At 37.4% G+C, this 1,029,351-nt stretch overlaps 1 protein-coding gene and 3 pseudogenes across 2 annotated transcripts; 1 reads left to right on the forward strand and 3 right to left on the reverse strand.

Annotated features, from left to right (window-relative positions):
• Positions 1-20,222: 20,222 nt before the first annotated feature.
• Positions 20,223-20,568, reverse strand: LOC122739785 (annotated as a pseudogene).
• A 5,967-nt stretch (positions 20,569-26,535) lies between these two features.
• On the forward strand, positions 26,536-905,324 carry FSTL4 (follistatin like 4). Of its 2 annotated transcripts, XR_006355064.1 has the most exons (17): positions 26,536-26,795; positions 33,889-34,024; positions 81,687-81,720; positions 376,887-377,135; positions 597,534-597,724; positions 604,651-604,771; positions 789,016-789,182; positions 825,340-825,460; positions 848,826-848,987; positions 850,174-850,308; positions 852,724-852,750; positions 862,807-862,925; positions 881,255-881,404; positions 884,016-884,123; positions 900,230-900,342; positions 901,457-903,585; positions 903,735-905,324. XR_006355064.1 is itself a non-coding variant. In XM_043989744.1 (16 exons), exons 2-16 carry the CDS (start codon positions 33,899-33,901, stop codon positions 902,157-902,159), a joined length of 2,526 nt encoding a protein of 841 aa, XP_043845679.1. In that variant the 5' UTR covers positions 26,536-26,795; positions 33,889-33,898; the 3' UTR covers positions 902,160-905,324. The 2 variants fall into 2 exon arrangements, 1 of the variants encoding a protein (XP_043845679.1); XM_043989744.1 differs by having other exon boundaries at positions 901,457-905,324.
• Positions 101,328-101,835, reverse strand: LOC122744291 (annotated as a pseudogene).
• Positions 382,818-382,917, reverse strand: LOC122745015 (annotated as a pseudogene).
• Positions 905,325-1,029,351: the final 124,027 nt, after the last annotated feature.

The following is a 1,029,351-nucleotide window of genomic DNA, read 5'->3' on the forward strand; positions in this document are numbered from 1 at the left end:
AAAACTTTCCTCTCTTCCTTTTCTATATTGTTGTTCACATATTATTAGTTAGCAATAGTTATTATATTGTTTTTACTGTTCCGTCAAGGAAACATTTTGTTTCTTGAGGAACAACAGGGGGGACTGTAACGATTGGAATGACGCCACCTGCTGGAGACTTACTGTAGAAGAGTTCTGCCCATGAAGCGAAGGTCTTTGAGGGCAAGACCAGGAATCAGGAAGTGACGCGGGCTAGTGGGAGGAGGAAGGAAGAGACTGGCGCTCGGTCTCGCGCTCTTTCCTCTGGACTCTGGTGGAGAGCGGAGCTAGAAATGTGCTCTCCCTTTAATAGATAGGAATCTAGGCTTTTCTCTCTCTTTACCAAATTCTTATTCTCCTTAATAAATGCTTAAAAGTCTAACTCTTGCTAAAGCTTATAATTTATTGGCGACCACTCATTAGATATTTTAGACAGTTTAGCTAGAATTTTAACCCTTAACAGTGGCAGCTAGGTGGCACAGTGGATAGAGCACCGGCCCTGGATTCAGGAGTACCTGAGTTCAAATCCGACCTCAGACACTTGACACTTACTAGCTGTGTGACCTTGGGCAAGTCACTTAAGCCCAATTGCCTCACACACAAAAAAGAGTGAGAGGACACTAATGATGGGGAAGATCAGGAAAAACTCCTGCAGAAGAGGTACCTCTGCTGAGCCTTGAAGTACCATGAGAATGAAATAGAGTAATAAATTCCAGGTAAGAAGAATGAATTGTACAAACAAAGACAAGCTCAAGTTCAGAGACAGTAAACTAGTTTTTTTTATCATAAAAGTATTTTATTATTTTCCAGTTACATATAAATATGGTTTTCCACATTTGTTTTCATAAGATTTTTAGTTCCAAATTTTTCTCCCTGTCTTCTTTCCCTCCCCCCTCCCTAAGAAAGAAAGCAATCTGATATAGGTTATATATGTACAATCACATTAAACCTATTTCAACATTAGTCGTGTTGTGAAAGAAGAATCAGGACAAAAGGGAAAAACCTCAAAAAGGATAAAAACAAAAACAAAAGTAGAAACAGTATGGTTCAATCTACATTCCAAATCCACAGTTCTTTTTTCTGGATGTGGAGAACATTTTCCATCATGAGTTCTTTGGAATTGTCTCAGATCATTGTATTGCTGAGAAGAGCTAAGTCTATCATGGTTGATCACACAATGTTGCTGTTACTGTGTACAATGTTCTCCTGGTTCTGCTCACCTCACTCAGCATCAGTCCACTTAAGTTCTTCCAGGTTTCTCTGAAATATGCCTGTTCATCATTTCTTACAGCACAATAGCATTCCATTACATTCATATAGCACAACTAATTCAGCCATTCCCCAGTTGATGGGCATTCCCTCAATTTCCAATTCTTTGCCACAACAAAGAGAGCTGTTATAAATATTTTTGTACATGTGGGTCCTTTTCCTTTTTTTATAATCTCTTTGGGATACAAACCTAGCAGTGGTATTACTGGGTCAAAGGGTATGCACAGTTCCATAGCCCTTTGGGCTATTGTTCTCCAGAATGATTGGATCAGTTTACAACTCCATCAACAATGCATTAGTGTTCCAATTTTTCCACAGTTTCTCCAACATTTATTACTTTCTCTTTTTTGGTCATATTAGCCAATCTGATAGGTGTGAAGTAACCTAGTTTTGTCAGAAGATGTCTAGTAACATACAATGAGTAAAGAAGAGGAATGTGAAGAAAACTGGAAAGATGGGAGCTAGATTGAAGAAGGTTTCAAATTTCGGGCTTCTAGAGATGATGAGGAGCCACTGAAACTTTGAGGCGGGGTGAAGTAATATGGTCAGCTCTTTACTTTAGGCAATTAATTGTGGCAGCTATGTGAAGGATATACGCAAAGGGGGAAAAATTGAAAAAAAAAAAGACTGATTATAGACTAATCCAATCATTCAAGAGACAGATGATGGAAGCCTGAACTAAAGTGGTGTTGGTGAGATTAGAGAGGAAGTATATGGATGAATGTAAGAGGTGTTGTACAAGACCTGGTAAGTGGGTACCTGGAAGAAGCAACAATCAATGATGACTCTGAAGTTATGAGTCAGGGTAACCAAGAGAATAGGAGTGCCCTTAGATGAAAAAGAAAATTGGACATTGGGGAAAAGACAACAGTTCTTATAATAATATTTTAACAAGATATCAGTGTTGCCACTAGCCTGAACCTAAATTCACAATAAGAATGAACACTATAAAGTCTTCATTCTTAATCTACTCGTTTTCACTAAAAAAAATGAGGCCACAAGTTGGGGGAAGGAGGAGTGGGGAGTCCTCCCTATCTCTTAATTTCACATCATTCAAATGACTTGTGCATTGTTTCCTCCTTCACTCATCTCACATGATGAGGTAGTCTTTCTCCTTGCTGGCACAAAATCCTCTAGGTGTACAAGGGATGCTATTCTATCCTATCCTTTACAACAGACTGCCCCTCTATCATTCCCTATCGTATTCCTCTCTCACTTATCTTCAATCTCTTCCTGTCTACTGGGAGACAGACACTGAGTCCTATTTGTTGCTCAGTCTTTTATTTGTGTTCAACTCATTGAGACTTGATGGATCATAGCACACCAATACTGGGACCTACAGCCCACAAACATGCCTGTGTCTTTCTCATCCTCAAAAAAACCTCACTTGGTCTGTCTTTTCCTGCAAGCTATCGTTGCATGTCTTCCCTCCATTCTATGGTTAAACTACTTTAAAAAACTGTCTACAATTGAAGCTTCCACTTCCTTTGCTCTCACTAGCTTCTTAACTCTCTGCATTCTAGCTTCTAAACTAAAACTGCTCTCTCCAATGTTGCTAATGGGTCTGTTAATTGCCAAATCTTATGGCTTTCTCTCAATTCTTTTCCCTCTTGACCTCACCACAACCTTTGAAACTATTGACACTTGATCTTCTCCTTGATACTTTCTGCTCTCCAGGTCTCTGTGACACTTCTCTGTTCTGGTTCTCTTCCTGCCTCTCTGATTGCTCCTTCTCAGTTTCTTTTGCTCTGTCTTCATCCAAGGCATAATGGTGAGTATCTTCCAGGCTCACTTGTGAGCCCCCTTATCTTTTAATACTATTTCATTTAGTGATCTCATCACCTCCCATGGATTTAATTATCATCTTCATGCTGATGATTCTCACGTACTTATTCTTCAACTACTTATTGGACACCTCAAACTGGAGGTCCTTTAGACATCTTAAACTCAATAATCCAAAACTGGGATTTTGGATCTGAAAATGGAGAACGAAGTTGTTGAAATGGAAATTATGGGGAGCTTGGAGGAGAAATGACCCCCTTACATTTTATGATAGAGGAGAGGAAAGATAAATATCATCTGATATGCACACTTGGTTTTAATAAAGCATATTTCAGAGGATTTAGAGAAAATATAGGTGGAATTAAAAAGTTTTGGATCTGGCCTTAGAAATGATGTAGTAGATACAGTGCTGGGATTGGAGTCAGGAAGATAAGTTCAAATCCTGACTCATACACTTACTTGGCAGAAACTAGAGTGTTAGAGAACAGGGGAGAAGGAGTAAGGAATCTCTAGCCTTTATAACTGATCTCAGGGTAAACTATCCCCAACCATCCATCAGAAACAGGGCTAGAGGAATCATGGGCTAACCCTGTGTAGCACTTCTGATCATCTGAAATAAAACGCTGATCAAGGATTATGGTGATACTAGCTGAAAAAGTCCATTTCCCAGGATTGATACTCACTGAGCTCTTATCAGAGAAATAATCAGAAAGAATATAGGTCAGAAAACACAAGATCCTATCTCAGGCATGCCTTATCACACACAGGCTGCTTGTCATTGCCATGTGCTGCTCAAGCATGTAACTATTAACAATACTATTGCCAAATCTCCTCTTTTCTCTCCTATTGTTGCTAATCCTATGGAGAGAAAATGTGCATTAGGAAAAAAGGGCCAAAAGAGAAGACTGGAAGAATTTATGAAGCTTTTGTTATTGACAACATAGGGGAAAGTTTCTGATTATCAGCCACCAATCATCTTTGAAACTACTACCCAGTATAATCAGGAGTTTCTGTGACATCCCAGCATGGTGTTTTTCCTCATAAAGGATGTGCCTGTAGAATGAATGTCCATCTCCATGGGAGGTGACCCAATCCAAAACACGAATGGTTCCTATAATCATGTCCCTGTCCATATGCATCTATGTTCTAAGCCAAACTCATCCACTTTAACATTTGGGATATTGTTATAGATGTGTTGAGTCATTGAACAAACTGTTGCACAAGAGCTAGCACAATGAATATTAGGTTGTACAAGAATGAATGAAAGAAACATTTATTAAGTTCTTACTATAAGCAAAGCATTGCACTAAGTGTGGGGATACAAATTGAAAAGTAAGCCGGTCTTGAGATGCTAACATTCTAATGAGGGAGACAATATATGGAAGTTTTCTGAGATTTGTATAACACCTTAGAATTTGCAAGGCTCTCTGCAAACATGATCACATTTGAGACCCATAGGAACCTACTGAATTATGAATTTCTTACAGTTGAGGAACAAAGAAATGACTTGCTCATTCTCACAGATCTAGAAAGTGCTAGAGGTCTTCCTGACTTCAAGTCCAACAGTCTTTTGACTAACAAAGCAAGAGTTACGACACCATATCAGTGAAAAGTCCCAGAAAAAAATTCTTCAGTGGATTTCAGGTGTGTGTGTGTGTGTGTGTGTGTGTGTGTGTGTGTGTGTGTGTGTGAGAGAGAGAGAGAGAGAGAGAGAGAGAGACAGAGAGAGACAGAGAGACAGAGAGACAGAGAGACAGAGAGAGAGAGAGAGAATGGAGGGAACCTTTTTATAAAACCTTTTTTAAGGCCGAAACCAAAATGCAAGAAAAGCACATTTGCATAGTTTTCAATTTTAGAACTCTAATATGCTTCTCAATTCAATTCAATTCAACAAATATTTAATAAATACTGAAGACTATGTCAGATAAAAGAGATACAAAGACAAAATCCAACAGTCCTTTCACTCAAGTAGCTGACAATATATTGAAGAGGGGAGGCATTCATACATATTTGTGTGTGTGTGTGCGCGTGTGTTTGTATACATGCTAAAATGGGGAAGGCACAAGACTACTATGAAAGACAGTTTGTTAGTAATAAAATGGGTATTCCAGAGGGCACCATGTGTATGACTTTAAACTTTGGATTAATTTTCTATTTTTTTCTTTGAAAATACATTTTTGTGTGTTCTGAAGAGGAGCACATTTCAATCCACACATGATTAATCCTATCTTTTTCATTTATGTTTAATAAGATTTATTTATTGAAATAACTACTAAGGTTGTTACCAAGTACAATTTAGCCCTTGCAATGAATCAAAGGGAGAAAAGTTTTGTGATTTTTTTAAAGTTTTCTTGGTGAAATGTGAAGTAGACTTCTTTTGGTTGATGCAATATTTCAGTTTTAACCTTTCTTCATCACTCAATTTCCCATTTAGATTCCTGAAAGGCTACATCAACTACTTTTCATCAGGGGACATAGGAATCACAGCCCTAAGTTCCTGAGTAGCCTTGGGGAGACTAGGACTGTGTCCAACTAAATTTAAGTCCCCTTTCCACTGAGTGAAATACAGCAATCCATACTACCATCCCTCTTGATACCTGCTTCTCTTTTCCTTTATTTCACATGACTAAATAGAATCATTATGTGCTGCTTATTGAAGGAGATAGGGGGTTGGGTTAAATTACTACAACAGTGGGGTATACCTACCCTAGGATCAGTATCCAGTCAAAAGGCAGCACATTTTTACTTAACTTGATTCCTTACCCATTCTCTTCTTTACAAAGTGCTTTGTACATAGTAACATTAATAATTTTTTTCATTCATTTGTTCATTCATTAGTCACAAACCCAAGGGAAACAATAGTAGTATAGCAATAGACTTTTGAAATATTAAAGAAGAGATTATCACAGTACTGGTTAAAAATGCAATGGTCGTTTATATTCATATAACTCAGATTGTATCATTCTACACTTTTTCTTTTTGCCACACCCTATGATCTACCCCACTTTTTGCTGTGTAGCAATAAGATCAGAGATGTTCAACTACAGTCACTTATTAAACCTATGGGTTTAGACCTTATACAAGTCTGTGATATTGCCTGCATTCCTGCTAAGGACACAAGAAGGCTATTGAAGGAAAGGCAGAAAGTGAGCACTTTAACTATTAAAATTACTTTGTGTTAATTTACTTTATGAATGGGAATTCATACTTTATATACATTTTATTTTATGTTAGGAATTCTGTTTTCTGTGGATTTATTTCTAATTACTTTACATCCAGCATATAGTTCCTTGGCAGGGAGGGGTATTGGAGGATTTGGAAGAGATTTTGAGAAAGTGATTCATCTGCTACCTTGCTGTTAAGTGAAAGTTATAGTTTATTGCACATGTAGTAGCTGGTATGACTCCAAGTTTGAGAGTATACATATTAATATTAACCAATATTTATTAAGTAATCAATATTAATAATTAATTAGTATATTATATATTAATATAATATATAAGTTTATATATTACATTATTAGATCCAGAAAAGTAGGTGTTAACATCCAGAAGGAGGGAAAGTAAGAGCTATGGAATTATAAAATCTTTGATACAGAGCTGAATGGGAACTTCAACAATCATCTAGTCCAATTCCCTCACTTTATAGTTGAAGAAATTCTGAGAGGTTAAGTGATTAGTCTAAAATCACACAGCTATTCACCAGCGGCTGTAAAGACCCTCCAGTAGCTAATGTCTTTTAATTCTTTCACCTCTGTCAATTGATTATGAAGCCTAGCCCATTTACTCTTCAGAGCAATAAGATAGAACAGTGACAGGCACTAAGTACATAAGAAATGGATCTTGAGCTCTGTGACATTTTACATTCTAAACTCTGCCCACTAGCTGATGGTTCCTTCCTCCAAGTGACACATTGATTGTAGGTACATGCAGGGTGAATATGATTGTGTTCTATATTTTGAGCTCATCATCTGTTATCCCATTCTTATTGTCATCTCAGGTCCAGACAGTATCAAATTGGAAGCAGTAGTGTAGAAAATTATGAAGAAAAAAAGGGACCATGGATGTGAAATGAATCCAGCCATTCCCTTACCATGTAAAGAATCCTTTCTCCTTTACTCCACTCCCTTGTTCAAACTAGGGAACTCCCTAGCCAAACTAGGAATACATCATTATAATCAGAGATGAGCTCTGAGACATTTTGCTAAGTACTGATATATAGCTGGGAGTATCTCATATTCAGAAGATGTGTCTAGGCACCAGGGCTGTGGGGTTGGTCATAGGGTGTGGCAGGAAGAAAGAGTTGCGAATGATACAATCTGAGTTATATGAATATAAACGACCATTGCATTTTTAACCAGTACCATGATAATCTCTTCTTTAATATTTCAAAAGTCTCTTGCTATACTACTATTGTTTCCCTTGGGTTGGTGACTAATGAGTGAACAAATGAATGAAAAAAACATTTATTAATGTTACCATGTGCAAAGCAGTTTGTTAAACACTAATGATTCAGATAGTAATACATGATAGTCCTTACTGTCAAGGAGCTCACAGTCTGATTGGGGAGATGATTATCTATTGATCTATCAATCTATCTCTCTATCTAATCTGTGGAGTTTCAGCTCCAAACCTTAGAAGGGAAGTCCCAGTAGTCTTTAAGGTGCAAAGAAGATAATAATTAATCCTCTTTAATGTCATTTCCAGGGATAAACCAACATCATGGCGACACATTTGACAGCAACAAGGTCTTTGTTGGCTGCCAAGGAGATGCAGAGGATTTTGCCAGATCTCAGCTCTAAAAAGGCTGGTTTCCCAGATGCTGATCTGGAAACAGGAATGCTTGTATGGAGGACCTTTCTATTTCTGCAGCTCTTGGACTTGCCCAACTATTAATGACATTTCATCATCACTTGTTGACATTTCATCATCAGGGTTGTTCCTCTTGATGATGTGTGTGGGGACTAAGCTGGTAACACAGGCAATAGCCTGAGGGGCACTGCTATTTCCAGGGACCTTGGGTTGGACTGCCTCCATCAGGGTCTGAAGGACAGTGGCAGGCAAGGTGATGGTTTGATTCACTTAGCACATGCTACTTCCTGTCTCTCTTTCAAAGTGCCTTACTGCTTCAGCTAGGCTGGCTTGCCTGTCTTGTCTGTGGCAGTTGCTCATAGAAAGGCACCATGTTCTCAGTGGGAAGGAAAGGAAGAGGGATGTAGTTGGTGTGGTTGTTTTCATGTGCCAGAAATAAGTGTCACTTTAACTAGATATATGTGGGCAAGGTACATAGCATAGTAGTAATAACTGTGGGCTCCCCCTTGGGTAATGATCTCAAGCGTTTTTTTACTCATGCTTTGCTTCATTCACTTGTTACTTTATTATTAGAAGAGCACCTGAATGTTAATTTTAATCCGAATAAGTAGAGGACTATGTCTAGTTTTTTTTAAAGATCTGAGTTCCTTTTACATGCTACACAAGGCATTATTTTGTCCCCTGATTTTGTGAGACTGAGAAAGAAAATTTATGATTATGCTCTGAGGTCATGCTTGAAGGAAAAAATCCATGCACCTGATAATAAAGAAATCACAGTTTTAAAACAAGTCCTTAGATGCTTTCTTTAAAAGTTGAGAGTAAATAAAAATTATATCATTGGAACACCTTCATTCACAAATGGACTTGTAATGATTGGAATGACGCCACCTACTGGAGACTTACTATAGGAAAGTTCTGCCATGAAGTGAAGGTCTTTGAGGGCAAGACCAGGAGTCTTTTCTTTGGCATCAGGAAGTGACGTTTGCTGGTGGGAGAAGGAATGGGGAGCCAGGCGTTCTGCCTCTTCCTCTTTTCCTGGGGACTCTGGTGGAGAGCGGAGCTAGAAATGTGCTCTCCCTTTAATAGATGAATGTAGGCCTTTCTCTCTCTCTTTACCAAATTCTTATTCTCCTTAATAAATGCTTAAAAGTCTAACTCTTGCTAAAGCTTATAATTTATTGGCGATCACTCATTAGATATTTTAGACAGTTTAGCTAGAATTTTAGCCCTTAACAGACTCAAACAAACTATCCCAGGTTTTAGAAATTCTGTGAATGCAAGTATTCAAAACCATAATTTTTGAACCACCACTGAATGTTTTTACTTTTATTAGTGAGTCAGAAGACACAATTACTTCACAGCGAAGGCATTTAATGAAATACCATAGAAAGAAAAGTAACAATAGAAGACTTCCCCTATACACCTGAGGAACATTTACAGGAAACCACAAGCGTTAATGTGAAGAATGTACCTAGGAGTAAATGTGTTGGATGGACATGCATGAAGGAAATAGATATGATCAGGGTACATAGCAGGAGACACATGGAGATAGGGAAGAGGTATCATACACATGGTCTTTGAGTAGCAGAACCAGAATAAAATTTAATTGGGAAAGACAAATAGAAATTCAATGGAACAGAGATAACATTAATGTGGTTTTCTTATGTATGGTTTAATGGGACCATTTCTATTTGAATTTGACACCACTGGGCTAGAGGACATGAGCAGCCAGGGCTCACATATGGAGGAGCAACTCATGGCTGACACTGCTAATGTCTTCATTTTAATAACACCTTATCAAGCTCAAATTTAATGAAAACAATTAGTGTAACAAAATTAAGGTCTTTAATTGGGGCAGAGGAGCTGCAGCTTGTGGTACCTGACTAAATATTAGGAGACCCCCCCGTTTTTCAGAGCTAAGACCCAGCAAACAAGCTGTGCCCTGATCTTGGCAACACAACAGTCCCTTACAATCACCCTCTGGATGATCTCACCCTGTGGCAAAATCACATAATTCACCAGGACTTCTCTGAGCTGGACAAGCACAGGACAAACTCAGAAAGTCCTTCAATGAATCAAACTTGTTGCATTCTTGCTGTCACCCATCACTGTCAGGGCTACAGTTCACTGGGCAGCCACTAGTCTAAGTAATGATATCTCCCCACACTGCCTTGGGTCCCCCCACTAGGGGTGGGGCCTCCACACATGTGCCTATAGCTCCTCTTTGCTTGCAACCCCTTTTCCTCACTTTGAAAATAAAAACTCTCTAATTCCTGACTTACTGTCTCTGGTCTGCTCTCTTAGGCTCCAGCTATCCACAGGTTAGAGGCTGGTTCCATCCTGTTGACATACCACACAGCCAGCACAGAATACCTGAAAAAGGGAACTGGGGACAAGATTTATATGGGGTACTAAAACAGAGAGAGAGAGAGCTACAAGATTGCCTTTGGGAACAGTAAGTTTCTCAGTTTCATTACATAGGTTCTTTTGCATAGCTTGGGAATCTCAGGAAGGGAAGAGTTTGGGGGTTTTACAAAATAATCATAAGCCAGAATGATAGTATTGGGTCAGCCCCTGTCAGCTTATTGGCCTGGGAACCAAACTAGATGAGTCAGTTCTCAGTTAACTGTGTTTGTCAACCTGATGGTGTTATAATGCTCAAGCTGTGGGTGGAATATAGCCTCTGCCAGGTTAATAATCTTTTCTGGTTGACCCATAGAAGTCTTATGGTGATTGCTGGGCTTCTTAGTTTATATCACTGTCACTTCAAGGCATTGTTCCACCAAGCATAAAGCTATGGAGTTTCTTTCTACTCCTCTTTGGGCTTCACCTGTAGTTTCCATAAAGGAAGGAGTGGGCTGTACTATGTCAAGCATTACTATAGTTCTTTCAATGAGATAGCCACTTCACACACCTTTCATACATTCAGTAATCATCCTAGGGAATACTCCTTGGCTGCTTTCTCTCCATAAGGAGAAGAATCCCTTAGTTACCAGAGGTGTGAGGGAAGAAGCCTGGGCTTCAGGAAGCCAACCTCTTCCGGAAAATAAAAGTCAGCCTTCTAAGTAAGTAGAGATTACCAGCATTTAGACACATCCCTTTTGCCAGGCAGAAAGTGCAGATGAAAACAATTTGCTCCATGAAGGTGGCTGAAGAAGGTGCTGTGGAGCACTTAGAGCTTGGTCAGATCCTGACTTTTGTCTTGCCACTGGACTTCAATGACTTTGGAAGAGAGAGTGAGACTGATGACTTTGCACAACTCTGCCTCACTTAAATCCAATTCTCTCACAAGTCAAGACATCAACCGGTGATGTCATTGGTCCTCTTCAAAAAACAAAGGATGAACAGGAGGCATTTAATTTGTCTATGAAGCTCATTTTCCATATCTCTGATTTAAGGTTAGAAATTCCCCTTTAACTTCCTTCAATTCTTAATTGCAAGTCTTAAATCCTTCAAAAATCATTTTCGGGGTCCCCTTTAAGCACATTGCCTAAGGCTTCCTGGGTCTGCTCCATAAGATCCTTTGGGTCTCTCAATGCAAATGAGAAGGGGAAAGGTAAAAACAAAAACTTTTGGGCAGAATTTTTAGGAGGTAGAACTGTCTACTTCAATCTTGGTTCTCAAATTCTTGCCTTTGTTATGTATATGTGACTGGTAAAAAGTCTCCTGGGATTTTAGCTGTCCTACATCAAATAAATTTTATTTTACCTGAAGCGCAGGAAAATAATGGGACAATACTGCCAGTGTAAGTATTTTAGCTTCATTATCTACATTATCTTATTGAGTCTTTAAAGAAAAAATCTTATTAGAATGATAATACCTGACTGTTCTTTGAGGTTTGCCAAGCAATTTACAAAGGATCTCATTTTAGCATTACAGCTATTCTATTAGGTAGACATTGGAGAAAACTGAATCTGGGAGGTTCCATGACTTGATCATGGTCATTCACATAGCTATTAAATATCCATGGATTCAAACTCAAGTCTTGACAGAGTTTCTATTACAGCAGATAGAATCCCTATCTATATACAACAGATAGCCACCTACTAATTCATTTACCCCCTTGCATTTTTGAGTACTAGATGAGATTAGGTTAAAGCCTATCTAAAAGTCCAAGAAAATCTCATCACCAATATATTTATGACTTTATTAAGGACTATGTTAATACTAATATCTTTGTGAGTCTCTAAATTCAAGATGCAGCAATGCTGAAAAACTTACCACCACTAATTTACTAAGTCTTTACCTCCAATAAGTAGTCATACCACCTACCCTTATTGGGCATCTTTTGAGCAGTAGCAAAAGAAGAGAAGTCATAGGAAATTTGTGTCAGAAGGGGCTCAGATCCAAGGCTGTATTCATTTTGCCTTCCCATGCCTGCTGACATTTTGTCATCATCATGTTCTCCTTATCCTTTTCTCCATGGTTAGAATTAAGTGTAAGATCTATGAAGTCGGGGACTTTCTCAAAATTACTTTGTACTTTCTAGAATATCCTGCATATAGTAGGGACAGAGTAGATATTTTCTAGAAAAAAAGATGAATTTCCACCCTGCCTAACTTTCAGAGTATTGTGAAAATCTAATAAGAGCATTTATGAAAAGGATTAGACACTTGGAAGGTGTGTGATAAAATAAGATAGTGCACTGCCTAATTCCTCATTCCAAACGTAACGGTGCTCAATGAATGATTGGACTTATCATTATTATTATCATTAAGATTGTCTGGGGAATGCTTCAGAGCAGTCATTTTCTTTTGTTTTCTTCTACAAAGAAAGGCATCTTCATGTGGTAGAAATCTTGCTAGCATAAAATCGGGATACCTGGATTCCAATCTGGCCCTTGACACATATTGCTATATGAACATAGGCAGATTTACTTAAAGTTTCTAAGCTTAGGGTTTCTCATCTGTAAAATGGGGGTGAGAATATCTGTGAGAAAAGTGTTTTATTAGTTTTAAAATGTCATGTTAATATGTGCTTTAATCATTCTGCCCATTTAGGAAGGAAGAGATGGGAATCTCCTTTCTTTGGGGACATTTCTGTTAGTTAAGTCTTAGATCACCGATCCTTTCCCCACCCCAGCCTGGAAGGACTCTCCTTGCTTCACAGCATGCCTTCTGATATGAAGGATGAAAACATTCCTATCTGTGAAAGGCATTTCAATTCCTGGATCACATAGTCTTATATCCCCAACTTTGCCAATATTTCTGGGCAATCAAAAGCCTCTGAGAAAATCATGAATCTGGCAGAGAATCTCAGTATTAGTATTAGTAAATCTCAGGGTAACCATGAGAAAAGCACCTGATTTGGAGGCACAGGGCCTGGGTTCAAATTCTAGTTCTAGTACTTAGTACAAGAGGGTAATTCTTTGGGCTTCAATTTCCCCATCTGTAAAATGGGGAAATTGAACTAGGTGAACTTTAAGTTTCCTTCCAAATCTAAGGAGATTATCCTATGATTTTTCATCAAGGCTACCTATTTATGAACAACCATCTGGAATTGGTATAGGTTAAAGGGGAGCCCAGGAGAGTGTGCAGACCACTAAAATATATACAGTAAGGTGAAAGGCATAAGAGATCAATACAGTGAAATATGGGGAGCATATATTTCTGATCATTTATTCACAGAATCTCAGAATTAGATAGGACTTCAGATATCAACTAAGGCAGACAGTACTTGAACAGAAGTACTTTTTACAATATCTCTAACAAGTGATAACCAGCCTCTGCTTAAAGATTTCTTTTTTAAAAATTTATGTATTTTAGGGGAAGCTAGATGGCGCAGTGGATAGAGCACTGGCTCTGGATTGGGGAGGACCTGAGTTCAAATCTGGCCTCAGACCCTTGACACTTACTAGCTGTGTGAGCCTGGGCAAGTCACTTAACCCCAATTGCCTCACCAAAAACCCCAAACCAAACCAAAACAAAAAAATTATGTTTTTTGTTTTGTTTGGTTTTGTTTGGTTTTTTTGCCTGGCAATGAGGGTTAAGTGACTTGCCCAGAGTCACACAGCTCCTAAGTGTCAAGTGTCTGAGGCTGGATTTGAACTCAGGTACTCCTGAATCCAGGGCCCATGCTTTATCCACTGTGCCACCTAGCCGCCCCTTGTATTTTATTTTTAATGTATGAAATAAAACAAGCATTTCCCTAACATAGTAGAATAAAAAAGATGATTGCACATGAAACTGCAAATTTATTATGTACAACTTGCTATTCCTTTTAAATATATAATAAAGTTATCATGTAACTTTCTCTTTTTTTCTTTTTCTTCTTTCTCTCCACTCTAGAGATGGCTATCATTACACACACACACACACACACACACACACACACACACACACACGCTCATGTAAAATTATTCTATACATACTTCTATTTATCAGTTCTTTCTCTGGAAGCTATATCTTCCTTCATAAGTCATTTGTAGTTAATTTGGGATTTCTTAAAATCAGCAACTCACCACCTGCACAGGCAGCCCATTCCAAGCTCTCCAATTGTTAAAAGGTCATTCCTTATATCAAAGAGAAATTTACCTCTCTTCCCCTTTCACCCATAGTTCTGCCTTCTGTGGCTAAGCAGATCAAGTATAATCCCTCTTCCATATGATGCCATTAAAAGACTCGAAGATAGTTATCTTGTCCCTCCAAACCTTTTCTTTTCCAGGCTAACCATGTTCAGTTTTTACAAGCAATTCACCAATTCTGGTTGCTCTCCTTTGGGATGCTCCCTGGCTTTATAGGATCATAGACTTAGAGCTAGAAGGGATTTTAGAGGACATTGAATCCAATGTCATCATTTTACATATGAGGAAATTGAATGCTAGAGAGATTAAATGCTTTGCCCAAAGTCATGCAGCTACTAAGTGTTTAAAGCAGAATTTTAATCTAGACCTCTCCAATTCTGAACTCAGCATTCTATCCACTTCAGGAAGGAGGAAAGGAAGGAAGAAATAAATAAGGAAGGAAATTAGTATTTATTTGTTATTCAATTATTTCAATTGTGTCTGGCTCTTTGTGACCCCATATGGGGTTTTCTTGGCAAAGATACTGGAGTTATTTGCCATTTCCTTCTCCAGCTCACTTGACAAATGAAGAAACTGAGGCAAACAGGGTTAAGTTACTTGAGCAGGATCATACAGCTAGTAAGTGTCTGAGGCTGGATTTGAAATCAGGTCTTCCTGACTCCAAGACATGTCACCCTATCCACTGTGCCACCTAGCTGCCCCTAAGCATTTATTAAAGGGCCTGCTAAGTTCTAGGCACTATACTAAGCATCTTATGTTTGATCCTCACAACTATGCTGGGAGGTAGATGTCACAATTATCTCAAATTTACAGAGGCAGTCAAAGGGTAACTGACTTCCCCAAGGTCACCCAGCTAATGTTCAAGGGTGTCTTTTTTTTTGGGGGGGGTGATGGGGTTAAGTGACTTGCCCAGGCTCACACAGCTAGTAAGTGTCAAGTGTCTGAGGCCGGATTTGAATTCAGGTCTTCCTGACTCCAGGGCCGGTGCTCTATACACTGTGTCACCTAGCTGCCCCCAAGGGTGTCTTTGAACTCAGGTCTGCTTGACTATGATCAGTATCCATTGTTGCCATCTAGCTGAAGACTCCCTTCACTAAGGTTTCAATAAACAAGATATGAGATTTACTATCATTGCTGGCCAAATACATTGAAGAATATCTATGATACTCTGTATTTCCAGGATATCAGTCATGTTTCTCAGTTTGTTTATAGCAAGAACATATTGCAGAAGGTCATATTGCAAGGCAGTCCTTGGAAAACTGGGAAGGAGGCAAAGTTTGCCTTAGGTATTCTCCACCTGCCCTTTTTTGTTTTTTGCCCTTTCAGTGCCCTGTCTCCTCCCTCTTTCTGACTCAAAGGGGGATTCCTCAGCAGTAAAGTTCCTTCCTTCAAAGCTTTTTTGAGATTCCCAAGAGGAAACCAATTTAATTTTATGACACTTTTTGTTAATAGAGATAACTCTGTCCTGAGAACCAACCTAGAGACCTAAATTTAACCACAGAACTTCCACTAAATTGCTACATACTTGGGATGAGATCCTTCCTTTCTCTTGGCCTTAGTATTTCTTTAGATCAAAGGACCAAGTTTGACAAAAATGTCTTGAAAGTTCCCATCAAATCCTGGCTATTTATAATTCTGTGCAATAATAGCAAAAAGAGTAGCATGTAACCCCAATACTGAACATGAGAAAATATGCGAGAGACCAAAGAGTACTAGATGTGAAGCCAGACAATTTGGGGTTCAAATCAGTTCCTTGTCACCTACACAAGTTGTTTAACTTCTTTAGACCCCAGACTCCTCACCTATAAAATGAAGAGATCGGGCTAAATGATGTCAAATTTCCTCAAATTATATTTCTATGAACTGTCATCCTGAACATTCCCTACATTTCCTTTAGTCCAATAACAAACTCTTCTTGACATCAACCATAATGATTAAGGCCATGCCTTAAATATCTTGATCTTGCATTAGTAACCTACTGACTTCTCTGATTTAATTCTACACTTGATAATGATATTTGGTTCAAGATTTGAACAGAGACTTGCCTGGTCTCTGATGTTCCATTTCTGTGTAAAAGTTGGTGAAGAATAGCTAGACGGAATGTGAGATCTATATCAGAGAAAGCTGTGACGAGAAATTGAGCTGAGTTCAGTTTTGCTATTTTGAATTCCAGTCACATTTTGAAGCAATAGTTTATTGGACACATTTGGCCACATACACACAGATCATCCACTAACATTCTCCTCAGAAACTTCATCAAAGTATGGAGGAGACCCTGGAATTAATAGGGATCCTGCCAGCAGAGGGTAAGTTTCCCAACATCTTACAAAGTTTGAAAGACATTTAGTACTGACCAAGGGAAGGAATGTGCATCTTTAACTACATTTCCATCAGTTCCCTTGAAGATTTGTTTTTCTTAAATTATGTATTTCATGGTTCACAGTCATTTATCATTACTATAATGATACATGTGGAGTTTTTTATGGTGTTTCATGGTATAAGGCAACTTGGGATCATTGAAAATCCTGGCAAAAGTTATCCCTTCTTCCCAGGGCCAATCCCTCTACTTGGGCTCCTGATCCTGTCTCTTATTGTGCCTTCTGCTCTAGGAGTTTTCCACTTTGATCATCCCCTCTGTCTCTAATCTTAAACTTGTTCCTATGCATCTATTCCTTCTCTGCAAATATATCCACGTCGCCTCAATCCTTAAAATTTTTATTTGGTCTGGCTATTCCCTTAAAAAATCTTTCTATATCTCTTCTCCCTTTCATGGGTAAACTTTTAGAAGAAGCAAAGTTAATATTTCCATTTTCTCTTTTCCCACTCACTTATCAGTCTCTTGTAATCTGCCGTCTGAAGCTCATCACTCAATTGAAATTTATTACTCTAAGGAAGGAAAGAAACATTTATTGAGTGCTTACTATGTACCACTTACCACTACTGTATTAAGTTCTGGGAATACAAATACAAGCAATAGAAAGTCTCTGTTCTCAAGAGGGAGAACAGAGGAGGTGAAGAATGAAGGTACAGTGGCATGCTTTGGAAGTCCAGAAAGTCAGGAGTAGGGCCTGAGAGGGAAATGAAAACAGGGTGGCTTGAGCCCCTTCATAAAATGGAGGTTGTAGGAGGAGCTCACCAAAGGGAAAAGGGGAAGGTGAACCTTGCAGAAGGATATTCCAGGATATTCTAGTCTAATTATGGTGCTGATTTAAAACCACAGACTAGTGAATTTGAAGCAACTTTTTTTCCTTTAAAAAAAATCCTCATCTTTTATGACCTCCCCATGACCAAACACATCCTAGTCCAATAGTTTATTCATTTCTGGGCCCAGCTTATTGTCTATCCATTTTACTTGTCCAAGATATTCAGAATAATTCAACTCCCATCTAACTGAATATAATAGTCTGAGCAATATTTTTTGCTTTGCGTACTTTTTTCCCCCACTATGAATGATGAGGCTGAATTTTTTTTCCAGGAGGAAGCTAAGTATTTTTGTGAGGAGCTCTTTTAGTTTTAGCATTCCTGATTTGCAATGTATACAATGTCTTCAATAAAAAAGATAGATGTGAAGAACCTCTCTCTCCAATGATAGAGACTCTCTCTGCCATTTGGACTCAGTAAAAGATGATTTTCATGATATTGATGAATATCTCCCTGTTTTATGTCATACTTGAATGACTGAATATACTGAATAGATCATTGAACAGAACTACTTCCATGATCTCATTTGCCACAGAATCTTTTATCATTATAACAGGTGCTTGAGAACCATCTTTTTTGAAAGCCTTTTAGTCTTCATTTTGTCCTATTGGATTTCAAAGATTTGATAAAAATCAGTAAACCGTAGCTATAGATAATGTCTTTGCAAATGTTAACTTTAACTCAATTCAATTTAATACACATTGATTAAGTGATCAAGTACCTACTGTAAACAAGGTTCTTAATAGAACTGTGGGAAAATATTCGTAATTCATTTGAGTTTTCTGATGCCTTGGATTCTAGATATATGGTTGTTCATGTTGTATGCATATGTGTAAGGGCCAAATTTATTATGGGGAGAGTTAATTGTGTGGCTCGCCGTAATATTGGGGTTCAGAAAATAATGAGAAACCTCTAGATCCAAAGTTTACTCCCTTCCCAAACTGCCATTTTAAGTTATTTCTCTCAGGCTAATAAGAAAGGAGATTAACAGCCTTTTTTCCACAAACAAACCAGGTTTTATTAATGAGAACAAAATTTACAACAAAGATGAAGTTAATAAAGCCAGGGACAAGGGAACGAGGGAAGAAAAAACTAATAAGCTCCCTGCCTCTAGCAGACTGACTCAAACCCCAAACTTGTTTCCAGCTCAGCTAACTAGAAGAACTGGCCTCACTTCTACAAACTCACCACCTGGGGTCTGTAGTTTCAATGAGAGTGAGCTGTGCAGTCCCTCCCCAGTATGCTCCGAAGCTCACCAAAAGGAAAGAGCACTTTCAAGATTGAGTGTTCCCCTTTCCTACTTTCTCTCTCCCTCCCCCAAAGGGGAGGTCCTTCAAGCTGGTTGGCTGAGAGTGGTCAGTAGTACACCAACACGTCACTCAGGGCCGGCCAGGTGTGACCTCCCATCCAATCATCCCTAAGTAGGTCCTTAGTCAGTTTCTCATTCTCACCCAATTCAAACAATACTAAGTCAATTAGGTGGGGCCCCTGGGCATCAAATTCCATTATTTTATCACATATGTATCTATATGCATATTAAATCATTTATGGATGTGTTGACACAAATGATTAAATTATAATGGTGGTTAATACATTCTTCTTTTGTTTATACTTTGTTCAGGAAGGCTAGTTATTGAACTTGAGTTTGATGTTTAACCTTTTTTTTTTTTTTTTGATGCTCTGGGAGAGGAAGAGTGACAAGTTTAGATAAACAGCCAGTCTTAGAACCAGAGGAACTGGTGTTCAAGAACTACCTCTGACACATGTAGGATTTGTGAGCTAAAGCAAGTAGCAACTTCTCAGTCTCTAGGCAACTCTTTAAGGGTAAAATTTGCAGAGAAGGTACCAATCTAGAGTGCTATCTGAGGGTATTTCTTGATCGGGGAGTTCCCAATACTAATGATATTACAAACCCATTCCCTATGCCTCTGATGTTTTAAGAGCCTCTAGTAAGAGTAGTTAAATAAACAGGACAGTACTTTAACAACTAGTTATTGTATCTTTCAAGACACCCCCCCCCATATTTCTATTCCTACTGCCATCCTTGTATAGGTAGTTCTTCATTATTACTGCTTGAACTACTATAATAGCCTTCTCTTTGGCCTTCTAAACCTCCACTTTATTCTTCCAATCCAACCTTTACACTATTGGCAGAGTAATCTTCAAGCAGGAATTTAATCAACTTGTTCTTCTGCTCAAAATGCTTTTGTGATTCCCCCTTGTCTACCAAATCAACTTCAAACCCTTTAGCCTGGCATTCAAGGCCATCTAAAGTTTAGTGCCACTCTACCTTTCCACCCTCATCTTACTGTCTCCCCTCATATCCATTATATTCCAGTCAAACTAGACTTTTCACCATAATTCATATATGTTCTGAACTATCTCACTTCCTTGTCTTTTCTTACCCTCTTCTCCATACTGCTATGAAATCTCTTGTCCCCCATATCTATTGAAATATTTCCCATCTTTTAGTAAACAGATCAAACACCACCTCATCCATAAAGTCTTCCAAGATTCCCTTGGGTAAGATTGACTCTTCCTGGGAACTTTGTTTGCCCCCTTCATATATCTTTTTTTTTTTTTAGTTACAATCAATTTATTAAAAAAGAGATGATTGATTAGGCATCTACAATGGTGACTTCAACTTCTACACCTGGTTCAGTGCTGATAGAAGTGATCTGCTTCACAATTTCAGAAGGACTATGCAAATCAATAAGACGTTTATGGATTCTCATCTGGAAGTGATCCCAAGTCTTAGAACCTTCACCACAAGGAGTTTTTCTAGTTGTAATCAAAGTGTCGAACAGGTCCCTTCACTTTCAAGTTCTTTTGTTTGGCTCCTCTAATCAGGTCAGCATACACCTTCTCGAGTGACTTTATGTTGCAGCTGGTGAGTGTGATCCAGATCCAGTGAATGGCCACTTCAGGCTCTACAAGCGTCTTGCCGGCGTCCTTGAATGCCATGCCAGTAGAGCAGCTTCCTGACTGACTTATTCCTTGGTGAGAGTGAAAAGTGGTGAGTCAGGAGGAGGAGAGGCAGGAACTGCTGACTCCAAGAGGCTGTGGTGATGGTACCTTCGCCAACGAGCTCATATATCTTTTAATGTAGACATTTTCCATGTATTTGTGTATTATCTCTCTACTAGACTATAAGCTCTATGAAAGCAATGATTATGCTTTTTTCTGAACTTTTTATTTCTCCTAGGATCTAGCATAGAGCATTGCACATAGTAGGTGCTTAATAAATGTTTGTTGAAATTGGAGAATGAAAAGGTCAACACTGTCATAGTCTATGCATTACATATGAGTTCTCAGATACATATTAGTTAATGTATGAATGCATATATTTAACTGGCAATGGATTTGACTTGATACTGTACTTACAACCTTTTTCAGATTGACAAATTATTTAAACATTTCAATTTGATGTGAAGCTTAGTTTGAATACATGGTTTTATTAAACATTGGTGATGGGTTATTTTTTTCCTTTGAAGAAAAGAAAGTCAATTCCACATTTTTCTCTCTTCTGATTTCAAATTTATATCTCGTCTTCCCTCCTGCCATTCCTTCCCTCTCTATCTCCACCCATTTGTTCTTGACTACTAACAAAGTTTGACCTTATCAAATCCTCAAAAATCTCTTCTTGCTCACATTTACTCATGGAATCATAAATATAGAGCTGAAAGGGACACCAGAGGCTTTCCAGTCTAACCTCCTCATTTTGCTGGTGAGGAAAATGAAACCCAAGGAAAGTGACTTGCCCAAGGTCTCAGAGGTGATATTTCTGACTTCAGAGCCATTGTACCACAGATCTTATGGTGACCTCAATTTCTCCCCTTTTATTAGTCCTTTTCTATTCTGATTATGGTGCTTATTTAAAACCACAGACCCTAGTGAATTTGAAGCAACTTTTGTTTGTGTATCATCTAGGCCAAGGATTTCATTACTGATTCCTCTCATTTTTATTCACAACTAATTTCTGATTTTCATCACTTCAAATGCACACTAATTTCATTAAATTCCCTTGTATGTTCCTTTGGCCTTGGGAAATGTCTAAGGGCATTGATATTTTAATTAATCATGTATTAACCACCTAATCTGTGGAAAATGTCGCTATCTTCTGAAAAACCACAAAACAGTGCTTCATATCTATATAATGCTTTAAGGTGTACAGAATGCTTCCCCAACAGTAGCCTGATAAGATAAGAAATGCAAGGATTTTTATCTCCATTTTGCAGATGAGGAGACTGAGGCTTTGAGAGACATCACATGACTAGGCCAAAGTTTCATATTTAGTAAATCCCAGCATCCAGATTTGAATTCTTGTCTCCTGATTGTGAAGTTTGGTGCTCTTATACTATATACTGTTACTTCTAGTCATTTGAATGCCCCATCTGTAAATTGGATATCCCTCCCCTTAGAAATCAAAGCTTAAAATAATGATTTCAGATAAGTGTGTTGGGTGTGTAAACAGAAAATTTGCTGCCTGTCTAATGCGATTTGACTTTGCCTACAGGATTAAATGAGTGCAAAAAAAATCTGCTGTTAATATTAGACTTGGAGCAAATCTTCTGTCACTTCACAGATCTTTTTAACTTAGCATAAACTTGAGCACTATAAATACTAATAAGATGCACTGCTCTGTTGGAAGATTTACCAAAATGTTACTTGGGCAGAAAGAAGAATACTGAGTTACATGAGGTTTCAGGAAAGGTTCCTATTGCATTTCTTCCAGCATTTCACAATATCTCCTGATTTAAAGAGATTTGAGAGCATAGTCTGACTTGAAACCCATAGAACCCAGTTTAGGAGAGAGTGCTCCAGATGAATGTTCTCTAAGGACACTGATGCACTGGTGGCAATGTTTCCAGGTTCCCCATGGATCTTGGTACCAGAAAGGGGCAGGAGAGTTGTGGAAAACCAAAAATGATCAGTAGGGGACTCAGCTTTCTTCTAAGCTATCCTAAACTCCACATCCAATTGAACCAAAAGTTAGGATCAGCATTGAGGGAAACCAAAAGACCAAAACTGGCTTTTAGTCAATGTTTGTTGTTGCTGTTGTTTTTAAATTATTGCTGCTAGGTGCTAGAGGAAAGAACTGAAAGATGAACCAATAAAAGTTTTTTAGCTGTTCTTTTCAGCATTGTTGATGGATATTGTTTTTACTTTATCTTAGAAACTTGTTTTTCTAGGTAACTTTTTCTGATTCATACTATTATTGCTTGTACATAAGACTTAAAAGGAACATGAAAGCCAACTCCAGTATTTGAAAGGGTGGCGGAAGAGGGAATAGGTTTGTTCTGCTTAATCACAGAAGGCAGAATTAGGAGAAATGAGTGGAAATTGCAAAAAAAATAAAAGGCAAATGTAGGATTGGAGTAATGACAAACTTCCTACCAATTACAATTGTTCAAGGTAGAGCAGGTGGCCCCATGAAGCAGTGGTTTCTTCCTTACTAAAAGTCTCCAAGTAAAGACTAGGTGGTCACTTGCTGGGTCTGTTGTAGAGAAGGTTCATGGGTTAGGCTGGATGATGTCTAAGGTCCCTTCCAATGCTATGATTCCCCAGACCTCAGTTTTCTGACTAAATTTAGTGCTAATGGATCAATCAAAGTTGTGTAATCACATCCTGAAGGCTTCTTAAGTCTTCCTCTAAGTTAGAGAGTACCACCAGCTTCTTACCTATAGGAATTACTCAGAACATTGACTTTCCATTTTGATTTTCTCTTTGATGTCTTTCAGTTCAATCTTAAAATTGGTTTGAAATCAAAGACTTTAGAGGTTTTGCTCCAGACTTCTGAGAAGGAATTATAGAAAAACCTGAAGATTGTTCAATTCCTAATACAACTTCTAATTTGGGTTATGTCTGTAAACCAATAACTGTTCAGAGAAGAAAAAGGTAGTGCACCTCTAAGTGTCTCAACATCTACTAGCATCCTATAAATCCTCAAAAAGACTTATTATCTTTACTTCATCTTTTTCCATTTCAAGTTGACTCTCAGTTCCACTCTTCCAGACTATCAAAGTCAGGTAATATCCCACTCCTGGCATTAACACTACCTCAGAGAAACATTTCCCACATATGGTTTTCAGCAACTACATTTCCACCTTTTCCTTGGAAAGGGGTAAATGATCTTTAAATGCTAATCCCCACTCACCTTTTGAACAGTATAGTCTCCCGGCCTTTATCATTCTGTGGCCCCTCATTTTACTTGAAATCATTATTCAGGGTTAGATGTAAATATAACCTTGAATAATGATTTAAAAATAAAAGGCAGGGTTTTAAAAATATCACTGAAACTGAATCTGGAAATCAAAAGTAGGAAACAGTCTTAAAAACCAATGATTTTTCAGATAAACCTGATCCTGATAGTGGTGACTGAGTCTTAGCCTCTCAGCTTAGCCCGTGGATCTCACCCCATCTATGTGATCTTAAATAGAAATTCAGGAGCAATAATAAAAACTGTGCACAGCATCTTTATTTTTTCACAGATCCTCTTCCCTTTCTTTCCTTAAGTTCTTATCCTCATCTCTTCTTTAGCCAACTCAGGGCTTGTTTCTTGTTCACATATGAATTTGTAATATCTTCCTCAAAAACAGCTGAAGAAAATGTCTTCACTTGGTCCTTAGTCATTAGTCTTAGAAAAGTAAACTGTAGCAAAAGACAGAGGATTACTCAGTTTTTGTATGCCATTTGACCACTGAGAGTGGAGTGGTATAGGTCAGAGCTGAAAAGGACCCTCATTTTACATATGGGGAAACTGAGGACCAGGGAAATGAAGAGATTTGCACAAGTCACACAGTAGGTCAGTGGAAGAGTTATGAGAACCTAATCTCCTGACTTCTACCGAAAGGTACCTTTTTCTATTTCTCTTCACCCTGTCCTCCCTTTTCCTCTCTCAGATCTGGCTAAGTGTCTTCAATCTTCAGATATACCTTCTTATCCCACAGTTTTTCCTGCAAGAGAGATGTACTCCAGTGGTGAGGCTCCACTGCTAGATGGGGCAAACCCAAGGAGTCTGACTGAGCTTTATAATTTGAGGGATACTGAAAGACAGCACTTAATCAATATGTCTCTCAAAACTACTCTCTGATAGACAATGAAGCAGCATACTGTCCCCAGAAGACCTTTGGGAAAATGTCCATTGGAATAACTGGTATAGCTGGTCAGACTAGCTAATCATGACCTTGGATGGTGCACAGAATCTGCCCTGAGGCAATCTTATTTGGGACAGGTAATTAAATTTGGAGATGGGAAGGTCAAGATCTGGAAGGTGGGAGACTCCAGGTGAATCCCTCAGGGGACCTCAACAGAAGATCTGAAGTGTGGTCATTTCACAGTCTTGTGGTCTCAATCAGTATTCTTCCTTGGGGCCATTAAAGCTCACGGTAGTGGAAAAGAACACTAGACTTTGAAATTACAGTTATTGGAATCCTTGTCAATTTAAAATTCAGTCTAGTTTGATTCAACAAATGCTCATTAAGTACCAAAATATGGAGCAGTGGAATATATACTGGGCTTGCAGTCTGAAGACTTGGGTTCAAATTCTACCTACTCCCAGAACTGTTAATCAATATGATTGCTCAAGTGACACTTTTAAAGGAAAGAAAAGAAAAAAGAATCCTTGCAGGCTGGAAGTTTGTCAGGTCAACTATAACTGAGTATTACTCAAATACATCTTTTATTGATTAATTGTTCAGTAGAACTAGGAATAGGGAAAATGGAGATTGGGAATGAGAGCAGAATAAAAGGGGTTTATGTGTGGATTGTATGCAAGGAAGAACATTTTCTAAAATGTATGTATTTGTGAGGAAATCCCTTCTACATAGCCTATAGATGTTTACAAGTGTTTCTGGCCTAAGGAGGGCCTTCCTAAAGCAGTGAAGAAATATTATCCCAGCTCTGTTCACATCACCCAGCAGAGGATTGAGCACAGTTAATTCAGTACTTCTAAGGATTTTTCATCCTAGGACGAAGGCTGCAGTCCTTCCACTGTTTTCTTGAGTTAATATAGGAGAAAAATTCATCACCTCCTGTACTCCTGTACTCCAAGCCTTTTTGGCTGGGTAGGTTTTTCAGAGTTTGCCGTGGGGGAGGGAGATACATAGCCTTTCAGAACCCAGGGTCACCCCCAGAACATGGAAAGGCATTTGAGGATCCAGGGTCATCTCTAAGCTGTCACTGTAAGGTGCAGGGAAATCAAGGTCATCTCTAGGCTACGGTAAGGACTTGGGTATTTAGGGTCACCACAAGACCCCGGGAAGGCATCTGAGGACTTTAGTGGAGTTTGCACTAAACAGGCGCTTAATAAATACAGGATTGTTGTACTGATATTGGAGTACTTTTGAAGAACTGCATTCTAGTTTTGGCTGAGCCATTTATTTACCACAGGGTCTTGAGCCAGTCCCTTCCCTTCTCTTCGACTCAGTTTCCTTCTATGTGTGATAGTGTGTGTCGAGAAAGCGGGTAGGGGGGAGGAATGAGGTGAGGCTTAAGGCTCTGTTGCGGTTTTTTGATTCAGGGCGGTGTTTCACAACACAACATAGGACAACTATGCCCCAGTAACCAATGCCCACTGATGTTGAGGTAGCCACTGAGCCCAGACCGGAGGTAAGCAGAACAGAGTGCCCCCAGAGAGGGGCAAACGTCTGCGGACCAGTGGGCCAGCGTGCAGCTCGGCTCCTGGGAGAACCCCTGGCCCAGAAGCTCTTTCTAAGCTCTCTCCTCTTGGCGATGCCTCTCTAAGGGGTTGCACTATTCCAAGTGGACAGGGTTTGGAGGCGGAGGAATCGGCGGCCTTGCTTGTTGATCCCGCCGCAGGACAGCCCCCGGGTTCCAGCACAGTGTACAGGTGTCAGCCATTGGGCGGGGCCTGTGCACGGTGACGTCACGCAGTTCTGGGCCCGCCGGCAGAAATAGGGCAGCCGTCAAGCAGCGGCAGCGGCATTTTCCTCTCCGGGCCGTTTTCTATCAGCCGGCTGGCCGAGGTGAGCAGCAACCGGCCTCCCTCTCGCAGCCACTGCGGTCAGCGGGTCGCGGCTCCTGCTGGGAGAGGCGAACCACAACAAACCCGACGCGTGCTGGAGGTGGTTCTCCTCTCCCTCCTCTCTCCTCCTCTTTCTCCTCGGTCCCTCCTCCTCTCTCCCTGCTGCACATTTGTCCCGCCGCTTCTCCAGCCCCGGACGTTCCAGGTAAGTGGGGCCGCTGTGTGCGCTGCGGCTCAGCCTGGCTGAGGATTGGGGGGCTCGGAACCGGGGCAGGAGCCGGGCTGGGCTTCCAAAGTGCGGTGGGCTCAGCTAACGCTTTGGTTCTCTGCTCAGAGGGTGACTTGCCCTGAGTTGGGTGCTCGAGGATCAGAACCCGCCACAGGGGCAAACTGGAGGCCACCCCCAGTATGAGCGCCGTTCCTGTGAGCTCCTTTGCCCCGTTAGGTGTGAGCAGCGGGTGCTGGGGAAGGGTTGAGCACGTCCGGTTTGACGAGCTGCCAGTGGAGCTGGGCTTACACTAAAGGGCCACTCGGAGTGGCCCGGGGTGTTTGATCTCAGGGGTCTGGAGCCAGAGGAACCCCGCGCCTGCCTGTCGCAGAGCGGCGGGAGCAATGCAATGCCCTGCAGCACCAGCTGAGCCCAGAGGCAGCTGCAGACATAGAGGTCTGCGCTCCCGTCCCGGGCAGGAGGCTGATCCCAGTGGGGTGGGGAGCACTAGCTGCAAACCAGCTAGGAGACTGGATTTAGCAGCAGCCCGTGTATCTCCGCGGACTTGGAGTTGCTTAAGGATTGCTCTTTTGCTCTTTGCCCAGGGCTCTTGGCTCAGGTGGTTCCTTCCTCTTACAACTTCTCTTTGGTCTTGTTGCTGGCCCAGAGGTGAGCAGGACTGGAAAAAGAAAGTCAGTGTAAGCCCAAGCAGAACAGCTTCTGACTCCGGCGGGTTTGCGGGCCAGGGGTGTATTCTCTTTAAGGTTACCTCACAGTTCTTTGCCCCACGGTTCAGCACCCAGTGCTCTGGCTTCATAGCTCCCTTTGCCTCCTCTCTTCTCATACCCGAGCTGGGCACCTTGTTTGGGCTAACGTAGTGTGGCGCATTTACGGTGCCCCTCAGCTCTGTTACTCAAGCTTAAGTGCAGGAAGTTTGACCTCAGAGAATAGGGATTGTGTTCGCCTACCAGCGAGCCCTGGGAAACGTCTAGGAATGCTCTCAAACCTTTTCTGAGCAGCCCAAACCGGAGCTCAGCCAGCTAAATGTGAGAGTTCAGAAGCACAACAGCCTAAGACTCCTCTCCCAGACACAACTAGCAAGAAATGGGTTTGTTTTCAGTAAGTGCTATGACTGCACACTGACCCCCAAGCAAACCATTTCTTGACAAAGCCTTTAAAGTGCTTGGCTTTGCATAGTTTGTCTCTGACAGTTCTAGGTACCTTAGTGAGGGAAAGGCAGAAATCAGTCAAGACCTGGGTTGGGTGAGAGTGCTTGGAAATGAGCTGTCCAGATGACCTGGTGCTGAGATGCATCTGAAGCTTCGTTCCCTGCTTTTTGATCCTCTAGATGTCGCTTCTGCTGTGTTTTTCCCCCCTTCCCCCTAGGCTTACCAAAGCACGAAGCCTGTTGCTTTAAGAAAACTTCAGAAATGACCGAAGTCCTTTCTGTACCTGCTTCTCATGCTTTCTCGCATGACTGAGTTTTGCTTAAATGTTCTTCAGTTAAGTCTCTGATGAAAGGAGGTCCCTCTTGTATTTTTGGCCTTAGAATACTAGGATTTTTTAAAAGAATAAGAACGATCTTAGATATCATTGAATAGAAAGTCAGCATGTTGCAATTGAAAGAGCAGTGAATCTAAAGTCAATCAGAAATCCAAGTAGCAATATTTCCTCTAAGACTTGATAGTTGTGTAATCAAGGAAGGTCATTTAATCTTTCTGAGCCTCAGTTTCCAATAACATAAAATGAGAGATAATAATAATTGTAATACTTTTCATACAGGGTTATTGAAGATGAAATTAGATAACCTAAATAAAGTGTCTTGCAAACTTCAAAGTGCTGTATAAATGTGAGATGATACGCTGATGGAACTGGGGCACAAAGAGACTTGACCAAGATGATAGTGTAGCATTTTGTGTAGGTGATATGAGAGACTTTGCATTTAGAAAACCTGTGAATTACTACTGATGGGACCTTGGACAAGTCATTTCATCTCACTAGGCATGCATTTCCTCCTCTTCAAAATGACTTAGTGACTTAGTTTTGTGATCTTTAAGATCCTTTTGTGGTGATCCTTAATATCCTTTTCAGTTCTAAATTCTATAATGTTTCCCTGGAGATAACCCTAATAACACTTCCAGTCATAGATAACCAAATGTATCTTGTGTTTGACCCCTCAGATCCTACTTGAGCATTTAGATGACTTTGAGTTGGGTATTGTAATTGTAATTGTAATTGGGTATTGTACATTAAATAATTGCTTTTGAGTGTATATCTAGCTTTTAACAGATGGGGGTATCACTACCATTCACTTAGATTCTCATAATACCCTTATGAGGTGAGCAGAAAGGGATTGTGGTCTTATTATAGAGAAAAGAAAATGGGAGGATGGAAATAACTTACCCAAAGTCATAGATCCAGATTGTCATAGTCACAAGTAGAAGCAAACTTAAGCTAATGAAAATTACTTGTTTTGCTTATCCATTTTTTCCTCCTAAAAATCATAAAACTTCAGACCATTCTATATCTTCTCCATTAGCTTTCTACTGGTTTTGAATGCAACCTTTTCCTAATCAGTCCTCACTCTGTGTGTGTGTGTGATGTTTTTCATAACTTTTCTATAGAGGATTCACCCTGTGTGCTTGAAAATTCACATTTGTTCTTTTAGGAAAATGAGGTGCCCAAAAGGTTAGGCAAAATGCCTACTAGTCATAATATTTTCAAACTGCCCAGTCCAACCCTCACCTTGATGATAAGTAAACTGAAGCCAAAAGAGGTGAAGTGACTTGCTCAAGGTCATATACCTAATAAATATTAAAGGAAGGGCTCAAGATCAAGTCTTTTTTACTCCCTCCCCTGTGCCACCTCGCCTTTCAATGAGAGGCTGAGATTCAGAATTATGGTATCATTGTAATTGTTCAAGGGCCAACCTCAAGTTGGAAAAGAGAAATAAGCTGAAAGTCATTCTCAAGACACAGGGATGGGGTGGAGTCCCTCTCCACAGTGTAACCTCAGTGTAATTGGAATGTCATAGACTTAAATATTATGCATAGAATCATTTAGGCACCTCATTTATCAAATGTTGGAAGTATTAATCAAAGATTGAGTAGATAATTACTAGGAAATGCAATTTAACTTCATTATGGTTTGCTGGAAGGTTAGCCTGAAATTTTTGCCATGCTTAATTTCTTTGGGATAGTATAATCATTAGAAACTTCCTGTGAAGATTGCAGGTGGAAGCTAGAGGTCAGTATTAGGGATTTTTAGCTCAAATATTCCTCATTTTCTTTCCTTCTAAATAACAATAAATGTTGACAGACAGTTCATCAAAATAGTGTAAGGACATTCAAGTTTACAATTTATGGAAGAATTGAGAAGTAGAGTCAATATGAAAGAGGGAATAGAGTCTATTTTGGAATAAACGGAAGTAATATCACTTTTTAAGGTATAGGATGGTCTCAGTTTCATAAAAAAGATCTATAAGAATATAAATTTATTCTCAGGAATGAGTAAACTAAATTTGAAATGGAACTTAAATTTTATTTTATATAAGTGATTCCTAGTGCTGTGACAGCATAAAAAGAACATTGTATTTTGAACTAGACAGCATAAGCTTTATTCCTGGCCTGGAATCTTTGGCTTTAGTCACTTGTACCCCTTCCCTGGGTCAATTTTCTCATAAGCAAAAGAAGGGGGTTGAATCTTCCAGTTCTAAAGCCTATGAAAAGCTAGTTTTATTGAGTTAAACTGTGGTAGCTGGTAACCTATTTTCATGTCAGGAAGAAGATCAAAAGTAGGGAATAGTAACATTGAGGTTTCTTTGGCTTTCTTATATAAATGCCTTGAAGGCATGGATTATTTCTTTTTGCCTGTGTATCTCCAGCTCCCGGAAGAGTGCCTAATAAGGTACTCAATACAATACATGTTTTGTTAAATTTGGGTGCTTGTGGGTGGAAGTGGTGATATTTGAATATGGAAATTCTTATTTACCTAATTCTCACTTATCCAAAGAAGGAGGGAATTGGGATAGACAGAAGAGACACTTTTAAAACTAACTCCTGAGTTTTCTCTGTGACCTCAGTTGATACCTACTGCCTAGCTCAACAGTAAGCATAAAAATGAAGTGCTTGTATGAAAAATTGCTGTGGAGCACTCTGGGAAGTGATGGTCTACAAATCTCAAGTGGCAGTATTTTTTTATGGGTTGTCTATCATTGAGAACTTTATAGTTGTCTTGAAGAAGAAGGAACTGTAAGTGTTCGATGACTTGGGAAATAATTCTGCCTAGAACCATCGTGAATGTTATGTATAATATGTAATATACAGTATGGTTTAAATGTAGCTTTCAAAACCCAAAGTGCTTTTCAAAGGTGATCTAGGCTATAAGGGAGTGTAGGGGACATGATCAATGGCAGAATATCTATAGTATGTGTTGTTAGTTATATACCTATGTTATGACATCTAACTATATGTTAGTATATAGTGTATATGTTGTTCTCCCTGAAGGGCAGTGACTTCTTATTTGTCTGTGCCCACAGTGCCTAGCACCATTTTTTTCTTTTTTGGTCCAGACCTATGATTTCATCCATATGGCAGAAAACACCTTTCCCTGGACTTCCACTCCGGGGTGAAACTATTTATACCACTGTAGATTGTTAATCCATCTGTAATTTAAAGTTTTAGAGAATTTCATGGAGCACTGAGCTTTGCCCATGGTCACATAGCTAATGTATGTTATAGGTAGGATTTGAATCCAGTCTAATACTCCCACCTGCCACTTTGCTTTGTGTATAATAGATATTTAATGAACAAATCTGTCAAACTGAAGCTGGGGAAAAAAAATCAAACTTTTGATTTGGCCACCACATTGCTCTCTAGACTTTAGATTTATGAATTTAATTTCTCCTAGGAATCCTAAAACAGTTCTTGTACAACACAGAGTTTTAAATGAGATAATGGTATACAGCTTTATTTGGGATGAGAAGGGATCAAGGAGACACTTAAGGAGGTTGCAGTGAACAGATCTATTTTATGGAAATAGTATGTGACATCAAGTTAGACATAAAGACCAATCAAAGTTTTTGATGATTGGAGTAAGAGACTGAATGGGCCTCTCCTGCTGAGCCAGGTCAAATAAACAGTAGTTTGCCTTCTGTCACACAGAGTTAGAGAAGCAAGGACTGGATCCGTGTTTTTATTAATCTATATAATTCTAGGATGAGATAACATCTTGACCAATGCAGGTCAGCACCTTTTCTCCAATTTATAGTAAAAGAAATTTTCCCCTAAAGCAATGTTCTCATTGGTCAAGTAACTTTCCCTGAGTCATGCAATGAATATGTCAAAGGCAAGAGTTGAACCTAGATCTTTCTGGTTTGAGAGTAACTCTCTATCCACTATGCTATGCTGCCTCTTACACATATGTCTTATACATAGTATGCATTTTAAAATGATCAGTTTGAATTGAAATAGGAAAAAGTTCCTTGGCTCTATTAATGAAGAAATAGAACAAATGTTTACATTCCTAAAGGATACCCTTTTTCTAGGCTGGTACTGTGATAGCTACAGTTGAGGTAGAAGGCATGATCCCTCCTCTCATGGAGCTAGGGAAAGGCAAGAAACACTTTAGTCCTTAATAAGATACTGTTTTTGATCTTTTTCTGCGTGTTATCCAAGGACATGATTAATTAACATGCTAGTTTTATCCCATTCACATGGATTTTGAACTTTGAAGTTGGAATGTTTTTGATGCTAATAGTTTATAAGAACTCTGCTAATGGGAAGACGCTTTGCCTTTAGCTTCTGCCCCCGTGCCCTATCCGTTGTCTTTTTTAGTTTGTCATGATAGATTGATCCTGTGTATAAAACTTGTTTTATATTATGGTAATGTTTGATCACTCAGAGGAATCATTATGCTATGGAGGTAGCTTCAAAAAATGGAGGTTAAATTATTATTATTATTATTATTATTGTTGTTGTTGTTGTTATTATTGTTGTTATTATTATTATTATTATTATTTGGGGGATAGATTGTTCTTGGAAGACCATGTTTTTCCTGTCTCCCAGTATCAGTTGCAGAGGATGGCAGTCTGGGAATTTTTTTCAGTCATAGTACAGCAATTTTATGCATTTTAGCATTTTAGTAAATTAAGACACTGTTATAGCTTACTTTCAGTATTTGATCACTTTGTATGTGACAGCCACTTTTTGTATTTTTTAAAAGTTCCTTTAGCTTTTCAAAGCACTCTTACACACTTTTCTTATTTTGTCCTCAAAATCATCTTGTGACTTTGGTAAAGACAGGTATAATGAGGAAACTGAGGGGGCTGTTGATCAATGCACCATCTTGCCTAAGGTCACCCAGGTCCTTGATCCCTAGGTTCTTGACATTGTATGGTTATAAAAGGCTGTGTTTGGTTTTAAAAGCCTTTATAACTTGACTCCTTCTGATTTTTCTAGTCTTACACTTTATTCCACTCAAGACACTCAATAATGGACCAACATTGGCTTATTCTTTTGACTTGGCCTCCTTCAAGACTTCTGCAAAAAACCTTTCCTGGTCCCTTCTTTCCAACTGCCTACTCCTGCCCCTGCTGATAGAGCTTTCCCTCTGGGTTTGCACTCCTTTTATACCATATCTATATCTATGTATCTCTATTGCTATTTCTAGATCTATCTATACCTATACCTATACGTGTGCCTCTACCCATACCCGTATCCATATCTATATATCTAAACACACACATATATGTGTGTATGTATATATATATATGTATACCATATTTGTATATATATACATACACATACACATACACAGCATCTACATAATTATTTGCATGTTGTCCTCCTCTTTGGAATGTGAGGTCCTTGAGGGCAGGGACCATGTTTTTCCCTCAGTGTGTGTGTATGTGTGTGTCCCCAGTACTTAGCACAGTGCCTGGCACACAATAAGTGCTTAAGAAATGTGTGTCGACTTTGTGATTATGGTCTAATCATGATTATTAGTTGAAGCTACAATATGATCACTGAGTAAGTGACCTGTGTCTCTTTCTCTGAGTGACATGTCTTGATGGCTGTCTTATTCTTCACAGACTCAAGATAATGAAATCAAGGAGCTTTGGATCATTCTTCTTGCTGCTTGAGATTTATTTGTCCACCACCCTGGGATGGATGCGTTCAGAGACAAGCAGAAGTGTTCCTGCAGACGTGGGAGGGCTACAAAAGAAGGTATTTTGACTCATTTACTAATTGGGAAATATTTCAAATTCTGCATTCTTTTCAGTACTACTTTCAATGATGTCTTTTGAGAACTGTGCAAATGGCAGGGTGAATTTTAAGCTTCCTCCCCATCTTTTCCTTAGGAGGCTGAAGGCAGGGCAGATTGGAAGAGCAAACATTGTATGCTAAATCCTCTTCCTCTATACTAGTTCTGAATCCTCAAAGGAGCTCAGCCTATAGGTTCCCTCTTTATTTTTACTCCAAACCACAACTTTCATTCACTAATATCTTTTTTCCCAAAGATACACAAAGACTGGCTTTATCGATATCAAAAAAGTCGGAACAATCTTGAACAATGACTTTTTCCTGCTCTCACTCCTCCCCTCACCATGCTCACATGGCTTATGACCTTCAATCATAGGCTATTATTCAATCATAGGTTAATTAAAGAAATAGTCTGAATTAGTAAAGACTAAATTAAGTTTGTTTTTCTTTTTTTAAAAGACCACATAGTAGAAAAAATAACAAGAACTGTAGAATTGGACTTGGATTCATAAAGACTTGACTTTACATCTAGCCTCAGACATTTACTTCACTATTGATCCTGGGCAAGTCTTTTAACCTCTGGCTGCTTCAGTTAACTCAAGTATAATAAAATGGGAATAATAATAACATCTACCTCACAGAGTAGTTTTGGTGATCAAATGACATGATATGTGTCAAGTGCTTAGCACAGCATCCAGAACATTGTAGGACCTTAATAAATTCTTATTTCCTTCCTATTCAACGTTTTTTTTTTGGGGGGGGGGGAGGCAGGGCAATGAGGGTTAAGTGACTTGCCCAGGGTCACACAGCTAGTAAGTGTCAAGTGTCTGAGACTGGATTTGAACTCACGTACTCCTGAATCCAGGGCTTTATCTACTGCACCACCTAGTTTCTCCCTCCTACTCAACTTTTGACAATTAGGGAGCCACTAGGGAACATGTTCTAATGAATATATAGAAAATTTATTAATAACTTGCAAATTTAATTTTTTTCTGAAACATCTGAAGATTTTATTGACAAACTCTCCACTGAAATAACTTTTACTTGGACTCTTTCCTTTCTCCAAATAATCATGAATCCTAAATTATGCAGTAAAATGTCATTGATTTGGAGTCTATTCAAGTCTGTGGTGAGAGGCACCATAGTCTAATAAAAAGAGATCTAGCCTCAGTCAAACTAGTATGAGACTCTGCTTCTGACACCTGCTGAGGGACCCTCAATAAGTCATTTAACTTTTTAGTGCCACAGGTAACTCTTAAGAGTATAAGTTGCCCAATAGCTGTAGATCTGTATGCTTAAAATTCATTAATACCAATGAAATTGCAGGTCCAGATTAAAAAAATAATTTAACGTTTCTAAAGGTTGTACTTTAATGCCTACTTATCTATATCAATGACTTTATAAAGGCCAAATTGAAACCTTTACAGCCTCAGCATGTGCCCATCTTCTTTCTTTGGTGTCTGTATCTTTTCACGTGGAAGACAAACCCAAAATGACTCTCCTGAGTAGTCATTCTTCCTAGGTAAAATTAATAATGAAATAGCCACGTCAAAAAGACCTCTGACAGAGCAGTGAGAACTCTGCCAAGCCTCAGTGAATACCAGTTCTCCATAAACTGGGCTTCTTACATCCTCAGTCTTCTGGGCCAACCAAATCCTAAAGATAGCCTCCTTGGCTCCTTAAAGAGAATCATACCAGTCTACATTTAAATAAATGTTTTTCTACCTACCACAGTGTATGACAGGATCATTGAATTATTTAATAAAAAGGAATGATTCCTCATTCATTATTACTTAATTATAATATAATTCTGAACCTACAAGCCTTAATCTTTGGGGAGCTTCAGGAATAATTTAATGCACACCTTCCCTGTTGAAGTTAGCATTAAATTTCTTTGTAGTGACACTATGATTAAATAGAAATAATATGCCTTCCATTTAACTCCATGCATGGTACTTATTTAAAACTCTTTTGGAACAATCTAGAACAATGACTTTTTCCTGCTCCCACTCCTCCTCTCACCATGCTCACATGGCTTATGACCTTCAATCATAGGCTATTAAAAATCATTCATGTTTAGTGTGTAATCGTAAAGTAAAAACCATAAATCTTCTGTCTGTAAGGTCCTATCAGTACCTTATATTAAAATCACTTTTATTTAAAACATCAAGGCAGACTTTGAATCAGGCATTAACTAGGAGTGAACCAACTGCAGGCAAGTTAATATTTTATGAATCTTTTGTTTTCTAACTTGCTGTTAATGTTTTGTATCTTGAAAAGAAAGTGAGGATAACTGTCCCTAAGTTAGGAATTTAATAAAATTCCTCTTCTCTTGGAGATGACCTGATGGTCCATTGGAAAGATCCCTGGCTTTGGGGTAAGAAAGAAGTATAGTACCATGGAAAGAGTATTGGAGAGTAAGAAGACTTATTATTGGGCAAATCATTTTACCTCTTCGCAAATATTTTCTTAATCATTTTTGGTGGATGCTTAGTCCCGTTTCCCTGGGGAATGTCTTTGTGCCTCAATGTAGCTGCTCTTGAGAAAGCATAATCATTAATGCTGATGAATTTTTCTCAGTTATGATCCCATAATCTTATTTCTTTCAATGTAGCTTATAAGATATATCCATGTAGATCTTCATTTTTATATTTTAGGGGGAGGATTTTTAAAACAAATGCTTCCTGAACTGGTGAATGATAGTTTTGGGACATGCCCCCATGTAGATTTTATTTTCAATTTATGAAAATGTTTTTGTTTCTGAATACTTATAACAACTCCTTACTCAAATGCTGCACTTCAGCTAGACTAGTCAACTCATAACCTTTCAGACGTCTTTAAAATTCCTGTTTTTGTGGATGCCTTTTGTCCTCACATGGAATTCCCTCTCTCACACCCTTCCTCTATCTTTATCTTACCTTTTTTGTTCAAAGCCCAGCACAGTGTTTATCTCTTGCATTCAGCCCATCTCTTCATACCCCCTCTTCTTGCAGCCCTAAGCCACAGTGATGGGACCTTCCTCTTAACTTTTGTAACTCTTATGGAAGTTAAATAACATTTAATTTATATATTCATTGAAACTGGGAGTTAGTTCCTTCATAGGTATTAATGTATTGGCCATCCTCATCCAAAGGACTAATAAGGAAGCATGTTCACCCACTGATCAATAAGTGAAATAGATACATACATACATATACTACATATATTATATAATATCCATACATGTACATAAACACACACAAACATATGTATTATATTATATATGTAGAGAAAGAGAGAGCAGCTAATGAGGAAATTTGTTTTGTTTGACTATACATATTCATCACAAGAAATTTATTTTCCCTTTTCCTTTGGGGTGGGAGGAATAGAAAATAGATTTCCATTAATGAAAAAAAAACCTTTAATAAAAAAAGAGAAAGCCTAAGTCAAGGGGAATAATATGTATTTTTGATAATGATATTCTTTTACTCCTTTGTTTTAAGTAAAGTTGTTTTTGTTGCATTCTAAAGACCATAAATGTTTTATTGCATTCCATTTCTCAATCCTGAAACACTGGACTGACCCAGAATAACTATTAAGTGAAGAGTACTGGGATGATCAATGGAAAGGGCAATGCATGACAGCAATTAATTCTCCCATCCCCTATGAACAGGTGTAAAACACCAGCCAATCAGCAACTATATTAAAATGCAATTTAGAAATATTAAACAAAATAAATGAAAATATAGCAGAGATAATGTTAATATGAGATTTTTCTTAGTGTAAAATAATTAATTATTCGCTAGCAAATCTAGTCTGAAAAAATTATATAATTGGACTTATGGAAAATTATGATTATATGAAAAATGATAAGTTTAGAAAAATTATAATTGGGCTGTAAGTCCTAGCGCGGTTGCCATTCAAATGTAGAAATATTTTAAATTGACTGGGTCTAATTTGGACTAATCTGACTAGAGGACTAATCTGGGGGATTTTGACTATTTGGCTATCTGACTGCTATTAATTTAGCATGGGCTATGGGGCAGCTAGGTGGTGCAGTGGATAGAGCATCGGCCCTGGAGTCAGGAGTACCTGAGTTCAAATCCAGCCTCAGACACCTAACACTTACTAGCTGTGTGACCCTGGGCAAGTCACTTAACCCCAGTTGCCTCACTAAAACAAAACAAAAACAAACCAAAAAAAAAAAATTTAGCATGGGCTGTTTATAAAGTTCCACCACACTGCTCCACTCCCAAATTGATAAGCAAAATATTAAGAAGCCTCTAAATAATCAAAGCAGAGTTTATTTATGTGATACTATTTAAAATTAAGAATACAGGGGGCACTGTGTGACCCTGGGCAAGTCACTTAACCCCCATTGCCCCGCAAAAAACAAAAAAACAAAGAATACAGGGGGCGGCTAGGTGGTGCAGTGGATAAAGCACCGGCCATGGATTCAGGAGTTCCTGAGTTTGAAGCCGGCCTAAGACACTTGACACCTACTGGCTGTGTGACCCTGGGCAAGTCACTTAACCCCCATTGCCCCACCAAAAAAAAAAAATTAAAATTAAGAATACAGGGAAGGGCAGCTAGGTGGCACAGTGGATAGAGCACCGGCCCTGGAGTCAGGAGTACCTGAGTTCAAATCCAGCCTCAGACACTTAACACTTACTAGCTGTGTGACCCTGGGCAAGTCACTTAACCCCAATTGCCTCACTAAAAAAAAAAAAAAGAATACAGGGAAATAAAATATACAACCTGACTGCATTGCGGTGCTTCTCTTTCCACTGTGTCTCTTTCCCACCTCTTGCATCTGGAACCTCTAATCTTGTCCACCCGGTCTCTCTATCTTGTCCTTCCCCCCTCTGAGTATTGTCCGCCAGCCTCCTCCTCTTGTCGGTCCTAGTCCTTTAACCTTCTCCTGCGTCCTTGTAGCCTCCCTTTTAGTCTGTCTTTTCCAACCTTTGCCGCCCCTCTAATCTTGTCAGCCAGCCTCCAGTCCTCTTCTCAGCCCCCATCTCCTTGTCAGATCCCTTCTGTCTAACCCCCAGGTCTCTATATATATTCCTTTTGTCCACTCAAATCTCGGGGCTTTTTGCACCCACACACCAAGCTAACCCACCAGCCAGGGCTGCAGCTGGGGCTGGGGGCACGCTCGAACCTCACGTGCCTCAGCACAGGCTATGCCAGAGCCCTGGCCTAGAAGAGCCCCGGATTTCTCGGATAGCTCCACTCAGGGTGGAGGGAGCTAGTGCTCTCTCCCCCCAGCTGTCTGACCTGGCATCTTGTACAGCCCACGGGGCTTCTTGGCTCAGCTGAAGCAGAGGGGGAGGGGCACCAGCACCTCCTACACAGAAGAGACCCTGAGGGCCTAAGGCTTTCTAATCTCAGCCTAAAGGTAGGGTCCCCAAATCAAAATAAATTTCCACATTAGTCAATATGCACATAGGGGTTCTTCCTCACATGGCTATATGTTCTGCATGTCTTGAAATCCACATTCTATCCCTTATATAGATATTCCATTTTTAAGTCCTGGATCCCACATACTTAGATCCTTGTTGTCTTCATCTAGAGATCTCCATATCACTCTTCTTGTACTCAGCAAGTTCAATCCCTAGCTAATAGTCTTCTCCCTCTATCTCTCCTCCCCTCCCCTTTTAATACCCTGACCTTCCAGTTCCCCATTCTCTTCAAATCCCATCACCCTTGATCTTATTCTCCCTCATCCATAAGCAGGAGCCATTATATTTTGTGCTCTTCTTAGTCCCTTTCTCACATAAATTTGCCCGAGGTACCAGAATTCCTAGTTTTGGCTTGGCTAATAAAATACTCTGTAGCCACATTGCTTTGAGAAATCCTAATCTATATTTTGGAGAATCAACAGAAAATCCTTAAAAGGATAAGCCTTCTTGAAATACCTTCCTCTTATAGTTATAGCCTTATCTTCACTCACAGATAAATATCCTGCATAGACATACCTATGCATAAATGCATGTATAACTTCAAAAATATTATTTCCTAAGGGTGGGGGGGTAGGTATTCTTATAACACAAATGCAAATCACAATAGAATTCTAATGCAAATCACAAAAGGAATTATCCTCTGAGCATATTTGGACTGGTCCCTAGATAAGACAAAATCTGCAGTGTAAACCTTAGCAGCTTGGTATAGAACCTGCCATAACTTGGGCCTCACTGATACAGCCTTTTCTTGAAAATCCAGTGTTGCCCCCACTTCATTGTGAGGTGAAACTTAGGAGGAGGAGAGCTCTACTAGAAGGTAGCTAAGTGAGTATGTGTATGTGTATATGTAGATAGGCTGGAAAATAGCTCCCGGGAACTTCTATGAATGTTGATTTACTTTGACTTATTTTCCCCTGGTAGCAATATTTTAAAAAATAATCCATTGACTTAACATCATTTTTATTTGAAAATACTTGGAAGGGATTAATAAGATTTGACTTAGCTTTTAAAGTTATTATACCAATTACTTGAATATCCTTAGGGCAAAAATGATTTAAATGACCAGTGTATTTATTCAAAGATTTGTAAAGCAATTATAGAAAATGTGAATTTTATTAAATGAATGTTTTATGTGCAAAGAAAACAGTTGAAATAGCTTGCAGGAATTTAACATTTTGATAAACACAGAGTAACAGGAATAAGACTTGTAGGAGTCATTTTCCTTGTAGGATGTGTGTGGTGCATCATGCTCTAGAATACTAATGTAGGTACAAAGAAAATGAGGTAACCCAACACAGAATGCAAGATGGATCTATGCATGTGTATGTGTTTCTTTAAAAATGCCACCTAATGTGTTTTATTGTAAGCTTGGAATTAAGACTCTGAGTGATATCTGATTGAGGAAAAGCCTATATCACTTTTTCCTGTCCAGCCTTTTGTTCTATTGGGAAGAAACGTATACTTTTGAGAAGGCTCCTCAAGGGTTTTGTTCTAAGTCACCGTGTGTATGTTTGTGTGTATGTGTTCATGTACCATATAAACCTATCATTTAATATTCATTTAGGCAGTATTTCTAATAGAGTACCTTTTAGAATCACAAAACTCTAGAGGGGCACATGAGAATATGTTTTAAAGTGTCTTCCTGGTCTTGAGTGATCTATTATGTTTAATGTCCTGTGGGTGTATAGAAATACGTAATAAATACTTGTTAAATATTTGATATCCCCAGTCAAGATGCTACTTAAATTTCAAATGGAAAGCACTTAAAGTACAGCTGTGCTCTGGATTTGAAAAGATAGAAGGGATGACTGGAGAATAGTCAGAGACTCTTAAGAAAGGCAAGGCATAATCCAAATTGTCAACACAAGACTACTCTCTATAGTATCCTGGGCAGCAGAGTATTTAATCTGTGATTGTTAAGAAAAATGCTTCAAAGGGACATACATATAAATGCGTGTGTGTGTGTGTGTGTGTTTATAAGATGACTAGTAAGTTGACTATGAGTGAGATTAGAGCATTCAAAGACCCCAAGTAAGAGAAAAGGGAAACCTTTCATGTTCTTAAAAAGAGAAAGGTAGGGGGCAGCTAGGTGGCACAGTGGATAAACCACTGGCCCTGGATTCAGAAAGACCTGAGTTCAAATCCAGCCTCAGATGCTTGAGACTTAACTAGCTGTTTGACCCTGGGCAAGTCACTTAACCCTCATTGCCCCACAGAGAGAGAGAGAGAGAGAGAGAGAGAGAGAGAGAGAGAGAGAGAGAGAGGGAGGCAGAGCGAGAGAGTGAGAAAGGTAAGTGATCTGTTATCTTTATTCTTCCTACTTTGCATGTATAGAATTAACTTTGATGTTGGAGAGATCATTAAATAACTTGCCTTTAATAGAATCCTCTTGCCCATTAACCAATATATCACATCAACAAGATATCAATGCCTTGTCGACAGAATAGTAACAGTGGTGGGTGAAGTGGAGAGCAGATGGCTTGCTGTGGTGGACAAGAGAGATGGAGACAAAGACTCCAGGATACTGGAGCTTTTGGGAAAGATGTTCTATGGGGCAATGGGCATGAGGATGAGGGCTAGTTGGGTGGGGGAGTTAGGTAGAAGAAATCACAAACTCCTTTATTTCTTTCCAGAGCATGAATAATTCTTTTGCTACTTGATCCTCAACCCACCATGTATGCAAAAAAAGGGAAAGAGGTGCTCCTTCTTTCAGCCAAGTCTGGCCATTGTAATTTCATGGCATTCAGTTTCAGTTGTTATGTTTTTGCATTTTACATTTATACTTTTGGCCTTATTATTATGTCTGTTGCTTTCCTGGTCCTGCTTAAGTCTCGTTGTTTTAGTTCATATAAGTTGCATCATTCTCAGTAGTTATATATTTATCATTTCTTATGGTGTAGGAACATGCCATTATATTCATGTACCATTTTTTAGTCATTTCCCAATGAATAACCTCCCACACTAATTATAAGTCTGTCTGGCTTACAAGCAAGCAGACTTACTCATTATCTTTGGAGTCTCTCCATCATGTATCTTTGATATCTTTAAGTAGGGCCTGAAAGAACAGGACTGCTTATATTTTTATCTTGATATTTAAGTTGCCTTTCCTGAAGGATAAGCCTTCCTGAAATATCTGTTTTCATAGTTACATACTTATCTTTACTCACAGACTATAGTACCTGCGAGTTAGTAGACATTACCATGAGATAGCTTTGGGTATCATGTCTACATATTTAATCAAGGTTTTTAAGAGTATTTCAACAATTCGACTGAAAGTAACACATTTAAACTCTCCTTTTTTAAGTTGCCCACCAGTCATGACTTTAGAACTCCTATTCCAAAATGGACAACATATTGGCACATGGGAACTTGGATATCATTCATTAACTTGAGCATAGAAGTAAATTTCTTTAAATGCATATACTTAGCTCTCCATGGGTACTATTATTTTTTTTATCAGATGATACTACATTAGCTTTAATTTTGCATTCTTAGGAAAGATAGCAGTCTTCTAAATGATTATATTGCTTTGTTTCACATTGGTGGGTCCTATTCTAGCAAAGACATGAAATTATGATGAGCAAATACTGACCTATAGGGTTGTAACACTGAATACAATTCAGCTCAATATGGTTTGAATGGGTTCTATATAGCTTTTATCTATCTGCTGCTATGTACACAGCAGGGAACTTCCCTATCATAAAGTGAACTTTCCCCTCCTCTAGACAGAGATAGCATTTTGTTTATATCTTCCTTATTCTTTCACTTCTCTCTTACCTCAACCACCTTATTAATTGACTGTTGGGGCAGTGGCACTTGAGTCAGGAAGATTTGAGTTTGAAACACTACTCAGTTATTAGCTGTGTGACTTTGGACAAATCTCATAAACTCTCATCCTCAGTTACCTCATCTGTAAAATTAGGATTAATTAATGCACTAACCTCATAGAGTTGTTATGCAGATAATATGAGATTGTATACTACCACATAAATGTATTATATATATATATATGTAAAGCACTTTGCAAATCTAAATGTGCTATATAAATATTAACCTATTATTACTTACCATTCACTTTCTCTAGCATAGGACTTTGTGTAATGAAATAAAAAATGTTTTATGAATGAAGGTATTCACAGTCCAGACAGGAAGAGCCCTCTCTTTCTTCACACATTCCTATTAAGGGAATAAAAGAATACAATATATTATATATTAAAGTATAAATATAATATTATTACAAGCTAGCCTGCAATAAGTTTTGTTATGAGATTGGCTATTTAAGGTTTCAAGGAATACTAGTTGGAGTTTAGATGCTAGGTCAGAAGTTGGCAGGAACATTAATTGTCCCACATCATACAATTGGACAGGGAAGACATGAACTACAACAAATAACTATAGATATGATCACAATATATTTCATGAAGCCTGTGTTTTAAATCTGTACCAAGTTTATATAGCCACCAACTCCTTGTATACAGTGCCCACTCCTCCAGGGTTCACCATATCAGCGTCAGACTTCCAAGTGGATGGACAATCAATCAAATATTTATTAAGCATTCTGAAATACAAAAAAAGTCAAAAGACAGTCCTGCCCTCAAGGAGCTCTCAATCTAATGAGAAACTGCTCTCTGTATTAATTGCAATCAGCATAGCCCCATAAATCTCAAGCAATGCACCAGCCATAGACTCCCACTAACAAGAAGAATCTTATATACTCAGTGTTATGCTAACTGCTAGTAGTGGATACAAGAGCAGTTGGTAACTGAGTTAGCCTAGAGTGAACTTTTCCCTCCTCTGGACCTAGATAGCATTTTATAAGTGCATATTTTGTTTCTGTCCTCCTTACTTAAATTTTTTATTTCTCAACTCCCCTAACTAGACTATAAGCTGTCTGATAGGACAGTGGGTAAAAGCATAGGACTTGGAGTCAGAAACACAAGTTTGAATCCTTAACTAGTTATTTATTAGCTCTGTCATCCTTTATAGCTAAGAAAACATTTCATTAGAAGATTCTTGGTGGGCGGCTAGGTGGTGCAGTGGATAAAGCACCGGCCCTGGATTCAAGAGTACCCGAGTTCAAATCCGGCCTCAGACATTTGACACTTACTAGCTGTGTAACCCTGGGCAAGTCACTTAACCCCCATTGCCCCACAAAAAAAGAAGATTCTCTATATGATGCATAACCCTTTGGACAGGATCTTTTCCTCTATTTCTGAAAAATTGCTCATTTATGTTACCATTGTCTCTATACTAGTATGGAAACAATTTGCCTTTAATCAGTTTTATAAAGGCAGTATGAAAACCTCTTTTAGACATCTAAAATAGGTTTTGGGGTTTTTTGTGGAGCAATGAGGATTAAGTGACTTGCCCAGAGTCACACAGTTAGTAAGTTTCAAGTGTCTTAGGCAGATTTGAACTCAGGTCCTCCTGAATCCAGGGGAGGTGATTTCACCGTGCCACCCAGCTGCTTCAGGAGTTATTTTAAATAGTCTCTAAGACAGTGTTTGGAGTTAGGCAGATGGGTTCAGGGCTCTCTCTGGTTGATCCAAGACAAGTTATCTAACCAATCAGTACTCCCAGACAAGTCTATCATTGCAAAATATAGTTGCTGATTTACAGCACTGGTAGAAGGCAAGGTTCTCTATACAGTTGAAATCACAGATCAGACCTCCCCTCCCCATCATTTCCCCCTGAAAAAAAATCTTACTCTAAAGGAGGATGTGCTGCTCGATATTCTACCTATAATAATAATTAAATCTACAAAGAGTAAATCAAATTAGATGTAGCAAACTGATTCAGCTGCTATTTCTGCGAAGTGATGATTCAATATGACTTACACTTGTAGAACCTCTCATATATTAAGAAAAAGACTGTGGGTAAGTCAACTTTACTGTCCTGAGTCTCAGTTTTTATGTCTAGCAAAGAAAGAAATGGAGAGAAGTGGAAAATAAGGACATGCTGAGTCTAAGAGAGTCAAGGCAAGAAAAAATATGCCTCTTGCTCTCTGAAGAACCTGAGGGAAGAGAAACAATATAAATCAGGAAGATACTTTTGGTTTTTTACACTTAAAATTTTTCAATTTTCTCCTTTTCAATATCCTTCATAGGATATTGAATTCAGAAGGGAGGGTAGAACTGAAAGGGATATAGGAAATGACCCATACATAATATAGGCAACATAATATAGTTGTACATCCTCTGCTGAATTTCAGTATTCAGAACTTCTGAAACATGTGAGAGCTAGAAATAACCTCTATCTCACTGTCTAAAAGTTTCTAGTTAAACACCCAAAACATTCATTCAAATATTGTTAAACTTTTTTAAAAAATACTTTATCAACTGTGCAAAACATTCATTTTGTAAAATTACTGTTGACTTGAGGATTTTTTTTAACTGATAAAAGAAAGATCTCTCCTAGGCTTCTATATTCACTTTGAATGGGGATCAGCCTCTTTTCCCTTTTCTTTTTCTTTCTTTTTTTTTTGAGGATCAGCCTTTTTAAAAGGCCTTTACTTAATTGCTAGTGTTCTGAATAGAGACTAATAGCAATAGGCTGAGGGTTATCTTTTGCCTAGTCCTTTCAGATGGCTTGCACCCAGATAGCTCCCTTAGCTGTGGCTGTTAGACTTGACAGCTTTTGTTTTTTAATTGCTTTTGGTCAGGATTAGGAGCAACTAATGGAACAAGTAAATTAGAAGAGTATTCTCAGATATCTTTTGAAAATATATTCTAAAGAGATGGTTGTGTTTATCATGGAGAAAAGAAGATCCAGGGGAAATGATTGCTGTTTTCAAGAAGGCAAAACTAGGAAATGAGTCAAATTTGCAGTACTTTGAATGAAGGAAAACTTTTCTGCCTCATTTTGGGAAGAAGTGAGTCTCCTCCCCACCCCCAAGAAAGAATGGATGACTACTTGGCCGGGTATGTTGTAAGAGGGGATTCTCACTGAGAAATGGGTTTACCTAGAATGTCTCAGAAGCACCTTCCTGCCCTGAGTATCATTTTATGATATCATGCATTACCAGTCTTGTCTCTTTTCCAGTTCCTGATAAGCAACTTTAAAGATAAATGGTCTCACCGCTTCTACTAGTTGTCAGGCAAAAGTGTGTAAGGTTTGAAAAGGAACATAAGTAATATATTTCATAACCTGTTTCAGCCATACACTGTTGACTGTCATAGCAAAGCACATTCATGTTGACTGGAATAGACCTCTTTAATTCTTTCCAATTTCAGTTATTCTGACAGGCCATCTCTTCCCTCTTGGATGGAAAATTCTCTATGTCTGTGGTTGTCTGCTGAACAAAAGTATGTTCCTGATTTACATTGTTTCTGTTCCCTCAGGTTCTTGAGAGAGCAAGAGGTATAATTCTTCTTGCCTTGATTCTTTTAGCCTCAACCTGTCTATCCTTGTTTTTTCCTCTCTCCTCAGATTATTAAAAATGTGACAACTATTAAACGAACACTTTTCTAGTCAGTTGTTCATTTAATGATCTTTCTTTGACTTGTCTCTGCTTTTTCATACATCACTTCTAAATTCTATTTTCCCTTTCAGGGGTCTCATAGATTCAGAACTCAATGGGGTCTTAGATGTTTTCTACTCCAGTTTCCTCATATAAGTAATATACCATAATATAAGGAAACATAAGGAAATATAAGGAAATTTAAGGAAAATATATATAAGGAATATAAGGAAACTGAATTTGCCTTAGGATTCACATGAAACAAACAGCAGAACTGAGATTTGAATCCAGAACTTCTGACTCCAAATCCAGTGCTTTTTTTTTTACATTTAAGAAAATATATTACTTTTTACATGTAAAAATTTTTAATATTTGCTTTTTTTTAATTTTTGAGTTCCAAATTCCCTCCCTCCCCTTTCATTGAAAAGGCAAGCAATTCGGGGCAGCTAGATGGTGCAGTGGATAGAGCACCGGCCCTGGAGTCAGGAGTACCTGAGTTCAAATCCGGCCTCAAACACTTAATACTTACTAGCTGTGTGACCCTGGGCAAGTCACTTAACCCCAATTGCCTCACTAAAAAAAAAAAAAGGCAAGCAATTTGATATGGATTATACAAGTACAGTTATGCAAAACACATTTCCATATTAGTCATGTTGTAAAAAAAAACCTCGAGAAAAATAAAGAAAGTTAAAATAAGTATGCTTCAATCTGCATTCAGATTCTATCAGTTCATTCTCTGGAGGTGGAGAGCATTTTTCAACATGAGTCCTTTGGAATTGTCTTAGATCATTGTATTGCTGAGAATAGCTAAGTCATTCACATTTGATCATTGTTTTCTACTGTACCAATCTTTAAATAAATTTCTTTAAATAAAATATAAACTTAGCTTATAGGGCCCTTCAAATCCTGGACCCAGTGTGTCTTCTCCAGCCTAATTATATATTACTCACCTTGTGCTCTGCAATCCAAGAAAACTGGCTTTTTTTCTCTTCCAGTGTGGGGCAATCTATCTTTTATAAAACTCCATGCTATTTTTCTGGCTGTCCCTCATGCCTAGAAAGCATTCTCACTTCTGCTTTATAGAATCCTCACCCCGCTTTTTTGCTTCGAGTATCAGCTCAAGAACATGCTTCTAAATGAAGTTTTTACTAATTTTTTAACCTCCCAAAACTAATTTGTATTTATTATGCATGCATTTGTTTTGAATATATTCTTTATTTACATTTATATATGCACATATTATTTCCCATGATAGAATGTAAGCTCCTTGAGGGCAAGAATTATTTTCTTTTATCTTTGTAGCTCATGTCTATCTCACAGTTGTGAGCTTTTAATAAACTCTCATTGATTGATTTAAACACATTCTGGATACTCATTGTTGAGGATGGTGTAGAGGAGATTCTTGCTCAGGGAAAGGTTGGGCTAGATTTGGGCTTTTAAGGTATCTAACTCTTGAGTTTCTGTGTATAGGCCAAAAGTAATAGCAGATGGGACATAGTTTGCCTAATACATAACCTGAGCTTCTTAGCAGTATAGAGAACTTTGTTACCAGAAAATAGGTAAAAATTTAAATGATCTAAGAACCATGATGCCAATCTTAATCAGGGCAAAATTTGGTCTTAAAATGATGTGATGTTATGCATATTCTCTCTCAGATATATGAAATGTATATTTTTGTATATATATATATATATATATATATATATATATATATGCATATACACATTTGTATGTGCATTGTTTTTGAGTCATTTTTCAATAATGTAAAACTCTTCATGACCCCATTTGGGGTTTTCTTGTTAAAGATACTGTAGTGGTTTGCCATCTCCTTCTCCAGCTCATTTTACAAATGAGGAAACTGAAGTAAACAGGGTTAAGTGACTTGAGCAGGGTCATATAGCTAGTAAGTGTCTGAAGCCATATTTGAAGTCATGAAGATGAGTCTTATACTCTATCTACTGTGCCACCTAAGTTGCCCTTGTCTGGGTAAAATTTTATTTTCTTTAAATAAACATTTTTACTTAAAGTTTTGAGTTCCAAATTCTATCCCTCCTTCCCTCCCTCACCTCCACTCTCCTGTAGGTGGTAAGCAATCAGATATAGGTTATACATGTGTAATTATGTAAAGCATTTCCATATTAGTCATTTTTGTATAAGAAAACTTGAATAAAAGAAAAAAATGAAAGAAATTGAAAAATACAATATTTCAGTCTGTATTCAATCAATATCAGTTCTTTCTTTGGAGGTAAATAGTATGCTTCATCATTAGTCCTTTGGAATTGTCTTGGATCATTGTATTGCTGAGAATAGTTAAGTCATTCACAGTTCTTCATCAAACGATATTGCTGTCACTGTGCACAATGTTCTGGTCCTGCTCACTTCACTATATATCAGTTCATATAAGTCTTTCCAGGTTTTTCTGAAATCATTTGCTTGTCATTTCTTATAGAATAATAAGATTTCATCACAATCATATACCACAGTTTGTTCAGCCATTCCCCAATTGATGGACATCCCCTCAATTTCCAATTCTTTTGCAACCACAAAAAGCTGCTGTAAATATTTTTGTACCTGTGGGGTCATTTTTTTCTTTTTTATGATCTCTTTGGGATACAGATCTATGACACTAGAATTTTAAAGTTCCTTCTGTGATAAAAGTTCTTTCATATAGAAATGGTGGCATATCATTGATTGTCATTTGGTCAAAATTTCATTAGTGCCTACTATGTGACTGGCATTTTGCTAAGTGCTGGGGATACAATGAAATGTAAAAGACAGTCTCTGCCCTTCAGGAGTTCACAGTCTAATGAGGGAGACAAAATGCAAACAAATGTGTACAAAGAAACTGTGTATTGGATAATTTGGGAATAATCAACAAGGAAAAGGAACTAGAATTAACAGGGATTAGAAAAGGCTTCCTGTAGAAGGTGGACTTTTATTTATTTTGGGGGGGGGCAGAGCAATGAGGGTTAAGTGACTTGCCCAGGGTCACACAGCTAGCAAGTGTCAAGTGTCTGAGGCCGGATTTGAACTCAGGTTCTTCCTGAATCCAAGGCCAGTGCTTTATCTACTGTACCACCTAGCTGCCCCCCTAGAAGGTGGAATTTTAGCTGAGATTTGAAAGAGTCTAGGGAAGTCAGGAAGGAGAGATGAGAAGGGAGAACAGAGTCAAATTTACATTTTAGGATGATCACTTTGACAACTGAGTGGAGTGTACACTAAAATGGGGAGAAATATCACAACTATTTCAGTAGTGTAGTAGTTTGGGTGTGAGGTGATAAAGAATGGCATCAGTTAGCAGCGTTAGGGGAGAGAGGGGGTGTAGAAGAGATGTTACAAAGTTAAAATCAATAGACTTTTGCAAAATATTGGATGTAGGGGGTGAGAGAGCAAGAAGTTGAGCATGAAACTTCGGTGACAATTCTTGGTTCCTGGGGGGTTGACTCTGGTGGGCAACTAGGTGGCTCAGTGGATAAAGCACTGACCTTGGATTCAGGAGGACCTGAGTTTAAATCCGGACCATGACAGTTGACACTTACTAGCTGTGTGACCCTGGGCAAATCACTTAACTCTCATTGCCCTGCCCACCCCAAAACAAAACAAAACAACCCACCACAAAACAAAAACAAAGGACAAACAGTAATGGGGAAACTTGGAAAGGGGAAGGCTTAGGAGGGGGGAAGATAATGAGTTTAGTGTTGGACATGTTGAATTTGAGATGTCTATAGGACATCCAGTTCAAGATATTCTATAGGCAGATGGAGATGGGAGAATGGAGATTAGCAGATAGGTTAAAACTAGATAAGTAGACTTGGAAATTCATTCTAATAAACATTCATTAAGAGTCTAAGAGGAACAAATAAAATGGTCCCTATCCTCAAAGGGCTTACATTTTATCCACAACATGCCTAACACCTGTCCACTTCCTCTGCTCTAATATTTCTAGTGTTGAGTATTAGGTATGAAAGGAGACAAAGATAAGATGAAAAATAGACTTCCTTCCAGGGAATCAACATTCATATTTTTCTGCAATTTATATCTACAAACAGACACCAGAGGAATATCTATTTTTGAACTCTAATGTTCTTAGATTTGGTTCCAACTTCACCTGATTTCAGAGTGTATTGGAGGTGTTGACTCTTTGAGGGGAGATACAGAACAAGTTCCAGCAATCTGACCACATATAAGCAAAGCAATGGTTAGCGTGCTATTAAGACTTTTGCACGTATTTGAAGATGTGAGAAGCTGTTATGATTTAGACATCACTGCACTCATCTCTCTCCTTAATGGCAAGAAAAGGTAGAGCTGTCAGGACAGTCCTTTAGGGTTCATTACATCTCTGCTGGCAGAGACAGATTGGTGCTGCCCAGCAGTCTTTCTGTGCTTCCATCCCAGGGGCATCCCATTGAGGCAACTATGACGCCATATGTAACCCAAACACCTGTTTGAGACCATGACATTGCCCTGGTGGCAGTGTATTTTCCTGCCACTTTGAATTATGATGAGCAGTGATGACAGGTAGATGACTGTAGCAGGATGAGAAGTGCAAGAAAGAAGCAAGCAAAGGTTTACTTACTGAGAGAGAATTGGTAAGATGTTATATTAGTCCACAAATGGATGGAGAGTTGGTTTGTTTTTTTTTAATGAAACTTGTCCAGTTCTCTTGTTAGTCTCCTTTTCAGCATTCACTGCTTGACTAGAGAATTGATTCAGGGTATCGGGGATAAAGTCATGTTTAGAGAATGACAAAGCTCTAATGGTTAATTTTCTTACCAGCAGTTGCCCAATGCAGGAAGAGAGATTGAGTGAAAATGGGTAAAATGATTGACTGGCTGAAGCCAGATTTTTGGTCTAGGGAGTTTTGTATTATCTGTACCTAAGGTAGGGGGTCACTTTGTGGCTTCCTCTTCCATCTATAATGCGGAGCATTATTCAGATATCACCCCTCTTTCCTGTGAACAGTCATGAAGCAAGTTATACCTATCAATCTGTTTAATACTTTTGTTATTGTTCAGCCATTGAATCATGGCTGACTCTTTGTGACCCTCTGGACCATAACATGACAGTACTATCCATGGGGTTTTCTTGGCAAAGATACTGGAGCGGTTTGCCATTTTCTTCTCCAGTGGATTAAGGAAAACAAGATTAAGTGATTTGCCCAGGGTCACATAGCTAGTAAGTGTTTGATGTTTGATTTGAGTTTAGGTCTTTCTGACTTCAGGCAGTGTTCTATTTACTGAGCCATGGGGCTGCCTCACTTTAATACTCTATTTCCTGTTTTGTTTGGTATGTGCTTTAATTTTCCATTACTAGACAGTGTGTTCATTAAGTGCTAAAATCCTGCCTTCTTCATCTTTCCCATCCTCTTCCACCCACAGTGCCCAGCACAGAGGCTCATACATAGGTTGCCCAGGAAAATTTTGTTAACTGAAGGAATCAAGACAGATTGGATAACGTGTGCCTTCCCATAGTTTAACTATATGAAAATCACTTCTGAAATTAAATCTTATTTTAAAACATCATTTTAAAATTTTAAATGCTTCATTTTATATTATGTTAAATACCTTCTATTTATAGTAATGTGTTTTTTAAGTTTCTTGGTGCAGAAACCCATAATCCTGTACTACCTTATCAACAAACATCTGCTTATTTATATCATATCCCCCAAGTTGGATACTATAGAGAATAGCTAGAAAGAAGGACAAAACATAGCCATTGTAGCATTCTGAAGCCCCAAAGACACAAAATTCATTGAAGAATTCAATAGTAGGAATCCAGAGCCATACATGACTACACACATACATGCTTGAAATTTTGTTGTTGTTCTCAGTTGTGTCCAACTCTTCATGACCCCAATTGGGGTTTTCTTGGCAAATAACTTAGAGTGGTTTGCCATTTCCTTCTCCAGTTCATTTTATAGATGACAAAACTGCAGTTAAGTAATTTTCTGAGGGCCACACAGCCAGTAAGTGTTTGAGACCAGATTTGAACTTGGGAAGATGAGTCTTCTTGACCTCAGGCCTGGCTCTCTATCCACCACACCACCTAGCTGCCTGAAGTGTAGGCAACAAACATGAAGAACAAAGTGGTAATTTGACTTTAAAGACATCCCCGAGATATTGTGGGATTAAATCCATGGTTGGATTTTAGCATAGTCTTTAATGACATATTTTATTCAAAATAGAAGAGGTAAAAAGGATGAGAGGGAATTGTGTAATATAATAAGGACATGTAGTGATGCATCCCTGTAATCCCTGCTGCTTGGAGGCTGTGGATGACTTTAGTTCAGGAGTTCTGAGCTGTAGTAGCACTAAATCAGATCAGGGATCTGTACTGTCTGGCACTAATATGGAGTGTCCCCAGAAATGGAAGGCTATCAGGCTGCATTGGAGAGTAGTATAACCCTTGAACAGAAAGAAAAATAGATGAGAAATGTGAAAATTAGAACACTAGCCTGTCACAGAGATATTATTTAGTCATGAAGGGGGACTTCAATTTTTCAGGCATGCGCTGAAGATCTCTCTCTCTATCTCTCATTCTCTCACTCTCTATCACATATATATTTAGCTCCTTTTGACTTGCCTCAGTGATAATTTTTATCCTTTAAAAGATAGAAAAATCTACAAGGGAGAAATTCTATTGTGGAACTGGTTCTAAAGGGAAAGAATTGGATGCTGGAGGGAAAATGTTAGCAACCCTGGGGAAAAGTAAAAACTTCCCTCCTAGAGTTTGTGATAATCTGATATGTACACTAGATGTTAAAAGAGCAGATTTAAAAGGTTTTAAAGGAAAGGTGGGTAGGAATTCATGACTAAAATGTTACAGGGAATAATCATCCATGTAGGAATGGGAAATGCTAAGGAAAACTGTTCCAATTAGAAGGGAAAATGGGATTTTTCTGAAGATTTAAATGTAGGTGCACAGGGAACTCACAGAACATAGATTTTAAGAAGAAATGTACAGAAGTTGGAAACAGAGGATAATAAAAGTGTTGTGAAATCTAATAAAAATATAGTTAGGAAGCTTAAAGCTGGCAAGAGAAGATAAGGTTAATAATTTTTAAAGCTGTATTGGGAGATAAAGGAGGTTCACAGAAATGGGGATAAGATCTTTGCATGGGGTAGATGGAACTATGATAACCAACCAGAAAGAGAAGGCAAAATTATTTAGATATTTTATTGTTTGTCTTCTCTTCTAAGAAGGTTGACCTTTGCACTGGAAATGACAGAACAAAAATGTGTAATAGAGAATTGACTCTGAAGATGAATAAGCATGTATTAAAACATATCCAGCTATGCTTTATTAATTCAAATCACTTCACCCGAGTGGGAGTGAAACAACTGGCTATTGTGGTTGGTAAGAACAATATCATTGTCAGTGATATTTGAAAGATCATGGAAAACAGGAGAAGTGTCACAAGTTTGGAGAAGGGCAAATATGCTGATTTTCCAGAAATGAAAGAAAACATAATCTTCACACTATAGACCTTTAAATTTGGCAGCAATTTCTAGGGAAATTCTAAAACAGATCATTGAAATGATGGATGGCAAACATCCAGAAAAAAAGGTGGTGGGTACAAAGAGCCACTATAGCTTCATCAAGAACAGGTCATGGGCAGCTAGGTGGCATAGTGGATAAAGTACAGGCCCTGGATTCAGGAGTACCTGAGTTCAAATCCGGCCTCAGACACTTGACACTTAATTAGCTGTGTGACCCTGGGCAAGTCACTTAACCCTCATTGCCCTGCAAAAAAAAATAAAGAACAGGTCAGGCCCTAATGGACATCTCAATTTCCTTTTTGTCAGGATTACTAAATTAATATGTGAAAAGCATGATATTTACTCAGATTTTGGCAAGCTTTTAATAAAGAATTTCCAACTTTTGTAGAATTTTATATTCATTTTTTTAATTAGCAAGCTTTTTGTTTTCTCTTTCTCCCACTACTCATTGGGAGAAAAAAGGAAAAATGCAAACCATTGCAACTGTGAGGGCCAAAATTTGATATACTGAGTGTTATTTGAGTGATTCGCCTTAATATTGGGGTCCTGGAAATATGAGGGACCTTTAAGGTTTAACCCTCCCCTCTGAACAGCCCTTTTTAGATATTTCTCCCAGGCCAATAAGAAATGAGTCTCTAAGCTTTAGTTCACAAAAGGATCAGATTTATTACTTGGGAATTAATTAAACAACAAAGGTAAAACTAATAAAAAATCAAACATAAGGAAATAGGAAAATGGAAATACAGATGAATATTATTAACTCTAAACTTAGCCTATGCAATCCCAGACCATTCCCAATTAAGGTAGTTCAAAGGAATTTAGGGTTTTCCATCATTAAGTCACCTAAGCCCGAACAGCCCACCAGACCGTGAACCAGCACACCGCCGCCTTGAAGGGCCAAGCAGAAAGAAAGAAGCCTGCTCTCATACCTGAAGTAGCCCACCTCCCTTCTGGGAGCATTCAATGTCCCCTCCCCCAAAAGGGGAGGTCCTTCAAAAAGCTGCCTTCATAATCTTGGGGTGGGCCTGGTGTGTCCCCTCCCAAATGAGTTAGCTAAAAATGGGAATATTAATCTTTACTCCAAATAATTTTTACCACACAACAAATATATTTAACCAAGCAAAATGAATTTACACATTGGCAATGTCTCTTACTGTTTTTTGTGAAGAACGTAGAGACATATATCAGATGAAAATACATTTAATGTATTCAAAAGAGCCTGGAAGGCCAGTAGTTAATTTCTGTCTTGATGTCAACATGGAAGAAGACCTCCAATGAAACAAATTGATGGCATGTACTCGAAGAGGGTTTGACCCTCTACTATTTAATATTTTTATCAGTAACTTGGATAAAGGTTTAGATGTCATGCTCATCAAATTTTAAGATGACATAAATCTAGGAGGAATAGCTAACACACTGGATGATAGGAAGTGTGGTGAAGTAGATAGGGCATCAGACTTAGAGTCAGGAAGACCTAAGTTAAAATTCCATCTCATGGCACAGTGGTTAAAGCGCTGGTCCTGGATTCAGGAGAACCTGAGTTCAAATCCAGCCTCAGACACTTGACACTTACTAGCTGTGTGACCCTGGGCAAGTCACTTAACCCCCATTGCCCTCCCCCCCCCCAAAAAAAAGACTAAGAACAACTACTGGGCAAAAACTTTCGATTCTCGCAGGAAAAAAAAAAAAGGTTAGGTATGAGCTAAATGTTCTTCCAGTAATACAGTGTCTTCTTCAATATTCTAGGTTATTTTAATTACCTCTTTCCAATTAGATTGTTAGAAAAGGCCAAAAGTATTATACCAACCGGTCATTACATTATTTTATATAATTCCCTCCCTTTCCACAGACTTATCAAAAGCAATCATCATTCTACAGTTCTCCTTCATCACCTCATATCCCTTTTTTCCCCCTCACTGTAACCTGTTTTCTTTAGGAAAACTTCATTCTCTCTAATACTTTGAAGTGAATAGAGATATTTAGCCTACACTGGGAACTCATACAATAGTCACTAATTGCTGGCAGGAGCATAAATGTCAAATACAGTTGTTTTGAGGAAAGTGCTACATGTTAACATGATTAGGGTGTGCTGGTACATTTAAAAGTTGACTCTCCAAAAACAATATGTTCAGGACATACTTTTAAGTTTGTCATTGTTGTTGTAGTTTATAGTTTATAATTAATTTATAGCTATAATTAATATAATATATAATTATATATAATTAAAATATAAAATACAATTTGTGTTGTTTTATATATAAAATAATATATCATCATATAATTGTATATAACATATAACTGTATATAATATTATTATGTACAATTAATCTATAATAACATGTTAAGAACATAATTAACTCTATATAATTACAATATATAATTAATTATATATAAAATATAATATAAAATGTAAAAAAAAAATTCCATCTCAGATATTTGCTCTGTGCTCACTTAACTTCTCTAGTCTAAGTTTCTTTATCTTTAAAATGGGAGAATTAGCATCCATGACATCTAAATTCTTTTCTAGTTCTAAATCTAAATCTAAATCCCACTATGCTATCATTGGAAATGAACTTGAAAAGCTACATATCATAGACATACATGAAAAGCTAAATCCAATCAGGTGAAATTAAGAGGGGATAAATATAAAGTTTGAAAATGGGTACAAAAAATTAACTTGACAAGATCAGGGGAGGCATGATTAGTTAGCAGTTTTTCTGAAAACTATTTGGGACCACAAGCTCAAAATGAGTGAGCAAAGTGGTATGGCAGAAAAAAAAAAAAAAAGATGTGATTTTTGGGCTGCATTCAGATAAGCATCACTTCCAACAATAGGGAGGTGATAGTTCTACAGTACTCTGCTTTTGTCATTTGGAGCACTGTATTCCATTCTGGATAGCTAGTGGTCTGTCATATGAGGACTGATTGAAGAAACTGAGAATATTTATCCTGGAGAAAAGAAGATATATGAGAGCTGTCTTCATGCCTTCATGGGTTTCAAGATAGATGTGGATGAATGGGTTAGGATTGTTTAGTTTTGTTGTCAGAGAGCAGAAGCAGGAATAATGGATAGAAGTTGCAAATTTAGATTTGATATAAAGAAAAATCTGCTAATAATTAGAACTTATAAGAAGTGGACTGAACTGCCTTCAAAGGTGGTGGATATTCCTCTCCTTATAAGTCTTTCTAGCAAAGGCTTCATTCCCATTAACTTGTTGGGCATGTTATGGTAGGGATTTCTTTCTTGTATGGATTGGACCAGATCATGCTAACATATCTTCCAACTCTCAAATGTTGTGATATTTTCTGATCTAATAATGAAACACCCAAGTGTACAACTTAGTGTTAGGGGATGGTTGGTGCCTTTAACAGCTTAATTCATTAGAGTCACAAGATGAGTACACAAGAAAAAACATGGTAGTGAGAGGCATCGTCATGACCACTACTATCATGGTCAATTACTGAAGAAAGAGAGCTCACATATGGTTTAAGTGAGCCAGAAATATTGTAGAGAGGAAGTGGAAGAAACTGTAGCTGAAATCCACTCTCATTCTCTTCATCCGTTGTCTCATAGCCTCACAGTCAGCCTGTGATGATGAAACTAGGATAATTTTTTTAAAATCCCCATTCTACAGATGAGAAAACTGAATATTTACCTAAGTGGAAGAGAGGGTAGGGAGAAAGGCATTCCACATGAATAGCAAGAGCATGAATAAATGCTCTGACTTGGCTTGGCATATTCTTGAGAATAGTATCTAAATGGAGAAGAAAAAGCTTCTTTGCAGTGGAGCGATGGGAACCAAATTACAGAGAGCCTGGTGTGCCAGGCTAATGAGTTTGGAGCTTTATGTTATAGACAATGGAATTGTTGGAATTATTTTTTTTTATCAAGGGTATAATTTTAGAGTTGAAGTTTTGGAATATTAAACTAGAAGCCTATGTAACTTGGATTGAAGTTGGGGATAGGATGGGGAGAGAGGGAGAAAGATTAAAAGGGAGAGGAGACGAGTAAGGAGAACAGGCTAACTATGGCCTAAAGGTCTGCTCTTGTTTTTGTATGCCCCCAGGAGCAAAGAATGGGCTTTACATTTTAAAATACATTAAAATGACCAAATTTAAATTCATCAAAACTTTACCCAAACTGGGGGCTGGCCTGCTTTAGATGATATGGGTCTGAGCCCTAGAAAAGGAACAACAAAAAGGACATCAGTTGATTGCATGTAAGATTTGGGGCAGCTAGGTGGTTTAGTGGATAGAGTACTGGCCCTGGAGTGAAGAGGACCTGAGTTCAAATCTCACCTCAGACACTTACTAGCTGTGTGACCCTGGGCAAGTCACTTAACTACAATTGATTTAAACATCTGGGGTCCTCTCCAGTTGTTCTGATATATATCTTTCCACTGGACACAGATGGCTCTGGAGGAGAGAGTGACGTTGGTAACCTTGCACAGCCCTCCCTCATTTAAAAAAAATACAATTCAGTGCAAGTCTTGACATCACCCTGATGTTTGCCCTGAGGTCATGGTCCTCTTAAAGGACAAATGACAAACAAAAACAGATTAGAGTAAAGATCAATACAAACATTAAGCATTTATTAAGACTTACCTTATGTCAGCTACTGTGCTTAAATGTAGGGATACAAAGAAAAAGCAAAAACACTCCCTTTCCTCAGAGTTTTTTTGTTTGTTTTTGTGTTTTGGTTTTTTTTGCAGGGCAACAAGGGTTAAGTGACTTGCCCAGGGTCACACAGCTAGTTATGTGTCAAACGTCTGAGGCTGGATTTGAACTCAGGTCCTTCTGAATCCAAGACTAGTGCTTTATCTACTGTGCTACCTAGCTGCCCCCTCCCTCAGAGATTTTATTCCAAAGGGAAGTAGTGGTGGCCAGGGGAGATGTGTTATGGACTGAGGAGTTACAGATAAAGGGGTTAAAGATTTGCCTGAGTAACTGGGAGGATGTTTGTGCCATGAATGGAAACTGGGAAATCAGGGGAGTATGTGGTTGAGAGGGGAAATGTTTGTTGTTGTATAAAGGTGGGGTGATAGTTAAGGGGGAGTAGAATTTTTTTCTCACCATCTTTCATCAGGCTTTTGTTGTTTCTCAACAAACATCTCTTCATTATTGGCCTTGTTTCCTTCCCACTTAAGTTCCTTTTTCCTAACTCACCTGTAAAATTTGAAAAATAATGTTCCTAGTGACTACGTAAAAGAGCTGTTGATATATTTGATATCCTGAGGAATGTTTGCAAATATTAGCATGTTATTATCCTCATTGTGTTTCCCCTTCTACTGTGTCTACCATGATCTTGATTTAAGCTCATTCTGGAGGTAGGTGTTTGAGAAAGACTTCACGTGGTGCTTAGGGTGACAGAAGAAAGTGACCCAAATGAATGAAATCCTCATATTAAATACAGTGATTTATATGCAAAATGCATGTACCCCTCCCACCCCTCCAATAGCCCCACCTCCAGTTCCTTGGGGTCAAGGAGAGTTTCATTTTCATCTTTGTATCCACAGTACTGGTGACTGTGATATTGGCAAAGGGATTAGATTTTATTGGTATAAGGAACCCTTGAATGAAGAAACATCCTCCACCAAATGCAGGTGGGTACCTTTCCCTGTACTTTGAAGAGTCTTAGAGAATTACTTGAGAGGTTAAGTGATTAATGATAAGGATTTAACCAGTTCTTCCTTGCTTCAAAGCCAGTTCTCTATCTCCTAGGTTTCACTTCCGCAATATATAGTAGGGGTTTATTGATTGGTACCTTGTAATACTTAAAATTGTATCCCCCTCCCCTCACCCTAGACATTATTTGTCTTATCCATTCTTCTCCTTTTTTCTAAGCCCCTTTTAAACAAACGATCCTTGCATAGTAACAAATGATGCCTTACATTTATATAACGCTTTATGGTTACGCAAACTTTGGACATGCATTAATTTCATTTGAGGACTCCTAGAACAGTCCTGTGAGGTAGATATCAAGTACAATGGAGAAGCCAGTATAGGACATGATATTGTCCCTCTCCTCACAGGGTCTACATTCTATTGGTGGAAATAGAGCATTTACAAGGATATCTCTAGTAGAAAGTAAGGTTGCGGGTAGGGGGAAGGAAGAGAGTCAGAAAAATGAGGGAATTTGAGTGTAGAGAGCATTTTTAGCTAGAATTTCATTCCTGGTACATATTAATTTCATGGGCAGGGTATCACAATTCTCCTTTAAGATTGAATGAGGGGTGGCTAGGTGGCGCAGTAGATAAAGCACTGGCCCTGGATTCAGGAGTACCTGAGTTCAAATCCAGCCTCAGACACTTGGCACTTACTAGCTGTATGACCCTGGGCAAGTCACTTATCCCTCATTGCCCCACCAAAAAACAATTGAATGATGAATGAAAGTAGAAGCAGAGGACAGTAGGATTTGAAGAAATGAGGAATTATGAGGCCAAGATGTACAAAAGGAGTAGGGGTGAGGGTAAGAAGAATATGAACCAAAAAGACTAAATTTCATCCCTTCTCTTAAGCAGGTCTTTCACTGTGGCAGCAAATGTGGCTTGGGACAGTGGGCTGGAGTGAAAGAGATGACAAAAAAGAGGGATAAACCCAAATACAGATAGGAGAAGTGTGGCTAGACAGATAACCATTCATTTTTTAAAAGACTTGAGGGTTTTAGTGGACCCCAAGTTCAACATTGTGAGTCACAGAAAAGTCAATGTGATCTTTTACTTCAATATTTCAAGGGCTTGTAATTTCATAAATGCACAATTCTTGATCACAACTCTTGCATATTAGTATTTAATGTGTTGCTTTAGCTGAAGAAATCATTTGGTGACTGAATTTCTGACAACCAGCCTCTGCGCTTTGGAAGTAAACAGGTCTTTGGTTGATGGACATAGTTCATCACAGATATGTTTTTGAAATCTGATGGGAGGATCTACTACAGCTCATACTCATCTAGCAGAACTAGTAAGGGCCAAGAATGGATTCTATCATGTTAACAACATCAGAGAAAGACTTTGATGAATTCTTCATTTATAGGCATGGTATCTGAACTAAAGAGATAATAGTGATGGTGTACATTGCCTTAGTCATGCCACATCTGCATCTAGTTCTGGGAACCATTAACAAGCTGATTTATGCCCAGAGAGGGGCAAGAGGATGGTGAGAAGACTTCAGAATCATTGCTTGAAACAACTTGGGATATTTAGTATGAAGAAAAGAAGACTTAAATGGGGAAATATTGATATTTGTCTTCAGGTGTTTGAAGGACTGTCATATAGAAGAGGGATTATTAGACTTACTTTGCCCTCACAGGGGACCACTAGGGGCAGTGGAGCTATAGAGAATCAGGTTTAATTTTTGATGTAAAGAAAACCTTCCTAATTATTGGAGTCAGGGAAAAATGACATAGACTATCTCCAATTCAATCCATGCACTAGGGACATTCCACGCTTTCCTTTGTGTCTTTGTTCAGACTGCCCCTTATGTCTATAATGCATTCTCTGTTCCTCTTATAATCCCTACTTTTCTTTGAAGCATAGCTCAGGTTCCAATGTCCTACATGAGGGCTTTCCTGATCTCTCTCTCTCTCTCTCTCTCTCTCTCTCTCTCTCTCTCTCTCTCTCTTTTGTTAAGGCAATTGGGGTTAAGTGACTTGCTCAGGGTGATACAGCTAGTAAGTGTCAAGTGTCTGAGGCTGGCTTTGAACTCAGATCCTCCTGACTCCAGGGCCAGTGCTTTATCTACTGCGCCACCTATCTGCACCCTGATATCTTGAAATTATTTGGAATTACATTTGTATTTGTTTATCTGTGGATAGGAAGGTGACTATGGAACAAAGAAGACATGGATTCATCTCCTGCTTCTGGAACATGCAGTGACCCTAAGCAATTGATTCACTTACCCTTCCAGTTCTCTAGGCAAATCTCAACATTACAAATAACAGAGAAAGCACTGACTCTGAAAGAGGGACTTTCCTCATCAAGAGTTCCTGATTTTGGGGGGATTTCCTTTAAGAAGCAGGTGGGGGGCAGCTAGGTGGTACAGTGGATAAAGCACCAGCCCTGGATTCAGGAGGACCTGAGTTCCAATCTGGCCTCAGGCACTTGACACTTACTAGCAGTGTGACCCTGGACAAGTCACTTAACCCTCATTGCCCCACCCCCCAAAATTATATATATATATATATATATATATATATATATGTGTGTGTGTGTGTGTGTGTGTGTGTGTGTAAATGTATATATATATATATATATATATATATATATATATGAGTTCCTGATTTCATTGAAATCACAGGTGTAGTCTATCTCCTGTCACTCACTATCTCTGTATATATTGTATATCCCCCAATAGAATGTGAGTAAGCACTATGAGATCAGTTTCTCTCTCTCTCTCTCTCTCCAGTACTTTCAGAAATGCCTTACATGTATGTGTGTGTGTATATACATATATATATATATATATATAAATTTATAAATCTAAGTGAGTTTCAGGTTCCTCTTCACTAGATGTCTTCATGTAGAAACAAAATAATAACATTTTGGCATGTTGTGGAAGAGATTCCTCACTCCAGGATGGGTTAGATTTCATGACCTCTGAGCTCATCCCCAAATCTGTTCTTCTATAATTTTAAGACAAATAGAATTTTGTATTCCAGGAGGACTTTGTTCTCATTGGTATCTTCATAGATGGTTTTCTTACAGCAGAAACATTGCTTTGTGTAGCTAAGTAGCTCTACCCATAAAAGCCTCACTTCATCAAGCTGTTGGATGGAAATGAAGGCATTAATGGAGAACCCCCTCAGGGACTAATGTTAGATCTACATGTTGTTAACAATTATGACACCCTGGGACATGATGATTGCTTGTTCAGAGGGAGGGAGCATGAATTCCCTCCCAAATCAAGAAGTTAATTAGTTTTTAATTCATTAGTTTATCAGACATTAAAAAAAAAACTGTAGAGTGTCTCTCTCTTTCCTGGTGTGGCTTATGTGCAGACAATTCTGCCTCACAAGGTGAATTAATTGACTGGAGGTTGATAAGGGTGTTTATTTTACTGAATGTAATTTAAGATTTACTTGTATTCAGAGCCACATCTTGGGAGCGTGGAATGACTAGGGCTTTGTTCCAGGTTGGAGATCTTTCTCCTTTGTCTGCCCCTTTCTACAATGTCAGGAGGAACTTCCTCCCTCTGGTGTTCATGCAGCAGGTGAGCCTTTCACTGCCCTGCCTCTTCACCCCCATCCTAATTGCTTTAGATATAGAAATAACTCCTTATCTCCGTGTATTGTCATTTTATTGTGTCTCAACACAAATTGTCTTTTTGCTTCTCAGTGCTTTTTTATTGGCAGAAAATAACTTATCCATCAGTAAGTAAACCCTCATTAAGCATTATTCAGCAGTTTATAGGAATGTATGAAGCAGTTAGGTGGCATAATCAGTGAATAGCGTGTTGGACTTGGATTCAGGAAGACTTGAGTACTAACTTTGTAACCCTTGGCAAGTCACTTACCTTTTCTCTGCTTCCATTTTCTCATCAATAAAATGGGGAGAAACATAATACCTACCTTGCAGAGTTATTGTGAGAATCAAATAAGATAACATATACAGAGTGCTCTGCAAACCATACAGTGCTATAAAAAATTCTTGCTTGCTAGTCTTACTCTTAATCACCAAATAATCTCTGCCCTCAACTAGTTTATATTTAATTTACAGAGACAATATTTGCATATATACAAGAGAAATACAAAATAAATACAAGGTAGTTAGAGAATAGCTTTTTGTAGATGCTGGGAATTGAGATTAGTCTTGGAGGAAGTAGGATTTCCCAAGACAAATGGGAAGGAGGGTATACAGCCCAGGTACTGGGATGGCCACTATGAAGGTATGAAATGAAGATCAGAAATGGAATATCTTGTGAGGACTTGTTTGGCTAGACAGTAGTATGGGAAATGGAGTAGTGTAGAGGAAAGGGTAATAAATAAGAGGCCCAATTGTGAAGGACTTTTAAAAACAAGAAGAGTTTGTATTTTATCTAAAGAGCAGCACTGTATTCACTAGTCAGTCTATAAGGAAGAAAAGCTATGGCAAATCTGGACAGCATACTAAAAAACAGAAACATCACCTTCCTAACAAAGGCCCATATAGTCAAAGTTATGGTTTTTGCCATAGCAATGTATGGCTATGAGAGTTGGACTATAAGGAAAGCTAAGCACTGCAGAATCAACACTTTTGAATCATGGTATTGGAGAAGACTTTTTTGAGAGTCCTTCAGACAGCAAGGAGATCAAATCGGTAGATACTTAGAATAATTCAGGCTATTCACTGGAAGGTCTACTGAAGCCACACATTGTGGCCACACAATGAGAAGGTGGCATCCTATTGAAAAGATCCTGATATTTGGAAAGATTGAAGGAAAAAGGAAAAGGGGGTGGCAAAGGATGAGATATAAAGACAGTGTCATAGAAGCAACAAACATGAACTTGGACAGATTTCAGGAGATAGCAGAACTCAGAATGTGTTATGGTCCATGGGGTCAGGAAGAGTTGGACATGACTGAATGACTAAACAACAGCAGTCTTCAAGTATTTTTAAATGCTTATTCCATGCCACAGTACCTGTCATCAAGGGGTTTACGTTCTAATGAGAAAGACAACATATAAATAACCCAGTACTAGGGCAGTGATATACAAACATTTTTGATCATGCATCTCTAGCGGTAAAAAAAGCATGTGTTTACACCCAACATGTGTATATTTACTTATTTATAAATTATGTACTAATATTATGTTAATAATTTTGGATGGTTTAATTCCATCAGTTCACTGGGCTAGACAAAACAATCATTTTGGATATTTTAGGAAATTTTCAAAGGATGAGAGAAAAGTAAAATACAATTTGATCCTCTAGTCTGTAGGGAACCACTGCAGTTTGAGGAGTTTGAAATGATCAGGCTTATCCTTTGGGCAAATGTAGCTGTATGGAAGACGGATCAGAGAGGAAAGAAGCTGGACACAGAGACCAATTAGAAGCCCATTGTGCGACAGTCCCAAGAGAGAGGTGATGGATGATTGAACTGGAGTGGGAACAATTACAGTGGAGAGATGGGGGAGGAATGTGAGTTAAGGGAAATACACCATGGCTGTGAACCTGTATGACTGAATGGATGGTTCTGCCAGAAATTGCAAAGCAATATATTTTGGGGGAAAGGTAATATAATCCCAAGGCATCCATGTGTGCTTAGCTTGTGTTCCTCATGCTTTCCCACTGGGGATGTAATGGAACATGGCTTACTGGCCACTGCCCTGGAACACAGAGACTACCTGTGACTGAAGGTTGGAGGTAATTGAGGGGGGTTAAAGGGAAAGGGATAGCTTCTTACTACACTGAGGGACCTATAGATTGCTGGTAAGATTAGAGGTGGAATGTGAGAGAAGGAAACTGGTAAAAGTGGTATTGCAGTTGTGTTGGGGACAAGCCTACATTGTCCTTTGGGGTGAGAATGCAGGCCATCTTCCCACTCTCCCATTGATTGTTTGACCACTTACCTCTTGAAGGTCGTGCCACAGCCCTCTTACCTTTACTTCACAATGCCCAATTTGGAAACCACAGAAATTAAGGTGTGGTATAGTCAGATCCATGCTTAATGAAAACCTCTTTGGCAATGGTTTGGAGGGTGGACTGGAGTGGGAAGACATCTGAAGAGGGAAGATTGATCAGTTTAATGCCCCCAGGAGGATGTGATGAGAACCTACATTAAGGTAAAACCTGTGTGAGTAATGAAAAGGGGACAGATACAAGAGTTGGGGAGGTAGAATCTATGGGATTTAGCAACTGATTGGCTTTCATTAAAAAAACAAAACAACAGACCACCATTGTCAAACAGGCTACTCTATGCCAAGCACTTTGCTAAGTGTTGGGGATAAACAGAAAGGCAAAAGGCAGTCCTTGCCCCTTGAGGAACTCACAAATTAATGGGAACAATAACATGCAAATCATTATGTATATAAGCAAACTATATACAAGAAAAAAATCAACAGTGAGGACACTAGAACTAGAAAGGGATTAGGAAAGACTTCCAATAGAGGGTGGGATTTTATCTTGGAATTGAAGAAAATCAGGGAAGCAGAAGATGGAGATAAGAGAAAGCATTCCAGGCATGGTGGGGGCGGGGGGGGGGGCAATCTGTGAAAGTGTCCTCAGTAGAGAGATGGGGTATCAAGGAGAGGCCAGTGTGTCACTGGATTGGTAACCTCACATGGTGGAGTATAAAGTGTAACAATCCTAGAAAGGTGGGGTGTAGAACTAGGTTATGGAGGACTTTGAATGTCAAACCATATGATTTTATATTTAATCCTGGAGGTATTTAGGAACTATTGTAGTTTATTGAGTGGGTGGGTGGGTGACATGGTAGAATCTGCATCTTGGTGGCTGAGTTGATGATTAACTAGAGTTGAGAGACTTGTGGCAGGCTGACCTACCAGCAGATTATTGTAAATAGTGCAGGTATGATGGCCTATAGCAGGGTGGTTGTGGTATCAGAGAGAAGGAATTGTATTCATTGTATCTGAGCCATGTTGCAAATGTGAAATCAAAAGGCCTTGACAACATGGAAGGTAAGTCAGTCTGCAAACATTTATTATGTAGTGTGAATCAAGCTTGGCACTGGTGATACAAGAAAAAGCTTAAACAAGGTTTTTGTGCTTAAAGAGCCCACAGTCTAATGGGGGAAAACAACATTCAAACTACTAAGAATAAACAAGATAGTTTGGGGTAAAATGGATAAAAATCCAGCAAGAGACTTTGGATTCTGCATGGCTTTGTCTTGGGATGACTTCTTTTGTTACTCTATGCTCTTTTTGCTTGGTTATCTCAACATAGAATTTTATTTTCTTAGTATAAATGATTCTCATATCTATTTGTCCAACCCTAAGTTCTCTCCTGACTTGCATCCTAGCTTTCTATTGGAAGTTTTAAACTAGATTTCCCATAGATATCTTGAATGTCATATGTACAAATATGAATTCATTATCTTCTCCCTGCCAAACCTCTCCTATTTCCTTATTATTATTTTAACAGGATCTCAGTCACCCAGGCTTACAACCATGGTGTCGTCCTTGATTGCTCAATCACTCTCAACTCTCCCCCATTTCTAATCCGTTGTCAATCCTGTCACTTCTGTCTTTAAAATTTCTCTATAAAACTTCTGTCCTAAAACAAAAAACAAACAAAAAAACTTCTATACTACCATGGTGAAATCTGCAACATTGCACTCCTGGAGTATTTACAAGAGCTTCATAGTTAGTCTCCCTGATACACATCTCTCCCCACTCCATTCTACCACTCTCTTAAGTTCACTCAGTTGTGAAGTTAATCTTCCTTAGTCCTATGTCTGACCATGTTATCCCATTCCAGTGGCCCCTTTCTCTCTATTACAACAAGGATCAAATGCAAAATCTTGTTTGGTTTTTCAAATGTCTTCATAACCTGGCCTCCTCTTACCTTTCCAGGTGTCTTTCACCTTTCTCCCCATTACTTTGTCAAGTTAACTAGTACTTATTAAGTACCTACTATTTGTCAAGCACTATTCTAGACCTGGCAGAGACAATATGCAAACAATATGTAAAAACAAGATATATTCAGGATAAATCAGGAGTTGTCTTAAAGAAAGAAAGCACTTATAATAAGGAGGACTGGGAGATACTTCTTGCAGAAGGTTGGCAAGGAAGTAGAGATGAAGACAGACAGCATTCCAAGCATGGGGGACAACCAGTACAATTCTCTAAGAATCAGGAGATGGAGTTGAAGAGTAAGGAGGCCAGTATCATTGCATTGTAGAGTACATTGAGAGGGGAGTAAGGTGTAAGAGAAGGTACACCTTAGAAAGGGAAAAGGGATTCTGTTTTAAAGGGATTTAAAGACCAAATAGAATTTCATATTTGATCCTGAAGCCTAAATAACTGGAAAACCTTAAGAGTAATAGGGAAGGGGGGCAGCTAGGTGGTGGAGTGGATAGAGTACCGGCCCTAGATTCAGGAGGACCTGAGTTCAAATCTGGCCTCAGACACTTGACACTTACTAGCTGTGTGACCCAGAGCAAGTCACTTAACCCTCATTGCCCTGCAAAAAAAAAGAGTAATAAGGAAGATAGTGGAGAATTTAGGGGGAAGTAATTGAGTTCAGGTTTGGACATACTGCACTTAAGGTATCTGTGGGACATCTAATTTGTGGTGTCTAATAGACAACTGGAGATTTAAGATTGGAAGGGCTGAGAGAGGTTTAGGGCCGGACAAATTATTCTTAGAATCATCTGCATTGACATGATAATTGAAACCATGGGAGCTAATGAGATTAACAATTGAAATAGTATAGAGGGAAAAGAGAAGAGATCTCCTGACAGAGCCTTGGAGGACATGATGGGGAAGAATATCCAGCAAAGGAGCCAGAGAAGGAGTAGTCATACAGGCTTCTATAGGGCCAGGAGATAGCAGTGTCATGAAAGCCTCAAGGAAAGAATATCAAGGGGAAGAGGATGATTGACGGTGTCAAAGGGATCTATGGGAATACTGAGTTTAAAAATCTGGGAATTAAGAAGAACATTTCACCTTTGTCAGAAATAGGGAAATTCAGAAGAAAGGTAGATTTTTTTAAGATAATGGGATCTGTTTTGAATATGTTGAATTTGTGGTATCTGTGAAATAACAAGTTTGAAATGTCCAGTGTGCTGCTGTTGGGAGACTGAAGCTCAGTAGAGACTAGGACTGAATATGTAGATATGGGACTCATCCGCACATAGACAATAATGAAACCTACTGGAGGTGATGAGTTCACCAAATGAGAGAGTATAGAGACAAAAAGGGTCTAAGACCAAGTCTTGAAGAGAGGAAGAATGGTTCAATATTTAAGAGGCGAAACAGGAAAAAGTCCTGCCATGAAAACCCAGAAAAGAAAGAAAGTCCAAGAGGAGAGAAGATGATCAGCCATCTGAAATCATACATGAAGCTTCTGTAGAAGAAAATTATTCTAATTAGTTACTCTTTTCTTAATGCTACCTTATCCCACATTTTATTCAAGTCTGTACTTGCTAAAAGGAGAAATTACACAAGAAAATTATTTTGATATCTGAATGTGAAAATGTCTTGTTAAAAAAAAAAATCACCACACCTTTTCGTTGTTCCTTTTGACTCATTTAACTTTAAGGGGAAAAGGCATGTTGTCACAGTATCCCACTTCTCTAATTGCAGTCAACCTACTTCCCTGTGCCACCCCCCCATTCTCTCTTCCATCCCATAAGAAAATCCCTACTCATTAATTATCCAAGATATCTGGTGATTTGATCACATTTTTTTTTTCTGGAGGCCTCTTTATTTGTTTCTAATCCTGGTGTAATTCTTCCTAGTCTTTATGGCTTGTATAGTAACACCATTTTGTCAAGTGAGGTAGAAAGAGGCAATTTATTTAAGGTCATCCTTATGACCAATGATTGAGCCAGTATAAAATCCAATAAGCTGTTCAACAGAAATCTGAAGATAGTTTATAGCTACACAGATATTTTTTTAAACTTTATTTCACATTCTGCATCTGTGGATTTATGATTGTGGGTTTGTCGTTGTTTTTTAACTAAGGTCCTCTGTGCATCAGAGGCATAGCGTTAGAGCAGTAGAAGTGATTCAGCTGCTATAAAAAAGCCCTAAGAAATCTTCCCTTTGTCCTCATAAAATTCTCTCAATTTAAAAATCTTTGGCTCAGTTATTTTGGACTTTTCCACAGCATTGTGTTCTTCCAACCCCATTCATTATTAGATGGGAGAACATAAGGAGGCCAGAACTTTTCAGCTAAATCTGTCCATGTTTAAGGACCAAGATAATGAATACTGGAGGACTGCTTGTTCTTTCTTTGCAGTAGGAAATGATCTGTCCTCCGCCTTCACCTTCATATTTTTTGTCCACTTTGCAAAGAAACAAATTGCACAGCTGTGTAGAGGAGGCATAACTATACAGAGTGTGCCTGTACTACACACCCCACACCAGCTGTTTTCTACTAGTTAGTTTAAGGAAAAGGCATTAATTAAAGAAAGATGATGGCAAAGGTCAGATCAGCTTGTTGAGTAGGAGATGTTGCCAGATGATAAAAGAACCAGGTTAGTGTGTGAAGGTCAATGCAGTCTGAGTCTCAAAATTTTGTGGTTTAGTAGACATGCTGACTATCCCTCTCCCTAATTTGATGTGTATTAAAACACAAGTTCCCATATGCAAACACATGTAACCCCAAAGTGTTAAGTGCTCTCTTTTTGTCTGGGATACAGCATCTCTTTTGAATTGAATCCTCTACGAGGTATTTTTTGCCAAAGCCAGTAGTCTCATTGGCCAGTATTAACTGAATTTTTGTATAGTAGATCTATGAGGCTGGAGGAGACCAGGCATCTTTATTTCCAAGCTCTCTATCTCTATTTCCAAGCCCTGCTTTCTCCTGGAAAATTTAGTTTAGCATTTGGTCAAAACATAGTGTCCAGAAAAGACATGTTAACCTGTTGTCTTTCATGGACTGATTTGGAAGTCTCTGAGCCCCTCTGCAGGATAATGTGTTTTTTATCCATTACGGTCATGTTAAACATATTTCCACATTAATCAGAAATAAAGGAAAAAGAACTCAAGAAAAAATAAACAAGAACAATAACGAAAAAGCAACAACAAAAGTAAAAGTAGTATGCTTCGGTCTGCATTCAGACTCCATAGTTCTTTTTCTGAATGTGGAGAGCATCTTCCACCATAAGTCCTTTGGCATTGTCTTAGATCATTGAATTGCTGAGAAGAGCCATGTCCATTACAGTTGATTATCACAAAATGTTGTTGATACTGTGTACAATGTTGTCATATCACTCAGCATCAATCCATGTAAGACTTTCCAGGTTTTTCTGAAATCCATCTGCTTATCATTTCTTACAGCGCAATAGTGTTCCATTACATTCATATACCACAACTTGTTCAGCAATTCACCAATTGATGGGTACCCCCTAAATTTACAATTCTTTGCTAACACAAAAAGAGAAGTTATAAATATTTTTGTACATGTGTGTCCTTTTTCCATTTCCCATGATCTCTTTGGGATACAGACCTAGTAGTGATATTACTGGGGCAAAGGTTATACACAATTTTAAAGTCTTTTGGGCATGGTTCCAAATTGCTCTCCAGAATGATTGGATCAGTTTATAGCTCCACCAACAGTACATTAATGTTCCAATTTTCCCACATCTTCTCCAACATTTAGGATAATGTTTTTAAATAATTGTGAACTTAAATTTAAGTTAGGAATTAATGAAATATTTTTTCCTCATCCAAGTTCACAGACCTGCTGAAATCAATCTATCTACAGGTCTGTGCATTCCAGGTGAAAAATCATGAGTCTAGAAAGGGAGGTGACAGTGGAAGTCATCTGGAGTTCTGTTTCATATGGGGTACAACCTTTCAGGACACATATTGACAAGCTACGTGTATGCTTACACTCTGATCATGAGGGGCTTAGAGACACTTGACATTTGAGGATCAATTGGAAGATTTGAGGATGTAGAGTCTGAAAAATATTTGAGAGGATATGATATCTGTCTTTATTTAAAACACTCTGATGAGGATTAATAATGTTAACTTATGTGTTTGTAGCAACTCATCTGAGCTCATTCTTTCAACCTTCTATTTGCTCTGGCAAGTTGAGTCCCCAAAGGGTGGCTGGAAACTTCCCCTCAAGATTTTAAGACTAATTCTCAGTGGATGGTGGTCTATAATTCCATTACTTATGAGCCCCTATCCAGTGTGTTCCACCTTAATATAAATCCACCCAATTGATGCCTCCTTTATGTGAATCAACCAGTTGGTTTCTTCTCCTGGCTCTGCTTCCTATGCTCTGGACATTGCTCTCATTCCCCAGCTGCCTTCTTGCCATAGAAGTTAGCTCAGGCCTTCTGAAATTTTCACCCTAGATACATCCCTCTATCCCACACCTCTCTTTGTCCATGGGTGAGTTTCTACCAGACCCTCCATTTGGAGGGAGGTTCTAGGCCAGCTTTCCTTCATTCCTTTCCTAGCTCTGCTTCTGAAATTGTAGACTTCTTCCTTATGCCTTGGCTGCCTTCTCACCCCAGAAATTACCTCACCTCTGTGAAGTTGCACTGTCAAACATCTCTCCACCTCTGCATTCTTTTTTTCCCATTGGTGAGTTCCTCCTAGAACGTCCAATTTGATTAACTTTAGGCCTGCCATTTTAAATTTATCTCCCAGCTCTGTGGCTGACTCTGTAGATTATGATACCATACCTTCCTTCTCCCCCTTTTCAGTTATTGTCTTTCTGTATTAGAATGTAAGCTCCTTGAGGGATCATCTTTCCTTTTGCATATATCTATATCTACATATCTATCTATATCCATGTATACACATATAGATATCTATCAATAGATTCCTATAGATATAAATATATCTCCCCATCACTTAGCACAGTTAGTGTTGGCCAGGAATTGACTTCTCAAAGTTCTGCATTTTGCATTCACAACAGGCAGATAATACATGGTCTAAGAATAAGGACCTCATTGATCAGTTCCATCTTATACTGTGCTTCAAGGTAGAATTGAAGTTAGATTTTTCCCTCTTGGTCTCAGAGGGCAAAACTAGAAACTATGGTTGAACGTTGCAGAGAAGCAAATTTTTGTTTGATTATTATAAACAATTACATAAATATTAGAAGTGTCCAAAAATAGGATGATTTGCTTTGGGAAATAGGTCCCCATTTGTTGTGGATATTTTAAGTGATGGCTCATCATCATTTGTTAAGAGATGTTCCCTAGTACTCAACACTGTGCCAGGGACATAGTCATTAGTCAATAGACACTTGTTGATTGAGTTTGGACTAAATAAATAACCAACTCTGAAATTCCATTATTCTGTTTATATGAGCCTTATTCCTTTTATTTAATTTCACATGCATTCCTTCATTGTGGATGTAAAGAAATCATGTGATAATAACCAACTAAAGAGCCTGAGCCTTACATGAGTAATAGTCACTTGAACTCTGTCCTACCTGCCTATTTCAGACTATCTCAGGGGCATGAAAAATGTAAGATTTTTTTTTTTTTTTGCCAATTTTGATGTCATTTGGAAATGATCTCATTTAGAAATGTTAGCACACCCAATTAGGAGGAGTAATCTATCTAACCGTACAAGAAAGTAAGAGGGGAAGAGGATAAGGAGGGAAGGGTGAAAGAAGGGAGAGCAGAGCAGGGAAGGGGACAGTCAGAATCAAAACAGTTTTGAGGAGGAATAAGGCAAAAGAAAATAGAGTAAATATCATGGGAATGGAATAGGATGGAGGGAAACAGTTATGATGATTGATTATAATGGCTAAATGTATGGTACCTACTGTGCTGGGCTATTGTGAAGAAAATTCTTTGTCAAGTTTAAGGTACTACATAGAAGTTACAATGAACAGGATACTATCAGAGAAACCTGGAAAGACCTACATGAACTGAAGCAGGGTGAAATGTACTGTATACAAAATAACAGCAGTAGTTTAAGATGATCTGCTGGGAAGCACATGGTTATTTTCAGCAAGGCAATGATACAATATAACCCTGAAGAACCTAGGAAAATTGCAATCCATCTACAGAGAAAGAACTGATGGTATCTGAAAACAGATTGAAGCATAAGTTTTTTGACAGTTCCTTAATCTGAAGTTTTGCTTTTATCTGTTTTCTCTGACAACCTAGCTAATGTGGAGATGTTTTCCATGACTAATCATGTATAACTTATATTGAATTGCTTGAGTTCTTGGGGGTAGGGGGTGGGAAGGCAGGGAGGAAGAGAAGTTGGAACACAAAGTTTTAAAATTTTGATGTCAAAATTTGTTTTTACATATAATTTGGAAAATAAAATTCTGAAAAAAAGAACTGTTAGCAAGATTTCCATTTTACCATTATGGAAATATAGTATGTCCCAAAAATTTCAGGGCAGTTTAAATCTATTAAAGGCTTTGGAGGATATCTTGTATTTGTGTTCTTATACATAATTTTGGCACCTGGAGGCCAAGATACTAGGATGACAAGTTGACTTACACAAATTCTTTGTACAATATCAGAAAAGTTAGAGCTCATGTAGTCAATCAATAAATTTTTGTTAAGCATCTACCATATGCCAGGCACTGTACTATATAAATACTTGGGATGTAAAAATGTCAAAATGCAATTCCTGCCTTCAAGGAGCGTCTTTTCCAATCTGTTGGGAAAGACAACAAGAAAGCGAATATGTACATATAAGCTATATACAGGATAAATAGGAAATAAATAAAATAGGGAAGGTCTAGAATTAAGAGGAGCACCGTGTTTGTCCCTATTTTTATATATATTTTTTTACATATCAGATGCCTAAAAACAGTGTATTTTACCTTCTCTTCCTAAATACTGGCACCTTGATCATTTTAACCTTCATAGGATGAATGCTTCTTTAAGATGTCATTGGGACCCACACTACTTCTGAGTACCATGATCAAGAATTCAAAGGGTGACTTTACACCAATGTTTTCAAACATAGCTCCTAAGTCTCTGTCCATTTTTTCCTTATTGCAGAAGACCTCATAATTTAGGAAGTTTTGTGCACAATTAAAAAATACTGTTTAAAATATTGTCTTACCATCTCGCAAACTGTTTCTTGATAGTTGAAAATATATAATAAAATTTTGGATCATGAAAACATGTTATTCAGCATTCACACTATACTGATTTAAAAATGAAGATTTTGCAGTTGAACTCTACAATAAAACTCAGTTTTATTGACCTGTAATTTTGTACTTGTTTCCCTAATATCATAATGAGATAATAGATTCTGGAAGGCCAAAATATGGAATAAAGATGTTGTATTGGTTAAATGACATTTAAAATGATTTGGCTGTCACATTCATAGAAAGGTTATGAAATGTGAATGAAAAATTTTAATTTAATTCCCTACTTGAGGAAAAAAAAACCTGATTTATGTCATGATAAAGTTATATATTTAGTTAAAGAAATTTGGAGTCATTAAATATTCTCTATGCACTCTCATTTATAACCATCCAGTTTAAGGCTTCTGTAGAAAATTATTTCTTCCTTAGGCAGTGCATTTGAGTCTTAGAGTAACTTGTCTCAGTGTATCTCAGTCAGCACCACTTTCCTGCTGTGTTTTCACTGCATACTGTGAAGGCAGCAGTAATTTGTATTTAGTATCAGTCGCTTGTAGAACTATAGGAGACCAAGAGTTATCTATGAGAGGTGCTCTTACCCTTTTTCTATTTCTCCAAGAGCATTTATTCATTCAACTCACAGCACAATGTAGTAACAATGAAAGGTACTAATTAAAAGTTTATAGAATTTTATTTTTATTAAATTGATTTATTCAATAAATGTTTCTCGAGTATCCATACTGAATCTATGTGCTAGGCAGACATTAGGGGGTGAGCTGGGAATTGAAACAGTACAAATCCTAATAGGATGATAAGTATACCCCATGTTAGTTGCCATTATGCTCCTTGTCTAACACAGAGTACCATCTCTTCATTCAGCCACTTCAGTGGATAATATGTCACTATTGTTTCTGTCTTTGAGAATTTAAAGCAAAAAGCAAAAAAAAAAAACCAAAAAATCAACTCACCATAAGTAAGGTAAAGGTCACTTCCATGTTGTGATAGGGGTCACCCCTAAAGTGTATTGTGATATTTATGGTCAGAAACGAAAGTGAAGATGTTGGTATATTATAGTACAACAAGCATCCTTAGTCTGGTCAACCATTATTTAATATGTAGACATCTAGTGCCCATTGTCCTTTCTGTACAGGCAGCATTTTTGTTCCATTTACAGGGATGAGTTGCCTTCATTGTGCTGTTTTGTTTCATCCTCTGTTGCCGCATTGTGTCTTGTTCCCTATACACACTCTGCCCTACAAAGTTTACATTGTGAGTACTTAGAAAATATGGATGGTGAGAAAGGAGAGACTTTCCACATGTAGCATGCAGACTTCTATGAAAGGGTAGGCATGCTGTGGAACTGTGTTATAGAGCATTCTAGTACTGGGAGTCAGGAATCCTGGGATCTAGCCTTGGCTAATTAATTCATTTGACAAAGATTTATTAAGCACCTTCCTTATTGCAGACTTTGCAGGGGATAAAGAGATCTATAAGGTGAATCTTTGCCTAACAGGGCTTACAGTAGGGTTTGTCATTAATTACATGACCTGATCCTTGCCACTGACCTCAGTGATATCTTTTCACTTTCCCTAGTAACTTTATACCTGGCTCACAACCTTCTGATACTCTGTTATCACCTTTTATGACTTCAGTATACATGCAGAGGACCTTTTGAATACTCAGACCTATCTGTTCAACCTCTTGCTGTGTCTCCTCCATGAAGCTTTCCCTGATCTTCCTTGCTGAACCTCATCTCTTTGTCTTAACAGTTTTACCATGTTAGGTACTTGGTTGTTTCTCACCTCCCACAAGGTAGATTATAAGCTCCTTGAGATCAGGGACGATATATCATTTACCAATCTTTGTATACCCAGTGTCTAGGACACAGTACCTGTACATAGTAGGTTATTAACAAGTATAAGCATGTGTACATTTATGGCAATATATATAAACCCATATATACATGTATGTGTGTATTTATATATAATGCAAAGCATTTATTTACCTTTCAACCTCTTTGTTTATTTGGAGGGCAAGATGGCAACCACCAACAACTAGGAGGAATCACAGGAAAGACCTTATTTTGTAGGTGGAATATAAGCTGAATAGGGAAGTATTTTTCTTCCACTCCAGTTTATATTGGGACCAAGATAAATTTTAATACAGAAGGCTTCATGGTGGAAAGTTAGGCTTGAGTGTAGAAGGGAAAAGGAGAAAGCAAAGCTATAGATTTGTTGGAGGCAGGGGTGGGAGAGAGACAAACAGAAAGAAAGAACACATTACTTTTCTGAAGCAAAGTAAGTTGGGAGAAAAGTAGTTTGTCCCTTTCTCTTGACAATTCAGAGTCTATGTGTTTATTTCATGACAGCTGCTAGCCTGTACCATAAGAGCTAACTATCTTTGAATTGACTGTGCTTGGATATAAGCAACTAAGAGAACACTTGGACAGCAATCTTATCCTGTGGGCTCAGGGATCTATTCTCTATTGGGAGGGTTAATACCTCTCTAGAACTTGTCTGTGAAACAAATGAAATGTCTATTCTTCAACAAATTAAATTGTAGAACCAAGGTCTTGCTAGGAAATCAGGAAAGGTGCTTCAAGCCTGGGGCATAACATGAGTTCTGTTTGCTGATTGAGAATTAGACCACGTACTTCAGATTTCTCAGGGTTCTGAGAACCAGGGATGGAAGGAAAGTCTGAAGATGTCAGGTGATGCAGAATCCAAGGAGAATTAAAGAGATCTCTTAGTAAGGAAGCATGACTCTGTGTCCATTTAGTAAACAACAACAACAACAACAATAATCCAAATGGATGAAAACAAGAATGGAGGACCTGTCCCGATGATAGAAATTTGCTATTAGTTTATCTAAGCTTACAAGATCAAGATCACTTAGTCTTTAGGACAAAGGAAGCTGAGAGACTTAGAAGACTAGGGTTATTTTGTCTCTTATAGCTTACCAATCTTAAAGTCAGTATGGATTTTGTAAGAGCTGTTAACCTGAACCCTGAGAAGTTGCAGCTTGCTTGGGTAGGATGATTCTTGGTCTTTCCTATATTATCATGTTTCTACTTGGTGTAGCAAAAAGAACCATGGGTTTGCATTCAAAGTTTAGACTTGTTTCCTGGTTCTGCAACATACAGAAGCTGCTGGTTGACATAATGATTAGAGTGCCCTAGAGTCAGAAGGACCTGAGTTCAAATCTGGCCTCAGACACAGCCTAGCTGTGTGACCCTGGGCTAGTCACTTAACCCCTCTCTACCTCAGTTTCCTCAATAGTATATCCCAGGGTTTTTGTTAGGATCAAATAAAATATATGTAAAGTGCTTGGACAGTGCCAAGTAGTAGGCATTTAATAAATGCTTGTTTCCTTCTTCACTGTATCACCTTAGACAACTTATTTAACCCTTCTTTAGACTTTAATTTTCTTATGTGTAAAACAAAGGGACTGGATAAGATAAGCCCTGATGATCCTTTTAGTTCAGATCTTATGATGTGGTCAGACCACATCTAGGATTATTACATTCAGTTGTGGGTATCATTGACAAGCTAGAGCATGTCTACAAAAAATTGACAAGTTGAAACTAGGGCAAATATTCATTTTAGGAAAAAAGTTTTTTTTTTCTAATTGTATAAACATAAATACAGTTCAGGAATACCTGAGTTCAAATCCAGATTCACTTACTAGCTGTGTGACTCTGGGGAAGTCACAACCTTAGTTTACCTGTTTTTCTTATCTTTAAAATGAGGATAATAATAGTATCTACCTCCCAGCATTGTTTTCTTTAAATTACTTATTTATTTTAATTTTTCTCAATTACATGTAAAGATATTTTTTGAGTTCCAAATTTTTCTCCCACACTTCTTTCCCTCTCCCCTCCTGAAGCCAGTAAGAAATTTGATAGAGATTATACATTACAATCATGTTAAACATATTTCCACATTAATCAGAACAAAGGGAAAAAACACAAGAAAAATAAATAAGAACAATAACAAAAAAGCAACAACAAAAGTGAAAATAGTATGATTCGGTCCACATTCAAACTTCATAGTTCTTTTTTTGAATGTTAACTCCCAGCATTATTGTGAGAATCAAATGAGATAAAATTTGTAAAGTGCTTATGGCAGTGTCTGGTATGTAGTAAGCACTATATAAGTGTGCCTTCCCTGTACTGTCCTATTCTTAGTGTGGGTAGTCAAAAGACAAACAACACACAGTTCAAAGGCACAGAAATAATGACAAGGGGCAGAATGTAGCAAGGGGCTTAGAAGAAATACAAAGTATTGGGAGGGATAGTGTTCTGAAGAGAGAGGCATTGATTTTGGGTAAAGAAAACTTTGGGAATAGCATCATATGTCAGCTGGACATTGAAGGGTGGGTAGAATGTTAACAAGTTCCTGGATATTGGAAGATGGCGGGAAGGACCAAAAATGTATCATTCCAGGTATAATATGAGCAAAAACAGAGAAATGGGAAAATCTGGGTTGTATTTAGAGAATGACAAGTTTGGATGGAGCATAGGAAATTACCAGCATGAACTAAAACCATACAGGAGGTAGTACCTTAATCTCTTCCCAAACCTTCTCATATCATCTACCAGTTGTTGTTGGTGGTATATGTCCTTTGTTCTTGAAGGAAGCCATGACATCGGGATGATATCATGACTTGCACTGAATTGGATTTAAGTGGGGCAGGGCTGAAAGAAGCTGTAGGGGAAAAGGATAAAAAATCTATAGAATGAGTTCAGCTTGATGTTTGTCCTTCATTCTGGTAAAGAACCATAACATCAGAGTGATGTCATGATTTGTAGTGAATTGGATTGAAATGAGGTGAGGTCACCAACCTTACTCTATCCTCCAGAATCATCTGGGTCCAGTGGCAAGATATATATATATATATATATATATATCAAGATGACTGGAAATAGTCCCAGATATTTAAGGTAGTTGGGGTTAAGCGACTTGCCCAGGGTCACACAGCTAGTAAGTGTCTGAGGTGAGATTTGAACTCAGGTCCTCCCAACTTCAGAACCAGTGCTTTGTCCACTGCACCACCCACCTGCCCCATCCATCAACTGAAGAACTACTCAAGGACCAAGAAATAAAGCAGTTGACATACGATCTTTATTGTTCTATTTCCATATTTGAAAATTTGCCCGTTTGATAAATTTATTTGTAAGCCGCAAATCAACACCACAGAGCCATGTCTGATCCATATGTTCCCATATAAGGCCGAGGTCAAACAAAGCAATTCTCTGTCTTGTTTTACCTCCCATAATGTAAATTAGTGTCCTTTTGACCATCTATTTAGCACTACATTTTTTCATATCTTTGTGTTTCTTTGAGTGATTTTGAGGTCTGAAATGGTCCCCAAGTATAGAGCTGAAATGCTGTCTAGTGTTCCTAGGCATAAGAAGGCTACAAATTACCTTACACAGATAATACCTGAATTAGATAAGCTTCATTCAGTCATGAATTATAGTGCTGTTGGCCTTGAGTTCAATGTTAATGAATCAACAATATGGTACAACCAGAAAAGGAAGAGAAAAGTTGTTGAGCTGCTCTGGAAAATGCTAGAGCAAATGCCATGATCAGAGTCTCACAGGCACTTAACCCTGTATTTCCCTGTATTTCCTAATGCAATGTTCCTGGAGACTTTATGGAACATATCTACTGGAAATGATGAGAATTGTCTGGAAATGTGTTGATGTCCTAAAGGAAAGGACCACCTAGTGGCTTTCTAGAAGTAGGTCATGTCAACCCATACATTGCCTGAACGATTTGCCACTTCAATCATGGGGATTTAGGACAGCGTTGGGCTAAGAGAGAGCATAATTTTACTCAGAGAAGGCCTTTAAATTAGTAATTCCTTAAGGTTGGAAGTTTTGATCAGCAATTAAGTCTAGATGATGGCAAAAAGAAATTTTGGTTTGTAACAGAACCTATGATCTATTTCTGAATCCTAAACCTTTGCATTATTTTCCCCAATGCTTGGAATCCACTTCCACATCTCCCCTCAAAACTCTACTGGCACGTATTCTATATGAAGCCTTTCTTGAACCATTCCCCTCCCTCAAATTGACCTAATATTTATTCTGAATATATTTTGTATACCATTATTTATGTGCATGCTTTTTCTTTGGTTAGGATATAAATTACTTTAAAGGCAAGACCTGCTTTAATCTTGTATTCCTAGCCTCAGTGCCTTGGCCATAAAGGCTTATTTATTTCTTGACCAAGTTACATATGCTTTAAAAAAAAGCAAAAGCTTATCTTTATAAGTATTTTGAATCCCTTTATTTTTAGTGGAAAAGACATTTCTTAGTACATCCCCTGCTCTCCCCTACCCCCCAAGAGAATATTCCAGTATTTATTTTTGTTATATGCTCAGTAGTTCACGTTTTGTTAGATGACTTGTTATAATGTCTTAAGCTGTCTGTTAGCAAACAGCTGAGGTCAGATATTTTCAGGTATATGGACATATGTATTATTCTTGTGGATTTCAAATCCATAAACTTTTTTTCCCCTTGCATTGCAGGAATTTAGAAGCCTTGAAGTCACAAGAAGAAAAGGTAAGAAAGCATTTATTTCAACTGTTATCATTGAGAAATTAATTGCTCCAGCTAAAGGAGATTTCAGATTTGCTGATTGCTTCTTGTTTGAATTTCACGTAACTTTTTTTTGGTGGGAGGATGGGAGACTGATGAGTTTATGGCATTGATCTCTATGATTCTGTGAGAACTGATCTCCAGGGTTTTTCTTTAAAAACCATACCCTCCTGCCCTATTTCTGGAGACTGAACGGAGGTCTGAGGAGTAGCCATTTATGAGCCAGTTCTAGCATTGTTTGATTAGAAACTTCCTTAGTGAGTAAAGTGTCAAGCTTCCAGATTGAAAGTGGCAGGATAATAACCAGGCTTAACCCAGTAAGAATATTCTTGCCACACATTTCCAGTTTGCAGTTTAAGATGTTTTCTGTTGCTAGGAAGGTTAGGAAGCTACCATGGAAAACCTTTGTACTGAGGCCTGCTGATGCCTCTCGAAAAAAGTCAGTTGAATTGGAAGGGAAAAGCTAATTGTCTCTAAATTAATTTATTTTACCTCTTAAGAAAGCACAATAATGTCCTCTTTTACCCTTCATTATTGCTTCTAGCAAGACTTATTTCTTAGGGAGGAAATCACATGAGTGTTAATCCTATGCAATCTTCTACTTGTACAAGAGGATTATTCTTGTTCATTTTTTAAAATCCTTTTAGTCAGCAAAGACCCTCTATTGAGAGACAGAGAAAGAGAGAGAAAGAGAGAGAGAGAGAGAGATGAGAGAGAAACAGTTTTATCATCATCATCTTTCAGTTACCACATACTAATGTAAGGGCTAAAATTCTAGCTATACTGTCCAAAATATCTAATGAGTGGTCGCCAATAAATTATAAGCTTTAGCAAGACTTTTAAGCATTTATTAAGGAGAATAAGAATTTGGTAAAGAGAGAGAGGGAGAGTGTATTTGTAGCTCCCTTCTCCACCAGAGTCCTCAGGAAAGAGAGTGAGCCAGTGTACCAGCCTCCCCCTTCTTCCTCCCACAAGCAAATGTCACTTCCTGATGCCAAAGAAAAGCCCCATGGTCCTGCCCTCAAAGGGCTCTCCTCATGTTGGAGCTCTCCTACAGTAAATCTCCAGCAGGTGGTGTCATTCCAATCATTACGCTAATGTGGATTAGAAAAAACTTTACCCCCTTTCTTAAACATTATGATTATTGTGCTTAATTATTTCTTATTATATAAGGTGTCCCCAAAGTCTTAGTATCTTAAGACTTTTCGGATACTCTGTACATAGACATCATGGTACAGTGGGGGAAAAACACTAGATTTAGAGTCCAAGGACTTGGGTGTTCAGATCCTGGCTTTGATAATCACTACTTGTAGGTCCTAGGGCAAATCATTTAAATTCTTCAATTTAATTTTTTTTCCTATCTAGAGAAAGAGGGAGTTGAACTACATGTCCTCTAAATTCTCTTCCATCCAGATCTCTCTCTGTCTCTGTCTCTCTCTCGTTTGTGCGTATATAATCAAAATTTCCCCATCTCATTAGTTTAGATCCATTGCTACTTGTTCTGCCTTTGTCCTGGAGAGTTTGGCTAGTGGCCTGTATAGCCTTTGATTTTAACTAAAAATCTACCTCTATTTATCATATAGTAATTGGCATCTTTTGTAGGGATCCAATGTACTCTTGTACAATCTCTGTCCTTTTTCTTTTAGCACTGAAACTTATTATTTTTTCTGGACCTCCGATCATATGTATCTTGGCATTCAATACTAATTGGGTGAAGTAAAAATTCAGTGGTAAAATTAAGAGAACTGATGTACCTCTTAGATGGTGAGTTTTGTCCATACTACTATCCTTGCATGCCAGCAGAATGGTTTGAAATAGAGAGAATTGCCTTTTTCTTTTTTTTTTCTTTTTGGTGAGGCAATTGGGGTTAAGTGACTTGCTAGGGTCACACAGCTAGTAAGTGTTAAGTGTCTAAGGCTGGATTTGAACTCAGGTGCTCCTGACTCCAAGGCCAGTGCTCTATCCACTGCACCACCTAGCTGCCCCTAGAGAACTGGCTTTTTCTTTGGTAAGAGCCTGATTTTCTCTTGATTCTCTTCATTTATAGCACCATCTTAACTTCCTGGTGATATGTCATATTGGGTAATCTAGTTACAGAATTATTGTTTGTCCTTCATTCTGAAAGAGGACCAATGACATCAGGAAGGTGATGTCTTGACTTGCAAGTAAATTGGATTTAAGTGAGGAAGAGCTAAAGTTATCAGCCTCACTCTCTCCTCCAGAGACATCTGAGTCCAGTGACAAGACATAGATAAGGATGACTGTAGATGGTCTAGATGCAGTGGAAGACCAAGGCCTTTTTAAGCTAAGGTCTTTCCCAGGTCTCAGTTTGTCTGAGGTCACACCTATTCAATCATTAAGACTAGGTAAGAAATGAAGCAAAAGAAGACTTCTTTTACCTACTCAAAAAAAAAAAAAATCAATCTGGGAGTGGAAGACCCTCAGGGTTTCTGGCCAGAACCAAAACAATTGGAATTTCCATTCACTCTGATCCATTAAAACCCAAACAATGGGCTGGGACTTATTTTTGGCCAATCAATGACAGCCAAAGTGACTTTATATTTGAATCCAAATGGGCCTTAATCAAAGTTTTTTTCCAGGGCACCATTTCAGAGATACATTGAAAGAAGCATTGATTATTGGGGATAACATTTTCAAATTATGACACAGCTCTTTGACTTAGATATTCCTCTCTAAATCTGTGATGGAGTTCCCCACAGAGTAGTTGGACATAGTGATCTCACTGGAGTAGTATCTCCCATCGGTATCCCATTGTATGGGGCTCTGAGACCAGGACTCATGAGGGAGAAAAGAACAACATCACAGGTTTGCCTTTCTTAGTTCTATCCCATAATAGTCTAGTTATCAGTTTAAGAATGGAAATGAATTAATTTTAAGGAACTGACTGAACCATTTTTATTGACATCTATATCTCACTATATATTCATACATTTTTAAAAAAGATACAATGAGGACATGTGTACATATATGACATGGCTACCTAACCTTTTATCGTGATCCAAGGATATTCCACAGTACAGATGATGTACAGCCAGGAGTTGGGCATCTCCTAGGGGATAAATTCCTTTATTCTCTAAGAGTATTCAAATAGACTTTATTACTGCAACACTCATAAGTTCATATAAAAATGCAAACCAAGGTACAATTCATCTGGTGCCTAGTGGTTACATCTTTGTAGACTTGCCACTTGCTCTGGCTGTTTGTAGTGACATATCTCTTCCTTCTCCCTCTTCCCCAGAGAAGGGGTCAAATCTGACTAACCTGAGTTGATTTTGTATGTTACGTAGTGCTTCTAGATAAACTTGGTGTGTCATAGGAACAGAGTTCAGTGTCAGAGAGGTAGGCTACAAATAACTGAGAATTATCCTTTGGGGAAGAAGGTTGGATCACATTATTCATGGCATGGTATTGTGACCAGAGGAATATTTTCCAAAGAGCCCTATGGTAAACAGGGACTGTATAAAGTGGAAGACAGAAGATATACACAACAAGGGAGATGTATGATTGCTATTATTCGAATGATATCATTTAGTGTGCAATGTCTTTCATTTGTATCCTGTACATTGAGTGTGAGAAGGCAGCATGACATAGTACATTGAGAGCAAACCTTGCAATCAGAAATACCCATATTCAAGTCTAACTTCTAATATATAATGACTATGTGACTTTGAGTCAATCACTGATCCCTATCAGTGTTTTAGGTAACTTACAATGGCTAAAAGTTGCAGAGAAGTTGCTCATGGAGGGACCCCTTCATCTAGGGGTTCCCTCTATCAGTGAAATCATGGGCCCTGTCCCTATCTCTGTATTGAATCTCTTCTGAGTTACTATTCCTTAAAATAGAAATATGTCTAGACTGATAGGGATCTCACAGCTGTGCTGTAGCCCCCCCCCCCAGTTCTATCACTCAGGGACATTTAAAATGTAAGAGTAAGGAACCAAATGCACTTACTGCCTTTGTGACCAAAACTCTTGATGAATGAGATTCAAAGGAAAATTCAAAGCTTCCTCGTCATTACTTCCCTTACTTACAAATCATCCTGTTTTTATGGTGGACCAATTCTCAGCACAGATTTTTAGCAAATGTGGCCTGATGTTATATAACATTTTCCCCTACCTACTCCAGATAGTATCATTCATCTACTACTTATTTCTGTCATGAACGTGGGAACAGCCAAATTTCTCCCTTAATGTCACCAAGTCACACCACAGGCATTCTCTCTAAGGTGTTTCTGAGTCTGGGAATTCAAGGCCTTAGTCTGTGAATCTTCTTAAGATCACAGTGTATATTAAGTGTATATACTAAGAGGAATAGAAGTGTGAAGACATTTTTCTATCATCAAATAACAGTAAGTCATTACAGTCTAGCAGCAAATGACTTAGGTTAGAAAATTGTTTTATACTTAAACTTTTCTTCCCCTAGGAATTTGGGATTTTTGGAGGCATCATGACAGTGAAAAGTTCACTGGTCTTTGGAGTCAGAGGACCTGAGTTCTAACTATACCTCCATCACTTCCTGCCTGTGTGGCTTTGGGCCAATCATTTAAAGGCTTTCAGCCTCTGATTCCTCTTCTGTCAAATGGGGGGATTGAACTAGAAGAACCCATTCTAAGCCTTTTACCCTATTATCTTCATTCTGAATTGACCAACACCCCAAAGGCACAATGAAGTTTTGAGTACTTCAATCCTCTTCTTCTTCCACCCTCCTTCAAAGGTTATCTGCAAACTTGAGAGATTCTCACTCACCTTTTGGACCTTTGGTAGCTACAGAATTTCTACATTTTTTTCACTTCTTACTTTTATAGTATAGTGATATTAAATTATAATAATATTAAGTTTTAGAGAATGTTTCCATTTTTGTTTTATTATATGTTTCTTGTATAACAACTAAGATTCTGAATTCCCTTAGAAATGTTTTTGAGAACTCTCATTGTTTGATTTGATTATTGACAAAGGTATTTTAAAGTTATGTTAAGCTCAATTTTGTAGGAAATTTTCCTGTCTGATTACCAGCATCCATACATCAATACCTGAAAAGACTTCCATTCCACAACTACACCCAGAGGATGTCCCAAGAACCATCTGAGAAAAGACTTTCAAAGACTTTAAATGAACAGTTTTGTTTTTTTGATTTTTATTCCTTTCTGTTGTTATGTATACTATTTGTAATATGTATTCTCTGCAGAGGCCCTCCCTCTGCAGGCTAGTGTTAAAGCATCGGTTCACGAGGGACCTCCCCTCTGGACAAAACTTTTCTCTCTCTCTTTTCTATATTGTTATTAAATATATTGTTTGCTAGCATAGGTATTATATTCTGTTATTTTTTACTGTTTCATCAAGGAAACACCACGTGTTTCTTGAAGAAACAAAGGGGGGACTTAATGATTGGAATGACGCCACCTGCTGGAGACTTACTGTAGGAAAGCTCCACCATAAGGAGAAGGCCTCTGAGAGCAAGGCCATGCAGCTTTTCATTGGTGGCAGGAAGTGACATTTACTTGTGGGAGGAAGAGGAGGAGAGGCTGGCTCTCTCGCTCTCTTTTCCTCAGGACTCAGGTGGAGAAGGGAGCTAGAAATGTACTCTCCCTTTAATAGATAGCTGAATCTAGGCCTTTCTCTTTCTTTTCACCAAATTCTTATTCTCCTTAATAAATGCTTAAAAGTCTAACTCTTGCTAATTTATTGGCAACCACTCATTAGATATTTTAGACAGACTAGCTAGCTTTTTAGCCACTTACAATACGATGACAGATTGCTAGGCACAGGTGATAGACATTCGTATGTGAGTCACTCAAAGATGCTTGATGAGGTTATGTGAAATATGAGTAGCATGGAGGAATGGTTGGCAGTGAGTCCCTGAGTGAGTCTGTTAGTAGTGGGCTATTTGCCCATTAACATGATTAGCAAACATGATGAAGCACCTTCTATGTGGGAGGCACAGTGCTAGGTATTGGGAACACAAAGGCATTTATCAAACAGTCTTTGCCTTCAAGGAGCTTTTATTTTGTGAAGAGAACTCCTGGTTTTCTGTTAGCAAGTTTTCTTTCAGTTCATTGCCTGAGTTTGTTTGTTTGTTTATTTATTTTGGAGGCACAATGAGGGTTAAGTGACTTGCCCAGGGTCACACAGCTAGTAAGTGTCAAGTGTCTGGGGCCGGATTTGAACTCAGGTCCTCCTGAATACAGGGCTGGTGGTCTATCTACCGTGCCACCTAGCTGCCCCCTAGTGCCTGACTTTTCTTTTCTTTCTTTCTTTTTTCTTTTATTTTTTGGTGTTTTGTTTATTTCTTTTTATTTCTTTTTTTTAAACATCTCCATATTAGCCAGGTTATGAGAGAAAACAGATAAAAACAAAACTTCAGATTAAGGAACTATCAAAAAAATTATGCTTCAATCTGTTTTCAGATACCATCAGTTCTTTCTCTGTAGATGGATTGCAATTTTCATAAGTCCTTCAGTGTTATATTGGATCATTGCCTTGCTGAAAAAAAAATCACATACTTCCCAGTAGATCATCTTCCAATATTGCTGTTATTTTGTATATAGTACATTTCACTCTGCTTCAGTTGATGTAGTTCTTTCCAGATTTTTCTGATAGTATCCTATTCATCATATCTTTTTTATAGTACCTTACTTTTCTATTTTATTTTTTCCAGTTACATGTAAGGGTAGTTTTCATTCCAATTACATGTAAGGGTAGTTTTCATTCATTTTCATAAAATTTAGAGTTCCAAATTTTTCTTCCTTCCTCCCTTTCTTCTCCCCTCCAGAAGACATCAATCAATCTGATATAGGTTATATATGTACAATCCAAAAGTGCTCTTTTTATCAGTTCTTTCTATGGGTTTGGATAGCATATTTCATCATTAGTCCCTTGGGATTGTCTTGAATAACTATATTGCTGAGAGTAGTTAAGTCATTCACAATTAGTCATCGCACATTACTGCTGTCACTATGCACAATGTCCTCCCTGTTCTGCTCACTTCACTATACATCAGTTCATATGAGTCTTTCCAGGTTTTTCTGGTATCTTCCTGTTTGTCATTTCTTGTAGTCCAATACCATTCCACTACAATCATATACCACAACTTCTTCAGTCATTCCTCAGTTGATGCACATTCCTTTGATTCCCAATTCTTAGCCACCACAAAGAGTTGCTATAAATATTTTTTGTACCAATTTTCCCCCTTTTCTCTTTTTTGTGATTACTATTGTTAACTGTTTCCCTCCATCCTATTCCCTTCCCCATGATATTTACTTTATTATCGATTTTCTTTCACCCTATCCCTCTTCAAAAGGGATTTGCTTCTGTCTGTCTCCTCCCCCAATCTACCCTCCCTTCTTTTGCCCCTCTCTCTCTCTTTTTTTTTTTTTTAGTGAGGCAATTGGGGTTAAGTGACTTGCCCAGGGTCACACAGCTAGTAAGTGTTAAGTGTCTGAGGCCGGATTTGAACTCAGGTACTCCTGACTCCAGGGCCAGTTCTCTATCCACTGCACCACCTAGCTGCCCCTTGCCCCTCTCTCTTTATCGCCTTCCCCTCCTATTTTCCTGCAGGGTTAGATAGATTGCTTTACCCAGTTGAGTGTGTATGTTATTCCCTCCTTGAGCCAATTCTGATGAGTGTTAGGCTCATTTACTGCTCAGATTAAATCGATTACTCCACCCAATTAGGTGTGTGTGTGTTTGTGTTAATCCCTCCTTGAGGCAGCTCTGATGAGTTTAAGGTCTTTGAGCCTTTTCTGATGAGTGTAAAATTCATTTACTGCCTTGCTCCTCCTCCATCTCTTCCCCCACTCCAAAAGCCCTTTCCTGTTTCTTTCATGTGGGATTTCACCCCATGCTACCTCTGCCCTTCCCCCTTCCCCTAGTGCATTCTTCTCACCCCTCAATTTAACCCTAAAGATGTCATCATGGGGCAGCTAGGTAACACAGTGGACAAAATGTCCACCCTGGACCCAGGGGGATCCCAGCCAAAACCCAACCTCAGACACAAGACAGTCACCCACTGCATGACCCCAGGTATTCATCACAACTCCAATTTTTTATGGTTCTCTAGGGTCTTTCATTTCAAAGTCAAATTTGCCACTCAGTTCAGGTCTTTTCATCATGAATACCTGAAAGTCCTCTTTTTCATTGAAGTCCCATTTTTTTCCTCTGAAAAATTAGGATCAGTTTTGCTGGATATGTGATCCTTGGTTGTAATCCAAATTTCTTTGCTCTCTGGAATATCATATTCCATGCCCTCTGATCCTTTAATGTAGAAGCTGCTAGATCTTGTGCTATCCTGACTAGGACTCCACAGTACTTGAATTCTTTCTTTTTGGCAGCTTGCAATATTTTCTCCTTGACCTGAGAGCTCTGGAATTTGCTATAATATTTCTAGGAGTTTTCCTTTTGGGATCTCTTTCAGGAGGTGATTGGTATATTCTTTCAATTCCTATTTTACCTTCTGTTTTTAGAACATCAGGGCAATTTTTCCTGACAATTTCTTAGAAGATGATGTCTAAGCTCTTTCCTTGTTTATGGTTTTCATGTAGACCAATAATTTTCAAATAATCTCTCCTGGACCTATTTTCCAGGTCAGCAGTTTTTCCCAGAAGACATTTCATATTGCCCTCTATTTTTTGTGCATTTGGATTTGCTTTATTGTGTCTTGGTTTCTTATAAAGTCAATAGCTTCCATTTGTTCAATCCTAATTCTTAGGCAATTATTTTCATGAGAGAGCTTTTGTACCTCCTTTTCCATTTGGCCAATTTGGCTTTTCAAGATGTTGCCTTTTTTCTCATGTCTTTCCTGCATTACCCTCATTTATCTTTCCATTTTTTCCTTTTCCTCTGTAACTTTATCTTCAAAGTCCTTTTTGAGTGCTTCTATGGCCTGAGAACAATTCATATTTTTCATGGAAACTTTAGATATACGGGTCCTGATGTTGACATCTTCCTCTGAGGGTGCACCTCGATCTTCCTTGTCACTAAAGAAACTTTCTATGATCCTCACCTTTCTCTGTCTACTCATCTTGCCTTTCTTCTACTTGCCTTTTAGCTCCTTAAAGTAGGGCACTATTTCCAGGCTGCACTATCTCAAGCTTCAGAAGGTCCCAGGTGGTATGATTAAAGGAGGATCAGGTTCTTCACTTGTTTGACCTGTTCCTTGATTTGTAGATGACCCCAGACCAACTTGCTAATCAACCAGCTTTGTGTGTTGTGGTTGTCAACACAGATGAGCCTGTGCCCTTCCCCCACCTGGGCCACTACTACTCAAGCCTACCCTCTGGTTCTGAGCCAGTGTTAAAAATCCAAGATCTGCCTCAGCACCAGCATAGACCCTTGTAATCTTGCCCCTGACAAGGGCTCAGCCCTCTTACCATAGTGTAAGCTTAGTTCCAGGTGACTCTGGTGCTTCAGCTGATTCAGAGGCTCTGGGGGGGTCTCTTTCTCTGGTGAGGCCTTCCTGGGACTGGATCTGTGTCAGGGTGACTGTGGTGTTGGTCTCCACTCCTGTCTCAGCACAGCATCTCCCTCCTTCCAACCTTCCAAGCTGTCCTTGGTTGGAAGATGATTTCAGCACATTCTTCTGTGAATTTTGCTGCTTCATGCATTGTTCTCTGGCATTATTTCGATGTTTTTTGGAGCGATCCTGTCATGAGTTCTAGAGCTCACTTCCTTTTGTCTGACATCTTGGCTCCACCTGGAAGTCTCTGCTTGGCAGAAAGTTGGAAGGAGGATTAAGAGAGCATGGAGATGAGGATAGGGACCAGACTAATGATTTCATCTATATAGTACCTTAAACTTGACTAAGAATTTTCTTCACAATAGCCCAGCAAAGTAGGTACCATACGTTTTGCCATTATTGTCAGTCATCATAACTGTTTCCCTCTGTCCTACTCCCTTCTCATGATATTTACCCTATTTTCTATCTTCTTTTACCCTATTCTTCCACAACAGTGTTTTGCTTCTGACTGCCCCCTCCCCTGCTCTGCCCTCCCTTCTCTCATCCTTCCCTCTTTATCCTCTTCTTCTCCTACTTTCCTACAGGGTAGAAGATTACTCCTCCCAGTTGGGTGTGTATGTTATTCCCTCCTTGAACCCACTCTGATGAGAGTAAGATCTTTGAGCTAATTCTGTGTTCTAAATTTTCTTCCTCCCTCCCTCCTCAACCCTCCCCGTGAAATCAAGCAATTTAATATGTCATACTTGTGCAGTTATGCAGAACATCTTCACCTTCCTCGAAAGTGATTTGCTTTTTACTGCTCCCTCCCTCAATTTGCCCTTCTGTCCTTCCCCTTCTCCTTCCCCTCCCACTTTCCCTAAGGGCAAAATATATTACCATACCCACTTGAGTATGTATATTATTCCCTCTTTGAGCCAATTCAGATGATAGTAAGGTTCAGTCACCCCCCCACTCCTTCCCCTTCTTCCCCTCCCCTCCATAAGCTTTTTCTTTTCTTTTTTCTTTTTTTTTTTTTTTGGTGAGGCAATTGGTGTTAAGTGACTTGCCCAGGGTCACACAGCTAGTAAGTGTCAAGTATCAGGTCCTCCTGAATCCAGGGCCTGTGTTCTATCTGCTGCCCACCTAGCTGCCCCCCTCCATAAGCTTTTTCTTGTTTCTTTTATGTGATCTACTTTTCCCTAGTCTATCTCTCCTTGTCCCTTTCTTCCAGTGCATTCCTCTTACCCCTTAACTTTATTTTAAAGATGTCATCATGGGTTAGCTAGGTGGCACAGTGTACAAAGCACTAGCCCTGGACTCAGGAGGTCCTGTGCCCAAATCTAGCCCCAGACATAAGCCTCTCCACCCTGCCTGCCCCACAAAAACAAGGATAAACAAAAAATAAATGCTTTACAGATATCATCCCTTTGAATTCAATTCACACCTGTGTCCTCTGTCTAAATATTTCCTTTCAGCTGCCCTAATACTGAGAAAGTTCTTATGAATTAGAAGTATTATCTTCCCATGTAGAAATGTAAACAGTTTAATCTTTTAATATCCCTTATGATTTCCTTTTTCTGTTTACCTTTTTATGCTTCTCTAGGGTCTTGTATTTGAAAATTAAATTTTCTATTCAGTTCAGGTCTTTTCATCACAAATGCCTGAAAGTCCTCTTTTTCATTGAAGTCCCATTTTTTTCCTCTGAACGATTATAATCAGTTTTGCTGGGTAGGTGATTCTTGGCTGTAGTCCCAGTTCCTTTTCCCTCTAGAATATCATATTCCATGCCCTCTGGTCCTTTAATGTAGATGCTGTTAGATCTTGTTTTATCCTTACTGTAGCTCCACAGTATTTGAATTCCTTTTTAAAAATTTTATTATTTTTAGCTGCTTGCAATATTTTCTGCTTGATCTGGGAGCTCTGGAATTTGGCTATAATGTCCTGGAGGTTTTCATTTTGGGATCTCTTTCAGGAGGTGATCAGTGGATTCTTTCAATTTCTATTTTACCTTCTGCTTCTAGAATATTAGGGCAATTTCCCTGACAATTTCTTGGAAGTGACTGTCTAAACTCTTATTGTGGTCATGGTTTTCAGGTAGTCCAATGATTTTCAGATTATCTCTCCAGGATCTATTTCCAGGTCAGCTGTTTTTCCAAGGAGATATTTCATATTGCCCTCTATTTTTTTTATTAATTTGGATTTGCTTTATTGTGTCTTGGTTTCTCATAAAGTCACTAGGCTTGATTTGTTTACTCCTAATTCTTAAGCAGTTGTTTTCTTCTGAGAGCTTTTTTATCTCCTTTTCCATTTGCCTTTTCAAGCTGTTGACTTTTTTCTCATGACTCTCCTGCATTGCTCTCATTTCTCTTTCCATTCTTTCTTCCACCTCTCTAAATCTTCCTTCTGTCTCTCCTACTTTCTCATCAAAGTCCCTTTTGAATGCTTCCATGGCCTGACACAAATTCATATTTTTCTTGGAAGCTTTGGATGTCAGGGCCCCAAGGTTGCTATCATCTTCTGAGGGTGCACCTCAATCTTCCTTGTTGCTAAAGAAACGTTCTATAATTCTGTTTTCTTTCCTTGCTCATCTTGCTGTCTTTTACTTGACTTTTAACTCCATCTTACAATGGGGCCCTGCTTCCAAGCTATACTGCCCCAAACTTCAGAGAGTCCCAGGTGATTCAGTTTGAGGAAGGGAAGGCTTTACTTTTGCCTGGCCTGTTTTCTGGTCTGAAGATAACCTCAAACCAATTTGCTAATTAACCAGCCAGCAGAACTTTGTGGGCTGTGGTGGTTCTTAACTCTGACTAGCCTGTGTCTCTCCCCTACCTGGGCCTCCCACTGCTCAGGATTTCTTCCTGGTTCCCCACTGGGGTAGGATAGCCAGATTCCTCTTTAGGTCCCATAGACACCCCTGTATTTTCCCCCCTCCCCCCTCAGTCAGCTGTTCAACTCTCTCACCCAATCCCAATTGTAAGCTTAGTTCCAGAAGACCACAGTGTTGCTGCTGATTCAGAGGCTTGGGAGTAAGTTCCTCTGACACAGTGTGCCTGGGGTCTGTATCAGCACGATTGCGGGGTTGGACTCTTCTAACAGCCCTGCATTTCCCTCTCTAAGATGTCTTTGGCTGGAGAATAATCTCAGCCCATCTTTTTGTGGGTTTTGCTGCTCCAGGGCTTGTTTTGTTGCTGTTTTGGGGTTAATTGTGTTAGGAGCTCTGTGCATTTAATGTCTTTCCTCCTCCATCTTGGCTCTGCCCCTAGTGCCTGACTCTTCAGTGAGAAGTGGTTGCTCCAAGATTTGCTGCTTTAAATAATCATGGTTAACCTGGATTATGGGAACTTCATTAGCAATGACAGGACCAGAGCATCAAGAGGAGATGAAATATTTGCCTTCGAGGGGCTTGACTTATTGCTGTAGGAACAAGAGTTTTCTCTGAGATGATAGTTGCAAGGTTCATTAAACCTTTAATTGATGGAAGTAGTTTAACAACTCTGCTCTTTCTTCATCTCATCTAAAAGGCTTCTCTGCACACAAATTCTCTTCACCAGACCTGTCTGGTAGAAGAATCTTCTAATACTGACCAGGGATTCAGTTTCTTTTATAGCTTTGGAAGGTTTTCTAGGCTTTAGCAAAGGAATCTGGGAGGAAAGTATGAAATTACATGGTAAGTAGGATGAGAGGGATATAAAACAAGAACTTCAAAAACTCTTCTGTAATCTAGTTATAACCTCTCTCCATATAGATTTCCCATTATTTCACCATATGTGCTTTTTTTGTTTTGGGAGGAAATTGGGGTTAAGTGACTTGCTCACAGTCACACAGATAAAAAGTGTCTGATCCTGGATTTGAAATCAGGTCCTCCTGACCCTAGGGTCTGGGATCTATCCACTGCACCACTAGGTAGATGCTCCCCACATATTTTCTTTAAGTTCTTGCCACATCTAGGTACAGGTGATGGCAATTCTGACATGAATCTTTCAAAGACATTCCATTATGTTATATACATTCTTGTTATTCCCAGTACATAACCAGCTCCTTCCTCTCTGCTTTTGCCTCGTCTATCCCCCATGCTGTGCTTCCTCATCTATTCCCTGGAGACTCAGTTCAAGTCTATCTCCCTACCTAGGACCTTTCCTGAGGTCAACTCCAAATTACTTTATATTTTTCTAATCTGAATACATATGATTTCCCTTCAGTAGTATGTTAGCTCCTTGAGTTCTGGGACTGCCTTATTTTTGTCTTTGTATTGTGTGTACTAATTAAATATTTATCAAAGTTAATTGAGAAGCACAATAGTTAGTTCCTCTCACAAGCAGCTGGAATCTTGTCCTTTCAGGTACTATATCTAAACCTCTATTAATGCCCCTCCCACGTTCCCTATCTCTCTCTAGATGTGATGAGCAATTGTGTTCTTTTTTGTTTGTTTTTTCAGGGCAATGAGGGTTAAGTGACTTGCCCAGGGTCAGACAGCTAGTAAGTGTCAAATGTCTGAGGTCAGATTTGAACTCAGATCCTCCTGAATCCAGGACCCATGTTTTATCTACTGTGCCACCTAGCTGCCCCCAGTTGTGTTATCTCTAATGCCTATGATTTCCATACTTTCTTCATCTAGCCCTAAAATTGACTCTCCATCCTTTCTGGAGATCTGGGCAAGGGCGGGGACGTGAAGGTGAGCTCCTCCTTGTCTTAGAGTGTCAGAAGTGAGAGACCAGTAGTGATTGTAATTGTCAGAATCCATCTGCCTGAAACCAATACTTTCCTCTAACTGATTCCCATCCCCCTCAATTACAACTGCAGGGAGCCCTCCAGACAGCTGAGCAAGTGGTTACTTCAATTTTAGTTCTTGTCATCTGCCTCTCAGGAATGAGGGGCTATCTCTGAGCTCTCCTGGCTGATTTGTGCTGTGATTAAGGCCTGCGAGTGTGTGGGCAGGCACCAATGTCATGGTGTTTGACCCAATATCCCAGGAAGCTGTTCAATGTGCTATTACAGGTAGGTGCAGCCTCTGCCTTCTGGTGATGCAGATCACAGTTGGGGGAGCGATGCTAAAGGAGGAAGGCAGAGAGTGATAGACGGGTGCAGCCAGGGTAGTTATAGGGTTTGTTCAGAGGTGTGGAAGTGCTAAACCAACCTGGCACAGCAGTTCACGGGAATGTGGCAAACGAGCTCCAACCTTCCTTTCTGAAAGCACTTGGAATTAGTCTCTAATTGGCAGCTGTCTCTAATCGCCCTTTTATTGTTCTCTGCATCTGGATGAGCTGAAGCCATTAAGAATCCCATTCTGTTTACCATTAATTTTGATTTTGTTTAGCAGATGTTTCCTGGATCTCACAGTTGCTTACCTAATCTATCTTGGTATAATGTGAAGTGGCTAACTATCTTCCATGAAACAGATTAATAAACTCTCTTAATTCTTCATGGGTAACATCTTTTACTGCTGCAAATATATGGTATTTTAAGAGGGAGGTTGTAAAATGTCCAGATTTGATGGCGCCTGGGGCGATCGAAGGTCCTTTTTCAAATCAAGGTTACCATCTGGGAAAATAGACTGCAACTCATTTCCATTATCACTCTTACTCACTGGAACAATGCAGATACCCCCTGTGGTCTCTGCACTAAAGCAAGTTGCGGTTGACTTCTCTCATTCCACCTAGATTTCCCGCAACCCCTAAATTAACTTTTAAAAATTTACTCTTGTTTTCCAGCTGACTGATGCAAGCTCTGGAAGTGGAGCTATGTTAAGAACCAGTTGTTATAGAATGAATCAAATAATCATATGACCCTAAAATCCTGAGGAAAAGAGGGTTTAGAGATCACCTAGCCCAATCTCTTAATTTTATAGGTTGGGAAACAATGGTTTAGTGAAATAGTACTGGATTTACTGGGGAAAAATGAATTGCTTTTATTACAATTAGAGTGATCTTAGGTAACTCACATATCTGAGCCTCAGTTTCCTAGGAATAATAATACTTGGCCTATCTACTTCACAGGATTTACTGTAATGACTATATAAGATTACAATTTATAAAGTGATGTGAGTGTATTCATATAGCTTGCAATTCTGTTGTGACACATGTATGATTTTTTTTTTTACTATGCAAACTAAGTCTGAGGGAAATTACATTTCTTCCTTTTGTCCTAGCTTACCCACTTATGCAAAGCATGAACTAGAATTTAGGTCACTAGACTTCTGATAATTTGATTAGAGAATAACTTCATGAGTCCCACTGACGAGCAGTAGTAGCTGTCTATATTAGACAAAGAGTTTTGACGTAGATCCTTTAGGCTGATTTTTGTTCAATCATTAAGGCATTAAAAATTATTTGGTTGGGGGCAGCTAGGTGGCACAGTGGATAAAGCACAGGCCCTGGATTCAGGAGGACCTGAGTTCAAATCTGGCCTCAGACACCTGACACTTACTAGCTGTGTGACCCTGGGCAAGTCACTTAACCCCCATTGCCCCGAAAAAAAAAAATTGGTTAATGCCTTTTGTATGCATGGGTATAGTTTCTGAAAGACAAGGAATGGATAGAGGTTAAAAGATACATTGTACTCTCTCCCGTTTGGACCATTGCTGGACTATCGTGCCCTGTTCTGGGTGTTAGGAAGGATAATGACAAGTGAAAGACTATTCAGATGACATTGGCCTGGATAATCAGGGGAATTGATATCTTCCCCACACTAGCACTAAGTAAAATATCTTAGAAATATTTTATCTAGAGAAGAGACAAGTCTTGGTGGGAGGGCATGATAGTAATATTTACATGTCTGAGGGGGTAGTTCTAAAATTATCATAATCAGTAACAGGTACATAAAGGATTTTAAATTGTTTAATGATTATAGAAATGCAAATCAGGGGCAGTTAGGTGGCACAGTGGATAGAGCACTGGCCCTGGATTCAGGAGGACCTGAGTTCAAATCCAGCCTCAGACACTTGACACTTACTTGGCTGTGTGATGTGGGCAAGTCACTTAACCCCAATTGCCTCACCAAAAAAAAAATGCAAATCAAATCAGTTTTGATTGGCTATTTCATAACTATCAAATTGGCAAAGATTATTTGAAAATGAAACAAACTAGTGTGGCTGTGAAAAGAAAATAGGTGTTCAGTGCGGCTTTCAGTTCAAGGTCTGAATTGGCGCAGTTTTTTGGAAAGTAATATTGAATAAGTATGTGATAAGTTATAAAACTGCTCACATCCTTTGACCTTGTTATCTCATTATTGGAACTATATCCTAAAGATGTTATTGGAAGGGGAAAGGTCTGTATAAAAATAATTTCAGCAGCATAATTTACAATATTATTAATTTGGAAACAGGCCCAATATCCAATGATTGAGGAATGGCTGAACAAATTGTGGTATTAATGTGATAAAATATTTTCACACCATTATAAGTGACAAATATGAGGAACATGAAGAAATTTTGAAAGGCTTATGAAATGATAAAAGCTAAATTACAAGAACAATGTAGATATAGTTTCCATCTATGTAAATAAAAGCAACAAATTCTGAGAAATTCACAGAAAACAATAGGACAAGTTTGACATTAAATTCACTTTATATATTTTTCTTAGAATGTGAATGAGAAATTTATTTTAGACAGTCTTTTTCTCTTTTTGTGTATTTGAAGGTTATGTTCTAAAGTAATCAAGATTGTGGTAAAAACTATTTTATTGAAAAAATTGCAGTATCTGAGGGGTTGTCATGATGAAGAATGATTAGATTTGCTTTACTTGACAATAATTGCCATGAAACAGCATTTCAGTTTTTTAAAAAGCCTATTTTAAAATGATTTTCAAGCACACTTGCTATCCTGGCAGGTATTCATGTCCAATTCATGGTTTCTGTCTACCTTTCTACACCTTGGTTTGATTTTTTTTTTGCTTAAAAATGCTTATATGGAGGATAAATTATCATATATCATAGATGGAGAGTTGGAAGAGAAGTGAGAGACCATCTTGTCTAAATCGCTCATCTTACAGATGAATAAATGATCGTACACAGTATCAGCAACATTGTGTGATCAACAACTAGCTCTTCTCAGCAATACAATTATCCAAGACAAAAGATGGTCACATGTATGAATCAGGAGCAGGTGATGGTTGTTACAATTGTTGTTACAACTCTACATTAATGCAGATGTGAATCTAGTCTATAACTTTTATTGTCATAAAGAGTTTCCTAGGGCTTGGGAAGATTTAAGTTCCTGGCTCAGTATCACTGAATCAATATGTCTACTTAAGTATGTGAAATGGGTGGATGAGAGCAATTTGTTCCAATAGTCATAAAGTCAGCTGAATCAGGAGTTGTAGAGCACTTAGAGATGGTCAGGCATTGAAGACACAAAGGTACTCCACTGCATCTTGGGCCTTTGACTATTGTCCTGCCACTGGACTTTGATGATTCTGGAAGAGAGAGTGAGGTTGCCAACTTTGTGCAACTCTGCCTCGCTTAAATAAAATTCATGGGCAAGTCAGGCCATCATCCTGTGACATCATGCCTGTGAACAAGTGATCAGTGAAGCTGGTCCTCTCAAAGAGGACCTCTCAATAGGTTTTCTAGTGCTGAATGGCTGGATATATGGTCTTGTTTGTTATGGGTTATTACATGGCAATTTGACCAGGTGCTTCCAGGCAATAAAATTAAGGGGTGGAGACAAACAGAAGATTAAAAAAAGCTTCACTGATCACTTGTTCACAGGCATAATGTGCCGGTAGTTCTACCCTCTGACAGTTGTATTAGAAACTTTATGCTTTTCATAGACCCTCAAATTTTAAGTTTTCATTATCATTAATAGCTTTGTAATCCCAATTCTACACTTTGATATATTCATCCTTGGGTACTTCTACCACTGGTACCAATAATAGCACTACATTACATTTTATATTCTTGTACAGATCTTTAATAAATTCTACTTAGAGGGTCTTTTCAACTATCCATGGTGCTGAAGGTTTTCTCTATGAGTATTTTAATATTTCATAGATACCAAATTAACACATGGTCTGTTAACCTATTCTTACTAATTCTTGCTCCATGCCAGGCCTACCTACTTCTCTGATCATGTTAAACTTTGATTCTGGATTATTCCTTCTCTGGTCATGATAGTGAGGACTCATTTTCTGTTTGGGTTGGGCTCCATAGCCACAGAGCTCCCCTTCCAACTCTCAAATTTTATGATATGTCTTTGTCATCTCCCACATGTAAGTCACCATTAGTCAGAATCTGAAGCCTATTTACCCCCACATGGATTGTCCCATTGCTCTTTGGCTGAAATTATGATTATTCTTTGTTGACTCTTAGACATAAGCATTATCCAAAAAAAAGTTATAGATATATTTGGGGTGTATGTCTGGAAAAAAAGAAATTTGTATAACTTTATTATATATTTAAAAGGAATAGCAAGTTATAGATAATAGATTTGCAGTTTCATATAGAATCATCTTTATTCCACAAATTAAAAATAAAATAAATGAAAATTAAAAAAAATATTTTTTCCTATCATAGATCAGGTTGGGTCATTTGAAGTGCTGTTCAACTTCCCAAATGAACAACTGTCAATAAGTATTTGTCAGGTATAAATTATGTGCCAGGTGATGTGCTAGGTTTTGGTAATAAAAATGTTAAAGTAAGACAGTACGTGTTTTCAAAAAGCATACATTTTATAAAATGTAAACTGTCCTGCTCTTCTCTTCATATGAGATGAGTTTTATATGGCTTGCAGTCTGTACCATTCGAAGGACAACCAACACTGATGAAATCAAAGATTCATTTATTAAAGTATTTATTCTTGTTCTGTGATGGATTTACTTCTTTTCTGGTCACACATGCCCTGTGCAATTTCTTTTATCCCTTTGTAGAAAAATGAATAAGCATGATGCCATGCATTGGGAGCTAGCTTTGGAGTCAGGAAGACCAGACTTCAAGTTCAACCTCTGACACATCCTGTTTGTGGTAGACATAGCCAAGAATGACTGTATCAAAGTGTAGAATATTCTGGGCAAGTCACTGAACTTCTTAATATCCTTAGACAATTCTCTTAGGTCCATGACTTTCAGGGAAAGTACCTACCTAGCTTGATAGAGAGTTCTTAGCTACCTATATTTATTTTTTATTATTATTTTTTTTAATGAAGACATTTGTTTTATTTGATAACATTGGTTTTATGCCACAAGGACACAAGCTCCACCAACACCCTTAATCTTTTCCTCTGCTCTTCTGCTGAAGAATTTTGCCTTCACGATGAATGGCTGCTTGGGGAGTTTCCCTTTTCCTAGGACTTTGTAGTACCCCTACTGCACAACATCCATGAGAGGGGCAAGCCCTTCCTTGCTTTTGGCAGCATTAATCCTGGTCTGCTCACTGACCAGTGTCCACAGCTTATCAAGGTTGAGGGTTGGGCAGTAGCTTTGGTTCTTCTTCAAGTGGTAATGCCTCATACCCACTTTCCCAAAGTAACCCGGGTGATATTTGTCCAAGTTGATGCGGTGATGGTGCAACCCTCCTGCATTTCCATGACCTCTGGGGTGTTTCCGGTGCTTGCTGATACGCCCATGGCCGTGGCTGATGTGCCCACAGAGCTTCCGCATCTTCCTTAGTCGGGAAGGCATGTCGCATGCACTGCAAAAGAGGAAAAAAAGCTACCTATATTTATAAAATTTCAGGTACAGTACATAGCCTTTTGTTTTACCTGGACTAATAGATTCCTGTATACATAGGTTAATTACCTTCATACATAATATAGCCTCATTTTAATTTTCACATGTTTAATAAGCATTAGTACATTTTAGCCAGAATGGTCAGAGAATGTTATGATTCATTAGAGTTAGCATATGTACCTTCTATGGAGTTTTACTATTTACAATTAGTATATAATAGGTAACCTCTTTCAAGTATATAGATCATTTTATATTTTTGAAAAGCATAAATTATGTAGCTCTAAAATTACATGATTTTATTTCATTTGATCATCACAACCTAATGAGGCTAATATTAGTTCGATTACTTTCCTTTTAAGATTTCTGTTTCCTTATCTGTAAATGATGGGGTTGGAGTGACCTTGAAGGTCACTGTTGTCTCCAAATCCTATGACATCTTATGATTATATTCATTTTAAAAATTAAGAAACTAAATTTCCAAAGGTGATACTGACCAGCGCAAGATCTCCCAGTTTGTCAACGGCAAATGCTGTACATAAAATACACTGAATACTATGTAATTAAAAAAAAAAATTTCTGAAGTTTTTTAGGACCTGATAGCAGCACAGGGGTATCATTACAACTCAAGTTTTTCTTACTGCTATAGCTGGAAGAGGAGAATAGGCTTTTTATATCAACATTTGGGCTAAATATATACTCACCTCAGGGTATACCTATCTATTATTGTCCCTGTCTCTCATTTCACCATTCTTTTATATTATCAGGTGATATCTCATTAAAAATATGTATGTATGTAGGTATGTATGAATGTACATAATCTTTATTTTCCACATTAATGCTTTGTCTATACAACTAGACTGAGGTCTTTCTGAAAGCAAGGACTTGTGTTTTCTTTCTTTGGTTTTTGCCATAGCATAGTCAAATCCAATGTAGAACTGGGCATCCAGGAGCCCCAAACTTATTTGTTAGTTGAAAGATATGCTTTAGGCACTTCGTTTTATAGAAAATTTATGTTCTTTGTTTACTTGATATTTTCTTCTTTGACAAAAATATGATTCCAGGGCTTTTGAGATTTGCAGTTATTAGGATTGTGGTTAAATGGAATTTCTGAAATAGCGCAGTTTTTTTGTTTGTTTGTTTTTTGTTCTTTTGTTTTTCTGTCCCTTCTACTACACTTTGTTTTCTTAGGAAGGCCAAATTTATGTAATAAACATTGCCATTGAGGTTAATATATATATGTATATATATATGTATATATACACACATGTGTATATATACACATGCTCATCTATATGTTCATGTGTGTTCATACATACAAATATTTACATAGCCACATATGTACATATGTGAATATATACATATGTGTATATGGTGTATACGATATGTATTATATATATGTGTGTGTGTGTGTATATATATATATATATATATATATATATATATATATATATATATATAAAATGAATTTACACATCTCCTCTGCCAAACTTTGCTGTTAAAGCAAAAATGAAAAACATCTAAGACCTAGAGAAGTTGTGATAAGATGATTTTGTGTTTGGAAAACTACCAAGATACCATTGCATACAGTAAACTCTGAGAAACTTTAGCCTTTGTCTCCCCCCAAAAAATGGAAGAATAAGAATGATAAAAATCATCATCATCTGGGTGCTAAATGTGGGTGCAAATCAGAAAACCTAAAACTCAGTCAATGTCCTGGGAAGAAGCTTATAGACTAGATCAGGGGTTGGCAAACTAACACTGCCTGTTTTTATACAGCTATAAATGCTAAGAATACTTTTTTAAAAATAAAAAGCCCATTCTATTTTGTTCTGTGTGTGCATGTGCATGTGTGTGTGAGAGGCAATTGGGGTTAAGTGACTCATCCAGGGTCACACAGCTAGTAAGTGTCAAGTGTCTGAGATCAGATTTGAACTCAGGTCCTCCTGACTTCAGAACCGGTTCTCTATCCACTGCCCAACCTAACTGTCCCTAAAAAAAAAAAACAAAAACAAAACCCTATTCTTATGTTGGTAGGTTGCATTCTAGACTAGAATTATAGAATTTAGAGGTAGAAGCAGTCTTTAAAAATATCTAATCCATTCCTAGAGGAAATGAAGATTACAATGCATTGTCCTTGCCTCTGTTGTTATTTTTGTTGCTGAAGACAGAAGATGTTTGCCCCTGCAGCACACAATAGATTCTCTCCTTAGAAACAGAGAAGCCCTGTCTTCCAACCTCGTTAAGCTGTTTGCACTGTGTGATATTCACTTGGTCTTGGCAAACTTCTGAGGTTAATTATCTAGGTTATGAAAACCATTTGTTTCTGTCTCTGCTTTGATGAATTGCTTTTTACCAACTTTTCTTTATTAAGAGATGAAGTGAAGAATCTGGCTGACTTTCACTGGCCATTATTTTCTAATCCCTTTTCTGTCCTTAAGAATGAGTTTATCTTTCAAAGATTCAAAGGGGGAAAAAAACCTCAAACAGCCACATCTCTACCTTTCTGTTAATGCCCATGCCAGAGTTTCTCAATCAAACCTTCGGTCCATCTGTCTATTCCAGGAGAAGCTAAAATGCCAGCTGGAGGAACCAGGTGGAGGAGTAAGCAGTGCTGGATGCCTTTTTTTCTCCATAATCCATCTACACAGTGTATACCCTGTCGCTTTTCGCAGTTTGAGATGGGGGAAAAGTGCATGGGATTTGAAATCAGAGTAACAGTCTTTGGATGGTGATTGCTGGCAAGTCCATTTCCCTCTGTGAAGATCACTTTTCTCTTCTTCAAATGATACTGTTTTGTTTAAATCCTTTTGTCCTATGATCTTCTGACCTACCTTTTCAGACAGGTGCTATGTGTAAATGGTTTTGGAACCATTTGATGTGTTTTCCTCATGGCTGTTCATGAAGAGTTTAAATTTTAGTGCCTTTTGTCCTATATAAACTTGTCCTTGTAGAAAGTACCTCCACGTACATTGTTCCATTTTCTGCTGCTGGTGAGCCATTGTGACCTTGTGTGCTATATATACAATGTGAAGCTGGGTATTTTGTGTACTCAATATTATGATGATACATTTTTTTCTGGAAGACACTTAAGTCGCATTCCAAGAAAATATAAGAGGTATGTGGGGAATGAAGTTCCATTTAAGGTATGACATTACCACAGCTTCTGTACACTGCTTAGTTTTTTGTATTGGAAAATTGTTCTGTTTAGTTTCCAGAAAAGTTGTGTGGGACATCACTGATCTACTATTGATTTCCATCTGTCTTACCATGTTTGCTGAGGAGATTTCTCATTTTCTAAAAGCCATATCAAGTAAAAGGAGAAATAAATTCCTGAGGCTGGTTAGCTGAAGTTTTTAGTGTGAGGTTTTTAATTCCATTTAATATTAATGACCACAAGAAAAAGTGATATTTATATAACACAAATTTTGTAAAGCACTTCACATGCATTTTCTCATATAGCACTTTAATAGCTATTTTATAATCTGTGAGGTAGAAGTTATAGGAATTATAATCCATGTTTTACAGATAAGTAAACTGAAACTCAAAGTGGTCACAGAACTAGTAAATGTTAGAAGTGGGATTTAAATCCAGGTTTCCTGATTCCAATTCTAAACCAATATTTTTAATATTAAGGAAGCAAAAAACACTAGGAGTCATCAAGGCACCAAGAAAACTACTGTTTCACAAGAAATGATTAAGTAAGAATTCTAAAAGAATGCGACATAGTATTTAGCATGAGATTTGCACATTGTGCTGGTTAAATAAAGATGTGTTGATTAATAAGCAAGGGTGAACTAGTGGGGGATGGGCTAATGAGACAATAGCATCCCTAATTTTGCTAAGCACAGGGGTAAAAGCAAATGTTGAAAACAACTCTTGCCCTTAAGGAGCTCACATTCCAATAGGTAGAAAATGTGTAAATAGGTACATATAAGATCCAAACAGAGCAGATGAAATGTAATTTGATGGAGGTACACCCTAGAGGTGGTGGGTAGGTAGAAAGGCCTCATGCTGAAAATGGCATTTGAGCTGAGCCTTGAAGGAAGCGAGAAAAAGTAAGAGGAAGAGGTGAGAAAGGAGAGCATTCCTAACCTTGGGGGCTAATTAGTTTAAAAGGCATTAAAATGGGAGATGAGGTTTTGTGTGAGCAATAGCAAATAGACTAGTACAGCTGGATCATAAGAGTATGGAGAGAGGAAGGAATGAGTAACAAGATGGAAAAGGTAGACAAGAGTCAGGTTTAAATGCCAGACAGGAATTCATATTAGGGAGCCACTGGAATTTGCTGAGTAGGCTTATGCCCTGGTAAAATCTACACATGAGAAAAATCATTTTTGGCAGATGAATGGAGAGACATAAGGCAGGGAGACCAATTGTAAGGTTACTAAAATTATCTATATGAGAGAGGTGGTTAGGGCCTATATTAGGGGAGTGGCTATATGAGTACTGAAAAGGATTATACATATATTTCTATATATAATATGTAATAATTATATGTGTGACTATGGACATATATACATATGCATATAGACATACACACACACACATATATAACTGAAAGTGAGATATTGATGATGATATGGAGTTGTGAGCTTTGATGACTGAGAAGGTATTGGTGCCATGTATAATAATAGGAAAGTTCAGAGTAAGGGAGAATTTGGAAAGAGGTTGATAATGATTTCTGTTATAGATATGTTGAGATTGTGATTTCCTTTAGAGCCTACGGTTTGAGATGTCCAAAAGACAGTTGTAATTGCAGGACTAGAGCACAGAAGAGACTAGGGCTGGCTACATAGATCTAGGAATCATCTGCATGGAGATAATTTGATCCATGGAAGTTGATGAAATAATCAAATGAGAAAATATAGAAGGAAAGGAGAAGATGGTGCAGGATAGAACTTTGAGGGATAATCATGGTCGGTGCACACACCATAGTTGAAGCTCTAACAAAAAGAAGTTGAGAAAGGAGCAGTCAGACAGGTAGAAGAACAGGGGAGGGAAATGTCACTAAAATTTCACAAGAAGGTGATCAACTGTGTATTATGCTGCAAAAAGGCTAAGAAGAATGACTGGAGTTGAACCAATGTGGCAGAGTAGCAGGAGGAAATGATATCAAGATCCCACCCAGAAACTCCTCTATATAGACTTAGAAAACACCAGACGACCTGAAGGTGAAATCCAGAAAAATTCTCAGTGAGTCTTTTGCTAGGCTCAGATCAGCATAGGGACTTATATTTGCTGACAATGGGGAATGGCTTGGGGCAAGAACTCTCTGGCGTGTGGAGCCCGCCACTGCCATGGAGAGGCAGTGCTCCAAGGCAAAAGGAAGTCCTAGAGTCATACTAAGGCATTGTGACAGGGACAGGTGCCAACTGCAAGCTTTCTCATCCATTCTCCAGTTCCGGATGACAGATCTGTGGTGTATGAAGGTATCCTTCCCTGAGAGGGGGCCCCTGGGAGACATTGGGTGGTATACCTAGAAAGGAAGAAGTTCAGAAGCAGGTAGCAGGAACACTTTGGCTCAGATTGCAAGACCAAAGTGTGATCTCACTTCCAGCATCTAGCTAAGCCAGCAAAAGAATAATCAGGGCAGAAATCCAAGACCAAAGCATGGAGTTCTGTCACTCTTAAATAGAAAAATAAAACTTTCTATCTGGCTGAGAGTGGCTGTCTATCAGCAGTCTATTGTTGTTCTGAGTGAAAAACAGGTTATGAACTTGCAGAGCTGGAGGTTGAGGACAGGAGCAATCACACTTTGCCCTACATTAGACTATTTTAGGAGCACTGAGAGCTCACTGGTCCCCAGGCTGTTCCTCTCATCCTAAAAAAAACACAACACTCAATAATGCTTCAAGAAAGCAGCAATAGCACCACTCTAGACCTTCCTTCCAGAAGTGCTATGTAGCCCAGCTCTAACATCAAGTCCAAAGTTAGTTAGAAGGCTGGAAGAATGAAGAAACATAAAAAAGAACCACATTATAACAAACTGTTATGATGACAGGGATATCTGAGGTATAAATGAAAAAATAAAAGAGAATGACTTCAAAATGTCTATAAGAAAATCCTCAGTCATATGGGGGCGGGGGAAGAAAAGCCTCAGAAAAACAGCTTGGGTACAAAATCAACCAGAAGATATGGCAAGAGATATTTTTTTAATTTTTTGATTAATGAAATAAGGAATGCTAGAGGAAAATTGAAAATGAAGTGAGAACTATGGGAAAAAAGAATTAGAAAAGGAATTAATAGTGTGGCACAAGAGGTACAAAACCTTGCTTGAAGCAGCAAAATCTTTGCAAATTAGAATGGACAAAAAAGAAACAAATGGTTCCATGAGACAATAAGTAGTATTAAAATAAAATAAAAACACTGGAAAAATAGACGATAAAAAGAATCTCATAGTGGAAACATATGGCCTGGAAAAAAAACTGAAGAGAAAAAAAATAGAATCATTATAGTATCTGCATGTCACAGGAAAAAAAAAACAAACACAAAAAACCAACAACACCCAAACCCTAAGCATCCTATTTCAAGATATCTTAACAGAAAACTTATCAGATCTATTGGAAGGAGAAGGCAAAGAGTAAATAGAAAGAATTTGCCAGTCATCTCCTAAAAGAAATCTCCAAATGAAAAGTTCTGGGAATATTATAGTCAAAATCCCAAAAAGTTTTCCAGTCAAAGAAAAAATGACCAACCATGATTCCAAAGGACTGTCGATGAAACATGCTACTTGCCTCCAGATAGATGAAGGACTTACTTCAGAATGAGAGTTTTATTTGGACATGGCTAATAGGAAAATGTTTTTGCTTGACTATATATCTTTCATCTGATTTTTCTTTAATTCTCAAATTGGAGGGGTATATGGGTTAATGTGTGAGGATGCAGATTTTTGTTGATTTAAGAAAAATAGAATGAAAAAAGCATAAGGATTTATTTTTAAAGCCATTAAATTTGGCAATTAAGAGATGGTTGTTAGCTTTGGAGAGGCAAATTTTAGTTGAAAAATTGAGTGTTGAAGTCAGATCACAAAGGATTGAGAATGGGAGGATAGGAAGATGAGGAAAAACTAGTGTAGACTTTTTATTGAGGAGTTTTATCAGAGAAGTGCAGGAGTCATATAAACTGGTTAGAGCAAATTTTTTTAAAAATTGAAGATTGGGACACATGAGTAAATTTGTAGGCAGCCGGAAAGGATCCAATATATTGAAAGAGAATAGAAATTAAGGAGAATAGAAATGAAGGTGGGGACAATTTGCTGAAGAAGATGGGAGAGAACAGAATCAAAGGTGTATATAGAGGTGTTGATTTTAATGAGGGAGTATTACCACCTCTTTATTTGATGTAAGATTGAAGGAGGATCTGGGGGGAGAAGATGTCTAAGTTGATTTAAGATGAGGAGGAAAGAAGAGAGCTGAAAATGGTGAATTTTTTTTCAACACAATATGATGGTAGTACCTCAGCAAAGTTGATGTTGAGCTGGAGATCTGTGGAAGAGACAGATGAAGGTTTGAAAAGCCACTGTAGAGAGTAGGAAGAAGAGTTAATGAAGAAGTAGTAGAATGATTGCTTTGTAGTAGTAAGAATCCAGTTGAGATAAAAAACCAAATATTTATAGTCAACCAAACCAGTATTTTTTTTGTAGCTCCATTTAACATCATGTGAATAAGAACAAAAGAGGTAGACAGTGACAGTCATCTAGATTTGGAATTTGTTTTTTGTAAATCTGTATCAGGTCTGGAAATCCAATTAATTCACTGTTTATTATGTTTTGATGATGATTCTGGTGTCATATTTTCACATAAAGAATGCTATTTCATAGAAACTCATTTCTCTCTTCAATCCTTATTAAGTTGCTGTAGATTTCTGCAAGTAATAGTAGTAGAATAAAAAGGAAACTGGACTTAGGAACTATAGATTTAGATGAAGTCTCTGTCCCTTACTTCCTGGTTGACTGGGTAGGTCTTTTTATATGAACCTCAGTTTCCTCATCTGTAGAGTGTGTATAATAATATTATTATTCAAGAAAGCAGCACTAGGATCTGTCTAGACCTTCCTTCCAGAAGTGCTATGTAGCCCAGACCTAGAAAAATGTGAGGAAAATTCAAAGGATTTAAGAGTAGAATCATCCAGCAAGAAGTAACGTCAGAGATTACTTGGCCCAATGCTTTCATTCTGCAAATGAAGAAACTAAGAGATTTGCTCAGGTTCATACAGGTAACTTGGTCTTTCTTTCTTTCTTTCTTTCTTTCTTTCTTTCTTTCTTTCTTTCTTTCTTTCTTTCTTTCTTTCTTTCTTTCTTTTTTTGGTGAGGCAGTTGGGGTTAAGTGACTTGCCCAGGGTCACACAGCTAGTAATTGTCAAGTGTCTGAGTCCAGATTTGAACTCAGGTCCTCCTGAATCCAGGGCCAGTGCTTTATCCACTGAGCCACCTAGCTGCCCCCTTGGTGTTCTTTCTACAGCACTACAATGTTTCCTTATTACCTCTAACATTCTCTGAGCTGTGATTTATTCCTCTAAGTTAAGCTTTGTCTACTATTTGTACACCACGCATATTTCTTTCCCTGCCTCACCAGAAGTGGGAACATATACATTTTCCACCACCTCATTGTAAATCTGTTTATCAGATCCTTTCCTCTGGGGCCAACAAAAGGGTCACCTGGACATAGAAAGGGAAATGCAATGACAAACTTCACTGACTCCAGACCTATTTAGAGCTGTTACATCATGCTGGCAGCATGTGGGTAATATCCTGCAATCCAGGTGATGTTTTGTCAGTCCTGTCCAATCTCAAATTTTTCTAGACCTTAGTATCTTGAGGCTAGGAGACTCTCCAGGTCCCCTGAAATCTTACTTCTAGCTGCCACTAAAAATAAATATAGACATAAAGATAAGAGTAAAAGAGACTTCAAAACAAATCCTAACCATGAAAGTTAGCAGTGGGAGGAAAATACATTTGAAACCTTTTTTTTTCTAATTTTAGCAATTACATACCTTCACTTTTTGCTAGAAGTTAGAATTCAGATCACTGTTGCTCTCCAGCTGTTCATCTGCTCTATTTGATTTTGCCTCTCTCCTGTGAGTCATCACATATTTGGGCACATAATGGGAATCTTGTAGCTTAGAGAAGACACTTATTTGATGGGGTCAGAACTAATCTCATGTTTAGAAATTTAGTTGAAAAATGAAACAAATGAAGATTTTTAAGCCTACAAAGGTGTTATATATCTCTTCTGAAGGACTTTGAATAATGATGCCTTATATTTGGATAGCATTTTAAGTTTTCCCCTACTAAAGCACTTTCAAAGACAGTGTCTCACAACACCATTTTGCTGGGAGGTGAAGCAGGCATTATTTTCATCCTACAGATGAGAAAAATTGAAGTTCATGGAGAAGTTACTTATAACTACACCATAAACTCAAATCCAAACTTGACTTTTAGCCCTACCCTCAATGGGTTAAACTTTCTAGTTTCCCTATTAAAGTTGAGTGAAATCATGAAATTCAGACCTCTTCATTTCTCCCTCCTTACTTTCCCTCTTCAAAAAAAATTAATGTGAAAGCAACTTTTTTCAACTGTCAGTGTAATGACCCAACACCTCCTGGACTCAGAATTCTCTAAATGTGGGGGAAAATGGTAGAAGTTAATCATTTTCACACAACCTGTCTGTGGTGAGATTTAATTATCACTTGACATATTTCTTGGTTTAAAATGATGACAGCTTTAAAAAGAGAGCCAGAGAGAGATAGAGAATCAATTCATTAGCTGGTGTCAGGTACCATATTAAAGTAACCCAGAAATACAGATGATCCTAGACAGCTGACAGTACGGTGCTTCCTGACACATACAGATGTCTAGGCAGCTGGGCTGAGAAAAAGAGCTGTGGTCAGGTTCTATGAATGCCAACTTGTACCCCAGTTAGGCTTCCTAGAGGGTGCTAGAGGAAATTTAATCATATCATTGGATTCTCAGAACCTAATCCTGATGCAGAAATGCTTATTCATTCTGAAGAATTTTTAATGAACACAATAATTCACTGTGATTTTTGCTTTGAAAGCCTGAAATATCTAGATAAACTAAAGGCAATTGTAAATGTTTCCATTTTTTGTTAAAATGAATGTTGTTTTGTTTTGTTTTGCAGGGCAATGAGAGTTAAGTGACTTTCCCAGGGTCACACAGCTAGTATGAATGTTTTCTTTAAAACAGGGATACAGGAAAAGCAAAGCTTTTGTATTGGATTATTATGATGTAGCTTCAGAAGATTTTCTTTTCTTTCATCTCTACCAGTGTGATAGAGTGGAAAGAGCATTGGAGAGTCAGAGGACCTTGTTTCAAATCTCATTTCTTTATGCTTACTACATAGGTGACCTTGGATAAATCAGTTAACATGCTGAGCTCCCTTCCAGCTCGAGTATTTTGTCCAGAACAACCCAGACCTTTCCTCTGTCCCTAAGACATTCTTTCCTGTTATCATATTGATGATTCTCCCCCACCTACATACCTGACCTTATAGCCAGCATTTACATTATAGCCAGTACTTGTCAGATCTATATCTACACAATCATTAAATGTCTACTATGGGGGCAGCTAGGTGACACAGTGGATAGAGTACCAGCCCTGGATTCAGGAGGACCTGAGTTCAAATCCGGCCTCAGATACTTGACACTTACTAGCTGGGTGACCCTGGGCAAGTCACTTAACCCTCATTGCCCTGTCCAAATAAATAAATGAATGAATGAATGAACAAATAAACAAACAAATAAATAAGCAAGCAAATAAATAGATGGATAGATAAATAAATAAATAATCAAATAAATAAATGAATGAACAAACAAACAAACAAATGGATGGATGAATAAATAGATGAATGAATGAATGAATGAATAAACAAACAAACTCTGGCCAAAAAAAAAAGCGTCTACTGTATGCAGTGTGTTGTATTAAGTACTAGAAGAGATTCAAAATTCAGAAATAACCAAGTGCTTGCCCTCAAGGAGCTTATTGAATTAGTAAAAAGATAAGATACTGACACAGGTAGTTGAATTTATAAAGTAAGATGTGAGATCTGAGGGGTAAAGTTGTTAACAAGTGTGGGGACCAATTTTTAATTGGGGAGTGCTAGCTAAGCGGCTCCCTGCAATATTGGGGCAAGGAAGGAAACTGGCAGCCTTCCTCAAAACAGAACAAGATTTATTTTAACAAGAACAAACTTAAAAAAAAACAAACACAAACAGGATCAGTAGGATCAAGGGAAAGGAAATAAAAATGGGGAAAGGGAAATTATAATACCTGAAAAATACCACTGCCCAGGAACCAGCTGAAAATACGCAGCAGAACACCTGTCGCTTTCCAGCTTCTACCTAGAATGCCCAATTCTCCTCCCCCAAACCTAGAAAACACCCCCACACAGTCCCAGCCAATGAGATGGCCGCTCTGTCAGTCACATGACTGCCCTCCCTAAGCTTCCAATCATAATTTTGCCAGGCCCATGTAGGCGTTGGCAAGTGGTGATGATGTGAGGTGCCAGAGCCCTGGCAATGGCTACAACCAGTGGGTGGAGCACCATGCGGTTTGCGGAGCCCCAGGCCAGTGCTCGCCACCGCATAAAAAGCTCAAATAACAATTAATTCTTTACACATGTGAGGGGATAAGGAAAGGCTTCATAGAAGAGATTGCATTAGAAATAGGAGTAACTGAATGGTTAGAAGCCCAGTATACGAGATTGGGAAAGGAAGGAATGGTGTATCAAGTCTTATGGAAAACTAGAGCTATAAGTTCTGTGATAGTAAAATTAAGTGGATTCAGAAATCATTGGGCCACCAAGTATAGTCATTAATGATCTGACTTTAACTTGGAAAGAGGGAAGACTTCTTAATAGGGAGATTATAAAAAAATATATTAACATGAGTTCCATTAGAAATTCAACAGGAAGAGAAACTGAGCAAGCTTAGAAGATGTACCTAACCACAATTTATTGATATCAAAACAAATTGTAATCTGAGTGAATTTTAGCCTTTTGCCTTTGTCTTTGAATGTGCCAAGTTCATGTAAGGTCTCAGAAGTAGATTTAACTGTTCAGCACTTTTATTTGGCATTCATGGTCCACTGCTCTCTCCCAAACACATTCCTTATTCCTCATTACTTTAAACAAGCTACTTGTGTATATATGTATTTTAAACAAATCTATCTCTCTATCTGTTTAATCTATCTATCCATATCTAGAATCTGAGTGATCCCTTCAACATAAATCACATCTTATAGCTTTTTAGCTACGACATATTTTAGCCCCAGGGTAAGACAAAGCCATGGACTTGATTATATGGATCATAAGTAAGCCATTGATAGCGATTCCTCAACAGAAATTCCTTCTCCCGGAGGTGTCAAACATGTGACTTCCTTTGAGTGCAGCCAGAACCAGATTAAAATGTAATTGGGAAATATAAAAATAAATAAAATACAATAAAACATACATAATGGTAATTTGTGGTTTTCTAAGTCAAAATGGGCCCATAGAACCTACAGAGGGGCTTATGTACAGTTTAGGGGCCCTCATTTCTATTTGAGTTTGACCCCACTGGACTACACCAATGAAATCACAGCTCCAGGTAAAAAAAAAACCAGGTAAGCCAAATGAGAATACACATAGAGGTGGAAATATAGTGAAGTTTTTGCTATGCATTAGGTATAAATCATTAAAGAACAGTAGTACTGGAAGTAACCTCAGTTTCTATTCAGCCCAACCTGTATTTGAATGAGGGAGGATCCCTTCTTGTTCAAGTAGCTCTCTAATCTTTGCTGGGAGACTTTATTGAGGATAAAACTGCTAATTCTGTAGGCAGCTCATTTCATTTTGGATCCCTTTAATTGTTAGGAAACTTAGTCTTACTTCACGAATTAATTTTCCTTTCTATAACTTCTACCCATTACTCCTAGTTGTGCTCCTCTACAGAAGAAATCTAATCCCTCTTTCACAAACTTCAAATACTTAGAGACAATTGTCATTCCCCTTTCTCTTCCCTCCAGACTTCTTTCAAGTAACTTGTTATAAATGCCCTTAACCATTCTGGACACCTCAATTTCTCTCCAGCTTATCAATTTCTTTCCTAAAATGTGGAATTCAATATAGAATTCAATATCATATCCCAAAAGTGGTTAGGAACAGGCCGGAGAAATACACAGTGTGATTATCAATTCTGCAGTCCTCAACACTGTTGAGTTTTGGTGTGTTTGTTTTGGTTTTTTGCCATGGGTCACAGGCAAATAACATAGTTGGGCTCTTTCTTTTACCCTTACTAGGGGGACACTTGTAGCCTGTTACTCATGCTGTAGTTCTGAATATCCTGAAATTCCGAATATTCTAAATATTCTGAAATTCAAATATTTATGTTTCCCTCAACTTGTATAAATTACCAAACTCCAATCCTAGAAGAGTGATTTAAGGTTCCTGTGGTGCACTAGATCATTGCAGAGTGCATAGGTAAGCTCCAGAAAGTGAAACTAAGTACTTCATTTGGCATTGTAAGTCCTAATTTTCTTTTTTGAATTGTTTGCTAATTCCTTAACCTTGTCTATTAGTACATTCCTAATCCTTGGTGGGAAGATTTGTCTTTTTGCTTCTTGTTTTCATGCTTGGTTCTATTCTATCCCCATGTAGGAATTTTGTTTTCTCTAACAAGGTATTCCAAGCGTTCATCCATTCCACTTGGAAGAGTACACCCAACGTTGTCCAAGTGTCTTCCCTAGCTGAATTTATACAATGTGGGAAGGTTATGCCTCCTACTATATAGTCACCCCCATGATTTCTTAGCCTGATGTGCCACTTGGGAGAAGTTCAACTATGCTTAGATAGCCAGAAAGGCATCATCTCATCAAGTAGCTTGGATCTTTTGCCATCTTTCTGAATTCCATATCACAATCCAAGCTTTCCAATTTGGGTCCAAAAAAATCAGTATTCCTGATCTTGTATATAACCCTTGTCTAAGCTTATTCAGTGACTATACCCATAGCTCAAAATATAGAGCACTCCTTTCATTGTGATAACAATAAATGTTTTGTAACCCGGTACAAATGTGCCCTTTTAGATCATTTCTAAAAACCTCAAGTGTGTGTGTGTGTGTGTGTGTGTGTGTGTATGTGTGTATACCCCAGGTTTTCATTTACCAGAATCCCTTCCCATCTAGCCTATCCTTACTCCATTAGAGAACAGTGACAGTATGCTCTATTATGACAGGTAAATGGATTGCTTCCTCCTCAGTGTCAACCTGAAATAAAGAAGACTGCCAAAGCAGTAAAGACACAGGTCTTTTAATGGAGGTCAGGGAATTGCAATCTAGGGTTACCTTGAAGCATGATAGTTCTGCATGTACCAAGGTGGGGGAGGGCAGTGTTGGGTTACATACATTTTAACTGGGAGTTTCATGGGAGGCCTAGCCTTGAGAAGTTGTTACTTAAGTTGTTTTACCTAACAAAGAAAAGTCAATAGAGAAAGCTGGGGGAAGCTGAGTGGGAGGGGTGACATATGGTCAGATCATCAGGCTTGGACTCCAGGTGCAGCAATCATGGCAGAGGGGGTGGGGGACACGGGGGAAGTGGGAAGGGGCTGATTAGTTGTAAACAAAGTCAGGTAGCTCCTTCTGATGCTTGCATTCAACATTCTTTTTTTAAACTAGTTTTGATAGCCCTCAGGTAATTCAGTTCTAGGATCACACAAGGTCTGCAGTTGCATTCAACATCAGAAGTGTGCATATAGTGTCCAGTAACATTCCAGTAGTTGTCTGGTGGCTGAATCGAATAGGCAGACTTATGTTTAATGTTAAGTATCCATTTATTTTGGGAGGCTATAAGGTACTTGGGTCAGACCACCTATTTTTATATTTGTATATTTATGTATTTGATCTGAAAGAGACCACCTTCTCCAGGCCAAGATTCCCTGCACTCTTAGTGTGCCTCATGGTATCCTTTCACATAATCATAGAATCTCTAATGAAATGCAAATGGAAGGGACCTCAGAGATTCTAGTCAAACCTGTACCTGAACAAGATTAATTCCCTCTACATATAGGTCCAAGGTGGTTTCCCTACCTTTTCCTGAAGACCACCAGTGAAAGGATACAAATTAAATGCTCCGGCTATTTATTCCACTTTGAGAGACCTGCAATTGTTAGGAATATTTTTGTTAATGTGCTTTGTTCTCTAAATACCAAACAATGTACTGTGGTAATACTTGAATGAGAAATTGGAAAGAATCTTGATTAAAGATGAAAATGGTTCTTATCTTATGAAAGCATCTTTAGAAGTGTGCTTATGTATGTGGATGTGTGAAAGATATCAGTGATGACTGTCCACAGAAATGTGACGATGGTTTTGATAGCTCCATCTCTCTTGATGTATCAAACTTCATTTTCTGGTGTTTGGGTTTTCTCTGTAAACACTCACTCGAGTTTGTCAACAAGCTTCCCACTAGGTAATTAATATTTGTGTATTATGTTAAGTTATATCTTTAAAATTATTCACTTGCTTTAAGCATTAAAAAAATTTCCAATGAAATTATTTTTAAAGAACTTCCCTCTTCCCAAAACAACAACAACAAAATGACACACACACACACACAAAGAAAGAACTTTCCCATGTTTCCCCCAAACATATATTTGTTATATTCAATAGATCAGATTAGCTCTGCTTTACACAATTTGATCCCTCAAAGAGTGGGGATTTAAAAAAAAAGCCATTTACTACATAATGTGAATGTGGGTGTATTGCATGTATGCACCTGACTTATCTGTAATTAGTCATGTGGAAATAGAGTAGTGGACTTAGAGGGAAGAAGATGTGGGCCCTCATTCTGCCCCTGACACCTTCAGACAAGTCATTTACCCTATTTGCCCTTAGTAATTTCCTTGTTTATCAAATATAAAAATAAGAAAGTTATGTTAGATATCCACTAAATTGCAATTCTAAATTTATGACCTTATGATCCTAATACAGAAAAAGATAGGATATAGAAAAGAGTTAATGTATCTTATCCAGGATAGAAAACACTAAAAGTTTGATGGAAAGTAGATTAGCAGTCTATGACTGCATATCAGGGGTGGCTAATTTTGAATTTGTATTCTGATGTTAGTTTTAAGGAAAGAATTATAGAATTATAGAAATAAGTCAAGAGTTTGAAAGCCTCTTGAGTACAAAGCCCTAATTTTACAAATGGGAAAACTGAGGCTGAATAAAGTGAAAGGGCTTGCCAAAGGGCATCAAGCCTCACTGCATCTGTCTTGTAATGTGTGAAATTTAGAGGCTTTTCATAGCCACTAAGCTTGCATAGTGGGAATTAGTGTATGTTGAATGACAAGTATTATTTTAACAGAATCATGGTAATTGTTTACTTTGTACATTCATTCCCATGCTTGATTGTTTTCTTGATTTCTCTGGGCTTCTCTAATTATTGCTTATTTCATTCCCATTATTTCTTTTCATAAAACCCATCTCTATGTTTTTCTCCTCTTATGTTCCAAACTTGGTTAGCAGAAGCAAATGCATTGGCAAAGATTCCTTTCTTGTCAGAGAGTCAATGATGCTTTGAATAGATTGTTGTGACTCTTTACTTGTTTTCTGAATGGCCAATCCTGGTATCTTGGCAGCCTTTTAAGAGAAGGATTGACTTAATGTTGCAAAGTTCTTAATGGAAATCAGAAAAGCCAAAAGTATAGGAAGAGATTATAGCCTAAGTAGATGCTCTGTCAAGGATGAAAGTGGGAGGGAAACTCTTTATTCACTGTGAAGTAAATATAGGATGGTACAATTATCTAAGGTTATGGTTAGTCTATAGATTATAGTAAGGCAAATGACATTTAATCACTAAAACTGTTCAACTTCAGAAGTCTTCTAAAGAGTTTCCCCAAATTTACCTCACTGTGGTCAAGATCTTCTGTGGATCCTGATTCAGTTATCCAATATGTTAGCTGTCTCTGGATGAGAATCAGGATCCCAAAATGGTCTTAACATTGGGCTCAATAAAATAAGATTAAATTTAATTGGGATAAATGTGAAATCATAGATACACATCTGAGAAATGGAATTCTGAAGTACAAGATGAGGAGGCTGGGTTGGTGAATAGTTTGTCCAGAAAAGATTGAGGGTTTTAGTGGAACCCAAATTCAATATGAGACAATAATATTATGTTGCCACCAAAACAACAACAACACAAAACAAAACAAGTAGTGATATATTGGGATGCATTAAAAAAAGGCACAACTTCCGGAAATAAGAATATGATACCTTGTCCTGCTTACAACACATCTGGACTACTGTGTTTAACTCTGGGGAACATATAGATTAATAAGAGAGTATCTAAAAGAGAACAACTAAAACAGCAAAGATGTTAAGTCCATGACATACAAGCACTTCTTGAGCTATGGATGTTTATTTAACCTGGATAGGAAAAACGCTGTAGATACTGTAATATCTCTATTCAAACACTTTGAAGGCTGATATTTGGATGATGGATTAGATTTATTGTTTTGCCCCATAGAACATAACTGTTGACTGAGGATAAAAGTTTTTTGAAGTTTAATTTAAATTTTTTTAGTTAAAAGCAGTTATTTTCTTGATCTTCTAACATCCCCCAAACTGAACAAAAAAGAAAAGAAAAGAAAAATTTAAACAAATGTATCTAATTAAGCAAAGAAAATTCTCACATCAGCTATGCCCATAATTGTATGAATTTTGTATTCTATATTTTGAGTCTCCCCTCTCTGTTAAGAGAAGTAGGTAGCATATTTCACCATCACTCCTCTAGAACTGTGGTTGGACATTCTATGGATCAGAGTTCTCAAGTTCCTTATGATGTTGTTATATAAATAGTTCTTGTTCTGCTCTCTTAATAACATTTGAGTTTTCTCTGAAACCACCTACTTCATTATGTCTTATGGTGCAAAAGTATTTCATTACATTCATATACCATACTTTGTTTAGCCATTTTCCAATTGACAGGCACCCACTTAGTTATTAATTTTGGTTACTACAAAAAGAACTACCATAAATGTTTTTTGTACATGTGAATCTTTTTGCTCTTTTAAAAAACAATCTTTTTAGGCCTACTGTTGATATTGCTGGTCACAGAATATGCGCAGTTTAGTGTCATTTTGGACATAGTTTCAATTTTTTTCCAGAATTATTGGAGTGATTTATAATTCCATCATAAATACATTAATTTTCCTCCTCCCCCACCTCATACATTTGTAATTTAACTTTTTTGTCACCTTTATCAATCTGACAATGGAGTGGAAGCTCAGAGTTTCTTTAATTTGAATTTCTCTGATTATTAGTGATTCAAACCATTTTTATATGGTGTTGATAAAGCATTTTTTCCCTTGAAAACTGTCTATTCATATAAAGCCCTATATTATTTGACTTGGGAACAGCTAGGTGGCACAGTGGATAAAGCACTGGCCCTGGAGTCAGGAGGACCTGAATTCAAATTTCACCTCAGACACTTAGTGTGTCTGGGTAAGTCACTTGACCCCAATTGCCTTAAACATCTGGGGTCATCTCCAGTTGCCTTATATATGTCTTGCCACTGGACCCAGATGTCTCTGGCAGAGAGAGAGAGAGAGAGAGAGAGAGAGAGAGAGAGATATGTTGGTGACTTTGCACAGCCCTCCCTCACTTAAATCCAATTCAGTACATGTCATGACATCACCTTGATGTCATGGTCCTGTTTGAGAATGGACAAACGACAACAGTAACAATACTCTTTGAACTAGGAACATCACTATTAGGCCTATACTTCCAAAAAAAATCAGTGAATGAAGAAAAGGACTTGTACATAAAAAAATGTTTTAAAAGCTATTTTTGTAGTTGTAAAAAATGAGAAATCCTAAAGGGATGTATATCAACCAAAACAAAAGCTAAACATATTGTGGCATATGAACAAAATGGAATACTAATATGCTATGAGAAACAACAAAACAGACAGTTTTGGCAAATATGGGAAGACATACAAACTGGTATTAAGTGAAATGAATAGAAACAAGTTTATACAATAACAACAGTGTACGGTCAGTTTTAGATGACTGAAGAATTCCAGTCAATCCAATGACCAATCGTGATGCTAGACGTCAAATAAAGAAGAATGTTATCCACTTTCTGACAGAGTGCTGGTGGACTCAAGATGCAGAATAAGACACATTTTTGTATCTGGCCAATGTGGGAATTGGGGTTGATTATGCTTTTTTGTTATTAGAGTTTCTTTTTCTTTTTCATTTGCAATGGGAGAAGAGAGAGATTGGAGGGAAAATAAAAGAAATGTTTAATTACTGGGAAAAATCTTTTGGAACATCAGTCTTTTTATAAATTTAAATTACTTCTTTGGACTTTTTTCAGAGAAACACTAAAAAGATTTTTCTCTACTTACCTGTTTCCCTTCTAATTTTAACTGCATTGATTGTGTCAAACATTTCAATTTTATATAATCCAAATAAGTATATTTTATGATACTCTCCATCCCTTGTTTTGTCATGAACTTGCAGTTGGTAAAAGTTCCAAAGAAATTAATTTAGGCTTTGATTGAAGGAAAAAGCTTGCTAATAATTAGGGCTATGCCAAAGTAGAATGGATTACCCCAGGAGGTAGTGGCAGCTAGGTGGTAAGGTGGATAGAGTGCTGCATCTGGAGTCAGGAAGACCTAAGTTCAAATCTGTCCTAAAATATGTACTAGCTGTGTGACCCTGTTTGCCTCACTTTTCTCAACTGTAAAACTGGGGATAATAAAAATATGGACTTATCTAGGCTTGTTGCTCCTATGACACTGGATAAGTCACTTAATCTCTTTGTGTCACAGTTTCCTAACTCTGAGATGAGAGTGTTGGATGAGATGATATGATCATCTTAAAGGTCCCTTCTACATCTTAATTGGTAATCCTATGATTATCACAGATGGCAATGCTGGTATTAGAAGATAAGTATTATGGAAATTTATTTTGTACTTTTATACCAGTACTACCAACTTGTATCTCTATACATGTTAGGAATCAGCACTCACTGGGGAGATAAAGTATTACAGCACAAATGTTGATGCATTTCATAATGGCCTAGAGTGGGAAAGCTCTTTAGAGATCATCTCCTCTAACCAACTCATTTGTTATACAGATGAGGAAATAGTGAGTCACAGAGAACACAAAAGCTAATAATTAACTGAATCAAAAGTTTTCAAGAGTCAGTTCCTGTGTCCTCTAGGAGGATAGAAAAGTTCTGCCTGCTGTGATTTTGGGGAAGGGGAAGGAGTATTTGAGAAATTCTTATCTGAAACAGTTTGATCTTGTACAAATCACTTCATTCTCTGGAGTCTCCGTTTCTTAATATGTAAAATGGGGACAGTTATATTTATACTGATTATTTCAGAGGGGTATTGTATTTTGTACATTAAAACACATTACAGGGGGGACCCAGGTGGTGCAGTGGATAAAGCACTGGCCCTGGGTTCAGGAGGACCTGAGTTCAAATTCGGCCTCAGACACTTGGCATTTACTAGCTGTGTGACTCTGGGCAAGTCACTTATAACCCTCATTACCCTGCCAAAAAGCATTACAGCAACATGAGCTATTATTATTATCCATGACAGGAAACAGTCAGTTGAAAAAGAGATGTAAGAATAGTGAAATAAGAAGAAATTACTAGGAGGAGACACCGTTTCCCAATAGACATTCAGTTTAGAAGTAGGGGGGGTTTGTAGTGCCTAGAATTCCAAATAACTGCCAAGGCTCTTAATCTTGTCCTTGCCAAAAGATTCTAAGTCAACTTCTTATGTGTAGGTAATGAAAGATTTAAAAAAAAGGATCTTTGTTTTTGTAGAAGGTTGCTTTAGTGAAATCTTCGCAGGAAGCTTCTCCAGGACTTTATCTCCTGTAAAAGGAGAGATTATACATAGGGATTGTCGAATTCAGAAGTTAGTTCCCTTTGGAATAAGACTTTAAGTGCTAGTTTTTATTTTCCTGATAGAAAAACTGCAGACTGTTAAACTGCTCTGTAGTACTGTGATTAACAACTCACTGGAATGCATTTCAATATCATTCATTGACAATGACACTATAACAAAAGAGGCTAATGGTTTTCAATTTGATCACTGAAGTCGTTTTGTAGCAAAGAGAAAGCTTACTGGCTTCCCAGTTTTTCATTTTTCACTTTGATTTATTTCAAGTGTGAGTCGTAGATCTTACCTAAGTAAATGTTAGTGTTCCTTCTATCACCATGTTCCCTGGAGACCAAAAGACCTACTTAGAATGAAGTTTCTTTTAGGTAACACATTCAAAATAGAAGCATTTCTTGTCTGTCTATCTCTCTGGGCAAGCAGAAGAATTAATCTGAGCTCCATTTTCTAATGGTTTCAGGTCTATCCCCATTACTTTCCAGCTATTTTGTAAGCAGGAAGTGAAAGACTATATACAACCCCCTCCCCCATTCTCTGCTTTATTCAGATTATGTCTCTTCCTTGAAGACTTTCTTGACTATTTTAGCAATGGAAAGAGCACTATATTTGGAGTCACGAGTATGTGGGTTTGGTTTACTTCTGGACTTACTGCCTGTGTGACTATGGAAGACACTCAACTCTTTTATACTTCACTTTCCTCGCCTATAAAAGAAGGGCTTACACTAGATTTATTTGTAAGGTCCTTTTCGACTGAGCCTATAAATACCAGAAATTCTGTAGTGCTATTGTTGGTTCACTATATTCATTTTGCTCTCTCCTTTTTATTGCCTGGTATCCACAGAATCTCAAACTTATAAGATAACTCAGAGTTCTATCCTACACAGTGCATCTGACACAGAATATAATTTATTCTTTGCTTTGGCTCTTCCAGTGACAAGAAGGTGCACCATTTAGTAAGTATTGTTCCATTTTGTTACAAAGCATCTCTAATTGTTGGGAAATTTTTCTTCACAATGTGTTGAAATAATCCTCTTTGCAATTTCCTCCCATTGATCCTAATACTTTCTTCACAAACCACATAGTTATAGCTAGCTAACCTCTTTTCTTCAAGTTGTCATGGTAGATTGTTGACTATGGCAATCACGTACCTCAAGGCTTTTCTTTTCCAGGGCACAAAATTCTTTTAAACATACTTTTTGTGAGAGAGTCTAGACCTTTTAATATCCAACTTAACCTTTTGGGCACATTTTAATTTCTCAGAACCTCTCTCAAGGTGTCATTTTCAAAACTGTGTATATATAACCTAGAGATTACTAAACAGTCAAATTATTTCAGAATGATAAACTCTTCCTTCAAAATAATAGACTACTTTATATGTACATATTACTATCTAAATAATTCCAGAAAGTCCATAAAGTCAGAGGTATGAACAAAGTGTGATGAAGTCCTAAACACCTTGGTTGAATTAATTAAAAGTTTAATGCTAGGTATAAAAAGTATTGATCAAATTTTCAAGAAATTCTTGAAAGACATCGGATGAAATGAAAGGTATCACAAGAAAGTCTACTTGGAATGGATAAAGGACTTGGTCATGCCCCTGAGACTTGTATAAAAACCAGGAAGCTAGTTTGGAATTAAAGATGTGAGCAGGTTAGGATAAAAGTCTCTACCCAAGTCCTTGAAAAGGAATTCCTTCTGAGGAAAAATAGATTCAAAGCTTGGCAAAAAGCCAGTAGCTGAGTTACACTATCACTAAGGGCAATATCTTGAGGTTTCTAGGGAAAAAAATTCCAGGTGCTGTGAGTCCTTCACCCCTTACCATACATGCTCTTAGGTTGTAACCACTTTTCTTGGACTTTATGTACCTTTGAGAGAGTATGTTAACAGATGTGTGTGTATGTGTATGTGTGTATATGTTTTATACCAACTGTTCTTACTATAGCAACATAGTAAATAAATTTTTCTAAAAGCTAATTGCCTAGGTGACTAAATGACATCAAGCAATAATCCTGAGAAGCTCAGCACTGGGGGGTTATGCCAAGTCTTTAGGGAAGAAGTACCAACTATGATTTGGAGAAACAGTTTGTCAGTGTGAGCGAGGGCTAGGAGAGTAGCTTCAGAATTTTCCCTATAAAATCAAGATTTTTTTCCTTAGAGGCCATCTCACATTATTGGTTCACACTGAGATTTTCTTTAAATAGAATTACTTTACATTGTGGTCTCCCTCATTTTCTCACATGTTTGATTTTTTGAGCCTAAGTGCAGGAACCTATTTTAATTTCAAAAATTTTGTTTCTGGGTTTTATTCTGTTCAGATTTTTTTGAAATATTGTTGGGGGAAGCTGAAGGACTGTACCTGGCAATGGTTGCCCTCTGCCAAAAATCAGAACAAGAGGAAGAAGAGAAGGGAATATTCCAAAAATGTATGAAAGAGAAATTAGCTTTATGGGCTAGGCAGGGAAAGCAAAAGTTAACTGTTTTGGAAGGAATTTTAGAGAACTGTTATTGTGAGGAGAACCCATCGCATGATGTTAGTGTGTAAAGAACTGCAGTGTAAACACTCCTTGTTAGTTAATAAGATTTTAAAAATAGAATAGCATGTGGACATTGCATAGTGCCCATTTAGGTATTTTTTTTAATTTTTAAAGTTCCATTTTTTTTACTGGTAATATGAATACAAAAAGAACATTTTCATGTACACAGTAGAATTTACAAATAGGATTCTGTATGAAATGGTGAATTTTCATAGGTTCCATGCTGCTTGCTTAGTAAAAAAAAGTTTATAATAGATTTCATCAACTACTTTCCCAGTGGTTTATGCTTCTTTCTATATATTTATGTGCATTTCCCCATAATGTTTATTATTAAAAAAAATTCCCTACCATTAATTCCAGCTCCAAGAAGCATGCTGGGACAAAAAACACACTGGAAAGTAAAGCCCTTGATAAATACATCCTTGGTTTACCAAAATAGAGGCCCATAGCAATCATATTAAAAACTGTATGTTTTTCCCTTGCATTTTAAGTCCATCACCTTTCTGATAGTAGGTGGAAATTTCATTTTCATTCTTTTTAGACTAGTGGTTTATAATTCTAAAGTCTTTCACATTTTTGATTTCAATAATATTGTTGTGTAAAATTTTCTCCTAGTATTACTCACTTCATTGCTCCATTTGTTATTCAACTTTTTTTTTCATGTATAGCTCCAAATTACATTGCAGAATGGCTGAACAAATTCATAGTTCCATGTTCAATTCATTAGGATTACTTTTCCACTTTGTGTGTATGTTTTGTATCAACTCTTCTTACTATAGCAACATAATAAATGAAATTTTCTAAAAGCTAGGTGACTAAATTATATCAACCAATAATCCTGAGAAGCAAACCAGGCCTGATGCCCTATCCACTGTACCACCTGGCTTCCCTGAAAGATATCTATTATCATATGAAAAAATTATTTTAAATCACTAATTGTTAGAAAAATGAAAATTAAAACAACTTTTATGCCTGTCAGAAATGACAAATACTAGAGAGAATGAAGGAAAATGGATATACTAATTAACTGTTGGTGTTGTGAACTGATCCAACCATTCTCAAAAATAATCTATAACTATGCCCAAAGTGCTATAAAACTGTGCATGCTCTTTGACCCAGAAATACCATTACTAGAGCCATACACCAAAGAGATCAAAGAAAAAGGAAAAAAAGGCCTATAAGTACAAAAATATTTGTATCAGCTCTTTCAGTGGTGGCAAAGAATTGGAAATTGAGGAGATAACCATCAATTGTGGAATGGCTGAACAAGCTGTGGCACATGATTGTGATGTAGTACTATTGTGCTATAAGACATGATGAGGGGGATAATTTCAGAAAAAAAAAACATGGGAAGACCTATATAAACTGATAGAAAATGAAGTGATCAGAACTAGATCACTGTACACAGCAACAGCAATATTGTCATGCTGATCCACTATGAAAGATCTGATCTAATCAATACAATAATCTGATCAATGCTGTGATCCAAGACTATTTCAAAGAACTCATGATGAAATATGCTATTCACCTCCAGAGAAAGAACTAATGAACTCTGAGTACAAATTGAAGTATACTTTTCTTTCTTCATTTTTCTTGCTTTTTTGTGATATGAATAATATGGATTTTTTATGATTGCACATGTATAATTGATATAATTTTGTTTGCCTTTTCAGTGGGGGGAGAGCAGGGGGAGGGAGAGAATTTGGAACTCAACATTTTAAAAAGAGTGTTAAAATTTCTTTAAAAATCAATTTCATATAACCCAAATTATTCATTTTATCTTCTGTTATCACTTGTTTAGTCATAAATGTTTAATACACAAATATTAAATTTCATTTCTTATAATTCCATTAATTTTATGTTGTTAACTTTTATATATAGGTAATATCTTTTTAACCTTTATATCTAGGTAATATCTAGGCTAGCCCTTTGGAGCCTATCTTAATAAATGGCATGCATGTTATTATAAATCCCCTCTATGAAATGATTCCTATAGGCTGCATATTATCTCAGAAAACAATGAATTTATATTCTGTTTTTATTTGTGAAATATTTTCCAGTTCCATTTTAATCTGGCACCAGCAAATAATATGATTTCTTTGCTTATTTCTTTTTATCATGTCTCTATAATAGTCTTATCTCAAATCATGATTGCTACCCATCTTTTGGAGTTGAAAAAAGCATAATAGATTTGTATCCAACCTCATATTTTAACATTATATGCATCTTTGTCTTTCAAGTGAGTTTCTCTTAAATAACATATTGTCCTATTTTATTTTCTAATCCATTGAACTATCCTCTTTTGTGTTATACATGGTTCATTCTATTCAGTTATGAGTGTGCATTTTGTACTTCTCTAATTTGTTATTGTACTTTTTCCTTTATTTTTTGTTTCCATTATTCTCTATTTTTTAGCCATAAATCAGGATTTGATTTTGTTGATTGTCTAGACTTAATGAAGTGTCAATAATGAAAACTACACTTAATTTCCTTTGCAAATATGCTCCCTCTAGAGAGTCCAGTTTTTAAAGTTTCATTTTTAGTTTTAGTTCTAAATTCTCTTCCTCCTCTGGCCTCTTTCTCATCCTTTGAGAAGGCAAGAAATAAGATTTTCATTATGCATAGGAATTCAGGCAAAACATTTCCATATTAACCATATTCAGGATTGGAGGAAAGCAAGAAAACTAAATAAAGGAAAAAAAAGTTACATTCTACACTACAAGTTCATGATTTCTTTTTGTGGAGGTGGATAGGATTTTACCTCATGAGCCCTTTGGAAATGTGGTGGATCATTGTATTGATCAGAGTAACTAAATCTATAACATCTTATTATTTTTACAATGTTGCTATTACTGTGCAGATTGTTGTTTTGGTTTTGCTTGCTTCACTTTGCATTATTTCATATAAATCTTCTGAGATTTTATGAAACCATCCCACTCATGTTTTAGTCTAGCTAAACCTCTGCCAGCAATTGCTATTTTCCTTTTCTGTCATCTTAGCCAATCTGATGGTTGTGTGATAAAATAATGGAATTTGGCAGATGCCCAGAAGTCTCACCTGAATGATCTAGTAGCGTTTGGAAAACTGGCTAGGGATGATTGGATATGGGCCACATCTGGCCTTCCTTGAGTGACATATGCTGCTGATGTCAGCAGGGGAACTACTCTCCACAGGCAGTTTGAAGGAACTCCTTTTTGGGGGAGGGAGAGTAAACGCTCCCTGAGGGGAGTTTAGTCTTTCTGGAGACTGTTAATTTCCTTTCTTATTGGCCTGGGAGAAATATCTAAAAAGGCAGTTCAGAGGGGAGGAATTTTTGGACCTAGAGATCCCCCATTATTTTCTGAACCCCAATATTACAGCAAGCCACCCAATTAACTCTCCACATATTAAATTTGGCCCCTACAGTTGAGAAGTGGTGGTAGCTCATTTTAATGTACATTTCTCTAATTTTCTTCTTGTGAAAATTGCCTGTTATAACCTTTAACCATTTGTTAATTAGGGGATAGCTCCTATTTTTTATAAATTTGGCTTAGTTGTCTATATATTTGAGAAATATGATATCTAAGTTCTTTTTTTTTAAACTGGCTTTCAAGTAGTACAGTAATTATTAAATTATTTTTTCTTCCATCTACTTTTCAGTTTCTCCTCTGAAATAATTCACACATTTATTTTTTCATTCTTTCAACTTTTATTTATTTATTTATTATGTCTTGTGGAGTCATTATCTTTCACCTGTTCCATTCTATTTCTAAGGAGTCATTTTCTTCCATGAGGTTTTCTACATTTTTTACAATTTGGCCAATTCTAATTTTAAGCAGTTTTTTCCCCCAGTTTTTTATGTCTCTTACTGAACTATTTTAATAATTTTCTTATACTGGTTTTATTTCTGTTCCCAATTTTTCCTCTGATACTTTTCTTTTTTAAAAAGTTTTTTTTTTCTCTTTTTATCTCTTTATTTACTTCTTATAGGAAATCTTGCTGGATTTGTGCCCATCTGCACTTTAATTTCTGAATTTGATTGTAAATGTTTTCAAGTTGTCTTATTCTGACTTTGTCTTGAGCTTCCATGTCAACATAGTAATGTGTGTGTGTGTGTGGGGGGGGGTCAGGTTCTTTTTTTCCCTTTTGCTCTTTACCTAGGTAGAGCCCCTGCTCCCTTATGTCTGCAATCATTCATTTTCCTCCTGAAACTGGCAACTGGAACTGGTTAATGTGCACTAGTGTTGCCAAATATCACCTGATCCTAGCACAAGGGTCTCCTGGAATCTCTACTCTGGTATTAAGTCCCCTTACTGCCTATGGGTGTTGGGGACCAGCTGCTGCTACTCCCCACTCTGTGCTTTGCTTCTAGCCCATGGTCTGCAGACCTCTGTTTCTGTCTTTCTAAACTACTCAGTGCTGGAAAAAGAAATGACTCATTATCACTTTTTGTAGGTTTTCCCATTGATGTTCTTTTAAAAGAATGATATGTTCATTCAACTATGTCTCACTCCCCCTTCTTCATAAGTAAGAAGGTGGTTGAAGAGAGGGAGTTTACCTGCCACTTTTCTTTTTTTTTTTTCTCCAGGGCAGTGAGGGTCACACAGCTAGTAAGTGTCAAGTGGCTGAGGCTGGATTTGAACTCAGGTCCTCTTGAATGCAGGGCCAGTGCTTTATCTACTGCACTACCTAGCTGCCCCCACCTGTCACTTTCAATCTTATAAATGAAACACCCTCTTTCCTTTCTATTGTAGCTATTGTAGCTTTCTATTGTAAAAGTTTACTCTTAAAAGTCCCATGATTTTTTCTTTTATTACCTTTCCTTTTGATCTTTCTTCTTGTTCCTCCAATATTCAAGTTTGTTTTGCTTATGACTATGTGTAGATATTTTGATGAAATATAATGGTGTTGTATTTTCCTTTATTCTCCTCAAATGTATATAGGTTCAAGGGATGTCTCTCTCCCCACCCTACCATCCAACTATTTGCCTCTGTTTTCTCCTTTCTCCCTTTTAATAGTCCCCTATACTTCCCACTTTGGTTTTCCAACAGACTGTGATTTTTCCTTGTTTCTGACTCTTACAGATACTAGTGTTCTGTGATGCTATTTCCTTCTTTCTCCTTATTAACATGTAAATAATTGATCATCACATTCCCTTCTAAATAAACAATATGTTGCTTTCTTTGGTTCCTGTGTTTCTATTTCAAAATATTTGCTCAGTTCTTACTATCATAACAAAAGTGGTCTTTTCTTTTCTTTTTTTAAAAATTAATTAATTTATTTATTTTAGTTCAGTATTTTATTTTCCAGTTACATATAAGGATACTTTTCAACATTTGTTTTCATAGGACTTTTATTTCCAATTTTTCTCCTACCTCCCTTCCCTCCCTCCTCCCCAAGACAGAAAGCAATATAATATAGGTTATGTGCAATCACATTAAACATATTTCTGCATTAGTCATATTGTGAAAGAAGAATCAGAGCCCAAGGAAAAAACCTCAACAAAGAAGGAAAAAAAAAGCCAGCCCCAAAGTAGAAACAGTATGGTTCAATTTGCATTCCTAAACCACAGTTCTTTTTTCTGGATGTTGAGAACATTTTCTATCATGAAGGTCTTTGAAATTGTTTTGGACTGTTGCATTGCTAAAATAGCCAAGTCTATCACCATTGTCCATTACACAATGTTGCTGTTACTGTGTATAATGTTCTGGTTCTGCTCCTCTCAATCAGCAACAATTCATGTAAGTCCTTCCAGGTTTCTCTGAATTCCTCCAGCTCATCATTACTTTTCACATTGATCCTTTAAAACTTTGTGTTCTAAATTTTCTTCTTCCTTCCCTCCTCATCCCTCCCTATGAAATCCAGCAATTCAGTGTAAGTCATACATGTGCAGTTATGCAAAACACTTCTCATTAGTCAAGTTGTGAAAGAAAATAGACAAAGTACCTTTAGAAAGAGGAGCTAACAAATAAAATTATACTTCAATCTGTATTCAGATACCATCAGTTCTTCCTCTGTTGATGGTTTGCATTTTTCATGCTTCCTTCTGATAACATCATGCTTATCATTTCTTTCACATTTATTATCGCTAACTGTAATACCATCCATCTTATTCCCTCCCATTGATATTTACTCTATTTTCTATCTTCCTTCACCTTATCCTTCCTCAAAAGTGTTTTGCTTTATACTGCCCCCTCCCCTAATCTGCTCTTCCTTCCTTTGACTCTCCTCACCATCTCCTTCCCCTCCTACTTTCCATCAGGGCAAAATATATTACTATACCCACTTGAGTGTTTATGTTATTCCCTCTTTGAGCCAATTCTAATTCTACTCCATAAGCTTTTTCTTGTTTCTTTTATGAGTTACTTTACACCCTCCCACCTCTCCCTTTTCCTTTCTTCTAGTACATTTCTCTTACCCTTTAACTTTATTTTGAAGATGTCATCATGGGTCAGGTATGTGACACAGTGGACAAAGCACCAGCCATGAACCCAGGAACCCCGAGCCCAAATCCAGCCCCAGAAATAAGCCACCCCACCCTGCCTGCCCTACAAAAACAAGGATAAACAAAAGATAAATGCTTTACAGTTATCATCCCTTCATATTCAGTTCACATCTGTGCCCTCTAAGTATATTCCTTTCAGTTGTCCTAATACTGAGAAAGATCTTATGATTTAGAAATATCATCTTACCATGTAGGAATGTAAACAGTTTAATCTTTTAATAACCCTCATGATTTCTTTTTCCTGTTTACCTTTTTATGCTTCTCTAGGGTCTTGTATTTGAAAGTCAAATTTTCTATTTAATTCAGGTCTTTTCATCACAAATGCCTGGAAGTCCTCTTTTTTCATTGAAATTCCATTCCCCCACCCCGAAATATTATAGTCAGTTTTGCTGGGTAGGTGTTTCTTGGCTGTAGTCCCAGTTCCTTTTCCCTCTAGAATATCATATTCCATGCCCTCTGGTCCTTTAATGTAGATGCTGCTAGATCTTGTGTTATCCTGACTGTAGCTCCACAGTATTTGAATTCCTTTTTTCTAGCTGCTTGCAATATTTTCTCCTTGACCCAGGAGTTCTGGAATTTGGCTTTAATATTCCTGGAGGTTTTCCTTTTGGGATCTCTTTCAGGAGGTGTTCAGTGGATTCTTTCAATTTCTATTTTACCTTCTGCTTCTAGATTATCAGGGTAATTTTCCCTGACAATTTCTTGTAAGATGTTGTATGAACTCTTATTTTGGTCATGGTTTTCATGTAGACCAATGATTTTCAAATTATCTCTCCTCAAACTATTTTCTAGGTCAGCTCTTTTTCCAAGGAGATATTTCATATTGCCCTCTATTTTTTTTATTCAATTGGATTTGCTTTACTGTGTATTGGTTTCTCATAAAGTCACTAGCTTCTCTTTGCTCAATCCTAATTCTTAGGCAATTATTTTCTTCAGAGAGCTTTTGTATCTCCTTTTCCATTTGGCTTTTCAAGCTGTTAATCTTTTTCTCATGACTTTCTTGCATCACTCTTATTTCTCTTTCCATTCTTTCCTCCCTCTCTCTAAATCATCCTTCTATCTCTCCTACTTTCTCTTCAAAGTCCCTTTTGAGCACTTCCATGGCCTGACACCAATTCATATTTTTCTTGGAAACTTTGGATGTTGAAGCTTTGACTTTGTTATTATCTTCTTCTGAGGGAGTACTCTGGTCTACCCCTCCCCCAAAGAAGCTGTCTATAGTCCTCTGCTTTCTTTGCCTACTCATCTTAACCTGGATGCAGATGTCTGATTGAAATCTCATTCTCTATGGTTGGAGGCTTGGCTTGCCTGTTCCCCTCCACCACTGGGGTGCCACCACTTGATTCGGCTCATCTGTTCAGAACCAGGGTACTTCGCCCCAACTCCAGCAGAGACTGCAGGCACTTCACCCTGGCCAACAGCCAAACCCCTTCACCAGTCAGCAAGCTGAGCCTCAGAAGAAGCCACTGGTGCTGAAGACTCTGAGGTGCTGGACTGGGAGCTGAACTCCTTGTTCAGCCTGATTAGCATGTGGTCCCAATTACCGTGTTTGGCTGGAAAATTGTCTTACTCTGTTCTTATGTGTGTGAGGCTGCTCTGTTTTTTTTCTTTTTTTAATGGAATTATTTGGGAGTGAGTGGACGGGTTTATTGGGAGCTTGTGGGAGTCACAATCTCTCCTCCACCATCTTGGCTCACCCCCAAAGAGGCCTTTTCACCTTAGAACTTCCCTCATTACCTGCAACTTCCTCACTTTGGAATATATCTCCACCATTTTGGGGTCTTCTTCCATGGCTGAGTTCTTTTTGGTATACTCAGTTTTGGAAAGAAGCCCACAGTAACCATGTTTCTTTCTCCTTGATGTGCTTCTGATTTTCTATAGACTTTCCCATCCTGTTCCTTTAGGGGACTTTCTTCTTCCCACCTTCACTTTTCAAATACCTTTTATGTTTTTTATTAGATTGTAAGCTATTTTAGCGTAGGGACTTTTATTTTTCCTGAGATTTTTATCCCTGGGGTTTAGTATAATGTTTGGTACATAGTAAGCACTTAATAAATGTTTGTTGCCTTTCTTTATCTTACCCTTTTATTAAATGTTTAGAAATCCTCTTCTGTTAAAAGTCCACTTTTCCCCTCTCAGATTGTATTTTTTTTTCCAGCTAGGTTATTGCTTGTTGTAATCTTTTACTTCTTTTTTTGTGATTTCCTATTGCAAGTTCACCTTTCTTTACTAGTGGTTGCCAAGTCTTATTTGATCCTTATTGTACATCCTTCATACTTGAACTCCTTCTTTTTGGCTACTTGTAGATTTTTTTCTTTGACCTTTGTTTGGTAGTGCTGAATTTTTAATTTTTGTTTTAGAATTCCTTCAGAGGTGAATGATACATTCTATTTTCATTTTGGCCTCTTGTTCTAAGAATTCTAGGCATTTTTGTGTATGTGTGTATGTATGTATATATACATATATGGAAATATTGTTTCTATCTTTTAAAAACATTTTTTCAGATAGCTTCATAATTTTTAGATTATTCAACCTTGACCTACTTTCCAGGTTAGTTGGTTTTAATTTCTTTCTTTTTAAAAAAAATTGTTTTTTTTCCAATGAAAATCCATCTTGTCTCTCTCCCACCCCCACTTAGAAAGCAAGAAAAAAATAACCATCATTACAAATTTATTATAGCCATGGAAAATAAAGTCTTGTATTGGACATATCCTCTCATCTACCAAATATTGCAATCTTCATTGTTAGTTGTTTTATATAATATTAATTTTCTTAAACTTTTCCAATCATTTTAAACCTTTCTTATTTTCTTATCAAGTAACTGTTTTCTCATTGGCCTCTTCTAATTTTCCTGGCATTCAGTGCCAATAACTATCACCACCACCCTCACAGTTCAGTGAAGTTTTGTGCTATTTTAAGTTATCAGTTTTCATTGCCATTTTTTCCCATGCTTCTTTTCCGTTATGTATTTCTTCTATTCTTTCTATAGACTCTGGGGTTGTCATTTTTTTCTCTGAGGTTTTACTTGGATTTATTGGCATGTTGTAAACTTATGGAACTGGAGTTTACTCCCTGTTTGTCTCTCAAACCAAGGTATTTCCTCACTGATTTGCTCAACTCACCCACTTATCTAGGACCTATCTATCTAGGTCTGGTTGTCTACACTGACTTAGACTGACCTAAGTCTCCACAACTGAATGCCTTGGCTAACCCATTCGAGTTCCTGAGTATGTTGATCCTCCTTCAGGAGCCTCCAGGGATGCCCTGGGACTGGGGAATAACTGATCCCCCTTTTGCCATATAAGTGTGGGAACTCCCCCTACCATAAACTGTCCTTGAAGTTCTTCTCCACATACTGCTGGATTCAATGGCTCTTCTAGGCCTCCAACACAGGCTGTAAGGATTTATTGGCCTCTATTTGATCTGAGATTGATTTTGGCTACACCTGTGCTAGGCTAGGCTCACATCCAATAGGTCTATAAATTTTAGTGGCTCCTTAGTACTAAACGTATCAAATAAACTCCTCTTTGGAATTGAAATCACTTCACAATCTGGCCCTTTTTAGCTTTCTATTCTTCTTATACATTATTCCCTTCCACTAAATCTATACTGGTCAATTATACTGGCCAATTTTCTGCTCCTTGTTCTATGTCCCATCTCCATGTCTTTGCACTGGATATCCCCATATACCTGGAATTCTCTTACTCCTAATTTCTATCTCTTTGAATCCTTAACTCTTTTTAAAACTCAACTAGACTCCAATCACTTCTTTAAAACTATCCCAAAAGGAAAACTTTCAGGAATATTATAGCCAAATCCTAGGTCAAGGAGAAAATATTGCAAGCAGCTAGAAAGAAGTAATTCAAATACTGTGGAGCCACAGTCAGGATAACACAAGATCTAGCAGCTTCTACATTAAAGGATCTGAGGCCATGGAATATGATATTCCAGAAGGCAAAGGAACTGGGACTACAACCTATAATCACTTACCCAGCCAAACTGCATATAATCTTTCAGGGGAAAAAATGGGACTTCAATGAAAAAGAGGACTTTCAGGCATTTTTAATGAAAAGACCTGAACTAAATAAAAAATTTGACTTTCAAATACAAGACCATAGAGAAGCATAAAAAGGCAAACAGGAAAAAGAAATCATGAGGGACGCTAAACAGATAAATTGTTTACATTCTTACATGAGAAGATAATACTTCCAAATCATAAGAACTTTCTCAGTAGTAGGACATCTGAAAGGAATATACTTAGAAAGAGGACACAGGTGTGAATTGAATATGAATGGGGTGATCTATGTAAAGCATTTAACCTTATTTTTTGTAGGGTAGGCAGGATGGGGTGGCTTATTTCTGGGGCTGGATTTAGGCTCAGGGCCTCCTGGGTCCAGGGCTAGTGCTTTGTCCACTGTGTCACATACCTGACCCATGATGACATCTTCAAAATAAAGTTAAAGGGTAAGAGGAATGTACTGGATAAAGGAAAAGGGAGAGGTGGAAGGGTGTAAAGTAACTCACATAAAAGAAACAAGAAAAAGCTTATGGAGTGGAGGGGGAATAGGGGAAGGAACAGGGGAATGAATAAGCCTTACTCTCATCAGAATTGGCTCAAAGAGGGAATAACATAAACACTCAAGTGGGTATAGTGATATATTTTTCCCTGAGGGAAAGTGGTAGGGGAAGGGGAAAGGGAGGGAGAGGTGAAGGAAGGGAGGGCAGATTAGGGGAGGGGGCAGTAAAAAGCAAAACACTTTTGAGGAGGGATAGGGTGAAAGAAGATAAAAATAGAGTAAATATCAAGGGGAGGGAATAGGATGAAGGGTAATACAGTTAGCAATAATAACTGTGAAAGAAGTTATGAGCAGGATGCTATCAAAAGGACATATGAAAAATGCAAATCATCAACAGAGGAAGAACTGATGGTATTTGAATACAGATTGAAGTATAATTTTATTTGTTAGTTCCTCTTGCTAAAGTTATTCTGTCTATTTTCTTTCACAACTTGAGTAATGTCAAGATGCTTGGCATAATTGCATATTCAGAGAAACCTGGAAGGACTTATATGAATTGATGCTGAATAAGATGAGCAGAACCAGGAGATACACAGTATCAACAATATTGTGTGTCAAGTATTGTGTGTCAAGTCTATCAGCTGTGATAGACTTGACTCTTCTCAGCAACACAATGGTCCAAGATAATTTCAAAGGACTCATGATGGAAAATGTTCTCCAAATCCAGAGAAAAAGAACTGTGGAATCTAGATGCAGATTGCACCATACTATTTCTACTTTTTTTGTTTTTCTTTTATGAAGTTTTTTCCCTTTTGCTCTGATTATTCTTTCACAGCATGACTAATGCAGAAATATGTTTAATGTGATTGTACATATATAACTTATTTTGGATTGCTTTCTGTCTTGGGGAGGGGTGAGGGAGAAAGATTTGAAACTAGAAATCTTATAGAAACAAATGTTGAAAACTATCTCTATATGAAACTAGAAAATAATAAAATACCATATTAGTATATATACTATATAGTATGTATACTATATTCAGTTATATTAAATTGAAAAAAAATCAACTAGAACATGATTTCCTATCAGAGGATTTTCTCATTCTCCACCAGTTAGTTCTAATGTTTCCTCTCTAAGGCTTCCTTCTATCTATTTTCCATGTAGATCATTTGTTCCAGTTTCTGTCAGTTCTCTTTTGGGTGGGGAATCTTTTTGCTTAGCACATTGAACTTAGCACAATGCCTACATAAAGTAAGTTCTTAATAAATGCTAACTAATTCATTCAATAGGCCTGGAAAGTAAGCTTGGAGTCAAGTTGTGAAGGACTTTAAATGTCAGAGGAGATTGGCAATAGGGAGTCACTGGTCTTTATTGAACTGGTGACATGCTCAGACCTATGTAAGAATATTCCTTTTGTGTCATCAATTGGATCAATTGGAAAAGGAGAGAGACAAGTCAAGTCAGGTTAGAGATTCACATGCCCGTGCATGCACCTGACTTGTCAGGGTCAATAAAATTCTCAGGCACAAAAAACAGTGTGAGAAAAGATCTGAAGGAAAGATAGTTGAAGGTTGTGTTCTGAGGACAGAGAAGTCCGCTATGGCTTCCAGCAAACTACAGTAACAACCTCCAATTAAATCAGGCTATGGAGAGCCTTGACCTGCTACAATAACACTAGTAAAGCTATTTCATTGTGTTGGATGTTACTTCAGAGAGAATTTGGGGCACTTTAAATGAAACCTAAAACTGATGTAATAATTGATGAGAGAAAAAGGTGCAATATTGTATGCTAAGAGGCTTGGCTAGTCAATGAGTCTCATCACTTAAGTGTTGGTCACTGACATTCTCATTAGATGATGTGATATTTAAAACTCCTCCAGGATGATGGTTGCCTTATAGGAATTTTTTTATTTCTGAAAAATTCTGTGCTTGTTTCTTTACATTTTTAAAAGGTTGTAGAGAAACTAGAGAGGATACAAATAGAGAAACAAAGGTGGCAAAAGGGATGGAAAATTTCTCTTGTAATGAAAGGAGGAAAAGGATGTCAGAAGTGTTTGTTATTTTTGTTTTGTTTTAAGTTATGACATTCAAGTAAAGGGAAAATTTAGTAACTATCTTCTTGGAATAGTACCAACAGTAATGATCTCAATCTCCATAAGAGGCTTAACAAGAGGAATTTGTTTGGGACAGCAATGATAAATATGTTGTCAGACAGCAGATACCATGGGAAAAAACTTAGGTAGGGGAGTCTTTTGTATCCTTATTCCTTAGATGTATTATGCTCCAACAATGACAATTGGTCTTAAGTGGTTAATTCACTTGCACAGAGCCAGGCAATTGTATCAGAGGTCCTCTTAAAGTATATGATGATACAGGGCTTAGTTTTCTGGTGAGACGTGACTAGGTATCAAACATTTTCCTATAACTTTCATAGGGATCAGATATTGGTCTGTTATTTCATTGCTATAGGAAATTCCCTTTAACAGTGCAACTTAGAGGTGGGGAAAGGTACCTGTAACACAGAGTGATTAGCCCAGGGACACCCAGGCAATAGGTGGCAGAATCTAGGTTTGAACCCATCTCTTCCAGAATTTACACTCAGCTCTCTATCCTCTAGCTGCTGATTAGAACCTTTGTGACAGTGATCGGGACATAGGTGAAACCCATGAAACAAAACTATATATGCCTGGGAATTATTCATTTATTGGATTGTGTATATATGGTTTCTTTTCCACATGCCATGGGATACCTTTACTTAAAACAAACAAACAAACAAACCTGAACTCTGTACCCACTGATTCATGTCCTTTGCACTTTTATAAGCTTTAAAAAAAACATACATGTAATTTTTATTCTGTATTAACATGTTTTGGCATTATTTCTCTATCTAAAGTATAAGAACCTGATAAACAACTTTCTAATTCATAGCACAAGAAATTTTCTATGACCTTCTTATTCCTTCTATCTTTCCCCTAACCTAAAAGTGATCTTTTCTTTTTCTTTTTCTTTTTCTTTTTTTCTGGGGCATTGGGGGTTAAGTGACTTGCCCAGGGTCACATAGCTAATAAGTGTCAAGTGTCTGAGACTGGATTTAAACTCAGGTCCTCCTGAATCCAGGGTCAGTGCTCTATCCACTGTGCCACCTAGCTGCCCTATAAAAGTGATCTTTTGAACCCACTTAGTACTTTTAATTACAAAGCATTTATCTCCATCTATGGGGTATTATAATTATTTAATATATAACCATATCTATTAGAAGAGACCTTTGAGGTCATCTAGACCAATCCCTTTATTTTTGCCTGAAGCCGAGACAGTGGAAGAGACCTGCCCCAGGTCACATAGAAAATTAGTGGCAGGGCCAGGACTAATTTCTCAGATACCTGACTCCTATCTCAGGATTCTTTCCACCAAACTAGGCTGCAGCCCTTTGATTTTAGTGAAGTTTGAACTGATAACGTACATAGCTACATTTCAAATTTATTGATGTCATATAAAATGAACCTCAGTCCTTCATTCACTCTACACTTTGTTAATCATAGATTTACACCTGGAAGTGACTTTGGAGTCACCTAATCCAATCACCTCATGTTGATGAAATCGCAGGTTTGATAGGTTAACGGATTTACCCAAGATCAGATAAATGGTGAACTTGGATTTAAACTCATATCCTCTGACTCCAAATCCAGCCTTTCAACTCTGCCCCACACTATACTTGGAACTGTAGTGGAGATATAAATGAGTAAGATTTCAAGTAGCTTATAGCTGAGTTGTACTGAGACCATATCAGCTTCCTGTTTATTTTTAAGTGTTTTTATAGTCTTTTCTGTTAGCTGTGGCAATTTTATTTGAGACTTCTCTGCTACGCCTTCTTGCTGCTAACACCTACTTCTTCTATCATATATTCTAATTAGAATGAAAATCATCTGCTCCTGACTTGTCAGGTCAAAGGAATTGTGACCCTTTTCTCTGATTGCAGAAGCCTTTGAGAAGGCTTATTCTGAATATGAATGCTTGTGTTTGCTTTTCAGGAGAAATGATTTACATCATGTCATAAAATTCCCCATAATAAGCTCCTTTGATAGAGGGAGAAAGAAATGAAGAGGAAGTGGTGTGGAAGAGACTATTGCGTTTGAAAAGTAGTTCAAGTTATTGGATGAAAAATACTAGATAGGTGAAAAGAATTCTTATTTGTACCATTTTCTGAGAGATTTGTAAGAGGCTAGCTTAACTCGAGCAATTGGCATGTGGCTTGAGTGCAGGTAGGATTTATTTTTATTGCTAATGTTAATGGAGCAAAAGAGAGAAATGTATGCTGGCTCTAGGAAAAAAGAGGTAGAAAGGTCAGATAAACATAGAGGAGGGGGAAGGGAGAAGCTAGAAAGTGAAAATGTTTGTGGCAGATAATCCTCCCCATTCACAGTAATCTTAGTACAGACAACAAAGAAATAATTCATAACATATTTCATAAAAAAATTAATTGACAGTCAGTAGCAATGTATGTTGATATGATGAAGTAACCCTAACCTGGGAGTCAGAAGAAATGAGTAATAGTGCCATTCTGTAAAATACATCCTATGTGACCTTTGGCAGATCCCTTCTTGTTTCTTGGACTTATTTTTCCCATCTATGATATAAATCAGGGATGAATCATGTGAGAAATCACTAAAACATTCATATCACTTGGATTAGAGGTCATACTATTGAGCATGTACCCCAAAAAGATGAAAAATAGTGAAACACCCACGTACCCTAAAGTATAGCAGCATTTACAATAAATCTTTTTATTAATGCTTTTTTTTCATAACCTTCATTTCTGAACATGTCTCCTTCTCTTCACCACCCAATGAGCCATTTCTTGTAACAAAGAATAAAAGAGAAAGAAGGGGAGTTTATGAAAACCAACCAACATATCAAGTGTGTTTGAGTAGTAGTATACTTATTTTTGTCTGTTCCCCAACCTCTGCAAAGAAAGGAAGGGGGGGGGGGGTTCATCTTCTCATAGCAGTGCTTTGTGATAGCAAAGAAATGGAAATTTACTGGTTGCCTGGCAGTTGTCAAGTGGCCAAAAAAATAGTTGAGGTGGGCCAGAAAACTAGGCCATGTGCTTCAGTGCTTTTGCCTGTAGAAGGAAATGCTTGTTAAATTATAAGGTATTTAAGCTGCTAGAGTTTGGGGTATGCCACATTGTTTTAACTGGTTCCCCAATTCTCTGCAAGCCAAAGTGGCAGGGGTTTCTGAATTGTCATTGATCTTTCTAATGCTGTCATAATGTTCTTTATGGTAGAAAATGTGGAGTTCTCTAGCATCAGTTTTGTCTGTGCCACTGATTTTCAATAAAGGCTGATTTAATTGATGAACCACAACATTCAGCTGATGCTGCTTAGCAAATGCTACAATTGTATCATTTCCTCCCCACTTTCCAAATTTCTTTAATTCATCAACATATTCTTCAAAAGGGGAGTCATTTACTATAAAAGACTCAAACTCTTGTCTATGGTTAATCATATAAGAAGCAGCTTCTTGTCTGTGTCTGAGATGATTTCTACAGTGACCTTCTAGCTGGTCTGCTAAAGCCCTAAAAAGGCAATTTCCGTCTCCTGATACTTTACGAAGACTGAGTCCCAAAGCATTTAACTGATCAGTGGGATTATCAAATGGGAACTGCCTATTTCCTCTGAACTCTCTTTGCTCTTTAAGAGTTGCTATCGTTAGGGTTTTTAGCTTTTTAGCGTCTACCTCAGGTCTATCTGAAATCTCTTCACCTATGAATGGTGCAGGCTTTACATGAGAGCAATGAATCCATGAGTCTTTTTCACCAATTTTAATGGCAGTAGGAGTTGTCAATAATACCTGAAAAGGTCCTTCCCAGGCAGGTTGGGTTCCACTGGTTCTTTACATATATTTTATCTCCTGGGTTGAAGTTATGCAATGAAAAGTCTAATGGGCCTGCCTGGACCACAGCTCCTGCCTCATGGAGTTCACGTAGCCTGGTCTGTAATTCCTGTATATAGGAGGCAACAGAAGTATCACCTCCCACCAGTGATGTATAAACTGGGGAAAAAGTTTTAGCTTGGATAGGAGGGTGACCAAAAAGCATTTCATAAGGAGATATATGAAGTTCTCCCCTTGGTCTACTTCGTAGATAGAATAATGCCAATGGTAGAACATCAGGCCATTTCAAATGGGTTTCAGTACATAATTTGCCAATCATGCTCTTAAGCTCTTTATTCATACGTTCAACTTGGCCTGAACTTTGTGGATGGTAGGGCGTGTGGAATTTTGGAGTCACTCCCAAGAAAGAGTAGATTTGGGATAAAATTGAATCAGTGAAATGTGTGCCTTTGTCAGAATCGATGCGGGCTGGTGGGCCAAAACGAGGTACTATCTCTTTAAGAAGAATTTTGGCAACAAAGGCAGCTGTGGCTCGGGGGCTGGGAAAGGCCTCCACCCACCGAGTGAGCTGATCAACTATAACAAGGCAAAATTTATAATGTCCTGCTTTTGGCATAGTAATATAATCAATTTGTAAGTGCTCAAAAGGTGTATATGCTAGGGGACGCCCTCCATAAGCTTTGGCCTTAAAAGCATACTGATTATAAGACTGACATGTGGAACAGCCCGAGCAGATTCGAGATGCTGTATTAGTCACACCTGGTGCTATCCAGGTTCTCTTAATAGAGTCTACAATGCCTTGTGACCCAAAATGGCCTTTTCTGTGAACAGAGAGGCATACCTGGTGGTAGAATTTCTGGGGAAGAAATGGCTTACCTTCCAGAGACACCCAGATGCCATTGATCTGTTTTGCCTTAAATTTCTTTTTCCACTTTTCTACTTCAGAATCGTCATAGGTTAGGTTGGAAGGAATATCCTCAGAAGGTGAAAGGTTAAATACATGTTCAGGAGCTTCTAATGCAGCAAGCTTGGCTGCAGAATCGGCTCGTGCATTTCCCTTTGAAACAGGATCACTATTCCCTGTGTGGGCAGGGCAATGTACAACAGCTAGGGAAGAAGGCAGTTTCAGGGCATCTAAGAGGTCCTTGATAAGGTCCCCATTGGCAATAGCCTTGCCCGAGGATGTTAGAAAGCCTCGTTGACGCCAAATCATACCAATAAAGTGGCATATGCCAAAGCCATATTTCGAGTCAGTAAAAATAGTGGCACTCTTACCTTTGGCTATATTACAGGCCTGTGTAAGAGCCACAAGTTCAGCAGCCTGTGCACTAAAATGGCAAGGCAGAGAAGCTGCCCAGAGGGTGTCATAATCAGAAACTACAGCAGCTCCAGTAAAATGGGTTCCCTCTCTCATAAATGAGGAACCATCTGTATAGAGGACAAGATCAGGATTTTCTAAAGGTGTATCAAAAAGATCATCACGGGGTTTTTCAGCCATATCAACTAAAGAAGCACAGTCATGCAACGGTTCCCCTGAGAATGGTAAATTAGGGAGTAGTGTTTCTGGATTAAGAACTGTGCAGCGTTTTAAAGTGATATTCTCATTACCTAACAGGGTTATTTCATACTTAGCCAGCCTTTGATCTGAAAAAGCTTGTGTCCTGTGACGTAGTAAGAGAGCCTCCACTTCGTGAGGGCATTGCACAGTTAGAGGGTTACCTAGGACCAAATCAGAGGCTTTTTCTACCAAAAGGGCTGTGGCCGCCACTGCTCTAAGGCAAGGTGGCGCTCCAGCCGCTACAGGGTCCAGCTGAATTGAATAGTAGGCTATAGGGCATTGGTTAGGCCCCAGTGACTGAGTCAGGACTCCAGAAGCCACCCCCCTTTGTTCATGCACAAAGAGAGTGAAAGGCTTACTATAATCTGGTAGTCCTAGGGCAGGTGCTGATAACAAGGCCCGTTTTAATTCTTTTATGGCTGAGAGATGCTGGGGATCCAACTGTAAAATGTCTGGAACAGAACTTTTTGTAAGAGCTATGAGAGGTTTAGTAATTTCACCAAAAGAGGGTATCCATTGTCTACAGTACCCAGCTGCTCCCAGAATGGCTCTTAATTGCTTCTTAGTAGAGGGGGCAGAAAGTTGTTGAATGGCCTGGACTCTCTTAGAAGAGACAGAGCGAGTTCCAGCAGCCAAAATAAATCCTAAATATTCTACCTGGGGCAAACACCATTGTACCTTTGTCTTGGAAACCTTGTGTCCTCTCTTGTGCAGCTCCAGCAGTAAGTGACGGCTATCTTCCTGACAAATTTCAGCATTAGGAGAGGCCAGAAGTAAGTCATCTACATATTGTACTAGTGTGGAGCCTTTAAAGGTAATAGAGGCCAGATCCTGCTGTAAAATTTGGGAAAATAATGTAGGACTGTCTACAAATCCCTGTGGGAGTCTAGTCCAGGTCCACTGTCTATTTTTCCAGGTAAAAGCAAATAAATATTGGAAGTCCTCATGTACTGGTATGGAGAAAAAGGCAGAGCAAAGGTCTACCACTGTGAAACATGTAGATTCATAGGGAATCGATGAAATTATCGTAGCCGGGTTTGGAACTATGGAATGTCTAGGAATAACATAATTATTAATCGCTCTAAGATCTTGCACAAAACGATAAACAGGTTTACCATCTGGCCCAGGCTTGGGTTTTTTAACTGGCAAAATGGGAGTATTGCATGGAGAGTGATGACATGGAATAATAATACCCTGGCTTTTCAAAGCCTCAATTATAGGGGTGATCCCTTCTATTGCTTCCCTAGACAATGGATACTGTGGAATGGAGGGGGGTGGTCCCCCCTTAACTTTAAAGGTAACAGGCATGGCAGACTTAAGGAGCCCCACCTCATTAGGGGATGAGGCCCATAAAGACTCAGGAATGTCAGAGGGGATTTTGGATACCTCCTCTGCTGTTCCTTGAGCTTCTGTAAGTAAAATTGGTAATAAATGAACAGTATCCTCTGGCAATTGTAGGGAGACAGCCCCATCTGGAGCACAAGATATGGTTGCTCTAAGCTTACAAAGGAGATCACGACCTAATAAATTTACAGGGGCATCAGGCATGAGTAAAAATGAATGTTCTACTGTTAAGGGCCCCATAGATACCATGCGAGGATTCAATTTTGCCACTCTCTGGCTCTTTCCTGAGACTCCTACTACATTCAAAAATCCTACAGGTCTACACCCAGCATCTGGTTTGCTTATTAATACTGATTTAGAAGCTCCTGTATCTAGTAAACAGTCATAATACGTGTCCCCTACTTTGAGGGTCACATGAGGTTCATTACTCTGGGGAGGTGAATGAACTGGCACAAGTGCATTCAAAAAATCCAGATCTGGGAATATGTTGCTTTCATTATCTTTGTTCCATTCCTCCCCTTCCTCTTGTCAATCCTGTGCCCCCCTTTGAGGGAGTCCATGGTTACCCTGATTCTGGTTCTGTCCTTCTGTTCCTCCCTGATAGGGTCTACGGTTATCCTGATACTGTCTCCTTGTATCCCCCTGAAAAGATTTATATCCATTTTGATTCTGCCTGTAATAAGGGTTATAATTACTCCGGTTGTTTCCTTTCTGATAAAAGTTTCCAAAATTATTTCGATTTCCCCCAAAGAATTCCTCAAGGCTCTCGGTCATTGTCCTCTTAAGGTCTTGTTTTCTAGTTCTACATTCCCTCAAGAAGTGTCCTTGTTTTTTACAGTACTCACAAAATTTAGGGGGTTGATAACGATTTTCAATTTTCCAGTTTCTCTGCCCTGTTGTTTCCTGTACTGGAGCTAAAATGTCCTGTCTGTTCCTTTCTTCTCTCTCATTTCCTTCGTAAATATATGTTGCTATTTCTTTAAGTCTGTCAGGACTCAAACTATTCCACCCAGGACATTGCTTTTTAAAATATTTCCGAATTTCTGGTAATGACTGGTTTACAAAATGAGAGCAGATAATATGGGCGTCTCTACTGTCTAATGGGTCTAGTCTAGCATATTGCCTGGCATACTTACACAGCCTGTCATAAAATCTATTAGGTCTCTCATCAGGTCCCTGAACTATATCTATAAATTTTTGCCAGTTATCAGTCTTTCTAATACAGGATTCCATTGCCTTCAGCAATGTTTCCCTTGCATCTTTCAACATATCAAAATGCTCAGGGTTATTGGGGTCCCAGTCAGGGTCTTGAATAGGCCACCCCATATCAACCTTTCCCGTGGCTTCCAGGCTGTTTGCTGCAGCTACTATATCTGCTCTTTCTCCTGGGGACAATATTATTTCCATAAGGTCAGTAGCATCATTCCAAGTGGGCTGATATGCTCTAAAAATTGCTCTAAACTGCCTGATAACTGCTGTGGGATCTTCATCAAATTTAGGAGTGCTTTGTCCCCATAAAGCCAAATCCTTGGGTGTAAAAGGTGTGTATTGTCTGAGCTTACGTATAGTACCTTTTTGACCATGGGCGAGGATCTCTTGAAGGGGAAAAATTTTTACTTTCTCTGTCTCCTCTACAGGGGAATCATTTCTTTCTTTCTTTATTTGTTTGTTTGGCATGGAGGAAGTAGAGGGTGAGGGAATAAGAGTTGGGTCATTTGGAATTTCAGTCTGAATGGCCTTGGATTTAGTTGTTCTGTTGGGCGTTTCGGTTAGGCAGGCCATGTCTGTCTGCCAGTCTATCGTTTCAGTTGGGGTGGCAGACTCAGATGTAAACTGGGGCCTGGATTTTCCTCGTTTTATATTTTTAGTATGATAATTTTCACTTGCTCTGGCCCAGATTTTCCAATAACGTAAATGTTCAGGTGGACATCTACTTAGGGTTCTTTGCAAATGCCTCAATGTTTGGGGATCAAATGACCCATATTTGGGCCATTCTTCCTTTAATTCCTCATGTCACATAAAACACAGTCTGATAAGCTCTCCTCTGGTCATGGTTGTATTTAGTCTAAGTTTTCCCTCATTCCAATCCATAAGTAGCTTTCCTAATGGGGAATCCCAGGGAATCATCTTTATTCTAACATTATCTAGGACATGCCAAATTCTCCATACCACACCAAAAAGCCCCACAAAACCACAAAGAGTAATAAAAATATATTCAAGTTCAAGCTGGCCAACATCTTTGATTAGTGAAGGTAAAGCTAGAAAAGGGGTACTTAGGGTGTTTAAAAGATCCATTTGAAATTTAAAATAGCCTATACTTGGTAGTTCTTTCCAATTTAAGGGGACAAGGGAGGGGAAATCTTACCCAATCAGAAGATCAGAAGATGAATGTTCGGTTTTCCTCTTCGTGGTCAGCCAAACTGTGTAATTTAAGATTCTAAATGTGGATTCTAATGTGTTCCCCCAGTTTTGGGGAAACTGACTAAAAATCACTGATAAAACGAGTTTAGGTTTTTAAGGGTTTATTGGAAAATAGAAAGAAAAAGATTGAGAACAGAATTCTAACAGCCTGGCATTCCTATCTTTCCTCAAATCTCCTGTGAAGTCCTCTGCCGCCACCACCATTAAGTCCGGAAGCCAAAAAGGCCAGCGCTCTCTGCGCAGGCTCCCTTTCCTCCTTCCTGTCTCCTCCCAGACCATAGGAGGCTCCTCCAGTTGATTGGCTGGTAGACTTGATAGACAGCACCCATGAGCAAGCGTCATTTCCTGACGCCAAGGAAAAGCCACAATGCCTCTGAGGCATTTTCCTCATGGTGGAGGTCTCCACAGCAAGTCTCCAGTAGGTGGCGTCATTCCAATCATTACACTAGGTATCTGACCATGGGCAAATGGTAACATCTATTGGCTTCAGTTTCCTCATATGGAAAATGTGGCACCTGACTCCCTGTGTTGTTATGAAGATAAAATAAGATAATTCTAAAACATATTGTGAACATTTAAGTGCTATATAAAAGCTAAGGGGCAGCTAGGTGGCGCAGTGGATAGAGCACTGGCCCTGGAGTCAGGAGGACCTGAGTTCAAATCCGGCCTCAGACACTTAACACTTACTAGCTGTGTGACCCTGGGCAAGTCACTTAACTCCAATTGCCTCACTTAAAAATTTTTTTTTTAAATTAAAAGCTAGTTAATATTACTATTATTATCACATTCATTAATCTTTGTTCCAGAGAACAGATGAAGAATTGCATTTCCATTCTTTCAGTAATTGGGTGATGGGGTACTGTGGGTGTCAAATATTGAACACACTGGAAGTCAAAAGTTGCCATGTTAATTAATTTTACTTCACTGTATTATGAGAAGACTCAATGGTGGTAGATGTTGGGAATGTTTTTGGAAATGATTTGATATAAAAACTATCAATAAATCTTTTTTTTAAAATTAAAGAATTCAACTAGATTATAGATGAGGGTCTTTTAGATCCAATATTCTATATTCTGTCATTTTGTCTCCAATCCCAAACTTCATTTAAAACAGGATGCCCCACAAGACTGTATCACTTTCATTTTTTTTTTTTTTGGTGCGGGGCAATGAGGGTTAAGTGACTTGCCCAAGGTCACACAGCTAGTAAGTGCCAAGTGTCTGAGGCTGGATTTGAACTCAGGTCCTCCTGAATCCAAGGCTGGCACTTTATCCACTGCACTACCTAGCTGCCCTTGAGACTGTATCACTTTCTGATGTAAGATAAAGCAACACTGATTCTAGGATCTATATCTCAGGGATGGAGCCATTCAGCCACTCTCTGAAGGACAAGGCTGATAGGTGGGATTGGCCTAATCCTCAAGGTACATGCTCAGAGATCTTGCATAGGACCCCACCCACCTAGGAGACATTACTTCTGTTTAGAGTATAAATGGAATCTAATTTAGGTGCATTCCAGCCCAAAACATTAAGCTCATGTCCTTTTACCCCTCCATTGGAAGAGGAAAAAACCAACCAGAGTGGTCTGGGTAGATATGGATTCCTTTGTCCAGGTTGCTGGAGGCAGGTGAGTCTCATAATCAAGCCATATTCTCAACAGGAGGGCTGAAAGCAGCCCACCTCCTCTTTAATATGTCTACCCCCTCATTAATTATTCATCAATCAGTGTTGATTTTTACCTATCAGGAACACCCCTGCTTCTAAAAGCACATTAAGGCATTCAATATCTTCATTAGATATCTTTGGTTACTGAGAAAAATCATGGAAAATCAATTTATTGATTATCAATTAGCCTAATTAATAAACTGATAATTACCCAGAAACTCTGTCTCTCAGGCTTTTTATTCATCTCATATCTTTAAAGCTATATATGCTATATATATATATATATATATATATATATATATATATATATATGTGTGTGTGTGTGTGTGTGCATATACATATACTTTAAAGCTATATGCAATATATATTAGCTTGAAAATGGATTAATATATAGAAGATTTTAAGCTTGATTTTATTTTTCATGTTCTTTACTCCTGGCTAATAAAGGGTTATGTATGGGGTTATTTCCCCATTCATTTGTTCATTCCTCCTTGTCCTGAATATAGTTACCAAACTGGAGCATACTCTATAATGTAGAAGGATAGGGAACAGTAGCTACTCCAACTACCATCACCTGTGGTAGTTGGACAATTACAATGATTTATGGGCAAGTAAATAAAGGAAGATTATCAAAATGGGGTGGTAATGGTTCCATTTGTTCTTGGCTGGGAATCCTGCAGGTATATCCACTGTGGAGGCACTATAAGGGGGAATTGGGGAAATGCAGGACAATTACTAAGGAAGCTTTAAGTTCAAGAAAGGTTCAGAGCACAAGTGGTCCATTTAAAGGGACAGAAGGACTTTAAAGTGCTAATACAAAGACCTAATGCATCACCATTTGAAGTGGGAGACAGAAATCTTTGCTGAGCAGAGTACTATTAGAGGAACTATTGGTGGAACCAAGCTGAGGCACTTGGAAGAGAAATCTGGAGGTTGTAGGGACAGGAAGTCTGTACCATCTAGTAATTTGTTTTTTAATAAGCAGTTTACCAGATGCTAAACTCATTGTTTCTATAGGCTGATAGAGTATAAATTCTTTACCTGTTGCCTTCTAGGAAGTCATATGTAGCATTACTTAAAGTGGCAGAATGTATCTAGGATGTCTGGTGCAAGTGGTGATTTTTACTATTTCCTGTGATACACAGTCTACTATCTGTTAATAGAAATTTTTTTGAGTTCTGCAAACTATTTGCTTGGGTGGAGGCTTAGTGACATCACATTAGATGTAGTCATATCTAATCACTGGGAATATTGTAGAGGGTATTCTTTATATATACATATTGAATGAATTAACTGATTTTTGAATTTCCTTCCAAATCTACAATTAGTTGTGTGTGTGTGTGTGTGTGTGTGTGTGTGTGTGTGTGAAGCTACCAATTTCCTACATGGGGTCAGTGAGCCAGAGAAGTGAAAATCCTCTAAAGCATACTTGTCTGTTCCTTTCATGTGAAAACCTCTTCAGATCACTAGGGGTGACTAAATATTATTGGAGGATAAAGAAATCTGGAAACTTAAAAATGTACTTTTATTTTAAAGTTCAATATGGGGGCAGCTAGGTGGCATGGTAAATAGAGCACCGGCCCTGGAGTCAGGAGGACCTGAGTTCAAATCCGGCCTCAGACACTTGACACTTACTAGCTGTGTGACCCTGGGCAAGTCACTTAACCCCAATTGCCTCACCAAAAATAAACAAACGAACAAATAAATAAATAAATTTCAATATGAAATTAAAATTCTGGGAAGAAGTTTGTCAGAACTCTCACTGTCAAAATCATTTTGGAAAAAAATGCATTTAAAAGTATTTCTCTTTTTAAATTTCACGTCTCCCACTTTTTTAGGGATGATGATGAAGAATTACTATGGCTCATTGTGGGATATTTTGGCTTCGGGTCTTGTGATAACAGAAACACGTGCACATTCACACACAAATGCATACACACAGCCTAATAGATATCAGGAAATGTCAGAAGTGGTTGGAATGAAGTGTGTCTAATCTGAGAAGGTTTCTTTGGAGAGGTCAGTTGTGGGTAGAGTATTGAAAGAAGAGGTTGTTAAATAGGGGGAATAACTTGGGTATGGATAGTAGATGTCTTGGAAGACTTCTTTAAAAAGAGACCACGCTTGGGGCAGCTAGGTGGCACAGTGGATAGAGCACCGGCCCTGGAGTCAGGAGTACCTGAGTTCAAATCCGGCCTCAGACACTTAACACTTACTAGCTGTGTGACCCTGGGCAAGTCACTTAACCCCAATTGCCTTACTAAAAAAAAAAAAAAACCCAAAAAAGAGACCACGCTTGTAAGTAGCAAGGAGAAGAAAGATTAAGTGAGAAAATAGGAGGGATGTGGTCTGCTTTCTGTAGTTGTGTAGTTGGCTTCATAGAAGGGGGCTGATTAGATTTCCCTGACATTCTCCCATTTATTTCAGCAGCTCTTGGTGGTTTACAAAGCATTTTCCTTACAACAACCCCATGAGCTAGATGAATACACCAGTTTTACAGAACTGGAGGTTGAGCCTTAGAGAAATCAAAGTCATTTGCTCAAGCTAACAAACCTAGTAAATAGCAGAACTGGAGCTTGAAACTAGGCCTTCTACTTCCAGATCTGATACTCTTTCCACTGTTTCATGATATGTCCTAATGCGGATGCCAACCAAGATGTACCATGTCTAGCTTTGGTTCAGTCTCAGTGTTTATGCAGCATTTTTTATGATGAAAGGAACTTTTTAAAAACAGGTGCATGTATTGACTCCTAAAAGCAATGCTAACTTCTGTCTCTTCAGATACTTGAAATGAGAACCTCAGAGGCTAACTCTCTCATTGTCAAGGTCACACAGAAAATTAATGGCAGAAGGAAGATGGAAACTCTACAGTCCCTTGCTCTTAAATCCACTGCTCTTTCCTCTTTACAGATAGTATTTCTTTTTTATAATTTAAAAAAAACTTTTATTTTTTAAATTTTTATTTTTTTCAGGGCAATGAGGGTTAAGTGACTTGCCCAGGGTCACACAGCTAGTAAGTATTAAGTGTCTGAGGTCAGATTTGAACTTAGGTCCTCCTGAATCCAGGGCCATTGCTCTATCCACTGGGCCACCTAGTTGCCCCTTACAGATGGTATTTCTCAGTGGGAAAGGACACAATGAGCCCAATGGATCTAATGGGCCAACTAGTCCAACCTATAAGCAAAGGAAAGACTCTAGTATAGGCCACCCAACAAGTGGTCATACAGTATATTTCAAGACCTCCAATAAAGGCAAAAACACTGTTTTACAAGTTAGTCCACTTTTACTTTGGCACAACTCTAGTTGCTAGAAAGTTTTTCCTGATTCCAAGGTTAAATTTCTCCTCTGTAGAATCTACCCATTGCACCCTATTTCTGTCCTCTGAAGACAATCAGAACAAATTTAATCTTTCCTCTACATGATGGACCTGCCAATATTTGAAGACATCTATAATTTATCCCACAAGTTTCTTCTTTTCCGTGCTAAACACACCCAATTTCTTCAGTTCATCTGTATATGGCATGGACTCCAAGCCCTCCATCATTTTAATTTCTTTCCTTTGGACCTACCATAATGACTTCCTTCTAATTTGCTCAAAGCTTTGGACAGGACATTGACCCTTGTGAAATGTCTATATTGCAAGCAGATGGTGTGGTTGTGGTAGAAGAGGAAAATCACATCCATTTGAGTATAGAAGATGGTTGACTTGTGCTTCTGTACATGTTTAATGGCATTTGTGCTTCCAAAAAGGACTGGTGGGTCATTTTAGCTAGATTTAAAAAGAATGATCAAATTTATAGCTTAAGAATACCTTCTGTTATGTGTTTCTGAACTAGCAAAAAGAAAAAAAAAGCACTCCTCATGGGCCTATGAAGACAATACGCTTAGCAACACAGAAACTATCAATTTTGTCCCCATTTCCCTTTACAATGTTTTGTTTTCTCCCAACTCCCTTGAAGCAGTGATAATATCAGTATGGGGAGCTGAGTCTGAGGTTTTTCTTTTGGGGTGAAATCTATCTTTCTGAAAGGCTTATAGCCTGTTCTCTGGGAAGAACTGAGGTGTTGGTTAGGTAGTTCTAGGAAGAGATTCAAGGATAATAAATTAATTGGGGGAGCTGGTAGGGATTGTCCTTTGGTAAGCATAGCCCTCCCTGGGAATATTCATGGAGCTGCCAGGGGATTTTGATAGGTAATTTCTTACCATGTAACAGGTGAGGACCTTGCTCCATATTTCCTCCCCACATGTTCTTTCTGGGTCAGTGACTTTAGCAAATACAGTTATGTGCAGAATCATGGATGCAAAGTGATTTGAGAAATATTCTGATTTTTCAAGTGAGTTATTAAATAAGGTAACCACTTAGTCCTTTCCCCTAATGATTATCTGACATTTTTGGTTCAAAGGAGTTATAGTCCCAGGCTTTTATTTTATTTTATTGAGATCATCATAAGCATTCTTATCATCAAAGCCTCTGAGACAGGTAATAGTGCTTCTGCTCATCTGTTTTATAAATGGACAAAAAGGGCCCTTAAAGGTCATACTACAGCTCAGCAACAAAGCAAAGGTCAATCTTCTGCCTCCCACTTCTCATAAACTATAGAGCCCTCTGTAACCTTCTTATCAACTGCTCTCCTGAGCTTTTAAAAATACAAAACACTGGGGTAGCTAGGTGGCACAGTGGATAGAGCACTGGCCCTGGAGTCAGGAGGACCTGAGTTCAAATCCGACCTCAGACACTTAACACTTACCAGCTGTGTGACCCTGGGCAAATCACTTAACCCCAATTGTCTCACTAAAAAAAAAAAAATACAAAACATCCAAGGAACAAGCAGTAATGCAATATGCCCATTATTATTACAATTGATAATAATGATAAAAATAATTATGATAATTTATCAATTCTAGAATGAACCTAGTATTAGCAAGGAGATGATATTTATTTCAGTCTTCCTGTGGGGACCATTGTTAGGAGGAAATGAGTTCTTTCCCAGAGGAACTTGGAATATATATTTTCTCAGTCTGAGAGTAATAGCCTTTTGTGCAAAAAGATCAAGTTTTAAGTTGAGCCAACCTCTTGAAAAAAAGACTTGCTTGGGACAGGTTGGTACCTTCTACCAAGGAATTTTTTCTCCCTGTTAGGGGATCTGTGCAATCTGTGGCAGTCCAATGGAGAAAAATAAATTTCTGAGGCTTTTTAATGAAATAGAGATAAAACCAAATGAATAGTGATGAGAGAATGAAAATTGAAAACATGAAAGTAAATATTAAAGCCTAAACAGGAAAATAATTTTCCAGGGGAGGGGGGGAGCGGGGAGACAAAATTTAGTAGCAACAGAGCTCAACCACTTGTTATATATACCTGGGTCCTCCCTACTTGTGCCTCATATATTCATGTTAGAAGTAGCTCTAGGTCAGATAAATTTTAAGTCCAAGAAGAAATCTAGCCACTTTGGGTACATCTACATAAAATGACTGGGTGACTGCAAAAGGCTCAAGAGTAGATAGCTAGGAGGACAACAGACAGAGCAACAACTTTTCAGTCAGAAAGGAGCTATGGCTTGAAGATATGGTTAGAATGTAGGAAATGGTTGGTCAGCCTTGAAAAAGACTAGCATTGGCTTATTGATAGACTTATTTTCCCCCTTCTGGATTCCTCGACTAAGATTATTCTGGTGGCTTTGGGCAGAAACAAAAAAAAAAATTCTGGTGGGTTTCTGGGTATTTGCTGGCCATATGGGACTGGGAGGCTTGCTTCGTGCAGAGTACCAGTGGAATTGGGGATGGGGGTTCCTCATAAGGTTTTATATTAAGCACTTAATAAATTTTTTCTTTTGAAAAGATTATCTTTCAATGTAGATATCTTTTCTTCTAATCTTTATAAAATCATCTTGAAATCCTTGTAAAAAACTTTGTCCTTGGTACTTTCCATCCCTATCTTGTCATTTTCTAAGTATATATCCAATGGCTTCATAGTCCCTCCCTTATTCTTGCCCTAGTGCCTTTTCAAAATCTTTTCTTCTTCCTTGCCCATTTATTCTCCCACTGCCTTACACCTTGCTATGGCTTTTCCTTAGATAACAGCTAGTAAAACTTATAAGCTAAATCCAACAAAGGGTTCATTGGATCATATGATTTTGGAACTAGAAGCCATTTTAGAGATTGTGTAATCTACTCTTCTCCTCATTGTATATGATGAGCTTGAGGCTCAGGGAGAAGACATTTGTGTAAGATAACATTGATCTTTAATTCAAGAAACATTTGTTAAGTGTCTCCTATGAGTATAACAATTTGGTTGTTGCTTGAAAACAAAACTAAAAATCAATCAATGCTCAAGTATTTTAAGTGCCTACTATGTTATAGATACTATTCAACAGACTTGGTGTACAATTATAAAGAATGAGATAATCCCTATTGACAAGAAACTTGTGTTCTATTGTGAAACAGCATGTATGAACATATATAGAACACATATAAAGTGAAGAAATTCAAATATTTGAAAAGTGGACAAATATAAGCTAGTTCTAGAGGGAGGACATTATCAGTTCTGGTAATTTAGGAATGATGTCATGCAGAATAGTAAAGACTTCATGTAGAAGGTGATGCTTAAATTTAGTTTTTAAGGAAAAGAGGGACTCTGAAGCAGAGATAAGGAAGGAGGAGGCATATGGGATGGCAGTACAGAGACTCTGAGTTGGGGGGTAGAGTTTTATTTGAGAAGGTCAATTTGATTAAACAGCAGAGTGTATGAAGGAGAGGAATGACCAATGAGCTTGGAAAAAAGATTGAAGACAGATTGTGAAGGGATGAAAAGGCAAAGCAGAGAGGAGGTTATATTTGATTGTAGCGGCAATGGATAGCCATTGGTATTGATTAAATAGTGTAGTCAGATATCATACCTGAACATAATGTAAATTACTTTGGTAGTATTGCATAATATGGAGTGGACTGCAGAGAGACATGAAACATGGAGGTTAAGTATGAGGTTATTCAAATAGTCCAGATGAGAATTGGTGGTGGTCGTAATTTTGTGTGGAGAAAAGGGGCCATATTCAAGAGATGATATGGAAGTAGTAATGGCAAAATTGGATAGAAGCAGAATGAACAGTCCAGGATAATGCCATGGTTAGAAACCTGGTAGATTGGAAGGATAGTGATAGACTTTTGTAACATGGGAAGGTTTGTGGAGAAAGGTGATGAGTACAGTTTTAGACAAGTTGAATGCAACAGAATTCAAGGATAACCATGTTCAATTAAGCAATTTGTGATACAGAATTTCCATGACCCCAAAATACTTATTCCAACTAGGAGGGAAATGAATCAGACATAGATAAAGAAAACCTGAGACCAAGGAGTGATATTGAAGTGCTCTAGAAAAAACTTGACCAGAATTTCTAAGAAAACTGAGATTTGAACCCAGGTCTCATGACCCCACACCCAGTACTTTTCCCACTAGACAAATACTGCCTCTTTCACTCTGACTCCTCTAAATGAACTGTGGAATTTTAACAGTAATATTTGGGGGAGCAATGAGTGACACTTTAGGTAAATGGGAAAAACACTGAAGCTGGTTGAAGTTGGTTGACCTTAATTTTAGTCTTTGATTTTCCATTAGCCATGTAGATGATGTTGGGAATACCATTTTTCTCTTCTGTGCCTTAATGTCTTCCTCTTTTGAAATGGGGAGTTGGACCCTGACCTCATACTGTTTTTCCCCAGTTCTTCTATTTCATGACATGATAGAATAGAAGGAGCACTGAATTTATTGCCAAAAAGCTCCTCCATGGGGGCAGCTAGGTGGCGCAGTGGTTAAAGCGCTGGCCCTGGATTCAGGAGTACCTGAGTTCAAATCTGACCTCAGACACTTGACACTTACTAGCTGTGTGACCCTGGGCAAGTCACTTAACCCCCATTGCCCCACAAAAAACACCCAAAAACCAAAAAAAAAAAAAAAAACCAAACCCCTCCAAAACAGAATATAACAAAAAAAATCCTGGATCTGCTGCCTATTATAAATGTAACTCTGAGCAAGTTATTCAACTTCTCTATTCTCCAGTTTGCTTATTTGTAAAATGAGAGGAAGAACGTTGGATATCTTATCATAATATCCAAGGCCTCTTTCAGTCCCAAGTCCTGTGATCATTTAGATGACATGATTTTATTTCACTACTATATTTTAAGTGATGGAGCCATCTTCTTCTTCTTCCTACCCTGACACCAAAGAATGAATCTTCTCTACATAATCCTTGCTTCTCAGTCCACACAAATGGTAAGTGAGGAGAAGGTAAGGGCAGAGAGGTTAATATAGCCCTAGGATTTAGGTCACCTCCCTAATACTTGGGTTCAGGTTTGGAAGTATTGAATTATATGCATAGTTTCACATAATCATAGATTTAGAGCTCAAAGAGATCTTAGAGATTCCCTGACATAACCCGCTTATTTGTGCATCAGAGAACTGAAGCCAAGAAAGAATGACACTTATCCAAAGTCGCAATTATCTCTTTAATCCCTGGAATTGAAGCCCCCTCTATTTGCTACTTAGAGTTTCATTAAATTGTTTTATTTTTTTCTGCTTTTTTATCTTTAGTGCTCTAATTTCCTGTAATGATTTCCCTTCTTCTTAACCTTCCTTTTTCCATTTTCAGTGTGATGTATCTTTAAAAAAAATTTAACATTTGATTTGAAGAACATAAGGTCAGGTCTTGACATCTATTTGCTGGACTGAGAAAAGTCATTTTTCTTTCTCTGAATCTGTTTCTTCATTTGTAAAATTAAAGTAATAACAATAAATACTTGCCCTACCTACTTTGTATGGTAGTTGTGAGGAAATACAATTTCATTCATCCTGGGGCAGCTAGGTGGCACAGTGGTTAAAGCACCGGCTCTGGATTCAAGAGGACCTGAGTTCAAAGCCAGCCTCAGACACTTGACACTTATTAGCTGTGTGACCCTGGGCAAGTCACTTAACACTCATTGAACCACCAAAAAAAATTCATTCATCCTGTTGAATAGACCACCATGTAGTTGTTGTTTGTCTGTTCTCAAAGAAGACCTTGACATTAGGGTGATATCATGACTTGCAGTGAATTGGATTTAAGTGAGGGATGGTTGTGCGAAGTCACTAACCTCACTTTCTTCTCCAGAGACTTTTGTGTCCAGTGGCAAGATATATATTAGGATGAGTGGAGATGTCCCTGAATGTTAAAGGAAATTGGAGTTAAGTGACTTGGCCTGGGTCACACAAGCTAGTAAGCATCTGAGTTGAGATTTGAACTCATGTCCTTCCAACTTCAAGACCAGTGCTCTAACCACTTCGTCACCTAGCTGTCCCACCATGTGTTTATATATACAGCAACACTGCAAATGCATTAAAAGACCTGTGGTTGCTTCACTGTAGGTAGTCCTCCTATTAATGTACTTCAGAGAGTATCATTTCTTTACTTGATCTCTGTGAAGTTCTATCATGCCCACCCCCCAAAAACCAGATGGGGGTTGATAAACTTAGGAAAATAAAAACAATATTATTTGTAATTCATATAGTGCATCAAAGTTTGCAAAAGACTTTAAAGGCATTATAATACTGGGGCTTCAATATAAGCCTGTGAAGTAGATAATATTAGTGAATACTATCTCTGTTTAAGAGATAAAGTGATCCTAAGAGAAGAAAAGTGATCTGCTTAGGGTCACAGAGTTAGTAGGTGCCAGAGATGTTTTTTGTTGTTTTTTTTTTGCGGGGCAATGGGGGTTAAGTGACTTGCCCAGGGTCACACAGCTAGTAAGTGTTAAGTGTCTGAGGCCAGATTTGAACTCAGGTACTCCTGAATCCAAGGCTGGTGCTTTAACCACTGCGCCATCTAGCTGCCCCCCAGAGATGTTTTGAACCCCAGTTTTCCTGCCTCCCAAGTCTAGTATCCTCTCTCCTACACCCCACATATGGTGACAGTCTCCACAATTAAGCTGGTCCTTAAACATCCATACTTTGTCACTCCATCCTTATGAGGCCTTTCCACCTTTGAAAGGACCAGTTTAAACTTTAAACAGCCTTTCAGGGCCTAGTGCTCTTTCCATACTGGAAATAGAGGAAGAAATATTTCTCATATGAATGTCCATAACTTGGTCATGAAATGAGGTGTCACTAAACTCAGTTATTATGATGGAGGTAATCCTTATGAGTATATTGGGTTTTTAGTTGTTCAAAGCACTTTCTTCCTGGGTTGGAGGCTAGCCCAATAAAGTTGGATTAACTACCTCTCAGTACTTTGCCTTTCATGCTCATTGGATAGCTTTTCACTGGTTAATGATGATCTGTAAATAGGTCAAGTAGTCATTGGTTTTCCTTTTACTGATGTTGACTGCAGATAGTTGTAGATAATGTTTAGACATTATAGTAAAAAAAAATTCATTGCCCAGCAGTCAACCTGGTGTACAGATTTGATACAGGTGTATGATTCTGAGTGAGTAAGGTGACCTTTCCTTTCCTTGGTTTTCTGCTCTTTAAAATAAGCTCATTGGATTCAATGACTTTCTAATGTTCCTTCTGGTTCTAAATTTTTGGTCCTATGATCCTAAAATTCTAGCTTCAATTTTCTAACTCCTGCTGAACCACACAATCATGTAGTGAACTGATAAAAGTACTGGATCTGAAATCATGTTGGTCCTGTGTTCAAATCCTGCCTCTGCTACCTGTGTGATTGTAGGGAAGGTCCTTTAACTTTCTAAAGTTATTTCCTCATCTATAAGACAAGGGGATTGAACTGTGTGTTCCTGAAGGTTCCTTCCCTCTCCTACATCTACTACCTTGTAATGTGTTGTACATGCTTATTATGCTAATTTTGCCTTCCTAATTAGATTAAAGATCACAAAGGCAGACCAGAGCTCATAGGTAATCACACTGTATCCAGCTTTCCCATCTTCCCATATCTGTCCAGTGTTGCATATGTATAGTTCAGTCAATAAATGTTTTAAAAGTGGTATCTTTATCTTCTGAATCCTCCCTCTCTTGTGACTCTAATTATATTCTGCCCAGTATTTAACTTCTTGTCTGCTTCTCTACATATTTCCATTAGACTGTAATTTGCCTTCTGTCATGATTCTTGTTTTAATATTTATCTTTTTATAGTTACATTCTTTATATTAGTTCCTCATCGTGGCTTATGGTGAGTTGTGTGTAGTAGGTAAGTATTTAAAATAAGTTTGATTAAGAGACAGATTGGTATATTCGAAGTTCATATCATTCAAGCAGTGGCCTGAAAGAGATGCTTCACCCATGTTCACTATCTTCATTACCAGCAAAAAGAGGCATGATTTGAATTTCTTTTAATTCTCCCCTACCCCTTTTTTAAAGTTATAGAGAAGAGGCATTGTGCTATAGTAGACAGGTCACCTTGGTACCAGGAAGACCTGAATTAAAAGTTGACCGTTGACATATGCTGTCTGTATGCAGATGCATCAACCACTTAATCTTTTAGTTTTCTATGCAAGTGATATAAAACTCAAATAGAAATGGATACCTACGGGTCACAGTGACTTAGAAAACTACAAATTAACATTTGTTCTGTTGTATTATTATTTACTTGGTTAAGCAACTTCCAGTTACATTTTAATCTAGTTTGAGGAGTTTGATACCTGTTCTAGGGCATTCTCTGAAATGGTTAGTTATATAGAAGGTATTGTCCCACATCGATAAAGGAATTTTTCTCATCTGAGAGTTTCCTAGACCAATAAAAATCATAAACCCAGGCCGTATCTCTAAGGCAGGAAATCCTCTTACCTCTGCTACTACTTTTCTTGTCACATCAATTGAGGGAAGTTTGTTTGTCTTCTTCTCTCCATATATTTCTGTTACTTACCCCAGGAGGTGTTTGTCCAATTTCAAGTTATGGCCTTTCCTATCTGTTTGCTTTCTGTCCTTCCTGCTTTTTATCTTATGCCCTGGGAGAGTCTTTCATGCTGAGAGTAATGGTTATGTTCCATCTGTAACTTGAGGAAATTATATGGTAGTTAAATCTCCTTTTTATCTCTACCTTCTTGAGGCATCAAGCAAATTCAGTCAAAAGTTAAAACACATTTTGATGATGAAAACACTGTTCTTGTCAGTATTTTATTTGCAGCTGATTTCATAATTCCATGCTTTCCCCTGTTTAATTGCTCTTAGGGAATCTCTTTGCATCTGGAAATCATGATAAATTATGGGTATTATGGAATTATGGAATTATGGAAAATTGTCATGTGATTTTATAAATTTGAGTATAGAATGATTAAACAAAGAAACTTATCACTAGAAAATCACTTTTTAAAAATTTTGTTTCCTCAATGCATTCATGTTTTCTATACTGCAGGTTGAATTAGTGCTATAGTTTCATATTTGTTCCTTTAAATAGAGTAAATTTATAGAATTACCCTATAGTAAGGGTAGGGAAAGTTTAAGTAGGGAAAATTCACTTACACTTTAATATTTAGATGGCTCTGGTATCATTGGCATTATTGGGGATGGCAACCCTCTATGCCTTCTCATCTTTTTTTTTAATTTTTAATTTTTTTTATTTTTTAAGTGAGGCAATTGGGGTTAAGTGACTTGCCCAGGGTCACACAGCTAGTAAGTGTTAAGTGTCTGAGGCCGGATTTGAACTCGGGTCCTCCTGACTCCAGGGCCGGTGCTCTATCCACTGCACCACCTAGCCGCCTCAATGACTTCTCATCTTGAGGAATTATTGACCATTTTTTTTACCTAAAAGCATCATATTCTACCCAATGCCTTTCTTTTATTATTTTGACATTGTGTGGCTACTATTCCAGCAACTTAGGGTATCCATTTCCCCTCATTTTCACTGCATGAATGATGACCTCTTCCTCCTCCTTCTTCTTCTGCTCCTCCTCCTCCTCCTCCTTCTTTACCATTACCATCATTAAGGTTGTCATTCGTATCACTTTAAATTTTACAAAGTGCTTTATATATATTATGATTTGTGCTTCACAACAACCCTGTTAATAGGTGCTAATATTATTCCCATTTTACAAATAAAAGAAAGTTCCTTTAAATGACTTGACTAGTATCAAATAGCTAGTAAGAGTCAGAGGTGGGATTAAAATTCAGTCCTTCCCTTGTGTCCAACATTTTAAGAATTACACCACTTTGACTCTTTTAATGCTGTCTCTTTTGCCACCTTCCCTTCAAGTCTTAATTGGCAATATAATAGCTCCCTTACTCACATTGTATATCTTTCTATTGCTTCCCCAGTCACCTGTAATTTTGATGCTTTTGTGTTCATCATTTTCCTTACTCAGATCTATGAAGTATCATTTTGGTTATGGAAACTCATAAAATTGCTAAAAATTTAAAGTGTGCTTTCTTTGAAATGCAAAGATGATCCTGCACATAAAAGGAAGAGTAGGTTTTGAATTGTGTCTCCAACTCTAAGAGTAGAATGTCCTGAGTCATCCATACTCCTGAAGCAGGATGTGTTTGGCAATGCAGCGTTATGCCCACGGGGCAGCATTTTTCCTGGAGTTATTTGAATGGTGCATAGTAGAAACTGCACCTACTCAAATAGGCTAAGAAATTCTATGATAGAAACAATTTACCTGTATGGCCTCTGCTTCATACCAGAATGCTACTGTAATAGAATAATCCCAATGATAGTTCAAAGGTGGCTTTACTCTGGGAAATAAAATAGTGGACAACAGCAAGAAGTCCTTCATTGTCATATCAAGAGTTAAAGAAAATAAACCCTCAACTACAAGGCTAAACAATACTAAAGTAAAAAGGGATTAATGGCATCAAAGTATAATAGAAAAAGCACTGGATTTAGAGGCAGAAAGCCTGCCTTCAAACACTGGTCCTGTGTGGTCATGGAAATAGCCTTCTTTCTTACCCTCAATTTCCCCATCTGTAAAAGAAAGGGGAGGAATGTCAGGATTAATTGTGCTCTAAGGTCCTTTAGAGGCCTAAAACTTTAGTGATTTATTTTTTATTTCTCTGAAGCATTTGCTTAAGCCACAGGATAGGAGTACAGTGTTTCAGGGAGGATGATGCAGTGAAAAAGAAACTGCATATAGAATGATAGCACCTGGGGTCAAATACTGGTTCTGTTTAAAACATTGTCATTTGGGGCAGCTAGGTGGCACAGTGGATAAAGCACCTGCCCTGGAGTCAGGAGGACCTGAGTTCAAATTCGGCCTCAGACACTTAACACTTACTAGCTGTGTGACCCTGGGCAAGTCACTTAACCCCAATTGCCTCACCAAAAACAACAACAACAGCAACAAACCATTCTCATTTATTTAATCTCTGTGGACCTCATTTCCCTTTCCCTTATCTGTAAAATGAGAGGGGGGCTAAGTGACTTCCTAGGTAAACATATAATCCAATGATTGTCTTGTTCCTCTTCTTATTTCACATCATTCATATACCTCCCTGTGCTTTTTCTTTGCGTAGGGAAAGGGGTCTAAATTTATCTACTGTAGTGGGACCCTAAGAAATCCAAAAGGTTCCAACTCCTAAAGCCAAGTGGAAGACAACTCTCTCTCCCAACTCAGGAATAAGTTGTGGCCCAGCATGACCCTAGTAAGCTGATAAGCAATATCAAGGTCTGCAAGAAGATATGAAGGATATGGATGGATGCTGCATATCCTACTGATACCCCATTATTTAAAGATCCCCTCACAGTTATCTCGCCCTTCTCTTCCCTTTCTTTGTATTGTAAAGATATGAAAGACCAGGTCTTTTTTTACTCCAGTGGTACAGTTCTCCATAGTGATCTATCCCCCAGCCAAATATTCCTCTCTCCTAATACATCTCTTTTTATTTTACAAGATTCATGATGAGCTTCCAATTCTTTGGGTGAGCTAGCTCCCTGATTCAGGTTGTAAGTCCCTCCCAACACTATGCTGTCCTACCCTTTCCCAGCTTCTTTAAGAAACTGTACCCACTATCATCTCCACTATTCTTAATTTTACTCTATCCATATCTATTGACTCCATCCCAGATGCTAAAAATAAATGCCCATATCTCCTCTTATTTAAAAAAAGTCTCTCTTCAACCAATCATCCTCTGTCTCACCTGCAAATTGATAACTAATAAGCCATCTATACTCTTTGATTCCGTTTATACTGTTCTTATTTCTAAATTGTCTTTAATCTGGTTTCTAACTTAACACTTCAAATAAAACTAAACTTTCAAAAGTTTGAAATGATTCATTTACTTTAAAATTATTCTTTTTGTCACCAAATTTTCCCATCATTGGCTTTCCATCCCCTCCTATAGAGCCATCCCATATAATAACATTTTATTTATTTTTTATTTTGTGGGACAATGAGGGTTAAGTGACTTGCCCAGGGTCACACAGCTAGGAAGGGTTAAGAGTCTGAGGCCAGATTTTAACTCAGGTCCTCCTGAATCCAGGGCTGGTGCTTTATCCACTGCACCACCTACCTGGCCCCATATAATAACATTTTTTCTTATGTATAAGGTATTTTATTTTTTCCGTTACATGTAAAGATAGTTCTCAACTTTTGTTTATACAAGCTTTACAATTTCAGATTTTTCTCCCTCTCTCCCCTCCCTCCCCCCTTCCCTAGACAGCAGGTAATCTGATATAGGTTATATCTATATATCTCTATACATATAGATATAGATATATACACACACATATATATACACATAATAACATTAATCCTATTTCTGCATTAATCCTGTTGCAAGAGAAAAAATCAGAGCAGTGATGCAAAACCTCAAAATAGAAAAAAAAAAACAACAGCACCCAAAACAAAAGAAATAATATGGTTCAATCAGCATCTATACTCCACAGTTCTTTCTTTCTTTTTTTTTTCTTGGATTTGGAGATCCTCTTCTATCATGAGTTCCCTGGAACTCTTCTGTACCATTGCATTGGTGAGAAGAATATAGTCCATCACAGTAGGTCAACACTCAATGTTGATGATACTGTGTACAATGTTCTTCTGGTTCTGCTCATCTCACTCATCATCAGCTCACGTAAGACCCTCCAGGTTTCTCTGAACTCTTCCTGCTCATCATTTCTTACAGCACAATAGTATTCCATTGTATTCATATACCACAACTTGTCCAGCCATTCCCCAATTGATGGGCACTCCCTCAACTTCCAATTCCTTGCTACCACGTAAAGAGCAGCTATAAATATTTTTGTACATGTGGGTCCCTTTCCCCCTTCCATGATTTCTTTGGGCAAAAGACCTAAAAGTGGAATTGCTGGGTCAAAGGGTATGCACAGCTTTATCGCCCTTTGGGCATAATTCCAAATTGCTCTCCAAAATGGTTGGATCAGCTCACAACTCCACCAACAATGCATTAGTGTTCCAATTTTCCCACAGCCTCTCCAACATTTATTATCTTCCTTTTTTGTCATTTTAGCCAATCTGACAGGTGTCAGGTGGTACCTCAGAGTTGTTTTAATTTGCATCTCTCTAATCATTAGAGATTTAGAGCATTTTTTCATATGGGAATAGATAGCTTTGGTTTCTTCATCAGAAAACTGCCTGTTCATATCCTTTGACCATTTCTCAATTGGGGAATGACTTGGATTCTTATAAATTTGATTTAATTCCCTATATATTTTAGAGATGAGGCCTTTATCAGAAGCACTGGCCTCAAAAATTGTTTCCCAGCTTTCTGCCTCCCTTCCAATTTTGGATGCATTGCTTCTGTTTGTACAAAAATTTTTTAATTTAATATAATCAAAATCATCCATTTTGCATTTTATAATATACTCTATCTCTTGTTTGGTCAAAAAGTGTTTTCCTTTCCAAAGATCTGATAGGTACACTATTTCTTTCTCTCCTAATTTACCTATGGTATCGCCTCTTATGTCTAAATCATGTATCCATTTTGACCTTATTTTAGTATAAGGTGTAAGATGTTGGTCTATGCCTAATTTCTGCCATACTATCTTCCAGTTTTCCCAGCAGTTTTTGTCATATAATAACATTTTAAAGATGAAAAAGCAAAAGAAAACAAATCAGCAAAACTGAAAAACATTGAAAAATTCTGAAAATATTTTCAATTCAGCACAATTGTGGACCTCCCACTTCTACAAAGGAGTAATGTAAGGATATATTCCCATATGTCTACTTTGGAGTCCTGGTTATTCTTTGTAACTTTGCAACATTCAATTTTGATTGTTGCTCTTTCTATTACTGTTGCTGTCATTTCTTTGCTTACTTTGCTCTGCATCAGATCATGTAAAGTTTTTCCATGCTTTTCTATATTCATCATATTTATCATGAAGTGCTCCAACACCGCACAACTTCCAAGCATCTACACACTACTGAAACAAAAATGGCTGCGCTGGCTCAGTCATGTGCACCGAATGCAAGACTGGTGCATTCCTAAAGACCTACTCTATGACGAGTTAGCCTCAGGCCAAAGACCTGCTGGTCGCCTCCAGCTTTGCTACAGAGATGTATACAAGCGAGACTTGAGGGCTCTGGGAATAGACATCGGCAGCTGGGAGGAGATGGCCAAGGACCGTGCCTGGTGGAGTTCAGTACTCAGGAGCATCTTGCGAGCAGTTGAGGTGGGCCTTCAAGTTCTGGAGGAAGAAAAGAATGAGACGCAGGAACCAATGGGCAATAGAGAGCACAGTTTTCCGATGTCCTCGTTGCGGCAGGAGCTCTGGCTCCTGTATCAGACTGCACAGCCACACTGTGGCCTGTGGCTCTTCAAGGCGCTGATCCATGGTCATCTGTGAGTGGCAGAAGCCTACTACTACTACTATAGCACAGTAACATTTCATTATATTCATGTACCAATTTTTTTTTTTTTAGTAAATTTCAATCAATGATATCTACTTAATTTTTAATTATTTGCTAACACAAAAAAAGTGCTGCTATAAATTGTTTGGTGTATGTGGTGAATTTCTTATCAGTGACTTCCTCTGGAGTATAAGTACAGTAATAGATTCTACAGGTCAACTGATATAGACGTTTTAGTTAATCTATTTGCATTATTCTGAATTTTTTTCTGAAATGTTTTAATCATTTGCAGTTCCATCAATATTATATCCAGTTTCTATCTTTCCATAACCCAGCTTAGCTTTGATTATTCTCATTCTTTGTAATCTTTTTTAAATTTGCAGTATAAGGTAAAATTTCAGGGTTGTTTTGATTTGTGTTTCTCTTATTTGTCACTTGGAGTGTTCTTTCTTGTGTTTGTTAAAAGTTTGCAATTCTTCCTTTGAGAACACATCATTTATTTAGACCCCTTGAGGAATGGCTTTTGATCATATGTATATATGAAGAGGCAGCTAGATGGTTCAGCAGATAGAGCCGTTTTCTATTTCATATCATCAAGTTATCCATCTTTTCTATTATAGTTTTATTTATCCCTTATTTGATAAAGCATATATGTATGTGTGTGTGTGTGTGTGTGTATATATATATATATGTATGTATATCCATAGTTGTAAAAAGCATAAGATTTTCTTTTAATTTTTTTTCAGTATATCAGGTGATATATCCATTGTGAATGTATTCTGCTATATGGTCTAAGTTGTTGGTTGAAACTTAATTTCTGACAGGCTGTTTTGTAGCAGCTTTTAAAAAATCAAATAGGGAATTCTTTCATAAGTAATTTATGTTGATTGCTTTATAAAACATTGGATTTCATAATTTCTGATTCTACGTTATCCATTCTGTTCCACTCACCTATTTAACTACCTGATATTAATTAATTAATTAACTACTGATATTAATCAGATGGATTTTAATAACTTAGTATTATTGTTGTTCAGCTGTTTCCAACTGTGCATGAATTCGTGGACCACAGCATGCCAATACTGTCCATGGGGTTTGCTTGGAAAGATACTGGAGTGATTTGCCATTTCTTTCTCCAGTAGATTAAGACAAGCAGAGGTTAAATGACTTACCCAGGGTCACACATCTAGTAAGTGTCTGAGGCCAAATTTGAACTCAGGTCTTCCTGACTCCCAACCTTAGCACTCTATCCACTGAGCCACCTGGCTGCTTCTTAGCTTAGCATAGTAGGCAAATAGTAAATGCTTGGGGAAGCTAGGTGGTGCAGTGAGGAGTGAGGAGGACCTGAGTTCAAATTTGGCCTCAGACACTTGACACTTACTAGCTGTGTGACCCTGGGCAAGTCACTTAACCTTCATTGCCCTACCAAAAAACCCCCAAACCCTCAAAAAACCTAAAAAATATTAAATGCTTAATAAATAGCTGTTTCCTTCCTCCTTCATCTACATAGCTGTCACCTATGCCTGGAATGCTTTGCTTTCTCACCTCTACCTCTTAATTTTCTCAACTTCCTTCTAAGAGAAGCTCTTCTCAGTCTTCCTCGTTAATGCTCTCTCTCTCTCTCTCTCTCTCTCTCTCTCTCTCTCTCTCTCTCTCTCTCTCTCTCTCGCTCTCCCTCTCCCTCTCCCTCTCCCTCTCCCTCTTTCATAAGTGTCTGTGTGTATAAAGCAAAACTAATTTATTTCATGCTATCTTCTCCCATTAGAAATGTATGCTTCTTGAGGGCAGAAATAGTTTTCCGCACCTCTCTTTGTTATTTGGCACTTATTCCTGGCACAAATAAATGCTTGTTGATTGACTAATTCATGTTTTGGAAAGACATCTTTTTACCTCTTAATCATAAATCCATTTCACAATTAAACCTTTAGATTGATAGATGAGTCAAAGAATTTCAGATTTAAAACTGAAAAGTGTTCCTTAGAGACCATCTAACCCTATGCCCACATTTTCCTTATAAGGAAACTGAGGCCATAGAGTATAAGTAACTTGCTCAGGTTTATACATTGGCAGAAACAGGATTTGAACTATAGGTCTCTTCTACTGCAAAGCCCATTTTCTATTTTCAGCTGTACCAAGCTGCTTCCTTTGGGAGATGACCAAGAGATCAGTTTCTGTTCCTTTCCAGATCTTTTGCCTGATTGTTCAATGTCTTGTTCCATTTTTCATAAATCAGACAGTTTTCCTTAGATACAGTCTGTAATTTATCCTATGAGAAACAACTCTCCAATCAGATTAGCCCAGCCATTCCTTGGGGAAGCAGTTCCCATGGTGTAGAGAAGAAGTCTTCATTTTTGTGTCAGGATCAAACTCAGTGGAAGATGGACAGGAAGGCAGGATTGTTTGTAATTTCTGAAAGCCTCAGAAGCCCCCAGCAGGCCTCAGCATATGCATATATTGGCATGCAACATCTCTTTTAAACCTGGAAACATGATTCATTTGAAACTGTTGGCACCTGCTGTAACCCAGAAGGGATTCGAAAGCATCTGCTTTGCACTTTCTTTTTCTTTAAAGTATTTAATGTGTTTCCTAATATCTCTTCAAAGTGACAGCCTAGTAGAACACAGCTGTAGAATGTGCGTTTGTGTTTGTGTGTGTGTGTGTGTATGAGAGATACATATGCAGGTATGTATTTGTGTACATATAGTCATCTATATGTGTAGGGGTGTGTGTGTGTGTGTGTGTTCATTTTACAGCTGTGCTCAACTTGGCTGTCTCTTTGAAGAGATATTAGGAAACACATTAAATACTTAAAGAAAAAGAAAGTGCAAAGCAGATGCTTTGGAATCCCTTCTGGGTTGCTGCAGGTGCCAAAAGTTTCAAATAAATCATGTTCTATTTTTTTCTATGTCTGTCTGTCTGTCTCTCTTTCTCTCTCTCTCTCTCTCTCTCTCTCTCTCACACACACACACACACACACACACACACACACACACACACACACACACACACACACACACACTTGCAAAATATACTCCCTGGAATAAAGAAGGCAATGTATTAGCTGACTCAGGTTGAGTCAGAAAAGTCAATTTAAAGGGGATTTGTGTGTAAATATTTATTTACTCAAACATTAAATGACCAAAGCAATCTTTGGTCTAAATTGATGTCCTGAGTCTTCTTAAGTTAACATTTTTGTGACTTGAAGTTTCACTTTCTATTGATATTATTTGACATATATTCTAATTTTGTAATTTCTTGATTTCTTTTTGTTATGTGATAAATTTGTCGCTATTTTTGGAAATGATCTTATTGATAAATATTTTTACATCTTCAAAATTTTTTCCCTTAAATATCTTCCTCTCCCAGAGAGACATCTCAAATAACAAATACTATCTTTTTTTTATGGGGCAATGGGGGTTAAGTGACTTGCCCAGGATCACACAGCTAGTAAGTATCACGTGCCTGAGGCTGGCTTTGAACTCAGGTCCTTCTGAATCCAGAGCCAGTGTTTTATCCATTGTGCCACCCAGCTGCCCCAACAAATACTATCTTAAAAAGAAGAAAAACATTTTTAATTGATCCAAATATTTTGAAAAATCTGAAAATTTGTGAAATGGTATCACATTTGTGATTGTACTTCCCAATTTTCTGAAGGAGTGGGTTAGAAATGCCTTCTCATATATATTCTTTGGATTTATACCTGTTATTTGTAATTTTGCATTCACTTTTGATTGTTTTGTGGTTATTATTTCTCTTCAGTTGTTCTGTGCATGTTTTATACTTGCCTCTGCTAACTTTACTCTGCATCACATCATGTAAATTTTTCCAGTATTTTTTGTATTAATAATTCATTTTTAAAAAAGAATGTTTTAATTTTTTCTTAATTACATGTAAAAACAATCTTTAACTTACTTTTTTTGGCATTTTTTCACTTCTGAATTCCTTTCCTCCTTTCCTCCCCTCCCCATCCTTGAAAAGGCAAGCATTTTAATATGGATTATACATGTGCTGTCATATGGAACTTATTTCTGTATTAGCCTTGGTACAAAAGAGAACACAGACAAAAAAGAAAAAAAAAACACTAGGAAAAATAAAGAAAGAAGCACATTTTGTTCATACTCCATCACTTCTTTCTTTGGAGGTAGATAGCATTTTTCATCATAAGTCCAACAAGTCCCCTCCAACATTTGTCATTTTTCTTTTCTATCATATTAAGGAGTTTGATAGGTAATGAATTGGTACCTCAGAACTGTTTTAATGTTTTTCTCTAATCAGTAATGATTTACAGCATTTTTCATGGAACTATATAGCTTTGATTTAATCTGAAAAGCACTTGTGCATATCCTTTGACCATTTAGTAATTGGGGAATGGCTTGTAGTCTTATACATTTGACTCAGTTCTCTATATATTTGAGAAATGAGGCCTCTATCAGCAAACCTTGCTATAAAATTTTTCTCGAGTTTTCTGCTTTCCTCATTCATCATTTTTTTTTTTTTTGCGGGGCAATGGGGGTTAAATGACTTGCCCAGGGTTACACAGCTAGTAAGTGTCAAGTGTCTGAGGCTGGATTTGAACTCAGGTACTCCTGAATCCAGGGCCTGTGCTTTATCCACTGCGCCGTCTAGCCACCCCCATTCATCATTTTTTTAAAACAATAATTTCCCATTACATTCATGTACCACAATTTGGTTAGCTACTCCCCAATCAATGGACATCTATTTTGTTTCTAGTTACTTGTTTGCTATCACAAAAATTATACCTATGAATATTTTTATGTACATGTGGATATTCTTCTTATCAATAACCTCTTTGGTATATATGTTCAGTGGTGGAATTTTTTGGTTAAAGACCATGGATATTTTATTTTCTTTATTTGTAAACATCTAAATTCCCAAAAATATGATTTTTGTTTCTGGATCCTCCTACAACCCCTCAACAATGATTATTCTAATCTTTTTTCATCTTTCCCAATTTGCAGGGTATATAGTAAAATCTTACAATTATTTTGATTTTGATTTTTTATTATTTGTGATGGGGAGTTTTTCATATATATATGCTATTTCTTTATAAATCTTGGATCTCAAACCCTTATGATAAAAATTCTCTATTTCACTGTTGTTCTTATCATAGGTATATGATTTTTGTGTGTGAAAGATTTATAGTTTTATGAAATCAAAGTTATTTATTTTATCTTTTACAATTACCTCTATCCATTGTTTAGTTAAGAATGCATACCCATAGATATGAAAGCTTATATGATCTGCTTCTCTTCTATTTTTCCATTGTATGATTCTTAGTTTTCACAGTCGTTTTTTATTGTGTTATATGCTGGAAGGTTTGATCTAAGTCTAGTTTCTGTTAGACTTACATTTCTGAGAAGTTAGTTCTTTCCCTTGTTTTATACACACACACACACACACACACATACGTGTGTATACATATATACACATATATATTTAGTGTATCAAACACTATTATTGAGTTTCATTGTTTTCTTTTTCCCACCTTGTCTATTTCATTGTTCTATCTTTAATCGTAACCAATAACAAATTATTTTCAAGACTCCTGATTTATAATATAGTTTCAGGTCTAAAAGTTCTTTCCATCCTTTCACCCCTGTATCTTTTCCTTGTTTTTCTTTTATAATCTAAAACTTTCATTTCTTCAAAGATTTTTGTTATTATTCCATTGAATTCTGTGCAATATTCATTGATATGTTATTAAAATTATAAATTCTGTTTGGTAATATTGCCCTTTTTATTGTGTTGAGATGGATAAACCATCTCAGTCTTGAATATATCTCCAGCCATTTAAGTTATTCTTTATTCCTTTTAGGAACAGTTTGCAGTTGATTTAACACAAGTATTTAGTGTCCTTTAATAGCTAGCTGAGTAAATATTCTACGCATTTTGTGCTTCTTTAGAATAATGATTCCCTTTCTATTTTTGTCTTTGTATTTTTAAAATTATTATTCATATAAATGCTTTTGATATTTGGGGGTTTATTTTGTTGTCTGTGATCTTAGTGAAGTTATTAATATTGCCTCAATTAATGTCTTTACTGACTCTATAAGACTTATTTTTTATTTTTGAAGCTCTCTCCCTATCTTGCTTAGAATGGAAGTGCAACAGCCATTTCAATACCAGGTATTCCTCTACTGATTGGCAGCAGAGCATTGACCTGTGACACTTTTTAAAGTTGGGTCAGTTGCCCCTCCCTAGGCATTTTGGTGGCCTCCCACTCTAAATTGGCTCAACTTACTAGTACTGGATTTTCTGTGGTTGGCTTTAGACCATATTGCATGGAACTGAGAAGTACTAAACTCAGATTCTGCAGAATCTGGAATTACAAGTATATACCAACAACTTCCCTAGGATTTTCTTAGAAAAACATAATGTCCTCTAATTTGGCTAGTTTGATTAATGCTTTACCCATCTTCATGCATTTATATTTGCTATTATTTCTAGAATTATATAATAATGATGAGAGTAAGCTTTCTCCTGTTGCTTTCTTTTTGTTCTATGTAGATTTGTTATAATATAAAAAGATGTTTGTTTAAAAGCACAAATGAGTTTTCCATTTTGTTAAAGTCTTTTTACATCCATTGAGACAGTTCATTTTGCATGATTTTGTTTGAAAAATGATTAATTAGGTTGGTATTCTTAAAATGTTACAGCATCCCTGCATATAAATCCAACTTGGTTATAACAAATGATTCCTTAGACATACTTCTGTCATTTCTTTGGTAGGATTTTATTTTTAAATTTTGAATTCATATTCTGATTTAAGTATTAGGACTATATTTGTATCATAAAAGGAGTCTGACATGATACTTTCTTAATCTTTAAAAATAATTTTTGTTGGAAGTCTCTAAGCAAAGAATGTATCTTCCCGAGTGGGGTATATAATGGGGAGATTTAATTTTTTCAGATTTAGATTGGACTAGATAGACATTGAGGTCCCTTGCGACTCAGAAAATCTGTGATCCTATGGATGATCTGGTCAATGTAATGTAAGCTTCACGGGGCAGCTAGGTGGCACAGTGGATAAAGCCCCGGCCCTGGATTCAGAAGGACCTGAATTCAAATCTGACCTCAGACACTTGACACTTACTAGCTGTGTGACCCTGGGCAAGCCACTTAATCCTCATTGCCCTGCAAAAAAAAATAATAATTATTATGTAATCTTCTTTATGGCGAGGGCTATTTCATTTTTGTTTTTGAATATCTAATAAAGCATATACTACTCCCTGGCAAAAAGAATAATTTTGTAATATTGGCATTTTTTTAACAATGTGATAGTCTATAAAAACAATAACTGACATGGCAATTTAAATTTTCAGAAAGGGAACTAGGTGGCATAGAGAGGCAGCTTGGTGGAATAGTGGATAAGACCTGGATTTGATGTCAAGATGTGAATTTGAATCTTGCCTCAAATTGTATGAGAATGGGCTCTTTTAGCAATATTTTTCTTCTTTTGTAAAATGAGGTAATTGGACTCTTCACCCAAGTTCCCTTCAAGATGTAAATCAATGATCATTTCACTTATTCTCCATTTACATTGCTCATTACAATCTCATAATAATCCTGTGAGGTAGAGATTAAAAGTATTATATTCCTATTTTTATAGATGATATAACTGAGACTCTGAAGAACTTCAATGCCTTGCCTATTATTCATTGTTAGTAAGTAAGAAGAGTGTGATTTGAACTCAGCTCTTCCTCATATCCATGTCCCTTGTAATGCAATCATTATGGTAATATTTATCTTTTGTCCAATGGGACTAAAATGGTGCTATCTCCTGATTGTGATTGTATGTTAACTGCTCAGTTATCTAGCAACCTAAATTATTGCTGTTGGGTAGCCAAGAATTAAGACTGAAGGAAGACTTGGAGCAGTTAAAGTAAACATTACAAAGTCTGTGCCCTAAATAACACATTCTTGACTAATCAAATAGCTCCTTAGGACCTTGCTCCTACCTATTTAATTTTATTTTAGATGCCTCTACCAAATCTAGTGCTTTCACAGCTAGAAGCATCAAATTGAAGGGTGTGTGGAGCTTCTAAAAATAGACACCTTCTGCATTGAGAAATAAAATTCCTTCCCCATTCTCCTTCCCCAATCAAAACCATACACACTCCATATAAGCACTCAAAAAGCTATTAGCTGTCAGCAAGAGTGTCCTCTATATCTAGCTCCTAAAGTTGTTACTTGATTATTCAGATCAACAAATCTGACAGTTTATTTATTAAGCAACTATGATCTATAAGATGCTTGGCTTCTATGTCAGTGATAGACTAGTTTTGTTTTGGAATCCCCTTTACCCTCTTAAAATTTATTGTGTGACTTCAAAGAGTATGTGTTTCTATGGCTTATATATCTTTAGATATTATCATATTAGAAATCTACACTTATATCTTTAAAAATACTGATTAATTCATTTAAAATAATAAACCCACTTAATTTCATAACAAATGATGCTTTCACGGAAATAAATGCTTTCTCAAACTAAAACTATTGTAGCACTTATTGCATATTTTTGCAAATCTAAGGTCTGGCTTAATAGAAGACAGCTGGATTTTCATGTTTGTTCCTGCATTTAATCTGTTGCAATGAGTTCTTTTGGTTGAAGTATATGAAGCAAATTTGTCTTCACATAGATATTTGGGGAAAAGGAAAAGTATTTTAATAGATAAGTGACACCTTATTATTATTGGGAAAATAGTTTTGACCTCATGACCTCCCTGTGGGGGGGGGATGCCTCAGGAGAGGATGGGTCAAACTTTGATAATCCATGGTCTAGATCTTAGTGCTTTTATTCCCACCCCTTGAAATTAATTAATCTTCAACATTATTTCATGGGTAATTTTTGTTTACCTCCCTGTTATTGCTGCTGTTCCCGCTCAGATGAAGATATGCTCCTTCAAAGGAAGACTTTTATTTATTCATTCATTCATGTTTTTGTTTGTTTAGTTAGTTATTTATTTTGTATTTATAGCACAGCACTTGTACGTTTTGCTGGTGGTTGAGTTGAATTGAGTTCTAACACAGAACGTTAATAGATCTTCATAATGGTGACTATAAGCAATAACAAGGCAATTATATGAGTTTCTGTACCCTATATGTAAAGTCAAACTGAGAACAGCACATGACAAAGAAAAAAACTTTATATTAGAAATAAAGGGACAAATTATCTTAAGATAACTTATAACTATTCATGAAAATGCCTGTCAACATATCGGTATTTTGATCTTCTTATCAGTAACTCCCTCTGTATCTCTTTAAATTGTCTTTGTCCTATAACACTTACCTTTTTGTCTATATCTATGCTAGATAAATTAAATGTCCCTCTGTTTATTTTGCAGCTTGATGGGTATTTGGGTACTGTCTACATTTAAATAATATTCCATTTCTACCTTGTTCATCCAGTAGGTAGAGATCGATGGTTCCCACCATGTATTGCATCTTGGTCCTTCCAGGTACTTTTATGTGTTGGGGTATGAAAATTTTAATATAGTAGCTTAAATAGTCTAGGAAAGATGCCATTTAGAAAATTCATAACCTCTAAGCGTAATGTTCTTGCCCACAGATTGAACCCAAGTTGGATTCATAGCTGCTACTCTTTTAATTCTTTTTTAAAAAAATAATAAACATTTACTCATTTAATTCTTATTGTAAATTATTAATCCTTCAAGGGACTCTGTGAGACCCTTTCTGGGTATCACAAAGAACTGGCCACACAACAGAAGCAGAAAAACTCTGTTGAGCTCTCTTTGTTGATTCAACATGGATTTGTTTGTTTATTTTTGCAGTATGCTGGAAACTATTATATAAAGCCTCACTAATCAAAATATCTGCTAAAAATAACCTATTTTTATGGTGGAAATATGTATATTTCACTATTTCATAGGGATAAAGATCATTTACATATCCCAATGGAGGTTCCATGGCTTCTTAATTATTTGAAATCATTTGATAAACAGTGATGATATTCCATTCCATTTTAAAAGGATAAACAACAGAAAGTTAAAAGTATAAATTATGCCAGTGTTTTTGTTGCCAGCAGCATCAAGTTCTTATATTTTCTAAATACATTCTGACTTTAAAGACTATGTTATAGAAAGCCTGGAAATCCCACAAGGATTATGTCTGGCATTGTAGGACCCTTAATATCATTAGAAAGCTGATGTGGTCTGGGTATTGTATATCTGGATTTGTTGTAAATATGTTATTATGCTGGAGATCTCATTTATACCAAGTATACTGAAAGCATTGGCTGTGATATAGCCATTTAATTAATTCAGTTGGGTGTATTGCCAATCTAATAAAGTTTTTCTGCCTCCTTTTAATTTGTCAAACTGACCCCTTTCTATCTTGCTAGTCTTCTTACAAAGGCCTCCCCCTATACACTATACAATACAGCCTACTCACCTACTTAATGTTCCTTATATGCCATATGCCATATGCCATCTCCTCTCCATATCACTTTGCAGTGTCTGTCCCCCATGCCTGGAATGCTCTCCCTCCTCACCCCCACATCTGAATTCTTGTCCTCTTCCCTACTTCCAGCTGCAAGTAAACCTCCAAGGTTACCTTCCATCTACTCTATGTTTATCTTTCATGAACTTATTTATGCAAATATTTTCCCCATTAGAATGTAAGTTCCTTGAGGCCAGCAATAGTTTTTGCTGTTTCTTTGTCTCCCAAATGCTTAGCACAGTGCCAGGTGCATAATGAGCTCTTTAAGAGGGGGGCACAGCTAGGTTGTGCAATGGATAGAGCAAACACCCTGGAGTCGAGTCCCTGAATTCAAATCTAGCATCACATACTCACTAGCTGTATGACCCTGATCAAGTCACTTAACCCTGATTGTGCTGTCCCCCCCAAACAAAACAACAACAATGTGTGTTGACTCTTTGGGGGGGCATCTGTGGTTTCATTTGGTGTAAGGATTACTCAGAAAGGAAAATGACTTTAATTCAGTTCAGTAACTGTCAACTTTTCTGCTACTTAGAAGCAGCGAGAGTTCCCTGGCATCTCTGAAAGGTTAAATGAATTTCTCAAGGTCACATCTCATTGTGGCAGTAGGTAGAACTTGAATTCAGGTTTTCCTGACTCTTCAAATAGCCCTCTATTCACTACACAATACTGCTTCCTTTAAAAGATTTAGGGAAATTAAAGTCTTCCATAAAAGTGTGGTGGAAGAATAAACAACACATTAGTTAATAGTATGTAACTACTATAGCACTGATAGGTCCTGATGATGTAGATTGTAAAAGTCAAAAAATGTCAGTGTATCTACAGGTAGGCTTCCCTGAAAACCTTGACTATTAATGAAAGGGTTGGAGACAATACCTTTGAAGAATTATATCAGTTCATTGTGCTTGTATCATCAACCATTTGTTTTCTTTTCTAAACATTCCTAGCCTTGTCCTATGGACAATTTCAGATATAGAATTATAGAATCTCATATTTAGAATATGAATTCTCTTCATTATATCCCTAACAAGTGGATTCTTCCATGTAAATTCCTCAAATGATAGAGTTCACTACCTGATTAGGCAGTTTATTCATCTTTTTGTTAGTTCTGATTGTGAGCTGTTTCTTAGGCAGCTCGGGAATGGCACTGACCCAACACTTCTCCGTCTATCATGGAAGTGTGCCAGGGATATCCTGTTTACCCCACCTTAGCTTACAAGTACAGGTCAGAGTTGTAGCCCAAAGATTTGTCCCTGTGGTTACCATTCTGGCTCTTGGGATTCAAACACTATAGGTAATGGGGCTTCATTGGTGTATTTCTTATTATCAAATCAGCTACTAATACTCATTTAGTCTTAAAATGAAAAGCAAACATGATATTTAGAAAATACGCCACCTATATATTGATTACACTTTCTCACTAATGCATTCATTGTTTGTGGGGAAAATAGTCATAATTTAATGTTGTACAGTGGTAAAGCTCACATGTGTTTAAGGAAAACTCACGACTCCACTACTTTACCCTCCAGTGTCCTCTTTCTTGCTCAGGATTTGACCATAATGTCCTTTATTAATTTAGGATCTATTTTGAATAGAAGTTTCCATAGCTAAGCTGATTTGATTTACATACTCTTAACTAACACCTCACCACTTGCTATTAGTTGGATTAGATAATCCATTAGGCTGCTTTATTAATTCTCACTTCTAACCTGTTCTGCTGAGCTGGACTTGATAGCACATGTACTATCCATCATTTCCAGCTTCAGGATTAATTATGCCTTCATCTGAAATAATGTTATATTCTTTAAAAAAAAAAGGCAATGATCGAGGCAGCTAGGTGGCACAATGGATAACACACCAGCCCTAGATTCAGGAGGAACTGAGTTCAAATCCGGCCTCAGACACTTGACACTTACTAGCTGTGTGACCTTGGGCAAGTCACTTAACCCTAATTGCCCCGGCCAAAAAAAGGCAATGATCCCTATCCTTTTAAAAAATAAATTTTAAAATTTTATTTAAAATTTTAAAAAAGTTTGAGTTCTAATTTCTCTTCCTAACCATTTGAGAAAGGTGAGCAATATGATATCAGTTATACATGTGAAATCCTACTGAATATATTTTCATATTAGTCAATTAACATTATCCTAAAGTTGGCAAAAACCTCTACAATTCTGTTCCTTCGTGAGAATCTTTTCTTTCTCCATTTTTCATTAACAGCAGATGGAAATTAAGCATATCTCTTTCCTCCTTTTGTTTTTTTTCTTTTTTCTTTCCTTTCTCAGTTATGGTGTCTATATTTCCCCAGTTATTAACCTAAAAGTCTCCCTATTCATCATATGCACATTGAAGTGAACTTTATTCTTCATGTTTTCTGAAGTTCTAGACTCTGACTATGCAAATGAACAACTGATGCTTCAGAACAGAACTTGGAGCCGACTTAACTTAGCAACTATTTTCTTGAAACCCTAAGTACTTTTATTCCCAAGCCATGTGAATTGTGAAGGGATAACTCTCTTAGACTTATATCTGATGACCTCAATGCAATTCAGCAAACATTTGTTAAATGCTACTATATACAAGGCACTGTGTTTGTCAGTGGGGATATAAAGCCCAACCCCTTCCTGAATGGAACATTCCTAATGAAAGACTCAAATATATACTCCTATTTGACATTTATAACTGTTCTTGAACTTTGCAACATTTATAACTGCTTCTGCCTTTGCAGCTTTCATATACTTTACTCCCTACCCTACATCTTTGATCTAGTGATCATCTAGCCAGATGTTCCTTAAACTTGACTTTTTATCACTATGCCTTCAAACTACTTAAACTTGATTTTCCATTTCCGTGGCTTCTCACTGCTCTCTCTCATGCCTGTACTGCTCTGCCCTCCTCACTTCTGACTTTTACTTTCCCTAACTTTCTTCCAGACAACTCAAATGCCACTTTCTTCTGTGGTCCTTTCCTAGACTTCTTCTTCTTCTTTTTTTTTTTGGTGGGGCAATGGGGGTTAAGTGACTTGCCCAGGGTCACACGGCTAGTAAGTGTCAAGTGTCTGAGGCTGGATTTGAACTCAGGTACTCCTGAATCCAAGGCCAGTGCTTTATCCACTGTGCCACCTAGCTGCCCCCTTTCCTAGACTTCTTAACTGTAGAAAGCATTGCTCTTTCAGACCACCTCAGCAACTGCATATATCTTTTATGTATCTACTTATTTATGTGTGGTCTCATATTTGAATGATTTTCTTCTTGAATCATTCTTTGAATGATCTCCTTCTATGTATAATTGGTCTTGCCTGTATTTGTATGTTTGGTGTTTATCATAGTGCTTAGCACATGGTCACATAGTAAGCACTTAATAAATGCTTATCAACTGATGGACTCCGTATCTAAAGAAATTTATTTTTAGTTACATTTTAATTTCCTTTTGGGCTTTGCAGGTGAAGCAGGACAGGTCTAATCCTTCCTAGATAGGAACCACTTTCAACAACTTGAAGCCTGCCATTATATCTATCCATTACTCCCTTTCGTTACTTTTATCATCCTTTTACCACCTTAGTCAATTTTCTCTAGATAGATTTTCATTTTCATTGTCCTAACTAAAACGTCTTTGGAAATTCAAAGGTGGTCTGCGGAGTGCAGCACACAGGAGCATCAACCTAGTCCTTGATACATTATTTTTCCCCACTATCATGCAATGCTGTTGACTGGAAGTCATAGTTCTCATAAAATATAATGAGGGTTTTTAGCCACATCTTACCTATTCTTTACTTGTGCAGTTAATTTCTTTAAAAAAAATCAAATATATGCCTTTACTTTTATTTCTAATAAGTTTCAACTTGTTAGACTTAACCTCATGTTCACACTTATGGAGAGATCTCTGGACTTCAATTCTCTTGTCCTATGTTGTTTCTACCCTTCTAAACTGTTATCGGATATGTATCCCATCTGTGACTTTCTTCAACTTATTCATTATAAGTTGGATAAAACAAGGATACAGACATCGATCTATTTATTGCTGACCTTGTTTTGGTTTCAATCATTCGCTTAGGCCTAAATCCAATAATATCATTACCTATACTGTCATCCTGACCACAAGAACATAAGGAGACATTTTCAGATAATCATAATTGCATTCATATAGCATTTTAAAGTTTGAAAAGCATATTACATACATTATACCATTCTCTAAAAATCCTTGTGAGGTAGATACTAGAGCTATTATTGAAGGTTACTGAAGTTAAGTGAATTGCCCATGGACCCACAGGTAGTAGTTATCAGAAGTAAGATTTCAACATAAACTTAAGTGCTCTTTCTATTATATAAGATGTCTTGTTCAAAAGCAGACATACTGTGCCTAGTATTTCTCCTGATCAAACACCTCTGTTGGTGCCATGCCAATCAACAAACATTTATTAAATATTGCAAGGCACTGGAAATAGAAAGACGAAAGCAAAACCAGTCTTTGATTCTTAAGATGTGTGTGTGTGTGTGCGCGTGCGTGCGTGCGTGCGTGTGTGTGTGTGTGTGTGTGTGTGTGTGTGTGTGTGTGTGTGTGAGAGAGAGAGAGAGAGAGAGAGATGGATGGATGGATGTAAATCCAAGGTAATTTGAGGATGGTTAGAACATTCACAACTAGGTAGAGGGGGCATGTAAGCAGTAACTCAGGAAGGATATTTCTTATTCAAAGTGATACCTGACTTGAGAGACTAAAAAAAGACTAGGATTCTGGGAGGCAGAGAGAGAGAAAGTGGAGAGTTCACTTCAGTCATGGAGGACAGCTATACCGTGAAGGTAATGAGATGGGAGGTGTGATGCTGAGTTCTTAGAATAACTATTAGGCCATTTTACTTGGAACATAAAGTGTTGAAAGGAATCAATATAAAACTGGTAAGGTAGTTTGGAATCAGATTACAGAGGGCTTTAAATGGCAACCTAAGAAGTTTTTTTAATCCTAAAAGAAATTTCTACCCACTAAATATTTTGTGAATAGTGAAGGACATGGTCAGACCTGTATCATAGAGACTAATACAGATTGGAGAAGGGTGAGATTAGAAGCCAGTAAAGCTATTGCAGTACCTCCAGTTAAATGGGTTGAGATCTTGTCTGAAGCTAGTGGTTGTGTGAGTGCAGAGGAGAAAGCATAATAGAGATGGGTAGTATACAAAAGTGAAAAGTCAGGGATAATTTTGAGATTATGAGTCTGGGTAAATGAAAAGATATTTCCAAAAATCCTCAATAAAAATACAGAAATCTGAAGGAATCGTGAGTCTGTGGATAAAGATAATGTCTTATATTTTCAACATTTTGAGAGTGATACGCTAATGATAATACTTGCCCTATAATCTTCATAGGATTTTTTGAGGCAATTAATTTTTAAATCTGGAAGGGCTAAAGAAATGTTTTTTTTATAATACTTATTATTTTGCTCTAAAACTGAGATCTATGTGTACTTGATTTTGCTTATTTGATCTTGATTGACATGGTCTTAGAGAGGCATAGTAGCTAGAGAGTTGGCCTTGGAGCTAAAAACACCTGAGTTCAAGTCTGACATCTTGAACCAGGCAAACGATCACTTTTCATTTGTGTATTCAATAAGTCAGTAAATATTTTAGGTACCTAATATGTGTCATTCTTCTAAGTGATTGGGATGCAAAGAAAGACAATAGACAGTGTCCATTGTTAAGGAGCTTACAAACTAATGAAGGAGGCACCATACAAACAATTACATATAAACACTCACAGAATAAATGAGGACAATCAAAAGAAGTAATGTACTAGAATTAGTAGGGAACTTGAAAGTATTCCTGTAGAATCTGGATATTTAGTGTTCCTGGCACATAGTATATGCTATGAAGTTTTTTGGTTTTGTTTTTTTGCTAACTCTCAGTGATCTTAGGTAAATCTATAAACTATAAATGGCAGAGAATTTGCCCATCTGTATTGTGAACGGGAGTTTCTCCTGGGACCTCCTAATACCATTGAATTCTTAGCAAAATTTGCACTGATGCTGAGTTTTAAGAGTTAGAGTAAGAAGTATTTACAGATCCTCCACTCAGTAGTCACCACACTGAGAAAAATCTCTCCATTATATCTAATTAATTAGAACAATTCCTGAATTAAATCCAGTTTACCTTTTACTTGGGTTAACACAGCCCCCGATAGACATATACCTTTCCATCCCTTTGTGCCTGTGGCCTTCTCTTCTCCAATGAAGGGCAGGTGTTAATAGCATGATTGGAAAAAGGGGCTCCAAGCTATGTAAAGGAGAGGGACATTCTGTTTATGGATAGTTGGAAGGACAAGAGTTCAAGTACAGAAAGAGTATGTCTGTAATAAGAGAGAAAGGCATTTATTCAGAGGATATTTTGAATGCTTGCTTCCAGGGGAACTATATAGTTTCAGCTCCTGTTTGCTTTTCCATGTGTAAGCTCTCAGCTCCATAGTACTCACTAACAGAAAAGAGCCAAAACAAATGTCGAGATCCCTGTGATTAAAGTTCTTCAGAGAGTTGAGTTTATATTATTCAGTGTGGGAATGAAGACTTTTCAATCATCCTCTGAGTCCTACATGATCAAAGCATTAGAGTCATCTTTGATTTTTCCTTTTGTCTCATTCCTCACATCTAATAAGCTGCCAAATACTATTAATTCTAGATCTAAAATATTTCCCCCTCCTCTATTCCTCACACTGCCATAATTCTAGTTGAGTTACTCATCACCTTGTGTGTCAACTATTGCAATAATCTCTAGGTTCTCCTTGATTCCAATCTTCCAAAATTGGCAATGAAGAAATTCAGTACCAGTCTTTGCAGATGATATGATGGTATGCTTAGAGAACCCCAAATGATCAACTAAAAAACTAGTTGAAACAATGTACAATTTTAGCAAAGTTGCAGGATATAAAATAAAAAATATACAAGTCATTGGCATTTTCATTTTTACCAACAAAAACTAGAAGGGAGAGATAGAAAGAAAAATACCATTTAAAATAACTGCAGACTATATAAAATGCTTGGGTATCTACATGGCAAGACAAACCCCAGGGACTATAGGGATATAATTACAAAACACTTTTTAAACAAATACAGATCCAAAGAATCAGAAAAATATTAATTTCTAATGGGTAGGATTAACTGGTATATAATAAACACCATAATTCTATCTAGATTAATTTACTTTATTCAGTGCTATACCAATCAAATTACTAAAAAAAATATAGAGTTGGAAAACATATTAACAAAATTCATATGGAAGAAAAAAAGTCATGAATGTCAAGCAAATCAGTATAAAAAATGTGAAGGGCAACTTACCAGTACCATATTTCATACTATATTACAAAGGAGTTATCATGAACTCACTCTGGTAGTGGCTAATAAAAGTTTGGATCAGTATCCACACAGTACATAGTATAAAATAAACAAAGTAATTCTAGTGTTTGATAAACCCAAGGAGCCAAGCTTTTGGTGCAAGAAATCACCATTTGATAAGAATTTCTGGGAAAATTAGAAAGAAATTTGACAAAAACTAATAACACACCAAAATGTCACAATGCATAACAAAGTAAAGACAAAATGGGCTAAATGACTGAGACAGAAAAGGTGATATCATAAGTAAATTGGGGAGTATGGAAACATTTACCTGTCAGGTCCATGGAGAAGTCAAGAATTTATGAACAAACATGATATAGAGAGCATCACAGGAAGTAAAATGGAGAATTCTGATTATATCAAATTAGAAACAAACAAAACAAATAGCCAAAATTAGAAGGAAAGCAGAGGGGCAGCTAGGTGGTGCAGTGGATAGAGCACCGGCTCTGGAGTCAGGAGTACCTGAGTTCAAATCCAGTCTCAGACTCTTAACACTTACTAGCTGTGTGACCCTGGGCAAGTCATTTAACCCCATTTGCCTCCTTAAAAAAAACAAAATTAAAAAAAGGAAAAAAGAAAACTGGAAAAAAATTACCTCAAGTTTCTCTGATAAAGACCTCATTTCTCAAATAGAGAAGTGATATAAATATATATATGTATGTATATACATATATATATAATAAAACTATTTCACAATTGGTAAATGGTCAAAGATATGAATAGGCAGTTTTCAGATGAAGAAATCAAAGCAATCAATGTCACATTAAATGCTCTATATCATTATTGATTAGGGAAATGAAAATTAAAACAACTCTGAAATACCAACTCAGACTTATCACGTTGTTTAATATGATAGAAAAGGAAAAAATGGCTAATGATAGAGGGGATGCGGGAAAATTGGAACACTAAAGCACTTTTGGTGGAGTTGTGAATTGATGCCACCATTCTGGAAAACAAAGTGGAACTATGCCCAAAGGATTTTATAACTCCATACCTTTTGATTCAGCCATACCACTACTATCTCTGTATCCCAAAGAGATCATAGAAAAGGTTAAAGGACTTAGTAAAAAATAAAAATTGTAGCAACTTTTTCTTTTTCTTTTCTTTGCTTTTCTTTCTTTCTTTTTTTTTTTGCAGGGCAATGAGGGTTAAGTGACTTGCCCAGGGTCACACAGCTAGTTAAGTGTCAAGTGTCTGAGGCTGGATTTGAACTCAGGTCCTCATGAATCCAAGGCCAGTGCTTTATCCACTGTGCCACCTAGCTATCCCCGCAACGTTTTTTTGTGATGTTCAAGAATTGGAAATTATGGGGATATTCATCAATTGGGGAATGACTGAAAAACTTGTATGTGACTGACCCATGATGAAAAATTACATTCACTTCCAGAGCAAGAGCTGATGAACTCTGAATGTAAATGAAGTATACTTCTATTGTAATGTTCTTTATTTTTATTATTTTCTTTTGTTTGTATTTTCTTTTGCAACATGAGTAATATGGAAATATGTTTTGATTGACCTTACATATAAAATCATAATTAAATTGTTTGCCTTCTCATGGAGAGGATAGATGTGGGTAGAAGGGAGAGCATTTGGAACTCAAAAAAAATTGGTAAATTTTTTACATGTAATTGGAAACATTTTATGAAATAGATGAAATATTTTAAGTGGATATTAATTTTTTTAAATGCTAATTGGGAAATATTTAAAGAAACAAGTAAAAACATTGAAAAAAGATTGGTGAGACTACATGCAATCAACTGTGTAATATTGGAAAAATACAAATGAGACAGTATTAGAGGCAAGGCTCTGAGAGAATTGATTGGGGATGATAAGAAAAGGCTTTTTGCAGGTGGAAGGAAAACCAGGAAGTTGAGATGAAGATGGAAAAAATTATAGCCATGGGGGGCAGCAAAAAAAATGAAATGGAGTTGAGAGGTAGATTGTTGTTTGAATGGTAGAGTATGTGAAGAAAAGTAAAATGAAAGAAGACTGGAAAAGTATTGATGATGGGAGTTACATGATCAGAACTACACTTTAGGAAGATCACTTTGTCAGCTATGAAGAGGATGGATTGGAGTCAAGAGACTTGAAACAAGCCAGAAGATTATTGCAATAATCTAATCGTGAGATAACAATGGCTTATGTCAGGGTGGTACTGTTTGGATAGAAGAGGAAATGTATCAAGATTTTGTAGTGAATTGGATATGTAGAAGGAATGAGAGTGAACAGTCAGGGAAAATATAAAGCTTCTAAGCCTGAGTTCTTAGAGATTGACGGTACTCTTGAATACTCTTGATAGTTATTGGAATTTGGGAAGAAATGTGGAAGTTTTGGTAATAAGAAATAATAAGTTTCAGTTGTGGACATATTAAATTTTAGATATTTACAGGGCATGCATTTCGAGATGTGCAATAGGCAATTCTACTTCAACACTGGACATCAAGAAAGAAGTTATGACAGGATAATTAAATCTGAGAATAATTTACAAAGGGATTACAATATAACTGATGTAAGATTATAAATTTTAGCAAGATATTATTGAGGAAGAAATAAATGGACCAAGCACCATCCATTGAGGAACATCCATGGTTAGTGGGCATGACATCAAGGATGTTCTAGTAAAGGAGATTGATCAGAAAAAGTGAGAGGAGAACCAGATGGGAACAATTTCATGAAAAATGTAGAGAGGAGAAAGTTTCTTAAGAGAAAAGCATGATTGATAGTATGAAGAGTATGGAGAGGTCAAGAAGGATTAGAATTAAGAAGAGACCATTAGATTTAGCCATTAAGAGATCATTGGGGAGAGTAGTTTCAGTTGAATGTTGAAAGAAACTAAATTGTAGAGAGTTATGAATCAAGTGAAAGCAGAGTAACTGGAAGTGAACATTGTAGATAGTTTTCTTAAGGAATTTAGATATAAAAGGTTGGAGAGGTATAGAAAGATAAGGGAAAAGGTAGGATCAATTGAGGACTATTATGGATATGGCAGAAAAGAACATGTTTTCAGGCAGCAAGGATGTAGCTGGTAGTAGTTGGAGATTATTGAGAGAATGTATATGATGGAGGGGTCAATCACAATGATAGTAATATAATACTCTTAAAGCACAGGTCTTACAGCGGTATTCCATTGCTCAAAAGCTCTGATGGTTCCCTATTGCATACATGGTCAAATTAACTGTCCAGATATTTCACTCCCTTTTAAATACTCTCCATTCTAGTACTAGTTGACTACCTTCCTTTATTGTAACATTCTATCACCATCTTACCAAACTCTGAGCATTCACTGAGGACCCCCATAAATTTAATATACTCCCTCCCTATTTCTACCTTTAGAATCCTCTGGTTTAAAATTTTATCCTAAGTCCCACTTTCTTTATGAAACTTTTTTTCTAACTTTCAGGTAAAAGTATTTTATCTTCTCAAATTTTCTCTTTTATCTTCATAGTACATCACCTTGTGTCATAAGTATCCATATACATTTTATATGTCTCCCCACCAACTCATCCAATAGGATGTGAGCTTCTAGAAATGGAGATGTTATTTATATCTAACCTCAGCGCCTACCACAGTGTCTTTTTTCCAATCAAATTTTTTATTCAGTGAACCAAAATCTCCTTTCTGTCCCTCTCACCTTGCTCAGAAGTGAATGTCACAAGAACATACTTCTGACTACTAAGCCAGAGTTTATTTTCCCTTAGTTCATTCCTATTGCCTTTATTTTTTCTTTTTTTTCCTATTGCCTTTAAAACAAAGCATTTGTGATTGTTTATGTGGCATAAAGAAGGGATAATTAGGTCAAATCAAAAGGATTATTGTGTTCTGGGGTCTAATAGCCTCCAGCTCTCAGAACTTGGTAAACATCCATAATTCAACAGATAGTTATTAAATATCTCTTTGCAAGACACTATACTAGTAAACAAAACAAACAGCTGAAATTAGTAGAATGGCATTTAAATGTGGAAAAGTCAATGGAGAAGTTTTCTCTGACATAGTTCTCATTTCCAGTTTATAAATGGTTATAGACTACAAAAAGGCAGTTTTCAGAGAAAAGGATACAAACTGTCAAAAGTCATGTGAGGGGCAGCTAGGTGGCACAGTGGATAAAGCATTGACCCTGGATTCAGGAAGACCTGAGTTCAAATCCAGCCTCAGACACTTGACACTAGCTGTGTGACCCTGGGCAAGTCACTTAAACCCCTTGCCCCACAAAAAAAAAAATGAGGTGAAAAATTATCTAAATCCCTAATAGAAAAATAAAAATGAAAACTTTCAACCTTAAACCTATAATTTTTGCATGCCAGGGACAATTGCCCTGATATTCTAGAAACAGAAGGTAAAATAGAAATTGAAAGAATTCATCAATCATCTCCTGATAGAGATCCCAAAACAAAAACTCCCAGGAATATTATAGGCAAATTCCAGAGTTACCAGGTCAAGGAGAAAACATTGCAAGCAGCCAGAAAGAAACAATTCAAGTACTGTGGAGCCACAGTCAAGATAGCACAAGATCTAGCAGTTTCTACATTAAAGGATCAGAGTGCATGAAATATGACATTCCCTAAAAAGTAAGCTCGATTTCTTTTTCCAAATGAATGTATATGTTATTCCCTCTTTGAATCAAATCTAGTGAGAGTAAGGTTGAAACAATTTTCACCCCTCCCTTCTTTCCCTCTATCGTAACAGGTTTTTTGCACCTCTTCATATGATGTAATTCACCCCATTCCATCTCCCCTTTCCTCTTCTCCCCATACACTTTTTCAACCCCTTAATTTTTTTTATCTTATCACATCAAAGACAATTTATATTTATACCCTCTGTGTGTAATCCTTCTGTCTGCCCAAATATATATACAGTTCTCAAGAGTTATAAGTATTATCTTCCCATGTAGGGATGAAAACAGTTTGAGTTACTGTTTCAAGCTTCTTGTGCTGGGAGATACAGGCTGTGTCACTGGCTTTCTACTCTGAGACCTCTATGGCTTGAGAATTTCTCACTGCCCTGGGCTTGCTCCCGGCATGCGCTGGGATGGCCAGATGTGGTTGCGCCCTTCCTGTGGGTAGCCCCCTAGCTGTCAGCCTGTCCTCTCAACTGGTGCTGGTAGATCTCACTACTGGCCTGCTGCACCACTAGCCTGCTGAGCCAGGATCAAGGGGCTTCATTTGCTTCCTGCTGACTTGCCCTGACCCCCTCCACACTGCGCTATACTGAAGTGCACTATGCTGCCCCGCTGCCCGAGTGAGACTGACCTTTGCTGAAGTCTTTTAAATTATCTCAGGTTGGAAGATTGTCTCTCTGTCTTTTTGTGGGTTCTGTAGTTTCGGAATCTGTTTAGAGGCTTGATTTATTGTTTTTAACGAAAACTTGGGAGAGCTCAGTCAGCTAACGGGCTTCTCTCTGCCATCTTGGCTCCACCCCCTCTTTATTTTTTAATTGAGTCTTTCTATATAAAATGATTAATATGGTAATATTTTATATAATTGCACATGTATAACGTATATCTGATTGCTTACCACCTCAGGGAGGGGGGAGGGTAGAGACGAAGGGAATGAGAGAGGGATAGAATTTGGAACTCAAGTTTTGTAACTCAATGTGTGTATCTGTGTATGTATACACATATATGTGTGTGTATATATATATTATATATATATATACACACACACATATATATACAGACACACAAATACATTTACATATTTTTTTGCAAAGTTTGTAAAAAAGGAAAATAAATTCCAGAAGGGTTATGGGAAAACAGGTAGAGATTCTGGGAAAAGAAGTAGATTGCGCTGGTAGTGGAACTATGAGTTGATCCAGCCATTCTGGATAACAAACTGCAACTATGATGAAAAGTTCAATTTGTGCCCACCTTTTTACCCAGTAATAGCACTTATAGGCCTATGCCATAAGGTCAGATAAAGTTAAATAGCTATATGTACAAAAATATTGATATCAGCTCTTTTGTAGTGGCAAAGAATTGGAAACTGAGGAGACTCCTATAAATTCAGAAATAACTAAATATGAATATGATGGAATAGTGTTGTGTTATAAGAAATGATGAAGGGGACAGTTTCAAAAAAGCCTAGGGATGCTTGTATAAACTGATATAGAGTAAAGTTAGCAGAATCAGGAGAATAAATTATGTAATAACAATACCTTAAGTCTTTTTTTTTAGAAGGCAGCTAGGTGATGGAATATATAGTGTGCTAACCCTGTAGCCACCAAGACCTGAATTCAAACCCAACCTTAGGCACTATGTGACACATTGAAGTTTTTGTTCATTAAACCCCAAATTCTTTTTCCCAGTGCCCTCTTCTGTGTCTATAATATCCCCCAAATTCTTCTTATCTTGTAGTCTTGTAACCCATAAAAAGAAAATGCTATTAGCCTGGAACGATCTGGCCTGAAACTGTGTTGTGTCTCAGTGAGCTTTTGATTTGAGTATCACTCTGGACTCCTGGAAATATCTGTATCCAAACATTACTCTTCTCTGGATTTCCCTTTGAAGGTGACAGGTAGCATGAAGTAATGGAATGAACATTCACCTGTGAACCTGAAGAACTAGGTTCCAGTTCTGGGAGTGTAACTTACTTGTCTTTGTGCTTTAGGTCAAGTTATTTTCTATTTTTGGATCAGAATTTCTGAATCTGTAAAATGGGGGCAATATCCCATTATTCCTCTCTGCCATCCTATAGGTCTCTATTTGTAGGATTCTAGATTTAGAGCTGAAAAGCACCTCTTAATTAATTAATGCAGCCCAATAACCATTTTACAAATAAGGAAACTGAGGCCCAAAGAAGTGAAGTGACACAATGTGCATTCAAGCTATAATGACCTCTGAGCTGTTCCACGAGCATGACATTGCATGTACCACTTCCATTTCCCTGCCTGGAACATAGTCCTTCCTTACCTACCTCTGGGAATCTATAGATCTCTTCAAATCTCAGTTCAAATGCCACTTATTACATAAAACTTTTCGTTATACCCTCAGTTTTCTATCTTCCCTATTCATATAATTTTTGTATTTTGTGAATGTTTTCTTTACATAGGTAGTATTTACATTTTTAAACTTTGTTTCCCCAAGGCTTATCACAGTTTTTGGAACACAGTAGATGCTTACTAATATTTATTAAATTGAATTGGGCTTTGCTTGTTACCGAGGTTTTCTGAGACCAAAAGCAACATTCTGTACATAGATACACTGATGTGTGTAATATATACACATATAATCATAATGCTTGGTACATAGCTGAAACAATAAAATCTCATTTCAATTCAATCAAATGAAGGATTCCAAACATCTTTATTTTGATTTATATTTTCCCTCCTATCATGTTGATGTTATGTGTATTAATGAGAGAAATTCAGAAGTCTTTATGTCCTTCCCCTACTAAGAAGAGACATGAGATGCAATTTTTTCAGGTGAAATAATGGTCATTATAATTCTGCAGAGGGGGTCAGCTAGGTGGCACAGTGGATTAAGCACCGGCCTTGGCTTCAGGAATACCCGAGTTCAAATCTGGCCTCAGACACTTGACACTAACTAGCTGTGTGACCCTGGGCAAGTCACTTAACCTCCATTGCCCTGCAAAAAAAAAGGCAATTCTGCCAAATTCATTTCCTTTTTCCCATTGATTTATATTGTTGTCATCAAGTGAATTGTTTTCTTGGTTCACTTAACTTCAATCTTGTATCATATAAGTCTTCACATGCTTCTCTATATTCATAGTGATAATTTTCTCCTCAATTTCCTGTTATGATAGTTAGTCTGAGCTTAAACTTCAAATACAGTGGTAGAACAGAAAAGGAATACTGTATTTATTTATCTATCTATCTATCTATCTATTTATTTATTTATTTTTTGCGGGGCAATGGGGGTTAAGTGACTTGCCCAGGGTCACACAGCTAGTAAGTGTCAAGTGTCTGAGGCCGGATTTGAACTCAGGTACTCCTGAATCCAGGGCCGGTGCTTTATCCACTGCGCCACCTAGCCGCCCCAGGAATACTGTATTTAAAACTAGGTCAGGGCTGTTTCTACCTCCCCATGTTGTTTTTCTGCTGTTGGTTCAATTAAATTCTTTACTCCAAATTGGACTGGATGATCAATCTTTTTTGATGTCTGACATCAAGATGACATCAAATGTCAAGATAGCAAACTTTCAGGGCAGTTTAAGAGTGACTATTTGACAAAGGTCCAAGATCATTATCTTTAGTAAATTGAGGAGATTTCATTTCTTCAAAGTTCAGGCAACATTTACTTAAAGTGTTCATTAATTGGCAACAAAAATTACTAATTGAAACTTCAGTAGAGATGATACCACAATGGAAAAGTTATGCCAAGTAAAGACTCATTCCGGTCTAGTGCTATTAAAAAAGTATTAGAGGCAGGAAACTTTCATTCAATTTATGATTCTTTTACTTAGATATTATAACCATGGGCAACTAAGTTTACCCCTTTCTGAAAAATATTAATAAAAGTATTTATATTACTTGTCTCACAAGGGTGATGGGAGGAAAATGCTTTATAAGTTTGAAAGTACTATATAAATTTGATTTATAGGGAATAGTAATTTAGTAGAGAAGAAAAAAGGAAAAAATAAAATTTACATGATAATATTGTTGTATGTTTGAAAGGAATATAAAATTGTGCATAGTAGACTTGCAGTTGCATGTGTAATCATCTTTTTTATTCTACTATGTGATATAAAGGCTTGTCATTTCATAAATTAAAAATAAAATAAATTTTAAAAATAAATTTTATTTCTTTTAATCCTAAGCCTACTATTGATTAGCTTTATAGTTTGGTGGATCTGCCTTATCAGGATCTCAGTTCCCATATTTTTTAAATGATGGTCTTGAACTGTATGCTATCCAAATTTTCATCAAGTGCTACTGTTTTTTTTTTTAATTCTCTTATATGTATCTCTGAGTCTTCAAAGACCCATTGAAGATAGACAACTTCCATAGTCAAGTCCTCACATGTATTATCTTAATGTATGTATGTGTTCATTTCCTCTAGGAAGGACAATTGGGATGGTTTTAGCATTTGCCCCCAACTTCTCCATTTTAAAGTACATTTTCATTGATAAGCTTATTTTACAATTTAAATCAAAATGCCTTTTTGCTACCACCATAGGTGGTAGGAAAAGTCATAATAATAATATCTATCTAGTGCTTTTTCCTGGGAAAAAGCCTGGAGTCTGTTCACACCTATTATCTCATTTAGCCTCAGAATTTTAAATAAAGAAGTTTTCTGAACAGTGTCATTCAAAATAAACAATCTGGAGCTTTTGTGTTAAACTGTACTTGTAGCTGGTGTTAAAACTTCCATTTTAGCATTAATTTTTCTTCACACAATAGTGTTTTATATATAGGTCTGGATTTCATTCTGGTTTTGATGCCACCTATCAAAGAGATCTTTCATAAAGTCCTTTATCTTTATTGTACCAACATTTGCCCATCTATACAATATTGAATTGGATTATGTGGTCTCTAGGGCCTCTCTGAGCTCTAATAATATATGGTTTTAGGTAGTACTGTCTCCTTAAGAGATAGGGATAGGAACTTGACCTGTGATTTCTTTTTTCTTTTAGGGAATTCTTTTTGTCAATTCAGGTTTGTACCTTCTTTGTATCTTGTGGTCTTAAGAGAATTACCTAGGTCACAGAGGTTAAATGACTCAAACAGTCACACAATCAGATTTTATTTGGGGCAGCACTTAAATCCAGCTCTTCTTGAATCAACTGAGATAACATTTGTAAAGTGCTTTGCACAAATCCTGGCACAAAGTAGGTACTTAACAAATACATGGTTCCTTCTATCCCTTCCCTTTACAATCCCCTCCCACCTTCTTACTCCTCCATCCCCTCCAGCTCTTCATCTTTCTACTCTGTCTCTATTATGGTTTGTTTTTGTTTTTGTTTTTTTGTGAGGCAATTGGGGTTAAGTGACTTGCCCAGGGTCACACAGCTAGTAAGTGTCAGGTATCTGAGGCCCGATTTGAACTCAGGTCCTCCTGAACCCAGGGCCAGTGCTTTATCCACTCTGCCACCTAGCTGCCCCTCTATTATGTTTTAAAGCTATAGAAATTGGGACCCAGCAAAGTTTTTTGGCTTGCCCATGGTAATACAGCCAAGAATCAGAAGAGATAGCAATGCTAATAATCTAGAACAGTTTCATTGAAGTATCGTTAGTGCCTCCAGTGAGACTGGACTCTAGGCCTGTCCTGAATCCTTGCTCTGCCATCTTTTCTTTTCTTTTCTTTTTTAACTTGAATAGAATTTTATTTTCCAAAATATATGTAAAAACAAAATTTTAACATCAATTTTTTAAAAACTTTGTGTTCCAACTTCTCTTCTCCCCCTTCATTTGCACCCCCACCCACAAGAACTCAAGCAACTCAAAATAAATTATACATGAGTAGTCATGGAAAAATTCCCATATTAGCTAGTTGTGAGAGAAACATTCAAAAAACACCAAAACTTCAGATTAAGAAATTGTCAAAGAGGAAAAGAAAAAAAAATTTTAATGTGTTTCCATCTGTTTTCAGATACTATCAGTTCTTTCTCTGCAGATGGGCTGCAATCTTCATAAGTCCTTCAGGATTATATTGGATCATTGCCTTGCTGAAAATAACCACATGCTTCCCAGCAGATCATCTTACACTATTGCTGTTCTTTTGTATACAGTACATTTCACTCTGCTTCAGTTCATGTAGGTCTTTCCAGGTTTTTTTGATAGTATCCTGCTCATTATAACCTATATATGGTACCTTAAGCTTGACAGAGAATTTTCTTCATAAAAGCCCAGCAAAGTAGGTATACCATACGTTTTGCCATTATAATCAATCATCATAACTATTTCCCTCCATCCCACTCCCTTCCCATGACATTTACTCTCTCTTCTTTTTACCTATTCTTCCTCAGAAGTGTTTTACTTCTGACTATCCTCTCCCTCACTCTGCACTCCCTTTTTTCACCCTTCCTTCCTTATCCTCTTCCCCTCCTATTTTCCTGCAGGGTTAAATAGATTGGTCCTCCCAATTGGGTATGAAGGCTATCACCTCCATGGGCCCACTCCAAAGAGATCAGGGTCCCTGAGCTAATTCTTTGTACTAAATTGTTCTTCCTCCCTCCCTCCTCAACCCTCCCTATGAGATCAAGCAATTCAATATGTCATACAGGTGCAGTAATGCAGAACATCTTCATCTTCCTTGAAAGTGTTTTGTTTTTTACTGCTCTCTCTCCCAATCTGCCTTTTCCTCCTTCCCCTCTTTCCCCCTCCCCTTTTCTTTCTCCCTCCTCCCCTCAGGGAAAAAATATATTACCATACCTACTTGAGTATGTATGATAGTCCTTCTTTGAGCCAATTCTGATGATATTAAGGTTCACTCACTCCCCAACTCCTTCCCCCTCTTCTACTTTCCTCCATAAGCTTTTTTCTTGTTTCCTTCATGTGAACTACCTCTCCCCAGACCATCTCTCCCCTTCTCCCTCCCCCAGTTTATAACTCCTACACCTCAACCCTATTTTAATGATGTCATCATGGATTACTTAGGTGGCACAGTGGACAAAGCACTAGCCCTGGACCCAGGAGGCCCCAAGCCCAAATCCAGCCCCAGGCATAAGATACCCCACCCTGTCTGCCCTACAAAGAACAAAACATAAATGCTTTACAGATATAATCCCTTCATATTCAGTTCAGCCCTGTCTTCTGTGAATTGCTTACTGAGATAGTTCTTATGCTTTCAAAGTATTATCTTCCCATATAGGAATGTTAACAGTTTGATCTTTTTAATATCCCTCATGAAATCTTTTTACTGTTTACCTTCTTATGCGTCTCCAGGGTCTTGTATTTGAAAGTCAAATTTTCTATTCAGTTCAGGTCTTTTCATCACAAATGCTTGAAAGACCTCTTTCTCATTGAAATCCCATTTTTGCCTCTGAAAGATTATACTCAGTTTTGCTGGGTATGTGATTTTTGGCTGAAGTCCCAGTTCCTTTGCCCTCTGAAATATCATATTCCATGCCCTTTTGTCCTTTAATGTAGAGGCTGCTAGATCTTGCTTTATCCTTATTGGAGCTCCACAGTATTTGAATTCCTTTCTTCTAGATGCTTACAGTATTTTCTCCTTCACCTGGGAGTTCTAGAATTTGGCTATAATATTCCTGGAGGTTTTCCTTTTGGGATCTCTTTCAGGAGGTGATCGGTGGATTCTTTCAATTTCTATTTTAGCTTCTGCTTCTAGAATATCAGGGCAATTTTTCCTCACAATCTCTTGGAGGATAATGTCTAAGCTTTTGTTTTGGTCATGGTTTTCAGGTAGTCCAATGATTTTCAAATTATCTCTCCTAGATTTATTTTCTAGGTCAGCTGTTTTTCCAAGGAGATATTTCACATTGCCCTCTATTTTTTCATTCAATTGGATTTGCTTCACTGTGTCTTGGTTTTTCATAAGGTCACTAACTTCAATTTGTTCAATCCTAATTCTCAGGCAGTTATTTTCATCAGACAGTTTTTTAATCTCCTTTTCCATTTGGCTTTTCAAATTCCTGACTTTTTTCTCATGACTCTCCTGCATCGCTCTCCTATCCCTTTCCATTCATTCCTCCTTTTCTCTACATCTTCTTTCTATTTCTCCTACTTTCTCTTCAAAGTCCATCTTGAGAGCTTCCATGGCCTGAGACCAGTTCATATTTTTCTTGGAAGCTTTGGATGTTGGAACTTTGACCCTGTTATTATCTTCTTCCTCTGAGGTTGTATTGTGGTCTACCTTACCCCCAAAGAAGTTTTCAATGGTCTTCTGCTTTCTTTGCCTACTCATCCTGGCTTACTATTTCTTGGCTTTTAAGTCCTTCTTAAAGTGTGGCTCTGCTTCTAGGACACACTATTCAAGCTAGAGTGTGGCCTGGGCTATAGTTGGGCTTCTTCTCAGCCTGCCTGGCCTCACCTTCCTTTGATTTTAAACTCTCCACTGGGGGTGTGTGTGGGGGTGCTCCTTCTTGGCTCTGCTCCTGTTCTCAGCTTCAGAGGGTCCCAGGTGTTTGGGGTTGAGGAGGGGCAGGTTTTAATCTCACTTGGCCTGTTCTCAGGTCTGGAGAAAACCTCAGGCCTATTTACTAAGCAACCAACCAGCAAAGCTTTCTGTGGTGTGGTTCTCAGCTTCTGAAGAGACTGCTCCCCTGCTCCCCTCCCCCACCTGGGCCTTCAGCTGCTCAGGATTTCTTCCTGGTTGCCCGCTGGGGTGGGACAGTCGAATCCTTACCCCAGGCCAGCCATTCAGCCTGACCGTGCGCTCTGTTCCAGAAGACGCCTGTGCTGCTGCCGATTCAGAGGCACTGGGGCAAATTCCTCGGGTGGGTGTCTGGTGTGTCGGCCTCACTGTGGGGTTAGGCTTTATTTGTGGCCTAGCATGGTCCCCTGAAATCTATCTATAGCTGGAGCAAACTCTCAGCCAGTATTTCTGCGTGTTTTTCTTCCCCGAGGGTTATTTTATTGCTATTTTGGGGGCGATTGTATCAGGAGCCCTGTGCATTTAATGTCTTTCCTCTGCCATCTTGGCTCCGCCCTCTGCCATCTTTTCTGAAGATGATACAAACTCAGAAGGAGGGGAGAAAGATTAAACACATAGACCTTTCCTTAAAAGATGTTTCATATTAGAATGTACTTAAGTCTTTCCCTTAGATGGTAAGATTACAGTGTATCAGATTGCAGAATAAGATGAATAAAAGCAAGAAGTGACATAATTGATCATCTTGTAGCCTCTACTGTGGATAATTGTTTCTGCATATATTATGGTTACAGTGGAAAAAAAGATAAGGACTATTTATGTATATTTAGTATTGGGTATTATAAACCACCTGACATGGTCAGTGAAAGCCAGGAGTTATGCATTGGTACTTTTAAAGTAGTTAAAATAATAAAATGCATCTAAAATCATGTCTTTTTGAGAAACGGTTCAGTAAACTCACAATATACTTTTAAATTGCTTCAAGGATATTTCTATACCTAATGCCAATGTATCTTTACCTAATCTCTGTCAAGATGGCAGCACTTTTAACATATATATATATACATACATATATATATATACATATATATGTACATATACATATACATATACATATACATATACATATATATATATATATATATTCCTTCTGCTCTTCCCTAAATGTAGAGTCTGGAGGGGCTTTGAAGGCTAAGATGTTTGCAGCATTGGTTGAATAGCTATTTTCTCACAAATGGACTTGGATTCAGGTCCAGCTCTGTCAAATGAAGGAATTGGACTCCTTGCTCAGTCATTTTTTAGCCATGTTGACTCCATTTGGGCAAAGATTCTAGAGTAATTCACCATTTCCTTCTCCATTTCATTTTACAGATGAGGAACTAAAACAAACAGGTCTAAGTGATTTTCCCAGGATCACACACAAGTGTTTGAAACCAGATTTTGACTCTTCTTAATTTGGAGTCTTTTCAATACCTAGTCTAGTGCTCTATCCACTGTGCCACCTAACTTCCTCAGAGATTGGACTAGATCATCTCTATGTCCTTTCCAGTCTTTGATGTTGAGTCCTTCCATGCCCTTATCAAGGTGGAATATGAGATAGAGTATTGGATTTGGAGTCAACAGTATCTAACTTCAAATTGTACCTCAGCCACTTGCTGCCTTGGTGACCAAGGAAAACCATTTAATCTCCCTCAGCCTCAGTTTCCTCATCTATAAAGTGATGATAATGCCACTTGTTTCTTTTTTTTTTTTTTTAATGGGGCAATGAGGGTTAAATGACTTGCCCAGGGTCACAACACTAGTAAGTGTCAAGTATCCCAGGCCGGATTTGAACTCAGGCCTTCCTGAATCCAGGGCTGGTGCTTTATCCACTGTACCACCTAGCTGCCCCTGTGGCACTTATTTCACAGGGTTGTTATGAGAAATCTCTGGAAACCCTTCTGTGTTATAAGAACTGGCTCATATAAGTAATAGTTGTCATCTGGTACAATTCTCAATATTTAATGTTCAATGTTTTACTGTTCTTTCAGTCTCTTATTTCATGTTCTAATGTCCCTACTAGACCCAATTTTCTACATGTTTAACTTTTCTTTAGCTCTGACAGTCTCTTGTTCAATGTTCTTAAATTCCTTTTCAGCTTTTACATTCCATGCTCTGATGTCTCCTCCAGTTTTGACATTCTGCATTCTACTATGGTCTCTTTTCTTTTTTAAGTAGGTCTTGGGCTTGGAAGCATCCTGAGATTCAGGTCAAAGGTGCTTCCCCCAACCCCTGCAAGCCCTCACTTGGTATTGTAGTCTATGCATGCAGGTTTCCAGAAGTCTTTGATTTTATGATTCTTTTTTACCTACCTGTCTCCTGACAAAGTTTTATGCAGTTAAAGTTAGTGAATGATGAATCTTGCTAGGAACTGTTATATATTAGATGCCTGTTTCTCACGTTAAATATTTTTGCATACATGTTTGCATATTTCTGTTATATGTTTGCTAAATGTTATAGAGGAGTCTCTTTTGTGTAGAATGTTAGGATCATGCTAGGATTTGCAGAATTGCACCTATTTTCCAATTGACAGGTGCTCTGCAACCAGACCAAGGAATAGTAGAAAAAATTCCTTCAATTATGTCAACAATAGAGATGAAAAACTTGGTAAGTTGTTTTTAGGAGTGAATTTCAATTTCAGGTCCAAGCTATTCTACAGAGACTTGATTGAGTAATGAGGATGCTACCCTTATAATCATGGGAGCTGTGTTGTTATAAAGCCAATTGCAAATTATCAACTACCTCCTTTATTTAGTAAAAAGTTCATTGATTCAGATTAGAACAAACTATACATTATGTCAGGCATGGACTGGATGTTTTCTATGGAAAAGAGGTTTGCTTAGCCAATCAATTGCAAAATCCCAGAGAGTGAAATCTTATCTAGTAATATTATTTTCGGTTATTGTAACAACACAGTACAAAGAGTATTAGGTTTCAACCAGAATATTTGGCACAGTTCTATTATTAGCTGTATCATCTTGGACATATCTTATTCTCTCTTTAGGCTGGAGTTTATTCAATCAATTAATAAGAATTTATTATTGCCTATTATGTGCTACACACTGTGATAGGTGTTTGTGATTCAAATACAAAGATTGAACCAATCAAATGGAATTCTTACATCCTATATTCTTCTCCCCATCCTGAAATTACTTTCTTTTTTGGGGGGTTTATGTGTTGTAGTTACTTCTTTGTAGCTACTCAAATTTCATGCTTCTTGCCCACAGTTAAATGTTTTGTTTGTCTTTTAACCCCAGCACTTAACACAGGTGCACAAAGCAGACCCTTAGTTAATGCTAATTGATTTGAATTGCAATGGGATGTGTGTGTGTACGTGTGTATGTGTGTTGGGGGTTGGGGTGCCTGTGCCCATGCACATGGAGACAGCTTAAGACAAAATATTGGAGCTGGTGAAATCACAAATTGTACTGCTTATTATTCTCCTTGAATTTGTCTTCTGACTTTACTATTCCACCCAAATTGCTTTCTCCAAAGTTCCTAATGATATCTTGTCAAATCCAATGGCCTTTTCTCAAACTTCAGTCTCCTTCACCATTCTGCCACCTTTGATATTTTTTTTATCAGTCTCCTCCTTAATGCTCTCTTTTTTCTAGGATTCTGGGAATGTACTATATATAATATATATTACTATCAGTGGTTTTCCTCCTTCTTATCTGACTGATCTTTCTCGGTGTCCTTTCTTCAATCCTCCTCAACTTCCTGCTTTCTAACTGTAGTTGTCCCTCAGAGTTCTATCCTTGGCCCTCTTCTTTTCTCTCTCTATGCTACTTCACTTGGTGATATCCTCAGCTCCCATGGATTTAATTACCATCTCTAATGCTATTGAACCTCAAATCTACCTTTCCTGACCCATTCTCTCTCCCGACCTTCAATCTCACATCTCCAAATATTTTACAGGCATCTCACACTGGATGTCCAATAGACAAACTCAATATGTTGAAAACAGAAGTAATTATTGTTTCCCCTAAACCCTCCATCCCCTCATACCTTTCTTAGAGTAGTAGAAGACAACACCATCTTCCCAGTTCCTCAGGCTCTCAATCAAATAGTCATCCTGGATTTCTCACTATTTCTCAACCCTCATTGCCAAGGCCTGTTGATTTCATCATTGTAATATCTCTCCAAAATGCCCCCTTTTCTCCTTTGACACTGCCACTACTCTAATGCAGGCCCTCATCACTCCATACCTGGGTTATTGCAGTAGCCTGCTGGTATGTGTACCTCTCTCTTTTTAGCATTCAAAGCTCTTCATAATCTAACCTGCTCCTATCTTTCCAACCTTCTTACACCTTCCTCCTCAACAGGTACCCTTTGATTCAGTGACATTGGCCTCCTGTTTGTTCTTGGGAAAAGACACCCCTTCTCTTGGCTCTTGGCATTTTCTCTGGCTGTTCCCCATGCCTGGATGCTCTCCTTTGTCCCCTCCTACTACTGACCTTCCTGGCTTCCATTAAGCCTTAATTTAATACCCACTTTCTACAGGAAGCCTTCCCCAACCTCTCTTCATTCCAATGCCTTCCCTCTGTTCATTATTTCCTATTTATCTTGTATAATTTACTCTGTATATACTAGGTTACATGTTTTCTATTCCATTAGATTATAAGGTCTTTGAGGGCATGGGGACTATCTTTTGCCTCTTTTTTTCAATCTGCAGTACTTAGTACAATGTCTGGCATGTAATAGGAACTTAATAAGTGCTTATTGATTTGATTGACTGGAACCACTACAAATTTATTTTCGCTCTATTAGGCCCCCATTGCTACAATTCATGCATTTGATTCTTCTCTAATTAGTTTATACCCCCCCCCAATAACAATTGTTTGAAGCCTTCTTATCTTGCTGGTATCTTCCCACAGACACACCACCTTCAGTTCCTCTCAGCCAAGAACTTTTCATGCTATTAATCAATAAAATTGAGGTCTTTCTCTGAGTTCTTCCTCTCCTATCATTCGGACATATACCCCCAGTATTTCCTCCTTGACTCTGGCCTCTGATCAAGAGGTAGTTCTCCTCCTTAAGAAAATCAATTCCAGGAGCAGCTAGGTGGCGCAGTGGATAGAGCACCGGCCCTGGAGTCAGGAGTACCTGAGTTCAAATCCAGCCTCAGACACTTAACACACACTTACTAGCTATTTGACCCATGGCAAATCACTTAACCCCAATTACCTCACTAAAAAAAAAAAATCAGTTCCTCTATATGCATTTCAACAAGTTTTTTAGTACCAAATTCTCCTCTTCCCCTACCCATTGAGAAAGGAAAAATAAACCTCAAAACATGATGCCCATTATTTATATGTGTGAAGTCATGCAAAACATTTTCATATCATCCATTTTACATTAATTTTATTCTTATCCCTTCCTGACTAATTTAGCAGATCATCCCCACTATTATCCTTACTCTTCTCTGTCATTGTAATGACCCCTAGACAGTGAAGTCTACGAACTAACCTCTATATGCTCTTTCTTTGTGTTCTGGCCTCAAATATATCCATATTTTGAAAAATTGCAAGCTTTCCCTTAATCTGATCATCCTCTTTAGTTGTCATACTGTTAACACACTTTGAGAAAATCATCCAAACTAAGTGCTTCCGATCCTCTCTTCTTTTTTTTGAAATGCATTTTTTTTTGTTTCAAAGTCTTTCCCTCCTATTAGCACACTCATTGAGAAGGCAAGAAAAACAAAACACATTACAAATAGGTATAGTCATGCAGAACAAATTCTTGCAATTTCTATGTTAAAAAAGAAAATGAAAAAGAAAAAAATATGATTCAATTTGTTCTCTGATTCTATTGGCTCTTTTTTCAGTAGGTCAATGTAATTTTTTTCAGCATGGGATTGTTGTAATTGTGTTTGTTCATTATGTTGATCAGTGTTAGTGAGTCTTTGAAAGTTAATTATCTCCATAATATTGCTATTATTGTCCTCCTGGTTCTGTTCACTCTCTGTTGGTTCATCCATGTCTTCCCAGCTTTCATTATTTCTTTTAGCACAATATTATTTCATTATATTCACACAGTACAACTTTTTCAGCCATTTTTCAATTCATGGACATACCCTCAGTTTCAAATTCTTTGCCACAACAAGAAAGTGCTTATATAAATATTTTTATGCATATATACCCTTTCCCTCTTTCTCTGTTCTCTTTGGGGTGATCTCTTTGCTGGGTCAAAAGGTCATGCACCATTGAATACCTTTTTGTTCATAGTTCCAAACTGCTTTCAGGAATGCTTGAACTATTAGTGTTCACAGCTCCACCAACAGTATATGAGTGTGCATATTGTTTTCACAGCTGCTCTGGATTTTGTTATTTTCATTTTATTGTCACCTTATCTAATTTGCTGGGTGTCTTAATAATTTCCAAATTCTCTATGATCTGGCTTCCAACCTGAACATTCTCAAGGCAACAAGACAGCTAGCATTAATTAAACACCTACTTTGTGCCAGGCATTGTACTAAATATAGGGGATGCAAAGAAAGGCAAACAGCCTATTCTCAACCTCAAAGTCTAATGAGTGATGGTGCAGCCTTTACTGGAAAGGATGTTCAGGGAGTCTGTGCCCCCAGGGAGAAGCCAGATTTTGCTAAAAGCTAGTATATAGAAGAAGTGGAAGAGAAATAGTTTTAAGATGAAAGGAAATTTGTTCCCTTTGGAAATGTTAGGCAGAATTCACATGAAACTTCGGGGTTGGAGGATTGAGGGGATAGAAATGAGGAATTATAAGAGGAAGGAATGTTGAGTAGGGGTTGCATGATAATCTATAAGAGTTCAAAGTCACTGAGATGTGAAGGATATGATCAGGTGTGAGAATATTCATCAATGAGTGAAGGATTTCCCTCTATCTTCAAAGACAAGTGTGCAGAAGACAGAAGTTCTGAAGTTGAAGGGAGGTTTGTTCTTATTGTATAGAAGGTTCTCCACATAACACTGGGGATATTGGGCTGCCAGCAGTAAGTGGAAGATGCCTTGTGCTAATACAATTGGAAATGGTTGCTTTGGGATAGATGGAAGATGCTGGCCTGTCCCCTAGTAGTCTTTTCAGAAAAGACTGTGCTGTGCAGGAGGTGAAAGCCTCAGGGTGATTGGGCACCTCTAGTTTTAGATCTTCTCACCTGAGGTTTCTGGCTATGAGGTGGCAGCAGGAAGTTTTAGACAACTTGGGCAAATGGTAGTCATCTGGCCTGGCCATTAACCTTTCCTCAGAGGACAAGCTGTTCCCTAGTTTACTCAAGGTCTAAGGCTTTCTCTCCTCAATTATGTTGACTGATTTTTATATCACCTTGATCTCTCCATTCTATTCCTTGCCTTCACCCTAACAATTTCATCTTGTGAAACAAAGAAAAAGGAAGAAGATAAAAATTTAGAAAAATAATCAGTATATGGAAAAAAGTGACAATGTTCTTTTTTTTTTTTTTTACTGAGGCAATTGGGGTTAAGTGACTTGCCCAGGGTCAGACAGCTAGTAAGTGTTAAGTGTCTGAGGCCAGATTTGAACTCAGGTACTCCTGACTCCAGGGCTAGTTCTCTATCCACTGCACCATCTAGCTGCCCCAACAGTCAATGTTCTACACATATGGACAGCTCCCCTTCCTCCCCCACAAGCAGTGGTGGTGGGTTCCTTTTCTTCTTGGTGACTAAATTTGTTCTATCTAGTTTCATGGCATTTAATCTGTTTTTGTTGCTTTGCCATTGTTAATCTTTCCATTTAGGTTGTTGTACTCATTTATTGTGTTGTTTTCCTGACTCTACTTGTTTGAGGTTGCATCAGTTCATGTAGGTCTCTCCAAGCTTCTCTTTAATCATGTTGTTCATTTTTTTCTTATAGTACTGTGATATCCTATAATATTGAAGTATTTGTTTAGCTATTTTGGGGCATCTACTTTTCAGTTCACTACTCCTCACAAAAAGTGCAGTTAAAGTTATTTTAGTTTATATGAAGCCTTTCTTTACATCATTGAGCTCCTAATATATATGCTTAGCCAAGGAATCTCTAGATCAAATGATAAAGGGATTTTAGTCACTTTGTATTATTCCACATTTCTTTCAAAAATGATAGTACCAGTCCACAGTGCTTCCAATAACATAATCATGAGGCTGTCTTTCCAAAACCCCTCCAAAATGAATTATTTTCATCTTTTGATCTCTTTGCCATTTTGAGTATGGGGAATGAATTCTCAGGATGGTTTTCATTCATAGTTCTTTTATTAAAAATTAGGGATATAAATGCTCTCTTATTTGCTAAATTACAAAGTCTTTTTTTTCTGTGCTCATTCTTTTTAACTTCTACAGCATTTGAGGTTCTTGATTATCTCCTTCTGAATATTCTCTCCTAACTAAGTTTTCATGTTCCCTCCTGGTTTTGGTTTTTTTCCTTTCTGCTAACCATTTTCTACCAGTCACTTTTGCTGATTCCTTGTCCATGTCATGCCCTCTAACCATGAGTGATTCCACCCCCCCAAAACACACACACACACACACACACACACACACACACACACACACCTTTCTCCTAGTTCCTGTTCCCTTTTCAATGTATATTATTGTACTTGGTGATTCCATGAGAAACACAGCTTTAATGATTATTGGTATGTATATGATCACTGGAGCTGTGTATCCAGCCTCACATCTAGCTAAAGGCTGGGTATAGTCTTTCTTCTGAGCTCTAGTCCTTTATACATGTCCAATTCAATATGTCAAAAACAGAACCTATTATCTTCCACCGAGAGCCCTCATTGCTTCCCATCTTTCCAATGTTACCAGGTGACTTCAGGGTCACCTCTGTGTCATAAGGTTCAGAGAAGGATTTTCAGAATACTTTAGAGCTCTTTTCTTTTGTGTTTCACTTTTAACAGGAAATCAATACGTTATTTAGTAATCATTATTTCCCTGCGAAACATTTCCTGATCCCCTCAATGTTTTAATATTTTAAAAAGCTGATGCCCTTTCACCCCATCATATTCATTTCCAAATACATCATCACTCAGCAAGTACTCTTTATAGCAGTAGTTTTTAACATTTAAAAAATTCATTTGGCAGAATGGTGAAGCCTATAGACCTCTTGTCAAAATACTGTTTTTTTTCCAACTCTAAGGGCCTAAAAATTCTAGCTATGATGTTTAAAATCTAATGAGTGGACGCCTTAAGTTAGAAGTTTTAGCAAGAGTTTAGACTTTTAAGTATTTATTAAAGTGCATTAGAGGTTAGTGAATAGAGAGGTCAAAAGCAAACTTCATCTAACTGTCTCTAAGAGAGCCCAGCATCTGTCCTCCTGCCAAGCCCAAGTCAAGAACTGAAAAGGCCTCGCTCCTCCCTCCTTCTCCCAGAAACCTCCTGTGAAACAGGAAACAGGGCCATCCACACACCGCTCCAAGCTAATTGGTTGGTAGCACTGATTGACACAACTAACAGGTGGTAACTTCTAGACTCTAAGTCACACATGGATTCCAAGTAACATGCTTTCTTTTCAGGCCAGAGCTCACAATGTCCCTCCCAGCAGGGGGTGTCATTCCAATTCCCACGCAACACATAAAATTATTTACTGCAAGGTACTGAGGAAGCCAATTATGTTAAAAATGTAATTATGAGTTTTGTTTGTTTGTTTGCTTTGCGGGGCAGGGGGGTTAGTGACTTTCTCAAGGTCACACAGCTAGTAAGTGTCAAGTGTCTGAGGCTGGATTTGAACTCAAGTACTACTGAATCCAGGGCTGGTTCTTTATCCACTGCACCACCTAGCTGCCACATGATGACATCTTTAGGGTAAAGTTGAGGGGTGAGAGGAATGCACTGGGGGAGGGGGAAGGGCAGAGGTAGCATGGGGTGGTGAAATCCCACGTGAAAGAAACAGGAAAGGGCTTATGGAGTGGGGGGAGAGATGGGGGAGGAGCAGAGCAGTAAATGAACTTTACACTCATCAGAATTGTCTCAAAGACCTTAATCTCATTAGAATTGGCTCTAGGAGGGAATAACACACACATATTCAATTAGGTAGAGTAATCTATCTAACACTGCAGTAAAATAGGAGGGGGAAGGGGATAAAGAGAGAAAGGTAAAAGAAGGGAGGGAAGATTGGGGGAGGGGACAGACAGAAGCAAATCCCTTTTGAAGAGGGATAGGGTGAAAGAAGATACATAATTGAGTAAATATCATGGGGAAGGGAATAGGATGGAGGGAAACATTTAACAACAGTAATCATGAAAAAGAGAAAAGGGGGAAATTGTACAAAAAATGTTTATAGCAACACTTTGTGGTGGCTAAGAATTTGGAATCAAGGGAATGTCCACTGATTGAAGAATGACTGAAGAAGCTGTGGTAGAATATGATTATAGTGGAATGGTATTGTGCTATAGGAAAGGACAAACAGGATGATCCCAGAAAAACCTGGAAAGACTCATATGAACAGATGTATAGTGAAATGAGCAGAACTGGGAGGACATTGTGCATAGTGATAGCCGTATTGTTCGATGAGCAATTGTGAATGACTTAACTATTCTCAGCAATACAATGATCCAAGACAATCCCAGGGGACTTATGATGAAGCATACTATCAACTCCCATAGAAAGAACTGTTAAAAAGAGCATTTTTAGATTGAACATATATAACATATACCAGATTGATTGCTTTCTTGTGGAGGGGGGAGGAAAGGGAGGGAGGGAGAAAAATTTGAAACTCTAAATATTATGAATGTTGAAAACTACAGTTACATGTAACTGGAAAAAATAAAATACATGGTTGTTGAAACCTATACACACACACACACACACACACACACACACACACACATATATATATATGTGTGTGTGTATGTATATGTATATATAATTATGAAAATATTTTTTAAAAGTTCATAGATAAGGGGCAGCTAGGTGGTGCAGTGGATAAAGCACTGGCCTTGGATTCAGGAAGACCTGAGTTCAAATCCAGCCTCAGACACTTGACACTTAACTAGCTGTGTGACCCTGGGCAAGTCACTTAACCCTCATTGCCCTTCAAAAAAACAAAACAAAACAAAACAAAACAAACAAAAAAGTTCACAGATATAAAGTTAAGCACCTATATCTCACAGGAATTATTTTAAAAGGAAAAAATAATTCAAGACAACTAATCACTACATCCATCTTAGACTTCCCCTGCTCCCCCCAATCTCTGCAATAATGGGAGGGATATATTTCCCTAATTTTTGAGTCAAACTTTAACATTACAATCTTACAACATTCAGTTTTGTTATATTCTTTATTTGTTGTAATTGATGGATGTATTTTATTCCTTGTTCTGCATATTTCACTCTTCATCACTGGCTAGAAATCTTCTCATGTTTCTTTGAATTATTAATAGTCATAATTTCTTTCAGTACAGAAATACTCCTATATCCATGTACCACAGTTTGCTTAGCCATTCTCTAATTTATATAGCAACTAATTTATTTCCATTTCTTTGTTTCCGCCATAATAGAGACCTATTTTCTTGTAAACAATTAACATGTTGAGAGACAGAACTTATGGTGTTATGGAAATAAGGTTATGTTTGGAGTCAGAAGAGACAGAGGTTTGATTCCTACCCCACATTTAGAAGTTCTGTGACCAAGGATAAGTCACTTAATCTCCCAAAGACCATTCCTGGTTAATAAAGTGGGGATAATAATGCATTTGAGCCTATATCACAAGGCTATTTTGTAGCTCAAAGAAGATAATGCATGTAAAACACTGTTAACTTTTTAAAAAGTATTTTATTATTTTCCAGTTACATATAAGAATAGTTTTCAACATTTGTTTTCACAGGATTGCTAGTTCCAAATTTTTTTCTCCCACCCTTCCTCCCCTTCCTCCTCCCCAAGACAGAAAGAAATCTGATATAGGTTGTATATGTACAATCACATTAAACATATTTCTATATTAGTCGTCTTGTGAAAGAAGAATCAGAGCACAAGGGAAAAACCTCAAAAAAGAAGGGAAAAAAACAGTCAAAAAGTAGAAACAATATGGTTCAATCTGCATTCATAATTCACAGTTCTTTTTTTCCGGATATTGAGAACATTTTCTATCATGAGTTCTTTGAAACTGTTTTGGATCATATGTTAACTTTTTATGTGATTATTATTATTGTTGTTGTTGTTATCATTAATATTGCAAAAAAATCTTAGCTATGTATTAAAGTTAAAAGTGAGTGTAAAATTCATTACCTAGGGTAGCTAGGTGGCACAGATAGAGCACCAGCCCTGGAGTCAGGAGGACCCAAGTTCAAATCCGACCTCAGACACTTAACACTTACTAGCTGTGTGACCCTGGGCAAGTCACTTAACCCCCATTGCCTCACTAAAAAAAGAAACAAACAAAAAATTCATTACCTAGCAGCTATTCTTGCAATAATTTTCTTCAGATTTTTGTGTATTCTTATTGAATTGTATTACTTTTAAAACATTCTAAAATTCAGCAGTCCATTAAACCTAGCCTTCTCACCATAAGTCTTAAGTTATGAGGATTATTAGCTTCAAGAAAAGCAAAAGTCACTGCTTAGGAAAAGCCCCTATGCTGATTTCTAAGGACAACACTTTTTTTCAGTTTCTACTCTATTTCAATTAGAGCAAACGTAAATTTTAATTAATGGGGAGCTGGACCTGAGTTGGGACAGGCCATGGTTCAAATCTCTCCTTCATAGTAGTTTTTTTTTTTTATGGACAAAATCACCTAATATCTCTGACTTTCCATGTGCTAACTTGTAAATTAGGAATAATAGATCCCACAGAACCTACATCACAGGGTTCATAGGAAAAACATGAGTTAATCTTTGAAACTTTTGAAACTTTGAAACTGTTAAAACTTTGAAAATCTTAAAGTGCTGCAAAATGTTAGTTATTATTATTATTATTAATAGTAGTAGTAGTAATAGCAGTGGCAGTAATAACGATGATGATAATAGTATACAATACTCTTTATTGCAAGAAAGATTCCTGAATCCTTTGCATGGTCCTAAGGAGAAGGTAAACTTATTGCAGAATTTATTATAAATTCTACTTTCTGGTAAGAGAGAAGACACCAACCCAACTAACCTGTCAGATTTAATTTGGCACCAAACTTCACTTCAACCATCAAGGGTAATATAAATGTATTGAAATGTTCAAGAAAAAGATGAAAATAAAAGATAGCATAGAATACTCCTCTTGAGGAATTTTCCTGTCACATCTTATTTGAATTGTTAGTTTTTCTCAAGTTCCCTATTCATACCTTTATAATATTTTTGGATAATCATTAATCTTACATTTTCAGTAGGTTTAACACTCTTTCCCCTTTTTGTCATTCTCTTTTCATCACTGCAAAACAAGAAGGTTGCCCTGAGGAGGACCATACAAGGGCCATGATTGTATTTTTTATGGGTAGCAGTTGCCAATAAATCTTATCAACAAATGACTTCTCTCTTGTTGATAGCCCTCTTCATCATTTAGGTGAACTAAGTGTGAGTCTAATGGTTGGGCCATGCTTGAAGCCTTTCCAGAATAGTAGAATCTCCTTGAGCTTATGCTCTGCTGGCATAGAATTCTAGAGTTAGATGGATTTTCTTTGGAGAACTTCAACACTACTTTAACAACCCTAAGTTTCAAGGGCAGAGTCAAGATGGTGGAAGAAAGACATTAAACACACAGAGCTCCTCATATAATTACCCCCAAAACAGTAATAAAAGAACCCCTGGAGCAGAAAAACACATAAAAATATGGCTAAGATTATTCTCCAGCTATAGATAGATTGCAGGGGGCCATGCTGGACTATGAGTAAAGTCCAACCCCATGATCATGCTGACAGAGACCCCATCTATGCTGCTGGAGGAATTTACCCCAGAGCCTCTGAATCAGCTACAGCACCAGCGTCTTCTAGAACTGAGTATGCCATTGGATGGGAGGGCTGAACAGCTGGCCGGGGTGGGAAGTTCAGGGCTATCAGCAGGACCTACAGAGGAATTCGGCTGTCCCACCCCAGCAGGGAACCAGGAAGAAATCCTGAGTAGCGAGAGGCCCAGGTCGGGGAGGGGTGCAGGCTCACCAAAGCTAAGAACCACACTACAGAAAGCTTTGCTGGTTGGTTGTTTAGTAAGTAGACTTGAGGTTATCTTCAGACCAGAGAACAGGCCAGGTGAGAGTAAAACTTGCCCTCCCTCAAACCCAAACACATGGGATCCTCCAAAGCTGGGAACAGTAGTGGAACCAAAAAACAGGGCCCCCCAGTGGAGAGTTTAAAGTCAAGTAAAAGATGAGCAAGCAAAGAAAGTTCCGAAATATAGAAAGCTTCTTCAGTGACAAGGAAGATCAAGGGGCACCATCAGATGAGGAAATCAACCACAGGCCTCCTACATCCAAAGCTTCCAAGAAAAATATGAACTGGTCTCAGGCCATGGAAGCCCTCAAAAGGGACTTTGAAGAGAAAGTAGGAGAGATAGAAGGAAGATGTAGAGAGAGGGAGGAAAGAATGGAAAGGGAAATGAGAGTGATGCAGGAGAGTCATGAGAAAAAAGTCAACAGTTTGAAAAGCCAAATGGAAAAGGAGATTAAAAAACTGTCTGATGAAAATAACTGCCTAAGAATTAGGATTGAAGAAATGGAAGCTAGTGACCTTATGAGAAACTAAGACACAGTAAAGCAATCCAATTGAATGGAAAAATAGAGGGCAATGTGAAATATCTCCTTGGAAAAACACCTGACCTGAAAATAAATCCGGGAGAGATAATTTGAAAATCACTGGACTACCTGAAAACCATGACCAAAAGAAGAGCTTAGACACCATCCTCCAAGAGATTGTGAGGAAAAATTGTCCTGATATTCGAGAAGCAGAAGCTAAAATAGAAATTGAAAGAATCCACCAATCACCTCCTGAAAGAGATCCCAAAAGGAAAACCTCCAGGAATATTATAGCCAAATTCCAGAACTCCCAGGTCAAGAAGAAAATATTGCAAGCAGCTAGAAAAAAGGGATTCAAATACTGTGGAGCTCCAATAAGGATAAAGCAAGATCTAGAAGCTTCTACATTAAAGGACTGGAGGGCATGGAATATGATATTTCAGAGGGCAAAGGAAATGGGTCTACAGCCAAAAATCACTTACCCAGCAAAACTGATTAATCTTTCAGAGGAAAAAATGGAACTTTAATGAAAAAGAGGACTTTCAGGCATTTGTGATGAAAAGACCTGAAATGAATAGAAAATTTGACTTTCAAATACAAGACCCTGGAGAATCATAAAAACATAAACAGGGAAAAGAAATCATGAGGGACATTAAAATGTTAAACTGTTTACAGTCATACATGAGAAAATAATACTTCCGAGTCATAAGAACTTTTTCGGTAAGGAATACACAGAGGACACAGGTCTGAACTGAATATGAAGGGATGGTATTTGTAAAGCCTTTATTTTTTGTATATCCTTGTCCTTTGTGGAGCAAACAGGGTGGGTTGTCTGGTGTCTGGGGCCGGATTTGGGCTCTGGGCCTCCTAGGCCCAGGGCTGGTGCTTTGTCCACTGTACCACCTAGCTAACCCACGATGACATCTTTAAAATAGGGGTGAGGGGTAGGAGTAATAGACTGGGCAAGGGGAGAGGGGATAGGTGGAATGGGGAGAGGTAGCTCACATGAAGGAAACAAGAAAAAAAGCCTATGGAGGGGAGCGGAAGAGGGGGAAGGAGTGGGGGAGTGAGTGAACTTCACTATCATCAAAATTGGCTCAAACAGGGAATAACATACATACTCAAGTGGGTATAGTAATATATTTTTGCCGTGAGGAAATGTAGGATGGGAAGGAGTTGGGGGGGGTGTGGGGAGAAGAGGGGAAGGAGGGAAGGGAAGTTTGGGGGAGGGAGCTGTAAAAAGCAAAACACTTTCAAAGAAGTTGAAGATGTTCTGCATAACACCACATATTTGACATATTGAATTGCTTGGTTTCACAGGGTGATTTGAGGAGGGAGGGAGGAAGAAAAATTTAGAAAACAGAATTAGCTCAAAGGCCTTAACCTCACCATAGTGGGCTCAAGGAGGGAATAACACACACACCCAACTGGGAAGAGTAATCTATTTAACACTACAGGAAAGTAGGAGGGGAAGAGGATAAGGAGGGAAGGGTGAATGAAGGGAGGGTAGAGTGGGGAAGGGGGCAGTCAATAGGAAAACACTTTTGAGAAGGATTAGGGCAAAATAAGTTAGACAATAGAGTAAATGTCATTGTAAGGGAATGGGATGGAGGGAAATAGTTATGATGATTGACTACAATGTCAAAACGTATGGTACTTACTCTTCTGGGCTATTTTGAAGGAAATCGTCTGTCAAGTTTTAGGTACTATATAAAAATTATGATGAACAGCATGCTATCAGAAAAACCTGGAAAGATCCACATGAATTGAAGCAGAGAGAAATGTACTATATACAAAATAAGAGCATTAGTATAAGATGACCTGCTGGGAAGCACGTGGTTATTTTCAGCAGGGCAATGATCCAATATTACTCTGAAGAACTTATGAAAATTGCAGTCCATCTATAGAGACAGAACTGATGGTATCTGAAAAAATAATAGATAAAAACCCTAAGTTTCCTGTGGAAACAAATATTTTTGCTTTTAATAATATCATATTAGAAATATTGTTATATGGCATCATAAGTCTGCAAAAAGAATAACCTTCAAAGAATTTAAAAGGAGTATCACATAGAGGGAAGTGGAGAAGAACATGGTGAGTGTGAGAAGGCTGTAATTTATGACCAATGTGGAACTAAGAAGTAGAACAGAAGTAAAATATGTCATTAAGTGTAAAGTTGCTATCTGTAAGTTGGCTAAAATTCTAGCTAAACTGTCTAAGAATCTATTGAGTGGTTGCGATAAATTATAAGTTTTAGCATGAGTTTAGACATTTAAGTGTTTATTAAGGAACATAAGAATTTGGTGAGGAGAGAGAAAGAGGCCAAGATGCCTTTGTGTATCTATCTCAGGGAGCCAGCATCTCAACTCCACTCACACCAAGGTCCTGGGCCAAAGAGAACTCGCTTGCTCCTTCTTCCTCCCAGAAACCTACTCTCAAGCAGAAAACAGGGTTGTCCACACACACACAGCTCTAAGCTGTAGCTCTGATTGAAAAGTCCCACAGGTGGTTCTATAGATGTAACTTCTGGATGCTAAAGTCTCTAAATCACATGCTTTCTCCTCATGGCAGATCTTCACTACAGTATCTCTCCAGTAGGGAGTGCAATTCCAATTCTCACATAAGTAAATGTAAGGTAAATGAGAAGATGAACTATCCATTTTTAGGAAACAAGTGATGAAGGAGGACCAGTAGATTGTTTCATTGACTAGTGTATGCTGGTATGGTGCAGTCTCAGCTACTTTTACCATAGCTACCTCCATGATTAGAATACTAGACATGGATCCTTGCTGGTTCAGACAGAAATATCCCACCAGCCTCTTCTTACCCCCACATTTTTCTTCTTCCTTTGGTATTGGTTAAACTTCTAGTAGAGTAACAAGTTCCTTTTCTCTACCCTTATACTAGTGAGATGATGAAAAGCTATGAATCTGTTTGAGCCTGAGGAGGCAGAAATGAGTAAGGTGTAGCCACCAGGAAGAAAAGTCTTTGTCCAAAGACATGTGGATGAATATTGAAGGAGGTGCATGCAAATATTGAAGGAAGTGCATGGAAGGAGATTCCTGCTTCATTTGCATGCCAGGTATAAGTGCTCAGTCATTCCTACTTACTCCTTAGCCCAGAGATACCCCACAAATATATTATCTCTGCCCAGGAAATTTGTAAAAATTAATCAATAACTCTGTTGACACTAGAGCTCCCTGCCAGAAATCCCTTTTATGCCAATTTATCCTAATTGCCTCTTCTCAAGATGAAATTAAATAATAGCACACATAGTTTAGCTATGCTATCAGTTAACAACTTTATCATATTTTGTTTCTTAAGAAGTACATTTTGAAACACTGGAAGGTAAACAAGCTTTTAAAATACAGAGGTAAGCTGCACAGCCCTGGGGGTTACATCCTAAAGCTGTCCTCTCTGGAGTGAAAGGAGTATGAGGAAATGAGGAATCATTAGTTTCTATCTTCTGTGTGATTTAATTACAGAAATGGTAAAAATTTCTCCCAATACACTTTAATCCCTGGGTAAGTTCCTCATGGACACTCTGCCTTAACCACTGTACTTCTTCCAACTCCATAATTTCTCAGCTTCTCTTCTTCCCATAAATCCAAGGTGGTTATTGTGGAAAGGAAATCTTGTCTGTCTAAGTCATGATCTCCTCCTGTCTCCAGATCAGGCCTAAACTCTTTAGGTTTGGTGTTGAGGAAGCACATGACATTAGTTAGGAGTCAGTCCATAGTCATTGAGGGCTCATTGTTGGGCAAATAATGCTACTATTCTGCTATTCAAGTATGGCATTTTGCATAACAGTCAGGAATGTGAGTGAAATCCCCAAGTCCAGCACACAGGTTTGGGTGCTGGGGATAGAAGAGCTTAGGTACAACCATTCTCCTAGCTTTTCTGTTTGTCTTTGTCTTCTGGCATCACTAGAGTATGAAAGTTCAAATTAAAATTTCTCTGAGCTTTTATTTTTCCTTTTGTATTATCTTGTACCTGCTAAAAGACTATCATGCTGGAAAATACCTTCGGGGTATTGTGACTTGGAATTCACACATCTTCTAATAGGAACCATAGAAGCCCACATTTTGTTTTTAAATTGAGAACTTGCATAGTCTCTCATTCTTTACCACATTCAAGCAATGGTGCAAACACACTGTGGCAGACTTGATTTTTTTTTATTAGCAGTAGGATCCCTAACACCAGAAAAGAATAGACAGAAATCCTAGAGGGAAAGGACAACCATTGTAGGTATATACTGGCTGAATTCACTGCCAGCTGCTGGAAGAACTAGTGCTCCACTAATTCCTTTAATTGCAGCAAATAATGTCAGATATCTTTACCCCAGATGAGGCATGGGAAGAGAGAATTTATTTTTAGAGTCAGAAGGAATCATCTCACCCCAACCTGGTCCCTGAGGTTGAAGGCTCACTGTTTCTAAAATCATTGTCATCTCTCATCAGTTGCCTTTTTCCTCAGGGCAGCTGTTCTACAATAACCACTTTTCTCAGGGCCACTGAGTAGAACAGAAAAACATAAATCCCACCTTGAATGTTTTCCTTTGCATATGCCACATTACCTCAAGATGGAGGTGACCTATTCATCTACTGCCTTCAGTCTCTCTCTCTCTATTTCTTCCTAAACTTTCCATAAAACAATCAATCCCAGATTCCTTCACATGCCTTTCCTAGAATCTTTGTTTGCAAGCCTTCCAATGCTGTGCATTCTGGGTTTGGTGTGACTCCCAAAGCTATAATTCAGTGGCATAAAAACTTTGAGAAGTATATTATAGAAGACTGCTTTTGAAGATGATAGTATGATATAGAAGGAAATGTATTCAATATGAAGTCAGAGGAATTGAGTTGAGTTGGCTTACTGGTTAACCTTGAGCAATTCACTTAATGCCTCTGGATTCCATTTTTCTCATTAGTAAATTTAAGGATTTGTACATGGTAACCTTAAAGGTCCTTTCCAGTGCTGTCTTTCATCCTGCTATATATCCTAAGATGGAATCACTGGGTCAGGGTCTTTGCTGTTATATCCAGCAGTCTTCAGATTCAAGATGCTAACAATATAATACTTTTTTCTTGCCTCTTTCCATTCTCCTCACTTTCATTAATGTCTAAAAGTGAAGAATAAATACATTTTTAGTGTCCAATCCCATATTGTTTGTACTGTGTGAAAATAGCAAGTGTAATACTGCAAAGAGCAAACTCAACAAAAGTACCAGTTTATAATTTGCATTTTATTTTTTTCTTGGATCTGAAGTGTTTGAGTTGTGTTTTTTTTTTTAAAATATAATTGCAGGTTTTTTCTTTGAGGAAAAGTCCAGTCCTCGTTCATTAAATAGACTTCATTGACTTCAGTAAAGTCTGGCTTCTATGTGCTTATGCTCTGTGTATTTCCAAGAACACATCCACTTCCTGTTAAGTCACCCTCTTTCTATTATTTACGACTCTTAAATGAACAAGATACTTTTCAGTTTCCCATCTTACAAATACATGCCAAAAGTATATCCATTGTTACTTTCTTTGCTTTTAGTCAATTAATAAATACACACTTTTAGCTAATCAATAAATATATGCCCTACTATGTGCCAATTGTTGTGATAGGCCTTTAAATATAAAAATGATGCCATCTGCATTTTACATCTGGAGTCAATCTCCTTCCTTCATATTACTAGTCAGCTCATAAAATATATACCCAATTCACTACCCTGACCTCTCATCCCTTTCTCCAGTGAGTTATTTTTGCCTTAAGGTTCTGTCTTAGATATTCAGGGATGCAGTGAATAAAACTTTGTTGTTATTTCTTTTTCTTTTCTTTCTTTTTTAATTTTTTTGCTCGCAATCATCTTGGATATTATTTCACAGGAGAAGCATTTGTTAGTCATACAGTGTTTTTCAGTTAATTCTGTACAATGCTGGGTCAATTTCATACATTGGTAAGGGATTCACTAACCATTATTGGTAAATTCCTTTGATGGAAATTGTTACCTTGAGAGAAAATGACAAGTCTATGATCATTTCTTGGTCTGATTTACCTGTTCTGGAAATTCTCCTTACCTTCTGAGGTCTTACTAACTCTATCATTACAAAAGTCTGCCAAAATAACCACCCAATTCTCCAAAGAATTTCCATTAGCTAACAACAGAGCAACAAAGGATAAAATATTTATTTCAACAATATTACATTGAAATCTTTCTAACCATATGCAAGATGCATTTATGTAAAAGTCAAGTCTTAAAGTATTAGAAAACAACTTGATGCAAATCAAAATTAGCAAAAATCTAATGATCAGCTTAAATGAGATATAACCTGCTCAGACCACATCTGGAATGTTCTTTCAATTCCCTTTCAAATTTGACAAGCTGTAGTACATCCTAAGGAGAGCAACCAGAATACTGACAAGACTGGACACCATGCCATATGAGGATAAGTTGAAAGAATTTAAGGTGGTTTACCATGGCAAAGAGTTGGGAGAAGGGGGAAATGACATGATCACTAGCTTCAAACATCCAGGATCTCTTCCTATGAAAGAGAATACATATCCTGTCTTGCTCACCTTGGCAAAATTAAGGTAATGCTGACTTTTGGCGTAGTGACACTTTTGTAAATGATATTTTCTTATCCAGGACACAGTTTTTAGGAGCTCTTGAAATCATTCCAGGGACTCTTTCAAATAATGATATATATTCCAGAAGTAGGGATAGAAATTGTGTTTGTAGGATTTCTCTTGGGATGTTGAGCTCAAAAAAAAAAAAAAATCATGAAACCCTGTTAGGCTTTCTTTGATGCCAGAGCACTAGACTGAAAAGAAACAAAATTTTTTTGAATGGCGAATTGAAAAATCTGTTATATATTATGCTGATAGGTTTGATCAAATATATAAATAATTTCAATTTTAGTTGAATACAGATTTAATGGAAACTTGCCAATAGAACACATCATAGACTGTATCCCAAACAATATATGAATGACTTTCTTGAGTTAGCTTCTATTATTTCCTGCTAGTGTGTAGAGACAATCATATTAAGGAATTTGCTGTTTTGACCTATCTTCATATTAAGTTTGAATGTAAAAACTAACACGAAAGAAGTTAGTACAATCAGCAGATCTTATTTTTGAATGGATGTGCAATAATTCCTTGGGTTTCTAGCATTATGATTTAATTACAAGCTGGATATGGCAAAGTTTTGTACCTTAAAAAGCCTTTTTTTTTTCATTCTCTCTTTTCATCCTTCAGGCAAGAAACACCCTCCTTATCTTAGAGACTAAAAAAATAAGGCAAAAGAAGTGACGAGATTTACTCTGTGAGTTAGTGATAGAGCCAGAATTTGACTCTAGAGCTCTTTTAGGTGTTCTTGTCTTATAATATAAGAACAGATTCATGTTATTCAGTAGTTTCTCTTTTTGAATACATTTTTTACATTTTCTCTATTTTTTCTTCCATTGTATTTTTTCTCCTTTACTTGGTGAGGTTTGGCAGTGGTATAGAGAAATAAAGGGAATGAGACACAAGATAAGTCTCAGATCCAGGGTGGAAAAATAATTTTGTATTCTTATTCAGCACTACTGAAAATTGAGAGAATAACAAGCACATCTTTCCGTGTGACCTCTTAGCCCCATGCAGCTTTTAATGAAGCCTCACCCTTTACGTCCAGTTATTCACAAACCCTGATCTTATAGCCACAAGAGAAAAGATGGTAGTGAATAGAGAGGTCACAGGCCATCTTCTAATTAGGAAGCCTCTTTCTATACCTAGACATAGGATTAAGTTTGAAGGGACTGGTTAGTCGTCAGCTGAAACAGTATTAATGTTGAAGGGTAAATTACCCTAGTTATCTAACCATGTAGAAAGACACTGTTTTGCTCTGCATGAAAAATTAAAAGCTAGTCTTGATCTGATGGAGAAGTCATTAAAAAAACCAGATGAAGCAACTTGGATGAGCTTGGCCATTGTTGATAAGGCAGATGACAGGACATTTTCCAGAATCAGAGGATCTCAATCTCAGAGGGAAAATTTTTGGAAAAAAAAATTTTGATTTCATGTGTAAGCACATTTTGGGAATGTATCTGAAGAGCTGTAATGAAATAGGATCACCTTTTGAAAATGTATTATTTATCTATGCCCTTTCCTGTTAACATACAATAGATGAGTCTACTTGGAGCTAAAGTCATCCAGGTAAGCTGGCCAAGAAGCATTGATATGTCTACATCCCCAATAGCAACAGGATTCCAAATGAATATCATGTGGCCATTTGTAAAATGTCATGTGTTGACATTAAAGTGACAGGGTACCTGTGGTGATGGTGGAGATATTCAAATGGAATATACACATGTACTTTAGAAATGTAATTACATAAAGGAAAAAGATCAAAATTAGAGATGGAGTTTAATCTTTGTTGGATATTAGTAAAATATCTGGGGGAAAGAGCAAATGGATTTTGGTTCACTGGAAGTGAGGGGAGGTACCCTGATACTAAGAACATAGTTTGCAAACTGATTAAGCAAAGTCGTATCATTAGATATGTGAAGTGAAGGTCAGAAAGTAGAAATTGAGCCAGTAGTGTGTTAATCCATCACCATCTTCCTCAAGCATCATCTCCATTGAAATCACACAGGTACAATAATGGGAACTTTGCAGTAATTGAAGCATGAAATAATTTGAATTGCCTTCAGTGAGAGTTGTGATTCATGGAAACACAGAATTTTATGGTTGGAAGGGACTTAAGCAACCATTTAATCCAATCTATTGTTGAAAAAGATTCCATACTATAAAAAACCCAACATGTAGTTACCCATTCTCTGCTTGAAGATCTCCAATGAAGGGAATTCACTAATTCCTGATACATTCTATTCCACTTTTTTATAACTCCAATTACTAGGATTTTTTTTTTCTTGAGAACAAGTTTTAGTAGTTAGGTCTCAAGATTCATTAGTAACATAGCAAGTTTTTGTTTTGTTTTGTTTTATTTTTTATGTGAACTAATTTCCATCTCATTCTCAGATAAACAGACAATTCTCAGAAAAGGAAAGTCAGATGGAATTGCAAACACAGGGATAGTTTTCCATAGGTAAAAAGACAGCACAGGGTATAAGGCCTTTTTGTGTCTAAAATAGTTTTATGGAACTTTTAATTATTTTAAAATTTTATGAAATATGTCTCTGGGAGTTTAAGGAATGAGAAATATATTAGTAGGTAAGGGTGCTTTTAAAAAAGAAAAGATAATAATAAGATTTAAAGGAAAAAATAAAACAAAAGGGGTGGCCCAACCCATCCAGGAGAATTCAAATGATAGTAGGTATAGTCATAAGGAATCAGCACTCCAAATCAGCTTTATCAAAAGTGTGTACCCATTTAAATAGAGTGACAGCAAAAGGAGTAACGTTTTAAAGCAACTTTAATATAAGAAGCTATGGGGGCAGCTAGATGGCGCAGTGGATAGAGCACCAGCCCTGGAGTCAGGAGTACCTGAGTTCAAATCCAGCCTCAGACACTTAATACTTACTAGCTGTGTGACCCTGGGCAAGTCACTTAACCCCAATTGCCTCACTAAAAAAAAAAAAAAGGAAGCTATGTTGGCAGGGGGAGGGAAGAAGGAGAAGAAGCTATAGAGGGCAGGTAGGTGGTGAAGTGGATAAAGCGCTGGCCTTGGATTCAGGAGGACCTGAGTTCAAATCTGAAATCAGACACTTGACACTTACTATCTGTGACCCTGAGCAAATCACTTAATCCCCATTGCCCCACAAAACAAGCAAACCAACAAATTCAGGGGTAAGAAGCTATCGCTGCTTTTGTATCAGTTGAAGGTTTTCCACTCATTTAGTTCAATTTTAATTCAACTCATTAAACAATAAGTGCTCAGGACTGGAGATACAAAAAGAGGCAACAGATAGTCCCTGACCTCAAGGAGTTTATAATCTTTAGGGGAGACAATATGCAAAAACATATATACAAAGTGACCTATATACAGGATGGATAGAAAGTTATTAAAAGAGGGAAGTCACTGGAATTTATTGGGGTAAGGAAAGGATTCTTGTAGAAGGTAGCATTTTAGTTAGCACTTAAAGGAAGTCAGGGAGTTCAATAGTCATTACAGGCGAGTGAGAGTATTCCAGGCTTGGGACACAGCCAGAAAAAAATACCCAGAACTAACAGATGGATTGTCTCGTTTGTGAAACAGCCAGTAGACAAGTATCACTGAACTGAAGCAAAGGTGTTTGGGAGTAAGGTGAGATAATGGATTAGAGTGAAGGGAGACCCATCAGCTTGTCACAGCAGTAATCAAGTTGCAGGCTCATAAGGGGCCTGCTTTAGAGTGGTGACAGTATTAGAGAAAAGGCCATGTTTAAGTGATGTTACAAAGGTGAAGTCTATGGGCCTTGGCAACAACTTGGATGGAGGTGAGGTTAGAGATAATCAGGAATGCAGGATGGCTTCTAGGTTGGGAGCCTGAGGGACTAGAAGGATGGTCTTTTCCTTTATAGTAATGGTGAAGGCAGGAGGCAGGAGTGGGAGTATTTAGGTGGGATGATAATGGGTCATGTTTGGGGCATATTTTGTTTAAAATTTCTATTAGATATCCAATTTTAAATTTGTGAGAGACATTTGGATATTTGTGATTGTATGTCAGGAGAAAGCCTAGGGCAGGAAAGTAGATTTGAGAATCATCAGCACAGAGATGATTATTATATCCATAGAATATGATGAAGTCACCAATTGAAATGCTATAGAGCCTAGCTTCTTAAACTGTGGGTTGCAACACTATATGTGGTTGTGTAACTGAATGTGGGGGTTGCAAAAAAAGTTATGTATACCTATTTTATATACCCTTATGCCCTGGGTTGCATAAAAATTTCTCCCGTGAAAAGGCGTCATGAATGGAAAAAAAAGTTTAAGAAGTTCTGATATAGAGGACCCAGAGATTGTGATCTAGAGGAGAATGTAGCAAAGGAGGCAGAGGAATGGTCAGAGAGGTAGCAGGAAGACCAGGAGAGAGAGAGTGGTCTTCTGAAAACCTAGAGGGAAGAGAGTATCAAGAAATTGAATGTGATCTACAGTGTCAAAGGCTGCAGAGAGGTAAAGAACAAGGATTGAGAAAAGACCATTGGATTTGGTGACTAAGAGATAATAACTTTGAAGAGAGTAGCAGTTTGAGTAGAAGGATAAACTTGAAAGCCAGATTGTAAAGGTTTAAGAGAATGGGAGAAAAGAGGGTGGAAGCCTGTATTTTAGTTAGCCTTTTTGTGGACTTTCACAACAGAGGTCAGCATGCAGGAGTTGATGCCATTTTGCTGGCATTTTGTGCTTTCTATTAAGAAAGCCATTGGAGGCTTGCATCTGAGAGGAGGATAGTAAAATATTAGTAACTCATGTGCTTCTTTGTAGAATTTGAGCCAATAATTAATGGGTATTTTCTGACCCTAAGGTTATCTACTTTGAAAGAAAAGCTAGAGTTTGTAAAAGGCATAACTATCCTAGCTGTCACCCATTATATTTGTAATGTACAAGTTTTCTCTTTCTTATTTGATCTAATTTACCTTTTTTGTTATGATTGTGTTGTTATGACCATATACTGTTGTTTAAATCTGTGTGAATGTTGCCCATGAACTAACTTTTAATTACATTTTAATATCTTAACTCTCTCGTGTGCTTTTTGCTGAGATAAACCATTTTCAGTTTTATGGAAACACTGGCTTCTTAAGGGCAAGGACACACACACACACGCTCTCTCTCTCTTTCTCTTATACTCATGTGCATTTAACAAGTAAAGTCAAAGTAAAGTGAGTGATTTCCTAAGGGGAAAAACATAAAGACTATAAGAATGATTCAAACAAATTATAAAAAGCATTCAAGCCAAATGATATTTCCAAACTTTTGGATTATTTCATCACTTAGTTTAAGAAAATATTAAGTTCAATTACAAATAGATGAAGGAGATAGAAGCTGTGACTTATACACCTGAAGCTTCTCTCTCAACACCATTGTAGGGTCCCATGACTTTAGCTGTATGGCCAGGTCTCACAAGGAAATTCCAATCTCCCATTCAACCCTTTACTGACTCTGTCAAGTCAAATTAACAAACATTTGTTATGTGTTTACTGTGGCTTAGGTAATGTGTTAAACACCGAGACTCCAAATACAAGCAGAAAGAAAGAAAGTCACTCACTCCAGTAGCATTCTTGCATTCTTCTAATAGAGGAAAATAAAGAGGAGAGGGTAGGTACATGAGCATGGTAAGGCTGGACATTGTAGAGAAAGGGCTGCACAGATAAGTCAGTCATCCAAACTGGAAAGGAATGAAGATATGGTTGTCCTTGGATTCCTCCTTAAAATGTAGGTTCTATGAGAAACCAGCCAATCAGAGAGAGAAGATGTAAGGGAGGACAAGGGGACATCCACTGTGAGTAGTACAGGGGTGGAATATGCTTCCAGGGTGAAGAGTTTCTTTGGCATGACAGAGAACTGTCCTATGGAGAAGAGTCCCCAGTGCAACTTGAAGAAGAAGGCAGACAGAGAAATATTTCATTTTTATCTTCTATCCCCAATGCCTAGAACCTTGTAAACACTTGATAAATACTAACTTCACGGATTTATTGATCCATTAGGATAAACGTGTTATCGGTCTTTCGGCTTGCTTTCTTTGTTGTCATTGTTATTATCTTTTTCTCTTTTTAGATATACTTTAGATAGAAACAGTCCTGAAATGAGTTGCCCTCCTGATATTGCTATTGCTATTAGTATGCTGCTGCTACTGATAGCGAAGATGATGAGGATGGTAATGATGATGACAACTGTGCTTGGAAGAAATCTTGTTCTTGGTAGTAATGTTTTTTGAAAGGTATAAAAACAGCAATATCAGTTCCCATTGTACCATTAACTAACTGTATTTTTGGAACTTTCATTCATTCAATCCCCCAGATCCAGTGTGTACAAAAACTAAATTGCAATAAGGTGTATCTGAGCTAAGAAATTTAAGGTGGGATTTAGGCATTTTCTTCAGGTCTATCACTCACAGCTTCTATCTCCTGCTTCATCTATTTGTAAGTGAACTTAATATTTTCTTAAACTAAGTGATGGAATAATTCAAAAGTTTGGAAATATCATTTGGCTTGAATGTTTTTCATAATTTGTTTGAACCATTCTTATATTCTTTATCTTTTTTCCCCTTAGCAAATCACTATCTTCTCTGTTTCCTCTCAACCTCTTTCCTGGTAAATTATTTTTGGGTGATGGTAGAGGCCACAATAATATTCTCCTCTTTGCTTTTCTCCTACTTAGAGAGTTGAAAGGTTCGTTTTCAAGTAACAGTCCTTAATTAATCACTTAATATGTATCAGCTATTGGGGCAACTAGGTGGTGAAGTGGATAGAGCACGGGTCCAGAAGTTGGGAGGGCCTGAGTTCAATTCTCACCTCAGACACTTAGTAGCTGTGTGACCCTGGGCATGTCACTGAACTCCAATTTCCTTAAACATCTGGAGACATCTCTAGTCATCCTTATCCATATCTTGCCACTAGACCCAGATAGCAGTGAAGGAGAGATTGATGTTACACAGCCTTCCCTTACTTAAATCCAATTCACTGCAAGTCATGACATCACCCCAATGTCAAGGTCCTCTTTGAGAATGAAGGACAAACAATAGCAACAATACACTAGGGATTCTAAGAGATCAAGAAGGGAATACATTCTACGCATGGATTACTGGGCAAATGCCCAGAGATAGGAAATGAATGTTCCATATAGAATGATGAGGTCAGTTTCATTGTGTCATAAGGAAAATGAAAGGGAATAATGTGTAGTAAGGATAAAAAGGAAGAAGCTTTTAAATGCCAAACAAAAAAGGTTTTATTTTCCCCTGGAGGCAATAGGGAGCCACAGTTATTTACTGAGTATGGGGAGGGACATGTACAGTCAATCTACTTGGACTCATGGGGTAGGAAAAAGTCACCACAGGTTGTATCATTCCTAGCTCTGCCAACCAAGTACATGTATGATAATTCATAAATTTTCTCTCCTTTTTGGGCATCAGTTTTCTAAATGAACTGTCAGTTCCCCTTTCATGCTAAATATTTAAGATTCACCGGTTCTAAATCCAGCATTTACAGATAACTCTCCTAGCCTTATGCCAGGGAATAAATACTAAAGGAAATATTTACCACTCTAATTTTCTAGAAAGCAGAATCTCAGATGTGGTTCAGGAATGCAGATCCATTCCCGGGCATATTTTTTGAAGTGAAAAAGAAAAAAACTGATTATGCAAACCACTCCAAATTTAATCTTCAGGTTTGTATTATCACTAGAAACCTGGGATGGAAGCATCCACAGATAATTCACACTGGCCTATTACTTATTCTTTATCTCAGTGGAATAAAGAGAAATAATTACTTTGGTGTGTCATACAAAAAGCTCCCTGTCCCTGAGAGTTTGCCAGTAGCAGAAATAAATGCTGTGAATTTCATAGAGACTAGCAGAACTCTCAAAGATGGGCATTAAAGTTCATCACTTAGTTTGGTCTTCTACTAAGGGAACTAAATTATTCAGAGGTAAAAGAGAACACCAAATAGGCCAAAGCCTAGAGGGGGAAAACACAAGTAACCACTTTTACCTATATTATAACCACTAGCATAGGCGGGTGATTTTCTGATTTGACCTTAGAAATGGATCCTATTGAAAATCCTCTTTCAAAAACTAATTTTACTAAGTAAACTATTTACAATATTAGACCACTCTGGAATAAACGTGCTCCATTTTTGTGGTTCTCTATTTTTAAAAATTGATCCTTCTACTAGGGAAATGAAGAACTTCTTCATAACATTTCCCAGAATGGGTCTGGAGTGATATTTTCTCTTACTATTTGCCCCTGAAATGGTCCTTCAGACTTTGACATATATTTCATGAATCTAGGGTTCATGGGAGAAGAAATTTAGAGCTAGCAACAATATTAGAAGCCATTTAATCCAACTCCCACATTTCACAGATGAGGAAACTGAAGCTGATAATGGTAAAGTCATTTGCCTCAAGGTTTGCACCTGATAAGTTTCAGAGATGGGGGTTTGAACCCAGGTGTTCTTGACTCCAAGCTTTGTACTTTATCATTTATGACACTTTTCTCTGCTTCATTCTCAACTATTCTTCTTTCTTTTATTTTTGCAGGGCAATGGGGGTTAAGTGACTTGCCCAAGGTCACACAGGTAGCAAGTGTCTGAGACCGTATTTGAACTCAGGCCCTCCTGAATCTCGGGCCGGTGCTTTATCACTGTGCCACTTAGCTGCCCCCCATTCTCTACTATTCTTAAATATTCACAGCAAGAGTCCTAAAAAACAGATAGTAATAATAGCTATCATTGATAGAATGTTTACCTATAAATAAATATCTCATTTCTCCCTCAAATCAACATGAGATGAGATGTATGCTGTATTATTATCCTCATTCTACAGAAGAGGAAACTAAGGCAGGTAGAGATCAAATTATTGGTCCAGAGTTACACGTTGGAGATAGGGTTTTAACTTGGGTCTTCCTGATCTTTACTAATTGTGGGCTTTACTGGCTGTAACACTTAGATGATTCTAGATTTTACAGTTCAAAGGGACCTTAACAATTATCACTCTTCTTCAATCCTCCTATATTTTACAGATAAGAAAAGTGAGGCACTGAAAAATTTTGGTTCAAAGGAACTTGTGTAAAAATTAATTAACATGTGAAAGGCAGACACTTTGTCAGACCCCCCCCTCTCTCTTCGAAGCAGTATTACAAATGACTATGTGATGTGGAGGAAATAGTGGATATTTTCATGGCTATGTGGGTGACCTTTTAAGGCCAGTCTTTTTCTCCAGGGTGGTAGGAGACTCCACATTAAGCAGGACCGTAAATGTTGTCTGCAGGATTGATTCTTTTAAGATAATGATCAGCCACAGTGAATAGGAACTTATTGTTTGTTTACTGTCCTCTAAGGAAACTAATGAAATAGAGAACAAGTCATTTTTGAAAAACTGTCTATGCATCAGACCTTTCCATTGACCCAAGAGTCTAAATTTTTCTTTCATTATATCAACTGTTCTTGGCAATTAGTTGTGTTTTCCCTATTTAATATCAGGTTTGAAAAAACAGGCAACAATATTATCTATCATAGTTCCTCTATCCCACACAAAAAAAAAGACACTCAGTGTTGTGACGTTAGTTTGAAAAAACATCCTGGTTTCTAATTCTTTTTTGTAGAATGTCCTTGAATGTGATGCACACATACAGATACACACACACAAAAGTGATGGACAGATGAACAATAGTAATTAGTTGTAAGGCATAACTAATAGCAGGGATATTCAGTTAGAAATGTGAAAACACATCAACAAGTGTTTGAGGGCAACAGGTCATACATGATACTTGGTAAAACTGTTAAAAAACAGATTTCAGTTATTCAGTCAATAAATATTTATTAGGTGCCTACTATGTGCCTTTCACTGTACTTAGTTCTAGATATATAAAAAAAAGGCAAAAAAGGACAGGCTAAGGTGCTCTCAAGGATCTCACAGTGTAATCAAGGAGACAATATACAAGTATCTATGTCTAAAAATGTACGTATAGGATAAATTAGAGGTAATCAACTGAGAGAAGGCACTAGAATTAATAGGAATAGAGAAAAGGTGTGATTTTTTTATGGGTGGTCACTGCCCCTTTCTAAGACAATTGAATCTTCTTTCTTTCTTTTTTTGCATGGGGCAATGAAGGTTAAGTGACTTACCCAGGGTCACACAGCTAGTAAGTATCACGTATCTGAGATCAGATTTTAACTCAGGTCCTCCTGAATCCAAGGCTAGTGCTTTATCTACTGTGCCACCTACCTGCCCCTGAAAAGGTATGATTTTTACTCAGTCTTGAATAATACCAAGGAAGTCCTTGGGTGGTGATAAAGAAGTGAGCATTTCTGGTCCACAAAATGAGAGAGCTCCCAGAAATTAATTAATTCAATAGCCATTTTAAATATGTCTATTAAATATACATGGGCATGGAGTACTGACATAAGCCCTAGGAATATAAAGATAAATATAAAACAGATAGGAATATAAAGTTAAATAGTCCTTACCCTCATGTAGCTTGAGCTGTATAGGGTTACATGACACAAATAAAGATAACTACCAGAAAATGGAACATGATAAATTAATTGGGGGGAAGGAAAAGTTGTGTGTCAAGTTGTCTACACTTTATAGTCATAAGGGGTTTGCCATGGGCTCTGTTAAACCCAGTGATTTGTCCATAAGCAAATAGCTAACATGTGTTTGAATTAGAATGGGAGCCCAAATCTTTCTTACTGGGAGGTCAGTCCTTTATCTGCTATGCCACCAGTGCTTCCTTAAGTACAAAAGAGTTGTTCTATGTAATATCTAGTAGGGAAGGATCCCTCCTGCTAAGGGATTTTTCTTTGGACTAATATACTTATCTCACACTCCCTTTTATTATATTTATCTGTATGCTTATCTGCCACCCTCCCACACTACCCATAAAATTATGTCTCTTGAGAATAGGACCTGTGTCTTATTTATCATATCTTTACTGCAGAGGCCCAAGGGTTTGTCATATAAATGCTGTTAAATATTTGATGAATTGAATTTTAAAAGACAAATTTTGGAAACTGATGGAAGCATATGGTATGTATTTAACTTGGACTGGAGAATATAATGCATGAAGGGAAAGAATAACATTGTGCAGAATGTTGATGCCTTTGAATGGTACAGAAACAACAGAAAAAATAACCCTGCTTAGAAAACAGTTAAAAAATAAATGAATTAAATAAAATAAGTCTGGAAAACCAGATTTGGCAGTGGCCTCATAACAAACATGGCTAACTGGTAGTGGATGTACGTTACCTTGGATAGCCTGGAATCTTTAGGAGTCATTACCCAAATGGACAGTTATCCTGCTTTGGGGCCATATGCCCAAGAGATTTCCCTCTTCATGACAGACGATTATTGAGGACCTTGCCGGTAGGGCCCCATCTGACATGATGAATTAAGATCTTAATGCCATATTAATAATAATCAGTCTCTCTTTCCCTACTCCCTCTTTCCCCTCTCCCTATAAACACACTCAAGCATGCTTATTATTATTATTATTAGAAAGTGATGGACCCATAAGATAATTATGGCAAGGTGATGTGAAAAATATGCTTTGTAATATTGGGGAAGAATGTAAAACCATGGCAAATTTTCCATATAAATTAATTTTCTAAATGCTTTTTCCTTGGGATTCGTAGGATGAGAGTTTCAGTTGGAAGTGAATTTAGAGGTCATTTAGTCCAGTACAAAATTTTTCCATGTCAGAGGTATAAATGGTAAAGCTATGATTTGAACTCTGACTTCCATGCCAGTGCTTTCTCCATGACTTACAGAATGAACACCAGTAATTAAGCCTTCACACAGAGATGCTTAACCTTTTTTGTGTCATCAGCCCCTTTTGCAATCTGACAAAGCCTAGGGACCTCTTTCTCAACATCATGTTTTTAAATACATGCAAGACATTGAATTATAAAGGAAAATATGTTGAAATACAGTTGACCAAATATTTTTAAAATTAAATTCATGGATGCTAGGTTAAGAATCCATGATTTAGAGATTATTCTTCTTGTAGGCATCAGGGGAGTTCTTCAGGTCCCTTTTAATTTGATAAAATGGTTCCCTCATTGGAGTGGTAAGAGTGTGGGGCAATGACCTACTCATAAACTTTGGTAGTTGGTAGCTTGTGTGATGACCTGTGAAAAGTGGAATAAGATTTTATGAACTTTTAGAGGGAGAAGTTTTATATGTAGTTTATGCAGTTACTTCTCCATATTCGAATAAACACCCATGCATATAATGTACTTTACAATGTGGTGTAAAGGAGATGGTCCTGGGGCAGCTAGGTGGTGCAGTGGATAAAGTATCAGCCCTGGATTCAGGAGGACCTGAGTTCAAATCTGGATTCAGACACTTGACACTTACTAACTGTGTGACCCTGGGCAAGTCACTTAACCTCATTTCCCTGCAAAAAAACCCAGAAAACCAAAACCAAAACCAAAACCAAAACAAAGGAGATGGTCCTTCATGTGATTCAGGGATTGCTGATATCACTGACATATTTCACTTGCTGTGTTACCTCTCTACCAAATAAGATTGATTTTTTTCCTTTTGAGTCTATTCTCAATCAGCATTTCCCCCTAAAATAAATACATTAAATTGGATTGGGAAAGAAATCTTATTTTTTCTCAAGAAAAAAAAAAATGAATGGTTACTCCTCTAGAGTACGGAAAAGAACTTTTGGGAAGAAACCTGGGAAGGGAAGAATGCTTTTTGGAATTTGAACTGGACAATGAACTCTACAAAATGAACAAAGTGGTTAAACTGGGTATATATATATATGATGAAAAGTTTTCAAGTACTACTATCAATTATTCAATTTACACACTTAGATTGCTATGGGGGAACAGGATGAGATCACACTCACCATATATCCAATATAGCATACAGTCTTTCCCTTTAAATCCTTAAGTTAGTTGAACATAAAGCATCATTCTCTTGATCTAGGGGTTTCAAGACCTCAAGAGTTTTCTTTGACTTTTCCTTTTTTCTTCATCCCTATTTTCAATGTTTCCAAGCCTAATCAGTTCTAGATTCACAACATCTCTCACCTTACCTCACCAGCAACGTTTCCCCAACAAGGGAAAAGCTTTCCAGCTTCCTTTCATGTTTCATCTTCCCCTATTAGAGTGTAATTTCCTGGAGAGTAGGAACCATATTGTGTTCTTCCATGGATAGTACTTGTCATATAATGCTTAATAAATATTATTTGTCTCCCACCCTCTCCCTTCTCTTCTAATTTTCTTTCTCTCTGTTTTTCTGTCTCTTTGTCTGTGTCTGTCTCTCTGTCTGTCTGTCTCTCTGTCTGTCTGTCTGTCTCTCTCTCTCTCTCTCATCTGTTTCTCTGTCTGTCTTTCCCCTGTACAGTTGCATTATCCTCCAAATCAGTTCCCCTATTTCCATTCTCACCCTTTTCCAATCTGTTTTCCACACAACTGCCAAAATAACCTTTCAAAAGTATAGGTCTGACCACGTCATTTCCCTTCTCAAGTAGATTCATTGCTTTTCTATTGCTTTTCTTATGTAAGAATAATAATAACAAGAACAATAACAACTACCATTTATATACCACTAAATGGTGTACAAAGCACTTTACAAATAGTCTCTCATTTTGTCCACAAAACAACCGATTTTACATGTGTGAAAACAGAGGTCTTCTCGAAGATAGTGTTTGAGACTGGATTTGAACTGGAGATAGGTCTTCTAGACATCAAGAACAACACTCCATACACTGTGCCTCTTAGCTACTTATTAAACAGAAACTTACTATTGAAAATCTTTAATAATCTACTTCTAGCCTGCTTTTTCAGATTTCTTTCACATCATCCCCCTGTAAATATTCTAAATACCAGTCCATCTGGCCTACTTGTTTTCTTTCACCTCCCATTCCCTCTCCCTCCACTATGCCTTTGTATAAACTATCCCATATAATTCTTAGAATGTTTTTAATTTTTCCTCTTTTAACTCTTACCTCTACCTCTTGGAATCGCTACCTCTTTTCCAGGCTGAGGATGGTGCTGCCTCTTCCAGGAAGCCTTTCTTGATCTGGCCAGAAGGAATTCCATGGTATTTATTTTACATAAACACCTTCAAACTAAAGTAGTTTGCATTGCTGTATATTTTAATCTTTAGACTTTATATTCCTTATATACCTTCCATATCTCTTGTAAAATGAAAAATTCTAGATTCAACTTTTTGCATCACCGGTAATGCTTTTGTCACCATTGAAGTCTTGCATGTAAAAAAGGAGAGGCACGATTTTCATAAATAATGAATCTAGACTGTATCCTGTCTTTGTGTTCTTGAGCCTGTTTCCTGTTAGGTGCTTATCTGAAGGCAGTTAGTCTAATTGCTTCTGGTTTTTTTTTGGAAAACAAGTTAAATTAATCAAGTATTTCAGGGTAGTAGATTAGATGCCCACAGTGCATAAGAAATGTTTTGTGTTTAGCTCACAGTGGGATGTGACTGAATAAAAGACCATAAAACAGCACTAATTATGATTTTTACTGCTGCATAATTCAGAGCTTTATTGATAACACTATGACTCTTTATTGATTGATCCCTAGAGAATATTTCTTAGGTGCTTATTTTAATCTAATAGCTGTCAGTCTGAACAAGAATTGATTGATAGTTTTTCCTCTCTCTAAGAGTCATATCAAATGACTGGTGCTTTCAGTCTCCCTCTCCTATTATGACTTGAATGCTGCTATTATTACTACTAGATCACTATTTTTGGAAGACCTTATTACTTTCTTCCCAATTTTCCTTTTATTGTTAGAGAACCTTTTATAATTAGAAAGGCATTTTAAAGACTAGCAAAGTCAGTAGTGTCAAACTCAAACAGAAACTTAGAAAACCTCAAATTAACACTGTATGTGTTGTATTGTATCTTTAGTTATTTTGTTAAACATTTTCCAGTTATAACTTAACCTGATTCTAGCCAGAAGTGGAGTTTTACAACAAGCTTGGTACCTATGATCTAGGCAGTACAAATTGTAAATATTTTCATTTTACTAATGAGGAAGCCAATGATCAGATACATTTTGTGATTTTCCTAAGGTAATATAAAAGGCCAACATCAGAGCTAGGATTCTAGGTCTTCTCACATTAAATTCAAGTGCTAGGATGCACTTTCATACAGCTGCTTCTAAAAGGTGGAGGGTTGATTCCTGCTTTCCCTTTCCATCTCTTTCTATATTCTAGGGCAATTGGGAAGCACATTTTCTAAGAGTAGAGATTTTGTTGAGCAATTTTTCCATGAATGTGTTTCTCTTTCTCTTTTTTCAGGACCAGTTATGATTTATAAGCCATTCTTCTTTCCTTGTTTTCAATTAGGAATGCCCAGGTTCTGATCTTTTACTATAGTATTGAAAGTTTAGCAACTAAGGAACAAGTGACTTGACTTGTTTCTTTCTCACTGGAGCCATAATTAGGAATTATGTCACTTGGGGCAAATTCAATTTGCAGAAATATGCTTTGTGCTTGGATAGGAATCAGTCCAGGACCCACAGCCTTCCCCTGCCCCACAAGGGAAATGATGACCTTCAAGCCCATGGAGAATATAGATAGAAGTAAAAAATAGGAAAGGGATCTATTATTGAAAACACACAGGGAAAGTTATTTGGAAAGAAAAGAGGACTTAGAAGGTGCTTCCACAGAGTTCATCTGGAAGATGCCTGAAGCGTGGGGATGACAAACAAGTAATTGAGGAAAGGCTATTCCCTGGGCAGGGGAGATCTTTTGCCCTTTTCAAGTTACAGATTTGCTCCTGCCTCTAAAACTAGTATGATTTTGAATAAATCAATCCTTTCTTCTCTTCTCCCCTCATCTTGAAAATCTGTTATCTTGATTTGGACTCTAAGCTTTTAAATAAAATGTTAACTCATTCATTTTGTCTATTTGCCTCCTTTGTTTATCCTTAATGATTTCCCAAGGTTATAGCAATGTCAATAGGTTCTTAAGTTTTCTAGTTATATCTTTAATATAGTACTTTAAAACAAAAATCTGTTTTTCCTTCCAGTGAGAAGACAGATAAGGTGTTTCATCTGTGATCACTTACCCCTCCCACCCACTTTTTAATGATATGGGAAGCATCCCTGGACTGGAGGTTTGGAAGAGAAAACCTTTCATGACATCTCTAAGTGAAAGATAAGGATATGTAACTGGGTAGAAGGATAGACTTGTATATATAAATCAGTCACCTCATTTTCCCTTCTTTTTTTTTTTTTTTTGGTGAGGCAATTGGGGTTAAGTGACTTGCCTAGGGTCACACAGCTAGTAATTGTTAAGTGTCTGAGGTCGGATTTGAACACAGGTTCTCCTGAATCCAGGGCCAGTGCTCTATCCACTGTGCCACCTAGCTGCCCCCTCATTTTCCCTTTTTAAGAAGACTGTGGCTACATTTTGAGAGTTCTGGGATCCAAACATATTTAAAACATGGTTTACAGGTTAAGTTCTTTTTGGTGGGTAGAATCAGGTTGGAAGTAATGTTAGATAGTTAACTTTAGCCTGTTAATAAGGTTGTTGTTATTTGTCCTTCATTTTTGAAGAGGAACATGACATTGGGGTGCTGTCATGACTTGCAGCGAATTGGATTTAATTCAGAGAGTTCTGTGCAAGGTTACCACCCTTGCCCTCTCCTCCAGAGCCATCTGGGTCCAGTGGCAAGATATAGATCAGGACTACTGAATATGACCCTGAATGTTTAAGGCAATTGGGGTTAAAGTAACTTGCTGAGGGTCACACAGCTTGTATGTGTCTGAGGTGAGATTTGAACTGAGGTCCTCCCAACTTCAGGGCTAGTGCTCTATCCACTGAGCCACCTAGCTTAAGAAACAGAAAATCAACAATTATGAGACTCTGAGAGTAGCTGGAAGTCTATCTCTGGGGTTTTTGTTGTATCACCATTCAGGCGGTGATTCTGGTTTCATGTTTAGTTGTTTTATAATAAAGGATCATAGGTAATATTTCATTAGCATTTCTCAGATATTAACTCACTCAATTCTTATAATACCCATGGGAGGCAAGTGTTGTCAATATCCTCATTTTATGGACAAAAATGCTTCAAAGCTTGTGTCAATTGACAATCATAGACATCTTCTGGTGATCCGTCTACATGCACTTCAAAATATCCTTCTTGACAGCCAGGTTCTTTTGTCCTCTCAGATAACTATTTTCCTTACTTAAGTATTTATTATTTTTGTTTATTTCCTACACAATTTAATATTGACTAACTTTTCCAAATGCTTTCATTAATAGGGTAAAATATTTGAAGATGTTTCACATTACTTTCACAATTGCTATGAAATAATTGATAGTAATTTCTACACTCATTTGTACGTGCTTTGCTTATGCTTATGTTTTGAGTTGGACTGCACTGAGAAGAGCTTTAATTGAATTTTGGTACTGGGTGCAAGTCCTTGATACCTTGTCATTAATCATGGAATCACATGATCTGATTTATGAATTCAGAAAATTAGAAATATAAAAACTGAATATATGCATGGTAATATAATGAGGAAATTAATGGTTTGTGACATAATTAGATGAAGCAGGCACATAAATGGAACACTATGGGAGTAAGACAATACAAAGACTATATCTATATGAATAAAGATTATTTTACTCATTGTAAAAGATCATAATTATTTTGATTTCTTCTTCTAATTGATAATCTAGTACCTGTTGATCTTTTATGGGGTTAGCCTATTCTATATTGCTTTCAAATTCTGTGGTTACTATTGTCAAATAAATATTAAATATTTTTCTTTAGTTTCAGTTTTTTCATTCACAATTATTTCTTATATTCAGAATGCTATTTTGTTTAGAATTATTGCACTGTATGTATTTTGTGACCTTTAGAAATATTGACAGAATAAAGTAAAAATATCATATTTGATATCAAAATATCCTATCTATATTCTAAGAGAGGTAGCATCAGATAGAGTAGAGAACCCTGACGTTAGAGTTGTCAAGACCTAAGTTTAACTCTTGCTTCTGACATATATTTGCATTTTTACCCTATATAAGTCACTTCAACTCACAGTGACTGTTGGAAAAAAAATTAAGACAAAGTTACTTAATCTACCACAAGCTATACTGACAAAAATATATAGCTCAATAGCTGCTATTTATACCAATTAAATTACTGTTCTGCTGAGGATAAAAAAAGAGAATAATAATAATTTCTGGCTTGCAGTATATTGCCACATACATTATCTCATTTCATCCTTACTGCAGAGAGGCAATAAGACATGTTATGTGGAAGTCAAACCATGGGGTTGTGGAATTGCCTTAAAAGATGTCCAGTGTGTTCTTGCTATATGGCCTAGAACTGAGTGTAATATTGTAATATTTTTCCGTATTCTTCTTCAAAAAACTTCTCTTATTTATCTATCTTTGAGTCCTCTGTATTAATGCCAAATAGACACATTGTATGTTTTTTCTGTTTATGAATGAGGGTGAAAATATTAGAGGTAGCTCCCTAAATATTCTGATTGAGGTTTAGAATTATTCTAAAGATACAAAAAAGCTCCTATCAAATTGTCTCATTTTTCCTGATTAAAAGTGAAAAATGATATGATTTACTCTGTCCTTGAAATCTCAACCAAGAGAACCAGGTGGCTTGGAGAAAAATGCAAAAATTTGGCTCTACATCTGAACAAAATCTGTCAGAAGCCATATATTTGCACATTCTTCAACTATCTCTCTGTTCCACTGAACTCCTTCATATTGACCTCCAGCACGTGTGACAGCAGATTCAACAGAGGTGAGCAGTGTCTGTGTGAGAAGCCTCAGACCCTTCTGAGATTCATTACCACTTCCCTTTGATCTACTTTTCTTGTCATTAGCATCACTAGCACTGCCTTATACCTTCAAACAGCCACATAATTATTTTGGAAGGCTATTATCCATGTTCAGATTTTTTTTGGTCTCAAATATTTCCATTTTGCTTTATCAAAGACATGCTTTATGCTTTCCTTTCCTACATCAGGCAATTTTATCCATTTGTATATATGAACTTCAGTTGTATCTCATGTCTAATCCATACACACCCATTATTTATCTAATTCCACTTTTTAATCCCAGACTCTGTTTTGTGTGCCCTGATGGCATGCATGAGTGGTAATGATTCCTTATAGTTAGTTGTATAATTCCCCCTCAATTTACAGAGTTATTCTTCCTTGGCCTCACTAGACTCCAATGAAAAAAACAACAAAAAAAGTGATGTTATTTATTAGAGCTCACCATTTTTAATCCCAGTCCTAGGTTCTTTTGACAAGACTAATCAACTGAACAACAAGAACAGCAATTCTATATTTCTACTGCCTCGTTATCCCATTCTAATAAATTAAGCACATTTGTAAGTACAAAAAATTGATCAATATAATGCAATGTTATATAAATTAGAATAGAAGATAGGTTTCCTAAATTCATGGAAATTTTACCCTGGATGGGGAAAGAGGATTCATGCATGTAGAATAATTGTGAATTATTCAAGACAGCATATAATTGAATGTAAATTTTTGCATCAAAGTTAGCTGTGGTCTCACGCAATGTGAAATGGATGTCAAAAAGCTTTGGCTCAAACCCTAGATGTGCCTCTTAGAAATATCTGAAAAGTAATTCATATTTCTCTGACTCAGTCAATTCTTTTGTTGAATGAGCATGTTAAGCTAACTAATCTTTGAGGACCCTTATAGTTCTAGTGGTCTTACATGACTGTGAGTACTTTATAGATGTAAAGGAAGTAGGAAGTAGTTAAATATTGGGGTAGTTAGGTATGGATTTATGGAAACATGATATATCTTTATCTGGTGCTTGAAGGCTGAATAGAATTTGGATAGTCTGAAGGAGGAGGAGCAAAGAAAGCCTTCCAGACAAGAGGAATAACTTGAAGGAAAGCTGGTGAAATAAGATAACTTGCCCAAAATTAGCCATTCTCTGGAATTCTCTTTTCATGATGATCTCATGCTGCTAATTTTTTAGTGAGTTCCCAGTTGCTAGAAGTCTTTATGTAGGCTGGATTATTCCTTTCCTGAGATGATGCTAAGCATGGTAATTTTTTAGGTATGAATTAGTTTAAGATGACTTTTTTGCATGTTGTTTTGTTTTGTTTTATGAGGCAATGAGGGTTATGATTACTAGTAGTAGTAGTATTAATTTTATAATGTGGAGATTCCCTAAAATTATCTGAATTATTAAGTTTTAGAACTCTGCTCTTCACCTTTAACAATTTCTATTTCTGCCTGGGTCAGACAGGTAGTAAGTGCCAAGTATCTGAGTTCAGATTTGAACTGAGGTCCTCCTTAATCCAGGGCCGGTGCTTTCTCCACTGTGTCACCTAGCTGCCCCTAAGATGACTTTTGAAGTATATTTCTGACAATATAGATTCTAGGAATCTCTTTATATGTCTTTCTCAACCCTGAAAAGAAATCATATTATTATTATTTTTTTTTTAGTGAGGCAATTGGGGTTAAGTGACTTGCCCAGGGTCACACAGCTAGTAAGTGTTAAGTGTCTGAGGCCGGATTTGAACTCAGGTACTCCTGACTCCAGGGCCGATGCTTTATCCACTGTGCCACCTAGCCGCCCCGAAATCATATTATTGTAACCCTTTTGCTCTAGGTTTTCTTTCATATGAGAAAGATATAAACATCTTTGTGTGATTTCTCACTTGCCTACTTCATTCCCTCCATTTAGAAAATCTGAAAAACTTAATATTTCACTCCACCAGTATACTGTTACTGACTTCCCTAGAAACACACAGTTCAAAAAAATCAGAGGAACATTTTTATTTCTATGTCAAAGAAAACGAGTTCTACTAATGGTGCTTAGAGACAGAATGAATGAGGAACCATTCTATGAAAATAGTTCCCCATTTCAGTACTCAAAAGTTTGCTTACATTCCTTACATTGCAGGTGACAATGCCCCCCATTTTGTTTAAACATTTAGAAGAACAAATGTCCCTCCTCTGTCAAATCTCTGGTTTATTCTATGTTTTGATTTCTTTTTTTAAGTAAATATTATTATTTAAGGTTTTGAGTTCCAAAATCTGTACTTCCCTCTTCCACCCTCCCTGAGGTGGTAAACAATCAGATATAGGTTATATTATGTGCAATTATGAAAAAAATGAACATATTAGTCAATCATTTTGTACAAGAAAACTTGAATAAAAGAAAAAAGTGAGAAATAGCATGCTTCAGTCTGTGTTCAAGCAATATCAGATCTTTCTTTGGAGGTGGATAGTATGTGTCATCATTAGTCCTTTGGGATTGGCCTGCACCATTATATTGCTGAGAATAGTTAAGTCACTCACAGTTCTTCATCAAACAGTCACTATGCACGTTGTTCTCCTGGTTCTGCTGACTTCACTATAAATTAGTTCATATAAGTCTTTCCAGGCCTTTCTGAAATCATCCTGCTTGTCACTTATTATAGCACAATAATATTCCATTACAATCATGAACAGTTTGTTCAGCCATTCCCTAATTGATGGGCATTCCTTTGATTTCCAATTCTTAGCCACCACAAAAATAGCTGCTGTAAATATTTTTGTACAAATATGTAATTTTCTCTCTTTTGGCATATCTTTGGGATACAAATATAGCAGTGGTATTTCTGAATCAAGGGGGATTCACAGTTTTATAGCCCTTTCTACATGGTTCCAAACTGCTCTCCAGAATGGTTGGATCAGTTCACAACTCGACCAACAATGGATTAGTGTCCCAGTTTTCCCACATGCCCTCAAACACCTAACATTTTCATTTTTTGTCATATTAGCCACTCTGATAGGTTTGAGATGGTACCTCAGGGTTGTTTTAATTTGCATTTCTCTGATCGATAGTGATTTAGAGCATTTTTACATGACTATAGATAGCTTTGATTTCTTTTTCTGAAAACTGCTTGTTCATATCCTTTGACCATTTATCAATTAGGAAATGACTTGCATTATTTTGATTTCTATTTTTTTACACTCACTTCATCTGGAATCAGAAACTCATTGAGACATGATACCAACAAAATCTAAAATCCTTTCTTCCCCACATAACTAGGAAGTATGCTTCCTACTACAGTGAATGCACCAGTTTTGAAACTAAAAAATGCTAAAATTTCTCCATGATAACATCTCAAGTCCCCTATTTCTTCTTCTGGATAGCTGATGGTTCATTACTCAAATTTCACCCAGCTGATTCTTTCCAGGGACTATATGGGAAGCTATTTTCTCCTCTAGCATTAATGAACCCTAGGATAGTGGAGATAAAGGAAAAGCAAAATCATCTCCACTACATAAAAATAGCTTTAGAGTTTTGCCAGCTTATTCAAAATTTTTTCTCTCAAGCCTGTTGAGACACAGGTTATAGCAGCATATGCCATATCAGGAGTCTCAGACTTCTTATCCCTAGTTGTAATGACAATGCATAGCCAGATCTCTTAGCTGTCAGAATGAATAGAAGACACATCTTCTTTCTCTCCAACATTTCCATGACAATGTGGTCCATAGGAAGCTTCCCTCTTCTTCTAACAGGATGAGAGTTTTATCTCCTAGCACAGTGAACCACTTAGACAAAGGAATGGCAGCAGGGTGTAGAAACACAGGTTTGTGTTTTATGCTGGGAAGGGAACATATGAAGTGTTTTCTCATTTTGCTGGGTCTTTTGATGGTAGTGAAAAGCACTTTTGCAGGTGACATTTATCTGTGGAAAACTGGCTTTGTTGAAGAAATAGTGAAATTTCTTTGAAAGGGAAAGCAATTTCTTTTGAGCAAATTGACAATTTTGACCCAGGCTGACTTTTAGTTTATTTTTTCATCTCTGTCTTAGTCCAGAAAACTCCTTGCACTGTCAGCAGAAATAGAAATTGTTTTGTTAAAGGTGAAGAGAAGAGTTCCAAAACTTAATAATTCAGATAATTTTAGGGAATCTCCACATTATAAAATTACTACTACTACTACTACTACTACTACTATTAATCATACTTTAATATGTAGGGGTTTTGACCTTAATATAGAGATGGCAGGCAGAGTAAAGGCTCCCAGAATATGGTTCTTCATCTGGAACCAGGGACAGTGTATCACCTAAAGAATTTTATGGGGTAAGTTATGGGGGTGACCTGCATAGGATCTCTGGTTGTATGAAAACTACATTTCTTGGGAAATAAGCATGCCTCACTTCATATGAGTATCCTGGGACAAAACTCCATTCACTCAATGCTAGTATGGCTCTCCTGGACTCCTTTGAAGGTGTTAATAATATTAATTTGGGGGATAGTGTAGACTTCCAAAGGATTAATATGGAATACCTTCGGCTGTGGTGGTGGTGTTGATTAAGGAAGATAAGTATTTCATTTGTAGTCAAATTCTCAGGAGAATCCCAATGTTGTGGTTCCCTATTTCCCAAGTCAGTCTGTCTCATTCGTAGGCTATGGCCTTAACAAACACCATCAATGTGGACAGGTTCTGCAGACTAATATACTAGGCTTTTTTTTTTTTTCAGGGTAATGAAGGTTAAGTGACTTGTCCAGGGTCACACAGCTAGTAAATATCAAGTGTCTGAGGCAGGATTTGAACTCAGGTCCTCCTGAATCCAGGGCTGGTGCTTTATACACTGTGCCACCTAGCTGCCCCCCAGACTAATATACTGAATAGAACTTTTTATGTCCCAGTTTTAGGCCATGGGCAGAATAGATTTTTGAAAATAGAATATTTGTTTGCTTCTCCCCAAGGTTCCAGCTCCATGCTGTATAGCAGTTCCCTTGATTATGATTATGAGAAGCCACCAAAGGAGAAAATGAAATAGATTCTGTAGACATTTCCATTGAGATCATGTCAGTATTGTTTCTCATTGAGAACTGAAAGTACATTGAGATAAGGTTATGAATTGTTATCACCTTACTTCAAAAGTGCTTAGGTAGTGGGTCATTCATTTACCCAGAGGAAATGATATTGTACTAAGCACAATCTGCCTGATTTATTTCCTTGGACTGATCAAATGACACAATAAATAATTAGTTTTCTAAAATACTTAGGCAGAAATAACATAATGTGGAGCAAAGATTTAGCATTTAGTCCTTTATAAAAATGTTTCAATTAGAAATGCTTCTATAAATCCTGGAGGTTGGGTCATTTGTATGATGATAAGGTTGGAAATTTAGTCCTCTTTCTTTTTCCATTGTGAAATTCCTGTTTTGGAAACTCAAAACTTGATACCCCAGCCAAATTTTGATGATAATGAGAAGCCAAGCTATAAGGATTTCATATTGAGCAGACCGAAGGTGAGAAAAGATGGTGAAGTTCATGGGATATATGTCAAACCCAAATGACTTGATTATAGCATAATGGACACCATCTTTGGAATCAGGTGATCTGGGTTCAAATCCTACGTTTGATGATTTGAACATCTATATTATCTGAGCTAGTCATTTAACGTATTTATGCACTAATTACTTATTTGGAAACTTGATAGGCCTAGATGTGATGCTCCCTGAGTGCTCTTAATTTCATTTCAGTGTTTTTATTATATTTATAAATCACATAAATTGGCTTGAGTAGCAAGAAAATAGTCAGAATTGGACAATGGACTCATTGTCAACATGAAAGAGTAGCATGCTTCATGAACAGTCTGTGAGATTTAGGCTTAGAGAATCTGAATTTGAATCCCAATTCTGCCAGGATATATGCTGGCTGACTATAGTCTCTATTATATTATGTAAGTCACACAACCCATGTGTTCCTCAGTTGAATCTATAACATCTATAACATGAAGAGTTCAGATTTGATAAGCTCTAAGATCTAAACCAGTCCTAGATTTACAATGTTATGATCCTATGAATATTTAAACTAATTATTTTGTTGATCATTTATTTTTTTAAAATAGCATTTGATTCTTCAGTGGAACCTATTGACTTAAAGGCTCTTGTCTCCAAAAGATGCATAATATAAAGAGGTTGATATTAAAAAGCATATGTTCAAATTTTCTCATATAGCTACATTTAAATATAAATATGTAACTATGTATAGATGAATACATATTAATATGATACACCTTTGCATGTATCTATATACATACATGTGTCTCTCTATACATGAATGTGTCTATACTGATATGTACATATATATATACACATATATTTACATACAAATATATGTATATATGTATATATAAATAAAAGTAGACAGATTTCCCCAAATGAATTTCTACTCTACAAAATGCTTTCCTACAGTTGACTGAAAAGTGTTATTTTATATATTAACATCTCTTTAACATTCATATTCTTCCAGTGATGACGTATGACTACAAATAACTTCCTAATATTTCTCTAAAGGGTACAAAGGAAAATTAGTGAAATTCACTACAATAACATCCAATATAAAAAGTGTATGCAATGTTTCATATACATAGTCTTTCAAGTCTTTAAGAAAGGTAAGGGGGTAAAGTTTCTCACCTCATCTTCATGGTCAAGCTTGATCACTATAATTAGAAGGCAATGTTTTCTCTTTTTTGGCATTTTTTCAATATTTGAATAATTTTCTTTCATAAAAAGCTTTGCCTATATTTTTTCACTAATTGGATCCTGATTCTAGTGCTTCATGTTTTCGTGTGTTCTATCATTTTCCATCAATATTATTTATTTTCCTAATATGCAGACAACAAAATGGGTTATAAAATAAATAATTTTAAATTAAATTCAATGTCTTTAGAGATTGACACTTATGTTTATAGTATCTGTCTTCCCTATTTTCCTTTTGAAACACAGATCACTATTCTAAGACTTATTAATCACAAGTAATATGGCTCTTTTCATTTTCTTTTGTTTTTGAATTTTTCTTGGCTTTCAAATGGAACAAAATGTACTAATGAGACACTGGGAGGGGAAGATAGATGTAAAAGAGTGATTTTCCTAATCTTATAAGGGATGCATTGTAAGAAAGAGAACAATAAAAAAAATAGTGCTAATGAGGAGGATGTTTGTGTCTATGAGAAGTTAGGTGTCACTGTTTTAGTTATAAAGGATGAAAAAGACAGACATACATAACAGTTTTTCTGAGGGGAAGGGCAGAAGACAGCTGAATGCCATATATGGATGGAGTGTTCACTATAGAACCCTCGGAACAAGGACTTTCTGTTACTATAGAGTTGAGTGTAGAACAGGGCATTTGATGATGAAGAGGAATAATGAGGGTGTTACCAAATAAGAATGGAAATTTATATGAAATTAACCAATGATATGTATAGGGTTTTAAGATGTTAGTTGTTTGAGAGGGGGAGAGAGAGAGAATAATATAGAAACTTACTTTTTTTAAGAACACTTGGCCAGTATAGAAAATGAACAGAATGTTTTCAAAGAAACAAGGATATCTGAAGTTAGCTCAGCAAGAAAGCTAACACAAAAGCAGAGGAAACCGTAGAGAATTTTAACATTGTGTTTCACAGGAGACAGGGAATAGCTATACTCTATATCCTATTCATTACTTCCTTCTAAGTATCTAGTCTAGGACAAAGCAGCTATACTGTGAAGCTGCTAGATCTTTCATCTCCGTCTTGGTCACCTCGCTTCTTGCATGTCCTATCCTATCTTGATGACCTATAGTCAGATTTTTGTCTTCCTCTTTTCCTTCAGGATCAAAGGTCAGATGATGCTTTTTCACTCAGTTCCCAAAACTTCCAGACATTTTACACATATGTGTCATACATGATATTGTCTCTAATCTCTGATTATACAAAGAAATTGAGAGCAGTGTAATAACATATCACTTCTGAATTTTTTCTTACCATCCTATTACCCTCCCATGATATTTACTCTATTATCTATCTTCTTTTACCCTATTGCTCCTCAAAGGGGGTTTGCTTCTGACTGCCCCCTCCCCCAATCTGGCCTCCCTTCTTTCACCCCTCCTTCCTTAGCCCCTTCCACTCCTACTTTTGTGAAGGGTTAGGTAGATTACTCCACTTAATTAAGTGTGTATGTTAATCCCTCCTTGAGCCAACTCTGATGAGATTAAGGTCTTTGAGCTAATTCTAATGTGTGTAAGGCTCCTTCACTTCCCCACTCCTCCCAAATCTCTCCCCCCAAACCATAAGCTCTTTCCTGCTACTTTCATGTGAGATTTCACCCCATTCCATCACTCCCCTATCTCCTGCCCCAGTGTATTCTTCTCCATTCTCAATATTATTCCAAAGATGTCATTGTGGAACAGCTAGGTGACACAGTGGACAAAGCACTCACCCTGGACTCAGTAAGACCGGAGCCCAAATCCGGCCTCACACTCAAGATACACATCAATCCCCCACCAAAATAAAGAGAAAAAAATGCTTTACAGGTATCATCCCTTCATAATCAATTCCCACATGTGCTCTCTGTCTAAATTTATTCCTATCATCTGCCCCAGTACTCAGAAGGCTCTTATGATTTAGACATATCATCTTCCCATGTAGGAATGAAAATAGTTTAACCTTTTAACATCTCTCATGATTTTTTTCCTGTTTATCTTGTTATGCATTTCTAGGGTCTTGTATTTGAAAGTCAAATTTTCTATCCAGTTCAGGTCTTTTCATCACAAATGGCTGAAAGTCTTCTTTTTCATTGAAGTCCCATTTTTCCCCTGAAAGATTATACTCAGTTTTGCTGGGTAGGTGATTTATGGTTGTAAACCCAATTCCTATGCCCTGTGGAATATCATATTCCATGCCCTCTGATCCTTTAATGTAGAAGCTGCTAGATTTTGTGCTATCCTTACTGTGGCTCCACAGTATTTCCTTTTCCATTTGGCCAATTTGGCTTTTCAAGCTGTTGACTTTTTTCTCATGTCTTTCCTGCATCACCCTCATTTCTCTTTCCATTTTTTCCTCTGTCTCTCTAACTTTATCTTCAAAGCCCTTTTTGAGCACCTCTATGGCCTGAGACCAAGTCATATTTTTCTTAGAAGCTTTAGATGTAGGGGCCCTGATCTTTCTATTCTCTTCTGAGGGTGCACCTTTATCTTCCTTGTCACTGAAGAAGCTTTCTATGGTTTACAACTTTCTCTGCCTTCTCATCTTGCCCATCTTTTACTTGACTTTTAACTCCTTCTTAGTGTGGGGTCCTCCTTCCAGGTTATACTGTCCCAAACTTCAGGGGGTCTCAGCTGTTATGATTTAATGAGGGACAGTTTCTTCACTTGCTTGGCCCTTTCTCTTGCCGGTATATAACCCCAGGCCAACTTGCTAATTAACCAGGCAGCAAAACTTTGTGTGCTGTTGGTTGTTAGCTCCAATGAGCCTGCACCCCTCCCTCACCTGGGCTGCTACCACTCAAGTTTTCTTTCTGGTTCCCAACTGGGGTAAGACATACAAATCCCCCATTAGCTCCTGCATATACCCTGTAGACTCCCCACCAACCAGCCATTCAGGCCTCTCACCAGACTGTGAGCTTAATTCCAGAAGACATTGGCACTGCAGCTGATTCAGAGGCTCAGGGATAAGTTTCTCCAGTGCAGCATGCCTGGGGTTGCATCTGTGTTGGTGAAATTGTGCGACTGGACTCCACTCCCATCCTGGCTCCCCCTCCTGCTGAACTTCCAAGCTGTCTTTGGCTAGAAAATAATCTCAGCCACCTTTTTTGTGGGTTTTGATGCACCAGGAGTTGTTTTCTGTTGTATTTGGAGTTTTTTGGAGTAATTATGTCAGGAAGTCTGAGCACTCACTGTCTTTCCTCCACCATCTTGGTCAACATTTCACTTTTGAGTGTAAAAAGTAGAGACATTGGGGAAGCTAGGTGGTGCATTGGATAGAGCACCGACCCTGGAGTCAGGAGGACCTGAGTTCAAATCCGGCCTCAGACACTTGACACTTACTAGCTGTGTGACCCTGGCCAAGTGACTTAACCCCGATTGCCTCACCAAAAAAAAAGTAGAGACATTGTAATATATCACTTTAGGTTATAATAATTTATCAGTCACCAAATAAATATCATGTAAGACGTAAACTAATGGCTGGAATCAGAATCTTAACTTTTTTTTTCTTGGACTCTCTGATGACAAATTTCTAGAAAATACAAACACAGCCATCAAAATATTTTGTAAAACTCAACCAATAATCTTGACTAAATTAATACTATTGTTTCAATCGCTATCACTATTTCAAATACTTATCTCCAAGCAACTTGGAATGAAAAGTTTTCAAATGTAGAAGAAATCAAAATAATGTTAGGAAGGGATAAGTTCCATATCCCTGTTGCTTGTTACTGGAATGACATATTGATGATGTTTTACATAAGTTTACAGAGAATTACGTTAAAACCCAATACTTTAATTGAAACACAAAAAGGAATTATTTGACTCATCAACATTATATAGGGGTAGGAACTAGACCTGTTAATTGATTAATAATAGAAGTCTCTAAGTTCCAGAGAAGATGTGAAACTGTATTTGTAATGAAAGTGTATTAAATAGAAATGAATGATAACAGAAAAGTGACTTGTCATATTTTTTCTCTAAAATCTCACTTAATAATAATGATGTTATTAAAAACCCTTTTTAACAATAATAGTAGTAATGTTATTAAAAACTCTTTTAAACAATAATAATAATAATGATGATATTATTAAAATAACTTACAGAGTAAGAGGACAAGAAGAAGTCATGATACTAAGTGGTTCAATTGATTTGCAACAGCCCCTTTTTTTAGGAGGGCATACAGGTGTCATTAAAACTCCAACATGTCTAAGATCTGAGATCTGTAATTAGTGTTTTAGAAGTAGGATTCTAGTCAATTATTCAGGTCATTTTCACTAAACACTTTTACTATTTTCCCCTTAACCAGAATGATCATCATTCTCTCAGGAGGGTTTTCCTTGACCAGTTCGAAAGGTTTAGAACTGTCATGATTGGAATGATGAGACCTGCTAGAGAGCTACTGTAGGAAAGCTCCTCCATGAGGAGAAGGCTTCAGAGGGCAAGCCATGTGGTCAGTTCCTTGGTGTCAGGAAGTGACTTGCTCATGGGTACTGTCTATCAAAGCTACCAGCCAATCAACTTGAAAAGCTTCCCATTTCTGGGAGAAGAACGCAAAGTAGGAAGTCGATGCTGGTGGAAGGGTTCTTCCTCTTTTGGTTCCTGACCTCACCATGGTGGGTCAGATGATGGGGTCTCTTAGAAATAGTTAGATTTTTACCTTTCTCTCTGATCCTAATGCTCTTTAATAAATACTTAAATACTCTTTCTAAAGCTTATAATTTATTGGCAACCACTCATTAGATATTTTAGACAGACTAGCTAGGATTTTTAGCCCTTACAGAATAAAATGGTGTGTCTAGGAACCTACTGTCTTCATCTCAGGGTTGATCTATAAGGAACCTGATGTTCTACTGCTTCAACTGGCCTTTGAGACCCAATTACTAAAATTTCATTTTGTGCATTTACATCTTGGAAATTGGCTAATTCTTCAGATCAGAACTTGAGTCACCATTTTGTTGACTGTAGATTTTAAAAAATGATAGAGAAAATGTTAATATAAATTAAAATTAAATGTCACATACTTTTTTGTTGTTTGTATGGAGAGGAGAGATCTTATTTTATTTTACTTATTTACTTATTTATTTAATTATTTGTTCATTTATTCATTCATTCATCCATTTATTTATCTGTTTGTTTCTTTATCTATCAAACTATCTATCTATCTATTTATTTATTTCTGTGCAACAAAAATTTATTTTATTTTCCAATTACATTTAAATACATTTAAGGGTAGTTTTCTTTTTTTTTTTTTTTCCTTTTTGTGTGTGTGAGGCAATTGGGGTTAAGTGACTTGCCCAGGGTCACACAGCTAGTAAGTATTAAGTGACTGAGACCAGATTTGAACTCAGGTCCTCCTGAATCCAGGGCCGGTGCTCTATCCACTGTGCCATATAGCTGCCCCAAGGGTAGTTTTCAACATTCATTTTCATAAGATTTAGATTTCCAAATTTTTCTCCCTCCCTCCCTTCACTCCCCCCTCCACAAGACATCAACCAATCTGATATAGGTTATATATGTACAATCCACAAGTGCTCTTTCTATCAGTTCTTTCTACAGGGTGGATAGTATGCTTCATCATTAGTCCCCTGGGATTGTCTTGGATTGCTGAGAGTAGTTAAGTTATTCACAATTGCTCATAGAACAATACAGCTGCCACTATGCACAATGTCCTCCCAGTTCTGCTCACTTAAGTATCCATCAGTTCATATGAGTCTTTCCTGGTTTTTCTCGTATTATCCCGTTTGTCATTTCCTATAGCACAATACCATTCCACTACAATCATATACCACAGCTTTTTCAATCATTCCTCAATTGATGAACTTTCCCTTGATTCCCAATTCTTAGCTACCACAAAGAGTTGCTATAAATATTTTTTGTACAATTTTCCCCCTTTTCTCTTTTTTTCACAAATACTATTCTTAACTGTTTCCCTCCATCCTATTCCCTTCCCCATGATATTTACTCTATTATCTATCTTCTTTCACCCTATCCCTTTTCAAAAGGGATTTGTTTCTGTCTGTACCCTCCCCCAATCTGCAGTGTTGGATAGGTTACTCCACCCAATTGAGTGTGTCTGTTATTCCGTCCTTGAGCCAATTCTGATGAAATTGAGGTCTTTGAGCCTATTCTGATGAGTGTAAAATTCTTTTACTGCCCTGTTCCTCCCCCATCTCTTCCCCTACTCCATAAGCCCTTTCCTGTTTCTTTCATGCAACATTTCACCCCATGCTACCTCTGCCCTTCCCCCCTCCCCCAGTGCATTCCAGTCACCCATCAATTCAACTCTAAAGATGTCATCATGGGGCAGCTAGGTGACACAGGGGACAAAGTATCCACCCTGGACCCAGGGGGATCCCAGCCTCAGACACAGGACAGTCACCCACTGCATGACCCCAGGTATGTCCCCAAACTCCAATTTCTTATGGTTCTCTAGGGTCTTGTATTTGAAAGTCAAATTTGTCATTCAGTTCAGGTCTTTTCATCATGAATACCTGAAATTCCTCTTTTTCTTTGAAGTCCCATTTTTTCCTCTGAAAGATTATGCTCAGTTTTGCTGGATATGTGATCCTTGGTTGTAATCCAAATTTCTTTGCTCTCTGGAATATCATATTCCATGCCCTCTGGTCCTTTAATGTAGAAGCTTCTAGATCTTGTGCTATCCTGACTGGAGTCCCACAGTACTTGGATTCTTTCTTTTTGGCATCTTGCAATATTTTCTCCTTGACCTGAGAACTCTGGAATTTGGCTCTAATATTCCTGGGAGCTTTCTTTTGGGGATTTCTTTCTGGAGGTGATTAGTGGATTCTTTCAAATTGATTTTACCTTCTGCATCTAGAATATCAGTGAGATTTTCCCTGACAGTTTCTTGGGAGATGATCTCTAAGCTCTTTCCTTGATGATGATTTTCAGATAGACCAATAATTTTCAAATTATCTCTCCTGGGCCTGTTTTCCAGGTCATCTGTTTTTCCCAGAAGATATTTCACATTGCCCTCTATTTTTTTATTCATTTGGATTTGCTTTATTATGTCATGATTTCTCATAAATTCACTAGTTCCATTTGTTCAATCCTAATTCTTAGGCAATTATTTTTATCAGAGAACTTTTGTACCTCCTTTTCCATTTGGCCGATTTGGCTTTTCAAGCTTTTGACTTCATTCTCATGTCTTTCCTATATAACTCTCATTTCTCTTTCCATTTTTTCCTTTACCTCTCTAATTTTATCTTCAACGTCCTTTTTGAGTGTTTCTATGGCCTGAGACCAATTCATATTTTTCTTGGAAGCTTTAGATATAGGGGTCCTGATGTAGACATCTTCCTCTGAGGGTACACTATGATCTTCCTTGTCACTGAAGAAACTTTCTATGGTCTTCACCTTTCTCTGCCTGCTCATCTTGCCGTTCTTTTACTTGATTTTTAGCTCCTTAAAGTGAGGCATTTTTTCCAGGCTGTAGTATCCCAAGCTTCAGAAGGTCCCAGGTGGTATGATTTAAGGAGGAGCAGGTTATTTACTCACTTGGCCTATTCCCTGGTCTGTAGATGACCCCAGACCAACTTTCTAATCAACCAGCTTTGTGTGTTGTGGTTGTCAGCTCTGAGGATCCTGTGCCCCTCCCCCACCTGGGCCACTGCTACTCAAGCCTACCTCCTGGTTCCCAGCAGGGGTGAAAAACCCAAGTTCTCCCTCAGCATCAGCAGAGACCCCTGTAATCTCCCCCCTGCCCAGGGCTCAGTCCTCTTACCAGACTGTGAGCTTAGTCTCAGATGACACTGGTGCTGATTCAGAGGCCCCGGGGGGGGGGGGGGTCTCTTTCTCTGATGAGGCCTTTCTGGGACTAGATCTGTGTCAGGGTGACTGTGGGGTTGGTCTCTACTCCTGTCTCAGCACAGCAGCTCCCTCTTTACAACCTTCCAAGTTTCATTTCCCTCATTACAGTTGGAAGATAATTTCAGTACATTCTTCTGTGGATTTTGCTGCTCTAGGCATTGTCCTATGGCATTATTTGGATGTTTTTTGAGCAATCGCATCATGAGTTTGAGAGCTGACGGCCTTTCCTCCACCATTTTGGCTCTGCCCTGGAAGTTGAGAGCAGATTTTAAAGCATTTGCCATTATACTACTTTTTTTAATTGCCTCTCAAAAGTTCAGGAAAATGTTATCCATATAAGGAAAATATTTTCTGTAGCACAATAATCAGTTATCAGAGAATAGGGAAGAAGTGTGGTATGGTGGAAAGAACACTGGCTTTGGATTGAGAGAAACAGTGCTCAATTTCCTCTATTGACTGTATTTTTGTGACTGTCCAATTTAAGCTCCCTGATATTCAGTTTTGTTACTTATAAAACAAGGAGTTTTGACTCTATGATCTTGATGGTCCTTTATAGCTCTAGACTTATCAACTCATCACCTGAATTTTAATTTTTGGTGGTGGTTAGTTCTTCAGTCCAAGTTCCTAGTATGCCCTTCTCTAGGATGAAAACCTCATCTCTAGGAGTCCAGAGGACAAATAATGTTCTATAGCCATATTGTGGGGAGAATAAATTAATTAGTATGTTATGTAAGCAGCTTCTCCCACTACCTCCTGCAGCCCTAATTTTTTTTTTCATAAAGGTTATCATTCCCCCTTAGAAGATAAAACCAATTCACAGGATTTTGTAGCATTTTACCAGATCAATAGAAGGACTGTTTGTCCATATAAGGGATGTTGATCATTGAATTTCCAGCATTGGGAGGCACAATAGTTTGTAATCTTCTTATTCATCAAGGCTGTTAATATGCTAAAAAGTCACCCCATTCACTCCCCCTCCCAATAAGGAAGAACAATGTTGACATTTAGTTCATCCAATTTGCTTCTAAGATGGCATGTTTTTCCTCCTCCACCTAGTTCCAAAATTAATTTTCATGTGAGCTCTTTTACAGTGACTTTTTGCATGAATCACAGGACAGGATCCCAGATTTTGCCTCATTATACTAGTTTAGCATACTGATATTGCATTGAAAAGATAAGAAGAAATCTTTAATTTCCTTGATTTGGGGGGGGGTAAAGAGATGGTATAAGAAGATTTTGAAGATTTGTGGGTTTTAGTACCCACATAGGAGTTGGTGGTTAGTGAGGGGGTAGCGATATAGAACTACCTACTAAAATTAGATATAACACTTTTTTTGTCCTTAAGGAATTTACAATTTAATGAATAGTTAAGAGATCTATAGAGACAAGTGTTCTATAAGCCAAAATGTGTCAGTGGTAAAGGAGTAGAGGCCTAAATAAAATATTCTAGGAACACAAAATGTGGAATGGATTAATTTAACTTCTGGGAAAATCTAGGAAGGCTTTCTGGAAGAACTACAACCTGTACTATGTATTGAACTTCAATACAGTTCCTGATACATCTTAATAAATACTTGTTTACTTCACTTGATGAGAAAGGATGAGAGAGTGAGTACATTCCCTTTATATAGCCTGCCTAAACAAATGCACAGAAGTGGGAGATGACATAAGAGAAGAGTAATAAAAGAGAATAACTAGTGTTTCCCTTTCATAAGGACAAAGAATGTGTGATGGGAAAGAACAAGTTAAAAAAACTTTGAATATTATGTTAAAACCTGATTGCATAGTTCCTTAAATGTCAGACTTGATTTTGCAGGATTTTATACTTAGGAAACAGGGAGACATTGATGGATTTTCAGTGGGGAAGTAACACCCTGGTGTTACTCTTTTCCTCTTTATTCCCAACTCCAGTTACCAACATAGTGCCCTGTAGTTCGAATTGCATCATAGGTATCTGTTCCATAGATTTTTCCTTTTTTATACACTTAATCTAGGAGTTAGTTGATTAATAGTACTGATTAATATTGTTCTGATGCCTTTTAATGCCAGTGAGTCTCCTTCTCCTTGAGGTTGAAGGAATCATTGATGAAATAGAAGTAAATGCTACCTTGGTCAAGTGTAATCTCCTCCAAGTTTGAAGCAACTTTTATAGGCTACTGAAAAAAATATTAATAATTGGCATCCGTATTTTGTTTCACCCAGTATCACAATAACATTTTGAAAGACTTTCTTTTTTCTTGTCCGCTTAAAAGTATAGTTCTATAGAATTTCAGGGGTAGAATATTAAATAAAAAGCCAGGAACAGAAATGAAAAATTTACACAGATGAAAGTTAGTCCTTGTGGTTTTTGGCCCCAGTGCTTTTTTCTGATGTACCACAGGACTCTATCCACACCAGACAGGGCCACCTGCATTTGCAGAGATGTTTGTGATATCCTGGTGTTCTACTGATTTAATGAAAAGCCAGGTCAGTTGGCAGCTGATTATAGAGGTTGTGAGCTGCCATCAGCAGAGAGGTTAAGAAAGCCTTCTTCTTGCTGCTATACCCTCCCCATGGAGTATTCCATGCAGCTAGGCACCCTTTCTTACAATCTTGTTAAGAGCTACCCATCACCCTCACAAAGAGTGATAAATCATGAAAGAATGTGAAATATATTTCCTCCTCTTAGCATTTCTTTCCATCGTCAAAAGTGTTATAGAAAAATGTAAGTTGTAAATTCCACCTGATGCATTTATCCAGCTATTTTATATCAGGCTTTAGAATGGAATTTCTAGAGTCATATTTCAAGATACCTGTCATCCTGTGTCCATGCTGTGCTCAGTCTTCAAGGGCATAGAGAATAGCAAGAAGATAAAGCAAAATGAGTGAACAGTGTATTCATCATTGTTTCTGAGATGCAGAAATCATCTACTCCAATTTCTCCCTTACCTTTGACCATGCCAATGTATTTTATGTTCCCAACTTCAAATCAACAGATAAAAAATGGTTTCATAATTCTCTAACCCCTTAATCAGGTAGTCACTGAACTAACAAATAGAATATAACCTCTTTGAAGGCAGGGGCTTTTTTCTTTCTGTCTCCAAATCCTCTTTGTCCAGGACTTCATGGACACTTATAAATAAGGTCAAATGCCTCTTGGCTTTCTCTTCTGTGTGTTATTGCAGTGAGGTTTCTAAGTCTCAGGTTTTGAAACCAGAAAACCTTTTCTGAGTACAAATACAAAGTTAAAAAAAAAAGTGCTTTAGGCTATGGGCTGTCAATGCAGAAACTGTCCTGTGATCTTTTCTGAATATTTGGAAATGGGAGAAGTGGGGATCTTGGGCTGTGAATTAATTGCTTTTCAAAATGTGATTCCCAAAATTAATGTTCCATAACTAGAAGTTGCCTCAATCCAATCTAGGACATTGTCTATCTGTGTATTGTCTATGACCTCCTTTACATTCCTTACATGGATCTCCCTCAGTGTTTGTTTGTTAACTCTTCTGTGTACTTGACATGAATTACTTTCATTTGTAGTTCTTTCTGAGCTTGTTTTTATCTCCCTAAGCATCATATGAGATGTTAGAGGCAGGGCCTGGCCCTTTGCTCTTATCTGTATCCCCTCAGGCTGGTCTTTGTGTGTACTAAGAATTTAATAAATGTTTTTGGAATTGAACTACTCTCTATGTGCCTTTCACATGACCCATTCTCTTTCCCAAAGAAAGATTTTCCAATCCTAACTATGTTTCAATGTCCAGTTCATAGGCTTCCTACTTCTTGCAGCTTTCCCCAATTCTCCCAAGGTTTAAGAGTGCTTTGCTACTTTAATCTCCCCATTAACTTATGTGGTTCTCTTATCCTCATGTAATATTATGCATACTTATATTCCCCTGTCACTTTTGAAGCCCCTTGGGTCCAAATACTGCATCTTAATTATGTTTGGATATATCTCATTTTCCAGCAAAGTGGAATGTTCTTTGTAGCTATTTAATAATTATATATTTGAGTGAATGGTCAAGCTAAGAATCATGGACTGAAATGAGGGACTCAATGGAAATGTACTCCCTTTTCACTTCTTCTCCTTCATCTTCTTCCTCTTTCTCCTTTCTTCTTTTTTGGCAGGGCAATGAGGGTTCAGTCACTTGCCCAGGGTCACACAACTAGTAAGTGTCAAGTGTCTGAGGCTGGATTTGAACTTAGGTCCTCCTGAATCCAAGGCCAATCCTTTATGCACTGCACCACCTAGCTGTCCCCCACCAGCTAGCTTTTCACTTCTTCTTGATGACCCTCTGTATTATTCTATTTACATGTTTTATCTTATACTGCACCCCATTCTCTGTGTAATATAAGCTCTTTGAGGGGCAGTTAGGTGGCACAGCAGATAAAGCACTGGCCCTGGATTCCAGAGGACCTGAGTTCAAATCAGGCCTCAGGCACTTGACACTTACTAGCTGTGTGATCTTGGGCAAGTCACTTAACTCTCATTGCCCACAAAAACAAACAAACAAATGAATTAATTAATTAATGAATGAATACATGGGAAAGAAAAAAATATATAAGCTCTTTGAGGACAGGAACATTTTTAATTCAATTTTGATCTTTGTGCTTCCACAAAGCATAAGGGTCTTATTACCACATTGTTGTTGTGTAATATATGTTTTTTGAATTGTTGAATATTTCAAAAAGGAAAAGGTTATAAAAATGGAAAAGATTATAGTTGATATCAATGAAAAATGAGATCATTACTATTTACCACCTCATATAATTTCTTATTTATCCTTATATAATCTCTAGGAATATGATACGTACACTTATCTAAATATTCTTGCTGAAAATATAAGAAAAGAATAGATATGTTTGTAAATCATTGTCTATATTAGGTCATATTTTCTGTGTTGCAATTAACTGAAAGGTAGAGGGAATTTTGTTGTTTAGTTGTTTTGGTTGTGTCTGACTCTTTATGACTTCATTTGGGGTTTTCTTGGCAAAGCCACTATAGAGGAGTTTGCATTTCCTTTTCCAACTCATTTTACAGATGAAGAAGCTGAAGCAAACATGGTTAAGTGATTTGTCCACAGTCATATAGCCAGTAAGTGTTGAGGTCTAATTTGAAATCAGGAAGATAAGTCTCCTTGACTCCAGGCCCAGAACTCTATCCCCTCTATCCACTGAGCTATGTAGGCAATACAGGATCAATATTTTAAAAAATCTGTTTGTGTATATATATTGTGTGTGCTCCATTTATTTAAGTAAATTGTGTCCTCAGTGTCTCATGTCCACTCAAAGATTTCTCGTGTTTATTTAAGACAACGTAAGATTCTTCAATTGCTACATACAGGTCAATAACTTAGTCTTTGAATCGTGGGTATCAATATAAAGTAAAATTAGGGAGTTACATACTCACCAGTGATGTTTGCGACCATCATAGGGAATTTCTTATGCAAATTTCAAATGGAAGAAGGATAATTTTTAGATGGTGAGGTTTTCCAAATTGCAATATAACTATTTTTAGAAGACTAGTCCCAAAGTAGTATCATGCCTTCTTAATGGGATCCATAGCCACTCAAAATTGAATGGCCTAGCAATCCATATGAGAACAACAAAAAAAAAATGGGACCTTAGGAAAGCATCTTGGTCAGATAACTATTTGCAATTGGATTCCTTAGTTGACCATCTACGATCTATGTATCTTACTTAGCTTTGTACTAAAGATGTATTCGCTGCATGGCCCAAAAAGGAACAGTATGATGAGAAGGGCCTTGGCCATGATTGTTTGTTATTTTCAATCATCCTAAATGATGTCTCCTATCAAGAGCATAATATCTTAAAAAAATTTTTTTCTGGAAAGATTCATGCCTGCAGTGACTCAACAAGCAATTAATAGAAAGACACATAATGGCTTCTATAAGTAGTGATTTGGGAATAGTACCAGGAATGAATTGCATGCAAGATGGTGAATAATCAGATATTTTCAGTGGCTGGATGAAGTGCTGGGCTTGTCATCTAGTCATATTAAGTAATGAAAGATTGATAGATTTTTGTACTATTTCCCATGAAGTGCTTAAAATGCAGAGGATGGCCTCTCCCATGTCTGATATTTCCTCTTTCTTATAAGCTCCATACAGAATTTCTGGAAGAAGTTGACTAGAATTGTATGGTATAAGACAGACTGACTGTCTGGCTTACAATCTTCATACAGAGAGGGTGTACTTCATCAATGAGATCATGCATCTATCAGAGTATCTAAGCAATCGAATTTCATAGCACTGATGTAATTACAATACATGTTTTATGGCAAAACCAATTCCAAGAAACTATTGTAGCTGCAATGTGATTTTTATTTTTTAGTTAGATTTATTTTGGTTGCTAGGGTACCAAATACTTTTCAGTAAATAGCTTGATAGTATCTATAATATAGTGTTTTCTATATAAGAAATTATATTATCCTGATATAATATATGTAAGGAAACTGTGTCCATCTTAGCTCCACTTTATAAATAAGTTGCATCTTGTTGATTGAGGAAGAAATGCGAAATGTGTATTGATGTGAATGATTTCTGTTTCATTCCCAACTCCAGCTGCTTTCCTAACTTTGCTCATCTCTAGGCTATTTGGTCACTTCTGCTTCCAATGAACGATAGCTTTATCTCAATCGTGTGGAATAATTAAAACATTGTAGAGAAGCCTGATTGTCCTATGAAAATTTTAGCTTGTCCCAACAAGCCTTAGGCCTCCATCTATGCACTTTAGTCATAATCATTTATACCTGGTTTATCATTCAATGACTTGATGAGCAATTATTTGCCATCTACTTACAATCTAATCTGAAAAAGCAACTTGTTAAAAAGTTATATTGTCCAGATTATGATTGACAGATGCTTTAGCATCAGGATCCTGACACTATGGTTGATTACAGTAGGATTAGTCTTCTACTTACAGGGCCCCTTAGCTACATATGCTTCCAGGAAATATTAACCAGAAAAAGATTAAGAGAAAGAGTAGGAATCTCATTCTTTTTTTAACCTTTTGGCTTCTTCCATCTCCTCCTTCTTCTCATCAACAAATCCTGCTGAAAAGCAGTGTAGTTATGCTTCTCAGAATTTTGACTGATGCTAATGACTGCATGTGTGCTAATAACCTTCTTCCTCAAATATGTCCAACAAATTCAAATCAAAAGAACACTAGAAGAAGGACACTAAGCTTCTTTGCATCCTTTTGGAAGTATATTTTCTCAAAGCCTGAAAGAACAGTATCTTTGTTGTATTTGATGTAATTTAGTCTCATTGTTGGGTAGGTAGGTGGTGTGAGGAAGATTCAATTTCCTGAGTTAAAATCTTGCCTCATTCACTTACTGTGTGACCCTGAGCAAGACACTTAACCCTGTTTCCTTCAGTTCCTCATCTGGAAACTGAGCTGGAGAAGGAAATGGCAAATGACTCCAGTATCCATGCAAAGATAATTCCAAATCGTGTTATGAAGATAAAGTACTGGCCCTGGAGTGAGGAGGACCTGGGTTCAAATTTGGCCTCACACGCTTGATACTTATTAGCTGTGTGACCCTAGACAAGTCACTTAACTCTCATTGCCCCACCAAAAAGAAAATGAAAAAGAAAAAAAAATCATACATTACTGAAACAACTAAACATGGAGAATCAAACATGACCGAAAAATAACTTACACATACCATCTTGTGGATCTAAATCTCTCTCATGTAGGAATTAAAGAAAAATGTATTAACTACCTATCTAAAGTGTTTGGAACCTGTTATAAAGTTGTAAGGGAGGCAGCTAGGTGGTGCAGTGGATAAAGCACTGGCCCTGGACTCAGGAGTTCCTGAGTTCAAATCCGGCCTCAGACACTTGACACTTACTAGCTGTGTGACCTTGAGCAAGTCACTTAACCCCAATTGCCCTGCAAAAAACAAACAAATAAAAAAAAACTTTGGGGCAGCTAGATGGCACAGTGGTTAAAGCACTGGCCCTGGATTCAGGAGTACCTGAGTTCAAATCTAGCCTCAGACACTTGACACTTACTAGCTGTGTGACCCTGGGCAAGTCACTTAACCCCCACTGCCTGCAAAAAATAAATAAAATTGTAAGGGAGATACAAACTAAGTAAAGATATGTTCCTTAACCTATTTGACCTTAGTATCTATATACATTTTAGATGAGTGTAGTGGGGAGAGGAAGAAAACATCATTTTGTTTTTGTTAATTAAAAAAAAGTAAATTTAAAAACAAACAAACAAAAGAGAATATTCTGGTTCATACTTTTTTTTTAGAATTTTATTTTCCAAATTACATGTCAAAGCAAATTTTGACATCAATTTTTTTTAAAACTTTGTGTTCCAACTTCTCTCCCTCAATTCCTTCCCAACCCCACCCCTTACCCCAAGAACTCAAACAATTCAATATAAATTATACATGAGTAGTCATGGAAAACATCTCTACATTAGCTAGGTTGTGAGAGAAGACAGATAAAAACAAAACTTCAGATTAAGGAATTGTCAAAAAGAAATCTATTTCAGGTGTTTTCAGATACCATCACTTCTTTCTCTGTAAATGGATTGCAATTTTCCTAAGTTCTTCAGAGTTATGTTTGATCATTGCCTTGCTGAAAATAACTATGTGCTTCCCAGCAGATCATCTAATACTAATGCTGTTATTTTGTATATAGTTCATTTCTCTCTGCTTCAGTTCATATGGGTCTTTCCAGGTTTTCTGATAGCATCCTGTTCATCACAGCTTTTATATAGTACCTTAAACTTGACAAAGAATTTTCTTCACAATAGCCCAGCAAAGTAGGTACCATATATTTTGTCATTGTAATCAATCATCATAGTTACTTCCCGCCATCCTATTCCCTTTTAATGATATTTACTCTATTTTCTATCTTATTTTGCCCTATTCCTCCTCAAAAGTGTTTTGCTACTGACTGCCCCCTCCCCCACTCTACCCTCCCTTACTTCACCCTTCCCTCCTTATTCTCTTCCCTTCCTACTTTCCTGTAGGGTTAAATAGATTACTCCTCCCAACTGGGTGTGTATGTTATTCCCTCCTTGAGCCCACTCTGATGAGGTTAAGGTGTTTGAACTAATTCTGTTTTCTAAATTTTTCTTCCTCCCTCCCTCCTCAACTCTCCCTATGAAATCAAACAATTCAATATATGTCATATACGTGCTGTTATGCAGAATATCTTCACCTTCCTTGAAAGTGTTTTGGGAGTAATTGTATCAGGAGCTCTGTGCGTTTAATGTCTTTCCTCCGCCATCTTGAATCTGCCCCCCTGATTCATACTTTATTGCAAGGGAAGATAATATGCATAGGTAAATACGCTATACCTGAATTCCTCATCTTCAAAAACCTGGAGAGGAACAGCATGAAATATAAACAATAGATGACACCATGCAGTGTTTGCCTATATAGTCCCTCCTCCCCTTTTTTCCTTTCTTTTCTCAGAATGGAAATGTACTTCCTCTTCTTCACTTCCTCTCCCTTGCTCTAGTTGGAGCTAGAGATTTAATCAGCTACAATAAGCTCTCTACTAATGAGTGAAACAATCCTCTCCCATGTCCCTCCCCCCTCGCCCATTTCATTTAGAATTCCAGTGATTAGGAGATTAATACATTTGTTTTAATAGTTCAAGTCTATTCTTCCTCTACCCAATTTTAGGGATTTCCTAAATTCCTAAATAACTTTTGAAAAGAGATTGGAAACTTTGCATTATTATAATCTTATGAAAATTGACCTTAATCTCTTCTGTTTCCCACTGTCTCCCTCTGTTTTTCTATCACTGTACAAATATGCAATATACAGCACAACATAAGAAAACAAGAGAAACAAATCACATTAAAATGCCTGGTGGCAATCAAGCTTAGAGAAGTACTGCAGACCTGAGTGAGAAAAGGTCCTTCAGTTTCTTCAGTCTCTCGGAGAGGAGCAATTCAATTTCACCACCTTCCTTTCAGAGGTGTGATTGGAAGGAACCACTGCTCAATTCTCAGCTCTGGCCCTTTACACAGATTAGTTGAAAAAGCTTTTCACAGACTGGCCTAATTCTCCCCAAGACCTGTTGAGGACTGGAAGGTAATTTAATTTCATGTTTCATCTCCTTCCAGTTTCAGAAGGAGAGGGAAAAATTCTAAGCCCTGGGTTTAGCAGAGTAGAATCCATGACCCCTTCCCTTATTTCTCTATATCTCCATGACAGCTTCACCACAGTGGATGGGGGTTCTACATATAGCCCCCTCCCAATACCTTGTTATATTTACCACAGTTATACCATAAATTTAAGTAGCAAATACATGAATATGTATAATATGAATTAGCACGAGATAAATTCACAGGAGAGGATATTGTACTACAGGGATGAAGATTTCATGGAGAAAGTGGTACCTGACATGGCTCTTGAATTCTAGATGTTACTACTTTCCTTTGTGGTACTTGAGGGTTTCCCCCACAAAAATGTATTAATAAGGTGCTAAAACTGAATCATTCATGTTAACATTTCTACTCTGTACTTTGAGGGGAAAAATCTCTTCATATTCTTCCACATTGTGGCTCCTAATTATCTTTGATTTTACTAATCTCCCCTCCCCAACTTGTTTGGGGAGAATATTGGAGTTATATAGTGTTTATTTCTACAAGTGCCTTCCACTGGCTTGTTGATTCAAAGAAGAGGAATTTCCATTTAAATGAGATATGTTGGTAGACACATCTTGTGAAATCTGGAATGACTCTCTTTGGCAGAAGGTTCTATGGATTTTTTTTCATACTTTGCTCAGTGCCATATAAATATCTTAAAAAAAAAAAACCTTAACATCTGAAGAGAATGCAAAGAAAAACAATCTATATTCTTCAATACAGCCTCCCCAGTTATACTCCTTGAAAAAAAATCTAGTGCATATGCTCAGCATGATATTTGGCACATAAATTGTAAATACTTAATAAATATTTTTTAATTTGTTGTCATTTTTTGGACAGAAGGTAATGGTTTTGAGATGGGCTCCCTGTTTGAAAAGGAGAACCTCTGTTTTACTTGTTTACAAAAAGTAGAGCCAATCCTTTTCCCTCAGTGAGAATTAAAAAAAAAAGACAACTTTAAAAGGTAAACAGGAAAAAGGAGAATCTGACACCAATGTCATCAATCTTTTGTCAAACTTTAACAATTTTGATGCTTTTTGTTTTTCCATCACATTTATTTTGAAATAAAATCCTTCCCCCTTACCTACACAGGTTGCTGTCATTTCTAAAAATATATATATATTTTTTTCAAAAGCAAAATAACTAGCACATTACCTGTAACTATCTGATCACATATATAGAATCATATACCTTTAACCCTACCTCCCTAGAGAAAATATGGGAATCCATTTATTCCTCCCTATTATGCTACCAACCTTAGTCAGTAAAATTACATAATGTTCAGTTTCTTTTTATTGGTCTTTCCTCTTTAATTATGATGTACATTGTTTTCCTGGTTCTACTCATTTCCCTAAGATTCTATTCACAGAACTTTTCCTGTTTTTCTTTGAATTTCTCATTATCCATCTAAGCTGTTTAACAATATTATATTAATGAACCTTAGTTTATTTAGCCATCATCAAATTGATGAGCATCTTTTTTCACATCAAATGATGCTATGAATGTTTATGTATGTGAATGACCTAGGCATAGCATACCTATATTTTAGTAAGACATTTGGAAAGTTTCTGATCTATTCTTGTCTACAAGACACAACTATGTGAGGTAGTAAAATTAGAATCCTACAGTCAAGTTCATTCAGAATTCATTGAATGACTGGATCAGAAGAGTACTTGTTAATAAAACAATTAACTGGGAAGGAGATGCTGATCTGCCACTTTGTTTAACATTTTTTATCAATGGTTCATAGAAAACTATACAAGAAGGCAAATATAACAGATTTGTAGATGATGTGAAGCTGAGAGGAAGAGGAACCATATTGGTTGATAGAATTAAAAAAAGATCAACAGACGAGAATGATGGGTTTTATAAAATTAGATGAAGTTTAATGTAGATAAATGTAAGGCTCTATCTTGGAGTTTTAAAGAAAAAGGTTGCCTGCAAAATAAGGCAGGTGAAGTGATCTGATAAGTCACTAGTTCCTAAGTGAGCGGTAAGTTCAAAGTGAGACAGTGGCTTGACATGGAAGCTAACAAAAATTACTGCTATTCTATTCATCATTAAGAGGAGCATTGTATTAATAAGAAGATAGGTGATGTTTCTTCTGTACTCTGCCTTAGTCAGATCTACTTTGGCTGACTATGCCCAATTTAAAGCTAACCATTTTAGGAAGAACATAAGACTGCAGTATAATAAAGGGACCCATGATAGTGAGAGAATCAGAGACAATACTATATTACTGGGCATATTTAAGTAAGAGAAATGAGGACTTAGAAGGTTTTATGGGAAACATGAAGGCACTTTCTTGGCTGCCATGAGGAAGAGGATTTAAACTTGTTTCATTTGCTGCCATGGGGTAGAAAAACGTATAGAAGCTGCATAGTTACATTTGATGAAAGGAAGAGTTTTTTCACATTTTGAAGTGACCAAAGGTAGAATAGACTACTTAGGAGCGCATTATGTACACATAGATGGCAAAGTTAGTTTTAATTACACATAGACAGTAACAGGTTTTCTTCCACTAGAGTATATCCAAAACTGGACTTCTCAACAATGTTGGAGAGAGGAATGAAAATAAGGTCTAGTTCACAGATAAAACTTTGTCCCACCAAGTAAATCTCATCTTTTTTTTTAATCTTTCTAATACCTCCTCCAATTAAGCATGAAAGTAAATACAATTCTACTGATTAGCATAAATTATTTGGGGCTGGGATTGAGATCATTGAAAAATTAATCCTTAGCAAAGAAGGAAGCTGACATAGCTTGTAAGAAAAAGCTTTTGGGTAATCTGGCATCAAAGAGGAAGGATTTATGCATCTATAGAGGAATTGCAGAGACTCCAATTGCCAAAGATCTCAGGAATCCCACTTGCCCCTCCCCCCCAAAAAATCATTTGAAAACCAACCTTTAAAACCAGTTCCCAATAGGGAAACATACTGATCACACTAGAGTAGTAAAAACCTCTTAGACACCCAAAGAAGTCCAAATATCTCTGAAGAAATATTTCAACAGGGAGGACAATGAATTAACTTGATGAGGAAGCATACCTTATGCATGACCTAGTAATAAATTCAAGAGACAAAATCAAATTATTTTATTATAGCAATAATTGATAGTGTAGAAAAACTTGAACCTATAGTGTAAAAATAAATGAGTAGTATCATAATCTGAAAGCAGAGAATAAAAAAGCAACAACATCAATAGAATACATGATATTTATACATTTGCTATATTTTTCTCAATGGTAGGATATGTGTCATGAAATTAAACAAAACAACAAACAAACAAACAAACAAAAAAACTTCCCTAGAAAATTTGAAGATAGAAAACAAAGTGCCAATTGAAAGAATCCACATTGGGTGGAGTCATAATGACCGAGGAAAGGCAGTGACTTGCCTGAGCTCTCCCCAAAACCCCTCCAATATACCTTTTAAGAATGCCATAAGACAGTTCTTGGAGCAGCAGAACCCACTAAAGGACAGGGTAAGATAATTTTACAGCCAAACACAACTTAGAAGGTCAGCAAGAAAGGTCCATTATAGTGGGGTGAGAATGGAGTGCAGCCCAGCTCAGACCAGGCCCAGTAAACCAGGAGCAGGCCTTGGGAACCACCAAATCAGCAGAAGCAGCAGTGACTGCTTCCAGAGCTCTTAGTCCATGGATGGTAAGGGGGTTGAACAACTGGTCAGAAGGAGATTACAGGGGTCTCTTTGCTGGTATTGAGGCAGGACTCTGTTATTTTGCCCATATTCAGGTTCTGGCTTACAGTTCTGGGGGCTGTCTCAGGGTAAAGCACTAGGAAGGAGCACCAGCACAACAAAGCTTGCAGAAGACCCTAATCACAGTTCCAGTGCAAAAAAGAGTATTTGTGGTCTCACATAGACCAGTGTACAGGCCAGGGGAGTAGTAAATAAACTTCTCCTTGGATCATACCATCTTGGGAGAACTGAAAACTTATAGGTCCCTAGAAGTATCTCTGAAAACAGCTGCACAAAACTCCTGAAAGTTGGGAGAGTGCACCCTCCACTTTGGAAGCAGAGCCCTACTTTAACAAAGATTTAAAAGTCAAGAAATAGGGGGCGGAGCCAATTTGGCGGAGAGGAAGCAGCAAGCTGCCTGAGCTCTCCTTCTGTTCCCTCAAAACAAACATTAAATCAAGCCTCTGGACGGATTCTGAAACTACAGAACCTGCAAAGAGACAGAGAGACACAGTCCTCCAACCAGAGATAATTTAGAAGACTTCAGGAAAAGGTCAGTCTGACTCGGGCAAAAGGGAGGCCCAGCGCAGGGCAGCAACCCAGCGCCGAGGGGGTCGGAACAAGTCAGCAGGAGCTGCGGGCCACAGCCGAACAACTGAGGCCCCTGGAATCTGGTTCAAAAATCTGGTGGCCAAGAAGGACAGTGGAAAAACCTACCTGCACCGGCTGAGAGGGCCACGAACAGGTCGGGCAGGATCAGATGCTGGCGTCCAGCGCCTGGCTGGCTGAGCGCAATCAGACAGGAAGTGCAGGGCAGGGGATCTCCACACACCATAAAGGCCTCAGAGTAAAAACCCGGTCACACAGCACCTATACCCCTGCACAAGAAGCCCAAAACAAGGGACCCTGGTGACCCCAGAGCAGACCTCAACTTAAAAAATAAATAAATAAGCTGCAATAATGAGTAAGAAGCAAAAAAGAGCCCTCTCCATTGAGAGCTTCTGTATCAATAGGGAAGAAGCCAACACAAACTCAGATGAGGACAATAGCTGCAAATTGCCTACATCTGAAGCCTCACGAGGGAAGGTGAATTGGTCTCAAGAACAAAAAGCCTTCCTGGAAGAGCTCAAAAAGGATTTTAAAAATCAATTGCAAGAGGTAGAAGAAAAAATGGGGAGAGAAATGAAAGCAAAACAAGAAAACTATGAAAAAAGAATCAGCAGCTTGGAAAAGGAAAGCCTTAAAAAATTCATTTGGCCAAATGGAAAAAAAGGTGCATAATCTCACTGAAGAAAACAATACATTAAAATATTCATCTGGCCAAATGGAAAAAAAGGTGCATAATCTCATTGAAGAAAACACTGCCTTAAAAAATTCACTTGGCCAAATGGAAAAAAAGGTGCATAATCTCACTGAAGAAAACAATGCCTTAATAATTAAAGTGGGACAGTTGAAAGATAAGGAATCTGTGAGACACCAGGAATCAGTCAAGCAGAATCAAAAAAATGAAAAAATAGAAGAAAATGTGAAATACCTCATTGGAAAGACAACTGATCTGGAAAACAGATCGAGGAGAGACAATTTGAGAATCATTGGACTGCCTGAAAGCCATGACCAGAAAAAGAATCTAGATGCCATATTCCAGGAAATTATTAAGGAGAACTGCCCTGATATCATAGAATCAGAGGATAAAATCATCATTGAAAGAATCCACCGATCACCTCCTGAAAGAGAGCCCAAAAGGAAAACTCCAAGGAATATTGTAGCCAAATTCCAGAATTATCAGGTGAAGGAGAAAATACTCCAAGCAGCCAGAAAGAAGCAATTTAAATATCATGGAGCCACAGTCAGGATTGCTCAGGACCTGGCAGCTTCAACATTAAAGGACCACAAGGCTTGGAATATGATATTCCGGAAGGCAAAGGACCTTGGATTGCAGCCAAGAATCTATTACCCAGCAAAAATGTGCATTTTCTTTCAGGGGAAAAGATGGACATTTAATGACATTGGGGACTTTCAATCTTTCCTGGTGAAAAGACCAGAACTGAATAGAAAATTCGATCTCAACATACAAGACTCAAGAGAAGTTTAAAAAGGTAAACAGAGGGGGAAAAAAAAAAGGTTACCCTATTAGGTTAAACTGTTTATATCCCTACACAGGAAAATAATACTCATAACCCTTAAGAACTGTAAATGTATTTGAGCAGAGAGAAGGACTTTACATAGAGGGTATAAATATAAATTGTCTTTGATGTGATGATACAAAAGAATTAAGGAGTTAAAAAGGGAGTCTATGGGGACAAGAGGAAAGGGGAGGTGGAATGGGATGAATTAAATCATATGAAGAGGTGGGAAAAAAACCTATTACAATAGAGGGAAAGAAAGGAGGGGGGAACATTGTTTCAACCCTATTCTCATTAGATTTGACTCAAAGAGGGAATAACATATATGTTCATTGGGATAAAGAAACTTAACTCATTCTTTAGGGAAGCAAAAGGGGAAGGGAAAGGGGGACTGATAGAAGGGAGGACAAAAGCAAGGGAGAAAAGGGTAAAGAAAAGAGAGGGGGGTGATAAAAAGGGAGGGCAGATCGGGGGAGGCAGGGGTAAGAAGTAAAACGTCAGTGAGGAGGAATAGGGTGAAAGAAGGGGGGAAAGTACAAAGGGGGTAAATAGAATGGAGGGGAATAGACAGTCAGTAATAATAACTGTGAATGTGAATGGGATGAACTCTGCTATAAAACAGAAGCGAATTGCAGAGTGGATTAAAAACCAGAACCCTACAATATGCTGTTTACAGGAAACACATTTGAAGCAGAGAGATACACACAGAATAAAGGTAAAAGACTGGAGCAGAATATATTATGCCTCAGCTAAAGTAAAAAAGGCAGGGGTAGCAATCCTTATCTCAGACAAAGTGCAGGCAAAAATAGATCTCATTAAAAGAGATAAGGAAGGAAATTACATCTTACTTAAAGGTACTATAGGTAATGAAGTAATATCAATATTAAATATGTATGCGCCAAGTGGTATAGCATCCAAGTTCTTAGAGGAGAAGTTAAATGAGTTACAAGAGGAATCAGACAGTAATACTATACTAGTGGGGGATCTGAATCTCCCCCTCTCAGAATTAGATAAATCTAGCCAAAAAAAAAAATAAGAAAGAAGTGAAAGAGGTGAATAGATTACTAGAAAAGTTAGACATGATAGATGTCTGGAGAAAATTGAATGGGGATAGAAAGGAATATACCTTTTTCTCAGCAGTACATGGCACATTTTCAAAACTTGACCATGTATTAGGGCACAAAAACATCATAGTCAAATGTAGAAAGGCAGAAATAGTAAATGCATCCTTCTCAGATCATGATGCAATAAAAATTACTTGTAAGAAAGAACCAGGGAAAAGTAGAATGAAAATCATTTGGAAACTAAATAATTTAATTCTAAAGAATGAATGGGCCAAACAAGAAATCATAGAAACAATCAATAACTTTATCCAAGAGAATGACAATAATGAGACAACATACCAAAATCTATGGGATGCAGCCAAAGTAGTGCTTAGGGGAAAATTTATAGCTCTAAATGCTTACATGAATAAAAAAGAGAAAGAAGAGATTAATGAATTGGGCATGCAACTTAAAAAGCTAGAAAAAGAACAAATTAGAAATCCCCAATTAGACACTAAATTAGAGATCCTGAAAATTAAAGGAGAAATTAATAAGATTGAAAACAAAAAGCCTATAGAATTAATCAATAAAACTAAGAGCTGGTTTTATGAAAAAACCAATAAAATAGATAAAACATTGGTTAATTTGATTAAAAAAAAGAAAGAAGAAAACAAAATTACCAGTATCAAAAAGTGAAAAGGGTGATGTTACCACCAATGAAGGGGAAATTAAGTCAATAATTAGGAATTATTTTGCCCAACTGTATGCCAATAAATTTGACAATCTAAATGCAATGGATGAATATTTACAAAAATACAAACTGCCCAGGTTAACGGAAGAAGAAATAAAATCCTTAAATAAACCCATATTAGAAAAAGAAATTGAACAAGCCATTAATGAATTCCCTAAGAAAAAATCCCCAGGGTCAGATGGGTTTGCGGGTGAATTTTACCAAACATTTAAAGAACAATTAATTCCAATATTATACAAATTATTTGGAAAAATAGGTGAAGAAGGAGTTCTACCAAATTCGTTTTATGACACAAATATGGTAGTGATACCAAAACCAGGCAAAGCAAAAACAGAGAAAGAAAATTATAGACCAATTTCCCTAATGAATATTGATGCTAAAATCATAAATAAGATATTAGCAAGGAGATTAAAGCAAGTGATCACCAGGATAATACACTATGACCAGGTGGGATTTATACCAGGAATGCAGGACTGGTTCAACATTAGGAAAACTATTAACATAATCAACCACATCAAAAAAAAAAACTAACCAAAACCATATGTTTATCTCAATAGATACAGAGAAAGCTTTTGACAAAATACAGTACCCATTCCTAATAAAAACACTAGAGAGCTTAGGAATAGGTGGAGCTTTCCTTAAAATAATAAGTAGTATCTACCTAAAAACATCAGCAAGCATTATATGTAATGGAGATAAGTTAGAGGCCTTCCCAATAAGATCAAGGCTGAAACAGGAATGTCTGTTATCACCCCTATTATTTAATATTGTCCTAGACATGTTAGCTTTAGCAATCAGAGAAGAGAAAGGAATTAAAGGAATTAGAATAGGCAAGAAGGAAACAAAACTGTCACTCTTTGCAGATGATATGATGGTATACTTAAAGAATCATAGAGAATCAACTCAAAAATTACTTGAAACAATTAACAACTTTAGCAAAGTAGCAGGATATAAAATAAATCCACATAAATCATCAGCATTTCTATACATGACCAACAAAGTCCAGCAGCAAGAGATAGAAAGAGAAATTCCATTTAAAGTAATGGTAGATAATATAAAATACTTGGGAGTCTACTTGCCAAGACAAACCCAGGAACTCTATGAAAACAACTACCAAACACTCTTCACACAAATCAAATCAGAAAGGGACCCACATGTACAAAAATATTTATAGCTGCTCTTTACGTGGTAGCAAGGAATTGGAAGTTGAGGGGGTGCCCATCAATTGGGGAATGGCTGGACAAGTTGTGGTATATGAATACAATGGAATACTATTGTGCTGTAAGAAATGATGAGCAGGAGGAGTTCAGAGAAACCTGGAGGGTCTTACGTGAGCTAATGATGAGTGAGATGAGCAGAGCCAGAAGAACATTGTACACAGTATCATCAACATTGAGTGTTGACCTACTGTGATGGACTATATTCTTCTCACCAATGCAATGGTACAGAAGAGTTCCAGGGATCTCATGATAGAAGAGGATCTCCAAATCCAAGGAAAAAAAAAAAAGAACTGTGGAGTATAGATGCTGATTGAACCATACTATTTCTTTTGTTTTGGGTGCTGTTTTTTTTTTCTATTTTGAGGTTTTGCATCACTGCTCTGATTTTTTTCTCTTGTAACAGGATTAATGCAGAAATAGGATTAATGTTATTATGTGTATATATCTATATCTATATGTGTGTGTATATATATCTATATCTATATAGATATATAGATATAACCTATATCAGATTACCTGCTGTCTAGGGGAGGGGGGGAGAAAAATCTGAAATTGTAAAGCTTGTATAAACAAAAGTTGAGAACTATCTTTACATGTAACGGAAAAAATAAAATACCTTATATGTAAAAAAAAAATTTTTTTAAAATTCAAGAAATAGTCTTAGGAAAATGAGCAAACAACAGAAAAAAAATCTCACCACAAAAAGCTAATATGGTAATGAGGAAGATCAAAATACACTCTCAGAGGAAGATAAAGTCAAATATCCTACACCCAAAGCCTTCAAGAAAAATATGACTTGGTCTCAAGCCATGGAAGAGCTCAAAATGGACTTTGAAAATAAAGTAAGAAAGGTAGAGGAAAAATTTGGAAGAGAAATGAGAGTGATGCAAGAAAATCACGAAATAAGAGTCAACAGTTTGGCAAAGCAGAGACAAAAATATACTGAAGAATATGACACCTTAAAAAAAAAAAAGAGTAGGCCATATAGTAAAAGAGGCACAAAAATTCACTGAAGAAAAAAAGCTCCTTAAAAAGTAGAATTGTCCAAATGGAAGAGGAGGTTCAAAACCTCACTGAAGAAAATAATTCCTTAAAAATTAGAATTGAACAAATGTGTTTATGGGAAATCAAGAAACAATAAAATAAAACCTAAATAATGAAAAAAGTAGAAGACAATGTGAACTATCTCATTGGAAAAACAACTGACCTGGAAAATAGATCCAGAAGAGATAATTTAAATATTATTGGACTACCTGAAAGTTGTGATAAAAAAAAAAGAGTCTAGACATCATCTTTCAAGAAATTATCAAGGAAAACTGCCCAGAAGATTCTAGAACTAGAGAATAAAATAGATCTTGAAAGAATCCACTAATCACCTCATGAAAGAGATCACAAAATGAAAACTCCCAGGAATATTATAGTCAAATTTCAGAATTATCAGGTCAAGGAGAAAATATTGCAAGTAGCCAAAAGGAAATAATTCAAGTATCATGGAGCCACAGTCAGGATAACACAAGATTTAGAAGCTTCTACATTAAAGGATCAGAAGGCTTGGAATATGATATTCTGGAGGGCAAAGGAACTGGGATTACAACCAAGAATGACCTATCCACCAAAACTGGGTATAATCCTTCAGGGGGAAAAATGGGCATTCACACAAGAGAGCAGATTATTTGTTTTACAAATACTTCAATGAAGATACCTCAAAGTCAGAAAAATACTGCAAGCAACATGGCTTTTTTTTTTTAATGGGGCAATGAGGGTTAAGTGACTTGTCCAGGGTCACACAGCTAGTAAGTGTCAAGTGTCTGAGGCTGGATTTGAACTCAGGTCCTCCTGAATCCAGGGCCGGTGCTTTATCCACTGCACCACCTAGCTGCCCCAACATGGCTTTTATAATAATATATTACCCTGTGGAATAGGGTGGGAACTCTACAAAGTAAAATAAATATGTGGGTTCCACTCAGAATACCACCACAAGTACAATTAAGTAATTTTTCCCCCTAAAATTATACAAGCAGTTAAGGGCAGAACAGAAGTTGAATGGAGGAATTGAAAATAGGAATTATATAGCCTAACAACAAAATTGCAATTACTAAAAACTTAGAACTCATCCCTCCTATGATAAATACAATGACCATTAATAATTCCAGAAAACAGATGATAAACACTGAAGGTAGGAGAGGGGGAAAACATTTATTATGGAACTATAATGTTCATGGCAATGTCCTAAGTGTACTCTTGTAGAAAATTGAAAAATCTTTTGCTGTGACAGAGAATGGACCTGGCAGGATACGCAAGTAGTAAACATCCTGAAGCCAATTAAGCACATACCAACTTATCCGAAGAGACTTCTCCCCCTAAGACATTTGGGGATTTATGGTCCTTCCATGGATATCCTTATCTCCTAGACTGATAGAAACTCCCTTTTTCACCTCACCAACATTTCTGAGCCATTTGGGGTTTTAGGGGCCTTTTTATTATCACATTTGATCCTCAAAGCTATCCCATTTTACATGTAAGGGAACTTTGGTTGAGGCCAGTTGGATCTCAGACATTCCTAACTCCAAGCAGCTATCTTTATCAATTATAGCACTCACATGCACCATGAAATGTGCTATCCTTTATAGAGTAGTGATTAATTTATGTTGCAAATTGAGACTTTTTTATATATTGCCGTTTAGAGAATGTCTTTTGCTTGAGTATACATATTATAAGAAATTGGTTTTTCTTTTTTATCTAGTGAAGTGATTTTTTTTTAATATAGAAAGGTCTTAGTAATAGGATGTGAAATTTTGTATGTACTTTCAGTTGAAGTCACTGTATACTTAATTTTATTTAGTTGATTTTCTTTTTTATGATACTTCATGATGTAGCAGTAATTTGTAAATATTTGTGTTCTAAAAACAAAATACATCAATAAAACTTTTAAAATTCAGCAAAATAAGTAAATGATGGTAGAAGAATAGATCTGAAACACCAATGACTATGATTTCTTTTTTGACCCACTCATTCTTTTTTTTTTTTTTAGTGAGGCAATTGGGGTTAAGTGACTTGCCCAGGGTCACACAGCTAGTACATGTTAAGTGTCTGAGGCCGGATTTGAACTCAGGTCCTCCTGAATCCAGGGCCGGTGCTCTATCCACTGCGCCATCTAGCTGCCCTACCCACTCATTCTTAAAGATTAGGTTATTGAGTTTCCAATTGTTATTCTGTTTCCATGGTTCTTTTATTAAATGTAATATTTATTGCATTATAATCTGAAAAGGATACATTTAATATTTCCACTTTTCTGCATTTCACTATAAGGTTTTTATGCCCTAAAGGTAATATGTACTGCTGAGAAGATGGAACTTTTTAATATCAGCAAAAGAGTCTATCTAAAAACAAAAGATTGTGGCATATTCCTATATTAAAATATTTCCTTATAAAAAACATTAACCAGTCTCCTCAATTTCTATACAAATTTAATATTGGTTTTACAATACTTACTTGTCTTATAGCAATAAGACAAGTGAAAAAAATAAGAGTAATAATATGCTGTTGAAAGTAAAATTCTTCATTTCAGTTTTCACCCTGATTAAAGAGGCAAAATTCAACACAAAGAGAATTAAAAGGATTTTATTATAAGTACTTCAAGGTAGAAACATTGAAAGGCTGATCACTGAAGATCAGCAGTGGCTTCAAGATGGGGGCTAGCTTTTACATGTAACTTTAAGACAATTCAGATAGGTCCACCTTAGCAGAATAGATTGAGACCTTGTATGTCATTTCTTCCCCGAGGTAGCAAGAACATAACCATTTGCAGATAAGAGTATGTGAGAAAGAGCAGGTAACACAAAAATCTATAGACTTGGTGTCTCCTTCCCGACCAGGACCTCCCCCAACACTGATAAGCGGGGCTGGGAATAATGGGATGCTGAGTCAACATAACTTCCAACAATGCAATGATATAATGATTTACTTTGAAAATCTTAAATGGGAAAATGGCGTATGCAAAATTATAGGATACAAAATCCACAAAAATTAACATTTCTATATAATTATAAAAAAATACTTGAGTTACCAATAGAAAGAAAAATTCCATTCAAAATACATACAAAATGCTTAAAATATTTGGGCATTAATGCACCCAAGGACATAATGTATTTAGTTAGATTCAGTTACAACAGTAGTACACAAAGGAATAGAGTAACTGGGATAGAGAACTGTAACAATATTTAGTGCTCACATTTAGGCAGTTTATATATAGTAAGACAATAGTAGCATTTTAATGTGCGATTTTTATGTCACACAAATCTAATTTTAAAAGGACTATTTTCCAGATTGAGAAAAGAATAGCATAAAATTCAGTTCAAGAGGGGCAGGTAGGTGGCACAGTTGATAAAGCACTAGCCCTGGATTCAGGAGGACCTGAGTTCAAATGCAGATTGACACTAGCTGTGTGACCCTGGGCAAGTCACTTAACCCCAATTGCCTCACTTAAAAACAAAACAAAACAACAACAACAAAAATTCAGTTCAAGAACTAAATGATCTAGAATATCAAGTAAAATGATGGGAAAAGGTAGTTTTGATGAGGGGATAACACTTTTGACATCTCAAACTATATCACAAGGAAGAAATCATCAAAATAACTTGGTATTGGTTAAAATATGGACAGGTGATAAAAAGGGAACTAACTATACCTCCCCAACCCCAGATATAGCTAACATATATTTAAGTGCTGAAAATGTATCTTTTACTGTACTAAGAACTTTGTGATTATCTTCTAGTTATCTATTACATATAATTATGTGTAATTATCTCATTTGATCCTCATAAGAATCCTAGGAGGTAGGTGTTATCTTTAGTCTCATTTTTCAGATGAGGATATTGAAGCATACAGAGGTTAAATGACTTGCCCTGGATCATAAGTATTGGACAATAGTCTCAGAATCTCAAACAATGGAACTCAATAAGTCATTGTCTGACATTCCCCAAGATATTAATTACTTAGGAGAGAACTACCTATTTGATAAAAACTCCTGGGAATTTGGATATTGACAATATGGAAATATTTATACCACCTATTTCAGAGTGAAGCAAGCGGGCTGAAGAGAACAATATATTTAATGATTACAGCAATGTTAAATGAAAAAAAATCTGACAATAAAACAAATAAATGCCATGCAAGTATAAATAATAAATATAGCCCCAAAGAAGAGATAAAAATGGACCCCATCCTTTTCAGAGGTGGGATGTCCATAGGTATAGTATATTTGTTTATATTTTTTATGATAAATTTTTCTGATATTTTTCTATTCTTCCTATTCTATTTTGTTTCCTTTACACTATCTGGCTATCTAGGAGGATTGGGAGAAGGGGATTAGTGGCAAGAGCTCATGCGATATAAAAATAATATTACATTAAATTTTGTGATTTAAATTAAGTAAGTTATATATATATATATATGTATATATATATATATATGCTAAAACAACAACAACAACAAAAACACCTCTCACACCCCATATTGAAAATATTCATTGTAGTAGATAGAATCCTTAGACCAGAGTGAGGAAGGAAATTCTACCTTTGTCATATCCTTTTTATATGACTCAGAGCAAAGTCTCTTAACCTTTCACTACTCTGATATAAAATATAAAACTTTCATTATTCAGTCATGTCCTATTCTAAAGTGCATGGGGTTTACTTGACAAAGATAATGGAGTGGTTTGCGATTTCCTTCTTCAGTATGTCCCCAATTTGCAGAGGAGGAACTGAGACAAATAGGGGTAAATAACTTTCTCACGGTCACACAGGTAGTAAATGTCTGAAGCCAGATGTGAACTTCTGTCTTCCTGCCCGAAGGCCCTGTGCTCTATCCACTGAGCCACCTGCTTCTCATAAGACTAAAATCAGTCCACAAACATATTTGTTCTTGTCTTTGTGATAAATGCTAGAGACACAAATGCAAATAAAAATACTTAAATAAAGCTTCTGCCCTCAAGGAGCAAACAATCTATTGGTGGTAGACCAAGTAGGTAAAGAAGCTGGAGTAGGAGGAAAGGTAAATAAAGGTGAAGTTTGAGAGAGAAGTCCAAATGCAGTATAGCTGTTGGCCAATGGGGAGAACTGTCCATGTGCAAAATAGGAATTACAAAAGGAAGTTTCTTACCACACTGATAAAAATTATGGTTCCATTCTAAATAAATGAGATTATATTAAGTATCTTTTGATGTCTTTTTTTTTTTTAGTGAGGTAATTGGGGTTAAGTGACTTGCCCAGGGTCACACAGCTAGTAAGTGTTAAGTGTCTGAGGCCAGATTTGAACTCAGGTATTCCTGACTCCAGGGCCGGTGCTCTATCCACTGTGCCATCTAGCTGCCCCCCCCCCCCCCGTGATGTCTTTTTAACATTTAACTTCTTTGGTTTTATAATTACTACTACTACTAGACCGACTTTCTATTCATTCATTCCAATTTTTTAAAATAAATTTTTGCTCAGTGTCTACTCTAAATACCACCCAGTATGTAACATAATGGAGGAGAATGAGAAGAAAGAAACTTGATTCTTGCCCCAGGCAACTTATTGTCTTATAGGAGAAATACATTATATACGGTGTATAATGCAGCAATAATGATCAGTGTTGTTATTAAATTCTGCCAATATATCTGAATGAGGAGAATGTTAGAGGTAATAGAAAGAGGTTTGGAGGGAATGAACCCTGGATGTAGCTACCATTTTTATACCTCCTTATTTTAAGACCCCTTTTAGTAATCAGTATGATTTTTGGTAGATCACTTAGTCTTTATAAGTTTATTTTTTATCTGTAAAATCAGGATAACAGTATATGAAATTACCATTTCACAAAAATTTTATGATGCTTTTGTGAATGTAATATGTTAAAGAACTTTGCAAACCTTTAAATCCTATATAAATGAAAAGTGCTGTTATTATTATTATTATTATTATTATTATTATTATTATTATTATTATTATTATTATTATTATTATTGCTGGGCAATTGGGGTTAAGTGACTTGCCCAGGGTCACACAGCTAGTAAGTGTTAAGTGACTGAGGCCGGATTTGAACTCAGGTCCTCCTGAATCCAGGGCTGATGCTCTATCTACTGCGCCACCTAGCTGCCCCCTATTATTTTAATGTGGTAATAATAAATTGAATGACCAGTTTAGTGTGGGGATACAGAGACTATATGATATAAAGATCACCTACAGAAACTGGTGATTCTTAACCTAGAAAAGATATTTCTCACTGATGTACCCTTATCTTTACTCACACAACCATCTCCCTAGTTCAGGTCCTGATCATCTCTAATCTGGACTCTTAGTTTGTCTATCTGCTTTATGTTTCTTTCCACTCTAATGCATCCCCCACCATGCTAACAAAGTAATTGTTCCAAAACTTATTTCTGAAAATGTCAACGTTTCCCTTCCTCTGTCAGCTCCCTTGACTCAGCATTCCCACAGACTGGGCCAAAAGTCATGAAGGATCTGATTTTTTTTTTTTTTTTAGTGAGGCAATTGGGGTTAAGTGACTTGCCTAGGGTCACACAGGTAGTAAGTGTTAAGTGTCTGAGGCCAGATTTGAACTCAGGTACTCCTGACTCCAGGGCCGGTGCTCTATCCACTGTGCCATCTAGCTGCCCCCTGATATTTTAATAATTTTTTGAAAATTATTTTTTCTTTATTTTTTGCCATTTATGAAACTTGATTTTTTACATTTAATGTAAATTCATTTCCTATACACTGCGTATGATACAGGAACTTCCTGTGTCCCACGTTGGGCACCAGAAATATGTCATGGGGAAATAGGTGGTGGTGGTGGGGGGAGGTTCCTTAGGTATTCCTTTTTTTTTTTTTTTTTTTTTTTTTTGCAGGGCAATGAGGGTTAAGTGACTTGCCCAGGGTCACACAGCTAGTAAGTATCAAGTGTCTGGGGCCAGGTCTGAACTCAGGTCCTCCTGAATCCAGGTGTTTTATCCACTGCACCACCTAGCTGCCCCAGTATTCCTCTTTAAAGAATTACAACTCTTGTACACAATCCAATTAGAATAAAATGGTCTTTTATTTGGGCACTGGAGAAAGTGACCAAGAGGGAAGTCAAAGACTTCACCCAGAGGGGTGGAAATGGCTTAGAGACACCTTTCTCCCTGACTGGAAGGGAGGCCAAAGCTTTTATAGAGGACAGATGGCGGGGGTGGAGACTGGATGGGACAATGGAAAGTCCCTTTGGGGTTGGGAAAGCTTGAATGAGGGTTGGGAGGTTTACTTTTGGACTGACCTCTCTGGCATTATCTCTATCTCCTTGCTTAGGTATTAGTCAGACCCAACTGACTTTCCTGCTATAGAATTCAATCTCCCCCTACTTCTTAGGTGTGTCCCTCCTGACAACTAGTTGGCAAATTTAATTCCTCAATTAAGTTGGTCGAGTAATTCCTCAATTTGTCCCAACCCCCATATCAATGCTATATTATAAATTAAAAACCAAAAGTGAAGGAGTTATTCAAGATTCATGACTTTTGGCTCCCCCTGTAGTATCAACTCCTCTGTGTGACATTTAAACCTCTTCACAATCTTGTTCTTTCCTTCTTTCTAGTCTCCTTGCACATTATTCTCTATCACATATGCTGTGGTTCCACATCAGTGGTTTCTTTCCTCATCCTCAGAGATGACAATCCATGTACTATTCTTTGCCATAGTTTTCAATCCCCCGTGCATGGAATGTATTTCCCTCCTCTTCTTGTTTGGAATTGCTGGTTTTCTTCACCATACCTTCTTCAGAAACCCTTTATTGACCATTCAAGTTACCAGTGTACTTCTTCCTAAAAGCTACCTTGGATTCATTTTGTATATACATTCTTTGTAGGCTTGTTTTTATATGTAGTCTCCCTCTTTAGAAGGTAAGCTTCTTGAGGGCAGAGATTTACTATCCTATTTTTTGTCCCCATGGCTTAGCCCATTTACTATTATATTATAATAAGTGTTTTACATAGTTGTTTACATAGGTTGTTTACATAGGTTTACATAGGTTGTTTACATAGTTGAATTGTGAATATGTACATATTTGATGTATTGTGTGTGTGTGTGTGTGTGTGTGTGTGGCAATTGGGGTTAAGTGACTTGCCCAGGGTCACACAGCTAGTAAGTATAAAGTGTCTGAGGCCGGATTTGAACTCAGGTCCCCCTGAATCCAGAGCCGGTGCTCTATCCACTGCACCATCTAGCTGCCCCTCACATATTTGATGTAAGTAATAAGTTGGATGATTCACTTGATCTCTGTGGGCCTCAGTTTCTTGAAGCGGGAAATGAAAGGATTTTCTAGATGATCCTTACCTTCCACTCCCCAGTCCTATTATCCTAATAAAAACTGCTCTAGAACTGGTTGTCTTCAGAGATAGTGAAGTAAAGATTTCTGCTCTGCTGGGATTGACTGGTTGCTTTCTGGGGTTTCTAGGAAATCACATGCATCTGCAAAAATGTCAGAAGGTGCCCCCTTCTCTCCTGCTTGTAATGCCCTACAGTACTGCAGCCTTGACATTGTACTTAGTGTGTTCTGTGCACTTTCTGACAACCCATTGCACTTTATGCAAAGCTACTGAATGCATACTAAGTCTCTTCTTTCTCTCCCCTGTTGGAAGGAAAATTATTTGGGCTTTTCACCCTGATTCATAAGGCAAAACTCAGGACAAAGAGAAGTAAAAGGAGTTTATTATCCATACATCATGCTAGGAACACATTGATGGGCATCAGATAATTAATGGCTTGAAGGCGGGGCCAGCTTTTATAAATGACTTTAAGACAATTCTGGTAAGTCTACCTTAGCAGAAGAGGTTGAGCCCTTGCATCTCACTTTTTCCCCCAAGGTAGCAAGAACCTGGCAATTTGCAGGTAGGGGTATATGACAAAAAGCAGGAAATATAAAAAGCTGCACACTTGGTATCTTCTTCCTCAGCAGAATCTCCCCCAACCCTGATCGATAAGCAGAGCTGGGAATAATGGGATATTGAGTCAACATAACTTTCAACACCCCCTTCCTGTAAGTATTGCAGCTCTTTGAGTTAGACTGAAAAGCCATTGGTAAACTCTTGCATTAAGTCAGTTTGTGGAGTTGAACTGACAGGTGTGATGTTTTCTTGGCGATACTATGCTAGGAAAAGTATTTCTTCATGCTGTAATAGAGCTAATGGTGTGACACTCAGGACAGCTGCAGTTCCATCTGCTGTGAAACTACCATCAATGAAACTTTATGATGCAAGAGACTGCCAACTCTTCCACTTTCAGCATGTAAATGATGGCCATTGCTCATGCACTTTTTTTAACCCTGATTCTTTTGAATTATGGATGATGGACAAGGCCGGCATTGGCTTTTAATGCTCTCCTGGGCCTGTCTTTGCTCTGAGTGTATGAGGAGGCATCTCCGGGTGGGTAATGCAATGTGCATCCTTCCTATGAAGGAAATTCTCTCAGCTGTAATGCCAAATTATGGAGGTTGAGTACACCTCCCTTTTGTAAAGAGACCCGGTGGAAAGGGGATTTACAAGTTCCGAATAAAATTACAGACTAGTAGAGCCAGAAATTACCTCAGAGTATCTATTTTAAATCCCTTAATTTTTACCTGAAAAAGATGTTTCCCAGAACAGTGACCTGCGGAAGGTCATCCTGTGAATTAGAGGTTGAGATCATACCTTAACCAGGTCTCTTCTCAGCCAAGACAGTGATTTATCTACTGTGCTACAGGATTGCTTTGTTTTTCCAGAGGTAAAATTTAGCTAGCTTTGTATCATTAGATTTTTATCCTTGAGGGATCCACATTTTGTCATAAATAGAATGAAATCAACATCTGGTTTATAAATTCCACTGTGGTTCATTTTTTGGAGCTCATGTTGTGTTAAGATAGAGGTGGTTTGTTAAAAGGGTCAGCTGCTTCAAGTACAATTTACAGCTTTTTTTTTTTAATTTATTTTTTAATTTAATTTTTTTTAAGTGAGGCAATTGGGGTTAAGTGACTTGCCCAGGGCCACACAGCTTCTAAGGGTCAAGTGTCTGAGGCCGGATTTGAACTCAGGTACTCCTGACTCCAGGGCCGGTGCTCTATCCACTGTGCCATCTAGCTGCCCCCAGTTTACGGCTTTTAACAGACAGCATCTTATCTTAGCATTGTTTCTACGAAAAGGTATATATAAGGGTTGGTCCCTCCCATTAGAGAAGCACTGCATTTTTTCAATGCTTTCTAGGCACATCTTTTCTGTTGCATGGTAAGATGATTGGATTAGCTCAGAGGGCTGCTTATTGCAAAAGACTTTTGTCTCCTTTCCCCCATTTATTTGTGCTGAGGAAGGTTTTGAAGATCAATTGCTACAAATTATCTACAGTGAAGGTGAGATCACATGAGCCATATTAAAATGACTGCCTCTTGTGGCATACTCCATTACTGTCAGGTGTGGCACATCTTATTAATCTTTACTATCGAATAGGCTAAGGCTGGTGTATTACTTGAATTTAGGAGCTCTGAGCATTTCTGAGATATATTAAATGTCTCCACTAATTCTGGTGCTGCTATCATTAAGCCCTTGGAGCAAGGACCACCAGTTTAACAGAGGAGTGGCGAGCTGCCCTAGGCCAGAAAGTTGAGTGAGTAGTTGACTTTAATGCTCATTATTTTTCCTACTCTGTCCTGTCAAGTGATCATGAATATCCAGAGGTAAGCTAGGTAAACCTATTGTCCTTCTTCACACCTACCCATCCCCTAATTTAAAAAAAAATTGATGAGATATCCAATTTTCTCATTTAATTTAAAAATTAATACTCAAATCTATCCAATTCTATGTGAATTTCAATGGAAAGTTGAAATAGCAACTGTTTTTTAAATTTTATTTTTAACTTATGGAATAAAACAAGGAAGTACCATAAAAAAGATGATTGTACATGAAACTGTAAATCTATTATGTATAACTTGTTATTCCTTTCAAATATATGACATGTAAATTTCTTTCTTTCTTTTCTTCCTCCCCCACCTTTGTCCAACAGAATACTACTGTGCTATAAGAAATGATGAGCTCAATAAGTTTAGAAAAACATGGAAAGAATTGCAGAAAATAATGAAGAGCAAAATAAGCAGAACCAAGAGAACAGTATATGCAGTAACAGCAATAATTGTTTTAAGAATGATATCCAATGAAAAGCTAGGCATACAGTGGATCAGGAGTTGGCTTCAGATTCAGGAAGATTTGGGTTTTTTTTCTGCTTCTGATACATATGTGACCCAATAAAAGTCACAACATCCTAATGGCTTACACCACTCTCTTAAGACTTATCAAGTTGCAGAGCTAGTCTCCATCTGCATTGGTTGCCTGAATTTCCTCATCAAGAGTTCCTTATAAATAATAAAATCATAGGCCTACTCCAAAAACAAAAATCTACACAAAACATTAGGAGATATGACATGATGAAAAACCTATATGATATAAATAGAAATAATATAATAGCTAAAGAAAAAGGAAAACTAAGGTATATAATAACTTAATTCAATCCTTTGAAATAATGAAAAAATTGATATTCATTTCATTCTAGCCCTCTTTTTTCCTGGGGCAGTATATCACAGATTGTCCTAATTTTACACAGGTTCTCAGGCAGGTCTTGCTTCCTCCTCGATATATATGTGTGTGTGTGTGTGTGTGTGTGTGTGTGTGTTTGTGTGTGTGTGTGTATACACACATGCACACACACATATTTAACTTGATGCAGGTATAGATATGAGAATGGTGTGGAGAAATTAGCTGTTTTGTAGGAAATGGAAAGAAATACTGTTAAACTGTGGAAGAAACTCTGCACTTAGATTATGGTGGCCTGTGTACTAGCCCCAGCTCTACCTCTGAGTTGCTGGATAATCTAAACTTTCCCCTTTCTAGGCCTTACATCCTCTCTTAGGATAATATTGGTCAAGCTGGTAAAGGACCTCCCAGCTTTAATGGCCCAGTTTCTCCTGTGTGACTCAAGTGACAAATACCTACTATTACCTCAGGGAGTTTAACAAATGCTTTTAAAGTCATTATGCTCCTCAGAGCCCAAGTAAACACAATTTAAGGAGTTCTTTGAAAAGCTAGAAGCAACATATGGTTTCAGCAGGAGTAAATTAGTAGAATGATATCTTTATGCTTCTTTATAATTACTGTTTACTGATAGAGATTAATCTAAAGTGCCTTCTCTCCTTGCATTTGAAGTGTGAACAAAGATAGCACATTGTGCCATTGAATATCTGGAAAATAGGATATTCTTGCCCTCACTTTGACACCTCCTCACTCAAATGAAATTTTCTCATTGTCTACGGTGCAGGGGTCTGTGTGAAAAATTCTTCAGGAAAAACAAATAAAGACAAAAAGACAAAAGAAAGGTTTTGTAGAAAATATGTTTTTTAATTTTCCATGAAAATACAAGAAATTAGTAAGTAATAAAGAATACATATGGGCTTTATAGGTCATATAAATCTTTTTTAAAATTCATGGAGCATTTTTATTTATCCAAACTCATCCTTATGAAAACACAATTCTGGAATGATCTCCATCTCTTCTGTACCAAAATTATTTCATATGTGAAAGATTTCTTATGTCATAGCTGTTTTAAAATTTTTTTAATCATTAAAGTATTTTATTATTTTCCAGTTACATGTAAAGATAGTTTTCAATATTTGTTTTTATAATATTTCTAGTTCCACATTTTTCTCCCTCTCCTCCCTCTCCCCTCCCCAAGAAAGGAAGTAATCTGATATAGGTTATAAATGTATAATCAATTAAAACATAATTCTACATTAGTCATGTTGTGAAAGAAGAATCAGAACAAAAGGGAAAAACCTCAAAAAACAAACAACAAAAAAGTAGAAACGGTATGATTCAATCTGCATCCTGATTCCGCAGGGTTTTTTTGTTTGTTTGTTTGTTTTTTTCTTGATTTGGAGAGCATTTTCCATCATTAGTCCTTTAGAATCATCTTGGAACATTGTATTGCTGAGAAGAGCCAGGTCTCACACAATGTTTTTGACACTATGTACAAAGTTCTCCTAGTTCTGCTCATTTCACTCAACATCAATTCATGTAAGTCTTTCCAGGTTTTTCTGAAATCTGCCTGCTTATTGTTTGTTACAGCACAATAATATTCCATTACATTCATATAACACAACTTCTTCAGCCATTTCCCAATTGAGGGGCATCCCCTCAATTTCCAGTTCTTTGCCACCATAAAAAGAGTAGCTATGTGGGGCAGCTAGGTGGTGTAGTGGATAAAGCACCGGTCCTGGATTCAGGAGGACCTGAGTTCAAATCCAGCCTCAGACCCTTGACACTTACTAGCTGCATGACCCTGGGCAAGTCACTTAATCCCAATTGCCTCACCAAAAAAAAAAAAAAAAAAGAGTAGTTTTGAATATTTTTGTACATGTGGGTCCTTTTCCCTTTTTTATGATCTCTTTGGGATATAGACCTAATAGGGGTATTGCTGGGTCAAAGGGTATGGACAGTTTTATAGCTCTTTTTGAAGGAAAATTAGCAATATTTCAGAAGTCTATAAGTCCTTTAAGATAAATTCTCACTAAGGTCCAGATAATTGTAGGTTTCCTTGTTAACAGCTTCCCATTTGAATAAGAGAATTATAAAACAATGCCTTGTACTAGTCACATTGATATTTCAATGAATCCTTTGAGGTTGTTCAGGAAAGTAGTGATATCAAATGGCCTTCTCAAGCTTTTGTAAAACTCAATTGTACTTTCAATCAAGAATGGAATTAGAAGAGGAGCTATTTGCTCAGGAGGGGAACATCTTCAGTGTCTGAGATACCTATATAAGAGAAAGTGCTATCCAAGAAACTGTACTTATTTCAAACTTTTCTGCCCTCTCTCTGCATCCCACCACCACCATTATTGACTCTGGTTGGGGTGAGAGTTGGTGAATTTATTGGACAGAACTAAATCTCTATAAATGCTGTTGTTATTATCCCTTCCTGACTATAAGGAAATGCAGTTAAAAAGTTTTTACAAGCCTTGTATAAATCTTTACTATAAATAAAAAACTGCCTAAAGACATATGTAATTGGGGAATAGAGCAGCACCATGGCAGCCATCTGCTCTCTTATGTAAATTATACATATTTTATAACATTTCATCATAGTTGTTTAAAGAGGTGCTTTCTCACTCCCCTTTCCTTGAAATAGTGGTGAATTAAGCAAACTTCCCTCTGTTAATACTAAGGTTGTGACATAATATACATCACTTTGGGGAATCAAAAGGAGGGCTTCAGAGTTTATTGATCATTTATTTCTGAGGAAAGAATAATAACACTTTAAATATACTCATATTTCAAAGTATATGTACATCTATTTAAGTCCCATTTCAATGCCTCAAAGTACTTAGTAGATAACCTTTGGTTTTTAAGAGTTTTAATGGTTTTTAACCATCATCATGCAGTGCCTGATAAATCCTAACAAGTTGGAGTACTTTTGAGTATGGAATAATGATTGAGGATAAGTGTACTTTCAAAGGACTTGCCTAGGTAAATTCTCAGTGCCTCATCAAAATATGTTGTATATGTTAAGGAATTTCTCAGTCTATCTTTCTTTCTTCCTTTCTTTTTCTTCCTTCCTTCCTTCCTTCCTTCCTTTCTTTCTTTTTTTGCAGGGCAATGGGGGTTAAGTGACTTCCCCAGGGTCACACAGCTAGTAAGTGTCAAGTGTCTGAGGCCAGATTTGAACTAGGTAATCCTGAATTCAGGGCCGGTGCTTTATCCACTGTCAGCCTGTGTTTCTTAAGAGCACAGGGAGAATCTTCACTAACAACTGTTCTACATGTCCAGAGAGCAGATAAAATTGCTAGCCAAACTGAAACAAATAGACATTTCTCTCTATACTAATGAACTTCCTAGATTTGTCTTATATAGCTTTTTCAGGTTTGCTTAGAGTGCAGACCCTTGTCCACATTCGAATGGGCCAATGGGTTCCAGTCAGTTCCTATAATGAAGTCACTAGTTGCATGTCTAAAGGAATATACATAGGGTATGTTTCCTAAAGAATGCCTTGTTCTAATTTGTTTTATTTATTCAGCACAAGGTAAATGGAAGTAGTTGAGTTAGGTTTTGTTTATTGAGTGTATAGAAGAAATTAGGTTAGTGTCATATTTGACAGGAAGATAGGAGTTAATTCAAACATTACCAGGTTGCTTGTTTTTCCTTCATAGAAGGAAGATTTCTTAAATACCTCCATTTATAGTGAGGGTCCTAGTTGTCTTGAGTCTAGGATGTTTGGGAAGAACTCAGGGCTTATGTCAAAGATCTAGAGGAAATTCACTTTAACATGTCTTGATTGGCTAGTAAGGCTCTGGTGTTATGCTGAATAAGGGCAGCTAGGTGGTACAGTGGATAGAGTGTGAGGCCTGGAGTCAGTAATATCTGAGTTTAAATCCAGCCTCAGACACTCGCTAACTAGTGACTCTTGGGAAGTAACTTAGCCCCTATTTGACTCAGTTTCTAATTTGTGAAAAAAACATGGAGACACTGGAGTAGGAAATGGCAAACCACTTCAGTGTCTTTGCCAAAGAAACTCCATTGGTAAGGCCATGGACTCATAAAGAGACTGACTTCATGCCTTCATTGTCCTTCATTGTCAAAAAGGACCAAAATGACATCAAATTGTTGGAATCAAATAATGTTGTGTTTGACTATGGCTGATCAGATCAATGCACACTCAGAAGGCTCTACCACAGGCTAAGCACAAATAAGAAGAGTCTGACATGACTACGCAATGACAGTTTTGTTCAATACCCTTTATACAACAGATGCTCCTTGTTCTGAGGCAGCTCTGCATCTTGTTGGTCAAAAAAGGCTCATGCACAAAAAGGAGAGAACTAAACAATGGTAACTTAAATATTAATTCAAATATAATAAATGGCAAACATATTAGTTGTAGGGGCAGCTAAGTGGAGCAGTGGATAGAGTGCTAGACCTGTAGTCAGGAAGACTCAATTTCTTGAGTTCAAATCTAGCCTCAGACCCTTACTAGCTGTGTGACCCTGAGCAAGTCACTTAAACCCTCTTTGTCTCTGTTTCCTCATCTGTAAAATGAGCTGGAGAAGAAAATGGCAAACCACTAGTTCACTTGGCCAGACACTATTAAGTAACATTTGTATTTCAGTTTCTAATTTTATAAGTTTGTCTGATGTGTAGAATGTTTCCTTTGTGAATTTAATATGAGATAAAATTATAGATATGGAACTGGAAAGTATCTTAGAGATCATTTTTGTCAAAGCCTCCTCTGAGGAACTGAGGGCCAGAGAGTTGAAATCACATACATAGTAAGTGGCAGAGCCTGGACTGGAACTCAGGACATGATTTTTAGTTCAGTTCAGTGCCCTTTCTACCCTTTCTCTGAAGAAGCCAGGAATATGTTAGCAGCATAAAATAGGTATAAGTTTTCCTGTGAAATCTGAGGAGGTCCTTTTGTTTCTCTCTAGGTAGTCATTTGATTTTTTTTTTTTTTTTTAGTGAGGCAATTGGGGTTAAGTGACACACAGCTAGTAAGTGTCAAGTGTCTGAGGCCGGATTTGAACTCAGGTACTCCTGACTCCAGGGCCGGTGCTCTATCCACTGCGCCACCTAGCTGCCCCGGTAGTAATTTGATTTTCAGTGAGTTATATGTGAAGGGGCAATTTATAGAGCACCAGCTCTGAAGTCAAGACCTGAGTTCACATCTAGTCTTAGACACTTAGTAGCTATGTGACACTGGGCAAGTCACTAAAAAAGAAACCGGGAGGGAAGGAGAGATAGAGAGACAGAGAGACAGAGAGACAGAGAGACATAGAGAATTATGTTTGATAGGAAACTGATGTTTTGTAATGGCAACATTAAGTTGTCGCATAATGTAGGCAGTGCTTGACTTGGAACATCTCTGCACCAAGGTGTAGAAGGCATGTAACGCACTCTTTTTTTGTTTGTTTTGTTTTTGTTTTTGTTTTGTTTTTTGTTTTTTTTTGCAGGGCAGTGACTTGCCCATGGTCACACAGCTAGTAAGTGTCAAGTGTCTGAGGCCGGATTTGAACTCAGGTACTCCTGAATTCAGGGTCGGTGCTTTATCCACTGCGCCATCTAGCTGCCCCCATGTAACGCACTCTTAAGAGTACTCAAGGACTTTTTCTTGCCATATGTTTGATAACATGCAGATTAATTTGGGCTCTGGAGAAATTTATGGAGGATTATAAGAATAAATATAGGAAATACATACACATCCCTACTTTAATTAAAGACGTGTGGGACTATGACTGTGTAATGTTGTATATCATATCTGACAGAGGCACAGGTAATATGTTTAGTTTTGCTAACTATGGGGTGGTTTTGTTTGTTTTGTTGTTGTTGTTTCAAGGTTGTTCTCATTAGGCATAGATAATGGTGCTGGGTGGGGAAATATACCTAAAAGTGGATCATCAGAGAACATTTATATCACAGAATTTTAATTTCTAAAAAGACCTTAATAAAACTAAGAAATAGAAAATTAACTGCAAGTTTAATTTTCTAGGGATAATCAGAGCTTACATATCTGGGGGGTTCAGGTGTGGGTGGAGAATCACTCATCCAACAGTCATATGGAGTATAAATCATTATGAACAAAGTCATGTTCTCCTTGGCTGAAGGAATTGGAGGTGAATGGCTCAGGAGGCACTGTATGCTGTGATCTAATTGAGAATTCATGCCTTTTACTTTATCCCTTGCCTGAACTCTCAGACAACATCCCTTTAGACCAGGAGAGTACATCTAGATCACTCCATCCTTTCTCTATTTTTTAAAAACAGATGTCACTTCTTCTGTCAAAGTAAAACTGAATTGACATTTGTTTTGCACACAAAAGCTTAATTGTATCAGTAAACTCCCTGGATTCTGACCCTTGGGTTCTCTTGAACTAAAGGCTTACTAACTCTTCCTTGCTTTCATCATAGTTCTGAGGAGTGAATAGCTCTTGTTAGCTATTGGGTAAGCTAGAAAGGAGCATGGAGCTTGGGACTAAGGAAACTAAGATTCATAGGACTTTTAGGCAATAGATCTACCCCTTTGCAGGCTGATGACTAGAAGTCATCATTTCTCTCATTATACAGACTCAATGACTAATTCCATTATTTCCAAGCTGTGTGACTTGAAACAAGACAATCCATTTATCTAGACCATATTTTATTCATCTATAAGATGGAGTTTATGTTGCCTGCTTCCTCTGTAAGTCGCAAACAATTTTAAAGCTGAAGGAAAACAATTTTTGAAAGCTCTTGGTATGTGGCAAACTATTTTTTTTTAATTATGCGTGTTTCTATTCAGGCCTGTATTTCTCAGGGTCTGGTTTTGTTTTCCTTCTTCAGTGGGATATGTGATGGGTGGTGGTCAGGATAAGAATCACTTTTTGAAAACTTGTTTAAGTTTAAATAAAGTGATGATATCAGTTACAAAGGACTTTGAAGAGGTAGTAAAAAGAATGTCATGGGCTAGTTTACCCCTCATTTTCCACCAGGAAAATGACACACCAATACTCATAATTAAAATGAATATGCCTTAATATTGACAAATTATGTTTGTACACTTTTATTTATCTTGGGATTTTCTCTTACATTTAGTGTATATTAGTGTTGTCTAAGGCATCCAGCAGGTGGCACATTAAGATTGCATCTATTGGGGGCAGCTAGGTGGTGCAGTAGATAAAGCACTGGCCTTGGATTCAGGAGGACCTGAGTTCAAATCCAGCTTCAGACAATTGATACTTACTAGCTGTGTGACCCTGGGCACATTGCCCTGCCAAAAAAAAAAATTGCATCTATTGTGTCTAATTTACTTACTTTATGTATAACTCAGCAAATTATATGACTGTGACTAGTTAAAAAATTTTGAAGCTTTAAAAAAATTGTTTCCATAAGAAATGAAAATAAAGTTAAAAAAAGAAACATTTTTTTTTAATTTCTGAAAGGCACTTCACATACATTCTTCAGATAATTAAAGCCACAGTATCAGCCTACTATTTGGACAGCTTGGTGACATGGTAGACAAAATAAGGGACCTGGAGTCAGGAAGACTCCTCTTCCTGAGTTCAAATTCAGCCTCAAATCATTAGTACTGGAGCTACTTGTAGCTGTCCTAGGCTCTTCCCCAGTAGCATGTTGGATATTTTCCAACTAGCTGTGTGACCCTGGCCAAGTCACTTAACCCTGTTTGGCTCAGTTTCTTTATCTGTAAAATGAGATGGAGAAGAACATAGCAAACTATTCTAATATCTATGTCAAGAAAATCCCAAAGGGGGGCAGCTAGGTGGCAAAGTGAATAAAGCACCAGCCCTGAATTCAGGAGGACCTGAGTTCAAATCTGGCCTCAGACACTTGACACTTACTAGCTGTGTGACCCTGGGCAGGTCACTTAACCTTCATTGCCCCGCAGATGCCACCCCCCCCAAAAAAGAAGTAAAAAACACCAACAAAACAAAACAAAAACAAAAATCCCAAAGGGTGTCATGAAGAGTCAGACACAACTGAAAATGACTTAACAACGATAAAAAAAACAAAATTGGCTTAGAGCTATGAAACCATCTATCTATTTTATCTTCTTTCCTTGCCACCTATGCTAACTTGTTATGGATTTCCTTTTTATTGCTGTTGTATTGACAAGACTAAAGATCATTATTTCATCTGTTCAGAGCTAGGAGAGTTGTCTGAGATCATCTAGTCTGGGGGAGTCCAAACATTTTTGCTCACATACTTCTATCAGTTAAAAAAAATGAACATGTACCCAATTTGTATATATTTACTTATTTTAGACTTTATGTATTACATAACTACTTATGATGATCCACATTATAAAGGATATAGAAAAAAAGGTTTGCAAAAGATGATATAATGACATTTAGTCCTAGCGTCAATGGGAAGCCACTACAGTAACATTTTTATGGGCAGCTAGGTAATGAGGTGAGTAAAGCACTGGGCTTGAAATCGGGAAGAATCATCTTCCTGAGTTCAAATCTTGCCTCAGATATTTACTACCTATGTGACCCTGGGCAAGTCAGTTTACCCTGTTTGCCTCAATTTCCTCATCTGTAAAATGAACTATAGAAGAAAATAGCAAACCACTTCAGTAGCTTTGCCAAGAAAACCCTAAGTGGGGTCACAAAGTGACTCAACAACAAAGAATATCATTTAGTTAGGAGAGTGACTTGTAATTTAGGGAGAATCTGGTAGCTATGGAGGATAAGCTGAAGAAGGAGACATTTGAGGTAATTGGGAATTATTGTAATTATCTGGGTAAGAAGTGATGTTAAAATTATGGGATGTTAAAGTTAAAGTGATGTTAAAATCTAGGGTGGAGATTATATGAGTAGACAGAATGGGACATATGCAGAGATTTTGGGTGGGGAAGAAATAGTAAGATTTGGCAACTGATTGGATAAATCAGTAATTGAAAACTCTTTGAATGTGAACTTTGGACATGAGAAGATATTGGTACCTGTTAAAAGAAATCCTTGTTCAGGCCTTTGCCTTGATTAAAGAGGCAAACTCAGCAAATTAAAAGGATTTCATTCAACTTGCTCAGGCAGAAAAGTATTGGGAGAGCCAGCATGATTCTAGCTGTGCCCTGCTTTTTATAGACAGGAGTTAAGTCTTCTATTCCCTCTTGTATCACAGATTTTTCTTGTGGCAGAGGAGCTTTTGTATATCAATGAAACTATGAGCTATGCTGTGTAGGGTTACCCAAGATAGACAGGGCATAGTAAAGAGTTCTGACAAAAGGTGATTCACTGGAGAAGGAAATGGCAAACCCCTCCAGTATCTTTGCCAAGAGAACACCAGGAACAGTGTTAAAATGATAAAAGATATGAAACCAGAAAGTGAGCCTCTCAGGTTGGAAGATGTCCAACATGCTACTGGGGAAGAGTTGAGGGCAGCTACAAGTAGCTCCAGTACTAATGACGCAACTGAACTATACCCGAAAGAAAACTCAGCTACAGATGTGTCTGATGATGAAAAGAAAGACTGATGTTGTGAAGATCAATATTTCATAGGAACCAGGAATTTAAGTTCTAGGAACTAGGAGGTGGTGAAATAGGAGATGGAAAGATTTAACATTGGAATCTTGGGTATCAGTGAACTTAAATGGATGGGAATGAGTAAATTTAATTCAGGTAATTTCTACATATACTATTGTGGGCAAGAATCCCTTAGAAGAAATGGAGTAGCCCTCATAGAAAATAAAAGAGCGAGAAAAGCAGTAATAGAGTATAATCTCCAAAATGAACAAATGATATCTGTTTGAATCCAAGGCAAACTATGCAACAATACAGTAATACAAGTCTATACTCCAACTACTGATGCCAAAGAAGCTCAAATGTATCAGTTCTGTGAAGACCTACAAGTTTTACAATGCCAAAAAAGTCACATTCATAATAGGGAATTGGAAAAAAAACATAATAGGGAATTTGAATGCTAAAGTAGGAAATAAAAAGATCATTGCAATAACATGCAAGTTTGGCCTTGGAATACAGAATGAAGTAGGGAGGGAAGTAATAGGGTTTTGTCAAGATGACTCTGTTCACAATACTCTTTTTCAACAACCCAAAAAAGCAACTTTACACATGGACATCACCAGATGCTTATATTGAAATCAGATTGATAATATACTTTGCAGTCACAGTTGGGAAAGCTCCATACAGCCAGTTAAAACAAGACTTGAAACTGACTATTCCTCAGATAATGAGATTCTTATTGCAAAATTCAGCAAATTAAAGAAATTAAGGAAAACCCATCATACCATATAGGAATGACCTAGATGAAATCCCCTATGAATAGAGTTAAAGAATTGGATCTGATGAACTCTGGATAGAGGTTCACAATATTATAAAGGAGGCATCAACAAAAATAGTCCATAGAAAAAGAAGAGCAAGGGACAGCTAGGTAGTGCAGTGGATAGATCACTGGCCCTGGATTCATGAGTACCTGAGTTCAAATCTGGCGTCAGACCCTTGACAATTACTAGCTGTATGACCCTGGACAAGTCACTTAACCCCAATTGCCTCACCAAAAAAAAAAAAAAAGAAGAGCAAGAAAGCAAAATGGTTGTCTGATGATGCTTTAAAATAGCTGAGGAAAAGAAGGAAAGTGAAAGGGTAAAGGTGAACTGGAAATATATACCCAAATGAATGCGTAACTCCAGTGAATAGCAAGGAGAGATAGGAAGGTTTTCTTAAATAAGCAATGCAAAGAAAGAGAAGAAAAGAACACAATAAGAAAGGTAAGAGATCTCTTTAAGAAAATTTTATATATATATATATATATATATATATATATACATATATAGGGAATGTTTCACTCAAAAATTGGCATAATATGACAAAATTTGTAGGCACTTAACAGAAGTAAAAGAGATGAAGTGTCAAGAATGCACAGAAGAATTATACTAGAAAGATCTTAACATCACTGATAAAGAGGATGGAATAGTTACTAATCTAGAGTCAGATGTCCTAGAGAATGAAGTCGAGTGGGCTTTAGGAAACATTGTTAAGAATAAAGATAGTAATCCACTCTTGGTGGAGTTGTGAAAAGATCCAACTATTCTGGAGAGCAATTTGGAACTATGCCCAAAGGGCTATAGAACTGTGCATATATTTTGATCCAGCATTACCACTCTTAGGTTTATATCCCAAGACATTCCCCCAAAAAGAAAAAGAACTATTTGTACAAAAATATTTATAGGAGCTCTTTTTGTGGTGGCTAAGAATTGGAAAGCAAAGGAATGCTCATCAATTGGAGAATGGATACACAAGCTGTGTTAGATGATGGTGATGGAATATAAGAAATGACAGGCAGGATAATTTCAGAAAAGCCTGGAAAGACTCGTATGAACTGAAATATAGTGAAGTGAGCAGAACTAAGAGAACATTGTGCACAGAGAGAGCAACATTATTTGATGAAGAACTGTGAATGGCTTAACTATTCTCAGCAATACAATGATCCAAGACAATCCCAAAGGACTAATGATGAAACATACTATTTACCTCCAAAGAAAGAATTGCTATTGATTGAACACAGATTGAAGCATCCTTTTTTCACTTTCTTTCATTTTTTCTTTTATTTAAATTTTCTTGTATAAAATGATTAATAAGGTAATATTTTACATAATTACACATGTATAACCCATATATGATTGCTTACCACCTCAGGGAAAGGGGAAGGGATTGAGGGAAGGAGGAACAAAATTTGGAACTCAAAACTATAAATACAATTTTTATTATTTAAAAAAAGAACAAAACTAGTATTGGTGATGGAATTTCAGTGGATTATTTAAATTTATAAAAGATGTTGCTATTAAAGTAACACTGGTTACTGGATTGCAGATCAGTTAATGCCCCAATACTAAAGAAGGGATGTTCAAATTACTGAACAGTTGTCCTCATTTCACATACCAGAAAGATTATGCTTAAGATTCTGCAAACTAGTCTTCTTCAGTAATATATGAATGAAGAATTATCAGAGGAGTAGGCTGATTTTTGAAGAGACAGAGGAACTAGAGACCAAATTGCCAGTATTTGCTGTATCATGGAGAAAGCAAGGTAGTTCTAGAAAAACATCTGCTTCTGCTCCATTGACTACATTTAAGTCTTTGTGTGAATCACCACAAAATGTGGCAAGTTCTCAAAGAGATGGGAGTACCAGATCATCTTACTTATCTCCTGAGGAACCTGTGTGTGGACCAAGAAGCAACAGTTAGAAGAGAACATAGAAGAATTGATTGGTTTAAGATTTAAAACAGAGGATGATGAGGCTGTGTATTGTCATCTTATTTATTTAACTAATGCAGAGTATATCATGTAAAATATCAGACTGTAAAGTTGCTAAAATCCTAGCTAGTCTGTCTAAAATATCTAATGAGTGGTCACCAATAAATTATAAACTTTAGCAAGAGTTAGACTTTTAAGCATTTATTAAGGAGAATAAGAATTTGGTGAAGAGAGAAAGGCCTAGATTCAGGTATCTATCTCAGGGAGCCAATGTCTCCAGCTCCTCTCCCACCTGAGGTCCTCCAGAAAGAGAGCGAGAGAGCAAAGCTCACCTCTTTTATAGACAGTACTCATGAGCAAACGTCACTTCCTGACGCCAAGGAAAACCAAATGGCTTACCCTCAGACGCCTTCTCCTCATGGTGGAGCTTTCCTACAGTAGCTCTCCAGCAGGTGGTGTCATTCCAATTGTTACAAGACTGTATGAATCAAAAGCTAGAATTAATGTTGCTAGGAGCATTATCAACAGTCTCAGATAGGCAGAAGATACCACTCTGATGGCAAAAAGTGAAGAGGAATGAAGAAGCCTCTTGATCAGGGTGAAAGAAAAGAGTATAAAAACAGGCGAGAAGCTTAACATCAAAAAAACTAAGATCTTGACAACTGGTCCCATCACTTCCTGGCAAATAGAGGGAGAATAAATGGAAGCAGTGTCATATTTTATATTCTTGGTTTCAAAGATCACTGAAGCTGGTAATTACAGCCATGAAATCAAGACACTTGCTCCTTAGAAAGAAAGCTATGGCAAATTTAGAGAGTATACTAAAAAGCAGAGATATCACATTGCAGACAAAGATTCAGATGGTCAAAGTTATGGTTTTTCCAGTAGCAATGTATGGCTGTGCAAGTTGGACTATAAGGGAAGCTATGGGCCACAGAATTAATACTTTTGAATTGTGATTCTATAGAAGACTTCTTGGACAGCAAGGAGATCAAATCAGTCAATACCTAAATAAATCAATTGAGACTATTCCCTGGAAGATCAAATACTGAAGCTGAAGCTTAAATACTTTGGTCACACGATGAGAAGGAGGGACTTTTTGGAAAAGACCCTGATGTTGGGAAAGATTGAAGGCAAAAGGAAAAGGGGGCAGTAAAGGATTAGATAGGTAGATGGTGTCATGGAAGCAAGGAACATGAGTTCAGAAAAAAAAAAATCAGCAGATAGTGGAGGATAGAAGGCCTTGTCCTAATAAAGTTCAGCAGGTCATGAAGAATCAGAACTCAAGGCTGAAAAAGAAAAGTGACTGCCATAAAAGCAAAGGTATTTTGACTGGATCATGTAATCATGATTCGATAGGATTAGTGCCACCTTGCTCAGTTGTCCAACTTTTCTTTAAGCTATATGGGGTTTTCTTGGCAAAGATAATAGAGTGGTTTGCCAGCTCATTTTACAGATGAGGAAACTGGGAGAAACAGGGTTAAGTGACTTGCCCAGGGTCACACAGCTAGTGTCTGAAGCCAGATTTTGAACTCAGGTCTTCCTCACTCCAGACCTGGCACTCTATCCACTGTACCACATAGTGCCCCTAGTGCTACCTCAGTTTTTCCCCAAGTATTTTGATTGGTCCTCCTTTCAAATAAAGAAATTGGGTTAGCAAACTTAGGCTACCACCATCTTTGGCAGGCTACCTGCCTCATTTTAAAGGTTAAAAACAAGATTTTAAAATGAGTTCCTCAGTCTAACTACACAATACCTGACTTCTCACATAACCTTTCTAATAATAAGGAAAGTTTGAAAGAAGGGTAGGTTTGGGGGTACAGGTGATGCAGTAAGATCTGTAACCTGTATGATATTCTATCAATGCCTTCTCCTGTACCTTATTCTGTCACACCCCCAAACAATAAGTTGAGAACAGTTTCTCTCATTCACTGGCCTGGAGTACGTAGCCCTTTCTTTAAAGAAGACTGGCCAAATCAAAAAGGTAATCTAAGGGAAGGAGGAATATAATTAAGGAATCAATAGGTTTGGGTGAATGAATCAAAGTGGAGGAATGTTAAGGCCTAAGGGTACGTGTGGTTGTATTGAAAAGCAGTCTAATAATTGTCTATCCAGGAAAATGTGGACATAATGCAGCCTATTCTCTCCTCACCCTGATTGGGTCAGGCCATTATCCCCCACTATTCTATTCTAATGTCCTCATTTTACTAATGAAGAAATCAAGGGCACAGTAAGATTTAAGGACTTGTGCAATGGGACCCAGATATCAAACAACAGATGTGGATCCTCTGATTTTTTTTAATTTTTATTTTTTTTGGGAGGCAATTAAGTGACTTGCCCAGGGTCACACAGCTAGTAAATGTCAAGTATCTGAGGTCACATTTGAACTCAGGTCCTCCTGACTCCAGGGCTGGTACTCTATCCACTGTGCCACCTACCTGCCCCAGATCCTCTGATTTCAAATCGAACACTGGCATACTTTTAAAAGTGGTGAATTGAAGAAGGGAAAGAATAAAGTCAACATTCTATCCTTTTTCCACCCTTTCAGGAAAGAAAACCACCCCCTCAACAAAAAACAATTTTCCTCTACGAGAGAGAGGGGAGAGACACAGAGAAGGTGGAGGAGGGCAAGGGCAAGACCTTGGCATACCTGATTAGATGATGGATGACTAGAATCCCAAGACTTACAGAAACTTTCTAATATACCAGGTGTAATGCTTTAGAGAAAAAAAACAACTTTTAAAGCTATGCAAGTGCTTTCTATTCCCTATGAAAGGTCACTTATTCATCCAATTGATGAATGGTTTGCTAGTGCACAGGATATAGAAGCAACAGTGGGAAAAATCACCTTTCAGAAGAAAGATAGAAATAAATGCATTTAAAAAGAAGCCATTTATTAATTACAACTAGGCAAGCAAACAGTCAGGAAAATCCCATGGTCCAAGATCTTTTGAGAAAGGAGCTAAAGAGATTAGAGAATGTTGTTATAAAGTAGCTGGTACATTGTGGGCAAAGGAGAGAATAAGCATTTATTAAGTACCTACTATGTGCCAGGTACTATGCTAAGCATTTTACAAGTATTACCTTACATGCTTATCAGGATATTGATGCTACTAATTTTACATTTTAGGAAACTGAGGCAGACCAAATTACTTGCCCTGAATCAGAGCTAATGTGTCTGAATTTATATTTAAAATAAAGCATTATTGCTTCCTAGTCTATCACTATTCACTGGGGAAGTAACATTTGTTGTTTAGGAAACTTCCATGACTTTAGTCTGTCTTGTTCATTATTTAAGAGCAGTGCTGGAGGTTACATAGCAATCATCTGAAGTAAGTAAAGGTAAAACCTTAGGGCCCCTGCATACTACTACTTAGGCCCCCCCAGTCTACTGTGAGACTAGTGTTATATATTCATGAATTTCTTCTTAGAAAGTGAAAAAGCTGATAATGAGCAGCATGGTGAAGTTATACTCAGAATAAATGACAAACAGCCAGGATGCCTCTATGTCAATGTGAGTTTCCTAGGATAATCTTTATTTCACAAGCCTCACTCCCCTCTTTTTTGGAAGAGTCTGGTTTAGGTCTGACTGAGCAGGGAAATGTCATAGGAGTCTCTCCTTAGGCCCTCTTGGACAAGATGGAGAAATATAACCTGGAATGATAGTGTCATTATATAGATAGTATCATTAAATATAGATAAGAATTTCATGGAATGACCCAGTTAAAATTCATTAATTGGTATTGTTTAATCTAGAGGTAGGTCTCTAAGGTATGGCTCTATCATGTTCAGCCATTTTGTCCATGCCTTTGACAAAAGAATAGAGGGCATGGTTATCAAATTCACAGGGGATGCCAATCTGGAAGGAGTAGTTACAAGACTGGATGGTAAAATTGGACTCCAAAAATATATGCAGAAGCCAGAAGAGTGTGCTGAGTAAGAAGACATTCTATAAGTGCTTGTTAAGAAAATATAACAGCAGTATTTATTTTTGGTGGCCTATGTTAAAGAAGAATTTAACATTTTCATAGTCAAGTTGATGTTTTGAGGTTAATTTCAAGTTAATTGAATTTTGAAATAGATTACTCTTTTAAAAAATCATCCAATTTACTTTAATAGCCCTTATTCATCCTTGAATAAGAAACACAGGCCATCAATTAATGCTACAGGATATCTACCATCTGTGCAACTGAATCAACGCAGGAAATGGAGGAGTTGTTAGATGTAAAATATGGAAATGTCGGTTCTTTTGAAGTAACTGTGTAATTCAAGCTTAATATTTAGGCAATTGTGTTTTTTTTTTTTTCCTGGTGACAAAATCAGTAACTTCTTTGAAAGCATTTATGTCAGGATAAAGGCACTAAATCTAGTTAGGATCTGCCTAAGCCACAGAAAATATCACATTCTGAATTGGAAGACCCAGGTTCTAGTCCTAGATCTACCCCAAACTATGTGCCCTCAACAAAACCCTTTTTTCCTCTGGACCATTTCATTGTGTTTAGTGTTGTGTTGTAATTGTTTGTCCTTAGTTATTGAAGAGGACCATAACATTGGGGTGATGTACTGTCTTACGTGGAATTGGATTGAAGTGAGGCAGGACTGTGTAAGGGCACCAACCTCACTCTCTCCTCCAGAACAATTTGGGTCCAGTGGCAAGATATATATCAGGATGACTGGAGATGGCCCTGGATGTTTAAGGCAATTAGAGTTAAGTGACTTGTGTAGGGTCACACAGCTAGTAAGTGTCTGAGGTGAGATTTAAACTTGGGTCCTCCCAACTTCAGGCCCAGTGCTCTATCCACTGCACCACCTAGCTGCCCCCATGTATAATGTAAAGGTTGGACTAAATACAGTACAGTACTTTTGAATTCCTACTCTAGCTACAATTTCAGTTCCAGGTTATACCAATTGCTTGGGTATATCAGTCAGTTGTTCAATAAGCATCAATTATGTGTTTTCTATGTTCCTCACATTGTGTTAATTGCTAGGGATATAAAGAAAGGCAGAATAACACTCATTGTCCTTGAGGAATAATATGGTGGCACTAATAATTACAGTGATTTTACTGACTGTGATGGATGACTGTTTATCTCCCTAAACATTATTATATCTTGTCCTGAGATGTTTCCTCTCTTTTCTCATAACTTTATTGTGTTTTCTTTTATATCTTTGCCAGTAATCAGGACGATGGAATTTTTTACATTATAAAAAACTGTTTACTAACTGTTGTATTGGTCTAGTCTGGTATACCTGTATTGACTCTAGCTTTAGATACACAGGGACATTTTTTTTTGCTTAATCATGATGAATGAAGGCAGATAAAAAAGCATCAACCCAAGGTCACTAGGGGAAGGAAACTGAAGCAGTTCAATAAAAACGGATGCCTAAGTCCATGCAAATGAAAAACTGCAACTGCAATTATAAATATAGAACAATAGGGATTGGATATATGTGTATCAATAGCTCATGGTATACCTTCCTTCTAAAAGGGCCAGTGTTGGCTCAGATAGAAGAAAATTCCAATTTTGTCACACATGGAGAAACTCTCCATATAACTCATCTCATTCAAATATGCAGTGAAAAATGATCTCTGCATCAATGTCAGACTAGAGAATTATATATACTTTTCCCCCAGATGTCACTCTCCTCATTATTTTTTTTTATCAATGTTACCTTCTTGACAAAGAACTTGAATACATGCTCTCCTTGAACTTCACCTTTCACTCAACAGAAATGAGGTGGGAGGGATTTTCAAATCTCTCTCCGAGAAGCTGGAAGCACTCTTCGTCAGTCATATTAGGAGAGCCTGAGTCACAATCTACCTTCAGCTGGGCAGCCGTGGACCAGTCACTTAAAATCTATCTTAGGAAAAGGACTTCCCTACCTGTAAATCAAGAATAATATCCAGGAATATTGTGAGGATACAGTGATACTTGAAAAGCACACTGCAGGCCTTAAAGTACTATATAAATGGTAGCTATCTTGTGTGATTTAATGTAAATAAAGCCTGTGTTCAAATTTTAGTTCTTAATATTATTCATATTCAGTTTTCTTATCAACAAAATGTAAGGATTAAACCAAAAGATTTCTGAAATTATTATTATTATTATTATTATCATCATCATCATCATCAGAGAACTTGTTATATTCTAAGCACTGTGTTAAGTGCTTTGCTATTATTATCTCAGTTATAAAATATTTTAAAAGATCCATAGCATGGTTTAGCTGTTAAGTCATGTAAGGTTGCAACTGAATCATCCATTCTCCTTCAGCTGTTCTGTGATGATACCCAATTTTCAGTCTGGGTTATCATTTTTTTCCTCTTCCAAATTTTTTTGAATATTCATCCTATTTTTATAGAATGTACTTAGATAACTGCTATGAGATGGGTCACTTTTCTGCATCTTCACTAATCTGAGGCTAATAATTAACTTGATTATTTGCATAAATGAAACCATTTACCAACTTATCCTTCTAATGATATATTAAGGAATGGATATTAAGATTGACCCATAGTGTCCGTGCTTTCATTTTAAATTATTTAATTGGTCAATTTTATTTCTACAGTATCAGCAAGAATGCATCATGTCCTAAACTCTCCAGAAATCATTTAGATAACTCTTTTCTGCAGGAAATGACAATAATTTCCTTTTTTTCAACATGTAGGTGTGCCTGAGCCATTTAACATTACATTGTAGGGATGTCCAGTCCAAAAAAATATAGCATTTGAAAGGAAATACTCAGATTTTCACTGATAAATGATTTAGAGATTAAATTCGATTATTTATTAGAGTAAGGAAACTATTTGTATGAGCTGGGTGATATTGGACTTGTAATTTCACTACTCTAAGCCTCAATTTTCTAATTTCTAATTTAGCAATAACAATACTTTTATTTTTGCCATATATCCCAAGGATATTGTGAAGAAATAAAATATTCTATAATTAATAGCTAGTGTTTCTTTGGGGTAAAGTGAAAATGCAGTATTGCAGATGGGTTTAGCCCTCAGATAAACTTCAAAATGTGTAAAGTGTGTCACTAGTGCCTTATCACTTTTCAGATTCATGTCCCCATCCAAAATGTCCTCAGTGCTCACCAATGGACTAGGCCTGCTCATGTCTTTTAATTATTGATAAACATATTACAGTCATCACATTCTTCAACTTGATCATCAATCATTTGGGTGGATAACAAAAACTTTACAATTAAAGTGTCTTTATCATTGAAAAACAATATATTAATTAGTTCTTGCTAAGTGAGCTTAGTTGCTCTTCCAGAAACTTTGTGTTCTATCTGTAACTTCCATGCCTTTATACCCTACATCTCTATACATCCACATCCATCTATGCTTTGTTTAGATGCATCTGAACTTATGTGCAATTTCATCTCAGAAGCCCTTGCTGATCTTCCTAGTTATTAGTCTTCTCTCTATATAGAAATTATAATATATATGTATACATACATATATTATATATACATAGCAAACTATAAGGTTCTTGAGGCCAGGAATTATTATTTGTTTTGATTTGTATGCACATTAATTATTAATAAATACTTTTTGCTTTCCATTGAGCTATTCAAGTCATTATTCTTGAGGAATATCCATTCATCACTGTAAATGAACTATTTTCTTTGTTACTTCAGATGCCTGTGCATCACTTCTTCCTTTTTATTTTTCCAGACAGCCAATCTGATCTTTGCTCCAGTATTTTTGTACCTCTTGTGTTCATTAGCTCTAAGATCACTTCAGTCAACTGGATTGTTTGGTTAAGTGTTGTCTTCAGTTGATCTTTCTTTGCCATCTGTTGCACCATTGGCTAGGCCTCTACCTGACCTATAGAATGTCCTAGTAGTACAGGTCAGAATGTTTCCTCTAGAATATTACAAAAACATGATATTCTATAATATGTGCCCTTTTGAAAAGTTTGCATCCCTCTATAGCATCTCATTACCAGCTGGTACGTGGAAAGAATGCCTGTATCTAACAACCACAACCACGAAGTGGCACTGATTTAGACAGACAGATAGAATAATTTTCATAGTGTCCCCTGCTTTTGAATTAAATTTGTGCAGATGTTGCAATCCTCTGAAGAAAACCATCCTGGATTTGGTGAATAATATGCAAAATTGTAATTTCCAATGTGTTTCTATTTTAGATTTAGAATATAAGAGTACAAATGCTAGTGTCATTTTTAATGCACATTTAACACATTATGTTAATCATTTCTCAGCAAGCACATCCCAGGATCTTTTCTTCTTTTTCATTAGTTAGAAGGAAGAGTCTGGAGGACAACCTTTTGTGTCAAAGCCGATCATAATGATTAGTTAGAGATAGGCAGCCACTCTCTTGTATCATTCAGTCATCTTCTAATGAGTTTGATTTCTAGAACCATGTTCTCCATTCTCCTTTCCATAATGACATCCACTGGAGCATGTTAATGGGAAGGATATGGTATAGACATAGCTATAGGGAGATGTGTATTCTTCATATGTGTATCAAAATAGAAGAAGTTCTTTGAATTTTGTATTTACTCATCTGTGTGTTTACTTGTCTCCTCATAATAGGGTAGAAAATCCCTGTGGGTAAAGATTTCTTTGTTTTATTCTTTTTATTCTAAACATTTAACACAATTCCTGCAATGAAGTAGGCTTTTCATAAGTACTTCTTGAATTATTTTTTTCAGGTTAAACATTTTTATTTATATTTTTCTGTTCCAATCTCTATTCCTCCTTCCCTCCCTCCCCTCCCCCCTTCCCAAGTTGGCAAACAATCCGATATGGGTTATATGTATATGCTCATGCAAAACATTACCATATTTGTCACTTAATGAAAGAATGTGAAAATTAGCATGCTTCAGTCTGTTCTATCAATATCAGTCCTTTCTTTGGAGGTGGATAGTACGTTTCATCAATATTCTTTTTGCATTGTCTTGGATTATTGTATTGTTGAGAAAAGTCAAGTCAAAAGTACTTCTTGAATTAATTTTTTTTTCAGTAATAAGTGGGGGATAGGAAGCTGAGTCCTCTTTTGTTTTTTTTTCTTATTCTTATTTTTTTATTCTTAATTACATGTAAAGACAATTTATAACATTGATTTTTTAAAAAAAAATTTAAGCTCCAAATTCTCTTCCTCCCTTCTCCCCATCCAGTCTCCACCCTCCTTGAGATAGTATGCAATTTGGTATAGGTTATACATGTTGATTCATGCAAGACAAAAGTCTATATTAGTTGCATTATGAAAGAAGAAACAGACCCTCCTCCCAAAACCATGAAATAAAAGTGAAAAGTAGTATGCTTTGGTCTGCATTCAGGCTCCACCAATTTTTCCTCTGGATATGGATAGCATTTTCCATCATGAGTCCTTTAGAATTTTCTTGCATCACTCTACTGCGGAGAATAACTGAGTCATTCATAGTCGATCATCATACAATAATGCTATTACTGTGGGAAGTGTTCTCCTGGTTCTGCTCACTTCACTTTGCATTAGTGTGTGTACCTTTCCAGGTTTTTCTGAAATCATCCTGCTTGTCTTTTCTTACAGCACAATAGTATTCCATTATATTCATATTACTACAACTTGTTCAGCCATTACCCAATTGGAGGACATCCTCTCAATTTTCAATTCTTTGCCACCACAAAAAGCTGCTATCAATATTTCTTGTACATTCTTTTCCCATTTTAAAAATCTCTTTGGGATACAGACCTAGTAGTGGTATTGCTGGATCAAAGGGTATGCACAGTTTTATAGCCCTTTGGTCATAGTTCCAAATTAGTCTTCAGAATGTTTGAAAGAGTTCACGACTCCAACCAACAGTGTGCATTATTTTCCCATATCCCCTCCAATATTTATTATTTTCTTTTTCTGTCATATTAGCTAATCTGATAGAGATGAGGTGGTAGCTCAGAGTTGCTTAAATTTGCATTTCCCTAATCGATAATGATTTAGAACATTTTTTCATATAACCATAGATAGCTTTGATTTATTCATCTGGAAACTGTCCATCCATTATCCTTTGACTACTTATCAATTGGGGAATGACTTATAGTCTTATAAATTTGACTAATTTCTCTATCTATCTAACTTGAACTCAATTGAATGATTCAAAGGTCAGAAGAAAGTTGGGTGTGTCCCTTCCAGTTTTTTAGGTACATAAAATATTTAGAAGATCATGATTTAAAGCTGGAACAGATCTTAAGAAACTAGTCTAAATCCTCCACTTTTATAGATGAGAAAACTGAGGTCTAAAGGTATAAAGAGATTTGCCTGAGGTCATGCAGATAGGAACTTTCAGAACTAGGATTTGAACCCAGGTCCTCAGACTATTGATTTATCTGTGCTATAAGGTTTTGGGTAGGTTGTGTGCCTAGACCTATGATATCATCAGTATTAAGCAACTTTCCTTTAAGTGATGCTGACCAATTACTATTGTATACTTTTAAATTTTATAAATATTGGCTTGGTAGACTAAGAATTGAACTAGCCAGTGGCACCTTTCTAATATGTGTCAGAAACAGGACTAAAATTCCTGTTCTCCTTGATTCTTAAGTCTGACCCTCTAGCTACTACATGAAAGCTTGTCAAATTTTTGGTCTCAGACTCTCTTTAAACTCTAAAAATTATTAAAGAATTCTCCCAAAGAGCTGTTGTTTTTGTGGATTATATTGATAACTATTTACCTTATTAGAAATTAAATCTTCTTCGTATTACTCTTAACAGAGTTATGACCTTATTCACCCTCTGAATGTATCTTGGAGACCTCCAGCATTCCTTGAACAACAATTTGGGAATCATTGTCCTAAACCATGTTTCCTGTCCTGCATTTTAGAATGTACTTTTGATGATATCATATGAACTCCTGATTTTGGTACTCAAAGCATCTGAATTCTGGCTCTATCTTAACCTTTTTAGCTATGTCATTGTTGCTCAGTCATTTTCAGTTGTGTCTGACTTTTCATAACCCCATTTTAGGTTTTCTTGGCAAAGATACTGGAGTGGTTTGCCATTTCCTTCTCCAGCTCATTTTTACAGATGAGGAAACTGAGGCAAAGAGGATTAAATGACTTGCCCAGGGTCACACAGCTAATTAGTGTCTGAGGCTAGATTTGAACTCATGAAGATGAGTCTTTCTGAATCTAAACCCAGTGCTCTATCCACTGTGCCACTTAGCTATCTCATTTGCACTACTCCCTTTCATGTAGTCCATATTTCTGAGAAACTGGACTCCTCCTCATCCTGCTTTCTCTGACTTCTGTGTCTTTCCTTTGAATGTCCCCCATAGACTGGGGAGAGGTAGGTCACATGAAGGAAACAAGAAAAAAGCTTATGGAGGAGAAGGGAAGAGTGGGAAGAAGTGGGGGAGTGAGTGAACCTTACTATCATCAGAACTGGCCCAAAGAGGGAATAACATACATACTCAAGTGGGTATAGTAATATATTTATGCCCTGAGGGAAAGTGGGAGGGGAAGGAGATGGGGGGTGGGGGGAGAAGAGGGGAAGGAGGGAAGGGCAGATTGGGGGAGAGAGCAGTAAAAAGCAAAGCACTTTCAAGGAAGTTGAAGATGTTCTGCATAACTGTAGAAGTATGACATATATTGAATTGCTTGATTTCATTGAGAGGATTGAGAAGGGAGGAAGGAAGAAAAATTTAGAACACAGAATTAGCTCAGAGACTTTAATCTCATCAGAGTGGGCTCAGGGAGGGAATAACATTCACACCCAATTGGGAGGGGTAATCTATTTAACCATACAGGAAAGTAGGAAGGGAAGAGGATAAGGAGGGAAGGGTGAAAGAAGGGAGAGCAGAGCACAGGAGGGGCAGTCAGAAGTAAAACACTTTTGAGGAGGAATATGGTAAAAGAAGATAGAAAATAGAGTAAATATCATGGGAAAGGAATAAGATGAGGGAAATAGTTATGATGATTGACTATAATGGCAAAATGTATGGGACCTATTTTGCTGGGCTATTGTGAAGAAAATTCTTTGTCAAGTTTAAGGTACTATATAAAAGCTATGATGGACAGGATGCTATTAGAAAAATCTGGAAAGACCTACATGAACTGAAGCAGAGTGAGATGTACTGTATACAAAAGAACAGCAATAGTGTAAGATGGTCTGCTGGGAAACATGTGGTTATTTTCAGTAAGGCAATGATACAATATGACCTTGAAGGACTTATGAAAATTGCAATCCATCTACAGAGAATGAACTGATGGTATCTGAAAACAGATTGAAGCCTTTTTTTAATAGTTTCTTAACCTGAAGTTTTGTCTTTGTCTGTTTTCTCTCACAACCTGCTAATGTGGAGATGTTTTCCATGACTGCTCATGTATAACTTATGTTGAATTGCTTGAGTTCTTGTGGGTGGGGGGTGGGAAGGGAGGGAGGAAGAGAAGTTGGAACACAATGTTTTAAAAAATTGATGTCAAAATTTGTTTTTTCATATGTTTTGGAAAATAAAATTCTAAATAAGTTTAAAAAAATGAATGTCCCCCATGGCAGAGGGAACTATACTGCCTTTTAAAACCCCTCCCACCATTTAAGAGTCACCATGGGTGCCACCTATTCCATGCATTTTCTAACTGAAAGTGACTCTTCTATTTTGCAAATGTTCATAGAGAAATTCATCTAGAATTCTACTTTGGGCATTATTCGGTCTTTCTTATAGCCCAGTTGCTTGTGTTTTGTCCTTTTTCTTTTTAGATTATATTAAGAATAGGATCGGTTTCCTAGGGCCTTACACAATATAGACCAGATTTTCCTTAAGCGAATGAAAGAATAGGTACAGGGTTCTGATTTCCCTTGAAGGTCATGATCATACTTTTCATAGGAACCCTAGATTTGGAAGACTCTAATGTTGTGCCAACTTAAAATATTTAATACTATATTCAAACTTAAGCATACTCTGTTTCTACATATAGATGTGCCAAAATTTTACAGTGTATGTCTTACTGGGAGACTGGATGTTAATAGCATTTTAGTAAATAGCATAAAGTGTCAGTGTACTTTCATGTTTCTATTTTATACCAGAAATACTTTCATTTAATCCTTTGTCAAAAACAATACTCAGGGAGTCAGGAAGGCCTAATTTCAAATGCCTCAGACACTAGCTGTATTACGAAAATCTGTTAAACATTTTCAACATCAGTTTCCTTATTTGTAAAGTGGCAATAACACTCACAAGGTTACTGTGAAAATCAAATGTTATTACATATTTAAAGCACTTTTCAAACTTTAAAGCAATATGGAAATGCTAGCTATTATTTTTATGAATGAATAAATGCAGTAGCACTCGTTTGCCTACTATGTGTCAGACACGTGGTAAAAACTTGAGGAAATAAATTAAAATGTGAGATAGTACCTACTCTTATTTAGCTTACATTTCTAATAAGCAAATAGAATACATAGAAGTCAGAAAGTATTGCCAATGAATGGGGAGACACAAGGATCCTGAGTGGTGATGATCATGCCCTTTCTATCGGTAATGATTCTACTAATCTAACTACTGCTCTTAGATCCAATGAGAAGAATTATAGAGAAGGGATGAAGTTGAAAAAGGTATGAATATAGTGGTAGGCAGAGCAGATGACAAGATTCCCAGGTAGTTCCTGGTTTCCTGGTAGATGACTGGATGAGTTGTGGAAAGTGATTTTGGGCCTCCTGTGTAAAGTTAGGTTACACTGTCCTGACTCAGTAATTCAGACGCTCAGACTTAGAGAGGAGTCCTATTGCAAGGAGTCCTAGTTACATTGCCCAGCTGTTCCCAGTGGAAAAAAGGGGAGCAGTAAATGGAAGGTGGAAAAATAACTAAGTGCCCCTGGTATCCTGGTGAATGGAAGGATAGGAATGACTTGTACTAGCTAGATGGTATTAGGGCAATTATACTTAATCATATGCTAAAAATCAAGTCATAGAAGTTCTTTACTCTCCCATAATCATTTTGCAAAGATTCGGGGGATTATGATACATTGGATCAGTTTAAAGCCTAACTTGCCAATTTGGTTGTTCTATCTTCTTATAGTTAAATACTATCTATTGTTAGCTATTTTTCAGTCATGCCTGACACTGACCCATTTTGGGTTTTGTTTTGGTTTTTTTGGCAAAGATATTGGTGTGTTTTCCTTTTCCACTCATTTCACAGAGGAGGACCTGAAGAAACAGGGTTAAATGACTTCCCCAGGATCACAGAGCTAGTAAATGTCTGTGGCTGGATTTGAACTCAAGAAAAAGTCTTTCTGATTCCAAGCCCAGTGCTCTATCCACTATAGCACCTACTTGCTCCTTAGTACTATCTTCATTATTATTATGGAGTTGGGACATATCAAAGAATTTGGGACTATTAAAGTTTAAACTGGCCAGCTAAACTAAAGGGCATGGGTCTGCAGTAACTCCCCAGAGCCAGGGGACAGAGATATCTCCAGAAATCAGAACAACCAATCCTCACCAGAATTCTCCCAACCCACCCCCAATAAGAGGCATTCCACTCTTAAGGCGATCACCCCATTTATCATCTGTTTTGCCTTTCTCCTCTTCAAGGAGATAGGTATCTCAGAGAATCATGTTTCTGTGCCATCTCCCCTTGAGAGAAGTCTTGGTCTCCTTTTTCTAGCACCTAAATAAAAGATTGTTTTATTCTAATTGGATTTGTGTGTGAGAGGATTTAATTCTTTTTTTTTCTTTTTTTTTTTTAGTGAGGCAATTGGGGTGAAGTGACTTGCCCAGGGTCACACAACTAGTAAGTGTTAAGTGTCTGAGGCCGGATTTGAACTCAGGTCCTCCTGACTCCAGGGTCGGTGTTCTATCCACTGCTCCGCCTAGCTGCGCCTGCTTTAATTCTTTTTTTTTTTTTAAGTTTCAACAATGTTCCCCACATAATTTCATTAGAAGGGACTAAAAAAAAGCGTGGAGGGGAGGGGGAAGGAGAAGAGTAGTTAGAGGGTGGATGATGATAATGTGAAAGGAAGCTGGGAATCATATTTATTTGTCTTTTGTACAATGCAACTCTTATATTTTACAAAAATGGATATAATCATGCCCATAAAATTGTAATCCATGGCATCTGAAAGCAAACACTCTTTGTAATTATTTAAAAGAAGGGCCTTTTAAAAAAATTATAATACAAAGGTCTGTGCTATAGAAGCAGTCCTCCACTGTGCATTATAACCATAAGGCTTACTTTGAATACAAAGACTAATCACACATTCGGAGTTATGAACCACTGGATTTAACAAACATCATTTTGTATTTGCTCTTTGCATCCTTCTTAGCCTTTGGGGTCCTCCACTTCCTCTGGCTGTTCAGTAGCTTGTAGTTCTTCGGCAGATTCCTCCTTCTCAGACTCTGAATCACTTTCAGAGTCCTCTGGACTTTCGGGGTCAGGTGAATCGTCATTGTCGTCATCATCATCATTTCCAGGAGCATCACCTTCTCCATCGGGATCCTCTAACTCACTGAAGCCAAGTCCACAATGTCGCCGATATCTCCCTGATAATTTACTGTCCATACTCTGCCGATACTGTGACTCCAGTTCTTCATTTATTTTCTTATCTTCTTCCCCTGTTATGAAGTGAGATGTTGACCTATGATCTCCTATAACAAGACGGCCAGTGTGTTCTTTCTTTCCAGCTCCCATTAGTCTTAAGAACTTTTGTTTTCTCTCTTCGTTGCCAAGGTCAGCTGCCGCACTCATCCTCCCGCCGACCCCGCCAAGTGGAGCTCGGAGGCCGCCCACTGCTCTCCTCCTCTGCCGCCGGCACCCACAGCCAGCCGCCACAGCCCGAGCTCAGCGCTGCTCAGAATCGCGCTGCTTTAATTCTTTAAGAGAAATACCTAAGGACCTCAACCACAACCAGTTTCCCCCATGACAATTACTAAATTCCTAAGGACTCTCTTGGCTCCTTTGGGTCTCAGCGAGTAAATAGTGAGGAGCCAAGATTTACTTATTCATTCCTTTTTTTTTTTTTTTTTTTGGTGAGGCAATTGGGGTTAAGTGACTTGCCCAGGGTCACATAGCTAGTAAGTGTCAAGTGTCTGAGGCTGGATTTGAACTCGGGTCCTCCTGAATCCAGGGCTGGTGCTCTATCCACTGTGCCACCTAGCTGCCCCCTACTTATTCATTCCTAATGCACAAATATCATTGGTCTTTGGTCATTTTGTGCAACCTTGGAAATGGCCCATTCTTTATTTGGACATGTCTAATTTAAGTATAAGAAACATGAGTTTAAGTGTATTCTTTTTCAGGATTAGAAAAAAGCAGTCAGCATCTAATTTGAAAATTTAAGAGCATGCAAGACAAAAAACAATAGAATAAACCAGTTATTCTGCAGTTTTGTCCAACTTCCTCACAGCCACACCCACCCCACCCCACCCTTCCCATGTTAACTGGAAAAATCTCTCTTCCAAACTATTTCCCACAGCCAGGTCACTTTGGATTCAAGTTTTGCTAATGCATTGTTGTCACAAAAGTTGTTGCAATGCTTGTTTATGAATATTTTTTCCAATTTCCTATAAATTTTAACTTTCATTGTTTCAAATTGTGGTGTTTTGCTGCTTGTAATTGAGATCAATGACTAACAGTTAATCAATAATAGGAAAACTGGGATGTGTGAAGTGTGAGGTGAACACAATTAACCTGAAAAGGGAGAAGTGGGAATTTATCATCTAATTGAGTTACGTTTGGGTATAATATGTGCTTAATGGATTCTACAAGGGTTCTCAGCAATCATGACCTCACATGGTAAGAGGTATTACCTAATCATGAACAGAGGGTCCCTGTCCTCACAATGTGTCCTTTCCATAGGAATTCTAGAACCTATTAAGCTCCCCTCCACAGATAAGTAAAAATGAGATTATTCTTTTACCTAAGGAGAGTGGGAAATGATAAAATTGTAGAATTTTATAGCAAGAATTCCATTTATAGATAATCTGGTAAATGCTATCTATATGTATTGGGAATAAAGTAAATGACTTGGTGAAGGTCACAAAGGTAGGATGTAAAAGATATGGGGCTCAAACCCAGATCCTCTAATTCCCAGTTGTACACCCTTTCCGCTATACAAAGATGCCTCCTATGTATAAACACTGTGTTTTCATTTGGGCAGCTTCTGGGTTAGGAATAAATTTAGATTTACTCTTTAAGGTTTTACCCTTTCCTGTAGACTTTTTTTTTTTTTTGGCAGGGCAATGAGGGTTAAGTGACTTGCCCAGGGTCACACAGCTAGTAAATGTCAGGTGTCTGAGGCCGGATTTGAACTCATGTACTCCTGAATCCAAGGCCAGTGCTTTGTCCACTGTACCACCTAGCTGCCCCTTATAAGATTACTAGTTGCAGATTTTTCTCCCTCCCCAAGACAGCAAACAATCTGATACAGGTTATATATGTACAATCACATTAAACATATTTCTGCATTAGTCATGTTGGGTTTTTTGTTTGTTTTTGTTTTTGCAAGGCAACGAGGGTCAAGTGACTTACCCAGGGTCACACAGCTAGTAAGTGTCAAGTGTCTGAGGCCGGATTTGAACTCAGGTCCTCCTGAATCCAGGGCTGGTGCTTTATCCACTGTGCCACGTAGCTGCCCCTTCCTGTAGACTTTTAAATCTAGTAACCATGCTCATTCACAGCCCCTGTTGTCATTATTATCAGTATTACCATACTATCCATGACCACCCTTACTTACTTGTAGTTGCTACCACACTCTACCTTTTGACTTTTGGATAGGTGCTTAGCCTATGTGCCTTCCTATCTTGGAGAGTTTCAATCTAGGTGTAGATTCCTTAAAATGTCCAAGCCTCTATTCTGAAGCCTGCATTAAATTGAAGTAGAAAACACAGACTACCTTAGGGACATCTATTTTTTTTTTCTTAGACCTGGAAGGTATGATAGAAGTCAGCTAGTCCAGCTCCCTCATTTAATAGATGAGTTGCAATGGAAAGGAAGAAATTAAAAGAAAGAAAACAGAAGAGAAATGAAATGAAAAAATAAGGGGAAAAATCACATCATTTCCTGTATAACCTTCTGTTGATAATTTACCTCAATCTTAGGGAATCTCATCCTTCAATGACAGATACTCCTCCCCCCATCAAATACCTAGTTGAAGATTTTCAAGCTTGCCATAGATTTTCAATCCCACTGACTGTAAGTTACTCTGACCTTACTCAGGTCTTGTGCTCTTAACCTATTCTTCCTCCCTCCCCCAACCTTGAAACTTGTTCAACTTCTTGGGAAACTAAAAAGATGTCAATAGCTTGACATTTAGGTATATGTAGCTTATTTATGTGTCCTACAGCCACTCTACTAGGTTTCACTATGCAACTTGTCACCTGGAGTTGGACCCACAATACAGCCCAACTTTTTATTGGAAAGAGTTTCCACACACACTCTGGGCTACAGATTTCAGCCTTAAAAATAACTAACTGACCCTCTTGCAATAACTAACCCATCTCACCATTTTACCTCATTCGTTTTCTCTTCTCTGTCCACAAACTCATCACTGCTTGCTCGTACCAGTCTACTCGTTTCTGAGGTGTCAGCTTTAGACACTTCTTTTTTATACAAGTGAAACCAATGTATTCCATGATTTTTCTGTTTTCCACACTGTTATTTTTAACACAATCCTAGCTCTCATTCCAAACTCTCTTATTTACCTCTCACCCTGTCTTCAGATTTCCATGGCTATCATAAACACTAGATATGTCTTTGCTTCTTTTGTTTTTCCAAAGTCTATAACATTACCATTTTTCTTTCCAGTTTTATTTAAGAGCACCAAGCAATGTCCCAATACTTCTTAAATAGCCCTTGGTACTCAGTGGCAGCTATAGGAAGCTGTGGAAATTTACGAATCATCGAACATTTGTCCTTTTGCTTACATTCTCAGACTTGATCCAAGGACAGACCAAAGTTTTCATGACACTAGCATAGCTTTCAAGAATCCAGCATTAGCTCTATAATAACACGACCTTTGGGAGAAGAAGCAATATTTGACACAAATAGTCAGTTCTTGGACTCTGTGGTTTATCAGGTATGAAACATGGAAAAAGCTTTAATCTGTGTTTCACTTCCTGATGGGTTGTACATGGTACTTAAGCTTACATCTCTTAAGTGGAGAGGGGGAGATTTGGGAGTCTAAAATGAATATGGGTAGATAGACATACTCTCTTATTTAATACTGTGTGTTTGAAATGCTAGGAAGGTGCTTACAGAAAATAGTTTTCACAACCTAATTTGAATATAAATGATACCTCCTTTGGTTCCCATCAAAAGTTCCTCCAGGCCATATGTTTCCCTGTTTTAACCAGAAAGGAAGCAAAGACAGAGAAAGAGGGGAAAAAAACTGCATTGAAGTAATTTTAAAGTTAATGGATTGAATGTAGAAAAATAAAGAACCTTTGAAATTAAAATTCCCTTCAACTCTCCAGGGTTGTTTGGAAATGAGCCACTAGGACAAAAACTTTGTAAAAAGTTGTACTCAGTCAGCTCGAGTGTTCAAATGAAATAATAACTCTCATAAAAATTTCTTTGTCCTAACCGCGTTAGACATGGTCAACCTGGTAAGGAGTTATGTGAGTACTGTGTTCTAGGATACAAGCTAGCTATTGAGGAGAATCATTGAATGTATAGTCATTGTGCTACCCACCACCACCACCCCCCACCTTGGGCTACCTTCCTATCTTTAGTTAGAGGCTGCAGAGTGGAGGCTAGAGATCCTCTTCCAGATTATCCTTTAAGGAAATGGGCCAATGTTAGCCATCTCTTCATTTCCCATCTGGGTCTTCTCCTCTGGACTTCCATCATGTCCTTTTTTCTAGTACCTTTCCTGCCCTTTTCAGCTTTCTGTTATGTGTTTCCTCCTTTATTAGATTCTCGAGAATAGGGAATATCTTGCCTTTCTTTCTTTTTTTTTTTTAATTGAGGCAATTGGGGTTAAGTGACTTGCCCAGGGTCACACAGCTAGTAAGTGTTAAGTGTCTAAGGCTGGATTTGAACTCAGGTACTCCTGAATCCAGGGCCAGTGCTCTATCCACTGTGCCACCTAGCTGCTCCTTGCCTTTCTTTCAATCTCTAGAGCTTGACACTGCCTGAAACACATAAGTAGATGCTTAATAAATGACTCATTGAGTTACTCAAGTGGGTGAAGGAAAGTCCTGTAAATAGGTTGCCTTTTCCACAACTCCGCTTTCAGTTCTACAGAGAGCTAAACCTCTTCCTAAATGTTAGGAATTTTCGTAATTGATTGTTCAGCATTTGGGATGTTTTCTTAGGAAACAAATTTCCTAAAATAGAAGAGGAGAGAACCACATGATGGCTGTCCTAGAATTAACCTGAGCTAATAATTGTAAAATCTTTTTTACATAATTACATGTTATCTTGTTTAATGGAATCTAAGTTTCTTGAGATGATTACATTTTTTACTTTGTATTCTCATTGTCATGCATGGTAGAGTGGGTAGCGAAATTTCCTGAGAGTCAAATATAGCTGTGTTAAAGTCTTACTCACAACAAAATACTTACTGTGTGACCTTTGTTAAGTCGTTTTTATCTCTTCGTGTTCCAAGAAAGTTTCTTATAATAATAGCTAACATTTATATAACATTTACTACATGTGAGGCACTACTAAGCACTTTACAATTATTATCTCATTTGATCCCCACAACAGCCCTTTGAGGTACGTGCTATTATTATCCTCATTTTCTAGATGAGGACACTAATGAAAACATGTTAAGTGACTTACCTAGGGTCATGCACCTAGCAAGGGTCTGAAGGGAAATTTGAACTCTTATCTGTCTCTCTCTAGGAACAGTGCTCTATCCACTGTACCACCTCACTGTCCCAGCTCTTAGACTAAAGTTGCAGAGATAGTACCAACTTGTGCTGATAGAGGTTTCTCATCCAGCAGTTCCATCTGTTGATGAAATCGCATGTTGAGTTCCTACTCCTGCATCTAGAACAGTGTTTGGCACATACTAGATGCTTCATAAATGTTTTTTGATTGATAATTGGCCATGATAGGCAGTTATATTCCCTTTTTACCTCCTACACACAGCTGTTCCCCCTTGAGATGCTCTCAGTTGTTTCTTCTTTATTCTTTACTTCCCTTCCACCTAAAGCAGAGGTGAACACAAAATTGGGGCTTTTGAGTGGCATTGCTGGGTGTCTTTCTTAGATCCATTATGGTTTTCTTTGTATATTATTAAAAAATCCATTAGCTTGGGGCAGCTAGGTGGTGCAGTGGACAGAGCACCGGCCCTAGAGTCAGGAGGACCTGAGTTCAAATCTGGCCCCAGACACTTAACACTTACTTTCTAGCTGTGTGACCCTGGGCAAGTCACTTAACCCCAATTGCCTCACCAAAAAAAAAATCCATTAGCTTTCTCAGCCTATTAAAATATTCTCATTCATTCCATTCCTAGAGCTCCCTCCTTTTCATTCAAAGAAAGATACACCTACTTTTAAAAGTCTTTTTCTGCACCTGCTCCTCATCCTGTTTTCTCTTGGTGTCTATCTCCCCCCCCCCTTATCTTTGTTAGTTGATAACTTTTGTTCCTGCTTTTTTCCTCTGTCAGCTGCTCCAAGGAAATTCTCAATATCTTGCCTTTGTCTCTTGTTTCTTTACAGCAGTTCCTTCCTTATAGCCTCCAGTTCTTTCTGTGGACCTTGCAGGCCACTTCATACTACAGTACACTCTGCTGTACATTGTCTGCTTCAATCTTTACCACCCTTTTTGTTGTTGTCATTGTTGTTCTATTTTATTCTGTTTTTAAGTCAGCCCCTGCATTTCTTCATAGATTCTCTATGTTCCAATCCCTACACTCATACACACTGAAACTGAGTAGGGTCCTCTCCTCACCCGGAACACTTCTTCATATCTCCTATTACATCTGTGGCAAGAGGGGTATCCGCCTAACATTCTATGGACTTCATGGGGGAAAGTGTTGTTAACTACCTTCTCTATTTTGCTCCTGGTGTTCATCCAAGTCACTCTTCTCTTCCTCAGTGTCTGAGTGTGGCTCAAAAGAGAGTAGAATTTTGCCTTTGTCCTCCCATTCTTTCAACTTTTATTCTGTGACTTCTCCACACAGCCATCATAAATGCCTCTCCTAATCTCCTTTTGAGATTGCAGGATATGTATTTATTTTTATCCATGCCTCAATTTCCTTTTGGGCATTATAAGCCTCCTTCCTGTGTATGCTGTCACCCTTATTTAGAATATTAGCTCTTTGCATTTCTATTAGTACCCCTAGCACTTTATATAAGTTTTATCACATAGTAAGAACTTGATAACTTTTTTTAAATTTTCCATTCTATCCCTTTTTCATTTAACTTTTTAACTTGGGATCTAGTTATGTGGTTGTGTGTGTGTGTGTGTGTGTGTGTGTGTGTGTGTGTTTTGGGGGTGGGGCAATGAGGGTTAAGTGACTTTCCCAGGGTCACATAGCTAGTAAGAGTCAAGTGTCTGAGGCCAGATTTGAACTCAGGTTCTCCTGAATCCAGTGCCCGTGTTTTATTCACTGTGCCACCAGCTGCCTCCTTGGCACCTAGTTATAATGGGTAAACCATAATGGTCATTTCACCACTATGACTTCAAGTCCTACCATCCCATTAATTCTAAGTGATTAAGAATGCTCAGATTTTCTCTTGAGACCATGATCAGATTACTGGTACTTGTGGGTTAAGCAATTCCAGCCCCCTTGTCAGAAACCTAAGACCAAGATGATTTAAACTTTGGATCAGAGAATTCTGTTTTCAAATCCCTATGCCCTCCCATATGCCCTCTTTCCTTTTCAGAATTTCACATATATTACCTGGCACTTACCACCCAAATTATTAGTTAGGTAGATGGCCTTGGGCTCCATAATATAAAATGTAATCATTGTTCTGCAAGGCTGTCCATGAATGTAAGAGCTCTAGACATGGTATACTCCCACCCTTCCCTAACCCTGATCCTTGGGTTCCCTTATTTGTCCTTCTCTGTAGTAATCTATCATCCAGTCTGATGGTACATTAGAAAGAAAAAATTAGAAATTAGTTCTGTAGTCAAGAGTATTCAGATTCTAGTTAGTGTGACTAATATCATACTAACATTATGTGTCTTAGGAAGCATATGAATCCAGCCTTCCTGACTCCAATTATAGAACTTTTTCCAAATAAGAAAAATTATTTGCAGTGTGAGTTCATTTGCCAACTCTCTGATTTAGACTCTTGGGTCCTCAGTTTCCTCATTTGTAAAATGAGGGCATCAGAGGAGATGACAACTCTATCCTTTCCAGTTCTAGCTGATTTTCCTTAAAAATAGGTCTGATCATATCCAGCCAAACCCGCATCTCACACCTACACACACAAACACACACACTGAAAAAACTTCAGTGACTCTTTATTACTACCTTCAATATTAAATATAAAATCCTTTTATTGTCAATTGAAGCTCTTTAAAGACTAACCTTTTCCAATCCCGTCAGGATTCTTACATTTTACTCCCTTTCATGGACCCTTCAATCTAGCTGCACTGGCCTATTTGCTGTTCCTCACATGGAACACAAACAACCCTCTTTCTCCTACCTCATCATCTGCAAAGATCTCCCTCTTTGGCTCTAATTCTTCTACTTTCTATTCTTCTTCAAGGATCAGCTCAAACCCCATATTCTTAAGGAAGGTTTCCTTGTTTCCTGCAACTACCAGTGCATTCCCTTATCTCCTGTCTCTTCTACCAGATAGTTATTTACATGTTTTCTCCCCTACTACAGTTTGAGTTCCTTGAGGGCAGAGACATTTTTGTCCTTTCTTTATTTCTTCTCAATTAACACAGTGATTGACATATAATATTTACTTATTATATGCTTAATGGTCAATTAAATAATTGAAGAATGCAATATATTCCATCAAATCTATTAGATTTTTAAGGGTCATGGTGCCCTTCAGGTCAGGCTGGGAACTCATTGTTCACACACCATTTTAAAGCATTCAGTAAGACTGCATTTTCCCAAACGCCAAAATAGCTTTCACATATAAATACTTAGTTAAGTACTACAGTATAGCGCTTGTCTCCTGCTCTAAGCTAAGGCTCTCATCTTCAGTGAAGAATTGTATGATTTCTATTTCCTTCAGACACCATTTTTAGAATTGTGCTCTCAAAATCATTCCACTTCAGTATTAAGGATACCACCAACTCCAAGATGGCCCCTTCCAGTATCACTGGTATGGAGCCTCCAAAGCTTTCTGCATTAAATAAAATGTGTTGTTATGTAGCAAATGCCAGGTGGTGCTTTCTGTCAGGGGCCAAAGCCTGCTCCTCCAAAATACAATCAAGGAGATCATTATGGTATCCTAGGACCACAAATTTAGCATAGAAAGCAGACCTTGGAGCACATTAAATCCAACTTTCTCATTTTATATATGAGTCAACTAGGGCAGAGATAGGTTAAATGACTGCTCTAGCATTTCATCTTAGTAAGTGTCTGGGGAAGCATTTGAACCTGACTTATATTGTAGATTTCTAGTCATCTAGGCAAAATAACTTGCAGTGTTTGATTTTGTATGTCCAAAATTCTTGTAATTAGTATTATGAGTCAATGTAATTCCCTTAAGTTTCTCACAGCATTTACTTGTAGCATACTCAGGTATGCCCATTCATGCTGACTCCCTCCTTGAGCTCTAGTTCATCATACTTCTTTCTGGGCAATATCTTATATAGTAATTGTAGGAAGTTCAGAAAACAATGATGCAGGTAAGAGACCAAATTTGATTAATGGCCACTCATTATTGCTTCCCAAACTGACCCCTGATTTCTCCTCACAGAATTGAGAGTATTTAATGCATGAGTAGAAGGCATTCCATCTTCCACACCTGTCATAGTACTCACCATCCCACATTGCTTCATTTTTAATAGTATTTTATTTTTTTCCAATTCAATATAAAGATAGTTTTCAACATTCATTTTTGTAAGATTTTGAGTTCCAAATTTTTCTCCCTTCTTCGTTCCCTTATCTCCCCGCTCCCGAGGCCAGCAAACAATCTGATATAGGTTATATATTACAATCATGTTAAACATATTTCCACATTAGTCTTGTCACACATTGTTTCATATCAAACCTCTCTCCTTTCCTCAGGCTTCCTCTTCCTGATTCACACCCAGAAGCCCAACTCCTAACAGATTCTCACTTTCTCTTATAGTACTTAGATTTATTCTTCTTAAGCGATTCTTTTTTTCTCATTTATAATTGAACTAGACTCCAGTTATCAATAATTTTTACAAAAATCATTTCTTATTTCTCATTAGCATTATTATTTATTTGCCATACTTTTAGTTCTGTTTATTTTTTTCACACATTATGATCCTTACTGATACAATCTATAGAAAACACTCCTTCCTCTCAAATGTGTTCTCACCATGTCTCTCCCCCTGGGCTAGATTCTATCACCACAACTACTCTGACACCAGCACTGTGGACGTAGATGTTTTGCTACTCTTAAATAAGCCAAGGTATAATTGGTAGCTGCCGGCATCTGTCTTCCTCTGCAACCTCTTGTCCCCAACTGCTTTCCCCTGAGTCTTTAACAAAGAAGAAAACTGAGATTACCTGTCAAATGAAGTAGGAAGTGATTATTTCATTTATAAAAGAATCTTTACCAAGGCTTTCAGTGTATCATTTTATTAGAACTCTCCTAGTACTTTTTAAATGAGTTTTGATTTATAGAAATTCAATAGGCTGTCTAGTACAGCAAAAAGAATTCTGGATTTAACATGAAAGGACCTGGGTTCGGTTCTCAGACTTGAGCCTTAGTAGTTTCAGCTAGTTTTCTCATCTCTAAAATGAGCAAGCTTTTTCTCATTCATGACCTCTGAATTTTTTTCCATTCATGATTATATTTGCCTATTTCTAGCTTTTCTAGACTATGTCTTCAATGAAAATATATTCTCTCTTTTCTTTACTTGCAGAAGTGAAGTTCAATGACAACTTTCTATGTGTTATCTTATCCCCACTCCTTCCTCAGTACTTGCCATATTGTAGAGACTTTATAAAGTCTTCATTGACTATGTAAAATTGTATCCAGAATTTGATAGCTTTCATGACCTCTTTTGTGTCACACATATCTCATAATCTCCTTTACAGATTGCATTTCATCTGCCTTTCCCTTTGTATTTATTTTTTTACTTTATTACTCCTTCCTACCAAGGAAGACTAGAGAACCCCTCCTTTTACTTCCCCAAACCCTTTTTCAAGCAGCAGGTGGAGTCAATCACAATATATGGTGATGAGCATTGGCACTTGGTCCCGTACTGTGTACTGTGAAGACAGGAACAAAGGCAAAAGAACAAGAGCTCTGGACAGTGGGGTGTTGGCAATAACTCTCATATTCTTCCAAACTGGCTGGCCTGCCTTGGGGGTGTAAATCTTCCAGGTTTTGATCTCCTTCCAACAAGCTTCCAAAAAGATTTCACTATATACCTGCATTATCTGAATTGCTCTCCCAGATTGTACCTGTGCAGGTGGACAGTATTTTTTTTTAATCTTTGAGCATTAATTAAGTATACACCATGTGTCAGGAAATATCTTAGGCACTTGTGATATAAAAAATAAATGGGAAGAGTTCTTACTTTCGATGAGTTTGTCATAACAAAGGAATAGACGAAATGTACCTATATAACTATATTGAAAACATGGGGAAAACCCCCCTCAAGATAATCATAGAGATTTGGAGAAAGGTGCTAGCTCCTGGGATTACCACAAAAGTCCTAATATAGAAGGGAGTACTTAAGATATATTCTTATAGACTCAAAGGATTCTAAGACTTAAAGATAATGAGGAATTACATTCCAGGTTTCAGGGACAGTTAATGCAAAGATGGGAAGTGGGATGATACTGTGTCATGCATGGAGGAAAGCTGGAATTTTTATGTATAATAGGATGGAGCTAGGTTGGGAAGGTGCTCGGATCTTGAACTTCTCCCCATGGACAAAAAAAAAATGCATGGAGCACTTTTGTTAGTAAACCATTCCCATTTCCTTGTCCAGATTTCATTTTCTTTCTTTTTTTTTTCCTTTTCATCAAGTTTTCTTATACAAAATGACAAATATAGCCATGTTTTACATAATCGTACATGTATAACCCATATCTAATTGTTTGTAGCCTTGGGGAGGGAAGAGAGGAGGGAGGAAAGGAGGGGTAAAAATCAGAACCCAAAATTATAAATAAAAATGTTTATTACAAAAAAAAGAAAACCAAATGGGTGAGTGAATTAGAGAAAATGTGATCTTGTGGAAAAGTATGAGTATACTGTGAAAGAGTCAGAGACCAGGGAAATGAGCATACAAGAAAATTCTTATAATCCCACATTAAGCCAATAGACCTGCCATAAAATTAGATTGGTCTCATACATTTTCTCTGCATTTATCTTGATTTCTTACATGTTGATTCCCTTTTCTCATATGACGTCCTCTGTTATTGTGTTGACCTCGCTAAATTTAATCATTCTTTCAAGGCCTAGCTCCCTCCATATGGCTTTTCCATTACTGTACCTATTATTTCCAATTTATCTGATTCATCTTTCATTCTTTTAAGGTTTCAGACCATTTACACTAAAATGAGGGTTTCGATATATTATGTAAACAAAACTCTTGTTGTACATGAAATCATGAATCTTTTACATAAATAACTTACTTTTCTTTTTAAGTATATAAGAAATTTAGCACAGGTTTCCAAGCTATTGTGCTGTTGTCTTTCCTTCTTTCTTTTCTGTGCATTTCAGAAAAAAAAACATTGAATTCAATGATCCTTTCCCCCCCACACAAAACTTTGACTTCTTTCTACCTACACATACACACACATCTTAAAAAGAAAATCCTTATAATATTCTATGCATCCGGGTATACATAAACTAAGGTATGGAAGGAAAAAAAGCACAGATATGTTGGGGGAGCAATGAACAGTATGCCAAATAGCTTGTAAAGAGTGTTTATGGCCAAATTGTGAAGTCTTGGATGGTGCTTTAATGTGTCTGTACTATGATATCCAGTAATGTGTCATTATAATTAAAGTCACCTATTGGGATGATCAATCTGATACCCTGACTTTCCTCTTTACCTAAATGCCAGTTATGATTTAAGTTGGATAACAATTAAAACAAAAGCTAGTTCCTCAAGGACCAAGAGGAAAACCCATTATTCTAAACATGTAAGCTAACATTTTTGGATTTTTGCATTCAGAATACTGGGCTTCGAGTCCTGACTTTTCTATATAGGAACTTTCTGACCTTAGATAATTCTCTTCACCTCTCTATGTCTCAATTTCCTCAGATTTTAAATATAGATAATAATCTTTGTACATTTTATCCTGTCAATTTCTGTTGTAGAAAGTGCTATTGGACAGCATCATATAAATGAACATTGCTGTTCTTATCCTTTCCCTTGAAAATACTATAATAGAGGCGTGGACAGCGATTTTCCCTCTAAGAAAGGGTTGATGTCTATAAGGAGAATCAGGTATTGATCTGTATCCAAACAAGGGTCCAGCCTGGGCTGTTTCATGGGCTGTTAATTGGCATGGGATGCATTATTATGAGGGGTCAGAACCATCAGGATGTTCTGGGAAGATTTGTAACACAAGTCCCTGTCTCTATTCCAATTAGAGAGAGAGAGACTAGGGCCAGGAGGGCAGAGCAAGGGCAGGCTACTGTTCATTTAGATGGTGTTAGAAATGATGAACCAGCTATGGTATGTGATTCTCATTCCACAGGGAAAATTCAACCTTTCTTGACCTTTTCCTCCTTATTTCTTAAGGTCATGTTTTTGTAGTGAGAAAGGATCACAAAACAAAGAACATTAGATTATGGAAAGGTAGCTCAGAAATACCTATCCCAACACCCCATTTTATAGATTTGGGAGACTGAGGACTAGAATAGAAAAGGGACTCCATTAGATCAATAGGCAAGTCAGTGGTAGAATGGTAACTAGAACCCAGGCCTCCTCCTCTCCAAACAATAGCTCTTCCTGTCGTTAAGTTATCTTTCATTTAATAAGCACCTACAATGTTCCAAGCACCATTCTAAAATCTGGACATATAAAGAAAAGGAAAACAAAAAAGAAATCCCTAAACTCAAGGAGTTTATAGTCTAATGGAGGAGAAAACATGCCTATAGCTCTATATGAATAAGATTCATTGTAAATATTCTCAGTTGAAAGAGTTCTTGTAGAAAGTTTAATTTTTGGCAAGACTTGATGGAAGCCACCAAGTATATTGGGAAGTGAAGATAAGAAGGAAGAACATTCCAGGCATTGGGATAGCATGTGGAAAGCTATAGACTTAAGAGTTTCAATATCTTGTTGGAGAAGTAGCTAAAGACCTGTTACTGGTTCAGAGACTATGCCTAGGTTAGCAAGGTATAAGATTATAAAGGTTGAAACATTCCATGTTATTAATTGATTTAAAATTCAAAGAGACCATTATGATACTGGACTTAAGAAAAAGTCACTTCATTTAATTCAATGGGAAGTTGGGAGAAGTATATGTAAAACCTGAGCTTTCTCAACATTAGTTTGACAGTTGGGTAGATGGATTAGAGTGGGCAGAGAATTGAGACAGAACAATCAGAATTATTGTAATAGTTATCATATGACATGATTGAGGACCTTTAGCAGTTTGATGGAATTACCAGATAATGGCTTGTACATCATCAGTGGTACAAAAGTATAAAGGCCTGGCCTTGGCAGCTGATTAGCTGTGAAAGGGGGTGAGATAGTAAGAAGTTAAGGATGATGCCTTGTTTGTGGATGTAGATAACAGAGAATATAATGGCACCATTGAATGTAATTATGATGTTACAAAGATTGGAAACTATAGGGGAGAAGAAGTGGGTTCCATTTTGATTACATTGTATTTAAGATGTATGTAGGACATCCAGTTTGATATGTCTAATAGGCAACTGGAGAGAGGTTCCAGGTAGTAAAATTATTCTGAGAGTAATTTATAAAAAGGATAATTGAAAGAATTGGAGTGTGCCTTGAGGCATCCCCACCATGAGTAGGTTTTGGTTGGTTGGTTGGTTGCTATTCTTCATGCTCAAAGAGAATCAACATGACATCACTACAACAGGGTCAAGATACAGTACATTATACTGTGAATGATCAGGTTAATAGAAGCTCAGAAGGCTCTACTACAAATTGGGACATTTGGAGTGGAGATATCTCTAAATTTGTGCATCTCATGTTTCTTTGGTACTACAATTCTGCTTTGCTCATAGAACACAGTGCCTTCTTCGATGTAGGTATGCCAAGCTGGGTGGTTCTGTGCTAGTGAAGTTCTTCAGAGAGACCTTAAGAGAGTCCTTGTACCATTCTTCTAACCTCCATGTGAGTGCTTGCTTTCTATGAGTTCTCTGTAAAACAGTCTTTTAGGTAAATACATGTTTTGCATTAGAAAGTGGCATTGGAGTTGGGCTCTCTGCAGTGGAGTTTAACTGCTTGGCAGTTGAGCTTGAGCAAAGACCTCAGTGTCCAGTATCTTATCTTGTCAGGTGATCTTCAGAGTCTTCCTAAGATAATTCAAATGGAATTGATTCAGTTTCCTGGCATAGCAATAGTAGACTGTCCATGTATCACAGGCATACAACAACTCTGTAGACATTCAGTTTGGTAGGCAGTCTAATAGGTCTTCTCTCCAACACTTTCCTTTGAAACCTCCCCAACACTGTCAATGCATGTGTCAACCTCATCATCTATGTAAGCATCCCTGACTTGTAAAACTCAGAATGGAATTGACACCAGGTGCTTTGCCATAAAAGAGGAGCCTAATAGCATTAAAAACCTCTTCTTCTGTTGAAACTTGGGCTAGAGAGGGATCGACTTCAACCTGAGGTAAATGGTCAATGGCTTCAGAACTGGTTGATGACAGTCCGTTGAAAACACTATGTTGAAAACACTCCTCATGACCATGTGCTTATCACTAATCAATGTGGCTCCCTTAATGCTGAGCAGCTGAGGTACATCATAGGTTTTGGACCATTGATAACCTTTATAACATCATAAAACCATTTTGCATTATTACTAGCAATGCTGAATTTTATCGGCCTTCTTACTGAGTCAAGAATCCTGCGTTAATCTAAGTTTGCTTGCATTTTACTTTTGATGAAGTTAATTTTGATGAATTTACTTTTTTTTGGCAGTGCAGTGAGGGTTAAGTGACTTGCCCAGGGCCACACAGCTAGTGAGTGTCAAGTGTCTGGGGTCGGATTTGAACTCAGGTCCTTCTGAATCCAGGGCCAGTGCTTTATCCACTGTGCCACCTAGCTGCCCTTCAGATGTGTTTAGTTTTGATGCTTTCTTAGGAGATAATTGAGCTATCTCGCTTGTAAACTCTGTGAAATTCTCATTTTTTGTTTAGAAACTTCTTAATTTCTCCATTATTTTTGTTATACCAATCTTGATGTATTTGTGTGTTTTGGCCAAGATGAGTAAATTCAGTGCTGTACACCAAATCTCTGAAAGTTGCTTACTCCTTTTCTGCTCTACTGTTGCCAACCATGTGTTGGCTCAGCTCTCCCTCTAAGTTAGTAACAAACTGTTTTTGCAGGGAGAAGCATTCTAATTGTTGACATTAAGACTACTGGTAGCATCTTGCCTTGGGCCCTCTGCTCTTGTTAAATGAAAATGTTTAGTTTGGAAAGGATAAGTCTGTGATCAGTCTAGCACTCTTTAGCACAAATTGCCTTTGTTACCCCCACATTCTATCTATCTCTTCTTACAGTGACAGTCTGTTAAGTGCCAATCTTTGCTGCAAGGGTGCATACGTGATGTTTTATTGCATTTAGGTAAACAGAACGCAGTGTTGGTGATGAGAAGGTCATGAGATACAAAGGTCTTCAGTATCCACATAGGGAGAAGTACTCTAATCTGTTGACATTCAGTCTTCTGGTATTCATCCTGCCTTGGGGCCTCCACGTTTGTTGAATGTGAATGTTTACCTCGGAGAGGATAAGTGGACATTTGGCCCAGGACTCTGCACCAAAAACTGCCTTCACTATTCTCACATCCCATCTTTCTCTTCTCCTTACAATGACATAGTCTATTACATGCCAGTGTTTACTTCAAGGATTCATACATGAAGTTTTAATGTGGTTAAGTAAATAGAAGACAGCATTGGTAATGAGGTCTGAAACTTACAAATCTTTGGTAGTGACTGTTGCTGTTTCTGACTCCATTCCTCCGAAAACCTCCTTGCCAGTGTGACAGTCTGTGCCTACTCTAGCATTAAAGTTACCCAGTATTGCAAGCTTCTCTTTTGGCACATTGATGAGGAAAGTCTCTAGGTCTTCATAAAATATTTCTTTGATTTCATCAGGGTTCATTCATCATGGTGGGAAAATATGCACTGATGCTAGTGGCATGGCACTTTCCTACAAGTGATAAGGGCATTGGCATGAGACTGCCATTCATTTCCTTGGGGAGGCATGCAAGCTTGTTGACAAAATTCGATTTCATCATGAAACCTACACCAGTTTCATAGTGCTCCTCATCACAGCAACCCCTACAGAAAAATGTGTGTCCAGTTCTAACTTTAGTAAGCTGGTCTTCATTTGCCAGCCTTGTTTCAATCAAGGCTACTATTTGGATTTCTGTTGGAACAAGAGCTGTTCATCTTTCAGGTCTACTAGATTTCATATCGTCCATAAGTTTGCACACCTTCCATGTGCCAATGATGACTGAAAATATCTTTGCAAAAGTTTTTGTACAATTTTGTGTGTGTGTTTTTGACCGCAGGATAGGATCCTTGCCTACTATGGTAAGCAGGCTGGGGTCAGATTAAGTGAAACAGGGAATTTTTAGGGTACTTCTTCTAGCCTTTTCCTCACACCAGCAGGTAAACAGCACAGTCCTTCAAAAAAGCTGCTCAGATACATAATGGGGTGCTCAATCCCACTGCTACTTCAGTCAAGGGAGAAGACCCTATAGCCTGGTTCACCTGTTTGCATTGTTGTAACCACCACTCCAAGTATATTGAAACCTGCTGCTTTGTCACTTGCCAAATGCCACAGGACTTTGAGGTAAGTACAAATGTTGAAACAGTATGGGTGAAATATTTTGACTTGTGCATAAATTGGATTGTAGTGAGGCAGAGTAGCACAAATTGTTAGTTTCACACTCTCTTTCAGAGTCATTGAAGTTCAGTGATTGCTTCAGATCCAGTGGATGACCTTGACGTCTTTGTGTCAATCTAACTTTTTTTGGTTTGTTTGGTTTTTGTTTTGTAGGGCAATTAGGGTTAAGTGACTTGCTCAGGGTCGCACAGCTAGTAAGTGCCAAGTGTCTGAGACCAGATTTGAACTCAGGTCCTCCTGAATTCAGGGCTGGTGCTCTATCCACTGTGCCACCGAGCTTCCCCATATCTATCTAACTTTAATCACTTCATGGTGTCTGCTTTGGTCACCTTCATGGCCTGTTGGAACAAAGTATTTACATCTGCCTATTCCACTGGGAAAGTATTCACCTTCTTTGGGTAGACACCCCCTCTATCTCACCAACCAGTTTGAGGTCCTCTGGTTACTTTCAACCTGGTTTAGCCCATCTGCCAAAATGGTTTACTGAAGTATAAATAAAAGTATTTTATTATTTTCCAGTTACATGTAAGGATAGTGTTTTCATAGGGTTTTTAGTTCCATATTTTTCTCCCACCCTCCCTTCCCTCCCTCCTCCCCAAGATAGAAAGCAATCTGATATAGTTTATATATGTACAATCACATTAAACATATTTCTGCATTAGTCATATTGTGAAAGAAGAATCAGAGCACAAGGGAAAAACCTAAAAAAAGAAGGAAAAATTGCCCCAAAGTAGAAACAGTATGGTTCAATTTACATTAAGAATCCATAGTACTTTTTTCTAGATGTTGAGAACATTTTCTATCATGAGTTCTTTGAAGTTGTTTTAGATGATTTCACTAATGAGAGGAGTCAAGTCTATCACCATTGTTCATCACACAATGTTGCTGTTACTGTGTACAATGTTCTCCTGGTTCTGCTTCTCTCACTCAGCATCAGTTCATGTAAGTCCTTCCAGGTTTCTCTGAACTCCTCCTGCTCATTGTTTCTTATAGCACAATAGTATTCAATTACATTCATATACCACAACTTGTTTAGGCATTCCCCAATTGTTACACATTCCCTCAATTTCCAATTCTTTGCCACCACAAAGAGAGCTGCTATAAATAGTTTCGTACATGTGGGTCCTTTTCCCTCCTCTGTGATCTCTTTGGGATACAGACCTAGCAGTGGTGCCACTGGGTCAAAGGTCCTGAACAGTCCAATAGCCCTTTGGGAATAGTTCCAAATTGCTCTCCAGAATGGTTGGATCAGTTCACAGCTCCACCAACAATGCAAGTTTACTGAAGTATAGCTGCTCCATATGCTACAGCTTCTTGGAGCCATGGGTGAGAGTTAGCTGGCATTTGAACACAAAAGGTAGAAAGCAGTTCTTTTAAGGGCTTGGCAGTCATCACACCAGAGGTACTAATCTTCCCTGAACACTCATATACCCCATTCAATGTACAGGTGTTCAGTACAAGGAGTGGGGGGGGGGGTAAAGGAAGCGTATGAGCAGGTGTACAATCTAGATAAAGACCTATTAAAGGAGACAGAGAAGAAATAGTCAAACATCACAGATGTTGGAAGGCTACACACAATGTTTCTATAGCCCAATGAAACTGGATTCCAACCATCGAAGACCACACATAGATGAGTGCTCCTTTTTGCTGCAAGCACTCTTTGCATTATGAAGTTCTCATTTGATAGATAATACCTCATGTAGTCTATTTTTGTAAAGCATCCTAAATATTTTGGAAATTATTAAAATGGAAAGATAAACTTGATGGTAGGATACTGGAAAACATTTCCCTGAGTTCAAATCCGGCTTTGGACACTTACTAGGTGTGTGACCCTGGACAAGTCACTTAACTCTGCCTCGGCACCTCTTCTGTAAAATGAGCTAGAGAAGGAAATGGCAAACCACTTCAGTATCTTTGCCAATTTTGCCAATCCCAACTGGGGTCATGAACAGTTGACCACAACTGAAATGACTGAATAACAAGAAAACTTTAGTTTGTCATCTTGGCCCTTAGCATGATTCTTTTGTGTAGTATATTTGGTAAGGACTTTAGAAGTTATATGGTTTAAAGATGACATAATTAAGAAGTACTAAATGCCCTAAATGTTACTATACTGTGTATTGTAATTTTTCCCAACTATAGATATACTACTCTTATAATTCAAAGAAATCAAAGAAAGGAAATTTATTTATATTTATCAAAAACTTATAGTATTTCTTTCCTTGATAGCCCAAATCTTTGAAAGTGGATAGAGAATGACTAATCAAAGTGTAGTAAATGAATATCAGAGACCTTATCAAGTTATAGGAAGTGATAAAGAGGAGTTTCAAACTAGAACTAGAACTAATATGAACTGATGCAAAATAAAGTAACAAGAATCAGATATCTGATTATCAAAATTAAACTAAGGTTCTAAAAGAATGATGGTGAAATAGGCCATTAACTTGTTAGAAAGGTAATGAACTTTAAATTTAAAAAGACATATATTTTTGCACATAATCAATGTCAGAATTTTTTTCACCTGTCTTTGCAACTATGTATTGATGTCTTTCTTGAGGTCGTTCATTCTTTTTTTTGTGTGTTCAGGCATTGAAAGTGTAGAATAGCGAACTTAATCTATAAAATACAAACCAGAAAAAAAAAACTAATTAAATTCATAAAAGAATTAAAACATAAAAAAAATGTTCAGTTCATTGTTTCTGGAAATGCTTTATTCTTATATTGTTTTTTCCTACATTGTTAATGATTAAATAAGTGCCCTATATTCTTCTCTCCAGTACAGCTCCCTCTGTGCATGTCATATATGAATGAACTCACTCTGAACTCCATGAATGGTCAGCTTATCTCAGTTAGTAGCTTCAATCATGTTGACATGATTAGCTCATAACATTTTGTGACATTATGTAATGTAATGCTCACATCCATAGTTGAAATAGCATGTAATTGAATCAATCTGAATGAATGGTTGGATGTGTCCCCTTTTGCATTTGTCGAATTTCAGTCTGCACCATATGCCAACAATAAGTCACATTCCCCTAGAGCTGAAGCATGATTTCTGATAAGAATTACCATCACAAAGGTATAGGGCATTAATTCACTCCTGATATGTAATGAGGTAATGATTCATATGTTGACCATATCACATTTATTTCTAAAATAGTGTTTTCCCTAGAGGCTGCAATGAGGGAGGCTTTTGGTGTACTCATTGTGTACTCACTGCTTTTAAAAGTCTCTCTTCTTTTGCCCTGAAACACATTTCTTCTCTCATACTGCTTACACCTCCCAGAATTACAGGTGATTCATTGTAGAATTTTAGATTCTAAGAGTTGGAAGTTTGGCCTTAGGTGATCTACTTCAACCAGTTTCATGCTAAGGATATCAGGTATACATTACCTATAATCCAACCTTTGTTTGAAGACTTTTAGTGAAGGTAAATTCCTCTATGAATATAGCCTAATTTCTTGAATGTCTATAATTTTTAAAAATTATATTTTTTCTGTTAAATGTGCTGTCATCTTAGCTGAGCAAGTTCTTTTTTATGATAATATAAAACATTACCATATTTGTCATTTTGCATAAGCAATATTGATTAAAAGAAAAAAATGAAAGAAAGTGAAAAATAGTATGCTTCATTCTGTTCCATCAATATCAGTTCTTTCTTTGGAGGTGGATAGTATTTCATCATTAGTCCTTTGGGATTGTCTTGAATCATTGTGTTGTTGAAAATAGTCAAGTCATTCACAGTTCTTCATCAAGAAATATTGCTGTCTCTGTGCACAATGTTCTCTTGGTTCTGCTCACTTCACAATACATAATCTCATATATGTCTTTCCATGCCTTTCTGAAGTCCTCCTGCTTGTCATTTCTTATAGCAAAATAATATTCCATCACTACCATACACTACAGTTTGTTTAGCCATTCTCCAATTGATAGGCATTCATTTGATTTCTGATTCTTTTTTTTTTTTTGTAGGCAATGGGGGTTAAGTGACTTGCCCAGGGTCACACAGCTAGTAAGTGTTGAGTGTCTGAGGCCGGATTTGAACTCAGGTACTCCTGAATTCAGGGCCGGTGCTTTAACCACTGCGCCATCTAGCTGCCCCTGATTTCTGATTCTTAAACAGAGCAAGTTCTAACCATGCTTTTGATAGTTCTCTTCTGAGAATGAGAACAGGCAAGTTTTGAATTTTCCTACATTCTGTTCTGAGATAGCATGCTGTAGTGTTGTACAAAGAGTAGAGATCAAATATTAAGATACCTGAATTTTTGTTCTACATTAACTTTTATTTGACTCATGATCTTATACCACATTTCAGTACTTCCCTGTTTCTACAATGGGTGTTATGGTTATGGGGTGTTGTTACAGATGATCTGTTATGATCCCATTTATCATCCTTTTCCTTCCCTTTCTATTCTTTTCTCCAAATGTTCAGTTGCTTATGATTCGTTGTATAATTAGAATCCTAAATTAAGAGTGCTTGATTTTCATCTTCTTTTATTATTATGGTTAAGAAATTTTTTGAGAAGTGTTTTTCCCTTTGTTTTGCTGTCATAAGATGTATAGAGGGTTTTAGGTCCAAAGTTCTGATGTTTAAGGGCAAGTTTCCTTGAGAAGGTTGTAGAATAGCATCAAAATTCTGCAATATGACATGTTGAAATCTGTGAAAATGGTGACTTTGAAGCTTGTATTTTTGTTTGTTTGGTTGGTTTTTGTGGGGCAATGAGGATTATGTGATGTGCCCAGGGTCACACAGCTAGTAAGTGTCAAATGTCTGAAGCTGGATTTGAACTCAGGTCCTCCTGAATCCAGGACTGGTGCTTTATCCACAGTTCTACCTAGCTGCCCTGAAGCTTGTATATTTTAGGGATTTCATAACAACAACTTTCACTAAATTTTTCAGCTTTGATATTACCAATTTGAGGTAACACCTTGACAAATCATGCTCCTTACCCTATTTAATAATATACTCTAAGCATATCATACAATAGCAAAAACTGTTAGGCAGGCAATGAGCATTTATTTTATTTTTACTATGTGCCAGGCACTGGGTTAAATTTTGTTTTTAATCATAAGGCATATAATAGGGAAGGAAGCAAACGAACATTTATTGTAAATACCTACTGTGTTCTAGGATTTGTTTTAAGTGCTTTATAAATATCATCTCCTTTGATTTCTACAACAACCCCTGGGATGTAGATGGGTGACATTTTTGGCAATCTGAGCTTAAATAACTAGCCTAATGACAAACATTGGGTAATATCTGAGCCTGAGTTTGAACTCAGCTTTTCCTTCACTCCAAGCCCACTGCTCAATCCACTAGAGCTTCACTTCTTAAATTGTGGGTCACAACCCCATATAGGGTAACTGAATGTGGGAGTTGTGAAAAATTTGGCAACAGTAGAAGGTTATGTATACCTGTTGTACATACCTGTATACCTGGGATCACATAAAAATTTCTCAGTTGAAAAGGGGTCCTGAGTGAAAAAAGTTTAAAAGTCCTGCACTAACGTAGATGCTGCTAGATCTTGTTTTATCCTTACTGTAACTCCACAGTATTTTAATTCCTTTTTTCTAGCTGCTTGCAATATTTTCTCCTTGACCTGGGAGCTCTGGAATTTGGCTATAATAGTCCTGGAGGTTTTCCTTTTGGTATTTCTTTCAGGATTTCTTTGTCAAGTTTAAGGTACTATATAAAGGTTATGATGAATAGGATACTATCAGGAAAACCTGAAAAGACCTACATGAACCGAAGCAAAGTGAAATATACTGTATATAAAAGAACAACAATAATGTAAGATGACCTCCTAGGAAGAAGGTGGTTATTTTGAGTAAAACAATGATCAAATATAACTCTATAGGACTTGTGAAAATTGCAATCCATCTACAGAGAAAGAACTGATGGTAACTGGAAATAGAATGAAGCCTATTTTTTGATAGTTTTCTTAATCTGAAGATTTGTTTTTGGCTGTTTTCTCTCACAACCTGGCTAATATGGAGATGTTTTCCATGGCTACTCATGTATAACTTATTTTGAATTGCTTGAGTTTTTGGGGATGGGAGGTGGAAAGGGAGGGAAGAAGAGAAGTTGGAATACAAAGTTTTTAAAAATTGATGTCAAAATTTGTTTTTACATGTAATTTGAAAAGTAAAGTTCTAAACAGAAAAAAGTCCTGCACTAGAGCAACTAGCTGCCTCCTAGGTTATTAAGTAATAGAATTATTCTTTCTTCTGAATACAAACAAGTTCAATCCCTCAGTGGCTTTTGGTCAATTATATGCTAACTTCTGTATAATGTCCACTAATTGCTCCAGCATGGCAGCACAGTGACATTGTATCTTCAGCTTTTATAGCTCCCAAGGTATCATTTAATAGTCTGTGTCACATGCTGCTTGAAGATTTGAGAGATTCTTTTGGGGGCCAAAATAGTAATCTCTCAGAAGATACCTTAACCTCACTGGTTCTTGTCCTCCTTTTTCTTTCCTATATTTCTAATTGAACAGCAGCTTTGTCTCAATTTATTTTTCTTTAAAATTAATTTTTATTAAGATCTGTGGGCTTTGTTTCTCCTACTTTTCCCATGATATGTTCCTTTCTTTTTATCCTACAATTGTATCAGGTAATGAATGATTCCACAATATTTTCAGCTGATAAACTTCCTGAGGACTTCTTTTCAGTAAGAATCCTTATCTGAAAGCTTCACCACTGTTGCCAGTCATTTAACCTTTTAGGGAATATAGTACCAGAAGAAAAAAAAGTTTTCCCATTCTGTCATCCTCAAATGACTCCCTAGAGACTCTTCGCCTTGCTTATGCCAACTACAGTGTCATTGAGTATTCACAGGGATTTCAGCTGGAAGATGGAATGAGTTATTTTGCTTGGGCCCAGAATATCACCTAGGAGCAATGGGAGATATTTAAGAAATATAAATGTAAGCTGAATTTATGGATCAATTTGAAAATAGAGATCTCCAAATGGAAAGATATAGTTGGAGAAATATTCCCCAGAACGCTAATGAAGGCTTTTATTTTCAGCTATCATTTAAAGTGGACGGTATCTGAAGTCTAAGCCTAGGGAGATGAAGAGTCTAATTCTGAAATCTGTCCTCTTCAGGTCAGGCCTAGAGTTCTATTATTTCATTCTCAATACTCTATTTTTATAAGGGCATTGATAAATATAATGTTAAGAAAATTCCAGGGGGCAGCTAGATGGCGCAGTGGTTAAAGCACCGACCCTGGATTCAGGAGTACCTGAGTTCAAATCCAGCCCCAGACACTTGACACTTACTAGCTGTGTGACCATGGGCAAGTCACTTAACCCCCATTGCCTTAAAAAAAAAATTCTGGCCCACAATGTAAGAGGGTTATAGACTAGTATATATGAGAATCAATTTTAAGAACTGGAGTTTAACATGGAAAAATCTGGTGGGACATCATATCTGTCTTCAAGTGTTTGGAATACTATCATGAGGAAAGATTAGACTTAATATCTCTGTTTGACCACAAGACCACAAAGACCACAAAAGAGAGACAGGAAAAGAAGATGTCATGGTAATAAGAATAGCTAAATAGTTAACATTTATATAGTGCTTACAATCTGCCAGACACTAAGCTAAATGCTTTGTAATCATTATCCTGCTTGATCCTCAGAACAATCTTTTATTCTCCCCATTTAACAGATAAAGAAAATGAGACAAAGAAAGGTTAAATTACTTGCTCAGTGTTATATTACTAACAATTATCTGAACCCAGAATTGAAATCATGTCTTCCTGACTCCACATTCAATTCTTAATCTACTGTGCCACCTAACTTCCCCTTGATGCTAATTCAAGTAGTGTTCCTGGTAAACATGTTTTATCATATGCTGATCTCTTCATGAGAGATCTTCAAGTAAAAGTCAGATCACCCATTGTTGTGAATGTTTTTGGTAAGGATTATTTGCCAGGTATGTCTTCAAGTATATAATGTGCAAGGTCCAATTTAGGTTTTTAGGGCAGCTAGGTGGCGCAGTGGATAGAGTACCAGCCCTGGATTCAGGAGGACCTGAGGTCAAATACAGCCTCAGACACTTGACACTTACTAAACGCGACCCTGGGCAAGTCACTTAACCCTCATTGCCTCACCAAACAAACAAACTAACAAAAACAAAACCATATGCCTCAATTTGTTTAGTTATTCCCCAGTTGATGATCATCTTCCTTATTTTCTATTCATTGTCACCACAAAAAGGAATTTCTATAAACATTTTTGTACATATAGGTCCTTTCCGTTTTTGTTTTGAATTATTTGGGATACAGCTCTAGTAGTTTTAATGAGTTAAAGGGTATGCACTCTTTTAAAGTCCTTTAGAAATACTTCTAAATTGTTCTCCAAAATGGTTGATCCAACCCAGAATCCTACCAACAGTGTATAAGTATCCCTATTTTTCCAGATTCCCTCAGCATTTGTCATTTTCTGTTTTTGTCATATTACCCAATCTGATGGGTATGAGATAGAACCTCAGAGTTGTTTTAATTTTCATTTCCTTAATCAATAGTCATTTAGATTGATCACTTTAATTGCTTCTTCTAAAAGCTTCCTGTCCATATCCTATGACTATTTATCAATTCAAGAATGGCTCTTTGTTTTTTATAAATTGACTCAGTTACCTATAATATTTGATAAATGTAGTCTTTATCAGAGAAACTTGCTATTACGCTTTCCCCAGTTTTTTGCTATTATTATTTTGGCTGAATTGTTTTTGTCTGTGTAAGACAATTTTAATTTCTTGCAATCAGAATTTTTATTTTGTCTCCTGTGATGCTCTTCTATCTCTTGTTTGGTCATAAAATTCTTCCCTTGAATTATCCCTTGTCCATAGATCTGACAAGTAATTTTTTCCTCAAATATTTCTAATTTAGTGATAATATCAACCTTAATGTTGAAATCGCATAATCATTTTGACCTTACCTTTATATGTGATTTGAGATGTTGGTTTATGCCCAGTTTCTGCCATACTACTTTTCAGTTTTCTGGCAGTTTTTGTCTAATGATAAGTTCTTGTCCCAAAGGTTTGGATCTTTGAGTGTCTGAAAAACTAGATTACTATTGTCATTTACTTCTGTATATTGTGTATATAATCTATCCCACTCATCCAATACTTTATTTATTAGTCATTGATCATTTTGATTAATATAATTTGTAATATAATTTGAATTGATTCCTATGTTTTCTAATGTTTTTATAGACATGGTTGTTGTGTTTTGTCAAAAGCTTTTTCTACATCTATTGATATTATATAATTTTTATTGTTCTTGATTTTTGTGACCAATTATCCTTTAAATTTTTCTAATATTGAACCATCCCCACATTCTTTGTACAAATCCTACTTTGTCATAGTGTATAAACTTTGAAATATTTGCTGTAGGTTCTTTTTAATATTGTAATTAAGATTTTTCCATTGATATTCTTATAGTTCTGTTGTTAATAGGATTAACTCCTTAGTGTTTGAACTGGTTTTCCACACATGAACTAGTTATTAGAAAACCAAATTTAGGAGGTTGTACTTAGTTATGTTAAGTCTTTATTACATGCAGATTTTAGCAACTTTAAATAGGAAATCTCTTTGGAACCAAATAAGCAGATTTGCTAGCACTACCCTCCAGAGTTGTCCTGAGAAAGATGCCAATTCCAGAATTTCCAAAGGTAGATTTTTTCAATGACCACATGAATATATGTGACATCTGGGAATCAAGATTAAATGTTAATTAAATGGCCACTGATAGTGAGATAGAAGATTTGATGTTATTTAATATTGATAAACATTGGTATATTGATCTCACTTTTGTTTAATGTTGTTTATGTTTGTTTAGAAAATAAGTACTCCCTGATTCATTAAACAATTTTTTGTGAATCAGGGCCATTCTTTCTATACATTTTGGTCAACTAACATCCCATCTTCTTTTTGTCAACCTCACCTTAGTAAAATATGTTTTAAGAAACAGTAATGTTAAAGGGCTTATGGAGTAGGGGGAATGATGGGGAAGGAGTGGGTTAGCGAATGAGCCTTACACTCATCAGAAATGGCTCAAAGACCTTACTCTCATCAGAATTGGCTCAATCAGGGAATAACATACACACTCAATTAGGTGGAGTAATCTATCTAACACTTCAGGAAAGTAGGAGGGGAAGCAGATAAGGAGGGAGGAGTGAAAGAAGGGAGGGCAGAGTGGAGGAGGGGGCAGTCAGAAACAAAAGGCTTTTGAGGAGGGACAGGGTAAAAGAAGATAGAAAATGGAGTAAAATATCATGGGGAATGAGTAGGATGGAGGGAAACAGTTAACAATAGTAAATGAAAAAATTTTTAAAGCAGAGGTGAAAGTAATATAAGATGATGATGATTGATTGATGATTGGAAGAAGATGAGGACTAATTGATGATGAAATTGAATGATAAATATGAGGACTGATTGATGGTGGTGAGGATTGATTGAGGATAATGATAAGGAATGATGAATGATGATTGATTGATGATGATGACAAAACATATGGTACTTATTCTTTGCCAGATATAAGGTACTATATAAATGTTATTTATTATTGTTCTTGAAATAATCAACCTCATGGGTTTATTGTAAGGAAATATCTATTTAAAGTATTATATAAATGTAGTTTACCATAAAAAATGATAAGCAGGATGCTATTAGAAAGACCTGGAAGAACCTGCATGAGCTGATGCAAAGTGAAATGTACTGTATACAAAATAACAACAATATTTTGAGATGATCTGCTGTAAATGACTTGGTTATTTTAAGCAATGCAATGATCCTAGACAACTCTGAAGGTCTTATGAAAAATGCAATCTATCTACAGAGAGAGGACTGATGGTATCTGAATATAGATTGAAGCATAATTTTTTGTTAGTTCCTTTATTTGAAGTTTTGGGTTTTGTCTGTTTTCTTTCATAACCTGGCTAATGTGGAAATGTTTTACATGACTGTAGCAAACATCATATCAACCATTCCACTGGTCTTTCTAAAGTCACACTGTCTCTCAGGCAGATGACTATATTCCAGGTGAAGGATGAGTCTATTAAGGAGGACTCTGGCAAGAATCTTAAAATCTCTAAAGGAGATAGGTAGTGAGGAAGATGCAGTTGAGTTCTGTTAATGAACTTCTTTGAAACCATAAACCCTACTGATTTCTGTGGAGCCAAGATGGCAGAATACACAGAGCAACTATGCTGAAGTCTCCCAACGTTCACCTCAAAACAACTTTAAAATAACTACTCCAGTCAATGTTTTGAGCAGTAGAGCCAACAAAAAGTCAGATTAAGTAATTTTTGTAGCCTAAGACAACTTAGAAAGTCAGCAGGAGAATCTGTGACAACAGGGTGGGTTCAGCCTTGGAATATGGCTTATAGAGCACCAGCAATTGGACTTCAAGGTGGCTGAAATAGATGTAGCAGCAATAGCAGCTTCAGGAGCTTTCAGCCCAGAGTCAGAAAAGAGGTCAAACAAATGGTCAGAAAGAGATTTGAGGGGATACTTTGTTAGCACCAAGTACAGCTAACAATGATTGCCAGCTCTATAGCCAATACACCATTCTTTGTCACAGTTTCAAGGTGAAGACCAGTGCTAATTCATGTACTTGAAGGGGAGCAGCCCCCTTCCTGGGGAAAGACCAGAGGGCACACCAGGAGAGCATTGACCACATCACTTCACAGATCACACCAACTTGGAAACACTAGCAACTTGCAGACCCCTAGAATTAGCTCTGAAAAAAGCCACAGTGCCTCCTCACCCCTAGGTGAGCAGAGCCCAACATTAACATAAAGTTCAAAGTCAAGAAATAATCTGGATAATCCACTGTTGGTGGGGTTGTGAAAAGATCCAAACATTCTGGAGAGCAATTTGGAAATATTCCCAAAGGGCTATAGAACTGTGCATATCCTTTTATCCAACAATACCACTGCTGGGTTTATATCCCAAATATATCCCCTAAAAGAGAAAAAAAGACATATGTGTACAAAAATATTTAGAGCAGCTCTTTTTGTGGTGGCTAAGTATTGGAAATTGAGGGAAGGCCCATCAATTGGGGAATGGATAAACAAGCTGCGGTACATGATGGTGACAGAGTATTATTGTGCTACAAGAAATGACAAACAGAATGATTTCAGAAAGGCCTAGAAAGACTCATATAAACTGAAGTATAGTGAAGTGAATTGAACCAAGAAAACATTGTGCACAGAGACAGCAAAATTATTTTATGAAAAATTATGAATGACAACTCTTCTCAACAATACAATGATCCAAGACAATCTCAAAGGGCTATTGATGAAACATACTATCCACCTCTAAAGAAAGAATTGATATTGATGGAACACAGACTGAAGCATGCTATTTTTCACTTTCTTTCATTTTTTAATTTTTTTCAAGTTTTCTTGTACAAAATTACTAATATGGTAATTGTATAATGCATTGTATAATACATATCTGATTGCTTACCACCTCAGGGAGGGGTGAGGGAAGGGAGGGAAGGAGGGATAAAAATTGGAACTCAAAACTATAAATAAAAATTTGTATTGCTAAAAAAAAGAGTTCAATGAAGAAACAAACAAAAAAGAAATAAACTGGAAAAATGAGCAAACAAGAAAAAAAGAACTTTATAAAAATATTTAAAAGCTGCTAGGATGGCAGGGAAAACCAAGACATAAACTCAGAAGAAGACAACAGTAAAAAACAACCATGATCAAAGCATTCAAGAAAAATGTCAATTATATCCAAACCCGACAAGAATTCCTGGAAGATTTTTTTAAAAAGAGATGAGTAGTAGAGGGAAAAATGGGAAAAGAAATGAGACCAATGCAAGAAAAATTTAAAAATTAATGGATTGTTAAAGGAGGCACAAAGTATACTGAAGAAAATGACACTTTAAAAATCAGAATTGGCCCAATGGAAAAAAAAAAGGTATAAGAGTTCACTGATGAAAATATATTAAAAATTAGAATTGGGCAAGTGGAAGCTAATGACTCCATCTTGTTTATTATTTCATCATTTTTCAGTTGTCTCCGACTCTTCATGACCCCTTTGAGGGTTTTCTTGGCAAAGGTACTTGGAATGATTTACCATTTCTTTCTCCAAAGACACCATGAGGCTTCAAGAAACAATACAAAGTCAAAAGAATAAAAAATAGAAAGACAATGTGAAATATCTCCTGAGAATTACAATTGACATTGTAGATTGGAAGTGGATTGAAGAGAGGCAATTTAAGAACTGTTGGACTACCTGGGAGCCATGATCAAAAAAGATACTAAACATCATATTTCAAGAAATATTTTCAAGGAAATCTATCCTAACATCTTAGATCCATAAAGTAAAATAGAAATTGAAAGAATCCACCAATCACCTTCTGAAAGATATTGCAAAAGGAAAAATCCCAGGTATATTATAGCCAAATTCCAGAGCTTCTGGGTCAAAGAAAAATATTATAAGCATCCAGAAAGAAATAATTCTTATATTAGACAGCCATAGTCAGGATCACTCTGGATTTACCAAATTCCATGTTAAAAGAGTTGAGTGCTTGAAATATGATAATCCAGAAGGTAAAGGAACTAAGATTTCATTCAAGAATAACCTACCTAGCAAAACTGAGTATCAGTGGTTCTTGCCTCATGCAAATTTGCATAATGCGAATTTAACTTTACATAAATCATTCTGAAATAAATCAGTGATCAAAAAAAACACTTGTTAACTTTTCTGTACAGTATTATCTTTTCTCTCTCAGCTTCTGCTCTGCAGGCTAATGTTTCTGTGCCCTTCCCACTGCTTCCCACCCCCCAAAATGCTCTAAAAATCCCTTTTCTGAGTGAAAGCAGATGTAAAGACTGGGGAGAGATTGCCAGTGCTGCTGGATCTGGTACTTGGCTTCAGACCTCTACCCACCTACCAGAATGTCTAGCCCCAACATGTCTATATTGCATACATCTCTGGTTGAATGCCACATGTCTGTCTCCAGGTCCTACATGTTATCTATTCTCTTAAGTCTGTGTCTAGGTCTGACCCATAAGTATCTGTCTCCTATGTGTTCTTCTCACTTCTTAAAGGGCCCACTGGTGGCTGGACCCTGCCCCCACATGTTCCTCCTGCTCTTACTTCTCTGTCCCTGTCCCTGATATGTCCTTAAAAATGTCCTTGAACCATGTGCAGACCCCATCCCTCCAGGAGCCCACAATCCCCTTCCTGCCTTTCTCCTTCCATCCCTTCTCCAAGTCCTTGGACAAATTATACATTATGTAAAAATCACTTTACATAGAGTATTGCTAAATGGTCCGTATACATAAAGGGATTACTGTCTATATAATCCCTGAGGGGATAAAAACCATATATTTAGTGAAATACAGGACCTTCAAGCATTCCTAATGAAAAGACCAGAGCTGAATGAAAAATTTGACATTAACCCCCCCCCACTCAAGAGAAACATAAAATGGTAAGTATGAAAGTGTAATCAGAAGAAACCAAATAAAGTTAAACTTTTTATATACCTTTGTACGAAGATGATACATTCCTGAGAACTTTATCATTATTATCGCATTTATAATGAGTCTATATAGATAGAGTACATGAATCTGCAATGATTATTTTGAGGATGACCCCCACTAAAAAAAGGTTTGAGAAAGAGGTGTGTAGTGGGAGAAGGGGGAAGGGAGAAATAGAATGGGGAAGTTTTTTTTCTCATATACACTGGTAAAATGGGTCATCATGGGCAATGCTTGAATCTTACCCCTAGGAATCAGTTCAAAGACTGAAGAATACACACACACACACACACACACACACACACAATCAGTTGAGTATAAAGATCGATCTTACCCAATAGAGAATAAAGAGGAGAAGTACATCAGAGATTTGTGGGAGAAAGTGATGATAAAAGTATGGATTAATATTGGAAGTGGTCAGAAGCAAAACAGACTTTTGAACAGGGAAAGGATAAAATAAGAGAATAGGATACATGGAAGAAAATAGGATGGAGGCTAATATGCAATTAGCAATCATAAGTGAATGTGAATGAGATAATCTCATCCATAAATCAGAAGTGGATAGTAAAATGTATTAGAAACCAGAATTTCACAGTATATTATTTACAGGAGACACAATTGAAACCTACAGATAAGCACAGAATCAAAATACGGGACTAAGATAGAATCTATTATGCTTCAGCTGAAATTTTTTTTAAAAAGGTATAGCAATCATGATCTCAGACACAGAAAATGTAAAAATATACCATATTAAAAGAGATAATCAAGGTAAACTACATTTTGCTAAAAGATACCAAAGATAATGATATAAAAAGTTTTATAGCAGGTTTCTCTGATAAAAGCCCCATTTCTCATACATATAGGGAACTTAGTCAAATTTATTAAAATAAGAGCCATTCCCCAGTTGATAAATGGTCAAAGAATATGAACAGTCAGCTTTCAGAAGAAGGAACCAAAACTATTTATATTTATATTATATTGATACTAAAATGAAACAATTCCCCAAATCACTACTGATTATATTAAAAACAATTATGTAGTATGACTTTTCACTTATCAGAAATGATAAATGCAGGAGAAGAGGAAAAATAGGTACAATAATAAACTGCTCCTGGAATTGTGAACTCATCCAATCATTGTTGAGAGTAATTTGAAACTATGTACAAGACTTAAATTGTTTCATGATCCACCAGTACTTCTATTGAGTCTGTACCCCAGAGATCAAAATAAAAGGAAAAAGACTTACATGTACAAAAATATTTATAAAAGAAGCTCTTTTTTGCTGCTAAGAATTAGAAATCAGGAGGATTCTTAAAACTGTGGAATGACTCAGTAAGTTGTTGTATATGGTTGTGATGGAATGTTATTGTGTTATAAGAAATGGTGAGGGAGATGATTTCTGAAAAACCATGGTAAGATCTATATGAATTGATACAAAGTGAAATGAGGACAACCAGAAGATCATTTTGCACATTAACATCAAAGTTGTAATGATGATCAAATGTGAAATACTTGGCTAGTCTTTTTAATACAATGATTTGAGTCAATTCCATTTGACTCATAATGAGAAAATGCTGTCCACCTCCAAATTGAAGTATAATTTTCTCACTTTTATTTGGCAATATGACTATATATGAATATCTTTTGCATGATTTCATATGCATATTTAATTTATATCATTTTGCTTGCCTTTTCAATGGGAAGACATGGGGTCAGAAGGAGAGAGAGAACTCAATTTAAAGAGAAAAGAAAGCTAGAAAAAATAATATTTTTAAAAATATGATCTGACTTTCTACTTCTGTAATTATGCTTTCAATAGAAAGAGAATGTTGGACTTTAAGCTCAAAAGAGGGCATTGTGGATTATTATTTAATATTTTTTATTTGGAAAATGTTTTTACATTTAAATACAACTCTATGTGATTAGAGATTGACTATTTCCTTGAATCTTGCATCTCTCCTGGAATACTTGAGGTATTCCTCACATAATTTTGGATTTCACCAGTTCCTGCATCTTCCCAAAATATTTTTGTTTTATTTCTCTTCACTCAGGCCTCTTTGGGGGGGGGGGTTAAGTCAAATTTTTGTTTTAGGTTCCCTTTGTGTTTTGCCTTAGCCAAAGTTTTATTGAATATTTACCTTTAGTGATAATCCATCTCAATCTATTTTGTTTTCAAGTCACTCTTTGACAAAATTGCTTAACTGTGTACATATAGTTCTTGTGCAGGTTCCCTTGTATAAATTCCATATGATATAAACCTTTCAGTTGCAGGAAGAAAGGGATCTGATGCCATTCAGGCTCATTCTCCTCTAACAAATAACCTCATAAATTACTTTCTAAAAATATTTCATATTGTGGGGTTTGTTTTCATGAACAAAAGAGTATGTGTTAGGAAACTGGTCTATAGTTTTCTTTGTTTTTGCTATTGCTTGTTTAAGCATAAAACATAGTTGTGTCATAGAAAGAACTTGGTTCAAATTCTATAGGCATTTTTTAAAAAATAGTCTATGTAATATTGAAATAATTTGTTCTTTAAATATTTGGTAGAATTCATCTGTGCATCCATCAGTTCCTGGTGAATTTTTTCTTACTGAGCTCACTTTTGGCTTCTTCATTTCTTTCCTTTTCTACTTTTTCTAAGAGAGGGTTATTTAAGTATTCTATTTCAGCTTCTGATTATCTGAGAAATTTATATATTTTTATCAATGTTGACCACCCGATTGTCAGTTTTATTGGTACATAATTAGTCAAAATGGTTCCTCATAGAGGCTTTAATTTCAATTTCATTGGTGGTTCATTCAGACTTTTCATTTTATATAAAAGGAACTTGGTTTTCTTTCTGTTTTTAATCAGTCTTCTTTTTTATATAAAAACATTAGTTTTATTTATCAGTTCAATAGTTCTTTATTTCAATTTTATTAATCTCTCCTTTGATTTTTATGCCTTATATTTTGTAGATTAATTGGGCATTTAGCATTTGTTCTTTTTCTGGATCTTTTAGTTGCATGCCCAATTCATTGCTGTTTTCCTCATGTTTATTGTTGTAAGCATTTAGAGATAGAAATTTCCCTCTAATTACTGCTTTGGCTGCATCTCAAAAATTTTAGTATGTTGATTTATTGTTGTCATTATTGTAGATGAAAATTGATTATTTTCTAATTAATGTTTAGTCAGTATTTCCATGTCCTTTTATTGAATGTAATTTTTATTGCATTATCATCTGATAAGGGTGAATTTAATATTTGTACTTTTCTTCATCTCTTTGTGAGGTTTTTATGTCACAATACGTTGTCAGCCTTTGTGAAAGTGCCATGTCCATTTGAGAAAAAGGTATACTCCTTTCTATTACAATTCAATTTTCTCCACATAACTTTCATTTCTGGGTTTTCTGATCTCCTTAACTTCTCTCTTATTTATTTCATTTTGAGATTTACCTTATTCTAAGAGTAGTTAAATGAGGCCCCCTAGTAGTTTGTCTGAGGTCAAGACTGCCACTCCTGTCTTTTTACCTCAGCTGAAACAGAATATATTCTGGTCTAACCCCTTATTTTCAAGTGTCTCTCTTGTAAAATAATAAATTATTTGGTTTTAATTTCTAACCCGTTTTGTTCTTTCCATTATCAGTGAGTTCATCTCATTCACAGTTTTAACTGCTAAATGTGTATTTTCTTTCATCTCATTTTCTTCTTGTTCCTCTTCCTCCTCCTCCTCCTCCTCCTTCTTCCTTTTCTCTCTCTCTCTCTCTCTCTCTCTCTCTCTCTCTCTCTCTCGTGGTTAGTCCAATAATACTTTTCTTTCCATCAATTTATTTTTTAGAGCTATTGGTTTTCAGATGAGATTTTGCATTTAAAATTTTTTCATTCTTTTGACTTTTAAAAATTGTTTCATATCTCATGTAGTTATTAGCTTACACTAACCCAATTCAATTTTTTTTCATTATTATTGTCTTCAGTGAGATTTTGTATTTCTGTGTATGGCCAATTCTGTTTTTTAAGTAGTTAGCATCTTTGGTGAAGTTTTGTACCTCTTTTTCCATTTGGCCAAATCTGATTTTAAATAAATCTTCTTTAGTTTTTGTTCCTTTTTTTACCAAACAATTTTATTTTTATATTTTTTCTTGCATTTTCCTCATTTCTAAATTTGTCTTCTGTTGCTCTAATTTTATTTTTAAAGTCTATTTTTTCTCTTTCTTCTTAGAACTTTGAAATTTCTTGGGCTTTTGTCCAATCTGCAGTTTTGTTTTTTTTCTGTCTTCTGAATTTGTTCCTTGAGTTTAACTACTACAACAGAATCTGTTCATCATCAGGTTCTTTTGTTATTGTTCTTGTTGTTGTTGTTATTGTTTTTTTAAGTGAGGCAATTGGGGTTAAGTGACTTGCCCAGGGTCACACAGCTAGTAAGTGTCAAGTGTCTGAGGCCGGATTTGAACTCAGGTACTCCTGAATCCAGGGCCAGTGCTTTATCCACTGTGCCACCTAGCTGCCCCGATTGTTGTTGTTTTATTAATCTTGAATTTAAATCGAAAAAATTATATTTACAATGTACAACAGAAAGAGAGGATTAAATATGAAACCATGAATCTCTATTTTGCAGAATTTACTTTTAAAAAGAACTATGTAATAAATACTGCTCATCATTTTCAAAGCTATCCTTCTTTTCTGTACTTCATACTGAGTTTTCTTTTGTTCTCTTCTGTAAACTTTTAATTTTTTTTCTAATTTCCTCCCTACCCCACACTATGGCACTATGAAAGGTCACTAGGCACCATTAGGTACAAATATGTGTATCTATGTATGTATGTATGAATGTACATACATATATATGTAAAACAATACTATACTTCTTTTTATCAGTTCTTTCTTTTGAGATGGATAGCATTTTCCTTCTTGGGTCATTTGTAGTTGATTTGATTATTTCCAATACTCAAAATAACTTAGTCTTTCACAGTTGTTTTTTGAGCAATATTGCTGTTACTCTATACAATTTTCTCCTGGTTCTGCTCATTTTACTCTTCATTATTTCCTGCAAATCTTTCAAGTACTTTCTAAATTAACCTGTTCATCATTTCTTACAGCACAGCACTATTCCATCACAAGCATATACCACAATATATTTAGCCATTCCCCAAGTGATGGCCAGCCCCTCAATTTCCAGTTCTTTGTTACCATAAAGAAAGCTGCTATGAATATTTTAGAATACATAAGTACTTTTCCTTTTTCCCTAACCACCTTGGGAAACAATCTAATAGTGTTATCTTATCAAAGGCTATATGCTCTTTTGTAACTTTGGGGTTATAATTCCAGATTACTCTCCAAATTATTTGGATCAGTTCACAGTTCCACCAACAATGTATTAGTGTCCCAACTTTTCCTCATCCCCTCCAACATTTGTCAGTTTCTTCTTTTATCATTTTTGCCATTCTGATAGGTATGAGATATCTTAGTTACTTTAATTTGAAATTCTCTAATCAACAATAATTTAGAATTTTTTCGTGTGATAGTATATAGTTGTGATTTCTTCATTAAAAAACTGACTGTTCATATATTTTGACAATTCATCAATTGGGAAATGACTCATTTTTATAAATTTAATGAAGTTTTCTATAATTTTAGATATGAGACCTTTATCTGAGCAATTGTGTACAAAAATCTTCCTCCAGTTTTCTGCTTTCCTTCCAATATTGGTTACATTGTTTTTATTTGTACAAACCCTTTTTAACTTCACATAATTGAAATTATTCATTTTAAACCTTATAATACTCTCTGAATATCATTTGTTCATAAATTCTTCTATCTATAAATATAAGAGGTGTTATGTTCTATGGTCTTCTAATTTTCTTATGATACTTTCCTTTATATCTTGGAAAATGATGTAAGATGTTGGTCCTTACCAATTTCTGTCAGACTACTTTCTGGTTTTCCTAACAATTTTTACCAAAAACTGAGATCTTATCTCCAAACTTTACATTTTTGCATTTGTCAAACACAAGTTTCCTATCATAATGTACTACTGTGTATTGTGTGTCTACTCTGTTCCATTTATGTACCTTTCTATTTCTTTTTTGGTGAGGCAATTGGGGTTTAGTGACTTGCCCAGGGTCACACAGATAGTAAGTGTCAAGCGTCTGAGGCTGGATTTGAACTCAGGTCCTCTTGGCTCCAGGGCTGGTGCTCTATCCACTGCACCACCTAGGTGCCCCTAACTTTCTATTTCTTAACTGAAACCATATAGTTGGTTTTTTTTAATAAAAGTATTTTATTATTTTCCAGTTACATATAAGGATAGTTTTCAACATTTGCTTTCATAGGATTTTTAGTTCAAAATTTTTCTCCCACCTTCCCTTCCATCCCTCCTCCCTAAGACAGAAAGAAATATGATATAGGGTTATATATATGCCACCACATTAAACATATTTCTGCATTAGTCATATTGTGAAAGAAGAATCAGAGCACAAGGGGAAAACCTCAAAAAAGAAGGGAAAAATACAGCCCAAAAGTAGAAACAGTATGGTTCAATATGCATTTATAAACCACAATGCTTTTTTCTGGATGTTGGGAACATCTTCTATCATGAATTTCTTTGAAATTTTTTACAATCATTGCATTGCTAAAAAGAGCCAAGTCTATCGCCATTATTCATCACACAATGTTGCTGTTTTTGTGTACAGTGTTCTCCTGGTTCTGCTCCTCTCAGTCAGCAACAGTTCATGTAAGTCCTTCCAGATTTATCTGAACTCCTCCTGCTCATCATTAATTTCACATTGATTTTTTAAAACTTTGTGTTCTAAATTTTCTTCCTCCCTCCCTCCTCGACCCTCCTTATGAAATCAGGCTATTCAGTATAAGTCATACATGTGCAGTTATGTAAAACATCTTCTCATTAGTCAGGTTGTGAAAGAAAATAGATAAAATAACTTTAGAAAGAGAAGCTAACAAATAAAATTATACTTCAATCTGTATTCAGATACCATCAGTTCTTTCTCTGTTGATGGTCTGCATTTTTCATATGTCCTTCTGACAGCATCCTGCTCATCACTTTTTTCACAGTTACTATTGCTAACTGTATTACCCTCCATCTTATTCTCTCCCTTTGATATTTACTCTATTTTCTATCTTCCTTCTCCCTATCCATCCTTGGAAGTGTTTTGCTTTTTACTGCTCCCTCCCCCAATTTGCCCTCAGGTCTTTTGCCTACCAGGCCTCCTCCTTCCTCTTCCACTTTCCCTGAGGGCACAATATATTACTATACCCACTTGAGTGTGTATGTTATTCCCTCATTGAGTCAATTCTAATGAGGGTAAGTTTCACTCACTTCCCCAATCCTTCCTATCTTCCCCTCCACTCCATAAGCTTTTTGTTTCTTTTATGTGACCCACTTTACCACATTCCAACTCTCCCTTTCCCTTTCTTCCAGTGCATTCCTCTTACCCATTAACTTTATTTTAAAGATGCCATGGGTCAGCTAGGTGATACAGTGGACAAAACACCAGCCCTAGACCCAGGAAGTCCTGAGCCAAAATCTGGCCCCAGACATATGCCACCCCACCCTGTCTGCCCCACAAAAAAACAAGGATAAACAAAAAATAAATGCTTTAAAGATATCATTCCTTCATATTCAATTCACATATGTGCCCTCTAAGTATATTCCTTTCAGTTGTCCTAATACTGAGAAAGATCTTATGAGTTAGAAATATTATCTTCCCATGTAGGAATATAAACAGTTTAATCTTTTAATATCCCTCGTGATTTCTTTTTTCCTTTTTACCTTTTTATGCTTCTCTAGGGTTTTGTATTTGAAAGTCAAATTTTCTATTCAGTTTAGGTCTTTTCATCACAAATGTCTGAAAGTCTTCTTTGTCACTGAAGACACATTTTTTTCCCTGAAAGATTATACATAGTTTTGCTGGGTTGGTGATTTTTGGCTGTAGTCCCAGTTCATTTGCCTTCCAGAATATCATATTCCATGCCCTCTGGTTCTTTAATATAGATGCTAGTAGATCTTGTGTTATCCTGACTATAGCTCCACAGTATTTGAATTCCTTTTTTCTAGCTGCTTGCAATATTTTTTCCTCAAACCGGGATCTCTAGAATTTGGCTATAGTATCCCTGGAAGTTTTCCTTTTGGGATCTCTTTCAGGAGGTTATTGGTGGATTCTTTCAATTTCTATTTTACCTTCTGCTTTTAGATTATCAGGGAAATTTGCCCTGACAGTCTCTTGGAAGATGATGTATAAACTCTTATTTTGGTCATGGTTTTCAGGTAGACCGATGATTTTCAAATTATCTCTTGTCAATCTATTTTCCAAGTCAGCTGTTTTTCCAAGGAGATATTTCATAGTGCCCTCTACTTTTTTATTCAATTGGATTTGCTTTCCTGTGTCTTGGTTTCTCATAAAGTCACTATCTTCCATTTGTTCAATCCTAATTCTTAGGCAATTGTTTTCTTCAGAGAACTTTTGTATCTCCTTTCCCATTTGGCTTTTCAAGCTGTTGACTTTTTTCTCATGACTCTCCTTCATTGTTCTCATTTCTTTTTCCATTCTTTCCTTCACCTCTCTAAATCTTCCTTCTATCTCTCTTACTTTCTTTTAAAAGTCCCCTTTGAGTGCTTCCATGGCCTGAGACCAATTCACAGGAGTTTTGGCTTTGTTATTATCTTTTCCTGAGGTTGTATTCTGGTCTACTTCACCACCAAAGAAGCTCTCTATTGTCCGCTGTTTTCTTTGCCTGCTCATCTCAACCCAGAAGCACATTTGTGAGTGAAATCTGATTCTCTATGGTTGGAAGCTAGGCATGCTTGTGCCCCTCCCCCACTGTGCCACCACCATTCAATTTAGCCCACTGGTTCAGAACCAGGGTGCTTTGCCCCAACTCCAGCAGAGATTGCATCCACTTCATCCCAGAAAACCACCACACCCCCTCACCCATCCACAAGTGGAGCCTCAGAAGAAGCTGCTGGCATCAAAGACGCAGAGGCACTAAAGGCACAGTCTATTTCTGTCTGTTCCAGACTGTGGACTGAGTTCCTCTCTTAGCCTAATCAGCAGGTGATCCCAGTTGCCATCTTTGGCTGGACAATTGTCTCCTTTTGTTCTTATGTGGGTTAGGCTGCTCCAGGAGTTGTTCTTATGGCATGATTTTGGAGTGAGTGGACAGGTTTCTTGGGAGTGTCACTGACTTTTCTCTGCCATCTTGGCTCTGCTCCCACCAAGTTTTTGTTTTGTTTTGTTTTTTGAGGGGCAACAAGGGTTAAGTGACTTTCCCAGGGTCACACAGCTAGTGAGTATCAAGTGTCTGAGTCTAGATTTGAACTTAGGTCCTCCTGAATCCACAGCTGGTGCTTTATCCACTGTGCCACCTAGCTGCCCCCCCCCCACCATATACTTTTTTTTTTTAGTGAGGCAATTGGGGTTAAGTGACTTGCCCAGGGTCACACAGCTAGTAAGTGTTAAGTGTCTGAGGCTGGATTTGAACTCAGGTACTCCTGACTCCAGAGCCGGTGCTCTATCCACTGTGCCACCTAGCTGCCCCCCCACCATATACTTTTGATGATTACTGCCTTATAATACAGTTTTTGGTCTGATACTGCTAAACTTTCTTCCTTTACTTTTTTTCATTACCTTTGTTGTTTTTTGCTCATTTTTTCATCCTGTTTCTTGACTTTGAAATTTATGTCAAAGTTGGACTCAACTCATATTTAGGTGAAGGGGGACAGTTATTGTTCCAAGCTGCTGATTCTTTTTTGTCCTGCTGAGGTGAGTTGTTTATAAGATTTCTTTGCTTACAAGGTGGTGTTGATTTAAGGAGAGTTCTGCTAATTGCTTTCCTGGTCTTTTTTCTGGTCTTCCTGAGGTGCCCCTTCTTAGTTATGACCCTAAGCACTACCTCTCTTCTCCATCTTGTAATTGCAACAGGATCTATTGCCCTGCTTCCTTGGCACCATAAGTGCTCCTCTCTGTACTGGTATTCTCAGTGGTGACTTAGGGACCCTGCTCCCTTAGGTTGTCAAATATTTTTCTCATCCTTGGAACTGTTACCTGAAACTGGGTAATGGGCAATGAAGTTCACAACCTTTACCAACTCTTTTCAGTGATAATTCTTAGTTCTTTTCCTATCTACTTCTGTTACCACAGCTGCCTCCATATACTATAGCAGGTATCACTGTGCTACAGGCTAGTCCTAACCCAATGTAACAGACCTCTTCTCCTGACCTTCTTAGTTGTGTTTGGCTGTAAAAAATAACAACAAACAAACAAACAAAAAACATGTCATCTGGAACTTTTGTTGCTGCATAATTTAATTTCTACCTCATGTGTTAGATTTCAATTTTTTTCAAGGAAATGTTCTGAGAATTCAAATAAAACTTTCCTTTTTTCTGCAATTTTGACTCGACTCCCCCTAATATATGACTTTATTAGCTAAAATGCCAACTATAGGGATTCTTACCTGTGGTTTGTTTGCCCTGTTCCTCGTGGAGTTTAAGTGTTCTTCTCTGGATGACAAAATTCAGTGTGTCCAGTTTGTGTCTGGAGAAGACATTTTTCTGTATAATTTATTTCTGACTGTACAGTGATTATCCTTGTCTATGTACATTTCTAACCTCACATGATGGCTATGGACTCTACCAGGTTTTACTATGATGTGTAATCTGAAACAAATTATATTCAACTACAACAGGGAAAATACATTAATCTTTGTAGCTCATATTAGTTACTGACACACTGGTTCAATCCTGTTCTAACTAGTTTGACATTTCCTTTTTCATTGATTTCCCTAAAAAGGCAGCAATAAGGTTGAAATTGTTTGGTCTGAAAGAGCAGCCATGGGGATCATAAGCTTTGCTGTGCTCTGAGCTCCCTTTATGTACACTGAACACGGGACTAAAGGCATCATTGATTAAAGACTTCTCTTGAGTACTGCAGTGCAAACATGCTCTTACCAAACTATAATAATTTTAGTACAGAAAAATGAAATTAAATAAACTCAACGATGACTTTTTAAAAATTTTGCTTATGGAAGCTCATTAATCCAACTATGTTAATGTCTAATACAAAGTTGTAACTTGGGTGAGAAGTGTTTAATTTAAATTATTTTAATGGAATTTCTACATTGGCTAATCTGCTATGAAGAATATTTGTATTTTTAAAAATCATGAAACTTTTAGTAAGTACCTGTGAGATGTTGAAAGAATTCATTGCAAGAATGGGGGCAGCTAGATGGTAGAGTACCCACCCTGGAGTCAGGAGTACCTGAGTTCAAATCTGGCCTCAGATACTTAACACTTACTAGCTGTGTGACCCTGGGCAAGTCACTTAACCCCAATTGCCTCACTTAAAAAAAAAAGAAAAAAAAAGAATGGGGATTAGAAAACTTAAATGACTGTGCCTACTTGAAAGTAACAATCTGTAACTGTGTAGATAATTATAGATTGAATCTGTAGAAAAGATTATTCTAAATCAATCCATCAAACATTTATTAAACATCTATTACATGGCATTTCTTTGAGGAAACAATTATGTACCATACACAGTCCCTTCCTTTGAAGTGATGATTGAGTAGACAAGACAGATTAAATGGCCAAAAATCTACTGCTAAACAAAGTACTTCTCAAGGAGATCAGTTTTATAAAGAAGGATCCCATATACACCCAAATATTTATAGTAATATTTCTTTTTGTATCAAAATACTAGAAAGGCAGCAAGATTCCCATGGATAGGCTAATAACTAAACAAATTATAGTATATTAATGTAATGGAATAATACATCATGTGGAAGAAAAATTAATTAAAATACATAATAGCATGGGATAAGTTAAGAATAGAAGAAAATTGAAATAAGAAGAACCAAGAAAACTGTATGACAGCAAAAAACATAAATTGAAATAACAATAAAGCAAATATACTGAATTCCAAATTAAACACATTTGTCCCCATAGAAGTGGCATGAGTAGATTTTGCCTCACACTTCTTGGCAGACATGGGCTCATCATTAACAAATAGTTGATTTATTTCCTGTCCCCCCCCATTTAAAAAATTCTTTTTAATAGTATTTTATTTTTCCCAATTACATGTCAATACAATTTTAACCTTCCTTTTTATAAGAATTTTGAGTTCCAATTTTTTCTCCCTCCCTCCTTCCATTTCCTTCTTCCTAAAATAGTAGGCAATACACATATGCTATTATGTAAAACATATTTCCGTACAAGTTGTGAGAGAAGAAATATCAAAAGAAAAACAGCAACAACAAAATAATAAAGTGAAAAAAAGTATGCTTCAATCTGCATTCAGAGTTCATCAGTTCTTAATCTGTATGTGAATAGCATTTTTCTTTGCAAGTCCTTTGTATTTGTTTTGGATCATTGTGTTATTGAGAAGAGGTGAATTATTCATAGTTAATGAGAACACAGTGTTGCTGATTCAATGTACAATGTTTTCCTTATTCTGCTCATTTCACTTTGCATCATTTCATACAATTCTTGCCAGGTTTTTCTGAAATCTGCCTGTTTATCATTTCTTATTGAATAATAGTATTCCATTGCATTCATACACTACAGTTTATTCATCCATTCCCCAATTAATGTGCATTCCCTCAATATCCAATGTTTTGCCAGCACAAAAAGAGCTACTATAAATATTTTTACAGATGTAGGTCCTTTCCCCACCCCCTTTTTATCTTTGCGGAACAATGAGGGTTAAGTGACTTGCCCAGGGTCACACAGCTAGTAAGTGTCAAGTGTCTGAGGCTGGATTTAAACTCAGGTCCTCCTGAATCCAGGGCCGGTGCTTTATCCACTGTGCTAGACTTAATAGTGGTATTGCTGGATTAAAGGGTATACACAGTTTGGTTGCCCTTTGGGCATAGTTCCAATTGCTCTCCAGAATGGTTGAATCAATTCACAACTCCATCAACACTGCATTAGTGTCATAATTTTCCTACATCCTCTCCAACATTTATCATTTTCCTTTTTTGTCATATTAGCATATCTTATAGGTATGAGGTGGTACCTCAAGAGTTGTTTTAAATTGCATTTCTCTAATCAAAAGTGATTTAGAGTACTTATTCATATGTCTATACCTCCGATTTCTTCATCTCAAAACTGCCTGTAGATTTCCTTTGACCATTTATCAATTGGGCAGTGATTTGTATTCTCATAAATTTGACTCAATTCTCTATATATTTGAGAAATGAGGCCTTTATCCAGAGACATTTACTGTAAAGACTGTTTTCCAGCTTTCTGCTTTCCTTCTAATATTTGTTGGTTTTGTTTGTGCAAAAGGTTTTAAATTTAATATAATCAAAATATGTATTTTATATCTCATGATATTCTCTACCTCATTTTTTAATTCTTGAAGAAGCATTAAGGTTTGGGTGATATTGAAACAATAGAGAATAATTAAAATTTATACTTAAAAAAGACATAGCTATCCAACTTTTCATAGGGTGCCTTCCAATTGGTATATATAAAAATTATCACCTTGATTTGAAAGTGACTACAAGGAAGCAACAAGTATACAAGATACTGTATATAACAAGTCAAAAATCAAAGAGTACTTTCCTTTATGGAGCTAACATTTAATTGCACAAGAGTAATGAGGAATTAAGAAGAGCAACTGAAATACAAAGAACAGTTTAAAACTGAAGCCTGCTTCCTTTGAAATCTTGGCTTTACTCTCAATGGAGCTCTTAAAGCCATGGATGATTACACACTTATTAGTGATGGCATAAATGCAATTCCTTTTCATGTTTTCATTCAACTACCATTCAGAAATGACATTTATTAATATTTTAAAGTTTATGAAAATGTTTTGTATAAAAATGTCATATCAGCCTCACAACAACCAGCAATTGTATATATGAAAGCACCCAATTATGGGTGCTGCTGTACCATATATTATCATAATTCACATAATAAATTCCTGAATAAGCCACCGAATAATAGGGTCCCATCATGGAAATACTTTGGTATAGAAACCCACAGTGATGTTTTTTGTAAGTGTCTTCCTAATTCACTTTCTTGTTTAGATGTAATTAAGTAGGAGAGTAGGTCTCAATTTAATACCTTAACTTAATACCTTAGTCTTACTGGTATGGCCAGCTATTCACTTAGGTGGTATAGATTATATACAACTCATGCATACCCTCCATATAAAATTTTTCATCATATGAACTGTCTGGTATCCTGAAAGCCTTTCTCTTTTTAAAAATAAAATATGTCCAAGTGGGTAATTAAGAGATTATTTTGAAAATTTAGAATGAATGTGTCCTTTAGCTTATTCAGGTATAATTGCTTTTGAAACTACAAATTTTTAGAGGAAATATTTTATTAAACTAATTTTATGCTTGTTTAGGTTGCTTAGATGAATTTTTTTATGATTGAGCCAAAGAAGATCCCTTTTATTTCTGTTTAAAAATAAAATTTTTATTGGTGGTTTCTTTTTATAAATATATTGCTATCATCTCTTAATTACCTCTAATCCTGACCCTGACTTAAAACTTTTTTTTTTCCTGAGAGAAGTATAATGTAGTAAAAATAAAAGTAACACATTGACCATATCCGAATTGTTATTGTTCAGTCATTTTAGTTAAATCCAACTCTTCATTATCCCATTTGTTGTCTCAAAAGAAATGTGAGATGTGCAATTTTAGAGAATTCAACCCAAATGTTCACTTGGGTGATTTGTGCCTGACCTGTGGTATAACTTTCTGAGATTATATTGATCTGATCAGCAATAGTTGGATACACTGTAACTTGACTCTAACATAGTGATGTCATTTTGGTGCTCTTCTAGAAAGAAGGACTACAACCAATCCCATTTGTGGTTTTCTTGGCAAAGATACTTGAGTGGTTTGCCATTTCCTTCTCCACTTCATTTTACAGATAAGGAAACAGAGACAAACAGGGTTAAGTAACTTGCCCAGGGTCATATAGCTAGTAAGTGTCTGAGGCTAGATTTGAACCCAGGTCTTCTTGACTCCTGGTCTGGCACTCTATCTACTGCATTACCTAGCTGCAAACATATGACTAACTGAACACTTAAATTTTTCCACCATCCTGCTAGAATGTTCATCATGAAAGGTCTTTGCTTTAAAAAGGAGAAAACCACTCCATTTTTAGTGGATAAAGGCTTGAGTAATATATTGATTATTTTTGTGTATTTTGAGATTTGGCCCATTCTATTAACATCACATGGATGTAATATTAATGTAAAAGAAAATAATATAGGCACAATAATGAAATAGAAAAGTTCAGAGAAAATAGAAGATAAGCAATTACAGAAGTGAATCCTTGGGATCATGGGAAGAAAATATGATTGTCTGTGCACGAATGATGATCTCAACCACAAGGGTCAAATCAGGGAGGGGAAACCTCAAGAGATAGAAGAAAGAAGTTCTTGAATAGAAGTATTTTGGTTAGTGGTAGTCCAAGTTGGAATAATTACATAAGAAAATATCACAATGAAAAGAAAATGTAAGATGTTCCATTTTAGAAACCATAATTAAATATCTTTCAATTAGTCCAATAGGAGCAGGTTATAAATTGACATCTGCTAATTTGCTAAGGATCAACTGAGCTTTTTTAATTCATCTAAAAGAAGTGACCATGTTCTACTTTTTATACAGTTGTATAACTTTGTATTCCCCCCTTTTTATATTTACACTTGAATATTGATTTCTGATCATTTCCCTTTCTAGCAACAGTAAGGACATTGAAAAAATGTTGCTTTTAATATTTCTTGTTATGAATAAGTTTTTTTCACAACATAAGTGGGGAGATAATTTTGAAAGTTACATTGGAGTACCCTCTGTCTGCTATTACTGAGTATCCTAGGATTTAGAATTAAAAGAGATCTTTAAGATCATTCCTTCTTGGTCATTTTATGAAAGCATAAACTGAGACTTGGAGATATGAAGTGACTGAACTATTCTGGCAGACAGTACATAACATAGCTGTTATAAAGTTCAAGTCCTTTGACTCAAAGCCATTTCTGTTTCTTCATAGTACTATTATTTTCTGACATGAAATAAATTTATATATACATATATATTTATATGTATATATGTACATATACACACATATTTATGCATATATAAATGTTTATTTATATATATTTTAATAAAAATTAACTCTGAAGGCAGAGGTACCTTCATTTATGATCTTAGATAAGCAAGTTAATTAAGATTGATTAAGCTCCTATTGTGTTCCAAACATTATTCTAAACTTTTGAGATACAAAGAAAGGTAAAAGACAGCCTTTACAAAATAATGGTGGAGAAAACATGCATACAACTATCAACAAACAATATATACATAGGATAAATTGGAGATCATCAACTGGGGGTTGATACTAGATTTATGGGAAATCAGGAAATTCTTCATCCAGAAAGTGGGATTTGAAGAAAGTTGGTGAATCCCAGAGACAGAAATAAGGAAAGAGATCTTTGTAGGCATTGTTGGACTACCAATAAAAAATTCCTAGAGTTGAAACTGTGCCCTGCATGAAGCTCAGTGTCACTGAATCACAAAGTAGTTGAAGGAGGATATAGTTGAAGACTTGAAATGTAGAAAGGGATGTCATCATACAGGGTTTTGCATATGAAACAAAGGACTTTATGTTTGGTTCTAGTGATGATAGGTACTTAGTGGAGTTCATGGTGTTGATATGGTCAGATCTGCACTTCAGTAAGATCAAATTCATAGTGAAATGGAAAATACACAGGACTGGTAGGAAAATTCAGGCAGGGACACTAACCTACAGGCTATTGCAATAGTTCAATCTTGAGGTGATGAGCTCCCATACCCAGATGTTTCCAGTATCAGACCATAGAAGGGAGTTTATATGAGTGAATTTTTGAAGGTAAAATATTCATAGATTCAAATTCTTCTTTTCTTAAATGATTGACTTTATATCTCTCTAGCATCTATTGAAGTTTTACTATGGTGTGTTGGCATATATTCTTTTTCGAAATTTATTTTTAATATTTAGAATTATCTTTTCCCAAATTACATGTGTTCCAAATTCTCTTCCTCCCCCCCTCCAAGAACTCAAGCAATTCTAAATAAGCTATACATGAGCAGTCATGCAAAATATCTACACATTAGCTAGGTTGTGAAAGAAAACAGACAAAAACAAAAATTCAGATAAAGGAACTAACAAAAAATTATGCTTCAATCTGTATTTAGATACCATCAGTTTTCTCTCTGTAGATGAATTGCATTTTCATAAGACTTTTAGAGTTGTCTTTGATCATTGTATTGCTGAATATAACCAAGTCATTCACAGCAAATCATCTCATAATATTGCTGATATTCTGTATACAGTACATTTCACTTTGCATCAGCTCATGTAGGTCTTTCCAGGTTTTTATGATAGCAACCTGGTGATTTTTTATAGTAAACTACATTTATATGATATTTTAAAGAGAGATTTCCTTACAATAAACTTATTAGGTTGATTATTGCAACAACAGTAATAGATATCATTTATATAGTACCTTATACCTGACAAAAATTTTTCTTCACAATATCCCAGCAAAGTAAATACCATATATGTTTTGTCATCATCAATCATCATCCACCAATCCTCATAATCATCCACAATGAACTCTCATCAGCAACAATCAGTTTGCATCATCAATCAATCCTCATCAACCAATCCTCATTCATCCAGTCATCATCAATCCATCCATCATCATCTTACATTATTCTTGCCTCTGCTTCAAAATTTTTTCACAGTTACTATTGTTAACTGTTTCCCTCCATCCTATTCCCTCCCCGTGATATTCACTCTAATTTCTATCTTCTTTGACCCTATCCTTCCTCAAAAGTGTTTTGCTTCTGACTTCCCCCTTTCCTAACTCTGCCCTCCCTTCTTTCACCCCTCCCTCCTTATCCCTTTCCCATCCTATTTTCCTGCAGGGTTAGATAGATTACTCCACCCAATTGAGTACATATGTTGTTCCCTCCTTGAGCCAACTCTGATGAAAGTGAAGTCTTTGAGCCAATTCTTATGAATTGCCCCACCTTTCTCCCATCTTGCCCCCCAATCCATAAGCCCTTTCCTGCTTCTTTCATGTGATATTTCACCCCATTCTACCTCTCCCTTTCCCCCTCCCCTAGTGCAATCCATTCCCCAATTTTACCCTAAAGATGTTCATCATGGGGCAGCTAGGTGACACAGTGGACAAAGTACCTGTCCTGGACCCAGGAGAGCCCAAGCCCAAATCCGGCCTCAGACATAAGACAATCACTAACTCTATGTCCCCAGGCTTGCCACCCAACCCTGACCACCCCACAAAAAACCCTGATAAAAATAAATGCTTTACAGCTATCATCGCTTCATAATCAATTCCCACCTGTGCCCTCTGTCTAAATTTATTCCTATCATCTGCCCCAATACTGAGAAAATTCTTATGAGTTAGACATATCATCTTCCCATTTAGGAATGTAAACAGTTTAATCTTTTAACATCCCTCATGATTTCTTTGTCCTGTTTACCTTTTTATGATTCTCTAGGGTCTGGTATTTGAAAGTCAAATTTTCTATTCAGTTCAGGTCTTTTTATCAAGAGTGACTGAAAGTTCTCTTTTCACTGAAGTCTCATTTCCCCCCCTGAAAGATTATACGCAGATTTGCTGTGTAACTGATTCTTGGTTGTAATCCCAAATCCTTTGCCCTCCAGAATATCATATTCCATGCCCTCTGATCCTGTAATACAGAAGCTTCTAGATCTCGTGCTATCCTGACTCTGGTTCCACAGTACTTGAATTGCTTCTTTCTGGCTACTTGCAATATTTTCTCCTTGACCTGAGAGCTCTGGAATTTGGCTATAATATTCCTGGAAATTTTCCTTTAGGGATCTCTTTCAGGAGGTGATTGGTGGAGTCTTTCAATTTCTATTTTACCTTCTGTTTCTAGAATATTGGGGCAATTTTCCCTGACAATCTCTTGGAAAATGATGTCTAAGCTCTTTTCTTGATCATGGTTTTCAGGTAGTCCAATAATTTTCAAATTCTCTCTCCTGGATCTATTTTCCAGGTCAGCAGTTTTTCCAACAAGATATTTCACATTGCCATCTATTTTTTATTCATTTGAGTTTGCTTTTTGAGTCTTGATTTCTCATAAAGTAACTACCTTCCATTTGTTCAATCCTAATTCTTAGGCAATTATTTTCTTCAGAGTGCTTTTCCATTTGGCTTTTCAAGCTGTTGCCTTTTTTTTTTCATGACTTTCCTGCATCACTCTCATTTTTTCCTCTACCTCTCTTAATTTATCTTTAAAGTCCTTTTTGAGCACTTCTATGGCACAAGACCAATTCATACTTTTCTTGGAAGCTTTCGATGCAGGAGCTCTGATGTTTCTATCCTCTTCTGATGGTGTACTTTGATCTTCCTTCTCACTAAAAAAAAAACCTTTCTATTGTCCGCATCTTTCTCTATCTGTTCATTTTGCCTGCCTATTTCTTGACTTTTAACTCCTTCTTAAAGTGGGGCACTCCTTCCAGGATGAACTGTCCCAAGCTCCAGAGAGCCCAATGTGGTATGATTTAAAGAGGAGCATGTTCTTCACTTGCCTGACCTGTGCTCTGATCTGTAAATAACCCCAAGCTTACTTGCTATTCAACCAGGCAACAAAATTTTGTTTGCTGTGGTTGATAGTTCTGGTGAAACTGGGTGAACCCTTCCCCACCTGGGCCACCTCCACTCAAGATTGCTTACTGGTTCTCAGCTGGGGTAGAACAACCAGATTTCACCTCACCTCCAGCAGAGACCCCTGTTATCTCCCCCGGCCAACTGCTCAACCCTCTCACCAGACCTTGGTCTTAGTTCCAGAAGTTGCCAGTGCTACAGCTGATTTAGGGGCTCCAGGGGTAAATTTTTCTGGCAGGACCTGCCTGGGACTGGTTCTGTGTTGGCACAACCCAGGTCTGGCTGGCCAGCCTGGGGCTAGATCTGTGTTGGTGCAACTGCGGGGTTGGGCTCCACTCCCAACCAGGCATAGCAGTCTCTTCCTGACAACCTTCTAAGTCATTTTGACTGGAAAATGTTCTGATCCTGTCCTTTTGTGGGTTCTGCTGCTCCAGGAATTGTCATATGGTATTATTTGGAGTATTTTGGAGTGATTGTGTAAGGAGTTCTGGGAGGTTACTGCCTTTCCTCCACCATTTTGGCTTTAACCCCATATACATTTTTTTAAATATTATATTCATATACTTCACTTCTATACATGGTATAGAACCTTTGGCATATGGCAAAAATTCCAACAAACAAGGAGTATTTTGTCCTATTTATGTCCAGTCTTTTGTTGCATAATCACCGCCCTTAATAGACTAGTTGTTGTGATGCATATGTAGCCAAGAAATTCTCAGAAAATATGCTCATAACTTAAAGACATAGCAACATTCTTATCAGTCATCATTCAGTCACTTCCTTTGTTTCATTGCAAACTAGAGACACTGTGCTTTTTCTCATTTGAACTAGATTTGGACAGTGCTAATGTGTTTACAAAGTCACATATTGGTTTCTTTCCTTTGTACTAAGCATCATGCCCAAACTCAAGAATACCACAGGACCACCACTGTGAATTGCTAAGCCTTTATCACTTTCCCTTGGAGGTGCTGCACCAAAGGCAGAATAGCTACTCCTACCAGGGTAATACTTTATTCCCACTGTCATTAAAGAATAGAAAAAGCATACCAACAATTCTGAATATTGTGAGCCTTTCCTTAATAAATCTCCTCATTGTATTTATAATTGTAATGATTCTATTTGAGAAGACCAAATGAATATTCAAACACTATTAACACCTTCAAATGATGTCCAAGCAACAGTAAAAAAGAATTAGTTTTATTTGTTATATATTTTTTATTTATAGAATTTGTGATATGCTGCCTTCCAGTAAATTGCCTAGGTTATATCATGTAATTTGGGTCAATTCATAATGAGAATTTCTTTTAAAAATTAAATGAAATTTTTAGTAGGTGATAGTAATATTACCTTCATTTATGTCTTTATTGAGCAAACATTTATTATTGCTTGCAGAAGACATGTTCTTTTGTTGGAAACTTTGTGTCTAGGTTGCATAGTGGATCGAATGCCAGCCTTGGGAAGGACATGAGTTCCACTCTGGCCTCAGACACTAACTAGTTATGTGACCCTGGGCTTAACTCTGTTTGTCTAAGTTTCTTTCTCTATAAAATGAGCTGGGGGGGCAGCTAGGTGGCACAGTAGATAAGGCACCGGACCTGGATTCAGGAGGACCTGAGTTCAAATTCAGCCTCAGATACTTGACACTTACTAGCTGTGTGACCCTGGGCAAGTCACTTAACCCTCATTACCCTGCCAAAAAAAATTTAGCTTGAGAAGGAAATGGTAAACCATTCAAGAATCTTTGCCAAGAAAATCCTAAATGGGGTCATGAAGAGTTGGACATGACTCAAATGAATAAAAAACAACAAAAATATAAATTGAAGAAGAAAATTGCTTCTCCCTTTGTTACTTATAGAGTAGTATAGCAAAATTAGATCAGGATACAAATAATTAAAAATAAGCATGGAATTCATACAAAGAATATCAGATTTCCAAATAAGTAGTATTTTATCTGAAGAATTAAATTATTCTCAAAAGGAAGAATTCAGAATAACATATTTACATTATTGTTACATACTCTTGAAAAATAATACATCGGATCAAAATAACTAAGGCATGACCTCATGCCTAATAAATTAGAAAAAATAATAAAAATGAAAAAAATGAGGTTTTATGGAAAGACAAGTAAGTACCTCCACTGAATCTGTATAATCATTTTCAGAAAGCAATTTGGAATTATGAGAACAAAATATGAATAATATCTTCTTAACCTTTGACCCAATATCTTAGTTCTATAAATGTATCAAAAGGACAAACAAGACATCAATTCAAAACACCTATTACATTCCTTCTCTGTATCTGGCTTTTTGTATATAAGGAAGGAGTAATTCCTTCCTTCAATGACCTTACCTTCTAGCCAACATGTACGCATGTATATGTGTGTGTATCTATAGATATAGATACATACTTATATACATACATATATGTATACATATATATATTTATATATATATACATATACATAAATATATAATAAAACTGGTTTTTGGATGGGATTATTAGCAGCCAGGCAGATCCTAAGAAGCTCATGCTGGAAGCAGCATTTAAGTTTAGTTTTGAAGTAAACTAGAAATAGGATGCAGAGGTGAGGAGAAAAATAATTTAGGCAAAGAGATAAGTAAAAGCAAAGATATGGGAAATGGAATATCATGTGTGAGGAATAGTAAGAACTTCCCTTTGGCTGGAACACATAGTGTAGGAAATCATGTATTTTATCGCAATACTGGAAAATAGGTTAGAATCAGAATGTAAAGGGCTTTGAATATGAGAATACTTTTCATTTAATCCTAGAAGTAATAGAGTAACCACTGAAATTCAATGAGCAGGAGAATGGCACAATCAGGCCTAAGTTTTTAGAATATCATTTTGGAAGTTATATGGGGGTTAGATTTGGCTGCAAGAACCTTTGTTCAGAAAGACCTACTCAGTGAGAAGAGATTCAGCTTTAGCTAAACAGTAGCCATGTGAATAGTAATAATGTGATGGATGTGAGAAGTAGAATTTACAAGACAAAGGATTAAGTGGTTTGTGCTGAAGGAAGGATTGAAATAAAGGAAGATTCTATGTTTATATACTTATGTCATTGTATGTGCTAACTGCAACAGAATTTTGAAAAAAAAGGGTGGGGGCAGCTAGGTGGCACAGTGGATAAAGCACCAGCCCTGGATTCAGGAGGACTTGAGTTCAAATCCGACCTCAGATGCTTGACACTTACTAGCTTGTGACCCTGAGCAAGTCACTTAACCCCCATTGCTCCACAAAAAAAAAAGAAAAAAGGGGATCGTTTTAGGAAGAAATATAATTCTGATGTGTTTCACATTGATTTTTTGTTATCCATGCCATATTTAATTAAAAATGTTTAGTAAGTTATTGCTATTTGGATTTGAGCTCAGGATAGACTCTAGGCCTTGATATATGGAGCAGAGAATCATGTATTCCATCTTTATTGGGCCCATGGGAGTTGATGAAGTCATAAAAAGAGAATAAAAACACAAGGTGACTGAGGTTATAATGGTATCATGTACGCTAAAATCATAGTAGAGAATGGATAGTTCATTAGAAAGTAGAGGAGATAGAAAATGAAAATGATTTAGTAAAAAGACAAATAAAATATTTTTATAATCAATTTTATATCACCTACTTGGCTCAATGTATTGCTCCCATGACTCCTTCCAATGCTATCATCTACCAAGAATGTAATTAAAAGAGAAAAACTTTCAAAAATCTAATAAAAAATTGAAAAATTGTACTATTAATTTGTGGTGTTTCCATTGTCTCACACCCCTACAAAGAACTTGTGGATTTTCCTTCTCTTCTTTTGGCCCAAATCACTCTTCAGAATTCAGTTTTGATTATTTTGTCCTATTTATATTTTTATAATAATTTGTATATTTCCCTGATTTTCCTTTCATTAGATTAAGCTATTTAATCAAAGTTAGTCTTTCAGTATTTATTATCCATTCTTTTTATTTGTACAGTATGCCATCATGTTCATGTAGTACATTGAGTAGACATTCTGTAATGGATAATCATCAACTCTTTTTGAGTTCTTTTTTTTAACTATAAAATGTGGTCCATTACTATAAAATGTGGCTCATGTAGGTATTTCTTTTTGTAATTACTCTAATTTAGGTTATATGTGTAGTAGTCAAATCTCAAGGTCAGAGAGTATCAAAGCACATCCTCCTTGTAATTCTAAATTACTTTCATAATGTTGGGAATTGTTCCCTATTTCAAACATTGAATTAGTGTCTGTGTCTATTGATTTTCAAGGTCACACTAATTACTCCTAATTAGAGGGCAAATGGTCATTCATTGAAAAGGAACCATTCTTAAAGTGCCTTGAAAAATGGATGTGATTTCACTAAATATAAGATGCTAGAGTCCATAGGGAATGAGGTGAAAAGTATCTCAGATATGGAGAAAGTTGAAAAATTCAGTTTCCTTAATTTTCCAAAGACCCTTGGGGCCAGTTAGTGGAGGGCCCTCCTTCAGTTGAAGGCTACATAATTTGAACTTCATTCCTTAAGCTATTAAGAGACATCGAAGGGTTCAAAATACAGATGTTATCATTGCTAGCTTTTGGAATATTGAAGTTAGTTTCAGAACATCTAACAGATTGTGGGAAGGAGTGTATGGAGGTCAGAGTAGCATTTAATATGCAGTTTTCTTGAGTGTAAGAAAAAGATCATGAGTACCTGAACTAGGATTATGGTAGTGAGGATAGATAGTTGAGGCATTTGGGGACAAATCAGTTGAATTAAAATGAAATGGTTAGACTAGATGGTCCTAAGATCCCTTCCATTGCTAATGTATGATTCTAGGTAAAATTGGGAGCCTGATTCTCTGGGGTTGCAACTGGGTCTGTGCTGTGTGGCCTAGATCTATGCTGTACTCTCACCCTGGTATAATAGACCTTTTCTGCTAACCTTCTAAGCCATCTTTGGCTGGAAAATTATCTCACCCCATCATTTTGTGGGTTCTGCTGCTCCAGGAATTGTCTTATGGCCTTATTTGAAGGAATTTGGAAGGATTTGGGGGAGGGCTCCAAGGAGTCACTGCCTTTCCTCTGCCATCTTGGCTCTACCCAAGAAGTCCTTAAAATCAACCAAATTTAGCAACTGAATTGGATGAGACAGCAAAAATGGTTTTTATTATGGCAAGAACAAAGGGATTACAGCATTAATAGAATTAGGGATATCATAAAACTAAATACAACTTTTAGCCAGCATGTATATATGCATGTGTGTATACATGCATGTATGCATGCATGTATGCATGTGTGTATATATGTCCTTCATTCTCAAAGAGGACCATAACATTGGGGTGATGTCATGACTTGCAGTGAATTGAATTTAAGTGAGAAAGGGCTGTGCAAGGTTACCAATCTCATTCATTCCTCCAGAGCCATCTGGGTCCAGTGGCAACATACATTAGGACAACTGGAGATGGCCCCAGATATTTAAGGCAATTGGGGTTAAGTGACTTGCCCAAGTCAGACACAGCTAGTGTCTGAGGTAAGATTTGAGCTCAGGTCCTCCTGACTTCAGGGCCAGTTCTTTATCCACTGCACCACCTAGCTGCACTATACATAATTCTTAATGTGTAGTAATCATATAGCAGATTGTCCTACCTTGCTTCCAGGTAGAGAAATGGCCCCAAATTTTGTAGGACAAGCATCCAATAAATCAACAAAATTGAGGCTCAATGTGAAAGCACATTCTTCTTGTGTTCATCTTTGTGACATCAATCTAATGGTTAATTTGTCTATCTGATATCTGAACCCTAGATTCTATACTCTCCATGAGATTCTCTGGAAGATTGTACATCCTTAATAAATGCTTGTCAATTGGTCAAATAGAAGATATATTTCCTCTCTTGGCCTCAGTTTCATCAAGCATAAAATGAATGGGTTTGACTAAATAATTCAATCAACAAATACTTCATAAATTCCTGAGTATAGAACACTGTACTAGACCTAGAGGAAGCTGGGTTCAGAAAAATATCCTTTTTTAGAATATGTAGTTTAATCAAAATTAAGATTTAAAAATAGATAACATGATCACACATTAAAGAGTTGAAATAAACAATATGAATTTTGATGTTGAAAATAATTACTATTGAATGAAAAATCAAAAATTCTTCATGGAGGATGTTTTCTTGTTCCTCAAAAAAATATGGTGAAAAAAGGTAGTTCAGGAATAGGGAACAAGGTGAAGGAAATCACAAAGATCAGTGAGGTAAGATAGCCTGGTGAATGGGATAAAGAGTACGTTAATTTGGGGGCAGCTAGGTGGCACAGTGGATAAAGCACTGGCCCTAGATTCAGGAGGACCTGAATTCAAATCCAGCCTCAGACACTTGACATTTACTAGCTGTGTGACTCTGGGCAAGTCACTCAACCCTCATTGCCCCACAAAAACCAAAACCAAACAAACAAACAAACAAAAAGAGTACATTAATTTACTTGGAGTATATAGTGTAAGGAGGGTAGTGTTTTGAGATAATATAAGAAAATGAAGGAAATAGATACCAGATCTTTGGGAGATAAATATATTTGAATTTTATTGGATAATTACTAAAAAATTACTGTAGGTTTTTGAGAAATGACATCAAAATAGTAAATTCGATTATATAAACTTTACATTTTTTATGCAACTGAAACTAATGTAGTTAAAATTGGATATCATTCAATCATTGTAGTGTGTTCAAATCTTTGTGACCCCATTTGGGATTTTCTTGGCAAAGATATTTCCTTCTCCAGTTCATTTCACTGCTGAGGAAACTCAAACCGAGTTAAGTGATGTGCCCAGGGTCACACAGATAGTAAGTGTAAAAGACTGGATATAAACTCAGGTCTCTCTTACTCCAGGCCTGGTGCTCTATCTATTGCACCATCTTCTGCTAAGATTGGATGGGGAATGTAAATTGAAAATTTATTTCAGCCAGAACATACACACATACACACACACACACACAAAAATGATACATATTTATAAAAGTAATAGCCAATACTCTTAGTCTAATGTTATATCTTACTCCCCACCACCCATCACAATATAATGGCTCTGTCATAAATACTTTCATGCACATATAATGATCAAACTAAGTATAAGTCCTACCATACTTTGCAGAAACTGTGAGTAAAGGTATCCCAATTCCAGTTGGTTCTTAAAAAATCCTATTCCTTAGTTGGGTTGTAATATTCATTAGAGGTAGAAGTACCCAAATCAAGAAAATAAAAGTTACTGAACTGAAGTAATTATGAAAAGAATACTTATAATAGTTAAAAGTAATGGTAATACAGCAATATTAATAAGAATAATGATAATTGCTATTTATATAAACTTTTAAATTTTACAAGAGATAATCCCTAGAGGAAATGTCATTAACAGTAACGAATATCAGTGAAAGCTCACTTGAAGAAATTGCATTTCAGTGGAAGTCTAAGGAATGGTTAAGAATTGAACCAGAAAAAGTGCATTCCAGGCGTATGGAATAGCCGAATAAAGGAATAAGGACACCTAGGAAGGAGAATGTTTTCTGGTTGGGTGGTGGGTGTGGGTATTGAGTGGGAGTCATCTGGGATGGAGAAGAGAAAAGATATTTGTCTAGTCTGGTGAGAAAATTGAGTTTTTTGAGGTAATATGAAATACGTCTTGGAAATAATAAGAAATATGTCCTGGAAGGTAGGTTGTAGCTGATTTTTCAGAGGGTGAAACTTGCCAAATGAGAGACAAGATGTCAAATGGCTTAAGAATGAAAATGAAGAGCTAGGTAGGAATGGATTCTTAAAAATCTGGGATAGGTGGATAGGAGAATAAAGAGAGTATACTATGTATCAAACTGAAAGAGTAAAAGAAGATATAGTAGAAGTGGGCACTTAAGACTGTCAGAGGTTATAGAGTGATCAAAAAATGAGAAAAACATTTTGTATCGATTATCAAAATATCTAAGGTGACTTTTGAGTGTGGTGTGTTAGCTCATTGGAAGCATAGTCCTTAAATTTAAGAAATTGAATAATTAGAAAATTGGCATGTATAATATTTAAATCAAATCATCTTTTCACTTGAACTATGGAATCTAAATATTTACTTCCTCATGATGATACCACAAGAGTCACTAAGTATGACTTCATCAACTTCTTTGTGTGTAAGCACTCCAGGCTGGTGTGGGGGCTTGTATGGGAAAATAATACCTGTTTTCCTCTCAATAGATATTGCATTCTGGTGATGGAGGCAAGATTCACACATATGAGTCAATTACAAAATCAAACAGAATTAGTCTCTCTGATGTAGACTAGTAGTGTCAAACTCAAATGGATGGGGTGCCCACTAAACTGTACATAAGGATCCTTGCTAGCTGCTTATTGATATTGCTTTGAAATGTGATCATTTGTTTTGGATTTTTTATTATTTTATGAAATATATCCCAATTACATTTTTATCTGTTTCTGGGCACAGTCAGAAGTATTCCAGCAGCATGGGTCCAAGAGTTTGATACCTGTGGTGTAGAGTATTAAGTACAGTAATATAAAATGTAACACATTTTTTAATCACCACAGTGAATTTTTTTCATAACATAAATCCTATCGTTAAAATGTAATAAGTAGTTTGAGAACTTGGAGGATTTTTTCCTCCATTTATTGTCGAACAGGTAACAGGCACTTCAGCAATTTCAAAACAAGACGCTCTCCATTAGTAATATGTATTTTCTTGTTGTTGTTCAGTTGTTTTTCAGTCATTTTGTGACCCTATTTGGGGTTTTCTTGGTAAAGATACTGGAGTGATTTGCCTCTTCCTTCTCCAGCTCATTTTACAGATAAGGAAACTAAGGCTAACAGGGTTAAGTGACTTGCTCAGGGTCATATAGCTAGTAAGTGTCTGAGGCCAGATTTGAACTCAGGAAGATGTCTTCCTGCCTCCAAGCCTGGTACTTAATTCATTGTGCCACCTAGCTATCTCATCTATTACTATGGCATTTTCCAGCATCCTGTATTAGAGACTAATGACAGATTTCTCTCAGGGATCTATTTGGCTTCATATTGCTCTGAGAAACTTTGACCTTTAAGTTTATTATGATTCCAAGGAAAAGTCAATATTTCTTAGCCTACTAAGGTTTGAGAAATTTAAATGAGTTATTGAATTGAGTAGTTATTCTTTCAGTAACTGATTCTTTCCTTTCAAATTTAACATGATTATAATCAATGACTTTAAGTACAAACAAGCCAGCCATATTTTGAGGCCTGGGAGCCTATTTTTTCACCATATGCATCATATTATTTATTGTAAAAGTATTACTTCTTATATGATTTCATATTGCTCAGTATTTTAGAGGCTTTATGAATTGAAAAATGGGGACATTTAATTAAAACTTAAAGGGAAAATCCCTTAGCTTTGAAATGTACATTTTTGCTTAATTATCCTTTTTCTAATATCCCTATGTAATACTCTATTTTATACTTATTGCAATTAACACTGCACTATAATCTCATTTTGGAGGAAATCCTGTAATTGAGTGTAATCCAGCACGTTACTTTTAGTCTAGAAACCTTATTGGCAATCTCCCTTTTGAAGGGAATTGTCCTGTGAGATCCTGGGCTCTCTTCTTTTAGGGAAGGTGTCTATTGTGTATGCTCTGCCTAAAGCTCACTTTTCCAGATAGATTTTTAAAGAACATAGACAGCTATGCTCTCACCTATACCCTATGTCTATCATCCTCTGAGCAGTAATCAAATTCTCAGTCTGTCAACTTATTATGTATTAAGTCAATGCTATTCATCAGACACTATGTTAAATTCTGGGCTTATAAAGAAAGGTAAAAATGGGGCGGGGTGCAGCTAGGTGGCGCAGTGGATGGAACACTGATTCTGGAGTCAGGAGGACCTGAGTTCAAATCCGGCCTCAGACACTTGACACTTACTAGCTGTGTGACCCTGGGCAAGTCACTTAACCCTCATTGGCCCCCCAAAAAATAACAAAGGAAAAAGAAAGAACAAAAGAAAGGTAAAAATGGTACCCTATTTTCAATGAATTCTCATTCTAATAGTGTATGTAATATGTGAATGAATAGCTTTATTTAAGATATATACAGAGTAGAAGGAAGGCAATCTCTGAAGATTATGCACTAGTAGTTGAGGGTGAGACATAAAGTCCTCCTGCTAAGGTTGTGTTCTAGCTTACCCGATATAATTCCAATTGGTAGCTTTATGTTGAATGTATTCTCAGAATTCATCATGAGATTCAGTTTATCCTAGTTGATTGAATCTTGATCTTTTGATACAGCAAAATCTTGGTTTGAGCCATGCCTCACACATTGGATAATCCTGGGCCTCAGTTTCCTCATGTGTAAAATGAAGATAGTAATAGTACTTACCTTGCAACATTATCCGGAGGGTAAATTTCTTTGTAAATAAAGTGCTAAGTCTAAATGGAAACCAGTACTCAGGTTATCACTGCTTCTTTGATTTCATCTAGGTTATGAGATCTCTTCAGTGCCAGAGCCCATCAGTTGGATAGCCCAGGGAGAGGAACCTCATTTATCTAACTCTCTATTGGTTCTTCCAATCTAAACATACCTGTCCCCTACACTCAGTGTCATCACATACTCTTTATCACCTCCATTTGTAAAATCCTCATTCAGTTACTTGGCTCCCTTCAATTCCCTGTCAGAAGAATTACTGTAATGCTTTGACCCTGGATCCAGTAAATTCAATCTTCCCTCATGTTTGAGGTATCCCTTGGAGGCTCAGTGAATAATGGAACACCCAGCCTATGTGTCATCTCCTGTGCTATTCTCATGAAACTTCCCATGGCAGGTATAATATATAAAAATGGAATGTATAGTATAAACACCCAGCGGTGCATTAATAAATTAGGTATAGCCCACAGGTATGAGATGGTTCTTGCTTCTGTTGAACCATTTTAAGCCCTCAGATAGTTAAAGAATCTTGTTGGCAGGTCCTCCTGAATCCAGAGCTGGTGCTCTATCCACTGTGCCATCTAGCTTCCCCAAACAACATTTTTTTAAAAAATCTATAATCTATTCCTTCAGCACTGATTGGGACAGAAGACAGAATCCAGTTAGTAGTTGGTGGAAAGGCTGTATGGTACTCAGGGGAATTAATGTATTTATGTAAAGAATGTCATGCAGGAGACTATTTCCATCCATGGGTGGATGACATAGCATCATAATGTTTGGAGGGGCTTATGACTCAGTCCCTACTAGAAATTTTGACAATTTTTCTGAGTATTTCCCTTTCCCTTTCCCAAAGCTCATTATGTCAATTTTAAAGTGTCCCAGAGAAAGAAAGGAAGTCACCTAGGAAAGATGGAGAGAGGCTAGAGGGGAGACAAAGGAATTAGGGTAAAGGTAGAAACTATGGGAGGGATAGAAGGAAGGAGTGAGAAAGAGCTTGTCTCTTTTGCAAAGGTGGATTTCTCTCATGGTGCTTAAAGTGTATAGTCCAGTGGGGTCAGACCCGAAAAATATTTTGAAGCAATGTTTGTATTGACGAAGAGTATAACGAGGCTTCTCCTCTGTGTTCATTGAAGCTCAGTGTGCTTGACAAAAGTCAACTGATTCTCTGGCTAGCTTCAGTACTAGGGCTTCTCTCCTCTGTGGACTCAAAGAAGGATCTTGAGTTGGGATATTTTGCTATACTCTTTCCCATAGGCTAGAACTTCTCAAGGATAAGGGCACTCAGTAGGACCTTACTTCCTTTATTTCACCTGCTGAAGCTGCTGTTGCCATAATGTCTCAACCTTATAGTGGACCCAGGAGTTACTGGTGGTCCACATTCAATCTGTTCTTGCCACCTCAGGCCAAAGGCTCTGTCTATAAATGGGCTTCATAGAGAGCTGAAGCCAGGAAGATTAAGAACAGCTCAATCTGTGGTGTCACAGACACAGAAGGCTTATAGGCAGTGCTCAGGGCCACAGAGGTATCAGACTCTGAGTCTGTAACCTGAGATTGCTACCTCTGCCCTTTATGTCTAGATGTCTCTAGGATACAAGAGCCCATATAAAGCTCTGTAAAAGCCAAGACCAAAGATCAGGGATTGAGGAACCTGGAAGAGGAACGGCCTAAAAGTTACTCTGATTGCTCAGAATAATGTAGCTGAGTCCACTGGGATCATCATTGTGACCTCATTGTTCCTTTGTGTCTCTCCCTGTCTCTGTCCATCTCTCTGCTTCTTTCTCTCCCTTTTCTCCCTCTCTTTCTATCTCTTCCTTTATACTTCCTCTTCCTACTTCTCCTCCTTTTTCTTCCTCATTTCCTTCTTCCTCTTCCTTTTCTTCTTCCTTCTTTTCCTCCTCCTCCCCCTCTTCCTCCTCCCTTCTTTCTCTCTCTCCTGCTATCTATTGATAATATGTGAATTTCTTTTGAAGGTTTCTTTAGATTTTTTTATTGAGGGATTTGAATACTTCACATTTTACTGTGAGGAAAATATTAATGAGTGATAGTTGTCAAATAATTTTAAAAATAAATTATATTTTTATAAAGAAAAGAGTGACTGATATTTTGTTTTTTAATTTTTAGTTAACAGTTATGTGTGTGAGCCAAGGATTTCTTAAATGGTTTCTGAGATGAAAAAAAAGAAAAGCACTGTTAACACTTCCAGTTTTCCATGTCAAATTATTCACAAGCATTATTAAGCACCTACAACACACTAGGCACTAGGGTAGGCAATCAGGATACAAATAAAGTAAAGAACAGACTATGCTCTAAAGGCACTCACAGAGGTTGGTTACCTGGAAACAACTGTGTATAAACAAAGTGAATATAGGCTCAATTGTACATCATCTCTTTGGTAAGGGACCAAAAATTAGCAGTCTTCATTTCATAGATGGAATTTTCATTGGACCTTGAAGAAAGCAGAGGAAGTTAGGAGGTAAATAAGAGAAAGAAGAGTGTTCCAGCTATATTGTCCAATCCATAAAAATGCCCAGAGTTTAAAAAGATTTTTTCCCCCAAGGAATAGCAAAAAGGCCAATTTCAGTGGATCTCAGAGCAGTAGAAGAGGAATCAAGTGTAAGAAGTTGTTTTGTCTTTTTTCAGTGTAAGGAAATAAGATGCCAAATTGAGGGGTTTATGTTTATTCTGTAAGGGATAGTGAGTTCTTGGAGTTTTTGAATAGGAATAGGGGCATGGCCAGATCTGTACTTTGGGAAGCTCAGTCTGTCACCTGCTTTGAGGAGGTACTGCAGTGTTGAGAGACTTCAGACAGGGATACCAAGCAGCAGGCTATTTCAATAGTCCACTGAGATGACAAGGAATAATTTACATAAAAATGAAATGGTAGAGACATTCATTCCTCTCTGCTCCAGCTGCTGGATTTAAAGGAAAAACATTTTTTTGTAATCATTGTGTATTTTCCAGGCCAGGATTGATTGAAGGAGAAACCTTTTGAATATCTGCATTTTGTGGTAGAGTCTTCTTTGTATTTCCCAATGCAATTGGGAAGCAGTGCTCATCTTTCTGACTATTTTGAAAGACATAAAACATGAAAGTCTTTGTACTAGCCTGATTGAATAGTATTTAAACCTTTCTGCATTTTTTTGTTTCCATTTTAGTGTATTTTGGCCATGATGGCCTACATGCATCCTGTGAAAACAAGCATTGTGGCCGAGGGAGTCGTTGTATTGTAAATGAAGAGACCCAGATGCCAGAATGTCAGTGTTTGGAAGGCTGCAAATCTTCTTACATGCCAATATGTGGATCTGATGGCAAATTTTATGAAAACCACTGTGAGCTGCATCGGGCCTCGTGTCTACAGAAAAAGAAAATCTACATTGTCCATAGCAAGGACTGTTTCTTCAAAGGTAGGAAGTGCTTTTTTAGTTCCTCTTTTTATTTGGACACAGACACAGTGTTTTGCCGGACTTTCCCAGTGTTATTTTTGAAAACCTAAACTTTCCCATGATATACAACTATGCCAGTCTTGAATCCTGGATCATCTACATGCAAAGATAAGGTATTTCAAATTTTGTATTGGAGTGCTATTTTTTATTGTTGCATTTATATACTTGAAGAGAAAAAAAATGTTGGTGGGACTTAATCTTTAGAAGTCCAGAAAATAGCTCTGTGGAATTAGGTCATTCTTTGAGTAGAATTGGACTGAATGAAATATGAGGCATGGGAGGAATTACCCAAATCAGTGAGAACACAGATCCATTAGAGAACTGAGTGGTTCATTTTGTAATTTTGTATTGTTTGTAAATATTTCTATTTTCATTCAGTGTTGCAGTTGTTGGGTTTATGTTTTTTACATCTTATCTGTGGAAAGGGAATTCTTCTCCTCCTCCTCCTCCTCCTCCTCTTCCTCTTTTTCTTCTTCTTCCTGCTACTCCTGCTCTTGTTCTTCCTTCTGCTCCTGTTCCTCCTCCTCTTCTTGCTGACCACAACATAACAGAATGACTTGAACCAGACTTCTTCTTTCTTATACCAATAATTGTTTAGATCATCTAAGTTGGACTTCCTCTCTTCAGAGACAGGCCTCTAACTTCAGAATTACCTTGTTTCTTTTTTCCTTTCCAAGGTCTATTTTTCCCATTCTGAATAATTGGGTGACTTTTCCAATACAATATTGTAGAGTTTTTTACATTTTCTTAATTATTAAATAATATTTAATTTTTTTCTGGGAACCCTTGTTACAACTGAGTGTTTTCTTGAAGCATCTATTTCTCTTTAAATCCTAGGAAATCTGTTTGCATCTCATATGGCCACCTCTTTTTCCTCAGTAAATACAATGCTTTTCTTGGTTGAAAATTCTGAATGCATCATCTCTGTATTAATTTTATAAATGTTTTCTAAAAATGTCTGAGATTCTATTTTCCCTTCATTATTATTGGGGTTTTTTGTTTTGTTTTTTGGGTTTTTTTTGGTGAGGCAATTGGGGTTAAGTGACTTGCCCAGCCTCACACAGCTTGTAAGTGTTAAGTGTCTGAGGCTGGATTTGAACTCAGGTCCTCCTGAATCCAGGGTCGGTGCTCTATCCACTGCACCACCTAGCTGTCCCACTTTCCCTTCATTATTGAATATATTGTGATCCTGATTATTGTTCCTTTGTTTGTAATTTTTTTACTACATATTAAGAGAGTAGAAGGCTTTAGGAAGTGCTTTGCATTTGGAATCAGACAACCTCAGTTCAAATTCTGCCTCGGATATTTATTTCCTGTTTGATTCTGAGCAAGTCATTTACTCATTTTTACCCCTTTAATGTCTGTTATGAGTTAAGTGCCTTAAAGTTATGACCTTTAAGATTCCTTCTAGGTCTAAATAAATGTTCTTGCAATATTGGGGAGTTAGTTAGATAATCAGCACCCTTTAAAGAAGTCCTATGATTCTCCTTTCTAATGCCTTACTTACTTGGAAATCCATCTTGACTGTTTATCAAGTTTTGCTTCTATCTGGATATATTCATAAGCTTTAGAAGAAATTGAGAAAATGTCCTTGATCAATTTAGGTGTTGTAGAAAGCCACTAGTTGAACTGAAATGTTATTGAACAGGAAAGTATTCACAATAATTGGAGGAAATATAATGATGCCCACTGGGTATGGATAAATTACTGAACCATTTTGGATTCAACAGAATAGTATATTCTATTTCCTGAGTATTTAGTATTTTATTTATTATTTTAGTATTTAGAAGCCTTCTACCAAGTCACTGAAAATTAATTATTTGGTAGTAATAGTTAGGAATGGAGGGACCATCAGCTTTGCTCTCCTCTTTACTGACTTTAATACAGAGAAGGATCTTAAGTACTTTGGAGGATTAGAGGTTTCAGACTCCTTTCTCATCAGTTTGCTTTTATCTTGTATTTGCAGCAGTAGAAGCTTTGACTGCAATGGTCATATCTACCTTGAGAGCTAGGGGAAAAATAGAATGTGTCAATTGGCAACTTCATGATTGTACAAAGAGCCCATCAGAAAATATATATCTTGCATAAGGGAAATTTCATAAATAATCTCAAAATAGGAGAAAATCATTTCTAGAAGTTCTGGATTCTCCCTTTGCACATGGGCATGCTAAGCTTGAGCCTACTTTTCTCTGAATTTTCTATGTACTGATTAAGATTTTGTCATACACATCTGGCCAGAATGTTATTATATGCTTTATTCAAAAAAGTAATTTGTTTAAGTGATAATCAATGTAAAAATATGTTGGTCAGTATTTCTGAGATATAGCATTGTAACTAACTCTCAAGATCATCTATTCTCTGATACCACTTAATAACTATCCTAAGGGGAATCCTACCTGTCATTACAGTAAGATTTGAGAGCATATGGCCTAAGCATGTAGCATGAATGATATCTCATAGTCTTTAGCTTTTAATAAAATTGTTTTAATAAAAATTGCTATAATTTTTGGAGTTCAACTATGATATGTCCAGGCATGATGAATGTTATATTCTTGCATTTTTTTATGTCATGGCTTTTTTTTACTTTTGAGAAGATTTCTTTGAAAATTTCCCGAATTATAGTATCCTGTTTCTATCATACATAGTTCTAGTTCCTTTCTGATGTCATAATCCTAAACTCACGTTTTTATGATCTGTCATTACTGTTTTTCACATAAGCTCTTATTACTCCATAAGAATGTGAATAATTAAGTTATGGTAGAGCCTTATTTTTAGCTACTCATTCCTGTGCAATTTCTTTTTCCAGGGTGGGAGATTTCTTCTGGTTTTTATTCATTCTTCTACCCTCTTTTCCTTGTTATTTGTTTTTTTTCACACTACCTTTTCATTAATTTTTAAAATAATATTTTAGTTCTGGATTAATTTACTTTTAACTTTGCTATTTTCTTTAGTCCTGTGATTTTATTACAATTTCAAATTCTTGTTTATTTTTATTGAATGCAGAATATCTGTACATATATTTTGGTTTATCTTTTGCTGTTTCTTTTGGCAGCTAGGTGGTGCAGTGGATAGAATGCTGGCCCTAGAGTTAGGAGAACCTGAGTTCAAATCTACCCTCAGACCCTTATTAGCTATGTGTCCATGAACAAGTAACTTCAATCCTGTTTGACTTAGTGCTGGATCTGTAAAATGAGTTGGAGAAGGAGAAGGCAAAACCCTCCAGTATCTTTGCCAAGAAAACCCCAAATCAGATCATGGAAAGTCAGGCATGAATGAAACAACTGAACAACAAAATTTCACTACTATGCCTTTAGCTGATTCTGTTTCTCTATAGTATTATTCAATGTTATTGAATTTCTGCTCATATAAATGTATTTGTTTTTCTGTTCCTTGATTTCCTCCTATTTCTCTTCTCTTATGAGTTTCTGGTTGTTGTTTTACTGAATTGTATTTGAGAAGCTTGATTCTCATTGATCACTGCACTCTTCTTTCTTTGTTTTTATCAATTAAATTTTATGTTGATAAATGGTTGTTTGAATAAAAGTATCCCTCCCGGAGATACCTTTAATTAAGGTTTAAGGTCAATGTTGTAGATAGAGAAAGGAAATTTCCCCCAATATAGCTTCCAAATACAAATACATGGGGGGATCTAGAGATACTTGGCTCCTGTTATGTGCTCTGGAGGTTTTTTGGTTGTGTGTTTTTTTTTTTAATCTACCAATGTAAGGACCTATCAAGTTTCAAAATTTCTTTTTATGTTCCCTAACACTATTCTGGTATTTATAGTCATTTTTTCCTTATAAATATTCCTTTGTAAAAGTTAATTAATATCAATCATTTTGGATGATATCAATGAGATCTCAATTGTTTACATTGATATTGAAGTAATAATCTCTTGGTAAATCAGTGATATAAGGATGATCCTAAGTGTAATTGGCGATTTCTGTTTGGAGGATAATATTGGAATGTGGTTTTTAATCTATTGGGGTTAAAGGACAACACAATTTGTTGGTATTATACCTCAAATCCTGAGTGTGAGATATAGAAACCCATGTTCCAATTTCCCAATCTGCTAGTGTTTACATGATTTGGTAGAATAGGTTTAAATCTAATTATTACCTAGGTATCCCCTATAAGGAATCACTGTACATTTCTACTCTTCCTCCTGAGGGTGTGTGTATTTATAGAGTAGAGAGCTCATGTTTTATGGGGAGGAACATTCTGTTGTTCTATTTATTAACTTGTTATTTCATTAAAAAGCTTTTCTTAGAACTGTTTCTTTTGGTTGACTCAGAAGAGTGAGAAGTTGAGCAAGATGCAATTTACTGTGATGTGGAAAGCATTTATAAGTGGCTCATTTAGGATTTTACAAGAGGTACTCTAAAGCCAGTACTATTTTCACTATACCATGTATTATTTTAATATATTTTTATTTCATGAAATATTTTCCAATTAGACTTAATTTTTTTTAATATTTCATTTCAAAAAAATTTTAAAGTTCCAAATTCTTTTCTTCCCTTTAACCCCTCCCATACCCTTCAGGAAGACAAATGCTATAATATCAGTTATACATGTGAAGTCATGAAAAACATTTTCATGTTAGCCATGTTATAAAAGAAAACACAAAAAAGAAGAAAAATGAAGGGGAAAATATGCTTGAGGTCATCAGTTCTCTCCCTGAACATGGATAGCATTTTTCATCATGTATATTTTTAATTATCTTGGATTATTGTCTCCATCAGAATAGTTGTCTTTTACAATTGATCATCCTTACCATATTGCTATTACTGTTTACACTGTTCTCCTGTTTTGACTTACTTCACTTTGTATCAGTTCATATAAGACTTCCCAGGTTTTCTGAAACTATCCTGCTTAACATTTCTTATTGCACAATAGTATTCCATTATAATCATATACCACAACTTGTTTAGCCATTGCCCAATTGATGGACATCCCCTCAATTTCTAATTCTTTGCCACCGTAAAAAGAATTATTACAAATATTTTTGTTGGGGCAGCTAGGTGGCGCAGTGGATAAAGCACTAGCCCTGCACTCACGAGGACCTGAGTTCAAATCCAACCTCAAACACTTGACACTTCCTAGCTTTGTGACCCTGGGCAAGTCACTTAACCCTCATTGCCCTGCAAAAACAAAACAAAACAAAACAAAAAAACCAAATATTTTTGTTTATATGCATCATTTCCCCTTATCTTACTTCTTTTTGAGATACAAACCTAATATTCCTGTCAAAGTGTATGCACAGTTTTAGATTCTCTTGACTGTAGTTCCAAAATGTTCTCTAGAATGGTTGGATTAGTTCATGGCTCCGCCAGCAATGTATTAGTGTTCCTACTTTTCTACCTCCCCTCTAGTTTTAATATTTTCCTTTTCTTTCATGTTACCCACTTTATGTAGTATGTAGTGGTACGTCAGAGTTGTTTTAATTTGTATTTATCTAATTAATAGTTATTTAAAACATTTTTTCATATGGCTATTGGTAGGTTTGATTTCTTCTTGTGGAAACTACCCATTTTATCCGTTGACCATTTAACAGTTAGAAAATGGCTCTTCTTTTAATATATTTGATTCAGTTCCCTATATATGATGCCTTTATCAGAGAAACTTTTTTTAATTTTTTCCAAGTTTAATATGGAATTCTTCGCAAATTTTCATGTCATTCTCACACAGAGCTCATGCTAATCTTTGTATTGTTCCAATTTTAGTATATATGTTCCTGAAGCAAGCCCTACCTGTATTAATGATAGAATTGTCAAATCAGGGTACAGGGTTTATAACTTTATCTTAAAACTTGAAGCAATATCAGGTATAATCACAAAAGATGTTCTAAGCATATATAATCATGACAACAATAGAAACAATAGCTCATAATTCCTTTGATGTTTGTAAAACAATTCTAATACCTTTTCTCATTTATAACTCATAGAAATCATGTGAGATAGGAATGAATGATATTCCCATCTTATAGATGAGAAACCTGAGTGACTTTCAGTGACTTTCTCAGAATCACACACCCTCTAAGTGTACACAGGAAGATTTAAACCAAGGTCTTCATGCATTCAAATCTTCTATGTTATTGGCATTTTAAGGCCCAAAGTTTCTTGTTAGGGAGGTGGACTTGGTGTCGATGTTGTTAATGTGATTGTACCTGAAAAGACAATTTTATCTAGGTAAATTCTTGGTAATGTAATGTGTAACAATTGGAATGACGCCACCTGCTGGAGACTTACTGTAGAAAAGTTCCACCATGAAAGGAAGGTCTTTGAGGGCAAGAACATGCGTCTTTTCTTTGGTGTCAGGAAGTGATGTTTGCTAGTGGGAGGAAGAAGGAAGAGCCAGGCGTTCTGACTCGCTCTCTTTCCTTTGGACTCTGGCAGAGAGGGGAGCTAGAAATGCGCTCTCCCTTTAATAGATAGGAATCTAGGCCTTTCTTTCTCTCTTTACCAAATTCTTATTCTCCTTAATAAATGCTTAAAAGTCTAACTCTTGCTAAAGCTTATAATTTATTGGCGACCACTCATTAGATATTTTAGACAGTTTAGCTAGAATTTTAGCCCTTAACAAATGGATGGGGAACAACCAATTTCTTCTGGAGTTGGCTGAAATGACTTATGGTTTGAAAAGGAAATATGGTAGAATCTGGGAACTGTGAGTAAAGGGCTATTTCAGGAGAGCACAAATGACCTACTTAATATCTATTATATTTTGGGAGAATTACTGCTTTCACTACGATAATATTTCTGGTAAAAGTAAATTTGAAAAAAAAAAAGTATTATCTCTGTGAGAATCAGAGCTCTGCTGTGAGGAGAAAGCATGTGACTTGGTGTTTATACAACCTCCTGTAGTCATGTCAATCAAAGCTACCATCCAATTAGCTTGGAGCTGTGTGTATGAACGGCCCTGTTTCCTGTTTCACAGAGAGCTTCTGGGAGAAGCTTCTGAGGATCAGTTTCTTTTCATTTGGGACATTGGCTTGGCAGCAAAACTTCACATGGGCTGCTAGGAAAGGAGGGTCCCTCTTTTGTTTGGGACTGTGGCTTGGTGGGAGACAGAGAAAAGATGGACAGAGAAAAAAGTAGATAAAGAGTAGATAGCCTTTTCTAGTATTACGGTATCCCATGTGTTGTTTTTACTCTTTAATAAATCCTTAAAAGCCTAAACTCTTGCTGAATTTATCAGTAAATCTTAGCCAGTTTCCCCCAAAAAACTGGGGTGGGGGGCAGGTTAGGACCTATATTAGATTTTAAACATCACATCTCTGAATTGAGAGAAATTAAAAAGAAAAACAACCTTCTACAAGGCAATTGTTACAAAATCATTTCCAGATCCCTCCCCTCAACATTTTTTATATATTAAATTATAGCAGTGTTACCAACTTGAGTTTTAGGGCAATATTTTCCAAATTCTATTTCATGCTCATTTATCTCTCACATATAATAAGACTTTATGGAAAGAAGTCTTGCATGTTTTTAGTTGAGAGACTGTACCTATTTTCAATAATGAAATTAAGGATCTAGACTATGTTTACAGGTTTTAAAATCTGAAATCTGCATAAAAAATAGTTTTATATTTTTGTTTACATTTATATATTTTATATGTATTTTTATTTTTTGAGCAGTTCAAATGCATGGACTTGTGAGCATGTAAGGAAAACTTATTTTCTTCTTGGGTTTTGGGCTAGTCAAAAAACCATTGGAGCTAAAAGGAGAAAACAAGCATCTGGATATTGCCTTTGTTGCTTACAACTTATGTGAGTCTTCCACTACTCAGAAAACTCGAATTGTTCTCTATTCCCTTCAGGATATAATATAAATTCCTAAAGTTGCCTTTTAAATTCATTCCTGGCACCAACTCGTCTTTATAGCCTCAATTCTTCTTTGCTCTCCTTCTCAGTCTCTATGATCCAGTCAACCTGCCCATCTCTCTGTTCTAGTTCCTTACTTATAGTTCCTTAAAGACTATTGGCGGGGGCAGCTAGGTGGCGCAGTGGATAAAGAACCGGCCCTGGATTCAGGAGTACCTGAGTTCAAATCCGGCCTCAGACACTTACTAGCTGTGTGACCCTGGGCAAGTCACTTAACCCCCATTGCCCCGCAACAACAACAAAAAAATAGACTATTGGCTAGAACTATTTGTAAAAGTTTTGGGCTGGAAGACAGGAAGACCTGAGTTCAAATCTTCTCATAAACATGAATTAGCAGTGTCACCCTAGGAAATTCACTTAAACCCCCTTGGCCTTAGTTGGTGAAAATAATTACAATCTTCTTCCAGAGTTGCTGAATAGATAAAACAAATTATTTGTTAAATAATGTAAAGTGCTACATAAATTATGTTATCTATTTTTGTATGTAGGTATATGTATAATGTCTGTATATCATCACTTCTGGTGTATGTTCCTTGAAAACAAGAATAGTCTCCTTTTTGTGTTTGTTTTGTTTTCTGAATCCTAAACATGGTGCAATATAGGTTTGTAATAAATGTTTGTTGATTATCTTTGTCATAGTATTCTCTGACCCTCAATTTCCTTACTTGGAAACTGAGAAGTTTAATCTCAATCATTGCCTTTCCACTCCAGATCTACAGTTGTGTTCTTATATGTTACATTTGTGTTTGGGATGATGGTAACAGAAAGCAGAGTGTTTTTCTGTTAGAATAATCAGTCATAAAGGTGTGCTCCCAAGTGGAGAGAATTACAGGGAAATCTCATTTACTTACTGATAAGAACATCCGGAGACATGTTCATGATTGTGCTTATAAGATCTACACAGAAGTCCTTCAGAAATCATTCTGAACATTATGGAAACAATTGAAAGATGAACAAGGGAAAATTACAGCTGTCTAGAGTCATTGTAAGGGAACAATCTTTTCTGTTTGCAGATTGGAGGTGTAAAACAGTTGATCAGGTGTTTGAATTTAACTGGCCATATTTAGCTTTATAAACTAATGTCCTATGTTCAAGCTTTCACCCTCTAGAAAACTGCTAGATTCTGTTTTAAAAGGTCTTATTTCAGCCTCAGATAAAGAATGTGCACAGACTCTATATACCACCATGAGGCTTCTTGCTGACTGGAATGTTTGTTCTTTGCCCTGAAAGATATAAATTTTGGCTGTGGCTTTATTGGTAGGTTCATTTTGCATTTTCTTTTAGGAAGAATTGGCTGGGAACTTTATGTAGTAAATCTTTTTACTTTTCACTTATGATTTTTTAAAATAAGTTCTCCTGCAGATTTGTGGGCTTTTATTTTTTATGGTTTTCTAGGAATCTGATGATTCTTTTCTTTTGTAAATAGTATTTTATTTTTTCCAATTACATGTATAGATAGATTTCAATGTTCATTTTTTATAAGATTTTGAGTTCCAAATTTTTCTCCCTCTCTACCTCCACTCCCTCCTTCCCAAGATGGCAAGCAATCTAACATAGGCTATACATGTGTAATAAAGGCAAACATATTTCCACAATAGTTATATAATTAAAGAAAATTTTGGTGACCACAATTAAGATTTTAAACATCACAGAAGAAAGAGAACAAAAGGGGAACACCATGAAAAAAAGAAAAACAAAAAAGTGAAAATAGTATGCTTTGATCTGTATTCAGACTCTATAGTTCTTTCTCTGGATGTGGATAGCATTTTCCATCATGAGTCTTTTGGAATTGTATTGGATCATTGTGTTGGATGTATCATTGAGAAGAGCTAAGTCTATCATGGTTGATCATCACACAATGTTACTGTTACAATGTTCTCCCGGTCCTGTTCACTTCACTCAGCATCAGTCCACTTAAGTCTTTCCAGGATTTTCTGAAATCTGCCTGCTCATCATTTTTTATAGCACAATTGTATTCCATCATTTTATATACCCCAACTTAAGTCATTCTCCAATTGATAGGTATTCCCTCAGTTTCTAATTCTTTGCTACCACAAAAAGAGCTGCTATAAATATTTTTACATGTAGGTCCTTTTCCCTTTTCCTCACTTTTTATGATCTCTTTGTCATACAGACCTAGTAGTGGCATTACTGGATCAAAGTATATGCACAATTTGATTGCCTTTTATTCTAACCTGATGATTCTGAAATGATCTTTGAATGATTTTTTGAAGTTAACTGATATAAGATCATCATTTACATTTTATTTTTTTCCTGTCATAATTGTGTTGAAATACATGTTTAACATTGTGTCAATCTACCTTTGCTACCTTCTGATTTTCATAGAGATAACACTTTTTTGAGGTTTTATACCTTTTTTAACAACTTATTCATTTTTATTTCTATTCTTTTTACTGGAGTATTTATTTAACTTAAAGTTCCTCTTTTTAAAAATATCTTCTTATTTTCCACGTACTCTTATTGTTATTGTGACCAAGATAATCCTTTTTTCTCAAGAATCTTCTTATTGATTTTTATCGATTTTCTCTGCTCTGTTTTTAACTTTCAGATAAGTCTTAACCAATAATATTTCTTCATTATATTCATTGTCTTCTTCTGTTTGCTTATATGTCCACCTTAAGGTCCTCATTTTGGACCTTGTACCAGTGGTAGGATTTGGAACTTCTCACACTCATACATAAGTAGCTCAAACCATTTTTAGTCCTGACCTAGTTTTGTATGTTCTTAACATTGTTTTATTTCATACCTGATATATTTAAACTCAAAGTAGTATCAGTCAGAATTCTGTGGTCTTCTAGGCCACCATTGAATGCTCCTGTTCAGAGTGTTTCTCTGGCTTTTCTTCCTTATCAGCCCATTTCTACTCAGGTTTCCGAGACAATCTTCTGACCTGTTCATCTGTGTTCATTCTGCATACTCTCTTTAACCAACTATTCTACTGGCTATTGTGCCAGGCCTGTGAACCTCTCAATGTTCTTCATGCCTATATATATTGCCCAGAAGCTCTTCATCTTTCCTCAGTGCTGGCTGCTTTGTTTTTGCAGCAGGAATCCCAGAGACCCATGCCTGGGAGGAGAGAACTTCCAGACTGATGGGTTGCTTTTGTTATGGCTGAAGCTTCCACAGAGGAGAACTGGGAAATTAATTATGTTCTTTTAACAAAAATTCTTTTATTAAATACATTTTTATGACTTAAGTTTTTGCATCAATCAATCAATCAATAATCATTTATTAAACACCTAGCCTTTGCTGATTACCTTGCTAAACACTGCATATATTAAAAGATTCAAAATACCATCCCTGCCCTCCAGGTGCTTACAATTTAATATGGAAGACAATATGTAAAGAAATATATACAAAGCAAATTATATAAAGGATGATTAATGCATAATTAGCTGTGGGAAGGGATTAGAATTAGGAGGTGTTGGAAATGGATGCAATAACAGGGAAGATTTTATTTGGGACTTAATGGAATGTCAGTGTGTTGTGCATACAGATGAAAATATTCAAGGCATGGGGATAATCAGTGAAAACACTAAGGAGATGAGACCTGTGTCACTGGGTTGAAAAGTATTATAAGAGAGTAAGGTATAAGAGGAATTGAAAGGTAAAAGGGCATTAGGTTATGAAGGGCTTTCAATGCCAAATGGAGCATTTTTAAATTTTATATTGGAGGCCGTCAAAGACTATTTAAATTTTTTGAGCATGTGTCTATTGATTAGAACCAAAATTTAGTCTATTACAGTACTTCAGGTTTCAGGTGATAAGAACCACAACTAGAGTGGTGACAATATTAGAGGAGAGAAGGGGACATATTCTAAAGATGCTGTCAAGGTAAAATCCACAGGTCTTGGACACTGATTGGATATAGCAGATGAGAGATAGTGAGAATTTTTGGTGTGAGCCTGCAGCATTGGGAACATGGTGTTACTCTCTACAATAATAAGGAAGGTGGGAGGGTTAGAGGGTTTAAGTGAAAGAAAATGAGTTTTGTTTTGGATATACTGAATTTATGTTGTTTACTACACATCTAGTTTGAGGTATATATCACTAAACTTTTATCCAGTTTTGTTCCCCAGAAGAATATAACAAAGAAAAAAAAACTCATTAATTTATTGAAGAATTCTGAGTACATACAATATATAATTTCAAAAAAGCAGTGTTGATTTTCTTCCCTTTGTTGCTGTTTGGAGCTGTGCTTGTTCTTTTTATTTTTCCATATTGATTTTTTATTTTTTGTGTTTATTCTTTTGTAATTAATTGTTAATGTTGTTTTCTGGGCTCCTTTCATTTCTCTCTGTCTCAGATCATTTTTGGTAGTGTGAGTACAACTCATGCTTTTTTGAGGATACATCAGATGCATTGTAAATTTTCCACTCCCTAATTTTTATTCTGTGCATTTGCTTTTTATGTGTATAATATGTAGGTAATTGATTATGGGGTGTGTTTTCTTATCCAGTTGTTCACTATCTTTCACTGTAAAGGATTATTTGATGTTCAACTCTTTCAAGACAAATTCCATTTGTTCTCATATTGTTTTTTTCTTCATTCCATTTGTCTCCAATAATACATTTTCCCTAATTCTATATCTTGTCGTCTTCTTCCTCTGTAAAGACAATACTTTGTCTCTTCAGTTATTTTTATTACATCTACTTTATGTTATCTTTACTTCCATAGGTTCTTTTTTCTACTTCTTATCCCCTGCTTCCAATCCTTTCTCTTTCTTTTGAGAATTACATAAATTACTTTTCCTTTTTGCTTCTACATCTTAATGAGTTATTGGATTCTTCTCTTCTTTTTCCTTAGTTAAGTACTTTTCCTTACCTTCAATTCCTTTTTTAAAAAATTTATTTGTGGAGCAATGGGGGGTTAAGTGACTTGCCCAGGGTGACACAGCTAGTAAGTGTCAAGTGTCTGAGGCCAGATTTGAATCCAGGGTTGGTGCTTTATCCATTGCTCTACCTAGCTGCCCCACCTTCAATTCCTTTTTAAAAAAATTTTTTCTTCACCTCTTTGTAAAAAAATAAATACTTTTCCTACATTTTCTTAATTATTTTTCTTCTGTTTCTCAGGGTACATTTGAGGATGACCCTCACCCCTTACTCAAATGAGGGTTTTGATCCCTTTCTTTTCCAACCCTTCCAACGTATTCCCCCCACCTCGGGACTCTTAAGAGTTAATTTCACTTCCCTGTTAACATGAACTTAATTAGAATACATCCCTCATTCCTCCTTTCCTCCCCCCTCTATTTTCTTCCTCTCATCAGTGAATCAAAAAGTATTTATTAAGCAACTAACTCAGCAATAACAATACAAAGAAACATAAAAGAAAATCCCTTCTGTCAAGAATAGTCTGATATGGAGTGGGTGAAGCCACAATGGTGGAGGAAGGGCAGTAACTTCTCAGAGCTCCCCACATGATCATACCCAAAACCTCCAAATAATGCCATAAGACAATTCCTGGAGCAGCAGAACCCACAAAAGGATGGTGTGAGGTCATTTTCCAGCCAAAGACATCTTAGAAGGTCATCATGAAAGGTCTGTTGTACTGGGGAGAGAGCAAAGCACAGCCCTGCTGCCACACATGTAGATTCAGCTCTCCAGGCCGCACTAGAGAAAAAGACCTCCACAGCCTATGAATTGACTGCAGTAGTGACTTCTTCTGCAACTAAGCTCTTGGTCTTGTGAGAGGGCTGAGTGGCTGGCTCGGGGGAGATTACAAGGGGATCTGCTGGCACTGACATGGAACTCAGTTGTTTTACATGTGTTGGGAACCAGGAAGCAGTCTTGAGTGGTGGTTCCATGTCGGGGAGGGGCACAGGCTTGCCTGAAGCTTTCAACCACAACAAAAACAAAATTTTGTTTCAAGGTTAAAGAGCAAGTTGGCCTGGGGTTACTTACAGACCAAAGCACAGGCCAGGCAAGTGTGGAATGTGCCTCTCCTTAAATAGTACCACCTGGGACCCCCTGAAGCTTGGGACAGTGCATCCTGGAAGCAGTGCCCTACTTTAAGAAGGAATTAAAAGTCAAGATAGAGTCTAGCAAAATGAATAGACAGCAAAAGATGTGGACTATAGAAAGTTTCTTTGGTGACAAGGAAGATCAAAATACACCCCCCAAAGAATATAAGAAAGTCAAAGCTCCTACATCCAAAGCTTCCAAGAAAAATATGAATTTACCTGAGGCCATAGAAACACTCAAAAAAGACTTTGAAGATAAAGTAAGAGAGGTAGAGGAAAAAATGGAAAGAGAAATGAGAGTGATACAGGCAAGTCATGAAAAAAGTCAAGAGCTCGAAAAGCCAAATGGAAAAGCTCTCTGAAGAAAATAATTGCTTAAGAATTAGGATTGAACAAATGGAAGCCAGTGACTTTATGAGAAACCAAGACACAATAAAGCAAATCCAAATGAATGAAAAAATAGAAGGCAATGTGAAATATCTCCTTGGAAAAACTGCTGACCTAGAAAATAGATCTGTGCTTTTGATGGGACCAAAAAAATTTGTGTTATTTTAATTTTCTTTACTTTATATTTGATGGGGCAGGTAGGTGACACAATGGATAGAGCACTGGCCCTGATGTTGGGAGGACATGAATTCAAATCTCACCTCAGACACTTACTAGCTGTGTGACCCTGAATAAGTCATTTAACCCCAATTGCTTTAAACATCTGGGTCCATATCCAGTCATCCTGATCAATTGATCTATTGATCTATCCATCCATCCATCCATCCATCCATCCATCCATCCATCCATCCATCCATCCATCCATCCATCCATCCATCCATCCATCCATCTATCTATCCATCCATCCATCCATCCATCCATCCATCCATACATACATACATACATCCATACATACATCCATACATACATACATCTATCTTGCCACTGGACCCAGATGGCTCTGAAGGAGAGAGTGAGGTTGGTGACTTTGCATAGCCCTCCTTCATTTAAGTCCAATTCATTGCAAGTGATGACATCACCCCAATGTCATGGTCTTGTGAGATTTAAAATTGAATATTAAGGGGACTGTAATAATGGTTCAATTTTTGTTTTATTATATGTTTCATGTGTAACAACTAAGATTCTGAATTCCCTTAGACATGTTTTTGAGAACTTTCATTGTTTGATTTGATTATTGACAAAGCTATTTTAAAGTTGTGTTAAGCTCAATTTTGTAGGAAATTTTCCTGGCTGATTACCAGCAGAGCAGGAAAAAGCTCCACTTCCGTTCTCTCCTTGTCTTTTAAGCTCGCACCCCGGAAGTCGAGTGCGTAGCAGGCAGTCTGACATGCGCAGCAGGCGGACTGACGTGTGTAGCTCATGCCTTTGGTCTCCTCCCCAAAAGGGTGGTCCTTCAAAAACTGGAGTCTTTCAGTTATCCTAACCGACTGTTAAAAAACTTTCATATTTTTTACTACAGTCTTTTCAAGAATGGTGGACAAACATCAATAATAAAAACAACAACTTTATATTTGAAGATCTTTGTTTTGATCACTTGAACAAGTTTTTGCCTATCACTGAAATTGTTGACTAAATTGTAGTTTGTAGTTTTGTAGCTTGCAACCTAGTTTTTGGTTTTTTTATTTTTTTGGCTGTGGTCTTTAGATTAACTGGCTTTTTTTCCCGTGTTCAGAAATTCTTCATTGGGGTGTGTGTGTGTCTGTGTGTGTCTGTGATATGTATATGTTTGTTTATGTTGGTGTGTCATTTTGTACATTATGGTATTTAAGTTTTTGCTTTGTCATTTGATTCTGGGAGAACAATGATCATTAACTTGCCTCTATTCATCCTCATTAATCTATTTTGTTCCCCCAATGTTCTGTTTTACTTTAACATTATGTTGAGCTTTTTCCTGATTTGTCCTTCCCTTCTGGGTGTTTACATTCCCTCTCAATTTGTCTCCCTTTTGTTTCCTTGGAAATACTTGTCATTGGGTAATCAAGTGTGTCTATCCTGCCAATTATTTCTACTGTACAGGCCTGAAATTCTGCATTACTGATTCTTATTTCTCTCTTGCACCTTTTGGGAACACCCTGATCTTGTTCCATGCTTTTGAGGAATTCTTAGGGTCCTTTGCCTGTTCAGATATTAATTTCTTTTCCTTTTCCTTTTCCAATTCTGTAGTGTAGCAGGGCAATTAAGTGATCAGTGGATACACCTCTCTCCCTGGATACTGGGGTCAAATCTGGGCTCAGATACTTACTAGATGCACCAACTTTTTTATGACTCAGTTTCCTCATCTGTAAAATGTTGATAATAACACCCACTTTGTACTGTTGTTGAAAATATCAAGTGAGATAACAAATGTAAAGCATTTAACTATTATACCTGATACATATTAAGTACTATATATGTTAACTACAGTATTATAATGCTAAAATATGTTATATTAACTACATATATATATAATTATTTTTGAAGATTTTATAGTGTTTCTTAAAGGCAGTACTGAATCAAAATAGTGAACCCATGGGACACTCTCCTTTTTTCCCTCTGCTGATTTAACAGTGGAATATTTAGAGTGATGTTCAGCTCATAGTCTGATAATTAGATATTTTATAAAATTGTCCCAGAGCAAGATCTTTTCTTGGTTGTGTTTAATAATAGGAACTTAAAAACATTTTTGTTTCTTGCAAAAAGCAATATTGATATGATATAGCTTCCTTTCCTATTCCTATTAGGCTTTAGATGGAGAAATTATACTTCATATTCTTCCTACTCTATCTTACAACCTCCTCCCTCCAAAATAAATTAGAACTTATTGATATAGTAGAACTTTATTTGGCTAGCGTAGAAATTTATTGATTTAATATACAATTGTTATCCCTTATAAAATTTGTTTTCACTTAGGGAATAAACTTGTTTTTTGTTATGACAACAGTTGATGCTTTTAAAATCTAGGAAAATACTGGAAAAAAAATCTTAATTTCAGTGTATTACATTATAGCACTAATTAACAAGAATGTTTTGTTCATTTTCCTTAAAGTTTTCTATATTTCCTTAGTTTGCAGTGCCTTACTTAATGAAAGCTTTCATTTTGGAACATGCTTTGAGATTAATAGGATTTACATAGGTTTCTACAGTTCACTGTTCTGCAAAGAGAAAGGCTAGCATTTTAAGTTTTATTGATTACATTCCTAAAATCATATGCCAATTGCTACAGCAATAATGTACAGCATTAATGCAGCATAATATATGCAATTCATGGATTATTCATACTTAAAAATAAAACATAAATATGCTAAGATTATATTGACATAAATTGGGAGTTTGCTTAATGATATTTCCAATGTAATGTAAGTCTTCTATGTCATATGTTAGATAGATTGTTATACATGAAATCTTGGTGTTTGATTTCAAATTCAGACATGAATAATGTGACTATGGGAAAGACATTTATAATATATTTTTCATAATAAAGGAAAGAAATTATATTTTAACTACCCAAAAAAGTTATTATGAGTGAGTATCTTTTCTTTTTTTTTTGGTGAGACAATTGGGGATAATTGACTTGCCCAGGGTCACACAACTAGTAAGCATCAAGTGTTCGAGGCTGGATTTGAACTCAGGTCCTCCTGATTCCAAGGCCAATGCTCTATCCACTGCACCACCTAGCTGCCCCGTAGTGACTATCTTTTTTAACATTGAATCATGACAGAAATGTGAGTGGCTGTATGAGACAATATGGAACAATGAATAGAGAGCATCAGAGTCAGGAAGCCTTTTGATCAAATCCTATTTCTCATATTAATTTACTATGTGACTATCTCAGGACCTTGGTCTATTTTCTAAAATCATCTTGTAGTATAATTGCATATCTCCATGAATAAATGGAGCTTTGTGAATATAGAATGGAATTTCTTACATTGATAAAATAACATTTCCCTGATTCTGCCAACCCCACCCCGCAAAAGCTAAGTAATATTGTTAATTACAATGGTAGAAAATATATATAAAATATTTCATTTTATCATTGGAGACTTCTTTAGATGATCAAATGGCATTTGTTCAGATTGATTATGACTTTATTCTAACAAGAATTGTGTTCTTTTAAGTAAAAAGGAATAACCCTGACAGAGTATTTACATTTGTTTCATTTGACATTCAAAAATTATTTTTCTAACTTTGTTTCTCTTATAATTTTTTAATCTTGTCTACCATCCACACAAATGAGCTCATATTTCACTAATGCTGTTGTTGTATTATCTTGAGTATGAGAATTGAATTGCTTTCCAAACAAGCCAAAAAATTATAAAAGATGGGAGCTTGTTAGTGACTCAGTTTTAAACAAATCCTGAAATTCACTAGTGCCTGAATGAGGGTGAAATGATGCCAGTCAATTTTTAGATGAAAAAAAACAATCTCCTTAGGCTCATGAAAATCACAAAAACAAACATAAACGATCAACCCCCCCCTCCAGAAACTCCTCCATTTAGAAATAATAATAACCATAATTGTATTGGCAGCATGATCTATTGCACAAAGAGCCAGATGTCAACTCAGAGAAATCTGGGTTTAAAGCTTACTTCATATACATGCTAGCAGTGTAAATATGGCTTGGTCAATTCTCATAACATCAGTACCTGAGGAAACTTTCTAGGGCTATATATTGCAGAATACACATCTTCATTCATAAAATAAATTGACAGGGCAGCTAGATAGTGCAGTGGATAGAGCACCGGCCCTGGAGTCAGGAGTACCTGAGTTCAAATCCGGCCTCAGACACTTAACACTTACTAGCTGTGTGACCCTGGGCAAGTCACTTAACCCCAATTGCCTCACTAAAAAATAAATAAATAAGTAAATGAATGAATGAATGAATAAATAAATAAAAAATAAAATAAAATAAATTGACAAGCCATTGTTAAACCCCTATGTTAATCTAAAGTATTGGAGATTTTATGACAAAAATAAATGCATCTAAGCGGTCAAGGAGTTGCCATTCTGTTGGAGAAGATTATGCCTGCCTTTATAGGTAGATACAAATTAGCTGCAAAATGGTTTGTTGGTCCAGGGCACTATGGGCTTCAGTGATTGAGTTTCCTTCCCAAGAACTTCCTACACTTATGAATTCATAAGTCTAGACCAAAAATGAAAAAAAAATGAGACATAATATATAGCAGAGATATTTTCTCCAAATACTTGAAGACATGGATCAATTTCTTTAAAAGTCTTATCTTAGGTGGAGCCAAGATGGAGGAGAGGAATCAGCAAGCTGTCTGAGCTCTCCTTCTGTTCCCTCAAAAAGAACATTAAATCAAGCCTCTGGATGGATTCTGAAATTACAGAATATGCAAAGAGACAGAGAGACGACACAGTCTTCCAACCAGAGATAATTTAGAAGACTTCAGGAAAGGTCGGTCTGACTCAGGCAAAAGGGAGGCGCAGCGCAGGGCGGCACCTCAAAACCAAGGGGGTCAGGGCAACTCAGCAGGAAGCTGTGGGCCACAGCCGAGTATCTGAGGCCCCCGGATCCTGGCTCAACAAGCTGGTGGCACAGCAGGACAGTGGCGAAATCCACCTGTACCAGCTGAGAGGGAAGGTTGTCATCTGGAGGGCCACAGACAGGATAGGCACAACTAGGCCCACTGATCCCAGGGTGCTCAGACAGGAAGTCCAGGGTGGGGGAAATCCACACACCATAGAGGCCTCAGTGTAAAAAGCCGGTGACACAGCCCCTATACCCCAGCACAAGAAGCTTGAAACAGGGACCCTGGTGCCCCCAGAGCAGACCTCAACTTAAAAAAGAAAGAAAGAAAGTGTTAAGGGCTAAAATTCTAGCTAAACTGTCTAAAATATCTAATGAGTGGTCGCCAATAAATTATAAGCTTTAGCAAGAGTTAGACTTTTAAGCATTTATTAAGGAGAATAACAATTTGGTAAAGAGAGAGAAAAAGGCCTAGATTCCTATCTATTAAAGGGAGAGCACATTTCTAGCTCCGCTCTCCACCAGAGTCCTCAGGAAAGAGCGCAAGACTGAGCGCCAGTCTCTTCCTTCCTCCTCCCACTAGCCCGCGTCACTTCCTGATGCCAAAGAAAAGACTCCTGGTCTTGCCCTCAAAGACCTTCGCTTCATGGGGGGAACTCTTCTACAGTAAGTCTCCAGAAGGTGGCGTTATTCCAATAATTACAAAAGGAAGGAAGGAAGGAAGGAAGGAAGGAAGGAAGGAAGGAAGGAAGGAAGGAAGGAAGGAAGGAAGGAAGGAAGGAAGGAAGGAAGGAAGGAAGGAAGGAAGGAAGGAAGGAAGGAAGGAAGGAAGAAAAAGAAAGAAGCTTCAATGTGAGTAAAAAGCAAAAAAGAGCCCTCTCCATTGAGAGCTTCTGTATTGAAAGAGAAGAGGCAAACACAAACTCAGATGAGGACAATAATTTCAAAGTGCCTACATGTGAAGCTTCAGGAGGGAAGTTGAATTGGTCTCAAGAACAAAAAGCCTTCCTGGAGGAGCTCAAAAAGGATTTTAAAAATCAATTGAGGGGGCGTCTAGGTGGCACAGTGGATAAAGCCCTGGATTCAGGAGTACCTGAGTTCATATCCAGCCTCAGACACTTGACACTTACTAGCTGTGTGACCCTGGGCAAGTCACTTAACCCCCATTGTCCCGCAAAAAAAAAAAATCAATTGAGAGAGGTAGAAGAAAAAATGGGAAGAGAGCTCAAAAAGGATTTCCTAAGTCAATTAAGAAAGATAGGAGAAAAAAATAGGGAGAGAAATGAAAGCAAAACAAGAAGATTATGAAAAAAGAATCAGCAGCTTGGAAAAGGAAGCACAAAGATTAACTGAAGAAAACAATTAATTAAAAAATTCATCTGGCCAAATGGAAAAAAAGGTGCAGAATCTCACTGAAGGAAGCAATGCCTTAAAAAATTCATTTGGCCAAATGGAAAAAAAAAAGTTGCATGATCTCATTGAAGAAAACAATGCCTTAAAAATTAAAATTGGACAGTTGGAAGATAAGGAATCCATGAGACACCAGGAATCAGTCAATTAGAATCAAAAGAATGAAAAAAATAGAAGATAATGTGAAATACCTCATTGGAAAGACAACTGATCTGGAAAACAGATTCAGGAGAGACAATTTGAGAATCATTGGGCTGCCTGAAAGCCATGATCAGAAAAAGAGTCTAGACATCATGTTCCAGGAAATTATTAAGGAGAACTGCCCTGATATTATAGAATCAGAGGATAAAATCATCATTGAAAGAATCCACCGATCAGCTCCTGAAAGAGACCCCAAAAGGAAAACCCCAAGGAATATTGTAGCCAAATTCCAGAATTATCAGGTGAAGGATAAAATACTCCAAGCAGCCAGAAAAAAGCAATATAAATATCATGGAGCCACAGTCGGGATTGCTCAGGACCTGGCAGCTTCAACATTAAAGGAACACAAGGCTTGGAATATGATATTCCGGGAGGCAAGTGAGCTTGGATTGTAGCCAAGAATCTATTACCCAGCAAAAATGTTCATTCCCTTTCAGGGGAAAATATGGATATTCAATGACATTGGGGACTTTCATGGTTTCCTGAGGAAAAGACCAGAAATGAATAGAAAATTCGATCTTAATATACAAGAATTAAGAGAAGTTTAAAAAGGTAAACAGAGAGAAAAAAAAGTTACTCAATTAGGTTAAACTGTTTACTTCCATACACGAGAAGATAATAATACATATAACTCTTGAGAATTGTAAATGTATTTGGGCAGAGAGAAGGACTATACACAGGGGTTATAAATATAAATTGTCTTTGATGTGATGATACAAAGAAAATGAAGGGGTTAAAAAGGGAGCCTATGGGGAGAAGAGGAAAGGGGAGGTGTAATGAGGTGAATTACATCATATGAAGAGGTGAAAAAAATCCTATTATAATAGAGGGAAAGAAGGGAGGGGTGAACATTGTTTCAACCATACTCTCACCAGATTTGAGTCAAAGAGGGAATAACATATATGCTTATATAGATAAAGAAACTTAGCTCATTCTTTAGGGAAGTAAAAGGGGAAGGGAAAGGGGGGGACTGATAGAAGGGAGGGAAAAAGCAAGGGAGAAAAGGGTAAAGAAAAGGTAGGGGGTTATAAAAAGGGAGGGCAGATTAGGGGAGGCAGGAGTAAGAAGCAAAACATTGCTGAGGAGGAATAGGGTGAAAGAAGGAGGGAAAAGGACAAAGGGCATAAATAGAATGGAGGGGAATAGACAGTTAATAATAATAACTGTGAATGTGAATGGTATGAACTCTGCTATAAAACGGAAGCGAATTGCAGAGTGGATTAAAAACCAGAATCCTACAACATGCTGTTTACAAGAAAGACATTTGAAGCAGAGAGATACACACAGAGTAAAGGTAAAAGGCTGTAGCAGAATATATTATGCTTCAGCTAAAGTTTAAAAAAGCAGGGGTAGCAATCCTTATCTCATACAAAACACAGGCAAAAATAGATCTCATTAAAAGAGATAAGGAAGGAAACTACATCTTGCTAAAAGGTACTATAGATAATGAAGCAATTTCAATATTAAATATGTATGTGCCAAGTGGTATAGCATCCAAGTTCTTAGAGGAGAAGTTAAATGAGTTACAAGAGGAATTAGACAGTAATACTATACCAATGGGAGCTCTGAATCTCCCCCTCTCAGAATTAGATAAATCTAGCCAAAAATTAAATAAGAAAGAAGTGAAAGAGGTGAATAGATTACTAGAAAAGTTAGACATGATAGATGTCTGGAGAAAATTGAATGGGGATAGAAAGGAATATACCTTTTTCTCAGCAATACATGACACATTTTCAAAAATTGACCAAGTATTAGGGCACAAAAACATCATAGTCAAATGTAGAAAGGCAGAAATAGTAAATGCATCCTTCTCAGATCATGATGCAATAAAAATTACATGTAAGAAAGAGCCATGGAAATGTAGACTGAAAATCAATCGGAAACTAAATTATTTCATTCTAAAGAATGAATGGGTGAAATAACAAATCATAGAAATAATCAATAACTTTATCCAAGAGAATGACAATAATGAGACAACATGCCAAAATCTATGGGATGCAGCTAAAGCAGTGCTTAGGGGAAAATTTATAGCTCTAACTGCTTACATGAATAAAAAAGAGAAAGAGGAGATTAATGAATTGGGCATGCAACTTAAAAAGCTAGAAAAAGAACAAATTAGAAATCCCCAATTAGATACTAAACTAGAGATCCTGAAAATTAAAGGAGAAATTAATAAAATTGAAAGCAAGAAAACTAGAGAATTAATCAATAAAACTAGGAGCTGGTTTTAGGAAAAACCAATAAAATAGATAAAATATTGGTTAATTTTATTTAAAAAAGGAAAGAAAACCATATTACCAGTATAAAAAATGAAAGGAGTATTGTTACCACCAATAAAGTGGAAATTAAATCAATAATTAGGAATTATTTTGCCAAACTGTATGCCAATAAATTTGACATTCTAAATGAAATTAATGAATATTTACAAAAATACAAACTGCCCAGGTTAACTGAAGAGGAAATAAAATCCTTAAATAAGCCTAGATTAGAAAAAGAAATTGAACAAGCCATTAATGAACTCCCCAAGAAAAAATCCCCAGGGCCAGAAGGGTTTACAGGTGAATTTTACCAAACATTTAAAGAAAAATTAATTCCAATATTGTACAAATTATTTGGAAAAATAGGTGAAGAAAGAGTTCTACCAAATTCATTTTATGATACAAATATGGTGGTGATACCAAAACCAGGCAAAGCAAAAACAGAGAAAGAAAATTATAGACCAATTTCCATAATGAATATTGATGCTAAAACCTTAAATAATATATTAGCAAGGAGATTACAGCAAGTGATCACCAGGATAATACACTATGATCAGGTGAGATTTATACCAGGAATACAGGTCTGGTTCAACATTAGGAAAACTATTAACATAATCAACCGCATCAATAAGAAAACTAACCAAAATCATATGATTATCTCAATAGATGCAGAGAAAGCTTTTGACAAAATACAGCACCCATTCCTAATAAAAACGCTAGAGAGTTTAGAAATAGGTGGAGCTTTCCTTAAAATAATAAGCAGTATCTACCTAAAAACATCAGCAAGCATTATATGTAATGGAGATAAGTTAGAGGCCTTCCCAATAAGATCAAGGGTGAAACAGGAATGTCTGTTATCACCTCTATTATGTAATATTGTACTAGGAATGTTAGCTTTATCAATTAGAGAAGAAAAAGGAATTAAAGGAATTAGAATAGACAAGGAGGAAACAAAACTATCACTCTTTGCAGATGATATGATGGTATACTTAAAGAATCCTAGAGAATCAACTCAAAAATTACTTGAAACAATTAACAACTTTAGCAAAGTAGCAGGATATAAAATAAATCCACATAAATCATCAGCATTTCTATACATGACAAAGAAAGTCCAGCAGCAAGAGATAGAAAGAGAAATTCCATTTAAAGTAATGGTAGATAATATAAATTACTCGGGAGTCTACTTGCCAAGACAAACCCAGGATCTCTATGAACACAATTACCAAACACTCTTCACACAAATCAAATCAGATCTAAATAATTGGAAAGATATCAATTTCTCATGGATAGGCAGAGCTAATATAGTAAAAATTACAATACTACCTAAATTAATTTACTTATTCAGTGCCATACCCATCAGACTCCCTAAAAATTATTTTATAGAGCTAGAAAAAATAATAACAAAATTCATCTGGAAAAACAAAAAGTCAAGAATATCCAGGGAAATAATGAAAAAAAAAATTCACAGGAAGGTGGGTTAGCTGTACCAAATCTGAACCTTTACTATAAAGCATCAGTCATAAAAACTATCTGGTACTGGCTAAGAAATAGAGTGGAGGATCAATGGAATAGGCTAGGCACAGGAGACACAATAGTAAATGATATTAATAATGTAGTGTTTGATAAACCCAAAGACTCCAGCTTCTGGCATAGGAACTCAGTATTTGACAAAAACTGCTGGGAAAACTGGAAGATAGTATGGCAGAAATTAGGCTTAGACCAACATCTTACACCTTATACTAAAATAAGGTTAAAATGGGTTCATGATTTAGACATAAGAGGTGATACCATAGGTAAATTAGGAGAGGAAGGAATAGTCTATCTTTCAGATCTTTGGAAAGGAGAAAAGTTTATGACCAAATAAGAGATAAAGAATATTATGAAATGCAAAATGGATGATTTTGATTACAGTAAATTAAAAAAAAATTGTACAAACAGAAGCAATATATCCAAAATTAGAAGGGAGGCAGAAAGCTGGGAAACAATTTTTATGGCCAGTACTTCTGATGAAGGCCTTATTTCTAAAATATATAGGGAACTAAATAAAATTTATAAGAATCCAAGTCATTCCCCAATTGAGAAATGGTCAAAGGATATGAACAGGCAGATTTCTGATGAAAAAATCAAAGCTATCTATTCCCATATGAAAAAATTCTCTAAGTCACTATTGATTAGAGAAATGCAAATTAAAACAACTCTGAGGTACCACCAGACACCTATCAGATTGGCTAAAATTACAAAAAAGGAAAATAATAAATGTTGGAGAAGCTGTGGGAAAATTGGAACACTAATGCATTGTTGGTGGAGCTGTGAACTGATCCAACCATCCTGGAGAGCAATTTGGAATTATGCCCAAAGGACTATAAAGCTGTGCATACCCTTTGACCAAGCAATACCACTTTTGGGTCTTTTCCCCAAAGAGATAATGGAAAGGATAAAAGGATTCACATGTACAAAAATATTTATAGCTGCTCTTTACATGCTGGCAAGGAACTGGAAGTTGAGGGGATGCCCATCAATTGGGGAATAGTTGAACAAGTTGTGATATATGAATGTAATGAAATTCTATTGTACTGTAAGAAAGGATGAGCAGGAGGAGTTCAGAGAAACCTGGAGAGTCTTGCATAGGCTGATGATGAGTGAGATGAGCAGAACTAGGAGAACATTGTACACAGTACCATCAACATTGTGTGTTGATCAACTGTGATAGACTAGATTCTTTTCACCAATCCAATGGTACAAGAAAGTTCCAAAGGACTCATGATGAAAAATGCTCTCCAAATCCAGAAAAAAATAAAGAAAAGAAACTGTGGAATATGGATTCTGATTGGACCTTAGTATCTCTTGTTTTTGGTGCTGTTGTTTTTCTTTTTTGAGGTTTTTCCTTCTTGCTCTGACTCTTCTTGTTTAACATGACTAATGCAGAAATATGTTTAATGTTATATATCAGATTACATGCTGTCTAGGGTAGGGGGCAGAGAGGGGAAGGAGGGAGAAAAAAATTTGAAATTGGAAATCTTATCTAAACAAAGGTTGAGAACTTCAATCAATCAATCAATCAATCAATAATTTTTAAAAAAAGTCTTATCTTAGGGGACACCTAAGTGCCACAGTGGATAAAGCACCTGCCCTGGATTCAGGAGAACCTGAGTTAAAATCTGGCATCAGACACTTGACACTTACTAGCTGTGTGACCTTGGGCAAGTCATTTAACCCTCATTGCCCTGCCCCCCTTCCAAAAAAAAGTCTTATCTTAGAGACTGAATATTGTTACCAGAAAGAATCCTCAAATTAGAGTTTGCTTACCTGGACAAAATGCTGTCTTCATTGTTACCAAGCTCTATGATGTCATCTAACCTTTATCAACATCAGGTTCCTTATCTGGAAAGCGTGGAATAATATAGGCAATCTCAGAGGGTTAGAATTAGAAAACTCCTTTATAAAATTTGATATACAATTGTATTTTAAGTTATTCTTATTGTATTTTCTCAGTGGCCATATAGTACAAAGGAAAAAAAGTATTGAATCCAGATTCATCAGGATTCAGAATCATTCTTAGGTACTTACTGACACTTTTGCATTGGGGAAGATAGTTAAATTCCCTGCATCTCCATTTCATCTTCTTTAAAACAAAGTGTTTGGATTAGAGGGCCTTTGAAATCTTTTACAGCTCTAGATACCTAAAACTGTCCCGAGTTTCTGTTGTGGGTAGAGGTTGAATGTGATGTAATATGTCATCTAGCTAAAAAATGTTTTTTAACTCACTCTCAAGAGAAGTTACTCTGAAATCCCTTTGCACCATTACATTTATGTTCTATTTTCCATTTAGCATTGTGTGGATCATAAGTGATCTTTAAAAATCATCTATCAATGAACTGATTGAGGAATCAACCAACAAGGAATTAATAAGCATTTACTATTTGCCAAGCACCATTTAGGAATGCAAAGAGAAAGTACAAATTGTCACTTCTTTGAAGTGACTTAAATTCTCATATAAGATGATATGCATTACTCTTCTACTGAAACTGCTTCATCAAAGCTCTCCTTTTACTTCCTAACACTCAATCTATTGTCTTTTTGACTGTTTTATCTTCCTTCACTTTTCTTAATTTTTTGAAATGATTAACTGCACCTTCTTCCTTTTTGTTTTCTTCTCCTTTACCTTCAGATGTAAGGTAGTCTTCCCATTCTACTCCTTTTTATTATTCCTGATCTCTCCTCTTTATTCTCTTCTCAATCCTTCAAGGAGGGTTTACTCTAAGTGTTGGAACTTGTTCCACTTTCTGCCTCTACACACTCTACTTTAACAATCTCATTATTTCCTTCCTTTGAAATCCCACTTATTTGCAAATGACTCAGTTATGGGTTTCTAGTCTTTCATTAGACATTGCACATGTCTCCAACTCATCATTTCTCAAACTAATTTCATTTTCTTTTTTCTTCAACCAGTTTCTACTTTTGAATTCAGTTTTTTTGTCAATAACACTGTCTTCGTCTTTTATATTCAAAACCCTCCTGTTTTTGTTCTTCCTTTAACCTCACTTCTCCTATCCCATACAAACATGAGCCCTGCCAGTTAGACCTCTATAAATAACATTTCTAATATCCCACTTCTCTTTGTTCTCCTTGTCATTGTCATCACCCCCAGGATAGACCCTCATTATCACTTTTGGAAATTATCACCATAACCTCCAAAGAGATCGTTTGTCCATTCTTTTCTATCTTTATTTCATGCTTCATAAAAGAGTATAATTATTATGCATCGATCTAGTCATGTCACTTCTATACATAGAAATGTTTTGTTTCATCAGAGTGCCTAAAACATTGAAACTCCTGTGCTATCATTTTAAAGTCTTCAGTTCCACCACCTTTCTTTCTAGTTTTATCTCATATTATTTACCTACATGCATTGTACTCTTAAAACAAAAACAGAACTTTACCTACTTAAAAATACACTGTATGTTACTGCTTTTGTGTCTTAGTCAAAAATATTTACCGAGAATTGTTTTTCCTTTCCTCTCTTTCACTATTGTATTCATACCCATGCTTTAAATATAAACTTTCATAGAACAGTTTGGATACATTAGTTAGGACTCAATAAATGCTAGTTGGTTGAATGATAAAAGCCCAACTGAAGTTCTACCTCCTATTGTCTGTCTTTGCAGATTTCCTCCTCATCTTCTTTCCTTTTCCCATCCCCCAATGACCTATCCCCTGAGACATAATAGGAACTTGTCATTTCCTAACTCTAACACCTTCACCAATTAATATTACATATCTACTCATCCTGATATATTATTACCATACCATACCATAACCATTTTTTAACCAGGACATTTTTTTTTAATTTAATTTGTCCTCTCCACAGTGTCCAATTCACAGTTGTGTCCACATTAAATGCTTAAATAAATACCAACTATATTGTATTAGTACATATAACTGGAAGTTAAACATACAAAAAGCTCCAGTAATTCAAAGAAACATTGTATTATGAGACTTGGAATAAGAACAGACTCTTATAATCATCAATTTTTAGAAGAGAAAAGTATATCTCAGAGACATTAAATGTTTTCCTGTATATGGGCTCATGGTCCATAAGTGAGAGATCTAGAATGTATTCTCAGAACAGGAATGGCTCCAAATCCAATGCTCTTGCCTCAGCCATGTCCTTGACACTCAGCCCAAATCCTTTTACCCCTGTTAGCTACCTGTTAAGACAAGCCTTTTATAGGCCTCCTTTCTTAAGTGCATTCTGTTTGAGAATATTTCTGGCTTATCTGTTTCTGTCTCATTTTTATGTAGTTTTCTGAATATTGCCTCCATCATTTTATTGTGTGCTCTTTGAAGGTAGACATTGTCTTTTTGCCTTCTTTGTAGTCCTAACTCTTGGTTTGTGGTTTTTTTTTTGGTTTTTTTTAGTGAGGCAATGGGGGTTAAGTGACTTGCCCAGGGTCACACAGCTAGTAAGTGTTAAGTGTCTGAGGCCAGATTTGAACTCAGGTACTCCTGAATCCAGGGCCAATGCTTTAACCACTGCGCCATCTAGCTGCCCCCAGTCCTAACTCTTAACACAGTCCCTTCCACATTGTTCTTATTTTTAAAGGTTTGTTGTGTGAGAAGATAATGGGTTTCCAGATGCTCAAAGAGCCCCCCCCCTTAAGATTGATTGGATTGACTTTGCTGATTAACTCACTTAAAATTAACTTAATTAAAACCACACCTACCTGAAAGCCTGGCCCTCAGAGTGTGTGTTCTCTGAAGTCTGACCTCAGCATGTTCTGCTCATGAACCACCTTCAAGTTCAGTGAACCAATAGATTTGAATGATGATTTCCAATTAGCTTTGAGCAGTGTGGAAGGGCCTCCTTTCCTCCAGATCCAGAGGAAGCTTCCAGACACACATGCTCTCAGACATGCTCGTGGTGGGGGACTTGGAGAAAGAAGGGAGCCAGGCTGAGCTCTATCTCTCCTCTAGGCTAGATAGTCCTTCTTAATTTTCTGAGCCACGTGTTCTCTCTTTACTAATATTTGGTATGCTTTAAAAAATGTTTAATGCCCAAAACTAGTGCTAAAGCTTCTAATTTTATAAGTTGCAATGTATTAGAAAAACAGTATTATAATTACAGGTTGCTTTTTATTGTTTTCTTTTTATAAACTAGGGCAGGTGTTGAGAGCTTCCACTGATGTCAGGCTGCTTATTCTTCAGGTGATTAAGAGTGACAGAACTCTCTCTATAACTGTTATATGGATATATAATTAGACTGTGAAGAACATTCTGCTCATCAGGGAAATATGTAATTAACAGGTATTTAATTTCAGATGAAAATATTGTCTGATGACAAAATATAGAAACCAAAAAAATGAATTATAATGTCAATTTTGGAGAGATGAAAAGTTAGAGAAAATCATCCATGTGGGTTCATTGGAATAAGGAGAAATAGTTCTTGGCCTTTGGGTTGATGATTGTAATATTTTACCCATCAGAGGCTCAAGAGGTCCAGCTCTTTGTGTGTTAGTGCTTGCCAGAGGAATATTTATGTATTGGAATCACTTATTGTATTGTGGTGAAGAAGGAAACAAGGTAGAAATATAATCAGAGAAAGAAAATTTTATAGTAAAGTCATTATGAGAATTACAATAGGTACTATTCTCTTTTTTAAATCCTGGTGCCTATAATTGGAGCATCCATGATGAAATAATTCAATTCAACAAAATTAAGTACAAACTTTATTCAAAAAATGGCCCACACTAATTGTGTGACTTCATTTGCTTAAGTGAGTGTATATATAACAGTTAGAACAGACCTTATTTCATTCATTCATATAAGATCCTCAGTCATGTGAAGCTTGTTCCATCCCTAGAATTTTCCTTCCCAAAACACTGCACACTACTTTGAGAACGTTTGGTAACTATAATTTCTAAAGTCTTCCTTGACTTTAACACTATCATAATGTGGTGATTAAAATTATATGGGATTGCCCTATTACTGTCCCAAGTTTTAGGGAAAATTAACTGGGGTTTATCATATATTGTTACTTAGAAATTAGAGGCTACTACACCAGTTTTGGGGCATTAAGCATTTATTAAAGCATATTAAATATTAGTAAAGACATAGAGCACATGGCTCAGAAAGTTAAGAAGCCCTACATACCTAGGATAGAAGAGCAAGAGAGAGCAAGGCATGGCCGCCTCCAAGTCTCAGGCCAAGAGTGCGTCGGAGAGCATGTGTGTGTGCAGAAGCTTCCTGCTCAAAGCTAATTGGCTAGCATCATTCAAATGTACTGGTTTACTGAAGTTGAGGGTGGTCCATGAGCAGTACATGCTGATATCAGAGTATGGAACCCTCTGAGGGGAAAAGGCCTTCAGGTAAGGTGTGGTTTTTAGTGAGGTAACTTCTATTGTCTGTATTCACAGTCCAAAGTCCAACTGCATTTCCTTTGAAATTCTCCTGACTCTGGGCTGGGCTTAAGAAAGGTCTGGCCAGGCTCTCTGGGTCTCATAGAACCCCATTATTTTCTCACAATAACATAATTCTGTGAGGGAAAAAAGTCAGCTTCAACTATAAGGGTACATGGGCACAGTGGTTCCACTTTGCAGTGAAGCCCTTTTCTCAAAATGGTATAGTAAAAGCCACAGGATTGTCTCACTATTCATGAGGTACCTGGTCCAATGTTTTACATTTTGCCATATTTCCCATTTGGGTGGGGCAGCTAGGTGGTGCATTGGATAAAGCACTAGCTCTAAAGTTGGGAGTACCTGAGTTCAAATCTCACCTCAGCTAATAGGAGTCTATGTAACCCTCGGCAAGCCACTTAATCCCAATTACCTTAAACATGCTGGGTCACCTCCAGTCATCCTGATCTATATCTTGTCACTGGACCCAGATGGCCCTGGAGGAGAGAGTGAGGCTGGTGACCTTGCACAGCCCTGTTTCACTTAAATCCAATTCACTGCATGTCATAACATCAACCCAATGTCATGGTCCTCTTTGAGAACAAAGGACAAATAGCAACATCTCCCATTTGGTTATTTTCTTATGATTTCAAGAGAGTTGTTTTTCCAGACTCCCCAAATAACAGAGATTTTCCTTATTGAATTTTTTTCTCCTTCAAGATAATCATTTTTTAATAAATCTTAGTTATATATTGGCATGGTACATAGTTTTCCTCCTAATTGAGAAAAGCTATCTGTCAAAGCTTATAAACTTGCTCTGGAATTATTTGTTATATGGAAAAATTTGATGTTGGTTGTTTTTATGGTAGTTAGCTTAGCTGCAGATATGGTGCTCCTGAAAGATGGGCTGTGTACTTTTTTTTTTTTTTGGTGAGGCAGTTGGAGTTAAGTGATTTGCCCAGGGTCACACAGCTAGTAAGTGTCAAATGTCTGAATCCAGATTTGAACTCAGGTCCTCCTGAATCCAGGGCCAGTGCTCTATCCACTGTGCCACCTAGCTACCCATGGGCTATGTACTTCTTCACCAAAAGAAGTTTATATAAAAGGTACCAAAGATGGAAAACTTTGGAACCACCCAGCCTTATATGCATAAGAGCATACAATAATATCTGTGATGGGAATTTTGTCTCTGGTTGTTCACATAATAAAGGGAAAAGTAAGGCAGACAATGGTATCAGAAGGAAATCTATTTAATTTCACAAATATTTCTTAAGCACTTACTCTTTTCCATGTATGCAGCTAGATATTAGAGTTATAGAGACTCCATCAAAATAGTTCCTATCCTGTATAAGAACTATTATAAAAGAATCTAAAATATTGATGTGAAATGAAAAGGTTTTTTTGGTTTTATTTTAATTCAGAACCCTGGTTTCACCAGTATGTAGAATTCCCAATCTATGAAATACCCTCCAGCAAAGCCTTTGATAATGAAAGTTTAAGTGAAACTGGACTCAGAGTCATGAGTTATGTTTGTATCAGAGGTAGAATTTGAACACAGTTCTCTCTATGATGCCCTCTCATTATTTCCCTCCTTATATTTAAAATATATACAGAATAATTACAGTTAATAATAATAAGTGCAGGGTTTAACCAAATGGATGGAAAAACCTGATCATTGTGTATGCTCCCTTTAGCTTTGCTACTCCAATTCTGACACTCTGATTACAGAATATAGCCATGAACTCTAAACCTGCCTTTTACAGAAAGATCTGTGTTCTATCATCTCATTTCTCTTTTTTTCCTTTTTTTTTTTTTGGTGAGGCAATTGGGGTTAAGTGACTTGCCTGGGGTCACACAGCTAGTAAGTGTCAAGGGTCTGAGGCTGGATTTGAACTCAGGTCCTCCTGAATCCAGGGCTGGTGCTCTATTCACTGTGCCACCTAGCTGCCCCTCATCTCATTTCTCAACTGGATGCATGACTCTAGGACTTTCCTAACCTCTCCATCATCAAGCATCAGGGACCTTCCTCCCCTTTGCCTACTTTTAGCTTCCTTGTGTATTTTCTCTTCTTCATTTAGAATGTAAGCTCCTTGAAGCACTGTAGGTTTTTTTTTGTTTTTTTGTTTTTTTGCATCCCAAGCATTTGGCATATAGTAGACACTTAATGAATGTTTCATGATTATTTACTCTCAGGAAAAGTAATGTTAAAATTGACCCATTCAGCTCTGCTTTGGAGAAATTGAAAGTGCCCGTGAAGCTGAGGGGAGCAAAGAAAATTGTGAAGAATATACCTTTTTTGAGTAAAACAGGACTGCACAGGTCCTTCATTAAGTCATTTCTTATCCAGAGATTATGGCTGTGGGGCTCACATGCTCCTGTAACTGGTATCTTCTTGATATCTGAGAGCAGAGAGGAAACTTTAACAATTGACATAGAATCTGCCAACAGTTCATTTTGCTTAGGTTAGTACGTGTCATATTTGTTTTACGCAATTAACAGGAGCAGGTTGCTTAATTACTTCAACAAGATTGTGTTGATGTTGGACTTACTCGAGGTTTATCCCTGTTGCTCTTTCAATTAAAATGAAGATCCCTGTATAACACTCACTAAATAGCACTGCCTAGAGAATCTCTCAGTTCCAGCAGCTTATTTAAATATCCATGTGATCAAATGAGTCATGTCAGATCAAAAAGTGTTATGATTCTATGCATATTCCTTGAGATGTTCTCTGCTTACTATCAGTCTTTTAAAACTGATAAACTGGGGGCAGCTAGGTGGCGCAGTGGATAAAGCACCGGCCCTGGATTCAGGAGTACCTGAGTTCGAATCCAGCCTCAGACACTTGACACTTACTAGCTGTGTGACCCTGGGCAAGTCACTTAACCCCCATTACCCTGCAAAAAACAAAAAGCAAAAAAACTACAACAACAATAACAAAAACCTGATAAACTAAAATAACAGCTTATTTTGTATTTCATCAGTTGTTTTGGGTTGAGGTACATTATTTACTGATAGTTCTCTATTAAAATATAAGCAACATTACTATATAGAATAGATTATATATAAGCAAAATGTGTGCATGTGTGTGTATATATACATATACATTTTGCTTATATATAATGTAATATATATTAATATATCTAATTAAAAGTATATCAATATATCTTATATTTTTATACATATATAAGTGTATGTGTATATATATATAAATGTGTGTGTATATATATAAATGTGTGTGTACATATATATATATGTGTGTGTGTATGTAGGTATATATGGCATATACACACACACATATGGCTAAGATCTTTTAGAACCTAGTATAGGTACTTTGAATCCCATTTAATATTGGTCCAGTATTTTCTATATCATTTTTTTTCCAGGGCAATGAGGGTTAAGTGACTTGTCCCAGTGTCACACAGCTAGTAAGTATCAAGAGTTTGAGGCCAAATTTGAACTCAAGTCCTCCCGAATCCAGGGCTGGTGCTTTATCCACTATGCCACCTAACTGCCCCCTCTATAACATTTTTATCCAAAGGTCATGGAGGCATATAATATGGTCCAGCTGAAAAAACCCTGGTCCCAACACATCAGAGATGGATTTGATCTCTGGTGGTACCATTAATTTACTATAAAATCACTCTCAATGATCTTTAGTTTGTAAGCTATTGTACAAAATAAATGGACTGCATTCTATGATTTCTAAGGATTCTTCTAGCAATGATGGCCTGTTGTCTTGCCCACTACCATTCACAGTGCATACTATGGCTACAATCCCAGATAAGCAGAAAAAATAGGTCAAATTACTAATTGTTAGTGGTATTTAAAATATAGCACCTGGATACTATTCCCAAGTCTAGGTCCTAAATGTTCTGGTCCTATTCTCTTTCTTTTTCTTCATATTATTGCCATTAAAGCTTCTATCCTTATTGCTGTTGTTTGTCCTTCATTCTCAAAGGGGACCATGACATTGGGAGGTAATATGATTTGCAGTGAATTGGATTTAAGTGAGGCAGGGCTGTTCAAGGTCACCAACAACTTCACTCTCTCCTCCTGAGCCATCTGGGTCCAGTGGCAAGGTGTAGATCAGAATGACTAGAAATGGCCCCAGATATTTAAAGCAATAGGAATTAAGTGATTTGCCCAGAGTCATACAGCTAGTAAGTATCTGAGATGAGATTTGAACTCAGGTACTTAAAAATTCAGGGCCAGTGCCCTATCCACTGTACCATCTAGCTGCCCTAAACCTCCTATCAGGCCCTTAAAAAATACCATGAAATTTTTGACTTGGATGCATGGCTAGGGGGTTTGGATTCAGGCTTTTAAAAAATCCATAAGAATTACCATGTGAAATCATGCTAGAATATCTGACCACTCCATTATACATACACACCCTTTCTCCATCTGTGTTGATATGCCACTTTAGCTATGATATGAGCCATGATCCCTTTTCTATTTTATCCTGTTGGTTATTCCAAAATATTTTAGCTCATGCTTAATTCAGGTCAGTCTTGTAGTTCAGTTTCAAGAATGGAAGGAAATGAAATAATACCATCTAACAGGGGATAAAAGGGGATTTTCTTAGCAATAGCATGGAAGAGATACTCAGCAAGTATCTTAAGATAACATTGCCCCCCCTCACCTTCATATTGATATCATATGATGGACACAGCCCATTTCAGCTTTATTTATAAATATTCTGATAAGCATCACAGCGTATGGTAATTAGCACAATAACCAGACATTCATCAAGTTTCTGTAGCACTGAGTCTTCAAAGGCTGACATTTTTCATTGACCAAGAAGCTATATCAAGTACTCCAGCTCTGACCACTGTCTTGGTTAAGTTTGGGATACTGTTTCCTTCCATTTTAGGGTGGGGTAGGAAATAACTAATCCAGATTATATGAATGACACCCATGTAGATATTGCTCTTACCACAAATTCAGTGTATCAAGTTTGTAAGTCTCATGGATCCTTTCTCTTTGAACTCAAATTTTTCCCTTTCTCTATTTTGTCATAAAAAAGAATTGTAAGAAATGTAGGGATGTTCAATATATTTATTAGGAGAAGGCGTGAGATTATGGTGGCATGGTAGAGTCAATACTAGAAAACTAAACTACATGTAATTATAAAATAAAAAGAATTTATAATCTAATGAGGGAGGAAATGTAAATAAATTGTAAATAGCAGCTGTATACAGAATAATTTGGGAATAATTAACAGAGGGAATTCACTGCAATTAAGAGGAGTTGGTAAAGGCTTCCTGAGGAGGATGGGATATTAGTTGCGACTTATTGGAAAACAAGAAGGTTAGTAGTTATGGCAGAGAAAAGAGAATATTATAGCTATATGGAGGCAGCTAGAAAAAATGCTGGCACTTGAGAGATTGCATGTCTTCTTCTTGTCCATGGAACATAAACAAGGCCTGTGTCACTAGATTAAAGAATATGTTTTGGGGAGTAACTCTTAGATGAACAGGATAGCAGGGGGCTAGATTATGGAGGATTTTGAATGCCAAGCATACCATTTTGCATTTGATCCTAAAGGTAATATAGAAAGCCACTGAATTTTATGGAGTAGTAAAGTGAACTTATCAGATCTGCCCATTAGGTAAATCATGTTTTTGGCAGAATTGGAGGATGGATTGGAGTTAGGAGCGATGTGAGGCAGGAGACCAAATAACAGACTGTTGTAATAATCTAAGCATGAGGTGATGAATGTCTCTACTAGGGTGATGGCAGTGTCATCAGAGAGAAAGGGGCATAATAGATGTCTCAAAGGTAAAATTGAAAGGCCTTTGTAAAAGATTGTATTTAGGGTTGAGAGCGAATGTGTAATCCAGCATGATTCCTAGCTCAAGGATTGGATGGATACTGTTGTCCTCTTCAGTAACAGGGAATGGGGAGTAGGTGGATACTGTTGTCCTCTTAAGTAATAAGGAAAGTAGGAGGTCCAGAGGTTTATGAAAAAAGATAATGACTTAGGTATTGGACATATTGAGCTGAAGATGTCTATTGGACATCTTTTTTGGCATTTCTGAAAGGCAACAGAAAATATGAGATGATTGGAGATTAGTCTTAAAATTGGAGCAGGGAAGATAGATTTGAGAATCTTTAGCATAGAGATGGCAATTGAATCCATAGAACCTCATGACATTATCAAATAAAGTAGTATGGAAGGAAATGAGAAGAATACTTACAATAAAACTGTGAGGCACAAGGCTTGATCTTTGAGCGGTTCCATAACAAGAAACAGATAAGTGACTGTCAGATAAATCAGGGAAGAACCAGGAGAAAGTAGTGTCTTGAAAACCTAGAGAGAAGAGCGTATAAAGGATGTAAAGAATAATCAAAAATCCCAAAATAAATTATGTGATCTTCCAGATTTTGTTCAGCCTTCTAATAGGATCTAAATAAACACCATTTTTTTATTCCAAAATCATTATTCTTATTTTTAAGAATCCATTATTTATATTATCTTCTTCCTTTAGTTTTCCGCAACATGTATCAGTTTATATGTCTTCGTCTTTTTTTTCTATGAATTGATCATATTTGTCTGCAAATAGTATCAGGTAATATTTGTTTTTTTACTCAACGAATTAATAAATTTGTTCAGCCATTCTTCAGTTAATGGGCTACCTACTTTATTTCTTGCTCAATTTTCCATTGATTTCCAAAAAACACAATGTTCAGAATATTATGGTAAATACTTGTACTTTCCTTCCAGTTTTTAACTCCCAGTTCCCAAAGCCTTATTGAAGTCATATGTGTATCTTCTGAATTTCATGTTAAAAATGTCATAAGGAGGCTTATATCAGGTCTATGAGTTCAGTAGTGGAGAAAATCACTGTATGTTGAATTCTTCCAGAAAGTTTGTCCAACCACTCTATAGCAACTCTGTGACAAAAACTCGAGAACTACCTTGAACTTTTCTCTTTTCTTTTATAGTTCACTTGATACATCTTATCTTTCTCTAGGAATATAATCTGAAAGAAAATTTGCTTTTAAAGTTCTCATCAGGGGGCAGTTATGTGGCACAGTGGATAAAGCACCAGCCCTGGATTCAGGAGCACCTGGGTTCAAATCCAGTCTCAGACACTTTACACTTACTAGCTGTGTGACCTTGGGCAGGTCACTTAACCCTCATTGCCAAAACAAAACAAAACAAAACAAAACAAAACAAAAAAACCTCTCATCAAATTAAATTTCTTTGCCTGCAAATGACTAAAGTGGCGACATGCAATTAACTTTGTCCTTATGGATCTTACCTGGTAAAAAGTGCTGGATCTGTGTCCTAGGTATTCTATTTATCATCTGTGAGTTGCTCAAATCCTTCTCACCCCATCTTTCCTCCACATGAATCATTATTCCTTTTGTTTTTGAGTTTCTGTAGCTAGCTTTTGGCCTTTTTAGAGGTTTAGAAAAGTGATTCTATCTTCACATATGTGTAACTCAGTTTATTTTGTACATTTTCACCACTTCCCTCCTCACTCCCCTGCCCAAAACACTAAAACAAATATGGAGTCAATAATTATGTCATATAACCATAAGATATGTATGACTTTTCTCCTAGGCCAATGAGAGTGCAAAACTCATAGAGCTAGAGAAGAATCAGAGTGTTTGATTAATCTGAAGAGTCCTTGAGCTACTCTTCAAAAAAAATTACAGTTTAAAGCCCTATTCTAAGGATAGAAAAATTGATTGAACCCAGTCCCTCCTCTTAGAGAACATGAAAGTCTATTAGGATAAATGAATTATACACATCTTACTAGTCCTAGAAAGCAAGCTAAGAAAAGTTTGCTTTCACTTGTGAGGAGTCAGCAGGGAAGAGTTTGTTAGGTAAGATTTTTATGGAAGAGTTATCACAGGCATGAATGAGAGAATTTCCATTCAATACATGAGGAGAGGGCATAAATAGGGGTATAGAGATTTGAGAGAGGCATTTCGGGAAGACAAAGTGATCTAAATGATATTCACAGTCACACGGGTAATAAGTGGTATGATTTTAACCCAATTTTGCAACCTCTGGATATACTCACTGCTTCTGAGTGATAGAGTTCATGTCTTACTGAAAAAGCATGTATATGACCACCTAACTCTCCTGATCAAGAAGGTATAATGGCTCCCTATTGCTTCAATAATAAAATTAAAAGTCCTCCATTAAACATTTTAAAGATTTTCAAATTTTGATTTCAATTTTCTTTGTGTTAACATTAGATGTTTGGCATAGTATTCTCTATATTCTCTGCCTTTGCATATATTCTCACAAATCCCAGTAACATCAGCCTCCACATCTCCATCTCCTATTTTCCCTTGATTCCTTCAAGTCAATCATTTTTCTCCATTGTTGTGTGCCTATTGTCTTTGCCATTCAACTTTGTGTTCCTGGAAAACAGGTAGTGTTTCAGGGGGTTTTTTTTTGGGGGGGGGGGGGTGTTTGTTTGTTTTTATCCTCAGTCTAAGGCATATTTCCTGACTTATGGTAGGACCTAAGAAATATTAATAGATTGACTATAATACCTATCCATCTCTTATCCCTCTGCCCTTTTAAAGGTTGTACCACAAGCCTGGAATACATTTGTTCTTTCCCTCTTCCTCTTACAATTCTAATCTTCCTCCAAAGCTATCAACAACAGATGCTTTCCTCAATAGGAATATCTTTTTAATAACTTCTAAATTAATGCTGTGTGGAAGTACATGATTAATCAGTCCAAGCATCTTAAGATCAACTACATTTTATCTTTCTATTCCAATTCCTATGGAGGAAACCGGAGAAGTATCAAATGTGTTCTCTCTCCTAGGAGACATAACAGTCTGAACCAGAACATAATAAAAAACACAAATAATTAGAGACCATCATACAATGCTAGATATCTGTTATATATCGAAAGTGTCAGAGGAATTCAAAGATCAGTAAGGCCTACTATAGAAAGGAAAGAAATTTCTGAGGACAGGAGATGTGAGCTGGGCCCAAATAATAGGTAGGGTTTGTTTGGGTTTTTTTAGTAGAGGGGCAAGAGATTTTCTTGTAAATCCCAAGATGACTACACCTCACTGAAATTCACTATCTCTCATCTGCTTTCATACTTCAGGCACCTGTAATTTAATCGGTGTGTCAGCTACCTTGACAGATGTAGCCCCATTGTGCATTAGAAGATTATTTTACAGAGATTTTTTTTTGCCTATCATGAATACAATTTTAAAAAGACCTTACCTGCAAGTACAATTCCCAAGAGACATGTAGGAGATTGCAGATGTTTTTGGGGAATGAATGCCATGAATGAATACTGCTTAATTTAAGCCTATGTTGTTTCCCCAGCATTTTATTTTATTTATTTATTTTTTTTTGTGAGGCAATTGGGGTTAAGTGACTTGCCCAAGGTCACACAGCTAGTAAGTGTTAAGTGTCTGAGGGCGGATTTGAACTCAGGTCCTCCTGAATCCAGGGCCAGTGCTCTATCCACTGTGCCACCTAGCTGCCCCCCCCCAGCATTTTATTTTAGACAACTGTTGCTTAGACTTTAAAAACTTATTATAAGTTGACAAACTCTTTGGTGGTGAGTTTCTTCCCTCTGCCCTATGCTGCTTCTTGAATGATAACCATGTATTTTGATACTGGATTTAGAGTAAAAGGCTTTCTTTACTACCTGATAGAATTTACACTCTGCTGGAATAGTTTTTACCTAAAGTCTGATGGTGAGTTATCAGAACAGCCCCCTAGTGTGTGCTGAAATATCATAGAGCTAAAATATTTACCTTTCAGAGTCATTGGTCAAGTTCCAAGGATTAATGTCTATATTACCCTGGAAAACTATTTTTATCATCCCATGACCTGAATGTATTCATATGTAAAGTTGCTGATTTACATTCACTGCATGACCTCTAGTCATTTAGTAGAGCATTTTTATAAGTCTACACCTATGATCTTATGAGATAAATTAAACTACTTTGAATTAATTTTGGGCAGAAAGTCACTAACTTCATAGCCAAAAGTATCCATTACCTGAAAACCAACTTGCCACTGATGATTGGCTCTACTCATAAACTGAGTCTCAGATGAAAAGAACATAATCCATCACAAATTTATACTGGAAACATTCCCAGATTTTGTTTCAACTCAAGAGCTTTTTCCCATTAACTTGACCTTGGAGAACCCAAAGATTATCTTTGCATGAGATTGAGAAGCAATTTGAAGAATTAGTAGAGATAGTTTATGTAAAACGTAGTGTTGTAGTGAGAAGTAGTGGTCACTATCCATTGGGAGATCATTACTAGAATGTTGGTATCACATCTCTTTTTTTTGTTATAGACATTAATATTTCCACTAGGAATTGTTTTATCTTTCCTTTGCATTTTTAATAATATTTGTTGATGTATTTTCCCTATACTAAGTGATGGATGCCTCTTAACAAATTGATAGGATCCATGATGAATGTTTCCCATAGAAGAAAAGAGAACAATTTGGCTTATTTTATGTTCATTAGTCATTGTGGAAGGTAACATTAAAGTATGTCTTAACCGGGCCATTATATTTCTTTTTTTCCATGATTTCATTATAACAGTTATTATAACAGTACCAGATAGGGTGCATCTAAGTGGCACAGTGAATAGAGCACTGGCCCTGGAGTCATACATTTATTAGTTGTTACTCTGTGCCTTAAACATCTGGGTCCATCTCCAGTCATCCTGATATATATCTTACCATTGGATCTAGATGGCTCTGGAGAAATGAGTGAAGTTAGTGATCTTCTACAGCCATCCCTCACTTAATTCCAATTCACTGCAAGTCATGATATCACCCTAATTTCATGGCCCTCTTAGAGAATAGTGTACAAACAACAACAACCCAGTGTCAACATTTCTGGTATTTATATGATGGACATCTTGTTTATGTGCCATAATTTTCTCAATGAATTATCCTTCATTTAGTAAAAAGCTAAATTATATATTCACAAAATGTTGAGACCCATAGCCTGGACCAAAACTATGGGAGAGACCATGGAGACTCTAATGAGGAAGAAAGAAACCTTTATGAACAAAATAGCAAAGTGGAAATGAAAAGAAATACTACTCTTAGGAAATATTTTACAAAACAATCAGAGCTTTGGATTTTCCAATACCCCTACTTCTTCTGAATCCCAAAGAGATCAAAGAAAACTATTTATAACTTTTTTTGTGGTCACAAAGAATTTGAATTTGAGGAAATGCCCATCAACTATGGAATGGAAGAGCAAGTTGTGGTATATAATTGTGATGGAAAATCATTTTATTGTAAGCAATGATGAACAGGATGGTTTCAGAAAAACCTGGGAAAACTTGTATGAATTGATACAGAGGGAAATGAGCAAGACCAGGAGAGCATTGTATATAATGAGAACAAAATTGTAATTATCAAATGTAAGGGATGTAGCTACTCTGATCAATGTAATGATCCAAGATAAATCTGAAGGACTCGGGATGAAAAATACTATCTACCTTCAGAGAGAGAACTAATGAATTCTGAGTGGAGACTGAAGTATAATTTCTAAAATTGCCTTCTCACTTGGTGGAAAGGGACTGAGGAAGGAGACAATAAAGAAAACATTTTTTTAAAAAAAATGAATGTTAAAAAGAAATAAACAAATTGATTAAAGGAATAAAAACAATCAAGAGATGCATAGATTATTTTATGAGTCCTGCCATGATTCAATGATCTTATTGATGCAGTAAGATAGGACTTCATCCACAGACACTGGAATGCAGTTATTGTAGCTGTTTTATCTGTGTTTACCCATTTTGATAAGTCATTTACATAGGTATAAAATGCTATACATATTTCCTCATAGCTACCTTTTATGGATCATAGTGAAGGCAGTATTAGCCACCATTTTCTTTTTGTTGTTGTTGGTTTTTTTTGTTGTTGTTTTTGGGGGGGTTTTTGGTGAGGCAATTAGGGTTAAGTGACTTGCCCAGGGTCACACGGGTAGTAAGTGTCGAGTGTCTGAGGCCAGATTTGAACTTATGTCCTCCTGACTCCAGGGCCAGTGCTCCATCCACTGTGCCACCTAGCTTCCCTAGCCACTATTTTCTAAATAAATATACCAACAAGTAATAAATCCATAGATTGTTTCTACTCTGAGAGCTCCATACTCTATATTTATTTGTGTATTTGTCAAAAGTAATTTGTCTCATCCTCATTAAGAACAACTATCTCTTTTAAGGAGCATTGTAACCTGGAATTCTTCCCGCATTTGGATCCTAAAGATCTTCCTTCAAATGTCAACTTTGAAATTTACTTTATCTCAGTGAATATTTCTATGCCTAACCTTCACAATTTTTAAATTAGGGTGATAACCTCTAAATTTCATTATAGCTGAAGTCTCTGATAGTGTGAATGTAAAGTAACTATCATTATCCTATGGATCCATGTAACTCTAACCATAATCATAATATATTACTTTGCCAGGCTCAACACATACTGAATTTACTAACAAAAATCCTTTTTCCCCTTTTTGGTATATGTATGTATGTATGCATTCATATATGTATGTATGTTTATTTGTTTGTTTATATATTCAATCAGAGGGAGCCATGCAAATATTTACAGTATTGATGTTGGACTCAAGGATACTTAGATTCTAGTTCTACATCTTGACATGTGCTATTCATGTTTTCCTGGCTTAGTTGATTAACCATTTGGTGTTCTAGGTTACTCTTGAGGATTGTAGGTTATAAAGAAGGTACTGACCTTTATTAGTAGGAGAAACTTGCCCATTAAAAGTTCCCTTAAATCAGTGTAATAAGAAATTTCCCTATCCATATATGTTTACAAATCCACATGTATCATCTACATGTATTAATGTGTATGAGAATATATATTACCTGATTTCCATGTGGCTCATAGACAAAAAAATACTTTCTTGCCAAGTATTTAACTTGAAACCTTATTTTCCCATATGTACACTGCTGGTACCATTGGCTCTATTACAAAATAGATATTTAAAAATTGACTTGACTCTTTTACAATTAAAGAAAGAAAAAAAAATAGCTAAAAGAGATGAGAAAGAACACTTATCTCCTTAGAAATTTGGCCTGCTAAAGGGGAAAATTCTGGACACAGTAAAATGTGAAATGGAAGCTTTTATCCTTTTTCCTTCTTCTGGATCATGTCAAGGACCACATGTGCCCCAGGAGCAGCCTCATTAAGCCAACCCTATTACTAATCTTGCACAAGAAGTGATTAACCCCATAGGTGGTAAATGATATATGTGGAGAAGAGAGGACTAATTTCCTCTTGTCCACCCTGAAGCTTCCATCTATTTTAACTTCTCTCTGAATCTGTTTGACTGAGATGTGTTTAGAAGAAATACTGGATTTGGAGTTACAGCAATATCATATGTCACTTAATACCTTTGTAGACTTAAAGAAGGCCCATAATCTTTCCTAACCTCACTTCTTTTTTTAAAAAAATATAAGGGGCAGCTAGGTGGTGCAGTGGATAGAGCAATGGCCCTGGTTTCAGGAGCACCTGAGGCCTCAGACACTTGACACTTATTGGCTATGTGACCCTGGGCAAGCCACTTAACCCTAATTACGAAGAAGAAGAAGAAGAAGAAGAAGAAGAAGAAAGTATATAATAAAAAATTTTATATATATATATATAAAATTATTGGTCTATATCTCCACTAAGGTTCATTTTAGCTCTATGGTAATGATCCTACAGATGAGAAGCATAGCTGAGTATGCGGGCAGCTGTAAATTAAAGGAATAGAGAATATATTTAAGATATTGGTTTCAAAGGTAATGTTCCATTTTTCAGTGAGCCCATATCTTGTCTAATGAAACTTGGCTTCAGTTTCTTATAAAATCAGGACTTGGTATTAATCAGGTATACTTAAAAGTGTAGCTGTGGAGCACAATCAATATAATGCCATAATTATAGTCAGGAAGCCGACCTTACATCTTGTCTCAGATACATACTAACTTTATAAACTTGAGTAAGCTTTTTTTTTTGTTTGTTTTTTGTTTTTTGCAGGGCAATGGGGGTTAAGTAACTTGCCCAGGGTCACACAGCTAGTAAGTGTTAAGTGTCTGAGGCTGGATTTGAACTCAGGTACTCCTGAATCCAGGGCCAGTGCTTTAACCACTGCACCATCTAGCTGCCCCCTTGAGTAAGCTTTTTAACCTTAAGTTTTTTACCTGTAAAATGGGCATAAGACTAGCATTTAAGACACCATTATTGTTGGAATCATATGAAATAGTGTATGTGAAGTGGTAAGTCAGTCTTTTAATACTTTATTAATGTTAGAGGTCATCAGTACTCATTTTGATATTTTATTCCAATCAATTTGAGTTTAGTTCACTTCTATGTGCAAACATTTATTATGTTCATTAGAGGATGTTGATGACTAATGGAGACAAATGCAAAATGACATGCTGTAGAGGATATGGGAAATTAGGTATACTAATGCATTGTTGTTGGAGTTGTGAAGTGGTCCAACCATTTGGAAGAACAACTTGGAACTTTACCCAAAGGGCTATTAGACACTATATTTCCTTTGGAAGAACAATACCACTACTAAGTCTGTATCCCGTGGAGATAATAAATAAGGAAATGGACCTATGTGTACAAATTATTTTGTATCTTTTTGTTTTTATGAGACAAAGAATTGGAAATTGAGGGGATGCCCATCATTTAGGAAATTGCTGACCATGTCATGGTATGTGATTTTGATGGAATATTATTGTGCCATAAGAAATTCTGAAGGCATGGTTTCAGAAAAACCTGGGAAGCCTTATATGAGCTTATACAAAGTGAAGTGAGTGAAATAAAAAGAACATATTATTTAGTAACAGCAATATTGTTCTTGTTTTGGTTTGGTTTTGGTTTTGTTTTTTTTAGGGGCAAAGAGGGTTAAGTGACTTGCCCAGAGTCACACAGCTAGTAAGTGTCAAATGTCTGAGGCTGGATTTGAACTCAGATCCTCCTGAATCCAAGGCCAGTGCTTTATCCAATGCGCCACATAGCCGCCCTCATAACAGCAATATTGTAATGATGATCCCAATTTTGATTGACTTAGTATCAAGACTGACCCAAAATGATTCCAAAGGAATAAAGATGAATACTATCTTCCTCTAGGAAGAGAACTGGTAAATTCTGAATGCTGATTGAATCATCCTTTTAACTCTTTTTGTCTTTCTGGCTTTTTGTTTTTGCAAGACGACTAATCTATAAATAAATTTTTAAAAAGAATCTAATGCTTATTCCTTCCCAATATTGCAACTTTTTGCTGGAAGTTTAAACCTTTTGCTAGGAAAGATCTGAGTTCAAAAAAATGGAATTAATGTATCTAATGTAATAAACGCATACTAAAACATAAAAGGAAAGTTTTATATCCAATTTCTCCTGGAAAATGTTCTTTTCAATGCTCTCCTGCCCTCCATAGCCAGACAGGGACCACAGTTGAAAACTTCCTCAAGTAGGAATTCAAAATTAATCATCAGAGTGCTTCTAGGATCACAGGAAAAATAATCTCCCCTCCCTAGGTGTGAGGACAAACTAATCTCAGATTTCACATGCAGGAATGGGTGCTATGAGAAGAGTTGCATTGGGCAGGTTTTATGTGCATATGATGGAATGATTTCATATAGTTAATGAATGTGTCCAGCTGTGTGTCTCCTACAGAGACAAACTCAGTATCTCACCTTCCACCCTCTGGGAGGTAGGAAGAAGATAAAACTGATAGAGAGAAAAAAAAGAGCTGATTTTTTTTGGTCTGGGGAGGCTTCAGATAAGAGGTAAGAGTAGAATTGAACTTTTACAGAAATCAAATAATCAGAAGGTAGGAAGGAAATAATTTCCAGTTAAAGGAGATGGAATAAGTGGAGGCACGGAGTTGACAATGTGTTTGACCATTTTTATGTTACCCAGCTATGGGTCATGAATAATCTTATTTAAATTGTTCTTCACTTCTTTAATGAAACTATTGTGATTTTGTCTCTATGACTGTTGTCTAGTTTTGTAATTTGACTCATCACAAGATACATGTATTTTATGTTTTTTTGTTTTATTTTTCCAATGGGGACTTCAAATTTTATAAATTCCCTCAGCATGTTTTTATTGCTACATGGAAATTCTGCTGATTTGCAGTTCTCTTATAGTTTGAACATTTCCTGAAGGCCTTGGTTGTTTAGATTTCTTTTCTTATTGATTACATAACTCTTCTGAACCTTTCTTTAATTTCTATTATTTATCCTATTTGGTGATTCTCAGGATTCCATATTTTATTAGGCATTGTTTCACTTTCCCTTGTCTTATAATGTTAATTAAGCAAATGTTGAATTATTTTATAGAATTCAGTAATCATTCTTCCTTTTAGATTTTACTTTCCCCATTTATATATATATATATATATACACACACACATATACATATACATACACACACACACACACACACACACACACACACACACACACACACACACACATATATATATCAGTGCTCTGCTATTTTGTTTTATTTTCCTCGGCTGATCATTAAATCTACTTATGCCACATCCTCATTTTAGGAATTTAGTATTTACTCTCTTAAATCTTTATCCCAAATGGTCTTTTTGGGTACAAGGATTAAATCTCACTAAAGTTTATTCCCTTCTTCTCCAGACATTGTACATTCATGAATGTTACCCTTCCCCTGCAATTCCATTCTTGGCTCTCTTTCTATAAAACTGAATTAGCTTCTTTTTTGTGTCATGGTGGTAGGGTTAGAAGGGTACTTTGGACAGATCCTCTGGAGCCTTAGAGGCCTCTAAGTTGATGTCATTTTTTTCCCCAAAGACATCTTGCTTTTAACACTTGCTTTTCTTATCTCTTTTAATCTCCTTTACAGGTTTATAGGGTTCCTTTGATGGGACTCTGGAATAAGCCTGTGTCATTTTGGGTTTGCTTCATGGAAACTGCTAGTAGGGAAGCAAGCCTTTCAGAATGAGTATTTTTAGGATTACATTCCTTTAATGCTAATGCACAAGGATATTATTTCACTTTGGTTCTCAATTCTTTTTCCTCTCATTTCAGCTATAATTATTCAGCATATGTCACATAATTCTTCCATTTTTGAAGTTTATATATTGAATGATCTCTTGATAGAGTGTCTAATATTCCATTGTATTGGATGCTAGTTTCAGAACATTTGAAATTCTTGTATATTTTGTTAGCAGTAGAATAAAGAGTTTGGGTTTTTTTTAATGTTATGTCTTATAAAGGAACTATAAGTTACGTGGATGCATATAAATGTGCAACTTTTAAAAATTGAACCAGATCCCTTTCCCCTTTTTCTCCTAAACTCATCCTTCCTCCAAACTTCCCTATTTTTGATGAATACCTATTTCATATGTAGAAGACATTGTCTCATGCCCTTCCTCACTCACATCCCCATCTTGTAGTTAATTGGAGGCTATTATTATTAAATCTATATCTCTGACATGTATTACATTTATCCCCTTATCTCTATTACTCTGGACCAAGATCTCATCAATTCTTACATAGAGTCATGGAATAGAATCCAAATTAATCTATTTTCTTTCAATGTCTCATCTCTTCATTCCTTTCTGAATTCAGCTGAAAAAATAATATTCTGAAGCAACAGATTTGACCATTTTACTGATCCACTCAGTAAACTTCAGTTTTTCCATATGGCCTCTAAAATAAGATTACAATTGTTCAGGATAGCATTTAAAGCTTTACACGTTGTGGTTCCAACATACCTTTCTATTCCCTTTTCACATAAATCTTTCCTCATATTTTATATTTCTGCCAAGTTGGACAACTAACTCTTCTCACACCTCTTGCCTTTTTTGTAGACATAACCATCTCCCATGACTAGAAAGCACTTTTTGCTCAATTGCCCCTCTTAATCCTTATGTTTATTGACAGCTTCAATCAGCTTTAAGTGTTCCATGAAGCCTAACAGCCCTCAATTCCTAGTGCTCTCTTACTTGTCAAATGATCTTGTACTTTCCCATCTGTGTGCATGTTGTATCTCTGAGTAAAATGAGAGACCTTGGAAAGCAGGGTCTATTTTATTTCTCTTTGTTTTCATTTCCTAACTTATTCCTGGCACATGCTAGGTAATCGTTAATATTTACAAATGTTCTTTGGTTTGAGTTGAGAGATTGAGATAGAAATCATATAATTCTCTGCTGCTTCTCAATAAGAGTAATAGGAAAACGAAAATTAGGCACCTGTACATAAATTCAATGAAATTGTCCAACTCCATCACAAGATTTTTATCATGGAAGTTTGATCATAAAATCATTAATTGAAATCTTTCAAGATGTCCAAGTCAGTTCCAGGTATGAAGTAAAGCACTGGGAAAAGGAGGAAAAATCTATAACTAAACAATTTTCTGTGAATATGGGAGTTCATGGGGTTAGTGTAAAATGTGATTACTTCTGAAGAAAATTATTTTGTCATTAATAGTTTAGAGCCCTATTGATTATACACAAATTTAAATTTGCCCCATACTGTAACATGCTGAATTGGCAAAGGAAATTGAAGAAACCATCAAGAGATGAAACTTCTTTAAGCTCTGAATTAGAGCAATTTGAAAGTTTTTGCATAACAAAAGCAGATACATCATTAAATGTATCAAAGAAAAGCTTTTTTTCCTCATGGTTTTAAAATGTTTCATTTATGAAATAGGCAGGTGTTAAAAAATCTTTAAATTGCTACTTTATATTCAATCTCAGAAATTGTAGTGCTTCCCAAAATTTCTGGAACAAGACCTGCTTAGTTCCTCAATTTTAGCAGTACTCATAAAAGTATGTAATGCTTCTCATAATATTAATACACATAATCATCTTGTATATTTGCATCATGCCTTATAATTTATACAATTCAAAAAGGGAAACTACTGTCTCCTAAGATATTGCTTCTATAAGGGATATCTTATAAGGAATATAAGGGACAAACCTGTTGAGGCATGAAATGGAAAAATTAATTAGGCCTGCCATCCCAGAATAAAAGGTTCCACAGCAGAGGACAAAAGGTTTCAGAGGGTAGAGCCTTATGATTTCCAGAAAAGAACAAGTGTTGACTCTCTCTTTTGAGAGATCCACTATTATACCAGACATATTTATAACTATATATATTTCTTTAAATTCTCCAGTAATTTCAGGCAGTAAAGTGATTTGCTTGCATATTCTGTTATCACTCCCACAACTTCTCTACTACCCTTGTTTAAAGGATATGACCTTTTGGTGTACATTATGGAAATACCTCAAACTTAAGGGTGTGTATGGAAATCGGGAGTCTTTACATTGAAATATTTGCCTTTTAAAGAAATTCTTTGAATACCAATCACTTGTTTGATAATTGACAAACCTATCCACAAAAAATACCTTGGCTGAGCTGCTTGAGATCTTTCAGAAACAGAAAAATCTGCCCTTTTCACTTCACTCAAGTGGGATGATCACAATTTACATTGCCTTCCACAAGAGAAATGCATTATCTCCCAGAATGTTTTGTAATTGTTTCTCAACTTGCTTTAATTCTACCTGATTTTAATGAAGTTTTCTTTTTAAATCTTTACTCTTAACATTTTTTTGACATTTTAATGAAGTTTTTTTTTTTAAATCTTTACTCAACATTTTTTTTGACACTTGCAAGCCATTTGGTTAACACAATACCTTTCTTTTGGGGAGGGGGGATGGCAATGAGGGTTAAGTGATTTGCCCAGGATCACACAGCTAATAAGTGCCCAATACTTTTTAAACCAAGAGAGAGAGAGAGAGAGAGAGAGAGAGAGAGAGATTCATTTACTTTTTTTTTTTTTGGTGAGGCAATTGGGATTAAGTGACTTGCCCAGGGTCACACAGCTAGTAAGTGTTAAGTGTCTGAGGCTGGATTTGAACTCAGGTACTCCTGACTCCAGGGCTGGTGCTCTATCCACTACACCATCTATCTGCCTTCATTTGTTTTTATAAGCAAGATGTGTGCTCCTACCTATGCTTAAGAAGATAAAGAGAAGATGAAGACATAGTCCCTGCTCTTAAAAACATTGACATACTTTTTCAGAAATTAGACAACAAACCAAAATGCAAGACCCCCTTATAATCAGAATCATAGTACTTGTTCATTGAATGTTATCTGAAATAACTAGTCCAAGTTGAAATTGAACAAGAATCCCTTTACCATAAATATGAGAGCATAGATTTAAATGCAGTTTGTCTATTTCCAGCAATCCTTTTACCGATGAGGTAACTAAGGCCAAAATAGGTTAGGTGATTGGTTACTAAGGTAATGCAAAGAGTAAGAGTTAGATTTGGGGATCAAACCTACTCTAAATTTAAATAAAATATCATTAATGTGGTACTTCATAATATAGATTTTCCTTCTAGTTTGTCAATGGTATGATGTGTTGTACAAAAATTTTAGGCTGTTGGAAATCTTATTTTTATTGTCTTCATCAATGAAATGAAGGAATTTTTAATCTATTAATGAATGGAGATGTTAAAAATTTATTATATTGTTGTAAGTAGCCTGATACAATAACTACACAAGTTGAATTAATCTGGGTGGGGAAAGCTTTTTTTATGATTAATATAATAAACAAAATAGTTACATCAAGGGAGATATTTAAGATTCTAGCAACTCTGAACAACTGGAAACCATTGGTCAAAATAAGTTCCATAATGACTGACTCAAATCAGTTCATAATTGTTCATAAATTAATTGCAAATTATAATTGTTTTCTGAGGTTCATCCCTGTTATTTGTCTGATTTTCTGTTCTTAAAAGAATCTATCACAAATCTATTACAAAATGATAAAAATACTATTCACTCCTTTAAATAGAGCAAGTTTGTTTATATAATTTATACCAAGCGCTCACAACTTGTAAAATGGAAACTATTGATTAGCACTTAGAAGATGACAGTCTATTGGCTAAGCAAGGAAAAGGGTGTGGCATAAAGTACCAGAGGTATAAGGAACAACTTATTATTGAATTACTAATTATTGATAAAGCTGCCCAAAAGTGTATAATATATCTTGTCTTTTTTGATTATTACATGGCCTTTGACTCACTTTCACCCTTATGGAATATATTGCAAATAAATCAAATGGACTCAAGTATAGTCAAACTTCAAGGGTATTTGATATGCACAAAAACATTATTTTGAAAGGTGTAGTTTAGGGAATTTTGATTTAGTATAGATTTAAATCAGTTATCATCTCATGTATAGAAAAAGTATTATTTGTCATTGAAGAAAATTACATCAAAATGTAATATTAAATATCTTATTCAAAACATTATATAAATGACAATCTCGATTGATCCTTTAAAAATTAAATCATTTATTTTATATATTTTACAGTGATATCAACTGTATTTGACTTGACAAGTATAAATATATAATAATGTCCTATGTCAATTCACTAAAGATTTATGTTTATTCTTGAGATCATACAACTAATGCTTGAAGATGATACCTAAAAATTACTTGTGGCCCATTATGCAAGAGTGCCAAATATGCTAAGATATCTAATAGCCTGCTAAAATAAAATATTGATAGAAAGTTTAAAGCAATTAAAAAACTTAATATATACATTTGGATTTTTACAAGTATCTCAATGGATTTCAAAATTATCCTTACAAAAAATTTATATTAATGTAACCTAAGGCTTATGTGCCCAGGGTAGTTATAGAAAGACTAGCATTTGCATTGCAAGACCAAAAGAGAGGGAAGGGGTCGATACAGCATGAACAAATAGTTTAAAATCTATAAAAATACATTTTAATCAGAAGTTACTTCATAAAGCAATACCACAGGCTGATTATAGGTACATTCTTTTGGATTTATTAATTGTATCCAGTTGAATATAATTAATTGTATCCTAAATGGCTTATCTGTGAATGAAGTTTAGAAAGCAAGAAATTCCATGTATAGAATTAAAAAGATTTTTTTTTGGTCAACAACATCTACAAAATCTCAGACAACATGTGATGAAAGAATTGTAAAACAAATAGCTGTCTCTTGTGAATTTTTTTGTTGTTGAGATGGAAGAATTTATAATAGCAATTCAGGATCAATTCATTGATACTAAAATCTTTAGTATGGTTATTCTTTTTTTTTTTTTAGTGAGGCAATTGGGGTTAAGTGACTTGCCCAGGGTCACACAGCTAGTAAGTGTTAAGTGTCTGAGGCCAGATTTGAATTCAGGTACTCCTGACTCCAGGGCTGGTGCTCTATCCACTGCGCCACCTAGCCGCCCCATGGTTATTCTTTTTGTTTGTTTTTTGTTTTTTTGGTGAGGCAATTGGGGTTAAGTAACTTGCCCAGGGTCACACAACTAGTAAGTGTCAAGGGTCTGAGGCCAAATTTGAACTCAGGTCCTCCTGAATCCAGGGCCAGTGTTCTATCCATGGTGCCACCTAGCTGCCCCCGGTATGGTTATTTTTTGACATAGTGGTGAATGGAGATTATGCAACACAATACTGAAACATGTAAAATTTTAGTATATACCTATTACATGAGAACTATAGCACAGAAGTATACCCCCAAATTTGCTATATTTCATGAAATTAAAGCTTGTGACATCCTATGCCATAAATACAGACTTCAAAATATCCTGGAGAACTCAACCAACAAATTGTACTATTCATAAGGGAATGCATTTTTGCCTACAATTACTTAAACATAATAAATTCTTATTTTAAAAAATCTTTAAGAGCTACATTTAAATAGATAATAACATACCAAATAATCACAATCCTTGCTACATAGAAATAAAAGGATAAAAAATATAGACATAAATAGAATATCAAAATTGGCAACAGTATGCGATATATCATATACTACTATTTCATCTGCTCGTGGAGTTGTATTGAAAAATATTTCATTGATCCTATATACTATGAGCATACATCTCAAGGCTATATAAAAGGATCTTTTTTATCCACTTATTCAGAAGTGCATAGAACATTGAATACAATGGAATAAGGCAGCTAAGTGAGAGTAGAGAGAGTGTTAGGCCTGGAGTCAGGAAGACCTTAATTCAAATCTGGCCTCAGACACTGGGTGACCCTGGGAAAGCCACTTAACCCTGTGTGTCTCAGTTCCCTTCTCTGTAAAATGAGCTGAAGAAAGAAATGGCAAACAACTCCAGTATTTTTGTAAAGTAACAATGACAACAAATGGGTCATCAAAAATCAGAAAGGAGGGGGGGGGAGTGGGCAGCTAGGTGGCAGAGTGGGTAAAGCACCGGCCCTGGATTCAGGAGTACCTGAGTTCAAATCCGGCCTCAGACACTTTACATTTATTAGCTGTGTGACCCTGGGCAAGTCACTTAACCCCCATTGCCCTGCAAAAAAAAAAAAAAAAGATCAGACAAGACTAAAATGACTGAACAATGTAATAATAATAAAGGGTCTTTTCCCCATAAATTTTCTATCTGAACCTCATTGTAAAAGATGATAAGTAGAAAATAATAAACTAAGCAACAATAATATCTTTTATATAGCACTTTAAATTGTATATATTTTATAATATTTTATCATTGAAATAGAAGATCTCAAATGATTATAAATTTCTTCTTTCCAAGATTCTATCACTACAAAAAGTAAAAGGTGCTTCTATTTTGTGTATATGTAAGTAACCATATTTGTTGATGTAAAATAGTGTCCTAAAATTTTACCCACTATCTCCATTTTTGCATCTTCTGCTAAGATGTTGTTGTGCCACTATATTACTCTCCATGATTCTGAAATAAGATAAAGTGGCTTTAAAAAAAAAACCCTTTATATTATCATACTGTTGTAGAATGAACCTTCAAGATTAACTAGTTCAATTTTCATAGTTTTACAAAGGAAGAAATATAGGTTCAAAGAAGTTAACTTAGCTAGTCGAAGTAGTAGTTTTCAGTAAGGATTTAAATTAAGGTCATCTGAGTCTACATCTCCCTCTTCACAGTACCATACCTCTAAAAACCATTTGTTAACTCTTTACTGTGTAAAAGGAATATTCTGGGGATTCATCTATATGAATATCCTGCTAGCCTCTACAGACATAAAAATAAGATCTAAAAAGTTCTTTACCTCAAGATGCTTACATTCTATTTGAGGATAATTATATTTAAAGATAGTATGAAATAGAGGAAATAATTCTTTGCAGTAAAATGATTTGGATTCTAAATTCTGATGTCTTTTATGCCTTTAGTGACCCAGGTTTCATCCTTAACCTTAATGACCCATTCTTCTTGAAATGAAAAATGAGATAGAGTTCAATAATCTCTAATTTCCCTTCCAACTATCTATCAGTGATCATGCGATTTGAAGTATGTAGAAAACTAAACACCAAATTTGTAGAAAGTAGTTTTCAAGAGAATGGAGAGTAGAAAGTGATTCAAAGAGCCTTTCTGTTGAGATGGTATTTTGTCTGAACTTTGAAAGGACCTCAATTTTCTCTTTGGGTGAAGAAAAGAAATCAATTTCTAGATTGGGAAAAAGCACCTAGAAATATATAGAAGGAAAAAGAATAAACATTTGCTAATTACCTACTATATGCCAAGAACTATAAAGTGCACTTTATAAAAATAATCTCATTTGATCCTGTGAAGAATCTTTTGAATTAGGTATCATTATCATTTGTATTTTATAGTTAAGGTAACTGAACTCCCCCACCTCCATTTTTTTTGAGGGGGTAATGGGGGTTAAGTGACTTGCTCAGGGTGACACAGCCAGTAAGTGTCAAGTGTCTGAGGCCGGATTTGAACTCAGGAACTCCTGAATCCAGGGCCCGTGCTTTATCCACTGTGCCACCTAGCCGTTCCCCCCCCACCTCCATTTTTGAGGTTAAAAATTCTATTTGTTGTTAAATACTTTGGGGAACATTTTAATATTATGTTACCTCAAACAGGGATTTCATCTCAATCAGTCAATAAGCATTTATTCAGGGCTTACTATGTATCGGTCATTGTATTTGGCACTACAAATAAGAAAAATGGAAAAATACAGTGTCTTCTATCAAAGAACTTGTAGTGTAATGGGGGACCAAAAATGCAAAGAGCTATGAGCTATGTACAAATAAGTTATATATAGAATAAGTGGGAAATTATCAAGAAAGTGAAGGACACAAGGAACAGAAGGTATTAAGATGATTATAAAGTGCTGCATTATAAAGTTGGGTTTTTTTTCTAGGATTTCAAGGAAGCTAGGAAGAGAATAGGATGATGGTGAACCATGGATATACACAGAAAATGCCCAGATTAGGAAAATGGAACTGCAAGGAGTCCAACATTACTAGTTCCCAGACTATATGAGCTGGAATAAAGTTTCAGAAGACCAGAAAGGCATATTTGTAGGAAGACAGGTTATGAATGGCTTTGGACATCAAAAGATTTTTTTTTTTATTTGACCCTGAATGTGATAGAAATGAAATAGATTGTATTATGTAGGGGAATGACATTGGAATGACTTTTAGGAAGATTAGTTTTAACAGATGAATAGAGGATTAACTGTACTAAGCAGTCACTTGTAGCAGAGAGAACAACCACCACAACTTTGCAACAGTTCAGGCATGAGGCAGTGAGGGCATGCATTATCATACAGCAATGTCATAGGGAGAGAATAGGGCCAAATTGATAGATTTTTTCCAAAAGTACAATCTACTTTCATTGGCAATATATATTGGCAACATGTGCAATAAGAAAAATTGAAGGGTTAAGTTTGACTTTTAAGGTCTAAAACTATCTATCTAATTTCATATATATGGGCATTTCACATATATGGCCATTGAAAAAATATAATGTGGATATGTAATATTTCTATGCATTCCAGTCCATTTCACTATATAAATTTTCTCTTTACTCATAATATACAAAATATAAATGGCAAGCTATCCTCACTTTTAAAAGGATCACTACTTTAATAAAATATAGCTCCATTGTTCACATACACATTTTTATATATAGACATATATGTATATAGACATATATTTACACAAATAAATTGAAGAAAATGTGTGTGTAAATATGTATGTGTACATATGTATAGGTATATTCTCAATGAAGGAGTGTCAATATTAGTGAAATTTTAAAAATTTGTTAAAATAGTAAAATGAGTATTTGGTCAAGTCTGGCTTACTCTTCATTGTCCTCATACTTTACTATTTAGCACACTGAATACTATGGTTTCAGATTATAATGGTTTTTGTTATCAGTCACTTAAAGACTAGGAAAACATTTTCATGTCTATGTCATTTCATAAATCTATGTAGCCTTTCTTCCAGTTTTATGTATAAATACTCTTAGTTTAATCAAACCTAGTTGAGCATCATACCCAGCTTCCTTCAAGTTTTCCTCCTTGAAAACTTTTCAGCACTTTTTGAGAATTACTTGGGTATTTGGTTTAGTTGGTTCTCACTCTAAACTTTCTTCTAGTTTGTTTTTGCTTTTCCTTATTATTTCTGATTTATTCTTCAACAAAACCCCACTTCAGTGCTCCTTCATGTTGTAGATGTAATGCTGCATTATTAATCTACTAATGCTGTAAAATAAATTGGAAAAAAATTACAAAAAATACATTGGAAAAAGTAGAGAAGTTTGAAGAATATAACAAGATTTTCTAAATTAAACCAGTGTGCACCTTGTTTCACAGTCAAATCATGCTTATTCCCTTCCTTCCCCTTCCTCATTCATTGGAATTTCAAACATGTTTGATTTGGTTAAATTATAAGTAACCATATCCAATTAATAACAACTCATTAGTGCTCACAACACTGCACAGTGAGCCAATTGATCTTAGTGTTCCTACTCACGAGCTTTCCATGAAATTCAAACACAAGGTCTTCCAAACTCCATACTTAACCTAGCATAATCTCTCTCTCCACATTCCTCCAGAACAATCTCTTTTTTTGCAATAAGGAGAGGTGCCACATTAGAAAAAGGCAAATACTGTTGGTGGAGTTGTGAAAAGATCCAACCAATCTGGAGAACAATTTGGAACAATTCCCAAAGGGTTATAGAATTGTGCATACCCTTTGATCCAGGAATACCACTGCTAGGTTTATATCCCAAAGACATCCAAAAAAAGAGATATTTATCGCAGCTTTTTTGTGGTGGCTAAGAATTAGAAATCAAAGAAATGCCCATCAGTTGAGGAATGACTAAACAAGCTGTGGTATATGATGGTGATGGAATATTACTGTGCTATAAAAAATGACAAACAGGATGATTTCAGAAAGCCCTGGAAACACTTATATGAACTGATGTATAGTGAAGTGAGCAGAAGCAGGAGAATGTTGTGCACAGTAACAACAATATTGTTTGATGAAGAACTGTAAATGACAACTATTCTCAGAAATACAATGACCCAAGACAATCCCAAAGGGCTAATGATGAAGCATACTATCCACCTCCAAAGAAAGAACTGATATTGATTGAACACAGACTGAAGCATGTTAGTTTTTGTACTTTCATTTTTTTCTTTTTTCAAGTTTTCTTATATAAAATGACTAATATGGTAATGTTTTACATAATTGCACATGTATAACCTATATCTGATTGCTCACCACTTCAGGGAGGGGGTGAGAGGAGGGAGGGAAGGAGGGATAGAATTTGGAACTCAAAATTTTAAATAAAAATGTTTATTGTTATTAAAAAAAACATATATGATTATCACCCTGCTCTACCTTTAAACCATGTTAAAGCTGTGGATTAGAGAATTATTAAAATGAAGTTGCCTTTCCAAGGTCAGTTAAGTAGGAAGTCCTGCAGTTTGTACTGGAGCAGTTTGTATTACATGTAAAGCCAATATTCTTTATAGAGTGCCATATGGTTGTTAGTGATGTCACATAGATAAATAACAGCTAAGAAAAAATTAAATTTAGCCCTTTTTATTCATTCGTATTTATAAGCATCCTTAGATTTTCATTTCAACTAAGTAAGATGTTTGTATGATAGAATATCCAGATGCTTTTATATCAGAAATCCCCATAATTAAATGAGAGGGCCAACCCCTCTCAACCATCTGTTGTAAGTGACTACAGCCCAGTTGACATCTCCATGGGAATGTAAATATAACACAGTTGTTGTCCCTGTGTTAGAACAGGTTCTGTCTGATAAGTTCAAGTGCTTTTCAGAAATGTCCTTAACAAGAAATGAAACAAGGCATTCAGCAGATGCAGAGGCTGATGTGAAATGCAGATGTTGTTGGCGGCAGCAGAGATCCTCATAGACTATACTGTTACATGGAAACTACCCTCCCTTTGGGCACAATTAGACCAAAAGGCCATGGATGTCACTGTGATAGGAATTTCAATTCGTCCACAGTGGAACCGGTTTGGATTTTTTTTTTTTGCCATAAAACACTACATTTGTAATTCAGATTTTATAACCCACCTGAGATACAAGTAGGTGATGAATAACTTGTTCAGGAGTTACTGAAACATTTGAAAATGTGTCACACATGTCAATGACATTAATGCTACAACACCTGACTTTCATTCTTGTAGGTTTTATTATCCCCATTCTAAATGTTACCTAAAAGTGACTTGGTACTCTAAGGAATTTTTGTAGATGCCTAGGATTCCATTTCCCTTCAAAGGCTTACTGAAAAAGCCTTTCTTCTTGATATTTGTCCTTTTTTTTTTTTTTTTTTTTTTTTTACTGTGGCAGATCAGAGCAATAGAAACAGCTCTGGATTTGGAATCAAGAAATGGAGGCATCCACACAACACTGTCTGAATCTCCAAAACTATGACATTTAAGATAGGCAAATATAAATCTTTTCACATTAGTTTAAAGACTACTTTGCTTTGGAAAGATGGTATGAAGAACTGGTTTTATTCAGTTGATTTGCAAAAGACCTGTGGTGCTCACATGACCTCAGGCTTAACATATATCCATTTGTGCATGGTGATACCCAAAAGAATAATTAATAGAAGTCTGATGTGCAGAGGCAAGGGGGCTATATAATGACATGGTATTCTGACATCGTCAGATCATATGAAGGATATTTTGTATAGTTCTGACCACCATATTTTTAAAGCATCATTGCCTTTATGGAATTGGGGAGGTTAGTGGAGGCTATGTCATATGAAGACTGAGCAGGATGACTAGAAACCATGTTATATGAGGATATATCATTAAAACAGGGTGTCTTAGGTGCAGAAGAATTGGGAACATTATGTCAATTATCTTTAAATATGTGAATGATATGATTGTGGGGAAAAAATTAGTTTATATTTTTACAACTCCAGAGGGAAAAGCTGACATCATTAAATAAGAGTTAGAGGCAAAAAAATATTACTTCAGATAAGGAATGATTTCTCTCATAGTGCACTGCCATATAGCTTTGGATCATCAGACAGAGGATCTGAATTGTAGTCCCAGCTATTCCTTTCCCAGTCTGTGTGATTGTGAGTATTTCACTTCATCTCTTTACATCTTTCCTTCCTTATTGGCAAAATTACAGGATTGGACAAGGTGACCTCTAAAGTTCCTTCTCATTTTAAATATACAATCCCAACAAGAGATTTCAAAAAATGGAATAGTATTACAATTGGATAGTATCCTACCCTTTACTGGGAGTTTTCAAAATGCTTTTGTACAGGGGAATATTCTGCCTTAACAAATTGAATAAAATTACTATTATGGTCTCTTATTTTCCTGAGTGTGTATATTCTATTGGCACTGAATCTTATCACAACATTTTTCTTGCTATGTTTAGGATAGTGTGTGTGGTGCATATAAAGGTGTCCTTGAAGGTATAAAGATCTGGGTACATGTCTTTTTTTGACATAGATTGGTTCATATGGTGGTTTAACCTTGGGCAAGTCTTGAGTCACTCAGTTCTCCAGCAAGTCTCCAGAACTACAAAAAGACTAGTTGCTGCCCTACATTGCTTGAATAAAGTTCCTCACTGACTTCCTATGGCAATGAAATCACAGATCTTGACTCAGCTTGTCCATCCATCTATCTATCTCTATGTTTCTATTGAAAACTTTTTTTAAAAATCATTTCTGAGGAAATAGAAAATATTACAGATTTCCTTTTGATATTTCACTTTATAATTATTTATATTCATTAGTAGGTAAATTCTAAATTTTTACCCCTGTGTGTGTGATTAACTATATGCATTTGATTTAGGCATGAATACTTTCCCTTTCAGGAAGAATGAATGGGTTTGGGTGCGGTGTTATTTTCCCCAGGATACATTATCTTATGGAAACACACAGAAATTCTGCTGCAAAAATAACTAAGGCATGTTTTCCATTCCCAGGACATTGTATTTAAATCTCTTCTTGCTTTCCAGTATGTTGTATGTGATTAATGTAATATCAACTCTCAAAACAAGCTATAAAATAGCCCTCTTTTCATTTGTTATTTTTCACATCACTATTATATTTGAAAAAGTCTTACAATACCCATGTACTCCTCTCTCCTTGAGGGCAGGTACTGGGTCTTAGATATTCTCTTCCCCTCTTAGTTATCAATAGTATGGCAATATAATTTGTTCTCTGTGTTAAGTCCTTATAAATTGATTCATTGATTTAATAAAGATTAGTATTTGTGTGGCCCTTACGTCAAATGAGTAAGTAGTTTATTTTCTTTAGGTTGAATTTATAAGATGTCGTACTTGCGAAGTCCCAGAGGCACCTGCTTAGTAATACTACATTTAGTGCTAGTCTCCTATTTTACCAGCAGATTAGGACATTGCTTTCTTTTTCTCTTCTCTATTCTCAAAATTAGCACATGGCCTTGCTTTTAGGATCATAGATCTAGAAGTAGTAGGAATATAAGAGCACATTTTATTCTCACCACCTTATTTATATGTGAGAAAACACTCCTCCCAATCAGGTTAAATACATTCCTCATGATCATACAGTAAGTAAGCATCAAAGGCAGGATTTCAACTTAGATTCTTTCATTATACCCATACAAGTAGAGTGAGAGAGTGAGAGAGTGAGTGAGTGAGTGAGTGAGTGAGTGAGTGAGTGAGTGAGTGAGTGTGTGTGTGAGTGTGTGAGTGAGTGAGTGAGTGTGTGAGTGTGTGAGTGTGTGAGTGTGTGAGTGTGTGAGTGTGTGAGTGTGTGAGTGTGTGTTTTCATTTCATTGAAGGTCAATACATTGAAATATTACAGGTTTAAGTTGAGAAAGAAGGAAATATAATGATATTTTGAAAGATTTTTCAAATTATCTCAGGCTTCCATGCCAGTGTGGGCTGAATTAGTCTGTGGTTTCTCAAGAACTTTCTTATATCTCTCTTTAACTCTTTCCAGATTTTGCCCTCTAAGCCAAGCTGTAGAACTGTTGAACTTCAGAAGTAGAAAGGTTCATGCAGATTGTTTATTCTGACCTAATACACTTTATAAAGAAGGAAAGGGGGGAAGCTAGGTGGTGCAGTGGATAGAGCACCGGCCCTGGAGTCAGGAGGACCTGAGTTCAAATGCGGCCTCAGACACTTAACACTTACTGGCTGTGGGACCCTGGGCAAGTCACTTAACCCCAGTTGTCTCACCAAAAAAAAAAAAAAAAAAAAAGGAAAGGAACTAAGGCCCTTATCAGTGACAGAGCCAGGACATAATCATTATTTCTTGACTTCTAGACAGTAATCTTCTCAAACTCTCACCTTTCTTGTGGCACTGTGGTCGTGCCAGTTATGATATATGATTAGAAAAATCCCCATGGGTCTTGGAGGTGTGACCATTCCCTACCTCAGGTAAAATAGGGCCCAACTTCAGGGAAGAATAAACAAATTAGAAAAGCCCATTGCTTTCAAAATCAGAAAGGGATTTTATCAATCATTTACATCAACTCCATCATTTTACATATGAGAAAATTGAAGTCCATAGAGAAGTAACCTTTCAAAGGTGATACATATGATTGAAAGCCTTTTTCTCTGATTAGAAATTAGGGGGGCAGCTAGGTGGTGCAGTAGATAGAGCACCAGCCTTGGATTCAGGAGTACCTGAGTTCAAATCCAGCCTCAGACACTTAACACTTAACTAGCTGTGTGACCCTGGGCAAGTCACTTAACCCCAATTGCCTCACTAAAAAAAAAAAAAGAAAAGAAAAGAAAAGAAAAGAAAAAAGAAATTAGGGTACTTTCCTCTGCACCACTCTATTTCTGCAGACCTGAGACCCAAGGCCTGACATGATGAGGAAGGATATTGATCTGAGTATAAAATTAAGGCTGGGGAATTTTATTTTACAATAAGAGCTTAAAATGAACAGAGTACAGATGTGTACCATGTAGCTTCGACAAAAAATTAATTATTAATAACTATAACTAACCTGGAAAATTATATATAATTGGACTTATGAAAAATTATGATTATAAGTAAATGATAAATTTAGAAAAATTATAATTGGGCCATAAGTCCCTTCGTGGTCGCCATTAAATGTGAAAATATTTTTTTTTTATTGACTAGCCTAATTTGGGGGCTAAAGCTGACTGGAGGACTAAACTGGAACTTATGACTATTTGGCTATCTGACTTCGTTAATTTAATGTGGGCTGTTTATAAAGTTCCACCACACTGCTCCCAAACTGATAGACTAAAGATTAAGAAGCCTCTTAACCAAATAATCAAAGCAGAGTTTATTTATGAGATACTATTTAAAATTAGGAATACAGGGAAATTAAATGTACAACCTGACTGCTTTCCTGTGGTCTCTTTCCACTGCGTCTCTTTCGCACCTGCTGCACTTGGAACTTCTTGAATACAATAAGGGCCTTAGCTGCCTCCGGCCTCAGGGCAAGTTACACTTTCCCTGGTTTATATTAAGGCCTGTAACCTTCTGTCTGTCTGCTCTATCAGTTTGCCCTTCGGCCTCTCTTTTGCCTGCTCCTAGTCCTTCTAGTCTTCTCCTGCGTCCTTGTAGCCCCATCTCTAGTCTCCAATCTTTGCCGTCTCCTCAGCCGCCTCTTGACCTCTTCTTGTCCATCCGAACCCCTGAGTCTTGTCTATCTAGTCTGTCTCCCCTTTAATCTTGTCTCTCTATCTAGTCCGTCCTCACTCCTTCTTTCTTATTTCCCCTAACTCCCAGGTCTATATATACCTTTTCTTCTCTCCACTCAAATCTCGGGGCTTCCTTTGCCCCCACAGACCAAGCTAATCCGCCAGCCAGAGCTGCAGCTGGTTGCGGCGAGAGGGGGGGGGGGGGAAGGAGATGCACTCCCCCTTCATGCGCCTCAGCACAGGCTATCTTTCAGATAGCTCCGCTCAGGTTGGAGGGAGCTGGGGGCTTTTTTTTTCCCCCAGCCGTCTGACCTGGTGTCTTGTACAGCCCACAGGGCTTTTTCGCTCAGCTGAAGCTGAGGAGGAGGAGGAGGGGGAGAGACCCTGAGGGCCTAAGGCTTTCTAATCTCAGCCTAAAGGTAGGGTCCCCAAATCAAAATAAATTTCCACAAGCTGACAAATCCTATGTTCTCTAGTTTCAGTCCTTCCATTATAACTCCTTGCTTTCTTCACTCTTCATGGTGATAAAGGGCTTAATCATTCAAAGCCTCTTTCCATCTCCTTCTGACTTAACCCACCTTGTTGATTTCATGGCCACATAAACTAATTTCTTCCTAGTAAAATCCACTGTTTTGTGATAATCATCCAGCCCAGTCTGACACTGATTCTGTTGGTCTTTGAATGTGGAAAGGGATTGAATATGTGACTGAATCTGTGATTTCATTGGTGTTAGGAAATTCTGTATAAGGAAAATCCCTCTTTACCCTGCAGCAGCTTTTTTGTGAGGTAGTCTTAGAGAGCTATCTAGAAGATTGAAAGTTCATTACTAGCGCAGGGTAGCACAGCCAGTATTTGTCAGAAATGTGATTTCAAACCTGGTTTTCATTGCTTAGAGGCCGACTTTCCTTCTCCTATGGCAAGATGACTCAGGTCTCAATACAGACCTGAGGAATATATTGCTTTGAATTTTCTTAGTGTACTTGTACATTTTTGGTTTTTTATCTCATATGCTATAGAACTAAAAGCAAAATTAACCTCAAGCAGGTAATTAACCTAACCAGCAGGTAATTTTGTGATAAAAACAAGCTCCTTCTGTATTTACCACTGTATTAACCTCTTGTCTTTTATAAATATGAGAGAAAATTTATGTAATACATTTGCTTATTTTTTTTAAATAGTCATATTTCTCTTCTTCAAATTTTCATATGCCATCTGGGAATTTGGCTCTTGAAGACATTAAGAGATTAACATTAGCAAGAAAAGTGCATTACGAGTAACTTCAAAGGGCTTTGGCATTCTCTATAGCTATACTGTGGCGTCTGCCAGCAGCAGTGTCTTTGTAGAATCCAAATCCATCCTTGCTTGCCAGATCTGTTGGCACCGTCTTATTGTACTTCACTATCATTTATGATGGTCACTCAGATTTTGGTATTTACCTTCCCCACCATCCAAGTAATAAGCTAACAACCATCTGCTAGCAAATCCCTTCTTTGGGGAAAAAGGCAGGCTTAGCATGGATACATTTACTCAGTGTACAACCTGAACACTGCCTTTTAACAGAAAATGACCAGAACAGGTTAATTTGAGGATTATCCCATGGATAAAAAACAGACAAAAAATGGTAAAGGACTTAAGTAAGTTGCAGAAGGTTTTTACATTGAAGTTAGTTCTAGTCTCCACCATTAGTCAAATGCTTTGTTACTTTAGTGGGGCAGAGACATTCATCCCATAGTCACAGACAAGTCTGAATGTATGACTTCCCTCCCCTTCAAGAGGTGACATAATTTACTTTTAGATCTAAATTTATCATCCTTAAATTTTGTACTGTTTCTGTTTATCAATGTGTTACTTTATACTTGTCTTCACCTCTCTCTGGTTCTGTTTCTTCTCCTATTATTTGAGTAAGCCAAACTCATTGGAAATATACTTACAACTCTGACAATCTCAGTTTCTAAGAATCACACTAATGAGAATTAATAAATTTTTCTGAGAATTAGTTTAATTGAGATGAGATAGGAGAGATATGGAGGACACTAGAAATCTCAAATATAGCATGGATGTTGGAGAAAAATCCTAGATTTAAAGTTATCAGGGATCATCTAGATCTTCTACTCTGAACTCCACAGTTTGCAGATGTGGAAACTGAGGCTACATGGAGGAAATTGACTTTTCATTGCTCATGTTTGTTAGCCTGTTTTCTTATAGGATGTCCCATAAGCTTTTCAAATTCAACATATTTGAGACAAGTCATTACCTTTCCCACCTAAACATATGTCATTCTGAACTTCCTTTTTATCATTGGGGGCAATAGCATCCTTCCAGTCACCCAGTGTTAAAACTTTGATGTTATCTTCAATGTTTCAAAATCATCCACTCTTATATTTAAATAAGTTAAAAAATCTTGTTATTTCTATCTGTATATTTTTTTACATTCAAATGATTTTATTCAACTACACATACAAAAAAAGTTTCTTCTGCTTGGGCAATAGTCTATAAAACATAAATATAAACAATAGTCTATAAAACATAAATATAAAGTATAAAAGAAAGAATAATGTCAGGATAGCAACTTATCCCTGGATCATTTTGCTCAGAACTACATTGAAAAGATGATAACAAGATGAAAATGGTGATGATGATAATGTAATAACATGTTTTAAAACAACTGATATTTGTACCAAGCTTTAAGGTTTCCAAAGTACTTTATCTACATTACAATCACATTTAAACATCATACAAACCTACAAGGTAGGTGCTACACTTATCCTTTTTACAGATAAGAAAACAAACTCAGAAAGTTTAAGCAATTTGCCCAAAGGCATATAACTAAGTGTTAAGGGTGGATTCAAACCCATATGTTGCAGAATCCCTACCTAGAACTCTAGTCATTATCCATATAGTGTCAGAGACAAACTGAACCTATGTCCTCTGACATGTATGAGCAGTATTTATGTAGTGTCTTAAGGTTTGAAAAGCATTTTACTAATATTATATTATATGATCCTCATAACCTTGGTAGGTACATACTATTATTATCTTCATTTTATAAATGAGTATACTGAGGCAGACAGCAGTTAAGTGACTTGCCCAGGGCCACATAGCTAGTTAAGTATTTGAGGCAGGATATGTCTTCTTGCTTCTAGGCCTGACACTCTAGCCACTGCCCCACCTACCTGCCAATCCAACATTCTTTCTACCACAACATGCTGCCTCATCATCTTTCCCACTTTTAAAGTAACTATACCTCATTTTCCTTGAAAAAATCTAAAAAAATAGTTACTAATAGCTCTGAGATAAGCATCAATGCCTTAAATGCTTTAGCTTTAAAAATCTGAGAGCCCTTCCATCTCTTGCCTCTATGTTCCTATGACAATTAGGAAAATAATACAAATGTGTTGTATATAGATATTTCTGTGTTTGTATATACATACAACATATATATATGTATGTAGGTATGTGTATATATATATATATATGTATATGTATAATTATAAAACCAATGACCTATGTAGTCCTGTGGTTCCTTCCAAATTGTCTTTTTTTTTCTTTTTTTAAATAATAAACATTTTTTCTTTATAGTTTTGGGCTCCAATTTTTATCCCTCTTTCCTTCCCTCCCCTCCAGCAAGCAATAAGATATGGGTTATACCTGTATGATTATGTAAAATATTACCATATTTGTCATTTTTTACAAGAATAATTTGTATACCTCTCTGAAGTCTCTCCATTCCACTACACTCTATCCTTGACAAAAAATATCAAAATTATTTTCTTAAAAATGTTTTGAACCTTGTATTCATGTTATATTTTAACATGTGAATATTCCTTTCATTTGCAGCCTTAGATTCAGGTCATGTCCTTGAACAAGTCCATACTTAACTGTTCTAAAAAAATGAGAAAAAGAGAACTTTGGGGGAGATCTTATAATGTTCAAATGATGGGACATCATATTTTATTTGGGGTGGAATTCTAAAGAAAATAAGAATGTCCTGATATTTTGAGATATACAATATAGGAATTCATTGCTGCATGGGTTAGAGTTCTTCCCATCACACTACAGTTTTTCTTGTAGAGGCTATATGCCCCAGTTTTAAGGATTCTTAGCCATTGTTCTTTTTTTTTAATTATAAAAGCATTTTATTATTTTCCAGTTACATGTAGAGGTAGTTTTCAACATTTGTTTTTATAAGATTTCTAGTTTCTAATTTTTCTCCCTCCCACCCCTCCTTCCCTAGACAGCAAGTAATCTAATATAGGTTATATATGTACAATATCATTAAACATATTTTTGCATTAGTCATGTTATAAGAGAAGAATCAGAGTAAAAAGGAAAAACCTCTAAAAAGAAAAACAATAGCACCAAAAACAAAGGAAATAGTATGGTTCAATCTGCATCCATATTCTGCAGTTCTTTATTTTTTCTTCTGGATTTGGAGAACCTTTTCCATCATGAGTCCTTTGGAACTGTCTTGGACCATTGTATTGCTGAGAAGAATCAAGTCTATTACAGTTGATCAACACATAATGTTGATGATACTGTGTACAATGTTCTCCTGGTTCTCCTCATATCACTCATCATCAATTCATGCAAGTCCTTCCAGGTTTCTCTGAAATTCGCCTGCTTAACCATTGTTCTTATATTGGTTTATATGGTAGACTAGATCAGGAATTTCAATCCTAAATTCATGAATGCTAAGAGTTGTAGGGAGACCTCAAATTTAGATTGATAATGTAGCCATGTGCTCCTTTATTTAGGTTAGTAAGTCATAAAGCAACAAATCATCCCAATGAAAACACAAGATTTTTTCAAGTAGCAGTGGTAAAGATTTGAGCATCATAACTTGACACAGGCTTTATGAATTTGAAAGTATTGTATTGGGGAGGCTAGGTGGCACAGTGGATAAAGCACCGGCCCTGGATTCAGGAGTACTTGAGTTCAAATCCAGCCTCAGATACTTGATACTTACCAGCTGTGTGACCCTGGGCAAGTCACTTAACCCCATTACCCTGCAAAAATAAATAAATAAACAAACAAACAAACAAACAAATAAATAAATATTGTATTATACTTTTATAATTAATTTTTTTTTAATTTTTAAAATATTGTATTAGATGTCCTATAGGATCTTGTCTCATTTGAACACTTCATCTCTGGTTTGACAAACTGTTTTCATTGCCTTGGAAATAGCAACCTATTTGAAATTTTCCTCATAGAACAGATTCTTATGCTTACTTATACTGTGTATAAATAATCTCAGTGAATAGATAATTAGAGTTTTTCTGTTTTTCATTTATGTTTAGAGAAAACATGGTTTTTTAAGGCAGTGAAATTGAGACCATAGAGAGACTTGTCATCTTAAAGTAATTAATGAAGAAGAATCTCAATTATTGGGTTTAAAAAAGAAATTCAGTCTTGTACCTCGATCATTAGGGGTGGTTTGTTGGCAGAGTGGATTAAAGCACTAGACCTGGAGTCATGAAGACCTGACTTCAAATCTGGCTTCAAACACTTACTAGCTGTGAGATCTTGGGAAAGTCACTTAACCCCATTTTCCTCAGTTCCTCATCTGTAAAATGAGCTGGAAAAGGAAATGGTAAAACCATTGCTAACACAACCCCAAACAGAGTCATAAAGAGTCAGACACAACTGAAATGACTGAACAACAAGCTCAATCATTAGAGACACTACATATTCTAGACATTTTTTTTTCTTATTAAACCACTTGTTCTCTTTCCTAGCTCTTTATTTCCTATTTAAATCCTTAAGGTGGTTATTCCTGAAGAACCTGCCCTTATATGACTGTTTTCACAATCTTCATACTCTTTACCATTACCAGTTCATGATCATTTTCTCATGGGAGCATCAGTTACTGACTCCTTGGCAATGATCCCTAAGGCAGGATGTGTCCTTATGATCTTCCTTAGCCAGTTAGCCTTTTTGGAGACTGTTTATCAGGGCAGTTACCCTATTGGGCTTCACCAGTATCCCAAACTCAGCTAATTACTTTCCCCCCAATTTGTTTCTAGTTCTAATTTCATTATTTCTTGATATGGAAAACATCATTTACCATTGTTCCCATGCTCAAATCCTTGAAATCATCATATCTTTTTACACAATCACTTCTCCTATAAAATTAATTCTTGGATATTATTGATTTTATCTCATCACTATTTCAGTCCTTGCCATCAAAGAGCTTATAGTTCTTTAAAATTATTCTAATTACATAAATGTAATCCTAACCTGAACCCTACACTAGAAGGAACATTGTATATAGTGAGTCTGCAAAAAGACAAGACAGAAAAGCCATCACATTTTCTATCTTATGTGGTTGCTTAACATTTACTAGCATATCATTAGCTCAGCTTCTGCCTCATTATTCTTAATCTTTTCAGAAAGACTGGGATCTGTTGTGGAATTTGCTGGTGGCTTTGCAATCCATGGATAGATTCAGATTTTCACCATCTCTGTAGTAACAAAAATATTTTTTCTGATCAGATCTCATTGAAATTAACAGAATGGATTTCAGAGATGCTTTGCAATTCTTCTATGTAATAAAGATACAGGGACCTCTTCAATTATGTTCTACTGTCACAATTTTTCTGAACTGTATAATCACCCCCTTACCTTGCATTCCCATATCACTTTCTCTTTAGCTATTAAACTTATCTCTCAATGAGTCTTTCCCTGTAAAAAGTATGAAATATTCCATAGTTCCTGCTCATTATTCCAAAATAATCAATTTGAGAGGGAATATTAATAAGCAACTATTCTGAAAGAAATGTACAGCAATACCTTTATTGGCCTCATCCACTTTTTCATCACTGAGAATTACCTCACTAAGATTACAGAAAGTGGAAGTTATAAAGAGACAACTATTGGTAGTAATATAACCCATAAATGCCTGTCCTCTCCCTCACTTGACTTTTTGCTGTGCATGTCGAATCTGTTTGACCAGATATAGTTTTCTCAGATTAGCATTAGCCCCAAAATGACAGAATCCCCAAACATTAAGCTTCAAGAATGCGAAAGGCAGGAGGCAGCTAGGTGGCACAGTGGATAAAGCACTGGCCCTGGATTCAGTAGGACCTGAGTTCAAATCCGGCCTCAGATACTTGACACTTACTAGCTGTGTGACCCTGGGTAAGTCACTTAACCCTCATTGCCCCCCCACCAAAAAAAGGTGTGCACAATTTAATTACCCCTTAAGCATAGTTCCAAATTCCTCTCCAGACTGATCAGTTTACAACTCCACCAACAGTGCATTATTAGTGTCCCAATTTTCCCACATCCTCTCCAACATTTATCATTTTCCTTTTTTGTCATGTTAGCTAATCTGATATGTGTGAGGTACAATCTCAGAGTTGTTTTAATTTGATAGATCAGTTCTTAATCATAGAATCATTGATTAAAATGCAGGAGAAGCCTTAGGGGACATTCAGTCCAACCTCTTCATTTTAAAAATCAGCAAGCAATTTCCCAACAAGTAAAGTAACTTTTTCAATGTCACATACACCAAATTAGTAGAGTTGGAATTTGACTCTTGGACTTCTTTCTCCAAATTCAGGTCACTTTTTCATGTGTGACAGCTTCTCCCCTATCAATCTAGCAATAATTATTCAAATAAATAAATAAATAATTTTTATTTTAAAAAATTCTTCAATAGTTAGGTTTTGGATCTATATGTGATCTATTTCTCTAAATAAATGCCATGCATTTGTACTGATTCAGTCTGAAGTATTGGCCATGTATTTCAATATATTTTTGTTCACATAGTTCATTTACTCTTTTAAATAGACAGTGTAATCTTAAATTTAATTTTTATCTCATCACAAATATTTGGGAAATTTGAAACTATTGATTTTTTTTTAAAAAAAGGCCAATTTATCTTGTCATATTCACTTGTAATTTTAGTCTGGATGTAGGTAGTTTTGACTTTTTCCTAAAGTTTAATATGACTTCAGTCCAGCAGTGTCTGAATGGGATGTTTGTGTCATTATCTCAGCAGAGAATGCTCAGCATGGCATCAGATCAATCCTTAGTGAGCACTGAAGTGTTGAGCAGCTTGAGGTGTAGAGGATGACAGCAATCATCAGTATCTCCACCCCCCCCTTCTTCTGTCCTTTCTTCCTGTGCTCTTGAATCTGAAGTGATGGCCCAGTGCTTGAATGTTAATGTGGCTTATGGAGGCTAATACTGTGCTACACTAGTTTGACCTTTTCAGTATTCTATGTTCTGATTAACTGCCCATCTTGCCCCTTCACCACCACTCTGTATAGGAGGAAGTTGAAATGGCCAACCAATCTAATACCGGCATATTGAAAAGGTCAGAGTGGTAGAGTTGAGTTCCCCCACTTACAAATCATAGTAAACCCTGTAATTTAGACATCTCATTCTCCTGACACATCTATGTGCAAGAACCAAAAACAGCAAAACAGATTAGATTCATTTGGAATCAGATGAATGAGAAGGGATCAATAAAACAAATGTCAATAAGGTCTTAAGCAGAGAAGAAGGGAAGAGGGAAGTCATTAACAGACCTCACCCCATTAGGATGGAAGCCAGAAATGCAAAGGGAACATGTATATTCCCAGCCCAACTTCTGATATGGTTGATGAACTAGAGAAGTCACAAGATGCTTAGATGTTGACCAGAATATGCCCCTTTTCATTCAGTTGTGTGCTCTTTAGTTTTGACATCCATGTCTATACACAGGGAGAGGAGATGTTTCTCCTGCCCGCCCCCCCCCCGACACACCCCCAGCCATTTTCATGAAGAGTACTGTATAAGTCAATATAATATGTCATAAGGTCTTTTTTGTCTTGCTAAAAATGTCAGGAAAGTGAAAAATTCTTTGTCCCTATATCACCACTTAGTGAAAAGTTCATAGCTAAGTCTTGCCAACATCAGACTTTTCTTTTTTTCTGCCTGTGAAGTTGGCCTTGGGGATACTGGGTGGTTTGTTTAACTCCTCTCCTTTACATTATAGAATTTATTCTTTAGAAATCACGATCTCTGATATAACAATGAATATTTTCAGTTCTTCATTAAATGAAATCTTCTTTTTACCTCAATTTGTTATATAATTCCATAAACCACGGTCAAGAAAAATGACTGTCTTAATTAAAGAGTCATCAATTAAACTATGTGATAAATGAATAGTTTTGACAGGGAGCTATCCATATAATATCTTGTTCTATAAAAAATGATCTATAGGGAATCTTAATAGATTAGCAATGGCAAATGAAAATTGGGAGTTAACTTTTAAAAGAAAACTAAGAAGAGAGAGAGAGAAAGTGAGTGAGAGAGTGAAAGAGAGAGAGAGAAAGAGAGAGAGAGAGAGAGAGAAAGAGAGAGAGAGAGAGAAAGAGGAGTGTAAAAGAAATGAATATGATTAACTCCTATCAAGGACTGAAGGAATGAAATGGATGTGGAAAATTCATTTGAGAACTGCGGAGACCTCTTAGGCCTGGGGATTTTTATGTACCTGGAAGATAAGAAAGAGACACATTGGAGAGCAGTTGATTACAAACTATTCAGGACAAATGCTAATTTTCATTGGGTCCTGGGTGAAAAAAAAAAATCCATGGAGCAAATTGAAATTCTAAGTGCCGTAAGAAGACAGAAAGATTCTCTGCCACAGATTCAATTAAGTAGCTTTAAAAAAAATGTGCTATTTCTATCAGGGATCATTTAGTCTCCTGCCTCTAACTGTGTAATTTCCCAAATGCTGTTTGCTAATGTGCATTAGGAAGGATAGTATCTGCAGTAGTGTCACAGGGTTCAAAGAAGAACATTGGAAATTAAAACTCAGCATGAGTCAAGCCCATACAAAGCCTGAGCAATCCACTCTAATTCTTCAACTTCTCTTCTGCCTTGGACTTGGGAACTGTATTTTAGTTTGAAGTACAGTGGCATTTTCTTTAAGGTTATCTGCTTTAACAGGACTTCTCCAGTCAATCCTCATTCTGCCTCCCAGGCACATCCAAACCTGACATTCACAGGTAATATGCTAGCTGTGGCTCTGAACTCCCTGAGTAGGATCCTAATTTAAAACTGGATTTTAGTATAGGTTCTTTTTTTTTTTCCTGAGTAGTTGAGTGATGTTGGAAAGTTTCTATCCCAAGGCCAATGTTTTGATAGTTGTTTAAATGCTGCTTCATTTGCATTTTGATTTCATGCTGGTAGCATCCCCTTAGAATTCATGCAGGGAGTGTGAAATGTCCCTGGAAAAAAAGAGAGAAATTTTTTTATTAATTCACAGATCCATTTTGTACAACAAATTTAACATGTTAGTGGGAAATAGGGGTTGGGGGTGGGGTGGGGAGGAGCATAGTACTTTCTGGTGGGAGCAGACCTTAAAAATCATCCAATGTATTTTTTGTATGCATCTAGAAAAAAGTGGCACAAACATGGGAAGAGATTTGCTTAAGTTCACACAGGTAAATTCCTGAAATTCAGGCTAAATAGTAATGATACATTAGCATTTGCCAATTTCATATCCGATATATCTATGACTTTCCAGTTTTAAGTACCCTTGATTAAATAATTGTTTATTTTTTGCTAATATTAATTCAAATTACTGAAGCACCTTAATGTTTAGAGTATACATTTTTAGTACCCATTTATAATGTAGGTATTATAATTAATAATACTTTTTTACAAAGAAGGAAATTAAATCTCAGAGAGAAGTGACTTGTCCAATGTCACATAGGAGTCATGATTTAGAAGGTAAGTCTCATAGTCATATTGGGCACCCTGATCCCTCAATTCCAAGCCTAGGATGCTTTCTGTTATACGTCATTACTGTCTCTCTATATATGTCACTCTAAGTATTTGGTTAGACAACATCAATGAAAACAAAGTCAATATACCCTAACTCAGTTTCACAATATAGATAAAGACAAAAGGATAATTGGTTACTGGTTCCTATTCCCTCATCAAGAAACACTGTAGTTCTCTTTCCTGGGTTATTATCTTGACTCTGTCCTTGCCTTGTTTTATTTCTCTGTAGAATGGTGATATATCTTTTCCTCTAAGAAAATTTCCATTTCAGCCTTTAATTTTTATGAAAATCAAGATAATCATTCCTCTCCAGAAGTTCATATTCTACTAGGAGAAACAGCACATATATTAAAGTTCAGCTACAGACCAAGTGGAATGACCCAATGCCCTTTATGATAGCTGCAGATATAAAGTTAAAGGTGACAAATCATATTGCCTTCCAACAATACTATATAAGATTCATGATGATCAGAACTATGTTTTGTTTTGTTTTGTTTTGTTGTTTTATTTTACAGGGCAATGGGGGTTAAGTGACTTGCCCAGGGTCACACAGCTAACAAGTGTCAAGTGTCTGAGGTCGGATTTGAACTCAGGACTTCCCGAATCCAGGGCTGGTGCTTTATCCACTGCGCTACCTAGCTGCTCCCCAGAACTATGTTTTTGGGGCAGCTAGGTGGCGCAGTGGATAAAGCACCAGCCCTGGATTCGGGAAGACCTGAGTTCAAATCCGACCTCAGACACTTGACACTTGTTAGCTGTGTGACCCTGGGCAAGTCACTTAACCCCCATTGCCCCATCAAAAAAAAAAACCCCAAAAAACCAAAACAAAACAGAACTATGTTTTCCTTCTCATAGTATCACCCCAATTTTGACACATAAATCTGGACATAAAGACTTAAGAAATATTCGTTGAATATCAAATACATTTACTAACACTACCAGAACAGAGGCTGAGAACATATCTCCCACTTAATCATATATATATGCTGATTATTGGGGGTATGTGGGTAGATCTTGAATTCAATTAACATTTATAAAAAAAAAAAAACTTTAATCTTTACAAAATGTGACCTCCAAAATTATATAGTTTTTCTACTCTATTTCCATTCTGAACAGAGATGAAATGAAAGGTACATTTCTAATTATATTTTGGATCAGAAAAAGGGAATTATACAAGAATCTAAATGGGTTAAGGCAGTTAAATGGTGAGGTGGTTAGTGTAATGGGCCTGAAGTCAGGAAGACACATGTTCTTGAGATCAAATGTGACCGGGAGGGGCAGCTAGGTGGCACAGAGAATAAAGCACTGGCCTTGGATTCAGGAGGACCTGAGTTCAAATCCAGCTTCAGACACTTGACACTTAACTAGCTGTGTGACCTTGGGCAAGTCACTTAACCCTCATTGCCCTGCAAAAACAAAAAACAAACAAACAAATGTGACCTGGGATACTTATTAGCTATGTGATCCTGGGCAAGTTATTTAACTCTGCCCCAGTTTCCTCATCTATAGAGTGAACTGGAGAAAGAAATGCAAACCACTCCAGTGCCTTTACCATATGGGGTCATGAAGAGTCAGACATAACTAAAATGACTGAATAACAACAACTTAATGTGTTATGAGAACTTTTCTTTTCTCCCTTCAATAGCTAACTTTCTTTTTTTTTCTATATTGTATTTTTTCCAATTACATGTAAAGATAGTTTCAACATTCATTATTTCTAAGATTTGAGTTCCAAATATTTCTCCCTCCTTTCTTTCCCTCCATTCTCTCCAACATAGCAAACAATCTGATATACTTTACATTTGTACAATGATATTAAACATATTTCCATATTAGTTATATTGTGAAAGAAGAATCAGAACAAAAGGGAAAAACACAAGAAAAAGAAAAATAACAATAAACAAAGTGAAAATCTTATACTTCAATCTGCATTCAGATTCCACAGTTCTTTTTTCTAGAGGTAGAGAGCATTTTTCATCATGAGTCTTTTGGAATTGTGTTGGATCATTGTATTACTGAAAAGAGCTAAGTCTATCACAGTTGATCATTACACAGTGCTCCTGTTACTGTCTACAATGTTCTCCTGGTTCTGCTCACTTTACTCAGCATCAGCTCATATAAGTCTTTCCAGCTTTTTCTAAAATCAGCCTGCTAATCATTTTTTATAGCACAATAGTATGTCATCACATTCATATACCACAATTTGTTCAGCCATTTCCCAATTGATGAGTGTCCCCTTAATTTCCAATTCATTGCTACAACAAAAAGCTGCCATAAATATTTTTGTACATGTGGGTCCCTTGCCCTTTTTTGTGATCTCTTTGGGATACAGACCTAGTATTGCTGGGTCAAAGGGTATGCACAGTTTTATAGCCCTTTTGGCATAGTTCCAAATGGCTCTCCAGAATGGTTGAATCAGTTCACAACTCTGCCAGCAATGTATTAGTGTTCTATTTTTTTCTCCATCTTCGCCAACATTTATCATTTTCCTTTTTGATCTTACTAGCAATGGCTAACTTTCAAAGCTATACTTTTTGTGATCCCTTCCGGTCTTCCTTCTGTTCTCTATTAATATTGGAGAGGGCATATCCCTAGTCCACCTTTCTCTTCCATTTGTCCTACCAAATTAAAAAGAAAACCATGTAACAAATCATATATTCATGTAAAACATTTGCACTGATTTCCATATCTAAAAATATGGATCTCATTCTGGATGTTGTGTCCATCATTTCCCTCCCAATGTATACATTCCATTTTTTTAAAAAATTTTTATCCTCTGTAATAGTGGTTGATAAATAGATTACTTAGGGTTTTTATATTGTTCAGAGTTGCTTTCATTTTCAATATTTTTACTATTAATATGCTTTACCTGTTTCTCCAGACATCATGATGCAACAATTCTTAGAAGTCTTCCCAGGTTTTTCTGACACCATGCTTTTCATTATTTCTTACAGTGTAATAATATTTCATTATCTTCTTAGTCCATAATTTATTCAGCTTTTCCGCAAGAGTTTTGCATCTCCTTCATTTCTACTTCCTTGTCACTTCAAAGTAGTTGTAAATATTTTTATGCACTTGTTTCCTTTTTCTTTTTTCAATCTCCTTGAATTATAATTTCAAGTTGTAGTTTTACTGGGTTAAATAGTATATAGAAGTTAGTGAATTTTAGATCATATTTCCTAATTGCATTCTAGATTGTAGTACAATAAAGACACTAATGTACTTGTATTCTACTTCCTTTTTTATTATAAAGTGTTACTGATCTGATGGCTGTTAGGTTGACCTTCAGATTTGCTTTTAATTGTGTTGGTTATATTGTTAGTGATTTAATCTTCCCTACTTTAAACTGAATTTTGCATTTCTTGGTTAATCCTCACAATTTTCAGGACCCTCCTTTGGATATATATTAACTTCTGAATATTCCTATTAAAATCTGCCGCTAAAAACTGAGCATTTCACTTCTGATTTGGTTTGACTAGGATAGAGAAAAATACAATTATTATCTATAGCTATCTTCTGTAACTTGTTCCTAGGTCTAAGGTTCTAGCATTAATATAACAACTTGATTTTTTTTTAGCATTAGAAATGGTTAATTGCTTAGTCAATGGAAACATACTAATTGATTAGTTATATGTACTTAATCTTCCCTATGTCTTCATCTAGCAGGATTGGTGAGGATGATAGGAAGAGGAGTATAACAAAGTGGAATAAGACTTAGTTCTTGACTTCACGTAGTATATGATACAAAATGGAAATAGATAATTGAAATAATAGATTTGTCTTACTGTCTCTTTGATTTAAAACTACATCTTGGAGACAGAGTTCTCTTTTGGCCATGGGCTTTCTCAGTACCACATAAGAAGATTTCTGGTTTCCTAAGCAAAGGGAGTTATTAAAATCTGGACATATGGAAAGAAAAAAACAAGGAAAACCATGATATATGCATACATATATACAAACATACATATTTTATACACACATATATTGAATACATATGTGTGTATATATACATACATATATATATGTATATTAAATATGGCAGCCCCCTTTTTTGAGAGGACAGAGATTGGCATAACAGTAATAATAACTATTTTGTGAGTATGGTGATTCTTCTCAGTTTTATTCTAATATTTTGAAAGTCAAGACCAATTTGGAGCCTAGACCAGTAATCAACGCCTTGTTCTGAAAGCAAAATGACATAATGAGTATAGATTTGCTTTGATAATCAAGTCTCTGGACAAATAAAAACAATTTTTTAAAGCAACAATAAAAGTTTGACTAGAAATATAAGGAGAGTTAGATACAGAAGTATTTTTTTTTAATTTCACAGGAAAAAAATCCAGTAAGATCTACAATGAAATTTCTGAGCTGTGCCTCTTCTCTTCACCATCATGAAAAACTTTCCACAAAAAAAGTCAGCTCCTCTCTCAAGGAGAAATGTGCCTGTTGTTTTTCTTAATTGTTTCCATTGTCATTAAATTCTAAATTTCATATGTATGTATAAGTACAAATATAATATTTAGAGCAAAGTTATAAAACTTTTTAATATTTTACATACTTTGGAGCCTATTTTTAAAGTTTCTGGATGACCATAAGATTTCAGGATCACACGTATAGAAACAGAATGGTCTTTGTGGCATATTTGTTCTAACTTCCTAATTTTAGAAATACATAAAATCAGCATAAGGAGATTAAGTTTCTCAGGGTCACACAGTTAAGCTAGTTGACTAACAAAGCTAAATTACTTATTTAATGTGGGGTTTTACTTGAGGTCTTTGTGATACCACATCAAATACCCTCCCAACACCACCACTCAAAGTTGAGGAAGTATGAGCAATCCTTAGTGAAGAAACTTCTTCCTCTGATGCTTTTCATTATAATTTTCTTTTCATTTTCATTTTCTTTCTGATGCTTGTTTTCAACTTAAGTATTTAGTTACCTGTGCCATTAAATTCTTAACTGATTTGCCCATGGGCACATTGTCATTATTTATCAAAGGAAGAATCTGGATTCAAATTTGTATTACTTCATAGCTCTCCCAGTCTCTTCAATATGTCAAGCTGCCTTCACATTTATGATTCTACAATTCTTGTGTCTGTTGAAGAAGCAATTATTACACATTTTTATTAATGAGTATATGGCTATATGAGAGTTGATGACAACCCCATTCAGGAGGGCTTCTTTTGCTTAGAGATTGGGAAGCAAACTAACAGTTAGGTTGACTCACCTTCAAAGGGATTATATTACTCAAGCTCTATGGAAATCCTGTCTGAATCAATGTCCTCCTCTTATCTCATTTTTAGCTGAATTTATTAAATTTAGTTTGATAATGGAAATAAAATGTGACCTTTCTATTCAAAGATTGGTAATTTGTTTTTCACAGACCACCATGAATCCCATAAATAAGATTTCAGGTCGTTTTTCAAACTTGAATAGGAAAAATATCACATTTTTTTCTCTAACATCTAACTTAAATTTAGCATCTCAGTGATTTAAAAACATTATTCTCTTAAAGGGTCCATATTCTTCTTTAGAATGTCGATGAGATTCATTACCTACAAATAGTTTTCCAAACGTCTGTTTCAATGTTATTCATCATTAACAATAATATCTCCAGAACTCAGTTGCTTTTCTCATCATAAACATTTTGCCAATCAGATTTAGTCATGAGATCTATTTACAACACTCTCATGATCTTCCCAGTATGCTTTCTGTTTTTTTTCTATTGAAAATTATTTTCAACTATCTTTATGTATATTATAAAGTTGTAGTATATGTGAGAAAATAATTATTAATAATGAATTTCTAGGAGAAACCCAGACTTGTTAGTGTTAGCTGCTCTTTCCCCTTCCCAGAAACCAACCTGGGATGAGCCTTCAACTTAACAAAAGGAATGCAGGTTGACCTTTCTAATTAGCTAGGGGTAGAAGACCAGCCACCGAAGTCATATCAATCAATGGAGCTGAATGATGCTAGCCAATTATCTTTGATCAATGTGTGGTTACCCACCTCTACCAAAAAGAGAATAAAAATCTCTGGGGACACAAGGCTCGCTCTCTTTTGCTGGCCTCCTTCCTAGGACTCTTCAAGCTGGCTATGTAATGGTTAAAATCTATAAATCATGAGAAAGTCAGACATACATGTGGTCACTACTCTATTAATATGTGATCTTAATTAATGATAAATGCTTACAGGGGGCAGCTAGGTGGCGCAGTGGATAAAGCACCGACCCTGGATTCAGGAGGACCTGAGTTCAAATCCAGACTCAGACACTTGACACTTATTAGCTGTGTGACCTTGGGCAAGTTACTTAACCCTCATTACCCTGCAAAAAACAAAAACAAAAACAAAGATGAAAGCATATGAGGGCAGCTAGGTGGCGCAGTGGATAAAGCACTGGCTCTGGATTCAGAGGAACCTGAGTTCAAATTTGGCCTCAGACACTTTACACTTACTAGCTGTGTGACCCTGGGCAAGTCACTTAACACTCATTGCCCTGCAAACAAAAACAAAACAAACAAAAATGATAAATGCTTACTGCCCAAACTGGTGCAATAGCCTTCAATTTATAAGTAGCAATATTTTAGAAACCCCAGCCTAGTTCCACAATATTTTAAATAACACATAGAAACCTGATTTTTTTTTTAAATTAGAAGGTAGTTTATAGTTCATAGGGTCCATTGCCCTCTTTCACTGATAAGAAAAGTGAAGAAGTATGTGAGTGAAGATTTGGTCATCATATTATTTGATTAATAATTTCTTTAGAGCTTTTTATCTATGTTTATATTCTGTAATCTAAAATTCCTACAAGTCATCTATGTAGCTAGGAGGCACAGTGGCTAGGAGTCTGGATATGAAGTCAAGATCACTTGAGTTCAAATATGCTCTTATACATTTTCAAAATGTGTGACCCTGGACACAATATTTAAACTGTCTGCCTCCATTTTCTCAAAGGGTAAATGAGGATAATAATAGCACACATTTCTCAGGCTTGTTGTGATGAAAAAAAAAATGATCCATTGCAATATGGATGACATGCTTTTTAAAAGTTAAAGTGCTTCATAAATGTTACCAATGATGATTATTAGAATTATGATGTTCTCTCTAAACCAAGTTCAGTTCACAAAATATCATACTTAATTGTTTTGCTATCACGCTCTCCCTAGTAGTTTTTTCCAAAATCTTATTTACATTCCATTAAGCCTCCCTTGGCTTCTCTTTCTCTTACCCTCTTAGAAAAAAATTATGGACATACACCAAGAACTACTCATTCCATTCTCCTCTTCATCACCTCAAATCATGCTCCTTCACTCCATCCTAGGATGAATGGCTGGTCCTAGCCCTTGCCAACACCAGAGCATACTTGACTTAATTATGTTCGATTAAATATGCATAAATTCAATATTTTTTCCTTGATATTTTTGGAAAGTTAGAATTTCTAATGAGAGAATTGTGGGAATTCTGTGAACCAAAATTACTCCATCTCGTAGCACCACTTATACTATCCTTCATCTTGTTTTTCTGCAAATCATTCATGGGAAAATAGATATATGTCATCTATTTTTTCATAAAATGCAAGTGGATACAATTAATCAGAACCTCCCAATTCTGGGAAAAGAAACTTGAAATCCATTCATCTCATCCCAACTTGACAGAAACCTACTCTTCTCCCAACCCAACTTGGAAAATCCATAATTTTCCTTCCAATTACAAATCAGATCATCCAGTCTTGTTTCCTGGTTTATTTCTTCTTTTCTTTTAATGCACAAAAGTCTGTCTTCCTCCATATTTGGCATCCAATTTCAAGCCAAAGAAGCCTGGTCCTACTTTTTTATGCAGTTATATGCGTTACCTAATAAATTGATATGCTTAAAAGTGAAAATCTTTGTTTCCTATTATTTCAGATTTTGCTCATCACACTCTTTAGGGATTGCAGGTCATGTTTCATGAATTAAGAAGAAATGATGGATGCATGTACACATGAATGATAAATGATTATAAACTTTGCATAAAAACATGGCCCACTTTAAATGTATTAAAAACAAAAAAATAACAAACAAGGAAAAAACATTTTTTCAGAGAAATTGTGTAAAAATGACCCATATCCAAGAAATTGTAAGTATTTTTGAGGTCTTCTTTAAAGAATATGTTCTTCTGGAATTAGCAGATGATTGGAAAAAAGTATGGTCTCTTATTAAATATAAGTGGAACTTTGGATCCAGGTTGCAAATTTCAAATTACCACAGCAGGTGACCTCTGTACTTTCAAAGCAGGTTGTAAATTTTCATTTGGTCTGGAGAAGGGAAGGCATAATAATTGTCTTCAAATTTTTGAAGTTATGTAACTTTGATGACATATCAGAGTTACTTTGTTTAATCCTAGAGCACAAAACTAAAAGAAATGTGTAAAGGGTTCAGATACAAGGATTTAATTTTTTTTTTAATTCAAAAAAATTCTTTCTAAAAACCAGAGCTGCACTTAAGTAGAATCTTCTGCTTTGTTGGTCAAAACTACAACACTATAAATATTTCCACACTTAAGCAACAAAATTATTTTTGGATGCTATGGAGATTAAAGAACATGACCTACCTTTCTGGTAATGTTCAATAAGAAACAAGAGTGAAAAATGATATTATTCTAGTCATAATCATGCTTTCATATGCTTTAGCTTAACCATTGTTTGGGGAGTATTTGGTTTTTTTCTTTCGTTTTTTTAGGGGGGTTTTTTGGTGGGGCAATTGGAGTTAAATGACTTGCCCAGGGTCACACAGCTAGTAAGTGTTAAGTGTGTGAGGCCGGATTTGAACTCAGTTCCTCTTGAATCCAGGGCTGGTGCTTTATCTACTGCGCCACCTAGCTGCCCCTGAGAGTATTTGTTTGTAAAAAGATTTAGATGGTTTCTTGTGAAAGATCTATTATCTCAAAAAATAAAATATGTAGATTTTAATTTTTTAATGACTCCCTTGACAGGACTTCAAGTGGAGGTTTAATTATTACTAGTCAGAATGTGATAGAATTATTGCTTAGGTGTAGACTGGTTAGACATTCATTAGGATTCTTTTCCATTTTGATATTTTGTAATTCTTTGAAGTAGTTTTCTTCTGTTTCTTCCATCCCATTGGGGATTTCAAGCATTCTCCTGTGTGTGAATGGCTTGGGACAAAGTGGGACAGGGAGGGGGAGAGGCTGAGAAGTTAAACTTTTTAAAAGGTAACCACCTGGGAAGTGCCATGAGTGTTCTTGCAAATGTTTGCTGTGTGGAAAGAAGCTGAAGTATTTCTTAGATTATCTGTTGAGTGTCCCAAGATGTCCTCATAGTTCAGTTACTTTGGAAAATGGAATTTACAAAACTTGGCATTGTGAGATATCTTTGTGATATTTCTATTTAAGGCCTCTTTGCTCTATTAACAACCTAATCTTCTCAATCCAACCCCATTCTTTTCGCTTTTTTGTGTGTGTCCATGATAAATACAAATTCCAGCTTCATATGATTTTTATTCTTTCTAGAAATTACATGGGAGAAGGTTTTTTTTGTAAAGACATAAAGGTCAATTTTAGAACTTGTTTGAAACTGAGCAACATGATGTCACAAATTGAAATGAAGAAGCACTGCTGGTGGTTCAACATCCTACTCCTTATCACTGATTACTTCTCTTTCCATTTGAGACTTCAACCAACCTTACTAACCTAATCATATACTGTCCTAGGATAAGAGAATTGATACATTTTTTAAGCAGCATAATGTAGTGAAAAGAGAGCTAGTTTTAGAATCTAATGAGAAAGGTCTAAATCCTGACTTTACTTTTTAACAATTTGTCTGAATATCTGAAAACTATTTTTGCTTTCTGGCCCTCAGTTTTTCTATTTGTGTAAGTGATCTAAATCATATCAGTATTTAGTTGCCATTAGTAAGTTCAAGGAAGAAAACTTGAACAAATTGTCTTTTACAGTCTGTAATGAACTGATGGAATACCTGTCCACTTCTTTCTGAACTTTGGAGAATTAAGGTTGTAACATAGGATAGTGATTGGGAAATGTAGATTTTCAAAAAAGAGAAGCATTTAGAACCTCATAATGTAGACTGGTGAATTTCAGTCATATTCCTGATAAAATTGTAGAATGATAATTTAGGGAACCATTATAAAGTAAAACAGTGATTATTTAAAACCAACATGACTGTAAAAAAAAAAAAGGCATGCCAGATTAACTTCATTTTCTTTTTTACTGATATTTTAAATCAAAATTCTCCTTCTATCCACTAGACATCTTCAAACCAACCCATCCATAACAGAATGCATTATCTTTATCCCTTAACCCTATACCCACCTTGACCTTTCTTATTACCATTGAGGATATTGCCATCTTCCCAGTCACTCAGGCTCACAACCTAGGAGTTGCCCTTAATATTACAGTGTTACCCCTCATTTCCTGAGATGTTGGTAAAGCCTCTTCATTTAGTCTTCTCAGCCCCCATCAATTCTCTGACACTGCCACCACTCTAGTGCACATCTTCATTACCTAATAGATGGAATATTACAATAATCTGATATCTCTGCCTTAAATCTCTCTCCACTTTAATCCGTACTTCATTCTGCTTTGTCTTCTATAATACCATAATCCAATCCCTCTACTCCTTTATAGTGGTAGCTACTACATCTCATTTGATGTTAAGCATGTCTCTATGGAATTTCAATTCTTTCTTTCTGGCACCTTTCAGTATCTATACCTACATCTGGGAACTTTGAAATTTTTCTATAATATTCCAGGGACTTTTTTATTTTTGGATCTCTTTCTGAAAGTGTTTGGTGGATTCATTGAATTTCTACTTTGCCCTCAAATTTTATCTTTCTGGTTTTCTTTCACCTATAATTTCTTGAAATATGATGAATAGGCTATTTTTAAAATCCCAACTTTCAAGTAATGTAATAATTCTTAAATTATTATTACTTAATCTATTTTCCTGGTCAGCTTTTTAAAATGATATTTTTCACTTTTTTTTTTGCTATTTTTCTATCTTTTGATTTTATTATTTCCTGATTTAGCTTACACTTGACCTGTTCCAATTTTTAGGATTTTTTTCTTCAGTGAAATTTTCTACCTCCTTCAACATTTGGTCATTTCTGATTTTTAAATCTTCTGCATTTTTATACTTCTTTTATGAGTTGACTAATTCTGACTTAAAAATTGATTCTGAAAATGTTCTTTTCTAAAGTATTATTTGGTGTCACTTTTAGTCAGCCATTAATTCTCTTTTCTTGCTTTTATTACATTGCTCTAATTTTCCCCCAATTCTCCTTCTTTGCTCTTATTTGATTTTTAAAATAATTTTTTCATTGTTTTTAATCTTTCCTTATCTCTTTTAGAAATTCTTTGTGAATGGTTTAATTTCTTCTTTGAATCTTGGTTTTTAGATATTTTCCAAGTCGTTTCCTTCTAACTTTTTGGTTTGAGCTTCACTGGTACCATAGTAGCTTTTTATGACCAGCATTTTTATTATTTAATCATTTTCCTGCCTTTTTCTTGACTTTGGACTTTATGTTAGAGTTATGTTCTGCTCTGTCTGCCTTGATCTTCTGACTTTATATCTTGCTGTTTTCATAGCTTGATCTGGAGGCTTGTAAGTTTTTGATGCTTCCAAGGAGGTGTGATCAAGATAGAGTCACTGCCTTCCTGCTTTGTATTCTGATCCTTTCTCAGGTAGGCCTTCCTCTCCTTGTTGATTTCTCTCTACTTCAGACCTGGTTAATGGGCAATGGTATTGCCTCGTGGTTCTCATATTTTACCTTATGCTGTTACAGGACTTCCCTGGGATCATTTTCTGAGCAGACATTCAATCATCTTACCATTTCTGAATGTTCTCCCAGTGTTAGGAGTTCCCCATGTTGATGGAGCAATCTCCATTATTCAGTCAGTGGAGCTTCAGCTTTGCCAAGCTCTGGTCTAGCGTCCACCACAGCATCTTCAGACCACTTTTTTTCACTTTTTTTATCCTTCTAAACTTATTTGGAATGACAAAAATGGCTCATAACATTTTTTTGTTTGTTTTCATGCTCAAAAGTCAGGTTTACCACTTTTTAAAATTGATTAGGTGGGTATATTAGAATCACTGGCAAAAATAAGTAACCTAGTTTTGAATTTCAACTTTGCTATTTAATATTTGTGTAGTAAGCCGTAGTTTCATGATCTATAAATGTATTGTGCTAAATGATCTCTGACTTTTCTTTCTCCTATAATCTTCTTACTTTATTCAACAAAATATACTTTGGAACAGAAAGACTTTCTTGATAGAACTTTTGATGTCATTCACACTTCATTATACCTCAGCAAGACTTTCTTCTAAGTTGTAAAATGGGGATAATAATTTTCCCTCCTTTCTTTATAGGCTTTTTTGGTCAAGATTACATGATGTCATTTATGTTAAATGTTGTGAACATCTCCCATTCTTCTTTCCTTGAAATCATTCTCTCTCTCTCTCTCTCTCTCTCTCTCTCTCTCTCTCTCTCTCTCTCTGACACACACATGCAAACACACATGCACATACACATGCACACACACACAAGAACACAATGAACTAAGATACTTAAAAAGTAAAGAAGCTCAGACTGCAATCCATAAATAATATCTAAAAATTTAAACGGAATCCTCTAAGAACCTGTCTCTTTGGCCTACTTTAATGATCTCCATGCTTTGACTTTTGAAGCCTATATTTTCCCATTATCCTCCTCTTCAAACAAACTTATCCAGTTTAGTCCTAGTAAAGCTATTCCCATGGTGAAACCACAGGACTTTGGCCACAGAGGTAAGATTGCATGTAGGTATCCCCTAGTTGATCTCAGCTTAAGTTTTTTTTCACACGTTGACATGAAAGACTTCTCAAATATTGAATTCATGCACCATTAAAAACTAACCATGTTATGACTCTCATATTCATGTGGAATTATGGATCTTGTTCAATGACCATGGACTTTGGTCAACAACAAAAATAACCTCAGCAATGGAAATATGTCAGAGGTCAAGTAGATCAATTTAAACTAAAACCATGAATTATTTTAAAGGTAGCAGTCCTCTTTAGTAAATAGACTTTTCAGATAATATACACAAAGGGAAAAAGTAAACAATGAAAAAAATATCCATTTAAGTCTTCTAAAGTCTTATCTCATATAGATGCCTGATTCTCAGGACAATTATCTTTTTTAAAAAGTTTTTTAAAAATTTTATATTTCTCCCAATTACATTTAAACTAAATTTAACATCCATTTTTAAAACTTTGTGATCCAAATTCTATTCCTCCCTCCCTGCCCGCCCCCCACCCTTAAGAATGCAAACACTTCAATATAAGTTATATATGTAAAGTCATGCAAAATATTTCCACTTAGTCAGGTTGTAAAAGAAAACAGACAAAAAAACTTAAGAAAATGAAACTTTAAAAATATGCTTCAATTTGTATTCAGACACCATCAGTTCTTTCTCTGGAGATAGATTGCATTTTTCATAAGTCCTTCAGAATTGTCTTAGATCATTGTATTGCTAAGAATAGGTAAGTCATTGACAGTTGATCATTTTATAATATTGCTGTTACTTTATATACAGTACATTTCACTTTGTATCAGCTCAAGTAAGTCTTTCCAGGTTTTTCTGAGAACATCCTACTTATCATTTCTTATAGAATAATAATGTTCCATCATAATCTCATCCCACAATTTGTTCAGCCACTCCCCAGTTGATGGGTATCTCCTCAATATGAAATTCTTTGCACCAGTAAAGGGCTGCAATAAATATTTTTTGTACAATAGGCCCTTTAACTTTTTGGGTTTTATCTCTTTTTGGATACTGACCTAGCAGTGGTGTTACTAGGTCAAAGAGTATGCATGGTTTTGTAGCTCTTTGGCCATCATTCCAAATTGCTCTGCAGAATGTTTAAATCAGTTTACAACTCCAAAAACAAGTTCATTAATGTCTCATTTTCCCCATATTCCCTACAACATTTGCCATTTTCCTCTGCTGTCCTATTATACAATTCAGTAGGTATGATGGTAGTACTCCAGAATTGTTTTGATTTGCATCTTTCTAATCAATACTGAATTAGAGCATTTTTTTCAAATGGCTATAGATATCTTTGATTATTTCATCTTAAAACTGCTCATATTTTTTAATCATTTATCAATTGGGGAATGGCTTCTATTTTAAGGACTTTGACAATTCTCTATGTGTTTGAGAAATGAGGCCTTTTCCAGACAAATTTGCTTCAAATATTTCCACAGTAACTATTGCTAACTGGATTTCCCTCCATCCTACTGCCTCCCCATGTCATTTACTCTATTCTCTATCTCCTTTCACCCTTTCCCTCCTCAAAGGTGTTTTGCTTCTGACTGCTCCCTCCCCCAATCTGCTCTCCCTTCTATCACCTCCCCCCTTTATCCCCTTCCTCTCCTACTTTCCTTCAGGGTAAGACACATTACTATACCCAATTGAGGGTGTATGTTATTCCCTCTTTGAGCCAATTCTGATGAGAGTAAGATTCACTCACTCCCCAGCACCTCCCCTATCTTCTTCACCACTGAATAAGCGTTTTTGTGCTCCTTTTATGTCAGAGACTTTATGCCATTCCACCTCTCCCTTTCCCTTTCTCTCAGTGCATTCCTCTCTCACCCCTTAATTTCATTTTTTAAAGATATCCCTTCATATTGAACTCACACATGTGCCCTCTGTGTACTCCATCCAGCTACCCTAATAATAAGAAAGTTCTTATGAGTTACAAGTATCATCTTCCCATGTAGGAATGTAAACAGTTTAATCTTTTAATATCCCTTATGATTCTTTTTCCTGTTTACATTTTTTTTAGTGAGGCAATTGGGGTTAAGTGACTTGCCCAGGGTTACACAGCTAGTAAGTGTTAAGTGTCTGAGGCCAGATTTGAACTCAGGTACTCCTGACTCCAGGGCTGGTGCTCTATCCACTGCGCCACTTAGCTGCCCCCTCCTGTTTACATTTTTATGCTTCTCAAGAGTCTTATATTTGAAAGTCATATTTTCTATTTAGCTCAGGTCTTTTCATCAAGAATGCCTGAAAGTCCTCTCTTTCACTGAAATACCATTTTTTACCCTGAAGAATTATACACAGTTTTGCTGAGTAGGTGATTCTTGGTTGTAATACTAGTTCTTGGCTCTTCAGAATATTATATTCCAAGCCCTCTGATCCTTTAATATAGAAGCTGCTAAACCTTATCCTGACTTTGGCTCCACAACACTTGAATTGTTTCTTTCCGGCTGCTTGCAATATTTTCTCATTGACCTGGGAGCTCTGGAATTTAGCTATAATGTTCCTGGAAGTTTTCATTTTAGGATCTCTTTCAGGAGGTGATCAGTGGATTTTTTTCAATTTCTATTTTACCTTCTGATTCTGGAAAATCAAAGCAATTTTCCCTGACAATTTCTTGGAAGATGAAGTCTACACTCTTTTTTTTTATCATGGTTTTTCAGCTAGTTCAATAATTTTCAAGTAATCTCTCCTGGGGAAAAAAGTTCTCTCTCCTAGATCTATTTTGCAAGTAAGTTGTTTTTCCAGTGAGATATTTCATATTGCCTTCTATTACTCTCATTTTATGGACTACTTTTCTCAGTCTCAGATTCCTTAAGTGATCTTTCAATATTTAAAAAAGTGTCAATCAGTAAATACAAATTTATTTATTTCCTATTATGTGCCAGATATTCTGCTAAGTGCTGGTGATAAAAAGAGACAAAAGACAATCCCTGCTCTCAAAGGGCTTATAATTTAATGGGGCAGATAACATGCAAATAAATATATTCAAAGAAGCTGTATTCAGCATAAAGAGCATTTAAGTAACAGAGGGAAGCCACGGGAATGAAGAGAGGTTGAGGAAGGCTTCTTATAGAAACTGGCATTTTAGGTGAGACAGAGCATAAGGCACGATGTGAGGCTCAGTAGTCTGAGATAAGAAGGAAAACATTCCATCCTGGCCTGTGCTCTGACCTGCAAGCAACCACAGGCCTTTTTTTCTGCACTGGAACTATGAATATAGTCCTGCTTCACTGTGGCTGTAAGCTCTTGTGTGCTTGTGCTTCTCCCCCACCTGGGACCATGGCCCAAGACTGTGACCTGGATCCAAGTATGGGTAAAACAACAGAGTCCTGCCTCAGTGCTAGCAAAGAGATCCCTGTAATCTCCTTCTGGCCAAATGGTCGAGCCCCTTACTGGACTGTATTCCAGAAGCAGTTGCTGCTGCTCTTGATTCAGAGGCTCCAAAGGCCTGTTCCTGGTTTGCTGTGACTGTGGCTGCATCTGCACTGGGGCTTGGTCTGCACTGGCATGGCCTTTACTTTGCTGCACTCCAGTCTCACCATGATATGACAGACCTTTCCTGCTGACATTCTAAGTTGTCTTTGGCTGGAAAATTACTTCACCCTGTCTTTTTGTAGGTTCTGCTTCTCCAGGAACTGTGTTATGGCATTATGTGAAGGTATTTGGAGGGGTCTTGGGGAGAGCTCAGGCAAGTTACTGCCTTTCTTCTGCCATCTTCTAAAACTATGAATTTTGACTAAAGCAAACTTAATAAAATGAAACCTAGCCCCACCCCCTTTTTTTGTTTTGTTTTGTTTTGTTTTGTTTTGTTTTGTTTGCAGGGCAATGAGGGTTAAGTGATTTGCCCAGGGTCACACAGCTAGTGTCAAGTGTCTGAGGTTGGATTTGAACTCAGGTCCTCCTGAATCCAGGGCTGGTGCTTTATCCACTGCGCCACCGATCTGCCCCCCACCCCCTTTTTTTAAAAGCTCTAGTCATGAAGATCTCAGTAACTAGTAAGACAAGCCTGGAAATATGTAATTCAGAGAATTATCACAGACCTATTCATTTGGTGACATAAAAGTTAACAAACATTTTCTCTATGTCATTTTAACATTTAATAGTAAATATTTTTCTCAATTCAATTCCACAAATGCTTTTGGAATGTATCTTTGGATGATCTGGTCATGGAATAGATTATTGTGTATGTGTGTCATATTTTATTATGTCATATGTGGGAGTAGTACTTCAGAATGCATGTTTCTCTTGGATGGGGAAATGTGACTGGAAAAAAATAATTCTAGAGTGTCCTTATTGGAGATATTTATTCCTTTCTATTTGTGGTGATTGAAAAGGCTTGCAAGATATAGTTTCTGGGTAGCTTAATAATTTTATTAATAAGGTTAGCATGGTGTTTTGGCCATCTCTGTTAGACCAAAAACAATCATAGTGGCAAGTCCAGGGCTTATATGTTCTTTTGGAAGAGGAGTGACAGCTCTGATTGATTAATGCAAAATGGGAGGTGGGCTATATTAAAATGAGGGGCAAGTAGGTAGCCCTGAAGTTGAGTTCAAATATGATTTCCTATACTTGTATGACCCCAGGCAAGTCACTTAACCCCAATTGCCTTAAACATGCAGGGTCAGCTTCAGTCATCCTGGTGTATATATTGCCACTGGACCCAGATGGCTCTGGAAGAGAGATTGAGGTTGGTGACCTTGCACAGCCCTCCCTCATTTAAATCTTATTCAGTGTAAGTCATGACATTACCATGATGTAATGGTCCTCTTAGAGAACAACAAGAGGGACTGTAAGTGATATCATGTCACCTTGGACAGAGAGTCTTATCTCTATACCCAGAACACCCGCAGCTTTGGTCAATCTAATCAAAGAATTTATCCCCACACAAAGCCGAGTAGAACTTAGATTAAATTTCTTGTAAGAGTAGGTAGGGTCTGACAAATATTGAGAAAAGTTAATTCAATCTCATCAGTAATGTCCTTCAAGAAAATGAACTTTTTTACTTTTTAAAATCAGGACTTTAGAAGAAGGGGAGAACTCTGGATCTCCCTAAATTATTGGTTATTAATAATCATTTCTCTCATGTTTTTCCTTCCTTCATCTATTCAATTATTTAACTATTCCTTAAGTATCTAAAGTGAGCAGTATCCTATGTGTGGTAGTGCCCAGGGGTAATTTACCATAACCTTTGCCAATGTGGAAGTTTCAATCTACTTTAGAGCAAAAATACATTATATACACAAAAAAGCGTTTTCACAAAGACATTGTACTATAATTGTTGGGGTTGTTTAGTTGTTTTCAGTTGTGTTTGACTCTTTGTGACTCTTTTGGGGGTTTTCTTGCCCAAGATACTGGAATAACTTTTTTTTTCCTTCTCTAGTTCATTTTACAGATGAAGCTGTATTTGAACTCAGATCTTCTTAACTCCAGTCCAGGCACTCAATTTACTTTGCTACCTAGCTGCAATATTTTATAATTATTGTTCCTCAAAGAATATTGCCATTGTTTTGGAGAAGTACAATGTCTTAAGTAGTAAAAAATATTTCCCAGCTCAGCTTATCAAAGAAGGGTTCAAGCAGGATGAAGTATTTCAAGTTGTTTAAGGATATTAACATAACTTATCTATCACATGAATTTGTAGTTATCCTTTACAGAATTATTAAATCCATCACTCACCATTTTGTTTTGTTTTGTTTTGGGGGGGGTCAAGCTGGTCTGAGGAGGTCTTGGTGCATAGTTTCCTTACATTTCACCTTCTTATATGCAAAGATATTTTTCCCTAGAATATTAAGGGATGGCATCAGTCCCAGAATGAAAATCAGCTAAGTTTCTGAATCATCTATTTGTGGGTCAGTCGGTGACCCCAGCTTGGAAGATGTTCAAACCTGCTTTCATTTACTTTAATGAAGAAGCCTAAGTTGTGTTTTAGCTAAATGAACAGGTATTCTGCAAGTGTGTATAATGGAAAACAATGAATTCCTGTTTATCTTGAATCCAAACATCCTGAAAACTGAAATAAATTGGAATTTTTCAGTAAGCTTTACAAATGAGGAACTGCCTTTAATCATGCCTTTATAGGATTCATATATATATATAGGAATATATATATATTCCTATATATATATATATATATATATATATTCCTATATATATATATAGGAATCCAAGCAGGATTCCATATTTAGTATTTTAATCATAAGTTGATATTTTGGAACTCTAATCCATGTTGTTTCCCCATCCAACATTGCATATGACATCCTTTCCATGACTTCATTCTGTGTAATTATTTTCTGTGCCCATCTATAAATGTTGTGCTGAGAAGATACCCTAGGGGCCTTCCTCTGGGTCTTTTAATGGTTCCTAAATACCATAGCAACCCAACCCATCTCATTTTCTGACCATATAATTCCAAGATAGCTTATACACCCCTTCTTGAACAAAGAAGCCTTTGTAACTCTCAAGCTACAGCCTATTCACTGTTTCACTTGTCTTTCCATTGCCCTTTCATTCATCTGTAATTTCGGGTTCCTTGGAGATTGTAGTATTCCATTAATCTTCAATTCATAATATTATTCAAAGATAGGTTATTAATATTTGTTATACATGATTACTATCTAATCACCAGAAAATGGAAAAAAGGTAAAAACTGTGGTATATATGGTATGACTAGTATCTGGAGTACTGTGTTTAAGTAATAAGTTAGTTCATAAACATTTATGAAGGGCCTACTATGTACTAGGTACCATCCTTGTCAATGGGGAGAGAATTAAAGGTAAAAGATAATCCCTGCTTTCAAGAAACTCACATTTGAATGTGGTGGCATCATGCAAACCATATGTAGAAACCAACTACATACACAGAATAAATGAGAAATAAATCAACAGAATGAAGGTACTAGAATTGAGCAGGATTTTGCAAGAATTCCTTTACAGGTTGTATTTAAGATAGAGCATAAATAGAGTCATTTAAGTCAGAAATCAGAGATGAAGTGAAGAGCTTTGTTGTTCTTGCTGGAGATGCAATGTCATTTTAGAGGAATTGCAAGGAGACCAGTGTCACTAGATCACAGATTACATTAAAGGGGGAAATATGTAAGAAAATTGCAGCAATGATGAAGAGGTTAATCATGAAGGCCTTTGAATAACAAACAGGATTTTCTATTTCACACTTGAAGGGCACCCTTGAGGTTAATGAGTAGAGTACTGCATGTAATATGTGTATGTATGTTTGTGTATTTGTGCGTGTGAGAGAGACAGACAGACAGACAGATGGTCAGACGTATTATTTTCAGTCATTGTTTTGTTTTTACAGCATTTTAGAGGATGGACTGGAGTGTGGGGAGAAGTTTGTTATGCTGACAAATCAGCAGACTGTTGCATTTTTACAGGTGTATTGTGATGAAGGCCTGAACCAGGATGGTGGCCAAGACAGAGGAGAGAAGATGAAGTAGGCAAGAGATGTTTAGCAGATGAAATCAACAAGCCTTGCCACCAGAGAGGATATTAAAGTTACAAATAATGAGGACTCAGTTTTTCATTTGGATGGCTTGGGAGGGAGGATGGTGGTACCATCCACAAAAATACGGAACTGCCAATGAAAAATGCTTCTCTCTCTTTCTCCCCCTCCCTCTCTCTCTCTCTAGATAGATAGATAGATAGATTATAGATATAGATATAGATATAGATATATGAAAGAGAACAGAAAAAAAGCTAAATGAGAAATTAAATAAATTTAGTAATGCTCTGTCTAATGAATTTTGTTCCCAGCATAATAGAAAAAGCACCTTGTTCAATTAGCTTCAAACCAACTGTTTGCTTTTTTGTTTTGTTTTGTTTTATAGCAGGAAATGGGTGCTATTTAAAAAATCTGTAGGAAGACTGGGCAAAAGAATTGCTTAATGGCATGTGTCATCCAAGTTTGGCCTTTATCTTGTTGCTGAACTATTAAAATGTTCTTGCCACTGCTGGAATTCAAATGGTTTCATCTCTTCTGAATGTTTTGCTCTATGTCAAATCCACAGTCAGCCTATTCCAATATTTCATCTAGAGATGAATTTTTGGCATAATGGATTCCTTTTTTCCCACATATCTGAGAATCTGTTACATGGAAGAAGGAGAAAAATTGTTCTGGGTGGCTAATCACACAGAATTTACATCGAAGGGCTGAATTAAAAGGGTGATAGATTTTTGACTCAATGACCTTCCTGATAGCTAAAGCTGGGGGAAAATGGGGAGCTGTAAGTGAAGAGCTCCCTCTTTGTGGAGGAGTTTAAAGGAAAAGCAGAACAATATTTACCAGAGATTCTTTAGAGGAGATTCATGAACAAAGTAGTAATTGGTGGTAGATAGAAACTAAGATCCCGCCCTAAAACATGATTTGGGGTGGGGCGGGGGTTTGGGCAATATTTCATGGTCTAGAACACATAACTGACTATCCATTTGTGGTCATTTAAGTCATTCTAACTTGATCTGTAGCCACCTATGACTATGCCTTGCAAAATTACCCTGGCCACTCTCACAACTATCTAATCTGTATAAACCAAGCCATAGTTTAGCAGCTGCTCAGGATCAATAAAGTCTACTATTAGGAATTCTGCACCCGTCACAGCTGGTGCCTTCAGTCTTGCTTCTGCTTTGAGTGCTGATATAAACAGCAGGACTCCCTAAATTTAATTAAGAGTGGATATATCCTATCATAAGCATGACAGAAACCAGCAGGCACACAGCAACTGGAATGCCCATGCTGAACTAGGCAGTGACATTTCTCATGAAGGCTGTCAGTTAACAGACAAGGCAACAGTCAAGAAACTCTTTCTGGAAGAATAAAATGGGCATATAACCAACCTAATCACATTAGGTAGCTCTGGACAATAGCCTTTGTTTCAGTAACTTCACTAGAGTTACTTTTCATCTCCCAAGGGCCACTGGTTGAAAAACCCATTCTCAATAAAGATTAGTTATCAGTATTAGTCAATCAGGCCTTTTATGTCTAACTAGGACTTTACCTCCTCAGTTGAACAATCCTTAATTTTTCTCTCCTCTAGGTAATGACCTTCAGAACCCTTGACTCTCACAGAGAATTTTATTCAAAACTTTATTAGTATTCATAATGTGTTTTAATAAAAAATCATTGATGCAATTTGTTTTATATTCCCTGCATCTCTCATTGTATTCCTTTCCTTAATCTCTCCTAGGGAACCATTCAGTGTTAAATAAAGAATTTTTGAAAGAGTGAAATAAAGAGACTAAAAAGTTCTGTAAAACCAACTGATAACCACAAATTTACTAAAAACTGACTTATCCCCACCTACTCTCCATTCCCAGGCCAATGAATTGCTTGGGGCTGACCAATCTTTGTCAATTCCAGACTCTTGATTGACTTATGGATCTCCCCCAAAACAAACTATCCCCTCCCAAAGATTCCTCACCTTATTCCCAGGACTTTAGGTTATCATGTAAGAGGGTCCGTTTACATTAAGTAGTTTCTGTTTAGTTAAGTGGCTTCTATACTTAACTCAAGGGCAGTCTCAGAGTTCCCTTTGTTCTGTTACCCCATATAAACCCTGTCCTCAGTCCCCATCTTTGAGTACTCCTAGCATTCTTGCTTTTGCGATACTCTGAGTTATAGCCTGATTAAAGACCTTATTTTCTCCTATATTGATTGTTTCCTTATTTTTCAGGTTAACACAACCAACATAGCCATAAAGCTTAATGTTATATAAAACATTATACTCCTGGTTCTCTTTTTCTTCAAGGAAACATTGAGGGTTGTCTTCTTATTTCAAAGCATTAATACTAATATTTCTATAATAATACTAATATAATATATAATATAATAATAAGTTTCTATTATTTTTTGTTTGTTTTGTCTACCTTCTTCCCATTTGCATAGTTTTAGTTATTGTTTTCTTTTTCTGATAACTTTACTCTTTATCAATTTTTATTTCTTTCTATACTCTATATTCACCCTGCTAATTTCTTACAGCATGGTAATATCCCATGAATTCATGATGTATTACTCTGAATTATAATTATCTTTAGTCTGCTAGGAAACCAGGGAAACTCTCATAAGCTAGGGGCCACTAATATTTGACTTATCTTGTAAGGATACATGTCTCATATGCAGACCGATGACACATTGTATTTAGTTAAGTTTTGGTTTAATTCTGCTTCATTCCATGGCCTACGTCCCATTTTGATTCACTTGACAATATATCTCATTTTCTCCCTTTTCATGATGCCAATGATGCTCAAATCAGTTACTTTAAGCTGAAATAGACCACATGGTACTCGAGAGTTACTAGGCTTGTCTTCAAAGGATGCTACCAGATACCATGTCACTGTAGCTATCTACATGGATCAGCATTGTTGGGAGAAAAATTATGTATACCAACAGTCCTTAATTCTACATGGTTTATAACCTCATCTGCTTTACAGGGTATGGATTTGCCCTGTGAAATCTTATTCATACTGATGTGAGCTAGAATTTGGGGTCAAATTTATTGTGAGTCATCCCAAAAGAATTACAAGACTCAGTGACTCAATTTCCCAAGTTTTATTGCAATACTGTGGGTGATCACAGGGAGAGAACCAGAATAGTGGAAAGGTATCTCTCAAATAGTGAAAGGAAAGACAGTTATATTTATAATATGGATAAATTGTTTATCAGTCTCATTATAATAATCTCCACTTTGGGGAGGTACAAGGGAGGGCTTATCCTAATTTGGAGTTCCTGGGGTCCTAAGCCAACCTCCGAGGTGGGTACCTTTTTTCTGTGGAGGTGTGTTTTTGGGGTTTACACATCATAAGGTGAATCTGGGGACAAATTTGGCCTTTTCTGCACATCTCTTTCTGTTTCCCATCACTAGTTTCAAAACATAATCATTTTTCTTTAGAATTTCTATACCCTTGTCATTTTATCATTGTTATAGTCTTCAGGTCTCCTCGGCCTAGGTCCCTCTGTTCCTGTTATGGGTACTAATTTATGTGGGTATGAAAACCCAGTGTCCTACTTGTAAGTTATCCATTAACTGGGGTCTGACTCCCTTTTAGAGTTAATATCTGAATTAGAGCTTGGGTCTTGGGTTTTTCTATTAACCCCTTTTTGCCTCCTACATCAATACCATAGCCCAGCAATTTTCACCCTGCAATTTTCAATTCTCCCTCAGAATTAGTTCCTTTCATATAAAGTATATAGGCTTGACCATTGCCTGACATATCTTCTGATGACTTTTACCTTACAACCCTTCCTTAAGCTCCTTGAAGTCAGGAACTGGCTATGTTCCCCACTACATATACTCAGAGTCAGCTTTAGTGGTGCTGTAGATAGATTTCTAGCCCTAGAGCTAAACTGGTTGTGAAAATATTCCTCTATCAAGGAATTACTTGCACACATGTTCCAATCAGAATTTAAGTAAAAGTTTTTATTATTTGGCACACAGAGGTATAGCCAGAAGAAGTCTAAACTTCAATTCACAGGGAGGAACAGATTTATGGCATGTTCCTTAATCAGTAAGCACATAGAGGTATAGCAGGGAGAAGAAGTCTAAACTTCAACTCCAAGAACAAAGGAGAAGATGACAATTTTATAGAGAAGGAAAGGGGCTGGGGGGAGAGACTTAGGACTGAAAAGTTACAAGTATTTGTAAAATGATGATGCTAGCTATCCAGGAAGTGAGACACATAAAGTAGTAAATATGTTACATTCTTAACTTGGAATTATTCTCACTACCTGGTCCTAATCACATAGCAAACACGACTGGCTGCCAACTAAGCTCATGCTGTAAATTCAAGGTGCCAGCTTTCTGGGTAGCTGCTTTGGTATCTATTTGACTAACCACTATCTGGTTAATTTACTACTTTGCTTTTCCAAGGAAAGAGCAATTGCTAACAAACCCCAGAAAGTTGATCAACCATATTTCTCCATGGTCAGAGTGTCCCCCTCAGGGCCAGAGCATCCTTAACTGGATCCAGGCCTACCAGGCTGCTACTACAAAATCCAACTCCAGACACTTAATAACTTAGCCTCTATATCCCCAGCTGTAAATTGTGAATAATCGTATTACCTCTCTCATAGAGTTGTTATGACTATTAAATGAGATAATATGTACAAAGTGTTAGCAAATATTATGTATTTAATAAATACTTGTCCTTTCTCCAACCCACCCCCATTTTATCCCTCCAGTTCCCAGCATTATGTGTTTACTGAGTATTTCTTTAGCTGATTCAATTTTATATTTGTCAATCATTATTTGTAATCGATTCTGGAGGACATATAAAAGCTCAATGAGGCACTGCTCTTACCCCAATAAAGCTCTTTTTGACATAACATTTCCATTAAAAGGTATCTATTGTCTCAACAATGCTTTATGTGCAATTGTCTTTTGAGAGTGTGAAGGGGTATCCTTATAGGAGGGAAGGGGATTCCCAGCACCTCTCAAAGGTCTTCCTATAAAGCTCCAACTCCTCAAAAACAGATCTTACCCTACAAATTAGTGCCACATATATTGAAAGTATTTTCTTCCCAGAAGTGTTATAGAACAAGATAACCAATGGCTGCCCAATATTTACATAGCAGTTCCAAGTATGTGGACCCAAATATTTATTATTATTTCCAATTTGCTGATGTTACTTTGTATTCCTATTTTTCTATGAGGATAAAGGGAGGTCATATTTTTAGCAGCCTCCTCCTAATTTTCCATCCTGCTACTATACCCATATCAGGCCTATTCTAATTAAATAACACATTTCATTTATTACTTGTTTCGACTTTCCAATGAGCTTTCCCATCTATGATGTATTGCAATAAAACAAGCACTGGATTGGGATTCAGTTGACCTGGCATTGAATTTATGCTCATCTACTTATTACTTGTTTGAACTTGGAGAATGCCTTTACCTCTGAGTCCTTCCATTTCCTCATTCTGAATCTAAATCTATTATTCATAACATCTCTAGAATAAGGAACTCAGACTAGATGACCTCTAAATGCCTTTCCATCTTTAGATGTCTGCTTTGAACTGGCAAAACTGCTCATAATCTATTAGCTTTGTTTTTCAGAGCAAGAAATAGTCCACTTTTGTAAATTAGAAACAATACTTTTACAGTACTGTATAGACTCATTAGATTTGTACTTTATTTTCTGTTTTTATAATTTGTGGACAATGTTTTTCTGATATTTCTTACATAGTTTAGAGGTCTTTTGGCTAGTGTTATTCTGGTAGAACTATGATCACTAAGTTGTCTTTCCTTAATGTTATAGGTTTTTTTCACTTTCAGATTGTTCTTCATTTTTCTGTAATTACATTCACAATCATTGTTCATTTGCATTTGAATTTTTATGTTCTGCCAATTATTTCTGATGTACAGGCTATAAAATCTGCTTTTACTCTCCTGATTTCTTGTTATTCCTTTTGTAAGACTTTGATGTGGTTCCATGAGCTCTTCTGAATTCATAGTGTCCTTTACCTCATTTTGAATTGATTCATTTTCTTTTGTATTGTAATATTTATTCAGTGATTTTTAACTTGCTTATATAACCTGGAGATTGTCTTCATTTCTGCTATTAAAATCATTTTTGGTGATTTATCTGCTTCTACTTAACAGTTTAACTGAGGTTTCCTTCCTGTAAGATCTTTGATAATTTCAGTCTCCCAGACTCTCTGAACCCCACAATTTCCCCAATTGCTTAAATTCTGACTCCTTCCTCTTTCTTTTTTTTTTTAACGAGGCAATGAGGGTTAAGTGACTTGCCCAAGGTCACACAGCTAGTAAGTGTTAAGTGTCTGAGACTGGATTTGAACTCAGGTCCTCCTGAATCCAGGGCCGATGCTCTATCCACTGTGCCACCTAGCTGCCCTACTCCTTCCTCTTTTGATCACAAAGTCCTTGAAGACTAAGAGTTTTCTGAAACTCCTATCCTGGGGAATTATTTTTTCAGTAACTTCAGTCTCTACCCCAATTGACTATAGGAGGAGGAGAAAGAACTTTCCCCAGCTCTATGCTGATTCAATTTCTTTCAGTTATGATGAAGCTCCTTTCCCACATGCTTCTCAACAGCCCTTGTTCCCTCTGTTATTTATATTCTCTCACCCAGAGTTTAATGCCATAAGAATATTGCTCATAGAAGGAGAACATGCTTCTACTTTCAATTTTACTATCTCTTTATCTTCATAACATACTGTTAGCAGGGTTGAGGGAGAAGAATAAAGCTTCACTGCTTTTCCCCACAGAATCATAAGGTTAGAGTTTGAGCAAGGTTTCCTGATGAAAACTTCAGCACTGTCAAGCAGATTTCTCAAGATTTCCATGTATAAACTGGTGATTCCCACTGTGAATCCCTGAATTAGAGTGTTATTTGGCTTGTGAAGGATTACTAGTGATCCCCTCTTCAATGGGGGAGGAGAGTGAGTGATACCCCTACCCCCTACAGAGGAACCTTCTACTATCTAGACAAAAGGATCTGTCTCCACCCAAGCTTGAATAGAACACTTTGGAATTTATGGATTATTGCTAAATAGTGTTAATTCATCCACATGTTTTGTCCTTAGCAATTTTTAGTATTTTCTTAAGTGGTGATATTTGCAATTATTTTAGCTTTTATGCATAATTCTTATAATCAGGAGATTTAACTAATTGAGTAGATAGGAAACAATGTCAAGTATAATATTTTGTATCTCATGTGACTTAAAAAATTCCTCCCATTTTCTTTGTCCACCAATAATACTCTGTAAGTGCTTTTTGTGCAAAGGATATTGTAGCAGAAATAGAAAACTCTTTGTAATGCATGAAATAGTTAATTTCACATTTTTAAATTATTTAACTATGCTTCGAAATATTAATTTCTTGGGTGCAGTTACTCCCTTCACTGATTCAGTTCTTCTTTTTAAAAAGTTAATTTATTTTATGTTACATTTTAAGTTCTGAATTATTTACTTTCCTTCCTCCCTCCCCACTCTGTACTACAGAAAGCCACCATTTGATACACATTTATAAATTATATGTAAAACTATATTATGCATACTTCTTTTTATCAGTCCTTTCTCTGCAGATAGGTAACATCTTTCATCATGGGGCTTTTTAGTTAATTTGAGTATTTTTATAAAAGAATAACTTGGCTATTCCCAATTATTCTTTAAACAGTATTTCTGGTACTATATACAATGTTTTCTTGGTTCTGTTCATTTCACTTTTCATTATTTCATGCAAGTCTTTCCATGTTATTCTAAAATCAACTAGCTCATGATTCTTACAGCACAACAGTATTCCATCACAATCCTATGCCTCAACTTGTTTAGACATTCCCCAAATGGTGGGCATTCTCTCAATTTACACTTTTTTGCCACAACAAAGAGAGTTGCTATAAGTATTTTAGAACAGATAGGTTCTTTCCTTTTTCCCTGATCAACTTGGAAAACAGACTAGTCAGAGTTTTATATACACAGTTTTATAACTTTCGAGGCAAATTCTCCAATTGGAGATTGTTCTCCAAAATAGTTGGATCAGTTCACAGTTCTAAACCCAGTGTATTCACCACATCCCCTCCAATATTTGTCATTTTCCTCTTAAAATCCCTAATATCTTAGTAGATTTGTGACAATTAAAAAGGTTCAAGAGACATAGTTTCTGGGTAATTTAATCATTTTATTAACAAAAACAGCAGATTATTAATGAAAGGATGGTCATTTGGCTTTCTCTTTAAGACCCTAATGATGGTGGGGTCATAGTTTATATGCCCTTCAAAGAGTAGGTGTTCCTAAGGGATGGAAATTAACTCAGATTGGTTAATACAGTGGAAGATTTTGGCTATATTAAAATGAAGATATTGAAGCACATGACTTATGTCACAAATCTTGGTCAAAAAGACATCAATTTCCATATCTCCTGTCTTGATAAAAGGGAAAATCAACCTTTCTACAGATCTGTCTGAGCAGGAATACACCTATTAACCGAAACTTAGAATGTTTTTTACTGTCTGATTAGATCTGAGCCTGGTTAAATCTTTTTGTTTTGTTTTGTTTTTTTTTTGCGGGGCAATGGGGGTTAAATGACTTGCCCAGGGTCACACAGCTGGTAAGTGTCAAGTGTCTGAGGCCGGATTTGAACTCAGGTACTCCTGAATCCAGGGCCAGTGCTTTTTATCCACTGCGCCACCGAGCTGCCCCCTGGTTAAATCTTTATGAGAAATTTCCCACACTGGTTGATTTCTGTTTGAGGAAATAGAAAAGTGGAAAAACCTTGGTCCTAATACAATAATTTGCTATTGATGTGGGATAGAATTTGGGGTCAAATTGATCTTGAGTCATCCCAAAAGAATTACAAGACTCAGTGACTCAGTTTCCCAAGTTTTATTGCAATACTGTGGGTGACCACAGGGAGAGAACCAGAAAAGTGGAAAGGTATCTTTTGAATAATGAAAGGAAAGACAGTTATATTTATAATATGGATAAATTGATTATCAGTCTCATTATAATATTCACCACCTTGGGAAGGTACAGGGAAGGGCCTGTCCTACTCATTATAATAATCTTCACCTTGGGGTGTTAGAGGGGAGGGCTTATCCTAATTTGGAGTTCCTCAGGTCCTAAGCCAACCCCTGAAGGCAGGTACCTTTTTCCATGGAGGTATGTTTTGGGGGTTTACACATCATAAGGTGAATCTGGGGACAAATTTTGCCTTTTCTGTGCATGTCTCTTCTGTTTCCCATGGCTAGCTTCAAAATATCTCAATTATTCATGAGAATTTCTATAGCTTTGTCTTATGTCTTATTGTTATTTGACTTGACCCTTTATGGTCCCATTATGGGTACTGATTTTCATGGATAAGAGAACCTTGTACCCTGACTTGTAAGTTATCCATTAACTGGCATCTAATTCCCTTTTGGAGCTCATATCTGAATTAAAACTTGGGTCTTAGGTTTTTCTGTTAACCCTTTTGTTGCCTCCTACATCACTATGATTTTTAAAATGAGACATAATTTCTGGGTAATTAAATTATTTTATTAATAAGGCCAGCAGGTGATTAATCAAGTGATGGTCATTCAAATGTCTCTATTAGAACAAAGACAATCATAGTACCAGGACTCATAGTTTTTATATCCTTGAAAGAGTAGGGGGGCAGCTAGGTGGCGCAGTAGATAGAGCACTGGCCCTGGAGTCAGGAGTACCTGAGTTCAAATCCGGCCTCAGACACTTAACACTTACCAGCTGTGTGACCTTGGGCAAGTCACTTAACCCCAATTGCCTCACTAAAAAAAAAAAAAAAGAAAAGAAAGAGTAGGTGGTCAATGGGGCTAAGAGTTGACTGCTACACGGAGAGATTATCTCCTCTCTGATCACCCCTAACCTTAGGCTATCAATTCAAAGAACACATCCCCTCTTCAATTGGGGGGGATGAGTGACGCCCACTACCACTACCCTTCCCCCCCCTCCCAAGGAGGAGCCTTCTGCTATCTAGACAAAAGGATCTGTCTGGAACCAAGTTCAAGTAGAGTTTCCCCACCCTAGATTAAATTCCTTGCATGGTTGGGTGGGATCTGACCAAGATAAGGAGAGTTAATGCAGTCTCATTCAGTAATGTCCTCCAGGAAAAAGGGACTTTTTAAAATAAGGAATTTAAAAGAAGGGAAGAACCTCTACCTCTCCCTAAAATATTGGTTATTAATCCTCATTTCTCAAAATTCATTATTAAATATAAGAGATATTCATTTCTCACATATTCAATTCAGAATATATTTACTTTGGGTCTAGACTGTATTACCTAGGGATTTTAGGAAACAGAGAAGTATAATATAAGGCTTTTGAATAAGATTTCATACCAAGTGTTGCAGAGTAGTAGGCAAAGAAGATTTTCCTTTTGGTTTTTCGGTATGAGTGATTATTGATGGGACATTTTTTTATGGAAGAGGCAGCTTCCATGTTAGATTTTGAAAGACATGTGGAATTATAATAGATGGAGAATAGTATATGAACTATTCTATGCATGTTTTAATTTAAGGTTTGTTAGTAGGATATGGCAGCACCAACAATCAACCAATCACAAAACAGTGATTAATATCACCTAAAGTGGGCTGGGTACTGTGTTCTACACTTGATATATACAATGACAAAAATCAAATAATCTTTGAAATTGGAATGAAGAGTAGTTAGTTTAGTTTGGCTAGATCAAAGACCATGTGAAGGGAAATAACAGGTAATAAGATGAAAAATAGGTTGAAGTAAACTTTTCAAGGACCTCAAGGGGACAATGAGGAGTCACTGAAGGCTTGTTGTTGTTTTTTAAACAGAATACTGAGTTACATTATTTGAGCAGTAATTGTGGATGACTCCAAAGGTGAGGGTGGAGGAAAGAAACAACAATGTCTTTATCTTAGACTACTTTTTATTGATAAGGCTTTCTGAACATAGCTTGGTTGGTCTTTTGATGACAAACAACTAGGTTTTTACCTCATCAGCTTCAATCAAAACCTTTCCAGCTTGTTAAGATTTACAGATTTCCTCATTTAAAATTATAGTTTTAAAAAACTCAATGTAACTCTCTTGTTCTTGTGATCAGACCTCAGGTGAGTGGAGAATAATTTGTTTTTAGGACTCAGAAACACCATATTCCAAAACAAATATTTTTCTCACCTTGAAGAGATATCCAAGTATATCCTTTGAGTGTCAGTGCATTTATGATCTTGTTATTGAATCGATTCTGGTCCTGGTACATTTCTTTCCTGTGTTCTTCCCTCAAGCCTCTGCTGGTCAGGAGTACTTTCTCCTTTGAATTTGAATAGTTTGTGGTTACCAGTGTAACACTCATACTTTGTTTTCCCCTCTCTGCATGCCTGAACACAACTCTTTTCCTTCTCCCAAATGAGATATTTTATGCTACTTATAGAGAAATCATTATTTATTTTATATTGATGCTTTTTTTCACCCACCATTTGTCTCCCTTATGACCCTTGGGTCATCAGAAATTTTGATTGTTTAGAGATTTCAGTATTCTTTGATTCATGTAGTCTCTGCCAAAATAATCCATCATTACTATGATGATTATAATCACATTAGAAGGTAATAGATTAAAATGTTGACAAATATTAGATAAGTACAAATCTGTAAAGCTTTTAGATTATTTCAGGAACTGGGTTTTATTTATTTCTCTATTTCCTTCAGTAGCCAAGATGTTTCACTGATCCTGACCCTATAATGTAACCTCTTAATCCTGTTGGTTATTCATTATGACTATAAATTTAAGAGAAGTTGTCAATCTGCAGTGTTAGGGGGACTTTCCTCATTGATATTTCTTTATGTCAGTGAAATTATAGGTCAAATACATATTCCTATCCAACCATACATAGAATAAAATATAAGTATTTAATGAACTGAATTGATATTTTTGCAGTTCCCAGATTAGGACTACAAGAGTTAGTAGTTCAACTCACTTCCTTTGCCTTTGAACTATTCTTAATCTGTGGTCAGTGAACTTGTTTGAATATTCTGACACCCGTTTTTCAGGTCAGTTGTTTTCCTTTGTAATCCTATGAATTTTATCTCATGCACTTAAAAATATCTTTTTTTTTTCCTGAGAATGCATCCATAAATTTTGCTAGATTACTGAAGATATAAATGAGATAAAATTGGTTAATAATTCTAGGTTTACCTGATAAGACTTTTCTCATTTGAAAACAATCTGTCTATGAAATTTAATCTTTTGTTCACTCATTAAGATTTTAAAGTGGGGCAGCTAGGTGGCACAGTGGATAAAGAACCAGTCCTGGATTCAGGAGGACCTAAGTTTAAATACGGCTTCAGACACATGACACTAACTAGCTGTGTGACCCTGGGCAAGTCACCTAACCCTCATTGCCCTGCAAAAAAAAAAAAAAAGAAAGAAAGAAAGAAAAAAAAAAGGAAAGATTTTAAAGTTAGTTATATGGGGAGAAAGCACAGGGATCCTTAAGACTCCTCTGTAAAGAATTACACTCTCGTACAAAACCTAATTAGGAATAAAAGAACAGGTTTATTGGGGTACAAGAGAAACTGGCTGGAAGGAAGGTCTCTTTCCACTGTGTCTCTTTCGCCCCTGCTGCACTTGGAACTTCTTGAATACAATAAGGACCTCAGCCGCCTCCGGCCTCAGGGCAAGTTACACTTTCCCTGGTTTGTATTAAGGCCCGTAACCTTGTCAGCCCGGTCTCTCCTTTTCCGAACCGAACTCTCCTCCATCCTTGTCCGGGCTCCCCTCTAGTCAGCCTCTCTCCTAGTCCTTCCTCGAGTCTCCTTCCTCTAGTCCATCGCCTCCATCCGTCTCCTTCTAGTCTCCTTCCTTAGTCCGTCAGCCGTTCTCCCCCTAGTCCATCTCCCAGGTCTATATATACCTTTTCTTCTCTCCACTCAAATCTCGGGGCTTCCTTCGCCCCCACAGACCAAGCTAATCCGCCAGCCAGAGCTTCGGCTGGTGGGGGGGGGGGTGCGCTCCAAGTTTCACATGCCTCAGCACAGGCTATCCGGGATCCACTCAGGTCAGAGGGAGCTGGGGGCTTTTTTTTCCCCCCAGCTGTCTGACCTGGTGGCTTTTTTTTCCCCCCAGCTGTCTGACCTGGTGGCTTTTTTTTCCCCCCAGCTGTCTGACCTGGCGGCTTTTTTTTCCCCCCAGCTGTCTGACCTGGTGGCTTGTATAGCCCACGGGGCTTTTTCACTCAGCTGAAGCTGAGGAGGAGGGGGGAGACCCTGAGGGCCTAAGGCTTTCTAATCTCAGCCTAAAGGTAGGGTCCCCAAATCAAAATAAATTTCCACAGTTTATTCAGTGTAACATTGGGCTGGAGAGAGTTTCCTATTAATAAGCATGTGTTTCATTAGATCCCAGAAAAGGGAAGTCACCTATCCCAAAATGTACTCTGCATTTCTCTAATGGTCTGACTACTCTTGGCTTTCTTTAATATTATTTATTTACCTGATTTATCTCTTCATTAGACTGTCAGTTTTCATAATACATGAAATTTCTTTCTTTTATCACTGAATCCTGTTTAGTATCTTGTACAATGCCTTATGCCTTATGTGTGCTCAGTGATTATTTCTAGAGGTAAAATAATGCCTCTGGAGTTCCCACTATAATACTGGTTATCTTAAGATCATTGGTCTCTTGCACTTTCGGCATCTCCTTGTGTAGACAACATGATTAAATTACACATAAAAATGAGAGAAACATATGACCATGTCAACCTGAAAATTAATGAAACAATCAATATAGGAGAAATAAGGTCTTTAAAGGGGGGGGGGGGGGAAAGGAACTGTAACTCAGAGTATCACAAAGCAAGAATGCTAGGAATACCCAAAGATGGAGACTGAGGATAGTTTATATGGGGTAACAGAACAAAGGGAACTATGAGACTGCCCTCCAGTTAAGTATAGAAACTACTTAATGTAAATGAACCTTTAACAAATGGAACTATATGGCTGCCATAGAGTTAAATATAGAAACCACTTAACTACTTAATGTAAAGGAACCTTTTTACATAATAACCTAAAGTCCAGGGTGTAAACTGGGGAATCTTTGGGAGGTGATAGTTTGTTAGGGGGAGATCCACAAGACAATCAAGAGTCTGAAACTGACAAAGACTGGTTAGCCCCAGGCAATCCATTGGTCTGGGAATGGGGAGTGGGTGAGGATCTGTCAGTTCTCAGTAAATTGTGGTTATCAACCATAAGGAATTAAATATAATGTGAGTCCAGAGGTAAGAGATATCTATCTTATGGCCCAGGGTACCCCAGAAGTTTTGTGGAGTAAATCAAGAGAACCTTCTCCTTGAGAAACTAAACCAAAGGACAGACACACCTAAAGAGATAAGTGGCACCTGATTAGGACTGAGCTAACTCCAGGACCCCCCACCCTTCATTCTAGTCTCCCCCACCCCTCAGGGAGATAAGATTAGGTGTGGCTGCTGCCTTTGTGGCATGAGGAGGACAGAGATGGCTTGAGAGACCTAGAGCTGCCCCTCACCCAAATTTTCCCATCCACCACCAGTGGGGGATAGTCCTCCCCCAATAAGGGAACTTTACACAGTCAGATGATCACCCCCACGGACCACCACCATCTGTCTTCTATAAAAGTATCTGTCTTCTTTTTTTTCTTTTCTTTTTTTTCCTTTTTTTTTGGGGGGGGGCAGGCAATGGGGGTTAAGTGACTTGCCCAGGGTCACACAGTTAGTAAGTGTCAAGTGTCTGAGGCTGGATTTGAACTCAGGTACTCCTGAATCCAGGGCCAGTGCACATATTATGTGCTTTCTATGTAAACTCAGTGCCACAGTACCTGAGTTTAGAAGTTTATATTGATTTCTCCTTACATCAATCGGTTTTTATTATACTGGTGGTGGGAGATTTCACTTTAAGAGATTTAGGAAGACCTAGATTAATATCACACCTCTGGTACTAGCTGGGCATCCTGGGCAAGTAACTTATACATTTCTGTGCTTCAAATTGATTTGGGATAGAATTAGGGGTCAAATTGATCGTGAGTCATCCCAAAAGAATTACAAGACTCAGTGACTCAGTTTCCCAAGTTTTATTGCAATACTGTGGGTGACCATAGGGAGAGAACCAGAGTATTGGAAAGTTATCTCTCGAATAAGGAAAGGAAGACAGTTATATTTATAGTATGGATAAGTTGATTATCAGTCTCATTATAATAATCTCCACCTTGGGAAGGTACAGGGGAGGGCTTATCCTAATTTGGAGTTCCTGGGGTCCTAAGCCAACCCCCAAGGCAGGTACCTTTTTCAGTGGAGGTGTGTTTTGGGGGTTTACATGTCATAAGGTGAATCTGGGTACAAATTTGGCCTTTACTGCACATGTCTCTTTCTGATTTCCATGGCTAGTTTAAAAATATAAATCATTTTTCATTAGAATTTCTATAGGTTGTCTTTTTCCTTTATTGTTATTTTGACCTGACCCGTTCTGGTCTGCTATGGATGTTAATCACTAGGGGTATGAGAACCTAACATAAGTTATCCATTTACTGGGATCTGACACACTTTTAGAGCTAATATCTGTATTAGAGCTTGGGTCTTGGGTTTTTCTATTAACCCTTTTTTGCCTCCTTATATGAAAGTCACTTACTATAATGTAATAGCTTGGTCATATCTACAAGCTGTGATCTATATTTGTTGAAAAATTCCCCATATATTGAACTTTTCCAAATTTCCCCATATTTACATATTAGCCTCTTTAAAGTGTGGCAGTAATGGAAAATCCTTCTTCAGAATTATATTTATGATTTAATATTTAATTCCCTTATTATCATCAGTATAGCTAGCCATATTCTTGCTGTTCATTTTTTTGTCCCTTGTTCTCCCTACATCACTGGTTAACCTGCATTTCTGGTCTAACATGTCCTTGCTTATTTACTTTATTTTCCATTTTACACAAACATCACTGTTGAAATATGCAGCACCCTACATAGCCACACCATGCTTTTTGAAGCTGATATTTCAAAAATCTCTGATTTTTGTTTTTTGTTTTTGCTATCTTCAGTGCACTCAATTATCCATTTTAATTCAAAAGCCATTTGTAATGTTTCTACTTACTTGGTGCCACATACTGTGCTATGGAATTGATAAAGAAAAATGAAAAATGTCTTGCCTTTGTTATGGGCCCAGAGCACCCCTGAAGTTCTCTGGGGCACATCAAAGAACCTTCTCCTTGAGAAACTAAACCAGAGGACAGACAGGCCTAGAGAGATAAGCAGAACCACATTGGACTGAGCTAGCTTCAGGACCTCCACCCTTCATTCTAGTCTCCCTCAACCCTGTGGAGATAAATTTGGGTGTGGCTGCTTCCTTTGTGTCCTGAGGAGATGGCTTGAGATCTGCAGCCACCCCTCAGCCAATTCCTCTGGCCACCACCAGTGGGGGATGGTCCTCCCTCACTAAGGGAACTTTCCACAGTCAGATGGTCACCCCCATCAGGCCTCTATAAAAGTACCTGCCAGTCTCCTGCTCAAGGAGATTGGTATTTCAGAGCCACACTCTGTGCCGTGCCTTCTCACCATGAGAAGTCCAAGGACTTCTCTCATCGTTTCCCTTCCCTTCCCTTGCCCCTAAATAAACTACCATCTTATTCTAATTGCTTTTGTGTGCAAGAGGGTGTAATTCTTTAAAGAGGAATTCCTAAAGACCCCTTTCCCCTACCCCTAACCCCTATCCCAAACCCCTACCCTATTTTCCCCATGACACCTTCAAGGAGTTTATATTTTATGGAGAAAAAAGTAGGTACATGAAAGGAAACATGAAAGTTCATACAATGTAAATACAGAGTATTATTAATCTAGGAGAAAGAAAGATCACTAAAAAGCTGGGAAGAAGTATTGTGTAGAATGTTGCTCCCAAGTTGAACCTACAATGGGGGTGGAGGAACACAAGATTTCCAAAATTTGGTCAGCAGGGAGAAAATTCCAGGAATCAGAGGAAATGTGTCACAATGTTATCAGGAAAATTTTTACATTAAAAAATGGATTTTTATGGAAGAAAGGAGTTTGTGATCACTGAAAGAAGTACTATTGCCCACGTGCAAACCAGCCACATCTCCTCCTTTTATTTTTCTCTAGAATCAATACCAATCTATAGTCCTTTTCACAATCATACAGATTGATGATAGACTAACCCAATGTGCATTCCACCCAACTGCATGGGATAGTCTGGAACATATGTCTTCTTCATTCACTTGTTTGTTTTTTCAATTTAGATATAGGCCAATTCCTTTTGCCATATGTACAAAAAATTAATTATTAACTATAACTAACCTGGAAAATTATATAACTGTACTTATGAAAATTATAATTATATGAAAAATGATAAGTTTAGAGAAATTATAATTGGGCCACAAGTCCCATCTGGGGTGCCATTCAAATGGGAAATATTTTGTTAACTAGGGCTAATTTTGGGGGGCTAAACTATGGATGACTAGATTGGGGACTTTTGACTATTTGGCTATCTGACTGCATTTAATTTAATATGGGCCGTTTATAAAGTTCCACCACACTGCTCCCAAACCGATAGACTAAAGATTAAGAAGCCTCTTAACCAAATAATCAAAGCAGAGTTTATTTATGAGATACTATTTCAAATTAGGAATACAGGGAAATAAAGTGTATAACCTGACTGCTTTCCTGTGGTCTCTTTCCGCTGTGTCTCTTTTGCACCTGCAGCACTTGGAACTTCTTGAATACAATAAGGGCCTTAACCGCTCCGGCCTCAGGGCACATTATACTTTCCCTGGTTTGTATTAAGGCCTGTAACCTTGTCAGACCAGTCTCTCCTTTTCTGAACCTCTTCTGTCCTTGTCCCGGCTCCCCTCTAGTCAGCCCCTCTCCTTAATCTTGTCTCTCTATCTAGTCCATCCTCGCTCCTTCTTCAGTCCTTCTCCCCGCTCCTGTCTCACTCTCAGGTCTATATATACCCCTTTTCTTCTCTCCACTCAAATCTCGGGGCTTCCTTCGCCCCCACAGACCAAGCTAATCTGCCAGCCAGAGCTGCAGCTGGTTGGGGTTGGGGGGGTACTCTCGAGCCTCATGCCTCAACACAGGCTATCCGCTCAGGTCTGAGGGAGGTGGGGCTTCCCCCCCCCCCCAGCTGTCTGACCTGGTGTCTTGTATAGCCCACAGGGCTTTTTCGCTCAACCAAAGCTGTGGAGGAGGGGGAGAGACCCTAAGGGCCTAAGGCTTTCTAATCTCAGCCTAAAGGTAGGGTCCCCAAATCAAAATAAATTTCCACACATATAACTTGTAATTATTTATATATTCTCTTCTTCTATAATTGTCTATACCACACAATGGTAAAGTTCATTGTAGAATCTTGAAAACTGTGCAATTGCCCTCAGAGATTATATAGTTCAGTCTTTTTATCTGACAAATGAGAAAAAAATATATGCTGTTCAATTTTCCCCCAATTTTTGGAATTTTCTCTCTGCCTACTTTGATCTCTTGGAATGCCTACTTCACTTCCAGCCTCAGTTCATATGCCATTTACTATAATAGCCCATATTATTAGAGCTCTCTCTCCATTATCCTCAGAGCTGAAGTGAGTTGCTTAATCAAAGCAATTAACTGTCTCCAGTAAACATGAGACATACAATGACAGAAGAAAAATAGCCTAAGCTCTCGGGCTGCCCCGGTGTGTGTGTGTGTGTGTGTGTGTGTGTGTGTGTGTGTGTGTGTGTGTGTGCGCGCGTGCTTATATACAGGGTAGGTCAAAAGTCATGGAGGGGTCTGATGTTTCAATAATGTTTTGTAAATAATTTTTTTCTTTCTTTTTTTTTTGCCATTTGTGAAATTTTTTTTCACATGTAATGTAAATTAATTTCCTTTATATACTGTATATGATGCTATGGTATTATAAATTAAAAAGAAAAAGTAAAGGAGTTAATATTCATGACTTTTGGCCTACCCTGTATATGTGTATGTGTGTGTGTGTGTGTGTGTAAAATTTAGATAGATGGATAGATATACATGCATGCATGTATACAATACACATATATTATATACACATGTGCATGTATACATATATACGTGTTATATATAATACACACACATACAAAATACAGATTTTTGTCTTGGGAAAAAATAGGATCTGGAAGTAATCAAGCAATAAATACTCTATTTTAAAGTGTTTCTTTAATTGGGTCTCAGAGTTAATCAGGGATTATAGTAAATAGAGGTGCAATGGGAATGAAGCACAGTTATGGGGACTATTCACAGAGCAACTAGAATTTATTTAGTCAAAGGAGTTAAAATGGTGGACCTATGTTTTTACAAAAATTACTTTGCTGATGATGGATTGTTTGTTAGGAGCTTTTTGAGGTAGGAAGCCCAAAGAGAAGACTATTGAATTAGTCCATATGGGAGGTGATGAAAGACCTAGAATGGGGCTCATGGCTGTGTGAGTGAAAAAGGGAATCCTTATTGTTAAGGCTAAAATTCTAGCTAGTCTGTCTAAAATATCTAATGAGTGGTCGCCAATCAATTACAAGCTTTAGCAAGAGTTAGACTTTTAAGCATTTATTAAGGAGAATAAGAATTTGATAAAGAGAGAAGAAAAGGCCTAGATTCCTATCTATTAAAGGGAGAGCACATTTCTAGCTCCCTTCTCCGCCAGCGTCCTCAGGAAAAAAAGCGTGAGACTGAGAGCCAGTCTCTTCCTTCCTCCTCCCACTAGCTCGCGTCACTTCCTGACTCCTGGTCTTGCCCTCAAAGACCTTCCCTTCATGGGCAGAACTCTTCTACAGTAAGTATCCAGCAGGTGGCGTCATTCCAATCGTTACAGTCCCTCCTGTTGTTCCTCAAGAAACAAAATGTTTCCTTGACGGAACAGTAAAAACAATATAATAACTATTGCTAACTAATAATATGTGAACAACAATATAGAAAAGGAAGAGAGGAAAGTTTTGTCCAGAGGGGCGATTTTTTTTTTTTGTCCTCATGAACCGACGCTTTGACATTAGTCTTGCAAAGGGAGGGCCTCTGCAGAGAATACATGTTACAGATGGTGTATATTATAACAGAAAGAGAAAAAAACAACAAAAACAACAAATCAAAACTGTTCATTTAAAGTCTCTGAAAGTCTTTTCTCAGATGTCCTCTAGGTGTAGTCGTGGAATGGAAGTCTTTTCAGGGGTTGATGTGTGGATGCTGGTAATCAGCCAGGAAAATTTCCTACAAAATTGAGCTTAACACAACTTTAAAATAGCTTTGTCAATAATCAAATCAAACAATGAAAGTTCTCAAAAACATGTCTAAGGGAATTCAGAATCTTAGTTGTTACACATGAAACATATAATAAAACAAAAATTGAAACATTCTTTAAAATTATAATATTACTATAGTTCCCCTTATGGAGGGTAATTGAGAAGACAATTGCTGCAATATTAATTATTAAAAGTAATTTTTATCTTTGTTTCATCACTTTTTGCATCATCTGCCTAATTATCCTCATGCCATTATGAGAAATTTTAAAATCTAATATAATTAGTAACAGATGTCAAGGCCAAATTCAACACTGTTATTTATCATGACACCTGAGATAATTATGGGGGTTACCATAAAAGAACAGAGAAATGATGGGATATGAGCATTCCCACACTTGAGCAATATGTACTGCCCATACAGTATGCCAGGCTTAAAATAGATGGATGGAATATATGTCCATGCCACCGAACATATTGGAGGAAACTGAGTCAGACTTAATCAGATGCATGGGATTGAGATGTCCATGGCATCAGGCATATAGGAGGGAGCATAGAAGCCCGGTGTAGAAGTGAGATGGGTGGGATCAATACTTCCAGCCATCTGTACAATATTGTGGGGAAAAATAAAATAAAATATTAAACCAAGAGAATCCAACCTCAACATTAGTCAAAAGCCGTTCCCTCGGCCATACCTTGACTTCATGCATGTCTCCCCTCATGTGACAGTTCAGTGTCTGCTCTTGCATGTATTCCTCTTGTGATTGGATGGCATCTTGGCCAACTGGCATCTGATAACTCAGAATAAAGGCAATTCATGTCTTAAATGATAAGTTCCCATAATCCAAGTCTCATATGGATTTAAAAATTGAGGATAATAAATGATTGCAAAAAATGTGAATACATCTTGACTCAGAACACAATATATAATTATGCAACAATTTCAAATAATACCCCTTTTTTTTAACTTAGTATACAATTACTTTTTTGAAAAATCAGAACATATTTAAATATAAGTTAAAGCACAACAGAATCTCAAAGAAAACTTTTTTTTTGAAAAAAGAAAACTTTTACAAATGTTCCCCTCTTTTTTTTTTTTTTTGGAATATGCTTATCAAAAATAATACTTCTAGAATCAATTTACACTTGCCATGGCAAACAATTTGCCAGGGAAATGCTTTAAAGAGTTTGATCAAATAATCAGTTGAGGAAAAAAAAATAACAAAAACAAACAACTCAGAATGTGGGAGCACAATACTCCTAGAATTAACATTGTATTATGAAATCAAAACCATCTTGCAATTTTTCAAAATTAGATAGATAAACGAATAGAAGAAAATACACATGGAACAATAAAATACAGTGAAATTCAAACTAAGGAAATCTAAATGAATATGAACTTAATATCAATAAGAGTATTATAAAATATAAACTTGATCACATGACTATAAAAAGCTTTTACAAATATTCTCCTTGTTTTAGAAACTAAGTATAAGACACAATCTCAAAAGCATGAAAATCTCTATGAAAATAAACCCATACCATTAATTTCAAAATGTATATATAATAGCACAGAAATCCTATGTAACCTCTGAACTGATACTATTACTCTGAGTGAATTCAGAACACTTTTGATTCCGATATCTAAAATCCCCAATACTCATATCAATACCTTGCTGTTTACTTCTACATTTCTGTAAAATATATATACTTCCATGGCAAAAGAAGCGGAGTCTTGAACTATGGTGATGATTGTCATTCTCATTCAGCTTAAGTTTTTCTTCTTTAACCCCTCTATATTGTCTGTCAGTCTTTTCACCATACAAATGCTTTATAAGATTACTAATTAAAGACAAAAGCAGGTTAGCAAAATTATGAACAAAACGAGTATATCTGGAATTTAAAGGGTTTTCTAAGGTTGTCTCAGAAGCACAGCCAGGCCGGGGAAGGGCTGAGCCTGAAGCTGCAAATATAGTTAGAAAAAGGTGAGCATGCGCATCAGATCTCTGGACTTCCCAGGCAGGGGAAGCTATGGGCTTGGCCATAGGAGGAGTAGAGGGTGGGGTCTGGAGAGGAGGGGAGGGACCAGAGCAATTTGAATCAGACTTGATTTTGAACTCAGGCCTGGATTCCTCTTCCCCCACTTTGCCTCCAGGTGCTAGGGGATTAAAAGCTTCTAGAGGGTGGGTCATTGCCTCCAGGCATGCAAAATTAGAGCAACAATTAGTGTTAGAATTGGGAAAAGCTGCAGGAATCTCTTCAGGTTTCTCTGAAAAAGCATGGTTGGGAGAGGGAGAGATATTTCCTTGTGTGAGTAAGTTGCTGGCTCTTTTAACAAAAATAAAAAGAAAAATAGAAAATCCACAAAAACAAAGCATTAACATGATCTTATCTCCCATTTGTCTGGTTAAACAGACTAAAATCAAAAATAGGGTAATTAGGGAGTTTAAAAGGTCCATTCGAAAAAATTTAAAGGGAAAACACAGCCAGTACGCCAGTACTTAGCAGTTAAAGGGAGAGGGAGGGGAAATTTCTTACCCAACCAGAAGATCAGAAGAAGACTGAGGGTTAGCTTTCCTCTTCGTGGTCAGCCATCTGTTAAGGCTAAAATTCTAGCTAGTCTGTCTAAAATATCTAATGAGTGGTCGCCAATCAATTACAAGCTTTAGCAAGAGTTAGACTTTTAAGCATTTATTAAGGAGAATAAGAATTTGATAAAGAGAGAAGAAAAGGCCTAGATTCCTATCTATTAAAGGGAGAGCACATTTCTAGCTCCCTTCTCCGCCAGCGTCCTCAGGAAAAAAAGCGTGAGACTGAGCGCCAGTCTCTTCCTTCCTCCTCCCACTAGCTCGCGTCACTTCCTGACTCCTGGTCTTGCCCTCAAAGACCTTCCCTTCATGGGCAGAACTCTTCTACAGTAAGTATCCAGCAGGTGGCGTCATTCCAATCGTTACAGTCCCTCCTGTTGTTCCTCAAGAAACAAAATGTTTCCTTGACGGAACAGTAAAAACAATATAATAACTATTGCTAACTAATAATATGTGAACAACAATATAGAAAAGGAAGAGAGGAAAGTTTTGTCCAGAGGGGCGATTTTTTTTTTTTGTCCTCATGAACCGACGCTTTGACATTAGTCTTGCAAAGGGAGGGCCTCTGCAGAGAATACATGTTACAGATGGTGTATATTATAACAGAAAGAGAAAAAAACAACAAAAACAACAAATCAAAACTGTTCATTTAAAGTCTCTGAAAGTCTTTTCTCAGATGTCCTCTAGGTGTAGTCGTGGAATGGAAGTCTTTTCAGGGGTTGATGTGTGGATGCTGGTAATCAGCCAGGAAAATTTCCTACAAAATTGAGCTTAACACAACTTTAAAATAGCTTTGTCAATAATCAAATCAAACAATGAAAGTTCTCAAAAACATGTCTAAGGGAATTCAGAATCTTAGTTGTTACACATGAAACATATAATAAAACAAAAATTGAAACATTCTTTAAAATTATAATATTACTATAGTTCCCCTTATGGAGGGTAATTGAGAAGACAATTGCTGCAATATTAATTATTAAAAGTAATTTTTATCTTTGTTTCATCACTTTTTGCATCATCTGCCTAATTATCCTCATGCCATTATGAGAAATTTTAAAATCTAATATAATTAGTAACAGATGTCAAGGCCAAATTCAACACTGTTATTTATCATGACACCTGAGATAATTATGGGGGTTACCATAAAAGAACAGAGAAATGATGGGATATGAGCATTCCCACACTTGAGCAATATGTACTGCCCATACAGTATGCCAGGCTTAAAATAGATGGATGGAATATATGTCCATGCCACCGAACATATTGGAGGAAACTGAGTCAGACTTAATCAGATGCATGGGATTGAGATGTCCATGGCATCAGGCATATAGGAGGGAGCATAGAAGCCCGGTGTAGAAGTGAGATGGGTGGGATCAATACTTCCAGCCATCTGTACAATATTGTGGGGAAAAATAAAATAAAATATTAAACCAAGAGAATCCAACCTCAACATTAGTCAAAAGCCGTTCCCTCGGCCATACCTTGACTTCATGCATGTCTCCCCTCATGTGACAGTTCAGTGTCTGCTCTTGCATGTATTCCTCTTGTGATTGGATGGCATCTTGGCCAACTGGCATCTGATAACTCAGAATAAAGGCAATTCATGTCTTAAATGATAAGTTCCCATAATCCAAGTCTCATATGGATTTAAAAATTGAGGATAATAAATGATTGCAAAAAATGTGAATACATCTTGACTCAGAACACAATATATAATTATGCAACAATTTCAAATAATACCCCTTTTTTTTAACTTAGTATACAATTACTTTTTTGAAAAATCAGAACATATTTAAATATAAGTTAAAGCACAACAGAATCTCAAAGAAAACTTTTTTTTTGAAAAAAGAAAACTTTTACAAATGTTCCCCTCTTTTTTTTTTTTTTTGGAATATGCTTATCAAAAATAATACTTCTAGAATCAATTTACACTTGCCATGGCAAACAATTTGCCAGGGAAATGCTTTAAAGAGTTTGATCAAATAATCAGTTGAGGAAAAAAAAATAACAAAAACAAACAACTCAGAATGTGGGAGCACAATACTCCTAGAATTAACATTGTATTATGAAATCAAAACCATCTTGCAATTTTTCAAAATTAGATAGATAAACGAATAGAAGAAAATACACATGGAACAATAAAATACAGTGAAATTCAAACTAAGGAAATCTAAATGAATATGAACTTAATATCAATAAGAGTATTATAAAATATAAACTTGATCACATGACTATAAAAAGCTTTTACAAATATTCTCCTTGTTTTAGAAACTAAGTATAAGACACAATCTCAAAAGCATGAAAATCTCTATGAAAATAAACCCATACCATTAATTTCAAAATGTATATATAATAGCACAGAAATCCTATGTAACCTCTGAACTGATACTATTACTCTGAGTGAATTCAGAACACTTTTGATTCCGATATCTAAAATCCCCAATACTCATATCAATACCTTGCTGTTTACTTCTACATTTCTGTAAAATATATATACTTCCATGGCAAAAGAAGCGGAGTCTTGAACTATGGTGATGATTGTCATTCTCATTCAGCTTAAGTTTTTCTTCTTTAACCCCTCTATATTGTCTGTCAGTCTTTTCACCATACAAATGCTTTATAAGATTACTAATTAAAGACAAAAGCAGGTTAGCAAAATTATGAACAAAACGAGTATATCTGGAATTTAAAGGGTTTTCTAAGGTTGTCTCAGAAGCACAGCCAGGCCGGGGAAGGGCTGAGCCTGAAGCTGCAAATATAGTTAGAAAAAGGTGAGCATGCGCATCAGATCTCTGGACTTCCCAGGCAGGGGAAGCTATGGGCTTGGCCATAGGAGGAGTAGAGGGTGGGGTCTGGAGAGGAGGGGAGGGACCAGAGCAATTTGAATCAGACTTGATTTTGAACTCAGGCCTGGATTCCTCTTCCCCCACTTTGCCTCCAGGTGCTAGGGGATTAAAAGCTTCTAGAGGGTGGGTCATTGCCTCCAGGCATGCAAAATTAGAGCAACAATTAGTGTTAGAATTGGGAAAAGCTGCAGGAATCTCTTCAGGTTTCTCTGAAAAAGCATGGTTGGGAGAGGGAGAGATATTTCCTTGTGTGAGTAAGTTGCTGGCTCTTTTAACAAAAATAAAAAGAAAAATAGAAAATCCACAAAAACAAAGCATTAACATGATCTTATCTCCCATTTGTCTGGTTAAACAGACTAAAATCAAAAATAGGGTAATTAGGGAGTTTAAAAGGTCCATTCGAAAAAATTTAAAGGGAAAACACAGCCAGTACGCCAGTACTTAGCAGTTAAAGGGAGAGGGAGGGGAAATTTCTTACCCAACCAGAAGATCAGAAGAAGACTGAGGGTTAGCTTTCCTCTTCGTGGTCAGCCATCTGTTAAGGCTAAAATTCTAGCTAGTCTGTCTAAAATATCTAATGAGTGGTCGCCAATCAATTACAAGCTTTAGCAAGAGTTAGACTTTTAAGCATTTATTAAGGAGAATAAGAATTTGATAAAGAGAGAAGAAAAGGCCTAGATTCCTATCTATTAAAGGGAGAGCACATTTCTAGCTCCCTTCTCCGCCAGCGTCCTCAGGAAAAAAAGCGTGAGACTGAGCGCCAGTCTCTTCCTTCCTCCTCCCACTAGCTCGCGTCACTTCCTGACTCCTGGTCTTGCCCTCAAAGACCTTCCCTTCATGGGCAGAACTCTTCTACAGTAAGTATCCAGCAGGTGGCGTTATTCCAATCGTTACATTATAATAAATTTTGTCCAGCTAGAAGCATAAGATTTGACTACTTTCCTGATATGTGGAGTTGGTTAGACTAAAAGATCCAGGATAACATTGGGATTGACAAGGAAAGATTAGGTGATGTTCAACAACATTAGGAGAGTCAGTGAAGTTTGGAGTGAAGGATAATGAATTTTTCTTTGGACATGTTGAATCTGAGTTGCAAATGTGAATTCTTTGCCAAAAGGTCTAATAAGTTATTCATGACCTTAAACTGGAACAAAATGGAGACTGGGGTCACATATATACATTTGGGAAGCATTTTCATAAAAATGTTTTTGAACCAAAGTGAACTAATGAGGTACCAAGTAACCAAGAACCAATATCTAATAATTCCCAGGCTTCTGTACATTTCTCACCATTCAAACATTCAAAAATGTCTTCTAGTTTCTCATTTATTCCATGAACTCTTCTCAGAATTCCCATAGAAATCATGCTGAGAATACAATGGCTTTACTCTGAACATCACTACTTTATGTATCATTCTTGAGTAACCTTCATAGTTGTTGGCATAATGTAGTGAGTACTAGACTTCACAAGCAAAACACAAGCTTTCAGTCTCACCTGAGACTTGGTGTGGGACCAAGCACACAAATCCTTTAGCCTCATGACAGAAAGATTCAAGGCTAAATGGGAACTTTAGTACATCCTCTTCAGCATCCTCATTGTATAGGTTAGGAAATTGAGGACATCAATGGTAAGATTGCTTTTCTTGAAGTCTTTTTTTTTTTTGTCAGATTAGAATCTTAAACTAGATAATCTCTCAAGTCCCATCTGGCATTGCAAAGAGAAGATTCTATTATAAAATCTGCCATAGTAGGATATAGACAATTAGAGGACAAGGAATTTCATAATGAAATACTAGATATTTGGCAAACATAGATTGACCTAATGAGCTACATGGGAAAAATCAAGTAAAATGAGGAACTCGTCCAAAATTGATCTTGGAGTTGAATGCAACTACAGTGAGCTGAGATTGAACTAGAGTCTGAAATTAAAAAGGAGGATTTGGCTCAATTGCATTTGGAAAACATGTATTTCTTAGCCTATCATATTTTTTATTTCTTCATTTTAAAAATGAGAATGGGGCAACTAGGTGGCGCAGTGGATAAGGCACTGGCCCTGGATTCAGGAGGACCTGAGTTCAAAATCGGTCTCAGACCTTTGACACTTACTAGCTGTGTGACTCTGGGCAAGTCACTTAATCCCAATTGCCTCACAAAAAAAATAAAGAGAGAGAGAGAGAGAGAATTATAATACCTATCACAGAGGGTTCTTAAGATTAAACATGTTCATGTAACTAAAGCATTTTAGACTATGAAAATTAATTCGTGAAGACAAAAACTTTTCTTTTTCTCCCTTCTCTCTCCTCCCTCTCTTTCTTCTTTATCTACCTTTGCATTTCTCCTTTCCCTCTCTTTAACTCTTCCTCCTCTCTTCCATCCCTTGTTCCCTCCTTTCCTTTCTTCATTCCTTCCTTCCCTCTTTCCTTCTTTCCTTCCTTTCTTCCTTCCTTCCCTCCCTCCCTCCTTCTTTCCTTCTTTCCTTCTCCCTTCTTTCCTTCCCTCCCTGCTTCCTTGCCTCCTTCCTCCTTCTTTCTTTCCTTCCTTTCTTCCTTCCTCCCTCCTTCATTACTGTGGATACTAAAAATAGCAAATAATAATAACATATTATTATTATTATTGTTGTTGTTGTATATGAGTTCACAGTATAATTGAGGAGATAATATACACATAACTGTTTGTAAGTAAGTGAAATACATAACAAACTTGATATTGTAACAAAGAGAAAGGACTACAATACTTATCCTATCAAAGCAATGAATAAAAATATTACCTATTCCAGAGTAGAATTTGAGGGGGCATGAAAAGTTCTCAGCTAAACTCAGCTTGAGGGCTGTGTTTGTTTTCTATGACTCATGATTTAAAGTTTCTTAAAATAGTTGCAATTTCCTTCTCTTCTTTGCAGGGTGAGGGCAGAAGGGTGAGTGACAGTCTATGGATATGGAACACAGCACATCCTATTTAACTTATCTGATATTTCTTTTTCCTAAACTTTTAAAATATCTTTTATTTTTTATTTAATGATCAACATAATTTGGTAATTTTTATGAAAGAGAGGTTGATCAGTGAAATAGATCTCATAAAAAACAGACTGAAGCAATGAATCCACTTAACTAAGTGTTTTAGAAACCCAAATACCTCAGATACTAGAATATGGACTTAACATTTGACATCAATTTCTCTGAAAACTAGACAATATTCTGGCACAAATATGTTTTATATCACCTTATGCTCCAAAAGTATGCATAACCTAAATATATAAGCTCAAGTCATAAACAAATTTGAGAAGTTATAAAATTACTTTTTTCATTTATAGAAAGAGGATGAGTTCATGACCAAATAAGGGAAAGAGGATATCACATAAAACAAAATAGATAATTTTGATTACAGATTTTTTTTTCTGAAACTAACCTAGTAGCTAAGATTAAATAGGAAACAATTAACTGGAAAAGACCTTTGTTTAATATGTCTTTGACAAAGGTCTCTCTTCCAAAATACATAAGGAAAGAATGCAAATAAAAGAATGAAACATTGCTCCATTCGGTAATGATCAAAGGATATTATATTATATTATGTTATGTTATGTGTTGTGTTATGTTATGTTATGTTATGTTATGTTATGTTATGTTATGTTATGTTATGTTATATTATATTAGGGGAGGCAGGGTGAGGGTTAAGTGACTTGCCCAGGGTCACACAGCTAGTAAGTGTCAAGTGTCTGAGGCCAGATTTGAACTCAGGTCCTCCTGAATCCAGAGCCAGTACTTTATCCACTGCACTACCTAGCTGCCCCCATGATCAAAGGATATAAAAAGATACTTTCCAAGGAGAGAAATTAAGTCTATCAATAGCCAAATGAAAAAAAAAATAGCTCAAGTCACTAATAATAACAAAAATGCAAGTTAAAGCAGTCCTCAGCTTCTGTCTTACACTAATCAGATTAGTAAATTTGTGCAAAAACAAATGAAAATTAAATATGTTGGAGGGGCTCTGGAAAAATAGGCACTTAATTCACTGTTGGTAGATTATGGATTTATACAGCCATACTAGCCAGCAAAAGGTAACGAGACAAGTCTTTGATCCTTTGACTCAAGTAGAATAGTACTAGGTTTCTTTGCCAAGGATATCAAAGTGGACAACATCTCATATGTACAAAAATATTTTTAAATGTTCTTTGGTGGGAAAGTATAAAGTGTTGTTCATGACTTGAGCTAGAATTGAACAGATTACAATAATGAATGTAGTGTGATACTATTATCCTAAAAGTGATAAACAAAATTAATCTTAGAAAAAGGAAGGGGCAGCTGTACCACAGTGGATAAAGCAATGACCCTGGTTTCAGGAGGACCTGAGTTCAAATCCAGCCTCAGACACTTGACACTTACTAACTGTGTGACCCTGGGCAAGTCAATTAACTGTCATTGCCCAGCAAAAAAAAAAAAGGTGGCAATACTTACGTTGATTTATGCAGATATAAATGAGAAGAAACAGAAAAGTAATTTATATTACACCATCAATATTATAAAAATGAAAAAGATTTAAGACTAAAATTTTTATTAATGCCATCATTAATGTTGATTTCAAAGGATCTTTAATGAAAAATATTTAACCTACTAACAGAGAAGTGATATATTAATATGAATAATTAGCCAGTAATATTTGTACATTGTCAATATGGGTACTTGTTTTACTCGAGTATCTTTTGTTGTTGCTATTGTTGTTATGAAGGTTATATTTTCATTTTCATTTTCCAATTTTGGGTAGAGGGTGGTAGAAGGAAAAAATAAACACTTGACAATTGAAAAATAATAAAATATTACTTTTAAAATGTGTTCACTACCTTGGTGGTGGAAAAGAGGGATGTATTAGAAGATAAAGGACATACAAAAGTCAAAGATAGGATTAAATCTACAAAAGCAAAAGTGCAACTTATATTTCCTCTTTGCAGAGATAGATCTGGAACACTTCTGTATCAGACATTATGTCTTAGTTCATTCTTCCCAACTGCTTTTTCCTCCTCTCTTTGTAATAGTGCATGGTTCTTTACACAGGACAGGGAGCAAGGATTAATACAAATGTTTTTTAAAAATACACACACACTAGGGCCATGAACAGGATAAGCGCAACCAGGCATACAGACGCAGTGCGCTTAGACAGGAAGTGCAGGGGGGCAAACTGCACACACTATACAGGCCTCAGAGTAAAAAGCCAGTCACACAGCACCTATACCCCTGCACAAGAAGCCCAAAACAGGGACCCTGGTGACCCCAGAGCAGACCTCAACTTAAAAAATAAATAAATAAGCTGCAATAATGAGTAAGAAGCAAAAAGGAGCCCTCTCCATTGAGAGTTTCTGTATCAATAGGGAAGAAGTCAACGCAAACTCAGATGAGGACAATACCCTCAAATTGCCTACATGTGAAGCCTCACAAAGGAAGGTGAATTGGTCTCAAGAACAAAAAGCCTTCCTGAAAGAGCTCAAAAAGGATTTTAAAAATCAATTGAGAGAGGTAGAAGAAAAAATGGGGAGAGAAATGAAAGCAAACCAAGAAAACTATGAAAAAAGAATCAGCAGTTTGGACAAGGAAGCACAAAGATTGACTGCAGAAAACAATTCCTTAAAAAATTCATCTGGCCAAATGGAAAAAAAGGTACATAATCTCATTGAAGAAAACAATGCCTTAAAAAATTCATCTGAGGGGCGGCTAGGTGGCACAGTGGATAGAGCACCGGCCCTGGAGTCAGGAGTACCTGAGTTCAAATCCGGCCTCAGACACTTAACACTTACTAGCTGTGTGACCCTGGGCAAGTCGCTTAACCCCAATTGCCTCACTAAAAAAAAAAAAATTCATCTGGCCAAATGGAAAAAAAGGTGCATAATCTTACTGAAGAAAACAATGCCTTAAAAAATTCATTTGGCCAAATAGAAAAAAAGGTGCATAATCTCACTGAAGAAAACAATGCCTTAAAAATTAAAATTGGACAGTTGGAAGATAAGGAATCCATGAGACACTGGGAATCAGTCAAGCAGAATCAAAAGAATGAAAATATAGAAGAAAATGTGAAATATCTCATTGGAAAGACAACTGATCTAGAAAACAGATCCAGGAAAGACAATTTGAGAATCATTGGGCTGCCTGAAAGCCATGATCAGAAAAAGAATCTAGACACCATATTCCAGGAAATTATTAAGGAGAACTGCCCTGATATCATAGAATCAGAGGATAAAATCATCATTGAAAGAATCCACCGATCGCCTCCTGAAAGAGACCACAAAAGGAAAACTCCAAGGAATATTGTAGCCAAATTCCAGATTTATCAGGTGAAGGAGAAAATACTCCAAGTAGCCAGAAAGAAGCAATTTAAATATGATGGAGCCACAGTCAGGACTGCTCAAGACCTGGCAGCTTCAACATTAAAGGACCGCAAGGTCTGAAATATGATATTCCAGAAGGCAAAGGAGCTTGGATTGCAGCCAAGAATCTATTACCCAGCAAAAATGTGTATTCTCTTTCAGGGGAAAAGATAGAAATTTAATGACATTGGGGACTTTCAATCTTTCCTGATGAAAAGACCAGAACTGAATAGAAAATTTGATCTTAACAAATAAGACTCAAGAGAAGTTTAAAAAGGTAAACAGAGGGGGGAAAAAAGGTTACTCAATTAGGTTAAGCTGTTTATATCCCTACATGGGAAGATAATACTCATAACTCTTAAGAACAGTAAATGTATTTGCTCAGAGAGAAGGAGTTTACACAGAGGGTATAAATATAAATTGTCTTTGATGTGATGATACAAAGAAAATTAATGGGTTAAAAAGGGAGCCTATGGGGAGGAGAGGAAAGGGGAGATGGAATGGGGCTAATTATATCATATGAATAGGTGAAAAAAAACCTATTACAAGAGAGGGAAAGAAAGGAGGGGTGAACATTGTTTCAACCCTACTCTCATTAGATTGGATTCAAAGAGGGAATACCATATACGTTCATTGGGATAAAGAAACTTAGCTCATTCTTTAGGGAAGCAAAAGGGGAAGGGAAAGGGGGGGGACTGATAGAAGGGAGGACAAAAGCAAGGGAGAAAAGGGTAAAGAAAAGAGAAAGGGTGATAAAAAGGGAGGGCAAATTGGGGGAGGCAGGGGTAAGAAGTAAAACATTGGTGAGGAGGAATTGGGTGAAAGAAGGGGGGGAAAGTACAAAGGGGATAAATAGATTGGAGGGGAATAGACAGTTAGTAATAATAACTGTGAATGTGAATGGGATGAACTCTGCTATAAAATGGAAGCGAATTGCAGAGTGGATTAAAAACCAGAATCCTACAATATGCTGTTTACATGAAACACTTTTGAAGCAGAGAGAAGAGAAAGGAATTAAAGGAATTAGAATAAGCAAGGAGGAAACAAAACTATCACTCTTTGCAGATGATATGATGGTATACTTAAAGAATCCTAGAGAATCAACTCAAAAATTACTTGAAACAATTAACAACTTTAGCAAAGTATCAGGATATAAAATAAATCCACATAAATCATCAGCATTTCTATACATGACCAACAAAGTCTAGCAGCAAGAGATAGAAAGAGAAATTCCATTTAAAGTAATGGTAGATAATATAAAATACTTGGGAGTCTACTTGCTAAGACAAACCCAGGAACTCTATGAACACAACTACCAAACACTCTTCACACAAATCAAATCAGATCTAAATAATTGGAAAGATATCAATTACTCCTGGATAGGCAGAGCTAATATAGTAAAAATGACAATACTGCCTAAATTAATTTACTTATTCAGTGCCATACCAATCAGACTACCTAAAAATTATTTTATAGAGCTAGAAAAAATAATAACAAAATTCATCTGGAAAAACAAAAAGTCAAGAATATCAAGGGAAATAATGAAAAAAAAAATGCACAGGAAGGTGGGTTAGTTGTACCAAATCTGAAGCTTTACTATAAAGCATCAGTCATCAAAACTATCTGGTAGAGTGGAAGATCAATGGAATAGGCGAGGCACAGGAAATGCAGTAGTAAATGACACTAGTAATGTAGTGTTTGATAAACCCAAAGGCTCCAGCTTCTGGGATAGGAACTCAGTATTTAACAAAAACTGCTGGGAAAACTGGAAGATAGTATGGCAAAAATTAGGCATAGACCAACATCTTACACCTTATACTAAAATAAGGTCAAAATGGATACATGATTTAGATATAAGAGGTGATACCATAGGTAAATTAGGAGAGAAAGGAATAGTCTACCTATCAGATCTTTGGAAAGGAAAACAGTTTATGACCAAACAAGAGATAGAGTATATTATAAAATGCAAAATGGATGATTTTGATTACATTAAATTAAAACAATTTTTGTACAAACAGATACAATGCATCCAAAATTAGAAGGGAGGCAGAAAGCTGGGAAACAATTTTTATGGACAGTACTTCTGATAAAGGCCTCATCTCTAAAATATATAGGGAACTAAATCAAATTTATAAGAATCCAAGTCATTCCCCAATTGAGAAATGGCCAAAGGATATGAACAGGCAGTTTTCTGATGAAGAAACCAAAGCTATCTATTCCCATATGAAAAAATGCTCTAAATCTCTAATGATTAGAGAGATGCAAATTAAAACAACTCTGAGGTACCACCTGACACCTATCAGATTGGCTAAAATGACAAAAAAGGAAAATAATAAATGTTGGAGAAGCTATGGGAAAATTGGAACACTAATGCATTGTTGGTGGAGGTGTGAACTGATCCAACCATCCTGAAGAGCAATTTGGAATTATGCCCAAAGGGCGATAAAGTTGTCCATACCCTTTGACCCAGCAATACTACTTTTGGGTCTTTTTCCCAAAGAAATCATGGAAAGGGGAAAGGGGAAAGGGACCCACATGTACAAAAATATTTATAGCTGCTCTTTATGTGGTGGCAAGGAATTGGAAGTTGAGGGGATGCCCATCAATGGGGGAATGGCTGGACAAGTTGTGGTATATGAATACAATGGAATACTATTGTGCTGTAAGAAAACGATGAGAAGGAGGAGTTCAGAGAAACCTGGAGGTTCTTGCGTGGGCTGATGATGAGGGAGATGAGCAGAACCAGAAGAACTTTGTATCATCAACATTGAGTGTTGATCTACTGTGATGGACTATATTCTTCTCACCAATGCAATGGTACAGAAGAGTTCCAGGGAACTCATGATAGAAGAGGATCTCCAAATCCAAGGAAAAAAAAAAGAACTGTGGAGTATAGATGCTGAATGAACCATACTATTTCTTTTGGTTTTTGGTGGTGTTGTTTTTTTCTATTTTGAGGTTTTTCATCATTGCTCTGATTTTTGCTCTTATGACTAATGCAGAAATAGGATTAATGTTATTATATATATAAAACCTATATCAGATTATCTGCTGTCTAGGGGAGGGGGGAGGGAGGGAGAAAAATCTGAAATTGGAAAGCTTGTATAAACAAAAGTTGAGAACTATCTTTACATGTAATGGGAAAAAAAATACTTTATTAATTAAAAAAATAGGGGCAGCTAGGTGGCGCAGTGGATAAAGCACCGGCCCTGGATTCAGGAGTACCTGAGTTCAAATCCGGCCTCAGACACTTGACACTTACTAGCTGTGTAACCCTGGGCAAGTCACTTAACCCCCATTGCCCCACAAAAAAAAATACACACACATATATTTGTGTATATGTATATGTAAACACAAATTTTTGAAATAATAAATTATAGGCAATAAACAATTCTTTTAGCCCTATTTAAGCCTTATACAATGTGGGCCAAAAGTCATGAATATTTAATAACTCCTTTATTATTTTTTAAAATTTGCAATATTCGAGCATCATATACATTATGTATAGGGAATGAATTTATGTTACATGTGAAAAATCAAATCTCATAAATGGTAAATTTCAAAAAGTTATTAAAACATCAGAACCCTTCCTGACTTTTGGTCCACTCTGTACATAGTAGAAAATAGTTCAGATGTGGTCAATTTTTTAATTGTAATTTGTAATGCCAGAGAAAGAGCACCAGTTGAGCCAAGACTCATGAGACCTAAGGTTCCAGTCCCATTTTACCCACAATCTTACTTTATGATTTTGGAGATATATCCTTTCTATAGACCTCAGTTCTCTCATTTGTAAAATGTACTATTGGAGTAGGTCACTTATAAGATCTATGTGGACTCCAACAGCTTGTCATTCTACATTTTGATTTTTCCTATGCCTTTCCTTTCGGGCAGCCCTATTTGTTGTTCTAGCATGAATCAGGGCAACTTAATAGGGAGAAAAGTATTTTGTTCTAAAACTCAGTGTGCTTGCATTTCCTCTCTTGGGGGAAGGAGAATATAAGGTTCATGAAGGTTTCACTTTGCTTAGAAAATAAATAAAAAATAAAACACCTTGCACAGGCCCTGGAGGAGAGGGTATATAGAAGGGCAAGGAAAAGAAGGTAGGAATGCTGACTGTGAGAGAATGTTGACATATAGTATTATACCCTTCAGAAATTAGCCCTTTATTCAGCCTGGAAGTAAAATGAGAGACCTACCCCGAGCAGTCAGAATACTGAAAGAGTGACAGAGGAATTAGAAAGAAAGAAATTTTGACTGCAAAACAGCCAAGCTCAGACTTACATTGATTAACCACAAGTGATGAGGCATATAAGGGAGGAGATGATGGGTGAGATATAAAGTGGTTAGCATGCTTACTAAGAGCAGTGCTTATTTATGTTACCTTCTGCATGAAGGTCTTCTACTAAGAGTATCATTGCTTCATAAATGCATAACCTTTTGCTTGGAGAATTATATAAAGTAACTCTTCCATTATAGCAAGTTAAAAACAAAGATTCATTGTGCACTCTGGCTTGTTGACCCATTCCACTGAATCTGGAGACATGACAGCCACCTTATCTCCACATAGAGAAGGGAAATTGGTTTTGATCACAGTTACCTTGGCTCAGCTCCTCTCCACTGGGCCTTGCCAAGTCTTTCATGATTAGCTGGCTTACAGCCATATATAAACTCATTACCTCCCTCCATTTCTGCTTAGGCTTCCTCTTCTAATGGAAAGTACTGTGCAGGAAGATGGCTGAGGTGAAGATCAAAGTAGTTTTAGAGGTCTTGGAAGAGTAGCAAACTCAAGAGTTTTAGAAACTTAGAATGTTTTCTTCCTCACAAATTCCCTCTATACTTCTACTTATATCTGAAAATCATGGTCCTAGTCATGCCCAAGCATGTCCCATTGTAGAGGAAAGACACATGAACTCTTGCAAATTATGTTTCATTTCCTTAGTCACTGAACATGCATGTATGTATACATGAAGGCATGCATGAACACACATATATATGTGTGTATGTATGCGTGCATATATGCCTCGGAGGAAAGTATCCTATGCTATGCCTTACCCCTGCCTCTACCTCTGATCTAAGGTACAATTTTGGGAAAGTTCCTTCCTCTTTCTTGGCCTCAGTTTCCCCATGGATAAAATGAGGTTATTAGATGATATAAATTCCAAAATTATGTGACTTTTTCAATGTGGGCAAAATGACCAAAGTATCTAAGCACTCTCATCACTAAAGGTACTTGAGAATAATACAGATATTCTTCTTCAGTGATGTTCTAGAAAGAGATTCTCAAACCAGGTTTGAAATCATTAGGTAGATGTGGCCTTTATGTAGGATCCCTTCCATATCAGATATTGTACATTTTTATTTTAAAATTTAACTGAATGCCCTTGAAAATGCAAAGGTTTTTTTTGGCCTAGTTTTAGACTGACAATTATTGAAAAGGCTGTGATTAATTAGATGTTTTAATTAGCCTGTCCTCTGCTTTTGATTAACTCATCTAATTTCTATGTGCTCCTTGTCTGCATGGTTTTTACTTCAAAGCCAACAGGATATTATTATTGTTAGCAAAGGAGGTTTGATGGCTAATTGTATAATTTGGAGAGATCAGGATATGAATTCCCACCTCAGTCACCTTTTTCCTTCTCTCCCTTCAGAATCAACATATTAAGAAATCTCTTTATAGTTCTAGGGTGGGTTGGTGATAGATATTCAGGATTGAATGGTTTAAAAGTCTTAAAATAATAATAATTAAAGACTACATTTGAGATATTGACAATATAAAAGTGAAATTAGACCTAAACAACTCTAACAGGGATTGACACTAAAGGACTAACCACCTGATGCTATAGTTTGTTGTTGTTGAGTCCTTCCAATTGTGTCCAACTCTTTTTGATGCCATTTGAGGTTTTCCTAGTAGAGATACTAGAATGGTTGGCCAGTTCCTTCTCCAGCACATTTTATAGATGAGGAAACTGAGGCAAACAAGGCTAAGTGACTTACCCAGGGTCCCAGAGCTAGTCAATGTCTGAGGCCAAATTTGAACTCAGGGAGATGAGCCTTCCTGAATTCAGGACTGACAATCTACTGCAACACCTAGCTTCCCCTGGTGCTATAATTACTTTGGAATTTCCTTTGAGGATAACACATGGACCTGGAGTTGTTAAGACAAAGAATGAATCAATAATCTAGTTACAAGAACCTTTTCTTTGAATAAGAACAAATAAGTATGTGTAGAATAAAGATAAAGAGAATAAATACATGTAAAAAGAAGGTATAATGGTTCAGGGAGGGTTCACTAGATGTTTAAAGGGATCAGAAAAATCTTTATGTTGAACATGATACCTTTCTTGTACAAGGTTGGAACAGTAAAAGTAAGAAATACGGCCAAGTTTATTCTCACAACCCCTTCAAACAGATTAGTCTTCATTGGGAAATCCAACGAAAAATCCTAGTGAGTCATTTTACCATTCTTTCATGGTATAGGAAGAAACAATATAAGGTCTGTGGACCCTATGAATTTGGTTTGATCAGATAGTGCCTATTGGTGAATTCCTACCCAGGGAGAAGTTATCCTCAAGAGCAAAAAGACACCAAATTCATCCTGGAGGCACCTAAACTTGTTTAGCACACAGCAATATATGACAACTTGTTGCTTACTACCTGTTTCTTCATCAAAGGTCCAGCACTGATTGAAGATGGTTACTGCTGTTAGATGTGGTGTTTCAGATTAAGGTGTGTTCACCAGTCCTAGGCTGGGCACTCAGCAAGAATCAGGTCAAAGAGAAAGCAATCAGTTGTATGGATCTGAACCTGGGAGGAAAGTAGGATCTTAATTCCAGCTTCTAGGCCAATTTTAATTATGGATAGCAATAAGGAGAACAAGAATCCTAGAATAAAAGGTAGTCTTCAATTCAATATTTCTGAACATGAAGAGCTCTTCAGCTGACTGATAGTATATGTGTCCAGTGTCATCTGCTTAAACTTCAACTAGGATCAAGTTTAAACCTAAAACCATGTTACATCTCAGCCAAGATTAACAGAAATTAGACTTTATTCAGAATTAGATCACTTAGGAAGGAATTCTGAAAGCCAACAGGTTCCTTTTCTTGCAATATATCTATAATCCTCCAATTCCAAAATATTGAGTTCTCCCAAGAAGTAAGCAAAATGTTCATTCATCTCAGACATTTTTTCCAACATCTACACAGCCAATCAGTAGCCAAAAGTCTGAAGACAAGTTGTTAGTTCAAAGAATGAGCAAAAATTAAAAGAATCCTACCTTTTAAAACCTCTTTTTTTTGGGAGGGGGGTAGGGCAATGAGGGTTAAGTGACTTGCCCAGGGTCACATAGCTAGTAAGTGTCAAGTATCTGAGGCCGCATTTGAACTCAGGTCCTCCTGAATCCAGGGCTGGTGCTTTATCCACTGTGCCAACTAACTGCCCCCTTAAAATCATTTTAATGTTGAGCTAGTATAATGGGAGAGAATGACTCAGAACAGAAGATGCCTCAACGGAAATCACAGCTTCAGTCAAAGTCATCTAGAGTTGTCTATAGAGATGAAGTAAGAGTTTTAAAACATTTAATTATATTTTAATGAAATAAAACAGAGGGGAAAATTAAAAAGAAATTGATATGGAATTGGAAAGAGAATTAACAGGTGGGTAGAACACTAAATTAAATTTTCCGAGTTTCCTTCTACCTCTTCATATTATGTGATTATTTATCACTACCCCTTCCATATAGTGTCTATATTTATTCTATCTTTCAAAAGACTATGAACTTGGTTTCTTTGTTAATCTGGACACTCTTGCTTAGTGCCTTCCTGAGAATATCTGGTCTCAATATAGCAAATCTTGATCCGGTCTTCACCACCTAAGAGAGAACAAAACACTTAATAAGAAGAAATAAAGAAAAGAGGAAAGGCAAAAGGGGTTAATAGAGGAATCTACAAAGAAAATTATGTATGCTCAGGAATACAGCCCCAAAATTTGATATCCCCTATCTCCTGTCACTTTCTTGCCACCTCTTAGGGTTTGACGATGATATAACTGTTGTGTATTGTGATCTTGTGTTGGTTAGCAATATATGGCAGACACGTCAGTCAGATTCAGGATCTGAGAAAATGAATAAAATAGGAAGGTGGCTACACATGACCTGTTTAATGGAAAGAGTATCCTGAGAGTTACAATGGGTACATTATCAAGGGACAGATTCTATAAAGATTATGCCCCATGAAATGTTAATTTTGGTTTTGAAAATACCGTTTTTCATTCTACCATCTAATGAAATCAAGTGAAGAGGTATTTATTTATTTAAAAAAAATTTTTTTTCCTTGAGGCAATTGGGGTTAAGTGACTTGCCCAGGGTCACACAGCTAGTAAGTGTTAAGTGTCTGAGGCTGGATTTGAGCTCGGGTCCTCCTGAATCCAGGGCCTGTGCTTTATCCACTGTGCCACCTAACTGCCTCACCCTTTGTCTACATTTCTCCTTGAGTAAGAATAGAAAAATATTAGTAGAATAAATTGATTTAGTGAAAAAAAATCTCATACTATTTAGAACACTCTAAATTTATGGACCTCCCAATTGTTTGAAGCAGGGTAGACAAAGTTATCTTATTATATCTCTTCTTTGCAATAAAATAATTTATTATTGCCTACTCTGTGCCAACTTCCTTGTTACATACTTGGCATATGAGTATAATACAAAACAGTCCCTGCCTTCAAGCAGTACTTGCAATCCTGCAAATATTAATGGGGGAACTTCAATATCTATGAAAATTTAGAATTAACTCCATACAATGGTAACGTGTGAATGTAATTTTTGTTTTATGGGAAAATATTTTTTTAATTTATCACTGCCTTATGAATGCATTTAGCATATTTTATTTTAGTATGTCTTTTTAGAATAGGTGATCTCCATGTATAACCTATATCTGATTGCTTACCACCTCAGGAAGCAGAGAGGGGGTAGAAGGAAGGAGGGATAAGATTTGGAAGTCAAAACTCTAAATAAAAATGTTTATTATGAAAAAAAAAAGACTAGGTGATTTCACACCCTAGAAATTTGAAAGCTAAAGTTGGACCCAGTGCAAAGATGTGGGAACTTAGACTTGCTATGAAAGTTGATAATCCTTTCTAGGCTGTCAACCTAGTTAAATACTGTGGTGTAACTTAATTCCCTTGAATGTCTTTGTTGGGGATTCTTTCAAACTATGATGCAGGGGAGTCTAGGGAGAATATCACCTGCAAGATATTTCTCCTTATATTAAAAGTGATCAAAATTTTCAGATTGAGTGAAAAGAAATAAGTCTACTGAAAGCTAATTTAGGAGTCACTCACTAAAAATGACACCCTCCTCACAGTGATCTGCTGCCATATATATGGCTTAGCTTATACACTAGCTTAGACTCTTACTAGCTATGTGACTCTCAGCAAGTAGTTACCCCTGTTTGCCTCAGTTTCCTCATCTGCAAAATAAGCTGGAGAAGGAAACAACAAGTCACTCCGATATCTTTGCCAAGAAAACCTTAAATGGTGTCATAGAGTCAGGCACAACTGAACAACATCAGAAATTACTCTGTAATGTGTTTGGGAGAAGTTTGTTAAAGAAATGAGTAATTATCCATTCCATATTATAACTTTCCCCATCGCAGTTTTGATATGTCAAAGGGGAATTTTAGGGGGACCTTTGCAGAAGTCACATGAGAAAGTCAACAGACAACAGAAAAATTTTAGAAATTCAGAAATGCCTAAAATTTACATGTTTTATCATATGATATCAACATATTTTATCTTTTAGTGCCATAACTATACACACTTTCTTTTTTTTAATGAAAATAAGCAAAAGGTTGTAGTTTGCAAAAAAAAAAGTGCAAAAGACTGCAGATGACACACAAAGGCTAGCTATTTTTAACATTGACCAACATATAGTATATGACCCAAATTTTACAATAAGTTACTGCAAATACCTCATAAACAGCAAAGAAAAAATTCAGAATGCTTCTTTGGTATGAAGGGAGGACCAAAACATTTTATGTGGATTTTCTAGATCAAAGGGGTGCCATTCCCCTAACCCTAGTGATGCGGAAGTGATAACTGTAGTAAGCATATTACTGGATCTGGGTCTAAGTGATCTAGAGGTAGAATGGGAATTCATTTTCTTTTTGTTGTTGTTGTTGTTGTTTTGTTTGTTTTGGGGGTTGGGGGGGTTGTTTGTTTTTGGCAGGGCAATGAGAGTTAAGTGACTTGCCCAGGGTCACACAACTAGTAACTCAGGTACTCCTGAATCCAGGACCTGTGCTTTATCCACTGTACCACCTAGTTGCCCCAGGCAATTAACTTTTTAGGATGGAGTTTGTATAAGAATGTTTTCACTATTAATGGGGTTTTCTTTCTTATCAATGTTGTCTCCTCCCTAACTCTGTACTCCATGGCAGGGAACCTTTTTTCAAAATGACTTCTCAAAGTTCCTAGGTTTAAAACATTCCTTTGAAAGGTTATTCCATGAAATTGTCGTCTGTATTACAATGCTTATTAGATTTTTGAAAGCAGCATAGATATCTCTATTTGTATTTTTGCATCAGTGTTCCAAGCAACAGCGATTCTCCATACTAATTCAGCTGATATAACAGGGAGATGCAGTCTTTGCTGGATTTCTAATAATGGATTTAGAGTCAGAGCACTAGGTATAAATTTTAACTCAGTCAATATTACCTGGACTTCCTTGAAATATAGTCCCCTGAAAGATACAACAAAGTTCAAGGCATGATTGGGTCAACATCTATTCAAAACTGTAACTGTGGAGTGTCTATCTGTTGCTTCTATTTCCTCACTTTCAGACATTTAGACTGAGGTATGTACAAAGCTTTTATTGTGTATCCATCCTCAGCAGCTATCATAATTTCCATTCAGATTATTACCCTATTGCTTTCCTTCAATTAGAGGAGACAACATGGAAATACTGACTTATAGGTACCTCATTCCTCAAGCTGTACTCTAATAATTAACGTCCTTTAACTACTTTCTATATCATAGATTTAGGTTACTTACTTCAACCCTTCCCATACCACCCATGACATACTTTTTGTCTAATGATTAACCTGACCCTCTGAGGTTCTACCCTGGATCCTCTTTCTCCAAATTTATGATCTTTTATCTAGTGTACCTTAAATGTTCTTGACCTCAAGGCTGTCCATTATCATTCCTGCTCCTTTATTTCCAACCATAAATTGACAAGTTGGTCTAGACAGACTCTATCTATGCTCCCTTCTAGTTAAGGATATTATATGTTTCTGTGGAGTGGTTAGGATGATTTCTTGTCATGAACTCTATCTGGAACCTTTTATACTATTATCATTAATAGTATTAGGTTTCCTCAGTGACAGAAGGGATGAGCATCATGTTATCAGCAAAACAGTAATGGGCTTTAAGTTGAATAATGGAAATAAGCAAATGAATTCTCCATGTCTGCCAGCTTCCTCATAACCAGATGCTAGAAGTCCTGCATTGACCAAATGGATAATTAAATATTACTATGGTTGACTACTGACTATGAAATTATGCTCCTTTTATAAGTAACGATAGAATATTTAGCACAAATTGTCACCAATTTTTTGTTTCCAGAGTTCAGATTGTGTGGGGTCATGTAGCTCATATCACCTGATGCTCAAAAACACTGCATGGTCAATGATTAAAAGTACTTAGGATTCAGTGTTGTTGAGTCTGATTATAATATATACCATACAAGAATTTTGTATTCCTCTGAAATTCCCAAACACTAATACCAGAATGAAGCTTAGAGTCATCACCCCATATTCTGCAATGGCATAAAACATTGTAAATTATAGAGGAATATTACTTATGTTTCTTACTATTAAGTATGTTTTCTAATAGTCTTATTCTGAGAAAATTAGCTATCTGCATGTAATGTTAGTAGATATTGTGTGGTTTGTATGCCTGAGTATTTTGTACTCACATCTCATCTAGAATGTTCTCTTAGCTTTTCACCCAATGAGCTTCTCCAATCTTCTATGCATCTTATTAAAGGGATGTCTGATAAACCCTTATAAAAAGATATCATCGGTAAGAATTGACATTATTTTTCATACTTTAGTATTTACTAAGTGCCTTCTATTTTCAGATACTCTGCTGGTTGTTAGGAATACAAAAACTAACTCAAAATAGTCCCAACTCTCCAATAACTCAAATTCTCTTGTGATTCCTCAATTTTGTTTTTACTTTGTTATATAAAATAAGCTAAAAAAGTAAATGTCAAAAATATGCAAAGTAATATTGACTGGCAGTAGAGCTTAAACAGTTCATTGGGGGAATTAAGAACTATATTGAACTGAGCCTTAATGAATTCAAGAATATTATAAGATGAGAATGATTAGTAAAACAATGTAGTTACAGGGGGAAAGTCTGAACAGTGGCATTGATGTGGGATTATATATATATATATATATAGGTTGCAGTAAATTGAACACAACAAGGATAATGTGTAGTGATACCAGAATGGATGGTGTGATCCAGACTGTGAAGTCATTTTAGTGTCATACAGAAATATTTACATTTAATTCTAGAAGTCAAAGGCTACTACTGCAGTTGATTGAGTAGCAGAATCACAGAGGTCAAGCCAGTGTATTACGAATATAATTTTGTCAGCTGTGTGAAAGTATTTGTAGAGGGCAAATGCTAGAGTCATCAAAACTAATTAGGACACTATGTTAATAGTCCATTTATGAGGAGATGGAATTCTGAATTAAGGCATTAACTCAATGAGTGAAAAAAAAATTGGGAAGATGCAAAATATGTTGTAGAGATAGAATTAATGAGATATGGCAAATGATTATGTATCAGAAGTGCGAGGAAATGGATGCATCAAGGATGAATCTAAGGTTGTCAAGAAGGATAATTAACAGATAGGGGTACCCTCAATTTAAAAAGAGAAATTGGAAAAAGGATACTTAGTGAGAGATTGAAACTTATAGAGAGTGTGTATATGAGAAGATAGAAAATGAGTTTACAACTTACCTATGGGATTTTCAGTCTGAAATTTCCTTCAATTAATGTTGGAGATATGGACCTGGAGGTCAGTTAAGAAAGTAGGCCTAATTCTTTTTGATCTAGGTATTCAAGAAACATAGTTCCACAGTTAAACAACACAGCATGGATACATAAGCAATAAAATACATTGTCGAGTGGCTAGATGGAAATAATGAGGATTAACAAAAAATACAAGCGTGAACATCTAAAAATGAGAAAGCATCCAAGAGGGCAATATGGGTAACAATATCAAATATTGAAGAGAAGTCAAGAAAAAGAAGATAAAGAAGGCTATGAAATTTGTCATTTAAAGGAAAATTTATCATCTTGCACTGATTATTTTTTGTTGTGAGGAAGCCAAAATCTTGATTGCATAGTATTGAGGAGGAAGTAGAAACTAGTTTAAGGAAATTGCCCTGACAGGGAGAAGATGGAGAAGATGATAACATCATAGGATCATAGCATAAATTAAAGATTTTATTGTAGTTAAGGATTGTGAAGACATAATTTTTATAGGCAAGAAGAAAGAAAAAAGGAGATTGGTAGAGATTGAAAATGAAAGAAAATAGGCAGGATAGAAGGAGCAAGGACCTAGAAAAAGTAAAAGGTAATGAGATTGATTTCAAGTAGAATTGTAGGATTTACATTATAATGAATCAGTCAACCAAGGTCATATATGCACCAAAATGTCAAAGCTGCCCTGTTTCTTATAGTTAAAAATTGTAAATAAAGCATCCCTATCAAATAACAGCTGAAGAAATTTTGATATAAGAATATGACAGAATATATTATTCCTTTGTAATAAAAGAACATGAAGAATTAAGAAAAATATGATAAATTCTTTCGTGATCTGATATGATGTGAAACAAGCAATAGCTAAAGAACAATATTTCTTAATCATGAAGTGATGTAAATGCAAAATACCACTTAAAGGTAGCTGAATTCAGATAAATGGCTGTAATACATCTTATTCCTGCAGCACAGATGATAAAACACGTCTCCTTTCTTGGTAACAAAGTATAGAACCACAGATGCACATTATTCCTTTTAAATTAGATATAGTAATTTTCAGGGTTGGTTTTGCATAAGTGTTTTTCGTTCTTACTTGGAGAGTTTGGTATGAGGAGAGCGAATGTTGAAGATCATGAAATGATTGTTATGTAAAAAATTACATATTAATATGACTTTATTTTTTGAAAAGAATACAAATAGCATTTTGTCAAAATTTCTCATATTATACTTTCAGTTGATGTCATCTTCCTATCACTTCTGGAAGTTTTACCTTCTTTACATTTTGAAATTCAGCTCTATAAAATGGATATAAATTCCCCTTTACCTTGCAAAATGTTCAGTATGTTGTAAAATGGTGATTACCTATAGATTTCTAAAACTACCATCATACCACATTGCAAATAAGATGAAAGCCTGCACTGTTCATTTCAAAGTGCTGCTGTCAGCTTTGAAGATTGTGCTATAACTACTTCTCTTTGCCTTTATTGATTTGATCTTTATTTATTTGATGTTATCCAGATATCATTTTGAATTTCCAATATATTTTCTCAGTTGGAAATATCAATAGAAGGAATGAAAATGTTGATATTTATGTGTATGCAGTAAATTAGCTCTGGAAATAATTACTTATAGAGTTCCAATGGTTGGCCATGATCATTTATACTATTTAATCTAGTCTCTCTTTGTTTTCTAAGAATCATTGGGTACTTTGATAATAATTATCACGCCTTACATTTTGAGCCCTGACAAAATGAAACATGCTTGAGATAATTTACTTTGAAAAGATTGATTTTGGTGATAGTGTCAAGTAAGAATATATCTTTGATGGTATCTTCCATCACTGTTTTAAACATAAAGAAAAGAAAGCTTGTTTCCCCCTTTAAAAAAACAGTATGTTGAGAATGTGTTTAAAGGTTAAAAAAAAAGCTAAGTACACCTTTATTTGGTGGATTCAGAAGGCTTCTTGTATTAATTCAGCATAAAAAGGCTTGTCAAATAAATTGTGATGTAACCACTTTTCCACAATAGTTTTTTTTTCCTTTTTATTGTAAATTATTGTATGTGTTGCTATAAACTTCTTTTATTTATAGGGTTTTCAAAAGCTTATAATAACTTTTTCAAGGTAGGAGCATAATCATCCTGTTTGTACACTTCTAAAATTCATTTCTGTGTATTTATTCAGACTTTGTTCCAGATATTGTTATTATTTCCATTGTCGCAGTTCGTGAATTTATTTTTCTTTTGGTCCTGCTTTCTTCATTGTATATTTCTTTGTAACCTTCAAATTTATCATTTTCCATGACATTCTTATGGTAGGATTTGTTTACCCATTCTACAATCACTTGACATTTAGGTTTATGCTTGTTTTTATTTTTTTATTAGGAATACTGTTTTAGGAATATTTTTTAAAATATAGGTCATTTGTTCCTGTCAATAACATCTTAGGCTACATTTGTCTTTTTCCAATCCCCTCGAATCCATTCTATGTACCATTGTCAAAATACTCTTCCTCAAGCATAGATCTGAGCATAGGTGCTACCCTGCTCAAAGATTTTCATTTGTTCCATTTTGCCTGGCAGGAAAAATTTTAAATTCCAATATCTTACTCTTCAACTTGGCATTCAAAGTCCTTCATTATCTGATTCCACCTTTTATTTTCAGACTTATTTCATATTATTCCTTTTCAGCTGCTACCATTCTGCCAAAAGGGCATATTTGCTTTTTTCAACTTTGAATTTCATTTCCCATCTCCCTGCCTTTGTACAAGTTATTTTCCTCAGGGATAATGCTTTTCTATTTACCTCTATCTATTAGAATCCTTGATTTTCAACTTTTATCTTGGTTACCATTTCCTAGTTGTTAATGTTTTATCCTTTTATTCTTTTATCATGTGTGTTTTTTTTCTAAAATATTATATGACATTGGAGAAAGTAAGCCATTCAGGACAAAGATTATTTCTTTTTCCCCAGAATTACTAAATTTGTCAGTTCAAAAGGTACTTTGCAGTCATCCAGACCAATCAATGCTCTAAAGGAATTTCCACTATGATATAGTCAAGCAATTGTACAATGCTTTGCCCCTTAGTATGTGCTTAGATTCCTTGAAGATCTTGGATTTATCATACATTATCCTATTACATGCACCTTAAGTTATATCTAATCAGTTTTATAAATTGTCTATAAATTTAGAAATTTTTTTGAGTGTAACTCCTCCATCCCCATTTCCCTCGTAATTTCACTTTTTATTCTGGAAAATTTATTCTTTAATATAAATTTCATATGGTATACTTAACAACTGACAAAGTTTTTATATCTATTATTCCTTTTGATACATTAATCCTATGAGTAGGATTTTGGTTTTTTCCCTTAATTTTATATATAAATAAAGTAGTAAACACCCAACCTCAAAATTCAACCCATTATCCATCCATGCCATGAGTGGGGATATGGTTGAGGTACTTCAACAATAAAGTAAGGGAATTCAAAGTGTTGCATATTAAGACCTCATATGCCCTTGCTCTTTGATTGTTGCTGTAGAGCAGTGGCACAATTGTTGAATTTGACTTAGCTTCCTGGTTAATGTTTTATAACTGCTCCTAAAAGTCAAAGAAAATCTATGGTATTATTTTTGGATTGAAGGTGGCCACACTTCAATCTGGTATGATGATCAGGTTGACATGATAGATAACATATCAAATGTTGCTACTTTGTGTTCCCTTTCCACAATAAGGCAAAATACATCAGAAGAAAACAGAAATACCAATATATTATCTATGGTTGTTAAAGTAGAAAAAATAATCTAAAAAAATACAAAAGTAAAACAAAATGAAACATAGTGCCTTTTGCCTTAAGGTAATTACAGAAAGTTAACATGCCTTCAAAAACAAGATAAAGAAGATATAGACATTTCTTTCTTTCATTCATTCTTTCTTTCATTCTTTCTTTCTTTCTTTCTTTCTTTCTTTCTTTCTTTCTTTCTTTCTTTCTTTCTTTCTTTCTTTATTCTCTCTCTTTCTCTCTCTCTCTCTCTCTCTCTCTCTCTCTCTCTCTCTCTCTCTCTCTCTCTCTCTCTCTTTCTTTCTTTCTTTCTTTTTTTGGGGCAATGAGGGCTAAGTAACTTGCCCAGGGTCACACAGCTAGTAAGTGTCAAGTGTCTGAGGTGGGATTTGAACTCCAGTCCTCTTGAATCCAGGGTTGGTATTTTATACAGTGCGGTACCTAGCTGCCCCCATAGACATTCTTAAAGGACATAATATAAATCTTGGAAATGCTTTTGGAACAAGGAAACATCAGCTTACTGAGGAATAGTAAAAAACGATAACAGAGAACACTGCATTTGTCAAAAATAACTAAATATGGTTTTCTGCCACTTGGAGCTTATGAAATAGTTGCTTTTGAAGAAGGATATAAAAAAGCCTTCTCTTAGAAGAAATCTACATAAATTCATTCAACAATGAAGGAGCATAAAATAAATGATTGTGTTGCAGGTATATTAGTGTAAACATAAATGTTTATGATCAGACTAAGAACTATGGTCATTGCCACCCAAAATTATTGAAAGGTATAACCTATACTTTACTATACTATACTATACTATACTATACTATACTATACTATACTATACTAAAGTATAACCTATACTTGGTAATTTGGGGAAATTGTAGAAGACTATAGAAACTTTACGCAACTAGAAAAATTGAGCATATGCTGACTTTTTAACAAGACTTACATCAGAAGTTTATATTCTTTAATAGACTGACAGGTGATAAATCCCATGCTACAAAAGCATGTGTCAAAATGTCCTCTTTTATCCTGTCACTAAATTGTATTTAAAACCAAACCACTACCATATATTGAACTATTACTCCTAATTGCTAGTTCATACCATCAAAGTAAAGAAATCTATCTGTAATATTTAGATGTTATCAGACCAAATACTCATAATATCTAAGAAGTATGAAATTAAACACTTTCATAATGATAACATCCAATACAGTTTATCCAAATGGTGTGTTAAGACAATGAGGATGAGGATCATTCCTGTTGTCCTCTTGTACCACTTAATACTTTCAGGGAAATTAGATAGGAAGAAAGTCTAGTGCTTTTTTACAACTATAAAACATAATTATCTTATCCATTATTGAAATATTTAAAATATTAAATATAAAAGATCATTAGCAGAATAATAATTTCTATCTGAGCCCCACAAATATATATACACACACATATACATATATGTTGTGATTATGATAAATTAAAATTATGTACCACTTGAAATGTCAAATTGAAACTTATATAAGTAAATGCATTATCAAATATCATATGGCAATTTAATGATAAAGCATGAGGCACAGAAAGATAAAACCAAAACAGCTATTGCCCCAAATAAGCTTTCGTTCCATTGGGAGAGACAGCATTCAGAAGGATGTTTCAATAGACAGATGGACATAAAATAACTACTAGACAAATTTGGGAACAGGGCATTTGAGGAATAGGGATATCAGGAAAGAAGTCAGGCAAATTAAAGAGCAATCATCGTGATGGAAATGATACAGTTTAACAATGGGATGGCTCTATTGAATGAAGAAACAAATGTGATTCTGATGTTATAAAGCTTGATAAAATGGGAGGATTTTGGTGCCCTCCACTACAACTGAGAAACATGGAAATGAAATTGATTTTGTATAAAAACAAGAAACTAAATGTGAATCATCCCATTACAGTTAGATGATAAAATTAAAATGCATTAACAGATATACATTTTCTTTTTTGTTTGTTTTTATTTCATTAAATATTTATTGATATGTGTGAAAGAATTTTTAACAATTATTTCTTAAATTTTTGAGGTCCAAATTCTCTCCCCATCTTCCCTGAGAAGACAAGCATTTTAAATTTGATTATACATGTGAGCTCATGCCAAACATATTGTCATATTAACCATACTGCAAAAATAAAAGAAAATAGAACCATAACAATAAAGTACAAACAAGTGTGTTTCAATTTGATTAAGAGTTTATTAGTTGCTCTCTCTAGAGATGGATAGCATTTTTCATCATGGGTCTTTTGGATTATTGGTCATTGGTCATCATGGGTCATTATCTTCATCAGATTAGCTCAGTCTTTCACAGTTGATCATCCTTTCAGTATTGCTGTTACTGTATACAATGTTCTCCTCCTGTTCATTTTGCATGAGATTTTTATACCTTTCTAAGTTTTTTCTAAAGCCATCTTGCTTGTCATTTCTCATAGCTTAATAGTTTTCTACCACACTCATATACCACATCTTGTTCAGCCATTCCCAAATTGATGTACATCCCTTCAATTTTCAATTCTTTGCTACTACAGGAGCTGCTATAAATATTTTTGTACAAATAGCCCCAATTCCCCCTTTTTAAATCTCTTTGTGATTCAGACCCTAGTACTAGTATTGCTGGGTCAAGGGGTATGGGTCACAGTTTCAAATTGTTCTCCACAGTGTTTGAACTAGTTACAACTCTACCAACAGAGCATAAGTGTCTTGTTTTTCCAACATCCCCTCCAGAATTTGTCATTTTCCTTTTCTTTCATGTTACCCAATCTGATAATTGTGAGGTTTTATCTCAGAGATGTTTTAATTTGCATTGTTTAATCAGGAGTGATTTTGAGCATTTATTTTTGTGTGACTATTGATAGCTTTGATTTTTTTATACTGAAAATTGCCTGTTTATATCCTTTGAGCATTTATCAACTAGGAAATGGCTGTTATTTTTGTAAATTTGGCTCAGTTCCATATATATATATTTGAGAAAGGAGGCCTTTATCAGAGAAACTTGTAAAAAAACTTTCCTAGTTTCCTGTGTTCCTTCTAAATTTGACTACATTAGTTTTCTTTGTGCAAAATGTTTTTAATTTCATGTAATCAAATTTTTCTATTTTACTTCCTGTAATCTCCTCAATCTCATTTGGATGTGAATCCTTTCCTTATTCATCAAGTTGACAGATACATTTCTCCATGCTCCCCTACTTTACTTATGATATAACCCTTTATGTTTAATTGATCTATTTTGAACTTATATTGGCAAAGAATGTGAGATGTTTACCTATGCTTATTTTCTGCCAAACTACTTTTCAGTTTTCCCAGAAAATTTTTGTCTAACGTTCAGGGTTTTTTCCTCCAAAAGTTTTAATCTTCAGCTTTATCAAACACTAAATCACTATGGTCATTTATTAGTGTATATGATATACCTAAATTATTCCACTGATCCACCACTCTATTTCTTTTTTTAATCATAAAAAATATTTTATTATTTTCTAGTTACATATATAGTTTTCAACATTTGTTTTCATAAGTATTTTAGTTCCAATTTTTTCTCCCTTCCTCCCTTTCCTCTCCCCTCCCCAAGACAGAAAGCAATCTGATATAGGCTATATATGTACAATCACATTAAACATATTTCTGCATTAGTCATGTTGTGAAAGAAGAATCAGCATAAGGGGAAAACCTCAGAAAACAAAACAAAACAAAACAAAATTAGAAACAGTATGGCTCAATCTGCATTCAGAATCCACAGTTCTTTTTTTTTTTTTTTCCTGGAGGCAGAGAACATTTTCCATCATGAGTCCTTTGGAACCATCTTGTACTGTTGTATTGCTGAGAAGATCTAAGTCTATCACAGTTAATCATCACACAATGTTGCTATTACTGTTTACAATGTTCTCCTGGTTCTGCTCACTTCACTCAGTCACTTAAGTCTTTCCAGGTTTTTCTGAAATCTGCCTGCTCATCTTTTCTTACAGCACATTAGTATTCTGTTAAATTCATATCCACAATTTGTTCAGCCATTCCCCAGTTGATGGGCATTTCCTCAATTTCCAATTCTTTGCCACCACAAAGAAAGCTGCTATAAATATTTTTGTACATGTGGGCCCTTTTCCATTTAATGATCTCTTTAGGATACAGACCTAGTAGTGGTATTACTGGGTCAAAGGGTGTTCACAGCTTTATAGCCCTTTGGGCTCTCCAGAATGGTTGGATCAGTTCACAACTCCACCAACAATGCATTTACCACTGTATTTCTTAATCAGTATTAGATTGCTTTGATCATTACTGCACTGTAATATAGTTTCAAATTTGGAAGTGCTAGGTCACCTTACTTAACATGTTTTTTCATCAATTCCCTTGATATCCTTGACCTTTCATTCCTTCAGTTGGATTTATTACTATTTTTTTGAGCTCCATAAAATAATTCTTTGGTAGTTTGAAGAGTATGACATTGAATAAGTAAATTAATTTAGGTAGAATTATCATTTTTATCAGCTCACCCTACCAATGAGCAATTAATATGTCTCCAGTTGTTTACATGTGTCTTTATTTGTGTTAAAAGCATTTTAAATTGTGTTCATATAGTCCCTCAGTTTGTCTTGACAGGTGGACTCTCAAGTATTTAATATTTTCTGTTCTTTTGATTGGAATTTCTCTTTCTTTCTCTACCTTCTGTGGTTTGTTGTTTGTATATAAAAATGCTGAATGCTTTACCTTGGTTTATTTTATATCTTGCAACTTTGCCTAAGTTGTTAATTGTTTCTTGTTTATTTTTTCAATTGTTAATTGTTTCTTGTTAATTGTTTCAATTAGCTTTTTATTTGATTCTCTAGGGTTCTTTAAGTATACCATCATATCATCTGAAAAGAGTGATAGTTTTGTTTTCTCATTGCCTATTTCCTTAAGTTTCTTTTTCTTGTCTTATAACGAGCTTTTCTAGTGCAATCTTGAATAACAGTGGTGATAATGGGCATTCTTTGTTCCAGTAATGCTTGCTGATAGTTTTAGATAGATACTACTTATCTTTTTTTTTTTTAAAGTGAGGGAATTGGGGTTAAGTTACTTGCCCAGGGTCACACAGCTAGTAAGTGTTAAGTGTCTGAGGCCAGATTTGAACCCAGGTACTCCTGACTCCAGGGCCAGTGCTCTATCCACTGTGCCAACTTGCTGCCCCCGCTTTCCAGTGTTTTAATAGAAATAATTGTATTTTATCAAAGTTTTTTTCTGCATTTGTTGATATAATCATCTAGGGTAGGGTTTTTTTGGTTATTACTATTGAAAATGGTCAATTATCTTGATAGTTTTCATAATATTAAACCAGCCCTATTTTCCTGGTATAAACCCCAGCTTTTCATAGTGTATAATCTTTGTGATATATTGCTCTAATCTACCTGCTAGTATTTCATTTTAAAATTTTGCATCAATATTCCTTAAGGAAAGCAGTTTATGGTTTTGTTTTGTTTTTTTCTCTTCCAGATTTAGGTATCAAAACCATATTTATGTCATAAAAAGAATTTGGTAGGACTCCTTTACCTTTTTTATCAAATAGTTTATATAGTATTGGAATTAATTGTTCCTTAAATATTTGGCAATATTTACTTGTAAATCTGTCTGGTCCTGGGATTTTTTTTTCCTAGTGAGCTCACTGATATCTTGTTCAATTTCTTTTTCTATGATAGAATAAGTCTGTTAATCTGGACAGTTTATATTTTTGTAAATATTTATCCATTTCATGTGGATTGTCAGTTTTACTGGCATATAATTGGGCAAAATAACTCCTAATGATTTTCTTAATTTTATCTTCATTTGTGGTACATTCAGACTTTTTATTTTTTATACTACTAATTTGGTTTTCTTTTTTTAATCAACTTAACTAGTAGTTTGTCTATTTTACTTTTCCCCTTAAAACTAGCAATTAGTTTTATATCATGGTTCAATGTTTTGTTTTGTTTTATTTTTTCAATTTTATTAATCTGTCCTTTGATTTTTTCAGGATTTCCATTTCAGTGTTTGGGGATTTTTAACTTGTTCTTTTTCTAGTCTTTTAGGTCACATGCCCAGCTCATTGGTCTGCTATTTCTCTCTTTTATTGAAGTATGTATTTGGAGATATAATTTTTTCCCTAAGTACTACTTTGACTGCATCCCATAAACTTACTGTTTCATTGTTTCTTGCTGTCATGAGATTTTTGTTGTTGTTTATTCATATGTCATGTCCAACTCTTCATGACTCCATTTGAGGTTTTCTTGGCAAAGATCCTAGAGTGAATTGCCATTTCCTTCTCCAGCTCATTTTGCATATGAGCAAATGAAGGTAAACAGGGTTGACATTCCCAGGGTCACAAAATTAGTATCTGATGCTGGATTTGAACTCAGGTCTTCCTGCCTACAGGCAGCTATGATAATCACTGTCATTTATAATAATTAAATTATATTTACAAAAAATGTGTTAAGCTCACAAGATTTAATTTTTATATAATTTGTATTTTTAAAAGATTTATTTAGGGGGCAGCTAGGTGGCGCAGTAGATAAAACACCAACCCTCGATTTAGGAAGACCTGAGTTCAAATCCAGCCTCAGACACTTGACACTTACTAGCTATGTGACCCTGGGCAAGTCACTTAACCCTCATTGTTCCTCAAAAAAAAAAAGATTCATTTGCTAAAACATACAAGCTTTTTATTAAAATAAAAATAAAATATACTGATTTTCATATTCATAATGCATAGCTTTACAAACATTCCTATTGGACAATTTGATTTGAATTATACATTAGACTGGTGCTTGGGAGAAAGTATAAGTGAGGTTTAATCTATTAATTTGCTAGCAATAGGCATAGGAATCAACCCCATAGAAACTGATTAGATCATGAGAAGTGAAAGAATATATAAAAGGAAGTGAGGAGTTAGGAAAGGGACTTGGGGTATGTGAACATGTTTAGTGGGTCTGACATAGGAGATACATTCACAAAGAAAACTTAGTCATTTTGAGAGGTTAGAGGCAAATGAAGGGGATTTAGTATATTAGAAACACAGAAAAGGAAAACCAACATATCAAGAACTCTGCATTCTTACCTAGTTCTAAATGTATGATCCCATGATAATCCCAGTCATAAATGACATTTATAGACCAGATTCTTCTATTCTAATTCATTATTTATAAGTTTGGGTTTTAGCAGTAGTCAGGTAAAGGATAAACATTAAAAATTCACTTGAGTAATTAGACATATACATACCCATTGGCCAAATTTGCTGATTCATTGGATTCTAATTATATTTTTGTAAATAACTATACCGCTCCTGTAGAAATGTTAATTCTCTGAGTTGGGAGGGGCTTTAGAAGTTTCTCGCCTTTTAAGAAACTATTGCTGCTCCATTAGACAGATGTTTATACTGTGGTATTTGTATGATACATGCACAGCATAATAAACATTAAACAAACATCTGTATGGGGTGTGTGTGATATATATATGTGTGTGTGTGTATATATATATATATATATATATATATATATATATATATATATATTTCCCTCGATAAAATGATAAAATATATTCTACTTGAGAATTGCAACTATTTCATCCCTGCATATTTTTCCTTACCCTGCCCCCCGCCAATACCTGTTATATATTTGGTGTTGGGAGTTCCTCATGTGAGCATCTTCCTCTACCAATACAGGTGACCATTATCACAAATTTTAAGATTAGAACATTGCTCAGAGCACCATCAGGATTTGACTTTCCAGTGTAATTATGACTTCATTTTGAAGAGATAGAACATGAATACATGACTTGCTACTGTGAGGGTAACCCTCTCTATATTTCCCACACTGCATTTCTTTGTCTTCATATGATATTTGTCTTTTCATTAGTATATTTTTGTAAGCTTTTTTTATTAATATATTTATCAATATCCACAACAATTAGATTTTTACCATAGTGAGATGGACTTTTACTGAATCACCACATCATTATCTAAGGCTTTCTGACTTGTAGTTTTAATGTGGGATACAGCTGACCTCAGGTAGTGATATACAAGTTTGTTGTTCTTCTTGGTGTTTAGTGTTTAGTAATTGTTTAGTTTTCCTTTGTGTCTAACTCTTCCCTACCTCTTTTGGGTTTTTTTTGGCAAAGATACTAGAGTGGTTTTCCATTTCCTTCTTCAGCAACTTTTACAGATGAGGAAACAGAGGCAAAAATAATTGTTACTTATCCAAGGTCCCACAGCTAGTAAGTGTCTAAGGCCAGATTTGAACTCATGAAGATGAGTCTTCTTGACTCCAGGCCAAACACTCTATCCATTGTACTATCTAGCTGTCCCTAAATGACTCTTTGTGACCCCATCTGTGATTTTCTTGGCAGAGATACTGAAGTGGTTTGCCATTTCCTTCTCCAGTTTATTTTACAGATGAAGATACTGAGTCAAACAGGGTTAAGTGACTTGCCCAGGGTCATATAGCTAAGTGTCAGAGGCTGGATTGAACTCAGGTCTTCCTGAATCCAGGCCCAGAACTTTATATCCACTGCAGCACTTAGTTTCCCCCTGATTCTTGACCACCTTCTATATAGTTTTCCTAAACTTTGGCACTTGATTTACTTTTTACCAATTCAGCCTTTTTTTTTTCCTACTCAATTTCTCTGCCACCTGCCCCACCACCTTGTTAATGAATCTTGGAGAAGATTCTTGTCATCTCTTAGCAGAATCTGAGTAGTTCCTAAACCCAATTCTGCTTTCTTCTGGACAAGCTATTTATGGAAATCAGACTATACATTTTACTACCTGCTGTCCAGCTTTCTCTGGCAAATTACATGAGTAATTATTCATCATTTAGGGCCTTCAGATAGAAATGTCTGGAACACGCTCTTGCCTACCCAATTTCCTCAGAGAAGAATTTTATTGTTCAAGGAGGGAAGAACCTGAAACTTCTGATACTTCCTTGTTCTTTTGCCAGCATAATGTCCACAGATTGTAGTTGATTGCAATGAGACAGGACAAAGAGGATAAACCACTAAGGAATTAAGCCTTAATTCCTTATATATGCACAGAGGTTCCATCGCATATAAGCCTGTCCACACATATGAGGAAATATGTACTTATAGGACTATGGAAGACAATTGTCATGGTTTTTTTTTAATATTTATACTCTACTCCCCACCTTCATATCACCAATTATCTAGTCCATCCCATACTCACAGCATTATCAGAGGATATTTAAAAAATAAAAATCGACAATTTTAACATTGGAGTATTGAGCTTGGATTTATAGTCATATCCTGAATCTGCTTACTACCTCTGTGTCCTTGTTTAAATCATTTAATCCTGCCATCTACACTTGACCCATATAGAAACTGAAAGAGTTGGACTTGATGATATATAAGGTTTCTACCAGCTTTAAACCCTATGATCCTAAACTATCTACTAGGTTTCTATGTTTTTCCTCTACATTTCTCTTTTCTGTGATTCATAACTATCATTGCAGCAACAATGCTTATTGTAATAAGATTATGGATTTAGGACTTGAATGGACTTTAGGAATCATCTAATCTGTTTGTCAGATTTTACAGATTAGGAAATTTTGCCTCAGAGGGACTAAATGCCTTTACCAGGAGGGAAAACAGGTAGGTGGTAGGGTTTGGAGTAAAACCTTGCTTTTCCTCACTAGAAGTTCAATACTCTATCTTTTCTTATTTTGCTGCATCAAATAGTATATGAAATATTGTAAAGCTATTTAGATCCTATGTGTGTCCATAATTAAATCTGCCTCATGTCTTTCAAGCCTATAAAGAAAAAATATTTACTATCGAATACTTTGTCTTACTACTGACCTCAAGTGCCTATGAAGACTGAAGTCAATAAATTTTTCCAGTTAGCTTCAGTTTTTCTGTTCTGATGAACAGGATGTCTACCTTTAACATTCTTAATTCTTAGAGCAACTAATAATGAATTTAAGAGTTTGCAGGTACACATACATTTTACAGGCCCTGTGACATTCAGCTTGTTAATGCAATGATGCTAGATGGAAAAAGAAATTCCCAAGAAATTGATGGTATTTTAAATGTTGTTACTACTCAGTTTCCTCTTTAGCAACCTAGGTTTCTATCCATCAGAGAGTTTAATTTTATGTTTATTTATTTATTTTTTTTGTGATCCATTAGTAAGTACTCTTATGTCATTTAAAAGCTGCAAGTAGTCTGAGATTCAAATACATGCAGAATCATTCCAGCTTCCTTAAAAGCAACATGTTCACTTACATGTAATCAGACTGATTCAATAATATAGATATATCAAAGCAATGCATTTTATTTCATAACCCTTTCTCAAATTAGGTTTTATGAATTATATTTTCTGGTTAATTATGGATGATTCTTTGTTCTTCTGCTTTAGTTCAAAATGTACCTTTGACTTCTCAGCCCAGTAGATAATTTCCATATATATATATGTGAAATAATAATTTATATTTGTTCATTAGAATAAATGAAAAAATGTCTTTATCATATATGGACATCAGGTGAACAGTGTGGTTAACTCTGGAGGGGATGGGCCACCCCTTCTTCCCAAAGCTATACTAGCTTAGATCAGGATTAGAAATTTTCATTACCTGAAGTCTCAGTGAAAATCAAATGTGTTAATAACAGCTAAGCCACGTATATAAAACCTATTTCCATTCCACCCAATAGAATTTAAACACCTCGAGGTCATTTGGTGTCTTGTTTTTATTTCTGAATCTCCATTTCCTAGGACAGTTACTGCCACATTAGAGGATTAATAAATGCTTTCTTAGTATATCAACATTGAATTGTGTTTCCTAGTGGAATGACCTTCCTTCACTTCCAGGGTTTACCTCACTAATTACCTGATGAACTAATCAACATAGAAAAAATACAAATTTTTCATTTGATTTTTAATGATAGAAAGTGAAATGTTATTCACCATTATTGTATGCATGGTAAAAAGGTAATTCCCTCTTATTGGAAATGTTTAAGTAGAGACTGAATGGTTATTTGTGATGGATTTTATGTATGTAAATTATGACATAGAATGGAGATAAGATTATAGACCTGAAATTTCTTCCATCTACGAAATTTTTAATGGGTATTTGCATAGTAAGAAAGTAGAGAAGATCCTGCCTTTTTTGTACAAGCACAAAATGATACCTCCCTCTTTCATTGTCCTCTTGTGAGTCAATTACATAGAAAGTGATTACATCTCTTCCTATTTTCTATTGTTCTGTTTGTCTTTCTTCAAATAATCTAAATTCAGTTCCTCATTTGTCTTCCTTATCTAATAAGTGTGTGATCTCTTCCATGGCAGGAATGACAATGTCTTTTCTTCTCCACAGTTTAAGTATAGATATGCATGCACAGAGGAGTTCAGGAAAAAAAACCAATTATATTCAATTAACAAAAAGGTATTGAGCACTTAATATGTATCCATTGTTGTACTAGACTTTGAACAGAAAAACAAAATTGAAAAATTCTCTGCCTTTAAAAAATTTACATTCTACTGAGAAAAGTAGGTTTGATGATGATATCATCAAATGATTGTCAAAATCATCACATGATACAGGAAATAATTCAGGGTCATGGCAGAGATATGAACCAATGGCTGCTGGAAGCACAGGATTCTTTTGGGAGGTAGCACCTGAACTGAGCTTTTTATTTTTTTAATGATGCGAACCCTTGAATAGAGTTCTCTGAATATCAAGTTTTGTCCCCCAGCACTCTGCCTTGAGAGTCTTAGAATAAGACAGTTTGTGTGTCTTGCTGTTTAGAAAGGTAAGCACCATACTGGTTCAGGATGTGGTATTTGATTTGGTGTTTGTATGAAATAAAGGCTATGCTGATTGTGCTCGATAATGAAGAACTGTAGAAAAATAAGGGATGGTGTTGTTCCTGTATGTTTTCTCTTTTCCTCTGACAGCCTTGAGGTAAAGATATTTTTATAGCATTTTGTCCTAGGTATTTCCACTTTGCAGTACTTAAACTTGAATTATAGAAGAACTAAAACCATATAAATAAATCACAGCATCCACTGGCTCCCAGGACAGTAAAGGGTGCCTCCAAGTCACCTTAGAAAAGGAGATCTTTGAAATGATAACATCACCTACTGTTTTTTCCCCAGAAGATCTCATCATTTATGTACCAACGTAACAATGTTTTTTTTTTGTTGTAGGCTAACTAACTGTTTAGCTTACTTTTACTAAGTACCTCCATATCTGGAGAATTTTTCATGTACACATATTCTGGAATAATATTTTCCAATTTCAAAAGCCTGAATCTTCTCCAATAGGCAGCACTAAAAGCAGGTCCTTCCCTCTCTTATAAAAGCCTTTTGTCAAATTTTGTTTTCTATTATTAAAGAAGAGGAGCTGAGAATATCTGGGAGTGACTCAGCTACTCATTATGGCTTGTTTCTTTTTCTGTCATTTCATGAAACATCTTTGTTCCACTTTGCTCTTTCTTTTATTTGCCAAGCCCATATTCCCACACTTCTACCTTCTCTCCTTGACTATCTCCATTTCTATTTGTGTAATGGTCAATTAGCATCTGTTTCTTCTGGAACAGATGTTTGTGGCTCCTGTCAGGTATGGAAACCAGGCATCCCTCCTGGCTTTTCCAAGGCAAGTGTCTTTCACTAGTGAGTTCTCTGTCAGTTGAAATATAGTCATTTAAAACTGTAGGCTTGTGTATTTTGTACATCTCTTTTTCTTTCTTTCTTTTTTTTTTTCTGGTGAGGCAATTGGGGCTAAATGACTTGCCTAGGGTCACACAGCTAGTAAGTGTTGTGTCTGAGGTCGGATTTGAACTCAGGTCCTCCTGAATCCAGGGCCAGTGTTCTATCCACTGTGCCACCTAGCTGCCCCACATCTCTTTTTTTTTTTAATTATGGGGGCAGCTAGGTGGCGCAGTAGATAAAGCACTGGCTCTGGATTCAGGAGGACCTGAGTTCAAATTTGGCCTCAGACACTTGACACTAGCTGTGTGACCCTGAGCAAGTCACTTAACCCCAATTGCCTCAACAACAACAAAAAAAAAAAACAAAAAATTATGAATATAAGTAGAATTGTATTTAAAAAACATCCCGAGAAACATTACTAAGTTTCTTCAGGAGAGGACCATTTAGGACAGGTCCTAAACTCTATCCAAGTTACCATTTCCAGCCTTCCCTCTACCACCAATCCTGACTCATAATCTCTGTTGTGTCCCATACACATTTTCACTATCCTCAGACAACACACACCAAAAATGTGCAAGCCTCTTGATATATGTAAAGACCTCTTAGAATTATCTTCCTATCAGATACATTTTCTAATTTATGTTAAAATTGATTGTATGTATAGTCTCCTATATCTTTGTTTACATAATTTTCCTCTTTCAAGGCCTCTTTCCTCTCACCTAACCATAGTCTTATAATGATAATCAGCATTATTGTGGTGCTTTAAATTTTACCCATTTCTTTTATTATGTTGTTTTCCAGTAAAGAATAAAAGAATTATACTTTCTAATTTTCAGAAGATAGCAGACAGGCTTTGTGAGGAAAACGAGTTGCTGATCATTGCTTGTACATGGCTTTTACATTCGATCGAAGGCCAGGTTTTCTGGCTCCAAGTCTTAACTCCCTAGGCTTGTAGGTTCTATTTAGGCTCTGCCACAGCACCCTTTAGACCAAGATCAGTAGACATTAGTGCCATTTTGGAAAGAGTGATTGACTTGCCCATTTTCATTCTTGTTCTCTTATAAGGACACTTGAGGCACTTTTGATATACAGCGGGCACTCTGATCATCCCAGGCCACAAGGATTTCTACAAAAATCATTTATTGAATGCTGATTATGTGCATGGTCTACTAAGCCATGATCTCTCTCTGTCCTCTGCTGAACTCCTAATATAATAGTTGAGTTTTATATGTTTCAAATTCTACAGCAGTTTACAAACATCAAGGGAATTGAGCCTTACAATAGTATTGATAGGTAGTTATAAATGGTAACTATCATAATATACGATAGATATTATTACCCTATCTAATTAATCCATCAGTTAATTTAATTTAATTAATTTAATCATTAATCATCCCCATTTTATTAATAAATCATGAAACTGAGACTTAGAGTTTGTTATCTAAATTGGATTGCTCTCATAGTAAGTATTTAAATGCAGATCTTCTCTCATTCAGAATCCAGTGCTCTTCTGGCCTGGATTCAGTAGGACCTGAGTTCAAATCCAGCCTCAGACACGTGACACTTACTAGCTGTGTGACCTTGGGCAAGTCACTTAACCCTCATTACCCTACAAAATAAAATAAAATAAAATAAATGGGCCAGCTAGGTTGGCACAGTGGATAAAGCACTGACCCTGGATTCAGGAGGATCTGAGTTCAAATCCGGCCTCAGACACTTGACACTAGTTATGTGACCCTGGGCAAATCATTTAACCATCATTGCCCCCCAAAACAAACAAAAACCAGAATCCAGTGCTCTTCATGCTCTATTCTAAACTATATTCTGTCTCATGCCTAAAGCACACATTGTTTATTTTATTGACTTCCCCTTGCTATTCAAAGCTTTTTAGTTGTGTATGATTGTATTGCTGTATGTATATATTGATGTATCTATATGTATTATATTTCTTATTTTCCCAACTAGATTTTGAAATCTTCAGAACAGGTACCAGTATTTATCATTTAAAAAAATCTAACTCCTCTTAGACTTTTGTAAATTTCTATACTTTTGGGAGGGGGGGCCAGGGCAAAGAGGGCTAAGTGACTTGCCCAGGGTCACACAGCTAGGAAGTGTCAAGTGTCTGAGGTCGGATTTGAACTCAGGTCCTTCTGAATCCAGGGCCAGTGCTTTATCCATTGTACCACCTAGCTCATGGACTTTTGTAAATAATAGGATTTCTGTAAATCCTATTATTTGATAGATTGATGAATCACTAAAGTCAAGGTTTAGAAAAAATACTTTAGGGAATTGAAGGGAAATTTCCTGCCAACTAAGATTTGTAGTAATTCCATCATTCACTCTCACTCTTGCCACGTAAAGTGAGTTGCCATATATACTCCCAGCAATTTCATACTGAGGGCTGAGGTATAATGGATCTTGCCCAGAACTTTAAATCCTCATCCCTTGCCAGATTTCCCAATTTCCCACACTTCCTAAAATAGCATTTGTCTCTAAGGTCATCAGCTTTAGCTGTGGGCATTCTAAGGTTTCTCAGATTGAGAATCAGTAAACCTAGGTCAGAGATAGCCCAATTGAAGCTGCTTGAGAATTTGAAAATGAATCAGCTGTGCTGTTCTCAGTAAGTCCTCATTGGTTGAATATTTTCTGAGCTACCTGTTCTTTTTAGAGGGTGAGCAAGAGAGTGTCTGTGTCCACTTGAAGATTTTATTCCAGATAATGAGAGGAAACCTACAATTTACAATAAAGCAACTTAAATAGCATGTAAGTAATAACATAACAACCACAGAAAATGGTAGAAAAGTATATTCTATGGAATGTATGAGCAGGAAAATATCAGGTTGTTCAGAGGAAGGGAAAGTGACGGAAATCATGAGAGAGTTTCTTTTAGTGGGTGAGGAAGAATTTATGCTAGTTGTTTGAATGGGTGTGGCCTCAGGTAAACTGAGACCTGGAAAAGCCTTAATTTAGAAAGGGCAAGGTCACCCACTGGATCCTGGGCCATCACCAGTCATCTTGGCCTTTGTCTTGACACTGGACTCCAGTGACTTTGGAGGAGAGATTTTTGAGGCTGACAACTTTGTGCAGCTCTGTGTCACTCAAATCCAATTCACTTTGCAAGTCAAGACATCAACCTCATTTTGTCATTGGTCCTCTTAGAGAAGGAAGGATGAACAAAGACAAGACTAACAGGGGTTGTCCTTCAGGGGTTTGGAGACTCACTTTTAAAATATTTTCAGTTGTAGTTAAATATGCCTGTTTCCTTTGTAAATCCTTTTACATTTTGCATTTTATTTTACATATACACAAACATTAATCTGACTAAGGTTTCCATAGGCTTTACCACACTGCAAAAGCAGTGTATGAAACAAAACAAAAACAAGATTCCTGCCTTTAAGGAAGGAAACAAATATTAATTATATTTTTTCCTGTATGCCAGTTATTGGGCTATGATCTTTACAGACATTATGCCATTTAATCTGTATAACAACCATGAGAAGGAGGTGCTATTATTATACCAATTTCATGGTTGAGCAAACTCTCCTGGCAATTAAGAATGTAGTTTGTAGGTGAGTTCTAAATGGTGAGGTGAGGTAAATGGAAGTTGTGACTTCCCCTAGTCACACAGCTATTATGTGTCCAATGTTGTATTTGAACTAAGGTCTTCCTGACCCGCTGCCCAGAACTTGATGTGATTCTGCTTTAAATTGTTTAGACAGGTATAGATGATATATGAGGAATTATCTGCTGTAAAAGAATGCCTTCCTGGAGATTCCTCACACTAAGTGCTTTACTCCTCCTGCAATTAGGTTTGGGGTTTGTTTGTTTTTTATATCTTTCTCACCACCTCCACTCCACCCCCGCCCCCATATCTGGAGAGAAGCTCTTTGTGGGCTTTGATTGATCATTCACTCATTCAATAGTTTATGTATTTTGCATTGTGCTTATTAGGTGCTTAGTAAATATTTAATATTTTTTTAAATTTAGAATATAAAAATCAAATATGTACCAAATTCCAGGTAAAAATTAAATATCTCAAGATGATTTTGAAAGCACTTTTGGCAGTAAGTTATAAGCTGAAGGTCAAGTATTAGTATAGAAAAACTTTCTTATTAGTGTCAAAAGCAGAATGGGATGCCTCTGTTAAGACAGAAGTTCCCTATTACTCCAATCCTTCAAGAAGTTACTGGCTGGCTATTTTTTGGTTTTTGTTTTTTGTCATTTGTTATTTTTTTCTGGAGATGTTTTAGAGGGCTTCCCTGTTCTGGTAAAGTTTGGGTAATATGGCTCTAGTATCCCTTCCACTTCTGAGTTTCTGTGATTGGAAAAGAAAACATTTCTTTTTCATCCCAGGTCCTTGTTCCTTTCTCTGGGTATCAGGAAGCTTGGTAATAGAAATCACTACTGATTTCTAGGGACAGGATCAAGTCCCTTTTTTTTTCCTTCCTATATTGAAGGTCCTTGGACTATGCCTTATTTCTCCCTTCTCTCCCTCTTCCTTAAGCAATACAGGCAATGAGTAAATATTTATTGAATAAATGGAAGACAGAATGATTCAATTAATCAGTCATTGAATACATGGTTTGGAAATGGTACCCATTGTGTCTGTGTTTTTATATATGCAATATTGCTGTTGCCTATGAGGTGGGTATCACCAAAATCCATCATTGCCTTTCTTAACACGTGCCATTGAATGCCCCCCCCACCCCAGAATCACTCCATGTGGAGTGTATGATGAGGAATCAAGATAAATAAGAATAATATGTTTTTAAATTAATGTAGCAATTGCAGAGAGTAGTTAGGTTCCTTTTTTTCCTTTTTTACCATTCATTTTCCTGGTAAGCAGAAGGACACTGGAATTAAAAGTAAATGAAGTGTAATCATTTTCTCACTGTGCTTTTTGGGAGATAATTTTAAAACTAGACATCTGTAATCATTTATTCCCAGGTAAATTGCACTGTTAGTGATTACTTTCCCACAACCAATAATAGCAATCGTTATTTATTACTTTAGGGATGGCAAAAAAAAATTAAATTCATTCTCTCGTTTAATCTGAATTATAACCCAGTAGAGTGGCTGCCTGCCATTTTGCTTTGAGAACTGGCCTTAGAGGCAAGGATGATATGTGTTCAAAAATTTCCTTTCACACATGTGGGCTGACTGACCCTATGTGGGTCACTTTAACATCTCAACTCTCCTGGCAATTAAGAATGTAGTTTGTAGGTGAGTTCTAAATCATTACCAATACTCTGAGCTCCAAATTGATTAAATCATGTAAACACGTGAAATACTTTTTCCTAAAAGTCCAAATATTAAGAAAAAACTTCCATCCAGATATATCATATGACATTTTCCTCAACTACTTATGTCAAAGGCTGGATATTCTCTCTTGATCCCAAGCCTAGCACTCATCCTACTGGAATGTCCAACCTCACTGTTTAACCAAAAGAGATGAATTCTAAATTTCTGGATACATTTCCCATCAGAGAGAGGCTGTACATAGTACTTGAAAGTGAGTCTAATTTTCTTTTCACAGCTAATGTTCCATGAATGCAATGCCCATTTTCTAAGCATTCTGCAGGGGCGGGGGGGGGGGGGAATGGGGGACTGAATTCTGTAAAATGGTCATTAAACTGATGGTCATAGAACTAGAAAGGTCCTTGAAACCATCTAATATCTGCCTTCAAACTCAAAAAAATATGAATATACCAACCTATACAGGAAGATCTGTTCAGGTCACATATTTTCTTAGTTTTTAAAAATAATATTATCTTTATTTTGTTAAGTATTTACCAATTACATTTTAATCTGATTTGGGCTATGGGTCAGTGTTTTTGAGATCTCTGAGGCATACCAGTCTCATTTTACAAATGAAGAAATTGCCGTGCAGAAAACTTGTTAGTTGCTCAAGGTCATAGTTTCTGAGGATTCCTATGTAGTTTTAAAGAGGTTATGAATTAAATGTGCTTTTATTATTAGTAGAATATGTGTCAATGTATAAGCTGAAAAGAAGTTGGCTTTCATAGGTAGAGGAAGTATCTCTCACTTTGACCTCCAAATAGCAATGCAATGACCGGTCTTGTCCCTAGCCCTATTTTTTAAATAGAATAACCAGGATTCAAATTAGATCTTCTGAATTGTGTTCTTTCCCACATTTACTGTGAACATAGCACCCTGTTAGGCATACATAAACACTCAAAGCATAGGTAGAATCATTTTCTGGACCTCAGTGAACTTTTGTTTATGTTTTATCACCTCTCTCACATCTCAACCATTGGAGACTTTTTCCAAAGATGCTAAAGTAGAAGTGATGGGTAAGTAATTATTAAAACTCTGTGTTAAACATTTCCTTGGTTCTTAATTAATGTGAGTGGTGTAAGGAGATTATGGGTGAATCTATCCAATGTTATAATTAGGATTCCTCCTTAGATAGAGGTTTGTCAGTATACCTAGTCAAACTTAGATGACTGAATCTGACCCTGCCCTCATTCCCACATCCATGAATTGCCTGAGGCTGACCAGACCAGGAATGATTATATTCCTGGCCTCCAGACTAGTTTTTATAAGTCCCAAGCCCTCCCCTAGTGATATTCCCCAATTTTCTCTCTGGACTTTCACTTGTTATGTAAAACAATTTACCTTGTGAAACTGTGAGATGCCCCTAATCTCTCCCACCTGTGATTTGGCCATGCCCTCTGTCTAACCTCTCCCACCTGCACTCCAGATCTCCTTTCACCTAAGAAATTTTTACATCACCCCAGTCATATAGGTATATAAAATAGGTATACAAATCAAACATTTACTGCCAAGTTTTTCATGACCTCCCGCATTCAGTTATGCGACCCCACAGTTTAAGAAACTTTGCCCTATATAAAACCTGTTCCCGGTGCACTTGCTGTGTGGTACCCTGAGCTGCAACTCACTTGCCCCACTTAAAGATCTCAATTTTGCCAAACTGGCTATTTTCTTTTTAATTCAGGTTGACAATCTCTAAGCATAACCTATATTAATATAGGTATTTACTGGGTAATCTATAACTTCTAATATCTCTTACAAATACAATTTTTGTTATTTTAAAGGTTTCTTGTGGGATACCAGATTTGAGATGCGGTGGAGGGACAGGAAATGGACTCGCTTCCCCACAATTGGACTACAAAGTAAAACATAAATAAACTCTGGCTCATTTTTGTCTCTCCCCACTTATTTTTCAATTTGGTCTGATCTGCCTTTTCATTTTATTTAGTCTTTATTGTTTTCCTTGCTTCATTCTTCACTTAATGGGTTTTTCTCATAATGCCATAACACAGTGTTGCTGTAATTTCACTTTACCCCTGACCTTCATGCCCTGGAATTTTACTACCCTCTTCAGCACCTTCTCATTGTTTGATACCTCCCAACACTGCGCAAACTTGCTATGTCTCCATTCTTTTCTTCAAACCATCATTCCCCCTTCTTGGGTATCCTCTGTCACCCCAACCAGTTTTCATATTTAAAATTCTTTGTGTTGTTTTCTGTAATCACAGTGTCACCTTATTTTCAGATACTATTTTTGTTCTATTTGTCTGTATTGCCTGTTTTATCACACAATATGAATTTAATAAATGCTTGTTGACTTATCTATCAGTCAACTGAATCCACCATCCTCCAAATTAAATTTTTTCTATTTATCCTTCTTAATGTCTCTGCAGAATTTGCCAGTGTTTATCTCTTTTTTCTTTCCTCCCTACCCACATACTTCCCCTCGACTCAGATGGTCTCCTGGATGTATTTTCTTCCCTTGATTTTCTTTTTTTTTAATTTTCTTTTGTTTTTCTTTGGTGAGGCAATTGGGGTTAAGTGACTTGCCCAGGGTCACACAGCTAGTAAGTGAGGCCAGATTTGAACTCAGGTTCTCCTGAATCCAGGGCCAGTGCTCTATCCACTGTGCCACCTAGCTGCCCCATTTTCTTCCCTTGATTTTCATGACATTGTTCTCATTTTTTTTCTAACAGGCTTTATAATATTTCTCATGATCCCTCCTCTGTCTCCATTGACAGATAAATAATCTAATTTTCACCTTAAGACCAAGGCAAGCCTGCAATGCTCTCTGTTGGGTGGTATTATCTTCATTCCCTTCCCTATCACTCTTGCTAATGTCATGTTGAGGGTTTTATCACTTTGCAGGAAACTAACATTTATGTAACTAGTTCTAACATGCATACAAATGCACACACACACATGTATACGTACATATGCCTGCACACACATACAAATATATAACTGAACTTCAATACCTTTTCAGTTTATTATTGGTAATCATCTTCTGGATGGCCCAGAAGCATCCCTTTCAAAATTAACATATCCTAAAAGGAGCTCCTTTCCTTCAAAAATAAATCTCATTATCTGCAATAATCTGCAAAACAGGCTCCCTCTTAATCTAAACATCTCTTACTTCTTTTGAAGTTAAGGCCACTATTCAAGTCATCCATTTATAGAACCTCAGTCATCTCTTGATTCTTCCTTTTCCCTCATTCTTCCCACATCCATTTATTTTCCAAGTCATGTTTCTTCCTTTTTTATGTTTCACATTTTATTTTATAATGTAAAAAATATATTTATTTGCTCAATGCAATGAAATAAAATTTCTAAACCTATTAAAATTTTTGACATATAATAAAATATAATTTTAGGATATACATTGAATACATAATATGAATAGATTGAATAAGTTATATTTGCTCCTTTACTAAAATAACTATATGTTTACACAATGTTTCGACATAATTTTTGCACATTCTTTAATTTTTTAGGAGAAATAAAACTTTTGTCACCTTGGATATTAGGTATTCCTTGGGGAAAATGTCCATTTTTCCTAGGCTAGCCTGGAAAAGTCTAAAGCCATTATGTTGTTTTTTTCAAAATATAATTTTTTCAAGTGAAGACCTAGTTTTTCTTTCTCTTTCTTCTACATTTCTCATTGTGAAGTCAAGAAAAACAAAATTCCTCTTTTGAAATGCTTATTAAAACAGATTCCCTTGTTACTTGTGTCCAATATGTACTTTGTCACCTGTCTTTTGTGATCTGGATAGCATGCTTCATTTTTTTTAATGCTTCAATTTGTATTCAGACATCATCAGATCTTTCTCTGGAGATGGACTGCCTTTTTCATAAGTCCTTCAGAGTTGTCTTGGATCATTGTATTGCTAAAAATAACTAAGTCATGCATCACTGATCATTTTACAATATTGCTATTATTTTGTATATGGTACATTTCACTTTGCTCATGTAAGTCTTATCAGGTTTTTCTGGTAGCATCCTGTTCATAATTTATTATAGCACAATAGTATTCCATCATAATCTTATTCCACAATTTGTTCAGCCATTCCACAATTGATGGGCATCTCCTCAATTTCAAATTCAACATTTAGGGTTTTTTATCTCTTTTTGGATACCAACCTGGTAGTGGTATTGCTAGGTCAAAGAGTATGAATGGCCCTTTGGCCATAGTTCCAAATTGCTCTACGGAATGTTTTAATCAGTTTACAACTGTACCAAGAATGTTTTAATGTGTCGTTTTCCCCGTATCCCCTACTGCATTTGTCATTTTGATCTGCTGTTCTATTATTCAATCCAGTAGGTATGAAGTAGTACCACAGAATTGCTTTGACCTGCATCTCTCCCATCAATAGGGAGTTAGAGCATTTTTTTTTCCTATGGCTATAGGTAGGTTATTTCATCTGAAAACTTAATATAATTTAATCATCTATCAATTGGGGAATGGCTCTTACTTTAACAAATTTGGTTCACTTCTCTATGAGAAATGAGGCCTGTCAGAAAAATTTGCTTCATTTTTTTTTCACATTTACTATTGCTAACTGTATTTCCTTCCATCCTATGCCCTCCCCATGACATTTACTCTATTATCTATCTTCTTTCACCCTCTCCCTCTTCAAAGGTGTTTTGCTTCTGACTGCCCCTCCCTCAATCTGCCTGCCCTTTTTTCACCCACCCCCTTTTATCCTCTCCCCCCCCACTATTTACCTGCAGGGTACTATACCCAACTGAGTGTGTATGTTATTCTCTCTGAGCCAATTCTGATGAGAGTAAGGTTCACTCACTCTCCAACACCTCCCCCATCTTCAAATCTACTGGATAAGCTTTTTTTGGTTTTGTTTCTTTTATGTGAGATACTTTACCCATTTCCATCTCTCCCATTCCCTTTCTCCCAGTGCATACTTCTCACCCATTAATTTTATTTTTTTAAAGATATCATCCCTTCATATTCAACTCACACCTCTGCCCTCTGTCTAAATACATCCAGCTGCCCTTATAATGAGAGTGTTCTTATGAGTTACAAGTATCATCTTCCCATGCAGGAATGTAAACAGTTTAACCTTTTAATATTCCTTATGATTTTTTTGTTTACCTTTTTATGCTTCTCTAAGCTCTTGTATTGAAAGTAAAATTTTTTATTCAGCTTGGGTCTTATAATGAAGAATGCCTGAAAGTCCTCTCTTTCGTTGAATTCCCATTTTTCTCCTGAAGGATTTTACCCAGTTTTGCTGTGTAGTTGATTCTTGGTTGTAATTCCAGTTCTTTACCCTTCAGAATATCATATTCCATGACCTCAGATCCTTTAATGTAAAAGCTGCTAGATCTTGTGTTATCTTGACTGTGGCTCCACAATACTTGAATTGTTTCTTTCTGGCTGCTTGCAATATTTTCTCCTTGACGTGGGAGTTCTGAAACTTGACTATAATATTCCTGGAAGTTTTCATTTTGGGATCTCTTTCAGGAGGTGACAGGTGGATTCTTTAAATTTCTATTTTACCTTTTGCTTCTAGGATATTAGGGCAATTTTCCCTGACAATTTCTTGGAAGATGATGTCTAGGCTCTTTTTTTGATCATGGCTTTCAGGTAGTCTAATAATTTTCAAATTATCTCTCTTGGATCTATTTTCCAGGTCAGTTGTTTTTCCTTTTTAGTTGTTTTTCCAATGAGATATTTCCCATTGCCTTCTATTTTTTCATTCTTTTGGTTCTGCTTTATTGTTTCTTGATTTCTCATAAAGTCATTAGTTTCCATTTGCTCAATCCTAATTTTTAAAAAATTTTTATCATAAAAGTATTTTATTATTTTCCAGTTACATGTAAAGATACTTTTCAACATTTGTTTTCCTAGGAGTTTTAGTTCCAAATGTTTCTCATACCCTCCCTTCCTTCTCCCCTCCCTAAGACAGAAAGCAATCTGATATAGGTTATATATGTACAATCACATTAAACATATTTCTGCATTAGTCATATTGTGAAATAAGAATCAGAACACAAGGGAAAAACCTCAAAAAAGGAAAAAAAGCCCAGCCCAATTAGAAACAGTATGGCTCCATCTGCATTCAGAATACACAGTTCTTTTTTCTAGATGTGGGGAGCATTTTCTATCATGAGTTCTTTGATATTGTTTTGGATCATTGCACTGTTGAAAAGAGCCAAGTCTGTCACAGTTGATAATCACACAATATTGGTGTTACTGTGTACAATGTTCTCCTGGTTCTGCTCATCATTTCTTACAGCACGATAGTATTCTGTTACATTTATATACCACACTCATTCAGCCATTCCCAAATTGATGGGCATCCCCTCAATTTTCAATTCCTTGCCACCACAAAAAGAGCAGCTATAAATATTTTTGTACACGTGGGTCCTTTTCCCTCTTCTATGATATCTTTGGGATAAAGACCTAGTCATGGTATTACTTAGTCAAAGGGTATGCACAGTCCCATAGCCCTTAGGGCATTGTTCCAAATGGCTCTCCAGAATGGTTGGATCAGTTCACAGCTCCAGCAACAATGCATCAGTATTCCAAATTTTCCACAACTCCTTCAACATTTAGTATTTTCCTTTTTTGTCATATTAGCTCATCTGAGAGGTGTGAAGTGGTACCTCAGAGTTGTTTTAATTTGCATTTCTCTAATCAATAGTGATTTAGAGTATTTTTTTCATATAGCAATAGATAGCTTTCATTTCTTCATCTGAAAACTGCATTGTTCATATCTTTGACCATTTCTCAATTGGGGAATGACTTGCATTCTTATAAATTTCATGTAGTTCCTGATATATTTTTAAAATCAGCCCTTCATCATAAATACTGGCTGTAAAAATTGTTTCTCAGCTTTCTGCCTCCCTTCTAATTTTGGCTGCATTGCTTCTGTTTGTACAAAACTTTTAAAATTTAATGTAATCAAAATCATCCATTTTGCATTTCATAATATTCTCTATCTCTTGTTTGTTTTCCTCTCCATAGATTTGAGAGGTAAACTATTTCTTTCTCTCCTAATTTATCTATGGTATCACCCTTTTTTTCTAAATCTTGAACCCATTTTGACCTTAGTTTTGTATAAGGTGTAAAATATTTGTCTCTGCCTTGTTTCTGACATACTTTCGTCCAGTTTTCCCAGCAGTTGTCAAATACTGAGTTCCTATCCAAGAAGTTGGAGTCTTTGGGTTTATCAAACAGTATATTACTATGTTCATTTACTACTGTATCTCCTGTGCCTAACCTATCCCATTGATCCACCACTCTATTTCTTAGCCAGTACCAAATAGTTTTGATGACTGCCACTTTATAGTATAGCCTCAAATTTGGTATGGCTATCCCACCTTCCTGTGTATTTTTTTTATTAGTTCCCTTGATATTCTTGACTTTTTGTTTTTCAAGATGAATTTTGTTATTATTTTTTGGTAGTCTTATTCATATGGCACTGAATAGGTAAATTCATTTAGGTCGAATTATCATTTCTAATATATTAGCTCAGCCTATCCATGAGCAATTGATATTTTTCCAATTACATAGAACTTATTTTATTTGTGTGAAAAATGTTTTGTAATTGTGTTCATAAAGTTCCTGGGTTTGTCTTGGCATGTACACTCCCAAGTATTTTATATTGTCTACCATTTCTTTAAATGGAATTTCTTTTTCTATTTCTTGCTGCTGAGCTTTGTTGTTCATGTATACAATCATATAATCTGCAAAGAGTGAAAGTTTTCTTTCCTCCTTGCCTGTTCTAATTCCTTTCATTCCTTTTTCTTCTCTTATTGTGATACCTAACATTTCTAGTACAATATTAAATAATAAAGATGATAATGTACATCCCTGTTTCACCCCTGATCTTATTGGGAATGCCTCTAACTTATCCTCTTTACATATAATGTTTGCTGATAGTTTTAGGTAGATACAACTTATTATTTTGAGGAAAGCTCCACCTATTCCTATGCTCTCTAGTGTTTTTAATAGGAATGAGTGTTGTACTTTGTTAAATGCTTTCTCTGCATCTATTGAGACAATCATGATTTTGGTTAGATTTGTTATTGATGTGGTTGGTTATATTAATAGTTTTTCTAATGTTGAACCAGCCTTGCATTCCTAGTATAAATCCCACCTGGTCACAGTTCTGTAATCTCCTTGCTAATATTTTATTTAAGATTTTTGCATTGATATTCATTAGGGAAATTGGTCTGTAATTTTGTTTCTCTGTTTTGACTATGCCTGGTTTAGGTATCAACGCCATATTTGTGTGATAAAAGGAATTTGGTAGAACTGATTCTTCACCTATTTTTCCAAATAGTTTGTATATTATTGGAATTAATTGTTCTTTGAATGTTTGGTAGATGGAGGAGAGGGGAAGAGGGGGAAGTAGTGGGAGAGTTAATGAACCTTACTATCATCAGAATTGGCTCAAAGAGGGAATAACATACATACTCAAGAGGGTATAGTAATATATTTTTGCCCTGAAGAAAAGTGGGAAGAGAAGGAGATGGGGATGGCGGGGGAAAGAGAAGAAGGAGGGAAGGGAAGTTTGAGGGAGGGAACTGTAAAAAAGCAAAACACTTTCAAGGAGGGTGAAGATGTTCTGCATAACCGCACATGTATGACATATATTGAATTGCTTTATTTCATAGGGAGAGTTGAGGAGGGAGGGAGGAAGAAAAATTTAGAAAACAAAGACCTTAACCTCATTCAGAGTGGGTTCAAGGAGGGAATAACATATACACCCAGTTGGGAGGAGTAATCTATTTAACCCTACAGGAAAGTAGGAGGGAAAGAGGATAAGGAGGGAAGAGTGAATGAAGGGAAGGTAGAGCGAGGAGGGGACAAATTTCAAGTAGCAAAACACTTTTGAGGAGGAATAGGGCAAAATAAGATAGAAAATAGAGTAAATATCATTGAAAGGGAATAGGATGGAGGGAAATAATTATAATGGTTGACTACAATGGCAAAACATATGCTACCTACTCTGCTGGGTTATTGTGAAGAAAATTCTTCGTCAAGTTTAAGGTATTATATAAAAGCTATGATGAACAGGATGCTATCAGAAAAACCTGGAAAGACCTACATGAACTGAAGCAGAGAGAAATGTACTGTATACAAAATAACAGGATTAGTGTAAAATAATCTGCTGGGAAGCATGTGGTTGTGTTCAGCAAGGCAATGATCCAATATAATTCTGAAGAACTTATGAAAATTTCAATCCATCTACAGAGAGAACTGATGGTATCTGAAAACAGACTGAAACACATTTTTTTTGACAATTCCTTAATCTGAAGTTTTGTTTTATCTGTTTTCTCTCACAACCTAGCTAATGTAGAGATGTTTACCATGACTACTCGTATAATTTATATTGAATTTCTTGAGTTCTTGTGGTGGGGGGTAGGAAGAGAAGTTGGAAGACAAAGTTTTTTTTTAATTGTCAAAATTTGCTTTTACATGTAATTTGGGAAAAATTCTAAAAATAAAAATAAATAAATAAATGTTGGCTAGAATTCACTTGGAAACCCACCCGGCCCTGGAGATTTTTTCTTAGGGAGTTCATTAATGGCTTGTTCAATTTCTTTTCCTAAAATGGGCCTATTTAAGGATTTTATTTCCTCTTCAGTTAACCTGGGCAATTTGCATTTTTGTAAATATTCATCCATTTTAGATTGTCAAATTTATTGGCATACAGTTGGGCAAAATAGCTCCTAATTATTGCTTTAATTTCTACTTCATTGATGGTGAGATCACCCCTTTAATTTTTGTTTTGTTTTTGTTTTTTAGTGAGGCAATTGGGGTTAAGTGACTTGCCCAGGGTCACACAGCTAGTAAATGTTAAGTGTCTGAGGCTGGATTTGAACTCAGGTACTCCTGACTCCAGGACCAGTGCTCTATCCCACCTCTTTCATTTTTGATACTGGTAATTTGGCTTTCTTCTTTCTTTTTTTAATCAAATTAACCAAGAGTTTATTTTATTGATTTTTTTCATAAAACCAGCTTAGTTTTATTAATTCTATAGTTTTCTTGTTTTCAATTTTATTAATTTCTCCTTTGATTTTGAGGATTTCTAATGTAGCATTTAGTTGGGGATTTTTAATTTGTTCTTTTTCTAGCTTTTTTAGTTGCATGCCCAATTCATTTATCTCCTCTTTCTCTTTTTAATTCATGTAAGCATTTAGAGATATAAAATTTCCCCTAAGCACTGCTTTGGTTGCATCCCATAGGTTTTGGTATGTTGTCTCATTACTGTCATTCTCTTGGATGAAGTTATTGATTGTTGCTATGGTTTCTTGTTTGAACCATTCATTCTTTAGGATGAGATTGTTTAGTTTCCACTTAATTTTCAGTCTACCTTTCCATGGCTCTTTATTACATGTAATTTCTATTGCATCATGATCTGAGAAGGATGCATTTACTATTTTTGCTTTTCTAAATTTGACTGAGAATTTTGTGCCCTAATACGTGGTCAGTTTTTGAGTATGTTCCATGTACTGCTGAGAAAAATATATATTCCTTTCTATCCCCATTCAATTTTCTGCAGATATCTATCATATCTAACTTTTCTTATATTCTATTCACCTCTTTAACTTCTTATTTATTTTGTGGTTAGATTTATCTAAATCTGAAAGGGGAAGATTCAGATTCCCCACTTGTATAGTTTTGCTGTCTATTTCCTCTTGTAACTTCTCCCCCCCCAAGAATTTGGATGCTATACCACTTGGTGCATACATGTTGAATATTGATATTACTTCATTATCTATAGTACCTTTTAGCAAGATGAAGTTTCCTTCCTTATCTCTTTTAATTAGATCTATTTTTGCTTTTGCTTTGTCTGAGATGAGAATGGCTACCTCTGCTTTTTGACATCAGCTGAAGTATAATATATTTTGCTCCAACCTTTTACCTTTACTCTGTGTGTACCTCTCTGCTTCAAATGTGTTTCTTGTAAACAACATATTGCAGGATTCTGATTTTTAATCCACTCTGCTCTTTGCTTCCATTTTATGGGAGAGTGCATCCCATTCACATTCACAGTAAAGATTTCCCTCCATCCTCTTTTCCCCTTTCTTTGTACTCTTTTTCCCCTTCTTTCATCCTATCCCTCTTTTTTATTGGTTTTTTGTTTTTGTTTATTGTTTTGTTTTGTTTTGAAGGGCAATGAGGGTTAAGTGACTTGCCCAAGGTCACACAGCTAGTAAGTGTTAAGTGTCTGAGTCTGGACTTGAACTCAGGACCTCCTGAATCCAGGGGTGGTGCTTTATCCACTGTGCCAGCTAGCTGCCCCCCACCCTATTCCTCTTGACCAGTGTTTTGCTTCTGACCACTGGTTCCCTCAATCTGCCCTCCCTTTTATCAGCTGCCCTTCTTTTTCTTGCCCCCTTTTCTCCCTGCTTCTGCCCTCCCTTCTATCAATACCACCCTTTTCCCCTTCCCCTTTTGTTTCCTTAAAGAGTAAGCTAAGTTCCTTTGTACAAATAGGAGTGAATTTTATTCCATCCCTGAACCAAATCTGATGAGAGTAAAGTTGCAACAATGCTCACCTCTCCTTTCTTTCCCTCTTTTGAAATGGGTCCTTTTTTGTGCCTCTTCAAATGGTGTAATTATCCCCATTCCATCTCCCCTTTCCTGTCCTCCCCCTAGTCTTCTTTTATTCTGCCCCTCAAGTTTCTTTATATCATCACATCAAAGTCAATTTAATAACAATACCTTAACAGAGATACAGATCCCAAGAGTTAAAAGTATTATCCTCCATCATAGGGATGCAAGCAGTTTAACATCATTGAACAACCTCCCTGCCCCCCTCCCCCGTCCCATCTAGTTTACCTCTTTATATTTCTCTAGAGTCTTGTATTTGGAGATCAAATTTTCTGTTCAGTTCTGGTCTTTTTCTCAGGAAGTCTTGGAAGTCCCTTATTTCACTGAAGGTCCATCTTTTCCTCTGAAAGAGAATGCTCAGTATTGCTGGGTAGTTTATTATGGGTTGTAATCCAAATTCCTTTGCCTTCCTGAATATCATATGCCAAGCCCTGTGATCCTTTAATGTTGAAGCTGCTAGGTCCTATGCAATCCTGACTGTGGCTCCATGATATTTAAATGGTTTCTTTCTGGCTGCTTGGTGTATTTTATCCTTCACCTGATAATTCTGGAGTTTGACTACAATATTCCCTGAAGCATTCCTTTTGGGGTCTCTTTCAGGTGATCAGTGGATTCTTTCTTTTCTTTACTTTTTTTTTAAGCGGGACAATGGGGGTTAAGTAACTTGCCCAGGGTCACACAGCTAGTAAATGTCAAGTGTCTGAGGCCAGATTTGAACTTAGGTAGTCCTGAATCCAGGGCCAGGGCTTTATCCACTGTGCCACCTAGCTGCCCTGATCAGTGCATTCTTTCAATGATGATTTTATCCACTGATTTTACAATTTCAGGGCAGTTCTCCTTGATAATTTCCTGGAATATTGTGTCTGGACTCTTTTCTTGATCATGGCTTTCAGGTAGTCCTATAATTCTCAGATTATCTCTCCTGGATCTGTTTTCCAGGTCAGTTGTTTTTCCAATGAGGTATTTAACATTTTCTTCTATTTTTTCAGTCTTTTTATTCTGCTTGACAGATTCTTGGTGTCTCATGGAGTTATCAGCTTCCATCTGCCCAATTTTAATTTTTAAGGCCTTATTTTCCTTAGTAAACTTTTGCACGTCTTTTTCCATTTGGCCAATTGAATTTTTTAAGGAATTGTTTTCCTCGGTCAACTTTTGTCTTTCTTTTTGCAGTGTAACTCTCATTTCTCTCATTTCCTTTTCCATTTTTTCTTCTACCTCTCTCATTTGGTTGTTTTTTTTTTGTTTTGTTTTGTTTTTGCAGGCAATGGGGGTAAAGTGACTTGCCCATGGTCACACAGCTAGTAAGTGTCAAGTGTCTGAGGCCGGATTTGAACTCAGGTACTCCTGAATCCAGGGCCGGTGCTTAACCACTGCGCCATCTAGCTGCCCCCTCTCATTTGGTTTTTAAAAGTCTTTTTTGGGCTCTTCAAAGAAGGCTTTTTGGTCTTGAGACTAGATCATCTTCCCACTTGAGTCTTCACTTGTAGGCATTTTTGACAAACTCATCTGAGTTTGAGTTTTGGTCTCCCCTTTCACATTAAAAGTTGTCAATGCTTAAGGTCCTTTTTAGTTTCTTGCTCATGTTGTAGCCTATTTTTAAACTTACACAGTTGAAGTCTGTTCCTGGGACACAGGGTTCACTGTTGCAAGCTTCCCACTGCTCTCAGCTGCCCCGTTCCTAGCTTCCCCATTCTCAGCTGTGTCAAGTAACAGCAGTGTAAAGCTACTCACTGAGCCGAGCTGCCTACCAAGCTGAGCTTTGTTGAATTGAGTCACCAGATGAGCAGAGCAGTGCTCAGCCTCTCTCCTCTTTCACCCAGCTGAGACAGACCTTTCCTGAAGTCTTCTTAATTATTGCAAGTAGGAGGATTGTGTCTCTTTTTTTGTAGGTTCTGTAGTTCCAGAATATATTTAGAGTCTTGATTTAATGTTGTTTTTGATGGAAACATGGTCTTTACCATGCAGCTTCCTGGCTTCTCTCCACCATATTGGCTCCACTTATCTAGTATATTCTTACCCTCATCAGTAATATGCATCTCCTTCTCTCCATTCACATTACCAAAACTCTAGTTTGTTATCACTGCACCTTTGTACTATTACAATAACCTTCTAAGTTATTTACCAGACTCTGAAGTCTCACTCATCCATTGTCAACATAGCTGCTAAATTGAGTTTTTTAATGTTGGTCAGACCATGTGACTCTAAAAGTCTCCAAAACAGGCTGCAAAAATCAGTAACCTTGATTGGTTGTCTATTGCTCTCAGCATTAAATATAAACCTCTGCCTTTGGCATTTAAAGCTCATCATAACCTGTCCCTATCCCACTTTTCTAATTTTCCTACAATTTATTCCCTTCCATAAATTCTATAATCCACCCATACTGGATATTAAACACAATATTAATTCCCCTTAACCTTTGTACTGGCTGTCTCCTATTCTTGGAATGCTCTTTCTCTCTTCTCTTCCCATTAGTTTCCTTAAGTCTAGGCTCAAATCCAACGTTCTGCAAGAGATCATTGTCAGTCTGCTTAAGTATTAATCATTTTCCCTTTTAGATTAATTGTATCTAATATGTATATATCTTGTTTATACCTAGTTATGTATATGATATCTCTATTCAAATGTGAGATCCTTCAAGATATGAATGATTTTTAACCTTAATTTGTGTCTCCAAGAGCTAAGGAGAGTAGACTTTCTATAATAGGGATACATTATTTTCTCATAAATGCTTCACAAAAGATTTATGTACTAGAGGCCATACACTTTTATTCCTTTAGCATGCCAGGGGTTCTAATGTACTACTCAAGTTATCCATCTTTTTCCTTTCATTTTATTTATGAGATGAGCCTATATTCTCCAGTTATTCATTCAGTATCATTCATTTTTCCATTTGCCCACATGTCCTGGTTGTTACCAACCTTCCCACAAGCACCTTTATTTCTCTTTTTTATATTATATATAATTTATATCAATTGATGAACGTTAATCCTTACTTTATTTCAAACACTGGTTTAAAACCTAAAGATATAAAAAGAAATAAATAATGGTCATTCCTCCAAGCAGATTACATTCTAATTGGAAAATAATATATACATAAATATGCTACACTTGAGCTATCTTCTTCCTGGATCATAACACTAATTCCCAGTCATGTTAAATCCACAAGAGAATATTAATAATTAAGAATTTAGTTTTTTAGGAGAGTTCAGCCTTAAATTTTTAAAATCACTGTTATTTCCCAATTGTCATTTAGCCCAATGCCATTCTTCTTCCTGTGTTTCTACTGCAGATAATTGTTGTTTTTCTAGTCAATCATCAAGTATTTAGTCAGCTCCTACTATGTTCTAGCTACTGTGTTAGCTTTTGCAGATAACTAAAATCATAAAAGTCACTGCTCTCAAAAAGTTTCTTCATTATGACACAGTTCATTCTCTGGTCTTCTTGTTCCTCCAAGACAATTAGAATGGCAATATAATCTGATCAAATGAGATATAGAAAGTATTTTGCAAATATTAATATTTTAAATAAATTTTAGTTTTCATAGTCATGTTAATCATCATCACTATTATACAAAATATAGCAACTAACTAGATCCTGCTCTCCAAAAAGTTTTTCATGGGCATGTAGCAGCTGGTGTCCTTTGAATCGAATATGTGATTGAAAATGTGGGAAGATAGAAAGAGACAATGGCTATTATAATACTTTTGACCACTCTCTCTTTTTATCCCTGAATTTTGATTCTGAATGCCCCCTTGAAACTGTTTTATCTCCAAGGGAAAGGTTTTGTTTGCCTCTAACCTAAATCTATATTGGTTTAGCATCATGAGTTACTAATTCTTCCTATATTCCATAAACAAAATGTGTTTTGTGGGGCAGGCAGGGTGGGGTGGCTTATGTCTGGGACCAGATTTGGACTAGGAGCCCCCGGGGTCTAGGGCTGGTGTTTTGTCCACTGTGTCACCTAGCTGAGTGGTGATAACATCCTTAAAATAAAGTTAAAGAGGTAAGAGGAATGCACTGGAAGAAAAGGAAAGGGAGGGGTGGAATGTGGTAAAGTAGCTCACATGAAAAAAATAAGAAAAAGCTTATGGGCTGGAGGGGAAGATGGGGAAGGAGCAGGGAAGTGAGTGAGCCTTATTCTCATCAAAATTGGCTCAAAGAGGGAATAACATGCCCACTCAAGTGGGTATAGTAATATATCTTGCCCTGTGGGAAAGTGGGAGGGGAAGAGGGATAAAAGGGGAGAGAAGGAAGGGAGGGCAGATTGGTGGAAGGGACAGTAAAAAGAAAAACACCTTTGAGGAGGGATAGGGTGAAAGAAGATAGAAAATAGAGTAAATATCAAGGGGAGGGAATAGGATGGAGGGTAATACAGTTAGCAGCAGTAATTGTGAAAGAAATGATGAGCAGGATGCTGTCAGGACATATGAAAAATGCAGACCATCAACAGAGAAAGAACTGATAGTATCTCAATACAGATTGAAGCATAATTTTTTGTTAGTTCCTCTTTCTAAAAATATTTTTTGTCTGTTTTCTTTCACAACCTGACTAATGTGAAGATGTTTTGTATAACTGCACATGTATAACTTATATTGAATTCCTTGATTTCTTAGGGAGGGGCGAGGAGAGAGGGAAGAAGAAAATTTGGAACACAAAGTTTTAAAAAATCAATGTGAATAAAAACATTTTTAAATGTTCAGTGAACAAAGAAAGGATTCCATTTTGGTTTTTTTCCTATAATAATATGCATTTTGTTGAAAAGTTTTTGTTTCATTCAAAGGCTATATGAAGTTAATATATTGTCTTCTGTGTGAGTATACACTTTGTATGTCTTATAGAAAGAGAGATTGGCAATATGCTTGTAATTTCATTGGTTTGGGATGCTTTCAGATAATAAAAATCCTTCTGTCATGTATAGCCTTTGTTGCCTAGAGTCCTAAGAGTTTGGTTTGGTAATGGTCACATACCCACTTTATAGCAGTGGTAGTATTTGAACCTTCTTCTGGTTCTGAGACTAAGTCTATGTGCTACACTATCCTGTCTCTACATGTGCACATATGTATATATAGAAATGTTCCAAATTTCCCAAGGAAAAATGAGTCATTGCTATGCACCATTTTTGCAAAGGATAGAAATAACTAAACACTGGTAACAAGCTATCTTTTTTTTCTTTTCTAAGTTATGCTGACAATTGTGTAAAGACCAAGAAGTTAATATAAATCTTCTATTCCTAGGAGTCATTTGTGAGCAATCTTAGATCAATGTAATTCTTTGTAATCCTTCACTACAACATCTTTGGATGCAGAAAATTTTTACTACAAAATCCCATTGAGAGTAGAGCAAGAAATAATAGTATCCCCTTAGGAACCAAATTGTCAGATACATTCTAACCTAATGATATGCAGCCTAAGAAAAATTATATTTCCTCAGCTCTAGAATTCTTAGATATACTATTAATTAATAGTTTTCTGTTATACTTTTCCCACTCTATGCCCAGAGGACAATTTTGTGACAAGTACATCTTTAAATGTGAGAAAATTTGTTTTCTAGATACCACAGTTCAATTATACTGATTTATAGTCTAGTCCATGTCTTTTTTTGGGCCCAATTTGATTAGGATATCAATTTGCTTTCTATATTTGGGGTGAAAATGGACCATAGCTCAAAAATGGGGGCTGCTGTATTTGTGATGTTTATAAGATAACAAAAGAGAAGACATAAACACCCAAAGAAACACTTTTGTCAGTCTTTTCTGTAGTAGACAACATAGATTTTGATACCTGTGAGTCATACTTTTATCTAAACTTTATCCAATCCAATCAGACAAGATTTAGAAATGCAATACACAATACCCTTTTCAGAATACTTACTGAAATGTCATTGTTCTAGTTAAATAAGTTATTCTCTCCTTTTTTGTTGTGAAAATCAACTTGTTTTACCTTTATGATGGGTGTAGGTGTGGGAATTCACTCCTTTCCTAATCTTAATATAGAGATTTTTCAATGTTCGCAACCTCAAGTGTGTCTAAAACCATAATATGTGCTTCCCAAGCCATTGAAACCATTATGGCCTTGCAACTTCTCCACACTTAGTTGTGAGATTTATTTGTCTTATCTCATCATTATTTAATGTTTCTGATGAGGAAATAAATTCTTTACCAAAAACACAATGTCCCTTTCTCCCCACCAGAGACACATATATATCACCACTACCACCATCATCATCATCAACAGAATGTCTCCCACACTTTGACTTAAATTTCTTTTAGGAAATAGGAAGGGATGATTGGGAAGAATTTAGGTTTTTAGGGCAGCTAGGTGGTGCAGTGGATAAAGCACTGACCCTGGATTCAGGAGGACCCAAGTTCAAAGCCGGCCTCAGACACTTGACACTTACTAGCTGTGTGACCCTGGCCAAGTCACTTAACCCTCATTACCCTGCCCCCCCCAAATAATAATAATTTAGGTTTTTATTGTAAAGTACATACTCAATCACTCATCAGAAAGAATAGCTATGAGACATTACAGACTGTTTACTTCCCCTCCCTGAAATTCAGTTTTTGAAGAATGGGTTTACTAATTGAAAAGTTTTGTGACTTAGCATTTACCTGGAAAAAGAGGCAGAAAAAAAGATAAACTATTTAAGATTGAATAATAGAAAAAGCAATAGTATAGCAGGGACAATAAACTTTTTGGGTGTGAAAGGAGACTAAATGTTTGATTGCCGATAGACCTGACCTTCACAGAAAATGAAGTCATAGAAAGAATATAAAAAAACTTCTGGAGAAGGACAAGACCAAAGAGAAGAACAATAGCCTTATTATAGATCTGACATGAAATTCCATTGGTCTTTATTAAAGTATCCATTCAACTGCAAGTTATTGCCCTAGGCAATAGAGGCATAAACATGAAAATGAAATGGTGATTGTAAAATAAATATATTTAAAATATGTATATAGTCATATAAATGAGCATTAGGATTACTTTGTCATTCATATTAATATAACTTTAAATATCAAAACGGAGATAGTGTGAACAACCAGGATTACAAGATTCAGAAGAGCTTTGTGGATTAGGTGATATATTAGCTTAACCTTGAAAGAGACCTGAAATAAAATAAGGTGATAAATAATAATCTTCAGTGCCTAGGGATATCAGGAGAAACATTCTTTGTCAAAAATGGAGCCAGAAGATATAATGCTTTATTTAAGTAACTGCAAGTAGGTCAGTTTTCCTTCAATGTAAATTGTAAAGCAGAGACAGAAAAATAGGTTGGAACTAGATTATGAATGTGTTCCAGTGTCAAGCAGGGGACTCTTTATTTTAGAGACAAAAGGAGGAACTCAACTCCTGAATAGGAGAGTCCCATGGTCAGCCAGTAAAGGTCTAAATTAAGAATGAAGCCTGTTAAAGAGGAAGGAGGTAGAATTGAGAGATCCATCAGAAGAGTGAATGGCATCCAATGGATGACTTGAAGATCTAAATTAAATGACATAATTATATATGAGAAAAGACACACTTAAGACAGGAATGAATAACACTAATACATACCAGAGATGGGTAGCTAAGATTTAATAACTATTTTATTTTTAATGTATATAATCAGCCATATTTAAATTGAATCTTCATTATTAGCAACACCTTAGTTTTTTTAGTTTTTAAAATGTTGAATATCTTATTTTTCCAATTTCATATAAGAACAATTTAAATATTTATTTTTAATTTTTTTTTGGTGAGGCAATTTGGGTTAAGTGACTTGCCCAGGGTCACACAGGTAGTAAGTGTCAAGTATCTGAGGCCAGATTTGAACTCAGGTACTCCTGAATCCAGGGTGCCACCTAGCTGCCCCCAATTTTAATATTTATTTTTAAAAATTTAATTCCAAATTTTTCCCACTCCACCCTCCCCTCATTCCTCTTGGACAGTAAGTAATTTGATATAGGTTATATATTCATTATGTTGTAGGAAAAACAAAACCAGACCAAGGAAAAAAAAAAGCTATGACAAAAAATAAAGTGAAAAACAGTATGCTTCAGTCTACATTCAGATTCTTTTAATTTTTTCTCTGGTGGTCAATAGCATTTTTCCTTACGAGTCCTTTGGAACTATCTTAGATTATTGTATTGCTGAGAATAGCCAAGTCATTCAGTGATGACCATCGTACTCTTGCTCACGTCTCTCTGCATCAGTTTATATAAATCTTTCCAGGTTTTTCTGAAAGTATCTTATCACATCTCATAGCACAATAGTATTTCATTATAATCATATACCATAACTTGTTCAGCGATTTCCCAGTTGATGGGCATCCTCACAATTTCCAATCCTTTGCCACCACAAAAAGAACTGCTATAAATATTTTTATGCAAATAAGTCTTTTCCACTTTTTTATCTATCTCGGATACAGACCTAGTAGTGGTATTGCTGGCTCAGAGTATGCACATTTTTATAGACCTTTGGGCATAGTTCCAAATTGCTCTCCAAAATGGTTGTATTAGTTCACAATTTCACCAACAATACTTTAGTGTCCCAATTTCCTCATATCTATTGTAATTTTTCTTTTCTGTCATATTAACTTATATAATAGTTCTGAGGTTGTACTTCAGAGTTGTTTCAATTTGCATTTCTCTAATCAATAGTGATTTAGAACATTTTTTCATATGACAATAGTTAGCTTTGATTTCTTCTTTTGAAAACAGCTTGTTAGAATCCTTTGAGCATTTATCAATTGGGGAATGACTGTATTCTTATAAATTTGACTCAGTTCTCTATATATTTGAGAAATGAGGCCTTTATCAGAGACACTTGCTATAATTTTTTTTTCAGTTTTCTGCTTTCCTTTCTAATTTTAGTTGAATTGGTTTTGTTTGTGCCAAAAATTTTAAATTACACGTAATCAAAGTTATTCATTTTACATTTCATAATCCTCTCTATCTCTTCTTTGGCCCAAAATTCTTCCCTTATCCATGGATATGACAGATAAACTATTCTGTGCTCTCCTAATTTGCTAATGGTGTCACCCCTTCTGTTTAAATCATGTGCCCATTTCAAACTTTTCTTGATATATGGTGTGACAAGTTGGTCTATACCTACCTTCTGCCAAACTGTTGTCCAGTTTTCCCAATAGTTTCATCAAATACTGAGTTCATGTCCCCAAAGCTGGGGTCTTTGGCTTTATCAAACATTAGATTACTATGGCCATTTACTACTGCATCACTTTCTTTTTTTTTTTTTTTGGCAGAGAAATAAAGGTTAAATGACTTGCCCAGGGTCACACAGCTAGTAAGTGTCAAGTGTCTGAGGCCGGATCTGAACTCAGGTCCTCCTGAATCCAGGGCCAGTACTTTACCACTGCACCATCTAGCTGTCCCCATCACTTTCTTTAATACAGGCTATTAACAAAACAGTAAATCAGACCTTGATATGTAGTATTTGGGTATTTCCGAAGCAATCATCACACTGCAAATTTCAATTTAAAATAAATTTCAGCCTAAAATCAAACAATATTAATGAAGAAGGTACAAAGGAGTGTGGTTCAGGGGAAAGACTCCTGGATCTGGAATCAGAAGACTTGTGTTCAAATCCTTCTTCTGCTTCTATATATTTATGTGACATTAAACAAGTTGCTTAACCTCTCCATTGTAAACTTATGATCCTAATGGTATAAGCCTTGATTTGAAAAGTCACCTCATTTCACTAAGCATCTATTAAGTGCTTCATATGCGCCAGTCATTATAATAATTCCTATGGATACATTAGCAAAAATGAAAAAAGCTATTTCCCTATTGGAACATAGATCCTTGAATTCCTCTTATACTATAGATTGAAATTTGTCTGATGTAAACATGATGATCATGGATATTAATGAAGGAGATAAAGTGGTCTGTATTTTAAATGTAATACCCTCCTCTACACCCAAATGAAATGTGCTTGGGGAAAATTTTTAAGTTAATGGACAGTACATATTGGGAGGTAAATTTTAGCACATTAGATGATGATAGATAATAAATAGAGAAAAGTAACTATGAAACCTACACACAGGTTGTTAGAGTGGGGTAGAAGAGTGTAATCTCAGTAACCATATAAGTTTTAAGCCTGTTGTTACATGACTTCCACTGAATTCCTTCTCTGATACCTCATTGTTATGAGTTCAGCCTTATATTCTTGAAGGCTATTTCAAATGAACATAAGTTCTACCAAACTGCAAATGCAATGACTAAGCATCTCATTGTGATCTGAATGTTTTTTGTCTGAGGACCAGCCTAGTTAAATCTGCAGCATCTTATTACCAATGCAGTATATTCTGTGGCCTGAGTAATTCTCTGACTCCATTTTACATTAGAGTGGTATAACATGATAACTATTATGATGCTATATACAAGTTCCTTTGAGTATTTCAGTTTGTCACATGAGAAATGTTTCCGCATTTAAATACTATTTCCTTTAGCCCCTTTCTGAACTGAAATGTAATGACTTCTCACAATAGCCTGGATTCTAACCTTAGTCCATGACTGAGTCCCAGCCAATCTGCTAAGCCTTTTCCAGATGATTTGAGAATGTAAACCAGCTTATCCCAACCAAGCCTGGGCATCAACTATTTTACCTGAATGGGTATTAATTGTTAGCATCTCATCTGGTCTCCATACCACCTCTTATTTATGTTCCTTTCCTTCAAACGCCTGAATGAATAGTTTGTACGACCTTTCAGAAAAAAGCAGGTGGGGGAGGGGATGTTTTCAGTATAGTATAGTAGCCACATTTTCATGTAGAGTTTGATAACATTTATAGCTGGGGGGAGGGGGCAGCTAGGTGGCATAGTGGATAAAGCACCAGCCCTGGATTCAGGAGGACCTGAGTTCAAATCTGGCCTCAGACACTTGACACTAGCTGTGTGACCCTGGGCAAGTCACTTAACCCCCATTGCCCCACAAAAAAAAGAAAACAAAAAAATCAAAAACCAAAAACATTTATAGCTGGGAGGGACCTTAGTCACCATGTAGTATAACACCCTCATCTTATCATTGTGGAAATTCATCTAAGGCTTTTGTAGTTTCCTGCCCAAGGTTACCACATGAGTGATTTTCAGAGGTGGGACTCACTCATGCCCTCTGACTGCAAATCAAGCCCTCTTTCCACTTTACCACGGAGTGATAAGTTGTTGTTTTATCTCCAAATTGTTTAGGAATAATAGAGAATATGAGGAGTGTAGAAAAGCTGTACAAGTTAAAAGAATTCACTGTCAGGAATATACTTGGCAAGTAAATGAGAAGGATCAGGGTGCAAGAAAGAATAAGGGTCAGAAAATAGAAAGTAAAAGATATCACCTTCCTGATCACAGCATCATAACAATACAAATACATTTTGTAAATGCCATGGAATTGGACAAAGTTACAAGGAGCTTGAAAACAACCCATTTGAAACTGATAGAAATGAAAAACATGATAAGAGGAAAGATGACAGGGATTAAAAAATATACCTTGTACTCAATGGATATTAACAAAAAAATTACTCACTTGGTACCCTGAGTCCATCACCTTTCTGTCAGTTGCTAAGAAGCATGATTTATCATGGGTTCAGTGGAACTATAGCCAAACATTGAATTGATTACAATTAAGTCCTTCAAAGGCACTGTACTATGTATTGTCATTGTATAAATTACTTAGTTGGTTTTATTAATTTTAATTTTTTAAAACTATATATATTTTCCAATTACATGTAAATTTTTTTTAACATTTGTTTTTTTCAGATCTTGAGTTTCAACCTTTCCCTGCTCACCGCCCCCCCCCCCCATTGAGGAGGCAAGCATTTACATATGTATTCATGCAAAATATTTTTCCATATTAATCACATTGTGAAAGAAAACACAGACCAAGAAAAAAAGCCATGAAAAATAAATAAAGTAAAATAAAATGTGCTTCAATCTGCATTCAGACTGTCAGTTCTTTCTCTGGAGGTGGATAGCATTTTGATCTTGAGTCCTTTGGAATTATCATAGTTGTATTGCTGGGAATAGGTACGTCATTCATCATACAATATTGCTGTTAACCATGTATACTGTTCTCCTGGTTCTGCTCACTTCACTCAGCGTCAGTTCATGTCAGTTTTTCCATATTTTTATGAAATCTGTTCGTCATTTCTTATAGCACAATAGTATTCCATCACAATCACATACCACAACTTGTTCAACCACTCCCCAATTGATGGACATTCCCTCAATTTCCAATTCTTTGCCACCACAAGAGCTGCTAAAAATATTTTCGTGTAAAAAGGTCCTTTTCCTTTTTTTAATCTCTTTGGGTAGAGAGCTACTGATGCTATTGCTGGGTGTACTCCTTTTGAGTATAGTTTCAAATTGCTCTCCAGAAGAGTTGAATCAGTTCACAATTCACCAACACTGCATTACTGCCCCAATTTTCCCACATCTCCTCCAACATTTGTCATCTTCCCTTTCTGTCATATTAGCCAAATTGACAGGTATAAAGTGGCATGTCATAGTTGCTTTAATTTGCATTTCTCTAATCAATTGTTACTTAGAGCATTTCTATATGATTATACATAGCTTTGACTTCTTTTGAAAACTACTTGTTTATATCCTTTGAGCATTTATCAGTTGGAGAATGACTCATATTCTTATAAATTCAACTCAGTTCTCTATTTATTTGAGAAATTAGCCTTTATCAGAGAAACTTGGTGTAACTATTACCCCCCCCCATTTTCTGCTTTCCTTCTAATCTTGATTGCATTGATTTTTTGTGTGCAAAGACTTTTTAATTTAATGTAATCACAATTTTTCATTTTATATCCCATAATGTTCTCTATCTTTTGTTTGGTCATAAATTCTTCCCTTATCTATAGACCTGACAGGTAAACTATTCCATAGTATCACCCTTTATATCTAAATCACGTACTCGTTTTGACCTTATCTTGGTATATAATGTGAGATGTTAGTCTAAACTTAGTTTCTGCCAAATTGCTTTTCAGTTCTTCCTAGCAGTTTTTATTTAATAGTAAGTTCTTATCCCAAATGCTGTATCTTTGGGTTTATTAAAGGTTTTATTCATTTTAACCTTTATCATTTCATACTAACTTAGAAAATAAGGGCAGCTAAGTGGTACAGTGGATAAAACACAGAGCCTAGATTCAGGAGGACCTGAGTTCAAATCCAGTCACAGACACTTGACACTTACTAGCTGTGTGACCCTGGGCAAGTCACTTAACCCTCATTACCCCACCAAAAAAAAAGAAAAAAAAAGAAAAGGAAAGGAAAGAAAGAAAGAAGAAATAAAAGAAGAGAAGAGAAAAAGAAAAAAGAAAATAAAGGTTTTTCTGAAGTCTTCATTATGATTTTTAGACAAAAATGGTATCCAGTATCCCTTTACAATAATGTATCATTATTTATTCAGTGATTTTCAGTTGATGAGTAATCATTCAGTTTCTAGTTCTTTGCCACCACAAAGAGAAATACTATATTTTAGTATTTGTTGGTATTGTTCCTTTCTCATTTTTCTGGTGTTACTGGTCCAAAGACTATGTGAAGCTTTGTCACTTTATAGGCATAATTCCCAAGTACTTTCCAGAATTGTCAGTGTGTCACTAGTGCATTAATGTATCTGTTTTTCTATACCCTTGTTGATACTTCCTATTTTCCTTTTTTGACAAATTTGCCATTCTGATTGGCCTAAGGCAGAATCTCATAAATTTGTTTTAATATGTGGTTCTTCACTTCTCCATTATTTGGAGAAGTTTTTTTTTTCCTTGTAGCAATTAATCATTCGTATTTCTTAATCTGAAATTTCCCCTTTCATGTTATTTTTAAATTTGTGGATTGATAAATGGTTTTTATTTTTATTTTTTTTAATTTTTTTTTAAGTGAGGCAATTGGGGTTAAGTGACTTGCCCAGGGTCACACAGCCAGTTAAGTGTCTGAGGCCGGATTTGAACTCAGGTACTCCTGACTCCAGGACAGGTGCTCTATCCACTGCGCCACCTAGCTGCCCCGGTTTTTATTTTTATAAATTTGAATCAGTCATCTATATATTTTGTAAAGATGCTACTTATCCATTCAACTGCCTACAACGTTTTTTTCTTCTGGTTCTCTACTTCCCCTTTAGTTTTAGGTGCACTAGTTTTGTTTGTATAACAAGCTTTTTAAAAAAAATGTGTAATCAAATCTGCCCATTTTATCTACTGTGAACCTTTCTTTGATCATGAAATATTCTATGATTTTGAAAGGTAATTTCTTTGTTGCTCCTCTAAATTGTTTATGACATCAACTTTTATATCTATTTCAAGTAACAATTTGAAATTATCTTATTATGTGATGTGAGATATCGATTTATATCTAGGATCTTCCAGATAGGTTTCCACATTTTTTCAATCATTTTTCTTGTATAGTGAGGTATTGATTGCTACAATATACAAGATCTTTGTGTTTTTTATCTATTCATTTGCTTCCTTTTGTTATATGCATAATCAATTCCACATATTATCTTCTTTATTACTTAACCAGTACTAAATTATTTTGAATGTAATTGTAATTTTATAGTATTCCTTGAAATCTGGTATTGATAGTTCCCATTGTTCTTCACACTTTTTTCATTATTTCCTGTGAAATTCTTATTTTTCCCTGTCAGATGAATTTGATTATTTTTCTATCGCTTTAAATATTTTGAGTTTTTCATTTGCATGACAATCAATAACTAAATTACTTTAGGTAGTATTCTCATTTCTATTATATGGGCATACCTGATCATGAGTAATTGATATTTTTTCAATTAATTAGTTCTGTCTTTATTTTTTTTAATGTTTTGTATTTCTATTTACAGAAATCCTGTGTTCTTCTTGAATTGTTGACTCCAAAGCAATTTATATTTTCTTTAATTATTTTAATTAAATTTCTTTAGGTCTTTACCCTGCTTCTTCATATACAAAAAGATTTTTGCAGATTTGTTTTTTGTCCTTCAATTTTGCTAAAGTTGGTTAATTGTATCAGTCAATCTGTAGTTTATTCTGTAAGGTTCTCTAAATAATCCTTCTGTTTTTTATTTCTTCTTTGCATCTGTTCATTATCTCAATTTCTTTTTTCTTATTGCTATTCCTACCTATTTATTACTTCTACAATATCAACTATTAATCATGAAAATGGAAATGCTTCCTTGACTCTTGGTTTTATTGCAAAAGCCACTAAATTATCCATTTGAAATATATATTATATATTTCTTATTTTTAGATTTATGTAACAATATTTTAAGAAATATTAATTTTTTACTTTTTTTAAAAAACAGGAATTAGTATTGTATCTCATCAAAAACTTTCTGTGTACCTAATAACATCATCATATTTCTCTTTGAATTACTAGAGCTATTTTGTAAAGTCATTTTGAATTATGCCCTTAAATGCACTAACCTCTGTATTCCATTGCCATTTTATGCTTATGTTAAAGCTTTAGCCTAAAGAAATAAAAGAATAAGAAAAAGATACATATATAAAAAATATTTATAGAAGTTCTTTTTATAGTAGTCAAAAATTATAAACTAATGAGGTACTATCAAAATGAAGAATCATTAAACATATTATTGAACATTAATGTAGTGCAATGGTATTGTATCATTAAAATGATAAAATGGACAGTTTTAGAGGAAATTCAGAAGAACTCTATGAAGTGATGTTGAGTCAAGTGAGAATGATTAATACAATAACTCCTATCTATATGAAAATGCTTTGTAAGGCTTTTGAACTCTAATCATGATTTACTATGAGACCAGAAAACTATAAAATAAATATGCCACTCCTCTCCTCCCAGGCACATGATCCACTTAAAATGGGGAACAAATCATAGAGTTTCATACATTGCCAATGTATGAATGTCTTTTCCTCAACTTTCCAATAAGTTTAAAATGATTTTTTCTCTTTTCCTCTTTTTTCTTTCTTTCCTTTTTCCTGGGAGGGAAATGGGCAGGATAGATTAGAAATTCTCATCAGATAAAATAATGCTATATAATCAAAGTGAAGTTTCAATAAAGATTCTTCCTGAAGCATTTGTCACTATGCAAATACCAGTTTGGTGTAGCCTAGCCATCAGAAACAAATAGGAAGGCAGAGGAAATGGCCAACCTGAGCTAGAGTGAGGTTGGCTAGGATAAAATCAAACCCCCTAAATTAGACCATTGTCTGAGAGTTAGGTGGTACAATGGATTGAGTACCAGGTCTGAAGTCATGAAGACTCATCTTCACAAATTCAAATCTGACCTTGGGCAAGTCACTTAACCCTGTTTGCCTCAGTTTCTCATCTGTAAAATAAGCTAGAGAAGGAAATGGCAAACTGCTCCAGTATCTTTACCAAGAAAACCACAAATGGTGTCACAAAGACTGAATAGTGGAGAGGGTGTACAGGTGGAGAGGATTATGGTTACCTAAGTTTAAAATTAAAAAGTTCCACATGAAACTAATGTTGGAAGAGAAACTGGGCTTTTGGGGAAGGGTCAGGCAATTTTTTCTGGAATTTGATTCTTTCCAAAGGAAAGAAGAAATATCTTAAAGCTCATATCAACTAATGAAAAATGAAACACATATGTATGTGTGTGTTGGCATGTAGGCCTTGAAGGGTTTTATATTTTGTATTGTTATTTTGAATTGAATTTGTATCTTTGTCTTTCTGTTGTTTCATCTGATGATGTACGGAAATGTAGATGATTTCAGTAGACACCATAGGTGAAGACAGGCATCAAGTTGTTGAGAAGATTTTTCCTTTTTCATTAAACTCCCTCCCCCACATCAGAAGACTGAGAATAGAGTACACAATTTTTCACATTTTCAAGATTATAAAGGGTGGGAGGAGGGCAAAGGTATACTAGTTTAACATCAGCAAGAGAAACTTTTCAGAGGCAGAAAGACATGTAGTTAAAAGGCAAAATTTCAGTCGCAAAATAGACCTTCCTGACACTATAAAAGGTAATGACTTGAATACCTTAATTTCATAAAGCCAATAAGTAAATGACCAATAAGTAAATGGTTTCCAGTGCATAGACTTAACTTCACATGACTTTCCCTAGTCTCTGTTCTACTTAGGTTTCCCGAGAGATTTCAGGGGTCAAAAATGCTGGGATGAAACCAGTCAACTAAAGGAAACATTAAGTACCTTAAGGAGTGATTGGACTTTTGAAAGAGAAGGAACTTGTTGAAGGGAAAGAAGAAATCCTTGTGCCATCTCATATTGGGGTTTACAAAGAACTTTAAAATTGAGGATCTGAGGGACAGCTAGGTGACACAGTGGATAGAGCACTAGCCCTGGATACAGGAGGACCTGAGTTCAAACCCAGCCTCAGACACTTGACACCTATTAGCTGTGTGCCCCTGGGCAAGTCACTTAACCCTCATTGCCCCATAAAAAAATGAGGATCTGAGGAAGTCAAATGGAACTTGCTTCAAATTTTCCTAACACTAGGGTCATTGCCCTGTGTAGAATAGTTTCAAGTTGAAAAGAGTTCAGTAACAGACTAGCTGAAGAGAGATCAGTGCTGGGTAGCCCAGGCACTGTCTGAAGGATATAAAGATGGTGGCTTACCACTGAAGAGGGAAATGAGATCAGCTGGTTGCCACATTTATCAGGATGGTACCAGAGAAGAGAGGCCTGTAGCCAAGCAACTTGTAGCCTCTAATCTAGCAGCAGCTGCCCAGTGGTAGAAAGCTGCTTAGCTTCAACCAGTAGCTAAATATTAGCATTTGAATGTCATCCTTTGTTCTGTTCCAGCATATTAGCCCAGTAACTACCTAGCTCAGTCCCAAAGCCACAGAGCCTGGTGGAGTCAACTTTTCCACTTTTGAAATTGTTTACTCTATGTAGTAGGACAACAGCCACCTATCCATTGGTGGTACCATAATCCCTTTAAGTGGAGTTATCCCAGTTTAATTGCTAGTCCATTGAAAACGATATCCCAGATTAACAAGAGAGGTAATGGTAGTCAACTTTGTGAAGATCCTTTGGAGTTAGAAAAGACAACATTGTTTACTGGTTGTCTCTACCTTGTTTTCTCTTTGTGTATAACTCACCATCATTAGACTTTAATTTCATACCTACTCTTCCACTACTCCTCTACTCTGGGTATATTTATTGGAAAGTGTCTTTCCCATGTTAAGGGAAATAATTTACAAGTATTGTTTTTAGTATGGCAGAAACTAAGTGTAGATCAACATTTCACACCATATACCAAGATAAGGTCAAAAGATTTAGGCAGAAAGGGTGACACCATAAGCAAATCAGGAGAGCATGTAATAGTTACCTGTCAGATCTAAGAATTTTGAACCAAAGATGATATAGAAAGCATTATGAAATGTAAAATGGATAATTTTGATTATATATAGCTTAAAAGTTTTTGAACAAATAAAACCAATGCAACCAAAATGAAAAGGAAAGCAAAAAACTGGGGGAAATTTTTTTATCAGAGCAAGTAGCTCTGATAAAGGCCTGATTTTTCAAATATATAGAGAACTGAGTCAAATATTTAAGAACATGAGTCATTGCCCAATTGATAAATGGTCAAACGATATAAACAGGCAGTTTTCAGATGAAGTCAAAGCAATCTACAGGCACATGAGAAAAATGCTCTAAATCACTATTGATTAGAGAAATGCAAATTTAAACAACTCACGTACCACCTAACACCTATCAGACTGGTTAGTATGACAAAAAAAAAAGGAAAATGACAAATTTTGGAGAGGATGTGGGAAAATGGGGCACTAATGCATTGTCAATGGAGTTGTGAACTGATCCAACTATTCTAGGGAACAATTTGGAACTATACCCAAAGGGCTATAAAATTGCAAACCCTTTGATCCAACAATACTACTACTAGGTCTGTATCCTGACAAGATTTTTTAAAGGTAAAAGAACATGTTTATACAAAAATATTTGTAGCAGCTCTTTTTGTGGTGGCAAAGAATTGGAAACTGAGGGGATGGCCATCAACTGGGGAATGGCTAAACAAGTTGTGGTATATGATTGTGGTGGAATATTATTGCTCTATAATAAATGACAAGCAGGATGGTTTTAGAAAAAACTTGGAAAGACTTGTGTGATAGGATACAAAGTGAAGTGAGCAGAACCAGGAGAACATTGTATACAGTAATGGCAATATTGTATGATGAACAAATGTGAATGAATTAGCTATTCTCAGTAATACAATGATCCAAGACAATCCCAAAAGACTCATGATGAAAAATGCTATATTCCCCTCCAAAGAAAGAACTTATGTCATCTGAAGCCAGTATAGTATTCTTCACTGTCTTCCTCCCTCCTTCTCTTCCTTCCTTCCTTCTTTTTTGTTTGTTTTCTTGCACCAAATGACTAATATGGAAATGTTTTACAAGATTGCACATGTATGATCTATATCAGATTTTTTACAGTCTCATGGAGGTGAGAAAGAAGGGTACATATAGCATTTGGAATTCAAAACTAAAAAAACTATGAATGTTAAAAATGGTTTTTACATGTAATCAAGGAAGAAATAGATATTATTTTAAATAAATAAACTGAATCTGCTTTTACTCCATCAAAAAAGCTGTTGTATTTGGCAAAATGTAACTGCCTAAGAACTAAATGATTCTGTTGCTTGTTTTTAGGGGAAGCACATAGGTTATTATTCGTGAGCTAGTGTTAAAGTGAAAACCTATTGCCAGATATATATCACAATTCTTAGATGGCATAAAAGTCACCCACTTAGAGACCTCTATAGCCAGTGACTTTGTGATTTGTGCCAGTTGTCTCTGGAGAGGGCGAGGGTTGCAGGGAATGACAAGATCAAATTGGACAATAATGAAATTATTGTTGTAATGCAATTCATAGTTGACCACATAGGCATTTCCAAAGGAGAATACAAATTGGAGGCTACTCACATTATTGAGTACTCACAAAAGAACTCCTATAGTTTCAGTCATCAAAGACAACAAAAAATACAGAGGTTTCTGTGACATATAAAATTTGTCTTGCAATGGAAATAGATCTAGTTTTAGACAAAGGTACTCCTTTTTAAATATCAACTGAGAATGTTATATCCATTTCATTTGGAGCTTATCACTTAATCCATCTTATCTCATCTACAAAACACGGGGGTTTGTCTGCTTAATGCCCAAGGTCCCTTTTATAATTTAAGTTTGTGATCTTATAACTGAGTCAGTTCTTCAGTGATATGATCAAGGATGGTCTAGTAGAATGTGTTTATTATGCTTGCATCTACAAAATTCTTTCAATCTAATCTGTATTCTGCTTTTATGTTTTGATCTATTTGCCAGAGGTGGTGGTAAATTATGCCAACATGGATCATACTCAGTCAGTGTTTTGGATAGGTAGTGAAATTTTAGTAACCCGTAGTCTATTGTATTCCTGTGGTTGCATTCCTGACCAATGGAAGAGGGAAACAAAAAGCAATGGAGACTGGACATTTAATTCATCTAGCTATAGAATGTCAGAAATTAAAGAGACATTATTCATCACCCAGGCCCCAATCTTTTTCTTTTAAACAGGGAAGATAAAGCTTTAAGGAATTGCTTAAGAAATATACTGTGATTTGCATTGAACATAATAGAAGTGAGCTCCACAGAAGTGCAATGACAAAGTTTTGTTAAAGTAGAACCAGGTTTTTTGTTCTCTTGAATGCCAAGCCAGCATAGCAATCTCACTGTACAATATGTGATGACTCCCATAGGGAGTGCTCACCAAAAATGAATTAATGACTTATTAGGAAATGCAGGTCTCTGTTGCTTTTAACAAACAATACTATAAAGAAATGTACTTAATTCCAGAAACCTTTTGCATTTATTAAAACTTTCAAACATTATACTTTCTCTCCCAACCACAGGAAGTATATGCCAGTCAACCATGAAAGGTATACACTGACTGCTTCTCTTAGGATTCCAAGCAATTTTCCCTCCTTTCATAGAGTATTGCAAATGTCACATACCAGAATGTAGTATAATATCAATTGAATTTGGTAGATGAGGAAATGTTCAAACTAACAAAATGTCTGCATGTACTTCCATTAATCAAAACTATGCAATCTTAGGATGAAGAGTATCAATGCAATTATTGTTCAAGATTTCAGTAACAAGGAGTCATTTCAATATGGATAAGAGGATCCCGTATGTTTGATATGCTAACAGCAAAGTAGCTGGCATGATATCACCCTGTGGAGGGAATAAATCATTAAAATTATTATAAATTTCTTAAACATATGACCTTTAGATAAATACTGGAATACTTCAAATGTCCATGATTTTTCATTATAGATCCCACCAAAAATCCATACTATAACTCTTATGGTCTCAATGAAAGGTCATTAATTTTTCAAGCAAAACAACAGCATTGAACAGCAAATATTTCATTCAGTTTTCACTAAATCTCAAAATTCCCCCCAAAGAAAAACTATATAGCATTGGAAAAGCAATTGTAGCTGCCTGCAGGCTAAGACACCAAGAAATCTACCAAAGTAACAGGCTTGGGATTTAAGTTCACAATTTCTTAACACATTATCAGCATGCTTCTTCCTCCCTTCTTTCCCCTACTCTCTGTGAAGATACATAATCAAATATACTGATTCTTGTTCTACAATCCACTTAGCAATTTCTACTGTGATGATTCTGGCTCTTCTTTCCCATCCTCCAGCTCTGCTTTTTGTACTATTCCTTCACAATAATCAATAGTTTGCAACTCTCCCATCCTACTTGGTTAAGATAGAAAGATATATAAAAGCAGAGCATGTTCTGTCCTGCCTGGCAGTATCCTCTGTTTACAGTATCAACACATCTCTGGAAATCATAGTTGATCCAAAGTACTAAAGAACTGAGGTAACTGGATCATCAGGTCAACATGTGCATGTGTACTTGTCTTGCTAGAAAGTGGTATGCCATCCTATTGAGGCAAGTCCGGTGTTCCTAGTAGCTAATTGCCCATGAAAAGTAAATTCCTAAATTTAGGAAGAGACTTTGAGATAGCTCCAAGATCCAACATCTGTGGGAATCCCTTAAAAGCTGAAGGGGCCAGAAAGTAAGTGATAAAGGAATATGCAGTGAACACACTATGATCAGGAGAAAGAAAACTGTTTAAAATGTAGAGCACCAAAAAGTAAATTAATAGTAAAGAGATTAAAATGGAAGGGAATATGGTTACCAATATATCTAAATTACTGCAAATGGCACTAAACAAATATTCTATGATAATGGAACTTGAATGTAAATCAAGTGAAACACCCAAGAAAGTGTTCAAACACAATAGCATATTCCTCAATGGTTCAAGGAAGATAAGAATTGGGGAAGTAGAATTAATGGCTTCCATAAAAAAAGATAACAGGAAAAATAAAACTCTCCAAACTATGTTGGAAAATTTTTTAAAGAAAGTAAATCAATAAAGATCTTATTGTGACTACAAATAAAAAGAAATGAAGGATAATTTGGAAGAAGAAAAGAAAAATGAAATAACACTAAAAGATCATGTGTTCTCTAAGGAAATCAGATTGTTGTCTAAGATGTGTACTCTGAAAATTGCAATAAGCAAAAACCTGATCATCATATATAAAATAATAGAAAATTTCCTTGAATGTTATGAATTTTTCCACTGGGGAGCGGGGCCAAGATGGCAGAGGAGAGGCTGTGACTCCTGCAAGCTTCAGATTAAACTGTCCACTGCCTCTCAAATAATGCCATAAAAAAGCAAAAAACAAAAAACAGAACAGCCTAATGCACATAAGAACAGAGTGAGACTGTTTTCCAGCCAAAGACGGCAAATGGGATCACCGGCTGATCAGACTGAGAGAGGAACTCAGTGCACACCCCAGACTCAGCCAGGAATAGACAGTGCTTCCAGTACCTTGGAGGCTTCAGCACCAGTGGCTTCTTCTGAGGCTCAGCTCATGGACTGTCGAGGGAGTTTGGCAGTTTGGCTGGGGTGAAGTGGCTGCAGTCTCTGCTGGAGTTGGGGTGAAGCAACCAGTGGGACAAGTCAAGTGGTGGCAGCCCAATGGGGGAGGGGCACAGGCACAACAAGCTTCCGACCATAAAGAATCAGATTTCAATCAGGCATCTGCTTCCAGGCTGAGATGAGTAGGCAAAAAAGACAGCAGTCAATAGAAGGCTTCTTTGTAGAAGGGTAGACCAGAATACACCCTCAGAAAAAGATGATAACAAAGTCAAAGCTCCAACATCCAAAACTTCCAAGAAAAATATGAACTGGTCTCAGGCCATAGAAACACTCAAAAAGGACTCTGGAGAGAAAGTGGGAGAGACAGAAAGAAGATTTAGAGAGATGGAGGAAAGAATGGAAAGAGAAATAAGAGCAATGAAGGAGAGTTATGAGAAAAAAGTCAACAGCTTGAAAAGCCAAATGGGAAAGGAGAACATTGTATACAGTAACAGCAACATTGTGTGATGAACAATGGTAATAGACTTGGCTCTTTTTAGCAATGCAATGGTCCAAAACAATTCCAAAGAACTTCATAATAAAAATGTTCTCAACATCCAGAAAAAATAAGTGTAGTTTATGAATTCAGATTGAACCATACTGTTTCTAATTTGGGGCTGTTTTTTTGTTCATTCTTTTTTGAGGTTTTTACCTTGTGCTCTGACTCTTCTTTCACAGTATCACTAATGCAGCATTAAGCTTTAGTAACTTAAAACCTATTACATAAATGTTAATAAGTTTTAGTAGTTTCCTGATAACAGAATGCCCTTTGCATATATGTAGCTATTTTGTGTGATTGCACATAGATAAACTATATCAGATTGCTATTCATTCATCTTGGGGAGGAGGGAGAGAAGAGAGGGTGGGAGAAAATTTTGGAACTAAAAATCCAATGAAAACAAATGTTGAAAACTATCCTCATATGTAACGAAAATAAAATACTGAACAAAAAAAAAGAATTTTTCACTGTCTTTAATTTTCATTATAATTATTCCCCTAGAATCCTTTTTTCTTATTCACCTAGATCGCTCTTCCATTTAAAATATTCTTAAAATATAAATAAGAAAAATTCGTATGAGCAAACGCCATTTCCTTAAAGATAAAATGTCAATTCAAAGGAGTTATTAATGCTTTAGAACCATATATAAGAAGGCTCTAAGTCAGAATAAGAGAAATTCACATCATATCACACAATTTTTCTACCTCACACCTTATGTATTGAGTAAAATGAGAAATGGTGAGGACTGCCAATATTGTTTTGGCTTTGAGAAGATAGTCACTGGAGTGCATTGGTTTTTGTTTTATTATTGGGGGGGGGTGCACACAAAACTGCAAATCTATTATGTACAACTTGCTATTCCTGTTAAATATTTAATAAAAGTGGCAGCTAGGTGGCACAGTGGATAAAGTACTGGCCCTGGATTCAGGAGGACCTGAGTGCAAATCCAACCTCAGACACTTGACATTTACTAGATGTGTAACCCTGGGCAAGTCACTTAACCCTCAATACCCTGCCAAAAAAAAAGTTTTTCCTCCTTGAATATATAATAAAATTATCACATAACTTTTTTTTCCTTCCCGCCCCTAATTTGGCTGCCATTAGAAACAAATATGGTGTATGTGTGTGTGAATATGTATGTATGTATGTATGTATAATCATACTAAACATCTAATAGTTCTTTCTCTGGATTCAGAGAGCATCTTCCTTCATAGGTCTTCGTAGTTAAGAGTTTAGTGCATTGTTGATGGATTATGAAATAAAACAAACATTTTAGAAAGCAATTTGGAATAATGAAAATATTTTTTTTAATTTTCATGCTCCCTTTGGCCTTAGATTTTTCTTCTAGTCATAGTTTCATGAGGTCATTGATAAATAAAATTTCTACTCATACCTAAAATATTTATAAACCTCTTTTGTAGCAAAGAATTTCAAAGAAAGGATATGTTCATCAATTAGAGAATAGTTAAAGTGATTGTGATATAGGTAGGCAACATACAAAATTATTGTAGTGTACATATAAATTGAAAATATCCAAAACTGAAGTTATTATTTTCCCTCCTGAAAACCCTATTACCCTTTATGTCTAAAGAATAGACTAAGTTGCTCCCTTATCTCTTCTCTGGATAAGACAGGTCATCACTATAGTTGCTTGTGACTTCGTTAACTTCTCTCTCTTTTCAGGGCCTCTTATTTCCATCTTTCCAAAATCAGGTTTAACAAGCTGGTTCATTAATGAACAAGACATTGCTATCAGTTTTATTAAATAATACACCATTTACTTCTATTTGATTAAGAGCAAAAGCCATTTATTAAGTCTCTGTTGTTTCCAAAATGCTTGTAACACTTAAAATTTAGATAGATCTTATCCTTTCTGTCATTCAATGTCTCATAGAGCAATAAGATATAAAAGTAAATATTTATACTACACAATGCAAAAAAAAACATTAACAGTACAAGTATAATGAGAATAAAGATATAAAGTCATTACAGATTAGTGAATTCAAGGAAGACTTTATTCAAATAGCTCTTGAGTAGGCTTTTACACAATAGCTACATATATGCAAAGGGCATTCTGTTATCAGGAAACTACTAAAACTTATTAAAATTTAAGTAATATCTTTTAAGTTACTAAAGCTTAATGCTGCATTAATACTTTTGGGACACCTTGAATAAAGAAGTGTCTATGATATGATAGTAAAGTGTAGGGTAGCATCAACCTGTTTGACTGGAATTTAACAAACATAGAATGATGTCTTCTGAGATATAAAATAAGTGTTCATAGTAGTGAGATGTTTTCTGTGAGTGACTTCCTTGTCAACAATAAAGTTAAAGGCATATTTTGTTTTGGAGAATGAAATTTTGTTAAACTATTCCATCAATGATTTAGATATTTTCATAGATTATATCCTTATCAAATTTATAGGAAGTACAAATTTAAGAGGCATTCCTAACTCACTGTTAAAATCAGTAAGTTAAATTCAGTAAGCTTATGTTTTAAGCTGAATAAGATAAGGCTCGGGGGCAGCCAGGTGGTGCAGTGGATAAAACACTGGCCCTGGATTCAGGAGGACCTGAGTTCAAATCCAGCCTCAGACACTTGACACTTACTAGCTGTGTGACCCTGGGCAAGTCACTTAACCCCCATTGCCCTGCAAAAAACCAAAAGTAACAAAAAAAAAAAAACCCGAAGAAGACTCAGAGGGTTTGTAATGACAAACTTTCACAGTCATCTTTAACAGTATTTAATTCTGTCATCTGGAATTAAACTTTTGTTCTATTTGGCACTACTGTTGGTGGGAGTTTCTCTTCTAACCATAGATATAGCTCGTGCTGTCATATTTCAGGTCCAATGAGTGAAATAATGTTCTGGTGATTGCAGCAAAAACAACCATTCCACTTTTAAATTTTCCTTTCAGCCTTTACCCTCACACTTCATGTCACTATTCTCTTTCTGCAAAAAGAGTTTGAACAAGTTGCATTGTAGATCAGTAACACCAGAGTATTAGCTATAGTAAGTTTCATGTTCCAGTTTACCATTTAAACCAATTAGCAAAGTACTATGATGATTTAAAACATACTTAGACTCAGCAACTCACTCCTCATCATGGCTTATCCCATAGATAACAGGTGATATAATCAGCAGTTTGATTTTTTATTCTTTATGTTTAAACCTTTAGTAGACTGAACATATACAAAACTCTTAAGCAGAAACCTTCAGCTCTCATTTCAGCCCTCTTTCATTGTTTGCCAGCCTTCTACAACTAATCTGGATGATGGCCCTTGCAATCTTAGAAGCCCAAAATGGAACCCTTTAGAAAGTTCATTGTGCCATATTCAAGTGGGGAATCTTAGTAAAAAAAAAAATGAGACCACTGGGTACAGGATTGTGTTATCATTAGTATTGTTCTATGATCTATTCAATTGCCCCCACCTCTTTCTCAACTTGATCTTTGATGACTCTGTGGTTTCTTCAGGGCTTATCAGAGCATTTTAAATTATGATTATTTGTTCCAAAGAACTTTGACAAAAACTACTGGGAAAACTGGAAAACAATATGGCACAAACTAGGTATAAACCAACATGTTACCCCATATGCCATGATAAAGTTAAAATATGTACATGATTTAGATATAAAGCAAATTAGAAGAGCAAGGAATAGTCTACCTGTCAGATCTCTGGAGAAGGGAAAAATTTATTACCAAACAAAAGATAGAAAGCATTACAAAATGTAAAATGGATAATTTTGATTATATTAAATTAAAAAGGATTTGCATAAGCAAACCCCAGGGCATTCAAGATTAGAAGGAAAGCAGAAAGCTAGGAAGCAATCTTTACAAGTGTCTCTGATAAAGGCCTCATTTCTCAAATATAAAGGGAACTGAGTCAAATCTATAAGAATACAAGCTGTTCTCCAATTGGAAAATGGTCAGTTTTCAGATGAAGAAATCAAAGCTATCTATAGTCATATGAAGAAGTGCTCTGTTACTTTTGATTAGAGAAATTAAAATTAAAACAGCTCTGAGCTACCACCTCACCTCTATCAGATTGGCTAATATGACAAAAAAGGGAAAATGATAAATGTTAGAGAGAATTTGGGAAACTTGGGACACAACTGATCCAACCATTCTGAAGAGCAATTAGAACTATGCCCAAAGAGCAACCAAACTGTGTATACCCTTTTATCCAGCAATCCCATTGTTGGGTATGTATCCTAAAGAGATCATGAAAAAGGGAAAAGGACCTACATTAAAAAATATATAGCAGTTCTTTTCGTAGTGGCAAAAAATTGGAAATTTAGGGCATACCCATCAATTGGGGAATGGCTGAACAGGTTGTAGTATATGAATGTAATGGAATACTATTGTGCAATTTAAAAAATGATGAACAACTAGATTTAGAAAAATCTGAAAAGACTTGTGTGAACTGATGCACAGTGAAATGAGTAGAACCAGGAAAATGTTGTACACAATAAGAGCAACTGTGTGTGATAATCAACTATGAATGACTCAGCTCTTCTCAGCAATACAGTGATCTAAGATAATTCCAAAAGATTCATGATGGAAAATGCTATCACATCCAGACAAAGAATTGATGGACTCTAAATGCAGATTGACACATACTATTTTCACTTTGAATTTTGTTCTTGTTTTGTTTTTTTCTTTTGGTGTGTTTCTTGTTTCACAATTGTGACTAATGGAAATACGTTTTATAGGATTTCACATATGTAACATCAAATTGCTTATGATTTTGCAAAGGGGGGAAGGAGGGGGGAAATCTGAACTCAAAATCTTGTAAAAAATAAATGCTAAAATTGTCTTTTCATATAATTGGAAAAATACTATAAAATATAAAAAGCTTACTTGTCTAACACAATTAATCTCATTTTTGAGGAGATTGTGAGTCTTTGGAGAGCAAGAATTGAGTTCTTTTTCCTCATATCTCCACAATCTGTAGATGCAGGTACTCTGAAAATGCTTTCTGAATTATTTAATGAATGAGGGAATGTATCAGTGAAGGAATGAATGAATCAGAAAATTAAATTCAGTCCCCCCCCAAAAAAAGCATCCTTCTCAATGTTGCTGGAAGGAATTACATATAATTCCTCAATGTGTTTTCAGACATAAGACCCTAGAGAATCAGATTTCACTATCTGTTTACTCAATATACCTTTTAGAATACTGTGACTTCTCAATAAACGATCAACAGCTAACCCACATTGTCTCTGAGGAACCCCTCCAGGGCTACAGGATTTTAGATGCATGAAAAAGAAAATGAGACCAGAATTAAAATATTCCCCAAATATCAGTGAGATGGCCCCACCATAAATGGTTGATAGAATATTCATAATGTCTCCTTTGCTTTTCTTTGTTTGAAAATGGATACTGTTCCTTTGATGGACATTTAATTCCAAAGGTTGCTACCTGCTTCCTATCTCTCTTTGCTCAGAAATTAAATGAGGATGTGCCTGAGCTCCTGCTATAATAATCTCCTTAAATGCAGAGAGAGTTAGTATTGGAATAGTAGAATATTAGAATCTTCAAAGAGGGACAATTATTGAGGGAACTAGATTAATGAGATGTCATAACAACTTAGCTAGATTCACTGCTGACCTTTCTCCTAGAGAATGGGCTTGATAAATGTAGTTCATTACCAAGTTCTGACATGGAAATAGGAACACACTCTGTGTTTCTTGGCAGGCTGATCAATATTTTATCTCCCAAAGCATATACAAAGGTTGAGTAAAAGGTCCAGAAGTGGCCTGATCTGGTCAGGAATAGATCCCTGTCCCTGTGATGATCTCAACCTTGAGGACAGTGGAGACAGTTCTCCTGTGAGCTTTTTGTCAGATATATTACTGCATTTCATGTCCTAAGGGAATAAAAAGATGACTAAAGAGATGCCACAGGGGGAAAGACTTATTTTCACTGATATTCCTGAAAGCAGGGAAACAAAGGTTGTAGATTTTTTTGTGTGTGTCTCTTTGCTTTTTGATTTTGTATATCTGCAGGCCAGGCCAACCAGATATTTTAGAATCTTCCCCCCAAAGAATTAGCTCTTTAGGGATAAGTTTTGTAAACTTTCTTAGTAGCAAGATCTTTCAATCTGGTAAATAAGAAGTTGTTTATCTGGTGCCCCCAGGAGGGAATTCACCTTGTAGAACACTTCTTATAATGTATTCAAGATTTCCTCATGCTACAAAGCCTCTGCTATATAGTGAGGGGATTTTCTTTTTCTTTTTCTTTTTTTTTTTACAGTAAATAAAACTATTTTTTTCTCTGTTCATCCTAGATTGACATTGCCAACAGTCACAGATCAGCATGTGATTGTTACACTTAGAATATTTGTGCCTTTTCTATTCATTAAGTTTCTAGGGATCCTCATAGGAACTGGGTCAATGATTTCGTTGTAAAGGGAACTCTTTGAAATTTGCCTGTAGAACTAAGTCACTATGTGACTGGTTCAGTGCCCCATGACCACTATTTGTCAGAGGCAGGTCTTTAATGCAGGAGTTATGGATCATAGGACAGTTGTGTATTCTCTGGGCTATGCTACCTCATGAATTAACAATATTATAGAATAAAGATTTATTTTTGTAAACTGAAATAAGACAAAATACTGAGTCTGGGAATGAACAATGCCTAATCTCAAAGGGCCCAACCAAAAAAAATATTTTTGGCTCTACAACTCCTTCCACCTCTAAGAGGGATGGGTGCCATTTTCATTGTCTTTCCTCTTCCTTTACATCTCTCTTGATTCACAATCTGTCTGCTTCTGAGCTCAAGGAACCTGTTAAGTTTATAATATAAGGTCCTCTAATTTTTGCTGTTTTTGTCCTTCAACCTCAAAGAGAACCATGACATTGGGGTGATATCATGACTTGTAGTGAATTGGATTTAAGCCAGGTAGGGCTGTGCAAGATCAACAAACTCCCTCTCTCCTCCAGAGCCATCTGGGTCCAGTAGCAATATCTATCTATCTACTATCTATCTATCTATCTATCTATCTATCTATCTATCTATCTATCTATCTATCTATCTATCTATCTACCTACCTACCTACCTACCTACCTACCTACCTACCTACCTACCTACCTACCTACCTACCTATCAGGATGACTGGAGATGCCCCCAGATGTTTGAGGCAATTGGGGTTAAGTGACTTTCCCAGGATCACATAGCTAGTAAGTATTGGAGGTGAGATTTGAACTCAAGTCCTCCCAACTTCAGGGCTAGTACTCTATCTAGTCCTCTAGTTATATACAATCCTACAGTTATATTTAGTCTTCCAATCATTTCTATACCATTTTGAAGTCTACTTTACATACTATATATATATATATATATATATATATGTGTGTGTGTGTGTGTGTGTGTGTGTATATGTGTGTATACATACAAAGATGCATAAATACATACACATAAAATATATACTATATGTAAACATGTATATATACATATATAGGATAATATATAATATATAATACATATACGGGATGTTTGGGAGGGAAAGAGATACTGACTTAATATACTCATAATGACCTTTAGTAAAAAATTCTTAATGTCAGCGTAAGACAGCTATATGGCACAGTCTGTATAATACTGGGCCTGTATTCAAGACAACCTAAGTCTAAATCTGTTCTCCAATAGTTAGTAGCTATGTTAACCTGGGATCATCACTTAACATCTAGCTTGCTTTACTGTCTTCCCAGGGTTGCTGGCAGAACCAAATGTGGTATTGCTATATTACTTAGCACAGTTTCTGGCTCGTAATTAATGAATTCGTGTACCTTTTCTCTTCTTGTCTCAGAGTCACTATTCAAAATCCATTAATTTAGACTCCACTAATGTAAAATTTGTGGGGTTTTTACAAACAACATAATAAAAGGGTCAAGGACTTTAATTTTCATAAAATAATAGGCTTTTCAAGCACTCACACATTTATGAAGCACACACACACACACCCCAATTGTTAGTTCTGCTGTAAGGAGGATATAGTTGGACAGATGTCTGGTGATTTAATTATACACATAAACTATTACAATAATTTACTATCTCATTCTAACTTCAAAGAAACATAATAACCCCTCAGTTATACATGTCACTTTTACTCTCCTTTCTATTCTATTCTATCTATAATATTTCTAATATTACAATCACAGTACCTCAAGGATCCCACTAAGTAAAATTCCTCACATTCATGCAGAAGTTTGGTCTTTTATTCTAAATAAAATATTATGTTTATCTCTAGATAATCCCTCACATTTGAGAAAAGACATTTAACATTTGAGAAAAAATCATCTTATAATAATAATTTTGCCATAAAAAACCAGCTGTGTGTATTAGATTGTCTATTACTGGACATGGAAAGGAGAGTTGGCTAAATGGTCAGACCTTTTTTGGAATTTCCTTCGTTTATTGAAGAAGTTGGTCAGGCCCAATGGACCTCCTTTCAAATTTTCCTTTTTTTTTTTGCTCTTCTGATATTTTTCCTCTTCTAATTTTGATTATTTTTTTTCCTTTGCTCACTGATTCCTTACTGGGCTATAGTAACTTTTCCCCATTCCTTCTACTCAAAGCTTCAGTTCTTTACTGGTTTCTTTCAATGTCTGTCTCTGTCTGTCTCTGTCTGTCTCTGTCTCTCTCTTTTTTTGGCAGGGCAATAAGAGTTAAGCGACTTGCCCAGGGTCACATAGCTAGTGTCAAGTGTCTGAGGTCAGATTTGAACTCAGGTCATCCTGAGTCCAGGGCCAGTGCTTTATACACTGCGCCACCTAGCTGCCCCCTCTTTCAATGTCTCTTGCAGCGCTTATCTACCTCACTTTTAAGAACATCAATCCCTGACTCAATTCTCTCTTCTGTTTCAAAGACATTGTGAAAATGCATTCGTGGCAAAAAGATCAATGACTTCTGCAGTATACATGCTAGCAAGCCAGGAAGTGGTCAAATCCTCTTATATCTAGAAATAATTGATAGATGTCTGTCATACTTGCCTGCCCCTTGAAATAGCCCCTCTAAGATCAACTTAAGGATTTTTTCCTTAACCTTAATAGTTACTGTCTATAATGGAAGATAACACTTTTTCATTAAAAATATTTTTGTTTCTCATATTTCAAATTGGCTTCCCCCTCTTTTCCCTGAACTCATAAATTAATTAATTAATTAATTGCTTGAAGATTTCAGGAAAGAAAAAAAGGGCTTTTGAGATTTATGATTTCCAGGATAAATATAGAGCTACTGCTTCATTGAAAATGCATACTTCCAGTTGACTTTGCCCTAAAATCAGTCACTGATAAATTAGTCAATAAACTTTTGGAGGAGGGGGCAGGGCAATTAGGGTTAAGTGACTTGCCCAGGGTCACACGCTAGTAAGTGTCAAATGTCTGAGGCCGAATTTGAACTCAGGTCCTCCTGAATCCAGGGCCAGTGCTTTATCTACTACACCACCTAGCTGCCCCAGTCAATAAACTTTTAAGACCTTCATATATATATATATATATATATATATATATATATATTAGTCAGGTATTTGCTCCTCTTCAGTCTGCATTGATCACTTATCTCAACAATACTTTTTTTTCTTTTTGGTGAGGCAATTGGGGTTGAGTAACTTGCCCAGGGTCACACAGCTAGTAAGTGTTAAGTGTCTGAGGTCAGATTTGAACTCAGGTCCTCCTGAATTGAGGGCCAGCACTTTATCCACTGCACCACCTAGCTGCCCCTCCTAATTCTCTTAGAGAAAACAATTCAACCTTACTAACAGTGTCAGTTGATTATTGAAAATATCCCACTATTCCCTCTTTTCTCCTTCTTCATTCAACAAAAATTGTTTCCCTACTATATGCAAGACCCTATGCTAGGGCAGGGTAAGATGAGGGCAGCTAGATGGTACAGTGGATAAAGTGCCAGGCCTGAAGTCAGGAAGACTTACCTTCATGAATTCAAATCAAACCTCAGATAGTTAATAGCTGTGTGACCCTGGGCAAGTCACTTAACCCTGTTTGCCTCAGTTCCTTATCTGTAAAATGAGCTGGAGAAGGAAATGGCGAAACCCTCCAGTATCTTTGGCAAGAAAACCTCAAATGTGTTCATGAAGAGTCAGATACAACTGAACAACAACAAAAAGACATAGATTTGTGCCTCACAATGCTTAGGGTATAGACGTTTTCATGTCTTTTTACAATAATAGCTCAAATGTCTAAGGCCTTTTATAGATTACAAGTTGTATTTCTGACAATAATATTAATGAAGTGGGAAGTGATGTAAGAATTGATGTCTTTATTTTATGGATGAGAAATCCAACAGACTGAGAACTTAAGTTATTTGTTGAATTCCTAGTGCTAAGTACCAAAGTCCAAATCTTCTGTCCTCAAGTACAATGCTTCCTCACCGATATGAAATAGATACTGCCTAGTATTGTACTTGTTGGTGTTTGTTGCTGGTGATATTGATCTTTTAAAGCAATATCTATACTTTTCCTTCAGTCGTTAAGGATACTGAAATGGAGTTTTGCAATTGGTTCCTTTGCCCCAATCTAATAGATTTTGAGAAAAAAGAAAACAAATTACAGCTTGTTAAGACCCCTGAGAATGAGTATATTTCAGGTTACCAAGAACTGGCTTAGCAGTCGGAAGACTTGGATTCATAAAATGCTTCTGTTACTTGCTATTTATTTGGCTTTTGAAAAAACACAATCTCTCTAGGTTTTAGGTTCCATACCTCTAAAATCCTTTTTCCCTTCAAAATTACGACTTTGTCCTATACACCTTGAATATACTCTGCTTATCTTTACCTCTATTCCTTGTAGAAGAACCTTACGCGACATATTGTACATGGGAGATTTTACTGATCCCTCCCCCTCAAACTAACTTGTATTTATCTACATTGTATCTCTTTCCTTCACATTCTTTCTGTATCAACTTTTATATATACTTATCGTCTACCCCATTAGGATGCAAACTCTTTTTTAGTAAAGATTTGTTTCATTCTTTGCAATTATAGTACCAGTTTCTGGAATATGTTTAGTATTTTGTTTTTGTTTTTGTGGGGCAATGAGGGTTAAGTGACTTGCCCAAGGTCACACAGCTTGTAAGTGTCAAGTGTCTGAGACTGGATTTGAACTCAGGTCCTCCTGAATCCAGGACCGGTGCTTTATCCACTGTGCCACCTAGCTGCCCCCATATGTTTAGTATTTAAGAAATAATTGTCAACTGTTTGTGGAATGATCATATGCTGTTATCCCATGACCCTCATACATTTCAGGTATGAGTCAGGAGGTAAACAAACAAGGAAGCAAGCTTGTGTGGTACAACTTTGTGTGGTAAGGATGATGATGATGATACTCATTCACATAGTACTTTGAGGTTGGTAAAATGGTTTTGCAAAAATATAATTTGATCATCATAACAGTCCTGTAAAGTAAGTACTATTGTTGTCCACACTTAATAGATGGGGAAATTGAGGCCAACTGAGGTAATTAACATGCTTAGCATCACTCAACTACTAAGTGTTAGAGGTGGGATTTCATTTCAAGTCATCATGATTCTAAGACCAGTGGCACCAGCTACTTCTAGACAGAAGTAAAGTTACTTACCCAGGTGCAAATAGTAACGCAAGTTGTTTTTAAACATTTGTCTGCCTGGATCCAATATAAATCCAAAAAAAAGTGAAAGAATTGTTTTTTATATAAATCTTTTACAGGGTCAGCTAGGTGGCACGGTGGATAAAGCACAAGCCATGGATTCAGGAGGACCGGAGTTCAAATGCAGCCTCAGACACTTGACACTTACTAGCTGTGTGACCCTGGGCAAGTCACTTAACTCTCATTGCCCTGAAAAAAAAAGGGGGGGGAGAAATCTATTACATCAGCATTTCCCCCTATTTTAAAAAAATGTTATGGCCATTTATTATTTCTTCCTCCCACTGACCCCCTCCCCATTAAATTCTTTTTTTTTTTAACAAAAATAAAACTCTCAGAACAAATACATTTTCATTGTTAATTAAAACAAATTCCCTTATTAACACATCCAGAAATGTCTGCCTCATTTAAAAAAAAAAATCTATGCTCCCTAAGGCACCTTTCTCTTTTACACAGCCAACAAGCAGCACTGAATTCTCAGAAAATTAATTCAGAAAATTATCTTCCAAGAGAAGATTGGAATAAACCTTTACTTAGATCAGAAGATAAGTAGAAAGATTAGCTCTGCCATGTTCTTGTCCTTTGGAAAAAGCCTGTGGATGAAAAGTTCTGTATCTTCCATGTTAGTAGGGGAATTGATCCTATTTAGAATGATTAAATCCAAATATCCCATTCTAACACTCACAGGCCATTCATTGAGCTCTCACCATTTTGTATCACTTTTTCTTTTCCTAATTAGGATCAGGATAATTACAAACATAACATAGAAAACTGCTTTTAATATGTAAGTTATGATGTCCATAGATTAAGAACTTTGTCAGAGTTAAATTCAATTGTTTATTTAAAAGTGCTTTGCCTTCTCTGAGATTACCTGTTATAGTTTCACAACATTTCATAGTTATACTTGAAATTCTACAGTCATTCAATAATATGAGGGAATTATAAAAACATAGTTATAGGTTATTACCATGAGGAATTATACAAAATATTTTCCAATTCAGAATTAATTTTCTACATTTCTTCATCTTTTGTTTTTCCTCAATATTGCACATGTATAGAATAGTCACATATGTTTCACTTATCTGAATAAATCTCAGTTGCAAATATGAGAAAAATAAAACTCATTATAAAGATGTACAATCAATCCAAACAACATTTTTTACATTGGGAACCCCCCCCCAATATCATTTTGCACTCCTAGTCTTCTACTTCTCTACCATTTGGGAACCAATTAGATAGCAAGACAGATAGACAGACAGACAGAAAGACATACAATCATTTGTCCTTTGGTCATTACTCTAATAAGAATTGAGCACAATAGTATTCTATTATATTTATCCAATATAAATTTTTCATGTGTTTTCCATTTTATGGGCACCCTAACATTCCTTTTACTTCTCAGTTCTGCCCCCATAGTTTATTCCTTTTCCTTTCTTTTTCCATCTTTTTTTCATAAGATCATCAGTACTTAACAGAACCCTTCCCAGGCCTTGTCTAAGTAGACTCCCTCTATGACCACTGGTGATGTTAGGGGGTTTCCCCATATTTGAATGGAATCAGATTATCTTTGCTTATTCCTTTATAATTTTTTATTCATGTTCAGCTTTGTTTCTCATCACTCTTGTGTTTGCATTTTAATGTTTCTATCTACCTACTGTCTTTTCATTAAGAATGTCTGGGAAGGCAGCTAGGTGGCACAGTGGATAAAGCCCTGGACCTGGATTCAGGAGGACCTGAGTTCAAAAGTGGTCTCAGACACTTGACACTTACTTTCTGTGTGCCCCTGGGCAAGTTGCTTAACCCTCATTGTCCCACTGCACCCCCCCACCCCCCCACCCCCCAAAAAAGAATGTATGGATGTCTCTATTTTTGTTTTTGTTTTTTGGTGAGGCAATTGGGGTTGCCCAGGGTGACTTGCCCAGGGTCATACAGCTATTAAGTGTTAAGTTTCTGAGACTGGATTTGAACTTAGGTCCTCCTGACTCCAGGGCCAGGGCTTTATCCACTGTGCCACCTAGCTGCCCCGGATGTCTCTATTTTCTTAAATGTCATTTTAGCACCTCTAGTATTATATTCAGTCTTACTGGCTGAGTTATTTTTTTGTTGTAACCTATTATCTTTTGCCTCTTATAATACCATATTCCAGATTCTCAGCTTTGGTATAGTGCTACCTGCTAAATCATGTGTCTCCTTTTAATTTGAATATTTTCTTTTTCACTGTAGAATTTTTTTTTCTTTGACCTGCTACCTCTGGAATTTGGCTATGATGTTCCTGGGAGGTTTTATGTTGGGGATTTTTCCAGGACAATACTGTGAATTCTTTCCATTTCTACTTTATCTGCTGATTTTAATAGATCTGGGCAGTTTTATTTTAAATTTTCTTGAAATTGCATTTCCAGGCTCTTGTTTTGCTCGTGGCATTTAGAAACTATAATGATTTCTAAATTTTGTCTCTGATTTGTTTTCCAGGTCAATTGTTTTTGCTATGAAATATCTTTCATTTTCTTCCATTTTTTCAGCTTTTTTACTTTAAAAAATGTTTTACTGTCTCATGGATTTATTGGCTTCTATTTGATCAATTATATTTTGGGGGACTCTATTGATTAGATAAGGTTTGCTAATTTTTCCAACTAAACATTAATTTCCTTCCCAATTTTTCTTTCCATAGCTTATTTTTACAGTTTTCCTAAAGCACATACAGTCAATATAGAAAAAAAATTCATTACCTTTGTGTGTGTATGTTGTATGTGTGTGTGTATAAAAGCTTGCTTTATCTCTTAAATGCATTCTAGTTGAGTATTTCTTTAAACTGTTTTTTGGCCTCTGAGACTTTGCTTGTATGTATTTTGATATCATTATCTTCTTCAGGATTTGAGTTCTGAACTAGCTTTCACCATAATGACTCTTTTTGGTGATGAGATTTGGTTTGTTTGTTTGCTCACTTTTCCAGCTTAATGCCTGCCATAGCTTATGGTTTGCCTCTGGAGCACTTCTGAACTGGTCCTATTAATGCTTTATTTGTATATCATGTTGTGTTATTCCAAGTCCTTAGGAATAGGCTTGGGGCATGAAAGCTTTCCAATGCTCCCAAAATATTCCAATCCAGGACAAAATTTGATTGTTCTCCACTACCACCACCCCTTGCCACCATTTGAACTCTGTAATATCTTGACTAGCATCTTGGTTTGGACAAAAGCTGTTTGTGACTGGATTCATACCATGTCAGCTGCCTTGAAAACTCCATTCAGAGTTGCAGAACTGGGGGGTCCAATTTGGTTTAGGATTGCTCCCTCTTTATTCCTCTATAACCTTGTCTAGATGATTGGATACTATATGTCCTTTACCCCAATCTCTTGGACCTCTCTAAAGCCTTTGACAGTATTGAAAATTTGCTTTCCTTTATGCTTTCTTAATTTTTATAGACAGTACTCTCTCCTGCCTACCTATTCCTACCTCCTACCTCTGACCTCTCCTTCTTGGTCTCCTTTTCTCAATCCTCATCCACATCACACCCTCTCACCATTGGTTTCCCACGGAGCTCTGTCTTGGCTACTCATCTTCCTTCTGTGCTACTTTAAACAGTGACCTCATTACCAACCATGGTTTTACTTACCTTCTATACTGATGTTTTGCAAATATTCTTATACTATTGTACCCTCTCTACTCCCTCCCCCTCTTATATCTCCAGTTGCCTTTTTGACATCTCAAAGTAATTTTCCAGTAGATATCTTCAACTCAATGTCACCAAAGTAAAATTCATTATCTTAGATCATGATACCATATTCCCTGTACTTCAGCCTGACAACCTAGTAATTATCAACTCCTCACTATCGCTCACCTTCACTCCCACCCATATCTAATCTATTATTTTATTTTATTTTTATTATATTATTTATTATTTGTTTATTATAATATTTCTTTTACCTTTTCAAAATGTCTTGAATATGCCTGCTACTCTCTTATGACACAGCTATCCCTCTACTATAGGCCTTTATCTCTTCATGTATAGACTATTGTAATACCCTACTGTTGAGTCTGTATGCTTCAGATCTCTTTCTAGTTCAATTGTTCCTGAATTCAGACACTAAAGTGATTTTCCACATTCCTATGATGTCATCCCTAAACACACACACACACACACACACACACACACACACTTAAAGTCCAATAAGCTAGATTATATTTTGCAGTATTCACTAGTAAATGATATTGTGGATCTAAGGAACTTTATCAGAACTACTGTCATTATGATTTTGCCACAGTTGCAGGTACTTTAGCAAGTGGAAGCTATGTGGCACAAAGGATAGAGGATCAGGCCTGGAGTCAGGAAGGCCCGAGTTCACATTTAACCTCAGACACTGTCTAGCTGTGTCACCCTGAGCCAGTTTCTAAACCATTTGCCTGTTTCCTCATCTGTAAAATAAGCTGCAGAAAGAATCATCAAACCACTCCAGTGTCTTTGAATATCACAAGAAAACTGCAAAAGGGGCCACAAAGAGTTAGACACCACTGAAACAACTGAATAGTAACAGCAAGTTATAAAACCATTTTAGATAATACAACTACATATACTAGGTACTTCAAATATTTTGGCTGTTTACCTCTCAACCTGATTAAGGATTGTGAACATTTTCCTCCATCACTAGAGGAAAACTTTATCACATTATGTATGTACTGGATGACTGAAGAAAGGGAGAAAATGATTATACTTTTTCATTCTTTCATCAGCATCTTCTCTTTGCAGTCTACTGACAAGTAATAAAGACATGTACCCTGAGATGTTGTCTCTACCAGCTTGTAATAAAACTTTGATGATGGCATAGTTTTTCTTCAGTGTCTATGTTCTTACTTTCCTCTTCTTTTTTCTTTATGGCTAGACTCACTTATTTATACTACTTGGTATCCCTAGGAAAAAGCCCCTGTGCCCAACCTCCAGCAGTGCAGAATCCCCATCTTAATTCTGTTCAGATGCCTCAATCCTACTGATGAATTTATGTCTGAGAACATATTAGTTTGTCAACCTTGCTAGAGCCAGTTACAGTTGATGTATATGACATAAACCTTTACTGAGTAAAGGCTGTGTTCAAGGTCCTATGATGGGGGATGTGGTTTGAAGGAGGTCATATTAAATTAATGAAAGGGTAGACATTGTTCCTGGATTTGTCGAGTTTACAGTTTTGTAGGTGAATAAAACATGTAGAATATATGTAAATAACTCTACCATGAAATGAAGTAGGCTATAATGATGAAAGGAGAATTATTCAATTTTGAATTGTCAATTGACATGGTAGTTCAGAGAAAACTTAGTGAAGTTTCTCAGGTCCAGTGAAGTAAGTAGTATTTGTTAAGCCCTTACTATTTGTTTTTCACTGTGGTTAGTACCGGGAATACAAATGTAAGCACAATGAAAGATTGTCCCTTCCCACAAGTGACATATTCTAATGAGGGCATCTAAGTGGTACAGTAGATAAAGCATTGACTGTGGAGTCAGGAGGACCTGAGTTCAAATCTCACCTCAGACACTTACCAGATGTGTGATCTTGGTCAAATCAACCCCAATTGCCTTAAATATCAGGGGCCATCTCCAGTCATCCTGATGTATATCTTGCCACTGGGCACAGATGGCTCTAGAGGAGACAGTGAGATTGGTGATGTTGCACAGCCCTACCTCACTTAAATCCAGTTCACTTCAAGTCATGCTATCACCCCAATGTTATGGTCCTCTTTGAGAAGGAAGGATAAACATACATACACAAATACATACATGTATATACACAAACACATGAATATATATACACATACATTTATATATGTGTGTGTGTGTGTGTGTGTGTGTACACATATACGCGTTTTTGGTTTTTTGGTTTTTTGCAGGGCAATGAGGGTTAAGTAACTTGCCCAGGGTCACACAGCCAATAATCATCAAGTGTCTGAGGCCAGATTTGAACTCAAGTCCTCCTGAATCCAGAGCCAGTACCACATATACATGTTTTAATAGGATAAACAAACTTAAAAGGTATTTTAAAAGTAGAATGTGGCTGGGTAAAAGTAGAGTGAGGTACAGATGTAGGGGTGTGACAGATCTCAAGGCCTGAGATACACCATCTGCAGAGGAACTTGGAGTAGAATGAAAACATGATTGACCTGGGTATTTTCTTTAAAATATAATTTCTGGGGAGAACAAATTAATCAGCCAAAAAGTCAAGAAGGTCAGAGAATACTTTTAGGTTGTCACAAGTCCAGGATCAGGACAAACTTCCAGGTTTAGGAGGCTTCTCTGTCATAGGAGAGAAGAACATTGGAGTCAAAAGTGGATCAGTGGGGGCAGCTAGGTGGTGCAGTGGATAAAGCATCGACTCTGGATTCAGGAGGCCATGAGTTCAAATCCGGCCTCAGACACTTCACATTTACTAGCTGTGTGACCCTGGGCAAGTCACTTAACCCCAATTGCCCCACCAAAAAAAAAAAAAAAGAAACAAAGAAACAAAGAAAGAAAGAAAGAAAGAAAGAAAGAAAGAAAGAAAGAAAGAAAGAAAGAAAGAAAGAAAGAAAGAAAGAAAGAAAGAAAGAAAGAAAGAAAGAAAGAAAGAAAGAAAAAGTGGATCAGTAATGCATCTTCCGTGACAGTTCTGGGTTTGTTCCTGGTAGTTATTCAAATAGCCCTATGAGGTGCAATTTAGATTCTCAGATCTCTGCAGAACAGTTTTAACCCCACCCCATGCCAGAGAATCCAATGCCCATGTGCCAAACTGTGTGGTCTAGGATCCGGCTTTCAAAGCACAAGATAAAGTTTTTGGCCAGTGCTAACTCAAATTCTTTTGGAGCTTCCGTATTTTTTGACAAATGAGATCACTGAATATGCCACTGGGGTACTTGGATCTTGAACCAAGTTCTATAAATTAAATAGAAGACATTGAGAGTTAAATCTGTTGTGGTATTAAGACTTCCATGATTTATTGAAATCCATGACTTCCAGCCTGGAGACACAGGACACTGCTTACTGAGCAGAGTTTATAATTCACATTCCCAATTAGCTCCCAAATGCTCAGCAGGTGCATTTTGCCAGCCCTTTCATGTCTATATGCAAATACTGCTTCCTAGGAAGGCCTGCTGGGCTCCTATGGTGTTATGACAAAAGAAGTCCTCTGTGGGAGTGAACATTTGCAATTGAGTCTTGCCTTTTAATACTCTAATCAAGGAAGAATTAGCAGCTGGAACTCTAACCCCCCCCCTCCCCGCTCAAAATCCCAAGGCTTGATGATCATATACCACTATAAGAACTAATGCTGGAAGAGAGGAGCCAGCTATTGCATGCAGAAATTATACTTATGGGGCAGCCAGGTGGTGCAGTGAATAGAGCACCGGCTCTGGAGTCAGGAGGACCTGAGTTCAAATCCAACCAAAAACACTTGACAATTTACTAGCTGTGTGACCCTGGGCAAGTCACTTAACCCCAATTACCTCACCCCCCCCCAAAAAAAATTATACCTACAGTATTGGCCCATCACCTCTGGGACCCATTTGTCTTCAGTGGCAATGTCATAGACTCTTGTTTTGGAAAGGTGAGACTTCTTTAAGTAGAATCCAGGGTACTTATGGACATTTCATTTTGGAACATTTGGTGAAGTTAATTCTAGTGGCAATCCCAAATTTCCAGTCTAGTTAATCATTCTCCAGAGTAAAGCTGTCCCTTAAGATCAGACAGATAATGTAGAAGGCACATAGCAAAAACTAGGAATTTGGGACCATAACATTCTTATAACAAACTGAAGCTGGGAGAACACCACACAATTCTCCCTCTGCTGAGCAGATGTGAGATAAGACAGGGGCCACAGGACACCAAAGAAAAGTCAGTGCTTCTCAGGTCATAGAGTGTAGAAGATAGTGCACAAGACCTTTAGAGTAGATCCCCCATTGCTACTACTAAGTAGCTACTAATAAGTAGCTTATTACTTTAAAGGACTATTCTTGGGGGCAGCTAGGTGGAGCAGTGGATAGAGCACCGGCCCTGGATTCAGGAGGACTTGAGTTCAAATCTGGCCTCAGACATTTGACACGTACAAGCTGTGTGACCCTGGGCAAGTCACTTAACCTCATTGCCCGGCAAAAACAATAAATAAATAAAAGGACTATTCTTGCTAAGTAGGTGCTGAATTCTTATTTATAATGCTCTTTGTCTTGGACCCTCTTTTCTTCTCCTTCTGTTATTACTTCACTTTGTGATTTCATCAGCTCTCATGGATGTGATTACCCCCTCTATTCTGCTGACTCTTCAATGTATCTTTCATGTCCTAATCTTTCTGCTGACTTACCAGCTGACATCTGCAAATCCCTCTCAGACATGTCAATCTGGGTGTCAAGTAAACATATTAAACAAAATATGTACAAAACAGAACTCATTATCTTTCCCCCTAAGCCCTCTGATGCCCTTATCTTCCTTATTAAAGTAGTGGACATCACCTTCCTCCCTACCTTTCAGGCTTGGAATGCAGAGGTTTTCCTGAATTATTTACTATCTCTCACTATCTATATCCAAATTGTTGTCAAAACCTGCCAATTTCCCCTTTGCGGCATCTCTTGAATACTCAACCTTCTATCCTCTGACTCTGCTGCTCTTGTTCAGGCCCTCATTACCAGACATAAATTACGGCAGTAGCCTATTTGGGGAAGTTTACCTGCCTTGAGTTTCTTCCCATGCCAATCCAGTCATGGATTTCATGGAATTCAATCATTAAGCTGATTTGCCTAAAGTGTAGTTCCAATTCTGCCTCCCCCTAATCAGTAAACTCTAGTGGTGGATAGAGCACCGGCCCCAGAGTCAGGAGTACCTGAGTTCAAATCCGGCCTCAGACACTTACACGTACTAGCTGTGTGACCCTGGGCAAGTCACTTAACCCCAATTGCCTCACTAAAAAAAACAAACAGGGGCAGCTAGATGGCGCAGTGGATAGGCACTGGCCCTGGATTCAGGAGTACCTGAGTTCAAATCCGGCCTCAGACACTTACTAGCTGTGTGACCCTGGGCAAGTCACTTAACCCCAATTGCCTCACCAAAAAAAAAAACAAAAAACAAACAAACAAACAAAAAAACAAACTCTAGTGACTTCTTATTGCCTCCAGAATAAAATAAAATAAAAACTCTGCTTGGTATTCAAAACCCGACATAACCTAGCCTGATCCTACATTTCCATCCATCTTATACCTTACTCCAAGACATGTACTCTTTGATCCAGTGACACTGGCCTTCTGACTATCTTGTGAACCAAAGCACTCCATCTCTCAACTCCACACATTCTTTATTGCTGTTCCCCCATGCCTTGAAAACTCCCCTTCCTCTTCTCTGACTTTTGACCCCACAGACTTCCTTTGTTCAGTTTTTTAAAATTATTTTATTTTCAATTAATATTTTCTTTCCTTGCCCCATTATAAAAACAAAACAAATCCCTTGTAACCAATATGCATAGTCAAGCAAAACATAGCCACAGACTTCCTTTAAGGCCTAAATAAAATCCCACCTTCCACAGGGAACCCTCCATAAACCTTATTTCTAGTGCCTTCACTTTGTTATTTATTTCCTATTCATTTAATAGATAGCTATATTTGTTTACATCCTCTCTCTCCATTAGATTGTAAGTCCCTTGATGTCAAAGAATGACTTTTGTTTGTTTTTTAAGTTTGTTTAAGTTAGTTTAAGTTTGTTTATTAAGTGCATGGTGCACTTAATAAATGTTTACTGATTGACTGCTGTGCATGCCAACTAATTTCAGTATCCTTTTCAAATTCTGCTTATCTTCTGGTACACCTATCAGTAGGGTATGTGAAAATGTAAGATTAGTCTCTGTCATCACCTCTGAACTAGGTTTTCAGGAGACATGTTAGCTATTTTCCAACATTATATATTTTACCTCCTTTAAATATAGAATGTAGAAGCTGAATGACTTTAATACATAAAGGATCAACATTGTGCTGGCCAAAATAGATCTTTTGAATATGCAAGATTAAAAAAAATAGTCACATCAATATGAGTGTCACGGATATTTTAACATCAAAGGCTTAATTCCATCAAATGAGGGAAATTATTGCATTCATTCATTCATTCATTTATTCATTCATTCATTCATATAGATAACTTGTACCAGTCACCTTTTTCTCAGAAATTTGTAATAACACTGTATCCTGCAGAGGGTTCATGGGGTGGATAAGGTCTTTGCTGATTAGGGGAATTGAAATGTTGCTGGAATTCAGATTCATCTAATGGATACTGTCATAACAAAATAGATACTCTCATAGCAAAGCCCTCATTACTGCCTAATAGCCAGGGAATATAAACTGACAAACTTTTGAGGTTCAAATTGGGGCCCAAAATCTTGTTCAAAAAACTTGCTATATTTGCCAAGCTTTGAAGACCTTGATGAAACCCAGATAGTAATAGTGTTTGGTGTGAAGACTTACACAAAAAATCCCAGTGGCACTTCTGTAACAAGGCAAGTGGGAATGTGTCCAGCCACCTGAAGTGTAGGCAGCCTTGACAGCCATAAATAAACTCCTCCAGGAGCTTATACACGCCTGAATATAGCACCTTTTTCTAAAGAATTGTAGGATAGTACCATTTATCAGCCTTCTTTACTTCCCCCTACCTCCCAAGGGTTGCACTCTGGTTGATCTCATCTACAGTCCTATCCCACCATATTTTCCCTCCCTCACCCCTGTTAACAGTCTTGTCGATAGAAGTTTAACAATGTTCTGGGGTCTTCATCCATGGGAATCCAATTCTCCAGCATCTTAACCCTCACAAATCAATTTGTCTTTTAAAGTTTATTTGAGAGTAAGGTGTTGCTTGACCTGAGACGAATTTTTGGAAGCTATAAAAGGGTTCCACAATTTATAATTCATAATTTTATGAAAGGTTTTCTGCTTCTCTATATTTTCCCTTTCAAAAATCAGTATAAATTCTCACTAGATCAAATGCCATTCTCTGAAATGGGCAATAATAATCTCACAAAGATTGATTCACTAGTTAAGAGTTTTTTCCTTACCAGCCTTCATCCCAGAGGTCATGCTTCCAAGATCAAAATTCTTGGCTCTAAAATTCGTGATAAAAAAACCAAACAAACAAGTGAACAAAACAGTCAAGTCCCCAGTTTGTCGCTGACATTGTGGCTCTAGTAGAAATCCACCTGTACAGGAGACAGCCCTGGACTCATCATTCTCTTTTAGTGTGCCTCCATCACTCTATTAGTGTGCAGAGAATAATTTATCCTCCTGTACCTGATTCAGTGTTCCCTCTGGAATGTATCAGCAATGAGAAAAAAACACTGAGTGTCATTGTCTGTTTCATGCTCCATTTGCCAAAATGCCTCATGATTCTAACAATATTCACTGGGCAAGTCACTGAGAGAAACAGCTAGTGATTGATACAGGGTGTCATTTTTCATTTTTTGAAGGCAAAGAGATTGCCCTGAAATTTCTGTCTGTATCCTGATCATAAATGTGTACACCCTTTCCTATTTTTAAGTAATCCTCCATCAAAAACCTGTTGTCATTAAAGAAGGCCAACTTAGTATTGTTGATAAAAACTTCTCTCCTTTCTGGAAATATGTTTGCATGCACATAAACCTTTAGGTGACAGTAAAGAGATCTCATGATTTTATGAAAGGTAATTGTAATGTTTCCTCAAGTCTTTCATCAGCTGAAGCTGTGAGTTCCTTTAAGTTATTCCAAGTGCACTAATAGAGTATTCTCTTTCAGGTGACACATGCACCATGGCCGACTACAACCGTCTGAAGCACATCCTCCTAGACCTACAAGCCCAACGTCACACACAGAGCAGTGTCCCTGGTCCAGATCCATCATCTCAGAAGCACTTCCTGGTGGAATCTTTGTTTAAGTACTTAGATTATAATAGCAATGGATATCTCAGCAGCTCTGAACTGACTCAGGTCAGTATATTGTTTAGCTCAGGAAGGCAATTGAATTATAAAGGGAATAATATTTTTATCCAATATGAAAATTAATAGTAACACAGTTGAATTCTTCTGTGAATGGTAAATATTGACTATCTGTCTCGTTAGTGTTAAGCAGATATAGAAATCCATCTTGGAAGCACTATTCCTTCTATTTTTGCTCCCAGATGTTGGCAATCTTTCATTTAGATCAGTTCAAAATATTATCAAAAACAAAATTATGTCTGTTGCTTCATTTTACCAACCACCCACAGTTGTTATTTGCAAACATGCTCTAAAGCCTTCCCTGCTAGCTGGCAAAATACACACTTCAAAGTGGTTCTCAAGTGTTTTAATTAGGAGAGAAACTCCTTTTCTTCTTCAAGTCCCTTCCTCCTTATGGAAATAATGCTAGAATAAATAATAGCTTGGTTCCTTCTCCTCCACTTTGTATTTATTGACAGGTACTTTGTCAGAGAAGTCAAATATGATAAACTGCAGACTCTTACCTTTAATTACCAATTCCTGACCTTTCGAATTCATCATGGTAGTAGTACTGGAGACAGCAAAGCAAAGAACAGTAGAATGACCTTCCTTAATGCAGAGATTAAGCTGTTTCTAACTTTGTTTTGGTAGTATGGTACAATGGAAATATCTTTGCATGTGGACTGCAGGACTCTGTCTCTGTCACAAGTTCAATATGGTATCCTCTGTTTCAACTTTAATTTCCCTATTGATATGATCACAGGGGCCATAGACCTAGAGATGGACCAAATGGTAGAGGTCATTCATCTAAAACCCTCATTTTGCAGAAGAAGAAACAAGGTCACAAAGAAATTTAAATTAGTATAAAAATAGTGATAATAATAACATTAATATAGGGCGTATTGTATTAGAGGTAATATTCTAAGTGAGTTAGAAATAGTATATTATTTGATTCTCAGCAGAAACCTGGAAGTAGATGCTAGTTGTTGTTGTTCAATGCCTTGTGACCCCATGAATCACAGCACATCAGGCTCTTCTCTCCTCCACTATCTCCTGAAGTCTGCCCAAGCTCATGTTTGTCACTTCTAAGACATCTATACATCTCATCCTCTGTCCTCACCTTCTCCTTTTACCTTCACTATTTCCCAACATCAGGGTCTTTTCCAAGGAGTCCCGTCTTTTCGTTATGTGGCCAAAGTATTTTAGCTTCAGCATTAGTATTTGACCTCTGAATGAATAGTCTGAATGAATTTCTTTCTGAAGTAATTAACTGCTTTGATCTCCTTGCTGTCCAAGGAACTCTAAAATGTCTTCTCCAGTGCTACAATTCAAAAGCATTGATTCTGAGGTGCTCAGCTTTCTTTATAATCCAAGTCTGACAGTCATACATTACTGCTGGAAAAACCATAGCTTTGGCTATACAGGCCTTTGTTTGCAAGGTGATGTGTCTGCAGTATGCTGCTCAGAGTTGCCATAACTTTCCTTCCAGTAATAGGTACTCTTATTATCCCTAATTTACAGTTGTGGAAACTGAGATAAACGATGATTAATTTTCCCATAGTAGCACAGTAAGACTGATGCCAGATTTGAATTCAGTTCTTCCTGCCTCATTGCTGCCCTGAGGTCAAACACCTAAAAAGTTTCTTAGGTAGGATTTGATCTCAGATCATCTTGACTCCTAAGTTCATTACCTTAGTCACTATATCACACTTTCTTTGACCATAGGGTGGTAATTGGGGAAAAAATTTCAGGCAATTTAGATAATTCCAAATATTTTTCAGAGGAAGCCCAAAGAGATAAAACAACTTGCCAAAATGGTACAGGTAGCGAGTAATAGAGCTGGGATGTAAATCATGGACTTCTAATTGTAATCTCAAAACTTTTCTTAATGAAATAGTTCAGATAAATTATCTATTGATCCCCTCATTTTTGCCATTGTATGTTCTCTGATCCAGCTTCTGCATTTCATGCACTTACTTTTAGGGCAAAGTTGTGCAAAAGATGTTTATGTCCTGAAAACAGTCCTAGACTATCCTTGAAACTTCTCTGACATCTCTGAGTCTGTGTGCAAGGGACAGGATAAGATCCTTAAATGGTAACTCACAATTGTAACCCACCTGGCAGGTTTTTTTTGTTTGTTTGTCTTTTTGCAGGGCAATGAGGGTTAAGTGACTTGCCCAGGGTCACACAGCTAGTAAGTGTCAAGTGTCTGAGGTTAGATTTGAACTCAGGTCCTCCTGAATCCAAGGCCAGTGCTTTATCCACTGTGCCACCTAGCTGCCCTCACCTGGCAGTTTTTATGGAGGCATATTCATTATATCATCTGATACTCACAGTGAGGTAGTGAATGAGTGAGAGTGGCATTCCTTATCCCCATATTACAAATCAGGAATCCAAGCAACAGAGAGCCAGAGAAGAAAAGTGACTTGCCCTTGTCAGAGGTCTCAGAAGTTTCCTGAATATCAAGCATACTCTTTTTTTTTTGGTAGGGTATATGAGTAAAATTCAGCTAAAAGCTGAATCTCAGTTTGTCCGTTATTTGAGATAATTTAAAATAAAGAATTCTTCCTCTTGTTTCTATGTTTCCATTCAGAGTTAAGGGTTCCTATTGATCTAATAAAGAAAGACAGACTGTTTCTTTCTCAAAATAAATGACCCCCCAAGAATGAGTAGCCAGGAAAGTCAAATTTCACTTCCAACAAGAGAGATACCTTTATTGAGCAGCTCATCCTATGGAATCAAAATTAAAAATTCCTTCATGTGGAAAGATTCCATTTACAAGTGTGGCCATTGGAATGCTATTTCCTCTTTAAAATTTAACATATTGAAAGCCACCTTTATAAATCTCTAGATTATAATGCAGCTAAATTATACTACACCAGTTGGGTTTTCTCTTAATAGTAAATCAAACAACCCGGTAAAAATGTGTCACTCTTATGGACAGTAAATCAATTCTCAATAAAAAGTGTATTTCCCTCTGTCCAAGATTGGTCTTGGAAAACTTATGTTTGATTTCACTTTCATATAAACCTTTTTACTTGCTGCATAAAAGTTTTTGTTTGTTTACTTATTTCGTATCATTATTTTAAATAGTCTTTAATGTAACTGGCTGAGATGAGAATGATAAATAAATTTTAAAAGTTGTCCTGATCCTAAAAATTGTTGTTGTTACTTCTCAGGATTTTTCCTGATAAGCAATTTTCTTATGTTTCCTAGCCAGTTTAGGACTCACAGTTTATAATGTAGGCTAGTTTTCTAGGAATTCTTTCAAAATTCTTTTCTTCAGTCTTATTTTTTTCATTTTATGAAAGTCTGAATGCACCAAGGAGTGATTTTTACCCCTATGCTTCCCAGCCATTTATATGTCCTTAGAGTCAGAGCAACAAAGCAGAAGCACAAAGTTCATCTACTCCCTAGTGCTAGAAACCAACATAAATATATCCAGAACAGAAGAAGGTGTCAGGCTGCTGGCTCTTTATCTGACCTGCCAGTAAGGAACATGAACAGCATGAACAATACTCTAATTCCCCTTGCTGATCTGAATTCCCAGTCCCTGAGTACCTTAGGACTAAGGTTACATACATTGACAAATATGGTTACCTGGCTCATTGTCACCTATTTCAGAATCCTTTTGTGTTTCCTTTGAAGAGAGGGCTCAACTTTGACCTCATCAGATACTGACAGATTCTCAGATCTAGAACAAATCATTGAATTTATTTAGTAAAATTCTCCCCAGCAGTACAGTATAGCTGACTGATGTTACTTATTTATTTATTTATTGCAGGGCAATAAGGGTTAAGTTTCTTGCCCAGTGTCACACAGCTAGTGTCAAGTGTCTGAGGCAGGATTTGAACTCAGGCCCTCCTGAATCCAAGGCCGGCACATTATCCACTGTGCCACCAGCTGCCCCCTGACTAATGTTACTTAACTGCTCCTGGAAACTGTCCAACAATGGGTAGCTCACGACAAAATAAGGAGTCATAATAGTTTAGTCACTCATTCCTCATGACTTAATTTTTCCTCTTCTAACCATACTGTACTGTCCCCAATATCATTTATCTTATCTTGAAGGCATTTAGGTTTTATAGTGTATAGACCACAGGATTTCGAATCAGAAAAATTTGAATTAAAATCTTGCCTCAGGTACTTTATAAACTATGTGAGCCTTGGCAATTCTACGTTTGGTTTTCCTTATCTGCAAAATGAAAATAATAACAGTACCCCATTCATAGGTTTGTTGTAGCATCAAATGAAATACCATATAAAATATTTTGAAAACCTAAATTCCTGATATAATTTCTCTTGTGTATATAATTTCTCTTTATTGTACTATATTATTTATTTTTACTTTCATTATATCTCTCCATATTACTTCCAAGGCTATCTTAAAATATTTTTAAATACTTTGCTATAATCTAATTATACTATGTTTACAATGTCATGATGAAGTACCCAGATCCATGAACCAATAAAATTTGAGTTCCAGTACTGCTATTTGCTCCATGTGTCCTCTTACAGCTCACTTTTCATTTTGGGACTTCAGTTTCTTCACAAATAAAATGAATGGGGTAATATTAGGTGATCTCTAATGTCCATTCCATCCCCACCTTCTGTCTTTTAGCCATTTGATCAATGGAAATTCCATCTTCTTGTACACTACATCCATTTTTAAAAGGGAAAATCATACACATGAAAATCAGTTGTATATTGGAGTTAGGTTAAATTAACTGTCAAGCGTGTAAGCATTTATACCTCTGAAATCTGTAAATTATTTCAGTCAGTGCTCAATTAATTGTTTTCATGATATCTAGACTTAAGAAAACCATGAAGAAAAACTTCAGTATGTAGATTATACTTTAAAAGGTGTTGGACCATATTCATATTAACCTGGAGAGCTTGTTGTGAAACATGTATAATCACACTACTGACAAGAATGACATATAATACATAAAGCAGCAAAGGAGGGTATATCTTCCTAATTAATTATGAATTTCTTGACTGACTGAAAATATACTAGTTTTTGACACCTAATTCAACACTTCCTATTACATAGAATTCATTACATAAGAAATAATTTTTATTCTCTTCCTAAATTCTCATGCCAAGCCACCTCATTTCCTTGTCTTACCTTTTACCATTCCTAGTACTTTTGAGCTTTAACCTCTCCTCAAAGTATGTGATTAATTTGCAGGTCAATATCACATCCTAACTAGAGTCTCAGTGAGCCCCCAAAGTGATACATCTTTTGGAAAGGCACAGCCTGAGCCCTTTGGCCCATAATGAGTCTTTGTGTCTCAGGATTTACAACAGAAAACAAGACACACAAAAACCTCTAATAGAACATTTTTGTTTTATCAAGCTGGAAGATGAGCCCCAGAGCATTGCCAAGGCTTGCCTAAGGCCAAACAGATGGCAGAGCCAGAGTCTGAAATCTCATCTACCAGAAAAGCTGGTCTGCATATTTCTGTTGTACAATAGCAAAATCTCTGTCCTACTTCCACCCCAGTGGTATTCATTTCTTTTTAAAATTTTTTTCCATTAAGAGCCATCTATTTTCTTTTTCCTACTTTCCTTTTTCCTCCTCATAAATAATTGAATAAAAATAAAGAAAATTGAAAACCCTCATAAAAATACGTATATTCAAATCAAATAAAATTTCCATGTTGGCCATGTCTACAAATGCATATTTCATTCTTCATTTTAAGTTCATCACCTCTCCGGCATGAAACAAGAACCCTTCTTTATCCTTTGTCCTCTCCAATGGGCATCCACTTAAATTTCTAGTGAAATTTTCCCCCAGGAAAATGGATATAATATGGACAGTAAGATGATGAATTCAAAAATGTTAAAAGATCAAGGATCAAAATAAAGTATTTGCTCTGACAAGAATTCTTGATAATTTTATATGTTACTCTTTCAATAACATTCATTAAGTATCTCCACTGTCTTCTCATCCAGCTGTGTTTCAGATTTGTATCTCATTATGCTTGTGTGAGAAAAGTACAAAATTAGATAAGCTATTGATTCTTCCCACTTGGAGAAAACTTTTATAGTGAAATAGATTCTCTTTGGGGGGATATGACCAAAAACCAAATAGCTAGAATTCATGATATGATAGCATAAATGTAGAATCGTAATAAACAACAATTGGAGTGCAGCTAGGTTGTGCAGTGGATAAAGCACCAGCCCTGGATTCAGGAGGACCTGAATTCAAATCCATCTTCAGATACTTGACACTTACTAGCTGTGTGACCCTGGGCAAGTCACTTAATCCTCATTGCCCTGCAAAAAAAAAAGAAAAAGAAAAAGAAAGAAGAACAATAAATGGGTTAGTGTTATGGAGGAAGAGGAAGATTTCTTTTTCAGTGACAGTAGCATGGGCAAAAGATACATGGTGCCACTGAAAATGTTTGACACCTGCAGAACAAGAGCTGATCAAGTTCATACCAGATGGTCTTCATCCTATTCCTAACATATGAGGGTATACTATATACTCTGTGTGTTCTTTGAATAGAGGATGACAACTTTTTGCATCTGAAATTCTATTTAATAGGTAGCATGTTGTAGTGGGGAACAGACCTCTCCTTGGCATTTGGGAAATCAGGGTTAAATCTTTGCATTTCCCCTAACAGAATGTCTAGCTTTAGACAGATCCCTATCTCTGAAAATTTTCTTCCCACGTAACCTTACCCTGGACTGACTTCTTTTCTGACATACTAGTGTCATAAGGCTTTATAAATGGCTCTTAGAGAGATCCTTGAAATACTTATGAGGCTTTGAGATGCTTGGCATTTTGTAGGTGGTTCCTCTGTGTGTGTAATGTTGCTTCTCTTCGTTGGATATCCAATCTACTTCTCTGTTCTTGATATTTTCTATGATGTTCCTATTCTTTCTGCAATATGCTCCAAACCTGGGCCTTTGTCTTCTGTTTTCAATAGCTAACGAAGGAGAAACCCCTGGAAAATGACTTTCTTGGTTGTTCACTAGAAGACCTGCTCCGATTTGATGACTACAACAACGATGGCTCCCTCAGTTTGCAAGAGTTCTATACCACCTTCCGTAAGTCAAACCCTATACTGGGGGCATTATAAAAGTGAACAGTGAATTGTTATCATCCCTTCATCCTAACACTAACAACATCTTTCTCAAGAGCAATCAGTTATGCTTAATATCTTCCTTTTGAGACTAGTGATAATCCTTTTTATTAGTATTCATAAAAGTTGTTAAATTGATTTTCACATAGGAAAACCTTCAAGAAATATCTCTATATTACAGATGTATAGCCGGTTATAAGTTGTTGTAACTTGATCTTTTGCTGCCTGGAAGTTCATGTGATTTTTTTAGTGATTTTTTTTTTTTTAGTGCTTCCTACAAAATGACTTTAAGTGTTGTGTTGTGGAAAGTTTACTATGACATCCTGGAAAGGTTATCATTGTCACTTTTCATACCCTGAAACTGCAGTCATTTGTGACTGGGGAATATCTGTGGTGCAGCACAGTATGCAGAGCATTATTTCCATTTAGCTCTCAAAAATGAACCACGAAAAGGCACTAGAATGTGTTCTAAGGCTAAGGTGGAAATTCCCGAACAAGATGGGTTAGTCTATTTTGGATTTAAAGTTATTTCTATTTGTTAATATCCTGAGGAATTTTATATTGTGACTAAAGTCTTGGACAAGGAGCCAAAGGGTAAATTAGCAGAGCGATTCCTATTACATCCACAAGCCCCAGTGAATAGGGTACCTGGTTGTAAAATACAAGGCAATTTTTGATTTACTTGAACTGAGTAAGACATTTAGTGTTACCCCTTTTCTTTCTCAGCTTTCCCTTTTACCTATCTCTTTCCTGTGTAGCCCTATACACCACTCTGACATATTGAAAGCTTTTCTTTTTTTTTTTTTTGGTTGGGCAATGAGGATTAAATGACTTGCCCAAGGTCCCACAGCTAGTAAGTGTCAAGTGTCTGAGGCTGGATTTGAACTCAGGTCCTCCTGAATCCAGGGCTGGTGCTCTATCCACTGTGCCACCTAGCTGTACCCTGAAAGCTTCTCTTGCCGAAGAATGGTGGTTTCTTTCTGAGCCATTAACATTCTGATCATTCATAATGAGACTAAGGATACAGAAAGAATGAAATGCTAACAATAAACTACAGCAGAAAATAAAAATTGTAATTACCTCAAATAAGCAAAACGGAAACCAATATCATCTTTTTGTGAGACAGGAATAAGTTTGTGGTCTTGTTTTATGAGCCTTTGAGAATATAGGAATTTTATAAATGCTTGAGGGAAAACTTGGTGTAGTTAATAAAGGGCCGGGCATGATAGATGAAGGAGTATTTGGTTTTAAATCCTCCCTCTCACATATACTGATGTATGATCCTGGTCAAGGCCCCTTAACCTCTTGCTTACTTAGGCAATTCTTTATAAATTACAAATGAGTTTCTGATCTGCCCTAGTGGATAGAATCCCCAAATTCTCAGTTCTGCATATATTTGAAACACAAATCTTGAGTAAAAAATCCAAATGCTTATCTGGAGATAATGTTTTATGTATGTCTACATATATCTTTACACAGATAGATAGACAGACATATTGTTGTTGTTCAGTCATTTCAGTCATACCCAATTCTTCATGGCCTCTTTTGGGGTTTTCTTGACAAAGATACTAGAGAGTTTTGCCATTTCCTTCTCCAAATCATTGTACAGATGAAGAAACTAAGGCAAACAGGATTAGGTGACTTCCTCTAAGTCACACATCTAATGTCTGAGCCTAGATTTGAACTCAGGAAAATGAGTCTTCCTGACTCCAGGTCCAGTACTCTATCCATTGTGCCACCTAGCTGCATATGTGTATATGTATGTGTGTATACACGTATATTTTTAATTTTTAATTTTATCTTTTCAGCTACTGTATCTTCAAGTAGCCTTAATAGCTTCCCATGTACATTCTCATACTCCATATTCTCTTTACCACTTAGCCCCACTCTCACATTCTCCAGTCATTACTAATGTTTGACTGTGGTTTGCAATGTTTGATACCTTTGGGTATTCACCAAGGGTAAGAAATAATATCCTACCTCCATAAACTCTGTCTATATGAGGAGGGATCTCTGAAGGAGGACCCACTGTTTTAAATGAAAATGGCATTATGTAAGAAGGTGAATATGTTTGGAAAGACCCTTTTTTTAAAAAAAAGTATTGATTCCCTTCAATTATATACCATTTATACACATGAGTATTCCTTCACCCATTGGACCCATTCTTTTAAGAAAGAAAAATTACATGGTAAAACTGATTTACACAGTGACTTTTAAAAAATATTATAAGAAACATTCTTCAAATAATATTTGGTCAAGGCATAGGAACTAGCAGTTTGCAGAGAAAGAAATCAAAGCTATCAATACTCATATGAAAATATGCTCTATATTACATTAATAAGTAGATAAAGATAAATTCAAACACATATTTTGTACGCCTTTATTCACATCAAATTGACAAAGATGACAGAAAAGGAATATGATAAAAGGTTGAATGACTGTAACTTTAGATTCACCTATTATTCACTGTTGAAGGAGCTGTGAACTATTCCAACCATTCTGAAGAACAATTTGGAAATATGCTCAAAAGGCTAAAAAACTGTGTAAACATTTTTACCCTTTAATATCATTACTAAGTCTATACTGCAAGTATATTAAAGTAGAAAAGAAAATGGGATATATATGAGCATAGTTAAAACATCTTTTTTATGATGTCAAAAAATGGGAAACGAAGGAGTTGCCTATCAACTGAAGATTGAATTGAAGGTCATTCTGTGGTATATCAGGTATTTGTGATGTTAGTAGGTGGCAAATAGAAGGCTCAGTGGATAGAGTACTGGACCAGGAGTCAGGAAAAGTCATCTTTCTGAGTTCAGATCTGGCCTCAAACTAGCTCTGTAACCCTGGGCAAGTCATTTAACCTTATTTGATTCCATTTCCTCATTTGTAAAATGGACTGGAGAAAGAAATGACAAACCACTCCAGTATCTTTGCCAAGAAAATGCCAAATGGGGTGAGAGTCAGGCATGACTGAAACAACTGAACAAGATCTATTATGATGTTTAGAACTACAAAAGCAATTTTTTTTTCAGAAAAACCTGGAAAGGCCTATGTTAAGTGATACAAAGTGAAGTGAGGAGAACCAGGAGAATTATATACATAGTAACAGCAATACTGTAAAATTTTCAGCTGTGAAAGACAAAGTAATTGATGAATATAGTGAAACACTGCAATACCAAAGGACTCATGATGAAAATTGATATCTACTTCCAAAGAGAGTACTGACAGACTCAGAGTACAGACTGCAGAATCTTTTTTCTTCCTCATTTTTCTTGTTGTTTTTTTTAATCTTCACATTTCTAGTTTAGAAATGTGTTTTGTATGACTTTATATGTATAATAGGTTTGGCATTTACTGAGTGGGGCGTGGTTGCAAGAAAGTGAGAAAATTGGAGCTGAAAAGGAAAATTTCAAAAAAAGAATATAAACACTGCATTCTATAGCTTTGTTCCCAATAGCTTCTATTAAGAGTACTGAGGAGATGTATTTCATCTTCTATTGTCCAAGACTGACATTGACTATTATAGGAAATCAGTTTTGTCCTACCATTTATTGTTGTCATCCACATTGTTGGACTTATTGTGTGTTATTCTCCTGGGTCTACTTAGTTACCTCTTCATCAGTTTGTATATAGGTCTTATTTAGAATTCATAGGAATTTCTCTCATTTCCTCAGTCATCAATTCTTATGGTATAATAATATCCTAATATTTTATATGATACAATTCTTTTAGCTATTCCCTAAATAATACATAGCTCTGTTGTATCTATTTTTTTCCATAATACAGTGGGGTTTTTTCATGCTTTTCATCAATTGGAATTTTCTGTCTTTCACCTTCTTTAGGGCTTTTGCCTAATAATATGATTTCTGGGTAAAGAGGTATAAATTAGGATAGCTATTCAAATCAAAGTAATGGAGAAAAGATTCAGAATGTCTTCCTTGCCTATACTTATAGGTAATATGCCAAGATTCTATCTTAAATATTCCCATAATAGTGGCCTCTGGAGAGAACATCACTTAGGAGTGACTAAATCACAATATCTCTTCCAGAGAGGACTTCTAACTTTCAAATGAACACTTTAACTTATGGAGCATTTCTGGAGAACCAATAAGACTTCCCTATTATAAATGATAGTGTCACAAAAAAAAGGTCAAGAAGAGAATGTATCATTCCAGCCAGTCTGATAGGTATAATGTGATATCTCAAGGTTGTTTCAATTTGCATTTCTCTAATCAATAAAGATTTAGAGTATTTTTCATATGACCACAAATTGTTTTGATTTCTTCATTGGAAAACTGCCTTTTTATACCCTTTGGCCATTCATCAATTGGGAAGGACTTACATTCCCATAGATTTAACAGAGTTTTCTATATATTTGAGATATGAAACCTCCATCAACATACTGTCTAGAAATTTTTCCCAGTTTTCTGCATCTCTAGGGCAGAGGTGAGGAGAGATGAAAGAAATAAAAAGGAAAGGAAATAGAAAGTTGCATGATTAACTTTATTAAATATTTAAGAATAGCAAGTTTTACATAATAGATTTGCAGTTTCCTATTCAATTGTCTTTTTTTCTACTGTTATGGAAATGCTTGTTATTTCATAAAATAAAATAAATTTTTAAAAGAAAGAATGTATCCCTTCCCTAGCAGCAGTCACAGTTGACTAGATATAAAATTAAAAAGCAAATATTTCTTTGATAAACAAAATTTTATTGTTTCTAATGAATGTCAGACATTATTCTCACTCTTTGAATAGAAATACAATTATTAAACCATACTTGTTTTCAAAGATTTTACCACTTTGTCAGAAAAAATAGAGAAAGAAGGGAAGGATTGTGGGGGAGCAGGATGAAAAGAAGGAAGGAAGGATGGATAAATGGGTTAATGTCTATTATCTTCAGAGAACTTTAGAAAAATTACCTGACTTATTTCTCATATTAACTCTTTGATATAGGTGCTAATTATTATCTGCTTTTTAATGTTGAGGAAAATGAGGCTGATATTGTTTAATTGATTTTTCCCAGTCATACTGCTAATAAGCGTCTGAGGCCATATTAGAACTGAGGTTGTCCTGAGTGTTCTTTCCAATATAACACCTTCTAAAAGTGGTAGTATGTGGAACCCTCAGTATTAATTTGATAAGCTTTTGAGTAAAATCATTTTTAAAACATGGTATCTTAGATATTTCCTTGAACCTGTTTTGAACTAAGATGTCATGTCATTTATCATGTGCTGACCCCAATAATAGACATGCAATACCTTTGGAAATCATATACATTATGAAAGCTGTAAAATGAATTAACTGAGCTGTAAAGGTCTGGTGTGCAGTTCATTCAAGGACATGGATCAATGGATTTCAAAGTCATAGGAATCCTACACTCCATTCTTATAGCTCTTTGAATAGATTTATGTTGCTCTACATTTTAAGTAGGTGATTTAAAAGAGATATATAGATACAACCTATTATCTAGCAATCAATGTGCATTTTCAAAATCTTATTATTACTCAGATGGTCATGTTTAAAATATTTCAGAGGCAACCTTTAGAATGTTAATTCCAAAAAGGGAACCAGCCATCTATCTGGAAAATGGAAAATACTTCATAATTACATTTTCTCCTATCCATTTTGCTGGTATCCTACTCCTAAAACATAATATAATATACTTTGTGGCTTAGCAACTTCCTAAGTTCTAAAAATGGAGAACTTTATCAAAATCTTAGCTGTAATCCTCTTCCTACTCTCAAAACTGTTGTTATCCACATCACCTTTCTTGAAATGATTGTGGCATATAGCAGAGCTGTGTTCTTCATAGTTCTCAACTGGTTCTGAATTCTGTACTATTTTATTTATATTTCGTGGCATTATTTTGAGGTCACTTGCCAGGAATCCTGCAATCATGGTAAGGACAGCATGCTTTTCTGGCCCTAAAACCAACCTTCACAAAATATGAGGTATAGCCTTTGTCCCCCTGAACCACTGGGAGATTTGGCAATCAACATTCTTAAGCAACAATGCCAGGTCATTGAAGGTGAATTTTAATATGGAAGAGAAGTTTAAAGTATAATTCAATGCAGTACACATTTCTTAAGTACCTGCTCTGTGCCAGGCACTTAGAGCTATGGATATGATTAATGGAAGAAAGATATTCTCTACCTGTAAGGAGCTTACGATCTAATTTGGGTATATAACACACAAAAGAAGTTGGGAAAGTGGTTGCAGAGAGAAGAAAGGGTACTCAGCCTAGGGGCATCTTGTTCTGTGGATTTGAAAACAGGCAGAGCAGGCAATGAATAACCGAGTAAGCCCTCAAAAGTCCGATTTCTGCCCTTATAAAGGGAAACGTTGGGAGGGATTTGGTATGCTACCCTACCCTCTGCCATTCAGTGGACAAAGGAAGTTGATGGAGGTGGTGTAAATCAAGGCTTGAATTATCAGCATGGAGATGAGATTGGAAGAGATTGTCCCAAGAGGAGCATCTTTTTCCTTCTCTTGACAAGAGGTCCTTAAGTTAAATTGTAATGAGCACTTCTTAAGTATGGTATGATAGGGATTATTTTTTTCGGTTAGAGAACCTTTTAGATTTCTTCTGATTCTTGAGTTTTTCATAGCTACATAATAATTCTCATTTTTTATATTTATGAAAGAAAGACTCTTTGCCAGGTGTTTGAATATTTTAGGTTAGTCATTTCACTAAGATAAATCTATAAGAAACCACAGAGTCCATCTAATTCAAACTCCTCATTTTATGCATTAGTTAAGTAAAGTTGGTAAGAATTAATTTTCATAAGGAAACAAGGAGTATAGATAAAAGAGTACATTTTGAAACATGATGATCTGACTCCAGAGGCACTGTCTTTATATTTATTATTTATATTAAACACTGAGTCTGCTTTTTCAAACTTCCTATTTTCTGCCCTCAGTGAAAAAAAAATTCCCCAAGTTGGTCTTGTCTAAAAATGTGTGTCCTATTACGCACACTAGTTGATTACTCCTCTGTTGCATTCATCATTGATCCTCTATATTCATCAATGATCATTGTTTTTATTAGTTTTTAAATATTTAAAAATTGTTTCTTTTAAAAATGTTGATATTATAAATTGTTTTACTCATTCTATTCATTTCAGTCCACATAAGTTCATGATAACTCATCTTTCTAAAGAATCAATTTTTCTTAATTTGTTAAAGTATAATTTCATTCCATATTATTCATATGCCATCATTTTTAGGCCAATCCCTAGGTGATGGACCCTCCATTACTTTCCAGTTGGTTGTTAGCAGATGTAGAAATTGTTCCTCTCAATGATCTCTTTTGGTTGAGATACAGTTCCACTAATATATTTTCATTACTTCATCACTGTCCTTTTAAGCCAGTGTCTTTTCCAAATTACCACACTACCTTCATTATCCTATCTGACCTAGGAAGCCCCTGAATATTAGTTTTCCCAATCATTGCCAGTTTGAGTTTGCAATTATATATTTTCATTAGACTTGGATAATCAGATTTTACATTTTAGAGCTTTTTAGAATTTGTTAAAAATTTGTTTTGGACCCTTATTTTCAACCAATGAAAATCAAAACCCTTCCATACTTTATTTAGTAGGAACAGTCTTTGTTAACATCTGTCCAAAAATACGTTACTCTGATGATGACATACCCTGTATCTGGTATCAGAGGACTTACGTTCAATTCTTTTGCTCTGCTTCTCACTATGTTTATTACATCATTTAACCTCTAGGTTGCTTACATTCTTTTGTGTTAAAACAGATTATGCATTTTTTTCTAATTCTAAATTTAAGATCAATTCTGTACTTAGCTGTGTTGTTCCTCAAACATGTAGCCTGTCTTTAGCCTTTCTGTACAGCTTTCCTGGCTTTCTTGGATTTGTCAAGTCTTTGCTCAACACAGATGCCCTTGAAGAACTCAAGATCTGCTCAATTCATAGTCCTGCTAACTAGAGTCAATCGTTAAATTTTCAGTGACCATTTACAATTCAGAAATCAATGGCTACAAATCAACGCCTTATTTCTTCTTTTGTTCATTGTCTACACTTATGAAATTGTTACTAATATAGATTAAGGTTAAAAGTTTTGTGACTCACCCACCATACCCCCTTAGCCTGATTGGTAAATATTTATTTACTCTCACAATCTGGAATCTCTGGATAAACATTATTTGAGTTTAATAGGAGTGTAGTAGAAGGCTCAGAAAATGAAATCATCAGAAGACTCAATACCTCATGACTGCATAATATATAACTGGCATTTATATAGAACATTAATGTATTCAAAGTACATCAATCATCTCTTTTAAGCCTTCATGATGTCTCTTTGAGATATCAAAGCAACAATTCAGCTTTCGATCTTTGCAAATATTGTTAACTGGATTATCTTGGGAATTTATGCTTCTCACCCAGTCTCTACTATTAGTCCAGTTTCAGGTTTCTTCACTGGCATCCATTTTTCTAAAAGTTGATCATTTAAGAGGTTTTATGTTTCATCCTATGGTGAACTGAATCTTCTAGATAAGCTCATAGGGAAAGAAATCTTTCTCCCTTTCTACATTCATTATTAATTTCCTCTGATTTTTTTTTCGTTTATTTATAAGAGATAATTTGTCCTTTTTATCCTATGAGTACAGCCCCAGTGAGTGAATCTGTGCACTTGGGAAAGCATATAAGTAGTGATTAGCTTAGGAAAAAAGGGGCTTAATATTCTAATATTTTCTGATAAAAAATAAATAGCATGTCAAGGTGAATTAATATTTTCTAGGTAGCCCTTAAAGAAATCTGATTGTGGATGTCTCTAGACTGTGCTTCATTAACCTTATTAGACTTTCAAACTCAAGGGAACATGATAATGAAACATAGTTTTAATTTGATTATTTCCAGATCTTTTGTACCCAGGGAAATAAGTATAACTAGATGAGGAGGTGAGTGAATGAAGTTAAGCATTTGCTTTCCTTCCCTTTTCCAGTAAATTAGTACGATGCTTTTAGTCATTGTGCTTGCTATAAACCATTGTGATTTAGATATAAAGATTTGGGGCAGCTAGGTGGCGCAGAGGATAGAGCACTGGCCCTGGAGTCAGGAGTACCTGAGTTCAAATCCGGCCTCAAACACTTAACACTTACTAGCTATGTGACCCTGGGCAAGTCACTTAACCCCAATTGCCTCACTAAAAGAAAAAAAAAAGATTTATACCATTCTCTTTTCTATGTCTTTGTGTGTGTGTGTGTGTGGGGGCAATGAGGGTTAAGTGACTTGCCCAGGTTCACACAGCTAGTAAGTGTCAAGTGCCTGAGGCTGGATTTGAACTCAGGTACTCCTGACTCCAGGGCCGGTGCTCCATCCACTGTGCCACCTAGCTACCCTACCATTCTGTTTTGAAAATTTACATATGTTAAATTTAGGTGGCAATAAAATATCTTCTGGTGTCCACTAGTTTCCTTCTATTAGGTGTTAGTGAATTGATTTAAGATAAAACGTTCTATGCTCATTTACAATCTCTTTTAGCACCTAGTTATAATTCCTAACATCAGAGCAGAGTTTAGTTCCTCTTCCTAGCCTTACATACCACACAAGTAGAATGTAAAATCCTTGACATTGGGGACTGTTTGACTTTTGTATTCATATTTATAGAACCTCTAACATATTAAGAATTTAAAAAATGCTTACTGATTGATTGGTTGTGTGAGGGCCTAAAATTCTAGCTATGATGTTTAAAATCTAATGAGTGGGGGGCAGCTAGATGGCACAAAGGATAGAGCACTGGCCCTGGAGTCAGGAGTACCTGAGTTCAAATCCAACCTCAGACACTTAACACTTACTAGCTGTGTGACCCTGGGCAAGTCACTTAACCCCAATTGCCTCACTAAAAAAAAAATCTAATGAGTAGGGGCAGCTGGGTGGCACAGTAGGCCCTGGATTCAGGAGGACCTGAGTTCAAATCCGGCCTCAGACACTTAACAATTACTAACTGTATGACCCTGGGCAAGTCACTTAACCCCAACTGCATCACCCCCCCAAAAAAATTGAATGAGTGGTCACCTTAAATTAGAAGCTTTAGCACCAGTCTTTGGGCATTAAGCATTTATTAAAGCATACTAGGTATTAGGAAAAAAAGAACATGTAGAGTTAGGAAAAGGCCTATCTAGCCTAGAGTTCCAGCCTGGTCTGGTTCTTCCTCAAGTCCTCCACCAGGAGCCTGTTTCATCCACAGACTCTTCTCAAACTGAGTGTGGAAGATTTTTATAGATCTGGAGAAGAGCTGGTCCTTACACACTGCTTCAAGCTGATTGGTAGGCGTCATCCAAATGCATTGGTTCACTGGAATTGAAGGTAGTCTCCAGTTGAGTTCAAAGTCCTTAGCTTCTGAGAACAATACCTTCTCTTAAGGGCTAGCCAGGTGTGGTTACAATCTAATTGACTTGAAGTAGGATAATCAGCAAAGTCAATCAGTCTCACAATGCAATCAGTTTAGATTAATCTCTAGGTTGAGCCTCTGAATATCTGCCAAATCCCATTATTTTCTCACATTTGCAAAAATGCATTAGGGGAAGAGATGGCTGTTTTAGTCCAGTCCTTCCTTACTCTTTCCCCTGAGTTGATCTTTTTCCTTTTCTTTTAACCAATGTGACAAATTCTATCAGTGAACAACACTTTATTGAATAGATACTATTCATTCAGTGCTGTGAGAGGTACAAAAAGGGGTAAAATCCATACTTCTTGGAAACCCAGGGGGTATTTATGATAAAAAAAAAGTATAGTAAATGAAGGTAATGGAATATGGTTTCAACATATTAAATAACAAAAGTGATGATTTCGTCCATACCTTGTAAGGTTGTATGAACTGAAGTAAAGTGAACAGAATCAAGGAAAAAAATTGTTTGATAATTATTTTTTTTAATTTAAAAAAACCTTTGAAAAATTTAAGTTCTGTGATTGTTGAAATGACTAACCACAGTACCAGAATTAATATAAATGTGGAATCATGCTCCTCATATCTGGCAGAGTGCTGATGGGGTAAAGATATAGCATATGCTATGTCTTTTCGAATATCTCCAATTTTGGTGTTTGTTATCCTTAAAAAAAAAATACATGTTTCTAACAAGGTTTTTTTCTTTTATTTTTTAATTTGTGCAGTTGAAGGGAGGCTGATTAGAGCTAGAGATATTGTAGCTTCTTTCCCATCCCATCCCCACTACAAAAAGAAAGAATACAAATGTAGGTCATTCAAGTATTCTTTCTAAAGAATAGAAGAAAATGGAAAGAGGACCAGAAAGAATCATGGATATGGAAGGAGGTTTTGAAAGTTATATGTTGAATTTAATATATATTTTCCAAGAAAACCTCACTACCCAGATAGAACATTTATCAAGAAATTAATAACCACAGTTCTTTTTTCTTTTTTCTAAATTTTCCTTTTATTATTTCCCAAAATATATGTAAAAACAAATTTTGAAATCAATTTTTTTAAATTTTGTGTTCCAACTTCTGTTCCTCCCTCCCTTCCCAACCCTCCACCCACAAGAACTCAATCAATTCAAAACAAGGTATACATGAGTAGTCATGGAAAACATTCCCACATTACCTAGGCTATGAGAGAAAACAGTCAAAAAACAAAACTTCAGATTAAGAAATTGTCAAAAAAAAAAAACACTTTTTGAATGTGTTTCCATCTGTTTTCAGACACCATCAGTTCCTTCTCTATAGATGGGTTGCAATTTTCATAAGTCCTTCAAAGTTATATTGGATCATTGCCTTGCTGAAAATACCCACATATTTCCCAGCAGATCATTTTACACTATTGCTGTTATTTTGTATACAGTACATTTGACTCTACTTCAGTCCATGTAGGTCTTTCCAGGTTTTTCTGATAGTATCCTGTTCATCATAACCTGTTTATAGTACCTTAAACTTGACAAAAAAATTTTCTTCATAACAGCCCAGCAAAGTTGGTACCATACATTTTGCCATTATAATCAATCATAACTATTTCACTCCATCCTATTCCCTTTCCATGATATTTACTCTATTTTCTATCTTCTTTACCCTATTCCTCCTCAAAAGTATTTTACTTATGACTGTCCCCTCCCCTTCTCTGCACTCCCTTTTTTCACCCTTCCTTCCTTATCCTCTTCCCCTCCTACTTAAGTGTAGGGTTAAATAGATTACCCCTCCCAAATGGGTATGAATGTTATTCTCTCCATGAGCCCACTCTGATGAGATTAAGGTCCTTGAGCTAATTCTGTGTTCTAAAATTTTCTTCCTCCCTCCCTCCTCAACCCTCCCTATGATATCAAGCAATTCAATATGTCATATGTGTGCTGTAATGCAGAACATCTTCATCTTCCTTGCAAGTGTTTTGCTTTTTACTGCTCTCTCCCCCAATCTGCCCTTCCCTCCTTCCCCACCCCCCATTATCTTCCTCCCCTCCTTCAGGGAAAAAATTTATTACTATACCTACTTGATTATGTATGTTAATCCTTCTTTGAGCCAATTCTGATGATATTAAGGTTCACTCATTACCCCACTCTTTCCCCCTCTTCCCCTCCCCTCCATAAGCTTTTTTTCTTGTTTCTTTCTTTAACTACCTCTCCCCAGACCATCTCTCCCCTTCTCCCTCCCCCAGTCTATTCCTCCTACACCTCAACCCTATTTTAAAGATGTCATCATGGGTTAGTTAGGTGTCACAGTGGACAAAACACCAGCCCTGGACCCAGGAAGACCCAAGCCCAAATCCAGCTGCAGACATAAGACACCCCACGCTGTCTGCCCCACAAAGAACAAAACATAAATGTTTTACAGATATCATCCCTTCATATTCAGTTCAGACCTGTGTCTTCTGTGAATTCTTTACTGAGAAAGTTCTTATGAGTTCAAAGTATTATCTTCCCATGTAGGAATGTAGACAGTTTGATCTTTTAATATCCCTCATGAAGTCTTTTTCCTGTTTACCTTTTTATGATTCTCCCGGGTCTTGTATTTGAAAGTCAAATTTTCTATTCAGTTCAGGTCTTTTCATCCCAAATGCCTGAAAGACCTCTTTTTCATTGAAATCCCATTTTTTCCTCTGAAAGATTTTTTTTTTTACCAGTTTTGCTGGGTATGTGATTCTTGGCTATAGTCCCAGTTCTTTTGCCCTCTAGAATATCATATTCCATGCCTTCCAGTCCTTTAATATAGATGCTGCTAGATCTTGCTTTAGCCTTATTGGAGCTCCACAGTATTTGAATTCCTTTTTTCTAGCTGCTTGCAATATTTTCTCCTTGACCTGGGAGCTCTGGAATTTGGCTATAATAATCCTGGAGGTTTTCCTTTTGGGATCTCTTTCAGGAGGTGATTGGTGGATTCTTTCAATTTCTATTTTAGCTTCTGCTTCTCGAATATCAGGGCAATTTTCCCTCATAATCTCTTGGAGGATGGTGTCTAAGCTTTTGTTTTGGTCATGGTTTTCATGTAGTCCAGTGATTTTCAAATTATCTCTCTTAGATTTATTTTCCAGGTCAGCTGTTTTTCCAAGGAGATATTTCACATTGCCCTCTATTTTCTTCTTGGCTCCACTCCTATTCCCCAGCTTCAGAGAGTCCCAGGTGTTTTGGTTTGAGGGGGGGGCAGCAGATTTTAATCTTGCCTGATCTGTTCTCTGGTCCAGAGATAACCTGAAGCCTACTTACTAAACAAACAACCAGCAAAGTTTTCTGTGGTGTGGCTCTTAGCTTCAATGAGCTTGTTCCTCTGCTCTCTGCCTACCCCACCCCACCTCCAGGCCTCCTGCTGCTCAGGATTTCTTCTTGGTTCCCCTTTGGGCTGGGACAGTCAAATTCTTCCCCCCAGTCCACTGGTAGCCCTGCATTTACACCCCCCCCCCACTCCCCCAGCCAGCCGTTCAACCTGACCACACACTCAGTTCCAGAAGACACTGGTGCTGCAGCCAATTCAGAGGCACTGGGGCAAATTCCTCAGGCGGATATCTGGTATGTCGGTCTGATTGCGGGGTTAGGTTTTACTCATGGCCCAGAACTGTCCCCTGAAATCTATCTATAGCTGGAGAAAACTCTCAGCCCATATTTTTGTGTGTTTTTCTGCTCCAAGGGTTCTTTTATTGCTACTTTTGGGGTGATTGTATCAGAAGCTCTGTTGGTCCACATTATTTTCTGTCTGTTCATTTTCCTAGTCTATTTCTTGACTTCTAGGTCCTTCTTAAATTGGGGCACTGCCTCAGGATACACTGCCCCAAGTTTCAGGGGGTCCCACGTGGTGTGATTTAAGGAGAGGCACATTCTGCACTTCCCTGGCCTGTGCTCTAACCTGTAAGTAACCCCAGGCCTACTTGCTCCTTAACCTGGGAACAGAAATCTGTTTTACTGTGGTTGCAAGCTCCAGTGTGCCTGTTCCACTCCCCCACCTGGGCCACCACTCAAGAATGCTTCCTGGTTCTGAGCACTGGCAACCCAACAGAGTTCTGCCTCAGCACCAGCAGAGACTCTTGCCATCTCCCCCAGCCAACTGCTCAACCCCCTCACTGGTCTGTGAGCTGGGTTCCAGAAGTGGCTGCCATTGCCTCTAAAGTTTTGCTGCCTGAGGCTGGATCTGTGCAGTGTGGCCTGGGACTAGATCTGCATGGTGCAGACGTGAAAGTGGGCTACACTCTCACCCTGGAACAACAGACCTTTCCTGCCAAACTTCTAAATCCATCTTCGGCTGGAAAATGATCTCACCCCATCCTTTCGTGGGTTCTGCCAATCCAGGAATTGTCTATGGAATTATTTGGAGCTATTTGGATTGATTGTGTGGAGAGCTCTGTGAAGTTACTGCCTTTCCTCCTCTATCTTGGCTCAGCCCCTGTATTAACATTTAAAAATATTTTTGTTTATTATTTCATGTGAAATTTTCAATTTCCACTCAGTAAACATTAAATTCTTAAATTTGAGGTACTTGATTATAACCATGAACAAAAATGAAAAAAAAAATACATTGACTCTTCCTTCAAGGATCTTATAATCATATAACCTAATTATGATTTCACTTCATTTTCTTCTGAGAGCATTAGGTGTCCAGAATGCTAATGCTGAACTGAATCTTATAACATATTATCAAATAGATAACAATGATTGCAAAGAAGTGGAAAATGGAGGATTCTGTGAGAATTTTTAAGAAAAGAAAGAAAGGTCACTTGTATGTAGTAGCTATAAGTAAAGGAGAGGGGCTGAATAATAATGTATATATGATTGGTTTGAATTGGATGTAGTATACCACAGGGATTAATAGGCCATCTTGCTTATTAGGACAATATCTTTATCCACGAGCTAGAAATTGTCAAATATTCCTCAAATTCAAAGGACCTTGAGAAGTAGCTATGGAAACTTCTTTCAAAATGTAAAATCTCAAAAAAAAAATGTAACATCTCAGTGTTCTAGTCATCCTGAAGGTTTCTCTTCATCCCTGACATTAAAAATGTCTGGGGAGGCAAAGCCAAGATAGCAGAAAAAAGGCTGGAACTTGCATAAGTTGTCTCAAATTCCCCTCCAATCAATTTTAAACCATACCTTAAAAAACAAGCAGAACCCTGAAAAAGATGGGTTGAAACAATTTTTCCAGCCCAAGATAACTTAGAAGGGTTGAAGGAGAGGTCTGTCTCACTTGAGTAAAAGGGGAGCACAGCCTGGTACAGGCACTGACATGCCAGCAGGAGGCCCCTAGCCCCAGCACAGATTGGCAACTGAGGTTACATAGGCCCTGCCCAGTAGGCCAGCTACATAGGATAACAGCTATGAGGCCTCCAGCTCCCCAGCACAGCAGGTTAGTAGCCAGACCTGACAGGCCTAAAGGCCTCAGCAAAACAGGTACAATTAGACCCAGTATCCACAGTACATGAGACAGGCAAGCAGGCAGATCAGCCCCAAGGCTCAGAGGCCCTGGCACAGTAGGCCAATCAGTCGGACTCCGGCAGCCAGTGCAATAAGTTTGGAACGCTGGCCCCTATACCCCAGGAGTAAAGTTCAACATTAAAAGTCATGAAATAGGGGCAGCTAGGTGGCGCAGTGAATAAAGCACCAGTCCTGGATTCAGGAGTTCCTGAGTTCAAATCTGGCCTCAGACACTTGACACTTACTAGCTGTGTGACCTTGGGCAAGTCACTTAAGCCCCATTGCCCTGCAAAAAAAAAAAGTCATGAAATGGTCTGGAAAATGAGAAAAGGGGAAAAAACCTGAACACAGAAAGCTACTATGGTGACAGGGAAGATCAAAACACAAACTCAGAAGAGGAAAACAGTGTCAACATGCCTATATGCAAAGCCTCAAAAAGAAACAGGAATTGTTCTCAGGCCCCAACAGAACTCCTGGAAGAGCTCTAAAAGAATTTTTAAAGTAAAATAACAGAGGTAGAAAATAATTTGGAGAAGCAATGAGTGGGAAACAAGAGAATCATGAAAAAAGACTCAACAGTTTGATAAAGGAAGCATAAAAAATGGGAAAAGGTGTACAAAAGTTCACTGAAGAAAACAACTCTTTAAAAAGTAGAATTAGCCAAAGGGAAAAAGGGCAAGTAGAAGCTAATGACTCTGTGAGACATCAAGAATTAATCAAACAAAATTAAAAAAATGAAAAAATAGAAGAAAATGTGAAATATCTCATTGGAAAAACAACTGATCTGGAAAATAAATCCAGGAGAGATAATGTAAGAATTATTGGACTATCTAAAAGCTTTGATAAAAAAAATCCTGGACATAATGGAAACTGCCACATTTTCCTAGAATCAGTGGGTAAAATAGTTATTGAATGAATTTACTGATCACCTCTTTAAAGAGATCCCAAAATGAAAACTCCCAGGAATATTATAGCCAAATTGAAGAACTATCAAGTCAAAGAGAAAATGCTGCACACATCCAGAAAGAAACAATTCAAATATCATGGGGCCGCAGTCAGGATTACACAGGATTTAGTAATTACCATTTTAAAGAAGAGAGCTTGGCATATACTACTCTAAAGGGTAAAAAGGCTAACATTACAAACAAGAATCACCTACCCAGCAAAACTGTGTATAATCCTTCAGGGAAAAGAATGGATAGTCAGTGAAATAAAGGACTTTGTTCAAGCATTCCTTATGAAAAGACCATAGCTGAATATAAAAGGCAGGGGAAGGGGTTTGGGAGGAAAGGGGGACCAAAAGACCTATTTGTATAAACATTTTCATAGCAGCTCTTTTTATAGTGGCAAAGAATTGGAAATTGAGGAGATGCTTAGCAATTTGGGAATGGCTGAACAAGTTGTTCTATATGATTATAATAGAATATCAATGTGTTCTAAGAAATGACAAATAGGCTGATTCCAGAAAAACTGGAAAGACATATGAATTGGTGGAAAGTGAACTGAGCAGAACCTGGAGAACATTATACACAGGAGCAGCAATACTGTACAATGATCAACTGTGAATGACTTATATATTCTCAGCTATACACTGATCTAAGACAATTCCAAAGGACTCATAATGAAAATGCTATCCACCTCCAGAGAAAGAAGTGTTGGAGTCAGAACATAGATCAAAGCATGCTATTTTTTACTTTCTGTATTTTTTTCATATTTTTTCTTTGTGTCTGTGTCTTTCCCAACATGACTAATATGTTTTGTATGATTGAATATGTATAACATATATCAAATTGCTTACTGTCTCAAGGAGTGGTATGTTGAGGGAGGGAGCAAGAACATTTGGTACTCAAAATTTTTTTTAAGTGAATTTTTAAAATTATCTTTACATGTAATTTAGGAAAAATAAAATATTATTTTAAAAAATAAAAATGTCTGGCACAGCTTTATAATGAAAAAAGTCCATGCTTAAAACCAAGGATACCCTTGAACATCTACCAATTCAGTCGAAATATGGCTATGTTGTTCCAAATAAACACCATTCCAAGACTCCTTAAACTCTCTAAGAGATCTCTAGTGTTATCCCTGTTTTCCCCTGTAAGAGATGATAGGTCATTTTAAAAATGGGAATGTTTAATGTCATTAATAAATGTCATCTGAAACTTATTTCTGACTCTTTGGCTATTCAGCTCTCCTTCGCTTATTTTTCTCTAATTCTAAATTTTCTTTTTGTTTCTGTTGTTCATTTGCATCTGATTCATTGTGACTCAATTAGGGTCTTCTTGGCAAAGAATCCTGGAGTGGTTTGCCCATTCCTTCTCCAGCTCATTTTACAGATGAGGAAACTGAGGCAAACAGGGTTTGTCAAAGGTTATATATTCATTAAGTATCTGAAGCCAGATTCAAATTCTGGAAAATGAGCCTTCCTGACTTCAAGCCTGGCACTCTTTCCACAGAACCACCCACATGTCCCCTAAATTTTCTTTTTCATTATTTAAGTCAGAGTTAATTAAGCTTGTTCTTTATAAATATGATCATCTGACTATCACCAGAGTCCAAAGATGCCAGCAATTGCAATCCCATATTTATCTAATTCCCAATTCTCATCTGATCCTTTTGTTGTCTTCTTTTGTAAGAATTCATTTGGGGACCCCCCATCTTTGACTAAAATTAGAAAACCTCAGGCGAACTCCACCCGGCTCCTTCTGCCCTGCCTCCTCCCAGGGCAAACAAGCTCAGGCATTCCCCAATATGCACGGAAAGCCTCAGGCATGCCTTGGGTCCCTTTGCCCGTTCCAGGCTTGCCCTGCAGAGGGGCTCCCTGCCCCAGCCGGCCTTGGGCATGGCTGGCCAGAGTTTTTTGAGAGAGAAGTGTTTTTTAAGAGGAGTAGGGGAGTAGTGAGAGGGGTCAGTAGAAGGAAGAAGGGCAAGCAGCAAGCTAGAGGGATGTAGAGGAGAAAGAGTTGGTAGGAGATATAAGGGGAAACGCTACAGAGAAAGGAGATGGGAGATGGGATAGTAGAAAAGAGTGGAGCAATCGGTAGAGAGGGAGCACAGGCAGAGTCAGCAACAGCCAGTCGCCCACAGGTGAGAGACGAGGCAGGAGATTTGAAGGCGGCAGGCAAGAAAGTTAAACACAGTCAGGTAGTATATCTTGTTTTTCTTTGGCCTTATCTCTAAGTTTATTCTTATCAATAAACCCTATTTTTTGTTTAATTGAAAGGAGGCTGTTTTGTTTTGTTTTGGTTTGGTTTTGGGTTTTTTTGTTTGTTTTTTGAGGAGTTTTTTTTTGGTTAGGGAAGGTTTTATTATTTGAGTGGAGCCTTGAAGGATGAGTGTTGTTAATCATCCTTCATTGGTTTGTTTTTTGTTTTTTTTCATAGTTTTCAAGATTTGTTTACATAAGATTTCAAATTTCAAATTTTCCTCCCTCCCTCCCCTCCCTCCCCTAGAGAGCAGGCAATCTGATATAGGTTAAATATACATAATAACATTAAACATATTTCTGCATTAGTCATGTTACATGAGAAGGATCAGAGCACAAAGGAAAAACCTGAAATCAGAAAACCAACAGCATCAAAAACAAAAGAAATAGTATGGTCCAATCAGCATCCATATTCCACAGTTCCTTTTTTGCCCCTGGATTTGGAGAGCCTTTTCCATCATGAGTCCTTTGGAACATTCTTGTTCCGTTGGATTGGTGAGAAGAATCTAATCTATCACAGTTGATCAACACATAGTGTTGATGATACTGTGTATAATGTTCTTCTGGTTCTGCTCATCTCACTCATCATCAGTTCATGCAAGTCCTTCCAGGTTTGTCTGAACTCTACCTGCTCATTGTTTCTTATAGCACAATAGAATTCCATTACATTCATATACCACAACTTGTTCAGCCATTCCCCCATTGATGGACATCCCCTCAATTTCCAATTCCTTGCCACCACAAAAAGAGCAGCTATAAATATTTTTGTACATGTGGTTCCTTTTCCCTTTTTTATGATCTCTTTGGGGAAAAGACCCAAGATTAATATTACTGGGTCAAAGGGTATGCACAGCTTTATTGCCCTTTGGGCATAATTCCAAATTGCTCTCCAGAATGGTTGGATCAGTTCACAGCTCCACCAAAAATGCATTAGTGTTCCAATTTTCCCACAGCTTCTCCAGCATTTTTTATTTTCCTTTTTTGTCATTTTGGCCAATCTGATTGGTGTCATGTGGTACCTTAGAGTTGTTTTAAGAAAGGAGGTTTTTTAATCTTGGTTCATTCAGTCTGGGAGAAGCAGCTGGGGAGAGAGCAGGCCCTTACAGATTGGAAGCTCCAGCCAACCAGGAGTTCACAGACTGGCTTAGGCAGCTAAAAGCTTACAGTTACCTAAAAGCCCACAGATAGGCAAATAAAAACTCACATATAGTGAGCCAGATAAAAGCGTACACTTTATCTTATCAGCTTTGTATTTTCTAAATTTCAAACATTCTAGAAAATGGCTAGCAGCCACAGCTTTTCATATTCCAATATCTGTTTGAATATGCTAACAGGGACAATGGGCAGAAATGAGATTTCTTCTAATTTGACTAGTATGCATTGTTTCCAGTTTCATTCTCAGATGGTAAGTAGGTAAAAGAGATTCCATGTAAAATGGAATAACCTGAAGTCTGAGTTGCTATAATTTATAACAGATACTTCTTTTATTGGCAAATATACCACACAAAGTTTTAAATTCTGTGATTTCTACTGATGTGACATATAGAACATTTATCCCAGCAATATTCTCAATTTGTCTCCTCCTTTGAACAGTGTTTTGTCACCATTGTTCTTTGATGTTTAGGTATGAATTTCAAATTCACACCATTTAGCAGAGATCATAGCATCATATTCATCAATTAAGCAACTATCCTCTGGCAGGCATTGTGCTAGTGTTGCCAATAGAAGTACAAAAAATGAAATAATACATACATTAAAGGAGGTCACATTCTGTCAGGGAGACAACATGTCAGTGTATAAATATATACAAAGATGTTAAATATATATATACATTAATTTCTGGAAAAAGCACAAGCCTTTCAGACAAGCAGCACAGTCCTAATGTAGAATGTGGTGTGATACTCTTAAGAGTTAAAATAGAGAGAGGAAGGGGCAGAGCCAAGATGGTGGAGTAAAGACAGTAACTTCATGGAGCTACCCACATGATCCCTCCAAATACCTTCAAATTCCTGAAGCAACAGAAGTCACAAAACGATCAGGTGAGATCATTTTCCAGCCAAAGACAGCTTAGAAGTTCAGCAGAGGGGGGCGGAACCAAGATGGCGGAAGAAAGACATTAAATGCAGAGAGTTCCTGACACAATTACCCAATTACCCAATTACCCCCAAAACAGCAATAAAAGAACCCCTGGAGCAGAAAAAGTACAGGCTGAGATTTTTTCCAGGTTTAGACAGATTACAGGGTACTATGCTAGACTACGAGTAAAGTCCAACCACACAATCCTACCAACAGAGACCCCAGGCATGCTGCACAGAGGAATTTACCACAGAGCCTCTGAATCAGCTACAGCACCAGCATCTTCTGAAAATGAGCATGCGATCAGGTGAGAGGGCTGAACAGGTGGCATGGGGTGAAAGGGCAGGGGTATCAGTGGGACCTAGGGAGGAATTTGGCTGTCCCACCCCAGCAGGAAACTAGGAAGAAATCCTGAGTGACAGGACGCTCAAGTGGGGGAAGGGCACAGGTTTGCCAAAGCTAAGAACCACACCACAGAAAGCTTTGCTGGTTGGTTGTTTAGTAAGTAGGCTTGAGGTTATTTTCAGACCAGAGAACAGGCCAGGTGAGAATAAAACCTGCCCTCCCTCAAGCCAAAACACCTGGGATGCTCTGAAGGTGGGAACAGTAGTATAGCCAAGAAGCAGGGCCCCCCAGTGGAGAGTTTAAAGTTAAGCAAAAGATGAGCAAGGAAAGAAAGTTCAAAATTATAGAAAGTTTCTTCAGCGACAAGGAGGATCAAGGTGCACCCTCAGAAGAGGAAATCAACCACAGGGCCCCTACATCCAAAGCTTCCAAGAAAAATATGAACTGGTCTCAGGCCATGGAAGCTCTCAAAAGAGACTTTGAAAAGAAAGTAGGAGAGAGAGAGAAGGAAGATGTAGAGAAAGGGAGGAAAGAATGGAAAGAGAAATGAGAGGAATGCAAGATAGTCATGAGAAAAAAGTCAACAGCTTGAAAAGGCAAATGGAAAAGGAGATTAAAAAAACTTTTTGATGAAAATAATTGCCTAAGAATTAGGATTGAACAAATGGAGGCTAGTGAACTTTTGAGAAACCAAGACACAGTAAAACAAATCCAATTGAATGAAAAAATAGAGGGCAATGTGAAATATCTCCTTGGAAAAACAGATGACCTGGAAAATAAATCTAAGAGAGATAATTTGAAAATCATTGGACTACCTGAAAACCATGACCAAAACAAAAGCTTAGACACCATCCTCCAAGAGATCATGAGGAAAATTGCCCTAATATTCTAGAAGCAGAAGCTAAAATAGAAATTGAAAGAATCCACTAATCACCTCCTGAAGGAGATCCCAAAAGGAAAACCTCCAGGAATATTATAGCCAAATTCGAGAGCTCCCAAATCAAGGGATATCTAGCAGCATCTACATTAAAGGACTGGAGGACATGGAATATAATATTCCAGAAGGCAAAGGAACTGGGACTAAAGTCAAGAATCACGTACCCAGCAAAACTGAGTATAATCTTTCAGAGGAAAATATGGGACTTCAATAAAAAAGAGGACTTTCAGGCATTTGTAATGAGAAGACCTGAACTGAATAGAAAATTTGGCTTTCAAATACAAGACCCTAGAGAATCATAAAAAGTTAAACAGGGAAAGAAATCATGCGGGACATTAAAAGGTTAAACTATTTACATTCATACATGAGAAAATAATACTTCCAACTCATAAGAACTTTTTCAGTAAGGAATACACAGTGGACCCAGGTCTGAACTGAATATGAAGGGATGGTATTTGTAAGGCATTTATTTTTTGTGTATCCTTTTTCTATGTGGAACAAACAGGGTGGGTTGTCTAGTGTATGGGGCTGGATTTGTGCTCTGGGCCTCCTGGGCCCAGGGCTGGTGATTTGTGCACTGTGCCACCTAGCTAACCCTTGGCGACATCTTTAAAATAGGGTTGAGGTGTAGGAGGAATAGACTGGGGGCGGGGCTAGGGTAGAGGTGGAATGGGAAGAGGTAGCTCACATGAAGGAAACAAGAAAAAAAGCTTATGAAGGGGAGAGGAAGAGAGGGGAGAAGTGGGGGGAGTGAGTGAACCTCACTATCATCAGAATTGGCTAAAAGAGGGAATAACACACATACTTAAGCAGGTATAGTAATATATTTTTGCTCTGAGGAAAAGTGAGAGGAGAAGGAGATCGGGGGAGAAGAGGGGAAGGAGGGAAGGGAAGTTTGGGGGAGGGAGATATAAAAAGCAAAACACTTTTGAAGAAGGTGAAGATGTTGGACATAGCACCACATGTATGACATATATTGAATTGCTTTATTTCATAGGGAGATTTGAGGAGGGAGGGAAGAAGAAAAATTTAGAAAATAGAATAAGCTCAAAGACCTTAACCACATCAGAGTGGGCTCAAGGAAGGAATAACACACACACACCAAATTGGGAAGAGTATTCTCTTCAATCCTATAGGAAAGTAGGAGGGGAAGAAGATAAGGAGGGAAGGGTGAATGAAGGCAGGGTAGAGCAGGGGAGGGGCAGTCAGTACCAAAACACTTTTGAGGAGGAATAGGGCAAAATAAGATAGAAAATAGAATAAATATCATAGGAAGGGAATGGGATAGAGGGAAATAGTTATGATGATTGACTACAATGTCAAAACATACGATACCTACTCTGCAAGGCTATGGTGAAGAAAATTATCTGTCAAGTTCAAGGTAGTATATAAAAGCTATGATGAACAGGATGCTATCAGAAAAACCTGGAAAGACCCACAGGAACTGAAGCAGAGAGAAATGTACTGTATAGAAAATAAACCACATAGTGTAAGATGATCTGCTAGGAAGTACGTGGTTATTTTCAGCAAGGCAATGATCCAATATAACTCTGAAGAACTTATGAAAATTGCAGTCCATCTACAGAGAAAGAACTGATGGTATCTGAAAACAGACTGAAACACATTTTTTTTTGACAATTCCTTAATCTGAAGTTTTGTTTTTATCTGTTTTCTCTCACAACCTAGCTAATGTAGAATTGTTTTCCATGACTACTCATGTATAATTTATATTGAATTGTTTGAGTTCTTGGGGTGGGGGTGGGAAGGGAGGGAGGAAGAGATGTTGGAACACAAAGTTTTTTAAAAATTGATGTCAAAATTTGTTTTTACATGTAATTTGGAAAATAAAATTCTAAAAAAAAAAAGATCAGTATAAAAGGTCTGTTGTGTCAGGGGAGAGTGGAGCGCAGACCTGTACAAGCCACACCAGTACAGATCCAGCCCCAGGCAGGCCATTCCCAGAGAAACAGGCCCTGGAAGTCTCAGAATCAGCTGCAGCAGCATCTGTTTCTGAAACTCAGCTCACAGATGATGAGGCGCTTCAGTGGTTGCCCATGGAGAGATTACGAGGGTATCTGCTGGCAATGAGGTGGGACTCTATTGTTTTGCCCACACTCAGACCCAGGAAGCAGTCTTGAGAGGTGGCCCAGGCAGGGGAGGGGCACAAGCATATCAGAGCTTGCAGCTATAGTGAAACAGGATTCTGTTTCTGGTTAAAGGGCAAACAGGCCTGTCAATGCCTGCAGACCAGAGCACAGGTCAGAGGAGTGCCAAATGTGCCTCTCCTTAAATCATACCACTTTGGACCTTGTGAAGCTTAGGACAGGATGTCCTAGAAGCAGTGCCCCATGTTAAGAAATACTTAAAAGTTAATAAATAGGCTAGGAAAATGAGCAGACAGAAAAAAAAATGCTGGCCCTAGAAAGTTTCTATGGTGACAAAGAAGATTGAGGGGCACCTTCAGAAGAGGATAGCAAGGTTAGGGCTCCCACATCCAAAGCTTCCAAAAAATATATGAATTGGTTTTAGGCAATAGAAGAGCTCAAAAATGACTTTGAAAATAAAGTAAGAGGGGCAGCTAGATGACACAGTGGTTAAAGCACTGGCCCTAGATTCAGGGGTACCTGAGTTCAAATCCAGCCTTAGACACTTGACACTTACTAGCTGTGTGATCATGGGCAAGTCACTTAACCCCCATTGCATAAAAACAAAACAAAACAAAATGGAAAAAAAAAGAAAATACAGTAAGAGAGGTAGAAGAATCAATGGAAAGATAAATGAGAGAGATGCAAGAAAGTCATGAAAAAAGTCAACAGCTTGAAAAGCCATATTAGCCAAATGGAAAAGGAGATACAAAAGCTCTTTGAAGAAAATATTTGCTTAAAAATTGGGATTGAGCAAATGGAAGCTAATGACTTTATAAGAAATCAAGACACAATAAAACAAAACCAAAAAGAATTTTAAAATAGAAGGCAATGTGAAATATATCCTTGGAAAAACAACTGACCTAGAAAATAAATCCAGGAGAGATAATTTGAAAATGATTGGACTATCTGAAAGTCATCATCAAAAAAAGAGCTTAGGCATCATTTTCCAAGAAATTCTCAGGGAAATTTGCCCTGATATTCTAGAAGCAGAAGGTAAAATAGAAATTGAAAAAATCCACCAATCACCTCCTGAAAGAGATCCCAAAATGAAAACTTCCAGGAATTTTACAGCCAAATTCCAGAGTTCCCAGGTCAAGGAGAAAATTTTGCAAGAAGCCAGAACAAAACAATTCAAGTATTGTAGAGCCACAGTCAGGATAACAGAAGATCTGGTAGCTTCTACACTAAAGGATCAGAGGGCTTGGGATACAATATTCTGGAGGGCAAAGGAACTGGGATTACAACGAAGAATCACCTACCCAGCAAAACTGAGCATAATCTTTCAGGGGGGAAATGGGAATTCAGTGAAAGAGAGGACTTTCAGATATTCATGATGAAAAGACCTGAGCTGAAAAGAAAATTTGACTTTCAAATACAAGACCTTAGAGAAGCATGAAAAGGTAAATAGGAAAAAAGAAATCATGAGGGAAATTAAGAGTTAAAATAGAATCTGGAATATATTTTCATTATTTGGGATAGGTACTGGCAAAGCACAAAGATGACATAGAGTATTTTGTTTGGGCAATAACAAAAATGATAGTTTTCTGAATAGAGATTTAGATGTGACCATTGAAATTACTTTACCTTAAACTTTCATTTTACACTTGAAGAAACCAAGTCCTTCCTAAATTAATTAATTTGACTGAGGTTTGACAGATAATAAGAGTATATCCCAAAGTCCAGGTCAGGTTATTCCAAAACCAGCACTATTTTAATTGGAGCATGATATCACTAATATTAGACATGAACGAATTCATAGCATTTTACAGGCACAATCTCTGCTTTCTGCATGATGGTCTGTGCCTCTGGATGAACATCATTTTAAATTATGCTATTTTCCTGTCTCACTGTCACATTTTTATTCAAAGCACAAATGTTAAAGAGACCTAAAGATCATTTCTCAGGGACATTTGCTTTGCCCATTACAGATGCCACTTTAATAAGGTGAGTCATTCACTGTTCGTTGAACAATAGTTTTGTACAGTAGAAAGCATTAGGAGACATGACTAGGAGACAGAAGGCCTGACTTTGAGTCAAGCCATTGCTGTTGCCTTACCATGTCATATATCAGTTATGTTGCAAAGGGCTTTGTGGTCAGATATAGCAAAATGGTTTTGAATTGTCACCCTGAACTTTACAAAACTGTTTGGATTTTGGAAAATCACTTCAGATTTTTATAACCTTCCTTAATTACTTTCTCATGAAATTTGGATGTGTTACATGGTTTCTGGTATCCCTTCTCACCATAATAGCCTTTCACGTGCTCCAGAAGTACTCCTGATTGTTTAATGAGGCTCCAAAGTTTGCTGCAAATGTTGGTGTGTCTATTATGGATACTCTGTGCTGAAGAGGCTTTTATCCTTGACCCGAATGCTTGGAGGAATCTCAGTCTCATCTTATGTCCTTGTTTTCTATTTCTTTAGTTTAAAATTTTCTTGGCAAAAGATCTTCCCCAGGACAATATTTCTCCTGGCCATTCCTTTTCCTTTAATCACTTTTATCAGTTGGAACTAGGTTCTCTCTTCAGACACCGGTAGGAAGTCATATTTTGTCTGGTGTTTTTAGTTTCTAAAGATGGCAGCTGGAAGATGTCAGCGGCCTTAGCATGGAACAGTTGAATAGTAGAAAATGAAATAATTGCAAGTTGTTATTGAAAATTCATTACAAAGAAAACTTATTAAAATATGATGGCTTTGTGTTTTTCACAAGCTCTGGGGTAAGGCACAAAGTGAGCTGACCTTTTCCTGCTTTTTATGTCTATTTCCAGGGTCATAATTCCATGCTCAAGAGAAGAGTTGAATTTGGTTCAGTGCCCAGTCAGCTTTGATTAGGCACCCTACAAAACAAATGGATGTTTTTTTGTTTTGTTGGGTTTTTTTCTGAATGTTGTCCAAATGTTAGTAAATACTCAGAAATTATTGCTGAGGATCCAAAAGTTGTGATTGTCCTCACCCATTATAAAAACCATTTACATGCCAGCTTTTCCCCAGTGAGCATTGTAATATGTCCATAAGTCTCAGATTTTTTCAAAGCTTTTTAGAGGATTTCAGCATTCAATTTAATCTTGAAATCAAAGCCACTGCTTTTAACCTTTCTGTTTCCATTGACTAAATGATTCTTTATTCCTAAAGTGGATATCTTTTGTGTCCTAAGAGTTATCACTGTAGATTTAATGGAGACCCTACTCCTCCAAGGATTCTATTAATTAGCCCTTTTGGGGGTCATTTTTCCAAGTTATTTGCTAAAAAATGAAATTCTTTTTACTATGAAAGTCCTAAAATGAGTTACAGAGTGTGATGAAGACCTATGTATAATGTTTTAGAGATGTTTGTGCTATATCATTGAAGTAAAGGATGTCATAAGGGAAATGGATGATAGGAGAACAAAGGAATAAATTAATCAATTAGTTAATGAATCTTTAAGTACTTTCTATGTGCAAAGCACTTTCATTAATGCTGGGTATCCCAAAAGAAAAGTAGGACCACTTCTGATTTTAAGAATTTTAAATTCTAAAATTATTGATCGGGGAAAAAAGCATTTATTAACCACTTACTATATGCCCAGAATCCTGCTAAGTACTTTATAAATATTATCTTATTTGATATGTATAATATCCCTAGAACCTAAGAATTCTTATTATCCTCATTTTTCATAGAGGGAACTGAGTCAGGGAGAGGTTAAGTAATTTGCCCTGTGCCACACACAGCCAAGAAGTATCTGAGGCTGGATTTGGATGCCAACCTTCTTATCTCCAATTCAGCATTTTTATCAGTTGAGCCACATTAACTGATTCTTTACTACCCCTTTTTCATATAGCAAGTGTGGTAGATAATTGGAGGACCAAAGTGTTTTATTTTTACTTTCTTTATAGTGGTGTAAATCAAGGAATCCTCCATCACATTGATCAAACTCTCTGTACTAACATTTTGGGAGGAACTTTGTATACAATGCATTAACGTAGGTAACTTTTTGTTCAGTGAGATATAAGATCCATTTGATTATTATATAAGAATAAATAAAGCTTCAGAAATGTTATTAACTAATGTGTCATCATGACATAAAAATGACTGGTTTCTCAAAAGCTATTCCCCTAGTGCCACCTTTTGGCAGCTCTTACCAAATTAGAAAGGCTTTGTCTATGGTGGCAATTCTAGTATCCCTGGTATGCAAGTACCAGTCTAGATAAATGAGTAGTTCATTATTGGAAGGTTTTCAATGAGGTTATAAATTCTGATAAAGATTAATCCCATGAAAGAAAGAAAAAGCTAGACCCTAGTCCCATATGTTTCACCTCACTCTGGAAATATAGTAATCTTCTAATTATTTTTGACACATTTACTATATGCCTATAATTTGCAAATTGCTCCATTGAACTTTAGAAGTAATAAACATTTTTATATAATTAATTTCATAATTGATACTATTGAATTTGAGGTGCCAGTTGCATATTCAGATTTCTCACAGGCAGTCAGGAAGACAACCCTTACCATCATGAAGCTTACAATCTAATAGGGAATATGCAAATTACACGGATATTATCTTGAATAGTATTAGATGATAAAATGCATTCAGAAAGTATTAAAACATCCCTTCCTGAGCAGAGTAGTTTGTTAGCTATTGAGGAATACTGGAACACATCAGGCAAGAGTTGCTATTTCAATTAGGGAATAAGAGATTAAGTAAAACTTCTACATTTGAATAAAACATTGGTATTGGCGCTGGGAAAAGTCTCATCAAAATACATAGGTTTAAAAAAAAATACATAGACTTGCTAGCCTCCTGCATGTTTAGATGGTAGCACATTGTCTTCTTTTCCTAGAGTGTTTGTTAGGAACATAAAATCTTGCAGAATACAAAATTAAGTAGAAACAAAGGCATGATAATAGTGTGCAGGGCTTCAATTCCAATGGTCATAGTTCAATATTATTCACCATAGAAAAAGAAACCATTCAGGGTTTTTTAGCACAACACTGATATATTAATGAAAATCCAGTAATTCACATGGATTTGTTTTTTATGCTATCCTTTGCTGAAGTATACAGCATATGTAATTATCATATACAAATATATATGTATATGCATGTGTATATATACACATACATCTATATATACACACATTGAAATGATTAAATTTAAGAAAGTCTTCGTTTCTCTTGATTCTTAGAAAATTGTTGTTCATCCTTTATTCTTGAAGAAGATGATGACATTGGGGAAGTGATTTCATGACTTGCAATGAATTAGATTTAAGTGAGGGAGTGCTGTGCAAGGTCACCAATCACTCTCTCCTCCAGAGCCATCTGGGTCCAGTGGCAAGATATATTTCAAGAAGACTGATGATGGCCCTCGTTGTTTAAAGCAATAGGGGTTAAGTGACTTGTTCAGAGTCACACAGCTAGCAAGTGTCTGAGGTGAGATTTTGAACACAGGTCCTCCCAATTTCAGGACCAGTGCTCTATCCACTACACCCCAGTTTTGTAATTGGGGTAATAATTTTTGAATTTGCAATAATATTTGAACACAAATTCATATTAGATTCAATTTTCACAAACAAGGTAGACTTATTTACCATTAGATTTTGCAAAGCACAGCAACTAATGATACTACATCAAAGGACACTCTTGTTAAAAGAGAATGTTCAAAGAATGCCTGTTGTCAGGCTGAAAATAGTACTTAGAGGAGGAAAATATTGAAAGATACAAATGAGTAAAATGAGAAAGTGGAAAAAATATAGCAGGCTTACCTTGAGTTCCAATATCTCATCTGGATCCTCATTATAAAAATAAGATGTAGCACTTAGATCACATGCTGGTGTGTCAGTGATTATTCTATTACTATTATACTTAGAAGCCTATTTCCCTTTATGCTGCTAGAACCATCTATATGGTACAGTATAGATGACTTGACATGATTTCAGGAAAACCTGAAATCAAATCCAACCCAGATATATATATATATATATATATAAAATCTGTGTGACCTTGCACATGTCATTAACCATCTGTCTGCCTCAGTTTCCTCATATGTAAAATGAAGATGATAATGGTAACCAAATTATAGGGGTTTTGAGGATTCAATCTAGTTACATGAAAATGAAGTTGCATACCGAAAAACTCTTTATAAATGCCAGTTTTTATTATTATTTTATTATCATTATTGATTATCATGTTTTCTCTTCCCTACCCATAATGTCACATCTCTTGTCTCCATTAGCTTCCACCTACTATTCCTCATAATTGGAATGCTGCTATTATTCACTTTCACCTTAGAGAATCCATTCTTTCCTTCAAAATCCAGCTCAAGTTCAACCTTATACCTGAAACCTTTATAGACATCCACACACACTAGTGTCATTCCCTCTTGCCTCTCTAAACAAAATATTAATGTGGTATTATTTTTCATATACTTACATATATCCTCTCCATCCTTCCTCTAATAAAAATGTAAGTTCCTTAAGACCATGCAGTGTTTTTGTCTTTTTGTCATTTTTAGCATTGAATCTGAACACTAACAATAGTGTCTGGTGATAGGGTAGGTGGCTACTAAAAGCTTATTGAACATGACATTGTACTAAGTGTTGGAGAAAATGCAGCATTTTGAAAATGTATTGTTTGTAGCTCGCTAAAAATCCTACATCTTTTCACTTGTATAACCATCTATAATGCTATGCTTATACAACTGATTCTTTTTTCCTAAGTAAATTAAAGCCTTTATTTTTTTCCTATTGTTTTTACCTATGAAAGTCCTCCCTTTATGCCACATTGTAGTAGGAAGTTCATCCTGTATTGCAGAAGGCTAAATCAAGTCAATTCAACGCAAGCTTTTTTTTTTTTTTTTTTTGTGGGGCAGTGAAGGTTAAGTGGCTTGCCCAGGGTCACACAGATAGTAAGTGTGAAGTGTCTGAGGCTGGCTTTGAACTCAGGTCCTCCTGAATACAGGGCTGATGCTTTATCCACTGCACCACCTAGCTGCCCCCCTCAATACAAGCTTTATTCAGTCTTTCCAAGCAAGAAAAATTTCCCTTAAGTCTTTCCCTAAGGACCAGCCTAGTTTATTTCAGAGTGACTTTTTTTTTTATCAATTTGCCCACTAGTAAAGTGATTTTTCCCCCCGAAACCATCTTAAAAACCGCATTACCAATTATAACAACTACTGATATTGTGAAATCTTGGATATCTGTTGCAGTACAACTTCTCAGCCATCCCTCATAGGTTTATGTCATCCCTCAAATAGATGTACATAGCTTCTAAGCTATTTTCAAAGCACATACATCAGTTTTGGATGGTGCAAGGTCAGGCAAGACTCTTAGATGTTTTACTGGAAGACTTCATTGAAATGTACAGAAACGTGAGTTGGAAAAAACCCTGAAAATCCATATCCAGAGCTATATTTGCCCAGGTACTATTTTTCCAGTAGTATGTCTGACCAGAGTTCCTTTACCCTTTACTTGAAAGCCTTTCACAAGGGAAGAGAACCCACTATCTTCTTAAGAATTTCCTTCTACTATTGAATCACTATCTTATTAGGACATTTTCCCTAGTACTTATATATGTTACTCTTAACCAATTTCATTCATAACAAGCCTCATCCTTCTTATATGTGAAAGCTCTTCAGATACTTGAAGATAGCTATAATATCATTTAATGGCTTATTTGAGCTAGACATGCCATGGTCTCCTGTTCTTTCTTCATACTGGTTTGCCTGCACATAACATACTGAAAATTTATCAACATTCTTCCTAATATTTGGTACCAGGAGCCTACCACAATACTGCAGACGTAGGGGACCAGAACAGAATACGATGGTTTTATCACCTCCATTGTTTTGAACTCTGTGATTCTCATAATCCAGTATAATCCAGTTCTTCCACCACCCCCAATTCAATCCTTAGAATTCTCTCAGGCTCAAAACAGCTTCTCAATTCTTTTTGAATGTTTAACTGTACTATTTGTTCTATCACCCTCCTCTTCTTCCTACCAGGATATTGAAATGTTTTATCAGTTATCTTGCTAATATCAAGTATCCCGACAAATCATGTCTATGCCACTCTCCGGGCATGCAAATCCAATGAACATTTGTTAAGAGCCTACTGTGTGCAAGGCACTTTGCAAATGCAAAAAATCTTGTCCTTAAAAATTCTCTAATCAAAAAAAATTTTTTTTAAATGCTCTAATCTAAAATTGTAGACAGAACACAAAGGGAGGCAAGAAAGGGGCTGGGGTTGAGGAGAGGGAGGGAGTGGACATCAGGGAGTATTGGCTGTGTGCAGGCATCTTGTTTCATGGAGTTGAAACCAGACAATGCAGCAGATACAAAGTTGAGTGGATAGAGTATGATTTCTGCCCTCTATAAAGGAAGGCATTGAAAGGAGTTTAATACTCAGCCCTCCATTCAGAACGGTATCTTTTCCTATTGAGTTGAAACCAGGCAGAGAAACAGATGCAAAGTGGAGAATATGCCACTTTCCTGACAGTCTAATAACCATGTATCCAAAGCAAATGAGGTTAGCTTGGCATGACACATTATTGATGGCAACATGCTGATTTATAATGATTCCCTCTTCTCTTTTAAGTGCTCACAAACTATCCTTTCAGTAATAATTTCTGGAAGTGTGCCAGGATTTGAGAGGAAACTCATTTTGATTGTACCCAGATATTCTGTTTAATATCTGGCTATTAGTGAATTGCCCTAGATGAGGTATGAGTATAAGACATGGGAAAATTACATGTCAGACCCAATCTTATTAATAATTTTAAACAATATCTTTTTTCTAATAGAGCTTACATTCTAGTAAAAGCTTAACTCATATTTATGTAATGTCTTATTGTTGCAGTATTAAAATACCTTATCTTACTGGACCCTAAAAATAATCTTATGAGATAAGTCTTCATGGTGATTAGAATGAAACAGAATAAATTAGCATGGAGATGCAGGCTGTTTTAGAGGCTCTCTAGCCTCTGTCAGTTACATTCTCACAGTGTATATAAGTGGCTAAACTTGAACTTCCTATTTATATTTTTGGAGTAGCCTCAAACATCCATGTGTTGTAGTGTTGCTTATTGGAAATGCATTAAGCTTGGTCAGGAGCCATATGTCTTTAAGCTAACAATTTGAGAAGAGAATCATTTATCTTCAACCCTTTTAACCCTCCCATAAAAAGATATTATAATCTGAAATACTTACATCTCCCCTTACAGATAGTGACACTTTCATGAATTACTCAGAAACTCCATTAAAGAATTTTTTTCCTCCAATGCAAAATCTATCAAATGTATGTTTTTCTTTCCTACAAACCAATACATGTCCAATTATTCCTATTTTAAGCTGTGTTAATTCTGTATCTTCCATTTTCATCAAAAACATGGCATTTATGCTAAATGACTGTGAACTGTGTTAGTTGTCTGGTGCATTTAAAGTCATTGAAATGCTATTTCAAAATAGATGTGATGTGCCTGCCTTTTAAATGTCCTTCATCCCATTACACCAATTGGATATTTGTTCTGAAAGGAAACTCAGGTGTTCTTATGAATGCAGCCAATTTCAATAAACTCTTTTTAAAAAAATTATTTTTTTAGTGAGGCAATTGGGGTCAAGTGACTTGCCCAGGGTCACACAGCTAGTAAGTGTTAAGTGTCTGAGGCCAGATTTGAACTCAGGTACTCCTGACTCCAGGGCTGGTGCTCTATCCACTGCGCCACCTAGCTGCCCCAAATTAACTCTTAATAAAGCATCACTGTTCATCCACAGAACTTGGTGCAGCAGAATGAATACTGAATTTGGAGTTAGAAGACCCAGGTTCAAATTTTGGCTCCAACATTTACTACATAAATGACTTTGGGCAAGTCATTTCACTTTTCTGGACCTGACTTGTCTCCCTTTTAAGCAGTTGGACTTTATCATCTCTGAAGATCCTGCAATCTCTATATCCTATGATTCTTTGAGACTTGGACTGTGAAAAGAACTAATTGAAAACTCTACCAAATTAAGGATTGTCATCATTGTTGGCCTTCAGTTCATGTGCTGAAAATTAGAACATGCACTCTGAATCCAGGGGCCATTCACTGAGGTTAAAAGGTAGGAAGATGTGTAGAGAGACCGATGGCATGGGGCAGTTTCTCCATGATTTATGGGCTTAGAGGTTTCCATAAAGCATTGATAAGTTAAGTAACTTTTCCAGATTCAAATAGTTAGTATATGTCACAGGGTTGAAATCGGGTTTTCTTGGTTTTGAAGCCAGCTTTGTAATCATTGTCTTGTTTATTGTATATGGTCGGTTGGTTGGTGTCATTTGTTCTCAAAGAGGACCAAAATGACATCACTATGTTAGATTTCTTATGGTGTGTCTGAGTGTAGCTTAATCAGACCAACATGAGCTCAGAATGCTCTATCACAGATCAGGCACAAATAGTCTGTGTGAACATTTGGGGTGGATTCTCTTAATTTGTATATCTCCCATTTCTTTTTAGCTGATTCTATGAACACAGCACCTTCTCTGATGAGGGCATACCATGCTGGGTGGTCCTGTGTCAGTGTCTCCCATGTCATGCAATTAATTGCAAAGTGCTTAAACTTTGAGGGTGTCCTTATGCTGCTTTTTCTGACCACCATGTGAGCACATGCCCTGTGTGAGTTCTCCACAAAATAGTCTTTTAGGCAAGTGTACATTTGACATTCAAACAACGTGGCCAGCCCATCAGAGTTTCACTGTGCAGTAGAGTTTGATTGCTTGACAGTTTAGATCAAGAAAGAACTTCAGTGTCTGGTGTCTTATCCTGTCAGCTAATCTTCGGAATCTTCTCCAATATGGGGTCACATAACTGAATGTGGGGGTTGTAAAAAATTTGACAACAGTAAAAAGTTATGTATACCTATTTTATATACCCGGGGTTGCATAAAAATTTCTCAGGTGAAAAGGGGTTATGAATGGGAAAAGTTTAACCAGTATATATGATGAATTATAAGTACCTCTCTTCTAATCAAAAGACTAAGGGACAGAGTTTATTAACCTGGGGTGTGTGAAAGTAAAATGAGATACTGTTTTCTACTTTTTTTGTTTTGTTTTGTTTTTCTTTTTTTTGAGGTTTTCCCCTTTTTTGATTCTTCTTTCACAACATGACTAATGCAGAAATGTTTAATGTGATTGTACATATATAACCTATATTGGATGGCTTTCTGTCTTGGGGAAGGGGGAGGGAAGGAAGGGAGGGAGAAAAATTCCGAAGTCAAAATCTTATAAAAACAAATGTTGGAAACTATTTTTTACATGTAACTGGAGAAAAGTAAATACTTTTAACATTGAAAAAAATTTAAAAATAATAAAATCTTGAGTTGCACTTAAGAAAAAAAGTATAATGAGGTACCCTCCAAGATTGGGAATCCATGAACTTGCTAGAGAAAAAATATTACATATTTATTTGAATATAATTGATATCTTGTATAATCTTATATATTTTATGCATTTACAAGTATAATTCTGACAACAGACTTAGAAAATTTCACCAGACTGCCCAAGGGGTCCATATAATAAAAAGATTAAGAATCCCGGGCCTAACCTATGATCAAAAATTTTGGCAGGAGCATAAGGAAAGGATTTATTAAGTCTGGCATTTGAGCTGGCTCTTTTAGGTTATGGCAGAAATTCAATAGGCAGAAATTATGGTTGGACAACATTTAAAACATCAATAAAATGATGAGTAAAGGCTTTTGTACTGGCCACTTTGGGAAACAGCAAGTAGTCCGTGTTTGCTATATAGAAGAACCTACTATGGTTTTCGTCTCATTTTAGTGTAACAAGTGCTACATTTGTTTTCAGAAAGTCTGTTTTAAATCCTGGCCCCACCACTTAATAACTGTGTAACCATGGGCAAGTAATTTAACTTCTCAGAGCCTCAGTTTCCTCATCTGTAAAATCAAGGAATGGGATGTGATATCCTTCCCAGCTATCTGTGATCCTACTCTGAAAAAAACTAATTGAATTGTATTTAGGCCAGGCCATTCTTTTCTTTCCCTCCTCTTCCCTTACAGGAATTATTTTTTCTTATATCTACCACATCATAGCTTTGAAGTACCTCTATTCTGGCTCTTTCTGATTGCAATCCTGGTGATTTTACTGTCCTGACTCTTGCTTTTAGAATTCCATTCTCCTTTCAAGGGCTATTGATCTGAGTAGCACTCTACTGGGCTTACAGGAGGATGGAAGCATGGGGGTATGAGAGAGGCATCATTTCCGCCAGGGAAATTCAGAGCCTGTGTCCTGTGCCCTTAGCAATTGGAGAAGTGAAACTGCTGCCCTGTGAGCTCCTGCCCAGACTTAATATTGTTATCATGGCCTGTGTTAGCTAATCTATCTCTATTAGCAAAGGCCTTTGCAAACCTTTTAATGAAGTTTGTGACCGCAGGGAGGCACAAATGGTGATAGTTTATGGGCTGAAACCCAGCAATGACGACACCTCCTTGTGGTCTCCAGGCCAGTGATTTGTGAAGCTGACCTTTTAGATCAGCCTTCAATCCTTGTCTAATATATAGCTCAGTGAGCCAAATGAAGATCTTGCCAAAATCTCCTTTATAAAATTATTTTTATGAGCTTACACAGTTCAATGAAATTAGAGGCTTTAGAAAATTGCAATGTAATATTGACCCAAATAATTACTGTACAGTTCACAGTCAATTGTAGGATGCCCCCAATGTCGATTTATATTGACCCTGGTTTTGCCTTGATACATCTTTACCCCAATGTAAAGGGTTCTATCAAACTTTTCTCAAAGTCTATTCCATATCACAATCCACAAAACTCAGAATATTTTGGACATTCTTGACATTTAGGCTTGACATATCTAGGATCTCTGGTAAAGGCATTACCAAGATACCTTTTAGAAAAGTTTTTTGCTTTTTTGTTTTTTTGTTGAGCTTTGTTGTTTTTGTTTTTGTTTTAGTGAGGCAATTGGGGTTGTGACTTGCCCAGGGTCACACAGCTAGTAAGTGTTAAGTGTCTGAGGCCGGATTTGAACTCAGGTACTCCTGACTCCAGGGCCAGTGCTCTATCCACTACACCACCTAGCTGCCCCTTAGGAAAGTTTTTAATATACCAAGTAGATCAGGAGGAATACTCGTATTTATTTCTCCTTTCACTAAAGAGATTCTTATTAACAAACACTGCCTAATACTTAAAGGATGAAACAGTAAATTATACATGATTATACTCTCTACACAGGTTTATATTAAAACCTTTAAAACCTGAAATACTTTGTAGGACTTAGAAATTGCATCTCACATCCGCTTATACCTTCTAACAAGACATATGTTGTCTAGCTCAGAATTTTTAGAGCCCCCTTCTTCTTTACTAATTTCCTGGAAGTGACTGGATTCTTTGAGTATATGTTGCAAAAATCATCTCCTGCTGATTAATTTGCACTTAGATCTAGAAGACTCAGACCTATTATATTAATGAAGTGGATACTAGGAAATATCATTTAAGAATCACTCTTCTTAAGAAAAGAAACTGGATTGGAGATACCTAGGATCTTAGATCCCAATTGAGTATCAGCAAGCAAAGCACATGCCTTTGATGTCTTGTTTTAGCACCTACCATAGCTGCTCAGGATAGGGGAGAGGGTTGATGGAAAGAGAAATGGGGAGTGGGAGGGAAATTCATGGAAATCTACTCCCAAACCTCAATAGAGTGTGAACAAGTGCTCAAAATGGCCTGATATTCTTCATAGACCTGAAAAAAAAGAGAGCAACAGTGGAAGTTTTCTTCACTTTTAAAGTTTTTAAATGGCCCTACTGGTCCTGTCTCTTTAGCCAATCTTTTTTGACAAAGCCCTTACTCCTGTTCCAGAAACCAAGAAACCACTAATAGATTTCTGAGTCACCACAAAGCATCAGTTCAATGGGAACAATCAAGAGTTGTTCGATCATTCCAAAAGAATAAGTCAATGGGGAACAATGAGGCTTTACTCTATTATCTACATTTAGACAGACCACATATCTCTGAAAAGACCCAGCATGTAATACTCCATGGGATGGCCACTTCTGACCACTGGGTACATTCCAATCCAACTCTCTCCTCCCCTCACAATGTTAACAAAAAGAAAAGAAAATGTAACTGAAAACTAATGGGGGAATGGAATGGAATGGAGGGTTTGTAAGACCGACCATGACTTCAATGAGGCAAAAAATCAGTGTGTCAGAAAACCAATTTGTGGCATTCCTATGCAAATTAGCTGGGAAACTGGGAATGAAGAAAAAGGACTTGTGGAAAATAAGGAGATATGTATGGTGCTGTGTGAGCCATTCCTATTAGAATCTGTAGTTCAGCTTATAATGCAATGGGGGCAACATTTTCTTTTGTTATTAATACAATAATGCTGTTTGTTAAGAAGTTTTACATTAAAGAAACTGAGTAACAAATGTTAGTTGTTGTTAGGAACTTCAGCTACCATTTAATTCAACCTATATATGAAAGAAATCCTTCCTAAATATCATGCTCAGCAAATGTCTGTCAAGTCAATGTATGAAGACTTCCAAGGAAGGGGAATACATCACCCCTCAAGCAAATATATTCCATTCTTGAACAGCTCTAATTGTTAAGAAGTTAGCCCCAATTTCAACCCTAAATTATACTTTTTGCAAATTCCATCAGAGCTCCTGGTTCTCTTCTGGGTTCAATTAGAACAAGTATAGTACCTGTACTACTTGACAGTCCTTCCAATAGAGTCCACCACCATGTTCACTGGTGGGTTCTCTTATCTAGCCTCAAGATCCAGTTTTTCAACTTATCCTCATATGATATGAACTCAAGGCTCTTTACCATCTTTGTTGCCCTTCACTTATCACTTCATGGTATCTCCATCCTTCTTAAACTGCTACCCTGAAGCAAACATGATACTTTAGATAACGCCTATAAAGGACAAAGTACAATGGAACTATTACTTCCTCTATTGCTGCAAGCTAAATCACACTTCATATAGCCCCAAATCTCATTAGTTTCTTTGGCTGTTACACAGTAGCATAATGAAAATGAAGTGAAAATTTAAATATCTTTGTTTTTCCCCAGATATCTACTATCTAAACCTGCTTCTCTGATCTTGAACTTGTGAAGTTGGGTTTTTTCTACCCAAGTGTAAAATTTTGCTTTTTTCCCATTGAATTTACTGCATTTGCCCAATGTTCTTGCCTATTCTGATCTTTTGGAATATTTATTCCTTCATGGGATGTGTCTGCTCTCAGTTTTATCTTTGTGTAATCTCAAAATTTGATGTGTGCCATTTAAATTTTCATCCAACTCCTTAATAAAGACATCAGATTGCACAGGGGCAAGAAGAGATCACTAGGGTATTCCATTGGAGGCCTCCTAATGTTGACATGGAAACATTAAAGACTACTTATTAAATCTAACAATCTAGCTACTTCTGAATCTATCTAATTATATTAACATCTGATGCAAATTTTTCCATCTCTACAAGAAGTACATGACATCATCTTATCAAAAGCTATGTTAAAATCTAGGTTATTTCTATATAAAGCACTCTCCACCTCCATCTAGTAATCAAGGAAGGAAGGGAGGGAGGGAGGGAAAAAGGAAGGAAAAAAGGAACAAAGGAATGAAAGAAGTAATGAAGGAACTATCTTTTGACTCATTGTTCAGGAAGTCAGTCTTGTAATCAAAGCTACTCTTCCTAGATATTCACCAAATATGTCTTTATTAATGCATTATTGAATTTTTCCAGTGATTCAAATAATACTCACTGTTTTATAGCTACCAGACTCCTCCCTTACCTTTTTTGAATATTGTGAAAACTAAAGTTTTAATTAGTATTTCCAGAAAAGTTCCCTTCCCAGCCTATGAATTGGGAATATTTGGAGTTGTAGGTTCTGTTTCTTTTCCGTGTAATTTCCTTTCTAACTTTTATGCTATAGTTTTACTTTAAAAAATTCTTGATTCTGTATGCCATAATCTTCATGCTACATGACCTGTTGACTGGACATCCAAAGATCTAGGATCTAGTTCTGATTTTAATCTGCACTAAATGTTTGTTTTTAAAGAAAAATATATAAGCTCCTTGTATGTAGGAACTCTTATTTTATTTTCCATTTGTTTTTTGTATACACACTTCCTAATAATTTATCTTCCAAATAATAGACACTTAATACAACCTTGTTAAATTGAAGTAACTTGATTTTCAATTCAGAGTACCTAGATTTTGCAATACCAATTGTAATGCCTACAACCTGTGTGTCCTTCAGAGAGTCACCTCACCTCACTGCCCTCATCCATAGGTTCCTCATCTTTGAAATGAGGGGTTTCAATTATATTACATTTCACATTCATGATCCTCTGGGCTTTTTTGCATATGTCTTCTTGTCTATAATACAGTGATTATAATCCTGCCTCTGCTTCTCCTGTGTGGTTGTCTCAGTCAAGATTTAATAACTTTGTAAAACTGAGTGCATATTTGAGAAATGATATATCATTACCATCATGATCATTTTAACATGCCATTCAATGAGATAATTGAAAAAGGAAAAAGCTTATTAATAATGAATTTTTATGTAATAACAGATTTGTAGATTGAAGAAGATTTTTACTTTAAAATAATGAGAGAAATAGAGCCAAAGCTCCTTTAAAATCCTACATAGAACTTAACATTTTGGAAGAAAGACCAATCTAGAATAACAATAATGCCTCAGATTAAGGGGAAGCCTATTGCTTTAGGAGTGTTTTTCAAGGGGACCTTGAAAGGTTGAGTTCTTCCCATTAATTTACGCTAGGACAGTTAAATTATCCCAGTAAAATTACCTAATCCTGACAGATGAGCCCAGAAACAAAATTTCTACAGTGTCCACTAATTTGTAGAGAGGGTATAGCTGTGGATTTAGCTAACAATTTTAATTCTCTCTTATATACTTAATACCTATGTGATCCTAGGCAAGTATTTTAGCTTCTCTCAGCCTCAGTTTTCTCAGAAATGAGAATAATGATGGTACCTACCTGTGAGAAATTATGGTGTTTTAGGACTCCCAGAGGCCTGGCTCAAGGGCCTAACCCAGAAAGCCTTCCCTGAACTTTTAAAACTGGCCCAGAGGGGCAGCTAGATGGCGCAGTGGATAGAGCACCAGCTCTGGAGTCAGGAGTACCTGAGTTCAAATCTGGCCTCAGACACTTAATACTTACTAGCTGTGTGACCCTGGGCAAGTCACTTAACCCCAATTGCCTCACTAAAAAAAAAAAAAAAAAAAAACTGGCCCAGAGTCAGTCGAGTTGCACTTTGGACTGTGAATACAGACAATAGAAGTTACCACTCAAAACCACACCTACCTGAAGGCTTTTTCCCCTCAGAGGGCTCTGTACTCTGACATCAGCACTACTGCCCTGAACCACCCTCAAATCCAGTAAACCAATAGATTTGAATGATGCTAGCCAATTAGCTTTGAGCAATGTAGAAGGGCTGTCTCTCCTCCTGACCCGCAGGAGGCTTCTGCTCTGACTCTCGCTGGTGGCCCAAGAAGCAGAAGGGGCAGCCACATGGCCCATTACTCTCTCTCCCCTCTTTCCTAGGTAGGCCTTCTGATCTTTCTGAGCAACATGCTATTTCTTTACTGATATTTAATATGCTTTAATAAATGTTTAATTCCCCAACCTGTGGCAGTAGCCTCTAATTTCTAAGTAGCTATATATTAGAACCCCAGCTAAGTTTCCCTAAAACTTGGGACAGTATATAGGGCAACTCCATATAATTTTTTTTTGGTGAGGCAATTGGGGTTAAGTGACTTGCCCAGGGTTACACAGCTAGTAATTGTTAAGTGTCTGAGGGCAGATTTGAACTCAGATCCTCCTGAATCTAGGACTAGTGCTCTATCCACTGCGCCACCTAGCTGCCCCAACCCCATATAATTTTAAATGCCACACTACCCCATAAGGTTATTGTGAGACTCATATGAGATAACACATAAAACATTTTGAAAATCTTAAAATGTTATGTAAGTGCTCACAAACTAACTAAATTCCTTGGCTCAAGGAAAATCCAAAGAGATGACGATTTCAGTTTTAATCTAACCATCCTTCCATACTACTCTCTTTCAAGATTCTTGGAAAATGTCCTTGTCCTCCCCTTAGTTTAATCTTCTCCTGTTTTGAACAGAAGTGGTAAGAACACTTGTTATTATCATCCTTGCATTTAACTTCCTTTGAATAGTTAGCAATTAAAGAGTGGTTAGGATTGTTAAGGTAAATAAGTCATTTATGGCTTTATGTTCAACCTCAGAACCTATTGGAACTTAATTCAATTCTTCAAGTATTTAATAACTATCTACTATATATGCATTGTGTTTGACCCTAGAAGAGATAGATATAAAGGTTATAAAAGTCATGATCCTTGACCTCATGACGTCAAGTTTGAAATAGGTATAAGATATAAAAAGAGATGAGTGAATTGCAAGTTTTGAATTTTGTATTGGTTACAGGGGAAGTTGAGGGAGAAATTAGTTTTAGTCAAAACTTGTGATTTCAATGGTATCACGAACTGCCACTATTTCACTCAATGTCTATTAACATTTATTCTACAACTTAGAGTTGTAGGGATTTCCCTAGGATGGTACAAATTTAAGTATGTTACCTTTTATGCCCAAGGTCATAAAGACAGTGTGTGGCAGAGGCAAAGCTTACATCCAAGACCAACTCCATATTCTCAATACCACTAAACAAACTGGGAGGAGAATGAGTAGAGAAAAGATCAAAGAGACCTAATCTTTATTAGGAAGTAATCACTTCTAGCAAAAGGATTTTGGGGGGGGCAGCTAGGTGGTGCAGTGGATAGAGCACCGGCCCTGGAGTCAGGAGTACCTGAGTTCAAATCCGGCCTCAGACACTTAACACACACTTACTAGCTGTGTGACCCTGGGCAAGTCACTTAACCCCAATTGCCTCACTAAAAAAAATAAATAAATAAATTTTAAAAAGGATTTTGGGAAGGATTCGTGTATAAAGTGACTTGGGGACTGGAATTTTTTAATTGGAAGGAAATTGAGCCAAAAGCCCAACGACAAAACTGAGGGCACAGGATAATTTTCAAATGATTTGTCTGACATCATTCAAATCTTTAAAAGAACAAACAAATGTTGAAACCATAGTATCCTGAATCCAAATCTGGTGCTCTTAACCCAGGCTATCTACAATTGAAGATATCTTGCTATTGGAAACAGTAGAAGGCGGGGATTTGGAGCAGTGAATACTGGGATTGTGGCCATACAACTATGCCAGCCAGTATAGATGAAAGATTGTGTTGTGAATCTACTATCTTTGATTTAGTCATAGAGCTCTTCCATTAAAGGCAAAAGGCTGGTAAGAGATTTTGTAGTGAGGTAAAATATTTCTGAAACTGCCGTGTCTTGAATAGTTTTGATTATAGTTCATTTCCTCCATGGTCCTGTTCACCTTTGCCATCCAAGTTACTTTGGGCCCCTTTACTCTTGTGCCCAATTGTGTTTGTGTGTGAGGTGTATACCAGGGTACAACTGGTGATTCCAGAAAACCTTCTAAGTAATGAATGAAGCAACCCTAAAGGGAGGGGAGGCATCCAGTACATGAAAAAAAAAAAGCAGTATGGACATTTGCCACTAATTGGAAAGACTTGGTATGTTTTACATTCAGGGTGTTAGAGAGCGGTATAGATTTAGGCTGTGCTCTGTACTTATGAGCCCATTGGTGATGAGGGTACCACCATCCCCTAATTATACAGCATGGTCTGCTTATATGCCTTATGGATTATTCATGGTCTTTACTTCTTCATTCCTGTCCTATTTTTAGACATTGGGTTATGTTTTGTCCTTATTAGCATGCTACATCCAGATAAACTATTTGGGGTCACGGATAGTTTGTTGTTTTTACTTTGTTTTCCCAAAACCCAACACAATGTCTACCACAAAGTTGATGCTTAATAAATGTAAATTTGAACCTGATACCATAGGCCATTGGAGGTTTTAATGTAAACTTTAAAGTCTGTGGCCATACCCTGATGACAGAGAAAGCTCCATATTACAGGGCAAATTAGTAGGCTGGTTCATACCTGATAGAGAAACCTAGGAAATGATGTCTGAATGGTAGATCATATAGGATCTCCAGGACCATTCCAATCATTTGATTTTAGAAAAGAGGAAATTGATGACCAGCAAGTTTGTGACTTTTATCAAATGCTTACTGTGTGTCAAGTTCTTGTTTGTTCTTCATTCTTAAAAGGGACCATGACATCGAGGAGGTGATATCATGATTTGCAATGAATTGGATTTAAGTGAAGCATGACTGTGCAAACTCACCGGCCTCACTCTCTCCTCCTGAACCATCTGGGTCCAGTGGCAAGATATACATCAGGACAACAGGAGATCACCATGTATGCAGTGGGAGACCTTGGCCTTTTAAGCAAAGGCCTTTCGAAGGTCTCAATTTGTCCAAGGCAATGCCCATTCAGTGACCAAGTCTGGGTGAGAAAGGAGGCAAAAAAGTCCTCTTTTATCTAGTCAAAAAGGAAATGCGCCAAGTAAATTAGGCCAGGCTCTTGGCATACAAAAACAACAAAATGCAATAATCCCCGTTCTCACAGGTCTTTCCTTCTATCATATGATTTCTTGAAATATAGATCTGGAAAACCAGGCCTACATAAAGCCCATTGGATCTCAAATGGAGCTACTTAACTTTGCCTTTATACCCCAAATCACTCTGGCTCTCACTGATTGGCCAATAATAGGTCCCATCCCAAGCCTCATTTGCTCATTGTTTGAGTTTTAATGGCTCAGGGTGAGCGTAAATAGCAATTGGTTCTGCTTCTGTCCAAAAACTCTGAGAGTCTTCCCCTCCCTGGTTGATTCTTTTGTGAAGAAAAAGTAAGTCATCTTTTATGTCAATTCTTATCTAGCCCTTAATGGATGAATGGGAGTTGCCTCAGACAGAGACCTGGGAAAGACCTTAACTTATAAAGGCCAAGGGGCTAGCTCCAGTTGTCCTGACCTATGTCTTGCCACTGTAGTCTAATGATTCTGGAGGAGAGAGTGAGGCTGAGGACTTTGCACAGCTTTTCCTTACTTGAATCCAACTTACTTGCAAGTCATGACATCAGGAAGCTGTCCACTTTAAGAATGAAGGATGAGGGGGCAGCTAGATGGCGCAGTGGATAGAGCACCGGCCCTGGAGTCAGGAGTACCTGAGTTCAAATTCTGCCTCAGACACTTAACACTTACTAGCTGTGTGACCCTGGGCAAGTCACAACCCCTGTTGCCCTGAAAACAAAAAAACAAACAAAAAAAAAAAACAAAGAATGAAGGATGAATGGGGGCAGCTAGGTGGCTCAGTGGATAAAACACCAGCTCTGGAGTCAGGAGGACCTGAGTTCAAATCCAGCCTCAGACACTTGACACTTACTAACTGCGTGACCCTGGGCAAGTCACTTAACCCTCATTGCCCTGAAAAAGAAAAAAAAAGAATGAAGGATGAACAACAACAAGAAGAAAACATGTATATTTATAATTATATTCAGAATAAATATAAGGTATTTGTGATAGGAGTGATTTGACAATTAGTATAATCAAGAAGTACTTTATTTAGAAGGTATTTTTTGCACCATATCTTGAGGCAAGTGAGTGATTATGGAATGTCTAGTAGAGGAGGGAATGCATTCCAAATATGGTGGACCATCAGAGTAAACATAAAGGTAAAGAAGATGGAATGTTGTTAGTGGGGAACAGAGAATGGGCCATAGAGGAGGAAAGTTTGTAATGTCAAAAAGAAACCATTTGGGGCAGCTAGGTAGCGCAGTGGATAAAGTGCTGGCCCTGGATTCAGGAGGACCTGAGTTCAAATCCGGCCTCAGACACTTGACACTTACTAGCTGTGTGATCCTGGGCAAGTCACTTAGCCCTCATTGCCCTGCAAAAAAAAAAAGAAAAAGAAAAGGAAAGGAAAGGAAAGGAAAGAAACCATTTGTTGCATCTCTGGAAAGGAATTACACTTACCTATAGGAGTTAAGACAAACAGAAGATAATCAGAATATAACAATTTAGTCACTGGTTACTTAGGGAGCATCATAAGATAGCAGTGCTTTCTGTCACTCCTGAAATTGGTAGTAATTCCTCTCTCCCAATCCATCTACTCTGATGTGCTTTTGTGTGTTTAATTTTTTTAAATATAGCCAAAGTATGTTGGAGATTTTGGAATCACCATTTTAGAAGTGGAAGAGATTACCAAGCTCATATATTATAAATCCTACAATTCTAAGGCTTATTCAAAATGGCCCCAACTTGTTGAATACTTTAATGTCACTCAGGTAGTTATTTAACAGAGTCAGAGTTCTAATTCAAACAAAGTAACACTTTTTTCCATACTCCAATTTGAGTACTCTTTTCCCTGCCTCACTTTGACTCTCACAGATAAAAGGGCATTACATGTATTTCATGAGAGCACTGCCTGAGGTGCAGTCTGCCTGAAGTCTGGATGGTAGGGTTGGAGTTAAGAGAGGAAACTGAGGTTTATACAAAGTTGATTTTGAGTGTTTAAGAGGCTGTGTCATTTTGGAATCTCTTTCAGGAGGTGATTGATAGATTCTTTTTTTTTCTTTTGAATTTATTTTTATTTTCTTGTTACATTTTGAGTTTTGAGCTGTCTTCCTCCCAACCCAACACTAGAGAAGGCTACTCTTTGAGCAATATTACTGTTACTGTAAACAATATTCTCCTTTTTCCCTCTTTTCACTGTTAATTATTTTGTGCAAGTCTTTCTATGTTCTTCTGAAATCAGCCTGTTCATCATTTATTACATCACCGTAGTGTTCTATCACAAATCCTGCCTGACACACCTCTGATATGAGGACTTGCCAAACCTTTTTCAAGGTTACTCATCCACTGTTGGTGCCCACCTGTCACTCAACTCTCACCTTATGGCTCCAAGAAACTGTTGCATGTGCAGCAAACATATGCAGATAAAACCATCTCAACAGTTGGGGTAAATTATGTTAAGGGTAACTGACAGGACTCAAATCCTTAAATCCAAATGTGGTTACAAAAATTAAGACACAATTAAAAAACAACAACAAAAGGAAGTGATAGGGAAATGTTAATGATGATTAAACTTAGGTTGAACATTTAAAAAATTACTGTCAGGGGTAGCTAGGTAGCACAATGTATAAAGCACTGGCTCTGGATTCAGGAGGACCTGAATTCAAATCTGACCTCAGACACTTGACACTTACTAGCTGTGTGACCCTGGGCAAGTCACTTAACCCTCATTGCCCCACCCAAAAATAAAATAAAATAAAAATTACTGTCAGTGAGTTAGGGGGATGTCTACCCCAAGCATGTGAAGACTTCCCGCTGAAGAATGAGTAGATGAGAATAATTTGTGCCAATGGCCATGAAAGTGGCTGAAGCAGACATTGTAGAACATTTAGAGCTTGGTCAGATATCAAAGACTCCAAGGACAATGAATCCCAGGCCATCACCAGTCATTCTAATTTTTGTCTTGCCACTGGACTTCAAGGACTCAGGAAGAGAGTGAGGCTGATGAATTTGTGTAATTCTGCCTCACTTAAATCCAATTCACATACAAGTCAAGACATCACCTGTGATGTCTTTGGTTCTCATCAAAACTAAAGACAACAACAGTGTGATCAGATGATTTCTGGACTTTGAATCTATTCTTATTCTCTTCCTAGCTGTCATTGTGACCTTAGTCATGTTCATTCCTACCTCTAAACTTCAGATGCCTTTCATAAATAATGAAAGATTCAGACTGGCCAATATATAAGGTCCTTACTAGATCTGACATTATACAATTTTAGCATTCCATTTCCCTTATTGAGCAGAGTCTTAGAGAATATAAAGTGGAATGTGAATTTGTCTTCTTATGTTCGCTGTCTTGTAGAAGCTATGTGCACAATAGCCATATGCTTTCTTAATCAGAAAATTGACAATTCAATCTCATCCAAAGAGAATGTTTAGAAAGACAGTTGAAACTCAACTACCAAATCCAGCCTCTGACACTTGACACTTACTAGCTGTGTGACCCTGGGCAAATCACTTAACCCCAATTGCCACACACATACACACACACACACACACACACACACACACACACACACACACACACACTTAAAAAGAAACTCAATTACCAGTTTTCTTAACCTTGGGGGGTTGGGGAACTACTTTTAGTTTGAGTGTTGAAGATTCCCAGACTCTTCAGATATAATAGAATTTCAAAAATGAAAACTTTGGGAAACAAATGAAAAGAAGTAGAAAACAATAGTATGTGTAAGAATTATCATAATAGGGCAGCTAGGTGGTGCAGTGGATAGAGCACCAACCCTGGAGTCAGGAGGACCTGAGTTCAAACCCTACCTCAGACACTTAACACTTACTAGCTGTGTGACCTTAGGCAAATCTCTTAATCCCAATTGCCTCACCAAAAAAAAAAAAAAAAGAACTATCATAATAAAAACAATATCACTACTGAAAGTTTCCTTTAATCATTTAGGGTTTTGTTTGTTTGTTTTTGTGAGGCAATTGGGGTTAAGTGACTTGCCCAGGGTCACACAGCTAGTAAGTGTCAATTGTCTGAGGCTGGATTCGAACTCAGGTCCTCCTGAGTCCAGGGTTGGTGCTCTATCCATTGCACCATCTAGCTGCCCCATATCATTTAGTTTTAATGATCACTCTTCAGACAGAAGAATAGAGTTGATCAAACATATTTCCCTAGGTATGGCAGGAAGATGGGTAACTAAAGGTATAGAATATTCATATTCTATCAGAGATGCTTGTTTAGTAGGTTGTAAGTATTTCTTTGTTAAAAAAATAGGGTTCATGGGAGAAGGGAACTTGTCATGAAATAACTGGTGTGATAAAAGTTATCAATAGCAAAAAAAATCATTTTAGAAATTTGTTCTGTCTTGAAATATTAGTGGTCCCCAATTCCTAGACATCTCAGAGGACACCTGGACTCACTAGACTCTGGCTTGAATTCACCTATAAGGACATCCTTCTATGGTCATTGTCAATGAAATTTTGCCACTGAAAAAGACCATAAAGATTTTTTACCCCAATATTTCTCAGTGGTGTGACTAAGGGATTCATGAGAAAATTTCACTCCTAGAAATATTTTTCTTGAAAATAAAAATTCACATTGCTCTCTTCAGTTTACAAAAGGCTTACTATACTTTGTGTTATTCAATGGAAATTTCCAAATAAACGAGCAATTAAACAAAAAATTCACCCAGAAACAAATTGCAGAATTTAGGAGATCAATGAAGAAAATGGAATTAACACATAGAAACAATTTTATGGGAAAAGAAGTTAATGCACATTTTATTAAAATACACAACACATCCATAAAAATATCTGACATTCATGGTCACAAAGGAGGTAAGGATAAATTTAAAGAAGTAGAAGTGCTAAACATGATATTTATAGATCACAAAGCAATTAAAATGAAATAAAGAAAATATTACCAAAAGATATCAATAGAAAACAAAATCTTATTGAATTTTGCCACTAGAAGATATTGTCAAAACAATAGTTTTACATTAAACATAAATATAATAATAGAATAACATGCTAAAAATATGTGGAATGTACCAAAAGCAGGAGTCAGGGTTAAGTTTGTGTCTCAGAATGTATATAGATAGAACAAGGGGGGAAAGGGAAAATCAATGATTGTTTGTCATTTAAAGAAATTAGAAATTGAACAAAGTAATAGACCATAAGTGAAACTGAAATTAAAGAAGTCAGTATAATAGGAAATAAAAAACAACATAATTGATAAATAAAACAAACAGCCAGGTTTTTTTAAGACATGAATCAATAAACCCACTATCAAATTTATTGAAAAGGACAAGGAAAACCAATAATCAATATGAGTAATGAATAAGCAGATCTCAAGACAAATATAAAAGAAAATTAAGCTGTAATGGATTAACCAGGGATGTCAAAATCAAGTAGAATAAGAGATCACAAAACCCATACATCAGGATTTCCTGGTTGTTTATTGACTTAGAAATCCATATATTAACATAATTTATGTTCCATTTTACTTTTATTTTGTCAAACATTTACCAATTGAATTTTAATCTGGTCTGTGATTCCCACCTCTACTAAACAGTTGAAAATGTTTCATTCTATTAGAAGAAAATATAATATAATTCACACAAAAAATGAATTCTTAGATCCTAGGTTTGCTACTTATTTTTTTAAACTGATATGACCTTGCCCATGTAAAATCACTGTCTTAGTTTTTATTTCTCTCATGAAATATCCCTTTCAATTTTAGAAATAGGAAAGTCATAAAGAATGGAAATTGTCAGGAGTCTCTAAAATAATATTTTTTTTGAAAAACAAAAAAGCCCAATGAAAATAGGAAATGAAAGAAGCCCCTGATAATATGTATGTATTTGTGTGTGTGTGTGTGTGTATGTATGTATGTATATAATGGACTAAAAATGGCTGAGTTGAAAATACCCAAAGATTTAATATTGAAACAACCTTGCTTTGTTATAATTGCTTCACTATTTTGGCAGCTAGTGAAGGCCCCTATTACTGAATAATGGGATTTGGATTTGTTGGATGGTTGTGGTCAGAGATTAGCATTTTACCCATTTTATAACTAAATAACCTAGTTGGAGTGAGAAGTTTTGTTTTTTTTTTTTCTTGGCTGACTAGATTTTTAATTCCTTAACATGCTACCAAGAGTGGCTTGGAAGTATTTAGAAAGGGATAAAGTGATAAACAAAAGCTATCCTGGTTTCATCAAAACTAGTTAATGCCATACTAATTTTGTTTCCTTAATTTGACATAGCTACCATAATGGATATACCCTTAGTGTAATGCAGTATAGATGGCATGCCTTGATTTCAAATAATAATTTTCAAATGTTTCATTCTGCCATATTGGAAAGACAGATGTGTATGAGTTAGAATATGGCAGTTAGGTGGATTAAGAATTAGTTGAATGGATTCAAAGTGTAGTCATTAATGGGTTCATGTCAACTTGGCAGGAGTAGTATAATAAAACGCTTGCAAAATCTGCCTATGATCTTTTACTATGTAACATTATTTATCTGAGTTTTGCATAAAATTATAGAGGGTATGGTTATCAAATTTACAAATGGCATAAAGCTAGGAGGGAAAACTAACATACTGGATGGCTGGGTCAGAATCCAAAAAGAATTTGACAGAATAATGATCGAATTAGATGAAAGTTAATGGCCAGAAATGTAATTCTATATTTGGTTCAGTAAGTTAACTTTAGAAAAGAAGAGGCCTAACAAGGCCATATATGTAGGGATTCTTTGGTTTTATTTAATCAGAAACTCAGTATCAGTCAGCAGTATAAAATGGCAGAGTAAAATACTATAACTGTCTTAAGGTTTATAGCAAGAAAAGCAGAGTGGTAATAATGATAGTAATATTTTACTATAACTGCATCAAACCTCTTCTAGAGTTCTACCTGTCTCTTTTGGATGCCATACATTACTAAGGATATTGACAAGGTTAATTTTTAGAATCAGAAGAGCAGAATGTAGAGAGCAATGGATGATATGCTAAAAATATGTGTGATTGGAACTGGGACTATTTATTATGAAAAAGAGAATGCTTAACTACCATATGATTCCTGTCTGTATATAACTTGAAATCTTTTTGTATGAAAATGTTCTTCCACATTTTCTGTTGAGCCCTAGAGGGCAGGTATAGAAGAAGTGTGTGGAAGTTACAAAAAAATAATAATAATTTTTCATGATGATAAAAACATTGCTCCTTAGTGTTGTCTGAAAGTGGAATGGCCTGTGCTAGGATGTTCTGACCTTTCCTTTCTGCAGTTTTTGAAGCCCTGGCTACTTGTTGGGGATGATTTCAGCATTTATTACATTTTTAATTTTTCTGCTTATGAAGGTGGTTACCACACCAAATACTACCCTCACCTCTTGACTTGGTTCCAGGCCAGTACTATCACCTGAAAGCAAGCCTTTTCCAAATTGAATTTCATCATATATTTTAAATTCAGCATGTCCAAAAGAGGATTCATTATCACATTATCGCCTTCTCTACCTCTGCCCCCTCAGTCAAGTCCCACCACTATCTTTCCAGTCATCCATGGTTACAATTTTGGAGCCATCCTTAAATCTTTCTTCTCCTTACTCCTCTATTCAATCAGGGGCCAAAAGCCTTTTTGACTCTTTTCCACTAATGTCTCACACCCATCTCCTTCTATCCATTCACCATCACCACAGTAGTTCTGTAGGTCTGACCTTCATTAACACTCTACTGAACCATTGTAAAAGCCTCTCAATTATACTCCCTGCCTCAAGTCTTCCCTTTCCAATCTATCCCCCACCTGTCTCAAATGCAATATTACTAAAGAACAAACCTGACCTGTAGAGTCTTCAGCTCAAAAGGCTCCAGTAGCTTCCTTTCTCTTCTTATAAGATCAGATATAAAATCTTCTATTTAGCATTGTAAGCTCTTAACAACCTGGCTCTAAATCACATTTCTAGGCTTATTATACCTTATTTCCCTTTCTATTCTGTATAATCCCATAAAATTAACATCTTATTTTTCTTCATATATGACTTTCTTTTTCTTATCTTTGTGCCTTTGTCCTATTTGTCCCCTGTTCCTGGAATGCATCTAATCATGGCCCATGTTTGTTAAAAAGCCTTCTTTTAAAGTTCAAATCAAGTGCTTTCACTTACATTAAGCCCTTCTTTGCTCTTCCCACTTGCTAATAACCTCAAAATGCCTCACTGAGTTTACAATTTATTATTTTAGATAATTTCTTCTTGCTAAGAATCCTTGTTATATCTCCTGACAGAGTGTAAGTAACTTAAGAACAGAAATTGATGGAATTTTTCTTGGTCTTTGTATCTGTCTGCCATGCCTAGCACATCTCCTGCCTGATGGGAGGTACCTATGTTATAGAGTGGATTTTTGTTCAGGTTTGCTTGCAACTATATGAATTCTGAGAGTTCTTTAATTTCTGAGATTTCATGTTACTGTGAAATTCACTTTAGCATGACCAAATATAGCACCCTATTGACCCTAAATTGTGACAGCACTCTGTCTTTCTATTACTATAAATGGACATCACTTTTAAATGGCAGAATTATGAACTTTAAATTGTTTGTCTCAGGATTTTCTCCCAGGACCTAGTGTTGTTAATCTTCCAGAACAATATTTCTTTTGGTTTCATTACTATGTAATAAACTATAAATCACAACATGTAGGTGAAGAATATTGCTGTGAACATAGTTTCTGAAAATAAAGATATTTTGCTAATGGAAAATATTTCATTCAGGAAGATCTGAGAGCCTCTGATTATGGGCTGAGAACTTATCTTCAAAGAGGTTTCTACAGTGTCAGGATTTTCTCCTGTCCCCTAATGAGGCAGATAGCTGTTAAAATTAATTGTTATTAAATAATGCTAGAAAATGTATGAAGTTCTATTTCCTACAACTTTTCTTCCCAGGTATCCCAGACCAACATCTAATTCTAATACTTTCCTTCACCTGAAAGTGATGAAGCATTTTCATACATCCCTCCCATAATCAAGTAATACTGTAAAAGAGTCATGTCCACTGGCAAAATTACAACATAGAGAGGAATTACTTCCTGAGAAGCAAGAAAAGTCCTAAGACCTAGAAAGTAACAAAATAATGTTATTTTTTAAAAATTTGGCAGAGTTTGTAATACCAGATGTCATTTTGAAAGTAACTCAAGTTGAAGTAAATTTTCATGCAACAATTATCTTCCGTAATGCCTCATTTATAAAGTAAGGAGTACAATATAGAGGAAAGAACCTTTGCTTGGAGTCAGTAGATCCAGGTTTAAAGTTTCCTTTGCTGATCTTCCTAAATATGAATAAATAAGTCCCTCTCCTCCCCTTTATAGGTCTCATTTTATCATCTGCAAAATGAAGGTTTTTGAGTAGAAGTTCCCTGTTTCACTCTAAGTGCAAAAGAGATAATAGGGAGGAAAACACAAGCAGGAAGAGAAGTAAGAGAAAGTGATGTCACAAAATCCTAATGAGAAGAATATATCCAGAAAAGAGAGTGATTGACATTGTCAGAGGCTATAGAGAGTTCAAGAGGGATGAAGACTAAGACAATGGCATTAGATTTTCTAATTAAGAAGTTACTGATTATATATAATAGAGTAGTTTCTGTTGAAAGGTGACTGAAAAAGCCAGATTGTAGTAGGGTAAAAATAGAGGGAGAATTGATCAGAGAAATGCAAATTAAAACAACTCTGAGGTACCACCTAACACCTATCAGAGTGGCTAATGTGACAAAAAGGGAAAATGTTGGATGTTGGAGGGGATGTAGGAAAACTGTTGTGAACTGAGCCATTCTGGAAAGCAAAATGGAACTATGCCCAAAGGGCTATAAAACTGTATACCTTTTGATCCAACGGTACCACTGCCAGGTATATATGCCAAAGACATCCAATAAAAGGAAGGACTAATTGGGCTATGGCTAAACAAGCTATGGTATATGATTGTGATGTGATATTATTATGCTATAAGAAATGACAAGCAGAATGATTTCAGAAAAACCAGGAAAAACTTACATGAACTGATGCATAGTGAAGTGAATAGAAGCAGGAAAACGTTGTACACAGTAACAACAATATTATTTGATGAAAAATTGTGAATGACGTAGATATTCTCAGCAATACAATGATCCAAGACAAGAAAGGACTAGTGATGAAGCATACTATCCACCTCCAGAGAAAGAGCAGATATTGATTGAGTATAAACTGAAGTATCCTATTTTTCACTTTCTTTCATTTTTTGTTTTATTTGATTCTTCTTATGCAAAATGACTATTATGGAAATGTTTTACGTAAATGTACATGTATAACCTATATCTGATTGCTTATTGTCCTTGGGAGTGACATAGGTGGGGAGGGAAGGAGGGATAGAATTTGGAATTCCAAACTTTTCATAAAAATGTTTAAAAAGTTGAAAAAAATGGACTGAGAGCAAAGGAAGTGAAGGCATTGGTTGTAGGTAGTTTGTTTTGTTATTAATGTTCTTTCTATTTACGTTGGTGTGTGTATATATGTGTAATATATTTATATACATTGAGAATATTGGTTTACCAGTTCTTTTTAATTTCTTTTGCATACTTTCCTAAAATACTTTGCAAGCTTTCACTAGTTTCTCTTTATTCATCACATTCATTATTTCTTGGCAGACAATAATACTCTGTTCTTTTCATTTACCCTAATGGTTTAGCTATTTTCCTATCTATTGGCACTAAGAGTATCCTTGAAATATGATACATACAATTATTTTTATAAGGATGGCAATACATTGATACTGTCCTTTACCATGGTTCATGTCTGTCATACATACATTGGAGAAGAGCCAAAGGACACAGTTCTTTGTGCCAATAAGAGAATAACAAAGAAATTTAAAATATTATTTTCCATAATAATAGTTATAATGATTCATATGCAATTATAACACAAAGTCCTTTGCAAATACTGATTTTATCCTAAATGCAATCTTAAATGCAAAGACTTTTATAAATACTCATTTTGATTCTTTTTTTTGTTCAGTATTTTATTATTTTCCAGTTATGTATAAAGATAGTTTTCAACATTTGTTTTCATAGGATTTTTAGTTCCAAATTTTTCTCCCACCCTCCCTTCCCTCCTTCCTCACCAAGACAGAAAGCAATCTGATATAGGTTACATGTGTGCAATCACATTAAACATATTTCTGCATTAGTCATATTGTGAAAGAAGAGTCAGAGCACAAGGAAAAAAAAATCTCAAAAAAGAAGGGGAAAAAACCAGCCCAAAAGTAGAAACAGTATGGTTCAATCTGCATTCATAAACCACAGTTCTTTTTTCTGGATGTTGAAAGCATTTTCTATCATGAAGTACTTTGAAATTGTTTACGATCATTGCATTACTAAAAAGAGCCAAGTCTATCACCATTGCTCATCACACAATGTTTCTCTTCCTGTATACAATGTTCTTCTGGTTCTGCTCCTCTCAGTCAGCATCATTTCATGTAAATCCTTCCAGGTTTCTCTGAACTCCTCCTGCTCAATATTACTTTTCACATTGATTTTTTAAAACTTTGTGTTCTAAATTTTCTTCCTCCCTCCCTCCTCGACCCTCCTTATGAAATCAAGCAAGTCAGTATAAGTCATACATGTCCAGTTATGCAAAACATCTTCTTATTAGTCAAGTTGTGAAAGAAAATAGATAAAATAACTTTAGAAAGAGGAGCTAACAAATAAAATTATACTTCAATCTGTATTCAGATACCATCAGTTCTATCTCTATTTATAGTTTGCATTTTTCATACTGATAGCACCCTACTCATCATTTCTTTCAGTTACTATTGTTAAATGTATTACCCTCCATCTTATTCCCTCCCCTTGATATTTACTCTATTTTCTATCTTCCTGCACCCTATCCCTTCCTCAAAAGTGTTTTTCTTTTTAATGCTCCCTCTCCCAATCTGCTCTTCCTTCCATTGCCTCTTTCCCACCTTATTCCCTTCTGCTCCCACTTTCCCACAGGGCAAGATATATTACTATACCCTCTTGAATGTGTATGTTATTCCCTCTTTGAGCCAATTCTGATGAGATTAAGGCTCACTCACTCCCCCACACCTTCCCCATCTTCCCCTCTACCCCATAAGCTTTTTCTTGTTTCTTTTATGTGAACTACTTTCCCCCAATCCACCTTTCCCTTTCACTTTCTTCCCATGCATTCCTCTTACTCTTTAACTTTATTTTGAAGATGTCATCATGGGTCAGCTAGGTGACACAGTGGACAAAGCACCAGCCCTGGACCCAGGAAGCTTCAAGCACACATCTGGCCCCAGACATAAGCTACCCCACCCTGCCTTCCCCACAAAAAACAAGAATAAACAAAAATAAATGCTTTACAGATATCATCCCTTCATATTCAATTCAAACCTGTGCCCTCTAACTATATTCCTTTCAGCTGCCCTAATACTGAGAAAGATCTTATGAGTTAGAAGTATTATCTTCCCATGTGGGAATGTAAACAGTTTAATCTTTTAATATCCCTCATGATTTCATTTTCCTGTTTACCTTTTTTATGCTTCTCTAGGGTCTTGTATTTGAAAGTCAAATTTTCTATTCAGTTCAGGTCTTTTCATCACAAATGCCTGAAAGTCCTCTTTTTCATTTAAGTCCCATTTTTCCCCTGAAAAATTATACTGTTTTGCTGGGTGGGTAAGTTTTGGCTGTAGTCCCAGTTCCTTTGCCCTGTGGAGTATCATATTTCATGCCCTCTGGTTCTTTAAGATAGATGCTGCTAGATCTTGTGTTATCCTGACTGTAGCTCCACAGTATTTGAATTCCTTTTTTCTAGCTGCTTGCAATATTTTCTCCTTGACCTGGGATCTCTAGAATTTGGCTATAGTATTCCTGGAAGTTTTCCTTTTGGGATCTCTTTCAGGAGGTGATTGGTGGATTATTTCAATTTCTATTTTGCCTTTTGCTTCTAGAATATCAGGGCAATTTTCCCTGATAATCTCTTGGAAGATGTGGTCTAACATCTTTTTTTGATCATGGCTTTCAGGTAGTCCAATGATTTTCAAATTATCTCTCCCGGATCTATTTTCCAGGTCAGCTGTTTTTCCAAGGAGATATTTCATATTGCCCTCTATTTTCTTAATTCAATTGGATTTGCTCTACTATGTCTTGGTTTCTCATTAAGTCACTATCTTCCATTTGTTCAATCCTAATTCTTAGCAATTATTTTCTTCAGAGAGCTTTTTTATCTCCTTTCCCATTTGGCTTTTCAAGCCAAATGTTCTCATGACTCTCCTGCATTGCTCTCATTTCTCTTTCCATTCCTTCCTCCATCTCTCTAAATCTTCCTTCTATCTCTCCTACTTTCTCATCAAAGTCCCTTTTGAGCATTTCCATGGCCTGACATCAATTCATATTTTTCTTGGAAGCTTTGGACGTTGGAGCTTTGACTTTGTTATTATCTTTTCTGAGGATGTATTTGGGTCAACCCCTCCCCCAAAGAAGCTGTCTATTGTCTGTTGTCTTTTTTGCCTACTCATCTCAGCCTGGAAGCAAATGTCTGATTGAATCTGATTCTCTATGGTCGGAAGCTTGGTGTGCCTGTGTCGGAAGCTTGGTGTGCCTGTGCTCTTCCCCCACTGGGCTACCACCACTCAATTTAGCCCACTGGTTCAGAACCAGGGCACTTTGCCCCACCTCCAGCAGAGACTGCAGCCACTTCACCCTGGCCAACTACCGAACCCCCTCACCAGTTGGTGAGCCAAGCCTCAGAAGAAGCTACTGGCACTGAAGACTCCAAGGCACTGGAAGCACTGTCTGTTCTTGGCTGGGTCTGGACTACATGCTGGGCTCCTCCCTCAGCCATCTTTGGCTGGAAAATAGTCTCACTCTGTTCTTTTGTGCATTATGCTGCTCAGGGGTTTTTTATGGCATTATTTGGGAGTGAGTGGATGGGTTTATCTGGAACTTGCGAGAGTCACAGCCTCTCCTCCTCCATCTTGACTCCACCCCCCATTTTAATTATTTTTTAAAATCCCCCTAAATTCAGTGTTATTATTATCTCATAAGGAAACTGAACAGCAAACAAAAATTAAGTGTCTTTCTTAGCATAACATGTTTAGTAAGTATTCTGTATTCCAGGTCTAGTCCTCTATCCACTGCATCAACCAATTCCCAAATTTCTGCTTTGTTCCTCAACCAGGAAGAAATGAGAGTTCCAGAAAAGAGCCAGGAAGACCTGCACCTCTAAGTTTCACTCACTACTTCTACTCTAGGCTGGTCACATTCTTCTAGTCATCTTACTTATTGTTTATTCTTCAGCTCCTACCTCTTGTGAATAAGAAATCATATCATATATCTCAAGCTCTATCAGATTTGGAAGAATATTGTGGGATTCCCAACAACCTTTTTTCCCAAAAAAGCACATCATTTTGAAGAAAAGAATTCAGAAAGCTTTTTCCTTACACTATCATGATGTGTTCAAGGCCATGGAGCTGAAGTAAGGAAATATGACCTTGTTCAAAAACAGCATTCTCCTTGATATGGTCTCCCTCTAAGACTATCATTTCCTGATACATTTTGTTCTGTAAAGGCTAAGTTTAAAGTACCATCTATCATAGTTATTATTTTTATCATTATCATTATCATTATTTTTATTTTAAAAACTTGAACTTGTTCACTCAGTATCAGTTGTTCATTATAATATTGTCTAAAGTTCCTGAGGTAGCAAGTACTCCCATCCCTGCTGGCGAGTTGATACTTTAACAATTGGAATGACGCCACCTGTTGGAGACTTACTGTAGGAAGCTCCAACATGAGGAGAGGGCTTCTGAGGGCAGGACCATGCAGCTTTTCTTTGGCGTCAGGAAGTGATGTTGGCTGGTGGGAGGAAGAAGGGGGAGGCTGGCGCTCTGACTCGCTCTTTTTCCTGAGGACTCTAGTGGAGAAGGGAGCTAGAAATGTGCTCTCCCTTTAATAAATAGATGAATCTAGGTCTTTCTCTTTCTCTTTACCAAATTCTTATTCTCCTTAATAAATGCTTAAAAGTCTAACTCTTGCTAAAGCTTATAATTTATTGGCAACCACTCATTAGATATTTTAGACAGTATAGCTAGAATTTTAGCCCTTACAATACCATTCCAGCAATCATTGACACTGGGTGAGTCTTGTTGTTGTTGTTGTTCTATCTGAATTCCAGTTAGCTTTGTTCTAAAATTGGAATAAAACTACTTGTTCTTGTTTGACTGAGATAGTTATTCTAGAAACATTTTGTAAACCTTAAAATCCTACAGAAAATTCAACCAGTAAGACTTTTATTATTGTAATTGAATCAGTAAACATTTACTGAACATTTGGCATTGTAGAAGATGCAAATTTAAAGCCCTATTCTCTTCCTTCAAGGTACTTAATAGTTTAATAAGGGAGATAAGATGTACAGAAATAGTTATAATGCAATATATGCCAAAATTGCCTTGAGAGAGCTTAGGGGGGGGAAGGGAAAGAGTGTATGAAAGTGAAGAAAGATCACTTCTGTCTAAGGTGATCAAGAAAATTTCATGAAGAAGCCTATTGAAGCTGGTCTGTGAAGGATGGATAAAACCTAGAGAGGGAAATGATGATGGTGAGGTAAAATATGTTTTCCTCTGAGAAGCAGCAGTACGAGCATCCAGTGGTTCAAATGACATCAACATGTTCATATTTTCATGTAGTACTTCAACTTGATTTTAAGCTCATTGAGGACAAGAACTCTATTTATTTTGTCTTTGCACTCCTGCACAGTTCCTGACGTGTAGTAGATACTCAATTAAATCTTGTTCATTGATAGCTTTCAATTGTCTCCCCCCCATCAGATTCCCAGTATTTACTGATTGTGACTAGTGTACCCAATTATTTTTGTAGAAAAAAAAGATTACAAGTATTTTGCCTGTTTTCTTATTGTATGACCATGACTATTTCACCTCTCAGTGCTTTAGTTGCTTTTTCAGAAAATAGGAATAAAAATAACTTCTCTGTCTGAAGTATTACAGTTCTGTTGGATCAATTCCTAATGTTCCTTCTGGTTCTAAAAGCAATGATTTGTTATATGTCATCAGCAACATGCTCCTCAGTTTCTTTGTAAATTGTCAAAAAATATAACCTTTGTTTTTCTCAAAAGAAATTATGAAGTACTACAGTTTTGAGTAGTAGAGGGAAGGTATCTCTTGATAGCACTGATTTGTACAAAAGAATTCCTCTTTTCTTGCTATGATTCCTTACATGAAAAGCTCCTGCCCTATTTCCTGCAGCATTTTCTTTTTTGTCGTCATATTCATAATATGAGGCTTTCATTTTTCAAACTTATGATTATTAATAATACCATGTCCTGAATGAAATAAATACCTATTTCCTAGACAAACCATTGTTCCCAATACTGAGTGACCTATTTCAGGAGTGACATTCACAATGATGGGGGTAAGCTTCTGCAAATTAGATTTTATCATTCAAGGTAATTAAGGATGTTTTACTTTCTTTATATGATAGCCTGTCTGCTATTTTTATGATTGTCTTCAAGGATACATTTGGGAACAGTAAAGGTGTGCACAGTGATGAAAGGGTGGTACAGAGAGATTGAACTTGATTTAATGGAAGGAAGGGATATTTAGCACCACCTAACAGTGAAATGGTGTACTTGACTAGAATTTCTCATTAATTGAAATATTCAGAGGCTGAAAGTCCTTAATGTTGGAGATGCTACAAAATGGAATATTTTGTGGGACAGGTAATTATACAAGTTTACCTCTGATCAACCATCCATCCAGCCCTGAGATCCATGATTTTATGTTTAAATTCTTATATGTCAAACATTCTTTTGGATGCATCTTGCCACATGTTACCATAAGGATCCTAGAAGTCTCAGTGTCCAAAGCTTTGTAGGAGTTAGTACAAAACTTGTAAAGCCTTCTATTTTCCACATAGTTTTCGTACCACTTTTGATTGTTCTCAAAAGTTTCATTTCCTTTTAATCTCTTTACTCCTTCATTTACTGGTATAGATTGCTAAAATTAAGTTAAGATTCTGACTGAAAGAACCCTTTTATTGTATGTTACCGAATATGTATCTCTGAGTGAGTATATATAAGTGAGACTAGGAAAATATGATAGAAAGAACACTGTATTTGAAAACAGATTTGAATTCTGACATTAATACTCAATATCTGTGTGACCTTGACAAAATCACTTAACTTCTGTTTACCCATATGTAAAATGAGAGAATTGAACTAGGTATCTTCTGGGGTCTCTTCAAATACTGCATTGTATGATGTGATGATGCAGGAAAAAATAACACAGAATGAAAAGCAACAACACTGTGGTATTTGTGGACAGACATTTTTCTATTATCTGGTCAATTCAAACTACTGTACTGCATTTTTGCTCCATTTTAAATTGCCTTGGTTCTGCTCATACTATTAGATTCCTAAGGAGTAAGGAGTTAAATCATCAGTTAAGAGATAGAAGGAAGATGGCATCTGATTGATTAGCCTTGAAATACTCTGTTCATTTAAAATAGCAAACAGAACAAGGCACTTCTCAACATCCAAGAACCAGAGATAAAATTCTATTTTATTCCTTTGGTCTCCTTATATTCTCATACACTAATATAAAATAATTAATCATTGTACAGCCTTGGCGGGAGGATACAAATCTTCCCGGGATGGGTTGGCTGCATCCAGCTCCAAGAAAAGAGCCTGTGTGCTATTTGACAAATTGACTGCTGATGGTTTGTTCAGAGCCCTCGTTATTCATCTTGGTTTTCATCTTGGAAGGATGAGGATTATTCTGTATGCTAGGCACACTCAAGCAGGTAATGACAAATCAAGAAAGGGCCTAGGATTTATTTTAGCCCATTTGAATACAAATGCAATTGAGACGAAATATTTTTTGTTTCAGGAGATGCTGCTACATAACCCCTTTTCAACAATTGGGCAGGCCGACAAAGAGTAGAAAGAAACCCGTAGCTGAATTGTGCTGGATGCAATTACTTGCACTCGTTCCTTGGATGTACTGCAAGTTTTTAACATTATGTAATGCAAAGTCTATACGCTCATCATCAGGATCTGGAGGAAATAGTCTTTTGAATGAAGGGTGCTGTGTTGGCCTTTTTCAAGACATAGTAGTATGTCACCAATTAGCATGATGTCATTGTCCTCTTTTTCGGTTTCATAGGTAGTGATGAAGGGGCAGCTATGTGGTGCAGTGGCTAAAACACCAGCCGTGGATTCAGGAGGACCTGAGTCCAAATCTGGCCTCAGATATTTGACACTTACTAGTTATGTGTCCCTTTAACCCCCATTGCTCCAGAAAAAAAAATATGCAGTGATGGACATTGAGTCAGGAAAATATGCATCAAGTTTTACCTCTGCTACTTTCATGCTATGGCCAAGTCACTTGAGGTCTTTGAACCTCTGTTGCATCATCTGTAAGGCAGTCATAACAGTTCTTATTATTCCTACTTGCCATGGCCAATGTGAACCTCAAATGACAACATTTGTAAAGTTCCCTATAACCGTTCATGAACTAAATGACTTTCTTTTCTTTTCTTTTTTTGTGAGGCAATTGGGGTTAAGTGACTTGCCCAGGGTCACACAGCTAGTAAGTGTTAAATGTCTGAGGTCAGATTTGAACTCAGGTCCTCCTGAATCCAGGGCCGATGCTCTATCCACTGTGTCATCTAGCTGCCCCTAGATGACTTTCAGTACTTATTCTTTCCTAATACATTCTCTTGATTCCAGAAATGACCCTATTAGTAACCTATTCCTTTGGCTTCATTTTATTGAGATTTCTTTTTTTTACAATGCAAAAGCACCTGAGATAAGGTGGTATATGAGATTTTCAGAGAGGATTAGCACTTCTGATGTGGAGACCTGCTGAGCCATTTGCAGTGTAATGATTGGAATGATGCCACCTACTGGAGACTTGCTGTGGGAAAGCTCCACCATGAGGAAAATGCCTCAGAGGGCAAGGCCATGTGGCTTTTCCTTGGCATCAGGAAATGACGTTTTGCTCATGGGTGCTGTCTATCAAGGCTACCAGCCAATCAACTTGAGGAGCCTCCTATTTTCTGGGAGGAGACAGGAAGGAGGAAAGAGAGCCTGCGCAGAGAGCTCTCGCTCTTTTGGGTTCCTGACTTGATGGTGGTGGTGGCAGCAGAGGACTTCACAGGAAATTTGAGGAAAGATAGGAATGCCAGGCTGTTGGAATTCTGTTCTCAATCTTTTTCTTTCTATTTTTCAATAAACCCTTAAAAACCTAAACTCGTTTTATCAGTGATTTTAGTCAGTTTTCCCCAAAACTGGGGGAACAGATTAGAATCCACATTTAGAATCTTAATTTACACAGCAGGCCTATTCATCCACCCTTGGTGTCCATTTCACCCAACTCTCACTAGCACACACAGTGGCTACATGCCCGTAAAATTGTCTCCACAGATGGGCTAAACCTGATTGAGGATAAGTGACAGGCCTCAAACCTGTCAGTGAGTTAGAAAGATCTATCCCCAAGCATGTGAAGACTTTCCCCAGGAGAAGGTGCAGATGAAAACAATTTATTCCAATGGCCATGCACACAGCTAAAGCAGGCTCTTTTGAGACTTAGAGCTTCGTCAGACATCAAGGGTGCCAAGATCATCCTCTGCATCTTGGGCCATTGCCAGTCATTTTGATTTTTGTCTTCCATAGGACTTTGATGATTTTGGAAGAGAAAGTGAGGTGACAACTTTGTGTAGCTCTGCCTCACTTAAATCCAATTTGCAAGCAAGTCAAAACATCATCCTATGTTGACATTGGTCCTCTTTGAAAATTAAGGATGAACAACGACACCTGGGATGATGTAGGAAGTGGTTATTAATTCCAATATCAAATACTTGCTGATACTTGAATGAACTATAGGAAACATGGCAAGAATTGCAGGAGGTAAATAAGTAGTTATACATACACTCTTCTTTTTCAATTCTGTGTTGTATATGGTTATGATCTTTTTTGCTGATCATTAAGTTCAGAACCAAAAAAATAAGTTTTAAACAAGGAATACTTAGACTTTAAAGCACTAGCCAGTGTCTCCAGAATCATTAAATCATAATAACTCCCACAAATAGGAATTATTTGCAAAAGGTAGAGCAATGGCAATTATCTCTGCTGATCAAGACACCAAGAATCTAAATAGCAACGAACCCTAATCCCTAAATCACACAATATTAATTCCTCCAGCACCCAAGTTCAGGACGGGTACATAACCCAATTTACTGCCTTGTGTGTTTTGTTGTTGTTGTTTCTTCTTCATTCTCAAAGAGGACCATGACACTGGGGTGATGTCATGACTTCCAGTGAATTGGATTTAACTGAGGCAGGGCTGTGAAAGGTCACCACCTTCACTGTTTCCTCCAGAGCCATCTGGGTCCAGTGGAAATATATATATCAGGACAACTGGAGATAGCGCCAGGTTTTTTTTTTTTAAGTCACTTGGGATTAAGTGATTTGCCCAGGGTCACACAGTATCCGAGGTGAAATTTGAACTCGGGTCCTCCCAACTTTAGGACCAGTGCTCTATGCATTGGGCCACCTAGCTTCCCCTGTGTCTTCTGTTATCCAATTAATTGCTTCTATAGTTTTTCATTACTTACTCTGTCCTTTCCCTCATCCTACCATTCTCTGCCAACCAGCAGTAGATCTCTATTTTTCCTTCCCTCTAATGGCATAGGGAAAGGCATACAAAGTTGGAATGTTCTCTTGGGGAATTAGAGAATGCTGTTTCTCAGGCAAAAATTAATAAATAAAAGCACAGATGGGACAGGTTTCCATTTGTGGGGACAGCTTTATCAGGAATGAATGAATGAATGAATGAATACTGGGATCAATCTTTTTCCACAGGTGACTGAATCCCCCATATCTGAGAGTTGGGTAAGTCTGCTTTGAATTCCATCTCCTCTCCTCTTGGACCAGCCATCAAAGGAGATAGGATGAGATCATGAGCAATAGGGGAATGCAAGGAAAATAGACTAAAAGGACCAGATATATGTAGACAATCAAGCCCTATTTAAAACCTATGTCACAGGCTAAAAAAGCAAAGATACTTAAACAGAATGATAATAGGGACACCAAAACATCTAAATAACTATAAAAATTTCCAAATAAATATTGTAAAATTAGGGAAAGGGGAATTGATAAGATAGGGGCCCTTCAGGGATCTTTAAAATTGCCTCAGAATCACAAATGGATATTACCTAACATTTTTAGAAAGCAGTAAGATCCTTTAAATTTTTTCTTTTTATGTGTCCTCACATTGTACAATTTCTTTTACCTTACCAAAATTTTTTTTCTTGAGAATATTTTGTTTTAGTCCCTTTCTTCCAGAAATAGAATAAAAATATCATCATTTCCCATCAGCTGTTTCAGTGCTATTGTTGTTAACATTGCTGCCATTCCTAATGCTCTTGTTTTTAACCTGATTTTAAACTTTTAGCTCTCTATTTTTAGATTTCTTTTTTTTTCTCTTTGGGCAGAATTTTATTTTGTTACTAGTAGCTTCTACAGTTGCTATATTTGTTTACTGTTGTATTTTTGTTGACTGGGGCTTTTGAAAATCAAATATCTGTTCATAAATTTGTTTCCGTTTTAGTAATCCTTCAAATTCATTTTGAAACATCCCTTTTTTAAAATCAGTGATTCAGGTTTGTCGGTCATGTTTCCTTCATTTGCATCTTGAGTTCATTTACTTTTCAGAACACTTAGTTCCATTCTCATTGTTTCTGCTGGGTGCAGAAAAAAAATTGCATTTTAACTTTTCTTTATGTTTGAAGGTCTTTCTCATTGTAACTTTCAGGTTTTATTGTTACTCATTGCAAATGTTAAATTCAATTGCTCTATTCTTGGAGTTTGCATTATAGACTTTTTTTTTTTGGTGGGGTAATGAGGGTTAAGTGACTTGCCCAGGGTCACACAGCTAGTAAGTGTCAAGCATCTGAGGCCAGATTTGAACTCAGGTACTCCTGAATCCAGGGCCGGTGCTTTATCTACTTGCATTATAGACTTTTTAAAATGATTCTGTGGTTTCTATTAATTTTGATTTTTATGTTCAGAAATTTGGGGCATGGTTCTTATTTATTGCATTTTAGTGTTCAGGTTTTTTCTCTTGTCATGTTGTTCTAGAATACCTTTAATCCATCAATTGTCTCAATTTCTCTTTTAATTTCAGATTAATAATCTGTGTTTGTATGCAGATCATATGCTCATTTAACATCATTAATTTTGCTTTTCTTCCAAATTGCTGTCTACTTCTGTTTATTTGTTTTCCTAATCATTAATTTTTCCCTTCATTGAAATTTGTCATGGAAGATTGTTTTTTTTAATTATATTTTGCTTGGTTAGGGGTTTTCCCAGTTATGCTTCCAAAATTCTTATTTCTTTCTTGAACCATTCAGTATCATGTTATTATGTCTTTCTTTGCTCTCTTAGGAATTGATAGTAATCTCTGGCTCATCAGGTATTGATGAGTTTTATTTTCCGATATCTATTTAGGGATGTTTGGCCTTGTTTAGATGTAATGTCCATCTTGCTCTTAGTTTCCTCTTCTTTCTTTATCTGTGTGTTCTCATGGTTTTTATGAATATTATTTGTTTTGAAATCTTCAATACCTTGATTCTTTTTTCCTTGTATTCTTTTGTTCACTTTATTACTTCTCTTTTGATGGCAGATCTCCTAAGGACTAAGTCTGAAAGCTAACTTTGCCACAGGCTCTGCCCAAATTATAATTTCACTTTTTTTGTAATATTAGTCGCTTGCTATGCCTACTGTTTTATTCCAACTTGAAGAAAGTATTCATTAAACAAATGGCTAAGATTTCTGAATGATCACTATGTATTTGGCTTCTTTCATTTCTTATTCTGAACCATATTTCTAGATGCTATTTTTTGTCATCTTCCATGCTCTCCACATTAAAGTCTTGACCAGCCAAGTTATATGCTTACTTGATTTTACTTTGTCTACTATCTCTTTAATTTCCCAAATGGCTATATTCCTTTGGCCTGTGATCCAGAATGCCCCTCTGTTAAATAGTTTTCTTCTCTACCTTTTTTTTGTTTCCTTTTTGGTATATTGTGTTCCTCTGTTATAAGTTCCTTGAGGTCAGGGATTGCCTTTTTTCCCAACTTTGTTTCATCAGCATTTATCACCATGCTTGACATATAGTTGGTATTCAACTAATTTTATTGACTGAATATCTGACTAGAGACTATAGAATTTTATAGAACTTTATAGAATTTCTTTATTTCTACATTATTTGTAACACATACACTGTATGTTTATACACTGTAATCACCTTCAGTGTAGTCTCTTTACCTATGGTCATCATGGTTAAGTGTTCAATGAAGTATTGTTTTCTTCTTGTACTATGAAACCCATTCCTTCATTTACCTTTTGGTAACTAATCTTGGAGTCCTCTTTCCATTTATCTGTATCATCCTTATGGCTTTTTGTTTCATTCCAAAAAATGTTAACGTGAAAATAGTTAAGTTCCTCTATCAATATATTACTTCATTAGTTAATTAAAATAATTTTCATAATGTAACAATGATTATGTTAATGTTGATATACAATATAAACACAGTAATTGTCTACTCTTTCAGCCCCCTTTCAAAGATAATTATCAACCTTGCATAAGCATAAGCAGACCACACCATAGTAAGGATCATTTTATAATTTTAATCTGTTTCATGATATATCATGGCCAAATGATTCTTTGTTTATTGGACAATGCCTACTTGGCTAGGCTAGTACTCAGACAAAACACAAGGGATGTTACTACCCTGGAAGCCTTTCCAATTGGTAGACCTTTCCAGAGTTTACATTATGCTGACAATATTAGAAAAGTGAAAATGATTTACATAGTTCATTGAATCTTATGTAAGATCATAACCTATCCAACCTCATCCTGACAAGGAGAATCTCAGTATATAATAGACTAAAACAAAAATAAACTGATAAAGCCATTTTGCCGTTTTAGTGGACTGAAAATTCAATATGACTGAAGATTATGACATTAAAGTTTCTATAATTTATTTTTACCACATTATGACTCCAGTGTCTATTTGGATGGTAGTCACAACTCTTCTATATTTTTTTCCTTTTCAGACCACATTTGAACTAATGTTTTCTGTTCTCAGTACCACATTTTAGGAAAAATACTGACAAACTGATGGACAATTAGTATAGTAGCATCCATTCCATGAGAAAACTGATAGAATTAATAGCCAGTTATAAGCCAGAAGAAGAGATGACTTATAGGGGACATGATTGCTGAAGGGATGTCATATGCAAGAAGAGTTAGACAGGTTCTCCTTCGCTCTAAATAGCAGAAATAGAAATAGTAGGCAAAAGTTTCTGGGAGGCACTACTAGTGCTGTATCATACATAGTCACTTCTCTATCCCATTCTAATTAGAAAGACTTAAGGAGATTTTGTACATGAAGGAGGGAGATCACGCAGATAGTAAGGCGTTTTGGTAAATGTATATGCTCATCTAATTTCAGGGTTACATGGTAAGTAAGGACAATAATGATTAAGATTGTAATAGTTCATACAAAGTCCCCATTTAACAACAATTCTCTGTGTTAAAACTGAGCAATTATAATTACCTATAGAATCAGCTGTAATCTGACTGACCTGCAGACTAAGAGAATTTACTCACTTATTTCTACATTGGCAACCTGTGGCAGAGCCCAGAGAATACCCCGACTATACTTACCCTTAGCCAAGTTTTCTTTCTGCCCCAGCATACTTTCTACATCCATATTATAATCACACAATTGCTTGGGTCACTCTCCTGCTTGCTCATTGGATGGAATCTAGAGAACTTACATTCAATTCTTAGTTCTGTCACTTGTATTTGACTTTGGGAGTATCACTTGGCTTTTCTAACCCTCAAGTTTTACCATCTGCAATGAGTAAGCTTTAGATTAGATGACCTTTAAGATCACTCTTAGCTGTAAATCTAGAATCCTATGTATAGCATGAGCTGAAAATTCTGAATTTTCAACATGGATTCAGCCCATCTACTCAAAAGAGGTTTATGACTCCAGGGAATGCCAGGAAATGTTATTATTATGCATGAGAGAGGCAGAGATTTTTAAAAGGTGACCATCACAAAGCACCCTAGACTGCCTTGGAGAAGGTTCAGCAACAAGGACTACATTCTGTTTCTTAGGGAATGGATTCACCTGCATATTTTGCATTACATCAAGTTAAGAACTGAATTCTTTAATCTACTTGGCCTATGATTATGCATTGGCATGCTGGGGATATTTCGTGGTGGTGTCATTGGGGGAGCCAATTGCTTTATCAATATCAGAATAAGGAAAATGGGAAAGGTGTGTCAATTAGTTTGGGGTAGTCCATTTCAATTGAATATAAACTCCTGGAAAGCTGAGGCTATTTTTTTCTTTATCTCCCCAATGCCTCGAGCAGTGCCTTTCCTACAGCTAGTAATCAATAAATTCCTATTGAGTTGACTTTAAAAAGATTCAGAGTCTATCAAATAAACATTCCTGATAGACAAACCAGTTCCATAAACTCTTTCTGTCAGAAAATATATAATATTAAGGAAGCTTAATCTTCCCTGTAAGCCTAGATATAGTGGATAAATAGGTTAGAAACCTTAATTCTCATTAAGACTCCAAAAAGTGATTTAGCTTCTTGGAGTCTTAATATAAACGTTGTTTGGGGAAATTTGTTTATTTGAGGAGCTGCATTTTCTTTCGATTTATTTTTCCTCATAAGTAGTTGTAATATAACTAAAAAGGTAGTTAGCATCATTAAGTCAATTATCTGAATATATTATTTAAAATGATCTGCATAGTTTTGTTTTGTTTTTTAATTTTTTATTTTTTTCAAGTTTGGAAAAACTTTAATGTAACCTTAGGGGAAAGTTTCTTTATAAGCCAGGGGATTTTTTTTTACTTTTTATATAAGAATCTTGATTTAGTAGACCTCCAAATATTTAAAAGAATATGATTTAGCTGGAGTTGAGAGGGGATGATTCCAGTCATTATGGATAGCCAGAGAAAAATCCTGAGATCTGAGAAATAAGAGTATCTTTTTCATGCAACAACCAGGATGTCAGTGTCATGGATGGAAGAGCACATGGTGGAAAAATAAGGTTTAAGAATCTGGAAAGGTAGGTTGGGTTTATGTTATAAAGGGCTTTGAATGCCAGACTGAGTGATTTGTATTTGATCCAGCAGATAATAGCCACTGGATTTTATATATTATAGGTGTGACATGATCAGACCTGCACTTACAGCAAATCACTTTAAGAAGCTGAATGGTGAATGGATTTGAGTGTGGAGAGACTTATGGCTGACCCATCAACAAGTTATTGCAGTGGTCCCAGTGAGAGGTGATGAGAGGCTGCATTAGAGTTGGGCAATGTCAGTGGAGAGAATGGGATGTATTTGAGAACTGCTGCAAAAGTAAAATTTACAGATGTTTGTAAAAGATTGATTATTTGTTTGAGAGAATGTGAGCACATGACGATAACTGCTTGGTTGTGATCCTGTGTGTCTTGGAAGATAGTTTTGCCTTCTATAGTAATAGCAAAGGCAGAAGTATGGGGAGGCAGGGTGTTGAAGGGATATAATCAGTTATGTTTTGAACATGTTTAGATGAAGATGCCCCCAGGACATCTTGCTGACTTGCCTGAAAGGCAATCAGAGTTGGTAGATGGGAGATTGGATGTCAGCACAGTGTTTGGAACAGGAGAAGATTTGAGAATCATCATCTTGATGATGGTAATTAAATCCATGAGGGCTGATAAGATCTTATACTATAAATGTATAAGAGAAAAAGGCCCTGAGCAAAACCCAAAGGGACACCTATGTTTAAAGGGTGTATGTGAACTGGCAGAGAATCCAACAAAGGAGACTGAGATGGAAGAAGACCACTGGAGAGTGACAGACATGAAGCAATTTATTTATAATTAAGGACTTTCTCTAATTATGTGGGCTTATTTTTAGTCTCTGAGGATAGTCATCTTAAAAGGCAAGCAGCATCCTATCTAAAAGTGGGTTTCAAACTGCTTAGTGTAGTACACAATTACTTCCTAACCCATTGTTCTAACTCTAGTCTGTGGTGGAGTTGGCCATATTTGTAATCTAGCCCCTGAACATTTCTTATCAAATGTATTATTTCTTATAAAATGTATTATCAGTAATTCTTGTAAGTCAGTATTATCTGGGGGGGAGCTCATATATCAGTGAAGTATGTTAAGTTACATTCCCTGGGGAATTTGAGGGTGCATTTAGGTCACTGGATATCAATCTGGAGAATTTGGGAACACTGAGAAAGTGTATGCTGAAGGTATTCATAGTTTGCTGATATTTTGTTACATTCCAAGTACAATACTTTCAGCCTTTGGGGGCTATAATTAATTTATTTGATGATCAGAATAGAGGAAACAGAAATTTAATAAGTGCCTACCATGTCCCATCCAATGTGCTAAATGCTTTATAAATATTCTCTTATTTAATCCTTGCAGCAATCCTGTGATTTTGATTTAATGTAAGATCATTTCATGGTGGAGGAAATTGAGACAAATACTGACTTGACCAGGTTCATACAGCAAGAAATTCTGCAAGGCTGGATTTGAACTTGGTCTTACTGATGAATGCAAAATCTGTATCAAATGTCCACCAGTGCAAGGCACTATATAATGTAATGGAGATATCAAGACAAAAAACAAACAGGTCCTGACTTCAGGAAGTTTATATTCTATTGAATGAATATGTACAAGTAAGTAAATACAAAGACCTAAGAATGAAAGTTTCAAAAAAAAGAATGAATAGTAGCAACTAGGTATATCAAAAAAGTCATTGGGGGCAGCTAGGTGGCAAAGTGGATAAAGCACTGGCCCTGGATTTAGGAGGACCTGAGTTCAAATCTGGCCTCAGACACTTGACACTTACTAGCTGTGTGACCCTGGGCAAGTCACTTAACCCCCATTGCCCCGAAAAAAAAAAAGAAAAAAAAAGAAATGATGATCTGGATGCTTTCAGAAAAACCTGGAAAGACTTACATGAACCTATGCAAAGTAAAGTGAACAGAACCAGGAGAGCATTGTACAAAGTAACCACAGTATTGTATGATGATCAACTGTGAATTAGCTATTCTTAGCAACTCAATGATCTAAGGCAATTCCAAAGGGCTCATGAAGAAAAATGATATCCACCTCCAAAGAAAGAATTGATGGAGTCTGAATGTAGATCAAAAGATATTTTTAATATTTTATTTTTCTTGGGGTTTTGTGGTATTTTCTTTCATGTGACTAGTATGGAAATATTTGCATGATTACACATGTATAATCTATATCAAACTGCCTTCTCAGTGAGGTAGATGGAAGGCATAGAGGGAAAGACTTTGGAGCTCAAATTTTTGGAACTCAAAAAATAAATTTAAAAAAATACATGTAATTGGAAAAAATAAAATATTTGAAAAAATGCAAAAAGTAACTGCCGACAGGCACCTTAACCTAAATAATCCTTTATAGTTTAAAGTTCTTTCTTTATCTATTGCATCATTGTATTCTGATGGCATACCTATGAGGGAAGCAGAAATTACTCTTTACTTTCTCCATTAGAATACTGCAGTTTAGGGGGCAGCTAGGTGGCACAGTGGATAAAGCACCAGCCCTGGATTCAGGAGGACCTGAGTTCAAATTTGACCTCAGACACTTAACACTTACTAGCTGTGTGACCCTGGACAAGTCACTTAACCCCAGTTGCCCTCCCCCCCCCCACCAAAAGAAAGAATACTGCAGTTTAGAGAGGGAAAGTTATTAATCTAAGGCCATAAAGCAGATTAGTTTCAGAACTAGTGAGAAAGTCCAAGTCCTCTTGTTGTCGCCAATGTCTCAGTTTCCTGATGTAATGGAAACATTTTTGTATATCAGTGGATCTATAATCTCATACATGCATCTATTTCTTCCAACTGTCTGGCTCAAAATCTTTTCACACCTTCTCGTTATGTAATACTCTTGAATATCTTCTCCTGTAAATCTGTTTTAAAGGAGGCCCTCCTCTCGATATCAGTATATTACCATGAAAACACATTTGACCTTAATCTGTACATCCCTGGCATTAATATTTATTTTCTCTGTGAATCTGTCAACCTTTCAAAATACTGATCACATTTCAGCAAAGGGTTTGTACCATAAGAAATTCTGATGTTTCGCCTTGTGGATTTAAAAATGTGTTCTCCTGGCACTTGTCTCTATGCAGGACATGAAGCACCTATAGCCCAGAGATTGTTTTTAAGTGAGAAAGATGAAAAGTTATCTAGAATCAATACTTCTCAAATTAGATTTCCCTTTTATGGGATTAAAAATGTTTTATTCGAGCCCTGGGAGGAATGTGCTCTAAGGACAGAATGGAGATGATTACTGTATCTAATAACTTCCATGTGCTCACAGATTCTGTGAGTCAAATGCAAAATAGCTCAAAAATAATTTCCAATCAGAACATCCTAGACTGTCCTCCTCTGCCTTCTTCACCTGTCAAAATCATTTCCATTTTTCATTCTTTACCCCACCCCAGGCTTTTGCATCAATGAATCCATGCTTCCAACTAGATGCTATCTCTTACCACTGTGAACCCACCCAAAACAATTCGTTCATTCTCAGATTACACAAAGTTACAAATTCTGATCATATTTCTGATGTTCCTCATGGGGCTAAAAGGCCAGGAACAATGTTTTATCCTCCACAGCATCATAGATATAGAGCTTAACTGGACCTTGATGATTATCTAGTCCTAAATGTTTATATTACAGATAAGGACTTTGAGACCCAAGAAAGTCAAGTGACCTCATAGGCATATTAAGCAAATATTGGTTGACTTATTCTGGTGCAACTCTCTCATGAAGACTCATCCACACATTATAACTACTTTGACTGTTATAATTTTAACCCTTTCAGATAAAACCTGGTAAATGTTCTATACTTACCAGTGTTGTGATATTGCTAAGGTAGGTGATAAATCTCTCTCAATGTCTGTTGTGCTTCAGTTTTATTTAATCTGCATCTAATGGAATGCCATCAACTCACATCCTTTAGGTAAAATTCAATAACAATGCCATTAAATAACCACTGTACACACATCTTTCCAATCTAGGACTCACATCCTGTCCTATATTTTTGGACTTTAGTTTCCTAGCCTTCAATCAAGTATTGATTAAAAACTGCTGTGAATATGTTCATGCCTTAGCAATGAGGGTGAGCCTGAAATAAAGATCCAGGCATAGGCACTGCTCTCAGGCAATTCACAATGTGGCCAGGCAAATGAGTTACCCACATGACACAACCAATTGATGTGAAATCCAGATTTGGATGCACGGTTCACAGTGGAAATACAATAAAAATTCTCATATGGGGGACAGCTAGGTGACACAGTGGATAAAGCACCAGCCCTGGATTCAGGGGGACCTGAGTTCAAATCTGGCCAAAGACACTTGACACCTACTAGCTGTGTGACACTGGACAAGTCACTTAACTCTCATTGCCCCACACCAAAAAAAAAAAAATTCTCATTTGATAGACAGATCTTTATGATAAAATAAGGTATCAAAGGATGGCTTTGACCTTAATTTAAATCATTGTATTATATAAATGATGCTGTTTATTATTTTTGTATCAAGTCCAAACACAAAAATTTTCCCAACTCACAGAGCTGGTATCCTGTAATTTCTCCTGTTCTGAAAAAGACCTTATGGTTGGATATTTGGTCCATTAATGGGGGATACCTTTATAGGTGCAGTAGGGTCCTAATTTTCATGTTCATTGACTTATAGTAGTTACTTTGGTATCCTAGGGAAAGTTGCCAATATTTACTTTAACTTAGTATTTTACAAAAATGGAGGGAAGGTAAAAGAGATAGCCAGTGTACAAGATGAACTGGAATAGGTCAAGTCCTTCATTCCCATCAAGAAAGCAATGATACATATATGAGAATTAGTGTGCAGTAAGAATTATTCATACAACATACAGTATCTTAATTGATTGCAATTAATACTGTCTATTGAGAGGTTAACATTCAGGCATTTTGCAACATAAAATAATTTTTTGAAAGACTTCTAATTAGTTATTCTATACAACCTCCATTGTCTAATCAAGTAGCCATACTTAATATGATGCAATAGCTGATGTTGAAATACTTACAAAACCAAACTCTTACACATTCCATTGAATGTAAGTAGAAAACATTTGCATATTCCTCATATGTTTGGGTGGTGACACATGCACTCATTGCACTGCATTATGATTAAAGTTAGGAAGTCAAGAAACCTTGGTGTTCCAAATAGTGTCTCTGCCTCAGGGAACTCCACTTAATCAACTATCCGTAAACCTTGTCATGATGCTCTTCAAAACTGAAATACAATGCTTGTTAATTGTTTTTACAACTCCTTCATCTGCATACTGAATATCCCTTATTTTCTCTTTTTATCCTCAGCCAAAATAAATATTTTTACCTTCTCTATTCTTTTCTTTGTTCTAAATTGGCTAACAATTCTGTGAATCAATTTTTATCTCCTAGTATAAGTAATCACCAAGACCTTTCAGCAAAGTGGTTTTTGTGTGGGATCACCCATGTCCATGGTTTCCATTAAACCATAACAACTGTATACTCATGCCAGATTTTTCTACACATATGATAGTACAAATAAGTAACCTGATAATTATAATACAAAATTATAAAATAATTATATCAGAAAATAATTCAAGAGTTCATTATAAAGGTAGCTTAAGTCTGGTGTCTACATGGGAGTATGGGAGATTGGGAGGAGTTGAAGCAGATAACTTCCCATTCTGGAATCAAGGAAGGCATATTAAGGAGGTGATATTTTCATTAAACTTAAAAGGCAAATATGATTTGACCATCTTCTCTACAGAAGATATAGGGATCATCAATTGTAGTTAAAGGGCCAAGCACTGGAAATTTAAGAACATTGTTGTGTTGGAAGAACAAAACATCACAGATCTAGATATAAAGTACTCAATTCCAAACCCCACTTTATCTAATTGAAAAAACTGAGTCCTATCTTGATCAAGCAACTTCACCAAAATCACCAGTGGTAGTGAGTAGGAAAGTCTATATTTGAATCTCAGGTCCTCCCCCTCCAGATTGTGTATCCTTTCTATTATACCATGTTCCCCTTTAGAGATGCAGTCCAGTTTGGAAAGGTGCCTGATTTGGCTCAAGTGTAGAACACATGGAGCAAAATTAGATGAAATGATGCAGAACAGGTTTTATTTGGCAAATTGAAGTGGGGTTAAATTTGTTCTGCATGACTCTATTGTCTGAGCTAGGAATAATAGGTGTAAGCTTCAAAGGCAGATTCTCTTTGATATAAGGAAATACATTCTAACAATTTCAACTTGAAGTGGGTTATTTTGGAAGTTACTGGGTTTCGTGGCTAAAAAACATAAGTAAAATTGGAGATATAGTAAATATTCATGTATAGATTCAACCCAGTATCCTCTGAGGCCCATGTACAACTCTGCAATTCTATGATTCAGTGAACAAAACTGTTGAATATGCCATTCTGAAAAATATTTATATTTATTGTTTTGAAATACAAGAAAATCAGAGGTAGGGAAAGCTGAAGGTAAAACCAAATCTGTGTAATAGTGACTCACCTCATCCCAACTGCTTGAGACTCAGGTCTATTACATTTTACCCCTGCCCCTAGAGCTTTCGGCTACCCTGATGGGCACTTGAGAATACCTAAGTTTCAATGCCATTGGCTCATAGCCTTCCCTGATTATGCTCCCCTCATTTTGGACCCTGAATTAGTTTACCTGCACCCCAGTTCAGTTTCACCTCTTAACAAAATAGTTTTTACAAAAGAATATTTACTTCAAAGGTATAGGAAAAATAAATATACAAATATCATACCTAATGGTGTCATCACCTCCTTCTCACATGACCTCAGTCACTAGGTTGGGGAGTGGGACTGGGTCCATAGCTTACCTCATTTCCATGTTGAAAAACCTCTCAGTCTCGAATACCAGCACAGTGACTTCTCTGTCCTTCCTCCTAGGCTTTTGGCAGCATCCAGTCTGGAATCTTGACTCCAAGGTCACCATGTCTCTGGCTCCCAGGTTCAGGAACTCTACTGCCTAAGCCTAGAACGATAAATGACAAGTGAACTAAACCCGAACCTCAATTCTCAGAGGCATAGGGCTTTAAATTGGGGGAGATGGGTAACAAGATATCCTTGCCCCTGAAATGTACTCAATTCATGAGCCTATAATGTGGGTGAAAAGGACCTTCAGCAGTTTACCTTTGCCAGAAAGAAAGCAAGACTGCCCTAGTCTTTGCAGTTTTAAAGACATACCCTGTTTCTACTATGTGATCATAAGATTAGGGGCACACAGAATATCTTCATCCAGAAACAGTTTCTTGATACATTTGACACAGTTCATCCTTGTTGGGTGATCTAAGCTTGGACAAGGCCCCGTTACAACTGAAATTCTAATCCAATTCTGCTGATTGCAGATTTAGTGATGTCAATATTAACTATCTTCATTAGTTTGTTTAGCAATCTCTTTATGAACTTGAAAGCATACAAATATATCACTTCACCATGTTCAGAGTAAGGTGCCTAGACATGTCCCTTGCTAAATATCCCCCATGTGGTCAGTCTTGATCAAGTCATCTCTTCATCACTTTGCAAAATGATGGCTATTTTGTGTCATTCTTCTTATTTTGCAATTTTGAAATGGCATCTCCTTACTTCATGTTTTCTAGGCACGACCTATGAACTTTCTGGAATTGGTGAAGCTTTGATGTGGTGTCATTGATTAATAATCGAATATCCTTGGTGGGTTGACTCAGAACCCATCTGAGGTGATTTCCCTTCCATAATGTGAAAGTCATGATAATGAAAAAGGAAAGGGAAAAAACATTTCTTAAGCATATACTATGTGACAGGTACTGTGCTTTGCAATTTATTGTCATTATCTTATTCAATTTTCACAACCCTTTCATTTATGTGCTACAGTAGATAGACTGTCAGGCCTTTAGTCAGAAAGATTCCCTTTCCTGAGTTCAAATCTGTCACCTTGGCCAAGCCACTTAACCTATTTACCTGAGTTTCCTCATCTCTGAAGTGAACTGGAGAAAGGAAATGGCAAAGTACTCCAGTATCTTTGCCAAGAAGGGGTCACAAAGAGTCAGACACGACTGAAATGAACTACAACAACATTATCCCTATAATACAGATGAGGAAACTGAGGCATACAGCTTGATTGAGAGTCAGGTCTTCTTCATTCTTCACTAATTCACTTCTTCACCCAGCATTGTATCTGTTGAACAATTTAGCTACCTGTTTTCTAATACGAGGCATATAACAAAAATAATCCAGCACAGACTGACCATGTATCTCTCTTCACCTATTTTTTGTTACTTTTGAATAATAGTAGGCTGAAATTATATGGGACATTTCTTATTCCCAATCACAGTATGAACATCTTTCTTAAATGTCTGAGAAATAACAAAGTAATTTAATTACTACTTCTCCAACTTACAAAGAAACAACCCACTCATTAACATGGAAATACTATCCTCTTTTAACCTCTGGCCTCTGCATGGGTTTCAGTATGATATAAGGCACTAAGTCAGCATCTGTCACCAAACTATTTCACATAGTTTGATGAGCATCCATTGAAGTCATTTTTAAAAGAGACAAAATGTCAGATGAACTCCATAGAACTTTGTTCCCAGTTTAGAGAAAATGATCTTCTTTGCACAGGGATTGTTAATTCCTTTTGTTGAACAGATCAATACAAAGCGTTTCAGAAGTAGGTGGCCTAACCAGCTTTGTAAACACATAATAAATCCCAACAAACAACACTGATTTAATGAGGAAAAAATGATTAAATGAGTTAGATGAAGTCCTGGGGGATTGATTCCAACAGAGCGGCAACACAGGACAAAAGAAAGCTAGAATCCTAATGGTATAGAGAATTATATACTTATTTTCTGTGTGCTTTAGACAAACCCCTTCCTCTCTTGAGGCCTTTGTTTCCCTTAGTGGACAATTAGTTGGAGTGGGAAGGAGGACAGTTAGCTCTAGTACCTCCTATTTATGACAGTTCTGATTCCAAAATGGAAAAAAAAAATACTGGCCTACTCATACTTTGAATGAGAGGCTGTTTAAAGGTCAGTATTCTGTTCCTCAGAGGGAAGGCTAGTTTGAGAGCAAATAGCTAGACAGGTTAACCCTTTTATCTACTGGCTTTTGGAAACTGAGAAGCAGAAATGACATGACACCACTGAATAACTGGAGTTTGGTCCAATGTAAACGTGACTGTGGCATGAGATTTTTCATTGCCATCCCCCAGAATCATTACAATTAATACTATAACATTTTGGAATGTGGTTATCTGTACCCAGGAGGAAGAATTAGGAGAGTGACATGGCAGGACAAAGGAAACAGCTTGGCCTCCATAAGGGAAAAAGCTTTCTTAGCTTGAAATCACTTAAGCCAACATTCATCTGGGCCAGAGGTGTGAACAAGAGGACTTCTGGAAGTCTTAAATTACTGTGAAGCCCAGGGCAGCTAGGTGGCTCAGTGAATAAAGCACCAGCTCTGGATTCAGGAGCACCTGACTTTAAATCCAGCCTCAGACACTTGACACTAGCTGTGTGACCTTGGGCAAGTCATTTAATCCTCATTTACCAGCAAAAAAAAAAAATTACTGTGAAGCCCCAGCCCAGCTCTCAACAAAGCTGGAAAGGCTTTTTCTGATGACTCATGATCCCCTCTGAGTACTCTCTGCTGTCTTCACCAATGGCACTCCCTAATATGCTCCCCCACACCCTAACACTATATCTTTTGTCCTTGACAGGGACCTTGTTCCCAGTAGATATTAGCTAATCTGTTAATAGTAATAATTATAGCTTATTTGCAGTACTTATGTTTTGCCTTTGGCTTTGTGTACTTCATTTCATGTGGTCTTCCAAGCAACCAAGTGAGATGTCTCTATTATTCTCATTTTATGGACTACTTTTCTTAGCCTCAGATTCCTTAAGTGATCTTTCAATATTCAAAAAAGTGTCAATCAGTAAATAAAAATTTATTTGTTACCTATTATGTGTCAGATACTCTAAGTGCTGAAAAGATAATCCCTGCTCTCAAAGGGCTTATAATTTAATGGGGCAGATAAAATGCAAATAAATATATTCAAAGAAGCTGTATTCAGCATAAAGAGTACTTAAGTAACAGAGGGAAGCCACTGAAATGAAGAGAAGTTGGGGAAGGCTTCCTATAGAAATTGGCATTATAGGTGAGACAGAGTAAGGCCCGATGTGAAGCTCAATAGTCTGAGATGAGGAGGAAGAACATTCCATTCATGTGGTCTAGCCAAAGAAAATACTAGGAACTGAGAGATAAAATGATGTGTTCAGGTGGTAGACAGGGTCTTTGACCAGGTCCCCCAGTCAAAGACTTCATGTCAGGGAGCAAAGTCTTAGAAAACTGTAAATGTAGGTGTTCCCAAGATGCAAATATTGTTTGAACCTGCTTCCCGAGTCTTAAAAATGACCCTGGGGTGCAGCTAGGTGGCGCAGTGGATAAAGCACTGGCCCTGGATTCAGGAGGACCTGAGTTCAAATCCAGCCTCAGCACTTGATGCTTACTAGCTGTGTGACCCTGGGCAAGTCACTTAACCCTCATTGCCCTGCAAAAAAATTTAAAAAAAAATTTTAATGACCCTGGCTTTCAACTCAGAGGATTTATTTTCAAATCCTGCCTCTAAAGTTTTCTACTTCTGTAATCTTGGGCAAGTCATTCAGGCTAAAATGAAGAGATAGACATGATGGCCCTTCTGTAGTTCTATGGTCTTACAATAATCTTCCTTTCAATAGTAAATGTTGATAACAACTTAGACATTCATGATAAACATTGACTTGTTCCTCATGCTCTTCTTTCTAGATAGTGATGTACTGATGACTATAACCCCCAGAACAATGCTAAACCTCTGAAATACAGTCCTGGTTCAGTCAAAAAAAATCCAACCTAACAATTTACAGGAAAAAATAAGTGGAAAAAAATGTTTGTTGTCCAGGCAGCTGTTGTCCAGACAGCCCCTTGTACTGACCTATCAGCACATAGATCTTGGACAGACACTGAAGATTAATAATGAGCTATTTTAGAATTGAATGTGAGGAATAGAACATGTTATATTGTATTTAGAAAATTGAATTGTGCCTTTAAAAAAAAGCCAAGTTTCTTCTTGGCAAAAAAAAAAAAAAGGCAATCATCAAACACCATAATCCCAGAAGAATCATAATTGAAGGTCACTAGATGCATTGTGAGCAGAGACATGTTGCAGTAGATTACAAATGAAAAATTGTTCATAAGAAGCAGCATAAAAGTTATCAGGGATATGTACATCAAAGTCAGTGATGATAGATAGCTTTGTGCTGCCTTGGTACTCATATCATGGGAGACATCTGGTAAAAACACTGCAGCATGATGTTTGAACCCATTCTAAGGAACTGATGGGAGAATGGGAACAAGAGTCACACAGGATGAGAAGCTGTATATGAGTTACAATCTACAATATTCGAGAGCCCACAGGAGTAGATATTTCTTGCTGGAAAGAACATCAGACAAAATCTCAACAAATTTTCATTGTAAATTGAGGAAACTGAGTAAAAGAGTCCTAATTTTTCCTTCATAATAAGATTTGCATATGGAGGATATCTATATACACCATCATCCTGAATATCTCAGCCTGCATTGTTTTTAATGTTGAACTGAATTATTTTGAAGGGTCAAGATGCCTTGGCTAAGGCCTTCCATGTAATGAAAGAAATGCTCAGTTCTTTCCAAGTGATATCCATTCGTGCACTGAGGCTAACAATGTAGGAAGTGTTCGAATGTCTGATTCATTTGGTATCTGTTATCCTGACTGATTGGAAACTTAGAGTCTAAGTAGCTCTGATAATAATGTAGCCACCTGTCCATGACTTCCTCCTTTAGTCTTCCCATGTGTGGAAAAGTGTCAAAGGTTGTTTTGTTTTGTTTTCAAGTGATGCAGCCATCTGTAGTACAGCTTTACCTGGTTCTAGAAATATAAGAGAATAGTGGGTTAGATCCAACTTGGAATCTACTAAAGTAAAGGGAGCAGAGGAAAGATCACTGCATGGGCCTTTATTTTCTTGTAAATAAAATTCTGTATATTAGCTACATCAAGTTCAATGATTTGCCTCCTGGTTACTACTTGCAAGGAACAGCTCTCAGTTACTGACTTTCATCTTCTTGCCCTTCCTGTCCTGTTTTTGACTCAGCTAAAGTTCATTGAATGGAGGCAACTAGGTGGCACAGTGGACAAAGCATGGGCCCTGGATTCAGGAGGACCTGAGTTCAAATCTGACCTCAGACACTTGACATTTACTAGCTCTGTGACCCTGGGCACATAGCTCTCGTTGTTCTGCATTTTAAAAAATCATAGTAACAATAATAATAATAAAGTTCATTGAATGATTATCAAATGCAGAGTCTATGATACATACTATGTATTGGGAGAAAATTCTAGCACACTTCACCCATCACTTTATGCTTCCAAAACTCTGTCTTTCTGCTGCTAAACTGACAAGAAGGAAAGTGAATTGATAAGCAGTCTCTTTTAATGTAGTGTAAATTAGCTTCTATTTTTCTTTCTCAGAGAATTTAACCTTTAAAATAGTCTCCCTGTATGATGCAATGCTTAATAGAAAAGGAATTAAGCTCTAATGGTAGAGGTCCTTAAATATGTTGGTTTCAAAAATAAGATTAGTAATGTCTTAAAAGAAGGCACTGTGGAGCAGAGAAAACTAGTATTGGTTATAAGGAAAGCAGTCAGAGGATCATAGGTTCAGAGCAAGAATTGATCTTAAATGTCATCTAGTCCAATTGTCTCATTTTCAAAATGAGAAAGCAAAGGCCCTGAAAAGTTACGTGAATTGAGCAGGCTCTATTCATACCTCCTTGTTCCTTTATCCAAATCCAGATCTCTACGTATTATATCTTGTCTTAACAACATCTTGCTTATGTGTCACTAAAACTCTCTGCTCCTCAGCTTATTTATCGCTTAATGTAGAAGTTTTATTAGTTCAACTCAAATATTATAGCCAATGTTACATCCTAGGCAATCTTCAGTTCCCATGAAGTCACACATTATATATAGTCCTCTCACCCAATATGAGCATTCTCTTGAGTGTTCATATGAGAAATGTCACCTTCTCTTGTATACAACTGAAAGGGGACCAAATGTTGTAGCAAGGTAGGAGGTAGGACACTTGGGTTTGAATCACATTTCAGTTGTTACTTTGCTCTGAGTGCCTCACTAAACATATCTACAATAATGAAAAATTTAGGTGAGATAATTTTTAACTTCTCTTCAGCCTAATAGTCAGTGAAAGATGCTGAAATAATTGTGCCAGTAGATGTTTGCCAAAATTTATATTTATTTAACATTCTTTATTTTGAATTCCACATCCTCTCCCTCACACTAGCCCTTCTGCTACCCATTGAGAAGGCATGCAATATGGTACCCATTATACATATGAAGACATATAAAATATTTTATTAGCAATATTTGTTTACTATAGTTTAAAAGAATAAAGGTTCCTGAAGTCTGAGACAGGTTATCCTGTCTGCAGACTTAGGCTGCTCATTATTTCATTTATTACTTGGGACTCAAATTGTGGACAGTTTCTCAGGCCTCAAATCCCATTGTCATAATGGTCTCTTAACAAGGACTCTCATCTACAGCCCCAGGTGACATTCCTGCTATTTGTTTCTACATTTAGCCACCTACCATTGTGGTATGGAATGCTTTATTTCCGATCCACAGTATTAGGAGCCCCGTGTTCCCAGCTTTCTCTTCAGTCAGCCTATGTTTCAACTTACACCACTGATGAGGAGTAGTTTCAGATATTATTGCTATTATGAATATAGAATTGTTAACTTTTTATTCCATGATCCTCTCTTTCTCAGTCTTCCTATTTTAATTATAAAATCCTTCAGAACTTCACTGTGACTACAGGAGTATTGCACATACTTCTTATCTCACAAGAAGTGCAGTAATTGTGAGGCTATTATTTTGCCACTAATGGGCTTAAATATTTTCCTTGAAGTTTTCCAATTATATATTTCAATTATTTCATGAATGTTAAATGAAACTTGAGCGAGTAAAAAAATGCAAGTTGGCATATCTGTAGAACATGGAGGTTGAACATTTGTATTTTTTTTATTTCAACATTTGAAATGAACGACAACACTATTAATCATTTTAATTTCCTATGAAATGCCATACAATTTTTCACCGTGGCCTGGACTTCATGCTCCTTCACCATCTCCATATGATAATTAGATGGTGTGATAGTTTAGTGCTCAGCTTGGAATCAGCAAAACCTGTGTTCAAATTTGGCCACACTTACTAGCCTTGTGACACAAGCTAACTCACTTAACCTCTACATGACTCATGGAGAACCATTGTAAAATGATAGTAATAATAGCACTTAACCAGAGAGGTTATGAAGATCAAATGAGATTTTTGTAAAATATATAGCTCATTGCCTGCAACAAAGTAGGTTCTTAATAAATGCTTATTCCCCTCAATATCCCTAGAGGCATAGGAGAAGGAAGATGATAATAATATCAAGAATAATAGCTAGTGGGGCAGTTAGGTGGCACAGTGGATAAATACTAGCCCTGGATTCAGGAGAACCTGAGTTCAAATCTCACCTCAGACACTTGACACTTACTAGATGTATGATCCTGGGCAAGTAACTTAACCCTCATTGCCCCACAAAAAAAAAAAAAAAGAATAGCTAGCATTTATAAAGTGCTTTATGGTTTACTAAGAATTGTTAAAATATTATCTCGGGGCAGCTAGGTGGCGCAGTGGATAGAGCACTGGCCCTGGATTCAGGAGGACCTGAGTTCAAATCCGGCCTCAGACACTCTACACACTTACTAGCTGTGTGACCCTGGGCAAGTCACTTAACCCCAATTGCCTCACCAAAAAAAAAAAAATGATCTCATTTGAACCTTACAACAGCATTGTGCTGTAGGTACTATTATTATTCTCATTTTGCAGAATAGGAAAAGCAGGCAAATTAATGTTAAGTGACTTCATTTGTTTACACAGCCTCTATGTGTCTAAAGCCAGATTTTAAACTTAAGCTCTCCAATTCTAGACACACTCATCCAATAAATCCATATACTTCTTTGGCCTCAGTTTCATCACTTGTAAAATGATGGTGGTTCTATTAGGTGGTTTCTATGGTCCCTTCATGCCCTAAATCTATTATTCTATAATCTGTACAATGTAGGTAACAATATTCACAATACCTACCCTCTTGGACTTGTGTATGGGAATGTGCTTTGTAAAGTCTGAAAGACTCAAATTTTGAATAGTAATTGGGACTGATCATTTCCAAATTATGACAACCTATAATCTGGACACTATAATGCAAAAGAATATTGTGTAGTTGCACACAGTAAATGTCTGAGGCCAGATTTGAAGTCAGAAAGAGGAGTCTTCCTGACTCCACTTTACTCCACCCTAGCACTCTATGCACTCTATACACTGTGGCAACACCTAGCTGCCCATTTTTTTGTTGTTGTTGTATTCAAGCCTAAATTTCCTTGTTTACATCTTACTGCTTAATAATCCTGCTTCCTGTTTTTCAATGAAAATACTTTTCATTTATTTCATTCAAATGAGAATGTAAAATTAGTGTGGGTTCTTTAAAGTTTTCATTCTTGTTTCATCCATTGTCTTGGTATCCCCATTGCCTGACACATACATAGTTGGCAATAAATAAATGTGTGTTGTTGATTCATTCTTACCTATTGAAACAGTTAGTACACCTAAAATTCCTCTTCCACACAACATTCCTTCCAATACTTGAAGACATTTATCATATTCTCCCTCCTCACCACAATTTTCTTCTCCAAGTCACTTTCTAAATGCCTTCAATCTGTTCATATACTGCATGATGTCAAGGCCTTTCATAAGTCTCTCTGCACTCTCCAACTTCTTGATGTCAATTTTTAAAATGTGGTTTCTCAAATTGAACACAGAAATCTGATGTGTTATGAACAGATCAGAATATAGCAACCCTACAGACACTTCACTTAACAAAACTTGATATTGTGTTACTTCTCTTGATTATTATATCACCTTATTAACTCAGATTGTGCCTGTTGTGTATCAAAACCTCTGGTTGGTTTTTTTTCAAAACTATTGCCTAGCATTTCTTCCCCCTACCATGAACATGTGAATTGTTGCATTTTTTAATTAGCCAAGTGTTATCCCCACTTTATTATATCCTGTCCAATGTTCTAACCTGTTGAGATATTTTAAACCTGAATCTGTCATCCAACATATTAAGTCTTTCCTAGAATTGTATTAAAAATGAATACATATATCATATATGCCATTTGGAAAAGGAAAAATTAGATTAAGCCAAGTACAGTTCCCTGTGGTACTCTCCAAAATCTGGATAACTTTCTAAGTTTATATTGACCAATTAGTAACTATTCTGTTGGTTCAACATATTCAGTCAATTACAGATCTACTCAGGCAGGTATATCCATAACCTCCCCCCCCCTTACTAGTTCATGAATTCTGAGCGGTATGAGCATTTGTACCTCATAAGTTGGTAAATGTACAAATCAGTGTTTAATTTATTATTTTGTGGGTTATTTAGATTTCAGAAAGTGGTAGCAAAAATATTTATGATTCATATTAAACTTATAAGTATGTTGTGTATACATTTCCCCCATGAATAACCTCCTTGTTATATATTTACTAGGACACTTCTACTTCCAACTCATGTAAATATACTCTCATGTAAGCCACATCTGTCTCTCTTTACAATGCTAGGTTGAGAAATTTCGGTATAGACTTTGCTAAAAATCTAAGTAAAAGAGCAATAGAATTTCTCAGATCCTCTCCATCAGTTCAATAACTTTATCAATAAAGGAAACGTTTCTCAGCATAACTCATTCTTTGTAGAGGCATTCTCATTCTTTGTAATCATTCTTTCCTTTTGTTTGTATTCACTAGACAATCTTTTCTTAGTGCATTCTATCATTTTGACAGGAATCAAAATTAAGTTCATCATCTTATTATTGTAGGCATTGCTTTTCTTCCCTTTTTGGAAATGAAGGACATTGCACTTCTTTACTCTTGTAGTACCTTAAATTGATAGGTAGCACAGAAAAAGACCACTGGGGCTTGGTTTAGGAAGACTGGAGTTCAAAAATGGCCTCCGATACTTAGATTTGTGACAATGGGTGTGCCACTTAACTTATGTCTGCCATGGGTTCCTTACCAATAATAATACCTCAATCACATAGTTGTTTTGAGAATTAAGTAAGAATAGATAAATAGAAGTTTATATAGTATGGTTTTACATATATATGTGTATGTATGTATATATATATATATGTGCATGTATATGTGTGTGTCTAATGGTAGCCTTCTCTAGGGTGGGATGGAGAGGGAGGGAGAAAAATAAATTTAAAGTACACAGCAGAATGAACTGATCCAACCATTCTGGAAAGCAGTTTGGAACTATGCCCAAAGGGCTATAAAGCTTTGTATACTCTTTGACCCAGCAATACAACTATTAGGACTTTTTCCCAAAGAGATCATAAAAAAGGGGAAAAGACCCACATGTACAAAAATATTTATAGCTGCTCTTTTTGTGGTGGGAAGGAATTGGAAATTGAGGTGATGCCCATCAATTGGGGAATGGCTCAGCAAATTGTGGTATATGAATGTAATGGAATACTATTGTGCTGTAAGAAATGATGAGCAGGTGGATTTCAGAGAAACCTGGAAGGACTTGCATGAACTGATGATGAGTGAGATGAGCAGAACCATGAGAACATTGTACACAGTATCAACAACATTGTGTGTTGATCAACTGTGATAGACTTGATTCTTCTCAGCAATACAACGGTCCCAGATAGTTCCAAAGGACTCATGATGGAAAATGCTCTCTAAATCAAGAAAAGAAAAAAAAAAAACCTGTTGAATCTAGATGCAGATCAAACCATACTGTTTCTATTGTTTTGTTGTTGTTGTTTTTCTTTTTTGAGGTTTTTCCTTTTCACTCTGATTCTTTTCTCATTACATTTCTAATGCAGAAATATATTTAATATGATTGTACATATATAACCTATGTCAGATTACTTGCTGTCCTGGGGAGGTGGAGGGAGGGGAGGGAGGGAGAAAATTTTGAAACAAGAAATCTTATAAAAACAAATGTTGAAAACTATCTCTACATGTAACTGGAAAATAATAAAATATTTACATGGGGAAAAATGTACAGCAGAGGATAAAATAAAACTTTTGAAGGAAATACAAAAAGCATGGTAGTTTTGAAAATGATGTGTAGTGTTTGTTTTTAATTTCAAATTTTACTTTTTTCCACATGTAAAAAATAATTTTAATGTCCATTTTTTGTTTTTTGGTTTTTGCCGGGCAATGGGGGTTAAGTGACTTGCCCAGGGTCACACAGCTAGTAAGTGTCAAGTGTCTAAGGCCAGATTTGAATTCAGGTACTCCTGAATCCAGGGCCGGTGCTTTATTCACTGCGCCACCTAGCTGCCCCCTAATGTCCATTTTTAAAACTTTGTGTTCCAAATTCTCTTCCTCCCTCCCTACCCCCCTTAAGAATGCAAGCAATTCAATATAAGTTATACATGTGTAGTCATGCAAAACATTTCCACATTAGTCAGGTTGTGAAAGAAAACAAACCAAAAAAAAAATTTAAGAAGGAAGCAAAAAAAAAATATTATTCAATCTGTATTCAGATAAGATCAGTTCTTTCTCTGGAGATGGATTGCATTTTTCACAAGTCCTTCAGAGTTGTCCTGGATCATTACATTGCTGAGAATAGCCAAGTCATTCACAGCTGATCATCTTATAATGTTGCTGTTGTTTTGTATACAGTACATATCACTTTGCATCAACTCATGTAAGTATTTCCAGGATTTTCTGAGAGCATCCTGTTCATTTCAGTTAGTATTGCTAACTGAATTTCCCTCCATCCTACTCCTTCCCTGTGTCATTTACTCTATTCTCTATCTCCTTTAACCCTTTCCTTCCTCAAAGGTGTTTTGCTTCTGACCGCCCTTTACCCCAATCCACCCTCCTTTCTATCACCACCACCCACCCTTATCCTCTTCCCCTCCTACTTTCCTGCATGGTAAGATAGATTACTATGCCCAATTGAGTGTGTATGTTATTTCTTCTTTGAACCAATCTGATGAGAGTAAGGTTTACTTACTCCCAAGCACCTCACCCTTCTTCTCTCCCACTGTATAAGCATTTTCTTGCTTCTTTATCCCATTCCACCTCTCCCTTTCCCTTTCTCTCAGTTTATTCCTCTTCCATCCCTTAATTTTATTTTTTTAATTTTTAAAAAATATATCATCCCTTCATATTCAACTCACACCTGTTCCCTCTGTCTAAATATACTTCATAATGAGAAATTTCTTATGAGTTACAAGGATCATCTTCCCATGTAGGAATATAAACAGTGTAACCTTTTAATATCCCTTGTGATTTCTTTTTCCTGTTTACCTTTTTATGCTTCTCATGAGTCTGGTATTTGAAAGTCAGATTTCCTATTCAGCTCAGGTCTTTTCATCAAGAATGCCTGAAAGTCCTCTCTGTCATTGAATTCCCATTTTTCCCTTGAAGGATTATACCAGTTTTGCTGGGTAGGTGATTCTTGAATATTATCCCAGCTCCTTTGCCCTCTGGAATATCAAATTCCAAGCCTTCTCATCCTTTAATGTAGAAGCTACTAAATCTTCTGTTATCCTGACTGTGGCTCTACAATACTTGAATTGCTTCTTTCTGGTGACTTGGAATATTTTCTTCTTGACCTGGGAGCTCTGGAATTTGGTTATGATGTTCCTGGGAGTTTTTATTTTAGAATCTCTTTCAGGAGATGATTGGTGGATTCTTTCAATTTCTATTTTACCTTCTGGTTCTAGAATATCAGGGTAATTTTCTGTGACAGTTTCTTGGAAGATGATGCCTAGGCTCTTAATTTGATCATGGGTTTCAGGTAGTCCAATAATTTTCAAGTTATCTCCCCTGGATCTATTTTCCAATTCAGTTATTTTTCCAGTGAGATATTTCATATTGCCTTCTATTTTTTTTTTGGTTTTGCTTTATTGTTTCTTGATTTCTCATTAAGTCATTAGCTTCCATTTTCTCAATTCTAATTTTTAAGAAGTTATTTTCTTCAGAGAGCTTTCGTACCTCCTTTTCATTTAGCCAACTCAGCTCTTCAAGACATTCTGTTACTCATTGACTTTTTGTAACTCTTTTACCATTTGACTTAGTCTGGGATTTTTGTGTTTCTTTTCTTTCTTTCTTTTTTTTTTTTTAGTGGGGCAATGAGGGTTAAGTGACTGGCCCAAGGTCACACAGCTAGTAAGCATCAAGTGTCTGAGGCCGGATTTGAACTCAGGTCCTCCTGAATCCAGGGTTGTTGCTTTATCCACTGTACCACCTAGCTGCCCCCCTTAGTCTGTTTTTAAGGTGTTATTTTCTTCAGTATTTTGCGTGTGTGTGTTTCCTTTACCAAGCTGTTGACCTTTTTTACATGATTTTCTTACATCACTCTCATTTCCTTTTCCATTTTTTCCTCTACCTATCTTACTTTATTTTCAAAGTCTTTTTTGAGTATATCTATGGCCTGAGACCAATTCATATTTTTCTTGGAAGCTTTGGATGTAGGGACTTTGACTTTGTTATCTTCTTCTGAGGGTGTATTTTAATCTTCGTTGTCACCATAGAAACTTTCTATGGTCAGCATTTTTTTTTCTGTTTGCTCATATTCCCAGTCTATTTCTTGACTTTTAACTCCTTTTTAAAGTGGTGAATTGTTTCCAGGATGGAACACACACTGTCCCAAGTTTCAGGGGGTTTGTGCAGCTGTTTTCAGAGATAATTCTAGATATTTGCGTGGGGTTGTTTTGGATTTATGGGGTTTTTTTACTTCTAGTTATTTGTGAGTTTTTAGTTCTTCAAAGGTGGTATGATTTAAGGAGAGGTATGTTTACCACTCTCCTTGCCTGTGCTCTGGTCTGCAAGCAACCATAGGCCCGCTTTTCTGCCCTGGAACTATGAGTGTCCCTGCTCCATTGTGGCTACAAACCCTGGTATGCTTGTGCTCCTCCATAGACTGTGACTGCCACCCAAGACTATGACTTGGATCCTAGTATGGGCAAAACAACAGAGTCCTGCCTCGGTGCTAGCAAAAAGATCCCTGTAAACTCCTTCTGGCCAATTGTTTGACTGTCCTACCTTCTGTGGGCTGAGTTCCAGAAGCAGTTGTTGCCCCTGCTGATTCAAAGGCTCCCAAGGCCTGCTCCTAGTTTACTTGGGCTGGACCTGGTTCTGCAGTGGTGTGGCCTGTGCTGGACTGAGCTGCACTCTTACCCCAGTACAACAGACCTTACTTGCCAAACTTCTAAGTTGTCTTTGGCTGGAAAATTATTTCACCCTGTCTTTTTGTAGGTTCTGCTGCTACAGGAATTGTTTTATGGCATTATTTGAAGGTATTTGGAGGGATCTTGGGGAGATCTCAGGCAAATCACTGCCTTTCCTCTGCCATCTTGACTCTGCTCCCCCCCCACCACCACATGTAGTATTTATTACCTAGTTTTTCAAAAAAGGAAACTGAAATGGAAATTCACAATTTTATATTGAATCCTTTTTTATGTTGTGCTTGTACATGGAAATGTTTTTTCTTTGTACATAAATATAAAATTTTAAGTTTAAATGAATGAAAAAATTTTAAAGATATGATTTGTTAAGCACCTAACACATTGCCTGGCATATAGCATGTGTTTAATAAATGCTTGTTTTCTTCCTTCCTTCCTCTCTCCATGTTCTTTGTTTTTTAAAGTATTCTATTTATTTCATTAAATACTTTCCAATGACATGTAAAAAAAAATTGTAACCTTCATTAAAAAAATTTCTTCTCGAGGAAGCAAGCAATTTGGAACCAATTATACAGGCAAAACCATACAGAACATATTGTCATATTAGTTATATTGCAAAAACACCCCAACATACATACAGACAAAAGAAAAAAAGAAAGTTTTTAAAATGTTTCAATATTCATTTAGAGTTTATCAGTTTCCCTTCTGGAGACCATTAGCAATTTTCATCATGGGTCCTTTGGAATTGTTTTGGATCATTATCTTAATCAGAGTTTCTAAGTCTTTCATAGCCGATCATCCATTCAATATTGCTGTTACTATATATAGTGGTCTCCTGGTTCTGCTCACTTCACTTTGCAATAGTTCATATAAGATTCCAGGTTTGTTTTCTTTTTTTCTGAAGCTATCCTTCTTGCCATTTCTTATAGTTCAATAGCAATCCATCACAATCATATACCAAAACTGGTTCAGATAGTTCCAAATCAGAGCATTCCCTCAATTTGCAATTCATTGCTACCACAAAAAGAGCTATTATAAATATTTTTGCACAAATAGGTCCTTTTCCCTTTTCTTTAATCTCTTTGGGATTCAAACCTCATAGTTATGTTGCTGCATCAAAGTATGCAAAATTATATTGCTTCTTGGATGTAGTTTAAAATTGTTTTTGAAAATGTTTTGAACTAGTTCACAACTCTACCAACAGTGCATTAATGTCCCAATTATTCCATATCACCTCTAGCATTTGTCAATTTCTTTTTCTGTCATGTTATACAGTTTGATAGGTATGAGTTAGTATCTTAGAGTTGTTTAATTTGCACTTCTCTAATCAATAGTGATTTAGCTTTGGTTTATGCTTTTGAAAAACTGCATATGTATATCCTTTGAGCATTTATCAATTGACAAATGGTTCTTAGTTGTTTTTATGATTTTGAGTCAATTAGGCTGTAAGTTTGAGAAATAAAGCCTTTATCAGAAAAACTTGGTGTAAAATTTTTCCCACTTTCCTGCTTTCCTTCTAATCTTATTTGCATTAGTTTTGTTTGTGCAAAAAGTTTTTTAATTTCATGTAATCAGAATTATCCATTTTACTTCTAAATATCCTCTCTTGTTTGGTAATAAACTGTTCCCTCATCCATAGATCTTGCAGGTACATTTTTCCATGTTCCTCTAAATTACTTAAGATATTACCCTTTATGTCTAAATAATTTATCCTTTTGGTCCTTATCTTAGTATAGGTGTGAGATGTTTATCTAGGCCTAGTTTCTGCCAGACTGCTTTGTTTACCCAACAATTTTTTGTCAAGTGGTTAATTCTTACCCCCAAAGCTTCAATTTTTAGATGTATCAAACACTAGATTACTGTGGTCATTTACTACTGTCTGTTGTGTTCCTAATCTATTCCACTGACCCACCACTGTATTTCTTAGCCAGTATGAGATTATTTTGATGATTACCACTTAGGAATGTAGTTTGAAATCTGGTACTGCTAACCTCCCTTCCTTCACATTTTTAATTGATTCTCTTGATATTTTGGACCTTTTGTTGTTGCAGATGAATTTTGTGATTATTTTTATAACTATTAAACACTTATTTTGTAGTTTGGTTGATATGGCACTGGATAAATAAATTAACTTAGTTAGAATTTTCATTTTTATTATACCCATGAGCAATTCATGTTTCTCCAGTTGTTTAGATCTTTCTTGATTTGTGGAAAAGTGTCTTGTAGTTATGTTCATACAGTCCCTGGGTTTGTCTTGGCATGTAGATGCCCATGTTATTGGCTGCAGTTATTTTAAATGAAATTTCTCTTTCTACCTTTTGCTGCTGGGTTTTGTTTGTAGTGTATATAAATGCTGATGATTTATTTGTCTTTATTTTCTATTCTACAACTTTAGTGAAGTTGTACATTGTTTCAACAATTTTTTATTTGATTCTCTAGGATTTTCTAAGGATAGAATTATAACAGTTCTGTTTGCTTTTTCTCTAATTTTTATTCCTTCAATTTCTTATTGTCTTTCTGCTATAGCTTGCATTTCTAGTATAATATTGATGATAATGGACATCTTTGTTTCACCTGTAACCTTACTGTGAAGGATTCAAGTTTATCCCTGTTACAGATAATGCATGTTCTAGCCTTTAAATAGATACTACTTATCAATGCCTCCAAGTCTTTTTAATAAATATAAATGTTGTATTTTGTCAAAAAGCTTTTTCTGCATCTATTGATATAATACTATCAAATTTTTGTTGTTTTGTTATATATGCTTTATTAATGCTGATAGTAATATAATACTGCTAGTACAAATTTCATCTGGTCATAGTGTATAATCTTTGTGATAATATTGCTGTAATCTCCTTATTGGTATTTTATTTTTAAATTCTTGAAGCCAAAATTGATAAAGTAAACAGGACTATAGTTTTCTTTCTCTGTTTTTCCCCCTCAATGGTTTAGGTATCAAAACCATATTTGTGTCATATACAGAATTTTGTAGGACTATATCTTTACCTTTTTTTTTTTCAAATTGTATAGTATTGGAATTAATTGCTCTTTAAATGTTTGGTAACATGCACTTGTCAATCCATCTTGTCCTGGACATTTTTCTTAGGAAGTTCATTGATGGATTGTTCAATTTCTTTTTCTAAGGGAGGGTTATTTAAATATTCTGTTTCCTCTTCTGATAACTTGGGTAATTTATATTTTTGTAAATATTTATCTAAGTCACTTAAATTGTTAGATTTATTGGCATACAATTGGGCAAAATAACTCCTAATACTTGTTTTAAGTTCATCTTCATTGGTAGTGTATTTACCCTTTCCAAATTAAAACTAGTAATTTGGGTTTCTTTTTGTTTTTAATCAAATTAAGCCAATTGTTTATTTTTTATTTGTGTTTTTTATTCAACCAGCTCCTGTATGTATGTGTGTGTGTAGGTAGGTAGGTAGGTATGTACACAGAGAGAGAAAGAGAACTGATTTTACTTCATTGTCTGCTGTTACTTCATTACTTCATTCATTCAGTTAGGCCTTTTAGTGCTTACTTATTTCTTTTTATTAGGTCTATTTTTGTTTTTGCTTTATCTGAAATCATGATTGTTACCCTGGTTTTTTTACCTCAGCTTAAACTTTACAGGTTCTACTCCAGCACCTTATTTTAACTTTGTGTATATCTCTATTACAAGTATGTTTCTGGTAAATAACATATTGTTGGGTACTGATTTCTAATCCATTCAGTTATCAATTCCATTTATGAGTGAGTTCATCCCATCCATATTCATGCTTATGATTGCTTACTATGGATTTCCTCTTATCCTCTTTTCTTCTGTTTATCCATGTCTCTCTCTTTTTTTATTTTTCTTTTTTTATTGGTGAGGCAATTGGGGTTAAGTGACTTGCCCAGGGTCACACAGCTAGTAAGTATTATGTCTGAGGCTGACTTTGAACTCAGAACCTCCTGAATCCAGGGCCAGTGCTCTATCCACTGCGCCACCTAGCTGCCCCTATGTCTCTCTCTTTTTATCCTGTCTCTCCTCTAAAGTCTATTTTCTGATAACTGCCTTTTTAAATAAGTTTTTGTTTGTTTTTTGTTTTGTTTTGTTTTTGCAGGGCAATGAGGATTAAGTGACTTGCCCAGGGTCACACTGCTAATAAGTGTCAAGGGTCTGAGGCCGGATTTGAACTCAGGTCCTCCAGAATCCAGGGCTGGTACTTTATCCACTGCACCACCTAGCTGCCCCCACCACTGCCTTTTTTTAATCTACACTTCTCTTTTTTAACCCCATTCCATTTCTCTTATCTCCTTCCCTTCCTAATTCCCGGTTAGGTAAGATTGATTTCCATTAGTAATTGTGTGTGTGTGTGTGTGTGTGTGTGTGTGTGTGTGTGTGTGTGTGTGTATTTCCCTCTTTGAACTAATTTCAATATGAGTCAAGTTCAAGCATTGTCTATCTCCTCCCCACCCCTTTATTTTAAAAGCTCTTGCTTGTACACCATTTTTATGTGAGATAATTTTCACCATTCTTCCTCTCCCTTCCCCCTTCTCCCAGGTTATCCTTTTTCCATGCCAATACACTTTTTTTTTTACGTTTTCTGAACATAATCAACTCTATCCCATGCCATCTTACTATGAAGAAAATCTTCTAACCCCCTAATAATAAAGTTCTTAGAAGTTACATATATCATCTTCCCAATTAAAAAGGTAAACAGCTTAACCTTACTGAATTCCTTTTGATTTTTGTTTCATGTTTACCTTTTTATGTTTCTCTTGAGTTTTGAAAGTCAAATTTTCTATTCTGTTCTGATATTTCATTAGAAATGCTTGAAAATCCTCTTTCATTAAATATCCATTTTTTTCTTGAAGGATTTTACTCCCTTTTGCGGGGAACATTATTCTTGGTTGTAATTCCTGCTCTTTTGCCTTTTGGAATAATATATTGCAAGCCCTCTGCTTCTTTAACATGGAGTCTGAGTGTTTCTTTCTTTCTTTTCTTTCTTTTTTTATTTTTTGGATCCTGACTGTGGTTCTATCATATTTGAATAGTTTTATTTCTCTTTGACTCAGGAGCTCTGGTATTTGGCTACAACAATCCAGGGACTTTTGATTTTTTCATACCTTTCAGGTAGTGATTGGTAGATTCTTTCAATTTCTATTTTACCCTTGTTCTAAAATATTGGGGCAGCTAGGTGGTATAGTGGATACACTGTTGGACATAGAGGCAGGAAAACCTCAGTTCATATTCAGCCTCAGACACTTGCTAGCTGTGTGACCATGGTCAAGTCACTTGATCCTGTTTTCCTCAGTTTCCAGAAGATGATCTGGAAAAAGAAATGGTAAATTACTCCAGTATCTTTCCCAAGAAAACTCCAAATGTGGTCACAAAGAATCAGATATGAGTGAAACAACTGAACAAAAACAATAAGAACAAAGGATATTGAGGCAGTGTTTCTTGATAATTTCTTGAAATATTATTTTCTGACTTGGTCATCTAGTATCTGTTTGAAGATTTCTAAGCAGGGCAAATCACCAACTTTTTTTGGAATTCCAGCCAATTTTTGAACCAAATTATTAGAACTTATTCTTGTTTTGCTTTTCTATGTAATCAGCTCCAAATGTGTCACTTCATAACCATTGCTCTCAGTTCTTTAATCCATGATCTCTATGTAAATAAAACTCATCCCTCCTCCACATGCCAGACCTTCCAATATTTGGAAACTGCTATGATGTCCCCTGTGAGTCCTCTCTTCTCTGATCTAAGTAGTGCTAGTTCCTTCAACCAACCTTCATCTATCACAGACTCAGAACCTCCTATTCATCATGAGATGAGGTTGCCCTCACCTGCATATTCTTCAGCTCTTCAAGACCATTCTGTAGTTCCTTGTACTAAATAACTCAAAAGATGTTTGATGAGGCCAGGCTATAGTGTTCATTGTTGTTTAGTCATGACCAACTCTTTGTAATCCTATTTTGGGTTTTCTTGGCAAAGTTACTGAAGTGGTTTTCTATTTTCTTCTCCAACTTATTTTACAGATGAGGAATTGAGGCAAGCAGGCTTAAGTGACTTGCCCAGGTTGCATAGCCAGTAAGTGTCTGAGGCCAGATTTGAACTCAGGAAGAGAAGTCTTCCTAACTCCAGCCCCAGCACTCTTTCCACTGTGCCACTTAGCAGCATGTAGTGAAAACTCCTTATTGCAAGAAGTTATGCTTCTCTTAATGTAACCCAAGAACATGTTAGCTTTCGTAGCCGTCATATCATAGTGGTAACTGATAATGAGCATAGTTATAGTAAAAATCAGAGCTCTATTTCTTCTTCAGAATAATTGCTTTCTAACTGGCCATACCTCATCTTAAACTTGTAAAGTCAATTTTCTTATAACTCATGTTTATATATGTGTATAATATATATGTATGTATGTGTATAATTATTCAGTTTTATCTTACTAGATTCAGTAGCATGCTCTTGCCTTGAGCTATCAAATAGATGGCTCCTGCCCCCTGTGAGTCCCACATCTCAAATGGCAGAACCACTTTAAAATATAATTTTAAAATATTTAACAAAATAAAAATAAAATATTACATTGATAATATTAATATATTGTTTTCTAAGTTAATATGTAGCCTACAAGCAGGCTTGCATACTGTTTAGTGGCCTCTGCTGCTACTTGTCTTTGACATTGCTGCTCTCTACTCTTGTCAAAATCTTTGGAGATCCTTACTATAGTCCATTGTGTTAGCTTTCCTTTCATTTTTATTTCATCTGCAAATTTGATGTATATATCCCCTTATAAGAATTATTTCTTTTTATGACTTAAAAAATTTATTCTTAGTAGCTTCCCATCTTTCTTGGACTGACTTCCCTTGAAGAATTTTAATGTATTTGATCTTACCTATCCTTTTTGTTCTCCTGAATGTACTAATTTCACTTCCTTATTTAGGTGGGCCCCAGGGACATAGACTATTATAACTACATTCAGACTCAGTTAAGGTGTTGATTACTTTTTACACAGGTGCTTTTTTTTTTCTTTTTCTTTAAAAATTTTTTGTTACAATATATTGGTTCACTGTGTATTTGAGAGGGAAGGTTTCTCTATGGAAATTAACATGATGTTAACAACATAAAATATTAATAAGATGTTGAAAATTCAGAAATCCTCTTCTGTTCAGATCTATAGTGCATATCCAACTATTCTATCGTTACTCTCCTTTTGTATTACACATTCTACAGGGGATTAGTCACTTTGGTTCATGATTTCTGACATTTCCCCAGCCAGAATTAGTACACTATTCTTAATGAGAATCAAAGAGGAGCTAGGTGGCACAGTGGATAGAGGATGACCCTGAAGTTGGGAGGATCTGAGTTCAAATCTCACCTCAGATACTTACTAGCTGTGTCACTTAACCTCAATTGCTTAAATATCTGGGGTTATCTCCAGTGGTCCTGATAATATATCTTGCTACTGGGCCCAGATGGCTGTGGAGGAGAAAGTGAGGCTGATAACTTTGCACAGCCCTTCCTCACTCAAATTCAATTCAGTGCAAGTCATTTGTTATGGTCCTCTTTGAGAAGGAAGGACAAACAATAGAGCCAAATGAAAAAAAATTAACTTGGTTCCCCACCTTTTAAAGAATAAAAATATCATTAAGGAAAGAAAAAATAATTATAATTTTTAATTCATTTGTTAGAGTGCTCCAGCAAATACCTTCTGGCTCTAGTTATATGACTCTATAGTAATATGTCCAAATAATTACCAAATCATTACTATATTATGCCTCTGTGAAAGACCTGCAATCTCTTTCCTGCATGTCTCATCTCTTTCCTCTGCCTGTTCAGGTGGTCTATTATATGTGACTATTATAAATGTCTGCTTTTTTCTTTTGATTCATATCCAAATGCTCTCTAATTTGCTTCTTCCCTCTGAATCCTGGATTTCTGCACACAAATATAATGGGACTCTATTTTCCACCATCTTTTTTGACTGTTATACACACACACATGTGTGTGTGTGGGGGGGTGGTATTGTATATTATATATTTATTTAGAGCCATATTGCAGTCATGGATGATGTATGACCCAAAGTCTGAGTAATATCATTGAGAATAAATTTGCCAGACTACCTGAGGAACTCTCATTGATAAGATGTGTTATTTTCCTGAAAATATGGTACAACTTTGACTGGAAAAACTATCCTGCCCCTCCCCTATTCTTTCCATATGTTCAGGATATCTTAAATGCTTATAAAACCAACAATATTTGCCCCACAAAGACAAAAATAAAATTTTCAGGCCAGTTGAGAAAAGAAGGGATACTAATAAACGATAATAAATTATAGGTTACCCCTAGAGTTACAGTAATTGAATAATAATATTTATAATGGTTACATCCATATGGATATTTGTTAATCACATTGTTCACACTAACTTTGTGATGTCAGTAGTGTAGGCATAGGTGTAACATTATTGTGCACAGACTTTATCCAGTTGAACAAGTGAAGGAACAGAGATGCCAAGACCTAAAATGACTTCCTCACTTGGAATCCGTGGGAAGAAAAAAACAGAGTCAAGCTTGTCCTGGAAAAAGGAACTGATTGAAAACTGTTGAGGCTGCTCTTCACTGATACCCAATCCTGTCTATCATAAACATTGGACCATTATTCAGTACATCAGATCTCTTGTTCCTCCTGTGCTTTTAACCTTCTCTGTGACTCTGGGCAGGTTTCATCTCTCCTTTTGCCCCCGCTTTCCCCATCTCTTTAGTGGAGTTGAACTTTGTTACATCTGAATTCTCTCTACGCTCTTTTGATCTTATGCTTTCAAGTTCTGTCTATCCTGAAGGTCTGTCCAAAGAAGCATCTGCTTTCATTATATAAGCACAATTTAAAATCAATAGCCAGCATTTATATGGCACCTTCTATTTTCCAGGCACATTAAAAATGTTACCTCATTTGATCCTCAAGAGAAGCCTAGCAGGTAGTTCCTATTATTATTATCCCCATTGTACAAGTTTGCCAGTTACATTTTTATCAAAACTTATTTCTGAGAAGTAGCTTTTTGTACTGAAACTATCTATAGAGCCAAAAAGACCTTCATTTATTTCTGAAGCCTTGTGCATCAGGGCTTTCTGACCCTGGACTAGTAACTTAACTTTTAAGTGCATTAGGTAAGTCTCTTAGACAATAAACTTCAAAGACAGTGTCATCCTGCTTTTTTTTCACCAGGACCCAGTTGCATAGGGGATAGAGAACTGGACTTGGAAGAAGAAGACTTAAGCTTTAAAGCTTGCCTCATATAACCACTAATTGTGTCTCTGGATAAGTCATCTTTCTTCTCTGCATGGGCCAAATTTTCCTCCCATTTCTACCATGGCTTCTTGGTGAATGACTTTACCTCTTACACTATCTTCTTAAGAGGAAGGGGTCAGCTAGCAGTCACAGGTGTCAGGAAGATCTGAATTCCATTCTACCCTCAGATACTTAATGTTTGTATGTCTTGACAAGTCACTTAACCTTTGCCCCAACTTACACATTTTAAAAACTGGGATAATATCACCTACTTCAAACAGTGTCTGTGAGGATCAAGTAAGATAATAATAACTTTAAAGCTCTTAGTATAGTGCATGCATCATTTAATAAATATTAGCTATTATAATAACTATCATCACCACCACCATTAGCAGTAGCATATTGCCAGTGTTTCCCTGCTAAGCTTCAGTTTGGGATCATTCCCATAATCTGTTACCTTCACTCCTACTCAAATACTTCTGAATATAGCTGAAGAAAATCTTGAAAATAAATTCACTGAGTCTAGTATACAAGTATTTTACATACTTAACACCTATTTTTTTCCCGGGCAATGAGGGTTAAGTGACTTGCCCAGGGTCACACAGCTAATAAATGTCAAGTGTTTGCAGCTGGATTTGAACTCAGGTCCTCCAGAATCCTGGGCCAGTGCTCTATCCTCTGCGCCACCTAGATGCCCCCACAGTGTCTTTTACAAAACTTTTCATCCTTCCTCAAATGTGCCATTGTTACCCCACACCAGCACACTCAGCCGAAAACCTTTCTTCATATATCACTGAAAAAATTGAGGCTATTCAATCTGACCTCCTTCATGTCCATTCCTCTTCATTTCAGATTCTTTCTTTCTTTTTTGTGGGGCAATGAGGGCAAAGTGACTTGCCTAGGGTCACACAGCTAGTGTCAAGTGTCTGAGGCTGAATTTAAACTCATTTCAATTTTTTTTTTTTTTTTTGGTGAGGCAATTGGGGTCAAGTGATTTGCCCAGGGTCACACAGTTATTAAGTGTAAAGTGTCTGAGGCCATATTTGAACTCAGGTCCTCCTGAATCTAGGGCCAGTGCTCTATCCACTGCACCACCTAGCTACCACGAACTCATTTCAGTTTAACCTAGATTTCTTCTGCCACAATTTTCCTTGCCTTTGCAAACTTCTCTACGTGGGCAAGTGATCCCTTTCCACTCCATCATCTCTAGCAGATGGTCCCATCTATCATCCCCATTCTCTCTTATCTTCAATCTCTCCCTGTATACTGTTTATTTTCCTACTCCTTACAAGTATGCTATCCTCAAAAAATCCTCAATGATCAATCCTTCTCCAATAGTTATTGTCTTATATCTCTTCCCTCTTTTGTGCCTAAACTCCTTGTGTTGGTCATTTACAATAGATGCTTCCATTTCCTTTCCTGTCATTCTATTCTTAATTCTCTACAATCTGGCCTTGAACCCCATCATTCAATTGAATCTTCTCTTTCCAAAATTACTAACATTTATTACTTGCCAAATTTTATGGTCTTTCTTCAATTATCACCTTTCTTGGACCTTCTGCAGCATTTGATATAGTCAGTCACACTCTTCTCCTTGATAGTCTCATATCTGCTTTCTAGGATTTGCGGCATCATATGCTTTGCTGTTTCCCCTATTTGCCTGACTTTTCTTTTTCAGTCGTCTTTGCTGGATTTTTATACCAGTCTTACCTGCTAACTGGCTCGCTGTGGGTGTTCCTCCCATCTTCTGTCCTGGGGCCTACTCTCTTTATCTGTATATTATTTCAATTGGTAATCTCATCAGCTCCCATGGATTTAATTATCTCTCTTCTGATCATTCTCTGACACACTTATCTCAGCTATGCTTATACTCTGCTGATTTGTGGGCTTATACCTCCTTGGTGTCCTTGTTGCTGCTGCTGCTGGTCATTCTCTATTTTTGAAGAGGATCGGTTACATTATGGGGTGATGTCTTGACTTGCCTGTGAATTAGGCTTACGTGAGGCAGAGCTACACAAAGTGGTTAGCCTCACTCTCTTTTCCAGAGTCACCAAGGTCCAATGGACAGACAAAAATTAAGACGAGTGCCAACGGCCTGGGCTGCAGTGGATGACTTTGGTGTCTCTGATGTCTGACCAAGCTCTAAGAGTGCAACAGCTCCTGCTTCATCTACCTTCATGGCTATTAAAACAAATTATTCTCCTCCTCCCATTATGCCGGGGAAATCTTCACATACTTGGAATAAACATGCCCCTAATTCACCAACAGGTCTGAGGACTGTTCAACCTGATTTAGCCCATCTGCTGAAATGGTTTTACTGAGGTGTAGCTGCTGTGCATGCCACAGCTACTGGAAGCCACAGGTGAGAGTTCAGTGATAGATGGACACCAAAGTGGATATGCAGCCCAAAGGGCTGGACAAGTCCTCACACCAGAGGTGCTCATCCTCCCTAAATACCCCATACACTTTTTACTGCCTGTTAGATATCTCTAGCTGGCTATCCTATAGATACTTTAACATAGCATAGGGCCTGCAACATAGTAGGGGATAAATAAATGTTTAAAAAGTAACTGATGTGGCAGCTAGGTGGTGCGGTAGATAGAGCATTGGCCCTGGATTCAGGAGGACCTGAGTTCAAATCTGGCCTCAGAAACTTGACACTTACTAGCTGTGTGACCCTGGGCAAGTCACTTAACCCCCATTGCCCCACAACCCCCCCCCAAAAAAACGAAATAAGTAACTGACCCCTCAGTGTCCTTATCTGTAAAATGATGGAATTGAACTTGGTGATTTGTAACGTTCCTTCTAGCTTTAAATAATCCTGTATCATCCCATATCATCCCATGCAAGGGTTTTTGCTAGATTTCCATTATCACAGTACCAAAACATCATTCCAGGCATACAGGCATAACAGAAGAGGACCTTCTAGTGGAGATCTAGGCATTCCCTAGTAAGGCTTCTTTATTAAATACAACAGGGTAGATCCATTTTCACATTCATGATCACTCATTTCTAGGCTTGGACAGGCTGCAGCCCTTTTAAAGTTTCCTCAATTACTTTAGAAAAAAAATGTATACAACCAGGCCTTGTATGAATACATTCAAGCCCTTTCGGTCCTTCATCCCCAAAATAAATGATTCAAAACTTGTAAACTTCCATGTTCCTCTTAGTCTCCAGATAACAGTTGTAGAAAATGAGGAGTATAATGAACCATAAAGATTCTCTAAACCCTATCCACTCTGTTTTAGATGGTGGCACTCTTGTTTTTGGAGTGGCAGGATTTTCAACACATCCAAGCTTTTGTATTTTATTTTTTTACCTTTTGTATTTTAAACAAGAAATATGTGTCACTAATACTTTCTTATCCTCATGCAGGCTGCTCGTCCCCTGGTCAAAGTGGAGATGTGACCCTTAGGGCTATCTGTCAAGGGGAACTGGACTTGGCTCTTCTACCTTCTAATTTCTCTTCTCCCAACCAAGATCTTCCTCACATGCACATACATCTTTCCTTTACTACCCTTCACCCATTCAATTTCTTCCCATCCCTTATTCCCTCCTGGGGAATAAAGACAATCTTTAGAATACTTTTGATTAGAATCTCAGAATGTTTGAGCCTGGTCCTATTTTGTTTTTCGATGTCTGGAAATAATACTAAAACAAGCCATTATGGTAGTTCAATTTTATACTCTTTCTTTCTTTCTTTCTTTCCTTCTTTCTTTCTTTCCTTCCTTCCTTCCTTCCTTCCTTCCTTCCTTCCTTCCTTCCTTCCTTCCTTCCTTCCTTCCTTCCTTCCTTCCTTCCTTCCTTCCTTCCTTCCTTCCTTCCTTCCTTCCTTCCTTTCTTTCTTTCTTTCTTTCTTTCTTTCTTTCTTTCTGGCAATTCGAATTAAGCGACTTGCCCAGGGTCTCAAAGCTAGTAAGTGTTAAGTGTCTGAGGCCGATTTTTGAACTCGGGTCCTCCTGAATCCAGGGCTGGTGCTCTATCCACTGCACCACCTAGCTGCCCCTACTATTTCTTAACAAAGAACATTTTATGCCATGGCAGAACAGAATTAGAGTTTAGATGAAAGTTTACTTAAAAGGATTTGTTCATCAGGAATCATATAATGTTCAGCGACAGCTTCTCCTTGTTATGGAGAGCACTGTGAGAAATGTCGTGAAGTGAAGTCATTTTGCCTCCGGCTGCCAATGACTCTTTTTGTGCCAGCACAGTTTGGCACAGACTTGACTCCAGGTTGGAGTGATAACCAACAGACCATATGGAGATGTTCAAAGTCAGAAGCTGCCAGCAGCATCCCAGGGGTCACATTGCCATACCTGACAGAATGCACAGCTTTTATTCCGAGTTTCTACCATCTTTGCAGATGATTATCGTTTTGTCTGTTTTAATTAAATGCTATCTGGATTTTGTTCCACAAATCCAGTTTTAAAGTAAAGTAAATTGGATTAGAGGCAGTGCAGAAGAAGCCACGTGTTATAAATAATAATTTTCTTCTTTGTATGTGGATAGCATGAATTGTATAAGTCAGCATTACTCCTCAGCATAGTGGAATGTTAAAGATATTGGCACACAACAATGACATGTCACTCCACTCAAAAAACAACAATAATAACCAGCCTCTGGATTTGGGCCATGAGATAGTCAGAAACAACTTTATTAACTGAATTGTTCTATTGAAAACATTATTCTAGTTAGTGAGAGAAAAAGTCAAAATTAGCCAAAATTTTCTCCTGTCTTTTTGAAAACTGCTTTCAAGGGGCAGCTAGGTGGTGCAGGGAATAAAGCACTGACCCTGGATTCAGGAGGACCTGAGTTCAAATCTGACCTAAAACACTTGACACTTACTAGCTATGTGACCCTGGGCAAGTCACTTAACCCTCATTGCCCCACAAAAATAAATGAATGAAAAAAAAATTTTTTTTAAATGAATGAATAAATGAATGAATAAATAAATGAAAGAAAAACTAAAATAATAGAATATTTAAAGAAAAAAGAAAGAAAATTGCTCTCAAACAAGCCATTTTGTTGTTATAATTGTTAGTGTTTCTTAACAGAGGAAGTTTCTCTACATAATAGAACAGTTAGGAAGTCTTGATTAAAGTTTATTTAACAGTATTCATTCAGCAAATTGGACAAATATCACTTGAAAAGATGACTTTTCTTAGATAACCAATTCATATATCATTCAATCCAAATAAAGTTAGATCTTTTAAAAAAACCTTTAATCCATTTCATGTAGACTTTTTATTTTTAAACATTGTGCGTCTTTTTTTTGCATCTACATTTCCACTATTATTCCTTCTCTTCCCTCCCAAAAAGCCATCTCTTATAACAATCGAGTTTTTTTTTTAAAAATCATGAGGAAAAGAAAATTCCAGTTTCCAACAAATCCTTTTAAAAGGAGGAAAATTAGTTTGGTGCTGTGTTGTTTTTCTGCAATTTTGACTAGGTACTGACATAGTATTCTTCTTACAAATTAATCTGTAAGGCACTTTATCATGAAGAAATATTTATTTCTTAATTGGGGACTTAAAAAAAGAAGACCTTAATATGCTTCCACAGTGCCTCTATGATCTTAGAAAAGTCACCTATCCTCTTTAAGCCTCACTTTATTTATAAATTTTAGTTGTTAATTAGATGGTCTCTTAATGTCTGTTTGAATTTGCAATCTTATTATGGTAGATGTCCTTTTCACCTTCTTTGTAATTACCCATAACTCCCAAATGAAAATGTTGGACTAGCATAGTGGTTCTCACTTTTTCAAATATGAAAACTGTTTTAAAACATTTTATGTTAACAAGCATTTATTTTTCCCAATCCTGCCCTTTGGAAATTAGAAAAATGAAATAGAAATATTCGTAGTCATGGAAAACAAATTCCCACACTGACCACTATAAAATTTATGCCACATTCTGCATCTTGAGTTAATTACCTCTTTATGAGACCATGTGTAGTAGCATTCTTCATTGCTCATTTTCTGAAATCATGGTTGGTTATTGCATTAATCAGAGTCTTTTAATCTTTCAAAGTTGTTGTCTTTATAATATTGTTGTTACTTTATCAATTGTTTCTAAAGTTCAGTCCACTTTACTCTGTATTACTTCATACTTCCCAGCTTTTCTGTAATCATCCCTTTTTTCATTTCTTATGGTGTTATGATGTTCCATTATATTTATATACCATTTTTGGTTCAGTCATTGATCAGCACCCTATTTTTTGCAATTCAATTCTTTATTTGAGGTATTTGTTGTAGCAGCCTAGTCATTGTCAAAAGATATGTACAGTCTTGGAACTTTTTAAGCATAATTCCAAATTGCTTTCAAGGATAACTGGACCAATTTACATCTTATTGACAATTCATTAATGTGCCTGTTTTCCCCCAGCCCCTCCAACATTGATCATTTTCATTTTTTGTCAACTTTGAAAAAATGTGAAGTATAGAATAGAACTTCAGATTTACCTAAATTTGCATTTCCCTGATTGTTACTGATTTGAATCATTTCTTATTGTTATGGATAGTTTGAATTTCCTCCTTTGAGACCTGTGTGTTTATATCATTTGAACATGTATCAACAGGGCAATTGCTTATAAATTTGAATCATCCCATAATACAATGAAATGAGATCTTTATTTTAAAAAAATCTTAATTCAAAGTTTTTTTCAGTTAATTTTTTCTTTTGTAAACATAGTTTCATTCATTTACATCCTTTTTTATTTAACTTTAAATTGTTTTGTTCAATAATGACAATTCACCTTCCTTGAAAAATGAAGAAAAATATAAGCTTTGTAAGATATATACAGTTAAGCAATAATATTAATAATTACCTCTATTAGCCATATCCAAATATATATATATATATGTGTGTGTGTATGTGTATAGATAGATATAGATATAAATACACCAATCTGCACTCTGAGTTGAATGATATGCTCCATCATGAGACCTCTGTAATCATGGTGGTTTGTTGTGTTGATCAATGTTTCTGACTTCCCTCTCTTTAAAGAAGGTGGTGATAAGAGTGGATTGTATTGAGAATTAATGTTCTAGGTTGATTCAGTTGGTTTCTGCTTCCCTGACCCACTTATTTTTCTGTCTCCTAGAGCTCAATGATAGGTTTTTATCCTTGCTTTCTTTTCTTTTCAGTCATTCTTTTTTTTTGTGAGGCAATTGAAGAGATATGAGAAGATACCACCATTCCAACTCTTTGTGTAGGTGGAAGTTTTACAGTTATTTCATATTGTATAGGTTTTCCATCTTTTTCAATGTATCGATCATTTGTTTGTCTTGGATAATTGTATTGCTGAGAATAACTAAGTTATGAACAACTGATCATCATACAATGTTTCTGTTACTGTGTACAATGTTTTCCTAATTGTGCTAACTTCACTTTGCATCAGTTCATGTAAGTCTTTACAGGTTTATCTGAAATCATCCTGCTTGTCATTTCTAATAGCACAATAGTATTCTATTACAGTAATTATATCAGTTATATGATTTTTTAATTCTTTCTGCAAGGACTTTCATGGAGGAAAAGTGAAAAGGATGCTACAGATAACTATGATTATGTAAGAAAAAGGGGGTATAAGTAAAAAAAATTAAAGCAAAAGACTATAGCCTCCTCCCATCTTAATAGACTCCCTCCTTATGGTACATGTCTCTTTATCTTCTTCCCATAGTAGAATATACACAGTTCTCTTTTTAGTGCTTCATGATTACTCAATGATATTTGTCTTTTTATGTTACTTATGTCAACCAGACTTTTTCCAGAACCAGTATCTAACCTATATATGGCCAGAGCTGCACAGAATAGACCAGAGACAGGTGTCAGGAATTAGAGAGAAAGTTTATTTTCTAAGTGAGGAAAAAGGCTTGCAAGCAAGGTGGAGCTATAAGCACATATCCCAGGGCTCCACCCCTACTGGGGGGAACCTGAGCTAGCTGGGGAGATCTCAATACTTATACTAGTGACTTCTTAATAAATTGTAGCTCTAACAATGAGGGGACAGCAAGCATGTGACAAGTTTGATTCACCTGCTGGATATTCTTACTTTGTCCAGTGTTTGTCTTTGACCAGAAAACACCTGGTGAATTGTATGACTAGCCCAGAGTGTGAGATCATCCAGAGGGTGATTGCAAAGGATTGTTGTCCTGCTAACCTCAAGGTACAGCTTGCTTGCTGGGCCTTAGCTCTGGAAACAGGGAGTCTAAATTTTACTTTGTGACTTTTAACTCTTCCATTCAGTTTTCAAATTTTTATTCTCTTTTTTCATAAGGAATATCTTTATTTTAATAAGGGAAGTCCTCTATTACTTTAAATATAAATTTTCCCTTTTTAAATTATACTAGGATTTACTTAGTAGCTTGTTTTCCTTTGTAAATATATGTTTTTTGCCTTCTTAAGCATCATATTGAAAGATCTTAATTACTCTGGATGCATGATCCAGCACTGAGTAGTAAAAATTATAGCTACCTGTTTTCATCTCTTCCTGTCCCCTGCACAAGGTCAGGTTGCTCTGTATTTGATCTATTGCTTCTCTTTGACCTGGTGTATAGTCATGGGCAGGTCCTCATTCAATCTCCACACTGGAATGCTCTTTAATGTCATTCCTACCTAAACTCCAACTCCAATCCCACCAAATATTTAAATATTCCTATGCTCACTTGGGCTGAAGAAATGATTCACTGTAATTTTCTTTATTGTATTTCTTTTTTTGTATTGTATTTCTTGATTAGAACTTGGGTCTGGGTGTGGGTTTTAGGTTTTTATGGAGGATGTGTTGACAAGTGGTTAGATTAATGTTTACTTCTATTTCAAAATCTCAGTTGGTCTCTTGAAAACTTGTTTTTTAAAAAAATTTAAATAGATTCTCAGAATCTAACAATGAAGTAGTTATCCTATTAATATTTAATTGGGAAATATACAATTAAAAAGTTACTGTGAATTGTCTTTAAGAAATTTGCAAATACTATATTAATCCTAACAGTATTCATATACCTTAAAAAAATAGTACCCTACATTTCTCTAGAAAACATCTATTTATCTTACTAAAATTTGGCACAGAGTCAATCTCCCACCAGTAAGACCTGGGTTCAAGTCCCAACTCCAATGCATACTGGCTGTGTGACATTGTATCAGTCACTTAATTTATAAGTTATAGATAAGGTATGGACCTGCATTCTTAGAAGAAGCTTATTCATCTTGGATTTCATGATACCAATGAAATTACACATCTGGTTTCTATCCCTACCCCTCTAGAAGGTATGTACTTTGGTGTAAAAAAACTATTTATGAATCCTACATCATACATTTTGTAGTCATGGGTTAGTCAATTAATCTCTCAGTGCTTTAGTTTCCTCACCTGTAAATTTGGAATGACAAGACTTAAATTATAGGTAGGAGGTGATTAGTACAAATAGTCAATCCCATGAAGTTGTTACATGTATTTGAATTTGAACTACTAACACTATCCCTAAGGACTCAATTGCACATTAACCAAAAGGCAACAGAGAGAAATATGCTTGGAGAAAAATAGGGAGTAATATATCACCAAAATTGAGTTGCATGGAAAGAACATTGTAAAAAGTATCCTCAAAGAGATATAGTGGATTAGCAATGCCTATGGAGATGAACATCCTGGATTCTAATCTCTCCCCTGAGTGCTCATGACCTGTGTAACCATTACCAAATCACTTATCCTCCCTGTCCCTGCTTCCTCTTCAGAACAGTAAGGCAGTTGGCCCTCTGATATCCCTAAAATACTAGGTATCCCATCTAGTTCCAGTTCTATTAGCCCACATTTGACTATAAAATAAGGTGTACCCACCTTAAGGAGCATACAGACAGCATTTGGCTGATTGGTTCCTGTGCATTTTTGAGATCTAAAGAAAGTCAATCATAATATTGGCTGGATCCCAATTACAAGAGGACAGGAACAAAGATGATGCAGGATGAGAAAACTTGAATGAACACTTGGAACATTGTAGTATTCACACCAATGTTATTCAAAATATTTAGGGATGACAAAATCATGGAAAAGTGCTTTCCAAGGATTTTGTCAGGTTCTGAGATCTTTAATATTAGATGTCCCAGTTCTCCTCCGCAACGCTGTTCCTCTACCAAAGATAAGCATATGTATGTCAGTGATTAATGCTCACTGCTCAATGATGTAATATAATCTATATAGCAATAAATCCATTTCCCTGATAGAAGAAATATTTTCAAATTTATATAAAGCAAAAACAGTAGCAAAAAAATTGTTCATAGTTTTGCACACAAAATTTGTTCTGTTTGCCCATGGATTGGATCATGCCCAAATGGCAATATATGCCTTTAATATCCTGATTTCTTTAAATAATCCTTTACAAGGTCAACTTTCTGAAATCATTTCAAAATGCAGCTTTGGGGTATAGATTTGAATTTCTACTATTACTTTGACATCTTATAGTAATTATACATGTTCCTCCCCAAAGATCATTCAATATCCCCAGAAGAATATTTTCCACCAGAGAAGAAGGTTTAATGGGGGGAGGTGTGGTGGACAGGAAGCATAGCTAAATATGGTGCCTGCAGGAAAAAAGGATAGAAAACTTTAATATAAGCTTTCTCCAAAATATCATTCTCTTCCTAATGTGTACACACTTCACATTTAGAACTGGGCACTTGGAAACTATATACTTTATAAGCACAGTTTTGAAAGCCTTTCTGAAATGAGTTTCATGTTTACTCCCTACAAAATCTACTTTCTGGAGCACACATAGTTCCCACTTTTTACTGAAATTGAAAGTGCTCTACTACCATGAGTATTCAGATAAGTATCTTCACACCCAAAATGTAAACAATTCATGCTCTTTGAATCTGAATTTTCTAAGTAGACGTTCATTGAAAACACTTACCCCCTTCTTTTTACCTTTCTTCCTGACGTTGTGTTCAGGGATCAATAATAACTAGTCAAGGGATAAACTTCTGTTAAGCACTTACTATATACCAGGTGCTGTCCTGAGTGCTAGGATTGCAAAGATGGAAAAAGACACTCCATACTTGCAATTTCACAGTATAAAGGGGAAGACGACATACAAATAACTGTGTACAAAAAAAAGCTATATCCAAGATTAGTTGGAAAGAAACAGTGGAGGAAAGGTTCTAGTATTAAGGGGCATCAGAAAAGGATTCAGTGTTAGGTAGGATTCTAGCTGTGTTTTGACACAAGCCAGGGAGATCATGAGGTCAAAAAGAGGAAGAAAAGAATTTTTCTCTGCATGACAGACAGCCAGTAAAAAAGCAGCCAAAGTGAGGAGATGGAGAGTTTCCTATGAGAAATATAAATAGAATGTAATCCAACATCACTGGATTACAGAATATATGGGAAGGAATTAAATGTACGAAGTCTAGAAAAGTATTTAGGGTACAGGTTATGATAGGTTCTAAAAATCAAACTATGCATTTAAAATTTGATATAGGAGGTGATAGAGTCCCACTAGTGCTTATGGAATTTGGGTAAGGGTGGGAAGTGATCTGGTAAGACCTTTGCTTTAGGAAGATAATTTTATCAGCTGATGGACTGGAGTGGAGAGTATCTAGGAAATAGGAGATTGGACCTGAATTCTAGAAGATATGAGTTCAAATCTGTTCTTAGTCATTTACTAGCTGTGTGACCTTGAGAAACTAAAATAAACTAAAAGGAACTAAACTTTGAATCATTTTTATCTTCTGTAAATAAGGGATAATATTAACAACTCAAATCAACAATATTTGTAAATTTTTAAATTTCCAAAATTAATTTCATGTTTATTCCCTACAAAATCTACTTTCTGGAGCACACATACTTCCCATTTTTTACTTAAACAGGTATATTTAAGAGATCGTAAAAAGGTAAAATGAATAGCCCTTGGTAACAGACAGTATATAGGTTGGGGTAAAGAATGTGAGTGAGAAGAGGAAGATGTCTATGAGCCTAGTTGACTGGGAGTGTGGTGGTCCCCCTCTACAGGAATAGAGAAATAAATGGAAATTTTTCCATGGAAAAGATTGAGTTTGTTTGGACATGTTGATTATATGATGTCCAAGAGATATACAGTTCAAGATGTTCAATAGGAAGTTGGAGATAGGAAACTTTGGTCAGCTTAAAAATTAGGGCTAGTTAAGTAGATTCAAGAATCATCATCATAGAGATTATAATTGAATTTATGGGAGATCATAAAATTACTGAGTAAAATAGAATAGACAGAGAAGGGAAGAGCACCCAAAACAAAGAACTGGGATATACTCATCATCAATAGGCATGAGCTCCTTGAAGAGCCAACAAAAAGTTACTAATTAAGAACGGTCACTTATGGATGTGGAAACCCAGAAGCAAATAATGTCATGAAAATCTAAAGAGGAATACCTAGAGAAAAAGGAGAACCAAGGAACCTAGGTTGATCAACTATATCAAAAGCTTTGTAGAGGTAATCAAAGATTAGGTTTGAGAAAATGTAATTCATTTGATTTAACAATGAATATCATTAGATTTAACAAATAAGAGATTGTTAGTACATTTGTGGACAGATTGTGTGGAAACCAGAGAACTAAGAAAAGAGTGAGAGGAAAGGAAGTGAAAGTACCTATTGTGTAAACAGACTACTTACAGTGGTAGTCATAAAAGAAAGGAGAAATATAAGATGGTAGCTAATGGGGACTAGTGGATCAAATGAGTGTTTAAAATAAGTGTGAGGATTGGGATGATAGTGTGATAGGTAAAATTTGAAATAACAAACAAAACAAAAAAAACCCAAAACAAATAAATGTAAGGGGGTGGCTAGGTGGCGCAGTGGATAAAGCACTGGCCTTGGATTCAGGAGGACCTGAGTTCAAATCCAGCCTCAGACATTTGACACTTACTAGCTGTGTGACCTTGGGCAAGTCACTTAACCCTCATTGCCCTACAAAAACAAAAACAAAACAAAACAAAACAAAAAAAATTTGAAATAACTGGAGAAACAAAGGTTTGAGATTCTGAGCATATCAATTTATTAAGCAATGAATGCTAATTGCAGAATAAATTGGGATCAGGCCTCCTCAGCTTGGCACTCAATCCTGAATGGGGAGAGGGAGGATTTTATGCATTAAAAGAAAACAATTAACAGGATATAAATCAGGATACAAGATTAGGTAATTTAATTTCTAATTGGAGGAAAGATTAGGGGCTTTCCAAATTGAGAGGGGGAAAGCAAACAGGTGCAGTTCCCTGAAATCAGAAAAAGTATCTCACTCCCCTCAATTATCTCTAAGCAAAGGAACGTGGAAACAAAAACTGACTAATAAGTATGGGGCTAGCTTTCAGATAAGACAAATGGTTTGCTTTAGATGGATAATTGGGAGAAAATTAATTGAATTAATCTTTGAATCTGACTGTGTTTCTGGTCAACATAACCTAAGTTCTTGACTAGGGTCTCTAAGCAAGAGGTAGGGATGGCCCAGCTTCCCAGCCATAAAGGACTAGGTTCAAACAATGCAATACATTTTTCTCACAATTCTCATGATATAGAAATAAGTTTTCTCACAAGACCGAAACTGAACTAAATTCAAAATTGAATAGGAAGGGCACTGAACTAGATCCAGAATTAAGTCACAAGATGGTGTCAGTGTGATTCACTCAATTCTCTTAATAAAGAAGGTAACCCACAAAGAAAACCAGATGAAAGATGATGACATCTTCATTGATGTAGCACTTCAACATTTCCAAAATACTTGACTAACATTTTCTCATTTAATCTCCATAACAATACTGTGAACTAGGTCTTCTTATTTGCACTTGATCAATGAGGAAGGAGCTTCAATAATTGGCCTAGCTTTACACATCTAATGGCAGAAACAAGGCTGAATCATAGTCTCCCATTCTCAAAGTCTAATATCTGTTAGCTATGCCATTATGATGACTTCTTACACAACAATCAAGAAGAAAGATCTTCTATATAATCTTCCCTACAGTGACCTGCCACTTAGTGCCTATTTAATATTTCTTAGGTCATTTATTCTCTCTGATGTACCTCTCTCTCATCTGTAAAATAAGGGAATTGATGTAGATGGTATTCCAAAACCTCTTCTACCTCAGAAACATATAAGGAAACCTTTCTGAAACAACATTGTATGCTAACACCATCTTTCCTGTAGCTGCCCCTCTTCTGGGCTCTCCCAGAATGCCTCAACTGCTTGGGTATGAGCTGTCTGTTGATTTGATTGAATTAGTCAATCAAACAAAAATACTCAGTACTGAAAACTCTAGTTGTTCAGCATTCAGCTGGGCATTTTTGGAAACATGATAATTCCTCTCAATGTAGAACCTTGGTGCTCAGAGATTTATTATTTTCTCAGCTTCAGACTAAAAAGGAGAATTAAAATTCTTTGTTGGCAGCCAGAGTATAAAAATGGGAACATTGTAAAAATTCATCGAGATGTTTGGTTAGTTTTTTTTTCCCCCTGAACTCATGAAAAGAATGGGAAGAAGGGAAAATGCTTTCTATCTGGAATAATAATGTTCAGTTAAATCAGTCATCAAGGATGTACTGAATGATTACTGTGTTCTAAGTCTATATAAGTATGTGGGGGGTGTCAGGTTTTCCAATTTAGCTGTCATAGTGAGTACATAGACTGGGAAGCCAAAGGAAATCTGGGTTGAAAGGTTGGGTAGCATCAGATTGTTGAGAATCTTAATGTCAGGCAAGGGGGTTTGGTCTTTATCCTTTTGAAACTGAGAATCATTGAATTTTTTCAAATAAAGAAATGAAGGAATGAAATTGGATACATTAAGTCCTGCCTATGTGCCAAATAATGTGCTATACTTTGGGTACACACGCACACATACATATATATATAAAAGCAATCTCTGCCCTTTGTATTCTAATGGGTACTAACACACCTATAGGAATGTCACCAAATAAGGGGCCTTACAGGTATGGTGAAATAAAAGGCTTTTGACACATACCTTTCCAAGATAAGTGGCAGTGTTGATTCACACATACTTCCTGAACTTAATAAGGAATTGGAAGTGTATAGCTAGCACCTTCCTATCTCATCTGCTTAATGAGATAGTCACCAAGTTGAGTAGAGAGGGAGGGGTTCTTCTTTAAGAAAAGTAAGCTGGTAATTTGTATTTTTTGTGATTGAGAGGGGAGAATTTAGAGATAAGGATTCAGGTAGGAGACTATTGCAATATTCTTGTGGTGAAGCCCTGACCTGGGGTAGTGGGGCATAATAATTCAAAGACAGGGAAGGAAAATGCATGGGCAATGACATTGGAGAAATTGAATCAACAGATGTGCTATATACCTTAGCATTTGTGGGCTCCAGCATTGTGTGAATAAATATGTATTACCACTTCCCTCAAACTGGAAATAATGAAATTGCTACTTGGGAATCCATATTTAATAGAACACACTATCTATTCCAAATCACATCTCTAAAGTAATTGATATTCATATGTACCTGTCAGTAAAATTACACTTGTACTCGCTAAATAAAACTCTATACTTCTCAAGCAGTCTCAGCCCAGGACTTGGTAGGGCTTCTACCTTCTTATCAGTGGGGAATGAATGATTCCACAGAAACTGGAGAGGCATTCTCCACTTTTCTCACATATAACCCCAAGTCCTGGCAACTCTGCCCAGCCATGGCTGAGCTCTTTCCCTATTTCAACATCATCTCAGGACATTTATCACCTACTGAGTGACTATTCTTCCCTTGCCCTGGATTGTCCTCCAATTATTTCTCAGAAACAGATCTGCACCCCCTTGGGAGACTGACCATTCAAAGCTAAGAGCCAGAATTATGTATTTTATGCCTTCTCTTCCCATCTGCCATGGTATGGCCAGGTATTTCTTCAAAAAAGTCATCTTAGAACACTTAGCTGCCTTCAAGACTCCACAGAGGTGTCACTTCTGACTGGGAACCTTCCCTGCTTCACTGAATTTTTAGTGCTCTTTCTTATCAAATTGTATTTTTTTAAAGGTTTATGCATTGTAGCCTCCTTCTCCCAAATTGTAGGCCCCAGTAGAGTGTAAGCTCCTAGAGAATAGGGAGTATCTTTTTATGTTTCTATCCAAAAGGGCTTGTGCATGGTAGGTATTTCTATCCTTGTCAAATGAATGAATCTAAGAATGGTTACGCTTACGTCGTTTTTTCTTGGGAGCTTTCTTAGATTTTATAGATTAAATAACAATAGGAAGATGCTCAAACTTCAGGACACTACTTGATATTCTTCTAAACTATGTATAAAAGCTTTTAAAAAGCTAATACCTAAAAGTAATATGGTCCTGAGTCACTCCTTCCATTTGCCTCCATCATTTGCTTTGTAAATATTCCTGTCTCTACTCTCAGGAGCCAGTGACTCGCCTTTGCCCCTTCTCCTGTTAGTGGAAACAGTTCCGCCACGAGAAGGCCAGGAGTTGGGCTTCGGTTGTCAGAGGCTATTTGAGACCCACACTATTGGAGCATTTTATAGAGCGTGGGAGCTTATCCCCACTCCCACCCCAGCGAAGTCGAGTCACTGGCACCTTAAAACCAGTCACTTCGGGCAGGTGGGGCTTATTAGCCTTGACAGGCAACCCGCCGAGGGGAAGGAAACCCTGATTTTAAACCTCCGCTGCCTTGCAGCTATATCCACATATGGGAAAAGCTTCGGGAGTTAACCCCAAGGAAAAATCAGGAGTTGGAGTCCCTTAGGCAATTGGATGTTGGATATCACATCCTTCTGGCAACTCCTGCGGCGGCACTGGTGCCAAACTGTATTGGCTCTGCCTCTCCTTTGGATCCACCAGTGTCGAAGAGAGGGAAAACCTGCTGCATGGGCAACAACAGCTTGTTTTCCATATTGATCCGCCCAGGCCATCACCCTGGAGAGGACACTTCAGCTAATCCTCATGGGGTAGATACAACACGGGATGCGGCAGGAGCTGCAGCTCCCTTATCGGACTGCACAGCCACACTGTGGCCTATGGCTCTTCAAGGCACTGATCCATGGTTATCCGTGACTGGTGGAGGCCTACTATTCTCAGGAGGCATATTCTTTTTTTTTTTTTTTTTTTGTGGTGAGGCAATTGGAGTTAAGTGACTTGCCCAGGGTCACACAGCTAGTAAGTGTTAAGTGTCTGAGGCCAGATTTGAACTCAGGTCCTCCTGAATCCAAGGCCGGTGCTCTATCCACTGTGCCACCTAGCTGCCCAGGAGGCATATTCTTGAAATCCTGAAAGACCCTAAAAGGTGGAAGCAAACTTCCTAATAAAAGGCCTGCCGGTGCTGTGGTTTGCACTGCGAAAATCAGATATCAAAATCATAGGCCAGATCAACCTGTTGATTTTTGACATTAACTTCCCAACAACAACATTCTCAATCTTCAGCTTTACAAAAGGAAACCATTTTAAGGCGTGGGGTTTTATGAATAAATCATGAAAGAATTTTTGGATGTGGAGGCCAAAAAACTTTGAGTTCAAATCTAGCCTCAGGCATTTACTAGATAAGTGAAGCTGGCCAAGAGACTTAACCTCTATCTATCTCAATTTCCTCATCTGTAAAATGGAGATAATAATAGCATGTATCTAGATCAACGTATAGAGCACTGGGCTTGGAATCAGGAGAATTTATCTCCATGAGTTGAGTTCCAGTCTCAGACACTTATTAGCTGTGTAACCCCGGTCAAGTCACTTAACCCTGTTTGCCTCACTTCCTCATCTGAAAAATGAACTAGAGAAGGAAATAGCAAAGCATTCTAGTATCTCTGCCAAGAAAACCCTAAATGGAGTCACAAAGAACTGGAATGGACTGAAAATGATTGAACAACAACAATAGCATATATCTCGCAGTGTTTTTGTGAGGATAGTGCTATACAAATGACGGCAATTGTTTTTGTTGTCATTATTGTCATATATTGAATAAATTCTCAAGCTTGGTTCCTCAAGAGCCTGTAGAAAATGAAGACTTCAGGTCAAGTAAAGTAAGTAGTCCAACCCAAAGAAATAGAAATTTATTAACACACAAAGGGAACCTACTTGCTACACCAACAAACACCCGCTAGTGTATACTTTTGTTCATGTAGCTTTTTAGCCCCACTTCAAATGTAACAACAACCAGTAGCATCCAAAATTGATCCTATCAGTTTTGTTTTGCCATATAAGGCAGCGAAATTATTGGATATCCTGCAATCAGATTCTCTACAGTTTGTTATTATCCCTTGTTTACTCTCCCTATTCACTCTTTGTTTGGGCCAAACAGACCTATTGCCTGCTCTTCATCTCTTTACTATTTCTCCATTTCTGTACCTTTGCATAAGCTTTCCTCCATGCCTAGGATACAACCTCTTCCTCTCTCTATTTGTTAGAATCCTTAGAATCTCACAACCCAAGTGCCTATTCCTGGAGCAATCCCATCATGATTCCTCCCATTCTGGTCCCTCAGTTGCTAGTATTCTGCCCTCTGAAAAATTATCTTTGTATATATTTAACATTTCATTGTGTGCATGCATGTTATGCTCCCTATACTCTTCGAATTTAAGCTTCTTGAGGGCAGTTACTAGTTCATTGTTGTCTGGGCATCCCTAGCCTATGTCCTAGATGGTAGCACCAGGCAGCAATTAGTCTACTTCCTGAAATTTTTGTTGAGTGAGTGAAATATTTCAATGTCTCATTTTACAAAAAAGGAAGTGGACCCATATCATTTATGAGACTTGTCTGATTTGTTCAATGACAAAGTCAAAAGTGGAATCCATTTTCCTTCCCCTTTGGCTATATTTGCCAACATCCAGGTACCCAGTAGTTTACCCACTTTCCCAATTGCCAATGTCCTCAGAATGCCACATTTTCTTGGCTCCTATCTCCCTCTTTTGCAATCGAGCTTCTGCATTTGCTCCTAATCCCTGCCAGCCTCTTCTCTTTGATACACTATTCCCTACCAATGTGTTGGGCATGAGACTTATTCTTTTAGTAAGCTCCCTTTAGAGATAATGTTTAACTAAGACATGTCATTGAAAGCTATTAATGCACCTAGGCCTTTTAGCTCATCACATAGGCCAGCCAAATTCCACAGCCCTAATCAATATTGACATGGAAAGAAATCAATGGAGTCAGACATCAATGAGCCCAGATATAAGATAGAATTTGAACCCTTGTTTTCTGGCTGCTTGTGCATAGCTTCCCCTCCATGCCATGTCACCTTAAATGATAGGAAAGGTTTAGAAGAAGATTCTGTATAAAATAGGAGGAGAAAGCTCACTAGTTACAAAGCTTCAGGCTTGGAATTCTTGGAGGAAGTAGAATTTGAACTGAGTACATTTTATGCATTGTAACTAATGAGTCAAAAATAAGAATAGAGGACATTCCCCATGCATTTTCTTCATTCCCATCCATCCAATCCAAAAGTAGAATATTATTTTTTGAGAGAAAAGTCTGTTTCATTTCTGTCTTTCAATCCCTACCACATACCAGAGACCTAGCCAGTAACAAGTGATTAACAAATACACATCAAATTGTCCTGAGTTCCAGATACAGGCAACAACACGAGCAAAGGCATTGAGGCAGAAAAATTTGGGGTGTGTTTAGGAGACAGAATGTATTAGTCCAGTTTGAGAAGGGTAGAGAGTATATGCCAGGGAGGATTATAAAATATCTCAATTTAGGATCATAGTGGAGAAAACATTGGAGTTAGAAAAGCTGGCTTCACCACTAATATTCCTTGTGTTTTTAGTGAAATAACTCAACTTCCTTTTGTGGCAGAGAAACATTTGCCAATCTGACCTTAATACATGAATATGAATTAACATCTCAGTTTTCCCCACTTTAAATGGGCATATGAATCTATGCCCTGAATACCACTCTGATTGTAAGGACTGATTTCATGAAATTATTATAAGTGAAAGTTTTTGGCAAATCTAAAGCCCAGTAGAATTGCAGGGTAATATTCTTCTCAATCTTTCCCAGCCATCAAGAGTAATGTCTCCCTCTGATTATTAATCTGAGCAAATCTCTTTTTGCAAATAAAAGGAGACAGATGGTTCAATATCCTTTGTTTTATAAGGACTTTACTGTCCTCAGTCCCACTCCTATAAAATTTCCACCTCTATTTCCACATTTGCCTCTTTAATTTTGTTAGTCATAGTCAGGTATCAAAATTCTACCTCTGGGAATGTCCTTTGTTTTCTAAAAATGTAGCCATGACTGCCTATCAATATCAACACTGAGCATCAGAGTCTTTGTTCTTGGTCAGATCTCAGGGTGACATTGTAAGCACATGGTACTCAGCAAAAGTGGCTCACTGAAGCACAAGTAAGGGGTGGCCACTGTATGACCAATCTAACTTACAGAGTGGTATCAATTCAATGCTGAAATGGCCATACAGTCTCTCACTTATGGGAGTTATGCCATCAAGCTTGAGGTCTATTTAGAAGAGAAAATTAACTATCCAAAGTCCTCATCATATTTACTATATCTTACCTTTTCCCTTCATGTTTTTGGATAATGGTACACATCTGGTAACATTAGGAAGCAATTAACCTTCCCTTTGAAAGAATCATATATATGTCAAGGAAGGCTCTTCTAAGACTCTTGCCAGCGAATAGGGATGAGAAAATGGTTTCATTTTCAGTCTGCCTACAGTCTACTGTTGGGAACCAATATTTCAATCATCAATTAAAGCATTCAGTTGCTAAAGTCAAAACCCAACCTTGGAATTTGAAGCTCACAGTGTGGAAGAAGTTGTCCCCAACCAGGAATGAGCTTGCCAGCACTGTAGGAAAAGAGTAGCAGGAGGCAAGTTTGCTATATCAAAGTCCATAAATCCAAAGAGCCTATTCTGGGACAGGAGACAAAGAGGCACAGTTTGATTATTTTTAGCATAAAATGGCACACGGTATACCAGATCTTGGGAAAAGAAGAGATGGTCCTTCCTCTGACCCTGGTTCACAGATTTCCGTTGTCTTTATGCCTTTGTTCTTGAGACTTTTAAAAATATTCTCATACTTACCTGAAGATGGTGGGAAATCACTCCACCACCATAAAAGAAACACAAATGAAAAGCTTGATAAATAAATGTCAAACTGTAGTAGCTCACTGTGGAACTAGATTCATGAAAGGAGTCTTCAGGAAAAAGAAGTTCACATTCCTTTTTTGAAGAAGCAAAGTCTCTGGTCCTGCTAAGTAAGAGATTTCAGCTAACATTGAGTAGAAGTCAGAGAGAAACTTCTTGTGGGTGCTGAAATCTCCCCATAAGGCTTTGCCAATGAGTAACAAGAACTGAGAGTTTTATAAATACCTCAGAAACTCATCATTCCCTTCCAGAATTTCCATCCCAAGGGGGATATCTCTATTTGCTTTCATTGTCTCTGAGAGTCTAGAATGAGATTTTGAAATGGAGTCAAGATGTTTAAATGGAGGAAAGGTATGAAGAGGAAGTAACGCTGGACTTTCCGGTCACATCCCACTTCCGACTTTATCAGCTATGCCAATGTGAAAAAGTAGCATAAATTCTGTGTGCTTATTCTCCTATTACTTCATAGATTTCTTTTAAAGAGAGGGTTTTGTAAACCTTTCAGCATTACACAAATTGGAAATTTGGCTTTAGATTTGCCAAAAACTTTCACTTATAATAATTTCATGAAATCAGTCCTTACAATCAGAGTGGTATTCAGGGCGCAGATTCATATGCCCATTTAAAGTGGGGAAAACTGAGATGTTAATTCATATTCATGTATTAAGGTCAGATTGGCAAATGTTTCTCTGCCACAAAAGGAAGTTGAGTTATTTCACTAAAAACACATGGAATATTAGTGGTGAAACCAGCTTTTCTAACTCCTAGGCCAATGTTTTCTCCACTATGATATTTGTATGAAATAGAAGACATTTTACTTTCATATTCCTTGAGGGTTCTTCCACCCCAAAAGTAGGTAAAGATATGGAAAGCATTAGACCAGGTTGGGCTGTCTTGTAAGGGACAAAATCTCCCCATAAATTTTCTGTCTTTAAATTACCCTTATGATAGTAAAGATTTTGTGCACTCCTTGTTACAGATGGCATTACTTAGTGCGGCTCCAAGTGCTACCGATTTCACACGGGATTCCGTACAACTAACCATGAAATGGTGTTTTTATTAACCTTGAGAGAATAAGCAAATAAGACTTGCAAAAGAGTGGACTAGAAAGGTCACCCCCATTAATGGCAGAATGGTTGCTCTGTTGAAGGGAAAGAAAGGGAGACACCTGCTGTGTAAAGAGAACAATGGCCCTCTTTCCTGCAAATGATGTTCTGATCAAAGTCAGAAACATTAGTTAATAAATATGCTTCCTTAAAAAGTCCTTCCCATGTTCCTGCCATGATACTGCTAGTGTACTATTTCAGCCAACCCAAAGCCAGTTACTTGATTCATTCATACAAATCTTACAGGAAAGGTGTAAATAACTCTTTTAAGTTTAAACACTTGTTAGTACGATGGCTTTATCATTCCCAAAAGAAATTTCAATACTGTCAACATAAAATTATGTTAAATTTCCATTGCTGGAAGTAGTTTTTTCCTCTTCTTTAGTCTTCTTGGTGATGTAATATTGTAACAACTGTTAGGAATACTACATCATCAAGTTCTCTCTTCTGAGTAAATGTCTCTTTTTCTCCCAGTTCTTTAAATTGGTCTTCATATAACATATTTTGTTGACTTTTCTGGATTCTATGTCCCTTCTTCTGAATATCTTCCAGGCAAGGAGATTATCTTCCAGTGCAGCTATTCATCAGTGTCCTGAGACCTCTGGTTACCCAGAATCCCTTCCTTCCGAGGCTGACCTTGCCAGGGATTCCTGACTATAACTAATAATACCTTATTCAAAGCAATTCAAGAAATATTTTACTAAGTACCTACTAAATTCTAGACATTGTGCAAAGTGATAGTTATAGACATAAAACTGAAGTAGTTCCTTACTTCAAAGAGCTCACATTTTCATGAAGATGTGACACAAGTAGTCAATTAATCAATTGATCACTATTTATTAATCTCTCACTATGTGTCATTCACTTTGATAAGTGCTTCAGATATAAAAGGAGGCAAATGATCATCCCTGACCTCAAGAGGCTTACATTCTAATTAAAGAGACAATATACAAACAAATAAACACAAAGAAAGCTATATACTGGATAAATAGGAAATAATTAACAGAAGAAAGACAAGAAAAAAGAAGAAAGATTTAAGAGGAGCTGGGGAAAACTTCCTATAAATGATGGGATTTTTGTTAGGATTTAAAGGATGATCAGTAGTCAAACCAGAGGAGACAAAGCATTCCAGATATAGGGGATTGCCAGGCAAAATTCTCGATGTCAAAAGATGGAATTATATTTTTGGAACCACTAAGAGACTAGTGTTACTGAATCAAAGAGTAATTCACAGATAGTAATGGGTAAGTAGAAAAAAGGTAGTAAGAGGCTAGGTTATAAAGGGATCTTAATGCCAAACAGATTTTTTTTGTATTTGATCCTTTGAGCTTATTGAGTAGGGGGGATGACATGTTCTGATTTGTTCTTGAGGAAAATCTCTTTGGTGAGGGCACAGTGGATAAAGCACTGGCCCTGGATTCAGGAGGACTTGTTCAAATCCAGCCTCAGACACTTGACACTTACTAGCTGTGTGACCCTGGGCAAGTCACTTAACCTCAATTGCCTCACACACACAAAAAGTATTATACATCAGTCACTGTCTTAATCTGAGGATGCACAAAGAAAGGAAAGGAGCAACCCCCTGATCTCAAGGAGATTGCAGTCTAATGAGGAAAAATATGCAAATAACTATGTACAAACAAGATATAGATAGGACAATTTGGAAATAACCAACTCAGAGAAAGAATTAACACAAATGGGGATCAAGACAGGATTCCTATAGGTGAAATTTTATCTGGGACTCGAAAGAAATCAGGGAGCCAGAAAACAGAGATAAGGAGAGGAAATTCCAGGCATGGGGGTCATTCAGTGAAATTTCTTTGAGTGCAGAGATACAGTTTCTTGGTAAGGAACAGTAAGAAGACAATATCAAGCCCAAGAGTAGGTATCTATTACACTCCTCTGTATTTTTCAATTCCCTTTTGAGTGTTATATTCCATCCTAAAAATTTAAGTTCCTTGATGTCAAGGACTCTTTTTATTTGTATTTGTATCTCTACATATAATATATAAGAGGAAGAAAGGCAGGATGGAAAAGTGGAAGAGGTGGAAAATAAGAAGAGCTTTGAACACCAAGCAGGAGATGTCATATTTGATTCTAGAGATGATGTGGAGCCACCAGAAGTCATTGAGTAAAGAGGCATGACATAGTCAGATCTGCATGCTAGTTGAGAAAATTACTTTGTCAGTCAGTAGAGGATGGACTGATGTTGGGAGATCAGTCTGAAGGCTATTTGCAATAGTCTGGGTGTCGTTAATCAGTAAATCTTTATTAAGAACCCATTAGGAGACAAGGCACTGTGCAAAGCACTAAAGATACAAAGAAATACACATGACTTTGCTTTCAAGGAGCTCATAGTCAGATCAGTAAGTAAGTCAACGTGCAAACAGTTCTGTTGAAACAAGGTATATAGGACAGCTAGGTGGCACAATGGATAGAGCACTGGCCCTGGAGTCAGGAGGACTGGGCAAACAAGGTATATACAGCATAAATTGGATATTTGGGACAGTAAAATTAAGCAGAACTAGAAATCAGAAATTTTATCATGAGAATACAGGGAATCTGGGGCAGCTGGGTGGCGCAGTAGATAAAGCACCGGCCCTGGATTCAGGAGAACATGAGTTCAAATCCAGCCTCACACTTGACACTTACTAGCTGTGTGACCCTGGGCAAGTCACTCAACCCTCATTTCCCCAAGGGAGGGGGAGGGAGGGGGAGGGGGAGAGGGAGAGGGAGAGGGGGGTGGAATATGAATACAGGGAATCATGGAAGATTTCTTGTAGAAGGTGAGATTTTAGTTATGTCTTTAAGAAAGTCAGAGGATTCAGGCAGATGATGTGATGAAAGAATTGCAGACATGGGTATCAGTCTGTGAAAGTTGTTGGAACTGGAAAATGGAGTGTTTTGTTCAATGAAATCTGTATCATTGGATTGTAGACTACATGTATAAGGTCAAAAAAATACTAGAAAACTTGGAGTAGGGAAAGACAGGTTATAAAGGGCTTTGAGTGCCAAAAGGGGGATTTTATTTTTTAATTTTGGAAGAGATAGGGAGCCACTGGAATATATTGAGTCAGGGGACATGGACAGACCTTTGCTTTAGGGAGATCAGTGAAAATAGCTGCATAGAGAATGGACTAAATTTGGGAGACACTTCTGACAGACAGATCAACCAGCATTCTATTGCAATAATCCATGAGTGAAATGGGTGTGGAGTGGGGAGGACGGTAGGGGCTGAACTAGTGTGCTTATAGTACCAGAAGAGAGAAAGGATCATGTGTGAAGTTATGAAGGCTAAATCCACAGTTTTGGGGAAAAGGTTGGATTGTGAAGAAGAGGAGAGGAGAGTGAAGAGGTAAAGATGACATCTATGTTTTGAGCCTGTCTGAATGGGAGCATGGTAGTGAACTTGACAGTGATAGGAAGATTTGGAAGATGAGATCATTTGTATAGGAAAGATGAGTTCAGTTTTGGACATGTTGAGTTTAAATTGTCTACTGAGCATCTAGTTTGAGATAAAGAACAGAAAATTGGAGATATAAGACTAGAAGTTTGGAAAGAAGTTAGGGGTATTTAAATATGTCTGAAAATCATCAGTATTGAAAGTATAATTGGAGGGGCACCTAGGTGGCACAGTGGATAGAGCACCGGCCCTGGAGTCAGGAGGACCTGAGTTCAAATCCAGCTTCAGACACTTAACACTTACTAGCTGTGTGACCCTGGGCAAGTCACTTAACCCTAATTGCCTCACCAAAAAAAAAGTATAATTGGAGCTGATGACTTCACCAAGTGAAGTAGTATAGCAGGAGAAGAGAAAATGGATAAGGAAAAAGACTTGCCTGTGCAGAACACCCAGAGTCCAAAGGAATCTAAGGAATATTCAAACAGAAGAACCACAATAAAACAATGTTAATAAAAACCTAAAGAGAATAGAATATTAAGGAGAAAAGTTTGGTCAACTGTTTTAGGCTACAGAAACCTCAAGAAGGATGAGGATTGAGAAAAAATCATTGGTGTTCACCATAAGTATTTCATTGGTAACTTTAGGGATCTTAGTTTTGGTTGAATGATGAGGTAAGAAGTCATTAGGCAGGGGCAGCTAGGTGGCGCAGTGGATAGAGCACCGGCCCTGGAGTCAGGAGTACCTGAGTTCAAATCCGGCCTCAGACACTTAACACTTACTAGCTGTGTGACCCTGGGCAAGTCACTTAACCCCAATTGCCTGACTAAAAAACAAAACAAACAAACAAACAAACAAACAAACAAACAAAAACAAACAAACAAAAAAAAAAGAAGTCATTAGGCAGAATTAAGAAGACAGTGTAAGGTAAATGTAAGAGGAGGCACCATTTATATACTTTCTTCTCAAGAAGTGTAAACCCACAATGGGCTAAGAGAAAAAGGGTGATAGGGATTTGACAGATCAAGTAAAGATTGTTTTGAGGAGGGAAAAATGGGAGCATGTTTATAGAAATGTGTTGGGTAAAAGGGAAGCAACCAGTAGACAGGGAAAGGTTGAAAACAAGTTAGAGAGTAGAGGTGATAGAGGGTTCAGTCTGTTAGAGAAGTCGGGGTGCTATTGGATCCCTTGGGCATATAGAAGGATTAGCCTTGTTTCAGAGAATGACTTCCTCTTCCTGTGAGACAATAGTGTAGGAAAAGGTTATATTTGCAGCTATCTGAGTGATGTAAGATAGAAGAGTCGAAGAGAATATTCTTAGCAAATGGCTTCATTTTTATCAGTGAAATGAGAGGCAAGGCTCTCAGCTGACAGTGGAAGCAGAAGAGTAGCCATGGAAAGTTTGAGGAGGTTTGAAAAGATTTTGAAAAGTATTGCAGATATATAAACAATTAAGACATGTAAAACTAATAGCCATTCCCCAATAGATAAGTGGTCAAGGGATATAAACAAACAGTTCTCAAAGGCGAATTGTGACATATTCACAATCATAAGAAAGAATTCTCCAAATCAATAATGAAGAAACATGCAAATCAACAAATCCCTGAGATTTCACCTCTCATTTGCAAATTGACAAAGATGACAAAAACTGATAATCATCATTATTAATAGAGCTGTGAAATGGAACAACCATTTTAGGAATAAATTTGGAATTATGCAAATAAAGTTGATGAAATACCTATACCCTTTAAACAAAAGACACCTTTACTATACCCATGAAACCCATCAATAAGAAGAGTCCCAATATCATTAATGTGAAGGTGGAACATGCGTGATGGCAAGGTCATAGGATGGACACTTTCTATCTGTAGTAGAGGTATAGTGAAAGGGTATTATTGTTCGGTCATTTTCAGTCATGTCTGACTGTTAGTAATTCCATTTGGAGATTTTTGGCAAAGATACTGAAGTGGTTTGCCATTTCTTTCTCTGGCTCATTTTACAGATAAGGAAACTGAGGCAAACATGGTTAAGTAATTTGCCCAGGGTCACAAATCTAGTAAGTATCTGAAGTCAAATTTGAACTCAGGAAGATAAGTCTCCCCCAGTGAAAGAGTAGCTTGTTGGAAATGAATAAATAGAGGAACTGGAAGATTAGTTTGCTGGAGGGATTATCAATATTTCTGTTGAGCCACCAATACACACACACACACACACACACATGATCAGAAATGTGGTTGAGGAAACGAAGACTGAATCAGTGACTAAACTAAGGAAAGAAGGAACATTTTTTTTTAGTTCAGTAGATAATAGCTACCATAATCTTGACTGATTAGTAGATATGGCATGAGAGAACCTCAAAAGAAGAGAGATAGCTGAGTGTTGAAGAGAGCTAGAACCTGCAAGATGTATTCCAATTCCATCACCTCCACTAGTGGGGTAGCAGTATAAGAGGGAGCAGCTAGGTATACAGTGGATAAAGCACTGGCCCTGGAGTCAGGAGGACCTGAGTTCAAATCTCACCTCTCACCACACTTACCAACTGTGTGATCCTGGGGGAGTCACTTAACCCCAATTGCCTTAAACACCCAGAGCCATCTCCAGTGGTCCTGATGTATATCTTGCCACTGGACTCAGATGGCTCTGGAGGAGAGAGTGAGGTTGGTGACCTTGCACAGCCCTCCCTCATTTAAATCCAATTCACTGCAATTTATGACAACCTCTGATGTCATGGTCCTCTTTGAGAATGAAGAACAAACAATAACAGTATATGTGTGAAAGTATAACCAGTGTTGGAAAGGTAGTTCATGGAGGCTTTGTAATCACGAAGCAGTCAGATTTCAGTGGGTTCTAAAATACGAAACAAAATGGAAGAAAAAGTTTTAAGATGAAAATAAATTTGTTACCATGGAATAGCCATTTGGTCCATTGAGTAGACTGGAAGTGGTACCTTTCAAGTGGGAAATGGTGTGAAGAGGTGGAGAGGAGAGGGCTGTGTCTGACTCTTTAGTAATTAGCAGGCAGTAGGGAATGAAGGATGAGATCTGAAACATAATAACTAGTGGTTCAGAATCACTGAGATAAAGAATGCATGATGGGGTCAGTGTTTGTTAATCATTAAGAAATGAGTTCAGGTAGCTTTGAATCATCCATAGGATTCCCTCCTCATGATGGAGACCTCAGGGCATTATACAGCAGTGTCTAGTGTGATAGAGTGGCATATCCCTCTTTGCCCTGAAGATTACTGTGATAATGATGATAAATGTTGAGTGCTAAGAGCCGTTAACAGTTTAAAATTGCTTCCATACCCTTCCCTTCCCAGAACCCCCAATGATTTAATGATCTCTCTCTCTCTCTCTCTCTCTCTCTCTCTCTCTCTCTCTCTCTCTCTCTCTCTCTCTCTCTCTCTCTCTCTCTCATCTTGCCTAAATTATAATTATCTGTGTATTTGTCTTATACTCTTTCCTGATCTAATTCACACCTATTTTCTTCTATTGTCCTTTCAATAAATTTGCCACATGAACAGAGTAGGTGTTATTATCATCATTTTAGAAGTTGAACATATTCCCAAGGAAGGGAACTGTCTTTATCTACTCCATATAGAGAGCAATAGAAAAGTTCAGGAATGAACTATGCTTCCATAGTCTGAGTCCTTTGCAATTTCCATCACACAGCACACAATCTCTTCTATTAATTGTTTGGTTTTCGTGACTCATTACAGGTTTCTTTACTAGAGCCCTGAAAACTTTCAATGTGTGTAAAGAGTCTGGATTCCATGTACTTTCCATTTCAAAAGGTAAATGTGTTTTTAAAATTGAAAATGGTCACATTTAGAGCTTGAATCCACTTTTGTGAATTCTTTGAGTGGGAAGTTGAAACATATTTAAACTTCAGTGTTCTCCATCATCTGGACCAGCATCTGAACAAAAGAGAATCACTTTTCTCAGGGAACTCACCGTGAAAGGTCTTCCTGATTGCTATAAGAGACAATTTCCTATTGACATTTTTAAATGGATGTGGGTTTATCTTTCTATTATTTAATTGGAAGCTTAGTAACCTAATTTTAGTGAGTAAATATATTTGACTAATGCTGGGAGTCGAAGATGTAAAGTCTCACTGAGTATTTACAGAAGAAGAAAGCGCCTCCAGTCATCTATGGCGGGCTATGTACACAATCTTTACAGACCTCTCACATTAGTTCCTTATGAATGCCAGCCCTCTTTGCTGACCTCTAATGTTATTTATTAGACTTTTTTATAAAATGGAGCCAGATGTGATTTTGTTATTGTCTTGAAACTACTTTGGTGAATAAAGTTTCCGGTTGGTATCCGAAGACACCTTTGTATATCACTTGCTCATAGAGATTTTCTAATTTAATTCCTTTTTTTATTACAACTCTCTTAAAACAGCACGCATAGCCTTTTCCACGAAGGGTGACATTAATAATAATAAAACCACAGTGAGCAGGGAAATTAACATTAAGATTTTATGTGGTCTCCCTATAACTCCCTGGCTAGGCACTTTCAAGGATCCACAGCTGCCCCAAATGGAAGGCATGGACACAGGAAATTGACTGCTTAAAGTTCTATGAAACCAGAATTGCACTTCACATGGTTGTAAAATCATAGCCAACATCTTCCCATCTTCCCAGAGCTCACACACTTCCTGCATAAAGGAATCTATCAGCCTGTAGTTGATTGGGATAATTGCCAATGAAAAATGAACACCTGTACCTTCAAGTGCATATAATTTCATTGGCTCACAAGATCACAGATTTTAAGCTAAAAGATACCACTGAGGCCATAGAACGCAACCTCTTAATTTTACAGAAGTTGAAACTGGGTCTCAGTGTTTGCATAATATGGCAATGGGTCTAGATCTTATCTGATGAAGACTGGATCTGCTGGGAAAGAGCAAACTAAGTAGCAAGAAGATAATGAAACTTCCTTAGTCTTCCAAGCCCAATTCATCTAATATTATGGGGGACAAAATAGGATGTTAAGTCAGCCTAATAATGCTCACTGAGAGCCCATTATATGCCCAGCCTTCAAACCGTTACAAAGTAGTAGAATCTGAAGGCTTTGGTCACATCTAAATAGCTTTTAGTGTTTGTGGCTTTCTGTTGTTGTTTTTTAAAGTGCTTTGTCCAGGTTCATATAACCAGTATAGTATATCTGAGGCAGGATTTGAACTTTGGTCTTCCAGATTGCAGATCTAATGCCCTATTCACTGAGTCACCAAGCTGTCTTCTATGCAGATAGGAGTTAAATGACTTGCCCAAGGTCACACCACTATTCAATGTCTAAGGCCAAATTTAGCTTCATAGCTTCAACTTACCCAGAAACCTTGAAAGAGTTTATCTTGATCCACTGACAAGAGAAGGAAAACGATGGGTGAGCAGGCCAGAATCTCCCTCTGGACTCACCACTCACACTATGCTCAGTGGCCTTATTTCCTCCCAGTTTACTGGGCATACCCCTACACAAAAAGCTGCTTTGTGTTGCAAAAGAGAGCCAGGTATTGTATTGGGAGTGATAGAGTCTCATTTAGGCATGTCTAATTGATTTTTACCCTTCAAATTATTCTGGGCCAATTAGCAAGGATGCTTGAAATTTCCCATAAGAAAGAAGAATATGAAAGATGATATAAATGGAAAGTACAGGAATGAGCTCAACATTTTATCTAGAATCAGTTATAGCCTGTTGCTGAAATAGCTAAGCCCTCAAATCTACCAATTTATTCAGACTACCACACAGGCTAAGGAATTTATATTTTATCCTAAAGAAATGAATGGTTCATAAGATGTCATCCAAGCCCAGGTCTCCCACACAGCACTCTAGCAATGTTATGAAAAGGACTCAGAGAACAGGAAGGTTAGAGGGGAATACTGACAATCAGGTCAGCTTTGGAACTAATGTACTGAATTTAGGATATAGCATATATGTGTGTTTGTGGGGTTTACATATATATATTATATATATATATATTCACATATATGTATATGTATTATATTTGCTATAAACTACAAACTAATTTCCTATACACTATAAAGCAAACTCTTCATAGTGGAAATTTCTGTTTTATCTACTATCTTTTTTCTGTTCTTAATGAAAACATTAAAGTTTGTTCTTGTTTGTCAAGTTCATAATTTTTTTTAAAAGCTTTTGAAACTTAAACCTTGAGCAGCAATGGAAGGTGTTTTGTTTGGACAGGGGAGTGACATGATATGAACAGTGTCTTAGCTAGTTAGATTTAGATTTGTCTAGGAAATTTTCCACAAAAGGGAACAGAGATATAAGAAAGTAGATTGCAGTATTGGAGAGGATAAACCTGGTTATTTTAATAGGATTTAGTAGACCTGGACATATTTGTAGGCATCGGACCAGAACTAGTATATAGAGATTGCTGGAAAAAGGGACAAGATCAATCTTAAGCATATCTGTCTTGTGCTCTGTGCATCTTTATGCCAGAAGGCATTCTTATTTTCTTTTTACATATAAAGAAACTGAGCAATAAAGAAGGAAATGAATTGTCCAAGGTCCCCCAACTTTAAGTGCCAGAGTTTAGATTTTAGTCAATGTCTTCTGACTCTAATATCTATGCTTTATCCAACATATGATTGTCCTTTTAGGGAGTCCATGATGCAAATCAAAGAAGACCAAAGTGGGGTGAGGTATTCTTAATAATCTAGTCTTGTTGCCAATAACTATTTGTTTTGAGAACTCACAAGGGTTCATGATCCTATGGTTTTCACATTTTTTTACATCTCAATTTGTGCCCAATGAACATAACAGATTTATAAAATCATAAGATTAGAAGTACCTTCAAAGGTCATCTAGTCAAACTTCCTTTCAGTGGGTTCCTCCTTCCCTATCCCCCAACTTTCTTCCATGCCAAGTGATCATCTATCACCCCCTCTGAGCTTGGTCTATGGAAAAGGGTCCCAGAATCGATCAGAAGGATTGGACTTGATCTTGACTGACTGACTGTCTCTTTGAACTTTGATTTCCTACTCCATAGAATAAAAATGATACTAGAACAGAGGTTGTTTTAAAGGAAGCAGTTTTCAAACCTTAAAACACTAATAAAAGTTTCACTGTTTATAAAGTATAATTAGTATTATTTTTCATTGTTGTTACCTACCATAGATGGGGACAGCCTTTGCATTGTTGGGCAAGTTTAACTGTTTAGGATGTTCATTCTTATATTAATCCCTAAATATAAAAATATAAAATTAAATTGTATTTTCTATCTATTCTAATTCTGTTTCCCCAGACAAACCAGAAGAAACCTTTCCCAAGACAGCCTTTAGTATATAGGACCATAGTGGTTTAATCAAAGAGCCAGAAGGAGCTTTAAAGATAGTTTATTCCCATCTTCACATTTCATAAATTAAGGCAAATAAGGAAGAGGTTGCTGGTGTGACTTGCTAAAGGTCCTGCAGGTTATAAGTACCAGAACAAGGTCCTGAGCCTAGATTCTCTTATTTCAAATCTAGAATTCTTATTACTTCACATTTTCTTTGTGAAGACAATTCTCATGTCCCACTAAAATCTTTTCCCCAGGCTAAATATTCCCAGATCTTTCTACCCAACTTTATTTATTTATTTATTTATTTGGGGGGGGGGGCAGGTCAGTGAGGGTTAAGTGACTTGCCCAGGGTTACACAGCTAGTAAGTGTCAAGTGTCTGAGGCCAGATTTGAATTCAGGTCCTCCTTAATGCAGATCCAGTGCTTTATCCACTGGGCCACCTACCTGCCCCCTCTACCCAACTTTATACGCCATGATTTTGTGTTCCCCCTACCATACTGATTGGCCTGTTGCTTACCCTTTTCTGGACATGTGTGAATTGTCAATATTAATTTTCATCCTTATCATCATCATATTCAAGCTAACATATCATTTTATGGTTTTCAAATCGCCATATATTCATTATCTCACTTAATCCTTAGCACAACCCTGGCACTTAAGTGTCGTTATCCCTTTTTTCTGACTGGAAAATTGAAGCTTACAAGGTTTAAATGATTTTCTGAGCATCCATTTCTACTACTTTTCAGAGGCAGAATGTGAAAAACCAGGTTTTTCCAGACTCTATTTGCAATCTTGGACTCTTTCCGCCACAACATGAGAGTCACTGAACTATGTGATTATTGTGACACTAGAGACAGTTCAGTGATGCAGCGGATAAAGCTATGGGCCTGGAGTTAAAAAGACTTGAATTGAAATCCAACTACCTCTGTATGCCTCTATTTACTCAGTGTAAAATGAGGGTAATATTAATAGCACCTAAATGCCAAGGATGTTATGAAGGCGGGTTATTTTTTTTTAAGAAGCATAGTGGGGGCAGCTAGGTGGCGCAGTGGATAAAGCACCGGCCCTGGATTCAGGAGTACCTGAGTTCAAATCCGGCCTCAGACACTTAACACTTACTAGCTGTGTGACCCTGGGCAAGTCACTTAACCCTCATTGCCCTAAAAAGAAAAAAGAAAAAGAAAAAAAAAAAGAAGCACAGTGCTAGGGCAGCTAAGTGGCACAGTGGATAGAGCACTGGCCCTGGAGTCAGGAGAACCTGAGTTCAAATCTGGCCTCAGATACTTAACACACACTTACTAGCTATGTGACCCTGGGCAAGTCACTTAACTTAACATTGTCACTTAACATTGCCTCACTTAAAAAAAAAAGAAGCACAGTGCTTGCCATGTAATTACTACTTAGTAAATGTAAGCGTTTCCCTCCTTCCTTCCTCTGTTGGTTAGCTTTTAAAGATCTTGGGCAACAAGAGAAGTATCACCATAAGAAAAGAAAAGGAGAAATATCATCCTGATATTTTTTTTTAATCAGTAGAGAATGCAGTCTGAAAACTACAGGCCCATGAATTTGATTTGTATTCATGAAAAAACTGTAAGATGTATTATTGAAGGAATGATTTGTAAGTATTTAGAAATTAAAGCAGTGCTAAATTACAGATAATATGGGTTCATCAAAAAAAGGTCATGGCAGACAGACCTCATTTCATTTTTTAACAGAGTAACTAGGTCAAGGGAAGTCCATAGATCTACCATAATTAATTTTCCTGAAAGTTTTTGATATGATGGTCTACTATGTATAATGCAAGACATTATGGAGAGATGTGGATTACATCACAGTTTGGTTAGGCAAATTTGGGGTCCAATTAATATTTATATATGCATCTACATCAACTTCAAGTTAGAGTTCTAGTTGAATAATCCCTTTGTATCAGAACTTAATACATGTACTACCATTGCGGAAGGCATAGGACACACAATTATTAATAGCACAAAACTTGGAGGGATAGCTCCCAAAATGGTTGGCAATCAGGGTTCAACAAGCTAGCACAGTGGGCTCCTTCTAAATGTAGATTAAATTTATAAGGATAAATATAAAGTTCCATGAGTAAAAGATGAGACATGGTATATGAATAGAGACATAGATATAAATATAGATAGATCACCATATGTGTTTGTTTCTGACATATATTAATATATCAATTTACCCCTGCCACCCTCTCTGCTTGGAATTTATTTCAACATATAGTTGTTTAAAAAAAAGTTAACAATGAACAGCTGCCTGGGTCGTAAGTTAAAGTGTACCTCTTATTTTTCTTCCATTCTCTGCTGTGGCCTAGTAACTAACTGGTCTTCATAAATCCTTAAATATTCTTCCCAGAAAAGTTATAATGTTTACAAATGTGTTGAAATCCTATTGCCAGTGAGCAAAATGATCTATTTTTGTGGTTGTTGTTGTTGTTTTGTTTGTTTTATAAACCAGACCTGTGGTTTCACAGGTATTGGGAAAGCCCAGTAAGGAGACTTCTTTGTTTATCTCTGGTTTATAATCTTGGAGAGTTCCCTAGAGACATTGAAAAATTAATTCATTTGCCCAGCTCTTGAACCAGTATGAACTGAGGTTGGACTTGAACCTACGTTTTCTTGAAGCCATACTGCCTCTCTTTTCCTACATCACTCCTATTCAATGTAGTGGTTCCAGAAAAAAACACCTGATAAAGCAAGACAACTTTGAAAGCAGCTACGAGTTGATTTTTATTATATATATTAAAAGCAAAATTTACAAAATAGAGCCCTGCCTTTTCTCATAAAACCTTTTTCTTTACTATTTACAGGGAATTACCCATTCTACTTGCATTTACATTCAGAATAAATATAAAATTTCATTTAAAAAGTAAATGTAGTTGTTTTTATTTGCACTTCTTTGGCTAGGAAATAAGATTTAAAGCAAAGTTATATCAATTTCCATGTTACTGCTAACACACAAGAAATGTGTTTTGAATTCCTTACTTTATACAAAGTTTTTAAGAGAGAATCTTTTACTGAAGAACTATTTAATTTTCATTTTCAAGGTTCATGTACAGCTCATAATAGAAAAAGCATAGAGTAATTTTTTGCTTCCTTTAACTTCAATATTTAATGAAGCTGTTTATTTTGGGAGGAAGTCAGAGTCAAAGGGCCTGAGTTCCAAGCTTATCTTGACACTCTTGGATGTCTCTCTCTGAGTCTTTCCTGTTCCTTACAAATCAGGGGCTTAGAAGAGATGCACTTTATGTTTCTTTTTTAGCTTTAGAACTCTGATTTCCCAGTTAGTTCATGCCCTCAAAATAATTGGGAATTGTAGCAGATTGCTTGAAATTCAGATGTTTTACTTAGCTAATTGGCATTATTTAAATAAAACTAAAGGTTGAAGAGAAGGGTTTTGCCCACAATTCTATCCTTTTCATTATTTATGTTGGTTCCTTAGATCATATTTCTTGGTCAGGTTTAACTCATGAAACCTTAAATTTGGATGCAATATCTAATATCGTATTTCTTATTTTAAAAAGGATGAAACTAAGGTCCATTTTGGTAGAAGGGGTTGTCTCAGATCACACATATATTAAAATTGTGAAGACAGAATTAAGACTAGATGTCTTTATTCCATGCCCAGGGCTATTTCCTCATGAAAATGGCCCGGTGTCCACTCCCAAAATCTAAGTGAAGTTGAATCCATGGATGTGAGCACATTGAGCAATGATCATGATATGTGCAATAATACTTTTAATTGTACAAAAGGTAGTCAGTTCGGTGTGGTGGTAGAAGTCTATTATCCCAGCCACTGGAGAAGCTGAGCCTGGTCAGACTCTTGAGCTCTGCAATTATGAGTGGGCTATGTCAATTAAGAGTCTACACTAAGTTTGAAATTAATATTATGGTGAGTCCCCAGTAGGAAAGTCAGGGAAGTAACAAAACAAGTACCCTAAAGCACAGTAAACTGACCTAAATCAGAAACAGACTATATCAAAATGTTCATGTTGATTGTTAGTAGGATTGGTATGTGCATAGCCCCCATATTTCTAGGATTTGTTAAAATAGGATGCCCTTTGGAAAAAAAAAAAAAAGAAGAGGCAGCCAGACTTAGAACATTGAGAATTGTCCAGTGAAGATTCAGGGGAGAAATTTTCATGTAAAGATGTTTAGAATATATCCTGCACAAAAACCCTACCACAGGTATTTTAAAACAATGGGTCATGCTAAGTTTTCCTTCATTCCAGAAGATGCCATTGTTCAATGAGATATTTCCTTACATACTTGGACATTCTTTGACTAGTCCAAATGGAAGAGTTATTATTACCCTAAAATGCAGACCTTTCTGCAATATCCACTTAATGCTGCTCATGGAATAAATTACTTTCAGATGACACTTTTTAATTGAATTGAACTAACAGCTCAGTAATATGTTGTAATAAGAAGAATATTAGAATGATTAAAAGATCTGAAGACTCTTACAAAATTAAATGATTAAACATAACACTGGGTAAATGAACAAGCACTGTGTATATTAATCAGTTGTGGGTTTTAGCAAATGGCCTTGGAACTAAATGTATGTCTATGTTACAACCCTAAACACCCAGGAGTTGCCACTATTTGGGTGCCTGCAGTCAATCAGTACCTCCTTACTGTCATGAGGCATGAACTCCATTTTATCCTTAAACAACGTTCTCATGATTTATGAAGTACAAGCAACAAAAGCAATTGCTTCTTGGCAAACATTCATTCTATTTGTCTAGGATTGCTAGCTAAGGCTGCGTAGTTACTTTTTTCTTCTTGTTTTTTTTTCCCCATTTTCAGCTTCTGGTGACAACAGTAGGTAGAACTTTGATTGTATAGGACACTGCTATTGAAAGTGCACAGTGGGGAGACATGTCAAGGCAAATGGGAATATCCCTACTTAAAATGTATGAGAAAATAATGATTAATAATAGATTTTGAGAGCCAGAGATCAATTTCTCAGTCCTTTCTCCCTCCCCCCAACCCCCATCCCACCTCCCCCACTCTCCTCATTTGCCCCGCCCCCACCTCCCCCACTCCTCCCATCTTCCCCACCCCTACCTCCCCTGACTCCCCTCACCCCTCCATCCCCACCTCCACCAGTCCAGTTCTTGAAGAACTTCAGCAAACCTTATTTGGGACAAACCCAAGGGAACAAAAGGAATAGAGAGATTCTTTTGTCTAGCTCAGCAAAGGATTGATGAGATCACACTGCACCTAGATAATGGACTTTGCCTTTGCCCTTCAGTTAGGGTCTTTTACATTCTTCTCCCTGGTGTCATCTGTAGAGTTCATTTTAATGTAGACTACCCTCAAGTCATGTCAACCAATGGAACTGAAGGATGCTAACCAATCAGATCTGATCAATGCATAATGACCCACATCTATAAAAAGAGGATTAGAAACTCTTGGAGGAGGCCAGGATCTCTCTTGGCTTGCTCTGGGCTCTAGGCTCTCCCTCTTAGGACAGTGTAGGTCTGGCGGCCTGAGACCATGAGAAGTTAGGGAGACACATAGCCAATCCTTTACTGGTATATAATATCAATAAATTAAAATATACCCACCATCCAAACTGATACTAATAGTAGCTTTAAAAAAACTCGTAAATGTATCTGTATTTCTAATGATTGCTTTTAGTCTTTTCTGTGGTCATTATCATCACCATAAAAGTAGAAAATAGAAACATTCAACCCAATCAGTAGGCATTCATTAAAGACCTTTTTCCCAGGCACTACTAGGAGCAGTGCATGAAAGGAAAATAGTTAAATAATCCTTGCCTACTCACTTACTTTCTAATGGTGAAGGTAAATATGCACACTTATATACCAAAATGAATATGGGATAGTTTAGAAGGCAAGAGCCTCCAAACAGATCAAGAGAACGTGAAGTTGCTGCTTTCTCTAAGGAAGAAGCAAATCTCAAATGCAAACTGAGTCCTGAGTCATCCCTAAAACAAATAGATGGCATTGCTGGGCCGGTCTCTTATACATCTTTGACTTGACCTCGAGAATTGATTAACAGTCTTAGCAGCCTCTTTTCCTGCCCATAGATAACAGAGGTGATTTCTCATTGGACTTCATAAATCGTTCGTGCCCATGTTAGAGTAGTAATTAGTTGCATAAAAATTCAAGCCGACAATTTATGACTCAGACCATTCTTGTGAAAAGAATGAAACTCAGGAGAAGTTCTGTTTAAAGCTTTCCCATCAGTTGCATAAAACAAGTCTTATTTTGAGAATCCATTTTCTCTGACCTAACTTCTGATTATTTCACAATGAATCACTATACAATTCAGTTCCAGAAGGTACTAGACAATGGGGTTTCTGTAACTGAACTCTCTATTCCCCAAGCCTAAATGCTACTAAATGCTCTTTACCATAAGTGAACCACCAAAAATTCAATATGGTGAAATTAAACTTGGTGTGGGTCTCATAAAGGTGAGAAGAGAGTAAGAGATCTTTCCTTAGAACCAAGAGGTCCTGGGCCAGTCACCCAATCTCTCAATGTAATAGCATTCAGGAAATTCTCTTTTCTTCTTAGTAGAAAAGAGGTCAGTTTCCTCTCCATAGCAGTAAAAGAGATCCTATCCCTATCCATGTTCCCAGTTCTCTAAAGAACATTTCAGCTTTCTTTGAAGTTTGAGATAAAGTATAGCTGAAATTGAAGCAGCTTAGTTTAATAATCCATTAGGATATGTTAGATTCCTCTACCACAATTTAGCAAATTCCAACCATAGAAACAAATGACTGTTCAAATAATTAACAAGGAAATGTAGTAGACACTTCAAAGCCCTTATTTCTAGTGGGTTTCCCAATTACTATAAGAGTTTTCCAGTCAGTCTGAACCAGCAAGCTGCCTTTATAAATAGTCATTGCTTGGATTCCAAATTAGAACATCATAAGAACATCAATTGATCAAAGCCTTAAAGTTTAAGGACAGTCATATAGTATTCTCAAGTTATTCACCCTCCCAGAAACCCCTGGTCCAGTAGATTGCAGTGGAGCCTTTGACCTTCCACCTTTCACCTACCTCTCCCCCAGGACATTATGTATAATTAACCATTTAATTTTCTGTCTGAATAAAGCCTTATGTCTGCTGTGAAGCCTAGAGTCATAAAAATGGGTATTTGTATGCTTGCTCATGATTTTATGAGATTTATGATTAGGCCTATGATCTCTTTCCATTCTCTTCGGTAAGAGAGAGGTGGATAATGGGTGGAGGTGCTTCCCTAGTAGTAGAAAATTATCACCATGTATTACATGAAATCCGACTGTTCACACCGGCAACTACAAAGCAAAACCCTGACCTTTTATGGTTACAATTAGTTGCTTTGACTCAATGTTTTTCCTTCCCATCTTTTCTCAAGGGAAAAAAAAATCTTCAAAACGTTAATTTTCAAAAAGCCCAAGAGCTATAGTACCTTTTGCCATCCCCCCTCCTCCCCAAATGAAGGGAGTCGATCATTCCTCTGTTCCCTGAGGAGGAGGAGCCTGGCTCTGGTGTCCTCACACATTTAGGCCTAAATGTATTTTACCATTTCGATAACTATGCCCTTCAGCTGCAGCCTCTATTCCTGAGTCAGTGAGCTAATTCATTCTGCAGGGCTGACTCTGGGAAAGTAAGAGCAGAGCCTGGCCACCCCTTGACAGAGATAGAATAGGAGTCGAATGCAGTAGAACATTTTTGAAATCCTAATGCATGCTGCTTGCAACTTAATTTTATTTTTTTTCTTATTGGGTTCTTTTTTAATATGACATTTCACAGTCCTGTAGCCTCAATAGCTAAATCTATATCATAAAAATGACACCCAGCATATGATTGAAGGAGGAAAGTCAGTCAGAGTAAAATGAATGGCATGCTTTTAAAGTGGCAGTTTAGCACCCATTACATGAGGTCAGTGTGTATTCTCACCCCATCATTAAAGCCTCCTGTGAAATTGTGCTTGCTCCTCGCACTCACGATCCCCTTCCTGGGCCCCAGCATTAGATTATGAAGATAATGGAGTAGAACTCTAGATCCATCACACAGGCATGGTCTGCTGTTTCCTGGGCCCTGCAGGAGTGGAGCCTTAATTCTAAACATGGTCCATGTGCATGATAATGAAGGAGAGGAAATGCAACTGGATGATTCCATCAGTGATAATTCCTGTATGTAAATTTCCAGTGAACTGCCAACTCTATCAAACCCACTATCTACTCAAGTTACTTCCCCACTCTATCAATTTTATAATATGCACTGTTCACTAAACTAATATCAATAAAAATCCCAAACCAGGCAGTGTGGTAGCTAGTTTCTCAATTATATTAGTGATGATGATGCCTCATTCTTCATATATCTTTAGAAGCCTGTTATTTTGGGTCCACAGATTTTTCCCCAAGGTTGACTCAAGTTCAAAACAGTGTTGACCTGGTCTCATTGTTATTAACCCAGCAAAGTCTCAGAAGAGCTTTGTTCTTTATTGAACACCAAGTAGTACTGTTCTCAATGAAGCAAGGCTTCAGAGAGTTCATATTAAATGTATTCAAAGGAAACATTCTCAGGGTCATGAGCTCCATTCCAAATTAAGGCTTCAACCAATTACAACTTAATTCAGCAAACAATTTATTAGGTGTCTACTATGCCCAAGGAAAAGACCTAGCATGCAACAGTGGATAGCGAGATGGCCTTCAAATCAGGAAGAGTCCCACCTCCGACATATACCGGGTCCTTTAGTACCTCCTAGGAATTATACTTTTTAGTCCCCCTCTTCCTCCACAGACTATTTTATATTTCAGTGACTAATCTGCACGAGTCCAGTGATTTTCTTCACTGGCACTGCCCTACCAAAATGAAATCACCATTCTGGTCCAGTGGTCCCAAACATGAACTTTAGATCTCTGATAGATTGTTCTTACATTACAGTGCTAATGTCAGTGAGTAACAACTCCTCCAAAGGTTACAGGATCTTGGCTTCTCTTGTCATAGAACTAGGGCACTTAGGCAGTGGAGATGTGTTCCTGAGTCAGTCTGAAGATAAAAGCTCCTTCTCCTCTTCTTGAATTTGGGGATCAAAATCCTCAGAATTCCCCTGGTTTCTTTCAGGTATTCAGTGGTTTAGGATCTTAGTTTAGCTGCTCAAGCCAGGAGGATATTAGGAAATGTCTTGCAAAATGTCTTTGTTTGACCATTAGTGGAAATACTCATTCAGTTTCCTCTCAGATTGTCAGCATCCTTCCTTTGTTAGAAGGCCCCATGTAGGTGGCCCAGTGGATAGAGAGCCAGGCCTGGAGTCAGGAAAACTCATCTTCCTGAGTTCAAATCTGGCCTTAGTCACTTACTAGCTGTGTGACCCTGGGCAAGTCACTTAACACTGTTTGCCTCAGTTTCCTCATCTATAAAAGGAAATGGCAAGCCATTCCAGTATCTTTGCTAAGAAAACCCCAAATGGGGTGACAGAGAGTTGACATGACTGAAATGAGGGAATAGTAACAACAAAAATTTTATGGTGTAAGTGGCCTTGGTGGTTCTGGAGAAATACTACCTGTGTTTGCCTTTTCATCAAACCCTTCTGCATTCCAGATTAATATCTATGTACATAGTGATACATCAGGGCTATGCAGTTCATGTAGATTTTAGGTTTTCAGAAAAGCTGTGTTAAGGGGTAAAATTCTAGCTAGTCTGTCTAAAATATCTAATGAGTGGTCGCCAATAAATTATAAGCTTTAGCAAGAGTTAGACTTTTAAGCATTTATTAAGGAGAATAAGAATTTGGTAAAGAGAGAGAGAAAGGCCTAGATTCCTATCTATTAAAGGGAGAGCACATTTCTAGCTCCGCTCTCCACCAGCATCCTCAGGAAAGAGAGCCCGAGACTGAGCGCCAGTCTCTTCCTTCCTCCTCCCACTAGTCCGCGTCACTTCCTGACTCCTGAAGAAAAGACTCCTGGTCTTGCCCTCAAAGACCTTCCCTTCATGGGCAGAACTCTTCTACAGTAAGTATCCAGCAGGTGGCGTTATTCCAATCGTTACAGTCCCCCCTGTTGTTCCTCAAGAAACAAAATGTTTCCTTGACGGAACAGTAAAAAGAATATAATAACTATTGCTAACTAATAATATGTGAACAACAATATAGAAAAGGAAGAGAGGAAAGTTTTGTCCAGAGGGGCGATTTTTTTTTTTTTTGTCCTCATGAACCGACGCTTTGACATTAGTCTTGCAAAGGGAGGGCCTCTGCAGAGAATACGTGTTACAGATGGTGTATATTATAACAGAAAGAGAAAAAAAAAAAAACAAAAAAAACAAAAACAACAAATCAAAACTGTTCATTTAAAGTCTCTGAAAGTCTTTTCTCAGATGTCCTCTAGGTGTAGTCATGGAATGGAAGTCTTTTCAGGGGTTGATGTGTGGATGCTGGTAATCAGCCAGGAAAATTTCCTACAAAATTGAGCTTAACACAACTTTAAAATAGCTTCGTCAATAATCAAATCAAACAATGAAAGTTCTCAAAAACATGTCTAAGGGAATTCAGAATCTTAGTTGTTACACATGAAACATATAATAAAACAAAAATTGAAACATTCTTTAAAATTATAATATTACTATAGTCCCCCTTTATGGAGGGTAATTGAGAAGACAATTGCTGCGATATTAATTATTAAAAATAATTTTTATCTTTGTTTCATCACTTTTTGCATCATCTGCCTAATTATCCTCATGCCATTATGAGAAATTAAAAAATCTAATATAATTGGTAACAGGTGTCAAGGCCAAATTCAACACTGTATTTATCATAACACCTGAGATAATTATGGGGGTTACCATAAAAGAACAGAGAAATGATGGGATATGAGCATTCCCACACTTGAGCAATATGTACTACCCATACAGTATGCCAGGCTTAAAATAGGTGGATGGAATATATGTCCATGCCACCGAACATATTGGAAGAAACTGAGTCAGACTTAATCAGATGCATGGGATTGAGATGTCCATGGCATCAGGCATATAGGAGGGAGCATAGAAGCCAGGTGTAGAAGTGAGATGGGTGGGATCAATACTTCCAGCCATCTGTACAATATTGTGGGGAAAAATAAAATATTAAACCAAGAGAATCCAACCTCAACATTTGTCAAAAGCCGTTCCCTTGGCCATACCTTGACTTCATGCATGTCTCCCCTCATGTGACAGTTCAGTGTCTGCTCTTGCGTGTATTCCTCTTGTGATTGGATGGCATCTTGGCCAACTGGCATCTGATAACTCAGAATAAAGGCAATTAATGTCTTAAATGATAAGTTCCCATAATCCAAGTCTCATATGTATTTAAAAATTGAGGATAATAAATGATTGCAAAAAATGTGAATACATCTTGACTCAGAACACAATATATAATTATGCAACAATTTCAAATAATACCCCTTTTTTAAAAACTTAGTATACAATTACTTTTGTGAAAAATCTGAATATATTTAAATACAAGTTAAAGCATAACAGAATCTCAAAGAACTTTTTTTTTTTGAAAAAAGAAAACTTTTACAAATGTTCCCCTCTTTTTTTTTTTTTTTTGGAATATGCTTATCAAAAATAATACTTCTAGAATCAATTTACACTTGCCATGGCAAACAATTTGCTAGGGAAATGCTTTAAAGAGTTTGATCAAATAATCAGTTGAGAAAAAATAACAAAAACAAACAACTCAGAATATGGGAGCACAATACTCCTAGAATTAACATTGTATTATGAAATCAAAACCATGTTTCAAAATTAGATAGATGAATGAATAGAAGAAGATACATGTGGAACAATAAAAGACAATGAAATTCAAACTAGGGAAATCTAAATGAATATGAACTTAATATCAATAAGAGTATTATAAAATATAAACTGGACCACATGACTATAAAAAGCTTTTACAAATATTCTCTTTGTTTTAGAAACTAAGTATAAAACACAATCTCAAATGCATGAAAACCTCTACGAAAATAAACCTATACCATTAATTTCAAAATGTACATATAATAGCATAGAAATCCTATGTAACCTCTGAACTGATACTATTACTCTGAGTGAATTCAGAACACTTTTGATTCCGATATCTAAAATCCCCAATACTCATATCAATACCTTGCTGCTGACTTCTACATTTCTGTAAAATATATACCCTTCCATGGCAAAAGAAGCGGAGTCTTGAACTATGTTGATGGTTGTCATTCTTATTCAGCTTAAGTTTTTCTTCTTTAACCCCTTTATATTGTCTGTCAGTCTTTTCACCATACAAATGCTTTATAAGATTACTAATTAAAGACAAAAGCAGGTTAGCAAAATTATGAACAAAACGAGCATATCTGGAATTTAAAGGGTTTTCTAAAGTTGTCTCAGAAGCACAGCCAGGCTGGGGAAGGGCTGAGCCTGAAGCTGCAAATGTAGTTAGAGAAAGTTGAGCATGAGCATTAGATCTCTGGACTTCCCAGGCAGGGGAAGCAATGGGCTTGGCCATGGGAGGAGTAGAGGGTGGGGTCTGGAGAGGAGGGGAGGGACCAGAGCAATTTGAATCAGACTTGATTTTGAACTCAGGCCTGGATTCCTCTTCCCCCACTTTGCCTCTAGGTGCTAAAGGATTAAAAGCTTCTAGAGGGTGGGTCATTGCCTCCAGGCATGCAAAATTAAAGCAACAATTAGTGTTAGAACTGGGAAAAGCTGCAGGGAATCTCTTCAGGTTTTTGGGAGAGGGAGAGATATTTCCTTGTGTGAGTAAGTTGCGGGCTCTTTTAACAAAAAGAAAAAGAAAAATAGAAAATCCACAAAAACAAAGCATTAACATGATCTTATCTCCCATTTGTCTGGTTAAACAGACTAAACTCAAAAATAGGGTAATTAGGGAGTTTGAAAGGTCCATTTGAAAAAATTTAAAGGGAAAACACCAGGCAATTCAGCAGTACTCAAGATTTAAAGGGTTAGGGTAGGGGAAATTTCTTACCCAAGGGAAAGATCAGAAGTGAGGTTCAGCTTTCCTCTTCGTGGTCAGCCATCTGTTAAGGGTTAAAATTCTAGCTAAACTGTCTAAAATATCTAATGAGTGGTCGCCAATAAATTATAAGCTTTAGCAAGAGTTAGACTTTTAAGCATTTATTAAGGAGAATAAGAATTTGGTAAAGAGAGAGAGAAAGGCCTAGATTTCTATCTATTAAAGGGAGAGCACATTTCTAGCTCCGCTCTCCACCAGCATCCTCAGGAAAGAGAGCCCGAGACTGAGCGCCAGTCTCTTCCTTCCTCCTCCCACTAGTCCGCGTCACTTCCTGACTCCTGAAGAAAAGACTCCTGGTCTTGCCCTCAAAGACCTTCCCTTCATGGGCAGAACTCTTCTACAGTAAGTATCCAGCAGGTGGCATTATTCCAATCGTTACAGCTGTTGGAAATGTCTCCATGCTTCACCTCTGCTTAAAAGTGATGATTCTAGTGAATGAGTACTCCATAGTGCTATGAGGATCTGGCTCAATAAATATGTCAAATCTTTCAAAGTTTCTCTTTTTTAATCACCCATCATGAACAAAAACTCTGTCACTATAATTTCTGCTTTTTTTCAAGGGGAACTCCTTTTTAAACTAATGTTAAACTAATTTCACAAATGGGGAATGTGAAGGACTACTTCATCATCTTTTTAAAAGTTTTATTTAACTCAGCTTCCTCCCATTTCCATCTTTCCTTCTGTGATGCAACAGCCCTTTTCCAAAAGACTGATAGCTAATACATAAGTTGTATCATAGGAGGCTTAAAAACCTGGATGAAAACTAAACTCATTACAGCTAACATCTAATGTTTCTGTATATATTCCAAACATGACAAGATTTAGACAATGATAAAGATATTTTTAGTTCTTATTTAAATGTTTCGTGATGAATTAGAAATAGCTCTGGTCTTAGAGTCAGGAGTATGTTGTAATACAAGGAGTGTTGATTATGGCATCACTAGACCACAGTTCGAATGATGGCCATACCATTCTCATGTTGGTGAGTTTGGCCAAGTAATTTCACTTCTTTCAACCTTGGTTTGGATCTCTCTATAATGACAGTGTTGGATTAGATGACTTCTAAGGTCCATTTCAGCTCTAGGTCTATGATTCTAAAGCCTCAATTCAAGTTTCAACTCTTTCACTTGCTGGCCTTGTAAACTTACTCCAAGCCATTGCCTTCTATGGCATTCTCATCATTAAAAACCAGGTGGAGGGCTGGGTGTTGGGGGAAGAAAAAGCAAGTTTTCTAATCATCATTCTCTCAACTGACACCCATCCATAGCAAATTTTGCTGGTCTAGGATAGTTTTCCTACTTAAGAAAAACATAATACTCCTCTTTGTATCCCCCTCTCTCCCAACTTTGTCCTCATCTCTAGCTAGCTCCCTTGTCCCAAGATCTGTATCACCAGTGAGCACTATGCTGAATCTGCAAGGGGTGGAGATGTTTTATGAAAAAATGAATTCACAGATACATAGGAGAATTTGAATACTAAGCCATAGAATAATTTAGATTAGAAAATCTTTGTCTCCATGTCCCCTTTCAGCTCTCAAAATTCTTGATCCTATTGAGAATTGTGTATTTCCTATTGTCTTAGAGTCTTAGAAGATTTGAGGCATGGCATCCAAACCTCCTGTAAGCTGGACCTCTCAAGCTGAACTGGTGACTGAATGTTAATTAGAATGCCTGCCCAAAAGTTGCCCTTGTTTCATGGGCCATAAAATCGCAGCTCCTTACACTTCTTACTAAGTCTCGTTCCACATCAGTTTGCACAGTGGCATCTTGGGGTAAGTTCACTCTTAGTGAGAAAGAATTGGCAGGGCAATGAATTAGAAAGTACAGACTAACATGACCTTTAAAAATGGTCATTAAACCAGAGAACTTCTCAGACAAATGCAACTGAAGATTCTAAGTGTTACCTTGAGGATTACTCTACCATTTTATGTAATTTTTCTGGCATTTCAATCAGTTGGTTTACTGACAATTTGGAGACTGGTGTTTTTCTCAAAGAAGGTACACTTCCAGGATGCTCTGCCGGATTCCAATATTTTATTGCTTCATAATCTTTATATCACCCTTGTGGCACCAGCTCTTTCATGACAGTATGGATGTAGGAAATTGGGGGGGGGGGGAGAGCGTATATTTTTTTTTACCTTAAAGAGCTCCCACTCAAAAGATTTGGGATAATCAATATGTGCATGATACCCTCAGTACAATGGGGCTGATTTTCACCTTCAAGGCACATATTTGAAATAAAATTTCACCAAAAAATAAATCTTGTAATGAACTACCATGTTGCAAGTACAAAAAGTTCCTTTAAATCCCCAGTCACTATCTCTGAAATGCAGGATCCTTTGATGGAAGCCTCTAATAAAACTATCTCTCAACTGCCTACTATTCATCAGGGTTAGAGAAGTGCTTTCTCCCTTACCTTTATCCTTTCTTTCTTCTCCATCTTTCCCCTTTTCTTCTTCTTCCCTCAACTACTTTGTCCCCTCCCTCCCCTCTCGTTCCCTGTCCTCCACCATTCTGTAACCACCCACTCTAGTATCTTAGGCTACTGCCCTCTCAGCTATATTTCTTAGCAATAGTTGGAATGGAGTTTGCATACCAGTTTTCACTGGTAAGCTAACTAGCACTTTTGGCAGTCTGCAGTAGAGAAAGCATTGAATTTGGAGTCAAAAACCTTGAGTTCGAATCCAACCTCCGACAATTTCTAACTGTGTAGTCTTGGGCAAGTCATTCAATCTTTCTGGGCCTCTATTTCCTTATTTTTCTCTCTTTCCTATAGTCCTTTATTTACTCTTTTGTAAAATGAAGAAATTAAACTCAGATATCCTCTACATCTGTAATCCTATGAGTAGGGGGTTGTTAAGGGAATTTCATGATGAGGTTTGATAAGGTTAGAGGTAAATTAGTCTTTTTTGTCAGGAGTTTGATTATGTCTCTTTTTAGGAAATGTAGAAATGCCCTTTGGTACTTTATTAAGAGAATTAAACACATTTCCTGCCCCTTCCCACTTCATTAAGAATTAGTGATAAAATCTCAATGTTTTGAGTTTTGTTTTTTTAATGTATTTATCTTAGACAATTGTAGCTTATCCCTAACTTCAGTCAAATTGGCTCTATAAAAGGCTACTCAGAGATCCTTGGAAGATCTTTTCAGATATATTGTGATTGAAAGGAGTACAGATAAGATACAATGGAGACTATTCTGGCCCTAGGAGATGCCTCAAGGTTAGCTTATCACCCCAGGAATACTGCTTTCTCCCTCCCCTCCAGCCTAAGACATAGTGGCTGTTTTGAGTCAAGAGAAATAGCAGTCACCAGTGGCAGGGATGGAATACAGAGTTTCTGTAAATCAAGTTTCTGGAACAGCTTTGGAGATGTAGCAGCTGAAACAAACTGCAATTGTCTATGCTCTCAAACACATCTTCCGAAGAGCAAACTGTGTGACCAAGAGATGACAATTGATCAGGGGTTTGCTGATAAATATTTAATAATGAGTTATCCCATCATACAAAGGACACATGACACACTTTTCAATTTAACCAGCATTATTAATTATCACTTAAAGTTGTTCTTAAAACCATATTACTGTTACTGTATACAATATTCTCTTGGTTCTGCTCCTCTTGCTCTTCATTATTTCATGCAAGTCTTTCCATGCCTTTGTAAGATCATTGAGACCATCATTTCTTTTAGCACAGTAGTTCTCCATTATTCTCTTAAATCTCAAGAATTAACCAAGTCCAGATTTGTAGCATGTGAAGATTCCAAAGTTGTTCTAGCTGGCTCCTATTCATCCATAGGATTAGTGTGTCCAGCTTCCTAGAAGGAAAGAGAATTTTCTGGACAACTATGAATAACGGGAGAGTTTAGAGATGAAAAGGGCAAAAGTTTCCTGTGCAGCACCAGGCTCTTTGGGAGAAGACGATAACGTGACTTATAAGTCTGACTGATTTACAAGGGGCCAACCTATGCTATATGAAAGAGCAAGACCCCTTCATTTTCTGCTCCATAGCCACAATGAGTTATTTTAATATGATAGCTCTAATGAGAAAGTGGGTTTCCACTCTAGCCACCACCCGAGTATATTTCTTTGCAGGAGGATCCACAGGACCCTTGATTTAGAGATATAAGTGAATTCTAAACCATATCTTTCAAACTATTCATTTTACAGATAAAAGTATATCAAAGCCCAAATAATTTAAAATAACCTGCCCAAAGTCAAAGAGTAAGCAAGTAATAATGTTAAATTTGAACCCAGCTCACCTGAGTCTAGATTCATCCTGCTTTCATTTATACTGTGACAGCTCTTCAGGAAGGATCATGAGGCCAAAGGCTCAGATGCATCCCTGGAGGAACAAAAATGTTGTCGACAATGTCAGGAAGCTTCTTTCCCCCAGGCTAGTTGGAGCCCTTAGTACCTTAGGACCATAAGACAAGACTACCTGCTTGTAGGTTTTGGAGATGATGCTCACTAATATATTAGGGGGTCACCTTCCCAGTTCCTCTCTGTTCCAAGAAGAGTCCAAACCACAGAGAGGAACTGTATGTCTGAAAGCATGTCAGCATCCCCAGGGTAAGCTTGATTCACTGGAAAGAGATGAAAATTATATCAACTCTTTACTTGTTACTGTGAGCCTTTTGCATTTTAAACATTCCATGTGAAGTATGAAATAAAAACTGGCTCTTAATATGTTTTTAACTTACAGGCTTGGACAGGGACTGAGGACACTTTTATTCATATCTACAGAGACCTTGACATGAACTATATTATGAGCTTCCTGAAGGAAAATGTGTGAGGGCATAATGAGTCAAATAGTTTCCATTTGAATCAAAGTCTTCTTGATTAAACCAAATGAGTATAATCCCAGAGTTTAGGGTGCTGGGGCTCAATTTGCATCAGTAATGGCTTAATCTATGGACGTTCTCCTCATCCCCCCCCCTCAGAAAAATAGACTTTAATGGGGGCATTTCAGGAATAATCAACAGGCTGCCAGAAGGAGGCATTTTGCTACAGTGGGTTCCAATCAATCACAAAAAAAGCCCACAACCTTCCTCTTCAAGTAACTTTGATTCATAAAACAGAATGAAATGTAAAATAAAGAATATTTGACTGCAAGTACAGAATCTTGGGTTTGAGTCCCAGCTCCCCTAGTAACCAATCACATGAACTTGAGCAAGTTAATTCTCTCCTGAGCTCCTGTTTTCCTTGTGTGGAATATCAGGAGTAATTGTATTTCCCCATTCTAAACTTTTTTTTTTTTTAAGTGAGGCAGTTGGGGTTAAGTGACTTGCCCAGGGTCACACAGCTAGTAAGTGTTAAGTGTCTGAGGCCAGATTTGAACTCAGGTACTCCTGACTCCAGGGCCAGTGCTCTATCCACTGTGCCACCTAGCTGCCCCCTGTATTTCCCCATTCTGATCCACGTGAGTTTCGTGAGGATCAAATGTGACAATTAAAATGAAAACACTTTAAAAATGTCTAAGTGCCATACAAATGTGAAGTAGAAATATATTCATTAAGATAGTCAATTTTAGAAACTGCTAGGTGATGCTGTGCATGAAACACTGGGGCTATATTCAGGAAGACTTCATTCAAAACTAGCCTCAGATGCTTAATACCTATGTGATATCACTTAACCTCTGCCTGACTCAGTTTCCTCAGCCGTATAGTGGGGATAACACACTCCCTCCCAAGACTGTTATAAGGATCAAATGCAATATTTGCAAAGCACTTAGTCCAGTGCTTGCCAGATAGAAGGTATTCAATAAACACTTGTTTCCTCCAATAAGTCCTTCAATCAGATTGCTCTAAGTGGTTCAGTCATTCTAGATTTCTTTCCCTGATGGAATCATTAAGGACTGTGATATATGGTGAGTGCCTTTGAATGCGCGTGTTACTGTCCTTCTGGTTGGCATTCCTTAACACCAGGCTCAGGTGTTCAGAATATTCCCAACATACTCTGATTTCCCAAAGTAATCTATTATGTGCCTCTGGTATGTAATTTTTTTTTTCTGGGCCATACTTTTGAGGAAGCTGTTTTATATTGTCAGCCTGTGAAAATAGTTCCCATTTGAATAGTGCTTTCTGTCTGACAGTGTCTTTTCTCACAATACTCCTGTGTAGGTGGTAGGGCAAGTCTAATTCAAAAGTGAGGAAAGAGAATCTCAGAAAAGAAAAGTGATTCATCCAAGGTCACACTGTTTGCCAAGGTCACACAGCAACCCCCCAAAGCTGGTGGTGTTGAACTTCACTCAGATGTTTCCTCCTTTAGCCTCCAAATATCCATAGTCCTGCAAAACAAAGCTCTTCTTCCTCTGCTAAAAATGAGCTGAATCTATTGAAACCTAATCTTTCAAAGCATAGCTTCCTCCTTATTCCTGTTATTTTCCTGAAGAATGGTCCTTAGAAATAAATCCCCCGCTGACTAATAGTAAAAAAAAAAAAAAGTTATGATCTAAGCATACACAATAGTGCCTGTGGAGAAGTACCATTTGTCTCAATGACTTATTGATGACCACATCGCTCAAGGGCAGTGCCCTGAAGCTGATACAACATCTGTAAAAAAGAGCTTGGATAAAAAGTAGCAGGAAAGGATGGTCCCTGGTAACAACCATTCTTTCGTAGGTGTTTTCAATAGATGGCAGAGAAGAGAGTTCGAATTGATGAATTGCTAGCATAGAGAGTCTAACCTGCCACAGCTCAGAGAGAAGGAACACCCCTGAGCAAAGTGACTGTTGGGAGGGGAGAAGATAGAAGGGAAGGAAGAGAGGGCACTTTTCTAGCTGTGTGTCTTTTCTGCCCTCAGGACACTACCTCTTTGTCTTTCTTAGAGTTGCCCCAGCACAAGTCTGCTGGAACCAAAATCCAAGGTTTGCCACAGCTGCTTGGCTGAAATAGGGAAGTAGTACATTCTCCATACCAATGTCAGAGGAAACTTTCCTTTGTGGAGAGTTCTGGACTTGTCATATTTGTGCTTAAAACATTGAAGATCCTATATCCCCAACAGGAATGGACCTCTGAGATCTTCTTGTCCCATGGTTCTTAACCTAGGTGCCGTGAACATTTTAAGAAAAAATTCATAACTTTATTTCAAAATAATTGGTTTACTGTGTTATTCTAGAAATTTTATACATTTGAAATTGTTATTTGGGGAAATTGTCCATTATTCTGAGAAAAGGGTCACCAGCCAAAGCGAAAAGGTAATCTAATCTTACTCATTTTAAAGATGATAAAACTGAGAAGACTCCAAGGAGGTCATGACTTACTCAATGTCGAAAAGTGTCACAGGGAAATTGGTTGTGGGGGTCCTTAGGTATTCCTTTTTAAAGAATTACACCCTCTGGGGCACCTAGGTTGCCCAGTGGATAGAGCATTGGCCCTGGAGTCAGGAGGACCTGAGTTTAAATCTGGTCTCAGACTTTTGACACTTACAAGCCATGTGACCCTGGGCAAGTCACTTAACCCTCATTGCCCTGCCCCCCCAAAAAAGAATAAAATAGTCTTTTGGGGGTGCTAGAGAAAGTTGACCAAGGGAGAAGAAGTCAAGGACTTCTCTAGAGAAGAAGTAGTTCAGAGACATGATTCTCTGTGATATCTATCTCTTTGAACAGGAGAAAGGCAAAAGCTTTTATAGATGGTAGATGGGGTGGACAGATGGGGTGACCATCAGACTGTGGAAAGTTCCCTTTGGGGATGGGGGAAGCTGGAATGAGGGAAGGTGGTCCTTACTTCTCAAGGTGTCCTTTAGTTTAGCTGGCCAGTTTAAACTTTAATAGTCCCAAATTCCTTGATATGTCCAAACCCCATAACAAAAAGGATGTAAGCAGCAGGATTTGAACCCATGTCCTTTGACTCCAGAGACATATTTTCTACTTTACCTACTATACCTCCTTAAGTCATTCCTTTTTGCCTACCAGTCACATTAGTCTGGCATTCAAGGCCCTCTACAATTTGATTATCTTTACAGCCTTGTCTGATAGAACTGCTTTCCAAGTATCATATATCCCATTTAAATGGGAATTGTGAATTCCCTGAACATCTCTGTACTTTAATGTTCTGTGTCTTTACTCACACCATTTCCTAGGCCTGGATTATCCACCATCACATTTCTTTATCCTTCTAACATTCCCTATGTCCAGTTAATCCACTACCTCCTAGAAGTCTTTCTTAGTATCCCCACTCAGTAAGGATCTTTTTCTCCTTGAACTTCATAATATTTTCTTCATAACTCTCCTTTTTCTTAAATCTTAAATGGCTGTCTATCATCTTTGCCAAGTTCAAACTCCTTTTTTTTGTCTGACATTTAAAGATCTTCATCATCTGTTACAAACCTAGGTTTCTAGCCTCATCCTATGTCATTCTCTAATATGTTCTGCATTCAACCAAACTGTATTTATCACCTTCTCTGAAACATGTTCTATATTTTTCTGTTTCTACATTTCCCTCCCTCAGTGCTCTTGTTCACACTATTTATTATGCCTCAAATGTCTTTCCTTCCTTTCTTTTTTGTCTTCCACTCTTTGGATTTCTACTCAGCTTTTAAGGGCCAATTCAAATGCTGCTTCCTCCATGAAGCCTCCTTTGATCTCCATCTCCTACTTCACGCAATACTTTGTTTTGCAGTTTGTGTTGGATCCATCAAATATTACTTTGAATTCTCATTATTGTCTTTGTCTCACACTCCATAAGTGCCTTCAGGGTTCATAGCTTATTTAACCTTCTATCTCCCATTGGGCTTTGAACATAGTAGATCATAAATGTTCTTTGAATTTGAAAGTGAATGGGAAAGCACAGGCTGCTCCTACTCCTGGTTGGTGGTAATTGAAGTAGGCAATACCAAGGGAGAGAAAAGGGAATTTAGGAGACTTTCAAATGCAGGGGGTGAAATTGAATAGCCCCAAATCTCATGATTCACCAAGTAGACGCTGCATCTAGGCCTTTAGGTATAGATAGGACTTGTACTTAGACTGTGGATAACATCTTCTCTATTTTATTTGAACAACCTCTGTCCATGCCAGATTTATTGCCTGAATTTAATAATACCAGTCTAAGTATTAAGGAAAGAGAACTATTCTCAGTGTTGGAGGAGAAAGACCTCAGGCCACCTGCTTTATGATAGTTCCATTGTTTAGGAAGAACAGGGTCGATACTACCCAGTTAGTCAAAATTTTCTTCTAAGTGTCTAGTTTTCTTTTACTAGTAATAATAATTATATGATAATAACACTAGTAATAATAACAGCTGACATTTCTATAGCATGCTGATTTATTCAAAGGAATTTAGAAGCGTTATCTCTTTTATTTTTTTTAAGTAATAACCATTTTTATTTATTGTTTTGGGTTCCAATTTTTATCCCTCCTTCGCTCCCTTCCTAAGGCAGTAAGCAATTAGATAAATGTTATATATGTATGATTATGTAAAACATTACCACAGTCATTTTAGATATGAAAACTTGAATAAAAGAAAAACTGAACATGAAAAATACCATGCTTCAGTCTGTATTCCATCAATATCAGTTCTTTCTTTGGAGGTGGATAGTATATTTCATCGATAGTCCTTTGGGATTGTAAAATGTGTTATCTCTTTTGATAGCTAGATCAGGACAATCCCTGGCTCAACATATAGATTGTTCCCAATTCCTGTCACCCTCTTTTTTCTCTTCCTTCTCTGTCCTCCTCCTCTGCTCTTTCTCCTCTTCTTCCTTCTTCTTCTCTTCTCCCTTCTTCCTCTCTTTCATTCTTCCTCCTCTTCATTTTCTTACTTCCTTTCCCTTCAGCACCCATATGTTATGGTAACTTCAGCAAGTGTCTTGGGAATGAAGCAACCCAAGGATCATTTTGCAACTGATTACTTACTTTTAATGGCAAGTTAAACCTAAAATGATACTTCTGGGGAGGTGAGCTCATATAGTCAGCCTGACGTTTCTAAGTAACATGAATTCATTTTGTTTGCATCTTCCTTGTTCTGTTTTTTTAAATTATGAGGATAAAGAAAACTAATTTTCTGATATTCCATTTCCTTTGGTTATAATTTGCCAAAGCCTTTCTATGAGTGTTTGACCTGTGATTTTATTCAGATACGAGCCTACAAATCCAAAGGGACATCACCAGAACCCTGGGATCCCCTACTTTTATTATTAAGATTTTCTTGACTGCTATAATATGAACTCAACCTGTTATCACATACCACCTTCCCTACTGAAAATTGCCTGATAGAGATACTTTTTGGATGCCCTATCCCGGCTTCATGTGACCCTTCTCCAGTTTCCTAATGACTCCATGCTATGCCCTCAAGTATCTACATGCCCACTCCTAGCTGTCCCCTTCCTTATTATTAGGAAGTCATGCCACCCTAAGGGTCAACCTATCTTGTAGGCATTCTTTTACCCAAATCCTAAGATTCTCATCTTCCCCATGTATCTCCTACTTTCTTATCATAGAGCATTTTATTCTATCATTAGAGTCTCATTCTTTTGGCTTAGGTAGCTCCTATTTTAAAAACATTGGATTGGGAAGATAATTCTTCAACCATGATTAATTATTAGTACTCTTCTGTGATGTGGGATATTGGAAGTTCTTGGGAGTTTCAGACTTCTTAGGGAATATGAGATTTGCCTGTGGGTAGCAAGGGGAATAAACATATATTAAGCACCTCTTATGTACTAGGCACTGGGCTAAGCATTTAATATATTATCTAGTTTGATCTTCACAACAACCCTAGAATATAGTTGCTATTACTTACCCCATTTAAGCAACTTGAGGCTAAATGTTGAGGTTAAATGACTTTTCTGGGATGATGATTATGATAGTAATAGTAATAATAATAATTAATAATAACAAATAATAATAATAAAATAGCTACCATGTATGTAGCACTTACTATGTTCCAATAATTGTGCTTAAGCACTTCACAATTATTATTTCATTTGATCCTCACAACAACCCTGCAAGGTAGGTGATTTAAATATCCCCGCTTTATACTGAGGAAATTGAAGCAAACAGAGGTTCAGTGACTTTCCCAGGGTCACATGACTAATAAGTATCTGAGGCTGGATTTGAACCCTCATCCTTCTGGCTCCAGCCCTTGTTCTGAATCCACTGTATGTCTTAGATGGCTCTAAAGGAAGATTAACTGTCATTCTGAATCCAGGGAAAGTTATACCTGAGTACTTTGCTGCAATGTATAACTCTCTACAACCTGGGTAGGATCTGAAGTCCCTTGGAGTTGGAGTAGAGAGGTCTCTGGTTGAAAGTTGGTCTTCCTGATAAATGAGATCAGAAGACACTGATTTTTGCCCCTGTCACTATTTGGAAGAGTCCCGTGTGACTAGCTCAGTACAAGTTTAAATACTAAGGGGTATTTAGGAATTAACTACAGTCTCCTAAGCTTTGAATAGAGATGTTTATTTCGATAGAAATATTCCTGTCACATTTTAATATAAGGAAATCAAATTGTGTGACAGATGAAATAAAAATAAATTCTGCCCCCCCCCATCTACAGCTGTCCCTGGAAGTGTACATTACTTAGTTCACTGGCAACCAGGCATTGAGCCATAAATGCTTTGTTGCAGAAAAAGGCAGATTCCTTCATGTCATTATCATTTTTTATCCATCATTTCTTGTATTTCATATGTAACTCACATCTATCCTACAGAAACATACTACCAACCATTATCCCATCTTCTTCTAATATAATTCTAAATTGGAAAAAAAGACATTGTCTGAACACTACTTATGAAGTATGCATGTACCCTCAATAAAGTAGTCTTCTTGACTAATCAGAAAAAATATAGTGTATATGTAGTACTCCTCTGGCCTGCAGTAACATAAACACCACAAGCCCCCACTGACCTACTTCCCATTATCAGTCTGCCAGTAGACAAAATTGATTCTTACTTAGCCTTTGTAGTTTCTAAGATGACATAATTAAAAATAGTAGCTAGGGGCAGCTAGGTGGTGCAGTGGATAAAGCACTGGCCCTGGATTCAGGAGGACCTGAGTTCAAATCTGGCCTCAGACACTTGACACTTACTAGCTGTGTGACCCTCATCACCCCCCCCCCAAAATAGTAGCTATAAAATATCCCTGTGGTATATAGTATCCAAGAGTGTTCTCTAACCTAGTGCAATGTTATCTAGGCATCTGCATATAAGGTAAGACTTGCAAAGGCAATTGACAGCTGCATCTTTCATGGTGACTGAAAGGTCTTTGTAGAATTTTCTCAGAGCTCTCCTCCTATTCAGGTTCTCCACTAGGCTTGTTGTTCAGGTCAATACCCAGAGACCTGTTCTTTTCTAGAGCTTGATTCTCAATTGTCAGAGGTAGCCCTATCCAGATCTCTTGTCTACTGTTAGCTATGTTCTCTGCATTGCTTCTCAGAACTGCCACCCCCTTTCTTTATCTATGTTTGTCTGTATTGTGCCTCTGCTCCCTCAACTGTGCTTCTTGAACTTATTAACACTGGGACTGCTGCCTTGGGAGTCTCCCTCAGGGCAAGTCACTACTAGACACCATGGCCAATGGAGAGAGGCAAGACAGAGAAATCTCCTCCCATGCAAAAGTCTCCTTTACAAAATGGTTTCATACCTGCATTTCCAAGCTGGGCTATGCCTACAATAAAGAAGCATTTCATTTTAAGTATACATAGTCTTACACTAATCATCTTTAGCCCTGGAGGCATTACAAAAACTGCCATTAGCATCATATTGGGAGATAATAGTATGAGGATGAGTGTGCTTGAGCTTTTGAGAGGATGAATGTAAAAATAATAATGATAATGATATGGATAAGAACAAATAGGAGTGAATATGGCCTCTGAGTAAAGATTGAAACCTATTTTTTCTCTTTATTTTTCTTGCTTTTCTTTTGCAACATTGCTACTGTGGAAAAATGTTTTACATGACTTTATATGTGTAATGGCTATTGTGTTTCTTTGCCTTCTCGGTGAGTGTGGGAAGTGTAAGGGAGAGAATTTGGAACTGAAAATTAAAGGAAAATTACCTCCAAAAATAATCCAACTACTATCAATAGGAATATGTTCTGGATACATCTATCCCTGTCATTGAACTGGTGTAGAGAATTGACACATGTTCAACAAGGAAAGAAATAGGCCCTACTAGAAGCAATTTCTAGACTGTCAACATCTGAAGATTTCTGAGCTGAGTAAGGGCATCTAAGGATTCAGAGAAAAAAAACAGATATTTTGCCTACAGATGATATGGTGGGAAAATGGGGTACGGATTGGGGTTAGGGTATGGGGTTCTTAGGAATTCCTCTTTAAAGAATTACACCCTCTTGCACACAAAACGTAGTTAGAATAAGGTGGTAGTTTATTGAGGAACAAGGGAAGGGAAGGGTGAGGGGAGGGAAACCATGAAAGAAATCCTTGGACTTTTCATGGGGAAATCTGGCATAAAGCACATGGCTCAGAGGTACCAAATCTCCTCGAACAGGAGACTGGAAGGTACTTTTATAGAGGCCTGATGGGGGTGGACCATCTGCCTGTGGAAAGTTCCTTTAGTGAAGGTGGACCATCCCCCACTGGTGGTAGCTGGGGGAATTGGGTGAGGAGTGGAGGACCATCCCCCACTGGTAGTGACTAGAGGAATTGGGTGAGGGGTGGCTACGGATCCCTCTTCAGGACACAAAGGCCGCAGCCACACCCAAATTTATCTCCCCAGGGTAAGGGAGACCAGAATGAAGGGTAGGATTCCGAAGCTAGCTCAGTCCGATTTGGTTCAGCTTATCTCTCTAGGCGTTATCTGTCCTCTGGTTTAGTTTCTCAAGGAAAAGATTCCTTGGTGTGCCCCAGAGAACTTCTGGGGTGCTCTGCACCCCATGACACAATGATCTGTAAAGAATCTCACCATCATAAAGAGGACAACAAATATCCTCATTTCCAAGAAGAGGTTTCTCATAGGACAGGATCCAAAAACTATTCCTACTTTGCAAGGTTGTCTGACTATAGAAAGTCATCAACAATAAAGAATTTGGTTTCTATGTAGAAACAATAATGAAGATGGTGTGTTATAATCTGTATAGTAACATTACCATACCTTGACACAATTGGGAAGTATAAGATTGTCTCTTGTTTGTTACCTCCCTTCTCTCTTCATTGGTAACATCCTCTTTACTCTCTACTTGTAGATCCCTAGTTTGTGTTTGAATCTATCAGATCCTTGTTGGCTCCAGTGATCAACAGTGGTGGCATCAAATACTTGAATTTTAATGATAGCACTCAGGAATAATGGCATTGTAGATACCAGTTGATCACAAAAATATGATTCTGCTATCTTGGTCATCCTTCTTAGTTGTCTGATTGCTCTCCTTCAGTCTTTTTTCTAATTCTTCATACATATGATTCCTTCTAATTGTGGTTGTTTCTCAAAACTCCATTTTAGGCTCTGTTCTCTACTTTCTTGGTGATACTAAGCACTGACAGAGGTATATTGATTTCCTTCTCTTTCATACTTATCTATACATTGTTAAGCAGATGACAACCCAAATCAATTTATTCACCCTCAGATAGCTACTGAGCTCCAGTTTTCTACTTGATACTTCTCTCTGAGCATACCTTTGGTATTTCAAATTTAACATGACTAAGACAGAACTCACTTTTCAGCCTAAATTCACCCTCTTCTTGAACTTCCTTATTGAGCATGTGAATGAGAGTAATGTGTAATGAGACCTTAAAAATAGACTGATTGTGGTATATGAATGTAATGGAATACTATTGTACTGTAAGAAATGATGAGCAGGCAGATTTCAGAAAAACCAGGATGTACATGAATTGATGCTGAGTGAAATGAGCAGAACCAAGAGAACATTGTACACAGTATCAACAACATTGTTTCATGATCAGCTATGATAGACTTAGCTCTTCTCAGCAATACAATGATCCAAAACAATGCCAAAAGACTCATGATGGAAAATGCTCTCCACATCCAGAAAAAGAACCATGGAATCTGAATGCAAATTAAAAGATACTATTTTCATTTTTGTTGTTGTTGTTGTTTCTTTTGTTCTGATTCTTCTCTCACAACATGACTAATGTTGAAATAAGTTTAACATTGTTGTGATGTATAACCTATATCAGATTGCTTGCTAGCTTCAGGAGTGGGGAGGGAAGGAAGGATGGGAGAAAAATTTGGAACTCAAAATCTTACAAAAATGAATGTTGAAAATTATCTTTACATGTAATTGCAAAAAATAAAATAAAATACTGTCAGGGAAAAAATAGACTTGCAATAGAATGTAAATCTATTTTATCCTAAAGGCAATAGGGACCATAGAATAGGGGAGTGTTATGGTCAAATTTGTGCCATATGTAGCTGTATGGAAGGTAGTTTAGAGAGAAAAGTGATTGGAGGCAAAGGAGATAAATTAGGAAGTCATTGCAATCATCTAGGGGAAGCATGACAACAGCCTGAACTAGGCTAGTGACTGTGATTGTACACAGATGTGATTGATATTCTGGAGATCCAATCTACAGATTTAGAATCTGATTGGATGTCTCCACAAGAGCAAAAGTAAAAGGTCAGGAATGACTCTGAGATTTCAAACCTGGATATCTGGCAAGATTCCCATTCCCTTGACAGAAATAAGGAAGCTAAGAAAACTGATGAGTTTAGAAAAAAAGATAAATGTTGAGTTTAAGATGGATAAAGGAAAAACACCTGGAAATACCCAATAGATAATTAATGATGCAGGATTAATGCTCAATAGGATTAAGCCTATGCTTAGCTCTGCTAAATCATCTACATAAATATTACCAGTGAACCAGTGAAACCTGATGATATCACATGCAGAAAGGGTTAATTAAGAAAGAAGGACTCAGACCATTGCCTTGAAGTACACTTACATCATCCACACTATATGGTTGATGATCAGCAAAGCAGACTGGGACAGAATAGCCCTATGGATAAGAGGAGAAACCACAGGAGATCAGCACCATCAAATACTATAGTGTTCAAGAAGGCTAAGGACTATTATCTGTTGGATTTGGTAACTAAGAAATCAGTAACATCTTTCTTTGGAGGGAACACTTTCAATTCAATAATGAGGTTAGAAGCCCAATTTCTTGACATTAAGAATCAAGTGCATGGAGAAGAAATGTAGGCAATTAAGTGTAGACAACTTTTTCTAGGATTTTTGCTGTGAAAAGGAGGGTAAATATAAAACAAAAAAGCTTGAGAGGGTGACAGAGTCAAGTGAAGGGTTTCCTATTGTTGTAATGATAGGGAAAGTCCTGTGCAAATGTGGAGGCAACAGGGAAGGAGTCAGTATGTAGAAAAGATTGAAAATTTTAAAAGTGATGCTTGGTGGGCAGTGGGTGGGGATTAGGATATATTTGAGGAAAGATTGGCAATCTCATGGAGATGGTAGGAGGAGATGGAATGAGGTGAAGGTTTATGTTAAAGACCTTGGCAAGAAAAAGGGAAAATTCTTCATTATAGATTCCAGTAAATGTGGAAGGTAATGGGTTGTAATGTCAAGGGGTTTTGAAATAAAGCTGAAGCAGAAAAAGAGCTCCCTTTATTTTCTCAATGAAGTATTGGATGATGTTCTTAACAGAGGAAGAGGGCAGAGGGGTTGGTTAGGAGGATTTGAAGAGAGAATAAAAAATGTGACACAGCCACTGAAAGGAATGTAGTAGGGAATCAATTATAGAAAAATTAAAGGAATGCCTTGTGGTACTGAGGATCCAATTGAGATTAGGTAACATCATTTTCTAGTGAGCCCAATCAATACGGTTTTTTTTTTACTTTCTCCAGTGTGGTTCAGCTATTTGTGATTAGGAGTGGAGGTGATGAATACTAAAGGTATTCCAGGGGTTAAAAGTCATGATAGGACAAGGCAACAAGGAATTTGAGAGTAGAAGAGAATATAAATTTGAACTATTTCCTGTAGTGCTCCTTCTGTATTTAATACTGCAGGATAAGAGACTAGACATTCACTCTGAAAAGATTTCTATTTCTCTTTGTCTCATGGGTTGCTATAACACCGCTGCTAACTTGGAGAATAACTCCCAAGTTTTCATAGAATCAAATAAAGAATTAGCATTAGTCTCATCACCTATACAACTCCTGGGGAAAAAAACCATTTAATAGGATACTTTGTCTTCCTTGGAGTATTTATGACAAGCAAAAGACTGCCTATGAAAATAACTTCAGCTTGTGCATCAATATCTTGCAAAGCATGATGAAATAATGTGTTACAGACAATAGAACAAAGGATTGAAAGCCAAAGGAGCTGTGTTCAAATCCTACCTCTGATTCTTTCTATTTGTGTGAACTAGTCACTCATCTTTTCTACTCTTCTCATGTGTAAAATGAGGGTATTGGCTTTCATGATGTTTCCAATCTCTTATTGTTCTAAATCTGTGTTCCTCTGGTTCTGACCCAGTAAGTCCCTAACAACTTGAAAAGATTTTCTAATCCAAGTCCCTGATATGTTGTGTCTTCATGTGAAAGTAGCAATAGTGGAAGAACATTAAAAAACACATTGGAAAACATGGGTAGTCATCAAAATGTGAAATATTTCAGGCCCTTATCCACTCCTTAGAAGCTCTGTGCCAATAACAGTGTTTCCCAAAGCCAGATTGTGCACAGTAGAGGCCACGTTATCTATAGCAGGTCAGAGAAACAAGATCCACCTGGGCCAGAGCAGTTCAGTTTATCAGCATAAAGTAGTTGAGACTAGGTTTTCCTGCACTCGTGGAAGGTACATGTGGTGATATTAATTATTCCCCAGCCAGACTGTGAGTCAAGTGCCCCAATGGCACATCGAGGGAGAAGTAATTAGGAAGAGCTGTTGCTCCCTTACTAAGTGCATCTCATCAATGAATAACTTAACCAGAAAAGCATGAGCTCCTTGTTACACATGCAGGGCACTGTTGGCACAACCAGGGAGCTCCTCATCAGGAATTAATCAGAGTAACAGCACTCTGAGAATGAGAAGGAGATTGGAATTGAAAATAAAAGCAAATAGATTTCTGGAAGCAGTTCTCCCAAACAGTCTACTTATGCCTGTTTACATAATGAATCCATCACTTAGCACCCTCAAGAGATTGGATAATTAAGCAGGAAACAAGTTATACTTATTAATGTACTTTCAAGACCCATTAAATTATCCCCTCTGCAGACACTAAACCTGGGATTGCAGATTACAGGCTACGGTTTGACATGGAAAAATTACTCAGCACTCTCATCAGCCATGTAGGTAAGGGAATAAAAAGGGCTGTCATGTTTACCCTTGATCACCTAATTCCTTGATGTCTTTCTTGATGAAATTTGAACACCAATGTCTTGATGAGTCATTGCTTCTGGGAGTGAGATGATGTATAACCAAAATAAACACAATGCTCCTATGCCTGAAATCTATCAGACCCAAGTTCATACCCGGCCTAAGATACTTCTTAGTTGTGTTATCCTGGGCAAGTCACTTTCTCTCTCTCACACCTCAATTTCCTCATAGGTAAAATGGAGATAATCATTGCACCTTCCAAAAAAAGCACATGTAACAAAATGATTTAGCCCCATATCCAGAGACTATTAACATTGGCAACGAAGGAGAGGGAAGAACTAGGAAGAAAAGAACATTTTTATGAGTTAACTTATTGATTTTTCAAGTAAATAAGCAACAGGGGAATAATTAGGTATTTCTCTCTAGAAATAGAGACAACAGATAAAATGAAAGTAAACAATCAAATCAAAGAAGTGTCAGTGGTGGCACAGGCCCGAAACATCATTTTTCATTTTTAACCCTTCTCTATAGGAAAACCAAACTATTTTGTGTGACTAAAATACAGAATGGGAGGGCATATAAAAGGGGAGGGAAAATAGAAGATCATGTACAATAAATAAAAAGCAACTAAATGACTGAGCAACTAAAGAAAATAATGCTCTGAGCCAAGTCAAGAAGACCTAAATTCAAATTTGGTCTCATACACTTGATAGATGCAGTATCCTGGACAGGTCACTTAATCACTGTCTCTCCCTAAGTTTTCTCCATGGTAATAATGGGAATAATAATACTACCTACCTTCTAGGGTTGTCTGTGATGGTCAAAAGAGATGATTATATGACTCTTTTCAATTTTTAAAATGCTACCTAAATGCTAATCATTATTATGATCGTTATGTGATTAATTTTCTTCATCTTCACATTGTTAAGACTATGAACATAATTTCTAGAAGCTCTCTAAATCAGAGTAAGTGAAAGGATCCAGACAGTGGTTCTACTGGAATGTTCAGAAGGTGATCTAGCAGGCTAGTATTTTTTCATCAGGGATGCCCAAGAAGGATGCTTCTGTCCAGATGATACACAAGGAATACAGTATGTGTGTGTGTGTGTAGTACATATGCATGTATATTTTCTATGTATATACATATACACACGTGTGTATATATGTCTATATACATGAGAATATAGAGGGGTGCAGTTCCAGAAATACAGAACTGGACACTCCATGTGAAGAGAGGAACAAGTAAAAACTTGTCCAGTGGAAGGTGACATATCTAGAGGCAATATAATGGCAAACATGTCTCAATGCTTAAAATAAGCAAGTTCTGATGCTGATCTCAATTCACAAAGAGACAAAGGTGAATGAGATAACCAGTGGTGTTTATTAAATAACTCCAGTGTTCCAGGTTCTGTGTTGGAAAGGATAGATACAAAGAGATAAAGAGTACCTGCCCTCAGTGAGTTTATGTTAAAGCTTTTTTTTCCTGTACTGCTACCTCCTGTGGGAAGAGTAAAATGCCAGCCCATGGTTCACCAGCCTCCTGCTTTTCAGATAAGTAAGGGTACACCATTCCATCCCACCAGGTCTTCTCTTATTCTCCTGCCTTCCACTAGAAATAAAGAAAAACCATCACTTTAACTCCCAACATTTATTTCTTCACCTAAACTGCCTAGGCCAAATTCCTAAGGAAAATGAAAAGCTACTGGAATTCTTTCCTCAATGATTAATAGACTGCCTCCTTCATATCCTTTCCATCCCAGTGATTTTAAGCCCCAGCTATCATCATTGAAACCCTCTTGTCTATCACCCATTGCCTATTTCCCTTATTTCCCTTCCTCATGATCCCCCATCACCCAAATGCCTTCTGTCCTTATCTCCTCCTTGACCCTTGTCTCATATAAAGAGGTGGCTTTTCTTGTCAAAATAAACCCCTCTACGTGTAAAAATAATCCAGTTTTTGCTATCATTGTTCCTTCTATCATCTCCATTTCCTTAATTATCTTCAGTCTCTTTCTACCTACTGGCTGCTTCCCTCATGGCTACAAACATACCTATGTCCTCCCCATTCTCAAAAACAAAAAAAACCCTCATTTGATCAATCTCATATCTCTTCTCTCTCTTTTTTTGGCTAAACTAAAGAAGGCTGTCTATAACAGGTACCTGTACTTCTTTTCCTCTTTCTTTTTGACTTTCTGCAACTTTTTTAATCCTTCAGTTGAAAATACTCTTTTCAATAAAGCACTGGCCCTGGATTCAGGAGGACCTGTGTTCAAATCCAGCCTCAGATACTTGACACTTAACTAGCTGTGTGACCCTGGGCAAGTCACTTAACCCTCATTGCCCCACTAAAAAAAAGGAAGAAAAAGAAACTACTCTTTCTAAAGTTATCATTGACCTCTTAATGACCAAGTCTAATAGACTTTTTTTTCACTTTTTTCTGTTTGACCTCTTAGTAGCTTTTGACCTGTTGATCATACTCTTCTCCTTGATATACTCTTCTCTCTAGGTTTCCAAGATACTACTACATGCTGGTTATTAGATCTGACTTCCTTTGTAGTCTCCTTTACTGGACCTTTGTCCAGATAACTCCTACTAATCTTGGGCATTTCCAAACTCTCTGTCCTGTCCCTTCTTTAATTCTCTCCATATGCTATTTTACTTGGTGATCACTTCATCTCCCATGGATTCAGTTCTTATCTCTAGCCTAATGATTCTCAGATCTTGTTTTTGGTTTTGTTTTGTTTTTGTTGTTTTTGTTTTTTGTGGGGCAATGGGGGTTAAGTGACTTGCTCAGGGTCACACAGCTAGTAAGTGTCAAGTGTCTGAAGCCGGATTTGAACTCAGGTACTCCTGAATCCAGGGCCGGTGCTTTATCCATTGCGCTACCTAGCTGCTCCCTCTCAGATCTTTTTATCTGGCCCTTATTCCTCTCCTAACCACACCAGAGTTGTAACTCCAACTGCCAAATAGACATCTCAAACTGGATGTAATATAGGCATCTTAAACTTATTACGTCTAACACTAAACTCATTATTTTTCACCCCATATTTTCTCCCCTATCAAGCTTCTCAATTACTGTCAAAGGCACCACTATCCTTTGTCATCCTCAACTCTCTACTCTCTCACCCCCCACATCCATTTCCTGCTGATTTTACTTTCATACAACTTCTCCTAATGTCCTCCTCTCCTGACTGTGCTGTGACCCTGTTATTACCTTCATCACCTCACACCTGCACTAATTCTTGCTCTAATCTACTAGTTCATCCCCCTGACCCCCACACCACTTCATCTTCCACTCACCTGCCAAAGTGATCTTCCTAAAGCTTGGGTCTGACTGGGTTACCCTCCTACTCAATAAACTCCAGTGGAATCCTTTGGTGTTCAAGGCTCTTCAGAACCTTCCTTCCCCACCTCTCCAGTCTTCTTATTCATCACTCCCATTTCCCTAACTCTTTGATCCCCTGATACTGATTTCCTTCCTATTCTTCAAACAGAACACTCCATCTCCTTACTTTGTATTTTCTCTGGCTGTCCCCCATGCCTGGAATGTTCTCTCTCTTCATCTCTACCTCTCGACTTCTTTCCAATCCCAGCTAAAATCCCACCTTCTCCAGGAAGCCTGTGATGATTCCTCTTAATTACAGTGGTTTCCCTCTATTGAATATCAATCTGCCCTTCATCTGATACATTGTAGATGATTAATAAATACTTATTGACTAATTGACTAGATGTTTCTTGAGTCCCCTTTAAACTCTGACACAGATTTTATTGCTTATCTGTAACATTTATGATTTGATTATATGTAATATGGCATACATATCCTCTATACAACATCCTATATATAATTATATCCCATTTTCTAATTGTTTGATATATATATGGCTCATTTATCCAGCCAGACTGAGCTCCCCAGGGACAGAGACTATTTCATCTTTCTTCACAATAATGTAGCCCAACACTCTACTAGGGACTCAGCAGATAATGTCTTTTTTTTTTAAATTGTCTTACATGTCTCTCCATAGCAACACATTTTCTTATTTTCATGGAGTATTCTGATATCAGAATACTTCAGCTAAAACTGTTCAGAGGCCAAAGTCATACGTTAAAAAATGGATAAGACATGCCTTTGGCTGTCCATTCTGAGTCACCCTGACTTCTTCGGGCTCAAACAAAGATCCAAGGACTATGCTATTCCATGAACACTGTTTGAAGTAGAAATGCAAAAGGAAATATAAGTGGCCTTTTCAGTCCTGGTTACACAAGGGCCCACTTCACCTGACAGCACTTCATCTAGATGGGGGATTTCTGCCATGTGGTGTAAGATGAGCCTGAGGAGGCCCCTTATTCTCCCCCCAAAAAAGTTCCCATCTTTCCTCCCAGTCTGCCATGGTGGCCAACATGTCAACTCTATACTTTCATTTTGATTAAAGTACTTCTCGAGGCTTATCTTTTAAAAGGCATATAGCCTTTTGAAGACTCAAACCTTTGTGTGGATATTCAGTCTCTTACTCCTGAGTTTGAATGGTAGGTTGGTTAGGAAGTCATGTGAGCCCTGAGGCTCTAGATTAAAAAGGAGCTGAAAGTGGGGAGAGTGTGTTAGAAAAGAAATTGTGAAGAGGAAGCATGAAAGTCAAATTTCACCCACTTCACAATTTGGCCAGCATCATGTCCTAGTTAAGAGACTGAGTCCAGAACAACTGTTCTTTAGAGAGCTGGAGTAGATAAACCCTTAAGATGGCCTGTCCTGAGTGCCCCAAATCCTGGGTTTTATTAGTATTAACTGCCTGCATTCGTTATATATTCAGTCCCTCACAGTTAGATCATGAACAGTCCTCCCTTTCTTCATGGATTCCCTAGGGATCCAGCAATCTTTAAGGTATTAAATTGCTTCCCAGAGTTAAACATGTCCCTTTCTCTCACTTAGAAAGCATTGCTGCTGACTTAATAGGGGATTTACAGAGAAAGGTTTCTTGAAGTTCCCAGCACGTAATGCTGAGGATTTATAAATTGCATTAATATTAAAGTCAAAGCATAAATTTTTATGTGGCCTCAGAAATCACTTTCCTCTGCAGTCTATGCTGTGTCATTGTTGATCCAGCCCAAAGGCAGACCCGATGAAGTTTGTGTTGGAAAACACCCCTCGGGTGAGAATTCACTCAGAATGCAAGGGGCTGCCTCAATTTCTTTCCTGCCCAGGGAGATAAATAGTTTGATTTTCTGAAATACCAAGGGCAATGGTGGCCAATTAAAAGGAAATAACTATCATTGGATTACCCTTGGAGTTAAGTTGTGAAGCCACATAGTGTAAAGAAAATTGAACAGAATCTGTAGCCGCAGGATCAGGGTTTGAAACCCCGCTTGGCCACTTGTTCCATGTTTAAATAAGGTCAGACAAGTCACATGAACTCCCCATGCCTCGGTTTCCTCAAATGAGTGAGATGGATTTGTCTTCTAAATTCTCTTCTAATCTTTAAATCTATATTCCTATGACTTTAAAAGATTTTCTCAGAGATCACATATATTTTGGGAATTAAATTTTAAGCATCCTTCCTAAAACAGGCAATAAATTACATGGATAATATGTCATTACTGATGTATTTTAGTAAATAGTGTTGGATTTCAAGTCAGAAGTCCTGGGCCTGGATCCTGCCTCAGGAGTTTACTAACTTTATAACAAGTGGTTAGGCAAGCCACTTAAATTTTACACACCTTAGTCCCCTCATCTACAAAATGGTTGTTTTGAGAAATGTTTGTTAGCAGCATTTCCATGTTCCACCATTGTCAAGTTGTTCTTTGTGTGGTGTCTTCATGACCTCTGCATCCCTCTCTCCTTCCCTCCATCTGTGAGTTATGGGGGTCACTTGAGCTTCCACCTGGGAAAGGAAGGAAGAATGGTGCTCAGATCTGAGGAAGCTCCACCACATTGGGATAGCACTGACAAAAAGGGAGCTATACCTAGAGATAATACCTGCCTCTGGAACTTGGAACTACTAGGAGAACTCTTAGGGGGAAGAGAAGGTTAAATGATGAGCAGAATTTCTCTCTGGTTCCCATCTGCCCTTATGCCTATACCTCTCTACTCTGGAAGAATGAAATAGCAACTATAAGAACACCAAATGGCAAAGTACTGACCTGTTGTTCAGTCATTTTAATTTTGTCCAACTCCTTGTGATCCCATTTAGAGTTTTCTTGACAACGATACTGGAGTGCTTTGCCATTTGCTTCTCCAACTCATTTTACAGATGAAGAACCTGAGGCAAACAAGGTTAAGTGACTTGTCCAGGATCACAAAGATAGTAACTAAGGTCAAATTTGAACTCAGGTCCTCCTGACAGCTAGGTGACACAGTGGCTAGAGCACTGTGCCTGGAGTCAGGAAGACCTGAGTTGAAATCTGCCCTCAGACATTTGCTAGTTCTATGACCCTGGACAAGTCACTTAACCCCATTTGCCTCTAGGTTCCTCATCTATAAAACGAACTGGAGAATGAAATGGCAAAGTACTCCAGTATCTTTGCAGAAAACAGAAACAAACAAAAAAACCCAAAGGGATCAAAAAGAGTCAGACATGACTGAAGATGACTGAGCAATAACAAGCACCTCCAGACCCCAGGGCCAGCTCTCTATCCACTGTGCTACTTAGCTGGCCCAAAGCACTGACTGTCTGGTGCTAACTCCAGTCCATGCCACATTCCAAGTCTATTCCCTCTGGTCCAGTCCCTGGAGAAATGTTCTGATGCCCAGTGAAGTTGTCTGTTACTCTTTTGCAATAATTCTTTATTATCAAATAGAAACCTACTGAATTTAGTCCCAGGGGATTGTGCATTTTATCATTTTTTCTCCCTCATTTGCATCCATTGCAGTTAGACCTCACTTTACCCAACATGAGAAAATGATGACCACTTTGAACATGAGTGCGTCCTTCATCTGGCACTTTAGATTATGTAAGAGTCTACAAAATTAATGGGATCCTAGATTTAGAGCCGAATGGCTCCTTAGAATCTCATCCCCTTGTTTTACAGATGAAGAAACTGAAGACAAGGGAAATTAAATAATAAGCCCAAGGAGTGGAGGTAGTAAAGTTCAGAAGTAGCATTTGAATTTGCATCTTTTAACATGGGAAGCAGCGTTCTTGTCATTTGACCACGCTGGCTCCAATTGTTTCTCCTAAGTGCCACTAAAAATTGAATATTTAATTCAACATGAGATTCTAGATTTTGGTAGCGATGGAAGGGACAACACAGCTCATTTTGGTTTATATGTTTAGATTTGAAAGAGATAACCCAAAGGGCATCCTCATCCAGCCACCTCATTTAATAGATGAGGAAACTTAGTGGTCAGGGAAGTTGTGACCTGCCCATGGTTGCAAAGATACCAACCATGTTATTAAAGACCGGATTTTATCTCATCCTATTTGACACCAGAGACATTGAGCTTTCCACTGTACCTCTATTCAGTGTCAGAATCATTAGACTATAATCTCTTCACTGATTCATATTGAGGTTGTGGGAAGACCTCTGACCTGAGATTAAAGATATTTAATTTGTTAATTAAGGATATTCTAGTCCATCTGGCAGTGTTTCACCATGTAAACTTTACCTTCCTGAAGATCATACTACTCAATAATCCCTGCCCACACTCCCTCAAAATGTTACTAATGTCCAGTGAAGTCATTTACTCTGAAAGCATGCACTGACCACCTACAGAATATGAGGATCAGTTCTGGCTTGGGGAATATCCTTTGGCTTTTTTTGTTTGTTTTTGGTTTTTTGGTGAGGCAATGGGGGTTAAGTGACTTGCCTAGGGTCACACAGCTAGTAAGTGTTAAGTGTCTGAAGATGGATTTGAACTCAGGTCCTCCTGAATCCAGGGCCAGTGCTCTATCCACTGCACCATCTAGCTGCCCCAGGGAATATCCTTTGGAAAGATTTAACTCCCCACTACAGGAAAATATGTCCCAAGGACATGAGTGTCTCAATGATACCATAAGAAAATGCAGGTGTCTAAAATGTTCACAGCTTATGGAATTGATATAATAACCATTCGGACTTTGGTTTGTGCTGCTGACTGCATAGGAAACATACTTTATTCTCCTCGGATTCTTCCAGCTCATATACTCTTCATCCTTCAGGGAAATGCTATCTTTCTGCCTAAGGCTCAAGGTAGCACCTACCTCCTCCATAGGAACTGCTTGAAAGGGGATGGCATTCCTTGGATGTGTTTCCTTGCATCATATTTGGTTTGATTATATTCCATCCCTACTATGAACAGAGCTCCTCATTTTGAAAGAGCGTAATCATTAGTACATTGCATAAACTACATAGGGACAATGAGAGAGCAGGTATCCCTATTGTTCCAGCAGAATACACCAGTGTGCACACATATCCTGACACTTCAGGTCATCAGAAATAAAACAGATAGGGGCAGCTAGGTGGCGCAGTGGATAGAGCACCGGCCCTGGAGTCAGGAGTACCTGAGTTCAAATCCGGCCTCAGACACTTAACACTTACTAGCTGTGTGACCCTGGGCAAGTCACTTAACCCCAATTGCCTCACGAAAGAAAGAAAGAAAGAAAGAAAGAAAGAAAGAAAGAAAGAAAGAAAGAAAGAAAGAAAGAAAGAAAGAAAGAAAGAAAGAAAGAAAGAAAGAAAGAAAGAAAACAGAATCCTGGCTAGTGTTAACCACTTTCATTGAATGAGAATGTTTAGGTTGAAGAGGATCAGTCTATGGTCCAGTATTCAGTGTCACATATCGCCTTTGTCACACTCACCTCTTGCCTATTTATTAAATGCCAATGTTTGCTGTGAGGGTGCATCCTCAAAGTGCATCACCTATCTTAGAGCCATTTCAAATGCCATATGCTCCAGCACCCTCCTTCTCAGAGCTCACATTGCACCAAGTACTGGATTTGGAATAAAAAAAAAATCAATTAAAATCACGGCTTTCTCTTACTTGCTGCTTGTTTGACCTTAGTCTAATCATCTAACTTCTTTGGGTTTGTTTCTTCATCCTAAAAATGATTTAAATTAAATTAAATTAAATTAATTTAAATTAAATTAAATAATTTAAAACCTTTGATCATATCATATTGTTTATTATTTACCCTCTTTTCTATTATTTACCTTAACCCCTTTACTAAATTAGAAAATAAGAAAGGCAGGGCATAGGAAAAGGACATAAACCATGTCCCAACTAAGCTTGTTATCCTCCTCCTCCTCTGCTTCATTGAATCCTGTGTGAACACTCATTCTATATTTGGGGGCAGAGGTAATGGGAGAGGTTGAGTTTGGGGTATGTCATTTATTCCTGGTTTTACATACTACATTTTGCTAGAGCCTTGTACTGGAAATCAAGAGATAAGTTCTGGGGCAGCTAGGTGGCGCAGTGGATAAAGCACCAGCCCTGGATTCAGGAAGACCTGAATTCAAACCCGGCCTCAGACACTTGACACCTACTAGCTGTGTCACCCTGGGCAAGTCACTTAATGCCCATGGCCCCACAAAAAACCAAAGCAAAAATAAACATCAAGAGATGACTTCTCTTCCCAATTCTTACATTAAATCACCGTATGCCCTTGAATAAAGTCCTTTCCTCTCTTTCTGGGCCTTAGTTTCCTCCTCTCTCTGATGATTGAAATTTCTACCAGCTTTGATGACCCCCGACTTTCATGACTATGTAGGTGACCAAAGATTAAGATGCTGTCCTCTTTCTGCTGATAAATGGTTACATCAGGGATTCCTACCATAAACTTATCACAGGGCTTAGAGATGAAGAATGGAGAGTAAGAGGCTTGTATACACAAAGCTTTCTAAGAAACAAACTGCATTCCTTTTCATTTTGATGTTATAACTGCATTTGTTGAGTATAAAAAGGACTTTATAGAGGACTTGCCTTTTATCAGGATGGTAAATTCTACCCTGCACAGTTTCACTTTTTATTATTTCTCTGGTTGTTATTAAGTCAAAATAAGTTAAAAACACATGGCCCATACCATGACTTTATTTCTTTAGTCATTAGCTTCCCTGACACTATTGGCTTTTTAGGAACTATTCCCCAAAAAGGAATAACCATAGTGGTATTGGATAAAGAAGGCTAGATTTAAAGTCAGAGGACCTAGGTTTGAATCCTACTTCTGCTACTTACTGACTGTATAGCCTTGGGCAATTCACTTCTTATTGGGCTATAGTTTCCTTTTCTACAGAGGGCATTGGACTAGAGGGACTCTAATCCCTTCCATCTCTAAATACTATGGCTAGAATTTGGGGGTCAACTTGCTAAGTGAGATAATGCCAAAGTAATTCATTCTTGCTCTCATTACTCATCACCAAATTCTAGGTCTTATACACCCTTTCCCCATTCCCCCTTGTGGGAATAGCAATAGTGGTAGCAGATTGTTAAGATACCCTGGTATGCCACGCACACATTTTCTCAGCCTCCCTTAAAGCTCTCTTCTTGCTCTCAAACAGAGCTAAAACACTTAATTTTATAATCCTTCCACAATTGCCTCCCCAAAAGTGACATGTTTGTGGAGAAGCAGCTGGAATTTGAAACAAATTCCCTTCCTGACTCTCATCATTGAATCATGAGCCAACTCTGAGTATTTTTCTTCCTGTTTTTTAGTCTTAGAATGTCAAGCCTTTGAGAGAGGGATGGGTTTGGGGCCAGAGAGTGGCAAGCACAATTGGTGCCCAATTCTGTTTTTCTTCTGTTGCTTTTCACTCCATTATAAGAAAATGTGTGTATTTGTATGAGAGCTACTATGCCCCAGAAAAGCAAGAACTCATATAATCCCCGGAGTTGGGCCTTAATGGATGTAAAGCACCCCAGAAACTTAGAAAGGATAGACAATATTCTAGCCAGACTCAATAAATTTTCTGAGCATATGAGGTAGGGCTGGGGGCGGGGGGAGAGTGTTGTCTTGGACAGTGTAAAAACCCTACCCGGAATTAGAAGATTTGAGGAGGGGAAGATAGGCTTATACGAGTACAATGGGGAGAGATTGTAGCATACCTTAAATGTCAAGTAGAGAGATGATAATTATCTAAGAGATATATGAGTGAATAGGTAATGGAGAGCCATTGGATATTTCTGAGCAGAAAGATGACATATTCATTATAATACCTTAGAAAATTTATTCTGAGGATGCTGATCAGTTTGATTTTTGAGAACTATTTGGCAGAGGAGGAGGGTGAGTAATGTAAGGTCAGGATTCTGTGCATTCTGAGTTTCCTTTCCAGTTTAATATACGCATAGAGCTATTTGGCAAGTAATTATAGGTACAGTCTACCTTGCACATAGTAATTAACCCTTGAGTTTCAGAGCAAGACAGGAAATGTTCATAGGAAAGGATCTCACCAAGAAGAAGGAAGGAGTTACCATAAAGGGCTGATAATAAGAGACACATAAGAGTAGAATTACAGCACTACTTAAGACAGAAGTCTTCCTCCCTCTAATTTATTGTTGTTGCTGTTCGCTTGTTTTCAGTCTTGTCGAACCCTTCGTGATCCCATTTGGGATTTTCTTGACAAAGATACTGGAGTGGGTTGCCATTCCTTCTACAACTCATTTTACAGATGAGGAAACTGAGACAAACAGGGTTAAGTGATTTGCCCAGGGTCACACAGCTAGTGTCTGAGGCCAGATTTGAATTCAGGAAAATGAATCTCCCTGACTCCAGACCTAGAGCCCTATCCACTAGCCCACATAGTTTCCCTCCTCCCTAATGGGATACCCATATTGAGAATCTGCATTCATTGCTGGCAAAAGGACAGCTAAGACTGGGAAAAGCACTAACCTTTCATGAGTTTGGGGGTCCTCAATTTCATTCTCCATGCCTAAGTCCTAATTCTAAATTTACTCCATCTTCACTTGCTAACTGGCCCTGAGTCACTCAATCAGTTTTGAAGTGTGGTATTGAACTGTTTTTCCATCTAAGTAATACTCACCATTTAATCCCTAGAAATCTTAAATTCAAAGCAGATTATTTACTTTCTAAGTCCTGGAAGAACCTGTGCCCTGCCTTACCTATTCTATGCCCCCCAGCAGATTTCTTCATGCCTTGTTTCATTGCTATTATGTATTATTCATTCGTTTCACTCATTCTATGCCACAAATAAATATTTGGTGCAGCTAAGCTTGTTTTGTCCATTGCAATGGCTGTTGACTTCTTTATTCCAAGGTCATGTGATTAGTGCTTATGAAACATAAGAGTTAAGGGAGGAGGAAGATTTGCAGAGCTGCTTTCTCCAGTATGGAGTTCCAACTGGGCAAATTGAAAATATTTCACAAAACCATTGATTACAAGTTGGCACTCTTCACTGCAGAGTTAAACTCCATGGAAGACATGATCCTCCACTCTCTGAGAACCACAGAAAGTGGGGCAGATTCTTGGCACTTCTGCTCATCTGGAATCATGACCATACCTTCCCTTCTGTGGAATTTCCCACCTCAAGCTTCTTTCTCTTTCGAATGGGATCATGATGGAATGGGATCATAATGACACCTAGTCATTAAACAGTACTGACCCATTGGAAAGAGGTCGGGTCTGGAAATAGGAGATGTAGAAATAATCTTCATTCAGAGATGGAGTAACAGAAAACAAAATAATGATTCAATGTTGCTATGAAAAGACCATAGAAAGAGAAGAACAAAGAAAACAGCTTAGGACTGAGGCAATTTATATGAGCCTGTGAAATATAACATTTAGAGAAGGACAGATGGGAGAGTATAGTGTCTTGCAAGCAAAAATAGTATTTCAAGAAGAGGGTGACCAACAGTGTAGAATGCCTAAGTTAAAAATAGGAATCCTAGATTTTAGAGCTGAAATGAACCGTATAGATAATCTAGTCCTTATTTTCCAGTTGAGGGAACTGGAGCTCTCTCTGGGCTCTGAGCCCCAGAAAGATTAGATGAGATGACTTGCTAAGGTCATAAATGCAATGGGAGAAGAAGTGAACTTAGTGAACTTAACAAGAGGAAGAGTAAAGTTTGCATAGGATGGTGGGGAACAGAAGCCTTCTCTTGCCAACCCTGTCCCTGTTTATCTTCCTTTCTCTCATTCTATAGTCTAAGCCACTACTTTCGTCACTTAATAATAATGAATCGTATTCATAGTTTACTTTGTGAGAGAATCTTACCTCCTGAACAGGCAACCCCGCCCTTCAAAAAACAACAACAATAAAGGTGTCTCTCCCTGGCTGATGACAGAGTGACCAAGCACAGGTTCAGGCAGTAGGTAGGTCAGTCTCACTTAATTGTAGAATTGAATTGATCCAAATAAATTTATGGGAGTATTCAAAATTTCCCTGATGAATCTAAGTTCTTAGAAGCAAGAAAATATTAAGGTCCTCAAGAGAGGAAAATAAATAATGCTATTCAGTCAACCAAGCAAGTCAAGTCCTGCTATTAATGCATTTTGAACAAAGCTGAAATCAGATTAGGTTAAAAGAAATGGGAATATCCTTCATCTATTTAGTATAGTATGAGACTTTTTACTGATAACTCTAAAATAATTAATGATATCTTACAGTTCTATGGCATTTTACATTTATAAAGGAATAAGATCCTGGTTAGGATAGCTGAATGGGACCTTTGCAGTTATCTAGGCCCACCTATTGCCCCCCCCCAACAATTGCTACAATTCCCCTAGGGATTTGGGAAGGATAGAACAATACCTGATTCCAGTTTCCTTTAAACAAGAACAATCCCAATACCATCTAGTATGCTTTCCTAGTTCCTCATTAGCACAACCTCCCTTCTGTTTCCTTGTTTAATAAACACCTAATTAATGACATGGTTCTTTCTTTGCCCTTTACCCCTCTTCCTTAGTTCCCTTTGTAGTGTACTCCTCTTGCCCCATATTTAAAAGTGTTAGAAGCAGGCCTGACTCAGACCCTTGATAACTAATTTTGGTACAAATTGAGGCTCTCTTAGGTCATTCATCAATTAACACCAGAAGACTTGTTTAGTCATAGCAGAGAAAGGCTATTCAATAAGGATATTAAAGCACTTAGCTTGCTTAGTTTCTCCCCATTTCACCATTATCTCCATAGGATAAAAAAGGCTCTAGTCAGCTGGGCAAGGTGGAAGGACTTTAATATCCATGACTTAAAGGCCCTGACTCACTGCATATGTCTTTTAATGTTCTTCAGTGACCATGAAACCATGGCCAGAGGCTATCAGAAAACTTCAGTGCAGTTGGAGTCTCAGTCAATCAACTTACAGTGTAATTTTATCATCTTTTAGGGAAAAACTAGCCTCAACCATGTTAGGGTTGTGGGGCTCCCCTACCAAAAAGGGATTTAATACAAATGAGCACTGACAAAAGCTGTGTGATGGGGAGATACTAACATAAAACCCATAAAGTTTATGTATTACAATCGTTCTTCTGATTCATTCCTCCCTGACAGTAAACTACAAGGAACTTGGCCTTGATCTTTCTCAGCTGCCCATTCCCTTCTCAATGACCCACTTCTCAGCACATTCTTCTGTGGATTTTGCTACTCCAGGAATTGTCCTATGGCATAATTTGGAAGTTTTTTGGAGTGATCTTGTCGTGAGTTCGAGAGCTCACTGCCTTTCCTCTGCCCTGAATGACCCACTTCTGACATGTCTCATTTGTATTATAGCCTTATTATTATTGTTATTGTTATTATTGTTATTATTATTATTATTATTATTATTATTATTATTATTATTATAGCCTGAACTGGAAACTGAACCAGTCAACCTCACCAAGTCTGATGCTCTCCCTCCCCATTTGGCTAAATCATGAAGCCCAGAGTCATAACTAGGACAATGTATTTCTTCCCTATGTTGGTCTATAGACCACAGTGGAAAGGCTTATGGCCCCCCACTGACCTGTGCTAGGTAACAGAATCCTACTTCTTTGCTTGATCCCAGGTGGCTACTCTCAGTGTTCCCTCTGGGTCACCCCTCTCTCATGGACTTCCTTCAATCCCAACTTCAATGGAGTCCTGGCCACCCCCTTTCCCAGAGCCAGTGAAACCATATCAATCCCCAACTCTTAAATGATGAATGAATTGTAAGTAAAGGCTTCTCCTAATAGACCTAGGAAATACCAGTTGGTGACTCAGATCAGTGTCAGCCTTGAGTGCCCTTGACCCTGTTCTGTTCAATTTTTTTTTTTATCCGTAATTTAGATAATGACATCAAGATTTGACCTTGTATATTTCCTTCCCTACTTGTTTCTAAGCTACTTTAATGATGAGAAAGAGTAACTTTATCACTGGGCCTGGGAAGACCCCTGTGGCTGACAAGCGAGAGATTTAATGCACTGACTACTACAGTCTCCAGAGGAAGTTTCCAATTACACATTCTCACTAGAGATTAAGCATCTCAATGTGGTTTCATTCCCCATCTTCTCACTGTAATCTTCCTAGCCAGTCAGTAAGCCTATATCGTCCCACTGTTTTGGAATATAGAGCTTAGTTATTGAAGATTATTTAATGGTAAATATTTAGGGACAAGGAGAAGAAGGAGATAATTCTGTTAACACAAATCCCTTTAGAATTTTAAAAGGTCCTTGGGAATATTGATAGGAATGCCATTCGATAAAATATTCATTTAATTAAACTTTAAGTGATTCCATTGTTTACTTTTGGGCTAATATTTATATAGCTAGCAAGAACAGAATTCTGATCGTTCTTTCGGTGTTCATACCTTTACATTTGGCATCTTTTCCTACACAAAATAAAACTCTTCTTACATACAAATTATCAGAAATATAATCAAAACTTTAAATGAAAATAATAATTACAAATAAGTGGAAAAGTGCAGTCCTCCCACTTCCTAGGAAGAACTCATTGAGGTCGGAATCCTTATTTAATGTCTTTCTATCAGGCTGGTTTTACAAGAGAGGGTATTCCCAATACCGTCCTTGAACAGTCCTCCTATCACCTCCTCCCTCAAATGATTGTCCTAATTTATTAGCCTTTCATTCATAGTCACCTTGGTATGACCTCACTCTAACTCATTTTTTTTTTCTATTCCTGTGCAGTATATTCATTGCAATCAGGCTGGTCTATTCAGAGTCCACTGAACCCATGTGATCATAGGTGTTAGGGCAAGAAGAGCTCTTAGAGGTCAAATCCAATCCCTGCATGTTACAAATCAGGATTGCAGGAGAAGAAATCTAAAGCTGACGTGACCTCGGATATCATCTCTCCAACTGTGTCCTTTCACAAGGAGCCAAATAAAGACAAAGAGTCTTAAACTACTGTCTTCCAATCACAAAGGAAAAAAGAGCAGAGCTGAAGTTCAGACTCCCTTCCCTCTTTACATTAACTTGTAATTTTCTCTCCTCCTTCCTATGCTAACAGCACCACCCAGAGGAAGGGGAAGATGCCTTCCTTTCACCTCTTTGCCTCCCTAGACTAGAGTTTAATGGGAAGTAGACTCTTCCTTTAATGCTCTTCTCTTTCTTGAGACCTTCCTTGGCCATTCCAGATCACAGAGATCTCTCCTCTCTCTAAAATTCCAATACAAGAATTACAGGCTTTAACATGGATTCTTTGGGAACATATCGTAGAATATGAATCGTCTAATATTGTTATCTTGTACTTTTTATTAACTTTATATGTGTTAAGTGTAAATACTTTACATGATTGAACCTATATCTGATTGCTTACCTTCTCAGGGAAGATCGAGGGGAGGAAGGGAGGGATAGAATTTAGAAGTCAAAACTTTTTTAATGTTAAAAATTGTTTTAACATGTAATTGGGGGGATATATATATATATATATATATAATACACAAACATATAGATATAGATATATATTCCATCTCAACTGATATATAGAAGACGCTTAATTACAGTTCACTGAATGAAAAACGATAGAATGAATCATATCCTGGGAGAAATTCCACTGAGTCAGTGACTCCTTGGGAAGCCCAGGAATACTGAAATATTCTCTCAGGAAATGTGGGACTCTAGTTGATCCCCTCCCAGCAGCATTTCCTTAAGGGAGAAAAGGTAAAAAGAATTTTCAAGGTTAACATATAAGCTATTTTGTTCCGTTCATCCATTTTATCTACAAAATGATTCAACTGGGTATCTGATTGTGCTACATCCAGGATTATGATCCAACAAACTCAGTTTAATTTCTCATTTGTCTCTTAAGTGCACACTGTGACCAGAATACTGTGTTAGGTACCAGCAGAGAAATGAATTTTAGATAATGCAGAGTTCCTCTCCTTATGGAGCTTATAATCTTTTATAGAAATAAGACACAAACATAAACCAATAATAAATATGTATGTTAAAGAGGCAAAACCAAAATGAGCTCCAATTTATTCAGGCAGATTTCCCCATCAATGAGGTTAATTGAATCACAGACAGTAATTGAATACTTCCCTGTGGATGGCAGAGAACTGGGTGTGTTCCTAAGGACTATAGATTTCCCCCAGTTCTCCAGAGCTGACTCAATCCCCAGCTCCCACAGTTAACACTTGCTGATTCACAAGACCTATTTCTGTACATTTCTGTCATTTTTACACTTACTTGAATGCCTAGGAAAATTCAAAAAGGGTATATTTCTAGGTGGTTCCAAAAGTGAGGCAAGCTTTCTCACTGGATTTGATAAGGGAAAAAAAATCACAACCTGATTTTGGCAGAAGGAATCTTTTAATTAGCTTATGGATTGGAGATCTATTAGCTTTATATAGCAAAGTAAAATTCCTCCTTGCACATCAAGATTAGACCAGTTAAGATTAATCAGGATTAACTTGCATAATGCCAGCATCCAAATCTTTTCTGATCTGTTTATGGCCCCCAATACACAGTTCTCTTTAAGATAAATGTTGAAAATTATAATTTCAATCAATAATGACTAAATGAATCAATGAAACAAACTTGTTTAGAATATATACTTGAAGCATAAATCAAGAGCATAGCTTTGAAGGTCATTTACTTATCTGTCCCCTAGGATGAGAAGAAAGAGGAGTCCAAACAGATTCCTTGACCTCATCCCTACCTGTTCTGCATTCTTAGTCAGTTACTTACTTCAGTTGTATTCCAGGGAACCACAAATGGCAGCTCAGACCTTAAATACAAATTCATTGTTTATAAAAGAACTTGACTCTCACCTTGACTGTGATTTTCTTTTCTGCCTCTCCTGCAGAAGTAGTTCATCTGAGTCTTCCTGAGGAGCAGAGGATCATTGTTACTACAGTGACAGTTGGGCTCAGCACAGTGTTAACTTGTGGCATCCAAGGGGCCCTCAGGCCACCCATCATCTGGGAGCGAAATGGAGTTACCTTAAACTTCTTGGATTTGGAAGATATCAATGTAAGTCTTCAGTTTCCTTAAAAAAAACAAAGTTTTGCCTCCAAAATCTTTTTTTCAGTGTGCTGGCCCTCCCAGCAAATAAATTGGATTGAGTTGGCATCACTTAATTGTCTACTTTCTAGACAGAAGCAGAGACTTCATGTGTTCAGAATAAATGAGACTAGAGGTCGGGCATGAATGCTAGATTGCAGAGCCTTGAATGATGACCTAAGACATTTGAATTAGGTGCGGTAAGCAGCAGAAGCAATCATTGGTGGTTTCTGGGCAAGGGAATAACATTATGCTGCTTTTAAAAAAATTGATGTAATCTTTTTTTTGCTTGTTTTTATTAGCCCTGATGAAGAAATTCACTCTGCCAAAGCAAAACAGCAACTTTACTGCAATTTATTGTCTTGGAGAGCTGCCTGGTACATTGAGAGGTTAAATGTTGTGTCCAGGGTCACAAAAGTAATAGGTGTTAACTTCATGATTTTATTTCATGACTCCCAGTATCCTAGTCCACCTATGTGTCCAGTATGCCATGTTCCCTCCTAATTCAGCTATAGGCTGAATTAATAGGTGTCTAATGACCCAAACAGGCAGCTGGGTGGCACAGTAGATAGAGTGTCAGGCCTGGAGCCAGGAATGATCATCTTCCCTGAGTTCAAATCTGTCCTCAAACAGTTACTAGCTGTGTGACCCCAGGCAAGTCACTTAACTCTGTTTGCCTCAGTTCCTAATCTATAAAATAAGCTGGAGAAGAAAATGGCAAATCACTCCAGTATCATTTCCAAGAAAACCCCAAATGGGGTCACAAAGAATTGTTGGACATGGATGAAAATGACTAAACAAATGACCCAAACAAAGGAAATAATGAATAAATAAATACAGTCGAGACCACATCTTAAATATCATGTTCAGTGCCAGACAGTTGTCATGTTTTAAGGAGGAAATTTATAAGAGGCATCATGGGTGTAATATGTAGAAAGTTGTCCCTGGACTTCCCCAAGATACACGTTGAAGTCCCCACCTTTGATAATTAATGTTTCTGGGAAACTAGCCAAGTCATCTAACCTCAGTACTCTGAATTATTCTGTAAGAGGAGAATTTGCAGAGAAGGTTCCAAGGAACCTTTGATCAAGGATATCCTTCCCTGAGCTCCATCCACCAGTGAAATCATAGATCCATCAGGATGGCCACTTGTTGAACATGGTGTAACAAGGAATGTTGTCTAAATACTCTCAGATAGTCTTTGTTTAAAGTCCCTTCCAATCATTGTTATTGTGATTTAGTGATGTATTTGGATCCATACATTGATGAATTTTAATGGAAAAGACTTTAGAAATCAACTGGCCTAATATTGCCCCTTAAAAGATGAAGAAACTGAAATCAAGAGAGAGTATATAAACAGGCAGTGAGTGGTAGAGCAAAATTGGAGTGTAGAATTGCAGATATTTCAAATCCATTGTTTTTAAAAGGAGCCTGGAGTCAGGAGGACCTGAGTTCAAATCCAGCATCAAACACTTGCTGTGTGAACCTGGGCAAGTCCCGTAACCCCAATGGCATAAAAAAGTGTCAGTTAATGGTTTTGTGCTCATTTTAATTTCATTTTAATTTTCTTAAATGAGGACAGAGAGTCAGTATGGAGCAGTGGATAAAGAGCCACTAGTCTTAGAGACAGAAAGTACTGAGTTCAAGTTCTAAATCTAACTGGTTATATGACCCTGAGTAAATCACTTAATCTCTTAATGATCTAGGCAACTCTAAGACTACAATTTTCAGGAGAGCTACCTCTCTGCTTTGGTAGAGTATTTCTACACCAAGAGTTCCCATGAATCCATAGATATGCATGAAATCTATGAGTTTAACCCATATTCAATGCTATGGTTGTTCTTGCATGAGTGCTGGATCAATCAGGAGGTGCTGCTGGTTTGAAATGTTATTGCTGTTGCTTCTAAAGTCAGGTAGAACTATAATTGTTGTTATGATTATCACTTCAATAGGAACAAAAGGGAAATAACTCATTTCTATAGAGCTTTAAATTTTAACACTTTTCCTCAATATGGCTTTGTGAGGTAGGTAGTGAGAGTGTTTCTATGTTTATTTTTCTGATAAGGAAACTGAGGTTCGGTGAGGTCAAGTGACTTGCCCAGGGTCAAACATGAGTAATAGAATTAAGAACCAAAGTCTGACTCTCCAACCTGTGCTTTCAGACCAAGATTGGGAGCCTGGGGTAGAAGAGGCATGCCGCCTCTGATTTGACCATTCCCTTTCTCGGAATACCTCAGAACCCAGTAGTAATTCTCAACAGGATACCTATATTTTATATAGTCTCTGGTATCTTCTTCCTGTAAGAGGCTAAAATTAGCCTCGGGCGCCCCAAATGAGCCGCCCCTCTCCCAGGGTGACTGCTCTCCCTGAAACTGCCTTAGTCATGCCACGCCATTCGTGGAGGCCCCAGGGGTTTCTCGGTCCAGCCCCCAGCTCTGGGCGCCCAGCATGGAGTCTCAGTGTCCCAAGCCAGCCTTGGGCACAACCTGAGGATGCCAACAAATTAGCTTAGTGTGCTTGGGCGAGGTCAGCCCAAATTTCAGGGGAGAGAAGGTTTTTATAGCTTGGGGGTGGGTGGGTAGAGACGCAGAGGTGGGTAGTGAAGAAAAGTGGGTAGGTCTGGAGACAGGAGACAGGACAGTAGAGGAGCAAGGGCGAGGCTGGAGAAAGGACCGAGTGCACAGAGAACAGGAGTGAAGGCAGTGGCGGCAGCTGGCCAGCCACACCCACAGGTGACAGATGAGGGAGGAGATTTCACTGTGGCAGGGAGAAGATTTCACACCCACAGGGGAGAGACGCAGGGGAATAGTGAAAGTTAAAGGCAAAGCAATGGAGTTTGTTGTCAAACAACAAACAAAAGGTTTCAGGTTGTATATTCTATTTGTCTTTGTTCTTATCTCTTAGTTTATTCTTATCAATAAACCCTGTTTTATTTGCTTAAATTGAAAGAGGCTTTTTCTTATCAGTTTGGGAGAAGCAGTTGGGGGATTTTTTAAAAGGCCCTTACAAACTGGCCTAGGCATGTGGTAAAAAAAAATATGAAAGTTTTTTAACAGGCGGTTAGGATAACTGAAAAATGCCAGTTTTTTTTTTTTTTTAAGGACCACCCTTTTGGGGAGGAGACCAATGGCATGAGCTCCGCATGTCAGTGCGCCTGCTGTGCATGTCAGACTGCCTGCTATGCACTCGACTTCTGGGGTGCGAGCTGAAAAGACAAGGAGAGAACGGAAGTGGGGCTTTTTCTGCTCCGCTGGTCTCCTGGCTGCGCTGCACAGACAGACGCGGACTGGAGTTTGACTCGGCCCGGCTCTCGGTTAACAGCATGCGCTTGACTCGGTCTCTCTCCCCAAAAGTGGCCTTGGGTTTTGGTGAGTTTTATACAGAATATAGACTAAGCCTAGACTTAAGACGATTTGTATTGTATTTCTACTTTCCTATCCTTCTAATCAACATCACCTTGTGACTACCATACAATAAAGACTCTATCTAGAAAACCAGAAGCTTCTTCCATTTACTAGTCTGGGAGATAAATTAAGGGAAAGGTTAAGTAGGGGAGATTTATGATCTAATATCCAATTTTAATCTCACAGGCAGCTAATAGCCTACATTCCTATCTTAGCTGTGGCAATAATCTTCCAAAGCAAAAGGTATGGGGACTCACTCAATAACTAAACTAAATATTCATAAGTAGCATTTACCAGAAATGTGCCCATTACTTCAGATTCTTACTCTGAAGGTGTCTTTGAAGATGTCACTCAGTGTAGCACATAATGTCACCTGGCATTCCATGCAAAGCTTCTGTGCAGGAACGCTTGACTGGACACATGGAGGTGTGGACAACAGATTTTCTGAGATAAGACCTAAATTTCTCCTCCAATTGAGAGGGAAAAATAAATTGGAAGCAAAGCGTAGGAGCAAATGAAGGAATTAAAATCACAAGAGGAGATAAGGAAGAGTTTCAGAGAACTTTGAGCAACAGGAGAAGGAAGAAACAGACGTCCAGAATCATCACAGGCCACACATACTCTGTGTGGCTACATGCTTAGTTGTGTATAAGAAGATTACAGGGAATCCTTGCTGATAAGCATGTACAAGGTACATGTAAATTCAGTTTCATTCAACAAACATATATTTAGTACTTACTTCATGCAAGGCAACCAACCAGTTAATGATTCAGTCAATATTTATTAAGCACCAATTAAGCTTCATTGGCTTGGATTAGATGAGCAACTACTGTAGGGAAGACAATGGAATAATATATGGTCCTAGCACTCAGTTTATACATAAATGTTGGGGAAATTACAAGGCCACACTGAGATCATTATTATTGTTGTTATTATCTTTAGGCAAAGGGCTCAGGCACAAACCATGAGGTATAATGGTTAGAGAGCTGGCCTTAAATTCAAGAAGATCTATATTCAAGTACCAGCCCTGTCAGGTAATGGTGAGGTAACCATGGGCAGATCAGTACCCTAGACAATTGAGACTTTAATATTCAGAGAACTTTCCTACTTGCATTGATCAAGAGCATTTACTCATCCTAGAGCTCCCCGTGTCAACTAAAACACAGACCCATTTTTTATGTTCATGGTCCAGACAGAAAGTGCTATAAACAGTTCTGAGATGTGTGCTAAGCTCATCCTTGAGGGCTTCATGGAGAAAGTGGGACTTCAATCTGGCCTTGACAATTGTGTTAGATTTAAATGGGTCAAAGAGAAGCAAAGTCATTCAAAGGAATGATATATAAGAACACAATGATCCATGTCCTGTTTTAGGGTTGGTAATGACAGATTTGTCTGGAATAAATGTTGTGTTGGCAAAACCATGCAGCTAAATGGAGCCAGTTCAAATTGAAGAAGGCCCTTAAGATGCCATGCTAAAGAGTTTGTACTTTGTCCAGTAGGCCAATGGAGAATTATTCAAAGTTCTTGAGTATGGTTATGACACTGGGCTGTAGGAAAATGCCTCCCACTTTAAGAAGGAACAGATAGGGCAAGCTTAACCCCATCTAAGCAATATTTCAATGCTACTGACAAAAAACATTAAAAGTAACGAGGACCCTATAGTTCTTGTGATAGGAATTAGGCAGGAAATCATGGGAAGAGAAGCCTGGCATAGCCCTGTATTATCCAACTGAAACAAATTCAGCAGACCACAGCTGCCATTCACACAGTTACCAAGGAGCACAGGACTATGGACTTAGAGCTTGGATTGACCTTAAAAGTCTAAACCAGCCTTCTCAATTTGCTGATGAAGTGACTGAAGCCCAGAGACATTAAATGACTTAACCACAGTCACATACCTAGTAGGTAGCCAACCCTTGACTTAATCTCAGGTCCTCCTCTCATTCAAAATCCAGGACTTTTCCCCCTCTGCCACAGAGACTTGTCAATGCTTCTGCTTTACTATCATGGTCTATCTCGGCTTCAGCTAAACACATTCATCTAAGAAAGCACAACATTAGAAATGAAAGAAGATCCCTCTCTCTGCATTGTCATTTGATGCTGAAAACTAGGTAGGTGCAGATGGAGATAGGATTTACGACAAAAACCAAGATAGAAAAATGAAGATGGTGGTTTGACTCATCCACCTCCTTTCTTTATCATTTTTATGAGACGTCTTGATTGGCAACAAAATATTAATCACTTTTCACCACTCTTTTAATGAGAAGCTTTCATGAGCAACACAATAGTAATTTGTCTTGTCTGATATGTTAAGAATCCCATTAATGAATTCAGTTACACAGCCATTACAGAATGCCATTTTAATGACACATGTAATTAAACTTTTCTGATTTGCAAACATCAAGGATGCTGTAAGCAGCAGAACAGTATTTGATCAGAAAGAAATGAAGCCCCCCTCTCTAGCCCCAAGCCAAATTGAAAAGCTCTGCATGAACTTCCATAGGAAGAAGACATTACTGTCAAAAAGCATTTCTTGTCTCCCTCCTTGAACTAAGTGCCATGCCAAAGGCCTGGCAGAGATACCTAAGTCAGAATGTGAAGGAGCCTCTCCTTGAAGATTTCATTACTTAACAAAACTATGCAGATTACCCCAAAAGTACAAAATATCTTGTGTGTGTCAATGTTGGGAGAGACTTCAGAGCTTTGGGCAACCCACATGGGATGTGGACAATTTAACCACATGCTCAGAGTATCTTTCTTATGCCTCTTCCCATTAGTAATTTGATAGAGAACTGTCAGTAATTGGGTGAAACACACACTTAGACCTCAACTCACTTTCTCTAGTGCACTCCATGAGCTCTTGGCATTATTTATAACCATATTGATAATTTAGTAACTAGCCTTTATATGACTCTCTTGCAAATCTCATCCTTATAATAACCCTACAAGGTAAATGCTTTTATTTTCCCCATTTTAGAAATGAGGAAACTAAGTCAGGCAGAGATTAGGTTTCTTGCCCAGGGTCACACAGATAGAGTTTTAATTTGGGTCTTTCTATCTCCTGGTCCAACATGCTAACCACTGTTCCATCTAGCTGCATGTCTCGTATATCATGCCAAATTGCTGGTTCTCATAAAATCAGGGAATACTAGAGCTACAAAAGATAGTGATGATCTTAAAATCTAACCTGTTCATGTTGTAAATGAGAAAACTGAAGCCAAAAAACCCCCTGATAATAGTGATACAGCTAGCATTCAATTAGAACATTAAAGTTTGCAAGGTACTTTATATATTATATAATAACATAAGTATTTGTATTATTAGCACCATTTTACAGTTTAGAAAACTGATGACTAGAACAGATAAGTGACTTGTCCAAGGTCACACAGCCAGTAGGTATCCAAATTGAGATACAATCCTAGATTTCTTGACTCCAAGGCTAATGCACAAGTCTGCCACAGATCCAGGACAAGCCAAGATTCACAACCCAATCAGGCTGGCAGCCTTGAATTCTGAGGACCCATTTAAGAAAATCAGCACATAGCCTGACGGCTGACCTTAGATCAATCTATCTTTAGAAACTGGCCTTCAGACCGGTGAAGAGTAAGAGCATGACTCAATCAGTGAATTCCAGGCTAAGTCTGTATCTAAAAAGCTGAGTATGAATCAATCAATACGTGAATCAACAAGCATTTAGGTATCTATCACATTCCAGGCATTGTGCTAGGTGCTGAGTATACAAATACAATAAATGAAATCTTCCCTACCTGTAAGGAATTTACACTCTAATAAGCATAATAACTATGATTTATATAACTAATAAGACAAATATAGAGATAATAAGTAGAAATAAATTCAGAGTAGCTTGAGAGAGGAGCAGTTAAGGGGTGTGGTCAGGAAGACTCATCTTCCTTGAGTCCAAATATGACTTCGGACATTTATTAGCTGTGTGACCATGGGCAAGTCACTTAACCCTGTTTGCCTCAGTTTCCTCATCTGTAAAATGAGTTGGAGAAGGAAATGACAAACCACTGTAGTATCACTGCCAAGAAAACCCAAAATGGGGTAACAAAAAGTGAACCACAACTGCAAATGACTAAACAATAAAAGATTGAGAAGAGCACTCTATAATTTATGAGTGCATCAGGAAACATTTCACATAAAAGGTGATGTTTGAGCTAACTTTTTTTTTTTTGTGAGGCAATTGGGGTTAAGTGACTTGCCCAGAGTCACACAGCTAGTAAGTGTTAAGTGTCTGAGGCCGGATTTGAACTCAGGTACTCCTGAATCCAGGGCCGGTGCTCTTTCTACTTACCGCGCCACCTAGCTGCCCCAAGCTAATTTATTTTTTAAAAAAGGTATTGTTTTAGGTGGAGTACAAGATGTACATTCCATACATGGAGAATAACCATGATAAAGGGACAGAGATAGAAGATGAAATTTTGTATATTAGGACAGACACAAGGCCAGTTTAGCTGGATTACAGACTGGAGTCAAATCATGACTGGAGGCTAGAAAGATAGGCTGGGGCTAGGTTGTAAAGTGGTACAAATAGAGGAATTTATAAATGTAATTTTAAAATTTTTCAATTAGCAAGTATTTTCTCTCTCCCACTTTCTTCTGCCAGTGGAGGAAGGGGGGGATAAAGACTATGAAAACCCTCATAACTAATATGCATAATCAAGCCAAACAAATTCCCACATTCTGTATAATTAGCCTATCACCTCTCTGTCTGAAGGTGTGTGCTATTCTTTATCTTCAATCCTTTGTAATCATGTGTGGTCATTGCATTAATTAGTCACATCATAAATTAGAGAATCAAGGAAGAAATTGCCCTTCATATCTATGGATAGAACTTAGTGATACAGAAAAGTCATGGGGGAAAAGGGATCATGTTGTTTAAACAAAATTAAAAAATTTTTGCACAAACAAAACCAAAGCAACTAAGCATAGAAGATAAAGAATTAACTTGGGATAAAATCTTTGTAGCATATTTTTCTTTCACTTTCAAGATACATAAGAATTAATTAAAATTTATAAGAATATGAGCCATTCCCTGATTGATAAGTGGTCAAAGCAGATGAACAAGCAGTTCTCAAGAGAAGATAGCCAAGCTATCAGTAGCCATATGGGGGGGAAATTGCTCTAAATTACTAATAATTAGAGAAATGTCAATTAAAGCAACTCTGAGCTTCTACCCCACAGCTACCAGATTTTACAAATTGATTAAAATGGAAAAACAACAAATGTTGGAAGCACTACAAGAAAACACTCACATTGATAATGCTTTTGGTGGGGCTATGAATTGGTTGGCCCATTCGTTCTAAAAAGCAGTTTGGAACTATGCTCCAAAAGTTACTAAATTTCTCATTCCTTTTGACCAAAATAAACCACTAATAGCCTTCTATCTCCAAAGAGTCTATATAAAATGGAAGACTACTTTTATGTGCAAAAATATTTGTAAGAGTCCCTTTTTCTGGTGGCAAAAGCCTGAACTAACCATGGGATATTGATATAAAATAATATTCTTGTTTTAGAATAAACATAAATGGATAAGTTTCAGAAAAACCTAGGAAGACTTGTATTAACAGATAAAGACCAAAGTGAATGGAACCAGGAGGGCAATTCATAGTATAACAACATTGTAAAAACAAAAAAGATTTAAAATTTATACTTTGCTTCTAAGTTAATAGGGAATCATTGGCATTTATTTTTTTGGTGGGAAGAGTTGGGAAGGTGAGGACAAGGATAGATCTATGCTTAAGAAAATCACAAAGATAAGAGTGGTGACCTGCTTGTGAGTGCCTCTATGTGTTAAGGGCTAAAATTCTAGCTAAACTGTCTAAAATATCTAATGAGTGGTCGCCAATAAATTATAAGCTTTAGCAAGAGTTAAACTTTTAAGCATTTATTAAGGAGAATAAGAATTTGGTAAAGAGAGAGAAAAAGGCCTAGATTCCTATCTATTAAAGGGAGAGCACATTTCTAGCTCCGCTCTCCACCAGAGTCCAAAGGAAAAAGCGCCTCCGTCTCCTCCTTCCTCCTCCCACTAGTCCGCGTCACTTCCTGATACCAAAGACTCCTGGTCTTGCCCTCAAAGACCTTCGCTTCATGGGCAGAACTCTTCTACAGTTAGTATCCAGCAGGTGGCGTTATTCCAATCGTTACAGTCCCCCCTGTTGTTCCTCAAGAAACAAAATGTTTCCTTGACGGAACAGTAAAAAGAATATAATAACTATTGCTAACTAATAATATGTGAACAACAATATAGAAAAGGAAGAGAGGAAAGTTTTGTCCAGAGGGGCGATTTTTTTTTTTGTCCTCATGAACCGACGCTTTGACATTGGTCTTGCAAAGGGAGGGCCTCTGCAGAGAGTACATATTACAGATGGTGTATATTATAACCGAAAAAGAAAAGAGAAAAAAACAAAACAAAACTGTTCATTTAAAGTCTCTGAAAGTCTTTTCTCAGATGTCCTCTAGGTGTAGTCGTGGAATGGAAGTCTTTTCAGGGGTTGATGTGTGGATGCTGGTAATCAGCCAGGAAAATTTCCTACAAAATTGAGCTTAACACAACTTTAAAATAGCTTTGTCAATAATCAAATCAAACAATGAAAGTTCTCAAAAACATGTCTAAGGGAATTCAGAATCTTAGTTGTTACACATGAAACATATAATAAAACAAAAATTGAACCATTCTTTAAAATTATAATATTACTATAGTCCCCCCCTTATGGAGGGTAATTGAGAAGACAATTGCTGCGATATTAATTATTAAAAATAATTTTTATCTTTGTTTCATCACTTTTTGCATCATCTGCCTAATTATCCTCATGCCATTATGAGAAATTTTAAAATCTAATATAATTGGTAACAGGTGTTAAGGCCAAATTCAACACTGTATTTATCATGACACCTGAGATAATTATGGGGGTTACCATAAAAGAACAGAGAAATGATGGGATATGAGCATTCCCACACTTGAGGAAAATGTACTGCCCATACAGTATGCCAGGCTTAAAATAGGTGGATGGAATATATGTCCATGCCACCGAACATATTGGAGGAAACTGAGTCAGACTTAATCAGATGCATGGGATTGAGATGTCCATGGCATCAGGCATATAGGAGGGAGCATAGAAGCCAGGTGTAGAAGTGAGATGGGTGGGATCAATACTTCCAGCCATCTGTACAATATTGTGGGGAAAAATAAAATAAAATATGAAACCAAGAGAATCCAACCTCAACATTTGTCAAAAGCCGTTCTCTCGGCCATACCTTGACTTCATGCATGTCTCCCCTCATGTGACAGTTCAGTGTCTGCTCTTGCATGTATTCCTCTTTTGATTGGATGGCATCTTGGCCAACTGGCATCTGATAACTCAGAATAAAGGCAATTAATGTCTTAAATGATAAGTTCCCATAATCCAAGTCTCATATGGATTTAAAAATTGAGGATAATAAATGATTGCAAAAAATGTGAATACATCTTGACTCAGAACACAATATATAATTATGCAACAATTTCAAATAATACCCCTTTTTTTTACTTAGTATACAATTACTTTTTTGAAAAATCTGAACATATTTAAATAAAAGTTAAAGCACAACACAATCTCAAAGACAACTTTTACAAATGTTCCCCTCTTTTTTTTTTTTTGGAATATGCTTATCAAAAGTAATACTTCTAGAATCAATTTACACTTGCCATGGCAACCAATTTGCCAGGGAAATGCTTTAAAGAGTTTGATCAAATAATCAGTTGAGAAAAAAAAAAAATAACAAAAACAAATAAATCAGAATATGGGAGCACAATACTCCTAGAATTAACATTGTATAATAAAATCAAAACCATCTTGCAATGTTTCAAAATTAGATAGACAAATGAATAGAAGAAAATACACATGGAACAATAAAAGACAATGAAATTCAAACTAAGGAAATCTAAATGAATATGAACTTAATATTAACAAGAGTATTATAAAATATAAACCTGATCACATGACTATAAAAAGCTTTTACAAATATTCTCCTTGTTTTAAAAACTAAGTATAAAACACAATCTCAAAAGCAGGAAAATCTCTACGAAAATAAACCCATACCATTAATTTCAAAATGTATATGTAATAGCATAGAAATCCTATGTAACCTCCGAACTGACATTAATACTCTGAATGAATTCAGAACACTTTTGATTCCGGTATCTAAAATCCCCAATACTCATATCAATACCTTGCTGCTTACTTCTACATTTCTGTAAAATATATAGCCTTCCATGGCAAAAGAAGCAGAGTCTTGAACTATGTTGATTGTCATTCTTATTCAGCTTAAGTTTTTCTTCTTTAACCCCTCTATATTGTCTGTCGGGCTTTTCACCATACAAATGCTTTATAAGATTACTAATGAAAGACAAAAGCAGGTTAGCAAAATTATGAACAAAACGGGCATATGTGGAACTTAAAGGGCTTTCTAAGGTTGTCTCAGAAGCACAGCCAGGCTGGGGAAGGGCTGAGCCTGAAGCTGCAAATGTAGTTAGAGAAAGTTGAGCATGCGCATCAGATCTCTGGACTTCCCAGGCAGGGGAAGCTATGGGCTTGGCCATAGGAGTAGAGGGTGGGGTCTGGAGAGGAGGGGAGGGACCAGAGCAATTTGAATGAGACTTGATTTTGAACTCAGGCCTGGATTCCTCTTCCCCCACTTTGCCTCCAGGTGCTAGGGGATTAAAAGCTTCTAGAGGGTGGGTCATTGCCTCCAGGCATGCAAAATTAAAGCAACAATTACTGTTAGAACTGGGAAAAGCTGCGGGAATCTCTTCAGGTTTCTCTGAAAAAGCATGGTTGGGAGAGGGAGAGATATTTCCTTGTGTGAGTAAGTTGCTGGCTCTTTTAACAAAAATAAAAAGAAAAATAGAAAATCCACAAAAACAAAGCATTAACATGATCTTATCTCCCATTTGTCTGGTTAAACAGACTAAAATCAAAAATAGGGTAATTAGGGAGTTTAAAAGGTCCATTCGAAAAAATTTAAAGGAAAACACAGCCAGTACACCAGTACTTAGCAGTTTTAAGGGTAGGGGAAATTTCTTACCCAACCGGAAGATCAGAAGTGAGGTTCAGCTTTCCTCTTCGTGGTCAGCCATCTGTTAAGGGCTAAAATTCTAGCTAAACTGTCTAAAATATCTAATGAGTGGTCGCCAATAAATTATAAGCTTTAGCAAGAGTTAAACTTTTAAGCATTTATTAAGGAGAATAAGAATTTGGTAAAGAGAGAGAAAAAGGCCTAGATTCCTATCTATTAAAGGGAGAGCACATTTCTAGCTCCGCTCTCCACCAGAGTCCAAAGGAAAAAGCGCCTCCGTCTCCTCCTTCCTCCTCCCACTAGTCCGCGTCACTTCCTGATACCAAAGACTCCTGGTCTTGCCCTCAAAGACCTTCGCTTCATGGGCAGAACTCTTCTACAGTTAGTATCCAGCAGGTGGCGTTATTCCAATCGTTACATATGGAATACGATATTCAAGCACATAATGCTGTGATGAAAAACTCCTAAGATCAGATTACATGCTATTGGTCATGTAGCTATGACCCTGGGCAAGTCACTTAACCTAGTTTGCCTCAGTTTCTTCATCTGGAAAAGGAGCTGGAGAAGGAAATGACAAACAGCTCCAGCATCTTTGCCAAGAAAATTCTAAATGGAGTCACACTTGATGGAAAACTCAACAGCAGCAACTTTGTGAGCATCTTCTAGGTATGTTTCATGAGTAGATTGCTTAGTCAGTCCACTAGGGCAAGAGATTTGTATTCCAGTAGCATGATCATTGCATGCTGACCCAGTGTTCATTATGCATCATTACCTAGGAGCGATTTTCTTACTCATCAATGTTGGATGAAATAAAAAACCATTCCAGGTACCCTGTGCCGTATTTTATGAAAGAATTCCAACCTCTCCCAAAAGTCAATTCATGCCATATAGAAAACACCCCAGGGAATTAGTTGGGGCGGGGGGAATGAATATTTTGCTTGTAGTTTATACTTCATCCACATAAGCATAAGAGCATGCTCCCAGTAACTACCAAGGGACTACTTCTGATTTGTTTATCCCTTGCCTGGGGATGTACCCATTTATTTATTGTACTACAATAAATGTGAGAATAGAAGTAATTTCCATATAATATTGTCCAGCACACTCTCAAGCCTTGTTTTAATTTCAAATGTCAGGCTCAGGAGACTATGACCCTGCCCCTGGAAGGACCCCCAGTTTTGCTTGGGATTAAACTGTTATCCCCAAATATTGTCACAAAAGTTGGTTCTGATATCCGTGATGGTTCAGGGACATGCATTAAAGTGTTTATATTTAATGGAACCCATAAAACTCATGGGTTGGGTGGATGAGAGAGAACAAAAGGAATACACAGTCTCTTGGTTTCAGGTACAAGAGGCTAGAGTATTGAGTGCAAGTTACAGAGAGGACAACATAGGCTTGTTATAAGGAAAACTTCCTAACAATTTTTGTTGTTCAGACATTTCAGTAATGTCCAACTCTTTGTGACCCCATTTGGAATTTTCTTGGCAAAGATAATAAAGTGGTTTACCATTTCCTTCTCCAGCTCATTTTACACATAAGGAAACTGAGGCAAATGAGGTTAAGTGAGTTACCCAGGGTCACACAGCTAATAAATGTCTGAGGCCAGTCAGGTCTTCCTAACTCTAAGCTCAGCACTCTTTCTACTGTGCCACCTAGGTGCCCCTTCCTAACAATTAACATCTCAAAGAGAAATGAGTTGCCTTTAGGGATTCTAGGACACCGCCCCCTTTACAGATATTTACACTTTGAATGACTAATTGTCAGAAATATTGTCAAGGAGATCCTAGGTCAGGGACAAGTCAGACTAGATGGTTTCTGAGATCCCTTCCAAATCATAAATTCTATGAATCTATGATTATGAGTCTTCAGTTCTACCAGGAAAAAGGTTTGCCTGAGTGATAAGAATGAACACAAAGATTGCCCATAGAAGGAACATACTCAGAGTGCTTTGGGATAACTTTCTCACACTGGTTTACACTCCAGTCCCCCATTTCTCACCTCTTTACATTTGTATTGGCTCTTCTTAATTCTCTTCTCTACCTCGTAGAATCACTAGTTTCCTTCCAAACTCAGCTGAAAGACCACTTAGCACATGAAGCCCTTCCTGACCTCATCCCTAGCCCTTGGTTGGATCTTCTTACTGCCTCCCCAATTACCTTGTATTTTTTTTCTGTGAGTTTTGTATATACTCATTCATGTACATGTTGACTCCTTCCAGAGAATGGAGGCTCTTTATTGGCATGGACTATTTCATTTATGTCTTTTTTATCCACAGTACCCGAATATACAAGTAGGTGCTTAATACATGGTTGTTGATTTATATTGAAGCAAAAAGTAAGCCTTTCTTTGAAAAGGTTAGTAGAATATAATTGCAGTGGTTCACTGTAATGAGTGTGGGAAGGATTTGTCCCTGTTCAAGGTAATGAAAGTTCTAAATTGGAGTAAGTCCTGAAATAGATGAAGTTTATTGCTATAAATCTTATGAAATAGTCAGTATCCTTCAGTAGGATCTGAGTGAGAACCCAGATCAAATGTGGGTTTTCCTCCCACTGCAACCCATCTGTGCTTACCCTTCCTCTGCAATTCTTGTCGATGTCTTCCTATAAGTTCACCTCAGATGGATGACTTACCCCAAATGCAGAAGAAATTTCCCAAGCTTTGGTGACATCCTGAGGATATCAGTGGAGCATGAGATATAAAAGGTTGACAAGCTTTGAACACAAGCCCAGTAACTCACTGACTATATTTTATGTCTATTGTCTAAGGAAACCAGTCTAGCTGTGTTCAACTGTGAAGTTACTCATCCAGTTGCTAGCAGAGTAATGAACTTTTTCAGACACTGCAGCCTACTCCCAAAGCCCATCTACCAATCTATAAAGAAGTAGAGTAGTAATTACTTGATAAACACTTGATGTTGACTGACTAGTAAATTAAGTCCAGCATCCTTGACATATTGACATAAATGCATTTTTGTTTTTAAATATTAATAGGCATGTTTGATTAAGCCTCATTAATGACTGTACTGGGGAAATTGAGTTTATTACAGCAAACAAATCTTTCTGTTCTTAAGGTTGTTGTATTTATTTATTTATTTATTTATTTATTTATTTATTTATTTATTTATTTATTTATTTATTTATTTATTTTTGCGGGGCAATGGGGGTTAAGTGACTTGCCCAGGGTCACACAGCTAGTAAGGGTCAAAGTGTCTGAGGCCGGATTTGAACTCAGGTACTCCTGAATCCAGGGCCGGTGCTTTATCCACTGCGCCACCTAGCTGCCCCCGGTTGTTGTATTTGTAAGGTGATATGGATTGATTATAGTGTATCCTCCTCCCACCCACCCCACAGGAGGAGGGCTCCTAGGGCAAATGAATAGATGAATAAAGGAGCAACAAATATTTCATTAAACACCTACTATCTGCCAGGTACTGAGGATACAAAGACAAAATCAATATTATCCCTGTCCTCAAGAAGTTTCCATTTTAATAGATGAAAGCAACAGAGAGAGGAGTGGTGATGAGGGAAGGGTGTTTTAATCTGTGAAGTCATAAAGGATCATGAATAGAATGTTAAGAAACAAGTTGACATATACTTTCTAGAATCGATTCTGGCATTGATTTTATTTTATTTTATTTTAGTTCCTAGAAAAAGAGGTATCATAAATGGTGGAGGAAGAGTTATGTGTCAGGGAGAAGGTAATTGAGTAGAAAGATGACTGATGTGGATAACTTAATGGGATGTGAAGCATCCCCGGCATCATCTAAATATAGTACACAGGAACGTGTACTCACTCAAAATCAATTCATTTCAGCCTGATCTGGAGCTCCAGAGCTGAATGGATTAAGTCCCCTATGGCATGATCTCTCTAGGTTCAGTGATCTAGAAGATACAGTCACAAGTAGATGGCAATCAGATGGTCAGGCTGACTGCTGGAAGAGATGTGAATGGGAGGTTTTGACATCTGAGCTCTATAAAGAATTAGCAGTGTAACCTTCCTTTGGTGATTCACTCGGTCAGGTCATCTCAGTATCCTCATTTGATCAGTTGAGATAATTCATGGTAAAAGTCTTATTTCCAGTCACACAGATTCTTAACCTCAGGGTAAGATTAGACTTTTCCTTTTCTCTTGCTCATTCATAGGAAATCAATCCCCCAGTCTTTCGGATTCTGCCTCTATATCATTTCTTTAGTCTTGCCTTTTCTCTAAGGGTTACCATTCTAATTCAGTCCTTTATTACCTCTTGTCTGGGCTATTCCCATAAGCTCTTAATTATGCTTCCTGCTTCCAGGGTCTCCCCTTCTCCATTCCAACCCCTATGTAGTTAGAAGAATAATCTTAAAAAGACATGCGTCTGCCTATGTCTCCACCTGCTCAACAGCCTTCTGACTTTGAAAAGCAACTGCATAAGCAAAATTAGAAGAGAATGCAATGAGGTCTGTTCCATAGCTATCTCTAGGAGGAGTATCCTTAAACAAGGTATAGAGATAATCACAAAATTTAAAATAGATCATGAAATTGAAGACTTTTCATGAACATGATAAATAAGAAGGGATCATTGTCCATTGTGAAGGGAGCTTTATGTAAAATATCTCTTATTAAATTCTATTTCCAATTCATTTCTGCAATTATATTAGATGAAGAGCCATTTCATAATGTATAAATTGTCAAAGGAGTAGAAAAAAATGGTTTTTAAAGAGTCATAAGCAATTAATAATGACATAAAATTATTTTCAATCACTAATAACAAATATAAGTAAAAATTAATATGAGCTTTCACCTTATTCCCAATGAACAGGTAAAACTGGAAAAAGACAGGAATCGCCACTATTGTGGGACAGATTATAGAAAGATAGACACTGGTACATTTTTGGTGGAGAATTCAGTTAAGTCCAACCAGTCTGGAAAGCAATTCAGAATTATGTCAAGAAAATGCCTAAAACACTGATCACTTTTGATCCAGGGATCCCTTTACTAGATTTATATCACAGGTAAGTCAAAGACAGAAAGAAAGATCCTGTCATAACATTACTTTTTTTGTTAGTAATGAGCTGGAAATAAAGTAGATTGCCACTTATTTAAGAAATGACTAAAAGAACTGGCACAAGAAGATAATTGAATATTTCTATGCCATAAGAAATGATAAATATGAAGAATTCAGAGACTTGTATAAAGACATATAAACTGATATACAAGTTAGTAAACAGAACCAAAAATATATATGTATGTATATATACATACACACATATATGCATACATAATAGCAACTAACATGTCAGTAGAAAGAATAAAAACAGCAATGACAAAATCTGAATGTACTTTAATTATGATAAGTAAGCTTACTTCTAAGATAGGAGATGAGAGAATGCACCCCCATCTCTTCTTTCAGAGGTGGAGAATTATGTTTGAAATATTACATATATTGTCAGATTTTGTTGATTTATTGGTTAAATTTTTTAATCTGCTTTTTTCCCTTTTTGTCTTTTTTATTCTTGGCTACAAGGAATGGCTCAATTGATAAGGGAGGGACATATTTAAAAGTTCAGGTGATATAAAAATACAATTAATACATTTAATTTTTGAAAAAGATAAATGAGTGAAGAAAGGCATTGGAAAACTAATAATTAGATTCTAGAACATGGCCAAAAATATATAGTCTCCTTTGCCAGAGTTTTTTGGTGTATATTCACTGACAGATTCTCTCCAGAATTAAAGGGATAACAACAAGATCCCATGTTACCATGAGTATGATTGGCAAAGAATTTGAGAATATAAAGTTGATGAATAAGCCTTCTGACTCTTTAGCCTCACTGGAGTTAGTCATTCTTTTATTTACTTTGAATCTTTCAATTGGACATTGAATGTCTAATTAATGTAAGTTCATGTACAGGGATAATAAACTATAGGCCAGGAAGCTCACATTATCAGGCTCTCCAGAGGGGGGAAATAAAAGCTCAATATAATGAAAATTGTGTCGGTAATTTTTAAAGCTACTGTAAATTCCAGTGTCTACTTTGTTGATTTGTTGCTGACTGAGCTTTTGTCCCTGGTACCCATAAAATTCTATTATTAAATACTCTACTCAATTTCAAAGAGACAACCTGGCATACTAGATGGAGTGCTTTACTAGAAGTTCAAATTCCACCTCAGACAATTCCTCCACATTTGAAATAAGATGATACGATCTCAGATTTAAGACTAAAAGAAACCTTGAGGATCACTTAATCCAACTTCCTCATTTTGTAGATGAGGGAACTGAAACCCAGGGGCTAAAGTCATATCAGTCACAAATAGCATGTGTGAAATTTGCACCAAATTCCTTTCACTTCAATTTTTTCCTCATCATTTAACCTCTCTAATTCTTAATTCCTTCATTCATAAAATGGGGGTAATGTCTGTAGGCCTAACCTCATAAGATTGTTATAAGACTCAGACAAGAATATACATAAAACATTTTTCAAATTATAATGTGCTTTATAAACATAACTTGTTATCATTAGTTTTTATTTCCCAAGTTGCCACACTTTGCCCATGAGTGGCTGGGATCTTTATGTCTTTGTGAGTGCCATCTGTGATGGCCTGGGTGATACACTTGTCATGAGTGAGGGCTGCTAGACAATTCTTGGAGCATCAAGCTAAAGTATCCAATCAGAATTTATGGTTCCCCTTTCACTATCCTACATGGGCAAAACCAAACCAAACCAAAAACCAAACAAACAAACAAAAACGTGCCATTGCTGACTTTTTTTTCCCAATCTTGACCTGGACTCCTAATGCCAAATAGAATACAATCTAGTCCTAGAAAAAGGGTGTAATGCTTAGTGATTAAATATTTTTATTGAACACTAATCATTTACAAATATATCATGATGCCCTAAAACCTAAGAACTACATATTTCCTCTGTTTCTGTGTACTCTTGGTAATATAATGCATTTTTCCCTTATTTTTATGGAAAACACCGCAGTGGCATTAAAAAAAAAAAATCTCAGTAGAGGCACAACAGACCCTTTCTCACTCCAGCCTATTTACATTCCCTTGAAAGAGAGATCTAGTTCCATATTTCACCAAGTCTCCATATTTGGTACTTTCTGAGCTTGGCAGTCCAAGTACAGTGATAAAAGCAGAAAAACAAAATCCATCACAAGTATTTGTGGAAGCATTTCGAAGGATTTGTTAAAAGCATCAAATTCCTCTCAATGCTTAAACAGTGTAAAACCAAGAACAAATAGTTTTAATGAAGCATATGTTCCAAGCCAACTTGTCTTTGTAAGTGAGTTATTAAAAGGTCTTGGAAGAAAGTGATTTAGGAGCTCATGACTCATTTAACTTTTATTGCCTTTCTATGAATCAGTCATGAATCCATTGTAAAAGGAAGAGAGGCATTTGATTAGTGTAAAGAAACCATTTTCAAAGCGATCACCCTGTTGTTGGGTCTGCATTATCATAATCTCATTAAATGCTTGAATACATTTTCTTTTAAAATCTTAGAAAACACTGTACTTGAAGGGCTCCACAGTTATGGCTTTTCTTTCCCACAGACCAGTTTTTAAAGTTTATATTCACATCTGAATAACTGTGCATTTTGAAACTGGGCACAATTCAACGCACTATTTTCAATATAAGGTTTATGAACACAAAAGTTGACATCATGGAAACTCAGTCAACATTTCCTAATTTGAATAAGGTTCCAGAACCTACCCCAGTCACTAATTATCAATAATTATAATTGTTAACATCATTATTATTAATATCTGACATATAGCAGCTTTTTAGATTTGTAAAGTGCCTTAAACATATCATCTTATCTAAACCCCAAGACAGCCTAGCGAGGTACATGCCTTCATCCCCATTTTATAGATCAGGAAACTATGGCTGATAGAGGTTGTGTCTGGTCCCTCATCGTATAGCAAACAAATGTCTGAGGCAAGATTCAAATTCAGACCTTTCTTGTTCCGAGTACAGCACTCTATTAAGCCAAGTCTCAACCAAACCAAACCAATTTATTGTCACCCACAGATATCCCCATTTCAGTCTTTTTGTCTATGCTGGTCCCTACACCTGAAGTACTCTTTTCCCCTCCAAACCATTTTTATTAACTCTGAGCTCAACATAGATCAAAATCCACCTTCTCTTGGAAGCTGTCGTCATTTTTTGCTACCATGTGTCTCTTTCATGTCCTCTAATTGCTTATCTTTACTGCTCAGTTTGGGCTAAAATATTTCGCACACAGTCATATATTGCTTCTGAAATCATTCTACTTGTGTTCTCAACTAACCTTTGAGCTCTGTGAGGTCAGGACACAGGGCTTTCTTTCTGTCTCTTTCACTGTATAGAAGAGCATATATTTTGGTGTCAGAAAGCATGAGAAAGTTCTGAGGTAGAGTAGAACTCATGGGGACTTAGCTGTAGTGTGTGCAAGGTCAGAAAAGGGAGAGAGTTCTCCAAGATCCCCTTGGATTGCAGAAAATACATGGGTAAATTGGAAACTGATTGTATCAGCACTTTTGATTAAAGGTTCCATTTAACTATGGCATTTAAGGAAGTCAGAAAAGAATAAAGGCCATTTATCATTTTTCAGACTGACTCGTACATAGTGGTGGGTAGAGAGAATATCTTAAGAATATAAGCAAACACTAGATAAGGTTGGGAAGAGGCTTCTGTGTTCTGTATTTTAGTACTTTGGGAAAATTATAATGTACTCCTGGGTTTCTATTGGCATTCAACTTCATTATTTATGGTTCTGCAGAGCATAAATATGCCCTGGAATAGAGGAGATAATGAAGGTAGGAGAGACACCCAAGTGTACTGTGGGGTGAGGGGAGAAACCCATTGGATTTGAAGTCAAGATCTTGATTCCTGACTATCACTCATCATGTAACCTTGGACAAATTGTCCAAGATCTGGACCTCTATTTCCTCACATATAAAATAGAGGTGCTTGACTAGGTCACCTCAGAAGTCTCTTTCAACACTAAAATCTTTGATATGAAATCTATAACTAGTCTAGAGTCCATGGATATATCTCAGTACATCCATGAACTTGGATTCAAAATAAATTATATCTTTATTGACTTTTAAATGGAATTCACCATTTCCTCCAGTTATTTAAAAACATTATTTGAAGAAGTGGTATATAGGTTTCACCAGACTTCCAAAGGTGCCTATGACACTCCAAAAGGTAAATAACCCTTGTTCTAGGGCAGCTAGAACACCGTGGATAGAGCACTGGGCCTAGAGTCAGGAAAAACCAAGTTCAAATCTGGCCTCTAATGCTTACTAGCTGTGTGACCCTGGGCAAGTCACTTAACTTTGTTTGCTTCAGTTTTCTCATCTGCAAAAACAGCCAGAGACAAATATGGCAAACCATTCCAGTATCTTAGCCCCTGATATGAACTACTGTACAGAGACATAAAAGCTACCACCCTGGAGTTTTTTAAAAGCAGAAAACTATGTCATTGGTTCATGACACTGAAGGACCTCACTGAAGTCCTATTTGATCCAGTTATCCTCTTATTGAGTGTCTTGGTCAGGCTGACTTTTCATAGCTGATGGGGATAATACATTAGGTTCTTTCTAAGAGCTGGAATATTGTTTGTATTCTCTTTGGAGTGAAAATGTGATTGACTGTGGAATGGAAAGATGTTTATTCCTTACAGTCCTAGTAGCCACTAGATGATTGATTAAGGTAAAAAGCAGAATAGATTCCGAGGTTCTTCTCTGAGGGTCACTTTAGTCTCCAATAGCTACCAGAAACCATATAGAACAGTAAGCATCTGCTATTGTTCAGGTAGGAAGTTGCAGGCCCTCCCACCTCAGATACTAGTGAAAAGATGTCAGCTGTCTTGGCACTGAGAGGGCAACTAAGTAACAGCATAACCACACCCCAGTTTTAGGACAAGGCCTAAGTTATTCATCTGCAGGGAAGAAAGAATATTTCCCAGGAGAGGAGTTGGAGACTCTTGTTCCCCCCTCCTCATTTTATAACCCCTCATGTTGGCCACAATTATCTCCTTATTTCTTAGAGTCTCTAATGAAGAGGTAGGTGCCTTCCCCTTTTGTAAACTTCGTATGTGCCTTGTACATACCCTCTGTCTATACCCTAGTACAAGCCAGTGTCATCTCCTCATGGTCCTTCAGGTACGGTATTTCGGTTTTAATTCATATCCCCAGTGCAGAAGACAGTAGGTGGCCCATAGTAAATACTTGTGGATTGATTGATTGATGAACTAATGAGTCAGTTTTTGGACTGAGTGAACACAGAAAATGATGCTCAAAGAGGACACATGAATTGTCCAGGATCACATAGTGAATTAATGACTATAACCCACTTTGTCCTGCCGTCTGGTCTCAGGAAAGTCAGATTTTCTTTCTTATTGCTTTTTCGTAACAAAGTCCATAGTAAATTATGACCATTCTCCAAACACCTTCCTCCAAGGTTTCCTTGTGAGAGACTATCACACTCCCCCAGGGGAGGATGGGTTAGCCTTCATCTAACCAATCCAAACCATTCCCTTTGGAGACGAGCAATACAACATACCTAGTTGTGCCATGGATATGTTAGCTCTGACCTATAGGAAGATCTATTAACCAAAGGCTCATCCCTTGATTGTAATTTTTTGGGGAAAGAGGCAGTATTCAAATCCCTAGAGCAGATACAGACATCTGTAGAGGGCTTTAAAGGATAAGTAAAGTCAACCAAGATACCAGGCTGTTAGTTAAACTATGAATCACCTTAAACTGCTCCCTTGCTGAAGGACCATTCTGGATAAGCGTAAAGCTATTTAGTTTGTAACCAGTATAGTGATTTAAAACTGTATGAGGTCATAATATAATCTTTGGAAAATGTCCACTTTAGGCCCTCGCTGAAATTCTAAATCCATTTCCCAATGAATTAATCTGTCTTTTATTGCCAGGGGAAATGCAAACTGTGAGGGTTTGATCTCTGTGTGGCAGAGCTTAAAGTCTTAAAGGAGGCTGAGAAGGCAAGAGAGCCAGAAGAACCACTTGACAATATATAGGGCATAGGTGAGATCAGAGAAGATGGCAAGCTAACTAAAGAAAGTTGTCATAGGGGCTCCCACCTTTCCTAAGAAGTAGATTAAAGCCTGGACTCATATTTGAGAGAGTAGTCCACTCATGTGGTGGGTGTCAATTTATGCTGAGCCCCTTCAACCTCACATGTACAACTGGGCTTAAAATACATATGACTAACAGAAGAGGTAAGTGCAAACAAGAATCTTATGTATTGTAGAAATTGCCCCATAGATTTCTTTTCAGTGCACTATATGTCCTCCAACTCAGTGACCCTTGCGAAGTAAACTGATTGAACCTACTTGGCCTAAAGGAAATTTTGCTTGGATACGGGGTGAGGGGAAGATCTTTGTTGACAGTAGCCGCTGTTTCTTAAATGTTCCAACCATCTAGACTTCAAGGACCCATGTTTCCATTAGCATATAAAATAGTTCTTTTTTTTAACAGTTGTAATGGGGATTGCTATAGTGGACTTTGTGTCATTCATATCTATCAGTGTTGTATTAAGTTTGATCCAGATCTGGCCCTAACAAATGCAGTTGCCTTCATTTGCCTCTTTCTTCTCTTTGAACAAGTTTTAGGGACACTGCCCTTTTCCCCCAGGACTTTCACCTTTCCAATGCTTTCTATCATTACGTACACCATTTCTTCTTTTCTCATTCATTTCTACATTCAGCCGATATTTATTAAGCTTCTGTTGTGCACAGGATGTTGTGCTAGGTGCTAGGGATATATAACACCTCAATGCTTTATTGGAAGGTCTTTCTTCATGAGTGACTCCAGCTCCAAATATTCTTTTCCTGCTGTCTAGGCCTCCATTGATGTGCCTACCTATAATTATCTAGGCTATTTCTGGACCTGACATGGAAAATTGTTCAAAGATTGAACTCTTTTGACATTCCATTTGGGGACACATGATGATTATGAATGGGTGACAAGAGACTAACAACATGGGTTGGTAGTGTTCTTTTGGAGTTAGAGGCTGCACAGATCAATAATCACTCTAATGATTGCTACCTACATGTCCTCCCAACTCCCCCCAAAAGAAGGGGGCCAAGTTTAACCACCTCACATCAAAATGGATGGACCCTTGTCACGTAGGCTATAGAGAAAATTTGTGTTCAAGTAAGGTTTAGAAAAGAATAGACACTGAGGTTCCTCCTAGTCCCTCAAATGTATGATTTTTGTTATTAAATAGTGTGTCAGTTCCTTTTATCATCAAGGCATCAGAGAAGCATTTTAGAGGCAGATACACATAGGCTATATGCACTAATATAATAGTAAATATTAGAAGTATCTATGGATGCCACATGAGATGTTAGATTCGGAAGGGATGTTAGAGATAAGACAATCATCATCACAGCTAGCATTTTATAGTACTTTAAGATTTGCAAAGTGCTTTACAAATATTATCTCATATCTGACAACAACCCTGAGAGGTAAGTACCATTATCCCATTTTTCCAGATGAAGAAACTGAGGAAGGCAATGATTAAATGACTTGCCACTGGTGTCTACAGGCAGATTGAATTCAGGTCTGTCTTCCTGACTCTAGGTCCAACACTCTATCCACTGCACCACTTAGAGGTGTAAATTGAATTGTCCATGTTGACAAAAAGCCTGAGCATCTCTCATTGCTTCTTAGTAGAAAGATCTTTAAACAAGGAGTCAAGAGAGTTGGCTTCTAGACTGATCTAGCTGTAATGAGCTATGTGATCTGGAACAAATCATTGCTCCGGTACTCAGTTTTCTCATCTCTAAAATGAGAGTTGGAATAAATGATCTCTAAATTCCCTTCTAGGGCTAATATTCTTTGACGAAATTTCAGGTAATTGAGGTTCAGTAGAAAGAGTATAAGATTGGGACTCAGAAAAATCTAGTTTGTATCTTAACTCTGTCACTGACAGCCTCTATGTCAACTGGCAAATCCCTTAGTCTCTCTCAGCTCTGGTTTTCTCAATTGTAAACTGAAGGGGCTGGCCTAGGTTTCATCGAAGCCCCCTTCTAGCTTTAAATATATGCTTTTTGGGGACAGCTAGGTGGTACAGTGGATAAAGCACCAGCCCTGGATTCAGGAGGACCTGAGTTCAAATCCAGCCTCAGACACTTGACACTTACTAGCTGTGTGATCCTGTGCAAGTCACTTAACCCTCATTGCCCCACCCCCCCAAATTTTATTTATATGTGTGTGCGTGTGTGTGTGTGTGTGTGTGTGTGTGTGTGTACTTTTCTTGTCCATGGTCATGCTTGTGTCTGTGAATATTCTTTCCTGTTTAGAGATTGACTCTAAATCTAAAGAGTGACAGAGAATTTTCTGAAACAGTTTATGCAAACAGGATATTTTGGTTTATTAGAAACTGAACATCTGGGTCGTGATTAAGAAAGAGACAGCATTAATGTTGGCACAGTGCCCTCCCTGCACATAATAGCTACTTAATAAATGTTTGCTGGATTGAATTGAAATCTATTTAGTCAGAGCCGGCTTCATGGAAGAGGCAAGGTTTTAAGAGGTCTGAACAACAGGGCAGGAAGGTCAACATTGATCATTTCTGTACTCAGTTTTAACTTCCAACATTAACTGTGCTATTAGCCTAAGCCAGGCCCACAAATCATTCGGAATGCCTTCTACTCTCTTTAATTTGATTATTTGACCATGTGCCCATTTTTATATAACATACCTAGCTATGTATTATTTCATATGACATGCCTGGCTATGCTTCAACAGTACCTAGTCTTTCCGTTACTTTAATATCTGTTATTACTTACATTCCATTTAATTACTTTGTTTATTAGGGCCATTGCTTAGGAAATAGCTTTTTGGGAAAGGTATAAGCCATATCTTTAAACGGATTTTCTTCTTTCCACAAAATGAATGTCTCTAACTATGAAAATGGCCTAATCTGGCATCTGTTTATTTCTGAAAGGAACCTTGCTTTTCCTAATACATTTCTATGCATCAGAGAAAAAAAGCCATCCATAAAAAGACAATTACAGAGAGGCAATCAAGCATTGATGGAATTATTCAGACACATTTCAGAGAACATTCAGGAGAGAAAAGATTTCACGTTTCATTTTTATGTAGCTTCTTATGAATCAATTTTTAAAGTAATTTTCTCACATCCACTGAAGTAGATTTGATTTCTGTAGCTAGCGTTCATGTCTCAATAAATAATACGCATTTTGTTCTATAATTATAAAGTGCCTATTGTTTTAGCCCAAAGACATTTTACCTTATTATTTTATTTATGGCAAAGGGAGCTCATCCCCAGGGCTGAAGTTACTGCCTATAATTACTTAGTGCTTAAAGCAGTTCAGTAATGCACGGAACAGCCCCCGTGTGTCCTTGAAGAACTCATTCAGGTCTGATAGCAGGTTCCTAGTTACTGGCAGTGTTACTCCCTGACTCACCTCCCCTTAGCTCCTAACAATACACTTTCAGAATGAAGAAGCTCTTCTCTTGTCAAAATGTGAAAACTAAAGAATGGGTTCAAAGGCTTTTCAGAGTTTGCACTAAAAGTCATTGGTTGTGTCAGGAGTAAAATGCCAGAGTTTTGCACTGTCTCTCAATTGTATTGTACCTCCTTTAGAATCCGGCCTTTGGTTTTAGAGTATAGCCACTGAAACAAGTCCTCAGATTTCCTTCTTACAACAGTAATATCCGAGTCCCAAAGACAGAAAATAAAGCAATGGGAAGCAAGAGACCCCGGGAAATCTGGTGGGAGAAGTTATGGTTTGGGATACTTGCCTAAGTCTATTTCAGGAACTCAATACACATTTTTTGAAAGCACATTTGTGTTAGTGACTCTAATCACATGAAAGACCCTAGCACACTTACAGGGAGGTTATCACTTCTCCTGACTCATAAACCCAACTTGGTAAGCTCCAAGATACTGAGGCTGTATGACATGAAATCAATACTAACCAACCCATACACACAAATACTTCCAAGCAATATTACAAAATAAAGTTTCATTGAAAGATACAAAATAAAAATGGAGACCCACAGACCTTTAAGTGAGTGACAAACGATTATCCCCAAAAAGAAATATAAATTCCCAGAATCATTTACAGCCTCAAGTATTGAACTTCTCCAGCAGAGCAACCACACTGGCCCTGCAAGTCTTATCTTCACTACGACATTGAGACAGAGAGACAGAGACAGAGAGAGATGCTGGGGTCCTATAAGGCTCAAATGAGAAAATGGTTATAAAGCACTTTGGAGACCTGAACGTTCTATATAAATTCCAGGTATCATTTTTATTTTCTTTTTATCCTCAAGTCACCTAGCATCCAGGCTAGTGATGATTTCAGACCCTGAGCCTTCTGCTACATTCCCGCTAAACTCAAGCAATGCTTATAAAGCAGTATAAGGGTGTCCTGGTAAACTTTTAACTTAAAATGTAAACTATGATTCTCTTTTTTAAAAAATGTATGTAGGGGCAGCTAGGTGGCGCAGTGGATAGAGCACCGGCCCTGGATTCAGGAGTACCTGAGTTCAAATCCGGCCTCAGACACTTAACACTTACTAGCTGTGTGACCCTGGGCAAGTCACTTAACCCCAATTGCCTCACTAAAAAAAAAAAAAAAAAGTATGTATATACACTTTTAATCTTCATTATTAACACTTTTTTTAAGTCTAGACAGTCAACAAAACGATAAATTAATCCCTGATTTATAGTGTTTTCAGATATCTGAAGTATAAATGCTCACAGTGAAAACTTAACAACTGACTATAGAGCTGAGAGCTGGCTCACTTACACTGCTGGTTAGATAGCTACATCAGCACAGACGGGCATGAAAGTAGGCACACACACACACACACACAGATATATGCATACATATACACATGTGTGTAAGTTACATTCTAGAATAGGCAATCAAGAATGATAAATATGAACTATATGTCGACTTTTTTCATCTCTACAAAAAGTTTATGAGAATAATCTACACATATATTGGTTAGATGCTTAAAGAGCAGAAGGAATAGGCAGACTTTCATAAATTCTTTTCCACTGTAGATATTTTCTCTGCCATCACACAAGTGGTTTAATGTATGATTAGAGAGGAGATGAACCAATCATGTAGGAAGAGTAAGGAATCACAGCAGAATAGCCTGACTGTTTCCCTGGCGCCTATGGAATAACAAAAGAAGTAGCAGACGGCCTTGATTGCTTTCAGTAGACCCTTCATGTTGGATTTATAGGAGAATATTGACAATAATAACACATGATGAGGCACAAATGTTTGCAATGTGCACCAGTGCAGGCAGCCAATCTGTACTCCCCTAGATGAGATCACATACCCAATGAAATATTGAAGTATTTAATTTTACCTCCAGTATTAACCAAGAGACAACTTTCTGATTTCTCTATAATCCTTCTTTTCTTTTGAATGTAAGGTAAACTGACAAGGAATGATTAAATATTTAAATTGTATAGTGTGATGCAGGGATTGTTTTGTTTCTTTTCCTTCGTATGTCCAGTGCCTGGCTTGTAGAAGGTACTTAATAAATGATTAATGATTGATTGATACTGAACAATAGTAACTGTAACATTTATTCTTCAGGCTCATCAGGGCACTTTTGAGGACTTTGAAATTCTCAGGTTTTCTTGTTAGTCACCCAAGTAATAAACCTTGATCAATAGATTATAAATGTATTTTACTATTTAAATGGGCAGCTAGGTGGTGCAATGGATAGAACACCAGGCCTGGAGTCACAGAACCTGAGTTCAAATTCAGCCTCCAACAATGACTAGCCGTGTGATCCTGGGCAAGTCACTTAACCCTGATTGCCCAGTTTCCTCATCTGCAAAGTGAGCTGGAGAAGGAAATAAACTACTCCAATTCCATTGCCAAAGAAAACCCTAAATGGGGTCACAAAGAGTAGGACACAACTGAAATGACTGAACAACAACAAAATTTATGGATGATGGAAAAATTCACTGGAGGAAGAAATCAAGATAAATGAAATATGTTTTCCTTGTGTCTTTTGTGTCTTTGCATCCCCTGCACCTAATACAGTCCCTGCAACTTAGAATACTCCTAAGAAATGCTTGTGTTCAACATTCCTTTATTAAGTCACTGGCTTACAGAAGGCAAAGAGCTTTTGAGAGCTAGGACTAGGAATTTAAGCACATTGGCATCTTTCTGATGACTCCATGGTGCCCCTCTTCATTCCTGACCCTCTCGCCAAGGGCCAGACTGGCCAGAAAAAGGCTACCTGAATCCCCTACTTGCTAGCATTCTACTAGATGAAGTTTTAGTACTCTTGTTGCCCTATGGGAAAATCTGTTTTCCTCATAACTTAAATTTTGACACAGGAAATAGCTTGGACTAGAAATATGTTAAGTTTAAGAATTGGCTGAACATTAACTTTTCATAAGCAGCTCTAGCCTCTACTCAGGTATATATGGATCTTTCATCATCCAGGACAAATTGAGCTGCCTGCAGGTTTATTTTTATTACTGGGGCTTAATACCCATTTTTAGTATCAGCTGCCTTTCAGCATTTCAGTGCAAATACTGCAAGCCCTTGCATTTAGCACACATACTTGATTCAGTTAGACAATTTTTCTGTATATATGACCCCAAAAGCAATTTGCATTCACATAGTCTTCATTTTGTATCTATATCTTTTTCTAAAATAACAACAACAACAACAAAAAAACTACCAACTCTCCTTCCATGAAGAATGGTCCTATGCCAAAAAAAATCCCTTTTGGTGATACATAAGAGCACTTCAGAGGCTGTGCTAATTACACCTCTCCCCTCCCCCACCCCAGTCCATTAGCCAGCAAGAGTTCTTAATCTGGGGGATGGTAAACTTGATTTTTTAAAATATTTTTGTTACTATGGTGTTGTTGTTCAACCATTCCAGTTACATCCAAATCTTCATGACCACATTTGGAATATTCTTAGAGATACTGAAATAGTTTGTCATCTCATTTTCCAACTCATTCTAAATATAGGGAAACTGAGGCAAACAAGGTTAAGTGACTTCCCCAGGGTCACACAGCTAATGTCTGATTTGAGCTCAGGTACTCCTTACTCCAGACCTGGTACTCTATCCACTGTGCCACCTAGCTGTCCTTTTTATCACTGTGTTTCAATGTAATTGATTTCCTTTATCAATGACCCTTTTGTATTTTGTGCTATGGGGTTTTTGGGGGGTTTTTTTCGGGGCAATGGGGGTTAAGTGACTTGCCCAGGGTCACACAGCTAGTAAGTGTCAAGTATCTGAGGCCAGATTTGAACTCAGGTCCTCCTGAATCCAGGGCCGGTGCTTTATCCACTGCGCCACCCAGCCGCCCCTTTGCTATGTATTTTTAAACATTGTTCTGAGAAGGGGCCCATAAACTACTAAAGTAGTCCATGGTACAAAACAGATTAACAGTACCTGCTTTAAGGCATTTCACAATGATTTTGGATGTGTTCTTTAGAAGCTTAATTTGTCCAGCTCATGAGAGACAGAACAGAACTGATCTCCAGCCTACCTAGCTTCTAGCATAATTCCTCCTTCCTTTCCTCCCTCTTCAGGAAAATGGTACATATGTGAGGTGAAGATGGGGCTGGAAACATGTGAATAAGGAGATTGCAGAGAGCCTCTGGCAGACAGAGGCTTTGGGGGAAGGAAGCTCCTTTAGATGTCAATCAACAACCATTTATTATTAGCCTACTAAATTCCAGGCACTGGGGTTGCAAATAGAAATAATGAAATAATCCCTACCAACAATCTATTCCCATTTTAATGGAAAGGCAAGAGTATATTAGCAAAAAACATAATGGCTCTGACATATACTCTAGTCCAGCTTTCTCAATTTCCCCTCATATTCAGCAACCTATTTTTTGTCTTTCTACTTAATGGCATGCAGTCCCTTATGCCTGGAATGCACTCCCTCCTCAACTCCATCTCTTACAATCCCTAAACTCCTTCAGGACTCTCACTTCAAGTGTTTCTTTCTAAGTAAGTCCTTCCCTGATCCTGCATCTGCTAACATCTTTCTGCAACCCCTGAGAGGGAAAGGGAGAGGGAGAGGGAGATGGTTATTGGTTTCTGTAGGTGACCAAAGACTGAAAGGGAGGCTCTGAATTACCTTAAGTCCCTTCTGAAAGGGAACTACCCTGACAAGTGGAATTCAACCCAGCTTGATGGACATTTAATGAGGAGGTGAGGTAAAATTCTACATCTCCTGCTGAGAAATGGCTTGATTGAGCATGAGACTCAGCAGACTCAAGGCATCTGGCCAGGGGAAACCATTTCTATCTAGATACCTCTAGCTAGTTTTCTCCTTTATAGGCTAGATTGCCCTAAACTCTAATGGAGGGGATCAAGGACAGGGGACTCCTCTCCCAGAAAAAGACTCACCCAATCACTGGATTCTGTTTATACAGAATCACTGGATTCTGTTTATACAGAAAATAGGTCCCCCAGTTGGGTATAGTCCCACTCACCCAGTTAACAAGCTTGTGCCTTGGGGGCCAGGAGCAATCTCATCACTCCAGCATGCCCTTCAGAGACTGACTGATCTTTTCAGGAGTTGGGCCTTAACAGAAATTAAAGGAAAGGGGTGGGTCACAAATTAACAACCAGTTATTAATATAATAATATACTATTAATTTCTCTCAGGTACAGTGTGTCCAACTGGCTGATCAAACAAACCAATATGAGCTGCAGAATCCATCACAGGGGAGGCACAAATAGTGGAATGGAATAGAGTGGAGATGTCTCTAAATTTGTGCATCTCATACTTGCTTTTTTTTTTTTGGTGAGGCAATTGGGGTTAAGTGACTTGCCCAGGGTCACACAGCCAGTAAATATTAAGTGTCTGAGGCCGGATTTGAACTCAGGTCCTCCTGACTCCAGGGCCGGTGCTCTATCCATTTCACACTTCTTTTGAGCTACTGAGATATATATATATATGTATGTGTGTGTATATTTATATATAGAGAGAGAGAGATTAGGTATAGATACTGATATGTATGCATATGTATGTATATATTTGTATATATACGTGTGTGTGTATGTGTGTGTGTGTGTGTGTATACACACACACACAAACATGTCTCCCCTGATAAAATATCAGCTCTTTGAGGGCAGGGACTCTTATACTTCTTTGTATCCCCAGGGGTCTAGAATGATACCTAACAAATAGTATGCATTTAATAAATAGTTGTTGCTTAATTGATTGACATTTCAAGCTGTGGCCCAGGAATCCAAATTCATTTCTCAAATGACATCACTTTAGCCTACTAGTCCCCCTTCTAATCCATTTTTCTCTGATTTGCTATCTTCAGCTGGCAGTAGAGATGAAAACACTGCTTTGGACCCTAAAGTCTTCAATTTCTTGCTCAGAATTGCCTGAGTCATTACCTATTTTGAGGTTCCTTTTAAGGTATCATTTGGATTGTCACAAGTGAATAATAATAATCAGGTTTGGAAAATTTCTGCATTTTTGTGTCACTAGAGCGATAACCCAGGGAAGATGCCCTCTTTCAGTTATTCCTGCCTTAGAAGCCTTCATTAGAGAATCCCAACACACAACCAACCATCTCTTCTTCCTCCTTTGGCCTTGGTCAAGATGACACCTGTGGATCCACATCATGAGTCCTTGGAGCACAAGAAACTCTTTTCTTCTGAGAAATCCCAGTTCTATAACCATCTCCAAAGAAAGCCCTATTACTTATTTCCAAATATTCTCCGTTCAATGGCCTTTCTCCCCATCCTCTCCTACAACAAACTCTTCTCCCTCAATTTACTAACCTTGATTCATCTTCTCTACCTCTTTGTATTTTTTTCTTTTATGTATCCTTCTTGAAGCACCAAAACCAAAGGTATTATAAGGCTCAAATGGGATCATGGATATAAAGAACTTTTCCATCCTTTGTATTATATAAATGACAGCCATTTTTATTATTGTTGTTGTTATTGTTGTTACTTTTAGTTTTCATAGCTCCTCACTGATAACTCCATTTCTTGAGCCTTCTATTACACACCTGCTAAATTCAAGCATTGTTTATGGGGCAATACTAGCATGTGCTGGTAAACAACTTAAAAAGTGGGAAGGAGTTGAAAGGCAGGGGTGAATGCACACAGACTTTTTAGTTAATATGTCTTATTAACAATTTCTTAAGTTTAGACAAACAATAAATCAAGCCCTGATTTGTAGCATTGTGGATTTCAGTGTTGTAGATGCTCACACTGAAAATTTCACAATTCTCAAGCTGGTTAGAACTGATCCAGTATTTCAAGGAACACTTAGTTGTCAAGGAGAGAAGTGTTATTAGGCCAGGGCTTTATTTCTCCTAGTCCTTGAGGAGAGAAATCAAACTAGTGTGTAGATACATGGCCGTCACATGACATTGTTGGAAAATCAAACTAGTGAGTGCTTTCTTTGTTCTATTTGCTGTGGAATCCTACAAGTGGCAGAATTCTTTTTGCCAACTGGACTTGATGGAAGCAATATCCTGTATCCTTCCTCATTCCTGTTAGTATGGCCCTTTGCTAATTCTCAAGGCCAATAGCTTATTGCCTTTTTTGCAATTGCTTTTTAGTCTTACCTGTTCAGCCTGTGCTGGATCCTGAGTCAGGATGTTATTTATGGAAGGTTTTCTGTCTTTTCTGACACTTGCTCACTAAGCTGCCTTTCTTTGGCAATTAGTAGATTCTTGCCAAGCCCTAATGCAAACAGAAGCTGCCCTTAGATGTCCTCAGCATGAGGGTTTTAAACAGAAATGTAATTAATTGCAAGACTTTATCTAATTACCTACTTTTTTCCTCTTTTCTTTGCCTTCCAACGATACTTTAGATACGTCTTTCTGTTTCCTTGCCTGAATGATCTCTAACCTTTCAAATATTAAATAATAGGCAAATAAGAGAGAGTGTTAGCTTGAGCAGAACTAAGTGCCAAAATATGTGGCATTAATGAAAAATATTGGAAGAGCTGCAAAGATGGAGAGGTCAGGGTAGGTAATCAGGGAAGACTCCAGTGCTCACAGGAGGTGGTTCTGTGGCTAAAAACCTTAATAGCAAAGTCAGCACCATTTATTAAGCACCTACTATGCAGGGCGCTGTTCTAGGTAATAGAGAACATAACAAACATCAATAAAATACATCCCTTGCCAGCAAAGATGAGTAGGCAGAGAGTTGTTGTTATTTGTCCTTCATTTTCTAAAAGGGCCAATGACATCACTAGGTGATGTCTTGACTCATGGGTAAATTGGATTTAAGTGAGGCAAAATTGCATAAAATCATCCGCCTCACTCTCTCTTCCAGAGTCATCAGAATCCAGTAGCAGGACAAAAGTCAGGATGATTTGTGATGACCCAAGATGCAGGGGATGACCTTGGCATCTTTGATGCCTGACCAAGCTCTAAGCACTCCACAGTGCCTGCTTCAGCCGCCTTCATGGCTTTTGGAACAAACTGTTCTTATCCACCCCTTCCACCAGGGAATGTCTTCGCATGCTTGGGGTAGACATCTCCCTAACTTGCCAATGGGTTTGAGGCCCATCAGTTACCCCAACCTGATTTAGCCAATAAGCTGAAAAAGTTTGCCAGGGTGTGGCTGCTGCACAAGCTCCATCTTCTTGGAACCACAGGTGAAAGTTGAGTGCCAGATAGATGATCAAGCTTTCAGATCAGAGGTGCTAGTCCTCTTTGAAACCCATACAACCCGGGCAGCAGAAAGGGGGAAACAGAATGAGCAACAGCACATGAGCAGGAGGAAAGTGAAAAGCCCAGCTTAGCCTGAGAGGAAAGTATGCATGGAAAATGATCTTTGCCAGGTTCTATCACCAAGCATTGATGTAATACCCATAATGTTCCAGACACTCTGCTAGGTTCTGGGGATAGTGGGAGAAAATCAAAGCAGCCCTCTTCAAAGAAGATTGCATCTAGCCAGTGAACATATAAGGAAATAAAACAAGGAAATGCAAGATGAATGAGACTGGAGAACACCAGTAGTTAGGCAGATCAGCAAAGGCCTCCTGTAGAAGGTGGAAAGAAGTTAGGGAGAATGAGCATTTTAGGTATGGGGAAAACCAGTGGAAAGGCATGTAGGCAAGAGATGTAATGCTGTGTATTGGGAACAGCAAGGCCATTTTGGCTGGGTTGCAAGTGTACATGGAGGGCAGTGATGTGATTAGAGTAAAAATATAGTTTGAGTTCAGCTTGTAAAGTATTTTAATATACCAAAAGGGGGACTTTATATTTGCTCCTGAAATCAATAAGGAGCCACTCAAATTTATTGAGTAGAGGAGTAACATAGACCTTCATTTAGTAAAAATCACTTTGGCAGCTCTGTTAAAGATGAATTGAAGTGGGGAAAGACTTGAGGCAAGAGACCATTTCACCAGGTACTGAAATTGTCCAGCTAAGAGATGATATGGATCTGAACTAAGGGATTAATTGTATAAGTAGAAAAAAAGAGATGGTAAATGGGAAAGAGTTTATAAAGTTAGAAAGGACAAGATCTGACCTGAAGCACTGACTAGAATGGAATTCTCAGATGTAAGATTTCTGGTGTTGTATGTGTGAACTGTAACCACAGCTTTCCCAAAAGCTGAAATCATTTGTTCACTAATGAGACAGCTCTGTTCTCTTGTGTTAAATGCAGGATTTTGGAGAAGATGATTCCCTCTACATTACCAAGGTGACAACTATTCACATGGGCAATTACACCTGTCATGCCTACGGCTATGAGGAGCTCTACCAGACTCACGTCCTTCAGGTGAATGGTTAGTAAATGGTACACCTGCAGCCCTTGCCCCAATGACAGTCTTCCTCTAAGAGATGCTATATGTCACTTGTTACATGTTACCTGTGTACACAGTCATGGTCCCACTCATGTTGGGATACACAAATACACACACACACTCCAAAATATGGAAATTTCCCCTTTCTATCTAAATGGAAAGAAAACCTGAGCCCTTAAGACTTTGCCTTTCATAATATACCTTGTAAGTCAGAAAGCTGGAACTGACCATTTATATTATATGAATAATAATAGGAAGTTTACCATTGATCTACAGTTCTCCAAAAATTGCGCAGGTGAGACAGGAATGGAGGTGGCATCATCCTGTTCCTTATTTGGGTAAGCTCATGCCATATCTATGCTAGAATGAGGCAGGTTTTGGCACCAAAGAAGGGAAGGGAGGGAATATTAACATACAATCTGTGGGGGGCAGCTAGGTGGCGCAGTGGATAAAGCACTGGCCTTGGATTCAGGAGTACTGAGTTCAAATCCAGCCTCAGACACTTGACACTTAACTAGCTGTGTGACCCTGGGCAAGTCACTTAACCCTCATTGCCCTGCAAAAATTAAAAACAAACAAAAAAATACAATCTGTGGATCTAAAGTAGCATCTAAAAAGGCCATACTACCTTCATGGCTAGCAGCAGTGATGCACATGTCAAACACATTTGTTTTTCAGGCAGCTATCCCTCAGGCAAGGTTTTAGAAGTCAGAGTCTGTGTGTGTCTCTGCCTACAGAAGGCTATTTCTTCCACCCATACTCTCCTAGCTAGAAACTCCCCCAGTATGTCCATGACCAGCCTGGGCTTTAACAGGGATTATAGGGAGCAAGCTAAACAGCCTGAAAAGATGTTAACACATTCATTCCCATATTAGCGCTATTTACCTGGAAGAAGTGTATGGTGCCAAATGGTAACTCTAGATCAGAAAAGGTTAGTTCCTCATCCTCCTACCCCAAACATGGCAGAGTTTTCCTACTAGTCCTGAGACTCAGTTGCCTCACATTATCCTCCCTCATCAAGATAAATAAAATAAGAATTAATAAGAATAATACTTTAGGGGGCAGCCAAATGGCACAGTGGATAGAGCACTGGCCCTGGAGTCAGGAGGACCTGAGTTCAAATCCGGCCTCAGATACTTAACACTTACTAGCTATGTGACCCTAGGCAAGTCACTTAACCCCAATTACCTCACTAAAAAAAAAATTAAAACAAAAAAGAATAATACGTTGGGGCAGCGAGGTGGCACAGTGGATAAAGCACTGGCCCTGGATTCAGGAGGACCCGAGTTCAAATCTGACTTCAGACACTTGACACTTACTATCTGTGTGACCCTGGGCAAGTCACTTAACCCTCATTGCCCCACAAAAAAAAAAAAAACAACACACAAACAAAAAAAAACTAGAATTAGTCCACCAAGGCAAGCTTAACTTATTATCTTAAAATGGTACCTGGCTGTGCTCCTGACCTGGGAATCACTGGACCTGGATTCTAATCCCAGTGCTGCCACTAACTAGATGTTTGGCCTTGGGTAAATTCTCTTATCTATCTCACACCCTGTTCCTGTCTATAAAACATGGCATCTGGACTGAGGTCAGCATCCTGCGTTTGTACACAAAAGTCCACAATTCAAGTCATGACTCTGCTACTTCCTAGCTGGGTGATGTCTTAGGATCTCATCTATAAAAAGAATGAGTTGGGGTCTCTATTGGGAAATTCCTCAGTCTTGGTTCCTGGAGATCCCAATGAGAATCTCGCCCACCAGTGGGTCCAAAGATGAGGGCAGATAAAGTGAGAAGCTAAACTGAAAGGAAAAGCAATTTATTAGTGCACTAAGGAAGAGTGATTACTGGTGGCGGCTTCAGTTTCTAAGGTTTCAGCCTTGGTTTGCATGGCTTTTTAGATCCACTGTCAGAGTACACAGACAATCATGATGTGGTAGTAACAGGCAGTGATAATTTAAGACAGGAAAGTGACATCTTTTAGAGGGAAGAGTTGAAGAGAGGGGAACCCAAAGGGGTGGGCAATGTTTTGTGGTAAAACATTTGACAGATAGCTGGAAGGATTTATTCTTTATTTGGGGGGAGAGTACATACATTCCCTGTTTAAGGTGACCAGATTTTTTTACAATTGCTATAGTTATCCATTTGCTCTATGAGATCGGGGCAATGTTGGTGACAAAGAAAGCAAGTTAGCCTTCTAACACTATGAGATGTCTCCTATCCATGATCACCAAATGGTTTTTATGATAGTGGATGAGACTTTCTGCTATGCCATATCCTTGTATAATTTATTATGCTTTACTTCATCATCTCTAAGGTCCTTTCCACTTCCAAATTCTATGGAAAAGGGGAGTAGACAGGGGCACATTGGCTCTGAGTATTCCAAATCTCTTTAGGGCATTGCAACATACTACAGACTTTAATAGAATATGTTAACCATTCATCCTCTGTGACATTTACTATGGAGTGTTTTAAGCATACGGTGACAATAAGGCTACTGAACTTTCCTGGATTTAAACTCCAAATCTATTCACAAATATTGTTTAATTCCCTCCTTTGCCAGTCTGGGAGCATCAGCTCTCAGCTAATCATTTTCCATATCTTCCTAGTCCTTCTTAGGACTGAATTCCATGCATCACACCATAAAATATGAAGTATTTCTCAGAATCATTGTAGCAAGTACTGTCACTCCCATCTAGTTAATGGGAAAACTGAGGCTTGTTGATTAAATGATCTTCCTAAGACTACATGCTGACAGACTGTTCCTTGGTCAAGTTTTCACTTAACCTGCAATGGTCTGATGACCTTTAAGGTGTCTCCCCCCACCAATCACTGGAATCTGTTATTATGACTAAGATTCACTGGACACCAATCAGTGTTAGGCATTTAATATAATTTCTCACTATGTATTAAGTACTGTAGTAGAAGAAGAAGGAAATCAGCTTGGGCCAGAGTAATTAGCAAACCCTACAAAGGAGGAAAAGGTTTGAATAAAGAGGAGAGAAAAGGGCATATCTGTAGGTGGAAGCAGTATCAATAAGGTATGGAGACAGTCACCTCTTTCCATGCAATGCAGCACCCTTCCTTTGAGACATCTGTTCTTTGGGAAATCGGTAACCTGAAAAATATCTCTGCTGTAGTTGTAATTTTTGGTGAGCAATAATGTCTGTGTCCCTACAATCCCAATTGCCTTGAGAATGTAAAGAAGGAAAAAAGTCTAGTAATGAATGAATGAATAAGCATTTAGTAAGCATTTATTTTATACAAAGCACTTTGCTAAGTAAGCACTCAGAATACAAACAGAAAAACAAGATAGCCCTTAAGTAGTTCACAAGTTAACCGTGAATGCAACACACAGATGCAGAATGGAGGTTTTATGTTCAAGCCAGATGCAAGGTTCCAATTGACCAGTCTGTAACATTATAGCCCACTCTGTACCTCACCTCAGGTATTGTGCAAAGCACTGAGAACACAAAAAGAGGCAAAAGACAGCGCCTGCCCTCTTGTAGTTTATGATTAAATGGGGGCAACAACAAGCAAATGAATGTATACAATCAATCAATAAACATTTATTAAGTTCCTCCTGTGTTTCAGAGGGGCAACTAGGTGGTGCAGTCAACAAAGTGCAAGGTAGACTCACCTTCCTGAGTTCAAATCTGAACTCAGAAAATTACTAACTGTGTGGCCCCGGGCAAGTCAGCTAAACCTGTTTACCTCAGTTTCTTCACCTATAAAATGATCTGGAGAAGGAAACAGCAAACCACTCCAATATCTTTGCCAAGAAAACTCCAAATGGGGTCACAAAAAGTCAGACACAACTGAAATGATTTAACAACAAAAAATGTTCCAGGGCCTGTGTTAATTGCTGAGGATACAAAAAGAAGTAAAAGATAGTCCCTGCCCTCAAGAAACTTAAAATCTAATGAAGGAGACAACATGAAAACAAATATATAAAAGGCAAACCATATATAGGATAAATAGGAAATTCTTAACAAAGGGAAAAAAAACACTAGAATTAAGAAGCTTTTAGTAAAGTTTTCTGTGGAAAGTGGAATTTTAGTTGAAACTTAAAGGAAGCCATAGAGGTCAATAGAGGATAGGCGGGAGAGCTTTCTAGGAAAGGGGGACAGCCAGAGAGTATGCCCACAGCTGAAAGATGGAGTGTCTGTTCAGTAAGGTATAAAAGTATTTGGTATTTGATCCTGAAGGCAATAAGAAGCTACTGAAATTTAGTGATGGGACTGAAAATCACTTTAGGGACTGAATGGAGCATGGATTGGAGTGGGGACAGAGCTGGAGAACCAGACCAGACTAGACCCTGCTGTAGTCTACTGCAATAATCAGGATGACAAGGGCTGGCACTAGAGTAGGGGCAGGTCAGAGCAAAAGGAGGCACATACAAGAGATACTGTAGGGGGGAAGCTAGGTGGCACAGTGGATAAAGCACTGGCCCTGGATTCAGGGGGACCTGAGTTCAAATCCCACCTCAGACACTTGACACTTACTAGCTGTGTGACCCTGGGCAAGTCACTTAACCTTCATTGCCCCACCCTCCCCCCCAAAAAAAGTGAGATACCGTAAAGGCGACATCAACAGGCCTTGGCAATAGACTGGATATGTGAGATCAGACATAGTGAGGACTCCAGAATGATTCCCAATTTACAAGTCTGAATGACTAAGAGGATGATCTGGCATTGGTTGTTGTTTGTCCTTCATTCTCAAAGAGAACCATGACATCAGGGTGATGTCATGACTTGCAGTGAATTGGATTTAAGTGAGGGAGAGCTGTGCAAGTTCAACAACCTCACTCCTCCAGCACCATCTGGTTCCAGTGGCTAGATATCATCAGGATAACTAGAAATGGCCTTGGATATTTAAGGCAATCAAGGTTAAATGACTTGCCCAGGGTCACACACAGCTGGTTATGTGTCAAGTGTTTGAGGTAGGATTTGAACTCTGGTCCTCCTGACTCCAGGGCCAGTGCTCCATCCACTGTACCACCTAGCTGCACTTCACTGTAATAAGGAATGTGGGGATAGAGGGAGAGTTTCAGAGAAAGATAATGAGTTCCATTTTGGAAATACTGACTTTAAGATGTCTACTGCACATCCAATTTGAAATGTCTGAATGGTACTTGGAAATGTGAGATTGGAGGTAAGCAAGAAAGATTGAGGCAGGATAGGTAGATTTAAGAATCATGAGCATAAAAATAGTAATTAAGTTATTGGGAGCTGATAAGATCATCAAGTGAAATTGTATAGAGGAGAAGAGAAGAGGTGCCAAGACAGAAGCCTGAGGGACACCTTTGGAAAAGGGTGTGATCTAGAGAATCCAGCAAAGGAAACCAAGTAGTCCCAGAGGTAGGAGGAGAAGCAAGAATGAATAGTATCCCAAAAATTTAGATTGAAGGGATTACCAGGGAGGGTAGAGTGATAGGAGAAGGGGACTGAGAAAAAGGAATTGGAGGTAGCAACTAAGTGATCATTGGAGAGAGAGTAGTTTCAGTAGAATGATAAGGTTGGAAACCAGATTGTAAGGGGTTAAGAAGGGAGTGAAAATGGGGCAGCTAGGTGGCACAGTGGATAAAGCAGCAGTCCTAGATTCAGGAGTACCTGAGTTCAAATCTGGCCTCAGACACTTGACACTTTGTAGCTGTGTGACCCTGGGCAAGTCACTTAACCCCCATTGCCCCGCAAAAGAAAAAAAAAAGGGAGTGAAAACAAAGAAAATGGAGACATCTATTGTAGACATCCATTTTGTATTTAGCTAAATTTAGAAGAGATTTATGATGGTAGTTAATAGGGATGGAAGCATCAAACAAGGGTCTTCTCAGGATTGAAGGAATGGGGGACATGGGCATGTTTGTAAGTAGTAAAGAATGAGCCAATAAACAGAGATTTAATATAAGTGAAAGGGTGGGGAGAATGGGGGGATGGGGACTGCTGGAAGAGACCAGATGGAAAGGGATCACTTGAACAAGTAGAGGAGTTAGCTTCGGGAAAGAATAAGGCCACTTCATCCAGTGAAATGGGAGTAAAGAGGAGATAGTGGCAGAAGTCATCTAAGTGATAAGAGATGAAGAAGAGAGGGAAAGAGGAAGTTCTTGGCTAATGGCCTCAGTTTTTACTCTCAAATGTTGTCGAGGTTCTCAACTGAGAGAGTCAGAGCTTGGGCAAGTCTGGCAGGTTTGAGGAGGGATGAAATGTTTTAAAAAAGCCATTGTGGAGAATGTGCTAGTGAGTTGTTAGGGTTAGTAGGATTGTCTAGGAACAATGAGGTTCTAGGTGAGGTTTTATAACAAATTTGTAGTGGATTCTGTCAAAATGATTGCATGATTTTCTCCATCTTTATGTGTATGGGAGCAAAAGTGATGAAGGGTTGGAGCAATCCAAGGCTGAAGCTTTGCTGGGCACAATTGGCAATGTAATAAAAGGAGGATGGGAATTCAAGAAAGGAGGGCAGCATAGAGTTGAATTTGTTCTCCAAGGGGTCAAGATGGTGAGAAGAGGTGAAAGTGGCTGGGCTATGACAGATCACCTGGGAAGAGAAATGAATGGTCAAAGTATCGAAGGTTATAGTGTATACAAAATGTAGGGTTTTATAAAGGAAAAAAACCAAAGAGGTATAAAACCAATAAATCATGATCAGATGAGGAGATTTCAGAATTCTTGAACATGGGAGGTACATTTGTGTGTGATGGCAAGATCACTGGTCTAACCTTCTTTGTATGTGAACAAGTTTGAGTGGATGTTTAGCCTGTTTGAAAGTATCTTCTTTGAAGAACTAAGTAGTGAGGGTATTTGAGGAAAGTGTGTTGAAGTCCTCTAATATGACAGCTGGAGTTGAGGAGAGTATGCCAATTCCCTCACCTCTCCTAGTCAGTGAAGGACAATGAGTGAAGGTGCAGCCATTACTGGAAAGGGTGAGCAGGAAAGCTAATGTTATCAGGTGGAAGCCAAGCTTCAGAAAGAACTGGTAGAGAGAATAAGTTTGAGTTTAAGATGAAGACAGATTTGTTGCCTGTGGAAAAGGCTTTCCAGAGAGCATATTGAAATGGCTAGGTGGAGTTAGGGTTTAATTTGAATCTTTGGGGTATAAGGGTTAAGGGGGATGGGAATGAGGAATTGCTTAGTTGGGGGTAAGGAATGGGATTTTTATTTATTTATTTTTTTTAGTGAGGCAATTGGGATTAAGTGACTTGCCCAGGGTCACACAGCTAGTAAGTGTTAAGTGTCTGAGGCCAGATTTGAACTCAGGTAGTCCTGACTCCAGGGCCAGTGCTCTATCCACTGGAGGAATGGGATTTTGATGATGATCTATAGGAGTTCAGAGTCACTGGAAAGTAAAATGGTATGACCAAGTTTGGGAATATTCATCATTAAGTTAAGGATGCTGCTCCTCTTCCCAAAAGAGTTTGGAAACTAGACTAAAGGTAAGTGACATATGAGATGAGTGGCATATGGTCAGATGGGAGGCTCCACTTCATAACTCCTTATCCCTCCAAAGGCTGGAGATTAAGTAGGAAAAGGGTGCTATAGAGAGTGAAGTCAAGAGAAAGAAGTTTTGTTTACCACCAACTTTCCTGTCCTCTCAAAGAACAGAAGCAGATGGAGATGGAAGGTCAAAAGTCAAAGGGAGAGTTGTTTGTTTTTTTGTTTGTTTTTTTTTGACTGGAGGTTCTCCACATTCAAGTTGAGAAATCAGGCTGGTAGCAAGAGGCAGAATTGGTCTTCTCACCTGAGGAGGCTGAAGGAAATGGTAGACTCTCTGCAAAGGGGGACATCCTTGGTGACAGGTAGAAGACACCCAGCAGAGACCCTTGCAGATTTCCCTTAGGGTGTATGAGATGCCCAGCAAAGAAAGCACAAGGCACCAGCTCAGTCTGAAGAGCCATAGTTCCTCTTTTCACCTGAGGGACCTGGCAATGAGGGCTCAGTCAGTCACAGTCAAGCTGAAGATAATACATTTTTATTAATGTCACTTCTCTTGATAAAAACCTAGGACTTTCTGGGCAAGAGCTTTCTTTGCTGGATCTTCAGTAGATACAGCTGAGAAAGGGGAGAGGCGGCTACAGCCCATGCAAAGGCATGGTTACATCCTCCACAAAATTCGCTCCCTGGATCATCACCACTGTGGGAACAATGATGACAGGAGGACTGATGGTAGGGGCTGGGAGTGCAAAGCAAGGAAGGCACTGCTATTCTTCAGACTCTTGCATTCTGTGTTGCAGGCTGTCTCCAGTGGTGTCCATTGGGAGTTGGTGGTGGTTTGCTTGCCAAGTCAGAATGGACAGAATTATTGAAGCACAACATGGTCTGGTGCAAAGATTACTTGTTTTGGGGTTAGAGGACCTGAATTTAGAATGCAATGCACAACAACTATACTACTACTTAGTATATTAGTTGCCTGGGGCACTGTGAGGTTAAGTGACTTAATGGAGATTATACAGTCAGTACATTCCTGCTCTAGAACTAGCTTTCTATACACAACACTGTGTTGTTCATTACCCTTTTAAAAAGCTGCAGAAGGTTGGAAGTCAGAGATCACAACCTTTTCTATGTCATAAACCCCTTTGGCAGCCCAGTAAAACTTACGGACCCCTTTTCAGAACAATATTTTAAAGTACATAAAATAAAATCCATCAGAATATAAAGGAAATCGGGGCAGCTAGGTGGTGCAGTGGATAAAGCACGGGCCCTGGATTCAGGAGTACCTGAGTTCAAATCCAGCCTCAGACACTTGACACTTATTAACTGTGTGACCCTGGGCAAGTCACTTAACTCCCATTGCCCCACACAAAAAAAAAGAATATAAAGGAAATCATAATATAAAGTGAAATATAGTCATCAAAACATTTCAAAAATTCAAGGGCCCCAGATTAAAAATCTCTAAGTGCCTCTTTTTGACCTTCCAGGGTGAATTATGGGAGGACAATACTAATCTCTCTCTCCCTACAAAGTTGTTATTCATTTTTCTCCTCATTTATAGGGGCAACTAGGTAGCTCAGTGGATAGAGGCCTGGAGTCAAGAAGTACAGGGTTCAAATCTGACCTCAAATACTTACAAGCTGTACCACTCTAAGCAAGTCATTTAACCTCTGTTTGCCTTAAAATGAGACAATGTTAAATGAAGGTCATAGCACCTACCTCACAAGATTGCTGTGAGGATCAAATGAGATAATACTTTTACAGTACCTGGCACATAGTAAGCACTATTATTATTATGTCATTATTATTGTTGTTGTTGTCATTCCACCTCCTTACAGAAAGTCCCAGACACTACCCCGTTTCCTGCCGCAACATCCCCATCTCTCCTATATGCATTGAGGTTGCTTCTTTACACATACAAGGTCCTGTCCCCCTTCCTCATAATATCAGTCCTAGATTCTAGGTCCAGGGACCCCTAGAAATGACCCCACAATTGATAGTTCTTGATTTTGTCCTTATAAATTTGTCTTTTGTTCACATCATGGAAGGCCAGGGAAGAAGGGTAATGGAACATGGAATTTAGCATGAATATCTCTAACTAAGGTTAATCTAAACTGGCCCCTTCCTTATTGAATAAGACATAAAGCCCTAATCCTTTTCTTATCTCTGAGCTACAATAGAAGCACTGTGGAAACCAGTTTAATGGGAGATAAAAGCAGCTCAACTCTTCTTAGAAAAATTATTTTCCAACACTACTAACCACAGGCCTGAGATTTGGAAAAGCAGAATAGCTGCCTGGTGAAAAGTAACCCACACCTTCACAATTCTAAGACCCATGGGAATTTTTGGAGTCCACACAAAGGGGCTGCCCCCAGGGACTTGAGATCTCTAGTTGGCCAAAGGAACATATCTTGGGCTCACAGAATCTCTGAAATTTAGAGTTGAAAAAGAGCTCATTAGCCATCTGGTCCAATGTATTCCCAGAAAACAACGCATGCAATAACTTACCAGACAAATGGTATTCTAGCATCTTCTCAAAAAACTCCAGTGATGGGGAACCCACCACCTCCCAAGAGAACCATTCTACTTTTGGACCACCATAATTGTTGGGAAATTTCTCCTAGCATGAAAAGTCAATTTGCTTCTTTGTATTTTCTACCCTTCCCTCTCTCCATACCATTGCCCAAGCTCTACCCCCTCTGACCCTAGAGTATGTGTTTAATCCCATTCCACATTAAAGCCCTTCAAATCATAAGAATTATTATTCCTTGCATTCCCAAGAAGGAACCTTAGAAGTCATCTAGTCTAAATTCCTCATTTTATAGAGTGATGATGTTACTGGCCCAAAGTCATTCTGTCACTGTTATATGTACTCAAGTCATGCTCAGTCCTACAGGAGATATAGAGCATGCTTATAGCCTTTGAAAAGCTCAATGGGACAAAGCTACCTCAGAGAAAAAAATATGATAGTATTGGACTCAAGGCTTAATTGTAGGATATGGATATGTGAGGTACTCAGAAGGAACACAAGCCCTCAAAGGATCACAAGTCAAGCAGTTTATTGTTTACAGGCATGCAAGCAAATGGCTCTCCAGCTCTTCAGTCCTATAAGCTTAAACATGGGCAGGAGACACAAGTGTACACTTTAATATGTACTCAGGTTGAAAGCCCAAAACTCTGGTTTCTGACCAGAGGTGTTTGACTTTATATCTACCCATTTGATTGTTGTTGCCAGGCAGATTAATGGGAATAATTGAGAGGGCGAAGCCTAAGGCCAATCAGTCAGCAGATGGACCACCCCCCCCCCACACACACACACACATTTATCAAAAGAGCATTATAATTAGGAAAGTCTCCTCACCTTTTGCACCTTTATTGGATGAATTTTGCTAAACTGATTGTAATGAGGAGAACCCTACATTCATTGCCTTAAGGGAGCTGAATAAACCAGTCATTAGGTACAAAGGAACTTTCCCTCATAGAGGGAAGTCAATCAGTGCTAAAACATGGAGTTACTTTTTTCACCTAGAGTCTAGCAATCGGCCAATCCTCATAAGATTCTCACCACCTGGAGAATTCAGAGAGGGGGAAAAGAATCAATATGATCTGAAGTACAGCAATCAAGGAATGCTTCATAGAGGAAATAGACTTGGGCTATGCTTTTAAAGTTGAGTAGGATCAGGTGACAACATAAAAAAAAATTCAAAACTAACAAGTATTTACTTAGTAAAATGTACTTACAAGACACCCTGCTAGATAGTCTGTGGATAAAAAGATGAGTAGTACTTAATTCCTGCCCTCAAGGTTTAGTAAGGGAGAGAAGACAGGAACACAAATTAATGTAATTTAGAGGAGTCAGTATGATAAAATGGAAAGTGCACTTAACTTTAGAGGCAAAAAATCTGGGTTCAAGTCCCATCTCAGCTTTTCCAAAGCTAAGTGACATTTTGACAACATTTTTTGTCATTTGAAAGGCCATATAGAACAAAGGAAAGAACCTTACATTTGTCCAAAGACACCAGGTTTTAAGTACCTCCTCTAGCATTCACCGATTGATCACCAGTATGTCACAAACTCTATAAATGAGCAAAGGGAGAACTTGGAGAATTGGGAGGCAGTGTTGTGAATCTGGGAACCTGAGGGACACACAGGAAGGAAGCCAAAGGTCTGCAGTCTAATTTTAACTTCTCTGTCCCTCCATCTCCTCATCTGTAAAATGAAGTTGTATTTAATAACTTCTGATTACCAGCTCTAACGTCTATGATCAGAGAAGTGACTTTCCTGCTGCACAAGGATCAAGTTCTAAAACCAGAATTCAAAGCCAGGCTCTTTGACTCTCAATATCCCCAGCTATAAGATGAAGACATTAGGTTCAATGATGTACTTTTCCAGAACAACTTTGCCTCTGCCCAGGGTCTCTGGCTTTTCACTTTGCAAATCCACACACACACCCTCCCCCAGTTTTTGATCTGTTCTGTGTATGAGTACAGTGTGGGTGGGACACAGCTTCCTCCCCTCCAACACATGGACTGTTCCACTACTATATAAGAGCCACTTATTCCTTTCATTTTCTTTGAGTTTAATAATGCCACTAAAAGTCCGCTTTGTAATTAACATATTGCAGACATTTGTTTTATCTTAAACTTTCGGAACCTTCAGGTTAAAACAGGCAAATCTATATAAGGCACAAGTCTCTTTTCCTGGCCATGCATTCCTCATTCCCCAATGTGAAACCTGCAAGGTGAAAGGCAGCATAAATATGTCACCCAGTAAGAACTACAGTCGACAAAGCCCAGGCCAAAGTAATAAACAGATTTGGTAGATTACTCTGTTGTTTAGGGGATGAATGGCTGCTCATCTGAACCATGGGGAGGTCATGGGTCTTTTAAATTTAATAGATTAATCATATAGGTCTGACTTTTCAGTTCCTTCCTCTGCAAGGCTGGCAGAAGGTTTGCTCAGATGGTTATGAATCATGCCACTGTCTCAGCCTCATATTGGGGAAGCCTCTTCTATTGAACCATCCATGCCAAGTCATTCCCATAATTGGAACAATATAATAACAATAGTGGAGCAGTAACCAGTAGATGGGCGATGGCAATAACTCACCTTGGGCCAACTGAGTGAAATGATGCTGTCACAGTCAGTGCTGCTGCAGCCTGGGGGTTGGAATCCCAAACTCAATGAGATGAGAAAGTCAGTGAAGGAGAAGTCTCCACCCCAACCACACCAGACACCAACATGGTCTGGCCACAGGACCACATTTCTCTCCTTTGTACCTCTCTGCAACCGGCCATTAAGTGGATCTGCTCATAACTATTGTTTCATGAAAATGGCCACATAGGATTTGTCCCTGCCTCTCTTGTCATCTCTAATGTCCCCTGAGAACTCCCCCTTCCCATTTTCCTATTGGCTTTGAATACATTTGCTCTTCTCCCCTTCCTCTGGCTTCCTCAATTCTCACATTCAACTTTTCTGCTCCCATCTCCAAACTGTCCAGAATGACAGACTGAATTTGCTGCCCTGTAGTCACCATCCACATAGCCTTCTGGACTATACTGCTACTCATCTGCTCTGTACTTCAGAGTATATTCCTGATCCCTAGATGCACTACTTGGAAGAGGGATCCCCATGGCATACCTGTACAGGCTTCTGGCAGAGACAAAAAAGCTTCCTAGGCAATCATTAAACAAAGGAATGAAACATTCCAGGTTATCTGGACAAGCCTGGAAGTTTGCAGACACTGCTGGTTTGGGTTTGGGCATTCCCTTCTCTCCCAGCATCAGGAGAGATCCAACTGCATTTGTAGGGCTGGCCTTCAGAATACTAGACAAACATATCTTCAGTATCCTCCATATGCCTACAGCAACACCAAGCCCAGAGAACACTGCAGCCCTCGGCTCCAGTCCCACATCATCATCTGCCTGTTTGAACTTGAAGCAAGGGAATGATGTTAGTAGCTAGAGAACTAGTGGACATCTGATTTGGCAATGAGGGACAGTGCACAAAAGACACAGAGATGGGAAATAATAGGACAAAAACAAAATGGTAAGTGGTCCATTTGCCTGGAATTAGAATGAATTAGGGCTTACAAGGGTTGTAAGTTGGAGCAGCTTGATGAAGGGCCTTGAAAGCTTGGGTACTGATTTTATATCTCACCTGAGAGGCAAAAGAACCACCAATGTATTTTGGGCAAGGGAGCTTTGGAGAAAATTATCTGACTGAGCATGTAGAGGGTAGATTGTAGAGGGCTGAATCCAGAGACAGGGAAACTAGTTCTGAGGTGATGAGGGTCCAAACCAGGATGATAGTTGTGGAAAGTATATGATTTTTAAAATAAGAATACACATTTACAGTTTATAAAGTTTTCTTTACAAAAAACCCACAAAAGAAGCAGGGTAAAAATTGTTTTAATTTCATGGATCAAGAAAAAGACTCAAAGGGCAGCTAGGTGGCGCAGTGGATAGAGCAGCAGCCCTGGAGTCAGGAGTACCTAGGTTCAAATCCAGCCTCAGACATTTAACACTTACTAGCTGTGTGACCCTGGGCAAGTCACTTAACCCCAATTGCCTCACTGAAAAAAAAAAAAGAAAGAAAGAAAAAGAAAAAGACTCAAGACAACTAGGCAGTACAGTGGATAGAGTCTGGAGGACCTGAGTTCAAATCTGAGTTCAAGGTTACATTTACTGTGTAACCTTGGGCAAGTCACTTTTTTTGGGGGGGGGCAATGAGGGTTAAGTGACTTGGCCAGGGTCACACAGCTAGTAAGTGTCAAGTGTCTGAGGCCGGATTTGAACACCAGTCCTCCTGAATCCAGGGCCAATGCTTTATCCACTGCACCACCTAGCTACCCACTTGGGCAAGTCACTTAACCCCAGTTGCCTATACACACACATCCTGAACAAAATGATAGCAAGTTATTTTTCCAGCCCAAATCACCCTAGCAAAATAGAAAGTAAGGTCTGCGAACACTGGGAATGGGTTCTAGTCAAAATGTCCTTCTAGAGCATTCACATTCAGGGAGTAAGCAAAGGCTTGCCTTGCACCAAGGCAGGAGAGGGTCCTACATTTGGCACAAAGGGATTTTACATTGTGGGGAGAGCAGAACCAGATGCCATTTGGTAGTTTTGTTGCTCTTTATTGAGTGGTCTGTCAAAGATACAGTGCAGACTAAGAAAAGAGACCTACTCAGAGGTAGCAATCCAGGGCAGAGTAGTAGAGGGGCCTAAGGCAGTATACTGAATAAGGAGTGAAGATAGAAATGAGCAACAGTTATATGGATCTGACTTTTGGCCCAAACACAAAGTCCAAAATCAGCAAAGAAAGAATTAGAAAAAAATTTAAATTCCACCCAGTTATTATGGTGACAGGGACAATCAGGAAGACACAAACCCCAAAAAAGAAAGTGACTGCAAAACATCAAATTTAATAGCATGTGTTCAACTAGAATTCCTTGAATAGATAAAGCAATAGTTTAAAAAAAAAGAGAGGGAGGGAAGGAAGAGAGAGAGGGAGGGGGAAAGGGGAAAGAGAGAGAGAGAGAGAGAGAGAGAGAGAGAGAGAGAGAGAGAGAGAGAGAGAGAGAGAGAGAGAGAGAAAGAAAGAAAGAAAGAAAGAAAGAAAGAAAGAAAGAAAGAAAGAAAGAAAGAAAGAAAGAAAGAAAGAAAGAAAGAAAGAAAGAAAGAAAGAAAGAAAGAAAGAAAGAAAGAGAATATCTCTGAAAAGCTATTTGTAGTTTTGTCTCCAGTTACTAAACTGTGCATGGCCTTTGACACCTTGATACCACTACTAGTCTTATTTTCCAAAGAAATAGGAAAAATTATCATATATGGAACATATATATATATATATATATATACATATATAAAATAACTCTTTTTGTAGTAACAAAAAAATTGGAAACTAAGCAGGGGCATCATTTGGAGAATGGCTAACCAAATAACATTATATAAATGTAACAGAACATCATTATACCATAAGAAATAACAAAAGTAATAGCTTCAGAGTAACCTGGGAGAACTTGAATGAGCTGATGAAGAATGAAGTGAGTAGAAACAGAGAATAATTTATACATTAAGAAAACCATTGTGAAGACAAACAACTTTGGAAAACTTAAGAACTCTGAAAAGTACAATGACTTACTATGATTCCAGAAGACTGATGATGAACACTACCTACCTCTTGACAGAGAACTAATGTACATGGGATACAGAACAAGACATACATTTTTATATGACAAATATGGACATTTATTTGCTTGATTATGCTTATTTTTTTACTATTACTTATTAAGTCCATACTGTATATAAGGCATGTATCTTTAAATAGATTTAAAGCATAGTCGGCTTTCTACAACTACACACCTAAGAGAGAATTAACTTCTTATACTTCCTGCCTTTTCTTGGTACTAGAGACATTGAGCCATAAGACTACTGGGGTGTGTATATTCAGATTTTCTTTGTAATTTGTCATCTCTAATGATTTATTTATAGACATTTTTGAGGTAGTTGGTGATGGAGGATTGCTGATCAGGTGAGGTCCTGGAGAAATTGATCTAAGGGAAGGGAACAGGTTGGGCATCTTCAATCTGTCCCAAAGCAAACAATTCCATATGTACCAGTACAAGGCATATTCCATCTCCTGCTCCCAGCCCAACATCTCACCTGGCTCCAGGCCTCCCATCTCCTGCTGTACCTGTCTTTTGAGTATAGAAGCACCCTCTACTCAGTGATAATTATTTCCACACCAGATCATACACTTCATATCTCATATCTTCATATCTGTAGATCATCATCCAAACCCCATTGCAAACCCCATACCACTTGATTTCTCATTTCTAGTTCCCTCAACCCTCCCATCCTAAAGTCTCATCCTAATTCCACCCAACTGTACCCTCTGCAATGCCTGTTACATAAGCAACAAGCTTCCCTTCATTTTATATCTATTCATAAAAAAAACAATTTAAATTTTAAAAAAATAAATCTATTCACCTCCCACTCTTTCCATCAACTGTCTCTTATTGAAACCTGGCTTCCTCCTAATAACACAACCTCCTTGGATTCCCTTTCCGATACTGGCTGCATCTTCACTCATTCTCTTTGGTTAACTCCTTGTGGCAAGAGAACCAGAACACTCCTTGTTCCCTATTGCCATTTCAAGGTTCTACCCTTTCCTCTATCACTCAGTAACCTCTCTTCCTTTGAGGACTGTGGTAAAATAATGGAATTTGGCAGACTGATTGGAGATGGGCCACACCTGGCCTGCCCAGAGTGAGTATGCTGCTGATGTCAGCAGAGGAACCACTCTGCACAGGCAGTTTGAAGGACCTCCCTTTTGGGGGAGGGAGAGTAAATGCTCACTGAGGGAAGTTCGGTCTTTTTCCGGTCGATGAGCGGATGAGAGAGAGAGAGGTTTTTCCTGGCGGTTTGTCCTGTGGGCCTTGGCTGCATAGCTGTTTCCCATTGAAGCTACGGACCCCAGGTGGTGAGTTAATAAAACGAGCCCGGCTCTTTGAATTAGCTGAACTGGAAGCGAGTTTGGGGATTGTATAGGCTTTTGTTAGACTTAGGGGGATTATCCATTTTTCCTTCTCTCTATTCCCTTGTCCTTGACTTTATTAATTTCACCTTTGCTGTGTATTTTATTCCCATTAGTAAAACCTGATTCTTTTGTGGAAAAGAGGCTGTTAAGCTCCATTCTTATTGGCCTGGGAGAAATATCTAAAAAGGCAGTTCAGAGGGGAGGAAGTTTTGGACCTAGAGGTCCCTCATTTTCTGAACCCCAATATTATGGCAAGCCACCCAATTAACTCTCCACATATTAAATTTGGCCCCTAGAGGGCCATGCCACTCAATATCTACTACCCAATCAAAATCCTGGTAGCAGTTGTCTACAGATCCCCAGGTCCCTCCCCTTCCTTCCTCAATGAGTTTGATAGCAGGCTTACAATTTTATTCTCCCCGCCTTTGCAACATCTCTCCTAAATGCCCTTTCTCTCCTGTAACACTGCCGCCACTCTGGTACAGGCCCTTACCACCTCACACCTGGATTATTGCAATAGCCGTCTGGAGGGTCTGGCAGCCTTAAGTCTCTCTCCCACTCCAATCCATCCTCCATTCAACCACTAAAGTGATTTTCCTAAAGTACAGGTCCAAACCACATCACCCTCATTCAAAAGCTCCCGTGGCTTCCTATTGCCTCCAGGAACAAATACATAATGCTGTTTGGCATTCAAAGCCCTTTATAACCTAGTCCCTCCAGACTTCTTATATCTTACTCCCCAACATGTATTCTTTGGTCCAATAACATTGGCATCTTGGCTACCTCAAGAACAAGATGCTCTATTTCCCAGTTCCTAGAATTTTCTCTGTCTATCCCCCATTCCTGGAATGCTCTCCTCCCTCAACTCAGACTACAGACTTCCTAGCTTCCTTTAATTTCCAACTAAAATCCCATCTTCTTACAGTCAGACTTTCCCAACCCTCTTAATTGCAGTGCCTTTCCCTCTATTAATTATTTTCTATTTAACCTATATATAGCTTACTTTGTGTATATCTGTTTGCATGTTGTCTCTCCCATTAGAGTGTAAATTCCTTGAGGGTAGAGACCATCTTTTGCTTCTTTTTGTATCCCCCAATTTAGCACAGTGCCTTGCTCGTTGTAGGCACTTAATGTATTGATCGATTGTTTGATTGCATGAAAAAGATAATTGGATCTTCATAGATATGATAATTGAATGCTTTGGGACCATGAGATCACTAAATAAAATATTGAGTAAGAAAAGAAAAGGACCCAAGATAGACTCTTGTGGGTCACCCATATTTTTAATCATGACCTAATTGAAAATCCAACAAAGCAAACTGAGGAGGAGCAGGCAGAAAAAAAACCTATCAGAAAACCTAGGGAAGAGATTTTCCAGAAGAGGTAACCTACCAGGTCAAAAGCTACAGATGATCCAGAAAAAGACATTATATTTTGTCAATCAAAAGATCATTGTTAACTTTGGTGAAAATGAATTTAGATTAATGGACAGGTGGGACTCAAAACTGGACAAGGTTTAGAAAAGAGTCAAGAGAGAAGTAGAGACATCTATTGTCGACAACTTGCCCGAGGAGTTCAATCTTGAAAAGGAAGAGAGATAGAGAAAAATGGTTTTGAGAGATTGTTGGATCAACTGAGGGTTACTTAAGGATAAGGGAGGCAACTGTGAAGCAGACAGTAGATGGGAGACATGGAAGATTAGTGAGACTGATGATGAGGGGAGCGGGGAAATATGCTGGAAGAAGATAATTGAGAATAGGCTTTGAGGAAAAGCCAATACCTTGAGACTTCCTTCAGAAACAACAGAAAGGCTCAAATCTTTGTGATAATGATGATGACCTTATTACCCTGGAAGCCCACATGGAGAGAGAGTTCTTCCTATTTTTATATGTTCAGTTTTATTAAGGCATTTGTTTTTACCTTAATTTAAGATTACTCTTCTTTTGTCAGAGGCTTCTTATAACAAAGTGGAATGGTTAAGTTGAACTAATAATACATTGACCTCATCTAAATGCATATTCAACATGTCACATCTATAACACTGCCACAATTGTTTGTTTGTTTTTTTAAATAAACAAATCTATTCCCCCCTGCCCTTTCTACCCCTAGCCAATTATACGAAAGAAAAAAGGAAAGAAAATTTCTTGTAAGAAATGTGCAGGGCAGCTAGGTGGCACAGTGGATAAAGCACCGGCTCTGGATTCAGGAGGACCTGATTTTAAATCCGGCCTCAGATACTTGGCATTTACTAGCTGTGTGACCCTGGGCAAGTCACTTAACCCATATTGCCCTGCAAAAACAAACAACAACAACAACAACAACAAAAAGAAATGCACAGTCAGTCAAAACATTCCTCCAATATCTGTACGCAAAAATAAACATCTTGTTCTGAGCCCTAAATCCATCATTCTTGTTACAGTTAGTATGTTTCATCATCAGTACTATGGAATCATGAATGGTCATTATACTGATCCTAGTTCTTATAGTTTCCTAAGTTGTTCATTTTTAAAGTGTGTGATAAATTGTTCTAGTTCTGCACATTTCATTCTTAGTCCTCAAAAAGTTCATTTGTCTAATACTGATGTAAAAGGATAAATTGATCTTCTGTTTCTGCTCTTTACTTCAGCTGAAGTCCTAGTCCCATAGTATTCATACTGGTAGGAAACAGATACCTTTGCCTTGCAAGCAGGCCAGAGATCAGTTTATGGATAGTCTGTAGGCATGGCTCCAATCTCTGGCTTCCCTACCCAAGAGACCAGGATTTTCTTTCTAGATCCTGAATTACTTCCAAATGCCAATGAAAACTTAAAAGATTGTGGATTGTTGTTGGGTTGCTCCATGTTTACACTTATCCCTACTCTTATTTGGTGCTCCATATCCAGTTGTGTCCAATGGAAGACAACTCAACTAAGCATTCATTGAGTGCCTACTGTGTTCTAGACACTGGGGTGATAAAAACCAGAACAAAATATTCCATGCCTTCAAAGAATTTACATTAGGAAGAAGGGAGGTTATGGAGAGAGCAATATTTTTACAAGTGTAGAGGCAAGGGGCAGCTGGGTGGCGTAGCGGATAGAGCACTGGCCCTGGATTCAGGAGGACCTGAGTTCAAATCCGACCTCAGACACTTAACAATTACTAGCTCTGTGACCCTGGGCAAGTCACTTAACCCCAGTTGCCTCAACAACAACAACAAGTGTAGAGGCAAGAGATAGAATTATTTACAAAAGGCAATGAATGCTTTAATGATTAAAAATCAATAGATTCGGGGGGCAGCTAGGTGGTGCAGTGGATAAAGCACTGGCCCTGGAGTTCAAATCTGGCCTCAGACACTTGACACACATACTAGCTGCGTGACCCTGGGCAAGTCACTTAACCCTCATTACCCCACCAAATTTTTTTTTCTTAAATTAAAAAAAAAATCAATGGATTCATGTGAAGTGATGATTTTGCAAAAAAGGTATCTGTTTTTTCCACCAGTATGGGTAATATGGGACTAGGACTTTAGCCAGAGTAAAATGAACAGAAAGAGAAGACCATTTTATACTATAACATCAATATTAAAAAAATGAACTTTTCGAGGACTAATGAAGAATGAAATGAGCAGAACTAGAACAATTTATATAATGTCACAGCAATGTAAAAATGAACCACTTTGAAAGCTATATAAGAAATAGGATCAGTACAATGACCATTCATGATTGCAAAGTACTGATGATGGAAAAAGGTTATCTGTAATAGTGATGATGGTGTTAGGGCTCAGAATGAGACATATCTATTTTTGTGTACAGACATTGGGAGAATCTGCTTTTCTTGACTATGCACATATGTCACAAGACATTTGCTTCATTAAGAAGTTCCTGGGAGAAATTAAACCCCCTTCCAACTGCTTTCACATAACAAATAATTTATCTGTATTTGACTCATTCAGAAGGAAATAGATTTCAGTTGTTCTTACTCTTTCTCCCTAAGAGATGAGCAGTATTAAATATTTAGATGTATATAAGTATTTATGAATAGAGTAATGAAGTCATCTAGGAATAGTGCAGATACCCAAACTGCCAAATTTATTTCCTACAATCCAGTTAGCCTTCACTAGTAGCAAAGTAGAAAAAGTGCTGGATATAGAATACCAAGGCCTGTGCTGAAATCCAAGCTCTATTGTTCTTCATATGTGCCATGATGGTTTACTTAGAGAACCCTAGAGAATCAACTAAAAAAATAAGGTGAAATAATGACTTCCACAAAGAACAAAAAAGAATTTCATATACAGAATCAGCATTTCTATATGTTACTAACAAAACAAAGCAGGAGGAAGGAGAAAAAGAAATTCCATTTAAAATAACTTCAAAAAATATGAAATACTTGGGAGTATCCCTTCCAAGATATATGCAGCAGATACATGAATATAACTACAAAACACTTTATTGAAATACAGACCTAACCTGAATAATTGGAGAAATAGTAATTGGTCAGGGTTAGACTTAGCCAATATAATAAAAATGGCAATACTGCTTAATTAATGTATTTATTCAGTGCTGTAACAATCATGCTACTAGAAAAGTAATAACAAATTTTATCTGGGAGTACAAAAGGTCAAGGATCATCAAGGGAAATAATGAAAAAAGTTGGAAGGAAGCAAAAGAGCCTAATATTTCCATATCTTAAATTATACTACAAAGAAGTAGTTATCAAAATAATTTGGTTGATCAAAATAATAGGACAGTTGATCAGCAGAACAGATTGGAAATACAATATATGAAAGCAAAAGAGTCTAGTAGTCTAGTAGTTCAATAAAATTAAGACCTCCAAACACAACCATAAGTATTCTTAATTCAACAACAAAAAATGCTACCAAAAAAAAGATGTCTGGCAACAATTAGGTTTAAAGTGATCAACCATTCCCATCAAATACAAAGGTAAGTTCCAAATGGATATGAAGCATAGATATAAAAGGCCACATCGTAAGCAAATTAAAAGAGTAAGGAAGAAATTAACTCTCAAATCTGTGAATAGAAGATGAATTTGTGACCAAAGAGGAGACACAGAAAAGAATTATAAAAGAGAAAATGGACAATTGTGATTATATAAAATTTTAAAAGTTGGTGCACCCAAAAAAAAAGCAATAATAGGATTAGAAGGGAAACAGTTAACTAGGGAAAATATTTTTAGCAAATTTCTCAGATAAAGATATCATTTCCAAGATATATAAGGAACTGATTCAAATCTGTAAGAAAAATAACCATTCCCCAATTAATAGTCAAAGGACATGAACAGATAGTTCTCAAAAGGGAGAAATCCAAGTTATCAATAGTCATATGAAAAAAAATTCTTCAATTCACTAATAATTAGAAAAATGAAAATTAAAGCAGCTCTGAGGTTCCATACCCATCAGATTAACAAAGTTGATTTAAAAAAAAGAAAGAAAATGACAAATGTTGGAGGGACTTCATGAAAACAAGTATATTAATTTACTATTAATGTAATTATGAATTGGTACAATGATTCTGGAAAATAATTTGGAACTGTCCCCAAAAGTGTTCTCCATCTTTAAAATAAGAGTTGAAGTATATGATTTCTGAGGTTCCTTCCAACTCTACATTTATGAACCTATAAATTTAGTCCATCTTCCAGATAAACATTCAAATACTTGAAAGCCATTATAATGTTCTCCTTCAGTCTTTTCTTCATGAGGCTCAAGATTCCCAGTTGCTTTAACTAATCTTTATTTGGCTTCAGTTCCACCCTAGTTGCCCTCCTTTGTACATTCTCCATCTGATCGTTTTCCTTAAATAGTGAGTCTCAGATTTCAATATGATCATTTAGATGTGGTCTAATCAAAACCGACTATAGAAGGACTATAGCCTCCTTATTCTTTGAAGGCGTGGATCTCAATTCTTGGCTGCTACACGTCTTCCAATTCAGCTTTGGGCCCTTCTTGTGGCAGAGAGGATGGGGTTGAGAAAATGGCCACAGAATTGTCACTATTGCCACAAGCTTCTATTCCAGTTGCATGTGCTCAGTGAGTCTAAGAAGCCTTTTCTGAAGGATGCAGAGAGACCTGATGTTAGAGATTTGGTGACTCTGATTTTGGTCTCTGTAATTGATTGTGAACCAATGCCCCTCTCACTACACGTTAGCATATCTTGCCATCTTTCCTTGAAAGATAAGTGTGTCTGAATTTGAAAATGTGGTGCTGTCTTCTGGAATCCAAGTAGTCTGTCTAGCCCTCTTTTCAGTCTCATAAAAGTCTGACATTGCCTTTCACACATGCCCTGTAAGATCAGAGAGTTGGACAATGTATCAAAGTTAAAAAGCAACATGAAAGCCTGTCTCTGACCAGTTGGCTCGTTAAGATCGTCCATGCTTATCTTCCACAGTGCCACCTGTCATCCGTGTTTACCCAGAAACTCAGGCCCAGGAACCTGGAGTCTCAGCCAGTCTCAAATGCCATGCAGAAGGCATTCCCACCCCAAGAATTACCTGGCTAAAAAATGGCATGGATGTTGGACCTAAACTATCTAAGCAGCTCTCTCTCATAGGTAAGAACTGGCCCTGGTTTTTGCATGTCCTTCACAGTTGGGTACAAGCTACAGTACCCACGAAATAGGAAAAACTCTTCTTTTTAAGCTCATATATTGGAAATGAATAAGCATTAGCCCTTCCAATTTTTGTGAAGTCTAGTCTAGATGATATCACCTGTACTGTTGGGAATTTTTTTTTGTTTTTCCCAGATAAATTGGGGAAAGTGTCTCTGTTTTGGGGTGGGGGTAAGATGGTGGGAAAATTTCTATTTCATTAGCAACTATTTCACAATCAAGCTGTTAAACACTCCAATGGCTTCCCCTACCATTATGCCTGTGTTTCCTTTACCTAAACTTCAAGTTTTCTTTTAAAAATATGAGAAAGACCAATTTTTGTAACAATATGTAGAAAAATTTTAAAGGAAAATTTTTATACTTTTTTGAAAAAAAAAAGCTCTTAAGTAATACAGTTTCCTTATGTAGGAAAATGACTAGATGGAAGAATTTGTAAGCATGATCTTGTCTCCCTCTAGCTAACACCCAAAAACTATCCTCAATAAATGTCTGGTGCATCCTTATTGTTTCCAGCCAAAATGAATTTGAATAACTAATCACCAACTTGAGAGGCCAATCCTAGCTTCTTGAATCTGACATAATGAAGTCATGTGACATACTGGAAGGATCAGACCAGAAGACCTGGTGTAAAAATCTCAAATCTGATGCTTACTTTATGTGTGACCTTGGGCAAGATACTTTTAACCTCTATGAGCTCAGTTTCATCATTTTAAAATGGGTCTTCTGAGGTCCCTTTTAGCTCTGCCCTCTTATCAGGACAGCTAGATGGCACAGTGGATAGAATGCCATGCCTGGAGTCAGGAAGACATTTTCCTGAGTTCAAATTTGGACCCAGACACTTATAAGCTGCATGACCCTGGGCAAGTCACTTGATCCTGTTTGCCTCAGTTCTTTATCTGTAAAATAAGCTGGAGAAGGAAATGGCAAATCAATCCAATATCTTTGCCAAGAAAACCCCAAATGGGGTCACGAAGAAGTGGAAATAATTGAAAAATTACTGAGATAGCAACAAGTAATCATCACAGGTCTCATGGCCCTGGACAAATGTAAGGAGTCTTTTAGAAATGCAAACATAAGTACGGTAAGGCCAGGGCTAAAAGTCTTGAATTAGTTTAATTTTTTTCAATAGCCAATGGAAGTGAACTTCACATCAACAGTGTGCGGTATGAAGACACGGGAGCCTACACATGCATTGCTAAGAATGAAGTAGGTGTCGATGAGGACATTTCTTCTCTCTTTATTGAAGATTCAGCCAGGAAGACCCGTAAGTTTGGGGGAATTTTAATCTTGAAATTTCTTTAGAAAATACATATGTTCACAAGATACAGTTTCTTGCTTACTTTTAATCCAGAGAATCTGTCTTGGTCTGGACAATAGAGGCCAGCCTTTACAGTTATGGGAAAACAGATGGTATTTGGGAACCAGCCATGGTTATCTCACCAAAGATGTAAACAAGACTCACTTAGACTTGATAACCATCTTATAAAAAACAAAGAAAGTTACAGTGAGAGGGCTAGGTGATTTTCAGCATACAGTTTATGAGCCAGGACAATTTATGTTTCCATGGAAGGTAATTAGAAAACAGGAAAAGAAAATCCAATAGATTACATTTGCAGCTCTAAATCCTCTTATCTATCGTCTTTCTTAGGAGGTTCTCCTTGTGGTTACTTCAGGGCTGGCCAAACCTGGAGTTAATTTAGCCTTACTCTACACCAGGGAATTTTATTGTGTGTGAGAGAGAGAAAACTACAGACCCCTTCTCAGAACAGTATGTTAAATGCATAAAATAAAATACTTAGGATTACAAACTAAACCAATTATATTAAAATGCAATTATCAAAATGTAAAATAATAATAATAATAATTTTAATTAAAATAAACCAAGTTCTCAGATTCAAGGTTAAGAACTGGTGAATAGATCGAGCATCATCACATTGAAAATCTAAGGTTATCATAGAATAAAATTAATCAAATGAGCATTTTGTTATCCTTTAGGTACTGTATAAACATCAGCTAATGGTTCTTATTAGCATTGGTTTCCAATGATTCTGCTACCACACAAGTTTTTGGCCTTGATACCCCCACCCAGGATCAGGTCTAGCATTGCCATTCTTCACCTTTGTGAAGGTGAATTCAATGTTTGTCCAATGAAAGTTTATCATAAGTGCCTCTGGCCTCCCATTTCTAATCCATTTCCCACCTGGGTTTGTACCTCACTTCACAAGTTCCCCATAACCTCACCTTCTTTCTTGGTAAAAACTGATCTGAAAATCAGTCTCACTGAAGGGTTATTGATTGACTCCAGTAGTTTAGACCTTGCTCTCTCTTTGTCTTCCTCCCCCTAAAGTGACTATTTGCATTTTAATGGGGATAGTATTTACTAAAGGTGAAATTTCAAGTATCAGCTATCCTTGGAGAAATGGGGAGCCAAGAGGATTAGGGTTGGACTCGATGACCTCTAAGATCCTTGTTCTCTGATACTATGTTTGAGGTGGAAAGGGCAAAGAGAACACATTTTAGGCATCCCAGAATTCATATTCCCAGCTCTCTATTCTACAAATACCTCAGGCCAAACTCAAGAGTATTGGTCAATAAGGCTCAATCTTGATTCTATATTTGTGTAACACCATATTTGTGTGTACAAGGCACTGTACAGTACTGAATTGAATAAGCTGAATAATACTTAATAATTATTCAGTACAAAGTTGAATAAGACAGTCCCCATGCTCCCAAGAAGCTTATCATCTAGTATAGGTATACAGGCAAACATACAATGAAAATACAAATTAGAATGTGGTTATTGGTGGGTCAAGAGGGGCCCAAACACAGAGCTCTGGAAGCTCTGAGGAAGGAAGACTTTTTACTGGGTTGATGAACATTCCTAAATCTAGTTCCAGCATGGACAAGCATTGCAGTTTGACTCTTGCATAGACAAGCATCTTCCTTTAATCCATTCCACCCCTGGGATCAATTCTTGCCCCAGACACTTCCTAGTTGTGTGACACTAGATGAGTTGTTTAACTTTTCTTTGACTCATCTGTAAAATAACACCACCACATAATTCCCAGAGTAGTTGTATCAAACGAGATATTTGTAAAGCACTTTGCAAACATTAACGTTCCACATAAATGCCAGCTGCTATTATTATAGTTATCAATTGTTGTCATTATTATTACTAAATGAGGTTACTATAAATACATGTTTCTATGAAGGTGACTTCCTTCATCATCAGACATTTTCCTTTTAACTTTGTCAAATTAGAAATGTTACAAATGTCTCAGAGCAAGCAAGCATCCCTAAAGAATATCGGATCCTAATAAAAGTACAATGTTGAATTCTTAGGAGATCAGTAAAATCATGAAGTAGTTTCAGGAATCAGTTCCTGCCTTTATGCAGATGTTCCTCACTGCTTCATTACTGGGAGTACTGTCATCTTCAAATCAAAATGGCACGTGCTCAGGATCTAATTTTATTCCCAGAAGGTAATTTTGGTGCTTACGGGGGTATGAGTTCCTTTCCTTGCACCATTTACAGAAAGAGCTAATGTTGTAGTTTATGTGAGAAGTGATTACTTGATACTGAAATAGCTGTTTTAAAGAAAGTTTTGATGTGACTTTGTTGTTGTTTTCTTTCCTGCTCTCAATGCCTTCCTGGCTTTCCCAATGCCTGTGTGCTGCAGTCGCAAACATACTTTGGCGAGAAGAAGGTACTGAAGCCCCACGTCTGGTTTTGCTTCTGTTCCCATGTGCTCATTGACCTTAACAATTTCATAATAGGCCATCTTTCACTGAGACACTCCCACCTCTGCCAGCCTCATTGCACCCAACGTCCATCTATCTGTGATCTGAAGGACTAGCTGCTCTAAAGATTATAATCTGGGAAAGAACAGCTACTGATCCTGAAGCTGAAAGAACCATTAAAATTTAGAGCATTGTGAATGTTAGGGAATTTGCATTAAAATGCATTAGCTTGAGTACAATAGTCCCATTTTTCTGTAAGTAGAAGGTCCCCAGAGAATGCCTAGATTTCAGTTCCCATTCTCCCTAGGACCAACTATATTTTAAATGTGGTAGCACTTTTTTCCTTTTTATTAATTTCAGTATTTTTTTAATCCTCTCCATTTCAAGATATATCCTTCTTTTTCCCCTCTCCTCTGATCCATTTCTTATAACAAAATGAGAGAAGAAAAAAATCAATTCAACAAAGCTAAGCAATATGTCAATCAAATGGGACACCATACCTATAGACCCCCTTTCCAAAGAAGTAGAGAGGACATGCATTTTCTCATTTGTCCTTGGGGAATAAGCTTAATCACCATAACTATACAGCATTCTGCTTGAGTTTTGTTGTTGTCGTTGTTCTCTCCATCTATATTATCTTAGTTATTGCATACAGTTTTCCAAATTGTTTATTTCACTCCGTATCTGTTCATATGTCCTCCCAAGTTTCCAGAGAAAAATTTCATATTCGTCATTTTTATAGCACAGTAATACTCCATTACATTCATTTACCACCACCACAATTTATTTAGCCATTCCCCATTTGATGGGCATCTACTTTATTTCCTGTTCTTTTCTATGTGATTTCATTTTTTAAAAAGCATTTAAAACATTTTAATAAATTTAAGTAGCAATAGATGGTCATTTTCCATCATTATCTGTGCTTTGGCTTATTTCTCTTTTAGATTCTATTTCCAAAGTGCTTACCAAAAGGAATTGCATTTCATTTAATTTGACAGATATTTGTTAAATGTCTACCATGTTAAAAAGAAAAGATATCAGTAAAAACCATTTTAATGCCTACTATACTCAAGGCCCTGTGCTGGGCATTAGAGACACAAAGATGAAAATAACACTGCCTCTGCCCAAATGGAACTTGGATGCTAATAGGGTTTGGGTGTAAGGGGAGATATGCCTACACACACACACACACACACACACACACACACACACACACACACACACAGAGTGTAATCAAGTATGCTGGGGGTAAAGAGGAAGCCTGAATAATTTTTTTCCCACTGTTTCCCAAAAACAAAAATAAAGCAGTACCATTTGCTTCTCCTAACTCAGAAGATTAAGAAAAAGACTAAGGAAACATATTAAAAAATATTTTCATAAAAGCTAATCACCACAGGGAGCTGACAGACACCAAATAGCCTCATGATAAAGGTCGGAGAAATTTGGGAGGAAAATAAAGAAAACTAAGCCTATTTTCATACCACAAAATTGTAATACGTAATGTTTTTCTGACACATACATAATCTCATGTCTGATATTTCAGAAGGGGAAAGGATTTTTTTTTCTTTTTTCACCAAATCCATTCTCCAGTATCCTATAAAATGTCAGATTTCCATGACCAAAGCCTTAAGCCATGATAGGTACAGGAGTATGGGCACTGGTTCTGGAATCAGGTGATTTTAGTTCAAATCTTGGCTTTGCCTATTACTTTGTTAGTGGACCCCAGTTTTTTCATTTGTAAAATGAAGAGGTTAAACTAAACAGCTTCTGGGATCCTTTCCAGTTCTAAGTCTATGATTCAGTGATTTGAAGGGTCAGTGTTTGACCAACATAAAGAACTCCTGCAACTGTATTGGGGAAAGGTTTTCTAAGAAAAGTCTGCCTCCAAATGCCTCTAGTGATAAGCAAAGCATTTTAAACAAAAGCAAACTTTCAGGCTATTTCTTGAATCATATTTCCTAGAGTGCTTTATTTACTGAACCCTCAAGCACATGCAGAAATTTTCCACAAAATTTCAAGCATTACCTTTGTGAAGATTTAATTTGAAAATCCATTCTAGAGTCAGCGAAAACAAATATTGTTTCAAGAAAATAGGACTGGTCTTTCCTTGAGAAGTTGACCTTGTCATTTAAAGTAAAAAGACTTCCATGAAAAGTTTCGTTGGGTGTAGACCGGTGGGCCTTTGGCTATACAGATCATCTAGATCCCCTGTCCTCAGGGCTTGGCTGCTACTGTCATCATTATCTGATTGTATGTCAGGAGAAAGATGTGTTTGTGAAAGAGAAGAGGTAGAGAGACAGTGGAGAGATTTGTGGGGATTGGAGAAGGGAGGAGAGTGAAGAGGAGAAGAGGGAGGAAGAGAAGAAGAGGTGGAGGAGGAAACTGGTCACAGAGAGAGATAGATGCTTAAAAGAATCAGGAGCAAAGACCCCTTGAAGAAGAAATATTTTGAACTTTAAGAAAAATGCCTTAAGAAGAATAGATTCGGGCAGCTAGGTGGTGCAGTGGATAAAGCACCACCCCTGGATTTAGGAGTACCTGAGTTCAAATCCAGCCTTAGACACTTGACACATACTAGCTGTGTGACCCTGGGCAAGTCACTTAACCCCCATTGCCCCGCAAAAAAAAAAAAGAATAGATTCATCCTTTGCTTGCAACCACTAAAGGAGAATTGAAAAGTCCAATACACACAAAAAAAATTAAGATTTGGTTATGATAAGCAAATAAACATGTATATAATAACTCAGTAAGTAAATGACAACCACTTTTTAAGGAACAGAGTTGTCTCAAAACCACTTGCTGCCCTCTGCAAGGAATTATTCTGGACATAATTTGAGAGAGAGAAAGCAAGTCCAGAAGACCTGACTCCAAATCTAGCTTCTGACACTTACTGACTGTGAGACCCTGGGCAAGTCACTTAACCACTCTTTGTCTCAATTTCCTTAACTAAAAATGGGGATGATAATAGCACCTACCTCCTAGGACTGATATCTGGACCAAATGAGCTGATAATTGTAAAGATTTGGCAATCCTCAAAGTGCTATGTAAAAGCTAGCTACTTTGTGCCAAACAACATGCTAATCACTAGGAATACCAATAAAAGCAAGCAATACAGTCCCTGCCCTTAAGGAACTTACATTACAAACTAGAAAGACCACACAGAAAGGGAATGGATGCACCCCACCCCCAATAGGTCTGGGTGATTGGCAGAGTTTGCATATGGTAGACTACAACCCCTGTATGTAGATTATTCAGCCCTGAATGTTCTCTTAGCTGTAGATTTTAGTAATAAAGGTAGTCATGACTTAATTGGTACACTGAATTCCCTCTTGATGTATATTGACAGTTTACTGGTATAGAAAGTTTCCTTGGTCAAGGTAAAGTGAAGACTGAATCACATTATGAAGCTGGCAGGAAGGGTGCCATAAAAAGAAATGAATTTAGAGTCAGAGGAACTGGGTTCAGATATCAACTCTATTTTTTCCAAGAAGATATTTCACGTTGCCCTCTATCTTTTCATTCCAGATATCAACTCTGTATGCTGTGTTACCTTGAAAAAGTCACTTAACATCTCTCAGCCTCCGTTTCCTCATATGAAAAATAAGGGTTTTGAACTAGATGATCTCTATAATTGTTTCCAGCTTTAAAAATCTATGAAACCCCACATTTTAAAAGAAGACACATTCATAACACTGGGTTGTAACTATTAAAGAAATTGTATCTGTCAAAGTAGGTTAGTGAGATTTGAAAGAATATGTGAACCTGGGAAGTTTCCAAGCTGAGGGAGGCTTTGTTTCCATGAGCTCTCTACAGTCTTTCAAGTACAACCAGGACAATTTATATAACACCAACTGTATAAACAAACAATTTTGAAAGCTATAAGAACTAGATCGCTATAATGGCCATTCATGATTCCAGAGGATAGAGAATGAAACATGCTATCCATTAAAGAGGATTTATCACATCGACTTGGGGCATTGAGGGAAATTGTTTTGATTGACTCTGCATATTTATTATAATTTTTTATTTTTTTAAATGGGGCTGGGGACAGAGAAAGAACATTAATTTGTATTAGTTTTTAAATAGAGAGGTAGGGGTGCTACAAATATGAAATACTGCATGTACTTTCAGATGGTCATTATATTATTAATTTTACTTAATTTTTTTTACTTTGTTATAAGACCTCTCAGGAAGTGAGAATAATCTGTAAATGTTTGTAATGTAAAAATAAAACATCATTACAACGTTTTTAAAAAGATAATTATACCCAGTAAAGAAATGTTTGGGCTAAATGACTTGTCCAGGGATACATAGCTAGTATATATTACAAGCTGGACTAGCTCCAGGACTAACTCTCTATCCACTACAATGATACCTGCCTCTTTTCAAGAACAAAAGTACACTTTTAAAAACTATGCATGTAAATATGGGTGTGTTTTATATATGTATATATGTGTGTGTGTATACACATGCACATATGTATGTATAGGTGTGTATGTTTGTAAGAGGGTAGCCAGGTGCCTTAAACAAAGACATAAATTTGACTTTAGTATGTCATGCCTGGTACCAGAAAGGCCAGTTATAACCATTACAGATCATCCCTGCTCTTCTCTTAAAAAGATGCATGAGGCTTCATGATGCACTTGCCACTTTGCCAGCTAGCTATATGTTTGCATCTGCCAATGACTTTTTTATTCCAAAGGATTCAAAGACGACAACTCTCCTGCCTTGTTGTTACAAACTTTCCAAAGGTTCAAGCACCTATGAGTGTCAGGAGCCCCTTCAAGATGGGGCTCAGCAGCTTACCTACCTCATTTTAAAATTTTAGCCCTGGATGTTTCCAAGCTCCTGTTACAGATATTAGAGAGGCAAAAATCTGACGGTGGTGTTACACTGGATAAATGGAGAATCCTTTCCCATACCACTGTATAATCCTTGAATTCCTCACCAACTCAGTACTATGGCACCAGTATTGCCGTGGTGACATCATTCATAGAATCAGAGTTCAGAGTCACCATTCTCAGCACAAGCAACAACAAAGTTCATACAGTGAAGTCTCCACATGCAATGTAATCTAGAGTTCTTGGATGGTTTACAGTAGACTCTGTGCCATGGTGTTCCTTCTCCCCAGAATGCTCTAATAGTTGGCCCTTCTGCAATCAGAATGAAAATTCACAATTGTGATGCTAGAATCTTAAAGTGTTTTCTGAACCATCAGAGCCAAAATAATGTTAAGTAGAGTATGAGTGTGGATTATATTTTATTCCATTTTAAGAGATTTCAGACAAGGTCCCTTCCCTGCCCTCAGTTTCCTTACCTGTAAAAGGGTAAAATAACTCACTTTTTTGTGGGACAATGAGAGTTAAGGGTCACACAACCGGTAAGTGTCTAATGTCTGAGGCCAGATTTGAACTCGGGTCCTCTTGAATCCAGGACTGGTGTTTTATCCACTGCGCCACCTAGCTGCCCCCAAATAACTCACTTCTTATGGATATCTATGGTCCTAAGAGTCTAGGAATAAGGCCTTCTCTAGGTTCTCTTCAAGTGCTAGTTCCTATGATTCTATTTACTAATTCAATTCAATTCATTTCAATTTAACAAGTATTTACTACCTCCATGGTATCTCTTGGAAGTCTTTCCTTCTCTCCACTCCCAGATCTGCCCCCATAAGTCAGGCCCTCACTTATACTCATCTGTACTATTGTAACAACTTTTCTAATTGGTTTCTTCTCATCCTTCTCCAAACTATTCTCCCCAAAGCTGCCAAATTGTTGATCCTAAAACCAAGGTCTGACCATACTATTCCCCTGCCCTCCCTCCTTCCTCTAGGATAAAATACAAACTCCTCTTTTTAGCTTTTAAAGCCTTTCACAATTTGACTCCAGATTAACTTTTCCTCCCTTATTTGTCACATTTCTTCCCTTCACACACTCTCCTTTCCAGCCCAACAAGCCTGATTTCTATTTCTGGTTCATGACATTCCATCTCTATGCCTTTGCAGGCATAGGCCCCCACACCCAGAATGTGCTCCCTTATCTCCATTCCTTTAAGATCCTTTGCTTTCTTCAAGGTCTAGAGCAAGGACAACTCCTACTTTCCAATTCTTCAGGGTCATTAGTGCCCTTCCTGACCTAAAATGACTCTGTATTTAATCAATCAACAAGCACCATTTATCTATTGGGGATTGTTTCTTGTTCTAAAACATTTTAATCTGGTTCCTATATATCATGGATTTAAGGCCTTTGTCAGCACTTGCTGCAAAGATTTTTTTTTCCTAATACACTTCCCTTATTAGTTTAACTGCATTGTCTCTTGTGTGTAAAAACTTCTCAGTTTTACGTAATTAACTGTTCTTAATGTGTTTGTGTGTGCGCATGTATGTACATATGTAAAAAACACATACAACACATATGCAAGGTTGCATTACAATGGAAGGCACTAGTTAGCTGGGAGACCAGAAGGCAGAACTTGAGGCAGTCTGGAAGGGAACCAGGAATTCTTAAAGATAGAGGTAAAAGAAAAGAACATTCCAAGTATGAAGGATTGCTACTATAAACACACAGAGTTGAGAAATGGAGCTCCATATGTGAAGATCAAAGTGCGGGTCATCCTGTTCAGATTGTAGAGTGTGTGGAGGGTAATAACAGATAATAAATCTAGAAAGAGAGGATGGGGCCAAGTTATGAAGGGGCTTTAAAAACAAGGCAGAGGAGTTGATATTTAATCCTAGAAGTGATAGATTAATATTGGGGAAATAATTGTTAAATTTGGCAAATAAGAGATTAGTGGGGATTTTGGAAAGAACAATTTCAGTTAAGTAATAAATAAAGTTTGAAGCTAGATTGTGCAGGCTTTAGAAAAAAGTGAGGGGGGGGCAGCTAGGTGGCGCAGTGGATAGAGCACCAGCCCCGGAGTCAGGAGTACCTGTGTTCAAATCTGGCCTCAGACACTTAACACTTACTAGCTGTGTGACCCTGGGCAAGTCACTTAACCCCAATTGCCTCAACTAAAAAAAAAAGGGGGAGGGAAGAGGAAGTACTGGGTATAGATGGCTTTCTTGAGAAATTTGAATTAAAAGAGAAAAACAATGATAACTAGTGAGAATGGTAAAAGCTAGTGAGAGATTTTCAATGTGCATTTTGTATATGTTTTGTACTTAGTTATCTGTGTTCATGTTGTTTCCCCATAATTTAGTAAGCTCCTTGCCAACAGAGACTCATTTTTGGCTTTGTGTTTCCAGAATCTGGTATATAACAGTCACTTAATAAATGATTATTGAGTTGAATGTGCAAGGTTCCACATATTAAAGATAAAAAATAAATCTTCTATCATATCTTTAGCATAATTATCCAGTAACAAGAATATCATTTCCCAACTGTATCAAATAATAGAAATTTTGTAATGTATGTATGTATGTATGTATGTCAAGCATAGCTCTTTCTTTAAAAATTCCTCAGATGAAGAGTTTTTATTTGTCTACATCTATCCAACCTCCTTTCAAATTCAGAAGGCTTCTGGTTTTTAAAGTTTTATTTTCATAATGATAACAATATTATTGCAAAGAAATACAGTTCAATGGAATTTGTAGTCAGTGGCTTTGATTAAAGTGCTGGTTCTGTCATTTACCACCTGTATGACCTTGGGCAGGTCAATTTCACTCCCTAAGCCTCAGTTTCCTTATCTGTAAAATGAGCATATTAAACTAGATTACCTCTCACTTCCCTTCTAGCTCTAAATGTCTATTCTGATGACTTTTTTTTTTTTGGTGAGGCAATTGGGGTTAAGTGACTTGCCTAGGATCACACAGATAGTAAGTGTTAAGTGTCTGAATCCAGATTTGAACTCAGGTCCTCCTGACTCCAGGGCCAGTGCTCAATCCACTGTGCCACCTAGCTGCCCCTTCTGATGACTTTTAAATGGAAGTAGTGAGATGCAATAGAAAGGACACTGAGGTGAAAAACAGCATACCTGGCTTTTAGATCCAGCAAGACCACTGAGTCACCGTGTGACCTTGGACCAATTTGGTCTTAATTTCCTTATCTGTATATTAGGATGTAGGACTTTGCTGTTTAGTTGTTTCAGTCATGTCTGACTCTTTGTGACCCCATTTGGGGTTTTCTTGGCAAAGATACTGGAGTGGTTTGACATTTTCTTCTCCAGCTCATTTTACAGTTGAAGAAACAGAGGAAAATGGGGTTAAGTGACTTGCCCAAGGTCACATAGCGAAGTGTCTGAGGCCAGATTTGAACTCAGAAAAATGAGTCTTCCTGACTCCAGGCCCAGCACTATCCATTGTGCCACCTAACTGCCCCCTTGGACTAGATGTTGGCTTTTGGACTAGATGCTCTCTAAGATAGCTCTAGATCAGGAGGGTATGAGCTTATCATCCTTCTAACTGTCAATCAATGATTCCCTGCTTTGATTGGGACATTTGGCAGATAAGGACAAGACACCAGCTGTGCCCTTTGGAATTGAGAACAAGGCTCTTTCTTACTACAATCCTGCAAAAAGATCCTGAATGTAATGGAAAACATAAACAATTTCATTGCTTTTGCATGTGTCCTTTGAAAGAACTGGAGAAGTTATGTTTCAGTTTTTCAGGCACAAACTCCAAGAAACACGCAGAAAAATAAAATGTCTTAATAGAGCATTCAGCTATAAAATGGCTTTTCTGAAGCTCTGCAATGCTCCGGTTTGATTAGAGCATTGTGTTACTGCCATTGCCAAGAACCTAATTATGGAGATTCAGTTAATTTTATTGAGGATTTATTAAGCCCCTACTGTTAAATAGGCAGCTACAGTAGAGTAGATAGCAAGCTTGGGAAGCCTGGAGTGAGGAAGACTTGGGTTTCTTTCCAACTCTTGACACTTAGTAGCTGTGCGACCCTAACTCAATAGTTTAACCTCATGATGCCTCAGGTCACTCCTTAAGATCAACATTGTGTGTTGATCTACTGTGATGGACTATATTCTTCTCACCAATGCAATGGTACAGAATAGTTCCAGGAAATTCATGATAGAAGAGGATCTCCAAATCCAGGAGAAAAAAAAAAAGAACTGTGGAATATAGATACTGAATGAACCATACTATTTCTTTTGTTTTTGGTGCTGATGTTTTTCTATTTTGAGGTTTTTCGTCATTGCTCTGATTTTTCTCTTATAACATGACTAATGCAGAAATATGTTTAATGTTATTATGTATATATATATATGTGTATATATATATATCCACATATATATATATAAAAAACCTGTATCAGATTACCTGCTGTCTAGGGGAGGGCAGAGGGAGGGTAGGGAGGGAGAAAAATCTGAAATTGGAAAGCTTGTATAAACAAAAGTTGAGAACTATCTTTACATGTAATGGGAAAAAAATAAAATACTTTATTAATTTTTAAAAAGATGAAATCATAGACAGGAATACAATCTTCATTGTTGGAAATTGTTCCCAGATTAGGAATTTTCTGCCCAGATGGAATCACAGAGCCTTTGTGTGTATTCAAGGCACTGTACTGGACATTGGTAATGCAAAGGCAAAAAAAAAAAAATTAACAAGGGGAATGGGAGATAAAATATCCCTTGCCTTCAGAGAGACTGCATTCCACAGCATTTAAACATTAAGTTTACTCAAACATGTTCAGCTTTGGTGAAAGGAGGCATTTGCTTCTATACCAGAAAAGGTCAAATGTATATGAGCGCCTATTTCTTACTGGAAAAGTAATAGGAGAAGCCATTTATACTAGAGCAGGAAAGAAATAATTTTTGATGGAAGGGGCTTCTTGTTATATGAATCCCTCAGATTCCAAACTTCCAGAAAGTTGTATCACTCCCTGCCATATACACTGATAAGCCAATGCATCTTCTTCTCCTCACCCTCCTCATGCCACAGTTTTGTTTCGTGACTATACCAGCTACATCATACCAGCCAGTTTTATGCTAGGCACCATCTTTGATGGTCCATGGGAAACTGGCTGAAAGGACATAATGATTCTTCTGGTTTTCTCGTCCTGTTTTTCTGAAAGGTCTCAGTGTGGGAAACGTGTTTTACGTCTTTTCGGATGATGGGATCACGATCATTCAACCAACTGACTGTGAGATCAGGAGACACATCAAGCCCAGTGAAAAGATTTTTGCAAGCTATGTAAGTTTCTGTGCTGGAAGCAGCACCTATGGGACACCATGGAGAGCTAAAAAAATCAATCAGCCAGCAGCTGTGTACCAACAAAGCCCTGGGTTCAGACTGACTAGTTTTCAATTCAATTCAATTTTTTTTTAAACATTGGAAAAAACCACTTTGAAGGGTGCTAGCAGTGTGATAGACAGCACAGGGATGTAAAAGGCAATCAGGTGACATTATCCCTCCCTGACTTGTTAGAGAACATAAGGCAGGTGATAAGACAGAATTAAAACATATGAAACAATGAATGATTCAAGACAGGGCACAAGTATCAGATACAAACAGTATCAGAGGAGTCCGTCAGTCAAATGCATTAATTAAATACTTACTACATGCCAATAAAGGCAACATGTGAATAATTGCATAAATAAAGAGAAAATGAAGTGTTACCTTAAAGGGAAAGGTTTTAGCAACTATGGGGACTAAGAAAAGAGGAAGATGAATGAGGACTTGAAATAGTCAGTCAAGGAAGACCTGCTGGAGGAGGTGAAACATAAACTGGGCCTTGAAGGAAGAATGGGTCACTTTTAAGTGGAGAAAAATGGTGGAGGCCTTCCCAAAAAGTACAACAGTTTGAACAGGCATGGGTATGAGAAAAAGCCTCCTATGTTGAGATGGGCCAGTGTGTTGAAGGAAAGAAGAGACTGACTTAACAAGACAAAAAGTGCATGTCCAGGGGGAAGGAGACTAAATATTAATGAAGGAAGATTAAGGAAGGCTTTGAAAACCAAGATTGGACAGAATTTTATTCAGTGTTGGATTCTCATTATCTAATGTAGAAGCTTCCCGATAATCCCAGTATTTTATGGTTTATAGTGTTTTTGTTTATTCTCTTTCCCTTTTTTCTTTCCTTTCCTGCTTAAAAAATCTGATAAAAGACAAGTGGAATTTACTGTATAAAATGGATATGATGGCATGGAGTAGGGAAGGGGGAGAGAATGAAGGAAAGAGTAATGATTCTCATGACAAAAGCATTCCCATCTGTGGTTCCCTTAGAATAAATGTACCTTGAGCATTTTAAACTGATGTATAGACAAATTTCATGAATGTGGCTCCTTTTAAAATTGGAATATGTCCAACTTTGACCAAACCAAGATTTAGAAAAAGGAATTGACTATCCCAAAGGCATACCAAGAATTAAGAGTCAAAGACAGGACCAGGACCCAGGTAAAGCAATAATAATAATAACTGGCATTTAAATAGCATGCTAAGGTTTGCAAAACACTTTATTTATATATATATATATATATATATATATATATAATTTTATTTGATCCACACAAAAAGCCTGTGAGGCAGATTACCACCATTTTATTTATATTACCACCATTTTACAGATATGGAAACTGATAAGTTAGATAGATAAGTTAAGACACATAAGTTAAATGACTTCCCCTGACTCTTAGCCCAATACTTTTTATATTACACCATATTGCCTCATATTTATCTTCTCTGATCCATTGCATTCCAAAGACAAGTGTCTTTCTCTTTCCTGTGCATCGGAATTGGAGAAATTAGAAAAAAATGAGAATGATAAACTCAACCATTGTGCCATGAAGACAGTATGAAAAATGACATGAGTTAGACCAAAGGGCTTGAAGTTGCATGGAGAAGTATGTTCATTAGGATTCTGTCATTAACAGTTGATTCTTAGTATTTCCTTCATTTTTACATTTCTACTTTCTGTGGCTCAGCTAACAGGCAGTTTTCCAGACCATTTAATTTGAAACAATCATTAAAAAAAAGTGTGCACTAAATTCCACTAACACTTTTCCTATACTTAACTACTATGAGATCATTTGGAGATTAGTATATCTAGTCAATTTTATCAGTTAGTTTTAAGTAATTGTATGTAGCCTTTGTTGATATTAATTCTGTATTTTAGCAAGAAACAAACCCTGTGCAGTGATAGAAGTCAACTGACTTGCTATTGATGGACCAACTGCCGAACAGTTTCCAAGTTGTGCTGCTAGAGGGTGATTATTCACCAAAAGTTCCCTTTACTGATAGCATCACAAGTATAGACAAAACAAATCCACATGAGTAGGGTAGAAGGAAACCAAGGCTAAGTGTCAAGAAACCTAGACCTTGCCCCCTATTCTGCCTCTGATTGATGTTGGAAAAAATCATGGAATTTTGATGAGTTTCCCTGGGAAACATTCTATCTCCCACCATCATGTATTCACAAAAATTCATCTGCAATACTGGAGTCCTCAACCTTACTTTACACCTCAGTCCTTACCTTCCTTCATGGCTCAGCTCAGGAGCAACTTCCTCCACAGAACATTCCTTGATTCCCCAAGTTATTCATAGTTTTTCCTTCCTCACAACAGCATGTAGTTACTTCATGTGCACATATTATAACTATCACCCCAAGGAGATTATGAGCTCCTTGTTTTAAAGGGATTGTTTTGGTTTTTATTAGCTCAGGGCTTTGAATATAGGAAATTCTTTTTTTTTTTTTTTGGTAAGGCAATTGGGGTTAAGTGACTTGCCCAGGATCACACAGCTGGTAGGTGTCAAGTGTCTGAGGTCACATTTGAACTCAAGTCCTCCTGACTCCAGGGCCAGTGCTCTAACCACTGCGCAACCTAGCTTCCCTGGAAATTCTCAATAAATATTTTGAATCAGTTTCAACTTCCCTATCTGTAAATTGAAGATAATCATATAATAATATTACTAAATGACATTTATGTAGTGCTTTCCATTTTACAAAACACTTTATATACCATATCTCATGTGATTGCCAGAATAACCCAATAAGCCATGTCCTATATTAATAGCCCAATTTTATAAATCATGAAATTGAGGTTAAGAAAAGTTAAGTGGCTTGCCTTTCTTCACACAGCTAAGTTTTGGAGATGACATTTGATTCCAGTGCTCTTAAAACTCCATGTCAAATGGATCATCCAACATATTATGTTCCTCATACTTGTCTTTCACATATTCAAGGGGACATTGTGAGGACTGAATGAGAGGAACTCAATGAAAATGCTTAATGAAACATAAATCACTGTATGTGTAAACTGGTTATTGATAAGCGGTTTTCATCCCACCCTCCAGCCTGAATATCATGGTGGGCATTCTTCAGAGAAATTCCAATTCTTTCACCAGCTCTTTTAATGTTCTCTAGTCATTTCAATTTGATTCAATCCAATAAGCATTTATTACATTCCTAATCAGAGCAGGGTCCTGGGGGTAAAGAGCTAGATATGACCCAGGCTGTGCTACCAAAGAGCTCACAATCTAACAGACACATACGTAAATAACTGTGATATAAGGGAGACTGGGTTAAGAGTAAAACAGCCATCTGCCCTGAGGCATTTGAGAAGCCAAAGATCCCTTTCACCTGCTGGGGCCAGAGAAGGGCTCAGGTAAATGGAACTCAAGGTGAATCTAGAAGGAAAAATTTCAACAAATGGATGTAGGACCATGTTAATTCCAGACAAAGGGGGTTGCCATGCACAAAATACCAAGATAGGAAAAAAAGATAAGAATAAATATCCTACTCTAGCTAAATGGCAAAATATATAAAGAAGAAGATGATGAATTAAAAAAAAAACACAAAGGGGATTGGAAGCAGATCATGGAGTGTCTGGAATGCCAGAATTAGGATTCTGATTCAATCTGAATAAAGTATGGGGTCACTGGAGGGTCTTTGAATAGAATCATAAAAAATAGAGTCATTATTAGAAATAGGACTCAGACATCATATCAAATATTAAGTGGAGAAGGGAATATGGATTGGAAGTGATAGCCAACACACTGGATGGCAACCTGAGGACAAGATATTAGGCTAGAACAATGGGCTGTGTCTAAATAAGATGTGATGTAAATGTAAAGTCCTACATTTCAGTTAAAAAATTAACTTCACAAGTATAAGGTGGGCAAGGTATGACTGGACAGTAGTTTGTCTTTAAAAAGATAATGGGGGCAGCTAGGTGGCGCAGTGGATAGAGCACCGGCCCTGGAGTCAGGAGTACCTGAGTTCAAATCCGGCTTCAGACACTTAATACTTACTAGCTGTGTGTGCAAGTCACTTTTCCCCAATTGCCTCACTTAAAAAAAAAAAAAAGATAATGGAAAAAAAGATAAAGGAGTTTTAATGGACTGCAAGCTCAATATTACTATTATGATATGGCAGCCAAGCAAATTCGCACAATATTATTAGGTCATATTAAGAGAAGCAGAGTGTTCAGGATTAGGGAAATGTATACTGTTTCACTCTACCATCATCAGATCACATCCGGAGTATGGTGTTTCATTCTGGGCACCATATTTTAGGAAGGATTTTGGTAAGCTAGAGAGTCTCCAGAGAAAGGTGAACAGAGTGCTGAAGGGTATTACATTTTAGTCACATAATGATCGATAGAAAGAACTTGGTACCTTTAGCCTAGAGAAGAGAACATGGGGCTGGGGGGAGGTGGGAACATGGTAATTGCTTTGATGTATTTGAAGGAATGCCATGAGGAACAGGGATAACATCATAATTACAATAATCATAACTAACATTTATATAGTACTATGTGCCAGGTACTATAATAACTTTGTTTTTTAACAATTATTATCTCATTTGATCCTTGCAACAACCTAGAGAGATGGGTGCTATCATTATCCCCATTTTACAGATGAGGAAGATTGAGGCAAACTATTGAAATGACTTGCCAGGGTCACATAGCTAGTAAGTATCAGAGGCCAGATTTAAACTCAGGTCTTCCTGACTCTTAGACCTGGATCTTGATCCTCTGTGCCACTTAAGTGCCCCAAACATTACTCAAAGAGCAATGGATGTGTTTGAGGTGGCTCTAACAATAGAACTCTCATAGTACCAGTTTCATGTTGGAACAAAATGAGGCCCTCATAAATCACTGGACAGTTAACAAAGATTAGCAAAGTTAGCAAAGATATACAGGCACTTAACTTCTCCCAATTCAGTCCCTCTTCTCCCTGTGAAAATGAATCTGGTCATCAGGCCAAGATGTGGTAAAGAACTTGGTAACTTCCATGGTCTTCAGAAATTCACCCAAGTTTAGTGGCCCAAACTGCCTGCACCAAGGACTTTAGATGATCAGGAAGCTGTGCTGGGTAAGCTTGGGCCAATCACATACCAGGGACATCTTTGTCAACTTTAAGGGAAAGCTAATGCATGTCAAAGGAGGAAAGGAACCGGTCCCACCCTATATTGTAGGTAAGGGGAAGGAAGAAAAAGAGAAAAGCAAATAAATATTAGTCCTATCACGGGATGAAAATTGCAAAGAGGTAAATCTAGGCTTTATGTAAAGAAAAACTTCATATAATCAGGACTATCTAAAAGTAGACAAGGCTATCTCTGAGGATAGTGAGTTCTTCACTGGAAATCTTCTTTAGTTTGCTTTTTTTTTTAGTGAGGTAATTGGGGTTAAGTGACTTGCCCAGGGTCACACAGCTAGTAAGTGTCAAGTGTCTGAGGCCGGATTTGAACTCAGGTCCTCCTGATTCCAGGGCTGGTGCTCTATCCACTGTGCCACGTAGCTGCCCCAGTCTTTCTTAGAAAGCTGAATTAGCCCTCATTAAGTATGTTGTAAAGAGATTCTTGTCTATGAGCTGTACCAGTCAGCATCTGAAGACCCTTCCAACGTCGAGATGCTATAATTCTAGGCATATAAGGAGGAAGATCATCTAAGAAAGTTACAGCAGCTTCAATGAGAAGACATAAGGAGGTGACCTAAGGTAATGACAGTACAAGTGGAAATAAGGAGGCCCAAGGAAGCCATATTGTAAAGTTAGAATTGACAGCTTGATTGGATGTGGGAATATGAAAGATGGAAGCAGAACTCCAAGTTTATGAGCCTGAGTCATTGGGAAGATAGTGGTATAATTAACACAAATAGAAAAGTTGGGAAGTCAGGCAGTTTTATGGAGGAAGGAAATTATTTCCATTTTAAACACGTTGAGTTTAATTTATCAGAAAAAAAACATCCAGGTGCAAATATCCAATGGGAAGTTAGGAATATGGCCCTGGAGCTCTAAGGGGATATTTCTAGTGTCTAAGCCTTGTATGTCCTGTCCCACTTATACTCAGGGATTATAAACTCCTTTCTTTAAGCCTAGAGGTGATTTATCATCTAGAGCTTGCTTGTACCCAGTTGTTTGCATGTTGTTCTCCTTATTAGATTCTAAGCTCCTTGGGGACAAAAACTGGCATTTTCCCCCTTTCTTTATATCTTCAAAGCTTAATATAGAGCCTGGCACATAGTAGAAACTTAATAAAAATTTAGGGACTGACTGTATCTTATGTTAGCCGTTTTAGTGATAATATCATATTTTTAAAGGTTTGCAAAGTGCAATCTTTAAACACACTCCTGTGAGATAAATAGCTTAAGTACCCTGATCTGCACAGTGCTGAAGTCCGCTCAAGAGAAGAGAATGCTGGACTTTCCATATGCAGACTTACACTTTGGAAATCTGCAACTGGTTCAAATCAGGGCTTGATTTATCTGATAGTTGATTTTTTTAGACTTAAATTGATAAAGAAAAGCTAATAATGCAGATTAAACTGTAAAGAATGCCACACATTTGCAAAGAACCAGTTGTTAAACATTTATAAGCCCACACCCTGATTCTGATCTCCATGTTATAAATGAGGGTGAAAAAGAGTTACAAAGATTTATACCTGGTAAGTGCCAGAGCCCACACCTGAATAAACATCTCCTGCTTCCAGGTTTATTGCTCTTTCTATTATACCATTCTGCCTGTGCTACCATTTTAACGTGTGTTCTGTGCCAGACACACAATAGGTGTTTTGGAAACATTTAGAATCTTACAATTTCAAGCGGGTCTCAGAGGTCATCCAGACCCATCCTTTGTTGGCATGCCTTGTGCCTCTACCCTTTGTCTGATTTGGGGTTCTAAATTCTTTCCAGGGTATCTCTCGACTCTTAAGTCCCCTTCTCCACCAGACTTTTCCAAAAGAACAAATGAGAAGTATAAAGGTAGTGTAAAGTATATCATGTGTCAAACATCAGCTGCGGCTGATCCCTGAGACTCAGCAGGGAATGTGTTACAGACAGATGGTGTTCTGTGAAGGTGTTAGGAGGCAGGAGGTGAATGAAGCTGCTTGTTCCCATGACAATGTGCTATTTTTCTATCAGCTCCCTATAGTTCACACCTTACACACTATATCATGCATGAATAAAATAGCCCCAAATATTAACATAGCTGAGAAATGTCTTCCTGTCTTCCACTTCTGATCTAAGGCAGAGAAATGACAGAACCTTTGCCAAAACCATGGAAAACACAATGTTCCTATTCTTTTCCTGTCGTGATGGTAAGAGGTCCTAGGCCAAGGCCTGCCATCCCCTGAGCAGGCTCTGCAGGACACCCTGTTTGTTCTATTCAGTGTCCAGTCCGAAAGCCCCTTTACAAACAAGAAAGGAAGGAAGGAAGGAAGCCCCTTTATAGCTTCTATGCATCAAAACACAGGGGCAAAGGCCCATGGTGCCAATGGGTTTTTGGTCATAAGTTCTCTCCAGCAATCAGCTTGCTAAGAAGCCCTAGCTGTGTGTTGTATGACCAATCAATCTAGGTGAATAAATGAATATCCAAAAGGCAAGTTGACCCGGCCATGATTTAGTGATTCTCACATCTCTTTTTAGGAAAGCTCATAATTAAGACAAGATTCACATAATCATAGACCTAAAACTGGAAGGGACCTTAGAGGCCAGAACCTTTCATTTTACAAATGAGGAAAACGAGGCCCATGGAGCTATATAGGCCTATAGACTTGTATAAGGTGGGCCAGAAGTCACAGTGTTTTAATAACTTTTTGAAAATTACTTTTCTTTATTTTTCACCATTTATGAGATTTGATTTTTTTCACAAGTAGTGTAAATTCATTTGCTATATATGCTGTATATGATGCTATGGTGTTGTCAATTAAAAACAAAAAATAAAGGCATTATTAAATTTTGAAACCCCTTCGTGACTTTTGGCCCACCCTGTATAAGTGTCAAACATTGATGTGAATCCAGGTCTGACTCTGATGCCAGGCACCTTTTTGCTGTGTCATAGATTCACAAACCAAATGAGTAGGAGCATTTTAGGGGCAAGGAAAATGTCAGTATCTATGTTATTGACTTCTTAAAATCGAATGGACATCATAACAAACATTTTTCTTTCACTCAGTAATTATTTAGGCTGCCACAAAATGCATTTTATAGCTTTGGGGCTTTCAGTTTGTTCTCATCACATATGTTCTATAAAAGTCAGAGAGAGAGAGAGAGAGAGATGGGAAAAGAGGGGGGAAGGGCAGGCGGGGGGGGGGAGAGACGGACAGAGAGAAAGGAAAGACAGCATGGGAGGGAGGGAGAGACAGAGGAGACAGACAGACAGGAAGGGATAAGGGGAGGGAGGGAGGGAGGGAGAGGGGAAGACAAAAGGAAAGGGGAGAGGGAGGAAGGAAGGGAGAGAGAGAAACAGAGAGAGAGATTTAATCCATAGGCTGTCTATCAAACAGCATATCATAATGTATCTGTGTAATCAGTTTCTTCTCCAGGAACCACTTTGTGTCTGTGTACATATGTGACAGTAGATGCAGATAAAAATCAATAAGGCCAGAAATTGAATAGAAAGGAAAAAATTAGCTATATTTCATTTGGGAAATTGTAATAATGTCAGTGATACCAAGCTGAATACACACATGCAAACAAATCTCTAAAGAATCCAAATTATAAGTGGATGATAGCAAAATGAATGTTGGGTATAAATCCTCTGCACCATAACAACCAGCAATGACTTGCATACAACAAGTGGCCTAAGTGGAAATTTATCATCGGTTAAGAAGATTGACTAGCAAATGAGTTATTGCAGATTGACAGCTTGAATACTGTACTAGTGCCTATGAAAAGCTCTCAAAAAGGCCAATAGTGTATTGGATGAGTCTTCTGTGTATTCATGGGAGTATATAAAGAAGAATCACAACGTAAGTTGTTTTGAATAGGTCCCACCACATCTGTACCAGTGGAAAAAATATCAACATTGATTAGACTATTTGATTAGATTATCCATAAAGGGAACCTAGAAATCATTCTTGCATATAGCATGTACCTATGTCTTCTGGTTTTGTTTAAGGTAGGAATGCCAATATGGGTCCTGTTTATCCCTTTTGATCAGTTGAAAAGTCAGAGATTGTATATGATTAAAAGTTGGGTTTTTTTAATATATGTTCAGTAGAAATGAATAAATAAATAAATGAATGAATGAATAAATAAATAAATGTGCAGTAGATAGAGCACTTGGCCTGGAATCAGGAACACTTAGCTATATTACCCTGGGGAAGCCACAAATCTCTATTTGCCTCAGTTTCCTCTTCTGTAAAAAGGGGATAATAATAAACCTACCTTCCCAGATTATTTGTGAAGATAGACAAGATAACATTCTTAAAGCATCTAGCACAGGTGCCTGACACAGAATAGGTATTCTATAATGTTTGCTAGTAGCAGTAGTAGTAAACTGTATGTGGGTATTAAACAACTTTCTTTTAGTAAACATGCTTCTGACTTTCTTTTTTACTCTGCTCAAACATGCTTTGCTCATATAATCTTAATAGATTTTCTTGTTAAATCTTATTCTTAAATTGCTTACATTTCCCACTTCCAGAGAACCATCCCTTACAACACTTTTTCTTTTTTTTCTTTTTTTTTTTTTTTTTGCAGGGCAATGAGGGTTAAGTGGCTTGCCCAGGGTCACACAACTAGTATGTGTGTCAAGTGTCTGAGGCCAGATTTGAACTCAGGTCCTCCCAACTCCAGGGCCCAACCCTCCACTGCACCACCTAGCTGCCCCAAGTGGTCATAATTATACCACATTTAATTTCAGTTGTTTTATGATTGTTGTCCTTTATATTTACATTGTTGTGATCATTGTGCATGTTTTCCTGGTTCTGTTCACTTCTCTTTGCATCATTTTATAGTATTATTTTTGGTCTTCTCTGTATTCATTATGTTTGTAATTTCTCATAGCACCTTAATATTCCATCACATTTATATTCTACAATTTATTTTGTTAATGAAAACTTCATCCTTGTTAGAAAATTAAATAAACATTTGAAGCAAAGAAAAAAAAAAGAAGGGCAGGCAGGCTGGCTTCAAAAACTGTTCTAGTGGGGCAGTTAGGTGGCACAGCGGATAGCGCACTGGTCCTGAAGTCAGGAAGACCTGAGCTCAAATCCGGCCTCAGACACTTGACACTTACTAGCTGTGTGACCCTTGACAAGTCACTTAACCCCAATTGCCCCCAAAAAAATTTTTAAAAAACCTGTTCTAGGGGCAGACTATTTCTGCCTTTTGAGGACCAGCTTAGTTAAGGCTCATCACCAGCAGACTGAACATTTGGAGATACATTCTTTGGTCATGGAAACCCATGAAAGAAAAGAACATTTTAAAAATGGCCATTGGTTAGGAGTTACTCCCTTCTACTTCTGCAATGACAGTAGCAGAGTAAGAAAAAAAAGACAAAAGGTAACAAGAATCCCATAGGTTTTTGACCATCCATAAATGTTACCTTAACTGCTGGTACTCATCAGAGTGGGCATACTATGATAGAAACAGCATCAATATTAAACAAAACCAAAAGGCCTAAGTACATTGCAGCTCTATGCCAGAATGATTTCTAGGTTCCCTTTAAAGAGGTATTTAAAGTTATTAGCCCAGTTGGACTTACTCTTCGGTCTAAAGGCAGCAAGAAAACAATGTCCCATCATTTAATGGGATATTGAGTGATCTCACACTGCCATAGACATGATGAGAATAGGCAAAAAGACCAACATGAAGGTAAGTAAAGCTCATGCACTATTATCTATTACAGAAAATAATTGGTGGTTGTTCAGTTGTTTTTCAGTCATGTCTGATTCTTTGTGACCCCATTAAGGGTATTCTTGTCAGAGATACCAGAATGGTTTGTCATTTGTCATTTCCTTTTTCAGGTCATTTAAAGAAGAGGAAACTGATACAAACAGGGTTAAGTGACTTGCCCAGGGTCACACAGCTAGTACGTGTCTAAAGCCAGATTTAAACTTCAGGGAGATGAGTCTTCCTGACTCCAATCCCGGCACTCTCTCCACTATACCACCTAGCTGCCCACAGAGAATAAAGAATTGTCTTATTGGTGATTTCATATTTCAAAAGAGGGTAAATGACCAACAAAGGAAGCTGAATTTGATTGTCATAAAGGAAGAACTGGTTTCTGGCATAGAAATGTTGATAATGAAAGGGAATGAATGACCTACCACTCAATCTTAGATTTGTGATAGAGAATGAGAGGAGAGTCAAATTCAAAGGGTTTTGAAAAAAAGATAGGTAGAATCCCACAGGTCAAAATTCTGCAGCAGGAGAATATAGAATGTATAGAATATAGAATGTACAGGAAATGTGAAAGTATAAAATTCTAGAAACCAAAAGAAATAATTCCACTGAAGAAGAAAAAAGAGTTATCCAAAGAGATTGATGTGAATGCATAAAGAATTCATCAGCCAATTTAGATTTTTAAAGGTATGCATGTTTTTTCCTCTAAGGGAATTAAATTTTGTAATATAAAGGCAATAATAAAATAACCATGAGGGAATTGGAATCTATAATTACTACGGAGATGACAAGAGAGAACCTGGCTACCCTTCATGAAACAAATCAACAGGCCCAGATAAACTCTATATAAAAAGATTGAAAGAGCTGGCAGGCATGATTACTGAATCACTGTCAAATAAGCTTTAAAGATCATGGGGAACAGGAAAGGTATTATAAAATTAAAAGAAGAGCAAATGTGCTGATTTTTTTTAAAAAAGGAAAGATAATGGAAATTATAGGCTAGTGAACTTGAATTTGGTTGCTGGAACATTCTAGCAATTATTATTAAATGGCTAGCTAATGAATATCTAGAAAAGAAAGTATTGATCTTCTGATCAGAGCCAGCATGGACCCATCAAGAGTAGATGAAGTTGGGGCAGCCAGATGGATAAGTGGATAAAGTACCAGCCCTGGATTCAGGAGGACCTGAGTTCAAATCTGGCCTCAGATACTTGGCACTAGCTGTGTGACCCTGGGCAAGTCACAAGCCTCATTGCCCCACAAAAAAAGAATAGATGATGCCAACCAAACCTAATTTCTTGGCAAATTACCATACAAGTGGATCAGCATAATCTTGTAAATAGAGTTTACCTACATTTTAGCATTGACAAACATTGACAAAGTTTCTTAAGCTAATCTTAAAGAAAGTGTATAAAAGAGAGAAAACTGTTTGAATGGCTATACTCAAAGAATAATTGTGAAGGGTTGTGCTTAATGCTATTGCTGTTTGACACTTTTTAGTGACTTGGAGAAAGGAACAGATGTCATGTTTTCAAATTTGTAGATGACAGAAATCTAGGAGTTATTCTGTAATCTGCCTGGAAGACTAATCACACTGGAAGACAAGAACCAAAATGACCTTTATAGGTTAGAGCTTTGGGGTTAATCTAATGAGGCAAAATTGAATGGGAATAAATGTAAAGTTACGCATTTGAATTCAAAAAATGAGTTTCACAAGTATGAAATAATGTGGACATTTCTGTATGTGTGTGTGTGACCAGACATTAGTTTTTCTGAGAAAATTTTGAGGCTTGTAATAGAATTCAAGATTAATATAAGTGAACAGTGTAATAGAGTAGATAACAATAACTGGGAAGCTGGGCTACAGCAGGAGAGGTGTGGTATCTAGATAATCGCACTACTCTTTTATTCTGACTAGAGTGCTATGTTCTGTTCTTAACACAATATCTTTAGAAGGATAAGCAAGAGAGAACATTTTAAGGAGAATACTCAAAAATATGTAGGATTTTGAGACCATGCCATATAAAGCTTAGTTGAAGGAACTCTAGGTTTTTAGCTAAGAAAAGAGAAGACTTGGAGGATTATAATACTTTCCTTCAAGCATTCAAAGAGTTGTCATGTCAAAGAAGTATTAAATTTGTTTTAGTTGGCCTCAAAATAGAACTAAGTTTAATTGTTTGAAATTTTGAAGAGGCAATTTTGGGCCTGACTGATATTTAGGAAAACTTCCTAATCATAACTACCCCAAAATGGAACATATTGTTCTGGAAAGAAGTAGGTTTCCCCTCACTGAAGGTCTTCCAAAAAAGGCTGAATTATTGCTTGTCTGGTATATATGAGAGAAGATTCTTATGTTACATTATGATTTAGACTCAATGTACCTTGAAGAGCCTTGTAACTCAGATTTTGAGGTATAGAAATTCAATGAAGAATTTTATAAGGTCCTCCAAAATTAAATAAAGATCTGCCAAGGGCAGCTAGGTGGAGCAGTGGATAGAGCACCAGCCCTGGAGTCAGGAGGACCTGAGTTCAAATCTGGCCTCAGACACTTAACACTTACTGGCTGTGTGACCCTGAGCAAATCACTTAACCCCAATTGCCTCACCAAAAAAAATTTAATTTAATTTTAAAATTTTTTAAAAATAAAGATCTGCCTTAATATTCCATGACTTCAATGGAAAAGTTGTCATAATAAAGAACATCAGAGAGTATTATTATTGAAAAATATGACTCAGGCATGGAAAAATGAACCTGTTGGATCTGTGGATAAGGGAAAAGTTAATGACCAAACAAGAAATAGAGGAGATTCCTGAAAAACAGTTCAGCCAAAATTGGAAGGAAAACAGGATATTGGGGGGTGGGGGGGGTTGAAGCAACTTTCTCTTATAAAGGTCTCATTTCTAAAATATATAGGGAACTGAGACAAATTTATAAGAATAAGTCATTCTCCAGTTAATAAATGGTCAAAGGATATGAATAGGCAGTTTTCAGAAGAAAGAAATCAAAGCTATGAAGAGTCACATGAAAAAAATTCTCTAAATCACTATATTAATGCATTGTTGGTGGAGTTGTGAACTAGTCCAACCATTCCAGAGAACAATTTGGAATTATGCCTAAAGGGCTACAAAACTGTGTATAACCTTTGACCTAGCAATACTACTACCAGGTCTATAGCCTGAAGAAATCAAAGAAAAGAAAAAAAAACATATTTGTACAAAAATATTTATAGCTTCTCTTTTTGTGGTGGCAAAGAATTGGAAATTGAGGTGATGCCCATTAATTGGGAAATGGCTGACCAAGTATATGCCTGTGATGGAATACTATTGTGCTATAAGAAATAATGAGCAGGATGGTTTCAGAAAAACCTGGGAAGATTTATATGAATTGATGCAAAATGGAGTGAGTAGAACCAGGAAAATATTGTACACAGCAATAGCAATATCATAATAATGATCTATTGTGAAATACTTAGCTACTCTGACCAAGACAGTGATCTAAGACAATTCCAAACCCCTGATGAAAAAAAAATGCTATTCACCTCCAGAGAACTGATGAACTCTGAATGCAGATTGGAACATACTTTTGTTTTTTACATTTTTTTATTTTCTTATTTTGTTTGTGTTTTCTTTTGTATCATGGATCATATGGAAATATTTTGTATGACCTCACATGTATAATCAAAATCAAATTGCTTGCCTTCTCAAGGAGTGGGAGGACAGGGAAGGAAACTACTTGGAGTTCAAAATCTTAAAAAAGATTGTTTTAAAAATTTACATGTAATTGTGAAATACTTAACAATTTTTTTAAAAAAAAGAAAGAAAAATATAGCTCAGAATTGAGAAACAAAAGAGGTCAAAGGTTTGGAGATGATAAGTATTTAAAAACATTTTTCTTTCATCCAGATCTTTGTTTTTTCAGTAAACATACTCTCTACTGATGCAGATTGGCAATTTCTTTCTAATTTATGGTTTTAGATTGTTGCCTAGGACACAGAGATTAATTGACTTGCTCATGGTCACACAGCTTATATTAAATAGTTTTGAAGTTAGGTTTTGCTGACTTTCAGGCCTACCTTCTATCTATTGGGCCTGTGGCCATCAAATACAGCACCAAACACAAAATTGACAGAAATTTGTGCTTATTGATGTAGAAGTCATTTCTGAATCAATTAGAACTCCCCCTTCCTCTGACTTATTAGAGAAAAGATCAAAATCAGTACCTTATTAGAAAAATTTTTAAATGAGATATGGGCTTAACCAGTAAAGGGACAGTATAAACTATTTAAACATCTATTGATTCAGAAAATAGGAAATGGGTACAAGAATAGGCAACAATGAACACTACCAACATTTCCTACAGTCGCTTAGCTTCAACAAATCAATCTCTCCAATAAATAGCCAACAAACCCCTCCATCTCCTTGCCAGACAGAGAGATATAGTAGCCAAGAACATTGCTGGGTAGGAATAAATGAATATGGAAAAATATACAGAGAAGGATGGTGAATTATGAGCAGTTTAGTCTCATAAAATAGTGAGAAGTAGTGGAAGGGGAAATGGGAAAACAAAGTTTGGCCCAGTGAGCCAGATCCCCTGAAGAGCAATTGAAGATGAAACTATAAGGAAAACAACCAATAGATGAAAAAAAAGAAATGATCTCAAGATAACTAATCATTTCTGCTCTTCAACGAGAGTGGAGCTTGCCACATTTGGACTCCAACATCACAGTTGCCAGTGTTTTGCATGAAAAAGTAGACATAAATCTAAAGAAAGCAAAAATAGGAAGGAAGGCCGAGACCCACTCGGGTATACACAATGGTGATCCACGTGGGAAACAATACAATTCTGAGAGCATCGATTCTCAAGTTGTATGGATGAAGGAAAGATAAGGAACAAAACAGAAAAAAAAAAAGATCACAAATATTGCTACCCCAAAAAGGATAACCACCAGCCCATATACCTACTTTCTCATCTCTACTTATCTCTCTCTCGCTGTGCAGATAAATATATAAAAGGTATATATATGTGAATATATAAAAGGTAACAGTCAAGACCCACAAATAATATTCTTTAGCAGGCCACTAAAGTCTCACAACTAACTGAAAGAACCCCATTGGGGTTTTTTGTTTGTTTGGGGGTTTTTTGCTTGCTGACTATAATAGAAGAATTTTGTTTGGAAGAGCAAATACAGAATGAAGGGCTTCCAAGTGGGTGGCCATGCATGTGACATTCGATGAACTATAAGTTGCTTTTTGTTGTTTTTGTTTCACCGCAGCATCTAACTTAGTGTCTGGCACATAGTACTTGTTTAATAAATGTTATGTTTGATTGATATTAGTATTATATGATATTCTTTAATAGAAGTAACACAGGGGAAAAAATAAAAATAATTTTTTGAAAAAGGGGGGCAGCGAGGTGGCACAGTGGATAGAGCACCAGCCCTGGAGTCAGGAGGACCCAAATTCAAATCCGGCCTCAGACACTTGACACTTACTATTTGTGTGACCCTGGGCAATTCACTTAACCCCAACTGCCTCACCCAAAAACCAAAAAAAAAAAAAAAAGTAACATGGGGCAACTAGGTGGTACAGTGGATAAAGCACCAGCCCTGGATTGAGGAAAACCTGAGTTCAAATCTGGCCCCAGACACTTACTGTGTGACCCTGGGCAAGTCACTTAACCCTCATTGCCCTGCTCCCCCCCAAAAAAGCGACAACAGACATAACTCTGTTTAACAATCTGATTATTAATCTCATTTAAGGCATAAAATGGAGGTATGCTCATCCAAGTTATTTGTGTCATGAAGGATGATGAGGTATATGTGATTCAAATACAGAGTAACTACAACATAATCCCAGAGGAGGGAAGAGAGGCATAAGTAAAAGTTTCCGAGCAAAAGTAGAGTTTGAGATGAGTCTAGAAGGAATCCAAAGAAACTACAGGGTCAATGGAGGCAAGGAACAAAAGCATTCCAGACTTAGGGGAGAGCCTGAACAAAGGCAAGGAGACAAAAAATAAACCATTATATGGGAGGAACAAGCAGCTAAGCCAGTGTTGCTGGAATATAGAGTGCATGGAAGGGAGCCAACTTTCAGAAGATTGAAAGGTAGGAAGAGGCCAGTTTATGAACATTTAAAATGCCAAACATGACCTTGGAGTTAATAGGGAACAACTGGTGCTCACTAAGAAACATTGTGGTTGATATGCTCAGACCAACATCATTTTGACAACTGTATGGACGATGGCTTGAAGAACAGAGAAAATTCAGGCATGGAGACCATACAGAAAGTCTTATTGCAAAATTCGAGGTGAAAGGTGATGAGGGTTTGAACTACAGTGGCTAGTTATGGTGATTACTACGTGAGTGGAGACAACAGGAGATATAGGAGAGGTGTCATGAAGGTTGAAACAAGATCTGACATATATTTGAGTAAGTGTTTCTTCCCACAAGCCTACCATATTGAACCCATCTATTCCATTACTCCTCTTTCTCATGGCCATTTTTGGAGAGAAATGGGGAGGTTGGGGATACTCTTTGTATGAACATGAAACTGTGACATGCTTGTTCCCATCATACATCCAATGTTTCAGCTTCTTTATTTCATTTACTTCACAAAAGGCCAACACAATGATGAGAATAAATTGTCTGGTATTGTAGTTATGACTATAATTCCCCTAATAGGCTATAAGCTTCAAAGGACAGAAGCAGTGTCTATTTCATCTTTGTAATCCCCTTAGTGCCCACTGTAGCCCACAGGAGGGAGTTAATGTTTGAGGGATTAAACAGATGAATGCATGGGAAATGTACCACAGACTTTCCACTACAGTACATTATGGAGAAAAATTCTGTATATGGAAGGTTTATCTTCAACTTAATTCAAGGGCATTAAATTTTCCATAAACCATAGCTCTTTGCTTCAAAAGCAGTAACATGACATGGCATCCAAAGAGGAAATTAGTAACCATGAATCCCCAACACACAACACGCTCCAGAAAGCCACACGTTTTTGTATACCTGGCTATGAGACCTCAACACCCATGTTCTTGTAGATAAGCTATATGCTTCACTGCCCTGCAACAGGACTTTCTACAGAGTTAGACGACTCCAAGGCCCAGGTTTTTCTGCTCTAATATTCTCCAAAAGTTACCATCTCTGCAGATTTAAAAGCATCAAATGGAACCTGTTTTTTTTTTAAGTAAATGGATTGCATTTACTATAAAAGTATCTATGCCTCAGAGAAGCTGCTTAGACCGTGATGATCAGAAAAGAAATCCTGATGGTATCCTACAGGCCTATATCTCATCACACTGAGACAATTTGCTATTTTCAGTGTGTCCAAAATAAGCCATTAGTTCTACCAACACTCCCAAATGATTTCTACTACAAACTTCCCTAAGCTAGCACATGATGGGCCTAAGTGGGCACTAGCTAAATGAAATTATCTTTCTCATTTCCAGGAAGAAATCTGCCCTCAGATGGAAGGAGAGATCACTCAATCCTGTCAATGGGCATCTGCAGTCAATGTCAGGAACCGATATATCTATGTGGCCCAGCCACTACTGAGCCGAATTCTCATAATAGATGTACAAACCCAGAAAGTTCAGCAGGTGTGTATACCTTCACAGTGGTTTCTGAGAACCTTCAAGTAAATTAAAACCTTTCAAAGTGCTTAACAAAGTACTTGGCACTAGGTAAATGCTTGTTCTCTTTCCCTTCTCTTATTATTGTTTACTATGGAAGAGAATTCTCTATCCTGAGTAAACTTTGATCCCCATCCAATAGAACTACCCAACCTAAACAGATGTGTTATGTTTATCAGAGATTGGAGGTGAAGGCTATTTTCTGAAAAGTTGTGAGTATTTAAGAGTTGACACCTTCTCTGTCTGCTCCATAGTCACCAGCTCTTTAGAGGACAGGGCCTCTTCATCGGGGGCCCTCAAGATGATGATACATAAGTAGGCCTATGTGGCAAAGACATGTGTCAGGAAGTGGTCAGAGAAGGAAGGATAGAGGGAAGAGGGGCTTGGACCTGGGCCTTGAAAAGTGTTTTGTTTGCTAGTTATCAGACCAAACCAAGAAAAATCCAATCTATAAAGATTTCTAGATTTCTCATTCAGCTCATAAGTATAGAAAATCAAATGTATTGATTCCTGATAATACAATTGCTGAACAACCCTAGCCTGTCAATATGTACATAGTACTAGAGGTAAAATATCACGTTTGATGTTTTAACATGCTGAGCTAAGTTGTTTCCATGTTCTGATGAGTGCCCATAGTGATTGATCTGATCTGGATTCTGTAAATTTTACAAATTGAGAAATCCTCTGCAATAGATACAAGGCGTATATACACATTGTATCATTGAACTGAGCTTTGAGCTCAACATCAATGTTTTGAGGAACATAGTCCCTGTGTTCTGGGTCTGGGGCCTCTAGGGTTTCCAAGTGGCCTATGTTGAGGACACTTGTGTAGTTTCAACTGTGGTCCAAATCCAGATTTTCCTAGAGGTACTAAGGCCTCCCTCTCCTCTCACTAAATCAGGCCAGGTAGAGTGGCTGGTCTGAGAACATTGTAACATTTTGGTGTGAGAAGCCATAATCTTAATTCTGCAAGCCAAAATGAGTGGCTGCCTGGGACAGCTATTCCTCTCAGCCTCCGGAATGGAAATTATTTATTCATAATTTGAACCAAGATGCTCTCTGCCTTTTAGGACATGCCCTAAGAGGGAAATCTCAGGCCCTTGTATCCCAAGGCTTGCCCTGCAATTATCACTGGCAGGGATCAAAGAGAATCTTTTCCCACTAGACTCAATAATGCAGTCTGGGAGAAATCGAATCCTGAAATGAGAAATATTGATACAAAATTCTTGGGGCTCAGGTGCCTCCTAGCTCCCTCATTCCCTCCCTAGCAACTGTGGATCTGCATAAAGAAGGAAAAATTTCCTTGCAACTAGAGGTATTCTAGAGTAATGGCACGAGTCTGATTTTTTCTAGTAGTAGAAAAGTTTGGGCAGAGGCTAAATGACTACCTCTCAAGGATGCCCAAGTAGGGATTCTTCATTCTTGGAGAGGCAGATTGGACTAAAGTCCTTGCCAGTTCTTAGATGATATCGGTGTCATTGTGGTATAATGGAGAATAGCTATGGAGTCAGAGGACCTGGGTTCAAATAATTAACCTTGGACAATTTGCTTCATCGCAGCTCTGCTCCTTACAACCTATGTGAATCTGGGCAAGTCACTCATCTTCCCTGAGTTTCAGTTTCCTCATCTGTGAAATGAAGTCATTGAATGGTCCCCACCAGCTCTGAATTTATGATGCTGTGATTCTACATACTTCTAATGGTCTCTATGCTCCTCATCTATAAATTGAGAGGGGTAGGTTTTCTAAGGTCCCCTTAGCTCTAACTCCTATGATTCCCCCTTTTTTCAGGGAAATGAGAGTTAAGTGACTTGCCCAAGGTCACACAGCTAGTAAGTGTAAAGTATCTGAGGCCAAATTTGAACTCAGGTTCTCCTGAATCCAGGACTGGTGCTTTATCCACTGCACCACCTAGCTGCCCCACTATGATTCCCTTTCAACCAGGGCTTCAGTAGCAGGGGTCCAGAAGTATCTGGCCTGAAAGATTTGGAGTAGAGGGACATCTCTAGAAGAATAAGTTCCCTTGCACAGAAGGGTTCTTATATCTGAGTACTGGTATGGGACCTGCTCCATGTAGCATGTGCTGAGCTGGTACTAGCCTCCCCAAGGAAATACTTTTGAAAAAAAAATTTGATTCATCAAAGCAAACTGAGCCATTGGAAATGATACAATATAAATTCATGAGCTTTTGTCAATTAAAGGAAACCCCAAGATTATTAAAAAAAATTAGAGCTGGAAAGTACACCAAAAATTCTCTCTCATTTATAGAAGAATATTCTGAAGCCCCAATAAAAAGCTTAGTTAGCCCATCTTTATTTGATAATTTAAGGTTTGTAAAGTGTTTCCCACACAACAATCCCATGGCATAGTGGTATTGCCCCCATTTTACAGATAGGAAAACCGTGGCCCAAAGAGGGGATGTAACTTGCCCATCATCTCACAGCCAAACAGTGGCACAAATGAGACCACCACCTTCCTTCTGACTCCTGTTTGCTGCTCTTTCCTAAGGGAAACTTACCCTGCTTTCTAAAGTTGATTTCTAAGTTAGCAGTGACCAGAATGTTGCCTCATTTTTTCAAGGCCATAGGTGTGGATTCACTACCAGCTAAGCTGCTCTATGACAAGTCGCATGATCAAGTCTGGGTTCTAAGCTGGGGAGATATGCAGAAGTCCCAGCCAAGCCTGCAGGTACATTTATGAAATCCTCATATATTTGCATGGAAATATAATGCAATGCTTTATTTTTCTTTCAAAAGGGAAATAACATCCACTTTACTCCCTGTCTTCTCTTTCTCTTTTTTCCTTCCTTCTCTATTTCTTTCCTGTTTTCACTTTCCCTAGCTCTTCCTCATCTCTTTTTTTGTCCCTAACTTTATTTCTCCCCTCTCTTCCCCTTGCTCCCTCTATCCCTTTCTATTTCTTCTCATTTTACTTTTTCTTCTTCCCTCCTAATTCCTATTCCTTTCTCTTGGCCACCACGTTCCATTCCATTTCTTTCTTAAGCCCAAGTAGCACCGGATGTTTTACCTCACGTTTGTATTATATCTAATCCTTATGTCTTCTCCTCTACTATGTTGAGACACCTAAAATTCCATAGTGAGATGACTTCTGGTTGGGACAGTCTGTTCTTTTGTCATATGTAGAGCCAAAGTTCTACATTGTTTAGAATTTACTCTGGGGAATTATCACCCCCTGAACAGATGGTTTCCTTAGGCTGGCAGGCCAGATCCAAGTGGCCTGTTTCAAATAGCTCTCAGCTTTTAATGGTCTGAACAGATACTTCTCATTTATTATCAGCTTAGCCTTGAAGTTAGTGACAACAGAACCTTTCCTTTCTCTTTTAAATTATTGGGTTATTCATGCAGAGTCAGCCTTGTGGAAAATCATTCACTAGCACAGAACATTAAATCCAAGTGTATCAGCATGGGAAAGGGGTCTCTTTTTATATCCCGCTTAAGTATATTTGTAAAGAATACTAACATGAAGTCCCATCTATTCCAAATGTCAGAACTAGCAGCAAGAAGTTTTCAGAGAAGTATCTTTAGTTTTCATGTAATAAAATTTTCCCCAATATTTAGTGAGTCAACAAGCATTTATTAAGCCCTTACTTAACAATAATAATTAATAACCCCTTACTTAATGCCAGGGAAAAGGCTAAAACTCTCAAGGAATTCATAGTGGAGCAGGATAGACAATACACAAACATCTACATCCAAAAAAGTATAAACAGGATAAATTGGTAATACTCTACAGAGGGAAGGAACTGGCATGAAGGAGGATCAGGAAGGGCTTCTTGTAGGAGTGGAATTTTAGCTGGAAATAGGAGGAAACCAGGGCAGCCTAGAGGAAGAGTTTAGGAGAGAAAGCATTCCAGGCATGAGAGACTTCCAGAGAAAATGCCTAAAATCAGGAAATGACATGTCTTGTGCAAGGAAGAGCAAGAAGGCCAATATCACTGAATCACAGGGTACATGGACTGAGGAAAACACAAAAAGACTGGAAAGTTAGAAGCAGTTCATATTATGAAGGGCTTAAACACAAAACGGTAAATTTTATATTTGATCCTGGAGGTGATAAAGAAACATTAGAGAGGCAGCTAGGTGGCACAGTGGATAAAGCACCAGCCCTGGATTCAGGAAGACCTGAGTTCAAATATGACCTCAAACACTTGACACTGGCTGTGTGACCTTGGGCAAGTCATTTAACCTTCATTGGCCTGCAAAAAAAAATAGTAAAAAAAAAAAGAAGAAGAAAGAAACATTGGAATTGATTCAATAAAGGGTTGAAATGATCAACTGTGCTTTGGGAAGATCATTTTCACAGCTAAATGGAGGATGGACTGGATTAAGGGGAAGCTTCTGGGAAGGAGAATAACCAATAGGCTATTGCAGTTGTCTAGGCCCAAGATAGCAAGGGCCTGTACCAGAGTGATGAAAGTTTCAGAGGAAAGAAAAGGGATATCTGCAAGATGTTATGATGGTAAAATTAATACAATTTGGCAAGAGATTATATATAAAAATAAGAAATACTGAGGAATCAAGGTTGATACCAATGTTGCAAGCCTGGGTGAATGGAAGGATGTTGGTATCTCCACAGTAATAAGGATATTAGGAAGGGAAGTAGATAAAGGTATAAAGGTATATGCCCAAAGGGCTATAAAACTGTGCATACCCTTTGATCTAGCAATTACACAGATCCCAAAGATATCCAAAAAAGGGGGAAAGGATCTATTTGTATTAAAATATTTATAGCAGCTCTTTTGTGGTGGCTAAGAACTGGAAATCAAAGGGATGCCCATCAGTTGGGGAATGGCTAAACAAGCTGTGGAGTATGATTGTCATGGAATATATTATTGTGCCAGAAGAAATGACAAGCAGGATGATTTCAGAAAAACCTGGAAAGACTTATATGAACTAATATATAGTGAAGTGAACAGAGCCAGGAGAACACTGTACACAGGAACAGCAATATTGTTTAATAAAGAACTGTGAATGACTTAGCTATTCTCAGCAATACAATGATCAAAGACAATCCTAAAGTATGAAGCATTCTATCCACCTCCCAAGAAAGAATTGATGTTGATTGAATACAGACTGAAGCATGCTACTTTTCACTTTCTTTCTTTCATTTTTTTCTTTTATTTTAGTCTTCTTATACAAAATGGCTAATATGGAAATGTTTTACATAATTGCATATGTATAACTTATATCTGATTGCTTACCACCTCAGGAAGAGGGGGGAGGGTAGGGAGGGATAGAATTTGGAATTCAAAATTTTAAATAAAAATATTTTTTAAAAGATGTATTCAGTTTTGGACATGTTGAGTTAAAGATATCTGTAGAATATCTAGTTTGAGATTCCCAATAAGCAGTTGGAGATGTAAGTGAGAAGGTTAGAAGAGAGGTTAGGGCTGTATAAATAGATCTAAAAATCATCTTCATAGAAATGATAATTAATTCATGGAAGCCAATGAGATTCTCAAATAAAACTCATATCAAGAAAAGAGAAGCCACCTGGTACACCCACTGTTAGTAGGCATGACCTAGATGAAGATCAAGCAAATGAGGAGGAGTTGTCAGGTCAGATGAGAACAAGGAGAAAATAGCATCACAAAAACCTAAAAAGAGAGCATCAAAGAAAAATGTTAAAGGCTGCAGAGAGACCAAGAAGGATGAAGATTTAGAAAAGGCCATTGGATTTAGCAATAGATCATAGGTATCTTTGGAAAGAGCTCTTATGGTAGAATCATGAGGTTGAAAACCAGACAAGAGAATTAAGAAGAGAATGAGACAGAAGGAAGTAAAGGCATTGATTTAGACAACCTTCTCAAGGAGAAAGCCTACAAACATGAGGAGAGGGTATAGGAAACAGGAATAGATGAATAAAGTGAGGGATTTTTTTGTTTGTTTTTTTGTTTTTTGCAGGGCAATGGGGGTTAAGTGACTTGCCCAGGGTCATACAGCTAGTAAGTGTCAAGTGTCTGAGGCCGGATTTGAACTCAGGTACTCCTGAATCCAGGGCCGGTGCTTTTATCCACTGCGCCACCTAGCCACCCCCGAGGGATTTTTTTAATAAGACGACATGGGTGTGTTTGTAGGCAATAGGGAAACATCCAATATAGAGACTAAAAATAAGGCCAACAGTGTGGATGATTGTGGAAACATCTGCTAGAAAAAACATTTGGGAATTGAATCATTGTGCATTTAGAGGCCTTTGCCTTGGCAAGGAAAGGGACCATCTCTTCTCTGAGACAGTGAGGAGAGGAAAATTTGGAGGTCTCGTTGAGTGAAATATGAAACAATGTTCTCAGTTAAAAGGGGAGGTGGAGGTGGAGCTATGAGAACTTTGAGGAAGAATGAAAAGGCCTGGCAATGCCACTGGAGTGAGTGGGATGCGGAGTCAATTAGGGAGGTAAAAAGAAAAAGATAGTCTTGCCAAAGTTAGAGCTCAATTGAGATTATATAACATAAACTTGTAGTGTACCCTGTCAGCATGTTCTTATGATTGTCTCCAGGGGTGTATGGGGTAGTCAGGGAGAACTAGTATCTCTGGTGAGAGCACTTGCCAAGCCCTTTGAGTCTGTGCACCCACTTTTGGTGTCCACCTGTCATCTTAAATCTCACCTGTGGCTCCAAGAAGCTGTAGCGTGAGCAGTAGCCAAATCATCTTGGCAGATGGGCCAAACCAGGTTGAGGGTAGTCAATAGGCCTCACATCTGTCAGTGAGTTAGAAGGATGTCTATTCAAGTATGTGAAGACTTCTCCCAACAGAATGGGTGAATAAGAACAATTTTTTGCAACATTCATGAAGACACTAAGGCCATCCACTGCATCCTGGGCCATCACCAGTTATCTTGATTTCTATCTTGCACTGGACGCTGATGATTCTGGAAAAAAGGGTAAGGTTGATGAACCTGTGCAACTCTGCCTCACTTAAATTCACACGCAAATAAAAACATCAAGGGGGCAGCTAGGTGGCTCAGTGGATAAAGCACCAGCCTTGGATTCAGGAGGACCTGAGTTCAAATCCAGTCTCAGACATTTGACACTTACTAGCTGTGTGACCCTGGGCAAGTCACTTAACCCTCATTGACCCACAAAACAAAAAACAAAATAAAACATCACCCATTATCCACTTCTTCATCCACCGTTAAGTCCTATGGCAATGGGTGAGAGACAAAGCAGTAGATGTGAATATACTGGGAGATGTTTAAAATCTGCTTTGTACACTTCTGTCTCCTCCCTTGCTGTCACCAATTCGTTTGCTCAATGAATTCATTGACCAGCTCTCTATACAGCCTCAAGCAGCCCTCATAGTCTTCTAACTTACCATTTCTAATCTGCTGCAACCAGATTATAAAGTTCTTTAGAGTTTGGGATAAAAACCAAAGTCTTTGGGCCTAAGGGTTAGAGTCTGAGGGGATCCCCTGTGAATCTAATGCCTGAGCCTCTCTGGATGATCTCAGAAACATTTATATTTCTGACTTTAAAGATACTTTTGCAGTGGCTCTGTTAGGGTTTGGGCAGGGGGTATTTTCAATAGCAAGGGGGCAGGGTAAATGGCCATTGGGAACAGCACAAGCACTCTTAGCCAGTTCCAAAGGATAAGAAGTATTTTTATAAAGAAGACAATATCATGGGGCAGCTAGGTTGCACGGTGGTTAGAGCACCAGCCCTGGATTCAGGAGGACCTGAGTTCAAATTCAGCCTCAGACACTTGACACTTACTAGCTGTGTGACCCTGGGCAAGTCACTTAACCCCAATTGCCTCACCCCCCCCCAAAAAAAAAGGAAGAAGACGACAACATCAGGAGAGATAAGAACCTGAAATCTAGAATGCTCTGATACCCTTTTTTGAATCATGACAGAGAGAATAAGAATGTGAGCATACTGGGAGGTAGCTGAGAAATGGGACTTGTGGCCTCCTCTGCTGAGCCACATTGTAACTCCTGACACCCATAGCTCAGATCCATCTTGGTGATGGTACTTGGGGCATCCCCTGGTTGGCTCAGATTCGGCAGGAAGCAGCATGGTATAGGAAAGGGGGCCAGCTCTGGAGTTAGAGGACCTTGATTCCACTCTCGCCTTTGACACTTGCCAGACACTTACTAGTTCTGTAGCACTGGAAAAGCATCATCATCATATTAGTGATAGGAAGGAAAGAATTTATTTAGAGTTTTATGGTTGTCAAAATGGTTTACAAATATTCTCTCATTACAAAAATTCTAGGAGGTAGATGCCATTGTTTTGGGGGAGGATTTTTTTGTTTGTTTTTTTAATTTTTTAATTTTTAAAAATTTGGGGGGGGGTCAGGGCAATGAGGGTTAAGTGACTTGCCCAGGATCACACAGCTAGTGTCTGAGGCCGAATTTGAACTCGGGTCCTCCTGAATCCAGTACCAGTGCTTTATCCACTGCGCCACATAGCTGCCCTCATAGATGCCATTGTTATTCCCATTTTTCATAGATGAGCAAATGGAGAGAAACAGAGGTTAAGTCATTTGCCCAGGGTCATATAGTTAGTTAGTTAAATGTCTTCAGGCCTAATTGAACTAAGGTCTGCCTAATTCTGGATACAGGACTCTATCCACTGCCTTAACCAACCTGGCCTTCAGTTTCCTCATCTCTCAAATGAAAGGGTTGGGATCAGTGACCTCTGAGGTCCCTTTCAGATTCTTCTAGCCAGCCCCTCCAGGGACTCCCCTCCAGTGAGAACCACTTGAAGATGCTTCTCATGCCCAGTCCCTAGCTTCTTTCTCCATCAAGCCTAGGGAATAGAGCTCCTGCTCTCTCCTACTTCTGTTCCCACCCTTTTAGGGCTTCCTCAGAAGCCTCAGTCTGGTAATGATTTGTCACTCATGATATTTTGTACCTCTCTGGTTGCCTCTGTCACACCTTGTCTTATACTATGCGTAATCTGGATGCACGTGTTATTCTCCCGTCTTAGTTATATCTTTGAGGACAGTAGTCAAGAGTTCTATTCATGGGGGCAGAGATTCTGGCTCTGCTGTATGACCTTAGCCAAGTCATTGAATCTCCTCAGGCTTTATTTTCCTAATCTGAAAAATGAGGATAGTAACAACTGCTCTAAGGTCCCTTCTAACTCTAAATCTATGATATAGATACTATCTTTTTGAGGTATCAGAGTGCAATAGAAATAACACCTGATGACCTGGATTCAGCCCCAGCTCTGCTACTTATTACTCATGTGACCTTGAGCTAATCATTTAAATTTGCTGGTCCTCAGTTTCCATTTAATGTAAAATGAGAAGGTTGTCCTAGATAGCCTTTACATCCCCCTCCACCTCGAAATCTGTGATTCTGTGATCTTCTTTTCCCTACAGCATAGCCCAACACAAAGGCCAGGATAAATAAAATAACACCTCCTTAAAGGTTTGCTCAGTGAATTCATTGACCTCAGAGGAAACGAATTTGTTTTCTTGTCCCTCTGCTTTGGGAGAGCAATGTTGAAAGCTTGGTCATTATAGACTCCCCCAATCACCACCTGCCACCAGTCTTCTGGCAGCTGGGTGATATGCTGGTAGAGCTCTGGGCTTGGAGTCGATGAGACCTGGGTTCAAATATGACCTTAAGACCCTTACTAGCTGTGTGAACATGGGCAAGTCATTTTAACCTCTGTTTGCCTCATTTTCCTCAACTTTAAAATGAGGATGATAATAACACCTATCTTGCAGGGTTGTTGTGAGGATCAGATGGGATAATATATATATAAAGCACTCAGCACAGTGCCCGACATAAATGCTTGTTTCCTTCCTTTTTGTTTGTTTCGGTTTTTTAGGTTTCTGTTCCTTCCTTTTGTCTGTCCCTCCCTCCCTCCTTTCCTTCCTTCCTCCTCTCTTCCTTCCTTCCTTTTTCCCCTCCCTTCCTTCCTACTTTAGCTCTTAAGAATTTCTCCTCTGGTTCAGAGGATAGACTATCTATGGTCCCTTCCACTCTGAGGTATCTTGATGCTCCAAAGCTAATGTTTCTTCATCTGTCTGCCTCTACCCAGTCCCCTAGACTTAAGCAGCTTGACCAAAAAAGCAGTGAAATAATTTCTCACCAATATATTCTGATCCCCACTGATAACCTCCATCAAGACCTCCCTGTGAAATGAAGGTCATCTTGGGCTTTCAAATGCTGTGCCAGCAGGATACGAACCTTGGCAATTCTTACAAAACTGGAAGAGTTTCAAGTAAAGCTTTCATGAAGAAAAGCAATTTACTAGAGTGGAAAGAATGGTAGACTTGGGAGTTGATTTAATGACCTGTGAGGTCCCCTCTGGCTTTTAAAAATCTGTCCTCCTACTATGTGTTAGACGCTAGAGATACAAAGACATAAATGGCTAAGCATGATGGCACTCATCTCCAATCCCAGCTATCCACAAGTTGGAAGCTTCTGGATCTCTTTAGCTTGGGAATTAGGAGATGTAGTGGGCTATGAAGAACAGATATCTGTACCAGTTCCACATCAATATGGTGTGCCCCCGATATGGATTGGGGGGGGGGAGGCACCAGGGCATGTAAGAATAGGCAAACTGGTCAATGTCCTAAACAGAACGGGTCAAAACTCCTATACCAATCAGTAGTGGAACAAACTTGCAAGTACCTCCTGAACTTCTGGTCTAGATGAAATGAGGAAACCCAGTCTTTTAAAAATGGGGGAAAAAGATTAAAATGAAAAAACCCTACCTGGTCACAAGGAACTGGTACTGGGGAGGGGGTGGGGAAGTATGATACATACTCAAATAAGTAGAGGATAAAGGAATTTGAGCACAGCTTTGGGAGGATCTGAGAAGACTTTATTTACCGAGGAGCTAGCACAAGAGGAGTCTGAGAAGAGATGAGGAGGGTGTACATTTTGGTCCTAAGGGACAACTTTTGTGAGTACATGGAGGTGGGAGCAGAAAAAGGTCTACTGAATTCAGGGAACGACTAAGTAGGCCAGTGTGGCTCAATATGGAGTTTGAGAGAGTGGTTTGGATTAGATTTGTACAGATTTAGGAGTCATTTGTTTAAAGATAACTGAAATCATGGAAGCTAATCAGATCTCTGAGAGCAGAGTAATTCAGTTCAAGTCTATGAGCATTGATTAAGTACCTACTGTGTGCCAGGGACCATGCCAGGTACACAAAGACAAAACCAAAATTTCTCCTGCCCACAAAGGATTTATTGAGGCAAAAACTACTTGTATCGAGTTAGATAAATGCTAAATACATATTCTGCTACATATAGTAACAATGATGCATTCACATATTATATAAAGTAAATAGGAGGGGAGTAATTAGGAGGGGAGAAGGATACTAACAACTAGGAGAAATTTAGAAAGGCTTTTTGTAGGAGTCAGCATTTAACCTGAGACAGGAAGGAAACTAAATTTTCCAAGAGGCTGAGGTGAAGTTAAGAGCACATTCCCAGAATGGGGAAGGGCTTGTGTAAATGGATGGTCTATACAGGGAACAGCAAGAAGTCCAGTTTGTCTGGAATGTAAGCACACAAGGGGGAATAATGAGAAATAGATCAGAAAGGGAGGTTGGAACCAGACTGTGAATAGCTTTAGATACAAAATAAGAGTTTGGATTTTATCCTAGAGACAATAGAAAGCAAATCAAACTGCTTGAGCTGGGGAATTTCCTGTGCCTTAGGAATATCAATTTTGACCAATGTTCTCCTGAACGTTTGCTTTTCTGCCAACTAATTCTACCCTGCTAGTAGCATTACAATGTGGAGGAGTTATCATTTTTACAAATAATAATGGGCCACACTTATATGTAGCATTTTTAGATTGACAAAGCCCTTTGTAAATACACATCAGGACATATGGTCTTTAAAATAACCAGATTAGGTAGACAGTACAAGTGTGATTATTCCCACTCGAATAACAAATCCTTTTTCCATAAACCCTATTACTTCCTAGCTTAAGATATGCCTTCCCACCTATCAAAGTCTTGAAAAGCCTTCAATGCCAAAAGGAAATATCTAATAGTGGATTTTCAGATATCATGGGAGGTGAAAAGGAAAACTTTTGAGGGAACAGGAGAAGCTGCTCCCTCATTCCCTACAAACCAACTCCTAATGAACCTATAGTTAGTGTTGCTTGCCCTGTTAAAACACCCAGATTCTCAGTCAAGGAGATGAACTGAGGTGTGAAGCAAAAGGACCAAAAGACCTTTCCCCAATGAGTGGAAAACATTAGCTTCTGTGGGTACCAATATGCCTGCTTTTCATTCCACATTCTCAATAAGATTCCCAGAGTAAGGCCATTACTGGAGATTTATCCCAAATACTAATCCTGTCTAACATTTATCATGGCATTGTAGAGCTCACAAAGTAGAGTGCATACATTATCCCATTGGATCTGGTTAATAGCCCTCTGAGAAAAACATGGTACTTAAAAACATCCAGATAGTTGTATCCCCATTTTGGAGATGAAGATCCAGAGGCACATTGAGGTAGAATAGCTTACCCAAATTCACACAGCAAGTAAGGGTAGAAATAGTATTGTAAACTATAGCTTTTAAAACCAAGTGTTTCTTACTATGCCACCTTAGCAGCTAGCATTTCTATAGCACTTGCAGGTTTATAAAATGCTTTACAAATTTGTTTTTTATCCATACCACAACCCTGGGAAGTACAGGAAACTGAGGAAGGCAGAAGTTAAGTGACTTGCCCAGAGTCACACAACTTGTCTGAAACTGGATTTGAACTTCCTGACCCTAGGTGTAGTGCTCTATCCTTTTTTTTTCTCTTATAGACATCTTTTTTGTCTGTTTTATTTAGTATTTTTTCACCAATTACATGTAAAAACTATTTTTACAGTTGTTTTTAAAATTTTGAGTTCCAAATTCTCTCCCTCCCACTCCACCCCCATCCCCACCTCCACTCACCTTATTGAGTATACAAGCAATTTGATAGAAGTTATACCTCTGGGGAAAATCTGCCATTTTCTCCAGACTTCCACTTCTTCATCTCTGGGATAAAAGGGTTGTACTGTTTACAAGGGCTTTTTCAGCTCTTAATTTTTTCTTCCTAGTGCTGCAAGTTTATCAACCAAACTCAACCGTCCTGTGGCCACTTGACCAGGGGCCTTGACCCTCTGCACACCTTGCTCCCAGCTGAGGAGTGAAGGCACTCTCTCTGCTTCTGCCCCTACTGGAGATGTTAAAGAGTCTTAAAGAGTGGGGCCTGCCTCCTAGCCAAATTTTTTCTTCTATCCTGGGCCTTGAATAAAGAAAACCTTATTTGTTTTGGTTTGGTGTTTGGTGATTGTCTGAATGAGAATGACTTTAAGGGAAATCTCTAGTAAAGTGGTTAATTGGCCTGTAGTCCTACAATTACAACAGTAATTGGCCTGCCAGTAATTTTCCTGAATTTGCAAAGTGTGGCTTGTTAAACATAAAATGGGTTCTGCTGGAAGGTTAGGAGCTAGGATGGACTCTTTAATTAAGAGCCGCCCAGGTACGGATTGATCATCGAGGTGACCACATCTTCAGGGCAAAAATGTTGTCAAGGGGCTTCTGCTCTTCCCAGTCCCTCTTCCTGCCTTCTGAGGCCCCTTCACTGCATATTATTTGCCTTCCCTGATTTCCTTTTCCTCCCAGTGTATATACAAGGGATCTAGTCACTGTCCCTGCTAAGGGCAATGTAAAACTCTATAGCTAAATGAGCCCAGTTCCCCACTTTGATCATATGGTGTCTTGGCAGTGGACTTCCCATGACCCTACTGATTTGATTCAAGTGGGTTAATTCTTCCTGCTTTCTTTTTATTTTGTTTTGTTTTGTTTTGGGGGGTATTGAGTGAACAGCAGTCTCTCCCCTCCAGCGACCTCTCTGATAGATATCACAGTGGCATGGCAAAGAATCTTGGGATTGTACCCTTATGGGTTTTCCCTAAGTGGCCAAAATGGTGAAAGAATTATTCTGAGAACAGTATATGGCTGGAAAGTCCTGCCATGCTGACTAGGATCCCCTTGCATCAAAGGAAAAGAGAGTTCCAGTTCATAGTTTGTACATGTTTATAGCCACAAACCCATCACTCCCTAAAGCCCTCCCCGATTTTCTCACAAAGCACTTTGTTTCCTCCTCTTCCTCCCTCCTTTCCAGTTCCTAAACCATGCTCAAATTAACTCTACAGTTGTTTCCAGAAAGGGTTTTTATGTCATTCAATTCCCATTCATCATCGCTGAACATAGACCAAAGTTTCCTTCCCTGGCCACCGTTGTCCTATGTGTATTGACTCTCCTGTTAGAAAGGTAGCTCCTAAAAAGAAAGAAAGAAAGGTAGCTCCTTGGGGATTGATACCATCTTTTCTTTTGTATTTGCATCCCAATGTTTGGTACATAGTAAGAACCTAATAAATGTTTTTCCGTCCATTCTTTTTTTTTTTTTTTTTTGGTGAGGCAATTGGGGTTAAGTGACTTGCCCAGGGTCACACAGCTAGTATGTGTCAAGTGTCTGAGGTCAAATTTGAACTCAGGTCCTCCTGACTCCAGGGCTGGTGCTTTATCCACTGCGCCACCTAGCTACCCCTTATTCATTCATTCTTGCCCAAGGAAACTAATTGTCTGCTTTTTTTTTCCAGCAAGGAGTCTTGGGCACCTTTCCTGGAATTTTACTGTCCTTCCCTCAGTTCTAGCTCAGGTATCAAAAGGAAAGTGCAATTTTCTCTTTCTTCTCTTGTCCTGTTTCCTGTAAATAGCACAGATATCTTGATCCTGGTTCTAACAAGGAAGTTGACTTTGGCCTTTCTTGGTTGGCTCTTGCCTCCTGGTCTTCCTTCTGCTGGGTCTTCTTTGTACACAGTTTCTGGCCCTGCCTGGAAGACTCACTAGGCAAAAATGTTCCTGCCTTAAGTCTTTAAAATTTCTCTCCCCCTTTTCAAGTTTAGGAATCTAGGGTCCTGAGATGGTATTTCTCTGCTATGTGTTCCCTCCCATTCCTACCTCAGACGAGTCCTTTCCCTGGGGTTTCTTGACCTCCTTCTGTGGTGTGACTAACTAGCTAGCTCCTGACTTTCCTTCCTCCACATACATCTCCATGTCTCCTTGGTCTGTCTGAAGCCAATTCCTAGCAGGACTGACAGTACTATATAGGTTTGCCATGATAATGAAATGACAATGACGATGATAACAATGACGATGATGTTAAAGATAACAATGATGACAGCTTGCATTTATATAGCACTTTGAGGTTTGCAAAGTGCTTCACAAATATTATCTCATTTTATCCTCACAACAAGCCCAGGAAGTAGGTGCTATTATTCCCATTTTATAGATGAGGCAGACAAGAGGTTGGGACTTTCCCAAGGTCACACAGATAATAAATAACAGGTAAGATTTGAACTCTAGTCTGCCTGACTCCAGGTCCTTTGTTGTTGCTTCTGGTATTCAAGAAGTAAAGGATGAAAATTAGGTCATTTCAGCCATAGATTATATTTCAAACAAAGGGAACAACTATTCCAACTCCTTGCCAAAGCAAGCCCCTCTACATGCCCAGGTGATCCCATTACATCTCTACTTCTACAACAGATTGCCCCCTCTCTCATCCCTACTATCTTATTAATCTTCAGTCTCTCCCTTTCTCCTTGCTGCTTCCCTACTGTCTACAAATATGTCTATGCCTTCCCCATTCTCAAAAACAATTCATTTGATCCACCAATCCCTGTTAGCTAATCATCCCATATCTCTCCTCCGTTTTAGAGCTAAAATCCTTGAAAAAGCTATCTATAATAGACACCTCTACTTACTTTCCTCTCATTCTTTTTTAATTCTCTACAGTGTGGCTTTTGACCTCTATCATTCAACCAAAATTCTTCTCTCCAAAATTACCAATAATCTCTCAATTGCCAAGCTTGATGTTCCTTTTTCAATTCTCATCTTTCTTGATCTCTCTGCAGCCTTTGACAACACCATCGATCACCCTCTTATTAATGTAGTTATCCTTTCCACATCACAATTTTCCCCATAGTGGTTATAACAGGTCAGCATAAGAAATTAAATTTTATGGAAGTGATGCAGAAGCTGCAGAGTATTCACAAAGGCCAGCAGATGACATAGAAAAAAGTTGAGAAACTCAGAAATGTATTAAGAATATGTGTTTATAAAAAAGAATATGTGTATAGTATTCTATATCAACATATTTTATCATTTAATACCATAATAATTCAGACTTCTTTGACACAAAGGGAGATCCAAAAAATTTTACACAGATTTTCCAAATCACAGTGGTGTCACTTCCCTAACTCCCATGATGCAGAAGGGATGACTGTACTCTTCTCCTCTTTAGGTTTTTGTGATAGTACTCTCCCTTGGTTCTCCTCTACCTATCTGACTATTCCTTCACAGTCTCCTTAACTGAATCTTTATTCAGATTGTATGCACTAAATGTCATGGGACTCTGTTCCCTATTCCCTTCTCCCTCTTTACTATTTCACTTGGTGTTCTCATCTGATTTTATGGGTTAAATTATCATTTTTATGCTTATAATTTTCAAATCTCCTTTTCTAATCCTAATAACGAAACTTACAGACTTGCCTCTCCATCTTCTTATTGGACATCTGAAATTGAATGTCTTGTAGACATCTTAAACCCATCATGTCCAGAACTGAACTCATCTTTCCCCTAAAAGTCTCCCCTCTTCCAATCTTCCCTATTACTGTTGAGACTGACTTCCCTGGCTTCCTCTAAAGCCAGCTAAAATCTCATCTTCTCCTGGAAGCCTTCCCCCATCCCCCTTAATTTTCATGCCTTCCCTTGCTGATTATTTCCAATTTACACTATACATAGCTTGTTTATACATATACATTTGCATATTTCTCCCCCTTTACATAGTGAGTTCCCTGAAAGCAGAAACTGTGCTTTACCTTTCCATGTATCCCATGTATCGCAGTGCCTGGCACATAGTAGGTGCATAGTAAGTGTTCATTGACAGAGTGATTGCTGCCTTAGACTGACCACGAAGTGTGGCCTCCAAAATCTTTTCCCCACAAACTGCCTCCACAGAGTGGCCACCTGTTGTGGTGATACCTTGTGGGACTTGCCCATATTCCCCTATTACTCCCCAAGCTGAGATGACAGCTCTACTCTGTAGTCAATGGATAGCAAACTATCCTATTCTTTTCTGGGACAAAATGATTGAATTACTGTATCTCAAAGCTGGAAAGTACCTCAGGGGCCATCTAGTTCAACCCTTGCTTATATGGCAATCTAAGTTATGTGCTGGAATTAGTTCATTACCGGCTAATTAGAGCCGGTTGTTAAATTTCAATATGAGCACTTATTCCTCCATAAATCAGCAAACACTACAAATCCAGCCTTGATTTATTATCTTGTTGATTATCGAGTCTTAAGAAAGTGAGACAATGTTAATAATTCAGATTAATCTTAAAAGTGTGTCACTTGTACTTTTTGTTTTCAGGGAGCCAGTTAAACATTTACCAGCACACCCCTAATGTAATCCCTTCTAAATATGGTCATGCATCTATCACTTAAAGAACTCTAGTGAGGGGGAACTCATTACTTCCCAAGAAAGTCCAACCCACTGTTTGCTAGCTCTACTTATTAAAAAAAGCTTTCATTATATGTTCTAATGTCAGACCCTGAAAATAAATGACCAAAGAGTTGCAAAGATTATGCAACAGCTATTAACTCTGAAAAATACCAAAGAACTGACAGAGGTAATAAATACCCCAACTGTTAACTCTGACAACAAAATTAAATTAAATTAAACCAAAGAACTAATACTGGTTATAAGCAAAAAGCTTTCTTCTCTTGGAGGAGGGAAACTAGACATGCATGCTAGGGTCTGCTCTGATACCAAGAAGACCTTCTGCAGTGAGGCATATATTAGTGGGCTGCGAAGTAAGCTGTAGCCATGGCAATGAGGAGATAACAGCAGCAATGAGGTATGTTTAATTCATAGCGGGGTTTCATGAGCCGAGAGTGGTCCAGACAAGCAGGTGCTTGTCTGAACTCAGGGACCACCTAGGACTGGTGTGAAACAATTCTGTGATTTTGCTACAGCAGAGTTCATCTGGAGGGATTGTTGTTATGCCAAACTCAGGATACAGTTTAGCTCTGGAAAATAGGGTTTCTCCTAATAGTAAAAAAAAGAGAGGAGTAAAAATAGGGGGTGGTCGTGCATCGGGGGTGTTGACATTAAATCTTTATCTCTGCTATTCTCTCTATTGTTCCTAATTCTGCTTTCCCCATCCAAGAGGTGAAAACTCTTCAAGTATTCAAAGATGATGACTCCGGCTTTTCTTCTCCAACCTAAACTTCCCCTTCAAACTTCAAATTTCCCCATATTTCATGATATTGTGATTCTCCTCCCAGTGCTCTCCAGCTGGTCAAGATCTTCTCCCAAATTTGGTGTCCAGAACTGAATACCACACTGCATGTAGATGGTCTGCCTTGGGCAGACTCCATCCTCCCTCCCAGCTCCATGAATAAGCTCATGTCCTTCCTTCTTATCCAGGGCCATGGTTTGCTAGATCTTTGCTTGACTATCCACAAATCATTGTAAAGACAGTTCATGTTCTCTCCTCACCCACTGTCTTTGATGGGGCTACTTCTGGCACATTATGCAAACATATGAGTATGAGCTGACCTCCCTAGTTATAGAAAGTCTACACTTGCTCCTAGTTCTCTCTAGGACACTTCCATTGCATGTCACCGTGATTCTCCTGAAATCAGGCTCCTCAGCCTCTCCACAATGGGAGATACCGTCAGAAACACTTTGGGTTTACACCAGACTCTAGTTATCCATACATTCAAAATAATCTCTCCTCTTTCCTACAGGTAATACCTGAAGCAAGTGCAGGTGAAAGCCAGCAACATATCATCCGAGTACCATTTGAAGGAGTGGACGATTTCTTCATCCCACCTACAAATCTTGTTATTAATCATATCAGGTATGATATACTTTCCAGAAAATTCTGTTAATTAGTATTCCAATTTTGTTTAGATGCCTCTTTAAGTGGTAATTACATATTTGGGGGATTCTGGTGTCCAGAACTGAATACCACACTGCATCTGATAGACAAACATCATAATGCTCCTAGGGAGCACTGTGATTTGAGTTCCTCTATTATTGCAATAGTTAGATAGGTGTTCATCCTTTGTTTTTGAAGAGGACCAATGACATGCAAGTGAATTGACTTAAGTGAGGCAGCATTGCAAAAAGTCGTCAGCCTCACTCTCCTCTCCACAGTCATCTAAGTCCAGTGGCAAGACAAAAGTCAAGATGTCTGTCAGTGGCCTCAAATGCAGTGAATGACCTTCTAAATTGTGTTTTTTTCCAGACCTCAGTTTGTCTGAGGCAACGCCCTTAGTCATAAATACTAGGGTATTTATTTGTTTGTTTGTTTATTATTTTTTATTATTATTATTATATTATTATTTATTTATTAGGGTAAGGAAGAACTGAAAATATAATAAACAATCCACAAACTACTATGATTAATCAATTAATCCCAGCTTTTTGCTTAGGAATGAAAGATGAGCAGTTTTTCTGACTGATTTCTTCCCAACATTTGAGAGTAGGAGAAATGGATGAGGGGAGGGTGTCCTATTGGGAAAGGATCAAATGAACTTGTGTTCTTTGTCATTGGAACTGACTCCCTTCTTGGCTCTGCCTTTTGCCATCCCTACTTTCCTCCAAACCTCATATGTCACCTCCTCCATAAGATCTTTCCTAACCACCACCCCCACCAACTTAATTTTGTTCCCTCCAATCTTTCTTTGTTGGTTAAGGACATTATCCTAAAAAGGCCCAGAATTTCCCAAATGTGTGATCACCACTTAGAGAGGCATCTAAACAAAACAGGAATACCGATTAATTGCTTTGAGGATTATGGAAGAAGGATGAAGCAAAGAGTCAAAGAGTAGGAGGAAGAAATAGTCACCCACTAAACTGTCTACACTATCAGACAGAAGCTGAAAAATGGGTGTGTTAGTGGGATGAACAGTTGCCATCATTCCAGGTTATCTCCAACTCTGATCTCAGTGTCCTTCTTCACCTTCCAGGTTCGGCTTTATCTTTAACAAATCAAATTTGACAGTTCACAAAATGGACCTTGAAACAATGATGCTGGTCAAAACCATAAGCTTCCATAACTACAGCTGCATCCCCCATGCCATGGCCTACACCCACTTAGGAGGCTATTTTTTTGTTCAATGCAAAAAGAATCAAACTACGCCTGCATCGTCACAGGTTGTGATTGACAGCGTTACAGACACAGTGATCGGCCCCAATGGTGACATCAGAGGGGTACCCCACATGTCTCCTGATGGGCACTTCTTGGTCAGCACAGATGAGGACAGTGGCCGGCTCCAAGTGCAGGCTATAACCGCCCGAGGAGAAATCCAGCTGTTGTATGACTTACAGACAGATGTGCACCTCTGCGATCTGGCATTTCAGCCATCTTTTACTGAAAGCAACCAATACTATATCTATGCTACATCACTTTTCCAAACAGACTTACTTTTTATGGAGGTGTCATCAGGGAGGGTGGATATGCTGAAGAACTTAAAGGAACCTATTTTAGCCCAGGATTGGCCGTGGGATCGCAACACAAGGATTGTGAAAGACAGTGGATTATTTGGACAGTATGTCATCACCTCAGCCAAGGAGTCTCTGTTTCTCATCAATGGTCGGCAAAAAACATTACGCTGTGAGGTATCAGGCATCAAGAGAGGTAACACAGTGGTTTGGGTTGGAGAGGTATGAAAAGGTCTCAAAGCAGAGAAATGATGGGACCTTGACACTGCAATGAATAAGCAGTAGCATTGTATATTTTTACACTGAAGAAAGAAAAAATCCTGTATAAGCTTCGTGGTGCAACACTGGTCTCCTTGCAAATTTTCTAGTATAAAGTATGCTCTGCTAACAAGAATGGGGTTTCCTAGGGGCTTTTCATTAGGAAGTATGATTTATGCCTTGAGCTGTGACGAGAACATATGCTGCATAAAGGACTCATTTCTGTGCCAAGGTACAAGCCACTGGGTGATGCCATGAAACTGAAAACTTGTACTTTTCTGGGCTGGTAAACTTGTTGATTGTGCTCAAGTGGTCAGCCTCTTTTCCTTTCTGACTCAGCCCAGCTCCTCTTAACTTCAGGCTTTAAAGCCTATGGGCAGGATCCTTAAAATAGAGGGAATGTGGAAGAAATGAAGAAGCTGATGGAATATGGACATTGAGATGGAGCGATCCAAGGAAATGTGACTCTCTTTTGCCCCAAGTGGTCATAACTTTTAGAAAGGGCTCTCAGAGCCAAGGGCAAGTGGCAGTGGAACTTTTTCCCTCCTCAAATTGTAGTAGCTAGGTCCTAAGAAGCTTCCGTGCATACCCTCTATGGGGATTCCTCTCGGTCTCTTCATCAGGTATTATTCTCTCTCTCCCCCTTAGCATTTGACTTTTTGGTTTTCTTCTTATTTCTTATTTCTGCTGCTGTGGGCCTTAAAACCAGCATGGCTAGAATACCTTGTCCCATCCATATTGTATCTCAGAAGGACAGGAGATTTCATACCTTTGACTTACTGAAATTATTAGGATTGCACACACTAGTGAGCTAGGTTCTTTCCTAAGGTACAGCAACATTTCCCCATGCCTTATACCAGATTCCTGGCAGCCTCATGGGCATCTAAATGCCACACCATACAGCCAGTATGAAGATGCCCTGAACTGTTACTATTAGCAAGGAAGGACGGGCTGAAGAAGTAGCTTTGAAAAACTATGGTTCTCCACAGATAATATACACATTTTCCAAACACCTCACAGATGGAGTTGCCATATTGGGAAAGTGGATATCACTTCACCAACATGTTCCAAAGGATTCTGGGAAAGGGTTGCTATATTCAGTTGCCCTTTGTAACTGAACTGCTGCTTACTGAAATGGAAGATCTTCATGGAAAATCTCTTTATGAGCTAAGCATCTCACTATCAAAGAAGGTACCTAGGCATAGCCTGGGACTCCTTCAGAAAAATGAGAGATGGTAATAAAAATGAACATTTCTACAAGCATCCTAAAATGAGTGAGGTGTGACCACACATGGATAAAGGGCACGAGGTCGAATGCTATATGTGATGTGGGTGAGACAACAATCCTTAAGTCCATTCTCTGCAAATTTCTCTGTGGCAATCCCATGGGGACATGGTAAGATCATTCATTCTTAGGGTGTCTGTATCATTAAATTAAAATACCTGATTTTGTTCCAGGTTTGTGTCATGATTTGAAACTTCCTGACCTTCATTATACCAATCCCAGTGAAACCAGATATCGTATTACAATGTTTTCTCACCCAGATGCTTATAGATATTTGTTACCTCATCATGTGGCCCCAGGAAAGTCAGAATCAAAAGGATGCCAGCTAGCAGTGATGCATGATTTCCTGAAAATTGCATCCCTTTGAAGAGAGGCAGGTGAGCATAATAGTTCTGACTTACATCAAAGACAAATTTGGAATAGTCCTCATATGCACTGCTAAGAAAGTATGGTTATTATTGCAATTCTCTCTGTCAACATCATAAGTCAAATGTACTCAGAGAGGAAGGAGAGACCCCTAATGCTTTCTCAGAGCCTGCAATTCTTTTAATGTCAATGGGATGAAACTTGCCTAATAGAAACTTTTAGTCTTGAACAAGAATATTTGATCTTATGAGCCATAGGAGGTTGGATGAGGCCCTACCTTCATCCCTATGTGGCCATAAAAATCTGACCATAGCCTTCACCTTTGACCGTGTCCTCTGTTCTGCCTCATCACTGCAAGGAATCATGTCTTTCAGGGAAAGGAAGGGATGGACTTTGTAAGTACTTTTAAATATGCACAATTCCTTTCTAAACCCTGTGTGTGTCTACCCGTTATCTCTGTTGCCCAGGTGTTCGTGAGCCCCAGCCATTATTCTCCTGTCTCACCACCTCCTATAGCCCTGTTCTTTAGTGTGTTTACTTAGAAAAGGTTAGTGTGGTCGGGAGGAAACTAAAAAGGACTTTTTGCTCTTATTTTTTATAAATGTAAAATTTGTAAATATATGTTGATGTCGATAACTTTGCGAAGGGAAGATTTATTCTTTGGACAACTTGGAAGACACATGTCCCCTGTTTCTCTTCATTTTAGAGATTTTGACAGAATGTCACTTTTGGCTCCACAGGACTTTTATCATTTAGGGTGTCGTGCCTATGCTGTCACTTTCTCCTCCAAAAGACAGGAGGCTTCCAGCCTCCCTCCTTGGGTGGTGTCTTCTAAACAGAAAGACTCACAGCATGACAAAATGCTTATTCGCTTTACAGGAGGGTACATTGTAGTATTGCTTTAAATAATGAATTCCCTTAATACTCTTACTTCAGATCTACATCCAGAAGATCAACATGTGTAAACACACATACACACATGCACATATGCACATATACACACATGCACAAATTTTAATACCACATATGTTGTATAAATTTAGTTCACTCTAAATGACAGAGCAACCATGAAATTAGCAAAATAAAACCTTGTTATCAAGCTTCACTGATCTGGCTCCCTTAGCATAGAGTCCTGAGATGGTACACAACCCTGTAGGACAGGGGCAGATAGGAGCCCTTGTCATCCTTCCTCCTCCTTTTAAACAATGTGAGTTATTTCCCACTTTCTCTGTCTGTGAGATTTGTCAGTCATTCAGTATAAAATGGGAACATGCAAATTGGTCCAGCCAGCCTAGACTTGGTTCTATGCCGTCCATTCATTATTTAGTTCAGGTGTATAGCAGATACACTTAATGTAGTAGATGGAACATGGCATTTGGAATCAGGAAAATTCCAGTCTAGCCTCAGACACTTTCTGCCTAATGACCTTAGAGAAGTCACCTAACCTCTCAGTCTCAGTTTCCTCATATGTAAAATTAGAATAATAATACCTATAACATTTAAAATACAGCATTGATGTAAGGATCAAATTAGATGATGTATATAAAATGCTTTACAAACCTCAGAGTACCATATAAATGTTAGTTATTATTATTATTGTTACTGTTATTATTATTATTAATTCAAACAGAAACAGTGTGGTATGGTTGCTAGAGAGCTAGCCTTGAAGCCAGGAAGATCTTGGCTCCAGTCCTGCCCCTGATAATACATACTGGTGTGTGGTCTTAAGCAAGTCACTTACAATTTCACTACTCTAAGAAACCCTCTAAGACCCTTAAGTTGTAGAGAAGGTGTCCATTCACATTGGTCTAGGGAGTTCACTCACCTGGGAGTCCCCTATATCAATGAAATCATAGGTCAAGTCCTTATCCCTATTCCTATTAATCCAACAACTCAACAGACATTTGTTCCCTATCGCCTAGGTGTACAGCACTGTTAAGTGGTGACAAGCTCAACCACCACCCTGGCAGCAATGAGATCCTTAGGAAATCTTATTCTTACAAGGGGTTCCTTTGGCAATATGTGAAGCCAACTTCAGAATACTTTGATCTAGAGAATAGAGCCCTAATGTTCCCTGATTTGTCTATCCCTTCTACTTGTTCTACGTCATCTTCCTCATCTGTCCAGAAAGAGACTCTTGCTTCAGACATCTGATGCTCTATTTTCTACCTGTGGAGAGAAGGGCAGAGACTGGAAAAATAGGAAATTGGCAGTGCCCTCTGCACTCTGACCATCATCTCACCCATGCTCAGCTAACACATTCTTTCCCTCCTCTATTTTATAACAACTCCCTATTGCAGAGGCATGAGAAGTAAGAAATGACTGTGTCCAGCCATAGTGACTTTTGGGGAAGATTCAGGCCTCAGAGCTCAGGACAAGATTGGAAGAAGACATTGTGTCTGATAATCAATGTGAAAAAAGTTGTTCTCTGCTAATACGGCATTGAAATTTCCACCTGAAGTAACTGATCCAAGAATGTAGAGTTCTGTGGCAAATATATGTCCTACCTAACCAAGCCTTCTTACCAACCTCTCATGCCCTGTCCTGTCAATGAATGACTGTATCACAGAACTATTGGCATAGAACTAAAACAGACCCCATAGACCATATAGTCAAACTCCTTCAATGAGGAAACTTGAGTCCAGTGGAGTTTGTTTAGTTGTCTAAAGTCACACTGGTAAATGAATTTGAAACTCTTTGCATAGTACTGGATTGCTTCCCAGTTCTCTAAGGTCTGTGTGAAAAGTCTCCTCTTGCAATTAAGGACCCCTTACCCTCCTCTCCCCAGATCCCTAGCCTAAGGTTTAGGAGCTATGAACTCTCTGAGAAAGGTGAGAAGTAGTAATTTCTGAGGAGTAGGTGTAGCTTTCCAACTCCCAACCCTAGCTCCCTAGTTACACAAACTATGGACTCTTGCCCTTTGTAATTCTCCATCTTGGATTTATTTGGGAAGCCATCCATTACACTCATAGAAATCTAGTTGCTATTGATTTTTAAAATGAATTTGTATTGATATCTTTGGGTTTATATATCACCAAAATTTGTCTCACAATCCTTTCCCTTTCCCCTTCCCCTGAGAGCCATTATGACAAATAATATTTCTAAAGAAATAAAAAAAAGAAAAATCAACAAAACTGATTAATACATTGAAAAAAATCTGAAAATATGTGCAATATACTGCACTTGTGGAACTTCTATCTTTGCCAAAGGCATGGGGTGGGGGTGTTCTCTCCTTTCTCATCTTGGACTCCAGTGCTTGTTCTTTGAAATTTCACAATGTCCTCTTTGATTGTTCTGACAGTTTTCTTTCTCTTTAGATTGTTGTAGTCATTGTATATATCATTTTCTTGGCTTTTCTTACTGAAGGAAGCATCAGTTTATGTAAATCTTTCCATGTTCTTTGTATTCATCATGTATACTAATGTTCCATTTTATTCATGTACCACAGTTGTTTAGTCATTCCCTGTTTGATAGGCATCTATTTTGTCTTAATTAATTAATTTATTTTGTTCTTGGCTATCACCAAAAAGAAGTGCTGTTATAAATATTTTAGTGTCTATGAGGACTTTTCTTCCCACTAATGACCCCTGGGGGGAGGTCAGTAATCGTCTACTAGTGTGATCTCTGGGTTTCAAAGGCTATGAACATGTTAGTCACTTTATTTGAATAATTACAAATTACTTTCCAAAATGGTTGTACTGATTCACAGCTCCACCAACAATGAATCCATGTGCCTATTTCCCCACAACCCCTCTAACATGAACTATTCCCACCTCTGTCATCTTTGCCAGTTAGCTAAGTGACAGGTAAAATGTCAGGGTTGTTTTGACTTGCATTTCTCTTTTTATTAGGGATTTAGATAATTTTCACCTGGTTGTTCATCATTTTCATTTCTTCTTCTGAAAACTTATTGTTCATATCCTTTGACCATTTATGTAATGGGGAATGGCTTTAGGATGTGTTTGTGTGTACACACAAATATATATGATTTATTAGTTTGTACTAAATCCTTATCAAAGAAATCTGACACAAAGATCTTTTCCCATTTGATCTGGTCTTTATTTCTAAATGTTTGTCCTTGGTCGGATTGCTCCATGGAGCTCGTCCTCCCTTTCTGCCTCTTTCCATCTTCCTCTCTAAAGTGCACATGCTCATTCTTCCTGCTTGATTCATTGCAGCACATTGCAGACTGCCTGGCATAAAGGTGCTTGCTATCCCACTTCTGTTACTTTCCAATCTCCCTTCACATTCCCTTATCTTTTACTTTCCAGCTTTTGTGGCTCAAATTTCAGGCCTATATTATCTCAGTTCCCAGAACCTCAGCTAGGTCGCCCCCAAAAAGCAAAGTACAAAACTTCCTGTATTCCTAGAAAAGGGGATGGAGAAACCAAAGCCTCATTTAAAACAAACAAAACAAGGATTACACATCCCAGGCAACCAATATCTCACCACCACTACAATGTATTCAGAGACTTAAAACCTTGATTTGATCTCCTAAGAAGGAATGAAGGAGAACTTCCACAAAGTGATAATTGTTTTGCTTTAGTCAATGTAACTCAAAGCATCTCAATGGTAGCCAACCACGCAAGCAAAGTAAAATAGTCTGCTATTCTGCTGAAGCTGCAGATGAGAAGGCCTTATGGAATCACTGTGAGGAACTAGGGGCAATATGTTTTCATGTTAGAAATAACAGGCAGTATCCAGTGTGTTTATATACTACTTCTCTGTTCTTACTTCGTGACCACTATTTTCTGTTGACCAAGAACCTGTGAACTAAAGGACTCTGAAGAACTACAATGAAGCAAAGTCATTCTGGATATATTTTTCTATAAGGTGGCTGTGAAGGTTTTGATTCATTTACTGGGACACATTTTATCCATGTCATTAGATAGTTTGAGTTTCAGGGTTTAATACTGAAGTCCCCTTTTTCTCTATTGACAATGCATACATGGAGGACACACAGACACAATCCCACCCTTCAGAGCCCTGGCCTCTGGGACTACTTCTAGAACATCATGGCCTCCTGCATTTGCATCCATTTATCTACCTCGTGTTTTTGACCACATCTCATCTAGCTCCATGAATCATCTTCCATGTCTACATTAGTGCCTTTGGAAACAGAAACAGTTGATGTCAGATGACAGTCCCTCTGTCTTCCTGTCTTCCCTGACCCAGGGCCCCTGAACAGAGTAACTCACTGCAGTGGAGATTCGTTTTAAGATGGCTTTATGAGACCCAGAATTGGATGAACTATAACATGGATCAGGCTGTCTCACCCTAAATTCTTCATGGCACCCACTAGAAACATTATATATCCAGTCCCCTGTGTCTTTTTTTTTTTTTTTTAGTGAGGCAATTGGGGTTAAGTGACTTGCCCAGGGTCACACAGCTAGTAAGTGTCTGAGGCTAGATTTGAACTCAGGTACTCCTGACTCCAGGGCCGGTGCTCTATCCACTGCGCCACCAAGCTGCCCTGGGTCCCCTGTGTCTTAATGATGGTCCTTTGGGTCTAACATATAAAACAGCTCCAGAGGATCCATAGACAGTAATAATAGGCATTTAATGGTTGTAATCAGGGGCATTTGCATGATTTTGCCATCTCTATCCAAAGGTGTCAGTTCCCAGAAATCCAAATGGGAATTCCTTTTTTTTATTTTTTAAATTGAAGGCTTCCTTCCTTCCCAGGGGTATCAATGGTATAAGGGAACCTGATGCTCAGATCACAAGGTCAGATTGTTTCTGAGATGCAGATGGACTCTGATTTCCCAGCCACAAATACAGAAAAAATAGCATTTGTACAAATGATGTTTCTGGACTTAAAGGCACTTCCTCGACCCTTGTCACAGTGATCCCTCTCAGGACTAAATGCTCCTCTGGCACCAAAGGAACCCCTAGAAAAGGTAGAGGTGTGTATCACAGACATTCTGTATATAAGGTCAGATTAGTTCCTGTTCTCACAACTAGTTTTTTTTTTCCTTTTTTTAATGTATTTATGTTATAGCTCTACCCAATTTGAGAAGTACAGCATTTTTAAAGTGAATTTTTCAAGTGTTGGAAAGGCCATGTTCAGGGTTCAGAAGCTACTATGACATAGGGATTTCCCCCAAAATATGCCCTCTTATCTCAATTTAATTGCAGCACCTACTGCAGTGTGTACCCAAAATGGCATATAAGTACTAAGAATTGGGGGAAAAAATGAAGTGGTGGTTTGCCCTCAAGGAGCCTATAGTCTACTGCAGCTTACAATCCTTCCGATCAGGTGGAATGAATGAGAAAAAAGGGAGTGAACCTCACTCTGTGTCACTGTGTTCATTATGGAGATAGCATTGTAAAGCAGAGTGCAGCCCAGTCTGATCTAGTCAGTATTCTGGTGGGGCGGTGGGGGAAGCTGAGGATCCCTAGGGGACCTAGAATAGCTTTGGGCAATTGTTTCCCCTTGGAAGCTTTGCCACCCCTCCTCTTCACTCCCTATAATATATATTTCTCTTTTCTCTTACTGTCCACTTTTCTTAGCCATGTTTTCTTTCACTCTCCCATTCCTATTTGGCTTCATTTCCATCCTTTTTCCCCTCTTTCCTTTTCTTCTTTTCTTCTCCTTCAGCTTTTGCTTTTGGGGGACCCATGAGACCTTCTTGGCATTAACCAGAGCTCCCAGAGGCAGCCCTGACCTCCCGGTGTGGTCCCCTACTTTGAAGGGTTCAGATTTGCCACATAGCTGCCTCAGGCCAAACTTGGTAGATTCCTCCATGTTTGTGCCAGGCTGATGGTTATGGAACAGAAGACTTCTCCCTTGTTCTCTTGAAGTTTCTACGGTCAGACCATGAAAGTTTGCCTAGCTGCTTGTCGAGTAGCAACAAGGCCAGGATATTCTTATGTACCTTGGCACTGGCCGATTGCCTTTATGTAAAAGGATCATTTTTCATCTTTCCCTTGTGATCAAGAAATTCTAAAAAAGAACTCTCTAGGAGAAAAATAAACCTGAAGGAAAAATATACAAACTAGTGTCTGTGCCCTGGATCTAATCAATATTACAGCAAAAGAGCCAGGTGAAAAGTCATCTTCCTGGCTCTTATCAAGTGGTTTTTATCTACACCTGCATTATGTCATGATCTTCTTACTAATTTCACACACTACTACATACCTTTGTCCTGTCTCTTTCTATTACATAGGGACCTAATCAGCTTCTAGGAACTGAAATGAAGTGTGTCTGTGGCCTCTGGCATTGGGATTACAGCAGGGAAAGGGAATTATTTAACCAAATTTGGTTTCCATTAAGAAAGGGAGTTGGTATGATTATTCATTTTTTTCAGGACTATCAGTGGATTCCCCTCTTCTGTTCTCCTAGAGCATAGAAAATGTGTTTACATTGAGAAAGAGGTAGCCTATACACACTGGGACTGCAGCAGGCACCAGTTTGATGCAGAATGAGTGACCCTTCTGTATTTCTTTTCTTTTTTGTGTGTGGGGGGCAATGAGGGTTAAGTAACTTGCCCAGGGTCACACGGCTACTAAGTGTCAAGTGTCTGAGGCCAGATTGGAACTCAGGTTCTCCTGAATCCAGGGCCAGTGCTTTATCCACTGCACCACCTACCTGCCCCACCTTCTGTATTTCTTAAGCACCCCCTCCTCAGGGTCCTGGTGGCTTCCCACTGGAGCCTGTATATCCAATGAGCTCAACTGTCCTCACTTGACAGGAGTTCCTTCCTCACTCATATTGCCCCCTTCCTTTCTTAGAGTCAATGGAGTGGCCCTGGTTTTACAGGGCTTGTCCTGTACTCTGCCAAGCAATAACTGTCCTCAGAGTCACCTAGAATGCCAGCTGTCCCTTGTCCCCAATTCCATGACCTTATCAGAGTTTTTTCTACCATGACAGATGTCCTACATCCTCTTCCTGGAGAGAGGGGAGTGTCAGGATCTCCTGAAACATAACGCAGAAGCCCCAGGTAGATTATGAAAATGTCAAAAAGCAGAATCATCTCCCCCTACCTCCACATAAATGTGTTCCCTTTGTTCATGGCAGCTGAAATAGACCTTGGTCAGTGATTGAAGGGCCCCCCCCAAGAAGATTTTGAACAAGGGGAGCTCAGCTCAGAGTTGGATTGCTTTGGCATTGAGAAGTTTCACGAAGAGATTTCCTAAAATAAAATAACCCTTCAGGGGCCATCAGTGAGTCCGTTCTCATTTCAATCTTTTGTTCATTACTCTTAGTTAATAGTGTAGCTGACATATATGAAGCAGTTATCAAACCCTGCATTAATATGTTTTTAGTGTGACGCCCCATCTTTCTTTCTCCTCTCTCTTCTCTGTTTTTCCTCTCCTATCTCCTTCATTTTTGCTTCGGTTGATCTGACACCATTTTCCACGAGGTTTCCCTTGATGCATCCAATTTTCCCCCTCCCTCTTTGTTATTAGTCTTAGCATATTGTGTTACTTTATGTCTTTATGTTTTCTGAAATCACCGAGGGTTATGATTTGAAGGCAGAACTCAAACATGGAGTTTTGCTGGAGTGATTGGTCTCGTAATTTCTTAGTGTCATTTCGTTGAATGATCCCTGAAAATGTGAACCCTGACATGCCATGCCTCCAGTTAAGATTTGCCCCGTCCCTCACTTCAGAAATCTTTCAACTATTTTGTGTCATTATTTTGAACAGTTGTCTAGACTCCAAAATATATATATTTCTGTAATCACCAGTACTTCTCAAAAGGCCTCCTGTAATTACTATACATGTGATTTTTTCCTTATTTATAAAATATATAAATTATTTTTAATACATCAACTTTAGTAGAACTTTGTACCAACACAGTGTCAGTATGTGGCATTTGAGCTGTTTGTGTTTCCTTTGCTGTATTCTATGGTATCGAACACACAATGTATTTGCAGAAACACTTGGTATAAAGAAGATGAATCATAGACTCTCATAAAGTATTGTCATTGTAAATGCTCTTTTTCTGAGAATTTTACAATAAAATTGGTCAAGATTTTACCTCTATCTGGTACAAGTTTATCTGTTTATCTGAAGTGTGAATTGGTTAAGATGAAGCTTTCATGCAGGGATGAGAAAAAAGGGGTTTGGAGGGGGAATATTTCTTTATAGAATCAACAGAAAGCTATAGATTTTTCCCTACTACCATTGTTTGGGGCAACTAGGTGGTACAGTGGATAGAATGCCAAGCCTGGAGTCAGGAGGACCTGAATTCAAATCCAGACTCAGATACTTACTATATCTGATACTTACTGTGTGACCCTGAGCAAGTCACTTAACCTTGTTTGCCTCATGTTTCTCAAATGAGTTGGAGAAGAAAATGGCAAACCACTCCAGTATTCTTGGCAAGAAAACCCCAAATGGGGTCACAAAGCGTTCAATGCAACTGAATGACACACCATCACCACCATGGTTTATGGTCATGGACATAGAAATGACAGACCTAAACAGAGGGAGCCACCGAACTTTGCTAGAGCAAGAGATTGCTGATATAAAATGAAAACCGCATTTGGAGTCAAAAGACCTCTGTACAAATCTAGCTGAACCACTTACTACCCATGTGACCTTGAGCAGGTTATTTAATTCAGCCCTCAGTTTTCTCACCTATAAAATGAAGAGAGGGTCAGTCTAGATGATCTTTCATTCCTAAATTCTATGGTCTTTCCATAGTTGCTGTCTGAACTTCATTGAGGCAAGAAGTTAAACCAGTTACCACAAAACTACATATATAAGTTTCTATAACTGTGACTACTTTTTCCTTCTCCCTACAGACTTCTTAAAATATTTAAATTTGGGGGCAGTTAGGTGGCACAGTGGATAAAGCACTGGCCCTGGATTCAGGAGGACCTGAGTTCAAATCCTGCCTCAGACACTTGACACTTACTAGCTGTGTGACCCCAGGCAAGTCACTTAATCCTCATTGCCCCACCCCATCCCCCCCAAAATTTTAATTCACTGACCATTTAACTCTTAAGATGTCCTGTGAACTTTTAAAATTTCTCACTGGGGAAAATGACCCAATGGTTCTAACCTCAGATTCAGTTGTCAAGAGAGACAGTTTGGTGTAATTGGAGGAGCCCTGAAAATTGAGTCGAGACCAGCATTTAAATCCCAACATCAATACTTCCTATCTGTGTGACCACAGGCAAGTCACTTAGCCTTTATGAGACTTTGTTTTCTCATCTGTAAACATGAACTGATGATACTTTCACTTTAATAAATGCTCATGAATGGACTGATATCTACCTTGCCAATTATTGGGCACGAAAAACTTTGTAAATCTTAAAGATCTTTTGAAATTCAAGTTATGATTTTTTATTTATTATTAGATGGGAGGCAGTGACTATTAAAGTTCAGTCCTAAAGATATAGTTACTGTGACACGTTTGGCTCTGACCCACTCCAGAAAAATGAACAAGTATGTCAGTGTTAGCAATTCTCATAGAGCAGGCAGAGAGATGGCCTTCAGTGTGGAAGGGATTGTTTCTGAAGCCTTTACAATGACAACTCATGACCCTCGAGAGACATGCCAGGAAACTACCTCTTCTTGAGCTAAATCTCCTCAACTCTGGTACCATATAGGAAACCACCAGCGTTAGGCAGGCAGAGGGAACATGCTTTTCTAGACTATTTCTTCCACGCTTCCTATTCTTTTCCCCTTTCCCAGCCACACAGATAAAGAGGAGTGAAGGGGAAAGAGATAAGCATTGCCATTGTTGCCCATATGCCCCTGGTCTAAAAAGATGCCAAGCAAAGTTCTGCCCCAAATACTATTGCCTCTTTCAGCTGCCAAGATCTGTTACTGTTCAAGGGAGAGCTCTTCCTCAAGGTTGGTAATGACCTTGAGTGTCTTTGCTAAAAGGAAGAAATTCATTTAGCAATAAGCAACAGAGAGAAAGGTTACTCTCCCCCTTGAGATAAATTTGTTCTATCAAGATCACAGTGAGGTAGGGGTGTGTGCATGCCTGAGAGAGACAGAGAGACAGAGACAGACAGAGACAGACAGACCTCTCAGGTCTCTGTAAACGGGTCTCTAAAAACTGAGGAAAAGTGAGAAGTACAGACTGGAACAGAAAAAAAAAACTTCACAAGGTTGATTCCACAAAGTTTTAAACTCTAGATTGGATCTCCAAATGACGAGAGATTGCCATGATAGCACAGTGCCTGATACATGGTAAGCACTCGTGTTTAAGTATGCATTTGTCATGGATATGACATCATATGGACATTTTATTCAACATGGTTGTGTTTATTCTACCCAGGCTTAATTACCTTCTCTGACACATGGACAGTCTGTGATACCAGACTACACTGTTGACACCAAGAAGCCACCTGAAGAGTATGTTTGAGGTGGAGGGGGGGGGGGACAGTAAAGCCCTTTTCCATATGTGCTTTCCTGATGCCTGATCCCATTCATGGTGGGATGAAAGGTGACAGAGGGGGTCCTAGCACCAGATCTCCTTGGAAAGCCAAAAGAATTGATGCTCTTCTTCATTGAGTTGTAAATGATAAATCATAGAACCTTCCCAGAGAGCAGGCTGGGGGAAAGCACAAAGACCCTGGGTGTTTGCAGAGGCCATAATGGAAAGACAGGTGGCTACAGCTGAGAATTCACAACCTAGTCAAGACCTGGATCTGGCAGGTGAAGAACAGGACATTGAACAGCAAATCATCTCTGAACATTTAACTAATGTATTTACAGCCACTGAGCCATGACCTGGTGACTAGACAAATAGGAACATTTAGCATTGATTCCCATGGTGGGGGCTTTTCTACGAGGTGGGCCAAAAGCCACAAAAAGTTAATAACTCCTTTATTTTTTTTGTTTTTTATTTACAATACCATAGCATCATATACAGTATATATAGGAAATAAATTTACATTATGTGTGAAAAATCAAATCTTGTAAATGGCAAAAAATAAAGAAAAAGTAATTTTTAAAAAATTTATTAAAGCATCAGTCTCCTTTGTGACTTTTGGCCCACCTGTATCTGTGTATCATCCCAGTGGATAATATCTAAATGTAATGGTACATTGTGGTGGCTGATAGTAGACATGCACCACAAAGTATTCATAACCTTCTCTTTGAGAGGGTACCATTTTTTTATCCCACAAACTTGACAACCAACATAAAAAACCAAGCATTCAAATATGTAAATAAGAATAAAATACATTGTTCAAGTTCTTGAGGCTGGGCCTGACTCAGGCCTCTCCCCTGGTAGGTTAGGTTCAATATTAGAACCAAATGTGCTGTTCCTAGGTCATTCAGTAGGCATCTTTAAAAGGAAATTTACATGAAGAAAGCAGGGGAAAGATATTTAACAGAGAGGATATTTGTTAAGGACATGGCAAATTGATTCAGCTAATCAATGCTTTCCTGGCTATGAATTGCCCATCCTAGTGGAACAGCCATGCCTCAGAGAGCCACCTGAGCTCCATGGGGATGTTTTGTTCTCAGGTGAGCAAGAAGTGATATTACAGCCCAAGCCTTTAGTCCCCTGAACTAATCAAATCTCAAGGATATTTAAAGGAAAAGCTAGCAGAACCTGCTTAGAAGAAAGGGGTTAGAATATTACTTCCATCATAAGATACTGCAAAAGGCCATTCAAGTTTTTGTTTGTTTTTAATGTGTCTTTCCACTTGGATTGGGAAACAATTTTCCCAATGTTGTTGAATGGCTACAGATCACAGACCACTAGAACCTCCAAAGAATCTCAATTTCAAGCAACCCAAAGGGCAAGGAAGACCATACATAAATTGCAGCATATTAACAAGTGACAACTTATGCACAAAAAAAGGGACAGGAATGATCCGATCCAGGAAACAAATGAACAAATAAGGAGGTTGGTTGGTCATGTAGCAAGAGTTGGAAGGCAATGATTTCCCAGGGGTTGTGCTGGTGACCTTGGAATAGCAAAGAAAGTAGAGGAGCCCTTCTCAACAGTGCTGCTAAATCCATGACGGATTGATGAGAGAAAATGCATGAGAATCACAAAGGATGAGAAGGTATGAATGAATAAGTAAGCAAAGAAAAGATATGGTTGGTGGGGATAACGATAACAGCAGCTGATATTTATACAGTACTTCAATTTTCCAAAATGTTTTACATGTATTTCCTCTGTGTTTAGACCAGTGTTCACCAGGATTCTCTCCCCAGTCTCCTGCAATGTGGGTTAGACAGGTTTCTCCCTAAAAGGCAATAAAGCCATCCCTAGGATTTGATTGGGGGCAGGGGTGAAACTCAAGCTATACCTCACCAGATGGCAGCTTCCTGGTAGCCCTTGGCTGGTTTGACTGGCTTCCTGGACACCTAAGGGCACAGGAGAGATAGGTCATTCATGGTTCACTCTGGGATTTTATAAGAATTACTCCTGACTACAGTGGGGGTAGGGTGGGGTCTCAATCAATGCTGTAGGGACAGGTATAGAGATATCTGACAGTCACTGTCATATATGCATGGGTGAAACAAGTCCAAGTCAAAAAGATGTTATTATTAGGATGCAAGTCATTCCTTAAAGAAACCTTACCCTGGAGCAGCTAGGTGGCACAGTGGATAAAGCACCAGCCCTGAATTCGGGAGGACCTGAGTTCAAATCTGCCTCAGACACTTGACACCAGTTGTGTGACCTTGGGCAAGTCGCTTAACCCTCCCCCCCAAAAAAAGAAACTTGACCCTTACTCCTGCTGCAGCAAAGACCTGAATGACAGCAAGCCTTGAAAGTCATTGCTAGAGGTAAAAACAATATCCAGATGAAGCCATTTGTCATATATATCTTAATAGTCCAAACAGCAGAGGGCTAGGGCCCTTGTCTGGGGCACAGCTCTGCTGGACACTCAGAAGATGATCTGTGTCAGAATAGCCCCCTGGACCCTTTCTGCAAAACACAAAGCTACTTGCCTTTGGAATGGAGAGGACAGGAAATTCAGGACTATTTGTGTCCACTGTCGGCAATGGGGGAGGGAGAGGGGAGGAGAATAGTACACCTCCTTAGAGGTTGGAGAGGCTCATAAAAGTGATCAAAACTAGAGTAGGACCCAAAAGCTAGAGTACTTTCCCAGACTCCCCAAGGGTAACCCAACATTACCCAAGGGTAATTCCCTGGAGCAGAGCAGACCCACTACTTTCAGCACTGGAAAGTGCTGGATTTGGAACCAAAGGGGCAGATACAGGGCCTAGAGTCAGGAAGACCTGAGTTCAAATCTGACCCCAGACACTTACTAGCTGTTTGATCCTGGGTGAGTCACTTAACACTGTTTGCCTCAGTTTCCTTATCTCAGTTTTTCTTATCACTCCAGTATCTCTACCAAGAAAATCCCAAATGGGGTCAAAAAGAGTTGGACACAACTAAAATAGTAAACAACAATGCTGAGTTCAAATCTCAGATGACATATTTGTGAACTGTGTAACCCTGGGCAGATCGTTTACCTTTTCTTGACCTCAGTTTCTTTATCTGTAAATAAGGAGCTAGAACTACCTAATCTGAGGTCCCTTCCAGCTCTAAATCTATGAGTCTTTTTACCTTTGTCTGATGGTCTTCAAGGCCATAGATGCCTTCAATTTGTAGCTTTTAAAATGTCAGATAGATTGCTTCCTAGACCATCAGCTAAAGAAGTGGATAAGGAATTTTTGTCAACTATAAGTCCTAGAGCCATATTAGCTTTGAAATAGACACCTAATTTCATGTTATTGTGGAATCAACAGCTGATGGCAACCTCCTAAGAGGATTCGTGCATGGTACAGTGGAAAGAGCACTAGCTCTGGATCCTAAGGATCTGTATTCAAATTCTACCAGTTATGTGCCATTGGGCAGTCACCCTGGGTCTCAGTTTCCTCATTTTTAAAAGAGACTGGGGGAAATGGTTTCTGAGGTCCATTCCAACTCTAGATCCTGTGAGTTTCTGAACATCATGGACTGACTTGAAGCAGAAAAGGGGCCTGATTCCAGATGTTCTTGGCTGCTGAATGTCAGGTAAATAGAGGAATATGACCATGTCAGAGGAAGGCAATTATAAGGTAAATGCAAGAAATGGCAGAGTCACCTCAGAAGAAATAGAGGAAAACCTGTTTTCAAAATGGAAAAAAAAAGCTTAAATCATGATTTTCCAGAGAAGTCTGTGAATTCTGGGATCCTACCTCTGCTATCATTGCTAAGGCTAATAAATTCAAGTCTCTAGGACTCAGGGAAAGAAGAATGAATCATATAATTCAAGATCACATCTGGACTTAGGGATGGGTGTGTGAGACACACCCCTACCTATGCAAAGAAAGCTTCAGAGTATGACTATGAATAGTCAGGGATGACAAGGAATCTATCCCTTTTAGGACCATTAGTGATATATAGGGCACAGTTTACTGATTCTTCCAATCTCTTTCCCAGAGTTTAGAATTGAAATTCTAGTTTCTGAAGGACTGTTTCTGTCTATGGAATGAAATAGGGAGACAGCTCTCATGATTAGAAGCTTCAAATGGGGACACTTACCAGATCTCTTGTGCAGTCACTTGAAGAAAGTGGTGGGTTGGATGGAAGAAGATTGGATGCATTCAAGCCATTCTAGATTTGGGATTTTGAAAGCACTAAAATTGAGCATAGATTTCAAGCTGGAAAAGGAGCTAAGAGATCTCCCTTGTACAAACTACTCATTTGACAGTTGAAAAAACTGAGGCCCAGATAAATCAGATTATTTGCCCAAGGTCACATAAGGAATCAATGGCAGAACCTCGATTTGAACCCAATCCTTCTAAATCCCAATCCAACATTCTTTCCATTGTATCATCCCTGCCATTGTGGAATCAGGTGGTGACTGTTTTGCCCTATTAGGTCATTCACAACAAGAAATAAATTGAGTTGGCAAGGAAGAGGCCTGCTCCCAAAAGTCATTTAGAAATTACAGCACCTCATTAAGGAATGACAGATTTTTTTTTTCTCTCTTATGACTATGGAACCACAAAAAAGCATTTGGGGTTAGTACCCCAGAGTACCTTGCACTCATTTTGTATTTGTGTGTACTGTACATATTTTCTCTCTGATAGAGAATATAAATTCCTTGCCTTGAAGGCAAGAATTACTCCTTGCCCCGAGGCATTTTTATCTTTGTTTCACTTAGCACCAAACACAGTGCCTGGGACATGCTAGGCATTTAATTAATACTGGTGAATTGATTAACTGTTTGGTTGAATGAGTGAGGGGTACGAATTTCTTCCAATATGACCCCTAGATCTTCCCTTCCAGAACACGACTGCCCACAAAAACAGTGGATACATCAACAAGGGAGAGATGGCTCGTTCTAACAAGCAAGCTAGACCTGCCATGACCATGAAAGTAAATTATTGCCCTGGTAACGCCATCCCTCCCATAAGCTTTAAGGGAGTATGAAGGGTGTGCTGTCAATGATGATGACTTGAGTTAGCGCTGTGCGTCTCCAACACAAAACATCATTTGGTGGTGTTGGCAGGAGGGGGTCCTTCAATCCTCATCTGATGTGTCAGCATCATCATGAATATTCAAAGGCTAATAAATAAGCCCCAGGAAAACGTGGTTCTTTGGGCCTCCACCAGCTGTCATACCATCAGTAAGACATAAGTACAGGTTTTTTAAAGGCAGAACTGTCATGGGAGAGAGAGTCATTGATTCCATAAAGCCAAAGCAGGTGGGCTCCATTAGGTGGGGTCTTGCTGGACCATTCTGGACCCCACAGTATCAGATCCATTTGCCCAAGTGCAACCAGCACAGACCCCCTACTCTGAGCTGCCTGGCTAGAATTGAATATATGGGTGTTCAGTGATGGTGAGCTCACTACTGTTCAACAATAAGCTTGCACAAAGAGCGTGGAAAACAACATGGGAGTAACTACAGAGAAAAAGGTAAATGATGTGTGCAGTTCAGCCACATGGTAAAGGCATGGTTGGACACATAGATGACCCTTTGTTGCTTCTCCATAAAACTCAGAGAGTGGAACTGACTCTTGAAAATCCAACAGAAATAGGATTGATATCCTACATTATAGGAAACGTGCTCGGATGTTTGCCTGTCACAGTATATGACTGATAACTTTGACTGGAGCCTAGATGAGGCTTTTGGGTGATGCTGCATGTCATGAATACAAAGAAATTCCTGGTGATTGTGAAATGAGAATCGACCTGTGGCTGAGATTGTTTGTTTGTTTTTCTCTTCCCTCCTTTACTTCTTCCCAGTGAGTGGTGATGCCAAAGAAGGGCATTAGTTTATATTCAGATATTCTGAGTGGAGGCAAAGAATCAGAGAGATGAGAAATCTTCCCAAGTGGTCCCAGGCCCTTTAAAAGAACCACAGTCCCTGCTCTTAGAGTGTTGCTTGGAACAGAGAGGTCAGAGAACTTGGCCAAGGTCCCAAAGCCAGTGTAGGCTAGAGGCAGTCCTAGGGTAATTTGAATAACCTTCCCTTTTGGGGATGGGAGGAGCTGTGTGTGCATTCACTCAGATGAGAGGGGCCTGGGAGATAGAGCATCAGAGTCATCTTTCGAGTCATATCTTTCCGGGGGTCCACTGCAGAGATCTACTTCTTCTAGTCAAGAAGGGTGGGGCATGTTCCTGACTTCTGGCTAAACTATCGTGAGATCAAAGGTCAGTAGAAAGGAGAGCTCAAGAGAGAGATTGCAGACTGGGAATTCTCTTTCTGGGACTGCATTTTAACTGTAACACTATTATCCCTCCTAAGATAGGCAAATTCAGACTTACTACCTTTCTGCAGTACTGAGACAGGACCTATGATTCTCAATGGTTTCCTTAGGCAAAAGCTAGCAATACTTGAGAACAGAGAGGAACAAGGAGCAGCCCCTAGGAGCAAAAGAGCCCAGAGGTTTAAGGTAGGAAATGATTCAACGTGGCCTGCTGAGAACTGTTGAACACTGCAGGAAATCATGCAGTAAGTCAATGCTTGCTTGAAGCCTACTAGCACATGACTGTAACTGAGGATAGACCAGTCTCTAGGGAAGAGCTGCTCATTGGTGAGTGTCATTATTTTCCAGTTCCATTTGTTTTCTTTGACCATAGATAAAACTTTTCTTTGAGTTTTGTGAACTGGGTGCTGGCACGAATGAACTATAGAGTTTATAGTGAGTTTATATTCAGATATTCTGAGTGGAGGCAAAGAATCAGAGAGATGAGAAATCTTCCCAAGTGGTCCCAGGCCCTTTAAAAGAACCACAGTCCCTGCTCTTAGAGTGTTGCTTGGAACAGAGAGGTCAGAGAACTTGGCCAAGGTCCCAAAGCCAGTGTAGGCTAGAGGCAGCCCTTGAATGCAAATCCTCCTGAGAGCCTGGTGTTCCAACCACCAGAGACTCTAACACAATAAAATTCAGTCTTTGGGCCTGAGGGGCTCCTGGAGGATGTGGAGGATGGAGAAGATATGGCCAAGGAGATGGGATTTGTGCTATTTATTTGGAGCTGTCTGGTGGTAGCAAGAGAGATTTGTAATGCATTCTTGCACTACAAACTAACCATGAAATTTGTTTTTTCTCCTGTCCCCTTTCTCATGTAGATAGTCTATCTTCCATTCCCCTTGTGCCCAGATAGGGTTCATGTTGTATCAGAAATAGAAGAAAGAGGTCGTGAATGTGATTTCACCAAACAGGAAGAGAAGCTGTGTGTTTCTGAATTGGAAAATCAAAGGGAGAAATGATGATTCCTTTGTCAGTGAGTGGTACTCTGAGGCCAGACAGAGAGGATGCTACATAGAGGCCACTGCTGCAAGACCTTTGTGGAGGCCAGGCATTGGAAAAGTCTGCTGGTAGGTTGTTTTGTCTCTGGGTTAATGTAGCAGCCATGGAAATAAAATGTTCCTTTCCAGACACTCCTGTGCTCTCTCTTCTCATTCCAAGCCATGATTAGCAAAATGATCTCAGGATCTTGAGCTGAGGGGGGATTGTACAGATTATATTGTTCCACTCCTTAATTTTATAGATGAGACCTGCCTGAGGCCAGGTAAACAAGGTGGCACAGTAGAGCAAGTATCAGTCTTGACATCTGAAAGATATGTTTGAATCCTGCCTCAGACATTTGTTTTGTGACCTTGGGCAAGTCACTTCAGTCCCTTCATCTACAAAATGAAGGATCTGAGCTAGATGGCTTCCAGGGTCTCATCCAGCTCTGGTTCTATGCTCCCAATAAGACAATCAAATTTCTAGTGTGTGTAGGAATATTAAGTTTTAGAGAATGTTTTAATTTTTTGTTTTTATTATATGTTTCATGTGTAACAACTAAGATTCTGAATTTCCTTAGACATGTTTTTGAGAACTCTCATTGTTTCATTTGATCATTGGCAAAGCTATTTAAAGTTGTGTTAAGCTCAATTTTGTAGGAAATTTCCCAGCTGATTACCAGCATCTGAAACACCTGAAAAACTTCCATTCCACACCTACACCCAGAGAACATCTCAAGAATCATCTGAGAAAAGACTTCCAAAGACTTAAATGGACATTTTCCTGTTTTCCTTTTCCACATTGTGCCCCCTTTAGCCTTTATTAATGCAGTCAATTTCTTTTTCTCTTTTCATTCCCTTTACTTTATTAGTCATAGGTGTCTGTAACATTATTGCTTCATGTGAGGAAATGATGTTTCTTCACATGAAGCACAGGAGGTACTGTGAGAATTGGAATGACACCCCCTGCTGGGAGAGACATTGTGAGCTCTGGCCTGAAAAGAAACCATGTGACTTAGCATCCAGAAGTGACCTTTCTGGGGTTTTGAAGGTCCGATTGGCGTCAGGAAGTTGTGTCTACCACCTGTGGGTCGTGTCAATCAGTGCTACCAGCCAATTACCTTGGAGGTGGGTGTGTGTGTGGCGCCCTGCTTCCAGATTGACAGGGGGCTTCTGGGAGAAGCCATGGGGAAGCGAGGTCTTTCGGTTCCAAACTTGAGGCTTGGCAGGAAGACAGAGGCTGGCTCTTAGATAGCTAGACAAAGGCTGTTTTACCACGCGCTCTCTCTCTCTCTCTCTTCACTAACTTCTAATACATTTTGATAAATACTTAAAAGGCTAAACTCTTGCTAAAGTTTCTAATTTAAGGCAACCACTCATTAGATTTTAGACATCACAGCTAGAATTTTAGACCTTACATGTGTGAGGTCATGGCAGCTGAACTAGGCCCAGAGGCAACTCTTGACAGGTTTACCTGTTGAGTCTGCAATTCAAACAAGACTCAGCCTTCCCAATCAGGCCAGTGTTCAGGCTTCGTGCGGGTCTCTCTAGAGAACAGATGATAGTATAGTCAAAAGACCAACGTTCAAAGCAATGAATGAATGAATGAAAACATACTTATACGAATGAAAACACACTTTGTGCAAAGCACGGCACTAAACAACAAGTGATACAAATAGTAAAACAAGACAGTCCTTGCTCTGGAGAAACTCACATTCTAACAGCAAGGAGACAACCCATTATCAGAGGCTTGAGCTGCCAGGCAGATAGAAAGACCCAATAGTCCTTAAGGTAAAGTGGCAAGGCAGGTGGTGGTGCATTTTCTTTAGTGTCATTCCCATTGAAAAATCATATGAATTTCAGATGTAGAAGCATTTGATGGTGCCAAGAACTCTGGCATGAAGACCTTAATTTTCCTGTTCTTCCTTGACTGTGCTGCTGAGGTGGAAGAAGCCAGCAGCACCTGCAGAGAAAGTCATCAAGTAACAAGGACTGTGGTGGGGGTGGATAAGGTTCCATCAAATGGTGAGACTGCTGAGCCCAGAGCCCTTGGTATACCCTTATTGCCTATTGATGGTCGACGATGTCACTGGGAGCAAGGATGCTTGTTCTCTTCGTTGAGGGGGTTCTGCCCCGATGATGGCTTCACGATTAGGGCTTGATGCAAATAAGCAACAAATAAAACCCAATATATTATCCACATTTTCTTTTTATTTCCTTAACTGCAATGAGCGAGATAAGGAGGAAAGGCCAGCAAAGAGTCAGGAAACACCTGACCCACTTGGAAATCTCTGCTCTGCCTCCAGACCTTGGGCATGTCATTTAACTTCTATGGACTTGACTTTCCTTTTCTGTAAATAGAAGTTAGACTAGGTAATCTCTAGGAATCCTTCAACTTCTTATTCCTAACTAAACACAGTGCCTTGAAGAATTTTGAGGTGTGAGTGTGGACTATGCCAGGAACAGCATTTCTCAAAGGTATTGGGAGGGAAGGCAGACATCATAGCAGGAAAGAGCTAAGGAGGTGAAGTTATGGCTTGGTAATTTAGCTCATTCTGTGTCGCTATTTGTAGGGAACCCTTCCCACCCTTAAAATGTAGCAATCAGGTGTTCCTGTGCATAGTCTCCCTCTATTTACTTCCACAAATATGCCACATATTTAGTAAGGAGTGAGAGGGTATTACTCTTTCCTTTCCCCTGTTATTCCTTTGTTTCTTGTTGTTGTTCAGTCATTCCATCATGTCCAACTCTGTGATCCCATGAACCATATCACACCAATATTGTCCATGGAGTTTTCTTGGCAAAGATCCTGGAGTGGTTTGCCATTTCCCTCTCTAGTGGATTAAGGCAAACAGAGGTTAAGTGACTTGCCCGGGGTCACACAGCTAATCAATGTCTGAGGTCAAATTTGAACTCAGGTCTTCCTGACTCCAGGCCTAACACTCTATCCACTCAGTCACCTAGCTGCCTCCTTTGCAGAAACTATTAAACTTGGGGCAGCTAGGTGGCACAGTGGATAGAGCACCGGCCCTGGAGTCAGGAGGACCTGAGTTCAAATTTGGCCTCAGTCACCTGACACTTACTAGCTGTGTGACTCTGGGCAAGTCACTTAACCCCAGTTGCCTCACCAAAAAAAAAAGAAGAAGAAGAAGAAGAAGAAAGAAAGAAAAGAAATTATTAAACTTAAAAAAAAAAACTTATTAAGAGCCTACTATGTGTCAAGTTCTGTGCTAGACACTGGAGTTGCAAGGGCAAAAATTAAATAGCCACTGCCCTCAAAGGGGCCACATATTATATCAAGGGAAAACAACATGCTACACATCAGTGTAAAACCCATATGAGGTTACTCCCCCAACTTCTACCCTCACTTGAGGATTGAGTCCCCAGAGGGCATCATCAGCTGTGTTGGATTCTGAGAGCCCTATTATCATTCCTAACACTGTAGCCAACAAACCTTGACCAATGTAAAAACTAGCAATTTTAGATAAACAAATAGATTTGAGAATCATCTGCATTGTGATGATTGTTGAACCCATGGGAACTGATGAGGGCAACAAGTGAAATACTACAGAGGGAGAAGAGAAGCCTTTTCTTTCATCAGAGTCATCACACTGGGTTTCCCCAATGTGCTCCTCTTTATAGCTAGGGTCTCAAATGCCAGTTTTCATGGCCCTTCAAGATGCTCCCTCCATTAGGTGATGTTGGATTTGTGTCTTTCTGGAATGTGTGTCATTACTACTCTCCCGACTAGAGACAGTGTTTTTTCTTCCTACTGGTCAGGTACTTCTAATTCAAAGAAAATCTCTTTCCCCCTTCTCAGGGTTTTAGCCTCTTCGAGCAGTGGCTCCATTTGTTGTCTCAGCCCATTCTATTGTTTTCTTCTTGGCTCTTTCCTGAAGGTATTCTCTCCTAACAAAGAGATCTGGATACATAAACTGCAAAACCTCCTCTAGTGTAACTACATTCTGTGCTCTCATCTACTCATCTGGAGGGGCGCGCTCCCTGCCTTCATATAGTAAATATATAGTACATACAATAAATACAAAGTAAATTTGGAAGAGGCAGAACTCAAACAACTGGTAAAATCAGGATAGACCTTTGTTATAGGAGGTGGGGAAGTAGAAACATTAAGATTGTTAAGGCACAAAATAGGGCTCAGATCTGGAATGGCCATCTCAGCCAATGATGTCTTTAGTGATCTTTCTGCTCTAGAGCCTCGGTTGCCCGATATACCCCTGCCTTGTAGCCTTGTCAGCTTTTTCTATGAGAGTGACAGCAGAATATCAGAGTCAGGGGGGCAAGGATCTCTATTACCTACCTCTCCTGGCAAGGAGACCCAAAGCGGAGCAGTGACTTGACCAAGGTCACATGGTAGTTGGCAACAGCACACAGCTTAACTCAGGCTTCTGGAGTCCAAGCGCTACTAACAAGCTTTTGTGTGGGAAAAAAAATGTTTTTCTGCGCTTGGCTTTAGACATTCTGATATCTCTTTCATTTTAGAGCCAGGCTTTAAGAAAGACATTCTTTGAAATTAACTGATTCACCTGTTCATTGAAGCTATTATAGAGGAGATTAAAAATAGAGGGATGGACCAAATGTCCTTTTTCTAAAATTAAGCTATTATATGTTATGGACATATATCACATATGATTACACATGTAATATAATATTGTAACAGTGTATATTTTTATAATATAATATATAAAATACAATTATAAGAATACAATTATATATATACATGTTTTATATGATTATTATGTATACAATTATTTATGTATTGTGTGTATGTGTGTATATAAAATAGCTTAATGTTAGAAAGACATATAAGACATATATAATGTTGGAAAGTACAGTGTCAAGAGCAGAACTAAACTTTTTTTTGTTATTTGGTTGTTTCACATTAAAGCTTGGACTCAGATCCAGAACAGTATGTTGTAAGGGGCTAAAATGTTTGCTAAACTATCTAAAATCTAATGAGTGGTCACCAATAAATTATAAGCTTTAGCAATAAATACTTAAATGTTTAAGTATTTATTAAAGAGCATTAGGATCAGAGAGAAAGGTAAAAATCTAACTATTTCTAAGAGACCCTATCATCCGACCCACCATGGCGAGGTCAGGAACCAAATAGAGACAGAACCCCTCAGCCAGTGTCTGCTTCCTACTTCGTGTCCTCCTCCCAGAAATGGGAGGCTCCTCAAGTTGATTGGCTGGTAGCCTTGTTAGACAGTACCCACAAGCAAATGTCACTTCCTGATGCTAAGGACCTTGACCACAAGGCTTGCCCTCAGAGGCCTTCACCTCATGGCGGCGCTTTGCTACAGTAAGTCTCCAGCAGGTGGTGTCATTCCAATCGTTACAAAGTTAAGGGATGAGCTGTTGCCAACTGCTGTGTGACCTTGCATAAGTTACTTCCTTGATTTGGGCTTCCTTTCCCAATAAAGATAGAATAATCAAAAAAATGTTTCTAATCATGGGTTACATAAAAATATCATTTAACATGGGACTTAGTTCAAAAGAATGAAATTCTAATAGTAGATAAAGAGTTTAGGGGCATGGGGCCTTCTTGGTGAAGCTTTTATTTTGATACATTCCACTTTGAGGCAGCAACCAAAGCTATTTACTTGTTGACACTGAGCCCTAGGCTCTAGACATATTGAAGAATGAACCAGTCAGGCATAAGAAGGACAAAACAAACTAATTCATGGGCTCCTCTTTCTTTCAAGGTCGTTGGTATCACCAGCTATTTGGAATAAGAGGCATAATATTTAGTGAATGAAGTGTCAGACATGGAATCAGGAAGACTTAGGTTCATCTCCTTTCTCTGACACTTAGTTGATATGTAGCCTCTAAGTCTATTCTGATTATAACTCAATCTATTATCCTATAATCACCTGGAACTAGGCAAGGATCCCAAGTATTTATTTCATGGAAGAAACAGCAGCTAGGGGAGGTAGCATGCTGGTGAACTTCCAGAATGTTCTCAAGAGACCTGAGCATGAGGTGGGACTACAGAAACTAGGACATTGGGGGGAAGGGGCAAGGATATATGTTCTTATGGAAACTGTGCAGTTTGTCTTTGCAAATATATAGCTATACTTTTCCCCTCAAATTTAATAGGCGGACAACTCTAGGCCCTGATAATTCAAATTCCATTTTTTATCCAGTCAGGTGTGACATAGAAAGGAGTGCCTGTGGCCACTGGGAGATTGAGTACCAAGACCTTCGGTTCTACTTTCCTGGAGCTCATCACACTACGCTAACTTGATATATGGCTGTGCAAGCCCAAGGGAGCAGAAATAAGGACATTCCTGGTCTAGGGGAATGGGTTTGTTTTCTTAGTCAATTCTGGCTTTCTGTTTGCTGACTGGCCAGATAATTTATGAATCTTTCTCAGAGAGAAATTAGACATTTTTTTAAAGCTGGCTAAAGGACCCTCTGTTCAGGGAGAGAGAACTTTTCTATAGCTTTACTGAATTCTTTGAGGATTATAACCAAAAGGAGAGAGAGGGGGAATCAAACTTAGAAGAGGAATCATGTGGCTCTGGTGAAAGTGGCAGCCACAACTGTCACGGCTATGTTAATAACTGTCAATTTATTTGATAAATGAATGATTTATTACCTGGGGATTCTCTATGGGTGTGAGGGGAGGGAAAGGAAAGCTGGTAAGGGAGGGAGGAAGGGAGGGAGGAGAGATGGGTGTGAAGGAGAAAAAGGAGGGAGTGAATGAGAGAGGGGAAAAAGGAGAAAGACAGGAAGGAAGGAAGGAAGGAAGGAAGGAAGGAAGGAAGGAAGGAAGGAAGGAAGGAAGGAAGGAAGGAAGGAAGGAAGGAAGGAAGGAAGGAAGGGAGGGAGGGAGGGAGGGAGGGAGGGAGGGAGGGAGGGAGGGAGGGAGGGAGGGAGGGAGGGAGGGAGGGAGGAAGGAAGGGAGGGAGGAAGGAAGGAAGGAAGGAAGGAAGGAAGGAAGGAAGGAAGGAAGGAAGGAAGGAAGGAAGGAAGGAAGGAAGGAAGGAAGGAAGGAAGGAAGGAAGGAAGGAAGGAAGGGAGGGAGGAAGGAAGGGAGGGAGGGAGGAAGGGAGGAAGGAAGGAAGGGAGGGAGGGAGGGAGGAAGGGAGGGAGGGAGGGAGGGAGGGAGGGAGGGAGGAAGGGAGGGAGGGAGGGAGGGAGGATTGACCAACTGACCTTTGCTTGTTTGTGTCTGGTCACCTATTTGGAACAGAAAAAATATTTTCTGAGTAAGTGGCCAAACTTCTCTTTAGTAAAGGAATCCTGGTGGCAAATATCTTGGACTACAGGGATCACAGATTTAGATCCAGAAGGGTGACTAGTCTAATGCCCTTATTTTACAGATTAGAAGGAAAATAAGGCCCTGCAACTGGGCCTGGGTTCAGGAAGACCCAAATTCAAGTCCAGCCTCAGATTTACTAGCTGTATGACCCTGGGCAAGTCACTTAACCTCTATCTATCATGATTTCCTCAACTGTATGAGGATATTAGCACTGACCCCCAAGTATTCTTTTGAGGATGGAATTAGATAATATTTATAAAGTACTTAGCACAGTGCCTGGCATGGAGCAGGTGTTTAATAAATGCTTCTTTCCTTCCTTTGACAGGTTCATAGAAAAATGAGTTTGAGAGGATATCTCTTCTCATTTTTTCTCCTTTTTTTTCCAGATGTATATTAAGATTTGCCATACAGAGACCTATGTGGGTGATAGTTAATAAGGGAAACCTATTATAGAACCAAAGGTAATGTTGCCTGCTGGAAATGGAGTTCTGTATGGCTGATAAGCTCCAACTGACCAATAATATGGCTGAAATACCTACAGATAGTGAGAATAATTCTCAGATTTGGGTAGTTAAGTTCAGAGTTGTATATAGGTCATTCTGATAATGGCCATAGCTGGGATTGATAGGCCTAAGTATTCACAAAACAGATTTCTCCACTGATTACCTAGCTACCTAACTACCTGTATCATTCTATCAATTATCTGTTAATGAAGATATAATAACCCAAATCAACTAAGGGCCAACATTCTTTTCTCAGGGGTCTCTGGTGATGGTATCTTGTAGTTCATTTAGCAAGTTGAAACACACAAATAAATGTATGCTTTTGCTTGAGAAATGAAAACAACCAAGCACATGAAACAGTAGGAAGAAACCCCTTGCTCAATAATGACTACATAAACCTAATATAAGTCAAGAATATAATGCTTTAAAAATAGCATGGATTCATTTTAATTTTTATATCATAGTCATTTGCAGATATGACTCTTTAACCCTGGCCCCATGTGAACTTTCCTTTGGAAAAAGAAAAAAAAAAAGTTAAGTAAAACCTATTGGCTGATGATGAGTGAGATGAGCAGAACTAGAAGAACACTGTACACAGTAACATCAACATTGAGTGTTGATCTACTGTGATGGACTATATTCTTCTCACCAATGCAATGGCACAGAAGAGTTCCAGGGAACTCGTGATGGAAGAGGATCTCCAAATCCAGGAAAAAAAAAAGAACTGCGGAGTATAGATGCTAAATGAACCATACTATTTCTTTTGTTTTTGATGCTGTTGTTTTTTTTCTATTTTGAGGTTTTCCATCATTGCTCTGATTTTTTTTCTCTTATAACATGACTAATGCAGAAATAGGATTAATGTTATTATGTGTGTGTATATATATATATATATATATATATATATATATATAATCTATATCAGATTACCTGCTGTCTAGGGGAGGGGGGAGGGAGGGGAGGGAGGGAGAAAAATCTGAAATTGTAAAGCTTGTATAAACAAAGGTTGAGAACTATCTTTACATGTAACGGAAAAAAAATACTTTATTAATTTAAAAAAAAACTACTGACAGATCGTCCACATCTGACAGTATATACATCTCAAACCCATAGTCCCCTATTTCTGGGGACTTTAGGATTGGTCTCTACAATTAGTTTCATTTTATTGAAGAATGTGTGTATGTGTTATATTCACAAAGAAATATCATTGGATGGGAGTACTAATAACTGGGAATCAGAAAAGTTTCCATACAGAATATGACATCTTATTGGGGGTTTGAAGGAAGTTATGAATTCTATGAGATGAGGTATAAGGTACATTTCAGACACAGTTACAGTGTATGCAAAGGCATAAATGTGGATAGCAGAATATCTTATGAGGAATACCTAGTAGAACAATTTGATGAGACAGAAAATACATGAGGAGGAATAATATGAAATTTACCTGGAAAGGTAGATGGGGGCTACACTGTGAAGAGCTTTAAATGCCAGGCTGAGGATTAAGATTTAGAATGCTCCAAATCACTAATAAATAAGAATGATGCAGATCAAAACAACCCTGAAGTTTCACCTCACACATTTTAATGAATTTTACTGAACATGGAAATAGTTAAATGTTGAAGGAGTTGTGAGAAGATAGACACACCAGTTGCCTGGTGGAGCTGTGTAAATTAGTATGACCATTTTGGAAAGCAATCTGGAAATATACATATAAAGTGACTACAATAGCCCTACACTTTGGCCCAGAGATTCCCATACAAGGTTTGAACATCAAAGAGGCCACTGATTGAAAAAAAAAAGTCCCCATAAAAACCAAAATATTTATAGCACTATTCTTTGTGATAACAAAAAAATAGAAATGAAGTAGATGTCCATTGATTAGGGAACAGATAAACAAATTGTTGTACATTAACATAATGAAATATTACTCTGTTTTAAGAAATGGAATGTGATGGATATAGAGAAGCATGAAAAGTGTTACATGAACTGATACAGAATGGAATAAACATGGTCAAGAAAATAATATACACAATGACTACAACAATGTAAATGGAAACAACCACCAAATAATCAAAAGTAAATATTGCAAAGTTAAAAAGAACAAGTATGAATCCAAAGAAGAGATGTGAGAAAAAACTCTCCTTACTCCTTTGTAGTGGTAGGAGATTTACAGATGCAGTATAGTGCAAATATTTTCAGACCTGTCATTGATCCATACTGATATTTTTTCTCTTTTTTTTCTACTGATTTTTAGGAAAAGGAGCCTACAGTACTAGATCTCAAAATGTATTACAAAGCAGTTATCATCCACACAAAAGAAAAGAAGGAAAGAAAGAAAGGGAAGAAAGGGACAAAGGGAGAGAGAGAGAGAGAGAGAGAGAGAGAGAGAGAGAGAGAGAGAGAGAGAGAGAGAGAAAGAAAGGAAGAAAGAAAGAAAGAAAATGGTAGATCAGTTGAATAGATTAGGTAAACAATAAACAGTAGTAAATGACCATAGTAATCTAGTTTGATAAATGCAAAGATCAAAGCTTTTGGAACAAGAACTTACTATTTGACAAAAATTGCTGGGAAAACTTGGAAAGGAGTTTGAGAGAAACTAGGTAGAGGCAAACATCTCACACCATATAAAGTCAAAATGGCTACATGATTTAAACCAATGCCATGAAGATTAGAAGGAAAACAGGAAACTACAGAAAAAAAATTACAGCTAGTGTCTCTGATAAAAGCCTCATTTCTCAAATATATAGAGAAATTAGTCAAATTTATAAAAAACAAGTCATTCCCCAAAAAGAATATGAATAGGCAGTTGTCAGGAGAAGCCAAAGTTATCTATAGTTATATGAAAAGATTCTCTAAATCACTATTGATTAGAGAAATGCAAAGTAAAACAATTCTGAGGTATCGACTCATACCTATCACACTGGTTAATATGACAGAAAAAGGAAAAATGACAAATGTCAGAGGAGATGTGGAAAAATTGGGATACTAAGACACTGTTTTTTTGGTTTTTTGCGGGGCAATGGGGGTTAAGTGACTTGCCCAGGGTCACACAGCTAGTAAGTGTCAAGTGTCTGAGGTCAGATTTGAACTCAGGTACTCCTGAATCCAGGGCCGGTGCTTTATCCACTGCGCCACCTAGCTGCCCCCACTAATACACTGTTGATGAAGTTATCAATTGACCCAACCATTCTGGAGAGCACTTTGGAACTATGTCCAAAAGGCTATAAAACTGTGCATACCTTTTGACTCACTAATTCCATTACTAGGGCTGTGTTCCAAAGATAAAGAAAAAGGAGATATAAATATAGATGAGTGTGTGTGTGTGTGTGTGTGTGTGTGTGTGTGTGTATTTATATATGTATGTATGTATGTATAAATTTGCTGGCATGTTGAGTGCAACATTTCAACAACATCATCTTTTAGGATTTTAAATAGCTCAACTAAAATCTCATCACCTCCACTAACCTTATGGTTAGCAATACTTCCTAAGGCCCACTTGACTTCATTCTTCAGGATGTCTACCTCTAGATTAACAAACACACTACCGTGGCTATTGGTGATGTTAAGATCTTTCTTTTGTTTATTCTTGACACTTCTTAATACCTTCTGCTTCTGTAAAATTACTACTATTTTTGTTTTTTATCATGCATCTTTTTGCACAAAATATTACCTTAATGTCTCAAATTTTCTTGAAGAAATCTCTGGTCTCTCCCATTCTATTGTTTTCTTCTATTTCTTTGCATTGTTCATTTAAGAAAACCTTATCTCTCCTTGCCATTCAGTCGATCTATCTTTCTTTTTTTTTTTTTTACCTTTTGCTTTCCTTCTTTCCTCGGCTATTTGTAAAGCCTCATTAGACAGACATTGTGCTTTCTTGCTCCTCTTTTCCTTTGAAATGTTTTTGTTGCTGTTTCCTTCACAATATTGCGAATCTTTGTCCATAGTTCCTCAGGCATTTTATCTACCAGATCAAATCCCTTAATTCTATTCATCACACCTACTTCATATTCATAAAGGATGCTATTTAAATCATACCTCTATAATCTGATGGTTTTTCTTACTTTCTTCAACTTAAGGCTGAATTTTGCAATAAGAAGCTCATGCTCTGAGCCACAGTCAGCTCTAGGTCTTGTTTTAACTGTCTAGAGATTCTCCACCTTTGGCTTCAAAGTATATAATCAATCTGATTGACCATCTGGTGATGTCTACATATAGAGTCATTTTTTGGGTTGCTGAAAAAAAATGTTTGCTATGACAAGTGAGATATCTTGACACAACTCTATTAGTTTCTCTCCCACTTCACTTTGTACTCCAAGGCCAAATTTGAGGTTATTCTAATTATCTTTTGATTCCTACTTTAGCATTCCAATCCCCTATGTGACATCTTTTTTGTTGTTATTTCTAGATTTTGTAGGTCTTCAAAGAACTGATCAACTTTGACATCAGTGGTTGGAGAATAGAATCATATTACTGTGGTGTTGAACAATTTGTTTCTTCTGTCATTTTTGACAGTGCTATCTTTCTCACCCTTTATTGACTATGAGAGCTACCCCACTTTTTCTAAGGTATTCTTTCCCACAGTAGTTTCTGTAGTGGTCACCTGAATTGTGGTAGAATACTATTGTGCTATAACAAATTATAAGCAGAAAGGTTTCAGAAAAACCTGGAAAGACTTTTACTGAACTGACACAAAGTAAATTGAGTAGAACCAGAAGAACATTGTATACAGTAACAGCAATATTGTATGATCATCAATTGTGAATGACAGCTTTTCTTAGCAATATAATGATCCAACACGATTTTGAAGTAGTTATGATGAGAAATACTATCTACCTCTGAACAAAGAGCTGATGGAGTGTGAATGCAAATTGAAGCATACTTTTTAAAAACTTTTTTTTTGTTTGTTTTTTGTTTTGCGGGGCAAAGGGGGTTAAGTGACTTGCCCAGGGTCACACAGATAGTAAGTGTCAAGTGTCTGATGCCGGATTTGAACTCAGGTACTCCTGAATTCAGGGCTGGTGCTTTATCCACTGCACCACCTAGCTACCCCCTATAAACTTTAAAAAATTTTTTTCTTGGTTTTTTTTTATTGGTCTGTGTTTTCTTTCACAACATGGCTAACATAGAAATATATTTTTCATAACTACACATGTATAATCTATATCAAATTGGGAGGGAGAAGAATTTGGAACTCAAAACATTTTAAGGTGAATGTTAAAAATTGGTTTTGCGTGTAATTAGAAAAAATATATAAAAATTTTCCCAAAAAGGGGGCAAGGGAATAAGCATTTTTATAGTGTCTACTATGTTCCAGGCACTATGCTAAGTGCTTTACAGATATTGTCTAATTGGTTTAATAACTCTGGGAGTTAGGCACTGTAATTATCCTCTTTTTATAGTTGAGGAAACTGAGGCAAACAAAGGCTAAGTGACTTGCCCAGGACCATACAGCTAGTAAATGTCTGAGATTAGGTTTTAACTCAAGTCTTCTTGACTCCAGGCCCAGTGATCTATCTATTGCACCACCTAACTGACTCAGGGGAAGAATAGTCAAGGGAGAGAAAATTAATGCCTAAAGGTTGAAAAAAAGTTTAATGCAAAGAATTTAATGGAAGGAAGTTCCAAGTTAAATAGAGCAACCCAACAGTTTTGAAAGTGAGAAGATTAAGATTGGTCCTATATCATTTTCTTATTGATCCTATTTAAGATTAATTAATTTTGTCCTTCAGCTGGTTTTGTCTCTGAACCAGGTTCAGAGATTCAGCTGACCTGTAATGGGTTAAATTTTAAAATCCAACCCTTCTTGCCTCAAGGAATTTAACTGACCTTGGAGAATGCATGTGAAGACTAGGAAATTTGGGCCTGATATCTTACTCCACCAAACTCTTCTTCAAGGATATATGGTTTGTTGTCCAAAATCCTGGGTTGCTATCTTGCAACTGGACTCAAACAATGTATACTCTTAGACTCATGAAAGAAGAGGGTGGGGGGAGATTGTCATTGCTAGCCCCCATTACCAAACTTTCAACCAGTCAAGTTGTCTTCAATCCCATGATGTCATCTACCCTGTTCTGTTCTTTGTTCTATAGTCCCCAAAACCTATAAAAGGAGAACTGTCCTTTTGCTAAGGGTCTTTGGTATTGATGCAAGCCATTGACCCATTTTTGACCCAATCCATTATTGGCAGGTAGCATGCCCCTCTTAATAAATATTATCTTGCATAGAGATTTGCCTTTCTGTCAAATTTCACTTGAGACAAAAGTAATATGTTGAATTTATCATACACTTTTAAAAAAAGCAAGTGGTATGAAATGGATGTGCCCAGTTTCATACCAAATTATTTTTTGGTGTTCAAAACAAACAAAAAAAAATTAAAGCATATGATGACAATGAGACGATATACCAACATTTGAGAGATGTAACCCAAATAGTTCTTAGCAGAAAATTTATATCTCTACATGCTTTCCTTAAAATGAGAATATAAAAATTAGAAATCCAAAAATGTTTAAAGCCCAAATTAAATTCCAAAATAAAAAATGTGAAAATCAAAGAAGAGCTTATGAAAATTAAAAGCAAAAAATCAAAACATTTAATTGTAAAAAAAAATTGGAAGTTGGGTTTTTGGGGAGTGGGGAACAACAAAAGAAACCATTAGCTAATTTGATTTATTTTAAATAAAGAGAAAAACCAAATTATCAGTATCAAAATTGAAAATGGTAGGTTCACAACAAAGGAAATTATTATTACAAATTATTTCGCTTAATTATATGCAAACAAAACTGACAACCCAAATGAAATAGATGAATATGTACAAAAATAGAAAATTCCCAGTTTAAGAGATTAAGAAATAGAGAACTCATAATAACCCAATTTCAGGAAAAGAAATAGAACAAGCAATAAATAAGCTCTCAAAGGGACTGCAAGAAAGCAAATTCTATCAAAAAATTCAAAAAATAATCAATTTTAATAGTATGTGTTTTTAAAAGTGGGAGGGAGGGAAAAGCTAAAATAATAGAGACAAGTACAGCCTAGCTCCCCACCACAACTCCTAAACAAAAACTTGGAAAATTTACCAGATCAAGTCTCAATCAGGAAATCTAAGAAAATCACAGTGAGTTCTTTTTCCAGCTCAGGGCAACACAGGGGGATAGTCACAGAGGTCTACAAACACTAAGAACTAGGTCTAGCCAGCAGTGAGCTAGATGTCACAGCACAGAAACTGAAAGAACTATGTGCCAGGGCAAGTAAAGGCCCCAAACCCACACAAAGGGACCTGACCATGTACGGGATGAACAAACAAATCCTAACTGTCAGCTTTGTCACTCACTAGGAAATTCCCAATCACATATCCAAAGAAGACTGGAAAGGGTATCTAGGAGTGGCATTCCAGGCTAAGGAACAATCATTGACCTTAGGAAAATACTCTGCAAAGGAGCAAGTTTTTTCTGGAAAGAAGCAGCAGCCATGTGACTGACTGCAGGAGCAGAGTGGAGTCTCAGTTCTAGCCCTAGCCCAGTCTGAAGGCTTCAGCGGAATAATCAAGATAGGAATCCCTGACCAATAGAGAGCCTGCATTTCTGTCACTCTGAAACTGGAGAGCTTTCCGGATAACTGATAGTGGATGAGTTCAGTAGTCTAATATATTGCTTCAGACCCAGATATAGGCCAGGAACTTGTAAAGTTCAGACCACAAGAGCAGTGATCAGACTTAACCCTCTATGAAGCCACTCTGGGAGGAAGACCCCCAGCCTGAGCTGTCCCTGCGATTCTAGGATAACACAACATTCAATACCCCCCAAAAGCAGCAAAAAGAACCAGAAATTCCCTCCATAAGTGTGCAGAGCCTGGTCCCAATATAAAATCTAAAGTTATGCTGGAAGAATGAACCAACAAGCAAAAATCCCACCACAAAGAGCTATTATGGTAACAAAAATGAACATGACACAATGCCAGAAGAAGAGAATGACTCTAAAACATCAATAAGCAAAACCTCAAATAAAAACAGCTTGGGCAAAAGTATAACCAGAATTATTCCTGGAAGATATGAAGCAAACTTTCTTAAGTTCAAATTATTTTAGCCTTTTGAGATTCACCTCTGTTGGTAGTTTGAATATCCAGAACATCCATCTACTGATAATGGAACTTGGTTTTGTGCTGCCTTTATCTAGCAATGTGTCTGAGAATGAGGCATTACATGGTACCTAAATGCCTTTGGAATAATGGAATGAGGGTCAGCTAGGTGGCACAGTAGATAAAGCACTGGCCTTGGATCCAGGAAGACCTGAGTTCAAATCCAGCCTTAGTCACTAGACACTTAACTAGCTGTGTGACCCTGGGCAAGTCACTTAACCCTCATTGCCCTGCAACCAAAAAGAAAAAAAAAGAAAAAGGAATAACAGAATGAATAACCAAAAGCCAAGCCAGTGAAAAGAATGGCTGCATTGCCTTCTCTGTACAGTCTTTACCTTAAACTCCACCATAACCTGAAAGAGGCTTTCTCCCTTAGCCCATCTTCTGAACATTTATTTCTGAAGGGGAGGAAAAGAGTCAATGTGAATGGCTTTGACAGTGACTGATGCGGCACTCTACAGCCAAGCTGAAGTGGGTGGTGGCTTCTTTTCTCAGTCTGTCCCACAGTAGTACTAGGTGAGAGGGTAATGGACTCCAAACTTACAGCCCACCTGTCATTCCCCTGAGTAAAGCCTCCTTTTTTACCCTCTTGAGGAGGGAAAGAGACAACTCTCAGGCCACCCCATTCATCTGTGTTTTTCTATGCACACAAAGAAGGCCTTCCCCAGCAAAATCATAGGAGGGCTTTATTTTGATCTTCTCCACCTTTTTGAAACTATCATAAGTAGAATCAGGTTTGGACTAGACATCCAAGAGGTAATAAATGGATCACACATATCACACATATACATATACCTGTGTATATACAGTTATCCCTTCCACTTCTCAGGGGTTAGGGGTAAAGAGCCTGCAATCTGGAAAATTGCATAAAATTTGTTGAAGCTCCCTTTGTACCAGAGAAAAAGTCTGAATCTTTTCTTTTTTAATGGGGTTTTTACAGTACCTTAAAAAGGAAATATGTTGATATTATACAATATGCATATATTTTATGCATTCTGAGTTTCTAAACTTTGTGTTGTCTGCAGACCTTCACGCATCACCTGCAGCTTCTGCAAAACTCCCCCCAAATTCCCATTGAATTTTTATGCCAACCCATGCTATATTGAAATCATGATGGGTGAGTTGTGATGTGGAAGGGATAATTGTATATATACACATGTATATACCTATATATTAGCAGCAAGTACAGGAAACATGATCTAAGTTACAGAAGAAGCAAAGATGGATTGTCATTTAATTTGACATGAGCACAAAAGATCAAGAAAACGTAGAAGGGAAGAATCTAACCTGTCCTTTATACTTCTAGGAGACTCTGACACCATCTTGTTGACTAATATTGTTAATGACTGCTGCAATCCTGAGAGCCACACTCCTCTGGCTCACCCTGTCACACTGACATCTTCCCTATTTGCTCTTGATGACTCTTTAGATAGTGTTTTTAACCCTATCATTGTGAGGTCCAACAACAACTCAACAACTCTACAGGAGTACACTGAAGCTATCACTAATGTGGCTAATCTGACTCTTGCTGACTGTACCACTAAGTCCCCAAACCCCACCCCCCAACCCCATGAGGGCAACTTTTTTAGTGTCCAAAATAAGAATGTAACTTAAGGGACATGGTCAAAAGAACTCTTGTTCCATATACAATAGGTACCCACATATGTAATTGTGCCCAACTCACCATTACAATGTTTACCCAGAATGGTAATACATGAGGTATCAGGGTTCTTAACAACTGTAATGACACACGGCCACTTTCCTCATCCAATGTCCATCTCATATGTGTCCTAAGACACATTTGTCCTAAGACAATTTGGGGTGGGGAGGTGGTAGGGATTTTCAAATCCCACAAGTAGATGAGTGTCAAAGTATGGTTATTAAGGCTGTATTGTATTTACATACAATCACATGAAATCAGAACTGTTGGACTACCACCAGACTCAATGTCCACTTGTGATGGAAAAGCATCATTTCAACCTCTTCCTGATAAAACGTGTTTTCTACTATCTGTATTCCAGCCCTTTTTAGTACACATCAAGCAAATCATATGAATCCTTGAATTTGTAGAGTTACATTGCAAGAGGCAAGAATTAATAAGGGGATATTTCAACAATTGGTTTTCTTCTTTCTTTGTTTACCCACATACTCCACAGTCACAATGCCTCTCCCATATGTAGTTATACCCAAGCACAAAATTTTCATACCTTGGGAATGATTAGGAATTTATCCCATATCATAGACATTATAGCCATCAATAATAGCCCAAGATATTATGAGAGCCTAACTTCTTTGGTCTGAATGATGTTAAGCCACTGAGTAGCCCTAGACTATTTGTTAGCCAGTGAGCAACACCACCAGTTTCTTTGGGGTGAATAATACTAAGAAAGTAGATAATCAGTGGTAAAATGGGCAGAATCAGGGAGCAGGCTGCCTGACTTTCTGGGATATGTAAGATAGACCCCTTCCTAGATCTATTCTACTGACTTTATTTGGGATTATGGTCACAGTGGCTCAGGTCCATATTCCAAAGCCTGATTATCATCCTTGAGGGAGTCATCCATTGCTATAAAAATTTGAATGAGCAAAAGTAGTTGTCAAGACTCCATGAGTCACACTGACACTGCCAATGGGAAAGCACACTGAGATGCATGGTCAGAATTCCCTAAAGCAGAATGGGCAAATCAAAGGGCTAAATTGTAAGAACTGGTCTTGTTCTAGTTAGGCCTCGAGTGACAGGAGTGATTCCATGTTTTAACAATGACTGCTCTGCCTATGTTCTGGGAAGTTCCCATATACTTAATAATAGTTGATTTAGCTACCTTTAGACAAGGAACTCAAAGCTCTATTAATCACAATTGGTTTAGCAAGCTTCATCTTATGTAGGGATGCATAATGCTCTTATGATAGAACAGTCTAGAACACCTCCTGATTGACTGTCCCTAAGGTCTCCCTCCCACTCCATCCCTGTAAATCTTCCCAGCAACAACAATCAGAGATATAAATGGCAGAGACAGAGATCTGGACTCGATCAGGGTAGGCATCCCACTGTACATCTAAGCCACAATTTGTTCATATACCTGTGGGACTGTAGGGATGGGGAGTTGAACACTTGCAGGTCTGTGAGTAATAAACTGACTGACTTAGAATCTTTAGAATGCTAATGCTCCTTCTTGATACCTAACCCATGATCCCTTCACAGGCTGCAAGAAAATAAGCATCTGGACATTCTGGAAAGCAATTTGGAAAAATCCACCCCAAAATATTAAATTGTACATACCCCCTTTGACCTATTAATACCATAATACTATATCTAAACTCCAAAGAAATCAAAGAGGAGAAAGACCCTAAGAAAAAAGGACAAAAATATTTATAGCAGCTCTTTTTGTAGTAGAAAAAAAAAACTTGAAACTAAAGGGATATCCATCAATTGGGAACTGGCTAAACAAGTTATGGTATATGAATGTTATGGAACACCAGTCCTCGCCTCTGGCCTTACAGTGTATTTGAACTTCTCCCAGTCCTATTGGATCCTGTAGTGGAGCAGAAAACTTGTAAACATAGTTCATAAATGACCAACAACAGGGATACTGGTTGCAAGGTTGGTACACATGAGCAAAGGTGGTACACATGACAAGGGAGAATGATGTACTTTTCTCATAGGTTTCACAGATGAAACTTTTTTTAGTTCTGAGGAATCACTTAATTCTAGGTATTTTTCCTTTGACCTGGAGTTGGACCTAGAAAACTAATCTCTTGGATCTACAGAAAAGTCAATACCCTTTTGTGCCATGGGACATAGATAAGTATTTTGATGGCTATAGAATTAATCGAAATTGTTTTCCTTGGCTTCCCCAGATGTCTCTGACAAGATATTTTGTTTTGCTTTGTTGTTCCACCATATGCAAAGCTGGCCTTGAGATGGCAAGGGGGTATTGAGTTTTTGAAGAAAGTATGGAAGGAAATAGGGTTCTGTCTGGATGGTTACAGGAGCCACAGGATAATGATTTCGATTATAATTATAAGATTATTTATGATTTAAAACTGGAAGAGAATTTAGAAGTCTTTTGGTATAACCCCTTCTTTTTTTATTAGATTTCTAACTGAAATCATCTCTCAGTTATATCTTCCCTATGGTTACTACCATGCACATCATTCCATGGCCTCAACTCTGAAGCTATATCATGAATGAGACATCTAAATTCAGTTTTCTTTGATTCCTTCTTTTATTGTTAAGTTCCTTGGATTGTGACTTTAAATAAATATCTTTAAAGAAAGGAGAAGAGTTCTTATATTTAAAAATATGTTGGGTTGGGGAGAAGAAGTGGTTGGTTACTATCCTAATACCACTGATTAGTAGAGAGAATTTGTAGAAGTATGCATCATGAAGCAAGGAAAGATTTACAACTAGACTCTTTGCTGGCTCAGAATTAGAAATAAAATCAATTGTGGTAAAACACAGATTGTGGTACATGAATATAAAGGAGTATTATTGTACTATAAGAAAGAACAAATGCAAATAACACAGAGAAATATGGGAAGACTAATACGGACCAATGTAGCATGAAGTATGCAGAAGTAGGAAGACAATATACAAAGTAATTACAATAACGTAAATGGAAAGAACAACAAAGACCCAAAACAAAACAAAAACCCTGAATGCTCTATAATTATAATAGCCAAGCTTGGCCCCGGTGAAGAGATGAGAAATGTACTTCCCTCCCTTCTTTGAGAAATAGGGGACTGGGGATCTTCTACATATATTGTCAGATTCAGTTGATAGGTTGGTAAATTTTGACTAAATGTTTTTGGGGGTTTTTTGTCTCTTCTTTTATTCTGTGTTTCAAAAAACAGTCAGTGGATAGGGGAAGAGGAAAGAACATAATGGGGAAGAGAAAAAACATTTTTTAAGTGGCTAATATGCACCAGGCAATGTGCTAAGCACTTTACAAATATTTCATTTGATCCTCACAATAACCCTGTGAGGTCAATAATAGGTGTTATTATTAGTCCCATTTTTTATAGCTGATAAAGATAGAAATGACTCTCCCAGGGTCACATAGCTAGTAAGTGTCTGAGACTAAATTTGAACTCAGAAATCTGGACTCCAGGTCCTGTGTTATATCCACTGTGCCATTTAAAATGCCTCTAGGCATTAGAAATTAAGGTGATTCAAAAACAGATGTCAATACAGATGTTTTTAAGAAGAAAAAAGGGTCTCTTTCCTTTCCTATCAGAGATGGGAAACTATGGATTTCGAGTATTGGATATACCCTCAAACATGGTCAATACGTAGATTGTTTTTGCATAACTTTTTTTTCCTTTCTTCTTTTTGTGCTTTTTTTTTGGGGGGGGGGTAGAGCAATGAGGATTAAGTGACTTGCCCAAGGTCACACAGCTATTAAGTGTCAAGTGTCTGAGGACAGATTTGAACTCAGTTCCTCCTGAATCCAGGGCCAGTGCTCTATCCACTGAACCACCCAGCTGTCCCTTCTCTTTCTTTTTAGTTACAGCCCCAATGATGGTTCACTGGGTGGAGCTGAGGGACTGACATATGCAGAAATGTAGGTGATGTAATAATAAAACATATCGATACAAATATGATTATAAATATTTCCATCTGAAAGTGATCTTAGAGATCCTAGTCCAACTACCTGGAAGTCTTTGAGAATATAAGTTCCCTTGAGGGAAAAAAAAACACTTCACCTACCTTCTAAGGAGAGTTGTTTCTTGGGAGAAGATAACCAGCAAAGTCAACACTTGTCTACACCAAGGCTTCCTAACCCTATTTGTGTCATGGAGCCCTTTGGCAGCTTGGGGAAGCCTTCCTCATAATAATGTATTTAAATGCAGAAAACAAAATACTTTTAAGATTACAAAGAAAGCCAGTCCTACTGAAATACAATTATGAAAATATTTTTGAAAACAGTTTCAAAGACCCTATCTTAAGAAGCCCTGGCTATAGTCAGTATATATTTTCTCCTTCAGAGAGAAGCTTCAGTGTGTAGCAGGATCTCGTTGGTGCTTCACATGGAGGATAATATTTCCTAGTTCCAGGAGAGTTAAATGTTCTCAGATAACTTACATCATGTAGTTAAAGGTAGCATATGCCTATCAGGGATGGGTATGCTATCAACCTACATTATTTTCTCTTATGACTTTGGAAATTTCCCCATTGAAATATTTTTTCCTAAATACTCCATGTATTCTATCAACTAGCTATCATTAGTCACTTACCTGAAAGGTCATAAGCCGCAGAGTCCAGAAATCTTGAAGGGAATCATCCATTTTCCCTCTGCTGAGACATTTTGGGGTGGCTCTTGGAATTGGCTCCCAGTTTTTACAAGTCTGGCAAAAGCCTGATTTTTGCACAACTTGCAACACCTTCAGTTTAAGGTGAACCATAGATTAGAGACATCTCTTCATGAGCACATTTCACACTGATTAATTAAAATATGTGTAGTATACCCTTTATGATAATTAGGTCATTTTAGAAGTCCATTTGGTTTCTTCCTCTTTGGCTTTAAACAGTTTATTTTAGATGAAAAATTCTCATTCACAATTGCTCTCAAGCCCCCAATTAGAGATTCCTAAAACCTAGGTAAGGGATGGGTTCTCTGTCTAACCTTATGTGTCTTCTTTGTGACTGAGGCAAAATTGATTTTACTGGAAACGTTTGCATAATAAAATAGCAGATTGCATTATGGTGTCTGTCAATAGACAGGTATTGGGAGGGGAGATTGGAGAAAGAGTCCACCTTTCCTTGGGATTTCCTTCAACTTAGATCTTCTTTGTGGAGCCCATAGAAGCAAGGACTTCTCAATACTTCCTTTCTCTCCCACAGCTGGTCCTCCTTTTGCTTCATGTTTGCTCTAAACTCTCAAATTCAGGGGCTCCGAATCTCTCCCTCCCCGATTCTGAGATAGTTTCTTCCTTTTATACAAAGGCATGGTCCACACAGTGGCTTTGATTCAAGGAGATATGCAAGGTCCTGTTTGCTTCATTTCTGAAGATTTAATTCACTCCAACTAGGCAAGACACCAGAGTGAAATGGGGTTGAGTTTGATCCCATTCTTACATATGGTTACTTTTCAAACCTCCACATAGTCCTATACCAATGCTTCAATGGCCAACCCAACTGACCCTGGGTTCTCCATGGCAATGCTAATTCTTTGGTACAATCTTTGGCAATCATACCAAACAGGAAGGGTCGCAAGGTTGATCTTAGTGATCGACTGTATCTTCTACTTAAGGATTGTAAAGAATAAAGAAGGTTAGGATGAGCTGGTCTCTTATAATAGTCACTAGAAATGATTAATCAATAAGAAACGGTCATAATAAGTTATAATTGCCCCGAGGCAAATTTAATTGTCAGGTTAATCTTTCCAGGCTAGAGAACGATCTCAATATAAAACTAAGATCTGGGCTTAATTTTGTTGTTGTTGTTGTTGTTGTTGTTGTTGTTGTGATTGTCTAAACTTAAGTAAATGATGGACTAAATTAAAAAGTATGTCACAGGTATTTTTTTTTTCAGAGAGCTGATAAACATTTACTAGCACACCCTTACCCACCAGTAAGTAGGATAGTAAGCCTTAGAGAAGTTACAAGCTACAGGAGTCGCCCTATCAAGATCACAGTCCTTGAATCTAATACTTCTCTGGTTATTCAAAACACCTGACCATCTGATGTCTCATACACCTCCCTGATTCAGAAATTTCTCCGGTGAATCGAAGATCTCTCCATACTTTTCCTTTTAGTAGTTTGTGTGTGACTGAATTTGAAAAACATGTCAATGTAGAGTCTGATCCAGGAAGGTTTTTAGTAAAGAAAGAAGTTTTTTAATAGTCTCAATATTGAACATTGAAAAGTCTGCCTGGATTTAAGTGCATTTCAGCTCTCATGTTTTAGTTACCTTAGTGCCTCAGATCACTTTCTGTAGTAACCATTTTATTTAAAATTTGAATCTTGACAAAACAGTTTTTGTGAAAGATTTTAATGGGATTTCTGTGGGGGGATTTTCTGAATGAAAAAGAAATGAAAATTTTAAACTAGAAAATTTAGTGGAAAAAAGGAAAATAACTTCCCTGATTTTGGATTATGGGGGAGAAAGTTTGTTCAGAGAATTAACTTTCTTTGAAGTTTTAAGTTTTATATTTCTGCTTACTTACAAGAGTTATGTTGATGCTAACTCATGAACCCATAACCAAATAAAATTAGGATACACACTTTTTTTGTCTTTGTGTGTGTGTGTGTTTTTTTTTTTCAGGACAATGAGGGTTAAGTGACTTGCCCAGGGTCACACAGCTAGTAAGTGTCAAGTGTCTGAGGTAGCATTTGAACTCAGGGCCTCCTGAATCCAGGGCCAGTGCTTTATCCACTACGCCACCTGGCTGCCCCAACCCAATAAAATTAGGAAGAAAATATATGCCATATTTCAAAACAAATACAGAACCAAGAAAAGACAGCAGGATACAGTAGATAGAAAGTTGGTGTAAGAATTAAGAAGACCCGAATTTAAGACCTACCTCTAACTCATACTAGTTGTGTGAAGTTCCATGGGAAAATTGCAGTCACTCCAGGCACAAGAGTTACTGGTCCTGAGTGATTTCATTCATATGTAACCAGCAGTTGAAATGGCATATTCCAAATTTGGCCAACCATGTGTGCTAGCTTTAGCACTGAAACACATGGCCAGAAGCATCAGATTTCATTATCCCCAAAGCGCCCCAGGGCTGTCAGGGCATGTGGTTGACGAGAATAAGGTTGTGCATGTCCCTTACAACTCCCAGTTACATTTAAAATAAATTGTTTGGACTAAATGACCTATTAGGTACCTTCCAGATTGAAATATATTATCTTCTAATTTTGCCCTGTAGACCTGTATAGCTTCATTTATTTACATTAATTCACACTAGACAGTGCTCCCAACAGACAATGGTTTTTTCTTGGATAACTAGCTGGTATTACTCTCTGTCAAGGTTTAGAGGTTTAAAGTGGAAAATCATAGTGCAAAGAAGAGATGTTCACTCTTCCAGAAAGGCTCCCATCATAGGAATGGGGGAAGAGAAGATTCCTTGCAAACCACCCCTTTCTATTCCCACTAGGCAAGAAGGAGGTCTGATCCTCCTTTGGTCTCTACCCTGATCCCTTGTTTCAGAGCTTGAGGCATCCCTGAGATGCTTAAACATTAAACCACATGAATCCAATTTACTCCATTAACCAAAGAAATGCATGATCACGACTCATGTGGTTTATAAAAGTTATTAATAAAATTTTAAATCCCAGCATTATGAACAGAGGTTTAAACCTCTGACCTGTTTAGCTATGGGTATGCCAAGCCAGTTACCAGCTTCCTCTATTGCACTCTCTCCAGCATACAAGTGATTAACAGATGTGAGTTACGGGCTGGAGCATGCTGGAGCCAGCTAGACCAACTCTGGAGAGCTAATTGTTAATTTTTAGTGTGAGAATTTACACCTTGGGAATATATAAATGGCATATATATGTGGGGATATAAATAGATAAATTGTACATGTCTCTCTGTCTCTTTATCTCTGCCTCTGTGTCTTTGTCTTCCTCTCTGTTTCTGTGTGTCTATCCCTGGCTGTAACTGTCTCTGTCTCTCTCCCCGTCTCTGTCTCCCCGTCTCTGTCTCTGTCGGTCTGTCTGTGTCTGTGCCTGTCACTGAATGTCTGTCTCTCTCCAATTATGTTGTAATCGCCTGCCATTCTTATTCCAAACCCAGACTCCTGCCTGTGGAATATGCTACAGGCACCTCTGCAAACTGCAGTTCTGGCTTTTGCACCTGCCTGAACTCACCCTTCTCCCCTCTGAAGTCATACTGCCCCAATCTCATAGTAACAATGCCGTTGGTCCATAGCTTGTATTCTGCCTGGTAGAACTTCAACTCCCATCATGCATTTCTCATGGTTGGTCTCTGAGGTCCTTGGGTTATGTTTGTAGCTTCTGGTCTGTCTCCTGTAGCTCCTGACAGTTGAACAGAGTTCTCAGAAGGAGAAGGTTGTTTCCTAAAGAATAGGCTACCTATTGTAGGATCCATCTCAGTGGGTCATGGTAAGAGATGTTGGCTCTCTTTCCTCATGATAGGCCCAATAAAGGAGACATTGTACCATGGTATGGTGAAAAGAGTATGAGTTCTGGAGTCAGAGGTCCTGGGTTCAAGTTCTTTTTTTAACTGTGTGACCTTGGACAAGTCACTTAACCTACAGGGACCTCATCTAGAAAAATAAGGGGATGGGACTATGTGATGCTAAAGTCACTTCTAGCTCTAAAGCAATGATTTTGTAATCCTATGAGCATGGCTCTTCTATTCCAAAGCCATCATTCACTTTGCAGTTTCTTCCACCTCCAACACCACCCTCACTTCTGACCTTACACAAAAGTTTACCCAATTCAGGACCAAATTTGAATCTTCTCGTCTCCAAACTAATCTAGCTGTGGACACCAAGTCGACACAAAGTGACTTACCCTGCCAATGTGTGCATTTCCTTCAGGTTTAGAAGCTTGAAGAAAAAAATCCTAGTTTCCCTCACAAATGCTTTTCAGACTAAGTAGGTAGGGCTGAATTACTAGGGCAGAGAAATAAACGGAGAAATACAAAAAGTACCCCTAAGTTTCACTGTGGCTGGCAGGGAAGAAAGAAAATGATAATCCCTGATCCATCTAGACACAAATAGTATAAAACATGTGGAGTTCTTGTTTTGGTTAGCTAACTTGGCATCACTTCTTGTAAGTCTTTCCATATTTCCTTCCATGTTTTTATGGTGCTATAATATTCTATTATATTAAAGTACCATAATTTATTTAGCCATTGTGAATGACTAATTTTTTTCCATTTCTTTGATTGTAAAAAATGTTCCTCTTCCCCATAATAGAAACAAATATATAATTCTTCTTTCTTCTCTTTTTTATGATTTTTAAAAATATCTATATCATTGATCTAGTTAGAGTTTATTGTAGCATATGGTATGAGGCGTGAATCTCAAACCATTTTTCACCATGCAGTCATCTAATTTTCTAAACAGTTTTTATTGAATAAAATGATTCCATCCCCTAGTGCTTTTTAGGTATCAGTTTGTCAGACACTAACCTATTGTATATGTGAAAATACATATGTGTATATTATACAGGATACATAGCATATATTATAGATAATATACATAATATATTTTGTGTAATATATCATGTATGTTACATTGTACAATGTATTTTTAATATATTGGGCTCCATTTCTAGATTTTTTTTCCCTCTGATTCACTGATTTTTAGTCTTCCCAATGCTAGGCCATTTTTCTAATTACAGTTTTTAAAGCTACTTTAAAATTGAATGGGAAGGATCTTCCTTAACTTTTTCATAATTCTTCTTGATATTCCTGCCTTTCTACATGAATTTGATTATTACTTATCTCTATTGACATGAAGTAGCCTTGTGGTATTTTGAGGTTGTAGATAGGAGAATCAATTTGTTTGATGCCAGACTATATTCCTGGGGGTAGCACCATGAGAAGCTGACAGGCTTGAACCTAGTCCAGGCTGTTTGTTGAGGATTTGGGGCTTAATCCTTGCTTGAGAACCAGCTGTGCTTAAGCTGGGGAGTCTGCTGCTCTCTAGCATGATCTAATAGAGTGCTGCCTCAAATCAACAGCAAACTCATTCTTTTTCCCTGCAACCTTTTTTTTTTTAAGTCATTCTTATTGAATCACCAGGTTCTAAGTTTGCTACATCACTGGAAACTGGAAACTGGTCAGTAGAAACTGTTGACAACTATCCAGGCAAGTTCTGAATGTGATTGTAATAGCTGTGTGACCCTAGACAAGTCATTTAACCTTAATCTGCCTCTGTTTCCTCAAGTGTAAAATGGAAATAAAAATAGTGCATACCTCCCAGAGTTGTGAAGATCAAATTCACTTAATAAATGTTCATTCTGGGGCAGCTAGATAGCACAGTGGATAGAGCACTGTCCCTGGAGTCAGGAGAACCCGAGTTCAAATCTGGCCTCAGACACTTAACACTCACTGGCTGTGTGACCCTGGGCAAGTCACTTAACCCCAATTGCCTCACCTAAATAAATAAATAAACGTTCATTCTATTATTCCATCTTTAGAATTCCAAAAGTCCCTGTTTATTTACAGATCTCTGAAGCCTCAGTTTTTGTTGTTGTTCAGTTGTTTCAGTGGTGCCTGACTCTTTGCCACCCCAGTTGGGTTTTTCTTGGCAAAGATACTAGAGTGGTTTGCCATTTCCTTCTCTAGATTATTTTACAGATGAGGAAACTGAAGCAAACAGGGTTAAGTGACTTGCCTAAGGTCACACAGCTAATAAGTATCTGGGGCCAGATTTAAACTAAGAAAGATGAGTCTTTCTGACCTCAGGCCAGGTACTCTATCCACTGCACCACCTAGGTTCCTGAAGCCTTGGGCACCATCTCTTTAAATAATCCCTGATACACGTAGAGGTTCTGTGGAGAAGGCTGGGGAAAAACAACTAAACAACAACAATTAAACTAAGCATACCCTTTGACCCAGCAATATCATCACTAGGCTTTTACCTCAATAGATCAAAGACAGAGGGAAAGGTTCTATAGATACCAAAATATTTATAACAATACTTTTTTATTGTAGCAAAGAACTGGAAATAAAGTATGTGTCCAACATTTGGGGAATGGCTGAACAAATTATGGCATATGAATGTGATGGAATATTATTGCATCCTAAGAAATGTTGAAATCTGGGAGAGCTTGTATGAATTAGTTCAGAGTGAAGTGAACAGAAATGAGAGAAGAATTTATGACTACAATGTTGTAAAGGAAAACAACTGTGGAAGACTTAAGAATTACGTCTAACAACAAGTAAGAAGCTTGTGTGGAGTAGAAAACAGAGCCCTCCATTTGGAGTCAGGAATTCAAATCCTGTCTCGTACACTGACACTACCTGTGTAACTCCAGGCAAGATACTCTTGGAGGCCACAATTTTCTCTTCTGTAAAATGAGAGGACTGAATTCAGTAGTCTCTACAATCCCCTCTAGCTCTGACTTCAAGAGATTGGTAATGAATCACGTATCCCACTCTTGGCGGTGAGGTATTCAACTAGAGGTGAAAAATGAGACACATTTTCCGACACAAAAAAATACTCAAAACAAATTGCATTATTTTTCCCCTTAAGGCCATCCTCCATTTCCCTATTTCCATAGAGGACAAGTAAGCAGTCAACCCCACTACTCATTTTCCTTCATCCCACCCTCCATATTCATATCAGTTGCCAAGTCTTATTGATTCCATCCTCTCAACATCTTACATTGTTCCTCTCTTTTTCTACTTCTTGTTGCCGTTCAGTTATTTTTTCAGTCATATCCAACTCTTCATGACCCTATTTGGGCTTTTCTTGGCAAAGACACTGGAATGGTTTGCCATTTCCTTTTCCAGATCATTTTACAGATGAGGAAACTGAGGCAAGCAGGGTTAAGTGACTTGTCCAGGGTCATACAGCTACTAAGTGTCTGAGGCCAGATTTTAATTCAGGAAGATGAGTCTTCTTGATTCTAAGCCCAGTGCTCTTTGTACTGTATCACCTGGCTTCCCTCTTCTCTGTTTAACTCACATTTAATCACCTCTTGCCTGAACTACTGTAATATTCTCCTAATTGCTCTGTCCCTGAGTCACCCTGCATATAGCAACCAAATTGATAATACTGTCATTCTGGCCCTGCCCAAGAAGCTTCAATGCCTCTAGGATAAATACAAACTCTGTTTGGAACTTAAAATCCTTCAGAACCTGGCTCCTGTCTTCCAAGGATAATTAGACATTATCCTTCTACTTTCACTCTTCACTCCAGCTTTCTTCCACTTCCTGTACATGATATTCTATCTCCCACCACCATGCCTTTGTGCAAGCTGTATATCATTTGTCCTTGGAACGTTCTTTCCTCACCTCTGCCTCTTGATCACCCTGGCTCTCTTGTATGCTCAGCTCAATTCCCACATCCCTCCGGAGGCCTTTCCTGATTCCCCCAGTTGTTGGCAGCCACCCACCAAATCACTGTGTGATCTTTAGGTGTCATTTATTTCATTATCTGTGCCATGGTCTATCTCTCCTCCCATGAGAGCAGGGACAACATCACCTTTCTATTTGTCTCCCAGCTGCTTTGCTCAGCTCTTTGAACAAAGTAGGAGCTTAATCATTGTTTGTTCATAGGACACCAATTTAAAGCTGGAAATGGAGCCTTAGACACCATGAAGTCCAACATCTTCATTTTTAAGATAGGAAATAGAGGCCCAGAGGTTAATTTGTAACTTGCCCAGGCTAGAATTGGTTCAGATCTTTCTGACTTGAATAACAGTTCTCTATCTACTAAACTATGCGATTGATTGAACTCTCCCATACAATGTAAATATTTGGAGGGCCAGTGTTTTGCCTTGTATCCCCAGGTAAGTGAGCAGGTAGGTGGTGCAGTAACACCAGGCCTGGAGCAAGGAAGACTCATCTTCCTGAGTTCAAATCTGGACTCAGACACTTCCTGTCTGTGTGACCCTGAGCAAGTCACTTAATCCTATTTGCCTCAGTTTCTTTATCTGTAAGATGAACTGGAGAAGGAAATGGCAAACCACTCCAGTATCCTTGCCAAGAAAACTCCAAATGGGGTCACAAAGGTCAGGCTGAATAACAATAATCCTCAGTACATTACCAAGTGCCTCTTTCAGTAAATGTTTAAAGAGTTTTTAAATTGAATTGCCTGTTTATTCCCACCCCATCCTACAGTGCAGGGATTCTCTCTTTTAGCTGCTGGACCCATTACTTCCCAGATTCCCATCTAGGCAATCCCTGCCTTCTCCCTTATCACACAAGGCTGGGGAATTTCATTCCAGAACAGAAGTCCAGAATGTCCTCCACGCATTCTGAAATTGGGGGGAAGATCCTCACAATTCACATTTATTTTACCTTGTACCAGGACCTATAGGGAGGGGGTAGGGGATGGGGAAAGGCAATATTTATCATGTGCTCTAGGAAACCGAAGGCCAGAGTCCATCTTGTTGATTATATCATCCCCCTGAGAGTCAGAAATTATCCTCAGGGTGGAACAGTAAGTCACTACTTTGTAATTTACTAAAAACAAAACTAATACCCAAAGAAATGTGTCTTCCACAGTTTTTATGGCAACTTCACCATTAAACTGTCTGTGATTGCAATTCATAACAATGAATAAATAAAAGAGAAGAGTACATCTTTTGCCATGCTGAAAAAAATTTACTCTTCTCAGCACTAATGATACTTTTTCTAACGACCAAAAAACTGGCCACCTTCTCAAGAAAGACCATGACTCACCCAGGGAAAGTGAGGGAGAACAGCCAGGTGGTGAGGGAGAGCCAAAGCTGTATTTTCAGTTCTCAAGTCTTATAACTCTATAAGAGAAGGGACTCTTCCCACTTTCTCAGCCTCTACTTTGGAGCTAGGTATTGGGAACGACACTGCAGGGGTGGGGGGCCCTCAGGCTTGCTACCCTTGGTATAGAGTAACAACACAGATAGGTTTCAGCTAGTCATTTCTCAAATTATAAACCACAGGTCAGCCTTGCCTTATACATCAGAGGTGTTCCCAAAAAACTAAAACATGAAATTGATTTAAATGACTTTCAGGATTATATAGATAATAATGTAGAGTCAAACAATATCCCAGTCCCTGTTAGAAACCATTGTAATCAGTAATGCTGACATTGAAAGAGGTTTAAGTTTCATTAATATAATTTGTACAAGGGTGAAAAACAGTTTAATGGTAGATTACAGGTCAGATTCAATGGCAAAAAATGTACTGGGAAGAGAATTTAGCAGATTGGGATACAACTACATTCGTCAAATCAGGATTGAATCACAACCCTACGTTGGTCATGGATACAAGAATTTGGCAAAAATCAATGGCAAGGATCAATGAACTAAATGGAATTTGCAGTAAAGTATTATATATTTAATTATTTATTAATTGTTACACACCCTTTATGTCAGAAAAATTAATAATAAGTTTATATATGTATTTATGCATACAAATGTTTTTGCAATGTAAGACAAAAGAATACACACTACACCCCCTCCAGAGATCTGGTTGTTAAACATTTACCAGTACACCATTGCACAAGACAAATTCATTAATTATAGGTCTCTGGTGGTAAAAACAACAACAAAAAACCCAAAAAACAAAACTTTTCCATCAAACAAGTAATAGGTCCCTCAGTTACTATTGGAATAAATTCCTATTTTCATTATTATCTTCAAGTCAAAGTATAATGTGTGTCCATGCCAATGTAAAATGTATATATGCAAATGGTCTGTATATACATATAGACAGGAGGCTTGAGGAGAGGCATTGATAGATGTATCTAGAATCTTGCTCACTCCTGCCAAAGGAAACAGCAATTCTTACCTTGAAGGGAGCCGGAAAAGGGCCACAAGTTTAAACAATCTTTCCTTCAGTCCCTGACAGAGATACTAGACTAGAATTGTCCATAAATATTGATGCTTGAAGGATATTAGTTCAAATTAAAAGTTTCTACCTAACCACTATCCCTTAAATAAGGGAAGATAGCCCTTAGCTTATAGGCAGCTAGGAAAGAGTCTCTCCTTCCTAAAGCTCTTGCAAGAGTTTTCCCCCTCCCACAGGTGCACAGCATTGTGTCAGCATTCTTTCCTGCAATTAGAAGAGTCTGGCACAAAATACCACAGGCTTGGCTGGAAACTCAAGTTACATTCTAATCATTGCCTTACAGCTGGAAGAGATCTCAGAAGTCATTGAGTCCAACCCCTTCATTTATTTTTTTTCAGTTTTATCTTTTCTATTTTATTTACCAATGAGCAGGTGTTACTAGGCATTCGCTGTTAAAATAAGAAAGAAAACTGACACTTCCTAGCTGTGTGACCCCAGGCAAGTCACTTAACCCCCATTGCCCCACAAAAATAAATAAGTAAATAAATAAATAAATAAGAAAGAAAATGAAAAACCTGGGAAACTGTTCAAAGTTTCGCAGGTCAAAATGAAATGAAAATATCAGTGATAGAGGATTGACAATGAAGAAGCCACTTAATATATTGGCAGCCAAGGATCATTGTAGCTTAGAGGCCCTCTCCCTCTTTTTTGCAGATGATGAATTTGAGGCTTAGGAAAATGGAATATCCTGCCCAAGATTACCACCCATCAAGTGGCAGAGATGGGATCAGAACCCATCTGAATTTCAACTATTGAACCATTTAACTTTTTCTACCATGCCTCTGGCTACCTTAAAGTAAGAAGAGACAGTCCAGCTTTTCTGTTATATATATATATGTGTGTGTGTGTGTGTGTGTGTGTATATATGTAAATGTATATGTATATATGTGTGTATGTATACATATATATATATATTTACATTTTTACATATTTATATAATTTATGAAATGTTTAAACTGCACCGAGACTTTTGGGACACCATGTATAAATGTAAGGTAGACAAACAGAAAGACAGATACAAATTGAATAAAGTGGAATTAACACACATGCTAATTTTCTTCTCTCTACCACAAAGAAACGAGTAGACATTTAATAGGTTTTAGTTACCAAGAATTGGAGATCTGCCACCCTCTCATTAAACAGAGGAGGAAAATGAGTTCTAGAGAAGTAAAGACACTTGCCCAGGGTCACACAGGCAATAAGCAGTAGTGCTAGAACTCAAACCAGACCACTCCAATTCTAAACCCTGAGCCCTTTCCACTGTGCCCCACTGCCCAAGCATATTTATCTTCATTTCAAACTGCAGCTTGGAAATGCCAGGAGATGTCTCTGGGAGTTTCAGCTTTACAAAACTAGGGAAACCATTATCTTTTATAAAGTCCTTCTGAAAAGCAGTGAGCTCTCAAACTTATGACATGATCACTCCAAAAAACAATCAAATAATGCCATAGGATAATACCTGGAGCAGCAAAACCAACAGAAGAATGTGCTGAGATCATCTTCTAACCAAGGACAGTTTGGAAGGTCAGAAGGAGGGAGCTGCTGTGCTGAGACAGGAGTGGAACCCAACCCCACAGTCACCCTGACACAGATCCAGTCCTAGGAAGGCCTCACCAGAGAAAGAGACACCTAGAGCCTCTGAATCAGCTGCAGCACCAGTGTCATCTGGAACTAAGCTCACAGTCTGGTGAGAGGGCTAAGCCCTTGGCAGGGGGGAGACTACAGGGGTCTATGCTGGTGCTGAGGTAGAACTTGGGTTTTTCACCCCTGCTGGGAACCAGGAAGTAGGCTTGAGTAGCAGTGGCCCAGGTAGGGGAGGGGCACAGGCTCATCAGAGCTGACAACCACAACACACAAAGATGGTTGATTAGCAAGTTGATCTGGGGTCATCTACAGACCAGGCAACAGTCCAGGCAAGTGAAGAACATGCTCTTCCTCAAATCATACCTCCTGGGACTTCTGAAGCTTGGGATACTGCAGCCTAGAAACAGTGCCCCACTTTAAGGAGCTAAAAGTCAAGTAAAAGAAAGGCAAGATGAGCAGGCAGAGAAAGGTGAGGACCATAGAAAGTTTCTTCAGTGACAAGGAAGATCAAGGTGCACCCTCTGAGGAAGATGTCAACATCAGGGCCCCTATATCTAAAGCTTCCAAGAACAATATGAATTGGTCTCAGGCCATAGAGGCTCTCAAAAAGGACTTTGAAGATAAAGTTAGAGAGGTAGAGGAAAAAGTGGAAAGAGAAATGAGGGTGATGCAGGAAAGACATGAGAAAAAAGTCTACAGCTTGAAAAGTTAAATTGGCCAAATGGAAAAGGAGGTACAAAAGCTCTCTGACAAAAATAATTGCCTAAGAATTAGGATTGAACAAATGGAACCTGGTGATTTTATGAGAAACCAAGACACAATAAAGCAAATCCAAATGAATAAAAAATAGAGAACAATGTGAAATATCTTCTGGGAAAAACTGCTGACTTGGAAAATAGGTCCAGGAGAGATCATTTGAAAATTATTGGTCTACCTGAAAACATGATCAAGGAAAGAGTTTAGACACCATCTTCCAAGATATTCTCAGGAAAAATTGCCCTGATATTCTAGAAGCAGAAGATAAAATAGAAATTGAAAGAACCCACCAATCACCTCCAGAAAGAAATCCCAAAAGGAAAACTCCTAGGGATATTATAGCCAAATTCCAGAGCTCTCAGGTCAAGAAGAAAATATTGCAAGCTGCCTAAAAGAAAAAATTCAAGTACTGTGGATCCCCAGTCAGGATAGCACAAGATCTAGCAGCTTCTACATTAAAGGACCAGAGGGCATAGAATATGATATTCCAGAGGGCAAAGGAATTGGGATTACAACCAAGAATCACCTACCCAGCAAAACTGATAATAATCTTTCAGAGGAAAAAATGGGACTTCAATGAAAAAGAGGACTTTCAGGTATTCATGATGAAAAGACCTGAACTGAATGGCAAATTTGGCTTTCAAATACAAGCCCCTAGAGAACCATAAAAAATTGGAGTTGGGGGGACATTCCTGGGGTGGGTGACTGTCTTGTGTCTGAGGCCTGGTTTTAGCTGGGACCCCCCTGGGTCCAGGGTGGATGCTTTGTCCCGTGTGTCACCTAGCTGCCCCATGATGACATCCTTAGGGTTAAATTGAGGGGTGAGAGGAATGCACTTGAGGAGGGGGAAGGGCAGAGGTAAAATCATACATGAAAGAAACAGGAAAAGGCTTATGGAGTAGGGGAATAGATGGGGGAGGAGCAGGGCAGTAAATTAATTTTACTCTCATCAGAAAAGGCTCGAAGGCCTTAAACTCATCAGAGTTGCCTCAAGGAGGGATTCTCTCTCTCTCTCTCTCTCACACACACACACACACATACACACACACACACAGACACACACACACACACACACACACACACACCTCTGGGTAGAGTAATCTATTTAATCTGGGCAGTAAATGAGCCTAACACTCATCAGAATTAGCTCAAAGACCTCAATCTCATCAGCATTGGCTCAATGAGGGAATAACATACACACTCAATTGGGTGGAGTAATCTCTCTACCCCTGCAGGAAAATAGGAGGGGAAGGGGATAAAGAGAGTGGGGCAAAAGATGGAAGGGCAGATTGGGGGAGGGGACAGAGAGAAGCAAATCCCTTTTGAAGAGGGATAGGATGAAAGAAGATGGATAATAGAATAAATATCATGGGGAAGGGAAGAGGATGGAAGAGAAACAGTTAATAGTAATCATGAAAAAGAGAAAAGGGGGAGAAATTGTACAAAAAATATTTATAGCAACTCTTTGTCGTGGCTAAGAATTGAGAATCAAGGGAATGTCCATCAATTGAGGAATAACTGAAGAAGCTGTGGTATATGATTGTGGTGGAATGGTCTTGTGCTATAGGAAATGATAAACAGGATGATCCCAGAAAAACCTGGAAAAACTCATGAACTGATGTATAGTGAAGTGAGCAGAGCTGGGAGGACATTGTGCATAGTGACAGCAGTATTGTTCAATGAGCAATTGTGAATGACTTAACTATTCTCAGCAATGCAATCATCCAAGACAACCCCAAGGGACTAATGATGAAGCTTACTATCCACCCCCATAGAAAGAACTGATAAAAAGAGCACTTGTGGATTGTACATTGCTGTCTTATGGAGTGGGGAGGAAAGGGAGGGAGGGAGAAAAATTTGGAACTCTAAATCTTATGAAAATGAATGTTGAGGGGGGCAGCTAGATGGCGCAGTGGTTAAAGCACCGGCCCTGGATTCAGGAGTACCTGAGTTCAAATCCGGCCTCAGACACTTGACACTTACTAGCTGTGTGACCCTGGGCAAGTCACTTAACCCCCATTGCCTAAAAAAAAAAAAAAAAAAAAAAAAAAAAAAAGAAAAGAAAATGAATGTTGAAAACTACCCTTATATGTAAGTGGAAAAAATAAAATAAATGTTTGTTGCAAAAAAAAAATCAGATCTTAGGGAGGAGTTGTCACCTACCCCCTCATTTTGTAGATGAGAGAATTGAGAGCTTGAGGATGAAGTAATTTGTTTAAGGTAATTTAGCAATGCATCCCCTCCTAGCCTCTGGCAGCATAAAGTCCCTCTCTAAGATCCAGCTCAGATACCATCCTTTCCAGCTTCCCCAAACTGCTGGTGTCTTCCCTCTCATAGTACCTTGTATTTAACAACTTTGTATATATAAATAAAAAAAGCATGCATTTGCATCTATAAAGTCTTTCTGATGGGGGCAGTTAGGTGGTGCAGTGGATAAAACACCCACCGTGGATTTAGGAGGACCTGAGTTCAAAGCCAGCCTCAGACACTTGACACTAACTGTGTGACCATGTGCAAGTCACTTAACCCTCACTGCCCTGCAAAAAGACAAAACAAAACAAAAAAATAAAGTCTTTCTGATGTCTTACAGTTTTTACATTGCTATCATTTCCCCATATTCTTCCCTCCCATTTAATCTTCCCTTCTAAAAAAAATTACCCAAACCAAATGGCACAGATCTCATTTCACAGCATATGCAACATTCCATACTTATAGTCCATTATCTCTTTCCTGAGAGGAGAGAGCCACAGTTCATTGTCTGTTCTCAAGGACTTACAAATGATCTAAGTCTGGCTACTTCTTAGTCAAGTCAACTACCAAATGCTAGTAGGCCAAGTGCCTTCTCTGTGCCAGACACTTTGCTAAATGCTGGGGATACAATGAAAGATAAAAGGTAGACTTTGCTCTCAAGAAGCTCAGTCTAATGGGGGAGACAACATGTAAACAACTATAGATAGATAGACAGACAGACAGACATACAGAGAGAGACAGATGATAGATAGAGATGATAGAGAGATAATAGATGATACAGATGATAGATAAAGATAGATATAGATAATAGAGATAGAGAGATGATAGGGATAGATAGATGATAGAGAAAGAGAGAGATGATAGAAAGATGATAGAGACATTATAGATAGAAAGATGATAGATGATATGTAAACAACTATATAGATAAATATACACATATATATTTATAATGCACACATACATATGTATATAGATGCACATATACATACATACACATATACATATATATATATATATAATGTATTTATATGCAGGATAAATTGAGGGTAGACTCAGAGGGAAGGTCTTAAGATTAAGGAGGATCAGGAAAGACTTCTTGAAGTAGATAGGACTAAGGGGCAGCTAGATGATGCAGTGGATAAAGCACTGGCCCTGGATTCAGGAGGATCTGAATTCAACTCCGGCCTCAGAAATTTGACACTTACTAGCTGTGTGACTCTGGGCAAGTCACTTAACCCTCATTGACCTGAAGAAAAAAAAGTAGATAGGACTTTAGCAGAGACTTGAAGAAAGGCAAGGAAAGTAGGAGGACAAGATGAAGAGGGTGAGGCATCAGTCTGGACAGCCAGTGGAAAAGCCAGGAATCAAGAGACAGAGTGTCCCAGGAAGATTAAGGAGGCCAGTGCTACTAGATTGAAGAGTAAGGGGGGCGGGGCATGGAGAGAGGGGCTAGATTATGAAGGGCTTCAAAAGCTACACAAAGGATTTTATATTTGATCTTGGAGGTTAAGTTTCGTGTTCTTTTCATTTACATTATTGTAGCTATTGTGGAAACTCATTTTTCATCACATCCCTTTTCCCTTTCTATCTCTAGTTCATTAACTGATAATAGAATTGCTGTTACCCCAGGAACCCTGAACACAAGATCTCAGACTTCCTTCCTTCCTTCCTTACCTAGCTCTAAGAAAAAGTCTAGGCTGTTTTATTCTAGATCTGATTGCTAATGACCTTATTTGCAGTTACTCAGTTCCCAGGGCATCTCTGAGGTGAAATGCCTCCCCTTGACAGACTCAGTATCCATTAGGCCACCCAGAGATGACTCCCACCCACCCTTCTGCTCTGTGTCCTTACTTTTCCTCTCAGCCTTTGCATGGCAGGAATATGTGAGAGAAGGTCACCTTCCTTAGAGCTAGTCGCAGCTTCATCAGAGAGCAAAATAAATCCAAACTAGCCTCTTTAGGAAATACATAAATATATATAGGCCAGGACAGATTTCAGACAAGCCAGTTATTTCAGAAAATTCATAAAATCAAAATGTTCCTTAGAGATTTAGACCTTGCAAATCCAAGCCTGGGGAGACAGGTTCATGGCTCATTATTAAACTGCTGAGAAAAGACATTAGCCAAGCAGAGTATTAGACATAAATCAGGCAAATGAGGCTGCAGCCACATTAGGAAGGAGAATGACTTAGCAACAGCACCTATACAGAGAATCTGCTTCTGTGGGCCCACTATGAAGCAGTGAGCTCTCGGGGACCTCACATACCCCTCCTCCAGGCACGGGGAGGGACACTGAATGGCTATGAGGCACAGCCAAAAAGGGGCTGCTTTTAAATTTGTGACCTTAGTACTAAGGAGGAATAACCTCATGGTTTACCCCAAACTAGGCAAGGAAATACATTCAGGGATGCTCCAGGGGCACCCTCACAAATCAGCTCCCAGAAAGCTATCCCACCAAGTTCATGTCACGCCTATGGCGTGTGTCAGCACCCATTCTCATGATCCCACCTATGTGCTCTTGCTAGAAGCCAAACAAGCAGACAATTTAGTTCAAAACATAAGACCTTTAAAGAAATAAGTTGGAAAAATAACTAACAAGAAAGATTCTCCCCATACTGCAAGGAGTATACACCTCACCCCCACCCCAGGGAACACACAGAGAGCATAGATCAGGCACACAAGCATAGATGGCCAGGGAAACTCCAGCCTCAGGCTCTACCCTTATTCCTCTAGAGAGAGGCACTGAGGTCCTCTAAGTCATCAAATAATCGCCCGAATTGAAGTCTTCTCCTCTGCTCTTTCCACCTTGCAGGTCTCTGCTGAAATCTCTGCTGCTGCTGCTCTCTGGTGCCATCTGTTGGTCTTCAGTGGTTCTGAAGGCCTCTGCTACATTTTTTTTTTACCTTCACCTGATTATGGTCACTAAGCATTTATTAAGCACCTACTGTATACCAGGTACGGTGCTAAGCACTGAAAGGCAAAAGACAGTCCCTTCTCTCAAAAAGTTCCCAGGCTAGTGGAGGAGACAATACACAAATAACTATGTACAAACTAGTTATATACAGCATGAGTTGGAAATAGTCAACTGCAGGAAGGCTCCAGTTTTGAGGGGGATTGGTAAAGGCTTCCTGTAGAAGGTGGGATTTCAGCTGAAGGAAATCAGGAAAGCCAGAAAAGAGAGAGCATTCCAGGCATGAAATTCCAGCCTATGGGCTTCAAAGGGTTCCTGAAGTCAGTATGGTTAGAAAAACACTGGTATCCAGATGAAGTCCAACTGAAACTCTAAGTAAAATCTTCGGGAATATTCTAAAAACCAGGCTGCCTAAGGAGGGGCAGACGAGCTCATCAGAAAGGGAGCAGGTCAAAGCTTCAGTGCAAATCAATAATGAGACTGCCTCTATGAGCAGCCTCTGCACTTTCATTGTAGGCAAAATAGGGAGACCCAGTCAAAAAAAAAAAAGTAAAGTGTTTTAGGAAACAATGGAGGAAAAAAAGAAACGCTGAGACTTAGAGGGGTAAGACCCATGACTGTGATACGGATTTAGGAAAATATAATTCACTCAAAGAAAGAGAAAAGGTTGTGAGTGGGGCAGGAAATATTGCATATTATGAATGTATTCTCATATAGGAAAATCTAGGAAGTAGTGGGGAAAAACCGAGTAGAGAATATTTGGAAGAAGATTAACACGCAGAAACAAAAATGAAATTGCTCATTAATGTTTCCTACAAGCTACCTAGACAAAAGGAAGAACTTGTTTGGAAAACAGATTGCAGACCCGGCATGGAGATATGATATAGTAATGATGGGGGACTTCAGTTACACAGACATTTGTGGGAACATTCTCTTTGTCAAAAATGGAACAGCAAATCCAGTCTTAGCTTGCCTTAATAATGTTATCCTTCATAAGGGGAAAGAACTAATGAAGAGAGCAGCTCTTCCACAAACGAGATGATATGGAAATGATGCGAAGTCTCCGAGGCAGAGAGGAGGGGATGAGGCTATTCCAGCTTAGACTCTGATAGAGAGAAGAAAGCCCAGTATATGCGCCCTTGATATGAGGCAGGAAGACACCAAAGGATTCAGAAAAAGGAGAGCTGGGATCCCATGGCCTAACATGCTGTAGGAGAAATGAGTCTAGGAGAGGTGGGAAGCTTCGAGGAATGAAACACTGAAGTCACAAATAGAAATAATTTTACTGAAGAGGAAAGGAAGGGGTTGTCTAAAGCAACAGGGGTGGAAAAGAGATAAAAGCAGGGGTATGATTGTATAAAGAATGACATGTAATTATAATGACCAAGCAAGGCCCCAAAGAATGGTTGGAAAAATATTCCTCCCTTCCATCATTTCAGAATTAGGGAATTATGTGTGTGGAATATTGCACATATTGTCAGATTCAGTTGATGTCTTGGTTGGTTTTACTGAATTCTCACTTTTAAAATCTTTGTTATGAGGGATTGAAGGCTGGTGTGGAAAGAGTAAGGAGGGAAATATATTCAGAAATGATGGTGATATAAAAAAGAAGTTATTAATGCATTTTTAAAAGCTATTGAGCAATGGGAAAAAAAGAATACTATCAGGAGTATTCAAAATAAGCCAAGGTTCATGAGGAATACTAGCACAACAAAAATGGGAGATGCTTTACCTGGGGAGGGGGATGGGAAAAAGAGGATAAAAGAAGGGATAAGACCAATGCTTAGAGTCAATGGGCCAATGAAAAAGAACAACAGAGAGAAGGCAAAACTATTCAGTTCTTAACTTTGCTTCTCTTCTGTCTGTCTACAAGGATGATCTTTAGAATAAAAAGGGTAGGGGCAGCTAGGTGGTGCAGTGGATAGAGCACCAGCCCTGGAGTCAGGAGTACCTGAGTTCAAATCTGGCCTTAGACACTTAACACTTACTAGCTGTGTGACCCTGGACAAGTAAACCCCAATCGCCTCACTTAAGAAAAATAATTTTTTTTAATAAGATAAAAAAGAATAGAAAGGGCAAAATAAAAATGGCTGAGGGAGTTGAAAAAAAATCCCAAATGAGTAAGGAGATCCTAAGTAAGTACTAGTTGCCCTTTGAGAGTATTATCATTTTATCATCATTACTATTTAGTGAGAGAAATGTGATTGAGCATGCTTTGTTATTTTTTTTAAGTAATGGTTTCAAAATTTGTGATATGGCAATTCAAAGATCTGGTTCTGATTTTGGTTAAATTTAATAATTGGTTTTCATGACTGTTATAGCTGAAAAAGATCCTTCACAAAGATACAAAAATACAAATGAATGAAGTGTCCCTTTTTCCACTTACTAAATCATAATGCTATGGGAATGCAGTGGGACCCCAAGAAACCTAAAGATCCCAACCCCTCCAAGACAGAGGGAAAAGCAGCTCTTTCTCCCACCTCAGGTTTGAGGTGTGGCAGGACATGACCCCAGTATTCGGAGAAGCAATACTAAAGTCTGCAAGAGGATATGCAGGATATGGTTAAATGCTGCATATCCTACTGATACCCTGTTATCAAAGATCCACTCTTAGTTACCCAGCCCCAGTCTTTGCATTTCCCCTTACCTTGTAATTCCCTTCCCTTTCTTTGTTTTGTAAAGATACAAAAGACCAGTCTTCTCTTACTCCAGTGGGACAGTCACCAAGGTGATCTGTTCCCTCGCCATATATTCCTTTCCTAATAAATCTCTTTTTATTTTACAAGATTTGTAATAAGCCTCCAATTCCTTAGGTGAGTTAGCCCCCCATCCAGGTTGCAAGACCCCCAAACAATGATACTCATTTATTGGCAAGTACTACCACCACCCCAAATTATGTAAGGGTTTTTGCTGAAATTCAACTAGTAAATTTCTATCTTCTCTGATGCCAATCAAATCAGTTGTTTTTACAAACTAATCAGAGGTGTTGCACTTTTATATTTTTTGTTGTTTTTTGTTTGTTTTTTTGCAGGGCAATGGGGGCTAAGTGACTTGCCCAGGGTCACACAGCCAATAAGTGTCAAGTGTCTGAGGCTGGATTTGAACTCAAGTCCTGAATCCAAGGCCAGTGCTTTATCCACTGTGCCACCTAGCTGCCCCCGCATTTTTATGTTTTTAACAAATGGGTTCCTTAACCACTGAAACTCTTCATCTGGAAGATGAAGTTTCTAAGTTTTTTAGGTATGAAAATATGAGAGTTTTTATAGGTGACACATTTACACTGTTTTCAGGAACCCAGAGAAGAAAAAGTGAGTATCCAGGAAGAGAGAGTGGTCAGCAGTGTCAAATGCTTCAGGATGAAGATTGGGAAAAGGCCATCAGATTTGGCAGCTAAGAGATCCTTGGGACTTTTTTCAATGTGTTGCCTTGTTCTACTGACTTTTTTCCTCTTTCTCTTGTTTAAAAAGTTTCTTTTTTTCTATAAAAGATAGCTTTCTGGAAGAAGAAAGAAAAGATACAGGAGGCAAATGTAGGTGATGTAAGAACAAAAGATCAATAAAAATCTATTTTTTTTAAAGTGCTCATTAGTAACTGTGAACTGGGAAGTTTTGGTTGAGTGAAGAGTTAAGAGTAAAGAGTAAATTGAAAACCTGGGAGACTGGTAAGATGGAGACCTAATGTGGGCAATGCACATGGCAAATAGGAGGGTCTGACTCATTCAGCCACTTCTCTGGAGCACTGAGCCCAAGCTAGATGGAATTTTGTGGCAGCCACAAAGTGACCTGGAAGCAGGATGTGGGCATACTTGGGTGGAGGGGACAGGGAATTTCGCATGTCTACCTACAACAGGTACCTGGGTCTCCTTTATTCTATAACTATCCTCAAAGGCCAACCATCAGAGTATCAGGAGGCCAGCTGGAGGAAGGGGTAGAGTAGGGAAGTGAACTACAATAAGTGAATCATGGATGTGCAGTTGTGTTAGAGACATCCCTACAACTGGCTTTGGCAAAAAGGATGGGAGTTGGGGCAGCTAGGTGGCACAGTGGATAAAGCACCAGCCTTGGATTCAGGAATACCTGAGTTCAAATCTGGCCTCAGACACTTGACACTTATTAGCTGTGTGACCCTGGGCAAGTCACTTAACCCTCATTGCCCTGCAAAAAAAAATAGATGGGAGTAGAATGGTTCCACTCACAGATTGGTTGATCACAGTCTCCTTGAGGTCAGGCCTCCATTCTCATAGTGGAGACCAGTGATCTAAAGGCAGGTGAACCACACAATGAAAGGCCTCGAGAAGGAATATGAAGATCAGTTGGAGGAACAGGGAATGTTTAGGATAGAGAAGAGAAGATTTAGGGGAGATGTGGGTTGGACAAGATGGAACAGATGGAACAAAGTAGTAGAGAATTGTGTCACCACAAAGACCTGGCAACTTCAAAAGCCACATCCTACCACCCAACAGACCTTTGCTTTTTTGTCTAAACTCTGATGTCCTGTCTTTCATTCACCCTTAAAGGCTGAATCTGAGAACATCACAGGTGTGCTTCCTCTCAAACTCTGAAATTTAGGGGTGGCATTTCAGCCTCCAGCCCGGGTCAGGGTGGGATTTCTAGGGGCATCAGGATTTTTTCAGATGTCCCCGAAATTGGCTCAAGACACTTTACACCATAGCTATCAAGGGTCTTTTAAAATCTAGGGTTTTGAAGAAAACAGGACAGACTTTCCTGGGACAGATTTGTTTGTGATGGGCAGATGGCAGTTCTCTCTCTGAAGGATAACATTTCCAGATGACCCGGGCCTCCTTCACTTCACCTTCAAAAATACACAGACCATAAAATAGACCCAAAGTGCTCAGATCCATTAGAAAGCCTCCCACACACAGGCTGCTGCCAGGTGGTTAGGGACCCTTCCAGGCAGGCTGTCTGGCTTCTAACCAGAGTATGTTTCAGGGAAATACATACAGTGACAGGCTCTCTGCCCAAGAGCATGCTAGAGGGGTGGATGAAACCCACTTGCCTACAGCATCTTCTGTGCCCTCATCAGGGATCTTGCTAACTCAGATCCTAATTCAGATCAATGCCAGTATCATCCATGTTAGAAGGAGTTGTAATGGATTTAGAATAGGAAGGTTCCTCCTAAATATCTCTCTGCCTAGAGCCTCATTTCCTGAAATTCCCCTCTTAGGACTTCAGGTCTTTTGGCTTGACACTGATTACTATTTAAATGCAATTACCTCAACTACAGAGAATATTGATCAAATACACCCGGTGAGAAACAGAGGGGCACACGAAAGAAAGACACAAAGCCCCTAGTCTAGAATAGCTGATAGTCCAAGGTGACACAATTCAGTTCTATAAAATCGCTTTTCAAAAATAGCCTTATCAGAGGTCCCTATTATTATTATTATTATTATTATTAAATTTTTGCAAGGCAATGGGGGTTAAGTGACTTGCCCAGGGTCACACAGCTAGTAAGTGTCAAGTGTCTGAGGCCAGATTTGAACTCAGGTACTCCTGAGTCCAGGGCTGGTGCTTTATCCACTGTGCCACCTAGCTGCTCCCCCCCTTATTATTATTATAGAGTCATGAACTTAGATTCTGGAAGATGAGCTCAAATCTTGCCTCTGATCTACACCTGCTGTGTAGCCATAGGTAAGTTACTTGGGTTCCCTGAATCTTATTTTCTTCATCTAGAAAATGGGTTTAATAATAATAGCAATTAGTACTTATCTTAGAGTTTTGTCAGGAGGATCAAATGACATAATCTACATATAATACTTTGCAAACATTAAAGCAATATGTACATTTCAATTATAATTATCATTATTATTAAAACTACCATCTTGTAAGAGAAAGCTAAGAGAATACTTGGCTCCCTGTACCTGTTCCCCAGTCTGTATATATATATATATATATATATATATATATATATATATATATATATATATATATATATATATATATTCTCTCTTTGACCCCATATTTTTGCAGAATAAACTCCTGACCAGGCAGAAAACTTCATGTTGCCAGTTTCCAATTCTTGCCAGATCTGAGAAGGAAAAAACAAGCAAACTCATTAACAGGAAGAAAAAAAAAAAAAAGGAAGTCCTTAGCGATATCCTTAGGAGGCTCCAGGATGAGAATTCTTGCCAAGTCTTAAGCATGGATGAATTCAGAGAAATACTAACTGGCAAGCCTGAGTACCGAGTACCAGTCACCACCAGCCCACCCCCAAAATAATAACAAATGATGCCATCTTCTCACTTAAAACACCAGTGAGAAACATGAGTCCCTGAAGTAGATTGCCAAGGACTGGTGCTGCACTGAGCATCATTATGTTTTCAAGGTGGGATGAGAGCTTTTGGAAAGAATCAGGAAATAACCAGACTTTATTTGGCAGCCTGCCAGGCACACTTACATCAGTTCCCTATTTGTCATCCTAATAATGTCTCACCCCTGTGCGGGACTTTATTTTTTCACATAAACTGTTTCATCAGCTCTTCATAACAACCCTAAAGTCCAGTGCAACGACCTGGGCTTCCATCGCCAACATTTGCATCTTTGGCTAAGACATTTACCTCACTGTGGATCTACTGAGAAAACTTCTTTAAAAAAAATGATGATAACTGAGATTTATCTAGCACTTCACAGTATTTGAGACCTTTCCTTGCAAGAACTCTGGGAGCTTGGTACAACTGGTATCATCATAGTTTTACAGCTGAGGTTTGAAGGACAGTACAGGTGACACAGCCAAGCAGTGTCCAAGCCAGGGTTTGAAGCAAAGCCTCCTGTCTCCAAGCCAGACAGTCTTTCCTCTATTTCTCATTGCCTCTGAGGAAGCCTTTGCTTTCATTCCTTCTATACTGGGCAAGCAGAAGAAATATTCACATATAAAAGGAATAGGGGACAGGGTAGAACCGTGAAGAGAATGATGGATTTGGCATCAGAGCAAATGGGTTCAAATCCTCAACCTATCTCGTATAACCTGTGTTGGTTATATAACATGACTTGGGCAAGTCATCTCACCTACCTAGGGTTTCAGTTTCTCCCTCTTGTTAAATGATGGGGTTAGACTAAATGATCTCTAAGGTCCCTTCTAGCTGGAAATCTAAGATCAAATCATCCATCCCTGGAACCATCCTGAGGTTTCATAGGCCAGTTTTCATCAATCTTGTCCAGCTCTAGGCTGTCACCTCACTTCCTAGACTTCTCCACATTGTTATTACCGCCTCTACCCCTGCCTTCCCTCTTCTGTATTATTTTCTACTATTTCTCTTCCTTGAAGCCAGGAGATACATCTTGCTTACTGGTATTTATATCACTAACTCTTAACAAATTGGAGTCAGAAGTCTTGAGTTCTAATCCTAGCTCAGTCACTTCTTATTCATGTGACTCTGGGCAACCAAACAAGCATTTATTTATTTTTTTTTTGCAGGGGCAATGAGTGTTAAGTGACTTGCCCAGGGTCACACAGCTAGTAACTGTCAAGTGTCTGAGGCTGGATTTGAACTCAGGTACTCCTGAATCCAAGGCCAAGCATTAATTAAGCACCAACTATGTGCCAGACACTGTGCTTGAGTCTGGGGATACTAGTATGAAGAATTAAACAATCTTTACTCTCAAAGAGCTTATAGATCACTTCATCTCTCTGTTCCCCAATTACCTCATGAGCAAAATGCTGGGGTTGGATTAGCTGGCTTCCCAGGTCACATCAAGTTCTAAACCCATGATCCTACTAATTTTAACAAGAACCAAATTTAGAAGTAGTATGACACAGTAGATAGAGTTAGGAACACCTGGATTCAAGTCCAGCCTCTGATACATACTGACTGAGGTAAGTCAATTAACTTTTCAATGCCCTTTAAGGGGCAGCTAGGTGGCACAGTAGATACACTCCCAGACCTGGAGTCAGGAAAACTCATCTTCCTGAGTTCAAGTCCAACCTTAGATACTTACTAGCTGTGTGACCCTGGGCAAATCACTTAACCCTGTTTCCCTCAGTTTCTTCATCCATACAATAAGTTGGAAGAGTCCCACATGACTAAAATAACTGAACAACAGCAAAGTTTACAAGTTTCACAACAATGCTAAGAGGGAGGCAGTGCAAATATTATCTTCAATTTACTGATGAGCACACTGTCAACTAAACTGAAGGCAGATCTTATCTAATCACTTTGGTTAACCCTTTATCCTCATGAGGCATGGCCTTGCATGGGAGAGACCCCAGGACACACTGAGGTCCTTCCCTCAAGGGAGAAGAGAGGCAAGTTGGCAATTTGCTCTCTGAGTACTAAGGCCCCTTTCATGACTTATAGAATGCAAAGTACTAAAAGGAATAACTCAGTGGGAGGAGAGTCAAACAGTATGAACTCAATTAGCTTCCAGTCTTGAGCCTCAGGGACACAGAAGGACACTGTCATCTTTTGGACCAGCCAAATAACATATTGGACCTTTCCAGACAGTATCTCTATCTGTGGCAGCTCTGGGGTCAGGGCCAGTGGGCTGAAAGGTTGGCCCTGCCTGGAACTCCAAGTGAGAACTGCCTTATGGCCATTGCCTAATTAGCCCAAAATTAACCCTGGCCACATCCCAATTAACCCCACTCAGAAAAGGCAATCTGGATCCGGCTTCAGGGCCCAGTCTGATAGACAGGTAGAAGCCCCAGGGGGCCCCACTGAAGCATGAGCTCAGACTGTCAGAAAAACAGTTTGTTTTGAACTTTGCCCATCTTCTAACTAGGGTGTCCTTTTACCCCTTTCAGCTCTTGCCTCTACAATCTATTCCCAAAGAAGATCATGGTATCACCGATTTTGGATTTGACCTTGAAGATCATATAGTCCAAGCACCCTATCTTAGAGATGGGGAAATTAAGGCTCTTAATTTAAGTGACTTACCCAAGGTCACATCCAGGGTGAAACCCCTATACTCAGACAAAATCCAGCAGAATTTTCCCCACAACTAGAAATATAAGGTCCCTGTTTGGGATGTTCTTGATGCTGGGATCTAGGACCAGCCATTCCTTTCTTCATATCTGACATGGAAGCAGAACAAAATGTTAGCTGTTCAATTCAATTCAATTCGGGGCAGCTAGGTGGCGCAGTGGATAGAGCACCGGCCCTGGAGTCAGGAGTACCTGAGTTCAAATCCAGCCTCAGACACTTGACACTTACTAGCTGTGTGACCCTGGGCAAGTCACTTAACCCCAACTGCCTCACTAAAAAACAACAAAAAAAAAAACACAAAAAAACAAAAACAAAACCAATTCAATTCAATTCAATATCTATTAAGGACCTACTGTGGACAGAACCCACTATTACATACTTAGAGATACAAAGATTAAATAAATCCCAGCCCCTGCTCTCAAGGAGTTTGCCATCTATGAAGGTGATCAGACACACATATAGAGAGAGAACGTTAATATTAAACCACAATCACTGACAAGTCACCTGAGCCATCTGCAGTATTGCCATCCTCTGGACAGCTAACGCCTTTCAGCTCTGGAAGCATAATCAAATCGATATTGTCATTGTTACCAAAAGAGGCAGGTCAATCTACTTCCCAGAGGCTCCACTCACTATCTGTGACTTTCCAAACCAAAATATCTCTCTCAGGCCATTGTGGCCCAATACACGTTCAATCTCTCTCTCTTGACAAACAAGCTCTTCAAGCTGCCAGACTTCTGGTGTGTGTGTCCGTGTGTGTGTGTGTGTGTGTGTGTGTGTGTGTGTGTGTGTGTCCTTGGTGCCTTAATATATAAGAAGATTTCATTCATTCATTTACTCAGTCAAAAAGTATAAGCAGGGGGCAGCTAGGTGGTGCAGTGGATAGAGCACCAGCCCTAGAGTCAGGAGGACCTGAGTTCAAATCCGGCCTCAGACACTTGACACTTACTAACTGTGTGACCTTGGGCAAGTCACTTAACCCTCATTGCCCAAACAAAAACAAAAACAAAAAGTATGAGCAAGTGCCCACTGGGGCCCTGGGAGGAAAAGATTAGAAAGGACCTGGGATATCAAGGGAAGCTTGATGGAGGAGTGACCTCTGAGTGGGACTTTTTATAAAAAGTATGGATGGTATTGAAGCATTCAAATAGGAGAGGGAGGGCAGGCCAGATATAAGAAATAGTTGAGAGAAGAGGCTGAAAGAAATGTGGAAGGGGTTGTGGAAAGCAATAAAATACAAACAGAGAGAAAGGTCTAATGGTAACATATTGTGTGGGACTTTTTGCTAAGCAAAATATGAACTAGGTAGGCAATAAACAGCACTGAAGGAGTAAGTATCATGACAAGATCTTTACATAAAGAAGACTATTCTAGAAGCAGTTCAAAGGATGGAGCAGAGTAGGGAGGCAAGACCTGTTAAGAAGTTGTTATGGAAATTCAGCTGAGTAGTAACACTGTGATGTCTCTACTAGGGCAACTATGGTGGGAATAAGAAGGAGATCCTAGAAAAAGGCATAATGTACAGGTATGACTGCCCAGACTTGTTATAGAAAAGGCAGCTTGGTAATACATTGGAGTCAGGAAGTCCTGAATTTAGATGTGGCTCCAGATACTTATTAGCTATGTAATCCTGGGTAAGTCACCTACCCACGCTGTGCCTCAATTTTTTTCACCTGTAAAATGGGAATAATAATAGCACCTACTTCCCAGGGTTGTTGTGAGGACAAAATGTGATGATATTTATAATATCAATATTATTAAATTATAATATTTATATTTATATTTGCAAATTTTAAAGCATTATATAAATGTTAACTATCATTATTATTGGGACAGATAAGTATCTCAGTGGATAGAGAACTGGACTTGGAATCAGGAAGACTCATCTTCCTGAGTTCAAATCCAGCCTCAGACATTTACTAGCTGTGTGACCCTGGGCAAATCACTTAACCCTATTTGCTTCAGTTCCTCATCTGTAAAATGAGATGGAGGAGGAAATGGCAAACCCACTCTGGTATCTTTGCCAAGAAAACCCCAAAATGGGGTCACAAAGAGCTGGACACAACAGAAATGACTAAAGAACAAAAGTCATTATCATTATTATCAATTAATGTTGACTTTGAGAAATATTTCAATACCAAGAGTAAAGCATTCAATTGTGGGGAGACTTTGTAAAAATTATTGGCTATAGAATTGATGCTGAATTGATAATTCTGTTTTATAAGCAGAACTAAGAAAACTACATACCCAATGACTACACATGTGCAAACAAAAAGATCATTCAAAGGAAGTTGACTCTGAGTAAGAGAAAATCAACAATAAAAGTCTTAAGGAAAAGATTATTAAATAAAGCTCCTACCTCATGGTGGAGGAGAGGGGGAGAGAAGGCTATTTAGACAGACATTGTCAGAAGCAGTTTCTGCACTGAATGTTTTTGCTTAATTGTTTTCCTTTGTTACAAAGAACAGTTCAACCTGGAAGGAGAGTAGGAAGTGACTATGATGAAAAATTAAAAAGGCATACATAAAAATGTATTTTTAAATAAGTTTGTTGGCTACAAGAAGAGGTCAGGAAGAAAAGAGGCTATCTTTGTGAGGGTTCTCTTTGTGAGGGACCACCAAAGTATCCCATGATGTGTATAAATGTATGTGCACAACTTAATGTGTTATGAGTGAATTGTATAACTGAGTCAGAGTAGGTGGCAGAGGAAAGGCAGTGAGCTTTTGAACTCATGACATGATGGTTCCAAAAAACATCCAAATAATGCCACAGGACAATTCCTGGAAGAGCAAAATCCCCAGAAGAATGTGCTGAAATCATCTTCCAACCAAGGGCAGTTTGGAAGATCTGAAGGAGGGAGCAGATGTGCTGAAAGAAGAGTGGAGCCCAACTCCACAGTCAGCCTGACACAAATCAAATCCCAGGAAGGTCTGACCAGAGAAAGAGACACCCAGAGCCTCTGAATCAGTTGCAGCACCAGTGTTGTCTGGAAATAAGCTCACAGTCTGGTGAGAGGGCTAAGCCATTGGAAAGGGGGAGATTACAGGGGTCTATGCTGGTGCTGAGGTAGAACTTGGGTTTTTCACCCCTGCTGGGAACCAGGAGGTAGGCTTGAGTAGCAGTGGCGCAGGTGGGGGAGGGGCACAGGCTCTTTGGAGCTGACAACTACAACACACAAAGCTGGTTGATTAGCAAGTTGATCTGGGGTCATCTACAGACCTGGGAACAGTCCAGGCAAGTGAAGAACATGCTCTTCCTCAAATCATACCACCTGGGATTTTCTGAAGCTTAGGATACTGCAGCCTAGAAATAGTGTCCCACTTTAAGGAGCTAAAAGTCAAGTAAAAGAAAGGCAAGATGAGCAGACAGAGAAAGGTGAGGACCATAGAAAGTTTCTTTAGTGACAAAGAAGATCAAGGTGCACCCTCTGAGGAAGATGTCAACATCAGGGCCCCTATATCTAAAGCTTCCAAGAAAAATATGAATTGGTCTCAGGCCATAGAGGCTCTCAAAAAGGACTTTGAAGTTAAAGTTAGAGAGGTAGAGGAAAAAATGGAAAGAGAAATGAGGGTGATGCAGGAAAGACATGAGAAAAAAGTCAACAGCTTGAAAAGCCAAATTGGCCAAATGGAAAAGGAGGTACAAAAGCTCTCTGACAAAAATAATTGCCTAAGAATTAGGATTGAACAAATGGAAGCTAGTGACTTTATGAGAAACCAGGACACAATAAAGCAAATCCAAATGAATAAAAAAATAGAGGGTAATGTGAAATATCTTCTGGGGAAAACTGCTGACCTGGAAAATAGGTCCAGGAAAGATCATTTGAAAATTATTAGTCTACCTGAAAACATGATCAAGGAAAGAGTTTAGACACCATCTTCCAAGAAAGTGTCAGGAAAAATTGCCCTGATATTCTAGAAGCAGAAGGTAAAACAGAAATTGAAAGAATCCACCAATCACCTCAAGAAAGAAATCCCAAAAGGAAAACTCCTAGGGATATTATAGCCAAATTCCAGAGCTCTCAGGTCAAAAAGAAAATATTGCGAGCTGCCAGAAAGAAATAATTCAAGTACTGTGGATCCCCAGTCAGGATAGCACAAGATCTAGCAGCTTCTACATTAAAGGACCAGAGGGCATAGAATATGATATTCCAGAGGGCAAAGGAATTGGGATTACAACCAAGAATCATCTACCCAGCAAAACTGATAATAATCTTTCAGAGGAAAAAATGGGACATCAACGAAAAAGAGGACTTTCAGGTATTCATGATGAAAAGACCTGAACTGAATGGTAAATTTGACTTTCAAATACAAGCCCCTAGAGAACCATAAAACACGAGTTGGGGGACATACCTGGGGTCGTGCAATGAGTGACTGTCTTATGTCTGAAGCTGGGTTTTGGCTGGGATCCCCTGGGCCCAGAGTAGATGCTTTGTCTACTGTGTCACCTAGCTACCTCATGATGACATCTTTAGGGTTAAATTGAGGGGTGAGGAGAATGCACTGGGGGAGGGGGAAAGGCAGAGGTAGGATGGGGTGAAATCCCACATGAAAGAAACAGGAAAGGGTTTATGGAGTGGGGGAAGAGAAGGGGAGGAGCAGGGCAGCAAATGAATTTTACACTCATCAGAATAGGTTCAAAGACCTTGAACTCATCAGAGTTGCCTCAAGGAGGGATTCTCACACACACACACACACACACACACACACACAAACCCAATTGGGTGGAGTAATCTATTTAATCTGGGCAATAAATGAACCTAATACTCATTAGAATTGGCTCAAAGACCTCAGTCTCATCAAAATTGGCTCAAGGAGGGAATAACATACACACTCAATTGAGTGGAATAATCTATCTAACCCTGAAGGAAAATAGGAGGGGAAGGGGATAAAGAGAGAGGGGCAAAAGAAGGGGACAGACAGAAGGTAATCCCTTTTGAAGAGGGATAGGGTGAAAGAAGATACATAATAGAGTAAATATCATGGGGAAGGGAATAGGATAGAGGGAAACAGTTAACAATAGTAATTATGAAAAAGAGAAAAGGGGGAAAAATTGTACAAAAAATATTTATAGCAAGTCTTTGTGGTGGCTAAGAATTGAGAATCAAGGGAATGTCCATCAATTGAGGAATGACTGAAGAAGCAGTGGCATATGACTGTAGTGGAATGGTATTGTGCTATAGGAAATGACAAACAGGATGACACCTGGAAAGACTCATATGAACTGATGTATAGTGAATTGAGCAGAGCTGGGATGACATTGTGCATAGTGACCGCAGTATTGTGAGATGAGCAATTGACTTAAGTACTCTCAGCAATACAATGATCCAAGACAACCCCAAGGGACTAAGCATACTATCCACCCCCATAGAAAGAACTGATAAAAAAGAGCACTTGTGGATTGTATATATATATATAAAACCTGGTTGATGTCTTGGTGGGGAAAGGGAGGGAGGGAGAAAAATTTGGAACTCTTAATCTTATGAAAATGAATGTTGAAAACTACCGTTACATGTAACTGGAAAAAAATAAAATAAATGTTTGTTGCAAAACAACAACAACAAGAAAAATGGAGTCACTGTGTGTGGCTAAGAAGGTCATCTTTCCTCTAGAATATAAGATCCTTGGGGCAGCTAAGTGATACATTGGACACAGCACCAGCCCTGGAATCAGGAGGACCTGAATTCAGATTCAGCATCAGACACTTACTGGCTGTATGACTCTGGGCAAGTCACTTGACCCCAATTGCCTAAAAAAAAAAATTTTTTTTAAATAAAATTTAAAAAGAATGTTAGCTCCTTGAGGACAGGGACTGATACATCACAGTAGAGGAGTTTAGTATAAATACTTGATAAGCAATTAGTGATTTCATAATTGGGTGTTTGCCTGGTTGTCTGTATGTGAGACTGAGAACACCTATGCTGTGTGTATATATGGTTTGCTTTTACTCACCTATCACACTATAACAAGGTGGGAAATTCAAGGTGGTACAGAGCTTTATGGCTGCTGACAATGGAACAACCATATTATTAAATCAATATTTATCAGTTATCGATAACTCCCCCTACAATCTGCCTAGAGAACAAACAGCACCAGGAACACTCCAGGGGTACAGTTCTAGTTTAAGGGTCCATATTCAACCTACGGTAGGGGCAGGAGTAACAGGCTTCACTTCACATCCTACTTCCCAGCCAAATTAGATGCAGCCACTCACACATTAATGCAAGAGAGTAAATCCCAGAGGAAGTTTGTGCTGAGACAATCGAGCTGCCCAAGTGCTGGCCTGCATAAGACCTTTCAATTTAGTCCCCTTCCTATCCAGAAAGAGAAATGGAATTGACCAGTCAAGAATCAAATGCCCACCTTCCTTGGGCTCTGCTCAGTAAATGACTGAACTGAAAACAATATTATAGTGTAATGGACAGAATGTCATATTTAGAACAAAGAGTATGGAAAAAGCACTAGTTCTGCAGCTAGAGGTCCTGGGTTCAAATTCCATTTCTGGGGCTTACTACCTATATGACCTTGGACAAGTCATTTAACCCCATTGGGCCTGTTTCCTCAGCTGCAAAATAAAGGGGTTGAACTAGAAGGCCTCTGAGGTCCTTTCCTGCTTTAGATTTCTGATCCTATCACCAGGTTGGAGTACTTACTAGCTATGTCAAATCATTTGACATAGGGCAAAACCTGTCTGAATCAGTTTCTCATTGGCAAAATGGGGGCAATAATGACACCAGTGTCACTGAGCTGTTGAAAAGCTCAAATGAGATTGTGCATGTAGAATGCTTTTAAAATCTTAAAATAATATATAAATATTAGTTATTATTATATAACATATAATAACAATAATAATATACCATATACTTTGTAAGCCTTGGGAAGAAAAAAGTTGCACCTATCCACCCAGGTGACCCTGTGATACCCCATACCCTGCCAGGCCTCAGAACTGAGGGCATAAATCCCCAATCCTAATGTACCATGCATGTATGGAGAAGGTTCACGGTAGCAACAGCCACATCTCTAAGACATTGCAATGAAGAGACCTACATTTCTGATCCTTCTCAGAGAAGTTTTTATAATTCATGTTATAACTTCCCTGGGCAGGCATATCCAGATTAATCCCAAAGCACTCTGGGAAATGTAGTTTACTGTCAGAGAAACTATCATGAAGAATTTGGGATTGAGTAGCTCTGAGGATTTTTTAAAAAATTTCTTAGGATATACTTGGTGGCTAAAGAAAACACAGGGCAACCTCACAAGATAATTTCATTATAACTTTTATAGTCTCTAAGCTTCCCAAGGGGGCAGCCAGGTGATGCAATGGATAGAGTGCCAGGCCTGGAATCAGGAAGTCTTCCTGACTTCAAATCTGGCATCAGACACTTACTAGCTGTGTGACCCTAGCAAGTCACTGAGCCCCGTTTGCCTCAGTTTCCTCATATCTGAAATGAGCTGGAGAAGGAAATGGCAAAACACTCTAGATCTTCACCAAGAAATGGGGTCATGAACAGTCAGACACAATTGAAAATGACTGAACAGCAACACCAACAAGCTTCCCAAGGGCAAAGACAGAATTCCACATGGATCTGAGCCATATATTTCTTAAATGACTAAAGGACACTATTCTTCCAATATTATTGTAACCACAGTTGGACTTCCCAAGGAGAGTGTGAGCCTGTAACTGGAGTTATGGTTGTCTCCTCTTCCTGACCTTGGAGAAGGGTTGAGAATGAAGGTGGAGGGTAGGTGGAGATAGGATGGACTATAAGAGGATCTCCCACAATGAGCCGGTCCATCAGGTGAAGATAACAGTGATCTGTGAGGATTTCAACCCCACACCTTTCCCCAGAGGGAGAGGCATGAGGATTGAGACCTCAGCAAGTCACTCATCACAGCAACATCTAGAAGTTACAATGGAATGAGAGACAAAATGCAGTGAAAATGCTGGATTAAGAGGGAATGGGGCATAGGAAAAGTTCTTTCTCATTTGCCCTCCTAGAGCTGACAGTGGAATGAGGCAACCCAACTTGACAAATGCATAGCTATATGGCCATTGTGTCAGTGCACTGGTGGGAAAACTCAGCATCTCCCAAAGATAACTTTCCCCCTAAACTTATCTATCTGTTAAGGGCTAAAATTCTAGCTAAACTGTCTAAAATATCTAATGAGTGGTCGCCAATCAATTACAAGCTTTAGCAAGAGTTAGACTTTTAAGCATTTATTAAGGAGAATAAGAATTTGGTAAAGAGAGAGAGAAAGGCCTAGATTCCTATCTATTAAAGGGAGAGCACATTTCTAGCTCCCTTCTCCGCCAGCGTCCTCAGGAAAGAGCCCCAGAGTCAGCGCCAGTCTCTTCCTTCCTCCTCCCACTAGTCCGCGTCACTTCCTCCCGCCAAAGAAAAGACTCCTGGTCTTGCCCTCAAAGACCTTCGCTTCATGGGCAGAACTCTTCTACAGTAAGTATCCAGCAGGTGGCGTCATTCCAATTGTTACAGTCCCCCCTGTTGTTCCTCAAGAAACAAAATGTTTCCTTGACGGAACAGTAAAAACAATATAATAACTATTGCTAACTAATAATATGTGAACAACAATATAGAAAAGGAAGAGAGGAAAGTTTTGTCCAGAGGGGTGATTTTTTTTTTTGTCCTCCTGAACCGACGCTTTGACATTAGTCTTGCAAAGGGAGGGCCTCTGCAGAGAATACATGTTACAGATGGTGTATATTATAACAGAAAGAGAAAAAAACAAAACAAAACAAAACTGTTCATTTAAAGTCTCTGAAAGTCTTTTCTCAGATGTCCTCTAGGTGTAGTCGTGGAATGGAAGTCTTTTCAGGGGTTGATGTGTGGATGCTGGTAATCAGCCAGGAAAATTTCCTACAAAATTGAGCTTAACACAACTTTAAAATAGCTTTGTCAATAATCAAATCAAACAATGAAAGTTCTCAAAAACATGTCTAAGGGAATTCAGAATCTTAGTTGTTACACATGAAACATATAATAAAACAAAAATTGAACCATTCTTTAAAATTATAATATTACTATAGTCCCCCCTTATGGAGGGTAATTGAGAAGACAATTGCTGCAATATTAATTAATAAAAATAATTTTTATCTTTGTTTTATCACTTTTTGCATCATCTGCCTAATTATCCTCATGCCATTATGAGAAATTTAAAATCTAATATAATTGGTAACAGGTGTCAAGGCCAAATTCAACACTGTATTTATCATGACACCTGAGATAATTATGGGGGTTACCATAAAAGAACAGAGAAATGATGGGATATGAGCATTCCCACACTTGAGCAACATGTACTGCCCATACAGTATGCCAGGCTTAAAATAGGTAGATGGAATATACGTCCATGCCACCGAACATATTGGAGGAAACTGAGTCAGACTTAATCAGATCCATGGGATTAAGATGTCCATGGCATCAGGCATATAGGAGGGAGCATAGAAGCCAGGTGTAGAAGTGAGATGGGTGGGATGAATACTTCCAGCCATCTGTACAATATTGTGGGGAAAAATAAAATATTAAACCAAGAGAATCCAACCTCAACATTTGTCAAAAGCCGTTCTCTCGGCCATACCTTGACTTCATGCATGTCTCCCCTCATGTGACAGTTCAGTGTCTGCTCTTGCATGTATTCCTCTTGTGATTGGATGGCACCTTGGCCAACTGGCATCTGATAACTCAGAATAAAGGCAATTAATGTCTTAAATGATAAGTTCCCATAATCCAAGTCTCATATGGATTTAAAATTGAGGATAATAAATGATTGCAAAAAATGTGAATACATCTTGACTCAAAATATAATATATAATTATGCAACAATTTCAAATAATACCCTTTTTTTTACTTAGTATACAATTACTTTTGTGAAAAATCAGAACATATTTAAATACAAGTTAAAGCACAACACAATCTCAAAGACAACTTTTACAAATGTTCCTCTCTTTTTTTTTTTTGGAATATGCTTATCAAAAATAATACTTCTAGAATCAATTTACACTTGCCATGGCAAACAATTTGCCAGGGAAATGCTTTAAAGAGTTTGATCAAATAATCAGTTGAGAAAAAATAGCAAAAACAAATAACTCAGAATATGGGAGCACAATACTCCTAGAATTAACATTGTATTATGAAATCAAAACCATGTTTCAAAATTAGATAGATGAATGAATAGAAGAAAATACACATGGAACAATAAAAGACAATGAAATTCAAACTAAGGAAATCTAAATGAATATGAACTTAATATTAACAAGAGTATTATAAAATATAAACCTGATCACATGACTATAAAAAGCTTTTACAAATATTCTCCTTGTTTTAAAAACTAAGTATAAGACACAATCTCAAAAGCATGAAAATCTCTATGAAAATAAACCCATACCATTAATTCCAAAATGTATATGTAATAGCATAGAAATCCTATGTAACCTCTGAACTGACATTAATAATCTGAGTGAACTCAGAACACTCTTGATTCCGATATCTAAAATCCCCAATACTCATATCAATACCTTGCTGCTTACTTCTACATTTCTGTAAAATATATACCCTTCCATGGCAAAAGAAGCAGAGTCTTGAACTATGTTGATTGTCATTCTTATTCAGCTTAAGTTTTTCTTCTTTAACCCCTCTATATTGTCTGTCGGGCTTTTCACCATACAAATGCTTTATAAGATTACTAATTAAAGACAAAAGCAGGTTAGCAAAATTATGAACAAAACGAGCATATCTGGAATTTAAAGAGTTTTCTAAGATTGTCTCAAAAGCACAGCCAGGCCGGGGAAGGGCTGAGCCTGAAGCTGCAAATGCAGATAGAAAAAGTTGAGCATGCGCATCAGATCTCTGGACTTCCCAGGCAGGGGAAGCTATGGGCTTGGCCATAGGAGGAGTAGAGGGTGGGGTCTGGAGAGGAGGGGAGGGACCAGAGCAATTTGAATCAGACTTGATTTTGAACTCAGGCCTGGATTCCTCTTCCCCCACTTTGCCTCCAGGTGCTAGGGGATTAAAAGCTTCTAGAGGGTGGGTCATTGCCTCCAGGCATGCAAAATTAAAGCAACAATTACTGTTAGAACTGGGAAAAGCTGCGGGAATCTCTTCAGGTTTCTCTGAAAAAGCATGGTTGGGAGAGGGAGAGATATTTCCTTGTGTGAGTAAGTTGCTGGCTCTTTTAACAAAAATAAAAAGAAAAATAGAAAATCCACAAAAACAAAGCATTAACATGATCTTATCTCCCATTTGTCTGGTTAAACAGACTAAAATCAAAAATAGGATAATTAGGGAGTTTAAAAGGTCCATTCGAAAAAATTTAAAGGAAAACACAGCCAGTACACTAGTACTTAGCAGTTAAAGGGAGAGGGAGGGGAAATTTCTTACCCAACCAGAAGATCAGAAGAAGACTGAGGGTTAGCTTTCCTCTTCATGGTCAGCCATCTGTTAAGGGCTAAAATTCTAGCTAAACTGTCTAAAATATCTAATGAGTGGTCGCCAATCAATTACAAGCTTTAGCAAGAGTTAGACTTTTAAGCATTTATTAAGGAGAATAAGAATTTGGTAAAGAGAGAGAGAAAGGCCTAGATTCCTATCTATTAAAGGGAGAGCACATTTCTAGCTCCCTTCTCCGCCAGCGTCCTCAGGAAAGAGCCCCAGAGTCAGCGCCAGTCTCTTCCTTCCTCCTCCCACTAGTCCGCGTCACTTCCTCCCGCCAAAGAAAAGACTCCTGGTCTTGCCCTCAAAGACCTTCGCTTCATGGGCAGAACTCTTCTACAGTAAGTATCCAGCAGGTGGCGTCATTCCAATTGTTACATATCCCTCTTTCAAACTTCCCCATTTCTGTTGAGGTCACCAATATTTTCTCTGTCACCTGGATTTACAACCTCAAAGTCATCTTTGACTCTTCCTTCTCTTTCACCCTCATTATCCAATCAGATGTTGAATCCTGCCAATTTTACTTCCACAACACCTTTCATATCTATCTGCTCTTCTCTACTAACACAGCCAGAATTCTACTAATATTTCATGGATATCCTAAAGTGAAGTGATTACCACCTCTCTGCTTGCTACTTATCTAATTTCCTGATTCATTCTCTTTCAAGATTCTAAGGTAATCAAGAAAAATGTTCTAATATTTCCAAATTAATTATTAAAATTGCAACATCTCTTTCATCAATTAATCAATTAGTTAGGAGTCCCCACTCTGGTTTATTAGATATTGTTTATTTAATAAACCACAGCTCTTTTCCAGTGTTTGCTTATTGCTCTTTATCAATTCCCTAATTTCCCAAACTTAAGTAAACATCATAGTTACTAGCAATACTATTAGTAGTGTAACAAATAAGAAAACAAAGACATAATTACTTAAAACATGTTATGAGCTATGAGAAAAACTGCAGCAAAATTCACATTTGGCCCTTACTACAACTGCTGACTTTTCCTCAGTTCTGGAAACAGTCTCCCACAATTACTTTCTTTCAGGATAATAATTCAAATCTCTTTTTGAGAATTCTATTCATGGTTCTTCAAAAGATAAGGGTTAAACTCAGTTCTCTCAGGTGTAAATTCTCTAAGATTTTTTTCTATTTTTTCTTTAATTATCAAAGTTAACAGTCTCTCTGGAAGCACAGGTAAACACTCAGTCTTCTCACAGATTCTTCTTAGAATAATAGTTAAACTGTAACTCCAAGATTTCATTGTCTCTTAAAAATACAGCAACTATCTATAGTCTTAGCAGGAGAGGCCACTGAAGCTCATATTATCATTTAACAGCCACAAGTTGGTCTCCCCACCTCAAGTCTCTCCCTTCTCCAATCCATCCTCCACTTAGCTGCCAAAATGATTTTTCCTAAAGAGCAGACCTGCTAATTCAACTCTGGTGACTCCCTCTTACCTCTAGGATAAAATATGCACTCCCCTATTTGGCATTTAATACCCTTAATAAACTGGCCCCAATTGACCTTCCTAGTTTTTATTACAATCAGTCCCCTTCACAGACACTACAATCAAGTCAAACTGGCCTCTCTCACTATTCCTCACACACGATGCTCTTTCTAGAGTCTGTACTGGCCGTAACCCATATGTGGAATGCGCTCTTTTCTTACCTCTCCCTCTCAGAATTCCTTGTATCCTTCAAGGCTTAGCTCAAGCACTAGCTTATGTATAAAACCATTCCTGATTCCCCCACCTGCTGGTGCCTTCCCCATTCTCCACAAAGTAGTCTTGTATTTATGTATCCATGAACATGTCGTCTCCTGAGGGCTGGGACTGTTTCATGTCTGCCTTGTAATCTCAGTGCCTGGCATAGTCCCTGAAGTGTAATAGGCATTTAATAAATGCTTTTTGATTGGTTAGTTTTTCATTTGCATCCCCAGAGAGCTCTATATTATAGTTACTTAATAAATACATGTTGAAATAAAGATGTTATACTTCCTCTCCATGGTGACTGCCATCTTGGCCTTCCTGCACCATGTGGCATAACTATCTCAGGCTGTCATCCCCAGGACCCCATTGTCATGGCACCCCTTCTTTTCCAGGGCCTACCATCCCCCTTAATAAACCTTCATAGAGTAAATTCCAGAATGTGGAGAATAAAACTCTTTGTTTCTCAATGTGTCTATATAGGGGGTCAGACCATCCTCTGCAACCTACCACATTTCCCCCTACTTCCATTCCATTAAATATGCCTTAGCAACAGAAATGCATAGTTACTGTTCTTATAGGCACTCATTTAACTCATTCAGAAGAGTCAAGAACAGCTTCCCATCTCTCTAGTACAACTTTGTGTAGCCTCCGGTACCATTAATATTGAAGACTAATGCAGAGGGATTCTCTAAAGCCACCTGACATCCACATTCAGCCAGACATTGGCATTCAAACTCCAGGCAGCAAAGCTCTAGGTAATACTTCAATTCCCCCACCACCATTCGGCCATATTCCTACCTCCACCCAAGTGCTGTTGATGAATAAATCAGTTTGGATCCATAATAAAGTTGATGGTGCTTGACTGATAGGTCTAGAGGAAAAAAAAAGAAATGCAATTATCTGACACTCTCTGCTTCCTTTCTGAAACAGATGTTTGAGAGGGTGAGTAAAGTATGTTGTGTGGTTTGAAACAGCTATGATTACACCCCCTTGCTTCCATTGTTGCTCATTAATGTTAAATGCACCTAGATCTGCATTGGAAATTCAGTGGTTTTGGCCTCCTGTCTCCGAATCCGGGATTGACTTTCAAAGTTGTTGTCCTGGTAATACTGTTCTTCTGATGAACAAACAGAAATGAACTGAAATGTCTGTGGCCCCCATTTGCGTCCTGTTCTCCTCATATATAATGATAGGACCAGAGATAAGATAGTGTGGCGGAGCATCAAGAGAGCCAAACTGAGAGTCAGGTGACCCATGTTCTATCTAGCTTGACAAACATCCATTAAGAAATTATTTTTTGCAAAGCCCTCCCCACTCTGCCACAAATTTGCTGGGTGACCTTGGAAGGGGAGGTTACCTTGACCTCTCCGAACCTTAGCTTACCCTGAAAGGAAGGGGTACTTTCAAGACATAATCTACCTTGGGAAGTTGTGGGGTCCCCTCACTGAAGATCTGTATTTAAGCAAAGATTGGATGTCCTGCTTTTTAATTGTAATATACCAAAAAATCTTATTCAAGTAGGATTTAGGAGCAAATGATCGTTGAGGTCCCACCAACTCTGAGATTCTTTGATTTCTATTGTAGACTGAAGTAGATCAGATTGGCCACTTGGTCCAATACCTTCCTGCAGCTGGCATTAACCCTAGATGGGAATTTTTGAATGGCTCAAACCTAGATGAAGAAACTACACTTTCACCAGAGCCTACATACACTATCCTGGACAGCAGTCCAAAAATTAGATCTATGGATTTTATCAGAATGGGTATTATCTTGACCACTGATCACATGATCAATGGTAGGTTATTTTCAGGTAGCTCTAATTTCCCAAAGACTATGCCCCCTGGTCTCATGAATTTCCAGGTGAAAAGCCATTCACAGGTCTCCAGAGAGTTATTGTATTTTTTAAAATTATTGTTACTACTATATTTTATAAATTAATTGATGTTATACCAGTTTTAGCAGCAAGCATTTATTATTAATTAATATTGTGTATCAGTAAAGTCTTGATTGCATGTCTCCCTAACTTTTCACAGTCTCCGGCCTTCAGACCTACATTGTCCTAAGAGGAAGAGCACCCACCAAGCAAGAGCGAGGCTAGAGAGAGGGGCAAGATAGGGCAAAGAGAGCAATCCTGGCATGGCCAAGGGTTTTATCCTCTTTAGATAGAGGGGGGTCATTATACATTGATCAAAGCTAATTAGTTAGCATCATTCAATTCCATTAATTGACATGACTTGAGGTTGGTCTAAATTAAAATGAACTCTACAGATGACCTCAGGGAAGAGTATGCAAAAGACAGAAGTGTCTAGTATCTAGGTGTGGTTCTTCACTGAGCTAGACAAGAATCTACCTTCATTTCTTTTGTTCCCTTGCGCTTGTCCCAGACAAGAGCTGAACTTTCGGGGGGGGGGGGGGGAAGGACTGAAACTGATCTCTGGGTCCCCCACCAAGAAATCCATTATTAATAATTATTTCCTCTTTTCTCTTCTTTCTTTGATCTCATGCACCCACCATGACTGTTCCTAATTCCCTAAAAAGAAGCATGTAGATACAAAGAATTGGAGGAAAGATTAGAATAAGGTGGGTAATGATATAAGGAAACTAAGGCACAAACCTACTTCCTTTAAGCCTGAAGGTCTTACTTTACTCCATTCTGTGCTATTAAAAGTGGAAAACTCCTGGGCAAGGAAGAAAAATACATGTTACCCCCCACTCCCAATAACCAATGCCTCATAGGAGAATCCTGAAAGATTATTGGTCTATTTCTAGGACTTAGATTCCAATGAGGTTTAAGACAATCCTTGGAAGTAGCAATATTCAGTTCTTTATTGTTGAATAGTCAGTTCAGTCATGTCCAACTCTTGGTGACCCCATTCGGGGTTTTGCCATTTCCTTCTGCTCATTTTATAGATGAGGAACTGAAGCAAACAGGATTAAGTGACTTGCCCAGAGTCATACAGCTAGTAAGTGTCTGAGGCCAGATTTGAAGTCTTCCAGACTTCAGGCCCAGCACTCTATCCACTGTGTTACCTAGCTGCCCTAGTTCTAGAAAGTGGAAAATGGGAGAATTCACAGAATCAATCAGCATGGGAAATTGTCAAAGACAATATGACTACTATTAGCTACTATTTGACTGAAGATGTATACATGTATACACTCTAAATCAAAAGACTCCGAGTTGCTTTGGGGTTGTTGTTGCTTTGTTTTATTTTGATGGAGTCTGCATTGTTTGTTTCATTTTTAATCACTCAAATAAATATGTTCTCCCATTCAGACCTTTTCTGGAACCATATGCATTATTCAGTTCTTCTATCTCTGCTCTCATATCGACCTGTCTGGTCTTCCTATGCTGCCTAAAAAGGTCTTGGCTGATTGCAAACATTAAGTCATTCATTAATCAATTCATTAAATTATCCATCCAACATGCCCCCTCCTGTCGGGAACACCCACCAAATGCCTTTAGGTAAATGGACCAGACACTTTCTTTTCACGGGAAAAAAAATGCCTTGCCCTTACATTCTAAAGTGATCAACAGCCCACCACTATGGCATGCAAATAGCTGTGTAGGCTTAAAACAACTTTATATGCCTAAGGCCAGATCTCCTTTGAGGTTCTAAAAACTGCAGGAGATGTTCTTCCCCCCATGGGAAGCCAGCAGCACCTGCCACAGGGTCTCCTTCCCTGTAACCTCTCTGTGTTTCAGCTTTCAAACACTCTTCTCAGGGATCACTCTGGTCTCTTCCATTGTTGTTGTTCAATCATATTTGACTCTTTAAGACCCCATTTGGGATTTTCTTGGAAAAAGTATGGGAGTGGTTTGCCATTTCTTTCTCTAGCTCATTTTATAGATAAGAAACTGAGCCACGCATGGTTACATGACTTGCCCAGGGTCACACTGTCTGAGACCAGATTTGAACTCAGGAAGATGAGTCTTCCTGACTTTAAGCCCGATGCTCTAACCACTGTGCCACCTATCTGTCTAATGTCTTCTATAACCCTCTACTAAGGTAAACTCTTAAAGCAAGGATTGAGGATATGTGACATAGTGAATAAATTCCTGGATTTGGAGTCATAGGATTATGGTTCAGAATCTGAGTTTGATACTACGACTTGTGTGTCCTGGAGTAAATTGTTTAACCTGTAGAGATCTGTTTCCTCATTTATAAATTGACTATCAAACAAATATTTCTTAAATGCAAATTATGTGCTACATTCTGTCTTAGGCACTGAAGATACAAAGATAAAAATGAAATAGCCCCTGTCCTTAAGGAGGGAAACAACATGTATATGTACAATCAATTATCTATCCATCCATCCATCTAGCTAGCGATCTCTAATTTATCTTACCTATCTATCTAAATCCAGGGGATTTGGAAGAGGTATTAGTGGCTAGGGAGTCTGGATAAATTTCAAGTAGGAGGTAGCATGTGAGTTAAACTCTGGAAGGAGCTATGGATTCTAAGAGGGGAGAGAAAGGAGAGAGAGCATTCCAGGCATTGTTGCTTAGTCATTTTTCAGTCATGTCTGATTCTTCATGACTCCGTTTGGGGTTTTCGTGGCAAATATATTGAAGCAGTTTGCCATTTCTTTGTCCAGATTCCAGGCATGGAGGACAACTTGAGCAGTGGCATGGAGACAAGAGGTGCAGTCTAAGGTGATGGGATGTCGTGTGTGTGAGGAATGGCACATTTTGACCATAGAATACAAAAAGAAGAGTAATAAACTGGGAGGGGGTGTTGAAAGTTTGTATTTTATCCTAAAGGGAAATATTAGAGTTTATAAAATAGGGGAACAACATGGTAAGACTTGTGCTTTAGGAGAATCACTTTGGATATTGCGTGGAGGATAGATTGGAGAAGGAAGAAGCTCAAGGTAAGGAGACCAATGAGGAGGCTATTGCAATAGTACAAGCAAAAAGTGACAAGGGCCTAAATTAGGGGGGCAGCTGTGTGAGTTGTTGCATTGTTTTTGTTGTTTGTCTATCATTTTCAAAGAGGAACAATGACATCATGAGGGTGATGTCTTGACTTAAGAATGAATTGGATTTGGGGCAGCTAGATGGCACAGTGGATAAAGCAGTGGCCCTGGAGTCAGGAGTTCCTGAGTTCAAATCCGGCCTCAGACACTTAATACTAGCTGTGTGACCCTGGATAAGTCACTTAACCCCAATTGCCTCACAAAAAAAAAAAAAAAGAATGAATTGGATTTAAGTGAGGCAGAGTTGCACAAACTTGTCAGTCTTCACTCTCTTTCAGAATCATCAAAGTCCAGTGGCAAGACAAAAGTCAAAGAAAAGAATACAGATGTGAGAGATGTTGTAGAGGAAAAATCAATAGGACAATTCATTGGATATGCAGGGTGAGAGAGAGTTCAGGATGACACTGAGGTGGTAAACCTGGGTGACTGGAAACTAGACGATTCCTGAAGTCTCTTCCAACTCAAAACATTTTAATCATTAGGAAGGGATTATACAGTAATAGTAATAGTAGATTAGAAACTAGGCCATCGGGCGGCTAGGTGGCACAGTGGATAAAGCACCAGTCCTGGATTCATGAGTACCTGAGTTCAAATCTGGCCTCAGACACTTGACACTTACCAGCTGTGTGACCCTGGGCAAGTCACTTAACCCCCATTGCCCCGCAAAACAAAAAAACAAAACAAAACAAAACAAAAAACAGAAACTAGGCCATTATTATACAAACAATTCTGACTTAGACATGAGAAGACAGTATGAGATCCCAATATCAACCAGATGAACAGATTTCCATACCTTTTTCACCAACACAAATCCCTTCTGAGCTATGAAAGGGCAGAAGAGGGAGAGAGAAGGAGAGGGAGGGAAAGAAAGAGGAGAATAAGGGATGGGGGAGAGGGAAGAAGAGGAAGAAATAAAGGAGAGAGGGAGGGAGGGAGGAAGGAAGAGAGAGAGAAAAAAAGAGAGAGGGAAAGAGAAAGAGAGAGAGAGAGAAACTATTAAGTGCTTGGAGATTGGGGTGGGGGGTCATCCTTTGAAAATCACCAGTATTAATAATCACCTTCCAAAGAGTACAAAATTGGACACAAAAGGAAAGACATCAAAGCAGAGAGAATCCAAGAAGCACTACTCTTGGTATGATACAAAGCCAGGCAGCCTTTAACCTTAACCCGGGCAATGCTGAGTGCTTTGAAAGAGCTGTGCCCCACATAGGGATAATTTCAGGAGGAGATTGGGAGCGATTATTCAGGATGGGAGTCTGTTTGCAACTCAAAGAAAAAGCAGTGAAACTAATCTTTTACCTTCTATCTTTTCTTTAGAAAGTAAAGCCATTTTATTTTCCCTAGTACCTAGCACAGTATCTTACATCAACTAGGTGCTTAATAAATGCTTTCTAATAGCTTCTTAAATGATTTTAGTTTAAAAAAAAATTAGGACATGTGAATAATCTTCCCCAGGCAAAGCTAAAGCATATGTCCTTTCAAGCTGCAAATTAGGAATTATTTGGGGCTGGATAATGGCTGCAGCAGAGAGTCAGAGGGTCTGAGGCTCCAAAGTCCCAGCCTGACACCCCCACCCCCTCATCCAATTAACACGACACCATCTTGGCTATGGGTCCTCTTTCCCTTTTTATCCGGTGCTAGGACCTTAAAGATTATTTTACTCCACTCCCTCATTTTCCAAATAAGGAAACTGAGGCCGAGAGAGATTAAACAACTTCCCCAAGGTTATACAGTTAATAAGAGGCAGGATAAACCAGAGGCAGGATTTCAGCTGTTTTTCTCCTAGACTGAGGATGATCACAGTTCATAGATTTAGAATAGGAAAGGATCTTAAAAGTTATTTAGTGCAGCACCTATACCACCCCCCTCCATTTTATAGAAACCGAAGCCCAGGAAGGTTAGGCGAGTTGTCCAAAGTCACATAGATACTGAGTGGGATGGAAAGTACACCCACTGACCCCTGTAATAGACACTCGAGGAGAAAGGAGGCTGAAGCATTGATTTTATTTCTTTCGAAAGAAAGGTGCACCACACTCACTGGGACAACCAGGAGGTGTGACGCACCGGGATTAGAAATCAAGCAGTTTTTATACTTTTTACAGACATCTAATTTGAGCAAAATGCAGTAATTGGGTTCAGCAATAAATCATTCTTCTGAAATGTTCAGCAATTACTTATTTTGCAACATTTTCAGTTTCTGCAACAAATTTATCAAGTCTACGTAATGTCTCAGTGCAGACTCTTTGAAACAATTTTTAAGTTGATATGCCTATATTTAGAAAGGGGGATAGTAGCTTCCCATTATTGCCTCTCTCTAGAGAAAAAATATAGAGAGAGAAATAGGGGGCTCTAAAGGGCTTTAAGACTTTGAGATCAGATCACTAGGCCGAAGGGGGGGCACTTTCCATCTCAGTGGAGGGTCATATCCATATGTCCCTCTCAATACTAAGCATAAAAGTCAGGATTTGAACTCCAAATCCAATGGTCTTTCTACTATAACATATTGCTTGACTTTTTCTACTTGTCAGTTGTGACAGGTCTTGGTTCCAGATACCTGAAATAGTCAGAATGTTGTTTGTTGTTCAGTTGTTTTTCAGGTGTGTCTGACTCTTCATGATCCCATTTGAGGTTTTCTTGGCAAAGACACTGGAGCAGTTTGCCATTTTCTTCTCCAGCTCATTCTACAGGTAAGAAAGTAGGCAAGGGCAGCTAGGTGACGCAGTGGATAAAGCACCAGTCCTGGATTCAGGAGAACCTGAGTTCAAATCTGGCCTCAGACACTTGACACTTACTAGTTGTGTGACCCTGGGCAAGTCACTTAACCCTCATTGCCCCACAAAACAAACAAACAAAAAAAGAAAGTGAGGCAAACAGGGTTAAGTAACTTCCCCAGGATCACACAACTACTAAGTGTTTAGGGTCAAATTTGAACTCGGGAAGATGAGTCTTCCTGACCCCAGGCCCAACACTCTATCCACTGAACCACCTAGCTGTCCAGTGGTCAGAAAAGGTACCTCCAAAACCAATGGCTACTTCTCTTATCTACAGCACTGCAGTTTCTATTCCTTTTACATCCTGAATGTCACTTAGATCCTTCTAAAGATATGTAATTTCATGGTGGGAAGAGAGGGATACTCTTTGGTAGGTGGTTCCATGAAAAAGCTGCCCCCCCCCCAAATAGCCACTAATATTTAGCCTTCTAGTAATGATACTCTGCACTTAGCTGGGCTAGTGGACAGTGGACTGATTCACAGGGACCATATTCAAAGGCTTTCCAGCTTTGTAGGCCCTGTTGTAAAGTTACAAGAGTGACTTACATGCTACTGAAAAAGATCAAAAAAGTACTTTAATCATATTAAAAAGCAAAATATATAGAGTAGAACAGTTTCTGGTACCTTTTAGGGCTATGGCTAAAGGAAGAATTCTTCACTAATCAAGGGATAGAAGCAATCACAAAGATGAAACGGATAATTTCAATTACATAAAATTGAAAAGCTTTTGTACTAACAAAATCAACACAAGCACGATAAGAAGGGAAATTATTGATTGGGGACAAAACTTTACATCAAGTAGCTCTGATGAAGGCTGGATGGGCAAGTTATCTAAGGAACTAACACTTACAGAAGATGGAGTCATTCCCTCAATGGATAAGTAGTCAAAAAATATAAACAATTCTCAAAAGGACTGCAAACTATTAATAACCATAAAAAGACTGTTCTAAATCACTAGTAATGAGAGAAATATGAATTAAAAAACAAACAAACAAATAAAACTCAGGTTTTGCCTCCCAACCAACAAAGCAAAAATAACAAAAGATAGAAATAATAAATACTGGAGGGGCTTTGAACAAACAGCTCATGGAGCTGGGAATTGGTCCAAACATTCTGGAAAGCAATTTGGAATTAAGCTACGAAAGTGACTAAACTGTTCATACCTTTTTTTTTGGGGGGGGGCAATGAGAGTTGAGTGACTTGCCCAAGGTCATACAGCAGCTAATAAGTGTCAAGTGTCTGAGGCTGGATTTGAACTGAGGTCCTCCTGAATCCAGGGCCAGTGCTTTATCCATTGTGCCACCTAGCTGCCCCTATTCACACCTTTTGATAGAGATTCCACTGCTAGGCATTTACCATAAAAAGGTTAACAACCGAAGGTTCCCATGCGCACCTAGATATTCATAGTAGTACTTTATGTGGTTACAAAGACCTGGGGGAAACAACTCTGAGGTACCACCTGACACCTATCAGATTGGCTAAAATGACAAAAAAGGAAGATAATAAATGTTGGAGAGGCTGTGGGAAAATTGGAACACTAATGCATTGTTGGTGGAGCTGTGAGCTGATCCAACCATTCTGGAGAGCAATTTGGAATTATGCCCAAAGGGCGATAAAGCTGTGCATACCCTTTGACCCAGCAATTCCACTTTTAGGTCTTTTGCCCAAAGAAATCATGGAAGGGGGAAAGGGACCCACATGTACAAAAATATTTATAGCTGCTCTTTACGTGGTAGCAAGGAATTGGAAGTTGAGGGGGTGCCCATCAATTGGGGAATGGCTGGACAAGTTGTGGTATATGAATACAATGGAATACTATTGTGCTGTAAGAAATGATGAGCAGGAAGAGTTCAGAGAAACCTGGAGGGTCTTACGTGAGCTGATGATGAGTGAGATGAGCAGAACCAGAAGAACATTGTACACAGTATCATCAACATTGAGTGTTGACCTACTGTGATGGACTATATTCTTCTCACCAATGCAATGGTACAGAAGAGTTCCAGGGAACTCATGATAGAAGAGGATCTCCAAATCCAAGAAAAAAAAAGAAAGAAAGAACTGTGGAGTATAGATGCTGATTGAACCATATTATTTCTTTTGTTTTGGGTGCTGTTGGTTTTTTTTTTTTCTTTCTATTTTGAGGTTTTGCATCACTGCTCTGATTCTTTCTCTTGTAACAGGATTAATGCAGAAATAGGATTAATGTTATTATGTGTATATATATGTGTGTGTGTATATATATATATCTATATATATATATATGTATAGAGATATATAGATATAACCTATATCAGATTACCTGCTGTCTAGGGGAGGGGGGAGGGAGGGGTGGGAGGGAGAAAAATCTGAAATTGTAAAGCTTGTATAAACAAAAGTTGAGAACTAAAAAAAATAAAATAAAATAAAATAACTGTAGACAATTAAAAAAAAAAAACAAAGACCTGGGGGGAAAAGTACATACCCATAAATGGGAGAATAGTCATATAAATTATGGTATACATGTATAATTGAATATTACTATGCTATAAAAATTAATGAATATGAAGAATTCAGAAAATGGAAAATTTATATGAAAGGATACAAAGTGAAGTAAACAGAAGGAAAGCCAGCAAAAATATTTAATTAAAAAAAGAAACTGCAAGGCTCTCTCTTGCCTCCCTCTCCCTATTAGTCATTTCATCTATAAAATGGGCATAGTATATCCTTTGCTAAAATATTTCCTTCATGAACATTCACTCACAGTTGCAAATGGAGAGTTGAAATCACAGACTGGAAGATGAAACTCAGGGCCTTCCAGATAGCTGGTTTCTCTAACTATTTGTCACATTGAATTGTATTATATAAAAGCACAAAGATGTATATATAACCCAAGCCTCTAAATCACAATCTACTCAGCTCTGGTCATGGAATCTCAGAGTCAGATAGGACCCTTAAATACATCTGCTCCTCTATATGACTGAAGCAGAACACCGACCACCACATATGAAGTCAAAGAATCTGGGTTTTAATTCCCACTCTATCACTTACTACAGGGTACAACCTGGAAGAAATCACATGACTTCACTGGGACTCAATTTCCTCCCTCATAAGGAAGTTGAACTTGATGACTTTACTGTCCCTTCCAGTTCTGATTCTGTGATCCTTTTATCCCTGACAAATAGTCCAGTTTCCACTTAGAGACCTCCAGTAAGAGGAGCTCACTACTTCCCAAGGTGATGTATCCATAGGTCAAGAGGCTGCTACACTACTACTGTGAAGGTTCTGCTGAGGCCTACAAGGTGACCATCTGATAAGGATAAGATCTCAAACAGTATTTCAGTCTGAATACTCGTCCTATTTTTAAAAATAAATTTCATTTTTTATTATGAACTTAATAAGCATCAATGAACATGTGTTTATCTATACAAAGAATGAAAACAGGATTAATATGAAATTGTGAATTTCATATTTACATAGTTTGGCTTTTTCCCCATTATGTACAGCTTGAATTTTTTCTATAATTCAAATTTAACATGATAATAACAGCATTGTCTTGCTTGTGCATCCCATTCTGAACTTCTCTCTGCTCTTCTCTGTTTATTTTTTTAATGACTCATTGACACTCTTTTCTTTCTTCCTTTTTATAGTGTCACTATCATATATCATATCTAATCATGAATAATGCTACTGAACAAATACATCTTTTGGTAAAATAGAAGGGAAAATATTCGGAATGGAAATATGAGAGTGAAAGTAACCAACATTTCCTGACAACACAAGCTGTCTTTCCCTGCCCTACCCCTTCATTTATCCTGGGTCATGGTAGGGTCAGATTCACAGCTTAAGAAATGATGGTCAGTAGCTGAAATAAGAGGCAAGTTCATTTAGTCAATCAAATAACAAGCATTTAAGGCACTATGCCAAAGAACTAGGATTAAAAAGAAAATGCAAAAATAGTTTCTTCCTTCAAAGAACTTAAACTCTACTCCTTTTTTCCACTTCAATTTAGTTGACTTTACAGAACATCCTGGCTCCTCAGGGTAAGCTGATCACTAGAAATATCATCATGCAGACTGACTCAGGTTTTATTACTCAAAACCTTCTTAATTCACCCTCTCCTCTCTGATTGGAAGGCTGGAGGGTGGAGCATTAAACTCCTCACAAAGTCTTCTTTTATAGAGGTGTAATGGGGGGAATGGGGTATGGGGTTGGTTAGGGGTTGGGGTTCTTAGGAATTCCTCTTTAAAGAATTATACCCTCTTGCACGCAAAAGTGGTTAGAATAAGGTGGTAGTTTATTTAGGGCCAAGGGAAGGGAAGGGGGGAGGGAAGGGAAACCATGAAAGAAATCCTTGGACTTTTCATGGGGAAATAGGCACAAAGCACGTGGCTCAGAGGTACCAATCTCCTCGAGCAGGAGACTGGCAGGTACTTTTATAGAAGACTGATGGGAGGAGGGGTGACCATTTGACTGTGGAAAGTTCCTTTAGTGAGGGAGGACCATCCCCCACTGGTGGTAGCTGGGGAAATTGGATGAGGAGTGGAGGACCATCCCCCACTGGTAGTGACTATAGGAATTGGGATTTGGTTCCACTTATCTCTCTAGGCATATCTGTCCTCTGGTTTAGCCTCTCAAGGACAAGATTCCTCGGTGTGCCCCAGAGAACTTCTGGAGTGCTCTGCACCCCATGACAGAGGGATCATAAATTGTTAAGTAACTTCACTTTCTATCAGCAACTCAGCTTGGCTTTGACTCTATGGTACATGTCCCCTGGTGGCTGCCCCACCCTCCAATACCACCCCACTCTCACCCCTGCCTTTTCAGATTCCTTTTGTGCGTTGTCTTTACCCATTAGATTGTAAGCTCCTTGAGAGCCGGGATTGTCTTTCCTCTTATTATTTGTATCTCCTGCTGTTAGCTCAGTGCCTGACATATTGAACATATATGTTCAAGTGTTTATTGAATTATTGAATTCTAATAGGGGTTACAACATGTGTGTGTATACACACATACAAATATGTGTATACACATTCAAGATAAATATAGAATATGTAGAAGGTAGCCTTAGACAGGGTAGCTAGGTGGTAGCTAGGTGGTAGCTAGGTGGTTCAGTGAATAAAGTGCCAGGCCTGGAGTCTTCCTGATTCCAAATTGGCCCCTGGGCAAGTCACTTAACCCTGTTTGCCCTAAGTTTCTCATCTATAAAATGAGCTGGAGAAGGAAATGGCAAACCACTGAAGTAGCTTTGCCAAGAAAACTCTAAATGGGATCACAAAGAGTCAGATGTGCCTAAAAAACAACCACAACCACAACCACAACCAGCCTTGGACAGGAAGGCACTAGAAGCTGTGGTGACCTTTCTAGAGAAGATGGTGCTTGAACTGGGGATATAAAGACAAAAGCAAAACTGTCCCTGCCCTCAAGGAACTTCCAATCTAGCAAAGGAGACATTTACATTTACATGCCCACTAGATACAGTGTGATTTGGAAGGGAAAGCACTAGAAGCTGGGGGGCAATCAGGAAAAGTTCTGTTTAAAAGATAGCACTTGACTTCAATTTTGAAAGGAAAAAGGAATTCTAAAAGTTAGAGTGGGATGGCATTCCAGGCCTATGGGACAAAAGTTCAGAGATGTGGGAAAGTGAATGCTGTGAATGAGAAACTTAAACAGGCCTATTATAACCCTGGTTAGAGTATGCCAAAGGGGAATAAAGTATATTTAAAAAAAAAAAAAGGAAAAGTAGGTTGGTGCCAGGTAATGAAGGGCTTTAAATGTTAAACAGAGGAGTTTATATTTGATCCTACAGGTCTGATAAATCTATTATCTTACAAATTTTCATTACTTCTTGTTGACCCCTTAGATTATCCTTTTTTAAGCACCCAAGAAGTTGTTCATGAATACCTACTCCTGAGGTTCAGTAACCTCAGTATCTTTATCCTTTAAAAAATTAACCTTATTTTCTAACCACTTGATCATTTTTTTCTGCTCTATTTATATCTCTCTTAAGGCAGGAAAACCCTCAACTGGGCATAGTGCTCCAAAAGTACCCTTGAGCACTATATATAGTATAGTATAGTGCTCAAAAGTGTGGCAAAAATAGTTTCCTTAGGTTTCTTTTTTAAAAGGAAATTTTCAATGTTAAGGGCTAAACTGTCTAAAATATCTAATGAGTGGTCACCAATAAATTATAAGCTTTAGCAAGAGTTAGACTTTTAAGCATTTATTAAGGAGAATAAGAATTTGGTAAAGAGAAAGGTCTAGATTCCTATCTATTAAAGGGAGAGTACATTTCTAGCTCTGCTCTCCACCAGAGTCCAGAGGAAAGAGAGTCAGACAGAGTGCTACTCTCTTCCTTCTTCCTCCCACTACCCCGTGTCACTTCCTGACGCCAAAGAAAAGACTCCTGGTCTTGCCCTCAAAGACCTTCGCTTCATGGGCGGAACTCTTCTACAGTAAGTCTCCAGCAGGTGGCATCATTCCAATCGTTACATCAACTAATAAGTACTTCTTTTCTCTCCCTTCTATCTCCCTGCTCCCTATAGAAAAGAAAAAACAAAAACAAATCTCCTGTATCAAAAATGTATAGTCCAGCAAAACCAATTCATATATTGGCTATCCATCACCTCTCTATCAAGAAGTGAGGTAGCATGCCTTAACAGAAGTCCTGTACTAATCATATTGATCAGAGTTGACTTTCAAAGTTGTTTGTCTTCACAATGTTAGTTATTGTAAAAATTGGTGTCCCCATTCTGCTCACTTCACTCTTTATCAATTTATATAATTCTTCCCAGGTTTCTCTGAAATCATCCATTTCTTAGGGCATTTCATTATAGTCATAATTTATTTAGCCTTGCACTGTGTTAAAGGAAGTGGGGGATTCTGGAGTCAGAGATTATGAGGAAGAGCAGTGGTTATGTTATGAGGAAGGGTGAGTGGTGTGGCTGCCCCCACAAAATTATCACTTTGGCACAGGGAACAACCTTTGCAAACATAGCAGATGGAATACCATACGTGAAGAACAGCAAGAAGGTAAATATATGTGTAGAGGAATAATGTGTCAGAAGACTGGAAGGCCAAGAAAAGGCCAGATTATGAAGAGCTGTAAGTACTAAATAGAGGAGTTTATATTTGACCCTCAAGGCAATAGATGGTAATTTGAGTTTACTGAGTAGTACAGTGACATGGTCAGACCCCTACTTCAGGAAAATCACTTTGCAGCTGGGTGGAGGATGGATTAAAGTGAGGTGAGACTAGAGGCAAGAAGGACAATTTAGAACCTATTGCAATAGTCCAGGCAAGGGGTGTTGAGGGCCTGAAGTAGGATGGTTGCTATATTGGTGGAGATAAGGGGACACACTCATGAGATGTGGTAAGAGAGAAAGGCTAAAAAATTTGGCACTTGGTTAGATATGTGAGACGGGCAAAAGAGAAGAGAAAAAGATGACACTGAAGTTGCGATCTGGATTACTTAGAAGCATGGTGGTTCCTTTCACAATAACTGGGAAGTGGGGGCAGCTAGGTGGCAGAGCGGATGAAGCACTGGCCCTGGATTCATAAGGACCTGAGTTCAAATCCAACCTTAAACACTTTACACTTACTAGCTGTGTGACCTTGGGCAAGTCACTTAACCCTCATTGCCCCATGCAAAAAAAAAGAAATTAAATTAAATAACTGGGGAGTTCAGAAGAGGGGTGGATTTGGGGGGGAAGATAATGAGCTCTACTTTAGATGTATTGAGTTTGAGACATATTTGTCGTTGTTCAGTTGTTTTTCAGTCATGTCCAACTCTTTGTGACCCCATTTGGGGTTTTCTTGGCAGATACTGGAATGATTTGCCATTTTCTTCTTCTGCATTTTAGATATGAGGAAATCGAGGCAAACTGGCTTAAGTCACTTGCTCAGGGTCACACAGGTACCAAATGTCTGAGCCCAGATTTGAAGCCTGGCCTTCCAGCTGGGTCAGCTGTCTACCTAGCTGCCCTAGGTGAGGATGTCTACAGGATATCTAGTTTAAGACAGCAGTTTGTAATATAGGATTGTAGTTAAGGAGATAAGGGCTGGATAAACAGAAGTAGGACTTATCTGTGTAGAGATAATAACTAAGCCCCTGTAGCTGATCAGATCACTGAGAAAGTAGAGAGAAAAGGGGGCAAAAATAAAGCCCTTGTTGACACACATAATTAACAGGCATGATATGGATAAAAATCCTGCAACAGAGACAAAAGGGGGGTCGGACAGGTAAGAGAACCCAAGGAAGAGAAGGGTAATGAAAAGGAGAGCATAACTTAGGAAGAGAAGGTAGCATTGGTGCCAAATGGTGCAAATAACGTTCAGGATGAAAAAGCGCAGATGGTAGACCAGCCTCATCCAGTCTCCCTTCTCTCTTACACCTGTCCCAATGATCCAGGCTCTTACTGTCCTGCTGAATGGGGGAGGATGGGATGCCAGATGTTTGCCTTTTCTGTCCTATAGTTCACTCAGAAGAAAAAGGAAGGCAGAGAGAGTAAGAAGATCCAGCACAAAAAAGGAAGGTCCAAACTACTGGTGCTTAACATGCAAAATACTTATTGGCTCAGAACCTGGGTTTTCATGAACCCAGGGGTTCATTCTTTTTGGCATCATTGTACCCCCACCGGGGGGCACCCTTATCCTCTCTCTTTCCTAGGAGCCTCAAAATTTGACTTGTTTTCTCCCACTCAAAGTTTCCTCCAGGGTCTCACAATAGAGTTCTGGTCCAGTTGTCTACAAGTGTAGTTCCCAATCCAGAGGTTTGCTGTTAAAGATTTAACAACCTGCTATCCCAAAAGGTAGAATGCCCTTTAAGTTTAAACCACATCATTAACATTTTCTTAAGTCTAGATAATCAATAAAAACAAGCACACCCTGGTTTTTGGCATTTAACTGATTTCCAAGATAATATTCACACTGAAAATTTAATAATCTGAAGCTCCAGAATACCCCTGTCCTGATCCCATGGAAGTATGCAGAGTAACAGTGCCTATTGGTGTCAGGGCAGCCTTTACTTCACCTACAGAAATAAATACTGCAGAAAACATAAAGGACTTACAAGAGTCCACAAAAATCAAGGTACTCTCCTTTCATCTCTCTAGTAAGTACAACTTTACATCCCAGCAACCTATACAGGCCTCCAGATGCATAATGCTACCTAAGGATTTGGATTCCCTTCCTAGCAGGGAAACAATGTTGGTGTGGTTAGAAACTACCTTATGGGGCAGCTAGGTGGTGCAGTGCATAAAGCACTGGCCCTGGACTCAGGAGGACTTGAGTTCAAATTTTGCATCAGACACTTGACACTAGCTGTGTAACCCTGGGCAAGTCACTTAACCCTCGTTGCCCAGCAAAAACAAAAACAAGAAACAAAAACAAAACAAGAAATAGTTTGGGGCAGCTAGGTAGTGCAGTGGATAAAGCACTGGCCCTGTATTCAGGAGGACCTGAGTTCAAATTCAGCCTCAGACACTTGACACTTACTAGCTGTGTGACCCTGGACAAGTCATTTAACCCTCATTGCCCTGCAAACAAAAAAAAAATAGAAACTACCTTACCATCAGATCTGCAAAATCTGAACAACTCATAGTAGGAAAGAAACAAACATTTATTAAGCACCTATTATATGCCAGGCATTGTGCTAAGGGCTTTACAAATATTAATTCTTTGATCCTCACAATAGCCCTGGGAAGAAGATGATGTTCTTATTCCCATTTTACAGTTGCGGAAACAGGCTAGGAGAAGTTAAGTGACTCACCTAGAGTCACATAGCTAGTAAGTGTCTGAGGCTGGATTTGAACTCAGGTCTTCCTGATTCAATGCCCAAGGTTCTACCCACTGGGCTAACTGGTTGCCTCTGTAGTAAAGGATAGAATACTGGTTTTGTTCCTTCATATCATGGCTCAGTCCCTTGTTCTTCCACCAGCTGTAGGGACATGTGCTTCATCTGCAGTCTAGAAACTGTCCAGAATTCCCTTCCAGAAGGTTGGAACTTAGGAGACACCCTCCACCAATGATCTGCCCTACACAGGAACTGCCAGTTGGGACTGAGGTGGAGGGAGTCTTCTTATCAGTCCCTGGTCTGTCTCAGCTCTTTCTTGGATCTTCCTAAAGTGATTTGCAAATCTTTCCTCCTTTTATAGGCTCAGTAATCAGAGACAATTCAAATTCACAATGGCCTACAGCAGTTAAATCATCCTAAATGTGGAAATCTCCTTATCTTTAAAGAGGTGGGTATTCCTAGAGTCAGCCTGGTTTAGTGGAGGAAGATCTGGACTTAGAATCAAGAAAATCTATGTTCAAAAACAGCTTCCAGGGGGCAGCTAGGTGGCTCAGTGAATAGAGTACCTGCCCTGGTGTCAGGAGGACCTGAGTTCAAATTTGACCTCAGACGCTTGACACTTGCTAGCTGTGTGACCCTGGGCAAGTCACTTAACCCCCAATTGCCTCACCAAAAAAAAACCCCAAAACAAACAAAAAAAAACAGCTTCCGTCTCCCCACCCTTCTGCCTAGCTATATGACCCTGGGCAAGTCAATTGACCTCCTTCTACCTCAGTTTCCTCATCTCTAAAATGGAGATAATAGCACCTACAATACAGAGTTGTTGCTGAGGATCAAATGAGATCATGTATGTAGAAGTGTCAGTGATCATTAATAACATTATAATGTTTATATTTACATCTATGTCAACAAGCTCTGAGGGCCAAGGTATTTCCCATCTCTCTCCAAGTGACATCCTCAGTCATCTCCGTGAGGGTTTTTTTTTTTTTTTTGGGTGAGGCAATTGGGGTTAAGTGACTTGCCCAGGGTCACAAAGCCAGTAAGTGTTAAGTATCTGAGGCCAGATTTGAACTCAGGTACTCCTGACTCCAGGGCCAGTGCTCTATCCACTGCGCCACCTAGCTGCCCCTCCGTGAGGTTTTAATGGGCATGTCCTTATGGCCCATTGGGTGATCAGAGTCTCAAACAAAGATTTTATCACATGGCACAGGCTTGCTCCTCTGACAACTAACATGAATCCTTGAAGGATTCGACAGCCCATGGGCTTATTTTTTCACTGAATCAACCAGTATGAGAATCTATTATGTGTATAGTCAGTATTCTCTCCTCCAGCTTAAAGGGGATAGAGAAGAAAAGGCAAAGGCATCGTGGCTACTCTCAGGGAGCCTAGTCTAAGATGAGTCCCTTAAATGACAACACAAAGTCATCCTGTCCCTTTAGAAAGGTTTAACTGTAATTAGGGGAGGGGGGAGGTTGCCACTGAAACAATGAGGTTCTCAAGACCTACCTACTCCCAGAGGAAACAGGAAAACTGTATGTCAGAAATGACAAGTGGGGACGGCTAGGTGGCGCAGTAGATAAAGCACCGGCCCTGGATTCAGGAGTACCTGAGTTCAAATCTGGCCTCAGACACTTGACACTTAACTAGCTGTGAGACCCTGGGCAAGTCACTTAACCCCCATTGCCCCGCAAAAAAAAGAAAGAAAGAAAGAAAGAAAGAAAGAAAGAAAGAAAGAAAGAAAGAAAGAAAGAAAGAAAGAAAGAAAGAAAGAAAGAAAGAAAAGAAATGACAAGTGACCATTTGGAAACACCAAATCATTATGATCTCAAGTAACAATTCTCTTCTATTTCTCTTGCAGCCAGGCTGGCTGTACCTCCCCCTTAGGGCTCTACTGACACCCCATCAAAGTTCTAGTGGTACCCTTGAGGGGCTGGTGGGATCTTTCTCTAATACTATCTATTTAGGCTCCCATTCTAATCTGTTTCCTCCTACTATTATCTGAGAGTGATTAACACTCCACTTCCACTTAATTAACTTCTCTCTGTTGATTATTTCAAATTTATCCTATATGCATTTTGTTTGTACATAGTTGTTAGCATAAGCATAATGTCTTCCCAATTAGACTGTGAGCTCTTCAAAAACAGGGACTATCTTAGAACAATGTTTGGCACATACTAAGTGCTTAATAAATGTTTTTTTGACTGATTGATCAGCTTTTGTGAAGGGTATTTACTTTAAAGATATAGCAAGAACAGCTAGATATGCAAACACCCTGGGGTCCTCTTCTTTATCTTACCTTGGTTTCTGGGAAGAATGGGCTCAGATTTAATTCAAATTCTATATAGCACTGGTCCCACCAAGTTTACTCACCTCCAAATGTGGCTTAAGTGTTGGATGAGTGTGAGTCTCACCTATAGATGGGCTGGGTTCACAAGGTCATTCCCTGGGGCATTGATGTCCAGCTAGTTGGTTGCTAAACCCTGTATGATCTATATATCCTGATCTTTTGAAGCTCACAAGGTTGTAAGACTTTCCAATCTCCTTCCCCTTAAGCTGGAAAGAATGAATGAAAAAAGCAAAGGACAGATCCTGTATTCACAGGAAAGACTCAGGCCTCTACCCTTACCTCAGAGTCTCTCACTGAGGCAGCAACCAGGCAGGAAAGCCTAGGGACAGGCTCTGGCTGACTAGTCACTTCTGAATGCATCCTAGTTCAGCTATGTGGCAATCAACCACCTGCCTCTTCATCACACGGTTAGCAGACCACAACATCTGCAGAATGTCAGTGCATGCCTCAGCTGAGAGAGGAAGGCACTTCTGCCACACATCCTTGTGCCTCTCCCACATGGAGGACTGCATCAGCTGAGCACATGGGCAGTCCATTGTCAGCCTCTCTTTAGGCTAGGAGCAATTTACTCGAGTTGATAGGACTTTAGAAATAGTGTGATCAGATCTTCTCCTTTGTCACATAAAGACACTGAAGTGACTTGCTCCAGGTCACATGGCTAAGTAGTTGCAGAGTTAGATTAGAATGCGGGGCTCTTTCCAACAAATGCAATACGTGGCCACCCCCAAAAGGTGCATAGCTCATTGTAATAGCAGATTATAGTGCCTATGGGTCACGAAAAGCTTTGGAGGGAGGAAACTGTGGCAGGACTAACAGGGGACCCCAGAAACTATAGACCAAGGTCCCTGACTCCTAGTCCTCTGCCCAATCTGCTCTTCCTCCCACCTGGCCTTATGATGAAGATTGGTCCTCTCTTCCTCACAAGACTTCACCCTCCTTAAGAGCAGCAACCATGCCTTTCCTTTCCTCTCTAACCCAATGTAGGCACTCAAATATTGGGTTCAAAGAGTCAACAGAGGTTCAAAGTCATCAGTCATTTCCCTCTGAGTCCTAGAAGTGTCTAGACCAGGAGAAAGAAGCAGATTTCAGTTGTTTATATCAAAAAGGAATCTCAGAATTGAAAACTCAATTGAAGAACAAGGACTCATTTTTTCCCCATAGTCTCCTGTCTAGTGCTCTGCACATGATGAATTCTTTATTATCTCTGACTAGGAAGCTGGAGACCTGGTTTCTAGTTCTGGTTCTACTCATTATACAAGCCTTCCCTTCTCTAAGTCTCAGTTTTTCCATTTAAGAACAAAGTTGGATCAAATAGTATCTAAGGTCTCTCCAAAGCCTAACTTTCTATAACCCTCTCCCTGTTGGCCAAAGGATTCCCACTGACTTGGAGCCTAAGGTAAAAACCACAGAAGATTGTGACTTCCCCTAAGGATATACTTCTGAAAGATATCAGCCAGGTTGTTATTTTAAATAACAGGATGTAAGTTGAGGAGACTGGAAATGGCTAGTGAATTACTGCTAGACTGGGGAAAATGTATCCTGTAAAAGTTGAAGGTGGTGGGGGGGGGGAGGAAATAAGCATTTATTAAGCCCTTACTATGTGCCAGGCTCTGTGCTAAGTAAGCACTGTATAGATATTGTCTTATATGATACCCATAACAATCCTAGGGGGTGGGTACTGTTATTACCTCCATTTTACTGTTGAGGAAACTAAAACTGATAAGGTTTAGTGAGTTGCCCAAGGGCACACAGTTGACAAAGATCTAAGACAGGATATGAACTCCAGTCTTCCTGACTTCAAGTCTAGCACCCTATACATTGTAAAAGTTAACAGCTTCTGGGACTGGGCCTATAATTTCATTAGTATAGGGAACTCTAGGTTGAGAAAATTCCTTCTCCCATTGTAGGTGGGCATCTTCTCTGAATATTAGAGTTGCCTAGAACACCGAGAGGTTAGATGACTTGCCCAGAGTCACAAGGTCACCATATGCCAGGGATATACCTGGGATTGAACCCAAGTTTTCCTGGCTTTGAAACTCTAAACAGTGCATCATTCTGCTGCCTGTCAAACTCAAATTAACAGGAAGTAGTTTCATTAATAGATTTTGTTGCTGCATCAGCCTGGTCCAAATTAGGTGTTTCTTTGTCTTTTAAGTGTCTTTAAAATGTTTGAGACCATCCATTAGTGAAAATTGATTTCACAATGAAGACATGAATGTTTCCTCTTGTAGTTTTGATATCGGAAGACATTTGGAAGTGTTTTTCATAATCTGAGATGTGGAAGCCACTTTAGATGGTGAGTCCAACACCTGACTTTTTACATTTGAGAAAACTGAGGTCCATAAGTCACACAGTAGAACTAGCCTTTGAACTCAGGTTCGTTGATCCCTGCAAGGGATATTAAAAAAGAGGAGCATTGGGCAGCTAGGTGGCGCAGTGGATAAGCACCGGCCCTGGAGTCAGGAGTACCTGAGTTCAAATCCGGCCTCAGACACTTAACACTTACTAGCTGTGTGACCCTGGGCAAGTCATTTAACCCTAATTGCCTCACCAAAAAAAAAAAAAAAAAAAGAGGAGCATTGTGGTGGGACCCTACTCCTCCAGAATTTCTTTTAAAGCTTTATCTTGTTCATTTTGCTTAATCTTAATTTTTATGTGAGCAAACTTTCTTCACCAAAAGTAGAAAAAGAGAATATGGTCTTGCTGGAATAGGGGCCAGGGCCATTACATACACCATGAAATTATTGTTCAGAATAAGCATATCCCAGGGAAGAGCCTAGGGAAGCCCACCAGGAGGAAAATGCTAGATCCAGTCCCTGCATGCTTAGCCATTCAACCTACTACTACAGGTGTTGGAGCACCATCTGATGACTTGCCTAGGTATAGCCAGGATGCTAGATGCATCTGGCAACTGGCTTGGAGTGCCATCTTGTGTCTAGTTTAGATATTGCATCCCAAGTAAAACCCACATCCTCCCCCCCCCCCCCGCCCAGAACCCGCACAAAGGTAATACCGTTGTATAAGGACACAGAATCATTCACTCGTTTATTCATTCAACAATGCTAAAGGATGAAATACCAATTTTAAAAAGGACTCTGAAGCAGTGGAGCCCTGCCTAAACCCACCTTCTGCTTGCCTCCTCGCTCTTGTCGGGAAGGGGAAGTGTTACATGCAGAGATTTTGGTAGAGAATTCCAAGTGTCCCTTTATGTCAAACCTAAAGATAGTTTCCCAGTATCCAAACATTCACAATTCTGGACTCTGTTCTATTGTGAGAAACAGAATGTAGCCAAGGAGACGATACCTATACATTGTATTCATAGTTATTCTCACCCCCCCTATGCCCACTAGCAATGGAACTCAGTCTCAAGGATCAGATACCCTGCTTTAGGGAAAATCTGCTAGATGTGTCTTCATCATTCCTCAGATCCTCTCATTGGTGCATTCTGAGTCCCAGGCTGGAGCAGCATAGGAGACAGAACCATCCAAGGACACTGGTGTATATGGGGAGATAGGGACAAGTTAGACAAAACAGGAGACATGGAGGGGCATAGGAAAGGGCAGTAAACTACTTCATTAGAGCCAATGAACCCTTGCCAGAGTCTAACCTGGCCATTTACATGCATAGTCTTCAGTATGCTGCACAGTCAATCTCACAAAAGATAGACATTAAATAGTTTCAGCTTGGATCTCACCTAAATGTTTTTGGAGGGGGGAAGGTTAGGAGGTGGAACTTCCAGATATGGGTCCCATTTAGGTTTTTCTGCCCCTGAACCCCTTCCTAAAGGGCGCATCTCATAATGTTGGGTAGCTAGGTGGTACAGTGGATGGAGCATTGGCCCTGAAGTTGGGAGGCCCTGAGTTCAAATCTCACCTCACTTACTAGCTGTGTGACCCTTGGCAAGTCACTTAACCCCAAATTGCTGTTAACATCCAGGGCTGTCTCCAGTTGATCTGATACACACACACACACACACACACACACATATCTTGCCATTGGACACAGATGACTCTAGAGAAGTGAGCTTGGTTCACTGCAAGTCATGACATTGCTTCCCAATGTCATGGTCCTCTTTGTGAACTAAGGATAAACAACAAAACAAATCTAATGCAGTATGTTGAGTGCCAAATGAAAGGGGCAGATAATCAGTGCTATTGGGTAACATAGAATTTTATTCCCTCCATGAGCCCACTCTAATGACTTTAAGAACTTTGAGCTAATTCTGTGTTCCAAATTTTCTTCCTCCCTCCCTCCTCAACCCTCCCTATGAAATCAAGCAATTCAATATGTCATACTTGTGTAGTTATGCAGAACATCTTTACCTTCCTCAAAAGTGTTTTGCTTTTTACTGCTCTCTCCCCCAATCTGCCCTTCCCTCCTTCCCCTCTCCTCGTCCCATCTCCCTCCCCTCCCTCAGGGCAAAAATATATTGCTGTTTTCTTGTTTCCTTCATGTGAACTACCTCTTCCCAGACCATCTCTCCCCTTCCCCCTCCCCCAGTCTATTTCTATTTAACCCTACTGGAAAGTATGAGGGGAAGTGGATAAGGAAGGAAGAGTGAAAAAAAGGGAGTGCAGAATAGGGGAGGGGACAATCAGAAGTAAAACACTTTTGATGAGGAATAGGTTAAAAGAAGATAGAAAATAGAGTAAATATCATGGGAAGGGAATAGGATGGAGGGAAATAGTTATGATGATTGATTATAATGGCAAAACATATGGTACCTACTTTGCTGGGCTAATATGAAGAAAATTCTTTGTCAAGTTTAAGGTACTTTATTCAGGTTATGATGAACAGAATGGGTAACATAGAAGAGAACAGAAGAAAACAATTGGATTTGCCCCCCATGATAACTTTATTATAGATTTAAAAGGAATAGCAAGTCAAACATACTAGATTTGCTGTTTCATGTGCAGTCATCTTTTTTAAATAGTATACCATGTTATGAAGAGGGGGAGAATCTACTGTGTGTCCTTGTTCTCAATAAACTTAGGGTGTAAAAGAGGCAGGATTTGAACCCATGTTCGATTATCTCCAGAAGCAATTCTCCTTCTGCTGTCAATCCAGAAAAAGCCATGAGGAATGAAATGTGTCTTTAAGTTCTCTTCTCTTACGTGGGCTGACACTATTTAAGTGGCATAACATGAAGAATATCGAGAACCCAAGTTTCTGTTCCACCTTGTTCCCTACACTATATTCATAGGGTTATAAATTTAGAACGGAAAGTGATCTTTGTGTTCATCTAGTCCAGTCTCTTCATTTTACAGATAAGAAAACCGAGGCTCAGAGAGGGATTTCTCCAAGAGATTCAAACCCAGATTCTCTGAATCCACATCCAGGGCTCTTTCCATTATACCATACTGCCTCTAACCATCTGTCTGTTCTGTAATGAAGAGAGACAGACAGACAGGCAGGCAGAGACAGAGAGAGAGAGAGACAGAGAGAGATAGTGAGAGACCTGGCTCTATCATTAAATTAGCCATGTGGTCTTGGGCAAGTGCCTTCCTTTCTGTTTCTTAATCAATAAAACGAATCACTCTAGATCCCAGCAAGTTATCTAAATCTATGACTCTAGAATGCAGACTGCCGGCTTAACAAACAAAGAAGTTAATTTGTCTCTTGTTGTTGGTTATTTCTTTTGTGGGCCTTTGCAGGTCTAAAGCAGGCAGTCGTGCTTCTGAGATGCTGAGAATGATCTTCCAAGAGTCAGAGAATGCCAAGTGCCGGGCAATGCTGCCCCCTTGTGGCATTTATGAGATCAGAGCCTGAACAAAAAGTTTCTGCATTGTCCCAGGCAGTCACCCCATTTTTGGTTTCCCTTTGGTGGGTTTTCGGGAAGGCAGAGTTGTCCCAATAGATCTGCATAGAGATTTCTTTCTGTAAGTTCCATTATGCGAATAAAGAGTTAGTGAATTTCCAGATAATTTTCTCTTTTTAAACCTTGCTCAAGTAACCAGTGTTGGATTAATAATAGAAAAATATAGGGGCAGCTAGGTGGCATAGTGGATAGAGCACTGGCCCTGGATTCAGGAGGACCTGAGTTCAAATCCAACCTCAGACACTTAACAATTACTAGCTGTGTGACCCTGGGAAAGTCACTTAACCCCAATTGACTCACTCCCCCCCCCAAAAAAATAATAATAATGGAAAAATATAGTACTTGGAGAAGACAGGAAGATCTGAATTTAGGCCGGCTGCATACTAGTTATGTATCCCTGGGCAACTTGCTAATATTCTAAGTTGCAGGACAGGTGTGGATCTGAATTGGTAGAAGCCTCATATATCAAAGATACCACAGGTGTGGACAAATATACAGCTCCACTGTCTATGTCCTTTCAAATTTATAAAAGTGCTTCACATACATTAATCTCACCTGAGCCTCACAACAAAGCTGTGGAGGAGAGAGGGGAAATAGTTTGGGGATTTGGGGTTTTGGGGGTTTTTTTTGCAGAGCAATGAGGGTTAAGTGACTTGCCCAGGGTCACACAGCTAGTAAGTGTCAAGTGTCTGAGGCTGGATTTGAACTTAGTTCCTCCTGAATTCAGGGTTGATGCTTTATCCACTGTACCACCTAGCTGCCCCAAAATAGTTTTATTTATGTGACTTTGAATTTGAGCTCCAAACCTTTTGCTAAGGTTTCTTTTTTGGTCTCTTAACATCCCTGTCTGACTCTTGTCTTCTAAAAATTCAAGCCTCTTACCACTTGAGTAATGTCCTTCCTACCATTGCTCATTCAACAACCTCTATGTGGAGCCTCTTCCCTTTACTCACCTCTGGAAGACAGGAGGAGGCAAGGCATTCTAAATTATCATCCCTCACATTAATGTCACATTTTCTAGTTCTGGAAAAAGTGTGATGCACTTTCTCATTTAATTCCCAGACCAGCCTCTGAGCTCCATTTCAAAGTAAGGACCAACTCAATTCAATTCAACAAATATTTGACCTTCTGTGTACAGGGTAAATGCTGGGCAATGCTAGAGACACAGAGCATGATCACATTTGAGAAAAGGTCTCAACCTCAAAGAATTTACAAAGGGATTGGGAGGAGTAGAATAAAATGACTACAAATAGCAACATTACACGTTACTTTAGTGCACAAGCAATATAGCTGTATAGCTAGGACGAGGACCCTGCTCTCTTCATTCCAGGCTCAGTCCCTTGGTGGTCAAAAGACCTGGGTCCAAATCCAATATCTGCTACTTACAACTTAGGTAACCTATTTCCCATCTTCTGGCCTCAGTTTCCTTTTCTTTAAAAGTTTAACTAGATGAGGTGCTCTTCCCCTGGGATCTGTAAACTTAATTTTTTTTTATAATTGTATTGAAATACATTTGGTTTCCTTTGCAGTCCTATATTTTATTATTATTTTATTTTATGCATTTAAAAATATTCTGAGAAGGGGTCCAAAGACTGCCACTAGGCTTTTGTGTCCATGACACAAAAAAGGGTAAGAACCCCCTGATACTAAAAGAGCACCAAGGATCTTTCTGGCTCCAGAGCCTATTGCCCTGTGATTCTTTTATCATAGATTAGGCAAGGGAGGTTAAAGCAGTGATCAGGGATGACCAACTAATGTCTGCAATCACAATAATAACACTTTTATAAAGTACTTTAAAGTTTAGAAAGGAGTTCACTTACCTTATCTCTTTCTTTCTTTCTTTCTTTCTCTCTCTTTCTTTTTCTTTCTCTCTCTTTCTTTCTTTCTCTGTTTGTTCATTTTTGCAGGGCAATGAGGGTTAAGTGACTTGCCCAGGGTCACACAGCTAGTAAGTGTCAAGTGTCTGAGGCCGAATTTGAACTCAGGTCCTCCTGAATCCAGGGCCAGTGCTTTATCCACTATGCCACGTAGCTGCCCCCACCTTAACTCTTTTGAATCTCCCACTTTACAAAACGAGCAAGTTGGAGAAAATAGAGGTAAAATGACTTGCTCATGGTCACGGCTGGTGTCAGAGATGGGAAGTGAGACAAAGTCCATTCTAGTATTCTCTACTCATCATACCTTGCTGCTTCCTTCACTCACTCTGTAAGTATGGTTCTCACCAATAGCATCATATTCCCAGAGGAGGCACACATCAAGGTGAGGTAAGACCATGTAAAGAAAAAAAAATTAGAAGAATCAGCAGATCAAGAGATGAAATAATGATACAGGCTAGTTTTCCTCTGTTTTGATAGGCAGCATGGTAAAGTGAATAGAGGGCTGACCTCAGAGCTAAGAAGTCCTGGATTCAAGTCCTACTTTTGACATATTCTAGTGTTGTGACCCTGGGAAAGTCATTCTAGGCAATTCCCTAAAACTCTAAGTTGTTGGTGCAGGCACTTTTACTCACTGGCAATTCCTTACACTTGTGAAATCACAGGTCCAGTCCCTGTCCTCCTTTGGGCTTTAAATTATAAATATAACTTGAGTCCCAAAGCTGATTGGCACAGGATTCTCACCTCTTTGGTGAAGATCAATGCACTGTGGCTCCTATGTGAGCGGTAGGACAGAGTTGTCAAAAGCCAGAGAGAGATTTCGTATCTTCAAGTTCTTGAGTCTCTTTGTGCTCTTGTATCTTTGGGCTCTGCAGTAAACTTAGTCACTTCTGGTTTCCAGATTTGAGAGAGACTTGTTCCTGTTCAGGCATTTAGTCATGTTCAACTCTTCAAGACTGTGTAGACCATATCATGCCAATATTGTCCATGAGGTTTTCTTGGCAAAGATACTGAAGTGGTTTGCCATTTACTTTTCCAGCTTATTTTACAGATGAGGAAACTGAGGCACACAGGCTTAAGTGACTTGCCCAGGGTCACACTCAGGTCTTCCTGGCTCTGGGGCCAGTGCTCTCTCCACTAAGTCACCTAGCTGTCCCAAGAACAGATGGATGATGCCAACCCTACTTCAGGTTGCTTAAGGAAGAATAAGACTCTGGGAAGAAGCCAACAAGAGAGGACCTGACAGTCTCCATCATGTCTCTGTCCCTAGCTTGCTACACTAGAGACTTCAAGGAACTTGTTGTTGGGTGAGATCTAGGACTCTCTTGATTGAGTTGAGTCACCTTGCTCAAAATAAGAGAACTCCTTTACCCTGTACTGTCTGGTGTATAATCTCCTATGCATACTTTCTCTGATTTCTGTTTTGCTATTGATGTGGACAAATGGGTCTCTTTGTTACTTGCTATGTGATTTCATTGTGGAACTGGTATTCAGTGTGAAGGGGGTCAAGCCTTGAATAAAAGCTTGGGGGCTTCCTTCCCCATTAAATAATAGGGGACCTCAAAGCCCTGCCTGGCCCCAGGAGTCCCAGACACATGGGCTGGGTCTATCCAGGAAGGAGAAGGTATACAGGGTGGAATCAGGATGGAGAAAACAAAGGGGAGAAGATGGGAGGCCTGCAGGAGCCACTGCCAAAGTTGTCAACCCCCTTCCTTGTTCAAATTCAATGCTTATGCTCCTACACTCAACCCTGCAAGAATGCACCAGCTTAGGGCACTCAGTCCCCCTTCTGTCTAGCTGGGCCCTGCAGGCCCAGGGGGCAGAGGGCAGGTGGAGAGGACACACAGCTTCTTTGTGGCTTTTCCTGGGAACTCTTGGGGAACAAATTTATTTAATGGTTCAAGGTCTTCCATAGGGTTTGGCTGTAGTGAGACTGGAGGAGAGAGGGCCAGAGACTTGCTCTTAACCCCTTTGCAACCTCCTACAGGGAAGGGAGGAGCTTATTCTGCACCCCTACTGATCCTAGTTTAAAAGTCTGCACAGTAGCGTGTGTCTCTCAAGAATAAAAGAAAGGTCTTTATTACTGCCTTCCCCCTGGGGCTGTGGTTCTAGGGAACAGTATTTGTTTTTTCTACCATATACCACTTGCTGGACTCACCTATATTTTTCACTGTATCATATGTGCTGCATTACTCAGACTTACCTACCTATGGACAAAGAAAACTTTAAAATAAAAAAAAAATACAACCACCACCCCAAAGACCATAAAATATATAAAGCTACATTATACCTAAAATCTCTGAGGTCAGGTCCCAGTGGCTATCACTAAGAAATTATGTAAAGCCCTGCCCATCTTTATATAAGAACCATGAGCATCTCAAAAAAGAGCACCATGTGCTGCAGATCATCTTAAAAAAATAATTAAAAGCTTAGCTTGAACCTAAAAACTACATCCCCTAGACTAATAATATTTAAGGGAGCAAATGCCTATCATTCTAGCCTGGTACCTCCTCTTTCTGAGGTGAACAGAGTGGCCAAGCTTCTGGGCCCCAACCTCCTACTTCTCCTGACAAAAAATAAAATCTCCCTTGAAGAAGTGGGAGGCAGGACTTGAGCTGTCTATCCTTCCCATGACCCACACAATGACACCCTCATGCTATATATAGGAGACAGCCTTACTACATAAAGTAAGATAATTAAAGTGCATGTAAACAGAATAACTACTACAAAAATCCTACAGAAGGTTTTCAGACTATGAAAGATAAGGTCTATGAAATAGGGGAATGTCAGAGCACTTTTTGGGGGGCGGTGAGGCAATTGGGGTTAAGTGACTTGCCCAGGGTCACACAGCTAGTAAGTGTCAAGTGTCTGAGTCTGGATTTGAACTCCGGTCCTCCTGACTCCAGGGCCAGTGCTCTATCCACTGCACCACCTAGCTGCCCCCAGAGTACTTCTTATTAGAGCTCCCAAAAGTGTCTTTAAGTACCTAGAATGAATGAATGAATGAATGAATGAATGAATGAAAAAGAATTATTTAATATCTACATGCAAAAAAAGCACCATATCAAGTGCTAGAGATATATTGAAAGAAGATTTCTACTCTAAAAACCTCACATTGTAACCAAGCCACAAATACAGGAGGGCTCAGATGCAGGAAGGATAGGCCCAAGGTGGTTAGGACAAGATTTAGGGCAGTGGGTAAGGTCTGAAGATTCTCAAGATACAGTGTCAGAGATCTGTAGGCATAGAAGCAGGCAGATGATAAAACCTGGTGGTCTGGAAGTCAAGTTATTTAGTTTGGCTAGAGTGTAGAGTGTAGATAAGCCTGACTTCTTATTGTGTGTCATTGTGATTGATAAAACCATGTTGCTGATAACTAACCATTTGACAGCAAGAACTTTCTTTTTCGGGTCTTTGGTAGCAGGTTGGTGGGCAGGGCATCATAATGCTCTTGGGCTTAAAGTTCTGGGTGTCTGCCTGCAGGTGCCTTAGGGGGCAATGCCTTTTTGGTGGTGGTGTTCCATGTCACTTGGGCTGCCTTCTATCTCTCTGTTGGAGAACCTTTAATTTGGCTGGCTTGCCTGACTGTCAGTATGTGGTTGGCTGATGGTGGAGAAGAGAGTACTGGTAGGGTTACATTTCCATCAGGGTTTCTCCCCTATTAGATGGTAGTAGGGCCAGGGCCAGTGGTCTGGGTGGGGCAGTGAGGTATTAGTGCTTCTTAGAGGCATTGTAAGCTGCTGTCCCAGCTGAGGTATAAAAGCTATTCTTCACTGATCATAAGAAGTCTACCATCCCGATGTGGTGGGAGTTCAGGGACATACTTGAAGAGATACAGAAGCTGGTACTTATTGACCTTCACTTGCTGGCTGTGAAATATTGCTAGAGTATGGACCTCCAACATTACCTGAGCTAGTTCGAGACCAGCTATGGCCTTCAGGAAGAAGCTGTTTCTCACTTTTCTTTCTGACATCAGCTTATTCCCCTCCATGTACTCTGAGATCCAGCAACATTGGCCTCTTTGCTATACCTCAAACAAGGCATCCTACTTCCTGACTCCAGTTTTCTTTTTTTTTTCTTTTTTTGCAGGGCAATTGGGGTTAAGTGACTTGCCCAGGGTCACATAGCTAGTAAGTGTTAAGTGTCTGAGGCCGGATTTGAACTCAGGTCCTCCTGAATCCAGGGCCAGTGCTCTATCCACTGCGCCACCTAGCTGCCCCTCCAGGCGTTTTCAATGGCTGTTGCTCATATCCAAGAAGCAACTAGGTGGCGCAGTGGATATAACATTGGCCCTGGAGTCAGGAGAATCTGAATGTGATCCTAGGCTAGTCACTTAACCCTGTTTATCTTAGCTTCTCATCTGCAAAATGAGCTGGAAAAGGAAATGGCAAACCACTCCAGTATTTTGCCTAGAAAACCCCAAATTGGGTCACAAAGAGTCAGATAGAACTGACAAACGACTGGACAATAACAAAAGTTTGCATATTGTCTTCTAAATTAGATTGTGAATTCCTTGATGGCGGTGGAGAGCAGAGGATTTTATCTTTTGCCTCTCTTTGTATCCCTAGCATTTAGCACAATGCCTAACACATACAGTAGGTGTTTCATAAATGCTTACTGAGTGACTGACTAAAACTGCAATAGTCAGAATGTCGTAGAACTTGTGCCTCAGTTTGGAGATTCTGTCAGATCAGATGATCATAGAATGGAAGAGAGCCTGCCACCCCACCTACACATTTTATAGTTGAGTTGTAGAAAATGAGCAGGGTAGGAACCCAGGAAATTAACTACAAACAGGGGTAGGTTGCTAGCCCAGAGCCAAAGGTGAGGCAAACACAGGCAGGCACAATGAGTGGTCTATCATCTCCACCACAGCCACTGGGAGGAGGCTGAGGAGGAAGGAGGAAACCAGCTCTCAGAGAGGGGCTCTGCCAAATTCTGGAGACCTGTAATGTTAGTCAGGAAGAGGATCCAGATTATCATTATTATTATTATTATTATTATTTGGTGAGGCAATTGGGGTTAAGTGACTTTCCCAGGGTCACACAGCTAGTAAGTGTCAAGTGTCTGAGGTCGGATTTGAACTCAGGTCCTCCTGAATCCAGGGCCAGTGCTCTATCCACTGTGCCACCTAGCTGCCCCCAGATAATAATTTGAACACTGAATGCTAAGGCTCCTCTAGGTTGGGGGAGGTGGGAAGAAGGCCTTCTAAGACTGACTTGGCCTGAGGACTCAGGACTCAGAAGGGGAAGGCTGCCTGCTGAGGCCACCCTCTTCCTGACTGCAGAAATTGCTTAAGTATGGATCCGGTCTTATTAGGAACTGGCAACAGCATGAGGTAGCCCCAGGACTGGGACTGTGGGTCACTGGGTCTGAGGGTTCCAGGAGCTCAGAAGTGACAGCAGGATTGCATCGACAGTAAGTAGGTTGACACACAATTTCCCAGTTATCCCCAGTGTGTATCACAATGTAAATGCTCAACAAATACTTTTCATTTATTCACAGGTGTGGAGCTTCACAGCAGTGTAATTTTATGGGGCACTGCTTCAGGTTCCCAGATGCGGCTTTCATTCCCTCAGCAAACAAGGGGTATATGCTCAAAACAAAGGTGGCCCTGGAAAGTGATTGGGCCTGACTTCCCTGGTGTCATCTCTGAATCATTTAGGGGTATAAAAAGTCCCAGCCACATAGTCTGGGCCTTTAATCCTTAATAGATGCATAAGAACACACTGTCAAAGGGACAGCTAAATGACAGAGTGGATAGAGTGTCAAGCCTGGAGTCTTCCTGAGTTTATATCTGGCCTCAGACACTTACTAGCTGTGTGACCTTGGGCAAATCACTTAACCCTATTTGTCTCAGTTCCTCTGTAAAATGAGCTGCAGAAGGAAATGGCAAAGCACTCCAGTATCTCGGCCAAGAAAATCTCCAAATGGGACAGGATGGAAATAAGATGGTAGAGAAAAGGCAGGGACTAGCCTGATCTCTCCTCCAACCTCCCCTCCCCAAACAACATTAAATAATGCCTCAAAACAAATTCTGGAGCAACAGAACCCACAAAAGGACAGGGTGAAAGCAAAAAAAAAATAGGCCAGGAAAATGAGCAAGCAGCAGAAAAAAGATCCTGACTATAGAAAGTTTCTATGGTGACAGGGAAGATCAAAACACAAACTCAGAAAACAACAAAGTCAAAACAGAAACATCCAAAGTGAAAGAAAGAAAGAAAGAAAGAAAGAAAGAAAGAAAGAAAGAAAGAAAGAAAGAAAGAAAGAAAGAAGGAAGGAAGGAAGGAAGGAAGGAAGGAAGGAAGGAAGGAAGGAAGGAAGGAAGGAAGGAAGGAAGGAAGGAAGGAAGGAAGGAAGGAAGGAAGGAAGGAAGGAAGGAAGGAAGGAAGGAAGGAAGGAAGGAAGGAAAGGAAGGAAGGAAAGGAAGGAAGGAAAGGAAAGGAAAGAAAGAAAGAAAGAAAGAAAGAAAGAAAGAAAGAAAGAAAGAAAGAAAGAAAGAAAGAAAGAAAGAAAGAAAGAAAGAAAGAAAGAAAGAAAGAAAGAAAGAAAGAAAGAAAGAAAGAAAGAAAGAAAGAAAGAAAGAAAGAAAGAAAGAAAGAAAGAAAGAAAAGAATTGATCTCAGGCCATGGAAGAGCTCAAAAAGGATTTTTAAAATCAAGTAAGAGAGGTACAGAAAAAATTGGGAAGAGAAATGAGAGTGATGCAAGAAAATTAAGAAAAAAGAGTCGCTAGCTCAGTAAAGGAGACACACAATATTAAAGAAAATAACACCTTAAAATAGAATAGGCCAAATGGAAAAAAGATATACAAAAATTCACAATTCTGCTTAAAAAAGCAGAATTGGCCAAATGGAAAAAGAGGTACAAAGGCTCACGGAAAAAAATTCCTTAAAAATTAGAATTGGGCAAGTGGAAACTACTTACTTTTTGAGACATCAAGAAACAAACCAAATCAAAAGAATGAAAAAAAAAACTGGAAAATATGTCACTGGAAAAACAAATTACCTAGAAAATAGATCCAGGAGAAATAATTTAAGAATTATTGGACTATTTAAAAGCCAGGATCAAAAAAAGAGCCTCTATCTATAACCATAATGGGGAAAAAATGCTCTAATTCACTATTTATTGAAGAGATGCAAATCAAAAGAATTCTGAGGTACTACATACCTATTAGACTGCCTAACAGGCTAGAAGAGGAAAATGATAAATACTGGAAGGGATATGGGAAAAATGAGATACTAATGCATTGTTAGTGGAGTAGTGAACTGATTCAAACATGCTGTAGAACAGATTTTAAGACTGTGTCTATAAAACAGAACAGAATTTGGGACTGTGCCCAAAGGGCTATAAAACCAAGTATCCCCTTTAACCTAGCAATACTAACACTAAATCTGTATCCAAAAAGAGATACCCCCCCCCAAAAGAGCCTATACATAATCTTTTTTTTTTTTGGTGGTGGTGGTGGGGGAGGGAGACATAATCTTTCAAGGAATTATCAGGGAAAACTGCCCTGATATTTTATAACCAGAAGGTAAAATAGAAATTAAAAGAATCCACTGATCACCTCCTGAAAAAGATCCTGAAATGAAAACTCCCAGGAATATTATAGCTAAATTCCAGTGCTTGCAGGTCAAGGAGAAAATATTGCAAGCAGCCAAAAAGAAACAATTCAAATATCATGTAGCCATACATGTCAGAATAACTTAAGATGGAACAGTTCCTACATTAAAGCATTGAAGGGCTTGGAATTTGATACTCCAGAAGGCAAAAGAGATTACAACCAAGAATTCTCTACCCAGCAACACCGTGTATAATCCCTTCAAGGGAAAAATGGATATTCCATGAAATAGAGGACTTTCAAGTAGTCCTGATTAAAAAAAAGAACTGAGCAGAATAGAAAATTTGATTTTCAAATACAAGACTCAATAGAAGTGTAAAAAGATAAAGGGGGACAGCTAAGAGGCTCAGTGAATACAGTACCACCAGCCTTGGAATCAGGAGAACCTGAGTTCAAAAGTTACATCAGACACTTACTAGCTGGGCAACTCACTTAATCCCAATTGCCTCAATTAAAAAAAAAAAAGGTCAACAGGAAAAAGAAATGATATTTGTAACTCTAGAAATCTCTTATTGTTAGGGCAATTAGAAAAGGTATAGACAGAGGACACAGGTGTGAGCTGAATATGATGGGATAATTATCTAAAAAAATAAAATCAAGGAGAAAGAGGGATGCATTGGGAGAAAGGGAAAGGGAGAGGTAGAATGCAGTAAATTATCTGATTTAAAAGAGGCACAAAAGAGCTTTTATAGGGGAAGGGAAGATAGGGGAGGCTGGGAAGTGTGTGAACTTTCATCTCATCAGAATTGGCTCAAAGAGAGAATAAGATATACACTCAGTTGAGTGTAGAAATCTATCTGACCATACAGAAAAGTAGGAGGGGAGGGAGATAAAAGGAAGTTGTTGATAGAAATGAGGGTGGATTAAGAGAGATAAAAGTCAGAAGCAAAACACTTGAGAATGGATAGGGTGAAAGGGGGGGGGGGATAAACAATGACGAAATAGGATGGGTTGAAATACATAGTAACCATAAGCATGAAAGAAAAATCTTACAGCAAACTTCTCAGATAAAGACCTCACTTCTCAAATATATAGAGAACTGAGTCAAATTTATAGAAATAAAAGTCATTACTCCACTGATATTCAAAGGATATGAACAGACAGTTTTCAGACAAAGTAATCAAAGCTATCTATAGTCATATGAAAAAATTATCTAAATCACTATTAGAGAAATGCAAATTAAAATAACTTTGTGCTACAACCCCACACCTATGAAATTGGCTAATAGAACAGAAAAGGAAAATGACAAATGCTGGAGGGGAAGTGGAAAAATTGAGATATTAATGTACTGTTGGTGAAGTGGTATACTGATTCAATCATTCTGTAGAACACTTTGGAACCATGCCCAAAGGGCTATAAAAACCATGCATACCCTTTGACTAAGCAATAATACTACTAAGTCTCTATCCAAGAGATTTAAAAAAAAAACAAAAAGTAAAAGGACCTTTATGTACAAAAATATTTATAGCAGCTCTTCTAGTGGTGGCAAAGAATTGGAAATTGAAGGGATGGCCATCAATTGGGGAATGGATGAACACGTTGCTCTATATGATTGTGATGGAAGACTATTGTGCTATAAGAAATCACTAGCAAGACAATCTCAGAAAAAATCTAGAAAGACTTACATGAATTGATGCAAAGTGAAATGAGCAGAACCAGAAGAACATTGTATACAATAACGGCAATATTATATGATCATCGACTGTGAATGACTTACTATTCTCAGCAATACAATGATTTGAGGCAATTCTGAAGGATTTAGGATGAAAAATGAAATCCAACTCCAGAGAAAGAAATGATGGAGTTTGAATGGAGAAATATACTTTTTTTCTTCTTCTTCTTCTTCTTGGGGGGGGGTCTGTTTTCCAGTTTCTCCCCCTACATCCATCACTGAGTAACTTCTTTTCCTTTGAGGTTCATGCCATTCATATTTACCACCCAATTAAAATCCTGGTAGCTGTTCTCTACAGACCCCCAGACCACTGCCCTTCCTTCTTCAATGAGTTTGGTACATGACTCACAATTTTTCTCTCCTCTACAATTCCTGTCCTTCAGAATGCATGAGTGTCAACTCACACACTTTATCCATTCATTACCTCAACCTCCTGACCTCCCATGAGCTACTCCTCCAATTTACCTCAGCCAATACGTGAAGATGGAAATACCCTTGATCCTGCAATTACCTACAAATATGCCACTTCCATATTAAAGAATTCTGAAATCCCCTTATTCTACCATAATCTATTAGCTTTTCATCCTTCCCTCTGCCTCCCCTTACAAAACCATGCTCTGTCCACAATGTAGCTTCCAATCTCAATTATCTCACAGGCCATTTCCCCTGCTCTAGCCATTCTTTCTTTTTCCTCATCTTGATCCCATGGTGAACCAATTAAATTCCACAGTCATCTTCTTTTGAATCTCTAGCCCCCTTATTTCACTGATTATGCCCTGCCAAGCCTCAACCTTGGATCACTCCCACCATTTGCCACCTTTGTTCCTACAAACATGCTGAATGTAGAAAAAAAATCATGCAAACATTCTGTCTAAACATTTATGCTAACCAACCTCAACTGAGCAAAATTCAAGCCATTTGCCGTCAGCTCCCTCATCTTCATCTATTATCATGTGCCTTCTGCCACATTCTCCTTCTTCACCCTTGTATCATATAAGGTAGCCTTATTCCAAAGAAGTCTACTTGTCAAGTGATCCCATTCCATCCTATCTCCTCCACTATATTGCCCCACCCCCTATCATCCCCACTGTCACTGATGTTTTGTTTTTTTGTAGTAGAAGCTCTTTATTAGCAGAATTGCATCTTCAGAAAAATGTGAAGCCATTCACCTGGACCAGGTCTAGTTTCTAACAAAGGTTGGGCCTTCCCAAACACACAAAAAAACCGACAACTTTTAGGTTGCCAACACTTAATTGCCATCTCCCAACAAGGAACTAAGATGGCTTATTGTGTGAAATAAGCAGGGGGTCAACAGGCTACTTCTCTGGCTGTGAGTTTGATCAATGAGCACAGTCAGCTGCGTGTAATCTGGCTGAGTTTGTCACTGATTTTCAATCTCTCCCTATCTACTGGCTCCTTTTCTGTTACCTACAAACATGCCTGTGTCTCCCTGATCCTGGAAAATTCCTCACTTGATCCTTCCATCCCTGCTATCTATTGTCCCACTGAGCCACCTAGCTGCCCCCTACACATCATCTTACTTGTTTCCTGAGAAACCTGTATGTTAGAACCAAACATGGAACAACTGATTGGTTTAAGATTGATGCAGAGTACATAATGTGAAATGTCAGGCTGGATGAATCAGAAGTTGGATTCAGGTTGACACAAGAAATACCAACAGTCTCAGATAATGCAGATGATATCACTCTGATGACAGAAACTAAAAAGGAATGAAGAAGCCTCTTGATGAGGGAGGAAGAATAGAGTATGAAGGCTGTCTTGAAGCTTAACATAAAAAAAAACTAAGATCTTGGCAACTGGTTCCATCAATTTCTGGAAAGTAATGGATAAATGAAAGTAGTGTAAGATTTTATATTCTTGGGTTCAAAGATCACTGCAGATGGCAACTGTAGCCATGAAATTAAAAGACACTTGCTCTTTGGAAGGAAAGCTATGGAAAATCTGGAGATTATACTAAAATATCACCTTGCCAAGAAAGATATGAATAGTCAAAGCTATGTTTTTTGCAGCAGTAACCTACAGCTGTAAGAGTTGAACTAAAAGCAAAGCTGAGCACCACAGAATTACTGCTTTCAAACTGTGGTGCTGGAGAAGACTTTTGAGAGTCCCTAGGACAGCAAGGAGATCAAATCAGTCAATACTTGATGAAATTAATTCAGGCCATTCACTGGAATGTCAAATATGAAGCTGTAGTTTAATGCCACATAATGAAAAGATGAGGCTCACTGGAAAAGACCCTGATATTGAGAAAGATTGAAGGCAAAAGGAGAAGAGAATGGTAAACGATAAGATGAATAGATAATATCACGGAAACAATGCATATGAGCTTGGAAAGACTATGGGAGACAGTGGAGCATAGGAGGGCCTGGTGTGCTACGGTCCATGGGGCCACAAAAGTTGGGCAAAACCGAATGACTGAACACCACCACCACATGTAGCATTTCATGGGTTTAATATCTTTGCAGACCTTTTAAGAAAATTCCAGGCATGTTACCATGGGTAGGGTCAAATGGAAATTTTAGGGCCATCCAAACTATTCCATGTAATTGACACCATACAATATCAGGTCCCTAGTGGAGGACCTTATTTCTTCAGTAGGGAAGAGAAAGAAAGCTGCATCAGGGAAGTCAGGGCCAACCAGATGCTGGGGGGAGCTTTGTTCTCTTTTAGGTAAAGTCTCTCCATGTTGTGGATGGGAGGAAAAAAGCTGCGTCAGAGAAACACTGATCCTATCACAATATCATTTGAGCCAATGTGAATCTCCAGAAGAGGGTAGTAATTATCCAGTTTGATAGGATTTGGAAGCTTCTGTCACATGTTGAATATGTGCCCCCCCAGGAGAGAGCAGACCTCTCTATTTTTTTTGGGGGGGGTAACTTAGCAAGTCACACAGCTAGTAAGTGTCAAGTGCCTGAGGTCGGATGGCTGGTGCTTTATCCACTGAACCACCTAGCTGCTCCCTCTATTGTTTTTAACAGGTCAATAAAGAGGTGTTTTACCATATAACCCAATGACAAAAAGGCTATTCATCCAAAATAATTTCCAAGTGCCCAAAATGTGCCAGACACTGGAGTTGCAAAGATAAAAGTGAAATAGTTGCTAATCTCTAAGAGCTTCTATTTTATTTTCCCCCATAAAAACCAAACTATTAGTAGTAGTACTTTTTATAATAGCAAGGCTGAAAACAAAATGGTTGCTCAATTACTCTGGAATTGCTGAGCAAATTGTGGTATATAAATGTAATGTAATTGTGCCATAAACAACAACAAATATGAAGTAGTCAGTGAAACATGGGAATACTTTTATGTAGCTCTCTATACACACAGACACACACTCTTACTCTAACAAAACAGAACACCAAAATAATAATAATTCAGAATGAATGCAATCAAGAGTGTTGGTTCCACAGGACCAATGATTGGTCTTGTCATTAGAGAGGTGGCACACTACAGGGACAGTGGAGTATATGTTACCAGAGTTGTTAAGTGGTTTGGGGTTTTTTTTTTTGTTGTTGTTGTTGTTTTGGGGGAGAAGCAGTTTACAAAGGAGTCTATGGTGAGATGAGATTGGGAATTAACTGTTATAAAAGAAAAAAGCATCAGTAAAATATTCTTTGGAAATTCTGCTACCTCGGTATTTCTCAATAGTCTCTACAGAAAATGTTTTTGATGGCTTTTGCTTTTATACATATTATATATGAATACCCTTCTCCCTTTCTCTGAGCCTGCCCATGTAACAGGCAGTTGATGGCACAGACAATAGCCAAAAGTGTGCATTCAGGAAGACTTGAATTAAAACTCAGTTTCAGAAACTTACTGTGTAATCCCAGGCAAATCATTCTATTTGCCTGTTTCTTCATCCACAAAATGGGGATAATAACAGCAACTACCTACCAGGGTTGGTATGAGGAGCAAATGAAATAATAATTATAAAGAGCTTAGCACAGTACCTGGGACAGAGTAGGAGCTATATGAATATTATTGTTGTTGTTATTGTTATTTCTCCTTGAACCCACCATGGGTCTTCCGTTTCCATTTCACCTGTAATCAATCAAGCATTTATTAAATGCCTACAATGTGCTAAGCATAAGAAAAACAAAAATGTGAAACAGTACCAGGTATAAACAAACATAATAATATCCATATTATACTCTGTGATTTAGGCTTGTTTCCATTACAAGTCATTTCTACCTTGGAGAAGGATGTCTAAACTAGCATGGCCCCCCCTCCTCCCACTCATGACTCTGTCCCAAGATAATTTTAGGTAACATTTATTGGAGAAAGAAAATGAACATTTCAGAATCATTGAGTAACCATCCTATTTCTCCTGAACCACAGCCTTGGAGAAATCAATGGTATTCCTCCCAGAGAATTATATTAATAATCTAAACTTCAACAGAGAAGGAAATTTCCTGAGTTGCTTAGTGCCAACAGACAATCGCTTCAAGAGTGGAGAAAGTAATGACCTTTGAATTGTTTGGTGATCAATATTAATTCACTTCCATAAGGTAAGGTCTTAGCTCTTTCTCTACCTACCTTTCTTAAAAAGGGAAAGTCTGGAAAGGGTTTTAGAAATCATTTTTTTTTTGCAGGACAATGAGGATTAAGTGACTTGCCCAGGGTCACACAGTTAGGAAGTGTTAAGTGTCTGAGGCCAGATTTGAACTCAGGTACTCCTGAATCCAGGGCTGGTGCTTTATCCACTGCACCATCTAGCTGCCCCCCCCCAAAATAATTTTTAAAAGTATTTCTAGAGATACAAAAAATGGTATTTTAATATGCTTCCATACTACCGTGAAGGACACTATATCTGAAATTTTGATTCTTGAGAGATTGTGATGTTTCAAGATTTAAAACTACAAAGCATTTCTGAGACAATATAACTTTGGATTCTTAAAAGTTCAACAGTTTCCCATTTGCAATCCAGCCCACTCTTTTTAAATTTTGACTCAATTCATTATCCATCTTTAGATAACTCAGCTTTATACCTTTATACATGTACATGTGTATACATATACATATGTGCCTATGTACATATCAGTGGGCTGGCTAGCCACTTGAGATGACAGAAAAGGGAGAACACTGAGTTCAAATGAATGAGAAGGAGAAATGAGAATAGAGACAGAGAACCCACCTTGAGTCTAATGTGAAAGAACCACATCAGTGATTACAAGATGACAATCACTGGCTCACTAAATACTATCTGAAAAGAATACAATCTATTATAAGGGTTTTAGAATCTGAAAGATAACACCAATATGCAAGGAAGTTCACCAGTCAATTCTTTTTTGATTTTTGGAGTTAATATCTACGTAATCTATCCAAAAATGGTCCAGTGAATCTTAATGTATATATTGTTTATTATTTTCAACAACATATTAGTAGATTGGATAATAAACATTACTTTTAAACATTCTCTTAACCAAAAATATAACAAATATTTACAATCACTCAGTAAAAATACAAAAAGCATACAGAGGCACTGTCTTTCTAAAAGACATAAGTGTAAGAGGTATCAAAAAATAGGAGACAAACATTGCTTGTTACAGAATACATTACAATCACTGAATTGTGCAGTACAGTTGCTATTGGAATATTATTTCAACTGTGCAGGTATTTTTTGCCAATAATCTCACATATTTAGAATTTATAATACCAAGTTAAACTGCATTCCATGTGTATCAAAAATAAAGACAGCCATAAAAAGCACAACCTAAGCTAAAGCTGAACTGGGTGTTCAAGTTTTAATTTTTAAATATATTGGGAAGCTTTTCTAAACAGAATATCCCTTTTCTCCCAATTAGTTTAAGTTAATGGATTGTTCAAACTATTTCTAATGCTCAATAAAGCTTGAAATGGCAACAAAATTTTTATCAGTTCATTGCAATTAAATTGCTTTTAAGATAAAGGAAATTAGAATGCTTTCCCTCCATTCTTGATTTGGGAGGAAATGTTTTACAAGGACCTAAACAATCCTGCAAGTGAGGGGATCTACATAATTACAAGGAGGCCTTAGGTTCATGTTCAAAAGCTAGGTAGAGTCATCCCTAAGTCCATCTATTCTAAAATTCTGAGCTTTAAGATTAGCACATTATTAAATTTACTTTGCAATTTAACACTCTCTGCTAAAATTCATATCAATCATTTTTTCCAAATATAGAGCATCCACTTTTATTGAAAGTAAATGTGCAGAAAAAAAATGAACACTAATTATATTAATCATAAATTAAGATGCTCTTTGGAATTATTTATTTTCCTTAAACTTATATTTTTAAGAAACTATTTGGTTGAAATTAAATTGCTTTCTTGGCCCCATTTGGCACATCAGGGATTTTTATAGCACTTCCTCTAGATACCAGTGCTCTAGTGGAGTGAGAAGGGAAGGGAGAGGCATATTTATCTCTTGACTGAAGTTAGGAAGTTAGAAAAAGTCAAAAGAAACTAGACGGGGGGGTATAAGACAAACAAGGTCAGTGGCTTCTCTCAATATGGCTTTGTAACCAAACAAGAAAGTGAAAAATTGTAAACCAATTTAATACCTACAATCAAACTCAACAAAAAGGTAGTAATTATTTCTCAAACCCACACAACCACAATACAGTTACCTGTTGTGATCATTGGAATCCCTAACATGCACAGCTGGGCAAGGCAGCAGCCAGCCACCCTGAATCAGAAGCACTGAAAAAGCAACCTGCTTCTCAGTTCCTTTCATGTGACTATCTTGTTTTACATAAAATACAAAGGTATTTTATATTCAGGTAAAATGCCTACTCAGATTTCCTATCACATGAAAAAAAACCTGCTAAATAAGAAAAAGAGATTTTATAAACCTCAGGTCTAACTTGGGCAATGGATATAAAACAGCTTACTGAATATTGAACCCCAATTAAACAAGACACTTGCAGGAAAAACACAGCTTTGTTTGTTGTTAACTATGGCAAGTGGTCCACAAAGTAGGAGCAAAAAAGGTCTGGGAAAGAAAAACTATTCCTCTTTTCAGCTGTACATAATACAGCTTCCTGATTAAATATTAATTCTTTACAAGTCAGATGACTACAATATGGTTTTAAATCATGTAACTTATTTCCCATATTACTTTTAATGTTATTCCTAACCCACTAGAGCAAAAAAGCTGTTATGTCAAGTTCTTACTGCAGAATTCTTCACTCGGAGAAAGAAATATGTGAGCTTCAGGTATCAGCTATGATTTCTGCAAAATATTTTTTAGGCATGAATTTTTTTGTTGCTTTTCTTAAGATTAACTGTAAGCCCTACAGAGGGAAAAAGGCAAATGTCACTGCTAGAATTGTGTACTGACTTGGGGCTCTGAGAGGAAGGAATAGAAAGGAAGAAGAGAAAAAGATAGTCCTACTGAGAATAACATTTATAAAAGAAGTCACGGATGAAAACAAGGTTGACAACACACACTCAAATATGAACCAATTTCTGCCCAAAGTTCATTTGGGTAATGCACATAATTGGCTTTGGAATTATTTTTTTTGGTACTCATGTAACTTTCTGAATGTTATTTTACTTACCTTGCACACTATAAAATTGAAATAATATAAAATAACTTTAAAAACGCTTTTAACTTAAGATGTAGAAAATGTTTCACCCAGCTTGTAAAAAACATTAAAAATCTAACCCACCTTGTAAATGAGGTCACAGAAATGTACAATTACATGTTCAAATCTATATTAACACATTCATGTCCAATCAAATCATTGGAATGGATCTTTGAGTGCTACACTGGGAAAGAACAATCATGTTCATTTTTACACCCCTGTGTTCGGGTCTCCCCTTTCTCTCACCAAAAATAAATGAGCATATACTTTGGTTGGCGAAATATTTAAAATAGGCCACCTGAGAGTGGGGCTGCTGCCATATACGCACACATACCAGTAAAATGTAACCCAATGATAATTGGAAATTATCAGAAATAGGTAAAAATGCAGCAATTCCATTTCACAAATATTTTTATA

The sequence above is a fragment of the Dromiciops gliroides genome, chromosome 2 (assembly GCF_019393635.1).
Source record: "Dromiciops gliroides isolate mDroGli1 chromosome 2, mDroGli1.pri, whole genome shotgun sequence".
NCBI lineage: Eukaryota > Metazoa > Chordata > Mammalia > Microbiotheria > Microbiotheriidae > Dromiciops > Dromiciops gliroides.

Excerpts from the sequence above, each read along its gene's own strand:
- FSTL4 (XM_043989744.1), top strand. The coding sequence starts at position 33,899 with ATGAAATCAAGGAGCTTTGGATCATTCTTCTTGCTGCTTGAGATTTAT. Across the intron at positions 789,183-825,339 it reads TGGATTTGGAAGATATCAAT|GATTTTGGAGAAGATGATTC; the intron begins GTAAGTCTTCAG and ends TGTTAAATGCAG. Across the intron at positions 900,343-901,456 it reads CTTGTTATTAATCATATCAG|GTTCGGCTTTATCTTTAACA; the intron begins GTATGATATACT and ends TTCACCTTCCAG.